Raw genomic sequence first — 1,153,433 nt, forward strand, 5'->3', positions numbered from 1 at the left:
ATGGAAAACACACAAAATTAATTTTGATGAGAATTATTACCTTCTAAAGGACAGAATCCCAGTTGTAAACCAAACACTATCCTGATGGGTAGCTGCTATGCTAAGAAAAGCCACAACAGCACTTTTATCCAGGTAATACAACCATCAAATCCTGCCACCAAACCTTCAGAGCTAAGAGAGTAAGAAGAACACCACTAGCGTTTATAATGTTCTCCCATACATCTGCATTTTATTAGAGTTCAGAGGATGATCAGGTGTGATCTATCTAGTAGACTGTCTACAGTAAAATCCCATTAAACTACTTCAGGTGTTGCTATGGGGCACATCCATCACTGAGAGTGTTCTCTATGAGTGTTTCCGGAGTTCCCTATTGATTTGAATTTTTATTAATCTCTGCATACCCATAGGGACAATATTTTAATTTCTTAAAGTCTTACAAATTCAAACACTTAATCCAATGCTCAATAGAGCTCATGGCTTACATTAAGACAAAAACTCTAGACAGGTTACCTGTGAGGATTATTGATGAGAACCTTCTGGAAGAAAGTTGGGTTTGGGGTTGTCCTCTTAAAGGGCAGGTATGATTTAGCCCCTCTTAACCGACATTAAATAGATGGGGGTCTCTAGTCTGAACCTGAGCTTCTGCAAAGATAGCAATTATGCAGTCTTTCCTGATGGTTTGTTCATTGTCAATTTTGCTTTGTACTGGAAAGTTTTCACTGATATCAAAGTTACATTTTCCCTCTCTGTTTGAAGCCTTTGACTTCTTATCATTCTCTGTAGATTAATCATCCATGACTGTAATATGCTTAATGTAAAATTATATCACCCCTTGATCAATTTTTTCTTGACTGGACATGCCCAGCTCTGATTTTTTCCCTTGTACGTTCTTATTTTCCAGACCATTTACCAATGCTTTACTATCTTTAAATTTTCTTCAATTTGTCTGTCTTTCAAAAAATCTGGCACCCATAATCAAGTGACGAACTCCATGAGGGCAATTCGTTCTCACTTGTAAAAGGGACAGTGTGGCATAACATCACTCTTGCTTTTCATTTAATGTTGACGCGTCATTTGCATGTTGGTTTTGATCCATCGCCATCCTCATTCCTCAAACATCTTTCTACTGTACATTTGATGTCTGATCAAAACTCAAAAGGTATCAAATGTGCACTGTAGGTAGAGCTGTCAGAGCAACAGGTTGTCAGGATTTGCTTCTAGAAAGGGCACACTATCTGTCTTACAAATTAACTGAAAGGGCTATGGGAAAAATAAGATAGTTCACTGAGAACCAGGAAGGTGTGGGAGGTCTGCCAGCTGTGAGATTTAGGAAGGAAGTAAGAAAGAAAACTGAAGATGGAGGGGAAGGGCCAAATGAATAGGGCAAAATGTAAAGAAATCTAAACCAGGAAAAAAAAATCAAATTTTATTTGAGAGATAAAAGACAAAGTGTATGGGCTTATTAGATTGAATTAGTCAATCACCTCTTCCCCACAACTTCCATAAAAGTTGATAACATCACTGTTCATTAATGCTATATTTATATATATAAGTATGTATGGTAGTTCCTCTGGAGTTCACAGCACATGTGCTTGTAAAATAAACCTCAGTCATGGCATGGCAGATATTCATGTTTATTTTCTCCCAATTTCTATATTGTAAGTCATCATATGATGTTTATTAAATCCCAGTCTTTTACGCTCAACAAGCCTCTGAGCGTTCTAACCAAGAAAATGAAGGTTGTAAAGAATAAACCAAGATGCCTGTTATATTCCCAGAGTCTCCATGGTCTTCAAGTTACGTTTTCAGTAACACTGAGCAAAATTTACAGCTGCAACAAAGTAAATAAATCTTGATAATACACAATGGAGGGCAATCCAGCCCCACCAGAATATTAGGAGAATAAGGCAATGTTTTCTTAGTGAACTTAGCAGATGTAAGCAACTTTAATGCCAAGTTTGACACTCAGGTCAAGGGAAGAAGAGGGACCATTTTAGGCTTCCATTTTTCAAAATGAAAATGCAGTTGAACATTTTTTTTACTTAAACTTACAATGTTTATTCCATATCTCAAGTCGCTTAACAATTAGCTGTGTTTAAGACATTCTCCCAAAGCATGTTAAGATCCACCTTGATTTGTGTTGTTTCTGAATTCGGTCCGTGTTCTGTTCTCCAACTCTGTATTTCAGCAAGGTGCTTCTGAAATTCAGATGCTGTCCACTTTTTTTTTTTTTTAATTCTACTTCAATATTGTTTAGACAGACAGGGATGCATGTCTTCTGCTGTTTCAAGACATTTAATATCTTAGTTTGATCAGGTCCTGGGGCAGCTCAAAATCTTGTGCACAAATGTTAATGTTCAAACAATTTGCTGCATAAAGTTCTTGCATTTTCTCTCAAAAGTTATCTTGACATGCTTAAGCAACTACAGTCATGTTTGGTTCTAATGGAGGATCAAACAGGACAGATTTGCAGTCAGAGTTTTTCATCTGTCAAAACCCTCTACACAATACACATGGAAGCAAGCTCTGTTCTCTACTGAGTGTTAGAAGCTTCTAACTCCCAGGTCCCACTGTGTTCCCAAGCGTCACGACTTCCCTCAAAGCCAAAACACCAGCAATCTGGTGACTACCAGTAACTGATTTCTGTAAGACATAGTCTTGGTTAAGATTAATAACAGTCACTATTAATTTGTGTAGAGTTAAGTGTTATTCCTCAGGTGATGCTGAACAAAAAGAGCAGAGAGGTCATTTTTTTTTTATTATTCTTTGCATTTTCTAGGCTGCATCATGGATGTGAGAGCATCTGGGAGCTCTGCTTGCTGCTCAGGTGTGAGGATGTGGAGAATCACACCTCAGGCCTTTCATCCGCTCACCACATAAATTTAGCTGATAGCACTTCCTGAGAGTAAAGTCACAGGAACAGAGTACCGGCATGTGAAACCCCATCACCTCATATGGCATGGAGTTATTTGGGTCAGCAAGAAGAGAATTAGTAAAAGGAGCTCCTTTTTGTATTCAAGCTTATTGGAAATATTCTCTCCATAAAGTTCACGACAGCCTGAAACACACAAGGGATAGATTTAGACATATGTTTTTATTTCAGTTTGTTGCTGTGAATCATTTGTCATGGTCAGCTAATGTGCTGAAGGGAACTATTGTCTCATACAGTGTTTTACTGTGGCTAAAGGCTTCAGTCTAACTGTCTAACATATCCCTACTGAGCTTCTCTGCCAGCTTTTGGACATAACATCAATGTTTTACTGATATTTACTAGACTTGCTTAGAGACTAGACAGATTTTAAGAGACCACACTCAGCATCCCATTTCACCTTATCAGTAATCATTCAAACATCACAGCTTGTGCAATTATAATTGAGACAACTGTTTTTGTGTGCTTTTCTTTTCTTTCAGGGACTACCTTTCCACAGGTAGCTCTGCCTGCGCAGTACTTCAAGGCATTAATGTACAGTTTGGGCTATCCTGTCTCTCCATAGACAGAGCAATGGAGAGCTGCTAAAGACAGTGTTCAGAAAAGACTGAGACCATGAAAGAGCTGGAAGCCACAGAGTTTTGTGAGAAAGCCCCCATACATGGCCCAAGCAGATTCAGGCCTGTAGTTACTATCAACGCAAATCAGGTTAGCACAAAAATTGTCAGTGGCTTTTTGGAAGAGGGATGGGTTTCCATGACTTTTAAAAAAATCTCAGAAACAGTCTCACAGCACGTTGTTGCAGATATGTAAGGTTTTCATGGTCTTGAGAGGAGAATTTAGGTGTTACATAAGAGGAAATATTTGGAATTGGAATATTTTTGGGGAAACAACTCAGCCTCTGATTTGGAAGATTATGAGTTGATTGCACCATGCTCTTCTCAGAGATAATCTTTTCACTGTCTCCTTTGGCTAAGGATTGGGCCATAAATCAATGCCATGTTGAAACACATGAGAGTAAGTGATGTGGACACTATTAATAAACCGGTCAATGGAGCTCTGATGAAAACTTATTAAAAATCTTTATAACCATTCTTTACATCTTCCCGTTTCAGCTGTATTTTCATGCACAATGAATGTATTCTTTATAGACTACTAGAACGGCCATAGTAATTTAGATGAAAATACGGTGTGAGGTCTGTAAGCAGTTGGTAACGAGGATGAGTCATTTACTACACATTTCCCTCCCTACAAGGGTATAAAAATAAATGTTCTGCATTGGAGTATTTGGCATGTACAATTATGCTATTTACTCAGGTCTGCTCCGTCTTGCAGTTGCAACTATTAGTCATTGTTCTCTTGATGGTTTCTTCAGTACATTTACCTTTCTCTTAAAACTGTTTATTTTCAGACTCCCAGCTGTGGACCCTCTTTTCCTCTTTCAAATATGCTGGTCAGGATTTTAAAGAGATCTTTAGGGATCAGGACCCAGTATAATAAGTGAGGAGAACTGCACGCTTCACTTTCTTGAGCATCCTTGAAAAATCCCACTCATCACTGATGTAAGGTCAAGAGTAAAAGGTTAAAACAGATGCACTTTCAGGCCATAATCTTGCAAGTATTTATGTAAACAAGTTGAGTTAGGCAAGTGCAGAAGCATTTGCAGTGTGTGGTTTTAAATGGAGATTTTATTAAAAAAAAGACTTTTATATATGCAATGAAATGCCATTTTGAAGGAACATTCTAATACTCTAGCATGGCTGGGTTTCCTAGATATTTAGCAATTGAAAAAGCCGAACTTTTAGCTCCGGTATAGCTTTGGATCAGCAAGCAGGTCTTGCACACACAATGTATTTTATATACCGTGAACGGTTTCCTGTTTACTAATCCAGCATGCAAGGCTTTCATTTCTCACTGAGACCCATCTTTTTATTTCTTGAAGATTTTAAAATCTGTTGTGTTGACACTTTACTTCTTGGAGACCACTGGTGTCATTTTCTCCAAATTGTTAGCGTAAACAGTCTGTAACTTGAGTAAGCCAAATGTGGGTGTATTAATCTTCCTAGTGCCAGCTAAGCAAGCCTGGCAAGGCACAGTTTAATTCTGTTATCAGAAAAGTAGTAAATAATCATTTTTTTTTTTTTTTTTTTTTTTTAGTGCTGAAATACCCGTATCCTTGTGAGTATATTTGGCTCTTGTAAGTTAAAAGATGAATGGAAGATGAAGGAAACTCATTGTATAATCATATCATATACCGGAGCAAGGATGTGTAAATAGGAGAGGGAAAGAACAGCATGGTATATTTTACATACTGGTCAAAAAGAAGACTGTCATGTTCTGATATATGGTGTCATCAGCATGAGTTCGAGGCTGGCTCCATGACATCATATAAAATAACACGACTTACTGTTTTACAAGATTAACAAGCTGAAGCTGACTACTGTTAGACATCATTAAAGGTATCTGCAAGTTTCTTTAGGGAGAATTCTGCCTCACCAGCCGCTGTGCCAGCTTCAGTATGTAGTTCTGGTGAGAGATGTCCTCCTGCATTGTGACCATGGAGTAGCCCAGGGCAGCTTCCCATGGGATGCCTGACTTTCAGGACTGAGTATGCAACTCAAATCTCAAGGCTTGCTTTGTGTTAGCAGAAGGTGTTGTGGCAGATTTCCCACTCCTTGAGTTGAATGTCAGGAGCTGTTATTTCCACGGCAATGTTCCTCCTTTCCCTGCAGCCCACAGTTAGATCTCACGGGGTTTCTGGATCCAGATAGATGGCACAGAGATGTAGGAGAGCAGGAGGCAGGGTGATGCCAAGGGAAGAATCCAAACTGTCCTGGCAGCAGTGTGCTTCAAACAAAAATAAGGAGAGCCTCGGACAGCTAGTAATGCTGCATTTACAAGGACATTGCTGGGGTCTCAGGAACATTCATGGACAATTCAGTAACTCCAAAGCATTCGAAACATCCCGGGAATATTTCAGCACGCTGAAGCTGACTTCATGCTTTCTTCTAGGAGGGTAAACATTTCTCCTTGTTTCATAACAAGGGAGCAGAGAGAAGATCCCATATTAGACCTGTTCCAGCAAAGTTCACATGTAATTTAAATCCCTGTGAAATTATTAAGGCAAGCTCTGTGTTTACGGGCTTTATGATCATACTCCATACTGTCTTTCAACGCTTTGCTGGGAAGGAGCCTGAGCTCCCTGCCATCTGAGTATGGGTTACCAGAGAAAGGACAACCTAACATAACACCAGCTTTAGCCTCATAAAACGTCATGGATCAATTCACCTACAGGCTTCAGTATGACCCCAAATAAATCACTTAGATCCCAAGCTCTTGAGAGCCAAGCACTCTTAATTCTTTTGACGTGAGCAGAGAGAAATGGGTTGTACAGTACCCTGCCATCCCCAACGTTTCAGCATTTACAGCTATCAAAGGAGTTTGGAGACACACAGAGCCCTGAATTTCTGTAATATGTTCTCCTTGACAGCAGATGATAAAATTCCGCAGGAACGTACGTTGAGTAATCCATCCCAGAAGCTTTACACACAATAATGATTTACTACCATGCTTTCAGATTTCTCAGGCACACAGTCTTCTACCCGTAGAATAGCACTGTGGCATGCTGCCAGGGCTCTGGTGTGACAATATACAAGGCCAACAGAAAGGCTCTGAAATCTTTGGTCTGCTTTTCTTTGTGAGAGGACCCTCCATGATCTGTGGCAGCCATTCTCTTCCTAGCAGAACAGAATCCAGCTCCTTTCTTCCAGATCTAGACAGCCAGCTTAAACGTACAGCTATTTGCTCCACACGAATAGCAGAGAATGCCTTAGCTGCAGCTTTTCTCTGGGCAACAGAGCAGTAGAGGGGAGTGGGGGAGGGACATGGCTGAAGCCTAGCAGAATCATTTCTGGCTTTCTGCAGATAGATAAACACACGCTTTCAAATTTTTACAGTAAAATTTACTGTAGCTGCAAACATGTTTGCTGGTAAAAGGAAGTGTTGTCTTCCCCCTCTTGAAATCAAGAATTAACATGGCATTTTCTCTGACGTTCCTGAAATAAACATAAATAATCCTACATACACAAGCAACAATGAACTGTCAATCACAGCCCGTCTCCACTTCTTCTAGAAGTGGACAAGGCCAAAATATGGGACAAGAGCCAGGAAGAAAAATAATAATGCAGGAAGCTTTAATGCTTACTGTAACCACAGGCTGAAGCATCAGCATTTCAGATATCAATAATTTACAAGAATAGATAATGATGAGAGCTTCTCATATGCCCCACAAAGGAAATAAAACGACTTAGGTAACTGGAGATACACTGCAGTGAGTTCTGAAATACCAAATTCTGTAAATTTGGGTCTAGAATTATTTCTGATGTTTTTGAAGGATGTGAGGTTTGGGCTCAGGTCTGTTGATGCAAGGGAGAGCCTTGCCATTTATTTCAAGAGCTTTTTGATGAGGCCCTTCATGACATTTCTCAAGAGGCTTAAAGTATTATGCCAAATCATCAGCTTAGTCTTCTCAGAGGAAATGCTTCACTTTGTCCATTCACAACAATTTAGACACCTCTGGGATGTCAGGCAGCAAACACTAAACCCAAGCGAGACATTATTGTCCCACTGAAATAAATTGTCCTTTCGTCATTGGTGCAGATGAGACTAATTTCTTATGGTGACAAGACACAAACACAGAAACAAAAGAAAGAGGATCCGCAAGTGATTTAAGGAAAATCTATACCTACTCTCCCTAAGTGAAAAAGTAAAACCTACTTTAAAAGTAAGAAATTTTAGCATTGAGACAGAAGTACAGCAGCAGAAAGCTAATGTAATTGCCTTTTTCCACAATGGCAATGTATTTTTAAATATCTTCAATTCTTTTCCTTTTAAATAAAATACAATGAAATAATAGAACAAGGACAAAATGCTATCAAATTCTAACAAAACCAGCTACTTTAATCCACAGGTGACAGAACCAATACCACCTTCATACTTTATTGAAAAGTGTTATAGATGAGCTCAATTTCCTTATTCCCTCTGCTTCAGGACAGTAAGACTAAGAAGCAACAGCACACTATGGAGTGCACTGGTTTTGTGCAAAGGAAAATCATTAGAACATGCAAGAAGGTGAACGAACAAGAATCTATATAACCTCTTTCTTTTCCATGTCTGACATACACAGCATTTTTTTGTTAAATATCTATGTTCTCATCACTTGGAATCAAACTTGCATCTAACTCCCAGGTCATTTTCTATAGACTTCTGTGGCACCTTGTTCAGTCTCCCAGTATTGCCTACCCTATGCATTCAAATGCAAATTTCAAATTACTCGTGAGATTGTATGTTAAATTATGAAAATCTAAATGAAATGAGATGCTGTTTTTTAATATATATTTACCTTCAGTTTTCATGACTTCTGAATGTTAGTTTTCAAATCTGTCTGCAGTTGTGACAGCTAGAAGGTCTTTTGGAATTGAAACAGACATTTGCATGCACTCATATGGCTATTGATGCTTTATGAAACATAAGCAACATCATGAGGCATAATACAGCTTAAATATAAACACAGTGCCTGTTGTGAGAGAAATCCTATCTAAACAAAGACATACTGCCTATTTGGGAGCTTTGAGTTGGATTTTAGGATTTTTCTGTCTAAAATTAATATTTCTTCTGGTTTGTATTTAAGACTTAGTTTATTGACAAACAGGTATTTACCAGTAAAAGAGTGGAGAAAACCTTAAGGATGCAGGATAGACTTTTTGACATTGCATACATTTCAGTAATTTTTATTTCTGGTCTGCATCCATTGTCCCCATGACACTGCTGCAGGTACATAGCTGATGGAAATGGTCAAGGGGAAATGAAAGCCTGAGTAAAGTCTTTTCCCACCACAGCTCCTGTGGTATGAAGGGGACAGATCACTTATGTCCATGAGATGCTGCAGACCTAATCTGGGGTGCAAGAAGGAGAAGCTATGGGACCAGACACACATTTATTTGGAGCTGACTGCCTATACACCTCAGCCTGCCTGAAGATAGCTCTTACCTGACCAGGTTTCTGGGACATAAGGATCTCACTGGTAGGGAACGTGTCTCCCAGGCCCTATTTGGGCTTTTTTTTGTTGTTTCAAGAATGGCCTCACTGACCAGCAACACACTTGACCCTTTGGTCTGACTTAAACCATGGCCTTCAAATGCCCCTGTTACACACAGAGGACGCGTACCCCACAGCTGATGCTATTTGCATGGGCAGCTGGAATGGAGAGTGCTGCACTCCTGACCACTTTGTAGACCTCTCCCCTCAAGTGGTATAGAAGTAGTTATCTTTTTTTTTTTTTTCTCCAGCAGGGATTCAGGCTAAATTACTGCAATCTACCAGTTCTGCTACATTTTCAAAAGTGCCCAGTGCCTACAGTCAGGTCAGGTGTTTAAAAGAAACCAGCTGCAAACTGGCCACTTGAGTGATTTCTAAAAGCAGTTATACTGGGTGTCAAAAGTGTTTGAAAATCTGGAAAAGAGAAGGGCAGGCTACATAGCTTAACAGAGACAAGATGCGCATCCTCAAGGCTAGCCAACATCCTCCTAAATCCCTGCTTGTTCCCACCCCCAGTGGTAGTCTGCCACTGTAGTTGAAAGCAGTGAAATCTAAGCACCTGTGAAAGAGCAACTCTCTCTAAGGTGTTCAGATAAGCTCTGAAATACTTTGAAAATCTGGCTCTAATGAAGAGTAAAAGTCCTTTGAAAATCTAATGTAAAAGAAATAGAGAACACTCTCTGTCTCCCAGCCTAGCCATGGAAGAAGTCAAGAAAAATGGGGTGGGAAACAGAGCTTTCACCCAGCCATTTATTTTCAATCACAAAAGCATCCTCTAACAAATCACCAACTTAATTCAAATGTGCTGAGCTTATATTTCACTTAATTTCCTTTCTAACTAGTTACAGGTAACATAAAAATATGGAGTTTATTTTAACTCCATGGGGATGTTGTCAAGGCAGTGCATTACAACACATGAAGTTAAAAGAGCCACATTTCCAAATTTATATTATTATGTAATTTAGTTCCCAGTGCCATAAATTTCCAGTGGCAAGTTTAGCATTTTGAGCAATTCATCTGGAAAAGTGACAGTATATTTATTTCTACCTTATTTCTCCTCTGAGTTCACATAATAGAAGTAACTGAAAAGCTATAGAGGACCTGTAATGCAATAAATACAGCACTGCATAAGGTATTTGGAAGCCTGTGACAAGGCAAAACAATAAATGTAGCTTGCAATAAATCTCAGTTTTGGTATAGTACCTGTTGACCAATGCCATTTTCTTTGCTTGAATATTGTGCAAATGAATTTTTGGGCAGATTTACTGGAGAAGGAAGAGAAGTGAGAAAGGTTTTTTAGTCCCAACCATTAATCTTAGTGGTGTAATGCCCTTTCTCTTTTTCAGATAACTCAGGGTAAACCCAAAGCTTCTTTACTAGTTACAGCCCCACTTACTTTGGGGGTCTATGTGCCTCTGGCATGCACTGTGCATCATAGGCATACACTTTACAGGCACATTATTCAGTGGCGGTTCCTGTTTGGGATGAATGCAGGTGGTACATATCTATATCCATTCAGGACTTCTTGCTGATTGATAGAAATTGGACCTTCAGTAATTTGTTATTAAGAAGCTCCAGCTTCACAGAGTTGACATTATGGCACCCATAATATTTTCATAATCTGTGAAGGCTAATAAGAGTTATAATGCAGTAAGCACTCCTGCCTTTTCATGAAGTGCTTGATAGAATTGGACCTTCTCTAGAGGTAGGATATGATTAATATAACCTCACACCCAGACCTAAGAATACTTTGATTATCTGCCCAGATAATTAAAGCTGTTTACTTGTGCCATGAAAGGCCAATTTAAACAGATTGTGAACCTTAGCCTAGGGAGCATTCAAGATTTCTGCAGCTTGTTATTGGCAAAGGATGAATTTTAATACTAACATAATTATTTCATCATTATGAACATACTGAGGTAAGTACAGATGTCTCCTAAAATCAGGATTATGATCTAAGTATGCTGAAGATATACAGAAAGCTGTCAGCTATTTCATGAGCTTGCCTCAAGGCTAGAAATAAATTATTCTTTAAGAAAATGTGCAACACTAACTATAACCTTTAAACAGCTGAGGGAATGATGCTAGCAAAAATAAATATGCACAACTTAGCTGAGTGACCAAATCACTGTCATTAGGGGCATCCAAACACATTTTAAGCCATATGATTTATTTCCCTGCAGTTTCTGATATCACAGCTTTGGTTTTTAATATTACATTCATCAATATTCTCCTAGGCCTCATGGGAGAATGAATTATCAGAGGCAGGGATGATAGCCAAGTGTAAAACGGAGTGTAAATTTTGCACAGGGCTGGCAAGAAGAGAAGAGAATGTGTAATAGGGACTTATCTATGTGGAGAGGTTACACTTTCATCAGGTATGATGGAAATTTAGCTTTCATTACTTCTATTCCTTCAACCCTTTTTGTGGGCACTCATACTCAGGAATAGGTGGGGACTTTTTGCTTATGGGATTAACCAGAAGAGTTGCTGGGGTCTGAGGAGGAGTGATAGCAGCAGCCTCTGCTCTTAGATGGGTGTTACAAGCTGCACAGATGACTTGTATTAACAAACTGAACGGGTACTCTCGAACTTCCTCAGTGCAATCAACAAGGTTAGACAAAGTCACCAGTAAGTGACCTCTCTTTTCTTCCCTTGGGTCACAGGTTCAAGGTTTTCTGCTCATGGACAGAACTAGCAATTATTTTAAAATAAGTAAATAAATCAATAAAAATGGATGTGAGATTGGGGAGAGGTCTGAAAAGTCTCTCTGCACACTGAAACCTCTGTATGCTTCTCATGCCTTTTCAGGAGTCTTAGTTTTCACTGGTAGTGCAGGTGAACAGATTTAGTTTATATTTTTCCTTCTGCTTTGCATTCTGTTATAAAGCTAGCTGATACAGACCAATATTAAGCTGGTTTTATTTTAAAGGCAAGAAAAGGAGTGGAGGGAATCCAGATAAGCAGTCCGTTTGCAGTTCCAGTAGGACCTCTCATTTTTCTCATCTAATTGTTGGCATAACCTTCAAAATGGGTTGTCACTACTGCCTAGTGGCAGGGCAAGGTCTTCTGTGAAATAATATACTCCCGTGGAGGGTAATTACTTAAATAAAGAAAAAGAAAGAAGGAAACAGTGCTCGATTAATGAGATATAAAATAGTGGAAAGGTGGCAAAAATACATTTGAAGGGGAATGTGTGAATTCTTGTGGGGCCTATTTGTTCTGGCTTACACATCCACTGATATTTTAGCAGGATATATTACAGCTCCATTATTATAATAGCAAATTCCACCAAAGTATCACGCAAATTTATTATTTTTCAAATAAAAATAAGAACTTTTCAGAAAAATAATTTTAAAATGTTCTTTAATTTGGGACGCTAATTTTGGTCTTTGGAAATGCTCTGAATGAACTTGCTGAGGAAGTATTTTGCCCCTCTTACCATACCTGCCACTGTTGTGTTCAGCTGGGTAGAGGTTTGATGGAGCATAGTGGGCTACATTTCCTGTATTCAGCAGGAAACAAAACAGCAGGGAAAGAAACAAAACAAAAGCCTAAGTTGCTAAGAAATCAAGAAATCTCTGTTAAATGAGTCAGCAAGGTCTAGATCTTGCTTTTCACAGTCAGGTACAGAAGTGACTCTGTCACAAGAAATCCTTTTAAATAATTACATTTTTAGGTAGAAAAATTAAAATAAAAAATAGGGTTTTAACACCATTTGATCTCTTCTGCAACATACTCTAATGCTTTTCTAGGAAGCACTGACATGCCAGGATGCAGGTCCCTTTGATTTTAAAGTAAATAGGAAATGAGAAGAACAACAAAAACATCCCTAACCTCTAATTGTAAAATCGACTTTTCTTTTTGTTCAGTTTAGGTAACATAAAATTAAAAATCAGGGTGAACTTCTGCTACTTGAAATGTATTAATTAGAGTAAGCTAAGGAGGTATCTGTCCTCAGAAGACCATATGGCTTAGAAGTAAGTAATTCCACATCACTGGTTTGCTGGCAATAATGGAGTGAGGCGGAAGAATGAATTAATTTTAAATCACATCCATAAGGGAATGGATTGTTCAGAATGTTCTTTGTGCCACACAATGACTGTAATTTTAAACTGCTAATACCTTACAATGAAACCCATAAATGGGTTATTTCTTGCCTTTCATGGGGCCAAATTCTGCTCTTTTGATGTTCTCATGTAGCTTTTATAAAGACCAGTGGAAGTCGAGCCAACTTTTGCAAGTGTAGGATTTGCTGGAAGTCTGTTTGCACATAGTCAGATGAAACTGGGCTGCCCAGATCAGCTGTTCCTCCCCATGAGGTGCATGCAGCACTGGGCGCTGAAAAGAGGGAACTCTCACCTAACCTACTACCTCTTCCCATTATTGAGCAGTCTTTGGGGTCAGGGTTTTGCCTTCACTTTGTTTTTTGCAATCCTGATTAGCTCAGTAGATCTCTCTTTCTCTATCACAGGTTGCCTGTGCTGGGGTGACGTGCCTGATGAGCACTTTCCTGAAGAAAGAAAAAGAGGGGGATGTGTCCTTGAAGCACAGGACGTATCTGATGAAGCTGAAAATACAGTGATTGTTGTTGCTGTTGCATGCTATGCATTGTACAGCCAGCCTGAAGGCCTTGATCTATGGGATCGATAGGAGACTAACATCACCCCCATGTCAGGAGCTATGTTGTTCACCAGCCACATCTACCACATTGGCTGATATTGGCTGATTTATATACAGGAGCAAGGATGAGGGGACTTAATTAAATACAACTGGATTACAAAAACTGTAACTTTGAAAGAGTGAAACTTAAGTGGTCCTCGTCTCAAGCCTCCTTGAACATAAAGGCATTCTGGCACTGAACCAAGGGCAGCTGTACAGGGGGTGTGACCAGAGATGAACACAGGGTGAACCTGCACTGAGACAGGGACTCTGCATAACCATCTTCCTTGGCCAGGAACAGTCCATGCTTGGGGCTAAATGTGGGCCCAAATGTGCAAATCTCACTGGTGTCACTGATGGGCAGGCCTGTTAAGTCTACAAAAGGGTCTTCCAAACCCCATGAAGAGCACCTATGCACATAACTGAAACATTACACATCTGAAGTTACACAGTACACAACTGAAGTTGCCAGCTCACCTTGAAGACACCTGAAGCTGAAAGGTGCTCTGCTTTTTGTTGGTAAAGGTCCCACAAATCCACCGATGATGCACAGAGTGGCTCTAGTCTACAAACCATGTGCTGCCTTGCTCATCCTTCCTGATCAGCCAGGCAACATACAAAACGAAAGGGGAAATGAGGCAGGCCTCTGCTTTAAGAAAACAGCTCTACAGCTAGAAATCCGGATATGAGAGACCTGAATTAAACACAGTCCTCTTAAATACAGTCCTCCTTCCACAGGGACCTGAGTTCACCTCCGGGCAACTGGTAGTTATCATACCATATGGTAGTCAACCAGAGAGCATTATTTGTCTTTCCTGGTGGGACATTTCCTTTTGTTGTGACATACTTCAAATATTTAGATCTCAACAAAAGATGTTTTAACTCAAAGTTACACTATTACACTTAGTATTAAACTAAACAAAGCATTTCCTAGTGCAGGGAGTGGCACTCAGGTTTCCCTGGTCCACACTATGAAATGACAAAACCAAGCCTGAGCCCCATTAATAAGATGAATATTTAATTTTTCCATGCGGAGCAGAGGAGCTCCAATGAAAAGAAATGAGAGGAAACCACCTACTGTCAGAGGACGGAGCAATTCCTTTTGTACCACTGCAGGAAAAGCTTTCAGAGGGAGGTACTCTGGTTAAACTGTGCTAATGAATCAGTTGTGCTTCCGTGCAGGTGTGGCCTTGAGATCTCTTCTCTGTTTTATAAAAGATAAATGCATGATCAGGATTATTAACTGTATTAATGTACAGAAGCGGACAGAGAAAAGACAGTATGATCTAGAAGGGGTCCATAGGAAACTGGAAAGAATTATACTGATGTTTTCCCACATCATTAATTTTCGTGTTCAGGTGCATTCTCCTCTGAAGGCATTCATCAGCAATCATATACCGTGCAGATGTGCTTCTTTTTTCTCATATAGAATCAGAAAACATGCACCTGCATATTTCCTTTTCCTGTATTGTTTTCCATTGAGTACATTTGTAAAGGAGTAGAATTGACTAGAAGAGCTCTGTGATGCTGTTAGTTCAGAGGTAAGCATCCTACTCAATTCCTTGCTGTAGCTAGCAGTGTCAAAATGATGGAAAGAGGCAGAAAAACATGGTAGTAGAAACAGAAGTTTGATGCGGGGTGGGAACAGAAAAGAAAAAATAGAAAGGATGAGGCTAAAAAACTCTTCAGTGATCTTTGCATTTATATAAGCAGTTTAGAAAACTTTGTCCCAGTTGGAATATATCCAGCGAAGTCTAATCAGCCCCAGAAATTCTTTTAACAGCCCAGAACAAGATCTAGGTCATAAGAAAGAAGATCAGCACAAAGTCTTGGGGTCCTCGCTGAGACTGAAACATTGGCTCATGTCCCACCAGCTGGAGAACCTAAACTGTGTTGCAGGGCTGCTCAAAAAATGAGCAATGCTTACCCACTTGCAAGCAGCAAGCTCCATGGAGGATTTTAAACGATCAGCTCTTCAGAAAGGGATCATCAACACATCTGTGGCATAGACTGGTTGCAGGATGCTGGGGTGGGCAAATGAGAGCTTGGTGGACTGGGAGCACTTGTCCAAGCCCAGAGGAAGCCCAGCTCACAGACAGTGCTTGCCTCCTGCTGTAGCAGGGTGCCATCCTTTCTCCATTTTCTGCCTTTTGAGATCCCATGCAAAGCCAGTGAGAGACAAGATAGCCAGGTGTGAAACAGGCTACTGTTCGTGTTAGTTGGTGCAAACTGCCAGAGGAGGAATCAGCCTCTGCGTCCTCTCACATCAGCTTGTGTGTTTCTCCCTCACATCTCTCTGCTTCACTTACTTCTTGAAGTTTTCCTCATAAATGTAAAAAAAGATTCATCTTAGTTATTGATCAGCTCCAGCCTGGTTCCACCAACAGTGAGCACTTCAGTTGCCAATTGTCTTTTTAAATAAATTACCTCAATCATACCAAAGTATGTGAGCAAAACAAGAATGACATGGTCTTAGTCAGTTCTCTTTGCTCAGTGAGATGACTACATGGCCCTTTTTCGTTCCAGGGCTTCTCTCCTTTTCCCCCAAATCATTTAGGCACAGGAAGGTACTCTACAGAGAAGTGAGAGGAGAAAAATGAGTCATGAAGGGACCAGCATGGGCAGAGGTAATGGCCCTAATTCTCATTTTCCCTGAGGCTGCTGTATGTTTCACTGCATGTGTGAATGGACCTCAGAGCGTACCTTACAAAATTAAATCTGCTACTACCTCACCAGCACCACAAGGATGCTGTCGGTGGGCAATAGTGTGAATTGAAACAGACAGTCTGCCTCTCAGCTGGGACTTGCACTGTGTTTCGCTTTTGCTGTGTAGAGGTAGTATCCTAATGGAAGAAAAAATTAACAGGACCAAATCAGACACAGGGTCACAGAAGGGCTGAGGTTGGCAGGGACCTCTAGGGGTCATCTGGTCCAACCCCCCTGCTCAAGCAGGGACACTTAGAGCAGGTTGCCCAAGACCATGTCCAGGTGGCTTTTTCAATCTCATGTGTTGTAAAAATAATTAGTTATCTTCCCAGGAAAGGGTAACTTCAAAACATTTACGTTTGCTCCAGCCTAAATCCTTGTAGCAGAAAAGAGAAAGAAGCCCAAGGAGCTTCTTTTGAGCCTGATGGACTCAAAATAGCAGTAAATAGACACCTTTGGCTAAAAAGGAGTACACATGTAATTAAAAATATACATATATAAAATGAAACGCATAAAAAAGGTATATGAACTGAGCAGCTCAACACAGAAACCCCCAGGAAGGAGAACAAAATGTCTCAAGTCTGGCCTTTGCAGGAGAACCCTATGTTCTCCACCAGCTTTTGTCTGACAGAAGAACTGCCAACCATAGCGATCAAATGTGCAGTACTTTGTCTTGCCATGCTCTGCAAACACACTCTCCCCAGGCAGCAGTTGCAATAGGTATCGTATCAACGTAGCAGCCAGCATTAACGAGCTTGTTTTTGTTCCCAGGTACACCTATTCAGCTGTTGTTATTTTGTCCCCCTTTAGTTTTATATAAGAAAGTGCAGAGAAGTTCAAATCCTCTGAAATCATAGAATCATGGAATCACCTGTGCTGGAAAAGACCTTTGAGATCACCAGGTCCCGTACTAGTTAGTGGTGGAGTGGTGTAATGGTAAATAAAAGTGGTTAGACAGCCTTGATTCTGTTTCAGACCTAGGCCCTGACTTATTATGGGACTTTACACGAGTCGTTGTTATCACTTAGTGCATTTTCTACCTGCACACTTCTACCTTTGCTTTGGCTGCAGCAACAGTCCTCTTTCCGAACGGGCCTGCATCTCCGGATTATTATTAAAAGAATACTTCAAATAACAAACAGGAGTAATAAATGGAATTTCTCAAAAAGCGGCTTAGCACTGCAGGAGCAGCTCGTCTAAAGCAAGGGTGCTCCTGTGCACTTTTACCAGGAAGCTGTATGCATGCACCAAGAGGGATTATTTCCTCCCTCTTGGCTGCATCCTGTGAGAAAGGCCTAACACCCTGTGCAGCTCTCTGGCCACTCTGCAGCACTCGCCAGCCCTGGAGATGACAGGGAGACCATTTAACAGCTCCGTGTTCAATGTGCTAGGAGAGGTAAACACTTCTAAGGTGAAGTGCTGCTCTCACGTTTCCCCTGCCAGCTGATGAGGGATGAAGAACATCCCTTGTTGTTACTGCAGGTAACGCAGCTGCTCCATGGTATTGCTGATCTCTACGTGGTACCAGGAGTGCTGACACAAATCCTAAAGAAATGTTTAAAAGGCAGCCACAACGATACAGGAGAGGAAAAGATAAGGCCTGGGAGCTAAGTTAGAAGCAATCAAGCTTCCAGCCTCATTGCTTACTGTAGAAAATATGAACTGTAATTGGAAAAGTTTTAAGCGACATCTCATAGCTATTTGTGCAACTGAGAGGCCTGATAAACACAAATTAGCCTTGCTTCTTGCAATTTTAGAGTCATTATTGACAGTTTTAATGCAGTGCACAGATAGAATAAGAAGAAAAATGATAACAACAGCTTTATTTATTTATTTATTTATTTTAAATGAATGTAGAGAACCTTTTATTTGAGGGAAATGTTTTTCTCATATTTCAGGTTTACATTTTCTTGTACAGTAGCTTCTATTTTCCCATTGTTAGACATCTGAAAGGTTCTGATTTCATATTTAAGTTAAATGTTTTATTCACAGATCTCTTCCAATAATGTCTTTATGCATGTATGCAACTAATTTGACAATAGAAATTATAAATGGTAATCATTCATGGAGACAGCCGTGATTAATCTTTATACAATAGATTCACATATCTATTTTTAATATTCCTATAAGTTTATTTATTTAATGGTAAATTTAACAAACATCTATATTGCATAAAGGGTTTGTTGTTGTTGTTGCTTTTTGCTTGTTTGCTTGTTTTTAAATCCTCTATTAACAACCAAGACTATAAAGCTAGCTAAAGTCTGTACTATATCTGTTTGGTCTCAAAAAACTCAGTACACTGCAGTAAGCAAGAAAGATTAAGTGACTTGGGTTCAGCAGTTTAAGAATATTTTCCAAGTCTTCTCTGTGAGAGGCTCGAAATTGTTCATGTGACTTTCTCCTATAGAATTATGATTATAGAAAGCAAGCAATTACTCTTTCAGACTCAGTCCAGAAAATAAAACTTATATTGAAAGAAAACCGCTGAATTGGTACAGTTCAGCATTCTGGCAATAAGTGATGCCACATTAGCATTACTTTATCAGATTTGCCATTTTACAGATGGGAAATCCTAACACAGGAGAGATTAAGGTAAAAATACCCACTAATTCTGGATGTTCTGTTTGAAATACCTTGGACCTACTTTTTTAAAGGATTTACCATATAAAACAGCTAATGTAGCAAAGGACAGTTTCCATGGATTTCAACCGCATTCAAAAGTTATCACTATTTCTGTAAATGAGACCCTGAGGTATCAAATCAGATATCCAGAAAACAAAGAAAACACAGTAAAAGACCACCTGCAAAATAGCTGCTTTATATGATTTTCTTTTTGCAATATCTTTTTCTGCATTTTCTTTCTTTGATGAATATTTTCATTAACTATACCAAATCCTGCATGTCTCCAGATTCTGTGGCTGACATCCTACAGAAAAGAATCCTACAGAAAAATTCATAAAAAGTTGCACGCCACCAGGAAGTTGAAAACTGAACCTAAACCTTGTTGGCACTTTCCTATTTAAAATTTATTTTTGTTTGTAAATTGGTGGTGTATTGAAAACATTTTTTTTTTTTGGAATGTATTGGTTTGAGTGTTTTGATTTTTAAACCACAAAATGTTACATTATCATAATTTCAAAATAATACTCTTGTATGTCTAATTCAAAATCACTTACTTTAGATGTATTCTGTTTTATAGTGTTAAAATGTACTTAAGGCATAAATGTCAAAACTATATCCAACATTTTGAAGATTTTAAGTGTCAAAACTGTCCCCGAACTCCACTTTTTTTATATAATTTAGTCTCAAAATTGTATGTTGTTGTGGTTTTTTGTTTGTTTGTTTGTTTTGTTTGTTGTTTTCTCAGTTCTTTGCTTTTCATTGTCGTTTCAGAACATTTCCTACAGCCTCATTAATGAAATTTTAGAATTTCCTACAAACTGGAAAACCTAGTTCTTTCAAATGTCTCAAGGAAATTTAACAGACACATATGTGGTCTGCGTTTAAAGCTGGGCGACCTGGGCCCTTTTTCCAGCTTCTTTGCTCATTGTTTTCCATTTTTTGTCACTGGATCTGGGACATCACTGTATTTATGTCCCAGCTTCCTTCATCTGGTGAGGCACTGGAATAGGCTCCCTAGGGCAGTGGGCACAGCACTGAGCCTGCCGGAGTTCAAGAAGCATTGGACAACACTCTCAGACATAGGGTCTGATTTTGAGGTGATCATATGTGGAGCCAGGAGTTGGACTCAATGATCTTTGTGGGTGCCTTCCAACTTGGGATATTCTGATTCTATAAGGACATTCTACATCCATCTCTGTTGATCCTTATCCCCATTCTTTGTTCCCATCCCACTCATGACATCTTTATTATTTATTTATTTATTATTATTATTATTATTTTTATTCCTTGCCAGCCTCTTCCCCTTTCAAAAGGAGCTACTTGACAAACTCTCTTTTTCTCCCTTGCTTTCAGATGCAGCACCTTTTTCTTCTGAGGTCAAGCACAATGACATGGAGAGCTCTGAAACAATATTATTACTCGTAATCCAGTTGCCCAAATGAAGCAGACATGCTGCTGTTTACAGCTGCACTTGCCAGCAAACATTGTACAGCATCACACCGGATTGTGCTTGCCATAGACAAGAAGTTTTGGGAGTTTTATCTGTTTACAATGACCATGTTTATACGCTTTTTTTAAACAACTTGTTCCTTTTTCGACTATGACAAGATGTACCTCCCTGTCATAACAGTCATTCCCTAAGAAACTTCTTGACCTTGCTTCAGGTAATGAGGAAATGAAAATAGAAATTACTGATGCTTAAAGAAAAGACTGTCAAGTGTCATTTTGTTTTTCAGCTTATGTGAAACAACCTACATTTCCCAGGCATCATTCTTCAAAACACCTAGAACATATGGAAAATAAATTTAAAAAAAAAATACAAAACCAGCCAGAAGCAGGTACTTTATCAGCACAAAAATTTTAAACACAAGCAGTTAAAAGCTTGACAAAGTTATAAGCAACCATGGGGAATTTCAAGGGCAACTTTCACCAATTTTAATAATAGGTAGTACTATTCGCTCCACTGATAATAAAATACAAGTGAAATAACCCATCAGTCAAACAACCTGTTAGCAGCAGAGTTAGCAGATATTAGTCTCCTTCCAGTCAAATCCTTTCTGCCCAACATTAACCCTATGGGCTAGGAAAAACAAAACAAAACAAAACAAAAACAGCTAACAACACGCTTTGGGATTGAATTAGAGGCTTCTAGCACCTAAAGTTACCTTACCCTTATTTGCTCAAATCACACAAGTGTATGCTCAATTTCCACTGGTAATACATACCCTGCTTGAACTTGGGCCGACCTGTACAGAGCCAGGCATTTATGTCACAATTTATGAAGAAAATTGAGATAAACCACCCATGAAGATGAAGGAACTAGCTATACCAACACTGTCACCGAGCAGTACATACGCCTAAATAACTTATGCTATGTGACAATGTGGAAAGAGTTCCTAAAGGATGCTTTAAAAAGTGCCAACATTGTAACTCTCCTCACCAATTATTAAAAAAAAAAAAAAAAAAAAAAAGAAAAAGGAAAATTTGTGGCTTAGGTATATTTTGCATGAGGTTGCTGAGAATACTCCCTCTCAGCAGAATAACTGTGACTGATAATGACTGAAATCTTATTTCTTTTGTAGCAGCATTTGGCTTTATTTGAATCAATCATGAGAGTTCATTCAGTCTTTTTTATTAGGTTGGAATGTAATGAATACAGAATGGCTGGCAGAAAACTCAGTCTGCTCTGGAGGAACAAACTGTGTGGGCTGAGTCTCATCAAAGCCATTGTGCTTATCATGGTTATGCAGATAATGGTTAATATCTGTTCAGGTTTGTTCAGGAAAAAAAGCTTTTTTTTTTTTTTTTTTTTTTTTTTTTTTTTTTAATGGGGTTCACTGGACAAGATGAGGCTCTAGATCTCCACTCCTCACAGTAAGCTAATTACAAATCTTGAACAGCTCTTAATGCAGTGCTTAACTCTAGACTACTGCAGTCACTAGTGCCTGTTCTATAGAGTCCATTGAGTTGTGTGCTTTAGGATGGCAGCGAGTTTCAACAAAGTGGTCCTTCCATGGAGGGGGAAAAGGCATCGTGAAGCAAGACAAAAGTTGCCAAATGACAGTGTGAAGAGAAATTAACATGATAATGCATCTAGAATTAGCTACAGATACAGCAGACTATTGGAAGACATTCAGGCAAGAATGTTTCTTCTCAAAAGAGGTGAAGCTATGGAAAAGCTTAGTGAAATGAATATCTATATATATCTTAATGTAGTTGGGCCAAACAAATCACATTTGCAGGATCCAGGGCACACACTTCACTCACCAGCCTATAACTTAATGAAAGAGAACAAGCCATGACACAGATGTAGAAACTCTACTCTTGAAATAATGACTTGTTTGCAATAATTGGTTTCATGGATGAAATCATAAAGGGAGAAATTTTTCAAATGTTTTATAGCAGACTTCAGTCCAGCAATTCTGACATGCTGTTTGGAGAGTTTGTAGACTCTCTAATGTAAAATCAGATTGTAATGGCCTCAGAGACTTGGAACAGAGATAAAAAGTATTTTGAAAAACAGCCTTAAAGATAACAGAATAAGCAATTGAAATTTGTCAGACTGCAGAATGTACTCAGATCAGATTACAAGTTTTGGTTTCTCTTTTTTCTCCTCATCAGTGCCACAGTGACTAGGTTTTAAAACAAAATTAAAACAGAACACAGGAACATGTAGAAGCAAATAAAATGAACCTGCAAGAGGCAACAGTGCTTTCCAGATGGGAACAAAGAATGTGAACAGGACAAAGAGAAGTATAGAACTGAGAAGTAACCTGCATATGGCAAAGCTGCGCTCTCTGTAAAAATAAAAAATAAAATTAAAAAAAAAAAACAAAAGACATGAGAGCACAGCCTCACTGACAGTACCTAAGGAGAAAAAAAAAAAAAAAAAAAAAAGTATACATATGCCAGGAAATTGATTAGTTATGTGTAGGAATTGCTCAAAACTCTCCTCATCCACTGCATGAGACGCTACCTGGATGCCTCAGCACTCATAAGATCTCACAAGTGAGTGTGATATCCAAAGCTAAAGTTTTTAAAGAGAAAATGTAGGCATAAAGAGATACAATGATGATACATTGCAGAAATTATTCTTGGAGTGGGTGGATGTGAATGGGTTATAAAGGTATGAAACAGTCTTGAAACACAAAGTTTGGAATTGTTTCAAACATTCTGGGACTAAGTACATACAAGATACTGAATAACAAAGTTTATTTTATAGAAGAACAAGCAGACAAGAATGTGGCAAACATGGAGATTAAAATATATATATATATATTAGAAAAGGGTACCATACTTATGGTCTCAGCAAGTAGGCCAACAATGAAGAAAGCTTTCTCAACTTTCAGAAAGCCAGAAAGCTTGGTAACAAATAAGAGTGTATAAAAATTTATAACAATGAAAAGATGTAAAAAGTATCATTTTGATACTACTCATCTAAAGTCAAAAAAAAAAAAAGTAGTTGGTATCAGGTTGGTTTAAGTCTGTTAGTGCCAGAACAGGGTGTACTGCATCTCAATTGTTATTCCCATTACATGAAAATGGCACTGACTGTACAACCAAGGATTGCATTAGGTTTTTTTTGGTCATGGAATTTTTCAGGGACTTTTTATTGAATACTCTGACTGCTACATCTTTACAAAATTTCTGCTTGTACATTTTCAGATCTTTTGGATGGACTTTCACCTTCCTAAGATTAAGTATGAGGACTGCATTTATCTGCATGGAGGCAAGCTGGCCATTTTTAAATGCTGTAACTTGCTTAATATGAACCAATTTTCACAGGGATGGCATAAGAAAAAGCTATGAACTACAGACATCAGGGATTTCTCTGTAGGGAACATTGTGCAGTTTTCAGTAAAGCAGGATACAACACAACAACTCGGCATTATGATGAATAGTCATTGACCACAACTTCAAGGTGGACCTGCCCAGGTCATCGTCTCCAATGAACTCTCCCTTCTTCTGAGACAAAAGGCTTTAAAGATAGAGAAGCCAGGTTTTACTGTGTAATTAACAAAGACGTTTAACTCTTCTGAAGAAGGAAAATCAAAGTGATTATGCCAACTGGAATACAAACACCAACAACTAAATAAAAAGGTTCATAAATAACTCCCCCTTCCCACTGTGTCCTTGCAAGTGAGTCATTTCTTCCAAACCTACTTTCAATGTGTTCAGTGACTTTTCAATTACAGCAAAATCTGCCTGGCAACTCCCCATCCCCAGGAAGTTTTTCTGGAGGACTTGTCTGTCTGCTGTCTGAACAACTCGCAGTCTCCCAGCTCCACACTTGGATTCTCATTTCCACCACACATGGCTGAGCAAAGCATTTTGGCCCCAGAAAGAGGCTCGGTTCCCCACCAAACATGTGCAATCACCCCTCCCTCCTGGGAATTGCACCCAGTTCAGACTTTTTAAGGAAACACATTATTATAACTAAATATAATAATAATAGTGTTCTGCATTACAGATGTAACTGGATCATGAAACAAAGCTGGTAGGAGCATGATGCAAACAAACAAGAGGAGATAGATCTTCATGTAGAATGCATCAGAGTCCTTGGGCTCCTTCCTAAAAGATATTATGGATCCCTAAAATTTACATGGGTACAAGGGGAGGCTGGACAAGTATTTGAAACAAACAAACAAACAAAAACCCTTCTACTGAAAGTTGCCAAGCAGAGAGATCACATCAAGCTCAGGAAATCTTCAGAGCTGCAATAGTTGGATGCTGGGGGAGTACTGAGGGCAAATATTATATGCTTGCCCTGTTCTTTTCCCTGGAAGTCTACTTATGGCCACTGCTGGGGTACCGTACTGTGCTAGCACATTGGTCTGAACCAGTACAACTCTTATTTTTTTGCATAATTAAAAAAATAACAAAGCATTCATATTCCAAAACAAAGATATGGACATCTCCAAACCAAGAGCACAGTGCTTCTTTCACACGTGTCTCTATAGGACTTCAATGATACAGTACAGACTACTGACACATCAACAATACAGATTCTCATGATAATATCTATCCAGATGTATCTGTATGATAGATACATACATACGTGTATGCATGTATGTATGTATTCATCTGTTTTTTACCCTATCCCTTTGGGTTCTGAACAAGTTTCAGTCAGAAACCTGTTCCTTCCTCCATTTATCATAAGCATCAGTCTCAGACTACAGGATGTATTAAATACCAATTACAGCTTTTTATTCTGCAGGTGAGCTTACTTGTTTAGTACTGTTTTGTTTCCAATCGTGGCACATTTGCTGCTTTTATTCATCAAAATCCCTAGCTTGGATTATTTTTCCTCCGGTTAAGGGGAGCTTCACATAAAAGCAGACTGCAAACATATCATTTTCAGATGAGCCACCTGGATATTATTATTGCTGTTATCATTTCCCACTTTTGTATCATTGCATTTCTTTATTTACCAGATGTTTACAAAGTCTCTGTGGATCACATTTCTTACGGTTTCCTGAGAGCTTGAGCACCAAACTCTAGTTTAATTATATCAGTGCTGGTCACTTCTTTTTTCACTAGCACATTGGAAGACAGTCAACCATAGGGATGGCTCTCAGTCTAAGAAGACCATCAGTCTCTCATTGAATCAACAGCACATTAGGTTTGAGCACCAAAGAGGGAAGTAAACCTTCTGCCTGATGAAATGCCTGTTGTTTTGAAAATACTTTTTATGTTTCATAAAATTCTAATGATAGACCAGATGGTTTCACTGTAATGTACAACAAACATAAAGAATTCTACCATACACTATTGTTATTATTATTGTTGTTACTAGTTAAGTATTTTAGCCTAGCTATCACCCAGTAGCCTGTGCAATGTATAGCTCAGAGTCACATGCAAGGTCCTCACACCCCTGAGGAAACACCAGTCTGCATGACAAGAAGGAGTCAGTGGGGGCTGGACCATCAGCCAAACTACCACTATCAGAAACTGCATGGATCCAGAAAGGCACAGGAGTGGCCAGCACTCCAATACCATGAAATTAGATCAACACTGCGGGATCCAGGACAAAGAGCAAACACCAAATCAAGGATAAATCGGAGCCTGATGGCACAATGGGCAACAACCCAGCAATGCCTAGCTGGATCAGATTTACGTACACTTAGTTATTACAGAGGAAGCAAGAGAAGGCGTGTTATTGTCAATCCCAAAAAGCTAATGATAAGAAACATAAAGTATTAATCTAAGACTCCTCCTGAGGTAGAAACTGCAGAAACCTCCAAATCCCAAACAGACCAGATAGTCCAAAAGCAGTACTGTTGTAGTTACTACTTGCTGCAGATTTTAAATAGAAATCAGTACATGTACACTTTGTAATGTAGCATAATAAAGTTTTGCAAATGCTACAAATACTGAATTTTACCAAATTCTGTCTTTTGTTGCACTGAAGTAACTCATTATGAAGTATTTAAACGAAGGAGAGATTTAGCTTCTGCTAACTATCTAACTGTGACAGAAGCCCAAGTCAGACAAAGTTTTGCAGTGGAACTGCCTAGACCTTTTCTTTATAATGAGATCCCCAAAGAAGACGAAAGACTTTGAAACTCAGAAAGCAATGTTTTATTAGAGCTTGAACCAGAAAAAGAAAAAGAAAATAGAAAAAGCTCAAAAAGACCAACTCAAGCAGAATAGAAATAAAAGGTTTCCTAAACACTTCTTCCTCGGTTACAGGCTTGGTTTCAGTCAAGTCAGTAACTTTCTTAATTTGTCACAAACTTGACTAATCTCCTCTGGTCCCTAGCCCTTTCCACCAGCCTCCAAAGTCTGCCTGCCTGCTCCTCCTGTCCAATCCCGCAGCCTGAGCTGCCTGCTCCAAGCTCTGTGCTGCAATTCTTCCACGTGCCACACTCAGCTGCCTTGCAAAGTTTTTCCACCCACGTATGCCCAGCTGCTGGATAGACAGGAACCATCTGCTTTACCCTCCGAGGGGCTGCACCTGACCTAGCATTCATAAAGGGACATCCTACAATGGCAAGCAAAGGAGAAGGAAAAAAACAAAACAAACAAACAAAAAAAAGAATTCCTCACTACTATGAAAATTTTGAACAATTTAATAATAAATTGTTCATGGATTTTAGAATAAAGGAAAACTCTAACCCTGATACATGCAGTGCTGCCCTAAAATGAATCCTTCTCCAATACAACACCTAGACAAAAAACACATTGTTACTTTCCATATATATTTTTCAGTAAGGAAACCTTTATAAGATCTGATAGAGCAGCAGCAATTAGACTTTACACTTTCCTATGAAGTTGATGTAACACAAAGAAAGAAATTTTCTTTTATTATTAGAACATAGTAAACACATAAATACCTTCACCACCACCATTGCAGGACTGGCACAGAAAGATACCTGAATGAAATGTCTTGAAACAGCACAGAAGAATGAAAAACTGGGAAAGGAGAGGAAAGGAAAGCATTGCAAAGATTTGAGTATGTGTATCAGGTGGCTATGTGGAAGGGCCAGAAAATGAGGTTGATGGCTGAACACATGCCAACCTGGCAGTCCCTCTAGTTCAGCATGAAGTGTGAAGGATGAGAGCTGCACAAAAATGAAGCATGGAAATACAAGGGCATGGGGTATAAAGAAGAAGGGGAAAAAGGACCTTTTTCATGCATGGAATCAGACACAAACAGCTTGCACTTGCTAAGGAGTTACCGGGCTTAAGCTGAAGGCCAGAGCTGATAAAACATATGATAAACAGTCTGTTGGACTCTGCAGGGGATTTTAGAGCCCTGATGTTAATAGGAAGCCTGGGTGCCTTCCCACTCCATGATGGCCCTGACCTGAAGAAAGCAGGGAGATGAACTATGACCTGGTGCACTTCTACCTTTTGCATACCCTTTTGCTTCTCTACAGTTTGGAAAAAGGAAAATGCAAGATTATGCAACAGCCAGCATTATATGAGCTACCAGCATGACTATCAGGAGTGGGATACTAGTGGGCTCAAATGGCAGAGATCCAAGGGAACAGCTAATGGCCATTTATTTGCCTGCCTTATATGAATTATATCATGAAAAATATCTTCCAACTGAAACAGCATCAAACCAATTTATTCCAATCTCAGTAGATACATAAAGCAAACAAATGTTTAAAATCTTAGTACCACAATATAAAAGAAATCAGTAGATCCATACACTCAAATTTAAAATCACCGAATTCATGCAACTTGTATTCAACTTGAAACAACCATTTTATTTTTGTGAAAGAAAACTAATCTGACACAGGCAGCATGCCCTAAAAATAGGAGCTTTTGCTATATAATGTAAATGACAGTATCCCTACATAGGGTTTGAGTAGGCTAGTAAGATGCAAACATTTGAAGATAAGGTTCTCCATAACCAGTAAAAATTTGGCAATAATATTGAATTAAACATCCTCTGCACTTGTCTCACTGAGAACATTTCATTTCAACAGAATAGTAATGTTCACTAATGACTGAAACCTTATTATTTTTGTTAAAATTGTCTAGTATTTGGCTTTATTTGCTTCAGTTGTGGGAGTTCATTCAGCCTTTCTTTTTTATTAGTTTGGGATATAAGGGCTAGCAAAAGCTCTGTCAGCTCTGGAGGAACAAACTGTGTGGGCTGAATCTCATCAAATTCACTGATGTTATGCTGATCATGTTTAATATCTGTTCAGGGATGTAAAAACTTTTGAGCAGGAGTGAAATTGTACTGACTCTGCCCAGTACCCATGAAAAGAAGCTAATCTAAGGGCAACACAGGGAATACTATTCACTTGTTAAAAATTCCTATTTTAAACAGATTCTACAGTTGGCTCTAAGCAAAGACACTTTTTCCAGATTAATAACCCTCTCCTTTCTCAGAATCCCAAGCAGATTTACATAGAGCCCTAAAGTCAGTTCATAAAATGTGTTTAAACTGATGGAAGAGAATTTTATGATAGGAAAAAAAGCTTCACTTTTTGAACCTATACAAAAATGTACTCAATATTTCTCTTATACAAGGGAGCCCAGACCTATGGATGTGTTTATTATTTACTATCTCCTTTCTGTTAAAATGCATTTTTTAATGCAGCCCTCCCTTAGTCTCAAATTATTCAATTTCATACCAAAGTGGGGAGAGAGATGCCTCTTTTTAAACCTCTCCTTTAAAGAAAATAAATCAAGAGGCTAGAAGAGCACCATCTACCAATTTACTTGCAGCTCTGACTTTCCAAGAGATGTAAAATCAAAATGAATTTGAGACTTGCATATGCAGGTCCCTGAAGAAGTGAGACAGTCTTTAAACCCTCTTTCTCATTTTCAGGTGCTCACAGAGCTCCTCTGCCATTCCTCTGCCTGATCTCCTCCCTCTGAGATCTCAAGCTGCCAGTCTCTCTCCTTGCCTGTCTTTGCATCTCTCTGGTGCACGAGTATCTCCCCTGCTTCTCTGCCACCACACTTTTCTTAGATCAATCAAGGATCTTTCCTGTTCCCAGGCATCCATTCAGGTGCAGCAGAGCCTGCCCTTTTATATCTGCAGTGGCCTGGCTGCCCTGCCAACTGCTTGGGAGTGGATAACTGAGGGCTGCTGACTGGTGGCCAGCCCCACTGGACAGCTATGAGACTTCCCAGCTCCTACCCAGCCTCTCCCCTTCCCTGAGTCAATGACAAAATGCCTCCTAGCTGCTGTGGAAGGAAAACCCAACAGTCAGTGAGGGACTAGGCAGCAAAAGATATGATTTCCAAGACCCCAGGTGCTCCTTGTGAGGCACAAGGTGCCCTTGTTGACTGCTGTCTTCCATGGGATGTTGACTACATTCAGTAACTTTTTGGGTTAGATATGTACTGTAGCTAGTTCTGGGTCTGCTTATATAATGCATTTCACAGAATCCCAAGTGATTAGTTTTCTGAGGAAAATCTACTGAAATATTCTGTGTCACATCCCTCCTATCCTTTAATCTATAGGAAGTGTCTTGAAAACTTATTTGGAGGTAATTTGAATTTGAAAGAGGAAATAAGTCCACCCAAATCATCCCAACAGCAGCTGAATTCACTAATCAAGAAAGATTTTTTACATAGCCAGGGATCTTTCATCAAAGACATCATGAAACCATCAGCAAAGTCAACTCAGGACTTTGCAGGATATTATAAAGCATCCTTCATTCAAGTCCTGTCCAAAATTAGTTATTAAACTAAGTAAGACTCTCAGAAAATGAGTATGAGATGGGGCTCAAGGCTTGTGTGAACATAAGGGACTGTGGTCTGGCATAGGGTTTTAATAATTTCAGCACCCATATTCTACCTTGATGTCCCCCATGTGCAACTCTGGAGGACCTGCTTCCTTCAGCCACGTTCAGCCATGCTCACCCACTGCATGGCACAATCGCTCTCATGGGTACTGTGAGGTGGTACATTCATTCTCGACGTGATTTTCATACCCATAATATTCGGTTCACAAACCAAGGGGCTGCATTTTGACCTCAACTGATACTTTCCATTCATTTTCTGCATTTTGAATTTTTGTCTATTACAGTCCTTGCTACCTCAATTCCTAGAGTAAAATATCAGAGACGTCTCACTGAGTGGGAGGATTTTAGTTTGATCTCCCACTGAAATTCAGAGCCTTGTTTGATCACTCGTTGTGGACTTGTGGGTACAAGCTGGTATCCTGCTTTCTATTCCATTGCTGAATTTCAATCAAATTTGAAAAGGATTCTGTGAGTTTCATGAAAACAGGCAGCAAGCTAATGGACCATTATTTCCCCCCTGAGAAAAGAAAAAAACTAATATGATGACCAGTTCTTATGTAATCAGAGACTCAAGTAGCTGAGGGAGAGAAAAAGGGTGTGAGAGAAATGTTGGAAACAAGGCTTTTTGCTCCCTCTGTTCAAGGAACTATTTGTTCTGTACTTTCATTCTGTCCTTGAAACTAGGACCCACCTGATTCCTGCCACACCAGCCATTACATGTTTTATAGGGAACACAGTTTGTTCTGGTTTCCAAAACATTGCTTTATTTATTTTTTATTATTATTTTTTGGATAATTGGAGAAAAACCTGTGAAGAAACAAGACATCAGAGAAGGAGAGCCTGTTACTCCTGAGAAACTGATATGATGGGATTTTGCTGAAGTTGTCCTGGAGATGTCTTATAGGTGAATTATTGCCATTGCTCTGCATTATTCTGTTCTCATTTATTGGCTGAGTAAATAATGTGGCAGGCAATGACCTGTTTGGTTTGAAGCTCAGTTTGTACTGACCAAAGGCCTTCCGGCAAACACTGAGATGCTCAGAGACCTAGCTGTGAGTCAAATACCAATCTTGTTTGACAAAAAAGAAAAACCTTGATTAATAGAACAAATGTGGATCCTTTCCACTTATGATTTAGGGTAATCCTTTGTGTCCTTGAATTAGGAAGGCCAATGTCATGCCAGATGTATTGGCATGCTTGAAAATTCACCATTTAGCATAGAATAATGATGAAACTTGGCTCTATAGGAGAAAATCTGATTGAATTCCAAAGATGAAAATATACCCCCCCAAAATAGAAATAATGTTAGTAATTAGCTAAGAAAGAGTGAGATTCAATGACTTAATAGTACCATTCAAAGAGTTTTAAGTTGTTTATAATTAAGAAAAAGTTTAGAAGAACAGAATATGAAGTCTCCTGTTATGAATGGAGGTAGTTTGCTAAGGGTGTTTTGGCAGTGAAGTAATTCCCAAAATAGAGTACTGGATTCACTCCCAGCTAAAAGAAGCAAAACTTGCAGATGTTGCTTATGCAGACAAAAAAAACCACAACGTATATATATGTGACCAGATGCAGCAATTCTAAGAATTGCATCTAGCACAGAACATGTGGCTGTTTTAGCATCACACCAAGAAATGATACTGAGTGCTTATGAACCATATCTTTCAGAAGGCCCTGATTCAGCAAACAATTTAAATTCATGCTTAACTTAAATATGTAAGTAGTCCCAGTGGGATTACTTGTATGCAAAGGCACATGCTTAAGCAACTTGCTGAATCAAATCATTAACTCCTAACAACCCAATCTGACTATGAGTCAACTGGCTAACAAGATTCCCCCTTTTTTTCTCCTGGAGACACAAGCTCCTCTTTTATCTTTCTGTACTCTATTTGATGCACTCTATATCCTTCAGATTTATTTGTTCTCTTGGGTTTTGGTTTGCCTGCTATTGTTATTGTTCATCAAATATTTCATATACAAGTGCTTTCCAAAACAAGACAATCAATCCCAAGCAACACATTTGCAGTAATTTATAATTAACAGAGTATTTTTCTGTCATGCGATGGCGGTGGGATTTACACATTTATTTTCTGCATGCGTTTATGCTGATAAGCTAGAAAAGTAAATAAAATTTCATGCAAAAACCTAAAGAGAGCAATAGATAATTGTTATTTGTTCCTATCGCTACAAAGGAGAACTGACTGGTAGACACATTTAGGAAGGCCACTGTCTTCCCACCCTGCTGCTGGTCCTGCTTTCTTGCTCCTCTGGCCTCTCCTGACTTCCTGGGTCTCCCCTTTTCCCTTGTGGCAGCTCTGATACACCTCAGTCTTTTCCACAAGCCAATCTGACATGCTAACACAGCAAAGGGAATGTCCTTGGCTATCACCAGAGCCAGCCCAAGACAAGTAGTGGGAGTGTATGGCCATGAGCAGGGTGAGTGATGGGAGGGGGGAGTAGGAAATCCCTCACTGGACACCATGCAGCTCTACAACAGATCCACAAAACTGTGCGATTAGGGTGATGCAGAAGATTTGCTGAAGAAAAGGAATGAGCACTGCTGGCCGTATCCTCTTTTGCTGGAGAAAATTGCCATTTGTGGTCAAAAGATCAAACAGTGCCATGTCTCCTAGAGAGGAGCGCCAGAGACACCACTTCCATGTGTTCTGCAAACCATAGAGCAGACAGCAGCTCTGTAGGGAAAAACATCACAGTGGGTTGGCTATAGTTTATATGCAAAAAGGGGTTTAATTCTTGAAACTATTGGTAGCAAGTTATTTACCTAGATTTATCTAATGCTTTATCTACAGGACTTTATGAGAACATTACAAGGATTAGCTGATGTTTGTGAAGTGCTTTATGGATGAAAATACTAAGTGTCCAGGACAGAGGCTACTGGCACCAATTGCTTTCTGGCATTCTGCATTAAATATGCAGAGGAAGCAATGAATTTAAACAGGCTACTAAACCCCATTTGATTAGAAAAGAAGTCTCTCGTGGAACTGCTCGAAGGCAAAGCTCTTCACAGGGAAAGAGGACAGTCCATTCCCTCGCTCTGGTGCAGAAGGACACAGTAGTCCCTGCCATCTAAATAACATTGCTTTAAGTTTGCTAGGTGTGAGAGAAAACTCATTTACCAGACACAGCAGTGCTGTGAAATCCTTCCCTTGAGAACTAAAAAGCAGCAGATTGCAGTTAAGAATTTTGTGATGCATCCTGAAGGACAGCTCTTTCAGAGCTGAGCAGAGGGGCCATTAGGCCATATGCCCTGGGAGCAGGTCACCCAATTAATCTCCATTTAGGAGAGCAGAATAATTGGCCTCTGAAGTAAAAGGTGCTCATTCAGATAAAACCTAGGTGTTGTAAACTTTGAGATTTACCTATGCCTAGTTATTAACCTTCATCAGATTTAATTAAGCTCTGTGGGTAAAGCACAAGCACTGAGAGATTTTATACCCATGTCATATTTTCTAAAGGGAGACTAAATACAATTTCATCTACTCCTTTTGCTTTGCTGAGCAGGAATTCTGTCAGCTGGAGTTTTCCTGTACATGGTAGAGAACATCTGAGAGCTTGGTATCTGGAGTAACCCACATTTCTGTGACTCACATGGCACATTAAGCATCAACAGTTACTTCAGGAACCGTAGTTATTGCTACCATGCAAGTCTGCTTACATTAATTTTTCTAATTCCTCCAACAGCACTAAATGTATGACCAAGTGTGAGAAGCCGTCTACTTTAGAGAGAGGATGCATAGCTCTGAGTACTTTGTTCAGTGTCTCAGAAAGCAGAGCATATCTGTATATTGAAAGTTTATTTGAGTAGTCACTGTCAAGACATTGGTGGATACTGATGGTAAGTTAGAGACATCTATGACCTAAACCTCAATAATACAATGCTTTACATTCGACTTGATTATTGCATTGGATGCAAAAGATATCTAAAAAATGACCTGGCCATTTAAGACTCATAACTAAGTCAGACTTAGCTGATGTGAGAGGATCATCTTATCATTTTACAAACTTCATCTGGGGAAGATGCGTTCCAAGAAAGGGCTATAAGGGCTGTAGCTTCCTTGTTAACAAAAAAAAAAAAAAAAAAAAACTTTTTTAAAAGTCAGTTGATCGATTTTGATGGGTGTTTTACCATGCAAATGTGGAGACTGTAAAATGACAGGGTATGTGATTTTTTTTTTTAATTGCTGCAGTTCCTGTCCATATTTCTCCAGTCCCTGGGGGTTTTGTTGTGCTTCATTGGTTCATTTGCAAACCCCCTGTTTGCAAATGACATGAATGAAGTATTAAAATCTACAATAGTGATTTTCAAATTGTAGTCTTCTTTGTCCGCAGGGATTTGATCATCTTCTTGATAGTGCTGGCAAGAATGCTTTAAAGCATGGAATAAGAACTGCCACTGCTGAGACTGCTGCCTGAAAAAGAGCCATCTTCAAACCCAGTGCTCAGAAGCATCACCAGAAATACAAGAAGGAAGAAAGGAAGATACTGCTGCTGCAGATATAGCCACTGCATAGGACTTGTTACCCTCACCAAAAGACTGGAAAAAGATCAACTACTACCATGGTCCAAGGCAGCATGGAATGAGATCTACTGTTTCTTGGTACGCCTGTGGTGTCTGGGAAGGATGATTTTGAGGGAGGGTAACCAGCTCTCTGTCCACAGCTCACCTTGTCCCCTCCTTTGATGCATATCATCTGCCCTGCCTTAGGCAGATATCCTACTGTCACCTCCTGAAAGGTGCCGTGTGTTCTCCCTGAACAACTGCAGTGGCCCCAAGCGTTGCAAAGGGGGTTGGTGCAGACCAAGGGAAGAAAAGGGGTTGTTGGGCTTTTTGCCTGATGAAGGACCTTCACAAACTCCAACAGGTGCATAGATCAGTGCAAATAAAGGCAGCTTTTTCAGCAGGAGCACTAACAAAAGGCAGAGCCATACACAGGATGAATGGGTGAAAGCCTTGAAACCTCTCATCGAGATGGGAAGAAAACCATGTATTTTTGCTGAAAATGTCATTCTCCCAGAGCCTCCTTCCCCTGAGGTTCAGTGTACTTTTGGTTAGTGCATGCCAGACAAAGCATGGGACTTTGTTCACTGAGTGGGACGCTCGAAAGATTTCCAGGAGCACTGTCATCATTATCGTCTTCACCCACAGGTTCAGAGATGACTCAGTGCGTCTGAGGATGCCACTTTTGGAAACCAAGCTGAGTGTGCTGCTTGTGCCAGAGATGGGGCTGAAGTCTGGCTTGCTGAATCGGCATAGCCTCAGCCTCATCAGTCACACACTAACTAGTTCTAGGTGTTGGGGTTATTTGACTTTACCTGAAGAGAAAGAGGGTCTGTATATGTATTATGGTTCAGTTGATAAAGTCATTAAAAGTTAACTTAACCAGATCTGGTTGTGAATCAACGGTAAGAAATTGTCTGGTTATATCATTCATATTATGTGAATGCATCGTGGGTCTGTATTTGAATGTTCTTGTACCTTATTTTCACAGTCCAAACTGTAAAATCTCTGCAAAAGCTTCAGACTTCATTAATGAACATAAAGAAGGCTATACCTTTTTCTTTGAAAGCAGTGCTGTTTCCACTGCCAAGCTGGTATATTCCTGAAGAGGGGAAAATTGTTCTCCATTAAGCTTTCTTGACCTAGGTCCTGTTTTATGCTGGGAAAGATATCCGTTATTTCTAATCATTGTTAATGACCATACTTATAAATATCTATAACTCAAGTCCATTTTTAACTAATACTTTTTTTTTCCTGATTGTATCTGAAATGGTAGTGCTGTGATAAAGGTAGGAAAAAGCAGCGTGAACTGCTGCAATGGAATAGCAGAAGAAAAGAAATAATGCCTAGCCAAGGTTTGCTAATAGCAGATTGGGTGGCATGGTGCGTTCCAAGAGTTTAAAAATAACAGTATGACATTAGTGTATCAATGGTGTAAAATCAAAGGACTGCTGTCCTGGTTGGTAGGTCAGGAGTCTGGCATACACTACTATTTTAAGTGGCAGTAAAATCTGTATAGTGACAGCATAATCAAGCAAATGCTACTAGCAAAATTGTTGCTCTGCTATACCAGTGACTGAAGAAAAAAAAATAGTTGCAAGGCTGGTTCTGCATTGCAGGTTAAATCTATCATACTTTCCATATGTTTACTCTGGTAAAGAGAAAACAATACAAACAAACAAACGAACAACAAAAAAATACATGTAAATAATGTTCAAAGGTGACGTAGACATGACTAAAAGTACACAAGTTCTTGGGTAAAATCAACTAGTCTGAGCAAGAATGCATGCCTGTGTGCATCCTATTAGCACTTAGATTTGGGGGCAAAGTGAGGTGAATATGGAATTTGGCTGCCATATTAATTATTTTATATTTGTCACTGCATTTATGAATTCCATGTTAATACCAGTGAAATTAAAAAGCTTGTAAAAGTGGGAGCCTCATCTATCCAGCATAGACACGTGCATTATAAGTTTGTGCAGCGTTGTATTGGGTTTTCTTACCTATATATCCAATCACTTTAGATTTTTCAAAGCAAGGTAAAAAACACATTACATCTTCAAAAGTCTTATCCTAAACTTTAGAAGTAGTATTTCCTTGGTTTCCAGTAAAATGCACAAATTTCTCTCATTAAGAGACTACAGGATCAGAATTTTGTGAACAGTGTGAATTTTCTGTTGAAGTTTTGCCATTAGTTAAATATAGAAATAGCAGAGCAATTCTCAAAGTAGATCATTTTAAGTCTCCTAAGACGATTAAAATATCTGATTCAGAAACACAGCCATTCGATGGATGACTTTTCAGAGTGAAGCAAAGCTTAACCCTGCTCTGATGTTTATCCTGAAACTCCTATACTTATTAAAGTTTACTTTGAAGGTGTGTTGCCAGTGTGTTGACTGTGTATTTCAATACCGAATGTGATTGCCCATGCTTAAAGTGACTTTTACTTTATTCCATAAGACATATGAAGCTATAAATAAAATGTGATTTTTAAGCTGTGCTCCCCATTGGCTTATTTTTGAAAGCCTTGCTGATGCTCTATTTCGGGATGAGACTGGAAGAATAACTGAACTTTTTCGCTTTCTTGACCTAAAATCCTAATGCCAAAGGGAAAGGTGCTGCTGTTCATATTGCGCTGCTACCCAGAGCTCAGACCTGACCCTCGTGCCCAGAACATTGTAAAACCTCATTTACCTCATAGGTTCTGTTATCTTGATAAGAAGAGACTTCTGTCAGTCACATATTTTCCCCAGTGGGGATGACCATCATTTTGCCCAAACATTTTGTTGATGATATGTCAATTACCAAAAAAGAGGTCAAGAACCTTGAATTACTACTAATTGGTAGCAAGCTAAATTAGCTGTTGAACTTCCACTGCTATTTCCACTTCAGTAATAAACTGCAGCAAAGTGTCCTCCTGATCTGTATAGTATGTCCTTTTGTAGAAAGAAAAATAGCCATAGAAAAATAGGTTCATGTGGTTAAAAGTGTTAGAGAATTTGTGCTGAGACACAAGCCAGGAATGTCAGCAAACTTGTGTTAAGACTGTCTGCCACTTTTTTTTTCATTTTTTGCATAAATTAAAAGGAGAGTGAAACTTAAGTATACGAGATCAGAATCCACATCCTTAGTCATCTGTGAGTCAGCACTAAACTAGATGCTGATCCAAAATGCAGCAGAACCTCAACACTCTTAACAGGCACTTTGCTAAACTCCCGCTGATCCAAAATGCAGCAGAACCTCAACACTCTTAACAGGCACTTTGCTAAACTCCCATTGACTCAAAGTAGAAGTTTTTAGCCTCTGGCCTGGAGTACAATGTAAATTTAGATCTTGGTAAAATTCATGATTACAACAAATAAATCACAAATTTATTTATTTGTGATAAATCACAAATTTATCACAAATAAAACAAATAGATCACTGTTCTTGAATTCACTGGGCATGAGTTATTACCATCTTGGAAATGTGAGCTGGAAGGAAGACCTCAGGCTCTGCTCAGACACACAACATATGGACTCCTGTGGAGATGTGGCAACATAGTTCCAGCTGGAACTGGAAAGTACTTCATGGTGCTGCCCTACACTGTTACCATTTGACTCTTTCTGGATCTGCATTTCTTCTTACTGCACACCCTTTCGTCTTGGAGAATCACAGCCTTCTAAAGAATGTAGGGGTATTTAGCAGAAGATGCCTAATCCAGTAGCGGTTCCTCCTGTAATTTTCTCAAAAACATTCAGTCTAACAAGAAATAAATAGACCTGTAGTGTCAGGTGAATTCACCAAGCTGTGCTACAACTGCATTTATATTCATTTATTCTTTCATTCAGCTCTTGAAGCAGCTAAGTTACTTACACTACCCTCAGTAATTTAGTTTATAAGCATAAAAGCAGGCAAAATGTACTAGCTATATAGAAGACTGGGTGTGTTCTCTTAAAAAGTCTCATATTTTAGAATCTCTGGAGGCTGTTTTATGCTTATGACTGAAAAGCTATTTTCAAGCCCCAAACAGCAGAAAATACCTTTTTGCTTTCCTCACTTAGAGGGCATACATGGAAATGCAATATTTTAGTTTGTTTGTTGTTGTTTTCACTGGGCACAGTGCAACCTGCATGTTGTAAAGGCTTTCATATCCTAGAGGCATATCTTGTTGCAAATGATTAGGATCCAGCCCTATGCAAATGATTTCGGGTTCTAAAATGTGCACATCTATGAGCTTTCCTGCCTCTCCTTACTGAATCTCTTTTCAGGACTTTCCAAGAGGAGATTCACTGAAGTAGGAAGGGGAGGGTCCATCTACCTCTGTCACTAACTTCCTGAATTACTACAGCTTCCTCCACCCAGTCCTGGCAGCATACGTTGGAGGGACAACGGAACTGCTAAAAACTGCTAAAAAATAGGCTCTTTACTTGTAGCCATGCTGAGAATCTGTCCCAGCATATCTAGATCTGCAGAGTGAATGCATGTGAACCTCTCCTCAATTGTATAGGAAAACTTGTTGCTAAAGCTTAGTTTCTATAAGAATATTAATCTCATGGTCTCCAGCTTTTTATGGTTCACAGCATACATTAACCAGTCTGCTCACGAGTAAGAAATATTGAGAGCAACTGTGTTATTGAATGCTCAGTATGGTTTTGTCTGAACAGTACCACAGCACTGAACACACAGATGCATAGTGTACTCTGTTTAACACATCCATGTTTATTCCCATAAATAATCCCAGCCATCTCTTCTAAATTTGTAATCTGTCTCCAACATAACATAAATCCCAAGATTACCCAGGTTATTAAGATTGCCCATTTTTGCCTGATATAATAGTAAGAAGTTATGTTCAAGTTAGTTAACGTACAAATATAGATCAATATTGGCAGCAAGAAAAGATGAACACATTCATACACATTCATTTCATCACCCTCAAATGATCTCTTTTGTACTGAAATTTATATTTTTAATCCACGTCTCGTGTTCAAATTTACTCTTTTCTTGGAAAAACAGAATAATTTTGAGAAAAATAGCAGAACTCATCAATGGTTAAACACATTTCCATACCTTGCACGATTACAAAAAGAGCTGCAACGATGAGGGTATTCCCATGACATGAGTAGCTATTCCATCCCATACTCTTCAGTAACCAGTCCTTTGACAGTGGGACACTCACACAGCTTAATTTTCCCAAACCCATCCTGTCTATGCATAGAGTAAGAATGGTGATTAATTTTTCAAAAGACTTTGTTAAAGCCTTCACTGTTGCAAAATTATGCAGTAGGAATGGTAACGCAAAATGATCATTACTCTTGTCTTTTTAAAGCTTTCTCTCCTGAAGTATTGGATTTCACCAATGGATGTGTCTAAATACCAAGTAGAAATTGGCACCTGTTGAGTTTAATACGAGATTTTTGCGAGCCAAGAAAATAAATATTGCCAGAATTGAAAATTTTGCCAATAGTGACCTTGTGAGAATATAAATCTTTATGTCAGCTAGTCAGTGCATGCATAGTCTGTTTTTCTTTTTGTTTTTCTTTTTTTTTTTTTTTAATACCTTTTGTTATTCTTTCTGCAACATTGAATAGCTAGGAGTTTGTGCAACAGAACAACAGATTGTACCACGGAAGAAGGCACACCACCCCTTTCAGAGAGCTGTGACCAGATGTCCTAGGCCACACCTGGGGACTGTCCTGGTGTGATGCTATTTGGCCGTGAATTTTAATGCACAACAGGAAATAACAATCACAGCTGTAGCAAACCACTGAGCACCAGACCCACAGACAGAGAGTAGAAGACAATTCCCCAGACATCCTTCCCATCTAATTTTCTGTGCCTTTGGCACTGTCTGCAGTTACTTACTCTGAATCTCATGACCTAAATGCACAGGGGGTACCTTTTTTTCTTAATCATCTGTTTGTAGAAAGAAGGCATGGTTTAAAACAGCACAACCCAGAGCCAGGAATAAAAAATATTAGGGACAAATATTGCTTCTAGGTGATGTTAATGACAAAACTTCTGTGTCTTGATTTTAAACCACTGAATACCATAGCTATAAAAATACAAAATAAGGAGAGGGAAGAACTCAAGTAATTCTGTATCACAAAGCATCACCTGGAAATACAGATTTAATACACAGGCATTAATATTTAGGGCAGGGCAGGGAGAGCAACTTGTAAAAAGCGTACTGAAGTTTGCATTCAGCTTTCAGCCTGTTTACCTTCCAGGTGAAAGAAGCTTCACTGATCCTAGCTGGTTACTACAGGTCACAGCGATGGAAATATGGGGTAGGAACTAAAGTGCAAATCTAAGTTGCTTGGGGGGTTACATTCAGCTTGCTAACGCACAGAGCAATCCCTCCCCACACATTGTTCCTGCCATTACCTGCATCCCCTGAAGCAGAGTTCAGGTGTGCACGCCTACTTGCCATACAATATCACCTTTATTTCCTGCACTTATTCTTGAGATGAAGCATGAAAGATAAATTCCAAAAGAAAAGAAACAAATCAGACATCTCTGTGGGTGTCTTAGCCCCCTCCTCTCCTCATGTATTTAGAATAGTTTGTGGCCCTTTTGCACAAACTGTCCTATCCCTGTTTGAGGCCTTGTTTACGGTGCTCCTGCTCAAGCCTTATTTGATAAATTTGTATCTGCAGGACTGGCCTGGAGTTATGCTTGTGCCACTCTTGGGACATCACTTGTGCTCACCGACACCCTATCTTCAATAATGATCTTTATTAATAAACACCATCCGTCATGCTCTGCTGTATCCTGCTTATCCTTTAGAACCATGCGTATAACAGGACTTCACTCCTTTCTGTGCTAAGCCTTGTGACAGACATCTGTTGTAGGTCTCTCTGTAGAGTGCGTAAAGGCAACAGTGTTTTTGATTTGTCTTTTGATACTATGAGTTTTATTTTGCTTTAATCAAAGACTGACAAAGCATCACGGCAAGACTGCATGAGAGCACGTGTCCAGGAGAAACAACTGTGTATGGTGTGCCCCCTGGATTAAGTATCCAAACAGTGTTTCTCTCCAAAATTAAGATAAATTTGAAGAAAAGGAGTAACAGATACAGCCTTTTTCCTGTTAAATAAGAACATCCTTTAAAATAGGAACTTTCCTTTATGCACAACTTGCTTTTAGGCAATATGGATACCTATAACAATGAAATATTCCCATTCTGCTCCAAGTAACCACTTAGAAAAATTAAAACTCTCTCGTGTAATGATGTGGAGATTACTAAAAATGGTAGGCAACTGTGCAAGGACAGAAGAAGAATTAAAATAAAATTATTTTAAAATACATACTTTATGTAAGATGTCAAGTCCTAGTAAGATTATAAAAGGGATTAAATAACTTCAAAGGAAAATTAATGCATAAATTTGATTGCTAATCTCAGAACCTGGTCTGTCAGTACAAATGTTATAGTTTTCTTTAGATCTCAGAAATATTAATTTCTTTTTGCCTGCTACCAGCACATATTTGTGCTGGTGAGGGACAAGTGCCCATCAAGTAATTTGTCAGTTTTTGTCTGGATAAGACCTTCGTGTTTCTTTACAAGACAAAAAATATAAGAAAGGTAGATGCTGACATATGATAAGCTATCATCATTTTGCTGGAGATATTCAGTAATTCTCCTGTGGCTATTTATAGTCATGCTGGAATTTAGGAAGATTTACGAACCTGGTGATATTGCCTACACAGTGGGGAAAACAAAACAAAACAAAAACCTCCTCACGTGTCTCAAGTGCTTTTAAAGCAGTGAATAAAAATGCAGTAAGAACTGAGAGTTCAGATTTTTTTTTTCTAGCATCTTTTTATACTTCTGATTATCTATTCTTTATGTTTTAATCTCAGTCATTTTATGTAGCAGTAGGTTTGTGTTTTCTGAACATAATCCCAAACTTATTTGCAGGTAACCTTATTCTTTCCCAGACTTCATCCATTTTGTATCATCTATAGAATTCTACTGTTGTAATAAAACCAAACTTTTTTTTAATTAATTTTATTTTAGGGGCCCCAAACTAAGGACATGGTGTAGTGCTAAGGAAATCTAAACAATAAATAGAGAAAATTAAAGCTAGAGCATTTAAGTGGTGGTTTTGCTTCTGAAAACAAAAAAGGACCAAAATGCCCATCTTTTTTAAGTTTGAAGGGAAGATCTTGTTGTTTTTAATAAAATTACAATTGAATTAAAACCAAACTGTTTCTTACTACAATTCTTTAATTAGATCAAAATTAAGTGAGTTATTTTTGTTATATCAGATTTTTCCCAGTACCTAGAACTTTTTCACAGCATCCGAAATAAGTACTAAGTATGCCACTACAAGGTTTCTAGTATGAGTTTCTAATATGAGCTTCCTGTTAGCTTTTTTTTTTTTTTTTTTTTTTTTTTAGCTATGACCATTTTAGTATTTTAGTGACAGTAGCTGTGTTCACCAGTTGGGATGGCATCACAGGGAGTCCCAGCCAGATCTCTGGGATGTAGAGAGTATTAATAAATTGTATTAGACATAGACCTGTAGCACAGCATGAAGCAACACGAAGTTTCACAGATATTTTATGCCAACAGAGGAATGGCAGGACTCAGGACTTGCTGGTGTCTCTCTCGGTTCTGAGGAGAACTGTCCTTTGCTGACCACTGTTATATCTCTGCCTTGCTCTCTGTTTCTTTCTCACCTCCAGTTCCTGCAGTCCTCTTCTTCCTTCAGTTTGTTTATCTATGTCCTCATTGCATTCAATCAGTCTCCTCAACCTCATCTCAGTCTTTCTCCAGACTGCCAGGATCTGACCCTCCAGCTTATCTTCTTCCTCACTCCCCCTCCAAGCCATTTCTCTTGTGTAGTTTACTCTGTCTATACACCTGCTTCTATTATTCAGCCTCACCAGGACCTCACTGCAATATCCTTTTCGGGCTCCATAAGTAGTCCCAGACCCTCACAGAATTTAACTCAATGCCCAGTTCTAGACTAGTTGTCCCTCAGGATTTTATGCCTCATTTTTTAGCACAGGAACACAGGGATGGGATACAATAGATGAAATCCAGACCAAAAAAAAAAAAAAAAGTTCTTTCTTTCCTTGTTGGAAATCCGTTCCAGATCTCCTTTAACTTCCAGACTAAACTTAACCAGATTCAGCTTATACCTCCTTACTTTTCACCAATATTGTCTGTAGTCCATGTTAACTCATTTTCTTGTAGACATGAAACATGTCATCTCTTTGATTTTCACTAAACTGAATAAACTGTGCTCTTATAATCTCCCTCTGCTAAGTTTTCCTTTGCCCCACTCATTTTAATCATTTTCCTCTGCACCTGTTCAATTCTGGATTCATTTTCATTAAACAACCACCCAGAATAGAACAAAATATCACAGACAGGTTCTTACATATTAGCACTAATACTTTTCTTTCTGTACTGGAAATGCTACATCTCAAGATTTCGAACATATTTTTTGAGGCTACATCAGATTAAGGTCTCATATATTCCCACAACAGACTAATACTTCCAGTTTCTTTGTCCTCATCAATAGTTAACAGTTGCTAAGTTCCAAATTTATTGATGAAATTTGTGTTATTTATCCCTAATTCCACTTCCAGCTACTGTACTGAATCCTATTTGTACTACTCTAGTTGTCAGTGATATTCTGAAATGTATCCTGAATGATATTCTCAGTCTTCTTGAATATCTTCAGTACCTCACAACTGCTTGTTATCAGCACATTTAGCATGCTGCCATTCTTGGTGTCAAGGTCATTAATAAAAATATTTAATGAGTTCTGTCTCAAGGCTGATCTTTGAGGAGTAATCACTGTTCAGCCAGATAGATGCTCTTTCAGCACAATCTGGAGCTCCCTATCTAGTATTTTCCTTACTCATCTTTTAATTCTTCTATAAAAACTGCATCTTCTACAGTTTAACTAATAATTTCCTATATGACATCAGGCTGAAGAGAAGACAGACAAAGAACATGCGGTATCTCTAATCTGTAAATTCAATTTCCTAATAAAGAAAGGTGTGAGCTCTGTATTCTGTGAGGTATCTTCAGCAGAACCAGGTTATATTTTATCCCATTTTCACTTTTTAATGTTTTTAGTTATTCTTCCCACAGACATTTCTGCTAAGAAATAACATAGTAGTGAGGCCAAGCAGTCGAGCCTTGTTACAATACTCATTCCCCCACCACACACTGGTCTAGTCTTGGAAGACTTTTATTCTGTTAGTCATTACTTTGTCATACAGTCAACAGCTCACCCTCCTTACAGATATATAGTTATCTAATAGCTAGCTCTATGGACGTTTGAAACCAAGAACCACTGATTTGGCTGCAGTGACAAGCATTCAACACATCTGCAAAACAGATCTCATAGTCTGAAGGAGGATCTGAGAAAGGGAGCTGGTAATCATTTGCCTCACTCCACACAGGCATTCTGTAATACAGGAGAAAAGAGAACTCCATTCCCAAGTCCAGAGAATTCATTTATTTAATTTCTCCTTGATCCATGATTCTCAGTCCAAGCCTATGTGTGTGACCAGGTGGTCCTGTTCTCCTGCTAGCCTTGTTTGTCTTTATTTCTTCATGCAGACTGGCTCCAGGGCTTCAAACAAGTGAGCTACACCTAGTCCACCACTAATTTTCTGTGCAAAGGAAGGGCCAGGCTTACAGGAAGGTTTTCAGTGCAAGTGGCAGCTGGGCTAGCAGCAATGCACAGGGGAAGGACATGACTCAAAACTTGCTCTTCAGCTGTCTTTCAGCTCATTCTTGACAGAAGCCAGATGAAACTGAGGGGAAGATCATGGTTCTGAACAGTAAATTTAAGGCAACATGATAGATCTTCATCTGAAGCAGGGATTCCAAGGACACACCGGTGCTACCATTTTCACCTGGGGCCAGAAATTGAACTGGAGCCCCAACCTGCTATGCACCCACACTGCTTACCTGCTGATTTGTGCTCTAGCCTGCATCAGTTGGCTCTCCAAGCAAGGAAGCCTATGTGCAGGGCTGGGGCATGCCTTGAGTCTGAAAGTTGCACTGACAAGCACTTGGCACTAGCCAAGCTCAAAGTAACTCATCACCCAGTCTTCAAAAGGGCATCATAGCAGGCTTGGCCCATGCTTCTATACCATCCCACTTCACACCATCCTGCACTTAGCACCTCACCACAAAAATAAGATCTATGCCTTGCAGTAAATAGAATTAGAGGTGAATGCTAGGGGTCTCTGTCAAAGATTAAATAGACAGTTAGGGAAAGTATGGATTAGACATGACTAGATAGGGCCCCAGGTAAACTACAGAAGACAGCTTGCACACCAGCTGCTCAAGCAACTGAAGAAACTCAAGCCCACCTTCACGCATAGCTAGCAAAAGGATATCACACACCCTTGGACTCCTTTAAAACCATTTCTGGCACATATATTGTCAAAATAATGGAGGAATCTTTGCCCCTATGAGCAAGTACGGCAGACTCTGACATTAAGTGGTTCACTGGCAGATTTTTTTTCCACAAATTTCAGAGATAATTTCATGCATATTTGTTCACATTTTAAAAGAAAAATTAAAGCTTTAGTGTTGAAGATGGATGAACTATTCATAGCAAATAAAATAGCCATCAAACATAGACTTTTAGTCACTTTATGTATTATCAATGAATAGCCTGATTTTTATGAATGTGCTCATTAGTTGTAATTGTTTAACAAATGATTTATCTGAAAAAGTTTCATCCCCAAGTTGTCTCTTATCTAGTTGCTGTATTTGATTATTCACTAGATGTGGTACATGATTACTTTACTCCCTCATAGCATAAGTGAAATATTATCAGTATCAGTGAACACTTTCAGCATGAATATTCATTTGTGAATGCACGTTATATGACTTGTCATTAAAAGCATTCATTATCCCACCATAAAGAGTAGTTTGACTCTTTTTTAAAATAAATATAATTTATTGTGGCATCTATTCATTAGAAAGGTTACTTTATAAAGACAACTAAGAAATTACCAGTAAATGTTAATTCATCCCTTGTTGCAAATATTTTTCCTTTTAAATACATATTTTAAATGCTGCTATGAACATAAAAATAAGCTTTTTAACTCCTGCATGGCTGAATACACCTTTTAACATGGGTTATCTTCAGAGAATCACCATGTCTACGCTGAAAACCAGAGGTCTGATAAAAATGTGTTCACATATGCTATGTCTTCGCTAAAGAATTTACACTGTAGGAGACTGAGAAGAGTGGTGACCAGAGGATAAAGAGAAAAAAACAGAGACATGGAGAAATCACAGACATTCATAGGACAAGCTAAATTCCCCAGGAAATACAAAAATAACATAAAGAAAACAAGGTGAGGTGCTATGGAATAGTTAAAAAAAAAAAACTTCACAACAAAGAAAAGGCTGTAATAATTAATGACCAAAGAGAGAAGGACACTTAAGGTGGAAACCCTGTTTGTAAATCAGACAAATGAAAGGAAACTTCAGATCCATGTAGCAGGCTGGCATTAATTTGTTTGTTTATGCTGGAAAATATTACACATTGTTTTGGAATTATTATTCCCATTATCCAGAAATAGCACTCTGAGAGCTACTTCAGTGCTATTTCAACTTCTTCTCACATGTAAAATAAATATCTGCTAAATGCAGCATACCAAGAGAGGTAGTGACGAATAATGGACCGCAATGTGATTTGTTAAGAGTGTTTATGATGTTTCACTAAAAGATATGGTTTTAAATGCTTCAGTGTCTGGGCTATCCATATTGAGCTGCTTTTATAAAAAATGTGCTAACATTTTTAAAAAGAAAATTTCAAAACCTATGGAAAGAAATTTATATCCCTGCTTGATGTCACTGAGTTTCAGGGAATGTTTATAAGAATTGTGTAAAATAGTTACATACAGTTCAGTGGGGAGTTGAGAGACCATTCTGCAGTCACTATTGCTAATAAGAGTGCTGAATTCTTTTATGAACCATGAAAAAATTAAGAAGATTATGTGATAAAAGCTTTTTCATCTATAAGACAGTCAATATAAAAATAATAGCAAAGCATGGGTACAAAATGCAAGCGTCTCTTGGGAAGTTGTTACCTGCTCACTTACTAAGTGGGAAGATGTTGCCTGGAGCAATTACTAGGTAAAGGAAGTTCAGTAGGAGAAATAGGAGACCTTCTCAGATACTTCTACAAAGGAAGAAAAAAAGCTTTAGTCCAAATCTACATATAGAAAAATATAGATCAGATAATTTCAGGGAATGAACTGCTTAAAACTTTTCAGAAACTAAAACCTGGGATGTATTATGTAGGAATACAAGACTGAAGAGAGTGTCTCGGGCTATTGTATTGTAGACAAATGGAGATATTTGATGAGCAGACACTTAGAGCTTGATCTTGGCAGCCATGGAGAATGCTACTAAAAGTCATCTCTGGTTGAGGATGGGGGGTTGCACCAATGGACATCCAAAGGTCCCTTCCAACATTAACCATTCTGTGAATGGCTATGATTCTGTGAATCATAGAATGGCTTGTGTTGGAAGCAACCTTAAAGGTCATCTAGTTCCACCCCCCTGGCCATGGGCAAGGATGCCACCCACTAGATCAGGTTGGCCAAGGCCCTGTACAGCCTGGGCTTGAACACCTCAAGGGATAGGGTATTCACAACCTCTCTGGGCAACCTGTTCCAGTGCCTCACCACCCTCTGAGTGAAGAATTTCCTCCTAAACTCTAATCTAAATCTCCCCTCTTTTAGTTTAAAAACATTCCCCCCGTCCCTTATCTTTATCTGCCCAAGCAAAAAGTTGTTCTCCATCTTTTTATAAAGATGCCCTCTTTAGGTACTGAAAGGCTGCAATGATGTCTGCCTGGAGACTTCCCTTCTTCAGACTGAAAATCTCATCTCTCTCAGCCTTTCTTCACAGGAGAAGTTTCAAGCCCTCTGATCATCCTCGTGGCCCTCCTCTGGACCTGCTCTAACAGGTCCACATCCTTCTTGTGCTGGGGGCCCCAGACCTGGATGCAGAACTCCAAGCGGGGCCTCATGTGGACAGAGTAGAGGGGCACAATCACCTCCCTCCACCTGCTGGCCACTCCTCTGTTGATACAGCCCAGGACACAGTTGGCCTTCTGGGCTGCAAGCATGCACTGCGGGCTCATGTCAAGCTTTTTGTCCACCAGAACCCCCAAGTCCTTCTCTGCAGGGCTGCTCTCCCTGAGTTCTTCTTTCAGTCTGTACTCATGTCTGGTATTGCCCCAACCCAGGTACAGCACCTTGCACTTGGTCTTGTCGAATCTTGTTAGGGTCACTTGAGCCTACTTCTCAAGCTTGTCCAGGTCCCATTGGATGGCATCCCTTCCTTCTGCTGTATCGACTGCACCACTCAGCTTGGTGTCAACTGCAACCTTGCTGAGGGTGCACTCGATTCCATTGTCCATGTTATTGATAAGGATATAAAGTGGCACCAGTCCCAAGACAGACCCCTGAGGGACACCATTTACATGGGCCTCCACCTGGACATGGAGCCATTGACCACCACCCTCTGGGTGCAGCCTTCGAGCCAATTCCTTATCCACTGAATGGTCCACCCTTCAAATCCATATCTCACCTATTTGGAGATCAGGATGTCATGTGGGACTGTGTCAAAGGCCTTGCAGAAGTCCAGGCAGATGACCTCAGTCGGTGTTCCTTTGTCAACTGATGCAGTCACTGTTATAGGGGGCCACCAGACTGGTCAGGCCTGATTTGCCCTTGGTGAAGCCATGCTGTCTGTCTTGGATCACCTTCTTGTCCTGCAAGTGCCTTGACATTGCTTCCAGGAGGATCTGTTCCATGATCTTGCCAGGCACAGATGTGAGGCTCATTGGTCTGTAGTTCCCCAGGTCTTCCTTTCTGCCCTTTTTAAAAATGGGAGTGGTTTCCCTTTATCCAGTCACTGGGGACTTAACCTAACTGCCAGGATTTTTCAAATATGATGGAAAGAGGCTGGGCAACTCCATCAGCCAGTTCCCTCATGACCCTGGGATGCATGGCATCGGGCCCCATAGACTTGTTCAGGTGGTCTCGAACCTGCTCTTCAGTTAGAGTGGGAGGGACTTTGCTCCCCCAGCCCTCAACCACAGGTTCAGGGAGACAAGAGATATGGTAAGCCTGACTGGCAGTCAAGACTGAAACAAAGAAGTTGTTGAGTACCTCAGCCTTCTCCATGTCTGTCACTACCAGTTCTCCTTCTCATTTATTGGAGTGGGCAAACTCTCCTTTCCCTCTCTCTTATGACCAATGTGCGTATAGAAACCTTTCTTGTTATTCTTTGCATCCTTTTCCAATCTCAGTCCCATCATTGCCTTGGCTTTCCTGACCCCTTCCCTGCACATCTGGACAGCATCCCTGTACAATTCTTGGAGTAAAAGGAAGGGTACAGGGAATCAGCCCCCGATTCTGTGAAGGCTTGCTCTCTTGATTTTTGCTTATGGATGTTGCCTTAAGATAATGAAGATATTTTACCTGGACTTCAACAGGAAATGTACATTATCTACAAATGGACAACTTCCCTTGATAAATGGAAACAAAGAAAGGAGAGGAGAGGAGAGGAGAGGAGAGGAGAGGAGAGGAGAGGAGAGGAGAGGAGAGGAGAGGAGAGGAGAGGAGAGAGAGGAGAGGAGAGGAGAGGAGAGGAGAGGAAGGAGAGGAGAGGAGAGGAGAGGAGAGGAGAGGAGAAGGAAAGGAAAGGAAAAAGGAAAGGAAAGGAAAGGAAAGGAAAGGAAAGGAAAGGAAAGGAAAGGAAAGGAAAGGAAAGGAAAGGAAAGGAAAGGAAAGGAAAGGAAAGGAAAGGAAAGGAAAGGAAAAGGTCAGACAACTGTTGGAGGAACTAAAGGATCCGGTGTTTGTAGACTACCTGGGAGTAAACTGGATAAGATCCAAATAACAATTTGATATGTTTATGAAGCTGTGTAGAGCCACAGTAAAGAATGATAACATATATTTTAATATGCAGAATGAAAAATAGAGCATACATAGAGTGTGGAAGGAAACAGACCAAAACCGTAACCTGTTTTCAGATAGAGTTGCTGTATTTGTGAAAAATAAAATAAAAAAAAATCCAAACAGCTGTAAGCAAGAACAGAATGGATTCAAAAGAACGGAAGCATATGTGTTCTGCAGAAAGAAAAGGATATGGCATCAATCAAGATAATTATTATAATAACTTCACTAAGGATTTTCTAGCAAAAAATTAGGTTCAGCAATTTGAATAGTACCTTGAATGCAAATGGTGCATGTGTTAATTTTAAATAGGACAGTAGACATCAGGTCCAGTTGCACATCAAAATCTCAATTAAAAATTGAAAAGAAAGCCTAGTTATGTGGAATACAGGCGGTAAATAACATTTTGCATTGGACAGCCTACTTGTAATGTGAACATTTGTGAATTAGTTGTTACGAGAAGCAAAATCCTGACAGATTATGTAAATTGGCTCTGATCATCCTTCCTGTGCTCCACTTTATGTAACTGAGCTTGATTTGAGGGGAAGAAAAAGAAAAAGAAAAAGAAAAAGAAAAAGAAAAAAAAAGAAAAAGAAAAAGAAAAAGAAAAAGAAAAAGAAAAAGAAAAAGAAAAAGAAAAAGAAAAAGAAAAAGAAAAAGAAAAAGAAAAAAAAAAAAGAAAAAGAAAAAGAAAAGAAAATTATGTTGCACGTGAAGGTTAGAGTACTGAAGGTAAAGTAAGTTATTTGTATGTGTCACTAGAAGTTACCCCTATCTGGTTCTTCTGTTCTAATATAGATGCTTGAAATTTCCAAAATACAACTGAAGCTATGCTGCCTATGCCCATCTTTTTATCTATATATTATTCATAAAACATAGATTGAAGACAAATTGCCTCAATAAATTTTGTTATTTCATGCAACAGTGGGTATAACATTGTTGTTCTCATTGTGTTGGCATCATTGGAAAGATATTTGATTGTTGTAATGTCATAGAGGAGAATTTTTCTTCGGTTTAGCACCATGCAGTTTATTGCTTTTAGCTGGTGTTTTGATTTTTGTTCTCCAGTGACCACACACCCTATTTAATAATCATAATCATATGAATTTCTTTATGACTGATGAATACTACTTTGTAAGAATCCTTAATAGACTTTAATTGACTTCATCAGAATTTTCAGCAGCTCCTTTAATCCTGTAATAGGTAGAGATACAAATTTTTCCTTCTCTAGATCAGCGATGAAAAACTGTTTATTACAATATGAGACTTACAAAGAGAAGATTTTCTTAGATTCTCACTTGAAATACAGTAGTATCAATTACTGGAATCTTACTGACTTAAAAATATTCTGAAAGCATGAAGTACTTGCTGAATGTACGGAAGCCTCAGAAAGTACAAGAAAACTCAAATCCCAATATTTGCCTCTCAGGTTCAAGAAAATCTTGTCTGAAGCCTAACTGGTTTATTCGTTGATAGATTGATTTTGTCCAGATTGGCAATGCAGTAGAAGAATTGCATGGCAAAAAATCAGGAAATTTCTGTGTTTTCTGTATTTTGGTTAAATATCTTCATAATATAGTATCTCTAACCAGGTTGTTGGGTATCTATTCACTGATAATATATATCCTGTGTGGATGGAGGTGAATGAACAGGATTTGATAAGGAATAAGATTTCAAGATTTGAAAATACTAAAGTGAATTGTACTTGTTCAAATGCCAGGATAAAAACCTAAATGGATAGTGACACCCTTTCTTTAAAATAATTTCTTGTCTTTCATGTGAGTTCCCAAATATATAACAAAAGAGGGTGAGAAAAAAAAAGAGACAAATATAGATGCTGTTAAGATTAGTAAATGCCTTCTGGCACATCCATAAATAGAACACAAACTTCTGACTCATAGGTCTGCATCCTGGCCACTGAACCACACTGCATTTCCTAGAGACCTATTTTTATTGAGTAAATGCATATTTCATAAATATTAAGATTGTAATATATTGTGAAATTGTCATCAAAATCTCATTTTAAGTGCTGTTAAGAGTTTATTTTGTTTTTATACATTTTAAAATAATGGCCCATGTTATAGCCTCTGAATTAAAGATGTTACATGATTTCATCACTAATACTAAAAATATATAAATATAGCTAATAATATAAGTAATAATATGTTATATAAATATAAATAATTAATATAACTAATACTATATAAATTATCAGTGTTAATCTATCTGAGCTGGGCTAAGAAAATCTTTCAAGCGTAAGTAAAGGGAATTCTGCAAGGATCTTTATTTTACTAGAAAACACAGAAATGTCAAATGATAAAGGTGTTTTCATGAACAGACACAGTATCATGCTATTCTAAATAAAATTAGTTTTAGTTTAATAGTTTGTCAACATAGATGGAAGCTACATGTGTCCCTAATCTTAATTACCCATTCTCTCTGATTTCATTGTATTTAGAAAGACATTTTGTAGTTTGGAGGAGATTTTAATTAAATAAGACTAAATATACAGAGATTCTGTTATGTTTTCAAAAAGATATATGGCTTGGTGTCCTAAATGAGAGTTCTCTTTAGGTAATACTCAGTTCACTCAGCTCTAGAAACTCATTTTGCACGTTTTGCATGCATATCACCCTGTTCCTCAAAAACATAAACATTAAGGAGGGACTACAAGTTTGGGAAGCACAAGAAATTCAGATCTAGATGTATGCATGTACTCTTGTTTGTAGATATTCATATATACAAACATTCTTTGGAAAAAATATTTTAATAGGTTTTTACAGTTTATTTTTTACATCTAAGAAAGTATAGGGTTTGAGCCTTGTGGAACACTGTTTTCTCTTCAGTGAACAAAGGTAACTGTGCACTCTGGGATGTTCTGCTCAGTGGGGAGTAAACCAATTTTCAGAACAGTAGCCTAGCTACAGCTGGGGACATTAAATGGGCAACAAAAAGAGGCAGAAAAAATAATTTCCCATTTAGTTCAAAATCTAATTTTTGAGAACAAAATCACAATACAAAAATACAAAAATACAAAAATACAAAAATGAAGACTTCCTAAATGCCAATTTGTGGGGAATCACAAACTCACAGAATGGTTGAGTTTGTAAGTGACTTCTGGAGGTCATCTGGTCCAACCCCTTTGCTCAAGCAGGGCCACCTAGAGCAGGCTGTCCAGGACCATGTCCAAAAGACTTTTGAATATCTCCAAGGGGGGAGACTCCACAGCTCCTCTGAGCAACCTGTGCCAGTGTTCTGACACCCACACAATAGGGAAGTGTTTCCTGATGTTTAGACAGCACCTCCTATGTTCCAATTTGTGCCCATTGCCTCTAGTCCTGTCACTAGGAACCACTGAAAAGAGCATGGTTTTGTCTTCATTGCACCCTCCCTTCAGATATTTACAGACATTAATAAGATCCCCCCCCCCGAGTATCCTCTCCTCCAGTCTGAACAGTCTCAGCTCTCTCAGCCTCTCCTCATAGGAGAGATGATCCAACCCGTTGATCATCTTGATAGCCCTCCATTGGACTCTTTCCAGTATGTGCATGTCTCTTTTGTAATGAGGGGCCAAGAAGTGGACACAATATTCCAGGTGTGGCCTTACCAGTGGATGGCTGCATTGCCCTCTGGTGAGTCAGCCACTCCCCTCAGTTTCATGTTGTCTGTGAATTTACTGAGGATGTATTCTGCCCCATTGTCCCGAACATTAATGAAGATACTAAACAAGACTGGACCCAGTACTTACCCCTGGGGTACTCTGATTGTTACTGGCCTCCAACTAGACTTTGCACCACTGACCACTACCCTCTGGGTCCGACTGTTAACCAGTTTTCAATCCATCTCACTGCTTGTCTAGCCCATACTTCAGCAGCTTCTCTATGAGGATCTTATGGGGGACGCTGCCAGAGGACATACTGAAGTTCAGGAAGACAATATGCACTTTTTCTCCACATCCATCAGGCTAGTGTTTTTATTATAAAAGTTTATCAGGTTGGTCAGGCATGACTTCCACTTAAGAATCATAAAATCATAGAATCATAGAATGGTTGGAATCCATGTTGACTACTCCTTATGATTTTGTTCGCCTTCATGTACCTAGAAATGGTTTCCAGGAGTAGTTGTTCCATCACTTTCCCATGGACTGAGGTGAGGCTGATCAGCCTATAGTTCCCTGGATCCTTCTTCTTGCCCTTCTGGCAGATAGGAGTGACATTTGTTTTCCTCCAGTCTTTGGGCAGTTGTCCCAGTTGTAATGACTGAGCAAAGATTATAGAGAGTGGTTTCACAATCACACCTGCCAGTTCCCTTAGCACTAAGGGGTGCATCCCATCGGGGCCCATGGACTCATGCATGTCCAGTCTGCTCAAGTAATCCTTGACCTGGTCCTCTCCCACCAAAGGTACATCTTCTTTGCTTCAGATTTTTGGTGTAGCCTCTGGGACCCAGGATTCCTGAGGGCCAGTCTTGCTGGTAAAAGAGGCAAAGAAGGCATTCAGCACCTTAGCCTTTTCATTGTCAATAATAAGCAAGAGATATTTGGACTACTTGCTTATGAGCACACATTTCACTTATTTGCTGAAAACTCATAGAAGACAGCATGTAAATCAATTGACAACCTGGGAGCAAAAGGTCTTAAATTGTCATGCACAACTGTCCCGACAGAAAGGTCACAATATGGATATAGTGGACATGTTCTTCCTTCCATCAAAGCTCAGTGCAGAGTGAGCTTCAGCAGTACTCCTTAATAATGTGCAGGAGTAGAAATGAATTATCAGGGGGACTTTCCACTCTGACTGACAGATGTTTCAGTGAAAGCTACACTTCTGCCCTTAGAACTTGTAAGACTATCTATGAATGTTTCCTCACCTGTAAGTGTGCTTGACCTGGGGGCATTGTGTACCACAGAAACTGCTTGATTATCAGCCTACTGGTGCCTAATTCAATTGAAATGGTGGAGACTGATTTATATTTCTTATGTGGAAACAGAATCAAATATATAACTGTGTAAGTTGTGTTCTAGACTTGATGCTTTGATAGGGACAATTTAGAAATGCTGAAAATAATTATGAGTCAAATCAGTTGAGAGAAAAATATAAACAGAAACATCTGAGAAATGATTGGAACTAATTCACATTGTACTTGAAGTACACAATCCAGAAAAGTGGAAAAATATCTACACTAACTAAATAGAAACCTAGTAAGGGAAAAAGCAGGCACAAAATTACATTTGCTATATATATATATATATGTATGCATATGTATTTTAAAAATGGAACAGAGGGAATATATCCATAATTACTCAAAATGTTCTGACTGTCTTTCATTGTTTTAAAATCTATATAAATACAGGGTAAATTCTCAATATAGTGCCCATAATAAGATTTTGATGAGAATACTCTTCTTTCACGTTTAATATTTATGAAATAAGCATTTACTTAGAGAAAGTAAGCCTTTAAGTGAAGCAGTGTGGTTCTATGACCAGAATTAAATGAATATAAATAATATGTTAGAAGCTAAGCATTATAGAAAATGTATAAAAGGAGAAAAAAGGAACGTGACAAAAAAAAAAAAAACAAAAAACTCCAGCCAGCAGAGTTAAAAACAATGCAAATGAGACTTTTAAGTAAACTAGGAACAAAAGAGATCCTGAAAACACTGTCAGTTCATTGCTTTTTAGATAGGAATTCTGTTCTCTTCTATCTGGTCTCAGCTCAGAATTAGACTGCGACAATGATGCTGTCTCAGTACAGGGGCAAGTGGTAGAAATCTTGTGCTTAATGCAGAAAAGGCCAAGGCAGTCTGTCAGAAATGTGCTTTTCCAGTGGTGTGATGGTACTGTTAAGCTCTGTGATGATGAGGGCAATGCAATAGTTCCCCCACTAGCAATACTTTGGTCACTGCTGCTTAACCTCTTCCTTAAGTGAGGTGTTTCTAAGCACATGCAGGTAACTTGTATTTCAGAAAAGGAGCTGACTTTTGTTGTCCTGAGCTTCCTACTGGGAGCTAGGTCTCAACCTTTTTTGTTTGTTTGTTTGTTTGTTTGTTTGTTTTGTTTGTTTGGTTTTGCTCTGTGGACCTCCTGTATGGAGAGGACTCTCTAAGTTCTTGCATTCCCACCTCACCTATAGCATGCCAGCCAGATTGCTGGAGAAGAGCTGCCTTGTTAGCCTTCCTGCAAAATGGTGGACAGGCAGAAACCTAGAAATTCAAAAAGAACTGATATGTAGACTACTAAGTGGCTGGCTCCTAAGCAACCCAATCTCTCACATGAATCTGGGAAAACAAACCAGAAAGGTTACTGTGGAGCAGGGAGTACAAGGGCCATATAGTCCTCAGCTGTTGGTCAAAGACTCATGAGTTGCCCCTGAGCCATGGATCTCTGGCCTTTCCATTTCCAAGAGGATTTCTTGATCTGTCATGGGTTGATTCCAGACTCAGAAGTGAATGCATTATAAATCCTATGAAAACAAACAAACAAACAAACAAAAAATATCTCTGCCAGATTGGTCCTGACATCAGCTAGAGGAAGAGACAGGCTGGAAGAATAATTCTAATGAGATGATTTAACCTTTTGCTTCTGTAATGAGGAAAAAGCAACAAGAACAAAAAAGGAAAACAGCATAGGGCTCAAAGGAGTTTTAGGTAGTGTGAGATAGAAGGAAACATCACATCTCCATGAGTGTGTTACTGCAGATGAGCAAATACAATGGGAATGGTATTGCAGTCCTACTGATACAAGCATCTAAAGATGTTCATGCATTCAACCAACACCATTGTGATTATGTCAAGCTGGGCCTTGGGGTTAGCTGTTGAGGTCAGCATGACAGCCTCACTTGTGCAGGAGTAGCAAGGCCTTTAGAGCATGGCAGTAGAAATGGGAAGTCAGAGGGATTTCTGTAGGATCCACATCCAGAGGAAGGCACAGCCTAGAATTCCAGGAAGGAGACTTGGGAGCATGTCTCAGAGCCATCAGAGTGCCCATCATCACCTTGTACCTACCAACATGCTCTTCAGACCTACTCTCAGTCTTACAATAACAAAGTCTAGAGCTCTCGCTTCCATTTTGCTGGACAGTACACACACATAGGTAAAGCATAGAAGGACTCCTCTGCTAAGAATAGTTTGGCAGACACGAGAAAAATGGTTCTGAACCATCATATATAACCATCACACCAACCATCATATGGAAGCCAAATATTGTTGATGTCCTGTCTGGTCCACAAACAGCACGAGACTTTTTAAAAATGGTTTGCCTAAAGACAGTCTATTCCTTCTCTTAAACAACACATAGCTGATTAGCTAACTATAGTCTTGCTTGGTTCCATATCAGAGTTTTCAGTTCCTCAGCCAGTGCGGTGTCTACCTACACCCATCTATAGGCAACCTTTGATGAGATTTGGGAATGCTCAACACTTCTTCAAATTCACTTCTTCCTTTTCTCAGGACTTCTTCTGAACACACACACATGATTGTCACACCGCTGTGAATCCCAAAAGAGTGGTAAATTTCCAGCTCAGTACCTCACAACATGCCTGAACTAAAACCCGCAGCACGGTCTTCCAAAAATGGCACCATCCTAGCTTCACTTTGTGGCATACTTAATTCTCTTAATGCCCAGGGCATTTCAGCAATGTTGAACTGGAAAAAATCAATGCAGTTTTACACTGCATTGAAGGTCATGCCTGAAGGTCTTTTATTTAAAGTAGTCATAGACCCGTGTTTCCAAAAGTGAAGAGTGATTTTGAATGCTTCATTTGTACAGGTGCTCAATCAAAAAGGCTGTAAAAATCTTGTTTTCTCCAAAAGTGCTGAGGGTCTGCATTCAGAAATTAACTCTAAATCAGAAAAAGGAAAATGGTTTTAAAAAAAAAAGTAAAATGAAAAGAGGAAGGGACAACAAGAACTTTGGGCACTGCCTCAATACTTTCCCTACACTAGAATTTTCTTCCATTTAAAAAAAAAAATGAATTTTTAATAAATACGTAAAATCTCTCTCTCTTTTTTTTTTTTTCTTTGTCTGTCTTGGAATATGCTGTTTGAACAGTTACATGCATTTAAAACTATTTACTTTAAATTGTGATTCTCATTACAAATGTAGTTGTAATTATGGCAGTTGGGAGTGACAAACAACAGGAGACCATCCATCAGGCTAATTTATCTCCATATCTGTATCAGTATAAATCCACTCCCTGTACTTTTACACTAGCGGCGATAATACAGTATTTACAGTGTTATATGTTTGCCAGATGCATGTTAATTAAGAGAATGGAGATTTAAATGTCTTTGCCCGGTTTCTTCATTCAACTGTCTTGAGAAATACTCAAAAGTAATTTCCATTAAATGCTGTGCTATTTACTGGTGAGGACAGAAATGGTCATTAGTGACTCCCTGTTGCTGAATGCAGCTCTCCACTTGTTCATCATAATTCTTGGGGAAGGTGTGCTTTAAAGTATGAAAAGAATGGTAAAAGGAACTCTTTGGATCATTGTTCCAAACCTGTTGTCTTGTCACAAATGCCAGCATAGACTGACATTTATTTTTAAGCTTAGGATGTGAGTTTTTACAGCTGAAGCAAAATCCATAAGGGAGCAACAAGAACACATTTTCTAACAGAAATTTCAGGAAAAGAACAGTCAAGGGTCCAGCTAATTTGGTTTTCTCTTAAGAACCTAGGCATATATTTTCAACATCTTAAACCAGGAAAAGTTTCTGGAAGATTTTTTTTATATCTTTTCTGTTTCCTTCTTTGTGCCAGGACAAGACTCAGAACTGTTTGGAACAGGATAAGTGTGGTACCCCCCAAGATTAAACATACAGAAAGGACTAGCTGCTTACTCAAGACCTGTGCCGTCCTATGCTGTTTAAGAAAGCTTGGGGCAAAGGGAACCAACGTGCTCATTAAAGTAAGCTGCCAGCACCTTAGCATCCCTAGGGTTGAATTTATTTAGCAAATCATTTTAAGATGTACTAACCTTGGCTGGTAGGTCTTCCTGGATCATATTTTCACATGGATAAACTATTCTTGAACAGTTTATCTGTTCTGTAGGACAAAAAAATAGTCTTTTCTTTAACAGCAGATGAGTGTTGTACATGTTCTTGTCCCACCTAGCTATTGTACAACAAGAATACTTATTGTGGAAGTTGGGAGAAAATGTCACATCCCATTTATTTTATAGTCCCCATATTTTTCTCTCACAGTATCTCAAGGCTGTAGTAGAATACAGTCTTCTTTGCCATAAACATTGTGATAAAAGAGCAGTAAGTTTATTCCTTTTCTATGGTATTTTTTACTTTCCCCACAGTGTTCTGTGACAAGCCTTGTCATGCTGGGAAATAACTACAGGATGTTTTTCTGGGGGAATTCAGCCCTACTTAAGACATACGATGTGAATACACACAAGGCAGCAGTTTTCAGATATAGTTACTAATGGGCTCAAAACCTTCAATAAATCGATCCATGGAAATGAGTGGTATGGTAAAAAAGCAATACAAGCCATTTCCATGAATCACTGCACTTTTGGCAAATTCATCTTCTTAGTCATTAGAGAGAGCTGTCTCTTTTAGGCAGACTGTCTTGCAAAGGTACCAAATGATCTTTCCTGCCATGCAAAATTCCCTGTTAGTCTTTTAAATAGACTCCCCTCTCCAAAAGAGCATATGAAATATTCCTTTAAATATAAACCCCAAACCTACCCATAAATTGGTGCTAACATGTATATGAAAGATTTTCTACAGAACTGTATAATGCCAGAAGCACTGTTCTTTTTCATAAAAATCTTAATGAAGCTTAAAATGGCAACTCCTAACATCATTACTTAGACATATAGCACACTGTGTGTGGTTTTTTTTTTTAATAAATATGCTCAATGATTGCTTTAATTATATACAAAAAAAGTATATAGGTATAAATGCACATCAAACAAATAAAGGGATATTATCTAAGCAAATTAAATTCTATCACATAGGAAAGTTCTATTAAAACAGGAATGAGGTCCTGTGCTAAGTCTCTGAATTTTGACTGCACTGAGATCAGGAGAACCACAGAGGTTTATGACTCGTAAGAAAGCTGTCATATGCACAAAGAAATTTTCTTATATTCCAAAAAAGCGTTTGCTCTCTTCAGGAATGTTTGTTCTCTTTCCAATTTGGGGGCATTTTGGTGATTTCTCATAATTTTAGGTAAGGAGGTACTGGCCATGAGTTACATCCTAGCAAAAATTAGAGGAAAATTTCATTTTACACACACACACTTTTTTGACCACCAGGGAGACTTGTGATTTGCAATATTAAAGGAAATGCATAGTCTTTGCAAATATAGGGTCTTAGTTACTTCCTTTCTTCAAGGAATTATAATGTAGTAAATCATACACCAATGAAGTTTTATTAAATATTTATTACAAAGATTTACCAGCCTTATTAGTTTACCTCTGTCAGCAGTGGGTCTTTCACAGAATGGAATGTGATTTCTATTTTCCACTTCTCAGCCTTTGACTACAGTGCATTAAGACAAAACACTGATTTATTTCTCCAGATGTGCTTTTCTTTCTCTGAGCATTATTTTCTTCCTGGTTTGGTTTAATTTTACACTTGACTGAGGTGCATAGACTGAAGGAACTGAGGTAGTTTGGGGAAAATATATAGGTGGGTTACAAAGTGCTTGAATTGTCATTTTGAAAAACATTTGCAGTCATAAAATAATTAGCTGGAGTCTGAATAAAATTTATTAAAAAAAAAAAATCATAGCAGTGGCATGGAAAGGGTGGAAGAAGCACTTAACCCAGCTTATAAGTGATGTACTCTGGAGATGTGTGTTCCATGTCTACCTTGACCTCATGGTTTCTCACTCATGTAATCCCAACGTGACGAGACAAAACCATTGGGGAAGAAATTAGGAACAGAAATATTGTTTTGGTTAAAGCTGACTCTTTCTTTCATTGCCTACTTCACCAGTTTCCTAAGTGTTGTCACTTTATATAACCACACTCCATTGTGGTTGTCTCCTCCACAGGAACCTTCTCTTACTAACTTTTGAACACACTGACCAGTAACAATCAAATCTGACAGAAATATAGATGTCTTGGAGACAATGTTTGTGCAAGCCTCATACAACTACAGAAAACAAAACCCCAAGGGACAGATATAGAATCACAGAATGTTTGAGGTTGGAGGTTATCTTTGGAGGTCGTCTATTCAAAGACCCCAGCTCAAGCAGGGCCACCCAAAACATCTCCAAAGATGAAGCCCCTCTGGGCAACCTATTTCAGTGTTCAACAACACTCACATTAAATATATATATATATATATATAATCTGATGTACAGGTAGATTTCCATATGTTTTAATTTATACCCATTGCCTTTCGTCCTGGAGCAAGACAAGAGGACCTTGAAGTCAGTGCGACCTCACCCTCCATTCAGCAGTGAGAATCCAAGTGGGAAAAAGAGCTTTTAAAAATGCTTCAAGTTTCAAGTATCCTAACAATGAAGTGAGAATCAGAACTGGAATTTGGATCATCTTTATTATGCAGATAGGAAATTTGTTATTTTAGTTCAATATCCTAGGTATATACTTCTCTAAGCAGTGAGAGACATGCTTTCTGCCTTGATCTGTCTGTCTACCTCAAACAGCCTAACGATTTCAGGCTTTTTTTTTTTTTTCAAAGCAGCAGTGCAAGTTTCCTGGGCACTTCTGGCATTTTCTAAATGAAATCTGCACGTAATTATTAACTGATGCCATTCTTGAAGTTACTGACATGAGGGAAATATCAAGGTCCCAACCCTTGCATATGTTGTGCTTCCTACAACACCATGTCCTACTGCTTTTGTTTGCTACGAATAACTGATAACATTGCTATGAATAACTGATAACATAACATTGATGCATAGGCTGTGTCTTCCAGTGACTTGCGTCAACATTGTATGATGTCATATATTCCATCAACATTATGTCAACTCTTATAATGTTGACGACAAGACTGGCTGAGTACAGGCAGGTTGCAGGATGAACCTGCTGAGTTTCCACTGATCCATCAGTTACTGGAAGTCCTGTGGCTTGCATCCCTCCTGTGTACAGGTCACTGCCTGAGGAATGTCTGCTCTCTCCTGATTTGAGACTGTTGCATGTTTTCCAAATCAATTTCCTACTCCCATATTTGCTTAGGTATCAACTCCTTCCTTTGGCAGCAATATAGGATGGAAGATTTAGATTAAATCTAGGTAACGGATATCCATATGCATCTTCAGTCCCATCTTGCTATGGTTCTGACTTAGACTCCTTATGTGGTAGCCATAGATTTGCAGCTTGGTTTCAGATTGCATGAAAAAATATTTTGTGCTGTTTTGTACTCTTCATATATTTTGTTGTGCCGGTATTTATGCAGCCTTATTCATGATTAATGCATATGATCATAATATACCTGGAAAACAGCATTAAAAGTTGTAAACAGCATTAATTCTGTAAAAGAAAACAATGACTCTCTGAATAAGGAGGTCTGTCTTCACCGAGGCCTTGTGCCATTGAATATAGTTTGAAGTAGCTGTAAACATTCCCTCTTTTCAAGGTCTGCCATCTTTCTGGAAGTCAGAGTAAGTATGGGATGGATGTGCAGGAAGGGAGAATCAGCCCTGAGGGCATCCATGCCCCCAGAGAGGCATCCAGGTAGAGGTACTGATGCAGAGGTGCCAGAAGCTGCAAAAGCTTCCATTGCAACAACCCTGCTCACCTCCTGGCCTTGATCTGTACTTCCCAATGCCCAGCCCCATGCTACCTCCTTAAACCTCGTACTTGCCAAAGTAGGGACATCCTTACTCCAACTTCATGCATTATCCAGTGACTCCCAAGCCTATGCCAAAGAACACCAGCCCATAACAAACCAACTCAGTCAACAACAACAACAACAAAACAAAACAAAACAGAAAAAAAAAAAAAGAAAAAAAAAAGAAAAAAGAAAGAAGAAGAAGAAAGCAAAAAAGAAGTCTAGTCTCCTGCTGTACAAAACATTACGGGGCATCTGGGATACCTTGCTCATAACTAGCCTGAGTTTTGCTTGGGGGAATCAGCACTTTTTAATACAAGGAAGGCATATTAAGTTTGCCTTGTACTATTAAAATCTGTATCTTCACCAACTCCTTTACCCCCACACTCAGAAAACAAATTCACTTAGTGGGGTAATTCTCCTTCCCTAAGCCTTGAATTTCATTTCTTTACATTACACTATCTATGGCTTTTCTTTCAGTTTGGAAGTAATCATTTCTGACAGCTCATTAATTGGTCTCCTATATTGCAGTTAGGAATAAGAAGTGTCCCATTTGCTTTCAGCTTGTGCAGCTCTTGTGGTGTTTATTTGTGAACTCTGAGCTTTTCATGCCTTTCTGGCTAAACCCTCCATTCCTTTAATGTTTTGAATTTTCTGTCATGTCCAGACTGCACACCATCCACAAGCTAAAAGCTTGTATTACATTACTTCTTTTCCTCAGTAAATTCTATTCGCTTTAATCATAGCTTAATTCTGTCTCCCCTCTTTTCAAGATCTGTTCCCTTATCCAAGACACAGGTACTCAGAATTGCAAGCCCAGCTCTTCAGTCTTAAATCAGTCAAAAAGTCCTCCCTGTTTTTCTCTCCTTTCTGTAATCTCCAAAAAAATGTGTCTCTATATAAATGTGTTCATTTCCAGATGGAACACAATACTCCTCAGATTTCTGCAACGCAGTTTCATAGTCAGCCTCCTGACTGAGGTATCTGACTGAGATACCTGAAAACTATGAAAAATATTTGCTGCTTCAGAGTCTGCTATTATCAGAAACAGATACCTTCAGAAACAGAAACCTTTACCTCTCTCCTTCCTTACAGCCCCTACTCACAGATCTGGAGTGAAGTGCTGTTCTCCAGAGTTACACTACTGGTGGGCATTTTTAAATTCTCTTTTATCTCTGGCACCTTGTACGGTCAATCAATCACTCTGAGCCAAGCATTTTAACAAAGAAATTTTTCTTTCCACATCCAAGTTCGAACAGATCAGCACATCATATTATAGGTTTCTGCATAAAACAATAACCAGTTGTCCAATTCATAGGAGAAACTTCTAAGGCTCCCTACAATCTCTGTAATATCACAGCTGCTGCATTTTTATTACTTTATTCTAAAACTGTTCTGAGTCAGTCTCTATGCTGTTTGGTGGTGAAGATGGGTTGTTTTGTTTTTTGAAGTGGTAAAAGCATTTCAGCTCAAATACTATTCTTTCCATTGATACTATTAATATATTTCCCATGGGAAATGGAAAGGAACTGAAATTTCTCAGAAAAAAAAAGAGTCTTAAGAAAACTTTCAAATCAATTTTTTTTACCATTGTCTTTTTCTTTTTTTTCCCTTCTCTGTAATAGCTTTCACGTAAATATTCAGAAACTCTGCTAAGGGCTAGTCCAGATAAGAAGTTGTCACTCTGTGCAATCCAAATCTGAGGTGTTGCATGTTCAGGGGAGTTTTTGATGTTTTCCCACCACTAAATTTCCCGAAGAAAGGTGACAGCTAATATCTCCTGTTTATTACCTGACACAGAGCAATGGGAAATATACCCCTATGCCATAGAAGGGCAATTTAATTTTCACAGTCTAATCTAATTTGGTAGGCGAAAGGTTGATTATGGTTTATTTGTGTCTGTGGTGATTTTGAAGTGTTGGGTTTCCCCCTGCTTACCATCTCTGAATACAGGTGTTAAAATCTCAAAGGGCAGACCGAGCCTCAGTAGCCTTAGCACAATCTAAGGTAAGTGGAGTAAGAGCCATCCTATCCTATCCTATCCAGAAGTCTGCACAAGAGCACTGGGTCAATGCACATAAACAAAGCATTCACTTGCCCATGAGTGCCCGTCATCATTAGACGCCAAATTGCCACAGAAGTAGGGAAGTGCCCCTCACTGACCCCTACTCTGCAGCAATTCCTCCCCATCAGAGGTTGTTACAGTTAGTGATCTGCAGGTGCAAAAGGTCATAAGAGAAGGCTCCATCTCATCAGATGGAAAATGCTCAGGCCATGCATTTAAGCCCTTCCCATGAACCCAGCTGAACACTCCTGAAGAAAATTAAAGAGTGCTTACTGCTGCTGGTGGTTCCCGTTCCCACTCCAGGACTAGGAGAGGCCACCAGCTTAGGGCCACAGAGGAACAAGTCTGGGACATAGTTTGAAGTGTGTATTTGTGTGAGTAAGTCTCTTGGAATCACTCCTAAATGAGCCAGGGCAGACCCTGTCTCAAAGGGCACTCTGGACTTTTGGATAGTCTACCCATAGGCACATTTGCACTGACGAGTCACAGGTGAAAATAATTTGTATTGAATGCCAGCAAAAGCCTTCTGAAGAAGGTCAAATTGGTGGATAAAGGTACTGGTGGAATGGGACTCAGGATGGAAAGTCTCCTGAAATATTGATGGAATGTGATATGTCAGGTGGAAAACAAAAATGATTTTCATTGTTGGTTGAAGCAAAAATATGAGAGGAAGATTCAAGTTATTCACAAAAAGAATGTGCTCCTTCCTTGATGATATAATCAAATAAGATAAATACACACACTAATTCTAACCATTTGGTAAATTCACCATGTATTTAATATTCAACAATTTCAAATAATAACTATATTTTATTATTAAAATCAGAGTAACTTGAGTATGTGTCTCACATTTCCATACTAAAGGACTACGTCCTGTCAGTTCCTGTTATCACACACCAGAAATAGCAACACACCTTCTTCATGTCAGTTTAAAAATAAAAATGCATGTTTTCCTGACAACCTTTAGATGAGACATGATTTAAACTTCTTAGGTTAATTCCAGAAATCTGGTGCTTGATGCATTATTCTCCTGAAAGGAGAAATTCATTAAGGTAACTTAGATTATCAAATCTGTCAGATCACGCATGAATTAGAATATAGTAAATTAAATTATGGATCAAATATGTAAGCATGAGGGTAAGTTAGACTTAATACAGCGGAGTTTAACCCTGATTAATACACATCGCTATCTTTTTCCAAATATAGTCAGAAAGAACTGCCCATGCAGTGGACATGATACAAGTATGTAACCATTAAGTAATATGTATGCTCCATTCAGATATTTTATTCTGTTTTGTGTTTTCACTTCACTCGTCCCTCTAAGTAAAATTTTGGTTGATGATGTGTTAAGTTACTTTGAGAGTAGGATGTGAAATCCAGTGTGAAATAAATCTGCAATAAGGGATAGGAATTATTTGTTCTGCATAAACTAGTTCATAAGATTTCTGTTTTCCTAATTCCTGTTTATTAATTGGATTTAGATCATGAAATACTAAAAAGAGGCATTGATTTATTAAGATGCTCTCGTGTTTTAACACAGGATAATAAGAACTTCTGTTTATCCTAATATGTAATTCTGAATGTGGAAGTATAAAATGTTGCATTTGATTCTCATTTTATGAGATTGCTCATTAGTCCGAGCTTGACAAGGTCAATGAGAATTATGCCCAAATCAGTGATTAGGAAGCCAGAGAAAAGTGGCAGAGAGAAAATCTGAGTTGACAGAAAAACATTGAAAGACCTGATGATGGAAGGGTTGAAAGTGCATAAAATGGGAAGCAGCATTATTAAGCAGAAAGCAGCATTTTAAGCAGGTTTTTTACATGGGTTGAGAAATTGCTAGAGATAATTAGCCATGATCTAAGTTTTCCTGATGTAGAATCACATTCATGTTACTGCAGGCAAGTTCGAAGTCTGGTCAGCTCTAGTCAGTAGCCCCTTCTTTATAAACAGTGAGCAAAACCCAGACCTATGCAAAGAAAGAGCTAAAACTAGTCAACTGTAGATCTAATCCTGGTTTGCCTATACAAAGTTCTTGCCACATTTCAGGACACATAAGTTGAAAAACAGAAGGTAGAAAGGCATAAAGAATAGATTTTTATGAAACAAAACCTACAGACAGTAGACCCTTACACCAAAAGGAAAACAAGAAAAAACAGAAGAAATTAAAACAGCTTGAAAGAAGAGAAACAAAGAAATGGAGCATAACAACTTGTCAAAACCATGTTTTCTTTTTTTTTTTTTTTTTTTTTTGGCACAACAGAAGTGGCAAAGCTTAAGATGCCCCCAAAATAGGTTTTAAAAAAATGCACATACTTCAGCTTTATCCCTAATATCTATAAAAGCAGTGCTTTTTGTAACTATATTACTCTAATTGAAACAGTGTTTTTCTTTCTAACATTTTTTCTTTGCTCTATTTCTCCTTCCCTTTCTCATACCTCCCATGCTGCTTATTGAATAATTTTTCTCTGGTTTGTAACAGCTTCTTTTTTTAAAAAAATAAATAAAGTTCCAGACTAGCTTCTTGTGGCACAGCTGGCTTGTATTTTTCTTATCACCTGCTTCCAACATAAACACACACAATTAAGCAGGCACAAATGTTTCTTTCTCAACTCTTCTACATCATATAAGTATTCCCACGTCTTGGCTCTGAGTGCGTTAATAAGCCTTACTGGCCCAACAAGCCCCACCTGGAGCCTCCATGCACGCCATTGTCAATATGCACAGAGTGTTTTTAAAACTCAGACCAACAACCTTATTTGCTTTCTTGGCTGTGCTGTAGGAATGCCACTCTCTAACTCAGCTACAGGTATACCTGACCATGGAGGGTCCTGATCATGGATGATCCAGCTTGATCTTAGAGCTATCCTGTCACGATGGACCTGCCTAGCACTCACTGGACTTCATCCTGTCCCTGACTGCAGATTGATTTCCCAGCTTGATCTCAGACCTGCCTTGTCTCAGTAATCTTGCTTCATGGTCAGGACCTATGAGTGAACCTGATTTATAGGCCTGCCCTGTCCACCTCAACTGGGTGCTCTGTGATGGGTTATCCATATGAGTTCCTTGCTACCTGCCCTTAAGGAAACAGCTGGTCCTTGCTGTTCCATGATGCCTGGTCTGATGAGTTCTGTGATATTTCTTACCATTTCCAAAACCTAGCTTTGTCCTAGAAGTTATGGAAATGCTTATATAAGTAAGTATATATTTATTCTTTTCTGAATAATTACCATCCTTGAGATGCAAAGAATTAAAAAGCTCAACTGAATTGAAACAAACTCCCCCTGCATCCTTAAGAAAGTCCTCCTGATAGCTTTTTACAGACAGTGTCAGAATGTGGGAAACCCTGTTGTTTTTTCACAACTGTTGGAAACAAAGAAAGCAAGACTGAAAAGAGAAAGCTTGTGTAACTATGAGTGATGCAAGAGTCTTCTATATTTTGTTGTTATACTTTATTGGCTTGATCCTGCAAATGGTGTCCTGCAGCATCTCCTATGAGCTACTGTACATGTCTTTCACAGCTGAGCAATCCTATTCTTATTGTCCACAACATGTTTGCTGTAAGTACTTGAGATGACTTGTAATTTCTAACCCACTGTATATGATGGGAAAGACAGACTTGACAAATGAAGAGTGAGGTTAGACTTTTTCCTGACAAATGAAGAACATAGACTGACAGCCAAATGAGAAATCCATTCTAGCCTCCTCTTAAAATGGATGAACCTGTCAGTAATCTTCCTGGTCAGATAAGAATTACCAGTAAGTCTGAACAGATAGCCTACTGAAGTTTAATAAATAAACTAATAGTAAGGGGGAAGAGCTAGTGTCATTCTGATGTATGGGAAAGAGTTTGTAGAGGTCAGCGTTTTGTATGGTGCCAAAATAAGAAGTGCACTTGCTTATTGAAATGCAACCTTAACTTCAGAAATTAGTGAGGCCAAATGTCATTTTGAGAACTTGACTGTTTTCTGAAAGAGGTACGTTCAGTGGTGGGAGACAAGTCACTTGGCACAACTTTTGGCAAGTTTGTGAGGTAGCTGTTGAAACACAGAAAGTGAACAAAACTGAAGTAACGTGGCTGTCACAAAGGTCTATTTGTCCTGACCTGCATGACATTCTTGGAAGGATGCAAAGAAAAGGCTGATAGGGTTATTCAATAGTACAAAGCAATTAACTGGGGGGAGGGGAATAAATTGACAGCTAATTGCTGTCATCCAGATATGCATATTTACCAATTTATCCCAGAAAGGACAGATAACTGAAATAGCTACGGTATAAATGAATGTTGATAAAGTTAGCTCTGACATCCCCCAATAAAACCCCCTTTCAAGCTAAGGTATCACAAGTAATCCTTAATACTCTGAGCAGTTTCAGTAGGTGGTACAGCTGTGCCTCTGAAGGGGTGATCACAGCTGGCATTTCCTCTGATAGAGAGTAGAAACTTTCATGTTAATCAGGAACTTTGAATAAGAGCTAATTTTCTGCTGAAGGAGAAGGGATTTCCCTCCATAACTCCATCAGTTGTCTGCCTGGTTTCCAGCTCAGCTGCTCTGCCTCAGCCTGGAACAAAAGATTTGCTCACGAGTGCAAATGAATTAACATAAACCAGGCTAATAGAGTTGGTATGTAAAACTGTTTCCAGATCTACCATAATGCTGATAATTTTAGAGGAAAAATATGATGATGCATGTCATATTTCTATTAATATTTAGTTAGCTATTTAAAATTCCCTTCAGTTGCATCAAATTGCAATCAAATAACAAACAACTCATTCAACATCACACAGTATTAAGACTGTATAGCATTTAGCTATGTAGGCTAGTATAATGGTATATTTTAAAGAAGCCGTTGATAAGAATTGGCAAAACACACAACAATATTAACAAAAGTATTGATATATGTAGGACCATAAGACAACTCAGGTTGGTCATCTATTCCAAAGTGTTTCATTTTAATATTGTTTGACACTTTTTCAATTCAAAAGGCTGTTCTAACATTTATTTCCCAGTTACAGTTTTGGAATTGTAACATTATATACTTGTGGAACACCTCCTTTTGCAAGTAAATTGTACTATTAAAAATCCATAGAGCATATGTTTCTATTGCATTTGTACAGTAGAAAATATAGTTATATGGCTACACTCCTTACCCAGCAATAGGTAACCAGGAGATCATTTTTTAAAAGGCACAATATAAAGCGTATCTGTGATCTCTAGGGATTTCTCAAACATCTTCAAGTACAATTTATTGTTTGGACACTGTACTATAAATTTGAGAGTCTATATTAAGTGGATATTCTGACAGATTTTGTGGAAAGTTCCCAAAATGTCTGATCTGTGAAGTTGTGAGTGGACACCCAGCACACCTGGTTGTGACTCACAGACTTAACTTCATTGTCAGCTGAAACAGATGAGTCTTTATTTCAATTTGTGTAAGATGATACTATTAGAAAAATCTGATTATTGGCCTGAATTAACTTCTACAGATATCTGAGTTGGGTTGAAAGGCAAGCAAGTTGTTCACTGGCTGAGTCTACCCTGCAGCTGTGGCAGCAATTTTAGACATGGCTGGCTGACAAGGGTTCATAGTGACCTGGTTCATACCTCTCAGCAGCCTAAGGACATGAAGTTTTTATGCCTACCTCAAAGATTATTTTGCTGCACTGCCAGTGTCCATGATCTGGCATGCTTTGTAATGAACTAAACACGAAGTATGTCTTCCTCTGAATCGCCTGAGTGAAAATCAGAGGAAAGTTTCCTAGCGTTAGCTATTTGCAACAGCACTTACACAGTGAAGCAATATAACGACCTGTGAGGAGTGATTTTTTTTTTGTCAGTTTAGATGCTTTGTCTAGTTCTCTCAACCTTTCCAACTACCTTTAGATTTTGAGCAATTTAGACAATTACCTATAATGTATGTATACTGGCTTTTGGAAAAGGGATGTGTAAGAGAGCTCTTTATATAATTTAAAAAAATCTGATTTTAACCCTTGTTGTGATTTCCATCAATTTAAATGCAAGTTCAGGCTGTAAAATTGACTATTTCCCAGCATGCTAATGACTTGAGTGTCAAGTTATGCTTGTAAATCAGACATCAAATATGCATATCCTGTGACATGGCAACTGGAATGTACATTTAAAAAAAAAAATGCTAGTATTGAAGCATTTTGTGGTTAGGTGTTGCTGAATACCACCAGTGTATGTGTTTTTCATAATCCAAAGGTAAAGCCATTCATCAAAGGTTGTGGGTTTTTGCTTGTTTTTGTTTTATTTTGTTTTTCCTGGAGAAGTGGAAATAAAAATAATAGGCCTGTGCAGCTTTGAAGTCAATAGGGCCACAGAGTTATAATCGACAGTAAAAGCCATGCTGATATTGCTGGGCACAGAGTGGCTCTGAGAATTCGTAACGGCCAGAGCTTCGCACTGTGTGCTGGATGGACCTGTATTTTACAGTAAACTGGGGCTTCTGCAGTGGTGCAAAATGATCAAGGAAGCATTCATAAGTATTAGAAGCCAGTGCGAACTCATGTAAATACATGTTAACTGAGATGCAGTTTTTTGAAATTGAACTGAAATTAAAGAAAATATTTAATAACATAATGTATAAAACATTACCCCCCCCTTTAATGTATAAAACATTTCCTCAACTTACTTATTGCAGAAATCAAGGCTCCAAGCAGCACAGTTTATTGCCAGTCTCTTTGCTTCCCCTTTGAGTGGCCATGCATCATTTTGTATATATTTGATGTTAAAAAAAAAAGAAACGTAATCCAAGTCCTGTAAACTCTTGGGTTTAGTCATTATATGGCAGAACAATTTGGTTCAGGGAAGACACAGGCAAGCTGAGCCTGCACTGAGACAGAAGAGATCATCTTCCTCTGGCTCCCATGAGAAGCTCAGAGCGGCACTCAAGGAACCGCTTCCTCTTTTTTTATTTCTACTTCATATGAGAGATTTGGAAAGCTCATTATTCCTCCAGTACCTCTGCTGTAACTGTAGGAAGCACCTCTTTCTTTTGGAGGAGGAAAGAGGGTTGAAATACAGAATAATGGAGCTGTTGTTTGGTTCCCAGTAAGCCTTTTTCTATTTAATGAATGTTTAATTTAGAAAAGATGCTCCAGTTCTGGCCAATGTTGGGGTTCAAAGTATTTGACCTGCTTCTGTATTTCAGCTGATGGTTCCCAAGAGCTGCTGTGGGAGTGGTCCAGCAGTGCCTGCCAGGCCAGACCTTGTGTCTGAGCTCAGAGTGAAGCTGGGCACTCCCCATCCCATTCTGGGGCATGGTCCTCGTGCAATGTGGCACAATACTGGCCAGTGTGGCCACTTGGTACCCACAGCCCACCCGTCAGCTCCCCATGTGCACAGCTGGCTCATGTGCTGTCCTCCCGGCCCCTATCAGGGATGATTTTAGCAGCAATCCTCTACCTCGTCAGCTCTTGCTCTGGGTGGCTTCATCTGCTGCCAGGTATCAACAAATGATACTACTCTGAGCAAGTGTTTTTGCGATTTCCTTTCTTAGCGTCGGTTTACATACTGGAATGTATCCTCCTACTATTTACTATATGCACTCCTGCTTATCTCAGTGTAACAGTGCTGTCGAAGCACAGCTTGAACACCAGTTGCAAGTTGTGGATCCAACAGCTTGGCCTGCGTTTGCTCTTCCCATTTATGGGACAGGGCCAATTCGAAATCACAAGTCATAAACAGACATGTTTACTTACAATTGTTAATAGCACTGTCGATAGAAAATACTGTTTTTTAAAAGCCCATTTATTTCTCTGCACTTGCTTTTTTTCTATTAGTCTCAGTTTAGATGAGAAAAGGTTTCGTGGAATCATTAAGGTTGGAAAAGACCTCCAAGATTTTCTGGTCTAACCATCACCCTACTGCCAATGTCAGCAACTAAACCATGTCCCTAAGTTTCCAAAGGTTTCACGTTTATCTGTTTGAAAGCAAGTTTTGCTGGATTTATTTTTAGTTGCAGAGGTATTTTTGGGGGGGTGACAGGTTTGATAAAGAGGTTCTGTTACCTCCAAACATTTGCTGGATTTTGTTGGTGGGTTAAGGGAATGGTGACCCTCTGAGACTCCTCATCAACAAAATGTTGTGAGCATCTTCCACGTGGACCAAGACCCATCACCGTGTGCTCCCCGAAAGCCATGGCACCCTATTAAAGCCGAGATTTCTTGCAGTTTGACTACTGTCATGGACAGCCCAGCTCCCCCCCCCCGCCCTGGTGCCTGATGTTCCCCGACCCCAAGCGCCCTCTCCAGCCGCCTCCGACTCTCATCCCCCACCCCCCGCCCAACTTTCGCGTCCCCGCTACCCCAAAGCGGGGTTGCTCGGGCAGCTCCTCCCGCACCCCAAACCCCTGCTGGCGGCGGGGGGCGCCCGCGGGCGGCGGCGGGAGCGCGGGCGCGGAGGCGGCCGGGGAGCGGCGGCGTGAACGCGGCTGCAGAGCCCCCCCCGGCCGGCAGCGGGGAGCAGGGAGCGGCAGCGCCGCAGCCTCCGGAGCCGGCCGAGGAGCGAGCCCCGGGAGAAGCCCCCCGGGGACGGGGGGGGGACGGCACGGCGGCCACAGGGGGCCCCCCGCACGCTGCGCGGCCCCGCCGCTGCCGCTCGCTCGCCCCCGGCGAAGAGAAACCAAAGCGAGCGGCGGCACCGCCACACGCTCTCTCGCTCCCTCCTTCTCCTCCTCTTGGTGGTGGTGGTGTTTGGTTTTGGTTTTTCGAATTTTTTTTTCGATTTTTTATTTTTTTTCCGCGGGGATTCTCCGTTCTCCTCCCAGCCTGACTTGCACCTTCTTGATAATTTCTCTTCCCCCCCCTCCACCTCGTTTTTTTTTTTAATACTCTTCTTCTCCCCGCTTCCGAACCCTGTGTCTGTGTGTTTCAATACTATCGCAACCTCTGCTAAAAATAGATCTTTTTATATACCCTTCCTCCTCTCTGACCCCATCCAACACCCCTTGTTAAGGTGAGTTGTGTCTTTTCATCACTTTTTTCCTTGTGTGTTGTTGTTTTGTTTTGTTTGTTGCTTTTTCTGTTTGTTTGTTTTTTTTCCTCTCCCCCCTTTAGGGCAGGTTTTAGGGAGGAGGGGATGTGGAGGAGAGGATTTCACGGGGAGCCAGGCATGTTTGCAAAGCCTTATTTCCCCTTCTGCAGCCTCAGCATCGTTCCGGACTGCTCCTTTTTACCCCAAGGATGTAGCTGGCTGATGAAAGTGGGGAACTACTCTTCCTTAGCACTGCATGCTTGGAAGCCACAGCAACAGCAGGGGAAAAAAAAAAAAAGCTGCTCTTTTTTTCCTTCGTCCCCCCCGCCCCCCCATTCCCTCCTCCTTTCAGTGTTTGGTTTTCTTTCTTTCTTTCCTTATTTTTTTTTTCTTTTGGTGTGTGTGTGTGAGCTTGATTTCTGTTTTTAAGCAATTCACAGGGGACTTGCAAAGAATTGCATGTGATGTAGGGGGGAGTGAGTGTGCACGTGTGTCTGAGTGTGTGTGTGTGCATGTGTGTGGTTGTGAAGTGCATTTGTATTTCGTGTTTATGGGATGGGGAGTGATAAAGCTTCCACGCTGCCACTGTACATAGAGCGAGGAGCACGGCAGAGGCAGCTGATGGAGAAATTGGTCAGGGATGCAGGAAGAAAACACAGAGCTCTCGACAGAGTTCAGTCCCTTGTGCTCCAGGACATCTTTCTGTAGATCATCACTGGCACCTTCAAGGTGCTGGCTCCCATTCCTCTCCTGCCTTCTCGACAGGGGATTGCCTAGAGGGGAAACTTCAGGGCTCACGCAAATTGCTGGCGTTTCTATTCCTCCAGCAGCCCGAGACTGTGTTATTCCAGGGATAAGTGGGGAAAATAGGGTTGTGATCCAGAGCAAACAGATCGTTTGCCATCACGTATTAGCGTTCAGTACGAAAAAGAGAGATGAAGCATTATTACTCTGGCCAGACAGCAGAAGCTTTGCAGCCAGGTTTACTTTCCAATTCCAAAGTTGTTTTAGCCTGTTTCTCTTTCTTCAGCTGTTCAGCTAACTGTTCCTATTGACAACAGAAATGTGTTTCTACAGTAAAACAGTCTATTTGGAAGCTGCTGGGGAACAATTTATTATTCAGAGGCAATCAAGTAACTTATCTGCTTCATGGATTTCTCCCCAGTCTTTTAGTGTGCTTTCAGCTATGTATTTTACCGACGTGTCTGAAGTGGGGTAGTATAGATTTTAGTTGTATTTTAACAAGGAGTTAAGGCATAACTTGCAGGGCGCCATTTGCAAAGTGTCACTTAATATAAAGCAACATAACAGCCCCCTAGCTCTTTTTCATGGATTTTTCACATCTCCGTTGTTTGCTTCAAAACAAGCAGGTGATTTTTTTTTTTATTATTATTATTTTTTAAGAACTTGGAGGGAAAGGTGGCTGCACAGTGATGTACAGTTAGAAACATTCAGAGCTCAAAAATATAACACGTCTGACTGTGAAACTTGAATTTGTTTAGGAAATCTAATGGATCTAAAGCACATGGAAGATCACTTTATGTGCATAGTTTTCTAACAGGTTGGATCATTTTTTGCATCTGAAAGTGTACAAATGAATTTAAAAGGTTGCTATTACCTGTGCTCGGAGACCCTAATACTGTATGGATACAGGAACATCTCAGTTGCCTGTCTAGTTAATGCAATTCAAATACAACCAATCTCTCCACATGCTTTATAGATGACGTTCAACAACAGTAAGCAGTCATGGAAGTAGTCTGGTGCTCTCAAGAATCATTTTATCATTCCTTTTTCTTCCAAGCCTAAATTAAAATATTTTACACAAGTTTGCTTTGGGATTTTCTTTCTGCTGGGGCTAGCTGATGTTGCGAAAGCAGGAAGCATGCTTCAAGTGAGTTGTGCTGTTCTTAATGCCTGGTAGCGGAGAGGGAAGAACACCTGATGTGCTTTGTACGTGATCCCTGAAGGTATGCAGGAGTGAGGAAAAAGATGAAAACCAGCACAGTACAGTAGCAGCTTAAATAAGTAAATAAGGCTGATGTATGTTAGCTTGTCAGCTGCTGTTCTGCTGAAACCTGACTACTGGCTAAGCACATTTTCTTGGTAAGCACTATGATGTGATAAAATCTTCTTGATTTGATGGAGTTTGCTGTTAGAATCACATGTGGCACAGGACATCTCTTGTTCTGATGATAAAAATCATGCCTCATCGTTTTAATCTGGAGGAGGCTGAAATATCCACCACTCCTACTGAAGTTACTGGCAGTTACTTGTGTTCAGAGTTGTCGGGATTTTTTACTTAAGCATAGAAGGATTTAGGATGTTTCTAAAGGATACAATTGCCAACAGATTTATAATGTGTCATTTTGTTTAGATTTTACCTTGGGTGCAAATAGTATGTTTATAGGTAAATGCTTTATTTTACTGCAGGAATGCTAAAATGTGTCAGTAGACAGACAACTTTTGCATGTGGTTTTTTTTTTTCTTTTTTTTTCTCATGGGGTTCTTAAGAGAATTCCCTTGGTATTCGTTAGCTGTTTGTGAAAAAGCAGTGTTTGCTTCACAAGTGCATGCGCTGGGTTCCTTATGCTAGTTGATTAGCTGTTGACATTGGTGAAGGAATGGAATGTTTGTACCAAAAAAAAAAAAAAGATTAATGCATTTCTTTATCATAACAGCTGAAAGACAAGCGCTTTCAGAGGGCTACAAAAATGCTCAAACAAAGGTTAATGTGGAGTTTGATCTGTTGGTTGTTCCTGGTGACGTGAGTGGCAGCACACCACCATTCAGGTTATTGTATCGTGTCCGTAACCTGTGATGAAACTTACCTTTAATTTATGTTTTGAGGCTTGGATAAAACTTGCATTTATTCACCTCTGAAGCTTTTCTTGCTCTTGAAACACGCCCTAAAGCTGTGAACTGCTATAAGCAAAGTCATGGGAAGGGAGTTCAGAAGTCGCTTGGACTTTGTAGAGCTTATTGCTATAAAAGTAAGGCGGGATTTGTCTCTATGAATTTGTTAGCCAACTGAAACAATTTCCTTTTCTTATGGTACTTTATTATTCTGCAACATCACCCTAAAATACTTAGTCAAGGAGTTTTTATTGCGTGGATGTTGCTCTTCCACAGCTGAAGACCGTGTGTGCTTGGTGCTATCCTAACCTACAACTACCCGTTAGTTTCAGTAGCAATTTATTGCAGGTCAAAATCGCTATTACATTCAGACATTTATTGAGGAAGCTATATTTATGTCAGGTTTTCTTAATTTTTTAACAAAGGGAATGAAAACTGATGTAGTGTTGTTTAGGACTTTGGGGGGCAGAGTGCTATGGTGTTATCTATATCCATGTAGCCTACAATGGAAATATACATTAAAAAAGCAGTAGCATAATCCATATGAAATCAAATTAGTCCAATTTTCTCTGAAAACCCCACCATTTCCACCAGTTTTAAATGGTACTATGTCTGTTTTGATCTGCGTGTATATTTGTAATTTTGAAATATTTAGATAAATGAGGATACTTTATGCAAAGCTGACTTTTTATTTGTGTTTTTTTCCGCTAAAAATACAATTTTCATAAGAAACTTATATATATATATATATATACTTATATATATATATATATATATATATATTTGTGCTGCACTTGCCTGCACACAGAAGAAAATTAGCATTTTACTCCCGGGAACCATATGTAGCCGAAGCATCGAGTGGAGACCAGCACCACACGCAGTCATGTTCTCAGTCTTGGTGGATGTGGACGAGTGTCAGCGGTGACAAGTGCTGGTGCATGGCTGGGGATGGAAGAGGCTGGCTCTTAAGGCAGGCAGAGGATCTAACTTACTGGTGTTGGAGTGGCTGTGTGGTGCAGGGCTAATCTAGCAAGTCGCTTTCTCACCCTTAGCAGCAGTGAAACTCCTCTGTCTCAGTTTGCATTCAGTGATCTGCTTGGTTTTTCCTCTGTATTACAGTAGATATGGAAGACTTAATTACAGGCTGGTAGTGCTACCAGGGGTAGCTACCACAGGTCTCTGGTGACAACTGTTTGTAGGAGGTCAGATGGAAAGTAATTGTGGAGAGGAGGCTACTGCAACAGTGTTTCTTCTTTGTATGTTATAATTTATGCCAGTTTTCCTTGTATTTGTATACAGCTATTGTACCCTACTTGCCTGCGTAGGCTGGAGGCTGCTTTGTGTGGAGAAAGTGTTTGCAGGAAGTGGGAAAATAATATTATTGTTCCCCTTTTGGGATAACAGAGTGTAACAGCTCCTGCTACCCTGGTCCCAACCTGATGAAGGACAGCCACGGCATTGCTGGCAAAATGTTCCACGTGACTAAGAGCTTTCTTGCTCTTTCATGATGGGAGCCACATTTCTAAGCATAATCCAGAGGGAATGCTCTTTTCAGAATGAAACTGTGTTACTGAGTCCCCATGATCAGTCTTGCCCTGTTTGTGGCAGCCCAGTTAATTACTGGATGAGGGGTAAGCTTAGTTCCTCCTGTTGGGGCCACAGCTGTAGCTCCATGCTGGCAGCTAAGTAGCTGTTCCAACAGTGCAGTGCTACCAGCAACAAAATATAAGCTTTTTTTTTATAGGGCAAAATACATAACACACTATTGATTTCTGCTAACGGACAATGCTTTTAACAGGACGCGTGAATCCAGGCATTTTGATTATGGATCTGTTTATCTTTCCACATCCATGACTTTCTCGTCTATGTTGTAGATATAATACTAGATATTATTGTAGATATGTAGATATTAAATACTGCGGATAATTAATAGACTCTGAGGTAGCAAAATGCTTATCTTCTGTAAATGAAAGATAAAGTTCTTATTTTGTTCTTTCATTTGTTTTGGGGGCATGGTTGGTTTTTGACTACACAGTATTTGGTTAACATCTGTCTCTTAGTTTGCTTTAAAATAGTTTCAAAAAGGTTTATTATTAATTTTAATCAGTCTTTTTTGTGTGTTAAAAAGTTTAGTTTCATATTGAAGTTTTACAGTAGGCCGTTGAGGTATGATGAAAACTAAATCCTCTTAATGACTGGTTGTCAGCATGCTTTGATTAATGTAAATGACATACATAGTGACAAGGTCTTTTTCAAACTTACTGGCAACTTGCATACAACAATATCTTTTATAATGAGTCATTTGGGGCTCCCATAGAGATTTTTCTTTTTGATTCATAGTGAAAGTAAAAAAGAATAAAAAAATAAATTAAAGCAGTTGGATTATTTGAGCTCCAGTATAATAAAACAGCCAGCACTGTATGGTTCCCTTATCAGTCATACCATTGCCATCTTTTCAACTGGGTGAGTTCAGCATAAAACATATCTACAAGCCAGCCATAGCAATTTGGGGCAACACCTTTAGTTCATGTTGGTTGCTTCAGTAATCCAAGTAGAAATACACCAGTACTCAGTGACGACATGGTGAATAGCAAGGAGCATCAGCTGGGAAATAAATAGGGCACTGAGGTGGGCTGAGAAAACCTCTGAGGAAAAGAGACAGAAAGTTTGACTTTCTAGAGCAGAAGTCAGCACGTGGCTGTGAAGTGTTTCCAAGCTTCACTGGACATTAAGTGCTGTACGTGACAAAATCGTAGCTACTCACTGGAACACAGAATCCTAATGAAATGTATCTCATCCAGCAGAAGCTGTAACGAGCAGAAAGAGAGAACTTTACAACTGTAATACTTGTGTTGCAAGTATTACAAGTATTCTTGTTTAAGAGTGTGAATGGTCCCATCTACTGTTGTAATATTGATGGACAGATACGTCCCATTTTAACTGTGTTACTTTTGAAAAGGTTTATACACCCTAAATTATATAATGAATAGGAGAGTAGATTTACAATAGAAAAACATGGAAATTCAGTTAGGGCTCCTCTTTCACTTAACCATTGCAGGGGCACGATCTGTGGCTTGGGAGTTCTTGTCACAGCCTCAATATCTCCTTAGGTGGCCTTCCATGTAGTCCTAAAATGGGATAGTGTAGTTAAGGCTGAATTCAGTAATTCCTGGGCATATGAAATTGTTCCTCAGTTTCAGTGCTTGCCTAAGTGCTCGTAGAACAGTGACAATAGGGAAAGTATGAAGTATCATCATTTATTATTATTTCAGGAAAGCTCATCTTGTAGGAGATGCTCATGTTCCAGGCACCCTGCATCACTAGACTAAAATTCCTTGGCAGTATCACTGGTTTTCTGCAGCGCCTCATTGCTCAATTCTGTGACAGTATGAAATAAACTGAATGTCCTTTCTAAAATTTGAAGTCTAAATAAAGAACATGCCAAATATTGGAACATATTAAATATATTATTTGTATATGATAGTGCAAATTTAAGGATTTTAGCCGTATGTTTCTCAATGTCCATCCACATGCAAGATTTTTTTTTCTTTATTTGGATTTTCACCTAATAAAAAAATACCTTGTGAAATCTAGAAGCAGATGAGTATTTCATGGGTAATACTTTACATATCAGATAACTTACAGATATCAACTAATTAGCCATCACAGCAGTCCCCTTTGGGTTTTGTACTACAAAGTTTAAGCTGTGGTAATAGTAAAATGTGAGGGAGCAGGAAAGGAGAATTAATTTTCCCTCTCCTTTTATAGTCAGCTTTCAAGGGTAATGTGGGAGAGAGACTAGGAAAGAAGAGTGGATTTGACTGTTCTTAGCCACCAGGTTAGTTTTAAGGCATCACTCTTTCTCAGCGGGGACCAGTGCCTGCATGAGTATTTTGAGGATAAGGGGTTGGCAGATCCCCCTGCCTGGCAATACAGAAAAACCTGGGAAAAGGAAATTTTTGTGACTTTTTTTTTTCAAGTCTGAAGGTAAAATCTGCAGTGCCATATGGCTAATATGGGATCATCTACTCCTCTGAGATCTTTCGTGTGCATATTGCAATGACAAACTCAGGCTAGATCTTCAAGGCCAAAATCTTAACAGCAACTTCTAAATTTGCACCTCCACTCACTTTTTGCTTGTGTGTGACACCTGGGTGTGCAGCCTGGAGCTGCAGCAATGGGAGGCAGAATCAGGGATAGTAAAGCAGCTGGAATCAAGGAAAGGATTTAGCAAATGGGTAACAAGGTACTTTTACGAGCAAAAATGTGCAAAGATAAATGGGGACTACTTAAGAGAGAGGATAGAAGAGGGACAGGCATTGCACAGGGCTGGAATTAGATTTAACAGAATGCAAGAAGTAGAAAACAGAAGACGTATCAGAGATGGAGGCTAGAGTGCAGAAAGACAGCACAACTAATGGTAGAAGGAGAAAGGTTAGGCTAGGAGGGGGCTGTACATATCAGTTAGAAGTGTATTTTCAAGATCAGCTTGAGTTGATCTAAATTCATGCTACTGCTGAAAGTGGAGTCCTGCACACTCTGCCTTCCTACCCCTGAATGATGTGCTGCAACTGGTAGTATGAAAAAGGAAAAATTCATCCAGATCAGCTCCTTGATCCAGCTGACTAACTACTATCAGCACTGCAGCAGCCTCGAGGCAAAGAGGCAGGGGGGACGTGAAGAAGGGCAGTGTAAAATTGACTGAAGCTGGTCATAAAAATGTGCTCTTGATCTAAAAGTCCCGATGAGATTCAGAGTTGGAAATTATTTAGAAGAGAGTCTGGTTAGGGTGACACAGAGAAAGAGACAATGAGCAGTTTAAATGGATACAAAGAAAAAAATGCTCAAAACAATTAGGAGGCAAATTCAAGTGTTTAAAATTTACAAAAGCCAGTATTTATGTTGCCTATGTGTTTAATGCAGCACCTGTAAGCATGCATGGTGACATGGTGTTTAGTTACATGATGAAGCAGGGCTTCATCACAGGGAAAAAACCCTGTGGCAGCTTGCCCAGAGGTGGGATTGTCAGGAATATCGTAACCCTCCCTGGGGCTGCCTGGTCCCTGTGAGCCTGTCCAGCAGAGCAGAGCCTTTGACATGTGGCTGGCATCACACTCACCCCACTGGATCACAAATAGCAAAGTCCTGTCCTCAGCAGTCCCACTGGTGGCTCCACACTTCCCTCTCACAACCTCCATCCCTATCTCCTTCATAGGCCCCAGCGTATTTCACAATGACTTGTACTGCTTTATTTATTTATTTAAAATCTGTTACTTATGGCTCCAAAACCAGAACACCTTTCTGTCTTATTGCCTCTTAACAGCACCTGCAAGTGCTGTACAAGTACAGCATGTGTTAAACTTACTCGTAAATGGTAACATGCTTCATGTCTCTCTTGTTATAAAAAGAAAAAATATCAAAAAAATGAAAAGGAAATCAGAATAAATTGCCATCATAGAAAAGGAGGCAAAGATCAGAATACTTTTTGTAATAAATTAAATATAAAGCTCTTAGTGAAATCTTATTGGTTATCTTTTTAATGATTTTTTGAATATTAAAGAGGGCAATTATGCACAAATACGCACATATACAATCACACTATGGATTCCACTCTTGGAAGGAAAGGGTTGAAACAGAACAGTGTAGCGATCACTGTAAGAAATAAGATGCTGAGATATGATGTAATGCTGTCTAGACTAGAGTAAAAGACACATTTAAAAAACTTAGCTAACTTATTAAAATAAAATATTTTAGAATTCAAGAAATCACAAGTGCTAGCTGTTGATCTTTGATTTTACTTTGATCACATTCTATGAGTTCTGGTGTCTTTTCATAACATTTTTTTAATGCTTCTTTTTCTTTCTTTAAGTATACCTATAGAGAATTGCATACTCATACGAAGATATGACTGATTCTTCTGGGTTATCCAGTTCAATCCCTTGCTCTTACATCCAAGATATCATATAATTCCTTTCATGTACTGATCAAACTCCTCCTTACAACTATTTAGGGATTATTTAATTCCCATACTACTATTTGGAGGCTGTTTCAGAATTCTGGTTTCATTTCTCCTTAAATATATTCATGGCCTGCTTATATTACTTTTTTCTCGATCTAATCTTGTACTTGAGCTTCAGTGGTCTTTTCTGCACAGTGTTTATTACCCCAAAGTATAGAGAAGTCCTGCCCACAGTCTTCCTCTGCAAGTCTTAAAAAAACTAAGTTTTTGCATGACAGAGTTCAGTTCTGGTTAGGACTCCTAAATTATTATGGAATATGGTGTGAAGTTACATACAGTGGTGTTTTCATCATGCTCCTTGTTCATGCAATGGCTAACCTTATACCAGTCCTTGGTATTGACCTTCAGCATGTGATGCGTCAAGTGCCTAACTCACATTTTCACTTGCGCATAGGTTTTGTCTTCAGGTGCTTAGTGCTCTACAGGGTTTTTGCAGACTCATTTTCTTTTGGCTTGGTTCTGTTTTCTTACTATAAATAGTTTTAGTAAGACAGAAGCAATCTTTGTTTATAGTTTGAACAAGTCCCGTTTCTCTGCTGGATTAAATTTCAGTTGCTGAGAGTTGATGTTTTGACACTTAAACAAATCCAATATTCTAAACATTTATTTTACAAATAGGAGGTAGCCATTATGCTCTAAGCAAAATTATTTTTGAATCAGACTATCCAACAGTCCTAATCAAGAATGCATTAGATTTCATGTGGATTTACTATTTGTACTTCATTTGAGGAGCCTAGAAATTAGTATAGCAAATTTTTATTCTGGATTCATTTTCTGATTTTAAAGTTACAAGGAAAAGGGAGGTGTATATTTTATTTCTGTTCCTTGAAGTATAATATAAGCAGAGGACAGCAAATACAAGTGGCTGACCTTTTTACATTTCAATAATTTAAATGAAATGGCTTTATTTTTAAAGCAAAGGGTATTACTTCATAGTATTTTCAGTTTGCTTTTTGCTGTTTTTTTTTCTCCTCAAAAACAAAGGAGTAAAGTCATGAAACTGAAGCTTTTAAATCATTTGCAACTTTTAAAAGTAATTTCCTCCATGCATAAAATATTTTAACCAACATTTCACAAGGAAGGGTGAATGTTCTGTAATTAGAGTGATATGACTGTAGCTGTCTTTATTAAGTTCAGGTGTATGCAAACTAGTTTATGTATTACTGTGTTATACAAATAGATTAATATTTAACTAATGTGGATTTGTTGTATTTGCCATTAAAAGCAAACAAACCCAAAACAAACAAACCAAAAGTAAACAGAAAAAAAATACCATATTCCTTGTTTTCTGTCACCTTGATTCCTGTATGAAAAAGACATAGTTTTATTATTTATTAGGTAAGAGATGCTATTTACTGTAGCATTTTTAAATACTACAGTGCTGCAATACTCCTACAATGAGCACTGTTTCAAACTCAGTAAAATCCCACAATGAATGGGGCAGCTGGAACCGTAACTCAGATTAGCTGCTCAGCACCAGACGCTCCTTTCTGCTTTCTCCTGTGCCCGTTGACATTTGCTTCCCCTGCAGAATAACTTTATGCATGTTATTTGCAAGGTGTTAGTCAATTAGTAATGAGCTACCTTTCATCCTGGTGTAGATGTCGTCTTCAAGGAAAATGGTCTGTGTCACAGCATGAAGATTTATGTATACCTACGTGGCTAAAAAATGTCACTCACTCGATTTGTCCCATTTAACCTAATGGGGCTGCAGTGTTTGAGTGTTTGTAGGAGTATGCTCTGAGTCATACTTGTCCTGCGGACCTGGGCATGGAAGGGATTCAAGATCTGTGTTGTGGACTAAACTGCCAGTATGTGCTTGCACAAAGATGGGGGCTGCGACGAATGTAGCCTGGAGTCCTTTGCAGTGGCTCTATTCGGAAAACCAAAATGTTTTTGCTGGTTGAAAAGAATGCAGCAATTCCCAGAATTGTTTGTGTGCTATTATTTAAAAATGAAAAGAAAAGAATTTTTGTATTAAAAAATGAACTATTGATCTGGCCAACATTTTTTTTTTTTAATAATATTTCATGACAATATGCGACCTGTTTTCCTAGGATGCTTTGGATAGTTTTTGATTTTTTTTTTTTCCCACATGCTGTTACTATGATAAGAATCAGTGCATAGGAACAACAACAAAACAAAACAAAAACCACCTCAGAAATGTATCATAAAAATACCCTTTGAGATCTTTGCACTTCTTTGGACAGCACAGGGTTTCTCTGGAGTTTTGAATGAGGTCCTTTCAAAATAGTTTTCAAACTGTGGTCAGCATCTCTATGGTTATTCATGCACTACTTTCTAAGGGCCTGGAAAATAACTTGAGAAAGCCAACCCATTTATCAATAAGCTTCAGAGGAATTCTCACCTCCGTAAAAGTTTAGGTGCTCCATAAGTGAAAATGGAAAAAAATAAAGAAAAAAAGGCCAGAAAGAAACGTGCTGGGTTAACGGAGCTGAAGCTAACAAAAGCAAAATTAAAGATTTCCTGTTTTTTGGGGTGGGTTGGGGTATAGCCTAAGGTTTACTCAACTTGAATTTCAGGAATCAAGTACTGATAAGATTGGATGAGTACATGAACTGGGAATTACCCGCTACAGCCTGTAATGGCATGCCAAACTTCTACATAGTAAAGATTGTTTGAAGTCTTTGAGCATAGAAAAACAGGTGGCATCTTCAGAGGCTTCCAGGCCTAATTGCTGCAACTCTGTCACCAATAGTGCTTGTATACCACAGCCTACTGAACGGAGATCCTGTTGAAGAAAGCTTTGAATTTACTTAAGATAAGTTACCTGCATTCTGAAATGAGATTAACTAAGTTTATCACAAGAGAGGAAAACCCTACTTAGTGTACTTTTAAAATAGTAGCTGTAGTTGCAGGTGAGTGATGTGCATGGAAAAAGGTGGAGAGGGCAATGGAGACTGCAAGTTAGTCCAAGTAGCCAAAGCCACAGGAGATGACAGGTGGTAGAATCACCATCCCTGGGGGTGTTTAAGGAAAGGTTGGATGTGAGCCTTAGGGACGTGGTTTAGAGGGTAATATTGATGGTAGGGGGAGGGTTGGACCACATGAACAGGTTGGTCTTTTCCAACCTTAATGATTCTCTGATTGGATGACTAGCTTTCTGTTGTTTACCCTGCTTAATATGTTGATCCATTGTACCAGATCTCACTTGCACACTGGTATGCAAACTCCTGAGCAGCAGAGACATGCTAGAGGTGCCTTCTTGGCAGTGGAGGGACTGTATTCCTCCTGCTGAGGGATGTTGCTGAAGGCTAGCCTGGCAGTCCTGAGCTCGGATGGTCCTCAGGTTGTCCTCCCACCGGCTAACGTAGGTGCTTTCACATAGTGTGAAGACAGTGGAGTTCAATAATAAAGTGAGGAAGCAGTGGGATCATCTGGTTGAAAACTTGGGCCTTGTTGAAAATCCCCCCTCTATCATGTTTCAGTTCCTAACTTCTGTAGATTTTAAAAAGGGGTATTAATATATTCTGTCAATATTAATGCCAAGGACGTCTCTGAAAATCCTGTTTACCTTCTGTCTTTGTGGGTATTAGATGTGGCTATTTTGAATCAGTGCACAGAATTACTTGTTTTCAGACTGGTTTTCTAACAGGCTTATGTCAGTCTGCTTCTTGCTTCCCTTGGCTTGCCTTGAGTAGCTTTTGGATCAGCTACATTTGCCAGAGGGCTGATTCTAGTTCCTAGAAACTTCTAGTTCCTAAAAGTTTATCCAAATATGTCCTTGATGGGTGAGGAGGACACTGACCCCGAAGGGGAGACTACAGATTTACCATGATGGGTACCAGGCAAGACTTTTGACATGCTGCACCCGTAGGAATCAGTGTCCACACCTTCTTAGACAGCTAAGACACTTGAAATCAACACAGATTTGTAGAAAAGTAAGCTTATTTTAATGCCCTCTCACTAACATTTTCGTGCACAATCTTGCTGTATGGCAACTGTTCTAATTTTTCATGGCTATCCTGGGCATTTCGGAATGCTTGGCAGTGTATGGATCTATCTTTTTCTGTAACTTTTGTCAGAATGGTGTTAATTTTCACTGTTGTTATGGCTTCTGGTGTGCTTTGAATTGTCATATATTTCACTAAATAGTTTATTTAAAATGCTTCTTTGAGGAGGCTGTTATTATGAGATTTGAAATGTGGAAGGTCTGAATGAAAAACAGCTTTCTTCTTTGTAGCCCTTTTTTGAGGGTGTCTTCTGACACATGAAACTTTCATTATACTTTAATTATTGATAGGAAGCATTTTCTTACCAGCATAGCACTTACACACAGTGAAATCACTTTTCAGAAGAAATTACTGCAAGCAATTTTTGGATGAGTTTCAGTTTTGCAAATAGCTTAGTTTTTTTCCCCTTTGTTTTTTCTTAGTATCCCATAAATTAAAGCACAAATGATAAGCAAGATCGTTATGCTGTCATGAATCACTCAAGTTCTAATGGCCTAATGCACTAAGCCTTAATTAGTAATATTGTATTTTTAAAATGACAATATTGTGAATGAAATCTGAACATGCCCCGTTTTATAACTGGGCTTCCCAGAAGATATTAAATGGATTCCTCTTCTTGGTATGTTTTTAAATAATTGATACGGCCACTTCAAGCCCTTAGTAGACAAATGAATTATTGGCTGCTAGTGACAAAATTTGGTTTGGGCATAATAACTTCACAGAGACATGGCACTGCATACATCTGCTGCTCTAATTAGAAAGTTTGCCTAGGGTGCTTATATCAGAAAGAGTGGGAAAAAATAGTGCTGCACAATCTGTTGTAACAGAGCAATTCCTGCAAAATCTGATTTATACAAGATTTCTCATTAACCCTTTTACTTCTACTAGAACACTCAGCTTCCATTTCAGTAAATTTTGTACAGGCAGTACTGTTATGGCCTTATATGATTGGATTGCTACTTGGAAATGTCACCATTGTACTCCACATGTAGTGCACAAGTGTGTAATCCACACTGCACACTTGTGTGTACTAACAGTGTGCAGTCCACACTTAAACATAAGTTTATTGCTCCATGGTGCAAAAGACTATTTCTGCTCTTTCCTACAGAAGACTGGCCCGTGAGTCTCTCCAGCAGTGGAGAATAAGCCAGAGTACTATGTTCGTTTATTCTAGCTAAGCCTTCACCTTATGCTCTTTTACAGAGGCAATACAAATCAGGAGTAATAGCGTAAAGAGTTCTCTTAGTCCAGTGATAGCCACACATTTTCTTGGGGAAACCTTGGGGAAATTGAGTTTGGGCCAAACTCAGTTGCAGTGGGATAATGATCAAGGGCATCTCATCTAAAATGGGAGTATACGGCCCTTGAAACCAGGCCTTTTTTACTAGTTGGGCAGTATCTCATCCAATAAAACAGCACACAGGCTGCAGCCAAAATAAATAGCTGTGGTTATGAGGAGAATTAATCAGAAGCGTAAAAGTAAGAGCAGCTTTCATTTGCTTTCTTACTTTAAATTGGCAATTCACTGAGTATTTCCTGGGAAAGGATCAATTGCAACAAATACCTGTTTTTATACACACAGCAAGAGTTTGTTGTCATGGAACTCATTATATGGAATTATTTTATGGAATTATTATATGGAATTCATTATAGATTTCTGGAGAAACCTGGTGGGCTTGGTGGAGAGAATAGAGGAGTAGGCCTTATTCTCCTTAAACCTCATTTACGTTAATAAGTAATTCTAGTACAGAACACTTTAACGGCCCTGAAAAGAAAGTAAAATGGAATTTGTTTTAAATAAATGGAAAGGAATTATCTCCAGAATGCTTGTGCTTCAGAGAAAGTGAATTGTAATCAACCACATGAAATTCCCTGTTATCAACCAATTGGAATGTTTCAAAGAGTAGATAAATGTCGTAAAGGCAAGTACAGATGTTATAGGAGATGCAACTCTATTTTGCATGTCTAATTATCTGCTCATAAGGAGACAAAATAGCTCTTGAGGTTTCTGAAAGCAAAATCTATACAGAAATTGGAGAAATGCAGTAACCTGATGTGAAGGAATACTTCTGAGTATCTGTTGTATTTTTATATTTTCTTTACTGATATCTTTACAAAGAGTCAGAAAGGATGAAGCAGTATGATGGTGAGAGATACCGTATGTTTATAGAACATCCTGCCTGACATACATTGGGACTTGAATTTCTTTTACATTTTCAGGTTTTAGCTAATCCAAGTACTTAAGTACGTAATTAACTCTATTGTCAGTGTGACTGTTAAAGTAGGCTGTTTTGAAGTGTGGATATTGAAGGAGTCTTTTTTGAAGATCGCAAATGGTGATACTAGAATGGTGTCTAGAATATGCATACATTTAAAAGTTTGTGGAAAAATAGCATCAGGTATTTCTCTTATTTTCATGAAATGCTGGAAATTTTCTACATAATGAAAAGGTAGTGTTTTTGTGCAACAATGTGGGAGGAATGAGAAAGGAATAGAAAAGAGGAACCTGCAGTTGTTATCATTCATTTGTTCCCCTAGCAGCAAACACTGAAAATCAAAGATATCTGATTGAAACGGTGAGAGACTTTAGATGACCTGGTGTTGAAGTTAAATTTATTCTCCCTGTAAGGCATTCTTAAAGTGTTCTAATTATGGGTATTAGAGGGTGTGGGTTTTGTTGTTGTTGTTTGTTTGTTTATTTTTATTTTATTTTAATTTCCTCTAAACTGAAATTTATGGTTCTAGGGAGGATCTCATAAGGGAGCACTTTATAAAATTTCCTTCCTATTGGTCTAAATGAGTCTGCTTTTCAGAAATTTCTGTGGGTCGTTAGCTTTTATGCAGTATTCTATGTTCATTTTTGGACTTTTGACATACATATTATTCACATTTTGTCTAGTGTTCAAGTTTCATCAATGATTTCACTATCCAAAGAACATAGAAAGGATGAATAACATCGTTTTGAATGTACTGGTACTCAACATGCTTGTTCATGTTACACACCAAGACTTCTTGTATATCCTTTCTAAATCCCTCTTGAAAAATAAGTGAAGTTGAATTAATAAGAGAATGATGTTCCATCTTTAGCAACTGTGTACTTATTATAACCTGCAATTTTGATTTTTCCTGCTTGCCTCGTCAGCACAAAAGACCATATATACAGGCAAATTCTTTTCTGCACTTCTTAAATCCCCAGACAATGGTACAAGACCAAAAGGATGTCAGGAGTTGTTTCTTACACTCAGAGAGAGTGTGTCCAGCAGAACTATTCGGTTCCTTCGCCTATTTCAGAGATGATAATTCTTCAAAAATGAACTGAAAATCAAAAGCTAACTGTCAAAAAGCATGAATGTGGTTAATGCCTAAAATGTGCCAGCTTGGAGATGTTTCAATAGTGCCTTGTATGTCCTGAAGTTCAGGCAAACATATTTTTCTATGACTTGACTTCTTGACCAAGCAGTATCCCCTTTTTTAAAGAGTAGTCTCATCCCTTTTTTAGTGGATCATGGGAATGCGATGGCCAACAGCATTATGGAAGATGTAGTCAAGCCAGAGAAAGGAATGGGAGCACACACATTTCAAAGTACACACAAGAGACACTGTTACTTCCATCTCTAACTAACATTAAAAAGGCTTTTCTGGCAGACTTTTTCATGGGAAGCAAGTATTTCTGGGGGAATGGAGTAAAAATGGCAGGTGGAAATGGTCAGGAAGTATTATCACTGAAGTGTTTTTACATCAAAATGAATTTATGATACTAAACTTTAGATTTAGCCCTTGTGCCATAGCACCACATAAGCAGAACAGTGAGTCAAACACCGCCTACACATCTTTTTGGCCACTTGTTAGTAGACGCTGTAGATGACTTGGATTTTATCTTTAGCTGCAACAAAGAGCTGAATGAAGTATAATACTTCAGAACAATAAGGAAAAAATCGCTAAATATTCTGAATGTAATAGGACTATATGCCTGCAGGTAGCTGAAGTTCCCAGAACACAGATCCTTCATTAAGCTGTTAAATATATATATTCATAAAAGTTGGTACATGAAAATTAGAATACAAGTGGTTGGGATCAATATGGTAGTCTTACAGGAAAATAACACAACACTTGTTAAACAAAACAGTTAATTATTTTTCATGTCACATGAACTAAAGTTTAGCTGAAGGAAAATAAAAGTGTTGGTAGGTGACTCTAAATAGATCCTACAGCAGCTTGTTTGTAGGCACCCTTTCTCATCCAGTACCAATTTTGAAGGTACTGATTTTTGATAGTAGTTTGAAGGTTCCAAGCATACAGTTCTCTGTTAAAACTCTCTCACTTTGTTGCAGTGCAGCTTACTGCAGGGTCAAGAGCTGGACTACAAACTGATGCAAGTAGTAAGAAAATAGCTAAGACCTCATTTTTAATAAATTAGTGATCATAAACAGAAATAGTAGAAAGAAAAGCAGAAAATAAAGGTTCACAAAAAATCTAATTGCCTAGCATTATTTATATCTGCTGATGCAAATGATGCCTATGTGGGCTTGGAAGATCAGTTAGTAAGACACCTTGGTCTCAAATATTTGTTCTGTAATAAGCAACATTTTCTGCAGTGTGTCTCCTTTCTTGAATGTAGGAGTTACCTCAGTATAGTTTCATTGGCATTTCTTTCAAGGAAGGCTGCCATCCTGCCTGGGCATACCTGACGTGTAATTTCTGCTGGCTGGGGGTAGAATGAGTAGTCAACACATGAATCAGGGACTCAATGAATAAGAGTGCCTCATACAGATGCTTAAAGAAAATTCGTTCTTATAACATCTTTCTTTTGAGATGTATTATGAGGAGGAATAATCCAGGCCAGTATTTGGTAACTGCTCAGTTACAACTGAGATTTATTCAATCTGCTATCTGCCTAGATATTCACAGTTTTCACAAAACTAAAGCTTGAGAAATACACATACGTGTACAGGCAGTGTGGGTTTTATTTATTTCTCTGCAATGATATTGCATGGAAATAAACTTGTGTATTCTGTATAGGGACTCAGATTTCAATTTCCTTATTCAAACCCCAATGTAGTTAAAGTCTTCTGTGGTTTTGATTTTCATTGTAGAACTTTTCACAGGCAGCTTTACTTGGGTTTTATTATGAGTCATGGTAGTATGCTAGCCTCATCTGTTTCTGTCTAGTCTCATCTGTAAACTTTAAAGTAATATTGGGTTTCCTTTTTACTGAAATTTAAACCAGTGGGATAAGATATGTAGCATTACTAAGATATTGTCATTTAGCGTAATTTAGTTTAGCAGATATACTTGCTTCTGAGTCTACCTTACTAGCTAACGCGCATAAGCACTGAAGTTTCTGTCTGTGGGTAAGTTCAGTGGTGAAGTTCCTCTTATTTGTTTCAGCATTTTGAACACTGTAACATGTCACCACAACGTCTCTTGCTGCACAGAAATATTTTAAATGGCTCAGAGTAAGTTCAAAAGATGCCGTCTCTGACATGCATTCTTTAAAGCAGGAGTAAGGTTCTCTGCCACAAAAAATAACAAACAAACAAATAAATAAATAAATAATGTCTTACCTTCCCCCTTACAACTCTGAGAAACATAATTTTTTTTAATGGGGACTGTTAAAAAAAAAAAAAAGACCTATATTCTGCTGTTCAACACAGTAGAAACACTTTAATTTTCAGATTCAGGATATAAATATTGATTTTGTACCTCACTCTTTTTGTTAGTTGGCTCAAAGGTGATAGCTTTTTTTGTTAAATAAATGTTAAATAAAATACTATACCTAGCTAAAAGGTGTATGCTTTTTTTGTAAAGTGACCATTTAGTCCCAGCTGCTATCTGCAGTCTGTTTGGGTTATTCTGGCATTGGATGTGACATGCTTTGTTACTTAAGAATGTGAGCCTCAAAAGTGACTACAGATGGCTGTTTATGATCAAGCTATGCAAAATTTGAACGCAGATTCAAGCTAAAGTCATCAAAAGACTTGATTCTTCTGTTAGATATTTATATCTACTCTTGCTGCTTCTCCTGTAGCATTTTACTCAATTATTTTGATGCAACTCTAAATTAAACATAAGTATTATTGCCCATTAGAAAGCATGAGATTTGGCAGGGCCCACTCAGCTTCAGATTTCTGGTTTTGGTATCTCAAAAAATTAGGAACAGATGATGAGTTAGAAATGGAAAAGAACCTAGGCTTTGATCCAATTAAGGTACTTTCATAACAAGGCCTTAAGGCTTAAATCCACGGAAAATGTGCACTTTGCACCTTGAGATCCAGCTCTGGGGTTTGAATCCTAGAATCCACATTTGTGGCTCAGTGACCAACCCTCATTCCTGTTCTCGTGAACCTAACTTCAGAACTTAAGCCAGTTGGAAAACACTTCTGTAACCAGAACAAGAACAGCCTCAGACTTTCAGAGATTACAGGTAAGCATACTTGGCTATATGAAAAATCAGCCTTATTGGTTGACCTATTTCAGCAGTTCTCCAAAAGCTCAGTTTTGCAGGTTGCTCTGCTGCCATCAATTCCTCCTGAAACCGGTGGAGCAAACCCTCAGCTTCACAAATCAGGGAAACTGTTACTGTCCCAAATATATGCCTGATTGCTACCGAAATCATGTCAAATCTGGAAATGGCCTGAATTTGCAGGTCTGCATAATTTTAAGTGTGCAGTTCTACCCGATGCTCTTTGGTATCAGGTAAAGTTGACATCTGTTTCTTATCAAACAGGCTTTTTTTTGACTCATAGGTTAGGAAGATCCTTCGATCCTTCTTTTTCTTTTGAGAAAGTAATTTTTTTCCCTTTTCATTTAGGAACTGTGTGGCTTTGCTCCTTAAAATAGCAATTATTAGTAAGGTGTGGAAAGCCCTCTAATTTACCAGCAATCCTTTTTTTTCCATTATGTTGAGATGAGAGTTGATAAGTACTGCAGGACCTACAATATAACCAGGTGGCAACATTTCAATATCTGAGTAGGTATTCTCCAGTTCATACTCAAGGAACTGCAGACTTGGAAGTGTTCCCCAGCGATTCAAGAAACAGATCATCTTCACTGCATTGAGTATTTCTAAGAGCCTGCGGAAAGAAGCTGAGGGACAGTGAACACAGAAATTCTCATAACCAAATATTATTTCCTGCTTTTGTCACATATATGACAGTTTTGACCAGTGTAGAAATTAGTGAAGTGGAAGGGGGAAATGAAGGGGAAACACTGTTCTTGTGTCTGTGCTAGTCCTCCTCCTGCAGCCTTTAAGAGTCTCGCAAACTGCTTCAAGGCACATAAGTTTTTTACACTGTGAGCCCTGGAGGCTCATCCCAGGGTTCTCCAGTAGCTCCCACTACCTTGCTTGTATGCAGAAAGCAGACTAAAGGTTTACTGTCAGAAAGCTTTCCATGTGTTAGTGAATTGCCGGATTTCAGACTTGCAAGAAGGAACCTAAGACATCTTACTTGGAGCCACAACTTTTTTTTTTGAATTTGCTCCTTTCATAATTATTTTTGAAGCTATGAAGCGGGGCATCCACTGCTCCTCTCCCCTTCCTCTGCCAGTCTTTTCATGCCTTATGCCTTCCTGTTCCATCATCATCATGAAACAGACATTTCATGCTCACCTGCAATACCTGCATGACTGTGAACTGCAGGTTTCATACTGGGGCGGCAATCCAACACTGTCCAAGCATGTCTTCACAGGTGCAGTGGTGGCAACTTTATCTGCTTTTTGGTCACTAGCTAGGAGTGAATGTCCTCACCTTGCTATTTATTTAGTCAGAATTGGAGTCTTACATCTTCCCCATTGGATTGTGCCTGAACATGAAGAGGGCTGGACTTTTCACAGCTCTTTTATGGTTTAATGTACTGCAGTTTCTTTGGTCACTGAAAGTGTCAACTTTATTATGGGAAAATAAGGCCTTTTTAGCCATCGCAGTGAAGACAAAGATATTGTCTCTCCGTAGCCATCCTCCTAATCCTTTAAGCCTTTCCCAGCCCCAATTCCTGCCAAATTCAAAAAGATGCAAGAAATCAAGTATCACAACTTCCACTAATTGCCATTCTAATCTCTGTTTGAATAATGTTATGGTTATATAAATATTGAAGTTAGGAGTCTACATTTCTGTTTGCATTATTTCTGGTAATTAATCTTTCAAGAAGCCAAGGGGTTCATATATGAGAAGTGCTGCTAGCTTACATAACCTCATTGTGATGCTTTTTTAAAATTACAAATACTTGTGTGGGTATAGACAAAAAATGCAGCTGAAGACTCTATCCACTATTTATTCCTTTTTCAACTTTTCAGTTGTCTTTTATTTGTGGCATAATAACTAGGAAGGAAACTGTCTCTGCATTTATTATTTGAGCTAACTTTCTATTCTTGAAGGTAGGGGATGTGTAAAAATGTTTTGAATAATGACCTTTGGGGTATAGCAGTACCACACAAATCTTACTGTCAATAGAGCTAGTAGCAAGAAAAACAATTGAGGGAGCACATTAGCGCTCCAAAGCACATACTCTTACAACACAACAAAATAGTTACAGAGCTGACAAACATCAGACAAGGTTTGCCTTGCTGCAATATAAGTGAGTGCAGCTTCTCATTCTCATGTAAAAACAATATTTACAATTAGATGTTTAACCAAAATACATATAATAAAGCAGATTTCATGATAAATATCAGTTCAAACTATCTCAACATATGTGCACCCCTGAACTTCTTTCCAGTCTTTGCTTTGTACTGGTCAGCATCCATTTCCTGATATGGGTGGCATCTGAGGGAATTAGAGGGAGAAAACACTTAGAAGAGAGTGCTTTGCTCCCTTTTTAAAAACAAAACTAACATTCTAAAACAAATATCAAACAAACAAAACCAAGCCAAATGTAAGACCTTAAACATGAATAGTTTGGCACATGGGACGCTGATAAGGCTACAGCTGTTCCTACTCTTGCTCTTTCTCTGTGCACCTCCCAGGTAAAGCCAGACTTCCTAACACTGTTTTCTGAAAGGATGTGCCATGAACAGTCAAGGAGCCAGTTCTCTAAGAGACTGATGTCCAATCATTAATATTCTTGGTTAATTTTGAACAGTCTAATACAAAATAAGCTGCTTGTTTTCATTAACATGATGCCTGCAGAAATCTACATAAGAATCTGTGTTAAAAGTAACACAAATGAGAAACTCAGATCTTTGCCTGCCCACTTAGAGTGACCTAAAAAGATGTATAAAAGAACCAAGCTTTCCACCATTGAATATAAAGACTGTGCAGTTCCCTTCTTCAGGCTCTTGAACAGCTACCTGAAGTACATCTGTTAGTCAGTGTAGAGAGGTGGGAACTTCCAGGAGGTCCCTCGGTTATAAAACAAGTTGAGTTCCCCTCAGTTTTAAGAGGATGGCAGCCCACAGGTAAATGACGTATTTTACTTTGTCCTGTAAAGACTCAAATAACATTTCTGGGGGAACATAAATAATAATTGCTACATGGATAACAATAGTTTTCAGCTATGATCTTACAGACCTCCAAGCATCTGTGGACTATTCCTAAGGGATCAGTGAAAGATAATTAACAATAGCAACCTACTGGTAGAAAAAAATTATTTTATTATCTAGGGATCCATGCATTCAGCAGAAAATTATTGGGCAATGTAAACAGAAAAACATTGAAAAACACAGAGAGCTGCTGCATCAGAGACAAATGATATTAGCAGTTGAAGAAACATGCTAAATTATGTTGCAGACAAAGATATTCCTTAAATATCTCAAAATGATAAGGTGTTTTATTGGCACATCTAGAGATGATAATAATCTTACACCATTTCCTCCTGGGAGCTCCATTTCCTTCCTGATTACATTTTCACAAGACTGTGTTCCTCCTAAAACCAATTGTCCTGAAGTAGGTCTGTGTTTCTGAATCAATTTTTCCGGTCTCATATTTCTAAGAGAGAAATGGAACATTTGTAAATGAGATGCTGCAGTTCACTGTAAGACTGTCTTCCGATTTTCCCACAAGTAAAGAGTGAAACCTTTCAAGAAGTTCATTCTTTGAGCTCATTCTGTTCACACTAATGGCAATGAATATATTGATTTTGATACAAATGGACTTTTAGTAGAAAGCCACATAAAGAGGGAGAAACAGCCCAACTCTGAAGACCACAGCCAGTGGAAGCAACAGGCACATTTAAACAGATTTGTTTGGAGGGCATACTGTCAGAGACGGGATTGCTGATTTACCTAGTTTTACTGCCAAGCAGAATTCTGAGATTTTTCCCCTTTCTCCTGCTTGTATTCATTCAGATTTAGGCATACTTACCCTGCCTGAGGTTCTTATAACCAGCTAAGAGAGACAATTTACAGTAGAAACTGTATAGAGAACTGTGTAGGTAGAGTGATGCAAACAATTATTTGATTGACTGCATGAATCAGAAGAGTGAGAAAGTTCCAGTTTCACACAAAAGGAGTTTGTTCGGAAAATGAGAACATTCAAAGGAAAATAAAACACCCATTCCAACATTTAGTTTAACCTGAAGTGAATATTGTGCTTGTGCAGTATTTTGTATTTTTAAACTTTACAGTAGAAATACGTCTGGTTTTACAGATAAAAGCACAACAGAAATACAGCTAGTTTTACTCAGAAACAAACAGAACAATTAATTTTCCACTGCCCAGGGTTGTGTTTTTTTTGTTTTGTTTTGTTTTGTTTTTTTTTGCACATACAGGCCAAAAAAGCTAAGCAGCCTTTGTGCTGAATTCAGGCTGCACGTTGCCTGGGTAGGCCCGTGGGCCTTCTCCTGCGCACTTAGCAGCATGGCCTACCCATGCAGGCCTGGCATTTGTGGACAGCAAGTGCTAAGTTTGAAAATGTCTGTGGGTTTTTGTTGTTGTTGTTGTTCTTTTAATTTACTTTAGGAACATGAAGGTGTTTCTGATGAATCTGTGACAGCTGTTCACAGTTGTATTCAGAGATCAGATGGATCATAACTGGAAAATGGGAAACATTTGGTACTATAGGTTGAACCAGACTTGGTGTACACTTCGTAAATAGCTTTTTAGCTGTACAGATGTAAATGCAGGCCTTCAAATTCATATTTTGTCTTACTAGTACGTGGATATGCTGTTTAAATTATGCAAAAAGACCAGGCTGTCTTGGCTATGAAATACTCTGGGGGTATGGTAATCTAATAATAACCAGACACCATGGAGTAGTCTTATCATTTTTTATAAAACCTTATTAATTGTGTGAGCAAAAGCATGCGGAGGAAGATCAGATTCATCGTTTGGAACGGCTTCTCTTCAGGTTTTTAATCTTTTCCCTTAAATGTTGATCAGCTCCTCTGACTTTCTCAATGAAATCACTTCTGGGAGCAAACCCACGCTATGTGTGAGCAGTGTGACTAAATGTAGGTAAAGAGTGTGATGCAAAAACACTGAACTCTTTTAAAATAGGGAGTGACAAAGAGATTTGTTGCTTTGATGGTGACTTTTTTTCCTCCTTTCCTTTTGCTACATGAGTAGTCAGTGGGCTTGAATTCTGAGCAGGTTGTTAAGAGATAAGTATTGCGTGTGTGTGCGTGCATATGCTGTAGGGTTTCAGTACACGTGGCCACTTTTTCAAAGGAGCTCAAGAGCTAGAACCTCCTTCTGTGTCATGGACAAAGGTCAGGGCTCGCTCTGATGAACTTTTATGAAAATCTGGGCACAAAAAGCAAGCAGCAAAACTGGAGTCTCACCTGTTATGAACGTCTGCTCCATCAGTCAATTCTGCAAAAATAGGCCCAGGAAATAGGGAGGCAGCTACTTCTCTCTATGGTGGCAAGTTAGAAACCCATTAGATTTTCATGGAAGTTGTTTCTGTAAGCTATTAAATCAGTGAACTGTTCTTGGCCAATTTCCTTTCTCAGTTCTCAGAGACCTCTCTTTGAGCATTAATATGTAATGGTAGAACAAAAAGAGAGAAATAAAGCCAGACCTCATGTGGCTCATATATTCTCCAATCCTATGTGTACAGATTATAAGAAAATATGCCCTCTTTGCAGTCTTTTGTTGTTCCCCCAGCAAGTTTCTGAAGTCTCCCTACTTCTGAGATGATTCTCTAGTTGTCTCTCTAAACCTACAAAATGTTTGGATACCTGTGCTGCTACCTTTCAAAGCTGGCAGGAAAAAACAAACAAACAAAGAAAAAGAAACAAACAAACAATGTTTCTGCTGCATGATGATCATCTAATAAGGATTTCCACATTCAGGTTCAAGACTAAATTAGTGCTGCTGGTTTTCAACATTTATAGAAACAACTGCAAGCTTTCAGGTGTCATCTGGAACGTGCTAACATTTTGAATGATGAAACCCCCAAAGACTACCTGTTCTTGTGCAAATCCAACTCTGTCAAGCTATTTCCAGAAAAATCAGGTTTTGGATTTGCACACAAAAATAAGGTAGATTGGTATCTAGCATGTCTCATCTGAAACTTGTGTGTATTTGTATACAGGTATGAAGAAAGTCAGCGGACATTTTATCGGACAAGTTTTTTTCTTTCTCCTTCCAAATCAGCTTCAGTTAAACGGAAGGCACACCTTAGACCAAACAGCTAATATACGTATTTCAGTCAAGTGAGGCACTTCAGTAAGCACCTCCAGGATCACTAAAAATGCTAATTAATATTAACCATTTTGAGCAATGAATCTTGCAACTTGTAATGTATTTCTTCATGAATTTGTTGCATTATGTGTTTTATCATTACAAGACTTTATCAGTGAATTATGATTGTGGCAATGGTACCTTTTCTTTGGTAGATGGAGGGTACATCAGTAATGTCTAATGGATAACCAGAGATGGTTTCATGGTTCAGACCTTGGCAGGTGTGATTACTGGTCCAAGGCCTACTCTTGTCATGGATTGTTTCTTTGTATGAGCATTGTGTCTTAGCCTTCTAGCAATAAAATATTATTTTGTATTTATCTCACAACATTATGAGCACACTTACAAAATAAATATTAGAGGGAGTGGCTTGGATTGCATGATTACAAGTAGTATACCAGAATCTAGATAAATATTGACAGCAAGTTTATGAAACCAATCAAACAAAATTGAATGAGGAAATTAATGAAGAAAACCAGCATTTCAGTTCTTGTATCTACATTTACATTGTAGAGTTTTCTCTACAAGAACATTCAGCACAATCTTTTAAAATTGTAAATCGTCTTTAGAAAATTATTACCCAATCATCAATATTCGATCAAATTCATGGTGGATCTCATTTGGTGTTTTCACTCTTATTTTTGTTTTAGCACATGAGAAACGTGAAACATTCTACCAGGTAAAATAAGTATATGGGGAAAAAATCACACCTAGACTTGCATACTTACATAACTTATTACCTATAAATGCTTTCTACTATTCTTTCACAGTATTTTGAGAAAATAAAAGTTATTGTAAATTCAGTAATAGGAAATGTTTTTGCACTATAAGAGAATGCGCACAAGCAACTTTGAAGTTTTGAAACTTGTTTGGAGGGGGGGAAGCGCTAAAGCTTTTGTCTTGAAATCTTCCATGGCTAGTATTGATCAAAAAGCCAAGCACATCTGGTTAAATATGTTTTGAGGTGACCTATAGAAGACGTAGATGTTTTTTAATGCCTTCTATCTTATTTTTTTCCCTTTAAATCAGAACATTAATCCTTCACATGTTCAACCCTGTATAATCAAGATAGCGCATGTTTGTGGTGCACTGAAGCTGCATGTCCAGTTCTGAACTCTGAGTCAAGCTGACAAGTGTATGTCCTGTTGACTGTTTCTAGCACAAAAAAGGTGGTGGTGGTAATCATATTTATTTTTGCTAAAAGCATTTCAGAATGATTCATTGGCTTGAATAACTTTTTTCTTCTTTCTTTTCTGATTATATTCTCATTTTTAGCATCTTGAGAAGAGTCTAATTTGAATGTATGCAAATTTAAGTTGTTACTTTCCTCCCCAAATGAAGCCTTCTGCAATTCTGCATAACGAGCTTTCTCTTCCATCCTCTGTATTACTGTTACTGCTCTTACTTTCTTAGCAATAATGACTTTTTCTTTGTATACCTGACTAGGTATTGTTCTGTCCTGAACTGCATCCACTCTCTGTTCACAGGAGAAATATTTGTTCTTTGTATTCTTACATTATTTCAATTTTTTTAGGAAGTATAACAGTTATAGTCTATGTTAGGACACCACTTTGACTATGAATAATTCATGCTGGCATGCTTTCTTTCAGTGTACATTTGGCTCAGTAGCACAATTTAGTGATAGTGATGCTGAGGCTGTAGATTTCACTAGCAGTTCAAGAAAAGCTGTTAGATATGGCTTTTAGCATTCTTACTCACATTCAATTTTATTTAACTTCTGGTCAGGTACCTCATCTGAGATTTCACAGCCTGTCTCCTTAGTGTATTAGTCTTGTCCTACCAGACACCATTTCAGCAACTCCAAAGAAGTTTTGCAGTGTGCATCAGATTAACATAGTAAGAGATCAGGTCCAACTAAGTGTATTTGAGAGAAAACATAAAGAACTAGAGTGTATTTATTTTAAACGTTTTTGGATTAGTATGTGCTACAATGCTTTTATGTGTTATAATACTTTTTTGTGCTGTTGGATATAGTAGCAGTATCAGTTACCTAGGTGGGTTAGTTGGTTAAGAATCAGCTTTTGCTGCAGTGCAGAGTTATGATCCATCTGAGTACTATGAAGTGATATTTTAGGTTGAATGATTTATCCTGGAAAATAATATTTTAGGTGAACCAGAGGCAAGAACAGTGTAATGATAAATGAGCTGATTCAGTAACATTGTCCATGTGGCTAGCTAATATTACCTCCATGTGTTTCTGCATTGACTCCTCTGGCAAATGCAGACAGACAGGGTTGCACTCGCATTTATTTTTTGTTTGTGTTTCTATACTTTTTTGTCTTCTTGTGGGAAATACCGAATATTGTATATTGGAGCCAAGAGCTGTAAGAGGAAGTTGGTATCTTCTTTTTCAGGAATGTGAAAGTTAACTGTTAATGAGCTGTTTGAACAAGCCTTGTCATATTTTTTTTTCCTGACCATTATGCTCAAGTTATTACTAATGTCCCATGCTTTAAATCAAATGGAAAGCATGTCCTTTTCTTGAAGGAAGCCTCTGTGAGATGTATTATTGGGTAGCGTTGTTGACTGATGTAGGAGTTTCAATTCCATCCTTTCTCTGAAACCTTAGCAATCCACTGAAATGAATGAATGAATGTTAACCGTAGCCCTTTTAATCTTTCATCACTTATCTTTTCTCTTGCTGACAATTTTCACTCGTATTTGGAGCACTTCTTCATCTGCCATCCTGGGGAAATCTTAACTCATCAGTGACGCTTTTGAAATGCAGGACCATTACAGTGCAGTAAAGTTAATAACGACACCTTCCTATCTTATGGATTTAATACTTTTCCTGCAACCACGAGGAACTTAATTTGCTCTCCATATAGCATGACATGAAATCCATCTGCCTTTTCATTTGTCCAGAAATTAATATTGCCAGCTGGACTGATTAGGAGCATGCTGCAGTCGTTGATGTCATGTGCGAGATCCATGCCTGAATCTATCTTGGAGATTTGAACAGTATCTTGGGAGAGGGAGGGGAGCAACCTTGAATTCTTTTCTTGCTCTTCCTCTAAATATCCAGTATATTTAACTAAAGCATATTTTGCTTTACTATGTATTTCCAACTGCTAGTACATGGAATTACAGGTTGGGTATACTTTATGCTATGGCCTGAACATCATGCTGGTTGTATTTTTGCTGGTTGGTGGGACTAAGGCTGGCCCTTGAACCAGTACATTTAGATAACGGGCAAGAAGTGAATTTTGGCTTTGTGGCACTCACCATCTTACAAGGAGTAGAGAACATGGATCTCCTCTACAGCAGAGTCCCTAGGTTGTCCCACTGTCAGCAGTACATCCTACCACATATATCACAGATCACTCTGCTCTCACCTGCAGTTTCCCTTAGAGCAGGGGCTGTGCTGCTGGCTCCTCTTGCCTTGGCATGCTCTCCCTCCTGCCACTCCAGCTGCCCAGCTGTGGCCGCAGCAGGGCACCAGCCCTGGTGTAGCTCCTGAGCCGATATGCCAAGCAGCTGAATAACTCTTCGGTTTCATGTGCCATTGCATGGCAACCTGGCTGCCTGGAGACCCATCTGGAGGATATATGGTTTACAGGTATCGGACAGAGCGTGAAGCTCATTTCCATTCCTGTAATAGCTCTTTGTGTTTTCAAAAACAATACTGCTGATACTTTCCATGAGAAAGCTTCTGAATAAACAGTAACTTCCCCCCTGTACCCTCTCCCTACTTTGTGTTGATTCAAAATTTTCAACAAAGCATGAATGCCAGCAAATATCAATGTTCTTTTACTCCTCTTTTACTTTCCCTTTTTAAATTATTTTATTTTATTTTTTAAATAATATACCTCCCTCCCCCAGCCACCATCATTTATCACCATCATTTGTATGGCTACATGTAGCATAAAACTGTATATGATGGACTGTATGGACTTGTTATTGGCTTAACCAATTTTGAATATGAAAAAAAATATCTGTGTGAGAACCACTATAAAAGTTAGCCTGCAGTGATTTCTTTGTTCATTAAATACTTTAGAAAATAACTTCATGTTGGCAGTAAAGTAATCGAGCAGGAAGTGGATAAATATTTTCAATATATAACCCCTAATGTTTGAAGTAAGCCTAATTGCTACTGGTGGAAAATGGGGCATCTTCAAGGCACCACAATAATAATTTCACTTATCACTGAATGCAAAAATTTGGGGGAGACATGATAAACTGGAGGTTTCACTGCAGCGTTAGGCAGTGAGGATACTGAAGTATAATTTTGGATAAAAATGTTGCAAATGCTGTGTTAACTGACATTATCTTTGACTTAGTATTCATGAAGTTTATAATTAATTAGGATAAGTTGCTACTGTTGCAGCTGAATTTTAACTTTACAGCATCTTAGCATGCTCTTTTTTCTTTGACCTAAATCCGTCTAATTTTTTGTCTTCGTTAAAATCACAGAACAAAACCACTATTGTATCCTAGGCTTTGCTCAAGCAGATCAAGAAAGTTTGCATTGCTAAGCAAAGCCATATACATTTTAGTCATCCCAGAAATGTTTGAACTCTACACAATTAACTGAGATGAGAGTCCACGTGATGGAAATGTTAACTGTTTTTGCTAAAACCTGTTTATAAAACAGACAGTCCAATAGAGCAACAAAAGAGTAAAAGAAAACCGCTGAAAATGCAATCAGGCATAATAACACTTAAGCTTAGAGAGGAGAAAAGCATTTAATTTGTAGATGTAAATGAAATGTCATTACAATTCAATGTCTTCAGGACAGTTCTTCATTTATGTTGGTTAACATTTGCATTTCTAAGGATGATTTAATATATATTTGAAAACCTTTTTTTTTTTTTTTTTTAAACTGGGAGATTATTCAGAAGAGCACGGCTGTAGTTTTGCGGATATCATACAGTCAGCACATTCTAGTCTTGTGATTAAGATTTCTGTTCTATAAACAGAAGAAAACGGAATACATTTTGAAATGCTGTGAAAAGTAACAGAACACCGTGTGATGTTATAACACAATCAAGACAATTGCTCATGATGTTATTAGGTTCTTGGTTTTTTTTATTTCTGTAAGTTTTTTTTTCTATTTACATTCTTTAAAATATGTGCTTTTGATTAATAGCAGAGTGGTGGTTTGTTTTTGTTTTTGATTTTACCTGAAAGTGGAGGTCCTTGACCTCCACTCCTTGACCTTGAGAGGAGCACCAGCTGCCTTACAAGCTTTCACCCAGGCATTCCTTGCAGATGCCTCACAACCCCAACTTGAGAGAATTTGACATTTTGAGGCCCATAGATATGGCACTGTCTGATCAAGAGACTTATCTTCTGAATTAACTGCGATCCTAAAGGCTGCGTAATGCCAACCAGGTGCAGACATCCACCTGCTAGAAAGTGGGGTGGCCACCAATTCCTTTAATGTATGGTTAATCAGCTGGGATTTTAGGAGAAAGGATAATGTGAAGATTCAGGTGTTTCTCATCAGGAGTGTGAACCAAACAGAGTGTTAAATAAAAGCAGTTTTGAAGGCTTCAGAACACAGCAGATCCTGCAAACTACAGTGTTATTACAATGTTTTATTAGCTGCTGGGTGCCTGAAGATCCTCTAGCCTTCTAAGACAAGCAAAGACTTTTGGCTCATATCTCTTTTTTCTAAAAAATGCAACACTTAGATCCTTCTGTATATGGGAAAAGTTATTGCTAACATGGTTTAAACGTCTGTAATAGTAAGCTCAATTTTTTTCTGTCTTCAAAACTCCTTTACACACCTTGTCATGAACCACTTTTATACGCTGGATCTACAATCCGTCATCAAATGTTTCTCCACCAGCTACCTAAAGAATTTTTCTATGAGTACCTGTAGCCACCAGACAGCTTGCTTCCAGGTATTGTTTGTTTGCTACCCTCCTACAGATAAAGCTATGGACAAATAAAATATCTATGCAACTTTGCATGCAATGAACGTCTGAATGGAGAATCACACATATGAACAATTGCACAAGCAGGATCTTGCTGCAAAGAGAAAGACATGTGACAAACTAGAAATCCTGCCCTTCCTTCTCCCATCTGGATTGATTTCTGTGGATTAAGATGCAGAGGTAGAGAGTTCCGTTTCCAGAAGTATTTTCCAGGCAGATTTAAGGAAGATTTAACTCCAGACTGAACTTTTTGGTATCCTGGATGTGTTCACAAGGCCAAAGTGAATTCTGTAAGGAGGATTATTTCTGAAGGTAGGCGAAAAGAAAGGACGGTCTGCTCACCCTATTTTGGGATTGCTTTATCACATCTTTATTCCACAGTGAGGAATGTGTTTGTGCTCATACAGTTTTAAACTGGTGACCCATATAAAAAGAGGTATGTATGTTCTTGCAATACCTAAGCCACCTAGTCTCCTTCTCATCACTTTTGCTATTATTCTGGACATTTTCCACCTCCCCCCCGACATCTCCTGGTTTTAGCTATTTTAGAGGCATGTTGTCTTTAGCATGGCTAGGCTTCAGGTGTGCTGATGATCTTGTGGCCTAATTTTAAAAGTCGGCAGTGCTGTTCCAAATGTGATTGTAGTATATTTATTATGTATGTTATTATGTTTTCTATATATTTTTAACTCTGAATTGTCTGAAAGCTTTGTCATCTGCTAGATCTTTCTTCATTTTTTTTTTCCCCATGTACAGAAGTAGGTATTTGGGTTTCAGTTCTAAGGTCCCTGGAGGTTTTCTAGTTAGCTAAGCAAATCGTAGATGACATCATCTCACGTTAGTGATGTTCTTTGCTTTGAGTGGGAGGTTAGACTGGATGACCCCCAGAGGTTTCTTCCAATCATCATTTCTACGATTCATCATGTATTAGTTATGGATTTTCTGTGTATCAGGGGTGTCCTTATCTTTGTATGCTTTCTGTGACTTTGTAGCAAGCTTGTGATGGTGGGGGAAATAATTTTCTGTTGCTCATCAACAGGCTGAGATACCCAAGAGACACGTACCCCTGTTTGTGGCAGGGAATGCCATGTTTGTAAATTTTAACCCCTCTATAGCTGAGGGCTGATCTTTCCCCCTAGGAAGAAACCTTCCACACTTGCAGTAATAGGGGAAACCCAAGAAATTGTGCCTTCAGATTAATGTCAGTGGTTTTCTGAAAATCATCATCTTTTGTACACAGGTCTGTGGAGGTAGACTTTGATCAGACAGATAAATAGCAGAGAGAAAGAAAAGAAGTTTTGTAATTGGAGAACAGGTGGTAGTAGTGGATGGTATGTGCAGCACTTAATTCACCAGGGTTTCTCTTATTTTATACCAGTAGCAATGCTGTCAAAGCAGTAGAGTTATTTCAGACTGGTGGATGTGACCTAGACCTTTGATATTTGTTTACGAAGAAGTTTGTGGAACTGTAAATGTGCTGTGTGTTTATTGGGCCAAGGTGTGGTGTGACATCAAAACTGCCTCTGGCAGACCCTGGACCTGTGCACTTTCACATGGTAAGAAATAAACAGATTGGCAGTGGATGATGGAAAAATGGGAATGAGCTGGGGAACGACAAAGGCTGTTTTATGAGCTGAAGATAAAAAATGAATAACATTTGAAATGTATATTTTGACTAAGTGAGAGACAGATGGAAGAAATCTACAAATTTTTGGGGGTGTGAAAGCTCTCCTGGAAAATGCAGTTCTGTTGAAATCAAAATACTTCACAAAAGCAGGTCAACTGCAGTAGACTTTTGTTTCCAAAAAAAAAAAAAAAGTAAGAAAAAAGACTGTCAGACAGAGCACATTTTAATGCATTTTAATACATCTTTTTTCATTCTTAGTTTTGAAATGATTCTTTTTTTTTATCTATTTTGATTCCTCTAGAAATAAGTGCAAACAATAAAAAATAAACAAACAAAACAGCTATGGAATTTTTCTTCCAAGATTATTTGAAGTGTTTCGGTTTTGCTCTAATTTGGAGCAAAGCCAGAGTATAAAATCCTTGGAAATCGGTATCATCCGTTCAGTTCCCAGGGGGCCTGAGAAGGACTCGTGTTCAGAATTGCACTTCAGCTAGTATCTCTTGAGATGCAGAAGCACCACTAATTGCCAGTAGCCTACCGCAGCTCATTTGCTTTGCTCTCCAGATTGCAAGGGACTGAATGTGCAAGTGGTTTCAACATCCCGCTGTGCCTGATGTCCAGCCTTAGCGGTACTGTCACATTGCGCTGAAAAGTAGCAGCCTTGTTCTTTTTGTGTGTGTGCTGCACCTAATCTCTTTCAGGATCAAAACAATTGTAGGGAAAAATCTTGTATTGACACCTTCTGGGGGCTATATAAGAGATTTAGTAGAGCTTTGCTTTCCTTGTCTTGCTTTTCCTGTTAGATCTGTTACCAAGTGACTGAGATAAGAAATGACTGGTATGTCTTGCAAGGAACAGCTCAGTTCTGCTGTTGGCTAGTCACTAATTGTTTTATACCATTGAGAGATTTTTTGTTTTGTGTTCGTACATGAAGGTTTCTGTGATACAGCCTGGCGTTTGAGTGTTTAAGGTGTGAATTTTTGCTGAGGAATTAATTGTTCTTGTAGGAATGCACACAAAGGTGTCTTGGAAAAATGGTTGCTGTCACTGTATACTGAGCACAGTCTTTATGATAAATCTTTTGCATTACAGTAAGTTGGTTTGGTTTTAAGAAGTTGTCTTTCATTATGTCTTGTAGGATATTTAAAGAAACACATAGAACCTAATCTGGAAGTAAAACACTGGAAGGAGCTTTTGAACTGAGCATGAAAACTGGAGAAAACAGATTTGTAGTTTTTGTCCTGGTTACAGTCTTGCAAAACGACCTTCAGATTCATTTTGTATGAGAAATTTTGTATGTTCCATTCAGCAACTTTCTGTCCACTTCGCTGCATTGCTGTCTTTACTGTGAAATCCGTGTTCAGAGGCGTTTTTCATTTCAGGCACGCACATTGCTCCCACAGTGGATAATTGATTATGTATAGTAGCATGGGAAGATGTTTCTTAAGTGCTTGCAAAGAACACGCTGGTTCGCAGAACTTCAGTAAATAGCTACTTTACCAGCATTTTTTAGAACTAATGTATGAGCTTGTCTTCTTTAGACATAGTGACCTTTAAACTAGTAAATACAAATTGCTGTGTAGTGTAGAAACATCATATGGCATTTTCAAGTGCTATTCAAGAGCATTGTATGCACTCAAGAGTAGTGGCCAATTTATTTTGGTGAATAGAGGAGCTAGGTGCTCTAGCTATCTCTTCAGCACATTCCTCACTAGAAATAGAAGATAAATCCATATTTGCTAAACTTTTAGTTCATCTGTTTCATTCTCTGTGAAACCAACTTTGCTGTGCGCTAGAGGTAGTGTCACCACAATCTGCATGAAAGTTGAGTGAGGGTGCTCGGAAGATCTTTGGATTTCTTTTGTTGTGTGAAGTGGAGACTAAAGAGTTGTACAGCAGAAAGGTCTTTTTAAGATACTATCTAGCAAAAAACTTGAATGGTTTTGCTTTGTACCACTTCTTTGTACCACTATCTTTGTACCAAGATATACTGTTGTACAGTTGTGTTTGTACCACTTTTACTGGGATTCATTGTGTTTCAAAGAAAAGTTTTTTATCATAAAACATAAAGTGAATATTATATTATTGGGGTTAAATGTTTTGAAAAGATAAAGTGCTTTTAAAATTCAAATAAATGACTTGGAGGCAGAGGGAGTAAAAGAAAGATTTAGCATTTCTATACCTATGAAGGGAAGGTACTTAAGGGCTATTGTGTCTTTAACAGATAATTAGCATACATAGCATGGCAATTTGCAAAAGTTACAAAGGCATTACAATCAAGTCACAATTAGAACTACAACTGTAAATAGCACAATAACTGGAGCTGTCTTCAAAATGTGACGTTAAAAACACCAGCAAATATATATATTTTTTTTTAATTAGGAAGACCAAGATTAAGCTGGATATGAAATAAAAAGTGTTATTTACAGACAGTAACTAATAACTTTGCATAAGATCTTCTCAGTAGATTGCTTAGGTGCATCACATAAGCTAAATTTTGTCAAACTTTATCTCTTTGTGCATGACAAAGAGATTTTCTAATAATAGATGAGAAGGAGGAGCTGGAAACCTCTGCTAATCTAATGCGAAAACAGGTTATGAACTCAGCTTCATTTAGTACTGAGACCAATTTAATACCAAGATGAGGGCCATTAAAGTTTATTAGATTTGTCTAACAATATCAGCCAGAATCAGTTAAAAAAAAAAAAAAAACACCATGGATTATTTATGAAATATGTAAAATTTGGAGCTAGTTTGCTTTCAAATCTCTCTTGTGAGAAGTCATCCTTTATGATGATTTCATAAAGTTGTCATTACATGGCTAGACTGACTGTATTTCAAAGCACTTAAGGAGATATTTCATACAGCAGCAGGAAGCAATGTGTGTTCCTGTTGTGATGCTTTTGCATTCATGAGAAAAAATGTTTTGTTTTGTTTCTAATATGTAAATATTGAATTTGCAAAATATATGTAGAAGGGCTCTAATAAGATCCTGGGAGCTACAGTTCAATGCCTAGCTCGTAGAAATGCCTATGTGAGATGCAGACCAGCCTCTCTAAAGCAGATCAGCCAGATAAGTGTGGTTCATCAAATATGGTTATGAAGGAGCCTCTTCAAAGAGGTGCAGATTCATGCCCAAGCCTCAGCCACCTTCTGACCAGGTGGTCAGAACCACCTTAACTGACCCTTAACTCTCCTGAAGGGTACTGTCCATGGTGGTGAGGGCTGTTTCTTGTACGTGTGATGCTGGGAAGGCCTGCTACTAGTTGACTTGGTCCTGGCTGGCCACTGACCTGTGATCTGGGTCTGCTCATCTTGCCTATGCGCAAAGTCCAGAGCTGCTGGGTAACACACAGAAATCATCGCCGTTGGTCTTCTGGTCCTGGCATTAAAAGCCTTCAAGGAACAGGCCCAGGTTACTCAGGGTAGTTTGCTTCCTGATTATAGCCTTCATTCAAGATGTATTTTAGTAAATCCATCAAACGTGAGCGTGAGGTAGGCAGAGGCCACGTTTTTAGTTCTGCATGTGGGTTGCAAATGTGTCCCAGTTGCTCAGGATGGCTGGCCTTTGGAGCAAGGTGTGATGCTTACCCGAGTATAATATTGCCCTAGACAACCCCAGGCACACAAACAGACATCACTGGAAGGTACAATGTGAAGGTAGAAATAAATATTTAATTTAGATGTTCTCAAACATTTCAGAAAGCAATTAGTTCGTGGTATTTTGGTCATGTAAGGGCATGGAAAAAAACATATTATCTTGGTGACCGAGGATTTCCATTTTTGAACCCATATCTTCTGTATCTTTTGCTGATATTTTCCATGAGTCACTTAATTGCTGCCTCACACAAGCCTTTGTGGAGTAAGCTGAAGCTGCGCGGCAGTCTTGAAGCCCATGGATAAGCAGAGAGAGCAAGCTGAGAGGCTATAATAGCAGAGATACTGACTGCTCTGTTAAAAACCTTGTCTTGCCCCTGAGTCTGTCAAGGATTTCTGCAATATTTTGCTTCTTTTTAGCACCCTTAGACAAATCAGCCATTGTGCTCAGTAAGCAACATTCCTCATCCAAGCCTTACTAGGTTTTCACTGCTATTTTTGTGCTACCAAAGTCCTAAAAGGAACGCTCAGAATGTATTGATTTTTTTTTTCCTCAAAACATACCAAAAGATTTTATTTACATTTCAATATGTTTATTTAGGTAATTGGATGGGCAGAAACCCACATTTCTGTCAGGGACATTTCCATCTCAGTGGCCCATCTTGAAAGAAGGTAGGAGATCATGAAAATAGTCTTATTGGAATATATGCTTTCAAAATGCAGGTGACACAAGAATCCACACAGTGCTCCCAGGCAGTCTCTTGTGTAATATCATCTTTGTTACTGTTTACACCTAAGCTACAGACGTACTTCAGGCCTTGTGTGGCAGAGACAGCCTGGAAGGGGGGAACAGATAGCTCATGCTACTTTAAAAAAATAAAATATCACAACAATAGTAATATACCTTGCTGATTTTTGCATAAGTTTAAAGATAGTATTTTTAGCTTATGTTCAGTGGTGCCAAAAATCAATGCTAATCAGTTGATGGGTTGACATTAAAAAGATGAATCATTATTAGGATGGAGAGTCAGCATTTTTATGGAAATAGTAACCTTTTTTCTCTTTAATCAATTAATAAAGACAATATTGATTTAATTAAAGGACAAACTTCTTGGATAGGATGAGATTTGGTTCTTTTTTGGTGATTAAGGAGAAAAGAATTCCCTAGAATGTCAAGCTGTGGTATTACCTGAAGCCCATAAAGCGGTAGTAGCTTAGATTGTTTTTACTGGTAGTTGGATGGACTTCTGTGTTCTGACTTGCAGACTCTTCAGTTGTTAAACTGCTGGTTCAGAATTTTTTCTTAAAGATTAATTCTTTAAATTAAGATAAGGAAAATTCTTGTAATTCTTTGTATGCAAGTGTCATTTTTTGGAAAACGTACGTAAGCTAAAGAAGTGGAAGCACGTGCCACCAAGTAGAGAACATGGTGCACAAAAATTCTATTAGAATGCAGCGATTTACTTAGGTCTTATTTTATTATTAATTATTTTTTTTTTAATTTCAGCTTGTATTATTCATACAGTCTACAAAATAATTGTTTGTAAAGAGCATTGTAGAGTATTGGTGACTTTATGCATAGTGTGGGTGAAGAGAAATACAAAACGACCAGATAGTAAGAGATGACAGTAATCCTGACCTACTGTTTATCATGGGTATGGATGGGTGTTGTTTTCTTTTAACTATGGTCAGCTAAGTTTGTTGTCCTAAAAAAATCTGTTACGGCTCATGGAGGACTTCATTATTTTTACTTTTATTTTATTTTTGGCAGGAACTATTCATTTGTTCTGTATTAATGTAGATGGTTCCTTCTAGATTTTCATGACTCATTTAGGTTTTAAAATCTTTTTATCAGAAGTACTATAGGAGCCATGATAAGATGTCGTTCTTTATGTAACTCTTCCATTTTTCATACCTTGCAGTCTTAAAAACAACACAGGAAAAAACCTACCATAAAACAAAACAAACTGCCATGCAGCAAGATATCTCCTAAACTATCAGTTTAAAAAATGAAGGATATGACCTTTCCTTACAAACCAAAGGGCAGCATCAGTCCTACCCTAATTTGTATCACTCTTTCTGCACATTTCTGTTGCTTTGGCAGTAAATCTCTGCCCTTGTGATCTGTTATGCTAGAGGTTATCTTTTCTAGCTTCTGGGATTTCAAAGCTTGTTGTTGTCTTCATTCATGATTCAGAGGACAGTGGAGCTCGCAGCAGTGAACAGAGCTCTTTCATAACCAGCCATCTGTGATGAGTTGCTGAGAAGGGTGATACACACAATCCACCATCATCATGGGCAGATGAATAGGAGTAATGGTGAATAGGGATTACACAATCATTTTTTTTCAGTTCTGTGTGGTAGGTTTTTTTGTTACTGAAGAGTCCTTAGAGAAAGACATTTCCCTGGCTGACATACCCTGTCCTTCATTTCCAGGCAGCTTCGCAACCGTTTCCAAGCTGGTGACTTCCCATAGAGCATAGTCCCTTTGCTCCGCTGTTCCTTTGAAAACAGCAACCCTAGATCTGTAGTGCCTAAACAAATGCACTTGTTTACAAGAAGCATTTCTAAATGGATAATTCCCCCACCCCCATCTATAGCAGCAACAAGGTTTATGATTTTCATTTCCCAACACCAGCAGTTTAGTAATATAAATAGCATTTGACCTTCTTACTTAAAGAGCCTTTTGGAAGTCTGGAATTGAGTTCTTCCTCTCTAGACTAACTCTTGAACCGTCCCTTTTTTAATAAGATGTAGCTCATGTTGAAGTAATTTTTGGAGGGAAAAAAACACTCTGAAGACCTCTCGCTACATCTTTTTGCCAAGGAAGGTTGGTTTTGTGTGTTTTTTTTTGTTTGTTTGTTTTTTTAGGTTGTCTGGTTCTCAGATAGGCATGGATCAGTTGCACATTTGCTTTGTTCTGACAGGAAAAATAAAATAGGTGGCATTTTTAATTTATTATTATTATTAATCTGCATGTTTGGGTAATATTCATCAATATTTTCTAATCAGCGTGGTATTTTGTAATTAGTCAATGTACACCAGTTGTAGAACTGGAAAGGCTAGACCTATGCAAGATCCATGCAAAGTTAACCAGTACATTGCTTGTTATGACCAGACATCCTGTGATTGCTCTGAAATCGTAAGAACCAGTTACTTTGTATTCAAAGCATAGTCATGGTGCTCATTCACATGAAAAGGATGTTCTGATGATTCTGGTTCCACTCAAAGGTAAGATTACAGCATAAACATAGCTCCAGAAGCAGATCTGGGATTCCCTGCAGGATATTCTCCTCAGGTTGGATCATTATAGCAGTTCTGTTCTTGCAGTGAAAATCTTGATCCTATCTAAAATTTTGTTACTACTAATAACACTGGGATGATGCAGTAAGAACTGCTCTTGATTAAACACTGCTTACTTGCCACTGAAGCTTATAATAAACATTTTTCTCCGCAGGTCTGTAGACTTATGTTGCAAACTAGCAAGCAGTCTGAACTTTCTCTCAATGAATGTCCACCAATATTCTAATTTCAGAGACCTACATAACACAGAGAAAATAGAACATGGCTAATAAGGCTACATGGTGCTACCTTGCCCGCTGAGAACAGCTGCCAGATGCAGTCAAGACAGAATTTTAACTGCAAGTCTTTGAATGTTAGAGATGCTAAGCACTAATGTGACAGAGCCTCTAAAATCTGAGAGATCTTATTGTATGCTGCTGAATGCTAAAGTATACAGCTGCAGCTGTTTTATATAAATTTTAAAACTACATATATTGCTAAATATAAACTATTCAGAGGTTTATAAACATAGCTCTGTAGGAATGTGACAATACTTCTGATGTCCCTGAACACAGGATTTTTAATTTGATGCTTCTTTTTGCTGACAGATTTGTCAACCCAAAAGCAGCCAGACGGTTCCCAGTTGAATTTGTGTTTGAGAGGGCTGATGCACATTGCTTAGTCTAAATGCCTTGTATAAGTTACTGTTAAGCTATTTGTTCTGAAGGGTCCAGACTTTACAGGTTATGCATAAATAATGTTGTTCAAAACCTGAATCTACCCTCCATTAAGCCATATGCCAATTTCAAGATCTCCAGCACAAAAGTGCTAGACATATGGACCATTCTCCCATATTCTGGCGGAGCACATGTTGTATACGAAGTTGCTCATGCCTTGGTGGGGGCTGAGTCAATAGAGAGACTTCTGTTCTCCTCCATAGACTTTTGCTCAAGCACCAACTGTCCAGATTGTTCCCCATCTTGGTGGTAGACATCTGATTATTTGAGAACTGGATCAGGTTGTACATGAGGTTTTCAAAGGGGCCATTAACATATGCAGAGTAGCAGTGATTGGATACTAGTTTGAATAAAGCAAATAAAAATATTGCATTGAATTCACTGTAGTGAAGGAGAAATTATATTAGTATGCAGATTTCTCAGAGAAAATTGTTTCATAAATAGATAAATCCTTCAGAAGAATGTAGGACTCAAGAGAAAAAACAGTACTGGAAAACTCAAGGAATCTGAGAAGGGGAATGACAGAAAGGAAAAGCTTTTCCCCTTCCTTCCACCCTTTATTTTTACAAGAGAGACACTGAATCATATGCCTCTTGACACTTTCAGGAATGATCTTACTGTCCGAATGGCCTACAGAGAACTTCAATAGTAAAAGAAAATGATCAATAGGATGAGATATTAAAAAGGGAAGTTTTCCTCTACTTACTCTGGGCAGCGCTGTCAACTCTCTATTGAATTTATGATCTACAGGAAATTAAACACTGACAGCATCACCAGCAAAGATAAGCATATATTGCTTAGGGTTAATAACTTGCTAGATTTTCTAAATCAAGCTATGTTTACATTAGTACGTCAGATTTTTATCAAGTGACTGTTGGCAAGTAACTATAGGTAATGATAGCAAATGAAAATTGCTTTTATAAATGACAGTTGTGCTATTACATTTTAAGCTCTGGGTTTTCAAATGTTTTGCCTACTGTCCTGGCAGAGCTCATTTACATGTGTTCAGTATTTTGTTTGGATAACATAATTGTTATATCGCCCACTTTTGCACATGTTTACAGAGCTCTAGAAAGGGAATTAGAAACGCAGAAGCAGTTTGCTGTCCAGCAGATTTGGAATCTGGTTCCTATGGTAGACTCCAAATTCAAAATTAAGCATCTAGTTAATGGCTGTAGTTAATGTATGTAAATATACAAAGAAGCCAGGCTCCCAGGAGTTCTTTTATTTGCTAGAGATATACTGATCTTAAAATTAGGCACCAAATCATGGTCTCTGCAGCTTTAATCAGATGTTTTTCTTAACTTTCCAGCTTCCTCAGAGCTGCAGGCTCCTTTGAGCTTGAGGCATAAACAGATTGAGCCCAAGACTTTTTGTTTTGCTTCTCTTTTAAATCATGAAATAGGGGCAGGCTGGTGGCAAGTCAGTATCCTTTTCCTTTCAGTGATATCAAAGACCAGTTGCCTTTCAGGAGTTACCTTGCTGACATGTTGGAGGCAGGCTCCTTGATCACCAGGGCATGAAGTCTTTTATGAAAGCTACCACACAAGAGTAGTGATGATCAGTGGGAATTGAGTTGTAAGGAAAGTGCTGTTGTAATACATATACAGAAAGAACAGCATTGCCACTGTATACATGTAGGTTATCTCTGTAGTCAGTGGAAAAAAAAAGAGAGAGAAGCTCCATACAAAATGTTCTGTATCTGCTGGAGGAGCCTATGTATTTCCACTGGCCACAGAGGAACCTTATTATCAGTCTGAACTAGATAGCTGAAGTTCATTCGGCAATCCTCCAGCATAGCTGAGTCAGGGCTGCTGCAGGTATTGTTAACTTACTGATTCCTACATGCTATTTATGTGATCTATTATTTTTTCATTAAAAATTGGAAGAGGAAAACATCAGGTTTATTTATTATTTTTTTTTAACGAAGAAACAGAGAGGCAAAGAAAAAGCAGTCTCCCCAAAACTGCAAGGAGAATCTGCAGAGCAAAGAACATCTCTTTTGGGATGCATAATGATGACACATACAACTCTTTTCCTTTTCTTCCTTTGAGGGCCTCTATTAAGGACCTGGTCAGACACAACTTTCCCTTACTTGTGTGAGCAGAAAAGATTAAAGCCTATATCAGTTTGGTATGCTTGCTTGGTACTGATTTTTTTTCTTTTAACTGTAATACTTCTAGGGGTGACACAACAGAAGGAAGAATAAAATGCAGGTCAAGTACATAACATTACAGAGCACTGGCACTGGCTTGTCAGGAGAAAAAAAAAATAACCAAAACCATAAACACAATGTAAGAGTGCATTTTCTGTAGAAACTATATGAGAAAATAAGATTTTTTGTAAGATTTTTCTTCCTTTTTTTTTTTTTTTGCTTCATAACGGAGGCATTTTGTGGCTTTGTCGGTGTTTTGCAAACAAAATTACAAGCATCCTAACACAATGGCAGACCAAAGTCAGTACAGAGTGGAAAACGGAATAAATAGATACTCCCTTTGTCTGCTACTCCCCCTCCCACCACTGCCATGCTCTCAAGTACCAATCAGTTGAAGTTGTGGCCAACAAAATAACGCAGAGATAAGATTAAATAGAAGAAGCATTCTTCATTCCTGCCTTGAAGGGTGCTGAAGGCTTGTTATGAAAGACGAATGCCATTACTGTAACACAAGCGCAAGCACCCTCATAGTAATAGCTCTTCCCATCCAAGAGCTGTCTGGGGCCAAACCATTTTGGTTTATCAGCCAGATGAAAAGCCAAAGAAACTCACTTTGCCAAATGGAAGAGTAGCTATCTAGCCTTCTCAGGTTACCTGATAGTGAGCCTTTGAAAAAAACTTTCATGTAAACACAAAGATGGCATAATTCCAAGAGTGCACTTTGTCAGCATACTGAAAAGTGCACTTAGCCATGAACAGAAAAAAAAAAAAAAAAGGAAATAGCATATAAAAATACATTAAATTTCAAAAGTGTGTGTCACAATCACAGAGATCTTGAAGTGAAGAATAGATGATGAACAAAAACGTATGAAACATTTAATTGTAACGTGGCAGATTCAAAGCTGGTGAAAAGGCAATGCTTTATCACAGTCTCAGGTTTTAGTAGAAGCTAGGGCCTTAACAGTCTTCACAGAAGATTCATGCATTTATGGAAATATGACCATCAAAGTTAAAATAGTACTGACAAGAAAAAACTGATAGGAATGTAAATTCTCCTATTTCAGTCTTTGACTGTTTTCTCTTTGGGTTTTGGATAGATAGACTATGTATTTTCCTGTCATGGGGCCCCTCTTACCCTCCTGTTGCAGTGCTGTCTGCTGGTTGAGACAGATTTAGGCATTGTTCATCTGAATGCTAAATCTTGAATGTTCAGTTAATTTCTTTCTTAATAAAAGAAAAATACGTGTTTGCTGGGTCAAAAAATTAGCTTTCACGTTCATCTAAAATCCATCTAGCAAGTCAAAGGCTGATGTGCCATTCTGATTCCTAAAAGGAAGGGGGACTCTCTTACATGAAAATTCTGAGAACCTACGGGGAGAAGAAGGAGGAAAAGGGTTATTCTTCCACCTCTTGAAGACATGCTGTATTTTATGCTCTGTCCCTGTGGGGTCAGGACTCCTGTTGCTAAAGGGTAGAAGCTGTCATAGTCCACCATGCAATCTATGAAGATTGCATGCTGCAATCTTCAGGGAAAGGCTTTCTGTTTAGAAGAAGTATATTGTTAAAGAGAAAACTAATTTTCATATTTCTGGCGACTGCATGCTATAGTACAGGCTAATCACTTGAAAACTGTGTGTGTTAAGTCTTGGATGACCAGGTTAGGAAGCATACTAGTGATCAGGAAAATTAATATCCTATATAGGAATGCATAGCAAAAAGGATTTTAGAGAATATTCAGACAAAGAAGGTTTTCTAGATGTTCAGAATCAGATTTTTAAACAGATTGGTGATCACTGAGTTTGCAGAGTTTAGGTCTGTAGAAGATGAATCTCTAAAATTTGTTGGTGCAGAAACTTCAAGTTGCAACAAGTCAGACTGTAAAGGTACTTGAGTACCTAAAGAAGCTGGTAGGCCCGTAATGGGAATCCAAAAGCTCTAAGGTGTACCACAGTCATAGAACATAGCCCAAGTTAAGTATCAGAGTATTGCTAAAAGTTCTAGCAAGCACCTACATGCTTTTTTAATTTTTCCCGGCAGAAATAAATTCCTCTTAAAACCATGTCAGGAATTACTAAAGAACGTTCTAATCTTGTAACTTACTATATTTTTATTAGTGACCTTAGCAAAAATAAAATAATATATAGAGAAAAAATAAATGGCCTGTTACTGTATATTTGCTGAAATTAACAACAAAAAGAAAGATCACAATATAGGAGGAAAATAGTCTCACCTTAAGGGGTGAAGTAATGTCAGTGGAATGGAATTTAACAGTGAGAATAGCAGGGTTATGCATTTAGGGCCACATAAAAAGATCTGAATTCATCTGGGAGAGATATTAGGCTGAGTGGCAGAATAAAAAAGAGCTATTTTCAGTGAAGAGACTTAAATATTCTAGCTTCTTAGTCTAGAAAAACACAGGCTGAGGGCAGACATTATTATTCTGTATTGTAGCATCAAGAATGTAAGAATCCAAGATGCTTAAAAAAGTGGTTCATACCCAAAGAAAAATTGGGTATGAACAGGAGACAAAATTAGAGATTGTTACCTGTCAGATGAATGGGTTTCTGGAAAAGCCTTCCAACAGGAGCAGAGTAAAAGAGCTAGTTTTATTATGTTTGTAGAAGGCTTTATCTTGGGAACTAACATCCCAGAAGGTCTTTAGACTTTTTAGTTCTTGAGGTCTTTTTAGTTTTCTCCGTTGTATGCCATAACATTTCAAGTGTGTTAATAGAACCAGTTCTTAGAAAAGTTCTCCCTAAAAATGAACCCATCACAATTTTCAAAATCTATGTAGGCTTTTTCCATTTTTCTTTTTTGTTTTATTTTGAACTTTGAAGACTACGTATGGATAATCATGATGAATAACACATTTCAGTCGGTGTATTTTTTGAAGAAAGTTCTAAATGGCCAAAAATAAGTTTTAGTATGTTGGTTTATCATATTTACTATTATTAAAGAAGAATGAATATTTCTGATTTTGGGAATCAGTAGAATCTCTATTTATAACATCGATTTGGGACTACCAGCTTCAAAATTTATGCTTGCCTCTATCATGATTATGGCCTACCAAGTTCTCACGGAAATTACGAATGTAGTTCAGGTTCCATTTCTGATTTTGGGAATCAGTAGAATCTCTATTTATAACATCGATTTGGGACTACCAGCTTCAAAATTTATGCTTGCCTCTATCATGATTATGGCCTACCAAGTTCTCACGGAAATTACGAATGTAGTTCAGGTTCCTGTGGTGTGTTCTATTGACATGTGCCATTCATGGTCTGTAAGTATTTTACTCACTGATCAATCCAAACAGTGGTTGGTTGTTTCTACTGAAGAAATAATTTGGTGTTGGGCATGATTGAAGTACCAATAGTAGGAGCCCTGTTGTGTTAACAAAAAGAAGTTGGTCTGTTCATCACCCAGATGTTATGGGATAGAGCAGATCTTTTATCCAGTTATTGCTATATCAGGGTTTGTATCTGCCTTGGTCCTTTGCCATGGACTTGTTTGTTCGTTGCAGTTTCTAAATGATTTTTTTTTTTAACCAAAATAAAATCTTCCTCCCTCCCCCTTTTTAAACTTTATTCTTCCTCCTCTTCTTCTTCCTCCTCTTCTACTTTGTAACTTATTTATTTTTTCTCTCTTCCCTCTTCCTGGATGCCTAGTTATTTATTCTTTTCCATCTGTACGTTGGAAGCAAGTAAATATTTATTCAGGAGCTATACTAACCCTATAACAATGCTGTATACCCCTGTTTTTGACTACTATCTGAGAAAACAAACAAACGAAAACTCTTGATATGAACCAGCTTTTAAGTAATGTTAGTAGATCAAAAAGACTTAATTTAGTCCAAGAGGGCAGTAGCAATTTCACTTAAAGCTACCTCAGAAGGGGAAAATAATTCGTTAGTGTTGTGTTATCTGTTAGATGCTGTGATCCCCAACTAAAAAGCATTTCAGAAGGATGGCTCAAATTCTGAAACTGTTTTCTGTTTAAAACCTTAATAATTAAGGTAATTATACTCATTCTCTTGGGAGTTACAACCCCAGCAGGTGTGAAAAGCCTGTGACAAAGAGGAAATGATTATTTTGGGGGAAAAAAAGAAAAAAAGAAAAAAAAAAAAGAAAAGGATGGATGATGGTACAAAATGAGATTTGCATACTGTATATGTGAGGAAAAATGCTGTCATGATGATAGAGCCACAATTTAAAATCACCTATATAAGTAACAAGGAAAATATGGAGAAATAGTAATTTTTTGCAGTACTATTATTCATGATACTGTTACTTTGTAAAGAGGCACATCTAAAGAAAAGAGAAGGCAGTGCTCTATGTATGTGTATGAATATTTTGCCATTCTTGTTTTTCTTTCCTCATTGTATGAATCTTGTATGAGAGAAGGAGTGAAGTTGCTTTACATCAATAACATCTGAGTTAGCATCTATTAAGAGAATTTAGGGCATTCAGATTTCAATAAAGTTCTTCCAAGATTTCTGCAAATTCAAACAGCCGTCACTACACTGGCATCAGGGGGTATGATTTAAAATGCTTTTTAATGTTTTCTTCAAAACCATGCAGCAAGAAGACCTATATATGCTCCAGCTAGTTCTTCACTTACTTGCCTCCGTAATAGTACAGTGTGTATTTGCTTTCTGGAATAAGCTGAACACAGCCTTGTCATAAACTGTATGTTTCAATATGAGGTTAAGTATGAAAACTGTTTAGTACTCCTAAGGAAAGTTGTAAGATGGGTAGATAAAATTAAAAGCAAGTAAAAAAGTTTCCAGAGATAGCCTAAGCCTCAGATATATGTTCTACTGAATTGATTCTGATTTAAGAAGTATGCCTACTTATTTTGTTATGTTTAAAAGAGATCTGTGGAATTCCCAAGGGGCAGCAATCTGATTCTGAATTAGGCACATCCAGTAAGATAACACCCTAATGTACCACAAACAAGCATAGCTAATATTACTTTTTGTGACATATAGTGGAACAGATTCTCTGAATCATTAAGTTATCTTGTAAAAGAAACACTGAGAATAATGACATAAATGATATTCTGTATCCTGAAATTCAAAAGTGTGTTTTCTACCAGTGTAAGGGCTGAATACTGAATACTCTCTTTGTTGTATGCATTGAAGAGCAGAAGATAAGGAAAGGTGAAGAAATACAACAGAGTCAAAAGCAGCTACCTTTGGAGGTCTCCTTCTTGGCCACTGACTAGAAAGCTATGATAAAAGATCCTCTTTTGAGTTCAGTTTCCAACCTGAAAATTGCAAAGAAAAAAAAAAAAAAAACACATCAGCTCAGACAGAAATTGCTTTATTTCTGTTCTTTTTTCAACCCACCAATGACATACTTGGAGGAAGAAAATAATATCATTGTAATTCAAAACATTTTGTTTAACTGAATCAAACTGAATTTTTAAGCATATTTGGCCCATGTCAAATGGCTTATTGTGTCTGTTATATTCTGAATGTTTTTTACTCATTGTGCTACCATTTCCCTTTCTGTAGCTTCTGTAAATGTTCTGCATTCTGTTTGTTCTCTCACTTTCCTGATGAAAAACACTGGTGCTTAAGTCCTGTAAACCAACATGGTATTGCTATGCTTCATGATTTTTTCTCTGATGCCCATTGTAATTTCAACTGTCTTTAGCAAAAACACATATCTAGCCACCACTCTTACAGAAAAAAAGCTTGAAAATATGATTCCACATATATTTTTAAAATCACCACAAAAATTTCTATTAGATATTTTTTATGTTGTTTGAGGAAGTCTAAAATTTATTTTACACCTTGAAAAATTATCTCTTCGTCTTTTTGCTACTTTGGAAGTGTTATGTAGTGTCAAGGTGAATGCATAAGGATCACGGTAACATCACTGCTGTATCTAGAGACACAAAGGTCAGTGGCATTCTTGTCTTCCTTCGTGCTTTACTTGTGCTGTGTAGATGTAGTAGTAGTTCGGTGTGGCATATTGTTCAGGAAAACAGTCAGAGGTCTTTTCAGAAGCTGGATTCATAGTAACAATTTCCTTTTCTTTTGGATCACTGTTTTCCATAGCAACTCTTGAAAGAGAGCAGAGCTTCTGATGAAAGAGTGGAAGGCTACATCTCTCTCCCTTCCCTTCTCTTTGGAAGGAGGAGAATTAAGGCAGGGCATTTTACACTGTTTCAATTACACTGACCTGTGCTCCTGGGCCATCCTGCAGGGTGCAACCTTAGCTGAGTGCCCTGCACAGTCCTCTGAAGCATCTCCGTCTCCATTAGCCATGGAGAGAGAACAGCTATGGGAGAACCCTCCCCCTTTCTTTCTTTTGTTCTTTTTTTCTTCCCCGTTCCTTGTGTGGTGCCTTGGAGGTGCCACTGATCCAGGTGATGAAATACAGACCTGTGTGAGAGGCTATGTGTTTTTACTACAACAACCTCATCTGCTCAGTTGCTACCCTGTTGTCTTCCTCATCACTAATCTGTGTGTTCGGGACTTCGGAGCTGCTCCAAATCACCAGTTTTATTATCAGAATAGCAAACAGCCCAGTGCTGTGCTGCTCCTTCTTATTTACACCGCAGCCCCTGTATTCATATTCAGCAGCTGCCACCGTACACCACTCACAAGCGATCTTGTGTCCTGAAGCGAGGTGGGTTACGCTGGCAGCACACACGCACAGCTTGAAAGCTGTTGCACAACTGCTCGGAAACACCTCGCTTCCCAGGTCAGCCAGCAGCTTTCTGTTCTGCTCCTGCACTCCACCTCATTTATTTTCAACTGCTGGTACCTTCCAGAAACACCCCACCAGGACATTTAGATGGGAAAACGCCTCCAATTAAATATCTTTGCCATGTCGTACCACTGTTTTTTAAGCAGAACTTTCCATTGGTCTCACTAGGGAGTCTGCTTTAAAACCAATGGCATCATTTGGCTCCTTAGCAGTAAGGTTTGTTCAAACCAGAGCAATCTCTGTTATAGTTGTAAGAATGCTTCCACTCTGAAGGAATCAATGCCCTTTCTATTTTAAACCTGACTTTGAATTGCCTTCCTGCCCATCTTGAATTAAAGGCTTCAATTCCTGCCCATCTCATATTAAATGTTTCAACTTCATATTTCCTACTGCATGCCTAACACATTTGAGTGTGAGTGGGACAAGACAGCAAGGAAATGCAAAAGCATGGAAAAAGGAGATGATGTTTCCTTTCTCAGAGCAACCACAGCATTCATTCTGAGAAACAACTCAGTGCCCTGCCATTAATCACAGGGGATGGTACTGCAGCTCCACGTCTTGAAGTCCTGCGTATATCAGATAATTTGTGATTTAGCTCAGCCTTTAGACCGCTATAAATAAATGTCTTAGCAAAAATAGTGCATCCAGGAAATTTTCTTCATTATTTCTTCTCTTTCGTCACCCTGGCACTGTTACTTGTCTGCCTACACAGCAGATACCCCAGAGGCACAGAAAACAAAAGCTTTGCTAATGTGTGTTGGTTCCCAGGCCGAACAACTAGAGTTAAGTGCTTTATTAGACATACATAGTTTCAGAGGGACTAAACATAAAGGAATCACCTAGTTTTACACAGATTAGTGCATGAAGTACTCCCGGGGGATGTGTAAGATCCAGTGCAGTTCCTGAGAGAAAGGACCAACATATGGGAGCATATTGGTGAAGCAAGAAAAATCTGTTTGCAGCCTTATCTCAGCCCCAGCTCCTTATCAGGCTATCTTTCATAGACGTGCAGATCTTGTAGAGAAAGACGTCATTAGTAGCTGTAATTGGAGTAGACCATTTAAAGAAATAGTGTATAGAAATTATAAACATCAGAACTGCAACTGATAAAGGATGGAGGCAACCACTGACATCCTTTTCCGTGGCCAGGCTGTGCTTTTATGTTTAGATTATGGAAAAAGCACTAATGTGTTATAACACATCATTTCACATATTAAGTAGTACATATCAAAGTCATTATTAGACAAGACAAATGTTTGACACTGAGTGCTCATGCTTTTAATCTGTAATCTTACCAGGAAGTCCTGCCCCACCCAAGTCTGTTGTTGATGTTGTCTTCCCATTGCAGCAGACTAGAAGATCTGTTTAAAATACTGCTTATTAAAATGAGTGGGTATTGAAATTCTCCATTCAACCAACTCTGTACCACCATTTTCAATATATTTTTAATCAAAATTATACATTTCTTGGCTTGTTTAGCAAGCACACTTTAAAAAATAGTTAATTTGCTCAGTTGAGAGCACTGACTTGCTAAAGTATTTATTGCGTACTGTTGAAACATAAGGCTTTGTTAGTTATTTAGTTTGATTTTGAATATGAAAATAAGTACAATCTTATTTTAAATAGACAGAATAGATTTTCTCACTTTATCATTTATTTATGCTTATTTAATTTATTTATTGAATTCACCTGATGCTGAGTTCAATCAGAACAACATAGCTCAGGAATATCTCACTAGCTTCTAGCATTACAGTAGCATAAAAACTGAGGGGTAGTGGAAAGTCTCGCGTGCTGTGTATATTTTTCCATGTGTCATAATTTTTTTTTAAGTGTTGCTTATTCTTGAGAAAATCATGTGAGTCCCCACCATGTTTCTTTATCTTATTTTTTTCAGATTTTCTCGGCTACCTTCAACAGTAAGGATGACAAGTGCCCCTTGTTTGCTTTGAGTATAAAACAATAATATTAGGTCTATAATCTTGTGTGTTTTTAAACGATTTTAAATAAATTTTTTTTCACAGACAAAAAAAAAGAAAAAGGTTTCTGTTGAGGAGCTTTACCTGTTACAAAGTGTTTGATCTTTGTGAAGGCCTGAGTACACATCTGTGCTATAGATTTTAGTGTTGTGTAGAGATACTACAGTGCATTTTAAATAGCTAGTTTGAATAGTCAATGCAGTCTTGTCACAAAAGCACAGAACTCTGTTCAGGGTCAAAACTCCTTTTTCAGCAAGTGAGGAATTTGTGGGGCTCAGTGCAGATTTTTCTGACACTCGGAAGGCTCATTTAAAGCAAAAGTGTATCTGCACCAGATCTTCTCATAGAAATCAGTGCCACAACTGCTGCCACCGTTCCCCAAATGGGGGGGACGGAAGGGGGGCAGCTAGCAACCACCCAAGGAACCTCTCCAAATACAGTTACTGTGGGAGAGAGTCTCCTTTCCTGCAATTCACTTTTCCTGTAGAGTGGTTGAGTAGGCTACTCATAAATCTAGCCCACGTGGCGGTGGCTTTAGCTTGATGGACCAAGCTTTTGCTCCTTTAGCATGCCATGGAACTGTGTCAAGAAAAAAAGTCATTTTAAAGTGTGTCATGAAAATTGAAGAGCTGAAATACTTATGTTCTGGTTGTGTGGGTCAGTTGCATTTTGGCGGAAGGTCTCAGAATATGGTGGGTATGATGTCAGTACAGGAAATGTGATTTTCAGCTGAGGAAAGTTTAATGCTGTCTCAGTGGGTGAGAATCAGATGGAAGTGTCTGTTATCACTTACCTTTTTATCACTAAAACAAAGCACAGATTCATTTTCAGTTTCTGCCAAACTGGGCACTCATTAGAGGGCAAAAGGAGAAAGATTCAGCAGTAAAAGGTACTGGGCAGGACAGGAGAACACAGTGGTGAACATATTTATAGATGCCATAGATCATCATCCTTGGTACATCTCAGAGTCCAACCATGTTGGTGGAGGTAGCCATGTGTTTCTGTACCCAGGCAGGTGATACAGCTCCACTTCAGGAAAACATAGCATATTCCTTAAACATTGTGAATAACCTGCTGCTCTTTCTGCAGAAACCTTTCCAAAATAAGAGGTTTCCCGCCTCTCCAAAGCACGTGAAGATAACAGCTTTGTATGGGTTAGCCATCAGTCAGTACTACTAGCAGATGGTGTTACAAGTCCCTGATAGTTCTGACATTGTGGTGTCCCATCATACTGGTTTTATCATCTTCTCTAGTCATTGCTAGAAGTTTTGGATTCTTTATGCTTACTTCATAAGTACCGTTTACATTTTATCATGTCAGTTTTTACAAACCCCTAAGCCAAAGGCACGTCCCAGTCCAACAAACTTTCCATTCCCTTGATACAAGAAGTTCCATGTTGCTGCATCACTGTGGACAGTTTCGGCAGGCATGAGTTAAAATCCCACCTCCAAATATTTTAAAGTTCTGTAATAAATCAGATGCATATTTTTCATGTTGGGCGTGGCTTGATTTTGTTGTTCTCTTATGTGAGCAACAAGTTTTTTTTCCAGCCATCTATGGGGCTTAGTAGGACAGGCAGGCTCCTAGTCCCTGGGAGACAGAAGAACCAAGGGGCTGCATGCCACCATTTACCTTTCATAAGGTACTGAGACTGCACAGGACTGAGAACCCCTTTCTCTGGTGCCATCTCAAGCCTTTAAGGGAAATTTCCTGTCAGCTTTTTGTCAGATGCAATAAAAAGGAAAACTCTGCTGTCTATCTGTCAAGACAAGGGATTAGTTAAATGGGAGAAACAGAGTGCTCAGCAAAACTGCTTGGCTAAAAGGAGAGATCTTTGTGGCATGAAGTAGTAGTGCTCCTCTTCATCCCGGCAAAAATGGAACGGCATGACCTACTTTTTCTGTCCTCTCTCTGTTTCACTATTGCATTTAATGCAATGCTACAGTGAAAGGCATGCCCTTGTTCCTGTTAATGCCATGAAGCCACTACCTTTAGGAATCATACAAATTATCTGTGGGATTTCAGGGTGATGTTATGAAACCATAGAGAGAGAAATGCTATGCCTCCAAGCTTTCCTAAGGTAGAACAGGTAGGATTTCAGTTGATTCAGGATCCTAAGTGCTTGTAGGTGGCACTCAAGTCTTTTACTGCGCTCTGGAAATTAAATATCAGGCCTTTCCACTCTTGAGTGCTGTTGTAAACAATAGCTCTTGTGTTCCCTGGGAACACACTGAAAATGCACTTCTCTTTATATTTTGAATTCTTTTTTTTCCTTTAGAAATTATTCTGCAAATTCCATGCACTGAAACTCCATTTTGGCAGATAATGATAATGATTTGTGAGAAAATGAAAAAATTAACTTTTTGACCAAGGAGGAGCAGAGGAAAAGCCTGGACTGCCTCAGTCCTGCCAATAATTCCATATTTGCTAAACTTTTAAGCTTAGAAGTAGTCATGTTCATCCAGGTATATCGATAAGTATTGGGTCATCAGGCCTGAATGAGCAAAATAGCACTTAAGTGCCCAAGAAAACACCATGCAACAGGTTCTGTTAATGTGTCTTTTCACATGGCAGCAGCCTCCCTAGATGTGAGAGTATTCCAGGTATTTGTTGTGGAAAGGAGGAATGTGAAGGAAAGATTGACTGTTGAACCAAGGGCTTTGGCAATTGCCTTTTTGACAACACGAGAACTGGGCTGGATTTTGTATGCTAGAGCACTAACAGAAGCCCTTTTTTGAGGTGTTTTTTGGTTTGTTGTGTTGTGTTTTTTTTTTTTGGGGGGGGGGGGGAGGGGGAGGGCAGGCATTTTTTCTGGGACTGCATTACAGAGAGTTATGCAATATACTGTAAATATGCCAGATGCCAATAATTAGGCCAGTGCTTCTCCCATCAAAACCAGTGGCAAGTGAGTCTGCTTCAGCAGAAGATGGATTGAGGTTTAAAGTTGTTTGAGAGGAGATGATTGTTCCTTTTTATGATTTTTGTTTTGTTATTACTCCCTCCTTTCCCTTTTCAGTGCCATTACCATATGGATTTATCCTGTTCCACGTCCATTAGCCACTAATGCTGCATTAATGTGAGCTGGCTATATAAGATCCTCCCTGGTGTATGGTCCTAGCTCCCATGGCATGTATAACAAAAGCGGCTTGGTTCCCCATGGCTTCTCTCATTCACTCCTAATGTATTTACCCACCCTGCCCACTTTTTCTAATTGGTTTTATCACTGGCTATATTAATGGTGCCCCTGAATAATGACTGGAGTTGGAGATATGAAATATTGAAAAATTGACTCTGAAAAGAACAGAAGCTGGAAACAAATGGAAAAACCTTGCTGAGGGTGGTGTGTTTGTTCTTCAGAACTGTAATCTAGCACTATTCAATGATTTTAAATGATCAAATTACCAAAAAGAAGAAATGGTACTAATAACTATATGTTTAAATGTTCTTAAGAAACCTTTTTTATTCTTTCCCAAGTGCTGTAATTCATTGCATCTGTTTTGATTAGTTTTGCAACCTGCTGTTTTCATTGGGCAGTTTTGCTATACTTTGTGAATACAACAGTAATACTTTAGCTTGAATACCTTTTTTAATTTTATGAAAACAAAGTATTTGTTTTCATTCTATATTGGTCTACAAAATGCAATATAACATTTCCTTGGTATTCATATTGAAATTGTCAGATGTGTATATGCACTGTTGAAATCATTGTAGAATGCTAAATAAATTGTTTGTGACATCTGTGAGCAGCCTAGAATGACAAAGAAAGATGACTATAGGTCTGTGGAGAGTAAAAGTAATGGCATGAAGAATAGCCAAAGAAACCTGTGAAATAATTTTCAGAAATGGTGATATTTCCCCTGTTCCATGCCATACACTCTTACCCTCCAAAATCAGCTTGCACTTTTTAAGTAGTGTGTATATGTGAATTTGTAAAACACAGAGCTGATAGTTTCTGCTCAGGAAGGAGGTACTAATTTCAAGCCTTTATTTTTGCGCAGGAAAGACAGAAATTTAAGAACACATCATTTATGTAAATATGCACACTTATCTCAGGAGCACCATAGCCAGAAGTGCAGGTTTGTGGCCTGTTTGCACGTTCGTTTCAGAGGAGGCCATACCAGCCCACTCTGATGAAGACCAGGAGGTGAGACAGTGAAGGTGGGGGATGTCTCTCAAAATCTGCCCCGATATCCCCTTGGTTTTGGGCTCTCAGCCACCCATCTCCCTAGTGGGTTTATGTTGCTGCTCAGTGCTGACAGCTGCAACATGAGCTTGCTGAAGAGTGGTGCAGGACTCTCAGCTGAAGGTTGTCCCTCCCCGGGGCTGCTGAGACAAAAGAGCAGCTGGTCCCATCCTCCAGCAGTTCTGCAGTTGTGGAGCTTGCTGCCACACCTTAACGAGGGTTAATGCAGATGGGGAGACTCACATATGTGTAGCAGATACATGTCCATCAGGAAAATAAACAGGGAGTTTTGCAAGTTGCAGTTCAGCAGAAAGCTTTAATTCAGGACATTTGTACTTGTCGTGGTCCAAATCCGATGAGGAAAATGTGTTTTATACAGTTTGGGTTTATCCTTTTAGTAATGTTGTCCTTACAGGGGAACCCAGGGGAAAAATAAAACGAAAGCAATTCTAGTAGGAGCTTTGTAAAAAGATCTGTTTTCTACTGAACTAATATGATGTATAATATAACAGTTACTCTATTAAAGTTGCTCAATCTGTGAACCACGTTCTGTTTTATTTTATCTCTAGACAGGATCCTTCTGTTACCTAATATTTAGTGGAATTGCTAACCCATTCCTTTTCCATGTTGTAAAATTTATCATGTTCCTGCAGTAGGGGATAATACTGAATGTTCACATACGTTTGTTTATCCTTCCCTAATTTGTATATAGTGCATCTGTTAATGCATCAGTGAGATGGTTCTTTGTTGTTAATTTTCCTAAAATAAATGTTGAAATACTGTCACAAGGACTGATATGGGTAAATTCCATTTTGTGCGTAAATGTGAAATGACCATCGCATCTAGGAAAGTCTCCAACTCACATTCTTCCATGGAAACTATATCTTACCAAGGGGTTGTGAGTTTCACTAGGCTTCTTGATACCAAAGGACGTTAATTTCATTTTTTTCTTTTTCTTTGGGTGGATAAATGTAACTGTAGCATGATCTCATTTCAGAAGACAGGCAAAACAGTTTGACACTGAAAAGATTAAAAAAATAAAAAATAAAAAAAGAAATTACTTGCAGTCTGAAACATGTTATACACAGAGACGGGAACTTTTTTTAAAAAAAATATCCAGAAGATTGACTGAAGTCTAGCAGTAATAATTATAGTCAAAATTATTTAAGTTAGATTCCATTGTATTCTAACAGTTGCAATCATTACACTCTTACAGGTGAAGTCACAACCACTGATATCAAGGGAAAAAGAAAACAAAACCAAAAAAAAACCAAACACAACAAAACCAAAATAAAACTAAAAAAATATCTTGAATGGGGCAAAATTATTACCTGGGCGTATTTTAATCTCTAACACTGTTCTGTTCTCTGATACAGGATCTAGATCAAGTTATCACCTGTAATGTATATACAATGCTATGGAAGCCCAAAGATTTCAAACAGCACTAGGTGTTCTTAATAATTAATATTTGGCCTTGAGCACTTTCGTATGAATGGCAGAAAGTTGATATTTTCATGCAGGTATTGATCAGACAGCATAGGGATTGTACTTCTAGGAGGCTGTGGAAGAGGCATCTCTACTAGATTAAGCCTCCTGCAGCTGCCTGTTTACTAAGGTTCCATTAGGTTTATTTTTTATTTTATTTTACCAAAAAGGACTCCTGCTATCACAAGGTCAGTTTCTTTGCAAACCTGTGATTTATCCCTTGTAGTCACCAAATGGTCTTTTTTCTGCTGACTGCACCTGAAAAAAGAAGCTTTTCAAACTTGTAGTTAAAGCATGGCTTGGGAACCTGTGTTTGAGATATTTACATTTGATTCATTCAGCTCACAAATTACAGTTCATGTTTTATCTTTTACCTCTAAGACTTTTCAGCCACATAACTGAGCTTCAGCATTTTGGATAGGAAACTGAAGATAGATGACATAGGGGAAAAAATATATTTTTATATATGCCAGAAGGCAACAGAAGATTTGACTTGTAGATGTTATCAATCAGATCTGAAGAGCGAAGTAAATGTGTAAGATCAGCAGTATAAAGAGGTAATAAATAGCAAATTACGCATAGTTGTCATAAAGCAACATTTAAGCTCTCCTGCTGACTGAAATACAATCATGTGGCTTAGTAAATGAAACTGCAGAATAATATCACTAATTTATATACCATTTTTGCAAATCTCTGGCACACTCATTGCTTTACATGTCTCAGTCCACGCTTACAAGTTTGCTCAAATTCAGCCACCTTACAGATGGGCAGTAGGTAACATTTTCATAGCATGCCACAAAACAGTGAGAAGTAGGGGGAATTTTACCAAAGATGTTGACATAAATCTCTAAAGAAAAATGCTGCAGAGCAAGCAAGAAACGCAGTTTTAAATACATATGGATACATTCACACGTCGGCAGCCTATGTGTAATCTATTTCATCTGTAGTAAGTTATAAGGATGAAAAGCTATGATTTTACTGATTCTAGGCATCTCAGACCTGATGTATATAACCCTTACATCTTCCTTTTTGGTAAAGCAGAGACTTTAGAGAAAACTGCTTTTAGGGCAAAGAGATTTTTAAAGGTTATGAATATGTAGCCTAGAAGGCTTAAGTTTATAGATGAAGCTATTATAGCTTAGAATGGAAGACCTGCAGACAAAAATAGTGCTCACAGCCTAGCATTTCGAACATCGTATCACATTGCTGGTCATTTTTTTGACATGTGGGGCTATAGTCTAGTGTCAAGTTTAATTGCAGTTCCTTTATATTATCAGTATGTGACTAGATGATGAATTTTTCACTCCTGTTTCTGAGCATTTAATAAATTGGTAAGTTGGATTTGCAGTGCATTCTCATGTACTTGTTTTAAAGCTGCACATCCTTCAAATTCCTTTTTTTTAAAAATTAACAAAGATGGCTTTTGTACATTTTTCTTCTCTTTCCCTTTTAATACTTCTCTTACTGTTTTCAGAGGAGAAAAATGTAGTAAAAGAAAGTAAAAATTAAGAAACGTCCACCAACTTTTCATATTTTCAATCATTCTCCTGAATTAGAATCATAAAAAATATATTATCCAGGCTTTTAAAATAAGTCCCTTTTTTGAACAAGGGATTTGAAATGATTTTTTTCCCAGGCCCTGGCCAATGGTCCCTGTTGACTCACTCTGAAGCTGTCATCAATGCCACAGTGACTTCAGGAATGCCTGTAACTCCTTCCTGGCAGTAGATGCTCAAAGGCCAAAACATATAGATGTGAATTGTTGCTCATGTTCTTCTTCCATCTAATTTGCATGGGATAGTCATACATGCATTACCTTTTCGAGGATGCCTTAATCTATAGCTTGGATTCTGCCACAGAAATGGGCATAGGCCAAATCTGCTGAGTATTTATGATGGTTTGCGGTAGTGGCAGTGGGTGGTTGTATCATTTTGAGTAATCAAAGGCTGAGTATCTAATTTGTTTTGTCTGGTTGACTTGATTCTCAGTTGAAATCAACAATGACTCAGTAGCTTCAGTCTCCACAATTATTGGGAGTTATTTCAGTGTGAGTACAAATCTGTATTCAGAATTCAATCATCAAGATTTATGTGGATGGTCTATGAAACTGAGAAGTTGAATACAGTCCTGGCCTTATCCAGGTCCATGCCAAAGCTTGCACCAACTTTCCAGGGGTTGGGAACTGTCTTTGCATTATACACAACGATAGTTTTAAGGAATTGCCACTCATACAGAAGGTATTTTAAAAATCAATGACTCCTTTAAATTATGACATAGAGACTTAAAAGACTTCACTGGAAAACATCACAACTGGTTGTGAAAAATTTAACACAATTTTCTAACATTGGAACAAGTAAAGCCATAAATGCATTTTTTCCTTACCCTGACTTCATAAGGGAAACATTCCATTAGTGTTAGAGAGTGGTAGGTGGAAGAACTTATTTTGGTCATCACAGGCAAGAGCATCAGGACTTTCTGGAGTTAGCTAAGGTGTAATGTTTCTTGCTTAGGTATAAACTGGGAACAACCAATTCTGTTATGCTGAGCAAAGGAATGATGTACCATTGTGATACATGATCAGTTTATGTGGTAACTTGTATGTGTATGCCGATGGTTGCAGATAGTCCTTTCTAGGATAAGTAGTAACAGAAAAGGCTTCAGATGCTTCTAAGGGATTGATGGACATCTTAGTAACTTCAAGCAGTACCTTCTGCTGTTTTTAGGTATGAGTTCACTTAACATTAGAAATGAGTTATGATCAGGACAAATTGGGCCATTTATACTCTTATTTATATTTCTACTTAAAATATTGCCCCTTACAGAAAATCCTGCTATATTTATTTTATTTTATAGAATATCCAGATATTAACAATTACAATTTAGAGCCTAATTCTGCTCTAGCTATGTTACTCTAAGGACCAGAGTTCAGATGAAATCCAAGTTCTTCTGTATATAATGTTGGAAATCCATTTCCAGGGTAACAGCAAAAATTGCTTACTGTAAATGTTCGGGCAATACAAGGTGACTGTCAGGTGATTTTTAACCATTTGAACTTTTTCATCTCCTTCTCTCTTGCAAAGAATAAGAAAGATTGGAAAGATGCTTAGAGATGCTGAATTTTTCACTGCTATTTAAGAATAAGAAATGTCAGAAACACCTGTTCTGATTCTTATTTTGGGAATACTTACTGAAAGTCTTAGAGATGTATATTGCAAGTTCTCACACTTCAAGCTGAAAGACAAAAGTGCTAACATGAAGTCTTTTTTTCCAAAATGTCAGTCATTGGATTTGCAGGTTATTTTTTTTTTAAGGAAACAAAGAATTTGGCTGTCTATAAAAAATAAAAATATTTTACTTGCCCAAATTTATTTCCTGGTTTTCATACTGTCCTTTTTTCAGGAGTTGTCTTGCTATTGTAGTTTACTAAGGTAAACAAACTTTGAATTTTAAGTGGGAAAAAGTAGTAAAGCAGAGGTCCTTCTTCCTCAAAAATAAAGTTCTTTCTTTCTTTTTCTCCCTTCCCTTTCCCTTCCCTTCCCTTCCCTTCCCTTCCCTTCCCTTCCCTCCCTTCCCTTCCCTTCCCTTCCCTTCCCTTCCCTTCCCTTCCCTTCCCTTCCCTTCCCTTCCCTTCCCTTTTCATGCTACGCAAAGGAACAAGAGAAGATGCCAGCCCAGTTATGTATTTGCTGCTCCACTTTAAAGGCAATTGTTTATTGAGGTCATCCAGAATGATTTTTAATCCAACTTAAAAGATCTCATGGAAAACTTCCCTGCCTCCCATGTACATCCAGCCTTGGTCATAGTTAGGTTCCTTAAAATGTAATGGATTTGCTGTTTGTTTTTCGCTTCCCTGATAGTGGTCAGTGCATGTTGTTAATGTACTGTACTGTGCTGGTGCCAAATATAGCAAAAGAGAAAGTCATAATTTGACAATCACTTTATTCAAAAGGATTTGCCATTGCTAATAACTAATGCAGGATGAGATCTAAATTTTTCAGTGATTTTTTTTTTCCAATGAAGTGAACAAGCTAGATTTTATTGTTGTGTGGAATATCTGCTGGGCTGGACCCTTTCTGGTGGCTACTCATGTGCTTTCCCAGAAACTTCACTTCAGAGCAAGTCCATGTAAATATGCTATTTAATGGATAAATGTGTCGAAATTAATGCTATAGATGTTACACAGGTTACTATTATGTTACCTACTTTAGCCTCTGAAGTTGGAAAGAGAACAGTTAGAAAACAGCTTTTTTGTTAAAAGCAAGCAGAAGCATTTGTTCTAGATGGTGATTCAGATCTTTTACGTAAAGATCCAAGATACATAGTGGATAGTTTATTTGAACTGGTTTTGATAAAATGGGGAAATAATAAAGCTGGAAAGAATAGTTTCATAGTGTTTATTGCCTCAAGATTGATTTAAATTTTTACAGAATGGCATGTATTTTATAAGACTAACTTATTTTTCTTAGTATGAGAATTGGCTTTATACCTAGTCACAACTGCAGTTTCATCTCTACAAATAAAGTCAGGTGCAACAATGCTTTCTTCTGTTCTTTCCCTGATTATCCTACAACCCCAGTTGTATTAGACACTAACCTGTTGTGCCCACTTACTCTGATCTTGCAGTAGTTTGTTCTGATTCTACATGTCATGCTTATGAATAAGAATTTCTCTGTATTGTTCATGTTTCTACAGCTTATTCCTTGTGTTTTGCTCTTTCAGTAGCATGATTCAACTGTAGCTGTCATACCAGTTTACTAAGAATGCTGCTAAGAATGTCATTTTAGCTTTAGAGAAAATAAAGCTTAAAGAAGTTGTGAGATCTGTAGGTCAAAGTCAGAAAGAGATTCAAGCTCTCTTAATTTGCTTATGCTGCCTACTGCTATTTAGATACTATAAGGTGTCCTTACAATAATGGTGAAAGCCTAAGAGAGAGAGGAAGATTCAGGAAAGAAAATCATCTAATCCCAAACCATGTGCCTGTGTGTGTGTGTGTGTGTGAAGGTAGTATGCTACACAGTTTAGTAATTAGGAAAAGAGATGGGCTCTCTCTTAACCTTTAATAGTTTGCAAATTATTTATTTAATTTTATCAATGGATGCCCCTTCAGGGCAGAAGGATAGGGTTAGATTAGTTTGGTGTAAATGTGGTGATGAATGATTAAAACATTCATGTTTTATTAAAATTGTGGATTGATGACTCTAGTTGTGGCTACTTGTTCCACAGCCAGGCACTAAGTGGAATGTTTTTCTCACAGCAGTGTTGTAGTGCACCTCAGGTGGAGGTAACCGCAGATTCTGTGGTATCCCATTGCATGATGATGTTAGCTATCAGCAACAGTCCTGTAGGAATTGTCTTCAGATCACCAGCCTCTGGCTGATATGGAACTGGAGGCATCTTTCCACCTCTGAACCAACAATTAATTACTGGCCAAATCTGAGTATTCCAAATTATTTAGGTTTGTGTTATGCCAGAAAGAAGACTATTCAGGTCAGAAAAGGCTTGTGGATACTCTCTATATGTTTAGAGGAAGAGGTAATCTGCTCTTGCTTAAATCAGCTATGTCTTGTCCTTATGCTCAGCATCTACCAGCATTTCCAAAATAAATCCTTGCAGAAGCTGAAGGAATCTATAGCTATACTGTGCAAGAGAACTTTGCAGCTATGCTGGGTTTTATGTTTTCTTGCTTGTAATACTGGAATTACTTTCTTTTGTGTGCTAAATTTATTTACACCTCCCATCTAAAGTACCATTTTGTCCTTTTGGGTCTTTTGAGAGTACCACTCACTAAAATTATGAGGTAACTAAAAAGAAGATTTATGCTCCACATTCACTTTGTTGGCTAATACATTTTTTTTTCTGACCTATTCAGCTTATTCAGGCACCATGTAAAGTGCTGGTTTCATCCCTGGCATACAGACAGAGACAAATACCATAATTTTAAGAGATTGTTTGAGGCATCTTATATTTTTATTAGAAGCTTTTGTTTGTTTAGATGAAATGCGTAATATTCACTGTACTGCACTAAATAAAGTCTTAAATCTGTATGCTTTACTTAGTCAAAAATTCATATAAATATAGAGGACATTTTTGATTGATTAAGACTTGCAAGTCCAATAGACCTTAACAGGTATGAATATACCTTGGTTGAGAACAGCCAGAACTTCACAAAATCATTAGTTGAGACTTTGTAGAATGCAGAAAAATATCACTTTTCCACTCAAAGCCTAATTATTGTGCTGCAAAATTTTGAGGAACTAATAAGGAAGTATTGAGCTTTTGCAAGCCTCTTGCCAATAGGCAGTTTATTATTCAATAAATCCTCCACCCATGTTCAGATAACTAATGCAAAGTGCTCCAGACTTGAAGTAGCAGTCTGTTCTTACTCTATTAGCACACTGTTTACATTAAAAAGATCAATCAGAATATCTATTAGCGCAGTATCTACAGAAGAATATTCTGATTGACTCTGGATTTTTGGAAAATTATACATTTTAAATCATGCTTCAAAATAGTCCCCAAGCCTTTGGCTGTGGGCTTGTTTTCCTTCTTGTGAGGCCAAGAATTATTTATTTATTTATTTATTTATTTTTATTTTCTTTCCTCCCCTCTCCCCCTTCTCTCAACTACTGTTGATGTAAATTAAACTTGTTCCTCAACAGTAGAAATCAGAAGTTTGTCCTTTATGAATTTCTTCTAAACATGCAGTGCTTTGCACAGTGCTTTTCTGTAGCTTCTTTAAACTTCTTCTCTGCCATTTATGCGAGCTGTAGGGAGCCCTGTCACATGGTATTCCAACACGTATGTTGCCAAGAAAGAGTTGGAGTCTGGGGCTGCTCTCAACAGAGATGTGTTGAAAATGGGGCACTGTACCCGAGGAATTACCATTCCATTTCTCTCTATATGTACAGGTAGATTTATCTATCTATCTATTTATTTATTTATTTATTTTGTTAAGATTAAGCTCACCATGTCATTAATAAAATTACCACATGGCTCTGAAAAATTAAATGTTAAGCCTTGTATTTCATTAGACCTCACTATTAGCAACTTTTGCCCACATAAAATTGAGAGCAGAAATTAAAAGATGTATTTTTTGTCCAGTTTTTTTGTTAGATGTGGTTCCTTTTTGCATGAATCTGCTTACTGAATTGTGTGTCATTGTAGTGGGTTTACGTGGCAAGGTTTTGGTAGCAGGGAAGGACTGTGGTGATTTTACTTGGGTGGGCGGCCGAGCTTCACCACAACCGCTCTCTCACTCCCCCCTCCTCAAGGAGGAACGGGGAGAAAATACGATGAAAAGGGCTGAAGGGTTGAGATAAAGACGAGGAGATTGCACAGTAATTATTGTGACAGGCAAAACAGACTCAGCATAGGGAGATAGTAAGATTTATTGTCTAATACTAACAAGCTAGAGAAGCGAGAAACAAAGAAACCAAAAGCACCTTCCCCCCATCCACCCTCTTCCACCTCCTCCCCCCGAGCAGCACGGGGGAACGGGGGTTATGGTCAGTCCATAGCGCTTCTTCTCCGCCGCTCCTTCTCGGTCACTCTTGTCCCCTGTGCTGTGGGGTCCCTCCCACGGGATGCCGTCCTTGCTGAACTGATCCGGCGTGGGCTTCCCACAGGCAGCAGCTCTTCAAGAACTGCTCCAGATATGGGTCCGTACCACGGGGTCCATCCCTCAGGAGCAAACTGCTCCAACCTGGATCCCCCACGGGCAGCAGCTCCTGCCAGGTCACCTGCTCCCGCGTGGTCTCCTCTCCATGGGCTACAGGTCTGGCTTGGAATCTGCTCCGGCAGGGGTCTTCCACAGGCCGCAGCCTCTGTCGGTGCAGGTCCACCTGCTCCACCGTGGTCTCCTCCATGGGCTGCAGCATGGAACCCTGCTCCACCGTGGTACTCCATGGGCTGCAGGGGGACAGCCTGCTTCACCATGGTCCTCACCACAGGCCGCAGGGGACTTCTGCTCCGGCGCCTGGAGCACCTCTCCCCCTCCTTCTTCACTGACCTTGGTGCCTGCAAGGCTGTTCCTCACTCCTCTCACTGTCCCAGCTGCTGTGTTGCACAGTATTTTTTTTGTTGGTGGTGGTGTGGTTTTTTTTGTTGTTGTTGTTGTTTTTCTTTTTTTTCCTGTCTTAAATATGCTTTCACAGAGGCACAAACAACATCACTTATTGGCTCAGCTCTGGTCAGCAGTGGGGCCCTCACCTAACATGGGGCAGCTTCTAGATTCTTCTCACAGGAGCCACACCTATGGCCCCCTGCTACCAAAACCTTGCCACGTAAACCCACTAGTCATGTTGTAGCAGGTAGACCAGAGGCAGGCAAACTGGAGTCTAAAATTGCATTTAATTGTTAGACAGTTTATATGTATATCTTAGCCTACAGCTATGATTGCCTCTTTGTGAGAAGTGTTTGAGCTGCACTTGCCACTAAATTACTGTGAATATTCCTCATGTGTTGTGAAGAACAAGTCAGCCTATGCTGCCTTTTAAAAGTTGCCCTGAGACAGCATACAATATTACCGAATACTTTGTTGATCCAGATGGATGGTGTTTTTATTCCCTGAAGAATATTCCCTCCAGAACATACAGGACCTAGAATACGGACAAGCTTGGGCAGTTGAATGTCTACAGCATTTCTTTGGATAGGCTGCAGTTTGTCTGTGGGTGGATCTTGGAGAACAACTAACCTCCTTGCTACTTCTGAGATCATAAGTGCAGACTGTAACTTCAGGATGACACTGTAATTCCACCTCCATGGGAATGTGGTGACTGCTGGTGACTAGGAAAAGGTACTAGAATATCCTCTCATATCAGCGTGTGAAAATTCTGCAGATGCAGGAGAGAGGTGCTCCCAGGTTGTCAAACAGAGAGAGCAATGCATGTTAGTTATTTACCCATTACTAATTTTAGAAATTTTACATAGGTTTCTAACATTTTGAGCTCTCCCTCATTTATAAATACTTGTTCTTAAGAGGTCTTGTCATTCAAAATGAATTCTATGGAATAAGACAGGGTAGAAAAGAAACACAATACTGACAATTTAGATTCTACAGCCTCATCATGCATAAACAAACAAACAAAAAGACTTAAATGCCTGCCATGCTGTCAGATCTATAGGAAGTATGGGAGCTGATTTTATAAGGCTTCTCAAGACACCTGAGCACACATCATCCTGTAAGTTTAGAGAGAGAATTGACCTTTTATAGGATGTATCTTGGGTTCCACGTATCATACCAGGCACTTTCTTTTAGGATGCCATGTATTTATTAGACAGCATTGAGAGATATAAGGGTTCAACCATACCTTGGAAAGAAGAGTTATTTGTGTATACATAATAGATCTTTTATTTCATTAGTTTGCACCGAGTACCCCCCAGTTTATCATTTCATTTGCCAGTTTTCGACATGACATTCATGTCAGTGCTGGTAACTGTGTGCCCAGATTACCATGGAGATGGGAATGAGACAAAAAGAAACAAACAAACAGAACAGCAACAACAACAACAAACCCAAACAACAACAACAACAAAAATGCAAAGATGAAAGTATGCTGGTGGAAGTAAATCTTAATTCTCATTTTATTGCAACTCACCGAGTCACCAGGCTTGAAATGAGATTCCTGTATCTGCAGTTCTCTCTCATGCCTTGCTCATCTGAGATGTGAAAGCTTCCCAATCTTGAGTTAATTAAAGAGTTTCTATTAATGCAGATTTGTTTGAAATTAAACTTCCATGCTGCATGCAAAGGGAAGGAAACATTAGTTGATTTCCGTGGCACAGAACTGTACATGCATCTATGTGCATCTTTAACATCCTAAATCCCCTCCAGAGTCCAGCCCTAGTGTAGAGGTGAAAGTTGTAGCCATTGTGACACAATTCTCTCATGGTGTGCTCATTGCAGAGAGGTCCCTGTCTGCACATCAGCATAAGGTGAATCTTCTGTGATGTGGTAATTAATAGCACCCACAGGAGACGTAAAAAGTTTGCTATGAGTTTTATTTGTCTCTTGTGCCAGAACTTCCCAAACCACATTGGTACTCTTGAAGACAGTATGGGTAGTTTTCCTGCCAACTGTTTCTCTCTATTAATTTAATCCATTTAAACTATCTCTAAATTTAATCCAAACCTCTTTGGAAACCATATGCTTTTTGATTCCCTGGTTTATATGGAAGGAAAGAGAATAACCGGTGTCACCCAGATGGGGATAGAACTGTCATGCATCTTTAATGAGTACACTACTTTTTCTTCTACCCTCCACTGTGTTGTTTTCTTGGGTACCTACCTGAATATATTGTGAGGATTATTTATGTTCACTGGAGAATATAAATTGCAAGTATACTGCTGTGATGACCCAGTTTGTTTTTCTATGCAAGAAAGGTTCCCATTCAGGATTATCTGAATGTAAATATGATGCTTCCTCTGAGCAGAATAATGAAGACTTTGAAACTTCATTTATGTATCAAATTATAATGGAAGCCCTACCCCAGGTTGGCACCATGGGCTTCTAGTTCTTAGAAATGAATAGCGATTTCTCATCTTCTACATTTTAAAATACTCTCTCAGAGATTATACTACATCAAAAGACTTGCAATTTAATACATCATTTGAGTATGGTACTGCTACACAAAATCTTTTGATTTTAAATCAAATTAGAAAAGGAAGTTACATATATTTTTTCTAAAGAAAATTGAAAGGTAGCAATTTGTAGGTACCTTCCCAGATATCAAACTACTGGTAATGTTGGCAAAATGATGGGGAGAGCATGCCTTTCTTATTAAGTTTAGATCATGGGCTTGTAAAAATTTGTTGTGGTGAGGGTGACTGATCTTGTAGCTGAAAATGTTGACCTTTTTGCTGCTGTTTCTGTGCTGGACATACATTGTCCATGCTCCCTGTTAGGGTACATACACATACTCATCACTAGATCAGGATAAGATTTTGTTTTCTTCAGTATCCCTGATCAGTGTCATGTCTTCAGCCTTTGAAAACATACCCAAAGAAAAGTAAAACTTTTGACCTGAAATGTTAACAGCTGACCTTCGGTCTCCCCTCAAACCAATTTCGTACTGGCCCACGTCTGTAGGTTTCAGTGGTCATACAGTGGCTGTAGTGTAGGTAGAATAAGGCCCGTTGACTGCTTAAATAAAAGTGTCTTTCATGTAGTCTCATGCTTAGAAGGATGAACTTGCTTTGGTTTCCAGGAGCACAAAATGCAAGTTGCTGAGCTCTTCTGAAAAGTGAGCCTGTGGGATCTGACACAGTTCTTCCAGTTCCTCACATAGAGATATCCAGACCACAGAAAGGTGATTCCACATAACACTAATTAGTACCCTTGCTAGCCTTCTTTCTGTGACCTCTGAGAATCCTATGTGTTTTGGGACCTGAATTCTCTGTTTTGCTCAGAGATGGGAATCCTGATTACGTTTTGATTGGGTTTTACTGGACGGTCTGGTGTCTGGTATGTTTACATCTGTGCTAGCAAATGGCTGTAAAAATGTAATTAGGAAGATTTTTTCATTATTTTGCCTAGAAAAATGACACATTGGTTGGTAAAAGACACCAAAGGCAAAAGGCATAATTGAAATAGATCCAGTTCTTGTTGGATTTGTACTGGTCACAGTAATAGAGCAATCTGTTGCTGTCAGTGCCCTTGCTGGATAAAAAGAGGATGTTGTGCTGAACTCTGATCCTAAACCCAAACACTGAGTTTCATTCACTGGGGCTGTCATACCAGCTTAGTTCATGATCATTACATTCACAAGCAATAAAAATAAGAAAAGCAAATGAATGGCTTAGTGCAAGCAAGTGCAATGTAGTGCTTGAAAGACTGAATTATTTAAAAGAAAATAGAAGATGAGCTCTGAAGGCTTTGCTTTCCTTTTTCAGTCAAACTTCAAAATATTCTCTGAGCCACTAAATCAGACAAGCAGGTTTATGTTTTGTTTCTCAAGTTTTTTGAGTGGCTCAGCTACATGGGCATTGAACCACTTTGGAGAGAAGCATAAAAAAAACCCCTACTGAGTGACAAGTTCCTTTATTCCTGCTGATTTGCAGAAAAATCAGCCAAAAAGAAAAAAAAATCTTAGGATGTAATGAAAAAAGGTTGCAGTGGTATTTAACCAATAGGACGTGGCATCCCAAAGAGAGTAAACATTTTTTAAAACTTACAAGCTTTTCTTTATCATCCTTTGACTCATTTTTTTTTCTTTTCAATATACTCAGTTGTTCCATGAATTCTCAGTAGTGCAATACCCCACAGTACCCTTCAATTAAAACAGATGGCCATACAACTGTAGGTTTCTCTGCAGTATAGCTTAAAGATGCTGAATATTTTTTGCAGCATAGCATTTGTTTCTTGTTGCAAAAAAGCAAATGTCTTTCTAATGTGATGTCCTCACATGGTCCATTGAGACTAATCAAATCAAATTAAAGAAACAAATTTCCCTTTTTTTCCCCCCTTTGCCTTTCCCTGTACAGCAGTTAGCCATCACATGATGCTCATAAATTGCATTGAAAATTTTATCTTGGACAAATCACTGTGACGTTTTGAGCAATATCTTTATTTTTCTCAGTGGGCTGGGCTTTCATTCTAACAATAAAATAGCACATTTATATGCACACAGCCTGCCTTGTGTTTATAGTATTTTTTTTCACTGAATGTGAATATTCTGTATTGTCACATCGAAAAGAAACAAATCAGATCCAAATACTCCTTTAAAAATAAAAGAAAACATTGGATTACTAGGAAAAAATAAAAAGAAAAGACAAAGGATGCTAGGAGATTAAAACTAGTTGGTTTTGGTGCTGTCAGTGTGTCAACGTGTTTGTCAGAGTCTGGAAGAAGCTTCAGTCTGTGGGAAATTGATATGTCCTGTCAGCTCAGTTCATCTTGCACTTCTTTTTGTTTTCTGAGGAGTAGTAATTTGATGCTGATCTGTGCCAGCAGCAAACTATGGCATGTTCAAGCAAACACAGCTCCTCAAGAAGTCAGTAGAGAACAAAGTACCACCCAATTGTCAGTGCTTGCTTGAGTCTTTGTCAACAGATTGTGGCTTCCTCAAGGTTGGGGGCTTTTTTTTTCTTTTTTCTTTTTTCTTTTTTCTTTTTTCTTTTTTTTTTTTTGGGGGGGGGGGGTGACCATCTCCATCTTTTCCTTTTTTTTTTTTTTTTGAGAGAGTTACTATCACAAACACAGATATGAGTGGCCCAGATGTAGGTTTTAATGCTAAAAATGACAAATTTAATAAGGTCACAAGTGAGTCAAGTCCTGCTTAATCTTGCTCCAGCAGTGTAAGAGGTTATAGCATCCTATGGTCTGTGTTGTTCATCCTCCAGACACCAAGGCCCCTATAACAGAAATAACAGAAGGGAGCATGTATCAGCTCCTCAGCCACTGTAAATCATAGTACAACATATCTGCTCCAACTGCCATGGCATATATACCAGGCTGTCAGCTGGAGCCTCTAAGAAACAGGCGGCTTTGCTACAGGGGGATTAACATCCACAAGAACTGAGAAAAGAGAGGGTTCAAGCAGTTGATGGTTGCTTCTTAAATCTACGTTTATTTTGTCTTGAGACATCCATAAAAGCCCAGCACGAATAAGCATGGGGCTGAAATATAGTTGCATAACTAATGTCCTGTTTCCTTTTCCTTTTTATTTGCAAGTTTTTGTTGTTTCTGCGCAGAAAAGGCTAATAGTTTTGATGCTATCGTGACTTCTGCTTGTTTTGCAAGCAAATTTAGTCTCACAGGAATCCTATGTATATCCTGCATAAATAGCTAGAGGAATGCCATCTTCTTTAAGAGTGCAGAATACACTCTTCAGGAATAACTGAAAAGACTGTAATATCTCTCCAGGGCAATAATTCCTAGAAATTCAAAAATTGTTTAATAAAGGAACTTTAGCAGACCTTTTACAAAAGAAAATGTGTGTGTCCATCATTCTTTGAGCCAGGGCAATTTGAAGGATAAAGCTGAATACAGTAAAAATTGACGTTTCTTTTCTCCCATTATCTGACAGTCAAGACATTACATCTAGCGTATATTTACTACTGAGGAGCTTACTAGATTACTTTTTTTTTTTTTTAGCGACAGACATGATACAATATAGCTTTACTTTTTTTAATTTTCAATGTTACCCATACAGTATTACTTAAAAAGTATAAAAATTAGAAGATCAATTCTGGAAGTCTTACATTAGTCTTTAGGTTCACAGAATAACAACTTGCTTGAACAAAATGCTAATGCAATGATGTTTTCACTGGCAGATTCATCAAGGACATTTTTTTGTTGTTTTGCAAATGTCGGTATGCTGGTCTTTGTTCATGGATGTTGACATAATGACAAAGTTTGTGAAAATGGTACTTCTAAATCTCTGCTGAGCTTTGTGGCTGTAAAGCCTCAGGGATGTATTTTCTTCCTTGAGTGAACTCAGAAACCTCAATGGAAAAATCAGTGGATTCCTCGCATGTAATCTTGGAAAGATTCTTCCATAGGAATATATTCACATGGGATTTTTCAAGGAGCCTAAAGGAATTAAGTGCCTTGTTTATATATATGTGCAAAACTGCATTGTCAATCAGTACTTTCATCCCACAGCTGTTAGAGAAGATAGCAAAGCTCTCCTTTGATGCATAGATGCCCTGTAACTTAAATCACAGTTTGGGAGAACACATATGTCAGTCGGGCTTGGCTGATCAAATTACTGGCTACACTGGCTCCACATGCATATTGCCTTTTTAAAGTTGTTATCAGGCAAACGAAAACTGTGGCCTCTCCCTTTTTATCTCATTTTCCAGAGTGAGAATGAAAGGTGAGGACTGTAAGAGAGAAGTTCACTTGGAGATCAGCAGTGCTTGGAGTTGGCACTGGATACTTTTTTGCTCTGCTAATGTTTTTTAATAGAATACAAATCAGTAATACCTTGCATATTCTGGATTAGTAAAGCAGCAGTGCACAGTGCTGCCAGAACAATCTCTTCTATGTGATTCTCTTGTTTCAATCCCTCCTCTGTTTGCTCTGATATTGCCAAGCCTGAAATACTGACAATGCTGGGGAGTAGGAAGGGGGAGGTGGAAAAGGAGATAGGGGAGTACAAAAAAAAAAAAAAAAGCAAACAAAAAAAACCATAAAAAACACAAAACACTAAAAAACTAAGAGTGATTCTGAGAAGCTGATACAGTACAGAGAGATCTTTAGTCCTCAAATGATTTAAGTCACACTGTAAAGATCCATCTAAAGTGTGCTGTTCCCATTTACATGAGCGCGAAATGATGTTTTGCTGCTGTTCCATCTCTTTTCCGTCCTTTTCCTCTGTTCTTCTCCTCCCCCTACTCATTTCATTAGTGTCTGATTGTCTGAAGGACTTGCCAGCTAATAGGTGTGCATGAGACTAGCACTGACAAGCACAAGTAACGGGCCTTTTCATTTTTTCTTTTGAGTGCATGTGGATTAGCTGTCACTCTTTCTGGTATTTATACCACTGGCACTGATGAAGACATTAGGCTTACTGCCTGAAAGCCTGTCCATTTAGGAAAGGGGTTTTTGGTTGGTTGGTTGGTTGGTTGGTGTTTGTTTGTTTTTAAGTGGTTTTTTTATGTTTTTTTTTTTCGTTTTCCTAATACTGTAACAAAAGTACTGGTTTCTACTAATAAACTAAGGAGCAAACAAGAGCCTCAGCAATTACAGCACAAACGAAAATCCAAAGATAGTTTATAGTGCTGTGTCCTTCCACTATCGTGCTGCTGGATGGGTGAATTATTCAACTCCAACTCAACTATGAACCAGAAAGCATTTTCCATTAGGCCCTACAGAAAGTAGGTTTTTTGCATTTGGACAGTTCCAGGAAGGAGGCAGGATTCTGGGGCTCCTATGAACTAGCCAAAATATGTGTATTTACACAGGGGACTTCTTGAATGACATAGGTCTTGTTGTACAGCTCAATATATCTTACAGAATCCAGTCCATTCTGTAAATATTTGGAAGGAATACCTGACTGCACTATGCTAATTTTGGATTTATCTCAGGCTACTTTCAGTGTCCAGTCTAAGCTGTTGGTTTAAGTTCTCTCCAAAGTAATAGTTTTTGTTTTCTGTTGATGGCAGCTACACAATGCAATACAATCCAATATGTGCATGTTTACAAGTAGGTGGTTATCTCAGTAAGTATCTATATAGAAGCAGTCATAGATCATTGATAAAAGTAAGAATAAATTTTTCCATATCTAATTATCAGTCATGTTTAATGTGTAGCTAATTTGATTTATTTTTAAAAGGTCTATTACAATTCAGGATTTTTCATGCATCAGCAAAATGAAGCAGGTTAACTCTCTGTACTAAAATGAGATATGTTGATGTATCAGATTGTTTAATCACATGCCTAAATTTAAGAGCAAAAACAGTCTCATGTCCTATGCCCTTAAAAGAAAAGGGAGTACTGAAGAATTTACTTGGCTTGCAGTGGTAAACTAACATAATTTTCTTTCACAGAATCACAGAATCATTGAGGTTGGAAGGGAGCACTTGAGATCATCCAGTCCAACCCCTCTGCTCAAGCAGGGTCAGCTGGAGCAGGCTGCCCAGGACCATGTCCAGTCAGGTTTTACATATCTCCACAGACAGAAACTCCACAGCCTCTCTGGGCAATCTGTTCCAATCTTTGCAGAAATTCCCATTGCTATCAATTGTTAAATAATGTAGTGCAGCATGTGGTAAGAGTGAAGCTAGGATATAAGCAGTTTTTTTCAAACTTAAGAAATAATGCCTTCAAATTCATGCAAGATGACTTGACAGAAACTAAACATTAAAAAAAAAAAAAAAAAGACCCAAACCTACATATCTGAACCTCACCTTGCTCTCAAAAAAAGATATTATAAAGTATAATGGAAGTGCAGATCATTGTGGGTTTTTTTGTTTGTTTGTTTTTCACTGTCTATATTTCCTATGTTTTTGGAACTTGGTTGGTAGACATAGTAGCTCCAAACAAAGGTTTCAAAATAAAATGTGTGGCTTAGAATGGGAGAGGGTTTTTACCTGTGTGAGGTTAGTGTTCTCCTTTTTTTTTTTTTTTCCCCCTAGTATTTATATTGGTTCTTCACATACCATATTTCTGTCACATATGGGAATAAACAATGCATATGAACTTCCTTACTGATATGTGCAATATAACTGGTTCTTTGATGGCAAGCAGTTTTACTTATCCTTCAATTCCTATGGACATTTAGGAACATTGTAGGGATTTGTAACATTCCACAAAGGTTGTAGGCCCATGAAATATATCCACAAACATTTTTATATTACAGATATGTGAGCTATATTATTCTTGTAGTAAATAATAAAATACAATTCAATTGAAAATCATTTAATTTATGATAATTTTAGGTTATTCTTTGTGTATGAATGTGGCAAGGTGAAAACTGATGACAAAATATACATGGAACTTTGCTAGATTTTATGAGAAATGTGTCTTTTGTGAGAAATGAGAACAAAACGTATATATGCTAAAGAGAAATATGCTAAAACCAAAGAATGAAGTGTTCATTTGGGCAGTAAGTCTTATAGCCAGAAGTACAGATGATAAAATCTTTGCTGAAATGAGACATGTAGTGACAACACTAGATCTATAAAATTTGCTTTGCAACAGCCAACTAAACTATGTGACAAGAAGAAAGAACCAACAGAAAAAGTGGAATTGCTAAGAGAAAAAAAACCAGAAGTCCTAGAAACCAGGAAATGGTTTTTCTCTCTAAAAGGGACAAAGGTGAACTAGCAAGTGTGTCTAAAGCAGGGACTTTACTATGTTCATACCAATTCTTTCAGCATTATGCAAGTGATCCAGAACACATGGAGAGTGAGAAGATAACCACAGAGGGAGTTTGTGGCATGATGCCAGCTATGAGACAAGCGATCCCAGATCTAAAGGCACCAGCACAACTACAAGAGTCTGTGGAAGTACAAAGAATTCTTTACAGTAGAAGTAAAGTAGAAGTACTACTTCTAACAGCTGCTGAATAGTACTGGTTGAAGGCTTACTGAGGCATTGGGCAGGATAAAATGTTAGAGAAACTAGCTAGACTGTGGCTTGTGGATGGTAGCAGAAATGCCAGCTGCAGGCTATAGAAAAAGCCAGTCTGTGAATCTGTGTGAGTGAATCTTCCTTAAAAGAAGGAAGAGGGAGGACTTCTTGGGCACAAAGCTTGTTGGAGTGCAAGACTTTATTGAGGAGTAAAGGAAAACCTGCTTGTTTTTCTCTTCTTTTTTTTTTTTTTTCTGTATTCATGGAAAGAGGACTTACTGTTAACAAATTAATTACAATTGAAACATTCTTTTTTTTTTTTTTTTTTCTCCCTGAAATGCAAAATAAATGGAAAGGATCATTCCCTCTCTTGACCATTCTCAGGTCTTTCAAGTAACCTTCAGCCATCAACAATGGATTGCCACTGTCTGTAGTCACTTTGTGTTGAAAGCAACAGGAACATCAACATAAATATTCAAAATCACAGGTAGTCTTGAAAGCTGTTCTCTAGCTACCCAAGTGCTGTGTGTCACAAAACAAAGAGGATTCACCCCAACTTTCTCCATTCAGAAGTATGGAGCAATTTAAGCTTCCCAAACACAGCATTTTGTGAGGAAAGATCCAGCTAACAAATTCCTACACGATCAAAGCAAAGCCAGTAAGTTCTTTCACTGTCGTACCTTTGATACTTTGTACACTGTAATAACACATCTCCCATTTTCTCTCAGAAGTATTTGATAGGTTATATGAAGCTTCAGCCTGGCAAAGGGGCAATACTCTTGAGGTGGCTATGTGTATAAACAAACCTGTCTTGGGCCTACATTTATTGCCTGAATGTTTACCTTGCCTTGTATGTTTAGCGAAAGGATGACCAAAGTTGTTTTCCTTCTAGGATTGCTTGGTTAGGTAACAGCCACTAATTCAGTCATGTTCTCATTCAGTGTGTGAATTCAGTGAAAATACTCAGTTCCTGTTAGTGACAGCCATTATCTTTTCCACCATATATCAAAAGAAGAGTAATCTTGAGTTCCGGAACCTTATTTGACTGCTCTTAAAAAGAGATTCTTTAAAAAGTAAAGGGCTTCTCATTAGATATTTTCATCTGGGATGTGTATTGTTTATGTTTTTTATATTTATGCTTACTTGACTGACAGTTTACTGCAGATAAATATTTGCAAAATGTTTTCCACTTATTGCACATTCTTCTAGCACATAAGGCACAATTTATATTTTAAGATTGACTCCAGAGAGGAGGAAAGAAATGCTTTCTTGTCATCATTTTCCTGTCTTTCCCATTTCTGCCTTTTTCTTTTTTCTTTTTTTCTTTTTTTTTCTTTCTTTTTTTTTTTTTTTCACCCCATAGGCTTATCTGAAATTTATCCTACACTTTAGGAGCTGTTTCCTCAAAACAGCTGCTCCTAATAGGTATTCTTGTTAGCCATTCCAAACAAGGTTAACCTAAACATTAGTCTTGATTCAGTTTATCTCCTTTCAAAGTAAACTTTGTTGCAGCGGGTTCAGTGAATCTGACTTTTATGCCACCTGTGCTTCTCAGATAAATGATTCTCTTTTGGGAGAGTCGTGCAGTGAAAGATGTCTTTCAAATTTCATGATTTCCAAGATATTGACAGGTAGAGCTACTCATGCAGAACAGTCATTCTGTCAACTTATGGGGTAAATTAGGGATATGAAATGATCTCTAGTTGTTCCTAAAAGGAAGCCAGTACCAAGGATGTTCATATAATAAATCTAATCTGGAGCTCAGAGACCATGTTCCACAGTGGACATTGTTGTTAACAGTGTTTTTTTGAACTGAAGTTTTCTCTGGTTTAACTGCTGTATCAGACTAAAAACTTGTTGTGGCAGAAGCAATTCTGTGTTGAAATCCTTCCTGTCAGACTTCTCTACGTGAGTTAGCTATTGATGATATTGCTATGATAGACTCATGCACGACATTTCTTATAAGTTGTTATTTTCTAAGATTGTATTTCTGTCTAAAGTCAGTATCACTTCTTCTTGAGGGGAGCAGTTTAGTTATGCATCAGAAGATAAACACAGAACATCTTTGGAAGGCAGAGTCTTTCCTCTACCAGAATAACACAGTGCTTTTCCATAACCCCTGACACGTCACTCAAAACTTTCCTTTAAAGTACCCAGCTTCAGTCTGTCCTCTAGCTAGTGTGACTACAGGCATTTGAACTTATGTTTTTCAGAAAGTGTTGTCATATACCATTTTATTTTTCATGAGATTACAAGACCAAAAATTGTTCTCATCATTGAGAATTTAGAATATTTCCTATAGAAAATTATCTCCTTACAAAGTCCAGAGAAGGATTTTCCTTCTCCCAGGTAGATTTTGTTGTTGTTGTTGTTGAAGTAAGTAGTGATTCTTCTGGATTTTCATTTTTGTTGTTGGTGGTGGTTTTTTTTTGGGGGGGAGGAGGTGGAAGGGGGAAATTTTCAAAGACAGAAGGGTGAATTCTGTCTGTGGGAGAAAATCAGTGAGGCCTCTGTCTCTCAGTAGTTTTCACTGAAAGTTGATGTTTCGAGTGAATAAGCTTATGAGTCTCCTCCACGTCTTTGAAAATCTTTCACATGATTAATTCTTTGTGCATCCATCTTCTTGGCACTGCTGCTTTTCAAACCTTTATAGAAACACTCATTTGAACGTGGAGGAAATATGTGCTCTATAGTCAACTCCTAATTGTCCTACTGGGCCCATCTCATTAAATCTAATGTCTTATTATCCATATATATCTTAGCCTACAAACATATAAAATGACCTTCAGCTGCTAACTAAACTGCTACTAACTGTAGAAGATCAGATTTCACTGCATCTTGCACAAGAGATCTTCAGGGGAAAAGTAAGTTATCTAAAAAAAAAAAAGGGTTTTAATGATTGAGTAGATAACCCTGATCTCAGTGAGCCACAGGTTCAAAGCACCTGACGTATACTATCATCTCACCATTTTTCTGAAACAAAGACTTGGGTTTTATACCACTTCTCACCATCAATGTAATTTTCCCAAAAATTGGTGAACAAAGGATATGAGCTTTCTCTTCAGACATCAGAGCATTTGGACTAACATGTAATTAACTCGATTGTCATTCTGCTTCTTCAGACGTGAAACCAGTGACTGGGTCCCATATTTTCCATGGTCTTAGCAATCATAAAACAGTGAAAATTATGAAAATTATGAAGTGTTTGCTGGTGGAAGAAAGTTCCTCCAAAGGATGAACAGTAGTCTCAAAAGTCTTTGTGGACAGCAGCAGAAAAAATTGCATCCTGGGCCTGGCCATATAAATTCTCGCTATAGGTAGTTGCACAAATACCATACTTTCATTAAATCTGTATTCTGACAGTTCTGTGTGTGGCTTCTGGAGATTTAAAATATGTAAAATTATGTTTTAGGAAAAATCTGACTTTTTATTAAATACCTACTAATAAATAGTAAATCACTCCTCCAAATGACATATTAAAGATGATACTGTCCCTTTACACAAGTGACAGAATAACAGAGCTGGAAAAATACCATCATTGTGACTAAGAATTCTGTTCCAAAACATAAATTTAAACATCTGAAATGCCATGCTATTTAAAAAATTGCATGTTGATAATGTGGTAATCTAGGCTAAGAGCACAACTATTAATAACAGGTTTTATTTCTTTATATATATACATACCCATACATACACATATATAAACACAACAGCTGTCAAAATGAAAACAAAATGAAGCAGTCAAATATAAAATTGATGAGTACACACAAGGAGTTAGTGAAAAAACTATTCATAAACCTGACTCACTTTGGTTGAAGAATAATGATTTAAGATATGACATTAAAACTGAAATATTTTCTTTTGCTCTTGAATCAATTAGTCAAAGCATACTGTTAAAAGACAAACACACCACTCATTAAAAATAATGCTTCAGGAAGGAAATATTTCCCTTTCCTCTCAGCATTACATGTAATACTGTCAGATGACAAAGGGATGGTCAATGAAGTCTTATAGTAGTTGGTTTGTTAATTCCTTCTGTGGTACTTGAAATGCCAGAGGCTCATAGTCATACAGAAGAGAACTGTGTGAAGCTGGACTAACATTAACTGGATTTGGCCATGTATTTACTATGGACTACTTCTTCCTCTATGGTGACTAGGTCAGGCACTTGCAGAAATCCTCAACGCTTTATTATACAGTAATCCTCAGGGATGACATGGCACTTTTTTTTTTTTCTTTACCTCTTTGCTTAGTTACGTATAAAGGTAAGAACTGCCTCTGTCAAAAGCTATATATTATAGAGGGAACTTAAAAAAGTATTCAGAAATGGGTAGGGGGAAGAGTGTGCTAGAAATGCAGAAATGTGAATGAAACATTTCCTACACTGGATACATTGCACCAGGCTTCTTGAACTCAGTAAAGTAGGAAATGTTCCTAAAATAGCATGTAAAGCTTAACAGATACAATTGGTCCAATTCTGATGTGACATAAAAGGGAGCAGACAGAGGGAGCAAGCAACACTGTCTTGTGATCATGCTAGATAGTCTAAGATGGTATCACTTACATAGCAAAGTGATTGGAAAACAGAGCTGAAACAGGAAAATTGACTTGGGAGAAGACAAAAGTAGAGCATAATGCATGATTCTTACTGGATTTGGAGAGGCAGATGGGAAAGAAAATAAGCTTTATATAGGCAAGAGGCAGAGCCTTGAAATATTTGACTGTTCAGTGAGTACCTCTGTGGGTTATATCAACTTCGGCTTTACACAAAGCCAAATTCAATTGCACGATCTCATGGACCAAATTTGGCTCATGGGCTACCATGTGAAGAAACCTGGCACAAAGATGTGAAAATGTGCCTGTGCACTACAGATGTGAAGATGTTTGTGGTGCCAGTCAGAGCTGCAGATAGGTGCAACTGACTTTGCAAATCACCTTACATTTTGCTGAGGAAGAAATACGTCTTTTCTCTACGACGCTCTGGAGCTGGGATATACAAGTGCTTACATTGCTTCCAGACCTACTCATGCATGACACAAATTGCAAGTTTTACTCCACCTAAGTTATGAACCAATAAATTATATAGACTTAAAAAGAAAAATAAAATCTGAATGTGTCTTCAAAGATAAGAAAAATGTTTGTTCAAGTATTACGTTAATTAATGTTACGCAAATAATGTATGGTAATGAAACAGAACAGTAAGAATGAAAGGAAATGTAACAAGTGAGCGTGAAAGTCTTGAAAAAGTATGTCCTTTGTAAATGTGAGACTTATCAAAGGCAAATAGAGAAACTGTGGGTTCAATGGAAGTTCTATAATTTTTTTCTTCACTATATGTATGTCAATGGAAACATTAGTACTAGTAAACATAAAGAAAATTATTCATATTGTAACTTAAATTGTTAAAACTTGAAGTATTTCTTACAAAATTAAAAGAACTGATTGAAGAATTATTATATTGATATCTTGTTCTTAATCTCAGCTGTATAGCTTTCATTACCATGCTTCAACAATGCATGGAGGGATCTTTCATTTGGTACAGTATTGCCTCTCACAGGGTGAATTAAATCTTCCTGTGGTGGATGTTGCCTGTTACTGGATGGAAACATTTATTAGGTCTAGTATGTAGTGCTCCAACAGACAATGAAAAAGATAAACAATTGATTGCAATCAAAAGAAAAAACAAAAACATTGCACAGTGTTACTTATTTGCATAGTTATCATTAATCCAAGGAGGATATAAAAATTCACTTTCAATGCATGTGCAGCTGTACAAGTGTCTATGCATTTTGAAATCAATATAAGTGCCTGTCTATATAATCAATAGCACATCTCCCATAAAAACTGTCCAAATAAGTTTCTACCAATACACTTGTAGCATCAGAAGTCACATTCCTAAACAGTATCACATGTTAATTTCTTTACAAGTAAAATTTATCGAGTAGTTCATGAAAAGCATTTACTGTATAGTGACTTATAAATTGATTCTGGCATTTACATTAAAGTAGCACTGCAAAATGTCCTTGATTTGCTTTGCCTTGAGTATCTGGGAGATGGACTGGGACAAACCATATGTTTTGTAGAATTCTAAACATGTGTTGCTTCGTATTTGTAGCCATTGGATGCTATGAGTCAAAGCATAGTTCTTTCTCCTGTGTCCATGAAGATACTCAAAGAAGCAGCAGCCAAACAGAGAGGCACTTGTCCTCTTGCTGTCCTGGTTCAGAAATGCTAGTTTTGCAGTTGACAAGCCCTCCTGAAGCTATTCAGCAAGCACATGCTTGCACCAAAATACGAGAGTTTTGTTACTCTATATATGAGGAGTTAAAGACAATACGTGAGGTGATGAGTCTCGAATGATAAAGTAAAATGGTAGCACTAGAGCATCAAGAGATGAATTCCCAGGCCATGTGTTTTAAACTGAGCTTGACATTGTGAATGAATTTAAGCAAGGGGCCTGAGGGGACCAATACCAGGCACAATTAGACTGCTTTAGATTATGGGGCTATGTTGTACTGCATATGAAATTCATTCAGAGCTCTGTGAAATGGTAAGAGGAATCTTGTTTTTAAGCTTGATATTGAATGAGCAACTAGACTGCCTGCTTGTGGGTAAAACTGACAGTATGTTATCAGATGAAGGTTTTGTTTGGGTTTCTATGTGACATTCTGCCTCAGTAAGAAAGAAGAATTTCTTCCCCCAGCACAAGTGATGGCTTGGTAGTAATAATACAAGACAAAACCTTCATGGTAGTTATTCAGCTCTAGAGCTCATCAAAATTTGTAATTTCCATTTCACCAGAAATTGTTATTCCAATATTTTCCTTTCCAAAACAGAATAAAACACCAAGTAACAATTCTTTCTCTGAAACCAAGCAAATGGGAGATAGGATATCCAAGTGGTATTTGGATAATGCCCTTAAAAATATGCTTTAACTTTTGGTTAGCCCTGAATTAGTCAAGCAGTTGGACTTGAAAATCTTTGTAGTCCCTTCCAACTGAACTATTCTATTATATTCCATTCTATTTTAAAATAGTCTATAGAGATAATAATGTAAATAAATATTTAATCTTTTTCTGTTCATGACCAACTCTGGTTTTTGTATGTATGTGTCACTGTATGTTGTTCCACAGAAGTGTTTTGAGGAGCTGACCTCTTTCTACACATATTAATTTGGAGTAAAGAATGTGAGTGTGGAAATCTGAACCTATTCCATCTCAATCATGTATAACTCGGTTTATCTCATGCCAGTCTTTACTGGAACTCTTTTACTGACTCCAGTGGAACCAGCACTGATATCTGAATTTCCTAAGTTTTCAGAATTAAATGACAGTCCAAGAGCAATACTCCTCCTCCTTCTGTTCCATTAATGGACTAATACACTGATTTTGAATCCATGGTTTGGAAAATGAATCACAGATTAAGTAGGATATGATTTTTTATTTTTTTTTAAGGCAGGAATTAGAAGTATAGCAGTGGGAGCGTGCTCTGAATGAATCGTTTATATTGCCTGCCAACAATTACTTGTATTTGCAATTCACTATTACTGATATCGATAAATTAGAATTATATATCGAAAAATAGCATGACATCTGTTTTATGGGGGCAGAGGAATGTTGATGTGAAAGCTCCTTCTAACAAAAAACAATTGATATACATGTGCAAACATTTTTATAGTTTTGCCAAACAACATAAAAGTGTTATTCTGGATTTACCATCAGGAAATAAAACTTAAATTGAAGTAAGGTTTTAATAATGGCAGAAAATCCCAGTGCTTTTCATGTCACAAATAAAAAATACACATCCCAGTAAACATGAAGCCTTAAAGTTTTAGTACTACCTTGTATACAGAATTAAGAATTTTATTTACTCTAGCAAACTCTTCTCTGTGTTACTGCCACCAGAAAATGAAGAAGAATCACCATTCCCTTTATTGTCTTTGTTATATTTTAATGGCAATTGTTGATAGAAACACTGACTTCACCATAGCCTTTTAAATGTGCCTGTAGGAGCTCAGTTCTGAATTCTTCTTGTTGCCACCTCTCTGTCTTGAACCTTCAGTGAGGTTTTAACTCAGTAAAGATTCAGCTCACAGTTTGGGGCAGTTTCAGAACACACCGATTTTACAGTGTTCAGGTCTCAGAAGCATCATCCTGAATACCCAGTTGAGTCAAGTTATGTTTATTGACTTTTGAAATACAGATGAAAAATGTTGTTTTTTTTTTTTTATTTCCTTTTTCTTTTTTTCCTCACTTTAAAATGGCATATCTGTGGCCAAATCCTACTTCTCCTGCTAATTTGATTCATCTCATCAACTTTTATGGGGAAAAGCAAACCAGGTTTGGCCAGTGGGCATATAATGTTGAAAACCCGACAATTCCAACTTTATCATGCTTCACATTTTTGCATGAATGTAGTCTGCAGGGCAGACATTTTTTTTCCAGCCAATTTTTGTCATCCACCATTGCTTTTAGCCTCATACAGTCCATTTTTGTTTCTTTTAAAGACTAATTCATCTCTCTCAGTGCTGGCACTGGCTCCTGCTTTAGCTCATTTTATGACAGATGAAGGTGATGCAGCCAGTACCTTTTTCAGAAGCAAGTCTCCTTGTTCAGTGTGATTCTTGTTTCTCTCTCTGTGGAAAACAAAATCTACTTCCAAGCATCTTCAAAGGAAGACAAAGCCCTCTCTTCCTTCTCCTCACCATTAATATAAAAGAGAACATCCGAGTGGAGTGAGAGGTTCTTGGGAGAAGATAAAGGATGATTCTACTAAAAATATTCAACCTCTTTTTTTCCCCCCCTCTAAATCAGGTTGTATGAAAACATGTTTTTCTTTCTAAAAGGAAAATGTGATGATTGTCTAATCTAGAATTAAAATAATTCTAAGCATTTTAGACACATTTTGGACAGACAAAGAGGAAAGCATGTTACCCAACATGTGAACATATGCAGGTGAGAAGACGTGATCTGGTGATCTCTGCCTACCAAGGGACTCATCAAATTTAGCATGCAAATCAGCATAGTATAGTTGTTAACACTGATGAGGATCACCTCTTCTCTTGGAAGCTGCAAAATGGAGTTAAAATACAGTATTTAAAGTCACCTCTATAAATAACATTGATAACTGTTTTTCTATCCTGGTGCAGCAAAACATTTTTAGTGGTAAGTGATGGAAAGGAGAACATAGTGTTTATCCTACCACCTCTCTGCTGCATTTTTTTTTTCATCCTGGGACTAGACAGTAGCCTATATCCTGCTTTCTTCTCTGTCTCTTAATGCAGAGAAGGAAAAAGGAACACTTCTCTGGTGTTTCTTTTCCTGAGTTCTAGGAGGAAGGAATCACATCAGTCCATGGAAGAAAGGTGGAATTCGATTTGAGGCAAAAGTCAGGTGTTGGCTTAGAAAGTATGAAATGAAGTGATTTGGGATGAGGAAAAGCAGGGGTTTATGTTCTAGGGCACTGTGTTATCTGATATAAGGACTGGTAACCAAAAAATTTTATTTGGAACTGCAATATAGCAATATTGTGTGGTCTGAAAACCCAGTAAGAGCTAGCAGACAGGAAAATCAGTCCAGAGGAAATGTCTTAATATCTCAGGTATTAGCCTTGTGGTTTCTGGACTCAGACTCATGGTTTTTGATAACTGTGACAGGTTAACCCATTGTTTTACTTAATCCTCAGATTGCCAGAGAAGGGGAGCGCTGAAGAAAAAACATAGTCAAACAACTGATGGTTTCTGTCCTGGGAGATGTGGGGAACTGAGAGAGTTTGTCTTCCAGATCTGGAGAAATTTTGAACTCCCAGCCAGTTTTCATATTATGTATGGTCATTTCTTGTTGTGCAGCAAGTCTGGGTAAAATTGTGCTAGAAACTGTGAAGAACTAGCTCAGGACTGGGGGAAACAGTGTTCTCACTCAGGCTGTTTACTTCATCTGATGCTCTGGTTTATGAGTGTAATGGAGGATGGACTTTGTCATGTTGGAAAACCTGGAAAGTAAATTGAAATCCCATACGAAATGTCAGGGTACTGAGTTACAAACAGGCCAGTTTGAAGTCGAAGTTTAGATGCTGTAGATTTCTGTAGATGTATAGGTAGGACCTGTCCTGCTTTTCAGATTAGCTCCCCCAGGTACGTTGGAAGAAGGAGCAGACCTAATGTGTTTTAGGGTTTATACAAATCAGAATTTGATCAAGTTGATATTGTAGTTGTGAATCTAGGAATCTTTTAAAATTCACAGTACAGGTCCTAGGTGATTTATGTCTTAGGTGTTTTTTTTGGAAGTAAAAATACTTAGAAATATTGCACATGAGCCATGCATAAGATTTTATATGCTTTCATTTCAGGTCTGATAAACTGATTTGTGTATGATCTGAGTGCTCCCATTGTTTTAAAGTAATCATCCCTGGTTATCATTTTGCCTTTTTTGTCACTTTAAAAACAACCCTATTCCCAAACAAAAATAGCAATTCTCTTATCTTCTGGGGTAACATGCAAATGAACTGCTGACTCATAAGTGCTTGTGTTTTGCAGAGATTGCCAGCCTGAGAGAAAAAGAGAGAGACTGTAACATTCTGTAGCTTTTGAATTTTGTGGATGTCACTTGCTAATACTTATGTGGGGTTTATGTCAGTGAAGGAGTCAGTATTTTATCCTCTAGGCCTTCCACTTAAAAAATTAACTTGTGCTTAGTTGTTGTATGCTTCCATTATTGCAATGTAAATGGATTTTAAAAGCCTTTTGACAAAAAGATGCTCCTTGGGGTATTTTAAGTACAGTAGCTGTGGAGCATTCTGTATTTTTATTTTCTGTATTTTATATTCATAGAGATTGAAAAATCAACTTCAGTTAGGGTCGCAGGATAATAACATCAGTTCTGTTCTTCTCCAAAGTTTGATTTTCTATTTGTGTTTAAGAAGCTGACAACCATATCTGAAACTCATTGATTATCTGCTTATAATAGCTCATCATCTTGACGGAACAGATCAACAAGCCTTTTTCACTTCATTGGATGTATTCCAAATAGCATCAACATAGGGCCAAAGGTATTTGAAATTTAATCAGAATAATTATAATCTGGTTCATTTAATCAGGAAAAAAAAAAAAAAAAAAGAAGAAGTATTTAAAGAATAATTTGTGTTCTACTTAAATGGATCCTGATTTTAGATAGAATGAATTGTTTGATTGAATAAAATTTGTTTCTTTGTCATGGAATATACTGAGATTTTTATGTAGAAAGAACTGAGTCCTTTCAAGAGTCTGCATTTGATCACAAAAGAGTGAAATGATACTTCAAAATGGATCTGACAAATAAGATATTTGTATCTGAACAGGCCCACTGAGTTACCTCTGATTTTTGAAGGACTTTCTAAAAGCAAAGGAGAAAGGAATTTAATGCTTTGCCATTTATTTTAGGAAGCAAGTGTTTGAGCCATGTGCTGTGAATGACTCAGATCTGGATGTTTGAATTTCTTATCAATATTTTGACAGAAAGGATGTAATACACAGTCTTAAAATCAGTTTAAGTGTTGGGCCAGGATACCTGTTAATGTGGCTCAAAGATGCGTTTCATCCTACTGTCACTTGGTTATGGTACATGAGTGCATCAAAAAGCAGCTGTGAAATTTCGGTCTAACAGAAAAAATATTTTGCCTGATGAAATAATAATTTTAGTGCTCAGTCCTCTAATGTTAGTGATGTATCACCATTGTGTACAAATCTAGAGAAATTTTGATACCAGTATTTCTACCCCAAATGAGCATTTGGAACTTAGGAAACCATGGCTGAAATGAAACCAGTGGGCATTCTGATATCGATGCCAATGGAGATGGAGTTTGGGTCTGAATATTATGGTTATTCACACTGTAGCCATCTTGACATGGCTGAACAACTTAGCTCCTCTGCAACTCATGTGACAATGAAAATGAACTAACCAGATCTTCGCTGTGCTGGACCACTATTACAGCATCATGCTCCGAGAATCCTACCAAGAAAAGGCATGTGAGCTTATCTTTCAGTTTTACATGAGCCAACTTCCCTTTAGAGCCTTTCAGTTAAAAGATAGAAAGAAATATTTATCAAAGGCTACTGATAAAATCTACACTTTTTTTTTAATTATTATTATTATTTTAAAGTAGGAAAAGGTACAAGTTCCCTTCTGCCAAAAAGATGTAAAATGTGAATTTTAAGAAAAAAAATCTTGCTGCACAGCAGGTTTAGACAGGCAGCTACAGTTGGGGCCTTAAGGCATTCTGTGGCTTCCCTGTGGTAAGCCATGGATCTCATTTATAAAGCCAGGAGAATTCCCACTGTTGCTGTAATCATATGCATGATCCTTCTTCCATCTCAGTGCTCCCAGCATCAGTTAAAAAGAAAAATAGGCCAAATGTTGGTTGTTGTTATGTAGTCAGCTATTCAAAAATATAGGAACTTGGTATATTTTGCAGGATTTATTTTTTTTTCCTAAGACAGAGAATTAAGCTTTTTGTCAGAAATCTAGAAATCTAGAAATCTAGAAAGAGAGAGAGAGAGAGAGAGAGAGAAAGAGAGAGAGAGAGAGGGAGAGAAAGAAAGAAAGAGAAAGAAAGAAAGAAAGAAAGAGAAAGAAAGAAAGAAAGAAAGAAAGAAAGAAAGAAAGAAAGAAAGAAAGAAAGAAAGAAAGAGAAAAAGAAAGAGAAAAAGGAAGGAAGGAAGGAAGGACGGAAGGACGGAAGGAAGGAAGGAAGGAAGGAAGGAAGGAAGGAAGGAAGGAAGGAAGGAAGGAAGGAAGGAGATGCAATAAGCTGGTGAATGTTATCATCATTCAGACATGGCAGTATAAACATCAGAATTTATTTTTGGTGAGATTTTTCAGGTAAAGTATTCCCATTCTCCCATGAACTCTAGTTTTCCACATACAGGAAATCCTTTTAAAAAAGGTCTCACTACATTCCATGGTCTGTGGTATGGAGCTTGGTGACTTCCTGTCCAAAGTTTGAGCCTGCTTCTCTTCTATTAACAGACCTTGATGGACTCATTTCAACATGTCCCTTTGATTCCTTTTATTCTTCTGATACACAGCAAATGTATGTCAGTGAGTTTCACAGGTCAGTTAAGTTTTGTTGGTAAAAATAGTTTGGCTTCTTTCAAGCTATCCCTTTGAAAATTTGATTTGATATCCCCTCCTTCCTGTACTGTGAAAAAGACTGAGTATGTGTTCCATACTTACCTTCTTCAGGTGTTTCATGATACAATAAACCTCTGCCTTCTCCCTTTCTGTCTTCTATCATTTATTTTTCATTGTTAAAAGAGTGCTAGTCTGCTGCTTTTTGCCCTCTGCGGAAGCTGTTTCAGAAATTTCATTGTGCCTGCTGCCCTCCCGTGTAGAAGCAGGGAAAAACCTAGAGTGGAAGGAACCTCTGGAGATCACCTGAACCCACCAGCAGTTGAGAGCCAGGTTTTGAACTAGGTTACCCATTGCCCCCCCCCCCCCTAGAAAACAAGTCCTGAATATTTCAAGCAAGGGAGACACTGCCACTTCCCTGGACAAGCTACTCCAAAGTTTTGTTGTTCTCACAGTGAAGAACATTTTAGTATTTGCAGATGCAATTTCTTTTTGAAGCTCCTTATGCCCTTTGATTCTTATCCTGCATTGTGTCCTTGTGAAAAGAGTACCTCTATCTCCTCCATAACTTTGGGAGAATGTGATTAGACTCTGTCTTGCCCCTTCTCTTCTTTAGTTTGAGCAAGCTGAATTCCTGCAACCTTTCACCACACATCAAGGTCTTCAACTCTTTAATTATCTTGAGGGCCCTCCACTGGATCATATCCAACATTTCACTGTGTCTTTTGTACTGGAGGTTGAAAACTGGATATGTTATTCTAGGTGTGACCTAACAAATGCCAAGTAGAATGAAACAGTGTCAATTTTTATCTGATGGTTTTACTCATGCTGATGCAGTCCAGGCTCCATTTTTTTTCTTTTTCTTTTTTTTATTTGCTACAAGGATGCACTTCCAGCTTATGTGTAACTTATTCTCCACTGGGACTCCCAGGTCCTTTCTAGGTGAGATATATCCAAGCCAGTAAATCCCTGTGCTGCTGTTGGGAATATTCCCTCCCAGATGCAGGACGTTACAATTGTCTTTGTTAAAACTCATTCAGTTTGTGTTCACTCAGTCTTCCAGCCTGTTGAGGTCTCTATGGTGTAGTGTATGATATATATGTTGTCAAGTCTTGCTCCATTCTTTCTCACAGAGTGGGGAGCAGAACTGTGTGCATCGGTGAAAGTATGGGTCCAGGCTAGTTCTGCACAATAGCATAGTGAAGACTAATAAAAATAATAATTATTATTATTTTTATTGTTATTATAATATCAATAACACTATTGATATATTAATATGTTGCATTGTTGTTGTTATTATTATTTCTCTGTTGCTTTGATGACTGTCAGTAGTGTTATATATGTCTTTTTGATCACCTGTGCAGATCCGTCTGGATCTTTTCACAGAACTGTCTGGTGATTCTGAGGTTTGTTTCTTCAACAACATATCTAGGTCAGACACACAGGTGTGTTTTAATAGTTAGAGGATATTTTCTTCTTTCCATATATTCCCTTGACTGTATCAACAATATCATCTATTGTTTTACTGTCTATTTTTTCGACTTGGAAAAGAGACAAGTGAGATGGGGTGTATTTAAATTAGTTAAATACAAAAAGGTAATGTTAAACAAGAACAAGTATTCAGTGTTTCTCACAATGCAAGAAGCAGGAGTTGTCAAAAGAAGTTACAGAAATTTAAAATATAAGGAAATACTTTCTAAAATATTTTAGATGATAAAACTATGCATGATTTGGATATAAATTTGAAAAATTTATTTTGAAGTGATCTCTCAAGACTGAGTAAGGGCAAAACAGTCCAGACTTAGGAAGTCCCCAAACCATTGAACTAAAATTTCTTAAATTTCTTTACTTAAATGATTTTTTTTTTCCCCATCCATATCTGTTATTAGCTGATGTTAAAGATAGAGTATTGGACTATATGCTGTGACCCAGTACAATCATTTGTAAGGATCTTATGTTACAGTTATGAAGAAATCCTTCATCAAGTGCTCAGTTGATCTGAATAATTCTTTAGCATCTACCTCCTTTTTTTTTTTTTTTTAAGGCTCTCAGAGATTCAGATGTTGTTCTTACCTCTAAAACATAGCTCTGGTATTTCAACATCTAATCTATTTTAAAGCAAATCATGGTGAGAAAGTCCATTGCAAATATCCAAACGAAAGTGCACAGAACTTTGTTGGAAAGATTTGTAAGCAACAGCTCCTATACAAGTACCTGTAGGCATAGCAGAACAAACCAAGTCAGTGACCAGGATATGGAGCAAGCTTTTCCAAATTCCCTGAAGTCTGAGATGAAGAATCGATATATAATAATAATTATAATTATTATTAGTACTATTATTATTATTATTATTTAATAAATGCTGGAGGAGAGTCCACAGGCTGTATTTCTGAGCAGTGTGTGGCTGAAAACAGAAATAACTAGTGATGGTTACATGACTTTATGTTTTATTTTAGAGATGTTACACATAGCGATAAGATGAGCAGAAATGGTGTCAAGTTGTACCGGGGAGGTTTGGGTTAGATATTAGGAAAAATTTCTTTAATGAAAGGGTTGTGCAGCATTGGGATAGGCTGCCCAGCAAAGTGGTTGAGTCAGCATCCCTGGAGGTCTTCAAGAAACATGTAGATTTAAAACTTAGTAGCATGGTGGTAGACTTCAGTACTAGGTTAAAGATTGGACTAGATGATCTTAGACGTCTTTTCCAACCTGAATGATTCTATGATTCTATAGCAAATTTACATCCTGTGTCTTCCTTTTCTGTTTACACAGAGCACCACTGCATTTTTTAAACTGCCTTGTCTTTTCCCAGGTTCATTCTCTTGTTTTCTAGATATTTGTTTCTCATCCTTTGGCATGCTTTCCTATTAAGAGGGTTTCAGTTGTAGAAATTTTGATGCTAGAATTTCTTGCAAATTGTTATATTTTCTTGTTTCACTAGCAAAACATGGAAGTACAACCTTGGCCTGAATATGTTGCAGTTAGTTCTGGGATGCAGATTGAAGGGTCCTTATGGTTTGGGATTGAGATATTCTCTCTCACCTGCTTCCTCATCTGCTTTGCTAGCAAAGAGGGTGGAGATGAGATCAAACACTTTCAGCATGTACTGCCACTGAAGAAAACACTTCTGTCCTCTTTCCACCCCCCTGCTTTATTGACTTGCTTCAGCCCTATGTTACCACAAGTGTTTCTGGGAGGAACTGGCCTGGGTTAAAACCACAAAGGCAGCCAGAACAGGAAGGTCCCAGACTACTTTTGGTAGCAGCATCTGTGCCATCTTAAAGTGTTAAAACTATAGCTCAAACAGGCTTTATTTGCTAATATTTGCAACTCCAGTGAACAGCTTTTACATTTCCAAAGGGCTACATAACAGGGTACTCACATATATATATGTCAAAACTGGTCCCTTGAATTGGTACTGTACATCTACATCTGTTAATTTTTGGTTTTCTTTTCTGACCTTTGATAAGGAAATAAAAAAGGGGTCTTTAACAGTAAAGCATGTAAGACCTCAAAAAGCAGTGTATAAGAGGTTAATTTGTAATTCGTTCCCCCATGAAACTGCTTGAATGTTCCCCATTGAGCTACTTGTTAGTGTAGAAGTCAGCTTCTTACTAAATAAAATGGTATCGGTAAGTGCTTGTTAGCTGAAGAGATGGCCTGTAACTGCACATTTAAGTTAATTTTAGCAACTATTCAGACAAGTTCTCACCTCCTCCCCTTCACAAATATCTTCTAATTCCCTAGGAAAAAGGCTGTAAAAAAAATGAAAAGGATGTTTCCAATTAGTGTGGCTTTCACTTATTTAAATTCTGTGTCTTTCTGCCAGATAATTGAATAAAATGAGATACATTCTTTTGATCTTTGTAGAGATGATGTAGGCTGTAGATATTGTTTCATTATACAGTTCATGTTGACATAGATAGTATTATGCCACTTATAGCTTCTTTGGCATGGCTCTGGAATCGAGTGTTCAGGAGTGATTAATGACCAAGAGTACACAGACCTACTGTTGAGCTTAGGATCTCTCTAATCTCTGCTCCTGTTCTTTCTTTCATTTCCAGCATTTGTAAATGTGGCTTCTGTGAACACAGCTTTTCTGGGACTTGTCCTACAGTTTGTACTGCCAGCAGTTATCATAGTGGTAGCACAGAGCTAATGATCATTAAAATATCAATTGTCTTATTTCTTACTCGTTATTTTATCTTTTCCTTTTTATTTAGAATTCAACACAGAAAATACTTTTAAACCTGCACTAGGCTTTTTTCAGTCCTTGCACACTGTACAATCAATTAATACCTTTTGATATGTTATGCCAATTAAGTGATATGTGTGTTAACATAAATATTTAATTGTTAAAGGAGAGATCACTTTGTCCTAAAGCTTTAATTAAATTAGATGCTTTTCAGATGATTGCCAAGATGAAACAGTCCATTATGAACATTTGCCACTGCAGGAGATTTCTGCTTATTGAAAGACAAAAGGGTAATTTGATCTAGGATTGTTGCAAACTGTATGAGTCCTTCATACTGATAAGGAATTCTCCCTCTTTTAACCTTGCTATGTACTATAGTAATGAATTTATGAATCTTTAAAGTCAGTCACATCAATAAAGTGGAGATAAAGTGTTAGCACTGTCAAGTAAATGATAAGGATGAAAATACATTTACATAACAGTTAAAAAGATCAGAGACAATACCAATTTGTCAATAGTTCTTATTGCTTTTAAAAGGAAAACTAACATGATAAAAGTAGGCACATGAATCTTTATTGTATACCAACTAGAATTTGAATAATTCCAATGACGTAGTCTTAAGATGGCAAGCTGGAGATTTAGACAAACAAAATATCCTTGACATTGGGCTGCTGAGGCACCTGAACTGTACATCCTATGAGATACCTCTGTGATAATACAAAATCCAAGTGTTCCATTATCAACCCAAAATGTTCTGGTTTGGGGCAAAATATTCCTTTTTGCAGTTTTGCCTAATTATCTGAACATCTTCCACGGATCAGAATTCTGTCTTCTGATCTGCTGTAGACTCTGTAGTCATGTGTACATCTACTGAAAACACGTCACAGCAGTTCCCTTCAAAATGTAGTACAGCTATGCATAATGCATGATAAGACTAGAGAGATGTGCTATGTGAATCAAAGTTTTAATGTCCTAGTTTTCTAGATATTATCTGTTCACTGAGTTTTTAAAGGAGCTCTGATTAAGAATCACGTCAGCTATGACAAGCCATAAAACTGAGCAAGACTTTTAGTAAGAACCCAAAAAATACTCTCTCTGAATACATTTCAATGTTTACATCAGTTTTGGGGAAGCCGATTCTGATTTTGCGGAGGGAAGAGGAATGTATCAATAGAATCCTATTCACTATAAGCATACTGCCACCACAGATCTTAGGGCAAAGAAATTCGAAGCACAATAGGTTTTCTATTTGTGTCTGACATGGCAGTTCTTCTTTAAATGGTTGGTCTGTATTTGCTTCTTTGTAGTTGTTGACTAGGTCTTCAGCAGAGAGGATACAAAAACTCAGCCCTCCTTGCCACCTTAGGACATACTGGTAAGTAGCTGAATGCCCGTTTCAACTTGAAGTCTTATCTGCCTCCTTATCTGTGAAACTAAGTATCAAATAGAAAGCTCAGCTTCACACCTGAGTGCAATCCTGTTGTGGGAGAAGTGGAACTGGATGGACCCTCTTAGATTACCTGATATATTTTCCTTCCCCAGTATCATATTTTGTTATGAGGAGTCTAAATTTTAGTGTCATTCTTACATAGGCGGCAGCCTTGTAGACATTTCAGCCTTAGTGGCTTAATGTCGGGAGTAGACACCTTGACATAGTCAAGACTGTGTCTGATGCTAAGGTTATGTCCACACAGTGAGAGAAGTCATATCTCAGATTAAAATGGAAGTGAAAATCAAACAACTTGATATATCTGCAGGAATATTGGAAAGGGTTCTCTATGTAGAGAGGCTGACGACACTTGGTTTGTCTTGTAAGCAGAAAATGAGGACAAGAGGTGACCTCACAGCTCTCTGTGACCTTCTGAGGAGGGGAAGGGGAGAGGAGCTGATGGTCTCTGCTCCCTGGTCACCTGTGACAGGACACATGTGAATGGCATAAAAGCTGCACCAAGGGAGGTTCACTGGGCATCAAGAAAAAACTCCATACTGTTAGTGTAAACTGTAACAAGCTTCCTAGAGAGGTGGTTGATGCCCCAAGCCTGTCAGTGTTCAAAAAACATTTGGGCAATATCCTCACTGATGTGCTTTACCTTTTGGTGAGCCCTGAAGTGGTCAGGCAGTTGGATTTAGATTATCTTTGTAGGTCTCTTCCAACCAGACTGGTGAATTCTAAGAATGGGAGATGCTCTTCTGTTTTGCTGAAAGGCAAGATTTGACTGCTTAGACAGCAATGAGGGATTTCTGTTGTTCTTGGGGTCTTCTCCAAGGAGATAGTGAAGGAACAGATCTGTAGAAGTGCTTTTAGAGTGCCAGGCCTGAAATGAATTCTCTTAGGTACCAGGATAATTCTGCTGTCATGATATTTTCTTTAATGAAAACCATATTTATTGAGCAGTATATTATTGACTATTTATTGAGCAAAAACCAAAATTTGTTAGTTTCTGTATTTTTATAGTTGATGGTAACTGCAAAAGAGAAAAAAGAAAGCAGTACAAAACTGTTTTACATTCGTTGAAAGATTGAGAATTGATTCTGTTTTATTTAAGACTTTTTAGTATCATTAAGTACTAAAATAGAGAAGGTGTTATCTGACTGAGTGCTTTACCATCCACTAGGAAGGCAGCTGATAAATCTCTATTGAAAAATCATTTGAAAACCTAATATATGGGATGAGTGATTGCTGGGTTATGAATGTTCATTGTTCACTTTTCTAGCTGTATTTTATTGCTCAATTGGGGATAGTAAAAGGAGAAAAGGACTGGTGGAAGTTCAGGAGCCTGAGGATCAACATGAGGGTCGGGTTGAGAAAATGGGAGGAAATCAAACCCTCCCCCCTTGAGGGGAAATACATAGGTGATCTTATAGATGTAAGCAGAGAGTTAAGATGGTCTCTGCATAACCAGCAAGGAAGAGATGTGGACTTTGCCTGCATTCAAGGCTGACTTTTCAGACTGAAATTATTACAATTTGGCATGCATTGGCTGAAAGAAGGGCAATTAAGTCACAAGACAGGCTACAAAACAGTTTATTATTATTTTATTTTACTTTTCAAAAAAGAGATTGAGGGCTTGAGAGTAGTGTATATCTAAATCATTTGCCCAGCCCAAAAAGGATGAACAGACAAGCCAGTTATTTCCCCATCTGCACTGGATCTCAGTGGGTGACAAGACCCAGCTGCAGCCTGGACATATGAGATTGGCAACCAGAGGGATGGGAGCTGTTCTGGGGACACTCCTGATCAGCAAGGGGATAGGGAGTGCCCAGGGGAGTGTGAAGGGATCAGCAAAAAGCAGGAACTGCTTAAAGCCCAGTTTCTCATCGAAAAGGATGGGCCTTGATGCCCATTTCTCTGCCCTTGCCAAGTGGAAATGACAAGAGCAAAAGTTAAGGAAATCCTGCTCCTTGTCTCCTGCCTGCTTTCCTTCCTTCTGCTGCCCCTATCCATGCCTGCTGTCACTAGTAGGAGTATGGATGGAAGACAAGGGATGTCCATTCCATTGAGGAGGTGAACCTCACATATCAATAGCAACTGTGTGGCTGTTTTTTTTCAGGGAAACTGTGAGAAATGGGATCTGAGCTGAGCTAAGGTGTCCCAGAGTAGTCTTTGAATCTATGTGTAGACAGAACCAAGTGGGACAGTCTGCAGAGAACGCTGGTCATGGCCACCGAAATGCAATTAACTTGAACATCTGTCTGACAGCTGACTTCAGCTGTTGACTTGAGGCATCCACCTTTACAGAGGTTCCCTGCCCATATAGTGTGAAAGGCTGTGTGGGATCTGCAGTTGCTTCTGATGCCTTCTGCCAGTAGAGAGGCAGGCATGTTGCACTCTATGATTTGTACTACTTTGCTTTCTCTCTTCCCATTTCTTCATTCCTCTCTTTGCTGGTGATGCTCCCGTTCCTCAGCTGAGGAAAGGGTTAGGCAAAATGAATGTCAGAGTTGGTGTGGATTCAGTGAGCTGTCCTTACTGGCTTCAGACTGGCTGAAAATGTGCTACCCAGGGGAAATTCTGCACAGGCTCATGGCCTTCTTCCTCATGCCATGTTCTCCTGGGGCTGCACAAAAGATTATATATAAGTAAGCACACAGTGCACTTAGCTGGTTGCTAAACCTACTGCCAAGCATCTTGCACTGTGAAATTGTGCAGTGCAGGGAAAGCACAGTGTTTGCCACATTTTAAGAAAAATATCCTTTAAGTTAGAACTTGAGCTTGCTGAAACAAGTGACTTCTGTGAGAATGGGCTTGTGATCTTGAAGCACTCATGCCACATTGTGAGTTGGAGCAACCTGAATAAAATCAAGAATATGACTTTGGAGAAAGGATATTCAGTTTGTATAAATGTTATTCTTGCACAAGCAATTTGGTACCACATTGATGGGATTTTGTGCATACAGTCTCTGCGTATAATGGCACATGCAAATTCTTTGTTTGCAAACTTGGAAGTCAGCTGAAAATTGAGCCTTAAGCAAATTTCTTTGTAGTTATGTACTTAAAAACCTCTAATGCCCTGTATAATGCAGTGAAGAAGCTCAGACAGAACATTGATCTGCACTCACAGCATTTGTTTTTTTGTTTTGCTTTTTTTTTATAGTTATTTTTGTGCTGGCCCTGTGATTCAGTGAAGAGGGTGAGATGTTTGTACTAGTACACAGGAAACCCTTGAACATGGAAAATAGTACTTACTAAAACAGATCACGTTCCTGAGAGGGAAACAGCAAAATGACATGAGATTCATAGAATAAGGAATAACTAAAATTGCCCAATTATTTAAACTGAAGTATTTTTCTATCAATATAAGATCTTGCTGAGCTTCCGAAGCATAATTCAGAATAGGCATTTTGCCTGCAGTTCACGATATAAATATTTTATATGATCTCCCACACTATTAGAATAATAGAGGTAGTGTTATTTAATCCACTCCTGGCAAAGAAGATGCTTGCCAGAATGCATAAAGCACTCAAGGAACTCTTTTTGTTGTAGTTGAAATGAGTTGGTAGAATTATTTATCTGAAGTTAGATTCCTCGTTGTGGAAGTGGGTTTGATGATGCTCGTGAGACACAATTTAGGGTTGTATTGAAAACTCCTGGAAAAAAAAAAAAAAAAAGGTAGTCGATGGAAATGTTGTTAACAAAAGAATGAAAAAAGCCATCTGAAGAGGTAAGCAGGTAAAGCTGCTGGGTGGAAGTCTAAAATCTTGGCTGGGTGGAAGAGCAGGCAGGTGGCTGTGAGAGACTCCATGTCGGTGAATTGGATACACTCAAACTGACTGCAGTCCTGGGTGTTGGGTAGGTATTTGGGTGTCATAGGAGCTAGGGTAGGTGGTCCAAATACTCCTTCCCTAGCTTCCATTTTTACAAAGTGGAGGGGAAATGAATACTGATTGCTAAACACCACAATTTTGCACACTTGAGCCAGGGTTAGTAATCAGAATGGCATTGTTGCTCAAATCCTATAGAAAACCTTTGATATAATGCCCTTTCCCCTAAGGTGACTGTGCCTAAATGTGTTATGCATAGGGAATGGTAAAAAATGACTAGACTTGCATTTGTTATGTGATACTATCTTGTTCAGCACTGTTTTGTATATTTACTTTGTTTTTCATGCTTATTGTAGCTTTTATTAATGTGTTTGATAACATGACATCAGCTGCAAGGCAAGATTTTTTTTATTCTGTTGGGGCTTTGTTAAACTTTTCAGTACAGATTAAAAAAACATCAGCAGCCCCTGGATGGATAGGCTTGAACTGGAAATTTATGTTTAAGTAACAAATATTATAAAACAGATGAGCCAGACAGAAGAAAGGGAAATTTATAATAAAAGACTGCTCTGGCAGTATGAATCTGACTCATGTGGGCTGTGGGATGAATCATCCCACGTTGCCACAAGGACTGCTGCTACTGCTGAGCCCTTTCAGCAAGTGGGACAATCAGAAGTGTGCATGGTAGAGCTGTGGGGACAGCACACACAAGGGATTAGGCAAGGGACAAAGAAAGAACAGCTATTTAAAACTGGACATCTCAAGCCTGGCCAGTAGTTCACGCTATATATAATTCAGCCAATTCACTGGATAAATCATTTCATATGCTCCATGAAATGCAATTTGCTTCCATGGCCAAGCATGACAAAGGTTTTACAGAATTGCAGTTGGCAAAGAGCTCTTCTTGGACAGTTAATTCAGGGCCAGTGAGATTGCTGAGGTGTCTTGTCAGAACATTAAATAATCACACAATGTCATGAGGGAATATCTAATTAAGAGTCCAATTTCTCAAGGGTCTGAGTACCTGTTACAATGTGCTGAGAACTCTTAATTCCCACCGACAAGAGTAGCAGCTTAAGGTATTCCCAGCAGGCATTTAATAGGATTGTGCCCTTGCTTCACATAGCTGGGGTAAGTCCAGGCCAGTCAGGTGAAGTGACGGTAATCAAACAAGACAAGATAATGACAAATAGGGTTAAAACCCAGCAGGAATGTTATTACTTGCAGATGGTGGAATGCCTGGTGTGAAGCCCCTCAAAAAATTACGTTCAGATTTAGGGGTGCACTCTTAGGGGTTAAATTTGAGGCTTGAGAAGGCCTGTACTCACCCCTGTGCAAAAGATCAGTAAGAGGCAACATCAGACCTTTATCAGCATAGACTCTCACTCTGTGGGAACAAAAAACAGAGTTCTCATCCACGATTTGATCCCAAGGACTTGAATGTTTTGGATGACATTGTGAGGGTTGTCTGCCTTACAAGGGCAGATCACATTGCATCCAGTATTTGGGAACATAAAGCTTGAGAAGAGTCAGTTCAGGGAAATATGAGAAATGAAGTTTCCTGAACAGTGCTCTTGGTTTGACTCAAACAATAGAACAAAATTTGATGTGGGTAGGTGGAGACATACCAGTAAGATGTTTTCCTTTCTTATATACCTGTAGCTGTATAAGAAGAAGAATGCTGGATGAAATCAGAAGAGAATAGATACTGTATTTAGGTTCATGACACTTCTCTTAAACTGAGGTGAAGGTAAAAGTGATGCTCTTTTTTGAGTATGAAGAAGCATTACAAAAGGAGCAAATGAGAAAGGATCATAGTATTATGCTAAGCACTTTCGGGAGAGTGAAAAGTTAAAATGAATCTCTGTTGTCAGGCTCTTAAGTGAAGAATGATGCATTAGACTACCTGATTTTATTTGATTTGTTGGAAAACAAGAGCTACTGTGCTGTTTCTTGAACAGAATTACAGGCTTCATTTAAAAAGAGATGCAAAGTGCACACATCATTCTGGAAGAGATCAACATAAGCATTTTCTATATCATGGGTAATGTTTACTGGAAGAAATCAAATTACTGTAACACAGACCATCTGTTTTCTTTGCATGCAATCATGTAAGTGTTTTAGGACAAGCCATCCTATTTAATCAATTGTAAATCTCTTATGGGAAGGCACTGCTTTCTGTAATTTTTTATTTTATTTTTTTGATAAATGTAGGAGTTTTAAGTACTGGTTTCTTCTGCATAAATATAAATTACATACTTTTTGTAATATGAAGAGTAGGAGTGTACAACATTAGATATTATCTGTTAAGAACTTAATTTTAGTTTTTTTTCAGTAGCCGGTTTTGGATATTTGTTGTATCCACAACTCATTGGTGTTCAACTATTATAAGACTAGCAAAATAAGTAATACTGTTCATTTATATTCTGGGAAATTGCCTTCTATGTTTAATAAATGTAGTATAAAGTGTTTCTATTTTGTAGCATATTTGCTATGATAGAAGTGAATGCTGGGGAAGATGATTGTCCATTGTCTAAATACTTGAACTTGGAAAGACTGAAGAAAAAAAGACATATTTTGTTTCAAAATGAGTCTGTAGAGTGATGTTAGAAAAACCTGATGTTATGGTGTAAAAAGAAGACAACATTGAAGGGTGTGATTTACTTCACATTTAAGGGTAGCACATTCATAGACATCTATGGCCCTATTCATTTTAGTGGATGCTTAATTGAGCATGCCATTTTCTTGTTGCATCAATTCTATCAGCTTCTGTGATTCATATATTGTCCTCGGGTGCATATAAGTTGTTTTTGAAATCAGCGGAAGCAGATCTTAAACAAAGTCCTGTGATTTCAAAAGAAGCTCTGTGTGTGCAATGCCAGAAGTTGTGCTGTATTGTATCAAATGGCTCTAAAGTAAAAGAAGAACAAACGTAAGTAAAACAATTGGAAATTCCTTAAGAAGGTTGGCTGTCCTTCCCAATGAGGTCAGCAAGCCTGAATTTCATTTCTCCAGACACTTCTAAATCAATGGTATTTTGTCTGAATAATTAAGCTGCTTACTCAGGCTTGAATAGTGTATAGAGCTAAATTCTTACCTTTTCTTAGGTAAACATGTAGAGGCAAAGAGGGAGAAACAGATGGAGCATGCACCTGGAAAAAAAATGATAGGGCCCATACACCAGTGCCATTCCATGACACAGAGAAAGCTTTCTGCCCAGGATAACATCAGGAGAAATTAAAGGCCCCTATAAGCACTCCGCAGCTCACTCCTTTCAAGTACTTTTGTGAAGTCTGGACTCAACATATTCATGTCCCATCTATTCTCATGTATTATACTGTTGGTTGTGAACTGCTGATATGTGGCACAGAGAAAGCTGCCTACCAAACTGTGCTAATCTATTCTCGCTAACATACTTCGTCTTGGAGCTTACTTATATCAGTCAAGTATCCAATGAGAACTAGGCCATCAGTTAATCTTGTTTTATCAGTCTGCATTAACTCAACAAAAGGGAAAAAAAAAAAGAAAATAAAGAAGAAAAAAAAAGAACAAAGCCAAAAAAAGAACAAGGTGAACAGTTTCATATAGATAGTGGAGAACAAAAGATTTAAAAAATGCAATTAGTGCTGATCTGATGGTTTTACCCCACTCACACTATTTTCTAGTAAAAAATTCAGCATCTCTTTTTTTTCAGAAAACTATTAAATATGAGATAAATTCTTACTTTAATTATTTTTTCTGTTTTTCACAATTTCTTTTAACCTTCACCCTTCTTTTATTCAGAGAGAAGAAAACTGCAGGTAAATAAAATATTTCACAGAATCTCAGAATCATGTTGGATACAATGGATCTTTGGAGGCCATCAACAACATCCTAGCCCAAGCAAGACAAAGTTAGATAAGGTTGGTCAGGGCCTCATTCATTTGAATTTTGAATATCTCCAAGGATGGAGATTCATCAGCCTCTCCCAGAAACCTATTTGTCAGTCTTCCTTTTGCTGCCAGTGTTCCCCTAGAATCTTGTTTGGTTGTTGCCCAAGTCTCTCACCTGTTTCAAGTCCAGCTGAGATCCAGCTTACCTGATTCCACCCAAGCTGGCCAGAGCAATGATGTTCCCAAGTAACCCTCCCTGCCTCTTTGGAATCTGCCTGTCCATGCTGATCTTCTGCGTTTGGTGATCCATGTGTGTTATCCTCAGCAAGCAGCTTACTTTTCTGTGCCCCTTTGCTCTCTTGGTTTTCAAGAGACACCATTCCGTTTGAGCTGTCAAAAAAATCAATACAAATTATGTGTTTTGATTTTCGAGATTATTCCTCTTACTTCTCACCCTTCCCATCTTCAGTTCCCAAAATCTCTTTCAGCAAAACACAGTAATATTTTCTGAAAGATATAAAAATATGTATTCCTGCATTTTTTTAATGAGTTTTCATTTGTATATGAGTAAGTTTGCTACAAATTATTTTAAAAGTGTTTGGAAGTTTTCAAGTATTTTGACTTTTTCTGGAAATTTTCCTTCTTAGCCAGAACTTCTGAAAAATCACCAGGAGTTCTCTAATAGCTTCAGTAGATTATGTACTACATTTTCCACTTGTATGATCTGTTTTATTCAAGAAAAGTATATTGATATATTTAAAATTGTCATAGAATATATTGGACTAGTTCTAAGAACAATAAATGTTAACACTTCTGCTTGGAAATTTTCATCTCTTTAGTATTAAGAAATAATTTTGTAAAATGACTTAATTTGCTTTGTGATAAACAGTGGGGTAAACTGTGAATTACTTTTGTCATAGTTACACTATATTTTGATATAGTAGTTGTGTTCATCTAAACAGTAATAAAATAATTTGCTCAATGAGCAATTGCAATGAATATCTTAAAATAAAAGTACAGAATTCCTGACTCCCTTTAAGTGCAGTAAGTAGAGAATACTGTTGTTTATTTTAAGAATTTCCTGTGTCTGCAGTACTGAGTACACTGAAGTGGGAATCAATGACAAGGTGCCATATAGGAGACTTTATTTATAGTAGCTTTATAATGGATCTAAAGTGGGACTATAGATTTTGATACCCATGACCTTTAATAGAAAAATCTCTGAAGAGATTTTTGCAATTTTACCTCTAAAGTTACCCCCTAGTGAGAGTAAGTCCTTTTTCTTTCTAGGCTTTGTGAGGCAATGAAAATAACTACCCATTCTTGAATGGTTTCTTTTCTTCTGAACTATTCTAGTCTCTTGGCTATTCAGCTGACAATTTGGAAAAATTATTAAGGGGAGCTCTGAAATTCTCAAAGCTAGACGTTTTCTTATTTCTGTTTTTAATAATGTTATTAACTACAATATATTTGGCGTGATTGCATGTTTGCTTTTCTTCACTTGAACCAAGCAGCACAGTGGTCATAAAGGAAGTGATTCTTCTGTATGTTTCAACATCTCCTCCTCTAATTTTCTACCAGATGCACCAGTTTTCTGTAGAGGAAAAAAAGAAGCAGAAAAGTGCCATAGATGATTATAATATTTAACTAGTCTCCTATAACTCACTTAGTGGTACACAGTGGAAAAGAGGGAAACTGAGGTCTGATCAACTCATCCCGAATGTGGAAGAGTCTGTAGGTGTTCAAAAACACACACACAGAAATGAATAATCTTTAAGGAAGACATTATGGAGTGAAAAGAAAGTAGAAAAGAAGGCACAGGAAAGAGAACATGCCATGAATAGGGGGACTGAATGGATATTTCAGAAAAGATCATGACCGTTGCTGTAGTACATGAACGGTGAGATAGAAATTTTAAGAATACATGCATTTAACAGAGATGAAAGAAAAGCATATTTGAAATGTGCACAATTACCTAGTAGAACTTATTGCTATAAGAAACTATTGAGGAAAATTTTGGAAATTCTCTTCACATGTATTCTCTCTCCACAACTAAATAGGGCAGCATAAAAGATTCTAGCACTTCTTAAGCAATGATTCCTGTGGACAGCTTACTCAGAAACTGTCTGTTGGGGTTTTTACTTCTCAGTATTGGCTACTGTTGAAAGCAGGATGTAGGAACTACTTGAATTACGCTAATGATTGGAAACAATTGTTTGAAAGTCTTCATACACCATATCTGGTCTCTGTATCCTCTCTGCCACAGGAAACCATCTTAAACCCAGAGCAAGAAAAGTAAATTCACTTGGCTGTCCCTTATCTCTAAGGCACCTGATGCGTAAGTGGACTAGAGAAAGGAAAGAACAACTCTGAAGACCTACAGATCATCTTGCTGGCAGGGTGAGTAAATGTACCTGCGTCTCAGTTTTGCATTAGATACACAAGTGAACCTGTTTTAAGAGTTGCCTCAGGAATTTCCTCTCCGTTATTTTTTGAGAAAAAGATTATAAAATTTTCCCCCATTTCCAGGAGAAAACATGTTGTCTCACATGTGTGTAGAAGTATAAAGACAGACACCTCCTATATTTTCAGTTTAAGCCGAGAACATGGATTTGATACAGTTTTTGTCTTTTGTTTGGTTGGTTGGTTTTGGTTTGATTTTGTTATGTGGTGCTGCTAATCATAGAATCATAGAATGATTTGCATTGGAAGGGACCTTAAAGATCGCCTAGTTCCAACCCCCTGCCATGGGCAGGGACACCTCGCACCAGACCAGGTTGTCCAAAGCCCCATCCAGCCTGGCCTTGAGCACCTCCAGGGATGGGGCATCCACAGCTTCTCTGGGAAGCCTGTGCCTGTGCCTCACCACCCTCTACATGAAGACTTTCCTCTTTAATCTAAACCTCTCTTAGTTTAAAGCCATTGCTCCTTGTCCTATCCCTACACTCCCTGACACAGAGTCCCTCCCCCGCTTTCCTGTAGGCCCCCTCTAGGTACTGGAAGGCCACTATAAGGTCTCCCCAGAGCCTTCTCTTCTCCAGGCTGAACAACCCCAACTCCCTCAGCCTGTTTTCATAGGAGAGGTGCTCCAGCCCCTTCATCATCTTTGTGGCCCTCCTCTAGACTCATTCTAATACATCCATGTCCTTCCTGTCCTGGGGACCTCAGAACTGAACGCAGGGCTCCAGGTGGGGTCTCACAAGAGCAGAGCAGAGGGGGAGAATCATCTCTCTCACCCTGCTGGCCATGCTTTTTTTGACGCAGCCCAGGATATGGTTAGCTTTATGGGTTGCAAGCACACATTGCTGGCTTATGTTGAGCTTCTTATAAGGCCCTTTTCCTATTGGATGGGTGATACAGAAATATTACTGAATCTATCCAAACACATCATAATTCAAAAAAAGATCCAAAAGAGAAAAGAAAAATTATTTTTACCAGTGTGTGGTGTACTTAGAGTCCTACAGATCTGAGCATGTGTTACCTGTCTTCACAGGCAATTTTTTTCTTGCTTATGAAGTGCAATGGAAAAATCACCTAGTTGAGGATGTGATTTATGTGATAGCCAAAACCTAACTATATGATCCCTTTTTCTTTCTGGGTTTGCCTACTCCAAAATGTTGTAGAGGTAGAGACATTAGCAGGATGTGGAACACTTCCTCCAGTTTATAGCAAGCCATTCCAAGAGATTCAAGAGTCCCATGTGCAGACAATGACTTAATTTTCAACAAGATGATTCAATTCCAAACATATAACATGGCAGAAAATCCAACCCAAACCTGAAGATTACCTCAGAGTAATCTGTCTAGTAGTTTGTGTCTCTATAAAATACATAATAAAAATGTTTCACTCCTCCATTAGGATGGCTAAAATCACTCTAAGTGCGCATTTCCACTGTATTTGGTATTGCTCATCTTTTCACCCTAAATATTGGCAAGCTCCCTGTCTGCCTCTGTGTTCTGTGCTGGGCAAAAAGCCTAAGCTGAATGAGTATAACGAACCCATCTTCCCTGTAACACAAGTCCGGTCAACATTGTTTTTTTAAGAAAAGGTAAAGCTGATGAATTATTTTAGCTGTGTGACAGCCCACCCCAGCTAGGAATCTTAAGGCAATTTGCCAGAGCCTGCAACACGATAGAACAAAACAAAGGGTGCTCCAGAGGACAGATATTTTCCTGCCAACAGCTCTCTGATATGCTATACAATATCCAGCCATATAATAGTGCCTTTACAATTGCTACTAGATGATGTGTTTAGTATAATATTAGGCTGTTTTTGTTAGCATACAAGCAATGTTTCGACTTTGAAGAAAATCTGCTTTTTCACGCTGTGTGTTCTTTGAGGGGGTCTGTGTAAACATGAAGTTTGTCTGGATTTTGCCTTAGTCTCCAGTTAGAAGAAAGGTAATTTGCCTTTTTATTTTTTTTTTGGGGGGGGGGCGGGTTAGAGGGGGGGAGATCGTTTTCAGTAAATATTGTTCTGAAACTGCTGAAAGACTATGCTGGTGCACAGAATTTTTTCAGAAATTGTGTTATTTCTTTGCCTACTCTGAACCCCATGGCAACAGCAAAGCTAGCCCTGCTCTCTGCTGTTGGACACTGGGATTCATAGGAAAAGGTGCTCAGGGACTGGGGAGTCATTTTTCTGTTCTAGCAGCTGTTTCTTGCCTCCTTGTGGAAAGGCAGTAGAGCAAATATAGCCTGTGGGCACAGGTTTGTCCATACTTCATAAATAACACAGTCTTCTTCAGCAATGCAATTACACTCTCCGGTATTAATATGGTAGTGTAGTTCCTGAATCACCACTAATTTTCCCTTAGTTCTACTTCATTTTATATAATATCTGTACAGTGGAGATGGGTTGACATGCAATGACATTGTCATGTCATTAAGTGAGGGCCAGTATGACTGCGAACAATAAAGATGCTCAGTAAAGGTGTCAACATAATTGAAGATTGAAGTTAGTATTAATTTTATTCTTAAAACCATTTCTATGTGTATTGCTTTTGCAATCCATGTATATAATACAATCGTCCTCAAACTCAGATCTTATTGAAGCTTCATGAGCATTACTACAGGGAAAATAACAAGTTGGTAAATGATTAAATGTATAATTAAAGGTTTCACATTTAATCCTGTCAGTGCAGTGATTTATGGTTTCCATTATTTTGTCTAAGTAATGCACTCCTTTTTTTTTTCTAACATTTGTTCTTTTTTTCATTGTTGTTAGTGTCTGTAATCTTATGCTAAGGAAATTTATCACAAGCAGAACATTTCTGTCCTCAGCTGCAAGGTACGGAACGGAATTAAATCAAAATATAGCAGATGCAATACACTTCCCATTGCAGTTGGTGGGAGAATTGTGAAATATTTACAGTGTTGGGCCAGAAATGCTTTATGTGTAAGAACAAAGGGAAGGATGTAGTCTCTGTGCTTCTCTGCTGTCATATTTAGGGCTGAAACAGGTGTCTTCAGCAGCCAGTCCCAGGAAGGCTCAATAAAGACGTTGGGCTGGGACACACAATCTGCCTGTGAAGTGCATGCCAGGATTGGGTGGAAACCTGCAAACACAGCAGAACTTGCCTTGAAATAGCCCCTAGCAAAGGCTGAGCACAGCCCAGTGCCTACAAGCTGCAGAGTCTGGACCCTTCTCCAGAGGTAGGTTCCCCCAGGAGGGTTTTTGTAAAGGCCTCATTAGGTTTGGCTGTTGTCATTGCTGCCTCCTGGTTATGCGGGAGCTCATTGCTCATGCCCTTGCTCAGGAAAGTGATCACATACCTGTATGCTGGCCTCAGCCTGGATAGGGTCAAATACAGACCCCCCTGAGAAGGGTGCTCTAATCTTTGGGCTATGGACACCTCTCCTGTTGAAGGCAGGCTGACGAGGATGCAGGGTTCAGGGGGGCAGAGTGAGACTTCACAGGACAGATCTTGATGTCAACAAGTCTGAGTTAGGGAACCTGCCCTGAAGCCTGTTGCAAGCCCCATTTGACATGCTGCAGGCATCAATACACCTAAAGCCCGGGGCTTCTCTTCCTCGCTAAGTTGCCCAGGGCTGTGCTATCCTCTCATAAGGGTTTCAGCCAACTGTGTGAAATGTGCACCTTACTTTACGCTAGCATGACTGCAGTGGGACTGATGGACCATTTTCCACTCCCATTTTCCAGTCTAGCTTGTAGTTCTGCTGGGAAGAGGGTGTACATGACAACTCAGGCTGAGGAGAGCCTGGAAATGAGATCCCTCACACCCTGAATGTGAGCTGTACATTTGTGTAATACAGGATAGTGCCTCTTCTGGCTGGACTCTAGAAAACAAGCGTGTTTTCCAAGGAGTGCAAGTCTGACTGTGCCTGTTAAGTGCATGCTGAGCAGATCTAAGACTTTGGGGCTTAGGTGTTGTTTCAGGATCACAGGTGCTCCTGAATGTGAGATGAGATTCGTGCTGCTGAGGTGAAGATGTTTGTGGGACTTCACAGAGTAAGAATTAGTGAGAAATAAGCTTCAGCATCCATTGAATGAAAGTTTCTTGCTGACAGTTTTCATATTCAGATATGTAAATTTGTATGTGGTCCAAATTTCCTCTTGACCAAGAACCCACTTAAAGAAATAAGACTTCTTCTCCTACCCACATATGGTACTAAAATTCTCCTCTTAGAGTCATTTCACGAGTTGCTGTTCTTTTCCAGACTAATGCAGGATGAAATAGCTTGGGTTTTATTTCCGGTTGGGAGTTTGAATTCACTCCTGTGTTAACTTAACCTAGTACTGTTAGCCTGGGTGGAAAAAATAAGTTGCCTTGCCTTCATTATTTTAACCTTTGTATGGCTTATAGATACACTCAATGACAGTTTGCAGCTGTGTTCAATACAGTTTGATTATGCTCTGTTGAAGGCGTTGTAATTTACATTCTCCATATCGCTGGACAATATTACTGCGCTCCTTCTTATTCATTGTCTCACTGAAAATACTGGGGCCATTTTCTTTTAATACTCTGCAACAATAACAACAGAAACTTCTGAGAAGATCTTCACAGAATTGTAGCAGAAATAAAAGAATAAAAGATAGTTTTCTTGGGAAATGTTCATGGGGAAAAGGACATCTATTTTGTCTTTTTGCAGTTCGTCTCTGTCTTTTGGGCAAGGTTTTCATTACCCTAGTGTTCTAGTGTTTTTCAGCCATTGCTCCTTTTTTTTTTTTTTTTTTTTTTTTCCTTCTTTCTTGCCACAGTGTTTTAAGATATGTAACCAGCAAGAACATGGTGTTCTGGAAAGTTATAAAAAGTCGTAACTCCAGTACTGCCTTTCTTAATATTATTGTTTGGGGATGATATTGCTGCATTTAGAGCAATGTGTGTTTGTTTTAGGGAGGGAACTTGTTCACAATGAAGTTTTATGTTTTTCTTCCTTGAGTGATAATAGCTAGTTTAAAATCTAGCAGTCCAAATAAGAAGTTCCTGTTACTCTACTCCATCTCCAGATCTTTAATTGGCAGCCTGGTATTTTCCCTGCCATTGCAGTCCTCATTTGGATCAGAGGTCCCTCAAAAATTCCTAAGAGCTCTCCTCAGATCTGACTAACCTAAGTAATGGTTGGTCATTACCACTCCTTCAGAAAAATAATTAAACGTGAAACTAATCCAGGTCTACAGCACTATTATGTTGTACCGTTTTATTCATCTCTCGTGTGTTGAAATTATCTGAGTGTAACTCATATTTCTTTGCCACGGGTACAAATAAAAAAAAGTGCAGCATCAGCTGCCCTTTAGGATGGCTTAGCTGTGTTCCCCTGCACTGGGAACTGCAGGTGTAGGTCACCTCACAGTGAGATGCACGGTCCTAGTGATTTCAGTAGGCTTCCTTGTGTGAGCCAGAGTTTAAAGAGTGCAACATTTGTCTTCCCCATAAGAAGCTTCCAAAAGAGCATTGCGATGTCCTTCCACCTGTAATATTTAGCCATATATGCTTAGGAGCAAATAATTTGTAATTGGGAACTGTCATATACACATTTATTTTGACAACACTCAGGTTTTGTTTTGTTTGTTTGCTTGTTTTTCATTTATCAAATGTCTCCTTTTCACAGAAGACTGAATAGCTTTTACTTTTTCTGAGCCATAGAAACCTAGTGTGCTAATTCATTTGAACTTGATGATTACTGCCCTTTGGTGTTTATGATCAAAAGTGCTAGCAAAACCCTCGGGGCAAACTCTTTGCTGGGATGAAATGACACAGGTTATTTGAAGTCAGCTTGCTGAACCATTCCAATATACAGCAGAGAGGAAACTGGCCCCTCGTCCACATGCTGATAGACCGTAGTGGATTTTTTACCTACATTACAGGCATATGAAAGAGTACATGTTTGTAGGCAGAGTATTATTTTCTTTCATATGCCTGACTCAGTATTGGTTGGACTGTCTAGATGCTACAGTGTTACATATAGCATATTTAAATTTAAGAGAGCGAATAGACATTTTCATGGACTTGGAAACCACATGCAAAGTTTGAGACCTGTTGATACAAAAATTAAATCCCTGGGAATGCAAGTTCAAAACAGAAACTTTGCTGCCCAGTGTGGAGTCCTGATGAGATAGTCTTTATATATATATATATATATATATCATAGTACATCTTTTTGCCTTTTCAGCGTGCAGCTCTTATGCAATGTTACACCTATTTCTTTAGAAAGCATGGGCTAAAACTGTTTTCTGTTTTCACAAGAAAGAATATCCACAAGGGAAATTGTCCTTGCTTTCTAAAATGCATATATATTCCGTTTTGCATTGCTGAATAGTGGGGGCAAGTGGCTAGAAAATAAGAATTGGTTTGAAGAGAAGGATATGCAGAGAATATTTAGTGCTGCAGATTTTTATTGCCTACTTGCTTCCAGGCTTAACTTTTCCATCATAAGAACCTCAAGCCAAGAGAGGCCTGAGGATCTGCATGAAGAAATTTTTTTCTGAGACATGATTACCACTTTTTTGATTACTGGGTTCTTTAGGAACTTTGACAGGAGTCTTGTAAAGCTTCTGGCTGAGGCAGTGAATCTGCAGTTTGACTTGGAAAGCAGAGCCATGCAGGGAGCTGGGCCGCTGCCCAAAGCCTCTGACAAGGCATCAGGCAGACCCGATCCCAGGACGCAGTGCCCACAGCTGGTTTCTGACATTTCAGACAAGGCAACATTGCTCAAAATAGAGACACTGAAGCTGTTCCTTTAATTCCTTCCTGTTCTGCTGTGCTGAATCCAGACAATGTAATTCACCTGCTCCCATTTGCTACAAATACAGTGCCATTCCCCAGAGCTGTTGGAGTCATGCTGTCCTGGGATTAGTGGCAGGGATCTCACCCTCTGGTAGCACTGTAATGCACCAGGATGAAGGTTTGCACAGAATGGTATGCACTCAGAGAGAGAAATAAATGATGTAATGATTGTGTGGTATGCCCTGATCTTCACTTTCCAGATTTTCAATAAAAACCCTATAAAAAATATTATAACTTGTCGAAAAGTGTCGAAAAGACTTTTAAAATTTTATCGGGACAACCAGGACTTAGAGTATTCAGGAAAGCAGCCCAAGTGTTCTGGAACTTCATAACCAGACCGTGACGTAAAAGAAAGGCAACGTTTTTCTTTCTAACCTCCTAATCCATACAAGAAAAAACGACTGAGAGAAAGACTCAATTTCTTATTTCCCACAAACCAGGAGCAGCTACCTCTCCTTTCTTACCTCCTACTGAATCTACTTTGATGAAATAATTGCATTCAGTCTTGCTGAAATATTAGCAAAAAATAATTAATATTTGCACTCGAAGCAATGTGGGTTTGAGTATCATGGTTAATAGTGTGTTAAGGTGGAAATGTTATTTTATTCACTGTTTCTGGCAGCCCAAACTTGTACACAGAGCTGAAATTTATTATGTTGCTTTTCCACTTGTAGGCAATAAAAATGCTTACAAATAAAAATATTTTACAAGCCAAATAGTGAACTTGGGGTACCATTATTTAGCAGCTTTTAAAGATTGGCAGCAAAGTAGAAATTGCACTGTGGTTTAATAGAGTTTTACAGGCTAGCCTAGTACATAATCATGTTTGTTGATGGATACAAAGTAAGATTGAAAAGTATGGCAGCTGTTTCTGTGAGGCTTATTCCTTTTTTCCCCCCTGGATATACTGTACGGGATAGTGGGAGGAGGGAGAAAGAAGGTGGAGTGAATGGAAATCCCTGGGGATATTTTGAGGCTGAATGGAAGGAGAACATTTCTGGTGGTTTTGCTAGGGGAAAGACTGGCTTCCTCACTTCAGTGATTGCCTCTGGCTTGTGTGTTTAAGAGGCAGTAAAACTTCATAGATGGGTAAGAAAGAGGCTTTGCAGTGATAAAGAATGAAGGTTAATGAAAAAAAGGGGTATCTTAAGTAAATGACGAAAGCCCGTAAAAAGGCCAGAGTGACTGGAGCAAGTGAACAAAATAAACGAGGGAGAAAGTGAAGTGGTGTGATAGGTTTTTGTCCCCATAATCTTTGGGATTTATTCCCTCTTTCATCCTTATGCTTGTAAATACACCTCCTGCCAACCTGGACTTGAACATATCTTATACCACTCACTTCTTTCATTTTCTTCTTCATACTCACAAAAATATTTTGAGGGAAAAAACAAACAAACAAACCCTCTAAATTACAACCCAAGGTATTTTAAATGTGTTTCTGTTAAAATCAAGAGATCCTTAAGTAAGAATATTGAATATTAAATCCATATCCATACAGCTCTCTAGCATTTTGGCTTTCTTTTTTCCTCAGGCAACTCTGGACTAGCCTGGGAGATTTTACTGACTTCAAATGCATTAAATATATTGATTTGCAGAGAGCTTTGGCGTCAGACTGTCTGTAGCCTGTGTCATGCTGTTGGAAAGGAAATGCTTTTGCCTCTGTCTACAGAAGAAACAAAATGAAAAACATTATCAGGGTTTCAAATCACTGTGGAAGCTGGAGGAGCCTAGGGAATTGGCTAATAGCAGCTGTATTGCAATTAGCAGGGGAGAACTTGGTTAAGAGCAGCAATGATTTCTTTTTGCATCCGAGAACACCTTAAATAACATTTTTTGGAAAAATCATTCATCCAGAAGACAACTGCGTAGTCATTATGTACCTTCTCACTGTGGTCAGCAATGTTTTGGGGGGATGCTTTACTTGTCCTTTCCCTTTTAAGGGATTATGTTTTTTCTTCATAATGGGGTTCCCTTGGTGACAGTATTGTCTTCAGTGAGTTCTGGAGTAGATTCAAGCTGCAAAGGGGAATTATAAAAAGTCACTCAATTTTTTTTCCTCCTACTTTTTTTTTTTTTTTTTTACTCCTTTGGTAAATTTCTTGGGTTCACTGATTTGCCCAATGAGTCTTTTAGTGCTTAATCATATGAAAGGTGAAAGGTTAGTTGTGCAAATACTGTTCCCCTTGCACTAGCAACTCATGCAAATTGTCCTTCAACATCTTCTTGCAAGAGCACTGAATTCAGGCTCCATCTGCAACAAGGACCAAATGGTTGCATTTTTTCCACTCAAGAGTTTAACTGGAATAAATAAATAAATAAATAAATAAATAAGTTGCTTTGGTGATTGAAAGCAATCTGGGTTCACCAAAGAACAAAAGCTGAAAGTGAGAGGATGTGACAGCTCTCCTGAATCACCTTCTACTCCTTTAAATAATATTTTTTCCCCCACTAAATTGCCTAAATTATATTTTTTTTCTCCTTTAATCAAGCCCAAACACCTTTTGAAGCACCATGGAATTAACACATCCCCCTCACCATAACACCACACACTACACAATACTCTCCCTTACCCCATCAGCTCCAACTCACATTTCTTTGGACTTATCACACTCCTCTTTCTTCTTGGCCAGAAGATCTCTTCTTGCACATGCATCTCTGTAAAATACAGGCTTTATCCAGCCCCACATGCTACACGTCCCTGCCTCTTCCCTCCTGAATGCAGTGTAAAGCAGTGCAACAAACAGAGACAAAGGAAGTGGCAATGGCACAGCACTCCTCTTTGGAGCTAGCCCTATAGTATTTGAGAGCTAGTTGTGCTTCAAGGTCCTGCCTGCTGTTCAGCAAGGGGTATTTGTCTGAGTTTTGGTGTGTGTGTTTTTAATGGACCTATATGAGTGTTCATTCTTTTTTTTTTTCTATATAACTTTTCTGTATTTCCACTCTTATGGTAGTTCACACCTCAGTGCAGACACTGCAGCTGTTTCATGTGCTTTTTATTTTACTTAGGTAACATATGCTCTCAGCAAGTTCATACAAGCTTCCTTAGAAAATTTCTTTGGGGATCCATATTTCTGAGTATCAGTGCCACCTCCACAGCTGCTTCTCCATTGCTTTCTTAATTCTGATACTTGTCTCTCCTCCCAAAGAGGAGGAGAGCCTTCTTGCAAGGCCCAGGTGAAAGCTGCCTTCTCATTACAGCCAGTTCCTTCCTGGTTCCTAACAGCCAGCATCAGAGGTCATTTTCCTATAGAGCTCTGCTAGAGTGAGGAAAGCAAGCTCTTCTGGTGAGATTAAACTGCCTTATAAATAATAATAGAGTGCATTTTCTATCTTGTAACTAGTTATTTTAATGATATCAAATGTATACCTATATATTTGATTCTCTAAAGGGAGAGTTTCACCAGAGTGACTTATTTGTGTTATCCTTTGTCTTTGAAATGCAATATCATGTAGTGCCTAAATAGGGGTGTTGCTGGGGTGACCTGTAATTCTTTTCAGCTGTACAGTTGTTTTGGTATCCTCTCTGTGGTAAAGAAAGAAGAGAGATTAGAAGCTGTCTTTTTTTTTTTTTTTTTTTTTTTCCTCCAGTATCGTGGTAGAGGTGACTTACTAGAAGAAAATAATAGGGTTGCTTAGTCTCTCTGGTGATAGTACTGGCTTAAAGTTAGATAAAGACAAAGCAGGTTGAGGTGTGGGTGAGGTGGGGGAAAGTAGTGGTGAGATCTGAAGTTGTATCTTAAATTATGTGAACACCAGTGCTATTCGTTCTTTGAGTAGTGTGACCTCTGCTATTTAGTAGAAACTTAAATTAGGAGTATAGGAATGGAAGAGACCTCCTGAGTCATACTGCCTTCTCTCTTGCAATCACAGCTGCTGTACTGTATAAATCCCTTTCATAAGGCTGTCGTAGTCCATCTTCGGTTTGGCAGGGCTCTTTGCCTAGTTATAGGCTGGTTGTTCCCCAGCTGAGCTTTTGTGATCACTCTTCTAATATTTGTCTAAAACAAATGTAAATCTAGTTTACTCATATTTATTTTACTGCTAGTATGGTCCTTTATCTTAAATAGTTTACCTCTCTGATGCCTGTGAAGCTTTTTCAGGTTTTATTTTGTGATGCTTAACAAACTATGACCTTTTAAATGTGTCTTAAGTTTTGTTTTTCTTTTTCTTCTGTTTGGATAAGTATTCTGTCTACTTTCTCCATTTTCAGTTGTTCTTGCTTTAGGATGTGTAAAACTCTAATAACTCACTGTTTCAAATTATTTTTCACCAATTTCTGCAGGATTGATGCTTCCAAATGTAAATATGTTTCCTGATATATCTTGGGCCATCCTACAGAGAGAGAGAAAAAGCTTGTAGGCCTCTTGAGTAAGATTAATCTCTCCTAGCTCTGTATACCTGCATCTGAACTAGTCATATAAGCTGTCTCTATAGTCAGTGGAGAGAAAGAGAAAGGAAAAAGGAATTCCATTCCTTCTGACCTGCAGATTAGCTTCTAATTTATTGTGGTAACTTGTGTTGCTGTCTGTGAGAGCACGACCTTATATATATAATGAGAACAGACTAGTATATAATGGTACCTACTTGTTAGGTCTTAAAGTATTGATATCATATGATGAAGGCAAAAGATAAGTGGAGTGTATTCATGGACTTAATTGTACAAAATGGCCTTATCTTCTATATAACTCTTGAAGAGTAGGTGCGGAGGGCTGATTTTACACTTAATTTTGCAAAACTCATGGATTCTTGAACTCCCTCCAAGACTTGAAGGCAGAAGTTTATTGTTGGCAAACCAGTAGTATATCAGACAAGATGCTCTTTTCAGTTCCTTAAAGAAGATGTCTGACATGGCAATGGGACTTTTTAGCTGCTGCCAAGGAACAGGAAGTCAGAACAAGGACCTTGTATAGTGTACAACTTTTTGGTTAATGGCTTCAGTAGAATAATATTTCCTGCTATTTGACCAACTAGTTAATTTTCCAGTAATACCATTAACCTACAGCAGGTAAAGAATTTTCAAGGTTGATCAGTTCTACAAAGACCTTGAAAGAAGTGCAAAGGTGTTCAAAATGCTTGTAGGACAACTTTTAATCTTATGTTAAAGTCAAGGATCAACTTGGACTTGAATCGATTTAATGTTCTCAGTCAATCTCTTTTCTGAAGAGGCTAACAATGTCTATAAAGGTTTGCTGAATGACAGTCAGAATTATTTGTAGTGGACTATTTGGAAATGTTTCACAATTGTCTGCAAGTATTTCAGTAAAAGTACTCGAAGAATGGAAAAACAAAGGAAGTGCCAAAAAGTGGATCCTCCAGAAAATTTACTAGTAGTCAAGGCCAGTAATGATTGTAAGAGTTGAGCCTACATGTACTAAAAATGCGTACTCCTCTCAACCTTCCAGACTGAGTTCCTCAGTCAGAATAACTGGTCCTTACACCAAAGAATATTAGCCAGGCTGGAACAGGGGACAGTGGAGCCTAGAGAAACACTTTTCCTTTTACTGGAAAAAGGGAAAGCACATTCATTTGCTTGGAAGTGATGTCTGTTCAGAGCTGCTCAGATGCACAGATTGTTGGGAGAGGTGAGATGGATCAGCTGAGGTGAAGCAGCTAAGACAGTCCAAAGTCTTCAGATGAGTTGGTGTGCTATGTGGATCAGGGTGGGGCAGACATTCCATTTCTGTGGTACGTGCATCTGAAATGAATGAAGAGATTGTTATTGCTGTGAATTATAAAGAGAACAGAGTTCCACAGAGGGTGTTGAAAGAGATTGTGTATAATGTTTTTTTCTTTTTTTTTTCCCCACACCATCCCATGTAATTCAAAGTCCTGCTTGTAGGTTTGTCTGCCAAGGCAGAAAATGAAATGCATAGCTTTTGTGTGTTATGGGTTTTGAAATACTGATTTGTTTACTCTCATGGCAGAGTTGCATTTTCTGAAATGATGATAATATTCATCTAGTTTATATCTGCTGATATGATGGCTCTGTTGGAGTGCATCACCTCGATGGTTTATGAATGGACAAAACAAATTTTGTTACTGAGTCTTTCTTACAAGTCCCTCTCTGCTGTTTGACTTGGCACGTATGGACCTCACAGTGAAATTGTGCTTTTGTGGGGGCAGAGCTGATGGATGCTGTCCAGAGTCTGTGTTCCCATTGAGGAGCAGCTGCTAGTGCCTTTTGATGTCACTGTATATAATTTCTGTTCTTTATCCTTGCAGTTGCTACTTTGATTGTAGAACCAAGGAATTACTTCAGGGCAGTGTGACCAATCTAATATTATGTTTCTCCTCAATTTGTAGAACTTATGTAGGAACAACATCTTAATCAACAATTCTGTGCAGTCTCATGCTGCCATTCTTAATTCATATCACTCCATTTCCTTTTCGCTATCATTCTATAACAAGTTTACTTGAAGACTTTTGTAAATCAACCATGAATGATGAGAGTTTATTTTGTCTTATTTGGCTATGCTTGCTGTCATGGCAGGAAAGCTTTATGGGTTGTTGGAGAGTGATTGTTAATCATGTTTCATTCACTTATAGCTTAACTTTGTGAAGTTCTGCAGTGCTATTATTTTCTTTTACTTATAATTGCAACAGATACTATTCCTATAGTATTGAAACTGTTGAAGTTTCACAGGGTAGTAATGCTGATGTTATCCACTGTTGCAGTGAAGGAATCATCATCTGCCTTTAGGAAAACTACTTTTGGGGTTTGCCTTTGGTGATAGAGGGTTGACCTCTATTCCCTTTCCAGACCTAGAATACTGTGTTTGGAACGTGGTGGCTTTTAAGCACTTGATTCTTGAAGGAGGATGGTATTTATTAGTGAAGTTTGAGGGGTGGATTTTAAAACTGGGTTTAAGGTTCATCCTTCTCATTTTGAGTCCAGCTTTTGACTACTGGTTTGAATGATACTCTTCAACTGTGAAGGTGCAATATTTCCCTTGTTTTATGTAGCCCAAGCCTCATCAGTAACGTCTCCTTTGGTGGTATGTTAAAAAGGCCTTCTCTCCCACTTTGTGAACATGGGCAACCAATAATTTAAGTTTCTTCCCATATTGGACTTACCATAAATCCTGCTAATATGTGTAAAATGAACTAACAAAAAATCCACATGGCTCGTATCTGAAAAAGGGAATTGGATACTCTCAAATCTGAAATACAAACTTGAGGATGTATTCATCTAGGTACTGCAGTACTGCTTCATTTCAAACCTGTAGCGTTTTCTAAGCTTAAAATCTTTTCCACAGGTTGTATGTAGTAAGTGTTAGCTCGGAATCATGTGTGCACATATGTGAAAATACAAGCTGGATATTCAGGCTGATAAAGCTGTAGTTGCTTAAAGGTTTATTAAGACATCCTGAGTCCAACCCATGAGCTTCTTTCTTTGATCCTCTAACAGTTTCCTCAAAATGATGTATTCAGCTTCTCTCTTGTGGACTGATTTTTTTTTTTTTCGGTTCTTGGCTTGCTGGAGAGGTGCTGATCCTTGTCAGGCAGTATTTGGGTCAATACAAAGAACAAGGTAAAAACTAATGAAGCTGAGGAAGAGAAAGGAGGCCAATTCACACAGGTTTTTTTTCCTTTTAAAAAAATAGAGATACTAATTTCTTATTGAAAGAAATGAGGATGAGAAGCAATGGTACCTACATTAGTCATAAAAGGTTTTGACTCTCGAAGTATTTAAATTACGAGTTTAAAAAGATACAATATTTAGAAAACTTTCTTGCAATCAGTAAGACATTCAGATATTTTACATGGGAGCAATATGGATTATTCTATTTCAGCTCGAAGAAACCTTTAGAGGTTTTGAAACTTGTCGTTTTGTGCTCAAAGAAAAACAGTTCTATGGACAGAGCACAATAAGTTAATGTCAAAAGATCTGTTCTTATTCTTTAGTCCAGCTGATCAAATTGAGTTTGGGGCCCATAAAAGCTCTTGGACAAAATATCATACTACTGAAGGATATTTTCTTTTAGGGGGAAAAAAAAAAGGCATGTCTGACATAATATTTATTCCAAAATTTCTACACTGAACCCTGTGGTTTTACGACCAACTGCTCTAACTAATTAGACTATGATGAAAAAAATCTAACATCGTAATCAGTTTTTAAATTGTTCTACAAATGTTGACAAGTGGTGTGTTACTCTTTATTTTTCCACATATTTGGCAAAAAGTAAAACTTGAGAAAATACTCTTTTGCTCTTTGATATCTAGGCTGATACTTTAAAGATGATTTTGTTGGGTTTTGTTTTTGTTTTTTTTTCCTGGAAAAAATGTAGATGTAGTAAACTGGACATCAGCTGAGCACAGTATGAGTGTTTTGTGAAGGCTCATTATAGTAATTAGTAGTAAGAAAAAAAATGAAACAATGTAATATGTAAATACTTAAGTATAACCCAAGTTTACATTCTTTCTGAAAATACCAGGTGTATCTTGTATCTTATGTTTGACAGATCAACACATGAGTGTTTATAAACTATGACTATGGATTAACTTGAATGCGTTAAATAAAACTTGATAATATGTAGAAAGAATCATGTCCTCAAGATAGATTTGAATTTTGATGTTACAGAGCCTAGCTATGAAAACTTATATGATACAAGAACAGTATTTCCATATGGAAAATATACATGCTGCTTGTTTGTTGTAGTCAAGATAATCCCAAGGTTAGAAATATGAATTTGAGGTTTTATTGGAATAAAAATGCAAGTACATTGTAGCATTTTTTGTTAGAATGTGCATACTTGAAGGAGGAAAGATTTAAATGCAATTTATTAGATAAGTGTTTCCATAAGAAGGTGGGCTTTTCAGCAGTGAGTCAAAGGACTACATTCATCTTGCAAGATTCACCCATATGATCCATTCAACTGCCATGCTTTTTTCCATGCCTCAGGCAACACTTTGCTGTGAGATCCCAATAAGTTTTGCAGCAGGGGTGTTTTGACATAAGATGGCAATAACTGAGTTGGGCTAGGGAGAAGGGGAGAAAAAGAAAATGTGTGGGGGGCATTATATACTTTATTATATACTTTTGTATTTTCTTTGCTCTTTTCCTCCCCAACTCACCACCTCCTCATATTTCCTGCATGGCCCTTCTCTGCTTCCTCTGCGTGGTTTCTACATTAGCTGATACTCGCAAGCTCTTCCCATATCAGGTCTTGTAAGATTCCAGTGCAGGAGTTTCTGGTTCATGTAGCCACTCCCTTTTTTCCAGATACGTGGGATTACAGGGATGCGTTCACTTGTTGCTGGGGTTGAAGTCTCTGACACAGCTAGTGTGAGACCCAGAATGGTAGGATTAAGGGAAGGATGGGGGAAAAAATTGGACTGTTCCTTCTTAGCTCTTTCACTTGATAGGGGGACTGGGATACTCCATGTTGTGAGAGCAGAAATACAGGGGAAGCAGAGATCAAAGTGACTTGATCCAGGGCACCAGAATGAATTTAGCATAGTCTCTACAAGCAGACTAACTCATGTCTCATCTGCTTTGTTTTATCTGATTCTTCAAATTCTAGTTTCCTTGGTTCTGCGTTTTTGGTAACTTCTGTGCAACTCCATACAGAGTCTTTTGTCTTTTTTGGATAGTACAATAATGTATATAGTCCAGTAAGACAATTTTTTTTTGCTTTCTTCACATAGAATTAAGCATTTTAAGTGTTATATTTGGACCTCAATGTGTATATTGAATTGACTTGTGCAATCAGTTGAATTCATTTTCTATTTTAAATAGCTAAAAAGGTTACGTTGTTGGAGCACTGAGAAAAGATAATCTCAATACATTTCTTTCAAGGTTTTTCACAATTTATTATGCTACGTGTATGAACAAAACATTTTCCAGCCTTCTCCTTCTGTTTCCTATTACCGTGCAAGACTACACTTTTCAGCTGTTCTGTAGTTTTCCACAAAGAATTTGTCCAGTTCTGTGTGACACAGGATATAGTAGTCTGACCATCACCACAGTGCTCATATACACAAAATATCTCTCAGCCTTTAAGACAACAACGACTCGCTTCAAACTTCCAAAGGCCTATACAACATGATATAGATTTCTGAGCAGCAGAAACCATCAGATTGTGCATATGCTGTTATACAGGTGTTTTCTGGAGATTTGCAGCCCGCATGTGTCCTTACTTACATCATCAAAAACCATACCTCCATAAACAAAAATTGCAATGCTTTTCTATTCCTTTGGAAGCTCCGTGACTGACACTACAGGAGCCAGTTATCGATTTTTGTCAGTGTTCAAGAAATAGGTATCTGGGGAAAGTCTACATACCAGGTAGAGGGACAGGACCAGGCTTTCATTGTGTTAAATGCAACATGTGATTTTTTTATGTGAAATAGAGCTTTTCTGTCTTGCTTGGTGACCCTAGTGACCTTGAGTTTTTAGTGCATAACTGTGGTGTTGTATGAAAATCCTCTGAGTTGCATGGTTTGGTCCCACATCAGTTTTTAACTTCAAAACCTAATTCTTAGGAATGCTACTTAACCAACAGTGTGCTGAGCAGAAATAGATTGCTTTGCTCAGAGGAAGGAAAGCATTAGTATCTCTGCTGTGATGTAGCACCAAGAGCCACCTTTTGCTATTAAAAACTGGGAGAGTAAAAGGATTTCAGCTACAAAGGGTGACTGGAGTTTTGACAATAGGGTTGTCTTTTAGTTTCATGTTTGTGTAGCATACATACAGTGGGGTCCTGGCCTGTGAGTTGGACTCTTCAATGCTGTGGTATATCAACAAAAATAGTTGCAAGTGGAAATTCTCAAAACTAGCTGAAAGCTGGTCACTTTCCTAATGACAAGACTTATTGAAAGTGTTGTTCTGTGTTTCTTAATGACATCCAAGTGATTCTAATCTATCTTAGATCTTAACTATGATGACTAACTCAGTGCCAGTCAGCAGATCTAAATCATTGGAAACTGTGTGTAAAATCAGGTCTTCTTTTTGCCTAATCCAAAGAGTTGAAAACTCCAAGATCTTTTCTCGAGCTAGTCTCTGCCAGTTTCCCTCAACTGATTAGCTGCCACCAGTTTCCATTTGTGCTAGCGATAAGGCAATCTCATTTTTATTAAAGTTCTCTTCTGAGTTACAGTGAAGAACTGATAATGCTTTATTTTGAGAAAATATTAGGAGTTAATAGGAAATCTGCCAGGAGGGGGGAATTAATGAATGACAACCCTCAACATTCTTGGTTTTATAATAAATAAGCATGAAAGTTTTTATTTTTGAAGGTGTAAACTGCATTCATGCTGCCACAGTTTTTACGCTTTCAATGAGTAGTTTGGGACCTGAGAGAAAAAGCTGTTAAAACTGACTACAGATATCATAAAAGACCCTGGAATGAGACACAAGGAGAGAGAAAATAAGATCTGTTACACAATTACAGAGATAACAGAACAATTCTTACGAAGTGTTGGGGAGCTGGGCATTTTGGGGAGTGTGGTTTTATTTGGTTTTGTTTGTTTTGGTAACAGATGCTATATACTATTCCTCAGGGCCCCAGTAGATGGTTCACATCTCTCTTTTTGTTCCCGTTCTGAAGTACCAAGAAAACAATTGCCATCCTTTCTCACTTCCCTTCTGGCATTATTATAATGTATTTCCCAGGCATCTTCTGAGATGAATGTTACAAGTGTTAGCACATAGCTATTCAATCTCCTGAGGCTGCAAAGTAGCTGTTCCTGGCTGTCTACTTGCAAGTGGTCTTGTAATAAAGCACTTTTTAACTATAAAATTTATCAAAGGTATTTGAAAGTTCTTACATTCTGTGTTTTCCAAGTTCTGCTCCTTGTTAAGCATGGAATGTATGAAATAACATCAATGTCAATTATTGCTCTAGATTCATACATGTGCAACAGAGAATGTAACAGGATCTCTTTTTTTTCTCTATGGTTTCACCAAAGAATTCAATTTAATACATCTTTTGCTGTTCAATACTATTTTTTTAACCTGTCTAGGATGAGATCTAGAATCCAGATGCTGTTTCAATCCTGCTTTGCACTTGGTAGTATGAATTACTATTGACTTTGGTCTCAACTTAGAGTTCATTCCACCTTGTACCACTTCAGACTGATCTCTCTGCAAGATCTTATGCACTTGCTTGCAGTGAATCTTCTTCCATATCACGTGCACCCAGTGATTTGTTATTTTTCTTGTTAGTCTGAATAATGTAATGCACATGATATTTCTTGAGCAAAGCCCAAATGTTTTATAAGTTCTGAAGCTTGGGGGAGATAAAAACATTTTAGTAATAGTTTGAAGCTTTTTTTTTTCTCCTATTAATTCTGCTAGAAATGACATGGTTTTAAGACCGTAAGAGGATGAGGAACTTAGTTCTGCCATATCTTCAAACACCTGCATATCCTTTTTTGAATTAATTTAAACATCTCCCTGAAAAACATGGTCCACTAAAAATATGTCTCTGATAGATGTGAAAATGTCTGCTAGCATGTTTAAATTGAGGATCAGAAAACCTCTTTTCTTTCATCCTGCATCTTCAGATCCACAGATGATGTTTTATTACAGTGCTTGTTTCCTAGGGGTAAGCAAAACAGTCATCTCAAAGATATCTCCCAAATTTCTTGCTCTCTTGGTCTCTTCTGCCTTTGCAATCATGATAATCACTGAAATTCTCCAAGGAGAAATTTTATTTTAGTGATAATTTCCTATTCTAGGAGGCATTAAAACAATGTTCACTTACTGCTTTGTTTTTTGAATGATGTCAGTATTAATGAAACCAAACACCTCTATTAATACAATCGTGAACCTGAATTTAACTTTTCAAGTCAGTGTTCCCATGGTAGTTGAAAAATTCCATGGGATGTCTTTGCCTTTTTCTGACACATTGCTTAAGGCCAGATGTTGTGCGGAGTGGGATGCCATTGTTCACAAATCAAGTGATTTTATTCATAGCTTACTTTATCTGGGGAATTTGTTGTGCTGTACCAGTACGCAGTCTCCTCCCTCCTCTCCCTGGCAGTAGCTGTATTTGCTCTAGTAAGATGCAGGATGTACCAGAAGAGATCGGAGCCATCTGATCTTTGGTAGTTGGACATGCCATCATATTTTCAAAAATTAGGTGGGCTTAACAGCAATTTTAAGATACAGTATTTAACATAAGCTGCAGGGAAAATAGGTTTCATACTGTGATTTCTGCATATATATATCTTTGACTTCTGTATAATAATACCAGTCAGTTACTTCTAGACTAAACTTGGTATAAACTGTCTGCTGAAAGAACAGGAATGTGCTCCTCACACAAACAGAAAAGAAGCAGTCTAGCTTTTACCCCTCTCCTCCTCCTCCTTTGCTCTTCTTGAAGGGCTTAGCCCTGGGTTGACATTATGATACCTGCCCTCAGCTCTAAGCACAATGTTGTGGTTCAGTGAGATTTCAGTTCATGGTAGGGGTACATCCTCCTCTTCTTTCCTTCCGTCTAACAGGTAAGTGGTGTCACATGTTCCATGGCCCCACAATTACAGTCTCACTGATAGAAGCAAATGCTGTGTTTATCTCAAACAGGGGAAAAAAATATCAGTTTCTTAACACTGCAACATTACAATTTCCAGAAAAATAATTTCAGATAATTTTAGGGAGTATAAAAATGTGTTAGTACAAAATTTTTGACAAATTGCAGGTTGGGTGTTCTTAAAATATAGAGCAAACCTACACTAGATTATGATGAAGAAAAATAAATAGTGCTGATACTATAGTATTTTACTGTTGTTAGAAGTAAAGTGTTTAGAAATATTTCTGGAAAGGGACATAACAGTCTTGATTCTGATTTTGTGGTGGTGTTGTGGCTCCAGTGATTAAAGACTGAATGTTCACTCTCGTTTATTCCAGAACTGAGCAAAAAATTAATCTCAACATGGTCTGAACTGTGGCATTCAGTTGAGGTGACTGACTTTTAACTGATGCATTCAGTTCAGCTAATGATGTGTCCACAGAGTTCCCTACTTATTCAATCTATGCCTAATCCCTGAACGAAACCTGTAGGTTTTTCTTATAATATTGCTTAAAGTAATTTCGCAAATTTATGACAATACTAGCTAGACCTCCGCTCACACCGAACCTCATGGACTGGGGACCACTAGAGGTCATCTAGTCAACCCCCCATGCTCAAGAAGGCTCAGTGAGAGCAGGTTGCCCAAGATCTGCTGGCAATGCAGTTCAGGATGATGTTATCCTTCATTGCTGTGAGAGTATTTTACCAGCTCCTGGTCAGCTCATGTAGTGGAGGACCTTGGAGTCCTAGTGAAGCACAGCTGCTTTCTGGTCACTTTGTCCCTACCATGTACTTGTGTGGGAGGTTATTCTTCCAGATATAGGACTTCATACCTTCACCCCTTGAGCCTCATGAGATTCCTCTGTATCCATTTCTCCAACCTGTCCAGCTCCCACTGAATGGCAGCACAACCATGTGGTTTATCAGCCACTTCTACTTTCATATCTTCTTAAAACTTGCTGAGAGTGTAGTCAGTCTCATCATCTAGGTTATTAATAAAAATGTTAAACAGTATTGGCCGCAGTATAAACCCCTAGGGTACATCACTAGTGACTTACCTCTAGCTGGACTTTGTTCAAGCCTCTGGGTCCTCTCTGTTCTGTTGTTGTTTTGGTAATGGATGCTATATACTATTCCTTATGGCCCCAGTAGATGGTTCACATCTCTCTTTTTGTTCCCGTTCTGAAGTACCAAGAAAACAATTGCCATCTTTTCTCACTTCCCTTCTGGCATTATAATAATGTATTTCCCGGGTATCTTCTGAGATGAATGTTACAAGTGTTAGCACATAGCTATTCAATCTCCTGAGGCTGCAAAGTAGCTGTTCCTGGCTGTCCATTTGCAAGTGGTCTTGTAATAAAGCACCTTTTAACTATAAAATTTATCAAAGGTATTTGAAAGTTCTTACATTCTGTTTTCCCCATTCTGCTCCTTGTTAAACAGGAAATGTCACAACCCTCTGGGCACAGCAACTTAGCTGTTTTCTAATTTATCTCACTGTTTCCTTATCAAACCCGTGCTTTGTCAGCTTGTCTATGAGGGTGTAATGGGAAGATGGGTGTCAAAAACCTTGCTAAAGTCAAGGTAAACAGTATACACTGCTCTAACCTGAACTACCAGCTGATCACAGTGTAGAAAACAATGAGGTTGTTTATGAAGCGTAAATTATGCATAAATCCATGCTGTCCACTCCCAGTTATCTTGTTCTTCATGAGCTTTGAAGTAGTTTACAAGAAGAGTTGTTCCATCACCTTCCCAGTGACTGAGGTGCAGCTGACCAGCCTCAGTCCAAGTCCACTCCCAAGTCTGCTGAATCATTCCTCTTGTATACAAAGCACATTTCACACTTTCCTTTGACTTTAAAAAATAATAAAATAATAGCAGCAGTAGTAACTACGAAGTCTTTAAGTGTACTGACTTATATTTTCTAGACTGGACCACTGTTCTCTGGCATGCAGCACAGTAGGCTGATCTAGTTGATCAGGGAAGCACTTGACCAAAAGTTTTCATGATATTTGGAAGCATTTATGAGAAACAGGCAGATTTTATGTACTGTAAATAGCATTCCTGTCTTCATTATGGCATATCGTTCACATTCCTCCAAGAGGAAAAAATTACAAGCTGTTCTGACACCATCCTGCCCTATCTGTTGTTACTCCTGTGTGTGCCCACCACCCCTGCTGCAGATGTGGTAATGGAGGCAGTGAGGGCTACTTACTTCCTCCGTGTTTCTGTCTCTTGAGTGTCTTAATCTTGAATGTTTTCTGCAACTGTAATGGACTGGTTGATGTACTTGAATGCAGCTACACTTCACAAGCACCGTGCCTCACTGCAATTCATTTTGAGCCCGTTGTAGCTGTTCCTTATTGAGGAAAGTATGGAATTGTGGTCACCTTCTGTTCAGTTGTGCTTCTTATGCAGTGAGGAAGAGGGGAAAAACTTTTTAAGGCGGCTATTTTGTCAGTGCTGTCAGACAGCTTTATCACAACAGCATGTTGTATTATAAAATTTAAGAGGTCAGTAAACAACTCAGCAGTAATTGAGTAATTTAAACAAAAGCTTCTTCTCATTTGATGATCGGGAGAGGAGAGAGGAGGCAGGAAACAGGAAGCCATTGTTAAGTGTGTGACCAAAGTTACCCCATTTTTAAAGGCTCTTATTTAATAAAGACAGTAACTATTGCATGATGGTGGTAGTCTTCTTTTCAATACTATCTTTGAATTTGTTTTTCAAAACCGCTTGTTGAAACATTGCCACTAATGAGGCCCGTGTCTTCTAGTGAATACAAAAATGTGTGTATGCACTGGGGGATTTTCAAGTCTGAGTTGGTTATGTACCACAGTATGAGGTGTGGTTAATTTTGGGGGATTTTTGTTTTTAATTTGGATTAGAAAGATATATCGTGCAGCTAACAAGGTAACTGATTCAGGTTATTTTTTATTTAAGACCTTTAGGCCCTCTTTCCATGACCAAAAAGTCTTTTAAAATATTCAGTCTGTGAAAAACCTTCCATTAACAAACTGCATGAATCTGGAGATGTGACTTAAGTAATTAAAAAAAAAAAAAAAAACTACCAAAAACATATCAGTTATTAGAAATCTGATAGTTTGCATTACCTGATCAAGATTGGTTTTTATAGGCTACGAGATATTGGATCACACTTACTATCTAGCGTATGAATGGTAAATTAACAAAATACATGGATTTGAATTCTTTAGCTGTTCACATTTCATGCTTTGTGGTGATGTATTTCTAGAGTTATTTTAACCATCTTCAAGGGAAAAAAATGTCATTTCCAAATTCAGATTATCAGTCTGTTAATTAGATAACACTTCTAAATTAAGTGAAGCTGTATCAACGACAGACATAAATTTTATCACAGCTTATTATATTTGCTTTGGTTATTTAGACGAGAAGTCTTAAAAACATCATGGATTAAATATACCACAATTTTTGGAAACAGATATACAAACTGTTGCTGAAACAGGAAATTCAGTAGTGTTTGGTTCTGAGGATTTTGGTCTGAGTCTTACTTGCTCTTTCACAGACTTATGGTACAAGTTTAGGGTTGCTCACACTTATATGTGTAGGTGTGCACACCTGAGGGTGTGGGGCAGCATCTGCTCTATCAGGGCTCAAAAGGGAGAGGCAGCACCAGTATAGGAGAGATAAGGTGACTGCCAGTCAGGACAGACACTCCACTGGCACCAAACCCAGCTAGTGACCTTGCAGAGCCCTCCTAATATCCTCCAACCATACCAGGTCTTCATATCTTCCAGCCTGGGAGCTCCATGGGACCCTAAGCACCAGTGATACAGGGAAAGACCTGAGTCATTCCTTTTGAATTGCTTTTTCAGGTCTAGATTTTGAGGCAACTGCCTAGAATGGTTATCACCTCCAGTAACCTGGGGTTTTACACCTAACCAGTATTTAAACCTATGGTGTGTTGAGGTGAAGAGGAAGAAAGGTGTACTCGTTTCTTTTTCAGACACTTGTCTCTGAAGGAAAAGTAGTGGTGGTCCAGAAAGGCAGCATCCTGTAGCAGCACCCCTCAGTTGTCATTTGGAAAGGTTTGTGGTTTCCTAATCCAGACTGTTAGAAGAATGCGTGCTCCCCCTCAAAGATGCTTGGTCAAACATGGTCACAGTGACTGAGACTGTTTTTTATATTCTGTTTATAGCTGCAGTGCAATTTTGAACTGAATCCCCTGGTTGTCCTCACTTATGCTGCTTATTGGTTTGATTCACAAAGTGATTTTGATGTATACAAACCGCATTCCTTGAAGGGAGATAGTACAGCGAACTTCTTTCCAAGTGTGATTCAACCTCTCATACGGACAGGGGGCATTGGTGAGCCCTTTGAACAGCTTGGTACCACTTCTTCACTGGGAACACCTGTCGAGAGGACTGGGTGAAATGTAGTTTCAAGTAAAATCCCCCAGCTATAGGCAGCGTAGATAGATGTGATGTCTTCATTACCAATTGCTTCTGTTCCTGTTACACCACTTTCCTTGCTACTGTCAACACAACTAATGAGCACTGCACAGGGGGCCGGAAGGTTTAGCTTGGATGGTATATGAGCTGGGGCTTTTGTGTGGGGCCTGTGGAGCAATGTGAGCTTACTTCATATAGATAAGCCCTCAGAACTGCATTCAGCTTTTTTCCTATAAAACACTCCAGCTTGAGAGCCACAGAGAAGCAAAGGGGTGCAACGTTGACAATGCTTACCTGTTAATTTCTGTGCACTGATAATGCAATTCACTGCTGTGTGCTTTGGATGCTAATTGCACGAACGTTGGACCCACTTGAACTATCACCATGAAGCCAGGAGGAGTAATGACAATTATGCCTACCCAATTTCTGAAGGCAGGAAGCTGAAGAGTAAGCAATGGAGGAAGGGTTTTACGGGGAACGGGACTGAAGGGATATGGTACAACTCTGTCTCCTGGCACGAAGCAGTGGTTAAAGCTAATCTCTTTGAAAGGTAAGAACATTTGTAGACCAGGGGGCTGGCTGAGCATACATGAGCTGTGTGTAGGGCAGCTGTGACCTGCTAAGGCACATAGAGGTTCTCACAGGGAAGGTGCTTACCAGGAGAAAAACTTGCTTAATGTTCCTTCTTAATTTGAAAGCAGGGTAGGGGGGGCAGTATTAAGAAAAGTAACTCTGCAACTGGTGGTGAACAAACCTATTTAGTGCCTTTTTTCTGAAGGCTTCGTTTTGCCTGTGTACAGGGCAAAGCGCTGGGTGGCTGTAACGTGATCACTGTGGCTCTGTGCTGTTGGCTGCTGCATCCTGCTCTAACCGCGAGAGGCAGGAAAAGCCTGTGGGAAATTCAATACGGGGAGAATTACAATAGTTGGTCTTTGTGGCTGCAGGGGCATGTGCTGTGCTGTTGTGAGGCTGCACAGAGATAAATAAGGGGACAACCTGCTTAAACTATGCAGCTGCAAGAGCTCTTTTCATGTCGCATCTGACATGGTGCCTTTCTGTGGAACAGCCAAGGTCAGAAACATTACAAAAGCTCCTGAAGTGCAGCATGGCTTTCACATTCACACATCCAGAGCAGCAGGCATGCTGCTTCATGTTGCCTTTCCAGGGGCAGAGCACCCATGCATCGAGGTGATTGTTATAGGGTTGTTTTGGCCAAACAACTCAGTTGAGATGGATCCAAGTCGAGTGAGTGGTTCAGAATAAGACACATCCTGTTCTTGTACTCAGATGCTGAAAAAGAGCATACGTGCAGGTTTTCTATGATAGAAACTGCATTTCAAATGCCTTTGTAATGAGATGTGCGTTTGTGTTTCCAGTGCTATGCATTCTATGCGGCCTCATTTCATGGAAGGGAATTTCATGTACACCACCACAACCATCTAGTGTTTCAAAAAAGTCATAACTGTGGTGACTGACTCAATTGCTTTTCTGTATATTGAATAAAAATATGTAGTTTAAACCTTAAAAGAATCGGATTTTAACTTGAAACTGTTACTGGAATGGAAGAAACATGGGGATTTTCCATTAGATCTCTCCTCTTCTGCCCAGTTCCGTCTCTCCTCCCATCCCAAACAAAGTGTATGCATTACATCAAAGCAGGTAATTATTGCTGAGAGGCCTGGACCGCTCATTTTCAGCTTATGAATAAAACCCAAGAGGGTGGACAGTGCTACAGAATTGTTTCTGTTCATAGGCAGGCACAATGTTATCATTAGTTTTGTTTGACTTTGTTTTTTTCAGATCCTTTGGGATTTTTCCCCACCTGTCCAACTGCTGTTAAACAGAGGGCTGAACACAGTTTTCGTGATTGCTGCTATGCTTAATCTGACCACTGACAGCATAGGACCTTTTGCCACTTAAGTCCTTTTTCCCATCTCTTATGTTTTACATTTCTTAATCTGTTTGTACACCTGTGTTGGCCTTTGTAAGCAGAGCCTCCTCTGTTCCAGTATTTCTCATGTATGCTATAAAGGAGCAGGAGAAATTAAGCAAAATTAAAGTCTAGAGCAGTTTTCTCTATCTTTCCAAAACTTGTTTAGATTTCCTCATTCTGTGATGGTTAGGAAGGCCTGAGACCCCCAGTCTCACCTCAAATACGTGAAATCATTTCACCATTCAGACATCTGGCTATTGGGCCATGGCCCTTTCATTCTCATGGGGGCTGGGGTTCAAGGAGGAAGGACTTACTGGTGCCGTACACCAGAGAACAAACTGAGTGCGTGCAGTTAAATATAAGTCTGAAGAGGAGGTGAATCATTCAGTGCAAATGTGACTACATATTTTTTCCCCTATGTGCCGCTTGGTGCACATTCTAGCATGACTGAGTGATTTGGAGCAGTTAATATGGACTGTATTTACACTTCTCTGCCCTGTATCAATATTTTGACTTGATGTTTGTAGCTGTGCTATATAGAGGAGTTTACAGCCACTGTATAAAGATGAATTTTATAGCTAGCTTTCCGCTGTGATGATGGAAGCTCTTGGCATTGGTCATACTAATTACCCGTTAGTTCCCCAGAGTAAGTCTCAAGAACTAAAGGGCATAAATATCACAAGTGGATTCAGTTTTAATTATGCAAAAATGGGTTCTCATTGAATGATATTCTGATACTTGAATAATGGTAGACTAGGGACTGAATAGGAAAATACGGCTTGCTTTGTTGGATTGCAAGTATAACTGGTCCTCTGGGACTGAGATTTCTTTTTCCCCAGCTGCAGTGTAAAAGAGGACGGGTAGAAGTGTGGAAGGTTTAGCACTGAAATAATCATTTGCTGAGGACAGAGTAGGAAGTGAACATAGGAAAAGTACAGTAAAGCCATTAAAGGCTAACCTTTACTCTCTTCTGTGTTGTACAACTTGGCCAGCTAACGTATGGAAATTGCTCAGCTTTCTCTATAAGTTGCTTCTTTAGTCCCTCTGCAGAAACCCTGCAGAAACTCTGTCCTACCTGAAACCAGGACACCCTGGTATCAAACTTCCATTCTCAGTGTAAAATCCATTTTCATAGCTACTTGCTAATGCCTCCACTCTTGCAAATCTCTTTCCAGTTTCACTTGCTTTCTGTGAATGAACATTAAAAAATATAATGAAGATGTGGAGTTGGTAGATCTGTAATTTCCCATCTTCACCTTTGAACTTCAAGATTTATTTTAAAATAATATGGTAAGTTGAACTACAACACTCTGTCTATTCTGCAGATACTGTTAAGAATGGAGGATAGAAGAGAGATTGCTTATTTGTCTAGATAGATGCAAAATAAATTCAGGAGGAAAAATATTTGGTGAATGATCTCTGTGTATTACTTGCAAATTTGAACTGAATTGATCTAATAGTTTTGGCTCAAAAAAATTCTAAGGGTAATCCTGCAAATTAAATTGTGTTTTTTTTTTTTTTGTTTCTTTGTTTGGTTGGTTTTAGTTTCACAACCAATATCAAGATGATGCAAACATTTTCTTCTCCTGATGTATAGAAGACATTAGCTGAGATCTCTTTTGCCTGAAAGGCCTGTCTTCTGAACTCTGCTACTGGTAGGATGGGATGTTCTGAGCTTCAGATCTCACCTGTTCTTCATCTCTGTCATGCAATGCTAACAAAGTTATCAAACAATACATCACATACCTGTATGACCTGAGAGGCTGAAGACTTGTATTCACACAACTGCTCCAATGCACGTACAACGGAGAAATTAGAAATGCAGTATTATGTTTTATACCACCCCAAAAAAAGCTGATAAGCCAGCAGCGAGCTGTTCTCCTGGGATATAATGAGGTTTATCTTCCCTTGGATGGAAGTAGTGTTCTGTGTGATAGGATATTGAATAAAAGGGAGCAACCAATGCTTTCTACTTTTGTATGTGTTTCATTTCTTTCTAAGTGCTCAAACCTGTATATTGGGCATTGGATTCGGTAGAAAATTTCATTTGATCTAAATGCAAACAAAAGCATTGTGTGGCTTTGTGTATTCATGTTTGGTTTTGTTCAATGGCGAAGACAAGAAATATGCTGTCTACACAACCTTACATTCAACTTTCTTTGCAGGGGCAGCACTGGAGTATTATGTGGGAAGTGTGAAAGCTCACTCCTTTTTGTCACCACCAACCAATATTACAAATCTTAAGCTGCTGTAACACATCGGTTGTTTGTTTGCCAGGGTGAATCCACCTGAGATGTGGGATAAATTCTGTGGCAAAAGGTGGTTTGGATCTGTGTTACGGTAAGCACAAGGGCATGAACAAGATGAAGGGTAACAATGATTTCATTATATCCTAATATCCTAAAAGAGACCTCATCAGATAGCTTGTTTAAAACATACTTTACCTACAAGGGCATGAAAATTATTGTGAGATAAACCTCTAACACTCATCTTCAATTTACTTTTTGGAAAATGCCTAGAGTAACTATTTGTGAATGAAAACTTGAATTAGCCCTCAATTCAAAAGTGTAGTTGTCAAACTGCTGGTGAAATGTTTTGCTGTCAGGGCTGCTTGCATAGGCCGTGTCAATTTGCCAAAGAGCCTTTAATAACTCTCTTGTTTTTAGAGTGCTTTGGTTCCAAACTTCTCATGCTCAGAGAGAATGCGTAATAGAGACTTGTAAAACGAAGTCCTTTCTCAGTCAGAGATACCCGGAACAAAAGGAACTTTTTTTTTCTTGGCAAGATGCTGAAGGGCAACTCAGAAGCAGCTTGGGCTACTCTGTGGAAGCCTGGAGTATCTTCTAACCAGCTTCCACACATCAGGAATATGAAAACAGACTTTCAAAAGAGTACACAACAAAGCTGGTGTGAACATCGGGGTAAAGAACAGCTTGAAATTCATGTTATGCTCGCAGTTCTCTCAATCTTGGTGAAGTATTTTTGTGTCATGGAGACATTGCAGAGCTTTCTTTACTCTCCATCCTACCCCCACCACTCTGCAAATGCCACTCCATTTACGCAAGGCATGCTCGGTTATTGCGGTAGCAGGAGAGAGAGCAGGGAAGGACAATGGCACTGAATGGCTGTGAAAAACACAGATAATACAAACCATATGCAAATCACATTAGAAAGATGCACACTAAAAGTCTAGTGGAGATGGGAGATGTCAGTGAGCTAATACTTACCTGAGCCAGTTGGACACTTGCCATGTGAGCCTGGCTATTCGGGCACTGAATTCAAGCCTGGCTCTGTCTGGAGCCAGCACAGATGCCTCTGTGCCTGGAGCCTGTGCAGTCCGGTGCCTGGATGCTCTGTCCTGGATGGTGGTAAGTTGGCTACATTTGAGGTAAATATATTATTCCAGATCTTTCCTGGGTCCTTTGGCGTGCTACTGTTTGTCTCAGCTGAGTTCTTTTATCCCCCTCTTAATACTATAGAACGCTACCTCTTTGGTAGGGGATTCCTGATGTCAGGATAAAATCAGAATCAGTGTTCCTAGAAATACCATGACAGCGCTTCCTGTGGGGCAGGTAACATCTGAAGATTTCTGTCTTGAACAGACATGATTGTATAAAAGTACCATTTGGAGAAAATGGAGAAAACAAATCCATAAACAGTGTTTTCGGAGTGTGTAGGAAAGCTAGCAAGATGGAACAAATTGGAGAGGTGCCAGAGATGAAATGAGAGCTGTAAGAAATGGTTTCTTTATTTCTGAATTACTCATTTTAGTCAGAAGTGAACTTGCTTGTTCATTTGTTAATAATATCTAGAGCCTCAGAGTATATTTCTGTAGAGTGGGACAGGTCTTAAGTTCACAGATAAACCAAGGACAAGCAAGAACTTGATGCAAGCTTGTGCATGTCTCTGCAGTGTGGGTGCAATGCTGAGCATAAGTTCATGACCGCAGTGAACCAAAACATGTGTTTAACTGCATGCTCCTGGGGTGGAGGGGTGCATCTCTTCTCCCAGGAATCTGCTGCAGATGACTGGGTCTCTGTCAAGTGTGGGCTGTTTCTGCCCACATATAGCCAACCTTTTGCCCTTTTTCTTCATCATCATAGTAAGCTGACTTTCTCTGCAGTTTTTGTGTGGATGGATGGTGGCTTGTGCAAGGCGCTTTCGGTTGCCTGTTCTGCTTTAAACATTGTGGTCTTTCCATGGTTGTATAAGCTGGGATAAGATTTTAACTTAAGTAAGGCACAAGCTATGTTTTGTGCCTTTGAACTACAGCGGATGTCCATCTGTTGTTTGAATGCCATTTGGGATGCTTAACCCATGCCAAATCCTGTTGCCTTTGAAGTCCATGGGAGTATTGCCACTGACTCCAGTTGGGATAGGATTTAGCTGAGAAAACTTTTGCTTGCCTCTATTTCACATAATTTGTATGTGGGCTCCAACAGACAATAACATGCGCTTGTGATTAGAGCTGGGTGAGGGTCTATAAACCATGTGTGTAATTGGCCTAGTGATGGAGAATAACATAGTTCACTGCATTTTTTGAAGTTATAATGCCAGTTAAGTTTTGGTGTTACTCTCCTCTCACTCTCATTTCCCTTTTAGAAATCAGAATATCTTTCATGTACTGGTGGTATGTTGATACTATGCCTTGAGAAAGGGAAATGTAATTATGTGAAATTGGACATTGTACCAATTGTTTAAGATATCAATTATTCACACAGTGCTGCTTTTATGAACAATGAAGATATATTTACCCTTGTTAGGAAAGAGAGATGAATGACTCCAGACGCTCCTCGTAGTGTGGGATTGTATGAAACATTTAATCAAAGCTTCAGTAATATACAGTTCTAGACTTGTGGAATGCGTAGTCTTTTATTTTTGGATCACTTGCACGCTTGTTATGTAAAGTACACTTTTAAACATCTGCTTAGGTATTGCCTGCACTTGGTATTTGCAGGATCTGTGATTACACCATATGCTGCCGTGGAGAGGATTATGCTGTCAGTGTGTCAGAATGGCACAGAATTGAAGTCTGGTGCATAATTAGGAGGATATGTTCGGGCACACTGCTTAGGTGACTGAATACCTATTGATTATTCAGTATAAGTGCACTGCTGAATTACAGACTTCGTATGTGTGTAAGAAGCAAGCATACACTTCATGTCACAGGCTGATACGCAGTGAAAAAATAAGGAAGGATGAGCAGAAATAGTCTGTGGGCCAGATCAAGTGCTCAAAACAGATTAGGGAGAGGTGTTTTGTGCAAAGTGATTTTGTGCTTAGTGGCTCCTCATCTTTCTTAGTGCCAGACTGTTCCTGTCGCAGAGATTAGAAATGGCTGGAGGGTGAATTCGGGGAGCTCTGAAGGGCCTTTGCGACAGCCAGCACCTCTGAGACACAGCCGCATGTCTCTCTAGTGCTGGGTTAGCAAGGAGAGGCCGATTTCATGTAGAATCTCTTGTAGATGGGAAGAGACTACACTTTTCTGGTCTATGCTAGATTTACCCGTGGCAGGATGAATCAAAGCTGCCCTGGAGCTTCCAGAAAGCTGACCCTATCAGCTACTGCAGCTCTGGCACTGGACAAAGAAGAAGGGTCTAAATCACCCAAGATAAAGGCTGTTCTGCTTTCTGCTGGCAGAAGAAAATAATGGTTGAAGAATGTCCACTTTTAGCCTCTGTTTTTTCTCAATCCAGAAATCCAAATTATAATAATGCGGTTTTGATCCAGAATATCCCACTGTCATTTTATGGAGGCTTTGTGAAATGGGTTCATACTGAAAACTTAGTAGATTGTATGAAATATTTGCTTCCAGATTGCACGAAACTATAGCTCATGGTTTTGGGTGCTGCAGAATTTAACATGAGGCTTCAGTATATTTCCAAATGCTGAACTTCAGTGCTTTGGTGGCTCTTTAACTGATGTAGACCATACAACTGAAGAGCTTGTTCTTGTGCATCTTATCCCAGCAGATGCTAAATGGGAGTTTTAGGTACAATCTGACTGAGAAGGAAATGTGTTTTGAGGTGGAATGCATTAATATTGGAGTCATTATAAGCATAGGTAGAAGAATTATTCCTAATTAATATACAATTAGCTATACCAGATACGTTGTCTGAATGTCACCTGATTTTTATATCACTGTGAAGCTGTTGAACTTGATGGAGTTTCTGACTTACAAACCTGAAGAGGCAAACAGAATAATGACTTCTGTTTGTAAATTTGCATCTAAGACTGAACACAGTACTTGTCATGGTTGCTCTGTAGCAGCTATTAAATATTTCATATGAAGTGATAATTTCAGTATCCAATTATGTATTTAAAGCTAAACACATTTTTTCTTTGTGATATAAGAGATTTGTAGGTGGCAAAGGCTAAATTGTGTAGAATATTGTCAAAAACTCTTGTTTGCAGTAATCTGCTAAAGCCGGATATTTGAGTGAGGATGAAGGTAAAAATCTTAGATAAAACCTAATCACTGTGAGGGGTTTATGAATGACCATATTAGACCAGCTTTGTGGTCTGCTTGGTTCAGGGTCCTGTCACTGCTACTGGCCACTAGCCGTGTTTCTGAGAAACGCAAAAGAAATCAATCTAAAAAACTGATTAGGTTTTTTGTTGTTGTTGTTGTTTGCTTTTAGATTGTAGTAAATGAATTTATCAGAAGAATCTCACTGGTGTTTCTTTATCTCCAGATACAAACTGCTAATTTATTTTCAGCTGTTGTGCAGTGCTGAAGTCATAGATAAGGCTGTTTCTATTTTTGAAAATGAACTTTTGATAACGTAGAACACAAACTATTGCTAAATACATAAAAGTATTAAACATCAATTATGAGACATAGAAAAAAGAATGAAAATTTATGTATTATTACTAGTTGCCCAGCCTTACAGTTTTTTTCTACTTGGACAGCACCATTTATTGACAAAACCAGATCGCAGGGAAACGTTATATTGGTAATCTTTCATGTTTCTAGTAACAATCTCTTTAGATGGCTACCCCAGCTAATTTCTGACTGCTGTACTGACATCACTTACTTTATATACCTTTTCCATCATACAGGAAGCTATCTAGATTTTTCATTCAATTTATTGTTATGCTTTGTAGTATGCACTTTTCCTGTGGTAAGGAGGACATGAGGATTTTTTTGACCAAAAAAAGCAATAGAATACAAGTAGGATTTTGTTTGTAAGAAATTGAAGACATTCATAATCTAATCTGGAGCTCATGTAAAGAAATCAGATTTGGGATGCTTATAATTTATGGGAGAGCATGGCTCTTTTTTTTTATTATGTTATAAAGTCTAAAGCTTCCTAAGCTCATTCCTCACTGCCCTAGTTAGTTATACCCAGATGTAAATCTAGACTGAGAAATCATCACTGCTTTCACACATTACTTACCCATCAGTGGGGGCGTATATATTTTTTTAAAATATTGTATTGTAGTTAAAGATTATGGTTAGGTCCAGTTGGAAATTATTGGCAAAACATCTTTTATCACTAAATATTAAAATCCTATTTCACAAACTTAGTTATCTTGAAAATAACTATTTTGGAAACACTTTGGACACAGAACAAGGGAGCCTGCAATTTTTATGTGAATGTTCAGTTTTCCTGTCAGAATATATATACTTTTAAATTTTAAAATGCAGTAATTTTATATAAGTTGCTTAGGTTTAGTTGAATTATCTGGGGGGAAAAAGTCTGAAAGGTTAGTAATCACATTCAGTTGGCATTTTCATTTCTATCTGAATAAATTTTTGCTCTCTTACTGCCCAGGAAACCAGCCTAACACCTAAGCTATAAAGTATTATAGGTTCTATACTCCTTTCTCTGCTCTCCTCTAAGTATTTTGCAAGATGAAAACTTTCCAACAGAAGGCTTCACCTATAGATTAAGGAAGCCATATTTCTTTTTTTTTCCTCAATCAGGTAGATATCAATTTGGAATATGTGTACCATTTCCCACATCTGTATTCTGAATGCTGGTATCTAAACAGGAGGAAAACAAAAATAAAAAAGCAAAAAATATTTTGCACGCACTCAAGTGACATGGCCTGACACCTTGAGTGGTGCACAGGGTCCCACAGTGCAGCACAATGAAGGATCTTCTGCGGGTCTGTCAGCCTGCTTCTCTGGTGCTTAATTGTGAAAGTGGGTAATTAACTTTCTGGCAGCTCACTTTTCCCTGCCAGCCTTAGTGGCCAACGCCCTTCATCCTTCAGATGTGGGAGGAACATGGGCATGCTGACAGTGAGCAGCACAGGTCCCTCTCTTCCCTCCATAAAAAGAGCACCCTTGGTTTTGTTTCTGTTTGTTTTTATTTGTTTGTTAGTTCACATTGTCTTCAATTACTTTTCCAAGTAATAGTGCCTATGGGTTTTTGTATTCCTAAACCTACCCTCCTCATAATTTTTGAGTTGTAGCACAGATTATGAAGTTAAACAGCAGTAGAATCATAGAATCATCAAGGTTGGAAAAGACCTCCAAGATCATCTGGTCCAACCATCCCCCTACCACCAATATCACCCACTAAACCATGTCCCTAAGCATCAGGTCCAACCTTTCCTTGAACATCCCCAGGGATGGTGACGCCACCACCTCCCTGGGCAACCTGTTCCGATGCCTGACTGCTTGTTCTGAGAAGAAATTAAAAAAAAAAAAAAAAAAAAAAAGCTGAAAGATTATGCAAACTTAACTGAAACATGAGATGTTTTTGACCTTCTTCTCATGAATGTTTCCTAAGCTTGAAAATGAGCATGTGTAGTCTCCCCAAGATTCCTTTATAAATAATTTCCACCATTATAGAAACGTAAGTATCTGTATGCGTCTGTTAATTAGTGTAACAATATTATTACTTTGGTTATCTGTGGATTTCCTCTTTCTCTGAAAGTACCTGAAGACAGTCGAGATTTAAAGGTTAAATTCAATATAATATGCTTAAGAATGGCTTAGATGAAAGTTGACTTGGATTATAAAGTGTTTGATTTTTCTGATGGTTAAAGGAGCATGTGTTTGTCTTTATAAGTACTGGTGATGCATGCTGCTTCTCAGGGCTGCTGCTGCTGGATGATGGGGAGTTTCCTCTCTAATAGAGTAGGATTCATAATTATGTTATGTAGGGGAGTTGTTGAAATCTGTAAATATGCACTACTTTAAAGTCTCAGCAGCTTTTCTCTGGTGTCGCTTTTGAAGAGAGTTGACAATCAGTTGTTTGCCTACTATCCAAGGGTTTGCACGCTGCTGTCTTTCACTTGGCTTGTTGCTTCTGAAGGGTGGAAGTCCTGAGGGCCAGGAATTCTTCAATGAGCTGTGCTTCATCTGAACACAATCAATGATGCTGAAGTGGTTTTTATTGTAGGCTGCAGGAATTTTTTTCATTTGAGAATGCAGGTTGCTGTTTGATCTGTAGATCTGTCAGTGTTTTTATCTGAAGATTTTCTGTGAAGGGAGGGTGCATGTTTTCTGAAGCTTTTATATGCTGTATTAATAATCATTGCCTGGTGGTATTAAAGGAAAGTGAACTTTCTGCAAAAAAGTTCAGTTTCATATGTCTAGCTGTGAACATATCTGAGGGATTGTAGGATTTAACCCACTTTTCATATAGCAATTATCCATGTGGCACTTGCAGCACCTGCACTGTCTGATTACAAAAAAATAAAATTGATGTTTTCTGCATCTTTAAGCTTTCTGCCTTTCTTACTCTTTTTTTTCTTTTGCTTTCCTTCCTAGTTTTTCTCTGCCTTTGCCTGAGACTTTATTCACTTCTTTAAGCTTTAGCATTTCTCCCAGTGGTTGCCTGCCAGCTGGCTGGCCACTTTTGAGGATGGGGCATCTGTAGGTGGCATGGGTCAAGCTGGCAGGTGTTCCCACTCTAAATTGAATGTCATGGGAGCAAACAAGAAAATATCTTTTTCATCTTGGCTTTGTAAGTGGTCCCTTCAAGAGCAGGGACATGAAAGGGTTTTGGCTCCTTCTGCTTCAGACTGCAGGAGAGGGCATGCTGTACAACCAAGTTCAGACTTCAGTTATATATCTGAGGTATGGTTTCTCGCCTATGCAACTCCATGCAGCAACCCCAATCCCCAAGGCCTGGTGCTCTTCTCACCTTGCTACCTTCTCTCCCCTGCTACTGCCCAGAGAGGACTTGGGTACAGCAACACCTACCCACCTGCAAACTGGTGCTGGCAGAAACCCAGCATATGATTCTCTCAAAGGAAGCAGGAAACTTGTGAAATTAAAAGAGCTGTACAATGGAGGTGGGGTCTACGTGACTAACCAGCTTTGGTATCTCTAAGGTCGTGAATTAATTAAACCTTTCACAGGAGCACTAGCTGGGGTGTGGTGTTGCTAGCTCTGAAATGCATCAGGCCTACTTCATCTCCTGTTATGGCTGTCTTCTGCTGTCGGTGTATCTGTATTATTATTATTAATAGTCCGAGTTAGTCAACTCTTATCTAAGGTAACAGAATAGAATAAGCGCTGTCTTTTGTGGAGATTTGTGCCAAGATTCACTCATAACAGTACAGCATTGCCTGTTGGGTGCTGTGGATACATAAGCCTAGGCATTGCACAAACACATCTAAGGCATCACTGATGGAGTTTTGTCACTGACGTCTGCCAAGTTTGGGATTTTCTTTGTGTCTCTACAGAGAGATCTGGCTTTGCAGTTGTTGTTCTTTGTCTCCGTACTTAGCTTATATATGACCCATGTTTAACCCGAGCACTCTTAATATAAAGTTTTCTGTATAAGCTCTCTGGTTTCCTGTTTGTCCCAACTTGGCTGCTTAATCAGGAAGAGGATTTTTAAACAATTCTTTACTAGGCATAAGAAACAAGTGTGCTTAACATAACTGCAAGTGTGAAATAAGCAACCCTGTGTTGAAAGTTCATATGTCAAACACAGTTAATCCACCATATGTGTGACCTAAAAAGTATAGACACATGGATATTTTTCCCTCTGCTGGCTTCTTAGCCGTTTCGTGACTGTTGCAATTGTAAAAAGCCCTGTAACACTATATGCTTGATCAATGTATGGGATCTATGATGGTATTTTGCAGTTAGGGTTGCTGCATTTCATAGCATGCCTCCAAGTGAAATGAAAGGAATACCTTAAGCTTTTCAGCTGTGACATGCGACCTCAGCAGTGGTATGCCTTCAGGAAAAACAGAGGATTGCAGCACCATTTCTGTAGCCTAAGAAGCATGTTGCATACCAGCAAATATTATCTCCATTCTTATTTAAGCAGTTCATGAGATCCTGGTAAGTGTTCCATACAAGGTACATAAATCTGTATTTGCTTTCTGATCACATCCACCGCAGTCCATGGAGTTACCCTGATTCTAATATGAAGGAGAGAATTTGAGCTATGGTGTCCTGGAATGCAGGGAAAATAATAATAAAGAACACACATTTTTAGAAAAGCATATATTTCTTGGGGATTGCATAGGGGATATATGGCTGTCATATACCTGAGACTTGTTTCCTTGCCTCCAAAGATCAATTTAAAAAGATGAAACAATGGCCAGCCCTGCACCCACTGAAGTCATTTGAGGTCTGATCCTGCACAGGAAATATCACATAAATGGCAGAACTTTTACTCATTTGCAAGTAGGTTGATGCCCTTTGTAGGTTCAGTTTTGTGATACATTTTGTTGTTTGTTACATTCTGCAGCAATGTAGGATGTTACCCATTTATGTCAAGATTGGAAAAACAAGCATGGTATGTACAGTGTGATGGACAAAGTGTAAGCGTGTACTCTACAACTTTGTTGTAGAGAGAAAAAAGTGTGGCCAAAGTGAGTATAATCAGCTCATTTGTATGCACAGCTAAAATTACTGAAGAGTAGCTTACAAATAAGGATTCATTTAGGGAACTGTGGCAACTACATGATTAGCTATAGGTATGGGTTTAATTGCACGCTGTAGCCAATAAAGAATATGTTTGCTGTATAGGAAAAAGCAAAGGAATAGAACATGTGCATGAGGCAGTTTAATGTTTAAAGTACTGTTTGCAAATATAAGCTATTAAAAAGCAAATCATGCTGGAAAATTGTCTCAAGCCATTAAATATTAATAGATCATTAAGTTGTTGTAAGAGACACTGATACATACCGTGTATCTAAATGTGTCCCCATAACTTCCATCTGCTGTTTGTATACATCAATGGCAAATTTTAATTTTTCTCTGAAGAACCAGAACACAACAAAATGTTTGCGTTTTGCTGAGGGTGAATGCACAAAGCCTGACCAATGTTTTCAATGATAAAGAAGTTTGTATTAATGCAAAAGTTGCATTGACACTTAAGGTTTTTCAAAGCTACTAGAAAATGTCCATTTTCCTGTTACGGAAGATATATGGTGTCTCTTCAAGTGCTTTGACAGACCAAGTGTTTAGAAGTTAAAAAGCTTGTTGGGGACGTGGCCAATGCAGTTCATGGAATAATTAATTTTCTATTGTAGGATTTCCTGTGCTTGTAATATAAAAGAATCCCATATAGAGGTGGAGGTTAGAGGATGGTTTGAATTTGAAGGAAAATATAACTTTGTCTCAGGAATCTTAACTGTATCTGATTGTATAAAAGATGTGTGGAGGGGTGCTTATAATGATATGCTTGATGTTCTTTCATAGCATTGGGTCTTTAAAGAAATCTGACCCTTTTTTAACTGAATTGGAAAGACTAATATTAACTCTTCAACTAGTTCATAAATTCCTTTTCCTTAATCTTCAGAGAACTCATGTATTCCTTTACAAGCAAATATCCCACTATTTGAGGAATTCTTTGGTAGTTTTAAACAAAGTTTAAAGTTTGAGTAGTTTTCTCAAGCCATGCTGTGAACAAACATAACTGAGTTGTGCTTGGTTTCTGATCTGTCTGCTTTTTTAAGTTCCTAGCTGTTAATTACACATTAATGTGCCTGTTGCCTTTATCTTCACTTGGTTTGTGGAAGGGAAGTTACATGGTAGTTTTAAAGAGACTTCCATCTCAAACTCCCAGTTTACAACCAATTTAGTTACCATGTAATTTCTACATCCTTTCCTACATTGTAAGCCCTAGTGGGTCTCATCTAGAATATGAAGTTTGAGTCAAAGCTTTCCTTTCTTAGTTTTCCTACCAAACCTGTTTTGGTCAAAGAAGCAAGTGGCCTTATGCAGTATGACATCTATGTTTTCCAAGGAGATCACTTTGCATGTGTTCAGGTATGCTGTTATAAAGATAATGTCTCCATAGTCTCCTCATTAATGTCATTAATAATAGAGTACAGATGACTGCCACTTCTGAGGCATTTGGTCATGGGATGTTTTGAGGACCAAAATTTTCAAGGAGAATGGACATGAGACTCAGGAGAGGGTACAAAATAGCTTGATGCTGAGAGCGCTTTTTGAAGACCTCTGACTGAGAATGTGCAGTAATGTAAACTTTTTAACCTGGGGTGTTCTTTACAGTGAAGAGGTGGTTCAATGTGGGGCTGAATTTCAGAGCTGCCAGGCAGTCCTGCTGTTACGAAAACCTGGAGAAGCTTTCTAGCTTGCAGGCTGAGAGCTGGAGTGGTATCATTACCAGGTCTGGGATGGAAGGTTTGGGAGGGCTCTTCAAGAGACAGTATAATCCACGATGATTTCTGTGCCTGTACAGGGGAAGAGCCCCCAGCTACTCTTGGAGAACTCTGAAGGGCTGGGAGAGATCCTGGGAATTATTTAGCGACACAGTGATGACTTTCATGTGAAATTCAGATCTCCCAACCACCAAAGGCAATAGGTCCTATTGTTCAAGCCCCTTGGGTAGGGGCAAGCTAATAGGGGAACAAGGAGGAAAAGGTCTTACTTAGCTGATGCATGTAGCTGTGGCACTATTATATTAATGGACAGTATTAGCTTTATAGCAGGTAAATGGTTGTATTGATCTGCAATATGTGCAAGAGTTGAGAGAAACAGTGGAGCACGTGCTAAAGTATGCCGGACTCTTTCTTGTGCTTATTGTCTTCTGTGTGTATACTTTACAACTGTCTCTTCCTGTGAAAATTTAGGTTGGATAACTACTGAGAAAACATACACAAAACAGTATGATACCTACATTGCTTAAATACTTAACATGCTAGAGTTGCACTAAAATACTACCCAAGAGGGAGAAGTACAATATATATACTCTACCATATATTTTTCCAAAACTGAAGTCTGTTGGCGAAATGTTAAAATAAAGGAAACTTTCCCCAGAAGGTAACAAATTTTCTTTTCTTACCATAGAAGCGTTTTGTGTTTCTTTGTCAGTGAAAGAGAAATGTCACAGCTGGGAAAGGGATTGGAACTAGGGCATATTTACACACTCAGAGAACTAGACCTCTCTCTACATTTTTTCATTTGCAATTTCTACCCTTTCTGAATATAGATTAAAAATTTCTGATGCATTTGAGTTCTTGTGGAACTCTTTGGTACTGTTGATCCTTCCATTAAAAAGAGCAAAACCTGGTAAACTATTCTAATGCATGTAACTGACCCAGGATGCATGAGAAGCCAAAATTACCTTCTGAAAGGCAGGAATATGTACACACATTCAAAATAGTATATCAGTGGAGAAGGGGAGGAAGGAAAAGTCATCTTTTTCTTTCATCCATTTTTCCTCACTTCCTATTATTTTTGTTTTAAATAATTAAGGAATAGGTGAAAACTTAGAAGGAAGTGTCTATTTGGTTTACAAGTGTTAGATGCTTCTGTGCATTTAAATTTTGTGTGCTCTGGCCTGGTGGCTAACGTACTGTGTTCATATTCTTCTAATGGATATTTTGGGTTCTTTCAAATGACTCTCCCTTAGAATAAGAATTAGTAAGAAGTTAAAAGCATGGTCAAACCACAGTATTATAGGAGATGATGTCTGCCTCTATATGGTTGTACTGAAGGTACCATTTTCATTGTGTATTTGGAATTTTTTTATGTTGTAGAACTGCTAGCAGAAATTTTGTACTTACTAATGCAGTCATATTTTATTCACTCTGGATTGTTATAAGGTAATAGTAGTGGAATTGCACCCCCTCAGTTTCCAATGTTTTAAATGTTTGAAAACTTTTAAGTGTTCCCTACCCTTTGTTGGAAGGGGAAAGTAGGCATTTGTTTCCCTTGAAGTTGGAAGCAGCCAGTGATTCTCTTCCCTTAAATAGGGGCAGTTGCTAAATATCACTGCTGACCCAAAAGATGGCAGGATGTTATGCAGCGTGGGCTGAAAGTTGGTGAAACTCAGCTGGAAGTCGGAAGGCTACCTGTAAAGAATTAGTTCCTCTCTCCCCTGAAGCTACCAAAAGTGGAGTACATATATTTAGCATGTCTGGAAAACAGGTGCTTAAGTTAATGTCTGAAATAGTAGCTTTAGGTACCTATGTGAGTGTCACTGATGTTCTGGTGTTCTTACTGAGGGGGGGGAGGGTGGAAAAAAACACACATTATTACAAATTTTGCAGCTCTAAGATTGCCAGCATTTCAAGGCAGAAATCATCTTTCTTTCTCTATACGTCACTAAACTGATGATGATTACAAGCAGAAAGATTGACACAGGTCAACCTTTAAGATTTTTATAAGTTGTCCAATCACTTACCTAAATTCTTTACTTGATACAGGAATTAAAAAGTTGAAATAACATTTTGAAATGAAGCTTTACTCCCAAATTAGTTCCAGTTAATTAAAGCATTTTTTTGCTTGATTTTTACTTTAATTCATGTGGTCAGACACTGTAAGCTTTAAAATAATAATAAAAAAATGTTTTGTTGTTATTTGGAATATGAGCCTTAAAAGAAGAAATAAACTCTAAAAAGTCAGTAAAAAGACAGTGATATTTTCTGATCTGACCAATTGTGTTCTAGCTCTGCATGTAATTCTTCTGAGAATCCAGCAGGATACATTGCATGTTTCTTGTTAATTAGCCAATTAGAGATGTCATAGTGAAGGTCTATGGGAATTGCCAACATAGTTTGGGTATTGGTATTGCTGTTGCTGTATTAATATGGTGCTGCAACAAATTTAATTTAAGCACCTGTTTGTTCTCAGGGAGCTAGCATTAGCTGCAAGTCAAATACGAAGCTCCTCTAACTTGATGAAATTTCTATTTCCTTTTGAAGGAGAGTGCTTTTCTACTTTTTATTCTGTGTTCAGGTTCTTGTTCTGAAACTTGAAAGTACATGAGTCCCCAGCACAAATTAATCTTCTGTGGTCTTCCTTCAAGTGAAACTAACTTCCATGCTAATCTGTTCTGCGTGGCTGTCGAGTAGTTTGGAGCACTTATTGATCCTCGCCACAATAGAAAAGTGACACTTCAGCAACAGCAAACTGCCTTTGAATGTTTTCCGATGTATTGCTAGCATTAATGCTAACCAGGTTAGCACTTGACCAGCTATGTTGTTTTGTTTCACACGTTGCTATGTTCTACATATATTGTCTTCAAATATGGAGATGCTTACAATCTAACTTATGCAGCATGTCAGAAACAGACCTCCGGTGTTTTTGTTGTTTTTTTTAAAGGAGATTCCTTTGTCTTACTGTTATATTCGTGAACACTGCTGTGGTTTGTTCCAGTGCTGGAAAATGAGAGGAAGAATTGCTGGAATCTGTATTATATGTGAAGCCAAGACTGGGGGAGAGTTTATGGGTCATGGAGGTGCTCCATCGTGAATGGGTATATGGGGATGGGAGGATTGGTATGAATGGACAAGTATCTTTTTTGAGATTATAGATAAAGAAAGCCAGGTGGTTACTCTCATCTTTGACCATAGATGACTTGAACATCTGTAACGACTGAGACCTATGAGCATCTTTTGACACTTCAGAGAAGCAGAACCTTGCAAGAGCTGCTTTTGCACTGGCTGGTCAGAGATGATACCTGTTCAGAGATGTTTTTATTGAACTAACTGCACTGAAAAAAGCATGAGAGATTTAGGGTGCCCTGATGACTAAGGTGGTAGTACGTACAGTAATAGCAGCAAGTATGCATATAACAGGGACCAGTGGGACAGTTGTCGTAATTATCAATGTCAGTCCTTTTCAGAGAAACATATCAAACTTTTTTTTGAAGGTGAATTATTATTTAGTTGTTAAACTGTTAAACTATGGAAAGAAATTAATAAAAATGTGTAGATATAGGACATGCTTTGAAAACACTTCAATTGGACATAGTCAAACTTTATTGTGTTGTATGCAATATGCTGAAGATTGTGTGGAGAACCCTGAATGTCCTCTGGTATTTGAGGTGAAAAAGTCATGCCTTTGAGTGGGATTGTTTGCTCAAGGGCATTCAGGAGGACCTTGGGGTCACAAACTAATAGCCAGGTATCAATAATGTCTATTTCAAGGGACTTATGTAAAAGACCTACAACTGTTTTTTTTGTTGTTGTTTTTTGTTTTCAAGAAGAGAGCATACACACAAAACTATTTGAAAAGTCATTTGCAAGCAGCAGATCTCAGGAAAGCACTTACAGAAGTCAAGTGTTTGCAGCTATTTTTATAAGGCTTGGGGCAAATGCATTGAGTTATACTCTTATTACCCAGCCTGTTGTCCCTTCAGACCTGCAAGAAATATGTCTTTTGTTTTATGCCTGGGGCTGGGAGAAGTCTCTAAGATACAATTTGGCAGACAGGAGAGACTCTTGGCGTCTTCTCCCATGACTACTCAGAGATGCTGTCTGCTGTCTCCTCTGGCCACAAAGCAAAGAGGCAGGTCTGGTAGCCCTAATAAATAGCAGCAGTTTGAAGACAGCTTTTTTCCAAGGAAATTGTTTTGGGGGGAAGAGGTAAGGAAGGAAGGAGAGCAAGCTCTGCTTCATGACCAGGGAGTACAGAGTAGACTGTAAGCTGAAGGCTTTTTTTGAAGCCAAGGTGAGGCGTATACAGAGAAAGGAGATAAGAGGACCAGGCATTGCCAAGGGGAGCAGAAGCAGAAACAAATATAGTCTTTGGAGGAACCTTAAAATGAATACTCTGGATGAATAGAAGTGTGGAGGGAGAGAGAGTCCGTCCTTCCTGTGTTTATTTTTTGTTGCTGCTTTTTTGGTCAACGTATAACCAAAAAGAACAACATCACAGATGTATCCAGGTTGTGACAAAACAGCTTAATCAACTGATGAAGATGTAATACAGGATTATTTTCCTTTCTGTTGTGCTGAGAAACTGAAAAACCTAGGGAACTGCTTGTGTCAAAAGAAAATTTCAGGTTTGCATTTTTCAGTCTATTGCAATCAGGTGTGTATCTTGTAGTGGTGTGTGACAGACTGTCAGAGAATAAGTACTTTAAGTACTAGTTAAATTATTATGACATCCATCTGTTTGGAGTGATTAGCTTTTTGACATTTTTTTCCCCCTTCAATTAGTGCCTCAAGAATTAGGGGCCTCACATAAAACAATGAACAAAAATAGCAGCTGCAAGAATGCTGAGATCAGTTTTTTTTTTTCTTTTTTTTCCCCTCCTGTGGGTTATTTGAACCATTTTAGGACTGGTTTGCATCCCTAGGTGCAATACCTATCGTAAGCTCTAAGTGACCTTATGTCAAGGAAGTAAATATCCTTCTTCCTACAGCAATCCTCCACTGCTGCCTGCTTGAATGTTCACCACTGGCTCCTTTACCAAAGGCTCTGCACTGCCACCAAATCTGCTCTTCCGATCGGCACTGTCCACAAAGGAGCGCAGTGCTCCCTGTTTCTGCAGCATTTGCTGATGGAGTCTCCTACTCCTACCCGAAGAAATAAAGTTTCTATGGCATTGCACAAAGCAGTTTTAAGAATAAAGGGTTGTTAATAGTTCAAATGTATGTTGCAAATATATTGTAAAAATCACACCTTCTCAATGGTTCTAAAAGCCCCGCTTGTCTCAAACCTAAAAGCTTTATTGATGCTTGATTGTTTGATTTAGGGAAATTAAGTCTTCGGATCTTCAGCCTTGGACTGGACACCTGGGTTTATGGAAGTCCATGAACCCCTCTTCTCTTTTCATATAAATTCTACAAGATGACTAATTGTGGAATGGAAATGATTTCTTACATGTCTAGTAAAATGGTATAGAGATCAGAAAGCTTTTGAAAATGTACAGTTGAGACTTTTGATTGGTAAACTCAGCAAATAGATCTCTGGAGCCACCCATGTGTCTGTTTTTAACATCTGGCAAGCCTGCACCTACCAGGACATGCTTGCAAAGAAAGTGCAGCAGGGCTGCCCCCTGCCAAGGTCAGAGGGGAGCCATGTCCCCATCTGCTGCCCTGTTGATGGCGAGGACTCTGCACAACGTGGTCCCCCATCCCTTACAGGAACACGAGTCTGGATCGGGGTTTGGGAAGGTCCTGTTTTCCTGTTATTAAGCAGCAAGAGCTGTGCTGAGGGGGTGGGGAGGGCAGAGGCTCTGTGTGTTTCATAGCCCAAATAAAGAAAGCCCATTACGTTCCTTACAACTCAAATGCTTTCCTCACTCTGCTAGCAAGGATGCTAAAGGCACCAAGCACAGGGAAGGTGCTTAACAAGTAATAAAGAGTAGCAATAACAACTGATGAGGTCTGGGCAGGTAAGTAAAGGGGGAATGCTTTGTAAATATTTAAAATCTTAAATCTATGTCAAGTAAGTCCCTGTATATGGTACTGTTAATTACATAGACAACAGAAGCTATGTGATTGTCTTCAGTCACAGGCTTCTATTTAATAAGCTTACTATAATGTATTGCTATTAAACCTTTTCTAACTGTGCACAAATTTCCAGCTTTTTCTTCTACGGAAGCATTGCAAGTCATGCTATAAAAGTGAACCTAGCTGACCTATGGGTAAAGCTACTTACCCCTATTAGAGCAAGCAGATGAAAATACCTAGCGGCAGAGCTGGGAATGAATTGTCTTGGCAGAGTACAGGACAACTGCAGCCGTGCAGTGCAGCATGGTGTGTCTCAGCGAGCTAATTACCTAAACTCTTGGGGGAGAAGTCTGAAATCCAGCAGAAATGTTTGCACAGTCACAGCACTGAAAATTATTTCAGTGGCAGGCACTAAATCTTACTTGTTGTTCATTTGTAGTTAAGTCAAACCTGTTTCTTCTGTGTTGTACCAGCCCTGGGCAGAGAAACCCCTTACAGGAATGAAGGTGCTCTAATTGACATCAGAAAGCAGAGAGCAAAATTCATCCTAATGAAGTTATTTCTGAGATGAAATCTTCTGTTACCTTCATGTTTTTATTGACTTGGTTTAATTCATTTCTTACATACTTATATCTGCAATACAACATCCATTTGTGAGGCTCTGGGCAGGCAGCTCTTGCATGTAAGGTGTTAATGGTCACAAAAAGTAAGGTAGTGAGAGGAAACACTGGAGAATTGTTCTGTAAGGATGATATTGCCCTGGAAGCAATTTTCTGCAGATAGGGTAGCAGTGTTTAGGATATTATTTCTTGGCTATTTATGAACATAAATTTCCTGTCTGACATTTTGTTCCAGCTTAGAATTAGACTGGAGTGGTGAAGTAGAAGCAGTGGTGCAGTATTTTGACCCCCCAGCAACAAGCATTGAATTCTGTGAAACATTCCTGCTGTCCTACTAATTTGGTTAGAGCACTAGCAGGTTTTACAAAGTATTTGTAGAGGTGAAATATCTGCAACACAATTATCCACAGTCAAGTGAGACTTTGTACCACGTGAAAAAATGTGAATTTTGTTATCCACAGATACTTCCCTTTGTAGAATAAGACAATATAAATACCATATGAGGTGGTCACATACCTTTGTGTCTGTCTGACTCTTCAAGGTGGAGGTTAGGTAGAGGGAGAGGGTCAGTTGTCCCCGTTGCCTTTTCTTTCTTTTCTTGGTGTTCTCTAAGTTCAGTTACTTGTTTTGGAGAAGGCTGAACCTTTATGTGAAGATCCTTATGCAAGGGATGGCACATAATCTGTCATCACTGAATTGTCAAAAAGAGAACAGGGCCATGCATGAGAGGAAGGGAAGACCTGGACCAGAGCTCAGAACTGAGATAGAGGGTGGGTGTTAAGAGGGAGCACAGTCACTGTGGGAGACTAATTTCAGGAGAAATGTGAAGGCTTCCAAATTAAAATCTTTTATTTGGTTTTAACACCTTTCTTAATTTTTCAAATAATAATTCTTTCAAATGAAATTACATGGTAATGCTTTTATTTTATTTGTTTTTGAAGTTATTAACCTCTCTTCTCTGAAAGTCCTAAGTTGGTTCTGTTTAGTCACAGTTACTTTTCTCTATCTGGAGATGTAGAGGGGGCAGAAACTTGAAGTCTTTAGAGGGTCCAAGTTCTCCACTTAGTTTAGTTCTAGCTTTATCCATATTCCCAGTTTGGGAGGTTCTTTATTTTTTCCTTCTGCACTTGTGTATTGGTGGGGAAAAAAAAGGAATAGTTTCTCTTCTCTGAGGAGGAATTGGATCTGCATCCTGAGTGAGGGATGCTGAGAAGATACCTCTGATCAGGTCCTGGTTCCTGCTTTTTAAAGACAGACAATAAGTGAACTACTACAGATGTCCACTAAATACAAGCATGAATAGACCTTGTATTAAGCTTTGCTTGAGGTGAGGAGAAGCTGTTTTGAAATGTTAAGGTGGTTTTTGTTAAACTTTCAGGAGAGAATAAAAATGTTAGAAGAGAAATAACATGCATAAGGAACAAAAAGTCAGGGAAAAGATTGCTAGAAATAGCAACATTTTAAAAAATAAAAATCTCCAATCTGAGAAATGTCTCCTGTAAGTCATAATTGTATGACTAATTTATCTTTTTGTGCTCATTTCTCACGTTGTTTGATGACTGAGACCTTTTAGTGTACCCTTAGCCATACACGTAGTTTGAAGAATAGCTGGATATTTGTCTTTAGTGTAAAAAAAAAAAAAAAAAGTTCCTACAAAATTGCATTAATGCCAGCAGCAGCAACTGATATGGAAGGTAAACCATTATCATATAGACAGAAGAAGTAGGGTAAGATATACATAATTTAGGAAGTCTTATTTCTGTTTCATGCCAAGATTTGTTTAACATTTTGATTGCAATGTGTCTGTTCCCCAACACTGCCCCTCAGGAAGTTTAATACATCTTCATTCAGTGGTATTTGTTTAAAGACTTGAAGAGAAACTTTAATTAAAAGAGGTTATCAATGCTCAGAAGGTATCGCTTCCAAGGCATCGGATTAATTTTTATTCTCTAATGCTTTTTATTGGTGACCTCTGCTTTGAGTTTCATCTGGGAATGTCAGCAGTTCTTAATTGCGACCTTATCTAAATTATACATAACAATCCTAATATCTGTGCTTTCAGATTTTTATTTTTTTCTTCCCCCTCTATGAGTTGGAAGATGCTTTCAGCTATATTCAAAAGGGAGTCAAGAAGCTTTGGTGCTGAATGGCCACAGGTGCCTTCCAGACTGTTGCATGGGAACACCAACCTGGTGTCTGTGGCTCAGCTTTGCATGAGCTGAAGAGCACTGCACTGACCATGGAAAGGGCACAGGCTCTTGTTACAGCACGATACCCATGCACAGTGATAGATGTTTTGCCCATGGATAAATAAACATTTATATATGGTTTCAGGCTGCAGAGTTTGTTCAGAGCGCCTGCACATCTGTGCAGATATGACGATGAGTCAGTATGCACATCTGCAGTATAAAACGGCCTTCTTCAATCTCTTCTTTTTCAGAGAGCAACAAATCTTTCATTTTTAGTTTTATGAAACTGAATGCCTAGCACCTGTTACTGCCCTAACCTTGGTCATTGATCAAACTTGATTCTGTTGAATGCTTATTTTAGTTATGTAATGTTATGGTAAACTTGCCTCTCCTCTTACATATTTTTCTCTAAATACCTATACAAACTGGTCACATATAACATGGTATGGGCTCTGTGAGATGAGAAGATTTGAAAGTAAGAAAACATCTATAAGGGGAGTCAGGAGAATCCTGAGATTTGAACAATAAATATTTGAAGGATATCTTTCAGATTCTGCTTTTTGTTGAGAACTGGTGGTCTTGAAGTACAGATTGTGTCTGTAACCAAGAGTGGTGGCAACAGAATTGTGCTAAAATTAATCCCCTAAAATGTTCACAAATCTTGTATGCTAACATGAGAAGTATAGGATTTGATTACTGGCAATGTTTAATAGATGAATGTTCAGCTTTTGTATATACAAAAAATCCCTAACATCCTGATGCTGATGCACATAAATAGAGAATACTTTGCTACTTAACATAAAAACAAAATCTAGCATTATGTAGGTTTTTAGGACATCTCTCTTGGTACATAACAGATGCTCTGATTTAAGAAAAACAGTGAAGTAGGTTTGATTGTGCATCCTTGCTAAGACATAAATACACTAAGATATTTAGCAGATTCCTGACTGGGAAACATATGGAAATGTGTGTAGAGCTACTCTTTCTTTTTAATAGTGCAGAATTGTCCTTGAAATTAAGGTATGATGCCCAAATCGACTCCTTGGATCTCATTCCTCTCAAGCCTATTTGCAGTTGGAAAGAGAAGGATGCTGAGATATGCATGAATCAGTGGAGCTTGCATGGTCTGAGGGATATTATGATTGTTGTTATAAATAATTTAATATGGATTAAGAGATCTTGGATAAGGAACTGTATGTGAAAGTGCTTTGATATCAGAGTCATTTTGGAAGGAGTATTTTTGCTTAAGCCTCTGAGTAACTACACAAAGAGGTTATAATTGAGAGCAAGATCCAGTGCCTAGAAGTTGACGAAAACTCAGACCGTGGAAATAAGGCACAGTTTAACAGCAGCAAGAGTTCTTACCACAATTAGAATACTGAAGTATGAGAATTCTAGTCAATATCATATGTTTGGGGGGAGAATACTTTTTGTCCAAGCGTATCTTCTTATGAGAATGATATTCTGATAAGCATATTAAAACTGAACACAAGAATTAAGTAAAATCTGTAATTTTATAGAAAGAGTAAGTTTGTGATACTATAATTTTTTAGATCTATAGAGAAGTATTGCTAAAATGGTAGCTGTTTTTACAATTTTGAGATTATTCCATAGTATATTGTTGTGCAGGCATTAATTTTGACACTTTACTCATACAACACATAGATGAGTTGGGTTCATGGCTTTTTAACACATCATCTTCACCTTTTGGAGGCTGTCTGCTGTTTTATGCAGACTGTGACAGAGATTCTAGGTTTTCCTTCATCCCTAAAGATAACTGTTTCCTGCGAAGTTTAGCACAGAAACACCAGAATCTGTGTCCTCAATACAGAACAAAGACAAATGTCAGTGAGTTTCTGCAATTATATTTCTGCTCAAAGCAGAACACCATTCATAAGCCAAGATTTTCTGTGTCCTCCTTTCTAAGGCAGAGGCATCCATTCCAGATACTCAAATATACTTCCCAAACATGATTGGAGATAGTGGATGCTTTTAGCTTAGAAAGTCCATGCAAGGTCCAGCTGCTAAGGAAAGAGACCAAACTGTAGGTAGTGTGGTACAAAGAAAGGCTAGAAGCTACTGTCCTCACTTGGTTCTAATAAATTTCCCTTTTGCTCTGTTGGAGTTGTTGGGAAAAGACAGAGAAATGAGACAGGCTAAATCTGCTCTTCTGGGTAAGACACAGCCTTTTTGGTTTTGTTTGTTTTTGCCTGTTCAGTTCTCACTGACACCCTTCCCCGTCCCCTCCTTTGAAATGTAGGTAGCAAGACCTGGATCAGAATGTTACCAGATATTTTGTGTAAACACAGTAATTCTTTCTATGCATTCTTGAAGTGTGTTTAACTACAGAATTTTGAGAGAAACAGAAATGATAGTAATTGTGGACTCATGCAGTCTAGCAGACTACTTGTGTGTATTCCCACATATCTGAATGTATTTAAAACAAACCAAAAACAATGCAGGCTTTCATACACATGAAACTATGTTATAAGTTGTCAGCATTTCTCATATGATCTATAATTTCAGTATAAAGAAAACATCATTTCAGACTTACTGTTGCCTGAAATTTGATCTAGAATGTATGTTTTCAGCTAAATGTGACCAAGCAGAGCTAGAAATATAGGAACAAGGCTTAATTTATGTTGCCAGGAATTAGCTGAATACGTTGGGGCACCTTGGAAAAAATAAATGGAAGAGAAATAGAAATATGTTATCTTTAACTGAGCATTAAGTCCATATTTCCCTGAGGCATCTATTTTGGATGCTATTAAAAATGCCTTCTATTGTATTTTATGAGGTTTAGATAGGCATGGGCATTATTACATTTGAGAAAACATGCTGTATGGAATTATTTGCTTGTTTGAGAAATTCAGACTGAGGTTTGACTTTCTAGATGCTCCTGAACAGACCAGCTCATCTCTGGGTTTGCTATAATGTTTAAGTTCAACTTAAATTTTGTGGGAAAGGAAAGGCAGAGGCTTATAGGGAAGATGGAAGATGCAGTTACAGTTCTCAACGGAAGAGAATTTGTAGCAATACCACAGAGCCCAATGACTAAAGAGTCCTCAATGTGGGGACAAAGGTATGAAGATTTGTAGTGTTCGTACTTAGCAATCACATAGACTTGATTTTCTACTTGTGTATCCATGAGTTCCTTTACCTGAAAGGATATTTATTCCTGACTACAGACTGGGAGGAGGGGAAAATTCAGATCTTGAAGTAGTAAAAAAAAAAAAAAATAAATAAATAAATAAAAAAACTGTAAAATGAATAGGTATTTTGTTATTGAACTTGGATGTTTCAATTCACTGAAAAGAACCTATGCCTTTATTTTAATATATTTTTTAAGAAATCTTTTAGCCTAAGTGTTGTCTTGTTTTATGAAATGCTGAAGAACTGCTTAAAACTGCTCAAATTCCCCTAGTTTGAATGAAAATGCAAGAAAAAAATATCTGTGGATTAGAAGGCTTAGAGACCTATGTCTCAGTGGCTTTTTGTTTTTAGTTTTTCAAAATAATGTGCATCAGATATTACAAAAACGTTATGCCTTAGGGCCAGTTTCAGGATCTTGTTTAGTTTTGCATTTGGCAGTCTGCAAACAGGCATCATGGAGGCAACAAGGGTCTTGTGGAAAAAATGAAAATGAAGATATTTATCTTCATCTGTCAAGTTTTCTTTCTTCTAAAGAGAAGCGCTCTTTTAAAAATTACATATGTGTCTAGAAAACACCCTAAAGCACACTTAATAGCATGGGATTAATCTAGATAGCTTTGTTTTCATAAAGGTATTTATTGCTACACACTGAACACAGCTATAAATATCATACAACGTGAATAATATATGATTGCAGTGGAAAAATCATTTACATATTTTCTGTAATGATTTATTTCAAATATTAGCTAATCTACTTTAAGTGCAAGGAAGCATTTATACTATCCATATACTAATGAATTATTCATTAATCTTTTTGTTTTAAATGTATCATAGTAATTTTATTTTTAAACTTATCATATTAAAAAAAAAAGTTGTAAAAGCTTCCAGTAATTAACAACAGGAATACTGGCTGTGATATCTCACATTCCTCTCCCAGTCCCAAAGCAGCTTTGTCCTTGGACTACAAAATACCTTTCTGGAGAATGGACTGGTGCAACTGAGGCCTGCTCCTTAGCCACTCAATTCTATAAGTTTGTCAGAACTTCCTTTGGTGGTATCTCCTTGTGCGAAGATGAAGCCAGAAAGACAGCCTGGAGTTCAACTGGAATTTCATTTTTTTTTTAAAAGATTGCAATTTTTCTTTTTTCTTAAAAAAAAAAAAAAAAAAGAAAAAAAAAGAAAAACAATAATAATTTGTTTTCCTGAGGATGTTGAAACTCACCTGTTTGCTATGGTCAGTTCTAAGTATTTTGGAGCCTTTAAGCTCTCATGAAAGTTAGGTAAGCACTGGCTTACAGTAGAATCAATGTCTTCTAGGGATACTGCAAAACATTTACATAACGAAGTTCTATCAAGCCAGCAAAATTGAAAACTTGTCCTTACCAGACTGGGAGCTCTACACGTCTGGCATTTTTTCCATGTGATGCAATAAAACAGGGTTTTGTTGTGCATGGTCACTTTAAGCTAGAAAGAGCATGACTAGCATGGGACAACAGACTTCTTAAAAAAAAAAAAAAATTAAATAAAAATAACAAAAACCGAAAACACCTACTGACTTTGTTGCCCTCAATTTTAGTGGGAAGCTTATGGAGGGATCTTAACTTGGCTTGTTTATTCATCCAATCCACTCAAAATTTGTCTTTTTATTTGTTTTCCTCCCTATGATTGCCATGGGGAGCATGATTGTTGAGATACTTGACCTTAAATATTCACAAGATATTTCAATTACAATGAACTTCTCTGCTTTCTGGGGCAGAGCATGGCCGTCCGAGGCATAACTGGGAAGAAATACCACTATTCTGACTTTATTATGGATGATTGTTGTTGTCTTGCTGTTTGTTTCTTAATTTAAAATCAATGAAAACACAAGAAAAGCTTGAGATGCTTGCCTTTTAAAAACAATAGTTGCCAATGACTCTGCCAGGGTCAATTGGAAATATGTAAAAATGATGAGGCAGCTCTATTCAAATGAATGGACAGCTTGTTCCAGCAGAGGATTTGCCCTAGTATTTTGTTCTTAAAATTCTGTAAGCTTGCATGCAAAACACTTGTTTTTACACCCCAAAATAAACCTTTTTGCAAATGCCCTGCAGTCTCATAAGCTGCTTAAAAACAATTACGAGAGCTGATTTTATTACCAGTTGGAACTCTGTTTTGATTAACTGGTGTCATGAAATCAAGAGCCTTCCACCAAATGTAGCAGAGTTGCACCGGTAACTCTATGCCATTGCTTGTGCAGTCACAGTATGTACCCTCTGTGCACACTTTTCCTGGGTTGCTTAGTACTGTCACTCCTTTGGTTTTGTGGTATCGTATTTTATTACATCTAAATTACAGTGCAGGCCTTGTTTTCTGTTGCTTATTGAACAAAATCAGTCGCAAATGTGAAAGTAAGACACTCGTATAGTGAAGAATGGACGTGCTATGTAGTGAAGAATGGAATGAACTCCGAGCAGCCGGTTCCCCCACTCTGGCCAGCTCCCCCCCATATGAATTGTTCAGCATGACGTCAGATGGTATGGAATACCCCTTTGGCCAGTTTGGGTCTTCTGTTCTGGGTCTGTCCCCTCCCAGCTCCTGCTGCACCCCTAGCCTGCTCGCTAGTAGGACAGAGCGAGAAGCTGAAAAGTCCTTGGCTTGGTGTAAGCACTGCTCTGCAACAATTAAAACATCAGCATGTTATCAGCGCTCTTCTCATCCTAATCCAAAACATAGCACCCTACCAGCTACTAGGAGGAAAATTAACTCTGTCCTAACTGAAACCAGCACGGGCAGAAAGTGGGAGGACTTGGTAATCATGACACAACAGACTGACTTGAAGAGTTTCCTACTTTTCCTACTTCTGCCATCACCGTTATTTTGATACACTTAATCCTTATGCTCTCAGTTCCCTTGTGGGTAAAGCGTGGATAGCAAGACTTTCTTGTCTGGGGTAACTTTAGAGTGAGTTGATATTTCTATAATGTTTTATTTACAGTGTTGAGTTTTACAATAGAAACTACAACTGTAAGGAGAAAAGTATGTAACAGTATGTGAAGGGTAAAGGCGATAAACATTCATTCTTATGCCACCCCTGAGATGCTTACATATCTGTGATTCACTGTCACAACTCGGGTCAAAGCAGACTGAAGGCTGCTTTAATTTTTGTTCATTGGGTATGGTCATTAAAGCACCATATGTAGTGGGGAAGGGAGGAGGAAAACAACATGTTAGAATCATCTCTTATTTTTACTTTCAGTGAAATTTCAGAGGCAGCAGCTAAGAGAGACCTGTAGAAATATGTATTTATTGAGTGGTTTCTACTGCTTATTTTAAGTCATCTTTTAAGTCACAGAGCAGTATTAAAAGATTTTACCTCCAAGTATCCATTTTTTAAATTCGTTTTCAGTATTTTCAGCCCTCAAGGAAACACATGGGACACCACAATTTCAGCTTATATTTAAAAACAAAACAAAACTTTGAAATAATAACTGAGGCTTTGAAGTGTCCTACGTAGCTCTTTCTCATTCTAAGCATATACTTTGGAATTACGGTAAATATGAGTTTGGTATAGCAGAATGATTCAAACTTTTCAAAGTCATACTGCTTCACTTTAAAATTCTTGCCTGTTTTCTAATTGATTTTTTCCCCTAAGTTCACAACAAGGGAAAATATCAAAACATTTGTTTTGCTGTTTCTCATTTTCTCCTGTGTAAGTGTTCTGTGTTTTCCCAAGTGTCTTAATTTTCTTCCCTCTTCTGAAATCTTACTGGTTTTTCTATACTGACATAGATCCATATCTTGCTGCCTTTGTCTTAGTCCTCAAGGTGTCTAGTGAGTGCTCTTTCTATGCCAGAAGGTGCCCTAAATAATTTTTACTGTCTTCAATAGTAATGGTCAATCACTGGATCCAGTATGAAGTTTGATGCTAAGGGTGATATGGGCTGAAGCCAGGAAAGTTACTTTGCTTTCTAAAGTTTGCCACCCGGCATCAGGAAGGTTTTTCACCACTGAGCCCTAGAGTTTAATTCCTACTGTAACATGCTGTTCAGTCAATTCCACAATATTCAATATTAGCTCTACTGTACAGAAGTAAAACAAAATACAGATGGACACCACCGTCCCCATCCCACTCCCCCAAAGAGCTGGAATTTTCTCAGACATGGTATGTGGGAGGCCTCTATGATAGTCATTTTTTCTTCAATTTCCTCTATTGCTGGTGCACTGTGGTTTTTTTCTTCCTATTTTTGTGTAGTGTCTATAGCAGGGGCTCTTAAATATAATGGGAAGAGCTAGACACTTCCATATTAACATCAGGGATCATCAAACTAAATTGGACATTTTCAGAGGAACTTTCCTGCTAAACAGCCTCTGAGAGTTAGGTAATTCATCTGGTGATGAATCAATGACTTGCATTTAACAGCTGATGCAGCTGGAGAAGTTAGAATCATTAGTCTTAACTTCCCACTGTGCCTTTTTCTGGAGACCACCTGATGCCAGCTTTACATGACATTTCAGTGGGACTTGTACCCTTTCCCTTGGTGCTGCAATGCAACTCCTAGTTGTCTAGTGAAAACTGCTGGCTCCAGTTTTGAAAAACATAATGTGATGACTGGCAACTGTCCTGTTCAAACAGCTCCAATGTGAGTAAAGTGGTCCTTCGCAGAGGAGGGGCATGTGCTGGGTAGGTCAGCGACCTCTGTTGCTGAACTGGTTAGGAGTACTGCAAGACATCAGTCAGCTCTGCTGGAGGCTTAATGTGCTGCTAATGAAGTTAGATTTTTACATATATGTATATTTATATATATATTTTATATTTGTTATAAATATATTTTTATATTTTTATACTTTTAATATATATATTTTGTATATTTTTTGGAAGTGGAATAGGTTGTCACCATTGAGCAGTCTGGAGGGTGTTTGTCCCACTATGGCTAGTCTGCATTACTGCCTGTGATCTAGGTTGCAGGTTTTGTGATTGGATAGCAACTCTAACCTTTAGGAAAACTTTAGGGGTCTCCTGTGGCCACGCTTCTCTCTTGCGGGGATGAGAGGAAAAAGCTGCTTCAGATTATTCCTGCTGTGAACGATGGGGGAGAATAGGCCTGAAGAGACATAGGACTTCACCATCTCCTGGAGAAGATGAAATTCATGTACGAGGGCATGGAGGGCAGTCAGTTCTTCTTTCAGTTCTTCTTTAACATTAAGTAGTGTTCGTTAACGTTACGCATTTGATGAAGCTCTTCGTTGCAATCAGAGAAAATGGACAACAGGGACATTCAAGGTGGGGTAACATTTTTCCACAGCAGCAGCAGAATTAGGGCATTTTATTTATTTAACCCCTTCCAAACTGACTGTATTCAAGTTTTTGTCTTTTTGTGCTCTGTTTGGACAAAGAGGAGATCTGTTCTGCAGCACTGTCCTTTTTATTCTCAGGAATTTTGATTAATTTGTTTTCTTATCTCAGTGAAGGAATGTAAAGGTATTTGACCAAGCATGCATGTGCATAGCACAGCTTCTTGCTCTAAAGCCAGTATTCCAGCTGGAGCATGTAGCTTCTGTCCTATCAGGAAATAATGAATATTGTCTAGAGCTTTTATTTTGAGGATTCTAACAGTGTTCCTATTCAGGAGTTCATTTCTCCAAGTAGGATGAGTCTCTAATTAACGGTCTGTCTCCCAGCGAGATACTACTTTTGATTAGCGTGTTGCATCCATCAGCCTGGACAAGTTACGTGCTTGGTTAGTGTATGTTAAGGAATATTGTATTTTTAGAAATATTTGTTAATGTTATACTCCAAATACCTGTGATGAGCTGTGTTACTGTATTCTTCTGTGTACAGTACCAGCCATTTGTCAAGTTGATCCCTTTGTCATCAACTGGTGCAGGAATTCTGGATGTGGAATTAGTGTACACTCTGTTACCCAAAAATAAGCAGCAGAAGCATTTTTATTTTTATTTTTTTAATGCAGGAATTCTGGAAAATGCCCACTTTCTTCCCTTGCAAAACAAACATATTATTTCTATAAACACTCTAGGTATGCAGCTTCTACCCTGTTTGAAATGCATGCCATTTTTATGTGAAGAGAAGCCAGTGACTGAAGGCATAAATCAATCTTTCATTTTAGAAACATGGCTGTCTTCCAAATAGATACTGTTTGGGTGTGCTTAGGGTGACATGGAACAGGTTATATTCTACACTCCAAATCTGGCACATTTCTTACCATAACTTGGCATTAGACCCAGTTTGATATACTGCTCTTTGAACGCAAGCATGAGTCCCATTACATCAAGTTTAAAGACTGCTCTAAGAGGTAAGGAAGGAGAATGCTTGTATTGCATTGATGAAGAAAAAGGAATTAACCATTTGTGTGAAGGTTTCAATACTTTTTTTTAACCTGACCCTCTTTTATCAGAACAAACTGAAGAACAATGGCTCTTGGAAATGGATATGAGAATCATCAACGGAGCAGCGACTGTTGCAATGTGCACAGCTATAATTAACTTCAAAGGGAATGAAGTCCATGCATCAATTGGCAGCAGGACAGGGACTTCACTTCTTAGAATGAAATAACACCAAAGTTGGCCTTTCTAGTCACATTACTAATGTGGTTATAGCTATTTCCATTCCTCTGTGAACTATAATCCTTGTTCATCTCTATATTATACTTTCCTTTTAGTGTCACTGAGAACTTTCTAGGAAGCTTTGATTTTCATAAATCTACAATATATACTTTCCTCTCCCTTTGCCTTCCTTATTTTTAGTCCTACCCTCAGAGCTAGGCATTTTTGCCAGTTGTCTTTTGCTAGTTGATTGATGATTCATTATTTAAGTATAACCAAGCACAATAAAACTGTTAATTGCATTACCAGTAACCCTTTTCTTCCGTTCTGAGATGCCTCTATCATAAGTACTCAGAACTATTCATGCTAGTTCATCACACTGAGTGTCTGATAGGTTTTCTAGAAGTGCATGTGTATACATGTACACGTGCTTTGCTATTGTATTAAAATAAAATGTTGATATTGTACTTGCAAAGAATCTTTGAAAAAGAACTTTATTTCTCATAGTTGTTACTTCAGTCAGTCTGAATATTTCTGTTGTCTAGTGAGATCTGTAGATAAAAATGTTTCTTTTTTTTGATTCCTATGTAATTAAAAAAAAAAGTATTGGGCTTTCTCTGCTCTGTTGATTTATTCACTGAAAGGTCATTTTTCCAATTTTTTTTAAAGGGGTGTGTGTGCAATATTGAAAATTCTAAGAGATTCCAGTGACTTCAGCAAGCAGGGTATGTGTAGGCAATTTAAAGGACTATGCAGTCAGCTCTAAACCTTCCTTCATTTTTGACTTGTCTTTTCCCATTTTCCTTTTGCATGGCCAAACTTTGCAGGTCTTTTTCCTGTAAATAAAAATTTAAATTCACAGCATGTCTGTTTAAATCTAGTACTTCATTTGTTTCAATGATTCCAAATTCTTAAAGATCTGAAATTACTTATGTGCCTCATCCCTTTGAAAATTAATTGAATAGGAAAGCTTTTAGCCTGAGGGACATGTTCTTTGATATACTTAGGTGTCTTGTGAGACTTATATGAGCAGGCTTGGCATCTCTCTTCCACTTATGTAAAGGTGTACTCCATATGGATATAAGAATAAGCCTGTCTCTTACAGAGTCATAAGAATGTGCCCTTTATTATTTTTCTAATTTTGGCCTGAGCTGCGTTGAAGTGTGCTTAATCTGAAATTATTTTTATATCTCTTTAACTTATTCTACATCTAGCTTTAAAGAAAATTAAATTGTTTAAATTTTTATTTTTAAAGAACATTTTTTTGCTATGCAGTTATTGAGGGAGCGACAAACTGGCTGAAGGCATGCTCTCTAAAAAGGCACCTAGGGGGCAAGAGAGTACCACATCTTTGCTCAGCCTGCAGAGGACAAACCTGTGTCCTAACCCTTTTTGGGCAATGTTTCAACAGTGAGAGTCAGAGGCAGACCTTGGTGCTTGAAATAGCTTCAGACCTCAGTGACCTAATCCAACAGCTGGCCATCACCTAAACAGGTAATCCTGTTCCCCTCTTAGGAGCTGTCCTCCTCTTAGCTTGACCTATATGCAACCCTATGCTTTGATTTACAAGATATAATTCAGATGGATACTGGTAATAGAGCTGAACCAGCTATTGACATTCAAAGAGCTCATCTCTAGCGAAATTTCTTCAGATGCAATTCCAGAGCTGCTTTCTTTATGTCTTAATTATGCAGAATTCTCTGGGGCTTCAGCAAGAGTTCTGACTGTGCAAGGGATGCTGAATAAGGCCTCTGGTTTACAGGACTAATTACCCTGTACTTTGATTTGGCTCAAGTTCTCCAGCAAAATTTTGCTGTTGTATACATTTGTGTAACTACTGCTGGAGGTGGTAGTTCTTGATGAAGACATCTCAAGGCAAAATTGGTTTTATTAATATCTTCATAAATTTAAGCTAGCATCTCTTTATTCTGTTTCTTACTATATTTTTATATACTTTTCAAAGACATAATTGGTACTCAAATGTTGTGAAAAGCACAATGAGTCAAGGACAAACTGCTACTCTATACTACAGTATTTGCTTGTCCACGTTCTTTGCTCCGAAGTGTTATCTGTTGCTGCAAATGGGTGCTGTTATGAGACACTCTTTTTTCATGTTATATGCTGTCTTTCCCAGTAGACTTTTACTCTCAGTTTTCCCAAAAGGTTTCAGTGTCTTTCCCAGCATCAGTAGCAATTAAAATATCTCCCAGAAGGACAGATTTTACTTCCAGCTGTGTTCTACAAGTGACTTGAAAAGACTTAATAACTCATGTAGAAAGTGGCTTGTATTCCAGGGGAATTACTTAAATGACTTCATTTCTTACTTCAACTCTAAGTCTAAGTTCAAAGGGGATTCATGTGGCACCCACGCCACAAAGTCTGTCTTTAATTCAGAGGTTAAAATGACATCAAACAGGAATGAAAAGCCCCTCTGCTGTACTCACCAGCAGTGCTGGGAGAGTTCAGCTCAGGGGAGCTGCCATGCCCAACCGACTTTTTAGAGGCCACTTCTTCAGCAGCACTTCCAGCTGCCTGCAAGAGCAGCCCACAGAGCGGTGCTGCTGGTTGCTGGAGAAATGCCATTATGACAAATTATGCATGGAGGTGTGCCTGCTGCTACAGCATCTGATGCTCTTTGAATTCAGCTAGAGTATGTTCGAGGGACTCGGCACTCTACCTCTTGCAAACTCCCCTTTCATAAATTATTACTAATTAGAAATAGCTTAATGTTCACTGGTTCTTAGAACTACAGTCCCCATTGAAGACAGTGAGTTTACAGCCAGAGTACTTCTAGTAATGCTCTGCAGCTCAGGTACCTGCTTCTGATTTCATTCCCATGCTTTTTGTCTTTGGGTGTAGGGAAGTGTGAGAGAAATATGTTGTTTTCAAACCTTTAGTAACTTTAACTTTGAAAAGTACTCTTTGTGCCATTACCATTCATATGGTAAATGAATGTTCTTTTCGTCTGCATTTCCAGTGTAAATGAAAGATGACCTAAGAAAATGCTGTAAAGGGCTCTTGTTGGAGCAGCCATAGAAAGTGGCCCTATGGCACTTCATCAGAAAAGTGTTGTAAACTGAAGAAGCTAATGAAGCTAGTGATCTTTGTGTTAAATGTTTTCAAGAACAGCGTCTCTTTTTCTAATTTTGCCTTTTTTTTTTTACCTCTAAAAAAAGGTTATAAATCCCAATCCATTTCCTTACCCTGCTGTATTGTCCCTCCCAGCCTTCTCCCCAGATGTCAATGATAGATCTAAGTACTTCAAAAAAAAAAAAAAAAAAAAGACCTCTTTTTCAATCCTCTACCTCCTCTTTGCTCCCTTCCCCACCCAGCTCCAAAGTCAGGGGAGGAGGAGGTTGTTTGCTGACTGTGAATTTCCTCTTTTTTATTAAATCCAACTGGTCCTTCTTGTGGTGTTTGATACAGATCTTTTACAGCAGTAAAAATAGGGTTTGAATACACGGAGTAGTTAGGTACCTAGTAAGTCATAACGAGTTTGCAGTTTTGAATTAGTTTAGGTAAAAACTGTGTTCCCTGCTGAAAATAAAATGTGACATGTCGCCTAGTGCAATTGCCTAATGCAGAATGAGAGGGGAAAGAAAGACACAATTTGAATTTCCACTTGTTTATTTCCCTCATGTCTCTGTCTGTTCTTCCTGTTGCTGTTGAACAATGGATGGAATATAAGTGATGGCTGTGATGTGTCAGTGTTTGATGAAGTGAAGTGCTATTTTGCTGTTCAAGGGCCACTCAACTCCACATTGTTTCTCCGGTCAGTTGGTGCTGTCATTCAAATTATTATTACAGTAAATGTTAAAACAATGCCACCTGATACCACAGCTCTCCTGGTATATTTAACTTGATTTATTGCACTCCATTGTCAGAATGCTTTGAGGTACAATTACAGCTACTTTGAGCAATTTAAGCAGAGTAAAACTTTATTAATTATCATCAGTGAATTTATCACCACCTCTAATTTCCAAACCATGAGAAGATATTTACTTAGGGATACTCTGACAATTCAGTTTGAATGGCCTGTTTTGGAGCCTGAGGAGCAGGTAGTGGAGCTGCACTGGCAGGACCCAAACCAAGGAATTGGCTCTGTTTTTTTCACGTGTGTGTGCTTTGGCACATCACAGGACAAGCAAAGCAGCAGGACAAAAGAGTCAGCCTGAGCATCTGCTGCTGCTTACTGCTTAAGGGCAGGCTCTAGTTGGCTGGGGGATGCTGCTGCCATTTTGTCTCACCTCCCTAAAGCTTCTTATTTCTGTATCTCTTAGGTATCATAAGATAAATCATACTTTTCTAACGTTTCTGCATTATTCTGGTTTCTGAATGCCAATGTGTTTCACTTTTCAAATAGAAAGCATGTGAATCCTGGTTGTAGTGTGAGGGACTGCTTGGTAGGACTTCAGATACCCCTCTGTTTTTTTCTCTGCACAGTTTTACATCCTATATTGCTCATTCAGCCAGATCTCAGGTGCCAGATCTCCTGGGCTTCCAGCATCCTAGCTTACAATATTTGCTTGCTTTTTGTGTTCCTGAAAAATGATTTCACAAAAAACATTGTTGAAATGGAGGTGTCTCCATGAAACAGGTTTGATTCAATGCCATGTTTTTAACAGACTGTGAAGCTCAGTCTTAGTGCTAAAAGTTGGAAGGGGAGAGTAATTGCAAAAACAAAGTGTCAAACAGACCATGCTGAAGTGAATACTAAAGCAGGGATTTTTGCAGCCAGTGATGTCAGTGCTGTTCATTTTGAGCTAACTCATACTTCACTAATTCAGTTACAGGTAACTGATCTGGGATTAGTGTCTCCATTTTGACTCATGAAATCTTAATTTTGCATGACAAAAACGCAGAGTGGTTAGTTTGTGTTTAAAATCTTGAGAAAACTGCTAAGGAGGCCCCATCCTGTGCTAATGGAAGCCCTGCTGCTACTCTCGCACAGCAAGGTTTGAGGAAGGGGAACACAGTAAGATCTTCCATTAGCATCGCGTAGGGCATAGCATTTTGGTTAATGTAATGCACTCATTTCCTGCCAATGCCCTCTTCTGTTCTTGGCTTGGTCTCCCCTTCCCCCTCCTGGTATAAGAGGGGAAGCCACAGAGATTTTTATTGCCCATTGCTAAGGTCTACTCCCAGTCCCTAGCATTCATTGCATGTTGGTTATCTTGTGATAATGCTGGCATGCACAAACTAGAAAATAGTCTTATTCTATTCATAAAGTTTATTAGAGCCCCTGGAGTTCCTACAGCTTAAGTGATGAGGGCAACACAAATAGTACAACATTCCCATCATTTTTACATTTTATATACAAGGCTGAGATCTGTTGCTGTGTTTTATTTTCTGTATATCTGAGAAGAACTTTTGTCAAGCTTAGTTCTGCATTTTTGGTTCTTGGCCAAGTTAATGAAGAAAAAATGAAAAACAAATAATTAATATGCATATTGGGGAGCTCTTTAATGACATGTGTCCGTGCTAGAACAGAACTCATAGAATGGTTTGGGTTGGAAGGGACCTTAAGGACCACCCAGTTCCAACCCCCTGCCATGGGCAGGGACACCTCCCACCAGACCAGGTTGCTCAAGGCCCCATCCAGCCTGGCCTTGAGCACCTCCAGGGATGGGGCATCCACAGCTTCTCTGGGTAGCCTGTGCCACTGCCTCACCAACCTCAGAGTAAAGAATTTCTTCCTTATATCTAGTTTAAATATAACCTCTTTTAGTTCAAAGCCATTACCGCTTGTCCTATCACTAGACTCCCTGACACAGAGTCCCTCCCCAGCTTTCCTATAGACCCCCTTTAGGTACCGGAAGGCTGCTAGAAGGTCTCCCTGGAACATTGTCTTCTACAGGCTGAACAACCCCCAAAACTGTTGTAAAGTGTGTACGTGTAAAAGCAAGGAAGATCTTTTTGCAATCTGATTCCTACATATTCTAGAGAAGCACTGTATGTGCTTCTCTGAGCCCTCAACTTTTAAATTAATTAGAACTGCATGCAGCAAAATCTCATAAAAATCCCAGCAATCACACAGTTGGATGCTAAATTGTGGGAGGATGGCTTGAGGGATGCCACTCTGAGGGTTGCTTCTCAATTTCAGCTTTGAATGTCACCTTTTTTCTTCAAATGTTGGGACGCTGCGGAACATCCAAGATGTTTGCTTTTTTATACTCCAGCCACCCTCATTGTTTTCCTGTCTTTTTTTTCACCTTTTTGATGGCATTGTCTAGCCTGCTTACTGCTATGAAACAGACTGAACCAGGGAAGTGCTCTTCCCAGGATGTGCTCTGCCATGTTGGTTCATCCAACATGGATTTCTTCATTTGTACTCGTCAGTGTACTGTGGATTATTCTCAAGCCATTCCCTTCTGCATCTGATTCTGTGCACGTGCCTGTCCTCATCTTGCCACAAGTGCTGCTGCCACTTCTGTGAAATGGTTAGAAACTTGAGATAACATTGGAAGAAATAGGGGATCATGAATCTTAATGCTGCTCTCTGCTGGCTTCTGTTGTGCTTGCTGTTGTGATTTCGCTGGCCAGCACTGTTCCTATTTACTTGTATAATTTCCAAGGTTTCATTTTTTTGTCTAGTTCCTAATTTTCTCAATTATTTTTTAACATAACAACAGCAAACATACACACCATCCAAATGTGGTCACGCATCTGTTTGTTAATCCCTAATGGACACCAGCTTAATGAATCATTTCAGGCACTCTGTTATAATAAAAATATATATAATTCAGCCATCTGCCCTGCAAGATCCTCAACAAGAGCCATACCCTGATCTTATTTGTATTGCTGTAAGTCCAGAACTCCTTTATTACCATTAGTGTCTATAGTATAGATTATCTTTGTTTTTAAGTCGAAGTAGGATTGAGCCAGTTGCATGTTGGCTTTGCATTTTAAATAGTGTTACTGGATTTATAGCAATTTAACAAACTTCTCTCTAACAAGTATTCTCTGGTGGGAGCACTCCTGCCATATTTGTCATATAAATTCCAAAACTGACAATGTGCAGTGTTACTTTAGGTTACCATCGGGTAACTCCACCTTTGGAACTTTGATCCTGGCTTAGATACCTTGTCAAGTAGCATTTTTAGCATGTTCATTAAAGTTTGTTTCCAGTTATGTTCAAATAGCGTTGCAGAGGAATAACTTGGAGCAGTATTTGGCTCAGTTTTTGAGAGATGACTCTGGGTGTAACTTTGAGCAGAAATTGAGATGTATTGTCCTATTACTAAGCCACAGAAATTTATTTTAATAATTATCATTTGAAATATTTAACAGACTGTGAACTCCTGTAGGATGTCTCCTAACATCTCAAGAATTTTACTCTGTATGTGTAAACCAAAAATAACTGAAAAACCCATTCAGAGTTGCAAGAAATTAAGTACTGGCAAGTAGCAGCAGAGTAGATTATTAAAATCTCATTTCTCAGTGACAGAGCACATTCTATAAAGAAGCTAATGTTTCTAGTGGCTCTCATCCTATCTGGCATCAGGGAATCAAACGAGATTCTGCTCTGGTTCTGCTGTTTTATAAGACCCTCTGATGGACATGATTTTGTTGCCATAAAATTAGGATAAATGAAAGTGGACACTTGGTTGGTAGTGCTTGGGGTGTCAGGTCTTTGGGTGCATTCTTGTGCTCTGTTTCCCTGTTGCTTGAGGAAGAATGCCTGAGCCTAGCTGGGGACTAGGGGTGAAAGGAGTACTTGGGAGATAAGGTTCCTCATATGAATAGATAAACAGGATGGGTAATTAAAATTACCAAATGTTATACAACTTAAAACAAGAATAGTCCATGCTTTCAGTCAGGTAAATAGGCATTATTCCGAGTATATGCTTTGATCCTGTATGCAGTCATTTCTGTTTGAAACTTCTGTGCTAGCTTTCGATAGCTTCTAGAAAGGGAGCTAGGGAAAGGATGTGGGACAGACAGGATTGACCCCACAAATGCAGGAACCATATTGAGCTCTACCTGCAGGTAAATTAATGCTGTGTCTCAGAATGGGTGGGTTTACATGGACGCCACGGCCACAACAAATGTTTCTTGTACGTTTTCAAAACATGGTTGTGTTAAAGTGGTGCTCTAGCGGCTGCTAGTCCCTGTTTCTCAACATAGCTATTAACCTTGGGCATTGTGCTGATAACTTTATGTTGCTGGCAGTGTTTTTGCTGGCATGTTCAAGGGTAATCTGTGTGTCTGTGTCCGACTTTCTCTTGCACATAATTCTGTCCAGTCTTGACTAGCTTGCACTAAGCGTGTGCAAGATGAGAAGCTGATTTGGACAGGTCACTTAATTTTGTGTTTCACTTTACTTGTTCCGGAGTTGAAAATAATACTTTTTTAATTGCTTTAAAAATTTAGGCACAAAGGGTGCTATGTAAAGCCTCAGCATGTTTAAAGAAAATAGCCTCCATGGTGATGGTGGTAGAGAAAGGGGTCTAATGTCCAGATGGACTGTGTCCAGCTTGGATGATAAGCCTCTAAATTTAGAAGAACTGTCTTTTGGGAGGGGTACTGCTCTTCTTTCAGAATTGTGTACTGGTTCCTAGACATAGTCTTAAAGGCTTACAGTCTGATCAAACTGTAACTCTCCAACTTTGTGTAAATTGTCTCTGCTCTGTTCTTTTTGAATGAGTTTCCTTTCTCTTCATTTCCAGCATGTACATTTCCAGCCCTCTGGGGAGGATTGGGCTTCTCCAAGTCACTTGAAGGTGTTGCCCCTTAATGTGATAGAGAAATGGCAGGAGAAAGATGGGGTAGTCCCTGAAGTTGTGTACTCACTAGCTGTATCAGCTGCTGTCCTATTATCTGCTTCATCTGAGCAGATGCTGAAGTACTATTCAGCATTCATTACTATCTCTTTCTTTTTTTTAATCCCACCCTCTCCCTTCCCTCCCCCCAGTACTTTACACCTTGCTCTTATCTTTTGCCCTAATGATTTAAGGATTAAGCTGAGTGACGTGACTCTAGAGCTGAGCATTTTCAGTAAGATTCCAATTTCATTGCCGCTATCTTCTGCTAGGGAGGCTAGGAATATCATTTTGACTTTTTTTTTTTCAATTGTCTCAAAGTTGTTTAGTTGCTATTAAATGTAAGCTTGATACAGACAGCCGTACCCAGGGCTCATTTTTTATTAATCATCAGCAAGCACAGTAAGTCAATGTGGACTCTGTGTGTAGAGAAAAATCAAATGGATGTAGACATAATCAGAGCTATTCTTCTGCTCAGAGTGAATATTAACAGCAGTATTTTATGATAAACTATAATTGAAGACATTAACTTACTGGAAAAAATCATCTTCCTTGACAAATAAGACACATATTGCTGTTGTATCAGGTGCTGACAGAAGCAATATTAGCTAGCTTTTAGTAAGTCTGTCTGCATGAATGTGCATATATAAAAGAGTATTTCATGATCCAAAAGAATATTCTTGTGAAAGTGTTCTGGATTTCAATTTGATTTCCCCACTTGCTTTCTCTTCTTAGAGACTTAAACAAGTTTTGTCTCTATCTATTCACATTTTTTGCAGCTACAAGCGTAGCCTATATACATACTTATCTGTACCCATACATATTGAGCTAAATTTGCTTTGTCAATTGCAATGTTATCAGAAACTTTTATGTGAAGGTAAGCCTGATTTTTGGTCTAGATTTATGCTTAGATTATTATCTTTTATTCTCATGTATCTGATCCTAGGTAATTCTTTTGGCAGTAGTGGCAATGCATCTCAGTTGCACAGCTGAAATAGAGAGGACCAGAGTATGACTGTTTTATTTTGTTCTTGCATTTGCAATAGAGCAAAGAACTTCAAGCTGTGGCAATCAAATGAGAAAAGTTAATTAAACAACAACAACAACCAAACAACTCCCCCACACCTTCCATTATCAGGAATGGAAATAAGGCAGCATAAGAAAAGATTGGTTTCACAGAGGGATTCTTTTCAGTGGATTGTGCTATGTGCATGGCAGTAAAACCATTTGATATATCAGCAACAAAAGCAGGAACTGACCACAATGAATTCATGTAATATCAGAAAGAACACCAAAAAAACACATGCAGTAGATGACTGCAAAGATAGAAACGGCTGAGATCCTTGTTCCATAAAAGAAATCCCAGTAATCTGTAATTTTTTTCTGGTTATGGTGATTCATCTCTCTTCAGAAGTTTCTCAACAACAGGAGCTGTTGTATGCTGTCTTTGAAACCCACACTCTTCTGTTGAAGCAGGGTTTGAACCAGCATGGAATTTGGCTTATCAGACTGTGTCTGGGAAGCCAGCAGTCTTTGTCATGCCAGATTGCATCTGGATTAAAAACTGAAGAAAAATGTAGTGACACATTCTGAAAAGAAAAAGACAAGCTTTATTGGCTTCAGTAAAATCTCATAATCAGATAAATGTTTCATACTTTAGTTATTATAGTTATTTAAGCAGTAATTATATTCATTAAATGTGTGCTTTAAAGTTAATGTTGTCAGAGATGTTTCACGTATTACAAAAGTGCACATAAATCAGTTTTCGTCTTAAGGCAACTTCTGATCCTCAAAAGAATTTATCAGGCTTTTTGATGTGTTTTTATGAAAATCAGGATAGAAGAACAGAAGATTTTTTTCCATAAGCAGCAAGCACAGAATATTGTTATTTGCGATAATGTCTTGGGAGGAGATTGCAGTGTCCTAAAAGAGGGTGATTTAAAGGGGGGGGTAGTGTCTTATCCATCTCACTCCTAAAAGAACCTGAATGTTACATAAATGAATGTTAGTCTGGACAGAAAATGAGTAAGTAAAAGTTCATATCATTATTTATAGGAGGTTACGTTGGTTGAAATTAATTCCCTTTCCTGGAAGAAGTCTGACCAGCAGTTTTGTACCTCTTTCTCAAGAAGGACAGAGAACACCTATGGCTGCAAACTGAATACAAACCTGGGAGAAACTTGCAAATGCTCTCTTCTGAATGTTTGTCAAAAGCGTAGCTGTTGAAATTAGCCATTTATATCTAATTATAGCTAGATTATAAAGACTGTCAGTTTGATGAGGATAAGGGAAGAAAAGGGCGGGAATGGGATTGTCAGAATTACTACTGAGAATGACGTCTGGAAAAAATAAAAATAGGGTTATTTGGACAGGTTGCATATTTCTAGCCTTTAGCTGTCTGTACTAGATGGGCTTTTCTGTAAAGCTATCAGGATTGTGCTACCAAAAATATAGGCCACATTTAAGCAGACTGTAGTAAAATTTAAAATGAATGTGTAATCCTAGCCCAATAAGTAGGTGGGCTGTTAGTTACAATACTGATATATTTCTCTGAAAATAAAAAGTTTGTCACATCAATCTACATCTTGTGTCAAATCACATTATAAGACCAAAGAAACCTGGTGTTACCACTATTGGTACGATGCCCAGTGGAGGGCTGAAGGTCAGGTGTTTCAGCTGTAAGAAAGATGTCAGAGTTGCAAGTGTCTTGCAGACAGGAGAAAAGACAGAGAAAGAAAAATAAAAACTGAGTGTTACAAAGTCTTGGAGGTTTGGCACAGTTTTATGAAAAGACATTCTTTGTATTTTAGATGGGTAATTATGGCTGCAAACAATACTGTAAGATGCAGTTTGGTTGCTGCAAAGGGACAATTTCTTTATTTCACATCCAGTGCAGAAAGAAGTGACAGTACTTCCAACCCAGAAAGGAGATAGAGAACAGACACAGTGAGCTGTTTTGTTTGAGAAACACTTGAGCAGGCTGTAAACAAAGAGTGAGATGGCTAAGTCCCAGGGTATTCCACCACAGAACTTAATTTGTATGATTGCATGATGACAGTGGTGCTGATGTTAAAGAATACCCATGTAAAAGGCACTTTCATAATTTGCAGATGAAATTATGCAGATTCAGTTTTGTGAATATTGCAGGGAACAGAGAATAAGATGATTGGCTTATGTGAAAGTTTTTGGAAAGGACTGGTCCTTGGAGGTAGAACAGCAGCTCGTACAACATAGAATCTTCTGGGACACTGAAGGAAGTGTATCTCCAGGTTCCTTGGCACCAACTGATTCCTGAACACAACTGGCCTACTCATGTGCATGGAGGCTCCTTCCCAAATGAAAGGATTTATTGTGCTACTTTCTTGTACTTCTGAGGCTTTCTGTAAATGACAGAAGTGTCATTTAGTGAATTCGTTAGCTGTATAGATTCAGCAAAGTTGTGACTACTGGGTCCCATGAGGAACTTTACTTTTTTGCTTTACTGTACTGAGAGTCAAGGTAAACACAGGTAATCATATAACACCAGCAGAGTTACAGGCATTTGGATTTTTGTTGTTCTTGTTTATTTGTTGTTGTTGTTTGTTTTATTTTTTTTTTTAGGTGAGTTTAACATTCCCTATCCCTTTTTCTTTTGCAGTCAGGGTAGCTTGTCCAGCTGCTTTCCCAGTAATCAGATTGTGCTGCAGTCAGGGAGTGTACAGGCTCACCTTGGGTTAAATGGTTTCCTCCGTTTTAGATTTTCTGCAGACTAGATTTACATTCTACAGTGTTTGTTTAGGATTCTGTACTCAGCACTTTGTATTAGATGAGAAGAAGCCCTGCATTTAAATTATTCAGTCTTTAAGACTGATGAAAATTGTCAATCACCTTCTAGCATATTTAACTTATCCTGAAGGATGCTTACAGGTGCAAAAATTCACAGCCAGTAACATTTATAGATTGGGTTTATTTTTTTATTGAGTGACTCTGTCATTCTCCTTGCCTTCTGATGTATTTTCATGTTGCCCTGCAGACTACGGGCAGCAACCAATTTTTGGATATTAAAAAACAAATTCCATTCTCTTTAAATTGACCAGACTGACAATGAAACAAATAATATTAGAACACATAATTCATATCCCTTATATTGAAACACAGTAGCTGGAATGTCCTGTGCAAAGCAGGAGAAATGCCCAATAAGTAAGTTATTCAGTAGGTGCTAACTGTGAAGTCAGTAAGTGTTGTTAATTTAGATATTTGCTTTCTGTCAATGCATACAAAGAAGAGATGGCATTAAATACAAAGTGACACTAGGAGTCTTCCTGTGCACTAGAGGTGGCATTGCCCCTGAAAATGTGGTGAGCCACAGGGATAAAACTTGGCTGGTCTGGTGTTTGCTGGCTCAGGGCTCCCCAGAGCTGGGATGGCTGACCAGCACGCACGTTTTCGTTAGGAAATTTCCAGCCTTCTCTAGTGTTTGCAAGAATGGTTTGGTCAGGGTTGCTGCATTTCTCCCTCCAAAGGGAAGTCCCATTGGGACCAGCGAGCAAACAACGAAAGTTTTACTCCTGTGTTTGTTCTGGTTTTGCTGCCCACTTCAGCAAAAAGAGATGGTCCCAGAGCAGCTCCTTAGGCTTAGCTCCATCGGCTTAGCTCCATGCAACAGTACCTCTGATTACTCATATGGTTTGGAAACCATTTCACACTACATATGCAAGTCAGTAGACAAGTGGTTAGTAGCTATGAACAGAACCCCACCGCCTTACACTATTAGATGCTTATTAAGGATTTCCTTGCTTCGCTCTCCTAAAACTTAATTGTTCTGATGTTTATATTGACATCATGTTGGAGTAAGACACATGAGTAATTTGCTGAGGCACAGAAGAAGAAATTCTTCAGACGGTGGTTTTTGTGTGCTACCATCTGAACTTCTCGGAGCCATTTACCATCACTACCAGCAGTTACACCATGGTTGCTTTCTTGATGCATAATGCCACATCTAGTCCATCCACCACTGCCCCATCTCATACACTTTAACAAGGATCTGGTTTTGTTCATTTCTGCCCTGCCCCCCAAGCAGCTTTAACCATCTTCTCCATGCTAATGACAAACCTACCACTCACTGATTTTTCTCTTCTCTCACATACGCAATAGTTTCTCAGGAAATTCAGGACTAAACAATGTGCAGTAACTGCCTGACTCTGACAAGACCCCATCCTGTCTTCGCTGTTGAGGTTTATCCACATCAGACTGTTTTCTGGCCCATGTTTGAAGACGTGGAAAGGTCAAAAAGACACCTACACCTAGACCCCCACACCTAGACCCCCTGCAGGACCGTGTTTCACCTAACAGGTGTGAAAGGCATTACCTTTACAGAGCAAGTATATAGCAATTGTATAATGGCTTACAGTGACCAGTATAGAAAAGGGAGTAATATTAGTTCCTAAATTATTGTCCAAGTCTTTTGTGAGCAGCTGGAGATGATGATGCACCACAAAAGCCTCTAGAAAGAATTTAGGAGGTCTCCTTGTGCTGCTTCAGGGAGTACAAAATGGGTCTGGGTTTTGCCACCACTTCGGCATCTATAAGCGACAGGGCTAAAGGGAGGTGCCTGGTAGACAGAAAGTCATGATCACTAGTGATGTACTTACCTTTCTGTATGTGAATATCATAAGGAGCAAAATGTTGTCTTCGTGCCATGTCACACATTCCTGAAGGTATAAGGGCAAAAGCCAGTAGGTGATTTCCGTAACGTAACAGAGCCTCTAGTAAAAAAAATGCTCAGAAGTAGGTTGAAATATCATTGTTGAGAAGTGATTTATTTAGCCAAAGCGTTGAGACTGTTTAAATGAAACTGTTATCGTTTGTCCTATAAAAGGACAGTAGCTTCATGCAGCTTCATACTGAAATGCTTTTACTGAGTTTATGGTTACATTGGCCTTCCTCTATGATATGAAGCTCTGTGAGAATCTTTATATGGACTTTGGAAAAAAACAGGGAGGCAGAAAAAACATCCTCTTACCAGATCTGCATGCATTTATTTCCAGAAGGACAGTATAAAGAATACATTTCCTTTCTTCATATCTAGTAGAAACTTTCCATAGAGTTGTGGAACAAGAAACTGCAATTCCAAGCTATGTATCTTTTTCACATTCTGCAGGTCTCTCTTTTCCTTCTTGTGAATCTGGATCATTTTTGTTTTGAAACATCATTTTCTGCCTGACTCAGCAGTTGCCTATATGGTAAATTGAGGGGATAGGAGAGGAGACTGCTTTTTATCTGGCAAAAATTTTATGAGGTATATATTTCTGTCAGCTCTTAATGGGAATAAAACATTCTTTGTAAAAGCCTCTGAGAAATGTATTCAACTGAGAGTTGATGGATTTCTTCAGTTTTTTTTTACTCATTTGCTGGCTTAAAAAAAAAATCAGGCCTAGCAGACAGGTATACCATGTAGACGTGTAATATGCCCTAGAGGACTATGAACCCAATGAATAATTGTCTATATATAATACTAGCTATGTCATCCTGATACAAAATATTTAATGCTTTCAGAATTCACATGTAAGAGAGCAGCACTACAGAATCAAGTTATTCAGGTTTATTCATGTTAAAAATAAAGTGTGAAACACCTTACATAGATCTTTTTTTCTTGCTTCCTAAGAAATAGTTGGAAATAGTAATTTTCTGTCTTATAATCTTGATGTTTCTAAATCAGGAAGGATTATAAGTACATAACTTGAATGTAAGATTATTGATTCCTCATCAAGGTTCAGTTCCAAAATATTTTTCAAATGATTTAAGTTTATCAAATAAAACTGAGGAAAAACATACAGGTTTGAGTCTTTAAAATAAAACGTAGCATATTGTGTTGGGTGGAATGCCTGGCCAATGGAAGTCAATGATAGCACATCAAATAATCATTTCTTATGGCTACAGGTAGCCAGCTGACAGATGGGTCTACACTGAATTATGTGAGCCTTTCTGAAGACTTTTGCTTTTGTTGTTGTTTTACTCATGTGAGGTGAGGAAGTCATTCACTTTCATTGTTGAAATTTATACTTAATATTAGTTTGGAGAGTGTCTCAGACATGTTAGTTTGGAGGGTGCTTCAGAAATGTAGAAGGAATAAATCAGCATCGTTTGCCAAGAACCTGAGATTTGTTTCAAGTAGTATGCCTTCATTTCTGAGAATCTGCCTGTCATTTGCAGCTAGGGTGATGCCAATATGAAAGGCATTTCCATGTAAAGGGCTCAGGGAAGAGAAAAAATTCCCTAGTCTCTTGTCCAGTTGTTGTATGAAGGCATCAAATAATTCTGAAGATGCCTACTTTGGCATCATGGAAGCAGAAGAGTGCTGCAACATTTCCCAAGAGACCTGAGGATATGGTGATGTCTTAGGGAAGGTGTTTGTATGTTTATGAACTATTTCAGTTTTAGAGCCAGTGTGTCAGGATAGTGGAACATATAACAAAAATGGCCCTAATGCTTGCTGATTTGAGATCATCGCAGTGGTCCACTGAGGTCACTTCAGTAAGGGGTGGAGCCTTATCCCTTATTAGTCCTTATTGGTGGCTGAATATAGAGATGCATGTTTCTTCTCCTGACTGGTTTTATCAACTTCATCATCCCCACCAGGTGGAAGCAAGTCTTTTTCATTTTTTAAGAAGGTCCAAGACCAAGTCTTCAGAATTCCTGACACATGCCCAAATTGTAGACCTGGATCAGAGCACTCAAGCAGCTTTTGAATGTCCCTGCTCGTCTTGCAGTCAGTTTTGCTGGGAAATAGGAGTGTGGTGCTTGGTTTGCCTGAGGACTGAGAAACCACATGTACTTCCTACTGGCACTCACCAGCTCAACACATAACTTATCACCTCATCAAGCAGTAAAATATATAACTCCTGTTTATCCAGTTTGTTTATGAAAATATGTGCATCCGTTCATATGTGTGCTAAAAACTTGCTGAGGTGAATTACAGGAGGGTTGATAATGAAAGTCACCGAAACTCTAGGGGGATTTTCAGCAGCTTAGGTTATAGCCAAACTTTACTGAGTTTGTCTCAGTGGCATGTTCACTATTGCTGGTCAGGGGTTTGTTAATGGCCACTAGAAGTACTTATGGCACCTTGATTCTCCACTGTTGCACGTGATAGAGAGTGATACTTTCAGGATTGAAGCACTACATTGCCATTTGCAAGAATGTTAATCTGCTGCAACACAGTTGTGCTGTGATGATTCACTCTTCATGTTCTGTTTTTTACTGCTTAACTGGCTGCAAAATGATACAGTAATACCATTTCATTAGTTGCTAATTTGATAATTCAGGAATTGTCAGCTAAAAAAAATTTTTAGTTTCCTGTATTTCAGAAGAACTGTATTTCACAAGGCATCAAGGAACAATTTAATCCCACTGTTTTATAAGGAATGTTACTGCTTTGTTTGCTCAAACACCCCAGTTCTTTTCTTTTAGCTGATTTTTTTTTTTTTTTTTTGGAAGTAGGGTAAATTACTGATATACCTCTTAGTTTCATTTTCTTTTATTAAGACAATAGAAAACCTGTGACAAAAGATGTGGCTTTTGTAAGAAAGGTACTGTGCGCCATGTATGCATTCAAAGAGATTTGAAATATTTTGACTTCTACTATAGAGATGTAGTAGTGAAACTTGAAACAACAAAATAATTGTTTCTCTATTTTTAGCTGCTTGAAGTATTTCTATTTTCAGACTGAGAGCAGTCTGAAAATCTGTAATTGAATAGCAGCATAGTGTAAAAACATCTTTTTCCTTCAGAAAAATTGGCCTGTGCAATTTTGCATATCCTTGGATATTTTGGAAATTCTTCTAAGAATTATCTGCTGACAGAATTAAATAGGTGTAGTCTAGCAGATAAAACTACATGTTGATGTTGTTTTTCTGGCAGTAAGGATTTCAATTAATCTCCACTGCCCTTCTAATCCCTAAAAAGCATACTGCTTTGAGATATTTTTAGGGGAAAAATCAGATGGCCAAATATATAATTTCTCACATCCCCTCTCTTCTTTTTTTCCAACTAAGAAAGATGCAATTTAAAATGTTTGTTTCGTAGAGTTACTGCCATGTCCCCTGGAGCTGCAGCTTAGGGCATTGAGCTGTTGGCTACTCTGCTATGGCCTCAGCTCTCTAAGTGGTCTAGCCTCCTCCAGGCTATACAGTAGCAAGATACCTCTACATTTCCAACCAGTCTGGGCTTCAGAGAATCCTGATGAAGACAAGTATGAGTATAGAACAGTTGAACTGCTACAGGAAATGTGGCAGGACCACTCCTCTGGAAATGTTTGACTTTCTCTGGAAAAAAAAAAATAATTTTCAGTCAAACCTGTAGCTAGTGATGACTATATCTACAGGGCGGTGACAAGATATTCCACGAGAGTGCACAATTTTTCACATTGTTAGTATATTTAATTTTAGCCTTCAATTCTATCACGTCGGATAATCAGTGGAATAACCTGGCTGAATATTGAAGTATGTGAATGGTTAGTGGCTGAAATCATTCTGAATAATATCCTATAGTATCTGCATATTGTGAAGAATTTTTTAAGCAGGCATGGTGTATTATTTGAGCTGTTGGTGTTTTTATTTATTTATTTAGTAGGAATCACTTGGAAAGACTCACTAGTCAGAACTTTAGCTTTTCAAAACGGTGATTTGAATTCGCGTGAGATCAGTCAAACCTTTTTGTGCCTTCATTTTTCGGAGTGAAAACTCAGAAAAATTGAGCAGATTTCAGATGATCTGGAAAACATAGGGTTTACCCTCAGCTATGCATGTCTTTGAGGTTTTTGTGGAAACCTGCCAGGAGTGACTGCATTTCTTCAACATCTCCCATCTCCATGCTTTATTTATATTTAGATCTTAGTGTCTGGGTTGAAAGGCTGTCTTGAGGTTTATGGAATGTGATTTGACAACAAAAAATTCAACTCTGTAAGTCAGCGTGCTATTGCGAGCTTAAATAAAATCTGTGAATCCCGCAGGGGTACTGTCAGGAGGTCGTTAAACAGCTTGATGTTCCAAACCCAGGATGTTATTGTAGTGCCCTCACTGCTCTGCAGTAGTGGTGGGTGGTGGGCTTCAACCTTAGTAGCAACTAATGCAGGATTTACCCACTGGCAAAAACGTACAAAAGAGAAGTTCACCGTTTTCGGAAACTGCTAATTAAAAGTAAACACCTCTAACTTTGGGAAGTCTTCTTAATCCCCGTCTCATAGCTGTTTAAAATTGTATCAAAAAAGACTAGTACTTTTTGTCACTAAGATTTATGTCTGGGATTTTGACCTACAATTTTCATAAGGAGTAAGGCTCAAAATACACCTAACTTTCAAAAACATGTCTGTGATGCCTGAAAATTATTTGTGAAACTTTCTATACTAGGAGTGATTTTATTGGCTTTATAACTTGCTGGTGCAACCATGTACTTCTTCTGAGAGACAAATTTATAGTTGTAGTCCTTGAGCTCGAAAAGCTTCCTGATTTTCTTTTATGTTACTAATCCATGCAAATGGAAGCTAGAGGATAGATAGGGAAGAGGAAGTGATAGAACTCACTTTAAATGAAGTTAACAACATTTTTATGGCACTGGAAGGATTGACAATAATCATTATTACTAATGACCTCATAAATCAGGTTAGGAAAAAAGTGAATAAGAGCCCTCTGGGTATTAAGAATGTGGTTTTGTAAACTGGGGAGAAAACCCTTGGATTTAGGACCCTAAAGTCCTTTTTCACTTAAGGAGAGAGAGAGAAAAAAAAATAGCCACATCTACAACACGTTAGAGAATCTTTTAAAATCTTTGCATTGGTTTTGACCTTGAAGCGTAAGGTTGAAAGATCTTTATTATGCGTTATTAACATTTTACAGGGAACTGATCTTTCTTATTTGATATTGCAGGCTTTTCTTCAAGGAAAATCTGTACTGAAGTATCCTGATAGATGTATTCTTTCCCCCTTGCCTTTTCAGAAGTACAAGGCAAGTTTGGGAGCCAAATACAATGAAAAATAAGAATGCTTTAAGCCATCATTGGAGGCAGAAGGGGCCCCTAGGGTTAATCAGGCAGTTATGAACACCTCTGGAAATTGTGGCAGTCTCTCAGGAACCGTCCTTCGTGGCCTCATCCAAGTCACAGCCTTCACAGAGCAGAATGCTGTGGTCTCCTCCATATACCAGCACTTGTAGCAGTGCCTGTGTGTGGCACCTCCCAACATTTCTTGGAATGAGAAAGTTTCCCCCTTGAACCTAAGGCTTTGGGACACTCTTTACACCAAGCAGACTTGCATAGTTGTTGTCTAGTGTTTTCATCTTCACCTGATAAAGAATTTCTGTGGCAGCTATGTGGAAAACTCATTCATCAAATGAGTTGTATTTTCAGATGTCTTCTGCTCCACATAGTAAATACAAAAAGTCTTTGCTTATAGCAGAATTTGCTGCCCTTGGTTTCTCAGCTTTTGTTCTCTTCTGGGCAAGTCTCAGGTTAAGCAAAGATCAAAACCATAATGTTTGATGATGGGCTGTGGGAGGACTAGTTAGCTTTGTGCACAGGAATAGGAGGGAGACCTCTTACTCATAGCGGTTTCAATATCGATCCAATAAATTAATTTAGATTACACTGTCACTTGTGTTTAAAAGACAACAAACTAGCATCTACTCAATAATTAAAACCCTGCTTTTATTTTTTGAATAACACCTTTGTGACTGTAGGCTAGAATACAGGTTACAGCAACTTCGTCTTCAGTTTAGGATGCAATGTTTTATATTATCAATACCAGATTTTCTTTTTTTTTTTTTTTGTACTTGGCATTAGTTTTGGAAACTAGCAAAAAAATTTCTGATTATCTATGTTTTTTTTTTTCCCAATTTCACATCTTGATGAAAGTTTTTAATTTAATGTTTTATTTTTTAAGCAGGGGGTGTATAAGAGCAACAGGAATATTCCATCAGGAAACATCCTGATATATATAAACATTTATAAGGTGTATGAAAACCTGTTTGTTTTAGAGCTTTTGTGTTAATCTAAATGTGATTGATCTATGTGTTTTAAAATAGAGTTAATTAGGCTGTGATATGAAGTGCAGCAAAATAATATGTTTTTAGGGGACTCAGAATCCCCTTAAGTCAATCTATTAAAAAAATCTGAACACATTTGTACTTAGTTTCTAAGCTTACTATAGCTGTGCTAAATTATCCTGGATCACAATTTGCAGTGCAGTAGTTGACCTCAAGACACAGAAATACTTATCCTGTCTTGTAGCAAGTTAATGGAGTCTTTGACGTTATCAGACAATTGCATTTAATTTTTTCTTCATTGAATGTTCATAGAGAAAACATCTATCAGCATGTGTCAGATGCCAAGGAAGAAGCTTCCTTTCCCCTTCTTCCCACTTATATCCTGAAAATTGTGGGATTTGGATCTGAAACTGCAGTGTCGGTACAGCTGGAGTTTGGAAGCTAAAAAATGCTCTCCACCCTCAGTTACAGTGGTTTTTTTATGTTCTCCCACCATTATGGCTAAGAATAAGTGCACAACCCTCTTCTTGCTAATCTGTCGACAGCAGGGAGGGGACTGTGCTTCCCTCAAAGTGATGACACTTTAGTGCAGGGTGGGAGGCAGTGCTGCAGTCAATAGGGGGCCAGCCTCATGCCAGTTCATCTCCCTTCTGACAGATCAAGTTCAGATGTGTGTGGGTATGGATATATTGCTTCCACGGCCAGCTCTGGGGTGAAGGGGTAGAGTCCCATTCTTGCAATGTGAAGCTAGAGGACATAAAAACCCTCCTGGGACTGAAGCTAGTTCTGTGCACAGCCACAGCAGGTGTCTCTGCACTGTAGTTGTTTTCAGAAGTCAGATAAAAAGGTGTCTTCATAAGGAGAAGCCTGACTGGACCGGCATTATTCCTCAAGAGCTACTTCAGTACATGGACACTATGCTTCCTCACTTTGCTTTGTCAAAATAATAATAATAATAATAATAATAATAAAATCCTGCTTCATGCAAGAGAGTCCTGCTAACAAGCCTAGCCAGAACCCATAAGACTTCAGGCAAGGAAACACTGGTATGGTGGAACAGAACTGAAAACAGAATCAGTACTATCAACATGAAAAAAAAAGCATCAGATGAATGTTTTTAGCAGACCGGTGAAGTATGAGAGTTTAGTAACTTCTGAAAAGTAACAGGCAGGTAAGACAAATGCCTCTTTTTTAGAGTAGCTTATGCTTTTAGAACTGGAAACTTCCCTGGTTGACAGCGCAGTGGAATATTGATACACCCAGAGGGGAAACTCTGCCTGTCTTAACTGTGACAAAATCTTTGAAAGGAGACACAGGAATAGCATCAGCATTTTCAAAAAGGAGAACACTCCAGAGTCTTGAAAATATTTCAGAGAAGCTTCCCAGTGGGGATGTATGAGGAATTTAAAGAGGCCACATAAACTCCCAGGGGAGAACTGACTTGTCCTTTCTCCTTTCTGTAAGGTGAGGAGCTACCCGTGGGAAGCTGTTTTCCCAGGAAGAAGACAAATTGCTTTAGGAGGCAAGTAATTAATGTGAGGGGACAGAGCAGCATACGGTGCTGGGGCTGAGACCCCAGAAGAAGGAAGCACTTGCTCTGAAGAGCTGAGGACACTTCTGGGGACAAGCTCTATATATGTGACTGTTGGCACTGCAGGCTGTTGTGCAGCTGACAGATAACCCAAGATCTGATTGCATGGGTGAAGTTCGAAATTGGACTTAAAAGGTTCTAAGAGCAATCATATTGCTCTGTGTAGTAATTCTCCTTGCTCAGGGCCCAAACAGAGAAAGCATGGCCAAAGAATGGCACTTAAGGCTGCTTCAGAGGCAGTAGAGAGACTTTATTCTGTAATAGCTAATGGAAATAAGCTAGGTCAATGAGGAAAATGGAGATCCTGGAATGCTAATATTGGTAAGCTTGCAGATGAACCCTATCTGGAAAGCCAGTTGATTCTGATGTGGCAGAAACTATCAGTTCTACAGCCAAGAGGAATTCAGGCTTTTGATTCAGCCATTTGTTTCACAAGTGAAATGAAAAAGCCATTATTCTGTGTATTTTCATGTTTAATCACATCTACAGATGACATGCACAGTCAATGTGAACTTGTATGTCTTATATCTACAATATCATGGATGACTGCCTGTAATACTCAACAGCCTTAAATATTATGCTAATTATGTGTTTGCATAAACTTTTTTTTTTTTTGAGGAAATAGAGGGTTGTGGGGAGAAAGCAGGGACTTTCTTTAAAAAAGAACTATAGTCAGGGACTATACTTTAAAACAGTGACTTGAACACTGGAATTCTAAATTTTTGTTGCAGTCCTGGAGCGTTTGATCAAGAGATGTATCTTGTTGCTTACTTGAAATAATGTATTACCTACCAGCTGGCAGCAAGGACATGAACCTCAGTACAGAACAAAATCTAATAGAGAGTGACTCCTTTCTTCTGTCTTTGCTTCCTCTTTATTCATTTCCATTTCTTTTGAGAAATGCTTTAACATATTCTGTTAAAATGGATCTCATTGATTTTTTTTTTGATTTATTTTGTTTCATATTCTATTATGAATTCAAATACACAGTGGCATCTAGAAGATTTTGACAGAATCAAATTAGGGCATACCATACTTGATGGACCTGTAAATAAAGAGTTCTACTTTCACCACAGTTTCAATCAATGAACATCCATTAAATAACGGGGGAAGAAAAAAGAACTCATTTTTTTCAGTCATACACTCCTGTTTTTTCTGAGAAATAGGGATGTTTGAAGTGTGTTTAAAATCCTTTTATGTAAAAAATAAAAGCAACCTGTTGTGCAAAGTTTTGGTGCAAGACTGTTCAAGGAGAAGTGAAAAATTTACATACACTGATACACATTTTTTCATAAATAGAGAGAGACTGATGAAGTTGTTGAAGTATGAATATTTTACTCCAATGCCTCAGCTTTGTGAAGGAAACTACTCTAATTTATGTGAAATTCATTAAACAGCTGATCACTTTTTCAAGGATTGTTTGAGCTGGAAGTCAAAGTAACCAGCAGCTGTTTTTCAACAGCACTGTTGCTGAGTGTGCAATGACACACAAATGTGTGGAATCTTTCAGTTGTGTTTGTTTGTTTTTCATATTTTATGAAAAATAGTAAATTATGCAAGGCGATTATGGTTCAGACTTCATTATTTATTTTTTTTGCAAAGTCAGGGCTTAAACTGCATATGATGAGGTGTACAGAACATGTATGTTTCCCTGGACATTTCCAAATGGATAAGAAAGTTTTTCTGGGGTAACAGGAAGAGGCAAGCAGAAAACTGCTGCATATCGTAGCAGTGCCTGTGGAAGTTAACAGTTAATCCACAGGCATGTAGTAAGCTGAGATCTGTTTGACCTGCTTAGAATGTCCAGAACATATAGAGTGACAGGATTTCTGTTTCACAGCAAAATTTTTGATATTTAATGTATATTCTTTTTCTACTCCCTTCTTAGCTACTGCCTCTTTATACCTTTTAGTTGTGGGAAGTGGCCTTTATCAATGACTGTGAAAGGAACATTCATTTTTTCCTCTTAAGTTTGTTATACCATACAAGAGTTTATATTAAGATCATAGCTTGAAGAATCTTTATAAGAGATGGCAAATAAGGGTAAGCTGTTTGATAAATAATGGTGAAACGTTTCCTCAAGATCAAAGAATATGATGCAACTATTATTTTAAAATAACTGCATAATTGTAATCACATTTTAATTTTTAATTTAGTATTCATTTCCAAAACAACATCTAAATCTAAGAGAAGTTCAGGTGTGTTGTTTTTCTGCAGTCGTTGACTCTAGTTAAGAGAAAACTGATGTGCAGTATTGAAACTAATTGACTTGGAAAAGTATCTGCTGTGATTTAATTGGAAACTTTGAAAAAATTAATCATAGCTTTAAAACAACTTCTTCCAATTTGGGAAATTGTCCAAGTTGTTAAAATAATAATAATGGTAGATTTCAGAAGATAACTATTTCAGTCATAAAGCACAGAGAGAGGCGTCTGACTGCAAACACCCCTCCAAGCTCAAAAGTTTCAAAGGTGTGTAAATGCTGACAAGGCAGGAGGAGAAACTGGAAGAGTTCAGAGGATGTGAAGCCCTACGCGTAAAGCCCACTCTTAAGGGCCCAACCTCTTGCCATCTAATGGCACTGAAAACCTTAAAAGCATCCTTGCTTCCAATCATCAAGGCAAAATTTAGCATATTGATTTGGAGTACGGCGAAGTTTAGGACTTTAAAAGGGAGTTTGGAACAACTCTGAGCAGTGGCTTTAGAGGCAGCCAAGAGGACAGAGGGGCAAGTTAGCAGGTGGCTGCGTGCCACCCTCTGCTGATGGAGAGACCGATGGGAGCCCTCCTGCCCTGTAACTCTGGTCCCACAGCTTCGCTGGTTAATGGGCCAGGCACTGGGGCTGAGAGGGTTGCGGGCCAAATAGGAAAGGAAAAAATCCTGTCTAGATGGTGTGCTTGAAGCGAAAATAGGGGGCAGGTGGAGGGCTTTACCTCACATTTGAAAACAGGGATTTTATTACTCTAGAGCGTATGCCCAGCAAGTAATATCAAAGTAATGAAATGCCATCACTGCTAAGTCAAAAGAGAGTTTTCTGGATGACTTTGAGGCTAGAATTTCTGTGGCAGGAATTATTCTAAGTATGTGCTGAGTGACGGTATGTTAGATTGCTTAACCGATTAAAAGTTGGATGAGTTTGCAAATGATGAAACAGAAGAAATGTTGCTCCATTCTGATGGAGGTGGGGGAAGAAGACAGGTTTGTGTAGGCGTTTAACAGTGTAATGACGTGTTTGCTAATAAAATCCTTGCTAATTTTAGCACCGTTATGGCAAATGCTGCAGTATCCATATAGCAGTTTTGGAAAGAACAATGCAAAGAACATTACCTGCCAACGCACCCACTGTCATGGGAATTTTGGATAGGCAGTGTATTCAGAAGCAACTGCTAACAAGAAACACCCTAAGAAAACAGTTTTAAAAACAATACGCATCATTTTGAATTAATCTATTTTTTTTTCCTATTTTCTTTTATCTAGCAATACCTTTCTTTTCCCCTTTCTGCTTTGTGGGTTGGCCACTTCCATTATTTTCACATTTATGCTGAGGCTGGTAAGCTGGTTTGATATATTCAACAGTCAAAGTGCAGTTCCGTGTGTGTTTTTGTCAGCTGAGTAAGCAAAATGAAAGGGGCTGACTGTGAAAGTGGAAAGGTGATTTACATCAGTGTCATAGTGCTGTGCAGTAATAAAACAGAGGGATTGTTGGACACACTTTATATTGTACAATTATATAATTATAAACAATATAATTGGAGGCAGTTGAGCTTGAATGCAGCAGGCTGTTATTTAGCAATCATCTCTTTCAAGGCTCATTAAACGCAGATTTATACACAAAATAAAAGCTTTGCTCTATAAAGGCTAAATATGTAGTGGCATTTATTCACCAAAACGCAATACATAGATCTAAAGCTGCCAACACCTGTAATGGATTTAGTCAGTGGTTGTAAATGAATTTGTTCAGTGGGTATGACAATACCGACCCCTTTATTTAAGGCATTATTTCCATGACTTCCTTTGTATGTCTGTTTTGAAAGGCCGAAAGACCCAGCATGCGCAGCTGTGATCATGGATTCTGAAATCTGACAAGCAGGGGCACTACAAATTATCTAAGGGTTTTGAAAGGTAAAGAAAGACTCTTAAAAATCATCAGTATTTTGGATGTATGTCAACCCTTTACAATTTTATACTTCTGAGATTATATATAAGTTTATGGGGGAGAATAGGGGAAAATGAAGTGTTTTGTTGCTGCTACATCAACTCATTTAGTTTTTTTGTTTGTTTTACACATATAATTACCTTACCTGAAGAAAAATAAGCTGCTTATATGTAAAAAGTTAGAGATCAATCTTTTTTATTATTATTTTTTTAATCTTTTCCTGCTTTCTTGTGAGTTAAGAGGAAAAGAAATACAGAAATAAGAACCTCTTAGGGTGTGGAGATTTATGACACATGTACGGTCTAACCCAAAGTTTAAAAAGTTGCCAGCCATTTGGAACTTAAATGTATGTTTAATTGTATATAAGTGTATATTTAGGTGCTTTATAAATTGGCTTTTGTTTTCAAGCATCCAGAGCTCTCACTGACTTGTAAACAGAGCTATGAAACATCAGTATAAATCATCAGTATAAATAACCTGAAAACACTGGTGAAAGTGTGCCCCCATGCTCTGTGAGAGCACAGCTCAGCACTGCCACAGACCTGGCCAAACTCGTGTATTTGTATTTGATCCACATGTGATTCTTTAAATGTTCAATTTTAATGCTCTTCCTGACATGTCATTAGCTCCCGTCTCGCTTTGTAATTCTTTGCAGTATGTCTAATCTCATTCCTTCTTTATGTGATTTGTGGGTGCCTGATAGATGCAAGACTCCTATGAGTTTCAGGAAGCCTCTGATTAAATGAGTGGTTTGTCAGGGCACAACTGCTGCCAGCCTTTTAAGAAGCTATTGCATTTTTAATTGTTAGCTTTCACTTTGCTACATCAGAAATCTGTGTGCATAATCGTTGCAGCCTATTTGAGTTTACCTATGATACTGGAAAATCTTAATTAATTATGGTAGTTAAAAGTTTTGAACTCATGTAAATAATTGTGGCGTTGATACTTTCAGCAATTGTATCTTAGCTTTAGCCTTTCATAATTGAGATGCAAAGCTGCTTTCCTTCCCCCACTTCTGCCTTGTTTACGTATTTATCCAAATGTGTTAACTTGTGATGTTTCTCAGAGTCATGCTAGTGTTTTAACAAGGTCCAGCTCCTTGTAACACCATTCTAAAACACTGCAGTCTTTTCAGAGTTTAGAGATAAAGCATTCCCAAATGCATACTATGAAATCCAAATGTTGCTTGGTAAAACTACTTTTGTTTGTTTTTATTTAAAAAAATATATATATATATATATATATATATATATATATATATATTCTCAGTAACTTAGGGACAGATCCTCTATTTTTTTTCATTGGCTCCACTGTAAAATGGTCTTAAAACCTTATTGCAATGGTTTGGTCAAGGTGTTTTTCTGTCTTTTTTCCTTTGTGCAAACTAAATTCTTACACACCATACAAAACAATGGAGTCCACGTGCTTATTAAGTTAAAGGATTTCAGGTTTAAATCTTCAGTGGTGAACAATTGTTATCTGATAAGTTTTTTGTTGTTTTGGTTTCATTTGCTTTTTGGTGGGGAGGAACTCAAAAAGGTAATTTGGTTTTGAAATTTTATTTCCTTGTGGATATATATTTATATTTTGAAACTGGAAGCTCATTGGTGTGTTCTCCAGAATGAAGCTAAACAATCCAAACTAGCTAACCTCTTGGGCTTGGGCATTAGGTTTGGTGTTTGTTTTTTCTTGTTCTGTTCTGTTTTTGTTTTTCAGAAAACCACAGATATAATGAGACTTAGGTGAAAACAGGCTTGGAAAAGCTTGTATTGTTCAAGTTTGTTCTGTAACTTCTGAGCAGAGAATTTCAGTCCCAAACCTTTCAAATTTTCAATTATATTAAATTTCATTGTAAAAGAAAATACTATGTTATTTTCATCAACACTGTCAGGTTTTATTATTATTTCCATCTAAATTTCTTTCCTTTTAAATGAATTACCAATAGTCTCCTGCTCTACTGGATAAAAGAAGTCATCCTTATCTAGTGCTTTACTTATTTAGTGCTTCATGGTTAGGAAACAGGACAAAGTGGGATTTATCTTGCAGTTGATCACTACAGTAGAGTGTGCAGGCTTGTATGACAGGCGAAAAAGTAAAGTTAGATCCTAAATCAAGAGCTCATCTTTCCACATGTGTTGTGTTGTAGCTCTTTTGTTGTTGTTTTTGAGTGACTATCTCCTGATGCACCGCTGTTATGAAACAGTAATGGCTCTATCGCAGGGTTTGATCATCCTATGGGCTGGAGTAAAAAGAAAGGCAGCCTCATGAGATTTCTCTTAAAACCCATGCTAGCAAAATCTCCCAAAGGAGCCCTTGGAATCCACTGGCTGGGGGATCCACCACAGGGATCCCACATGGTCATTGGCTTGCATGACTCCCAGTGTCTGCCTGTCTGTTCCCTGAGATGGAGGGAGCAGGCTGTTGACCGGGTCATTGGGGTTTGCTCTCCGTATCTCATCACGAGTGTCTCATTTGAACATTTTGCACAGGGGCTATGTGGTGGCTTACCCAGCCTGTGTCCTCTGAGGCAGCATGGTATTTGTTCTGTAACTGTTTCCCCATACTTGAAACTGGAAATTAATGCTTTGTATCAGACATCATGCAGTAATAACTTGAAGTTGAGGACCTTTAGTTTAAGGCTGCAAAAAACTACAAATACACTGTAAGCATAAAACTACTTTAAGAGGAAAATGGAATAGCACTGCATGCTGAATTGTCCATATTACTGACCAAACTAATCCTTTTGGAAGCTTTAACTCTTTTAAGAAATTGGATGCTGGTTTGTGCAGCTTGCACGTTTTTCTGTTTGTATTCGTATCAGCTTTCAGGAGGTTTCTCTTAAGGTCTAGTCCAAAGATAAAATGTCCCCTATTGTACACAGATGTACTGCAGACAAACAGAGCACCAAGCACATCTAATAGAATTCATTCAGGGAACTTTCCCCTCATTAGTATGGCATAATGGCATGCTGTGCACTGAAAGGTGGTGGTCTTTGGAAAGGAAGAGGGAAAAGAAGATTGAGTCATGAACTCCATCTTGATCTAAAAATGAAATGATATTTCAGCTCTTTATATGATGAAAGCATAAGTTTTTAAATTAAAAGACAAAAAAATATAGTGGATTAAACTTAGTGTTTGATTTTTATTTATTATCTATAATGATATCTATGGCCATATATGTCAACGACTGAATAGGATATATTTCTGTTATGGTCAGATTGATTCATATAAGCCTTCCTCTAATCAAAAATGTAAATAAAGGTAAAGGCACTATAGATGAAAAAAGTGGTGTGAGTAACACTCCTAAAGATATTAAATGTCCTAAAGCATTAAGATTTTTCCTTCAGCCTTTAGCAAATACTTCTTATATGTGAAGCCGATGTGCCAGTGTGCTCATACTGCCACTCAACTTTTAAAACGTTTTGAGATCCTCACAGGAGGAGGCTGTGGAAGCCCATCTGAGATGAGGCTGTTACTAGGGGGTACACTGCTCAGACCTCCTCACTCCCAGGAGTACCCACCGATGTCCGCACCACTTGTACACCTTCAGGGAAAAGCAGGGATAGATCCCCCTGAGAACAGCAGGGGAGCAAAGGAGCTGGTTTCATTTCCTTTATCTCCATAATTAAAAAAGAGTTTGACTCCTTCCAAGGACCTAATGCAAACATTACTTCAAAGTTATTCAAGAGACAGGACTAAGTTAATGGAAAACAAAGTGATATATAGCTCACATATAGGGGGAAAACAGCTTTGGACTGTTTGTTTTAAAACAGTGGATGAATTTAAGCTGAGCTGCAGAGCATTGTCCAGCTCATCTATTTTAATGATTGAAATGTTCCCTAGGAAAATCATTTTAATAGCAAGCAATTGGTGCAAATCAGCAGAAAGAACTAACAATCTTCTCATACAAAGGTGTAAGTGTTCAGCAAAGCAATTTTCTTACAGGCAGTATTAGAAATTTGATGGTCTCTAATTGATCCGTTATAAATTTTCTCCTTCCCCAATTGCTTATTCAGTTCTGCATCTTTTTCCTCTTTCTGCCTTGCAAGTGTGCTGTGCCGGCATTATTTCTGAGGAAATTTCCTGATGCATTATAAAACCAGGTTGTTGTTTTTCCATTGTGGCATATAATGCAATGTTAGTTTTTACTTTCTTGTTTGCACTTGGCTATGAGTCAACCCTGCTCCTCTGAAAACAAACAAACAAAACCACAAATATTCCCCTCTCTCAACTCTCCCAAATACCTGCTTTTTTCCCCCTCTTTTCTAAAATATTTACATTTTTAATTTTTACCTAAAGAAAAAAAAAAGTATGCAGGGTATCTTTTGCTCTTCAGGCTCTGCTATAACTTCCTATCAAGTTAATCGAAGCTTTTCCACTCACTTGAGTGGAAATGGGATTGTGCTTTTGCTTACTGACCTCGTTCTGATGTAGTGGAGTTCCCTACAACCATATGACCAAGGGAAAAATAGGAAGGCCAGTGTTAATAAAAAATTGAGTGAAAAATCAATGGCTGGTGTCATAGGTTAAACTTTCTTGACTTGTGTTTCTTTTCTCAGCTTACCCTGAAACCAGATCTTTTGCACTACTTAAGTGGAGTCAGTGAAACAATTTAAGTCAGTAAAGGTGGATTCATGTTTTGTGCTTCACTTCAGAGGCGATTAACATAGTACGTTACAACTCTGTACACCAAAAGATGTAGACTGCGTATTGTATCATTGCATAAATTTCATGTTATATTGCTTTCATGCTAGTTGAAAATTAGCGTGAGTTGAAACTTGACACACTTTCTTTTTGAGAACAATCTTAACGTTGACAATACGTTTTACATACATTAATGAAGGTTGGAGACTGCTAATGTTTGCTTGTTTCTAGAGAACACTGGCTGCTAGAGAGTCTCATTTGCCTTGTTTTATAGAAATTTCAGCAAAACTTATCTAAATCCCAGTTAGACTGTATGAATATCAGAAATCTATGTGATGGTTATGATTTTCAGAGGGCTGATTTTCTAAAAAAAAAAAAAAAAAAACCACAAAAAAAACACACACATAATGGCATTTCTCTCATCTCCCTGACAGTCCTTATTAATTCTTTCCATACCCCCTCTTTTCCATTCCCTTCTTTTGAATTTTCACTGTGAGAGACTCTTTTAGAAAGGAGCAAAAAAACTGTAGAAGTAAAGGAAGAGGGAAGGAACATTTTGGTTTCTGGGCTTTGCAGGTTTGTTCAAAGGGCACTATTGGCACTGTAAGAATTTGTGTGTACAATTTTATTTTTTTTTAATCAGTAAACTTTGGGGGGGTTGTAATTTTCTCTGAGACACTTCTTGGAACCAAAATGCCATCATCCTAATGATACAAATCTCAGTGAATATTCTCTATGAAGATTAAAACAATATAGACTGCTGATTGGGAAATGTAAGATATCTGTTAGTATTTGAATTGTAATGGAAAGCAAAAAGGAAGTTTTGGCACGCTAAGTTCTCTGTGGTGACAAAAGGCTTTTTCTTCTTCCCCACAAAAATATATGGCTGGCTAGCCTGTTGTAGAGGAGGACAAGTTTTTATCATTGGTGAAAATGGATCGCTTCATATCCAACAGGTCACGATTTCTTCGGATTGAGGTGGAATTTTGGCTCATGGAGATCTGATGTGATAGGTAACTTATTTTGGCATGTTTTATTATATTAAGTGCAAAGTAGATGTATTATCCTACTTATTTTGCATCTGTGCTGGTGGAGGAGGAATGAAAATCTGACTTCTTTTGCTCTCTCCCAAATGACGCTTCAAAACCAGGGTTTATATTATTATTAATGAGCTTTTATTTCAGAAGCGATATGTGTCAGGAGACAAGTGAACACAAAATGTAGCTTCAATATGCCTGGTTGCTGAGTAAGTTGGTAAGATATTTTAGTGTGAAAAAGGATCTTTGGTCTTATCTGGAGACAGCTCAGAAAATCCATTATAACTGGTACATAGAGCACATGCTCACAGAAAGATAACTAAGTGTTTGGATGTAGTAATAGTGATGCTAAATTACTTAGTGGCACTCTTTCTCTTCTCTGTTCTCTTCATCTATTTAATCATATGAGCAGTGTTGTAAGGAAGGTATCCAAGCATGTAGCTACCTCATAAATGACAGACTAAAGTAAGGGTAGAGTTTTTTATTGTGCTGTTCATTGAACTTTATTGTCTATGGCAGTTGTTTAACACTTAGGGTATAAAGCTACAGGCCAGTTTGGTCTTACAGTCATGAATCAGTGCCATGACCAAGCAGAGGTCTCATTTAGGCTGGAGTATGTGAGGCTGCTCCAGCTCCAGAGAGAGTAGAGTAAAATTTGAAAGGATGTTGGCCTCATCTTGTTTGAGGAAATGATTAGTGGATAGGTTGTGGCAGTCAGAAGCAGTTCTGCACTTCTTGTCTCACGCAGGCAGATGCGTGTAGACAAGTGTATTTAACTGGATGGAGTTGATCTGACAAACAAAGTTGAACTAAAGCTTGCAGTAGAAATTTCTGGGAAATCTGCAAAAATATGGAAATGACAAATGGCTGTTAGTTTGTCACCTCTGAAATCCAGTTTGGGATACTGCCTAATGATGTAATTTTTCAGGTTGCAGAGGAACTTTTTTTTCGAAGCAATCTAGACAAAATATATATTCTTGGTAGGATATTTTTAATTCTATTTACAATACAAGTTGTTGTCTGTTTTTGTTTGGTTTTGTTTTTTTGTTTTTTATGGTTAGGATTTAAAAATGAAAGTACAGAAAAGTGTCAATGCTTTCTCTACTAGTATAAATATGATGATAAATTTCTAGAACTTGTTGATACTTCAGAGCATTCACTTTATTAAACTATGTAGGAGAGAGTTAGCTCCATTCAGACCATTTTACTTCAATTGCTTCTCTGCAAGATACCAAATACATTGTAGTTGTTTTTTTTTTGTTTGGTTGGTTTTGTTTTGTTTTGTTTTGTTTTAAGCTGCATCTTTCAGACAGTTTGGTACAGACCATCAAAGGCAAACTGCCAGCACTGGTCCAACATTGGGACGATGAACAAATGTCAGTAAATTTAACAATAGGGAATGTAAAATATATAATAGTATACTTAGCACCAGAACAGCTTGCTATCCATTCCAGCCAGCACATAGCTTGAGTAGTTTCTAAAATGTTTGTATGTTTTGATTTCTAGTTCAGAAACTCATCCCTTCCTAGCCAAAATAAACCTTTTGCTATATAAAATATAGCTCTGTATGTGTGTAATACACCTTGCAATAAATTATAGAGCCAGGCACTTAATGTGGTCTGACCATGAATTCCTTGACTGAGAGATGCGCTTCTATTGCAGGAGTGGATGAGAGAAATGTGTGTGTTGTGTGAGAGCGATTGGTAACGCTGGGTCAAATGGATATGTTTTTCCATTGCTGTATTGTTTTTTATTATGGATTGCATAAATCAATTCTTACTTTCTTATGGGAAGCAGAGGAAGGAAAGTAGTCCTGCAGAAATATGTGGATCTTTCCTTCCTTGCAGAAACAGGAGGATTCGTCTCAACAGATGACACTCCTAGAGCTCATATTTTCAGAAGAGGTTTTCCTCTTTGTGTCTGTGTAGGTATCTTCTCGTGTCATAAAAGATGTAGGCATTTTATAAATAGATCCTTCCATAAAAGAGGCTAAAATTACATGGTCAATTTTTCCCTCACCGTGTCAGAAGCAAGTATCCGATGCTTTAGAATATAGACTCACAGAATGGCTGAGGTTGGCAGGGACCTCTGGAGGTCACCTGGTCCAACCCTTTCCTCCAGCAGGGACACCCAGAGCAGGCTGTCCAAGACCATGTCCAGGCAGCTTTTGAAAATCTCCAGGGATGGAGACTGCACAACATTTCAGGGCAGCCTGCTTTTGTACAAAGCCTGATTTGGCCCATCAGGTCTGATCCTGAGGAAATGGCACACCAATTATGCAGCAGGCTGAAACTCAAAGAAGGGTGACAGAATAACAGTCTATGACGCACGCAATACTGTCAGCTCATGGAACATAAAAAAATTTTCAAGTACCATTGTTAATGTCCTAAAAAAAATAGATGTCAGCCAGTAGATCTGATGTGTAGAGAGCTCATTATGTGGGGAGAGGGATGGAGAGACTTTCATTGTTACAAGAAGAGCACTTTGTTGAAAAGAGAAGGGAAGCACGGGCAGCTGGTTCAGGGAAGGAAATTCCTGGAAGCTGAAAATACGGAGCTAAGAGTCAGAGGACGAATCCTAAAGTGAGAGTCCAGTGGCAGAGGTTATGGAGAAGGAACTACAGGGAGAAGCTGTTGGGGATGGGAAGGTGAAGAAATATTATTTAAAATGTCCTTAGTTATCCCTGGCTCAGTTCATTGGGTTTCTCTTGTTCCTACTGTTTCATCACCTGTTGTGATGGTAGATCCCCTCCTTGATACATCCTGCATTAATTACTATTTACATGGTTTGTCGAGCAAAAAGATATGAAATCAGAGATGTAGAGGACAGGTTCAGTCAGGTCCTCTAAGGATGGCAAAAGTGAATCTAACTTCCCAGAGGAAATTGTGAACAATTGTTTATGTGTTATAATAATGCCAATAGCTGGTATGTTTAAAAAATGGAGGAACATCTTCCGCATAGAGTTCAAGCATGGGAGAGGTGCTGAATAAGGTAAATTGTACTGTTAACACACGCTATATATAAAAGAAGTCAGAGCCAATCCAAGTTTAAGAATTAGTCATCACATGATGATCTTCATCTACTTTACACGTTTTCATTAAAAAAGAGATTGACATAGAGCATATCCTGCTGAACCCTGACAGTTCTTTTTTATTTATTTATTTTTTAACACAATGTCTTTAACATGCTTAGCATGTGCTAACCAGTATAATTGAACATGTGAAAAGATTTAGAAATAGCCAGGTTTTATTCTTAATGGCACTCTTCTAGTTATTTTTTTTTTCCCACATTGTTTTGCTTTTAAATTGGTTATTAGAACGATTTATTACACTAATAACTCTATTTACAGTTCAGCACATTGCACACTGTTCCTCACAGAGACGAACTGGGAACTGAGGAAAACTCGAATAAAATTTTAGTGGAGGCAGAGCTTCTGAAAATGAGCCTATTTCAGTTCTGCAAGTGTTGTTTCTGGTAGGGGGACACTGTAACATGCAGAGGCTCAGAAAGATATCAGTAAAATTAACAACCTGATATTATATGCACAGCAAATACTAGAGGCTGTTGTATTAATTTTTTATTATTATTATTTTGATTTTTAGTTAACGCTATTCTGCCTGATGCCTCATTATTTTCTTCTTTGGTTTCATGGAAGCCTAGCAGCTTATGTTAATGGCTCTTTCTTTATCCAATGTGTTAAGGTTATGGCTTGATGATGTTAGTTTAGAGAACACTTCCATAAGTTGGTATCTCTTTTACTTTAATATGGACACACTGAAAAATTGGAGATCATGTACTTTCATCAAATATTTACTGGTAATCTAATGCAGTCCTTTGAGACTTATGTGCAAAATTTTCAGTCTGTTAGATTGGATATCTAATCAGAGTTCATGACAACTATAGCTAGTTATGATTTAAAACCCAACAACAACAGCAACAACCAACACCAGTGGAGGCCTGGCCTGTATAAAAGAAGCAAATGCCCTTCTTCAAAAACCCTCCAAAGCTAGAACTCGCACTAAGATGTTCACTCCTGCAAATCTTGAGGTGTATAGATGATAAAATCTGTATTGTATTACACTCTGCATGGCTTGCTCTAAAAAATGTGTGACTGGGGGGAGGGACGGGAGCAGAGAAGAGGTGATTGCTGAATTACCCAGGTGGCTTTAGAGTTCTTTGGGAAAGCGTGTGAGAAAGTGTTTAGTCTGTATGATGAATATTGACCAGCTCCTTGACATGATTGAGGAATCTTCATCCCGGGAACAAGCCATGAAGCGTTGGCTGCATTGTAGTGGGATGAAACTCACTGTTGGAGCTTGGCTTGGGTTAGGAGACGTAGTGTCAGTTGTTTGTTTATTGAGTGGAGTTTAAAAACAGTGTTTCTGCAGTAAGGCTTCACTCATAGATGGATCACTAGCATTGGAAAAGAGGGAGAGATGAAAACAGAAAGAGAGAGGAAAGAGAAGTGATGTTTGTGTGACCTGGTTTGTGCATGAACCTTTGCTTTTGCCTGATTTCTCAGTAGTAGTTCATCAGTGGAGCAATGTGTGGGGCTAGCTGGTCATCACCCAAGAGGGAATCCCTGTTATTCTTCCTATCTTGTGGCATCAGACATGTAATTTGGAGCAAGGCCAAGGTTTAATCTTAATAAACGAGTAGTCTGTAGTTTTACAATGAGTGCACCTACCACAATTCAGTGTCTACTGTTGGCTAACAGGGCATATTTAGTTAAGCCTTTGATCTGATGTGCTTTTTCCTATGTCTCTACACTTGGATCTACACATACAGCAATGTTTATCTTGTGCTGAATTACCAAGACATCTCTGAAATTTTGGTGCCTGTTCTGGCCGTTCCCTTGCAATGGTGGATAGATCTGAAAAGAGGGATAAAGCTTTTTTGCTTTAAAGGAAATAAATAATAGGATATCTTGTAAATGACTCCGTATTTTCTAATAAATTCATCACAGTATGAGAAAAGCCCTCCTGAAGAGCTGCAGTAATATACTTCACCTTTTCTCAGTCCCCATCCTGCCACCTGTGGTTGTTCTGAAGATCCCTTGAATTTTGCTGTTGAGTTACTCACTGAAGCCATGGATGCAGAGATCACTAAAGCACATTCTTGAGACTTTAAAGGGACATAAGCATATGCTGAAACACTTTTTCCTGAACAATCTCATAACTGTGAATAAAAGTTGCAACATGTCCTTAATTGTTATTGTAAAACTTATTTTTGTGTTGGATATTCTGTTTGAGAACTAAACTGAGGCTTTAGCCTTCACTTACCCATACATATCACATGCATACTCCTAAGTATGAGTTCACAAGCGTTACTTCTAACACCTCTGTGGAAATGGAACTTAACAAGTTTCAAGTCACTGCCAGCACTAAGTCATCATTCTTTTCCTGATCTTTCATTAGTTTGTGACAATAAAAATTGTCATGTGCTGTAAGGTTTTTATATAACTTGGGAAATCTGCATATGAAAACAGATGTATTGCTTGTTTTCTGTAACTGCATTAAAATTTTCTTTCTGTAGCTGGACAAGAAGAGAGCAACTGTGAGAGCATGTCTGTTTGAAAAAGTGTAGTCTTGCAGAGTGGCAGCACTGGCATGTGACAAAGGGTCTTTCCTTGGGTGGTGGCTTTGTGGATAAGGCTTTCCTTGATGTGCCACTTTTCTTTGCTGCCAGCATTCTCCTGCTGACCTCAGCAGTGGTTGGGACAGTCAGATGCTCAAGTTCTTCTGAACTTGTGGCATTTGTATTTTGAGACAGTTTTGCTAAGCTGCTCACCCATAATGGGTCTGTCACAGCAGCTTGACAATGTATTTGTATCAATTTTGGACAGCCTTTGCTGTTCAGTGCTCTCAACGTGAAAGTTCCCTGCAGACCACTTGAATTTAATATTGTCAAGCAGGAACCCCTCCCCTCTCCCTCAGAATACATCTATCCTCCTCTTGGCTTTAATAGGCAGCTGTCTCTTCCAGCTGTGCTTTACCTTTGAATTGGTATCAAGTATCTAAGAGCATCTCTTAATTTAACCCCAATTTTCCCTTGTTCAGCTGGCATAAAGATGGCACAGCCAAATAATGGAGTGTGTTTTCTGTCAGAAACACATTTATTGTTTTTGTTTGAATTAAAAATCTGTTGGGATTTATGTTTTCATAGAATTATAGAATCATAACTGTCATGTTGGAAAAGATCTCTGAGATCATCTAGTCCAACGTTTAGCCTAGCACTGACAAGTCCACCACTAAAACATGCTACTAAAAAGCAAGACGTTTATTTGTTTTATTGGTAATTTGCAAACAGTTGTTGGTTTGTTTCTATTGTAAAGACATAGTGGGGTGTGGAGTGAAGGAGAGTAGTGGTATCTCAGAGTGAAATCCAGCCTACCTGCCAGCTTTTTCTGGGAAACTACATCAGCTTTCAGAGACTAGATTTGATCAGGAAGTAGGAATGGCTTTTTCATGCCCAACCGTTAATGCTGAAATTATGTAAGTATATTTAATTCCACGTCCAGATTCAAAACTGTGTGAGTCTTTTATTTTGGCACAGACTTAGATGTATCTAAAATATAATTTCAGTGCTGGTGGAGCAGGAGGATGTTCTGTCCTCACCCTTTCTCTTCCTGCAGCAAGATCAAATCACTGACTAAACCTGCAGGGAGACATCCATTTCTAAATATAGTAAGCTGAGCCTACAAGCTTTACCAAGGTCTGGGCAGACAAGCGAAAACGAATCCACTGACTCTCCCCTCTACTAATTCATCTCCTGGGTTTCTCCTTTGGGGATTTCTTCTCCTTCCTTCCTTCTCCTCCTCCTTACTCATCCTCCACCCTTCCCTTCAGTGTTGCTCTTCCTTTAATACTGGTTACCTAATGCTGTCTCTCCATCAGGACATATCCTGTATCATGTAGACTATATATGTGTTAGAGCTGTGCAGACCTGTAAGCTTTCAGGTCACCTTAGGAATTTGTTTCCAAGCTGGAGTTCAAAAGATCAGCAGCTTCCCCAGAGAGTGCCAGTGCCCACAGCAGCATCCGTGTCCAGGTCAGTGCTGCTACATGTGCGGAGGTCAGGTTTAATGGGATGTTCTCGTGTTTTCCTCACTCACCCTACACAGCCCCGCCTCTGATAAAGCATAGTGCCTGAATTGCTCTTTTTGTGTTTTTTTTCTTTTTTTGAGACAGATAGAAATAATAATACTGGCCAAAGAGTAATATCACAAGGGGTGTTTCTTTTGAAAGCAGACAGAGGCTTGATGAATTCTGCCATCAAAGTCTGGCAGTTGAAAGTCAACTATGAAGAAAGAGCAAAGCTGGCTTCATCCTCAGAGAGGTGCATTTAGCAAACCTGTACCCTGGAGGCTTTCTCTCTCATTCATGAAACTTGCTGCAAGAAATAAAAGAAAATGTGGCTTGTGATTGTACGTCATGTTTCCATGTGGCATATTTATATTATTTTTCCCCAAAGCTTTCTACCTGTGGCTTTCTAATTTGCACAATATCAGCATAATTAGTGTTGGCCTTCCATTACCTCTGCCGCAAACTTACATGTAAGAGAGCAAGAGCACCTGACAAACCCACTGCTCTTCCAATACCTTCACAGTGCTTTCAGTGTGCTTGTTAATTGTGAAAGCTGAAATGAAATACCTTGTGCTGCAGAGACATCATCACCTGGTTTCAGATAGTGCATCCATCCCAGAAATACTCTTGGAGAAAAATTAAAACTGCCTTTAGAATAGCATAGTCTGGATGTAATAGTTAAGCAGGTGTTAAGTAGTAGCCATTCTTCATGTACCAGGTTTTCGTATGATAACTTTTCAAAATCCTTTTATTACTGCTTGAAGAGAAAGACGTGTCCAAACTCCATCTTCAGCCAGGGGATGGAGGGTCAGGGTTGAGCGTTGGGAGACAAACATTTTGAAAGAGATCCACCGTCAGCAGAACAGAAGTTTCCTCTAAAGCAGATCAGCTTTAAGTTTTTCTTTCTTCCTGTTAGGCAGTCTCATTTACATAATTTGGGTAAATGCTGAATTAGCTCTAAAGGAGCAAAAATCTCCTGTGTGTGCGAGGTATGGACAGAAACAGCAGTGCTTCTGTATCAGCTTCATTTAAAAACCATTATTAGTTATGCCTAAAAGACAAAATTAGCAACCCTGTGGTTAAGCTGTAGTATGTCAAAGACTGCAGTTCTCAGCTAATTCAGACTAAAGATCACTAAGAGGTCCCAGCCTTGCAGGTGAGCATGTATGTAAAAAGTCTGATTTTTAAAATGGAAGGTGGAAACAAAACCAGGGGATTTATTCCTGGTATTCAGCAAGCAACTTCTGTAGTCAGTTTGCAGTGTCCTACATACAGAAAGCAGCCAACCTGATTTATTTCCCCCCACATACCCCCTTCTACACGGATGCTCGTGAAATTATGATCGTTTGCAGTCTGGGAGCAGAAATACTGCACAGGGAGGGAAAAGCCTTATCTGCTTTTGTCAAATGACATAACTGTACCTAAAATGACTCTGATGCCAGAGGACTGTGAAGCATGCTGCTTCTCTGGTAAAAGTGGAGGCTGTGTCCTGGATAACATTTTGATTTCCTGAATAGTCAGTGGCTAGAGAGATTTCAAATGCTTGATTGCTTTCAAAAGGAAACCTTTTTGCTCCGGATTGACAAATACGCCTTTAACTCTTTGTGTGAGATGGTAGCAACGTTACGAAACAACGTCCTGTTTCCCAGCTATGATTGTGCTATCAGCAGTGAGCTGTGCATCACAGCCGCTGGATTATAAGCAATTTGGGGCAGATAAAATGCCTGCCATTGTGCTTTGTATTGTGGCTGGTACAATGGGGCCCTGCTGCTACCCAGCGCTGCTGGGAGCTATCAGTCTGGAAGAATTATAGCAGCTAGGAAATCTGTAAAATGCACAGACAAGATGTTCAGATAAAGAGGGTACTGGATCAGTGAGAAACTGGAAAAGCTTTTGTAAGACTCCCTGGTTAAACATTTACTACTGTTCTGCGGTGTTTCATCCCCAACAAAAGTTTACTTTCTCATGAAAAAAAAAAAAGGCATTTCTTTCTTCAGAGAATAAACAGACTGCAAAGTCACATCAGATCTTGTTCAAGAGAGATTTTTTTCTCTCCCACTTTTCGCATTGTTGAAGACGTTGTTTTAGTTCAGTATTATGGAGCATTGAAAAATCAACAAAAAAGAAGCATGAGAATTTTGTGATGTACAAAATATGCTCTTTTAGATTTTTTTTTTCCTTTAGCAACGTGTGTTTTATGAGTGGAGTCTTAAACACCCTAGGACCCTTGTTTTGTAAAGACATTTTCTCTTGTATGAAAAGAAGTGTTTCCAAGATGGAAAATTGGTTCAAACATTTCTTTTGAATCTTACAATATGTAAGATTGTCATCAGTGTGTTAATGAGTTTCTTCCTTTCAAAAAAGCTTCCTGTACTTATAAAACAAGAGCTTACAATTATCAATTTTTTTATTGTTGGCATTATCCTTCTCAAATAAAGCACAAGAATAATACAGCTGTTCCTTTTTTTTTTTTTTATCACAAGTTTCGGTTCACCATTCTTTTGAACTTCCAGTGTTATAGCTTTCTTCTCCAACATCATACTGCAAAGTCATGAGTCAGCAGTTAGAAATATTTTCAATATTTTTTTTGTAAAATGTCCAGCTTCTGATATTTTTAATCATCTTTCTCTTAGTGGGTATCACCAATGGTGTTGGACTTATTCATGGTGTTTTAACAGTGTTCACCTAAAATATGTGCAAGGTTGGGAGAGATTGCACCTTAGATTACCACAGTTGGAGGAAAACAACAACAACAACAAAAGTAAATAAGAAAGCTTTCAGGGATGCAGGCTCCTCTCCAGATGACTGAGCATTTGAGTACAAGCTAGGTCCTTCCACTCCCACCAGCACCACTCCTTCACTGCCTGGGGTGGGACCAGAGCAGTAGTTCTAAAGAACCTTCTTTTCCAGTGACTAGCAATGCTACTGTGTGAATTTGGAGGAGGCTGAATGCACTGTTAAGTTTCTTTTCCAGGAGGGGAAAAAAAAAAAAAAAAAGTAAAAAAGAGTAAAGCTCAATACAATGGAGTAATTGAAAGCAGGTATGTGATTTCCTTAATAAATTCTCTAACTTTTCCAGGTAAGGGCAGTGCTGGAAGCACAGGTTAGGGCTAATTACTTGTACCATTCACCTAAGGTTGGCACAGTCAAGGAGGGAGAGGAGCTGCATTTTATTTATTTACTTGCTTGCTTCCTTATTTAGTGCTTAGTGAAATGAATTAATTTCAGGTCCCTCACCTCTAAGAGTGAAAGCTATCAGGAGATGAAGTGCAAAATCCCCACAGCTGGGAATAAGAGGCATTATTGAAAATGGTTGTTGCCTGACTGAAGAGGGATTGTATTGCAGCTTAAATATAGTTAAATATAAACTCCCTTTACTGGGAACATTCCTCTTTGCTGGAATTGTCATGCATTTTGCTGTCAGAGTGGCTTTGTTTACTTTAAAATTGCTGGCAGAGACTGAATCTGAGCATTTTGGTTTGAGGAGATGGAAAGGTTTAATATCCCCTTTCTTTGCCTTCCAAAAGACTCCATTGCTTTCAATTAGCTGTAGTGTCGTTGCTAAATAGAATGAAAATGCCCAGCTGTGCAGGAGCTGTGGGCCAGCAGTAGGTATTGGAAGCTGGAAGCACTGAGACCCTCTTCCAACAAAAGTATTCATAAGCCAACCTCATGTTGAGATTGTTAAATAACAGTAAAGTGTTTAGATATGTGTGCAGATCTGGACTGTAAGCCCAAGTGTTTATCTGGCCAAAATGTATTGGTGTCTGGCTTTTGGTTTTACTTGTAGAAAGACATTACTGAGAGTTTTCACAGTTCCCAGTGCAATCACATGCTGTGACCTGAGCATCCATGCCATTCCTGTATTTACCACGAATATCAGGCAATGTTTTAGCTTGATCCTTTCCTGGCAATTGCATGATGGATTAATTTTGGGATTTCTTTAGAATTCTTCATAGAAGATCAAATGGCAAAATCAATGGGGACCCTTCTGCAAGCTGATGATCGTGTATTGAGTACATAAATTATTTTTTCCTGCTCTATTACACAGTGCTCGTGGGGTTACGTTCAGACTGAGATGACATCATCTCCTTGTGCTTACAGATGATTTTACTATAGGTTTTAACTTACGCAGAAGTGTACCATGTGTTTAGGTTTTTGCTTTCTTTATGCCATCTAGGACTTCATTTGGAAACTTGATCTGAAAAAAAAATGGGTGAAGAGTGATACAGCTTCTAAAAGTTCTGAATTATTAAACTTAAATTTTGTTTACTTTTTTTGTGTGTATTTTTGGTTCACCCCCTTAAAATAGTCACACATAAAGTCCTGTAGTACTTGTTCATAGAAAGAAATCAGTCTTTAGTACTGAAATCAAAGCAACCTCTAAAGATGTTCTGTCATATGTGCAACCATGTAATGACAGAAAAAAATAAATGCCAGGTTTCAGGATAACTTGTAGAAGAGTATCCAAGAGCCAATTATTTAATATCCTTCTTAATCCATAGAGCACATAATTGTGCATTCATTTATAAGTACATAATCCTACAGTAAAATAAGGGTACAATATTATGTTAATTCAATATACTGTCACAAGCATTACAAATTATAATACTTTTACTTTCTGTATATTTACTTATGTGGAAATAAATACAAATAGAAGTAAATTTACTTTAAATAATAATTTTAAAAAAAGTTCATTTTTTTTTTTCCCTTTTTGGTTCCTGTTTGGTTACAAAAACATCTGGGGACGTTCAGCCTGGAGAAGACTCTGGGGTGACCTCATTGCAGCTTTTCAATACTTAAAGGGGGCTTATAAAAAAAGATGGAGAGCAACTTTTTGATCAGTCAGATAATGACAGGACAAGGGGGAATGGTTTTGAACTAAAATAAGGGAGAGATTTAGATTAGATGTTAGGAGGAAAATCTCAACTCAGAGGGTGGTGAGGCACTGGAACAGGTTGCCCAGAGGATCTGTGGATGCCCCATCCCTGGAAGTGTTCAAGACCAGGTTGGACGAGGCCCTGAGCAACCTAATTTGGTGGGTGACATCCTTGCCCATGGCAGGGGGGTTGGAGCGGTCTTTAAGATCCTGTCCAACCCAAGCCATTCTATGAAAAGGATCCTCATCCTAACAAAATAAGTAAAGAAGTTTTCTTACTTTACAGTCTGATCAGCAGATATTCAGCAGATATTCTTCTCCATGTAAAAGACAAATGATTCTTCCATATATTTACTATCAGAATGTTTAGTTCACTAATCCTTTTTTTTCTTCAAGCCTCAATTATTTTCTCACTAGCTACAACAAGTGATTAAAATAAATATTTGAAATGTGGATGAAATAGAAATGGCCAACTTGGCTGATGAAACCAAATGGTTTAGGGCAATGAGAATTAACTCACTGCACAAAGTTATGGGAGAAAGTTTGTTATATAGCAATTTTTCAGTTCAATAGTAGATGAAGCATGTTCAAACAATGTAAGTAATTCGTGTTTGGAAACAACCTACAGTATATATATAGAATTGATGGTTCTGAAATTAGCTATTAGCATTTAGATGGTAGGTCTTGGAGCAATGCTATATATAGCTCCCTGAAAACCTTTCCTTAAGATCTGCAACAGTTAAAATTGGGCACTGATAAGCAAGAAACGGGGAACAAAACGGAAATTGTCATCATGGTGTTGCGTATATACTTACATACACCATTCACACATAAGTCTCTAAAATAAAACTTTATTTCAAGTATTGTTTGCAGTGCTTAAATATTTGATTTAGTCAGTTTGTTAAAAATATAGTGTTTGTATATATTTCATGAAAATTATTTAAAATAAGAAATGCATATAAAGTGTGCATCAGGCTAGAAGTTATTTTCTGTTGGCTAAGCAAAACTAGTTATTGGCCAGCCAATCTTGGTTCTGATATTCTCTATCATCATCTTAGTTATCCTTATTTTACCCTTTAATTACACAGGGACCAAGAGTTTTGACAAACATGGCCAGATTGTATGGGATACAGTAGAAAATCATTCACATGCAGGTTGGACAAGACTGCAAGTGCTGTTTTGCCTGTCAGTGAGAAACAATAGCATTTTACAAGACTAATTTCTAATTATAATATTTTCCGTCTTTTATTTGGATACGCAGCAATCCCTAGAGGAAGCCGTTTCACTTCTTAAAATGGAAATTGGCACTCAAAGAGAAATTGTGTTCAATGTAGAAGCGATGTCTGCTTGGAACCTGCTCACTGACTTTATTTTTTATGTTGAACTGAAGGAATCCCATGTCTGAGACAACCCTTTGAAAAATAGTTTTTCTGAAGGGAGTTTTCAGTGTAAGAGAGTAGGATTTTTAAAAATTATAACTCTACAAGGGAAAGTAGCAAGGTGATGGTTTCTAGTTGCAGACTGAGGTTACTGAAATTGTATTCTATTTAGCTCTTGGATTAAGAATTTATATGTAAAATATCATTATATTTGATTTAATTGATAGTATAACTATGGTATGCTTAGTATTAGTAAAAGCCAGAATGTATGTGACAGGACTTGAAAAGGCTTCCTAATTCTCTTGGACTGTTTTTCAGTATACAGTTTACATATGCGTGAAAATCCATGAGCTACTACTGAAGACTACAGCTCATAACTGAGAAAAGTATGCTTATTGTCTTTAGGATTTAATTTGAATCGATGTTTCCACTGAGAAAAATTTAAGGGTCTGTAAGTCTCAAAGTAGTTGGGAAAGAAAAAAAAAAAAAGAATTGAATTTGGCTGTTGTGGTAGTTTTACTCAGCTGGGCAGCTAAGATCCACCACAACTGTTCTCTCACTCCCCCTCCTCAAAGGGAAATGGAGAGAAAATACAATGAAAAGGGCTCAAGGGTTGAGATAAGGATAGGGAGATCACTCAACAATTGTCATCATGGGCAAAACAGACTCAGCATAGGAGATTAATGTAATTTATTACCTATTATTAACAAACCAGAGCAGTGAGAAACTCAAACTAAAAACACCTTCCCTCCATCCACCTTTTTCCACCTCCTCCCTTCGAGCGGCACAAGGGAATGGTCAATGGGGTCTGCGGTCACTCCCTGACGCTTCATCTCCACTGCTCCTTCACAGTCACTCCCTGCCCCTGCTCCACGTGGGGTCCCTCCCACAGGATGCCGTCCTTCCCAAACTGATCCGGCATGGGCTTCCCACAGGCAGCAGCTCTTCAAGAACTGCTCCAGATACGGGTCCTTACCATGGGGTCCATCCATCCCCCAGGAGCAAACTGCTCCAGCACGGGTGCCCCACGGGCGGCAGCTCCCCACAGACCCCCTGCTCCTGCGTGGGCTCCTCTCCACGGGCTGCAGCTCCGGCCCGGGGCCTGCTCCTGCGGGGGCTCTCCATGGGCCGCAGCCTCCTCCAGGCCACATCCACCTGCTCCACCGGGGGCTCCTCCACGGGCTGCAGCGTGGAGATCTGCTCCATGTGGGACCCATGGGCTGCAGGGGGACAGCCTCCTCCACCAGGGGCCTCTCCACAGGCTGCAGGGGAACTTCTGCTGCATGCCTGGAGCACCTCCTGTCCTCCTGCAGCACTGACCCTGGGGGCTGCAGGGCTGCTTCTCACTCCTCTCTCTCCCAGCTGCTGTTGCGCAGCAGTGTTTTTTTCCCCCCTTTCTTAAATCTGCTCTCACAGAGGCACAAACAACATAGCTTATTGGCTTGGCTCTGTCCAGCGGTGAGTCCCATTGGAGCCATCTGGATCTGGCCCTTAACTAACATGGGGCAGCTGCTGGATTCTTCTCACAGAGTCCACCCCTGCAGCCCTCTGCTGCCAAAACCTTGGCAGGTAAACCCAATACAGCTGCCTTCCATCTTTTGCGATTTAGCCATTCTTTGCCAGTGACTGATAAAGTACATTATATTAGACAAAATGTAGAGAAGGTACTCTTTGTTTTTGAGTGTATGCAGACCCACATCAGACTTGATGGGGGTACTGTGCCAAAAAGCCACCTACAACATTGCTGAGTCTTTACTGCCTAGTTTTGAAATAGGATGCTCCTAATGGTGGACATTCCCAGTGTATAGCCTGGCTGGAAATGGGATCAGCAAATACGTGAAATGTTTATGTGGTGTGGGTCAACGTTGCAGTAGGGTGTAAGTCTGGATTGGTGGCTTTTACAGAAAGATGATGCAGTAGCAGATCATGGGGCTCCGTTAAGGTTACTGAGATCTAGTGGAATTTGCTGGAGAGGTATGCAAAGTGCTCCACTGGTAACCAGGGTCTCCTTGCTTGTGTTTTTGTCTGGAACTATTCTATACTTTCTTTGTTGTACTGACCATTTTCTGTGTAGAGGATGCTGGGTTTGTTTTATCTTCGTTTTTATCTGATCATATTTGTTCTATTTGGCCCTATGTTCTTCTGCATGGTGCATCAGAAGGCAAAATATTTCTCTAGGTATCTGTATATGGTTTGTTGCTGTAGTGGGTTTATGTGGCAAGGTTTTGGTAGCAGTAGTAGGTTTTGGTAGCCTGTTGGTGATTCCTAACTTGGGAAATTGTTGGGTGGTGTTAGAGTTGGGAGCTGGAGGTGGCTCCAGCATTTTTGTTTTGCAATGGTAAAAACCCTATAATATTTTTTGTTTCTTGAGATAGAAAAGGAATAAAGCAGTGAATTTATGGTGGTGGTGATTCTACTCAAATTTGAGCTTATGGCTGTGGGTGGAAAGAGTATTTAGTGGTTTATGCCAACTGGAATAACTGCAGCAGAAGACAGAAAGGCAAGCAGAGTACTGATCACATCACAGCAGCCTGGGAGGTGCTGTTCTGTAAAAACTTTTCTGCTGAAAAAGAATTGCAAATATTTCGCCATGGAAACTGTTATGGCAAGCAGAGAAAGGTTATTGTTTTTTGTTTTTTTTTTTTTTTTTCATTTGAAAACATTTTGGATGGGAATCTGCAACATATTTGGAAGGAAGGATGCCCCAGCCAAGCTTCAGAACTGATGTATGTAGATGGTAGTTCAAAGCTGTGCCTCCTTCCATCCAGGTTTTTGATGCTTTCAACACCTGATGCATTTAACTCTGTTAACTAAAGCAAAATTATTGGATGATACTATATGTAATGTCCTTATAAATGTATGTTACCAAAAATGTAAATGCTTGCAACGTTTTGAAGAATATCGACTTATCTTTTTTACAGGAAAGAGATGAGATCTAAATATCTTAGGCTAGTTTTGTCAATCGTAACTTATTTTTCAAGCAGTCAAATTTTAGGTGCCGTCTCCTTTGTATGTATGATAATGTTGCAGCTTGTATGAGGACATGAGTTACTCACATAGTCTTCTATGCATTTTATGCAGTGTGGGATAAGCATGGGCATCTGATCCCGACTATGTTTTTCAAACCAAGATGGTTTCCCTTAGTTATGTTTACAAGGAGTACTATCTGCAGATTTCAAACTGCCCTTTTTTATCTGTTGTGTGATATGAAGAGGACAAAAGCACAGCATTATCTGACTGCTAGGGAACACTGCAATGCACATTAATATAATAAATAGAAGGTAATTCAAAGGAGGATGAAAACTGCGTGGGTATAACTTGGCAGTCTCAATTTTTAGAAGCAGGACTGTCCCACATACAGACAGCCTGCAGAAGGTCTTTCCAGAACAAGGATTGTTTCTCCATCAATCAGGGTCTGTGGCTGAATTTCACAATCCATTAGCAACTTAAGAGTTGTAAGGAAATATTAGAAATGTCAACAACTTTTAATAGTTGCTAGATAGTATGATCTGCATTTATTGCAAGTATTTGGTCATAATTTAAAGCAAAGGCATTTTTAGATACTTTTTTTTTTTTTAAGTCAAGTTCTAGAAGCTATTACTCCCCCCCCACCCCCGCCTTAGAATTTTATCTATCAGGAAGTACAACGTGATTTAGCAAAACTCCTCTGATCTTTGAAATTGGAGATTGAATGCTTCTTAGGTCTACAAGTACTTCACTGTGTTTGTCATGTAGCATATAGAAAAGGATTCATACAAGCTCAGAAATACTGGTAGTGGCCTACTATAATTTGTTTTCCTTCTGATTGCTCTTATTGGAATATCAGTACATTTACAGGAAGTATTTAGTGTGATGGAAACCACCCCTCTCTCCTTCCCTCCCTCCTTCCCTCCCTCTAAACCTAATTAATCAGTCCTTTAGGTGACTAATTAGACGTGCTGAATTTCAGTGTGATATAATATTTCATCCTAGCTCTTCACGCCTATGTTATCCACCTGCTTTGTGCAAACTGAAAGAGGATGTTGCTACAGTGCATGGTTCCTAATAAAATTTAAATTAAATAATCACCTCAATTATAGATTAAAAACTCAGGTTCAACAATTATACAAAGAGATTTACTTCACTGAAAACCTGCAGTCATTTGCTTACTGCTTTCCCTTCCTCCCTGAATTTATAGTTCTCTCATACAGACATAATTTAGATTTACCTAAAATTGCACCCTAAATTGTTTCCATTACCTCAACCTGTGACTGTTTCTGGAATATGATATAATTATTTTTGAACTGCATTACCTACTGTATGCGCGATCTTTTCTACTCTGAATGTACTCAAGGAAAACCTTTTTTATATCCTGTTAGTGCTTAGACTTTAGAGCCAGTTATTGTGGAAGGAGGAGCATGTCTGATACATTAATTCTAGTTATGGGAGCAGTCTTTGAAGAACATTCTTATTTACTTGTAGGTTATATAAGGCTTATTGATATGCAATCTAATTTTTATAACAGAGAATTATACCATATTTTTTAGATTAAAGACCAGTGGTGGCAGGTGGAAGAAGTATTGGTGATGTAATAATAATCGAGCTTTTGGCCTTAACCTACATGATTTTGGTAGGAACAATTGAAAGATTTTCTTACCGATGAGTCACTGTCTCCACAAGAATCCAAGTTCACTAGGCTGACATTTCTAGTGAACACATTCAGGTTTTCAGAGTATTGGTAAAAAGCCTGTGGGAATTCTTTTCTCACAAAGGCATTGCATTTTTCTTGCCACATGCCTTATACTAACAGGGAGACCCCTTAGTGATTCAAGCCATTCTCTGGGTTTCTGGGTTTCCATGAAATAATGGAAATGCTTTCTCTAGGTTTATTCAAAAATATACATTTTTGCATAACAACCACCTGAAAACAGGGTGTTCTTCACTTCCACTAAAACTTCTGGGTTGTGGATTTAATTTGTATTCGTTGTGTGATAGTGTTTTGATAATGGTTATTGGCACTGAATTTGTGGATGCTGCTTGAGTGTTAGATGTGTGGTACTGGCAATGTGCCTAATGTGCAAGGTGTGTAATGCACTAGCAGTGCCATTAGACTGAAAAGTTGTCTTATTGGTCCACAATGCAAACATGACCTCAGCCTAAAGGTACTGCTAAAGCTCTGGCCCTTCTGGTCAAAGGTGAAGTCCTAAGGTTGCAGCAGCTACCAGGGCTGAGACCAAGAGCAAGAGAAAGCAAATGAAGAAGAAACTGAAGGCCAAAGTTGATTTTCTGCCTGAAGCTTGTGCCATGAGGCTCTGTAGGCACAGGCACTAGTAATGGGAGTAAGGAAGCGGTGCGGTGTGGTACACTAGTACTAAATATCAGGGAGATAGTATCATTAATTGGAATTTAATTTATGGGTGGCACTAACAGTCCATCAGGCTGCCATCTGTGTAAGTGACAGGTGAGGTCATTCAAGGTGCTGAGAATCCTTTGGCGTGAGGCCAGGAGAAGGAAAACAAACGTGACCATAGTCCTCTCTCTTTCCAAAAAGCTTGATCTTAAAGAAGATATATATTTTTTCCAGATTCCCCCTGAATTTCACATCTAACCACATCCATACACATTCACTTCCACAGAAAAAGCTGGAGGAAGAAGCATGTCTAGCATCAGGAGGTGTCAAGAGGTGGGGGCATGGCCTGGCACTGTGGAGTTACTGCTGCAGGGCTATTCCCCCACAGATTGCCCTAGGCAAGGTGGCTTTGGCCATGGAGCCAGTTAGGCAGACATTACAGATGTTAGTGTTCCCTATGCTAACACTGAACCTGATATCTCATTACATGATTTTCAAACCCCAAAGGATGTGAAACTTCTTCAGTTGTCCAGCATAATGTGTTGTTTGTAAAAATTTCTTATCTGTTTGAAAGTTTCCAAGCTTTCCCCTACATGTTTCCTTAATAGTATTGGAGAGAGCAGGCAGGAAAAAGCTATTTTTCCTACCAGCAAAGAAACAGAAGTGGTGACTGTGCCCAAAATAATTGAATTTTAAATTCTGGCCTCTTTGAAACTTATGTTTATAGCTGTCCTTCATGTTGTTCACATCATCTTTGATGAGAACGTGAGTAAACTCTCATTTACCGACTGTTCTTGAGTGGTTTACCATCTACACTGCTCTGCGAGGCTAACCAGAGACAAAATTCCCTGTTTACAGGATGGCAGACAGAGCCTATGTACCTCATCACGTTTCCTTTACTTCATGTGTTTGAACTAAAATGTAATAGCAAAGATCCAGTTTCAGTACAATTCACAGGCACGTCCTTATAACCTATTGACCATGAAGGTGATATCAAGCTATTATGAGCATGCACTTGAGCACTTTGTTAAATGAGACTAATTGATCAAATGCTGTCCTGAGTGACCAGATCAGATCCATTGAAGTTGAATAACTTCTGCTTCACTGTCAAGTGGAAGTTTTTTTTGCTGTTCACTGAAAATGATCACTTTGCTTTACCAAGGCTTCTGTTCGTTACACAGATTATATTTTCTCATCATTTACTTACCTTACTAAGGAGTAGAAAGGGTTATTTTTGATTTTATACAATTTGCAGAGAGGAAAAATAATGACTTTACTCAAAATGCAGGAAAAGATTCTGTTTCCCTGATACATTTGAAATGTAATTTTGTCTGGCAATTAGAGCCTATGAGAGACTGACTGGCTGGGTATATCAGGTTATGGCTATAATCAGACTGAGTCCACTTTAATTAATCTGATTATTATACATTTTGTGGTACTCTGAAATTGTTTAGCTTCACTGTCATTTATTAAGAGTAAACTTCTTTTTTACCTAGGGATATGATTGCATAATGCAGAATTATTAATGGTTAGTCATAAGAAACTAATCAAGTTAGAGGCAACATGGAGTGAGGGAATGAGCATAGAACCAGGAGCTAAATTCATCCATTAATTTGAAACATGGGCTTGGAAAAGATCTCTTGCTGCTCACCTCAGTCTCTTGATTTTCCTTCAACTAAAGAAGGAATATAAATACCTATTTTCCTACTTTGCCAGAATATTGGGAGAGTTAGCTAATGCTCATGTTTATGATTAACATGTTAAAGTTTTGAAAATGTAAATTTGGTTGTTATTAAAAAAAACAAACACTGTTTATACACAGATCTGTGTAGTTGCCTCTGTATGCAGATAATTAATAATGAAACTGGAGAACTGACTATGCTATTCAGAGCTTTAATTGCCAATCTATTTGTTTGGACGGAACATTCTATATCTATTATCTACTTAAATTACTCCCATCACCAATAATACCCAAGTGAATTTATCCGCACAAAACCTGTGTGAAGAAGTGAAGTACAGATTAAAGCCAAAACAGACTATTATGATAATTTAGTCTGACTCCTGTAAAACAGAAGCCAAAGAATTTTCTTCCAGTAGTTTCTGTGCCAAGGCCCTGTGGCATTTCCTGTTCTAACAAGAGAGCTAAATCTTACAAAGCATCACACTGATTTTTCAGACTTTCAGACATACATGCAATCCAAATTAGAATGAGTAAACTTTTCTTTGCTCTTAATTGCTTCCCTACTTATTTGTGGTGAAAAACGTCTCATATATATTGATGTATCACAGCTTTTTTAGTAGTTTGCGTAACATCTTGCAGCACAGAAGAAGGAACAGAACTTGGTTCTTCTGAAGTCCTCACTTAATCCATTTAACTCTAAGGCTCTCTGGGTGATAAATAATTTGAGTTCACCAGTGATGTAAAGTTTTATAAAGGCTTAAGCTCTGAGATGAACCTATATGTATTCATGTAATAGCTCATTTGCTCTCATTCTAGTGAAGCCCTGTAAGTTTTTGACCACCAGAATTCTTTCCTCCATCATACGAAATACTGTTTGAAGAAAACTCTGTGCCCGGAAACAAGAGAAGACCTCATTGGCGTTGTGTGCTGCTTATTGAGCTGTTTTACATTTCTTGTTACAAATATTAAATATAATAATAGAATTTAGAGTAATTTTAGATAGAAGGGATCTCTGGAGGTCATCTGATCCAAACCACTCTTCCCCCTCAAAGCCTGCCAAAAACAGTGCAGACTTCAAAGTTGGAGCTGATTTCATATTTAGATCATGTTACTTGCTTGGTGTCAACTACAAAATTTCCACTGTTTCCTTCTTCCTAATGGTTCACTGTGATGAGATTTATCTTTATCTGGGAGGAATCCAGTTCGTTAGCCCTGAGATTCCTCTGCGATGTAAACTAAAGTGCAAAGTGGGGAACATCTGGGAGCTCTGCTTCAAACGTGCACTCCTGATCCAGACTAAAACACTATTGTAGGCACTCTTATAATTGCTTAACAGATACTTAAAAGATTCTGAATACTTGCCTACGAGGTTGTCTTTGGATTGGTCATGAGGTAAACTAAGGGAAACGCATGTAAAAAGGCATTCCCTAGAGTTGCATTAGCATAACTTTCATCAGAAGTAGACTGTTTGGATTTAATATTATTACAAGTCAGAACTACTTGAAACCTGAGCTTTTGTGCTAAGTAGCTATGTGAAGCAAATATTTCTTCGCAGTTAATTGTGTCAACATTTTAGCTAAAATTAAGCTAAAGAGGGGGAAGCTAAACATGTTGTTGTAGAAATGCTCAGTGAAACTGTGGTATAGAAAATCTGACTTTCAGGCTTCTGCCAGAACAAGCCCACTGCAACCACATGACAAATTTTCTAAACTCACTTAGAAAAGCTCACAAAACATTGACAGGAGCTTTGTTCCAGCAGGCTTCATGCCTCGTTTGGTATCATCTGTTCTCCTGCAGCCAGCATAAACACATCTACAGTGTACAGTGTGCCTTGGTGAATTTGGGAACAGTGCCGTGGTGTGTCTGTGACTGGTTTGGAACATGCTCACACTGCTGAGTAAGCCAACAGAGCACATACCCAGCCCTTGTGATCGTGGCACCATGACTGCAGGACATTTGCGTAAACCTACTTCAGTCCTTCGGTAATGCTGTTTATTAAGTGTACGCTTCTGTTTTCTCATAATAATGCTTGTTATAGTAATGTAATTTTTAATAACATGGGGTGGTTTTTTCTTTCTTTCTTCCATTTTTATTTTTTTTTTTCCGTTGTTCAGTTTTTCCTTGTGGCTTTTGCAAGATGACCTTTTAATGACTCCTAAGACACAGAGCTGTGTTGGTATGCCCTCAGAAAATTCATTCTTTGCCTAACAGGAAATACATTCCAGAGGGCATGCTGCTTTCCTCAGGTGTAAAAATGCAGGTGAATTCTTTGCTTTTGAAACAAAAAAATTGTTTTCACTCTGAAACTAAAAGAAAATAGCAAGAGATAGGCATAATAAGCAGGTGAACATTGAATAGTGTATGAAGTAAATAAAATTTTAAATACATATTTTTTTCTAGCATAAGTTGTTTCTGAGGGTGTGTTTTTTGTCTGTATCATATCGTATAGGTATCATAGTGTTAGGGTGTTTAGTATGCGTATTAATTAGATTGGATGTTTTTCCTCCCTTTTCACATGCCTACATTAGCTGGCTTTACCTGGTTTCATAGTTATACAAAGAGATATTTTAGAATCACCTATTACTTACAGTGGAAATAAAAGGTTTACTATTTTCTGAGAGCTCTTATGATGAGATAATTCTTTTCCAGCTAGTACAAAGCCATCTTTCAGTGGCAATGTTCTGACAAGCATTCTCCTTGAAATCAGTGTAATATGATACTTGTCAAAAATATTAATATAGCTGTTGAATCTTTGGGGACTTACTTGTGAGCCCTTGTAATAAACCTATGCAATGCTATTAAGTTTTTTTAAAGAATACCAGGAGCTATATTATCCCTACTTACTCTTGCACTGTATTTGACACTACAGTTGCTTGTAGTATAGAGAAAGATGGTGCTTCTTTTTCTTAATAATGAAATAGTAGTGTGAGTATTAAAAAAAAAAAAAAAAAAAAGCCTGGAGTATACTTTTTTTTTTACACTATTGAAAAATCAAGAATATTTTTTATCCCATCAGAAGCAGCAAATAAACAAAATCTCTGATTAAAATCTGTTCCAGCTCTGCTTAATGATACAGATTGAAAGGAACTGATCAATGTGGCAAAAATAACTTTTTCCCATCTCTTATGTAAGTTTTACCTAGAACGATATTCCCTGAGGTGTTCTGTGAAAAGAAAAAAAAAAAAAAAAAGAAATTGCAATACTGCCAATTAGATGGTGAAACTACAGCTGTAAATGGAGGCAGTGAACAATTCTGTACAGAATTAGTAAGTTACAGGGACAGCATATTCTTAGTCTTTGGGTGGATTTGAGTCCTGCAAAAATGAAAGACCTAGGGCCTCTGAAAAAAATATTATTGTGGGTATGTATTTCACTTGCTTCTGATTTACAGCAATGCAGCCAATTTCTGACTGTCTAGGCATTGTGTATGGTTTTATACCTGTAGTGTCTGAACATTTTATGATCCTTAATGGGAGTTTATCATCCCAATATCCCTCTGAGTGAGGAAGTGTAATTTTTACATTAAGGGAGAGACAAGGCACACATAAAGTGAGGTCATTCCCTGTGAATATAGAAGGAATATACAATCACAACTCAGAGTCAGAGACACAGAAATCCTCTGTAGTGTTTCATTCCAACTATCTTGTCCCTTTATCCCTTGTCCCTTCTCTCTCTTTTTTTTTTTTTTATCTTGGTTTACTAAGGAAACACGACTCTCATGACCACTTTCTGAATGTTCGCAGAAGTCCTCCTCCTAATAACTTTTAAACCAACTTCAGCCAAATTTGACCAGGGTTGGAGCTCTAAAGGTACTGAGTTACAGTGATTTTCTTAAGAATAGGTAGCTGGGCTATGTTTGATCCCCCATGTACTGAAAAAGAGCTGAAAAAGATCGGTCTGTACTAGACACTAGGCAATGCATACAGTCACCCTTTAGAAGTTATTGTTCCTTGCCTCTAATGCCCATTGTATTATCTGCTTGCTTTGGACATTTTCTTCTTCTTGAAGAGAAGCTATCAGTTCTGCATTAGTGTCGTGTATGTTTTATATGTACATTATTTTACATATGTATACATGTGTGTGTATATATATATATATATGTTTCCTGAACAAAGGGTAGTCAGGGAACAGGAGAACTCATCTTATTTCTCCAGTGAATTCAGACACACACACAAAAATTCCAGTTTCTTGATTGAAAGGAAGTCAATGTGCTTCATATGAGCTCACAGGGTAACCCTATCCTAGACCGTACTTCTTCATGCAGGAGCTGCCTATTTGCATCCCACACTTTTAAGTATGGTTGCATGTGAAGAGCAGGGATTTGGGTATGACAGATTTTATTACGATAGAATTAACATCTTAGCAAGAAAAAAAAATGAGGATAATACCATGGAAGTGCTCACACCAGAAAAGCATTGTTGGTGGTGGAAGAAATGGGAAAAAATCTTTACTAAATTTTGGAGAGATTGATATGACCTTCCCATTCTAATTCAGATGTAAAGTACAACCCAAACAGAGTTTCTTGGATGACAACGTTTATTGCATCTTCTTTCCTTTAAGCCACTGGAAAGCTGTTCTCACTGAGAGAAGGCTTTACTGAACAGCAGAGCTCTCTGTAAGGCTTGTGGTTTTCTTTGGCCTGAACAACCATATAAAAAGCAGGAAGTGTCTCTTTATGTTTCAACCTGCACTGCAGTTCTGGTGGAATTAATTCCATACTGTGTGGGTGCTTGAGGATGAAAGGTAATTAATAAACTCTAAGAATATGTCTGTGTATTATTAAAGCAGTCAGATGAAAGCTATTCTGTTGCAGCCTATCAAGAATAGTGTATGCTTTTGGGATAGACTGTTCCTATGTATTATTTGTAACAACACACTGGGCTCACCATTCTGGATGAAGACACTATAGAAGTGAAAAAATGTCCACAAGACCTTTGATGCTGGTGTTTCTCTTGACTTCAAAGGGAGGTTCACGTGATAACACAACAGGCTGCATTCATGCCTGTTTGATTTCCAACTCTGGATTGAGTCCCACTCTCTGAGTTAGTGAGCATTTGAAAACAGTGTCCTTCTGTTTTCCTCTGCCTCACTGCTGAACACATTTCATCCTCCGGCTGACACGTACATATTCCAGCTGTATATATTCAAACAAATCATGGTGCTCATGCATGGTGTGGATATACTGCAAGGCTGGCATGCTAATGGCACTCTTGACAAACTGCAGCTGCATGTCTAGCCATGAACTGAACAGGGTGAGAATCACACAAGTGGTTCAAAGTGATTCAATAGCTGGGTATCTATTAGCTGTTGTGGCATATACTAGGATGAAGGGAATTAGACATGGTTGGGTTCTGCTCTTAGCATTCTTGGCTAGTGGAAGGGAATGGGTGCCAGAATGCATTTGCAGTATAAAGCAGAGGCACTTGAAATGGGATAGAGGTTGGCAGCCAGGCCAAGTGGAAAACCCAGTGCAAAATACACAAATATATGATGTTCCCCCTAGAAATAATGAAGAGGGGAAGAATCACATATGCATCCTCTGGGTCTAAGAGACCCCACATTAGATTGAGGCTAGATGCATCACAGGTGTGGTACCTGGTCACGGAACAGTCTACAAGCATGGCTTAGGGCATAGAGCAGAGACAGACCTGAGTGGCTTGCTTTCTGGCAGCAGCCCTGTGGCAAAAATGCTATATTGGATAATGTTCTCCAACGATTTTTCTAGAACAGCCATGATTTTCATTTCCAACTGATTATAAACTGTAATTGTGATTTCTTTACTTCAAAGATAGTTTATTAAAAATGGTGATACTGCCCAGAGGTAGTATTATCAGGACTAAGTCTTCTAAAAACAGTAAGAACTTGTTTGTGCAAACTGCCAAAATAGTATGCCAAGCGTGGGAAGAAAGGAGATGTGGAAGGAGGAGTGGAGTTCAAATTTGCTCTTTTTTGTACTTGTTAATCAGTGGCATATATATGAGATGGGAAGTGGTGTTCTGGAGGGGAGGAGGAGGAAGGGACAAAAAGATTTGACAGACCGTCAAATTATTTGGGTGATTGGTGAGTAAAGCAGTTTAAAAATTATTTTTCTTTTACTGTATATTTAACAAAATCTTTTCTGTGTGTGCATGCATACAAACTATCTTTTCTTTTTTCATAGTAGAACAAGGAAAGCAAAATTTTAATGCTCTGGTTTGCAGAAAAATCTGAAGTTTGCAACACTGCAAATTACTTTGAAGCCCTTCCTTTTGCTGGTATTATTACATTCCTGGCTTATAACTGATTCAAGGTTGATGCTTTCCAAGCAAGGATGAGATCATCTGTATTAACTGATGCATTTCAGACGTTGTTTGGGTTTTACTAACAAATGTAAAACATACAGATGACTTGTATGTTCCTGAAAAAAAGTTTCATGGCTTTATCTGCTTTAAACAGCTTGAATTAAAGTAAATTTAGTTCAGAAGATTATGTATGAGTAGAAGATGAGTAGAATTTAGCCTGTTTTGGCCAAATGGAATTTAGTTCCCCCAACTTGCCTGATTCTCCTGTCGAAGTAATATCTGCAATTGGGCAGTTGCCTTATACAGGGGTTAAACTGCCATCTAAAAGTATCTCAAAAAGCAAAAATTTTATTTGAAGCAAAATTCTACAAGTGGGAAGAAAAACACCAGGCTTACTGGGACAGGTCCAATTTCTGTCAAAACATGGAGCAGTTGGGATTATATTAAATGTTTCCTTTCATTGAAAGGCATGTGTGAAAGGCATCAAAGGGCATGGCAACCTCTGTTGTAATAAATTAAGTAGTTCTAGCATGTATCCTTCCAATTAGTAATTAATTAACAATGGAAAATTAGGTTGAGGTTTTTTCAAACTGCTTTTCAAGTTTCAGGCTGAGTAAGAAGATGACATTTATAATGAAACCAGTGCTCCTGCATTAATGAGCATAGATTTGCCTTGTAAGAGATCTGAATATGGCTTCCAGCTCTCAAGTGGAAACTAAAGAGTTTGGCATGTACATATTGTACCTGCTATGTTCACAGGCATTACTTCTGTGGGATTGTATCCTTGCTCACGCTGAACCTGTGTATGTGTGTGTAGGGGGTATTATTTCTCATAGCTCAATCCCTCTTGCAGAAGCAGATACCCCAAGGTCTTCAAAGAACAACTGGTGGCTTTTAAACAAACGAATGTCATGTTCTGATGAAACAAACAGTCCATGTCACCAAACGCGATACTGATTCAGTCCACAACATGACCTCAGTGACACTCAGTTCAAACTCGTAGTTCAAATTAACAGTAGCCAATTGCTGTCCCTCTGAAAGTGCTTTCATAACAGGAGCTGGTCTCAGTCTCTACCTATAGAACAAATTACCTGATTTGTTGCATCTGAAACAAGCTCATCCTAATACCCTCTCTGGACCATTTCCTCCTTTTCTGTACCGAGGAAGCAAGTGCTACCATACCCAACACTTGCCCTGACAGCTAGAAGTGTGGGTCAGCAGAGCCCTGCAAAGCTGGCATAAATTCCAGCAGAAAAAATCAATTGCCAAGGAAGCGTTGAGCAACATGACTGTTATAGCTCTATCCTCTTAATAGCTCTGACACGTTCATTTACACAAGACCAAGGCTTGATGTGCGCTCACCAATTAAAGTTTCCAACTTGTCAGGTACTGTGCTGCCTCTGTGCCTTTGGCCCAGCTCTCTGCTAGGTTGCATGTATGGGGTCTGTGCAGCTGCTCTGACAGGAGAGGAAGCAAATCACTTCCTAAATGTACCACCTCATAGGTTCTGTAATTGTGGCACTCTTGTTAACTCTACCTTAAATAATTTGTCAGTAGAGAAGATCAAAAGGCAGCCAGGTTTTGAACTACTATTGGAGGTATTCCTTTTTTAAATAAGAATAGCTAATAGCACCAATGTATGCTTAAATAAGATGAAGCTTAATTGTTTTGGTCTTAAACTGTCCATTTTAACCTCTTCCTTCTTGGGATAACAAATTATATTATAGCGACCAGAACATGGACATTTATTTCAAGATTCAAACTAGGAAGTAATAAGAAGCTTTGGTAATTGTCTACTCTGATCAACTTTTGTAGGTTCTCTTGTATTTCCATCATGATCTTGTCGTCTCTTTCTTTCATTTATATCTTATTCCTATTTAGAGTGTAGTTTGAGTGTCACACTTCAGATTAGCTCAGGAGCTGATGTTTTGATACACAGGAATCTGGGGAAATCTTCCTCTAAAAGAGGCTGATTGTGGGTGATGTTCAGCCAGCTGAGCTGACTATACTGAGAGACTTGTGAGGAGCAGAAGTTCCTCAGAATCTGGGGAGTGGATCTGGGAATCTGTGGATCTGGAGGACAGGATGGGCCTGGTGTCCCCAGCGAATGAAAAATTTCCAACATACGCTTTAGAGGTATGAGTTTGTGGACATACAATATCTCATCCTTAAATCTGGTTATTTATCTGTTTTACTTTTGTTACTCATAATTCTAATTTTTTCCTAGCAAATAATTTCATGGGTTAGCTGGCTATTACTTCTATTACCTGTAGTGAGGCTTCTCACAGTGAATCTCATTACAAAGATATATTTGCTTAGATTTTTATTCTGCTCAGAATGTCCTCTTTTTCTCCTACCTCTCTGCTGCATGTTTTCACACTTCTGCTGAGGTATCTAGAGCTCCCCAGAGACACAGTTGTAAGCTGCACTTGTTGCTCTGTCTGCTGACCAAGTATGCCACTTCATAGGACAGTGAATGTTCAGGCTCATGCTGCGAGAACAGCAATCACAGAATTTCCCCCACTGCTCCTGTTTAAAGGGTGAGTTGCTGCCCCTTGTCCAGTCTTCAGGCTCTTATATACAGGATGACCAACAGGCAGCGGGCCTTCATTTCAGTAGTAGTTAGGTAATTGTCACAGCCCTCTTAGAGATTCCCATCTAACTTTTAAAACATCTGCAGTAGGCTCTTTCCAATGTTGCAGCAGATTTTTTCAGTGCATACCCTATTTGTGGGCTCAGTTTAAATGTGAAAAAAAGCCAATGATTCTGCTGAGATGAAAAATAAGGGTCTGTGCCTTTGAGTATGGTGCTGTATCTGTCACTTGGCCTGGACACCCCCCAGGCTGGCCAGCAAAAACAAGGACACTTTCATGAGCAAGATGAAAGGAAATGAAATCTCTACTGAAGAAGTACCAAAGATCCTATGATCCATCTTTGTTTTTTGTGATAACATGTTGGCCTTGCTTTTCAGCAGTGCTTCTTGTTAAGGCCTGTACTGAAGTGGAAAAGAAGTTAGTTACTACTGGGTTCTTAATTTTAATGACTCAGACCTCAGTAAAATGGTGAGCTCCCTCTGTGACTGTTTCTCTATGGTAAATGACATGAGTAAGTGCTGTAGAGGACTAATCTTTTTGTTTGGTTTTGGTTTTGGTTGCTTGTTTTTCTTTTGTTTCGGAAAGCATTGCCACTATTTTGATAGATTTTTTTTCTTGTCTATCTCCTTTGCCTCCTCTCCTGCTATGATTTTCTTTGAAAAGCAATATTATGTTTACCCAGTGACAGTGAAGGATAAGCTGTTCTCACTTGTCAAATAGGAAACTTCAATTTGAGTTTGACCTAGAAGCATTTAATGGCAATGTGTTTTTTTTTTTCAATAGCAAATAGAAAGTCTGGGGAAGTTGGAAGCAACCTATGAGATAATAAAAAGGAGTCTGTTTCAGAATGCATGAAAAATTAAAATTATATGAAAGGTCAAATATATCTTTCATTATGTGTTAGAAAACAATGGGAAAAAATAAAGCCTTTTCCCCCCTTCAAATGGTAACGAGACTTTATACGATTAAAGTAAAGTAACACAACATAGGTTTTTATCTTAAGTAAAAGACATTTTTTTACCAAGTGAGTGGACTACCTAGAACCTACTGGACAGAAAGCAAAAATGCTTGCTATTTGTAGTGCAAGTTACTGAGGATAGCAATTTTTCTGCTAGCATTTCCAATGAGATGGCTGAGGTTACCTCTCTGCCTTAGATCTACGGGTTCAGAGATGCCAAAGTGTCAGGAAGCTATCTGCCATATTGAACGAGTCTGTCAGGTCTTCGCTCAAGTCATTGTTGTACACCAGAGATAATTACCTATTCCTGTCCAGGTCTTGGTATTGAGTAAATAAAGGGAGAAATTTACAGATAAGGCACATTGTGCTGTGTTACCATGCTTCAAATAATATGGTGATAAACACAGTTTTGGCATAGTAATATCTTTTGTACATTTTGTTAGTTTTCTCTTTCCACCATGAATTGTCATGGTGGAAAAGTGTATTTATTAAAACTGTGCCTGAACATGAAGAGCACTATGTAGTCTCCTTTTCTTGCTTTGATTGGGACCTCTTACTCCCCTAACCCATTTCATTTACCAGATGAACATTTGCCATGAGGAAGGAACAAATTGTCCTGAAGGGCTCTTGGGTGTGGAAACAATGCAAAGGGCCATTTTGTCTCCCCTCACTCTGTATGCTTTTGGGCCAATTTGAGGAGCTAATGAAGATGTTTGTTATAACAATAATGTTTATTATATTTAAGATAGAAAAATTATATGATATGCAATGAACCCAGGTTTATGGTTGTTAGTCTTCTGACCAGAATGACATATTTGATGTGTCCAGCTTGTAAAAGCAGCTAACACATTTAGAAGAGCCAAACAGCAAAAAATCAGTCCTGGTGGGGCAGAGAAAAGGGCAAAGAATAACTGGAAGATGATGAAGGGAATATCACCTAATTTGTCTGGGATGGTTCGTCTAGCACTGGTTTCATTTGCATTGAAAATGCTTAGGTGATTGTTCCATTATCCCTACTGCAAGTTTTCTAGGAGGTGTGCAGACCATTTCTTTGCTTCTAAATATAAGGTGATGTGTGAGTGCTGTTGTAGCATGATGTGTAGCAGAATTGCTAGAACCCTTAAAAGTGATAAAAGTGTGGATCTTGTGGACACAGTGTTGCCTAGGTATACTAGTTATCTGCACTAACTTTTGTGTATAAGCTTTTACAGTCTGCTGAGTGTTTATTTGTCTTTAAACAATAACCCTAAGTATCCATTAGGTTTACTGTTGTAGTTAATAACTTGTTTTTGTACAAAGATCTAGTTACATAGCATAAGGGGGGTTATTTTATTTTATTTTATTTTATTTTATTTTATTTTATTTTATTTTTAATATCATGGTCATTTAAAAATCAATGTCTCTGACACTGTAGGTGCTGTACATTTGTAAAGAGAATTCTAGAACTCATTACACTCTGATACCTCAAGATATCCATATATTATTCTTCTTTCTCAAGGCTGGGCACTTTATATTCTTTTCATTATACATAACGGATGGCTTGTGCTTATAGACATGGGCTTATGATACATATATATAGATGTCATTACAGATTTTTATATTTTATACTCTCTGAAAGACTTTTGTCTTAAGGTACAGTAGCTGTTCAACTGATATTCTCAAAAGAATAGTCAGAGACTCTCAGAAGAGGAATCTGATTTTTAACAATGCCATTGACCGTCCATGAATAATTTATGATTGTATCAGTCCACCTTTAGTATTACATTCAGGCTGTAGTGCCTCTGACATGTATTTAATGGCATTCTCAGCTAAGAAGCATTGAATATGAATGTGGAAGAAGTAATGGTTCTTGTTAGTATTTGGCAAGTTACTGCTCTTAACTTATGTTTGTGCAACTTCCAGACAGCCTGTTTATTCTGAATCAGTATGCTTAACTCAGCTTGATTATATTACAGTCAGGACTTTTGACTAACCACAACAATAACTTAGTCTAGCAGGACTGCTAGATCTAGTGCAGTAGACTCTGATCCCGCTGACATGTTTAAGTGGAATAACTCCAGATTTCATTAGAGTTGCTCTCCACTTACATCACAACTGAGTCTTGACTCCACTTTCCCTGTCACTTTAGTCAAATAAACGGTGATAATTGCAATGAAATTCAAGTGAGATTTCTTGCATCTGAATGGCACAATGTCTGAAGAGGGATAGTGATTTCAGGTGGTGTTAGCTTTGTGGATTACTTATAGATTTTACTTGACCTTAGTGAACAATAAATGGTATGTTTGTATCTTCAAAACAGAGTTTACATTATGAAGGCAAATATATATATATATGTATTAGTTTTGAATCAAGCAACCATAAATAAAACAGCTTTAAAATGTTAAAATATTCAAATATTAAAAATTACAAAGCAATAGTGATATTGAAAATGGTAGTTGCTGACAGACAACGCTTGTATTGACAGTAAAAGTAATGACAGAAGAACTTTGAAGTGTCTACAGCAGTGTTAGGGACTATTATGTGAGTTCTGGAAAATAATTGAGAGATAAGTGATTATTAATGAAAGTATACTGAATTTTCACTTCTTTTGAGGATTTAGAGGTATTTGTGAGGAACGGGACAAGTCAAAAAAGATCAGGTTTTCTAGTTGACTAAGATTTGTTCTGAAGCTTTGGAGAGCATGCACGGGCATAAACAGCTCTTGGGCAGGAAACAGCAAAGAGGACAGTTTGTTTAATAAGATTGAGGAAGAGATAGAGGATCTGATGGTCTCCAGTGTCCTGAATAAAGAATCGTCATTATGTGGGCTGATGAGTCAGCTCATATGATTGGACATCATAACTGAGTCCAATCCCTTCATTCTAAACAGTGCTGCAGCCTGCATGCATCTAATTACAGAAGGCGACGGGAAGTTTCATCCTGCTCATCTCCTTCCTCACTCAAGAGCAATTTGTATTGAGATTATGATGATTCAGAATATACTTTATTAGAAGCATTAATAGAAAAGAGAGAAGAGAAGAGAAGAGAAAAGAGAAAAAACAACAACAAAAAAAAATTCATGTCTATATTTACAAAAGCCATTAGCAATTGATTCTCCAGGAACCCATGAAAAGAAAGAGAAAAATAACATAAACTTGAAGAAAGGCCTCTGAAATGGGAGAAGTCTGACACCCAGAATAGTAAAGTGCAGATACATTCACTTAATATATGTCATGTGCAGTGAAGGTGAAAATATTTGGAATTCATTTGCCTTCACTAAAAGAATGAGATTTGAATAATGGTGACCTTATTCTTGCAAAAGTTAATCTAATTCAGACTGGAGGTAACCTATGAATGGGCATGCTTTTAAGGCAGTGCTCAGAGGCTTGGGGAGAATATGGAGGTCCCTGAAGAAAAGTATGTGATCAAGTAGGTATTTTGAGTTCACTATGAGTCAGGAGGAACACATGAGAAATTGCCTGGTTGTTATGACCTTAAACAAGGACCTTGTGGATAAAAGCCCACTTTGATACTATCATCCCTCTTTGGGTTTCTTTAACCTAACAGAAATGGAATATGCAGCACTGGCTTTGTAAAGATCACTCAGTTTTTAGAACTCCTGAAAGATCTAAGAGTCTGTGCCTTACGATGTGGTAAAAATCAATACTGAACCCTCAAGTCCTACAAAGTGTTCTTTACTGCTAACAGGTATCAATGGTGATGCCCCAAATGTGAAATCCTAAGACAAATATAAAATATCTAATCTTATGTAGGACTGCTTGTGACCAACCTAGAGCTGCAAATATTTAAAATTTACTTTCTTATTAAAGATGGCTTGGCTTGGGACAGGGAATCATAGATGCCTGGGCCCCTGACTCAGTGATCTAAGTTAAGCAGTTTATACCTTTCCTAAAGTAAGCCTTGTAAACTGTGGCTTGTTGGTTGAATGAGTATTTTCCTTGTCCTGTTAGAACCATTGATGTATCCAACTATTATTTCCTGTAAGGGCTTAGGAGTAATTGTCAGCAGAAACAAAACATCAATAGTAAAGATTAAAAATTTGCCTGAGGTATAAGTAACTCTTTATCTTGTTTTCCTCTTTAGTAGTTAATACAGTTAATGTTAGTGTAGTTAATTTTTCTTACAGTTGGATGTAGACTTTATTTTAGTTCTATTACGGTGTGTTTTTACACATTTTTCATCACAAATATGTATCAAATGTATCTATTGATCTACTGTGTTGTTATGTAAAATATTTGCCTTTTTTTTTTTTTTTTAACCTTTCTGGACATAAGTATGCTTTCAGTATTTAAGTACAGGATTTGAATAGCCATAGGAAAGATATGTGGGTTAGTGTGTTTGAATTATTTCTGGTCCTCTTTAGGAAATGGCTTGTTTTCCTAGAGTGATGCTGCTCTTGACACTGCTTTTAGGAGCGCCAAATTCTTACAGACTGTATTCTGGGAAGAAATTATTATCATGGAAAGGGATAGAAGACTATTCTCCAGAAGACTGGGGAACTTCTGGTAGAAAGTAAGCTCCTTTTGAGTCAGCAGTGTGCCTTCACAGCCAGGAAGGCTGACAACATACTGGGTGGGATATGTTGACAGGACTGATGTTTGATCAAAGAAGGTGATTATTCTGCTTTATTTGACATTTGTTAGGCCACTTCTAAGGAAAGATAACAGTGGTAAACTAGAAAGAGAAGGTTCAGACTGGATATAGGGAGAAAAATGTTCACTATAAGAACAGCTGAGGCTGTGCAGTCTCCATAGTTCGAGGAATTCAAAACCCAACTGGGTAAAGCCCTGAGCAACTTGGTCTCACCTCATGGCTGACTCTTCTTGGAGCAGGAGGTTGGACCAGAGATGTCCTGAAGTCTCTTCCAAACTACATGGTCCTATGATACTTTAAAATATAACTGTTTACAGAACTTCTAAATTCTTTGTGAGACGTTTCTTGGCAATCTGAGTTCCCTTGACAGCATTCTATTATTATAGAATCGTAGAATCACTTAGGTTGGAAAAGACCTCTAAGATCAAGTCCAACCATTAAACTAGCACTGCCAAGTCTACCACTAGACCATGTCCCTAAGCACCACATCTACATGTCTTTTGAATACGTCCAGGAATGGTGACTCAACTACTTCCCTGAGCAGCTTGTTCCAATGCCTCACAACCCTTTCAGTGAAGAGATTTTTCCTAATATCCAACCTAAACATCCTCTGGCACAACTTGAGGGCATTTCCTCTTGTCCTATCACTTGTTGCTTGGGAGAAGAGACTGATCCTCCACCCCACTAGAACCTCCGTTGAGGTAGGTGTAGAGAGCGATAAGGTCTCCTCTGAACCTTCTTTTCTCTAGGCTAAACAACCCCAGATCCCTGAGCTGCTCCTCATAAAACTTGTTCTCCAGACCCTTCATCAACTTTGCTGCCCTTCTCTGGACACGCTCGAGCACCTCCATGTCCTTCCTGTAGTGAGGGGCCCAAAACTGAACACAGTACTTGAGGTGCGGCCTCACCAGAGCCGAGTACAGGGGAACAATCACTTCTCTAGTCCTGCTGGCCACACTATTTCTGATACAAACCAGGATGCTGTTGGCCTTCTTGGCCACCTGAGCACACTGCTGGCTCATATTCAAACAGCTCTCACCCAATATCTCCATGTCCCTTTCCACCAGCAGCTTTCCAGGCACTCTTTCCCCAGCCTGTAGCATTGCATGGGGTTGTTGTGACCCAACACAACATTATTGACGTGTTTAAGATAGACTAAAAATATGGACAGTTAAACTGTTCTTTAAAACAGAGAAAGCTACCTCCAAGATGTCCGATCAGACCTTGGAACTGTAGATGCTGGAGGAACCAGCCCCTGTACTTTTTAGCTCCTTCCTGAAGGTAATTTAGGCAGACACAAAACTTGGGGCTGATTCATCTTCCTTGCTTGCTCTCCAGCCCTTTTGAGACAGAAAGAGACTAGGCACCATAAAGTATATGGGATGTGTCAGGATAACATATTAATGTGCCAGTCTTCACAGTGATCTGACTGCTTAGTCATTATACTGAGGACTTCTGCCAGTTTTGAAATACAAAAAGTATGATTAAACAAACCAGGAGTCAATTTTGGGACCACACTTCTCCAACTAACTAGTAGTGGAGAAATATATTGTAAGCCAAAATGAGAAGCTTTGAGTTATACAATGAAGCTAAATGTTTATGAAGAACCAAATAACTGACCTCCATCCTACCTCTATAGAAAGTGCAATGCTACTGCGGGAAGCTGACTGTCTCAGAGAAGCTTGCTGCTAATTAAAAAAGACTCCATACTCCAGGCATCCCCTTTTGGTAGTTCTCTGCAGTCTAGGTATCCCACTGTGCCCACATTTAGAGCTCTGTCCTCTTCTAACATTTTCTGTCTTGCTGACTGCATCTTCATGTTCACCTTTTTAAACTGTTTATTTTTTTAGACTGAAATAATTGATAAGAAACAACTCACAGCATTTGCATCCTATTAAGAAGCACTCTGAATCCATTCTTTATGACTGGTAACAATGGTGACAATCATTTTTATTTGCACAGAAGTTCATTCTAAAGCTTCTAATAAATTTGTATGCAGTGACAGGTGAAGAACTGAAATTCCATTACTAAATTGCGGTCATTTCAAAGGGTCAAAATAAGCAGCTGTTTAATAACCTTGCTCTTGCAGAAAGTGATGTGAAAAGTTTGAATGTGAGAGATTGGGAGTGTTTCCTTTTTAATGCATCTTAATAGAGAAAAATAATCTTCAGCTGAATAATAGTCTTCAGCATCCTTAGTCAGTCATGATTCAATCCTAGCAGGATATAAAAATGCAAGTGATGGGGAATTTTTCCACTGTATACATATTTGCTGGAGGTATTAACATATCTGTCTTGCACTACTTGGAAGAGAAGCCTCTTGCCAACCTCAGATAGCATGACTTTTGTGTGTAGTGCCTTCAGTCATGTGTGGGTGGATTCAGAGAAACTAAGAAAACTAACTGAGGAGACATGATGATGACTGATTTACTCATAATATTCGCTCAGAAAAGAATTAAAAGCAGAGGGTAAATCAGAAGTTTTCTTTGTCTAGTCAGTGGGAAATTATGCTCAGGAGTGATGTTTTAAAGATGTACTTGTAATCAAAATGATGTTTCATTCCATCTGCTGAAATGTTGATTAAAAAATGAGTACAGGGATGGAAAGAAGAGATGATCATCTTAAAACAGTGAGGAACACATCAGCTCTTCTCCAAGCCAGCTCAAGGTTTTGTGGCAGTGTAGACAGAGCTTGCTGCTCCCATTGCTTTCAGGGAGCAGGGTGTCAGATGCAGCTGATTAGAGGAACTATTTCTTTCCTATGGTAGATGCCGTGTCCTCCAGCTCAGCCTCACCATTTGTAGTAGCAGCAGAAGTGAAGGGCTGTCCAAGGGGTAGAATCTGCACGTGCTGCTCACACTGCTGGTTCCCTTCTCTAGCCATGGCCACCTCAGAATTCTGCTGTCCCAGGCATCCTTTACTTATGCCTACAAAAAGATCCATGTCTCCTGCCTGGCTGTTGTAAATTGTGTTTAATTATTTATTTGTGGGTCCCTTCCAACTCGGGATGTTCTATGATTGTTTTTGCAATTATATTTCCATGTTTTGAGGCAGACTGGAAATGTCTTGGAGGTTCAAAGCATGACGGGGAAGATATGACTTGGTTTAGAAAGGAAATCATGTCGGGGCAGCCCAGCTTTCAGACAGAGAAGCAGAGATTGTTAATGAAGTGGGTGCTAAAGGAATGCAAATATTTCAGTGGGGAGGATGGCTTTCTTTTTAAGTCTTGATTATGAAAGCTTCAGGAATCTAAATGCAGTGCACAAAATCTAAGAAACAACCCTATCAAACAACAGGAGATCCACAGAACTCTTGCAAGATGACTTGACTCCTAATTAATACCTTTCCACAGAGCTTTATTAATGCAGCTTGTACATTTAAAATGATAGATAAACAGTCCATTTTCCTTTCCTCATGGTGTTATAGAACCCTGGGCAGTTTTTTGCTTCTCACATCAATATATATTTTTTCCAGCAGAATCATAGATTAATTAGTTTGATATGGCTTTAATTTCCCACAGAACTAAAGAAGTCTCTCATTCTGTAGATTAACTGTTTCTAGTTTGTCAAGGTTAGATTTGTTTAGTCGTGATGCTAATGGCATGCTAGATGATTTAGCAAGCATTCTTACCTCTGACAATAAAAGAAGACACTGAATTGATATAAATATTTACAGGGCAAACAGCAATTTCAGTACATAGATATCTGTATGTATGTGTATATATATCTATGAAAATATCCATCCACATTTTTGATTTATGTAGTTGAAGGAATCCTCGGGGTGATAGAGCTAACTTCTCATTCTTTCTCTTACTCTATTTCCTCCAAGGAAAGACTGCTCCTTTCTTTCTTTCTCCCAGAGGAACTTGAAATAAAGAGCTGGATTTTAGGTTCTCATGAGGCTCTTAAATGTTAGTTTGGCTTTAACTGCTTATAACATCTAGATTTTTAGATGCAGTATTTTAGAACAACACAGTTTTAAACTAGAGCAAAAGATAAGAAGTTGTACATTAGGAGGGAGCAGTTGGGCAAATTCATCTGGTGCTTCTTGCAGTTTTTGAAAGCAGAACACTTCACAGCTGCTCGTGAATGCATCATGTTTCTATTTCAGGGTACACCTCCTGGCTAGTAAAAAAGCTGCAGAACATGCCCAACACAGTGTTGAAGTGCTTTGAACATGGCCAGGTCAGAACTGTTTAAAAGGATGAGGAGAGCTAGGCAAGGGCCGTGTGCATTGGCAAGGTGTATCTCTCACATCCCATCTACTTTTGAAGTACCTTTGTTGAAAGAGTAAAATATGCAGTTCAGTATTCTTCCTCTTTCATATAAAAACAGATGGTGGATTACTTTTTTTTTTTCAGTGTTCCCTAAAGGTGTGGTTTTTCATAATTTAAGTTGCATTAGACAGGCTCTCAGCTTAACAGAATAGATCAGTGTCTGTTCTTTTCAGGTGCATATTGTACCTGATTTTGCACTGAAGGTGGATGCAGAGACTAGGTAGAGACCAAAAGGCCTGGTGCTCCACTGTTGTTAATTGTGTCATCCCACTGAACTTCTGTTGAGTTATGTTGATTTTCCTGTAGCGCAGGATGTGGCATGGCACTTGAGAAGGAATTTTGTTTTGCTCTTCCCAAGTTTCTTCTGGAAAGTGCAGTTCTAGGCTTCAGAGCTATTTTCCAATTCAGAAGGGATGCAGCTTGATCTCATTCTATATTTAATCAATTCAGAAGAAAGAACCACAACTCTCTTAATTTTTTATATATAGCTGGTGTCCACAGATGCTCCAGCACAAAATGCAGTTGCTGTTCCTGATAAGAGTCTGACAGACCAGTGATCAGCCCAAGGATGAAAATCCCTGTACCCTGTGTTCCATCTACAGTTTTGCTAGTGCTTTATTTACATGGATTCAGAGTGTGATTAGAGAAATCATTGGAAGGAGAATGTCAAGGTTTGCCAAAAACAATATAGCGTCTTTGGATCAGGAAGTCTTTGAAATGCCAGTTGCTAGAGTGTGGGAGAAATATGTTTGGCCTTTTCTTGTGATTTCCTAGGCATCTGTTGCTGACAGAGGTAGCAGGCATACACATTATGACTTCATTTGACTTTAGTAAAGTTGTTTGCAAAATTCCTATTAATACGAAGTATAGCAGAATGGAGCCTTTTGCAGGTCATATGTTTATGTTATTCAGATATATATATAACAGCGGATAATGGTAGCTGTAGCATTTGGTGAAAACAGTATGCCAGAATGAAGAAATTAATCACTGCCTTCATTGAAATACTTTGCACAATTCACAATTAAAAAAAAAAAAAAAAAAAAAAAAAAAAAAAACTAACAGGAGTATCCAGAGAAGATTTCCCCCAAATGCCCCCAGTCAGATTGGGATGTCTAGAGGACAATCAGGCACTGAGCTTTTGACATTTCTGTAGGTTCAATAATAAGATCTTGGGATAACACTTGAAAGTTGAGAAATAAGACATTCATATCCATAAGTGAATAATTGATTATTTTCATTCTTTCAATGAACAACATATAGATGATGTATTTCATTCATATATAGGAAATGAAAAAACAAATGGAGTGTCATTTAAATAGGCTACCAAGAAGGGAACTAGAATAGTATTATGTGTACATCTAAACAACTTGTATAAATCCAAGAAACAAGATGGAACTAGAATGTATGCCCAAATGAAGACATGGATGTAATAGTGTGTATAAAATCTTACTGGAAAGAGGGCAATCAAAGAGACATTAATACCAGTTAGAAATATCCAAGAAAGATAAAGTGGCGTAATAATACTGTATGTTAAAGGAGATGAGATTCAAATCACATTAGCCAACTCACCACTGCAGTTTGTAACATTAGAATCAGTATGGATTGAAATTCAAGGCATGAACAGGAAGAATGTAATACTTGGGCCACGCTACTGACTGCTTGACTGGAATAGCAAAACCAATGCAATACTCTGAGAGAAGCAGAAAGCAGAGAAAATTAGTATTGGGTAACTTCAGGCTTTCCCATGCACACTGGGCAAATGTTGTATCAGGACATGAAGCAGAGATGTGATTCTTATGTGCTGTCAATGATTTTTTCATACTGAACAGCTGCTTATAATACTCACAAAGGAAAATTCAACCCTTGGGTCAGTATTTAGGAAAGCAAGGACTGGCTTGGTTTGAAATCTTACAGCTGAAACATCATCATACTAGTGTTATCACCAATACTGTATTAAGGTTTGGCTTCCCTTCAAGAGCAACAGAGAGCAAAAAATCCCCTGCTTCACTTCAAAAGATGGGCTGTATAAAAATGAGAAAGCATCATTATTATTACCTAAAAGAATCAGCTGGGAGAGTTGTCCCTGTGTGCAGCATGAAGATTACCAAGGAACACCATCCTGGAAGTACAGCATTAGAGGGAGGACTGAAAAAAGACACAAGTATGGCTAATCAGCAAAGTGATGGAGGTTACTAGAAAAAAAGGCATCTTTCAGAAAACAGAAATTGAATCCAAATTAATAAAAGAAAAATAATCTTAAACTCTGTCCAATTGCACAAAGGTAAAATTAGGCAGGCAAAACAAGAGCTTGAAGAGCAAGTAGCTAAAGGAATCACAACAAACATTGATCCCCATTCATACTAAGGCGCAGGAAGTCCTTCAGGGATGGTTTATAATTCCAAGCATAAAAAGGAAACACTTGAGTAGGGGTAGGAGTATAAAAGAAGAAGTCTGTTGCCAACAAACCATATCATCTCTTTACATCAGCACTCAGTACTGAGACCAGGGAGAGTCCTATTGAAAAATACCTTTTTTCAACAGTGTATTAAAAAATACTTTTATTTATTTATTTATTTATATTTTTTTTTTAAGGAAGGGCTCAACAGTGGGTTTGTCTGGAATTGAAATATATGTAGAAGAGGTTGTAGTAGAAACAGGGGAAATGAACACTAAGAGAGTATGAGAAATGGACAGTATTCACCAAAGGGTCCCAAAATAATTGAGGGATAAAATAGCTTAACAGTGGTAGTGTGTAATATTGTATTGTAAAACTGTTGGTACCTGAATACAGGAGGATGGTAAGCATAATGCCCATCTACAAAGATTTAGGTGTAATCAGTAAACTACAGTTTTGTAACTGAAATTTGTGCTGGGAAACTAGTAGAAACAAAAGACAGAATTAGTGGATACCAGGTATCCACTAATGATCTATTTGGAAAGAATTGATATGTCTACTCTTCAAATCTTTTCTGGTTTATGTGGTCAGCATGTGAAAATTAGTGACTCAACTGATAGAGTCTGCTTGGGCTTCCAAAGAGGTTTTGATGTGAAGTCCATCAGTAGAGGTCTCTGAGATAATTAAACTGCCATGTGAGAAGGATGTGGAATAACTTCCATATTAGAAACAACTGAGTAGACTAGAACTCTTTTTTTTTTTTCCCCCCCCTGAAAAGAAATGTTTGAGCTGAGATCAGGTGATCTGATAGACACCTATGAAGTTACAAGTGTGATGGTGATTATTCACCATCTCTTTCAGTGTGAGAACTAGAGACCAGGTTCAAAACGAATGGAGGGGGATTTTCTTGCAAAATGTAGTAGATGTACAATTTCTTAATAACGAATGTTAAAAATGCAAAAAGTACACTCAAGGAAACTGGAAAAATACTTGGACAAGAGATCTATTGAAGATACTACAATTGAAGATACTATTGAAGACTCTACAGGTACCTTACAGAAGGCTGTAGCGAGGTGGGGGTTGGTCTATTCTCCCACATGCCCAGTGTTAGGACGAGGGGGAATGGGCTAAAGTTGCGCCAGGGGAGGTTTAGGTTGGATATTAGGAAGAACTTCTTTACGGAAAGGGTTGTTAGGCATTGGAATGGGCTGCCCAGGGAAGTGGTTGAGTCACCATCCCTGGAGGTCTTTAAGAGCCGTTTAAATGTTGAACTTAGTGATATGGTTTAGTGGAGGACTTGTTAGTGGTAGGTCAGAGGTTGGACTTGGTGATCTTGGAGGTCTCTTCCAACCTAGATGGTTCTGTGATTCTGTGATTTCTTTTGTTGAAATTTGTGTCACTTTGCGGCTTTGCTGTATATAGTCCTCAAACTAGAATTATCAGTATTTGCCAGCATGTCTTACATTATTTATGTGCTTCCTCACAAGTTTGTTAATTTCATTTATACTTTACAAAATTGGAAGATTAACTCAAACTAACATGATATTGCAACTATTGATAAGCAGAATGATGACTGGTGTAAATGAAGACAGCTGATGAAACTTTTTCATTTCATCTGTACAAAATTAAACCTTTGCATTTTATAACTGTTAATAATTTTTTGCATAATGTAGAAAAACAGTGTTTTATATATAATCTGATAGGTCCAGTTCTGATTGTTAGAGCTCTTTCAAAAGATTTTATCTTAATTTCATTGTAGTAAAACTAGATCAAAATATAATTTCCAAATTTTTGTCATTTATACAATTAGAATATGATGAATAGCATTTATATAATTTCCAATCTATGAAACAGTTGACATTTGTGTTTTGTAAGAGCATTTTTAAGCAGAATAGAGCTGCATGTGGTGCAGCTTGGAAAACAGCTTAATTCATTTTCAACGTGATTTTAAGTATCATTATGGTTCAGGACAGTCTACCCTTGCTAAGAGGGAAGGACCAAATGGATTAATTTAAAAGTAGGTAAAATCAAGAAAAGCAGTAACAGCTGCTGAAAAAAAAAATGTGTGGAAACATAAAGCAAATATAAAATTTGGATTTGAGAATTGGAAGATTGTCATATGGCACAAGCAACACTTCACATAAAGTATATCTTGGCATTACAGCACTACTTTCTTAGTACTAGTTCTGTCTTGATTCTTCTCAGCTATTAATGTGTTTTTCACACAGTTCTTTTTCAAAGATCCAAATTACCGTTAACTCATATCCATATCTTAGGAGGTACTTTTGTGTACTTCCCAGAAAGAGTTATTGTTCTTAAATAAAATAATAATATTAATAATGGAAATAATCCTGTTATATTCTTTCTCTTACACTGTTAAAAAATAATAAATTAATAATAATAAATAATAATAAAGTCTATTGTAAATGTTGCCTGAACATCTTAGAAACAACAGTTATCTAAGGCCCCCCAAATAATCCACAGGATAGGTGGGGAAAATGTGCAACTTCCTAGCAAGGTAGTGATGGAAATAAGAAAAGAAAGGCATCCAATTTCAGCAGACTTGCTGGTATAAGGACTACTCCTCTAAGTCAAGTATTTGCTGAAGGTCCCCACATTTTTATCAGTGTCTTTATTTATTTATTTGGGGAATAAATGCTGCTCAGATAGGTTATATCATGAAATACATTGGCTACGTATCAGAAGCTGTGTTAACAGAGAAAGTGAGACTGTGAATATTTTCACAAGTAAATTGATTCTGTAATGATTATTCATCCACTTTAAATTTAAACATGCAGGACCAGAGATACTTTCTGCTTGTCAACATTTACACAAAGCCCTTTTTTCATGCTGAATAGTGACTTGAATATTCAGCCTGATCCTGTTCTGCAAAATCTGATGACAAAACTGCTGTTGTCACCTGTAGTGGAAAGATTAGGATTCATAATCCAGTTCTCTGATAATGTAATGATGCAGGAATTATGATTAAAACTTTTTCATAACAACAGATATGGGGATATAACAGATTATTCTACTTATTTCAAAGTATGGCTATAAAGAATCACAACTGGCATTCTTCAAAAATACTCAACATCTTTTTCTCTTTCAGAGGATACTAACATTTGTTATCCTGTACTTGCTTTCTTGCAAAATTATGTTTACTATGAATGTATTATAGTTCATTTTACTTTTCTTTCTTTTTTTTTTTTTTTTTTTTGATAACAGGTAAATAGCGGGTATTCATTATTTTAAGCATCTGATCTATTGGATACGGGTAGTGTCTTCCAGTCCTTTCAGATCTCTAATTTCTGCACATTAGTCTGCTTCTATAGCACTGCAAAAGTAAATCAGAAATCAGATACTCTAATACTGTAATATGATGTATTATCACCTCGTCAGTTTTCAATTCTGCCACTTTCTGCAAGCCCAAATTAAATTTCCTACACCAGAATGGATGATCTCCAAAATGGTCTTGGCACTCCAAATCTGAAAGTATTGTATTAGCAGATTGAGGTCAAGGATTAGCAACATGAAGCACATTAGCAGAATGCTAATCAAAGCAAATCTTTCCTCCTTTCCTATGACTTTAATATCTTGGTCGCTCTGAGTCACTTAGCAGGCCTGGATCATCACTGTTACACAATGCAGACCCAAAAAGCATTGCTTTATAAGTGGCATTGGACTTGAAAAGCTTGCAGGGAATATGTAGCACTGATGCCTCATGTAGTCCAGAAAACATTTATTAGTAAGAAATAATAGCTACAGGACTAATCAAAGGGTCCCATTGTGCTAAGTATCACACACAATGAATGAAAAAGACCCTTCCTGCTTCTGGGAGCCTAAGAGCCTGCTGCTGGACCTGCCTGCTCAGGTGGCTGCTGTGTAGGCTAGGCTTCTGGATGCTCTTCCAGTTGACAAAAGGATGCAAGAGCAGTTGTGTGCTGTGGACCATGCAATTTCCATTTGCAGTGGTGTATGGAGAGGTGGTTGGAATTTGAGCTCATGGTATCCACAGCATGCTTGGGAAGTGCTATGCTGATGTATAAACTTCAGGGTTAGTGCTTCCTGCTGCCAGTACTGTTGGACTGGATGAAGAGGAGCTATGAGCCTGGATGAAGGCAGAGTGGTTTGGATTACTTTCCCAGCCCAAGCCTGATATAACCCTGGGTAGGCGCATCAACATGTTGGGGGAGATTGAGCATGTCAGGGCTGGACTACAGGCTTGGGTGCATAAAGCATAAACCATTAGTATATATTTTCAAAACATAGTATAAAGCTAATGGTATAAACTCTTACATAGGCTATTCTCAGAAAACAGCAGGAGAAGGAAAATGCTGTGGTAGGCTTTATCTGCTGATATAAAATGCTTTTGGAAGAATGCTATGGTTTATTATTTAAAATATATATATATTCCCATTATTGTCTGTTTTCCAGTAGAGATTAGTCCTTTCATCATCTTCTCCCAGAAACATTTTTTTTCCTCAGTTGCTTTGTGTTCTTAGAACAACCTTTTGAATTCTGTTCACTACATCTCTGCTTGCACTTCATGTTCCAAATGTTGCCTCTTTTGTGTCAGCCACTAATATAAAAAGAACCTTAATAATATACACTTGCATTTTTAAGAAAAATGGAAAACAAACAAAAAAAAAGGATAAGGAAAAAAGAAGACACATTTGTAACACCAACACAGATGTGTGCTTAGTTGAACATTCATATAATTATGTTTCTGGAATGTCCCGCTCTACTGTCTCAGCACGTGAAAAAGATTGCACTCATTTTGGATGTGGCAATAAGGTGTTTTAAGCAGTGAGACTGAGTGACATGAGCTTATTTCTGACAAGCAGGCATGCCTTCCTGATCCTAGGCTGAGAGACACCTCAAGTACTGTGGGAAGGAAATGGCCCGTAACCCCATTTTCTGAAATATCAGCCAACATCCTTACAGATACAGTGCATTAGCTGAAGGGATGCAGCAGCTGTCATGATCTGCTTGTGTCTTGGAGAGTCACTGGGGAAATCTGTTCATCCATTTCTCCCTGCTACAACTCTTGATTGATACAACTGTAAATCACCTCCCTCGCAGTCCTTTCCCAACGTCTTATGAAATAAATCTTTGATGGGCAACTTTCTGCAAGCAGTTTTGGTGTCATAGTATTTGTTAGGTGGCCTGAAGTGTATATGAAGGCTTTCAGACAGAATTAAGGAATAAGACCAAAACGTTCAAGAGGTTCAAATGAATAAGGTTTCATCATCCCCTTTGGCTATAGTTCAAACCCACACGTTGTTTGCAAACTATGGTTTATGTATCAGAGTAGAGGTTAGCGTCCTTCCTCCTGTGGAAGGTAACTCAAGGGAGTAACCCAGCCTGTGGATGAAAGATGAATTCAACAGATCATGCTAATCTGGTCTGCAAATAACTTGTAGGATGAGGAAGATGTGACCTCTGGTTTACTTGGAAAGGAAGGAAGATCAGTGTGCGTCTCTTGACATAGCAGAACTTAAGCTGAATCTTTGGCTCTCACACAGGGTGGTGGGTATTCATCTGTCAGCAAGTGGAAACGTGATAGCTAGTTATTGTGTATAAGTATGGGGAAGATGAGAAAAAGAACGTGAAACATTTCGAATTTTACACATTGACTTGTTCTTAGAAGTTCTGCTGTTCTGTTTATGAATTGATTCTGTGATTCTGTGAATTACATCTCTCTCGGTTGGCCCAGACAGCACTTTTGTTTCTCAGTGATTTGTTTAAAAGGGAAAAAAGTATTGTGAGTTTTATGTAACTTAAAAATTGGATTTGTGTATAATTATTATTCACTCCGTATTTCAAGAAGGCTCCTTTTTACCCTTTTTCAAAAGATGAAGGGTTTTTACAAAAGCTTTCAGCCCCATTTCTAGATCAAGACAATTCATAAACAAAGGTCAAGTAAAGCATCTAAATCTTTTGGCATTTTCCTACTGTTAATGTAATGTATTCTGCTAAATCTTTCCATGACTCGGAGTTAATGAGCAAATGTGGTGGATTTATTGACGTATGTTCACCAGCAGAAATCCTCAACCTTAAAGGCTGGTTATTCTGCTTGCCAAATGTTTTATTAAATATAGTGTGGGAGAAAAGGCTTTCCTTTCTAGGGTTTCTAAGGAAGCTAAAATGTTTCTCTTCATCTTTGTTTAATTTTTCATTCAGCTAATGAAATAATTGAGAATCAGGCCTTAAAACTGTGATTGCTTTATTAATAATGGATTGGCACCATTTAGAAAGGGCTAATCAACCTGTTAGACTATTCTTTAATAATGTGTTCTACATAATGTTAGCATCGTAAAGACCTCATTTGAAGGGATTTTTTTTTCTCCAGTGGCTGCATTTTCATTATTGCTGATACACATAATACAAGTAGTAATTTAAGTCCACTTCTCCATTTATCATTGCTATCAAGTGAAATACATTTGACTGGATTTTCAGCAGGTATAAGATGGTACAGATTTATTACAGTGAGTTTAAATACACTGATTTATATTGCCCAGAATCTTAAACTGCAGTTCAGGCCTGCTCTCAGTTGGTCTTGGGATCACCGGCCCACCCCTGGCTGCCTTTGGTGCACTCCTCATGCTTTCCATGCCCATCTCCTTTCCTCCACTGCTTGCCGTGCAGGGGCACTGCTTCTGTGGACAGACCACTGGTATACCTTTTCTCCTTTTATCTATAGCCTTCATTTCAACTTGCGTAATTAAGCTAAGCATGGTGCCAGCTGCAATACAGTTACATTAGCAGCCTGAGACTGGATTTTCAAAATATTTTTTCCTGTGTGTTCTTGTGTTTCTGTCTTTAGCAGGCATCAGTAGTTTCAAAATGATGTATATATTTAACAGTTTGGAGATGGAGCGTCAGTAAACTTGAGCAAGGCTATACGATGTTGTGGTTCATTACAGAGGGGACTGGATAGCACTCCTGAAATCTCCACACTCTTCCACTTAATGCAGCTCTTCTAAATTAGCAACATGTATTAGTCCACCCATTGTAGCAGTAGCATAGCATTAGCATTATTCTCCATTATCACCAGTGACAGGACCCGTGGGAACGGTGTCAAGCTGAGGCACAGGAAGTTTAGGCTAGACATCAGGAAGAGGTTCTTCACCGAAAGGGTGGTTGCACACTGGAACAGGCTCCCCAGTGAAGCAGTCACTGCACCAAGCCTGTCTGAATTTAAGACGAGATTGAACTGTGCACTTAGTCACATGGTCTAAACTTTTGGGCAGACCTGTGCGGTGCCAGGAGTTGGACTTGATGATCCTTATGGGTCCCTTCCAACTCGGGATATTCTATGATTCTATGATAGTTGAGTCGTGTATTTGGTGGAAATGTGTAAAATGGAAGGGCAGGATGAAAAACAGTGTGGGCTGAAAGATGCTTTGATAATGGAGGAGTGTTTTGTCTGTATCATTTTGTATTTGCAGAAGTAGTTCAAATAGACCTTGTCAGGCTATATACTGCAAATATGCTAGTAATCTGGTGATTTCCTGTACTTTGTACTCAAAAATGCATCCTATGGTTCTGGCAATATATCCCAGCAATTGTAAAACTTCATTTTATTTTATATAAATATGTATGTAACATATGTGTAATTGCACACACATGTATAGTAATATGTGTATTGCATGTATACCTTCACTCTATATGTGAGTATATAGGTATATGTTTCTGATAAATACAGTAACTACAAGAAATTTTGCAAATACTTTGTTGAGTTTCAGAACAACTTTCTTGATATTTGTACATTCATTTGTGCTAATCTTTAGTCAGTGGGACAAAGCTGTTCCATAGTGGTTCTTTGCCAATGGACTGATCACAGAAGGGAAAGAAGATTACATTAAGCCACATTTATGTGGTTGGAGCTAAGAATATTAATATGTACACACCTTGTGCTGTGGGCCCCTACAGATCCTGGGAGAATCCCAGGCATTGGACCCCATCCCTTTGTGCAGAGTGATCAACAATGTAAAAATGCCAAGTGCCTCCTGTCAGGACATCTTTTGTGTTGACATCTGCAAGAAGGGATTCTCTGAGAGCAATTCAGATCACACATTGGAATCTTCCTCCTTTAATCTCAGCCACATCACTTCTCTGTTCTGTCCGCAGTGTCAGCTTGAAGGTTTCCTTCTGTTTCAGATCAGAGCTGAAGCTGAGACTGCATACTGGAAGCCTCAGCTTTCTGATGCAAGGGCTATTCAACAGAAATTTTATTTAGCTAGAAACAGTCATTAATCCTGTGAAATAATAGGGTGGGTGAGTGTGTAATCTAGACACTCACTCTGATGTTAAATGCTGGGGGAAACACTTGACAGGCTGCAGAAGAAATTATGAATTCACATGAAAATGTGCTTATTGAAAATTTCTCTTAAAACAATGAAGAAAAGCTTTTTGCTTCTTTCACAAAAGAATATATTTCTGCCTGTATTAACATTTCCCTTTTGCCCTTGTCTTGTGGCTTAACCTTTTCTTAGGCTGTATAAGACAGTCTTTTGTTGAAGCAGGTAGTGGAAACCTTTACATCAAAAGGTAGTACCATAATAAGATATGGTGCTATATCTAGCCCTAATTTCTATCTACTTACCCTTTCATTCGCTTTGCATTTTCAGCTTTTTTTTCTTTTTAACCTCTATTGCTGCTTCATCCCCCATTTTTTATCATGACAATGCCTGAATGTATCAATTGTACAGGCTAAAAAACTTTTTCACAATGATTTTCACATCTCACCTTTATTCCTTGTCCCTGCAAAGTGACAGAGGAGGAAAAATATAAACAAAAGGGCTTATTGGCTGCATGCATAATACCGCAAGATAAACCCAGTTGTGAGTGCTTCATTATGGATGTTCATGCCATCCTTCCCTTGTCTCCTGTTCTACAGAGAGCCTGCAAACAGTAGCATTAACATGGAAAAATATTCATTTCTCCCGTTAACCAGTTTTAAGATATTCTTTCGATAGGTTTTCACTGTAAGACAGTGCAGAACACAATTAACACTGCTAATAACTTAGTCGTTTAAGAAAAACTGAGAAGACATCATCTGAGCATCTGCTGCATTTCTCTCCCATTGTTAAATCCTACCACAGCCAGCAGAGTGCAAACAGCAAATCTTTACGGGGCAGATCCTGCCTGGCCTTTCTGCGACATGCTGTAAAGCTGCATTCAGTGGGCTTTTCCCTTCTAGAGTCCTCTGCTTATAGTTTAGTTGGCAGTATCTATCCCCGCCGTAGGATGAAATGCCTTATGGATCTCTCATCGTCATTTGTTCATGTGGTTTCTGGACAGAATATATCTCTGAGGCTTCAGCGTGGGAGAGGGTGATGTGGATGGATGGGGCCTGAGAGTGTGCCCAGAGTCAGAACTGCAGCACCAACCAGCTGAGGTGGCCTTGCTCCTCCTGATTACTTGATTAGACCCCTTTAAAAGCAAAGCCTGTTGAAGAACCCTGGTAATTCTCTAAAAGAGCTGAAATAACACCCATACTCTTAGAGAAAATTAATGGGTCTGGCATGCATTAATATGTATTTAAGTACTTTCCTGATTTTCTGTCTTCATGCAGTTTGAAAAGCAGTCCTCCAAAACAGTTTATATAATCTATGCTGCTTAGGTGCACTTGACTGCCAGTCTCTCTAAGTAGGCATTTTTAAAATTTGTAAAATCAGCACACAGTTGTACGTCCATCCATTTGCCCTCACCCAGGCTTGTGGACCTCACTGTCTAGGAGAAAGTCTCTGGTCCTACCGTGGTCCTTCATATTCCATTCAAGAGCATGCTCTCCAGTTCAAAGGAGGAAACTTCTGTTCTTTCACCAGCACAGAAATTGGAGTTGTTTCACCCTTCTCATGAAGGGATTGAGCCAGACAGATTTCCTGCACATATGGAGGAAAGCCAAGTCAGTGGCAGAAGGATGGGCTTTTCATTATTAGTCTGAGTGCCGGGACAAGTGCGGTGGAAGCGGGTCTTTGCTGTTTGGGGCTCCTCCAATTAAGGTTCCTTTCTTTCACTGGGAGGTATAAATATCAGCAAGTTTTCCCTTGATGGAACAACACCCCACCCCTCCCCCCCGGGAAAAAAAAAAAAAAAAAGTTGATCAGATTTAATCAGATGTTGTCCACTTTGGGGAAGATGATATTTTTGTCTCTGTTGTTGAGTTTCTTAATGCTGAGTTATGGCAATGCTTTTCTATTCTCAGCTGAGCTTGGGCATGATAGTGATGGTGGGCAAAACAGTGATAAAGGGAATACACTGCTGGACTGCAAAAATGCTAGGCACAGGAATGCTCCTGGCCAGCTCAGGAAGAGAAGAATCAACAGGTTTTCAGATCTGGTGTATCTTTCTTTAATAAATTAGTGATTAGTTGTGCCAGTAAAAATTATGTGGCTTCTGGAGAGAGACTATCCTCAGAGAAGCAAGGTACTATGGATTAGCTAATTCTTGCTTCAGATAGTGGCTGATGCACAGACTTTCAGGTACTTGAGCCATAGGAACTTTTGAATAACAGCTTCACTCTCCTATTCTGCACATCCTGGTTTCTCCCAGAGGAAACAATGGCCCAAGGTGCCTTGCTGCACACTTCAGGTTCCCCCCAGCACCCAGTTAAGATGTGAAAGTGCAGCCAGGAGTATATCTGGGGACCAGAAGTGAACAGTGCATCATGAAGAATGCCCGCCCAACACTAGAGTTGTAAGCATTGATGCTTCTGTCTAGACGTTATGAGACCATGGCTCTGCACTGATTTTATGCAGGAAATAGCAGTGTTACGATCTATGACCTGCCATGGTGACTCTGCCTCCAGTCCCTCTACAAAGAGTCAAATACAAGCAGAGCTTCTTTTTCTGGACCCCTTGCATGCAGAGAAGAGAAGCAAACTATCCCCTTCCTAACCATACTAAAGTGGGAAATGATTCTCAGCTTATTTCATACTTTTTCTTACATACCCACCATGCTTGCACACATACCAGACATATGCTAGCAGCCACCAGGATTTAGGCTTCTACTTTTCTCCACAATGCTTTTCTCTCTCTCGAAGCAGAAGGTGTTCTTCCTTATCTGACTCTTCCTTGGTTTTGATAGCATAATACCTTCTCAACTTACCTGGTCATTACACACTTTTATCTTGCACGTAATTTTTCTCTCAACCTCACTAAAATGTCTATTAGCTGTAATTGGAAAATTGAACCTCTTCCAACTGTGGATAGCCAAGATATGTTTCGCATGTAAATGGACCACATTGCATGTCAATTGAATTGAAAATTGACTCTTAAAAATCTGGTTACCTTTTATTAAGTTTCATAATGATTATGCCCTATGCCTAAATTAAGTTTGGAAGCATTTCATTTTCATTTTTGTTTATCTTGTTATATAGTCTTATTTGTCTAATTAATATCTTTCTTTTTTTCCACTTATTTGGCATTTCTAACGATGCTTTCTCATGCAAAATGTAATTGAAAATTGAATAAAAGGAAATTTCAGCTAGAGATGATTAACCCTCTTTACCTACTATTTGCTAGATTGAACTAAATTTACATATTTGGGGCTCTTTAACATTTAAGCAAAATAGACAACTGTGACTGTAATCATAAACATAGATTAACTTCTGATTTTTGTCATATTGGTTTAAATTAAGAATAATGCTATGTAAATTATTGGGCTTATCTTTCTGGCTTTATTGATGGAATAGCCATATACAAACTTCATAGATCTAAGCATATTGTCACTTAAGGGTGCAGAAATCTTTGATGATTAGTATTTTATCTCAGACTCCATGGACTTTAGATGAGATTTAAAGTAGTACCAGTACTGGTCCTGTGTCTACATTGTAGTCAGCGATGTCATTAGTTGATTAGAAAAATAACCTTCTCTAAAGGAGACTTGAGCTCAGTTATGGTTGAAATACTGAGATGAGCGTGGGACTCTGAATTGTAAGTATTTCCTGAGCTTGGTATCTAGATTTAGATTACGAAGGGAAAATAGTCCCCTCTAATAAAGTGTAATTCATTTTGTATCCAAACATTTCTCTTATAGTTTGAGGTTAAATAGATTCAGCGCTAGTTTTAAATTTTTTAAAAGCTTTTAAATTTTGGCCTGTTCTCATCATGCAGCATACAGAGGCATCCCATAGGATGTTAGGAAAGTTAAGGGCTAGGGACCACAGAGGAGACAAAATGACTTTTTGTTGTTGTTGTCATGAAAATTACTTCCCACAGCTGAGGTTTGTAATTGCTTTTATATGTAGACTTCACCTTCTTATTAGGTTTCTATATTTTCCTCTCCCTGTCTTAACGTACTTAGTCTTCTCTCTTTGTCCGTAAGATTGTTTATAGCAGAAAATATCATGTTGCTTTATTGTTTGCACTCTTCCCTACAAAGGTAAATTCACTTGATGTGAAGGGTAGTTTGCACATGCATGTTTACATACTCTTCCAGGCAAAATGAGAAAGTAAGAAAATACATAGGTAATTCTGAATCTAATATTTTAAGAGATCCATTCTCCTGTCTAAATTATCATGATGCTTTCTTAAAAACAAAAATATAAAACAACCAACGGCGATTTGAATATAGTATTGCTTTATAGCAGGACATGATCAAATTTGTTCATTCTTTGAGTCTGACATATTAGAAAATGCCAGGAGTTCATTTTGGTATGTTACATTTTCATATGTATTATTCTTGCTCACTTGATTCTTTTTCTTTGAAAACTTCAATATGCCTATCTGATAAAAAAAAAAAAAAAAAAGGCTGGTTCCAGTTAGACATCATGCAGTTGGGTTTAGGTTTTTAGATGAGCTGATGTGCTGAATAGCTGATGGTAAGATCTCACCAGGGACGTACTTTAGACCTGTATTGATTGAAACATTTAAATCAAGATTGAACAAAATTGTGGTACATACCCAGTACAGAAGATTTCTAAATTAGTTTCTTCTTCAGAGGAGGCTGTCGGTTTTAACCTATTTAAGGTTATAATTTTTATATGGCTTTATTTTTTCTTCTAAATTAAAGCTGGGTGCTTTAGAAGAATTGATGTTAGTCTCCTGAAATTTGGAATACATTTGCTAAAAAGTAAAGCAGAGGGAAACAGACTTTTGGAATGTGCAAGGCATCCAGTATAGCATCACATTGGTATTTTATATATTTCATAGGAGCCACAGCTGTTAACTGAACATGCGAGACATCAAAGAGGTTATTCAATATCTTAGACTACAACAAGACATCTCTGTTCCATATCTGTGAATGAAGCTACTGTGGTTATCCAAGGGGTAGAGACTGTATCTATATATTTATAATTCCTTCCATTTGGAGAGACTTTAATGGCAAATATTTCTATAAGTCTTCCTTACAGGCAGTGGCAGTAGCATATACATACGCTGGTTAGAATGCTGCACAGTCACTTTGGCCTTGTTCCAGCTAGGGTAACATCTGACCGCTAAAAAACAATTCATCTGAAAATGTTATAGTTGATGCAGTCACTATAGTTGACCCTAAGCCTCTTAGGGCCTTCATGTGCTGCAGCAGTATAGCAATATTTCCTTCTCACATCTTCAGGAAAGTCTTCTTTTTCATCTTCCCAATGACTTTTAAGATTCCCCGTATTCCTTTGGAGTAATTTTCTGTAGCCTGCATCATCTCCTTAAATGTTAATATTTTCATTTTTCCCTTGATAGCTGATCTTCATATCTACTAAAAGTTCACCTTATGTATTTCCTTCTCTTGCTTCCAAGACTATTTTTAAACCATACTTTTACATCATCCTTTTGATTTCCTATTTCCACTTTTAGATTTTGTTTAATTCCCTAAAATGTCAACTCAGTTCACCTGCCTCCTACAACACCTTTTATTTTAATTTAAGTCTTAACTCCCCAAGGGGCTACTATCTCCCTAGCTTCTTTTTTTTTTTTTTTTTTTTTTTTCCCAGTTTCTTATCCTGGGTTCCTATTCTCAGCTGAAGTCTACATGTTCATCTTTTTCATTGGGTTCTTTATGTGTTTTTCAGATTTCTAATGTTTACGCTTATAAAACTGAAGCTATTTCAAAGGAAGCATCTTGTGTCCTGTAGTATGTACTGAGGCTGAAATTCCTCTTACTCTACTACATTATTTATTAGACTTCATACCAACATAGTCGTCAGAGTAGTGTGTACACACAGGAAGAGCTAGAAAGCAGGAAAATTTTTTCTCCACATAACTAAAAGTTCTCCAGAACCTGACAGTCAGAACAGAAGCATGTATATCTATGCTGTCTTGCAGCTGACAAGTTTATGATCTCTGTGAATCTTTTATCTTGAGTCTGGCAGAGTATATGCACTGCAGTAGTAGATGACACACTTTATAATCTCTGGAAGTACTTAATTTCAGGGATCACAGATTTTAAAGGATTCATGAGGAAAGCAGCTGAGTTAGTATTTCACGAGTCTCTTTTGCATCCATTACCACTGGATCTTGTAGTTTCTTTTTAAAATAGCTGTAACTCCTGAGGTAGTTTGTTCACTGATCTTGATAGACACTGGTAGATTGAGGTTCCATTGGAAAAACAGTTTCCATAGTACTTGTGATGTTTACCAATTCTACCACTCTATCCGTATAGCTAATGAATTCTGGATAAGCAGAAGATGTCCTATGTTACAGTCAGACTACGTAATGATCATAGACTGAACTGTGCAATCCAAAGCTGAGTATTTCAGAGCTCTTTCAAATTGTGTTGATCAGACATGTTTTTTAAAATGTGAAATTGGTAGCTAATATTCAACTTTTACAAGTTCTGCTGCTACAACTGAGGCATGTAATAATCTCTGAAAGAGAAAGATCTGAAGTTCATGTAAGATAGACAAACACTTTGATCCGACAGACTGTTGTTCACTGAGAGTATTTAGGGACACTTCTCTGTGATGTTTACCAGTATAACACTCGGGTGATGCAGGTACATGAATACTTTTATTTTAATATTTTATGGTAGAATAGATAAGCATTATTATACTCAGTTTTGAATGAGGAAGTGAAATGTGTAGATGAAATGAGATGCTCCAGGGCTCACAAGAAACCCTTTGGTGGAGCTGGGAATCAAACCTTGCTTTATTCCAAGTGCTCCTCATCATGGGACCATGTTAAAACTATATGAGCAGTACACAGGCGTGTGCCCAAAGGCAGTCAGCTATAGAAACTAAGCCTGAGGAAGTAAGAAGAGGCTGTGACCATGGGCATGTTTTCCTTTTTAATACAGCCAAGAAATTCCTCTCTGAATTCTTCCTGACAGGTGTCAGCAAGAGAAATCAGCTACTTCATTTCTCATATTGTTTCTAAAGTAATGTAAATGTTGTGTTCAAACTGTCTTTATTCAGTCCCATGTGTTTGGTGAATTCTGTCAGTCACCTTGAAAGAGGGATTTTTTTTTCCTACTAGATAACACTTGTTACCTTTTGTTTTACTTAAAAAAAAAAAAAAAAAAGTCCAGTGGTGCATTATGGCACAGCCACTCCTACAGTCCTAGTCCAGTAGAGCTGTGCAGAAATCTGGTCCAGGGGGTGTCAGAAGCAAGTGAATCATCCCTTCATCTCTGGACACCTTCTCCAGATTAGCAGCACTCATACAGACATTGGTCTCCTGTGTGCAGCCACCTGTTTCAATTTCAAAAGGTGAGCTTTATCAGTAAAGCTGATGCCTCACGGGGTCTACGCAGAGGCTGCTGCCCCACTGCTGATCACCCTTGGAAGGATACATACCCAATAAATCAGTCTCCAGAAGAAACTAGAGACCCAGACCAAAACACAAGTACTGGCTAAATTTCTGCATTTTCAAGGAGAATCCCAGGGCTTTGCCCTGCACAGTGTAGTTGACCACCTTGTTTTTCCATTTTTTATAGGACTATCACTAATACAGCCATATTAAGAATTTATTTTTTATTCACAGAAATACAACATATGCTCCAAATAATGCGTGACAGCACATACTTCAGATTATGCAAAATCATAATTAATGTAAATTAGTCCTGTCTAGAGAGGAACTTTTTCTTTGTTCCGTGGAGGAAAGCAGAAAGCTCTGTCCTTCTGAGTCTGTTGTTCCAGGGCTTATGGTTCTCCTCTTGTATTCACAGAGGAAATCTGTTTGTATTTACCACATCTGTCCTCTCCCTCTATATCCCTTATGAAACATTTTTTTCAAAGAGTAGGAAAAAAATAAAACTAAATCTGGCATAATAATATTCCCTTTTAAGCTCAACGCAGTAATTTTTATCTATTATCTAGCATATATTATTTTAAATATCAGAAAAATTATACCCTAAGATGAGCTGTGCTGCACACTGAGTTTTAATCTCCTTCTCCTTAGCAACCATCAAAAGGAACAATGAGGGCAATAAATAGAAAAAAAGGGGCATCAAAATTGAATAAAAATTGTGGCTCTGCTGCGGGAAATGGGTCTTTAATCACTTTTCCTCTGATGTCCCTAAAACTGAAGGTTAGAACAATGAACAGTTTGAAAGAGCAGTTTCAAAATAGCCTCAGAAATGGTCTTAGTCTCCAGAACAATAGGTCTTTTCTAAAATAAACACGGTAATACTCAGGAGATCCTGCTGGATTCAGAAAGTTCGAAAGACATCCATGCTCCAACACACAGAGAGAGCAGAAGCAGCAGCCGTAGGCTGTATCTTCGCTGCAAGAAAGGGATGTCTTTGCACTGCATTGAATAGGTTGACGTGACAGCAGTGTTGCTTTACTGTGGTAGTGGAGACAAGAGTGAGGTAGACTTAACTTTGTCATAGCTAATTTGAGGTCAAACTTGAGCTGAGCTACAAAGCTGACTTTGATGAGGCACAGTCGTTATTTACAGTTGGGGTTTTAAGGAGACTTATCCATTTGTGGTTATTTCTTTTAGTGTAAAATGTCAGTGATTCCCCCATATCCACTGGAAGTCAAGCCTGAATATCCTGTATATGGAGATGCTGACTGCAACCCTATAGCCTGAGATTAAAACTGCAGCTGCTCCAACTGTGTTTAACACAGGTCAGGTTAAAATAAAGTAAACAATGGTCCCCCTGTTCAGTGCAGGCTCAAAAGGTGGGATTTGTATTTCTAAGAGTGAATTTCCAAAGGTCTATTTCCAAATTTTATTAATATTATTGTATTGTTATTATTGTATAGTAATAATATATAGTGATTATATATATAGTATTATTACTGTTGTATATTATTATTGTGTATAGGTGTGTTTCCAAAGGTCTCCAATTAAAAGGGGTGCTTGTAGTGTAAGATGTCTGCATTTGAGTAAATGAGTGGTGATTTAGATTGTTCTTCTCTACTGCACTACTCTTTCCTCTCTAGTCTCTCTCTGTAAGAGAGTTCAGTGATGTTTCAGAGGTAGAATTATATAGCTATAGCTCTCTATTGTTAGGTAAATTAAATGCTACCCCCAGCCACCCTTTTAGGTGGAAGCAGCAGAGAACCAAGACTGTGACTGAACATATTGAATTTTAAACTGAATTTTGCTAAATGTGAGAGCAATAGGAAGAAGTGAAGGGCTTTATATCACTCTTACTTGACTATGGAAGGAGTCTAGGAAAACCAATTGTCTAAGTCAGTTGGCCAGCTTCACGTGGCACAAACATGCTACTTCTCCAAGTAAACTGTAAATTTATGAATGCCATTTTGCCACTCATAGTAACTGATCACGGTGTTGTGCCTAATTACAGTTTAACTGTTCGGTCCCTCAGACTGCTGACATTTTATTATTTTATTTTATTTTATTTTTTTATTATTTTATTTTATTTTATTTTATTTTATTTTATTTCTTGAAGAGCTCATCTAACATTTCACAGAAGTCAGCAGAAGTTTTGTCATTGACTTACAACAGCAGCTTTTCAAAACCCCACTCGTAAGAGTTCTGATTTTAACCTGAAAGTGATGCCAGCAGAGAATTGAGGTTGAAATTCAACGAAGATATAAGGGTGTAGTTTATTCTTCCATGGCTTCACTAATGAACTAAGGCTGCTGTCTGGCTAAACACACTACTCAATGTGCAAGTTTTGTTCTAGCCTATGGGCAGAAGTTGATGCTGCAGTTCACTGCGTAGGTTACCTGGGCCATCAGTCCAGACTGAATCCACTGTGTCGTTGTGCTTCCAAACACACCAGGGAGTGTGAACTTTTCAAAAGCACAAAATGGAAGCTGGGCACTGGTTGCAGCTTGAATAATTTCTTTGTCTCAATATTTCTTTATCTGCTGTTTGTTTTGTTGCACTTTTAAATTGAAAAATAAATACAAAAATGAACAAGTCATTAAATTAGTGATGAGTCAAAAATCTATGAGGATTTCATCTTTATTAAGAAATACAGTGGATAGAAAATCACTGCAATTGCTCTCAAAACAAAACAAAGCAAAAATCTGGTTTGAAAGATTCTACAGTTTTTAAGAGATTTATTTCTCTTAAAATACTGCTAAGTTAGAAATATCTTTCAAAGAGAAATGTTTCATAAAAGGAAATTTCATATTATTGTTTTATTCTGTTATTTTTTTCTTAATATTTGAAACTTTCCAGTAGGAGGAAAAGTGTAAATTAAATCCAGGACTGTAAATTTTAGTTCATATTTTTGTAGAATCTGCTCTCACTTGTTTGTCTGAACTCAATACAGTTTTTGTTTCTTAGTTGTTTTTTTTTGGTTTTTGTTTAATCTTCTGGGTTCATAAGACAAAAATGGCACAGAGAGCTCTCTTGGACTGTGTTTGTTCTTTTGCCCAGGTAGATAACTTGATGAGTTAGCACATGTATTTACATTAAGGCATGACTCAACTTTTTCTTAAGACAACCTGTCCAGTGCAGTAAAATGCACTGCTGGTAGATGTTTCCACACCTGATGTTACCCTGAATTTTCTTTTCGTTATGATTATTCAATTATTATTATCTTTGTTCATTAAGTAAAAATAACTTCTTTCCCATTTCATTGCTTATGACACTGCAATACTTCAATTTGATTATCACATGCACTTTTGCCACAGTCTTCATTTACCCAGGTGTTAATCTTTTGATCTTTACCCATAAATCACAATGCCCTCTTTCTTAGAAATCTGTTCTTCTCTTCTCTGAAGTCCCTGTAAACTTTCTGTATTTTTTTGTGATACAGGATTTTCAGAGACAGCAACACAGTATTTTAGATACCATCTCATTGGTATATTAGATGGGATCTTTCCTATATCTCGTTGGAAGTAGATAATATCATGTTCCTAGTTCTAATAAAACATTGTGTTTCGTGTACAAGCTAAAATGCATACTTGCCTTCTTGTTTTCTTTTTAGCATTTTATGCTTTTGATACAGAATAGGTCCTGCTGACAGATTCCAGCATGGTCTTTAACTGGAAGCTGTTACGGTAGGGGAGCTTCTCTCACCTCTACCAGGCACTGACAGGTGAAGCAAATGCACTGTACTTGCTCTCAGAGGGTGTGATGTCCCCTCTGCGGCATTTTGCCTTGCTTCTGTCTGCACAAATGACTGCAAAAGAGGAAGAGCAAATCCTATATTTTATCAGCATTCTTAGCCATAGACACATATGTTTAGATAGCTGCGAATGCAAATGATCAACATTAAAAATTACAAATATATAAGACAGATGTAAATGCATAATTGGTTTTATCATTTGAAGATTGTGCTCTTAGGTAGCTTTTTGAAACAATGAAACTACTATGCAAGGCCTTTGCAATCAAATCCTTAAAGTTAACCTTACAAAGACTAAGTTTGCTAGAAGAGATTGGGGAAAAAAAAGTGCAATTTTTCACTTGAATTTAACTTTTCTTCTCGTTACTAAATCATTTGCAGGCAGAACCGAATTTCTGTGAACTTGTCTGTTGCCAAAGATTGTGTTAGAAGCCACTTCTGTGGAGGTACTATAGGTCTGTGGCAGCATTTTATGTTTAGAAAAAGCGTAATTTTAAAGATTTAAGTGTGACTACTTCACTGTGGGAATACATAAAAGCTTCTAAGTACATTGGTGACCAAGCTTTTTGATGCACTCAGGGAACTTGTCACAAACACCTCTCTTGGTAGCCCTTCAGGCAATTCAGACTTCTATTTTTTTCACCAGAAATATACTTCTGACAGAAGCTGTGTTTTTTCCTGGAAATTATCGTTTGGCAGTCACATCTTCTAGTCTTCGCCTTTTCCTCTCATATTTCTCAAAAGCCAGCTTTACTTCTAAGGGAATGATGTCCATCTGGCTAGGTAACCCCATCTACAGCATACGCATTTTCTTTTCCTTTCCGCCCTTATCAGCATCAGTAATCAGAAAGTGCTTCTTTGCATTTTGGGTTTGGTGACATTTAAAAAGCTAGGACAGAAGAGGATGATTTCAGACAGCTACCACTGAAAAAAGAAATAGTTTGTCTACATATGTTGCTGTCTTGATACCAGGCAACAAAGTCGTAGTTTTTGAGGAACCGGAGCAGTTTTCTTTCCACTAATGGATTCCTACAGTCATGTTGAAATGGTCAGTATGATGGAGCAATCAGGGCTGACAGATGCCCAGTGACTCCCAGAGCAGTGATTTTGTTTCATCTAAAGAGATAAAAAGCAATTCTGGCTGACATGGCAAGGTCTTTGGAGCCTTTCTTAGCAGGATGCATCTTTCTACGCTTTGCTCCAAAGCGCTCAGTATCCCATGGCAACCTCTTTTCTTCAGGGAGCTTTAGATTTTGACATATCATTAATACATCAGTTCAGGAAGCAAAGCTGCAAAGCTGGAGATTGGTTCATGGATTTACTTGAGGTAAATAGCAAGGAAATTTAAAGGCAGGCCAAAACCAATTTTATGGTCTTTCCTTTGGGATTAATGCCTAAATTTGTTTGCATGTAAATGAAGAAAAGTTATCACTCAGAGGAGGTAGCAGGTGCGGGTAAAAATTGTAGAGGAGAGGTGGCTTTAAAGGAAAAAGCTGCAAGATAACAAGGCCAAACATTTTTTTTTAAATAGTATAGTTTATGGTAACAGCTGCTAATTGAAAAAGAAGGCTGGTGAAGTTCATTCTGTACAAAAGTATTGCACATCTGGTTACAGAATAGGTATTAATGAGAGGGCAGCAATCCCACTGGGGAAAAAATAGGCTGAAGTATTAACTTCATGTATTCATACGAGACTGAAACATTATGTGGAAATTACAAAGTGCCTCAGTTCATCCCGTCAGTGTGCCGAGTCTTCAGCCACTGGAGAGTAGTTGGTCACTCTTTTTCCTCTCAGTCATTCCAGCAGAAGCATTTGCAAGGTTTGTGAATCTCATCTGCAAATCACATTTGTGAAAGGTGATATGGAAGGAATTAGAAACAAACAGTATGTATGCTGACCGTACTGTTGAGGATGATATTATCACTCATTAACTAACCTCTATGGCTGATTTCTATCAAGCTCAAAATCTGATGATTCTGCAACAAAATCTAAGTTCCCCTTGCTCTGGAGTGTACATGTCCATGTTTAACAAGAGAGATACAAGGGTTTTAGCACTGCCAAGTGCTTATTGCCTGCCTGTGCTATGTTTATATCTATATTTCAGTTGAATGGGGAGGAAGGATGCATTGATGCAAATGGGGAGAAAGGACGCATTGATGCAAGTACAGAAACAGATTCTTCCAGTTTTCTTTATATGATGCAGGGTCTTGTTTCCCCAAGATGCTTGCTGGTTTAGCTGAAGGCAATTTCTGAAGTAAGGGCCAGATCCAGGAAGGCATGCAGGGAGCTAAAATACATTTATGATTTTTTCCTGAGCTGTCTCTGTATAAGCTGTACAGAGTTGGCAGAACACATCTTCAAAATTAAAAGTCTAAGTGTTGTCCTGGTTTCAGGTAGGACAGAGTTAATTTTCCTCCTAGTAGCTGGTAGGGTGCTATGTTTTGGATTAGGATGAGAAGAGCGCTGATAACATGCTGATGTTTTAATTGTTGTAGAGCAGTGCTTACACCAAGCCAAGGACTTTTCAGCCTCTCTCTGTCCTGCTAGCGAGCAGGCTAGGGATGCAGCAGGAGCTGGGAGGGGACAGACCCAGGACAGCTGACCCAAACTGGCCAAAAGGGTATTCCATACCATCTGACGTCATGCTGAACAATATATAGGGGTGGCTAGCCGGGGTGGAGGGGGGGGGGCCGGCTGCTCAGAGATAGGCTGGGCATCGGTCAACGGGTGGTGAGCAATTGCATTGTGCATCACTTGTTTCGTATAAATTATTATTAGTAATACTATTATCATTATTATTATTATTATTGTTGTTATTATTATTTTTCCTGTCTTAATAAACTGTCTTTATCTCAACTCACAGGCTTCACTTTCCCGTTTCTCTCCCCCATCCCAGAGAGGGAGGGGGGAGGGTGAGCGAACGGCTGTGTGGAGTTTGGCTGCCAGCCGGGCTAAACCACAACAAGTGTTTATAGTTATAGGTGGAAGGAACTATGACGCAAAGTAACTTGTGAACTTCCAAAAATAATACCTTGTGGAATAATTTCCTACGGAATAGATGAAAGCTTATTTATTCCAGAGTAGACATAAAAAGCAATGTGTATCTGAAGACAAAAGATTATAGGTTGGGTATATCCTCTACTCTTATTTCTTATTTTACCAGCACTGACACTCAGCAAGTTGTTTGACTGAATTTTGGAAATGTATGCTTCTGTTGATACTTTGTTGCAAATTGGTGTCTGAAGTTGCTTATCCAGTAATTCATGCAGAAGGTCTCGCTTCCTTGTTTGTAACTAATAGTTTAAATGTAAAATGATGATCATTAGTATTGACATGACAACTTCAGTTAGGAGGTACTATTAGCAAGGACAATTCTATCTGAATGCAGTTTAGCTACCAAACATGAGAAATGGTAAAACAGCATTTTAGATACTGAATTTTCTAAATCAGATTTGACACTTTGTATTAGTTCTTCAGCCTTAGATTTAGTAAAGGCAAATAGAAGATTCTGGGAGAGAGACATCATTGTGTGTTCTGCTCATTTGCCCGCTGTAATTTTCCTTAGAACAAAATAATGCTTGAGACAGTAGCACAGTTAGTTTGTCACGCCCAGCCTGAAATTTCAACTTTAGTATATTAGGGAAAGACGACAGATGCTGCTTGCTGGAGTGTTCAAGAAGTCTGTAAGTAAATAACAACAACAACAACAACAAAAAAAAACACTAAGGAAATTCTAGATTAAAAGCCTTAACTAAGACAGAATTTATTTTTATTAAGCCTGAAAAAAATTACATGTACAATGTTAGAGAAATGAAACTCCTTGGTTGAGGCTTGGTTGAGGCTCTGAAAATGTTATGGTTCATCACAGAATAGCCATAATAGTTCTAATGTTGGGAAATGCTGGGCACTTACATAGATGAAGGGTTACTGCTATTTTTAATTTAATTCACCATATCTGCTTAACTCTAACTCTGAGACAGTACTGGGAACATTGGACATATTTTCTGCACGATGTCATCTGTATGTCTGGCCACAAGCACAAGATATGCTTTGTAAATTTCTCACAGACCCAAATGGTTTATGATTAAATGACATGTCACATTGCTGTTAATCCTGGTAGTTTTACAGTAAGATATGTATCAGTACATTTTCCTTAATTTTATAGTTTTTGGGAGAAGCCCAAGAAGAAAAAAAAGAAATAAAGAAAAAAAAAGATAGTCTTCATGATTGCAGAGGAAAGTGTGAAAATATGGTCTTACTGCAATTTGGATGTTCAAAGTCATGTTTAAAATTTCCAGTTTCATGATTAGCCATCTTGCAGTTAGCTAATAATTATTTTCCTGTTTGGAGTTGATGATAGAAATAAGATCCTTACCTGGAGGCTAGTGCTTGTTATTGCAGTTTTGAGATAAGCAATAATAGCTACAATAAGTTATGATGTGATGTCCTCAGAACATTAAAAGTGAATTTTTCCCGTGGTGTCTATCACAATTCAACATTTACCCTTCTTCCCATGTTTTTCAAAGGATGACTTCTCACAAAGGGAATGGAAATAGATACTGGGGAATCCTTCTGTTCTTTGCAGAATAGCAGCTTTTCTGTGCCCAAACTGCATGCATGAACCTGACCTAGTGTGATGTGGACCATGGATGCTGTGCACTGCTGGGTGCATGTGGAGGATGCAGGACTAAACACAGGAAGATTGACAGATCTTGACTTGCAAAAATGTGTTCTGGTTATACTTTAGTATGTCTCTAATGTGTATTTCTTAGATATTTTATTCAGCAGCATTTCCTGTCATTGAAGGATATTTAAATGAAAAAAGGCCCAGAAAAAATTGCAGCAACTGAACAAAATGAGCATAAGTATACTAGTTTGGGTTGTCAGCCCATCAATTTGAACTGCCTGTTCATGAGTTGCTTTTTATGAGGGTAGCAACAAGCAGCATACTACAGCCCTTAATCCCATTAACATCAAACCATCATACTTGGGGGGGAGAGGGAGCAGCTGTTAGTGAGCAGTGCATTTCATATCATGCTTTTTGGAGAGGCAGATTCCGTATCAGAAACAACAGAAAGAGCAACAACAAAAAAGGGCTTTGAGCTGTGACCAGACGTAGGTGAACTGACTGGCTGCAGATGGCCTCATAAATAATAAAACAAATAAGTGATAAAAGCAGCTTCAAATATCTGCTCTGTACTAAGACACATATACTTGAGTGGGTCTTGCTGTCTTTGTGCATTTTAGTTTCCCAGCCACAATACGTAGCAGAATGTCCCTTGAGATATGACTGTGAATTTTTAATTTTAAATTAATTTTAAAGGCATTGAAATACAAACACATAAGAGGGGTGAGAATCACGACGTATTTCTTCATCCTTTTCTTCATTTCTCATTGCTGTCTATCACTGGAGAGTGTTAAATAAGTTTTGTTGCAAATAATCTTGCAGACATACTAGCTCTGAATACTGTTAACTGATGCAGTATTTCCACTTGGTTGAAAAGTGCTTACAGGTTCTGCCAGTAGAGTAACAGAGCTGAAGTTTGTTACTCACACAGGTGTTGTAGCTAGAAGATGCTATATGTCTCTATATGTACATGGGAAGAGGAAAAGGCTGCTGATCTAGGTACTGCCCTGCCGTGGCACTACTTCACCACAAGGCCTCAAAAGCTGGTCCATTTGTAGCAGTTAGACAACTTTTAACTTCCCATATCCTTCCTCATACTGCTACAGGGCAAAAGAGAGCATGTACTTTATGTGGTGTAGAGGTTCATGAGCTTAGAGTAAGTCCAGCCTAAGGACTTGGTACATTTTAGTAGCAACTTAAGGCTTGCGTTTCTCAGTTTTCTACGTGCAAAATGTATCTGCTTTGGTTCCACAGATCCTTCTGAGCTCTCCTCCGAGCTGCTCAATGAGTACAGGATTTCACAATACTCATCGTCATCTGGTGCTCCTCCCCGTGCACTGGCTGGGCAGTAGCAAGGGCTCAGAGACGTTATCTATCTCTGGGCTGAGAATGTTTGTGGGGGGGGTTCCCCATGTGTGAATATACTCGTAATCTGTAGCTGTTCTTTTTTATCCCTAAATTTCAAGTAAGCTCGGAATCTAGGCAACAAAGTAAAGCTGTTCAACATATCTAAATATTTAAATTTGAAGTGGCTGCCACTTTGGGCCTTTAAGCATCTCATGTTCTGCTCAAGCAAATGAGGAGCATACCTACAGCGTGACACACATGAGTGATGTGAAGTGTCCAAGAAGGTTTAATACCTTTCATTAGATCACTAACAGTGTCAGAAAGATGGATAAAAGACCATGTTGCCAAAAGCCTGTCCAAGTCAGATATAGACATGAACGTGCAATAGGGAGCATACATAATGGCATGTGTTGGACTTTAGTTTTATCTTTGAATCCATTGATTTTAAGTAGGCTGACGTGTAAGTGAGAGAGGAATAGTCCCATTCTGTCTGACTGAACCAGATAATCTAATAGCTTCATTTTTTCAAAATCCTCTTGCATTTATATGGCCTCTACCTATTTTGCATGTAACAACACCCAATAGAAGTTTACAGGATTCTAACAGGTAGGAAAGCACATTTGAATTTTACGGCCTGTTGATGGGATAGAAAGGTACAGTTTTGGCTGCATCCTCGATGTGCAGAACCAGAAACCTAAACAAAGTAAAAAAGAAACTCTATAGTTGTTTTCTTAAATGCACAAAGTTGGAAGAAGAGGCTTAAGCCAGAGTTCTGATTTGAATGAGATATGTAGCATCTTCAGAAAGAAAGCCCTGGCTGGTCAGCCATTCTCACACTCTGGTTGGCACTTTTCAGCAGTCAGTGTCAGTCCTGTGACCCAGAGAAATACAAAGAGGAAGTTAGGGATTAAATACAGAATAGAAATAACAAGTGTCTTTAAGTGTCTAGTCATTCCTCTGTCTTGAAGTTGTTATTGAGCACAATCATCTTTATTATTGTTCATATTTTATTAGTATTAGAACATTTGCCACAGGAAGATTTTAAAACTATATTGCATGTGACCCTGCATCTTTTTGGTTAAATGATTTTCACTGTCTCAAACTGTCTGTAAGTTTTGCTGCAAATACTTTTTTGCCTGATATTTTCATCTCCTTTTTCATTTACCTTCAACCTCTCACAAAGTTCTTTGGAGTGGTTGCAGTTAAACATGCTTATGATTTTTCAGAGTTCACTAGGAAAAAAAGACAAGTAACAGTTCAGAATTAACTGAGAGAAATCAATATTACTCTGCTGAACTCCCAAAGATTTATGAATGAGGGAATCAGGAATTCTCTGATGCACTGCGAAAGCACTGCACTCACATGTTCCTCCTTGTAGCTTCCTCAAAGAGCTGGACTGAAAGCAAAGCAGGACGATCATATGCTGTTGTGCTGCAGCTGGTTTTGCATTCATTACTCTGCTGGGTCTTTGACTGTGTACTGTCAGCACTTCATCTTGTTTTTTTTACTTTCTCTGTCCCCTCTAACTGAGGGATTTTATTTTATTTATTTTATATTTTAAATCTAGCTTCTGCTTTCTTACTGTCATCCTTAAGTATGGCAGATGGCAGCTCCATTTCAGAGCATGCTCAAAAGACTTTGAGTAATGCTTAGTAAGCATGGGCTTTCAGGCTTTGCTTCCAGTCGTATGGCAGCTCACCATCATTAATTGTTATTGTTTTCACTAAAGTCCTTTTGCTGAACTGGTCAAAGTAAATCCCATGGTGACAGAATTAAAAGTGAAAAGTGCAGGTTTACTTTTTAAATACAAAAAACAGTAGGATCTTCATACATTTCACAGATCTTTTAACAGCTGTTCTGGAATTTTATCTATGATAATGACCTTTCTTGAATAGAACATCTTCACAGGTTTTAACCAAATATCTCACTTTTTGAGACAGATAATTGCATCATCATTGGAAAGTAACATCTTTAGTATCTTATTAAAACTTTTCTTTTCATGATTACTGGTATGAATCACATACTGCAGGGCTAATATTTTGCAGGTATAAAGAAGCATGTTAGACTTCAGGTCTACAGAGAGCACTCCCCAATCCAGCTAGATTAACATCCACTTCAGCTTTCACTCAATGAGGCCAGGACTGGAGTTGTGCTGTAGTAATTGTCTGTATTACAAGCAGATCTGAAGTAAACACTGCATAAATAATTGCTTGACTCAGCAAATTACTGAGCACCTTCCTCCTTCCACGGGTATGACTTCCTTTCCAAACCCTACCTTTCAGTACTATAGAGTGACTGGAGTTGCAAAACACTTGCTCAGACATGCCCTGGTGTCTATTTTTCAGCCACTTTACTCTTAGCCTAGTTCCAATTTCTTTAGATGTGCTCCCTGTTACCCCACATCGTTTATTTTCTAGATAGTTGGTAGCCTCCTGAGTGTCTCCCTCTAAGTTCTGCATTGTGGTAGCTGGAGTTTTATTTATGACTTCTTTTAATTATGAAAATGAAGGGGACAGTCTATGGGCGGAAAAAAAAAAATGGGGAGCTTTAGTGTTTTCACTGAGACTCACTGGACCTCTAGAATGAGCAAAAGTAATGCCTGTAATGTTACCCAGGAGGTCAGTTCACATCCTTCCTGCTTTAAAGACCCAACTGTTACTGATATTTCATAAAGCTATGTATCTCTCTGTGGACTTTAATAGCCATGTTCTTTATGGCTGATTTTAATAGAAGACATAAAGTAAATGCCACCTGTTTTGTCCCCCTTCCTCCCCAACAGTTGCTGTATTGCTCTCGAATGCTCTGTGGTACTGACTGCAAAGCTTAATGTTGATGGGCACATGTATAGTCCAAGACATGTGGTTCTGCATCCATTTTTTACTAAAGCTATTCCCATTCATAGGAACAAAATGACAGAAGTGTATTTCTAGAATTCCTCTGAATATTTGATATTTGTAGACTGTCATTGTTCTGGCTGTGGGATCTGGACTGCATGCTGTATGTGGAGCTCCTCACACCAGGAAGGTGGTGAGCTCCAGCTTCACTGTCTTCAGTGCTGAGGATTTTGCAAGCTGCTCAAAGCTTTCCCCCTGGGATTCATTGCACAGGGGCTTGCAAGGTGCAATGGAAATTTCCAGTCTCCATTTTTCCTACATGCTGGAACGGATGTTTCCTGTTTCCTAGATGAGTGGGAAGATACATATAAGTGGGCTGATGTGATGGGGAGTCCCCTCTCCTGGTAGAGTTGTGGGAGAGTCTCCAGGGCTAAAAAAAACACTTGCAGCTTTATGAAGAGCTCAAAATGGAAGGAAAAAACATAGGGGCTATTATGAACAATGCTTTTCAGGAAATGACACCATTCACCTCACTCAAATAACCTAGATCGGTACAACACTTAATAAATATTTAGCAATGTTTACATTTATAGAGTATTTGAATAAATTTTAATGTATCTAATGTAATGTGTTTAGCAAATGAAATATTGCTGTTTTCCATTATTCTTAGAAAAACAATGCATATATCACTGATAATGGATTGCGTCTTAATAAACATACACATCCATCCCCTTTTCAAAATAGTCTTAAAAGTAATAGAGGATTAAATTCTACTTTAGGGAGGATTTGTGTAAATGCTTCCATTGAAGTTGTGGTGGTTTTACCCTGCTGGGCAGCTAAACCACCACAACCACTCTCTCACTCCCCCTCCTCAAAGAAACGGGGGGAAGAAAATAAGATGGAAAAGGGTCAAGGGCTGAGATAAGGACAGGGGGTCTCACCAAATATTGTCATGGGCAAAACAGACTCAGCATAGGAGATTAATGTAATTTATTACCTATCGCTAGCAGACTAGAGAAGTGAGAAACTAAAAGACAACTAAAAACGCCTTCCCCCCATCCACCCTCTTCTACCTCCTCCTCCCAAGCAGTGCAAGGCAATGGGGACTGCGGTCAGTCCCTGATGCTTCCTCTCCGCCGCTTCCTCACGGTCACTCCCTGCCCCTGCTCCATGTGGGGTCCCTCCCACAGGATGCCGTCCTTCCCAAACTGATCCGGCATGGGCTTCCCACAGGCAGCAGCTCTTCAAGGACTGCTCCAGATACGGGTCCTTACCACGGGGTCCATCCATCCCCCAGGAGCAAACTGCTCCAGCACGGGTGCCCCACGGGCGGCAGCTCCCCCCAGACCCCCTGCTCCTGCGTGGGCTCCTCTCCACGGGCTGCAGCTCCGGCCCGGGGCCTGCTCCTGCGGGGGCTCTCCATGGGCCGCAGCCTCCTCCCGGCCACATCCACCTGCTCCACCGGGGGCTCCTCCACGGGCTGCAGCGTGGAGATCTGCTCCGTGTGGGACCCATGGGCTGCAGGGGGACAGCCTGCTCCACCAGGGACCTCTCCACAGGCCGCAGGCAAACTTATGCTGCATGCCTGGAGCACCTCCTGTCCTCACGCAGCACTGACCTTGAGGGCTGCAGGGCTGCTTCTCTCACATTTTCGCACTCCTCTCTCCCATCTACTGTTGCACAGCAGTTTGTATCCCTTCCTTAAGTCGTCTCTCCCAGAGGCCCACCCAGCACCTCTCACTGGCTTGGCTCTGGCCAGCAGCGGGTCCCTTGTGGAGATGGCTGGAGTTGGCTCTGATATGACATGGGGTAGCACCTCTGCAGCCCCCCTGCTACTTAAACCTTGCCATATAAACCCAATACAGAAGTCCAGGACTTAAGTCTGAGTTAGTGTTACGTAAAAGAATCCAATGCAGAACAACCTGCCTCCTTTCTAAAATTATTTTTTGCCTGCTCATAAGCTATGTGTTCTTGTATGCAAGTTAGAATACCTTGTACTTGAGAAAGACATAACGTCAAACAAATTTCTTACTTATTTCTCAGATGCCAGTTAAGTTTACAGGGAATTTTAGCTACATATTCAGAGATGACTGATCTTGAGGTTTTCTAATATGTCAGCTAAAGTGGTGTAGACTACCCTGTCATTACTATATCCATGACACTTCATGTGCTTTTCAGATAAAAAAGTTTGAAACTTGGAAGTGTTTTAATGATGTTACTTCCCTTGTTTGTGATCCTATTTGCATGTTTGCCTCCAGGTTTGTGCAATGACTTGGTGCTTCTGAGGCAAAATATTGCAGTTTCTTTCCATTAAATGGTGTGGTTTTGCTTTTATCTCAAAACAGGGGGGAAAAATATATATCTGAACAAAAATTCTGCTTCCTGGTCAGTTCAAATCGAAAAAGAGCTGCTAGGGTATGGCTTCACAGTATACCTCTTCTTATTCCAGACTTAAAAACCTTACTGTAGTTAGACCAGAGTGCCACACTGTCTAATACAGGCTGTGAGATGTAAGGAAGCTATACTACAAGTAATTTCATATGTGAAGCAATCTTCCTAATGCTGTCCTTGTATTATATTTCTTATATCATAATTACACAGACTCATTCTGAGAAAATATCAGTCCGGTTAAAAAGACATTTCTGAACTGTCCCGTAAAGGTATTATACAAGTAATTAAGCAAACCTTAATGAATGACAGATGCATTCACAATGTACTCACTGTATTGCCTTCCTGCTGAGAGCATTGTCACTGCTCTTGAGAGTATATGACTTCCTTGCTGAATTTATATATTCAGAATGCATTTTTCTCATATTTGAGAAAATTCTCATATTTAGTCTACTGTAACATATGTAGATGTTCAAAAAAAAAAAAAAAGGTTCCATTGGCAGTGCAGCTTGTTATAGGATGAAAACTGATTTAGGATTACAAAGGAGGGTTTTATAGTTCATCCACTTGTGTGTGTGTGTGTGTGTGTGTGTGTATCTTCTTGCAGTGCTCCTTTGGAGGTGTATGGGAAGTTCAGTCCTAGGGTAAATGTCTGCCTTAAAAGTGCTGTTCCTTCTGTGATGCAGCTTCTTACTCTTTTTACATAAAAGTAGAAAACCTACACTTTCTCAAGCAAATCCAAGGGGCATCCATGTTTGGTGGGTTTTGCTGTGTGGTTTTTTTTGAAGGAGCAGATGGACAGTGTATGTGTTGCCACATATAATTTCATTTGCAATCAAATAGTTAAAAAATTTTATTGAAATTATTTTATATTAATTTCATTTCCTTCCTTCTGTTTGTTTACTTGTAATAAATGTGAATATTTTTTAAATCTTTGGTTAAAACCAGAGGTTTCTATGATTACTTCTTAGACCTGTTTCCAATGTCTCCTGCATCCCTGGTTGAGTAACTTTGTCATCAATTAAAGTGTAGTAAAGTGGCTGATGTGCAGCTAGATGTGGCAGAAATGGAGGGATAGCTGTTCTCAACTGAGCTTAGGAAATGAGAACCATTACAGTCTTATTAGACTTTCTTCCGTATACGGGCTTAAGTTTTTGACACCATTTTTTCTAAGAAATTAAAATTGAATCATATTCTTATTAAATTCTAATTTATAATTCATTAATTACAATTACATTTTATTTTTATTATAAATTATAATTTAAAGAGGGAAAAACTGTGTAACTGGACTTTTCTTCCCCCTGCACTGGGAAGAAAACAAAACAATGAAGAACGTGCGTCATATGCTAATCATATTACTTAATGCACTGTTGGAAAGTTCTGCAAACAAACCTATTACATCTATTTATTTATCTACTTATGACTCATGATGTTTTGAACACTTAACATTGACTTAAATAAAAAAAGTAAAGCAGCCTGCAATTGAAAATCACTAGTGGATTGTATCTTAGTCGGTTCTTATTGTGAACAGTCAAGTGTCACATCCTAAAAGAAAGACTGAAAGTTTGCTCTCATTTCTCATTTTATCTGAGTTTCTGGTTGAAATCAATGGGAACCCCTGGGGACATGCAGAAAGACTAAAGACATACAGAGACAGGCAGGTCATTCATCTAAAATCAGGTCCAAGGTGATGACACTTTTATAATTCCCTAGATGTAAATCAACAAAACTGAATTTGTGCTGCTTCTTTCTGATGGTGTGCTACTGATGGACATTAAACTGTTTTTATTTGAAATAAGGTGGATTTAATTCTCACTGCAGTGAGCTACACATCAGGGAGCTGCTCTGTGATAGCTACAGTAGCATGGAACAAGTTGTCAGTAGTCTTTCAAATATCACACACACATCATCGACTGCAAGGAACTTCTGAGGTGTTTTTGAATGACTTTTGAGATATTTTTGGTAGGATGGCCAAGGAAGGGATGCAGCTGGGAAAGATGGAGATGAATGGATGTGGAAGTAAGTGTTTTGACAGCAAGGCTCAAAATATTGAGGAGATGAGCATGAGTGTAAGTCAAACATTCAAATGATAGTAAAAAACCTGTAAAAAGAAATGCCTTTGAACCACAATGTCAGTTTATTCCAGTGTTTTCATGAATGTGCAGCTGCCACTGAAGTGAAACAGTGTTGATGAATGTGTGAAAAATGGATAGGGATAGCAAATGGAAGATGACACAAGTGTAAATTATTAATGTCTTCAAGGTTTCTTGATTTCAGAGCTTAAGCAAGTCCTACTCTAGATTTATTGTGATGGTAAACTATTGCAATTGTTCAAATCCTGAGGTTTTCCTTGTATTTTCCTGTGTTTTTTTTGTTTGTTTTGTTGTTGATGTTTTAAACACTAGGTAACAATGAAGTGATGACAAGTATTGTCAGTGAATGGTGCATTGTTTAAGAAGGTGATGAAAACCTATTTTGCTTTTGGTTTCTCAGGAGGGTTTTGAAGTTCTGCTCAACATAAATATTACAGTGATTCTAGGAGGCAGTGTACTGGTAGGTCAAAAAAAGATTTTTTTTTTATATCTATGGAAATGTGAGACAGTTTCTTTAAGAAATTTCTTGCCTCAAAAGGACCACTGCTGTGCATAATGGAATTGAAATGTGTTGGTTCCGTCCCCTGATGCTCTGCTATGGTGTCATCATTAGCGATGTCCTGTGCCTGTCTGAGGGCTTTTGGGTGGAAAATTGTCTATCCAGAACTGGAACAAGATTAACAACTTTAAATAATCTGAAGAGGAGAATGGCTGCTAGCTGTGAATGCTTGGCAAAGACTGATGTAAAAACAATCCCTGTGATATATAAGCTATGCCATTAGCAATAAGACCAACATAATTATGTTTGAACCATGCAGAGAAAATAAATATAAAGTCCTATTTATGAGGCATGTATCAGTGTATTTTACAGTTAGCCATGATTTATTGGAAACATCAAATTTATGTCATAACCTTGTCTTGTTCCAGGACAATACAGGAATACCTCAGCAGCATATGGCTGTAGTGTTTTGTCTGTGATAATAAAACTGTGTTTTATTCTTTTACACTAGCGACAAAGGGAAGAACATACCTTACCTGTTTTGCCATTGCCTTTCAAATTCTCCATAATGAGGATAACATTTACTCTGTGAGAAGTGCAGGGAGTTATTTAACGGGAGGGTGGTTGACATCAAAGTTTTGATTTTTATTATAGTTAAATCTTTATATAGTTTATCTCCATCTCACTCTCTTTTAGGCATGCATGTGCACATACAGTTACTCTTATATAGTCAGTTAAAGCAAAATAAAAATAAATAGTTCTTTTATTATATAAATAAACCTTACTACTCTGAAGTCATGTTCACACTAGAACTAACAATACAATAGAACAATAGAAGTTACAGTTTTACTTATTTTTGTAGTTTCCATCTGGTCACTTCAGAGTCTGCAATGGATTTATCTTCACAATAGTCCCTGAAGATAATGAAGAACTCCTATTTCCACTTTACAGGTGGGAATTAACTAGACAAAGACTTTCAGAGGTATTAGTTCTAGTCTTTTTCCAAGCCCCAGTCACTGTTCTCTTTCTACCCCAAATTCTAACAGGGCTAGCAGAGAAGAAAAATCAGAAACTTGGATTCAGTTTCTGCTCTGGGACACAGCAGTGGAATATGGGGGCACAGCTTTGAATCTCTAATACTCAGTATTTTATTTGGAGTACAAGAGCAGTGCCACTTCTCACTGAGTAGCACTCAAAAGAATGTAAAAATTACCTCAAGACTGTGCTAAAGAGCACAAATATCTTTTGTGAGGAAACCCAAATAACATACAACTGTGCTACGTTGGCTCTTTTTCTGTTTTTAAGTTCAGCAGCTTCCTCTTCTCTACTGGGTGATGGTGTAGGGAAGACAGACTCAGTGTCCTGCATTACACTGTCCTGTATTGCTGCAGCTCAGAGGGATGAACATGGTTTATCCCTCTTGCTCCCTGCTGGAGCAGTTTGAGTCCTGCAGGGCAGGTGATACACCAGCAGTCCAGTCATAGGCAGGAACAAGTAACGATGAAGCTTCCTCAGCAAGAGCAGGAGGTCCAGGCATTTTAATCATTTCTGAGAAACCTCCTGTAAGCGTGCATGAGCAGTTTTCATAGCAGTAGTTCGGATTTTCATAGTTCAGCCAACTTTGGGAGGATTTGTGTAAGAATAAGGAGAATTATCTCTTACACACAAGCCTACCCACCAATCTGCCAAATTTCGAGTTACTCTTCCAGTACATGAGATGGTGCTATTTCTCAGAGAATGATCATATGAATTGCCTGAAATTAGCAAAACAAACAAAAAATACATTACTCTTCAATCTCATTCATGGAAATGCCTAGATGGTTGTGTATGAAATTGTGTGATGTGACAGCATTTGAGAAATCCAACTGCAGACTGTCAGAAAGTGTCAGCCAAGTTGTTTATTCTCCCTTGTTTTCAGGTCATTGTAAGAAGAAATGGCAGGTAGCCCTAATAACCATCAAAGTTCTGCCAGTGATAAAGTAAATGATATAGTTACTGGCATTATCAGATTTCTAACAGTGCGTGTTGACTAAAACGACTAGTGCTCTTCTTTCTGTGTTGTCATGATTCAGTGTAATTTTTTACTTGCTAACTAAAGATCAATCCTAGTGATGCCTAATATAAACATCAGGCACACAAGTGTATTGTCTATATGAATAGCAGTGCTGGAAGTTGAAGGTTTTGACGTGGCTCTCAACCACTTGCTGTTTGTGGGTACGTGAACATTTAATATGGTACATTGTCATGATACACTTGCTCCCTCAGACTGAGACATGCATGGGAGTTATTCTAGAAAAATACAGGAAAGTAGAGTTTGGCAACTACTGTAAGTGGAAAATTTAAACATGATTCAGCTTTTAATTAAGAGAGTCATTCTCTTTCATCTCTCTGCCAGACATGTAATTCTGGCTGGTCCTTCATTAGTACAGCTTTCATCAGCGTGAAGATAAAACTGTGTTTAAGAAATTACCCAAGATTCAAGCTCAGTATGTTTCTTGTTTGCTATCTCAAATTTGTTGTGTTTTTTGAAATGAAGAGTTTGGTTGAACGTGTCACAAAAAAAAAGTGTTTCTTCTGTTTTTATTTTATTTATTTACTTTTATGGTGGTGATTGAAGATGATAGTGTTCTGGATGCAAGAGCCACTCTGAAACCCTTTAAATAGACATGATGTCTGCCACACACAGTTATGAATTAATGAAGGAAATGTTGAGAGTAAATTGTGTTAGCAGAGGTGGATGTACTATTACATAATTTATTGGCAAGCAGTGTTTTGTAAAATTAATATAAAATTTAATGTAGTCTTTAAAGGTATAATGGGAAAAGATGGATAGCGTCAAATCCATTTTGTTTTGTTTCCTGGTTAGTGAATTTCAGCTGACAGCCTAGGAAACCCACACCTCATTATCATACTTTGAAACAGCTGTTAAGGAAAATAGATCTGGTTGCCAGAATTCGTCTTCCTTTCAGAAATGCCAGCTCTCTGAACAGCACCATTATTGCTTGTGCAAAGAAGACCATGTTCAACTTTGCTGTCATCAGCCACACTGAGGCTTTATTTGGCTCAGAATGTAATTAATTAGGGAAGCTGTTCACACAATGTTACTGTAATTACTGAACCATGAATATTTCTCTCTTGCATTTAGTCTGAGAAATAATCCTTGGGTATCAGCCATATTCATCTTAATTCCACTTTTAATGTACCTGTTAATGTTATAATTAGGGCACCAGAGCTGCCACTCTGCAAATGAGCTTCCATCAGAAACCAGATGCTGAAGTTGTGTTTTACATCTCCTGCATTACGTGAAAGGAGAGGGTGTCCTTTGGTCCACAGTTCTGGGTAGTGGTTCTCAAGCAGTTGTAACAGCATGCAGTGCTCCCAAACAGCGTACCCAGCTCCCAAAATACCTCCTGCAGGGACAACAGCTCCCTTAATTCTTAATTAAGACTCTTGTAAGTCTTTTTAAATGTGCTTATTTAAGACCTGTTTCATGAAACAGGTGAAAAATTACCCTTTATATATATATATATTTTTTTTTTTCTAGCCTAGCTTTTTTCAATTCTCTGTGGCCTTAACAGGGATTCAGTTATAGGCATGTAAATAAGTAGATGATGAGGCTGTGGAGAATGTCACTTTTCTTATTTCTTAGAGTAGATAACAGTGTAAGCAGATTGAGCTTATGTACCATTTTTCCTACATTGGCTCCAGTTTCCTAATTACGGCAGTGTACTTGCAAGAAAAATGAAAAGCAAAGCACTAAATGAAACTTTTGTCCTTCTCTGCTAATGAGACAACGACAACTGGGAGCAAGGCAGAGAGCCACTGCTGGATAACTGGCCAGCATTCCCAGACTTGTGTGCCTGCCTTACAGGGCCTCAGGGTGGATGGCACAGGTTTCTGCTGTCAATGTGTGGCAGGGCTGCATTAGGTAGCAGGGTAATGGATGCTTTGAACTCATCTAAGTACAGCCATGCCATTGTTGATCATGCAAACATCATTCTAGATCAGTTAGATTCAGGAAGGCGTCCAACTGAAAAATAATATGGGGTCAACTTAATTTTCAGCTGGATCAATCCCTGATCAGACTCATCACAGGTTAGCTGGCACTGGCACAAGGTGAAGGAGAAGGACAGTAGGGCATCTTCTTTCAGCAGGAGCCTATGCTTGAAGAGTTTTGCATCAGTAAAGGTCCGAAGTGGAAAGGCGAGGATGATATGTTCGTCTTCTCAGCTCTTGAGACTTCTTTTTCGAATCCGCTGTTGATGGTTCAGCACCTAGGAAGGGAACTTTTGTCTTTTTTTTTTTTTTAACATTGGTGACAGAAGCTTCATGGAACAAGAAGATTAGTTTTCAGATATTCTTTTCACTTTGCTGTAAATTTTCCTGTTTTGTGTTTGTATGTTTCGTAATCCTTTTCCCTTTGCTATTTCCCTTTGTACTTTCATCTCTTCCCTGCATTATCAGTCAGTTGTGCATCTAGCCTCTGCTAGAGTTAGGGAACCTTTCTTTATATTGCATGTTAAATCCATGCCTGGATGCAAAGGATTACTAGCCCGCTCCTGCCTATTTTTCACCTGCTTAAAACACTGCCCACCGTGCATGGGTATCACCTTCTCTGGAATCATTAAGCATGCCCAGGGTCAGCACAGCAAGACGAGCCATGCCTTTACATTGTAATGGGAGAGCATTTGAAGGGGTGAAGGGAAATATATCTTGAACTGATCTAACTGCTTCCCACAGCCACCAAAAGGGGAAATTATTTCTTTCCATCATCTTCCCCAGTTCTCCTGATCACATGTTTGTGCTTCATACCTTGGCCCAGCTCTTGTGCCAGCCTTGAAATGCTTCATTCCCATAACCAGTTAGAAAACTCACACGGTAGAAGGAAGATAGATAGACTTGGTAGAAGGAAAGGAGAAGAATGACAGGGCTGGGTGTGGGATAGTGAATGGGAGGAACAAGAGAGGAGAGAGGGAAAGCGAGACCTTATGCTTTTAGCAGCTTTCTTATTGCCAGACTGACCGCACTGCTGGGGTCCCATTTGGAAAATTATCCGCTGATTGCTGAAATAATAAGGCATGTGACATCTGCATAGATTTGTATTGCCTGTTAGCAGATAGCCAAGCCTAGCCTACTCTGCAAGTCCAAATAATGGTGAGATGTTGTCCTACTGCTGTTAGGAAAGCTGGACATACAGGGAGTTGTTAGTAGTCCTTGAAAAGGAGCCAGCATAATATAATCCCCAAGTCCCCTGCCCAGCCTCTTAGCATCCTCAGTAAAGCTGCTGTGTTGCTCTTTGTTTCCCTTTCCGCTTTTTTTTTCCCACTGCTGGCTGAATAATTGCTGCTCGTCTTAACTCAGCCAGTGCTCTACTGGGTGAAGCACCTGAGCAGCATGTGTGGCAATCACAAAGTGCCTTTATAACAGCATGAGTGGCACTCACTAGTCACTTGTAAGCTACTGTCCGGACATCTACTGTGTGTTTGTCCTCTGCCTTTGCTGTTTGGAGCCAGAGGACCTGATACTGTGTCCCGCATCACCGCACACCCCCACGGGATTTTCAGATGTCTGTGTTTGAACTTCTTCATCTTTAATCTCTCTAACTATTCCAGAAGGAGTTTGTAGACCTAAGATTTGCTGTTTGTTAAACAGTTTGTCTTTCGTACATGATACTCTTCTGAAGGTTTTCCCCCATGATACAAAAAATGACCAGCAATTATCTGCTGCTCCAGCCACATCCAGCACCATAGGAGAAGGAGTCCAGCACACTGTCACAACTGCTGGATTGCTTTATTTTTATGGGTTTGGGGCTTTTCTGAATTATTCTTAGCCTTTCCAGTTCACTGGTTTATGTGAGTTGGATCATCTCAGGCAGCATGTTCAGCATTCAGATACTAAAAGTAGTATGGACAATGCCATTTGTAACTCTAGTGGTACTCATAATAAAAATATTTACTACTTTTGTTTAAGAGATACAAAATATGAAATTACAGAAATTGTTTATAGAAATGTACCATGATGGTATTGTAAAAGAAATTAAAGAAAAGGAGGTGAGGAGGAGAACGTGACTGCTGCTACCACTGGCATTTTTTCATGCTTCTCACTGTACAAATACAGGATGAAGGGAGTTGGCCTGGGGTTGGAATAAGGTGGTGGCTTCTAGGTGAGCATTTAGCTACATGGAAGTGTGATTAAAATGGGCTTACTTGCTTGAAGGAAAAAGAAGAGATGCTTTTTGGTTATGGGACTGGAGCTGGAAAAGCATGGCTCACTGAGACCCAAGATTCTCCACAACCTTTTTTTCCAATGGCAGTCAAGTCTTCATCCCTCTGTGCCTGTGGAAGCAATTATGATTTATTGGTCTGCCTATCTGTGTTGAAAAATCCTTCTTTTAGTGAGAGCTATCTGAACATTCTTGCAGTTTTCCCTGAAATGGGACTTCTAATTCAAGAGGGGCCTCTTAGCAAGACTTATTTTTAAATAACAAATGGGGCTAATAAGAATCATTTTTATGGAGGATGAATGTGGAGGCTGGTAGAATTTCAATAGCCTGATCTCAGCAGTGTCAAAAATGGAGAGAATCTGAACACTCAAGCACACATCTGAAAATTGAAAAGATCACCTCCCCACCTCAATATAGTCCTGGGGGTAAATGTTGTTTTTCTCTTGTGGAGGTTTTTGGTTTTCTTGGAAGAAAATGCTGATTTTCATCATCTGTGCCTCCGTGTGCCAGCCTTACTATTGGGAATCTTCTCTGCCTTCCCCTGTGCCACTCTCAGGGACATAGTGCATGGAGAGCACACTTAGCTGGCATGTGTAGCGTGCTCCCTTTCACCAGAAGGCAGGGCAAAAAGGGCTTATATGCAATACCCCAGCCTATCATGAACATGCACTTTACAACCTAGAGGTAAGGAAGCAAGTTTTGCCTAGGATGACATTTTCCCTCCCTCTCACAGCTGCTGTTTGATTTCTTGGAGGGTGAACTTTCTGGGAAATTCTGCCTTCACTTCTTACTTGGATGCCAGACAAAAGTTTGGAAGTAAAATGTTGTCACTACTTTTTCTTTGTCCCCCATTCACATTCACGTTACCTCTCTCTCCCCTCTTCTGGCTTCTCTCTTTAAAGGTTGAGAGTGCCTAAAGTAATTTATGCTCCCGCATTTTGATTTCTCTGAACTGTTTATAATGTGACTGCCAAATGCTTTTGTGACTGGGAGAAAGTACAGAGACCCCAAGGGTGTAATATAGAACACTCCAAGTGACTTGAAACCAGAAAAGAGTCAGGTGGAACAAGATTTGGCCTTTCTGTAATTTTATGGGATTGTGAAGGTCTACTGGAACAGAAACTTTTTTTTAAAAAAAAAAATCTGTTTGTAATACAGTCAGCACACTAGGGTGCAAGGCCATTCCTGAGCATACTGCAGCTCAAATAATAATAACCTGTATTTCTGTGTGTCTAACCTGCAGGTTACCTGTGTGAAAAATAGACTGTCATTCAGCAGCTGAGCAGGTTGTGTGTGTGAGTGAGTAATAAGAAGAGAAATTTTCCTGGGGACCCCCCTATTGTCTGTTCCCTCTCTCTTAGTAACCCGTCCTTCACTTTCCTTACCCCTTACCTTTTTTGAGTTACCTGAGGGTGCAGTATGTGTTTTTGGGGAGTAGTGTTTTTGGAGGATGTAAGGTGATCTGAGGTAAGGACTTTACTTATGAAAATATGGTATTGCTAATAAAATTGTCTGAGTTGTGCTGCAATGACTTATTAAATTAACTTTAAAAAATTCTGTTCACCTTCCTCTCTCTCCTCAGACTAATAAAAGAAGGGGGGTGAGCTCTTAGCAGTGACAAAGGAGATTTGCTCTGAGTTAATTTTCATTACCTGTTTAATTTCTAATAAATGATGAAATAATATTTTAATAACTAGTATTTGTCCTGTGCAATAAAAGCCACAAGATTTCATGATACTGTTGGGCACCCTGTGGTAATCATATCAGTGAGCATATCATAGCTATGTCTATAAATTTCCTTCTGTACAAGTGAAAGATATCATTTTATTGTCTCACCTACTGTCCACGCAACCACAAGAAGTGGGCTTCTGTACAGTGGAGCAAAACTGGGGGTAAATGTACTTTCTTTGGGTATAAGATTTGGCTTTAAATGAAAATACACACATTTTCAGCTAACATTAAGAGTTGGGTTGGAGGGAAATGCCAGTGGCCTGTGGTAACAGATTTTGCTTCTGGTTTCTTGGGAGTAAGATTTATTCCTTGGGAAAGACACCAGAGATTTACTAAGATTGCTTATCTAATCTCTGCAAAATGCTGCTGGCTGAGGGACTCTTCAGGATGCCTCACACCTTGTCTAACCTCCACAGAACTTCCAAATTTAAATGCTCAAGCTTTTACCATGTCTGAAAACATTAAAATTCAGTGGTACACACTGAGTGAGAAAACAATATGAAAGTGTTGTAAAGTAGTCTTTATTCTTTCTCTGGGGCAGTTTTCAGACACCTTAGGGTTCAGAGGGAAGGGGCTGTTCTGGATTAAGCTGCAGCAATAAGGACATTACTGCTTCCAGGTGTCCATACACCGAGCCATGAGAGACCAGCAGGTACACGGCGGAGCGGCAGAAGAGAATGCTGTTCTCCTCAGCATCCGCTGAGGACTGGTTAAACCCTGCAGCTAAATCCAACACACTGAGGGTAATTTAAACTAATGCACTGAACTTGTGCACTTTGGCGTCCGGAGAGCCATTGCCTTTTGTGTGTTGTTTCTGCTGCCCTTGCAGGTGGAGGCAGTAATTGCCAAGAAGGAGGATGTCCGAGGATGTAATATCTTAAGCTTCAGTGTTTTAATCCTACAGAATAAAGTCTGTGGGAACACTGCAGGAGATCAGATCCACAACTTGGGAACACTGGTAGACTAGTTTCTTCTGCTCATAGATCATGACTAAACGTTTATGTTCCTTCTGGGTATGTTTGTTGTTGTTTTAATTTTCACACTGGATATATAACTTAGTAAGCAACTTTTTATGATTGCTTTCTCTTAAAACACATTCAGCGTATCTGCTTATGAATACAATTGTATGATGCAGAAAATAAGTGCCATAGTAGACAACAAAACCTATCTATCATTATTTATTCTCTCAGTAAAGCTATAAAAACAGTTCACTGCAAAAGTTATAGACCAAAGTTATTCCTTTTGTTCCACCATTTATTTAACTGAGGAATAGCAGGAGTAAATGTGAACAAATAAATTTGTATAATATCTCTTCACATGCTAAGATGAATACAATTCTACAAATTATTCAGATAAGTTTCAGTTGATGTACAGGACTTTGCTGTCTTTTACTGTGTTTCTTTCCCACTATCAGATCATCCTTTGTTTAGTTTCATTGAGCCAAATGATGGGTTTTATCTTACTGGTCCATTGTTGTTAAATATCTTTTTATAGTTACTGTCTTGCTCATTAATACAAGATAAAATAACCACAAAAGTACAGGAATAGTTATACCAAAGATTAGATCAGAAATGGAGAAGAGCCAAACCTTGAACTGAGACACCCTTCTTCACTAGAAGGCATTTACTGCTGGGATCAGGACTCAGAGAGGGAGCTGTGTAGCACAGCTGCTGCCAGAACAGGCTTTATTTCTGCACTGTGTGTACTCTTGGAATACTCCAGATGTCACTAAGATGGAGTCAGTACATGATGACAAGAGTTTAGAGAGAAGCACTGAGGAGAATGCAAGCATTAAACATAACAGAGACTGTAGATGAGCTGTGGTGTGATTTTCCTTTTCTCTGTTTGGTGGAAAATCGGAAAGGGGATCTATGCCAATATGCTTGCAAATCCTGGCTGCAGTACATGCTGCTCTTTGGAGCTAGCTAGACACCAGCCATATGCATGCAAGATACTATGACTGTTCTATCTTCACCCCATGTGGTATTCATGATTATCTTCTGTTTTCCCCATTAGAAAATTCTTCCAGTGTTCCTGATCCTTATGGACGCCATCCTTGGCATCCTCTTTTTGTCTGAACTCTTGCAATTTACTAATAGTCACTCCATGAAGTGGACTATTGTGTGGCAATCCAAACCTGGGGGAAAAAAAAAAAAAAAAAAGTCACTCAAAAGACAAATTTTTGATATGGGAAGTTCTCCATTTCACAGTTTTTTCTGCAAAGAATGTCTGGTAGTCCACCAAGTGAAATAGCAGGCTTCATTTTTGTAGGTTAGTTCACTAAGGTCATCTTCTTATAATTTTGCTACTCTGTGTGGCACTTACCTTAATAGACTAGGAGGGTGCATTTTTTTTCTCAGAGTACTTTATTCAGAGACAAAGCCTCTTTCAGTGGTCAGTCTCACCAGTCAACTTTTGTGGAAATTTTATGTGAATAAACCTTAGTTGAACTGTTTGATCTAACACAGAGTGTAATGCTTACAGTGGTATGTGAGCACCAAACCAAACGCAAAGATCCCTCTGACTTGATAGTCCCTGATGTTACTTCAAGCTTTCCAAATCATTGTATCTCAGGACCTATTAGATAATTCTTCTGAGCACATGAAATTACAGTGGGTTATTGAATCAAAGCCCAGATAGTCTGAAAAGCAGAAGTCAGCGTAAATCTGACATGTCCAAGCCTCCACACTATACTTCAAGGTATAACCTTACCGTAGATAATAAAATCTTAGCGGGAATAAATGTGGCCCATTACTTCTTTTTTTTTCCCCATTGTCAATATGAAATTCTGGTGATAGTCACTTTATTGCTCTGCATGAAGCTGCATATATTATTTAAGTACTATGAAAGATTTCCATCTATTCAGCTACGTGGGCATTTTTTATATGATAAAGTTTTATTCTGGCAGGGGAGTATTGTTAAGCTTTACTTTAGTTAAGTACATTAAATAATAAGAAGAAATTCCATAATCTATGTGAGTCTGCATTATAAAATTCTGGTTTGCTGCCTGAATAGTTATTTCCACTAAGGCTATCAATGTAATAAACTTTTTCAGTAATCTTTAGCACATGTTTGCTATGTAAATCTAATTAGAAGTAGATGGTAAACTCTTGCTAGGGTTTTTGAAAGTGTGGGTATGTAGTGGATTTGAAATCATATTAAGGGTAACTTACAGACTGAAGAACATCACTGTCTTACAAAATCCTCTATGTACAGCTATAAATCTCCAGCACATTCTGTTTTGGTGTACTTGTCACTAAAAATCATTTCATCACGTGTGGTCACTACTACAAAGTACACCTTTGGTTTACTAAAATACATTTTGTGCTGTTAAAACTAACATCAAGTATTAATAAAAAGATAGAATTGAGATAAATTTTCTGACAGGAGGATACTGGAGAGAAAGGTCTTGTTAGGTGTCATCCTACTATCAATATTTCTCATGGCACCTATTATTTTGGGAGGTCGTGGGGTGGAAGTGGCATAAAGGATTTTTCTCCCTGACACTACTTCAGGTATGACCTTGTCTCTTGGGAAAATCAGTAGCATATGATTTTTCAGTCTTTATTACAATAATGTCCATGCCTAACATATTGAGGCACAATCACAGTAGAAATGATGAACAGTAAATACCATTTCAGGAAACAAAGAGCTCCACCATCTTTTCCATACGTTTCTGGGAGGCAGAATTGCTCACCTTTTTAAAATCCTGTATCGCACTCTAGAAAGAAGACACTGATAATGGGGGGAATATATCTCGTTTTAGTTCTGTTGAGCTCAGGATACAGATTTACGTCGATTGTAATGAGTCACTACTTGGTAACAGCTATTATCAGATAGATGTTTGGTTGTTTGCGGGTTTGTGTGGTTTTGTTTGTTTAATTGATTGATTGATTGATTGTTTTCAAAGATCGAGGAGTTCAAAGGTCCCTGTTCCGTTCTGTAAAGTCATGGTGGTTGCTTTGGTGGGTGTGGTGGGACAGCTCAATACGTCTCAAGTCTGTCTATAACCATGGATAAAATAGGTGTGGGACATCATGAGTACTTTTGCATTCTTTCCCTCATTCTCTTCCAGAGTTACTGATAATCCAGTAATCTGATGCCTCTTTTCAGGACAGTCTGGCTCTCACCAGGATCATTGCATACGATCCATTCATTTGTTTGGCAGAGTCTCTTTGATATTTCTGTATATATTAGTCATGTTGTATAAAGTTCGCTTCCATACATATCCTTCTATTTTATTAAACAGAATGAGTAATGGCAAAAATACTTCAAGAATGAAGCACACTACAGATCATACTGATGGTTTAACTACTTTGAATAGCGGTGAGGCTACAGTGTGTGCACTCCATCTTCATTTTCTTCCTTGTGTTTTTCTAGAATGGGAAATAAAACTGTTTTTAAAGAGCATAGCACACATGTAGCATTTCCCAAGAAGTCATGGTTTTACTGAGAAAGTGAAAAGATGAAAGGGAGGAAAAAAATACTTCAAAATAATAAAGCATGTTTTGAAAGTTTAATTTCGTCTCTCTTGGAAGAAATATCACAGACAGAAATAATCAAAAGAGTTTGTCTAACACAGCATTAATCAATGTGAAAGGAGACAGAAAGAAAACATCTAAACAGAGAAATAAACTTAAGATCAAATGTATCATTAGTCTTCTCAGTTCTTGCAAGAGTCTTGAAGGCAGTATTTTCTTCAAGAACTACTGGAAACATGTAATGGAAAATGTAGTCTTATTAACCTTACTTAAGGCTTTTTCTTTTTGATGCCAAGGGCTGATAGCACTGTGTCAGAAGCACCAGTTACAGGCTTGTCCCTATCATTTCATGACACCTGGGCATCTTTTTTTTTTTTTAATTCTATTTATTGTTGGTATCAAAAGCAGAGACAAAGTTCAAAGACATACTGTGGTAACTGTGCCTTCCCAAATCCTAGGCATGCACTTTATACATCTTCTTGAGAACTACACATATAGTAAGAAAGAAGTAAATGTGTATGTGTTGAAGTTCCTTAGATCTACCTTTGCATTTTGCCCGTTGTACTTTAGCTCTACATTTCTGTTCAGTGTCTTACAGTTCTCTTTCATTGGAATGTTCTTATGTGCACTAGGTGCGAGCAGCTATAGAGGGAAATCTGCAATGCTCAAGGAGCAGCTAAAGGCTGGAGCAGCTACAGAACTGGGAATTGGCCTTTGCAATCAAAAGGGAGGAAAGATGAGCAAGGGGGGAAGCAGTCTCCTCTCATCTGACCAGCTAACTAGAAACAAGAGACAAACTTGAAGAAAAACTCTTCATTCAAAGTTTGAAACATTTAAAGCAGATTGGGAACAATGGCTGGTGTTGCTGTCCTTTATCGATTTGCCTTCATTTTGATATGTAGATATTTTTGCACAGACATTTTCCTTGAAGGCGACTTAGAGAGTGAATAATAAGCACATTATATTTGGGAATACTCACACAAGGTCAGTGAGAGTGCTGAGTCCTTTCCATCCCCATACTGTATGAAATATTTACACTGGTGCATTTCTACAGCTTGAAGCATCTTAAATTTGTATATGATATCATTTAGGAGCTGTAGTCTGTACAGATTAGTGCACATAAAAGTTGTCACAGTCTTCTTTAACTCTTGCAAGACAGTTTTCATATGCCACTTACATGAAGAGACTTAACATTTTTCAGTGATTTTTCCAGTTTTCCTTGGTATTACATAGAGAAGATCTGAATTTTGTAGCTGTGGACAGTCATGTGAATCGTTCACTTTAGAAATAATTTTTAGTTTTAAAAGACTAGTAAATCAAATGAAAGCACATACACAAATGCACAAAAACCAAAGAGCATTAGATATTTTTCACACTGACTATATGTTAATTGTACCTATGAAGTGTGTCTACTTGCCAGACCCAAGCACCTTGTGTGATCCTCTCATGCTGCTGGTGGGCACTACAGATTTCACTCTCGTGCAAACTTGGTGTAATCAGTGTAAGGAAGCAAAAGCATATGCTGAAATCTGTTCTAAATTTATCTCGATCCACAAACAAGTAATGACTAATAGAGAAAATCGTCTTTGCCATGGAGAGTGGGAACAGTTCACAAGTGAGAACAGTTAAGCAGAACATACATTTTAGAAATGTTGTCTCATGCCATCTTGGATTAATCTATGTTTTTATGTCTGGTTGGACTCTAATAAGGCCACCGAGCAAAAGCACAGCTTTTTTGAACGAAATTTTTTGGGAGAAGCAGCTTTACATTAAAATGATGCATTATCATTTTGTAGGAGAAAGATTGTGATTACAGCTGAATTTCCCAGTCACTGTAATTCCTCAGCTTTCATAAAAGGTGAGGTGGAGGAAAGAAAACTTCCCTTTTAACATAAGCATGGTTTGGTCAGATGGGGTATGTCTACATTAGCTTTTCAGTTATGATCAGGAGGGCACTTTAGGTGCAAATCTCCCAACTGTCCCTTCATACTGTGCTTTGTTTTGCATTGTGGACCCATCTCTAAACATGCAAGCTGCTTCCTTTGGGAAGAAACTGAGCTGGAAGGCATGCTTCAGAGGTATGCATAATATGTACTAGTAAACAAGTATTTACTCCATGGAGTCAGACTAGCACTAGTCTGAAGTGAAAAAAAGTACAAAATGGGCAAAGTGCGGATGCAGGATCTTCAGCTACAAGTGTTTTGTTCTGTAGACCCATTCTTCCTAGTGTGCACAATGGTCTAACATAGGGATAGCCTTTACAATCTCAGTTGTGTAGCACGTTCATGTTGGTAGATGTCTCCCCAAGTTTGATTTGAGATACAGAAAAGAATTTAGTCCAGTGCATACTGGGACAAATAATACAGCATTAAAATATGTGTGACCTAAGTGAGAGCTAGGAAGATTTACAGTATGGATATGTTGAGTTACATTTTTAAAACCCGAATATGTGCCATAAGAAGCTTCTTGTCCCGGTTTGGCATAAATGAACCATTCCAAGCACTGGAGGCATTGGCAAACACCTGTAAATGGCCATTTGCAGCAGCTCAGGTCCTGTACACCCTGGATAGTCAGTTTGGCAGCATTAAGAGCTAGTTACTAAGTTTAATCACCAATGTTTGTGGAGCAGATTAACGCTATTGGGTACCCCTGATATAGATATTAGATATAACACCAGTGACGTACCAAGTAAGAACTTGATTTCTCAAGACTCATTATGTAATTAGCTCATATTTTTAACTGGGTGTTTTTTACTGTAATGTCTTCATATCAGCTGCAAAATCTGTACATAATTTTCACAGATAATTTGTCAGGGAGTGCAGAAATCCTGCAGTGCTAATTAAGTGTAAGAAATGTACTCATTGCATTTCTGAATATGCATATCATTTGATATGAGGTTGCTTGTGAATATTTTAAGGGAGTTTACATCAGTAAACATGTAATCATATTTTGGAAAACTTAGCTGTTTTTACTACATTCTCGTGTTTCTTTTCCTGTAAACATGTGTGGATGTATTACACACATGTGGAATAGATGAGAATAGATGAGAATAAATTCTCACATGAGAATAAATTCTGCTACTCCCTCAAGCCTCCAACCAGGAGCATATTGCAAAAGTATTTCACCAAGGTCAGACAAATTACTCAGAGATTTGATGCCTTGGTTCTTCTTCAGTCTGTGGGCTTGCTGAACCCTTCCTCCTGTTCTGCGAGTGACAGTGGAGAGGTGCATGGAGTCATCTCATGGCTTCCTGCACAGCCTGCAGTGCAGGGGTCTCAACAGAGCAGATTCAGGCATCTTCTCTGCTCCTGTGCTTTGAGCATCTTTGCTACCCTTGTGCTTTTTTTTTTTCATAGACCAAGCATGGGCAGAAAACAAGTTTCTTGCAGTTTATGGATAAAGAGAGATTCATTCTCATGTGCAACTCTGTTGTTGTTAAGAAATCTGCTCCAGTTACCTGAAATTTTCCAGAGTCACTGCTCCCATCTTTGTGCTGCAGTGCAATTGTACAGTGTGGATGCCACGTGGCCTGTGTCCATCTCTTTCTGCACTTCATTTGGAGAGGCGAAAAGTTGTTTCAGGGCAGAAGGGTAGCCTGTTATGAAGTGGTCTCTGACAAATCCCCTTGGGCTTGACCTCCAAGATGAATGTAATCATTTAGTGTATTTACTATGAGTTAATAGAGTCAGCATTTAACATTCATTGTATTTGATTAATGAAGGGTTTGCTGTTTCTTTGCTGAAGGAAAGGACAGATGTATTCATGGTCCACTGGTTCCACTTAAACAAACATGAAATCGAGTTTCAAATCTCACCCAAGGACATGCTGCATCAAGGGGACAATATATAGCCTTTCATCTGAAAACAGCTCTCAAAAGCAGAAAGTACTCTTGTTTTTTAATCACAGGTGAGAGAGCAGCTGTCCTTGAGCACCTGACTTTCCATAGCATTGAACACTGCCCCATGGGAAGAAACAACAGCCCTGGCAACCAAAGGTTGCTTTAGCCTTTGTATTTTTCATGCTAATCAGCATGCCCCACATCACTGCCCACAGCAGACGCTGTCTAATCTCTGTGATAGCTACATCTCATGTTCAGGGGGATGTGCCGTCCTGACTCCCAGGCACTGCATGTCATTTACTGCCACTCACAGCAGCTCAGGTCTTGTACACCAAACATGCAAATGCTTTAGCCTGTTCTTCCCTTCATCTGCTTCATTTACTTATTTATTACTATTATTTTCCATTGAATCCTGTGAGGCGTCTTTATTAAGGATAGGACAACCAATCAAGTCTTTAAAACTCAGACTGCTTTATACTGTATTAGCTGGCTTCAGGTAGATGCCAATATCCTGTACACCTGCCTTTCAGTCTCTGACCACCCACTGAAGCTGCTAGTACATCTCTTGCTTTGTGAATTAGATGTAGGAGAGAGCTCAGTCGCTTTCGCCATCTGTGAATCTGTCTACTTGCCATAAACACAGAACTGGGCCTGTGATACTCAGGCTCATTTGCCCGTTCAGGGCAAAATCAGATCAAGAAAAGAGCGTTTGCTTACCGTGAGATTGACCTAAAAGAAAGAAAATTAATTTTAAATAATAGCACATGATTTTGTTTGTGAAAGAATGACAGGTTGCTGAAGAATTACTTTAATAAACAAGAAGTGTATCTCAAAAGCAAATCCTTTTGTATCAGACGTCCCATGTGTAGAATCTTAGAACTGTAATAGAATAAGTAGAAATATTCAATAATTCAGGTTTCTAGTAGGCAGATGTCCCCTTGGCCTCACTTAAAAATTGTAAAATGCTCTATAGAATTTGTAGTTCATTGGTAAAAATGGAGATTGTCACTAAGGTAACAGCTTCAAAACTTTTATTTAACTTTCTAGCTATAATGTAAGCTCCCTGAACTGAAGAAGTTCTGACTTTATCTGCAAGAAGAAAGTAGCTGTTATCCACAATAGTGCCACCACTACTGACTGTTCAGCTGACGGTGCACTTGGCAAAACATTTTTACATAAATGTTTTGTAGGGCAGAGACTGTAAGGCTAGATGGGCTGTAAAAATTTCCTAGATGTGCTAGGAAATGTGTGCATTGCTGGTGCTAAAAATATTTAACTAGAAGACTAATTGCATGGCATTTTTCAGGCATTGAAATGAAGGAAAACTTGAAAAACAGCCAAAGGACCACTTTCTGCAGGCTTGTGCTGGGTGGAGCAGCTTGCTTTCTCTGCACAATCTGCTAGTTTGTCTGGACAGCCAAGGCCTTACAGGAGTGTCCATTTCTCATGTACCTCTCAAGACGTGGCAGTTCCTCCATGTCTAGTATTTCCAGGTGAAAAGATTGGGCTGTTAAGGTACCTGAACAATTCCTTTGAGTAACAGCTTCTGTCACAGATTTTGGCTGACATAGGCTCCTCCTATTGCTTGGTCCTGTCTCAGCAAAGTATCGTGCGTACTGTCATGTAAGGTTTGTGTGGCATGCAGCTTCCTCCACGGAGATGAAACTATTGCTAGGCTTCCTGTTATCATATTTGGCTGTTGGAAAGAACAAGCTACAAAGCTCTGTCCTGTAATACAAAGTATCTTCTTTTCCAACTAAAAAAAAAAAAAATTTCATAGGAAAAAAAAGAAAAAGAAAGTATTAACTACATTACAGCTGTGGTCAAGGGTTTTCACATCATTTTAAGGCAAATGTGTTTAACCCATCTCAAATTTATTTCAGTACAGTTGAAAACATGAAATAGACACGTTACTGTACTCTACAAATGATTCTGGGTATAAGTAACTTCTAGTTCAGGTTTGCATTGAACTTTTCAAGTAGTTTCAACAGCTGCTAGAATACAATAATGCATTAATTTAGGAAAAGACTCATCATTTTCTTTATATATATATTTATATATGTACTTTAAAATATTTTTATCTTAGGCAAATCAGGTAGAGGAATTTCCTGTTCCATCTTTATTTTTAAAAAGCTGACTGTAACTAACCTATCCATGAAATATTCTTGGTGCATTACTGCATTACATATCATTCATCTGCAGAAGTAACAGCAAAAAATAAAATAATAATAGAAATAATAATTTAAAAAAATATATTAGCATCAAGAATTTTAATGTTGCAAACATATTTACTGTTGCAGCTTCCCATGCACCATCTGAACAGCTTTTGAGGAGAACAGATTTTGCAGACAAACCAAACTACAAAGTTATCAGAGGCAATCATACTGAAGTTACATTTTTGGTGTTAATTATTAAAATAAATTGGAAAAAAAAGAGCTTTATTGAACTTACCAACAACTGAAGTGGACATAGAGATACAAAAATTTTTGGAATCTTCCAGTGATCAGGGTCTGAAAAAAAGTGAAGAAAGTATCTGAAGGAATGGGGAAAATTAAAGAATTGATGGAGGTATTCATATCAAGTTGGGGGGAAAGAAGTTCTTGCCCAATCTCTGAATACTGAAACAAGTGTGCTCTCTGTGTTTGGTGCAATCATTTTGTATCCCACTTATTCAAGACATGCAATTGTGACTCTATCTGGTGCATAGAAACGTGGAAGAATACAAAGAAATTGAAAACACTTTTTGGACTTTATTGAGCAGTATATTTCAAGATGTCTATTCTCTCCAGCCTAAAGCATATTAAAAATAGTGAGGAGAAATCACATTCTGTTAAGTGTCTGTAAACAATGATAAAGCTTTGAAAACAATTACTGAGAATAATTTGCTGTTTATAGTTTATTCAGAACAATATGTGCTTGGTACAGTTTTTTTAAAGGATAATATGGGTGTTTTAGAAACAGAAATCTAACACAAAAACAAAGTTACAACTCCGTGTGTGTGTGAAATTGTGTGTGTTTATATACTTTTGTAAAAGGCTGTATGTGCCAGGTGTTGCATTGCTGAGGAACACCCTGACCTGTAATAAGTATACACTGATAAGCAAAATCTTTACTGGAAATCCATGGCATGTATAAAACACTTCTCCCTTTGAGACCGTTTCCTGAAATGTGTGCTAGACAAGTCTAATATGTGGAATTCCTGCTTTAGGTGATTCACCTCTTGACCACTGCAGGGCATTTATCCAACACTGATGGCTCCTTTACTCAGTTCTGCTCTTTCTAATTTTTAGCAGTGAATCCCAGAAGAAAGCAAATGCTAGGGATATGAGAGACAGACAGCGTAACAAGTAATATGCATTAAAAAATAAGCATAAAGAAAAAAAAAAAGAAATACCACTGTCTATATTATGAGGCCTGGTTATACTACAGCATTTGTTGACATTCATTACACAGTAGTATTGGAAGTGATTGGTTTCCTCAGGTGCTTGAAATCATCTGTAAATCTTGAAACTGCATGAAAACTGTTAGCAAATGTTCGTTTTAGGGAGTCCTGCTGAATGTCACTATGCATGCTGGCCAAGAACTGCCTGTTGTTGGACATGAAACCCACCACAATTGCTCATGTCTGTTTCTGGCAGAAGGATTTTCTGAATCTGCTGGCAATAATTTTATTTTACCAGAACACTACATTCCAGAAGTTCATACCAGGGTTCCCTGCTGCTATTTAGAACATCCCTGTACATCCAAGCCTGGCCTCTACCCTGTTCTTATCTTATTCTCTGTGAAATACCAGAGCGTCCTGCTCTAAAAGGATGGGTTTGTCTTAATCTCCGATCACCTGCTGAATTACCACAGCAGTACTTACTGCAGATGTCATGTACCTCTTGATGGAACTGTGGAATAACATGAGTGCACTTGTGAAGCCACACTTGTTCTGCAGCAGCAAAACCCAGAAGCAGCGCTGAATCAAAGCCACTTTTGTTGTTCTAGTCCTATATAGCTTGTCTTAGGACAAGAGGACCAGAATCCCTGGTATGGTAGACAAGACATTGTATGATCATTTCCCTGAGAATCATTCGTGTCCCTAATTTGCCTAATATGCTGTATTTACAATTGCATTTGGGGGGATGTCCTAGTAAAATAGACTTATTTAAAGATTCTTTGAATTTTGCACTGCAAGGTCTATATTGTACTGTAAGGCATCTCAATCTCACCAGAAAGAGAGAAGAAGATAACTTTGTCAGCAGCTAAGCACAGAACATGTTGAATCTGGGGAATTATATAGCACCAATAGTTCTTCAGATAGCTTGATCCTGAGAAATCCAGTCCAGGATGACCTTCACACTTTTGTTTCGAAAAATGTCTTGGGGTTATCTGGTATTCCAAAGAAGCTAGTATGCAAATCAGGTCCTGTGACGCAAAAATCCTTAGAAGAAAAAAAAAAGAAAAAAAAAAAAAACTGAAGTGAATTTTTATAACAGTTAGTGTTTCTCCTGATACAATCTTGATTTTGAACCTTAGTGTTACCCCATATTAAAGCACAGGTTAATTGTCAGCCTGCCACACCGGCATGTATCACTTAAGCCACTGCACAAGCTGATTGAGATGGACGCTGCATGGCTCCGGACCCAGGGTACGCTCATCTCAAGACAGAGTGCTTGACAGCTAAGTGTGCAGGGTGTAAAGAGGTCGGGTGACTTGAAATTGTTTTGATAGCTCTGTGGTCTGGAGAAGCTTGTCGATTCATCTGTTTCTTAGTTCCAGTTTATCTTTAACTGAATTATGAGGCATGAGAGTATTCTGGTGTGTGATCTGCTTTTCTGTCTCGTGGAGGACAAAATAACCTAACAGGTGTGACCAGCGTGACCTTAGTGCTTGGGCATGAAATGAGCAATTAGAGTAAGTAAACTATAAAATATTCATAGCACATGATACTGTCGTGATTTTCTGGCAGATTGATTGCTTCAGTCAGGCTGAGGGGACTGGCTGCCAAGAATTTATATTGGCTAGCAAAAAGCACTCACAGTAATAGTTCCTTCTGGTAAAAATGACAAAATGCTGGAGGTCAAAGCACATAAAACACCAAGTGAAATAAAAATGACTCTGTTGTGACTCTATTCTCTCCTATGTGAAGAGCTGCTAGTCCTGCATGCTAAACTATCTGGCAGATGGTTGGTTGCTTTGCTCTGTGTAACACTACATTAAGAGTGTCAAAAACCTCTTATTATAAAATGGATTCCTGATAAGGAACTACAGGCAGAAAGGTTATAAGGTTATGGTAAAAGCTACTCCACAGAACTTGTCCTCACTAAAGAGTTAACTCAAATTGCATACACTCAAGCAAATGCCCCTCAAGTTAATGTGGCTTGAATGAGGAAAGCCATCCTGTGAATTAACAGCATAGTAATACAGAATAGCTGTGCTAGTAGCTGATTTCAGCTGATGCTAAATTTAGGTTATTTCCAACAAGGCTAACTCCAGTTAAAAGTGTAACTATTCTTGAATGGAGGTTGCCAGATTATTTTGGTTTTGTGTGTGTGTTTTTTTGTGTTAGTGGGTTTGGGTTTTTTTTCATCATGAATGTGACCTGAGTTATAAACAACGCATATGTTAAAAGAAGCTAGCTCTGTGTTTAAAAAAAAAAAAAAGTAATGTACATCTTAATCATGTGGTGTTTTCAGATAAGTCAGTGACCAACAGGACAGAGTGCTAATATATAGACTAGAGAATCTATCTGAGATGAAAGGCAAGGAGTTAAAACAACTCATGAAGTGCCCTGATTTTGAGAAGTGTTGAATATCCTGCCACCTTGAAAGATCTTTAGAAGACTTAGGTTGAAGACCTGATGACATTGTGTTGTCTGAATGAGAAGTTTGAAGGGTTCTGAAGAGGTCTCAGGCCACCCATACAGATCTTCTCAAGCATCCCATAAGATCTCCATGCAGTACCCAGCCCTCTTCACAGGCTTAGAGAGGCATTGTCCTACCTGTGGCTGGAGGGAGATCTTGGGTAGGATGCTCTGACTGAAATTTGCATGTTTCTTCCTTTTGCTGAGAGCATTTACACTGGGGAAGCTAGCAAACAGGACTTAATTCTCTCACTGAAGTTCACAGGAGTTTTGCTTGAATAAAAGGAAGAAGGCACATCCTCAAGTTTGCAGACAAGTTTGTGGTTATATCAGATGCAAGAGAAAGATATGCTTAAATAACTGTGAATGGCTGTCACAGAAGAGACAAAAAACAGTCAGGTGTATAACACAAAAGAGGAACTAGCTAGTAAACCATTACCTACTGCTATAAAACTATAAAACAAGGGCACTGCTGAGGCATTGAAGGACAGAATATTACTTTGCATTTCTTTCTGACAATATTTGTTACCATCCTGGTGGCTACTGAGGAGCAGTAGTTGAGGAATGTTTAAATTCTCTTTAAAAATCATTTATGAAATGATATAAATTGAAAAATAGTTGCCTGTGAAGATGGAACACCTTATCTGAACGGGGTCATGTCTCTAGAGTACATACTCAGTTCAGCAGTTGTTTGAAATATGCATCATTTTGCTCAATAGCTACACAAGTCTGACAGTTAAATACAAGTTTATAAGCAGATTAGGGGCAATGCTTTATAAATTAGTTTTAAAATAGATGCAAAAAGGACAGAAGGGAAATTCCTTCACTGAATTTCCATGTTCAACTTAATCCAAGACAGGCCAACTTTCCATATCAGTTCAGATCAAAGACAGGATACTAAGCTTCTTTTTTTAATGGCTGGATACCCAGGCTATTTCATGTGCAAGGTCAGAAGCTAATTTCCTTCATTTTGAAACACTGAGGAGACATGTCTGTGCTCAGGACAACATGGGGGGCACAGCTTGCTTAAATCCAGCTCATGATTTAGCCATTCATTTCCTTATTCTCTCTTTTCTTTGATATGCTTTCAAAAATTAAGTAACTACAGTTTTATTTCATATCCTTTAAAAAAACTGGCACAGTTTCACATAAGTGCAGAAAATATATGTGAGGAAAAGAAATACAGCCAAAGCTAATCATGAAGGTCTGACAGTTTTTCCTATTGTCATAATTTCAGTTGAGAACAAGGGCTTTTTGTTTATTTGAGGAGTCTTGTTTTCTTTTATATCAAAATATTCTAATGTGAAAAAGCTCTGTCATTATATTGTTGTAAAATGTCCTTATACCAGCACAATGTGTTCCCCATCCCACTCAGGTACAATTCTGTTAGTTTAGGTAATTTCATATTGTTATACGGTAGCCTAGTGACTGAGCTACTTCAACAGGTACAACCATCAATTGTGTGCATAAACACCTTGCATGCTGATCTTAGATATTCAGAACTGAACTTTGGTCAGTAATACACCTGCAGATTTGATGTAGCAGCAGTAAAAGCAAGGGAAATGTTTCCACTTTCATCTTGTTTTGCTGGGAGTAGAATCAGAGTGATGAAATGTTTCTCGATCTTTGGGTATAAGTGTATCTCTCTTCCTATGTGACAATACCTTTCTACTCTGCATTACTTCTGATGTCTTACTCAGAAGAGTAAAAACTGGAAAAATTGCAGTTGTCCTTCAGTTCCATCTTGTGATTTTTAGCTATGGAGCTAACACAGTGGCAATGACTTTATTATTGGCCACTGTGATTTAATTCTTTTTTGTTTAGTTAGGTAATTGAATGTTTTTGTCAGTGTTAGAACCTTGATTTAGAGGGGAGAAAAAAAAAAAAAAAAAAAAAAGGTATTTTGGTCTACAAAAACATCTGTTACAATTTGGCAGTGAACATTTAAATACCCTGATGCTGTGGGACAATAAACATAGGTGGAACAGTCCTGGAGATCTCAGATCTCATCTCATTTGCACTCAACGTCCTTTGGTACCAGCTATTGCTTCTCTAGAAGGCTCAATTTTCTCTCCAGTTTTAAGGACTTCAAGTTTCCTTCTTTCTTTCCTTCTTTCTTTCTTTCTGGACACATGAAACTATATGAACCTTAATGTGGCAATCATAGATAAAAGACCATTATTTCTCGGTACCTCCTTACCCTGTTGTTTGTTGTATCTTTAAGAATTTCCCCACCTCATAAGCTAACGTCCAGGAAGGAGGACAGCTCCTGTAATTTGAAGTAGAAGATATTCAGAGCATAGATCTAGGGCAAATAATTCACAAGAAGCATTTTATGGTGTGAAAGAAGAAAGAGCTCTAGTGCTCTGATCTAAAACCATGATTTTTAAAAATACATTTACCAATTAAAACACAGTATGGCTTTCTTTGCTAGTTCTTTGAGGCTGGTTTGTTCTTTTTGTGAGACAGATACTTCTGTATCACATTTCACCTGTTCAACAAGAAATAAAATTGGTTGGTGGGAGAATCTCATCATTTCAGAGTGCTTTCAAGAAGTTCCTTACGTTTCTCTTGACCTTCTGCAGGTGACTATGAAAGGCACAGCTGTAATTTGGAAGCAGGACAAAGTAACAAAAGGTTCAATGACATTATATCTTTTCTTGCAAGGCTACAACTTGTGTTTCATTTGGGGCCAGGAGCTCTAAATGTTCTTTTTAGGGTTTTATGGAAATTCAGCAAGCCAGTAAAGTAAAAATCAATTAATGTGTAAACTTTTTTCTTCTACAAAATTGATTAAAACAGACTAGTACAATCAACAAATCAAATTTGTAGTTGGAGTCACATTGATTTTGTTTAGCAGATTAAATTGATCTTCTAATGAATTAGTATCTGTGTGAAATTAAATCAACAGCATTCAGTTGTAGGTGGAAGGAAGATTCAAATTATGAAGTGCAGCACAACCACAGAAGTGTAAGTGATTTAACCAAGTCTCCATCCCTTCAAGGAACAGTGGTGCCAATCAGATTTGCTTCATGAATGACTTTTTTCTTTCCCTTTTTTTTCCCCCTAATTGCTCTTCAGCTATACAGAAGGTGGGATTCACATTGCCAAAATATAAGAGTTTACAGTCTAAATGTTGATGTCTGCAGTAGCTATGTTTCTCAGATAACATCTTTTTAGTTGAGAGAGAGCCATAAGCACTTGTAGCATGCAAATCATTTAATCCTAAATTGTTTAAAAAAGGTCATGTAAATCATACCTGACAAGTATTTATTTCTCTGCATTGACTCCAAAGAAAGCATAGGATACTAGTTTGGCTGTAGACATCTAGACATCTGCACTGTAGATATTTAATATTAGGTGGGAATTATCTTATCAAAATGTCTTGATTCTTTTTTTTTTTTTTCCCCAGAAGATTAGTTTCACACAAACATACTCTTGCTATCTCCAGTGAAGCATGCTTATTGAAGGTAACGTTTGCTAAAATGTAGATACTGAAGTGTTAGCACTTCTTACACCCACAGATGTGCATTCACACCTTGTGAAGTGTTACAAGATCAGTAATAAGGAGGCAGGAAACTTCACTGTAATAAAATACAGAAGAAAACGAAACGGTACTTAAGGAAAAAAAAATAAAAGTATGAAAAAGCCCCTCTGTTTCATCTGATGTGGAATTGGGATCTTCAGAAGTAGTAGTACAGATTAGGGGGGCCAAAGTATGTCTGTGGTTTGCAAATCAAGACAGTAGGATTTTGTACAGACCATAAAACTAGCAAGTTACTGACCATTTGGGGTCATAGAGGTCTAGGAAAAATGCTCCATCTCTGGAGCATAGTAGGACATCTATGGTTTCAATCTCCTGTCTCCTTCTCAAAGAGAATTTAAGCAAACCTTTGTGCGTGGAGATCTGCTCCATGTGGGACCCATGGGCTGCAGGGGGACAGCCTGCTCCACCAGGGGCCTCTGCACAGGCCGCAGGGGAACTGCTGCTGCCTGCCTGGAGCACCTCCTGCTGCACTCACTTGGGGGGCTGCAGGGCTGCTTCTCACTCCTCTCCCAGCTGCTGTTGTGCAGCAGGTTTTTCCCTTTCTTCAATTTTCTCTCCCAGAGGCCCACCCAGCGTCGCTCCCTGGCTCAGCTCTGGCCAGCAGCAGGTCCTTTTGGGGCCAGCCGGAGCTGGCCCTTATCTAACATGGGGCAGCTGCTGGATTCTTCACAGAAGCCACACCTGCAGCCCCCCGCTACCAAAATCTTACCACATAATCCCAATACAACACCTTATTGAACTAGAGAGACCACCTCCAAGAGGGCAGCTTTGTCAATGCTTTTCCTGTGGGAAATGTTTCAGTAGGAATTTGCACCCCCTTACAGAGACAGTCTGGTGCCTCAGGTCCTTCAGAAACCAAGTTGTTCTCATTTCTTTGCTCGGGAAGCTATTGTATTTTCTCTCTTCTGTGGCAGTCAAGACTTCCCCTTATTCTGCTTGAGTCAGCCATCAAAAATGATATTTTATATTTCCTGTGCCTGTTTAAGACATTTTCTCTCATGCTGAGGCCTGGTCTACATGTCATGGTCTTGCTAGGGCCACCCACCAGGAACACAAGGTGAGGAAGGGGGAAGGAAGACCCTATTAGATATGTTTCCCATTGCAGCACAAGCTCTGGTGTAGAGCAGTTATTCTGGAAGAAAAAGAAATGTTACGTTGATTTCTTTTGTGTAATTTGATGTATTGACTGTCAGCTGTATTGGCAGAAGACTACTTTGTCAGTGCCTCCACAAGGGAAGCCTTACAAGCTGTATCAGTATTTTGTCAAATCTTGAGTTGTTGGAATAAATGTATGTAAGTCTTCAGATACATTTAAAAGCTCAAGAGTAAATATTCATCACTTGTAAGATTAAGGAATCTAATCATGTTTTATAAGAGATATCCTCTTGAACTCCACCTTTTTCTTATCAGGTACAATAACTTCGTAAATGATTCTGAATAGGAGGTTCTTATTTATTTTGGTAATGCACTCTCTCTGATACAACCAGCCTTTGTAGAGGATACTTACATTTCCTTGACTGTCATTCAGCTGGTCAGCAGATAACCTTCTTATCCTAGCATTCTCCAAAGTTTTCCAAATAGAACTTATCCTTATCTAAATTGGATGCTCCAAGTGCTGCTCTGAAAGCTTTTCTTCATGCAGCTGAGAGCCAGTGGCAACACCTTCTTGCTGAAGCATTTTTTTTCTCATGAAAAGTAAGTAATCTGGAGGGCAAAAAAAAAAACTGTGAAAAAACACAGCATCTAAATTCTTCAGAACCCAAGTATAATTTAATTCACACAGACAAGCTTCATTAAAGGAATATTAATATAATAACCCAAGGCAGTGAAAGAAGGGAAGCATAGGAGAGGATTAAATACCAAATGAATACACACAACAGGTAATGCTAAGGAGGTTTTCCATCATTCCTGGCCATTGGAAGTTTATCCATTAATAGTTTTAGGCTTAACGCTAAATCATAAGATTTATAATTTGTATGGGAATGCTTCAGTTTTAATTTCTGTTTTACAAGTCTCACCTTGCACATAAGGCAATTGGGACCAAAACTAACTGACAACAAAGAAACTTGATCCATCTGCTTTACTAGCACTGCAACACTGCTTGAAGCTTAGAGAACATTCCTGTGTCATGTTTCCTCTCCTCTTGTGAAGCAGAGATCCCATTATACCTTTGTTGAACAATATCAGGAGGAAGTGAAGCAGCTTCTACTGTGAATTAAAGACTCAAATACAGTAGGATTTCTGAGAATGACAAAAGAGCTCCTTCTGAATTAAAGGAAAACATTCTGATATGTTACTTATATTTAAAAAGAACTCTTATTTATAAAAAAAAATAGAGCAAACAATCACTGAGATATTGTAAGCTAATATACATGCATATATGTACTATAGTCACTTTAATTAAGAAAAGAAATAAAATAATTAAAGAAAAAAAAAAGTAAACCTTAACAGCAAAGTCCTCCCCTAAAAAAAAAAATTGTCTACAAGAGGAGAAAGTATATTTTCTGTATGTCCTGTGTAAGGCAGAGATATATTTGGAAGCAAGGACAGATAGCCTGGGATGGATACAGTGATGTTGCCCAAGCAGCCAGTGATCAGGTTAGGAAAGCCAAAGCCCATTTAGAATTAAATTTGGCCAGGGACATCAAAGGCAATAAGAAAGGGTTCTATTGGTGATAAAAGGAAGACTAGGGAAATTGTGGGCCCTCTCTGGAAGGAAACAGGAGACCTGGTCACCCAGGATATGGAGAAGACTGAGGTACTTAATGACTATTTTGACATGACAGCCAACACGGCTTCACTAAGGGCAGATTGTGCCTGACAAACATGGTGGCCTTCTACAGTGGGGTTACGGCATTGGTGGATAGGGAAAGAGCAACTGACATCATCTACCTGGACTTGTACAAGGCATTTGACACTGTCCCCCATGATATCCTTGTCTCTAAATTGGAGAGACATGGATTTAATAGATGGACCACTCACTGGATAAGGAATTGTCTGGATGGTTGCACTCAAATTGTTGCAGACAGTGGCTCAATGTCCAGGTGGACATCAGTAACCAGTGGTGTTCCTCAGGGGTCTGTTTTGGACCAGCAGTGTTTCACATCTTTGTCAGTGACATGGACAGTGGGATCAAGTGCACCCTCAGCAAGTTTGCTGATGACACCAAGCTGTGTGGTGTGGTTGACATGCTGGAGAGAAGAGACGCCATCCAGAGGGACCTGGACAGGCTTGAGAGGTGGGCCTGTGTGAACCTCATGAGGTTCAACAAGGCCAAGTGCAAGGTCCTGCATCTGTGCTGGGGCAATCTCAAGCAGAAATACAGGCTGGGTGGAGAATGGATTGAGAGCACCCTTGCGGCAAAGGACCTGGGGGTGTTGGTTGATGAGAAGCTCGACATGAGCCATCAATGTGTGTTTGCAACCCATAAAGCCAACCATATCCTGGGCTGCATCAAAAGCAGTGTGGCCAGCAGATCAAGGGAGGTGATTCTCCCCTTCTGCTCTGCTCTTGTGAGACCCCACCTGGAGCACTGTGTTCAGATCTGTGGCCCCCAGCACAAGAAGGACATGGAATTATTAGAACGAATCCAGAGGAGGGCCATGAGGATGATCATAGGGCTGGAGGACCTCTCCTATGAAGACAGGCTAAGGGAGTTGGGGTTGTTAAGCCTGGAGAAGAGAAGGCTCTGGGGAGACCTTATAGTGGCCGTCCAGTACCTAAAGGGGGCCTACAGGAAAGCTGGGGAGGGACTCTTTGTCAGGGAGTGCAGTGATAGGACAAGGGGTAATGGCTTTAAACTAAGAGAGGGTAGGTTTAGATTAGTCATTAGGAGGAAATTCTTCACTCAGAGGGTAGTGAGACACTGGCACAGGTTGCCCAGAGAAGCTGTGGATGCCCCATCCCTGGAGATGCTCAAGGCCAGGCTGGATGGGGTTTTGGGCAACCTGGTCTGGTGGGAGGTGTCCCTGCCCATGGCAGGGGGTTGGAACCAGGTGATCTTTAAGGTCACTTCTAACCCAAACCATTCTATTATTCTATGATATTTATTTATTTATTTGTGACTCTGTTGTGCAATTATATTATGGTACTTTTGATATTCACAAGTACAATATTGCAAACTTGCCATTCATAATAAGAACACATGGGGAAGAGAGCACTTTTGTGGTGATGCTTGGTGAGGCTCTTTACAAGGGCCTCTATAATCTTTAGTAAATTTGGTTTATGCTATGCTTGCACACACACACAGAGAAAGTACATGACACAGGAAAATCTTTAGCTGTGTTAGAGCCAGCTCTGCTATGGTGCTTCCCCTCAGATAGCAACACCTGGTATGCTTTTCTTCCATACTCATCCACACGCAGGCAGAGCTCCATGCAACACCCAGATTAGCAGGTGTGCACAGCCACACCACAGCAGCAGTATGCAGCAGGGATGTTCAATTTGTATTTTAGCTTATGACTTTTTATAAAACTTTCTTTTGCATTTTGGTTTTGCTTTTGATTGAAACCTTTCCACCAGAAGTTTATTTCTGCCTAAAAACATTTAGATTAACTTTTCCATTCATAACCTTAGAACGCCATTACATTGTAAGACTGAGAGTGACCTAAGGTCATGATAAAATTGAATGGATCTTGGATAACCATTAGCATTGGATTGAAAATATAAGGTTTTTCACCTTGAAAGTGATTATGAGAAATTAACATGCCAAACCGAACATGTAGCCTCTTCATGCTTTACTGTTTGCTCTCCCTTTACAAGCTTTTCTACTTTGTATTCCTGTCTAGGTCCCAATGGAAACCTGGCAGAGAAAATCTCCTAATGAAACGTTTGTTTCTCTCTACCAGTGTATCTCTCTATTCCCTTACATTATAGCTCTACAATACGGTGTCTCCAACTGTTTTTCATCTTATTGAAGTTTTAGAAAAATTGAAAAAAGCCTTTGTAGAATTTAAGAATTCCTTCAAAGGAAAAAAAAAGTTTTTTTTTTCTACCTTTCTAATAGCAAATAAAAGTGTATTTGAGGTTATTTCCAGTTGATCAGGAAGCTTGCAAATTGTATTCACGGAACAAATAGCTTTAACAGAGCATGGCTATAATGTACTGTTCTGTGTTTATAAGCCAGCCTGCAGAGCAGGCTGTCGCTTGGGAAATTTCTACCTGTTGTTCCATTAACAAGCAAGGAAATAGCAGATCATTGCAAGGAGAGGAAATACTCAGAAATTATTATGTCTAAGACTTCCAATTAGCTCAGCTAGCACAGGTATTATGGAAATTTGGAGCATTTTGGTAGTCTTCCCCATTATTAGATTCATACATAGTGTATCAATATTCAGGCTTGTTCAGGTACGTTGTTTTTGCTAGGTAGTAGCTACTTTGCTGTCTATAATGAGGTTTTTGTTAGCATACTGATCACGAGATCATAGCTTTAATAAGTTTGTTTTCTGGTATGCTTGCATACATACATGGAGCTTGCCCATCTTAGTATAAAAATCTATTTGTGGGCTTTTTATTACCTAGTAATAGTAGTTTACAAAGCAGCAGTTTGAGTGTACTAATTGTACCATCTCCACTACAGATAGTTAAAAATCAACATCTTGCTTGTTGTTAAATTCGTATATTTGTGTTATTTGATGGGTATAGAATATAAGACATATGTTTGTGCTGCTTCTTTAGCAACCAGCATGTATGTGTCTATCTCTTGTGTAGCTCAGTGTATGCAATGTCACCCACTCACCTACTTCCTTCCCTACACCCAAATTCATACCTCACATTTTTTCTTCTACAGGAAGACGTCTAGCCTCTGCACAAATTAATTATGCTCTCCCTTAACAAGTTTTTCCACTTTGTATTCCTGGATATGGCTGAACAGAAACCTCTAAAGAAATCTTCCAATGAAAATCTTAATTCTCTTTATCTGTGTATCCATCTCTCTCTTATGTTATGGATCTACCACACAGTATTTTTAAGCTAGGTGTATTCGCTTTCTTTGTCTCTGGTGTTCACTGGAGTCTTCCAGGGGGACTCCTCCATGACTCAGTTCACTCTAACAGCAGGAAAAAGCTCTTCTGGGCATAATTTCAGGGTATGGCTTGAGCCAAACGAATGAGTTTGTCAGTGCTTAGATGCTGAGCTTCAACTCTTGCCCCCCATATCTTGCCTTTAGTGCCTTGCTCATACCACCCACTTTGTGCCAACCTGGGGGCTATCCTCTGCAAGCCAGTTCAGTTCAGTGAAATGGCACAAAGCTAACTTGGTAAATCTGCAGCTTCACCCTTTGTACAGTTCTCTGCATGTGTCTTTGTGAATAACATTGGAAATAACATCAGCAAAGGGCTTCCAGCTTTCGGTGAGTTGCATTTTCTACCCTTGCCATGGTTCAGTGAGGCTATGTTGAACACATTACAATTGATGAAAAAAAAAAATAAGGGCCCAAAAAATGGAAAAACAGGAAGATAAAAGCATGTCCAAGCCCACCTGAAAGAAAAAATCTGACAGTCCAACTATCTAAGGTAAAATTATTCTGACTTCACCTCATGCTTTCATAAATGTAGCTCAGAATAATACCGAAAAACTGTCTCAGCATTTGCTATTGTCCCCTGAACTTTAAAAAGCAAACTTGATCCTCAGGGCTTAGAATATTGCATCCTACTGATTTAAGCAGTTTAGAAATATACAAACATGCACCTTCACAGCTGTAAAACATTAAACTCTTAAGCTCTTACAGCTACTGCCTAGAATCAGTATTTCATTTTCTAAGCTCTGTAGTAGCTGGTGTATTTCTTGACTAACCTGGAGTGATGCAGATTGCTCATAAAATACCAGCTGCTTTAATGTGTCTCTTGATAAGATTACCACATTAATATATGGGAAATCATAGTGATTTATTAGTAAACTAAAAAATAAAAGGGGGGTCAAATTAATAAACAGCAATAGCGAAAAAGAAATACAGTATGTTGAAAAGAAAAAAAAAAAAAAGGATTTTCCTTCAAAACATGGATATCTGCAGTTGCCTAAATGCTTTGCACAACATGCATTGCATGGGCCAACATGGGCCACTGCTGGGCTTGCTTACAGTGCTCTTGATGTTTCCCTAGGATGTAGACCTACACCATGAACAATGCTGTGAGCCCTATATTAACATGTAACTCTCTTTTGCTTTGGAGAGTCTCCAGATAAAACAGGACATCAGCAGTGCTGGGCCATGATACTGCTGTCCTGCTATTTGTGACATTTTTCTGCTGCTTAATCCAGTCACCAGAGCAAATAAGGGAGAAGAATCCTGCTCTCGTATTTAAGGCAATATTGAAACGTACTGCAAGCATTCAAGAACATGTGCATATTTTAATGAGAAATAATGTATTTCTAGCATACTTTTAGAGTCTTCTCCCAGGGCAACAAATGGTGAAACTTAATCAAAACGTGATTTAAGAAAGTGCTAGACTGTCTTTAATAAAATCCCCCTTTTGTGTGTTAAGGCAGCAGTATCAATATGACACTTGGCTAGCAATAATTTTTCCAAGCTTGACACACAGAAGCAATGGGCATTTCTGCAATGAACCTGAACATCAGCACTTTCAGGATTTGATAAGCAGATAATAAATGCTAATCATAATAAGAAGTAGGTAGATTTTGGTATACATGTGGCTCAGTGCAAGGGCTGTCAGGTTGTTCTAATATTTTCCTTGGCTGTCAAAATGTTGGCTACCTCATGCTAGCTAATATGATCCAAAGGATACACTTTTTGCCTTGTGAAAATCAGGCCTGTGATCTATTGCTGAAGGTGAAGGTTAAACAGGAGTTTCAGGTTAAGGGTTGAGACACTTATCAATGTATTTGTTCTATGCTTCTACTTTGTAATAGTAATTACAAATTTCTAGTTAGGATCATGCAATAAACTAAATCTTATATATCCTAATATTTGTGAGTCAGATGTTACACATCTTTCAAAATTCATGCTAAAATTGTTACCACTGTAGACTATTTGTGTGAACAAATGGAAGAGACTTTTCACCAATAGACCTGTCTTACCAGAATGAAGAGAAAATATAAAGATAATTTATGTTATGGCAAGATTGTTTCCTGACACAGTCAATTCATTTGAAATGAAATAGATGATGATGATGATGATGATGATGATGATGGTAATAATAATAATAATAATAATAATAATAATTATAATTATAATACCCTCTGACATTGCAAGTTTCTTTTACCACTACCAAAAGCGGGGCAGGGGGAGGGTGAACCAGCAGTTCTGGTTCAATTATTATATTGTATTTCCCCAGTAAAGCCAGACATGTTCAGAAGCTTATCTGTCAGACAGCTATGGAGAATCATTTAACTTTGAAGTGTTCATCCTTATCAGAGTCACATTCATCCGCTTGGATGTTGCAGATCAATAACTGGAAATGATTTGGGGGACAGAGCGGCAAAACAGTGTCTCAGAATATAGCCCTTAACAAAGTGGATGTTGTGTACAATTTTTTAAGTTACCTAAATTCACATTTAATTCAAGCTCCAATTTGCTACTAGATTTGCCCTTTTTGATTCAGATTTCTGTGCATCTTTTTTTCTCTCTGCATTTTTTTTTTAATTCAGGTTTACGCAGAAAAAAAATATATAGTTTTGGGCCAAAGGACTTGCTGTATTTAGAAATTATGGCACTTCTTCTCAGTAATATATGTTGATGACTTTGTTTCTGTAAGCTCATTCTGTGTTATTTATATCTTTCAGTAAAGAGCACAGACTGTATCCAATAGCTGGGCTTGAACTGCAGCATAGTTTTTTAGAAAAGCATCAATCTTGACTTGACATCACTGGCAAAACATAACACACTTTTTCAGCGGTTAATCACCCTCCTTGGTTAAAATTAAACACATAAGTAAACAAATGTGCCTTCTGTCCTCTCTGAATTTATTTATATTCAGCTTTCAACCACTGGACCTCTGGTAATTAGGCAGGAGATAAACCCTTCTTCTGTCAAACTTCCGTTTCTCGTATTAGATGTGAGACTATGATTAAGTTCCAACCCCTTAACCTTCTCCTTGATGAGCTAAGTAGATTAACCTTCTGGAGTCTTTCACTAGAAGGCATGTCTTCTAATTCTTTAATCATTCCCTGGGCTCCGTTATGAACCTTGTCCAACTTCTCAGCATCCTTCTTGAAATTTGTACGCTTGAAATAGGCACAGTGTTCCAGCCCCAGTTACACCATGCCAAACAGAGAAGTAATATATTGTACTTCCGTCCCCCTCAATCAAATCTTGTGAGTGAATTGGGAGCTGGCCTGCCTCATTTTATACGGATGAAACACAGAGACACTGTCTTCCCCTGGAGACTTACTGTCATCTCTTTTGACATGCTATGTCTGCGATAGACTCTCAATTTTTATTCATAGTGCTCTTCCTCCGTGGGCTTGCTGGGAAGGGGCTTGGTGGGTTCGGCAGGCTTCAATTTAGCTTTCACATAAAGTTCTCCACTCTGTACGACAGATACAGTTTTTTTTTCCTTGACGCTCCATTCTATGGCAGACATGTAATCAGATGAGGCAGTGATGAGACATTTTAAATAGCCTCATTGAGCCTCCTCCTAGTAGCAGGGTGTGGATGAGCCAACAAAAGGCAGCACCCTAAGCTGTTTGCAGCTTTGTTCTTGCATTTCACTGTGTTCCCAGATCAGGACAGCAGGAAAACAGAACAACTGTGTGACGGACCCCATCAGCCTCACATCCCAGGTTGGACTGGTTGCTAAATAAACACCTAGGATGACACACAGGAACGTACTGAAGTTAATTTTTTAGTCTTTATTTTCTGTATTCTAGAAGAACTGCAGGTCTCCACTTTCCTTCATCATGGTCTTTTCCAAGTATCACCAGGTATTTTTAACTCTTTTCTGTTCCCGCACTGTTCATTGCACCCACAGGTCTGTTAGCATGTGGGATTAATTAATAATAAGGGGTTCAATTTCTGTTCTTGCCTCTTGACTTCGTATTATTTTCAGCCAAATTCCCAGGTCAGTCTGAGGGTGAAAGCTTTGAGAAGGTGCTCTGCCTTTGGTGTTGCCAGTGCCAGGCTCTTCCATCAGGCTTTCCTGACGGTTTAAACTCCCAAAAGAAAGCATGTAAGCAACTACCTGCCGATGGTCTTCTAATTTTATCTTCTATGAATATTTAAACTGGAGGTGATATTTCAAGTATAGATGAGTTGTTTTGACCCCTACATAGCCCTCAACTTTCAAGAGAGTAATGTCAATCCTAAGTTCAGTGCATAGACCAAGAGTACCATGGTGTTGTTTAGTATTTGCTGACAAATAAGAGTGTGGGGTTCCATGCAGAAAATTTGAGGAAGGTCAGTTCTTGGCTTCATTCATCAGCAAAATACTGGAAGGGAAGGAGTGGGTAACTACATAAATCTGATGTACAAAATATTTTCTCCAGAGCTAATATATGTATGTAGGCTGCAAATATCTGCATAAATTGAGTAAATTATGACTGGCTGAGGGGTATTACCAATCGTTTGGTTAGAAGATATGTTGTGGTAGGATTTACTTTAATGGTGGGAAGTGTTCATTGAGCTTCTAAAATGTAATCCTTTTCTTCTATACATACAGGCTCCCTTTCAAAGCTTTATGAATACGAGTTTTTTAAGAACATATTTTAAGATTGAATAGCATCCATGAAAACTTAAAGGAAACCAAACAGAACCATAACCACTATGTTTAAAAATACAGGGACGCAGACACAGGTATTTATGTGTATTCATTTTGCCAAGCTTGCAATGGCTTTGAGAATGAATGAGTCCATGACCAGTAATGCCCATAAAAGAACAGACACCAGTTATTCAGTTGTATGACAGGAAATGCTGTGGAAGTTGAAGCAGTAGGAGATACTTTTAAGACTGATTTTTTATTTTTTTATTTTTTATTCCAATTTCTAAATATAGGTCTGCACATCTTAGTCATGTTATATTTTTTAGGAAAGCATCTGTTTGCTTTGGTTTCCTAGGTACTTTTCATTAGCAGTAAAGCAGTGATGTTTCATGGTGTTATTGCTTTCTTCTTTTAATAATAATCTCTTATGAGGAAGCAGTTGGGGAAAATGCGAAGAGTGTTCTTCAACTCTGTATATATTAAAATTAATCTTTGCAAGAAGCAATGGTCAATAGCTCTATAGAAAAGAAGTCTACATATGTGATAATAAACTGTTGATAGATTATAAAATCTTGGAATCCTTATATTTTAAGATTATTATACGGTTCAGAAACTGATACACATTTTTAATTAGTGCTGGTATTAAAATTTACACTGTCACATTTATGAGATACTCCAGCAAGGGGCAGTGCAGGACACAGAAAGCGGTCTTCACAGTAAAGCAACTGCTCCCTAGAGAGGTTTGAATCATGTTTATTTCAGTTATTCTTTGTGTTGGTTTATTACAGAAGTTCAAGCACATCAAATGATTTTTAATTTGAGCAAACACTCTTTTGTTATTGGTCTACACAGAATTTCCAAGACAGCATTAAAAAGGCAAAAGCCTTTCTTAAAGGCAGTTAATGATAACATATCATCCCTTAGCATTTTTAACAGATCAGGACAGATCAGGGCTGCAGAATCAGACCTTTAGATTATGTCTCACCCTTAAAAATATATATATATATATATGTATAAAAATTTTAAAATATTTTTGCAGATAGACTAAATTAATAATGCATCCTTTGTATAAATCCTGCCACAAGCAGAAGATGGGCAGTGATTTTCAGCTTGACACAAGACAATAGAAAACATCAATCAGACAAAAATTTCATTCAGAAACATTTACAGAACTAAACAAGCTGCAAACAAATTTTCATTTTACAAAGCTTTTTTTGTTTGTTTGTTTTGTTTTGTTACCTCCTTCTTACCTCTTGCAGCCTGATTTTGTCATTTTGCAAAATAGGGCATAAAATATTACAAAAGTTCTTCCACCTTAGTTTACATTTGCCTCCTCATTTTGTTACAGCAATAATTAGCCTGATGATTGATAATGAATTTTGAAACAGAGATGCCAAAGAATCAGAACTGCGTGTCTTTGTTAAGTACTGAGCTTGGCATAGACATTTTTAAAGAATTGGAAACCTATTTGCTAATGGTACAGCAGTCTATGAAATGTCATTGGATTGAAAAGATGGGACAGAAAAATATAAGCTTGTTCTAGGGTAAATTGGACATCCTGTTTGTAATAGATTGGATAAATTCATCTTGTCAGGACCAGTAATGTCACTGGCCTGGGAATCTAATTCCAGTTTTCTCCCATATATTTAGTTATATTTGTTTTACTTTATTTCACCGTATGAATTAGATTTTGCAGTGGTTCTGCATTCCTCTAGTTCGAGTGAGCCCTATTTTTTAATCCAGGACCTTGCATTTTCCATTTGAGAAATGCAAATGGGTAGGCTGATGTGAGTTTAGCATAGATCTAGGAGTGACAAACTCAGGTGCCTAGTTTTCTGAGGTTGTGCAAGTGATTTTCAAACATTCAGGTTTGAATGTACCTTTGGAATTTCAAAATAAAATTGATCTATTGTGATTAGCTGTGCATTAAGCATTCCTAACCTCTCCTTCCTCATTATACTTCACCAGCTTGAATTAAATGCTTGACGACTTTTAGGTTTTAATAAATATAGATATCCTCAGTGGGCTGGGTTTAAATCTTGAGTGTTCATGGGGCAGGTTTGTACCCTCTTTTGCAGTCATTAATGGGTAGAGGGCCTTCTCTTGCAGCAGAGCGTGAACAGCATTCTGCTGCTTTTGACTGTGAAAAGGAAAAAATAACAGAAGTCAATTATTCTCAGCATTGTGTCAGATCACTAACACTTCATATTTAAATAGATCTTAAAGATCAGTTAATAATAAAGTCTTAATGGATTCAGTCAGACGAGCTGAAGGCCTTGGTTGTACCTTTACAAAGAGGCTGTCTCACTCCCACAGCTTTTATTAAAATAAAACATGGCTTGCAGTGAAGCTGACAGCTGAGCAGTTAGGTTACAAATTTGATTGTGATGGTAGGGCAGGCAGAATGAGTATTACCAGTGCAGCTTGTCAGAGATGGGGTGAAAAACAAAGCTTGATGAATAGCAAAGTTTGGCCAGTATTGTGCAAGGATGCGAGCAGCACCGGGGGCCTTGGACCAGCAATGTCTCCAAAAAGACATGTCACACAGAATTTGGGTGGTTGAACATGGAGGTTCATTTTCGTTTGTCATGAGTGTGTGAGGATATTCTGGAATTTGAATTATGGATATTCAAAACAAGAGGTGTTTAGGTAGTATCTGTAACAGTGATAAGCAGTCACTGTTAATAGAGCTGAACCAAGACAGGGAGCCTTTTTTTCAGTGATGCATGTGTTTGTAGGGTAGTGAGAGTCAGTCTGGACCACATTAGTGTACCAATTTAAGACCAGAAGTATGTGTTTTACCTAGCAATCTTTTGATGTGATCAGTTAACGTCAATAAAATAAGTTCTCAGCAACTATTTATCAAGTGATAAGTGATCTCTTCAACTGTTTTTTAACAAGTAATTCCGGTGTTCCAGGGAACACACTTTTCACCTGCCTTGCGTGGCACAGGTAAGTTGTAAAATAGTAAGTAAATTTTCTGAATTTACTTTCCGAGTGAAGAAGCTGCACTCAGAGATTGAGAAATAATAAATATTTTTAGAAGATTTAAAAAAAAATGAAATTAAGTTATTGACACTATTTAGTATAATTTGGTATTTTCATGGAATTTAAGTTATGGTAAAGCTAAGTGATTATTACTTGCATATAGTAGAAAGAGGGTCAGTGTGTTCTATAAAGGTGTTAAAGAAAATAACCTGTCTTAAGAAGCTATGAAAGTAAACTAAATTTAAAAAAAATCAAGTAGTAATGGTGAACCATAGCTGAATTACAAAGAGAAGCAATGATGAGACTCACTGCAAAAGACCTCAAGAGATACACGAGTGGCTGTGGCTTCTGTAACTTTCAAAATTTCCGGTGTCTGTGAGCAAATTAAGATAGAAATGCAAAGTTCTGCCTGGCAAGAGAACGGAGAGCACCAGACTCAGGCTGTGGGTTAGTGCACCAGACTGTAATCTGGGACACACACAGAGCAGAGCGCCAGCACTGAAATAGCACCTGCACCGCCGTGCACACCATAGTCCTGTGGACAAGACGCTGTCAAATCTCTTCGTCTTTAAATCATATCAGCCAGCTTCGCCTTGGTTTGCAGCCAAGGCTTGTACCCTCTGTCATCGAGTTTTCTCCAGTGGCCTTGTAAATTCACAAACATACTGAAACTAGCTGAAATCCTCTGCTCCTCAGAATAAGTCTTTTAATATCGACACCTTATGAAGAAAAAAAATAAAACCAGACTCCAAGGGACTTTGTTCCTCTTGTCCTGGACTGCCCTCTTAGCAGAGGAGGGAGATGTTTTAATATTTTAATTGCAGGAATATTTTACAGGTATTTTAAATGTAGATCAATAAAGAGAAATATAGAGTGAGCAGTGTCCATTTAGCTAGAAAACTGTTGCAACCTCGCTAGTATGTTCTTATTAAAAATCATTGTATTAAGAAGAACCTAATTGTGAATAGGTTAGAACTGTTGTTAACGTTGCCTTCTTGTACGTGTATATATATCTTTTATGTAAGCAAACTGTTGTACGATAATTTATTTGTGTCTCAGCTACTATATGTAAGGTAGACTGAATTTCAATACTCCAGGTAGATGAGATTTCACTGAATGTTTTCAAATGCACTTCAACAATACAGCATACAAAAGTATGTTATTATAATACTGATCAGAAATAACATATTTCTGTTCTATCTTATTTGATCCATTTTGTTCTCTCAGGCCTGTAAAATACTAAATACTAGTAACTTCTACAGGATAGACCTATAGAATATAGAATAAGGATCTAGAAATACTAGACCCTTCTACAGGATCTACTCACAGGAAGCAAACTGCACACATGCATTGGTCTTTTTAGGATTAGGTCTAAGATTAAAAAGGGGACGTGTGTGGCAGTTGCTAGGAGACACTCAACTCAAACATATACTGCAAATAAACACAGGGAGCCACAGCTCTATCCAACTGCAGAGATTGTTAAATGAAATCTTCCTCATCTGCAGGGACACTTTTTGAAAAATTTAGTTTAAATGATGAAATGAGTTGAAACTAGGCAGCAACACATTTAGAGCATATCGAGGTTGATAACTCATGAAATCTAGGTTAGTCAGATTATACCATACAGTCTCATCTGCTGCGTTTTGCCATCTGCATGTAGTAAGAACCAATGTAGGGAGCAGTTCTACTATTTTTCTCCTAAGGAGAAAAAAAATGCTTAACTGGAATGTGACCGTGCTGAACTGGAGTTTGGTGTAGATGCTGAGCTCTGAAAAATGAGGGACGCCGTTCAGTGAGGGGACAGCACAGTACAGGTTCCCTCTGAAAAGTCCTGTGTTCAGGAAACTGATCTCCTATCACTTAGAGGAAAAAGAAAAAAAAAAAAGAAAAAAAAAAAAAAGCAGGAAACACATGAGGATCAGGAGGTTAAAAATAAAAAATAAAATAGCAAAAATGAGCAACCAGCCAACTCTTCCTCCCCCAGCAGGATCTCTGCCTCTGAGCATTCAGCATCTTACATGATATTAGGGATCTCCTAGTCCTGTCAGTCTGTCAGGCTTCGTGTCAGTACCCAGACAGAGGAGGTTCCTTCTCTTCATGGTTCATTTATAAATTTCCTCAATAAAATGGGTGGACACCACCACAGATAATAAGTTAAAATGTTAATTAAACATTTTTAAACAATGTTTTAACAATTTAACAGTGTTTAAACAATGTTTTAAAAAATAATTTAAACAATGTTTTAAAAAAACATTAAAATGTTTCTGAAGTTATATCAGAACTAATGAATTGCAGTGATTATAGTAGCTGAAGATGCAGTTCTTTTGCTTTATTGAATTCTGTAATTTTTCCCAAACCTGACAGTTATACATCTTAAATCTAATACATAGTTTATTTATCACACTTTGGGTTTTAAACTCTCTGTTTAAAAACAGGCTTTTTCCTGCTGCAAATAGACCCCAGTAAAACCAAGACCATGATTATCATATTGATCTACACCACAGGAAATTCCTCAGGTTTTCCTTGAAACAAGGGCTTCTTCAGTAGAAAAATATGGTATGTGGTCTGTGTATTACCTCCAGAGACTGAAATGAGTTATTCGTTCATTACTCATTTATGAGCTCAGTTATTCATCTGCTAATCTGTCTAGGAGTAAAAATGCTTATTTACTTAGATGATATCTTGAGGTATTAAAGCTCTTAAAACTGCATATTTCAGTCACGGTGAACTTGTTTTATGGTCTTACAGGATCTTCTAGTAACAGAAAATCTGTTTTAACTCCTTTCATTTCTGATATCGTGGGATTTATTTGGAATAAAACTGCACAGAATTTTTTATTGGATGTATGGATATAGGTACCCAAGTGTTCAGGAAGCACGTGGTTGCACGATATTTTGTTACATTTCCATAAAACTCTCCACCCTTCTGTATTTATCCACTTCAGTCACTTTAGGACTGATTGTATCAAATGAACACAGTCTTTTCTTTCACTTACTACTTTATATTAATGGTCCTGAAAAGGACCAAAAGAAGTCATCTAGACAATTCCCTTGCCCTGTGGAAGGCTCATCTTTGAGGTCTGGAAGCTGTAAGGAACAGTGTAGGCAGTGATAGAAACACAGTCACCACTATTATGGGCAATCCAAGATTTGCAGGATCTTTTGTTCCCAGAAAGTTTCTCCTTATTTCTAACCTGAATCTTCCTTGCTGTAGTCTAAGTTCATTATTTTCTGTCCTGCCCATTACGGGCACGACGAACAGATTCCATTTTAGCCCCTCAACTGGGTCCTCTTGTATTAGGAGCAGCAGAAGGACCATTTCACTTGTCTTGCGCATCGTGCTTCTATTAGGTATCCCTGGGGAGTTTGCCTTTCTTACAACAGTATGAAATTCACAGAGTGATCCTCTATGACTCTTAAATACTTTTTCCACAGAGCTGTTAAACATACAGTTGTTTTCCACCTGTTGTTGCACAGACACATAGTGAGAGTGTTAAAACAAAAAGATAATTTGTGAGGATTTTAGCATGGGACAACACACACAGAGGGGATCAAATCTCCCAAACAGGATGGTTGGTTCCTGTCTGGTAGTGACAGGAGTCATCATTGAAAAGGTACTTGCAGTAGTATCTTTAGCTGAATTAGGGGGGATCCTTGAACCACTTATGTGCTCACTTCTTATAATCCAGCTGGCCATTGCCCTGCGTCACTACCCAGTATGTGTCCAACTCATTACTGTTCATATATCTTAATTACATATGAAATATCTCTTAAACATCATAACTGCACATAAAACTGTCCTACATGACCATTTCTGCAGGAACAGGTTTCTATTGACTACTTACAACAGATATCTTACCTACATAAAATCCTGCAGCAGGAACCACTGAAAGCACTCTTTGGGGCATTCTGCACAAGGTGTTAATGCATCCAGCCACACAAATTGAACTAGACACAGCATGAACTGGGAGAGGGGAGTGATTTCTAGAACTTTCCAAAATTCCCACCTGGAGGTCTCCTATAACAATCAGTCAAACACTTGACTGTGAATGCTCAGCCCATCACCTAGATTCAAACTGATTCCTGGTCTCAAATCAGTTCTTTGTCTTGACTATACAAGTGACTGGCTGGGCAGTTCCTGGGCTGAGGAAGGAAAAAATGAATGAATGAATGAAGAACACTGGTTGTGCATAAGGCACAGCCTGGATACCTACCTATACCCCAATTACAAGTATGAAACCAACTTGATTTTCATACATCTAACTCACTTAAAACTCTTGCTGTGCTGTACTTCTGCAGTTGAACTTTCCTGCCCAAGAACAGTATAACTCTCTTATCTATATTGAGTAACACTCCATCATTTCTCTAATTTATAGAGCTTCTTTTCAGCTGTTATCTTGTTTTTCAATGTCCTTGCAGTCCTTCACAGTCTACTGTGATCTGTAAACTTGGAAAGCACACTTCTGTCATCCAGCTCAGCAATGAAAACATTAAGCAATGCTAGATGCAGGACAAACTCCAGTATAACCCTGATTATTCCAACCTTTGATTTTGCAGTAAACCTAGTACTTCACTAAGTAATCTGATAAACTCTGTAACGTTTTATCTGTTGAATGAACTTTTCATTCAGGCCTGTTTTTCCTCATGTTACTTATAAGCCAGCGTCAAAACCTTTAACAAAGCAGGCAGCACTTCTCTTACAAAAGCCTGTTATCATTTTGTAGAAGGTAACTAGACGGGTTTGACAATGTTATTGGCAAATTTAAGTTGTCTTTTAATCATTTCTTAACTCACATCCATTATCTGCAGAATTCTGTGAAATAATCAGTAGAAGTTCACGGTATTCTCTTCTTTTAACAACCACAATCTTTCAGTTTTTTTCTCGTTTTATTACTATTATGAATCTTGTGAATACTATTATTATCTTGTGAATGAAGATACTACCAAATGAGCCATGATCTGAATTTTAGGCACACAGATCAGAAGGTTGGTCCCTAGCATTAGGTATTTGCTGTCTAAGTAAAAGATAGATAATCACAGAATCACACAGAATCGTCTAGGTTGGAGGAGACCTCCAAGATCACCTAGTCCAACCTCTGACCTAACACTAACAAGTCCTCCACTAAACCATATCACTAAGCTCTACATCTAAATGCCTTTTAAAGACCTCCGGGGATGGTGACTCAACCACTTCCCTGGGCAGCCCATTCCAATGCCTAACAACCCTTTCAGTAAAGAAGTACTTCCTAATATCCAACCTAAACCTCCCCTGGTGCAACTTTAGCCCATTCCCCCTTGCCCTGTCACCAGGCACGAGGGAGAACAGACCAACCCCCCACCTCTCTACAGCCTCCTTTAAGGTACCTGTAGAGAGCGATAAGGTCGCCCCTGAGCCTCCTCTTCTCCAGGCTGAACAAGCCCAGCTCCCTCAGCTGCTCCTCGTAAGACTTGTTCTCCAGACCCCTCACCAGCTTCGTCGCCCTTCTCTGGACTCGCTCGAGCACCTCCATGTCCTTCTTGTAGCGAGGGGCCCAAAACTGAACACAGTACTCGAGGTGCGGCCTCACCAGAGCCGAGTACAGGGGGATACTCACTTCCCTAGACCTGCTGGCCACACTGTTTCTTATGCAAGCCAGGGTGCTGTTGCCCTTCTTGGCCACCTGAGCACACTGCTGGCTCATATTCAGCCAACTATCAACCAATACTCCCAGGAAGTATATATATTATATACACAGAATACTGCTGTGTCAGGAAGCTATCTTCCACACTCTCCAGAAACCTCCTAGACTGCTTCCTCTGAGCTGTATTGCATTTCCAGGATATATCTGGGAAGTTGAAGTCCCCCATGAGAACAAGTGCTGGCGATTGTACAGCTTCTGCCAGCTGCTTGTAGAACGCCTCATCCATCTCCTCATCCTGGTTTGGCGGTCTACAACAGACCCCCAAGAGGATGCTTGCCTTGTTGGCCTTCCTGCTGATCCTAACCCATAGGGACTCAACCTTATAATTCCCAGCCTCAAGTTCCACAACATCAAAACAGTCTCTAATATAGAGAGCCACACCACCATGCCATCTGTGCTGCCGGTCCCTTCTGAAGAGCCTACAGCCAGTCATTTCAGCACTCCAGTCATAGGATTGGTCCCACCATGTTTCAGTGATGGCAACCAAGTCTTAGCTTGCCTGCTGCACGATGGCTTCCAGCTCCTCCTGTTTGTTGCCCATGCTGTGTGCATTAGTGTAGAGGCACTTCAGCTGGGCCATTGCCTGCTCCCCTGACACTGTTCCCCCTGGCATACCTCTAATGAGCCTTATCTCATCCCCGTCCCCCTTCCTACCTAGTTTAAAGCCCTCTCAATGAGCCCTGCCAGCTCCTGGGCTAGTATCTATTTTCCCCTTAGAGACAGGTGGGACCCGTCTGCAGCTATCAGGCCAGATGCTGAGTAAAGCACCCCATGGTCAAGGAAAAAAAAAAAAAGTTTGTGATGGCACCAGCCTTTGAGCCATGTGTTTATCAGGTGGGATTTCCGTGTCGTCTCTGTAGCCCTCCCTGCCACTGCAGGGATAGAGGGAAACACCACCTGTACTCCCGCTCCATCTACTAATCATCCCAGTCCCCTAAAGTCCCGTTTGATAGCCTTCAGGCTTCTCTCTTCAACATCATCGCTGCCAGCCTGGACTATCAATAGAGGATAGTAATCAGAGGGACAAACCAGGTTGGGAAGGTTTCTGGCAATGTCCACGACCCTGGTCCCAGGGAGGCAGCAGACTTCCCTACGGGTAGGGTCAGGACAACATATAGGGCCCTCTGTTCCCCTGAGAAGGGAGTTGCCTACAACAATCACCCTTCTGTCTTTCTTGGTGGAGGCAGCCTTGAGGCGTGGAGTTGACTTCCTTGCCCTAGGCAACCTCCTGGGTGGACTTTTGACCTCATCCTCGCTCACCGGTCTCTCAAGCTCCAGGGCCTCAAACCTGTTGTGTAAGGGCACCTGGGAAGGCGAGGCTGGTAGGGAGGGGGGTTCCCTGCAACGCTGAGCAGGGACCTGTTTCCATTCCTCCTCACCTCCTAGGTCCCCTCACTCTGCCCGATAGCGACAGGGCAGGGGGTCCACCACTGTTTGGGGTGTCTCACCCCAGTGCCTTTCCTTCACGCCTGGCAGGGAGTTGCTCCACCAGTCTATCTCCTGCTCACACTCCCTGATAGCCCCCAACCTCTCCACCTCCTCCTTGAGCTCTGCCACCAGGCTGCACAAACTGCCGTGCTGCACCCTGTTCACCTCGCTCCTGGTTGCTCGCACTCCCTAGGGGCTGCCTTTGAATGGCTGGGGACGGGGAGCTGCTGGCTGCGCCTGCGCCTCGTCAGCCTCCCTCGTGAGGGCTGCCGGGTCCTGGCGGCCCCCTCGGCTGCCTCGAGTGGCCTCGATGCTGGACAAAAAGCCCTGTCCACCTCGATCCCCCGCTCCGCTGCAGAACATGTCTGCCCCGGAGCCGATCGCCTCGGCGAGTGAGGCATGGGGCAAGGCGAAGGATATAAAGGTAACAGTGAAACATGTGTGAGGTAGAAGCCAGCGCTGCTTGTGGTCTGGTATTACAGTGGCTTCATCGGTAGAGGAAGGAAATGGTGTTCTTCATTTCCACAGAAATGGAGTAAAAGGCAATATCCTTGGATCCTTCCTTAAAGGAAGGGTGTGAAAGAAGAGAAAGAGGATTCAGGCAGCACTGGGAGAGGTTACTTGGATCCAGGCAGACTTTCTGTCACTGTAGAGACTGCAGCAGTCTTCAGTAATAATTTGATCCTGGCTTGGACAGATGGATAAATGACCTCCTGTGGTCCCTCCTATTTCCTTTACTGTATTCTACATTTATAGGCATCATGGCAAATAGGAACTTTGAGAAGGGATTTGAAAGAAGATAATGGGGTGACTTTGAAGTGCTCGTGTGAACTTCGTGCTAAATATGAAGCAGAGGGTTGGAGAAAGTACATAAGTGTGTGGTTGAATATTCAGCAAGTGGATATATAAGAGGATTTCTATTCTTTTAAGCATTCTGTCATCTGCTCTGTTCAAACTGTAGACAAATGCAGGTGCTTCTTCCCTAAATAATTGTTTTAAGATATAGTCGTGACTAAATACAATGTGCAGTCTTTAAAACATTTTCCCTGAAGAACTGGGATTTCATAATTTGTGGTTGAGGTGATGCCCTCTGAAATAAAGTGTTTGTTTTTTTTGTTTGTTTGTTTTTTAAATTGATACTTACTAACCCTTTCTAGGTTTGCAGGTGTATGACTTAGATTCATTTCTTTCTGCCAGAACAGAGGTACTTTACAGCTTAACAACCACAATTAGTGATTTGAAAAGCATTGTGTAAGAGTTTCAGAAAATTCAGTTGACTGAGTCTCTTGCAGTGATACCAGTGATGGGGAACTCACTGGCATGGTAGAATGCTGCTTTTTCAAGTTCACTTTTGTACTTAATATTCTGTTCATTTTCTTAGTGGCATCCATCCCCTTAACCGTACGTGTATGGTCTGCCAAGGTCATTCTGTCCTATGAGGACATGTCAGTTTTTCCCTCCGTAGGGTTTCACAGTTCTCCTCTGCAGAAGCCATCCTTCCCTCCCCTACTCTGCCACCCAACCCCTTACCAGGCAGCAGGGGAGGAAGGAAAATAGGATGGTGCATCTCCTCCTTTTGTTATCATCCATGTAAGGACTTACAAGAGACAAAATTTTCCACTCTGTCCAAAATTTCAGTCAACTTCTGTCTTGCCACCAAGAAACAGAATCATAGAAAACAGGGCTAAAAGAAGCCCTTCAGGAAACTCTGTAGATCTTTCTACTCCCCTCACATGCCAAGTATCGTAAACACTAGCCACCTCTTTCTTTTCTTTGTTTGGTTTGGCCACGCATACACAGAGTATGTGGGGCTGGGGATACAGAATATAGGATTTAATCCCTGATTTGGCATAGATTTTAACATACGTACGCAGCTTTGACTTGACCTTAGGGAGTAAGGCACATACTTGAAGTACCTTGTAGAACTGAAGCTGTGTAGAAATAGTTCACTGGCTCAATGAAGCTGGACCTGGTGGCCAGTATCAGACGTGATTTTTAAGCAAATAGTATAGTAAAGAATTTATGAATGAAATAGACTGCGGCAAGTCAAACCGTTCCAGTTTTAAACTGTCTGAACTCATGCAATAGCTCCTTTTAACCAAGGCTGACCCCAGCCGCTGAAGATACATAAATCAGAGCTGAATCTGACATGCCCTCACAGGCTATATTTTAATGTATAATCTGCATTCTTATATAGTTGCTGGGCTTTCCTCTCAAGTCGGATTGTCACCTGGCAAGTGTTTATAAATCTGCACCCTGAGAAGTCTTGATAACCCTTTTAATTCACTAAAGTATTTTTTTAAGTAATGGGAGCACAGGCAGGTTGATATGCTTGTGTGATGAAAATAAAGCATGGCTTTGGAATAGACTCAATACCTTAGGAACAAGGCACAGCAGAAAAAAAAATAATAGTTAAATGTTTTAAATGTTTTGTGGAAAGAAGAGCAAATTCTGATTTTCTGGTTTTGGTTTATCTTCCTGAAGGATTTACTCTGATAGCTGCAGATTTATTGATTAAATCTGCATCATTCAAAGAAGCAAATTAGTGCTCTGCTGTCAGATTCTGTAATAATGTTCCATGCTGTGATTTGGTCTGTTTCAGCAAGAAAGCATCTTTTTTTACTTTCTTGTCTTATTTGTTTTACTCCTGATGCACAGCAGTAGTATTCCCACCCTGTTTACAGCAACACTGCAACACATTCATTGCTCAAACGATAGAAAAAGATCAATGGTAAGGGACACACTTGTTTCATTTGTGCTGTAGATGAACTACAAGTATATAGAAAAGAACCTCTGTATCTTGACTTCTGTCAGCCAGATCTGATCATCAGTTGAAATCCCTGGAAACGTCAGTTAGTGGCTAGGAGTTGTGTGGGCAAGCTGAGGACCATGGCTCGGGTGGTCAAAACATGCAGGTCTTGATTCCGCACTCAGCTAGACTGGAACGGCACCACATAATTACAGGCTTCAGTGGAGAATCCTCGGTAGAAAACACATGTTCCTCAGTGGAGAGGTAAGCCCAGCATTTATAGCTCTTTTGAAATAAACAGTTACATCAGCATAAAAATGCAATATTAAGCAACCAAAACAACCCTTATAAATAACCTTTAAAGGCACTGTGTTTCAATTTGCCAGCAGTGGTGCTTATTTCTAAATCTAACCTGGTATAGATGCATTTCTGATTGTTGTTTCTGATCCTGCAAATCTAGCAAAACTAAACAGATTGAACTCTTACTATAACCAATAAATGTCATGATACAATGATCAGTGTCATTAATATTTTCTTTTTATATGAAGCATTCCTAAAATGTAATCTCTAACAAAAGCTTATACCTACAAAATATTGAGGAAAGCAAGAGGCATCGTTGCTTCTTCAACTGTTTGTTATGATGGAAAAAATATATCAGAGTCAATACAGTAAATTTATTACAGTAAAATAGAACTCTGTCTTACAAATAATGTCTAACTCACTTGGATTTGTTTTTCTTTGGTCCAGCAAAAAACACGGCCTATGCTGTAAATAGACAAATATATAGGCAGTGAGAGACAGTCGTTATTTTAGAGAATGAGCATTTGAAATTGATGACTTATGAAGCAAAGATCATTACAGCTGAAGAAGCAATAGAGAATGTATTCTACACAAGACTGTCTGCTTAATATACTCACCAGGAAAATCAATGCTCAAAATTATTAAAAAGACATTCTTATTTTTCTTCACATTTCTTTTTAATGCTTAGAGATGTTTAGAGGATTTTAGACTTTTCTCAGGGAAAAGCACCTGTTGCTGTTAAGAAAGCTGCTTGAGTAGGTAAGGGGGGATGCCAAAGGCATCATTTGATCCACAGCATATGTACAGCCAGAGAGATGCTGCAGAGGCTAGCCCAGCTTGTCCTACCAGCATGCACAGGAGCCTCTGGAAAGGCAGAGAAGATCGCAGGCTGTGCACCACATATGTTGCTCAAGTTCTCTAAGGAGACAGCTAGTAAAATGCTTCTAACTCGTCACAATGGTTTTCTCAACTTGTCTTAAGAACTGTGCAAGCCAGCAAGGCTTAGCAAGGTAGGAGCCCAACACTGGATTTTTCTTGACTTGTGCTGTAGGGAATAATTAATGTAGGCCTGAGATTAATGCACTTTAGGTTATTTATACCACTTAAGGATACGACCCAGTGTATTCAGATGTATGCCTTGCCTATTCAGTCAAAAATCTTTTGTATTCAACTGCCCATTTTTTACTCGCTCACTTCAGTATATCACTTCAATATTCTCTGCTTTGGGGTTCACTAGGAATTTTTACATTTGCAGAGAAGGAGGTTGGCTCCTGCCTCTCCCATAGGACCATAGGACAGACAGGATATTCCTAATGCTCTATTATTCAGATAAGAAGTACCAGTGTTTGAGCACCAGAAAAAAAGAAGCTGCTAGAACTGCAGTGTGTCAGGCTAACAGTTTATACTAACTGTAGTGTTTGCCATGCTAATACCAGAGAAAGAAGATATACTGTCTGCAAAGTTGCTGTGTTTCTGCTTAGGAACTTAATTCCTGAGACAAAATAGTAAAACATTAACTTGAAATGGAAGACTCTATAAAGTTGCCAAAAGCAAAACCACTCACCCTTGCTTATGTTCATTTCTCAATTTCAGCTTGCCAGCAAGTAGCTAGGAGAAGAGCAAGCAAAGCTCTACTGTAATCATAAAGTACTACAGGGGCTGATCAGTACTCAGAAATCATAGCAATCTTCTGCTGCAGGTGCCCTGAGATAAATTTGGAAGGTTGCATTCAGAAAATTCAAACAGCAAGAAAAAAATAAGAGACTGTCTTTCTGTTGAATGTCCCACCAAGAGAATGACTGAGGGGAACTCCATGATTTTTTCTCTGGCCCTTTATTTTCACCTTTTGTTCTTAGCTGTGAATATGCAAAAGGCATTCATGTGCAAAAAAAAAAAAACAAGATAAGAAAGACACCTTCTTTTAACATGGTAGGAGGACACACTCCTATGATGTGAGACTGCATGGTTTCAGCCCGACCCGTCATTTTAAAATCAAGAGGTTTAGATCCTGCATGAACTTTGGTTATATTCTTACAGTTCTGTTCATCCAATTACATACGTGCATTTCAGAATTGCCTTTATGAAACTAATACTGCAGGAATTAATTTTCCTTTCATGCATAGTGTCTATAAAATGCTGCTTCTTCAGCTTAGTACCTAGCACTCAAAATTGCAAAACTGAGCATTGTAATCCTAGATGGATAGCAATATACTAATTTTTGTGTAAAACTCTATGTGTGCACTTGCACAAATAAATAAAATGAGCTCACCCAAAAGGAGAAGTGTGAGTCAACAAAACAAACCAAGGCACCATGCTAAACCAAAACCAAGCTATGCCCTGCCCATGCATTCCAAAACCATTTGTTCGGCATCTCTGAGTAGCTGACAGCAAACACTTCAACAGAACTTAGTGCTTTATTCAGTGAATCTCTGTAAGTAATCTTTGCAACATTTACACAAGTATAGTGCAGTATTCTGTACGCAGATGTAAATACAGGTATCTGATCATTATCCCTGACCTTCAGATTTCTCCTCATATATCTCCATTAAGCCCCAATTTGTTACTAAAGCATACTTTGCAATTAAAAATTTATTGCTTAAATAGAAAAGGCAGCTTCCTGCCTAGTTCTTAATTAATCTTTATTTAAAACACTTAAATATTTATAGTGACTTACTTCTCTTTTTATTATAAATGCTGTAGTGATTCAAAGAACTTTTATGCTTCTGAAGAGTTTCGCTTTTACTGCAATAGACAGTCTTAAAAAAATTTGGCATCCGTCTCAATCCATAGACTGTGGTGCTATTGCAGATGTAACTACACGGATGTCAGGTTTAGTATTGGTAATTTGGTACAGAGAGGGTCAGATTTCCCTTAGGCCCCACTGACCCTCCTTCAAAAGTGGAACAAAGCATGGGTAAACTATTGCTGTACCTACTAGTTATAAGCAAGGTCCAACTAACTACACTTTACACATACTGCACAGCTAAGGGGACAAGTAGTTCATCTGTGGGCTTAACCCTTTGCCTGCATCAGCACAGGTTGTGCCAGAGAAGCACACTACTCCCCTCAAGGACAGCAGCAGTGAGCACCAGTGGGTGTATGCTGCACCAAGGCACAGTGTTTCCTGGCCCTTGTGTCTCACATAGGCCACTGTCCACTCTCTGCACTGAAGGCTGGGTTGTCCTTCAACCCCTGACCCAACTAACTGCCTAGACTACAAACATTTTGGCTCAGCCCCCAAGACAATTTTCAGAGTTTCTCAACTCTTTTGAATCCCTGCTTATCTTGCAGCTTTTCCTAAGAATGCCTGGGCTTAAAGCCATCAACTGAGTTATTCCAGCGTGTAACCTTTCAATTCCCACAGCTAGTCAGCAATGATCTGGCTGATGGAAGAGACTGTGCTTCCTCATCTTATAGACAAACTCACCCTGGAGCAGGATGACAGAAGCTGGCCAGCAGTAATTCCACAGATCCCTGTCTCTGACCTCCTTTCCTTCTATAGAAAAGACTCATTTTTCTATCACATTTTCTTTTTTATCCATTTCCTCTTAAGCAGAGATAGAGACAGTCTTGAAAGGCAAGGCAAGCATAATTTCTAATAGGAATCCCAGTTTCTTACACGAACACCAAAAAACAGCTTTGTTGTTGAATGGTGGGATGCAGATGGGAAGGGACTAGTTTGGGCTCACAGCCAGGGACTTCACAACCAAGTGGGACTCTGCCTCCTGTGTTCCATGGGAGGTCACACTTCATGATCAAAGAGGACCCACTGATCTTCACATAAGAAGGTCACAATCTGTAAACAATGGAAACAACTGTGGCTTTCCTTTTGGCGTAAGGAGTGGTAACATAAACCTCTGCATTGCAAGCTGAATTATGGAAACATTACTGTGCTTCTGCATAGCCAAATTGCCTGTGCCAATAGGATACACCACAGTGTTCTGGGAAACATAGCAGGTAAAATTGCTAAGCTGATACAAGAAAACTGAAATCTAAATTGCAGTACAAGCAAATGACCTGCTGCTATAAACTGTACCCCTACAGATTTGCTTACTGATTGCAATATGCTATTTATTGTTTGTATAAACTGAAGATTGATCAAAATTATTTGTTTCCATTTATATCTTGTTGAAAAACTATGGGAGATCACTGTTTGAAGTAGATTACTGCCAATCATTATCATACGTAGAATGAGAAAACTGAATACAAACTATTCTTGTAGCTTTCAGCTGAGTTATTTAACTAAAACCATGGCTGAAAAGGTGGGATTTTTCACACTGTTTAACTGGAAATACATAGTGTAGCCAGGGATCAATAGTGATGCTTGGATGGATGAAATTACATTTTAAGTACTGCAGCACTGAGTAAGGATAAAATAACGGTATAACTGGTAATGTGTGATATGCATAAGGGATGCCAGCTGCCCACATTAAGTGAAATCTTACTCAGTCATGTGAATAGCTTCATGGATGTCCCTGAATGAGATTCTTTTCTAATGTAAGGCCATCAATTTCATATATAAGTGAAGTGGGACTGTGCTCACAGATTCTGATAATATGGTATGTATCCAGTTGTAGTTCTGGAATAAAAATTGTTGATTACATTGAAAATATGTTAGCAAATTTTCTAACCAGTAAATGTGTATCTCCTATATGGTTAGTTCTCTGTGCAGATTGTTATGTTTGTAATATGATTGGTTTCTCTTTGCTGTGGAGTGGTACTTTAATGGGCATTATTCTCATGATGTAAGCTATAACTTTCAGCAATTCATGGTGAGACTTTTCTTATCAGTTGCCTCTTGACAGCATCACCATTTCATTAGCCTTTATTAATTCCAGAGGTAGCGTAGTTTAGCAGATAATGCAATACCCAGAAGGTTAAGCAAGCCTCACCTATGTGGTGCTGTTCAAGTTATGTCATTTCTTGTCCTTTATCTAGTAGAGGTTTGTCGTCTATGGCTGCAGTGATCAAACTTGCACAGCATCTAGGATAGCTGATCTGAATTTTATTTCTAGTCCTACCACCTTCACTGGAAAGGCTTTGAGGCAAGTGACTCAACCTTTTTGTAGTCTGCACAATACTGCTTCTCACTTAGGAAAGGATTTTGATACCTACTGTTAAAGAGAATGATAACACTGGAAGTGCTTAATATGTCTCCTGAACAATACACCACAATAAATATGCTAGTATTTTCTCAGTTGAGATGTCATACTAGCTAGACACAGCTTCTCAGTTTCCCTGTTCCGAACCATTACTGCTCAGTGTCTACTGCATGGAGAAGAGGCTATCTGCTACAGAGTGTGTCGGTAAGACAACCCTTGTTCTTTGTTACCTGCACAGTTTTTCCTAGCTGTCAGTCCAAGTTTGACAAACAAGGATACCATGCTGGCCACCACACTTTTTTGTTCATCTACCACATAGCAATGCTTACTGAACTGTGTAATGTTCACATATATCTTTGTGTAGCGTATATCCTTATGAAACTAAGGCGAGGCAATTAGAAAAGTTGAAGAATGAGTCTTTCTGGCCCACCAGAACAATCTTCCAGAAAAGTACAATAAATAAATAATAATAATTAAAAAAAAAAAAACTTGCTCCTGGATGAGGTAGCACAGTGTTTGCTGACTAGGATTACTCATGTGCTTACCGATTTTGGAGTATTGCTCAAAGCAGAAGAACAGCATATCAGAAGCACGCAGTAGCACAGCAGCCATGAAAAATCTCAGTGTTTTATGGACAGTTGGGACCAACTGAACGATCATTATTGAATTAAGAAGGTGACAGCTGGGGGAACTTAAAATCTTTCCCCTTTTGTCATAGATACTGTGGTATTGCCTGGCTCTCTAAATGAAACAACAATAGTGAAGCCTCAGGGCAGATTGTCCGCTATCCCTCTCATGGGCAGTCTGCTTTTCTTCCCTCTCAGTGTATTAGAGGTGGCTGATCCACTGTAATGCAATGCCAAAGGCCTTTGGGACTTAAAAAATGTGTGTGTGGTATTGCAGGGGCAAAGAAAAAGAATCAACCCTACCAGATGTGATTGTTTCAGGTGGCAAATAGGTTTTAAGGAAAAACAGAGGAAAAAAAAACACGCACTTCTGTTGCTTAAAGCAAATGAAGTAATTCCACGTGGTTGTCCAAACTTAGAGCAAATACAATAAATCTAATAGGTTTCCCCGTAGCTCTTTCCCTCAAAAGCCCTTCAGTGACAGGATGTCCTTTGCATTAAAAATTACACGTTGCTCACAGCAAATTTGTTTCCTCATAGATTAAACTGATTCACTACTGCGATAACATTTGTATTAAATGTCTGATAGAGCCAAACATGGTTTGATGACATTTCAATTCCTTTTTTTGAAATATTGAGAAGTATTTACTTACAGGTACAGTGCTTTGGTTTGTTCAATACTTTGTATTCATGCAAACAATATCCAGGTTCAAACAAACACAGTAGCTAGTCACTGCTTGTTATTCAGTCATTGCTTATTCTCCTGTGTCTATTTCGAACATTGTTGTCATCTGTTCAGTAAGCAGAAACATTATTATTACTGTGAGGTGGCCATTCATGAACAATATTATTCTTCCAGCACCATAAGGCACGTAAGGCAAAAGTCAAAACAATTATTAACAATGCTGAGCCAACAGCAAATGGCTCACAAACAACCCACAGGCTAAGAATGCTTTGTCCAAATAATTCAGTGCGTAATTAACAAATGCATTGGCAGAAATGTGCTCATTAACAACTTGCAAGCAGGAAACAGGGTTGGACAGTGTTTTCACAAACTGGCTGCAATAGATGTAGTAGGAAAGTAGGGTTGCATACTCATGCTCACCTAGAACAAAGTTGTTCCTTGTCTATATAGGGACTGCTAAAGGCAGTTCAGATTAAGTTCACTGAAGGTATGGAATTCAGGTAATTCACAAAACCCAGTGTGAATACTTCCACTGAAGGCCAAGTAGCATATGCATACTGCCTTCTCCAAGGATGTGGTGGATGCAATAGCCTTGACCAGCCTCTCACTCCGCAAGCTCAGCAGGACAGAGGGTGAAGATAGGATGAAAAAGTTTGTGGGTTGAGATAAAGACAAGGACATCATTTACCAACTACCATCATGGGCAAAACAGACTCAGCTTGGTGAAAAGTAATTTAACTTACCACCAATTATCATAAATTCCGACACTGAGAGACAAGAAGACAAAGATTAAAACGAGACCTTTCCTCCTCTGTTGCCCAGGCTTAGCTCCACTCCCTCACTCCCAACACCTCTCTTCTCATCCCAGCAGTGTGGTTTTGGGCAGCACAAAGCACTTTTAGTCAGTACAAAGTGGCTTCTCTCTGCAGCTTCTTCCCTCTGACACTTCTTCCCTGCTCCAGCATGGGCTCTCTCCCACAGGCTGCAGTCCTTCAGGTAACCTACACTTGCTCCAGCATGGGCTGCAGGGGAGATCTGCTCTAGTGCCTGAAGCACCTCCTCCCCTTCTCCTGACCTTGGTGTTCCCTTAGCCACTCCTGACTTTGTTATTCCCCTCCTTGCTGTTGCCTGTCTGTGTGGCATTTTGCCCTTCCTTAAAGCCCTTCCCTGAGGCGCCGCCATCTTGGCTGCAGGTCCCCGGCCTTGCCTACCACAGCAGCCCTGCAGCCCCTGCTGCCAGCACCCGGGCACCCGATTCCCCGTGCAAAGGATGAAGCTACCACAGACTGAGTATGTGGGTTAGTTTTTGTTGTTGTTGTTGTTGTTGTTGTTGTGTTTGGATTTTTTGGTGGTGGTTTTTGTTTTTCTTACCCTTTAACTTATTCCTATTGCTTTAATGATTTCTTTGATTACTACTGTGTTCATGAGTGTCCCTTAAAGCAATGCTTACTCATCTCTAAGAGCACCAAACCTCAAAATATAAAGCCAGGACTATGCAACAAGCTGTCGGTGCACAGTTATCATCTGAGGCATGCATATTGCAGGGTCGCTGGGCCAGTACAAGGTTTAATGTCAATTCTTGTACCAATGGCAAGCCCCACTGACGTGGTATATAGTTCATATCATTTGTAGACCTGATAAAAACTACAACAAAAAGCTTGGTTTTTTTTGGACAAGTTTAAATGTAGGTGGGTAGGTGAGACTAACTTGGGGGGCGGGACTAGCATGCCTGGTAGACATAGCTGTAGTTTGCAGGTGTCTTTAAGCTGCCTCATTTCCCCAACAGGGGTTCCAGCTGACTTGGGGTCTGTTCTGCACCCCAAGGTTTAATTCTTTCAGTGTAGTCTGGAAGCAGTAAACAGCTGCAAAGGTGACTGAGCCAAGTGTGGCCTGTTGTGGTTGTAGCCACAGCAGAAGCACTTTCCTTACTGACTCAGAAATAGGGATATGCTTGCTCCATGAGCAAACCATTCCTTGGGCTGGGCTTCAGCTACCCCAGTAGTTCCACCTCGTGCCAGGGTAGTAAAACCACCCTGGGAAGGGCTCTGTGATTTCCTGTGCCTCCAGTAAAAGATGAGTTTTATGGGGGCTTTTGTCAGCCGGTCAGGGACTTGGATATCTTTCCCTAGACCAACACAACGTTTCTGCTAGCTGAAAAATGCTCTGCTCTGCTGAGCTCTGCTGTGCTGAAATGCCAGCATAAACATACTAGCATCCTTGGGCTTGTGGCGGTTAGGTTCTGTGCCACTAGAAATGGTTCTTCTGGCTTGTGTGGTTACCCTGAATGGACTTACTGTGTGGACAGGCATTGGGGTAAGTGTATGTCCGTGTAAGGAAGTCTTTTGGCTTGGTCAAAATACTGATTTCATGTTAACTTAGGTAACTGTTGAAGGAAGTTAGACAGACACACCTCTCTGGATGTAAGCTTCATTTGTTTCCCATCAGTTTTGAATGGTTGCCACTTCTCTGTATAAACTATGAATTTCAGTAGTATTAACTGTTCCAATGTGGATATTTGTAAATAACATTTTCTGCAGTACCTCTCTGCAATACCTCTTCTACTTAGTTTTCTTTTTTTTTTTTTTTGGTCAAGTCTCTCAGGAAATGGCTTAAATTTAGTCCAAATATGTGACTCCAGATTGGCATAAATGTATGCAGAGGGGCTTACATACCATTTGAAGTTGAAGTAGTTCAGCCTGCTCAGGCAGCAGGTCTTTAGGTGAGGTTCTTCTAAGAAGCCTCAGGTTTGGCATCCAGCTGCTACTGAAGTTTAAAGAGAGTGATAGAAAAAACTCCCATTTTACAGAAGAAAATGATGATACTCCCTTTCCTCCCAAGAAAAAGAAAAGGAAAAGGAAAAGGAGAAGGAAAAGGAAAAAAGAAAAAGCAGTCTCGCTTGTGTACATAGTGATCTTCATCTTAACTGTTTAAGCAAATTCATGAGAGACGGATAGGAATTTTCCAGAGAAATGTATAAGAATGTGTGGAATTGTCACTTTCAGTTTATCATGGTGATAAATAGAGATTACTTTTAGTGAATAAGCAAAGTTGCTTGATCTCTGCATCCTTCATCTGATGCTGTTTCATACAAAGCTTTACCCTGCTCTATGTCATGCTACAAGTGAAAGACTTGCCAGCTCCACCACTCAGCAACTTGTATGGGATGGCTGATGCTTCCTATCAGATTGAAGGCTATATTCACTGCTTTTATAGCAGCGTGATGAAAATGTTCTGACTGGCCTTGACTGACTAGATTTCTGGTCATGCAGGCTGCACATAAGCTAGGTGTGCCCCAAGTCTAGGTGGCCCAGACCACTGAACTTTGATTGATATCACAGCCTCTTCCTGCTATCTGCCCATGTTATTTTTCAATGAAAATCAACATGGATGGGACATAGCTTGGCGTGATATCAATAGCTGGGATGTGAACCTGGACTTGGGCCTGAGAAGGATTTTCTTCCAGAACATTTTCTTTCATAATATTTATTCAGTGTCTGGGATGAAAAAGGTTTGCATGGCTTTTCAAAGTTTATAATATCCTGAAAGCTGAATATGTCATGCCAGCCAAAAATTTGTATCGTAGCCAATGCTGTAGATGGGATGGAGCTGTAGCTTAGATAGAAAGATCTTCTATTTCACCTAGTGTTGCCATTTTTTAATTTACTCATTTTTGTGAGGTGCCAAAACACTAAAAGATTATCATGGGTCTGTAGGTAAACATTATATTTGTGTTTTTTTTCTTTTTTTTTTTTTGTTTCCAAAATGGTGGATGCACTCGTAAGGTGTCTCCCCCACCCCACCCCCAAAAAAAAAAAAAAAAAGGAAAAGAAACACCAATTCTTCACTTGGTCCGATTACCATAGGGTGTGCAGTTTCACAGGAGAAACAGGGAAACTATGAATTTTTGCCCTCAAAAACTTCCCTGCATTTTTCCTAAAGGCACAGTATGCTTTCTAACATCTGCATGTTGTAAGAGATCACCATGAGCTGTATCTGAATGAGACCAAAGATTAACTTCCCTTGGTGTCATCCCAGAGCACTGTGTAGTGCTCCTTAAGCTGAAGGTTTACATTCCGCCTCTTTGTGCAAAATACAGAGATTGGCCATGTTTCTTTACCACCTCAGTCAATTGCTTTTTGAACTCCATCTACCGCATCCCATGGCAATGGGTTCCACTGTTTAATTATGATCTGCGTGGAAAACATCCTTTTCTTGGGTTTGTTTGCTTGCTTTAAACTCACTAACTGCTCACTTTATTGGAATCACCATGCTTCCTGAGTTATGAAAGACAGTGAAAAAGCTTTTCTTATTCCCTTTCTCTGTACTGTTCTTGATTTCATGAGGCTCTGTCACAATGCCTTCCCTCAGTGGTTCCTCTTCCAATATGAAAATCCTAAAGCTGTTTTTTCTTTCCTAGTACAGAAGCCACTACATACCTTTGATCATCCTGTCACCATGTATTTTCTATTCCTACCCTGTCCTTTTTGAGATGAGATGACTGGAACTCTATTCAGTATTCAAACCGTTAGGTGGGCAAAGGATTTATATGGCAGTATTTTCATGTTTTCTTCTGCTGTGTTCTGTTCTTTTCCTAATATTTCCTAATACACCATTTTCTTTTTTGACAGTTGGTGAGGATTTAGGTGACATTTCCATGAAGCTATTTGCAAGCTCTCTTTCCTAAGCAACAGTTAATTTCTCTGTGTGTTTATAGATTTCCCAGGGTACAGGTATAAGACCTTAGTTACTTAGCCATGAAAACAAGGCTAAATTACAAGAGAGTTTTAGGCTATAAACATGATGATTGTTAGTAGAATTTAATGTTCGCTCAGTTCTACTGGCAATTTTGTGTTGTTCTGGGTTTTATTATTCTAGAGATTTCTCACAATAAGCATGTGAAGCAGTGTGAATGTTTCCCACAGAACCCATCTGTTTAGCAGGTTGGTGATAATTTTAACAGAACATTAATTTTAACAGGAAACTCATTCAGGGAAGAGTTCATTCAATGAGTATTATCTAAGAGAGTTTTGCTAATTTTGCCACTGTAAGGGTTATCCTGACTAAAAACAAAAGAATCTAAACCAAGTCTTAATCCTTTGCTACAATAACTTGATGGAGATTTCTTCCCATAGTCTTAAGTATCAGATAGAGATGCATAGACCTTCAATTTTTTTCATAACCGAGATGTGCTATTACTGTCATAATGGGTGATGGGATGGAGTTCTGGGTCTGGAATAAAATAAATCACTTCAGGATTGTTAAAACCTAGCTGCAAAAGAACTTAAAATAGTTGTTTCTAAAATAATTGCTGACAGAATTATTTATTACTGCAAGTTAATCAGTCTCATTTTACTTTAAAACACTTGCTATGTTATATTTCAGTGATTATTGTTAAAAATTCCTTTATGGGCTAAAGAAGACCTCAGTGCCATGTCACAAGCAAAGATATTTTAAATGAGGTTTACAGCACTCTCCTTTCATGGAGTATGAATCTTTTTGCTTGTTAGCACAAGATCTTGTTTTCAAATATGTGGCTGCACTGCAGTAGAGAAACTATGGGGTTTTGAAGATTCCCTGTTAACGTGGCTTTTTCTGAGAAGGAGTTCTGCTCCTTACTAATTCTGTTTATTCCCTTGCATTCTAGGCAGAGTTTTCTTTGGATTTTTTTTTCCCCATTGCAGTCTCAGTCCTGCTAATCTGTGACAGAGATGGAAACATTATTTTATTTTAGAGCTCTGGTGGGTTGACCTTGTCCAGCAGCCGTGCACTCACCCTGTCACGCTCTCATTCAACAGGACAGGGGGAGGAAATCAGATGGAAAAGCTTGTGCATCACGGTAAAGACAGGGAGATCACTTAACAATTATCTTCATGGTCATAAGAGACCTAGGAAAACTAATTTAAGTTACTGCCAATTAAAAATAGAGTAGAATAGTGAGAAACTAACTAACTAAAACCACCTTCCCCCTACCACCCTTCTTTCTAGGCTCAGCTTCACTCATCATTCCCTTCTCCAGTGTGGGGTCTTCCACACACTGCAGTGTGGATATCTGGTCCCGTGTGATCCTCTCTGTGGGTTGCAGGGGAACACCTGCTTCACCATGGTCTTCTCCATGGGCTGCAGAGAAATCTCTGCCCTGGTGCCTGCAGCACCTCCTCCCCATACTCCTCAGACCTTGGTGTCTGTGGGGCGGTTTCTCACACGTTTTTGTCAATCCTCCCTCTCACAGTTGCCACACAACATTTTTTTTTACACTTCCGTAAATGTGTTGTCACGGAGGCTGACGGGCTGAGCTTTGGTCAGTAGCAGGTCCATTGATCCATTTGGTCCAGCAGCCAGGCCGACAGGAATTGGCTTTGTCTGGCACAGAAGCAGGCCCTGGCCTCATGTCACAGAGGCTATCCCTGCAGCCCCACTGCTAACAAAACCTTGTCACATAAACCCAATGCAGTAGCAAAGGATATTGACACCAGTGAAAGAAGATGGAACACATATAGTGAGTTTTCAGATTCCCTACCCTGAATTTCATTTCCTTTGACTACTGTCAGTGTGGGCCCAACATCCTGACTAGAGCCTTCCCAACATTTTCTGCCAATTGTAATCAACGTTGCCCTTTTAAAGCTGAGCAACTGCTATTCTGCCCTACAGTAGTGTGCCCATCTCTATCACAGTCTGAGCAGATGGAAGCACTGATCATCTCACAGTTTCACAATTTCACTCAGATTTCTGGAGGTGAGACAGCTCCTTTACTCAGTCCTGCCTGGTATGGATGATTGGAAACTAAGAAGCTAGACTTGAAATGCAGAATATATTGTGAGTACATAGGGATATCCTGAGCTATTAGATAACAAATAAAAAGGCCAAGTACATGAGCTAGTTCAAAAGCCAGATTTGCCAATTGTTTGAAAGATATTTAGGGACATGATCTTATGGACCTGTTTTAGAAGGCATTACTTCAGCATATTGATTTATTAAACCAGAAAGGAGACAGGTCTCTTTCATTTTCGCTTAGAAATGTGGCTATAATAAGTTAAATAATTACTCTTATTGTTTTTCTGATTTCTTGTGCCTGGGTTATACTGTGCAGTCCAGGTAGCCTGATCTGAGCAGTTCATCTTGTAGAAGTCCATAACTCTGCAGATTCAATGATGAGATCAAAGATTGTTTTATGGATGAATAACCCCATTACAAAAAAAAAAAAAAAAAAAAAAAAGGAAAGAAAGAAAGAAAGCTATTACTTTGGAAAAGTTTTGTTATAATACATGATAGAAAAAAATAATTACTAAGTCCTTGATTATTCCTCTTTTCAGAACATACTCAACATCTTTAGATTTCTTCCTTGAGACCACAGAGTGACTGCAAAACTGATCACAACAGCAGGGCTTTTTAAATATCACTTGGTCTTCTGGACAAGTAAGTTCTTCATTTTCAGTTTTGTTTTCTCCCCTGTATTCCTGACTTGTATTTCGTTTCTTTATTTGTATATGGATGGCCATGCTCATTTTCTGCACCAAGTGAATAAAATGAGTGATAATGTTATGGTATGAAAGTGATCTTAGTCTTCTGTTTCCCAGATAGAATGAAACCTTATCAATATTACAGATATAGTTAGATGAAGTACTGGATAACCTAATTATTCCAACTTGTAGTGCCAGTGGGACCATAGTCACTCTGGATGGTTTAGCACTTTTCCCTGGTAGTAGAACATGGTTATATCCTCATTTCTGTCACTAGAACTGTGTGGCATCAGAGTCAGAAAATGGTTATCCTTTGCAGTTGAGCTCTTCTTCTAGGAAGCTTCCAGAGGTTACTCATTTTAGTAAATGGGAACCTAAAGTTGCCAGTTTGATTGGATACCAAAAAGAGATCTTGCATATAATTTTCCAGTGCCTCAGATTATACTGCTACTTCAAGTTACAAAAAAAATGAGCAAACCCTATTCACTTTAAGAACAAAAAATTGCTGCATACAGAGAAGATAGCAACAATAACTTCTTCCAAAACCTTGAAACATGTGTTTGACACTTTGAGCTTCTTCACCTGAAGTTCTGGTAATGGCTCCTTCTGCAATTCGTTTGCTCTGCAAGGCCTTGGGGTCCTTGGTACTAAACCTTAGGATTCCACTGTATCATTTTCAGATCTAACCAGTCAAGTGCATAATTCCAGCAATAACTCTGCTCATATGCCTTCTTTGCCCATTTAGTCTTCTCTGCTCCCCCTGCATGTCTTAGTCTTTGAAAAGTTGGACAACTTAGTCCTCAGACTTGTACTTCACCAGAAACTGGCTAACACTAATCAGTACCTCACACAATGAAGTTTACCTGGTATGGCAGGTTATACTAGAAAAAAAAAAAAATATATATATATAACTTGTTTACATAGTAGCAGTTATTATCTATATCTCAGCAATACCTGATGCTCTTTCTCCTTCCTACTGTACACTGTCTTTCCCAAATTCCCCTGCATTCCCCTGAATGTATACCTTTGACTGCTGTAGAACCTTCTCGTGTCTGTGCAGGCTTGATACATCATACCATTCTACCCCAAAGGTAAAATGATGTAAAATGGGAAACTCAAGCCTTGAAAAGCATCTTTGAACTTTGTTCTTCTCCCCGTTATTGTTAGATTTTCTGGACTGTCTTGTGACTATACTGGGAAATGGGAAGAGGAGCTGCTCTGAGCCATGGCTTCAGTTCTAAAGGAAAAAAAAGGAAACTCCTTTTCAACCGTTTTTAAGCTTTTTAAAGTAACCTACAAGTTATCACCCCTCTCAATCTGAGTGAAGTCCAAGGTGAAAACTCTGAGGCAAATATCACGACAGTATCTCTCAAAAATTGTGGAAGTCTTACAGACATGTAAAAATAAAAGTTTTTTAACAATTTGGAAGTCCTTAGTAAACTTAGGAAAGGAAGCTGGAAAAAAATTGAAAGTGCTGGGAATAATAGCATCTGCGAATACCCACTATGGTAAAAGGAAATAATTTTGTTATTACAAGGTCTAGTAGGATCAGGAAAATGAGAGAGGAAAAAGAACAGTTTGCTCTGGAAGGCAGAAGAGTATCGTTAGTGTTTATTAAGAGGAGCAGAAGACAAAGCTGCTTTCTCTTCAGGACTTGTTGAAGGAGAACCTCAAAACTTCTTGTTTGTAAGAATAAGGTATATAAGAAACTACATCTTCAAGCACAAAAATGTTTCTAAACAATGCAGTCCAGTCACCCTAGTTTCTTAAGTGGGGGACCTTATATATATAAAAAAATCTGTTCCCAGAGACTGCTCCTCCAAAACAGCAATGAAGGTTCTCGTGTCACTACCACACTCCTTCATCTTTCTTTGTAGTTTCATATTGCTGCTGTAATTATTATGTTATTTACCTCTTGTTGGAATATATTCCTCTTCAGCTTACCTGATGGATTTTATGAAACTGAATGCCTTGTTACATGCTGGCTCAGCTCTGACAGTCATATTTGATCATCTTGTGCATGATGGGTAATGAAATTTTAGGACATTACTACTTCTTGCCTCTGCATATTTCTGAGATAAAAATGGAGACAATACATTCATTACCTCATATATCATAATTAAGTAAATTTAGCTACCTTCAGTCTCCAAAATAAAAGATGTTTAGGGTATTAATTCATATATAAAAAAAAGTGATGTAAATATATGCAATATTTAATAAATGTTCACATAAACTAGTGAATATACAGGAATAAGAAACATTGGGTTTATATTACTTATACACATTAAATGTAATTTCATTAAAAGCTGTATATTGCACTTCTGAAATTTCACATTTTACACAAGCAGATGAAATAGGATTTTCCTCAATTTTCAGCAGTTTTACAGTTGCAAAATCAGCTTCAGTTTCCTATTGTTTGCTGGCTTGCTTGCTTTTCAGGCATTTTGGCTATAAGCAGGTAGCCAACTTTTGAGTCTTTACTTGGGGTCTGAAAGGAACAGTGTCATAACTTACATTTCTCTCTTCCCATAAAGTAGAAGTAGTGAATACCTCATTTATTATGAGAGATCTCTCTTCTGATTATCTGCACTTTTGTGTGTTTCACTTTCCTATCTGGCCGTAATAGATCAGAGATGTATATAACGTATCAGTTTCCCTATTTACTTTATTGGCCATTACACTTGGATTGTACTAAAAGGAAAGACAGGCTAGAGCCAACTGTTTTAATTCTTTTCAATCTGTCTCTAAGATGCGTTTTTGGAGCTCTGTCCTGTTTATTACAAAAAGCGGATTGTAAGGAAGCTTGAGAGGTGTTTGGCATATTATGAACCCAAGACTAATAACTGAATTACTGAATCTCTGTGTGACATTATGCATATCATCACTGTGCACAAAACTTGATTTATCACTTCATCAACCCAAGAAATAAATAGTAAATAGTGAGTCCATCTGGATGGAGGAAAAGGAGGTTTTCATTTTGAAATGGGAGGGCGGTGGAAAGAGGTTCAATTTGGGTTTAGTCACATTGATCTATTTTAACCAACAAACAACATTTGGTTTTCAGGTAGATGTTACAGAATGAAAGAAGTAGGACAGGCAGGTTCAGAGGACAGGTAAAAGCAGTGGTGGTCGTGCTTTGTAGCTCAGAATTGTAGTAGTGACCTAGGATCTGTTTGGTCCAAGATCAATTCCCTCCCCTACAAAGTCGTGTTTGAACTCCAGTCCCTCACCTCTGATTACAGTACCTTTCAACTGCTTTGGGTCTATAGTATTCCCAGGCAAATTATTCATGAGAGTTTACTTTGACCTACACATGTTCTGATAAAAAGAAACCCTACGCAATATCAACAGAGCACATGCTAAACTAGCATATCACAGAAAAATAAACAGCATGAGGAGTCCTAAGCGAGGGAGGGGCATTTGCAGTGGGTTTCAGCAATGCTCACAGTTAGACACATGTTTTCAGCATTTTTTTAGACAACCTGGAAGCTGACAGAATATTCCTGTCAATGAAATTTGCAGATGATGTGAACAAGTCCAGCTGCCTTACTATAGCAAGCAACCTGGGTCGCTTGGGTAACCTCAGGCCAGCTGCATGAAGCAAAATACAGAATTTAAGGCTAAGAATAGAAGTTTTGTTGAGAGAAAGAGGAATTGTGCTCTAAAGAGCCCTAACCTTTGAGAGAGAATAAAAACAGGAATCGTAGCAAATAAGCAACTTGAGTGAGAAAATTGATTATATAGAAAGCGGATTGTTGCTTTGATTGTGAGGTTGGCTGCAGGGAGAGTGATACTAGAACATGGTGTTTTGGTGCCCCTGCTTTAAGAAAGGATGTTGGGAATTGGAGAGGGTCAGAGGAGGGCCACCGAAATTATTAGTAAACTGAAAGAAAATGTCTGCAATAGATTTGAAGAGCTCTGTCTGCTCTGGCTTTTTGAAAAGAATCCAAGGTACTATTTGATGGCCTTACCACGGGAAAAAAGCAAGCAAGGAACATCACTGAAATCATCACTTGGTCTTTTCTTTGCGTATTTACTTTTTAATTAGTTTCCTGGAAAAGGGTTGGTTCCTCTCAGTTGGTGTCATTAAAGCGTTTTGATTTTCTGCCACAGTACAGCAGTAGATAATACAGTGATTGACCTCGCTTGCTTGGATAATCTAGACTGGGAAGTACCTAGTAACCCAGTAGGATTGGTTAATTTCCGTTTACTTTGTATTCTCATTGCTTATAGTGCTCTTGATTGACAACATAGTTCCCACTGTCAAAACAGCAGCGGGGGAGAAGTCCTTGGTCACTGTAGTCAGTCCCACACCACTGTTGTGAGAATATCATGTACTGAATTATTTTGACTATGATTTTGTTTACATTAGCTACTTCTGTTTGGAAAGGTGGTGCTATATTAAGCTATTGTTAGAAAATTATATTAAAGTTCCTGATATGATTCCTAATTTTGAATTTTGTTATATTAGAAACCAATTAATGACATTTCACTTTTACTACACATATATTTGTTTTATTTATTATGTTAAACTAATATATTAGTCAAAATTACCATTCTTTGTACTGGGTAAAGAGAACGTGTGTTTCTCTGTGTACTGTGTCATGCAAGATTTTAGAATTAGTAGATTTCAGCCTCTGCCATGAAGCTTTAACTACACCAGAAAATAACTTTTCTGCTTTTATCATCTCTCAAGAGATAGTTTTGCATGGACTAGCTATTGAGCAGTGAATAAAATTAAGGAAATATCTTCTCTGCACCTGCAGAGGAAACTACAGCTGTCAAACTAGGACTTGACACTCAGTCAGAGGCTGTTTTCTCCAGTCATTCAAATTCTCCCAGCTCAGTGGTTTAATGTTCAGTAAATCTTTACCAACAAATATGAAATATTTGAATACTGTGTGCTATTCACAAATCAATTTATGGAATTTAAGAAGTTTGGCAGTACATTATTAAAAATTAATGTTTAACTTTAAATAATCCTGTTTTAAACTAAAATTACATATTTAATCTGAAAAAAATGCATCTAATTAAAAAGAAAAACATTTTGAGCCAATTTTATTCTTGTAATAAAAAGCAATGCATGAATTTCTATCGAGGCTGCCTGCAGGACAATAGAAATTGAAGCAAACAGCTCTACTTTGCATGACTATTTGCAAACCCTTGAGGCATTAAAGAATTGAAATAGTAGCTTCCCTAAGGCAACAAGTGTGTTACACATAGATGTTGGTTTGTTTATTCTAATAGGCATAACAAAAAGGCAAAATATTATCTACTATTTTTGTGAAAATAAACAGGATTACTGTCATAAAGAAAAAAAAATATTTAGGGAATTCCAGAACCAGACTATATGGACACTGAGATATAAGGGGGACATCAATATTTTTGTTTCACTTTTTGAAGAGAAGGTAGCATCCAGACAACTGCATTTGAGCCCTGTTTCATAGCACTGCTACTGGAGAGCTAATTGAAAGCTAACCTTGAAAATGTGTAAACCTTCATCTTCCTCATATGTAATTCCATACATTAGCAGAATTTAGTGCATTTTCCTAGAAATACAAGTTACACAGTATGAAGGAAAAAAAAAAAAAAAAGCAAGCTAAATAAAGCATGGTCTCTGTTTTTTCCTAGAAATGAATTTTGAATGTCAGGTGCATCTGCAGCTCCTTAATGTAAAATTCTGTTCAATCAAGTGTAATGGATTTATGTTTGGATATTTTTCTCAGATTTCTAGCAGACTTTCTGCAGTATGAAGCCAAATGGCATTGTAATCTCTGTTATGGGAAAAGGCACAGGAAAATTCAGATGAATGTAGAAAGACTATAAATAAAAAAAAATGTTTGTCTCTGACCCAGAAACTGTCCGGGTAACAAGTGCAATTACGTAGACAAATGGTGCTGATAACAGTCTTCTTTCTCCACAGCATACCTTGCTCAGTGTAAAACACTGCTGAATAAATAGATATTCTTTTGATATTGGCAGAAGCGTGCTTGCCCACAGTCTGACAGAGCACTCATTGACAGAGCTGACAGGTAGAGCAAATAAAGATCTTGGCCATGAGAGATGCTGAGCACCTGTGACACCTGTCTTTCCCAATTCAGAGCTTTGCAGGTGAGTGCATGAATAGAAATGAAGGGTCACAGTAGCCTGTCTTTGGGGACAGCAGAGGGGACAGCTGAATGAGAGATTCAGTTCTAGGGAGCCTCTGAATGGAGATGAAAAAACAGTGGCAGTGGCCCTTGACACAAAAAGGCAGAAATTCAGTTCAGGTGTGCTAACGTTGTATTTGGGGGTTTTCTTTCTCTTTGGAGACTTGGTGCCAGAGTAAATGTGAGCATCGTTGCTGCTGGCACTCAGTGGTGAACCCATGGGTGGCATCATCCACCTGCAGCTGTGGGAGGCTGCACCACAGCTCTGCCTTTCTCCACAGCAATGTGACTGTGTCCCCAGGCCAGGGTTTCTGCTGCAAGCAGGTAGTATCTGGGCGCTGGGGTCAAGCACTCCCCATACCTGCTGGTCAAGCAAGTGTAACTGCTGAGCCATGGTGCAGGACAAGGGACTATTTGCAGAGGGTCCTTGGGATGACACAAGAGATGGGAGGACACGTCCTGCTGGGCTGTCAGGTGCCACATTCACCTCTCATCCCCAGTCTCTCCTTTGATAAAGATCCCATGGGCCCACATCTTTCTAACTTCTGGCATGTAACTAAAACACCTAACTTAAGAGAGCGCATCACCTCAGGCTCCTTTTCCAGTTAGTAAAGAAGGAATAGTGGGCGGGCAAGATATTGAATCACCCTGGTCCTTTTAAGGTCTGAATGGGCCTTTGGAGGTGTCTGTTTCTCTCCATTGTCAGCTGAAGGCAGTCATTTTCCTGATTTAGTAGATCCACAGAAATTGTGGATGCTGAGAAGCAGCCCGTATCGGTAGTGCAGAAGCCTGGCTGAGGAGAGCCAGGGTCTGTAGGGTCACTCTGCACATCTCAGTCCTTTGCCTGCAGAGCAGGCTAGTGCTGCACCACCTACATAATTAAAAATAGAAGAAACCATTGCAGCTGGGATCCCTGGGGTTGTGGTGTATGTCTGTGACACCCTGCCTCCAGCAGCAGCCCTGGGGCCCTGCCCTCAGCGAATGACTCTGGCAAAGGGCTGCAAATTCCTGACAGCCCAAGGAATTTGGGACAGAGAGCGAGTGTTTCGTGACTTTTTAAGGAGGAGTCCTGCTTCCGAACTATGATTCCCACATCGATACGACATGGCGACATAGTCTAGCTTAAGAGCAAGTTTGGCTAAATGCAGCCATATGTAGCTCAACATGGATATTATTTTTGTATTGCAGTACTAATAACCAGCTAAAAGTTAACAACAGACACATTCTTTGCCTGTCTCGTCAGGGTACAAATGGGCAAAGAGCCATAAGTGCAGTTCATTAGCAGGGAACCAAGCCATTTAATTATCCTAAGTAAAATATGTTCCTGTGGGTTTTGGTGGTTGTTTGTTTTTGTTTTGTTTTGTTTTTGTATTACTATTATTGTTTTGCTAATGGTTGTAGCTTTCCTAGTTTTTTGTTTTATTATTATTATTTATTATTTTGCTAACGGTTGTCATTTTCCTACAATTTGCTGAGCATTACATATTGCAATAAAAGTGCAGACCATCTCTCTCCTGGCTTATCAGCTTCATCGGGCTTGGGGAATTGGTGGATAAGAGGAAAAGAAAATATGTAAATATACTGAGTATAATACTGAATTATTTTATGGTGCTGTAAGGAATTTTGAGAGGAGGAGAGAGAGAGAGAGAGGACTTCAATGCTATTTGTTTTATAATAGAAACTTCCCTTGTCTTCTCTATTCTACTCCCATGAAGGTCCTATTCAGTGTATTCAGTCCTATGCAGAAGGTCACCCTTGTCCTACAAGAGAGTTCTCCCTCTCCTTCCTGGCACCTCTGGATGCTGTGAATAGAGCTGTCTTTTTCTGAGGCTGAGCTCCACGGCAGGAGGGTGCAGAGGGAGTAGCTGAGTATCAGCCTCCCCTCCTGGAGGTCAAGTGCATCACCCCTGGGCGCCGCAAGGTCATGCGAGGAGAGGGAAGGGCAGTCACACCAGACCTCCTGGCTCTGCTCAGCGTCCTCATCAGCCATTCCCCCTCATTGGGGTATTAGCTTACATGAGTTCAGTCTCTTTGACAGATAGTTCCTCTAGACAGGTGATTTTTAGTTTTATATTGAATTTCTCAGCCCATTTTTTTTAATGTTTGTCTTTGTATATGCATGTTTCACCTGTGGACTTGTGACTTCGACAAGGGGTAGATGAAGTGACGTATCCTGGAATATGCAATAGTCAAATGGCTGCTCACTCCAACTGAATTTTGACACCCATCATGACAGTGAATAATATATTTAATCTTAGTTTTGTCTTATGGTATTCAGTAGGAGTTCTTACGGAGTGACATTCAACTCTGCACAAGCAATGCTCTTCATGTGCTTCTTTCTGCAAGGCTGGGCAGGAAGGCTGCTGCCATTCCGGCTTGTGTTGTGAAGATACGGGAGGCAAAATAGCCGGTATGAAAATAGAGAAAGGACTCTATCATAAGGCTACTCAGCCCTGTGATTTCACTGGTTTGGGATCGAAGACCTTCCACTTCCACTAGATGGATGGGTCTGAGTAGAACAAAGAGTAGCGAACCGAAAAGTAGAGGAGGGTTTGAACCATAGGAGGAAATGACAGCCTGAGACCCCATTTTGTTAAGACTGCCTGTAGTGTGAGAACTGGCTGTGAGGGCATAAAGGGATGTTTTGCTGACCTGTTGTGTATTTTCATACATCCTAAATTAAACTGTGCCTACGTGCCTTTTCAAACATCCCTCTCTCTTTGCTTGCTTATAGGAACTCAGACCAGCTCCAAGATCTTGCTATTCCTAGGAAACAGTAAAGAGACTCGAGGAAAAGAAACAAAAAATCCCCGTTTACTTACAAGCAAAAGCTCAGAGGGGATAAGCAGCGCAAAAGAAATCTTTAGAGAGTCTAGCTGCCAATGCTTAGCATGCCTTTGCTGAGTGTGTGCATGCTAAGTGAGATCTGGTGCAAAGCTGGAAACAAGAGAGGGAGCAGAGGGTGCACACACAATATCAGCACAACCCCTGCCAAAACTCAAGTCTGTATTCTGAGTAAGCAAGTAGTGGAGTTCCCGAGGAAAAAAAAACGAATAAAAATACCTAAATATCAATTTGGGAAACAGCTGCACCAGTTTAATTGTAGCTTTTCAAAACATCCAGCATCAAATAGACAAACAGCCTTAGAGGTTTCAGACTGAGGATTTGAAAGTATGATGAGGTTGCAATAATCTGCAAACATTGTCTCAACTGTAATGTTTCTTAGCCTTAGTTATTGGTGATATTTTTTGTGGACTGCCATAGAAAAGAACAGACTAGGGACTCCTAGAAGATGACTCTTGAGAGACAGTGACAGTGTACATAGCAAAATGACCAGAAAGAGATTTGATCAGTCCCCAGCAAATTAAGAATTCATTATGCCTGTAATAATGATGGTATGTTTTATAACGTTACACTGAAGCAATTGTAATTTCAGTTTTATGGAGCAAAAAGTGCAGTCTCTAAGATTTAACTTTTAAGTAGTGGATTTAATTGACACAGCTTGAAAAATATTAATGGCTGTTCATTAGTAGGTATTGTCTCTTCCCTATTCCTACGTGATTGTTTTAATTTAAAGTAGCTCTTTGCTTTGTGCATAGAATTATTGACAAAAATATGTCTTTCTTCATCAAATGATTAGCTAAATCATTCTTTTATTTACAAGCAGTGCTGTGTCCCTGTGCCCTAAATCTTGCTAGTTGGAGGAGTGGGAGGGAAAGCAATTTAATTAAGTTAACTTTATTGACCCGCTGGAGCTGTTGTTTAATAGCATGGCTCCCTGGAGTGCAGTGCAGGTAAATTGAATGAATGCCACAGAATATCACTTCCCCGCATTGCATATTTCAAACCTTTGCCAGGCAGTTTGGGATGAGCAGCCAATCAGGAAAAAGGTTTTTCCACCCTTGCTAGCTTGGATGGCATTTCCCATTATGCTCAGAACAATGTGCAGAGTGTTACCGATTCGTTCCTGTGAGTACATCGAGAGGAATAATTCCGTGATTGTGTGTTGCGTTCAGCTGTTGTGCTCAGAAGACAACTTTGTGGATTGGCTCTCCAGCCATGCATCAAAAATTACCTGTTTGTGAAGGAGGAAAACTAGCACGTGAGTCTGAATGAAAGTGCTGTGAGTAAACTATTTAATATTAAAACCTTAATACACTCATTCTGCATGAGAAATCAGAGTCCAGGAGGACAATAAGATATCTTCTAGAACTGTGTTTTTTATTAAATACTTGGGAACAAAAGGAAAGAAAATATAAAACTTCTTTGTTAAACTATTATTTTAATAATAATAGCTAAAAAGACTTCCACAGTGCTTTCTCATAGATACTAGTGCCGGCTAATGTTTCAGGTATTGTTTCTGTTGTTAAAATCTTTGTCCAAACGTCATGTTGGCTGGAACATCCCTTTTTCTGCACTATTCTTAAATACTGCCCACTGAGTGATAAAAGACGGTATTTCAGTCTGTTGCGCCTGTATGTCCAATCACTTCTTTTTAAAATAAAGCTAGATCAGTGTTGTACAATCTAATGGCAGCTTTCTACAGCTTTTAGCCCTCCCAGAATTTCGTATTTATCTCTTTAAAAGTGAGATCCAGAGATCCAGTCTTGCAGCTTTGCTTAAAGAATTAAATGCAGCTACACAGCTAATTTATGTTTTGCTCTGGAAAATAATAAGAAGATTTTTCTCATATTCACATCTGCTGGAAAACATGTACAATTCAATATTTTGAATTAGTTTGTGTGTAGTTTTTTTCTTTTCATATGTAAAAAGATTTGTCTTGGCTTCAAACTGATGTTTTTAATTTTATATGAGCGTGAAATAAGAGAAGTTGCTTTGTAGGGGAGGGGCATTGTCTTTTATTGAGCTTACCAAAGCAGTTGGGAGAAGCAACAAGTTTCAAGCCTGTAGGACCTTCATGTATCTGACTTGGGTGTCTTTAAATGATCACACTTAAAACCTTACAGCTGCTGTCACTGCCTGTATGGTACACATTATGCTGATGGGGAGACAGACTGTTCTTCAGAGCCTCATTGTTAACGGTACTGTGTCTCCTTTGCTGGGGCTGGCCTTTGGGGCAGTCTTCCTCAGTTCCTCTCCTGACCCTTATGTCCTCATATGCCCCACACACCTTCAGAAGTGGTGCCATATATTTTATTCCATAAATCCACACTGTGGTGCCACCTAGGAAAATCCAGGAGCTCTCATTCTGACCCTCTGCCCTGAGCTCTGGTGTAGCACCGAGCAGGGGGAGAAACACCTGTGGCTCTCAGTAAGAAGACCAGAAGCTTTAATTCGATGTTAGGTTGACTTGTCTTTCGTCTGGCACTGACGTTTGTGTGTTTACGCAACAGGATGATGTCTTGCATGAGTAATCCCGAGAAGTTTACTAGCTGATATTCTGCTGTACTTTATCTTCATTAGATGTGTGTTCTGGCAGCTCTTGCTCGTAAGTCCATTTTCCATATCTGTAAGATAAGTGCAGTTTTTGTGCTAATGGTTGTGGGGAGGGTCATAGGTAGGCCTTAAAAAGTAGACTTCTGTGACTTTTCAGATTTTTTTTTTTTTTTGCTTCCCATAGAGTTTTTGTTGTGAGGCTTTAAAATATTCTGAAAGCTTTATGGTGTATCCAATAGAATGAGAGGAAAATACATATTGATGTTGCCATCCCACTGTTCCTTCCAAATGCAACAGGCAAATCACATTGAATCATAAGGGACTGTTTCCCTCCATAAGAATTCCTATTATATCTTTAGGTGAAGTTCTTTAAAGATGTTGAAATACAAATACATTATATGTACATGAATATTAGTTTTACTTGATTACAGTTTTAATGAATATTAAATTAAGGCTTATAATATTAATACTTAATTATGTTTAATATTTAACATTTTTAATATGTGTATATGAGTATTGATGTAAATTAATCAATTCTAGTTGGTGGTTCTGAGTGGGATGCAGAACTCATGCCTAGCACCAATTTAGACTTCAATGGGTATTGTTCTTTGTGGCAAAGTTGACTGTAAGTAGCTCCTACCACTGCCCACAGCCTTTCACCTATCTCTGCCTCTTCTCATCCCATTGTGCTGGTACAGGTTTTTGTAGGACTGAACTGGTTTAGCAGCCCTGGAAAATTACCCATCTCCTTTCTTCTTCCTCTCAAGTTCCTTTATAAAGCAGAACAATGTGCTCTGGTTTGCAGTGTAGTTCCCAAATCCTTGCACCAGTACAACTGAGCATCCTAGGCAAGGGAACTGCTTCAGTTAGCTGTACAGCTAGAAAAAAAATGTCCATCAAACTACCATTGGATTTTAAGACGTGCTGTTTGCTTCATGCTTTAGCTTACGAACTGTACATATAGGCACTTTAGGTTGTGTACTAGTACTGTTATTTTCTCTGAAATAAATCTCTGCTGAAAACTTTGCCAGTACAGGAGCAACATCTAGGGATGGATTTAGCTTTTGATATTAGAAAGGTTTCTTAATGCCAAAAGCTAGGAAAAAGTCTAAGCTGATGAACTACACCACGGAAAATGTAGTTTGTTTATCTGAGGATTAGGTATAAGAAGTTTTTGGTTTTGATACAAGAGTTTGCTTTTTTACTGTCTTTTTTTTTTTTCAAAGTGTAGCTTATATCAGATAGATAGAAGTTATATCTTGTAACTTTTTGCAGCTATTTACAGAAGCTTTCCCTGTCATATCTATATCATTTTAGGGTTGGTCTTTCCCACACCTAATGAACATCGAGGCAGCTGCAGTGGGATGGCATCTTCTAGGATCCAGCTGCTCTGCTTAAAGACATTCCTGCTTTCTACTGCCATTACCACCCACCAGCTGGGAGCACTGCCCCTGTGATTTTGCTAGGGAGTCACTGGTCTGCTTGCTCCTTATCCTGCAACTTGCAAACTCAGCCAGGCCAGTTCAGACCCACAGTTCAAACCACTTAAAATAAACTGGCTGATTTTGCCTCAAGCATTTTATCATGTTCACAGGACCCCTCCACTGGTGCAGCTAAGGGAAGAGCAAGGAAGACAGGGAGAAGTAATGTTATTGAACCAATGTGCAACAGCAGCTGTTGTATGCGAAGTGAATGCTGACAATTCCCTGAGTCTTGAATGCTTTTTGTGCAAAAGAAAACAGCAGAAGTGGCTGTAGCATGGTTGTGTCAGGAAGACTTGCATACAGGTGTTATGCTAAGCATGCAACAATATATAAGCTCATGTGCAATTCTTTTCTTGCTTGCTAACTGGTAACTAAACTGCATTTACCTATTCCTTCTAAAATCTAAAACTGGCCTATAGTAGGGTTTTAAGGTTTATTTATTTATTTCACATTAATTGATTGTTACTTTATTCAAGTAAATAGATACCAATGAGGATTTGTCAAACCTTTGCTACACAGGAGACAAAAGTTTGCTTTGGAGTATAGAAGTCTCTAAGTCAACCAGTTTTGAACATAAAAGTTGATTAAGAGATACTCTCAGCAGCTCGCAGAGCTTAACCTGGCAGCAGATAAATAATGCTCCATAATCTCAGCTATGGAAAGGCCCAGGGAATTTAGAGAGTGCAGTTTGGTAATTTGCTAGGAAATCCCTGATGATTCCTTCAGAAGAAAAGTTAAGTATATGGAGGAGATAAGAGAGCCTGGATACCTGAGGAGGAACACAGTTGTTGAATAGGGTTGATTAATCTCTTTTTGTTCTCTGGGCTGTCACACCACTGTCACAATAATAATAAACAAAATCCATTGTCTTCTGTAAAGTGTACCATCCACAAGATCACTATTTTAATTCTCTACCAGTAGAAGACAATACCCTATATTAGTAGGATTAACAAAAGAAGTGGAGAGGCAGAAATGCAGTTTCTGAGCTTGGAAGTCACTTATGAGAATTAATAAATCTTACTGGCTTCTTAAATAGAATTGTATCAGTGAATATCTCAGTGGATAAAATCACTGAGAGGAAGGATGTATGGAACCTTGTGCTTTTTCATATATGCAGAGAGTAGCACTTCTAAACCTTAACCACAAAAGAGAAGAAAACATTAAGAAAGAAAACTGGTTAATATAAACAGTAGGAACTCTGAAGGGAACTTCATCATACGTTGGTAGTGGAAGTATCAGTGGATTTAAGAAACTATTTCAGAAGCATATCAGTCAAGTCAGAAGTGATATTGTAAAGACATTTGCTGAAGCATGAAAGGCCAGTAATAACCAACATCACAATTTCTGCCAGAGAATAGGAATTGAATAGTCATTTCAGTATTTTATGATCTTCATTTCTGTCCCTTATCCGTCTTCTGTATCCAAGATATTAGATATGAGGAGGGCTGCAATTTAGGCCAGTTAGGAGACACTCTAAGCAGTTATTCTGTGTCTAAATTTTATATTTGCTATCCTGCATGATCACCATACCTTTAGGAAAATCACTTTGTTCTTTAAGTTATTGTTATTCTTCTTTTGGGAAAGTGGGTAAATAGCACTGTGAAATGCCAAGGCATACCATTGAAAAACCCACCCTACATTAATGTCGTAAGGGTGTATCTCTATGTAATGTTTGCTTAAATATATTTTGAACTGGCATATCTAGTGGGTGTTTCTGGAGCAAGGAATTCCATCACGGTTGCTAATACAGCCTCTGAGAGGAGATGGTGCTGGCCCACAGATAGCTCAGTGTAGATGCACTGGCTGCTCCATCGGGTGTTTGTATTCACCTCTTTGTCAGCCACTTAATTCCATGCTGAACACATCTTTTGTGGTGAGATTTATGGACTCGTGCTCTACTTAGAGGAACCCAGTTAGCTAAGCTGTAGGATGAGTGTCTGTACTGCTCAGTCCTGCTTGTGTATTGGTGTTCAGGTCAGCATTGCAGCAACCCCGTTCAGGACTCAGTTTCCTTGATTGTGCTCCATAAATTGTAACTCCTGAATCTACAGGAAGCTGTGTTACCCTGTGAATTGCTTCATGGACTGTTCTAGGACAATATGAGTGTCTGGCCCAAATCTCTCGTTCTGTGAACCCATGAGTACAGCAGAATATGTCACCTCTGGTCCTCCATGCTCCTTGTATGCTCACAAAATGTGCATGGACATCAGGTAAGAAAGCTCTTTCTGAATTGCCTGGAGAGTTTGGTCAATCACATAAATACTGAACATGAGTCACCCAAACACACATGGATGTTCTCAGAGATCCGGTGCAATGGTTAAGATGCTGTTAGGGTGTAGTGTAAGGTAGTCCTCCAGCACCCTCACTCAGCTTTCAAAACCAGTCTTTTCTATCTCACTCTTCTGTCCCCACCAGTTCTAGGAGCTCAGGAGACCTGTTGGTTGGACTGAGCCCTTATGGGTGAACTACTTTAAAATCTGTGTCAGGCATCAAAGGTGCATATTTCTACATATTCTTGGCAAGTAGTTTTCCTTCTTCCTTTCATAGATCAAACCCTTGCCTTGTCTCCCTTCAGAGGCAGGGCATGGTGCTTAATTCAGCTTTGCGTTCTTGACAGTGGATATTGCCTGCTGTAGGCAGCATAGGTTTAGCATATCTTTTTTTAAAGTCAGACACAGGGTGATTTTTATCCATTGGTGTACGTTGGCTGTATAAGTCAGTTCTGCCTTCCTGATTTCAGATGTTATCAGCCTGAATTGACTCCAAAACTTAGAGCAAATTGCTATTCTCATTCTCATAATTACTGTACAAAGCATACAAATAAGCCTTGAGGATTTACTTTTTTACTCCAAGTGATCACTGTCAAGTGAAATAAGGATTCTAAATTATCTACCTGTTCTTCTGAGAGAAAGAAAAGTTACAGTTCACTGTCAAGTCTTAAGACAGTGGAGATATCTCAAGTTCAATTCGAAAAATGTGTGATTAGGTAAGTTAATCATGAAGTCAATCACAATAAAACGATGTGTACACATATATGCACATGGAGTGTGGATGTGTGCATCTATAGTGCATGTACATATATATATATATATAAATAACACACATATACATATAGTCAGGGGTGTAAATACTCTATATTTATTATTTCATTATACTTTTCCTAATTATCTGAGTACTGTTTGTGTTTCATCAGGAGCTTTTGCCTAGTGTAAAGCAGTAGGACCCAGCCTGATCTCAGGTTTAGACAAGCTTTGAATACCTTCACAGTCAGTTCAGTGATGGTTCAAAGCATTGGTACACATTTTAAAAGACAAATATTTCCTGTTGAGAGATAAATATAGAAGTGTTTATTGGACTGGTGTTTTAAGCCAGAACAGAGGTGTTTTTGAACTGAACCATGTGGACTACATGGTGAGAAGAAAAATAAACAAATAAAGGAAAAAAAAGAAAATATATCTAGGAGACAGAAAAATAATGTATCAGGTTGTGCCATAGTGAAGGTGGTTAACTCTAGAAAACCCTGTCTTTTGTTAACTCCAAAATGTGGCTTACATTAGCCTTATGCCTAAAGCATAATTTAATTACAGTCTGTGTTGGGAAAGTTATACATATTGTAATTGTACATTTTTGTACAATTTGAATTGTACAAAATAAATGTAAATTATACATATATTGTTTTTTCAGTTAAAGAAAAGAATTGTCAAATTCTAGTAGCAGTGACATCAGTGCAAGCAGCTATATTTTGCAGTTTCCTTGCTTTCCTATGTATTTCAGAGTTGTACCCTGCTTTCCGAATCACCATAAGATTTATGGAACAGCACATCACTGTTCCTCTAGACCGTGCACTTTAATTCCTGAAATCACACTGATTGCTAGGAGAAACAAAAATACAAAACAAAACAAAAGAAAAAAAGTTGCTCCCAGGTTTCCGCAGAGGCAACAAAGCCTCCGTATTGCACAAATGACTTGGGTGCTGAGAAATCTGTCAGCACGAAGGCAGCAAGGGCAGTTTTATCCAGATGCACCAGGATCACATTTTATTTACATGAGCAGTTCCCACTGAAGCCAGTGGAAAGTATCATAGGTTTTCAGTGGAGTTGTACAGAGGCAGCATTGCACTAGGAAATTCGTAGTTTTCGTTAATTACCATGTGTTTAAATGTATTTCATCACATTGCTGTAATTTTTTCTGTTGCCCTAGTTTTACATAGTGAAGAGAAATTGCTTAGATTTATTAAAACCTAGAGTCTTGGAAGACAGATTTGTTTCAAAAGGGTGGTGTGAAAGTCCTCTCCGTGCCTTTTCCAAGGATGGGATTTCAAAGATCTTTTACTGTTTTCAGCAGTATCCATAAGGGAAGATGAATGATTGGCAGAAGCCGTGATTAAGGTAATTTCAACAAGCTGTGTCCCAGTAGCCATGGTGTTGCCCCACCTGCAGAACTGGTTTGGCTATACTGAAAATTGAAGATGAATTTGGTGGAAGTCCTTCTCGCAGTTCTTTATGAATTCAACATCTTTTGGGGCATGCTTGGCCACTGCATTATCCTTATAACCTATCCACTTGTCTGGCCTTGGGGAGAGGGTCATATTCAGATGGCCCGATTTCCATGTAAGCTCCTGTGTCAGATGTTACCTAAAATTTTAGAGCCAACTGAGCAGTAAGCACTAGGCACAGAAATACTGTCCTTGTACAGGCCCTGTGACAGTGGCTAATATTTCATAAATAAAGGATAGTTTCTAAATGTAAGTAAGCATCATCCAACCACCTTTCTCTTGTACTGGTTCATTTATGCCAGACATTTGTGCAGGAAATGTAGGGATATCAATGGTGGCACTTTGGTACATCAAATCCACAGCTCTGTTTGTGCTCTGGTTGGTTAATCAGTCATGGACTATCTTGGTGCTCTGATGGGAAACACAAAGTAGCTTGTTATTTTGTGTGTAGTAATAGATTTTCTGTATTGCAGAAGGCATGTAATTTTGAATAACTCCTCTCTCCTAATGTGTATGTTTTCCGTTACAAGCAGCTATTTGGTCTTCTAGCAGTAACTGTTGATATTTTCAAGAATATGGATTATAGTCAATATCTGGGAGCTATGCCTATTGATTGGAGAAAAAAAATAGCTCATTGAAATAAAATAGCCATTACCACTCAATATGTTTCCATGTTGAGTGGATACAATTTCCATAATACTAGTTAAATAAGAGGTTGCCTATAGACTGGCCTTTTTAAAGGGTTTCACATCTAAGGAAGAAAAATCAAAGAGAAAAATCCAATGTTCTGTCTCTAGATTTTCTACTTGTTATTTTAGGTCCCATTCTATGGCTCTATTGTGGCAGAAAAGAAATGCTTTCACGCCTGTGATATCATTGTATTCAGAAACCCCAGGCCTCGTGCAATGGTAGTAACTCTGATCAGTAGCTTTAATAATTTAAAAGGCAAGCCTAGCACTGGGAGGGGATGGGGGGGAACACTTTTTGTGAATCTTGGTCCAGCATAACTTGTTTTACACATCCAGAGTTTGGAGAAAGAGCAAGCCTTACTACTTACAGAGGAGGCACTATCATGCATGCCACTCGTAGATTAGTTTCCAATTAGAATAGCTCTGTAGCTTGGGGGACATTCAAGGCAAATGATGTTCCTTCACTTCCAGGTCACTTGGTGAATGGGGCATTGCTGTAGACTGGGTTGTGAAACCTCTGGCACAAAGTTTCCTTACACAGAGTACTGGAGAGTGAGACAGCTGTTAGTTTCCTCTCGTGCATATATGCTCCATGAAACAGAATAGCATAAACAGAAGTAAGCAGGTTGGGAATAAAAGGAGAAACTGGGGTTGAATGACAGTGTTAATGTAGAACTAGGATAGGAGGCATTATTGAAGAGTGAAGAGGAGCAGGAAAAAGCAAGTACAGGAGCAGCAAAGAGGAGAAAAGAGATCAACATATTGGTAAAATGGAAACATGCAATTATAGAAGGATCAGGAAACTGGGAAGAAGAAAAAAAAACAGAGAAGAGAGATGTGATAGATTTTGTTATTTAATTAATAGTTTAATGTATTGGATATTCAGAAGATTTTCTTGTCTAAATAAGGCAGCCAAGCCATCATCTTAACCTCACTTCTCTAAGCATTTCCTAACAGCTAAACATGTCGTCTCATAGTGTGATTATGACAGATGATGTAAATGATGCAGATTTGAACCCTGTTCCTGTAGCATACAGGGACAGCTCTTAGGGAAGCTGTGAATTGATAGAAAAATCATTGAACCAACACAACTTGCCCATGTGTGGCATTCTATTGCTGCATTGCCTTAGCCAAAAATTCCCAAAGTAATTCCCATAATGTCATCTTTATTCCACAGTGACACTCTTCAGTTAAGGTAGAATTGTTTATAAAATACTTTTAGGAAACTTGAAGGAAAAATGTCATAGAAACTGAAATTTTGATCATACATTTCATTACAAGTTTCCCTTCTCTAAGCCATGCATCCTTTGCTCATCCTGCAAGAAATACTATCTGAAGTAATAGTACAGGCACAGATTAATTCAAATAATTTTATTCATCAACTATGTGTGGAAACATAGGATACCAGGAGAGGCATCAGTTGACTAAGAGGTTACTTAAAGTGATACTGCCACATTCTCAAGTGCCACTTTAATGTGTTAGTGAATTAGTGTTTAGTCATTACATTAAAATGTAGTGCAGACTCCAAAGCGGTCTGCTTGACAAGACGAATCTTTTGAAAAAATAAAAATGTGAAGGCCTAAGTGCTGTATAGGTGGCTGGAAAATTCAGAGTCTGAAGTCAGATCTGGTTCTCTTTTCCATGGCAATTGAGGTTTGCATGCATGTGGGATAGGATGCTATTCAGCAACCACTAGGTCTGGAGAACAAAAGTAACAAATTAATGGCTCTTGGGATTTTGATGTCCATTGACCTTTCTCTGTGTCCAAGACAAAGTCTACAACATGTGTCCAGAAGAACTGTTATCAAAGTAATATTTGCTGGAAAATAATGGTGTTAGGAGAAGTTAAAATGGGAGCAAAGTTTTCCATTTTTGCAATATTAAAATATAGATGATGAATTACAGTCAAAGTAGATAAACCATTTACTTTTGTACTGCAGATGTAGGATGAGATTCTGCAAACGTTCCCCATTCAAATATCCTGTTGGGTTCCCACATACTAGCTGACAGGCAGTAATCAGGACAAAGTACTGCTGAAATTAATTCCTGTAATACTGTGGGTTTTTTAATGAAAATCATGATGACAAATTATCTTTGTTGTTCTCTTCACAATTTTATCCCTTGTATCCTAAGTTAATTACATGGCATTTTAATGGAGGCTTTTTGAGCATACTATACATGTCAAAGAAAAGCAAAATGCTGTCAGTTTCTGGAACTTGTCCAGGCTTTCACAAACATATGTGAATTTAATTCTGATAGCTTTTTAATTTGGGAGTTCATCATTTATATTTTTACCTGTCAAACTCATTCAGCTTCTCTTAGCATAGCAGGTAGCAGGTAGGAGTAATAAAAACAATATTCTCCTTCGTACTTGTCTTTTATGAATAAAAGGAAAGGAGCAGTAATTGGACATCTCACAGACTCATGATTTGGGGCTTAAAAACATGATTACAGAATGTTTAAATTTGGCAGTACTGTGAGTTGTAAAGGAGGTGAGACTAGGCCTGCTGAAATGTGACACAGATGTTGACAGGTAGCAAGCAAAACTTTTGAGATGCTGAGTTGGGAGGGTTCTTTTTTTTTTTTTTTGTAACCTGTCTTGACTTATTTTCCAGCCACGTTTTCAGACCTAGCCATGGATCTTTATTTACAAATTAAAATTTAAAATTGCAAATAATTTGCATTATTACAGTCAATAATCATTAATCATTGCTACTCCATTAATTTTTATTTCAGCTTAGTCAGATGCCTCTGAATTGACTTTGATTGAGAAAATATATATATTTGTTTATTGTTTTGTAAACATAAAATTTCAGATCTGTTGCCTGAAATGAACAAATACTTCAAGCAAAAATGGGAGAATGGTAAGAGCAAATAAAAATAGAGGGTACAGTAGCTCATTGTGGAAACTGTTTGGCAGGTTCCCGTGGGAGACTGCCCCAAGGGTGAAGGGGACCTGGGAGAGGATGCTGCTCTCTGAGGACAGCCTCCCCAGAGCACAGGAATGGTTAGCCGAGCCATTCAGGCTAGATTCAGTAAGTCACTCATGCACCACAGAGGAGCAGGGAGCTCCTGGGCTCTGGTGCCAAAGGAGAGGGCAGAGAAGGCCAAGGAGGGCTGCCTGGGAGCAGTGCAGACCATTGTGCGTACAGGCAGGGAATCATGGAAACCAGAGCTCAGATGGATTTAAAATTGGTGAGGAATCTGAAGGAGAACAAGACCTTCCAGAGGTAGCACCAAAAAGAAACCTAAGGGAAATGTGGGGCTGTGAAACGAGGCAGCAGACCTAGTGAGAAAACACACACACACACACACACACGCACGCCCGGGAAGATTTTGGAGTAAACTTTTCAGGAAACCTTTATGAGGCACATGGCAGATATGAAGGCAATTGGAAACAGCCAGCACGGATTCACAAACAGCAAATTATGGCAGACCAACCTGAGAGCTTGCTCTCAGAAGATGGCTGGAATGGTGTGTGAGGGAAGAGCAGTGATTGTTCACCTTGACTTCCACAGGTGGGCTACAAAGCAATTGAGGGATGGTACCTAACTGAGGAAGCAGTCAATATGCTGGAGGGCTAGGCTGCCATTCAGAGAAATTGTCTTACAGAAACTCCTGGAAGTTCAGCACAGGCAAATGTAAATTCCTGATTCTGAGACAGAACATGCAGGTGGACAGGCTGAGCGCCAAGGGGCTTCAAAGAAGCTTTGCAGAAAAAGTCTTAGGAGCCCCAGTGGACAGCAGCTCCAAGTCAGCGCTGCATCCTGAAGTTCAACAGCATCCACAGCTGTACTAGCAAGAGTGTAGCTAGCGGGTTGGGGGAAGTGATTCCTGCCCTCTGCTAGATGCTTTGAAGACTCTTTTTGGGGGACTGTATCCGACTTGGGATGTACGTGATGTATATTGACATAATGGAATGTGTTTCTTGGAGCACCAGGCGGCTGGAGCACAGGAGATACAAGGGGAAGCTGACAGGACTGGGTTTGTTCAGCCTGAAGATGAGAAGAATAAGGAGCGAATCTAATGGCTGTTTTAAACCACCTACTGGTGATGTATGGACACGACAAAGCACACTCTTCTGGGCAGTGCACAGTAATAGGAAAAGACACAATGGATACAAGTTGCAATGTGGGAAATTTTGTGTTGGTACCAGAAGAAACTTTCCTGCCTTTGGGAGAATCAAATACTGGTACAGGTACCTGGAGAGCCTGTGGAATCTCCATTCCTGGAGACATGGCAAAGTCAACTGGGCAAGTCCCTGAGCAACCTTTGAACTCGCATGTAATTTCAAAGTCAGTCTTGCTTTGAGTGGGCTCCAATGAGCTCCAAAAATCCCTTCTAACCTAGAAATTCTAACAAAATTTGCTTTTACTTACTTAATTTGCTGCTTTAAAGATTTAAATAATATTCCTGTGGCACTTTATTTTGAAGGAAAAGAGCAATGAAAATGCAGATCATTATTATTACCAAAAAGTAAGTCATTGCTGCTAGAAAATATTGTAGGAGTCATGTATACCAGGCTGCCAGAATGGATTGTGTTTTCTTGTTAAATACAACAAAAGCATCAGTGAAGCATGTTTAATCCACACACAAGAAGAATTCTGCAGACTTTGTAAACAAATAAAAGGTAAAAATAGGTCAATTTGGGTGAGTTGCAGGCCTGGAAAAACTTAAACCAACTTTAATGTATTTTTATTTATTTATTTATTTTTGTCGGGTATATTTCTTCTGCTTAAAACGTGAGCCACTTTCTTCACCACTTTTCTCAATCTTCAGAAATATTCTTTGGCTTAGAGTAAAAATCTGATAAACCGGGATCTGATAGGCCAGGGGAGTTGGGGAAATGATGGGAAAAAGGTGTTGTGGAATTTGGTCAGTGTTTTTCATTCCATAACACAGGCATTGATTTCTCTATCAAAATCTTTCACTAGCTGTGTATTCGGACCTGCCTAAAAGCGAAGGACTTCACTGTTCGATGGATCCATGAGCAGAAGGGATTTTTCACAAGAGGGAGATTTTATCTTCCCTCTTATGGTCCCAAAACTCATCTGGGGAAAACTTACATTACTGAGTAAAATAACCTCATAGCTTTGGTGACAGCCAGAGTGGTGGTCAGAGCTTTTGCTTAGAGCACAACTCTCCCAAGGGTAAGAACAGGAAAACAGCTCTGCTGGGCCTAATTGTTTTGATATATTGTTCAGAAAGTAGACAACAGACAGTAGTAGACAATGTGTAAGATAGCAGCTTTAGGGAGATACATTTCTAGGACCTTTTCCCAGCCTTCCATGGTCCAAAGTTTAGGGACGTAGCTAGGAATTATACCTTTATTTCTAACAAATATATTTTTTTCTCTGCTAGAATTTGTTCCATTGCATTTAGAATTTATTCAGGTTTTTAACAACCACAATGTCCTCTAACAGTTTATTCCGTAATTAGTTACTCATTCTCTAAAAAGTATATTACCTATTCTAGGCTTTAAGCGGATGCTCCAACATTTCATTTGCTGCCCTTTCCTTCTTGTATTGCTAGTAGGGGTGAATAGCATTTCCTGTTTAAGCTTCTCAGTGCAGTTTATGATGTTATGGGTTTTGTCATGTTTTTCTGAACTATCTCTTTTCCAACTGATTTATCCCAGCCTACTCAGTATTTCTTACAGAGATACTGTCCCTTACCTTCAGTTATCTTAGTTATCATCCTTGTCTCTGCTTCCTACTTCAGGTAAGTCCCTTGGGGCTTAGAAGAGAAGGCAAAGTCTTTCAGTGGCAATAATTTGGCAGATTGCTCTCTTTCATTTCATTTTCCTAATAATTCATAACACTCCTTTTGCTTTAGGCTGACATTTTCGTAGAACTGTACATGATTCCTCCAGCTGTGTTTCAGTTTGGTTACAGTTAATTCAAAGCTCACCACTGTGTATGCATAGCTAGGATTCTGGTTTTATTCTGGATCTTGCATTTATCAGCACATTTCATCCATGTTTATATCACGGATCACACAGAACTGAGACCTATCTTCAGTTTTCTAATCCCCCTTTGGTTTTGCTTCCCTAAACAATCTAGTGTGATTTACTGTCACTTCTCTATTCAGCTTTGTCCAAATTACTTATGACTATGTGAAACAGCACATTTCCCTGCTCTGATCCACTACTACTCTCTCTGCACTGTGAAGAGTGACCAGTTTTACAGGGATTGTTCCCTGTAAAGAAATACTTGGGCATGGGAACCTCCAAAAGCTCTTCTGTGATGAACACCTGTGGAAAGAATTCTTCTCACTTGACTGGGGTGCAGTCTTATTTCAGCTTTCCTTTCCTACCCCAATTGCTTATCAGCCCTACAGACTTTCTGGCAGACTTCCTGCTTATGATGTGCTTAAAAAACATTTTATTATTAGTTTTATGCCTTTAGCAAATTGCTCTTCAAAATCTTCTTTGGCTGGGCTTATTAAATTTAACTTGCCAGAGCTGATATTCTTTTCTATTTTTCTGATTGGGAAATGACTTCCACTTTCAGAAGAACTTCTCATAATCTGCTTTACTGTGCTGTATATTGAAATGGTCTAGAAAAAGTGGAGAACTCTGGGAAGTTTTTCTTTCCATGTTCCCTGCCTTCCCCCAAAGAAAGATCTGACATGAGGTATGCAGCTAAAGTTATAAAGTAATTATTGTTCTTTTTCTGAATTGCTTTCCCTGTGTCCCCTCAAAAATGGCACCAAAACATGAAGGAAATGCTCATAAAATTCAAAACACGAGGGAAAAAAAGGGGAAGGAGGGGACAATCTGCAAACCATGGAAAGAGAAAGGAAGTATTGGAGTGAGCAAGCATGGATAAGAGAGAAAATAGGAGGAAAGAACAGGCTGGGAGAAGTTACACAGTCAAATGAAATAGTGATCATACCAAAATAATCACCTCTGAAACATTAGAAGTTTTGGTGCAGCTTGCACTACATAAGAATGGGGTGAGTCCTAGGAATAAAAGTCTATTTTCTCAAAATTATACTCAAATATAGTTAGTGGTTGAGGTATGGATATTTGCATATATATCCGTATATATCATATATATGCATATATATCCATACCTCATATCTGGACTGTGATCAGCCCCCAAACCAGCTGTTCTGTAGCTTGCAGCCCCTTTGACTTTGTTTCTGAGTTGAGTCCAAGATGTAAGATTTAACTTGTAAAGCCTCCTGAGGTTTCAGCTGTAGCAACTTTAAGTCCCCTGCAAGGATGGCAGCTTTTTTGCACTGATCACTGGAGAAATGCTTATTTCGGGCAGGTACCATCCCTGCCATGAAGTGCTCATTATCTCTTTTGAGTCACAAAGACAAAAAAAAAAAAAAAAAAAGTGAAAGTAGAACAAGAGAGGAGTGAAAAACACAGGGTAGACCTGCAGTTGGTCCATCAGATCATTTGAAAGATTTGGCTTAACATCATTTATAATAATGCCAATACCCACTGTTTTTTTCACCAACAGCTATGTGCATTTGAGCAAACTTCTATAGGACAGAAGTCTGAGTTTGGGACAGAATCTGAGTATAGGACAGAATCTGAGTTTGATTTCTCAGAAAATGTCCCCCTGTTGATGTGTGCATATATGGAATTTGTCTCATCAGTTCTGTCAGATACGCTCTTTCACTGTGATATTTTACATATAGCTAAAGGTCTACATGCATCCTAAATAAAAATTCTCTGTCAGCCAGTCTTTCTAATTTCTCTACCTCCTCATCAATGAATATTTGATGGTGAAAGGCTCTCAACACCGTAAGGAGAGAACATTCTCTTACAAGGGGAAGCAGGATGGTACACAGGCAGGAAAGGAAAGGCTCAGAAGAATAGGAAAGGTGATACAAAGATGTGGGGAAGTTTGGGAGTAGCTACCCTCAATGTAGAGAGCCTGGTGATATAGGAGAAGTAAGAACGGAATGGTGGAGAAAAGGAGTACAGAGAGAAACCTCATCGCGGTTACAGAACATAGGAAAGCGATTGAAGGGGGGAAAAGACTGCATTGGAAGACATAGCACAACATGGAGCAAAACTAAGTGCAGGAAGTAAGAAGGGAAGATGAAAGGATGAATACTAAAGAGATAAATTTGGATTTTTAAAAAATTCTCAAGAGAAAATGTACATACAAAATTGTGTAGATAATACACAATAATAAATAGATAAACCATGTTTCTCCTGTAATGTTGCAATGCTCCAGAACACAGAGCAAGCTGTGCTAACATAGCAGCTCTGTCATGTATCACAAGGTTATTATTTTATGTCCGGAGAGCTAAAGCACTGAAAGACAAAGTGACTGTCCTGAGGGAGCAGTGGAAATGAGGGCTGAACATGGTGAGCTTTGCTGAAGTAACTTTTCTCTCTGTAAAGTTTCAGACATTTGCAGTAAAAAGAATGGAATGAAGTAGGCTATGAAGTTGTATATAAAAATTCATTATGGCCAAGGTATGATTTTATGCTGAACAAAATTATCGTACTGCATTTTTTTCCTGTCATTGCAAGCTACACTACTGGACTTGGCCAGCCGTGCTATAATCTTTTAGAAAAGCTGTAACAAAAATATCTGCATAAGCTTTTAATAACTCTAGCTCAAAACATTAATATTCACTGAAATTTAAGTGCTACCTGCCAATATTGATGCAATGCATATTCTGATGTTACTGTACAATGAGCGACTGCCAGTACAGACTTCAAAGCTGTTCCTGTTTTTACATCTATTATTTACTCTACAGCTCTTCCTGATCAAACATTAGTCAAACTCTACCCTGGCACTCTGATAACTGTTGTGTTGCACCAGCATATAGAAATATCTTACACTAGTCCTCTACATGAAAAATTTCACTGCATGCAAATTCATAAGGAATTTGAAGAGCACAATATGAACGTATTAAAAAAAAAATCTTGATCATTATAGGCAAACTGTTTGTTTTTTTTTGAGAATTATATTGTACCGATGTGTCTGAAGACAGAATTAAAACAGACACAAGGTGGACTTTCTACGTTTGGTGTCAAGACCCCTGACTCTCAGAAGAATTAGAAGATGACACTGGTGGGCATAGTCGTTGCTGAATCTTTCAAGAATGCCGAAGAAGCAAAGTTAAATTAAGTGCTGAGCTTCCAGCAGCAAACTGGACTGGCTGTAAGCATAACCAAGGCAGAAATTGCCTAAGGTACCAGGCTGCTGAGAAGACAAAGTGCATTAACAACTCCCCACTCCCCTCCCACCCCAATTTTGCCCGTATTAGGACTGGGAAAAACAGGTTGACTGAAACTGCTGCTGCCCCTAAAGTAGGAGTGGAAACTATTGGTAAAATGCCCAGTCCCAGCAGCTGTGATAGCTGACTGGTATCAGTCCCTGGAGGCGGCAAGATTAGCAACGTGGATCCTCTACATCTCTCTGCTGTAATTCCCCACTTTTCCGTGGCAGGCAGGAATAGCCCCATCCCATCTGTTATTTTAGGAGGACTGACTGTCAGCTTTGCCTGAGCTGTTGAAAAGTCTTGTGCTGGCTCTCGAATAAAATGCAAAATGCTGATAGTTGTAAATGAGGAATAATCATGGCATTATTTATATGTAGAGAATCAGGGGGTGCCCTTGGTTGAAATGCAGTGTGCACCACAATACATGCTCCAAAGTGCAGATGATATTAACGACTTCTCATTCTCCACTAGTGGCTGTCTCGGTTTCTCCTTTATCTGCCCCAAGTTCTTTGTTGCAAACTCAACAGGTTAGTGATAAAACCAATTTTCTTCCTTCAGGATGGGTGGATGTTCTGCCATCGCTGTCTGCATTTGAGATGTGAACCACAAAGGTGGTTCAGTTCTGACTTTCCAGTTTCCCAGTGGTTTCAGGCTTTTTGGCTTGGCAACTTCTATGTCTTCTGCCAGCGTCCATTGTTCTGGGAATTTCCATATATTACAAGTTCATCCGCCAAGTTCAGAGTCTTGAAGTGGAACTTCCCAAGTCTGTTCCATAACTGTCCGACTGATTCTTGTGCCCTGGAGCTTTGTTCCTGCGAGGTAGCGGACCTCAGGTCTTAAGTGATGGAGTTAAACTATTTCTATAGATTTGTGAATTGTTCTCTTAGTCCATCCTACGTGTGTGATATTTCCTCACGTCACAGCCAGTTTTTTTCACAGTGGCAGAATTTTACGATGTAACTGCTTTCCTGGTTTTACAAATCCAGACAGCTTTTATATTCTAACTGTTCAGATGTGGGAGTGTGGCCATGGGGGTCGACAAGCCCCATGGTTGGTGATAACATCGGACTCTTAACAATGAGGCCATCAGGAACGTAAAGAGTTTAGAGGGAGCAAAGAAGGGTGATTTCGGGAGACTCCTTGCTGTCTGGGACTGCTGGTTCTCCAGCCCTTAAGACACGGAAGTCGCTGGGTGTTTGGGGTTGCCGGGCAAGTGGTTGACCAATGAATAGTTAGTGGAAAAGTACTGCTGTGGGACGAATGGGACAAGAAGGGGGCCTGTCCTCAATAATAGATCAAGTTAGGCCTTCAGTAAGAGAGAGTTGAAGTTATGTCATCAATAAAGAAGTAGCAGCTACTGATCCTCAAAGAACCCTGGTGTCTGTGCGGTCATTACGCCACATTCAGAAGTGTCACAGTGAGCTGTGCTATAATCCCCTGCTTTATCATCTGTATTGGGTCAGGAGTTGTATTTGTGAGGCTCATGAGGCTCAGATTTCACACTCTTTATTTCATACTCATTATGGCTGCTCCCTCTTTGTAGGAACTTCCACACTAGGTCGAAGAAGGAGCTTTCTCTGAGCTTTTGCTCAGGCTCGAAGGGCTGATCTCTAGCCTGTTCATATGCTGCCTTGCTCCTTATTTCTGTAATTTTTCTTTCTTGTCGTTGTTGTTTTTTCTCAGATACAGCTGCCTCCAATGGTAAGCAAGATCTGATATCTTTATGCAGATATCCTTGCCCTTCTCTGTGAAAGCCCTATGGGCATCATGGCTGGATGCCTACTTCAGCTTTTGTTTTGGACAGGGGCTCCCGTTATTTCAGTTGTCATTATTGTCAAGGAGCTTGACTAGTTTTTGTAATAGCCCTCACTGAAGACTGGATGTTTGCTTCTCGTCTTTGATGAAGCATTAGGAAAAATGCAATAGGGCACTCAAACATATCACTTTTTTGAGTTTTAAAAGAAGAAAATGGTGGGTGACTTCAGATTATTTTTAGCTCTGTGATTAGTACTGTATAAATGTTATTTAGACTTTATACAAAAAAAAAAACAAAAACACAAAGCAGTAATTTCTTCTTTATAGCAGTCAACTAGCAACTCTTTACACCCACTGGCACGTTTAGTCACCTCTTTTGTAAAACTTCAGGAGGAAACTTACCCAGTATGCCAGGTTAGCTTTGATAAACTGGCATGCTCCCCATGGCAGTGAAGAGTGACCTTCTACCTTCCCGTAACAACCAAACACAGTGGCAGAACTTGTTTTAAAATCCAGGGCACACCCAGAACTGTGGAGTATTGCTTTGCTATCTGCTTCTTACAGGAGAGGAGTTAGTTCATTGCCATTAGAGCTAATCCTTTCCCTTCCCTCCTTTCCCATCCATCCCCCTTTGAACACAGGAAGAAAATATTTGTCAGTTCCTGTTTTCTCTGACCCTGTCAGGGGAGACACTCATGTCTTCAGACACTCTGTGCACCCTTTGTCTTCATTTTCTACTGAGACCTCATTGGTTTCACTCTGTTTCATCTTGCCTCTCCAGTTCGCCAGACTGGCTGAGTGGTGAAACATTGCAAAATTATGTTAAGCAAGACTCAAGGGAGAACATCCAAGTTCAAGATTGAGAGCAAAAGGTTATAAATAAAGGAACGATGAACGCAGTGCTGGTCTACAGTTAACAACACAACTCCTGCTGTTTCAAGTATTCCTTGAGGGACTTCTTTTGCACTGTCCTGCTTTGAGAGCAGCTCATGGATTCATAGTCAGCCTTCCTCCCAGGTGGCAAGCTTGCTTCGGTGTGAGTTCCTCTTCCAAATGCTCTGTATTCCTCTGGGGCTGTGTTTTTGGATTGCAAGTGAAAATGCCGATCATGTCATATCTTAAAAGAGACACCTCAGGTGCTTAAATAGTCATTTCCATGTCAGCCTGGCAGGGACTGTCAAATGAATAAATACAGCTGATTTTGCCTCCTGAGATCAGGCGTTGTATACCAAGAGCATATTGTCCCTTTGTCCTTCAGCAGCCTGCTGACCAGCTGCCCCTGCCCATGGAATCCTTTTCAACTCCTCACTGAGGTTATTTATGCAGTCAGAATAAATCTATCGAGATATCCTAATAACACGTGTTCTGCAAGATTTGTGATCACTGGTAGGTGAGTGACTTTCTGTGGACATCAGACTTTATTAACATGGATAACAGATGCTGTAAAATTCATGTGATATGCGTGCTAATGCAACTTTTACATAATGTTTCGGGTACAGCATCTTTTTTTTTGGCAACTAGCCACTCTCTGCTTTGCTGTGTGCCTAGGTACAAAGTGCATTTGCTTCCGATGTAACTGCACTGGAATTCCAGGCATGTCTTTTTTTATAGCACTATACTATAATTCCATTAAAAAAAAATAATCTTCTTTTTTACCTTATATGTACAGAGCTCCCAGTTCCCTGTAGATATCACCCCTCTTTGTACAGAAGACAGATAGGAAGCCCAGACATTGATTTTCAAGCTAGGGTTCATTTTGGACATTATTGATTCAATAGACCTTGGCTTTGGCTGCCTTCAGAGAACAGAGTTTCAGCCGGGCAGAGCTGAGGTGGTAATCCTGGGTGATGATGACATTTGTGATTGTCCAGTGAGCCTACCCAGGGATCAGCCTTCATCCCTGGGCTTGGACACAATTCTTTTCATTCTGACAAAATTACTCATTGTATGGAAGTAGAACATAGCTACAGCTGGAGTGTATTTAGATCTTTCCCAGCCATAAGACGTTTTATAGTTTGCATCATGTTCTGCTTTTTTTAAATATTTAAAGTCGCAGCACATCTGCCCAACCTGCTCTGTGTCCAAAGACAGTCATGCATGGGAATGATTTTAATATAAAGCTGACATTATTGGCATTGATGGTGTTACCAAAACAAGAATGAAATTAGGATGGTAAAGTAAATTCAAAGCAGAGAAATGGGACAGAAGGCATAAACTGAAGAACGGGTTTTTCCACTACTAGTGGCTTCACATTTGGTGACCACAGAAGCATCTTTTAAAATTGCATTGCTCATTGTGGTGGATGGACCAAAGGAGTAGAGAGCTAGGATCTACGGCTTCCTCGGGTTTCTCAGTTACAGATACTTTCTGAAGAATAGGGTTCCTAATGACTTGATGTTTTGATATGCTTTATGGCTCAGTTGACACAGCTTTCTGTTGCAGTCCTTGGTTTATTCACATGCAGTGAACCTCATCGAGCTTTGATTTTTTTGGAGGACTAAATTTTTAGTGCCTATCTATTTAACAGAAATTTCCTCTAACTCGTGGTACCTATTCAATTGAACATGAGCTTTTAAAATGGGGTATTCTTTGTTCAAACAAAGATTAAACTTTATTGCCAAATTTTGAATAGCCTTTTTTTCCCCCGGTTATAAAATCTGTTGCATGATACTGCTGCATTTGCAGAGCTTGATCCAGAAGAATCGAAGCACATGCTTAAGGAGAAGAATGGCATGTGGTTCATGAACCCCATAATTAGTTCCCCTTCCTAGCTCTAAGCAGTAATTAAATCTGTCACTTCTGCTCTGCTGATTCATTTATTTAGCTATTTAATTGCTCAGCTGAATACGTCTTTATCTCCGGAACTGCAACATTTTATTCAGACAAAGAAAAAGCATAATCCATTATTTTTTCCTTTCCAAGAGCGGGGACATGTAAAAGAAAGGAACACTAATACTAGATGATTTGGTGGCATTGTCAGTTTTCACTTATCAAACAAAACAGTGTTTAGGGGAAGACTTCAAGCACTGCTTGAGGATAGCTTTCCATAGATAGGCTTGTTTCTCCAGGAAATTATGTCAAATGCTGGGACCCAGTGTATTTGATCCAAGTTTCCATTTCCATAATGAGTTAACTTAAAGCACTTTTAGGTAAAAATAGTCACAATTTTCTATAAAACCAGAAGTCTAACCAAGACCTATGGGCAGAATATTTTATAAACATTTTAAATTTGTAAATAACTACTAAATTGTGTACAAACTAAACAATGTCTTTTCTTTATACGTTTTTTTGGGGGGTGGGGGGACATTACTTCTGGAGGTGTCCGTCATATCTCTCTTAGATTTATCTTCAAATACAGCATTTTGATTTATAAAGCAAATAGCTTTTTGAATAATTTCAAGCTTACAAAGGAGAGCTCTTCTGAGTACTTCTCTATAAAGCTTATTTCCACACACGCAGTATCCCTCATGTTTTCAGCATCCTTTAAGGGAGGTTGCAAGATTCCCCCACCAGCTTTTATCCATAGGCTGGAAAAGTTGATGCAGGAAAGCAGCTACCTCTGGACAAAACAGTGAGGACCAGGTCAAGACAGTTCAACTCAAACAGGGTCTTTTGGCAGGACCAGGAAATATTGTTTAGTTTCATAACGTTTTTGTTTTTTCCTCTTGTCTCTGAACTCTGTAACGATAGCTGATCCAGGAAGTGGAAGATAAACACAACACCAAAAACTCGAAGAAGAATATTTTTCATTCACTTCTGGAGTCAGTGGCTCTGTTATGACAATTTATTCATCTGCCTAGCTGGCTAGAGCTTTATACCATGCACGCAATCTTGCATTTCACTCCAATAGTGACTTATTTTTGCTGTCTTTTTCCTCAGTTAAAACTAAGTATCTGTTAAAGTCATAGGTCATCTTTTTCCCAGGTAAGCTCATTATTCTAAAAATCTTTTACTGTTTATCTGGAAGGGTGTTTTTTTTGTTTTATTTTGTTATTTTTTTTTCTTTTTGCTCTTGTTGTTGAGGTTATTTTCCCTTCAGCGAAGGCCCTGTTCATTTCTTTGCAATGCAGAGCGTGCCTGTGCTGTCACTGCAGAAATGCCCAGCTTGGCCCTGCTTGAAGTGAAAGCAGGACCCTACGTAAAGACCGACCAGTGGAACCCGCAGGATTTAATAGCCATGTTGAGCTGCCTTGCAGATACGGCTGGACATCTCACAACACCTCTAGCTGCTGGGTTGAGCTCTGCAGATTTCCCCTGTGCCCAGGCCAGCAAAGGGGTCTCTGCTTCGCTTGCCCCATCCGTGCAGCCCAGTTCTCAGGGAGGCTTTGTCAGCCTGCGGGCTGCCGGCCGTGGCCCGACAATGCTGGGTCTGTATTGTCTGTATTGCCCTTATTGTTCTGCATCTCTGCGTTCTGGCCTACTAAAAGCTCTTTGTTAAAATAAAGAATATTTCTGTGCCCACTGAAACTAGGAAGCCTGGAAATCTTGCAGGCAGTTTTGTTCTTACCAGTCTGTGCACATGATTTTCGTACTGGAGTTTTGCATGAGCTTCACTTAAATATTATCTCTTTTAAATGCATTTCTACAACTGATCTCTGCTAAAAGTACATTCTTTGTTATGTAGGACACAGCTTAAATTCAGGGAATTAATAAACCAGCAAAAACTGTCTCTGGACAGCCTTTGAGGATAAGGGTGCTTTGAGGATAAGCCTGTATGTGAATGGGTTTAGTGTGAGAAAGCAGTGTTCGCCGTGGCAGGACAAACAAGTATGATCAGAGGAGGGCACGGGAACGGAACAGAAAAAATAACATTTATTTGTAGTGAAAGAGAAATGTATTGTTGAGTTGGTGCAAAGTGAACTCAGGAAACGGGGATAATTTCAGATGGCTTTCATCTCAGTTATAGGAGAACATGAGGTTAGCCATGTTAGTGGTAGGATTAACTACTTTTACATAGATGTGTACATCAACACTGAGACACAAGAGCTGGCAGGACTTCAGCTGAGAGCCCTCCCTTTGCAATTATTACATTTGGGAATTGTCTGGGGAGGGAAGTAGGTGACAGCGGCTATCAGCTTCCCCTGGGATGAACTTAGCTGTTGTCATCCTGCAATCAGCAGCCTGGAAACTACTATCTCCGAGGCACTGCCGAGTGCACAGGCAGTCAGACGGGATCCAAACAACTCCCTTTTACTGCCCTGCCCTCCCCATGCCGGATCCGGCAGCGCCCAGCTGCTTGCACAGGGCGAGCTGGAGGCTTGCAAAGCGATGCGCAAGCTCTAGGTCCGGGTGCTGCTCGTGGAGGCACTCTGCTGGATCGGGGGTGTTTTGTATTTTCACGTGTGGGTTTTTGACGTGGGTTTTGGTTAGTTTTCAGTTCTAACTTACTGCAGAGCCGGAAACCCCAGGCTGGGCTTTATCCTCACTTGTAGCGCTGGGACGTGCTGGAATAAAATGCATCTACATCAAATTAGACTGAAGCCCCCACTTTTCATACAAACGCACCCGAGTCTGTACTTTATTAATGTCCTGAATTATTTATTGGTGTATTGGGGACTTTTTGGTAATGTTTTAATGAAGAGTAGCTGTTGCTCACACTGTTTGTGCGATGTGATGTATCTGTGGGGCTGCAAGCTACCTCTGACCAGCCCTGGTCACTTTGCTTGGTTATATAAGATTCGTAGACATGGGCACCTAGAAATAAATATTAGCATGCAGCTGTCGCAATGGGACTGTGAGCAGGCTGTTTGGGAAAACAGTGACTTGGCACCCAGGAACATACAACTCTGATAACATACTGCAAGGTTACGGGCTGGGGGAGAGGGTAGGAAGGTGGCAACCACTTTTAGTCTCTTTATTTTGTTATTTTATTTTATTTTATTTTATATTTTTCCTCCTCCGTACGTCGAGTCTCTACAATTTTTATCACGTTAGGATGTGACATTCCAGGCCTTGACAGTGCTTTTGTTTGGATATTTATAGCAGCTTCTGGTCATTGTTGAGCAAAGGCGATTGCCCTGCCCTCTGGCCCTTTCTTAAGCAGATTTTGGGCAGAAGCTCCTCTCATGTGGCACTAATTGAGATGATTGGTGGAGGGGGGGGGTTGTGAGCGTACTGTGCCTCGCTCGGGCTTATCTGCCAGGGGCTAAGCTAGGGGAGGAAGGGAGGGAAAAAGGGGGGGGGGGGGGAGAAGAGGAAAAAAAAAAAAAAAAAGAGGGAAGAGCGGGAAGAAAAAAAAAAAAAGAGGGAAGAGAAGGAAAGAAAGAAAGAAAAACCCCAAAGGCAGGCTTGGCTTCTCTCCGGTGGCGCTCGGGCTGCGGGAGGAGCGGAGGGACGCGCTCGCCGCCGCTCCGCAGGTGGGTGCCGCTGCCGGGATCCGCGGGCCCGGCTCCCCTCGGCTCTCCCCGGTTCTCCCGGCTCCTCTCCTGTCCCGTCCCGTCCCGGGGCCGGGGTCCGGCCGGTGCCGGGCGCTGGGAGCCGAGCTCCCGCTGGCGGAGGAGCGGCGGGGCTGCCAGCCGGGACGGGCGCGCTTCCTTCCCCCGGTGAGTAACCAACCAGCCCCTCGGGAGCCGGCGGCTCGGGGCTCTACGTGCCCAAACAACACCCCCAGGCTTAGCCCCCCTCCTTTCCCCGCGCCCCCCGGTCGGAGTTTGCCGCAAGTTGAAGGCGAGCTGGGGAGCGGGGAGAGCTAGCGGGGCCGCAGGGATGAGCAAAGAGAAGTTTCTGACGGCCTGTAAAGCCGCGCTGCTGCCAAAAAGCAGCACAACCGGAGCGTTTTCTCCTATTTCGGAGGCATTAGCAGGGGATGTTACGGCCTCTTGTAGAGCTGGTAGCGTTTCTGGAGGCTGTTTGGAGCCGGGAGCCGGAGCAGCAATCCTACCGGCCTCCTGCGAGCCGGGCGGCGGGGAGGAAAAGCAAACCCCGACGTGTGCGTGGCTGGAGGAAAACTTAAGGAATATGTCGTAGCTTTATGATAATAGTAATAGGATAGGACTCCGGGCTTCCCGCCTCCTCTTATTAGTAATATTAAAGAGTGCAGGAAGCCTTGTGCCAGGAACTACGCTTTAATCTCTTTGATACATCAGCTGGAAGGTCGTATTAAACAGAATGCGGTTACCTTTAATGCACGAGTTCTGCTGTTTGTGTTTCTGATAACCCTGCTAGACCTGCTGGAGAAATAAAATAAGATTAGGCAATAGGCATTAACTGAATGCTTAGCAGGTCTCGTGTAGGCTATACATGGCAAAATCCAGCCGTAGCTGGAAATTGCTGCGTGTGCCCGCTTTCAAGCATTAGAAGAAAATTTTGTCGCAAGGAGTACGCATACCGTCTGGTCTAGCTGTAGGTCTTGTTAGTTTCTTTTATATGAGGTATTAGAAATGGAAAAGTAGTATAAAGGAAGGAAAAAAAAATAAGAGAGTCGAGCAGCTGGTAATCCATTTGTCCACCACTTATCCCTAGAAAGGTCCCATGTACGCGGTTCACAAATCATCTCTGAGGATGGTTCAGAATGGAATCCAGGAATCAGCCATACTAAAGTTAGGGAAGAGATTACTTAAAATAAATAAATAAGCTGAAAAGATGAGCTTTACCCCCTCATAAAGCCTTCAATAAACATGTCATATCTAGTACTCTATTTGTTGTGCTCAAGGAGAAGAGAAAGAAAAGCTTGAATGATCAACACATGGTTATTACTCCATGCCTTCTTAACCTATATTCAGGTGTAGAAAAATGTTTACTTTCTTCACAATCTGAAATAGCTGTGGGTTTTTTTGTTTTGTTTTTTTTTTGTTCATTTTGGTTTTTGTTTTCTTTTGCTTTACAAAAGAATTTCTTCCCCATATGTCTCTCATCCCTGTCCATGCTGCAAAAATAAGTCCCGAAGAATATAACTTTTCTTTCTTTTACTGCTTTCATCCCTTATCGCTCTTGGTCTCCAGTTTATGCTGTTGTAAACATTTCTGTAATGTTGAAGTTGGTTGCTGATACTTTGTTCAAGGAGCATTTTTAAGCACTTCTGTAGAGTGTGTGGTGTGATAAGGCATAGCAACACGAGTGCATTCATTTTGTTCTTACGTGGCGCAATATATTTTTATTGTTCCTTCAGAGAAGCTAAAAACATGATAAACACTCCATTAGCGGTATCAGTAAGAAATACATTAATGCAAGTGCACGGTCAGAAAGAAAGCATTTTTATTTGAGAGCCTTCTCATAGCAGACATCATACCAATAATCTTAATGTGTAACCTGCAGTGCATATCTTCCATGTTAGATCAGATTTGCTCTTAGGTACTTTGTAAATACAGTTTTTATTCAGGGTAACCAAATTTCCAATGAGTGTAGAGGCTCCTTGTTTCTTTTCAGCCTTTGCAGCTTCTGAACTCCACAGCAATTTGCCAGGAGAAGGAGCGGGGCTGTGTGGAACAGGCGTTTTGGGATGCAGCCCTTCTTGTCGGAAGCTGGTCTCAGCATTGCAGGGCATTGAGCTCTAATATTAATGTCAAGTGAAATGGCCTGTTAAAATTATAAGTCAAATCCGAAGACTGCTGTGTTGGTTGGATACCGAGAAGCAAATTAGAATAGCCTTCTCTGGTAGATTACTGAAAGCGTGGTTGGCGACTTCAGAAAGCTGTTGGGGAGCACTGGGTTGTTTGCCCTTGAAGCAGCTTGCCACGGAGCAGCCACAGGATAAAAGACTGTGCAACCCAAAGGGCGGTGATTTGCACCCCTTTACGGGTGCTCCGTGCCAGGGAAGAAGGGAATGGGGTGCCAGGGATGAAGGGAATGGGGAATGAGCTTGCCTCCCTGCTCTGGAGAAAGGCTGGGCAGGGACAGATGCCAGAGCACCGGGGGCTGTGGCTGCAGCTGTGGGAGTGTGGGAGAAGGGTGAAAGAGGTCTTTGCTGTCGGGGAGGGTATTGGGAAGGCAGGCGCTGGAGCAAAGCGGGGAGCAGGAGACATCGGTGGGGGGCAGAGGCTGGAGGTTTGGTGGAGCAAGGGGTGAATGCAGGCATGTGGCCCCAGGAGCAGCTGGGAGCCAAAGGTGTTGAGTGCTGCTCTAGGGAGATTGTGCAGCTGGGTGGGGAACACAACTTGGGGGTGCTGGGAACAAAGAGTGGGAAGTGAGCATCAGGATGCTCAGGGGCTCATGTCATCAGGGGCTGGGGAAGGGTTTGGCAGCTGAGTAGGGTGAGATTCGGGGGTGTGGGAGGGCTGACAAAGCAAAGAGGCAGGGGGATTCTGAATAAGCTTCAGCTGTTTCTGGCTTCTGTGTGAAATCAGCAAGGCAAATTACTACAGTTTAGAGCAAAACTTACGGATAGGAACTCAAAATGAGTCTGCAGCACTGAGTTTGTTTACGCTCATTGTTAGTCCTTCACAAAGATTTTCAGCTAGTGGGGTTTCTGTCTTCTGATGTCTGTAATAACGTCGTGACTGGAGACTGTAGAACGGGCAGAAATTTATTTTCATAGCATTTGCAAGATCATTTCTCTTTAAAAGAGACCTTGTCACACTTTTAGTAACAAATGTACTTTGTTGCATTCATTTGCTAAGCAACAGACTCACTTTGTTGCCTATGAAGCACAAAAGCTGGGGAGGTTTTGACACAAGAAGCAGAGCTTATGTAAAGTTCACGAACAGCAGCAGAAAGAGTGAATGATGAATTCTCCAGGTTTTGTTCCTTACATTTAAAATATTTTAAGGTTGGATATTTTTCTCTGCTGGCTGCCATCAGCGATAGAAGTATCAACAGGAGAAAAATGGGTCGCTTGGGTTTTAGCATTAAGCAGCAAATCCAAGGCCAATAGGATTTAGCTGAGATGTTAAGGTTTATTCAGTGCATTTAGTTAATGAAGTTGGAGGGGGGAGTGTCTCTGTCTGGGGGATGGAGAAGGGGACAGACTCGCCTCCTGCCACCCGGTGCATCCTGCGGTGACTCCTCCTGATTGATAGGTACTCTGCGAGACAGGAGTGAACCGAGTGAAAGGAGGTTTTAATTAAAAAATATCAGCTCCTTGCCAGCTCTTTTGGATTAAAATCGAACAGGAAATCTTTGGAATAGACATCCATCTCGTCTTAAGGGTGCATGTTTGTTTTTGTGAGACACTGTGCCTTGCTTAGGGGAAGGGGAGATGATAATGTGTCCAAGTGCCTACATAGCGATTATAAAGCAACGACAGCATTCAGTAAGTTCAGTCACATGTGAAACCTCGTCAGTAGCTAACATTCTTCAGTCAGGCACAGAAATCAAGTTCAGGTCAACTAATTCCCATCTGAACATACACCAAGACTTCTTGCAGACAGCCCCACAGTCTCAGAAACACGGGTGGCCCTTTGCTGTACTAACCCATGATCTGAAGCCTCTGCGTGCTCTGCCAAAGGCTGGCATCTTGTGTAGACGCAAGCTGTTCAGCACCCTGACTTGCTTTCAGAGCCCTGAAACCCCTCTACAGAGACCAATTTTAAAATATTTGTAGTATAGAAAGATCATATTTTATCTGTAAATAAAAATGACTATACAAATTTCAAAACAGCATGAACACATTTTTTTCCAAGAAGGTTAATATATGCATTTTTTTTAATTTTTTTCAAATTGCATTCCTCTACATGCCAGACTCCTACTCGGATCAGACCTTGTTGTTCCCATAACTGTAATGGTCTTTCAGTCTGATGAACTTTCTTATTCCACCCACCCCTTCAAAGGTCTGTGCATGCTGTCATAGCTCAAAGCTTGGAGCTCTTGAGCAGCAGTTAAGACCATTGCGATTTGGTCCGGTGACCTTAACAGGCTTTTCTTCTGAGTGGGATGTGGGCACTGATGGCAGGAGTTGACTGTAACAGTCTGGAATAAATAAGCAGTGGGCTTATAAAATGATTAAAAAATTCCATGTACTAGTGTAATTAGTTGCTCAGATAGCCTATGGCTTGATACAAGAGAGAAGGGCACCGCAACATTTCTTAGAAGGATTCAGCTCAGTGACACCTGAAAACTCGTGCAAAATATTTTGGAGGAAAAAATGTATGTGTGTGGTTTGTTGGTTTTGGGGGATTATTTTTGTTTGTGATTTTGGAATTTGTCTGGGGATTATTTTGCAAATAAGGAAAAAAAAAAAGTTTAGAAAAGTATTGTTCGTTTGCAGTTCTCCACATTGTTCTGAACTGCTCTTTTTCTGTTAGTTTCACAATACTTTTACTGAAAAAAAAAAAAAAGGCTATACCTATAGACTAGACTAGGGATATATCTATAATAAGAAACAGTTTCACCTAAAAAAACTTTAGGATGTAGCCATGTGCCAATGAAGGGCTTGGAGCAGTGTCCGCAACATCTCATCCTATGTTTACAATGGTTCATTACCTTAAACCCATTGTCTGGTATTTTTCTTATCAGTGGACAGTAAAGCACCCATTCATCATTTGAGCCTGACTTAAGCTAAGAGAAAGATAGAATCTGAGTTTTGAAAACCATAAGATGACTTTTCTGTGACTTCGTTTAATTAACAAAATTGTATGTGTACCTCTAGGATCACATTAGCATGGCATGACTGCATGCGAACGTCTAGCCAGAAGAACTAATGGAGATCTACTGCTTTGTGACACTGAACATCCTCTAAAACAACAGCAGAGATCTTGAATGAAAAACGTGTGAAACAATAGGGACAGAAGCAACTTCAGTGCGTGCTTTATAATTACTAGATGGCACAGGATTAAATACTGGAAGTCCCTTAGCTCTCTGGATCTGATGGAGTTTTGTTTACTTATGATCAAAGAGATGGAAAACTGTTTGCCTTTTTTATTAGTGTATGTTATACCTATGAGAGCAAATTAAAATATACCTTATTTTGCTCCGGTCTACATGGGAAAATATATAACCTTCTCTGATCTAGAGTTGTTCTGACAGTATTCTTTCACAGTGGTAAGAATCAGGTTTAGAGTCTCAGCTCCTTTCAGTTCAGAGCTGTTTAAATAGTTGGGTTTCGATCTAGTTGAAGGGAACATCAGAAGTTACATGGTGAGACTTCGCTGGGAAGAGCAAGGGCCCCAGGCAGACACCAAGAGACAGATAGTTCATTTCCCCCTCCCTCCTTTCCCCATCAGCATTCATACTGTATAAACAAATCCCTGGTAGGTAATGGGAAGTCTGTCACTGTTAATTAAGTAGAGCGTCCCATGATGTTTTCTGTGGACTGGGTGGGGGAAGCTGAGTAAAATTCAGAAAAGCTCGTAAACCTTGCTTGTAATGAAGTCTAATGTCTGTTCGGTGTTTGTAGTGTCAGATAAGTAAGATACCCTGAAGCTGCCCCTGTGTTTTAAAATAATGCTGAAATATTTGAGTTTTCTGTTTGCACATGAATGATAAGTCTCTGATGAAAACCTCCAGTGCAAACCATGGTGGTATAGCCTCCTGAAGCTATACTTACCTGTGACTGACTAGAGCACCTCACCAGCTGGCCTCCAGTATCGACAGAATTGTGTCTGTGCCTGGGGGCTTCTCCTGTGACCGCCACATGCTGGGTGCAGCTCTTCCTCCCATGCTTCTAACCAGCATTGCTGTAACAGCAAAAATGAGGAGTGGAAGACTAGGTTGGGTTCCTCACCTCATTTCTGGTTATGAGTGATTTTTTCTATTTTTTGGTCACTTGTAACTTAAGTGACCAGTTAGAAGTGAACAGATGATATTTGCCACTCCCCTGACGTATTAGCCATGCCCAGAATACTTCCCTATTGTTTTCCATGTAATGTTTTAACTGAATTAACTGCCTATTCTGTAACTGCAGAAAAAAAAAAAGTAGTTCCAGAATTTTTCAATGTAGTTATAATTTACCGCCTTTGCTCATGCTGGGTGAAATCCTGAGGTTTGGTCAACTGAATACTGCAGATAGGCTGAAGTTCATGAGTGCTGTCAGAATCGCCCTACATTTAAGGTAAAAAGAAGGGGACCTTGGCAGGCTTGAGAGGTGGGCCTATGCAAACCTCATGAGGTTCAACAAGGCCAAGTGCAAGGCCCTGCGTCTGGGCTGGGGCAATCTGAAGTACAAATACAGGCTGGGTGGAGAATGGATTGAGAGCAGCCCTGAGGAGAAGGGCCTGGGAGTGTTGGTTGATGAGAAGCTCAACATGAGTCGGCAGTGTGCACTTGTAGCCCAGAAAGCCAACCATATCCTGGGCTGCATCAAAAGCAGTGTGGCCAGCAGGTCAAGGGAGGTGATTCTCCCCCTCTGCTCTGCTCTCATGAGACCCCCACCTGAAGCCCTGCGTTCAGTTCTGGGGTGCCCAGCATAAGAAGAACATGGAAGTATTAGAATGAGTCTAGAGGAGGCCTACAAAGATGATCAAGTGGCTGGAGCACCTCTCCTATGAGGACAGGCTGAGTGGGTTGGGGTTGTCCAGCCTGGAGAAGAGAAGGCTCCAGGGAGACCTCATAGCAGCCTTCCAGTACCTAAAGGGGGCCTACAGGAAAGCTGGGGGGGGACTGTTTTTTCAGGGAGTATAGTTATAGGACAAGGGGTAATAGTTTTAAACTAAGAGGGGATAGATTTAGATTAGATACAAGGAAGAAACCCTATACTCTGAGGTTGGCGAGACAGTGGACCAGGTTGCCCAGAGAAGCTGTGGATGCCCCATCCCTGGAGGTGCTCAAGGCCAGGCTGGATGGGGCTTTGGGCAACCTGGTCTGGTGGGCGGTGTCCCTGCCCATGGCAGGGTGGTTGGAACTGGGTGATCTTTAAGGTCCCTTCCAACCCAAACCATTCTATGAAGAAGACCAGAGGCCTACGTCATCTTTCTTACACACTAAGAATGCTAGTCTAAAAATAGTGACTGTGCTTTGACTATGCCCTTAAATGCCATAGCAATTTTTTTGTAAGAGATTGTGTCTGCCAGTGAGCAGTTATGTTTTAAGGCTTATTCATTCAATGCTTTAGTCAGTGTCAGAAGTGATTCTGGTTTGTTGAAGGCCAACATACAAAATATGCCATCCTGTTTACTTACAGAGCCATAACTGCCTGCATATTGGTGGGAGCCTGAGTACAAATTAATGTTTTGCTTCATGTTGACTATCATATACATAGCTAGAATGTCAGCTGATGAGTGGTAGCTTATAGCCAATGGTGGTATGGTCTCTTTGCAATTGAGAATTGTGAGAACAAGCTTTCATGTGGTTGGATGTTTTTTTTCATATTTTTTTCAGAAACACTTTTACTGGTCTCTTGGTCTTCAGTTTCAATGAAAAGATGATAAAAATCAGAGTTAAGGCCATTTAGGCAATCTCTGTATTCTGATTTTCTCATACTAGTTTTCTTGTGAAGAAGGTAGCCTTAACTTGTGTGCATATATATATGTACACAAATACACAAATTTTGTTGGTAGCCACTTCCTTGACCCCAGACTTGCTGGAACAAGATCACTGACACATGATTAGAAACCTGGGCTTTGCCTTGTCAATCCTGAGTATCATTTTAGGGTTATCTACTCACTGTGACCTACTCATGTCTAATCCTGTTCCTTATCTAAAAGGAAATCTCACAGCACTGTGACCTTTGCCTGTTGTACGCCCCATTAGGAAACAACCCTTATTTTACTTTGAGTGGGTATGGGGAATTACCATGGAACTGGCAATAAAGCACGAGCATGATTTTACAAAGTGTACAGAGACTATCTATCCTTTCTACCATGCTTTTATTACATTGGATTGTGCGCAGATGGATAGGCTTTTAGTTGTCTCCAGCGGTAAAGGGCCCACCCATAAATATCTAAACCTTTCTAAAAATTCCCTTAGGAGCAATGCATTAAAGTGCCTATGAAAATGGAGTTTTCTTTTACCTTGTGACCTTTCTGCTTTCCCATCAGTAGACAGGAAAGACCCAATCTCCAGTGAATATTATTATTAGTCAATAAAGTTAAAAGCAGCAGATCATGTATGTATGTACAGGGAGATAAATAATAAAGAAAATAGCCAGAACTAGGGTTGCCTATGGCTACTAATAAAATGTCACCTTCATTTTCTCTCTGTATGCCTCCGAGATTTTACTTAACAATGCATCAAAATCTGATGCTCTCAATGAGAGTAAGACTGAGTTGCAAGATAAAGAAATGTATTTCTAAATAATATCCTTAAAATATACTAGACAAGCATAAGAGACTTTCAGGTACACATCAAATGCATTTCTTTTCTAGTCCCTATGCACTAAAGCAGTTCAGATATTTTGTATACATACATTTTTATGCTGGGAGATTATCTTTCGTGGAGCTGAATAGACTTTACTTTTTTTTGACTATGTTAATTTCAGACATTATTTTTTACTCATTTTAAACACTTAACTGCAACTTCAAGCCATAGCTGGCATCTTTCTGAAGAAAACTATCATGTTTTTACTATGTTGAATTTCTTTCATGCTTTTGTTTATGAAATCTTGGCAAATCATATAAAATTTGTTCATATATTTAAAAGAAAATGAATTTGCACTTATTTGCTTTCTGAGAAAATTCTGAGAAACAAGTCTACTGCTGAGAATAGTCATCAAAATGGTTTGGTTACTGTGTTCAAAAGTAGTTATGGATTGGTATTTTTATTTTCTTAATGGCAAATACAGCATGAGGGGTTGGCACAAGGGGGGAGAATATCCACAGAATAAAACTAGTTTGAATCTGCACATTTGTCTAAAGCTGAGGGCAAATTCTTGCCACATCCTCAAAGATTGAGACTAGTGACGACTTTGGATGAGCATCTTTTCTGTTGCAAACTGTATTTCAGGAGATTATTATTCAAAAATTGAAAACTACGCAGACAGGTCTTGCGGAAAGCTGATGATCTGTCTAATGATCCTCCATACTCTGGGGAAAGCCAGAGAAAATGGTGTGTAGTTGCATGCTTTTCATTGAGAACCATTTATTAGTGTAGATGTCAAGTGGGTAGGCTGTAGTAATAAACAAAAATGGTTTTATAGCTCACATTGTGAGACTAGCTTTTGTGTCTGCAGCATTGAATAATTGCTGTGTGTAACAGACTCCTGCCTTCACTGTTTCCATTCATAAAAACGACTTATTGAACTGCGTTTATTCAGATAAATCTCTTTAATTTATGATGTTTAATCAACAAAGTTTTGAGTTAATCTATATTAATTTAAACTTAATAATGTTGTTGAATTAATACTTAGTCAAAGTCAGTAGCTTTGCGTAAGCACTGAGCACCTAATTTATGTGCCTGTCTGTAGCTTGTATACATACGCACAGTGACTTTGTGACAAGAATGGTATTAAAGGGAATTCCCAGCCAAAAATATCTTATGTTTTTGTTTGTTTGTTTTTTGGCAGTCTGGAGTGCCATCGATCTGCATTCATAGCCAATGACATTCGTAGATTTATAACTGGAGCCGTATTTTAATACAGCTTACCTGGCTAGTTTTTTGCAAACTGTGCTGGCTATTTTAATGTGTTCTCTTTACCTGCTGCCTGACTTCTTTGGGATAGACTGTAAAGATTGTATTGAGTTTTACCATGCATGCAGAAGATCAAACACGATAAAAGACTCCTATTGTAAAATCCAAGCAAGGGGATGAAGAGGAGACATCCTTACAGAATTTCTCCTTGGTTATTCTGATTGAGCAGTGGGATCAGAACAGGTTCCTGGCTACTCCCAAAGGGATCCTGGGAGCTTTTGTGTTCCCACATCCCAGCGGTACTGTGATTCTAGAGAAGAGGAGATTGAGAGGGGATCTTATCAACCTCTACAAATGTCTGAGGGGACAATGTAAAGAGGATGGGGCCAAACTCTTCTCAGTGGTGGCCAGTGATAGGGCAAGGGGTAATGGGTATAAATTGAACCACAGGAGGTTTCATCACCATATGAGGAAAAACTTCTTTATGGTTTGGGTGACAGAGCACTGGAATGGGCTGCCCAGAGAGGCTGTGGAGTCTCCTCTGGAGATACTCAAAACCAGCCTGAATTCCACCCTGTGTAACCTGCTCTAGGTGACCCTGCTTGAGCAGGGGGGTTGGAGCAAATGATGATCTCTGGAGGTCCCTTCCAACCTCAACCCTTCTGTGATTCTGTGAATACACGTTTCTCTGACGGCACAAAGACTTGGGCTACCAGAAGGTGTCTCATTGTGGAAGTTGCGTAACATTGCTCCACCTTACATCTGAATAAACCCTGTGGTACCTGTGTTTTCACAGGCTCTGTACTCTGTATTCTTCTCCCATTTGTTTCTCCTGACTTTCCCTCCCCTCTCCAGAAGGTCCTGTGAGTTTTGAGCCTGAAGAAAGAAATGGGATTGCAAAGATACCTTGGCCAATGGAAAGGAAGAGTGAGAGCGGTATGTCCACGACATTAGAAGGGGAGAGTGGAAATCTTTGCAATGCATTTGGAATGTTGCACGTGTAGAAAGTGCTTGCCTTGGTATGTAGATTTTTTTTCCCAACATCTCTAGAGAAGGTGTTATTTTTAATGATACCAGAAAGGTTCAGTGGTTAATAGAGGAACACTATACTGCCTATTATATTTTGTCCACCACCACATCACTTCAGTAACTTCAATGTTGACTTCACTTCCAAAACCTGTGCATCTTCATTTAAACTACTTGGAACATTCAGTAGTGAAATACCTAAAAGATCGTATTCTAGGCTAGATTTTCTTCCCCCCTATTCAAAATTCTCTCAGTCCCGGTACTTTGATGCCATCTGAAATGGGAATCAGTGCCACAGGAAGGTTCTGCAGTGGCACTTGAGCAGACAGTATTGGATAGCATCCATGCATCTGAAACCTCTGTGCAGAGTTGTGCACGTTGGCATGTCTGTGTTTGCAGAGGACTCCTAAGAGGATGGGACAGGACAAGCAGGCTTTGGTCAGGTGTTGACCAGTCCTCCCTAGTAAACACTGGTGTTTAATGTGCTGTAACAGTACTGTAGATGCAAGTGTGTGATTTAACAATAAAAATAACTAACAAACAACTGTTGCAGTGAGGGTCAATCGGTAGTTCTATTCACACTTTCAACTACTTTGTTGTTTCTCTTCTGAGCAAATGATTGTGCATCTTGGGTGTGTTTGTACTGAAACAGTATTGTAAAAGTTTTGTCAGTAAAGGAATTGCAGTGGATTACATTTCTTGAGCCTGTGGCACTTCCATTACAGATGAAAAGTCTGAAACGTCCATGTTTACAGGGCAAAGGGATATATTCTTCTTCCGTTGCTTCTGTGAACTTTTCATGACAGCTGGCAATCGAGTAACAAAATGTTCCCAAGATGTGTGCAGCAGTGCCATTAAGTATGAAATGTTCTTGCTTGTCTCTTTCTAAAGCCATTGTAAAAGAGTTGGATTATCAGAAACCCACTCAACAATATTACAAGCCTTTGATCCAAGGTAAAAGGCTGCTGTTTCAAGAATTTGGTGGACAGAGTTATATCTGGTTATGAATATTGCATGTCTGATGCAAGGGGGGAGTATTTCCCAAAGCTGCCTGACCCCTGAACATAAGTCCATGTGGATACATCAGTATTTGGCTGCCTGCAGTCCACTCCAAGGCATCACCACACACCTTTTAGAAGTAGTGTCAAGCGGTCTACCTCCTGTAGTGAAAGCAAGGTAGCCCCAAAACCAGGGAAAAGCTTGAGCTTTTGCCAGGATCCAAACCGGGCTTTGCAGGTTCTCTTTACATCTGCGTGGTAGTGGCTACACTGCTTGCACAGTGCCCAGTAAAAGAATCCCTCAATTTAGTTCCTCAATCTGTGCTGCTGTATAGCAACATAAGAAGCGGATCAGCAACTTTCTGGATGTCATATCAATCTTAAAGCCAACTTCTTGTCTTCTTACATTCAACAGAGCAGTAGGAGTCTATGAATTTGCAAACTCAAACTTTGCTCATTTCAGTCTTTGAGGTAACTGTCTAATTCCATATTCCAGTTTATTTGCTATGAGCACATATTGAAGCTATTTGAAAATTTACAAGTTGGATTGAGAGCAAGTCTTCTATTGCCGTCTGAGAAACATTCGAGGCATTCACTGTATGTCCATCTTCAACTGCTAATGATGGAGTAGTTGCCAGGTTAATGCAATTTCTCCTGTCTGTGATTAGTATTAACAACCTACCTGCAAAAAAAAAAGAAAGGAAAATAGAAGAAAGGCTGATCAAAAGAAGTTTTTTCTAAAATTAAAACCCTATTGAACATTAATCTCTTTGAATTCTGCTATTTGGTCCCCCATATGGTGCCAAAATAACCAAAAAGCCCATTCTGTTGGTTGGTGACCATCTGAATGACTGCACCCTTCTAGGCACGAGGCTTGTTTGTTCTGCTTGGAATTGCCACGTATATGAAGTAGCTCTAACTTGATTAAAGTGCAGTCCCATGCATACATCTATGGGGTGCTGGAGTTTGCAAATGTTTGGCCTACTTTCTTTGAGGTTTTTCCTTTTTTAGCTAAAGGAAATTGCTTCTCATCTTATCCTCTACCAGGACTCTAAATAATTCTCTTCTTTCATCTATATTGTTACCTGTGAGATATTTATAGACTATGATCATATTCTGTTCAATCCTCTTTTCTCAATTATAAAAGTTTAGCTTACTTAGTCTGCCTTCATATTCAGGATTGTATACTCCAGTTCCTATATCATTTATGTTAGCTTTCTTTGCATATGCCTAGGCATTTCATATTGTTTGTTTTGTTTTTTTCCCAATCTATTGAGATAAGAGCTGTGTGCAATATTCTATTTGTGGCACATTATGGATTTGTTCTGTGGAATTATGTCCTTGGATTTATAGGATATACATACACATCCAAAACCAGCAGTTGCTTCTCCTGCAAATAAATCAAACTTGCAAAATAATCTCCAATCTCCTATCAAATATTGACCCTACTTTCAGATCGCGTCACACCTGATGCTTTTAGGCAACTACAGGTTTTGTCAGTGCTGTTTGTATTTTAACCCAAAGCAGGGAATATATTTATTTATCACAAATAAATGTCACTTTGTTTTCTACAGCACCGCACTTGAAGTGTTTATGGATTGTTGTCCCTTCTGGATTTTTAAGACAAAGGCAAATCAAATAGGAAGATGCAGCATATTTTCTCTGAAGTACATAAACTTAATTTTTATGGAGCTTTTTTTACTTAATATGTATTTAGATTTTGGTTCATTTCCATATATTTTGTTATTTCTAATTTCAAGAAAGTGACAAAGTAATAGTTCTAAAACAGAGGGAAGCTAAATGCATAGAAGACTAGCCATTGAACGTACCAGAAATCTCACAATACCTGGTTCAGTTTCTATGTTTAGGAGGCCTGAATGTTTTTACAGGCTTGGCTGGTTTTGTCCCTCTGTCTTGCCCCACACCCTTCCCACCTTCCTCAAACCTCAGAGCCCTGTCTGATTTATCTACCCTGAACTCAAGAATTCTCCAGTTTCAGTGTGATCCAGCAATGAATTACACTTACAGATCAAATTACCTAGAAATATTATGGGGTTGTATTAACAACACCTGTAGTAACTTTTATAATAAGAGTATTTTAAATCTTTATTTGTCTTGTAACATGCATTTTCCCCGTTTTTTCTCCCAAGTTTATATTGCATGTCTAAGTCTTTCTCAGCTGCTGTTGCTTCTCCCTTGAGTATCATTTAGCACCTTTTGCTTCCTTCCAGAGGTGCTTATCTGTGTGAAGTAACTCACACTACTGGCATCTTGCATTGTTCTTGCCTGAATGGATGCTAGAAATTCAGAATTAGAAAGAAAGCTGTTTGTTCCTTGATTATCAACACACCCCTCTCCAGACTAAGTGTTCTTTTAAAGACTTTGTGCTGATTGTTATCCCCACTGGTAGTTTCTTACTCTTCCCATCCAGATTTACCCTTGGCATCAGTAGCTGTGTTTCTTATTTGCTTCCACACAAGTCTACGCCAGAGATTAATTAGTTTCATTATGTTCAGATGAAGGAAAAAAAAGTGTTGTTGTTTTGCTGCAATGTTGTTTGAAATATGTTTACTGTGTGGTTATGGATGATGTTTTATGATGATTCATGTGAAACATGAATAAGGCAAGCTGTCTTTGAAAGGTGCCTGCCTCCTTCTGTGATGGAGGTCCTTGCCAGTTATTGGCAAATACACTCTTGACTGCTTGGTTATGCTGGTTATATATTTAAATAAATTTTTAAATGCATGAAGTGCCTTAAGGCTAGTGCCAAAAGGAATGTCATTAAGTAGTCTAATGAACAAAGTGTGTTCCGTTTTTGAAGCTTAGCAGTCACTGAAATCTGGGAGAGCAGTGTTAGTCCTGAAAAGTGGAAATACAGTCCTACTGTCCCAAGGGAAGCCCAAGGAAAGGGGCTCACTGTGGAAATTGAACTGGAATTAGAAAATAACGGGACTTAGGAAGAAAATTTAAGCCATTTTAAGGCATTTTTCTAGCCCCGGAGCTGGAATCTTGTCTCATACCTCATTGCCACCAAGCCTGCCGAGACATGGCTTTGATTACCATCTCCTCAGTAAATGACTAGTTCCTTCCTAATGTCTGTCTCGGGCTATTAGACATGGGGTTTATCTTGCCATACTGTGCTGGGAGCGGAGGAGTTTGGGATGGTTGTTCCTGTTTTGCCTTTCCCATCTTTAGAGAAGGTTTCTTAGCTGCCCTTGACATTGCTGTTAACTGAAGGGTGGAGTAGGGCAGTATTCTGAGTCCCGGAGTTTAGGATACTGTTTTTATTATTATAGTTTAAGATTGGTAGCTTGCTCGGGGAGTTTGTCGTGGTACATAAACAGCAAAGGAAACACGTGCCATGGAAGACTGATACATACAGATAGCAGGTTCTTGAGATTAGAAGATGCCATTTGGTTCCTACTCGTATAGCTGAAGCTTTCAGTATTGTTTTGTTTCCGAAACAAATGATGCTGCCATGTTACCCCGGTCCTTGACAAAAGCCCAGGAGCGTCCCTGCAGCTCTGCAGAACCGTCTGGCATCTGGTGACGAGGCCAGAGAATGGGATGAAAGCCTGAGTGGGCTCCGTACCGCAAGTATGCGTCTCTGCTGTATTTATAGGCTCTTACAGCACTGTTGATAGGCAAGGCAGAGGCAGGCAGCGTGCAGTCATACTGCTTTTGGTCACATTGTCAGCAAGAGAGAATAGATGCTTCTCTTTTTTTATTTTTTTAAATCTAAGCTGCCCAGTGTGATAAGTCTGTCAAGTGCAGACAGTTGGCCTGCACAGACTAGCTGCTTTCTGAGTGTTTGTGTACCTTCTGCGATGAGCAGAAACAGCCATCAAACAGCTTTGTCTCGCCAACACTGGAAATGCAACAACAGCTACTCCTGAGCCAGCAGTCCTGTGTGTGTTGGCAAACAAATGAGCTTTTCATTTTGAGGTCTGAGCAGTAATGTATGGTGTGTTTCCTTGTATTGTAGTGAACTTACCTTGCAGGTTTAACTAGGAAAATTGGCCCCTATTCATGCCTTTCCCTGGTGTCTGTGAGGGGGGGGAAAAAGAAGTCAATAGCCATCACAAGAGCTGAGGATGAGGTGCACTCATGGTCTGTGGCACAGGTTTTGGGTGCTTGCATGCCCCAGCTGCGTTTGGCACTTGAAGTCACAAAACATTGCTGGAGCCTGGCTGGGTTCTGGGTAGCCGAGACCCACGTGAAGGAGCCCTGTGGAAAGGCACATCCAGGCATAAGTCAGTGGTGCCTCTGTGCAGTGGATGGGTACAGGGGCTCTTGGGTCCTGGGAAAGGAGTCTGCAAAGTTCTCAGCTTGAGCAAAGAGCTGTGGAAGGTGCCCTGAAAGCCCAGCTTCACGTGCTGCATCTTGCTGCCATGACTTCTCAGTCACATGCATGATACATATTTATTCCATTTCAGACTATGCTAGAGACTTGCACAGGAACTATTGCAGGACTAAATGTCCACAGATAGAGCCGTGTTTATCACAAGGGCAGTGGTTTGGTGCAGGGCTCAGTGAAAGATACTTAGTTAAATGAGCAAACATTGTGCTCCTACCTGACACTGTGTTAATCAGCCTCAACAGAGAATCAGAGGCTGGGAAGGATGATTTTGTAGAAAATTAGGACATCAGAAGCTCAGGTCACAATACTGCTGTGGACTTACAGCTGTCGCCTCCTAACTGCTTTTTGTGCTTTGAAGGTCCTTGCACCTTAATAGCTTTCTTCTTCACTTTGTGATCAACATGACCACCATGATGCTTGCCTTCTCCTGCTCCTTGTCTTTCTTTAAACTGGGGTGGCACTGAGGGCACTTACAGAGGCAGAAGTTGTTCTGCCATTTAAATTATTTTTTTAATCTACTGAAGAAAATGGGACACACGAATCAGAGCAGCAGTCACTGTGTCCACTCTTGACACGAACCCACATTTAGAGATCAGCTCAGGAGAATGAAGTTGCAAAGTGCTGCTAAACAATTGCAGGTTGAGACTAATGGGAAAAGTATTAGTTGGTAATGCTCGGAGGGCTTAGACAAAATATAATGATACAAAGGTAGGGCTAGGTCATTTGAGTTAACTTTCAATTTCTGCTTTCATGCCTACTGATCAGGCAATTAGCAAGTTCAAGGAAGCTTTTTCTAATGTGACCTGTGTTTTTTGCTCAATGTTTGGCAATACTGCCCGCAAAGATAAGCCTGTAGATTTGAAACTTGCTTTCATTTTTCATGTCTTACGAACCAAGGCTAATAACGTTCAATGCAACTGTCAATATAGGGTTTTTCATTTAGCTTTTTTATTTTTTTGCAGTTTTATTATAATCCTTTCAATTTTATCTAAATAAGCAACCTGATTGCCATCATGTCAAATAACAAAGATTCAATAAGCTTTAATGGTTACATAAAGGAAAGTCTTACATTTCATCCTATCAAAAAATCTAAGCATTTTTCTGTAGTAGTCCATTACTTCTTCAGGCCATTCTGGACCACTGATTCCTACCTTTTAGAAATCAAGTTTGAACTGAAGTGGTGTGTTTTGCAGACTTTTGGTTAAACAGGTATGGACATTAGATCTGTCAGGACATTATGTGCACCACTTGTTTGGGGGGAAAAAAAAAAAAAGGTGTTCAAGTCCCTACTGTCCATCTTCTGTTCCTCATTTAATTCTTATATTTAAGGGAGAGGACTTTTGGTGATACATGACGTTGGATTATATTTCACATATTTGATCTGGATCTCTCTGAAAACACAGTTGCTCCCAATTACAGGTCAGAGGTATTGCCTCAGCCTCAATGTTATTCAGTTATGCAGAGATTATAATAAAAATTTTTGTTGAGCAAGTGAAAAACCAGAGGCATGAAAATTTTCTGATGTGTTCATGACTTCCCCTCCTCTTTTTTTGATCCATCTTTGATCCTATCAATAAATCTTGAAGTTGAACCGGACTTCTCCAGGAAATCATCATCCCCTTGATGATAATTTTCACGAAGGAAGGGATTTCTCCAGTGTGCCAGCTGGGGGGGGGGTGACTTTGTAGTAGAGATTCCAAACCGCTGTGAAAGAAACCTGAATTAATTTTTGTCTGCACCATATAAATTTGTTACAAAACCTTGATAGAATCACCAGGAAAAAAAAAAAAGATTTGTAATGTTTTTTATCAAATTGCACAATCCCTACATGGAAATTTATCTGATTTTTTTTTTAATCATCATCTCCTGTATAAGTTATGAAGTGGTGGGGATGCCATTATCAAAAAGAGCCTGTGTAATCATCCAAATTAGGCCTCAGACTGTGAATGGTGGCTGCATTGCTTTTTCCATGGTATGTCACCAGAAACCGTGATGAGGCATTGCCAGACACCAGAGTTACTGTTGAAGCTTAGTGCTCGAACGTCTAGGTAAAACTTGGAAAGAAATTGAGGAAGAAAAGAACCCTGTTCAAATCAATGTTTTTTTTTAAAGGCCTGTACTTAAAGCACTCTATAATGAGCAGAGGGAGCTTCAAAAGCAGCATATATACAAAACATGAATTGAAAGTGGTGCTTTAGGGGATTAAATGATCAGTGGGCAGAAAGATGCTCGTTTCCAAATTTGTGCTTGGCAGGGATTTTGGTCATGTAGAGGACTTCATTTAGGCCATGTGATGCTGGGCTGGGCCAGGCCTTTTGGGTGAATCATATCTGTTGCTAGATGGATGCATGAGATACTCCTGAAGGTAATGTGGAGATGACTCTACATAGTGGATGCCTGTATCGGAGCAAAGGACACTCTTCTTGCTCCAGATGAACTCAGGAAGAAAAGGATTCTGCAGATAACTGGAGGAGGGGAAAAAAAGAAAGAAAAAAATCTTGTGTAGGTTTTCCATGGATCTGGTGATTCTTGGGCACAGTACTTCTCCAGGACAGCAAGAATACATCTGTCAAGGCCCTAGGTAGACAGATCTTACAAGATCTTACCAGACAAAGATCTTAAGTGCTGAAAACCAGTCCTAGATAGATGTGGCTGTTCTCAGTGCTCTGTTGTGTAAGTGTTGTAGACAGCCAAGTCACATTTTTCAAGTGTAACCGAGACACCTAAAAGCCTGAGTCTAATTGAACAAAGTAATGTCTAAATAGCTCTAAAACCATGGCCTCAGAGAGTATCAAGTTGATGATGATCCCAGGCACCCTGTCTAATTGAAGGCTGATGGGCTACAGAAAGAGGGATTGCAATGCAGTTTTAACCTAAAGATGTCTAGAAAGGTGGGACTGGAAAACATACGGGGTCTGTAACTTCAGTTCAAAAAAAAAATCTTGTCCACGTAGCATGGGTACAGTCTCTTTTTCTCTTCATTCCTTTGGGGGAAGGTAGGATAGCAATATTCTAAGCAAAACAGCTAAATTGAGACAAAGAGATATATTTTAAAAATGATTTTCAGATGATGGTCTGTGAACTGCATCTCAGAAAATGGTGGCAGATAAAGATGAAAAGCAAGCACTTTGCCTTGGGCTCAGTTTTGCTCTTCAAAAGTCTGCATCTCCATGGGAAAATATTTAGGGATCTGTGAATTAAAAATAAATAAATAAAAATTTGAAAAATCAGTGACCTAAAAATTTGTTCCCTTGTTTTCAGAAAACCGTCAAAGCTGAGTTAGCAGCATATCTCTCTGTGGTGATGTTGATGCTTTTTTCCTCTACCCGTCCCCCCACCCTACTAATGGATCACGTGGGTCGTAGCTGGAATATAGCCCTTCATTTGTTATGGTCAAAACCTCTTCTAATGAGAGCTTTTATGTTGAAACATCAGTGTGGAGCTTTCATAGACCACTTGTACAATTATCTGATGTACTGCAAATTTAAATGCAAATGAAAAACTAGATTAATTTGAAAAAAATCATGTCTTTCACTTAATTTTAAATGATCAGTCTTGCCAAAGAGATCTTCCGTTATAACAAAGGTGTCTTACAGGTCTAGATGAAGGCTTATTTCCATTTACTCTTCTCATCCCCCCCCCCCCCCCACACACACATACACAAATAAAGAGAGACTACTGTAAATGAAACTGAGACATATCTACATTAGATGTCATAATTATCCATGACAGTGCAGCCTGCCTTTGGAAAGCATGTACTACAGGCACAGAATTTATGTACCCCAGACCTCTGACCTTCAGCAGATGTCATTATTTTTGTCATATGGGCAAGCCAGAAGGAAAGGTCAGAGCTCATTCATATACACTTACATCTGAGTTCTTTATTTTACGTATACGAGAGTGGTATTTTTGTTTTCAGGTTTGTGGAAAGAGGAGACCCCTACAAGGAGGTTAAGTTGGAACTGGGCTCCCTTCTGATAGAAGGGAGTGTTTTAGAGGATGTAGCATTGGTTGTTGTTATTGTTGTTTGTGTTTTTTTTCTGTTTGTGGTGTGGTGGTTTTTTTTCATTTTTAGCATGGACTGCATAATAGGAGGCTGCTGTTACTGATTTCAGTGCATAATTTAGGTAAGGTTGCCTGGGGTGGATGTCGGCACAGACTTTGTTCCCCTCAAAGTAACTGTCATCTTCATGAAACGTGCTCATGTCTGACGGTAGCCTTTGGCGGCAGTCTTGAGCAGAAAAGCGTTCTTTCATTTGAGGTGATTGAGTCTTATGTTTGTTGCAAACCATGCTTAATACAGGTAGGAAAGCTGCAATGCATGATGTTAATTGTACTGCACTTTACTGGGGCACTGCTATGATATTTATGACCTTCTTCTTTTCCTTTATCTGCGGCCATACAGTTTTATTTTGTGATGTTGCCTGAAGCCACCACGTTATCCAAATAACTTGCCAGCCTCAAAGCAAAACATCAAACCATCCCCTCCTCCTAAAGATCCTTTCACTCTCTGACACTGCTACCACCACCACCAAGATACCTTTTTTCTGAGGGGGGGGGAAATCACAGCCTTAAGACATCTTGCAATTGCTAACACAGCAAACAGGTCTAATTAAAATAAAAGGATGACTGAGTAACGAATTAAACTCCACCCTGAAATGAAGTGGATAGATGAGATTCTTTGTGAAAACATACCCTTTTCTTACGCTGTGCTGTATGAGGCAACTGTTGCATTTCAGCCTGCTGATCGAACTCCGGGGTACGTGCTGATGAAGCCGGGAGAGCAGCGCTAACTATGCTGAGAATTTCTCACAGTTAAGCCACGGACCAAGCAGCAGCTTGCTGACACTGTGGTGCCATCTGACTGGCAAGAATAGCTGCAGGGATGCCTGGCAATTTACGCCTTTGAGCTTATTGAAAGAAATGCTGCTCCCAACTCCTTGAAGAGAGCACCTGCCTTTAAGCAATGGCCAAAAGCTACCCACAGGTTGCGAGAGGCACTTCTGCAACCATATACCTTGTCTACTGCGAAAGCATATACAGAGTGTCATTAAGACCCCAAAACACCCAGAAATAAAAGAACTTTTCTACAAGTACGACTTCAAAGTTGGAGAGCGTTCATGGAAGAGAGTAACTGCAGTAGCCACTGTGTGTTGAAGCAAAGTCCTTCCATCGCCCTCTACAATGTCTGCTTGGCTCCATCCCCAGGCACCTCTGCAGTGTGGTTCCCCCAGGAGCTGAGCTGCCACCGAGCTGCAGCCACCCTTCGGCTTTCTTCCCCCTTGTCTGTGCCTTTTAATGCTCTTCAAAAAATCATGAGAGAAATGTTGTTTACTTGTGCAGGTTTAATTTCTTTATATATATATATATTTATATTTTTTTTCTTTATATATATTTATATATATGCCATTTATGTAATTTATATAATATATTAATATACGTCATAAATTACATATTTTTATTATATTTATACATTTTAGGAAAGAAAAAATACTGAAAACTCTGAAGAGCATAGGAAGTGGCAGCTAAATTTCTCCTTTTACCCACACTGGCCTCTTTCTTGCTTTATCCAAACTCCCATTGTGCAGTGGGGCTGCAGGAAGCTACTGGAGCAATTTATCAGAGCAAATTAAGGGGAAATCCTTGCACTGTATGGGTCTGTGCCAGGCCTTAAAGAGGCCAACCAAACCGTGTTGGTTGAAGATTTGTAAATTGTACTTCCTGACATTATCCTGTAGGAATGGATTATTTAAGACTCAAAGCTGAGGAGTTAGACCCTGATATTCATTCTGAGTTTGTTTGTTTGTTTTTTAAAGTGGCAGGGCAAGGGGTAAGACTAGTGTGTAGAGCACAACATTAAGTTGACAGGTGTTATAAGAAGATTGACCAAACCTCAGTGGAAGCACAAGAACAGGACTGAGGAAATTTAAAAAGGAGATGAACAGAGAAGAGATACAAGAGTTTACTTACAGTTGATAGTATCTGCCATCTGTTTCCATCCACAGGTGGACAACTGCACAGTTTGGCAAAAGGACAGAGATAACCCCAGGCATTGTTTCTGTGTGGCAATAGACCATGTCGAAGTTACATGGGGCATGACAATATTTAGAGCAAAGCTTTAAAGATGAAAGGGTCTCCAAACCTTCTTGTAACTCATAAATAAATAAAAAACCTTGCACAGGTTTTGGCACAGTATTCATTTTTGGGGGGTAGAAAGGTCACCTCTTTAAAAATTAAAATAATTAAAAAAAAAAAATTGCTTTGCTTGTAAGTGAAAATTTAGATTTCTATGTTGCCAAAAGCAACTGTGAAAGGATTAAGTCTCCTTGTGCTTTTTCATTGAGTGATTATCTATAACTTGGTATGGAAGTCTTTTAGTTTCTTTATATGTTCTGTAAGTAGACAGCAAGTGTGTGCAATGAGTTAGCCATACAGCATTCGACACCGCTAGTAGTGCTGCGTATAAGTAACTTAAGTTCCAGAACTTTTTAGATCTAAAGTAAAACGTGTTTGAATATCACTACTATTTTTCTAAATACCCATTTGCTTCCCAGCTCATGTAGCTCAAGTCCTTAATATCAAAGGCATAGTTTGTGTTCTTTCATGGCAATAAATGTAAGTGCATTATGCATCACAGGTCTACCTAACAAAGGAGATCTGTGGGTGCAGGGGAGCTTTTGACCTCACCAACCCCTTACTAATAGGAAACTGTCACTCTGTGTCCAAGGACCTTATTAAGGATAAGAAAATCAAAACTGAGGTGTTTTTTTTTTTTTTTTAGGCATAGAATTATAGAATAGTCTGGATTGGAAGGGAATTTAAAGATCATCTAATTCCATCATCCCTGCCATGGGCAGGGACACCTCCTTGTAGGCCAGGTTGCCCAAAGCCCCATCAAACTTGGCCTTGAAAGTTTCCAGGGATGGGGCATCCACAGCTTCTCTGGGCAACCGGTGCCAGTGCCTCACCACCCTCATGGTAAAGAATTTCTTCCTTATATCTAATCTAAATCTACACCCTTGACAAAGAGTCCCTCCCCAACCTTCCTGTAGGCCCCCTTTAGGCAATGGAAGGCTGCTATGAGGTCTCCCTGGAGCCTTCTCTTCTCCAGTCCGAACAACCCCAACTCCCTCAGCCTGTCCTCATAGGAGAGGTGCTCCAGCCACTTGGACATCTTTGTGGCCCTCCTCTGGACTCATTCTAACACTTCCTTTTCCTTCTTGTGCTGGGGGCCCCGGAGCTGAACGCAGGGCTCCAGGTGGGGTCTCATGAGACCAGAGGGGGAGAATCACCTTCAACCCACTGGCCACATTGCTTTTGATGCAGCCCAGGATACGGTTGGCTTTCTGGGCTGCAAGTGCATATTGCTGGTTCATGATGAGCTTCTCATCAACCATAGGAGTTTAGGAACTGTATTAAGCTTTTTCTCAGAGCCCTTTACTCTGTTGCTTAGCTTTTCGAGGGGATATAAATACCTTGCTATTTGACCTAGTAGAGTAGCAAATGATTTTTGATGTAGAGAAAAATAAAGAAGTGTTAGGAGAGGAAAAATAAGTTTGAATTGGGTAAATTATGTTTAACAGCTTACAACTGTGCGATGATGGAAAATTGTGCTAGCCTTTACAAAGACACATCTCTGTATCTTTACTGCAAACGTGGTAATCTTGAAGCAAAAATGTTTTCTAGGCCAAATTAGAAGGGTACACATTTTTTTAATTTTTTAATTTGTTTTTTGTTTTTTTTACAATGAAAGACAGCCACGATTGGCAGGGAGTGGAACAGTCTCCCATAAAACAAATATTAAAGTTGGAAGGATCAGAAAAACCTGGGACCTCCATCCCAATTTCTAGCTGATGTCCAGACCATAATTGTCTTTGCACTGAGTCTACAAGGTGGATATAAAATGTTACTGTTCAAAATATGTGGTCATTTGCTCTCATTTTGCAAATTACATCTCAATAGAGCTGCAAGCCAACCAGGTTCTGTTATTTGTGCTGCAGGCAAGGGATATTTTCATCAACTGAAGACATATCCTATAAAAAACTTTTGTGAATAGCATAACTGGTCTGGGTGTAAACAGGACTGGAGGAAAACAGCTTTCATGCACAGTTTGGCACACGTGCCATTCTTTTCATGGAGATGAGCATGAGATATCTCTTGGCATCCAAGTTTTGCGTAGGCTGCGTCTCTTAAGATTTCCCTCATTTCTATAAAGCTCCTAGGAGAAGTTGTGTTTTTTTTTTTTTTTTTTTCCTGAAAGGGGTTTATCGCTACTGTCTGTTAACGGCCTGTAAACACTCTGTACTTTAAATATTTTACAGCTACGTAAAAGGATTGGTGCTCTGGGCACTATCATTTAATGCAGCATATCAGTCAAGTGGCTATTATACTTTCAGTTTCAGAATATATTTTACCTAGAAATGTGATTATCAGCACACACTATTTTTTTTTTTAAACTTAACTCCTTTACACCAGGAGGGAAAAGTAAATGTATATGTTAATTCCTAGTGTATCTTTATACTTTGTCCCCTTGTTTGTTGTTTGGGTCATTGAAAGTTTTGGTACTCCACAAGAGTAATCTGGTTTAATGACAAGAACAAAGAAAGAGCTCTCTTTTTCAAAGTTGCAGCAGATGTAGAGAATAAATTGTAAACAATTTTCTAAACATAATGTGTAAATTTATAGCAGTGACATCTTGATCTCGTATGGAAAATACAGCATATAAATACTAAGCAGAACAGTTCATCCTAGCCAGATGCAGGGTCATCCATTAGCAATACTTTATCTGATTAGTACTGTTAATGGAAGGGCTTATCCAGCCATTTCATAAAAGTAGATCTGCTGTAAATCATGATTTCTTGTCAATACAGTCATCAAGGCTAGCACGGTTAACACAGCCTGGCTATTAACCTACCGGACAGAAAAATATACTGAGCAGTCAGTGAAATGGCAACCTTTCCATTTGTCTTTCTTTCATGCATAGCATTGTCCTGTGCACTGCTACCTTTTCCATCATTTCACCTGCAAGACAAATTGTTTCAGCGTCTTTCTTTGCTTAGCTTCTAATATATTCAGCAGCTTGATAGTGATAACTTACAGTACTTTTGATTTTGTATTCATCTTAGTCATGAAAAGGTAGCACTGTCCTGCATTAACCTTGAAGGTATCCCATTTAATATTTTAATTTTCTGCAGTGCATTTGTTCTGTTTTAGTGTTTGTGATAACAATCACAGTGGTTACTGATCTGTCTTCATTATAGACAGTCACAGTTCCGGATATTTTTAATCTGAGAATTTGTGTAGAGATTATGTCAAGCAGGTAATTTTTTTTTTGTTCAGAAAAATCTATAGTAGTTTTTAATTTCTTTTAAAAGCCGCTGTTCAGTTAAAATATGGTGAATTTCTGTTTATTTTGAATAATGTAGAAAAAATACTGTTTAGAGATAAGATACACATTTTAAAAAGCAAAGCATTTTTTTCTAAGCTGTTTTCCTAGCTCAGAGGTGAAAACATTTATCTTTACTTTAAGATGCTGATATGTTCAACAAGCTGCTAAAAGCCTAAATTAATTGGAAAATAATCCTAAAACAGTGGAGGACCTATTCTGACTTGTGTGCGTGGTAACAAACCCATGAAGTAGCTGTGCTATCACAGAGCAGTGAAACCACAGTGCTTCCGTTGGTATTGGTCATGATCCCAGCACTGTGCTGTGCTTGCAGCTCCTAAGTCAGACCCCAGCAGCAGGACATTATGCCGTGGTTGTGGAGCTGCACCATTACCTTGGAATAAGTCTTCAAACCAAATTCCTTCTGTTGGTTTAAAAATAAGTTAAAGAATAATGAAGACTTTAGAAATACTTTATTTACCTCCTGCAAGGGCAAGGTGACTTTAATTAACATTTGATTATATGAGGTGGTTGTATTTATTTTCCTAAAATAACTGAGCTTACCTACCTAAACGTCTTTTAAATATTTTTTTTAAGTATTGAAGTCGTTATTCCAGTTTTCTTTAATTTGTTCAATACTTAACTTTTTGTTTGTTTGACCCTTTATTGAACACACTTTGTTTCATTTTGGTCTTGTCCTTCTAAGTTTGTTTGCATTTCTTTGATTCTTTGTCCGTTTCTTTATTTCTACATCTTCCTAATTTTTGCTTTTTCCCTTTTCTTCCCTTCCTGTCCCGTCCCCCCATATTTCAGTTCCCTAGATTGGATTCAAGACTTACCATCCCAAGCTCTAGCTGTGTATAAATCTGTCCCGCATTCACCTGCCTGCCTCTTTCACCCCTTAAATAGGCATAGGGATTAAAACCCAAATCTTAAAGAGTATTTTCTGACAGTAAATGCATCTAGTATTGTTTAGCATGATCACAAAAAGATCATAATTATTGAATTCCTTTGTGAACTGAGAAGCACTAAGAACTGTAAGAATTAGAAAAAAGATCACAATGTGCAAGTTTGGACTATGAGGGTGAATAGGTTCATTTGTTCTCTAGCTATGCCCTAGTTTTGCAAAAGTCACACTGAGGGGAGAGTTGAAGATGGTGTCCCATTCAAGGATGTGTGATTTGCAAGATGGTAGAGCCCTTCCAGTGTTCAAGAAAATACAGCAGGGAAGTCTATATAGCTGTAGTTCTTGCTGATCTGTGCAGGATATGTCAGAAAGATCAAAATACAGACTGGAGGAAGGGATATGGCTCTACATGAGAGAGTTAAATCATTAATGTCAACATAGTAGTCCAATTTCTGGAGGAGGTTACCTGGGGAATGAGATACAGAAGGTAAAAGAACATAGGATGCACACCTATGAAGGACCTCTTCTGAAAATCATGGGTGAAGGTGAGGATTATCCTCTTAAGTAACGGTTGGAGGGGTAGGAAAAAAAACAGGTGACTTCTTAGAGGAAAGTCTGACTGACTTTGCAAAAGGCAGTTGACTGGCCAGGGTACCAATTAAAAGACGTGATCTAAAAGACTTCATCAAAGGGCATTTGTACAAGAATTAAAAGCAGTTAAAATAAATAAATAAATAATGGGAACTGTATTTGTAAAAATGTGGAATGAGAATATCCAAACAGTTCCTGTGCTTAGTAATGAGACAGAAAAAAGTGTTGAAGATGAGAGAGTGGAAAAGAGAGAGAATCTGCAGCCATATACACAGGGGCAAAGACAGCAAAAGAATGCAAGAGTAAATCGAGAATAAGCAAAGTAATTTGCATTCATTACAAGGAAGCTCTTGCTGGTTATGGTCATGTTAAACAGTTTCAGAGAAAATAAAAGTGGACACAGAGGCAAAGCAAGAGTTTGAGAGATGAGATGTGCAGGTAGGAATAATGTCACTAAAGGCCTTGAGGTAGTGCCAGGCGGGATGGGAAGTAGAAGGTGGACATGGAAGGAAAGTTACCGCCAGAGGCAGGATGGTGGGGACGTGGGAGTGGGATGGTGTTGTGAGAGGAAAATGGAGAGAGAATAAAGAAACAAAAATGGTCAGACATAGCAGATGGGAAACAAAAATAAGTTAAAAAAAAACAGAAGAAAACAAGGGGAAAAGAGCAAATGGAGCTAGCATAAGGAAGGGATAAAGGAGACAGATGCTATGAGGCAGCAAGGGATGTGATGAGAGCCCCAGGAGAGTAGCAGATGGACAAGGATTTAAAAAAAAAAAGTGAATGGCATCCTAGGAATTCATGGACTTAATCTACAATCAAGAAAAATCTCATAAATAAATCTAGGGATGTAAATCTAGGGATAGTCAAGTAGTTAAAATGTTGCAATTAGTTGTAAACTCTGTCTGAATCCTCAGGTGCTGTAAACTCTAAGTCTCTGTTGGATTTTTATCCCGTCACATCTCTTCTTGTGTTACCAGAGCATGAGGGCTTTACTAGAGCCTTAAAACCATCAAACTGAAGACCACCAAATCCAAGTTTGTGCTGCCAAAGATGTTCAGAGTAAGGAACTGAAACTCCTGCACAAACGCCTTTCGTACCTAGTACCTCTCATATCTAGTATCTTTCATATCTTTTCCACATTTAGTTTCATATCTGAACACTTGCAAAGATAGATCATGAGTGATTCTTTGCAAATGATCTATGTGGTGAGAATTTTATACATTTACGGAGTGTCTCCTTGTATTTGCAGTTACCTAAGATCTAATCAATGAGACACATGTTCCACCTTCAAGGCATCTAGTTATAATTAAATCAGGAGACACAAGCTCAGTCAGAACAGTGTAAAATTCCAGCAGCTGGTGTGCTTTCAGTGACTACACTGAGTTTGCACCAGTTACCTGCAGAACAGAGAATCCAGCCACTTGGGCTACACGAGAGGGAGGGAGAGGGGATTTCCTCCCAAGTAAATTACTTATTCCTTGGTAGGAGTACTCTTATAGAAGGTTTCTCCATGTCTTTGGATTTTAAGCATAAGAGATTGAGAGTGACCCAGCAGTTAGCCGTGCAAAATTATTTACAGAGTACAGCACAATAGCAGTGACATCATTGCATCCTTTAATGTCTGTTTAAACATCCTGATGCCATCTTTGACTTAAAAGTTAATGCTATTTTGTTACTAGCTGTGCACTTACCCTCCCTACACAGCATCTTGAGTGAACAAGCTATTGAATGGAATATGCTTTAGATGACCATATTTTAACATAAAAATATGATTAAATTCATTTTGTAGGCCACTTCAATGTGAATCGTAATTATACTATTCTGCCAGTAACTGAGGTAATATGATAAGAAAAATGTGACATTCTCTGGACTGCTTTTAATGGAATATATATTAAATCTCTGTGCTTGCTGTATTCAGCAGTTCTCACTTAAGAAAAGAAATTTAGAACTAAATGGCAGCTTTGAGCTGTAAAGCTTGGTGGGTCACATTCTTCCTTCTCATGCATTAGTCTTATTGGGTGTAATATGTATCGGTGTGAGATGAAAGTCCAATGCAGGATTTGAAAAGAAATGACGGCGGTGATAAAACTTTCTCTTATTATTAAATATTTTTCATACACACTGTTCATTATCGCAAGGTAAGTAGGGGACTGCACTCTTGGTTGACCTCCTCCGTGACTTACTTTCAGCTCATCTTCTTCAATAGATGAGAATGGATGTAGCTCTCTGACCGTCCGTTTTACTGCAGCAGAACTAGCAATAACGTTTCATAGCCTTCCCTTAGAGAATTCAGCTCCTACTGTACTGGCGTTGCTATGTGGCTTTGTGTTTTCAGCCATCTAATGTGGTTTTGGGTTTAATGAGCGTCACTGAAAGGAAAAAAAAAAAAAGAGGAAAAGTCTTGGTGAGGCAACTAACAGCTAAGAAGGTAAGCAGTCAGCATCTGTAAACAGATGTAGTTTGCAAGTAGGCATTGCGTGTGTTGCGGCTTCTCCATGCAGCAGGTTACTGGAATGTATTATAAAATAATGATTCATGGCGGGTTATTTGATGCCAAATGTCCTAAAAATCACATGTACTTACAGTTGCAAGAAAACGGAGCTTTAAAAAGTAAATACATTGGGAAACTCGATTGACTTACAGTGAATAAACTGCTTCAAATAAGCAGTAGGGTGATTGCTTATGCCAGTTTTACAGTTTGCCTTCCTATGCTACTATTTCTGGGAGGTCATTTTGTCTTAGTCCTCTACATACCGTTGTTTTTCTTCCTTAATCATTTCTTACAGCATAACCATCCTCCGAGCGTTCTCGGACGAACTTCCAGGAGCAAAGAGTTTGTGCTCGCTAGCCTGAGAAGAGCTGTTCAAGTCCATCGAGGCTAGGCTGTGATGGCTGAGGCTCTGGATGTAAGCAGGGAGGTTGCTGGTGCACTTCCCAACTGAAGAAATTAATTTTTTCTGCATATGCTTATCAATGTGCACGGCTTCTCTTTGGGTTGGAAACTGCATACCCAAGAAATAAGAGCTACACTATGCAAAAAGTAGTGTTGTTTTTTTTAATATATATTTTTATTTATTTATTTTGTCTCTGCTAAGCACGCTAAAATATTCAGGAGAAAGAATTTGTGACCTTGTCCCGCTAAGCCTTGAAACGCTGCTGGACCAGCAGCTGACTTTGGCCAAGTTCTGCTGTAAAAACACCCCTCAGCAACATTGCAACATGTGAATAAACAATGTGTCACTCTAACAGCAATGCAAAGGTCGAAAATAAAAATAAATAAAAGCAAGGGTAAGAATTTCTGACCTGAGGCCCGTTCCTCCCTCACAGAAGTCAAGGGACTTCTCGTTGTGTTTCAAAGTGAGCAGCACGTCAGGCTTGCTGTGATTAGTACTTTTCCCCGTCCCACTGCTATCAACTCACAATATCGTGTTACAGCTAAGTAGAGCTGTTTACACTGTGATTAGACATCGATAGCTCTGCTAGATATGGGTCTTCCTTCACTGATTATGGAAGCGAATTCAACTTCTGCTGTGTCGGCATTGTCTGCTCGTGTTCGCCAGTGACGCACGCGGCCGCGTTTCTTCTCTTCGGGCCGGGCTCTAAATTTGGGATGTCACCGAATTCATTAATACATGGAAATGATTCATTTAAGGGAGGTTTCTCTCCCCTCCGTACACTGGCTTGCTAATTAGCAGATGAATTTTGATGTTCTAATTGATCTGCCGCAGCGAGGCAGCTGTGCGGCCCAGCTGTCCCCCTGCTCCAGTAGGCCTCTGCGGAAGGGAGGGAGGAGGCAGCGCTGTGTCTGACAAATTGATTGAACCCGAGCCTGCTGCCTTGGGGGAGTCGTACGCCACGCTGTCACTGCGGATGATTGCAGCCCGTGTGGACTGCAAACACCGTAGCACCGTAATTGCCTGACAACGTCCTTTCCATTGCTTCGCTGAAATTCGACTTTTTCATGCCTCGCCAAGCTTGCCAGTCCCCCTCCCACACCCCCGGTGTGGCAGTCCTGTATTTCCGTTTCAGGAAAAAAAATCACTTGAGAATGGGGTTTTATATTGTAATGAATATGCTAATAGTAACTAAATGTGCTCGCTCAGTCACATATCGCAGTATTTGCATTTAATTCATAGGGAAGTATTCTCTAATTATATTGTATTTAGCAGGTAGTCATTACTACAAGCCTTTGAACGGTAATGGTAGTGAATCGCCATTCTTGCATTTGTGGAACGATGGCTCCAGATTCTTTTAGACATTTGCTCTGTAAATTGTGAGTATGGAGTTGTGAAGTCGAGTTACTGCCCACTTTGTCCAACCTGGCAAATATATGCATGTAACAGGTGCCTCTCCACAAAAAGATGACAACTATGGCCCCGGAAAGTACTGATAGCCAATTAATCTTTCTTGTCACCCTCCCTCATGAATGGATTTCCAAGCTGTGCACTGCATCATCACCACTTTCTGGAGGCCATTGATTTGGCCTGAATATACCTCTGGGAGAAAAAAAAGCACTACAAAAAGTGCATTCATGAATCCTGATGTGTGCCACCCCATTACCTTTCTGCATATCTGACAGATAACCAAGCACATCCAACACATTTATGGGTGTGGAGATTTATAGACTACCAATAAGTAGCAGCTGTTCTGGAGTTCTGCAAGTTTTGCATGCAGAGGACAGGCACGATTTCTGAGAAATTGATACCGAGTGATCCATCACGCTTGCAGAAATATACTGTCCCTCTTTTTTTAATATTATTATTTGTTCCCTGTATGCCCTTTGTGTAAATGTATGTGAGTGATGGGCAGTCTGCAGAAAGGAGAAAGACACAAGCTTGTGCCATTGGTTGTTGAAGCAAAACCAAGGTGTATATTTATGCAGGTACATAGCTGAAAGGCTGTTAGAGTTTTTGTTAAACTGATCATGTATTCAAAGGTAAGTGATGGCCACTATAATTTTTCAGAAAATTACCTTTCTGTATTACACAGAATTATAGTCCCAAAGAGCAGCAAAAAATAAAAATAAAAGGATATTACAGAGGAAAAAAAAAATCAGGATTCTATCAATCTTATGGGGTACTGTTCTCCACACATGCACACAGGAGCAGAGCAATATGGGTTAAGTTTGAGTAAATAGGATTTAAGTGACTTTCTTGATGTAGATCAGAAAATTTCCTTAATTGGCAGAGCTTTTCTCAAAACTCCTGTTATAATTTACATTTCTTTAGAATAAATACCTCTCTCTTAGAGTCAGTCCCTGGACCACATGTTGCTGTGATGATTATTTTCATCCTTCAATAGTCTGGCTTCTTGTCTTTGTTGTATTTCCAGTGAGATATATCATAAGCAATTAGGCGTTTTTCCCTCAGAGAATGGCAGAAGCATGTACTGCATAATGAGTAACATGTTTTGTGGTTAAAAATAGTGCTTATTGTCCATTTTATTTTATCTTATAGCAGCAGCTGAGGATTCACTGAGTACTACCTAGTGACACTACATGAGAATCATAGGCTGAGGAAGTGACCTGAACTCTTTTAATCTTTGTCAGGACATCGAAGTGATGCCCAGTGTAACATCACTGGTAGGACCAGATTGTGCTGAACTCATTTGTAAATCCCCAAGAAGAATGGCACTCCTCAGTGCTGGGTGTCACAGCCCCAAGGGGCATCTCCTTGAAGGTGTGCTCTCCTGACATGCCAGGGATCCCTGAAAGGAGGTTGCTCCTCAGGGGCTTCTGTGCTGATGGCTGTGCCTGTAGGGGGCCGAGTCACAGCTGCTGCTCAGCTGGAATGGGAGCGGGACTCTATCTGCACTGTATCTGCTCACCTTTGGCCTGTCATCTTCTGTTGGGGATAATTTGCTTGTATCAACGTGCTTGTATCTTCCTACCAGCTGTGTAGTTAGGTCTGGTGATGGAAAACAACAGGTACGTGGGTAAGAAAGCAAAGGGCCACAATGGAAGGAGAAATCAGAATGTCTTGTTTCTCCTCCAAATACAAAACTGCAATGTCAGGGAAGTCATTTTTACCCTAGCAGGGCATGAATGAGTAGGGCAGAGGAGCCCTTTGGCACATTGCTCATGTTGAAAGTTCTCACGCTCTGGTAATGTGTAGCTAGATGGGTACTGTGCCCTAGATCTGCTTGTCAGTCATGTCCGCTCACTGGAAATCTTTGCGCTGAAAAACTATTATTTGTTGCAGAAAGTCCTGCGGGTCTTGGAGCCTCTACTGAGGGTCAGATGTTGATCTTGCTTAATGTGCAGCCCTGTCTTTTTTATAATGTTATCTCAAGAGGGGAAAGCATCCTGGTGATCCATTTCTTGTCATGAACACAACTGTAGCCATTGACTATGAGCAGCTGCCCTCCAGACCTCTCAGCCCACATTCTAGATTGTGTCATTGGGAAAAGTCAGTTCTTCCTGTCTTCCTCCTTTCAACCTGTGAGGGTAAAAAAGCAGCTACCTCTAGCTGCCACCAAACCTCCCTTTACTGGAAAGCATCAATGCTAACAAGGTAGGCTGTTTGAGAGGAATGTTTTTGGAATGCTGTTTTTTTGTACGTTGATTTGTTTGACCTTCTTAAGGATTAACTTGCTGGGCTAGGATTTTTCCCCTCAACCAAGGCTGTTTATATTGAACATTTTAAGCTGCCGCCCCACCTATGGCAGTACTTGCAGCTTCTACCACAGAGTACCAGTTGCTGCCCATCTTCTCATACATCATCTCATATGTAACTGTAATATATGGCTGTTGTGCAACGGAGAATTGTTTATTTCAACCTATCTTGCTTAATACTGTTTTGTGCTGCCTTCATTTAGTGTTGCTTTGTAAGAAGCAAATAGAATGCTGAAGGTATATCTGCAATACAGCCTCCACAGTGTATTATCACAGCTGAGTTTAAGGAACTGATACTTCAAACTCGTAAATGAGTGAACAGACATCAAAAAGAATGCAGTGCTTAGCTTTGATTTTGACCATTGTAATGTAATTACTTATACTAGTATTTCACAATATTTCATTGACTAGCAAGAGCAGAGACCTGATTGTGTCTCTAGCTGCTGCAATGGCAAAGAACCCTTTAAATCATATTAACATCCATACTTGATCTTCCTCCTGTTTTTGACATGTAGATCACAAGATGCTGATAAATTACTCAGCAAGAGAGATTGGGTTCAGGTTGCACCCAAGCCATAGCATAGAAGTGTATCTAGTGTGAATGCTTTGAAGGAACCAGAAGAGGCAGTGACCTCTTTTCTTTGGGAAGGCACTTAACCTTCATTTTTCAAAGCATTATGACCTCTACACATTACTATTCTAGCTAGCACTTCAATACCAAGATGCTAGAAATAGTCAGAAATTAACTATTCTGCTTGTGACTGTCTGAATACTATGCTTCCTTTTATTTGGCACCAATATAGGGGTAGTGATGAACACATTCTGCACAACCAGGCTGGGTTATTGTAGCTCACTGGAGCTGACGATAAAAGCTCCATAGAAACTTCAGCTATTGCACAGCGCAGCAGCCTACCTCATTAGCAGGGATAGTACTGAAAACATACAGAGGCTATGCTGTGCATCATCAGCTGGCATCCCATTTTCTTCACCAGCCAGCTGCGGGCTCTCTCGGTGTATAAGGTCATCAAAGGACTGGTATGGATGCTGTTCTGTCTACAGCTTGCCAGGCTAGCTTCATGTCTCTGGTACAGTGCTGCTGATCATGTACACCATGAAACTCCCTGGAACTGTACAGGGGCAACTTTGCCAAAAGGTCTTTTCGTGAATCTCAGGCGGAGCTACCAAAAAAGGTCTTGGCTCAGACAGTTTGCTAGCTGCTTCTTCTTTTGAATGAATCATTCTACAGTAGCAGAACAGATATTTGGAGATGTGGATGTCAGAAAGAAAGGATTCTGAAAACTGGGAACAGAGAAGAGTCCACCCTGGAACTTCCAATATTGAAACTGCCATTCTAATAATACAACAAGATGTGTCACAAAAAAATGCCTTATCTAGTGTCCTACTGATAAATATGTCATAGCATACTGTGGGTGGAAGCACAGCCTCGCAGTCAGGGCAGATGTTAATAGTTTTTTTTAGCCAGGTTCCTTCAAAAACAGCAAATTTCTCCCCAGAGTCAATTGGGAGATTTTATTGATGCAAAGGCTTGGAAGTCCAGGGCAGACAATGAGTGGAAATGGCAGCAGAGAGGACCTCTTGTATGTAGTTCCAGGAACAGCAGTAAGATCGCCCTGAAAGAAATAACAAATGGCTTCTGGACTGTGTGCTGACGAAGGGACAGAAGAAAGTGCATTGTTAGCTCTGTCTGAATGCAGAAAGATGGAAATATTGTCATTCAGCCCTGTTATGCAGCACTGTTTCCCCAGTCTGAAATACAAGAGCATTAGGCAGGGATGTGGTAAGGATGCCTCATCCAGGCAGTTGGGCAGGAGTGCCAGGCTCTGCCAACCTTCCTGTTTGGCTGACACAGGAAGGTGCCCTAAAGAGGGAAGGGGCCGATCTCTTGACCACAGATTGTACAATGCTTCTGCCAGAAGGATTCTCTAAAGGTCACCCAGTTCCACTAGGATGGAGAATTATAGTTAGATTGTCTCTTATGCAAAATTTCCTTAAAAATCTGCAGAGAAGGGGATTGCATGCACTAATTCATTTCCATGCTTGGTGGGCTTATTAGAAGGTCTTTCCTCTTGTTAACTAGAATCATAGAATCATTATATTTTGTTGCAAATTAAACCTTTTCTTTTTTTTTTGGTCTGGATATGAAGAACAGCAGCACTGTCCTCATTTACAAGTACATTTACATTTTCCTCTCTTCCTTTGACCAAGAATATGAAACCACATCTTTCAGGCTATCTTTCCAGGTCAAAGCTTTAAGAACTCTTAAATAGGTTACTTTCTTCCAAATAATTTCTCCACTATTGCCACAATGCCCTAAGCACAAGCTGGGGCCTCCTCAGTGCTGAGCACAGGATGATATTTGCCTACTGTGTTTTGTATATCTCACTTCTGTTATTAAACCACAGAAGGAGATTTGGGGGTTTTGTTTGTTTTCTGAACAGCCTTACAGTATGGGTTCTTGAGCAAGTCATAATTCATTGTGGGTCACAGAGCCCTTAGGGTTTGGTTTTGTTTTTGTAGTATTTTTGCCTGGGTAGTTATACCCTGGTTCGTACCTTTTGGTATTTTATTTATTTATTTGTTTGTTTTTTTACCAAAATGAAGGTGTCTGGATCTAAGGATGCCTGCTTTCATCATGAACATTTTGTTCTGATTGAAGTAGTTCTCCGAATTTTGGTGTATTTCGAAGGTCAGAAACAGATGATAATTCTTGGTAAGGTACAGTGATCTTAATGTTACGAATAACCCGGTCTTTACAGTATCTGGCTTTGAAGTTGATGAGAAGAAGGATTGCTTCTACTTTTTTTGTACAGATGTCCATGGTACGTATTAGCAGAGCAGAAATAAATGAGGGTCAGATGTTGTTTTCCATATGAAGCCAACTGTGGCAATGAGTCGGGAAGCCTCACAGAGGCCAAAGCAAAATCTGTGGGTTTCCTGCTGAAATAAGTGGCATGCCCTGCATTGCGTGATGCTTCTTCCTTTGACCTAGGACACCTTGCTTTTAGCAGCAGTCAGCTCTGCAATTTATACAGGCATTCATATTTCACTTTCTCCAGTTAATCCTAATAACCAGCTTTTGGAAGAACGTGACAACATAACATATGGGTGGTAAAACTGCTCATAAACCATAATAACATAGCCAAAAAGGATTAGATAGATAGATGTACTATGCTTATTGTGACATTCGCTGATTAGGAGGTATAGCTACTTATTACAGCCATTACCTCAGTGACTTGGAAGCAGACTGAAGCTGTTATTTGAAAAACAGGTTATGAGTCCAAATTTAAAACAACTGTGTACTTACAACATGTAAGAGATATAATTATGTTTGCAATTCTGTTCTTCAGTGTGCAGATGGTAATTTTGTTCATTTATGGTTGCAAACCGATAGTGTTTTCTGTAGAACCAGTGTTGGCAGGATTAAGTGTGCGTTAACAGTAAGTAGGCAGTCTGTAATACATGGTTATCATTTTGTTGTTAGGGTTCTGGTGGGATGAAAAACAACCAGAAATATGAGTTCAAATGATTCCTTACTGTAGCACCATTTTTTGTGTACGTGTCCATTTCTGCATGTCTGTTCTTGCATCTTTTTTAAAAAATTATTTTATTTTTTAAATCTTGTGGTGTTTTTTTCCTTTTTTCCATTTTATTTGGAAACTTTTATCTTGGTTTCATTTTCAGTGTAAGCAGTAGAGTAGGGCATCTGCAAATTTGTGCCTTTACGAATAAAACTCAGTTTCCTCACAAATTAATTTGATTTTTTCTATTGGTTTTTAGGGGGTGATATATTAGTATATATTTGTGATTTTGTATATGGAAGAGACATAAAGAAAAACCACCTATTAAAGATACTTTTGATTTTTTTTTCTCAAAGACTTATTCAAGAGATGTCTGAGGGCAACTGACAGAAAATTTTCAACAGATACTCCACACTTCAGATCCAAAGGCAAACATACTTATGCAGATCAAGTCTGTAAAGTGTTTTTAAAGCATTGGGTTTAAGTGTTAGAGAATCATGGTACAGTACAACTGGTTTATTATTCATTATTATACTCCTGTTTTAGGGTGGTATGCCACTCTTTTATTCATTGCAATTTAATTAAATAGGTATAGAACAGGAAAAATGTAGTCATATATCAAGTCCAAAATAAAAAAAAAAAAAAGAAAGCATCCTTTATTGTTGCTTGTTATTTAGGCAGTACAATGAGTTTTGCAACATATAGGGGGAAAAGGGTGTAGTATCCCATATATAACAACATCTATATAAAATTTATTATATACTGTGTAATTTATATGCAATTATATATATGAATTTATATAATCTCTCTCTATATACGTCTATATACATATGTTTGTATGAAAAAATATGCATAAATATGCATAGATCTTATGACAGAAAATACAGATGCCATATGATTTTAGAATGGCCAAAATGGTTTAAATTCTCAGAATAAATGTAGAAGCTCAGTCTGGACTGTGAGATTATGCTTTAGCAACTAAAAAAAAAAAAAAGTTACCAAAAGCATCACAGACCCCAGAGCCATATAAAGAAACGTGATTAAAAGGAGGACTCATTTAGCACCAGGCAAAGCCTTGACCAGATTCTGTTCTTTTATTGTCTTTTTTTCCCCTTCTACATCAGTAAATTTATGAAAGCAGGATTATGGCTAAATTAGTGGTTTTTATCTCTGTTTTCCATGGTTATGTCAGGAGATAATTACTCACAGACCTGTTCTGTTATGACCATCCCTAAAGGGTCTTCTCTTTTTTGTGTAGCAATGTAAATGTTAAGAGTAGTGAAGTTCACTCAGATAAGCATGAGGAACATGCTCAGTACATAACCAAAAACAGTGGTTTCTGAGATTGAAATGGTTACTGTAATTGTAAAATATGTGGTTGTTTATGGTACATCAGGCCCTTTGGCTACTCTCTTCCAGATGTGTAAGTAAGTCCATTATTACTGATGTGTTAGTAAGTCCTTTATTAAGTATTAGTAACACCAACTTATGACATTCTTCACAGTTGTTAACCATTCCACTGAGAATATATTAGGGTGCTTTACAGACAGATTTAAGTAATTCAGGAGCTTGGAAACATGAATGCAGATCTTAGTGGCCATGGTGAATTCTCTCACAATGCAGTGCCATTTTCATGTGTAGAAGATAATTTGGGCTCTTGTTTATTTATTTATTGTAAACCAGCATAAAATTTCCTATCTGTGAGTCAAGAAATACAAGAAATAACCTGAAATACGTTTGTATCTCCTCATAAATTTATTTGTAAGGAAAAGAATGCTTGTGAATTTTGTAACTGAGAGAAAATCACTGTTAAAATTCATTGTGCTTGAACATTGGAATATAATCGATAGCCCATAAACATACATGCATTTTTCTGGCCTGTAAATAAGTTTGCCTTTCCCTGCCCCTTGGTGATCTAATTATTGATGAAAGGCTGCTGGTACTTCCTTAGCTCATTATCACTCTGGGCAAACACTCTAATACAGTCTCTCCTCTTCTACTAAGCACTAAGTCTGTCCTGTATTCAGACCCCTGAAGGGTGACAGCTTCATATGCATCGTGTCTGATTACAAGTGCCCTATACGATCTCTTCTTTTTCTTTCATTATAAAGTCTCCTGGAAGCCAAAACACCCTCCTCCTTGTCTTGCAGGCCACCGGCTTTTGAAAAGTCACATCTTTTGGAGACATAAGCCACAATGCTCCTAGATGATCCTCACAGTTTTATCACTTATCTCAGTTGCCCATCTTCCCAACTTGGAGCCATAAGTCATGCTTGCTTCCTGCCCTTCCTTTCCTCCCTCCTTGTAGCTTCTTCCTGCAAGAACAAAGTCTTTTTCTGAGACTAGATGTTCAAACATCTTGCTGGCTGGGACTTTGATCGCAGAGAAGAAGGATGTGGCCTGAGAAAAATATATGGGATGTGATAATCTGTTTTGAGAATGTCCAAAGGGATATGGCTCACTTTGAAACATGGCTTTGACAGCCTCTGGGGCCTGAAAATGTTCTTTCAAAAATATTGATGACTGTTTATTAAAAGAAAACACAAATATCATGAGACAGCTTCCCCCACCCCCCACAATATCAAGAGCAAATATATTGTGAACACATTTTTGTCTGGATTTTTCTGGAAACATGTTCATGTAAACCAGATAACATAGATAACCTTACATAAGTAACAAATCAAGTTAGCGAGCCAAGATTACTGTATGTACCACCTAGGAACACAAGCTCTGCCTTTATCACTGATGCTGTCTAATAAATGTTCTTTTTGCGAGCAGAGTCACTAAAAATAGTGCTAGAAGGTACCTCTAAAGGTCATCTAGCACAGACCCCCTGCCACAAAGATCAGCTTTTCCTTAATCATGCCCTGAAGGTCATCGTGTTTTAGTTTGTTTGGAAGATTTTCTCCCTGCTTTGGTCTATAGTTTGTTGGCCTTATGAGTAGTAGTGGGGTTGGAATCCCATTTTTCCGTATGACAGTGAGACTCCACGCTGCAGCTATGGCAAGAAGGTGCAGGGAGAGGGACAGTTGCTCAGATACGTCAGATGAGGCTTGGATTTACAGGGGAAAGATTTTCTGGGGATTCACGGGTTTCAGTGTGTCCTGTGACAGGGAAAGGCTAACACCACCTTTCTCCAGATTTCCTAAAGTTGGGCTCAGCTGTTGTCTGATGCCCATTTACAGCTTCACAGGATAACCAATGCCTCATAATACCTGCCGGGCATTAGGCAGCCCAAAAAGCAGACCTCAAAGCATGAGGTGTGCTCGATTAGCATGTTGCCCTGCTCCTCGTTAACTGAAAGGTGAAGGTGTACTGCTGGGGCCCCACTGTTACGGGAGGTGGTGAAGCTGTAGATGGTAGTTAGCAAGTCTGGCCTATGGCTTGAAAGCCTTCATCTCCTGCTCAGGTGAACGTGGTGTGAAGTTGTCTGGGTTACTGATTTAATATGATCATCTAACAGCAGGCTGGTGGGGAAGGAGGAAGAAAAAAAATGATCCAGCATCCAGTGGTGGATGGGACACAACCTGCTTCCCCTCAGTCAGGAAGGCTGGTGGGGCCTCCTGCAGCTGCTGTAAGGTGGGGAGGAGGGCAGAGCACTGACTGCTGCATTACAAGTGTGCAGTCTTCAGGCTTTGCCTCTCTGCCTCAGAGGGGCAGCAATCCTAATGCAAAAGGATTTAGCTTTAGCAATCTCCTAACTCATGTTAGCCATGGGTGGGCATAACTGAACCTGAGGGGCTCTCCTCTCTGCGCTGTGCACAGGTGCTCTGTGGTTTAGGACTTCGTAGTACTTGAACATTTACAAAACTCTTTCAGTACCTGCAGCCACATACAGATGGTAGGAGAGAAAAGTGCTGCCTTCAGGAACACTGCTCTCCGGGTTGCAGTACCTCAGGAGACAGCCTAGTTTCCCAGCTGACTTCTCCTTCCTGGTTCTTCCTCGTCACAAGATGCTGCTGGGTTTGTGTCATGTGAAAAGGTGGAAAGTTCATTTATGCTCCCTGCAAATGCATTGTATGGTAATGACAGACACAGTGCACATGACCTATGGAGATGTTACGGACTGCGAGACCGTGAAAAAGATTGTGATTAGAGTCAGCCCTCTATTCCTCTGTGAGTCAGCCTCCCCAAGGCAAATGCAGTGAATTGCTTCAGTCAGTTGCACGCTGTACCACAGGCTAATTTTTGTTTGAATGCATGATGTATGAGTAACTACCATCTTTCATTAAGAACTCCATGGAAAAAGGGGAATCTGGAGCCTTCAGCTGGAGGGACAGTTACTGCCTTTCCCATTGGTAAAGGTTAAGTGACCCTCAGCAATGAGAGAGGGTGTTGTTCTCACCCATTAGCTCTTAGACTTCTTGCATTACCAGCTGCGTTAAGTGATCTCGTAAGTTTCTGACCTCTATCTCACAGGTGGGTAATGCCTGCCTAATTGAATATAGACATAGTAATTTCATCAGAGTGCAGCTGTTTAGTTACTCTCTTCCCCTTTCTAGTGGGTATTTGAACTCTTGTTTTCCTGGAAATGCATTTTTGCACACGTAAGTACTAGCTCTTCATTTTCTACAAATGTCTTTTGCTCTTAATTCTGCTAACTCAGGTGATTCCCGTTGCCCTTTCAGCCTTGTTAGCTGCCATACACCTTGTTGTGAATTAGTATGTATTAAAAAAAAATTATACGGACAAGCTATCAGTGGTACTTCAGAGGTCTTTATCTCCTGCAGAATCTGAGTGACCTTCAGTAGTTAACACATGTTTCTTTCAAAGACTCCAGTGAGGACTGATCAATCAGCTTGTAAAATAGATAAATGAATTCACCTGCCTGAGATCAAGTAAAAAGTCTTTGGCAGAGGGGATATGAAACCAGGTCTGTTATAGTCCAGGTTTGTAACATGTGCCCTGGACCAGCCTCTGTCTTTGATAAAGGCAGTCAGAAGCATGCAAAGAGATACTTAACTTTGGCAACTGCAAAGGTCACTTAGAAGTTACTGTTGTCTGTGTGGATTATTTCTTCTTTATATTTTTATCCACCATTCACTTTCAATCGCAAGTCACTTTTTTTCGTTATTCTTTATATGAAATGTCAGCACTTCATCCAGAGAAGGACTAAATCCTGGGAGAAAAGTCCATAGTAGCTTTCCTGGCCATAACAAAAGTAGCATCAGATCCCCAGTTAATGTAAATCACAAGGGAATTTCAGAATTGTATTTGAATTAGGTTACATCCTCATCACAAAACTCCATTGCATTTTCTCTTTGTGAAGAGCTAGCATTGCAAAATCTGTTGTTTTGTGTGTGTGTGTGTGTGTGTGTTAGGTGTTCTTTTTCCTCCAATACAAATGTGATGGGCTTGTAGATATCCACGCCTGTTAAATACTGATGGTTGTCCCAAAGGCATCACTCAAAGACCTACTAACCCAACGAGCATGTGTTCTTGGTGGGTTCTGCAGGTCTCTGGGGATAACCCTAAGGTTTCAGTGTGTTGCCTGTGTATTGGTGGACAGCATGGTGGAGGAATGGTAATAAGAAACACACGCCAGCAAGGGTTAAAACATGTTGTAGGGACTGATTGGAAGCAGCACTGTTCAGTAAATACTTTATGTAATTTGTATAATACCTTCAGTTCTTAATGAGCTGAAGCTGGAGGTGTGCAGCTGCTTGGGGGCAGGGGAGGCTTGAGGGGGTTGTGAAGCTGTTTGACATTACAGTCGGCCTCTCATAACCCTGCTAGGCAAACTTTTATGATGGTCTTTCAGAATATTTCCTCTAGTCCTTTCTCTGCACTTATTCAAGGTGTTCCTAATGTTTTAATTCCCACTGCAGCAGAAAAATAAAGTGAAAAATAAAGTGAGTAAACAAGGAAATGAGTGGAGATGTGTAAAATGATAATCTTAAACGTAACAAGCTTGTTTGTTTTTTCAAGCTGCTGAATAAATCCTCTGTGGCGTCTGCTGCAGAGGTCAACATTCTGCAGCAGGAAATGACTGGTTGCATGTCAGTATTCTCCAAGAGTTCATCTCAATTACTGGATTTGTCAAACATGACAAGCCTGAATGACTGTGTGGTGAAAATAGTGCACAGTTTGACTATTAAAGTAATTGGAGCATTGACATTTAACTGAACTGCAAGAGAATCGCAGTAATAGGTCTGAGGAGCACAACCACAAGCAAAGCAGAGAATAATATTTTTATTAAAAATCTCCAGTGAAACAGGTGCTTTCTTATGTTTTGATTAATGTAAATTTTGGTATCTTACATTTAAATTTGAAGCTTAAAAGGAGGAGATACTTTTTCTGGAAGAAATGGAAATGTTTATAAACTGGAAATTCCAGTAATTTAATATACACCTGGTACAATTTTATTATTGTTACCTATAGTCACTGTATGGTTATAGATGTATAAGTTTTTATATACACAAATGTGGAGATCATCGTGTGATTGATGACTCTCAGAATTGTGACAAATGTGTCAATCATTTACTGGCTCTCCATTTGCTGCTCTGCCTTGTTTAACAGCTACTTCTGGGCTTTCAAACGTGAGGTGTGGGTCTTAAAATTCATAGTTTTGGGAAATGCAAAAGGGCTTTTTAAAAATCATTTGAGAGCCATTTACTCGTATCTGTCTACAAATAATTTTTTTAACAAGCTATTTCTGATTGTAAACTCTACATACATCAACTTTTTTGAGACATATTAAGACTTTGAAAAACGGTACAATTGTCAGACACTTTAGATACTTTTGATTTATACTTGTGGATTTGACTGGATTATACAGTCACCAAACTTGTATTTCAGACAGTTACTTAAGCTCCATCCTCTTCCAGTGCCTCTGAAGTAGGAACTGAAGTGATAGTTTATGACATTAGTCTGAGGGAACACCTCGTTAGGTGAGTAACCTGCATTTTGACACATTAACTACTAATTTTATGAATTAGTCTTACCTTAGCTGAGGTTTAAAATGTTATCTCACAACAATGTAAGTGTTCTTGTGGAAACTGTGAAACTCCTACCATAGAATGGTTTGGCTTGGAAGGGACCTTAAAGACCATCCTGTTCCAACCGCCCTGCCATAGGCAGAGACACCTCCCACTAGATTTTGGGGTTGCCCGAAGCCCCATCCAGCCTGGCCTTGAACACCTCCAGGGATGGGGCATCCACAGCTTCTCTGGGCAACCTGTCCAGTGCCTCAGTGCCCTCACAGTGAAGAATTTCTTTGTAGTGTCTAATCTAAACCTACCCTCTTTTAAGTTTAAAACCATTACCCCTTGTCCTGTCACTATACTCCTTAATAACCTCTCCTCATCTTTCCTGTAGGCCCCCTTTAAATATTGGAAAGCTGTTACAAGATCTCCTTGGATCCTTCTCTTCTCTAGGCTAACTAACCTCCACTTCATCAGCCTTTCTTCATAGGAGATGCTCCAGTCCTCCAATCATCTTTGTGGCCCTCCTTTGTACGCTCTAACAGGCCCATGTCCTTCTTGTGCTGGAGGCCCCAGAGCTGAACGCAGTTCTCCAGGTAGGGTCTCAGGAGAGCAGAGCAGAGGCGGAGAATGACCAGCTTCAGCCTGTTGGCCACGCTGCTTTGGATGCACCCCAGGATACGGTTGGCTTTCTGGGCAGCAAGTGCACATTGCTGGCTCCTGTCGAGCTTCTCATCCCCCAGTACTACCAAGTCCTTCACTGCAGAGCTATTCTCTATCCACTTGTCGCCCAGCCTGTATTTGTGCTTGGGACTGCCCCAGCCCAGATGCAGGACCTTGCAGTTGGCCTTGCTGAACCTCATGAGGTTTGCATAGGCCCACCTCTCAAGCCTGTCCAGGTCCCTCTGGATGGCATCCCTTCCCTCCAGCATGTCGACCACGCCACACATCTTGGTGTCATCAGCAAAATCGCTGAGGGTGCACTAGATCTCACTTGATCCCACCTACAAAGACGTTAAACAGCGGTGGTGAGTTTTAGTTTCTTTCCTCTCTGAATGTCGTTCTGTAAGTTGGTATAAAATCATGGAGGTGAGATAGCAAACAAAAACCCTGCAGGCTGTTTGTGTTCAACTTTTTGAAGTTCATTCTATAAAATTACTGATGTTATTCTCCTCTATCGCTGATGTAAACCAGTGAATATCCTGAAATTGCTCCTGATTTGCCCCTAGTGTAGTAGAGATCAGATTTGTGTCCCCGCAGAATGAGCTCCTCTTCCAGAGCTTAAGTGACATTATCCATACCTAAAATAAATCCATTTCCTCTGAGTGTCATGGCACATTGGGGTTGTCTGTGTCCTACTGTTCTTGTTGACTTCCCCTAGAATTTAATTCTTAAGATCCAAAGTCATACTGAAATGTTGCTTAGAAGAAGGAGCTCAAGTAAAATGAAATAAAGAAAGAGTAATGGCAAGCTGTTCTCTCTTCTGGAGTTTGACACACCAAAAGGTGAAACCTCAGGTTCATTCATGCAAGAAGAAACTCCCTTATTAAGCATTAAATAGTTCTAATGCATTAAATCCAAAATGAGGCAATTTTATCTGCCAAGGTTAATCCCAAATCGGAGATTTGGAACGATAGGCAGGCAAGGTGGAGTATTTGGCAGTGTGCTATTCAATTTACTATTACTGCATTATTTTAGTGTATTCTAAAAGACAAGACCTTAGTTTGGCTCCTGTAACTGTTTCAAAGCACAAAATAAGTACCACTGTGACAAATCACAAAGCATGAAGTCAGTAGATATAAAGTGATTGTACAATTCAAAGCTGTTACTGAGTCATTTTAAAGAAAGTGTCAAGCTCGGTTGACCATGCTAAGCACGAAGGTGTGTTTATATTTGTTGTAGTTCTGTGATTCTTCTCTTTTAGGGAATTCTGGACCAGAGGTTTTATATTCTTTCTTGTTGGTTGGGAGTAGGGGAAAAAAAGTATCTTCTGGTTACGAAGATGGTCAGATGGCCTTCTGAAGGCATCTGAAGTTTTGAATTTACACTGTAAAATATTTTATAACATGTTGTGTGTTACTTTTATGGAATAAGATGGATGAGTCTATACATCTTATCCCTTTATTCATGCTTCCCTGACAGTAAAGTTCTTAAAGTAAAACATATCTACTCATTAGGTGAATATAAGTTTAATTTAGAAAGGTACTTTGGCATTAGCATAGTCCTGAAGCACGTGCTTAAGTTTAAGTATAGAAGCATGCAAGTAGTTTCTTGAAACGAAGAGGTGACTTGGGGCTCTGTTCAAGACAGGACTCAAAAGCTTGCTCAGGAATGGAAAGGTTTGATTTCTCCTTTCTTCCTTTCTCAGCCTTCCTGTGGTGAGAAGGGTTTTCATTGTTTGTAGCACTCAGTGAGAAGTAGGAAAGGCTTGAAGTAGATTTCCTCACTTCTGATAACACACTGCTGCCATGACATGGCATAATTTAATCATGATGACTTTCCACCAAAATTATGTGAAAGTACTTCAGTTTTATGTCATGGAAACTTGGAGACTTTCTGCTGAGTCTTACTTTTACATTTGGAGTCCCTTTGAAGCCAACATTCAGGTCTGTGAGCTTATCAGCCTCTCTCAAAGCCGAAGAAAGCATTCACTCATGCAGAGCCCTACAAAGTCAGAGCTCTGTCTTGTACTGACTTATTAGCCTCTTCTCATTAGTGTAACTCTCAGCTTTCTTTGTTGTTATTTTTTTGTACGGAAAAAAAAGTTGCTTTTATTTTTAGCTAAGATGGGTTGGGTTATTTAAACTGAATGTGACACTCAGGCTTCAAAGAGTCCTGTGCGGCACATTTTTAATCTGCTGTTTTTAATGAATTCTAGTCACTAGGAAATATTGTTATCTAGGTCATATTTTTGAATATTGTTTTTCTGTGGCTGTGCATACTGCTGTGCATTCTCTAAAATGAGCTCCCCAATGTTGTCTTTTTGTTTTACCTTCTCACAGCTTCCTGGAGTGACTTTCCTAACTATAAATGTAGGTTTGTTTTTGTTTTCCAATATAACTGTACCAATGGATGAACCAACATCCACCCATCTAAGACCCAATCCCAACCTTTCTCTGGCAGGGTGGGAGGGAAGGACATAAGCTACCTCGAAGTTTTATCATTGATTTGAAATTTTGCCTCCCTGATAGGAATAGAGAAACAAGAATTTATTACTGGTTTTCTTTATTTGTTACTGGTATTGATATAGCCACTTCTCAGCTACTCCCAGCAAGGTGGCCTTATCCATATAGCAGTGCCTGATGTAATGGAGAGGTCTTCAGAGGTTTCTGAGCAGTTCAGTTATTTCTGACCCCTTAACAAGACATCTCTAGCTATACCATAACTGATACCTTAGTTTTGTGTTTCTTTCCTTCCCAGGTTGGTGTCATATCAAGTACTTTCTTGAGTCAGCTAGCCTTAAAATTATTTATTCTCACAACTTCTCTAAAGAAATGGCTATAAATGGTTCTTATTTAGCTTTAAAATGCAAATATACTATACGGATGTACTACCTTGTTAAAAGGGATTTCTTGCTTATTTGTGTTTTTTCCCTTGCAATGCTCAACAAAATAGCATAGTTCATGTATGAAAAAATGGTCATGAATTTCTGTCCCCTTCTGCTAACGTATTTTGCCTCAGTAAACATTCAGAAGTTTTCTAAGCATTTGTTTCTCCCCTTTTGCTTATTAAAAGTCATCTAGATAGAGAGAGTTAGAAAGCAGAATTCAGTTGCCATATGCAATGCACAACAGAATATAGAAAGATAAGGTTACCTATTACATGAACCTGCCAACCTGTTTAAACTGCAGTTCCAGCTTGTATAGTCCTTGAATGTTTGGATGCTAGCTTGTCATGGAAACAGCCAGACTTTAAGCTTTGACTGCTGCTCTGTTTCTTCCTTTTTCTTTATCTCTCCCAACAAATAGGATTTTGGAGTCGGGGCGGGAGGGCGGCAGGGTCCTAGTTATAACACCCTCTCCATTTCTATTTCAGATAAATGCATCCCTACCCTAGATTCAACTTATTCCTTAATAATTTGTGCAGAATAACTTCAGAAAGCAAACTGGGTGCTGCAGTTTATCCTTTTATGCTCCAAGGATGAAGGAAGCTACCTTTTCACATGCCACACAACTTATGCAGCTCTTTATACAAAACAGCAGTAGGCCCAAATGCCTCATGGAAACCTTAAGAAGATGGGACTTTGGAATCCTTCTATGCATCCCCAAGAGATTTCTCAGCCTCTTGAAGAGGAAAGGCTCTGTTAGGCTTGCAAAAGGGGATGCTGAGCAGTGGTCACCCAAGATAAGATCACTCAGAATATCGGTGGCAGTGTAGGTAATTGCACCGGTTTCTCTGACTCTCAGCTAACCATCCTGTCCCTTTCTGATACCACATTTTCTTCAACATGTTAGTAATGTGGAGTTTATATCAAAAATATTTAAAGTGGAGAGAGATATGAGAGAAAAAAGCTGGATGACAGCCTGCTGAAAGCTCTTCTAGGTAGCTCCTGTAGAGCTTCCTGTTCTGGAGCTCATGTGTTTGGTGTTCTGGACTTCCATCTCACTGAGACTGATGGCAAACTTCAGCAGTCTGAGAGCAAGTGTTGTAGCAGAGCACTTGAGGAACAGTTGCTCTTGAAAACTTGAGCTTGTGTTGATGTAGTGACAATGTGGTTGAAGACCTTTTTGCTGGAGAAAGTAGATAGAATCACTGGTCCCAAACCTAAACAAAGCTGACTGGTCTCTAGCACTCTGTTAGTGCTAGCTTGGATTATTTGTCAGTGTTAATATGAGTACTGATTTTAGAATCAATTAATTACTGCAAATTTGCAGCTGGCATTGCAGCACAGCAAGAAAAAGTCTTGTGGACTCAGCCATCAGGAAATCCAGCCATTTGACCTGACCTGATATAGTGCAATTTTATGTTCAGTAACACGAGAACTTGTGCATGTGTAGATGGTGAATGATTGACTCCTAGCTTTGAATGCAGAATATGGAGGTGCCTATACTGTTTTTTGTTGGTTGTATTGTCAGCCTTTGACACCATTGATCACAAGGCTTGTGGACCTGTGTGCTGTGCTGTGTGATCTGTTTCACACCTAAATTAAGCATTTAGGCAGGTCGTTGACTCAATAACTATACCTCTCCTAAGTCCTATTTAAACCTTAGTTCAAGAGGGACTTAAAGCTTGCTGGTCCTCTGCAAAAAGGGAAATTACTCTGAGGTGAATTTTGCAGTTTGAAGGAGCAAGTAGAAGTGGATTTGCATTTCAGTAAGTGCCTGTCTCTGATTATATCTCTTAGCACTAAAAAGGTAATGCATCAGGAAGCATCTATGGAAACAGAAGGTTTTTTTAGTTTCAGTGTTTGAAGGTAAAAACATCTTAGTACTTTGTAAGTTCCATAAACCTTAATTCTGGTTTTGTTATGTAAATTGAGTGTCACTGAAGACCAGCTGTGGTTTTGCATCTGTTTTTTATTTGAATACGTTGTATTTGTGCTGAAGACAAATATGTATCCTCAGAAAGTACTTGTATTTTTTTATTATTAAAGGTTACAATTCTTGCTGAAGCATATTTATTTGGACATCTCTCGCCAGTGACATTTCAAGATCGAGACCTTTGAGGTTCAGTGTATACAACAAAATGTTACGGTTCTTTTGTTTTTACCTGACAAGTCATTCATTGAGATGGCTGAAGCCATGCCCAATGTATCAACAGATTTCTGTGTCTTGCCCTCTGCAAAACTGGTGGGCAGGGATGGGAGAGAGGACAGCAGGGTGGCATTTAGAGAAAATATCTCTTCCTCCATAGCATCTGTTGTCTTCTTCCATGTAAGCAAGGTGATGCCTGTAATGGGAATGGGAGTAGTGTCTTGGATTCTTTTTCTTGACAGAGATGAACGAGCTTCTGTTTTTACCATGGACAGTGTTTAAAAATTAGATAATTTATTTTTATTAATGCTTGCCCATGTTAAATGCCTTTGTTTAACAATACAATTTTATTAGCAGTGCATTTTATACAACAGATGGGGCATGACAGATTAACAACTGTCTTTTTCACCTGTTTGCTAAAATGCTAATGCCTAGGAGAGTCCTTCTGCAATGTCTACAAAAGGCAATGCCTGCTATATGCACACTAAGTACGACTGCTCATTTCTTTAGATAGGTAGAAAGGACACCCTTGCTCTTACCTTTCACCTAGCCAAGTCAGGGTTGGCAGTTTGTGTAAATGTCGCTTGATATAAAGCCTTCTGATAGTGTACCGGGGAAGAACTTGGTCCGAAGGTTTTCTGTATCTGAGCAAAGCGACCACTCAAGAAGCTGACAATTTTTGTGCGGTGTCTTATAGACCCTGAACCCTGTGATTTGAAATTTGAAAGCAATTTTAAGCACTCAATACGGTTTTCATCTGCATCATTGCTAGTCCTGATGAAAGGACCTGGTTTCCCAGCGGAAAACATAGGTTCTTATTCTTTACTTTGTGATTTAGTCATACATGGGAAACGGTCTGCCTGTAGGTTAAGCAGTAACAGTGGGATTCTTGAGGATAGCGAATGAACCAAATCACCCCCAAAATTTTCCGTTACTTTCAGATGTATATCAAACCAAAGAGCAGGTTGGGGTCCCTATTTACATGGGACTGGCAGCATGCTCCATTGGAGCTGGCTCTCATTGGTGCAGCCCCTTTGTGGCAATGGGACCAGACATGCCCTCGGTTTGCAGGGTGGTTGCTGGCCTCCCTTCTTCCTCCAGTTTTGCAGCATACACGCCTTTGTGTGCAGAAGAATGGTTGCTCTCTGAGCAGCCTAGGCTTACACTTCCCCTCCTCTGGGATGTGTGGAGTTGGAAGCCAACAGGCAACCAGGCTTTGTGCAATCCCCAAAACCAATTGCCCTTTTTTGGAGATGGAGGAACACTTCCTATCAAAGGATAAAGCCTTAATAAACAAGATGCTGCACTGCTCAAAGCCTCACCATGACCCCCTGAGGAAGGGGCTGAAGACAAAATGTGTTAGCGGACTATATTTAAGCAATTGCAGATCTTTGATGCATCCTAAAGCAGCAGTAGAAACACGGTCTTTTTGCTTGGCAGTTCAGCTTTAAAGGAAGAAAACAGCCTGTTAAACTGTATACGTTATCAAGTATCATTAAGACACTGGCTAATCTTGCATACAAGAGCTGAATAGCAATAGCCTAAGGGTAAATACCTTTAAATTTGTAAGAATACCAAAGAGACAGTATTATCTTTAATACGTCTTAACTGGCAGTGATGGATTTGCCCTAACTTTTCATTTCACTAATTGACTCTGTAACACCTAACATCTATATTGTAACAAATTAATCTTATGCTTATGTGTTTGTTTTTTTTTAAATGAGGGTGTGCTCATAGACATTTAATTTATCTACCATTTCTGCTTCCATTGATGTGACTGTCATTTATTTTAATGACAAAGCTCCTGGTGGTTTCCAGAAGAGGAGTCCTGGGCTTTTAATTTTCAGGAACTTAACTTTTGGGAGAAAGTATGGATTTGGAGGAAGCCTTTTATAATTATTTCTTTTTTTTTTTTTAAATATGATCCTATTTTTAAAACACCTAGAACAAATCTATCTAACTATTTTTAGCATTGGAGTGTGGAGTCTGATCTTCCTTGCCCTTCCCTATGCAGTAATACAAATAAACTGAATTAATTTGCACTAGACTTTTATTAGTCTCACTGAAAACAACATTTAGTGAGACTGAGGCAGTAAAGGTTTGGTATATGTGATTAAATTTATGCATGCATTTTCAGAGAGAGGCTTTTGTTTTTTTTTCCTGCTAGCTTTTTTTGAATAATGTGTGTACAAATACAACAAGAAGACTACTAATGCATAATGTATCGGGCATTATTGAAGAGCATTCAACTCAATGAAAGATATTTTCAAGTTGGGCTACATCTTTTCAACAAGTAATATATAATTAAGTGTGCTTGTTTATTGAAATAAATATATATATATAAGCTGCACCTATTTCATTGAAAAACAAACAAAAAACCTCATCCTAATGCTCAGTTTCAAGGGATAAAATATTCTTTCCAAGATCTGGTTCACAACCTGCTGTATTGCTTAGAGGATGACTGGGTATGTTGTCTATGTTGATTTGTTATTTTGGAGAACAATGACTCATTGTAAATTGGTCTGGGGCTCTCTGGCTTCTATTCTATTCATTTCTCCGTATGCTGTTAACTCACTCCTGATGCACTCTAGACATTATCTTCATGCGGTGGCCTGGTTTTTGTCTTTTTTTTTTCCATATTGTACAATATCCTACCACTTACACATGGTCAAAAATTGCATCATCAATTTTATAACATTACCCTAGAACCTTCCAGGCAAATTATCGTAAGTCATCTGTAGAGCAGCTGTTTTCAAAATAGAGCAGGATCCCTGGAGCTTCTCTTCCCAGGCAGTTTCCAAATAACGTGTTCTCTGAGGCATCTTTTCTCTCTCTTTCCCTATCTAGCACTGGACAACTGTTCTGATGAGTGGTTTCTCCCAGACCCACAGGTCCAGACGCTTGCTAATATATTTAGCAGTACAATCAGTACTGCTGTGGTTAGAATTCAAAGGTGCATAGCAAGACAAATCTCACTGCTGCATGGGCATAGAAATAGTTGCCACAGATTCCTAGATCTATTGGAAGTTTTCCAGACAGTGGAACATTAATTCAACAGGAAGTACCAACTTTTCTCACTTTGGCTGAACATCTAAAATGCCTTTATAAAGAAATGAATCATCTCATTGAAGCAGATTCCTACTGTTTTTGTGCTAGAACTTGCTGATTTCCCAGCTGCCTGCTATTCAGTACAAAGACAGGTAGCATCCTCTGTTGTGCTTTTTTGACCCAGATTCTTTATTCACATACGTCAGTGTCTGCAGTAAACAAGAATTTGCAATAATGAAGTCCTAGTTCCTGTTGTCTTGTGTCTAAACTTTTCGATCTTTGTTATTACTACCCAGCAACCGGATTAAAATAAAGAAGAGGAATAATGCCTGAAATACTCAATGACAGTACAAGTGAGGATCGTAAAAAATTGACTATGCATTGTTCGTAGGAAGCTATACTGAACAATTAGCATAAGCTGCAATTTGTAATAGCATCTGTAATTGTTTCTCTGTCCCATTTCCATCATAGCCAATGCAGAGTATCCTATCTTCCATTTCTGTGATGTGCAAAAAGACAGAGGTGTCTGAAGGATATTTCTTCCCAGCCCACTCCTATCTGCATTTCTGTAAGATAACTGTAAACCTAGTTGGGTTATTTTTATCTTTGGAAAGCATATTGGGATATCTTTTTTATCTGCTCTTGAGCTGAATTTGTGCAAGTTTGCAAAAATAAAACAAATTCTAATTTTTTCAAACAGTTAAAATAACGGTAATAACAGGAAATCAAGTCTGAAGCCTTTAACTAATGCAGAGTAAGCCCATCCATCTCCCTGGGAGGCAAAGCTGCGATTAGCATGTTTGAATGCCTTACTACAAGTGATACTTTGTGAAAATGCAGCACTTTTTGTGGGAATGAAAAGTGCAGTTGGGAAGCATGTTGTTAATTAACAGAAGTGTTAGTGTAGTGTTTGGTGTGATTTCATCCTAGCTTAACAGAGCAGAACCAAACTGAAGAGCCAAGGAAATAAAAAAATAAAAAAAAATAAAAAAAAGACAAGCAAGAGCTCTGTTGGTGGTGGTTTTTTACATCCTGAGAATTTGACTTTCTAGTTTATTTTAGTCCCCGTACATTAGGGTAGCGGACAGAAAATTGCGAAGTATTGATTTTAATTCAAGCTTCCCTATCTTATAAATTGGCCTTTTTTTTTTCTTTTTGTGAGAGGGATTATTTCTAGTTATGGCAAAGCTTGGAAAAGAACAAGACAGTTCTGTTACTGAAATCTCATCAACATTTTAATCTGAGTTTAGACTGACACTTGACAGCCAGATTTTCTTTGCAGAGAAAAAAAAAAAGGAAGGAAGGAAAGCCTCCTGGGTAATGGCATGATGTTAAGGCAACAGTGTTTTCTCTCATTTTACACTAATCCCGCAGCCTAAACAAGCCTATGTGTGAATACTCAGCTAACACCGTGTTAAGGACACGTTTAGGAGCATGCTGCAGGTTAAAGTGAATGGATGTTGTTTTGTCATCGAACCACCGAAGGTCATTCTGGTCTGCCTGTTTCAGTGGTTTTGCAGAATTGTTGGGAACAAACCAGGTGCATTTTGGATGTCACCTGATACACAATGTGACTAAATACAAACATTCAGTGAAAGGTAGCATTGTAAATGTCAGAGAGGCTCATCTGACTCATTTTATTAGAAGTCCTTAAGATAAGCAGTCTATCCAAATTTTTAACTGATACCTATTTTCTTTCATATAAAAGGCAGTAATATTGTAGTTTCCCCCTGCCAAATGAGGGTAACTGATGAATGAAGTTGCTTTCAGAGTAAGTCTGTAAAGTATGATAAGTCAGCATGACAAAATCAAGTAGAATTATAGCTGACAGATGAAAAGTGCTCTTTCCAAACTGTCATTGATAGTCTTCTGGCCACAGCACGATACCCCCTTTTGTGCTTGCTGGTTTATGAAATCATTTGCATTGCTTGCTATTCCTCAGTTGCTAAGCCACTTGGTGCCTCACATCATGTGTATCATTTATGCTCCAGCAGAGACTAAGACAATACCTTCACATAGTCTTATGTGAACACACGCAGTCTTAAAGCAGATGCTTAGTCAGCCTTTCTTTGGGAAGGGGATTGAGTAAGTTTTCATGCCTCTCCAGCCTCAAGTTCCTGTTGTTGCCCTGCCTGCAGACCCAAGAGTAGTTCAGGTGAAGCTGAAGAAGGGCAGCAATGGCTGATTTTCTCTGATGCCCAGGTAAATGATGATGCAGTTTGTTGGGGTCAAAGACTAATGTTCCCAGGCTTTGAGTTTTTCATTGAAGACCCACTCAAAAGCAAGAAATATTTTTCTTTGCCTCTGCTCCCAAAGTCACTTGAAATATCCATGGCTCTGCTCCAATAATTTATTTATTTATTAGCGTGTGTTTTATGAGATAATTTTCCGTAAGTGGGTACTTAAATCTGCATGACCACAAATGAGAGCAGCCCCTGTTGTTGTTGAAATGCCCACAGCTGTCCCAGGTCTGGTCTGAGATCAGTGACCTCCTTTGACTGCCTTCCTGTGCTCATACCTGCACGAGTGCAGTGGTTGCAGCCTGATGGTTTACAGGGTTTGGGAAGGTCTGTGCTTCCAGTTTTATCACTCTTGGCATAAATCTGCACTGGGGAGTGTGGTTTTCTGATTCATCCTTGCCTTATGCTATGGAGAACCTCACAGTGTGTCCAAAATGGATAGCCAAAGGCCATGGGAAGCTGCATGAGCAGGTCTGGGCTGTCTTGCACCATGTGAACCAGCTGTGGAGAGACGTGGCTGGATTGACCGTAAGCCATCAGCCACTGCCAATCACTGGTACCATTCAGTGCCTGGAACACTGTGCAAAAACCAAGCTTTCCGGCCCTAAAATCCATAAAGACAGGTCTGTTGGGTTACGGTTGTGTATTAACTGTGCAGCACTAACTGTTAGCAAGAAAAGGTTGTTTCATTACTGATACTGGTGAAAAATCAAGTGATGTCTTTGTGACCACTGTGAACAGGACTGTGTTTGTAAGCCAAAAAGAAAAAAAAAAAAAAAAAGCAAACTACAAAACTTTCTTGTTTCCTGTGATCAAGCTATATTCCTGCATCAATGTGCATAGCAACAACTTCAGGGAACAAAAGTGTCTTTGTTTGAAATAAATGATTATTCAGTTCTTTTTAATTTAGCATAGAGTGACCCTTATATTCAGCAGCTCAAACTTGTTTACAAATTGTTGGAGTGCCTAAAATTCTCAGCATATTAAAATTGTACTTTTTAGAAACGGGAACATACTGAGGATAGCAGGGAGAGGACTGCCTCGAAGGAAAGGAGAAGGCAGAACTGAAGGTGGTGCTGCCTTTTCTTAGTGCTGGTACTTTGCATGTAGTGCAGCTGGGACTTGTTTAAAAAAAAACTCGTGGCGTGCAATGACTTGTGCATTATGTGACAGTACTTGTAAAGCAGAACAAAAATGGAAGTGATATTGATTAGGCTGATGAAGCTTAATGAAGTAATTGTTAAGGTATAGCCTCCATACTGAGTCCTTGTGCAAGTCACTTGCTCAAAAAAAAAAGGAAAAAAAGACTTTTTATGAATGAAGGTTAGCAAGATCCTGGGGATTTTTCATCGATGCTATAAATGTTGCTACGCTGTAGACTGGTAACTATACGGACTTAGTAGGAGTTTCGTTTTATTTCTCGCTGAAGAAATTCCCATGTGTTCCCTAGTAGCAGTGCGTGGCTGAGCTGTCTGTAGGTTTAACGTTGCTGGCAGTGGGAGGTGAAGATCATGATATTCTGTGAGGCCAAAGGGGATCACTTTTTTTTTTTTTTATCTTTGAATATCTTTTTTTTTCTTTTTTTTTTTTTTTCTTGGAAGGAGATTCCTCAAGACAGAGACTCTCTTCATATCTGTTTCCGTTATGGCTCTAACCCCACTGTCAGCGCTTAACAAGAGTGTATGTAGTGTTGTACTGAAAACCAACATGAGAAGAACTTAAAAGTGGCAGAAACAAGCTCTTGGAAGCTTGGGAAAGCCAGATGTGTGGTTTCTTCCCGTGCCTTCAATTTGGCCTTGTTATGCATACGTATTGTGTTACGGTCCTGAATAACAACATTGCAGTAGTTTTTCCAGAGAAACAGCACTCCTTTTGGGCTTGAGAGGAGCGGTGTTCAGGGCATGAATCAGTTCGGTGTAATGAATGAGGATGTTGTCAAAGAAGTTAATCTAGGAATTGACAATTGTGTAATGAAGAGGGAGAATGACTCCAGGAAAGGAAATGACGGTCTTGTGTTTAAATCAGATGAACTTGAGGCAGGAGAGCTTACTGCTGGCACTGCCCCAGGACTACAGGGAGAGGAAAGGCGGTGGGATGAGCAACTGGTTCTGGTCAGCATGGGAAGGGAGAAGTCCAGCAGGGCATATCCTTTCCTGCCGGCCATGGACAAGCCAGGCTGACCTTGCTCCCCAGGGCTCCCAGCTCAGTGTGCTTTGCTGCAATGGCCGCAGGAGAGCCCAGCTGCGGGATGGCTGGAGCTTTGGGCATGTTGCCACCCCAGGTCTGGAGGGTGCAAGCCAGTGATGAGAAATGGTCATTCTCCATAGTTGTAATGCAGGCAGAGGAGGAGTCTGTCCAGGCTTGAAGACTTAAAAAAAAAAAAAATAAAATAAAAAATAAAAAAAAATTCAAGGTGGCCCAAAGATGGTGTTGGTGGGAGGCCACCAGACTGCCAGTCCTGCAGAAGACAGCAAAGGAAAGTGTGGAGCCTAGAGCCAGGCACTGCTGTCAGTGCAGGTTTTGTTTTAGTGAGTTTTTTGTTTTAGTGTGGTCTTGAACCAGCACATTACTGAGGATGACAGTACCTCTGAGGAGATGTTAGGAGCATGAAATCCTTAGCTACTTAAACCTTTGTGATTTTGTGGTCATTGGCAAGAGTTCTGCAGCTAACCTGAAGCAGCAACCTTCTCCTGATCTAGAGCAGTTTAACGAGCAGAACACTATTAAAATATACTATAGGGAATTATACTTTGTCTGTTGGGGGAGAGAAAAATTTGGCCTGGTTTTGAAGCTTAGGTCTGTCCGTTGGTGCTCGGTGAAAATGCTTCTACTTGTGGGTTTGGATAGAAAGAAACACCACTTCAGGCATCTGAGCTCAGGCCTTGGCTTCAGCCCATCTCCAAAAGAATTAGCAAAGAATTACCACATTAGCAAAATGGTCAGAAAGAGATTGTTATACAAAGGCATGCCAGGACAATGACACAGAAATAGAATGGTAAAGTTTACTTCTTGGTCTTTGGTGGAAAAAGCAAGAATCCTGCTGAAACTAGTTGTTGTTCCGTGCTACACACTTCAGTTTAAGCATCCTTCTTTAACAATTCTAGCAGCTTCTGAACTAATCACATTGCTCTTGTGTGGTTCTTCCTGCAAGACAAAAAAATGAGTTTAAATCCACTTCAGGTGAGCAGGGAGAATTCAGTTAATAACACTGAGCCATTTATGCTGGAGTGCCAGCAGATCAGTAAAATAAATTCAGCTTTGTTGCCATTCCGTTGGCAGGACATCTTCTGTTGAATTTCACCTGGTAACATCTGGGCCCAAGTACTTTTCTAAAACAGGTGGGAAAAAAAGGATAATTTTTCATAGAGAAATAGTGTCTACATTAAAATTCTCTGTAAGCATTTTGTGTACTGTTTCTCTAAGGATGAGGAGGTGGTAATTTAAAAAATAAGGCTTACACATTATCTTCTCTCTAGGGATTTTAAACATTTCAGAAGCGTGAAAGAACATTTTCATTCATTGAACAAAATGTGTTTGCAACAGAGCTTAAATTTTCTTAAAAAGTCATAATTAATATAAGAAGAAATCAAAATATTTTTTTGTCTTTTTCAGTCAGTATTTATCTTTTAGTTGTCATAGCTAACTGAAAAACACTGTACACTGCTCTCTTAAAAAAGAAAGAAAAAAAAACATACCTGTGACTTGATGCAGAAATTGTTGAAGAAAATTTGCAGGGTAATTTAACCTCCAAATTTTACACATCTTTATATTTAGGTTAACTACCAGCATTATCGCTCTAAGACTGATGAAGATAGTAATAGCAAGAAATTACCACTCCTCTCATTTTGCTAAAGGAAAAGATAGTTGCTCTGCAGACTGTCAAGAAATTCAGCTCCACAAACTTATTCCTTCCTGGAACTGAAGCTGCATGATTGAAAAACAGCAAGGAGTTACAGAAAGATACCAAGTTGTCCAGTGGTCCCTAAGAAACAGCAGAAAATTGTTACCCTGGCCAACTAGAAATGGGCAAAACTGCCAGGAAAGAAAATACAACATTATAATTCTTCAGTGCTGTCCATTTTATATAACCAGGTATGGAGACACAAACATTTTCAGCAAGTCCATTTAAATAAGTTAACATTCATGCATTGTTCACACACTTCCATGTTGTGCCAGCAGATTGGTTGCAAGGTTGTGCTATGTTTTTTTGTTACTGGTGGTGGTGGTTGGTTGGTTTGGTTTGGCTTTCAAGTCAAATCACTTCAGTACAGTTTTGTTCAGTTCACAGTTGCATCAGCATGACTGAAGGGTGGAGAACAGAGGACTGCAGGAAAGAAGCACATATAAAGAAAAGAGGATGGGGAATTCTTAAACTGCATTTGGCATCATATAAAATGTTTCTGTAACTGCTTTCATTTTTACAGGGTGGGGGCGTGCAGTGCTATTGCTCTGGTGTGGCAGTGTTTTACACTGCATCTTCTTGGGTATTGTCTAATGAAACAAAGAGAAGGGAGAACTGTCAGACAGAGCTTTATCTGTCACTACCTAAATATTCTGTGGAAACAAAGCACTTTTAACATCTCCTAATAAAATGTTCCTCCTTATCTGTCAAGTTACCTGGGGGACTGCTAAGGTCGTGAATGTAATGGCATGTATGTTGATGATAAGGACGTGCAGTGTGCACACAGCCTTGCCTGCCATGTTACCAGCGGGTTGCAGGTTTGAGCTGAACTGGCTCACAGTCACTTACACTTAAATACGTATGTACATACATAGAGAATGTTTAATTCATTTGAAATTATTATTTTTTATTTCATGGACATGAAAATATTACTTTAGCTTCATGCACACATTTAAAAGGTAATCAGTGTTTAGAAAGGCTGGTTACAGTACACATGAAACCAAAGCTTCATGAAGTAGTGACCTCTAAACAAACTGTTAAATTAGAAATTGTTTTTAATGTGGATTTATCAGTACCCTTAGAAGGTTCTTATAAACCAGGTTGTATTCAGTTGAGTAAAACATTTTATTTTGTTTTATTAATTTGAGCCAGGTTGCCCTATGATGGAGTAAACAAAGTTTGTTACACTCACGACTGTCCTTGAATACAAAATGTGGTATGTTGTCCAGTACATTTTTTATTAACAGTGAACAGTTCAGGATAAACCTGTAGCCAGATAAATCAATCCCAGTACACCTGGGAATGGCAAATGTACTTATAAAAACTTTATTTTCTTTACTGACAATTTACCAGCAGAAAAAAAACACTGTATTTGTCAAACTGTTGACAAGCACTGGTTGAACTCACTCCAGAGTTCATAATGATCACTTAACTGCCACAATATTGCAGGATTTTGAATTTAATCTCCTTCAGTGCCAACATATGATAAACTGTAAACGTATTGCAAAAAGTGTGCAGTCATAAAGCATCTTAAAGCAGGGGACATGCACCAAAATAAGTGGATTAGATTTTAGCATACCAGAAACAAAAGGGACGCAAAATACTCCAAATTAAATTTGTTTGAAATACAAACAAAATTTGAAATTCAAATGAAGCCAGCACTTCTAATCTACTAAAGATGTAAATGGCTGTTCAGCTTGCGAAGTTCAAGGTAATGTTACCAGCATAACAATAAGGCCCAATCCTGTGTACTTTTAATCACTTAAGCAGTCCCACCGAAATTAAGAGCACATGCTCAGGTGATGTAAACATTAAGATGGCTTTGTAAATCCACTGCACCATACCATCAGTGCACCCCTTGTGTGGTTGTGGCTTGGACTAGTACATTACAGCTGTACTCGCAGTGCACTGTTACTGAGGGACATGGTTTTGACCATATATTGGCCTGGAAGGTTACACTGGTAGAGCTTTAGCACTGAAAAAATTACAACTTCTTGCCCATTCACAACCAATGCCAGCAGAAACTGGTAGTACAGAAGTAGGCCTTTCCAGAAGGACTTCTAGAAGTAGGCCCTTCTAGAGGTAGGCCTTTCTAGAAGGCCAGTTGAGCAGACTACTACTTTCATACTCAAGCCTATTGATAGAACTGGCTGTTGTTCCAATTTACTTTGCTTCTGCCTATCTGTTAGAGTCATAACTTACCTGCAAAGACTTGGAAGGGCTTGTGTTCCCTTGCTTTGAGCTGGCTAAGTACACGGGATGTTATTGTCTTAAATGTCTGAAGAATTTGCAGCACTGTTTTTGACCGTGAAAGCAGGAATTGTGAGCCCTAAAGGTGAAGTCATAGGATGCATAGGTCCAAGCAGTGAGGCTCTGCTTGGCCAAAATTCCTGCAGGAACTAGGAGACCATGGTGGTGCAGGATATGGCATAGGCAGCTGGATTCAGATACCATTAGTTCACCCATGCCCTTGCACGAGGTTCCTGTATATTCCAATAGCCCCTACCTGATAGAAAATACTGGGTTCAGGGACATTCAAGGAATTTCACCCATCTGAACCTGGAGTTTAATGTAACCCTGCCATTTTCTTCAGCTCAGATGCCATTGGTATAGGGCTTTCCTGCCTATTTTTTTGGCAATTCCTTTGTCATTGCTAGCATTTTTACACTAGTCATTCCTCCGTACTTGAGTTCAGTGCTCATGCTGAGCTCCGTTCTCTTCAGAGCAAGGGATAATGGGGTGAGGTAAGGAAGAAGCTTTCTCTCAGAGCTCTTTTGGCCAGATCTGAAAAGCGGGAAGGGGAGAGAGCCTGGCAAGTGGGTTCACACTTTGATAATTCCAGCAGCTACGTGCTATCTACTGACTGTCAGCTCATCCAGGACAGACGTCTGTCTCCTTATGAAGAGCCTCTGTGGTTCTAATACGTGCTGCAAATGTATTTTGTGATCAGAGTTGGAAAATGAAATATGGAGTGTCCTTCATGTGGCAAAATAAGACTCTTTGTTTGAAAGAAGAAAAAACAACAGAAAAACACAATTTTCCATGAAAAAGCTGTTTTTCAAGTAGCCTGTCAGTGACTTATGCATTTGTGGGAGAGACCAACAAGAAGTCTTTTGTAATAGGCTGTGTACAAATTTACTTTCTGTCAAATCTACATGACTTGGAGTTGTAAGTCTACATTTTGCTAAAATATGAGAGTTATTTTATCATCTACTCCATAGATTCTTATTTTTTTTTAAGTATATCATCTGAAAGGATGATGACTTTGGTGGCAAAATTAGTAACTCTGTGTCTTATTTATGAAGGAGTGCAGCTCTTGGTGTATTCAGTCTGCTAGTGAAGTCATGCTAGGTTGTGTTAATTGTCCATCAGTGAGGAGGAGGTAAGAGTTTTGCATTATATATTTCCAAAAGCTTCATAGCAAAACAACCTTTTTTTAGAACTGCTTGAATGTCAGCAACTGCAGGGTGTGTGTGTGTATGGGTGGGGGAAGTGGAAGTGGGAAGGGGGGTATGGGAAGTGGGGAAGTGACTATTCTTCTACATCAGCTTCAGTGATTAAGGGAATAGAAATGAAATGATTTTGTGTTATGTATTTGCATGAGCTGAAAGGTACTGCTTAAGTACTTAGTCATCTTTGCATTTCATACTTACAACTCTTTTGTTGCTTCGCAGTTGTTTCTGCTAGCCTTCTCAAACATTATTGGAGTACAGTAGCATTTCAGTACTGTGATTCTCTCTTTTATCTGCATTCCCTGGAGAGCTGGATTCTGTTGTTTTTTCATAGTGAAAATGTCTGGGAATAGCGGATGCTTGGCAAATATTTAGGTAAATAGGAGTCGTAGTGCAGTTTCTCGTTTATGAATTGTTAACAAAATAGCTTGGAGAAATTCAGAATACTAGGGCTTAGATCTCTTGAACTCTCTGGCAGAGACCTTCTCTGCCAGGCTGTGTGCGCTAAGAAGGAAACAGGCAGTGTGACCAGGAGGAATGAGAGGTGCTGTTAGCTTGTGTAGGGCTTGGGGATATCCCTGTGGATATCCCTCCATTAACAACATATGCACCTCATATAAAACATGATGCCTTAGGCCTTATATAGCATTTGAAGCTTTGTTTTGGAAGAAATACTCTGGGAGGCAATGGTGTGTTGTTAGACTTTTTTTGGTTTTTATTCAGCTAGCCGTAATAACAAATTACCTGTGTAATTATTCTCCAAGGTCCTAATACTTCAAGGGAATTTATGTTTGTCTGACTTGGGAAAAAAATACTACCACAAAACCACAAAATGATTAGATTCAGCATTTTTAGGCTGCCTAAATCTTTTTTTCAATTTTGCCATTAACCAAATCTGTTGCAATACGAAATTGTGAAGCATAGCCACCTGGAGGCTGGTGGTGAAACCCAGGAAATCCTTGAGAGTCATTCACCACCTTTCCTATTTAGAGTACAAGGAAGTCAAGGGAAACAGAAGGTAACATTTAATATTCCGTGTGTGACATGTAACATTCTGTGCATGTCACCCTTACCTAAAATGCGCTCTCTTTTACCTTCTTATCTTAAAGACATTCACCAGCATCCTTTTATAATCAACAGGTTACAGTAGGAACAGTAAAAGAATGGTAGAAGTCAGCCACCAAACATTGTGCTCTCTTCCTTCCCATGGTTCTTAGATGCCTGACCCCTGTCCATAAAGGTTCAGTTTGCACCCAGAAGAGCCCCACCTCTGGTCTTCCACTGCCCATTCACCCGTGCCCACAGATCAGAGGGGATGGATCATGAATTTTACACATCCACTGAAGTTGTCCTCCCCTGCTTTTCTTTGATGGTTTACTGTAGGGGTCAGAAGCACACAGACTAGTATTTTACTTCAACTTGCTTCGTGCCGGGAAGACAATATCAATGTATCCTTGCCTATCACTATCATTGCAGTGAAGGCTTTTCACCCTGTGCAGTGCTGAAATTTCATGCCTCAGCTCCACAGAGGTCTCAGGGTAACCTGGGGCACATCTATAGCCCGTGAATGATCCAGACTGATATTTGCAGTGGCAAGAACAATGCATAATCTGACATTTGTGTACGGAATGGCTGTAGGATAAAACAGTAGTTGCTGTTGAATTTTATGTGATTGGAATATTATCTCTGAGCATTGAGGGAATTTTGTGGCTAATACAAGCACTTTTATGCATCTAGGGCTCCATGAGAATGAATATATATGTGTATATGAATTGCGTGATCGATCTCTTAATGATCTTGGTTTTATATTACAGTACAGAACAGAAAGACACTAGACAAATTGACTGAATGTTGTTGCTTGTGTTTGTCCAGAGACAACACTTCACCTTATGATATCAACTGAAGATTTAGATCCTGAAGAAAAAGAGCCTCTGCATGAACTCAGTATTAAAAAGGCTGGGAGCTCTTGCAGTCTGTGAAAATCTTGATTTGTTTCATAAATGAATGCAGATTAGATCCTCTTGGCAATGCTTTGTTGCTATACCCCAGCTTACAGCAAATATATCAACTCTGTTACCAGTGCACATAGGTTTTATGTGTAAGTACGTGTGTGGACATGAAGGCGGCCACTGCTGTGTGTGCCACATATTGAACAGCGGATAATTAAGCAGAGCACAGTGAAGCCTCCTACGCTGATTATTTTCTTTCTGTATCTTATCACTTCCCCTATTGAGGTGGAAAATAGCTGTAGATGAGAACTAGACCTGCCCATTACAAAGAGCACGCGTATTAATTTCAGCAGCTCTTAATTTATTTCACTTCAAGGATGTATACATAAGCTGTAGATGAAAATCAATTAAATAGTTGAGAAATGGAGCATCAGAAAACAATTTGTAAGTATCTTTCCTTAAATGCTGCAAGGAAATAAATGGGTAATTTGTATGGAGCATATCAAGGGGAAAGGGAAGAGGAACAGTTAATATGCTGCATTGTAGTCCTCCTTTGCTGACCTAAAAGTAATTCTGTTGAGCGGTTTAGCTTTTCAGATGCATCATTGGGAATAACTGGTAGACTCCAGAAAAAAAAAAGATAAAAATGACTGCAGACATCCTTTATTTTATTGCAGCAAGAGTTGGGGGCGTGGTGGTTTGGCTGCCAGTGTCTCAACGCCTAGCAGGCATCTCTGCTACTTCAGCTGACCTATGTTGATTTTGCTTTTGGAAGTGTTACCAGTGTCACCTTTAGTGTTCTCAGTAAAAGTTTCTATGCCCTGCCTCGTGCAAGCTAGTGGTTAAAAATCAGGTTGTGCTTTTGCATAACCTCACCTTCTGCTGGAGTTCAGTGGAAATGTCTTGGAGAAAGTAGGAACTGTTCTCATGTCTGCTTCCTGAGGTGGATCTCGTGTGCTTCTGGGTGAGCCTGTGGTGACAGGAGGAGAGCTTTAGCTTGGGTCCTTGTCAGGCAGTTAGCATGTGGTTAGCAGCCCCCACTGGGAGGGTGGGAATTCATTTCTAGCTTCTTTTGAAGGAAAGACCAAACGAGAAATAGTACAGCTATAGCTGTCACCTCTTCTTACATTGCATCATTGGCTTTTCTTAAATGAAGGCAAAAAGTAGAGATGCAAATGACCTACATTAACACTTTGATAATCACAGTCCAGTAATTCTGTTGAAAAAGATTTACTGTGTCACAGCCTAACTCACAAAGAGCTCAGAAAAGTAGTTAAAACCGTTTTCATACAGCTGAAGCTGTAATAGTGAACTTAACTCCGTTACAGACAGTTGAAAATAGACAGGGGATAGCTCTGTTACCACCCTGGGGGAGCTTCTGTTTTAAATGCAGTCCTGTGCAAAGCAATGATCTTGTGGTGGCAGGAGACCTGTGTGGCAGCTGTGCGTGAACGTTGAAACTCCATGTCTGAACCTGAAAAGGGCAGATACCAAGCTGGTTACTCTAATTTACCCACTCCCCCCACCCCCTAAAGAAAAAAAAGGAGGAGGTGAGGGAGGGGGAACAGGTTTTACCTCTGAGGGCCGTTGCTTTTAAGAGGACAGGGACACAGTCTCTCCTCCAGTGTGTGTGAATCAAGCATGGCTGTATCTATACTGTGTCTCCAGGGCTCTGAACATCTTGAGCACCCTGATGTTTTTTCAGCTTTCACACCTACTTCATTGTTACTATTGATCGTGGCTGATGCAATCCCAGATGCTTAGCACCAGATTCGCTGGTCCCTTCTTTCCCGTCAAATACTCATTCTCCACTGACTCTTTCCCTGTCTCCATCAGTGCTACCTTCATCAGCTCCTTGAGGAGAAGGGAGAGTGTTATGACAACTTGTGTTAGCTGGCTGCTGTCTCCTTTGCTATACACAGCATCAGGCATTTTCTGTCCTTCCTCAGGTGATGGTAAAAGTGTCCTTCTCTGACTCAGTGCCACCATTTCACCCGTTCTACTCTGGCTTCTTCAGTCTTCTCTGGTATGAAAACAAGTCAGCTCCACACAAACCTCTGCTCCCTCGGTGTCTCACTCTTTCTGCCTTCCCTTTCTGCATCCTGCTGGCAGAAGTCTCCATCCATCACTGGTTCAGTAGCTTATCAAAGCACATAACCAACTTCTGAACATCTGGACAGGTGCTGAACATCTGAACTTGCAACCATGTTGTTCTCTTAAATAATGTGAGTAAAGAGCTGTCCTGTCCTGGATTGACCCTGACCTTGAGAACAGTTATTTTATTATCAGTGCTTAAGGGCTTGCAGTGTCTTCTGTCTGCAGTTGCTACCAGCAGCCTGAAAGCTTTGTCTCAGGGTCACGTGAGTAAGTTAAGGTAAACATCCATATGTTCAAACACTTATCCTGTGTGTCTTTAAGGACACTTTTTATGAAACCTTCTGGGGTGCTACCAAGCCACATCTGATCAGCACTACAACAAAGACATCTACTGATTGTGCAATAACGTTCAACAACTGATACTTCAGAGGCAAACCTATTTTCACCTTGGCTGTAAAATAATATCCTCTTACAAGTTCTTTGGGGAGAATTTCCAATTAAGCATGACTGCTTCTTGTTCCTTGGTAATACTGGCAAGAGGACAAAGCCTTGACACCTGCACGTCTTATGCTAGGTATAGTTTACTTTGAAGCTCTAAAAAAGCAATAAATAGCTTCTTTGCTTGGTCATTGGCCCAACGCAACTGCTGTGTTACAGCCCGGGTTTGTGAAGTACGAGGGGAGGAAGTGAATTGTTCTAAATTAAAAATAATAATAATCATAATGGTTAATAATCTCTGTTAATGAAATTTTCAGTCATGCACTGATACTGGACTGCATCTCTCTTCAGGATGGCTTCCGAAATAGAAATCTTCTGTGAACAGATGATATCTGCTGTCAAATATTCCCTTCTTCCTCATAAGATTTCTATTTGGGAGGTTGGTTAGGTAGAAGGACTGAGAACCTTGTTCTTCTGAGTTTCAGATAGTTCCTCAGCAAAATACTCTACCTTGAGGACTCTCTTCCTTTTCATTAGCTGTATATTTTTGTTTTGCTCTGTTGGGTTTTTTTGTTTGTTTGTTTTGTTTATGGTTTTGTTTTTGAACAAGATCTATGGTTGTTTTCCAAAAGCTTTGAGATGTTTGCTTTTGAGCTTCCTTTATGAAAATAACCAGGCTCCTAAATGTAGTCTGTCAAGCTTGCTAGCTTGCGAGACACACAGGTTGCCAAAGGAGCTTTGCTTCTTGTAGTGCCTATAAGTATATCAGTGTGTGGAAGCTTTGAGCTTTTCAAGATCCTCAGCTCACCTGCTGTATTGTGCTCAGGAAAGTTGAGCAGTGAAATACACAAGTGAAGGAATTTTTTGACTTTCTCTTTTGTGGCCTTCCCACAGGAACAGCAGCATAGTGCATGGGCACCTCTGAGAGCACATCTTTGGCGTTTGGGGAGTTACTTGCACTGGAAGGATGAAGCCCCAGGTGGAATCTGGGTCTTCAAGGCAGATGAGGGAGGCAAGCTGCAGTCTGGCCATAAGATAAAGGAAAGCCCAAATGCCTGTGACAGCTAATTAAGGCTACACAGCTGCGGCAGTCAGGCTATAACTAGGTTGCTTAAGCCCAGCCATTGTGTGTTTGCATGATACCTATTATTTTTGAGGACAAAGATTTTTTTTTTTTTTCAGTATTACTCTGAGAGATGAACGGCCTCCTTTCAGGTTGTTCTTACAGTAATTCCTACCAAAATATGTGTGTCCAAACTGGCTGGATAATCTGTTCAGTGAGACTGTTCCTGACACATGTGGCTGTTCCTGACGTGCTTGCTACAGCAATAGAGCCTAAAAGACCAGCAAATAAGACAGAGCAAAAACCTCCAGAAGGGAAGGAGCAATGAGGCAGGATTTTAAGCTCTCAAAACCTAGAGCATGTTGGAGATTGCTTTTGCATGTTACCTTTATGGACTGGCCGCCAGGTGCTTTGAATTCAAGTGATCCTAGTCCCAAAAGTCAGGCTGTATGGCTTGGTCAATACTTACTCTTGCCAGGGGTGCGTTCCTGTAGCGCATCCTTATTTAAGCAGTGGATGCTTCTGGATCTGTTGGCCCTGAGCAAATAATAAAGAACAGAACAAAACCTGACTAATATCTGTGATCTGTTAGATAAAACATTTTTAAATGCTTTCCATAGTGTGCCAGGAAGTTTAGTAAACCCACCCATAACACAAAAATAATCTGCAGTCGCCAGTGGTGATTTGCACTGTGCTGAGTACAAGCCGATACGGGCACAGGCCTGTTACAGATGCCTTGCACTTGCTCTTCTGATACCCAGGTGACCCAGTTCACGTCTGCTAGCGTGTGGATGTTATCCATCACAGTCACTGCTGAGCTGTGTGCTCAGCAGTCTGTATTATGGCACTGCAACAGGTGTCTGCTGCAGCCTCTCTTGGAAGGATGTCAGCTCATGCTGGAGCTTGCCTATAGCCACTTTAGTGTAGGGACTTTTGTCAATTGCTACAGGTCATTTCGGACTGCGTTGTGGTCTTAGGGGATGGATTTGCAAATGGAGTTCATGAAAATTATATTAAACCGATCAAGCTCAAAGCGAAGCTTTAGCTAGGATGTCTCATGTATTGCATCTAAGAACTCCACCCAAACATAAAAAGGAAAGTGACTTAGTGACTCATCTTTTTCATGTTTCGTATCATCCATCAGATAACAGCATTTTCAGAAGCACAGGAGCAGCTCAGATTATTTTGATGTCTTCTGCAGCATGCAGCTTAGATTTGCTTTCTCTTTTTCCCCGTCTCTTCCCTCCCTCCAACTCTGTCTCTCTGTCTCTCTCTTTTTCAATTTATCTGAATTAAACAAGTCTCTGATTATTCTTTATGCCACTGCAAATAAAGTCATTTTCAGAAACAGATGTCGAAAGAGCCTAGTGAAATAATCCTGGAGGCAGATGCAGTCTTCCATAAGCTGCCAAGCGCATGGTGCAATCAAAGTGATGAAACAAAATGGAACAGGCTGCAGAAAAAGTAATTAAATTATAGTTCCATTGTAGAAGCACATTTTAAAATTACTGAGATTCAGAGCCCATAATGCTGGTATTATAGTTGAAAGAATACTTGCCATGGGTCATGAGCATTTTTTTTTTTAACAGTTATTAATCATGCTTGACTGGAAAGACATGTGTAACCTACAACAAGCAGTGGCTGTAGTTGTGCCAAAGGAAGCTTTTGTTCCCTGGAGAGAATTGTATCAAAGGCCAGTGTCCTATTATTACGTGTGCAATAGCAAAGTGCAGAATCTGAAAAAGGGCTTTTCAGATTTCAATACAGAGTACTGGAGGGAAGGAAAAAGAAAAAAAAAAAAAAACATAAGTATTGTATCTTAGGGAATACTATTTGACCTCCTTTTTCTCTTACCTAGTTAACTTATTCATTATCTGAGTAATAGTTTTAAAAAAAAATAAATCTCTAAAACATTCCTCCTCTCCCTAACTTAAAGATAATGCCAAGGTTCTTGTAAAAATGGAAAAGAGGAAGGAAATGTACAAAGTCCTAGAAATTAGAGACTAAAAAGACCTCATTAGCTCGTTCAATGCTGTTTCCTTTCCATTACAAGATGAAACTATAGAACAGCAGACAGTTTTGTTTTGTTTTGTTTTCCTCCCAGTTGTCAATATCTAAACATTCTGTGGGAATATGTTGATTTCCTTATTAAAAAAATAAAAGAGTTTCACAAGGACTGTTCATACTGCCTTTTCAAGATTGTAAAATTGTACCATTTTAGTTTTCCGTTTCAAAGTGATATCTTTTTTACTTTGAAATATATTATAGATAATAGAATACAAAACTAGCAAGTTGAAATCCGTATGAAAATTCAATTGCAGAAAAATAACTTCTTTGGGTTGACAAAAAATTTTACACCACACACACCCTACATTGTTTCAAAAATTTACATGTGGGTCAATAAATGAACTTTTCAAGCCAGAATTTACTGCAAAATTTGTGTTCTATGTCTAAATTCTGCTTAACACCTGATCCGGCATTCCCAGCACTGAGTGCCTTGGCTGACTTCAATGTATTTCTTATAAAGCTTCAAGGAAGCTTTATGTGTCCATTCTAACTGGAAATGCCAGAGGCAGTGCTGCTTCTGGAGAATATAATTCAGCCTGAGAGATACCCTAAACAGATTTTGGGGGCAGAAATTTGGCTATAATTGCTTTCTTTTTTTGTAGTTAACTCATCCTCACATCAGCCGACAGCACTTGTAGCATCCTAGTTTCTCTCCTTCAATTCCCTCAAATATCAGTAGGCTTTCTTGAGGCTACCTCATTTATTGTTAGATAAGCTACATCTTTACATAATTTTCTTTGTAGATAGTCTTTCCCACTCTCTTCTGAATGAACTCCAGCTTAATCCTTCTTTGTTGTGAGTGGTTGTGGAGTTTCCAGATGTAAATGTGAAACAGGACATGGTTATGTGAATGTGGCTTCTTCCTCTTCCCCTGCTCTGAAGTATAAGGTTTCAACCTCTAATGCACAGTCTTCTGTCATCCTCAGGTCCTTGGTATCATTATTGCTTTCAAGATTTGACTCACTATTAGGAATTTGCTTTCCCTGCTTCTACTGAAATGCATTTCTACGCTGTGATTCTTTTCATGTTGTTGTGTTCCTGCTTATATTTGAGCTCATCTCCTTTGTAATGTCCTTCGAATTTAGTGTCTTCTATAGGTGTCACTAATGTGCTGCCAATGCCCACCGTGAGTTACCGATGTAGGTACTACCCACACTTCTGCAATGTTTTGTTGTTGTTCTTTTATTTGTTTTTTGTTTTGTGTGTGTGTTTTGTTGGTTTGTTTACTAGAAGTCCATTCCTCAGTACTTTTCTGGAGTCTCTGCAATAAGTCAGCAACTATCTTGTCTTGATCTTTGCATTTTTTTCCCTCAAATGAGCAAATGGACCACTTTGTGGTACAATTCTACATTGACTTACACGCAAAGAACTCTGTTAATGGACTGTGTATGGGTGACAAAGCTACTACAAAAAAAAATGTACCTTGTGTCTGCTTAGAGCACTTTTGTAGGGAGTTCCTCAGAACATGGGAGCTTTTTTAAGCGATTGTATTATTTCGCTTCCAGAGTCTCTTCCTCTCACTTTTCTGTCTCATAATGAGTTGAGAGGGTTGGGGTTGTTCAGCCTGGAGAAAACAAGGCTCCAGGGAGACCTTATTGCAGCCTTTTGATATATAAAGGGGTCTTAAAGAAAAGATGGAGAAAGACTTCTATCAGGGCCTGTAATGACAGGACAAGGGCAAATTTTAAACTGAAAGAAGGTAAATATAATTTGGTTGTAAGGAAGAAATTTTTCATGAACATTGTGGTGAGACACTGGGACAGGTTGACCAGAGAAGTTGGGGGTGCGCCATCACTGGAAGTGTTCAAGGTCAGGTTGGATAGGGCTTTGGGCAACATGATCTAGTCAAAGATGTACCTGCCCGTGGTAGGGGAGTTTGACTAGAGGGTCTAAAGGGATCTTTAATGTCCTTTCTAACACAAACCACTCTGTGTGGCTGGCTTTGAGTTGCTGAGTGTCCAGTGTGCATCTGCATACCCACCTCCTGGCAGCCCTACTGGAAGTTCACTGATGGGTTCATAGCACAACTTTTCCTTCGATAGAAACATGACCTCTCTCCTTTAGTTAGACCGAGGCTCCATGAAACTTTTGTGAACTTGAAACACCGGACCTCACTGTATCTCTTTGAAATGTTGAAAGTGGTCAGGGAGTTTATATCTACACTTCCAGGTAAGTAGGTAGGTATTTGTGAGGAAAGGCACTGACTAATAGATAAAAGGATAGATGCCTCATGAAGTGGTGTTTCAGTTTAGTGGCTCTGTGAAGCAAACTAGTTGGTTTTGTGCAAAAAGAAGTTCTTTTCTTTGTAATGGTTAGAATCATAAAATATCCTGAGTTGGAAGCGGCCAACAAGGACCATCAAGTCCAACTCCTGGCTCCACACAGAACCACCCCAAAATCAGACCGAATGTCTGAGAGCGTTGACCAAACACTTCTTGAACTCTGACAGGCTCGGTGCCATGACCACTTCCCTGGGAGCCTGTCCCAGTGCCTTACCAGCCTCTGGGTGCAGAACCTTTCCCTAACACCCAGCCTGACCCTCCCCTGTCCCAGCTCCATGCCGTTTCTGGTTTCACAGGAGTAGCAAATTGTTTGCTGTAGTACTGTTTTCTTTAAGTGTTAAAAGAAGATAAAGTGATTCACTTTACAACTGGCACTTCAAAGTCATTAATAAATAAACTATTTGATTTTTCTTAGCTTTTGAATACTTCATCAATTAGACTTGCTTTTGAGTTTTAAAGATTCTCCTGGTTTAAATCAGTGACAAAGATATCGATTTAGGTGAATTAAATCTTGGCATGTGCTTGGCTCTTTACTCTGAGTATTGACCACCCACAAAAAAGTCATTCATTATGGGCTGGTTGTTTTTTATTCCCCCCACCCCCCCTTCTTAAACCTCGTTTCAAAGGAAGCTCTAGGAATTTCCTGGGTTTTGTACCCACTGGATAGTCTTGGTTTTCACAGTGAAATTCTTATAATGCTATAAGTTTTGACTAATTGCCATGGACTGAGAATTTAAATCATCTTGTTAAGTCAACAGTTAAGACTGAGAACAAGTCATCTTGTGAAGACAACACTTCCAGTGACATGACAGTACATTGCAACACTGCTTTTTGATTTTCCTTTTATCCTTGAAAATGAAGAGGTATTCACAGCACTCAGTCATATTTGCAGCTGTTAGGATTTTAATTCCTATTGGATCAGTTTCTCTTTTATTTTTTCTAAGAATTCCCAGTTCATCCTTGCCTCAAGCAAGCATGAGTTGTGGGGTCCCAGAGGGGGCCTCACAGTCCAGAGAGTGACGCCAATTCCCTTATGACAGAGTGTTGGGAGTTCTTCTTCCTCCCCCTCTTAGATGCTTCATGAATTTCTTTTTTTTTTTTAATAAGTATTTATTTATTCATCTAGGGAGCTTGAATGGATTTTCAAATCACAGCCTTGTAAATAACATAATTAAGGTGATTACAAAAGTGATATTTTTGCTTGTTTGCATTAGAGATTCAATTATATCAATATATAACATTTTTCTATTTAACAAGGTGAAACGTATTATTACCATTAGCATGTTTTCCCTAACCAACATGTTTCATATTTGATTGAGTGAAACAACTGATTCATGTTTATCAAACTAGATATGTCTACAAAACTTCTGATTTTCAAATAGGTTGGACAAATACATATTTCTAAGGCAGACTTCATTTGAACATTGATGGTATTATAATAATACAAATATATTTAAATATCTGTTTATTCTGTTTGTAGTAGGGGCATACCTGATGGGTCAGTGTTTCCCATTAAGGAACCTCCCATACTGCTTGAAGTGTTCTACAGGTTTTGGACATTTTTTCCTTTGATTGATAAGATTGATCAGGACTCGTCTTTACTGGCAAAGACAATTCTTCTTCTTCTTTATGTGTGTGAGTCTATTATTGCTAAAGATAAAGATATCATTCAAATATCATGTTTTTCTTGTCCCAACAATCTTTAACATTTGTACACATCTATCATGTAAAAATGTACTTCAATTGCTTTCAGGCATATAACCATATTCCATGCATTTATACACACACCATGTAATAGTATATAATCTTTTAAAGTATGTGTATATAAATCCTGCTCACCTAACATATCTTGGAAATAGAATATGTGAACAATTTCTGTATTCTCTGAAAGATTTAAAAACATTGGAAAAGAGAATATGTCTTTAGGCTTGACTGTCTTTTGTTTGGTGAAGTAAAAAGAGGTGAGTACATTTATTTTTAAATGAACAAACAAAGTTTGTTTGCTCCAGAACATTTTTAGTTGTTTTATTTACTTTGAATTAAACAGAAGTAAATCTACAATTGAAACATTATTTTAAAAAATAAAAGAATGCATTTATGGAATGTCAAAGTCATGTATTTAACTTGAGGGGACAGAGTTATTTGACAAATGTAACACACTTTCACAATGTTTTGGTCATCAGAAAGTGGTGTGTTTTTTTTTTTTTTAGGAACAGTGTGGACTGAAAATCTTTTACTGTATTATAAAGTGTTATATTATTATAAATTATGTTATATAACATATGTTATAACATTAAAATGTTATATAATTATAAATTATATATTATAATAGTGCTTACAAGCACAATTTCTTGTGTTGGTAAAACCATGCTCCTACTGTTGCTAGTCTGTTCAATTTTTTTCCCCATCTTCACTATGACACACGTTATATATTTATATATACGCATACATACATATACATTTCTTTATTAGATTTATTATTTCAGACCACAGGGAAAGACTTCTGCAATTAAGTTGGAGTGTTTACACATAAGGAAGTAAAGCAAAATTTCTATTTAAAACTTGAGAAATGTTTTAATAATAATAATAATAAAGGAAGGAAGGAAGGAACAGATGCGTAACTTGACAGTTTTGGAGCCAGAGGATAAAGTGGCAGGTAAAGCTTTTTTTTTTCCCCTGTATTTTCCAGCCATAGTTTTGAGGAAAAAAAAGTATATATACTAGTATATATATTATATAGCTAGTATATGCATATATTGCCTTCCCTGATCTTGCAAATTGCCAGGTCCATGATAAAGCTCACAGGTAATTGCATTCAGTGCCATTAGGAAAGCAAAGAAAGCACCTTCTTGTCCATTTTGAACTCAATCCTCCTAGAGAGTATTTGTACAGAATTATTTATGGTAGGCTGACAGAATTAACGTGGCAACAACTTTCATGTTCGTGAAGGGCTCTATGTTTCATTAGACTAAGGTGGCAGCTTCACCTATGAGAGCTTTTAGCTGGCTGATTTTTTTTCACATATGCAGGAGAGTTAGTTGGCAAGTGGATCTGTACCAAGCATTGCCATGCGCACTCTTATGCTTTTTTATTTCATGGCAAACTGTGAAGATGCTCTCTGTATTCCTGCCAAGGTAATTCTTTCTGGAATAGTTGCGGGGGCAGGAGGAGAAGAGCTAGATGGAAGATATCATTGGCAAAAGAATCACTGTTTTCCATAACCTGGAAATCACTCAGGAAATTTCCCTCAGGATTCCAGATCTGTTTTGCATTTGCAGAAGGCCATTATACGGCTATTCTAGATTTCCTGAAACTTGATTTCCAGGCATTTGATACCATTTATTGCCTGTTTGACATGTGATGTTTTCTGAAGGGATAACTTTCTATGTTTTGGCAGTGTGTAGCTGTCTATGCTGACACAGCATAATATGTTGATAATTGTTATTAGATCTTCAATTCATCATTGAATTTTGATACTAAATAGTCTTGTCGATAATGGTCTTTATTGTGTTTCTAAGAGTTTTCTATCCATAATAAATTCACTGTGCCCTAATATTTACTCAAAAGTCTTTACAGACAATGTTTAAGTAAGAGAGTCAATAAATATGTTGCTCTTCATTTCCTTTAAATAAAACAAAAAGGTTTAAAGAATGGGGCTCTCATATGCTGAGTTCAGCAGTTGAACATACATCAGTTGAAAACAGGAGAAATAAGTCTGCTTGTAATCTTTTGCTGTTCTCTTTAAAGATTATTTGAAGTCTGGCTATGTTCTGAAAATGAGGCATAACTATATTAGCCCTATTGGGTAAGAGCATTTATCATTTCAAGGAGAACACAAAGACGGATTTGTGTGTAGATAGTATAGATTCTTCCTCTGACAATATAGCATTAACCATACCCCTCCTGAAAGAAAAAAAAAAGTACCTCGTTAAATACCTCATAAAATTATTTTTTGAGTTTATTATTTCCTTATGAATTTCACAAGTCTTTGGTGAACCTGTGGCTTCAAGATATCTGTAGTAACTACAGAGCTTTGCAGATCAGAGGTGTAGGGATTTTTACAATAACTAGCAAAAGGAACACGTGGCTTATTAAGGTGTGTAACTGTCTTTTGTTGGTAGCTTTTAATTTGTGGAATAACGTGCTGTTCTTTAATCTCCTTTGACTTTTGAGCTAATACTTTACCTTTTTTTTTTTTGTAAAACATGTATCTGACACATATATATATATTATATATCTGTTTGTATACTCAATTGCTGCGCTTTCAGTGGCCCACACTCAGTTTACTTTCATATTAGTTAATTGTTATTTAGGTCTCTTCAGGCACATCTGATTTATAAACTTCCTGAAACCTTGTTTCCAGTATTTGTTTTATTTTTGATCTTGAGCTATTCCTTTGCCTTATTTTTTTTAAGCTTTTTACTGAAAGCCCATTTTACAGATAGACCCCCACCCTATGTTCTGCTAACACGCAGAATTTTCTCATTTCTGGATTTTTTGATCCACCCAGCTATCTGCTTGCTTAAAAAGGGCTGTGATACAACAATTTAATGGAGCTGGGTTCTGCAGATCTTGCTCACTTCATTAAGGAGTTAGAGATTAACATGAAATCTATGTTGGGAGATAAATTATAAGAATGTGAATAAAATGGATAATCTCATTCCTTTGTTTACAGTCCTCTCCAGTAATCTGGGAGATGGAACTGGCAAAGTAGAAAGGTTGGTACTGCACCTGCTTCCTTAGCTATTGTTTCTTAATCAGATTCTCCTGGTAAGGCTTCTGTATAAGACTGAAGTGCTTTAAAGCATAATTTCTCCTTTTCCAAGCAGTTATTATTGAGACAGAAATCATTTGAAGAGCTGTTGTTGTTATTACTGTTGTGTTATTGTGGGCATCCTGTGAGCCTTTTGTCTTTAGTAACCTCACAACTATATGGTTTAGTAACAGCAGATTTCTGTATCCTTCAATTGATACGTAAACTGAAGAAGTGTACTTCTAGCAAATGTCCACTCTTCTTTTATTTTTGCTTCATCTGAGACTATAAACAGCTGGTTATATCTATCACTTTCCACCATTTCTGAAAATAATTTCCTTGAAATAAAATAATATGATTGGAGGTGGTTTTGCTTATGATTTGCTTTGGGTTTGGTTGTTTTGTTGTCGTCGTTTGGTGTGTTTGTTTTGTTGTGTTTTGGTTTTTTTTTTGGGGGGGGAGGGGGATGTTTGTTCTAATTTCTGCCACTGTTTTTCTCTATAATGACACTGTTTAGTTCTTTGACATTCAGAGATGTTACTTTTAAGTAAAAATCCAGAGATAACGGCTTAGCTTATCAAAAAACTTGAAAGCAAAGTAGTTATTTCTTCATTTGACAGCATGAACTTTTATGTGGCAGTTAGCTTATCAAGTTTAACTTTAAAACTTACATTTATGGCAGATGTGTCAATTTCCATTGATAATGCCATCAGTTCTTGTCCTGTAGTAATTTTCTTATATTCTCTTCAGTCACCTTCTCCTTCCCTATATTCCCTTCAGTTTAAGTGGAAGAATAAAATCATGTAAGTAGCGTGGGTCTGTCCCTGAAGAACTCTGCTCTACCGAAAATACAGGTCCATGCTTTTCATCGTGATCCCTGCCAGTGTGTTTCCTCCAATTCCTGGGAGGTCTCCCTCCACCTGGGAGGCTTCTGATCAAGAGGACTTAGGTACAACCTTTTCATGACTTCCCATGTTTTGATTTTCTCTCGTCTTCTATCTTTGTTAGACTTGTTCACTATCTTTTTTTTTTTAATGACACTTCTTTTTTTAAAGAGTTCTAGCTCAATGAACCAAACTCTTAAGTACTGCCTCCATAACATCAGTGTGTTACTTATTCACGATAATTCTCTTTGTTCATCTTTAGATTATTTTGCTCGTGTTTGTCTTCTTGTTCAGCTGCTGTCTTTTCCTGTCCCCTATCCCTAAGGCTTGATCCATCTGCTTAGCTACCCCTCCTTTGGGATGGTTCCATATACTGCTGAAATGACAGATGTACTGTGAGAGACTGGATATTCATATGTTTCCCATATTTAAGCTTTCTTAATGTAAGCCAAATGAAACGTGGGAACTAGACAACAGAGTTTAAGTGTCCTCATTTAAAATAGACACGGTTTCTGCTGAATGGACTGGAATTTGTCCTTTTGAATTTTATCTGTAGATTTTTTCTTTGCTTTCTTCATAGTTAGATCTTATTGTTGATGGCGATGAAACACTATTATTAGGTTCAAGGGTCGCTTTTGAGGCTCATGCTCAGGGAATGCCGTGCTGGATGCTGTGACCAATTTCCTCGTTCCTGACAAGCTCAGATTAACAACCACATGATCCAGACTCCATGTACCAGAGCAAGCTTCCTCCCTGGACATTTTCAGGCACTCCTTGTTTTTACATTGATTCCTCTCATGTTATTATCTACATCAGCCAACTGAAGCTTTGTCTCTCTCTTTCTCCCTGCCTTTCTCCTCCTTTCCTCTCTACATCTCTTCCCTTTCTAGCAGAGCTCTGTGACTGTGCAGCTCTGCCCCAGTTCACCCCCATACACGCTGTCTTTCTCTGCCTCCTCCCTCTTGTTCCTCTGGATCTTCCAGATGAGTAGCTTTCCTGGCAGATTCATGGATGCCAAATAATAATTTATTGCAGCTTTAAATTCAGAGATCAATTGCCTGTTGTCTTCCTTGGTACCATGTTGATTTTATTCATTTCTAGCATCCCTGCCTGCTGTGGAGTCAGAGACTCTCCTATCCTGCCTGCATGAAGTGTTCACCTGGGAGATTTAAAGCACTACATTTTTTTTCAGCACCGTGCAGCCATCTTATATGCAGTCATCTGCTTATTTTCTTGGGAGAGGGTTAACAGGCTTGAGGGGTAAAAGGAAAGCAGATCATGGGGTTGACTTTTCATGTCGTAGGCCTCAGGTAGCCATCTCACACTACCTCCTCTGCCGCATGGATTCATAACCTGTGTGTGTGTTGTGTCACTGCCCTTCAGCCCTGGAGTTCATCTTGTAGCTTATATTAATTCAGTGAAATCCTCGAGGAACTGTGCTGTTCTTTGTAGTAATCTCATGAAAACATGGCTTAGCTGCTTGTTGTTTTAATCACTGAATTTACCAACAATACTTGAAAAGCCATGTTAGAAAATTGATGGATCTTAGGTAGTAAATGATGAGTATATAGGACATGCCCTTTTAAGCCAGCTTGGGATAACAAATATTGAAAACGTATAGAAACACACACTTATGCATAAAATGCATCTACATTAGACTAAGTGTCCATTTTATTGGAATCTTCAAAATGCATTTGGATGCATGTTTCTAGCTACAGAGAAATTTTTATCTTTTACATGATAAACAACAGTGGAAACGTCTTCAAATTTTCATGTTCAGCCCCACAGAAGGCAAATATCTGCTGTTGCTGGGACCCATCTGGTGTGATCTGCTTTCCTTTGGCCCCTGCAGATGACTTTTATTGCTTGTTATCTGGAGATGCAGAGCCCAGGATCTTGGATTTGGTGCATCCTGGTCCTGCGTCCTGAGGTCAGAGGGAGCACATCACCCACTTGCTCTCCTGTCACTTCCAGCTCTTTGTTGAAGGCTGAGTAAATCACATAAAACCCCATTCAACATTTAGCCATGCAATTGAATGTGGCTGCCTGTGCAATACTCTCCGATCACCTATGGACTCCCCCGACTTTCCTCTGGTGTCAGGAAAAGTGTGACACATTGCCTTTCTCTTAGTCTGTGAGACTCACCTCCCCAAGACCCAGAGTAGCCATGGGATCCTGTCCCACAGAGCTTCAGGAAGGAAAGCCTTGTGTATTTACTATTTACTCACACTTAGAGGCACGCATAAGCCAGAAACATAGTAAATTGTTCAAAACACTGATTTTGCAAAGGAAAGGGAAATGATTTTACTGATTAAATATTCATGATGTGCTCATATATTATAACAGTGGGTTTATAAATATGTAGATGTATTGCTGATTGATAGGAGACTATGTAGGAGAAAGCATTCTTTTCATTGTGCAATGGTCCGACATCTCCACGCACACAAAGATCTGGACTAGCACATGTTTGTGATGATGTCTGAAGGGAAAATAAAGCCTTAACTAGATAAATAAATAAAAAATGATAATGCATTGTATTTCGGTCCTTCTTTAAAGCTGATATAATTGGGTAATTGATGATCCTTCAGGTTTTCTTTTTAAAGCTGCATATGGTTTACCAGAATACTCAGACTGTCAGGACACCTGGGGCAGCTGTAAATGACCTGACAAAGGGAGCACACTTCTCTCTTCATGGTATATGTATATTTTTCGTGTATTTCTTCCTTGTTATGTGAAGTTGCCTTCTTGAATTCCTTCCATTTGTATCTCACACAGCTGAGTAACTCCTTGCATGCATACACACTCCCAGCCCTCCCCCAGACATCTGTCCTGACTCTTAGTACGAGGTGACAGTGTTTGAATGCGTTGGGAGGAGGGACAAAGACAAAATCCTGCAAAAAAAAAAAGGTGGGACAGCCATGATATTTTTAACAATATTTGCAGTGGAATTTTATTTTTAACCTCCTTTTTTTTTTAAAAAAAAAAAAAAAAAGAACCCCAAGTTTGCTAGCTAAAAATATAGGTTTTGTGGTTTTACTCTGCAAAAGATCAGGACTGGGGAGGGGGTGTTGTTTTCTGGGAAAAGGGTTTCCTGAAGAACTTTCCCCAATGTGATCATACTGTTGTAGCATCACGGAACTCAGCAAAAGGCTACAGCAACTGTGAACCTGTATCTTGTCCAGGATTATTTTCAAACATGGGAATATATTTCAATAGACGCACAGCCATAGCTCCATCACAAAATTTTGATCCACAGAAGGACATTAATACCTTGCCTCTACTTGAAGCAGCACATCTGCCGTGTGAAACCTTCCAAGCGTGTCCTAAGCTACCTTAGGAGTCTGGAGACCTCAGATGGTAAATTTTGCTGCAGTACAGTTCAGAGTACAGTCCAAGATGTATGCTACTGTTGATATACTTGCTCATGGGGTGTTTTTGGTTGGTTAGTTGGTTTTTGGATAGAGCTGAGCAGAAGGTGCTTGGCCTGCCAGAGCCAACACGCTTCCCTCAGCAAGGAGCAGGTGAACACCACACGACCATTCCCCTCCTTAGCCTGGGAACAACCCCAGCCACCTCCTCAGCTCTTCCCTCTGTATTTGTCCAAAGGGACTGTCCTGGACACCCACTTGAAGGTTTCACTGCGAGTCCTGGAGCCCTGGTCTGACCTTAAAGAGGCAGAATATTGATACTTCTCTCTGTCATTTCCTACCAGCTGAATTGGGACATTTTCCCCTCACCCTCTGAGAGCTGCTCTGTGGAGATGCTTTTAGGAAGGAATAGTTTCAGTTACTCTTTCTCCCTCTCTCTTTTCACTTTTCCTCAGGCATGTCTGACTCCTATTCTTGCAATCACTGGAGGCACAGAGCTCTCTGTGCTCCTGAGTAGTCCTGCAGAGACATTGGGAAAACTCTGCATCTTCCCGGGTATTTCCCAGCAGCAAAAGCATCAGGAGTGGCTTGGTCTCCAGCAGTCTTAGGCTGAAGCACAAAGCACATGCTCAGCCATCAGAGGAGTGACTTATTGGAATGGTCTTTGTATAACACACAGAGGGCAAAATGTCTAATGACAGCAGATTTAAGCCAGATATAATGGAGCACTTTCCCCACACTAATAATTAATCTCTGAGACCAGAGCTTTTGGAGACTGGAAGTATGGATTCAGGAAGGGATTAGACCAATTCAGTGAGGATCGGTCCATCGGTGGCTATTCACCATGCCTGCCTAGATGTGGTCTTCCATTTAGGAAGGCCACGAATCACTGATTGCTGGTGGCTCCAAAAGTCTATCAAGGATGACTCCATGCGTGTTTCTTATGCTCTCTCTCCAAGCATCTATTTACCTCTCTCACAGATAACATGCTCAGCTAGATGGGCTTTACTTTGGTCTAGTATTGTCAGTGCCTCGTGGCTCTTAAGATGTAGCTTAATTAGTTGATGAAACACTCGGCATGACACTCTCTCTGAAGTTCTCAGGGGATTGATCTTATGGTAGCTTGGTCCCATGTCTGAGCAGTCTCTGCAAGGGGACAACAGCCTGCCACCCTGGTGGGGTGCTGCGATACGCTCTGAAGCACTGACAGCAAAATGATTGTCCCTCAGGGTGGTCATCAGCCAGTGCCCAGCCTAGTCAAAGCTTGGGGAATCTCTAAAATCCGCAGCTACTAGGCAGGGCTGTCATTAGCAAGAGACGACTACTGAAAGGAGTGGTGTCTGCTTAAAGGTTGTGCGCTCTGTAAGATAGGCCTGAAAAGGACAAAAGTAAATAAGGGTCTCTCAGCCTTTCTGCTGTGGAATTTGCCTGCCCTTGGTGAAGTTCCTGCCCCCACTGTTTGTACTGATAAATGTCCTTGCATTAGTAAACTCGTAATGCATCTTGTTTGTCCCTTCAAGGCCAGCCCTTGCAGCTTTCATTAGTATTTTAGGATATTTATGACTTTGTAAATGACTGAAAATCTGCAATTTGTCATTGGGAATTAAAAAACATCTTCCTCCCACTTAGAGCTGAAGCTCAGCTTTGGCCTTTGAGGGACTGAGCCACCTCTGGGCTTGGCAGACAAAAACAAAGTCAGACAGTGCCCAGATTTACAGCAGCGAGTGGCTCTTGGTTACTCAGATGTCTTTGATAATGTGTCAGCTGCTGTTGCTGGTAGGGATCAGTGTTTAGGCTCAGAATTAATTTCTCTCTAGCTGAAGAGAAAATAAAAATCTCTCTTCTGCAAGAGCAAACAGCGGAAGAGGTAGTAACAGAGAGAGAAAGGGAGACAAATGAAAATAGCACCAGGCACATGTAAATCCTGCATATACACACCCCAAAGTTTAACAGAGGGAAAGCGTTGAGAAGAGGACACTGCATTTCCCTTTGCTGTGCTTCGTACTTTCAGCTTGGAATAATGGAAGTTAAGAGAATTTGTAAGGTTTCAAAGGGAGTTTATCATGTAATTGGTGAAGGGCTGGAGAGTTGGTAGGGGAGGGATAATAATCAAAAGAGCCTTTTCAGCGCTAAACTGCAGTCCAGCAAATCAAAGGGAGGAATGTTAATTGGTTTGTACAACATGATATTCTCGGTCCAGAGTAGCCTCAGCCACTCAATGGTACTTTTTTTTTTTCTTCCCTCTCTCTCTTTGTAGGTTGATTAAGTGAAGAGAAGGAAAAAAAATACACAAAACTGCTTTCAAGTATTGAAGACACAAGGCCAGGATGAACACGAAGGACTCAAAAGTGACTGAAGGAGGTCTCAATGTCACACTTACCATACGCCTTCTCATGCATGGCAAGGTGAAGCATTTACTGTTGCCACAGGGGTTGCCTGTTTGTTGAGCGAGTGTGTGCAGTTACCATCGGAGCCTGGCAGTGACACTAACAGAGGGTCTGCTCCTCCTCTTCCAATCTGAGTCAAAAGCACCATTGCCATGACTGAAAAATCAGCCCCTGCCTTTCAAGGCATCATGCTCAAGTTTGCACTGCAGCCCAAGTTCCTTAGAACAAGCCTTGCTTGTACCAAACCCACTTTGAACAGTTCTGGTGGCAAAATGAGTTTGTTCACTGATAGTTAGCCAAATTAGACAGACCCTTGCATAAGGGTGACCTGCATACAGCTCGCTTTTCTCATCGTTTGCAGTTTTCTGTGTTGTGGGTTTGTGTCTTTTTGGTTTTTGTTTTTTAAGATACCAGAACATTGATTTGTGTGAAGTAATTGCCACAGAATTACTGAATATTCCTGTTGAATTCAAATGGGATAGCTCTTCATTATTCTGATGTAGCATCTTATTAGAGCAAACCCTTGATATAACAAGCATTTGTCCAGGTCCCCTGCGGGTCTGTTTTGGAAGGTTGACTGTAATTTCATTTCTGTCCAGCGTAGCACTTAAACATGCAGATAAGTGTGAAATCTGTGCCATAGACAAAGTGCCAATTCTGTATTGTCAGACTTAACAGTCTGATAGCCATTTATTGCAAGTTGCCAGATCACAAAATGGGCTTTTAATTAAAAAACACATTTCGTTGGTTTGTTTGTATTATTTGCATCACTGACACCAGACAATTTTAGGCTTAAAGAATGAATGTTATATAAAATAGATGTTTTTGGCTGGTTCTTAATAAGAGACAGTGGATATATACATCATTCTGCAGATCAAAATTGTAGGTATAAATCTAAAAAGTAGTTTTAACCCTGGAATTTTATTTATAAACTGAAAATATATTTACATTTTGAAACAAGACACGCTCTCAACCTATGGCATGAACTCACATATTATATATCCATAGCACAAATATGAGATTAAGGTATCTCCTTGTATATTTTACTTACAGAAATGCTAGGAAATATGAGGGAGTACAGTTTAAGTTTGCAAATTAGAAACAAAATTAATGAATAAAACAAAAAGAAACAAACGCAGAAGTTAGGTTATGCCAGAATTAAGTGTTACAGATCAAATTACGTATTTTCTCTGAAATGGTCTAACCATTTTGGTTGATTTTTTTTTCTCCCCTGAAATATTCAGCTTCAGGCAGGCATCTGGTGTGTAAAATCTGCATCTTAAATAGGAATCTGTCAAACAAATCTAATAACACTCTCTTTTTCCAAGCCCACCAAAAATCTGTGCGCATGTCTGCACTCAAAATTAGTTTCTAGGGGTTGATTGTACTGGGTTCTGGTCCTAGTCCAGAAAAGCGTGTGAACACATCCATATCCTGGTGTGTGTTACCCTACTGGCTTCAGTCACATTCCTGTGTGCTTAAGTGTGCTTTTTATTAACCATGCCAGACAGCTCCGCTTCTTTCGGAATCATGCCACTAAAGCAAAAAATCAAGCATCTGTCATTTTTCAGAACATTTTAGTTAAGCCATGGACTGGATTTCTGTTTTTTGTCTGTGTTGTTTCTTTTTGTTTGTTTGTTTTTGGTGTGGTGGTGTTTTGTTTTGTTTTGTTTCAGGAAACAACGAATACAGTAATCAGAAAAGAAATTAGAAAAAGCTTATTTGCTCTGTTAAATATAGCTGATTGTGTATGCAACCACTTTTAACAGTAATGGATGTTGTGTGTCCAATCTTCAATGCATATTTAGCCCCAAGGGTCTAAATTAAACCCATAAAAGCTCTGAAATTCAAAGTTTAAGCAGGAGTACACCATGCATCCTCGGTTAACAAGGCACAATGGGTATACCATTAACTGAAGTAAGCTCTAATCATGTGTCCTATTGTACCTAAGTATTGCAAAGAGCACATTAAATCAGAATTTATTTTGGTGATAAAAGTCAGACCCTTATGGTTTCTTTGATATCATTTCTGTGATTTAAAAATGCTGATATCAGAGTGTGAAGGATGTCTGAGTCAGTATGAACTCTGTATGAAAAGGTTGCTCTGAAAGCTGTATATGCCTGTGAAAAACAAGAAGAAACATGCTTCTCCACACTTCCCTAAGATTTGTTGTGGTAATGACCGCTGGAAATTGCTGATCTCTAATTAGTATTTCTAGACAAAACAATTAACTGAAGCAGAGCTTGGTCTGTAAATAACTGGTCATAACTTGAAAGAGAAGAGTGCAATTACACGAGCGATTTTAAAAATAACAGTAGCAAACTGGATTTGGGGAAATATAATTCGAAAATTAGTTATTTATTAGTGTGTTTCATGGAAATACCGGGCTCTACCACCATTAACTTTAAATCTGTCTCCGAATTTCTGGTACCAGTGTACCTTTGCAGACGAAGGTCTATGTGCTTCATGACATTGCATTCCTTATCATGAAAGTCCATAACTTGTGCTATCATGCTTAGTTATCTCAACTCTAAACCCTGCAGACTTAGGAAATTTTCAGTATGTACTTTCCATGTCATTTGTATATGGGCTTTAAGTCAAGGATGGGCATCTTAAATATGCAGTTAAGCTAAGCTATCTCAGCACACAGTATCTGCAGACGGAGAAACCAGCATTTGTACAAATGGATGGACCTCCGCAAGGAGATACTGAGTGAAAGAGTCAGCATATTTAGCAACAGCAGAAACAACAAAAATAGCAAAAATCAAAGATAGTGTCTACTGAAAGGAAAGCAGACAGGAACCATCTTGTTCTTGGGGTAAATGCTTTCAGGGCCTAATATAAGAGATGTCCTCCCAGGCCAGGACTTCAGAAGGCATGTGCTGGTGTAAGATGAAAGGCATAATTTTTATCTTGTGCTGTGTTACATCAGAAAAAAAAATTCAACAGTGTGACAGCCCTGAAGAGAAACCAGAAGCAACACAAAACATTTCTCATGCTTCCTTGCAATGAAGGGGAGGTTTTCAGGGAGTATGATACAAGGGCAGTGCTCAGTTGCTCTTCACGTCTGCAGAGGCACAGTTGTCTTTGTTTGCAGGGAGTTTTAAGAATGATGTTAGGAAGAACTTTTTATTTGGATGTGTGAGAAGGGGAGCAGACTGTCTGGACATGCCGCAACATCTATCGATGGAGGCTTTTAAGGACAAATTAGATAAAAATGGATAAAGATGCCACTGGCACTGCAGCCCCCTGTTGCTCAGTTTTTGATTGTGTTACCTGAATGCTGCTCCAGAGAGGGCAGGAACTGAGGAGTCTTTTGAAGTATGTGCAAGAGTTGGATATGTAGAGTATATTAAATAATGCAGAGATGCATTTTCATCTCTTATTAATGAGAATTAAGAGATAAAACTGCTTCATGCATTTTGGTAGGGAAGAACGGTGAATATGAGCTGGGGCTGTTTACAATGTGCTATTTCTGCATTTTGCAACTAATTCCTTCTGTTTCTTGAACTAAAATAAGTAAAATCACTGTGCAGCGCAGAGCCTTTGAGTGGGTATAGATGTTTTATCACCTTTGTTGGCTTTAAAATTAGAATTTCTGGGCAGGATTAGAATATTGTAGTGACTGCAAGATTTCTGCTTCCAGCAGTAGTAAAAATGGCACCAGTTACCTGGATCAGGTCAATATTTCTGAAGGGCATTATGGTTCACAAGCTGAGTATGTGTGCATTTGTGGGCAAACAGTTCCCAGCTATCAGAGCCCTCTGTAAGGAAAAGCAGAGCTCAAGCTCCAAAAGAAAAGTTTCACTTTTTCTTTCTGTTTTGTTTTTGGGAGCTCAATGTTTCTTGGTCACCTTTCGCAGATCTGTGTGTGTGTGACTTGTGGCTGGTTGATTTTCTTTCTTACTGTCACCAGTAATGAGGCTGGAAGATTATGGAAAATTACAGCCTTGTCCACAGGTCCCTGCCAACGTACCTTCATGCTTGAAATCTTCAGCAGTCTCGTTCTTGTTTTGGTCAACGTATGCCCAGAATGAAATAACCCAGAAGCACCTACTTTGATGATGCTGGATGATGATTACATTATTTTTGCCTGGTTTGGATTTGTATACAGCCAGTGCTGACAAGCTGATTAAGACCCTAGAGACTCACTATTAAAGGTTAATTTTAGATGGTGGTGTTAAAGACGCAGTGGTGGGAAACAAGTGTTAAATTTCAGGAAAGCAGCTTAATGGAAATATAAATATTGGATACTTGAGGGGGAATATAAGAAAATATTAAAATCTGACAGCAAGGAAAGGGCAGCAGGGTCATGAACCCACTTTGGTTTCTGTCTCATAGTGGTAGTACAAGTCTCTGCTTCCTCCCTTGAGTACAAACCTGCAAAAGAAAAAAATACATCATTTCTAAAGGCACTGCACAAAGGTGTGCGGCTATGAAACTACAGTGGGTATAGTGGAGTGTACAAGAAGCCAAGCTAGAACGTGTTGAGTCTGAGGAAGGTTTTAGAGAAAGGAGGAGTTCAGAAATAGAAAACAAAGTTTATTAATAAAGTCCGATGTCTTAGGAAGAATAAGGAATTAATTTATAGGTAAGATGAAGGAGGGGAGAGAAGACTGGAGGGAAGTAGGACTCTTGCCAAATAATGAGACGTGTAAATTGGAGAGGTGAGGCAATTTAGTAGAGAAGGTAGCTTAGAAGATACACGTTCAGTGAGAGGGGGAAATCTGGAAAGCATAAGGGTTGAAAGGCATCAGATGTGATGGTGTTACAGAGCAGCACATTCAGGACATGCTCGGCTGGAAAGGAAAGCTATTGCAGCACGAGTGTGTGCAGTTTTGGGTGTACAGCATTGGCACGTTGTGGGGCAAAGATAGGGTAATTAACCTTACTGCTCTTCTGGCAAGATCACACCTCTGGTTCTGTGCTCAGCAGCAGGTGCCGTGTGTGTGTGTGAGTGATGCTGAAGACTGGAGGGGGAATTTGCAGAAAAATAACAGTTTTAGGAGGCAGAGGAGAGTGTGTCTAGGTTTGTTCAGACGTTCTCAAAAATACTCGGAGAGAATAAATACGAGTAATGGAGTGACATTAATTTGAATGGTACAAGTGCTTGTGTCTGGAAATAATGGAATATAGTTTTGAAGCAAATCATAATAAGGGAATTCAAATACAAACTTCTGGTATTGCAATTTTTAATGGGGTTTGGGAAGTCTCCTAAGTGGATTTTAAACATGTCTGGGGACAAGCAGCCCATGTGCTATGTAGAATGTATAATCTGCATTGATACAGAAAAGATATGATGGCTACATGGAGCTTTTCCTTTCCTGATAGCGTTTACTCAATGAGAGGTTTCTCACAGTTTCACTAGTCATGAATTGGAAAGACGAATCTGCAGTCAAATATTCAGGGAAGGACAAAATCCTAGGAGTGCCTTGATTTTTAAGTACTAAACTTTCAGTGCTTGCAGCTTCATTTTAGATGCATTGAGCAACTCTACCACCCCATGGTTTCAGCAGGACCACTGGGTGCTTAGTGGAACTGGAAGGATTGATTGCAGTGGACTTGCATGTAGCTTCAGGTGGTAACTTTTGGACACATTGGTGATTAATTTATGATGATATATAGAGAGAGATTTTTACAAGAAAAAGAAAGAAAATCCAGACTCATCAAGATGTTTACTCACACTAAATAGCTCAAATATAGACAGAATGAAATCATGGAGAATGTTGCCACTTTCGTTTGTATAGGCAATACAGACTTACCATCAGGGATTTCTTTTAGTGGCCACTTTTGCATACCTGCTTAATTGACCCTTGATAAAGCAAGCACAGAAATTATTTGTTTTCCCCATTTTTTTCTTTTAGTTTTTACTTATTAAAATACAGCATAAAACAAAGCAGCTTTAAGAATCATCTTTCCAGTAATTTAATCCAAGCTATAAAATGCCAGCCAAGCCAGCGTTTGCTCTGTTCTTCCTAGTTTCCACAAACACCGTCAGGGTATTATGGGGATTGACTGTCAGGCTTATTGCTATAATACTTCTTGTTTTGTTCATTGGTATCACTGTAGTACCCAAGAGCTCTAGTCATGGAACAAAACTCAGTGTGCAAATACACAACACAAGATGGACCTCCTCTTTGAGTGGTTGTAGGAAAAGCTGAGTTTCTCACTATTTCCACTATTCCCACTTTCAGTGGAAAGGACAGTGGCATTTTCCCACAGCCTCTGGGCACTAAGTGTTCCCAGAACCAACGTTCAATGCTGAATCTTCCTGTTTCTGTCAAATGGTGTCCAGTCCAGAGCCATAACAGGATGAGATTGCAAAAGGTACACGTGCTATTCAGCACTGGTGTTTCAGCATGGCCAGTAAAGGGACAGAACTGGGGTTTGATTTGTTTGTCTTTCTCTTTCTCTTTCTCTTTCTCTTTCTCTTTCTCTTTCTCTTTCTCTTTCTCTTTCTCTTTCTCTTTCTCTTTCTCTTTCTCTTTCTCTTTCTTTCTCTTTCTCTTTCTCTTTCTCTTTCTCTTTTTCTTTTTCTTTTTTTCTTTTTCTTTTTCTTTTTTCTTTTGTTGAGGTGGGGGGAGGAAGGGAAGGAGGGGGAGAGAGGATGGGAGGTTAGTGTGAAGTTGAATGCAAATTGATTACCTATCTGCTATCAAAAAGCAAATGAGAAATGCTTATTGGTACAGCTGGAGAAAAGAAAAAAAGATAGATGGACCTGTGGAAGGATCATAATACCAACATTTCCATCAGAAAGACTGTAATTTGAAGGTTCCCTCAAACATTACCACATTTGTTAGCATGAGATCTGTCTCAGTAAGGACTTGGACTGTAGTGCCTTACTAAATTAGGGCAGTTAACATCAGACAGTGACTGCTAAAGCATCACCTAGGAACATGAAATCTCCTGTGTCAGTGAGGCTAATCCCACATAATCCCAAAACACAAATAAGACTCAGTATATCCGAGGCAACCGTTTGATCCTCGAGGTAGACATGTTATATCATGTTTCCCAAATCTGACTAAGGCTTTTTTTTCAGTCTTTAAAAAAAATGCTCATGTCCTATATTCTCCATACAAACATATTGCTCAGAATATCTTCATGGAACATGTTCCTGGGGTCTTCCCTGCTGGATCTCCACATGCTTATACAAGTTTTTACAACTGTATCCTCAGAGCAAGGTGGAGAGAAAGAGTTGGGTTGTGATGTTATTCCTCTTTGTGGGTGGGGGAAAGTCAGTTGGTGCTGGTCTACAGCATTTTGTCAGCACAGATGTTGTTTGCTGTTGCCAGGATCCCTCTTTTTGTTGTGACAGATGTGTGTTCCCATGGCAGAAGGCTGTATTTCTTCAATGCTTTCCTAACAGGCTTGTTCGTTTGTAGAGCCCGGGCCTATTGGCCCTACCTTATCCTTGCTCACAGAAAGCAGACAGACATGCGATTGAAGCATCGCCTGGATGAATTACAAGATTTAGGATGTGGCCTGTGCTTTGACAGATGCTTTGGGGTAAAAGCATATATTCTTGCATTATTTCCTAAAGACGTGGCTGCATCTCAGGGTTCCTGTGGGGTTAGTGTTCCACTTACCCCATAATGCTGGTAGTAGAAGCTGCTTGCTTAGAGCAAGATCTGTGCTTTTATATGGTCTTGGAATAACTAGCTGATTAGTTTTGATTTCCTAGGCCACAGTAGTTATTAGACTAGCTTTACACTTAGAAAAATGATGGAATTTCACACATGATGTTTGCAGATCAAAGGTTTATCTTTATACCAAGGTTTGTCACCATTTGTTAAGCCTCCTGTTTTCTTAACGTGACTTATTTGTTTTTCTTGCTGTTCAGAAGACAGATAACCAGATAGTTGATTAGCAAATAGCTTTCTCCTACAGCTTGTTTTATATCTTTGTTTAATCGTTCGCACCATCAAGAGCCCTGCAAAAGCCTGGGCTCACAGAGACTTCTCTGCTGCCACCTTTTGTTCTGCTGGCCTCAGGTTAGCACAGATGAAGCAAATACTGCAGAAGCAGCTTTCTGCTGTGTGGTGGGCCCACCTCTCCCCAGGCGTTCATTAAGGGTAAAAGTCACCCCATTCATGTCAATTAGGAGTGCAAATAATATTATACATTGCATTTCAGCATGACAGAAAGCATCCCGTGTTTTTGCCGTTGCTTTTCCTCGAGTTATCTGCAATGAATTGGACGGTTGGCTAGCAATACGCTTTGCTGATACTGAGCACAGTCTTGTTGGTGAGGTTCACCATTTGTATTTTATTAGAAATAACATAGATTTATGTGGATTTATGTATTTTGTTAGAAATGACATAGAATCATAGTCATAACTCAACTTAGCCCCCAAGGCCAATGAGTTATTTTAAAGCTGTCTGAAATTAGCATGTCTATGTCACATTTTCCTGTGTTTTTCCAAAGTGACAGGATGCGAAGTTGGAGTCCAGGCAGGAGACTGTCCTGCTTCAGGCGCTGTCACCTGAAGAAATGCCCTTTGAAAGCTGTTACCTGGGCTGGGCACTCTGCACTGTCTAAAACTCGGGCCACTTCAATGAGTCTCAAGATAGGCAACCCAAATGGCTGTCATTTCTTGAAGGAAAGTTGATACCCATCTATTTAGTGCCTGCATGCATGTATTGTCTTCACACACAAATATGTAAATATATGCATGTGTTCACGTGTATCAGTGGATGTGGGCACACATACAGTTGCAGCTTTTCAGAGGTATCCTATTCACCCGGCACAGCTGCTGTGGCATATCTGCTTCTGACAGGCAGGTGTTTGTATGTTGAGGCCAAGGATTGTGGTTTGCTGGGTACTTCTTTCAGCTCTGGCAGCAGAGTTGCCAGGTTACCTTGGACCTGTCTTTCTCTCTCTGAGCTTCAGTTCCCCCCTTTGATAACGTTTTTATTTGTGGACTGCTTTTCTGTCTGCTGTTAAAATGTGACTGTAGAAGATCTAGTAATTCCTATCATATCACTTATTTTCCCACTATGTTTATATGTGGATGGTTAGTCAATAAATCAATCCAAAATTGATCGTAAACACTTACCTTCACTTTGTATTCCTGAGCACTGGAAGATAGCAAATAGTTAAGCAGTTATTTGTATATCCTAGTATACTAGTATTTTCAAAGACAGCTCAATCACGCTCCTGTCTGACTTTTGCTGAGGCTGAATTTGATATCAAATGTGGATTCCTCTCACCAAACTTTAGGTATGTTCTTGTAAGTCTAGGCTTCTTCCACGGCAGATGTAGAAAGATGAAACCCTTGATGAAACCCCCAGTTCTTCCCTCCTGTTTTGGGAACAAAACCCTTCATTATCTCTCGCTGTTGACTGCAGAGGAGCCTGCGTGCCTGGATTACACTGGACTCCTAGATTTTAATGAACTGATGCAGGTGACAGACATCCCATCCCTTCAGTCTAAGCAGTAAACTAAAGCACAGTTTGAGCACCTGGCAGATTTAGAAACATTTTCTGGGTAAGATAAAGATCTAAAAATAACCTTGGATAGAAATATTGACAAAGATCGAGTATCATAAAAATGGTGTTAGATATCTTATAAAGCACTAAACATAATTTAGGGTGGTATAAGTATCTGTATGAATCAAATACTGGACTGTATAAAGAATAATTAAAGGTTTGATGAAGTAGGATAAGTAATTTGGAGAATGAGGCGTAAAGAATTTTCTGATTTTATCTGTGTCAGAAGAAGGGTTCTCCTAATTAAAACGCGATCCGTCGTCTCCGCTACTTACAGAAGCTTTCCTAAAAAGAGAAAAAGCCCCAAAAAGGCTAAAGCAACCAGTTTAGAATGGTTCCAGAATTTATTTTCTTTGCAGTAATTCATATGGATCCAAAATCTTGGAAAATTTAGGAATATGTATGTGAAGTTAATGCTTCCCTCTTCCCCTTCCCTTTCCTCGCATTTCCTAGCAGAATCCACCTCACAGGGAGCTGCAGTGCAGAGAGGAGGTGGTGTTTGCCACGATGCTTTGGAACTGCCTAACTGCAGCATGAGCTTTAAATTCTCCCTTTGATGAGGAGAAGGTTTGAGGTACTCTGTAGAGTTACAGTGGCATCTTCTAGCATGATCCAAGGAGCTGGTCACAAGTCTTGTTGAAATACTTTTTTTCAGTGGGATTCACGCTGTGCATTCATTCACTTCTTTGGTAGTGTGTACTCCTTAGCAGCAAACAAGGTGATATTTGCTCAGGTAGAATTCCTGTTTCCACTGAAATCAATACCAAAACTTCCACAGGCATCAGTGAAGTAAGCATCTTGAGAATCCTGATGTTTTATGGAGCACTTCGCTTGTTTAAAGATTTCTGATTTCTATGTTTGAAATACACCATCTTTTTTTACTAGGGCTGTAAACGGTATATTGCATTACTGTTTCCAAAGCTAAAGTGTCTTTTCCAATTTCCAAGGAAGATATATTTGTACTTATTAGCCATGGTCCATTCATACATTTTTGAAAGAACTGCAGCTGACATTAAGACCCAGTGTGATCAAATGGATTAGGCTAAATTTCATGAGGAGTGTGTACCAGCAGAGCCTTGTAGGTTCAAGACCAGGCTTATAGGTTCTAATGAAACTTTGGATGTAAAATAAAATAAAACATGAAACAGACTGAAATACAATTGTTCCCCAATAGCAATCAAAATACAATATGCTCAGCGACAGTAAAAAGTCCTTCTACCTCCTGGGAATCTGTTTTACACAAGAAATTATTTCTGAAACCTGGGATTGAGAGGAATGGAAAAAATATTCAGGGTAAATTCACTGAATGCACTGAGCAGGCCGTTGGGAACTGCTAGACATGACAGCTTCCCATCATTGAGAGTTATGTGTATCTGTGTCCCCTCTTAGCCCAGTACCTTTTAATCCCATTCAGTAGTTACAGACAGGTTGGCAGTGTTAGAGTGATAGCCTGGAAAAGTAGTCAGATCTTAAAGCCTTGTGGAATGGGTGTCCCAAATCTGTGTTGTTGCTAATAAGAATGCTGCACCTTGCTAGAAAACCTGCCCAAAATCCTGACAAGGTGGTCTCAGACACGGGACAAGGTCTCACAAGCCTAAGGAGAAGGCTGGAAGAACTCACCTCGGCCTGCTGGCTACACTCCTACTAATGCAGCCCAGCGTTTGGTTGGCCGTCTTTGCTGCAAGGACACACTGCTGACCCGTGCTGGAGCTGTGCATTGGGACCCTCAGGACTTTTTCTGCAAAGCTGCTTTGCAGCAAGTTGCTGCCCAGCCTGTCCTGCTGCATGGGCTCGTTCCATCCCAGGCACAGGACTTTGCATTTGACTTTGTCGTACTCCTTGAGGTTTCTCTTAGCCCGTTTCCTCAGCCTGTCTAGGTGACTCCAAGTAGCAGACTTGCTGCACTGATGGGTGGTAGCCCCAGGTTGGTGTTAGCTGCAGACCTGCCGAGAGCTCCAAGGAACAACGTGCCAAAGTTGTTCCCTGAAACGGGTCTTCTCACTGAGAGGTGTTTATGTCTTGTGAGGAGGCACAAGCACAAACAGCTTCACAATATGAGCTTATAAATAACCCAGTGGTGAGAAATAGCTCTCTCCCAAGGGCAGTGCTGTCAGTCTGGTACTGCAGGGTGAAGTTAGTACCACTTTAACATGAGTCCAAACAGAACGACAGAGGATAATTTCTTAAATCTTACTCTTGTAGCAGTGTTTCAGGGTAAGTCAGATCTCAGTGTATAGATGGAGGTGAGAGGTGGGGGGATATGTCTACGAGAACCACATGAGACAGTCTTAAAGCATGGAGGTAGATTTCACACTGAGTATAGGAGAGGAGTTTGTTTTCCCATAGCTGCTCTCTCCTCCATCAGATGATTCCCAGTCTGATGTCACACCTGCGTGACTTGTGTAACATGCCCAGACTATTAATTTTAGAGTTATTAGCTTCTCTTTTGTTACCTGTTGCTTTTATGCACCAGATTTTTAACCCCTGGGATGTTGCTGGAACTGCCAAATCATTCCCCTGTTGTATGCTCATGGTGACATTTGTCGGTATTTTGTCCCTTAATGGAAGATTATGGGAGTCCAGTAGCAATTCCCAAATCCCTAAAAACTGATTAGCAATTATTGTTCTCTACGTGCTTAATGGGGAGGTTAAGACAGGCCACTAGGTGTTCATGCAATAACACTTCATGGCATGGAAATTCAGCTGTAGCTGTTGAATGATGAAAAGAGGGTAAATGCCTGCCCTCAGAGAGATCAGCAATTATTTTGATGTTTGCATTATATCCCAATTTCCCTAGCAGGTTATGTAGTCCTATTATTTCTGAACTTTTCATTCCCTAATATAGGGGTTTATCTGTGTTTATAGTAGCAGAATTGATCTGTAACTGCAAGATCAGCTCTTGTTAAAGGCATTTTTCTTGCACAATCAGTACACTGTAAAGCCGCGTTTTCAGTCTGCCCCTTTGTGTCTAACATGGCACATCTGTGTACAGAAACAATGGAAACGGGGCTAGGCGTTGCAGGTCTGAAATAAGTGATAGTAAAATAGCTCAGCAGCTTAGCAAATGCTCTCCAGTAGCAAATCGTATCATTCACTTATGCTGTCTTCTTTTCTGTTTCAGGAGGTTGGGAGCATTATTGGAAAGGTCAGGAAATTACTTTCTCTCTTTATTGTCACGTCAAAATATTGTATATCTGTTCACTTCATCGGCCCAGGCTAACTTTTTTTTTTTTTCCGTTTCTTTAACAGAAAGGTGAGACAGTTAAGAAGATGAGGGAGGAGGTAAGACCAGCCTTGATGTCTTGTTTTCTTTCCAGATCAGGGAACAACTCGGCGTGTACAGAACGACACTGCCATCAAGCGGGCAGCCCATTTCACATCATCGCTCTGTTACACCAACTCTCGTATAAATAAAATGTGCTGGCCTAAATTAAGCACCGCTGTTAATGTAGCATCTTTATCACCGCAGCAGTCTGCAGGCTTGCATTCCTGTAGCCATATGCATTATCTCAGGAGCAGCTTGGGCAGCGTGATTTGGTGCATCCAAACCATGATATTTCACCGCTATTTCCCTTACCACACCGGCATTGCTCCTGCATGCAGCATGGCCTCCTGGTAGAGAGCTTCCAAAATCTGAAACCACGCTTTGGACTGATGCTGTGGAAGGTCTGGGGGTAGACACGACCTTCATCAGAGCTGAAGCCAAAGCATCCCTCTGTCTTGTCTTGGCACAGACAACTTTTCATTGTTTTGCAGCCGTCAGTAGGCTGTGGACAGGTAGACCTGCACACCAGCCATTCACATCCTTTGAAAAGGTTGTAAACATGAAGAGGCTAACTAACACAGGGCACTGCATTAACTTCAGTCTCCCCAGGTGTTTGGAGGCTTCTTTCTCTACCTCAAAGCAAGGTGCAGTGTCTTTGGAGGATTATACCTAGCTCCAAGGCAAAGGTTATGGACCCACACTTGTCTTGCGAGTCAGCACATGTAACCTGCAGGTTGCTGTAACTTCCCTTCTTTGAATCATTGGCTAAAAGCATAAGGCAAAAGAAAAATCCTACTGTTTGAAACTTCAGGAGTGCAAAGCGTACACAGAATGCCTCAAGAAAAATTGATTTGGTTCTGGGTTCTCTGCTGTACTTTATTATGTCAGCTGCTATGTTGTTTTGTACACTGTTAGAAGGTCTCTGGGAGGAAAATCTCCATATACTTGCAGTGAATAAAAATACTGAGATACATCTTCAAATATACACAACAGGGAGTTCATTTTCAGGCTGACTGAATACAAAACTCCTTTTTTGATAAGAGATTTCATCCATGTTTTCATATATAAGTACAATTGATAGGACTTAAGAAAAGTTTCCAATGTACTAGGTAACAGTATATTGGCAGTTACAGTTGAGAGTTGATTAAATGCATTGTAGTTTAATTAATAATTATGATCACAGACAGATATCTTTAGATATAAATTGTTCTCACAAAGGGGAAGCTATCATTAGAAAAAGTGCTCCCGACTTCTGGATCAAACATCTTAGTGAAAAGTTATAGTTCCTGGTTAGTTTTTCAAGGTAAATGTCAAATATTCATCTTCCATTCCTGAAAAGTTGTCACTTACACGTAGTCGCAAGAGGTATAGTTTCTTTGTTCATTTTTAAAAAAGGAATTATATGCCTCTTTACTACCAACACAGGACTAATCATCTATGTCTTCAAGTAACAATAACTCAGTCCTTCTTTTAAATGACTAACTTCTTCAATACTTGTTAAAAAATGAAACATAATTTTATTTTAACTCTCCTGACAGATGTGGTAAGTTGCAATCCATCTTTGCGGAACAAAATGCAACGTTACCTTGTTCTGTCATCAGAGAAATACCACTGAAAAAAATGAATCTGAAGAAAAGCACAAAGCCCACCAATCTGTGCCTGCAGTCATTAACTTTCTACACAAATTTTGGAGATTGCCACATCACCTTTTAATTGCCTGGCCAGGCTCCTCTCAGGCCCACTGCAGAGCAGCATCTACAGGAACCGACAGTGATCCCCACAACCAAATGCTGCTGCCAGTTTGAACCAGCCCTGGGCTCAATCTCCTTCGTGATTGAACACTGATGTTTGATTAGAGCAATTCCCACTTAGGTTCAGCTGTCAGAAAAAGTGACTGCTGCCCTTTCTTATCTCTGAACATTAAGTATATCTGCCAGCAGAGTCTGTGACAGCAAGATTTTTCTATTAGTAGTTTCTGGTGTTTTTTTTTGTTTGTTTTGTTTTTTGTTTTTCTTGTTGTGTTTGGTTGCCGTCATGTGGGGAAATAAGCTCTCTTTCTGTTCAGCAGCAGTATACGCATGAGTAAAGGCTCAGACACACAGCGTATCAACTGATTTGTGGTAACTTTGAAGGCAAAGGTCCAAATTAACTTAGATTATCTCATATTTGCTAGAGGCCAGCATCCTCGAGAAGATCAGTGCCTGTGGATCAGTTGAGGCTCTATTGGCTTCTTAGGCTGCAGTAACATATTTCCATGACTGAAACCTCAGAGGAAGCATAGGGTTGATCTTACCTGAACTGGATTCGATTATTATCTGTGCTAAGATCCTTTTAAACATATTTATACCTGATTTAGGGTTTTTTGCTGCACTGCCACAGTGACATAAAGGGGAATAGGTACGCCTGAGAGTCATGTTCATTTGTCTCCAAGACACAGTTCTCTAATTTCTTCCAACAGCCTCCTTACTTTAAGAAAATAACACCATAAATGTTGTGTATCTTACCAATATTTCTTAAAAGGATTGTTTTCTGTATATTAATTGACTGAATTCATATGACATACAGTGATAAGGAACCTTCCCCATATTCCAAAGCAATGCCCCAGATAGACAGATCAAACACTGTATTTGGGTCCAAACCTCTAAGAAACTGATGCTCCCTGAAGGAAACAAGCTTGCCTGGAATTCTGCAGATCCAGTCCTCTTTAAGGTTAACCCTGCGAGACGGAAAGGAAAAGATAATGTAATTATTTGTAACTTTGAGCTACAGAGGTGCTATTTGCATACTGTGATGAAAGCTGGATAAGTGTTTACCAAGGCAGAACCTGGCTTCCCGCAGTTAGATGAATTTTTGGAGTGCGATCAGTTTATGCTGAAATTATATGATGTTGGGGCTGCAATCATAGGGGAGTGAATTAGATGCCTCAAGATGTTTCTTCCCAAACGCTATCCCCTAATCCTGCTTTCTTTGCTCCCTGGGAAGTATAAATTTGAAAAGTATTTGTTCTTTTTGACAGAGTGGAGCTCGAATCAATATTTCAGAAGGTTCCTGTCCAGAAAGAATTGTGACAATAACAGGCCCAACAGATGCAATTTTTAAAGCTTTTTCTATGATTGCACTAAAATTTGAAGAGGTAAGCAAATAAAATACATTTTTCTCTCTTCGGGTTGAAATACAAACACTGTTTGAATTTTCTCATGTTTGCTTTAATGTTAAATATGATTTGTTTAATGTTCTATTTAATAGCAATGAAAGTGGTTGTATTTTTATAAATGCTTTTGGCAGTAACACTGAAGAAAAATAATGGGTCAATTTACAAGCTGTTTGATCATTTCTTTTGCTTTTTGGAGGCTTCAGGGAAAAGCAATTGCTTCTAGTAATGTGCACTAATGGTAAGAAAAACGTCTTGGAAAATTTCTGGTCCCATTGTGGGTTCGATTTGAAAAGAATAATTGCCCAACTTTTAGCTCTGTATTTATATGATTCCATTTGATATTGATGTAAATTTTATATATGTTGAAATGAATATATAATTCATTCAACTAGAAAAACATATTTTATAAACCTGTGTAATTACCAATTACCATATTTAAAGATTGGCTTTTTAAAATAAATTGAAATAAAGGCACTAATAGTAAGTGAGGCAAGTGAGTGCTCAATTTACTGTAGAATTGCCACTCAGTGCAGATATGTACCTGAAGTGCTCAGATCTCCTCGTGTTTCGTGGACCAACTGCAATTAGATATGGTCACCACTTTAATGGGAAACCTCAAAGAAAAGGCAGCAGACTACCGACCATGAACCTGGTCCCTTAGGAGAGGACTTGACTCCCTCTTCTTTTGAAAATCAGTCATGCAGGTGTCTCTCCTGTTCTCTGTGGACAAACAGAGGCTACTGCAGAAGGCAATTCACCTTCTCCTAAAGAAATTGCCTATGGAGACATGGTTTAAAGCAACTGCAACAGGAAAAAAGGGCTGTGTCTCTCCCCTGATGACTAAATTAGTGGGATTTGAATCCCTTTCTTAAGAGCACATTTTTCTTTGTGTTAGTGAAGTTGTTCTCCTCACTTCCCCATACCTCTGGGAGGCACTAGCACTGATGGGAAATGTCAGTGTGTGGCTTTGTTTATTTATTTATACACATTTAGAGTAACAGGATTAGAAGAGAGTTTGTGGGTCATTGGATCATGAAATCACAGAACCATAGAATGGTTTGGTAGGAAGGGGCCTTAAAGACCATCCAGTTCCAACCCCCCTGCCGTGGGCAGGGACACCTCCCACCAGATTTTGGGGTTGCCCAAAGCCCCATCCAACCTGGCCTTGAACACTTCCAGGGATGGGGCATCCGCAGCTTCTCTGGGCAACCTGTGCCAGTGCCTCACCACCCTGCAGTTTTCTGCTAGCGTAAGCAGTATGTTTTGCAATCTCCTTCATGGCATAATCAAAAACTGGTTAGATTTTTGTTTCTAGTGTCTGATATTGGATCCACAACCTCAGTTCTCTGATATTTGAACACCTTCTTCCCACTCCTCACCAAAATTTATTCACCAGTAGCTTTTACAGCTTTGTTCCAGCACTGGCTGATAAATCTGGCCTTTCCAACCCTGAGGATTCCTCTTAGACACATTTTTATAAAATGGTTTTATTCCATCACACCTTCGCTTTTGCTGGAATAAATGAGTGAGACTCAGTCTTTCATTCAATGCATTCTCCACCCCCCTCACCATTCAAGTAGACCCTTTCTGCCTTTTTCCAGTTGAAGCTAAATGCATGTGTTAATTGCAGACAGGTTGCAAATGAAGTTCCACAGGGGCTTATTTAATGACACTAGCAGTCCTCTGTCCTGGCTGTTATGCTAACACAGCCCTATCATTGCTTGAAATGCCTCACCTCCTACTAGTGTAACATTTTGCACATAACCATGCTGTGGCTGGTGGGTGTACCCAGCTCCTCCTCAAGTGTTTGCAGTGGGAACCTCTTAGGTCTCGTCAGATGATCTCGTTAGAGCCTAGACAAACAGTTCTTACTTTTTATACTGGAAATGTTAATACCATTTATATTCCCCCAGTCCTTCGTGGTTATTCAGATCTTCCTGTGCAGTATTGCCATCTTTCAGTGTGTTGATAAATACCTTGGTTTTGTGGCATGGTGCATTTAATAAGAATGCTATTTCTTTTCCTTACCGGCTTTTAATGAGATAATACTGGTTTTGAGGTTGATTCTTGCAGAACTGCACAAGTAATTATCTACAGTCCAATTTTAAAACCACCTGTTTTCATCTCCTTCACAGCTTTATCTCCTTGCCCATCTCATACCAGTCCCTGTTCTTTCTAGCTTAAGCGACTGTTTCGTGTACAGCACCATACCAACCCACTGAAATCCAGAGAGAGCAGCCTCTCTGCAGGAAGAACATGTTCTGTTTAGGACCTTGTCCCGCAAAATGCTGCGGGACTCTTTAACAGAGCTAATCCCTGCCAGTTCCCATCAAAATGAGAACCCAATAGAAATAACGCTGCATTTCTCATAAAAACATTGAACACTGCACAGCATCAGATCCGCATCCCACCCACCCCCAAAAAACACTATGGTATTTTTGAATATGCTGTAGCTAGCAATAGGCAAAGAAATATGAATTTATGCATATTTGCCCTCATAGATATTAGAGGGTAATCTGGACTCACACCATTGATTTTAGCAAAAAGGTATTGGTGCTTACGGTAGATTTCATGCATCATATATATTCTGAAGTATCTGTATTTAGTTTCAACATAATTGGCTTCCAGTGTATTTAAAAGAACAGTGGTAAAGAAAAATGTCTCATATAATCAGTTAGGTTTCCTATAATTATTCTTGTCAGTACAATGAGGTAACTGTAGTACTTTGGAGTCAAAATGAAATACTGCTTCAGAAATTACAAATGAGCTAGCTACCAACTATTATTTCTCATGGATACCTTTTTTCTTGGAGATTTCTTTAGCCATTTGAAAAGTAGAAAATCCCACTGCAGTTTGTCTTTCCTGCTATAAAATATTCTTTCCATTATGCTAAGAAATCTGAATATTCCTTTTTACACACAAATTATTCTTCAGCCCTTTTATGGTTGGAGGACAGCTCTTGTAGCAGCTTGGTCTAAATACGAAGCTCTTCCTTATCAGTGCAACTGAAACCCATCAGGGTGGTTACCAGCTAGGTATGTGCAGTCTGCACAGTATCCTTTTCCCAGTGTCCACAGCCTCAGCCTGTCAACACAGCCAGAACAATTTATAAATCAGAGCATTTCTGCTCTTCATGTTAGCTGTCATCACAAGGCTCTGTATATCTCTTCTGATGCAGCAAGAAGCACGTCTGGGTTTGGTTTGGTTTGATTTTTCTACTTTCAGCATGAAGTCCTTGAACCCTTAATTTCAACCCTATGGATATAAAGGTGGGGATAAGCAGGTCTAGGAAGACATGGGAGCTCCATAACACTTTTCTGATGTTAGCAAAAATCTCAAAATTGTGGCTAGAGAAGAAAAAAAAAGAAAGATACGGAGGAGTGTTCTCTGTGTTGTTTCTCTGCAGCCATTTATCACTCTGCTTTGTCAACCTCCCCAGATAAAAGTTGTTTTTCTAGCAACCTGATGAATTTAGGGGCTAAGTAGGTAATCACATAAACCATTAAGGTGTTCACTGCAGAGGAAAAAGAGAATTGTTTTAAAATGACACTAACCCAGACGGACCACTGGAGTTGCAAGAGGAGACATTGTAGAGCAGTGATTTCCAGATTGGAGACTGAGACCCAAGAAATGCAGCTGTTAAGTTCATTGGTGAGTGGGGCAGCTCTGGTTTGGGGTATAAATCTGTATAAGCCACTGCAAGCCATATATGGTAGCTAAGTGCTGGAATAACTAGCAGGCAGAGCTGGGTGGTCAGACCTTCTCCAAATAAATTAGAAAAGGGTTGATGCTCGTTTGTGAATGTTTATGAATAATTTGCTTAGCTCTAGGGAGAAGAAGGGGAGAAAGGGAAGGTGATAAAACACCAAGTTGCTGTTATGCCTGAGGCGTAGCAAATCCTGATGATCATTACCAGGTGATGAGTCACCTCACGGACTTGTTTTGCTGACTGTGAAAACTGGCAGGTTTAACGTAAAGGGGGGCCTACAAGAAAGATGGGGAGAGATTTTACCAGGGAATATAGAGACAGGACAAGGGGTAACAGTTTTAAATTAGAAAAGGGTAGATTTAGATTAGACATAAGGAAGAAATTCTTCCCTCAGAGGGTGGTGAGGCACTGGCACAGGCTGCCCAGAGAAGCTGTGGATGCCCCATCCCTGGAGATGCTCAAGGCCAGGCTGGATGGGGCTTTGGGCAACCTGGTCTGGTGGGAGGTGTCCCTGCCCATGGCAGGGGGGTTGGAACTGGGTGATCTTTAAGGTCCCTTCCAACCCAAACTATTATAGTATTCTATGATATAGAAATGATTAAAGAAGAATTATGAAACTTTTTTTTTTTCTTTCCTGGTGGTTTGTTACAACACTGAGCTGCCAGGTTTGCTTGCCTTGGGGGGAGCCTCAGGCACTGTGACTCTGGGTAATGTTACCTGCCCCAGAGCTGGGGACACCAGAATGTAGTACTGCTGTGAAGCTCCAGCACTGGGACACATCTCTCCCAGCACTCACAAGCTCCCAGTTAGTCCTCCTGGCTGAGGAGCAGATGAGGAAAGCAGGCAAAAAGCCATGTAAGGTCCAACTCCAGTGTCTTCCAGATGGATGGAGTGCCCCAGAAAGTTAGAGGTTAAAGAAGCAGGGGTCTTCCAGCTTGAAAGAAAACTGTTCTGTGAGAATTTTTTGAGCCAACCCTCCCTTGGGAACCTGCAGTTCCGGAGAGGTTATTTTTGTTCTTTCATCTTTTGTTGTGTTTTCAAGCTGGAGTGATGCTTTTATGAGCTTGTCACTGAGACTCCATGTTTAAGCTTAGCTCCTTTCAAATGATGAGGAGAAAATAAAGATCACAGCGACCTTCAATGAACTATGTTTGTGAGTGCTTTTGAAGGCAGTAAGTGCAGTGAATGCTTCAAGGCCAGGCCAATTATGATATGGACGTGGGAGACATTATCAGAGTCGTGCTGGGTGGCTTTGAAGTGAGTTATCTGCCTACATCTGGATGATTGTGTGCCACCACCTGGCATGGACATGATCTAGTGAGATGGTATCTTCCAGCTGAAAAATTGGCATGACTTGCACTTTATTTCAGATACATGGGTGCTGCAAAATTTTGCTATCCTTCTTGCTTTATTTTGGATTGCAATCTCTCACTGACACTGGCACTAAATGAAATGTGAGTTACGGGCTGGCAGAGAAACAATCAGATTGCTGTCTTATGGCATGCAGCCATGCCTCATTGTGTTCAAGATTTTTTCATCTCTTTCAAGCAAAGCAAGGTCATACTGAGCCAGTTCTTAGACAGCAGAATGCTACCTCCACAAATGCAGAGGTGCTGCAGGGAATGGTGCTGGTGTTATGGAGCTGAGCTCCTGCACCATGTCAACAAGGTGTGCAGAGTTGTTTAAAATATTTTCTTTTTTAAGTTGGGGTCTTCACATAGTTGGGGTTGATCACACAGTATAGGAACTTTTTTTTGTAAAAGTGGTAGTCTTGATAAATAAGGATATAAGGTATCACATTAGTTCTGTCTGCTGTAAATCTTGTTGCATCTTAAATGAGTTAAATGAATATAAAATGCATCTTTTCTATCGTTCTTATCCTAATCTTTTCTGTGAACAGTGCAGTAGCTGTGCCATGTGCCCTCACTTACAAAATGAGATAGTCTTTTCAGCTCACTGACAACATTAGCAAACCACACCAAGATTCCCGTGAGCTGTTGGACAGGTGCTATGCAGCTTGTGGATTATTGCGTTATTTTGGTCCTAAGTGCTTTAAACAGCATCCCGTCATTCAGTGGAAAGATTAGCCTTAACTTTTCCTTTGTGATGGGTATATTAGAAAGATTGTTTTGTCTTGGCTAGAAAATTTTGAACAAGCAAAATATATTTAAAACAGTGCATACCTTGTGACAAGTAGTATATTAAAATGCTCTTGAAAATGTTCGGTGTAGTCTCACTGGAAAAAAGGATACATGAACACAGATTAAAATACCTGGATACAGGTAACTGCTATTCTTTGTGCTCTGGTTACAATGCTGTGAAGAAAAATATTTTAAAAATTATGCAGGGTGACAAATATACAGGTCTGCTACAAAAACAGAAATTAAACCTGTGCACAGCAAAATATTTATCAAAATAGCCTGATTTTATTTGCTTCAGATTATTCAGATTCTTTGTCATCCCCTTTATAACCTTTCTTCTTTGTGTCGAATCTGACAAGAAGATGCATGAAATGTAAAGGCATATAATATAGTAGAAATGTTCTACTTGAGATGGTGGAAAATGAGATAAAATCAGGATTTGGGGGCTTATGAACTCAAAAACTTGCTTGTTTTTTTCAATCTGCTTCAAGCTAGTCTAATGGCAGATGCCACCTCCTCCTCCCAGCCTTGTCACAAACACTGTTCTCTGGTCCCACAGCTTGCAGGTCCCACAGACCTGCAACACCAGAGAGCAAAAGCCTTCCTCCTCTGCCACAAGCTTCTTTTGCAGTTTGTGCTTGTGGCATATCATCTGCAGAGCTGGTGGCTTTACCTGCAGCAGAGATGAGCCGTGATTATTTGCACCCTCCCCAGGTCTTCAAGAACAGCTCAGGCATTTGCTCTGAGCCCTTTAATACTTAAGAGGAATGACAAATCCTCAGCTAATTCATATCGACATTGCTATTACAGGACATAAATGCTTCAATGACAAACAGCACAGTGACAAGCAAACCACCTGTAACACTGCGGCTTGTCGTCCCAGCAAGTCAGTGCGGATCCCTTATAGGAAAAGGAGGCTCCAAAATCAAAGAAATCAGGGAGGTAAGTCTCGGGGTGTCTGTCGGGGACACGAGCTAGCTCGGTGTCCTTCCACTGTGATTTGCTGATGGAAAATTCTTTGACCAAAATTATGTGACCAGCATTTTGCTATGAAATTTTTATAGTAGACACTGAAAGAGAGGTGACACCAAGGGCAGTTAGGGCCTTATCTTTTTGACTTTCAAGCACGTACTGAGTGAAAAGCCTTAGAAGACGCTGTTCTGGGGAAGCGGGTGTCCAAACCCACTGTGCCCCACTACCTTCCTTGAAGCTAAAGACAGTATGTGAAATAAAAAAACAGGCTTATAATGTGTTCATTGCGGCAGTCCTAAAGCAGCTCAAACACAGCTTGGAAGGGGAAAATAAACAACTGAAAAAAGAACCAAACACAGTTTAGCAAAGCAACACCCTAGCAGCACAAAAGGCCCGTCAAGCATCCTTGTGGGCTCAGCCCCTGGCCAGCAATGCACAGAGGGTGCCGAGGGAGCGTTGCAGCCATTTCCAAACCAGTTCCAACCTTTGCAGACAGGGAAAGGCCCAGGTAGTGCTGGAGAGTCCATGTCAGGAGATCAAATGCTTGATCTACTCTAAAAAATATATATTTTCATACTAATTTCCTTTTTCTCCCTAATAAACCTCTTCCATGGGTGACCTGACCTCATCTATGCTAAGCCCACATTGACTTTTTTTAATTGAGACTTTACCTAAAGGTATTCATTCAACACACTGTGCTAGCAGCCACTTTTTTCTCTAATCAGAAAATGCAAAAATGATCATACAGTGTCGGTTTTAACTGTTCCTTCCATAGCTACAACAACATAGCACATGCCAAGGTGAGGAGCCGATGTGTTTAACCAGTCAAACAAGAAAAGTAGATACATGCTACATTTATGTAAAGAAAATCCGAGTAAGACATTTCAGAAAATGTTTTTTTTTTTGTTTTTTTTTTAACTCTGGAGAAAATGAGAGTACTCCTTCTACATTAGTATTCATCCCAATAATCCCAATATAGGATAAAGTGTTGAATAGCAAGATAAAGTGCTGATCTTTTTTTATTTATTTATTTGACTATGTCAAAACAAAGGCTTTTGACAGGCTTTACCAAAGTGAAACTTCCTTTTTTATCTAAAATGTAGATTCAAGACAGTAGGTTTCACTGTGCTTCTGTTTCATTTCAGACGTGAAAAAGTTAATGGGCATTTTTCTATCAGAAAATTTGATCAAATGTTGTAAAGGGGTGGAAAATGCTTTGATCAAATTCCTGCATCTAAAATTTGCTCCAAAATGGGCTTTGTGGTAGTCAGGGAAGGAGAGGTGACCATAGAGGACAGTCTGGTGTCTTATTCCATTGATTTCCAAATTCTTCCAGATTCTTTTATTTGGATTCAAATTTGATTGCCCTGGGACTTTTTCAACAAAGTTCCTTCTGAAGGCATATCTTCACCATTGAGAATTTGGCCTCTGCTGGAAGGGGCTTTTCTCTCCTTGCATGCACGCTGCTTCCATCAGCTGGCAGAGCAGCCAAAGGCTGCTGCAGGGTTTTTGCTGCCAAGCAAACAATGTGTTGTTTCTCCATGTGCCTCTTGCTTTGTAAAGTGAGTTCGTGGAAACATGCATACAGTGTCTGCTCTAAACTCACAAGAATAATTTGGAGCTCTGCCATTTGATGGGGTCTTTTGTTTACTGAGACCTGTAAATAAAAGGAAATTATGAATCAGATTTTTTTTCCTTGGGATTTTGTTACTTTTTTTCATCAAAGAGGAAGCTATGCCTCTCCATAGTACTTATTTTCAAACCTGCTTTTGGGAAGCGGGCGATGGAGTCACTTGGTGACACTGAGGGGGAGAAAACATTATTTCTGTGCAAATATTCTCATGGGAAACCGTCTCTCTTTTTCTTTTTAATCACAAAAAGAGCTTTGTAATAGGTGGGATGCAATACCAGAGTGTTGAAACACGTTTCCTGGGTAGAAGGAAGGTGTTCTGCTGACTTCACCCAGGGGACATTTCTGGCTCAGGCCCTGCACAGCTGCTTGGCTCCAGCACGTGCAGCAGCTGGCGTCTGGGCCCCAAAACTGCAGAGCGGCTCCTGCTTTCACCATGGCAGGCAACAGGGGAAGCCTTGCTGAAGCCTTGCCACTGCAGAAGGCAAAGCTGCTACAGGAGCATTCAGCTGGGAGGACCTCAGCCACAGGACATGATTTTCCTCAGTCTTCCAGGTCTGTTGGATGTCCAGGAGAACTGCCAGGCAGCAGGGCTCTGGCTGATTTCTTACTTGTGTTACAGTAGTACCAGGTGTGGTCTGGTGAGTGCTTAGCTGCAGGTTTTACAGCTGTCACTTCTTTGGCTTTTATTTTAAGTACTGGAAATCTCACCCAGAACACTGAGTCAGTGCTCTTAGAACACAGGTCTTTAAATTTGAAATCGGTCTGTGTACATTAAATGAATAAAGTGATTACTCTGGTGAGTACAATTTCTGAAGCAATTAGCTACTACTCTAGTACAAGGAAGTAAAAGGATATTGTGTGGCCAAAGAGGTCTTTGGATAAGGCTAATGTAGCGTGAATTCACACTGTACATTTGCTTAGGCATAAGGGTAATGGACAAGGCATTACTCGTGTTTTTGTGGCTGACAGATGGCCAAAGTAAAAGAATGAACAAAACTATCATTGGAAGCAAATACATAAATGACTGCAGTGTTTGGCAGAGTATTTTGTGCTTGGTGTAGAGATACCCAGAACAGCATGTTAAACAGTAACTCATATCAAACATTAAAAAAAAAAAAAAAGGAGCATCCATCTCGAGATGTGATCTAATGTCATCATCACACAACACACTGAGCAGCAATTGCATGAGGGATGCTCTTTTGTGCTCAGCCAGGTACCTTGGAACAACACGCAGGGCTGCTGTACAACAACAATGAGGTTGCCTGAATTTGCAAGGCAAGGTTATAAAAAAGAATAGAAAAGCATGGCAGATTGATCGAATTATGATGAAATTCCAAAGCCTGTTATAGAATAAGGGATTGATATTCTGGCTTTAGACAGCACTAGTGAACAGAAGATGCAATCAGTAATTTAATCAGCCTCTTGAAAGAGGAATAGCATGCATTGTGTCTGACCATCAGGAAAATAAATTAACTCCTTGCTGACTGACACAAACTCAATGATTACTAAACAATAATTTTTAAAAGCCCCATGTATTGCATTTCAATAAGTCAGGATAATATTTTGTTTGTAATATGTGGAAGTGCTAACTCAATATGAAATGCATGGTGTTGTTTTTCTCTATTGATTTAAAAAGTCTTTCAGGATTTTTTTTTTTGTGAAACAATGCCAGGGATTGCTTTGGTCTCATGTCTTTCTCTCCTTTCTTTATTTTTATTTTTTTAGTAATATGCATTAGTGCTACGATCAAAGTTAAGAAAAAATACTGGCTCATTACCCCCTTGGGTTCATTAATGAGCTAAAAGCTGCTGATGTGCATATATTTAATCAACACTAAATGTAATTTAGAAGTGCTCATGACCATCCCAAGATATTCTGAAGTATAAAGCAGCCCCAAATTTCATCCAAAGAAACAAGTCAGCCATCAGTAGATTAAGGAGCCAGATATCTTCAGCTTGTTTGCAGATCTTCTGTTATAATCAATTTTTCCTAAATTTGTTGTTGTCATTGTTCTTGGAAAGTACTTTATTTCACTTCTCTCTCTATTAGTCAGCACTGCAGTTTTCTGTCTTTGAGAGGGTTAAAAGATTCGTCCTGAAATGCAGATCATAGTTTGCTTCTTTAACAGCTATTGAATCTTCCTATGATGGGTTTCTTTGCAAATTGGCTTGAACAGGCAGACCTGTGCTCTGCCAGAATCCCAATTACTGTGTCCGGGTGTGTGTTTACACACACTCTCTACTATGCATTTAGCAAGAAAAGACAAAGTTTAAAGGTGCCTCCCCTCCATCACATCGGTCCTCAGCAGTGAATGGCTGGCGTTGGCGAGGTGCCGTTGCCTTCCCGACAGTGACGCTCTGTTTGGTTTGCCTCTGCTCAAGTCCACAGGAGCCCAGGTGCAAGTCGCGGGGGACATGCTGCCAAACTCGACAGAGCGTGCAGTGACTATATCGGGCACTCCTGATGCCATCATCCAGTGTGTGAAGCAAATATGCGTGGTCATGCTGGAGGTAAGCGATTGCTTGGATTATCACCTCTCAGACGGGAGATGCTCAAACACATCGCTGATTTTCAAGTGCCCTGGGTGCTCCCGAGAGGCGCTGCCCATCCTCCCCAGGTCAGGGATTTCAGGGGGACTCTTCCAGAGCCTCAGACACCTGCCTGGTATTTGAGAGCCTCTCAGAGAAGGCTTCAGCAACCCAAGACCAGGGCTGTCATGACACCATCAAACAGCAAAACATGGTCCACCACAGACCCGCAGCCTGTCTTTAGAGAAGAGTGTTTCATTCTGATGCAGGACAGGGCAAAAAACATATAGGACTTGTTTTAAGTGGAAACAATTCTGGCTAACATGATTTAGACTTACTAGGACTCTTTGCTTCTTTAGGGTCAGATTATTGCGTAAGGCCAGAATGTTTCATTTTGACAGAAGTTTTTTAGCTCTTAGGTTAAGTGATGCAAAATTAAGTTATACACAAATCTGGGTGTTTTGATCCCGTGTTGAAGATGTCTATGCTTTCGAGCAAACAATTAAGTTGAATAGAAGTTCGAAAAAAAAAAGTCAGCTTATCAAAATGAAATATTTTGACCTAGTAACCTTAATTTTTGGTAACGTGAAACATCTCTGTTTTTGTCACATTTTCTGCTGGAAAAAAATCTGGGCTTTTTTGTTTTGTTTTACATTTTTTTCCTTTTTTTTTTTTTTTTAACTTAAGTGTAGTCAAAAGCTATCTCATTATGATCTCTGATGCCCTGCTGTTTCTTAATTCCTTTAAGATAGGAGAAACAGTGTTTGAGACAGCACTATGGCTATTAGCTGTTCAGGAGCATGCACTGCATCCCAGTGACATCCAGCCTTGTGCAAATGAAGGCATAAAATTTAAAAAATCCAAAGAATTTTACTGGGAAAAAGTGACTCTTACTTCAGTTTTTGTTGAACTACAGTGAGGAAAGAATTTCTCTATAAAAGTAAAAGAGAACACAAAGTTAATGTTCAAAAATAATTTCAGTTCATGAGACGTGGATGGTAATAGTTATCAGCTTTGTGAATACAGTGTGTAGCCTCATATCCAAGCTGCATGGAATAAATAGTTATTTGCCAAAGAATATGAGAAAAAACACTTTATAAATTCAGAGAGACAGTTCTATATTCCACTTTTCAAGTAACCACTTTTGACACAGGAATTACACAATTTTAGTATTAGGCAAATTGCGAGCAGTACTCACAAAGAAAGCACTGGCTTAACTACAGTTCGCTTCTTCAAATACTTAAAGACCTCAGAAAATGGATACACTCTAACTTGTTGCCAAATTAACAATATACTACAAACACTTTCATTTAAATTAAATAGCTAATTATATGGTATTAATTAATGGAAGTGCTATTGCTGTTATCTTTCTTAGTTGTAGTTACTGCGTTGAAATCAGGGCACCATTCTGCTGGGTGCTGCATAGGTAGCTTGAAGCCTGTTTTACAGACACCTGCTTCCACTTTATTTATGGGGAGAAAGTTAGCCTCTATCAGTTATTTTCCCTTTGTATCCTTGCCTTGGGCTGTAGGGAATAAATTTCCTTTCTGTGCATTTCAAAGGCTGTAGCAAGACTCCTGCTGTAGCTGGGAGGAATTTTCTCCATCCTTTCTGCTCAGCCAGACAGGAGGTAGGACCAGGCCAGTTGCTTGCCATTGAACAGCCAACTTAACTGAGTTGGTAAAACAGGAAAACTTGATGTGTAGCAGAAAAGAAAGCAGAAAAGGAAAGATCGATAAACAGGACGTGCTGTGTGCTATGTGTGCTAACAACGTGGGAGTGTAGGCCAGATTCTTCTAAAACATCAACAAATTTCAAAATTATTTCCTGAAATGCCTTGAAATGCTTAATGAAGCTTATAAAGCTTCCTCTGATAAGAGTGGTAGTGAAGCCAGGAGTGCCAGCATTGCCTCTCTCAGTTGGGCAGCCAGTCCTTGGCTTATCCCCTTGAAGCCCAGACTTTGGCCTCCAGCTTTGAGGCTCCTGGGATGGAGGGCAGGGTGGGCTGGGCCGAGTCAGCTGCACCCCTTTTTGTCTGGGTTGGCCAAGGTAAGGAATGATTTTTATTGAGCTCTGCTTCATTCTGCATTTTGATCGCTTTGTGTTTTTGTCTGCAGTCCCCACCCAAAGGTGCCACCATCCCCTACCGTCCCAAACCTGCCTCTGCACCTATCATTTTTGCAGGTGGCCAGGTAAGAGCAGACACCATTTTGGCTTCAGCTGGAAACCACACCGTCTTGGCCCAACCTCAGCCGGCGCCTGTTAGTTTTCAACTTTTACTCCTTTTTTTTGCCTGGTATAGTATTGGTGTGCTTTGTCTACTCTGTGTACTTGCAGTTTGCAGGGAAGGAGAACACTGCATTGCAAACTTAAAGGGAAAACAGCGAGAAGGCATTGAATGGGGGACATCTGATACACAGGCTGTGTTTCCTGCTGCTGTATAAACCTGGGAAGTGGGTATTCTGCACATGACTTCAGTAATACCCCTAATTTCTATTGCTTAATAGTTCCTCAGGACCAAATAGCAGTGGGGTTTTGAGGTTACAGAAACTACTTAAACACAAGTGGAGACTTCCCCAGACGTGAAATGCATGGCCTCATTTATAATGGAATCAGAGCTTTCCCATTTCTTTTTTACATAGTGATATTTTGACTATTCCCCCTGCATCTTAAGCTAATCAGGGTTCTCATCTGTTTTTAAAACGCCATGTGTGATGTGACTCTGCCTTATCTTGTGATAATGTCCTGAGGTGGACCTGCAACAGGCAGCAGAGATGTGACTGGAATTTGCTCTACCACCATGCATATTGCAATGGCAATGCACTTTTAGCAAATGATGAGCCAGCAGCAAACACAGCTGATATGTACTCTAAAAACACCTTAAGAGGCTCGCAAAGGGACTTATAACCAGCAAGCTAAGAGCAGCATTGCCTAGATATGTGGAAAGGTAAAGTGGTGTGCTGCAAGCCCTGCCCAGCTCAGGGGGAAGCTGGTTTCCTGAATCTAGGCCAGAAGAAGGCTGCCATCTCTCTTCTTGGGATTCATGTGTGTGAAGCCTCTCCGGCAGTAAGGCACCCCAGTCCAGCCAAATCTTTTCCCCCAGATGAGGGCAAAGCCCCTTTTTTAAGTAGTTACGCAGTGGGAAGAGCCACTCACCTGCATGGTGGGACATCTGCAGATAGGCCTCACCACCACCAATCCAGCCCAGCCCAACCCAGGTCATCACCCTGGACCAGCCTAGGGGTCAGTGGGGACCTGTCATGGGGTGTTGGATGGCGGCTGACATGCCAGCAGCCCTGGAGCCTTTGTCTCACCCCAACAGGCAATTCAGAAATCATATAAGAATCTGGACACCATGTTCTTGGTGGGGCAGACAGCATGAGGTGCTGCTGGCATGGCATTCTGCATCTCCCTGGTCTGCTGCTTTGTCAGCAAGCTCCACTCCTGAACATCTCAAATGCACATCGAAGAGACATTCCTTCCAACAGGCCTCTAATAAGCTTTCTCTGATTTTTATCTCAGAATTTTACCTTCTACCCTGTAATGCTATATTGTGATATATATCCAGAATTTTGTAATCGGGGTATAGTAGCTTTCAATCCCCTGTGTCCAAGTTTACCACTCTTAATTTTCTTCAAAATAAGAAATCTGCTTCCTTAGTGACCAAAGTTGAATTGGAATTAAAGATAATTTGCCAAAAGTTGGTCTGAAAGTTCAGAATAATTTACTCCACAGATACATTAAGTTTATACTGCAGTGCTTTCCTTTTAGAAATGTGTGTGTGCAAATAAGCAGCAGCCCGTCTTACCAGTACTGTAATTGCCACTTCTTTCAAAGACTGTATGTGATTACTCAAAAATTTTGAAGCTGTTTGCTAGGGAGCTGAGAACAGTTCATACAAATAACTGAAAGTGTCCTATTTGAAGGCCTCATAGGTCTTGCCATCTTCAGTTTTACCAGTTAAAAAGGTGTTCTCACTTTTATAATGCAACCTTGTTGATGTGAGAGAGGGTATATGAGACAGATGCTTTGTGTGTGCTTTGAATGTGGTCCCTGACTAACCAAACTTTTCGAGAAAATGCTTGAGTGTATTTGGGGGTCAGTATGGAAAGTCACTTTAATGGGTTTCACGTGTGGAAACTAATTAATATTGAAAATAAAATTTCATCAACAATGCTAAGTCCACCCAATTTTCTGACAACAGTATCAGAAGATATTTTTCCATTCTAAATAACATCGTGGCTATCTTGAAAGGTTTTGGTTTTTTTAATGCTTGCATATCAAGCAACACTAGCAAAATCAAATTCCTGTTCTTACTTAACAAGTTGGGGTTTTGTTCTTGTAAGTATGGTTTTAATTCTCTTGTGCTTCTTCGATATTGCATTGCATGACAGAAAAGGAAGCTGAACTGTCCTGCCCTGCTCTGCCACTTACCAACACTGAGTCTATGCATTGGTTAAAAAATAAAAATAATTTAAAAAAATCAGCACTCCTGCCTGACGGAAGCAAATTGGAAATTTCTACCCATTGTGCTACACTGCTGTTTAGATGGCTACAGCTTTGCTTTATGTCTCTTAGCAGCCTTATGTTTTACATTGAGGAAGGTTTGTAGACCAGGTCATTCTCGCTCTTACTAATGTCAGTACATCAGTAGGAAAGTTGCCCTAAACACTGATGGAAGCAGACCCGTAGCTGATGTCCTGGGTGAAGCATTACAGTGCCGATGTCTCAGTAGCCACTACCAGGTTTGTACTTGGTATGTTTCTGCCACAGAAAGGGCGTAGATCCACTACTAAGGAGTAAAGTAGTCAAAGACAGTTTTTCTCAACATAAATCAATCAAATGATCTTTTGGGAGCCTAAGAAGTAAAAAGTGATTTTTTTCACTAGGAAACAAAAAACATTCAAGGCCCATCTTGTCCATGCTACTTTGACAGTTTCCATTGTCAACAGCATAATAACTAGTCTGAGCTCTGAGTGCTAGATATCCCTCTTATTTCCACATTTTTGATTGCTTCCTCATATGTATTCATGGAAGTAAGAGGGAGAAGAGTGATGACGAAGAGGGTGACTTTCGTTAGATTTGGGTTTGTTTTTTTTTTAATTTATTTTGGTAGTTCCTTGCTGGTTTGCAGACCACATCTTGGGAAGCACCTTTCTAAAAAGATGTCTCCTCAGCTGGATTTGAAGTAAAGCCAAGATCAGATTAAAGCCAAGATCAGATTGGCCACGTCTGGTCCAGCAGATAGTCCCAGAGACCAAAGCATGGTTTCCCAGCCCACTGTTTGCTCAAGGACCTAGGCCATTGCCCAATGGCACTTCCATCTATCATCTGGGAGGCTGCTCCTGTGCTCGGCTATGCTGAAAGCCCCCCACTCAGCAAAGCAGACTAAGATTTTCTTAAAGGTTGTCCTCAGTTGGTAAAACGCTTAAACACATGCTTTGCTTGCTTAAGACCCACTGATGGTAGTGATCATCTGTTTTGGTGGATGGGAGCCTTTTCATTTATAAACCATTTGTAATGGCCATTCCCCATACGTGTATGCAAGTGTGTACACCCATAAACATCCCATTGAGCCCAGCAGCAAGCACTCTTCTGCCTGAAAACTGCTCATGGGCATAATGTTTGCTGGATGACGGCCTTGTTTTTTAACTAATTTAAAAACTAAATGAAATGTTTCTTCTCCAGAAGGGAAATTCTGCTGCAGAAATGTGCATTAAGCAGTTGGGGCATTAAGGGTTTTAATATGCGAACACCATTAAATGAATTGTTTTATCATTTGCAGAGGATTCATTACTTTCTAAGAGGCCTTTTGTCAAATAAGCATTTTGCAAACTAAGCTAATCAGCTCTGTCCCAGTTTATACTTCTCCCACTATAAATATTTATACATTATAATTTGTCCTTCTGCTTCCCTGCCTAAGCACAAGTACGTTAAAATTTTTCTGACAAGCCGCTCCTTTCAGAAAAGCCCTACAGCATACAACAGAAAACTGCGCTCTCCTTCCAGTTGTTTCTTTGCAGGCCGTAAGAGAGGGCTGAATGGAGCCAGCAGGAAATGGGGGCAGTGCCAAGGTGTGCCAGGATCACCACGCCAGGGCCCCACAAGGGCAAGCTGCCATCTGTCAGGCGTGCTTGTGTCCCCGTGGGCACAGCCACCAGCAGAGCAAGTTGCCCCCTGCACCAGGGTGGCCATAGCTTGGGCAACAGCACTTGGCATCACCCCTCTTGCATGATGGAGGCCTTTCTGCACCATGTCAAGCATTATCAAGCAGCACAAGAAAATTAAGCTTCGCTCGGAGCTGAGAGCGATGTGGGTGGTATTTTCATGGGGGGACAGTGGGACACTTTCAGATGCAAGAGGGAAGGGTGATCGTCCCACCCGACTGACCCGTGTCTTCACTGTGCTTCTTGTTTCCAGGCGTTTACAATTCAGGGGCAGTATGCCATCCCGCATCCAGACGTGAGTCCAGCGCATGTAAATTACTCCCTTTTTCTTCCTCTCCCTCTCATTTGTTCCGGGCAACATTTACTTTCTGCAGTTATCAATGGAGACATGGCCTAGGGACACCTGTCCCCACAACATATGTTATCGCCAAGTGCTAGTTCAGCTGCATCTTTTATCTTGTGTAATAATTGCTAGAAAGTACAATGGCCCAGGAACAAATTACAGTTATCTTGGTCTTTTTTTGCATGTGATAAATCTGAGTTCTTTTAATCTGTAATTCTACAGTAATTGGTTAATATTAACAATAGCCATTACATGTAATAACAGTAGAGATGTCATTTATAACCAGTTTGGGTTTTTTGTTGGTTTTTTTCTTTTCTTTCTCTACAGTAGATCAGAGTGAATGATTAAGCCTTTTTTTTTTTATATAATTTTAATTAATCCAGTTTTAGAACATGTAAGATGGTTTCTCTGCTCTGAAATAATTCCATTTGATTGGTTAGTTCTAATTTCCCATCCTGCCCTGCAGTTGACCAAGCTTCACCAGTTGGCTATGCAGCATCCCCCCTTTACTCCCCTTGGGCAGACCACCCCTGGTTTCCCTGGTACGTACCCATGACCCCCTGGGGATGTCCTTCTTCTTAACAGCTTTGTTTCCCATGGTCATTACATCATTTTAATAATAAATGTGGTCAATGACCAGTGATCCTTCTGTTTTGACGCATTAATCTTTGTTCTTCCCTCCCTTGCCTCTGTTACAGTTCCTTTCATCTTTATTAAAACGTGCTTTGTTTGTTACATTTATTTAATCGAAACCGCTCCATTTGTACCATTGGCTAAAAACCCTGGGTTTCTTTTTTTCAGTCCTTGTAAAGTTATTGGGGACCATACAGCATGTACCAGTGGGTTCTAAGCAAAGCTCTTGTGTGTGTGTCTTGTCAAATACCGAGTTTGGTAACACCTTTCAGAAAGAAGCAAACGTAGGAAAACAGTATGTAATCGCAGCATAGAAACTCTGATTAAAGAAATTACTGCATGCTGAAACAGGAATTTTGTGTAGGGCCAAAAGTCTTAAAAGCATCTCTAATCATCACTTCTGGGACAGGCGCCTCCCATCCTATTAGGAATGCATTATTGCATTACAAACTGCAATGGAAATACAGATCACTTAAGGACTGTGAAATTTGGCCCATATTTATTAGAGCACATGAGCTGAAGCTGAGTTTTTTATTCAAGAGAAAGAAGAGAGAACTCAAGTCAGTTAACCGTGCGATAAATCATTTTTATTGTACTTCAGTACATTGGGACTTGGCATCTAAAATTTCACAAAGCAGATAAATATATACTGGTACATGCTTTGTATGGCAAATAACATTTTATCACATACATCAAATTTTGTGAGCAACTTGATTGTGTTATATGCAACGTAAAATAAGTATACACAGTCCTTAGCTGAATGTAAACTCAAGTAAAATGTAGGTGAGTTGCTTTTTTGTAAAAGTACTTCTGTTCCACCTCTTCTAGTTGGAAACAAGTATTTTGGCATGCCTTTACAGATGATAATAAACAAAGCTTAAAAAAAAAAGAGAAAGAGAAATGACATCCAAAATACAATTTTGTTTCTTCATGGTGTATCTGATAAAATATCTACAAGTAACACTAATTTGCCTTTCCCAGCTTTGTATTTTCCTCATTCTTGTAATTAACACGCTGCTCCTTAATCTTTTCCTGGTTATATTGGTGAGATGTATGTTTCTGTAATGTTACTGTGTGTTAGAGCAGTAATTCCATTTCTCCTGACCATTTTCCTTTTGTCCACCCAATTTAAAAACAAATGTATGCAGCTTACAGTATTCTGTACTCTTCCCTTCAAAAATGATCCTTCCCAACATTCTTCGGCAACTAATCCCACATATAATTTCCAAATTTTACTAGGTTAATTTCCTCATTGTTATTTTAATTTGTTGATTTTTCTTTTCATAGCTATGTATTTGGTTCAGCTAATTTTTCTGTTTGACCTCCACTCTCATTTTCGGTATTGTACAATGCCTGGTAGACAATTTCAAATTGGTCAAATTTCAGCCACCCATTAACTTCTGAATCGGTGTATTTAGAGCAAACTTCAGAAAGCATTTTTAGGTGAAACTCTCCATTTTCTAGAAGATTTTGTGTGACCCTGTGGAATCACCTGACATTTGTTGTTTTGGTGGGTTAAAGGTTAATTAAAATAAGGCTTGTTTAAAATGAGTCCAGCCCTCTGAGTTCTGCATCTCTTGCTTTTTCTTCCGTTTTGCTAGCACTTCTCTACTTTTCTTTGCTCTTCTCTCTCTTTTCTTTTTTTTTTTTTTTCCTTCAGTACGTTTCCTTCTTTATGATATCACTTGTGTCTTACCCTTTTTGCAAACAACTGGCATAACATTTTCCCTCTGTCCCTACATAGGACTGGATGCCACTACTCCAACCAGTTCCCATGAACTTACTATTCCCAACGATGTAAGTGGACCAATAGTCAGTACCGCTTTCTCTTCTCGCTCTCCTCTGACACCGGAGGGGAAACCTCCCATCTTCAGCTGATTTGCAAAAACTAGTCCCCCAAAATAACCTTAGTCTATTTCTGGGGGGAAGGAGCATCATGGACGATTAAAACACTGACAGATGCAGTGGAGGTGGCTGTCCCCTCTGGTGCCACATCTCCTGATTTAGTTGCACAGCAGTGTCAGTGCCACAATGTTTCGCCCGTTTCCTTAAAGCCTGAGCGCCTGCTGCTCTTACTGGAAAGCAGATGTGGTCTGAGATGCATAACCAAGATCTATCTCACAGGTTGCACTAGCAGAAGGGCAAAAGCAGGTTGGAAATCGCTCAGCCCCTGCGTGCTCAGCACCGGGCAGGGCAGAGGGGCTGCACCGCGGCTGCTAGTGCCAGGCTGGTCTGTGCCAGAGCCTGTGCTTATCCCAGACTGCGTACGCCCCCGACCAAAAAAAAAAAAAAAAAAAAAAAAAGTGACTTTGGTTATGTCAAGGTGCAATACAAGAGTTTATGTGAAAGCAGGGGCTCTAAACATTCCTGCTTCAGCAACTCTGCACTGGCTGCGATGGACAGACCCGGTCTCTATAAGCAGTGCAGTGCTGAATCTTATAGCGGTTGCTCAAAATGCCCAGCTGATGCTCTGCATATCATGCAAAAACGCCTTCCAATTTTATTCCCCTTCACTGCAAACAGGGTTTTATTTTTCAGTTTGCATTACAAATGAGTCACTTGGAAAATGGAAGATTTCCCCTCCAGTAAAAAAAAAAGCTTTCAAGCATGAGTGGGATCACAAATAGCAATTATATTCCTTAAGAGAGACTTACAGGATTGTGTAAGCCCTATTAAACTCAGTGGCAATGAATTTACAGTAAGAAAAAAATACAAAACAACAAAGAAGAAGCAAAGTTAAACTTTTTTTTTTTTATGAGTGCAGTGATTTTGTAATCTTTCTGTTACTTAAAGGATGTCCTGTTGATTTGTCAGTACCTGCTTTATAACCCAATTTACTTTATAACCCAATTGAGTATTTTATGAGAGCGTGGTATTTATCCTTACAATGCAAGTTTCTGTAGTCTCACTTTCAGGCAGATTTTGCGCTTGCCATCAGTGACATAAATCCAAGGTTACTCTTCTGACTTCAGATATTCAGGGCTCATACCAGAGAAAGAGGTGGAGACAGCTGGCCTTGCGTACTGTAGTGCAGTAGGGGGGAAAAAAAATTGATTTCTGATCTAGGAGGTATGAAATGGCCTGGCTCAGCACTATTCTCTGAAAAGCAAATATGCATCCATGTGTTGTTTGTAATAGAAGATTAGAAAGATTAGAAACCAAGGCCTGAATGGGGTTGGGCTTAGACACAGCCTGCAGAGGCACTACAGGCAGCAAAAGGGAGTTATTGCGGTGGCTCGGATGGGAGAGGCTGCAGCAGTTGTGCAGTGCTGGTAATTTGACTTCGCTTTCCCAACAAGCATCTCCTGGTCCTGTTTTGGACACGTGCCTGAATCCCTCACCTTCTTGTATGCACTCACACCTGCAAAAGTCCAGCACAGATGAGAACAGTATCAGGTTTGCAAAAAGCCGCTCTGCAGTTGCCAGAGAAGGCAGCATGCCTATACATGTGTTACGCTTATTTTTTAAAACCAATATAATGATAAACGTAAAAAAGCCAAAGCCTCAGTATGAATCTGATGAAGGAAAATCAAATAGAAGGAAAATAAGGATCTCAGAGGTTAGCATAGTCTACAGAAAGTAGAAATTATTAGCCATTTGCAATTTGCATAGCTTCGTATTAAAATAAATTTTATTTCCTTTTATTATTGTAACAATGTCATGCTGCTTTCTTCATACATTATGCTGATAATTGCAAGTAACATGTTGCTAAATAAAAAAAACAGAATGGAGAGGACATTTCTCCAGGTCCCACTTAGAAGTCACTTTATTCCTTATCTAACATCTCATTTTCCTCATCAAAACCACTTACAGGGCCGTTTGGTTGCTCTGGCCTCCCAAAAGAGGCTGTTGGCAATGCCCATATTGCCAAGAAATCTCTGCGGTACCCATTGAGTCCCCACTTTTGCCTTTTGAAGCAAGCAATCCCATTGATTCTGTGAGCTGTAAAAGTTAAGAAAATGTTGGTGCCAGTTGTGTAAGTTCATTAATTCCTTTGGCACCCTCCTGGGGAGGTGAATGGTGCAGCGCTGAGGTGGCTGGCTGCTCTGCCGCTGCGGTGAGCTGAGCCCCATGGGGTTAGGGTGAGAATAGTTTACAAAAACATCTTACTAGGGAAGTACATGAAGCAAAGTGAGGTCTAGTAGCTCCTCACAGAATAATAGGGAAAGTATTGCTCTGGTTGTTTAATTACCCCCCCAAAGAGTGAAGCACACAAAGGACATAGCATGCCGTAGAGGCAGTTAGCTGATTGCAGATGTCCTCAAAAGCAGGAGGTCCTGTGGCACTAAACTCCTTTTCATAAGCATTCACATATGACTTCCTTGCCTTTCTTTCATTGTCAGGATATTGTCTGGCCTTTTGGTGCTGCCTAAGTTACCTAATATAAGTGTGTTTTACAGCATGAGTCTCACAATAATGTGGTGTGGCAGTGGCAGGCCCTTTAGGGGACGGGAGGGATGTTACTGCTGGCTGCAGCTGACTGGTCTGTGTCTGGGCACAGATACCAGACATCGTAACAGTTTGTGATCTGATCCCCAAAATGGACATGGAGAGTAAATGAATAAATCATTAATAATATATTTTAAAAAATCACCTCATTAAAAATTGTGTATATTTTGTGTATATATATATATATGGGAGACGGCAGATGCAAGTAGCAGGAAAACTTCACTCTCAGAAAACATGAACATTTAGAGCAAGCTGTAAGTCTGGTCAATACTCCATGTAAACAGAAATGTCAATCCATCTAAGTTGGAGAAGGCATCCAGGAGAACCCCGTGGAGTCAGAAGTCCTTCCCTGCAAGTGGCCGAGGGGGACCCGTGCGTGCAAAGTGCTCTGGGAGCAGCCCACAGTGAAACCCAGCCTTGGCTCCAGGGAGGTCCTCGTGGTGCCTCCTCTTCCACTGATGGTCTCTGGGGAGACTCAGCTCTCGTCCTGGGAGATCCCCACTTCATCCATATCCTGTGGGGTGAGGATCGGTGCCAGCCCTTAAGGAGGATACAAGGGCAGTGTCCGACCCCAGCCGTGACTTGAAGCAAGGCCGCCCCAAGCAATCATTAGGGCAAGATGTAATAGTCCATGCAAGACATACTGGAAGAGAGCTGGTGGTAGTAGAAGTCAAAGCACTTCCACTGAAGCCAAGGGACCTGTGGATTCGACCTCTATAAATTCACCTTGCTGCTGAGAGCCTTCCATGTAACAGAAAAACAACCCCAGAGCAAAAATACAGAATTAATGAGATTCTGTCATTTGGGAATGCTTAAGAAGATGTTTCATCAAAAAGTAATTTTTTCCACTTTTGCTATATTTATATTTGCACATAGCCTGATTTTTGTTTCTCCTTAATCTAAGAAAAATGCATTTGCTTCCTCAAGTAGATCTGTCTCGATACACTCAAGAATCAGTAGAAAGATTTCACAAGTCTATTGTCCGCCAGAAGCAAAGTGAGACCATTTCTGGAACAAAAACGGACGTACTGCTCAGCATCAAAAGTAACGTTCTCCCAGCTCAGCTCAGAGAACAGGACGGGAACTGATGCTGGGCCCTCAGCAAGTCAAAACGCACACGAATCCACAGGGTCATTTGGGTTACAAAGCAAGCAATTAGAAGGCTGGTTTCTGAAAGTATGTTCTCAGTTTTCTGCACACCTTCTTGCAAAGCCTGTGAAATCATTATAGTCCGGATTTTGCATTATCCTGGCAAGGAGAATGAGGTTGATTATAATTATTATTGCTTTCCAAGAGGGACGGAGTATTTAAGCGTCTCTTTCAGGGCCCTGCGGTAAGTCTGTAAAGAACCATAATCATACCTCAGGAGATTATTGCTCCCTACAGAGTACATTTCTAACATTTCTGAGGAAAAACAAAACAGGAAAAAAACAGAAATAAAAGTCTCCCTGCACAAGAATCAGTGTAAGAACCCAGTGTGCATAGTGAGAGAGGAAAGCAGGGGAAGAGCCAGGACATAAAGATGTAATCGTTATGTAAAGCAATTGAAGACTTTCCTTCGTGGCAAGCACCTGCTTGCTCAAGTAATGCAGGGGCTTTGCCAAAGCCACTGGATGTGCTCAGGGCTGGCATCAGGGTACCACCAAAACACACCTGTGGATGAGTATGGTCAACCCCTCCCTTTGTACCAGCACTACATTCATTGTAAGAAAGGAAACTGATTTTTATCAGAATTAAAAAAAAAAAAAAGAGCTCGGTGCTGTCTCTTGTGACAAGCCTCCAGGACTGGACTCTGATAATAAACCCAAAAGCAAAAGTTTGATCTCTCCCAGTGCTGCACAGAAGTACTGCAGTGTGACGGTGTGATGGACACAGAGGAACAAATCGATAGGAAACACCCAGCAGAAAGCCATATTATTGGGCTCTGTAAGTGAGTTTAGCATGGGGGGGACTGGGCAACATGACATATATTTCGCATTTATATTTAACATAATGGGGGGGAAGTACGGAAGAGGGAGATCTGAATCTGAGCTGGCACAGCATGTCAGGAGAAGCTCCATTAGCACCGAGAGTTCAGGGAGGGGGAATCACAGTAAATCTCCTTCCCGTCCTTCCCTTGAAGAGTGGGATTCAATGCTGTTTACACTGGTACTACCAGAATTTCAGTGAAGGACAGAATAAAATTAGAAAAAGGGCAAAGAGCAGAATCCGTGCATTAGGGTTCGATTATTTTTTTATTATTTTTGGAATGATGAGAAATGAGGGACGCTGAGGTAGAGAAAGACAGATGAGATGTGGTGTGGAGCAAGTGAAAGAGGAGCAGTTCTTCCCTGGTGCTCACAGTACAAGAATGAGGGGATGTCAGCTGAGCACACATCAGATATGAGCCACTCTGCTCAAGCCTTGAGGGAGTTAAAATATGTACACATACACATGCATACATATTTTGTGTGTATATATACATATGCTTGTAGTGTATATATGTGTACATCATGTGCATTATATACATTATACATATATAATTTTATAAGTATATGTGCTACAATATAGTAGGCTTGGTATAGTATATGGCATGTTTGGCTTCTCCGCATGGACCAGCTTTATCATTTGTTTTCTTGAGAGCTTCCTCTTGATTTATTCTTCCGTAAGTGAGCGTAAGGGTCACAGAATATTGAGCAAGCAGGTGAGCATCAAAAATAACACAGTGCCTAAAGTCCTTGAAAACAGGATTTCAAATGTATACCGTCCTCTACATTTGCTACCTCTGTCTACCGAGCTTGGAAGAGCAGCGAATCCATGTCTGTGAAACACATGGATGCGTGCATGCACAGTCCAGGAAAACTTACTTTTGGGGCGATGGACTTTTGTGGGACTGAATGACACACAACCTGCTGGAAATCATTAGAAAACAGAATGACAGGTTGTGCAGCTGATGGAAATAGAAAAGTCAGTCTTAAAAAGAGAGAGAGAGTTTTGGATGTAGTTTGAGATGGCTTCCCCTCAAAGCAAGGCAGGGCAGGTGGTGGTCTGTAAAACCAAATGTCCACCGCCTGATTGATCAAAGCTTTATAGAGGAAAACCAGCCTCTTGAACTTCTCCCAGAAGCCATCAGCTCTTGAATATTCAGATACTGCGCTAATTTGAGCATAAGTAAGCAATGTGTAGTGGGACAAGCACCCCAGCGAGAGCCCAAGCACCCCAGCATCACTGTGTGGTGTAAGGAGAAGAGTACTCTGCATGCACCAGCTGCAGTCAGATGGCTACAGGTCACAGCTTGCAGAGCATGTCCAAGTGGCAGCCTCCTGCCTTACCCAGCAAGTGCCTTCGCAGAGCTGGTGACTACGGTGTGCTCACAACATGCCTGAAGAGCCAGCAGTCCCACACACGTCCTCTGCTTTGAACATCATGTGTACAATCAATGACAACACCTGGCAACTGGACTGCTTTTTTTTTTTTTTTTTTTTTTTACTAGCATGTGCTTTACAACAAGTAATTTTATTGTATTTCTACCCTTCTACTTTGGACAGACCAAGGGAATACATGCAGCCTACATATTTTGTTCACCCTTAGGACATCGTTACTAAAATATCAGAGGGATCTGAAGAATTCTGGGCACCAAAGATGCTGCTTCACAGAGCCTAAGTCCTGGTCACTCCATAAGATCATCAGTAGCAGCAGCTGGATTCTTGACTGGATACTTCAAGAACATTCTTCTCAAAAACAATTAGACCGTGGTTGTAGCAGAGGGAAGAGGATGTCTTCATCCCCGGTGGCCATCCCAAGCCAGTCGTCTCTCTCAGTGAGCAGCTCTGGCTAGCAGTCAAGTAAGGCTGATGCAAGTCGCCTGGCTGCCCTGGGACCTGCCCTTTTTGTAGTCGGTGCAGAGGAGTTGTTCCCTGCACAGTCACATCCCTGGGACCACTCGGTGTCTTCATGCCCAGCCTTTGCGTGGCAAGGAGCCTGGTGAGGCAGGCAAAGGGCTCCGCACTGGCACCTGGCAGTCACACAGTGGTACGGGTCTTCGGGATAAGGACAAAGAGTTAAGGAGGCTCTCCTGTGCAAATAGGATGGGAAATCTTGTGTGTGCTTTCTTAAACCCCCTTTTTCCGTCCTGCGTGTTCTCTGTGTCCGTTTTGGCTGTCTGGCTAGCTACGTCGGCACTCTGTTTGTCACTGAGTGTGAAGCAAGGTTTAAGGGGCTGTGGTTTTCCTGTTCTTCTTCTGCTAAAATGTCTGGACAATGTGAATCTGTTTCTGGCAAGATGTTGCAAGTGCTGCAGCGGCAGAAACAGTAACACATCAGGAAGGGTGGAAGGGAAAGGCAGTCACCATCGCTGTGTCTTGACACTTCTTTCGGCCAAGCTGGCAGCACCTTTCCAGTGTCAACAGTCCTGTAAGGCAAAGTTTCCATTTCCTTCAGGTTCTGGGCATTGCTGTGTTTGTTAGCATCCATCCTGCCTTAATAGAAAACAAAAGGCCCCCTCCTTGTCTTTAAGGGAGCCAAAGCTGTAGTGTTTATTTGTAGAGCTAAGTACGTTTGCGAAGTCTTGCATACCAGTTCCAAAAGCTTGTGACTCCACCAATGCATTTATACAACTTTTAAAAAGCGATTAGTTGAAGATGACACCTCTGCAATTTTACCAGTAAAATAGAGAGGCTCGGCTTTATTTATGAAATACATGGGTTTTTTTAAGGTTCTGTAACAAGGAAAGGTTTTTAGGGTTATGAAACACAGTTACATTGCAGAGGAAAAAAAAAAAAAATCAGTTTTTTCCTACACCTGCTTCTCCCTCCAGTTCCACACCTGTAAATCCCACTGGTTTTAATAGCGCAGGAGCAGCCAGGTGGGGACCAAGCGTCCCCGTGAGGCTCAGGACACGCACTGGGGCTGCGCAGAGCGGCGCGGCAGGAGCGTCGTGCTGTCTGTCCGGCCTGCCCCTGCTGTTCTTGGCTTGCTGCTGCTCTCGCTGGAGGTTCAGGCTGGGCTGTGCCTTGTGTACATCAGCACTACACCACGCTGTCGTTTTCTGCCAAGGGATACAGCTAAATAAGCTGATGCTGGCTTGATACCTGCCCAGGCAGCAGCGAGACTTGATTTAGAGGCACGTGGCCATTGAGCCAACAGACCCTGCTAGCTACTCCTTCCCAACAGCACAGCAAAAATCTTTTGTTTTGATACTGAGTCTTTCATAGCCGTGCTTTTATCGATGCTACAAATTGCAGTGAAGTGATTTTTGCCTGTGTCTGTGGCACTAATCTCAGTCTTTGTCCCACTCCAGTTAATAGGCTGCATTATTGGCAGACAAGGCAGTAAGATAAATGAAATCAGGCAGATGTCAGGAGCGCAGATCAAGATTGCTAATGCCACAGAAGGCTCTGGAGAACGACAAGTTACAATCACAGGATCCCCTGCAAACATCAGCTTAGCACAGTACCTCATTAACGCAAGGTAAGTTGGCTTTGTAAGTGATAATGCTTCCGCAAGATTGCTCTGTCTGCTCTCCAGCAAATGTCTGTCCTGGGTAGATCCAGAAAGTTGCTTTGCAGTGTCCATTTTGCATAGTTCTTCGACTTCTAACGACTTGTGAAGCCTGTATCAGTACAAGCTGTGTTTACTGTTGGTTTATGTGGAAAGCAGCTTAATCTGGTGCAAGTCCAGGTACATTTTGAATGACAAAAGCTCAAAAAAAAATCTGAATATTCACATCTGCATCCACCTAAAATATAGGTGGATTGAAAATGACAGCTGTAACTTCTTTAGAAGAAAATAGTTCTCACAGACCTGTTTTACTGGTGTAAATGGCAAATATAGTGAAACAGATTGCAAAACAGATTTAATTTACTAGCTGGAAATTGCCACTCAGAGTTGATATTAAACCGGCATGTAGTTGCTAAAGAGGCGCAGGATTTATTTTTTTTCAGCGATGGCATCACAAATTTGTAAAAAGCATCCCCTAATGAGACAGGGTGAGACTATCTGCTTCACCACTTCGCAGTGCCAGGATTACTGAAAACACTGGCTGTTTAGCTAAGCCATTGAGACAGCTTAAGTCTGTCAAGCTTTATACGATTACTTAGAAAAATGCTACCATTGATACCACTTTTATTTGCAATTATGCTGAGAAAAATGTGCAGTGGACATGGTGCTGTCTCACAGAGCTACTTGTAAATGGCGGTCCAAGGCAACAACATGTTGTGGGCATGGGGAGTATCTGTGTATTTTACTGCTTATTCGTTTGGTTGGTTGGCTGTTGTTTTGTTTTGCTTTTATTTTCCTTTTTCCTTTTTCAAAATGCTGCGAGACAAATCAAGCTTGGTGTTTAACTATGTTTGCTGTTAAGGTAGTAGCAATTATGTGATTTATACGCAGAGCTGTAGTCATGGCAGGGCTACAGACTCCTGTGGTACCACCTCCTCTCCACCACAGCTCTGCAGTGCACGACTGCACGTCTTGTAATGCAGGAAGAGGGTGGTGTGCAGCTCTGTCTCACAGCAAGCAAAGATACTACTTTTCATAGTTCATTTTGAAAGTAGTTTCCTAGGGAAAGGTATATTTATTTAGGGGTGGCACCATGAAGCCTAATAAAAGGTGTTTCCAGAATCCTAAAACAACCTACAGCTCTTTTGCTTTATATTCTTTATATTCTTATATTCTAAATATAAGTCACTTCGGTAAGCCCTGTAATCAAATAAAAATGTGTTCCCTCCTTTAACCCTTAAGGATATGTTCTTCTCTTGGTGTTCAGGGATTCCCCACACATCGAGACGAGAATAGACCCCTTCATTTTTAGTTGCACAAACACCATATGGCATGCACCTGGATCTCAGAAGATAACAATTTAAGATCTTCAAGACAGCTAAAGCATGCAAATAAAATAATGCACTTATTAATGGCGTTGCAGTGAGCTGCTCACCAGAGACAGAAACTCTAGTGAACAAACCTCTTTGACTCACTTAAAAAAACCTGTGAACTCTCACAATTCTGTTTATTACTGCTTAATAAGTCTTTTGATGGAATGGGATATATATGAGGTCTTTTAACATACTTTTGCAAAGAAGAAAACTTCTCAGCAGTCATATGCAATGGATGCTCTATCTATACCCTGTGAAACCACAAAGTATTTGTTGACTTTCTAGCTAGCCATTTGTTACCATCAGCTACAATAAACCATCATATATTACTATGTACCATATGTTGAAACTGTATTTAGATAAAGTGACTTCATTTGTAAATGAAGACTCTTAATGCATAATAAATTAAGTTCTAAGAAGGCAACATAGGACATAAAGGTGGCTTTTTCATTTAACAAAAGTTACAGTGCTCCAGATTTCTCTTTTCCCAAGAGAAATTTCTGCCCAGTTGGGTGCCACCGCAGCCGCAGCGCTAGTCGGCCGCCGTGCCGGAGGGGGACCTGAGACTTTCAGGCACGAGGGAGGCCCCGTGCCTGCTGGGCAGGTTTTGGAGAGGGACACGCATGCAGGGAGCCCGTTTCAGCACCTGTTGGTCCTAACCCTGACACGAATAAGCGCAGTCGCTTTTAAGGTCTTGGCCTGAAAAAAGCAATGCTGGGGGAGAGCTGAGCACAGTACCTAGGCAAAGCGCAGTGCCAAGATACAGCCTGGGAGGTCAAAATAAATATATAATATATAAATTAATAAATAAAAGCCATACAATTATTCAGGGTAAGGTGGACATTTCTTTTTATTCTTCCCCCCAAGATCCGACATTATCATAGATTTGGTTTCCAGGGCGAGTATTTCTGCATAAATGAACGTCTCACAGCAGCATGGGATTACTGGACATATTCCTCTAACTGTGTGTATGTACCCTTAGGCTACTCTCCCACTAAAGTTGCCATCTATATAGTAATTTATCAGGTTGTTTTAGGAATTTTATAGCAATCTGGTGTTAATATGTACATAAGATTACATACTCTAAATTATAGGTATATAAAGATAGTGATACAATATCAAGACAGAGATTCAAATCTTTCTAAAGTACTGTTTTGGTTCTGTGTTGATTATCCAAGGGTTGACCTCTGTATTAGTAGAATTTGTCCCAGTTTGTTTGCAGTAGAAATGTCTTTTTTCCTGTAAAAACTTCTGTCTCTTAACTGGTGTCCATTGTAGTAACTGGATTTTCATTATCCAATTACATCTTCTAGCTTTTATTAAGAATGAACCACAGCTTAGGTTTCCTATGTAATATTTGACTTTGGAGTGTAAATGACCTGTAGCCAGCAGCACTTTCTTCTTGTTGAAGAGCAGTTTCCTGAAGATGCTTTTCACTTCCATTTTGATGAAAGATGCATTCACAGAACAGAACCGACAAAGGCAAACTCAAGCTTTGTTTCTTCTGTACGCTAGTCGGGCAATGCAGGATGTGGCCTTCAATGTATGTATTTGTAACTTAGCTTCTTTAACGTGACAGCAGAAAATTGGCATCGTGAAATTCTGTTTGAAGTCTGCGCATCAACTTCCATATTCAATTTTGTCACATGTACAAGTGATTTGGGAAACTGCTGCTGTCACAGGACAGCTGAAAGCCAGTGGGATGTACTTTCACCTCATTTGTTACCACCACTAATGAAGGTGAAGCAGGGCCGATTCGCCCTTCGGTTGTACCTGGGCAAGTACACCAGGGAGGGAGTGTGGGTGGCTGCCACCAACACCAGTACTGAGCCCCTGGGATCTATTCTCCCTGCTGGTGCAGGACAACGCGCACAGTGCTTAGACTAAAATTCCAACCATATCCACTGGAATTGTTTTTAATGCAAGGTAGGCAAAATTGGAATCAATGAAACACAGAGTCCTGCATTATCTTTCCATATGCCTCCCTCCCAAAATAAAACTGAGTTAGAGATATGAAAAAATCCAACTGTATAAACAGAGTTTTTTTAAAAACAACTGAGGTATCACTACACAACTCCTGTATGGATGTATGCTGGAGTTGGATTCACCGTTTCAGTGATAGCAACAAGCATTCCTGATGTAAGCAAGCCCCCCTGTGCGAGTAGATTGCAAGCAGCACTGTAACAGTGCAAGGATGCTGTGCTCCCCGCATAGAAAGATTCTGCTGTTGAGGTTAGAAAAGGAGCAGCTCATCCATGGGGCAGACAAACATCATGGAACTGAGAGCAAGAAAACCAAAGTTTTATGTTCTACAAGCGGGTCTGCATTTCACACATTTGCCCTCCTCCCCCCCAGCCCATCAGAGACAATGTTGCACCTTCCAACTTATAAGCAAATGTACCTGTGGAACTAATAACACAAGAGCCCTTTTTCTTTTGAGGGGACGAGAGGAGCTTGATGCTCAAGCTTTTCCCCCTCCTCCACTCTCCTCTCTACAGCTCAGAGCAGCTTCAGGTATCCTTTAACCTCACCTTCAGCAGCACAGCTTTGGGAAGCTTTACTCCAACATCATCACCCTTCTCTAGTGCTCGTTTATTGCTTTTGTGCTGGCCATCACACGATGGGCAGGCCTTCTGGTCATTACCTTCTGCTGGCCATAAAGAGACCAGGGGCTGTTTCTCTCAAAGCTGCAGATAAGTCTAAGATGAGAAAATGTGAGGTTCTCCCATGCCCCGAGTAGGGCAACCACTCCTCCCGCCCCATCCTTTTGCAAGGAGCTGGGCTACACCTGCCCCCTGACCCTGCACAACCCGGCTGCCTTCAGCCCATAGCGCTTATGGGAGCTACGCAAGCGACCCAGCACAGCGCCTTGGCTGGAAAGCTTCTCCCAGTCCTGATTTGACTTATTAAGTGGCGAGTCCCCTGCTAGGCAGGTCCTCTGTGCAGCTGGGTGGTGGCTGGCTCCCTCTGCTGTTGCTGTTGCTATCTCTCGCTCACCTCCAGAAAAGGACCAGGAGCTTGACAAGTTCCTTTTCTGAAAAAAGAAAACAAACTCGGAATTAATGCAGGTATAAGTGTAGCTGGTGAAGATTTGTTAACCCACAGTCCCATTTACAAGCTAGGCTGTGATACCTCCCTAGCTGCCCACGTGCAAAATGCATACTGAAAGTGGCATTTACCAGATTGCTTGCTGACCCAAAGCACTGTGCACAAGACGCCACAAACGTGTCAAAATAAGGATTTAACTAGGCAAACATTGCTATCTGAATACAACAAAACAAAACGTGCCCTTGGAATTAGCATATTTTAATGTGTAAAAATGCAAAGACAAGCCAAAGTGCATGGGCCAAATTCATCTGGCCTGCCGATGGGTGGACTTACGGTAGAATCAATGTGGTTTGATACCTACCTCCTCCAAGGAGCCCTTCACTTCCTTGGACTAAGAGGTTGGGTCACTCTGAATTACCTTGTGCTCTCCGGGTCCATGTGATAATGTTTATGTTGTACTGATGTAATGCCTTGTCTGTCAGCCGATGGGTCATGTTAACTGTAATCGCTGTTACAAGCTCAGAAGGGATACCGCTGCTGTGGAAGCCGGGGTGTTTTCCAGTCTTCCTTTGTTCTAAGTTCCTTACAATTAGATTGCATAAATATTTTATTGTGATATTTAAAAAAAAAAAAAGTCTGGGGAAAGTACAAATCTAAGTGAACACACTGGCTAATCAGGTTTGTTTTATATGAAAAATGCACGCTGACCTCACAGTGAATTAAATGAGAGACTAACTTTGTGAAACAAAAACAAAAACTTGACGCCTTAGATGGGAACAGCAAACCATTGCTTAACAGCCTCTCATCCTAGCAAAATGACAAAGGATACCATTTCTGTCACAAAATTGACAAATTGAAAAAATTACCAAAACCCCCCGCGTCCCCCCCTTTCCAAAATACCGTAGACTTTGAAAAGCAAAATTCACCACATCAGTGCTGGGGAGTAAACTTCATAGTTCTTTTAAGTTTTCTTTTAAGTTTCGTTTTTTTCCATCTTTTTGCCATTACCCGCATTCCTTAGATTTCTTTTTCCATATGTAAAATAAACTAGCAAACCCCCTCCGCCCCCCCACCTCCTTTTATTTATTTATTTATTTTTGGAAAGAACTTTAGAGTCTCAGTAATTACTGTTTTCACCATCGAGTCATGAAAAACCCTTTTGTTATTTCTCTTCTTTAACACATAACATGTTCCTCCTTTGACCCTCATTTTCCCTTTTTTTCTCTCTCTTCCCTCCCCTCTCCCTCCCACCCGCCCGTCCCCCTCGCCCACCGATCTAACCCCCGCCCGTTCGTGTTGGCTCTCCCCTCTCCGTCCCTCCATCCCCTCCCTCCCTCCCGGCCCCACCACCCTGGCTGGACCCTCCCAACCTGTTTGTTCCTCTTCCTCTCTTCGTTTGCAGCTTAGAGATGGCTAAAGTCAGCACCCAGACCGCTTCCGTCACGACCCCTGTTGACCTCAACATGAACCTCTCTCAGTCTGCCACCCCTACCTCCACCCCCACCTCCATGGCCGTGCTGGCGGCTGCCTCCGCCGTTACCGTCAGTACCCCCCCTCCCCTACCAACTCTGCCAACCACCCACTATGCCGTTCCTGTCTCCAGTCTGCTTGGCATGAAAACTGTCCCACTCCTGGCACTAAATGCCGCGGCCGCCGCGGGGGCCACGGGGAGTTTGTCCGCTTACACTGCCAAAATTCCTTCGACGAGCGGGGTTAAGAAATCTGACCGCCAGAAGTTTGCTCCATATTGAAGGGATGAGACACAATGCAAGCTCTGCCAGCTCTACCAAGAGTCTGTGGTAGATCCTAGCTATCAAGGAAACAATATGGCATCTCTCATTTTCTGTTCAGTTGCTAGTGTTCACTGTTGCCAGCTCGGTCCGTCTTCCATCACCACTAACACCCAGGCGCCCGGCAGCAACTAGTTCCAACAGCCCCGCGCCGCCCCGAGGCCCGGCCCCACGCCGAGGCCTGCCCGCTAGCAGGGGCCAGGCAGTACCCGCTGTGGGCTGAGGAAAGCTCTTGGATTAAGAGGACTGGAAGACAACGAGAAATAAAATATATCTGCGTTAGGTGCCCGGGCCCTTCCACTGAGCTCTTTTGAGGGCACCACAATTTTCTGTGGGGCAGGAAACCATAATTCTGACCACTCCGCTTTAGGGAGGGAGAACAGGCTCCTTTTTTGTTTGTTGTTTTTTGGCACTCTGACATTTTGCCCTGCAAAATTGCCAACGTAGTACTCGTTTCTGTTGCCTGCTTAAGAGCAGGAACAAGCCCATTGCCCCCTCTCACAATTCCTTTCACGAAGCCCAAAGCACGCTCCCAGGCCAGACCCCATCCTGCCCCAACACGGCATCCTGCCAAAGCCCACGGCAGAAACCCCCGGGACTTTTAGGGGCACGCACGCTTCGCTCAGCCAGAATGAACCCACCAGTGTTCCCCCTAGGTTTCCGTACAACATAAAGTCCTGTTTAGCTCACCGCTAATTATGCTTTCAGACCGCGTTTTGGTTATGAATAAAATCTAGCGCCTGTCAAACAACACGCTAAGGTTGCTGCCTGGATAGATAACATCCCTTCGCAAGCACTTCATTATGTCCAGATTAATTAAAACCAGACACCTAAACTGAAGAGCGCTGGGTGATGTAACGGCTGGTTGCTAGCTGTTGGAACTAGTTTTTAACTGCATTTTCTGTTTGTCCATCCACCTTCTTTTTTAATTTCTGCTGCATAATTCAGTACTGCAATATTGTTTTCCTCACCACTTCCAAATCCAGAATCCCATTCGCCCGCCATGTCCATTCACTTTGCACTCCTTGGACACAAAGCTTTAACAATTGAACTGTATTCAGTGCATTTTAATATAAACTAAAAACACAATGCAAATGCAATACTTTTTAAAACATGGTATCTCAAAGTGTGTTATTATTATTGTATAGGGCTAAGTACGATTTCAGTATTTTGTGTCATTTTCTGTATTCTGTGGGCTTTTCTTCACCTTAGTACCTTTGCACTAAGTTTTGTCACTGTAACCATTTGTAGAGTTGCCATTGTTACAGTTTGCACTTATCCGAATGGGGTTTTTGGTTGTTTTAGTTGTGGCTTCTTTTTTTTTTTTTTTGGTTTGGTTTGTTGTTTTTTTTGTTGTTGTTGTTTTGTTCTTTTTTTTTTGTTCGTTTGTATATAATGAAGGAAAAACTGGAAATAATGTCAAGGTACCTCAGTTATTTGACAGCTCTAGAAACCTGCTGTAAAATTGTTCTGGACTATTGTAACTGTTTCAATAATTGAAATTTAAGGAAAGAAAAACAAAAAACAACCTGTGTGAGAAAACTTGCCTGCATTGAAATGCTGTGCTATGCTGGTTGTACTCAAATGTTATTTTTTTAATAGTGAGAAGATTTTTTTTCTTTTTTTTTGCCTTTTTTTTTGTTTTCTTTTCCTCGTTTTTGTTCCTACATTTTAGGCTGTCTTCAGAAGTTACTGGCCTGGGGGCTCTGTAATGTATCTCATCATGCCCTAGTGCATTAGCCACCAGACAGGACTTTTCCAAAGCCCCATGAGACAATGCTTTCTATGGACTAATCTACAGAGGAGTTTCTGCCATTTCTAACTTTCTTATTATTCTCAGACATCAAAAGAAAACACTTCTTTTACTCTTTAAGCAACTGTGCTTCCTAACTCTTGTGTTGCTCTCATTACTGTTCCAGTTTTAATACTGTTGTGGGTCATAACATAAAGGAAAGTTATTTTGGGGAATTAATTTTCATCGATGTTCATGCTTTGGCTAATCTGTATAAAAGCATGGGCCGTTAGTGTTCTAAACCGCTGTATTCAGCTAGAGACTTGACAGTAAATTAAATGAGACGTTTTTATAAATAAATTTTTTTCCTGATTTAAAAGAGACGTGGTAGCTTTGTGCATACAACTGTTGTGTTGTTTAAACTTTGTTCTTTGTAACCAAGTTGCTAATTTGTCATTTGAGAAACACTATTTTATGGATTGTCAAACTAAGGTCATAGACAAATTGCTTGTTTTCATTAATGATTAAAGGTTTCATATCATCACGCTTAAGGTCCCAGTGCTCATTGGGAAAGAGTGTAACAACTGTGCAATACTGCCAGTATTAGAAAGTACATTAGCACTTTCGTTGTCAGGGATGACGATTCTTCACATGATTAGATGGATCCAGACTGTGTAATTAGCACAGCAAGCAGGATTTCTACAAACCCTTTCTGTTTGTTTGTTTGCTTTTTTAAACAAAGCTGCTCCTGGAGTACTTCTCACACAGCATAGAAAAGACAGAATTTGGACTCTTGATAGAGGAAGCCACTGTTTTTTATCTCTCATATATTTTCCCATACTGATTTTAAGATCAGATATTTGGGGAAGAAAGTGAACAACAAAAGGACAAACTTGGGTACTGAGCATGGTGTTGTTAAGGCCCATCGTATTTTCCGATTCCCAGCAGCATTCAGTGACAAGGCTGCTCAAAAGCACCTTTCATAGGTCAAGTAAACAGGCCAGCAGCTGGAAGGAGCATTACGATTTGCCTAATTAAAAACGATTTCTCCCATCCTGCCCTGAAATACTGCTTGAGCCATTCAGCTCCTCCATTGGTGCTGCTGATCAAGTTCTTTCTTCACACCTAAGTGAAAGACGGGCTGGCTCCGAGCTGCAGCTGCATAGAGCACTTCTGCCCACCTCCTTTCTAGGGCACTGGCAATTCTTTCACGTTTACTTCCTTCTCCTGTGAAATTAGAGTTTTTGGCAGTGCAAGTGAGTAGCATCCTTAATGATGTGTAATTCTACAGCCTGCATCCCCTCTCTGCTAAGGCCTACACTTATCTCTTGGTACTTGGCCTGGGGTCCCAGTTCCCCTCACTGCCCTGGCTGGGTACTCGTGCAGTGTATTGCTCTTGCTTTCATTGGAAACTAGGGCGCAGAGAGCTGCCATGCACTGGGTCACGAGTCCGAGCCTGGAACTATGATACAAACAAGATGTGCATACAGACCTGGAAATGTGTAGAAGTTAACAGCTTTTTCCATACAGATGCAGCAACATCTCTTGACAATAAAACCTACGGAGAAAGATTAAGGAATGCCTCATTGCATCCCAGCACCCAGGAAGCACGTCCCAGTGTTGAATTAGCTACTCCAACCTCTGGGTTGCTTTCAACGATAGGCTGTACTACCAGCCTTCTCCCTGATAAAGTTTTGCGTTACTACTTCTTAAAATGTATTTAGTTCTTACTCTTGAAAAGAGTGCTGAAGCTGCTTTTGCAGGAAGGACATCTCTACCTTTTATTTCCTAAACAGAAAAAAAAATTAACTTATTGCATCTCAACACTAAGTAGGTCAGGGCTTTGGTCTCACAGTAAAGCTAGGGCAGCAGCAGCTCTGTCGTGTTTAGCATCTTTCACATAAATAATTCCCACACGCCTTGCAGAATTGGCTAGAACAGACTGAGATTTAAACTCGCTAGTTCTGAGGTACATTTGTGTATGGGATAAGCAGAGGTAAAATGAAGACGTGGACATAGGAAGAAAAAAAGGAAATCTTTTGAGAGCTTTTGCAAAAAACGACACAGGCAGAAATGTGATAAAATCTAGGCTGAGGACTCATTTTAATGCATTTTAGTTGGAAATGATTTCTAAATGGCAAGAAAAAGTTCCTAAATAGCTTTAATATGAAATGTGCAAGCAAAACACAAGAAGGTACATCTGGAGGAAAAAAACAATTAGAAATATTATTCAAGATAGAAAACTAAACCATTCATACCCAAAGGTAGATAAACAGAAGCATGTACCTGATACAAAAGGGTCACTTCCACACAACTGAGAGTTACCAATTGAAAGATGAAGCAAGCTCTGCAGCTGTCACATCATCAAATCATTACCTGAGTTCTGGCAAACATCTCAAACAAATTCAAGAAGTTGTCTTGTGCTTCTTTAGTGGAAAAAAAAAGGAAAGTAAGAATGCTGGCTGGAGTAGTCATCCAGAAGAAAACAAGTCAGAGGTATTCAGCCACATAACCAAGTCCACTGCTAACAGCCAGAGTGCTTTCTGTTCTCAGATATAGCCAGAAGGCATCTGTGGGCCCCAAGGTGCATAGATGTGGCAGTCATGGCTCCTAGGAAGTTAGCAGTATAACCATCAAGGCTGCCACAAATGTAGCCCAGGTCTTGCTGGGCTGCATGGGTGAGGAGTTTCTGTGGAGACACATAAAGCAGTGATAAAGCATGCACTGAACCACCCCACCTAAACCAGGCAGAAAATAGAGGCCTCCCTGTTTTTTTTTGTTTGTTCGGTTTTGTTTGTTTGTTTTTTGTTTTCCATTTTTAAATACTCAACAGCATGAAAAAAGAGTGCTTCTCTGGGATGGGAGAGATCCAAATTCAGTTTCTTCCAGTCCCAATCTCAGCTGAATATATTTCAGCACTAATTACATACTTGGAACAAGACCTTCCCCATCTCAGGTGAGCATTGTGATTATCAGACAAGAAAGCTGCATGCTCACTAGTTCAATCATTTTATAGTGCCACAACTTCTACAAGGAAGATGACAATTTTTAGGCTGCTCTACTAGACCACAGGAACTCTAAGTTCAAAGGACAGCATAGAGAAGAGATCTGAACACAGATCTTTTATATCCCGAAGTGCTGTAACTACCCATCAATTGCCCAAGACATTAGTGCCTCAGCTGTAGTTTTGGGAGGAAAGAATCTGGCTTAGATGTCTACACAAGGGAACCGCTTGCATTTCTTTTCCCAGTGAAAAGGCCAGGATAGTTCTAAGTCAAGTGATGAACAGGAGATGAACTTAGTAGGGATACAAGTACATGTTGCTTTTCTTGCCATTAAAGCGTATTTACTCCTTTGTTCCAGGAAAGAACACAGTAGTGTTGATTAAATTGTAATGTTTCTGCATCAACGGAGTGTGCTGTCACTACAGACAAGCACATGTCTCAAGACGATAGCTGAAACGAAAGAAGTGTTGTACTCATCTGGTGTTACCTAATGAAAGGGAATTTCTAAAGCACTTTATACTCACATCGTGGTTTTTAATGACAGCTACAGTGTGATGCCTACTGGTTGAATATCTGATTTCCTATTGCAAAAGTTCTTGATTATAATTCAAAAAAGAAAGTATTTGTAGGTTTTGAAAATATTTGAGTAATCTGACCTTTCCTCTTAAGAGCTATTTTTAACTCAGTGTTTCTGAGATGATAAAATGCAGAGAATTTAATTACAGTAGCTTGTAATAATGAAAACTTGTCTCACCTCAAATTGAGTTGATTGGCACGAGGACTGGCTGAAGTTAACATGAATGTTCTTTTTACCCAGTATTTATGCTTCTGAAGCAAATTTTAGAATTATATGTTTTACTGGAACAATTAGTCACATCAGCAAGTGACAATATTGTTTTAGCTTAGTTTGTTCCTGTCTTTTGTTTTTGTACAATCACTTTTGGGCTCTGCTGTACCAAATACAGAAGTAGCTATGGAAAAAGGGTCAAGTCATGACAGCAGCAGCTTCATGGTGGGAGAGAAGTTAACATTCAGGTTACCATTTGATTGTCTCCATTGGCAGAGACTAGTTAACTACCAATGACTGCCAGTACCAACCTGTGATTAGCTGCTCCTGGAAGAGAGTGGTACTTGCAACTGTCTCCTCCCTTAATTCCAATTCTGCAGTTTTCTAGAAGTTCTGGAGATCAGAGAATTAAAATAGTCTTCTGAATTCCACGGAGTTGAAAAGCAGAAGCAGTTCAAAAAAAAAAAAAAAAAAGCATCTCACAACATGGAAAAAGCCCCTGGCATATCAAGAGCTTCTTCCAAAACAGGTAAACCAAACATCTAGCTTTTCTCCTTATTACTTCATTAATAAACATATTTGAGGCAAATATATAGAAAGATCTCATCAGAACAAGGCTGTTTTCTGCCTTTAAAACCTCATTAACTTGTTTTAAAATTAGAATGTTTAAAATCCGTAAGTTAAGCTATTCCTTCACTTTACTTTTTGACAAAAATTACAGAATCGCAGAACGGCTGAGGTTGGAAGGGACCCCCGGAGGCCATTTGGTCCAACCCCCTGCTCAAGCAGGGCCACCTAGAACAGGTTGTCCAGTCAGCTTCTGAAGGAGCTGACTCCAAGGAGGGAGTCTCCAAAGCCTCTCTGGGCAACCTGTGCTAGTGCTGTCACCCTAATTAAACCCTAAAATTAAATCACACATTTTCCCTTGTTTTTTTCCAAAGTCCTCAGGTAGCCTAACAAATTTTAAGGTTTTTGAAAGTCAAAAATATGCTTCATTTTAAAAAAGAAAAAAAGCAACAAAAAAAACAAGGGGCACTTACCAAAGCTCAAAATACTTCTCTTTTCCATGTCCCAGCTTTGTCAAGTCCTTAGGTTCTTGTTTTTCACTTAATCCGTGTTTATCAGAACAGAAATCCATTTTAGATGCTCTCCTTTACTATCTTAGAAAAAAATCCAGGATTTAGAGCTAAATAAATGGTAATACGTTACCAGCTTCCAGTGCAGTACATTCCTCTCTGGCATTTTGTTACGCTTTCAGTTGGTTATGGAAATATTTAACCATTGTGTTTTCATCCCTCTGGCTTACAACATGTGACATATGTTACATTATGGCCACATTACAATAAGCAAAACAACTGATACTATAAAGAAAAATCTTCAGTACTGCCTATGGCTCATCATATAAACTGTGGAGAAGATGTAGCTCAACATTTCTGAGTTTGGCACTTCCAGACACAGAAACACTCTAACAGTTCCTGAAAAAACTACATGTTTTATTGGGGGAGCGGGGGAGTGGAGGAAAGAGCTGATAAACTTTTAAGATAACATAAAGGCGTAAGATTTTCGTTTTGCTACCCATCCCATGTAGGAAAACTCTGTAAACTAACACTTCCTAGTCCTTTACTTCTATACACAATAACCCAAGTCTCCAAATTACTAGATATAACTAATGTTACCAAAAGCTTAGAGATTCCTCAGTTAACTAATTAATCCCATTAAAATACCTCTGGTAGGAAATCAGTATTTTTAATAAAAGTACATTCAAAATTGTAAAACATTTGCAATATACAATTTTTACAGCAAGTAATACACCATTGTAGACCTACAAAGGTTTGTTTTTTAAACACACTTGGCTCTTTACCCTCTCACGATCCTCTTTAAATAAATATTTAACGAAAACATTTCACTTCTAATAATGGAAGTAACATCATGATAAAGAGAGTATCAGCCACGTTACAAAAACGCTACAACAAAGCCCCTTTCACCCGCCAGTCTTGAGACAGCAAATCTTGCAATTCTTCTTCATCTTCGCTACCAATAGCCTCATCTTCTTTCTCTTGTGTTGCTCTTAATATCATGGCTTCTTTAAATTTCTCTTTCATCATATCCTGGCGGTTACGCAAAAGCTCAACACGGCGATAACATTCACTGTTGAGAAGCAAACCACCTATTAGTATTTGTGGCCTTTTCAAACTAAATGCATTTTCTACAGTGCCGGACTGTGTTTTTCCAACTTTGGATATATAAAGCTCAGCAGCTTCCCACCAACTGAAAATGTGATTGCACCTTCTCTGTATTAATCAAACAGAAACAGACCAGAGGAGAGAAGGAGTGCAGTCAGTTCTCTAGCAGTGAGCGCTAATCCAAACATGGAACAATTGCAATACCCCCACAGACTGATTTCAGAATAACACAGAAGCTCTATCCCACACAGAGGTGCCAGCCTTTGCTCCACCTAGGGTGTAGCAAATACGCATGTACTAGAAAGGTGATCATTGGCAATCAATTTGATACCTTACTGGCGGTATGTCTGAACTAAAGACAAAAAAGTAGCACAAGTATTCAGATCATGTACCTGCTTACTGAGCGCTACACTAGAACTTTTAAAGTAAATGAAATCCCCGAGTTTCAGTTTTCTATTTACTTAAGTTCTAGCCACAAAATATGTTTTGTAACAATAATTCTAGCCATTTTAACAGGATATTTTGTTGAACACATGTATTTAAGTCAGGCTGATACTTCTTCGTCTTTGCTTTTCCCAATCCTATTTGCTAGGAAGAGTCAAACAGTAAAGATAATTGCCTGAATCCTGTTTCCCCTTACATATCTGCAATAGGGTAACTTGCAGGGCAGCCATATGTGAATATTTGAAGGCTAAGGAAAATATGACTGTCACTGGAATTGATTTGATTCTGAATTTGAATTTAGTTTGGAAGAGTCTGAACTTAAATGCATTCAAAACACAAAGCTACAGAAACAGTGTTTAAAAATTTGGAATTTTTCTCTCAGGCAAAATAATTGTGCTAGCAAAATGAAACTCTCCCAGTTTCTGAATTTGGTTCTATGTGCTGTAGCAACCTAAGCCACTGGTAAAAACTCAAGGACAGCCAGGTTTAGCTCAAGCCCTCTTCAGAATTATAGCAGCGTTGTTAAAACATATTCCTTTACTACCAAAACTCAAATTGAACCCAGCGCTGTTGTTATTATGCCAACTGTCCAGAAGTCTGTCCAGATGACTGAAGTGTTGCTGTTATTTTTTGTACCTTCTTTTTGCTGAAAGGTTCATTAAAATCAGGATTCAACTTTTTCTTTTCAGTCTCTAACAGTGGCATAGTTAATTGTGAGTTACTTATTCAACCTTGTGATGGTACCAATCTGTTCCACTGAGCTGTACTTTAGATTACTTAGAATTTAAAATAATGCTACACTTACCATTTCAACAACAAACATTTAGGTAATGAAGTGTCTCATTCAACAAAACCTTTAAGTTAACTTTTATTAGAAAAAGGATAACTAGTCACAGAACAATGCTTTTTTTACACAGCAAACGTATGGTCAAAACACAGATCTCATTATGGAATATTTTAATTGTTTACATTGCAGAATATAAGCTCTTTAAAAAAACAGCTAAATAGGTTCACATTAATTCTACATCAATCAGATTTCAAAGAGAGATGCAAATTAAGACATTTGACAGGTGGAGTGAGGCAATTTAGGCAAAGGATTTACATTCTATTGCTTTATTTTGCCCTTGCCTGGCTTGCTGTATTTTCAGTGATTGTAGTTCAATCTCTCTTTGCAAATAATTTCATACCTTTGCTCCAAAATTCATGTTTTTATCAGGTATCAGTCTGAGATTTGAGGGAGTCTTTCTTTCTCCTTCAAATATTTAGGTGACTAACAAAAGGTAGTATCACAGAAAATTAAAAATGTTTTACCATTCTAGTTAAACAGTGATCCATTACAGCTGGAGAACAGAAAGTCTGAGGAAAAATTGATCTACTTACATCTGCTCATCAATTTCTCCAATCTCCCGATCTAGTCGTCCTTCCTCATCCTCTTCTGCCACTATTGCTTCTGAAATCTAAACAAGAAAAGCTCTAAGAGAATTCACCTTCATCCTGAATTCCTCTGTCATTCCTTTTTGGCGCCTGTGTCTTCCTTTCTTCCCCTCTACCCCAAGTCAAGTGCCTCGTAACTGTCAATCTGCTATACATATACACCTTCACAAAAGACTCTGGAGGCATATACGGAAAGAGACTGATCTGGTTTAATTATATATTAAAATGTTTATTCTTAAAACTAAAAGCTAAAAGTAGTTTGGCTGATTTGGGGTTAACCTTTTGATTTTTTTTCAATACACTACTATTTGAAACTGAGCATAAACAAGCCACGTGCATCCAAAGTCTGAAGCTGAAATTGGAGCTATATCCCAATACTTGGGACTTAATTACACAAATATTGTGTAATTATTGAAAGTATTGGTTAAATATTCCCACTGGATCCCAAAGTATTTCTAACCTGTTATTTTTTTCAGCATATACTTTCTCAAATCTGAATGTCTGGGAGATGCTATGCAATCAATGGTCCACGCATAACTGAGAAGATTCCTTCTAAGCTGAAGAATTATATGAATGGCTAATGCTAGCAAAATGTACCCACTACTGCTTTTGTATGAATATTTCCTCTGTTTATAGTGCTGAGCGCTTTAAAATGAGCAATGACGATTTTTTTTTGCACCACTTTTCTTAGCAGTTGACATATGACAGTTGACAACTTCATTTCCAATTAAAATTTTTAAAAATTGGCAAATACCCAAGGGAAACAGTGGGAACACCACGTATCTGTAAAGACAGTTTTAGGTGGTAACAAAGGACAGATGAAAACTTGTTCTCTGAAGACTTTCCATGCAATGCTAAATGGTAAAAAAAAAAAAAAAAATGGAAGTACAGAAAAATCATGGTCAACTTACATCTCACACACAGAATCTTACATCCCTTTCCCAGGTTCTGGGGTTCCTTTCCAGTACATTTAAACAAATCATAAAATCAAGGTTACTTACACTTTATAGATCCTTTTTCAAGGAGACAAATGGGTGGTAGTGTTTTGTTTGTTTGGGTTTTTTTTTTTTTTTTTTCTTCTTCTTCCCTTCAAGGTTAAGATACGAATATATCTCATCTAAAGAAGAGCCCATAATCATGTCCTCTTTGAATACACAACACTGGTCTGAGGTTTATGCTATCTTATTTAAATGCAATGTAATAAATCCAACTATATATATTGATGACTGGCTCCTCATCAAGAGTATCTTCAACTTAATTTTCCTTGAGTGGAAAACGTAAAGAACCATTTGCTCATTTATAAAGTGCATTTAACCACACACTGTATTGCAGACAAAGTGCTGACAACTGCATGTCAGTCATTTCACAGAGCTGCATGAAACTGTTGTTCTCCTTCTTGTGTATAGTATTTAGAATCAATAAAAATAGATTCCATTACTTACCGTGTTGACCTGTCGTATTGCCTTTTGAAATTCATCCCATTCTTTGTCCATCTGATCCTTTGGAGCATCAACTTTTCGCACCTAAAGAACATGAAAACACAGGCTCGTTAATGATTAATGCCTAGTGAGCCAACAACTGGAAACAATTGGGAAAAAACAGCATAATTTTGCCATGTTCTCAGGAAACCTGGTCAAAATATATACATTACCTAAATTGAAGTAACTAGGATAGTACAGCAGCACAAGTGTTTTGGAGGAAAAATATCTGACTCTATTCCCAGTTTTAAACAAGAAGTTTGACTACAGTATTAAAGAACAATTGACTTAGAATGGATGGTGTGAGATGCCTGGACTAACAAAAGTGACTACGCCCATTAATCTGATTTCACTATGTCACGTAGTAAATTTTAAATTTCTCTGTGAGCTGTCTGTTCAGTCGTATATAAGAGCTAGGACACAAACTAAAAAGGAGTAAAGTATTTGTTTTTAGCATGACATAAAATATGGTGTTATTCAGTTACTGGTTTAACTAGTGGTAGCCTGATTATATTTCAAGTATAAATTGATTTTGTTGGCTAGCAGGAGAAATAGCATAGCTACGTTCCACTTTTCAAACAATCTGCAAAGCTTTTTCTTCCGTGGTAGACAGCATTAATTACTAAAACAAGAGGACTGAAACCCATTCTTACACCTACTTTTTAAGATCTAAAAATAAAGTAATCAAAACCAGATTGTGCTTTTAACTTAAGCAAATAAATCGGATAATCTACCTGTGTAACCAGAACAGCTCAAGACTGGAAGCTGTGACATAGATGCTAGATGACAGATTATGCCTGGTTCTGGACTGGGTGGAAATCACATAGCTAAGAGAACTAAGCAGTTTGTACAGAACAATTTGTGACATCCTTTTGCATTAGCTTTGTTTTTCTTTTATTCATTCCTCTCTTTTGGTAACATGTCAGTCATCATCCCAGTAAAGACAATGGTCTGGTATGTTTTGTTCCTGAATTATTATATAAAATCCAGTAGCATGAATTAAGTTTATAGAATACGTTAGAAGCTTCCCAGCAAACTACGTATCGGAAGTCATCATTTCATTTTCTGTTTTGTGATTATTTTTATCATGTGTGTATGTACTGTGTTACTATGCATTGTGGTTGTCTTTTGTAATTCATAATTATTTGTATTTCTTACAATAAATTTAAACACTAAAGATATTATTTTTCCTTGAAATATTTGTCTAACACAGATTTCATATGCTTCATAAATTCCTGATGTAAAGAACCAAAAACCCTTTGAAGCCCAAAACCCCCTCTCCAGAAACACCGCTGTTAATTCTGAGAATAATTATTTTGTGCACAACTCCAACACAGAATCCCTGTAGTCATCCCACTGTAAGTGATGCCACATTTTCCTTCCTCTTCACATTAGCTGAATTTAGAAAGGGCTGATTAAAAAGAAGTGCATCTGTAGGCAATTCAAGAGAGAGCTTACTGAGCCATATATCCACTTATAAATTTTATAATCTGAGAAGATGACCAGACCAAAGATCACTAACCAATGTCCTCACAAATATAAGCATGTTCTCCTTTGCCAGCTAGACATTTCCACTCTGTACAGGCTTCCCAAGTCATGCTGAAACTACATATTGACAAATGTAACACAACAGTCACATGCAAAAATAAAAATAAAAAATTAAAAAAAACACATCTTTTTCAGATACATATTTGAACGCTCAAAATGTCGTTATTCAGAAGTATTTACATATGCCACCGCAGACTTGTGTGCATTTGTGGTGCCAAGAGAATCTTGCCAGAGCAAAAAGACACCTAGGCTTGCAACTGTGACGATGGGATTAAATGGACATAAAGGAGCATTATTTGGAAGGTCTCCAAATCAAACCCCAATTTAAATACACCAACAGCCTAACACAATGTGAACAATAGAAAAATATACTCAAGGAAAATGAAGAAAGCTTTGAGTCAGCAGTATTATTATGAAATAATAGTAAGTTTGAATGAATCACGGGTAAGTATGAATGAATCTGACCAAATTCCAAGATTTTTTGGAGAATGTCCAGGTATTTTTTCTGAGCATGAAAAAAAAACATAGCAGTAAAATATGAGAGGGCTGAAGACCACGTTCACTGTTGTAGTAGCCAGTAGCTGAGTTTACAACGCATGCCATAATCCAGCTGTTTTCATTCTAACAGGCTGTATAACAACATTGCATAGTAACTCTTATGCTTTTCAACAGGATCTCAGAAATTAGAGAACCATTCTTATATCCTCAATTCAGAAGCCTAACTGGATGTAAAAATGAGGTGAAATGCTTTTTCTTGGGTGACTCAAAGGAGTAACAGGTGAATTGTCCAAATCTCAATCTAGCATTTTAAATCAACAAATAACATTTCTTTTTCTTTATAAGCCATGAAGGAATTGCAATCAAAAATACCTTCTGAGAGATGATATAACAAGCTCTTCCTGACCCCCACCCCTCTTTTAATGTCTTCTAATTAATCCAGAATGAGATAGCTTAGTCATTTTCTTATATTCTGGCACAACTAATTACCTGGAAAAATATCCCCACTACTCAGAAAATTATTACAACAGACAGAAATAAATCCAGCAGCATAAAAAGATAGGTCACTTACTTTTGCATCCACCTCAGGATCATCAAAGAACCCTTCTGGCAAAGCCTCAGCAGTGTTTTCTTTCCTGGAATGTTTGATTATGGTTACTCCAAGTTAACACTTTAGAACCTCTTTTACTGTGGTTAAAAAACAGTCAAGAATAAAACCCTTAATTTTTATAAAAAGACCTAGAAATGAAGGAAGCTTTTTTATGACACAAATTTTACCTACAACCATCAAAACTTGTTTCTTCACTGTGGCCTCAACAAACTCAGAAGTTTAAACCTCACTGCCGGGACAGGAGCTGTAGCCCGGGCTTCCTAAACTACTTGTTCCAATGTGCTAAGCATCCAGACATTTTAAGAGAAGTCTCTACTTTCGATAGTCTAAACTAATGCCAAAAAAGTGCCTAGGTGAGCTGAACCACTGCCACAGAACAAGTAAATGTTTGTTGTTTTTTTTTTAAAACAGTTAAAAGCAGCGTTTGACACTAAACTTCAAAAGTACCACGTGTTAAAACTTGCAAATAGGGATGTCTAACAGGCCCCTCATGACACTGCTCCCCCTGTCCCTAGGGTGTGAAACAACACTTGATGCTGACATATGTGCAAACTATCCCAAATACGAGTTAACAATATGACGGATTTTTAAGGATCACAACCTATATTTCCTGGAAGGGTAATGTCTATTTAAATTTCCAAAATTTTTCAATATTTGATTTGATTGTTTACCTCTCTATTATCTTCTCCTGTATCTCTGCTTTCTGTATGGATCCTGAATGGGAAACTACAGGAGCAGCTGTAGTTTTGCTGTCAAAGAAGTCTGAAAGAAAGGACAGAAGCCTGTGAGAAAAAAGAACTATTCAACCTTCTATATAAAATTCTGACTAGACAGGAATTTAAATTAATATCTTATTGAATCAAGGGAAGAAAAGCCAGACGTTATTCCACTTGATAGCCTCAAACAATTACAACATAAAAGTGGTAAACGTGGTGAGAAAACACTGCATGGTAACAAACTAGCAAAGAATCTCTCTCCTTCCAGTAATACACCATAGCCAGCTAATAGCAATAATTAGAAAAATAAACAAGAACCCTTCCATCGTCAATGGCATCAACAGCAATCATCAACGACATTAAGTTCAACAAAGGTAAATGCCTGGTGCTGCACCCGGGACAGAGCACTGCCAGACACGGGCACAAACTGGGAGCAGAGTGGCTGGAGAGCAACTCAGCAGAAAAACATCTGGGGCTGCTGGCAGACAGCAGGCTCAGCATGAGCCAGCAGCGCGCCCTGGCAGCCCAGTGGGGTGCCATTAAACACAGCACAGTCAGACAGTCAAGAGAGGTGATTCTTCTGCTATACTTAGCGTTGGTGTGGTCTCACCTGGAGTACTGTGTGCAGTTCTGGGCTCCACATTATAAACAAGCATGTCCCTTCCAACTGAACTGTGCTATTCTACCCTAACAGAGCTGCTTCTTACAGAATCACTTACCACTTCATTCATCATTACCTGTAGGTAGAGAATTAGGTATTGCTTCTGGAGTTGGAGGTGGAATTTCAGTTTTGTGTGTAACGGAAGATTTGTTCGATTGATCTTGTTCCTCTTCATCATCATCATCGTCGTCGTCGTCGTCATCATCATCATAATTTCCTGACAATAAACTGGGACCGGGACCCTTTGAAATCTGTTTGCTTGCACTGTTTTGCTCTGTTTCATCAAAAAAATCTGCTGGTAGCCTAGTGAGGAGTACACAATGCAAATGTTTCAAATATCACAAAAATCAGTTTGACTCCAGCATCTGCAGTCCATTCAATCTACAAGGTTGTATCGCTCACAGATCTTGTACAATATGCTAAACTGCTCAGCTACTGATAAAACCACTGTTTGAAGGCAACACATAATTGCTGCTTTCTTCTGAAGTTCCCCGGGAATGCTGAGGCTAAAGCTGAAAACACATTTCAGTTCAGTTTTGTTTCTTATATTGAGTATTCTGATAAAAACTAATAAAAGTATCCTACAACAAAGTGAGCTTGGAGGAATGGCAGCTATGGTAATTCTACTTTTGCATTCAAAGCAATTTGCATCTGTAAGATGTCACTTAAATCTTGACACCCTTCACGTCTAATACAACCACTCGCTTTGGGTACCTACTGCAGCTTGGAAGTGCTGTGCAGGCTCAGCAATGAGAAAACCCAGATTTGTTTAGGATAGCTGCAGGTCTCCAAGACAAACATTTTGCTAGGTTATATTTTTAAAATAATCATACTGATCAGTTTAATAATGAACAAACCTCTCAAATGGCAATTCTACGCACACATACAAAATTCTTACAAGGTGTCTTTAGCATCAAGATAACACCACCTAATATCTATGCAAAATAATACTTTATCGTAAGAAAAAATGTACAGGACGCTGCAGGCCTCATGTGACACCTAACAACCCCACATAGACGTCTAAACACCATCAGAAATCTGAAGTGGCAATAAGATGTGTAACTCAATCCCCTGAAGTCAAATACACTTGTATCTTTGCAAGGGTTCAGCTACAAGATAAGTGTTTACATGAATTTTAAGTTAAAAAAGTCTTAATAAAGAAGTGTTGATGACATTTGTTAGTAGTTTCTGTGGCTAACTATCATTTAAATGTATACTACAAAATTTGTTATCATTTCGGACTATCATCTCTTCTGCAGTATGGCATCATTAAATACTGGAGTGCATGCCACAATATAGTTATTTTCATTCCAGTAGACAGTGCAATAACAACACATATTACATAGTATAAGTCAGACAGTGACAGTAAAGGAATTCCTGTTCTGTCACAGACTGGAGTTAATACCACGATTTTCTCGTTTGCACAGAGCACGATGCTGCTACATTCAGGAATGTACCCACATTAGAAACCGAGCAGAAGCAGGAATCTGCTGATTCTCTGAACCTTTACCCTTGGGTAGGAGAGATGAGGAAGAACAGGGTGAGAATGTACCAGCTGGTATAGTTACAACCAAAAAGATACATAGAAGATCTACTTACCCAGATGTAGATGTATGTGGCTTGTCTTCTGTACCTGTATAACAGCCAAGAGTCACTTCTTACAACCCATGCTTTTAAAAGAAGTATCTCTCATGGTCAAACTACTGCAGCAAGTTCAGAAAGTTAGGAACTACTATCATTATTTCTTAAGAGCTCCAAACTGAATGTCCCATAGTATCTATCATCAGGTACCATGAGTGCTACAGAGAGTCCAAACCCAACCTACACAAGATGTTACCTTAAATTCATAGTGTCTGCTTAGGTTCTCGCGCTCACTTAAGACCAATGCAATAGTGTGCCTCACAGTACTTAATATAACAAAGCAAAGTAAAAACACTCCTTGTATATGAACCACAGAAAACAGAGTATTTTAACCCAGTAAGCTAGAGAAAAGGTAAACTACCAAAACAGCAGTTTTCTGCTGATCAGTGAACTCACAAAGAGCAAGGCAGACTTCTTCCCTTTCAAGCAGCAATAGGCTGACAGACTAACTCAACGATCTTGTTAACTCACTTCCACAGTACAGCAAAAGAAAACCAAAAGGATACAAGATGCAAAATAGCTAGATTCTGTCATGTGCTTGGAAAGCACGCTCTCTATTTACCTTTCGCTCTCTTTAACTCTGTATTTTCTGTGTCAACAGTTTTTCTCTTGACAGGCTGAGACGATGTGCTAGCAGCTGGACCGGTTGCTGTCTGCTTTGTGCCTTTTAATTCCGCAACTCTCTGTAAAGTAGTACACGTTTTAAGAGGCTTTCCTGTCAGGAACTTTTGGACTGTGCAGTTTAAAATACAGCAGTTTTAGAACATCCTATTAAAATCAACTGATGTCCTTCCATAGCAATATCACTGAAACAGGGGTCACAGATCATAGAATCATTCAGGTTGGAAGAGACCTCCAAGATCACCTGGTCCAACCATCCCCCTACCACCAATGTCACCCACTAAACCATGTCCCTAAGCACCACGTCCAACCTTTCCTTGAACACCCCCAGGGACGGTGACGCCACCACCTCCCTGGGCAACCCATTCCAGTGCCTGACTGCTCTTTCTGAGAAGAAATTTCTGAAACCGAGATCAATGTTTTTGTCAGCCTCTAAAACAACGTGATGTGGGGGCAGAGGAACTGGCACTTACACAAGGCAGGCTGTGTGACTGAGAAAGACCACGATTAGTGGCAGTAGAGCAGTAAACAATGTAGGAAGAGGTAGGAAGGAGGGACTCACGCTGGGGCACTGGAACAGGAGGTGCTGTAAGACCCACACCGGTAGGTGTGAAGACACACGGCCGCGCGCTGCCCCAGCGATGCACTCGGAGGCAGGCACTGAAGCAGGACCCCCCCTCCCGGCCCTTCTGACCCTTCCCCGGGTGCCTGCGGGCTGAAACCCCGCCGCAGCCCCGTCTCACCTCGCGGTGCTGCCTGCCCAGGACGTGTGTCTGCCACAGCAGCTCGCCCTTCACGGGCGCGTTGCAGAGGGCGCAGCTGAGGTGCCCCAGGCTGTTGTACGTGGCGGCGGCCGTTAAGGGAAGGCAGCCGGGCGCTGCAAGACACCCCCCCGGCCCCCCGCCCCCCCCGCCGCGGCCGCGACACCCCCCACCCCCCCGGCCCGGGGCAGCGGCGGAGGATATCTGGCGAAGGGCGACTCGATGCGCTTCTTGTCCGCGTTCTGCCGCTGCTTCTCCCGCATCAGCCGCCGCAGCTCCTCCTGCCGCACCGCCGCCCGCCCCGCGCCCGCGCCGCCCGCCGCCATCTTGTCCCGCAGCACCGGGGGGGGGGGGGGGGGGACCAGGCACCGCCCTCGGGGGGAGGGAGCGGGAAGGCTCCGCCCCCGCGCTGGGCGATGGGGGAGGTGGGGGTGGGGCTTGGGGAGGGGGCGGGGCTTGTGTGGAGGGAGGGGGTGGCCCCGCCCCTCCGGAAGGGGGAAGGAGGGAGAAATGAAATCGCAAAACTATTAAAAAAGTAAGCGATAAAATTAAAAAAAAAAACAAAATTACAAAAATAAAAATAAAATAAAAATTACAAAAATAAAATAAAAATTACAAAAATAAAATAAAAATTACAAATAAAAATAAAATAAAATTACAAAAATTAAAATAAAAATTACAAAAGTACAAAAAATACCAAAAATATTACAAAAAATAAAAATTGAAAATAATCAAAAATAAAATTACCAAAATAAAAAAAAATGCCAAAAAAATGACAAAAATAAAATTGCAAAAATAAAAAATTAACTACAAAAATGAAAATATTCAAACACAAAATTACCAAAATAAGATTACAAAACTAAAAAAATCAAAATAAATGAAAATAAAATTTCAAAATTACAAAAATAAAAATCACAAAAATTAAAACCACAAGCATAAAACTGTCAGCAACAGGGGCAGAATTAAATTCTCCACCTTCAGCAACGTCCCTTCAGCAGTTACACCCTCAGAGCGCCACCAGGGCTGGATAGGCACCATCCTGCAAACGCGTGCCAAGCTTTCTGACTAAAGTGCTTGCAAGTTCCCCCACAAATGCCAAAAAAGTAAAAAAATAAAAATTAAAAAATTAAACCCACCACCAGTACACCTCATGCAGCCAGATGCTGCAAACACCGGCTGAAAGTACTCCAGGTGATATACAACTGTGAAAATTGCTTAAAAAAAAAAAAAAAAAAAAAAAGCCAGAAAGGCCAGGTTTTCTTCCAGGCTGAGCTTTCCACTACCCGTGGCTTTGACGCCCCGCAGCAGGCAGTGGGGGCCTGCTGGTTATGGAAGCACCTGCTCCACTCCTCCTGATGGCCTCCACCGCACACGCTTTCACGGGGACAGCAACATGCACTCCTTCCACTACGCATACACGTAGTTTAGTAACCACATCAGGACCAAGGGCAGCAGAGAACTTTCTGTATTTTATTATTTACCATAGTACAATAAAATAAGTTAACTAAAAACTCCAGTCCCGAGTTCTGTGGTGTCAAGCATACCACTCCAAACCATGACTGATCATTTGAGTCAAACAAAAAAAGCCCACAAACCAAGAAGCTTTAATCCAAGCTCACAATATTACTGCCAGAACTTGCTCACTGAGAATTTCACCAAGAAGTAGCTATTTCCTGCTGTTCTCACAGAGCAAGCCATCTCACAGCTGGCGGCTCCGCAGCCCCGTGGGTGGCAGGCTGGGAACATCTCACGCTGCGGCCTACAGGGAGCTGGGGAAGAACAGGGAGCTGTGGGACTCGATTTCCATTTTCTAAAACAAACTTCATGGCACGACATTTTGCCTGAATGGCAAATCCGAGGTGAGCCAAAGCAATACAGCAACTGCAGGAAGACAACAGGCTAAGTAGCGCCAAGGTGAGCAACTCGTCTGCCTTCTGACGTGGTGAGGTGGGTGGCTGGGGGCACGGGGATTGATCCGGTAGCAAAATGGGTATCACGGTATGCCTGGATGGCAGAATTAGCGGGAATATACCTTAGGCTTCTTTGAGGTCATGCTAACCTTTACAAAGTCTCAAGGATATCTACATTCGTGGAAGGAAGAGGGGTTTATAGTCTGGTGCACATTTCAAAAGCACTGATTTTTTTTACTTAAATTTAAGGCTATTATGAAAAAATGAGATCTTTCAAAAAACAACTACAGAAGTCAATCCATTCGAGAAGGTTTTACGTTACTCTAAATGCAACCATTCATTTTCCAAAAGAAGTCAACTCAATTTTTATAGTTGGTAGTCAAAACAATTTTATACTGCACAAGTTCGTCTTCATAAACTCACATTTTTATCCTAGAAACCAAACACCCTGGTAACAGGGGTTACTGCAGAGGGTCTCCAGCTCAGGACTGCCACCCTTTGCTGAATGCAGATGTGCTGGTGGGAGAGAGTCATCGTCCCTTTTTTTGCCTCAAAGCAGCAAATTATTAAAATATCTGCTATGTAAAATCTTCAGGTTATCCCATCTGGCTTTGAGACAGGTTGAGGATGTACTCACACAAGCACACCTCCAGGAGCAGCAATTTCTGGGCAGGAGAGATGGAAAGTGGCTGAAGTCAGTAGCCTTTTCCATTGATGGAAAGATCCAGAGGGTAATGTCATGTTCTCACCCAAGAGAAAAACAGCAGCAGCAGCAGCAGAAATGGACAGAGTCCTAACCATCACGGCAGCTCCCAGTTCTCTTCATGGCAGAAGAAAACACTTTGCTTTATGTACGTGTACCTGTGAAATTTCAATGTGTTAGAGCACATGCGTATTTGAGAGGGTGAGGATCCCTTCCATCACAAGACAGTGGATAATTTTGCATAATCTTCCTGATTCAAGCAACTATGGTGCTGGTGGTTTTAGAGTCAGCTGAATCTGGCCCAGAAGCAGCAAGAAGCCAGGGCTTCACAAACGCGGTTTACAACTGTTCTGCCCTTAACTTTGAAGTTACAGAAAAAGAACTGGGAAAATAGAACATGACCAAACTAGCAGCCCTAGGAAAAAATACACAGCCCGATCGTTTCCTTACTTAAGGTAAGGAAGCTCACAAGGAATTTAGACCTTAAAATCTTCCACAGATGCTGAGAACTGAGTTTCAAATGGAAAAAGTACAATCTTCAAGAAACTGCTTAACAGTAAGAACATGATCGTCAAGAAACTGGCTAACAGTAAGAATATGACAACTCCATTCTGGTATGGTCAAAAGGCATTTTTAGAACACAAATGATCCTTTTTAATGCAGGGCTATCTCTTCATTCATCCAACGGCACTTTTCACTAAAATGTTCTTCCAATTACAAACACCAAGGAAAATACTTTAAGGTTTATAACTTACTAGATTTTTTTTTTACGTTTTCTATTTTTACCTTGTAAGGATAGCTAACCCTAAAACTGCCCATATGGATAAAAACTCACTATCTTAGGGCATGAGATGAAGGAGCTCATCTTTTTTTTCACAGAAACAGTCTCCATACAGTTGATACTTCACCAGCCACTGTGTACATGTCTGACTTACCTATCAGAATCAGCAGGGAAAAAGCAACTCCCACTAAAGGTGGTAGCTATGACTGACAACTGCAAACAAAGCTGGCTGCCCCCGCTGAAAGCCACCATCTCCAGCAAAAGCTTATTTTTCACCTAACAGAGAAGGCTCAGATTGGCACATATCTGACTGGGAGAATCAGACATAACTTCAGTCACATGGCACTGCTAAAATAAAGTTGTGTCACCTTGTTAAATCCTACAAAAAATCACTAATTACCTTAACAGACTAGAAATAAGCACTGCAATTTTTCCATTAGCATCATGAATTCAGTGAAACCAGAAAAAAAAACAGTAGAAAAAGAACCTTTCAAAATAGCCCCTTAGTTACACCTTGTTTTAACGGAACCCTTCAGGTTTGAGCAGCACGAGTGATCTCATTTCACTTCCTACCACAACTCAAGAAGGAACAACCAATAAAAATACGCTATAAAAAATACAGTAAATCAGAAGTCCATGTAAAAAACATACACCTGTATCAAGGAGCTCAGTACAACTTAAAGCACCACTCAAAATTAAGTACCATACATGTTACAGTACATTCCATTTATTATGACAATTTAAGGCTAAAATAGGTACGACTCCCTTATAGTCAAGCTTTCTTATATTTATAAATGCATACAAACATTAAGTAAATACAAATGTGTAGGTTTCTTTTTTTTTATTGCTCTGAACTGCCTACCAGTCCAACGCTGAACTTTCCCGGATGTTGTCTCAGTTTGCCTTTTCCCATCAAGCTGAAGCCCTAAAATTGCAACTTATGGCACTTGTATGGTTATAGACCTTCTTTGATTTGAGCTGTAAATAAATTCAAAGACATCAGAAAATATTGCCCATCATTGCAAACGTTGTAACATAGTTAAGTAAACAATTGTCCATACAATACATAACAATTCACCACAAAGATTACTTCTGCAATTCTTCAGAAAGGATTTTCTTTTCAAAATAATAGGTCTAACCAAGCGGCAAACAAGACAACCAGCAAGAAATGATTGACTAGTACCAGTCTAACAGACTGAGCTTTAAGAAAAAAAACAAGCTGAATATGTGCTCCAAAACAAAGAGCAAACTCTTCTTCTTGCTCATAGAGCAATTATGGTTCCTAATTATGTAGGGTAATGCTCCTCATTCCACCAGTGCCAAATTCTTTGACTGTAGCTTGTCCATTTCTTGTCCAATATTTCCTTCAATAGTATCACACTGGGCAAGAAAAGCCTGAAAACAAGAAACAAACAAGTGTTAGCAGGGATGCAATTACAGCAATAGCAGACTGCTTCATATGAACAGAAACTGAAGTTTCCATCAAGAACGTGAAGATGTCAATCCGATGACCGCCTTCGAGTTCAGTTCTGATAATGGTCTACTAACAGTTTCGTTTACCTGGAATCCAACAGAAACATAGTATTTGATAAGGCAACAAGGGGGCTGCCCATCCTCACCAGTCCTGCCACTGAACTACTTTGAGTTAATTCAAAAGTTCATAATCAACATTAAGAATCACAAAGGTTCAGACAAGTTAGTGATTTTAAACTCCTTCCTAAGACACATACTTCTGTAGCCACAGGTGGGAGTAACAATACTACTCGGCAAAATCTAAAACAAGCTGTCATTAAACCATGGACTCCTCTATTTCTCAAGGCTACAGGACAACATGAACCCTCTTCTTCACCAGTAAGCACCCAGCGCACCTGAAAAGATAGAAGGCTTTTTTTTCCAAAAAGGGCACTCCACAGCACCTTAAGCATTTCTTACAACCTGCCCACGAATTCTTACAACAAGTACAGCAACCCACACACGGCACTTAAGAGCCAGCAGCCCCTGGTTACCTTGCCTGTGCTATGCCAGCAGAGTAAGCTTCCTACCTCCACCAATAAATTCTTTTAGGCCAAGTTCAACATACTCACCACAGTTTCTAAGCAGACTCTCCCATGATTTACAAATTTCTTGCACTCAGTTTTGCTACAACTGCTCTAGACTTAACAGTCAAACTGGGTATTTATTGTTATGCATGTTAAAGTGATTAATAAACTTCCACCCCTCTGAAATGTCAGTCTGTTGCATGAGGTGAATGTTTCTCAACCATCACACTCTTGGATCATTTGTCTTCAACCAATCCCTTGAGCTGACATCAGCTCGCTTCTGTAATGAATTGAGGGATGAAAAAATCAAGGTGGAAACAACTACAGCTTCTGGCTGCGAGTGTTTTACTCCTGTCTTCCCATCTCTGGGAGATATGGGTGATTGCTAGCAATAGAACACAGTTAATAGTTCCACCTCGCTTTCATGAATACTTCAGAGTAATAAGCACAACTTGCCATCATTTCTTTGCTCTTGAAAAATAAATTGTTGTTGAATAGTTTGGTCTTAAACCCCTTAGATTCTTTTGCAGTCCTCAAAGGGATCATAACATACAGTTGCAGAACATTATGCCAATAAAAGTACATAGATAATTCTGATCTCTGCTCAGCAGAGTCTATTTTATGCTCTAACAGCAGTTCTTATACAAACCCGTGCTTAATTCTGTAGTAACTTCATCCAAGAATGGAGTTCTAAGGTTTATGGCCACATCTCTATTATAAAGTTTTGCTACTTTGATTAGGCACATAGAATCAAAAGTGTTCAGAACCCCATGAAACACAGCTACGCCAGCAAACCATCATCATTTCAATTCACATTAACTGAATTTACCTCTATTACTGAATAAAAAGGACTTTGTCCCTAAAACTGCAACAAAAGACATTTCTACTATAAAATACTTCTCGGTAAAGCTTCCTCTAATATAGATGTCTATTTAAAAAAAAAAAGGAAACACTTATGTAAACTATTCAGTAAGGTCACAGTAAAATGCAACACCTTGCAACTCTATATATGAATGCAAGGTACAGTCACAAATAATTTTCGTAAGTCTAGCCTGTGACTGATGCTAGCATAATACACATCAGAAGAGTAATATGACTGAGCATTACCATTCATTTATGGAAGTTTGTTCTGGGGGGGGAGGAGGGTTGGAGGATAAATTTCAGTATTAGGTAACAAAACTTCAGGCTAAGGTTTCTGAGGAAACAACACCTGGGTATGTAAAGGCATCACAAGATGGCAAAACAATTGGAAAACCCCAACCCCAGCACAGCTGCTCTTCTGTACAGATTTTACTTTAGAGACGTACAATCTATAGAAAGTTGGCACGCTGCAATAGTGAACATGTTTTCCAAGGAATACTTCTAGCAAGGTGTTTCCTAGCTCCCAGCAGGAGCTACAAGTAGAATACATCTTTATATCCTGGACTCGTTCACTACTCCCAACCAGAGAGATAAGTGAAAGAAGGAATGATCCTTTTTTTTTTTTTTTTCCTTTTTACAAGTTATCTGAATTACTTTTCATCATCAGGCAGCTATAAGTCAAACTACTAATGTAAACTACAAATATAATCTGAAAACAGCATGTACTATGAAAATCTGTATTTTTGTATGCTGCTTTATAAAGCTATTAAACACTACTCAAATAGATGTCATAAGAAATAACTGAAAGAACAAACACTGAAAAATCTAAGCTATAAGCAGCTATCATTTTCACCAACTCTTGGTGCACAAGTACCCAGCATTAATAGAGAAGAAAAAAAAAAGAGGAAAACTCACCTGAACCCTTTTCACCAACCCTTTCTTTTTTAGTTTGCAATCACTGAAATTCTCTGGCAGATTCTGCAATAAAATAAACGAATTGATGTAGCTTAATGCTGAAGCGAACATACCAAACATAGAGCAGAATTTGGATGTATTAACGATCTAAGCCCTCTTAACAGGCATCCTGGAAACGCCATGCCCGCCCAGTGATGATGATTACACAAGAAAGAATTTAAAAGAAAAAGTCATAAATTCACAAAATGATGGATACAACAAGTGGATTGCAAACAACTGACCTAGCACATCTACCACGTCTTTAGGTAACATAAAGCAATAGACTTCATACACTCCTTTTGTCTACTCTGGCATATGGTAACTCCTGCTGAGTATCACGTTCATTTTTCTCAGAAACTATGAAGATGTATTTATTTCTTACAAATACATTAACTCAATTGCTCGCTATCATTAGACCATATAATCAGTAATACAGGCATTGCTAGTCTGTTTAAGCATCATGTCTGATCTTTGCAATCTCTTCACGGAAGGTAACAGATGTGAGGTGTTACATGCTGACATTCCTTTTAATTTAATTCAAAACGCATCATTTTCCATACTCCTTCCACCTACTATATTCATGTATGTCAACATAGCAATTGCTATAGGCTTCTTCCTTTTGGAGTGATGATAAATTGGAAGGTTGGGGGGGAAGCGTGCTCAGGTTTATGGTGTTTTTCTGAAATGAGAAAAACACCTCTACAGATGATTATTCTTACCTAGAAACCTTATGCTCCTATTCTATGAGAAAGAAGTACCTTTGAAAATAAATTATCAGGTTAACTCCAGGAATCTGTCGTTCACAATCTAAGTTCTCTGACAGAAGCCTGTTCTGTGTGTGTTACTTTCTTCATGTGTGTAACACCATGTTACTTCTTTTGGATTTATGGCACAAGACAGGTTCACAGGCTGTTACTGCATTTTCAACAATGGTCTAAAACGACAACTCCTTTTAACTTTTTAACTACTGGCATAAGACTTAAGTTGTTCATTTTAAGAAGCTACACTGTTCTTCACGAAGTATTTTCTAGCACTGTGTACTACAATAAGCCCTTGCTCACTGCAACATGCTAAATCTGCATGTCTCCTCCCAATAAGCAAGACGTTGTGAAAAGATTCTATTACATGCTTTCTTTCAGAAACTGGATGCTCCAAAGACATTGCAAAACATTTGAAAAGTTAGTTTAAAGCTGTGGGTGACTACTCTTCAAATACCAGTTCTAGTTCATAAATAAAAATGAAGGCCTTTGGACTATTTATAGCTGTCACAGGGAAAAAAAACAGTTAAAAAAATATTACAAAGTTACATAAAGTATTGTAAGGGATCTTAGACATAGGACCCTGTAACTCCATACCAAAAAAATCCCATTTTTCTCTTTGTTTTCAACAACACAATTCACTTCAAAAAAAAAAAAAAAAGAAGAAACATTTAACATAAAGAGCATATTTGATGCATACTACTTTGACCCCATATAAGTAATAGCCTGAAAGAACAAAGATCCGTTAGGCCTAATTATTAATAGCTGACTTTCAACAGAAAATAAAGATGCTATCACACTGTCATAGAAATTCTTCTATACCTTGAACTTTTCCACAACTTGGAATTTCTTAATAATCAAAGTCAAAATGAAATTATGCACTAGCTCAGTTACGTCGCCCATTTCCCTTTGCTGAGCACTAATCTCAGGATGCACTTTCTGAAAGACTATGGCCTGTGCAAGTATTCCTACCACCTGAAATAGCAAACTGACAGTTTTCTATCATCAGAGAAGGCCTAAATTAGCTTTCAATAGCAGACAGGAACACCTGGGCTTATCACACAGTCTGTTTCAAAAAACAGATATTGGTAACTGGAGGAAACTTTGAAATCCAAGTGTATAGAAGATGTTCAGACTATTTCTATAAAATGTTTTTGACAACATTTTTCAAAACTGTTCTTAATTGCATCTATGCGTGCAAACTCCTATATTTACTTATATACCTTCATAGTTTTCTTTTTTAATCAGCCTTGCAAAGCCCTTCACAGAGACTTGGAACTGGAAGACATAAATGTCCAAACTTATAAAGCTGCTTAAAAGGTGTTTTGCAATCAAATTAGTAAAATTTATAAATTTTAACATCAAATTAAATCTCACGGTCTCTCTGTTTTACCTTAGTCAGCTTACGTCTCCTCTCCAGGAATACGTTGTCCAACTATTCAGGGTTTAACAGGTGAAGCTGGCAATAAACCTTAAGTCACAATAACATTTCAATATTTAATTAAAATCAAGTTTAATTTAACAATAAAAAAGAATTAGCAGCTTAATATTAGAGAATGCTTCTGCAAAACTCTTGCCAAGTCTACATTTTTGGTGCTACCATTGCTTGCAGGGCAGTAGTTTGGGTTAGTATAAAGCTTCCTACTGCACAGCATGTTCTTATTTATATAGCAGGCCTCCCATCTGGGACCTCTCTGTGACAAAAATGCCTGTTTGAATCTTTCAGTCCTTGGTCTGTATGGTCTTAAACTTCCAAAAGCTGATCGCAGTGCTGGCTTCAACCCAGCACAGGTTCTTCATCCCATCCGCCCAGAGAGCGACTCAGGCTCTGCTCATCTCACACCCCACACTCCCAAAATTTAGAATTTCTTAACCACATCTCTCGAACAGTTCTCCCCATGTGGACACACGGACAAGATGCACTGTCAATGCACACATTACACCCACAAAGTTTCATCTTTTGTACGCGCAACACTCATGCTTTACAAAATATTCTTAAACCAACCGCCCTTTACACTGCAATAAATCCATGTTTGTGCACTGTCCTATCTCCACATCCTCCCTATTCTCTCTTTTTAACTAAGGACCCAGCATTTATCTCTCCTGAGTGAACCTTCTTACAAAACACAGTCTCCCTCCTCATCTCTTTGCCTTCTCCCAGCCTGTCTCCCAAGAAAACAACTCCCTTTGCCAAAGAACATCACCTCAGCTCTACTCAAGTCCCCTGTGTTCCAGAAACACTCCCAATAACAATTGTATAGGCTAGTATAACCACCACATCTTTGTTCTCCTCTTTGGTTATTTCTTACTTGCCAAATCAGAGAGCCCAGAAGGTAGTATCTGATGCCAAAAAACACTTGATAGCAGTGTAATCAATCAATACACAAAACAAATGCTAGTTAAATTTATCATTTATGACTATCACAGTAGAACGAACGTGACACCATTCTTGAGAGAGAAAGAGAGGGAAGGAAAGGAAATCTCCTACACTAGCAGTCAGTAGCAATAATAGCTAGAACCCTTCTTGTTTTCTGCTATCAAATTGTTTTAAAATTAAAAAAAATAAACTACTCTACCACACATCACCAATGCTAACCAGTTGCAATCAATGATTTTTGTTAGACAGAGAGAATGTCAGCAATGTTTTTTTCCTTAGTTTCTTTTAAAACTCCAAAACGATATACTGTATTTCAGTAGGTTATTATTATTATCGTTATTGACTACCAGTCCTCCATCATTTTCAATTTATCATTAATTAAGTTGGTAAATTGGGTAAGCACATCATGTTGACACTGAAACACCTTAGCGGCTTCTTTAGAATTAGATATTAAATGGCATGCTTCTGATTCATACTAAAAGATTTAAGCATTATCATCATGAAAAGCTTATCCAATGTTTGTTTATCCAAACACATTAAAAGATTTAGTAATAAGTCTTAATAAGAGTAAGTGGCAAAACTTTACAGAAGCTGGGGAATTGTTTGATAACAGCACATTAGTTTCAGAACATTTCCTTCTTTTAATCCTCAAAACATCAATTTAGTACTAGCAGTGACAAGGAGATAGTGGAAAAAAGCTTCTTCGGAACGGCACGGTAATTTAAGTAAGTTTTACAGAGGAATTGTAACCCAAAAAATCCTCAAGGGGGATGGGCCACCTAAATACAACTATGAGTCACTAACATTATCAGTGTCCTCAGTACAAACGCATTCAATTTGACAGAAGATTTGCCATTAATTTATGCAAGCAAAATGAGTGACTTGTATTTCAGAACAGAAAGATTTTTCTGTTTTAGAGCACTATGTTCTCTGCAATGTCATCTTTCCAGATTCCACATCTGCCATTTAATAAAGAATCATGAGAACAAAGTAATCACTCAGATGGCAGGTTTGTTTTTTTTTTTAAGAACTGTGATTAAGTCAAGCATTTTCTATGTTCTACTTGCTGAGATTTGCAGTAAGTATTGTGATTTGACTTTAACTCATTGACCAAATGCTTTGACTGCTGAAATAAATGCATTTCTGGTGATGCACACAGACAAAACTTCAACTGCTGAACACACCTGAATTAGTATTCCTCCTGAAAAAATAAAAAAATAAAAAACGTAGCTTATGCTACAACCGCTTCAGCGCCTTCAAAATTTTGTTAAAATACTTACAAGATCCATCCACCTATTCTTCTGTAGAAGCAGTAGCCATTTTAAATGAATGTTTGATGTTAAGATGCTTAAGTTACAGCTACTCTACCCAGAGGCATCCCTTCAAGACTGCACTTACACTCTCTCGGCAGTGATAACACCAAATTTTTTTCTCTCACTCCAATACTGTATGACTGCCACTTCCTAACTGCGCACTTTTAAATTAATAATTCATGAAGAAATGGAGCCTGGTAAAAAGAAATATTATTTCCAAACTAAGCTTGTCTAATTAAAGAGCTTACCTCCTAAAGGTAAGAGGGCAACACCCCTACAATACAGAAAACAACATGCAGGCTTCCTCACCCTTAGCTCTCTGTAATCACACAAACCTCATTTTGTATCAAACTAGATTGTTTGGATCAATCAAAAACATGTATGATGGCCAAGACACTTTAAAAAACTTTCACAACAATTCAGCCAAAGAAAGAAAACTGAAACATTTACCACCTGAGTTGCTGGTCTGTTTTCTTTCTACAGTTTATCGATGCTTCTGTGTTACCAGAAAATAGCTCACTCAATCTCTGTTTCTTGTTGTTGTTTTGTTTTAAATGCTGTTTATTGAATCACCAGCACATCTATATAATCAATAACATTCAAGAAATTTGCCAGAAATTGCTTTTTACTTGGCTAACAAATGGAGTATTAAATACTGTATAAAACAATTCTGAGATACAGATAAACTACTTAATGGAAGTTTGACACTCTTCTGCTTTGAATTTCTGTTTATCATTTTTAACTGTGCCCCTTCCCCTCAGTGGAGCCCATTTACTATCCATACGCATATCTCATCACCATTTTGTGCTGCTACCTCTGCATGCTGCACAACTACAGTAAAGCTAAGTACTACTTCATAAAGTTGGTGGCCTGATGTGCTGTAGTATCAGCACACTGAATGGCTGCATTTTATGGAAAGGTTACGTTGAACTACACTTATCTGCAAGATTTCACAGAAGTTTCTCAGAAGTTCAGTTTTCATGACAAAAAACACAGCCTTATTTGTATGTTAACGCAAATAAATACAGAGTTTGGTATGTATAACATAGCTTCATTCACTGGTGTGAAAACACTCGTATTTCTTGCTTCAAAAATATGATGCTTATCAATGCCATACGGTCTTATACGTTCTTCACTGGAAGTAACAAACAACTATTACAAATATGAAAAGCTACCAGTCATAATTAGTTTTAGCTCTGGGTGTTGTACTTCCACGACACAATACTGAGGAACAGGGACTCCACTAATTCCTAAACCTAGAGATGTTTGTAAGACTTCTAAAATCTTGTACTAAACCTGGAAATGCCTTGTCTGGTATTATCTAGAGTATTCTGGATAAGATGACAGATAATAGCACACTTTTTATTTAAGCCAAGGAAAAAGTATGAGAATCAAAAGTTAACAGAGGAAATTTAGTTTGAATTAACTAGGAAGCAGTGAAGAGGGTTTTTCAAGGCTGTCTGCATCGTTCCAGAACTATAAACCAAGTACTGACTTTCTTCTAAATAGGATGTAGTACCAAAAATTGAAGGGCTCAGGAATATGCGCTAATCCCATCCACATGAAAGAGATGTCAGATTATTGCTATTTTAATGACAACACATAGTAAATCTGCTACTTCAAACAGGGAACCAGTTATATGAAGTCTACGTTTAACAGCAACGTATTTTCCTTTATATGAGGCAGAAAAGGAAATGGAAATAAGACTTTAAAATACTTAGTATATTATAATTAAAATAAAAAAAACTATTTAAGAACTGTTAACTAAAACAACCATTCAAAAGGAACCATATGAAAGAAGAAATTAAGTTGATGAGCTCTGCAAAAATCCTAGGAAAGTCCATGTTGTATAGCACCTGCAGACAGGAAATTCTAATTATTACTCTGTGGTTTGCTGCTGAGATTTTTCAAAATGTCTGTCCATTCAAATTCATTTGGTTCACCAACTATAGGCGTTTGCATGGAATCTTTCTGATATAAACCCATAAAGTGTCACTGCAAAGGCATTACTACTACAGAAAAGTAGCATTTTTTTCTTTAGATTGGAAGATTATGATTGTGATATGCAAAAGAATGATAGAATGAAGTTGCAGACAATGACCCAGCAAGCACAAAAACAGAATAACAAAATACCCCAGTTGCCACCATCTTCCATATCTCTGCACAAATTCCTCATTCTCCTCTAGCTTTCAGTTCCTGCATGATGCAGGAAGACGCACATTGTACTCTGGGAAGATGCTGTAAGGTTATGATCCATTAATGACTGTGAAGCACTTGGATACACCTTGGATACACACTCCAAAGAAAGAATTTAGTCCTCAATATGCAGGCACCTTGAACAAAAGTACTGTCAGTCCATATACAACTGACCAGAAAATTATTCAGCATTCACAACCTCCTTGTCCTTATGTAACATAGCAAGCAATATGTTTGAGGGGGTTGTTTTTTTTTTCAGATCTCTACTGTAACCATGAAGTTTAATGTTAAAGTTTGCCAAGACAAACTAAAAGGGTAAAACTTAAGTAAAGGATACCCAATTTCATGTAGTCCTAGCAAGCTGCTGCCCCAAATGAAGCTCTTCTGTAGAATGGGGATGCATACACAGGCATTAATGTCACCATTTAGAAATAGATGTTGCCAAGTAGACTTTTGGAGACGTACAGGGGCAAGAGCTGGATATTAAGAAAAGAATGAGCAAACCAATTAACTAATTTTCAAAGCCAAAATAAATTTGTTAGTATTTTAAAGTATTAAATAAATTAGAAGGAAGATGTCTTCCTAAAATTCTGTTGGGATTCGATCCTTTTCTGTGGTTATTTACTTACAATGGCATCAACCTGTTCCAGGATCTTCATGAACTGCTCTGCAGTTCCTTTTATCCTCTTGTCAAGCTGTTTTAGAGCTTCTGCTTGCAGATCCTTTGCCAAAAATCCCTGGTAAGGAAAAAGAGGGCAGGAAAAACAAAATTCCACACCTTACTGAACGATCAGTTTAGAAAAAAATCTCTCAATATGCCACATTAAAAAAAGATCTTTTACTATTTTGGTAGTTTCAAGTACAAAGGGGACTCCAATCTCAACCTTTATTCAATTACTCTGTACTATCAAGGAAGCCTAGCAGATCTTACTGGTTAAGCGATTAAACAAAACTCAAAGTATTGAGGCATTCTTCTTTGAACTTCGACAGAATTCTGTCTGTTTTTCCAGATCTACAAAATATTATTTATTCAATATGCTATAATATTTACCCTTTTTCAGTGCCATACATTTCTCCAGTTTGGAAACTCAAAAATGGCATTTGAAATTCAGAAAAAAAATGTATTTATTCTATGATAAAATATTTTTACAATCATATTATTATTCAACAGTTAAGAGGGACAGCCTATTACTTACTACACAAAACCTTTAGAAGGTTGTGTGTGGCTTTTTTCTTTTTTTTGTTTGTTTGTTGCTTGTTTTTATTTTATTTAAATATATATACCTACAAAACAGTTTTGTAAAGATATAAAATGACACAAAGCTGGCATACCTTCTGGATACTTGTGAACTCTTTATTAACTTCCTCTAACTTATTAGCTATTTGCTCCACTGACTTCTCCAGATCTTTTAACTTCTTTAATTCAGCCTCTTCTTCTGGACTATTCTGTGTATTCAAAAGGAAAATATTCACAACTACAGAACAAACAGAGTCACTATGCAGCTAAAGAGCAGCAACAGCGGTGAGAGAGACATAAAGGCTTTTGTTGACTTAAAGCATGTACTGCACTGTGGTTTTCCTTTCCGTTATTTAGTGCCTACCAAATAAGCTTTTCTCCAAGCTTACTAACAAATACAGTTAAAGTGGCAATGCGTATAAACACCTTAAAGGATACAAATTTGAAGTGAAAAAGAAAAGTGCAAACAATTTTTCTGTTATTATTTTACTATTTTGTAAGTAGAGGTAACTTGATATCAGGTGATATTACCTTGTACTCTACTTGGCAAAGCTAGTCACAGGTCATTTCACTAGAAATAACCCAGCAGGCTCAGTAGCAACAGTTTTTGTTTTTTTTCCCCCACCAGAAAAATAGGAGGTTCAGGAGCAGTCAGAAGCAACACATTAGGCAGAAGGCTGTCAATAATGTAATTTCAGAAATGTAGAGCTGTACAAGCTGCAGACTTATTTGCAGAACAATACGAGAATGAACTCAGCTTTGTGGGCAGGTGAACAAGATTAGTTTTATGCTGTAAGCAGTATCTATGTTCAGAGGCTGAATAACTAACAGGAAATAGGATAACGTACAAAAAATGCAATTCTGAAAGTAACACTAACCCTTTTTCCAATCAACATGACTTTGCAACCGTTTTTAACACCAAGTGCTGACAACGGTTGTTCCAATTCTTTCAGAGACTTTCCTAAACAGAAGGGGAGAGAGGGAAAAAAATAGTTAAAATATTACTAATTACAGTTAGTGGCATAAGAACGTCTTTTTAAAGACATTCAAAACATGGACACCTGAAAGCAACTACGATGAAGCATCTATAAGAAACACCGACAGATTTACAAGTTACCTTTGTATATAAGTTTCTGAAATGGAACTGGAACACCAGTGACTTGTTCAATAAGTAGAGCCATGTCTTGTAGTGTAGGTTCACTATCTTCCTGTGGAGAAGCAACCTGAATACTGTGTTTTTCATTGCCTAACAAAAAAACAAAACAAAACAAACAAACAAAAGTAATACTTATTATTACCTGGAAAATATCATAGGGAATCAGTTTCTAATATACGTTTCCATTAACAAAGAAAGTTCTCAAGTCAGCAACTCCCACACACGATCTTAATTTTAAATGAAAGGATTCATAGAATCATCTAGGTTGGAAAAGACCTTCAAGATCCAGCCTTCAACCTGACCTACCAAGTCCCATCACTAAACCATGCCCCTTAACGCCACAACTATCACTATTCTCTTGCAACTTTCTAATGTATTTTCTTCCTCTTAAAGTGACTTCCGTTGAAAACTTTCTTTTCCTTTCTAGTAGCCTGAAGAGTTGGGTCAAGAGTATTCTACCAGCATAATGATCCTGCTACACATTATTCTCCATTTCTTTTCAACAGCGTATGACCTAGATAACCTAAAAGCTAAAGCATTAAAGTCCACAACTTTATGATCTGCTTTACTTCCTAGTTATAGGAACTTCTAATGGTGTAAGTCTTGGGGAATCTGAGACAATTTATCACTACCTTTGCTCCCCAGTCCTTATACATGTGAAGCAAGCAGTCAATATCCACGCTGTCTCCCCTCCATCCAACAGAATTCTCATAGTCCAAAGATTACTTCTGCCCATAATATTGCTGATATGCAGCCTTAGCCACCTTCAGAAGTCTCATCCTATATGTCTGTGGTGGTTTTACCCAGCTGGGCAGCCAAACTCCACCATAGCCGTTCTCTCAGTCCCCCTCCTCAAAGGAAAAAGGGGAGAAAATATTATGAAAAGGGCTCATGGGTTGAGATAAGGACAGGGAGATCACTCAACAATTACCACCAGGGGCAAAACAGACTCAGCACAGGGAGATTAATATAATTTATTGCCTATTACTAACAGACTGGAACAGTGAGAAACTAAAATACAACTAAAAACACTTTCCCCCCATCCATCCTCTTCTACCTCCTCCCCCCTGAGTGGCGCAGGGGAACAGGCAATGGGGGCTGTGGTCAGTCCCTGATGCTTTTGTCATCTCCTACTCCCTCATGGTCACTTCCTGCCCCTGCTCCACATGGGGTCCCTCCCACGGGATGCCGTCCTTCCCAAACTGATCCGGCACGGGCTTCCCACAGGCAGCAGCTCTTCAAGGACTGCTCCAGATACGGGTCCTTACCACGGGGTCCATCCATCCCCCAGGAGCAAACTGCTCCAGCACGGGTCCCCCACGGGCGGCAGCTCCCCCCAGACCCCGTGCTCCTGCGTGGGCTCCTCTCCACGGGCTGCAGCTCCGGCCCGGGGCCTGCTCCTGCGGGGGCTCTCCATGGGCCGCAGCCTCCTCCAGGCCACATCCACCTGCTCCACCGGGGGCTCCTCCACGGGCTGCAGCGTGGAGATCTGCTCCGTGTGGGACCCATGGGCTGCAGGGGGACAGCCTGCTCCACCAGGGGCCTCTGCACAGGCCGCAGGGGAACTGCTGCTGCGTGCCTGGAGCGCCTCCTGCCCTGCTCCTGCACTGACCTTGGGGGCTGCAGGGCTGCTTCTCTCACATTTTCTTACTGCTCTCTCATGGCTGTTGCTATGCATTTTTTTCCCTTTCTTAAACCTGCTCTCCCAGAGGCCCACCCAGCGTTGCTCCCTGGCTCAGCTCTGGCCAGCAGCAGGTCCCTTTTGGAGCCGGCTGGAGCTGGCTCTGATCTGACATGGGGCAGCTGCTGGGCTCTGCTCACAGAGGCTACCCCTGCAGCCCCCCTGCTACCAAACCCTTGCCACTCAAACCCAATACATTGTCACCTTCTGCTAATGGTACCTCCTATTCAGACTCCCTAAAATTACTTGCACGCAAACAGCAGGAATTTCTTAGAAGAAAGGAATATGTCTATTAATCTCTGCATCGCAACAGATCTGTAACCTCTGCTCCCACACATTTAAGGGTCTGTCAATTTGAAAGCACCCACAGGAATCAGCCCCCACTGGCTACAAGGGAAATTAAGACAGGCATTTCTTTAGTTTACAGGAAGAGAAAGCTCCAGAACAAATACCAGAAGGAAAGCTATTCTTACGCCACTAATTTTTAAGCGCATTAATCTTTTGCAAAGAAGAGTGCTAGGAACATTGATTTTAAAATGTTCCAGTCTACCACAGTCACACAAGCTACACTGAGACCATAAACACTTGCAATCTCCCAACAGTATTTTTAAATGGTTTTAACTTCAGAATAACACTATACCAACTCTCCCTGAAACATTTGCCATAAACAGACCTCCCAATTTGCTCTGTTAAAAAAAACAGTAACAACAATACAAAAAGAAAATTTCAGTCCTAACCTTGATGTATTTCAAAAGGTTGATACATACAGAATTCTTTGAAAAAAAGAAAAAGAAAAAGAAAAAGAAAAAGAAAAAGAAAAAGAAAAAGAAAAAGAAAAAGAAAAAGAAAAAGAAAAAGAAAAAGAAAAAGAAGCAAATGGAGAAGAGAATAGCTGAAGTTTGCCTAGTAATAGAAACAGTTTTAACAACGAATTATGAACACCACTTTGGGCAGACTAACACAAGTTTTACTGTCAATTCACAGAAGAGTGAAATCACCACGAAGAACATCTCCTGGGTTAGAACTGGTATCATGGCTTAATCCGTTTGTTTTAGTAAATGAAAATACTAATTTAAAATAATGACTACTGTAAAACTCCAAAATCTTTTAAAAAACAGCATCAATTAAATGTCTTGCAGATTGTGAAGTGACGCATGTGGATTTGCTGTTGCTCTTTCTTAACCTTTATTTCCATCTTTCCCTACATTCACTCTCACACACACACAACTTTAATAAAGATGCCTGTGCAAAGTAGTAACAGCACCTGACAGCTAGCAGAAAATTAAGTCCAAGATAAAGTGTGCCTACTGTTTGTTAATTATTAATAGCAAAGTAATTACCAGGTAATAACTGGAAAGAGAGAAACATTCTCAGATAAGTCTGTCAGTAAACCTCCCAGATCAAATGGAGCTCTCTGAAGGCATCAGAGAGCATAGTAATCATGTCGATCCAAACAGATTATTCCACAAAGTGCCTCACCACCAAAAATTCTTAGATAAAACTTCCAAGTGATTAAGGTAACGTTTGCGCAAAATAATGGATCAAGCATAACAGTTCGAAAACAGCAATGAGCAAACAAAAATAAGCAAACGAGCTCTAAAGGTGGAAAGAATGGCACCAACATTGTGCAAAAAGGACAGGAGCAGAGCTCATTGTTCAACAATTAAAAAATAACCCATAAATAACTCAAGTTCCTGAACAAAATCGCTAATGAAAATACCACTGATTATATCCTACTATCCTCAGTGTTCCTCCTACTGCCTAACCTAAATCCACTTCATTAACTGTAGTATTTTGATGAAGTCCAGGCTATTGTTTCCTTTTTGCAGTAACCTTCTATATTTATTTGCAGAGTCAATCACATCTTCCTTTCCACTTTCACCTCCCTCCTCCTCCTTCTTTTCTCCAAAAAAAAAAAGTTCAGTTGTTCCAGCATGCCTTTGAGTAATGTTTCACCAGATCAGCACCCAACTGCTGATCACAGAATCACAGAATGGCTGAGGTTGGCAAGGACCTCTACAGATCATCTAATCCAACCCCCCTGCCGAGCAGGATCACCTAGAGCACTGCGCAGGATGGCATCCAGATGGGTTTTGAATATCTCCAGAGAAGGAGACTCCACAACCTCTCTGGGCAGCCTGTCCCAGTGCTCCGTCACCCTCATAGTAAAGAAGTGCCCTCTCATACTGAGCCGGAACCTCCTGTGCTTCAGTTTGTGCCCATTGTTTCTCGTCCTGTCACTGGGCACAACTGAACAGAAACTGGATCCATCCTTTCGACACCTTCCCCTTACACATTTATACACATTGATGAGGTCTCCCCTCAGTCTTCTCTTTTCGAAGCTAAACACGCCCAGCTCTCTGAACGACAGGTGCTCCTGTTCTCTCATCATCTTAGTGGCCCTCCTCTGGGCTCGCCCCAGTAGCTCCATGTCCCTCTGGTACTGGGGAGCCCAGAACTGGACGCAACGACCCCTTTCTCTCAAGCAACCACCCCTTTCCTTTGCAACCTCACCTCTCCCTAACCCGAAATTCTGAATTCATGCAGCAAATAAGATGAGGGTCGAGGGTCCCCCAGGCAGCACCTGCCTTTACAGACCGCGCTGGCCACCACAAGCGCTCCCCGCTGCGTGCCTCCGGCAGGGCCAGCCCTGCCACCTGCTCGCACAGCACCCTCCCGCTGGAGCCACACCACCTCGCCGATACGGAAAATAACGGAAAATCCCTTTTTTATCCCCCTTCTGTTGGATCCGCTCGAGCGACCCAGGTGGAGGGAGAGGGCGGGGAAGACGCGGCCAGCCGAGGCCGCCCTCTGGCTCCGGCTCCAGCCCCCGCCCCACCCGCCCGGCGGTCCCCCGGCAGCCCCCGGCCCTTACTGTAAGTGACGGTGACCGTAACGGCGGCCCCGGGTGCCGCCATCTCGCAACCGCCTGCCGGGTCGCGCGGCTGGCGCGTCACTTCCGCCCTGCGAAGGACGGGGAGGCGCCATGTTCCACCGGGCGGGGGGGGCGGGCGGGCTCTCGCTGCCCCGCCGCCATTTTGCGACGGCGGGCGGGAGCTGCGTAACAAACCCAGGGGCAGGATAATACCGGCACTAAAAACACCACACAAAAGGTTCGGCTACTCCAAGTGCTTTTATGTCAATAAGAATACATAAAGTTAACGAGAACCCTATTTGTTACAGCTTTGAAGGTTGCAAGTACAATAGCATAAAAGTCTCACGGCTGAAGTAGTTTAAAAATGTTTTCAATTCTTTTATCAAATAAGCGTAAGGGAGCTATTTTACACAGAGAAAGCAGCAACATACAGTATTGTTTCTCTTTCTCGAAACTAAGACAAAATCAGAACAGAACTCAGCTACAAACAGTCACCACTATTCTTCACGTACAACTTTGTCCATGAGACACGGGAAATCAAAACCTATCAGACCGACTGTTTCCATTGAAGGAAGCTGTGCCAAGTTTTTCCATTAATAGAAAAGTCAGTAGTAGAACAACTTTCTTCAAAGAAAGACCACCACCAGCCATATTGCGTTCTAGGATGTAGTGATATTAAGGTTACACTGGAAGGACAAGTTCTTCAGGATTTTCAAAAATAATAACAATCTTAAATCTTAATTTGATTTGTAAAGTGTAGTTCATTATATCCATTGTGCTTTTGGAACATTTATGTTGCAGGGATCTTTGGCAATCCAAATTCATCCACCAATACACCATCCTGTAAGAAGGAAAGAAAGATGAACAGGTTAATAATTCCCAACCCACCAAAGCGCACTGCAAAAGTTTCCTTACAATATTAATTGTGATATACCTGTAACTGTCACATCGCTGGAATCAAAATAAGAACACCAGTGTTGTTCCTCAATAATAAGCTATACTAAAATCCCACATGCAAATATACAGAAGACTTTCTTCTATGTTTAAGAATTACTACGCTAACAGCTGTAATGGTATGCTTAAGTTCTACTTGCAGTCTGCTAATGTTAGACAGCAGTTCCAAAATGCCCTTTTAGCTCTTTAAAATGTAAGAGAAAGCATTATATATACACAGCATCTAAAACACACCAGATGTTAAACAATACTTTTGCCTAAAATATTATGAATTACAAAATATTAAGGATTCCTAATCAAGCAACCCACATAAGTTTGGTTAACTCAAAAAATATACATAATTTGCTTCTAAGGAGCAAAGGACTCACTTTGTTTTTTGTGTCAACAGGAGTGCCCTCTGGGATTGCTGGAGCAGATGCAGCTTCATCTAAGTAGGAATTATCTTCATCAGCCAAAAGCTCATCACCCAATGCATCCAGTTCTGAAATTTAATTTGTTTGGTTGAAAAGTTATGCAAGGAATTCCTTTTGCAAAAGAAAAGTTGTTCTTAAAGAGAAACAGGATTCATACTGAATGCTTACACTTATACTGACATTCCTTATTTAGCCAGCCATCAGGAACACATGAAGACTTGCACGTGTGCACACACAGAGAACGTTCTTTTCTTTACTGATACCTTTAGTATCTCTTCACTGATACCATAAATATCTCTTTCATGTTTGTCTGATATTTTTCTTACTGCACTTAAAAGAAATGCAGCTTTTAAGTTTAAAAGAGTGATGTAGTCAATGAAACTAAAATATGACTGTACTTTCCCCCTCCACTTTCCTTACCTGCTTCCAAGTCATCTTCATCAATCTCTGGTGTTCCATAGCTACGACTCAGTGCTTCCTGGACTTCGTTGGCTTCTTCCATCATATCCTCCAACTGATCTTGTATGTCCTGAAGCAACAAACAATTTCAACTGGTCCACATTTAATAGTTTCAGTTAAATTTATCAGACCTTAGTCAATTGTCAATAATTCCAGCATACCAGACACTTTTTTTTAATTTTTTTTTAATGTTTTAAATGTTTTTTATATGTTTTAAATGTTTTTTTTTAAATCATTTTTGGAAGCAGCATTAATACAAGTTAAGACACATGCATTCAGTGCTATGGCTTGGTCTTAACTACTATTAAAGTTATAATAAAGTATCAGGCAGAAGAAGAGTAACCTAGCAAGAGCATCTCTGTAAAACCTTGTTTTTCTGTTTTGTTGGGGGGGCCAGGGGAGAAGGACATGACATGACAGTTAATATTCTTCAGGGTGAACTGAAAGGCTCCAATAAACTACCCAGAGCTCAACATTATCTTGAGCAGCAGGAGAGAGTAAATCTAAGGACTAGCCTAAGTTATGCCACAGCAAAAATTGAGAAGATACTTTAGCATGACTATTGGCACTGTACTTAGGTGCAAGTAAGGAGGAGATATATACAGAAACAGCCCAGGAAAGAACTTGGAGGAATTCAGCACTGGCATCTGATAAGAGTTTAAGTGCAGCATACTTGAAAATATGTTTAAAGTTCTTATGTTCTTAAACTGCATTTTCTGAAGACAGGGCCAAGCCTTGCAGACCTTTTGAAAGCGTTTATTTTATTTTTATTTGCTTTTTAAGTCAGGCACTACCATAAAGTAGGGGGAGCAAAGGACTAATCTGCATGTAAGGGTAGCAACATGGGGGGGGGGGGAAAGGAGGCCAAAGAAGCCATAGCAGGAAGTATTCACTAACGTTTATGCTGCAGTGCAAAGGAAAGGAATGTAGAGATTAAAGATTAGCCCAGCAAGGAAACACCAATCAGTACAACAATGCCAACAACTGATTGTGCAGTACCAGAGAAAGAAGGAAGGAATTAAGATGGTGGTCCCATGAAGGGAAGAAAAAAAAGTCAAACATAAACCAAAGCAGTCAAAGTTATATAGCCCATTCATCACTATTTCAGTGCATTGTTTCTGTCCTTTAAACTGTAGAAGCTCACCTCTATTTGATCAATTTTGACTTGCTTGTAAGCTTTCTTCATTTCTTTCACTCCCAGTTTCATTGCATCAACCTAGAATAGAGTGAAACAACATGCTTGTATCTGATGTAACATACACAAATTAAACAAACGTGAGATTAATATACTGGTACCGTTGTCTTTGTATCTTTCAGTGCCTGAATGGTGTAATTAGCTTGTTCCATATTAAAAGACTGCTGTGATAGATTATCCCGCTGTTGTTCATACCTGTTAAAAACAACGCAAATAACAGCTTTAAAACACCAGTATTTATTGCCACAAAAGAAAATCCTTTTTATTTTTTTTACTTGAAAAATCAGAAGTAGTCATCTGCTGATGTGTGCAGTTGTTCTTTTTTTTAATAATAAACAATCACACAATAAGATAGAAATATATAATGCTCATATTTCTGTGAAACTACGTATTTAAAGCTGTCAAAGCTACTCCTAATTAAGCTTCTGTTTTAACTGATGTCAATACTATATTTTTCTAGGCTTATGTAGTGGGTGAGGATACCACAAGATTTTTAGTCACTGTCAGGTAGATATGCATGCCACTGCTTACTGCTGCTGTAAGCAGAATGGAAGAGATGCAGGTTATCCAAACCACAATGGCTCTGCACTGGAATTTGGCTGAGGAGTGGTGGGCATAGGGTGGAAAAAGGAAACTTTCATCTAACCAAAAAAAAAAAAAAAGGAGACTTAAAATAAATAAAAATAATATATATCTTAGAAAATAAGTTCATGAGCCAAACATAGCTTTAGTGATGAGGAGATTTAGGTCAGCTTGTCCCCATTCAACTTCATATACTAACATACAAATTAGGCTGAAATATGCTGACAGTAGATCTGTAATATGCTTTTGAAGGGCTGGCTAGCTTGTTCAGCATTTCTCTTTTAAGAATGCTCAGAAACTAGAGTACTGGAAAGAAAAATGGAAGTGCAACACACTCCAACAAAACAGCCTCATTAACCCCAGACTGAAAAAGATTTAAACTTACATTCGCTTCTGCTTTAACACTCTCAACGCTTTCTGCTTTACGGTATTCTGAAAGACACAATATCTTAGGAAGAGTATTTGACTGTACTCTGCGTTATACTGTTTAAACCTAATGTATTGGATTTAAATTTTCCAAAACAGTCACCAGCTAATAATGCACTTTGCAACAATAGTCACATTCTGTGTTCATCCTGCATTAATGATTAACAAAATAGGCCTGTATGTAATGCTGCTAATAGCAAATACTTTACATATTTCCAGCTTTTGATTTTTTTTTTCATAAGCAGAATAGAAAGTCCAATTTAAACATCAGAACTACCTTTCATCCACATATCTTAATGGCCAGCATGAAGTAATATTGCAAAAGGTACTTTAGCAATACAAATTATCTTAGGTATGTTTATCACTAAACAAACATTTGATATGTTTATTATTAGGTACTGTTTAATTTTTATGTTCATCCCCTTTCAAAACTGGGCTTTCCTGCCCCTTTTCTGAATATCACAGATCTTTTTATTTTGGCAGGTGAACAGAATAGCCTCTCTACCAGATTTAATTCAGGTAACAGAAGGAAGAAGGGAGGCAAGCAAGTAACTTCTGACTGGTGAATTACACTGCACTTTTAAGAAGTAAAAGAAAATAATAATAATAATTAAAAAAACAATTAAAGCATTGTTCAAAGACACATTTAAGAGATGCTTCAGAATAAAAATAAACTTGCAGGATCTTATATCCCATCAATAAGGCGAGATGCATTTCTAAGAACCTGAAGAACTGGCTCCTTCACCACCATTACACGACACAGGGTGCGAGTCACATCCTCTCACACTTAAATCCCACAGAAGGTTGTTACCTTTGCAGGCCCCTCTCTCATCTTCTTCATTTGATCCTTATACTTCACTAGTTCAGCATCAAGCCTCGCGATTTTCTTGTCAATCGACTCGGCTCTGCTATCCACCTGTAATACACAACAGGAAAAATAAACGCATTTATTAGCATTTTATTCAGGTATTGGACAACAAAAAGAACACCCTCATCCTGAATATGCCTCTGAACAAATTATTTTTTCCCCTCAGTGATTTTACGAACAGCTTAAAGTTTGTTGAGGATCTGAAAGCAGAAACACCTCCTACAAGGAGCACAAGAAGCACCATAAGGTTTCAGCAAGCTCCGCCATTGTAACACATTCTCCTCATTTTGAGATGCTCTCTTGCACACCCAGTCAACTCTCAATCTCTGTTCAGGCATTTCTGATAAGATAGAGTACCAGGCACTAAACTGGAACTGAAGAGGAAAAACATCCATGGACCATGCCGGCAGTTAAGAGGCAAACAGAAAAGGGACCGGGGTGCGCTTAGCAAAGCTAGAGGCTTACATTTGGTGTGCAGAGAACGTTCATCCTTTAGAAGGATACTTCCTCTTTGATACCTGGATTATGGTGGCACTTAACAAGCCCAAACTTAACCACTGTTTCAACAGTGCCCAACTTTTGTGTCACAGACACTTCCCCATCACTTCCTGCAAAGGAAGTCAGGACCCCGCAGGTTTGTGGGGCAGGTACTCTGAGATCTTACTGCATTTTTGCTCAGAACCCTGAGGATAACTGCCTAACTCCCTCAGACACCTCCAGCAGCCAATCCCGGTGCACTGCGTGTGACAGATCTCTCCTTGAAGAAATATTCTCAGCCTACTGCAGGAGAGGGTTAAAGATGATTATCACATAACCTAAAGCTATAGATGCTTCTGACAGCACGCACAACTTCACAGCAAGGCCGGCTTCCTTAGCGTCAACCACCACAGCACTTCCCTGTGCACAGCAAATAAAGCTCATTAACTTTTCCTTCCAAGAAGCCGCCCGAGGGATTTGAATATAATCACGTTCCAAATATAACGTGAGACCAATCAGTGAAAACGTACAACTCTGACTTGTTATCAGTATGTTCAAACACGTATAATTATGCAGATCTTCGTTTTGGTGTCTTGATGATCCTTTCAAACCACCATTCTATGGCAGCAATGTGCATTTGCCAGAGGCATCCTGAGCAGGCATTTGACACAAATGCTCTTTGCACAAGAGATTAAGGCGCCTAGGCACATCTAGCATTGAAAAGTTTGTATTAAGGTTCTATTATACCAAATGTTTTAATAATAAACAAGCAAATAAGCCATCTGAGAGTTTTAAAATCTTGTAGTTTCAAAGCCTAGCACCTCCTCAAGATCTTCACCAGCTAAAAGCATCTCTGAGATCAGCCTCCTGCGCAGGGGAAACTCAGTTATTGAGGTAAGGGTCTCCAGCGATTCTCTCAGTCAGTACGAGCAGGAAATTGAGGTAGCCTCTCCTAGATCGATTACCTACATAAAAATTACACACACTACACAGGACAAAAGCTTCTAAAAATAAATGGAGCATCACGCATACACAGCATTTCTGCTTCTGTAAAATCGGGTATGGTGTGCTGGCATTTCAGCTTCTAAGTCCAGAAAAAAGGGGAGTAGAAGGGGTGCCCAAACTAAGCAAAAAAAAAAAAAAGTGATTGTGGTATCCCAAATCCCTATTAAGCAAAATAGCAGCTTATTTCAATAATAATACAATGACATAAAAATCTGAATTTTAATATTGCTGTCCCAACTACCATTCTTTTGTTCTAGGCTGTGTTTCCTTCCTACTTCTCCATTAATTTTGAGTGTATTTTTCAAAGAAGAAAAAGTAAAAAGAATGCCCATGCCACATTTCCTGATGCACCCTTCCTCCTGCCAGCCTCATCACAGCTTTGTCATCTGACTGCTAAACCAGCAAGAACAAAAACCTCTGCCCTTAGCACATCGTTGAGGCAGGCACAGCAAGAAGGGGGCAGAAAGTGGAAAGGGGGAGCGAGGAACATACCCATGGAGAGTAACTGCGGAGACAGGAGGGCATCACGCAGCCAGCTGGCAGACTGGACAGTAACCCGACATGAAAGAAAAGTAGGGAGAAGTGCTTCCCAAGATTCAGTATGTTCAGTTTTCAGCCAAAGTAGGGATCCTGTGTAATCAGCTGCTTGATTGAAATTCAGAAGTTTTCAACCGTTTAGGTGTCTTGATGTTTGTTTCTTAATTCTTGATGTTTGTTCTCTCACCACGATAAAGTATATTGTACTCTGACTATCGTGGGCTCAGTCATGCTACTCCTGCATACGCAGGAAAGAACATCCCAACGGTAAGCATAACCACTGCCTAACCGTTGTCTTTTCTTCTTTTTCTTTTTAAAATTACCATTAAGTAACAGGGTAAGAGATCTTACAAAGGAATTCAACTCATTAAAAAGGTGCAAGGAAACATATCTAACTGTCAATAAGACAGAGATGACATTACTTGAGTCTCCGAACTGTTGAATTTTTCTCTTCTTTTTTTTCAGTATCTCACACTACACTTTTCAATAGCAACTCAAATGCAATTTAACAAAAAAAAAAACTATTGATCCTCTAGTAGGACCTGTGCTTTGCTTACTAAAGATTTAAGTATTGTAGAGAAAATTAAAATAGAGTAAGTCTTTCACAGATCAGATGGATCACTTCATGTAAATTAACAAGACAAGCTCATTCACAAACTTGGAACAGGAACTGTGTTTCTCCTCATGCTTACAAAAATACACAGAACAGTACTCAATTTTGACAACGTCACTTTCTGTGGATGGAGCTAAAACAGGGTAAAAAGCTAAGATGAGCTCAGTAATGATGCAGTGGTTTGGCTTACAGACTTCCTCATACCAAACGCTGTGCTCAGAGCCAGCACAGAACAGATGACCAACACAGGCTCTTGACTTCGTATCTTAAAAAACACTGCAACTCATGAGTTACCGTGGCTGCCAAGTCATCACGTATGTGAAATAAGCCTGAAACTCTGCTTTTCCTGGTGTCTTGTACAGTCACATTTTCAGAGAATGTAAATACAAACAAATAGAAAAAAAAAAAAAAAAACCACATGCAGTTCCTTGTGGTGCCAACCACACTTTTTTGGTAAATAATCCTAAATTCCTGGTGTTGCCGATCTAAGTAGCTGTTTAAATTACACTTTTATTAAATCTGAAAGTCCACTGGGGTTGAACAAGCTCCTAGTGGAGGACAGCCTGCCAGCGTGTCTAAATCAGGATGGTTGCAGGTTGTTGTCAGGGAAAACAAGGCTTCCTGGTCTCCAGCTTACATTTGTCATTTAGGCAATGTAAGTGTAGATGGCAGTATTTCAGATGGATTTGGGAGCTGTGGCCACCCACCAAAGCGCTCACTGCTAACAACGGGGAGGCTAACCCTGATTTTTGAGCGTGAGCTGCACTTGCTGTTCAAACCACATGTATTTGGAGCTACATTTGGATACTGCTAGAAAGTAATGCAGATTCTTAGCCAATAAAATAACATCCTGTGAAAAACATTAACTATAAGCACCTCTCTCAGGCTGGCATACATGACATAGTGATATGCGTGCGTTTGTGTAGTTAGCACTAATGAGCATCTGGTACTTAACTCAGGGGTTCTCATCACTGGGTGGAAGAATAAGTTTTCTGGGAGAAAAAAGATGATTTTTCACAGAAGCTTTTTGCTGTCAGGTTCCAGGGACAACACTTGTTAGCCTTGGACTAGCGCACCTCAGCTTAGACCACAACCAAGCGCACCTGACTCTGTTAACTGCTCAGATGAACACCCCAAGATCTCAGTTGTGTTTTTTCACCTTCTAAAGTCAGTTTAGGTCAGCAGCAGCTGTAAAAACCATACCACAGTTTTCTCCACAAACTTAAAAGCCACAAAAGACTATGAAGTGACTAGCCTAATGTCTCCCTTAACCTCCTTTCCAGAGGAGCCAACCTCACAACAGATGTGGAGTGCTCTATCACACATCCCCTCGGTATTTCTTGCTCAGTCTCAGATTGCTTCCCTATCTGTCTTCCCCACAGGCTCTACAACGAGCTCGTAGACAAAGAATGGCCTTGTGCTCCCTGCTTCATGTGGTAGACAGGAAGGAGGTCTGCTCCTCTTGCTGCTGGAGTGTCAGGAGTTAACTGGGGCAGGCAGAGCAGCGAAGCCCTCGGGTGGGAACATCACAGACATCCACAAGGACACAAGGAGTGCCAGGCTTTACATGTACATCATGTGCAGCTATTTATGGGCTCATACACACGGGGAACAAACATAGGCACGTGTTTTATACATACGGTGGTATGTACCGGTGAACATGTCAAGTTGTGCTGACGCTGATGAGCAGTTGAATACATAAGCACACAGACACACATGTATGTGTGTGTGCGTATCACAGAATCATTCAGGGTGGAAGTGACCTCCAAGATCACCTGGTCCAACCATCACCCTACTACCAATGCCACCCACTAAACCATGTCCCTAAGCACCACGTCCAACCTTTCCTTGAACACCCCCAGGGACGGTGACGCCACCACCTCCCTGGGCAACCCGTCCCAATGCCTGACTGCTCTTTCTGAGAAGAAATGTCTCCTCATTTCCAACCTGAACCTCCCCTGGCGCAACTTGAGGCCATTCCCTCTTGTCCTATCACTAGTTACCTGTGAGAAGAGGCCGACCCCCAGCTCCCCACACCTTCCCTTCAGGTAGTTGCAGAGAGCAATAAGGTCTCCCCTGAGCCTCCTCTTCTCCAGACTAAACGCGCCCAGTTCCCTCAGCCGCTCCCCATAAGACTTGTGTCCCAGGCCCTTCACCAGCTTCGTTGCCCTTCTCTGGACCCCTGCTCTGGGCACGGCGCTGACAGGCGCCACCCCCCCCCAGCCCCTCCCCGCGGGCTCACCGTGCCGATGCAGTCGGTGAGGCTGGGCGGCGGCGCCTTGGGCTTGGCCTTGCCGAAGAAGCGGTTCATGGCGCCGGGCGGGCGGGCGGGCGGGCGGGGGGGGGGGGGGGGGGGGGGGGGGTGCTGGGGCTCGGCAGCGGCCGCGGCGATCCCGATCCCGATCCCGGTCCTGATCGGGCCGGCCCGGAAGCACAACGCGCGCACCGCGCCTGCGCACGCGGAAGTACTGGCAGAGCGGCACGCCCTCGCTTCCGCCCGTCCCCGAGGAGGAAGAGCTGCGATTGGCCGCGCGGAGGGCGGGCGGCGCTACCCGGAGCGGCCTTAAAGGGACAGGACCCTGCGAGGGGAGGGGGGGGCGGGTAACTCCCGTCAGGGGTTGCCCCCCTCGGCAATCCCTTGGGGTTGTGCCCTCATCTCCCAGTGCACAGCCACGAGTTCAAAGCAATATACACCACAAAAACACGAGAACCTAAACAAATCACATCACATTTCTTTTGTTTTATTCGCTTTTAAGTTAAGAACACGTTTATTTTCAAGCAGTTACTGGGGTCCCAACATGTCCTTAGGCTTCACCCACTGGTCGAACTGGTCTGACGTGAGGAACCCCAGCTTTATGGCGGCTTCTTTTAACGTCGTCCCCTCCTTGTGCGCCGTTTTGGCAATCTTGGCTGCTTTATCGTACCCTGCAACAAACCAACGCGAACAATTCAGCCACTTGCAGTTTCAAAAGGCTTTCATTAGAGATAATAAAAAAAAAAGTAGGACACTTCATCTTTGGAAAATAAATTTGTGAGGTATTGCTATTACTAAACAACTCGATTTGCAGAAAACATCCACTATAAGTATTATACTCCTTACTTAAAATGGTCTTCATGTAGGTGTTAAATTCAGTCTCCTAACGTAGGTATCTTAAACAGGCCTCAATGCATTTACATAAACATTTTATGTGAATTTCTTCTTTAAAATAAAAACTCAGATTGTAATCTTTCACTTTTCATTATTATTAAAGGTCATATTGGGACAACAGGTATACAAATTCTCTCAATCTCCTTTTCTTGACTTCTGTTCAGAATCATTTCTTTAAGGCACTGTTATTTAAGCAGAACACATCTTTTTCATCACTCACAGTAATTAGTGACGTTAAAGTAAACTACCTTTATGGCCTGGCCCAGAACTTGGTTTCCTAAACATTGTGGTGATAAAAATAACGCGCGCAAAATAACGTTACTGTGAAATATTTCAGAATATTTTTTGACAAGTTTCCAAGCTTTAAACCTACCTATATGTGGATTAAGTGCTGTTACCAACATCAGAGATTCACTCATTAGTTTGTTGATCCTGTCAGTATTGGCTTGGATTCCAACTACACAGTTGTCAGTGAAAGAAACGCAAACATCTCCGAGAAGTCTTGCAGAGTTTAAAACATTTTTAATCTAACACAAAAGAAAAAAAGAAGGTACCAATTATTACATTCATAAATTAATTGTTGCACAGTCAGGCACATTTGCTCATAACCAATGCTCCTCTTTCCCCTAAAACTTGCTTCTTTAGTTTGCAGAGAAGTAGTACATACAATAATAATCCCTCTTCCCTCTGCAGGCTAAGCTCAGCTACTCCCATTTAAAAGAATTTTGTGAAAATCATGTAAGAGATGAAGAACTCTTGCCCAAAAAAGACCACAGCATGTACAGATGTTTTGTTAGAACAGTTCACAAATACCAAGTAAAAAAATAAATAAAGGAATTTAATTCGAGGTCATTTTTTCTCCCACCCCCCAGTACCAATCAAAAGAAGACATTTTAAAATAAAAAGTACAATAATGTCTGGCATTAGCCATCTGCCTTGACAATCTATAACATACCAGCTTTTTCTTTTTCTTGTTAAGGGGTGTCTGTTTCTATCAGAACTTATGTTCTGCTATGATTTTTTGGGGGTGTGGGTCAGGGCTGTCAAAACCAGTTGCTATACGCTTAAAACTTTGTTCAAACGGGGTGTGTGTGTGTGTGTGTGCGCGTAAAAACAGTACCCTAAACAAACAGTTAGGAAGAAAAAAAAAACGATTATAGAATTTCAATTTTCTTTCAATAATTTCTAACATACTAAAAAAAAAAATACTATCAACCAGTATAGGCAGTGTAGAAAAATAACATATGGCATACTACTTTCCTCATGCCTCTGGTATCTAACAAAAAGACAAGAAAATCAAAAGCTTTCTTGTTACTTCTATATAATATTAGGATCTTTTCCACAATACACTTTCATTCTTTTTTAAACTATCATCCTACCCTCATCTAATCTACAATATTCCTTCACCATCTTACACACAGTTCTCCACAATCTTCTGATTTGATCCTATTGTTTATATTCTTTTCCTCAATTTCTCCTGTTTGTTTTTCATTCTTAGTTTTAAGAAAAATGTATACAACCCAAAGAATAAAAGTATTAGGACTTGATCTGAAAACATTCCAGTACCAGGTGATTTGTAACACTTCATTATCTTGACCTTTTAAAATTAAAATATAGAAAAACAGCAGTATGTACCCTAGTGTATCCTGCTTACCCTACGGAAGTGAGATCGAAGACCAATCATTTACAGTTTTATCTAACAGTTGCCAAAAGCATATAAACTTTGGTATTCAGCAGAAACAGATACTAGTAAGAGTTTTCTGTATATAAAATGAGAAAGTCCTAATTTTAGCTAAAATACTAAACTCTCTCTGGCTTTGGACAAAAGTTTGTCTTAGATTGTGGTCCTCTCTCCCTGCTTCCTTTGACCAATGAACACACATTTTTAAGATAAATGCTCAACAGCATAACATAGATTCATATAAAAAAACTGCCAGTTACCTGTCAAAATAACAAGTTATTACCATACAAAATAATAAAATGTATTCTCACATTTTATCGGATTCTCCAGTGCTTGTATTGACCAAAAATTCACTGAGCTTTTTCCCTAGTTAACTGACTGAGTAAGTTATGACTTCAGAAGTCCGAGACATTTTACAACTTTTTGAACTTACCATCATGGGCTTAAAAACATTCAGTTCGAAATGTCCATTGCTACCTCCTACAGTAACAGCAACATGATTTCCCATAACTTGGGCTGCCACCATGGTCACTGCTTCACACTGGGTAGGATTCACTTTTCCTGTTTGGGAGAGAAAAAGGTTACCAAAGACTAAGAAAATAAATAAATAAATCATTTGTTCCCTCATTTACCAAATCACGTTGAACAGAAGACATTTTGTAGGAGGTAACGTCTTACTCCTCTGTTCACCACAGAAATTAAAAAAAAAAATTAAAATCCATAAATGATGTTCAGTTCACTGTACTGTTGCAGTAATTCAGCTAGGATTTCTTATGCCTTATAAACTTAAAACGAAGCTCACCAGTCTTAATTAATTCCCCATTCTCTGCAAAATATAAAACCTTCAGTTGTATTCTCTTTTGAAAGGGAAGAAAGATTTGTGGAATACCAAGTTTTAAAGAAGGCCGCCCCCAACACCAGTGGCTGCTGTAGCAAAGCCTTTGAGAGCTCAACTAAATGTGCACAAGCTAAGCAGCTCTAAATAGTTATGAGATTATTATCTGTCTTTATTTGAGTAGGTAGACGTTTCTGGTAAATCACTACCAAATCTCAGTCAACTTAAAAAAAGTATCACAGTTTGTTAATAGTATTTTGTAACAAAACTGTTACACTCTGTTTACTTTGTCAGGAAAACAAAACAAAACAAAAACAAACAAACAAAAAATTCAGGCATCCGCCAACAAGAACGTTTTACAATTGATTTCGTTTCTAGAATTAATCCTAATAACAGCATTCATTATCTGCCTATTTAAAGCCAGATATACTCACAACTTGTTCCTTTCATAATTTATCGTACAAGAAGAACATGCTTAGAATAGTTTTGGATCTACAGTAGTCATATGTACAAACTTTTCAGGAGAGAGGCAAGGAATGGTATTATAATATATTATACTTTCCTTTCTTATTCTCCCATAGAATGGAATCATTGCAGCAAAGGAAAATCTGAGCACACAACATTAATAATGTTAGGAAGTAAAGACAATGCACATCATACTATTGCTAATACAATCCATCCTCAATTAGCAGATGCTATAATTCATAGATTAGACCATGTAAAGCTTGTTTCAGAAAGTCTTTACCTAAAAATAGTAGTGATCTTGCAATTCTAAAAAAAGGTTTTGAGAAGTATGTTTGTATTAATATAGTACAAGTTTACAGATATTACTCACTTTCATATACTTGCCAACACACAGCTGTGCAAGCATTTTTATGAGCACAGTTTTGTTGAAATATGGGAGAAGAAAAACTGACAGAAGTGTTGTTGAATCATGGACTTACTAACATTTGTGGGGGGTGTTTGGTTAAATATCTTTTGATAAGTATCTTTCTGGACCTTTGGTAAGGTCCAGAACAATAATAAAAAAAAAAAAGACAAATTTTCTCTGATTTTTCTCTGTATGTTTCCTCTGTACCTGGCATGATACTGCTTCCTGGTTCATTTTCAGGCAGGATGAGTTCTCCTAGTCCAGAGCGTGGTCCAGAACCCAGGAAACGAATATCGTTAGCTATTTTCATCAGACTACATGCCACTGTGTTCATAGCTCCACTGAGTTCAACTAGAGCATCATGAGCTGCAAGGGCTTCAAATTTATTTGGAGCAGTGACAAAAGGCAAACCTACAGGGAGGGTGGAAAATATGAAACCGGTGAGACACTTCCATGCAGACATAAAGCAGATGATCTAGCACTTAATTAGCTTAATATAAAATTATATTAATAATACTGTAAGTTCATTTCTCTCTTCTCTGGACATTTCCTCACAAACGTATTTCTTAAACTGATTCAATTCAATACAAAAGGCACAATAAAAGTCACTAAAATACAGAAGAACATGACATTCGAGCATCAACCTGCAGCAAAGTTATAGATTTCAAACTCCCATACTGTGTCTCACATGAAGCAACACAGCACTTTGCCTTCCACCACAATATAAATGTCAATAATCTCTTGTAGGTTAGCCCAAACATACGCATTTCTTCTCTTATATCAAGTTAGTTTTTTAAGATCATCGATTTTAAGGATGTTTTCTCCCAGCTATGAAAATAGATTTTTGCAGCGCAGTGCAGACATTAGGATAAATAAAAAGTAATTGCAATGGAATTAGCTACTTAAAGAAAAAAAGATGCATCCAAGCATCAGCACTGCAAAGGAACAACAAACCAGATAGAACATGGGAAAACTAAGATTTAAGATGCCTGAAACTACTGTCAACAGCAAAAGCAGGGGAACAACAGCTCTGTTTATGTTAATTAAGTCTGCAATTTGCAGCTAAGTTCCACAACCAAAAAAATTTCTTCAGGATCTTCCCCTGAATAAAATTCTCAGCAGAATTTTATTAGCGGTAATGGGCATCAGTAAGGATGTGTGCAGGAACACTGACTGTGGGCTGGACTTGTGCCACAAAATTACTGGTCTGAGCTCACTTTACCAGTTCAACCAACAAGAGTAACATAACCGCATTTGCTACAGGAACAGCAGAATTTCTGCCACGTTTTGCAGCTCCTGCCAAACACTGGCTCCCGTTCCCTTTGCATGGGCTTCTGCATCTCACAGTTGCCAGAATCATTCCAAACTTTCCATTTTGCCTTTGCCAACAAACTTAATATGTAAGAACACGAGGAACTTAAATAGTCTGCTCTTCTTCTTTTAAACTTGTACAACCCACACATGCAATACACCTAACAAGGGTGAGATGGGACAGCTTACTAAAGCACTCATGTCTTGTTCAAGCACCAAAACAAGCCCTTTACTGCTTCTCAGCAGCTGCTGCTCATCACGTTACTTCTTCCCTGTCAGGGTACAAGAAAATCTTGGTCCTCTAATAAATTGTGAACAACAACCCCATTAATATAAAAATACTGCTGATAAGCAGTTTTAGATGTTATAGATGTTTAGATGTTAAATGTACATGAAAGATGTATGCATTCATTTTGGGGACATTTTTAAGACAGATATTGTGACATAGGAGTTTACAATCAAAACAATCAGTGGCTCTGTAAATTAAGTTTCAAGATCTACAAAGATCTTGAAAGCCAGCATCAAAAATCAGGCAGCTAACTTGTACTCTTTCACATGAATAAACTAGTGGTTTTTGGAAGGCTTTTTTTGTTTGTTTCTCCCCCTCTTTTGTGGCAAGTCACTGTAGATTAAGAGAAGCAGAGATCAAAACAGGCATATTATGGCTGGGCTAATAATAGAAGTCTGAAACAGAACCCATCTCCAATAAACCTTACTCATGGCGGTCACTCTCACTGCACTGAGCACAATTAGAAAAATACATCGCACGCAAAATCCTGAGTATAAGGTTTACGACGCACAGCATTAACAGAAAGTTTTTTACTAAAATACAGAAACAATTTGAGAACTTGGAGAGGCATGGAAACTGAACATTTTAGTGTGAATTTGACTGTTTTCCACATACTGCTTTACCGGTAACTCTGAAACATCATTCCTCACCCGTCAGTTCAGCCACTTTAGCAGCAACTTTCTCAGCAAAGCCAATCCTTGTGTTTAATCCTGTACCAACTGCAGTCCCACCAGCTGCCAGCTGATAGACCCTTGGCATGGTTGACTCAATCCTAGCCACACCATATTTAATTTGTTGCACATAGCCACTAAATTCCTTTGGAAGAATGGAGCATAAAAAAAATAAAACACAAAGAAGACAAAAAGGAATAAGCAAGTAGAATTATTTAGACTGTTAACAACAGTGCTCAATTACTTAAAAACCTGAAGGCATTGAAATCAACCCAGATGCTAAAACATGTTCTCATTAAGAAAGAAAATTTACATCTATTATAAGCCTGCTCACACAGCAGGAGAAATTACACATAAAAGCAACCTACATATATAAAAATCTATATACAACGCATCTTTCTCTTGCCTTATACTTCAGTAATATACTTTGTAGGATCTGAATCCAAGGTAAATCAGATCTCAAATTAAATTAACAAAGTCTCAAGTTACAATTAGCAAATGGCTCCTGGGCTTTGTTCGCTCTCAACCCGCCCAAGGAATGCACGGGTGAGCTTCTTACTAACTAAAATAAAGACCCACAAATTTTCTATGGATTTTTATCAGTTCACTTTAATTAATATCTCACCAAGTAACATAATATAAGGCATTCTTAACAATATAATAACAAAGATTTGTCATATATATATGATCATGTATCAAAGATTTTTGTTCTAAATACTCAGTAGTTCTGTTTTGTCAAAACCTCATTTATATGAGATTACAGATTACAGACTAAATCTACCTTGTCCCTTCTGATGCCAGTGTAATATAAATATGTTTTGTTACTTGGTAATCACATATCATTTTGAAATCATTTATATCTTGCTACCATTAGACATAAAACACGCATGAAAAATTTTAAGAAAATTTGCAATGCAGTTATTAGGAGTACAACATTCAGAAAACTCCAAAAAAGATAAAAATACTCTGACTGAGATTCAGCCAGCTACTTAATTTATCTTAAACTATCAACTAATTCAGGTCTCCTCAAATTTGCCTGTTTCCCCAAAAATACTTTTTTTTGCCCCCCAAAAATTGTTTTATTTATTTATTTTTACCTGTCCAAGCGTAAGTGGAACAGCATCTTGTGTATGAGTGCGTCCTATTTTTATGATTTGGGAAAACTCTTTGGATTTCGCTTCAAGTGCATTCTGTAGCTTCTTTAATCCAGGTAACAACACCTCATTAACCTCCTGGGCAGCAGCAATATGCATTGCTGTTGGGAAAGTGTCATTGGAACTCTGTGAAGGAATATTGAGAAATTTCTTTACAGTCTTTTCTCACCATAGTACCTGTAAGATTTACACGTACGGCTTTATTCTCTTTATTTCATTAAGAAGAAGAAACTAAGCACAGCATAAAAACCTTGGCAGTGTTCCACAAGTCACTCTGAAGAAATAATCAAATCTTCTGAACTCCAGCCTAGCATCCTTCTAATAAAATCAGCTTTTTATAACTATACCCACAGAAAGTAACTATACCCTCATAACTAGACCGTTCATTAAACAACTGGGACAAAAAAAGGAAAAAATTGCTACAGTAATTACAAAAGACAGATAACGAATGGACAGAAGATTTTAAAGAAGCTGTAGGTGACTTTAAAAGTTCAACATACTGATTAGGTAGTGGTAATTCCATAGTTCCCAGGATACTGAGTAAGCACAAAAGATCAGGAAGGGATGCAAGCAACTTACTGGCTCAAACTTCAACTAATCTGAACAAAATATTAAGAGTGAAGTATAATAAACATGTGTACTAAAATCCCTGGGGAAAAAATATGAAACAGATATTTCACTTGCCAATTACAGGACATTTAGCCAATTTATTATTTTTTCTACATGCTTTATGTAATATAGCAGGGAGATAGCAGCTACATGTATTCAACCTCTAGAAATTGGATCTATATTTAGCTTCTTTAAAACTGGCTGCAGTAGCAGCGGTTGTCACCAAGCCACCTCTGCCTACTACAACTTGTATGAATTCATCTGTCATAGGTAAGGTTCAGAGTTTTTAATCTGAAAAATTCATACTGTTACTGAGCAACATCTCAAAGTTGATTTAATCTGAAAAACTTAAAACCTGGAAAACTGTCAACAAGGCTGTAAACAGAACTCACTTTTCCATATATTTTTATTTTCCCATATGTTTACATATGTACTTAACCATATACAAAGCTTATCTAAGCAGTGGCTGTAAGAGAATTTGAAATTCACAATTCAAAAAGAATATTTTTGGCATTAAAAGAAGTATAATGTGAGTATAATGACCTGACTTTTGTTAACATGATCGTTTGGATGTACTGGGATTTTGCTCCCCAGTTTGCCTCCCATTATCTCAATGGCTCTATTGCTGATGACTTCATTGACATTCATGTTGGTTTGAGTTCCAGACCCAGTCTGCCACACCACCAGTGGAAAGTGATCATTTAATTTTCCTTCAGCTACCTATAATAGAAAAAGAGAGAGAAGAGCTGTTCTACTGGGAAAAAATAATAAGCAGCATAAATTGAGAATTTTATAGCTATAATTCAAACAGTTTTCCACTATATTTATAAATTCACAATGATTATATGTATAATTACACTGGAATAATTAAGAAGAGTTTGGTGTTTTTATACTAAATATTAAAAGGACGAAAAATGTTTGCTATGCTTTTTGAAGATGTTAAGTTCTAAAACACCCAGAAATATATAATTTAATTTCCTTTTCTATAGTCATAGATATAAAAGATTGAAACACGGTCTTTTAGGTTATCTATTCTCTTTCCCAAATCCAGATGATTTTATAGGTCCAAAAACATCTCCTCCTTCCCAAATTTTAAAGCAATTCAGGTTCTGATACCCCTGGGTGGGAGCAGAGGTAGTAAGTGCTGGTTCTCCCTTCCATAGTTATTTGTTCAGGTTAAGATATTTTCCTTCCCTGAGAGATGTTATTAAGTAGTTTCCAAATCAGTACTTAAGGTGCTTCAGGGTACTGACTCAGCGTTGTGTCTCCTTGGAGACACATCAAAGGACTTGATTCATGACCATCCTTTGGGTATCAGAAACGTCCGTTTTCTGTCTGCTTATCCAGTTACAAACTTCTCATCAGCATGGGTGCCCTGCTTTCTCCTCGGAAATCAAGTTCAACAGCTGCACAGTTTCATCATGAGCAGATAACAACTACACAACAATTTGAATTTGAGGCATTCAGAAAGTCATTCCCTATGGAAAATGGTCTCCCAGAAGAGGTATTTTTGCCAAAGGTCAGTGGGCGTGCCCATGCAGCACATGGTATTTGTATAATTAACATTGAAATTTCTCCAGAAATGAATTTCACGTATGGAAGGTCCGGACATGTTACAGACATTATATTCTGCATCAACAAAAAGAGTTGCTGCAATCAAATCTCTTCCTCCTGGAAGGCATGTTTTCCCTGGGCCTACATGGCTTTAAACTGAGGTTCCTAAAAAGAAGTCATGACTGTCTTTACCATACCTAAACTATACCTGAACTTGTTACAGACAAATGGAGCATATAAACAAGAGAATCACACAGGCCTAAAAAGATTCATATGCATTGACTTGCAGATTACCCATGGGAACAAGGTCCTGATCAACTACAAATGCCTACATCAACTTACATCTTCTGTGGGTAAGCTGTGACAACTGCTGTCTTAAATCAAGACAAAGCAACGGGTAGGAATATTGTCCTGTTTGATCTACATTTTTTGGACCCTGTTGAACCTTATATGTATTTAGAGAATTTTTTCTAAGTACATTTACAGTAGTATCAAAATCTGTGCTCTTAAGTATCACCCCCATAGATATCAACCTGAGAAAAGCTCAGAATGCAAACCAGGAGATCTGTTATTACAACTCTGAGGCTAGATAACAATCTCCGGATTTTCAGGTTACATCACAGTCCTCCTGAAATCATATTCTGGAGTTCTCCAAAGCTCTTAGTGCTTGGGATTCATGGTGTTAGAGATGGTAGAGAGAGGATGTGGCTTCTGCAAATACTGAAATATTCAAAAGCTTTTGAAGAAGAAGAAAGCTCTGTGCCACAATGCTTCTCGCTAAACCTATCTGTTGATTTATGCAAAGCAGCACACACAGTATTACCATACCTCAGTTTACGTTCATTCATAACTCTGTGCATTTGGGTGGCATTTATCCCAAGAAAGAGGAGATGCCTCTGCATCATGTCCTCTTTAGCTACAAAAGTGATACTTCAAAAAGCATAGATTTACTAGTAACCTTAAGTCTGAAGAGGAAACAGACCAGCAACAGAGAAACTATTCATACTGCAGATGGTCTTCATGCTACAGAGATGCAATGGATTAACAGACTGGAGACTTCCAAAGAGGAAAAGCTTTGCTTGCATGTCAGATTTCGCATTAGCTGAATGAACCAAAATTCTATTCCCTTCCTAGACTTTTTTATACTGTTTATCTGGTAAGAGTCATCCCAAAGACATTATGCAAGTAGTAGGCAGCCCTAATAGTGAGGAAAAATTACGTGTTTTTTTTTTTATATAAATTAAACACCAAAATACATTGGAACACTATTCTAGAATGTCTAAAAGCATAGAACAGTAAAACATTAAGTAAAAGATTTCTGAGCCTGACAAACAAAGTTTAATAATAAATGCTTTGCTTGAACTATTTAAGAAACCCAAGAGGTCTTCCCCCAGCCTTCAAACAGTATTTCCACGAAAAGCTAACCAAAAATACAATGTCAGTTCTAGTATTTTCAACAGTACATTCCTACCTCATCCGCTGCCTTTACGATAGCATTAGCAATCTTTGGGTCAAGACCATAATCTTGATTTACTTCAGCTGCTGCTCTCTTCAAGATGCCAAAAGCCCTTATAACTTGAACCTGAGACACAAGAATGAGTTTAAATATGTTTGGTTGTTGTTGTTTGGTTTTTTTTTCCAACAAAGGACATTTAGAAACCCATACTGCAGATCTAGTTCTAAATCAAACTCCTTCTGACCTTAAATACAGCAATAGTCCATCAAGCAACCAAGGAACCATCTAAGTCAGACAACCTGTGCTCTCATTATAAGTAACGTTCACCCAAGCAGTACAGAAAGCTGTATGTACATTGCTCACCCTTTCCTTCCAAGTCCAGTTATGCTATATGTATCAAGATGGACTACATGCATTAACATTTACAGAAAAGAAGAACTAGATCTGTTTCTAAAATATAATTTTTGAAGGCAAACTGGCTTGTTCCAGTACAGGCAAAAGCAGCGCATGACAAAGTTTGCGTACACTTATGCTCTAAGCCCAGCCACAAGTGAAAAAGCAATTTCACATCAGTCCATGCCAAACTAAACATCTTCAGTAACAAACTACATAACACTAGAGTGAACGTAATTATATAGGGAACTACTCTATCCATAGCCTTTGGTCTTCAGGAAACTGAAAGACTTCTGTTTACCTCATTAAAAAAAAAAAAAAGAATCAATTAATTATTCAAAAGCTATATCCAATTTATGTAAATTAAAAAAAAATCTACCACAGAACAGTAACTTACAATGAAATTAACATCTTTAATTGCCCATTTTCCCAGCAAAAGACTAAAAAAAGGTATTCACTCACATACAAACTATACTGGCAGAGAATAAATGAGCACAGGCTTGAATTACTTACTGGCATCCTTTCTGAAACACCTCCGATCTTGAAATTCATCGTAGATCTTACAGTCTGGGCACCATAGTATTTGTCACTTGGGACCTTCAGTTCACCAAAAGTATCATATTCTATCCTAAATGACTCTTGAGTGGACTGTGGAAAAGGAAAAAATATAGAAGTTTAAAACACCAATAAACAGCACCTCCTTTTTGAAAGGTGACACAGTTAAGAAAAAATGCACAATAAGGGGAAAAAAGATAGCAAATACACACAGCTGGTCATAGATATTTTTCTAATTATATCCTCAAACTTTAGACATTTTTCTAGTGTGAATACCTGTCTCACTAAAAGAATCACAACTACAAATATATAGCCTAGCAGACCCACTGGTGACAGGCAGCACTGAAAGACTTAGGACTTTGGCTGCTCACTGTATGACACAAGACATACTGATAAAGACTCAATTTCTTTTGAAGCCTTGGTAACTCATTTTACAATTTACAGAATGGCTGATTTGTTAAAACAAACTTACAAAGGGGCATGGTAATGCAGATGGCATCCACCCAGGCAACATGTGTGTAACAAAAACCCTACTTGAAATCCACACGGCACACCTGACAGAATTAAAGTACTGGAAGAGAGCAACTAATTCAGTTCCAAGTTACTGGCAGTAATTCTTGCCTTAAATCCAAAAAAACAGGAAGACAGTTTCCCTAACGAAAGTAGGTGAGCAACATGAAGAAACTGTACATAGGTATATTTTGTGCTTAGATAAGGCAAGATTTATGTATCACATATATACACCTAGCATGCATTATTATCTAACGCAGCCAGAAGTAAATTAAGTTTAGCTGATGCACATCAACTGAAGAGTAAATTTTTACTTTTGTTTATTTAAGAAATAATCCATTCATTTATGACAACGCAGTCACACTCATATGCAGCTCCACAAGGTATGGGACTGGACAGGAAGCAGTAAGAGCAGCTTTATTCTTCTTCTCCCCAGATTTCTGTCAGCAAATCCTCAATTTGCTGTGAGGAAGATGTTCACCCTTCCCCACAACAGGGGGTTACCCTCTTGCACAGTCTTCAGGAAGGGGAAGAAGCCTTTCTGAATTTTTAACCACAAATCCCAGCTTCATAGGTAGGATATATACATATACAGTGGTGGGCTCTTGCCTAACTATGACCCTCAGGTGTGAGTCCTTGGGGTAACATCAAGCATCAAAGCACCAACTCAGTGATGCAATGTGGTGAAAGAAGAAAATTGAACGTTAGGAACTAGGAAGAAAAGCAGAGGATAGAGGAAGAAACATCTCTGTGCTATCGCAGTTTATTTGTATTTTGAAAACGTTGTGCAGATTTGATTACTTTCATCTCAAAAAGCTTATTATTGGAAACTGTTCAAGGAAAAGGCAGTAAGACTGATCAAAGGTGGGGAACAGCTTTCTTAAGAAGACTAACTTTGTAGGTCAGAAGAGAGACAACTTGGGGACTGAAGGAAAATCGAGGCCAAAAAAAGCATCAGTAGAATGGCAAGAGGTATTAGGTGCTCTCTGCCTGCCTCTTCCAAGAAACAGAAGCCACATAACTAGGCTAGCAGGAGCCACACTCAGGGCAAGCGAAAGGAAGCGTCTCCTCTCACAAGGAGCAGACCAACAAACTTGCCAAGTGATGCTGGGGATGCTGAAGGAAAAACTGGCCAAGAAACGAGAGGAACACCACAACACCATACTGTTCCTCTCGTTTCTTGGCCAGTTTTATTTGCTCCTCGTTTTATGGGTCTCAGCGTGCATGTGCAGCAGCAGAGGCTCTCCAGCAGCCTGCCCAGCTCCACATTGCTGCGGATGGCCAGAGGCAGGTGGGAGCAGTCCGGTCTTTTCACTGTCCTAAGCAGTGCTCTGAGCCACACAAGAGGCCCTGCCATCAGGTACACCGGCAAACACGTACCAGACATCATCCCTGTTTGCACGAGGTTCTCTTGCAGAGCAGGTGTGGTGTACGACCCAAAAGAAACTGCAGCCCAGCCCACAAGTAGCAAGGGTTAGCTCTTGCGTTGCTGTCCCACTCCCCACACCTCGCTTTTCACTCTCCCACAGACACTGACCCCACAAGCACACTGATTAGCACGGGCCGATGCGCCTTCCAGACATTCTCTAACCCTCTTGATTCTGAGTTGATCACTGTTTTAATTCATGTTCATGTCAACAAAAAACAGATAAATATCACTGATGTCTACTGTTCTCTGAAATTCCCACTCCTGATAATCGGACACCTGGTGGAAGCAGACAAGATGAGGCCTTCCTTAGAGCTGGATAAGCAGAATCAACTGAATTCCAAGCTCTTAACACAGTCAGTGGCTCAATCACCAAAAGTATCCGCACTCAGTATAAAAAAGTTAAATGGCCTGTAACCTTCTAGACAAAAAATGTTAGCAGTTGCACAAGTGATTCCTCATGCGTAATTCCAGCGTCAACAATGGAGAAACAAAGATAAACAGAGCCAGGAGGGATCAGTACCCCCTAGTTCAAGAACCTTTTAACAACAAAACCCTGTTATTAAAAATAAATAAATAAATTTTACTTCCCTAGCCAATTCCTCATTACACACGTTTACAGACTCCCATGAAGTTAACAGGGTAAGCTGCTTCAAGCTGAATGTCATTTGCTGATTAACAGAGGGACAAGTAACACTAAGAAAAAAAGAAAGTAATATTTTTTATCCGTATTAAAGTAACTAAACTAAATTCCAATAGTTACCTATATTGACTACTCAAAAACAAACAATAATTAGTATCAGATGCCTTAAACGAAGGCAAGAACAACACATTCAAGACCAAACAAAACTGTACAGAGAATATAATCATAGAATATCCCGAGCTGGAAGGGACCCACAAGGATCATTGAGTCCAACTCTTGGCTCCTCACAGGTCTACTCAAAATTCAGACCATATGACTGAGAGCATAGTCCAAACACTTCTTGAACTCTGGCAGGCAAGGGACACCATTTTCTGATATTCGCCCAGGCATTAATCAGGGTTGAGCCCCTATCTGTGCAAGTACACGTGGTACCATAGAAATCAACACAAATGTCTTACAGACTTCAGCCTGGCTGACGAACGTAACAGCTCGTGGAATTTGCTGTCTGCATTTTAAAGTGAAAAAACGTGCTTTCCCGCTCCTTGGATGGGATTCACAGAATCACCGAATGGCTGAGGCTGGCACCTCTGAAGATCACCCAGTCCAACCCCCCTGCTGAGCAGGATCACCTAGACCAGGTGGAGATACTCAAAACCAGGAGGGTTTTGAATATCTCCAGAGAAGGAGACCCCACAACCTCTCTGGGCAGCCTGTCCCAGTGCTCCGTCACCCTCCCAGTAAAGAAATGCCCTCATATTCACCCTCTTGAGCGGCTTTAGGAGCTGTTGTGGAGCTGTTCCTGCAGCCATTCCTGTAGCGAGGAGCGCGGAGCACAGCGGTGGGACAGCAGCACGGCCCTGCCAAGCCTCCTGTGTCCAGAGCCAAGCACAAACCCTGCAACTCTGCCGCGAGCGAAGGCAGCCACCAGTGCTCGCTTAGGCTACACGTCTCAGCGCAGAATGACCATCCCTTATAAACAAATCTTCTTTTCTTTTTTAACAGGCCTGGGGAGTGCCCTGCCCCTCACCCCGCCCCCAAATCCCAAGAGCCCACAGTTCGAAGCTTACACAGTCAGACAAACAGAAGCGTACTTTTGCCTTGCTGCAGGGAGCTAATCTGCTGGAACCAATTGCTACATAACGGGCAATTCAATATAAATTCAAATAAAAGAAGTGCTGCAATAATCCTTCCTGTGGAAAGTTATATTCTGATTTAAGGATGTGGCAGCTTCTGGATATAATATTTCAGTTCAAATAATTTTTAGCATGTCAAAAGGGATCTTTAAGAACCAGCAGAAAATGGAACTTGTGCTCCGTAACTCTCCTTTGGCAGATGGATAGCATTTTAATTTTTGAAAATAAAAATATACAATGTTTTCCTGTAAGAATTCAAGGTCTGTTGGAGTTCCAGATTCATGGAGGGACATTTTGCTGTAACATCTGCTGTTATTTAAACCCAAAAAATTAACGATGCCTAAGCACAGACAGGTCATATTTCCGCCTGGCAAAGCTCAAAACATCTGCACTGATTGTAAGACTGCAGCCTTTCAACAATTTGGGGTCTTCAGCCAGTAAACAAAGGCCACAACCTCTAATTCCTTCTTAGAGGATGTCACAACAGAAAGATTAAAAAAGGGAAGCAACCAACAGGCCAACGGCTTGTGAATTACATAACCTGCTTTGAAACCAGTGTTCCTATAAAGGCACGTTTCATTCAGCGTGCAGCTTGTTCACTCATTTGGGAGCTTCCTTTTTTTTATGCTATTTGCTATCCCACACTCAGTATGACAGAGCAGGAACTAGCATTGTAGTAAATTTTACTACAAGCATCGAATCCCGAACACCCCACTTTCTGCTGGAATTCACCTAGCAGCCCTTAGTTACCTCATTTTTAGGAGCAAAACTGTATGGGTGTACCTGAGACTAAGGCTTCATGCAGTATCCTAGCTGTTAATATTGAGATTCAAGGTTGCTTTTGAATATCTTGTTTTCATACTGAGCAACATGCCATAAGCAAGTCCCCCATATGTTTCAGCCCCACAGTCTCATTGCGCCTAATAATGTAGAGTGCATTTCAATCACAGAATCACTAAGGTTGGAAAAGACCTCCAAGATCATCTGGTCCAGCCATCCCCCTACCACCAATGTCACCCACTGAACCATGTCCCTAAGCACCACGTCCAACCTTTCCTTGAACACCCCCAGGGACGGTGACTCCACCACCTCCCTGGGCAACCCGTTCCTAGCCCTTCAGCAACCCAGATTTCTCCCATTTTGGTGAAAACACGTTTTTTTCCTGCTCGTATCTTAAGACTCCTCAGAAAGCGCCCGAATTAATTTTTATTTTTACACAGCCCTCAGAAAGCGCCTGATTTTTTATCTGAATTTTTATTTGCGGAAGCCGCAGGGGCTCTGACGAACCCCAGACGCACCCAGAGAAACCCCCCTAACCCTCCCCAACCCGACTTCCTCCCCTTTTGGGGGCGAAAAACTCCCGCTTGCTCAGGGCCGGGGCCCAGCCGCGGCCGCTGCGCCCTGCGGCAGGGGGGCGGCGCGGGGCGGGGCCACGGCGCGGGCGGCCGGCGGTGGCGGCTGGAGGTCACCGCGCTCCCCCCCCCACGCCCGGTGCTCACCATGGCGGCGCGCGGCGGCGGCCCCCAGCGGGAGGCGGCGGCGGAGGCGGGCGGCGGGGGGGGCGGCGGCGGGGCGCGGAGCGCGGCCGAGGCGCCCAGGCGGCGGGCGGCGTGGAGGGAGCGCTGCATCCTGCCGGCCTGGGGGGTGGGAGGGCGGCGGGCGGGGAGAGACCCGCCCCGGACGGGCGTCAGGAGGGAGGAGGAGGAGGAGCCCTGCTGCGGGACGTGGAGAGGAGCCCACGCAGGAGCAGAGGGTCTGGGGGGAGCTGCCGCCCACCCGTGGGGGACCCGTGCTGGAGCAGTTTGCTCCTGGGGGATGGACGGACCCCGTGGTACGGAGCCGTGTGGGAGCAGTTCTTGAAGAGCTCCCTCTGCCCTTCCCACCCAAGCGAGGCACTTGAGCACTGCTCCCCAGCCCAGGCTGAGTAAAACCCCTGATACACAGCACAGAACCACTAAATGAGGCAGATAATCTGTATTTTTTTTTCCCAGCAGCAGCAGCAAGGGAATAAAACATACAGCCAGTGCAGAAACACAGAAACAAAAACACGGAAGTGCTTAATGCTCGTTTGTGGAACTATACTTCAAATCCTGCAAGAAGGGCAGTACTTGTGCCTTTACATGTTCATACTAATTCAAGTCAGAGAAGTCTCAACATTTAGATGAGCCTTTAGCAAAAGCGAGCCTTAGTTCCTCTGAAAGAAGAGACAGTCTAGGAAATACCCACAGAACACCACAAAATCGGCTTCACAAATTCCACAGATAGCAAAGATAGCTATAAAGATTATAATCTACTCATGGTATAATTTGGAGGAAATGAATTGCACTTGTTATCTGCTGGAGGAGAAGCAGCATCTTGTTTCCTTCCATAAAGCAATAGCATTACTTTTATTTTTACAATTTTAGCTTTAGAAAAAGAAGGTTATAGTTACTATAGCACCATCTTTTCTTTCATGTTACTTACAATCACCAATTTTGATGCTTAATTTTAAAAATCATAAAATTCAGCATCTCAGTCTTGTCTAAAACTATTGCAATGCATTTCTTATTCTTAAAATACAGAAATAACTATACATTCAAAATGAAGACATTATATACATAACATATGGATACTGTGACAAGATTTTAATCACTTCAGATGCATTTGGTGTTTTCCCTTTCAGTTTCAGAAGGTGGGTGAAAGAACACAAGTTGTCCTCCATTCCACACCAAAGAGCAGAACACAATTTGGAGAAGCTTCTAGGCAACATTTTTCATTAACTGGTAGTTACAATAGTATTTTGATTTGCCTGTGCTATGCTTATGTACACTAACCCTCTCTGGGAGAGGACTGCAAGTTGGATGTAAGCTACTAGTATGAGCGAATAGCAGGAGGAACAGTTGAGCAGTCTTCTTCATTCAAAGTTTTGTCAATTACGGGTCTGTACTTCAAGGAAACCTAAAACAAAAAAGAATAGAAAAAAAATCAGACAAACAAAACTTGTACCTAAACATGACAACCTAGCTACAGGAATGACTGCGTAACACAGGTAACTGAATGACTTGATTGATGTTAAGCTGTTTTCCCATTATTCATTTAATTCTGTACTACATGAACAGTTGGTAACCTACAAGAAACACATTCCACCAAGTTACCACCGGATGAAGTTATTAAAACCAACAGTTTTATCAGACAGTACTGAATAGAATGAATGTTACTGGAAGACTGCTCCCTTGAAAAGGATGTTATCAGCAGCTGTCCTCAAGCATCAGACTCAACTTACCTTCCCAGACTTGACATCCACATAAGAAAGGGTGTGCTTTCTCCAGTGCTCTTCAAATGGCTTGCGCTGTTGGCCTTGGAGTGGCTTGGAATAGTCAAACTCATCTATCCGTACCTAGGGAGAAAATTATGTTAATATAGACCAGAAATTTCTATCTGTAAATCACTTTATAACCACGTTATTAGTTTCATTCCAATTACAACTATAATACGTCTCATAATAGCCAGCAAACTTTACCTTAACACTGACCGTATCAAAGTTCCAAGTCCTTGTTAAACTTCAGCATTTAAGATAACGTTTTCTTGCAGAGAATGGTTATTCTGCTTTAATAAGGTCATGAATGTATAAACAGGTTTTATTATACTCCTGCTTTGACCTCTCTAATAATTCCAATGCATTCATGGAACTACTCTTCTCTCAAGAAGATTACCCATTGTTGCACGCACTGGTCATTTTATATACAATAAATAAATAGAGCAGGGCAGATGAGACCACCAATACTACATTAGCCTTAACTCCAGACTCTGAAGACTTTCAAGAAATTAAGATGTTTACGTAATTCATCCAGGACACATAACAAGCAATGCTATGCCCACATCACAGGAAATGCATACCTTATAGTCCTCTCTGGCATGAGCACCCCGGGACTCCTTGCGAGCCTCAGCACCATAGATTGTTTGTAGAGCACAAAGCATCAGGTTTTGCAGTTCCAGGGTCTCCACCAAGTCAGTGTTCCACACAATACCTAGTCAAATATTAAAATACTATGGAAAGTGTTCTACAAACAAATTATTTCTTAATTTACTTCTATCTTACTGCTGATTAAACTTGGGCGGGGGGGAACCTGCTAGTTATACAAGGTTCTCCTTCATTAAGTATCTCCAAGGCAGACCCCAAGTTCCTTACAGGAATGTACCTTCATTTTAATTCCTACATTCTAAGCTATCACAACACTTCTTTTCTTGATGCTTGGTGAGAGGTATCCAAGAAAGCCAGTTTAATTTCAATGTTCAAATAAACGTCTATGAGCATGTTGTAGATGGAGAGAAACACACAACCAGAGTGGAGAAAAGGTACATTGGTTGCACTTAATCAACCAAGTCCTCCTAAGACACACCACAAGACGGTAGCTGTATGCAGAGCTATCTGCTCAGCTGAAAAAATAAAGCTGTGTTCAGCCTAAAAACAGTGTCCTACCACCTTTTGACAACTGACTGGCCTTTTCAGAAGATAATTTATGAAGTTCCTCTTAGCATTTGAGCAACTTCACATCACATTCTGAGACAACTGTAGCACTTACAGAGTTAATTCTGATTTCAGCGTCTACTTCTTTTAAAGAGCATACAACTAGAAAATGTCTAATAAGATCAAATACTTTGCTGATTACCATGTTTAGGAATTAGGGTTCTATAAAATATTTCTAAAGATTCAAAATGTCCAGGTTTAAAAAAAAAAAAGGAAAAACAGAAGGTCTAAGAAAAAAACACTTTTCCCAATGAGCACTCTAACCAAGTGTCTTTGCTATCAAATTACCTCTGTCAAATGTCTTGAGATGCGCCAGATCACTATAAATTTGGCTAAGTTTTTCACAGCCTTCTTGTAGTACAGAGCCAGTACGAAATACAGCTGCATGGCTTTGCATTGTCTGCAAGACAGCAAAAAGAAATTAGTCTCATATGCCATATGTGCATAACATCCCTCATAACTTCATTAGCTTCAGCAGAGCTGTTTTGACTTCAGACAGGCCTGCAGTGTGAAGAACAAGAAATAACATTCTTCTGTTCACCCCAGAGGAAAACCCATTCTATTATGCAACGTATAACAGAATAACCACGAAGGGAAGAAGAAAGTACTGAAACTGAGACAGAGCATCTACTGCACACATACTATCTTCTCACAAGTCCTTTTTATTTCTGCAAGGCAAATCCTGAACAGTGTGGTTAGCAAAGCAAGCAATCCACCTCTTTTTGCTCACAGCTTCTCCCCCCCTTATTGTTGAGGACTTCATCAAGCTTACCTTCTGCATGTTAAGTCGCACTTCTGAAGTTCTTATGGTTCCATTAGCAAACCTTAATTTGTCAAGATTAGCAACTGATTCTTCACCAGCATCTGGTTTAATGGAGGGAACTGGCTCTCCTATTAAGGAAAAATTCAGTAAGTTTAATAGGTGACTTTCTGGCAGATTCATAAAGTAGTAACTACTGTGACTCAGATCTGAGTAAAACAATTATTTCTTTGTCTGAGATACAGGTTTACTGTAACCTTCCTGAACCCTCACCAAAAGTATCCATAGTACTTAAAAATAAAGTTCTCAGTGAAATATATAAATCGCATTCTTTCCTGTGATAGTTGGCAGGGAATCTAGCCAGTACATCTGGTGAACTTCTGCTGTTAATTACTTAAAAACTGCACTTTGATACAAATTGTTCTAAACTTCTCACTGCCTGTGGCTCCTCACCACTTTCTCTTACACTTCCCTTGTCTCTTCATCCCCAAACCTCCCACCTTCTCTTGGTCCCATTAAGAGCTCTGTATCTTTTCACCAATACAGGAATCTATGTCGTTGGGCAACAAACATGGCTAAACTAACCAGCCGTGCAGCACCTCAAAAGCACACTTCATCTCTCATGTAGCCTTGCATTGAGACTACTTAAAAACCTTCCCACAACTTCAAACTCAGAGGAACCACAGAAAGACTGGTCTGAGTTTAAATGTTTGCACTAACTGAGAGCAAAAGAGCACTGGTAGACCTAAACCAATTCCATCACAAACCCCCACTTCATATAATATTTTTTTCAGTCCAAGCCTGCACAAACAGTCTTATTCATTTGGGCACCTAGCTATGAAAAAACAAATGACTACTGGAATTCAGTTGCTCTTGCTCTTATGAGTGTTGTTTTTTTTTTTGTTTGTTTGCTTTTAAATTCAGCTTAGCAAGCCAGATTATTTAAAAAAATAGTATACAGCAGTGATAATCCATTTCTAGTGGACGAGATGTTTCAACGTTCTGTATTTATTTCTTCTATCACTTGCACTCACGGTACACCTTATAAATCCACAAGGTGGCAACAAAATGCACCATATGAAAGAATTAAGTGTAAAACAAACTACACTGATGTAGAGGATGCAGTGCAGGACATAGGGAAGTCAAGTCTTCATATTCAATATTCTGTTTTGCTGTTTGTGAAAAATCTCAACTGTTTTTGCCAACAGCAAAACTGAGTACTGGTTTTAAGTTGATCAGCTTACAAAGCAAGTCTTAATGACAAGCAGTTGCACAGTTAAGAACCTGCATATAAAGAGTATAAACACCAATTCCTGCACTTTCTAACAACTAATAGTCTAGGTCTAGTGTTCTTCATTTGAAGTAGGTACCAACAACTCTGTTACACAGAAATAAGATCTTAAGTGTAAACATCTGTATAAGAGTGAGTCAAACTGTGAGACTTACCAGGCTTGCATGTTTCTGCAATAGTAAGGGCACAAGCACGGCCAAAGACCACCAAATCCAGAAGGGAGTTCGCTCCAAGTCTATTTGCACCATGGACAGATGCAGATGCTGCTTCCCCACAGGCATATAGGCCAGGTACCACTTTATCCTCACCGTTCACATGTGTAATCACCTAACATTTCAGATAGTGGATTAATAGTCTTTTCTTAAACAGTTTTTAAGAACGCAAGCCTCCTTATTTTTCAAATGCCACGTGCAAGTAAGGATGAAACAACAATACGAACTTTTCCCCAACCCTAGAACTATAAACACCTTAGTTTTAAAGGGTAAGGTAATAAATACAGATGGCACTAAAACCTAAGATTTCTTTAGTTATACTTAAGAAACAGAACCATGTATTACTTCACAATTCTGCAGCAAGTCAGAAAAGCACAGGAAGCAAATCTGATCTGCATGCATTTCCAAGGGGAAAATATGCATTAAAAAATAAGTAGAATATGCCGAACCAGAAAAAAAAAATCAGTTGACACCATCAAATTGGCATATAATTAGTATGAGTTGAAGGAGTCTGTTTTAGTGGATTATATGAGGTATAGTGAATTAAATATTGTAACACAGTGCTAGCTTGATCCCTGTTCAACTGTATCTTATCCTCAAACTGATGGCCAGAATTGTTGATAGATGTGACAGTAACCATAAACTTCACTTTAGAAGTTTCCCAAAGCTCCATCTCCAGATGGACTGGAACATGGTTCTCAAGTTATTCATAAAACCAAACTGGATTGTGTGTTTTAAGTACTCTAACACTGTTATTTAGTTAACGTTATTCAGCGCCCTTACATTTATATTTGGATAATCGTTTCCTATTGCTAGATGAAAAAACTACTAAAAATGATCTCCATTACTTACCTGTCCTTTGTAGTTAGTAGGAATACCTCCCATATTATAATGCACAGTGGGCAGAACAGGAATAGGCTCTTTAGTGACATCAACTCCAGCAAATATCATAGCTGTTTCTGAAATTCCTGGGAGACGAGTTGCCAGCTGCTGTGGTGGTAAATGGTGCAGCTGCAAATACACATGATCTTTTTCAGGGCCACAGCCCCTATCAAAACAAAAAACAAAAGTATCAACATTTGATCACACAACAGAAGTTTCTGCAAGTCACTAATTTTTCTAAACTCATTTGTGATTACTTTTCCAAAAATGAAAATTTAAAATTCATCTTTGACAAAAATACTAACATATTTGAACAGACTATTGAACGTGGCAGAATTTATGTGCACTCTTCTCCTCCCAGCTTTCCTTTTACAATAATCCACAGTATTTAAGGCTTTAAACAACCATATCTCCACAGAAAGATGTAAAAATTTATGATAATTGAGCAACTGTCTCTAGACACAAGGAATTCAAACAGGAAACTCATAACATCTTCTGTTCCCCTCTAGGGGATGTTAGGAGGCAACAAGCTAAATTTTTGCCTGAAATGCAGTGTTCAGCTAACAGTTATTAAAGCTCTATCTCATTAATTATCCAGTGTTGAACAAACGAACTATTGTATTGCATATAATCTAATACAATTAAGCATTCATTCTTGCAGCTTCATTAGAGTATTTAACTAACCTTCCTTCCCGTATCTCTATGGTCATAGAACGAGACACGACATCCCTGGAAGCCAGATCTTTAGCAACAGGTGCGTATCTCTCCATAAATCTTTCACCTTGACTGTTAATTAGAATACCTCCCTCTCCACGACATCCTTCTGTTATAAGGCAACCAGCCCCGTAGATACCTGCAAAGAAGGAAAACAACCATCACATGAAATGTACTCAAGCCAAATTCCTAACCAACACAGCCAGGATTGCAGAAGCAAGGTCTACTTTAAAATAATGCAAATAAGTCACATGGCTAAATTTAATTCTACCCTGATATCAGAAATGAGTAGTTACTCCTTTCAAGCATTCTTCCTGGAAGATGAGCAACTTCATCTGGAACACCCATGGTATCTAAAGTATTACAACGAGAAGAGAACTGCACCCACAAATACACACGGCAAATTTTACAAAGATTTTGTAGATCTTCAGCAATTACTTTGTTCAAGATTTCAAAGCAAACCAGAAATTGTTTATCTCAAGGTCAGTCTGCTCATCTCGTTGCCTCTTCTCCTGTGCTAAGGCAGTGCAGGATGGCTTCAAATTGTGTGGAATGTAAAAGCTTACTGAGTACGGCCTTCCTTCTCCAAAGAAAAAGACTATCCATTAGTCTTCAGCATTGGTTCATCATAGAAAATAAGAATGCTAACAAACCCATGCACTTGATAATTCCATAACTTTTAACATAATTACCAGACAATTAAACATCTTTGACTAGAAAACACTTAGTTGCGTCAAATGAACATTGCATCTCTTTATGATTACTTTTACAATGTTGCATTTGTTAAACTGTTCAAAAAGTTCACCATTTATCACAAGCTAAAACTCAGCATCTATTTAGCTACAAACAAAAAAAAAAATCTTTTTTAGTCTGTGACCATGCTACCCACTGTTTAGATACTGATCCTGCGCTACAAAACATATAATATGGCTAAAATTTACACCTTTACTTCAACTACTCAATTTTCACAAAAGATTCTAGTGTGTAACTTCCTAACATTTCAATCTATCCTACTGCTCCTGTATCTAATATCAAATATTAGATATACCCTTTAATATTTTAAACATGAGAGAAAACAAGTTTCAGAGATGAAGGAGTTCCAACTAGGAATTTGTAAGATCTTTTAGTATTGTAAAAGCAACACCTTTATACGTAACTGGTATTATATCAGCTTAGACCTTTCTCATATTGTAATAGCTGTACTCTCAGATTTATATTCTGCAGCAGCTGCAGGCAAGTCTGAACATCCACCAGAAGCATTTAATAAAGCAATGAGGTGTTGCACAAAAATGCAAACTGACGAGCTCATTCTAAAACCACAAAAAAATCTATTCATCATATTAAAAACAATGTTGCAAGTGTTATTTCATACTCTGTAATCATATTCCATACCCGTAGGGTGAAACTGTACAAACTCCAAGTCCTGGCAGGGAAGGCCAGCTCGTGTGACCATAGCAGTGCCATCGCCTGTACTAGTATGTGCAGACGTGCAACTGAAGTAAGTGCGGCCATACCCTCTGAAGAACACAGAGTTAACAAAGTTAGCAAGGCAAACCAAAAAAAGCCAAAAAAAAACATCCAAACATATACTCAACTACACTGCTTGCACAACAGTGAAACTAGGAAAGAGTGTGTTAACGAGCAAAACACCTGACTTTTGCCAAGTCCTGCAATAAGTTCAACCAAAACCAAACCAAATTGGTATTGTCCCATTACACTTAGTCGAAAAATGGCTAGTGACAGAAGGCTCCAAAAAAAAAGACAACTTCAAAGTAGAATAGTTAGGTTAGTAACAAAAACCTTTTTGTCAGAAAGAAAGTCATTTCAGAACGTTCTCTCAATCCAATTCCACTAGGCTCTATTTGAACTATTATGTGCAGTTTTAGCAAAAATAGCTTATAAGAACGGCTTCATCAAAATCATCAATATTCCCCTGATTCGATATGCTTACATTTGAAAAACTTGTCTAAAGCTCACTGTCACTAATAGCAAATTTTTATGCCTGGAAGCTAACAAGTTTGCTTTAATGTTATTGAGCACTGCCAATGCTCCCAGTTTCAGGACAAACTCTCAGAAGAAATATTAACCTATTTACTGTATGTAGCTCAAAGAACTTCAGTATGAAAACAGCCTTGGCATTCATAAAACCATACTGCAACTAGCAAACAGTATTTTTCTACACAAGATATTTATAAACATATCTATCCTACTGAAACAGATGGGAAACAATAATCAGAAGTCTAATCCATATAGTATTCTAATACACCTAAAAATTTCTGCAACTACTAACGTAAAGTTACACTGAACATCTAATAATTTCACCTTACAACAGTTAGACTTGCAGTTTTATCACTGATATAATAGGTTCTCAAGAATCTTGAAAACGGTGATTCCTACAGGAAACTCAAAATACTACAGATGCATACACACCTTGGTAGCACTGCAACAATGCCTGCTTTAAATAGCACACTTTAAAAATCTAAGATGCTGTGGATATGCATACATAATACTCTTACACATTTCAGCTCCATGTCATTGTTCTAGAATTTGAAGCTAGACCTCATACTAAATTTATACTTGGACACAAAGCTAATAGATGTTTTTTTTCTTAAAAAGTGACTGAATTTGTAGTTATATTGTTTTTGATCAAATGGAGGGGGGGGTAAAAACAATTATATTTTTCAAGTCAACATGTCACCTTCACACTATGGAGTTGGACACATGTACAAGACACCCAGCCCTCCAGCTAGCAGCACTCTCAATTTTCCATCTTTTATCATAAACATTACATTACCCAGTGGCAATGACAGTGTTCTTTGCTCTAAAACGATGTATAGAACCATCTTCTATGCAAAGGGCAATAACACCACGACACTCTCCATTTTCCATGAGCAGGTCCAAGGCAAAATATTCAACAAAGTAGCTGGTATCATATCTTAGAGACTGGAGGAAAATAAAAAATAAAAAAGGAACTTTAATGATAAAAAAAACATGAACTTAAGTAACAACTCCTCAAAACTGTCTATGCATACAGGCTGCATAAGGATGAAAAAAAAAAAAACAACTAACCTTCCACCGATTCTCAAGGAAGCCAGTTTCCCTAGAAATCTCTATAAACATTTGCTAACAAATCTAACCTAGCTCAAAGAGATACACGTAGCTACCAAACCGCTTAATTCTGAGAAGGCATAGCTAGACAGCAAGAGGCATTCTTTCACTCTGTGCTTGGCAACACTTGAGTCAGCCACAAAGCTTGACACATGCACAAGCACGTATCACTAGGTCTGCCTCGGAGAAGCAGAATCCATCTCCAGAAGCCAAGTATATAAACAGAACAAGCAGGCGTCATCAAGCCAAATGTATTCTTTCGTGCCCTCGAGGATCAGATTTGTGTCTGGCAGCACTGATCATTTCTATTGCAGCAACAAATCTAGTATTAACCTGAAGGACAGTAATTAGCTAACTACTAAGTAAATGAAAAGCATTAGCTATCAGGTACCTAATTTTAGGTTTTAAGTAGCTTACTGCCATTTAAAAAGAGCCAAATCTTTTGTAGCCACAGTGTCAAATTTTTTTAGAGGGGAAAAAAAGGAAAAAAAAGATATTTGGGAAGGCTTAGATAAATATCGTCTGAATCTAGTTAACAGATGCAGAAGTTGTAACAATAAAAACTACTTCAGACCACAAAGCTAACAGCGTATGCTATTTAATATCCACTGCCTTCAGAATAACCACTATACGCAGGATCTTTCAATATATTCCGATTTCCATGTACTCCTGACAAAAAAGCAAGCATCACCTAGGTGGCATCCTTCCACAGTGCCTCAAAAAGAAAGGAAATCCAGAATTGGTATCACTTGTTCTCTTAGATTCCTCACTGAGATGCATGCAAGTCATTTTGTTTTTCTTTCTTCCAATGCTCGAAGATACCACTGATTGCAAATAAAAAAACAAGTTCTACTTCACAGCTTCTTACCCTGCCATACAGAGTATGTAACAGCGAGTGTCCTGTCCGGTCTGCAACACAACAGCATCTGTGAGCCTGTCCTCCTTTTCCAAACTGAAGACTCTGTCCACCAAACGCACGTTGGTAGATTTTTCCTTCTTCTGTTCTACTGAATGGCATCCCGTAATTCTCCAGCTGTTGAACCCAAAGACAAGCATCAGGTATAGCTGTGCATAATAAGCAGGAAGTTACTTTACCATGTTCCTAGTAAGAAGATCTCTTCGGGAGCTACCCTGTTGTGAATGACATGAGTTGCAATCAGTGCCAGCAAATCTCACCTCTATCACCGCAGCTGGGGCTTGCTCCGTCATGTAGTGTATGGCATCCTGGTCACCCAGCCAGTCGGAGCCTTTCACTGTGTCGTAGAAATGCCACCTCCAGTTATCGTCCTCCATGTTTCCCAGAGCAGCATTGATCCCTCCCTGAAAATGAAAATACATTTTCCTTGAATTGTATCAGTCAAGTACAGCTTTATTAGATTTTCGTAGTTTGTATTAGAATTTCATACCCTTTATGCCCCTACAAACAAGTGATACAAGCGATACCCGTGCAATTTATCAGTTTCACAATGGCCTGTACCTTAATACGTTTTGTATAACACAATGGCTTGCAAAGTTACACAGAACGCAATGAAAAAGAATCGAATATAAGCTAAACATATACATTTAGTTGAAACAATTTTGGAGGGCTACATAATATTTACAGTGGAAGTGTGGCCCTGGCACATCATGTTCATGTGCATATCCAGATCAGCTCTTACAGTGCATATTTGTTTTTACACATTTGTTCTACCTCGTTTCTCACCTGTGCAGCAACAGTATGAGATCTGGTGGGGAACAGCTTTGTAACACACGCTGTATTAAATCCGGCCTCTAACAAACCAAATGCAGCCCGCAGGCCTGCTCCTCCTGCACCCACAACAACTGCATCAAACTCATGGTCCACTACTGGATATTGTGTAGAAATCTAGAAAAAAATAAATCAGTCTGTTATGGTCACAGCTATTTCAAGCTGAGCCAACCTGATGTAGACACAAGCAATGTATTTCAGCAAGTCAATCCCATTACTTAATTGAACACAACACTCCACCAAAGCCAAGCACCAGACACAACACAGAAAGCTGTCCCTGACAGCATCTCTCTGAAGCACTGACCTGTTAGTTAGGATATAGAAAAGCATGAACATACCGAATCAGAAACCTTCGTAGAAGCATGTTTCTTTCCATAGACTGTGAAGTGAAAGTTACGTGCAAGAGTCTGGCATGCTGCTGGCCACTGTGGAAAGAAATAAAGACAACTATTGTAAACCAAATGTTTCCACAAGACAGATTTTCAGCATTCTCAACTACTCCACGTTTATAATAACCGTTTACTTTCCACTGATTCACAAATATTGCATCAACGTATTTTAAAGTTAGTGAAGTTTGGACTTTCCTTCACTCATAACAACAGTTCTGACGGGATGAGGGACAGAGCTACAAGTACCAGAAAGTCACAGACTAACCATCCACTTCACTCTAACCAACCAGTCTCCCAGACCTCTCTGAGGCTGCACTGGCAGAAGCTCGTTTGCAATTCATACCCTGTATTATTCCACTCTTCTTATGTAAGCAAAGATGAAAGCAGCATTATGAGAACCACAGGAATTACTGTAAAATACCTGTCTTAGGTCAAAAAATTTTCAGAATTTGATTACGGGTACTTAAGAACACCGAAGAGTTAAAAAAAAGTGGTGGGAAAGGCTGTTCCATATCATCACTTCAAAAGCCAGATATATTTTTCTTGCATTCATTCTCTATTAATTAGTGGGCAATTTAAAACAATTTATTCACTTCTGACTGAAGCACAGGGGCACAGTTTTCCCTTTCTGTAGGGTTATTCTCTCTCCCCTGGCATGTTCAAAAACAAAACAAAGACAGAAAAAACAACACCCACACCTAGCCAGTATCCAGTCCTGGCTTTGATACGTTAAAACAACCAGAGTTTTAGTCTCCACAGTATAAATTAGCAATTTCTTGGAACTTAGCATTCCTTCTCTACACTGTTCAGAAAAATGCATCTAATTGAGCATGTGTGATTGATTAGAACAGCAAGACAGTCATAGCAGTGACCAGCACTGTGTATCATCACTTCTCTGTTTGAAATACCACTCTGTTGCATTTTTTGATTGTATTTGCCTTTTCTAGCAACTGTTATAGCCATGCTTTAATCACCCTACAACATACTAACAAGCTGGGCTTCTCTGGAACTTCCCAATAACCATCTCTTCCCCACCCCTGAAGTGAACTACATTACCCCTTCCCTGACCTAGTTTTATCATCTCTCGTAGTTTCTTCAAATTATCTTCTTGCATAACAGTGAATCTGATGTGTCATCATACTTGCTAACACACTTCTGTGTTTTTTTTTGTTGTTGTTTCTTTGTTTTTTTTAAACAGCCAAGACATTTAGATCATTACGTAAGATCAGTATTAAAACTATTCCTAAGGAATTCTGCTAGCACCCCCTTCTCAGCAGCGATTCCCCTCCCTTCTCCCTTGCTTTGTTATCACACTTTGGGGCAATTCCATGTCCATCTTACTTCCCATATTAAGTCACCTTCATTAACACTGCATGAACAGAATCGGACTAAGCAATCTGCTGGCAACCAGATGAAACAGAAGCACCAGATGTAATTTATCTGCAAATTTATCTGCAAGACAACTCACCCAACAATCTCATATCAAGCTAAAACAGGGTGTCCTCCATACAGAAAAAGTGCTTCCAAAGGCCTGAAATCAGCTGAGGTTTAGACTAGCAGAACTCCAACTGACATGATGGGCTACACTGCACACTTCAGATTTGGCAGCCATGCGTTCTCTAGAATATACTACTGCTGCTGCTTGTTTCTGAAATGTCCCAATAGCAGTGCAGCTCTTGTTACTGCAATAAATTATTTCTTGGGGGTGAACAACATACTTGGTTACTGCACACAGCAAAGAAAATCTTTGCTGTGTGTAAAGACAGCACGCAAACAACAGGTTTGCACATGCTTACTGTCATCTAGAGAAAGTATAAACTGTGGTTATGCCCTAAAGCACAGAAAGAAGTTGACCTGTTTTTTCCAGAGTAAACAAAGTAAACAGCCTGCTACAATATCCAGTGAGAATTTTGCCACAATGCTTTGCACTTCATTTCCTTTTTTAAAGGAAAGTGTCTGTTTACTGAAGTTGCTATACCACACTTCCGTGGTCCTATTGCTTAAGTTATGACAGATTTTTTTCATCAGAGATTTCTAGAAAGATATAAAAAAAAAAAAAAATTAAGACCACATAATTCTAGCAGGCTACTTTCTATATCTTGGCTTCTGCTCAGGAGAAGCTTTCAGAACTGTTCTTCCCATCCACGTATGCTTTTCTCTTAAATCTACGCACAAAAATTTCTGCTGTAAGTCCTCCTCAACATGATTACGAAAACAACTCCACAGAGCAGAAAAAGATTTTGCTCTAAACGCAGATACTGACTGCACTGCCACTGAATTGTTCTGCTACCTGGCACACTGCGGGCCTTATAATATGAAAGGTCCCATCAGGGCCACTTTACTGCCTTTTAAAAAAATAAAGTGACTCTCCCAGCCTTTCTGTCTAAAACAGGGACAGCTACAGCTGTGCCTACCGCACCTTTTTCTGTGTTTCTCTTCAGGGAGAGCACCCAGCAGCCGGACTGCGATCTTTGCTCGGCCCTCCCCTCCCTCTGCCCCAACGGCTCCCGGCCCTCACAGACCCCCCGGGACAGCTCCGTGAGCCGCTCACGAGGCGCCCCCCGTGCACAACGCCCGGCCGGCTCTCAGCCAGGCGCTGGGGGTCGCAACCGAGCAGCTCCCCCGGCAAGGACGGCCCTGGCCCCGGGGATGACCCGCCAAGGTCACGGGGCCGCCTGCGGGCAGGGAGGGCCGGGGTAGGGCCGGGTCAGGGCCCGGACTCACCGGCCGCAGCCACCGCCTCGCGCAGCCCCGCGCCGCCACCACCGCCGCCGCCATTTCGCAAGGAGCCGCGGGAGCGAACACGGCGCATGCGCGAGGCCGCCGCTACCGGCGCCGTTATCCGGAGAGGCCCCGGAGGGAGAAACCAAGTGGGGGGGGGGGAGGGGGGTGTCCGCAGCTACGCGAGTGCGGAGTCACCCCAAACCTTCCTCCCCACACACACAACGACAGCGGGCAGGGACGGGGCCAGGCTCCCGGCAGCGCTCAGCGCTGGAGCGAGTATATCGCTGCTCCCCCACTCGCCCCCCCCCCCCGATGCTTCTAATGGAACAGCCGAGAGGGGTTGGGCCGGCAGCTCAGGGGCAGCAGCGGCTTCCCCGGACGCGGCGCCGGCGGCGGCCCGAAGGCTTCCGAAGAGACCCGAAGGGGCCCGAAGACACCCGAAGGCACCCCGAGGGTACCCCGAAGGCACCCGAAGTGGCCCGAGGGCGTCGAGGCGTCCGTTTGGCGCTGCCGAGCTCCCCGCCTCAGGGCCCGGCCTCGCCTGCCCCGGCGGGCCCGGTGCGGGCAGCCAGCAGGGCGCCCCCATGAACAACCTGAACGAGCCCCCCGGCTGGAACATCCTGCCCAACCGCAGGGAGCCCGGCGAGGAGGGCGGCCGGTGGAACTACGCCCTGCTGGTGCCCATGCTGGGCCTGGCGGCCTTCCGTGAGTAGCGCCAGGCCCCCTGCAGGCACCTGGCCTCCGTGAGGCCTCCGAGGAGGCCTGAGCTGGCTGGGAAAGGGGGAGGAAAAACTTTTACCACTAAAAACTTCTTCAAGGACTAAATTAATTACCCATACCCATTTTGCAGATTTCTCTAATCCCCTTTATATGTTTTAGGTTGGATCTGGACCAGAGAATGTCAGAAGGAAATAGAAAAGGAAAAAAATGAGTATTACAGAAAACATTCATCTCTACAGAAAGACCTGGAAGCCAAATACCGGGATACGATCACGGAAAGTCGTCGCGCGGTTGCTCACTTGGAGCTGGAGCTTGAAAAGGAGCGCAACAGGACCCTGAGCTACCGTGAAGCCCTCGTGTCCCAGAGTCGCAAGCTAGTAGAAGAGAGGAGAAGCCTAGAACAGGAGCAGGAGAAGTTGGAGAGGGAGAAACAAGTTCTTTTGCACTCGGGAGCAGCAGGTAACTTGTACCAAAGTTGCCTGGCGAAGGAAGAAGAATGGCAAAAGAGAGCCAACGTTTTACTAAAAGAATTTGAAGATGGACTTAAGGAAAGACAGGAGATCTACTGCAGTCTTGTGGTACCCAGAAGCCAGAGACTAGAAATAGAGAAAAATTTGCTAGTTAAAGCGGCAACTGATCCTGTTGCTATGGCTCTACATATGGAAAGTGGCTTAAAAGATATTTTCAAACATGATAACTACTGTGGCAATCTGCTGAACAGAAGCAGAAGTCAAAATGGAAGACTTATGTGGTTGTATTTGAGATATTGGGAACTAGCTATTGAACTACAGAAGTTCAAGAGGGTAGAAAAAGCAATGTTAGGAAAACGGTAGGGGGAGTAATGGTGTTTCATGTGGTCTGCTGTGAAGAGTAGGGACAATCACAGTTGTAGTCTGAAGCTGTCACATTTTCTTTCTGTGTTTCCATTTCTACTCTTCACTGCATTTGTATTTGCATGGGACGTGCAGTGTTGGTGCCTTTCCTTTCACTAACAGCAGATACTCCAGCAAGCTATGCATGCTCTAAAACTCTGTGTTTGTATTGCAGACTGCAGTGTACTCCAGAGATATGCAAGCTTCCATAGGGATCAGAAGGAGCTAAACAGAAGTCACTTCAGAGTAATTTACCAAGCTGAAGGTTGTGCTCTATCAACAGAAAAGTGAGATTTGTCTCCACTATGTGGGCAGCACACTGTGCTCCTTATGCATGCATTGCGTGCTGCCTCAACGCTGTCTTTTTTAAGCAAGACTGATTTTGAGCCAGATCTTTGGAAGAGACCATGATTGAGCAAGATGCTTGTCACATAAATCTTATGCATATATACACACATTTATACAAATATATATGTGTGTGTATGCATATGTATCTGTGTGTATGTATATATATCAAAAATGTATGCATCAGTACTCTGAGAGGGGAATAGTGTGATTGTGCTTCAGGTTGATCAGTCTTGTATGGTCTTCCAGGCTCAAAATACAAATAGGACTTTATGGACGAAACATCCAAAAGATGCTACTTAAAATAACATTTAAACAGATTGAGGAGAGCCTCACTGGAGTTAGGGAGACGTGTTTGAATACTAAAATAATATATAAACTTGAAGTTGTATCCTCATAATACAGTAGAAATGTTGACAATGCTTACGTTTTTCTCTCAGTTAAGGTTTCAGTGATAACCTAACAGTGTGCCTCCATTATGCACATCACCGTGCTGCTGCCTCTGCATCCCAGTGCACTTAGGGTACGTGTTCAGCTTTCAGGAATCTCCGTAGTCACTGCGCCTGGCTCTGTTGCTCCTTCAGGCTCTGATTGTTGTGCTCAGAAGGGTGGCAGCCACCCTTCTTCCCTGACTGCCTCTGTTCTCCCAGACCTGAAGTACGCTTTTCCACAACTCTGAAATTTTGAGCTTACAGTTCACCCCTTCACATACCCATGACCGTGGAAATCCTACAGATGTACAAGTTCTGTAAAGACTTACGAAGCAGAGCTTTTTACTTGAATTACCACAATAAACATATCTAGATACAAAAAATAAATACCCCAGTGGGTTTCCATGCGTGAAATCCCTTAAATCTTTGGCTCCTTGTAGAGCATAGGAACTACCTTCAGTTTCAAAAGTGCCATGTGTTTTGGAGTGGAAGTCTTTTTTCCTTCTCCTTTCTAATCCAGCCTTAGACCCCAAAGGGACAATTGTTACCCTTTTGTTTATAATGTCGGTCTTTGTTACTTGACTTCAATCAGTGTTGGTAGGTTGTCATTCTTTAGTTAGCATTTCTTTATTAACTGAGGGATAGACTTGCCAAACATGTTTGCTCTAGGCCATCAGCTATCGCATGGCCCAGAAACAATCCAGCTCGGTGGATGCCCATCCAAGTTTAACAGAACTAGCAGATGTGGAGCTTTCTCTTATTATTGCCTCTCAGTTTCATTTCTGTCAGGAAACAGAATACAACTCTTTTGAAGTAGTGTATAGAACCTAATGCAGTTCCTCAGCAAAAATATCTAACGTGAAACAAAATTCTTGAACGTTTGTTTCCCAAATACTCAGTTTTTCATCTGTTACTTTGCTCACCTTGTTGGTGCCAATGGTGATGTATTGATTTATTAACCTCTTATGGACTGGTTTTATTTTTAAATAAAGTTTGAGTGGACAAACATGGAGGGAAAAAAAGAGATACCATCGCAGACACCAGAAAGGCCAAAGGTTATCTGGATGCCAAGCTCATGCAGGTTCAGCCATGAGAATGTGATTGAGTTAGTGCTCATGTGACAACCTCGGCCAAGCTGCTGAAGCTGGCCGTATCCATGTGCCCTAATTGCCCAGTAGAACAAATAATTCAGAACAACTTAACTCATGTGCCGTTCCTTCAGGATGTGGAAAGTGTCTGCCCACCCAGCTGTAGTGCATTTCATATGTAGGTGCAAGCATTTACAGCAACTCAGCGGAACAGCTGTAGACAGTGAATCAATGCCAATATATTCAAGACTCATGCCTCGACTTTGTGCATCTTCACTCGTTCTTAATACTAAATGAAGAAACATTTTATGCTTTTTTCAGTTTTTCATAGTATATGTCCCTGACATCAAAATATTTAAAGAAAACATAATCAGGAAGTAAAATACTTTTCAGTATAAATAAATGATTGGAAGCATCACATGCTTGATTGTATATGGTTGGATGCAAAGGAATAAATACAATATTCACTTCTTTAGAAGTGCCAGCTATTTGCACAGCTGATTGTTGAACTATTGTTCATGGACACTTTGCAGATCAGTGTATTGAGATCAAGGAGTTTTTTTGAGGAGGATTTTTGAGAGCATGAAACTGGTTTAGAAGCACCAGTCCTATTAGTTTCTACCAAAACTCCTGTTTCTTAGTGCGTTACGTATTTTTGAAATAGTCCTCTTTTGTAAGTTATTATATTGAAGGTTCTATTATGAGCTTGGTTTTGCCCGACAGCCGTTGTTCTGGATTACTGATTTGTTTGAAAATGTCTGTGTGTATGTAGAGTGAAGGAATAATTCGTTTTCAAAATATTTATTGAAGGGTTTTGTTGGTTGGTGTTGGTTTTTTGTTTTGTTTTGTTTGTTTTGTTTTGTTATGAAAATACAAACTCACCTGTTAAACAAACAACAAAAATAATAAAAACCCTTACATCTCTCTGCACTGTTTTGTTACTTAGGCAAGGTGGGTGGGAGGAATGGAATTTTACACCAACTTCCTAAGCACACGGGTATTTCCTTCAATTTGGTATGTAGGGCACTCTACCTTCCTCCCAAATCCTTCGCACGCCTTGTTTTGCCTGTCAGCTCCTTTTTGTTTCCCCGTACAGATGTCCAAAAGTTCCTGCTGCCTGTAAAGAACTACAAGCATGCTACTCTAGGATTGTTCAGAGCCTGGGATTCCCTGTTCCCCTTTAAAAAATCTCTGTATTTCTTTTTTTTCTTTTTTTTTGTATTTATCTCTTTGTATGTATATTACAATCCTTCACATTTGCCCACCCTCATCCTTGTGAAATACTAGGAATGAAGGAAAGAGGGCAGCTTGTTATCAAACCAAGAATAAAAGCTGGTATTAGATTTGTTATCACCTCAGATTAAAATTCCTTGTTCAAATCTTGAGTTTTGGGGTTCTTTTGATGCATATATTGTTTAGGTGGTTCTCGCATTTGTGGCTTACAGCCTCTAAGTAATACTCTGGTTGGAAGAAGTGTCTCTGAAATCGAGGTCTGCAGGCTCTTTTTGAAAAAGAAAATATGCTTGGGGGCTGTGATGGTGGTTCTGGCTTTGGTGGATGGGGCCCCAGGTGCCTGCCTCACAGGTGTCAGAAAAGGGAACGTCCCTCGGGGACTCTTCAGTGTCTTCACTTCTTGGATTTCCCCAAGAAGTTCCTGGGGAAAGATTAAGGAATGGGGCAAGCCAGGCATAATTTTTAATAGTCAATGAAAACTATTCCTGCCTATGCACGAATGGGTACATAGAACTGTCTTTTTTTTTTTTTTTTTTTTTTTTTTCAGTTAAGATTTCTTTAATAGTTAAGATGTGATTCCTGTATAGTTTAAGATAAGCAGCATAAACTGATCATGCAGACATGATAGTGGTCATGCAGGTTCACAGGCCAGCTGGATTGTAAGAATTCACCAGAAAAAGTCTGGGAAGTCTTAATCCATCTAGCTGAAGGTGCCATTGCAGGAATGTTTGCAACATCAGCATCCAGACAGCAACCTACTACCTTGGTTAAGACATCGAATTTCCCACCTGAGCATTCCTCTTTGCAAAAGATCCCAATAAAACAAGAGGCATTCTGTCCGTGAATCTGTGTGACGGTGTATTTTGTCTGTAAAGTTTAAGTGGGAGAATGAGAAACCATTTCTCAGTAAAGGGGAGTTTCAAAGTCTTGGAAAAGTTGACAAACTGGCCTTTGAAACTCTGTAACACCTGAACACATTTTGAAGATAAAAGAAACAAATAAAACCTCAGCCCATGACCTAGTCCAAATAAGTTTAAAAGCCCTTCTACAGGCAGACCCTCAAAGGACTGCTATTAGCAGAACCCTAACTTATGGACATACTGGATAGCATCAAGGAACACAGAACTGTTGTGATACTGAAATCAGCTCACCTGGCAAAACTGAGGCTGATCGCAACCTGATCAATCATCTTAATACTCTTTCCATGGGTTCTAACCGCCGAGGTAATGAAAGCTTGGCCTATTCATAGGTGACAAAGACGCCTTATAACTGTACCTGTACGCTCCGAGAATGTAAAATCACTGCAAATTACCAGTCAATAAACAATACACAATTGTCATTCACAACTCTGAAGACTTCCACAATGCCGAGGCTCACATAGCTGGTGAACCTTGCGGATGTGAAGGGTGCAAGGGCTGGACCTTAGCATTAGAAGGAAGGGCTGCTAAAGAATGGTCACCTTTTGGCATGTATGTGTGATAGTCTGCTGCACTAATTGTGGAGATGTACAGGTCACCTGAGTGGCAAGCTTTATTGCAAATGCACAAGAGCAGTCATAGCATGTAGCCCTACTCACAAGGTACCACTATGTGAGAAATTACTATGTAAGGAGTTGTACAAAGTGACTAATTACAGACAAATTATGGATAGCCACTAGACAAAGTAAAAAGACAAAACATTGCTGGTAAAGTAGCCCTGGAAGTGCTAGCTGCTTGACGTGCTACTAATGGGAACAGCCAAAACCGTGAAAGTAAATGTTATCTACAAAAACAGAGCCCTAGGAAGAGGCTATTTCTTCACTCTTCTCTTTACAACTGCTCCTGCAGGTTTGCATTTTTTAGACACCTCACTTCCAAACTTAATTTACACAGTACAAACAAAATCCTCAGTGGTTTGGTTTCATATTATTGAATACTACTCCCCCTTGCGGTTAATCGCTCTTCTTGCCAGCAGCCTAAGCAGCACGGTTCTGTTTTTGTAAGTGTTTGGATCATAATAATAATAATAAGACAGACAAAAAGTAACGTGCTTTTCGGCGACCAAGAGAGAATGAACCTATATGCAGCAAACTGGGCCTTGTGGTAGACCTCTATGTAGAGACAGCATGCAGGACTGGGACGTAGTTCAGCAACATATTAGCATCTCATTATATACCACAGCACTGGAAAAGAAAACAGTAGCAAACTTAATTAAAGAACACTGTTCATTGCTTAATGAACATAGCAAGTAACAACCTCCAACCATAAAACATGTTTTGTTGCTTGCTAGAGGAGAGATGCACTGATGCCCAGTGTCAACAAGAAGAGCAAAACAAAGAAGGATGATGATGCTGGAACTGACTTTACTCCAGTGAAATATTTATATACAAAGCTGAAGCCAGTGTCACACAAACTACAAGTCTATACAAAATAAATATCATGCCTATTTGTAGAAGAGAGAAAGGAGAAAAGTGCTACACGAGAAACAATGACAGGTCTGTTCTGAGTGAACTATAGCAGACACAATGTTCACAGCTTGTTCCATTTAATTCTTCTGTGGCTATTGTGTTACTTCCACAATAAACATGGCAACTTTTAGGCATGTCAGATTACTGAAGGAAGTTCCCTGACACCACAAAAGCATTCCTGAATGGGTTGTTCATGGAAGTCATTGTATATGGCACCCTACCTCTGTTGCATTCCTGATAGACTAAAACAGAGTACAGTAACAGCTCAGTGCTGTCCTGTTTCTCCTCTGTGGTAACACAAAATGACTTCTTTCCATCCAGAAAAGTTTACAACAGCATAGGAAGAGATTTAGCCTCCAAAGTTTATTGGGCTTCTGCAAAGCCTTCAAGGTATTCCTGCTTGAACTGCTGTGGCACTGATGATGGCAGCCTGGCAGCACCCACACAGGAAATAAATCATGCCAGCTGAGGAGCTGTGCCTTTTGGCTATTTATTGGGTAGAGTTAGAGAACAACAGAGCATAAAACCTAGACCAAGTTAAAGATCTGCAAAATACTTCTTGATATGGTAGAATCTATAACCACTTGCTGTTGAATATTAGCCCTAAAACTAAATGACTGAAATATTTCGTCTGCGTATCTACCGTACTGGCGGGATCATTAGAGTCCCCTGGGCTGTGGATTTTGAGTATCCTCCTGAACATGGGGCTCAGTGCTCCTTCTTTGTGTAGCTGTTCAAGGATTTTGCCCATTGGTAACTCACAAAAGGATTTCTTGTTTTCTCTGTGTATTTTAAGAGAAGGTCCAAGCAGACTGTCAGAGACAGCATTTTGTTTGAACAATGTTCATCTTCACTTTCATTACATCTTCCCCACTTCACTCTTCCACATAAGAATCCTGTGCTTTAGGCACCCTGCTGGACAGTTACCACTCTCTTTACATTTCCATCTTTTCCTGTTTGAGGCTCACCACACAACCTTTGCTTTGCACAATCCTCTTCTTCATCACCCTCAATATGTGAGTCAGGCTGCTTTTTGCCTCAGGTGACAGCAGCAGGAGGAACAGGAGGAGCGGATACCAAACCACTGTATCTTGGCTTTCACTTCAGATGCTTGCCACCACAGGATTACCTAGATGTGGAGAGAAGCACTTTACAGATGATGTTTCTCCAGTTTGCGGGCTGCTCTGCAGGACAGGCATGATGTTGCTCTAAAAGGAAGACAGCAAATATGACATGAGCATGTTCAAAGGAGGTGAGACAGTCAGTGGGGTCTTGGGAGGAATTTTGCTGCTGGTAGTCTCTTTCCTGAAGCCTGCCAGTGACATTTTTCAGAGACTTCTCAACTGTTTATGAATGAAGGCATTTTGAAAGAGGGAACTAAAAACATATTACTAACATCAGGTAGTCTACAGAGTAGCTCTGGAGCTCCAAAGCACCAGAAATTCTCAGTAAAAACAGCTGCAAAAATGTTACCACATAGGTTAAATTAACATCACTTTCTCAGCTTTATTCTTCAAAAATTGTTGAATTCTTAGCAGAAAGTTAAAATAAATCCATCTGAAGAAAATATGAGGGAAAAGTGAAAATAAAATGTGGGGAATGAATAGAAGCATTTTACAACTCTCTAGTTACAATCTTTGGCCCAGTGAGAATGCTAGTGAAGTCTGAAAATGCAATAGCTAATGTTACATGCATTTTATGCAACAGGAAACAGTTGGGGGCTTCTGAAAATAATGATAATAATTTACCACTGCAAAGATGGAAGGAGGTAGTAAGTGAGGAATCTACACATGTCTTGACCGTTTCTAACACAGTCCTCACAGTAACACGATTTGAATCTTTAACATGTATCCCAGAGAGGTTGTAGAGTCTTTATCAATGGAAGTTTACCAAGACCTGACTGAATAAAGCACCCAGCAGCCTGGCCTGATCTCATAACTGATCCTGCTTGGAGAAGGAGGTTGTGCTAAACACCTCCTCGCGTCTCTTCCAACCTGAATAGTTCTTGTTAAACTCTTAACCATGACCAGCTCTGTCTCAGTGTAAGAAAAAGATATTATGTACAACTTTTTTTTTCTACAGAAAATTTGCATAGTGTCCCAATGATGCTACATATTTGTTATGCAGGGGTGAGAGAGGGAGTACCAACGAGACAGGGTAGAGTAAAATGAAGGAAAGGATGTAGTGCTGTCACCTCAGCTGGTGGCTAGAAATCATTCCACCCAGGTGCACTGGCAAACCGGTCAATGTGGGAATGTGGGAGTAGGCAACTTGTTTATTCTGCTGTAAAAACAGCAGAATAACAAAAGCACATACAGAGATATGTGCTTGTCATACTAGCAGATGGATTCTTCACCTCTTTACAGGCATGTGAAAACCTTTATATTATTTCCGTGAGAAGTATAGATGCACGTGACCAATGATTAAATGATCAAAACTATACAAAGAGTAATGGTGATTACTGTATATGTTGCTTTGAGAAGTACAAGCTGACTGAAAAAAGTTTAATTAATTCTGGCGAGATATTGCTATAGAATCACTAGAGTAAGAGATTTCATACCAGTATTTGCTACAGTAATAAAAAGGATCAGAAAATGAATTCTAATAGCATGGGATATTGTAAAACATGATTATAGAACAAACTTGGTGTTTATGATTAATTGCCTTTTGCTGCAAAGCACTGTAAAGATCAGTCTCAAAATATTTGCAGTTATAGACTCATCCTATGTCATACCAGGGATACTAGGATTGCAAACAAATAAACATACTGTATTTCACTGTATTTTACTGTATTGTGTGAAACTATGACTAGATGCAAACCTCTAACATCGCTTCTTCCCTCTGCTTCTCTCAGTGGCTTTGAAGTAAAGGAATGTGTTTTTTTTTGTTGTTTTTTTTTTTTTTTTCAGAAAGAACATACCTGTCCTGTCATCCTGGTTGCTCCTTGTCCTCCCCTTCAGAGCACCCAGCCAGCAGAGGTTCCCCTGTGCAGTAGCTGGAGGGCAGAAGGCAGGTGCTTCAGCCAGACACTTCAGTCAGTCAATTCAATTAATTCACAAAAAGGGCAACCATGTCCTTCTCTCTGTGGGATGTTTTTCTGCAGGTTTAGAGAACTGTGCTGGCCCAGGATTGCCAACACCAAGAGAGAACCGAGCAAGGTGAGAAGCAGGAGAAGCTGCTGGGTGGTTGACCTGGGAGGGGGTATCAAGCCCCACCGGCACCTCAGGGGGCAGGGCGAGGAGGATTTTCCTCCCTCTTTTTCATGGCAGCCAAAACCGCCTGTGTCACTCGAGCCAGGCCTGCTGAAAAAAGCCCTCCTCCTCAACCAGACATGCTTCCACCTCACGTTAGCACCAGCCCTTGCCAGGCCACCACAAGAGATGGTCATGTTGGGGGCTGCCAAGCCAGGAGACCCTCACGCCATGCGCAGACCTGGCCCACAGAGGGAAGCAGGAGGCTTCCTCCTTGCTCGTCTTCATTTGCATCTCCAGTATCCTTCTGCCACAGCTGCTTTCCCCTTCCATTGCCACGTCTCTTTCCTAACATCTTCATTGTCCCGATAGATGGAAGACATCTTCAGTTAAGAAAAGTATACATATATTCTTCCACAAATATATATGTGTGTGTGTATTCAAATAATATATATGACCTTTAGAAAGGGACATTTCCTTTTCAATCACATTAACTTGTGAAAAATTGGTATGTTAAAAATGTGGTTGTAGCAGACAAAAAGCCAATGAGTGATCAGAAATGGTTAATCACAAATAATCCGATCCAAAGATAAGATCCATATTCTCCTGCATTTGTTTGCAAAATATGTCTTGTTTGTCAGCTTCGATTGCAAAAAGATTGATTTCATGGAGTTTATTGGCCATAACAAACCCTGTGGGATGTGCCGTAAGCCTAGCATAACTTGAAGGAGAAGTTTATCACAGAACTAAGGAAAGGGCCCGGTGCCAGCGTGCCACTGGCTCTGTTTGGCAATGCACAGCCTTGTGCTGCAATTAGCGTGAATTAATTTGAGAAATCTTGTCCCCCAGCACGTCAGAGGGCAAGAGCACGCACAAGCCATCTTCTGCAAGAGGAGACGATGCAACTTGTTTGTTCCAATCCACAGGGTGGCAATATAGGCAACCCCTCCGTGCCACTGCAGCTCCTCTTGGAGCTGGTGGCAGTGCCACTGCAGGTGCTTTGGCGAAAGGCACAGCGCGGCGAGGTCATTACTCGTGCCATTACACCGATAAAGAAATTTGAGCTAGATGCTATACCAGCATATTTGCTTCTGCAAATGTTTAACAGCTAGCAACCACAGGAACCCGGTATTATCAAAGTAAAATAAACTTCTCCAGAAATTTGGATTAATGCAGCAGAGTGCAATCTAAAATGTGTTTTTGGATCCTGATGAAAATTGCTCACACGTGAAACTTAACAAAGATAAATTTTCATATCATCTGGACACAACTGTGCATTTATTTCGTATCCTGTCGATTTATCCTCAGTTTGATTCCCAAAGGAGGCTACATTTGTTCCTTCAGTATCAGCTTACACCATGCCTGAAGAGAAACGTGCTATTTTAGAATAAATTCTGTAAGAAATCTTGATTGTCAAGGATTTATGATCACATAGAGTCATTAGTTTATAGCTGTAAGACAAGTTGTTTGGACATTGTGTAATCATGATCTGATTCAGATATCAAAAGAGTTTCTATATATGACTTTGCAAAATTCTAGAAATGAAGCCTACAAGTCAGGGAAAATAGAAATATTACAACATAAACTAGAGGAGGATATTTTCTTTTCCTGCTTGTCGTCTGCCTGTTATTTGTTACTATCTCATTTCCTACAATGTGAATGTTTGGATTCTCTCCCTCTGTTTCAGGGAGAATAATAACCCAGATGAGCCTGAAGCTCGTGGAACCTGCAGTTTCTTGCTATTGACCAAGTCAGCGTCCTTTTCTGGAACTGGAAGTTGAAGAGCTGCGATTTGAGAGTTCTATATTGTCATTTATAAATGAAAAATGAATTTTCTGTACAAGGGAAGCACAGTAAATGCAATCCTTTTGAACATCAGTAAAGCTGTTGCCTTACAGGAGACATAAACTGAACAAAGAACAAGGTAAATATCTGACGATAATGGCAAACTGTGCTGAAAGCAGAAATGATGGTCCAGGGGAAAGTTACTAATGCAGTTCCTCAAGGATCAGTTTAGGAACAAATCTTCTGTCATTGTTTCACTAATGACCAAAGACAAAAGTAGTAGCATTTTTATGAAACACTCATGGTGCAAGCTCAGAGATATTGTTAATGCTGAAAAAGTAGATTATCATTCAGGAAGAACTGAGTAAGTAGCTCAATGTATTGGAGTTTCATAAAAATATGCTTTAGGTAATCTGGAAAAAAAGATAGTCTGCTGCAAGCTAAGAAGCACCTGAGGAGAAGAAAAGCTTTGATCCAGTGGTAATCAGGAGACAGCTAATCTGCAGAATTGACGAGGTCAAGACAAAGGCGAGTGATACGACTTGGCAGATTAATAGAGATATTTCAAGTACAGTTAGGGAAATTCTAGTACCTGATTACAAGGCACAGGGAAAATCCATCTGGGCTGCTGTGTACAGTTATATCTTTTTATGTCAAGGGTGAAGAAATTTTTGTAAATTGTCTGTTCAAGAGATAATGGAGAGCCCTTTTTTTTGCAGGGAAGAAACTAAATCACCTTGCTTTATTTAGCCTGGCGAAACTGGGGCTGAGGCAGTTTAAATACAGGGATCAGGCCTGCTCTGACCTGTAGTTGTCACAAGTACAAGTTATTATGAGCTGGTCCTGAATTTAATACAGCTGGAAATCATATTTCTTAGAAACAAGAAATAGAAATCAAGCTAATTTCTTTAAAGTAGAAAGTAGGCATAAGTGGTCTGAAATTCTAGACCAGCTTTGAAATAATAGGGAGTGCAAAAAAATCAATTTGAATTGATGTGATAAGGTTGCAAAGGGATGTTGTGATGTGTTCACCTGCTTCAGAAGCGGCTGGACATAAAAGATCCCTTCTAGTTCTTTATGTTGATCACCCTGTATCATCACATGAAAGTAGCCTATAGGGTTTATCTGACAAAATTCTTATGATACACACTGTGTTAGATTTTGTACATAGATTTCACCAGCAACTACTTACCGTTTGACAACTGAGGTACAGACAGCTGTGTTGTTAAGATTGTACTGAAAGAATGCGGACACAAATAGTATCTGCAGTATTTGTTAACCTGTGATTCTTATTTCTTTTTGATCGGTGTATCATAGGGTCATTGAAAAGGTGAAGGGACCTTTGATTCAAGTCCATTTACAAGATGTTATGTTCTTCAGACATTGTTCTGTAATGATTAGAGGCCTTAGGGTAAGCAGATTATGCTTACGATTGTAAAGGTCAGATTTTATAATCCCTTTCATTCTCCATCCTTTTTGTCAGGACATTTAATAGAATAAGATCTCTTGCAGAGAAGGAAGAACGTTTCAGTAATTATCACAAAATATACCATTTTGTAAACATATACTGTGGGAAAATGAGTGTGATGGAGATTCACAATCAGTTTATCTTCATGATAAGAAATAGTACGAAACCTCTATGTTAAGTCTGAGGCCAGTGGAATCACTTTATTCCGTATTTGTTAGTGCTATATATGTATTTAAGTAAGTTTAAACATGGGAGTGGCGAGGGGTGTTTCATGACCTTATAGGCGATTAGAGTTTATAGCCAAATTATCTCCTGAATTACATTAACTGAAATCAATGCCTTATAGTAGATGAACAGACTGTTCCATAAAACCTTGGCAGATAAAGCATTAATAAGTGTCAGAGCTGACTTGGTCAATCGAATGATTTGCTGACGCTTCTTTTTACTACAAGTCTGCACTTTCAAGTTTAGTGCCAAAGGTTCGCTATATATAGCTGAAGACAGCAAATAGATGGTCTCTTTTTGTGCAGATTTCTAACTAGCTGCCTGCTTCACAAAATCCTCGCAGGGGCAGCTTTTTAAGGCAGGAAATTAAAAACATGGTGAAGTTACAGTTACCCAATCCTGGCCTGGAGGACAGGATACCTTCCCACACAGAACTCGAGGTCCTTGAGAAAGAAGAGGCAGACTCCAGACCAAAATGGGACAATAAGGCTCAGTATATGTTGACGTGCATAGGGTTTTGTGTGGGCTTGGGAAATGTGTGGCGGTTTCCGTATCTCTGCCAGAGCCATGGAGGAGGTATGTCTTTAATATGTCTTAACTAACACCATCTATAAGTTAGGTTTAATTTCTTTCAGGAAACAAATAATAGAATACTTTGGTTAGAACTGGTCAGTTCTTGTAGAGATAGTGATGGTCATCTCTAGAAGACTGATGGAGAAGGTTATTTCACAGGTTATGAAATCATGTCGCTGACAGGAGAAAAAGGACTGTTTTTATTTTGGGACCCAATCAGTCTTATGCTGTCATATAAGCAGTATGTTTTCTTAATTTAAAACTTATGCTACTTTGCATACATACATACTTACATACATATATAATGTATATTTTAAAATATTAATAAACTACTTGGCAGTATAATTCTGATCATGATCCCAAAAGATCTTTTCATAATAGGGCTTTCAATGTTTTTTGACTGATCTCTATATTGGCTGTAGTGTCAGTATACATGCAATTTATGATAGCAGCAGCAAAAGCATGAAAGTGGTTAACTATTATTTTAGCTGTCATGTTATTAAGTCATTTAAAATCCACATATACACTACTTACCAGATAATTTACTGTGACACCTTGGGGTTCAGGTTAGGACTGAGTGAACATATTATACAAGTTTTGTTTCCCTAATTTGCCATTAATTTTTAAAGATGATCTGAAGCCGAACCATTGTTTAAATATTATATGACAGCATAAATTTCATATCAAGACTACTTTCCTTCTCAATCAGTACTATATGTTTAGATATGCCCATTTTCTGATTCTTCTCTGAGGAAGAATTGCATAACCTGTTGTAGAGGAAAAGCTGAATACAGACCAAATTTAGGTGTGTTGACAGAGACACTCATTTGCACATGTTCCTCACATCTACAGCTCTAGAGACTAATTTTGGGTAGTCCAGCAGCAGCCTGCATGTTGACAGCCTGCAAGCTGACAATCTGGGGCTGCTGCATGTAAGCTATGCTTATGTACCAGGAGTTTGTTGTGCCCTCATCAGTTTTCTGAAAGTCTGTTCTGCTCACTATCTACTTGTCATCTGCATTTCACTCCAGGATATGCATAAAAAGTCTTTGTTCCTTTGAGGTGTTTGATCCCGAAGGAAAACTTGTGGCTTACATTAAATGTACAAAGAGAAATGTTTGAAAATTGCTCTTCCTAGTTAGAGTGGGGACCAAGGAGGGCTCTATGGGGAGTTACTGGCACTTTAACTACAGATTATTCAGTTGACTCATTTAAAAGAGAAGATGCTTTTAATTCTAAGATTTTTCTTCCATGGGCTGGCTTTTAGGGTTTGCAGTGCAAACTAGAGGTCATGTGCAGCACTGCCAGCTTTTGTAACAAAAAAAAATCGCAAGTCAGACAAGAAAAGTCATAACCGCCTTTCTATGTATGACAATTTCCATTTGAGAAAGTAAATGGGTATCTCCAAAATTCATGGCACTCATTGGCTTTTAAGGTTCTTCTACTTACCCTTACAAAGTAAACGTCCTGTTTCCCCATGCTGATTTACAGGCACTTTCCTGCTTTTCCACCTAGCTTTCCTTTCCCTCTTGTTCTAGCAGAATGAAATGCAGCTGAAAAAATGAACATCCAAGAAACACAAAGAACTCGGTACGGCTCATGATTTTCTGATTAATGTCATTGAAGAGATATACATTGCTTCTGTGTGTATACTGGTATATACACTGTCTTCTAGTCCACCCATTTCTTTCTCATTATCCTGTGGTTTGTCCCTGCTCAGAAACACTAACAACAGTTATCTTCTGCTTCTTGCATCCCTGGGACTCTCAGATTTTAGGCAGAAGTTGTGAGGCAGCACGCAGCAAGGAAATGACATAGCTGGCTCCGGGATTAGAGTTACTGTACAGATATGTGTCCACGTAGCTGCTTTCCCTATCAATTCTTCTGCAGAACTCCAAAAGTAGTGACTTTTTATCAAAACATAACAGTGGGCATCAATGCCATCTCATGGCTTCTTAGAAAGGACTCCTTATCTTCATCACGCTTAAGGATGGAGAGCTGTTGTGCAATCCCCTCCTCTCTCCCTGCTGCACAGTGCTCCTCAGTTTCTTCTGGTAGGTCTAAATCCACCTCACCTCCTGCCACCACTGCTGTCCTCTCATTAGAGTTTCTGTTCTTCAACTTCTCCCTTCAATCAGGAAAATAAAAAATAAAAAGCTCTTTGCTGCCTTGTGGAAGAGTGGCTTTGAATTAGAACATGTGGCTATCAGTATTGTGAAAACAGATCTTGAAGTTCTTATTTTTGAAGATATTTTGGTGTTGAGATGCCTTCTATCTAGTGAGATTTTCTGGTTCCTGCATCTCTAATTCCCATTCAGCTGTGTTCACAGCACCCAGTAGGTGCACCCAGTAGGTTCAGCTCTGCATCATCCCTAATTGCATACTCTCCAGTCTTGCTTCAGCTACCTCCAGTTGGAAATCCATGTTTCCTAGACATTTTAGACAAATTTTGCCTTAGTCTTTGCCACTCAGCATGCTGGTCAAGAAAATGAGCTCATTGCTCTGGTGCCTTGGGGATCAGCAACCGGCAGTACGTGAGGGAAAGCAGGAAGAGAAGAAAGAGTGGGGAGATGGGCATGCAGGCAGCAGGACCATGTTTAAAAGCTGTAAAATACATCATTACCACAGGCAAACTAGATTTCAGTATACACACAGTGTAAAAGCTACAGCGTTTGCCTCAGTGTTTTCACTAGCATAATGAGATCGAAACTTCCTCTCAGGTGATAGCTCTCTCTGACATTACACATAGCTTTTGTTTAATCTTTATTGAGCAACATGTCATTTAATCAAATGTTAAACATTTTTGTTTCATCCCTGATGAGTGTTATAAAAAAAAAAAAAAAAGGATGTATATTTAATATTTAAACCATCAATTTAAAAAAAAAAAATAGTCTTTAAGTCTACAGCTTGCATATATCTCCAGTAAACTTTGCCACTGCATAAGGGAGAACTTTTTCATCTCCATGCATGACATGCTGAATGAAATGATGACAAAAACATCAGAGTCAATGCAGGATAGCTTCCTCAGTCTGTGTTACCTTTATGTGAAAGCAAAAATATTTTTTTCAATTTTAATTTAGAAAATCTTAGATTACACTTAAGCAAAAAATGCGTAATAGCTATGCAGATCTTCAAATACAATGGGTTCTGAAATACAGTACTGAGCAAGTTTAGAATGTCGTATCTCAGCTGTAAGGTCTTCCAACTGGAAAGATTACTCATTGTTTATATACATTTCTACAGGGTTCATTGTAATTATTAGATAGGAGACTATAAGAAAGGCATTCTTTCTCCTTTCTGTGGCTGTGCAAAGGTCATGGAGTCCCTTTATCTGATTGCTCTTCAAAGATGTGTCATGCTTAAAGACTTCTTTCATGACATCTTAATAAAAGTACCTCTAAGTATCCTGAGACCTCAGGAAAACCCTTGAGGTTTATGGAGCACTTGTGGCATGTCCTCTTACCACAGAAGATGGCTTAATTTTAAGAGGTTTGGAGCAATAGATTGTGCTGTGCATTTGGAGAGTTATTGTGCAGGGACAGTGCTATTCCTGGATCTCATTATCTTAGAGAGTGAGGCTTGATGTCTACCCAGACTGCTAGAGTTTTGTGAGAGGAGGTGCACTTTGCAGTTAAGACCTGCAAAAATGGCTCAACCATGAGAAAATGGAGCCCAAAACAGAATGTCAGTCAGACTGCTTTCTACTTAAAAACGAAAAATTGATACTTTTTTGGTTGTTTGCTTGATTTCAAAAGAAAATGCTTCTAATCCTTCATAGTGAATAGCATTTCTTAACCATCTTTTTTCCTAATGGAAATGCATCCCTCTTCTTCATCAGGCCACAGTAAGATCTTTAGATCTTTTAGAGACTTGATTAGAAATTCTCTCCCTGGTGAAAGATCTTGTTGCATAAGGAAATAAACAGCCTTTATAGTCCTTTTAACCATGCCTGACGGGGTTCAAGAAGCATTTGGACAACACTCTTAGATATATGGTTTAACTTCTAGGTTGTCCTGTGTGGAGTTAGGAGTTGGACTTAAGGATCCTTGTGGGTCCCTTCCAGCCCAGGATATTCTGTGATTCTGTGAGCCATTGCTGAGGAAGGCCTTTACCAGAGAGAAATGAGATTGCTGTACAGTAGAGGCCTATCCAGCATCCAAAACGGGAGACAAAAATGAAAGGTCAAGATAGAACATGCCTACAAACTTTGTAGGGTCAGGTTTCAGACTCTTAGTAAGTGTCTTGGGCTTCTGGATTAAAACTGAAAGAATGCTCTGAAACTCAAATTGCTGATATAAACACAGTCACCTCGCCCTTGTCTCATCTTACTGTCATGAGAGTTCATGGCCAGAGTGAGAGTTCCAGGAGAGCAAGTGTGTGCCAGCCTGACACAAGATAGAACATGGCGTGTTTCTACATGCTTGAATCTCCATACACGGATAACTAACTTTATCTATGTGAAAAGCCAGAGGCTTTGTGAGTGGATGTTGTCCCACAGACACTCCCATGCAGGAGGAAAGCCACCACCAGGGTGTACAGGGATGGGTCACAACAGTGAGAGGGCACTTATCACATACACTGCAAAAGTCCTGCTATCTGTGAAAGCAAGAGTAAAACAGCTGGGAGAAGTATTACTTACAGGAATGGGGTGGAGTACCAGCAGAGTACAAGCCCTTTGAAGCCAAATCTGGGTGCATTGCGTGTCTGATCAGACGAAGAAAGGCCCTTAAGTGCTCACCAGATCACGTTCCAGCACAGCTAAGCAGGTCCTTACAGACAAAATTGGTCAGACAGTGAAGTACATTAAGCTTTTTGCATCATTACCAAGGGCTCTGGGAAGTAGTTCTATTACCTCAGTTCTAGGGCAGAAGCTAGACCACCATCCTCCATTCTTTTCTGGCATTACAAAATGTCTGCTTTCCTCTGAAATGAGAGAGAACCAGTCAGAGGCACCTACATCTATCAGGTAGCTTCACCCCACTAATGCAAGGATCTTGTTGCAAGGAATTCATGGTCTCTGGGAAAGGGAAGGGAAGCTGAGATGTGCAAAGTGGGGAAGAAAACAAATGGGAAACTGTCCTCCTTGGTGACGATGTCCATGTAATCCATCTCCCAAGGTGATATACTGACACAAAAGAAATGGAAGAAGAGTCAGTAGAGTTGAAAGTTCAACAAACTTCTCTACAAATAGCAGTTCATATTGAGTCCTTCAGTTTTTCACTAACGAAAACTATGCCCTGAGTCATATTCTTCTGGATCTCCTTTGAAACCTCTCCACTTTGTCAGTCTGTATTTTTACAGTGATAGACAATTTTTAATGCATGCAAGATGAGATACAATGATTTTGAAGTATTTTAGATTTTTAGTAATACGTTTCTGTGGTGCTAAATGAAATGCTCTAAAGAAGTCTGGGAATATCATGTCCATAAAATTATCTTCTGCAACTAGATTCAAAATATGTATTTTTTAGTGTATCAGTGGTTAGTCATTCAGATGTGTAGCCTGAGCATTTTCAAAGTGCTCAGCATTTTGAATAGCATTTTATGAGTTTAAATGTCGGTACCAATAGCGATTAGCAAATATTTAAAATGACAGTGAAAGACAGGTGAGTAACTAGAATTACTTGAGTTCCACAGGAGTGGAAGCAAAAAAAAGCAATAAAGCACATCTGGCTGATTTCAGTATAATAGTGACCACTTGAAACAACAATGTTGTTTTTAGCAGACTTCATTAAAGCACACAAAAAAATAAGACTTTGCAGTATGGATCGTTTCTAAAACTCTGGTGTATATGACATTATGAGGATACCCAATGAAACAGATGAGCACACACTTCCAAACACTAAACTGCCTTGAATTCAAAACTATAGTTTCCATTCTTCAAATCTCCTCTGTCACTTTCTATCTGATTTTCATTGCATTCATGAGGAAAAAGTCAGTAAGTACTCAAACCTGAACAGTTCGCACAGTGTTTTGCATTTTTTGATGTACTTAAGTTATTTACAGTCTATGATTAGGAAGGTGAAGATGGAATGACAGATAACCACAATTTTAATAAGTCACAGTTTTCAAGCATTTGACTCTGCACTTTGGTATTCTGGTGTGGTGTTATATATTATCTCCAAGTCTGAGGAACACTTTAATAAAGAAAAAATGAATTGAAAATATTTGTCCTATACTAACCAGCCTTGTCATACTTAACAAGATTTGAACCCTGAACTTCAGCTCTCTCCTACCAAAATATAAAAACTGTTTAACTCAGCTGTCAGGAAGAGTTACTGGTCATTTTATGGAGACAGCCTTACTCAGACTGGCACCCAGCCCCAGGCTCCTGACTAATCTTTCCAGGCATCTTGCTTAGTTCATTCAACTACTTCATATAATTTCTATGACTCACAATTATAAAACCATAAACTTTCACATAAAAAAAAAAAGGAAGTCATGCCAGGAAAGAAATAATATGTCCTCCATTGCCAATCCAAGGGTAGCTCCTTTGGAGTTTAACCCTGGGACTGTATAATAATGATTTATGTTTGTCACTTGAAAAAAATAAGAATTCCCAACTGAAAGCACATACGTAATGAAGTTTCCTGCATGGACAATCAGTCAAAAGCATTCTTTAGAAATTGGAGAAGAGTCTCCACAAGTATGCCTACAATTCAGCCACTGTTTGAAAAGCCAGCAGAACTGAAGTTTGTACTTTATTGTAGTATTTCACTGACAGGAAACATTTTTTCATATCCATTACAGGAGCCTTCATGATCCCTTTCCTGATTTTGTTGATTCTGGAGGGTATCCCCCTGCTTCATCTTGAGTTTGCCATTGGTCAAAGGCTGAGGAAGGGCAGTGTGGGAGTCTGGAGTTCCATCCACCCTACTCTGAAAGGTGTTGGTAAGTCTGAAGGGAATATAAAAAAAAACATGAGAAAGCACTTGTCTCTGAACTGATAACCTTAAGAGCACAACTTCAGAATTTTACTCTGGTGTGCCATAAAAGATGCCAAGATCTGTAACTTATCCTTTCTCACTAGCTCTCCATCTGATAGGTCAGACTAATAAAGCACTATGAAAATTTTGTGTCCACGTTCCCAGATACTGTGGGTCCAGTTAAAACCTTTCCCTAATTTGACACCAATTTCAGACTTCAGAGAGATTGTCATTCTCTATGACAATTTACTGTTTTTACCAGTAGGATGAACAATCAATGTGCCAAAAAGTTGTTCTGCAACTCTTCTATGGATAGCCAATAGTTAAATCTTCCTAAAATTGGTCTGTCAGACTCCAACTCCATGTAAGGTTACTTTCTTACGTCTGAGAGAAGTACCACACTAAAAGTCATGGAGACAGAATATGCTTCTTCACATCTGTATTAAACTCCTGGGTATTCAAATATTTCATCTAAGAATGCAGTAAAAGCTGCTTCATGCACACAACTCTAAAAATCCCACAGAAGGGAAACACTTCACTGTGTGGGTGACTGAGTGCTGGCACAGGCTGCCCAGAGAGGCTTCAGAGACTCCAACCTAGAAGATCTCCAAAAGCCACCTGGACGTGTCCCTGGGCAGCCTGCTCTGGGTGTCCCCGCTGGAGCAGGGGTTGGAGCAGATGACCTCCAGAGGCCCCTGCCAACCTCAGCCGTTCTGTGAGTCTGTGATCACCAGACACCTGAAAGGGAAGAAACACAGCCAGTTAAGATTGCTGATGGCATCAACTGTGTCTGTAAATCAGTTACAAAAGGTACTGCTTGTGGAATTTTTCAAACTTCTTTGGAGCCCAAGAGCCCTCAGGACCTAATCATTAGCATTTAGTCTCTGCCAGAGAAGTCACCAGAGGTTACTTGGGAGCAAGTGGAGGAGGAGAAATACTGGGTCAAATCTCACAGCTTTCCACATACTGTGCCTCCTGACTGCCATACATCCCCTACAAGAAAGATTAGCCACACACCTCTGCTGTCCTTTGCAGTGACATTATGGAAGGGGTAGACAATCTGGGTCACATTTAGGCAAAATCCCAAGTTAGTTGAGCTTTACATATACCCAGCATCCTGATCTCCCTAAATATCAGAGGGCAAGACTGTGAACAGGATTGTGTAGTGTCTGTAAGGAGTTAGTCCACCCATAAAGTTGACTCCTACATGGGCATCAGCTTCAGTCCCAGAGTAGTTTTATGTGGCATACCTATATAAGAATAGCCTGTCCAGCCTTTAGGTAACAAATTCACAGTGATAAAGACTACATCCAAAAGAAGCGGTGGAGAACAGAGGGGAAAAGCTATAAAGCATGGAATTAGAATGGTGAGGAGGGAAGGAAATTGCCGAGGACCAACAACATAAGGCTCCTACCGTGACGCACACTTGTTCCCAGAGCTGGGATGTGAGCCCAGTTACCCCATTTAGTGACTGTGCTCCACTCTGTGCACTGCAAAATAGGGTGTTAATTCTGGCCTTAGAGTTCCTTCCTTGAAGCATTAACTTCATTTATTAGCGTGTTTTGGAGAGGTGAAGGAGTAAAAGCATGTTTCTTTGTATTGACAGTCTGAAGACAGGAATTATTTTCACATCCTTGAAATTAAATTTTTTGTAGCTGCTTTAGTATTCCTATATCTGGTTGGACTGATCTTCATTTGTTTTAATTATTATTTTCTCTCTCTCTCTTTTTTTTTTCTATTTACTATGTTTTGATATGTCTTTATTAAAGACTGCTGAAATTTATATTGTATTCTGGTTTTTTTTTTTTTTTCCCCAGGTATAGCAGCAATGTTTGTATCTTTCCTAGTGGGTTTATATTACAATACTATCATTGCCTGGGTAATGTGGTATTTCTTCAACTCCTTCCAAGAGCCCCTGCCTTGGAGCAGCTGTCCTCTCAATGCCAGCAGAACAGGTATATTTTATGAAACATTGTACTTCGTTGCATAACACATTTATTTGTTTCTAGCAACTAGAATAATTGAAACTCTTTCTGTAAGACAACAATAAGGCAGACTAGTTTCTTTAGGAACATTGTGCTATTTTAATATTTGTGTTTTTTAAAAATGCATTCTCTATAAAGTATGAAGAATATTTAACCTTTGAAGTAAAAATGGACTTTTTAAATATGAAACTTCTGAACTGAAGCCATTGGAACAATTTTGACAGATGCATTTACATAAAGGATATTCACAAAACAGAAGTCTAGCATAAACATTAACGTTTTCCTGATTTAGACAATGTTTCTTCATAACCAACATATGCCAGCCTGAGTGACACATTGTCTAATAGCACTTCCATGTTTCTTATGAGAGTTATCAGTGCTAGTGATAAAGATTCATGTTTACTCACAGAAGTCTTTTAACCAGGAGTAAAATGGATAATATGCTATATGTATTGGTTTAAAATGGTGCTGAGATGGTATCTGAGAGTCTTGAAACAGTATCTGCGTATTGTAGTCAGGTTTGAGCATTCCAGTCCACTTGAGAAGAAAATAATGGAAATTATTTATAAAAATATGAGAGGGAATGTAAAGCTTTCAGCTATACCAGTGAGAGATGCCAGACACTGCCTTTCATCCACACAAGGGCAATAAACAGCAGTCCCTGTTTGTTCCCTCCCACCTCTTCTCCAACAGCCCTTTAATAGCATATTGAAAAGAAAAAGAAAAACTGCACAAAACCGTATGGAGCAGGTTGTTCCCATGGGTCAGGGAGTGGCTCTTGGAAGCTGTGCTCCTCTCCTCCCAGCATCAGGACAGCAACACTTCGCGTAAGGGCAGGCCAGGGCAGAATACTGCATGGGTCAGCACCTTGCAAGCAGCTGAGAATCCAACCTGAGCTGACAAGACCTTGAACGATGCCCCACAAAACAGGAAGGCAAAGAAAGTATTGCTGATCGGAGCAAGGAGGTGAAGAGTCGTCTGGCTGCAGGAGGCTGTGGGCAGGAGCACAGGCTCCACCAGGCAGGACACAACAGGGAGTATATTAAAAGCCCAATGCTGTATTTTTTTTGTTTGTTTTGTTTTGTTTTGTTTTTTTCTTTGTTTGTTTGTTTTTATTTCTGTTTGAGATAAGGTGGGAAGAGTGCAAAACCATTGAAAAACATCTGCCTAGCTACTTTACTTAAAAAAAAATAAATCCATTCAATCGACATATATGTGGAAAAAACTCAGAAGTCCTCTCCACATTCTCCTTGGCTCAAGAGGATTCTAACCTTTTTGTAGGAAAAAAAGAAAAATTGTACAGAAAGAAGAAGAGTCTTTGAGTGAGCCTCAAATAATTTATCTGCATTATCTGAATTAATAGAAATAACAATATCATCTGTTTCCCTCTTAAAAATATTATTTAGGAATGTTGTTTAACATTTTCTCATTTTCTCATTAGCTCGTTTTTTTCTGTGAAACCAGCCTCTAGGGATCTGAAATCTGCCAAGAACAAATTCATTGGCATTATGTAATACAATTTTGAACAGCAGTGTTTATTTTTTAACTTGATTTTTCAAGCAAATAAAATACATAAAGAATGACAATTATTTTGTGTTTATAGATTACATAGAAGAGTGTGCCAAGAGCTCCCCTGTGGATTATTTCTGGTACAGAGAAACATTAAACACTTCCAATTCTATTGCGGATTCAGGCACTATACAGTGGTGGCTTTTGTTATGTTTAACGTGTGCATGGGGAGTACTGTACGTGTGCACAATCAGAGGCATTGAAACAACAGGAAAGGTACTCTACTTTGTTTTATACAAAACAGATGATATGCTGTTGTAATTCCTTATTCATACAGACCTAATCATGCTGTAGAAACTGCCTGTTTCTTGGGTGAAAGCATGTCTAAAACTTCAGGTGTCATCACTGGGGATGATTTTTAGAGAATGAAGCTGGATGAAATGGAATTTGATTTGGTGTAATTTGGTTAGATTTATGTGAACATTGGTGTGAGCAGGTCAGCTTCCTTGTCTTTACAGATCTTAGCAGAACACTCTTTAATTATTAGTACCCTAACATTAACATTAGCCTTTAACACAGGATCAAGGTACTCGTCTTTCTGCTATGACTATTCACTTCAAAATATAAATGTACAGATTTACTTGGGTTTGTGCTAGTCCTTAATACTCTCTGCACAAGTAACCAATGTTCTGCTGTCCAGAGATGCCCTAAGATCCCATCCTTGCATTGGCAGCAACCTGATAGCAGGGTGTAGATTATTCTCCATGCTGCTTTTGAATGATCTGAGTTGAATTTCAGCAATGACAATTCGTCTTAAGTAGAGCACAATGACTGTAAAATTATTGTCAAAATATACTCACATACAGTTTCTCCTGAGCATAGTTTTCTGTAGTATGTTGATTGCAACTCATTTGAAACTCACCATTATTTGTTAATCACAATTTCTTGTTCATTACCCTCTCTTCTTCCCTTTGGTGCTATATTTATTAAAGTGTTCCATTGTATTTAACTGTTGTATTTACATGCTCCTTGTGCAGGCCGTGTATGTAACATCAACTCTTCCGTACCTTGTGCTCACCATTTTTCTAATCCGTGGCTTGACACTGAAGGGATCAGTCAATGGGATTGTGTATCTCTTCACTCCCAACGTAAGTCACAGCCCATCCCTTACTGAAACATGATGTAGCTCTCTCTGTAATTAACAACTGAGTAAAAATGAATCCTCTCCAGTGGTGTTTTTCTAACTATCCCTCAGACATCTTTAAAACCTTGATTCTGACAGGTGAATCTTTCTTTGCATCGGATATAAAATACACATATGTACACATACTTTCTCTCTCCCCACGGTCAGCATCTGTTATAAAAGATGCAAGGATCATTGCAGAGGGATGCAAAGTAGTTCTCACAAGGGAGCTCGCTTTCTTTTCCTGAGGTGTTATGTATTCTAGCTATGGACCAGTTATGCTAACTGTAGAGCACCTGTCACAGAGCTGGGAAGAGAACCCATCTAGTTGATATGGCTATATGGACAAAAGACCTAGGAGAATGTTTTAACAATACAACAGCTTTTAAGCAAAATTTAAAGAGTTTTCATCTTCCATGAGCAGACCTCTGAGTGGTCATTGCTAATGCTAAATAATAAAAAGCTTTTCTGGAAACAGGCATGGCAGCTGGCAGCTATGGAAAGTAATTTGTTTATCAATTTTCAAAATACTTGCAGAAACCCTACAGGTTTTCTTTTTGAAAAAAAACAAAGTTTGCCAAAAGTGCTGACGTTTTGTTTTTAACACTCTTCAAAAATAGTAAGTTCTGCATGGCTAATGTTCTTGTTTTAATTATTGTTTCAAATTCTTCATATTCAGTCTAAATAGCCATGATATATAATCTTAAAGCTGGATGTCTGATACCTCAGGTTACTGAGCTGGCTAACCCAGTGACATGGCTGGACGCGGGTGCTCAAGTGTTTTACTCTTTCTCCCTGGCGTTTGGAGGCCTCATTTCATTCTCCAGTTACAACTCTGTTCAGTAAGTATCCAGGCAAAAAACAAATTTTATATGAATATTTCATTCTTTCAAATGAAGCCTGTCCATTCCTGCCCCATCATTACTCAGTAATTGTCTGAGATGGGGACACCATCCCCTCAAACAGGTTAGACACAGCTCATGTTGCTGATCCTAGCTCTCATGAACCACGATTTCAGGTCCCAGTGCTGGCTGGCTTCCTGCAGAAAGATGGCATGGGTCAGGCTGGAAAGAAGGAGCCTGGCTACCTGCCACCAGGAGCTTCCTGAGCAGGGCTGCTCAGTGCGTGGTGTTGCCACTTGACTCCACACTGTTGGAGAAGGGTGATGTTACATGCATTTCAAAGCAGTTTGCAGACTGTGGCTTAAATATTTGGTTTAAGGGATTGGAAGGTATATCTAGGTGTTTTAAAATTCAATTTCAGTTGCTTCCTTTATGTATGTGATGAGGGCAGGGAAGAGATGGAGTACCAACTCCCTTTGCCCAGGACTGACCCAACTAGCAAATTACAATGTAGTGTTGTATTCTACCTCACAAAATTTTGGAACAGCCACCTATCCCTTCAGCATTCTCCTTTTGAAAGATAAATTGTGTGGCATTCTCTGAGCCTAATATTATTGACAAATGTCTCCAAATTAAGTTTCAGATATCTAGTTTGGGCCCATTCATAACAAGGAGGAGCTTGAGCATCTCACCTTCTCTAAGAGAAAGAAATATTTTAATCAAGCCTGCCATTGACAATCTCATGTTACAGTGGAAAAACTGACAACAGAGGACAGCAAAAAAAAATCAATTCAATGCCCTCCACCCCTTATAAATCTACTTGCAAAACTATGAATCAGGAAAGGTCACAGTGCCACAAGTCTTTGTTGGCTTTCTCTCAAAGGTGATTATAAAATTATACGTGACAATATCAAATTACTCTGAATAGTCTTGCCTTGCCCAAGAGAAATACAATATCTAGAGCTTTACAGCCTTCTAATAAAACCATTAACTAATTTCATATCGATTTTTTATCTTCTCTCTCAGATGAAAGTCTTTCTGGCTCTGCAGTTTTTCCATCTCAGCACAGATAGTTTGGCAAGAAATGTCTGCAGCAAAAAAAGTCTCTACAAGGCAGTTTAGCTTTCTCAATGGAATAGACAGCCTGTCTGACCTTGCCAGCATAACCTTCCCATAGTATTTCCAAAGGGTGGGGGCATTTTGAGCCATCTTTTGTCCAACAGTCAAACAAAACTGTTCCTAAATACTCTTGGCTACTACAGCTTCACAGTACCATGTTTTCATGGTACTTCACAGTTTTATGGAAGCTTTTATGGAAGCTTTTGTACACTTTTTCCTTTTGACTGAGTTCAAACCCAAATCTTTCACCCTCCAGCAGAATAGCCCAGCTGCTAAGATACAGCCTATGCCAATAGGTGTGAGAACACATGCATTCCAGGCACAAAAACGAGACATACCTTTTTTGCTTGTTTTACTTTGCATAATACTGTGAAAAAAATGAGGCAATTATTTCTTATGCATAGGATTATTTGAGAAGATAAAAAAAAAGAAAAGAAAAAAAGAAAAAAAAAAGAGGAAAAGCATAGCTATTAAATTGCTTCAGGCACCAAGTTTTAATTCACCGAATCTTAACAGCTGTACTTGAATATTGTTAGAGGGCATATTGATGTACCTATGCATCTGTAGACTACTTTTTTGTTAGTCTTGATAGCCAGTTTTTAGTATTTATTTTGTGAATGTGCTTGAAATCCATTGTTTCTTCTCTGAATTGCAGCAACAACTGTGAGAAAGATGCTGTGATTATCTCAGTGATCAATGGTTTCACATCTGTCTATGCAGCAACTGTCATATACTCCATCATTGGATTCAGAGCCACAGAAAGATACGATGACTGTTTTGACAAGTAAGTTATCAAAAAAAAAAACAGAATATACATATGTTTTTTTTTGGCTGAGGCAGTTCTCTTAGTCTGACGATAATGCTTTTGTCATTTCTGAACAATTACAGCTCCTGACCCACATGGTATCAGACCACCCATTACTCCAGAAAATCAAAATCACCCCACATGAGGTGAAAATTGTTTGTGCCACTTTATTTCCTACATAGATGTCGCATAAGCAACCATATTTTACATTATTCCGTGGTGTTTCCAAAAGTAATAGGGGAGGAGGAGGACATTCCATATTTGAATGGGTTTTGTAGTTGTTGTTGTTCTCCTGAAACAGTTATTTCAAGATTAACTGCAGTTTATGTACAATTTCTACCAACATAAAGGCAGATTCGGTTCATGACGTATTATTTCATTAAAACGTGCTAGAATATCTATAGTTTCAGTGTGAAATGAAATAACACAGAATACTGGCTGCATCTGGATTACAGGGTGGACACTTCAGGTACTGCTAGTGATTCTGCATACTACATGGAGAAATTACCCAGTAATTAATCTTCTCATTTTAATTCATTTAATTAATTCCTACCACCTACTGGAAAATTGTTTACAAACTTTACTAGAAATTGCAGAAACCACAATAATCTCTGCCTGCTGAGCTGATGTATGGTGTGAATGCAGTATATGCTGTGTCAGCCTTGTGTTTAGGTTGCCTTCCGCAGAGATTAAATGCTTGGGTGTCACAGAGGTGCCTAATTTTAACAGAGCAGTTCAGACTCCCTTCTCAACCGGGCTGCCAAACCCTGCAGGTTCTTGTCTAGTTCCTCCTTACTCAGCTGGGAAAGTCCACAATAGGAAACTTCAGGCACCTTACATGTCCCCAGAAGCTTCCCAGTCTGATCTGCTGAGTGTTTCCCTTTGCAGTGCAAATGGGGGCACCCAGCTGCTGCACAGGCCCCCGAGTGCCCAATCCATTTAGCCATGGTCTGTGTCTTGAAAGACAGCATCGGGCTCACCTTAGAAGAAGAAAGAAAGAATTGCACTTGCACAAAACTGCTGGACTTCCCAATTTCATAATCCGAACCTGAGCAACAGAAGCATTGCTTCCTTTGAATCTTCTTTGTAAAAGACATTGTGTTCTTAACAACTTGAGGATCAAAATGAATCCTGATGCTGCTTACAAATAAATAATTTCAAAGTACTTGTATTTCACTTTTACAGAAATATTCTCACCTTGATGAATGCATTTGACTTGCCAGAAGGCAATGTAACCCAAGATAACTTTGAACAAATGCAGCAGTTATGCAACATGACTAATCCGGAAATTTTTGCAAGCCTTAAGTTTGAAACCTGCGATCTGAAAACTTTCTTGAATGATGTAAGTTGTACACCCTAGCTCATATCAATACCGTGAATATTGTAGAAACTACAACAACATTTTTATTTTTTAATTGACTAATGTTTTTCATTATGAGTGTGGGGGTTGTTTTGTTTGTTTGTTTATATATTACCAGTGATTCTGGCCTTCTTAGAATGCCCTTGTACTAAAGAATTACTTCTGTTTATCCCATATAATATCATTTTGCTTTTGAGGAGATAAGCAGTTTAATTCCTGTGATAAGTACTGGCAACATGTCAGAAAAGAACCTGAACACACAAGTGCTCCAGGCTGACCTGCTATAGCTGGCTAAACAGGGGCAGGCATTTCTCTGCAATTACCTGGTTGCAGCTTTGGTGGGAAAGAGAATGGGATTAGAACTGGGGGAGAGACTCTCAGAGTGAAGCAAGCCCTGCCCTGATCAGTACAGGTGTGCCACAACACAGGAAGGATGAACCTTGACACTGGGGTAAAAAAATGGTACAAGAAGGGTTTGTGACTAAATCCATACACCTCGGATTTTATATTTTTAAAAACATATATGTATACTTATATATATGTTAAAAAGGTGGGGAATTACAGGTCAATACAGGTGTCTATAAAATCCGGAGGACTGGAAACCTTGGCTCAGCCACTTCAGACGGGACAGCCCGTTCTGGTACCTCACAAGGCATTACACATGGCAGGGAGCAGACACACAGCAGATTCAGACTTGCTGCCAAACTGGCATCCAGAATCCTGAAACTTTGATTTTACAGGCTAAGCAGTATTGTCACATCTTTTCTATTGCAAGCATCATGAATATATTGAAAAATGAAATCATAACTCAAAGCGTCTTCTGGCACACGTGATGTACAAACTACTCTCTTATCACTAATAAACCTTTTTTTGGTTTATATAATTCTTTGACAACTTGTCATTGCTATCATTTTCCACCACAGTCTCACTTAGTGGTAGTGCTTTATGGATGGCAGAACTATGCTAGGATAAACAGGCAGTCAAGGGTAAAATGGTATCACACAGCTTTTTTGCTTTCAGCTCCATGAAATAGGATTTGTATTATAATTACAATAAATACATTGCTGCATTGGGAGGTCTTTGTGGAAAGAAAAATCATAATTATTGTGGTGTGGTGTAGTATACACCAACTCTAGTGAATACAGATGTAAAATTAAAGTGTGTGTGAGTTAGTGAGCCTAATTCTTGGAGCTTCTGAAATCTTCCACAGGGAGTTGAAGGAACTGGCTTAGCCTTTATTGTCTTCACTGAAGCTATCACCAAGATGCCTGTCTCACCTTTGTGGTCCATCCTCTTCTTCATCATGCTATTCTGTTTGGGTTTGTCATCTATGTTTGGAAACATGGAAGGTGTGCTTGTACCTTTACAAGATCTTAATGTTATACCCCCTAAATGGCCTAAGGAACTCGTTACAGGTAAGTGCTTTATCAGAGACAAGTGATGTCCACTCCCACCTCTTCAATGAGTAGTTTATACGCTACAAAAGGCAGTATTAATTACATGGAATTATGGCAAGTTTGCCCTAAAATTCATAGGATCATAGAAGTGTTTGGGTTGGAAGGGACCCTAAAGATCATCTTGTTCCAATCCCTCTGCCATGGGCAGGGACACCTCACACCACACCAGGTTGTCCAAAGCCCCATCCAGCCTGGCCTTGAGCACCTCCAGGGATGGGGCATCCACAGCTTCTCTGGGCAGCCTGTGCCAGTGCCTCACCACCCTGAGTGAAGAATTTTCTCCTAACATCTAATCTCCCCTCTTTTAGTTTAAAACCATTCCTCTTTGTCCTATCACCATCTGTCTGAGCAACAAATCAGACTCCATCTTTTTATAAGCCCCCTTTAAGTACTGAAAGGCTGCAATGAGACCTACCCGGAGCCTTCTCTTCTGTAGGCTGAACATCCACAGCTCTCTCAGCCTCTTTTCACAGGAGACGTGCTCCAGCCTTGTGGCCCTCCTCTGGACCCGCAATAACAGCCCCACATCATGCTTGCGTTGGGGGCGCCAGACCTGGATGCAGCACTCCAAGTGAGGCCTCAAGGGCAGAGCAGAGGGGGACAATCACCTCCCTCCACCTGCTGGCCACTCCTCTGTTGATGCAGCCCAGGACGCAGTTGGCCTTCTGGGCTGCAAGCACGCACTGCTGGCTCATGTCAAGCTTTTTGTCCACCAGAACCCCCAAGTCCTTCTCTGCAGGGCTGCTCTCAACGAGTTCTTCTCCCAGTCTGTACTCATGTCTGGGATTGCCCCAACCCAGGTGCAGCACCTTGCTCTTGGCCGTGTTGAACCTCATTAGAGTCACATGGGCCTACTTCTCAAACTTGTCCAAGTCCCTCTGGATGGCATCCCTTCCTTCTGTTGTATCAACCACACCACTCAGCTTGGTGTCACCTGCAAACTTGCTGAAGGTGCACTCGATCCCACTGTCTGTGTCACTGATAAAGATATTAAACAGTACCAGTCCCAGGACAGACTCTTGAGGGAAACCAATCGTCATGGGCCTCCACCTGGACATAGAGCCATTGACCACCACTCTCTGTGTGCAGCCATCTAGCCAGTTCCTTATCCACTGATGTGCATTTTCCTCTGGCAAGCTTTCTGCAAGGCAAGGTAGCTCCGCAGCAGCAACAGAGGCTGCCCTGATTGCCTGAACATGGCTGCGATGCTCTGAGACAAGCAAATCAGTACACTTGAGGAGCTCAGAAGTCTGCCCAGTTTCACCTGGTTTTGTTCAGATGTTTGGGTTTGGTTTTGTGTTTTGTTGTTGTTTGTTTGCTTGTTTTTCTTTTTTTTTTTTTTTTTTTTTATGTATGTGTCTAAACTTACTGCTGTTTTCTGTTGTTTTGTCTTTCACAGGTCTCATCTGCGCAGGATCTTACTTGATAGCTTTTATTTTTGTCCTGGAGTCTGGTAATTACTGGCTGAGTTTGTTCGACAGTTTTGCTGGCTCTATTCCTTTGCTAATAATTGCATTTTGTGAGATGTTTTCCGTTGTCTACATTTACGGAATAGACAGGTATGAAAGACAAGTTAAACATCACTAGAAAATTGTGTGTAAATAGAGTGGTTGTCTAGCTGCAATCTTGCTACAACTTAATGCACACCATTTCTGTTAGAGAAATTTCTGGAATTATGCAACTAGTTTAGGGTGGCTTATATGATTTAGGTTTCTAAAATAGATCTCAACAAGAAAAAAGATGATTTGTTAAGGATTTGGTGAGGATTTTTGTTTGTACATGAAAGCTTTCTACTTTTCTCTTAATACATTGTGACAGATAATGCTCTCTAACAACCAGCTGAAATAAACACATCCCTAAGATACTGCAAGAGAATATTAAGCATTACCAAGTGTCCTAGAGTAAAATAATATGAATGCAAATAATTTATTTTTAAAATAAGCTTTGTTACATATGTATTTGCAACAATTATATAAATGCCACTATATCTCACTTACGTTGTAAATATGATGGCATTTATAACAAACCCTCTTCAGAATAATTGCATGAAGTATGTAATTAGCAGAAGCAAAGTACAAGCACACTGAGCTAAAAGCTTAAAACACAGGTCTGTTCCGGGAATGTTTAAAATGAGTGCCAGGTGATGTTGTGCAAAGCAGGCATCCTCATGCTGGTTGCAGATATTGTTTTACAACAGGATGCAAATCCAAGGCTACTGAGATATGATCCTGTTGTGTTCAGGACTTTATCTATTTTGGCGGTGGGTAATTATCCTAACAACTTTTTAGAGATGTAATAAATCCAATTTCTCCATCCTTCCATTCATAATTAATATGAAAATACTGTGGGGACCTTCAAGTACCTGTAGGTCCTGCTTGAGTCTGTGCCAGCCCTCTGACTGTGCAGCTCTTGGCAATGGGGTGAAGGACCTCTGATCCCTGTTCCCATACTTAGAGTTTGATACCTGGGGTAAATTAGGCGAGCACAGGGAGCACCCTGGTGAAAGAAGGCTTATATTAATTTGGTGAGGACAGAAAAGTCTCCTTTGATCACTTTTCCTTTGTCTTAAAATCTCAGAACACTTTACAGGGACAAACTAAAACTATTCCCAGGATATAAACATGGGTCTAGGCCACTGTGGGACTGATTCAGATAGGAGCTTCAATGCCAGCCTTTAATGTCCCTGGCCACTATGTGTCCCTGCAGATGGTACCTGGGTTTCCTGTAGAGTGGTTGGAGGCAGTGGGGCACTTCAGAGGGCTGGCAAAGGGCACTGGCATGCTGGTGGGAAAAGTGAGGACAGGAGATGCTCTCAGCTTGTCAGAGCTGCCCCAAGGTGGTGTTACCTGCTCCAGAGGAGTGTCCATGATCTTCTTCTCAAAATCTGAAAAAGGGCCACTGGTAAAATGGCGGCTCTCCTGGCAGAAGGAGATCTCGCAGTTTATCCATGACACTTTCATGTGAGGTACACATGGACTAAGGGCAGGTACTGGAACATGGGGCTCTACTTTCCCCACCTCAAATTCTTGTCTGCCACATCCTGCCCATTCTCTCCTGCCTCCGAAGTCTCAGGTCGCCCACAGGATGTGGCCCTGCCTTGGCAGGAGCAGTGGAGGATGCTCTCTCTGCTTCTCCCACGACTGGCAGACAGAACAGAGCACTCCCCACAGAGGGATGGAGTGTGTATATTCAGGGAAAGGAAGGAATCTCCTCTAGCTCAGTGCTGCGTGGTTGGTGTTCACCACCTTCGCACGGCTGCTGGGAGGTGCAGCACAGCATGCTGCCTCCCCAGGGCTTGCCCATGGGACTGCATCCTGGCTGGCAATTTAGGCAGACATATATTTCATGCTGAATTTGTAATTAGATCCAAACTGAAAAAGCAAGCCTCTTTGGTTATGTTGACTAATTCAGCTTTTGTGCGTGCCCAAGGGAGACCATATGTACCTAGGGAACTGTAAGGTAAAACAACAACAGAAGCCCCAAACTGCCAAACTAGTTTTTATTTAAGCAGCGTGTGTATGTAGCACTTGTAGGGGGTCATAAACTAGGTTCAGGACCTGTGTGGATGATATCACCTGCAATGCAGAGTTGGATTCTTCCTGTGGAGACATTTTTGTCCCATTTTTCATTGTGCACTCTGTGCTTAACCTAAATTACACATTTCTAGGAGTCCTTAATGAGCCAGGCATAAAGTTAAATACTACTTCAGTAGTCAGCCTGAGAAAACCGGTAGAAAACCAAATTAAACAAGCATTATTTATAGAATCTAATTTTTAAAATTAGTCCAATTTGCTTTTTAATATTGTGTCAATTCTTTTAACTGATGCAGACCTGAGATGCTTACAAAAAAATCCTAAAACACTGCAACATATTATAGGGAAACTCTGTCTACACTGATTCTTTCTTGCTGGAACTACTTCCTGTATACCTCACAGAATTCTTGAAGAAAGTACATTTCTGAAAATTTTCCTGACTCACCCTTGGGAGCTATAAGTTAGAAACTTTTAGCATGCTTACAGCAATATCTGCCTAAATTCGCGCTGCTTGGGCTTACCTCCTGATGTCATTGCCAGTCCTGACTCACACGGCCCAAGGCAAAGTCCGAGGAAGCGCAGCTAGGTGTCATTTGAACTTTCCTGCTTCTGAGCAGGCAGCCTTTGATCCTTTCCCATTTTTATGGCTCTGAACTTCCTGTTTTCGTTCCTAGGTTTAACAAGGATATTGAGTTCATGATTGGACACAAGCCCAATATCTTCTGGCAGGTTACCTGGAGGGTTATCAGCCCTCTCATTATGTTAGTTATCTTCTTCTTCTATTTTGTGGTGAAGGTCAATGAAGAACTGCTCTACAGTGTCTGGGATCCTAACTATGTAAGTATATAAAACCAAATCATTTATTTAGAATTACTGGATATATTCTTCTTTAATTCCAGAGTCATAGTTATATTAACCTCCCACCTGAAACAGGTTTCAGGTAAAAAAAAAAAAAAAAAAAAAAAAAAAAAAAAAAAAAAAAAAAACTTGTTACACTACATAAAGCAATAATAAAAAATTAACACTTAGAAAAATAAGTCCTAAATTCACCAAAATAAGTCCTAAACTGTATTGCCTACAGTTGATACACAGCTACACTTGAGCAGCTTTTCTAAGTTGGGTAAAGCCCAAACATTAATCCAGTTGTTAGGTAAGACTGGAACAGGACCACTTAAACAGACGACGGTTCCATGGTAGGGGTTATAGAAGAGCTGGAAATGCCACAGCCTTTCTGTGTTGACAAAGGACCAAGTCTGTGAAGGCATTTTGATATTGCATGTGTTTCCATGTGCATTTAAGATCACAGAACTGAAGTAGTGCTGGTTACTCACCGCTGACAGAAGAAATTAATATTCTCCTACCCAGATTTCTTCTTCGCTCTTCCAAATATACTTGCATTATTTGAATTACAATTAGGGTGATAAATTACCTACTTTTCCTTTCCTCCCCTTGAAGAATAATAAGCTGTATGTGGTACCGGGGAGGGCATAACAAGATAAAGGAAGGGGGGGGGGACACCATCATTTTCCCCAGGACCTCATCTCTTCCTTGCCTTTCTGGCTCTGCTTTTTTGCTCTCTGGCCTTATAAAAGTCAGCATTCTTGGTGCAAAACCAGACATACAGCACGTTCAGTTTGTGAAGATCAACTTATTTTCAGAAGACAGAGACAGAGAGAAAGGAATATGGGGAAACGGGGCTGCTCTCTCCTCTCCCCCCTCCACCAGCTCCATTCCTCAAAACCCCATCGGCACTCCCACACCCTGCTCTCAGCCTGCCTGCCCATGGGCTATTTGGCCACCAAGCCCTGGTGTCACTCCAGCAGCCCCTGCTCCTCACTGTATTTCTTCTCCCCATTGCTTCTAAGAAAAAAATAAATCCCAAATGGCCGAGACTGCAAACCCTTGAGCTAAAAGCTGCTCTGGAAGCAGCAAATGGCTGTACTCTGTGGCTAGCTGCTGCTGTGGTTCCATTTCTGTTCTGTTAAAATACCGAATGAGAGCACACTCCCGGGTATATTCTCCACATGGTTTCATACAGCTTGTTCATTTGTTCTTTCAGGAAGACTTCCCGAAAACACAGAAGGTTGGATATCCCAATTGGGTGTATGCTATTATTGTAATACTCGCCGGTGTGCCTAGTTTGGTCATCCCTGCCTTTGCCATCTACAAAGCCATCAGAAATTGCTGTCAGAAGAAAAAAGATCGCACAGGCCTTATAGGCTCCACGTCTGAGACTTCTGTCAATGGAAACTTAAAGAATTCAGCATAAAGCCCTGTAAAAATGTGGAAGAACACCTTGTTAGTGAAGAAAGGAAAAAAGATTTTCTTTAAGAATCCAGAATTAATTTTATTGCCATAAAAGGATAACTCTGTGCTGTTTCCAGGTAAAGATTTGTTCTCTTAACAATGCAATGCTCTGTGAAGAGGTAATAGTTTGGATCCTGGAAGCAAAACGACCACCTTTGCAAGTGATGGGGGCACCAAGCCAAATCCTTTGTCTTGCCTCTGGTTTTGAAGCCAGCTTGTTCGAAACTGTCTTGGAGGTCTCTGTCTGCGGATGCACTGTGCTTGGCAAGCCATAAGTGACTCTTCCATGTCCGATCATTCTGGTTGGGTTACCAATCTGAAGGGTAATTTTATACTGACTTCTCTTGCACCTTAAATTGTTTTTACTTTACATGCCACTGTGTTGCACAAAGCCACTGATATTATGTCTCATACAGAAGTTGAAAATATTTAATAAAAAACATTTCTAAGCATGGAAATGACGGTTTGATTTGTGTGTTTTATTTATATACATATATATATATATAATTAATTGCCTATGATGTCCAAGCACACAGGCACTCACATACCTACCTTGACATTGTTTTGTGCTTCACATTTCCGTGTGACGCAGGGGAGGTAAGTCAGCAGTCCCATTCCTTATGTGGTCTTCGGAGAGAGAAAGGAGCACCACAGAGAGAACGGTCAAGCATTGGAACAGGCTGCCCAGGGAAGTGGTGGAGTCTCCATCCCTGGAGGTGTTTAAGAGACATGAGGACATGGCACTAAGGGACATGGTTTAGTGGTGAGACTTGGTGATCTTGAAGGTCTTTTCCAGCCTAGATGATTCTGTTGTTCTCTGGTTCTATATCTACTCCAGAGTATACCTTTAGAGTGTATCTACACCAAATAGAGAGGTGTATTTCCTACTGAGAAAAATCTCAGCCACTGAGAATGGACCAAGCTGAGCCTGAAGCAGTTGGCTGCAGGTGGCAGGGATGGAGGTGAGCGTGCAGACCCAGCACAGCTCTCTCCTGGCCTGGAGCACAGCAGCAGTGTAAGGGTGGTGTGGGAAAACAACCCTGGATGATTTCTGTGGCATGTGCTGAAGTGGTCTGAAGTGCAAAACAGCAAAACCCTGGTATTTTGGAAAGAAACCAAAAAAAGTCATTCTCACAGGCTTTCATTTGAAGGCAGGCACTCAGCTGTTACATTCCTCAGTAACTATTTAATGAACAATAAAAATAGTCACTTGGGATTCATTGACAGGTGGGAAGTGATTAACCTCAAGAAGTTGTGGTGAAAATGGACCGGATTCTGATACCCAAATGTATGTGGTCTTGTCCAGAGCAGAGTCCTGTCTTGGAACATGACGAAGAGCAGTTTGAAATTTCGTATCAAAAGATAAGAGCTTTTATTTATTTTAAAAACTAACAAATAGATAGCCAGCTAGCTGCTTTAACACCTGACATTTCAAACCAGAACAGCTCATAAATTAAGAAAAAAAAATACTGAAGAAGTACTTTACAAAATATTAAAGATTATTGCAATAAAAACATTCCTCAAACCCTCCTTGCCACTGTGTGATGGACCTTTCAGATATTTTAAACTAGTCATAGATACATGTGAGGATATTCAGAGAGGGAGAAGCATGCTGAAAGACAGCACTTGTTGTGGTGCAGGTGCTCTGCAGTGCTCGATGCAGCAGAAGCTGTGAGACTGCATCTGGTCCATGTGCACCTTGGGATGGACAAAAGCAACTGCAAGTACAGCCATGAAAACACACCTTTATCAGACCGTGGCTGAGGTTTTGATATAACAATGACCATCTCAGAGCAATACATGGGATGGAAGAGGTTTTAGTGCAAATAACAGGTAAATCCAATTAATACTAATTTAATTTGCACTTACCAAAAAACGTCTTCATTCACTTAACTGTGTTAGCAAAGCAACAGAGGAAATGGCAACACTTTCTTTATTCACAGATCTTTCTAAGTGTTTTACAATTTTAATAAATGTGATTGCTGTAAATGTTCCTTTTTAATTATATTCAGTATCACACTTCTTTGTAAGCATCTGAGAACAGAAGGAGAACAGAAAATAAAAATCGGTTTGATCCTGAGTTACCCATTAACAACATATTCCCAAGTTCTCTGACTATAGAAGGAACTGCAAAACATCATGAGAGGTCACTCTGTCTATACAATAATAATTCCTGGTTTGGTCTTTAAACTGCAGCACTCGCAATGGCACGCTCCTTTGCTCCACCTCCTTTTCCAGAACCCTTCGGGCACCCCCCCATAAAACCTGCAGGAGAGACACCTGCGGGTGTTGAAGCATCTTTCCACTTACAGGGAAAGGGGCTAGAGAGCCAAGGATATTTCACACAAATGTCGAAAGATTTACCCATTGACGTGCCACCTGAAGCCCCTAAAGAAGACGGCAGGCCGAAGTGGGACAACAAGTTCCAGTACATTTTGAGCTGCATCGGGTTTGCTGTTGGCTTGGGGAACGTGTGGCGGTTTCCATACTTGTGTCAGATACATGGAGGCGGTAAGACTGAAATGGGACCTTGCCAAAATATTAAACTATCGTCCTAACATAACTGTACTAACGTATGATGGGCATTCAAGTTATATATTTGCATCACGCATCTATTTATTTATTTATTTATTTAAGCTAACATTTTGCACCATTGGCTTACTCTTTAGCTTGGCTTTCTCTATAGACATATACTTAATTTTTAAAGGTTGTGTTTCTTTAGGAAATAAAACCAAACTGATGCTAACTGATGCTACAGTTCTTACATTGCTGCTACAGTGCTGACAGGAGGAGGAAGCTGAACTTGCAGCTTATTATCTTTAGGAAAAGCAAGAAGTCCTGGGAAGGCCCCAGCGAACCAGTTTCTCCTCCCTTCTCTGACGCCTTTAGGAGGTAACTCATAATCCAAAACTGAGCAAATCTAAATCACACTTTTCAATGGCTCTGAAGCCATCTGAAATGCTCAGCTGATTTAACACAAGCATGAGAATGTGAGGTGATGCTGACACCCACCCAAGACTTTCTCTGGGCACCATTCCCGTGAAGAATTGCTTTAGAAACAGCCAATTTAGTAAATACAGATTGGTCAGAAATGAGTAATTGACAGCTCACCACTTACAGCAGCTTTTGAGATGTGCCATGGTAAGCCGTCTCAAGCAGAGTGCTGTAGCAAATTGTTTCAGCCCAGTTTTATTTGTTATCTTTCAATTAACTGGAGAAGTATAAAATTCAAACTGAGAGAAACTTGCAAATGGTAGAAAAAAAAATAAATCCAAGTACGTTCTACCAAGGTATCTGCATTCCTTGGAGAACTACACATATTTGAACCAACCAAGGAACCATGGGCAGATGCTGTCTTTAGTAGCAGGAAGCATTTTAGAAAGAAGTGGCCACTTAGGGACTCCGGTGAGTAGCTGAACAAATCAAATTGAGCAAGCTGTATCGACCAAAAGAATGCTGGCACACATAAATGGAGCACTAGGATATTGCTACAGGTACTAAGACAACTTCTGTGACCACTTTTCCAAATCAAGTTGAAAAAAAAAAATAATTGCAGAAGAGCCCCAAGAACTATTCAAGGTCAGGAAAACTTATGGTATGAGGAGTGACATAAGAGTCTGATCCATTTATTTCACGAAACTGGAAATGAATGAATACATTTATCATAGTCTGTAAATGAGGTACTATGGCACTAATTCAAATAAGGGGAGAGAAGAAGCAGTAGGTTAGGTGCCTCACAGGAGACTTAACTCTTTATGTTATTTATTTTCAAAATGTGAAAACCAGTGAAATGCTCGCAGATGACTTCCACAACCAGGTGGCTAGAAAGCCATAGCTGCAAGCACACTGGTTCTTTGTGTGACAGTTGGAATGGCTGGAAATAGCCTGTCACTTCAGTTAACAATGCATACATTGGTGAGACGGGATAAATGCCTTTAGAGGGCCATCCCCGCAGCAGAAGTGGCATGGGGCCTGAGGGGAGGGTGTTCTTCTGGAGCAGGAGCTAAGGTCAGGCAAATGCCCTGCAGCATCTCAGATGGCCTCAGATGCCTGAGACCAGGCAGCTGATGGTGCTCACCACGTCCAGAGATGCATCTTCGGATCCCTGGATAGCCTGAAAAGCAAAGACAAAGCAACAGACAGCTCTCCGGAACAGCCAGCACTTACACAGGATTTCATTTTGAAGAACTGAATTCCATTTTTTTTCCTGATGTGCCTCAGTATTTTTTGATTCTGCTTTAAACAGTTACTGAGAGTGGAACAAAGTACAGCCTACAGCTCACTAAGCTCTAGGAAATGGATAGCAAGACTAAATTACCTGTGTTAATGACAAGCAAAAGGAAAGCAGCTTGGTTCTGTGCTAAATGCTGTGCTAAAATATTTTTGAATGATCCGGAAGATATGTTTTCTATGTGTCTTTCTTAACTGCATGAAGCCAAGAAAGAAATCTGGGTCCCTTTATACAAAGTTAAAAACTGAAATAGAGTTAGAGAACACATAAGATGGAGACAACTGACACCCTCAAATGTCCACATCCAGCATTTAGGGACAAATATTCCACAAGGAAAGAGACTGAAATGAATGAGAAGGATAAGAAGGGGCACAAAGGTTATGTGAAGAAAAGGAAGACACAGAGAAATAGAAAAACTATTTTGTTATTTCTATTTATCTTTCTATCTACTCCTTGTTAAGAAACAAAAAACATTCAGTATTAACAAATAGCATGGTAAAATTAACATAACGTAATATTTTTGTAATGTAATGAGCAATTAACCTGAATCACTCAGTGGAAAGTTTGAAACCAACATGTGGGATGACAGAGAGAAACAGCTCCTCCACACATCTCACCATGCTTCTGGGGCCATGGGCTTCATGAGGCTGCTTGAAATTGTGCTTCGGGGTTTTGTGAAAACCTCTGATATGGATTAAGTGAAGTATCAGTCTCCTGCCTGTAAAAAAATGTTCTTATGCCTTCTCATGAAGCACCAAGGGCTGCTTCCCAGTGCTGGAGGTGGGGAACTAGTTGTGGCCAGCTGGTTTCCAGCATCTTCAGACCCCATGCTCACTCCAGAAGACCACCCAACGCTGTCCTCCTGCTGAGGTTTGATCTCAGGGGTCCCCAGCATTCCTGCCTACAGACCACTCCCACCCCAAGCAAACCATGAGTGTGAGGACAAGGAGACCCACTCTGACCTGTCCTGTGGATGACACCATGCTAAGAAAGTCTATTTGCTTCTGTATCAAGCTTCTGGGCCCTGATATACCCCGCTTTTTCCACTGATAGATCTCACTAGGAGCTGCTAGGGGTGACAAAAATCCCAGAACAACTTTAAAGAAAATAAAAATGGGGAAAAGCTACAGGGACAAAGTTGAGTCATTATTTTGCAGTTTGAGCAGTCATTTTAGCAGTGAAAAACTGGTAGAAGACAGCTAGCAGTCTTGGTGACACCGTACAGCTTCTTTGCATCACTACAAACAGCAGCACAACACAGTGGTGAACAAAGCTCAACGGATGGCTGTACGGCCAACATTTGGTCACTGGATTTTAACAAAGGGCTCAGAGAGCTCAACAGCATGAAGGACTCCGTAACAAAGTGCTGACAAAATTCTCTGGGGTTTGCAAATAATTTCTCATAGACAACAGGTGTTGGAAGAATTTGAGTCACGAAGACCACCAGGAAGACAGACCTATTCGGTTTATGCATGTGTGTAACGTGGCTGCATTGTTGAAAACAAACAACTGAGATGCAAAAGCCCAGTTGATTTTGAGGGGTACTGGAATATAAATCCTGCTTGTGCACCTCTGGAGATGTGAGCACAGGACAGACCAGCAGCATCGTGGCTGACCATGGGTCCCAGGAGGTGTGGTGGCTCGGCGCCTGCAGCCACGGCCATGAGCACAGCGAAACCCAGTATGGAAACGGCACAGAAGGCACAGTGAAAGGCTGAATGGCTTCTGGGGTGCAGACCACGGTTTCACAACTTGTCCAGGTGATATCCAAGCATTTAAGAGTTGGGCAATGCACTTTTCTTCATTTCTACATCTTTTAAAAAACAAGAGATAAAAATAAATGCTTGTATATTTGTCTCATGTCAGCTGTTCTCATCGGACCTCTGAACCTTATTCATCGCACATTAGTGTTACTCAGTAACTTGGATCTAATATAATATCAGTTCTGCTGACATTTATCACCTGCTTTCGTTACTGATTATTTGGGTTTATTGCCCGAGTTAAGTTAGCTATTTACTTTTCATGACTAATGGATATGAAGGTTGTTTGCCACAGTAAGTGGAGACAAACACAAAGGTTTCCAGGCAGCTGAGATTGAAAGGGTATTTCTAAATGGCCTGGTATATATTTTGTCACCTAAAGATGAGATTCAAACAAGTCATATAGCCATATATGTACATATATATATACTCATATAGTCAACTGAGTATACTTTAAAAAAAACAATAACAACAACTGGTTATTCTATCTGTAACTTACCACAGTGTTGTCCTTCTGATTACAGCTGGTATATACATGCCTGTCTAACCCATGGGTAATAAAAATTATGTGCAGAGTGCCTGGGCCTACACAACAACTGAAGAATATCTTTAATGCAAAATACACTTTCTTTCTAGGAAAATAAATACACATAAGTCCTAAAGCAGACCTTCCATTTACTTCTGAGGCAATGGTTTGCAGATATTCATAACCCATGGCCTACCTGACCTCTAGCTAAAATTTGAATGACAGCTTGCTATAAAATGCAGTTGCCTGGCTCACTGCATTCTCAGAAGGAAAATAAAATCTGAGAGAAATAACATATAGGCCTAGAAGATATTATAAAATAAATAAGAAAAAAAAAAAGGTGTGTTGCAAAGAGCAGAAATGTTCAGGTTTTGACAGAACAATTAATGAAATTATTACAAGCAAAATTATGAAGTAACGGAACCGCATGCCCTAGCTTTTCACTGAGGAGTTGAGCAGGATGCAGTAACAGTCCAGAAAATGAGGCTTGTTCCTTGGCTCATTAAATGGAAAGAATTATCACCATGAGGAATCATGAAATCCTGAGAAGCTAAGGGGTCTCACGAGCAAGCAGTATGGGCCAAGAAGAATAGACATGCAGAGCGAAGTAGTTGGTGCTTAGGACCCAGCATCCGTGCTGCAAACACCTGAGGGTGTTATTTTTCAATTTCAGGCTTGATGAATTTTCAGTTTGCTACTATACCTGAACTCTTGTGGGGGAAAAAGGACAATTTTGATAATCCCCTTTCAATAGCTAATAGCTTTTTCTCTGCGTCTGAGTAAGCAGTTACCACCTCCTGCCACTTCTTGTAGGTAAAACATAAATTACCACAGGTATCTTGCCATTCAGTTCTCAGCCTTTTGGAAAATTTCAATATTGATCATGTGGGTCAGTTCCTCTAAGTTTTTTCTCCACCATTTAGGAAGTCATCTTTGATATTACAACATCGAGCAAAGCTATCGGGTTTTCTTCTCCATTTCTCACTGAGGCTCAACAATTTCTGCAGCTGGTACATCTGGATTAGCAGATCACCTGGCCTGTACTTTAAACTGCTTTAACATCTCCACTAGTCAGGTCCATTGCTTTCTCTTTCTAAGGTGTGACGAAACCAGTTTGGTGGTGTCATTCTGCTTTGCTGGCTGCCATGATTCAGTTTTAGATGGCTCTCCATCACCAGCCCCTTTGCCATTCTGCTCGCTGGTGCAGCCACAAGGTTTTCCCCAACTCTCAACAGGCTCTCTAGTAGTTCATGCTCTTCTCTTCCAGATTGTTCCATGTAGGTGATATACAGAGATCATCCCCATCAATTATCATTTTCCAGGCAGAGGGCTGATTATGGTTAAGTCACAGCTTTTCTGAACTGATTTGCCTCTAAATTGATATGGAGTACATTGAAAATACTTTTTGCTGGAAGTACTTCAGTGATTTAATGGGAAATTAAAAGGTTGATGGGTCCCCAAGGCATTGCTGAGGTCAGGCTCTAGAAACACTAAGTGTGTCTATAGTGCACTGGAATTTTTCTTTTCTCCTGCAATGACTGTAGAGCTGTCCCCACTCTAAGGGCTCTTCTCAGCAATGATACTGAGCATGACACACATTTGTGCTCCTAGTCACTTTGGACTTTATTGTAAATGGAACCAACTTACCAATATGTCAAGTCTACTGAATTTCTGCTGTACCTGTGTTACACATGAAACATGTGCTGGTATGTTTTTGCTGTGCCTGTGTTTGAATGATGAGCTCTGTTTTGTTACACCAGCACAATTCTTCATTCTGCTTCTTGGATTTCTCCTTGCCTTTCCTACAGTTAGATTTCCTAGGGCATCTTTTGAAAATGTATTTAAATTCTGTCTTTTGGCACACTCTCCCCTATCAATTAAATAGACCCCCTGATTATACAGTGCTGGTGGGTTCCTACTCACCATTACTTATCTACTACCTTTCCCATACCCTTTTGCTTTATGTCAGTAGGGAATTTTACTCTGGAGAAGTGCAAGCTTCAAGTGCTTGAGCAGATTGTCTATTTTTTCCTGCCTATTCCCTTTTTGCGTAAAAATACTGCAAGCAAATGAATAAAGAACTGAACGTGAACTGAGCCTCTACACTATTAGCCATTTATTTGACTTTGGTTTGAGAAAGATTAGCTCTATTTCTTGCTAGCCCTGTCTTCTGCCATCTTGTGATATTTGCAGGTAGCATACTTTTTACATTGAGATTTTATTTTTCGTTGGAGCAAAATATGACATTATGCTGTAAATATAACTAGAGATGCATACAAACCAGCACAAAGTAAACAGGCTTATATCAGCAGAATATTTAAATGTGCTCTGCTGTCAGTTGGCAAACAGAGAATGAGAGAGAGATAACACGGGGCAGTTTGCACTCATTATTACACAATTATTTCCAGGTAGATATGAAACGGGAGATAGGTCCCTTGTGGAATGGCCTGCTAGGAAGGGCTCAGCATCTCCTGGATTGCCTTAGGTGGTAAAACACTTACATGAACTAACTGTTGTGGTCCTTACCTCCCTCTGTGAATCTCCTCTTAGGCGGCTTTGTAATTGCTCTTAGGAGCAGCTTCCTCCAAGCAGTGGGAGTACTGAGCAGGGCTTCCAAGCATCCAAAGTGGGAATCTTATGTACTGGAAATCAACTCCAATGCTTCTTTTTCAAATCTGCTTCTTAGGGGTTAAAAACGTGTAAGGAAAACAGATCATAGACACTTTTATTTCCTATTTTCACCTATGGCAAATTAAGAGCAGTCTCTCATTTAGAGAAGCATTATTTATCCCCCCACCCCACGCATTTCTTGATAAAGAACTAAACTATTAAAAAAACAACACCAAACCTTGCCTGGGAGTTGCATACAGTGACTGCAATTACCTAGCAATAGGTAGCAAAGTTATTGCAATTCCTAGCCCTAAGTGATTCAATTTATAAGCCCAGCCTTTCTAAACAGCCAGTGGTTGCAAAACAGAGGCAGTTCCTGGAAGAGCAGAAATCCTTGCTAGCTGCCTGACTTCCTTCTCCTGGCCAAAGACTGAGTGGAGAGGTGAATTGCTCTGCTCTCAGCACCAGGGTTGTGGTGATGGCATAACAAGGCACAGAACTGCTGACAAAGTGATGAAGTGGCACAGAGTTGGCCTGAGCTGGTAGGAGAGTTGGAAGGGGCGGAGGCAGCATTTCTGTCTTTGTTTCCCCAAAGAAAAGACATTTTGTGGGCACGGTTGTAGCTGGCCATGCCAATAAACTTCCATCTGTTAGACCATTTTGACTGAAGTGGGCAGAAGGTTTAAACATACTTGATGAAATTTCACTTGGTCTCATGAAAATCAGTGTCTGTGTAAAGTTACATTGGGGAGGAAAGATCTTGTACAAAGACAATGGAACAGTGTGACACCTGCATATCTTGAGCTGTAGTAAGTGTTAATGTTGTGCAAGGGCCAGCCATAAAACATTTTCAATTTTTAAAGTTTCCAGTTGCATACTCCCCATCTTGTACATCTGCTGCTATCCCTGCAACAAAAGAAAAGGAAATGGATGAAAGGGCGAGGCTCTGTAGAGCTTCTGTGTTAATGGGATGTCAGAGTGCCTGAGGGGAAGCATTTTTAGGACTAAGAGTCCCAGCCCTCCCTCCGCCATCTCTCCCAACAAAACAGCCTACAGACAAGTTACCCAACAGGCTTCCCCAGCAATGCTGCTTCTCTCAACACTTCTTAAAAGGACTTTGTTACCATCATGAAGTAGAGGAGATAACAGTGATTTGAGTGAGATGCAGATAACAGTGTGGTTCAATTGCTCTTAATTATCTTTTCAGGGGCATTCCTGATCCCATACTTCATCGCGCTTATCTTTGAAGGAATCCCACTGCTGCATCTCGAACTCGCCCTAGGACAGTGCCTGAGGAAAGGCAGCATCAGTGCCTGGAGTGCCATCTCACCTTATCTTGGAGGAGTTGGTAGGTCTCTCAGGGTCCGGGCTGAAGGAACCACAGCACTGATTTCCTATAGACCTGTCTCTGTTGCCCATTAGAAAATCACTCATGTCAGGTGTTATTCCAGGCACACGTGAGCCATAAATGCAAACCTTATAACCTTTGCTGTGGAAAACACAGCAATCAGAGCCTTCTCTGAGACATAAGTAATAAGGAAAAACTCACTGGTTCATTAAATGAATCAGCAAATTAAGTGAACTAGGCATGCTCCCACAATGCTGAGGAGCCCGTTGTGTCCCCGTGGTGTCTGAGGTGTCGAGTGAGGTGTTAAAGCTGCCTGTGCAAGGATCAGTATAGGCTGTGGGGCTGACCCATCACGAGCTCTGCCAGCCAACACTGGCCCATTCATACCACATCTGGGAGCTTTCATGGCAGCTGCCTATGCATGGTGCTTCTTGCTCCTGCCTCAGAGCCCCTCCAGAAGTCCGTCTTGTCCTTCCAGGAAGGGTTGGACTGGAGGGGAGTCGGACACACAGACAGACAAGAAATCAGGAAAAGGAGTCTGACATTTCCTAAGCCCAAAGCAAATGCCTGAAAAAGGGATCAGTAGTGGCAGCTATGCCTGTGGGTGTGTGTGGGAGGAGAAGGGGTGGGTAAGAGGGCAACCAGGAAGAAACACCAAGCAGCAGAGTGGTGCCTCCAGCTAGACCCATCTCCTACAGCTAGGCATGTCCATCCTCCCTCTGCAAAAATGCAAGCAAGTATAATCTGTAGCGTTGATATTCTTCCTTATTGTAGGAGAGAAGCTACCAGGTTAGGGCATATATGCATATAATATGGGACAAAAAGTGCCCTCATGCTATGAAACTTCAGTCTGTTTTGGTCTGCTATTAAAGTTCTGCCATGTTCTAGAAAATACTGATATCTTTTGTAGGAACTGGGGCAACTGTAAACCCAGCATTTCAGCAAAAGGGACCACCACAGGAAACTAATTTCTGGTTCATCTTGCTTTCATGACAGAGACTAGCAGCATTGTCTGTTTAAGCCTCACATACATGCCCCTATTCCTGTGCTAGTTGTTAGGTTTCTGGTAATCGGGAGCCAGCAGCCCAGTGCCCACCGCCTTTAGAGCAAAGTGTTGTTGAGGCTTGACTGGATTAAAACCCTGAGCAGCTTTGACTTCACAGCAAGAAATCAAACCAGAGACCTTGTGTGATCCTTTCCAAGATGAATTTTCCTATGTTTTCCCCAAATCTGAAGCTGCTTTCAGAAGCGGGCTGGCACCAAGGAGTCAGGAGGGGCGTCCTTCCAGAGGGCTCCATAGCTCAGGCACCCCAAATGTCTGATCCCAACAGGCCCCTCTTCTTAAAGAAGGCACTTGTTTCTCATATTTTTGATTAGAAAACCTTAATGGAGTCAGAGAAAACTCATTCCCCCCTGCCCCCCCAATAGCTGGAAGTGACCCCAGCAGACCTCAACAACCTCAGCAGTTGTCCCTGAGGCAGCTCAAGGAGATGAACGAGAAAGGCACGCATTCGTGGGGCCTAGAAGGTCTCTGCTCTTGGTGCTCCCACAGCCCTGCTCTTGGCATTTCTCACCTGCTTGCCTAGATAGCTGCTTGCTGGCACAAAGTCCTCAAGAAGGGTAAAAGGCTGAGCACAAGGCAGGACAAGGACAAAGCAGGGGAGCACCAGCCTTCTTGGAGCAGGGCTGGTGAAGCGGGGGTACTGTGCACCAGAGTTTGGCTAGTGAGGACACAAACGGCTCTTCTCTGTGAAAATCTCTGGGGTTAAAAAATACAAATAAATCTTGAGAAATTAGGAGATGTGAGTTTCTAAGAGCAAGTGCTGTGTCTGGTAACTTCTTCCAAAGTTTTTCTAAGCTGAGATCTTGTGTCTTCTGCAGGGGTTGGTTCATGGATGGTTTCGGTTCTGGTGAGCTTGTACTACAACACCGTTTTAACCTGGGTGATGTGGTATTTCATAAACTCCTTCCAGGACCCCCTGTCTTGGAGTGTCTGTCCTCTAAATGAAAACAGAACAGGTAACTGCTGCTTCAGGCACCCCTGCCGGCACCAGGAGGATCACAAACATCAGAGCCCGGGGACTAACAGGGGGAAAAGGGAAGCTTTGTGTGTTTTTTGTGCTTGCACTATGATACAGGGACCAGATTGAAAGAGCGCCCTGTGCTTTCCAACCAGGAAGAAACAGTCCTTGTGACCATCACCATAAACTACATATCAAGACATGAGATTGCAGACATAATTATGAATCAAATTTTTGACTACATCTTTCAGTAATTGCTTTAGGTGAGACTTAACTTTCCATTAGGTGGTGATGCATTGGTTATGACATAACAAGCAAGCCAGAAAGTCCACCACCCTTTTGATTTCAAAATAGGAAACGAAATAAGTGTTAAGAAAAAAAGGAGCAAATAAATACAAACTTTTGAGGTGGTAGGGAAAACATTTAAAGACAGTTTGGATGCTCAGACTAGATACACATTACCCATTACAAAGAACATTAGTAAGACCTAAGAAAGTGTACCTGAACAGGATAAAGACAGTTCATTATTCTTTAAAATTACTTTGCAGCTTTTTTTTTTTTTTTTGAGTGACATTTCTTTATCAATATTACATTTAATTATTATTATTACTATTATTTTTTTTTTTAACCTCGTGACTAAGAATTTTACCATGTCTGCTTCCAGGGTTTCTTTTGCTCCTCCAAAAGCACTGGTGGCTCTGCACCTCACAGTTAGGTGATGGGGGCTGCAGGGGGCTCCCTCCTTCTGCTCGGGCACCACTCCACAAACCTCTCCCAGTGAGAAGCTGGTTTACCTCTTTCCTCTAGCTGAAGACACTCGAATTAACATCTCCTACATAAATCTTGGGAGAAAAAAGGAAAGACATGAGTGAGTGATACAAGGAGGATAAAAAACTAGTTTTTCCTGACTAAAGCACAACAAAGTCTTGAGGGGGCAGACACCTAGTTTCTTATACCTACTTACTTTGTTTAAAGGCCATTTAGCAGAGCAGAAAGTGAAACAAATAATCCTATAATCACTGTCGAGATGGCCGAGATGGCCAGGTATGAACAGTATGGAATGTTTCTCTGCTGCAACCACAGTGAAAGGAATTGAGCAGCTCTGCTTGACTGCAACTTTATGATTGCCACCTTGTGCATTTGTGTACGTTCAGATTTTCACTGGGGAAGGTGGTTGTTTCAGAAGGGAGTGAAAGGTCACCAGGAAAGGGAGAAATGGAGCTGTTTGAGAGCTTGATTAAAAATGCTGGCATCTCAAACAACATGAAAAAATTCAAATCAGATGGGGGAATTGTTCCTTGTAGCTTTAGGATTATCTTAAAATACTTTATCATGCCTAGCTCTGGAATTAAAACAAGAGAATAAGGGAGGTTTCCTGCAGCCACTTACCTTGTTCAACCGTCTAAACTTGCTATCAGCAAATGCAGCAGCAGGCTATAGCCTGCTATAGCCAAAATGCAGTTGTCTACTTTTTTAATCGCTCTCCTGCCCGCACACACTTTCCTGTCCCTTCCTAGTCATGACATGATGACTGACTTACCTTCATTGCACGCAGAATGAGCTGTCCTCCCTGCAGCATGGGTATCATGGCTGGAGAGCAGCAAAGCGCTGTGCGTGAGCTCTGCTCAGTGCATCAGATAACCCCAGCAGGAGCAAATAGCCTAAGCTAACAGGACTTGCAATTGGCAAAGGAGGGGAAAAAAAAAACACAATGCTATGCTAAACTTGCATGCAAAACAGCAGCCTGAGGAGGAGACACTGCAAGAAAATGAGCATGCTGTCCTCAGCAGAGGAAGAACTGCACTTCAAGTCTCACCAGGCAGAGAGGAGAAGCAGCTCCCGTAGTCCTGCTGTGCACTGGACCTCTTGGTTATGGGGTTGGTACCAGTGCTGGCTCTGTGCTGCGTAATCCCTGCTTCTGGAGATGCACAAGGATGCTTTGAGCTCTCCAGACATGCGATTGGCTAGGTGCAAAAACAGGAGCTGCAGCATCTGGAGGGCTCAAAGAGACAGCCCTGCCACTCTCTGCTGCTGTAAACCATTGCCTCTTATTAGACAGTGAGCGGGCAAAAGATTACCACATTTCAACTTCTATTCTTATGCATGCCACATTTTTTTCCAGGGCTCAATGAAGAATGTTACGAAAGTACCGCAGTCAATTATTTTTGGTACAGGAAAACTCTGAACATAACACCCGACATCGCTGAGAGCGGCACGTTACAGTGGTGGCTTGTTTTGTGCTTAGCAGCTTGCTGGGCAATTGTGTACCTCTGCACCATCCGAGGAATTGAAACCACAGGAAAGGTAGGGAAGGGACAGAGAGAAGCAAGCAATGCAGGGTGTTATTCTGCACTCTGGATGTTGTTCTCCAGTTACTGAATTTCTCCGCTGTGTGCCACTTCAGCCCCATTTCAGTGTGCTGATGGTCCAGCAAGACCACAACAGCAGCACAGATTTGTGCTCATCTCCTTTTCCTTTGCAAATGTTTCTACCCTACCAGTCTCCCCTCACAGTATTAAGAGCAAATGTATTTTTAATTAAAGTATGGTTTAATAAATTATCATTAAATTATTAACTAAAAGAACTAAAAGTAATTAATAACTATTTTAAAAATTTCAGTGTTTATCTGTAGCACCCAATATTGTTAGGATGGTGTGTTGCAAAAACTTAAATAGATCTATTAATGTAATTGTCAGTAACTTTCTCTTATTTCTCGCTTTCTGACTAGGCTATTTATGTAACAGCAATATTTCCTTACCTTGTCCTAACTATATTCCTTATTCATGGACTCACTCTACCAGGAGCCACTGAAGGGCTAGCTTACCTCTTCACCCCTGATGTAAGTATTACCACTAGAGTCAGAAACATTACTATTCCTTTTTTTCCTCAACACACGAAATACCAAGAGTTCCAGAAATGCTTGGAGAAGCAAGAGACAGCACACAGCATTAACCACCTACAGGTATTAATCCTCTCTAGAGATTGCAAAACACAGATCAGCGTAGCCTGCAACAGGAACACAGGCTTTAAGAGCAACATAAGCCAAGAAGCCCAGAGATCCACTACTTGCCTGCCTGAAAAGGGTCAACAGCAAGAGAAAGCTCAGACATGACACCTCTTTTATCCCTCCCCCTGCAAGCCCAGTGACATGGGCATCCATCTGAATACTGTCAGAGCCCAGGAAGGACAGCCTAGGTCTTTGCAGGAGATAAGGACACGCACTTGCATTTTTGTAGGGCTCAGACAGGGCAACAAATGCTTTCTTACAGCTGAGTAATCTAACAATACAAAGTAACACCACCACAGTTCTGTGTTCACACACTTCATGTGTACACACACCTCCAGCTAAAAGCCTCTTTGCTTCAGTGCACTGTCTTAATGAAGAAAGCAGATCTGGACACCACAGCTAGAGTAGGGCTTGGCATTTTTGGCATTTGGTCTCAGCCCAGCTGTCAAGTTTCTCTAGAAGATCTCAGACGTCTTCGGGACTTAGGATCATTACCCAGTGAATGTAATGCAAAAACTAGATTTGTCTGCATTCAATGCAAGAATGACAAAGCCTGAGGGTATTCACAGTGCTGAGGAGGAACAGATCATCAAAGAAGAGTCAGATGGTTTTGTAGACTGAAGTCAGAATCAAAATCTGACTGCAATCAACCTGCAGTTATCGACTAGCCTGTTTAAGGAAGCAGTTCCCAGGAACATCCTTGAAGAGCCATCTGAAGATGCTTTTGGAGACGGAACTACATTCTTGTCTACAAACATGGGAAAACTGATGCAACAGCCTGGTAAGTGATAGCTACCGTGTGTGGCTATTGCATAGAAGGCTATAATGTAAGACAGAGGGGTTGCTTTATTAAACTAACACAACTGTTATGGAAGATTTTGACACTTCAAGGATTGCAAAAAGACAGTAAGAATACAACTACTACATTTTTTTTCTTCTCCTTGCTCACAGCTGTAGTACCAGTATTGCCTTTTCTGTTGTTTATTTAATGTTAGCTTATTAACTACTCCTACCACTGGCATCAGTAGAGATAATAACAGGTAAATTCCTTGTTGCACTGCTCCACAGGGGATGTCCCACAGTGGGTTGTACAGGGGGGAACTGCTCTTCTGTTCCTACCCTTTTGCAGGAAGCTTGTAATGCTTTAGCAAAGTAAAGTCCTCTCTAGAAGACTGTAATCTCTAAAGGATAAAAAACCTTCTGCCTCAACCATCCTTTTTTTTTTTTCTCTATTAATTTTTTTACTTCCTTCACTTATCAAAAGCAGGTTTTTTTTCCAATTTTGCAGCACAGCAGAAATTATACCTGCTCTGTAATAGCCACCACATCCACTCTCTGGTAACTGTTACACATCACTGTTGTTTTAGAAAATCTGTGAAAGAAAGCAATACCTAGTGCTAAAAGTCACATCTTAGCCAGTTTTGAATTGAGGAACAGCTAAATTAATTATTATTTTTTTCAAATATTGTATGAGTTCATTCACTTTCTAAGTTTGTGGTTTTAGTTCCCATTAGCAGATCTCACAAATAATAACTACATGCATATGGATCAACACAGCAGGCTGTGGTTTTATTTTCATGCAGAAATAGTTGGCTTTTTGCTATCTAACACTTTCACTCCCTAACTTCTAGAACAAATAATGAGTATTTCTTGCCATTGACTTTCAGGCATGAAGAAGTCTGATGGTTTACTTACACCCTCTAAATCCTTGGCTGCTTGGCAAGTGAAGCAGACAATGAAACAAAAAAGATACTGAAGTTACAAGCCCTCGAAGGGAAAGCAACAACACAGCATCTGGAACAGAGACTTTTGGAAAGGTTCTTGGAGGGAGGGAAAAAAAACAAACCTCACAGAAAAAGGATCCCATCAAGTCTTTACAGGATTCAGCTTCTGTGGTTATCCATGTCAGCTCAGGAGCACAAACGCCTCCTTTCCAGCTTCTTTCACATCTGAAAGATTTTCAGGGATTATGAATATCTGGAGGTTCCTTGGCAGTCAATGCTTCCTTTCCTCGTTACTCAGTGTTCACTTGTTAACATTCCGATTTTGTATCTTTATCCTCACGTTTCTAGCTTCAGCACACTTTGTCTTCTGACAACATGCTTACAAAACCTATGTGGCATATTACTGAAAATATAAAGTAACTTTTATGTCCATAATTAGTTGCTTAAGTTCAGGTAACAGCTTCGCTATGATGTGCTTAAGTAGAACGGTACTTCTCAACTTACTGCACATGCTGTATTTACAAGGGGCTTTTCTAGGAGGTCTCAACACGCCCCCCCAAAGCAAAGGTAGGCCTAATGATAATGGCCAGCAATGTTCAGGCACGTGTACATTAGTACAATGAGCTGGACACATTATTTGGCACTTGCCTGTCCACAGTTTCTTTAAACTCTGGGGTTCAGTAGTACTTTCCATACTTTATAGTGTTAGTTAACGCATTGCATCTAGCACAAAACTAAACTACCTCCAAACTCACATACTCTAAGTCCCTAATCAGGAAGCCAGATTTGTAACAGCTGCATCTATCCACACTGACCACTGACCATAATCAAACTGTCCAGGCCAGGTAGCAACACGAATATTTTGTTTCTGCACGGCAATAGCAATCTGCTTCTGCATGAGGTCCTACCAGCGAGCATTGGAGGGTTTGGTTAAAATCTTCCAAAATATATGTCCAAAATAGTCTGTTTACCCAAGCTGAAGCATTTCAGCTGGTAATGGTCACACATACCTGCTTGTTATACAATGCTGTACAAAACTTAATACCAGTTCTCCTGCATACTTCTGGAGAAAGTATCTGCAGCACCAGCATTTGCTGCATCTATCCAAATTGAGGTGAATGCATTGTTCTCATTCTTCAAGCTCAGACCAGCTTTAGAGAAACCCAAAACATTACTAACTTTTTTTGGGGCACACTCTTATCTTTACATGTGATAGTGGTCATCTGCAGGATCAACAGCCCAGACATGCAGACACAACACAGAAAGCATGTCGTTCAGTCTGGACATCTAGGGTGACAATTTGACTGATCAGTGCTCAGAGTGACATAAAGCGAAGTGAAACGCTTGACAGCCCAGGTATTACTTTTGGGGCAACTGATTTTTAAAACACTCATTCTTAGCTAATTCTGTTTTCTCTTCCCACTTCTTGCTAACGGATTGGAAAGTAATTGACCTTATAAAGTATGAACTTGGTGCTACTTAGCCAACTGCAGGAAGAGTTTATTCAAAACATTCAACATTTTCTGCATTACTAATCTCATCTTTTTTTTTTAGACTGATGTTAATATTGAAATTTCTTACTCACGATACTTATTTAAAATAGAATACTATTCTCTGTAACTCAACAATCATGGATTTTTCTCAGTTAGCTTCCTCTATCACATCTCTTCGTAAATCAAAATCCAAATTTCCCTATATCAATTTCTCCTTTTTCCTATGTTGTCCTGTTGCTTTTTAATGCTGTTTTCACAGTACTTTGGATTTAAGATGTTCATTGTGGAATCAATTTGCTGCAAAGCAATGAAGATTAAGTATTAGTTTGTACAGTTTTAGGAAGATAACATTCTTAAACTATAAGATACCCAGTATGTGTTTTAACAAAAAGAAATACACTGAGGAAAAATGTAATGTACTGTTCCTATTGTGTGCCTATTGCCTGTCACATAGAAACATTTATATTATCAGACAGAAGAGACATACAGTTATTTTAATGACAATTTTAAAATGAAAGTTTCTATAATTAGTACATTCCTTTAAATAGACCAAATTATGTCTTCAAAAACACCTGCTCTACTGACATATTTTGTACTACTTCCCATTTGCAGCGTCGTTAGATTGCAACACAACTGACAATTTCACACACGTGAAACAGGAGACCAGTTATGACTGCAGTGAGAAAAAAAAATAATTCAAACTAAATGCATGCATTTATTCCATTTATTTCAGCTGAATGTTCTAAAAAATCCCCGTGTATGGCTTGATGCAGCCACCCAGATCTTCTTCTCTCTCTCTTTGGCTTTTGGAGGGCTTATTGCGTTCTCAAGCTACAATCCGCCAAAGTAAGTGGAACTGCAACCTTTACAAGTTGGTTAAATTCTTGCTGCATTTCGTGCATTTTTCTAAAATTTTTGAAACTTTTTCTTTGGTATATTTCTAAGGGATCTTAGTATCTGCTGCCTTCCCAAAAGGCCAAATTAGATTTTTTTTTTCCTCCCTGGGTAAAAGAAAAAAAAAAAAAAAAAAAGGGAAAAATCTAAAAAGAGCCATTTTCAAAAACGACGTTTGTAGAAATGTGAGAGAATAATAAGTTTTAGAGATCTATTTCACCAGTTACAACAGATTTTTTTCTTATGCTCAGCAAATACCTTCTGTATAGATTAACAATTTGTACTGTAGACTAAAAATATAGAACTATTTTCTATATCATGGGGGAGGAAGGGTAAATTCTGCCTATTTAAGCCACGTTGTTTGTTTGAATTCTGTTTCTAGAAATGACTGTGAAAAGGATGCTGTAACAGTAGCAATTGTGAACAGCTTGACATCCCTCTATGCTTCCATCCCAGTCTTTTCTGTTTTGGGGTTTAAAGCAACCACGGGCTATTGGGACTGCTTGGACAGGTGAGAAACTTCCATTTCCAGTGCTATGCTGTGGTTTCAACACCTAAACAGATAAAGCATTACTTGAAAACATGCATTTAGAGAGTTTTTTTTTTTCTCACTGAAAACGAAAAGCATCTGTATGGAGACATGGAAAAATATAAAACGTCAAGGCACTGTGGCAAGAATGATCAGGGGTGGCATTTGTAAGAAGTAAAAAAAAAAAAAAAAAAAAAAAAAGAATACATTGGAATTAGTGTATATAACAACACTAATTAAGGATCATCTCAGACTAGCATTAGAAGTAGTTAAAAACCACCTTTTTCTATTCCACAGGATTCAGTAAGTTATTAAACACAAGTGGTGGAAATGGTTTTGCAATATCATAAAATAAAAATACATTTTAGATACTACATCTGCATGAGGTACTCAGAGTTTGTATCTGCAGGAAAGAATTAATGAATATTTTCTCCTAATTTATTACTATTATGATTACTACTATTTTCAATATGGATCTCTATATTTACATACAGATCCATATTTAATATTTTTCTTTTGTTATAAATAAAAGCGCCGAAAGTAAACACAACTTTCTATTAACATCTGAATGCATGTCATAGCATTTCCATGCGTTGGCTTCTCTGGCAGGAATATTATCAGTATCATCAATGAATTTGATCTTCCAGAACAAAGCATCATGCGACAGAACTATACAGACTGGATTACTTTCCTGAATTCATCATATCCAGAAAAAATTGCTGGACTCAAACTGAAAAGCTGTGACCTTCAAGAATTTCTGGATCAGGTACTACAATTGCTTCCAACAAAATAACCCCTAAAAAAATTAGGATTGGTGTCTTTCTTTTTCTTACTAGTACTTGTACTTTACTTGTAATGAATATATGCCATATAATCATGAAAAAAAATAGAAATGTCAAATTTCAGCACTGCTGTAGGACAACGTGAATCCAAAGCTATCTGGCATAGCATTCAACATAATATATTATTATCACAGAACTAGTCTTCAAAGGTCCTCCTACCTGAAGCATACTCAATGGACACTGAATTCAGTTCTACTTTGGGTCAGGGGAATAAGCAGAACAGAGAAAATATCTAGTTGAAAGATTATAGAAAAAGGATGCTGAATGGAAGTTTGCTAAATCCATATTTGGCAATTAAGGTATCAAAACTCTGTTAAAATACTGTTTGCCTTTGATCACATATATGACCACCAGGAAGGTATCTTATCTGTCTTCTGTCTTCTTTTCCAAATTCCTATTCCCTCCTGTGTTCTCCCCTTTAGTTTTCCACTCTCTACACAGGATCTGAAGATGTTTTTATTCAGTTTTGTTTTAAATACACAATAACAAAAATACATCATGATCCTCTCCTTTCCCTTCTCAACCATCCTAAAGCTCTCTCTCTGTCACTAACGCAGCTGTTTCTTCTGTTTTCTTCTCCAATCTCATTCCATTTGTTCCAGTAATCCCATCCAGTGCTGTAGCTATCATTTACTATTTACACATTTGCATTCTCTTGTTACAAATCCTTACCAAAGATTAGGGCTGTTTGGAGAACAGAGTAAGACAGGAGCTTGAGGGGAAAAAATTCTTAGGACAAAAGCATGCACATGTGTTAGAGTATGTTAATGCACAACATCCTTAACACACAATTATGGTGAAATAGTATATTTTACTTATGGAGAAGTCCAAAGAAGGCATTCCAGCCCTGACCTGACCCAGTTACAGTTTTGTCTGTCTTCCTCTGATTACACCCTTTATGATTTAGTCTTTATCATAAAGACTATCACCCTTTAGACTTAGAGATATTTTACTTCCAAAATAGAGTAACATCATTAGCATTTTTTACTGCTTAGATTTAAACATCCTTGCCCTGAATTCAAAGAAATTTGCTTTTTTTTTTTTTCATCATGGCAATGGTGGGTTGTTTTGTATTCAAAAATTTTTCAACTTTTTCACTGCTAGAGCAGCAGTAAGATTTATTTGCATCTTTTTTATTTCCAGCAGCTATTCCACCATAGATTTTTTAAAAAATTATTTAAGATGGCCTTAGCAAAACAATCACTATTTCTGCGAATACTCACAGATGTTTCTCTTCTCTGAACCCACCTCTAAAGTTCTGCTCTATGATTGTCTATTCGTCTCTGATAGACTATTTAAAATTAAAATAGGGCTCTTCATTTCCACCCCCACCCCCACAAACGCTCCCCACAACCGCTATCCTCAAGTGTTGACTGCCATATACATAGCTCCCCCAAGCCCGACCAGCATCCTTGATTCCAGGGAAGGATACGATATAAGAGGTGACAAAGTTAAAAAAGCTTCGCCATTCCCACTGATTTTACACAACTTTTTGATTGTCAAATATGGTATTTGTATATAGTCTGGTATAAATATTTTTTTTTCAATTTATTTATTTATTTCTGGCCTTAGGAGGCCACCTTTAGAAACACATTTATTAGCTGTACAGCTTAATGGGGTTTACTGCCTAGAAACAATCACCCTGATTATCTCATCTAGCACAAACCCTAAAAGCAGTAGCACTCCCAGTTATTCCTACTGTAAGTAAAAGAGTGGTACTTGAATTAGTCCATGTATCTTGGGAAATCATGCTAACTGAAATTCTGGTCTTGAGGTTCAGAAGGGAAGATACAAAGAGTGCATTATAACTCTATGCCTCAAGCTACATTTAGGCATGTATAATGTGTTTATTTATTTATTTATTTATTATTTGTGAATTCTGCAGAGTGTATCAGGATCTGGCCTGGCTTTCATTGTGTTCACTCAAGCCATCATCCTAATGCCAGGCTCACAGGCCTGGGCCATCCTGTTTTTCATAATGTTGTTCAGCTTGGGCCTTTCTTCCATGTTTGGAAACATCGAGGGAGTCTTCACACCTCTTCTAGAGCTTCAGATTATATCTAAATCAATACCTAAAGAGCTTTTATCTGGTAAGGTATTTGCTTCGCTTTGTTCAAAGGAGGCGGCTTCTGCACAGAGGCACAACTGACCGACTGTTTAATAAATATCATAAAGGGATTAAGAATTTGCAATATTAACTTAGCTATTGTACAGCGCTGGGAAAGGTAGTGGATTGTATTTGCAGAAGATAAGCACACAGATGAGGTAGCAGTTATGGCAGAAGCCACCAGCTGCCAGTAGGGTATTGCCCTTGTCATCGTTGTCCTTAGTTTGCAAGAGCTGTTTCAGTCTGAGTGCGCTCGTTAAATTGCAAGGTCTAGAGTCCAGTTCGCTCAGAGCTGTTGCAAACATCAGGAAGAGCCCTGTCTCCACTGAGGCCTTTGGCACTTAAACAAATCACTTTAAGGCAGCAAATTGCATCAACCATTTGTGCATGAACTTAGCACGTACCATGTTGTCGTAGCTGTGCGATAGGTCACTCACCCCTACTTCATTCAGGGTTGTGCTGCTGCTAAATTTCACATTTACGGTGAACACATCAGAGCAGAAACCAAGGAATAAGTGCTTAATGTCCTGTCTGCACACCAAAGGTGGAATCTTTTCAACCAGAGACACTCACCAAATCCAATCCACTCCTGAGCTGAACATGTTTATTTTGGCTTTCTTGTCTGGAATGTAAAAGCCTATGCTAGCAAATGGAAACAGAAGAGAAGAACAGAAGAGATCCTGCCGTGAAATTGGTCTAGACAAATTTTGGTGGTTTCAAGTAATGGATTAACACTTCTGGTAACATACCATTTTAAATTCATATGTGGAATATTGCTGTCATTCTTTTACTATCGCCTTCCTGTGGCATCTAAATTACATCCTTCTTACTCTGCAAATTTTTATGTAAAAACAAATCTATTCACAACTTGATGAGGTAACCATTCCATTCGGAAACTGATCTTTGAATTGTGAGCTTTCTGGAGCCAATTTTATGCCACATTGAACCAAAGCCCATCTCAGAGTTAGATGCCCTTAATAACACAGCACACGGACACGGACACCTACTTCCTCTCCTTTTTCTCTGAATTACCCCCAATACCACATCTTCTCTAGAGGGGAACTGACTGTATTGCAGTACAGTGAAGCCTAAACCATACAGTTACACCTTGGGACGTAAGGGGGTCCACTCTCTTAGCTCTGGACCCTTACCCATCTCAGGACCCCGCTGCCTGTGCAGACCAATGGCTGCATGGAAATGAGGGCACTTGAAGCTCACTACATCAGTCAATAGGCAGCACTCAAAAATTAACACAGGGCAAGGCACAGACCACCTGCTTGGACCTCAAACAAGTTAAGGATGTTTCAAGTCACAGGGGTGCCTTTGGCCACCACACGGGAAAACGGAGTTTGGGAAGTGGTATCAGCTAGCTCCATACAGGAAGAGAGAATAAAAATCACTAGAGCAAGAGCAAAAATAATTTAGAACAAAAATATTCTTGCTAAATTTGGTTCTCCAGTAACAAAGATGCCTTTTTTTCCTTCAGGTATAATATGCCTAGTTTCCTTCCTTATTGCTCTCTGTTTTACGCTGAGTTCAGGGAGTTACTGGATCGACATTTTTGACCGCTATGCAGGCTCACTACCTCTTCTAGTCATCGCTTTCTTTGAAGTGATTGGGGTTGTGTATGTCTATAAAATTAAAAGGTAAGTTGGAAACATGGACTTTTTTCTCATAGGAGGCGTTCTCCTCTCAATCCATCCATGTTACGTAGAGATACACAATACTGACATTTCTGCAGCACTTACCAGTTCTGTGAATATCCTTACCATTCTTTGCTTCAAGTCTCTTATATTTGTAAAATAAGAGGGATGCTGCTCTCTGCTTAGCACTTCAGGAAGGCAGAATCCTAATCTTAGAGCTGGAAAGTCAACAGCCATAGCGGAGTTTCATTGTCTTTCAAATATCCTCCACATATATGAAATTAAAGTGTTCAGCCAGCATGTTGAGAATCTCCTTAGACATGAAGACAGATTAAATTCACTCTGTAGTTTAAAATCTTTCCTGCATACTTCGTAATTGTAAATGCCAGAAACCTTTTCTCATTTTGATTGAGATTAAACCCATCTTCTCTAACCAGAATCCTTCCAGTCCAGAAATTTTCTCAGTTCTCAACAAATACCAGGTGGTGTGGGTTTTTGTTTTCTTTTTCCCCTATTTTCTCGGGCACTTGTTGGGACTTTACCTTGGCCTTTCCAATTTTTGCTCTGGCACAGCGATCGCGAATGTCCTGATTTTTTTGTGGCTCAGTTTGTATGTTGTATAGATACTAAACTCAAGTTTGATCAGTGCTGTTGCATTTCAGGGTTTTGGTATCATTTCAACTTCAGTTTTACCAGAGGCTATGATTTTAAATATAAGAAAAATCCTCCTCAATTACAGCTAGAATTCCTGCATTGTTTTCAAGATCCATTGTTAAGATCCTTGGAGCATTTCCCACGTGACTTAACCAGTTTCACACATTCCTATGGCTGCACATGCAGCTATCTTCAATCTTACATGGTGCAGAAGTAACAATAAAATCTGGTTTCACAGACTGAGTTTCACAGCACCTGTATTTTCTCTGTTGTGCTAGTATATGCACCCTTTTTCCTTCTTTGCTATTATGGGATAGGGGCATAGTTAATTCACGTTTTTCTAAACTCAAAAGAGAATTTATAAAATCTCCAGTTTTAAAAAAACGCCACCGTAATTACTATTCTGGATTATGAAACTCCTTCCAGGTTGGTAGATACAGGTTATCATGTTGTAACAAACTACCAAACCTGGAACCATGTATTTACTGCCCATTCTGTTTACAAATCTAAGAGGTATATATTTGTACATTGACCAGATCTTTTATAACCACCACTACACATTGTAGAAGGACCTGGCTCACGTTGCAATAACTTTGTCCGTCAACTGATTGATTTATCTGGTGCTGGTTAATTCAGGCTTTTTTCTAACAAACTATGTTTATCACCTTGGCAATTTTGCCTTTTTTTTTTTAAAGGTCTGAATAGTTCTACAGAGCTGCTATAATAAGTTCATCACTTTTTTGTGCTCGCAAGCCTTAAACTAGGCACTCAGGTAATGTAAACTCACATAGTTACATTCATCTCTGTTAAGAATCAAAGAAGCCCTACTTTATTGATATTATTAACACCAACAGCAGTTTATTAAAGAGGGGTATGGAATAGAAAAGATTCAGGGAGCTGTACTGTGTGTTTAAAATTTATAGGAAAAACACAAAAAGTGAAATTGCTACCACTTAGCTCTGACATCTTCATAAATGTGCCTCCTCTTTAAAGGTTCAGTGAAGATGTGAAATGGATGACTGGACGAAAACTAAACCTCTACTGGCAGATCACATGGAGGTTTATTAGCCCTCTGCTCCTGGTAATTGTCTTTGTGGCCTTTGTTACTCTCCAAATACAGAAGCCACCAACCTACACAGCTTGAAACCCTAAACATGTACGTTCCCAAATATTTGCAACTTTTAACAGAAAAAAGAGCTACATATTCTTCTCCCCTACCAGATTCTTTAAAATCATTGCTGCTACTAATTACCTACATAATGTAGTCTGAAGTGAGGAAATGCTCAGAGTGAGAAGGCTGCAGCATGCACAGAGATTATGAGGTTACAAATACTAAAACGGCTTTCCTGTTAACAAAGGCCTCTTTCTGTGAAATCCTGTGTCACCACACTCCATGTTTCTTATAGATGTGGGTAATGCATAGAACTGTTGAAGTGAAATGTCTCTCAGAGACTCCACAGCTACATTGGGTTCAGAGGCAGTACATGTGTATGAGCACAGCTTCAGAGATGCATAACATATACTGGGAATAAAAACATTTGCCCAGGAGACCTAACAGGTCTCTGGGGGCACTGATGAATACACTGATGAATACTGATGAAGACTGTGCAGCTTTGACAGGGACAGAGGCAGTGGTCCAAGAACAGCGTTGGTTAATTCAACACCAAGGACACGATGATGATGAGAACTTTCAATCTGGATGTGGCCAACTCATGTCACTTGCAGCTTTTTGCATTCCTCTCAAATACATCTTGGGCAGGGGGTTGAAGACTGATTCTAGCCTTAAACTGCACGTAGATTGCAGTCACCCTCAGAGCAAGACATAAACCTTCGTAATATGAATACATGCATAGACTGGAATAAGCTCAGATCTTAATCAAGGGAGGGTGCAAATTGAAAAAAAAAACAAATTACAGCTATGTTTAGACTCATGAGAAGGGTATCCAGAGTACATGGCCACTGAATGGTAGTGTAAAGCAAGAATAAAACTTCTGCTATCCTTAATATAACAACACAAGAAAATGCATATGGAAATCATAGCAAAATAAGTGCTCCTACTTTTTTTTTTTTTTTTAATTTTAATATATATATATATATATATTTTTTAAATCTCCATAGGAAGATTTCCCTGTGAAGGAGGAGAAAGCCTATCCACCTTGGGTACAGGCCATCTGTGTGCTGTTAGCTGTCCTTCCTTGCATATTCGTACCTCTGGTAGCACTCTTCCAGCTGGTCAAACAAATGTGGAGAAGCAAGGACCCAAGCTTTCTACCACCAGAAGTGTTTTCATGTCAGGAGGTTAACAGAAACTTTTCTCATCAAAAAAATAAAAAAAACATTGCACCTGTCTGTAAGTAAAGACGGCAGCCTTTGTCAGACGTGATCAGATGTAGCGCTAAACCGTGTTAGTTGAGTGATACATGTAGTTCTGCTTACAGCCACTCATTAGCACTCTATAAACAGTGCTCCTATTTGCTTTATTTTCAACCAATTTCACACTTATATTAGTACTGTCCCACCCACATGGTGCCCCGAATCCTACCTACCAACAAGTACAGTCCCCATAGCTTTAATTTTTTCATGTATTATCAACTTCACATCTCTGTCCAGCCAGATTTTAAACCTGGAAAGCCTGCCAGTTATTGCAAGTGTCCTGTCTTCCTTCACTTCCCTTGTAAACAGACAGACTGTTCCTTATGATCAGCAACATAAAAATTAAAACACAAGAAACTACATTCTCCATTCACTGACACACTCCCCACCCCTCCCCGAGATTTGGGATGGAAGCTTGTGAAGACTAAGGACTCCACTTGCTTACTAGACTTTACTTTTTGTAAATCCCTTTATGCATTTAAATAGTAGTTATTTTAGTAGTTACGTCATGATTATGATTTAATAATAATTAACTTAATTAATCATAAAATAATTATTGGTAATTTTATGATTCTGTATTTTCAAGCATTGCAAAGAGCAACAATAAAGCATCAGAAATTAAAAAACTTAAATTAAGAAAACCTGAGTAATTAATTTTGCATAAACATCTTTACATAAAGATACATTTTTATATACATTTACATAAACAGTGGGGTAACAGCATCGGTGGATAGGGGAAGAGCAACTGACATGATCTACTTGGACTTGTGCAAGACATTTAACACTGTCCCCCATGATATCCTTGTCTCTAAATTGGACAGACATGGATTTGATGGATGGACCACTCGGTGGTGGGTAAGGAATTGGCTGGACGGTCGCACTCAAAGAGTTGTGGTCTACAGCTCAATGTCCAGGTGGACATCAGTAACCAATGGTGTTCCTCAGGGGTCTGTGGTGGACCAGCAGTGTTTGACATCTTTGCCAGTGACATGGACAGTGACACTGAGTGCACCTTCAGCAAGTTTGCTGATGACACCAAGCTGTGCGGTGCAGTCGACACGCTGGAGAGAAGGGATGCCACACAGAGGGACCTGGGCAGGGGTAGTGGGTTTACGTGGCAAGGTTTTGGTAGCAGGGGGCCATAGGGGTGGCTTCTGTGAGAAGAACCTAGAAGCTGCAAGCTGTTGATTGCTTTTCAGGATTAATTGCTAAAGCAAGCTTAGGAGCATCAGAAAGTTAAATTAGGGGAAAAAATGGGAAATTAGGCCTAGAACAGACAATTAATTACCCGTTGCACATTAAATTTGAAAGATTATGGAAGTCTTCACAACTCATAAAGAATCATCCCAATAAAAACAAATCTGAACATATGTAAAAGTTAAATTTTCATTTTAAATATTTTTAAAGTCTACACTATATATTCATGTCTTTGATTACAGATAGATAGATGTCCATTAAAATCATATATGCAACAGGCCTAGGAATTTGGTCAGAGATCTGTTCCTAACAAAAATCCCATCCAGCTAATACAGACACATGCTGAGAAAATAACTAAACTGCATATATAAGAGCTTCTCAAGTCCATAAATCTCTCTCAAGTCACTGTCACAAGACTCACAGACAGTGAGAATTTTGAACTTCCAGACTTCTAAGCACCTTCTTCCTGTTCCCCAGAAGGGAGACTTCATGGGTCACTGGACACGCAGCTGTCTGGGACAGGAGCCAGGGGGCTGGGACTTTTCAGCCCTAGTAACTACAGTTCAGAGTAGGGAAATGCACTAGGTAAAGTTACTGTTTAGCTGAAGTAGGCATGTAAAAATCCGTTAAGAAACTCCTGCAGGAACACCATTTTCCTGTTCTTGGAGCACTTCTGACGTGACCACTACCAAAATTCCTATGACAGAACTGTAGCCTTATTTCAGTAAAATTAGTGCTACAGTCTTTCCCTTCCTGTTCATATAAAGGGGGCAGCATCTTAAGGGCACTTTTTTTCTCTGGAGTACCATGAGTGACTTTGAGTAAGCAAGCGCATGCAAACATGAAACTGAACCTGCTTCAAAGTTTCCATCCTAAGCACTTTCTACTTGTGATCACTCTCCTCCCAATCTTACATCTTCATATCCCATCAGAGCTATAAACACTGTACTGTCAGATTGAACTGTCCTGACAGACAAGCGTTTTCCTCAAAGCTAGAAGTCTCTTGGCTCTAAGTAGAGCCTGAATTCTTCAAGGGCAAATCTGTGATGGACACAGTAAGAGGAATTGCAACGTTCAGCCTTCAGCGGAGTCCATAGCCTTAATGCATGTATTTGTATAATACATACCTCAAGTATCTATTAACTGAAAAAAGCATCAGAAGGAGCATTGCAAGAGCACTAGAAATGAGAAAGCATCCAAATTAACCTGAAACAGATAGGAGGGGAATGGAGAGAGAAGAGCATATTCCTTCTGGGACACTGGTGTTCCCCACATTGCAAAATTTCATACCTACCTCAAATTGAGGTTCACAGTCCATAATCCTCTCACAGTAGGAAACAGAGGGAAGGAAGATACATTGGATGGACGAATGTTGATGCTACAACTTTCTCTCCAGGGGTTTGTGTCAAAAAAAATAAACCCAATCACTCTTCTTCCCCAAAGTGGCTGAAAAAGTCTCCAGCAAGCTGACTCAGAACACAGGTTGCACAATGCAGTTACACTGGGCAGTTTAGCTGTTACTCTCTCTACTTACCTTCTACTAAATATTGAAGCAATCTCAACATTTCCCCCACTCCTCAAGTCTTCCGACTTTCCCAGCCTTCCAATGATTGTTGAAAACCCACATCACAGGTTCAGAATGCTCTTCACCAAGTTCTTTTAATATTTCCAGGCTGAAGTTACTCAATCCATCAAAAATGTTTCCTGTCAGCAGTTGCTGTTTAACATACTAACTTGCTACCAATTAAGTAGAAAATATTTTACCATCATAATATATTGCACTATTTCTTTTAAAACTGTTCATTACAGAAGCAGCTCTATGGAATATTTCTACCCTTCATACAGTAGAGACCACTCATTTTAGCAATAACATAGATTTAATGCTCTATATTTAATCTATTCCTTAAATATGTGCTCACAAGTATTTTTTCCTACTTGTCCTTGTAGCAGCCAGTACAGACTGCCATCTTTTTTTCAACTTTCCAGATTTACCATTTACTAAATACATACTAGTTTCAGCTTTGATTTCCATTGCCTTCTTATCTGGACAATATTTTAAAATGAAATAGTGATTTCTAAATGGTATTTGCAACTGTTCACAGCCTTCAGAAACAGCACCTACTGCTTAAAAATGATGACTTCGCAAGTATTTACAGGGAAAGGCAAACATTGGCTCAGAAAATTGCAAGCATTACCTTTACGCATTTCTTTACGAATTATCATAATAAAATAGCTCTACATTATAACATCGCAAATTCAACATGCAAGCCTGGGGAAGAAAAAAAACCTGTGCAGGCTTGACAGAGCAGTCACTGGGCAAAAGTCAGCCCTGCACAACACACCAAAATCAGGGCTAGACAGTGCTTCAGTAGCATTATGGAGTGAAAGATAAGCCTAAATAAAGAACAGGAAACACAAATATACCAAGTAGATTACTCTTCTATTATCTAATCAATAACTCTGACTCCTCTTGGTTTTGTAGTTATAAATTCATCACTGCATTAAAATATCAGCAAGCTCTCAAAACAGATTAAGCATATTATACATAACCAGATTAGATATAGAAATTTTGGAATGTACTAGTTGTGCTCTCCAAAGCCTAAAATCTCTAATCTGTACATCTTGCTAGGCACCGCCATAAAATGCACTTGCCCTGTGCCAATAAGCGTCCTTCAGGACACAGAAAAACTGGGAGGAGGGACAAGGGGGGATATGTTGAAGATTACTACAAAATAAAGGTATTGGAGACAAGCATGAATTTTGCAACTACCCACACAATTTATTATAAAATAGTCTGCAACACAGCAGCAAAGAACAGTTCTTCAGGAACAATACTCAATAAAAGAAGTCAATCTTTTTACAGACAACTTAAAGACATCTTCATCAAAAAGATGGAAATTACTGAAGGAAACCAAGTCACGTTCACAGGCTGTACTTCAAACAGCCTATGAACTTACAGGAAAACCCCAACAAAGATATTAGCAAAATAATCTACTCTTTTAAAGCTGTTGGGTGGTATCTGAGAAAAACACAAAATTTCCCAATAAACTTGCTTTCAGTCCACTCTACCAAAATAAACTACAGAAAAGTCATCTAAAGACAGAGCATTTATTTTTAAGCCTGGAAGGATTATGAAATAAAACTTTATATGTTAGTCCAGGATAGCTTTGAAATCTTGACAAATAGATGGTTCTGTCACTGTCTTCAGTAGTGCCTTAGTATCCTTTGGGATCTTCCTGAATAGCTGCATCATACCTACAAGAAGGTTGGAAATAACACATTAGTAATGCAGGTAACTATCAATTCTTTCTTAGGCAAAATGCTAGTAAGTCATGAAATGAATACTAACTCAATCCAATAGAAAAGTTGGAACACCTGGAATACAAGGATAAAAAGGCTATAGTAGAATGTGCTATTCTTCTTCTGCCCTTAAACAGGGCAGGTAATTGCTAGTAAATAAAAAGGTTAAAAAGCATTAATTAAAACATTAACTATGGAAAACCAAGGAGTAAATTCCTCCTAGTACGTCCTTAGAACACTTGCTTGTATCTAATTATTTTTTTTTTGAAGAGTGCAAGACCAGTTACTCAATAACTATATCCACCAAAAATATCTTTTGTCAAAGAAATGTTACTCTGAAAGACCCTATTTTAAACTATGGTCATGACAAGTGACAGATCATTATCTAGCTGTTAATGTGTATCTACAGGAAGAAGGTATTCTCAAACTGTTTTTTTTTTCCCCCTCTACTTTCAGATACATCTTCAAAGTAGCCTATGTTTTGAACTGATATATATAAAGAGAGGAAAAAATAAAATCACATGGAGAAAGCACCTGGTGCTCTAATAGTGACTACAGAGATTCTTCCCCCATGTTTTCTTGTAAGACCAGATATGTTAACTGGGAAGCCACCCTTAAGGTGGAAAATTTTGGAGACTAAACAAGGCTCTTAAATCAGGAACAAATTTTTTACAACAGTACGTAACAGTTTTGAAATAAAGATCATCGAAGTCTACGGTCAATAGAAGTAAAGACAATAAAAAAGACTTTTTAAAGATTAGAAAGAACAGACAAAATCCTAGCAACCTAGCAATCCTAGTTTAGGTCCGTTACCCAAACGGTTGGTAAAATTGTCAATGGTGCAGAAAGGCAGAAGTGCTCAATAAACATTTGCTCTGTATTTAGAAAGATTACGTACTCCTATCTTATCATGGAAAAAAAAAAAAGACTCTTGCTCCTTTCCCAACTGGTAATAATAGGAGGGATGTTAAACAGTAACTATGTTTTAAGTGCTTAATTCTGAAGAATGACGACAACTTGTACTGATAAGTCACTGATGTTGATATTTAACAGGTTTTAGAACATGGGGAAGAACCTCCTCCCGAAAACCCCTAAGTTTGATATTGATTTCCAGGGAAAATAATGGAAACGCATGTGCAGGGACACAAGTAAAAAATTAAGTTGATATCAATTTCCATCAACTGACACGGTCTCACAGGTGCAATATGTTTTATATAGCTGATACAACTCCAAAATGACATCAAAAAGTGTAGTTGTTCAGTCAACACAGGTGCTATTACCAGCCTTAGTTATCTCCGTGCTACAGATTGCTGTGCCAAACAGAGATATTGAACTAGCTTCACCTTAGAGGAAGGCACCTGAGAACCAACGACTGTGCTGTCGCAGCTTCTCTGAAATCCACACATGCTGCCTGCTTTCCAGAAGTAAGACAGAACTTAAAAATACAGTGTTTAAAATTAGCTCTAGTATTTCTACACTATGCTCAGCTCCAAATGTCTTTACAGCATGGTGTTCTGATCACAATAACAACGTTACCCAGAAAAAAAATCTGATGCAGGCAAAACAAAACCTATGAGACTGAGCAGAAAGCTACCTATCAAAGTCTTTTCAAATGGATTTTTAGTTCCAGCACATTCAGTATCTTAATAAACTCATTTGGAAGAGAACAGAAATATAAACATGTATGCTCAGGTGACAAAGATAAATCTTTATCTATGATCAGAGTTCTCAGAGACAAGGAGATAAAGATGCACGTTCACATCAAGGTTAAGCTACACCTTATCACCACGGATCACAAGGCATCTTTGTACAGCTTTATAGTACCAGCAGACTGATGCCTCACCTTCCCTACTACTCATCATCTGGTGCCTTCTCAATTCTTTTTCAAAAAAACAGTTTGAAACCTCAACCAGCTCTTCAAGGATGGGAGAAGGAAGGTGGGAAGCAAATATACACATGGTCGAAGCACCACTCAAACTGCAGTCACTGGTACATAAGTATTCAAGCTGCATGACAAACTGACCCCCAAACAGCAGCCCTCCTGCCAAATTACCTGCTAGCTTTTCTGGAGTTTTTCATATAAGCAGAAACTACAGAAGTGCTTCACCAAGCAGTGTACGAACCCTTGATGCTTAGAAGGTGAACACGGCTACTGGAAGAACAGGTAAGACACCAGGGGGCTATAAGCAAATGGAGATTTCTCTGATTGGCAGCCAAGTTACCTGGGCCCCAGTGATCAGTTGACTGATCACAGCAAAAGCTTCCATCTTACAAGTTTCATAGTTAAACCAGCTCGCAACCTGCTACCTGTTTAGGTAGCTATTCGGCAAAAATCACTGAACCCTTTCAGCAGTCATTCAGCAGTGTACTTGAAGTCTGATATTTCCAAAAGAAACTGTGCCTTGCAGATACAAACAGAGTTGTTTTGACATTACGGATGTGAAAAACAGTTTCAGCCTTGGAGAATGTAAGGTTCATGGAAGAACGGCTGGAAATTACTCTTAAAAATGCCACCCTAACTTTCTACTTGCCTTTGAACCTTTCCTGCTCCGCCTCCGCCACACACAGCAAGTACACTAAACAGTCCTCCCCAGGAATTTAAGAAACAAGATTACTCAGTTTCTGCAAGGGCAATTCTCACTGCCAGAGGATTGATGTTGATAGATGGTGAGCTTTCCCTTCTTAGGTTAGAACTGCTCCGAAGTGCACAGGACACATCCATAGCTGCCAGGAACAAGCCTGGTACAGTCACAGCCATCAGCTTGTTTCCTGTGAATGTTCCAGTTTCTTCTTTGTCACGCTGTTCCAACAAAACCAAGACTCTGTGCATTCAGGCTTTCCCACAGGTCTTTGATATAGGAAGGAAATGCCTACTTCCAAAACCAGAACTGCTCTCTTTTTGGGGCACTGTGCCTCAGCACAGGTACCAAGGGAAGCTTGCAATACATTTGCAGATGACATAGAGGTTATTCTGAAACCAGATGGAAGAAGTTTTCAGTATTACGTAAGGAAAAAAGCCCAAGCAATGTCTCAGAGTGAGAATTATACAGTCACTGCTGAGACACTCTGGAGTAGTGGCTGTACCTGCTCTTCACTGAAGCTAAATCCAACAGCGGTATCGACTACTTCAGAAAAAGCTTCTGGTGTTCACTTTTAATATCTTAGAATTGAAAATTGTATTATTTCTGTGCCTAGCCTGGGTACAGACTACATGACCGGTCAAGGAGATGCAGTTGCTCAGAGGCCAGGCACACATTCAACTTCTTTCACCATGCAGAAGAGTCACAGACTTGCCTGACAAGGCAACTCAATGACAATGTGACAGAGCACAGCAAGTGCTTCTCTTTTAAAGCATTCCCAGTGACATTTTTAGGGGTAAGAGTTTACATTGTGGGAGGAAATTATTTTGTTGGAGTTAATCTAAATTTAAAAAAAGAGAAATCTGAACCTTTCTATTTCATTTAATTAAGCCTGCTGAGAATATGATCAACCCAGTCATATTAAGGTTTTTGAACTACACTAACTTGATGAGCACCAAGTAACATGTGCCCCCCTTAAGGCTCTAGAACATGCAATACAGAAAAACATACCACTTTAATTTGCCTATTTAAATGTAATAGATTTCATTAAGATGAGAAAGCTTGTTACTGTGCATTTTAGAACAACATTTCACGATAAGAAAACTTAAAAATCCATTAGATCACAAGTACAATTAACCAATCATATTTAAACGGTAAGAGTAACTGAATACTTACAGAGCCTCAGGGGCTTAAGCAAGCATTTGTAAACAACTTTGTGGTTTGACAGTTTGACAGTGAAGGCATGATAGCAGAGCCATTCTGCTGCCTCAGAAGGGAACACGCCAGATGCACCTCTGTTACCTAAAGTAAACCCTAGAGACAGAACAGGAAGATACTGAAAATTACGTGTATTCAGAAATATGTCTGACCCTCCCCTTTCTTTCTATAAAAATCAAGTTTTGTTGTTGTTGTTTGTTTATTTACTAAAAGCCTATGCAGTCAATGAAGTGTGCTAGGTAAGCAGAGGACTAAAAACTGAAACAATTTATTATCTTTAGGAAGCGGAGTTAAAAAATTGTTTTGTGATTCTTATTATGCACTCCATGTTTTTCACTATTGATCTTTATCTCAGAACGAAACGATCAGGATACACATCCAAGGCTATTTATTTATCTTAAAAACAAAAATATGCTACTTCACTGCTATTAACATACTGTACCTGGATTTTTAGCTTTCAGCATAGAATAGCAGCATGATGCATTCTCAGCAATGACTCTTAGGAAGAAATCAGGATTGTTCCTAACTTTCTGGTTGAATGGAAGTTGAAGAACACAGGCATGGAACCTGTTTGCAAAAACAGCCTATTTAATCACAAGTCATTTCCAATTTCAAATGAAATTATGACCATGTAACTTAGGCATTATACAACATTTAAAAGCACCAAATGGCCTTTAGCCAAATCAACACTGTTAGCATATGAAACATCTCCTATATACAAATCCATGGAGTGACACATGCTTAAGACATTTGTTTCTAAATTCTGTGCTGAAACAAGAGGTTAAGCTACCTCTTTCAGTAACAGAACTCTCTTCTGAACACAATGATTGTCTTATGTGGAGGAAAAGTTAAACTCACATCCTCACCAATTCTACTACCACAAACCACTCTGCCAGAGAACACACACACAATTTGAGAGAGGAAGTGGAGGAAGGAAAAACAAAAAAATCACCACCACCAAATCCCATTCTTCAGGAAAACAGACTTCCAAATGATTTAGTGTACCACAGATCAGGATACTCACTCTTGTCTATTTTGAAACTAATTCTATGGAAATTAATTGTATTGTATGCTCCCTTACACCTTAGCTTGGACATTTTAAAACTGTTGGCTTACATGGAATATATTGAATTAATACAACACCATTTTTTTTTGTAGTTACTTAATGTATATACTCAGGACGTTTATTAAATTAACACAGCAAAAGCATAACTACTTCAAGAAATCCTAAAATGTTTAGGATTTGAAGCGTTTACTTTTAAATATTTAAAGTATAAACATAATTATTGCACTGAGCCACACTGTTAGAATGCCAGACAGTTTTTTTAAAGGTATACTAAGGTAAAGACCTTTGTTAGTGTGTCACCGTAATAGCAAACAGAATTAACTTTAATTAATCATGTGCAACAACTTAGAAAATCTTACATCAGCCAAAACAGATGTGTTAAAAAGATTTTAAGGTATCGGTGCTGCACTAGATAAGCCCTATTACACTTCTTGGACATAGGAATTATACAGATGGGGTAATGCAGACCAAGGTGACTTTAAGAACAAAACTAAAGTGTCACTTCCTAACAAGTAGGAGCCTAACAGAAGAGCAACACATGATGTTTGTGAAGAGGGAAACACCTCATACTTCTTTTTTGTGCTAAAACAATGAACAATAACTCTTAATGGACTAATTTCTTCAGTCACAAATCAGAGGAAACAAGAAACTGACTTTTTCATTGCTTGGCATTCAGAAGCTGATAACAGGCTTAAACTCAATCAGAAAACATTACAAACACAAGCCTATTACCTCCTGTTGTCATCAACAGGGTTGTGTTTAACCAAAGGAAAAAAAAAAAGAAGACTTCTTAGAGCATAACACTCCCATGGCAACAACATAAGCATCCACCAGAAAGAGCCTAAATAAAGGGATTTTAGACCTGTGAAGCAGGGCACTACTTGATCTTTATGCTACTTCTTAGTCCAGGGATTCTCCTATCTCAGTTGGAGCAGTCACTGAAAAGTTTTTGACACACAGAGATGACTATTTTCTTCCAACCTGCTTAACAATTGTGATTTCTTTCCCTTCATTTTTGTTCAAAGTATTCATTTCCTCTGCCAGTCAAGAAAAACTCACAAAAGCCAACAACATTTTTATCAGCTAAGAAGTAATTAAGACATTATCAACAGCTAAGAAACTGCAATTAACTTGTAAGGATGAAACTTCACTTAAGGCAGAGCTATATAGGTCGAAGTTCAGTATGATTTTCACAGATAAGAAGTTCTAAATATAAACTGATTTATAAGTAATAAGGCTTCTCATCATCTTTCTCGGGCAAAACAAATTGTTCTTGAGATCAACTGTAAATACCCTGAGACACTGAAAACTCATTTAGTGAAATGTCACTTAAACACGCATACAAATATAATCCTCTACCTGAATCTTGTATTATGTACGAACAGGCCTGAGATGAGAATAATGTGACTTACTACTACATTTACCACTGCACATTTTTGTGGCATATTTTTTGCTAATCCATAGCTCCTCTGCGTGTCAGGAGAGTGTCATGAAACATTCACAAGACACAGCAACCTACCTGTAAGCCTGAAGTAAAAATATCTTGTAGACGTTAATGTAAACTGTTTTAAGGCTATTGATCTAGAACAGAACAGAAATAGAGCCATAGGAATATTTTCGTGTTACCGTATTATTTGTTCAACAGCGAAAGATGACAAATCTAGAGGAAGACATTTTATGCAATACACTTCCACGATTTTTATGATGTAAGCAACAATACTGTAAACAACAATGATTGCATAATTGCAATGATTGCAACAATGATTTTATGATTGTAAGCTACAATGGCCTCGAAAAGAGGGCTCAGTTCTGGAAGGTGCCGAGACCCTGTATGTTAGTTGATGCCAAGACTTCCAAATTGTGTATAATCTTTCAAAATCAACTGTTAGGTCAGAACTCAAAGCACTTTAATGGTCTTTATCACTGATCAAAATATTTCCAAACATTCACTTCCATAGTCCCACCTGTAAATCGAGAAACAAACCATGGCATTTCAGTTTAAGGACTGCAAGCAATTTGTATTTCATGTTTTTCCCAGCTGTTCTGTTTGAATTGAAGGAAAGACTTGATCTGATAGAAGTACAGGAATAACTAGAAAAAATGGAAAAGAAAATAATTAGACTCCATAGGCTAAGAGACTAGATTAAATTCTGTAAAATGAGGCTCATTTAACTTCTCATCTTACAGAAATGGTCTGGTAATCAATGAGCCGACTGCAAAAGGATGACTATAACAAAATCCAAATTAGAAACAGACTGGACATTGTGGCATTAAGGCTATTATCTAGGGAATTACTTCAGTACCTCAGGGAAGAAAAAATTGCCTTGTTATTTAAAATAAAAATAAATTAAAGGTCGTGGGCCGTTTCTTAAACTGGTTTTATTTCTAAAAGACATGGTCTAGCCAGACCGTTATTATTCACTCCAGCAATAACCAGGTAATACTCTGTGACCCATGAAATACAGGAGTTTAGGCTGGAAGCTGGCTCAGTTTACCTTGGCCCAACAACCTTTGTGCTCCAATTACTTATGTTGAGCTTATCAAAACCAAGGAGACCTTTCTAAGAAACAGCTTCAGTATTCTGTTAAACTTTTCTCTTTTGGAAGACTGCTGAAGAACTTCACCACTTGGGCAATGAAAAACATCCTCTTAATTCCTCACTTAAGCATATTCATGGGCTGTTCATATTAAAAATGGTCAACATCATAACAATATTATCATTCAGTTTAAATAGCTCTTTACTACTGTTCATCTTTAAGAAATGTCTAACACCAGTAGTCCATGAAAAGGGTCTACAGAGCTTTTCAGCGGGAAACATTCTCCCATCTTGAGTTTTGTGCTGGTTCAGTCAGACTGCTTTGTGCATATACCCAAGGATGCCAGTTTAAAGACAGGTTACTTCTCCCCTACACTAACATCTGAAGTACATCAGAGGGAACACCTTCTGGTGCTGAAAGGATTACTCACCCCTCTGGTGTATAAAAAATTAGTCACAACCATGTAGTTCATGTAATACTATTATTTTTAGTAAGGTACATAAAATAACACAAGTCCAGAACAGTTAGTGTGCTTGTGCATAATGATGAAAGAGGCTGAACTGAGGTGATCAAACAGAATTTCTCAGAAACCATGTAGTCACCATATGGTATATGACTTCTGTCCACTAGAGACCTGCATCACATTCGATGAGGTTAACTTCATGTGCATTCCACCAGGATGGAATGAAGAAAGTGACTGGCTGCACAGCAGAATAAAATGTTTAAGCTGTTGTATAAGAAACAGAATCGTAAAATTTATTTTGCTGTTAATTCAACTACACTATTCACAAGACACTCCCGTGTTTCTTGCATTGTGTATAAGACATGATACTGGAATTACAACTATATTACCTGGAGTAATCGCAGTAAACCTCAAGTGTCTGTGTATCCAATAATAAACCACACCATGGGATCAAACGACAGTTTGGCAGCTGTTTAAATTTGGAACATTCTGGGATATCGTCAACAGAAAAATTCACCACTGTCTTTTTGGGGTTTATTAAAAAGCCATACTCAGGTATACCCATTGCTAGAGTCCTAAAACAAACACAAACAGTTAGCCTAAGCCCTGACCAAAAAAAAAAAAAAAGAAAAACAACAAACAAAACCAAAAAATCCACAAACAACCCCCCCCCCCCAGCATGATGCAAACAATCTTACATGAAAGGACAGAAAGCCAAGAATAAAGAGAAACACAACCAGCTATTTAGGTTAATGAACATAGCTAGAAATATACAAAACTGAAGTTACTGGAGGTAAATAAATAAATAGCTTAAGGATATGGGTATAACGGAGAAGAGAAAAGCTTGTACAGGTTAATGCAAATGAAAAACTTAAGCTGTTAAATATTTGGGACAACCACACTCACAGAAAACATTGACATTAAAACTACTAGAATAAAGACAGATGAAGAGTTAATTGCTTCGGAAAGTACACAAAACCAAAGAGAATCCAGATAACTGGAACCTCATGTATCTGATGAAAAATCTTGATCTTTCTGCACAAGGTTTTGCCCAAATATCTCTATTGCCAGGAAGTCTGCTGATTACCTATCACGCTTTGGGTCAGCAGTGTCATCTCATGGACAAGCAGCAGTTTGTCCTGGTGATCTGGTGATTTATTCATGTGCAGGCTTCATGCTTTTAAAAGCGGAGAGGAAGAGGTGGGCTCTTATTGTTGGGGAGTAATAGATTTCCCCAGTTCTAACACTACATTAGAAAAACTGCTATTATTCCCTTTGTGGCAGAGAGCTCATAGGACCTGCAAGCAGCTCCAGAAAGAGGTTTTCTCACAGAAGAGGCTGCTTGTCCACAGAAAACCAACAAAGCTGCTGCAGGAGCTGACACAGAACAAAGATGCTGATAACTTCAAAGGGCAAGGCAGAGAACATCTGCAATGCTAATGTGAGTTGCATTATATTGAAAAGCCGTTCTAGAGATTAATAGCTTGAGGCATTCCCAATGTATTAGTTCTATTATTTCCAGGACTGTAGATCCACACATACCTAGAAATTTCCTTTTGTTCTGAAGAGGAACTATGGACAAATGAAGTCTTCAAAGCACACTATTCCACTGTCTAATGCTATTAGTGCTTCAAACTGTACTTGATTGATTTCCCCATCGCCTTACAGGGTGATCACAAAGCTGCATCCTTCCAACTATGAAAAGCAGGAAGCAACTGACTGCACTGCAGATGCTAAGATTTTCTGAAGCTTCTTCAGTCAGCAGCTAGGTCCAGAGTCAAAACCTCAGCAAAAATCTCCAACCATTTGAGCTGCAACAGGTTTTTAGTTAAATCAAAAATAAGTAAAATCAAACGTACCTATATGTACAGGCACGTATAAAGGAGATCAAAGCGAATAACCTATAAGGCGCTAATGCTTATTAGTTTTTTTTAATGTCATGAATAGCATACCTTAGAAAAGCTCTTGCCTGCATTAAATGTGGTGTAACCAGCAAAAAGTCATCAATGAGACGGATTAGTACTCTGTAATCAAGAAGAAAATGACATTAGTTTTGGATATGTAATCCTTCCAAATCTTTGTCGTACTCTTCAGAGAAACAATTTGCCCATTTTAATTCATAAGAACATAAAGGTTAATGATTTCCAAAAGCAGGTCTTATGGAGAAATTCTCAGTTCTGCTTCTTCCCTAAAATAACAAATTGAGAAAAAAAAGCAAAGGGGTGGGCTACATGAAATATGACAGGAAATTCCAGCACGCAAGGTACTCCCACACTAGCTTCTTGGATGCAGCATTTTACACTATTCAAGGGTAGACTTCACAATGTCCCAGCCCACTACGCAGAGAACGACAGTGCAAGGAAAGGAGGTCTAGTACCAGGTACACTGGCAGATATGAGGTACTTGATGTGCTCTAACTCTGTATCTTCATTTAACATGTGGTAATTTATAAAGCTGTAACTTGAATGTAAAACAGTCAGACAAAAGTCTACCACTGTAAAGGCTGGAATTTTCTTTTTCAACAGAATGTAAGCCCCAATCTTGCCCACATTTTTCTGATAAATCCTAACTAACAGATCGATTAGAGAGGAAGCTCTGGAGATCTTGTCCAGTCTCCTCTTCAGAGCAGGAATATGCCATCACCATGATCAGATCAGCTACACCTTTGTCTATCCAAGTCAATAGCCAGTTGTTTTTTGTTGATTTTTGTTTTGTTGTTGGCAGTGGTGATGGTTTTGTTTGTTTGGTTGGTTTTGGACAGCGAAGTGGAAGCATTACACGTAAAGGCCAAATAAAGCTATCCAAATCATCCAACAAATACGTAACATTCTAAAACCTGCATTATATAAAACCAGCTGCTACATAACAGGTGCATTCTTCTGAATCATGGTTTCTACGGTTCAATACGCATAGACAGCATCCTTTAAAAGCAAAAGAGGTATCTGTTCACATTCATATCATCAAAGCATCCTAAAGCTTATGAAAAGAATTGTATTACTTGTGTACAAAGATGTTTAAAATTCTTAGTCTTTCTATTAACCAGTGAGCCTTCCAAGAAGAGATACTGCAAGACTGATGCACTTCTCTAGAGTACCCCTACACACTTCTTTTACCTTGCTTAGGACAGAACTGACAGCAGTGGAGAAAGCTGTGTGAACAGGGACAAGCTTCAGGGGTGTCACCAAAGTCCAGCTCATGCTGAAAGACTTTAATCTTGGATTCAGCTGGTGATCAATTCATATGGAGATAAAAGGGACCCTAAATTTTTTTGTGTCTAATGAAGAGGCAGAACTTTCTGCAAAGGTCTTAAGAAGCAAGCACAAGCAGGGCCTTAGAAGATGTACTAAGAGCCACAAAGGGGCTTCTAACAAGGACCAATGTGCCTTTACACCATTCCTAAGTGCTGTGCTCTTTGTAAGTCTCCCACCCACAGATCTAGCAAAACTTTTTTCACCTCTTTCCTTCCCAATCTTATGAATAAATACAGAGATTCCCCCAAAAAACAGCTGCAGTGACACTGAAGCAGCACAGATCTTTATGTGCACCACACTCCTGCTGGAGAGTTGAAATCCTTGAAATTCAAAATTAAACTTGAGAAAACGTGTAGCATATATACACACACTATACATTATGCGCCACTATAACAGAGCATACAAAGAGCATCCAAATCTTCCTACCCATCCTGCTGTACCCCACGGAATAATTTGTTTTCCATGTCTCCATAGCACAAGCTGCAAAGCAAGGTTGACAAAAGGGAGCCCTGTGGAATTCCAGAGCACTGTAAGTAGTAACTACAATAGAATAAAAGAAAAAAAAAAAAGGAATCAAAACATGCAACAAAAAGACTTCAATAGCCATTAAACATTAATTTTTTCAAGTATAACATATATTTCAATAATAAACATGCCGAAAGCTTGCTAGTTAACCTTACCTAATTTTTTTTTCTTTCCTCTAAGAATCTAGATACGGCTCTAGACGTTTTAAGTTTAGCAGTAGGAAAAACAAACAAAAAAACAACTAAAGCACATTTTTCTTTCTTATTAACAAAGTCCAGTAGACAATTGTCATTAAATGAAAGGAACTTACAACTGATCTCAAACCACAAAGACTTTTCTCCTTTATAAAAAGAAGCTGCGGTGCCACATTTCATCTAAGCTTTATAACTCTTTTTGTCATTTCTTGCATAGCTTCAAAACTTAAGTGTTCTTGTACAAGAAAAGTAAAGTACAGGACAAATCTTTCAAACTATATTTTTAATTATCATCCAAACAGTTCCTAGTAAGTACTCACTAAAAATCCATAGACTGAAGCTCAATGTACACCTACAACAGGAATTAAATTCTGGTAGATTTTGATATGGAGAAGTTCTAGCTTCTCTTACAAGCAATAGACATCTCCATTGAATTCAAAAATAAACATTCATCACTATCAAAGCCTGCTAAGTTTTCTTTAAAAAGTTCTTTCAGCCACAGAAGTCGGAATAAGAATGTTTAACTACATGATATAATTAAAGTCAGGCTGTTTGAGGTGCTTATTCTTCATTTATACCAGCATAGCATGATCTAGCCATGGAAAAGATTCTTTGCTTGTGTGTGTATATGTGTGTGTTGTATTTCATAAATAAATCTCTTTACTTTTAGGAAAATTCCTTATTGTTTAGCCCAATAAAGCATTGGAACTAGTTTCCTGCATCCCAGCTAGTTTTTTGACCTTTACTGTAAACCACATTTAACTTGTCAGGCAGTTAATGCTAGAAAAGTTAATGCTAGAAAAATTTACAAATGCTCTTCTATTTGCATCCTTGAAACCTTTTTTTCCCTTCCCTGTATCCTGAGAGTATAACTATTCTAAAGTTAGTCTTTCAAAAGGAAGAAGCTATTCATCCTAATATATCTCACTCTGAGTTTAGAAATAAAAATATTAGTACTTGGTTTCAAGACTTGGTACACATTTGCCACCTAGAGGCAAACTGTAAATAGCAGATCAGCATTTCTAGGAACACAAGAAACCTGCGTTACACCCCCCCTCTGTAATAACACCCAACTCCTAATTTTGGAGTTGCCAGATATTTTAATTCTTCTTGTTCTTAACCTTGTATTTTTATTGCAACTTGCCAACTAGCAAGGCCATGGAGAAAAGGTTTTATTTTGCACTACAGGGAAAGGCCTAACAATGCTTTTGCATGATTGCTTGAATGTTCCCTTGCTTCTGGTTACCTCTGTGGATCTCAACTTTTTTTTTTTTTTAAAGTATTTTTCTTTTGAACTATGTCTGCAGTTTTAAATCAAGGTTACAGATCTACAGAACGATGCGTTCTTTGTATAATTAACATCATCCACGTGGGAAAGACAAATTTCATTCAAATATAAGTGAGTCCAAACCCTTCATGCTTTTATAAAGCTTAAATTAAATTGATAAATAGATTTCAAATTAACGCGAAATAAAAATCTTTAAAAGACAGCTATCAAAAATTCCCTGAGTCAGTTAAAGGTATCCCATTTAGCAGAAAAAAAGAAAACAACAACAAAAAACTTACACTACAAACTATTTTTTTCTTACCTGCGCCCAATTTCCAGGATGTTATTATTTAGCATTTGAAGAAAAAAATTAAACAGACTGGCACTTGTCTCATTGAAAGTTAAGCTCTAGAAATGGAAAAAAACAAAACAAGATTTGTACTTTAGAAATGTGCTGAAACTAAAAATATAGTATAAACTGAAAAGATGCATATTAACCTTCCTGCAAAGTTAGGCTGTAATAGTCTAGTTAAAATCTCTAAGGTAAGAAACAAAGCAAACACCTAAAATTAAAACCTGAATATACACCCTAAAAAGCCACTCACATCCAACAGATGAACAATGGAGGTTTCAGCTGGTTTTCTTTAGGAGAAAAGCAGTTTTGATTGGTGTTACTTGGGAAGTAGTCAAATATAACACCTAAAACACTTTTTAAAGTGTTGATTATTGTACTGTATTACAACAATATGATACCTCCCTCTTTTACTCACTTTCTGTCCAGAGGATCATTCTTCTAACTGTCCTGTTCTTTTTGATTCCACAACTACTGATAAACTCACTTGCCAGTTCTGCTGCAAAACAAATCCTTTGCCCAACATTAGAAATGATCCATGCATGGCAGCCCACTCAATATTTATGAAGCCTTTTGTGTTAAAAACATGTAATAAAAGCTTAATTTAGAGCAGTTTATATTCCTTTAACAATGATTGCTCGAGAACTAAAGCAAAACAACTCCCTATGTGCATAGATTAACCATCTGACAAATGCACCCAGTTTTTGAAAGTTCTGTGAGAACACAGTATTGAAATGCTATCATGATGTATTCGGGGCATGGAGATCCATGCTGGCACAGCATTTTTCTCATAACACTTTATTTTTTAAATCTCACACAAATGAAAAAGACAGCTGCTGTTCATTTAGTATCTAACAGTTATCTAAATTAGATGTCCACTGGAAGGAGAACGAAACAAAATACACATCACGCATACAGCTGGTTTTCATTTTCATCCACGTACTCATTAGGCTCTATTTTGCAGGATCCTGGAACTGTGCACCACTCACACTGTACATTCTAGCTCTATGTAGATTGTACACTACCATTTTACTTGTATGTTAGAAGCATTAATTACTCTACTTCCTAATTCTCCACTGGCAAGTGAAGAAAAACTTGACAGAGTAGCCTGTAAGGAAGAAAACTGTCTGCTCATCTTGGGCTCAGGATCTTTAGGTTTTTGATGTGGTGCACCATGATGCCAAGCAATAAAATGTATTAAGAAACTGACTGGGCACATCATCTATTTCTATGCCTTTCTGTCACATTCCTTGGGCTGAAGGAAGTCTTGAGAACAAACATTATTTGAAATTAATACACTTCTCTGAAGCACGTGAATTTAAACAACAGAAGGATGCTTGCTTCTTGCAACACTGCTAGCTGGAGTAAATTTAAAATATATATAATTTTTAAACATACTTTGAGTTAAAGTAATCCCTTCAAACAAAAAATACAAGTTGATCTTGTTTTATACTGCACTAACTCCTGTGAAGACGAGTTCATTCTAATCAGCCTTGGAAAGTAATCATTAAAATAAGCTGATTTTTTAAAGTCATTTTTCTGTTAAGTGAAGCTTGCTCTTCGGGGTGCCATATCTATTCCCTTAGTTGCTTAGCTTAGAATACACTTTCCAGTTTCTTACTTCTGTACATTTTGGACAAAGCATGCATTGAAGCCTTTCTTTACTTCATTTGAAAACTCTTGCAACAAGTAATGAAATTCATTAGGAATGGAAAAAAAGAAAATGATGGTTCAAATAGAACAGAATAGGACAGAAATGAGAAAATCCAGGAGAAGCCCAGAATGACATTTTGTCAGAGTTCTTGCCTCAGGCATCACTTCCACTGAAAGCCTGTTAGAAACATTGAATTTTTCTATGGAAAGTGCTTGGTAACTAGAAGACAGGTCACATCACCATATAATATGTACATTCATTTAAACAAACAAAAAGAAACCCTAACTCCTCCTCTACTACTTCTGTAGCTTTCCCTTTCAGATGAAAAGAAGCCTCCTAATATTTACCTGTTCAACTATTATTGCATCTCGCAATGAGGTACTCTCATGAAGCCGGGACACAAACTGCTTCATGTCTGGCGTAAAATCCTTGAAAGTAGAAACCTGTATATTAAACAAATAAATGACAAAAGCAAAATAGAAGATTCATTAGCAGACAGAATTTATTCAGTGAAGATCGAAGGCCCACTCTTACTGCATTGTTTTAATCTAACAGATCTGTTATTGTTAAAACGAAATTTCTCCCTTGTGTCTCTCTGTTCCCACAACACATTTTTCTTTATTTATTCTTAGTAACACTGAAGCGTAAAAAGCAGTTTTGTTCCCTCCAGAAAATTTGTTTCCAACAGTATTAAAATGTTTTATGAAGTAATTACCTAATTCAAGTTTAGACACACACAAAAAAAGCTATAAACAAACATATTCTTTGGACAGAAACATATTAACAGCAGCATGCAGAAGAAAGTAGCAAGTCATACATGTCTCCTATATAATTTCCTGGCTTTTCCACTTCCAGTGATCATAACCACTGCATAGCGCCGTATGCAGTAGACAGTTTTTTTCTCAGGTTTTAAGACGTGTGAAATCACTTCCACAAGTTTATCGTGAGGAATGCTATCAAAAGCCCTGGACACATCAGCCTGAAACAGAAGAAATAGCTTCCATTATGCTCCGTATCTTATGTTCCATATTCACCAATATCACCATAAATGCTGTGGCGGTATGGAAAAAAAAAAAGTTACTGTTGTAGTATACAAACACGGCTGAAGCAACACATGGGAGTGAAATTACATCATTATTTCCAAATGTGTGACAAAGCTTAACATGTGTGACATTGCTTAACTGAAAATACTTTCCTCAGCCATCAGTGAGTTTTCCCTTGCAGGGGACAACCAAACCATCACTTTCAGAATAATCCTTGTTATTAGCAGAAGAAGGTAGAGCAGGTCCTACGCTCATCTGTACTGCGTAGCACTCTTTTTCATGATTAAATACTAGTGGAGATGAAAGGTAGCATACTGAAAGTTGCACATGCAGCCCTAAAACTTACACTTAACTTTCAATCATTTAACTGAAGTTTACTGCTAACATTTTTATATATTTAGATATTTTAAGAAACCTTCCTCTCCATACAATCGTGAAGATGACATCTTACAGACTGCTAGAAAGCTGAAAACTTAGATGTTTTGCCTCTTCTAAATCTCAAGTTGCAATTTTAACTTTGCTTTTTCTTGTCATTGTCACAATTCAAAACCTTCTGAAGAAGCAAAAAAATTAAAAGAACTATGTCAATAACACGATTCTTTCGTTTGAAAGTTAACGAAAAAATTTCTGAAAATAATTTTAGGACATAACACCTGGAAGAGAAGCCTCACTATATTACCATAAATCTGTAGAGTTTTATATAAATCACACCAACTCAAAGCTATGCAACTTTTTGTGCTTCAGCTAGACATTATTTAACACAAGTGTTAATTAAAAAAAAAAATCTTCAAATAATGAGATATGACAAGCACTCATTTTTTTCAAGCAGAAGAGTAAATTTGCTGGAGAGACACTAGAGCTAGGATGTTTATCTTTAACAGACACTGATTGTATGAAGAGAAAAGGCACCTATTTATCACGAGACACTGAATTTATTCAAATGCGTACACCCAATTTTTCCTGTTTTTAATTTGAGAAAATGTCCCTAAAATCCTATTCAACTTTACATTTTTGTCCCAGTTTTATACTCAAGTAAATGTAACTGCAGAAACAGAGTGTATGTCCAGAAGCAAGAACTGTTACATGACAGAAAGATGAGCAGAAAAATATCAAAGTAAAGGAAGGGCTACTGTAGGAGAAACAAACAAACCAGTCTATGTTAAGTATGCACAAAAACTGACTTTGGAAAAAAAAATAATTATGCACTTACATCACAGCTATCTCAGTTGTAAAACATCTGCACTAGTTGACTTTGCAAAGTTAGGTTGAATACTGGATTAGAAAAGGCGTACCTTTACATAGTAGAAATGAGGAATTTCACCATCTGATTTAAGAACCTTTTTAACAAACTTCTTCCATGTCTTGTAGATATCATCTCTCCCAAACACTGAAGAGCCGATGAAACTGGTGTTTATAGTTCGTTCATAATTTAACACACTAAATAGATTTTTAAGTTGCGTGTTGTAGTGATTCATCTAAAGAGATGAAAAAGAATCACCCTGAAGTGTGTTGAAACATTCTAAATTCTGTACAATACATACATTTCTCATTTAGATGAAATATGAGAGGAAAATTGTGTATTTACTGAACTTTTTTGGTCAAATACAGTTTTCAGAAAGCCTGAATATAGTGGTAGTAACTACTTGGAAGTGACAAAACAGACTCAAAGACGTTTTGGGGAATACATTTAAATCCCCACCCCCCTTTTTTTTCCTGTACTTAACTCTTGGCAATCAATGTCTAACAGTCATGGACATAAACGGACGGATTTCAGAAAATAAAACCACCATAAATTCTAAGGTAAGTTTTCTTAAATATCATCCATTCTCTCTATTGGAGATTATCACCACCACCACAAGAATGGCTAAAAGAACATGTGCCTGAGACCTTAAGCTAAATCCATTTGCATCATCAGTTGAGCCTTCGGGGACAATTTATGCGGGTACTTCAGCAAAAATTTAACTCTCTCAGCTATGGGAATAGTGAAATACGAATTTAAGATGAAAAAAGTAAACCTGCACACTTGCATACTAATGAATTTTTAGAACTTTGGATAAGTCCCACAAAATGTATACACAATAAAAAAGGTTTCTTAATCTCAGTAGTATTGTCATGATCATGACACAACTGCATTTAAACTACTCTCTGGAAGCTTACCAATTCATCTGAAGAAATTTACTTTTACACTGAAAAAAATCAATTACAGGTGTCAGCAAAAAGCTGGAAAAACTTGAGCACACAAAAAAAATATTTAGTGTGCTATTGTCACTGACTGCAGAACAACATGATCCAACTTTACTGTTTTGCATAAGGTAAGTAGTTATGTTAATTCATTGGCTGATCTTGCAAAATATTTTTGACTAGTCCATAAAAAAGACTGCTGAAATTTAAGACATTTTCCTGAATCCAGTGATTCTGGATTTCAGTGATTCCTGAAATCCTGTGATCTCTTTTCCGGCATAGGGCGTGTTCCTAAGAAAAAACAGTCAGAAGGGTAGAGATGTAGCTCAAAGATAAATAGAAGCAGCAAGAACAAATTATCAGGAGAGAAGTTCCTCCTTTCTTTCTTAAGAGCACGTCCCAAACGGTTGCTTTAACACCTTTTCACTAAACTGATGGCCATATGGGTGTGTGTGGGTAAATCAATACGAGACAACTAAGGCTTTAGAGTTCAAAAGCCTGAACTCTTGCTCTAGCCTGAACTAGGCCTGAGAGACTTGGAGTCACAGTATTCAGTGGCTCCTTGTTTTAATGTTGGCAGGAATTCCATTCAGTCTCTCAACTTCCCAGAACAAATCTAATCCACAGAGCTATCAACATCTTTGCAAAGCCTGAGGGTCTGCTAGAATATCTGCAGAATGCAGTAAAAAAAAATTATATTCTCTCAAACAGAACAGATCACTAAGAATCCTACCCACAACCCAGTGCTTCGGACTTCCCATTAAATATATATGCGTCTGTGTGTATATATAGAAATACATATATACACATACACACACACAGAGATTCAAACAGAAAGCGAAGAAGGATGAAAAGCAATTACATAAAACCTTTAAGCCAAAACAAAATTTACGCTGATTTGAGGACAAACTCACAGAACTGGACCTATCCCACCATGTTTTTTTGCAGCAATGTTTGAGAGCTGCCCAAGAGCCAGAAGTTGATTTGCTGGATATTTGAGAGATTATCTCTTGACAATTCATCTTGACACATTCCAGTACTGAGCTACAGAAGCTGGCAAAGTCTACCCCTACAATTCTAGACTGGTTTGCAAATTCCGAAGCCTGGAACACTGTCAGATAGAAAGAACCTGAAGCTGGTCTTCCTCCTACACTTTAAACGCCTGGAGAAATTTGGAGAGCAGAGACTAGCTGGATACGGGACAGGATGAAAAACTGGAACAGGCTGCAAGATAAGAGGCCATGACAGAAACGAACTGTGCAGCCATGAAAGTTTTGGAAAAAAAGAAACAAACAAAAAAAACACATTACTTCCAGTAGGTTGTAAGCCCCAAATTCTTCAATATGATGTTTTGCACAGCACACTTCTCTTTTTGTGTCTGTCTGCTGTCTCAGAAGCAACATAACACTATTACAGCCTTCCTTGGATATATGAAAATCATTAACCATGCTTTGTGATGTTCTCCTATGAAGCCACTTGGCCAGCTACCACGGTTGACTTGAGACCTGAATGCACTAAAAAAAAAGGAGGTTCAAAGTCATCCTTCATGCCAGTCTGTTATAGGAGCAACAGAACCTTTTAAAGCACTACAGCTATTCCCAAATTAACTGTGAGCATGCTCTGAAATCTGACAGTAGGATAGCCACAGAAAGACTATGATGAAAGTACCCACTTCAGAACAGGTTTTAGTTGATGTCCTGAAAGTACGGTCTGGGATCACACACTGAATTACAGGTACTAAGTAGCCACTGAACTCTCACCCATCTGAGGAGTGTTTCATCTTGTGCTCTACATGGGACTCAGCCTTAAGGAAAAATAATTTAGTCATGGGAGAGAGTGAAATTGGGCTCCCACTGTATCTTGCAGTTAACTGGCCTGTTAAATGGATTATTTTGTGAACAGCCATCAACATGCACAATCAGCATTCAGGGAAACCCCAACAGGCCAGACCCATCTGTCCCTCACCCTCTGGTGTGCCAAATAAAGGCAACGCGTTAGTTCTGAACACCGAGTACGTGATATCTTTGAGTTTTCTGTCCTTCAACCCCCTGGATGGCCAACGTTCACCACAATCAGACACATCAAGCCGAGAGAAACAGATGGAAAGAGAAGAGAGAGAAAACATGTTCAGCGGGCAGGCCATGCCACTCCATTAGACTCGTCTCCTTAAGGCAGGCTTACAAGCAGAAGTATGCAGTTCCGGAATTGGAGGGTAATGAAAATTAAGCAGTGGGAAAGAAGAAGCTATGCTAAGTTGCAATGGGTAGGCACATTCAGTCCTTCTGATTTCAATGTCTTAGTTCACCACTAGCTTTATATTAACAAAAAACAAAACAAAACAAAAAACTCACATCTAACAAATCCACATAAAACAATAAGAAAAATAAACACCTTCTTTGCTCTGCTTTCCTTGCTCAACGTTTGTGCTTCAACAACACCGCTCATTTTGACTATGGGTCTTAATCCACTGACTTTGGGAATGAAACGGAGCTTTGACGCCATAGGAAGGTATTTTTTTTGATGGATCGCTTCCATCTCCTCTGAAGTTAAAGGACGTAGATGTACTTTGGCAATATGGTTTCTAAAAATATAAATACGCACTGAGTGTAAGCAATAGGAAATGCAATAAAAGTTAAAACGTTTCATCTCGTAATGGTAACTGAACCCAAACATTTTACTAAGAAGATAATTACAAATTTCTAAAGAAACTGACATGGAAATCTGAATTTCAGCACAGTTCCATGGTTATCTTAATGACAATGTAATATAATAATAGAGCATATATTTCTTCCTGATGCAAATTAAGGTAACAAAAAACCACCTAATTTAACACAAATAAAAAATTATCCACAAATTAGGCAAGTATATTTGAACGTTATGATTTTTTCATAATATAAAACCACAGATAGACATTTTACATTGTTTCAGAAGCTTGAAAGATATAAACCAAGTTGAATAGAACTTTTTGAATACTATGTAAAGAGAGACCCATGGAAGGACTTACACAGTGTAATGGGCTGTTCTACTGACATTTAGGAGACCTACTACCTATTAAAAAAATACAGAGAACTGAGATACTAGATAAAAAAAATTAGGGCTTTTAGGTACACAGTAACAGGATTCAAAAGAATTGACCTTATGAGCAGGCGTCAGCTAAAGTAACCAGCAGAAAACAATAAAGAACTGAACACTCCCAAGTCACAAATTTATCTTACTGGGAAATGTGCTTGCCCCTCACAGCCACCCCCTCAGGATTTACAGCTCAGTGTAGCTTAGTTCAAACCAATACTCCCCTCCCATGCAGTAAGGCAGGAAAAGGAGGTGATACAAAGACCTTGCTTTTACTTAAGATGGTTAAAGTGCCCCACCTGCAACATAAGACTTAGATCAGTGTCCTACACTGCTTGTATTGTTCAAAAGGAAAGGATGTGCCATTTCACAAAGCCCTACAGCTCAGTTGTTAGGATAGTCCCCCAGGAAGTAAAATGAGAATTCAAATCCCTGAAGAGCAAAGGATGCAACTCTAAATTTGCATTCCTATTTTCCATATCCCACACAAGCCGATAGGCTGCTTTAGCAAAAGGAGGCTATGCTGTCACAAAAGATGGTGGATAGATGGTGAAAAACTGGTAAGCATGCTCTAGGAGGCATCTGAGAAGCCAAACATGCAGATGAAGCACACAAATATTTCTCTTGTGCATGCCAACACAACCCACATATAAGCCAAAGATCCAGGTGCTTGAGACTGTCAGGGTCCAAGTGACACAGTGCATGCCAAAAGGAACACAGAGGCATCCTGGGCCAGCAAGCTGAGCAAGTGTTTTAGATTTGTATTCAAACTTGGAATAAAATTCCCAAAGTACAGAGGAAGGGACAGATCGTGTGTACATAGCTAGAGAGCACTATCAGTCATTATGAGTTAACTTCTTTCCTAAACCTGCAGGACTTCATGCACGTATTATAGTATTAGCTAGATCACCAAGATAAAATAAAGAACACCAGTTCAACAGAAACAACCAAATCAAGCCTCCGTCCCTTTGCACTGATGACACTGGAATGGATTAAAAAACAAAACACCACCACACCAAAATCCATCTCTATTATAAACATGACTTCCTCTGAAAGTGAAGACCATGGCCGGTTATCTGCAGATCTTCACTATTACTACCTCTGGCCAGTTGTGAAGCTTGAGGTCGTTTTGCCTGCATCAACACTCATTGCTTATTTCACGGCATTTATAGCAGGGCTGACGATTTTGAACACACACTGATGTAGTGGCCACTGAACCATGCTCAGTTCGTCTTCACAGCACTGTTAGGGATTTACACCCTGAGGACAATGCAATGCAAAGGCAAACCCATGAGTGAAGTCCGGGTCTGTTTCATCCATCCTCTCTCCTCCAAAGGAGGACAAAAATAAGTGGGAAGGCATCAGTGGCTACACCTGGCTTCCTGACAGCAATCTGACCAGAGCAGCTCCAGCTGGAGGGGAGAAAGAACCAGGACAGCTGCAGAGCAGTCATCAGGGAAACAACTGAAGCCAGATACTCTTTCCTTCAGGGGAAGTGGAAGCAGCTCAACAGCCTGTGGCACTCAATCATCAGAAGCTCCTGAAAATGCTGCTTGGGAATGAGGGGATGGTGCCCAGAGAGTCTAGAAATGGCCAATGCGACACAAGCAGCCCTAAACAGCTGTTTCCCACTACCACTAAATCCCGTGTTTTCTCCGCCCATGTGAAACAGGCAGCTTGCCACCTGTCTGAACGCAGTCAGCTGGATCAGTAACCTCATGTTACACAGCACACTCTAAAAAAGAGTGCTGAAAGTGCTGATTTCTGCATGGTGGAAATACTCAGGAGAGAAATAGGAAAAAGCAGGATCAGCCCAAATTAGGGTCCCTTGATGTCAGAGCACCTTGTCCTTATACACTGGGTTTCTTTTTGGGAAGGGGGGGAAATTGGTGATAGGAAAGAAGGGGCTAAAACCAAAACTACTTGTTTTCTTTTAACCATACACCCCGTTAAAAAGAGCATTATACCTAACCTGTAAGACTTCTTGCTAGGTGATACTTTACACGAAAAAACATTAGCTTGTGAAGTACATTAAAACTACATAAAACACTCATTACAACACTAATGCTGTTAGTTTGAAGACAAGACAAACAAAGTATTCCGGGTTGAAAATTGTGTTTTACTGCTGCTGTTTAACTTGCTTATTCTGGGCTGTAACTGCAAACAGCTCCAGGGCCCCAAGAAGTGCAAACACACATGCAAGGCAGTTGCACAGGAGAGATACCAGTGTTAACCTCAGGGAGCATGGAGACTGTAAGAAGAATTAAAAGTTACCAAAAATCACAGACAAAACTGGAGATCAACAGACCCCATCAAATGTAAAAGGTGCACCATTTAAAATGGCAGAACACAAGGCATCAGGCATGCTCATTTCCAACAGTTCCAGAGCTCTCGTGGACACCAGCAATTTATAATGAAAACCCAGAAGATATAAACTCTGGAGATGTACACATAATACTGTTCATTAAAACTGTCTTCTGATTTTCATTATTTTCTCATTCAATCACTTAAGATTTGATCTTAAATAAGGTGATTACTTAAGCACACGCACACATTTAAGACCAAAAAAAGCAGCATGGAATTCCATAGCTGCACTAAAAAAAAAGAAGCTGCAGCTTTTAAACCCTTCAATCTTATAATAATTAAAAAAAATCCCCACAAGGCTACTGTCTGAAATAATGGACAGAGCATTTCAGCAGATTTATTTTATTTAATTAAAGCAGTTAAAGAAAATTCAGCATTTTTTAAATTAGCTTTCTCAAGGTTACTTTGGGATGCTGCCACTATGCTTTACTAATGGTTAAAAGGTGTAAAAATTTGACTTATCAAAACAAAATCCTCCTCATAACGGATTTTATCATTGCAAAGGTTTCTGTTCTCCTACCAAAGAATTTCAAATTTGCCTAAGTTTTCTCACACAAAACATTTCTGGATCTACAAGCCACGCAAACTACCAATACAGGTTGATTCTTCCTTTGGAAAATTAAGCAAATGGGAGGAGGATAAAGGGGCAATAAATAAAAGCAGAATTGTAACTTTACAGTGCAAAACATGAGACTTCCATATATTTCATTAATGTTTGATTAGTTTTCTAATTTTACCTAATTCCAATGTCCTGTAACTTGCCCCAAATACACTTTCGGTAGTAGAAGAGCATGTTTTTCTGGAACATGGTCTCGGTGATATAGAAAAATGATCTGAGCAACTCAACAACATAGGTATCCATCAGCCAGTATAGGAATTTAGCCAAAATTTCTTCACGAAAACAATGTTCAGAGGCAGGAACAAAGTGATTACCTTCAACAAACAATTGAAAGGTCGTTATAGCAAATAACAAGTACTTATATTAGTAAAAAACGGAACAAACAAAACACACATACACTCATTTCTTAGCATGAGGTTAATGGAAAAAAAAAAAAAAGCAAGAACAATTCCACAGATGCAGCTCTGATTTTTCACTAGTATTAAATAACATGACCCAAACTTCACGTATAAAGATGGAAACTAATTAGCAGTGATAAATGGATGCACATAATACAAATACATACCACCAGCAACCCAAAGACTTACTTTCATTGCTTGTGCAAGATCTTTAATGCACAATGACAGGATCATTTTGAAGCGAAGGATAAAATGGAAATAAAGTCTATTAGAATACATATATGTATTTAATAAATAAGCAAAAGAATGAAAATTCTTAGGTATATTGTAAAAATAATTGAGAGAGTTAAACTGGGCTGAGCTGGAGAAAGAGGTATTTCAGACAACCTATATAAAACATTGCTGCAGTTCAAAAATCAGACTAAGTCTGTCAGCACTCATAATATTTACATGGCACAAAAATTATGAGGCTAGAACATTCCTAGCTGCTATCAAATTTAAGCCCACAGGCTTTTTTTGTGATGTCTAAATGCAGGCAGGCCAAGTGTAGAGTAAAACTACCCTACAAATTCTGAATTTTTGCAACTTTTCAATAATACTTTTCTAATTAAAAGTAGAATTTAGCATAATGCAACAGGGTAGTTTAAAGAGACTCAGCAGAAACATTAATTAGCTGCACAGCACAAATGTGTTAAAAACAGCCAAATTTGGACACAAGAGAGCTGAGGATTAAGACTGAAACTTAACAAATGGAAATAAATTTCCAGTTCTCTACCCTGCTTGATTTTTGTGCTCTTCAGGGCGGAGGCACTTTCATGTATATACAGCACCTAAAAAAAGACTGCCAGAAAGAGATAAAAGAGTGTTCACTTCAGTAGAAGCCAGAAAACATCAGTGAAGAACGCAATGGCTGTTAGCAGATTCTTCCACTGAAAAGTCATAACGTGCAGGCCACGAAATACACAAATTAAATCAGCATGTTAAATAGCTGTACTGGAACTACATCACCAGTTTTCTAATATTTTGACAGCAGCTGTCAATTCCCTGAACTGTAGTCATGATTTACAAGAAACCACCACCACTTCTTTTGGAGAGAAAAACGCCTCCAACGCAGCAAAGCAATCAAATGTGCGTTTAAACTTCAGGCACATGGGAGTAGTTTCAAAAAAATTAAAGTTAAGCTTATGTGTTGCTTTTCCTGGAACCAGACCACTGAGTAAGATGGTATTAATTTTTTCAAAGGTAAGGCATTCCAAGTAACTACAAACCAAATGTATTTGTACAGTAAAAAACCTTTTTGAAATATTTAAATCCTCAGCATTTTGAAAAGCATGTTTTTGAGCCAAAGTTTCTGTGTCTGTGTATTTGCTAGAATTAGCAGTTTTTCATAGATGTGTACCTCCCTGACTTTTGACATCCTGTCTCAAATACCAGACTTTATTTTCCTTCTTCATTACAGAGGACCTGTAGTAATTTCAGAACCCAACTGCACCTTTTTAAAAAGGAATACCATTTTCATCTCTCATTGCTATAGGATCCAAGCATATTGCTAGGTAAGAATAAATTCTGTAAACATAGCAGTTAAGGAAGTGCAATCCATATTTTATAGATGGAGAACGGACTGTAATAAATGTAAAAAAAATAAATTACAATAACCATGAGATCCCACAGCAATCAACCACAAAACCACAGCTTCAGCCTAGAATTGTCCTAGGACAAAGGCTTCTTCAGGGAAGCAAAATTTACCTTTCATCACCTGAGATGACTGAACAGGAGGGACTCATACAGAACTCAATGCAATCAGCTGGCACTCCCACCCTCCTTGGAAGGTGGTCAGCCCTGATGACAGCTGCACCACCACCTGCCTAGCTTGAAGCTGTGATAAGTAAGGGTCTCGTGTTCCCAGAGGAGGGCTCTAGAAAGGTAAACTGATGGTGGGTGACCACAGGCATTGTATAGGTCCCATACCCATGTCTTTTTCACAAGATAGATGTGAGGAGGGAAAAAAATGCTGTGGGATGATGGTTTACTCCCAGAGAAGAGATACACGTGACTCTACAAGCACCTGGATTTGGTTTTAGTGCTTTCTCATGGCTTATGGTAACCAAAAGGCAAATTGCATTTGCTCCTTCCATGCCTAGGTCACAGTTATTGGTAATTTGGGGAGCAGAAGGCAAGGAGTTTTGCTGAAGGTCCAGGTTCTGAATACTAGTTTCTGTATGAAACTGTCATCCAATTAAACGAAAATAATGAAAACTTACGTTCTCAGCACACAGAAGACAGGTCTAAGCATTCCTCCACCATCAGTTAATGGTAAACACTATGAGGTTTGCTCTCTCAGCTCCAGCTATTAGCAATGAACCCAATGACTCTGCACCCAGATTCAATACCCTCCCCTCCGCACCCTAAACCTGACCAGCCACCTGACCCCCCACCCCTTAATTCTGCAATGTTAAGTACCTTCGGCCAGACGAAGCCACATGCAGTCATTTACTCTCATCTTCCACATCAACACCTGCAATGAAAGCTTAGCGTACTTCCCCATGGAAATGAACGCTTTCACGTTTTTGAAGAACCGGCATTTGTTATGGTTTGAACCCCAAAGCTCAGCGGGGATCACCCGCTCCAGGCACTCCCTCACAAAGACGTACACCTGAAAGTGGCTGCTGTGCTCCTTGAGAAGCTCCCTGAGGACTGAATCAGACACCTCTGCAGGAATCTGCTCCTCACTCCCTGACTCCCCGCACGCAGATGTTGTGAGAGGAGTACGTAAGCTGCTGGGCACGTCGGTGTGACCAGATTCGCATCTGCTGCTTGTCACACACTTAGTAGGCTCCTTCCCAAGCTGTTCTGCTTGCTTGTGAGCCTCTGCTTCCCCAGGCAAAGGTGCCTGACTGAGCAGCTTGGCTTTTCTCAAAATGGTTTCAGATACCCGAAGAGGGCAATTTTTTCTTAAGAAAGCTACATAAGGGAACTTTCCATGATTCTTTAAGAGTTTCTGAAACGTTCTTCTCATTCTCCAGAAGCGTTTGGGAAACTTCTTCTTTCTCCGTTTTTGCTGTGGCAGACCTTGGTTGCGCTTTTGCCCAAACGGATTTTGGCTTAAGAATATTGTTTCTATTAGCCGTCTTACACCTGCCTCACTACCCTTCAAGCGATTCAATAGGAAGGATTTAGGGAAACCTTCTCTCCAATACCTGCGAGAATACAGAAGAAACTTCCTGTCAATGTATATTGCAGATGGCAAAACCTTATTTGGTAACTCCTCTGCCAAATGAGCTACGGGACTTTCCTGCTTTTCGTGTCCTGAAGAACTACTTTCCATCGGTTCGATTGGTATCCAATCCAACCGAGGTATAGGCCTGCGTGTCTCTACTCTCTTTCTACTGGATTCTGCTTGCATTTCAATGCTGGGCTTTAAATGTCTGTTACTCTCAACTCCTTGCAGAAAAGAGCTTTTGTCTGCCACAGACTTCTTCCCATGCTGAGAACTGTGAACTAAAGAAGGACGAGACATATCACTGTTACTTCTTTGAGAAATGTATTTTTCTTTAATAAGACTTACAGAATGTGATGCTACACAGCTGGTTCCATACCTCTTGGGAATACTTTGGTTTACATCAGGAGTGGTATTACAAGCCTGTTCCTCTCTCTCTCTCTCTTCTAATCTTGCTCTCTTAGTTGTGACTTCCAGTTGTTCCCTATCAAGCTTCCTTTTTAAAGACGGTGCTGTAGCTGACAAACATAAATTGGAGCTACTCTGTTTTTCCAGAGCACTGGATCCTAGGCTTTGTATATTATTGCTGGTTTTATTTCTCATGCTGGAGACATTAGCTTCAAGTCTTGGCCTGCATTTCAACTGACGTGACTTTGAAAGATAGTGTCTATGAAACGTTAGCCTTTTCTGCGTATAGTTAAGCAAGCTACTACGTTTATGCTTTGAAAACCGTTGTTTAACAAACGTTGGGGATGAGTCTGTATTTTGTGAAATAAGTTCATAAACTGGTTGCCCACAAACTTGGTAACAGTTACTAGGGGGAACCAGCATAAAGATTGCACAGTGTTCCAATAAATACATCATCACATCATCCCCTATCCTGCTCAGCAGTGTTTCCCAGAGGCCACTGATACGCATGGTTTCTGTTGCGGTATTGGGTAGATAGCTGTATACGTTTGAAAGCGGCATGATTTGGAAGTGAGAACTGTTTTCATCCAGTAAGGAGTATCCATATGTGAGGATATTCTTCTTTCTTTTCCCACACAGTCTCTGCATGACTCTTGAGATGACTTCGCTCTGACTAGATAACTGAAGAAAAAAAGAAGGAAGATTAGTTTTTAATCAACGACTCTTCTACAAATGACAACGCATGCTTTATATAGTCAGGCACGCCAAATACATGCAGTCCTAGACTTCAGCATTACATTAAACCTGTGCAAAGCAGTATTACCGATTCACAAGCGCTACACCAGCACAAGACTGAAGTCTACTGCAAGGTGTTTACATCCAGCCACCTGAGACGACTGCTTTAAGGAAGTCTTTCTAACGCCTGCCCTTTTGATCCTGGCTTTCATGCCCAGGAAGCACTCGACACTTTTCCTCTCCCCTCTCTCAGCAACCCAGCCTCAGGGCTTTCAGCTCGCTCTGCCCCTAAACCTGCGCTCGCGCAGGCTCTACCACCAGGGTTGAGGCCTCCATTTCCTTTTACGTAAAATAAAGGAGTTTTAACAAAACAGCTCACAACTTTATACAACACTCCACCACCGGGCACAGACCGCGTCGCCCCATACGGCAGCACGGTTCTGCTTATGCCTGTGGTGTCTCCCGGCACTCTTCTCCTCTCCCAACGATTTCTCCTGCCCAAGCACTGATATGTGAAGCACTCGGGGAGAGGAAAGCGGCCCTTCTCCTTCCTAGCCGCCCCCTGGAGCCACGCTTTGCTCTCCACACCCGACCCCACAGCAGGGGCTCAAAGCCCGGCTCCCCAGCCCCACATCCCCTTGTCCCACCGCAGCCATGTGCCACCCACCCCTCGCCAGGGGCAGCCCCGGCTCCCCCCAGCACCTCGGGGCGCAGAGGGGAGCTCGGGGGAGCCCCAGCGGTGCCGGCCGCGAGGGGAGCGCCTTTCCCCCGGGCAGCCCCGCACCTCCACGGGCAGGTCCGGCGCCCTTGTCCCTCCTACCTGCTCGAAGCTGAAGGGCCGGGGGATGTCGCGGGCGCCGTGGGGGACGCACACCACGCACTGGGACACGAAGGTCCGGTAGCAGGGGGCGTCGTCGTCCCGCACCACCTCGGCTTCCTCGGCGCCGCTCTCCCGCAGCCGCCGGACGAAGGTCTCCAGCGGGGCTGCCTGCGCGTAGCAATCCCGCAGGGCGCCTAGCACGGCACCGAAGGGCTCCGCGCCCGCCATGTTGTGGGGCCGCCGCACGCCGCCGCCGCCGCCGCCACCACCACCGCCATCACCACCAGCACCTGGGGTGGCCGCGACTCCCCTCCCGCCGCCCCGCCTGCCCTCCTCCATCGCCACCCCCCTTCGCGCTCCTCCGGACAGAGGGCTACGGCCGGACGCCAGTTTTTTAAAGAAGGCGTAGTGTGGAAAAGAAAATAAAAATAAAAAAAATAAATAAATAAGAACGCCCTCCCTTCACAAAGGAGCCCCCCGGGCGGCGTGGCGCGCTGCCCCAGCGTGGCCGAGGCGGGGCGGCGGCCGGGGCGGGGTGGGGCGGGCCCCGGAGGGATGGAGGTTGCTGTCCAGCTCCGCAGTGCCTTCCTCCACCACCACCGGCATCGGCTTTCCTTCCTTCCTCCAGCACCGGCCTCCCCTCTGCCAGCACCAGCTGCCGACCCTCAGGCTGAGGGGGGATGCTGAGGGGAGGGAGATATTGTGAGGAGATATTGTGGGGAGATGCTGAGGGAGGATGCTGAGGGAACTGCTGAGGGAAATGCTCTCCTGCAGTGATTTCTCTCCTTCTGTGCCCTACAGGCACATCATCACAGCCTTTCTCTCCCTCAGGAGGCTGAGGGGCAGCGGGACCCCTGGAAGTGATGCGTGCTTTCCAGAGCATCCTAGGGCGCCGTGGAAATGTGCTCTGAGCACTGCACGAGGCCTCGCATGGCAGGGTGGATGCAGCAGACCGTGGTTGAAGCGGAAGGTTGAGAGGCAGGAAACCAGCCCTGGTTTCGGCACAAACGCGTGTCTGGCGCAACGTCTGGCCAGACGCTTTGGCTTTGATTTTTCAAGCAGCTAAGCGGAGTCTTTTCAGTGAATAATTCATGCTGTGTGTCTTGGGGATTGCCTGAGCTACAGTTGACACGGGTGTTGAAGATCAAGTTTTTGATTGAGTCTTGCTAGTTTATTAAGGTAGATTTCCTGTGGATGAAATCAGGAGGATTCACATCCAAGGAATCCCTCTTAGGATCTGCTTTTGGTAGAGGGTCTGAAATTTGAGTAATTGTACAAGAGGTTATGATGAAGATGAGCAGAGTAAACCCTAAAAGTAACCAGCTGGCTGGTCCTGGGGCTCTTGTCAAACTCTGGAATGAAGGATCTGAATTGCTCATGGTAGTGTGTAATCTACTCAAAACTTTTCTTGGTATCCAAAGGCTTCATGGTGACAAATTGACACAAAACCTTAAAAGGGGTTGCAGTGGAGTTCTGGGGAACTGCAGGTCTCTAAGCCTGATGCTTGTTTCATGTAACATAGGAGAAATAACAGAATATATGATTAGTAGATGCTGGGAGAAACGCCAGTTGCTTAGTTAATGTTGGTGCTATTAAAAGGAAGACCTGCCTTAGAATACTCTTGGTGCTCAATGAAGGGTTGAGAAGACATGGAAATTACAGTGATCTGGTTGATATATTTTACCTGAATTTCCAAAAGCCTTTGCAAGGAAATGTTATAGAAGAGAAGAGAAGAGAAGAGAAGAGAAGAGAAGAGAAGAGAAGAGAAGAGAGAAGAGAAGAGGAGAAGGGTAGAGAAGAGGAGAAGAGAAGAGAAGGGAAGAGAAGGGAAGAGAAGAGAAGAAGAGAAGAGAAGAGAAGAGAAGAAGAAAAGAAAGACTAAAAAGGAAGATGCTGGTATGGATATATTACTGTTTAAAAGGTAAGATACAGAGGTAAGGATAAATGGTCAGTTCTTTCAACTGAAGAAGATCACCACTAGAGTTCCATGTCAGTCATAACTGTGTAACTTTCATAAATGATAACCCAGAAATACTGTATGTAAGCAGTAAGCAGTAAGATTTGCTGATGGGATGAAGTTATTTAAAGTAGCAGGAAAACAAGCAGACTAGAGAATTGTAGAAGAACATCACAAAACTGAGTGACTGAGCAATTACATGGCAGATGAAATTAAATGCTGATAAATCAAGTGTGGCTTGGAGGTGAAACGCATTTCTAGGTTTGTATGTAAACTGATGGGTTCTGAGCTGGTTAGTACCACTCAGGAGTGAGATCCTGAGGTTCCGTGAAACTAATCAACATTGCACTCAGCAGCAGTCAAAAAAGCAAATCAAACCTAAGGAACGATAGGACACCATTATGCCATTGCATTGGAAGGGAAACAAGCCGCTGGTATGTAAGGAATTCGGGCAGCTATTGCTTGTCATTAGTAGCTTGACATTAGCAGAGTGCAGAGTAAATTTAGTCAAGTCTTGAGCTGCAGTGTGAACTCCCAGTAACCTGAACGTGGTATGTAGTGGTGATTGAGCAGCACTGAGCTGCATTGTGCTGGGGTCGGATGGGGGCAAGGGGGACTGCTGACAGGGGACTGCGCCGGATGAGAGCTGTACCCAGCAAGTAAAAGAAACCATTCCACCCTGCAACATAGAACCGCCAATCTGATAGAGCATAGCGTACATGTGCCAACAACTGATGGACTATAGCTGATGAAGCAAAGATCGTACGGGTATAAAAACCCAGAGGAAGCCTTGAGCGGGGTCCCTACTTGGAGGTACTCAACTTGAGCTGCTACAGATACTTTTAAATTCTCACTGCTTTAAATAAGAGACGACTTCATGAGTGAATTCCGGATGCCTGGGCAGAACTATACTGCTAGGGGAAACAACGGGATCCCCTAACAGCATAAATTCATGGCGTGCCAACACCTTGAATGCAGTTGTGCTGTTCTGGCCATTGTGTCTCACAAGGGATGTACCAGAATTAGAAGAAGTTCAGAGAGGGACAGTCAAATATGTGGGACAGTCCTATATGAGATGACGTGGTAGGGTGGAGCTGGAAAAGGGAGAATTTGGTGGGAAAGAGCAAATTCTGCACCTCTTCTTCTAAAACTAGGAATCTCTTCCAGGGAGGAAAACAGCTCATCTTTTGACATCACTGTGGCAGAGGAGTCCGCTTCTTGGCACCTCTGTGGCCTTCAAGTTTGTGTTATCTCCAGATCAAGGCCTGATGGCAGGGGCAACAGGCTAATAGGGGGTTAATTAATCTTGAAAATAGCAAACTGACCCCTGACTGCCACAGTGGCATCCTCCTCAGCAGCCAGTGGGTTAACACTGGAGAAAGGAAGGGTATGAAGATGAGAAGGACTATCTGTGAGGTCTTGGTAGTTAGGGTGTTCTTGAAGAGGTGAGCATTGGCCCACACCTTTCACTTTGGGGGTCTTCCTTGGGAGGTGCAGCCGCAGGACAAGGAAGCAGTGGGACTATGGTGGCAGTGAAAGATGTTCCCACAGCTGAGAACATGGTGGTTGCAGGGGGAAGTTACAACTCTTTGGCCCTATGCTCTGGCAGCAGAACATCCATGTTGTCAAAGCTGGTTGACATGCACGTGGCAGATGGTTGTGGTATTGCTGAATTTCTGAGGAGGCCTTTGGGCCATCGTTTATCTTGACCCTTTCTACCAACTGTTGGTAAGTGCCTAAGTAGGTGATGTCTCCTGCTGATGCCTTCTTGGTGACAGTGACTACAGCAGTGTTTGGGGGGGGGGAGAAAGGGAGGAGAGGAATACTAATGTGGCCAAACTAACAAGGTCTCTTTTCTCCTATTTCTTTTCATAGGTCCCATCCTGCTTTTCTGTGTGTCTACCATTGCTCCAGGGAGAGAATTCAGGAAACACATGGGGAAAGTGACATGCAAAAGAAGTTATTTTTAGGAGGACGAATAAGGAAAAGAGTAGAATCAGAGTCATGAGCAGAGCGAAGAACAGAATCGTAAGAGTCTCTTTCAGTTAAGGCTGGAAGAGATCTGTGGAGGTGTCTTTGTGCCATATCTAATCAGGTTTTAAGTATCTCAAAGGATGGAGACTCCACAAGCTGTCTGGTCAAACTTCTCCAGTGTTTTACCACCTAAAGAGTAAAAAGATTTTTTTTGTATGTTTAAGTAGAATTTCCTGGGCTCACTACCTCTTTGTCCTGTCCCTGGATACCACTGAGAAGAGTTTGGGCCCATCTTGTTTACATTAGCTATTCGTACACATTGATAATCAGATCTCCCCTGAGCCTTTCCTTCTTGAAGCTAAACAATCCCAGCTACCTCACCATCTCCTCACATGTCGGATGCTCCACTTGCTTAATCATCTTAGTGGCCTGTAGTGGCATGTTCACTAGGCTCGCTCCAGTATACCCATCACCCTTATATTGGGGAACCCAGATCTGAATGAATAATGAAGTCACAGTTCTCCTCAACAATCATCATCCTTCAAGGCACACTTAATCTTATCCACATCCTGCTTTTTGACAAGCCTCTCAGAAAGGAAGTTACCCTGGGAACAGCAGATTGTAGTGCAGAGATAAAAACAAAATGCCATTTTTACAATCCAACATTGAAGTGAAAGGAAATAAAAAGTAATGTTTAGGTCTAGCTTCAGTAATGACTATCTAAAGACACACGTTTACTGCAAATGTTTATTTATCTCTTTTAAAGACCCCTTTGAAAAGGCTAAAACAAAACTGTTGTGAGAAGTGCCATTAGGAAAAGAAAGTAAAATGCCTTTCAAAAAACTTGAAGCTGTAGCAAAAAAAAAAAAAGAAAAGTAAATAATAAAATCAGAATAGTTGCTGATATTATTCCCAGTCTCACCCTCAGGCTACTGCTTTAGCTAGACCCATACAACCCCATACTGTTAGTCGATGATGTCCCTCCAGGTTAACCAGCTAATCAGCATCAATATCCATTTTTAGGGCACCCATCATCTTTCATGGCTTTAATTTTATGTGAGTGAAGCCTGCTGTGACAGTGACTTGCTCTGTTCTTTGCTGGGCTGCAGCTGCAGCCTTGGTTTTCTTTATGGTGGTCTTGGTAACTGGGGGGTGACATTTGCTTCTGTAGCTGGCTTACTGTACCACAGAGCTCGTCTTGCACTGGGACAGAAGTCCCCTTCCTAACACCATTATTGTTACTTGTTATTACCAGCCAGACTTGCATAGGTCTGTCTCTTCCCATGTGTTTCCATCCCAATCCTCTGGACCAGGACTCTCCATGAGAGTTGCAGTGGTCCCTTCTCTACCTTTTGTTTTTCCAGGCCACCATGTGTCTCATACCATGTGTGATGGGGTTCCTGATTGGCATGTCTCTGTTCTCACGCCAGCCCTGACCTTTCTATTTGATTCAGCTTCTCACTACTTGCCCACTGCTCCTTAAAACAGATGTTTAGCCCTTCCTTCTCCTCCTCCATCTGTCTCTTCAATGTCACAGTCTTTACTGCATCAGATATAGCCAGCGCTGGCCAAACTTGGAACATTTCAGTTCTGTTTAATAAATGTTCAGTGCTGCTTTTCACCCTTCAGTCCCAATATTTTATCCACAAACTCTTTGATCCTTTTCAAAGCCTCTTGGCTGACAGACAGCCATGTCTAACTGCCTCACACTTTGCTCTTTCTCAGGCACATTCTTCACCAATTTTCCACACTGCCTTTCAGTATTAGAGAGTGTATGGGGCTCACGTGGCAAGGGTTCGGTACCAGTGGGCCTGCAGGGGTGGCCTCTGTGAGCAGAGCCCAGCAGCTGCCCCATGTCAGATCAGAGCCAGCTCCAGCCTGCTCCAAAAAAGACCTGCTGCTGGCCAAAGCCGAGACAGGGAGCGATGCTGGGTGGGACTCTGGGAGAGAAGATTTAAGGAAGGGAGGGAAAAACCCTGCTGGGCAACAGCAGGTGGGAGAGAGGAGTGACAAAATGAGACAGAACCAGCCTGCAGCCCCTAAGGTGACTTCAACAGGAGGGCAGGAGGCTCCAGGCATGCAGCAGAAGTTCCCCTGCGGCCTGTGGAGAGGTCCCTGGTGGAGCAGGCTGTCCCCCTGCAGCCCATGGGTTCCACATGGAGCAGATCTCCACGCTGCAGCCCCCCCGTGGAGGAGCCCCCGGTGGAGCAGGTGGATGTGGCCTGGAGGAGGCTGCGGCCCATGGAGAGCCCCCGCAGGAGCAGGCCCCGGGCTGGAGCTGCAGCCCATGGAGAGGAGCCCACGCAGGAGCAGGGCGTCTGGGGGGAGCTGCCGCCCCTGGGGGACCCGTGCTGGAGCAGTTTGCTCCTGGGGGATGGATGGACCCCGTGGTAAGGACCCATATCTGCAGCAGTCCTTGAAGAGCTGCTGCCTGTGGGAAGCCCATGCCGGATCAGTTTGGGAAGGACGGCATCCCGTGGGAGGGACCCCACATGGAGCAGGGACAGGGTGTGACTGTGAAGGAGCGGTGGAGACGAAGCGCTATAGACTGACCACAGACCCCATTCCCCCGTTCCCCTGCGCTGCTCGGGGGGAGGAGGTGGAAGGGGGCAGATGGGGGGAAGGCGTTTTTGGTTTCTTTCCTTTGTTCCTCACTTCTCTAGCTTGTTAGAAATAGGCAATAAATCTTACTATCTCCCTATGCTGAGTCCGCTTTGCCCGTCACGATAATTGCTGAGCAATCTCCCCGTCCTTATCTCAACCCTTGAGCCCTTTGCATCGCATTTTCTCCCCCTTTCTCTTTGAGGAGGGGGAGTGAGAGAGTGGCCGTGGTAGAACTCGGCTGCCCACCTGATTAAAACCACCGCAGTTGCAAAGTACTGGAAAATTTTTCAGAAGAAACAAGGTGTTTATCAAGGAAATATATAGTTTCCTTTTTAAGGCTTCCTGGATAATTGGGGTTATTTCATATTCCCAACTCGGAGGAGGAGAATTGTTGATTTCACCTTGTTTTTTCTTACACGGAAATAAAAGGTCAACAGCTCTGGAAGTAAGGGGAACGTATCAGAATCAAGCTCTTTTTGTCTGTAATCCTTGCTTAAGGAAAAGATTTATCACACACCTTCCACAGATGTATGGCAGAGAGAATAATTTTTGAACTAATCTAATTAAAGTCAATTTGGGGATAGTGGTATTTCTCTAATTGTTTCTGAGACATGCGCATTAGCAACAGAGAGTGTTCTGTTGTCATTGCAAGGGGCCTACTGTGATGCCTTCATAAACAGAATGGAATTATGTCACCATGGCAATTTGGGAACAGCTGCCCCTGTACAAGTTTAGCTAGGAGGGACAGAGAAGTGTGCTGGATGTGATGAAACCACGTGAGGATTTGTGGATCCCACCTTGAGGTGCATAGAGAGCGCCCATGCCCTTCTGTAAGTGTTTTGATGCTTGGCTGAGGAAAAAAATGTGTTTTTATTGTGAATGCTTCATTGTAGTATTCTGTAGTTTGTGTAAAGTCCTTACACAAGCATGAAGTTTGGTACTTTGCTCAATGATGTAGCTGCGCAGAGTGACAGATCCAATGTATGGGTGAGGGCCTCTGCACGTTCTCTTTTTCCTACACACGATCAACAAATAAGGGTAGACAAATAAGAGTGTGCTGTGGTCCTCCCATAGTGCTAAAGCATAAACAAGAGACTTAAAAGTACCCCGTCACATTAAAATTCAGGACAGCAGCATAGATGTCAGGAATGCAGCTTGGCATCACCTGCTTCTACTTAGAGTTCAGTTTGAAGGGATGAGCAAGTAATTTTTCCTGGGTTGATGGAAATCTGTTCTCAAGTCTGTTTTCTAACACTCTTATAGATACTTCTCTGTCCATCGGTCTGTCCTGCCAACTCTGGTGTGAGTGTGAAGTTGTGGCAAGAGGGATTTCCTATTCCTATTTGACCTGGTGGACACCAGCTTTCCTAGTAAATTGCTGATGTTGCTGAGGAGGCAGCAGTATCAAAGCCCTTGTTGAGGAAGATACAACAAGTCTGGGGAGGCTTTGGCATTTCTGTACAATGCTGCTCCCTGACTGTGACTCAAGACTCAGATTCTGAGTGAAACAAAGCAAGCTAGAGGAGAACTGTATGTCCTGGTAATTTTCTTTTCTTTCTTTCTTTCTTTTTTCATCCTTCACTTGTAAGAAAATCTAAATCTTTAAACCATTTGTTTGAAAACACAGTTTTATGGAAATGATTATGGGTGTGCTCCTTAGCCTTGTTTGGAACCTGTTTAACCTCGCTTCAGTTATAGGAGACCTATGCTCAAATTTATGCTTACTACGATAAAGCGGTATTCTTTTGGTATTCTTTTCTTTGATGATTGCAAGTGACGTTGAAAAGAGTTTTCAGTATGATTCTTCTTTTCCTTTGCAGTACCCAAAACTCCATATTATAGCTGATCTTCATCTCTGATCTTAAAAGCTTCACAGGCCAAAAGAGAACTGAGACGAATGCTGAGGAATATTTCCAATGACCACCCGTAAGTTTTGTGAAAGAATCAGGTGCATTTCTGTAGGGGTAGAAAGGTAATAAAATAATGATCGTGCACTTGAAGGCAAGTAATGCTATAAAAATGAAGAATGCAAGGTCCTGCTTAAAGACAATCTTTAGGCTGCTTCTAGATCAACAGTTTATTTGGTTGTTCCACAACCTCATCTCCGCTTGCTTAGAAGTTGTGAAGATTGGAAGTACACTTAGTGTTTTTCGTCCCCTCTGTGTAAAATTGTAAGAATTTTCACTGGCTATAAAAGCAGAAAAGACAAACAGACCCTCCTCTGGGTCTTCAGAATGCTCGTAAGATCACCCAGACTGGATAAGTAGAGATGCTCTAGTAGAGATGCATATAGATGCAGTATAGATGGTGGTAGAGGTGCTCTAGCATAGACGTGACACACTTTGACAGCATCTTTTCTCTGACAGCAACCTATGTCTTGGTTCTTCACATCAAACCAGAGCAGTTTCTTTGCCTTCAGAACCTGCAGACTGACCTCTCGTGTGTACCTGTGGTGGATTGAAGGTAACGCTTGTAATGTTTGTAACACACACTGATGCTGTATTCATTTTAACTTTTAGAAAAGAGAGCAAGAAGCTTCATAGCAGTTTCTTAGGTTTCTTTATATCTGTCTGTCTGTCTATCTATCTATCTACCTGCATATATATTTAATTCATTATTTACTTATTTAAAGGTATCTTTTGTTCACTGACATGAATCCTCTGACTGTTACTAACGTATGGGACATACCTTGACACTATAATGGTGTATAAATACTTTTCATCTCATCCTTGCTATTGTTACTGTATTTTAAAAGTAATGGTGCATATAATTACCTGCTTTTACTCTTTTTTTTTAAATATACTTATTCTATAAATCCTATCCTTATCCTTATCCTTATCCTAAAATCCTATCCTTGTCCTAAAATCCTATAAACAGGAGTGAACTCAAAAGGAAAGAGAAACGAATTTTAATTACATTTCTAAATTAAATCTCTAATCCTGATAGATTCACTCCCTTTCAAATATAACACTCAACAAATGAAACAGTAAAAATTCACATAATACTTCTTTTATAACACGATTTCATTGCACAATAGTTCTTTGCCTAACCCTGCGGTTACCCCATAGGCACTGCAATTGCTTACTTGTTCTTCTCCCTAACTTGTTTTTAATGTTTACTTTTCTAACCAATCCTTAATGTTACAACATTGAATTTATTTACCTCCTTAGATATCAAGAGAATAAGGCGTTTGCTTCATATGCCAGTACTTTGACGCTTTCCAGGGCTAATGTCCAAAGTTCTCAAAGCACTTTTCATCAGTAATTTACATATTTCTCAGTCTTTCCATCTTCATTTAGAGGTCTTAACTTAATTTAGGTATTAGGTGAAGAAGAACACTGAAACCAGCTGAAGCCATATCAGACATAGTAAGGACATGCGTCTGTTCGGAAGTAATTCAAAGTGATTCCACGGTGTACTTTAGACAGATTTACTCTGGTCCTCTGGACTAAGCATCCCCAAGGGATATTTCAAAGCTCTCTGAATGATCTGTCATTCTCTCTTACACTGTAGTCTCCATTAGGAAAGGGTAAACATTCCTTGCCCATGTGGAAAGGAAGCACTCAGTTAGTTGTTTCTAACCAAAATCTCTTTATTGTGTTCTATTTACAGAAACCACTTGGCTAGCCAGACTAAATCATTGAAAATGGAAGTAGTGGAACTACTTCAAAACCGTGCTGCTGTTTCTAAGCAAAACTGCAATGCAGGTGGGGACATAGCAAGAGGACATGTCCAAGCCAGGGTGGAACTGAAAGTCACCTGTCCAAGCCACAGAAAGAAGTCAGTGACTCCCAGTATGAGACTGTTGCTTGACTAGTAACACAGCAGCTGGAACGCTTATGATAACTGCGGACGCATTCCCATGAATCAGCCAGTGATATAAGCTACGAGAACAACCGAAGCGATCTGAAGTTACGCTTCTCCCCCTTCTGCATCCAAGCTTGTGAAAGAAAGAAGAGAGGAGGAGAAGAGGGGAGGAGAGAAAAGGACAAGAGGGGAGGGAAGGGGAGGGAAGGGGAGGGAAAGGGAGGGAATGGAGGGAAGGGGAGGGAAGGGGAGGGGAGGGAAAGGGAAGGGCAGGGCAGGGCAGGGGATGGGGAGGGGAGGGCAGGGGAGGGGAGGGGAGGGGAGGGGAGGGGAGGGCAGCGGAGGGGAGGGCAGCGGAGGGGAGGGGAGGGAAGGGGAGGGAAGGGGTGGGGAAGGGAGCGTAGGGTAGGGGACTGTAGGGGAGGGTAGGGGAGTGTAGGGGAGGGGAGTTTAGGGGCGTGTAGGGGAAGGGAGCATAGGGGAGAGGAGCGTAGGGGAGGGGAGTGTAGGGGAGGGTAGGGGACTGGAGGGGAGAGGAGGGGAGGGGAGGGGAGGAGAGGGGAGTATAGGGGAGGGGAGGGGAGTATAGGGGACTGTAGGGTAGGGGAGTGTAGGGGAGTTTAGGGGCATGTAGGGGAAGGGAGCGTAGGGGAGGGGAGCGTAGGGGAGGGGAGTGTAGGGGAGGGGAGGGGAGTGTAGGGGAGTATAGGGGAGGGTAGGGGAAGGGAGCGGAGGGGAGGGGAGGGGAGTGTAGGGGAATATAGGGGAGGGTAGGGGAAGGGAGCGTAGGGGAGGGAGGGGAGTGTAGGGGAGTATAGGGGAGGGTAGGGGAAGGGAGTGTAGGGCAGGGGAGGGGAGGGAGGGAAGGGGATGGAGGGAATGGGAGTGGGAGGGAATGGGAGGGGAGGGGAGTGCTACCCTAAATAAAATGGCCAAATAAATGACATTTTGTATCTGGAGCCAAATATTTACGTTGCCATTCATTCCGCAACCTGATGTATCACTGCAATCTGCGTATTGCACAGTGCCATTAAAGGTTTGGCAAGCACAGAGGTGGCTGAGTATTTTCAGAAATAACTTTCCTTAAAAAGTGAATCAAGACCTTTGCTGTAATGCAAAAGATCAGGTATTTGATTAACACAGGGATGGCAGCTGAGCAGGGGAAACCTCTTCAAAACTTCCAAACGTTTTCTTTATACAGAACTACAACTCCTTCTTCTCTGCTCTCCGGTTATGAAAGTTTCTGTCACCTGCTTAGTAAGCAGAAGCAGTAAAATGGGATTTAGAGGATCCAGCGATAGCATAAGTGCCAGTTAGAGGAAGCAATCAATTTACAGGTAGTCCAGTGTTTGAAGAGAGTTTAACCGGCTTCCCAAGGAGCATATACTAGTGCAAAGCAACCGATTTATCTGAGTCTCCAATGAAAGAAAAGGAAGTGCAAAGCAGCAAATGCTTGAGAGAGGGAAAAAGAGATGCATCTCAACTGCCTGGTGGGAAGAAGGCAGTCAGCTCTTAACAGGTTATTTAAGACAGTAACATTTTACGACGTGTGGTGCTAATAGAGCTTAAATAAAAGACACAAGGGCAGCAAAATCCCTCACTTGCTTCTCACACAAGGACAAAACTGTTATGTGAGAGAAACGCAGGTTAATTTCTCAAATCTCACAGCACTTTTTGACACCATTGGCTACGGGTTACCTCTTAAGTATTTGAAGATTTCAGTAGGGCTGACTGATTTAGAGGGGGATAGCTTTAAATCACACTTGTCAATGTGCTATTAATGTTGAACCACAGCCGTTGTTTCCCTAGACCTGTTAATATGCTAGGCAGTCCCAGGAAGCGTAAAACTTTGACCCGTGCTCTCCAGCATTTGCGTACTGCACTTTCTGTAGGTTCCTTATTCTGTAATCAGAATTCTAACAATCTCCTCAAGAGCATACAGACACAAAATCCACAGACCCAGGTAAAACAGCCTCCCATCTGGCTGTATGATTGTCAGACGTGCATTCTTTTATATTAACTGGTCTTTTCTTACTCAGTTCAGATGAAACATAAATAACTTCAGCCGACTTCTAAACTCTACAGACACCTCCGGTGTTGCTGAGGAATGGAATACGACGATTGCATGATGGAATATGATTTTTGCATGAAGGAATATGATTTTTCCTTACAACCCACCAATTATTGCCATGTCTTTTCTGGACCTTGGGATCTCTTTTAGAAGCTACATTACTCAGAGAAATACAATAAGGCTGAGATCACCACTGCCTCAACATAATGCAAAGGTTAAGGCCTTTATGACAGCCAGTTTGGAAATGAATGCAGCCCCATCTTCTCAGCGTTTTAAGACAGATGACTACCCAACACTGAACTGTCTCAAGTTTTCAAACTGAGACGGCTTTGTAGAAAAAATAGAACAATTTCATTATAATTGGCCTAGCATGGAATTTATTCTTAAAAAGTTAGGTAGAATATACTTGTAGACTTCAAAATAGTACATCATCATTTGAACACTCCTTCACCTACATGATATTCTCCAGACATACCAAACTTTTAGTCCTGGTAGTTATAGCTAATCAGTCATATTAGCTAATCAAAGTAGCTGATCAGTCACTTGAAGTCTGTTGATGACATCTGTTCTGAGCTCTACAGGGTTGGTCAGCTACTGACTTGCGGAAATCAGACTCTATCTATAACCTCGGAATGGTTATAAAGCAGGTATGTTTATTTGGCGCTGCGCACACACGCCGGGCGCAAGGGGGATAGCTCCACCTAACTTGCGCACCAACGGTTGCTGGCAGTGTGCTTCTGTTCGTGGGACAAAACCATCTTCGTTTCATTTCCCCCATAAGTCTCTTGCATAGTCATCAGGTCTCCGAAGAATCAGTCACGTAGGTTCCGTCTCTATTCGTATGGGTACTGAGCCCTTGGGTGGTCGGCCGGCGTACTCTGGTGGTCTTTGATGAAGGGCAGAAGTCTTCCTCGCTGCTAATTTTGGCCTTTCCTGGCTTTGACAGACTTCATCGGTCAAGCCAGTTCTTGCTGGTTCCATTGTCTATTCATACAGTCTTTTACTCCCTTATCTTTGGGTTGTTAGCATACAAGTGTGCTAGCTAAGACCTAGGAATCAACATCCTTTATCTTGTTCCCTGTCTCAAGTCCCCCCTTTTCTTTATCCTAAGCAAATTCTTTTGCTTAGAACAATCCTTCTTGATCCAAAGTTTTCATAAAATTCTTACCAGTTTCGACTTGGTGCTTGTTTCGGTTACACTTCCAGGTTATTCATAATCGTCTAGTCCTTTCATACAGCACCAAAATGCACACTGTACCAATACACAGGTCAAGAATACTAGTAAAAGGAGGATCAATATTCCTCTAAACAATTGCTTAAGCCAAGAAAAGTTGGGTAACCAAGAGGTCGTTTTGTTGCATAATTCTCAACAACCCCATGAGGTGTCATCTTGAACTACCTTATGTAGGATCTTGGTCTTTTCCAAATACATATATATATAGAGAGAGAGAGAGAGAGAGAGCAGTCTCAATTCGTCCTGCCTCATTTACATACATACAGCAACTAATATTTATTAAAGTGCATACTTCCCCTTGGGAGGCAAATAAAAGGTCTAGTGCCTAAAACGTTCTTATTGATTTGTTCTAGTTGCTTGCCCAAAGCTGTAATATGTTGTTGCAAATATTAGTTTCCTACTTGTGTTAGATCTTCTCCTTCGTATGGCATTTGGTAAGGCCTGCCGTACACTATCTCAAAAGGGGCTTAGTTTTACCAATACATATTGGTTTCTTGACAGATTTTACCAATCTGTTGTTTTATCAAATGGTTCATGGTTTTGCACTTGGCCACTTGCCTGTGGCCTATGTATGGAGTGTGGTGTTGCCCATCAAGCCCCAGCACTTTGCTGACTTGTTGGCTCAGTTCTGCAGTGAAGTGTGGTCCCCTGTCAGATGACATTACTGAGGGTACACCAAATCTCGGTATAATTTCATTCAACAGTACTTTGGACGCTTCTCTCGCTTTGTTAGTTCTACATGGAAATGCTCCTGGCCATCTGGAAAAGGTGTCTGTTAGTACCAGTAGGCATCTAAACCCCCCTTTTCTTGGGAGTTTGAAAGAAATCAAGTTGCCACTGTTTCCCAGGAACATTTCCCTTCCCTGTTGTTCCTCTTTGGGGTTTGATTCCTGTCTGAGGTTTACGTTTATGCCTGTCTAACCATGGTATACAAATTAGGTCCTATCCATTTTCTACTTAAAACCTGTTATAATATTTCAGCTCCCCAGCATGCTTTCTTATGTTCTCCAATTACCACCCAATATCATACGGTATCACAATCCTCCCATCAGTTAGTTGTGTTAAACCTGTAGGTAACACTTTCCGTTTACATCTTCAATTAATTGCTTATCGATCTCAGAATCTTCTACTTCATTTTCTAAGACTTTTGTTAATGCCTGGTTTTCTGTTCCTGGTACTAGTGCCAAAATTTGACTCTCAGATGCCCATTCTGCTGCTCCTTTGGCTTCTGCGTCAGCCAATCTATTTCCTCTTTCAATGTCAGTATCCCCTGTTTGATGTCCTTTACAGTGCAAAATGGCAACTTTAGCTCTTCTGCATGTTTAACTGAGGATGATAAGAGTCCTCTCTCCTTCCAAATTGCCCCATGTGCATGCACCACACCAAAGGCATATTTCTAATCTGTCCAAATGTTAATTCTTTTCCCTTTTGCCAGCTCAAGAGCTCTTACCAAGGCGATGATTTCAGCCTTTTGGGCTGATGTTTGCTACCGCATATCCTGTGAGGTACCGCATATCCCTGGCGGACGAAGGTGCTGCCGTCTATACACCAGGCCTCTGCATCTTCTAGGGGTGGTCGGCTGGAGTATACCGTGTCCATGGTCTTGATGCAATAAACTCTGTTACTAAGGAAAGAGGCTGGGTTCACAGTATTAAAGCCAAGAAAAAAATTTAAATATGTATTAAACTAATAGTCCATTCTACACATTCCTTTTCTTCTTGAGTAGCTATCAACAGGTCATTTACGTATTGCAAGTGTCCCCTTTCCCTGAAGGGGGTTTTCCAAGCTTCAAGATTACAGGCTAGTTGGTTTCTGAATATGGTGGGGCTATTTCTGAACCCCTGTGGTAACCCAGTGCAAGTAAGCTGAGTTTTTCGTCCTCTGTTAGGATTTTCTTATTCAATGGCAAAGAGTTTCTGGCTTTCAGGTGCCACAGGCAGGCAGAAAAAGGCATCCTTTAAATCTAGTACCGTGAACCAGTGTTCAACGGAGTGTTATATTCTGACTCACATTCTACTATTAGTAGATTAGTCCATAATTAAGAAAGTTATTGATTATTCCTCCCATTCCCCTTCTATCTTTCACCTTTAGTGGGTATTGCTTTTAGCGTACCTTGGGAGCGTTATCCTTTAAATCAATTCTTTTTACAGGTACTACATTCTTTGCTCCCCCAGGTATTCCTGTAGCCCAGACTCCCAGATACACTTGGTTCATAATTACATCCATTCAGGGAGTCCTATCTGGAGCTTTCTCTGGACTTGCCAGGGATAGATAGACTTCAGAGTTTAATGTGTTACTTTTATTTCCATTTTCCCTTGTTCAAAAGAACTTTTTGCATCCAATTTTTCCAGCAAGTCCCTTCCTAAGAAGGGCCTTAGCAAATTGGGTAAGTATAAAAACTGATGTATTCCCATCATTTTTCCCCAATTCCACTTTCGAGCATTGCCAAAAAATGCCTTTTCCTTTTGGCCAGTTGCTCCTACTACATTTACAGATCTAGCGCTTTTCCAGAATCAAATTTTGGATCAACACAGAGAAAGAAGCTCCCATATCCAACCTAAAATCCATGCCTCTCTCTTCATTCCCTAGGTTTATTTCAGCCAGTGGATCTGCTCGGATAGATGCCCCAGGTCCCCGTCATTCCTGCTCCGACTGTTGCAATTTTATCCTGCAACCTAAGACAATTTCTTTCTGATGCCAGGGGCTGATTGTCCTAGAAAGAGGCTAGCCAATTGCCTCTGTTTGTCTTCCGAAGCCAGGTCCAAATTGGTATTTTTTTTTTCTTCATTGCATTTCAAAGCTGGTCCAAAAATTCCATAGGGGTTTCTTTTGGACCTTGTTGGAACAGATTCTCAATTCCCAATTTAACCAGAGTTTGGTATTTACCAGAGGCCCCAGAGGGCTCACACCTGTGATTTTGATATCCTCTTTCCCTGCTCATTCAGCTTCAAACAGCTCTGTCAAATGCTACATGCCACACTTTTAGTACCTTCAATAACCCTTTTAACGCTTCTTTTTATCTTTCTCCAGCCTGTACTTTCGCCAAAGGCTCAGTCAGGGGCCAACTTAATTCCATACCTTTTTCCCTCCAGGATGCTGAAGCAACATATCAGTATACAACATTTCATCCCATCTTCCTTCTCTCCTCAAAAACAACACTAATTGCAGGATAGTGTTATTGCTCCATAAAGTGGCCATTTAGCTCCATCCTCAAGCTTGTATAGTGGCCACTATACTGGACTGCAATACTTAAGGAGAGTCCTCTTGCTTTCTGTGCCCCCAGTTCCGACAATATCCTTCCAATGTGCCAGTATGCACCCAAGGGGGCTTTTCTTTAAAACGTCTTTGTTCCGTTTTTTTTTTTTTGCCCATTTCCTTGATTTCCTATCCCCCTTTTTTTATCATTTCTATTCCTTATTAGTTACTGTCCCTTGTTTCAATTTCCACGCAAACCTTTTATTGCAGGTTTTTACCGTCTTCTCCCAATCTTCTTCCCAAACGTCCCAGTTATTTGTGTTAAACCTGTAGGTAACACTTTCCGTTTACATCTTCAATTAATTGCTTGTCGATCTCAGAATATTCTACTTCATTTCCTAAGACACAATTGTGCTAGCTAAGACCTAGGAATCGCCATCCTTTATCTTGTTCCCTGTCTCCCTACAGAGCTCACTCTAACATCCCTGTTGGAAGGAGAACGCTTTCTTACCTGGGAGGACTACTGCGCATGGCTGTCCTGTGTCTCCATTGGTCAGACTCACAGGAAAGTAAACCAAATGAGGACGAAACAGATTTACCTCTGGACGTATCGTAGTATGTATTGAAATGGGACCTGTAAGAACAAAGTGCATTCTCAAGTGAGTCCTTTCCCATTAATTTCCTCAGCCACTGGGAAACTCTTACAGAAAATTCAGGCAATCAACTTCCCTGCATGGAAACCTCGTTTCGTCTCTAGAACTAAGCATTTATCCCGGGATATTCAGTTTTTCAACATGGTATAAGCCTTCCTGCTCCCACTTCCCTTGGTTTTTCTTTTCTTCCTAAAGTTCATTTCTCTGGCAAAACAATGCAATCTGAGAATTAAGACACCCGTGAAAAACTTAAGAAATTTCCTGGTCAATAACTTTCTTCAGACAGCGTCAATGATATCACAACAACCCAGACTTACTTAACTTTTCCTTTAAAATACCTAACACAGATCCTGTATCCTTCTCATGCAGACCAATCCCCAGCTTGATCATCTAAACTGAATTCGTTGCATATTAAACAGATTTTCTTATCATTTTTATTACAGCAGATGAAAAAACGCTCACTCTAAATCTTGCTGGCTTTCCATCACGTCAGATTGACCGAGACACCCTGATTCCTTGTCTTTATTTGCTTTCTGCAGAAGTCTCCTATCTCTTTTGGTTCAAGTTCAACTGGTAAAAAGCTTTTCACTGGTTAGTACACTTAGCTGGTATACATTTTTGTTTCTTAAGATAATTGTTTTTGTATTTTTCCATAGAACGTTGCCATCATCTATTTTGTAAGGTCTAGAAAACAGACCCCCCCCCAAAAAAAAAAAAAAAAGATGCTTAGTCCTTTATAATAAAATACTTATTCATTTGGCTGGGTGGAGGAAGTTAAACACGGTTTCTCTTCTATCCATGTAGACTGTACTCAGTAAAAGTTTATGTAAAATTCTGCTGACAAATGGCAGAATCCAGCTTGACTGCTCTAGGAAGTGGAACAGACCCACAGTGGACAGGAAAATGTACTATCAGAACAATTAGGAAATAAAATCTGTCGTGATCTAAGTTACTGACAAGTGTTCAATCAATTCACTTTGTTCTTATTCAGCTTGGAAGAAATGGGCACAGAAATTACTCATTTACCCTAAGTACATCTCTGTCACCTTCTTCTCACCTCCAACACGATTTTCAGATTGACCTCAGTGTAAACTGTGAGTCTATGTTAAGTGTCATGCACAAAGTGTCAGGGGCGACTGTGCTCTGACCAACACTACCTGTGCTGGACAAGCTATGGAGAGCAGAAATATTTTTGTAGTGGTCCTAGGAGAACCCCAGCTGATTTGGCTGCAGCTCTTCTTAGAACACTACGGAAAATCTATTCCTCAAAGGCTGCATCTCTATTAGATGCTGGCATGGAGCAACAATGTAGTTTTGCAATCAAACTCCAGTAATCGCATTTACTCCATCCAGCTGTAGTTTCAGAGAGGATTAGCGGTACATGAATGAATGTTCTCTCTAAAGAAACAGAAATTAAACATCTGTTTCAGGTGCAAGATCAACGTGTTGCAACCCCTAAAGGGGATATAAAAACCCAAACTCATCACCTGTTCTTCGGATAGATTTGAATCAAAGTTTGCAGGCATTTTTGTCCAATGGCTCCAAATGAATCTAGTCCAAAGCTCCTATATGCTGGAACCACATGATGAATATGTAAGGCCTTTAGCCTTAGCTGCTTTGATCTACTGGTCTTCTCCAATTGGACTATATTACTTGTTACTACACCTCCAAGGGAACAGAACACGGTTTGGATAAATTAGGGGTCCCAACAATCCAAACCAGATGCCCAGCCTCTCAATCTAATGCATGAGCAGAGGGGCTCTCTGAAACACCAGCATAGACTAGGTGAGAAATACCTTGAAAGCAGCCCTGTGGAGAAGGACTTGGGGGTACCGGTTGATGAGAAGCTCAACGTGAGCCAGCAATATGCGCTTGCAACCCAGAAATCCAACTGTATCCCGGGCTGCATGAAAAGCAGAGTGGCCAGCAGGCCGAGGGAGGTGATTCTCCCCCTCTACTCTGCCCTCCAGAGTCCAGGGTATGGAGTAGCAGGCTTCCCAGCACAAGAGAGACCTGGACCTGCAGTTGGTTCAGAGTAGAGCCACAAAAATGACCATCAGAGGTATGGAGCACTTCTCCTGTGAAGACAGGCTGAGCACAGACTTAGGTAAGGAAGAAATTTTTACTCTGAGGGTGAGGAGACGCTGGAAGAGGTTGTCCAAAGAAGCTGTGAACGCCCCATTCCTGGAAGTGTTCAAGGCTAGGATGGATGGGGCTTTGAGCAACCTGGTCTAGTGGGAGGTGTTCCTGCCCATGGCACGGGGGTTGGAACTTGATGATCTTTAAGATTCCTTCCATCCTAAACCGTTCTCCGTTTCTATATGTTATGGAATATCCCTTTGGTCAGCTGGGCTCAGATGTCCTGGCTGTGTTGCCTCCCAGCTTTTTTGCAACCACAGCCTCCTCACTGGCAGGGCAATGTGAAAAAAAATAATAATAATAAATGGAAAAGGCCTTAACACTGTGCAAACCCTTCTCAGCAATAACTAAACCATTGGAGTGAAGCCAGGAGTGCTCTGATAGCATTCTTCATGATCCAGCACAACTGACTGCTCTCGCAAGATCAGCTTCATTTCTTCTGAACCAGTCCGTATTTTGGAGGCTCCCGTTTCCTCAAAAATCTCCAAATTCTAACAAAATACATCATTCATGCTTCTGTCAAGTACATGCGGATTTCTTCTGTTTTATTGTGGACAGCGAGCTTAGGGAGACTGAATCTATACCTCAGTAATGGTCATTACAGCCACAAGGGAAGATGGAGCTCAGGGACACTCTCAGCTGAGGAAACGGTCTTATCACATGTGCAAGAATCAGTTTTGTTGTTTCAGAGTTAGCTTACTGTCTTTGTGAAGACCTCATTTCTTCCGCTTCTCCTACGTTAGACAAGTTACTGAGTGGGAAAGCAATTAGTACTTAATGCTATAATACATCAACTATTCCAAATCCAACAACTGTGATTTTCTCAGACATTGGGAAATAACATAAAGAAAAACAATGTAGTATGAACAGTAGTTTGCATTGCTACGGTCATTATTACCATTGCCATTATTATTGTTACCATATGTAAAGAAATAAAATAAAGAAGATGATATACGTATACTGTTAAGATTTTTTTAATTTTTTTTTTAACATGTGAAAATGTACTTCTGGTGTAATGCAGTGAGATTTTCTGTTATTCTATTTGAATGGCGGTTTTTCCACCCTCAAAAATGAAAATTGTTATTGTGGAACATGTGGTCGAGAAGTGTGACCAAGAAGGCCAAGAGCATCCTGGCTTGTATCAGAAATAGAGTGGCCATCAGGACTAGGGAAGTGATTGTCCCTCTGTGCTCGGCTCCAGCGAGGCTGCACCTCGAGTACTGTGTTCATCGAAGACATGGAGGTGCTGGAGCGTGTCCAGAGAAGGGCTCTGAAGCTTGTTAAGGGTTTAGAGAGCAAGTCTTGTGGGGAGCGGCTGAGAGAGCTGGGGTTGTTTAGCCTGGAGAAAAGGAGGTTCAGGGGAGACTTTATTGTGCTCTACGGTAACCTTAAAGGAGGCTCCAGAGAGGTGGGGATCGTTCTCTTCTCCCAAGCCCCAAGTGATAAGACAAGAGCAAAAAACCTTAAGTTTTAGGAGTTAGGGAGGTTTAGGTTGGTTATTAGGAAAAATTTCTTTGCTGAAAGAATTGCTCTGGTGGGTTGACGTGGCAAGGTTTTGGTAGCAGGGGGCCATAGCGGTGGATTCTGTGAGAAGAATCCAGAATCCGTGGGGGACCCATGCTGGAGCAGTTTTTTCCTGGGGTATGGATGGACCCCGTGGTAAGGACCCGTATCTGGAGCAGTTCTTGAAGAGCTGCATCTTGTGGGCGGCCCCCGCACGTTCAGTTTTGGAAGGACGGCATCCTGTGGGAGGGACCCCATGGGGTGAAACCACCACAGAGAAGTTGAGAGGAAATCCATTTTCTGTGGTTCAGTCCCAACTCAATTACTGCTTTCTGAAAGCTCACACTGTGTTGACGTGCCTCTGTTCTTGCAGATGAGATTCCTAAGTGCTGAGACCTTCACACAAAATCATTCCCTCTGGCAAAGATCTCTTTGGAGCCCTGGCATGGTCTATCCCGCTGCTTCCAGACTTCAACTCTTACTAGAGAGCTGAAGATGCCTGCATCATCCACCATTTGCATCCAAACTTGCTCTGCCTGAGTGCAGAATCCGTGACTGTAACGTGGAAAGGGTGGAGCAGAAAACATTTGCACAGTTAACTCCCTAAAATTTTGATTTACCCAATAATTCACACCTTGCTGGGGTATTTTTTTACTATGTGATTGCAGAATCTGCAGTACCAAGAGGTGAATTTAAACTTTTTTTGTCGTTCTTGTAAAAAAACCTCTTTGACTATCTTTTACACCTTGTAATCTGCATTTTCACCACATATGGGATGTTTTTCAAATGTATTCTTTGTTTCATTTTAGTGTCATAGAGTCATTCTGATTGAAATTTTCAGTTTGACCCTAAAAAAGAGCTGGTAATTGGCAACTTCATTAGAGAAGGCAATATCTTTTCACTTCCCTGCTGAATCTTTCACAGCGCAGCCCCTAATACTGCAATGCCAGGACTCAGTCCCAAGAAAGACACCTAACTACGTTAGCCTAGGAAAAAAATGTTGGGGAAGAGTAATCTGAAAGAAGCAAAAGACACAATTCTGCTGGTAGTTGAATGTAAGAACTGTTCCTTGAGGGAAAACACCTAAATGAAATACCTGTTTTGTGTATGAACTAAATTAGCCTTTGTCACTGGGAGACTTTCAAAGACTGTGCTTTCTTTAGAAACGCAGAGGTCAGCAGAAAAGAGCGGCTTTTAAAAACTATTATTGCAGTCTGAGAGTGGCTGTAACTGATTAAAAGAAGACCCCAATCCTTTCTGAATTCCTGAGATATACACCCAGATCCTGAGTGAGGGATTTCCCTGGCACTCCTACTAGAGGTATTTATAACCACTTGTTTAAAAATACAGTGCAACCAAGGAACATTTTCTTCCTTTCCCCTCTTCCATGCCCCAAAGTTGTGGACGCTTTTCTGTTTCCCTATTATAAGCAACAGCTGCTGCTTGAAATCTGAAGTCTCTGAAGCAATAAGTTGAAGAGGGCTGTAGTGAAGGACATGGACACTTGCAGAGTCTTGTATCTTCATGTCTGCTTTTCAAGCTGCTGTTCAGTGGTGGAGTTTGCTAGTAAGCACACACATCCACAATGGGTTGCTGATCCTTGCACCTTTGGTTAGCTTAAGAGGATTATAGGTAGTTTACATGAGGCTGCAGAGCAACGCTTCTTGCATGCCAAGAATAATGGAGTTATGTTCTGCGATTAAGAGTTTTTTTCAGATTTTTCAGATTGCATGTTCTCTGGCACAGATGTTCTGAGATCCTGAAGTTTAAATCAGAGTAGGCTTGAAACAACAAAAAGTCCAGGTACAAGGTTTTTTCCTTCTATGTGTCTTTGCAACAACTTCTGGGATGGTGGAATTCTCAAGCAAGGTGACGAAGAGTTTGTTGACTTACCAAGTGGAACACTGCTTACTTCTTTCTGTTCCCACAGTTGGCACTAGGCAAATGAAACACCTTATGATGGGGACTGAACAGGAGGTATATCACAAGTTGAGAGTCTCACTGTGGGAAACATAAATTAAGTTCCATTGGAAAAGTAGAGGTTATATTCCTGTAGTTCCTGTGAAAGTCAGCCCAAACCAGGTATCTATGATATCTTTGCGATGAAGCTTGCAGGCGACGCAGATGTTGCAGGACAGCAAGGAGGCAAAGTTTCCCATATAGGCGCTGCTGACTAGCATGAGCCCAGCATTGAGTGCTACACAGCACCGAGCTGGAGCTGTGCCAGGACTGATGTTCTGAGGGGAGTGAAAAGCATAGCTGCAATACCAAAGCGTATTCTCAAGGTCTCTTGCTTCAACAGCCAGGTGGTTAGCAGGGCCTGGGCATGCAAATGAACCATGGCAATGAAACATCTGCCGAGCTTTAGGTTGCTCAACACTGACTAAGCTGAGACTGCTAGCGACAATTAAAGTCTAATACAAACATATACAGTGAACTTTTCAAACCCCAGAATAGCCCCTAAGTCTTTGCAGGCTTGCAAGACCTCATTAGGGCAAGATCAGAAGGACAACAAAGCACCATAAAGACAACCCTCAGACAGCTCTCTGAAGTTGGTAAGGATTGCGGAGCTGTGGAGGACTGTAGAGAACATTAGGGGCCAGAAACTGAAAAGCTGGAACACACCATCCCCGAAAAGCTTCGAAGTTTTATGGGTACCATATGGCAAGGCCTAAAAGGACAGGGATCTGCCAAACAGAAAGCTGTGGAGAGAAGGGGAGAAGCTATTGTATTCAAAAGTTTTATTAACAGGTAGACAACATAAGCCAAAATTCCCCACTGTCAGTGTTTGTCTTTTGAATCTAAAGCATTTTATTCCCTCTGAAATAGGTATATGCATCAAGGTTGAGGGGTTAGGTAAAAAAAAAAAAAACAAAAAACAATACAGGGCATTGTGGTACCCAATATTAAAAACAGCAGTAAGAAACATGAGAATTATGTAAAGAATAACTGCAGCAAACTGATTAGCTCCAGAATATCCTCAAGAAGCAGCAGTGGTATTTAACAGAGATGAATGAAACGTGGGAGTGATCACAGTGTCCCCTCTGTGCTATGAGCATTAAATGGGTCTGTAACCACTGGTAACTGGCCTTGATCCTCACAGATAAGGGACCAAACTTCTCCCTGGTGTAAGAAGTAAAGTAGTCAGAGATTGTCACTGGGCATCTGGGAAATCTGGTTTTATTTCTCAGCTCCTGGACCTAGATCAGTTCACTCACATGACTTCACAAAGGATCATCAGGAAAACCTGATGAGTCTGTAAGGGAAGAAAAGATGCTGTGCTTGTACTGTATCCTCCTTGTACTGTATCCTCTTGAGGTCCCTTCCCACCTGAATTAGCCTAGTCTCATGATAATGAGAAGCAGTAAGCTGCAATATAAGGAGAATCAGCATTACTAGTAAGTATGTTTCACTTAATCAAAATGATCTGATTTATCATCTGATGGAAAAAAAAATGGAAAATGCGATGCTTAAAAGCAAACAAACTCTACAGAATTGTCTGTCAACACTTCTGGCACTGAGGTACAGATGCTGGAGCTGACAGCTCCTTAGAGAATCATGCTTGCTACGTTACTGTACGCTATGAAGTGCTGTGCAAGGCTATATTCCAGAAGCACATGATTTTCCCAATAAACTCTTAAACAAAATAAAAACCTAAATCACTAATCTTTCAATTTTAAAACTTATTACATGCCTAATGAAGATAAGAATGTGAGATGGTCACCTAACTGCTTACCACAGTGAATCCTGTAAGGAAGTGTTTAAGTTACTCTTGAACTCTTCAATAGATAAGATTGATAATTCAGCATAAGCTGCAATACATTCAATGAAATTTTACCTAAGAAGTTTTTCTTCTGCTTTAACCACATACAAAACCCCATATTTGTTTTAAGCTAACAATTTCCACAACTAAAGTTAAGACATTTTGTTTAATATCTCTAAAGTCACACTACTTACACAGTTTTCAGTAACGTTCCAGCAACAAAAGATAACTCTCTCTTCCATATGTCAAGTCTTTTATTTGGAAATGGAATGCATAAAACAGTGAAAAAGGAAAGTCTCATTCATTTTAAAAATTTAAAATTTTATATTCTTTATGACTACTGTATGGAATATTCTGAGGTTATTGTCACCGGAAATGCAAGACAGAAGATCAATAAACTCACTGTATGTAAAGTTGCAAGAGCGATTTTTCAACAGCTATGTACAAAAATAAATGCTGAAACATCAGAAATACCTGAATATGGTATTCTGGACTTTTAAAAGCCACTTGAGAAAAGCCGATGACTTAATTGTTTTGAAATGGCACAAAAAAGGGAATGTGCTATATGCATCATTTGTATCAAGAAAAATTTTCACACATTTAATTACTATTATGAAATAGGAGTCCCAGAATAATTTGCTTAACAGCAAAGACCTTCTTCCAAACAAATCCAAAAAAAGATACAAGATGTAGCAAATACAACCCCAGCTTTGCATAGACTATTGCATGTTTAATGTTAACATCAACAGATCTACAGTCCTCCTTATTTACAATTAACGACGTAAAGAGACCTTAAGATAAACATGAGTTAAATACTCACTTCAAGACTCCCTTCCATTGCCAGCAGCAAGTAAGAAGGACTTCAGGATAAGACAGACTATAGTCTGGGACTTCTTGAAGTTAGGCGCATTTCCATATCTTTTTGGGACTCAAGTATTTGTATGTTCAGACTTCTTCAGCATCAAAACTGGATAAAATCTACTTCATAAAGTAGTTAAAGACTACAGGAATAGAACTGTGTTCTTTGAAGTTACTTAATTAATATTTTCAATCAATGGCAAATTGAAGCTAAATAGCCTTGCACAAATAGGGTGCAATTTAATGAAGAAGCTTAAAAATCATTAGGATTAATCTGCAAACTTATTGACCAAACCAAAACTAGAATTATGAACTAGAATCCTGCCTTTTGGATATCTCTTTTTTTTTTTTTTTGAATCACATTTTATTTGCTGTTGAAAGGAATGTATTACATATTTCACTCACTGTCATTAAGAAAAGTGCTTTTTACAAACAGAGCCATAGTTTCTAGATATATCTGTGCAGTTTAGTTTAACAATTCAACTTCAAACTGATTATTTGGACTAATTTGATATAAATAGATGAAAATACCTCCCTTAATGAACTGTTCTCATGGAATATGGGTTTTTAGTTGTTTGAAAGGAAGATATCTGTTCTTTACCAGGCTCTTTTCTTCTGCTTCCAGTTAGTTTGTTGAACTTGTATTGCATTTGAGAAAAGCCATTGCACCTAGATGATGTGTTTCATTGTATAAATAGAATAGAGAGAGAAGAGAAGGACCAAGGAATTACCCCACTTGAAGCCTGAAAGAATTGGCCTATTAGGTCAGTGGGATACCACATCATGAAGAATTTAAGATGTGTTAAGAGACTTTCCTAGCACATAATGATTTGCGTTACATGAATACCTGCTATGCCAAGAAATCATAAGGTTTGTCAACAACGCAGAAGGACTTAAATAAACTTGGATACACATTGAAAGAAATTATGTTATAGTTTTTTCACATCTTCATTCTGCTTAAGACAACTGATGCCCTCTGCCATGTTGTGGGCTAAGGACATGGCCACAATTTGAATTTTAACAATCCCATCTGTCTCATCCTTATTTCCAACAAAATTATCTTTAAGCTATGAACTTCAATCAAATGTCCACATATAACTTTTATAATAATCTCAAGGATTTCCATTCTCAAACTAGAAAGAATTGTAATTAGTGTACAGTCCAGTAATTATACACTTTATTTTTGACAGCTTCCAGTTTGGCAGTAGTGCTTGACTCTGCTGCAACACACTGGCTTGTTTTTTCACTTTTCGTAGTGGCATGGCACCACACTTCCACTTACCAAGTTGTCTTAAAAACACAGATTTGGATATTAATTACAATGGTCTAGACACTTAAGGTTTTTACTGAAGAGAAGATTAAATGCAGGAAGATTATCTAATGACATCTGGCAGACCGTGGACCTTGTGAGGACAAAACAGGATCTTCAAATAGGAGGATATCAAAACTAGATTTTGGCAATATAGAAGATGTATAGTCCATGTAGTTCTGTCATAAGCTTTAAAAATACTCTTATTAAATAAGTTTTTCCTTCCTTAGACCAGATAATACACGTAACCAGTAGGAGTCCAGGGGTCAGAATATTCTTCAATTCTTAATTATTCTCTATGAGCTTTTTTTTTTGGCTTTTCTTCATAAGATTCTCCATACTCATTCACTCTGCTCTTATCCACAGGATAAAGCCTGGCAGGAAAAAAAAGAAAGAAAAAAAAGATTAGCTACATATAATACTATCTGCTACCAGGAGGATATTTAAGCAGTTCTGTACTACTTAATTTTGAAAGGGACTTCCTTTCTTATTGTATTCTCTATTTCCATTTATGGCCTAAAAACACGACAGTCTTAAAAATTAGATACATTAGATACAGACACACAAACTTCTTCATACTAAGACTTAACCAGTTGTCTTGTAAAAAGGCCTCATGATTGCTTCCCTAAAGCTTGGCTGGAGTGTTAAGCAATCCAGGACACTTCTCCAACTTGAATCCAGGTTATAGTCCCTATCAGAAGTTGTCGTGCTTTTATTTTATTTTATTTTTTTTTTTTAGAAAAAATACCTTGGAAGGAGACCTATTTTACTACTTTTATGTGCAATCACATAAACCTAAAAGTGAAGTTCACATTTAGAATTCTGGTATAATGTGAACTTAGCTTAGAATTCTTGTTAGCTCAGAGAAATATTTGTTCTTGGGAACAAGAATACACTTTCTGTAGCTTAACTTATGAATAATATTTTAATGACTACTGCGTATAGCCTTCTTCCCCATATGAATTTACTTAAAGAATCAGAAACTTGCCAGATATTCAACTCACAAGAGAACCTGTTAACTTGTGTTTGGAAACTAGATAAAGAAGAAAACAAAGCAGGGCAATTCCTCACCAAAAAAACATCCTTCATTAGCATCTCGCAACTTGGGAAGCGTGCCTCAGATACAGAAGTAGACAAGTAGCCCCTCAGTGAGGATTAGAAGCCCAGAACTCCGAACCAGGTTTGTGAATACAATCTTAAGAATTGCTTTCCTCTGTCTTACTTCAGGTCTTCATTTCACAGGTTATTTATTTATTTTTACTTTTTTTTTCCTCCCAACTAGCAAACTATCTACTGCAAAGGAGGACTGCTGTTTTGGGGAGTAGGGGGGGAAAGGGGTAACAGAAAAGAATTCTAAGTTCTGTGAGGAGAGGAATTTCTTACTTGACTACATTCTCCGCATGCTAGAAAAGGTCCAGAAAATACCATCAGTTATGGGAAGATGCTTTTGCTCCTCTTATTTTATTGAGTATTCTTTTCAGGCTCCCTTGCTCTAACACTCCCATTTGCTTGTCATATGCTCAACTACCATTATCCAGACCATACTCTATACTAACAATTCTATCCCAAACTATTTTTTTAGTTCTTATACCATTAAGACTGTAACCACCTACAGTGTTGAAAAACCTCTTATGTATATTAAAGAAAGGCATACCATCTTTGGTAAAGATACACCAGGAACACAACATCATCTCTAAAGCACGCCAGCCTATGAGACGTTGGCATTGTGATGATAAAAGCAAATATATCATCAATAAAGGTGTTGAATGCCTACAAATAAAACAAAAGAACATTTTAATAGGCTCTGAAGAAATGAAATCATCTGTCATACAGTGATACAGGAAACAGGCTTCCTAGCGTTTTTCAGTAGGTACACAGACTATTTCATATTTATAAAGATATTTGAGGGTTTTGCTGGAAAACTAACTATTGCAAACTTTAAGTGCTTTCCTTTTATGAAGGCCATACTGTCATACCCAGAGCACACCGCTATTGTTACAAGTAAAAAGGAATTATGTCTACTTCAGGTAAGTGAGTGTACTACTAAGCGAAGGGAAAAATACGGATTCAACTCCAGTGAGATCTTTAAAAGAAACTGGCAAAAAGCCTTTATGCAAATGATTTAAGATTTACAAAATGTTATAGGTCACCTTCATTTTCTGTGGGGAAATTGAAATTTGGGTAAAAACTTATTCATTTTCTGTTCTTAAGAACATTAGCTTGGCAGCCTTGAGGAGATTTTAAAACATTTCCAGCGCTCTCCTGGAAGCTATCATCCACCCCTTACCTGAGACGTAATTTTCTACGCCATTTCCACTCAACTAGGCATACTCTAGGGTCTATTTCTGAAGCAATTATGAAATATTTTCTCACTGCTTTTTCCTGAGTGAGAAAGTTTAAATTCACAGCCATTTGCTGGGAAAGCAGTGCAGAGGCTCTGAGCATGCAAAGATGACAATATTTTGACAGAGAAGGTAAGTGAAATAAAGAGTAGGGCAACTCCTCTGGATTGGTTTCTAGTCTACAAGGAAGGCTAGAAGTCAGTTCTTACAGCGTACCAGTTCCAGTACTCATCAGATGGTGCAATAACCTGATCTAACTCATTAACAAACATTGGGAAAAAAAGTTCAGCAAAGAATATTCACTGTTAGGATAGCAAACAATCTCGTCACGAGTCAATCATAGGGCTTCTCCTTTCACTATTAGCAAGCTGTTACTTGGGCTTCACTGTACGTGAATCCATGCCACAAGAAGGGAAGAAAATCATGTATTCTCTAACCAGAAAAGGACTTGCTCCTGAAAACAAACTCATGTCTGTATGATGAAACAAAGCATCACTGGAACACTGGGGTGTTTGACAGGAAAAAGTTGTGATTAGTTACAACAGGAAAGTTGCCTCTGACAAGTCAAAACAAATTCATCAATCTAAAGTGATCAAAGAATACGGATGGCACTTCTCAAGCCTGTGCAAAGATTTATTGTGGAAAAAAAAAAAAAAACTTGGCAAGCTGGAAAAGTAGGCCTTTCCAAGTTAGTGATCCTACCATGATGAAAGGAAGAAAAAGCTAAAGCCATCCTCCTTCAGGCATTAGGCAGTCCACAAAAGCCACTGAAATTGAATACATCAAGGCAGCTCATCTAACAGTACTAAGTCTAGCTAGTTTTCTTTTGAGATTACTTCATTTAAAGGTACACGTCATTGAAGTATACAGGGCAAAAACGTAAAAGCTACAGAAAATGAAAATTTAGGAGGATTTTCATTTTTGCCAAAGTCTTAAAAAAAAAAGTCTGAATTAGGGAAAAAATCCTCTTATTTCAAAAACAGACAAAACAAAAACCCAAATAGAACAAAAACAAAACATCACCACCAAAAATCCCAGAAAAGACCTCAGACTATCCTTTCTAAAGGAAAGTGCGGAGAGCAAAGAACTTTAAATATCCACTAGGAAAAAGCAAATTACTCTCTCCAAAGCCCAAGAAGTTGAACATAATTGAAAACATCATACACTTTTTTCTACACACACAAAAGCTCTTGTTGTGGATGGCTTCTGGCACCTTTTAATGGGAACCATAAACACTCTGCAAGAAAAGGCTGTTCAGCAAGAACATTCTGCTTTGAAGGTGGTTGCCCATTGCTCGAACACTGTCCTTTTGTTACCTATTTAGCTGCTGATGTCTCTGCTCAGTTACTGTATTTTGTTGCCAACGCAGTATTGTGAAATTACTTCACTAATGTACCTTTTACTCCCCTTTATTAAGGGACATGCTAATTTGCCTAGTAACTGTCTAAAAAACTAGATGTTTATTTCCAGATTGAATACCATTTAGTTGCTATTTTGCTATCAGCTATATTTCAATCTGTTTTTCTTAAATGCCTCATTATTCCTTAAAAATACTACGGCATCAGAAATTTGGTCTATTGCTGTAGGCTCACAGAAATGGAAAAGCTATGAAAGGTACTTTGTTTTATTTCTTTTGCCTCAGATTATCTGTTCAGAACTGGACAGTGTCCAGAGCAGCTTTTAACACTTTCTTTTAAAGTACTTATGCTCTGGAGAATTGCAGTACATTGGCACAAATGTGTACTTTACTCCTGTCTCTGGTAGCTCCTGGAGCCTGCCAAAATAAGGTTTCTTAGTGGTCCTATTGGTTTGTTGAGAATTATGCTTTGTTGATATAACCCTTCTTTTGATGTAATAACGTATTAAACTGAGACAGGTGACAGCACAGAAAGCAGTATTACCTACATCCTAGATTGGATGAGATTCTCATTATATGGAAGTCATCATGTAGAACTGAAATTGTGTTTTTTTTATTTTTAAGGACAGTTGCAAAAAAACAGGCAGTTTAGTTCTTAATACAAGAAGAAAAGCACTCACAGCCTTAAGCTGTGTATTACTAAGCTGATCCACACAAAAAATATTTCCGAAGTGACAGCAATGGCCTTCGAATTAGAGCTCTACTTACTTTGTATGTGAAAGCCTTCCATGGTAAGTGTGCAACAGATTTCATCTAGGATCAGAAAAATATCAGTTAGTAATAAAGTCTGCACAGAGAGACTAGAAAAGTTGTCTTTTATTGCTTTTCAACCTCACCTTGTAATTTACAAACAGCTGGGGCAGCATAAAGAGGAATCCAAAAGCATACACTCCTAAAGATAAAATAAGGAAAATTTTATAGACATACGCATAACAGAAGTGCACCATGCAACTATACTTTCACAGTTAGAGATTTACACATAATCCTAAAAAGAAGATGCATCTAAATCCTTCTGTTTCGATTTTTCTTGGCTCTTCTCCCTTTCTCAATCACCATGATAATTTTGGAACCCACAGTCGAGTTATTGTTGTACTAGATTACACTGATCTAGCTGGTATCAGTGACTTCCTATTTTTGAGTCTTGTCCTCCATTTGAAGAAATACGAATAGTAAAGAAGAAAGAAGGGACTCACCGTTGACAAAGCTGTTAATCAACCAGGAATACCAGCTACAAACAAGAAAGGCAGCCCAGTTACTTTTTCACCTCAGCCAAAAATATATGCCTGTCATACGTCCTCTACATGGCAGTATGCTGACTACTCCAAGAAACGGCTACGTTGTGGATTACTTTATGCATAAACTAAATACTGCACTTCTCCCTTTGTTAGGGAGGGCTCCAGAGAAGCTGCTAACAGTTAAGAGGTGGATGATTATCAGTGCATCCAACAGTTCTGGAGAGCTTTATCAACTGCTTTTTATACTTTTTCAGAATGTTGTAAGACTTCTGCATGCAAATTGTCATCAGGTAATGTTGTGCACTGAATGCTGTCTCTATTGATAGCACCATATTCTAAATAAAGACATATGACATGTAAATAAAGACACACAACACTGTAAGGAATTAAATTTCTGACAACAAATATTGTTCAGTGCAAACCACTATAGCAAGCACTTAAATAATAATAAGAAAAAGAAGGCAAACGCAAGAAATCTACAATTTTCTCTCCTTAAATTTAACAACCCCTCCCCAGACATTCAACAAGGACAACCTTAGCTCCATTGTTAGTAGTGTTACAGATGGTCCAGATGGTCCAAATTCCCTACTTCTGCTTGCAATAGTAAGAACAGCTAATAATCGTGATGCTCAGATTATATTATTTAAAACAAAACTTGCACTGCTGCACTACTGACTTGTTAATAGTGACCTTACAGCCGTAGCAGCATTTCACTAACTCACAAGCATCTACAAAATACATCAGAAGATGCCTGGAAGATTAAAGGATAATCCACTGTTAAGATTATCTGTTCCATCACATTCCCTTACAAAGAGATTTAACAGTGATAAACATTCTATGACATGTTTTCACTTCAAGCTACAGCTCCCAGAACACCTGGCATATAGCGTTTTGCAGTACTGAATGAAATTAAGAATTTTGCAAGAGAATCAGAATTTTAAAATGCTGTATATTTGTCAACTTCTGAGACAAGAACCTCTTGAAAAAGCTATTTTTCTAATAGCCTGGATATTGCCCCAGTTTCTAGTACGAGTGCTACAGCCCATGTAGACAGCAACAGTTCTTTCTTGTTATTTTAAGGTACTGCACACTCTCCCTCTCATCTCTTCCGGGCCTAGAGACTCTGAAAAATATGCCTACACAGCCATCACCATGCTTTTGTTTGCAGGTTTGTTTTTTGAAACAAAGTTTCATGTGTGTAATTTACTTCATTTACTTGTCTGCATCTCTCCAATACAAAATGAACTAGCTATATTTTGAGTGAAAGTGGACAGGATTTTCACCTTTCCCTGAAATGTGGAATCTTTAGTATTGTACCACAGTAAGCTCATGTCTCTAAGGGAGCACAGGTTCCTTCTTTAAAAATGCTTTTGCTTTTTTACCATCCTAGCCAACATATTTAGGAACAGGGTCCCTTCCAACTCGGGATATTCTATTCTATGATAAGAATCCCTTGGTGAGAGCAAATAATTTTGGGACAGTTTTTGCTACTCTCCATTTTTGGAAAGGTTCAACCACTGTACACCTCTTCTCTCTCCTGTCATCTTATCTGTTCTTTGAACATGAATAGCAGCCTTCTTCTTCAGATAGCTTAATCTTGTATGCAAGTTATTGAATACTACAGTAATATCAGATTAGTTCTGAAAAAGCACAACATGTTTCATAGCTTGAAACAGTTTGTAGCTTACAGGATGTTAAAAGACAGATAGATTTTAAAGATTGAGATCCTATTGAATTTTTCAGTTCCTAGCTTAGAAATCACACAAACCGATTTCTGCATTCCATCATCTCCAATTAATTAATACAGAAAAAACGGGGAATGTTTCTATCCTGTTTAAGACTGTTTACAGATTTACAGTACCTTTTGTATTTGACATTCAGCAAGGAGTAACCTGCACCTCCAATACACAGTGGATAGAGCAAATATGACAAGTACTTCATAGCCTAATAGACAAAGCATATAGTTTGTTAGTTTACATTATAGATACGGTAGATCTCTCATGGCCTCAACTAGAGGCTACGTGTTTTTTTTTCCCTGAAAATCTTTTCATATTTTTAAATGTCTACTATTATTTTCAGCATGCTTCTGTTTCAAGAGATAGTGAAAATTCCAACGCTGAGCTCAGACCACCAAGGACTTTGGAGCATAAGCTGCAAGAAGAGGTATGAAGATCCGTGTAAGAGTAGCTTAACACCAGTATTGCTACCTATGTTCAACTCACTCCACCATCGTAAGTACAAATACTGATTTTCAAATTTGTAATGAAAATATAAAAATGGTAACCCTTTAAGATACTTCTCTTCAGTTAAGTCACTTACAATTCTATTTCTCAGAGAAATGTTTCAACCAGATATCTAGCTTCAAACTTCAAAATTTCTGGTCCTTGTTATGAATGCACCAATTCCTATATATGAACCATAGATCAAACTAATGTCATAACTTCCAAATCTTTCCAGTACAAAAAACAGATGGTGTTCCTTAAAACTGTGTAATTTCGACACTGAAGGCAAGGGATGCCACCCAGAGAGACCTGGACAGGCTTGAGAGGTGGGCCCGGGCAAACCTCATGAGGTTCAACAAGGCCAAGTGCAAGTCCCTGCATCTGGGCTGGGGCAATTCCAAGCACAAATACAGGCTGCGTGGAGAATGGATTGAGAGCAGCCCTGAGGAGAAGGGCCTGGGGGTGCTGGTTGATGAGAAGCTCAATGTGAGCTGGCAATGGGCGCTTACAGCCCAGAAAGCCAAACATACCCCGGGCTACACTGACCCCAGCTGGAGAACTGCATTCAGCTCTGGGACCCCCACCCAGCACAAGGAGGACATGGAAGTATTAGAACAAGTCCAGAGGAGGGCCACAAAGATGACTGAGGGGCTGGAGCACCTCACTTATGAAGGGAGGCTGAGGGAGTTGGGGTTGTTGTGCCTGGAGAAGAGAAGGCTCTGGGGAGACCTGATAGCAGCCTTCCAATACATAAAAGGGGTCTACAGGAAAGCTGGGGAGGGACTCCGTGTCAAGGAGTGTGGTGATATGACAAGGGGGAATGGCTTTAAACTAAAAGAGAGTAGGTTTAGATTAGACACTACAAAGAAATTCTTTCCTATGAGGGTGGTGAGGCACTGACACAGGTTGCCCAGAGAAGCTGTGGATGCCCCATCCCTGGAGGTGTTCAAGGCCAGGCTGGATGGGGCTTTGGGCAACCTGGTCTGGTGGGATGTGTCCCTGCCCATGGCAGGAGGGGGTGGAATTAGATGGTCTTTAAAGGTCCTTTCCAACCCAAACCATTCCATGATTCATCAGATAATTCTGCCACTTCTCTTTCTGATATCAATTGACCATGTTTTCTACTCCATCAAGATAAAAAACTAAAATATTATATATACACTTGATATGATTGGTCAAAACATGACTTCCCCAATCTCAAGGCAGGTCCACCTACAAACTGTTATTAAGTAACTACTGTGCAATTCTTTTTATAACAATAGGCCTACTTTCTGAATAATAGAAGACTTCAGACGTCACCAGGCAAAATGGCTAAACATAATTATTGAGAGGAACATAGAGACAGTTTTGGGGGATCAAAAAGCCTGACTATCACGAAGCTTGCAAGAAGTCCAGCAACTTAAAAATAACACACAGGAGGCCAAAAAGAACTGAAGAACAAATTTCCAATGCCTGTCTCCCCTCCATCTCCATTCATAAAGTTAATACATGATGTCAAACAGAACTCAAAAGTGTAGGGAATCCCAGTAAAACTAAACAGATTCTTCACATCTGTCTTCAAGACATATTTCTTCATATATGACATTTATGACATGATTAAATATTAATCTAAAAATAATAAAGATAAATCATAGTGAAGTGGTTTTTTTAATTATTATTATTATTTTTTTTTTTAGCCAAGGAGATCTGATGAATAACAAGCAAAATAAGTCAATCAGAAGACCAGATATATCGACTTTATAGATCAGAAGTCCCAGGATTCCTTCTTACCTGGGCATCATATTCTTCAGTTTTCTTTTCAGAGTCATTGTATGTACCAAACTGCAATACACATAAAACGTATAATTAAAGTCAGAGCTGGGGGAAAAAAGCATTTGCTGTTTGACTCCCTAAGTGGAGATTTAAATAGCAAACTGAACTGCTTAGACAGTCAAAGTAACAGGAATAGTTCAAAGATCTCATCAGTTCTTCTATATAACCGAGTCATTCAAACGTCCTATGCAGCCTGCTAAATACACGGTAGCCAAGAAGTTTAATATTTTTCTTCATATTTTACAACAAACATCCAGGTCTTTTTAGCTTAGGAAAATGGTGCTGAGACAGCTCATCTTTTCAGTTTTGCTTTTCAAAGCAAAACCAGAGTCAATATCATGAAGAATTTGGAAGTTAGAGGAAGCAATTATTAAAAGATACAATCATTTCATGCATGAAGACATCAGTTATGAATTATCTCGTCTTAAATTCCACCTTCAACTACCGATTTACTAATAGTCTCCTCAAAGGTTAATAAAGAATTAAACATTTTATTTTTTTAAAGCAGCATTTTGATCAGAATTACAAAGAGTCCAACAATACTGTTTTTGAAAACACTGTTCACCCCCTTTTAGGTAAAGGATCAACATTCAGCAAGTGCCAAGGTAGCTTGCAAAGTGCAACTACTGTGAAAATACGGCATCTTAAAAGAAAAACATCTGATGAATTGGTTTTTCTTATCCTGCAAGTTATTGTGTTTTGAGCATGCAGATGCTTTCAAATGTTAGTATGAGTGCTAACCAATTTCTCTTTCCAGACTGAAATAATAATGTTCTTAGCGACCTAGACAGGCAATTCAACAGTGTTCTTGTAGTCTTACAAAAAATGTCTAAGTCTTAAAAAGAACAAACACATTTCCTTGAACAGGAACAAGGAGCAACCAGAGCTATCAGCTGCTTACGATGTACAGATGTTAAGCAGCACAGAACTCTGTTCTTCTTACAAAGTAAACACTGCAGATTGTACAATTGTTTTTAATGTAAACAAACAAACAAAAAAAAGGAACTATAATCTGCATTAATTTCAATCCCTGCTGCCACAGCACGCCCTGTAGACAGTCTTTAGACTTAAACTATTACCCAGAAGATTTGTAAAAGACTGCTGTGTCCCCTGAACATGTCACAACATTCATTAGTTCCACAATGGAGAAGTTACGCCTACAGCTTCACGGAAAATTCAGTTCCTTAGTTCAAATCACAGTATCAGTTAAAGATTCCAACGCAGTGGTAGGAGCCCAGGTCTATCTGTCAAGATCTAGCAGGACAGACAGAGGAATTCTGAGATTTCTCAGATCACAAATACATACAAATTGCTGCTGCTTCTACAGAATTGATCGAAAAAATTCTTAAGTTTGAAACTATTCACCCAGTTTTTGTATTAAGCTATCCATAAAGAGAAGATTTACACTGGAACCTTAAACAGTTTTTTAAATCTTCACATCACTGAAAGCCAAGTTGCACAGTACAGCACTCTACAGTAGCTACTGTAAGAGGCAGAAATCTCAACAGTGGTAACTGTTAAACCAACAAAGTACCTGAATTTTGGGCCATATGCCTTGCCACTTGACTGTCATTTTCAAAGCCTTCTTCACTTTCCAGAGCTGTGATTAACAAAAACAAAATGTATACGTAAAGAATTACCCAAAGGAAATTCTTACGCAAGATTCATAAAATCAGAAACAAGACCCTAGAATATCTATTTTAAGCACCCTGTGTGTATAAAGCAGCAACAGCCCGATTGCAGCACTGTCTGCATGTCAATACAAACCACATGCTGTGTCACCAGATGAGTACAATATTGTGGAACTGCACTATTAAGTCCCCACATCAGCTGAGGTACTTTAAGTGAAACAACAGAGTCCTTCCACGACATCTGAACTGTGGTGCATTGGTGGGAGTCAGCTGCTCTCAGCATGTACCTTAGGGAAGGTGACTGGAGAACCCTCCAGTAACCACCCACCAAGTAATTTTTTACATAGCATCGCTGTTTATAGTTTTTGCAAAAGCTTATTTTGTTTTATACACTAATTTTTAAGGGTCACCTTGTGGCTTTGTATTCAACAATTTAATCGCTATCTAAAAATTCAGAACTGTTTTGTGTTCACAGGGGCTATCTGCAACTACAACAGATGTGTAGTCAAAAAGTCCACCTGAAAGCCCCATATACATTATTAAATACTGAGAAATACATAGATCTTCAAGCAGTATAGGTAGAGAGATCTCCCCTTCCTTACTGCTGACTTTGCCCCTCACTGCACGTAAGCAGGCTCCTAAGCAGCATCTGCAGCCCACTGACTGGACACAGCCTGCCAGAGTAATGAACACAGCCATCAGGCCCTCCCTCTTCCTCAAGCACCTCAGGCATGGCCAGGGAGAAAATTGCAGACCTGAGGCATTGTCTGATGGTACACGGCCTGCTCTTTGACAAATGGTTTTGTGGAAGGTTCCTGACACAACCTTTCACGTGTATAAACATGCCTGGTCACAAGTGATGCGTATCAGCTGATGTGACAGGAAGGAGCCTCAGCACAGCTCTGTGCTTGGTTTCCACCGTACCAGCTGGCCTGTCCCAGAAAAACCTGATACTCCCAGCTTAGTTGTTTGATAAAGGGACACTGACTTCTCTACCACTGAAAGCCACATGAACAATGCTGCTACAACACCGTACTACTGCAGTGTTTTAACACTAACTACTTTAGCATTCCTTTTCTACAACAAGCCATGAAATACTCTGCTAAACAATACTGGAAGACTCCAGGCACAGGTGGTGGATGTTACTGAGAATATTGCTACTTGGCTCTAGAGCTGTAACAACTCACCTCAATCACGGCACCAATGCCTGCTGGGATCAGTACCAATAAACTTGTCTGTTCATCCAAAAGGAAAAGAAATATTACTACAGTACTAAAGCATCGCCAAAGTACTAGATGGGGAGAAAAAAAAGGAGATTATTAATATTTAAATGAACAGTTGAGATGACAGATGACTGTTGGCCTATTTACTGTAATTCCGTCCTAAGCAGTTTAAGCATGAACTTCTATGGATACACATCTTGATACATCAAGGAGTCCTAGAAATAGACAGTGATCTATATATCCAGACAGATAAAATAAAGAGACAAATAAATACTGAATAAAAAAAAGAAATCTTTATCCCAAAAGACAGAAGGAAAATTGACAATTCAACCGTGTGTTTGTATTACTATGAACTAAGTTTATGAAAGCTGAAAGGCTGTGAGATAACGACAGTCTTTGAACCTCACACAACTAATTCGATGCTTGCAAATTTTAAGAACAGTATTTTAGGGTTATTTTTCAGGTTTTGCAAAATCCTGACAGCTTCTAAATGTCTACCAAGTAGTTCTGAGATTAGACTGAATAGGGACTGGGAAGAGGAAGAGCTACAACACATTCAAACATCAACAATTACGCTGCACTATTTCAGAGCAATTGCCTGTCAGTTTTCACTCAGGGCAAGAGAGACATACAGAAAGGTGACTAAAGTTTGCTAATGATAGAATGGAACCACCAATTACTGAAGACTGAAAGACCGACACTTTGATAGTAAGATTAGAAACCCCCTTGTCACTCAGTCTTTCCGAATTGACTTTACTCACTTATTTAACTGGCATTTAGAACTTAAATCTGAAATTCTCTGGTAGTTATCTACAAGGAACACACAGGACTTGCAGGACAAAATTACGTGACAGCACATTCTCTCCACCCACAGGATATTTCCCTTCTCCTCATTCTTTTCTTAAAGCATTTTTCTGTTCCTTCAGCAAGGGAAATAGGGTAACTGACTTAATTTTAAACTTATTCTCTATTGCAAGACAGTCAAACCTTGGAAGTGACAGAAGTAATACTTGAGCATCACACTAACAAAGTTGGAACCAACCTGCTAGCCATTGTCTTTTCACACATAGAACGAGTAAGAATAAAAACAGACAGTATATATTATACAGCACACACATACCACTTTGCATGCTGGGCCATACCTGCTTTTGTAGACATCCCAATCATGCTCCTCTTCTTCTTCCAATAACTGATGTCATTTTTGAATGCAAGGAAATCAAAGAGAAGCTGCAAATAGCAAGAAAAAATCTCATTTGCTGAAAACAGGCAGTAATAAAACTGTCAGCTGAACTGTTAAAAATGTTAATCTTAAAATTTAAGATAGCCCCACAAGAGAAATGATTAAATACTACAAATAAAAGCTAAAAAAGAAAAATTGTTTTAAAAGCCCAAAGCTCCAAAAGCACTGTAAAAAGACAGGAGGAAGTGCATGTACTGCTACTACTACAATGCTGCACCCTGTAAGGAAAGTTATCTGACAGAGTATGGACCACTGAGTGGTCCGTCCGTCCGTCAAATCCATGTCTGTCCAATTTAGAAACAAGGATATCGTGAGGGACAGTGTCAAATACTTTGCACAGATCTATTCACTGACTTAAAAAAAAAAAGGCATCACAGATTCAAGAAATTCTTGGGTCAGTGAACTTTAATGAAAAAGCTTTTTTTCTTTTAAACTGGGTAAATGGTACACAAAAAATTTCAGAAAAAAATTAGTCCCAAACTGCAGGTGTGTTACAATCTGATAACAGAGAAAAAAAAAGAATATGGCTGGGAAACGTATGACTTTCCAACCAAATTAATTTTATCTAATGGGAATATAAAGAAAAATAACATGCCCAGAAAATTCTCATCTCTCACAGACGACTGGAATTGTATTCCACATAACTGTAGATGACAAAAATGTTTAAAGTAAAACAATGAGGTCTAAAAAAATTGTTCACTGTAACAAAGAGTCACATTAAACCAACACACCCACAATGCCAATGGCAAGGGACACAGCAAGAAGAAACAACCATGCCCATAACCACAAGTTCCATGATTTACAGCAGTAAATTTGTGAAGTAATTTAGCTTGACTGATCTAAATTTCTGCTGGGGTTAGAAGTCAGAGATTCAAACCCTACTACTGGTGCTGCATCTATGCAGCTGCAGAGGTACATCTTGTGAGAGCTCTGCAGAAAGCTTGAACCACCGTTAACAGGTGATTAATTCTTAGGTCTCCGGTTGAACTCTGACTAAAAGAAGTGATAATAAACTTAAATGTTTTATATTTCAGTCAAGACTGTTAGTTTATACCTAGTTATCTCATATTCCTATCTTCTATGAGATTTTTGTATTACTGGAAATAACAGCTGACTTGCACCAGACACCACTTCTATTGCTCTATTGAAATTACAACTCTTAAGAACAGTTCTCAATAAATGAAAGAGCTGAAGTTCAAACACCCTCTTTTTTTTCTTATATGCTATAATATCTAAAATCCCAAGTTTTTCCACTTACATGGAATGCTGCTACGAAAAATGTCAAAGCCAGAAAGTAGAGGTTAGTATCAACAAAAATTCCTTTTACTTCATCTGCATCCTTTTCTGAAAACCCTAAGAGAAAGAACAAGTAATTATACAAGAAGTAGTAGACAGTTAATTGCTGTTAGGTCCAGTATGAAAGGAATCTTATTTCAACCTGCATGTGGTTTTGGTAAGAAAACATAAATCCAGAACAAGATGGCAGCTTTACTGGTAGAACCCGATCTACATATATTTTGGCTAGTTATTTGGGTAGCCTTAAACAAAACCATCATTTACAAGCATACTGGTGTTCTCTTAACACGTTGTACAAATACAGCCTAGGCTGAACAGAGACACAAATGGCAAGACACAGGAGGTCATTCTAGCCCAAGTAAGAAGAATAAGGATTACTCAACTTTCACTCTGAACTCTTATAAGTTATGCAAGAAAAGTGAGCTTCACAATAAAGACTGAAAAATGTAAAAAGGAGTACACTGTGGAAGACAACAAAGGTCAGTGAAAAACTTGGCCATATATGCGGCATTACAGACCCCAGAGAATGGATTAGGCATCAGCTCTTTTGCTGGCCCTCACTGAATTAACTTGGCAGCTTCTCATTGATAAATGGTAAAAGGAAAAGCATCCTGCAGAAATCACAACCTGTAAGCTGCGTACATATTCTTTACCATCTTATCACATCAAAAAAGGAGGAATGTTGCCATCTTGTTACTTATTGGATGACCGCTAATTCAAAGAGTTAGAGCTGTCTGTGATAAATATGGTTGCCAGTATGAAGGACTGCATTTTCCAAATGATACAGTATGCTTTTGATCTCTTTCTGTCAGCATTAAGATAGATCACAGAACAGCTCTTGTGGCCAGCATCAGATTGTCAAGTTCCTGAAATCCAGTTTGATCCCATGAGGGTCTTCTATTCCAATTATACCCTCCAGTCAGTTGCTGTGTTTGTCCAAGTTTCTTTTTCAGACCATAACGTAATGCTTTTTTGACATTTGAATAGTTTGCTTGAGTTATGACACTGTTGAGTTCAGCACCAATTTATTTTAACTTGTCACATCAGCTGTCCTCACAGCTTACCTATTTTTGGAATTTTGGATTTTGAATCAGAACATGTGTATGATATATATGACTGAATCAGAACACGTGTACGTGTATATATAATATGTGTATCTATCTTTTTTTTTCAGGAATCAATGCAATGAATGTCATCCATTGTAAAATACTAACTCAGATCATAATGATTAACCAACTCCTCACTCTTACTAAAATGACTAAACTTTGGTGAACAAGAACATTGAGTAGTACAGATGCAGCAACACCCCTGTGTACATCACCTGGGAAACCAGCAAAATACCACACCTACCTGAATTATATACAAAAAGATGAATTGCAAAGGATTTAAGAATCACTAAACTAATCCAGCATGGAAGCTTATAAGATCTCTTAGCCTGAAAAAAAAAGTTCAAATTGCTGTCTAAAGAACTTAAAAAGAGATGATCAGGAAGAGCCCTACCATTTGCATACATCAACACCAGTTCGGTTTTCAGTTTTGATACAGTTCTTTACCCTAGCCTAAAGAAGCCAACTAGAGTCTAGTGAGAGAAAACTAAATCAGCGAAAATGACCTTGAAAATAAGATGTAGATTTTTAAGGAGGATGATTAGACTCCTAAAGGTCTGCATCAGTGGAACAGATATTTAAAGGCAGTAAAAGCTTGGCTACACCATCACTGACACAGAGTGTAAGAACTGCACAGTGAAAGTGTACGCTTACTCCAGTAACTGGAAGCTGAAACAATCTCTCTCTCTAGGTCTTTCCTTCATCTCTTTTTAGGAGTTTTGTTTTATTTTAATTCAGCACAGATGCCCATTATGATCAAAGTTGAGCTAACCAAATAAAATCAAAATGCAGTAAAAATTGTCCAACCAATTCACTTGTCAAAAAATCTAAAAAAATCCCCAACACTATCCAAATCCAAGCCATTCCATTTAAGCCAAATACAGAATTTAACAGTTTAGCCTCCAGTTTATCTGAATTATCCTATATATTTGTAACTGAGGTACCTGACCTGAGCCAAAGTGAGAGGAAAGCCAGTTCTGAAGTGTCAGAAGTAGTATGATTGGAACCAAGATTCTTTCCTTACACTCAGCTTGAGCCCAAAGTCTTTGCTATTCCTGGCTGTATTTCACCACAGGTATATGGCCAGAGTGATGGGCTATATATAGCTAATATAAAAGCTTATATAACTCTGATACAGCTTTTCTGTTCCATGGATGATAGGGGAAACCTGTGGGTGAAATATTCTCCTCTATTTTGACCTGTTATGCTTTCACAGTAGTACTATCCAAATAAAATTGAAAGTTAATACTTAAAAAAAAGTTAATTAACTTCTGCACTCGTTTCCTACCATGTCAACACTTTATTTCCAACCTTACCTTATTAAGGTAAAGCAATTTAAGTTTTGTAGTGCTAAATATTTTCACCAGCTAACCAAAAAACAGGCACAATTAAATGTCACCTGTATATTTACAAGAAAAAAAGGTATTTTTTTTGATACGTAAACTCATTAAAGATGAAAACATACCAAACTGTTGGAGGGAGTACACAGCATCCTGCATGTGGATCCAAAATCGGAGTTTTCCAAGAGATATTTTGTCATATGACACTGTAAGAGGTAGCTCCGTTGTGGAACGATTTATAACCTGAATTTCAAAAAGAAATAGTTTATTTTTAATAGAAGAATCTTGCGACAATTATTTCCATTCATTCTTTCACACAATTTAAGAGGTTGACCTCTTTAAGGCTTGAAATCTTTGCTTTTATTTTTTTTCCAAGAGGCGCTAAATCAAGTTTGTTCTATTCAAGATCTTACAGCAACCTCACTGTTACTGTGTACAAAAGCCCTTGAGAAGCTTACATCAAGTTCCCTCTGCTGGTCTCAGCTAAAGTGGGAAAAGTGTGCTTAAGGTAGTTTTCCATTCTGATAGTTCTTCTCTGGATGTATATGATAAGATTATGATAAGGTAGAAGACAAGACAAGCAAAACATCTTCTGAAGGCCCCAGTCACACCTTTACTAAATTTACTAATTTGTGGCTGTTTTTGAGAGAAGAGATTTGAGAGAAGAGATTTTGAGATTATAACAATTCATACAAAAACAAAAGATGGTGAAGCAAGATGTTGCTGCCTGCTCAGAATGCTGAAAACACCACAGCTAAAGCTAAGCAGGATGCCCTGTGTGTAAAACATGACATACAGGGTGTCACAAGTAAGTTTAACCTAATTCTCCTGTCTCATCTACCTTTTAATTACAATGAGAACTATCTGGGGACTCCTTAAGTTGAAAAAAAAGTCTTAAATTGCCACAGCTCCTTTTGTATGACAGTTGACTGTCTCTGAAATAGTTTTAAAACAAAAGAGAAAAATATTGTCCTTAGAGATGTTAGAATTCTCCACAGCTTAGGCACAAGATCACACAGTATGTGTTAAACTTTCAAGGGTAGTTTAAGACTACAGATAGGCAGGCACTCTGAATGGTAACAGTTCAAGATGCTAATTACTACTCAATCATAATTCCCATTTCAGAATTGTTACTCTACACTGCGTATGTTTCTACAGTAATCACTTAGCTGATGCTTATCAGAGATGAATGGGCTTCTTCTGATCCTAATGTTACTGAAAATGCTTTCAGCCTCCCCATACATCAGAGTCAGATGTGAATCGGGGATTTTGTTCACTCTCCCATTCCATTCCCTCTTTCCTCCAGTATGTACAAATGATTCTTAATCTCATGACCCTATGGGGGGGGCGGGGGCAGAACACAAATGTATGTGAGGGAAAGAAATGGAAGTTGTGAGAGTTTTATAAATCCAGCAGAAAGAAAACTGTCAGGCATCTCCAAACAGTCTGAAGAAAAACAGAATGAAAACAACTAGGTTAGAGCTGAAGGTTGAAGGTGCTAGCAAGATTCTAATGCTCTTTATCAAAAGCTACGTGCAGGTCTTCCAGGCTTCTCCTTTTTAAAGGATGCCTGTAATCCCTCCATTCTCATTCCAATTTCTCAGCCCATCAAAGTTAACATCAACATGTCTGGCAGAAAATGGAAAGAAATTTTATCTATTCAGGACAGACAGAACACACAAATTTTGCAAATACATAGGCAAGTAACATTCTGTGCGCACAATGCACTACTAAGGAGATAGGAGTTGTGCAGGGAGACAACTAGATTGCCATGCAAGACAGAAATTCTTGAACACCAAAAGCAAATTAAATGAATTTGTCAAGATCAGAAGAATGAACTCTTTCTTAAGGAACAATTACAAGCCTACAAGTGTTGCCTCAACCTAGTCGAGGTGCGTGAGGCTTGCTAAGCTTTTGAAAACTAGGAAGTTTTCAATCCTCTGCAATACAACCTGTTCTTGGAATAAGGCCTCAGAACATCACATATTACTTCTAGCATTCTATCAGTGCTACAAAGCAGTGTGTAAACAGAGCAAACAAGTTCTGCAGTATGAATTTTAATGCATTCCCTTTACTACTTCAGAATCCTGTGTAATCCCCAAACCCACAGTACCGGGAAGAATGTGTAAGAACACAGCATCACAGAATATCCCGAGTAGGAAGGGACCCACAAGGATCACTGACTAACTGCTGGCTCTGCACAGGACTACCCATAATGTAAACCATGTATCTAAGGGCATCGTTCAAATGCTTCTTGAACTCCAGCAGGCTCAGTGCCAGGACCATGTCCCTGGAGAGCCTGTCCCAGTGCCCGACCACCCTCTCGGTGAAGAACCTTTTCCTAACAACCAGCCTGACCCCCCTGGGGCGACTATCTGCATGGACTCTTAGTGCGATGAAGTAAGCGTCTTCATTGCAACCTGGCTACATTCTTTTTATACACTTTCCTTCCAGATGTTTTCCTTCAAAAACCTTCCAACCCCTCTTTACAGTCCTTTGGTCCCTTTGTCTTGTCACCTGCTGATCTTTGTCTTGATGTATCTCTTGGGCTGTTATGTACCTTTTCGCAACCCCCTGATCCCATGCCTGGTTCTGGTAACTGCTCTGTTACTTTTCTTTTCCCCTGGGCCTTGTAGCGGTCTTTGCTCTTATCTCGTTATTTATCTATGCCTCAGGCTCCATGGTGACTCTCATCCTCCACACCTCTTGTCTTCCAGAATTCCCTTCTTTGACTCTCACGTGGCCACAAGTCCTTCATCTATGTACACTGTTAATTAAACCTACTTTGTCTATAAGATTACAGATCTCACACCTCCCTCCCCTGTCCCAGCTCCATGCCATTCCCTCGGGTCCTGTCGCTGTCCCCAGAGAGCAGAGCTCAGCACCTGCCCCTCCGCTCCCCTCGTGAGGGAGCTGCAGGCCGCCATGAGGCCTCCCCTCAGCCTGCTCTGCTCCGTGATGAACAAACCAAGGGATCTCAGCTGCTCCTCAAACATCTTGTCCTCTAGACCCTTCACCATCTTTGTAGCCCTCCTTTGGATGCTCTCTAATAGTTTCATGTCCTTCATATATTGGGGCACCCAAAACTGTCCACAGAACTCGATGTGAGGCTGCACCAGTGCAGAGCAGAGTGGGACTATCCCTTCCCCTGACTGGCTGGCAGCGCTGTGCCTGAGGCACCCCAGGACTAAACCTGGCCCTTTGGGCTGCCATGGCACACTGCTGGCTCGTGTTCAACTTGCCATCGACCAGAACCCCAGATCCCTCTCCACAGGGCTGCTCTCCAGCCTCTTGTCCCCCAGTCCGTATGTACAGCCAGGGTTGCTCCATCCCAGGTGCAGAAACTGGCACTTGCTCCTGTTAAATTTCATGCTGCTGCTGATTGCCCAGCCCTCTAGTTCGTCACGATTTCTCTGTAAGGCCCCTCTACCCACAAGGGAATTAACAGTTCCTCCTAATTTAGTACCACCTGCAATCTTCCTTAGTACATATTTGAGTCCTGCATCCAGGTTGTTTATAAAAACAGTGAAGAGAACTGGCCCTAAAATGGATCCCTGAGGAACCTCGCTAGTGACTGGCTGCCAGCCTGGTGTAACCCCAGTTAGTAAAACCTTCTGAGCCTGACCCATCAGCCCACTGTTCACTCACTGCATTATGTAGTAGTCAACATGAGAAACACAGTCATCATACTGTATTAAATTCTAGTACTTCTAAGACCTACAGCTGGGTGAAAATCATAGTCAGTTCAAAACCTATACAACTTAGCAGAACAAGGGAAAATCCATCTTCAGCACCATGACTAGGTCAGGCGTACCAAGCAGATAACACATATACCCTATTTACAGTCAACTGCTGGCCTTACTCCACACACAAGCTGTATTACCTTCCTCCCTTATTCTTTCCTGTTCTTCAAATACCCCTCTCATTAACTCATGGGACACATAATATTAGACCAGACTTTCTGTAGGGCTTGCGAGCAGTTTGCCTCGCTACTGAAAAGTTACATAAGCCAGCGCTGAATGGAAATTTTGCTAGTTTTGATAGATTAGTCTTTGCAGCACGTTCTCAAGATCTTTATCACTGCGAGTTGCAATAGCATTGACCATGACATGCATGACAGCTGTGGGAATGCTCTTAGCCACATGAGAACGTTGAGTTTATTTGTAAACAGGGCACATGACCAGTTGGAAACTCATATGAATGTACTGAACTTAACAATGAGCTGTGGTAAGAAACTCAAAACAAAGGACAGTGACTTCTTGTAAAGACATTACATGAGTATCTAATGAAATACTGGACAGAACTATCTGGTACAAAGATTTGTAACTGAAATGCAGAGGAGTTTATTTTGCCAAACAAGGTTGGGATGGGGTAGAAATGTTCTTAAAGGATATTCTCCCCAGCATTCAGGAACAAAATTCTTTGTCTAAGCTGAAGTTTATGAATTGGAAAGGCGATTTATAAGGTCTATGGAAAGTTTGCATCTACCAAAGCTCCCACCTAGAAGATGCTGAATCCAGATATGCTCATTTAACAGTTCTGAGACATTCTTAAGCATTCAAGGTTTTTGTTCTCAGTCACTGATTCCTAATTTCTAGTCGGTGTAACTGAAAAACAAATGCAGGGCTTAACTAAAAGGTGCTGGATGAACATGGCTTAGACGCAGGGGGCAGTAACAAAACTGCATGATTTCCTCCAGCGGAAGAGTTGGGCAAAAGCTAAATAGAGAATTCAATTTAAATGTATGAAAAAACACCTGTTTTTACTGCAGGGGTGAATGACCACTAGAACAGGTTGCCCAGAGATGTTGCGGAGTATTCATCCTTGGATATATCCAAACCCCAAATGGACAAGGTCTTGCGCAACCTGCTCTTGGTGCCCCAGCTCTGAGCAGGTGTGCTGGACTAGAGACCTCCAGAGATCCCTAACAACCTCATCCTTCTGTGATTCTGTCACCGACATTTTCAAGTCCTGATCTGAGTGCATAAACTCGTTAGATGTACTGTTAGTGTATTGGCAGCAGGTATGCTCAAGTTACTCTAATATGATAGAGGGTACCACTGGAAAATTTAACCACAAGTGAATTTTTTTGAACTAAGTCAGTGGCTATTCTCTTATCCCCACGTTACTGCAGTACCAGCTGTATTCAGTGTGCTCATTTCCCTAGAAGATACTAGGAGTAGTTCTGGAACGCTAACACAACTTCATCAAACAGTTTAAAGAGTCAAACTGCTCATGTGCTTGCTCCCACCACAGCTGCTGCTGCAGATTTCCTCCATATCTATCCAAAAGGCAGGAGCGATGGAATCCAAATATCCTTTGACAGAACAGAAGGGAGAGTTTGGCAGATATTTCAAAATGCAGATTCAGACTCTGCAGTTGCCACTGCTGACCACGTTAAGTTAAACAACAGTCATTGATAGTCCTTTTGTGACTTTATAGTTTTTCATTAAACAACCTATGAAGAAAATCTTAATTATAACAACATTGAAGATTACTGTTAAAACTATTAAATGTAATTAAAGGTTTTCTATTACTCACCATCAAATCTTTCACTCTGTTGCTTAGCTGATCAATAAATAATATTGGAAGGTAATGCACTGTCTTCCCCAACTGAACCCTAGGATGTTTAAACATGGATTTTATAACTGTAGTGATCTAAAAAGAAAACTACTTTTATTCAAGTTAGCACTCAATCAGCACTTTCAGATCTACCCGTGTAGGTATTTCCCACCATCTTTTCAGGCACATTATTCTTTAACACACAGCATGAAAGAAGCAACTGCTAGCCTGGAATCTCTCATTGAGAGATGTCTGCATAAAAAGTGTGCGTGTTATATTTCTCTTTTCAGTTTGTTTTTACTTTTCAGTAGAAAGAATAAGCAAAAAAGAATGAAAGACAAATGAAATTAGCCGTGATGATGCTGAAGGTGTTGCATGAACAAGGGTAGAGGAAATTTAAAAGTTTGCCAAAGAGAAACACCATGAGGTTTACCACCATATATTTGTATCCTTTGTCTCAAGTATCCCTCTCCTCCTGCAATGACAACTTTCCACCATCTCCCCCCCTGCTCTCCAGCCCCAGTGACACCTACTAGCTCAGCAATAGCACATGCTCTACCTAGCATGGGACCATGTAAACACTGGCTGCTATGCACACAAGATGGCTAGATACTACTGATGAGAGTGCACAAGGAACATCTACATTCTCTGCCTTTTCCTGAACAGAAACACTTGTTTGGATTGCTCTATCACCTCATCAGCCTGCACAAAACCAGTAATAACAACCTTCGAGGCCTTGACAAAACTGACCACTGGAAATTGTTTTGTTGGTATTTTGGAAAAGTATTTAGCCTAGGGCCCTGAAAGAGACAAATTCTTAAAGCTCTTCACTAGAGAGGCAGTTATCTACACTATAGTATACTCAGTAAGAGTCTGTGGAGCTAGCACAACTGAGCTTATTCAAGTCTGGAAATTGAATTTTAGTAGTTCACAAAAGGAAGAAGTCTCTATGTACGGTAACTACATAGTAAATACTCAAGGGGCAACAGTAATACAGAGAAGTATTAACTTGAGGATCAGAAATAGTTTGATTCTTCAACTGAAGAGAGTTCAATTTCTAGATAACAATTACAATCAAAGCTACTGCTAGTGGAATTGCAGCAGGCTATTTCACATCCAAACTACTTTCTGCATAATGTGATGATAAAACAGCACTGAAGAGCATCTAGATATGACCAGAAAAGATCCATCAACCCCTTCCTGTTTTGGGTCTGTCTTAGGAGTTGCTAAGTTTATCTATTCTGCTTGGGAAGCTATCCCAGAACCCCAGAGTCTGCTGACTAAGCAACTGCTTCTGGATTTAACAGGATACTTGTAGAGAAAGGCATCAACATACGGCAGCACCAGCCAACACAGCGCTATTTATATGGTTAACACTGGAAGAAATTTAAGCAAGCTGTGAACAGAAGCTACTGCCTGCCTAAAATCTCACTTTTTATGTTTTTCTTGAGAAAACTAAATTATGTAGGACAACAACGCATTGTCAAAGGGAAATAAAGCCAGTCATAGAGGGGGGAAAAAGATGGGATAGGAGATCAGCCGTGCCACTTAAGCACTTGCTGTTTAGACACAACTGGATGTGAAGGTTAACTGCAAAGGTCAAGGAACAATAATTGCTTTAAAGGCCAGAAGTATGATTTGAGAACAAGAAGGTGTGAAACCTGCTGTAGCATTTTACTTGTGTCTTTGCAGTTCTGCTTTGTGTTACCCTGGTAACTCCCATACAAAAAGGTATTTTAAACTCTGAACTGCCCATAGCAAGACATTTCCAACAAGGCGTTCTAGTACATAATACCTTAGTAACTGTCATTATTGAAATGCAGGCATTAAAGAGTGCCTATTTTTGTCTCCTAAGCTCCAATATAAAAATAAAATACTAAAGGAGGACAGGCAAGATTTTTGTAGAAAAGCCAATTAAGCTTAAAATCTAGCAAAATTAAGTCATCAACTTACATCTTCATGTAACGGTGAACATCAGCTGGGAGGGATGATCCATCAAACACAAAATCTTCCACCATGACATTTAAGGTCAACCTTGACCTCCAGTGAGAGACGGGTTCATCTAAAGCGCTGGTCTGCTTTTCTGCTTCAATTTGCTTTAAAAATACAACAAACACACATACTGCTAAACAATACAGAATTTTGAACAGGATAATACTCTAACTCATAGAAACTACTGAGTCATTAGCTGTATTACAAAATAGACATTCGTTAAGAAATACTTTACCTTAATTTAGACTAGACCAAGTATTTTGCCCAAATACAGCAGAACATATTGTAAATGCCAACCATAATTTGATACTGAACAATTCATTGCCCATTCAAAGCCCCGTTTGTCAAGAATGAATATTCAGCTTATTTATTTTAATTCCTTATGCATCTGCATGCTCTGAAAACAGTCACTTGAAAGTAAGAATAGTAGAGTATTCAGATATTACTTCAAAACAGTCAAAAGGATGATTGACTGTACTAATCTGGGGGAGTAAAAAGATCTGACCATTTGCTTTGAATTTTTGAGCCTCCAAACGCTGTGGAAAGCAGTGCTGAAACGTTTTCCGTAGCTTTCAGTAGATGCTTGCCCCCCAAGGCATTCTACTTGCTTTTCCTTGGATAACCACCACCTGCTATCACCTTTTAATGCTGGACTCTAGCTTCAACTCGTTTTCAACTTTATTATAACAACATTTAGAAATAGCACTGATAGCTACAAGTGTATTTCAGATTCCAAAGAAGAGCAAGGTGAAATTCTCTAACTCCCCTTGAAAGTGAGATACAAGAGCCATTGCAAGCGTTTCATTAAATAACACCACATTTTTTCCTCTGGTGAGTTATTACAGCATTTGTCAAAGGATACTACTATCATATTCTCTTGAATTGAACTGGAAAGTAGGAACATCTGACAGAAAAAGAAGCAATGTACGCTTTGGTCCCTCACCGATGTTAGTATCGCTATTTTACAAAAGCAAAGTAAATTATTTCACATGAATCTAACTCATTACAGAAAGCAGCATCACTCTATTACAGAACAATACAGTATTTCTACCACAAGGAATGAATCCTTGAAGAAATTAACGTTAACTAGGGAAATGTTTTAATAGCAGACACTATTATAGAGGGCTCCACATTTGCTGTGCTGAAAGGTCTACTATTAGTGTACCAGCTGATAATCAAGCAAAAAGAGGCATTTTGGTTGCGCCCTCCCCCCACTTTTTAAATATCATTATTACTCTAAAGATGCAAGCGCTGCAGCTGCTAAAACCACTAGTGTCTATAAAACTTGTATTAACTTGAGGATCAGAAACAGTTTGGTTCTTCAGTAAAACTATATATATTTTTTCCCCAGTTCTTCTACAGATGGAAAACCCACCTACCTGTGTGGTTGATTCTCCCGTGAGCAAATTAATCTCTTCTGGTTTAGGGACCATGTATGTGGTCAGAGGGCTTACTATATGCACCTGCTTACCATCGTGCCAAGGCAAAACGCCAGCATGATGAAGAAATATATATGCATATAACGTGCCGTTATTTCGAGTCTTCTTTGGTACAGAGACATTCACTGTCCTAAAACACAAAATAAGTACGTTACGAGGTGACATATGTTGGAATACCAAGCTGTTACATATGAGGATTGCTAGAGATGTTAAGATGTTCTGAAAGCAAGCAAGAACATGCCGGGGCTAATGTGCCCTACTGAGCCATGACCGGGTGGCTCAATTTACGTACTCTGGTACGTAACGTAATATTTGCATTACCAAAGTTTTACTGCTATCTTAAGACACTTTCATCTTTGTCCAATTCGTCCTTTATTATCCTAAATAACACAGGACTGAGTTATCGGTTTTGTAACCCAGCCAACAGGTCATACTGCCAAATTATGACAAAACTTGTAGAAAATAACCTTCCACGCACTGAGTATGTTGACAGAGTGTATACATGATAGAAAGATTAGAAGGAAATTCAGTTATGCCAAGCACTTTGCATTAAGGACGTATCTTCTCAGCTATGGCATGCCAAGCTCACAACTCTACAGAGCCTCCAACCACAAAGTCACTCCCCTTGTGCCTGCCAGGGAAGCACCCCGTTAATTTGCTCAGGTTGTTTTTGTCTGGATACTCTCACTGGCCCAGCAGACCACCAGTAAAACAGTTCTATTTTCACGTCTGCCAGAGGTCAAGTTTACCGTGACCTGCACTGTGGAAGTTCACGTTCTTTAATTATGAAACATGCAGAATGTGAAAGAGCCAGGGTGAACCTCTGACCTCAGATACGAGATAACAACATTAAACAAAAAAAATGAAGCAGCTAATAGGGAAGTTGTTCTAACTATCGTGTGTGTCTCTTTATAATTAAAGAGTGCAGTGTTATATTCAGAAATTCATCTAAGGGTGTGATCTTAGCACCACCATCCCTTCAGAAAATCTTGAAACAGTAAACCACCAGAAAAAGGTTTACTTTTACTATTGTCAGCACTGAAACAGTTATACCAAAGCACATTGTTACAATACAAGAAGAGAGAACACGGTATCTACAACTTCCAGGTTCTATTCAGGGTCTGAAGCCACAGCTATTCTGGCTGCATGTTATTAGAGAAAGGTCTTAAAGATTTTCCAGACGTGTTGACTTACCTTTTCACAAGGGAAAGCCACTTTTACTATCACAAGCAAAGCATGCTTCTGTAAAATATTTGTTTGTATGACTTAAAACAGTATGTTGATTTAAACCAACCAACGCTAATGTAATCTAGTACAGCTTGCAATACAAGTGTTTAGGGTGGGATCTGAAAGTTACAGTAGACAACAGATGACAGCATTCAAGGCCTGTAAGATATACGTGCGAGAAACATATTTCTTAGCACAACTTTGTCCAGCATAGATTTCTTTCTCGCCACTGAGAGATGATCATTCAACGTAAGAGAAGTCTGCCTAAGAGACTGCTCTTAGAACATAGTACACCGTTTCTGCCAAGGCAGGTGCTTTACTGATCTGTGATACACGAAATATTCTCGGAACCTTCCATTAAGAAAACAAACAAACAAACAACTAGTTTTTATCTATGGTAGCGCTTTGTCCTTGGCTCCAAAGCTGAAGTCCATCTGACAGCTTTCCTGCCTTGGCACTGAGGATATGGAAAACCTGTGCAAACTGAATGGCCCACAGAGCGTGAGTAATAGGTTCAACCCGGAACCAAAGAATGCAAGGACAACTCAGCTCCTTCAACGATACTGTCACCAAGAGTATACCTACCTACTTCACGCGTATTTCTATCCACGTGACTATCAACTTATGTGCTTGATGTGAGTGGCTATTAGTTTGGCTACACGCTCCAGAACTAACCAAAAAACTATCAGCATTGCCACTTACCTTTCGAATTTAGACTCGACATCAAAATCCTCCACGTTCAAAACCAGGTCTACATTGCTCTCAGCTCCGATGTTCGACCGCGTGGTAGTGTAGACGCTTAGCTGGAACGAAGGAGAAGATGACAGGGAAATCAGGGCACGGAAACACAACGCTGGCACATCACCGAGGTGATGGCAGGGCTTCGCGACCCAGCTCCACAGGCTGGGCAGGGCACCGGCGGGCTCGATAAACGGGGAAAACGCCCCGGTGCCTCCTCCTCGCCCCCCCCCCCCCATTACCGGCCGCCCCCCGCTCTCCCACCTGCAGCTTGGGCCGCCGCGCCAGGTAGGGCCAGACGCATGCGGGGTGTGCGGCGGCGGCGGCCCCCGCGGCCGGGCAGGGCCGCGTGTAGACGATGCCGTACATGACCCAGCCCGTGTGCGCCACGTAGAGGGCGAACAGCCCCACCGCCAGCCCGCTCAGCGAGCTGCGGCTCAGCATGGCGCCCGGCCGCCACCCCCCCGGCAACGGCACCGGCACCGGCACCCACAACCGCCCCGCCGCCGCCGCCCGCGCATCCCCCCCCGCCGCCGGGGAAGGAAGCCACTGCCCGCCCGTCACTTCCGGGAAGGGGGGAGGCGGAAGGGGCGGCGCGCCCTTGCCTAGCAACCGGCGCGGCGCTGCGGCCTCCCAGGGCCCCCTACGTGGGGACTCGTGGAAAGAGCGCGGTGATTGTTTTTTGTTTTTCCAAAACTAACAAACAAAACAAAACCAACCCTAAGCCTCCCTGTTTTCTTCAGGGTTTCCTTAAGCTTCTGTAAGCTTTAGCTGAAAGGAAGAACTTCTTTACGGAAAGGGTTGTTAGGCATTGGAATGGGCTGCCCAGGGAGGTGGTTGAGTCACCATCCCCGGAGGTCTTTAAAAGACGTTTAGATGTAGCCCTTAGTGATATGGTTTAGTGGAGGGCTTGTTAGCGTTAGGTCAGAGGTTGGACTCGGTGATCTTGGAGGTCTCTTCCAACCTAGATGATTCTGTGAAATACAGAGACCTTAAAGAAAACAGTGGAGATAGCCCAGCAGAGAGTTGGAGCAGTGCTGCCCTGCTTGCCTTCTTTTCCTTAACCTTTTATAGTGTAATCTACACCCACAAGTATAAAAAACAAAGCATTATTAATATAATCTACTCCTACAAGTATAAAACCAAAGCACTATTAATATAATCTACACCCACAAGTATAAAAAACAAAGCACTATTAATATAATTTACACCCACAAGTATAATTAATGTAATGCACTCACACAAGAATAAAACAAATGCGTTATTTGCATATTGGAGCAAAAGGAAAGAAATATATTGAAGCAAAAAGGGTGTGAGGGAAAATGAAAAAAATACATTAAAGCAAAAATGGTTCAGGTTTTAAAGCATTTCTTCATAACTAAATGTGTATGTCTATTAGGTTGTCACTGAAAAAATAAATTTTGTTTTGGACAAATGATTATCAAAGCGTTTGATCTTTTTTTCTTTGAACAGGTTGACAATGTATGTGTTTACTGCCCTCCACACTGTCTGTTTCTTCATGCAAACTACTGCATGACTAACCCCGAGAACATTACTCAAAACCTGCATGCACACCATAAATTGAAATTAGTGACTAATTTTAAGAAAAGCATTAACAAGTCTTCACTTGAACTCTTCACGTCATTAAGAATGTGTCATTGGTAAACTTCACCTTTCACTCATTCTCAAAAACATTCATAGGTTTAGTTCAAGCTTATATCCACTGGACCTAATTATACATTTTTTCCCCACCTTCTGTTATGCATTTCTCACGTGCATAGTAACTGCAGTGTCACCTCACCTCTTGCGTGTTCCCTGGATAACGAAGTAGCCTGAACTACTGCAGTGTAGTTTAGATAGTCTTGTTCTCCAGGCCTCTAGAGCCTCTTTCCTGAATCTCTTTTGATCTTCCAATACTCTTCTTGAAGCACAGATGATTGATAGAATTGGATTCAATGTATCTGTCATCCAAAGGGGAAAAAAGAGACACCCCCTCAAAAACAAAACAAAAACAAACAAACAAAAAAAGAACTTAAAACCCTGCCTTTCTGTATTTCATACTCCCACTTGTCAGGTAAATGTTGGTCTCCTGTACACGTGGCCAACAGAGGACATGAATCAATAAAGCACACCTAAACTTGTATGGACTTGGTTTTATTCACGATTATGATCGTATCCTTTACCTTGGTGTTTATTGAAATAATGTCTAAGAACAAAATCCAAAGGAAACAGAACATTTTTTTCTTTCATTTTTAATTTGGCTTCACGCTGAAAATTCAATTTACAAGCCAGTCATAAAGAAAATGTCCAGTTGGGCAGAACGAGCCGTGATTGTATACTGCAACATCAACACTTGTAGTGTATCATTTAGTTCCCTTTCAGTAAATCACACAGCTTACAGCAGAGTTGAAGCTTTTACGTCATTGCTATTTGGCTCAGTTAGTTCATCACACACTGTAGTCCATTTCAACTTATCAAGAAAAACTAGCAAGAAAAGAATACTCAAATTGAGGTATTTCCTTTAAGAATTTACTGATCACTGGTATTCAGAGGTAATGTTAAATCATATAGTTTTAAACATTGAAAAATGTACAAAACCAAGTTCATCTTTTAAAAATATTATCCGTAGTCTTCCATGCATGTTAATAAAAAATATAAAAATCAAAATTTGTAGCACTGAAGCTATACTTTGCGTTTTGTGAAAGTATTTCCACAATCGGAACCACAAGCTACAGTCATCTTTAGTACACTACCTGCCTTTCAGTTACAAAGTATAGTCAGCTCAGTGCAAAGACAGTCTATATACACATACCTTAGGAGCCATAGGAGGGAAATATACAGCAGAAAAAATGCATTCAGGTCGTTATCATCATCCAGTAGCACTATATATTGTTACAGGTTTACACGGCATATCCAAGGGCTATAACAAAAAGCTTGCAGCCAATATGCATCTTTAAACCGACTGCTTGAGCAGCCTTGAAGTCAACAGGAGCTGTACCACTGATGGAACAAGCACATCATACCTTGCGAGCGAGTTCCTACAAAACTGTACTTCCTGCTCTATCAGCACGGGTTTTCAACTAAAAGCATCCTCTTCATGGCAGTGCCTAACTTGGATTCAGTAGCGGAGAGAGAAAATTCCAAACTGTGATCATTAAAAGATTAACTGTTTTTTGCTTTTGCATTTAAATTCTCAAGTGTGTTCAAAAACATAGCAATACTTTTTAAAAAATGTATAAATTATGTCCTCAATGCAAGTTTAACAGTAATTCAAGAGATCAAAAACTTCTTATGAATTATTTCTCAGCTTGTTGATATTGCATTTTATTCTTTCAGAAAAGACGAACTAGTACCTGTGATCAAATTAGAAATGTCTTGCACACCTGGGTAGGTGCTGGGAATTACAAAAACGTTTAGAAAGTGGTCCCATTGAACAGATGCCTGATACTTTCAACACAATGCTGAACACTGAAGTTATATAGTACATAATTAAAAGTTAGCAGATGCTTAGTCTTGGTCCTCCTCCAGGATACAAAAAATCTATCACTTCTAGAGATTTACTTCTGACTTCTATTTCTAACATTACTGATTTACATGGAGCTCTTAATACCCTTAGAGCAATTACAGAAAGCAATATAACAAATCACCAACACAAACAACTATATAGACAAGCAGCCGCAACCGATGTGCTTTTTGTCTAAGTATATACAATCGCTAAGGAGAGATGTTTAAGTTAAGGGATTGTAATCCACATACTTAAAATACAATTTCACCTTTAGATGTTTACTTAAAAAAATGCTTCTGTAGTCTGGAAAGTACAGTAGGGGCTAACTTAAATTTCCCTTCCGAGATACAAGAAATATTTTGTTCAAACTTTATTATAAAAGAAAACATAGGACAAAAATATATACTTAGGGCATACCAGGTTTTCACAAGTTTATTTCTTTAGTATTTAAAATAAAATTGTCTTGATGCGGGGTAGTGAATAGAAGACATGTATTTCAGTTTTCCCCATACACTTTCATAAACTTAGAAGTAACCTATCATCAGATAATTTCATTTCCAGTACCATGGTAGGATGAAAAGTGCCTGAACTTCAGCCTTCTTCAGTATCCATGAGGAGAATTTGTTTACTAACACATTTCACATACTGCATTCTGAACTTGGAAGTAAACAGACACGCACTAAGAGTGACAGTCAGAAGTCAATGCAAATTAAGATTTCATCATACTGTATTTCTAAATTTAATGTCTTATTGTTCATAAAAACACTTGAAGTCTCCAAAGTACTAACAAACTTGCTAACACCTGGACACCTTTGCAGTAGTTTGAGCATGAGAAAAGAAAATGTGATCCTTTATCTAAAGGCAGACGCAAGCTAAAGCAGTACATGGAGCCTTAGTTTTGGGTGGCATTACCAGAATGCAAATTTAATGTTCGCCTGCCCTTTACTGGTCAGGTAAATGTGAATGGTCTGTGAATGTCACTTGATCTTAAGAGGTCTCCCTCAGGCTGCACTCAGCCTACAAAGAACAAGACAGAACAATGAAGAGCAAGGGATACCAAAAACTAAATTCTCCAGTCCAAGAGATGGAAAATATCCTTCTTTAGGGTGCAAAAAGACCAGCTGTACAGCAAAAGCTTTGCTGCTATGCTAGCCTTAATGAATTTACTACTTTCTAGTTCAGGACCAGAAGTTCGTCTTGATTTTTCTCCAACAGATTCTTTGGCTCTAGATTGGCAATCTCAAGTAACACCATTCATAACATCAAAATAGAATATTACAAAAGTCATTATGACTTTTCTCTTGCTTCCAGCCTTTTTTGGTCAAAGTAAAAGAACTGAGACTTAACGTTACATCCGTAGATTAATGTACAACACCTTTTTTGAGATCTTGAAGCTGGCCTCAAACGAGCTGGGCTGTTCATATGGCTGTGTACAAATAGTAGCTCAGAATCAAGAGACATGACAAGTATGTTGTTAAAAAACACACAAATTAAAAGAAAACTTTACATACAATCTGTGCTGAGGTGATTCTACTGTTTCCATCTCTACTGTTAAAGACTGATCTTTTCAAAATCATACATACCTTTTTACCAGTTACAGATTCCAATGTTAGCCTGCACAAGAGTGCCATCATTACACATCATAACATCTGGGGGAAAAGAAGCTATTTTCTACACAACAAATCACTCCTTCACTCATAAAAGAATATTATCTTGAAATAAACCTGAGAGGTTTCCTAGAGAAAAAAATACCTTGTCTTGACCAATATGAGATGCAGGAAATACATATGGAAATCCAGGCACGCCTAACGGATGTTCTCCTTGCTACTGTATTCTCTGTAGTTATACCTCAGTATTAAGTTAAAATGCACTTTTTGATCATGGTGTGTTGGTGACTAACTTGTATACTCACTTCACTGCCTTAGCTATAGCACAGAATTGTTGTGTTTGTTCATTTGAGGAAGCGCTGGAGGATTTTACCTTTAAGGATGTCTTTAAAGGTTCCCATCACAGAGTACTTTTTTCTGGTCTTCATAGGAAAAGAGAGAACTGATGAAACAGCACTGGCTGTGCCGCTAGTGACTTAGACATTACTTAGATGACAGATGTCTACTTAGACATTACCTTCAGGAAATTGTCCTCTGACTGATGAACAGCTGGCTTAATTACTACCTGCAATGCCATGTTCCGGAAAGCAAGATTACCTGGACGACTATCTCAGTCTTCCTGCTCATCTGTGATCTTGAGGTTTCACTTGACTGACTGATTGAACAATGGAGCTTATTATGAGTTCTTACCTTCATTTTCCTGTTGGACCCTAGTATTCCTTTTTGTCTTGTAAAGAAGCTAGCCACATTAGCTGAAGTTCAGATACCTAAAAATTAACAAATCATCTGCAGTGCTTTGTTCACAGGGAACTTCTATGTTTCAATGAGTTTAGGAGCCAAACTTAAGTTTTGCTAATGCAAAAACTCTCAGCCAACATATTTGTAACACCTGGGCTTAATTACAGAACACTGAAAGTGCTGCTAGAAAAAAAGGACAAGCCTCACATCAAGTAGAATGCAACAGCGCAACATAAAGGAAAATTAATTTTACTTGATTAGATTTTTTTTTTAAATTATAAACAAATTATTTCTTTCCTAGCTCAAGTCCCATAATGCATGCAAAACTGTGGTTAAATAGTTTTTCTGAGATCATGGGATCTATAACAGACGCCACTCGAGTTCTGCAGCTTACATTCTGTAAATCCCTTCTCTACCGTTTTTGAGGAGCAGAGAGCAGAACGTGACTAAAACTTGCCATGAATAGCTGTACTTACCGTGCAATAACAACGTAGAAAAATTCATTTAATGACAACACCAAATATGGCCTTATAAAGGAACTCAGAAATTAATAAAAATACCTCTTAAAAATTACCAAATTATGCTAATGTTAAAGTGCAACAATTCCTTTTCCAGAAAAATATTTTCTGCATATTATGAATGAAAACATTTTCCAAGTAGCCCAATGCTTAAACTAGCTAAAAAGCCTATTCAGTGTGCTTGAAAATATTATATGTACAAAACAACTATTTACTTCCTGTGGCTTTGCCTCTAAAGAGATTGCATCACTTCCTTAATGCACACATCTCCTTTTCAAGTAAGCCTTGTGACCTGAGGTTTTAAACCTTTAAAGCAGGATTAGCAAACACACAAGGGTCTGGTTGCCTTTTTGTCATAGCAAGAGGATTCTAGAAGCAATAAATGCATTGAAATATGTAGCGTAATTCATTGGTATAACGTTAAGTGCACAACCTTATTTCTCCATAAGGATCACAAATTACCTATAATACCTTTTAAATGTATCTGCTTACAGCACTGGACTCCTGAGAAATCTGTAATAGAACTTGCCTTACTGTGGTAGAAACAGTGGTTTAGATGAGCTTTGTACCTCCTAAACTTTTGTTTCTGTTTATTTTTAATGTGGTTTTATTATAATTGAAGAAAAACAAGTGAAGCAAAAAAACCACACTTTTTAGGTATCTCAGATTTCATTGTTTTGTGTTAAATGCATTGAAAACACACAGCTACTTGTTCAAACACACCAGAATAACAAAGCTTTGGCTGAATCTCTCTCATACAATATATGGAAATTCAGTCTGATGCGAGAGCTCTGCTGTCAAGGGATGGCAGTATTTCACAAAAGCAGCAAAACAATCATCAGACGAGTGTCAAATGTCTTCACACCTCTACATTTTGTGTGTGTGTAAGGATTACGTATTAAATTGTCGTAAAGAACTGAAGACATTTATTTATGTCTCCTGTCCTGTCCTGTAAATTTAAGGTTTGTAAAACTGGTAATATTGTAATTGAAAGCATTTATATGTTATTGTTTGGTGAACGGGAAAGGAAGCTTTCACTTCTGTCCTTGCAGTACAGCAAGCCACTGAGTGTCACAACCCAGCTGCTCCACAGTTGGATGCCTTTTACGTGGAACTAGTAAACATTTCATCAGTGAGTTCACTAGACAAATTGTAATGAATGTTGTTGCAGTAATGCTACGTGCTACAGGTCTTAGCCCCAACAAAGTCTGAGTTTACCACCTGACACTACCGGGCAGTCTAGTACGATAGCCTTATATACTGAAGATACTGAAATCCCCTGGACTGTATTAATTAATCTGTTTGTGCCATTATGTGTGATCTAACAACGTTTCCATGCGGGCTGCTCAGGACTTCACTATATCTCTACCTAGATCAACAATCTCACAAAAGAGGGAACGCTGCAAGTCACTACAGAAGCAGGATGCTTTTTAAACCAGTTGCTTCCACCAAAAGTGCTTGCTCACCAAGCAAGCGAGATGCTGCTCACCAGGCTTTCTCAACACTGAACAGCTTAGTCACACTAAGTGCAGTTATTACATTCACCCTGATTAGAAAACATCTCCCTCACCAGAAATAACTAAGAAACCAAATGAACTCTTTGCCTTTGAGGTGACAGATCCCCAGGCTATATGCACCATACATGGAAAGGAGGCACGCTTATATTTAGCCAACTTCAATCAGCTTTCATTGTTCTTTCACAGATGTGGAACGAGTAATTTCTTCCTCTGGAGCTTCTCCCACACCAAGGGTGTCTGTCCACGGGATACTAAGCTTTTCTTCCCTTCAGACATGTGTCTTAGGGAACCCTACCTCATGCCCTGCACTTTGAAATTCTCAAATTCCCAAGCTCACATACAATGCAAAAGGTAACTATCTCATAGTCAGCCAGCTTGGGCCAAGTGTTATTAAAGGTCTTGCAGAGGAGGTGTGATATGCTCAGACTAAGTTAATGTACCTTACCCTTACATACTAAAATACATCCTGTCTAATCACAGAATAAAGACCTTAGGAGATCTATACCTACAATCCTGTGGGTTACGATCAACAAAATCAGCGTCTTCATTGTCTGTCTGTAAGGGACAGCCTACCATCAGCATGGAGAAAAGGTTGTTCCCATCTTCCCTGTAGTGACAGTTTCCACTCTTGAAGACTGGCTTCATAACTTCCTTCAGTCTCCTTCTCTGGAGGAAACAATTCTTTCAAACTCTTTACCAAATATTTTCTTTTCTCCAGATTCTGTCCAACTACTCCCCATCTTTCTCAAGTGCCCCAACACAGACAACTACTTTAGGTAAGGCCTTATCAGTCCTTGGCAACCTGGAAATACCATCTCATTTCTCACAGGCAAGAAGTGTTTATGCATCCCACTATAACGAACATCTTTTCTGCAGCAATACTTGATACTATCTCTGCCCCAAGATCTTTTGTGCAGTTACACCCACTCCCTCTGTTTGTGCAGCTGACTATTCCTACCTAAGAGTAGTTTCTCACATGCCTTATTTTCAAACCAGGTCTTCTATTTTTCATGATCAGTTTTAGTTTAAATCTTGTTTGCCAATCTGCTGCAGCCCTGCCAGCATGGCATGCCAGGTAAATCTAGGTAAATAAAAAACTTAATTACTACCCCCAAATAAGAATGTACCTCTGCTACCCCACAGAAAGCATTATTTTTCACATTTTGTTTCCCCATATCCGCTCTATATTAAAGCCAGTTTCAGTTTGGAGACTTGCCATATACAGTTAAGGATTTTTAAGGACACATTCCAATACCCTAATGAGCTTAAAAAATCCCTCCTGCTATTTAAAAATAATAACAAAAACATTTAGTATAAACAGATTTCCTTCTGCTGAAATGTCATCCTTTCAAATCTAGTTTTACTTTAACAAGTGGAAGATTCAAATCTCAATGACAGTTCTCCAGTTAGGAAACCCTCACAGTTCTACTGCAGCCTTGCAGATTTAGTCACATAAATGATTTGAACATAGTTGATTTGAGCACAGTTGTTTTGCAACGCATTTCTCCTTCCTATTCCATGAGGCCTTTGGCTCATTTCCTAATCAGTAGAGGTCTGTGGTTTTAGAGTAACTTCAATTTTTCTCTGAGACCCTCAATGGTAATTTAAGGCATCTGGCTTTACAAAAGGAAAGGTAAGAAATGTTACTGAATAGAAATGTTTTCAAAATTTAAAAATAATTCTAAACTATTTTAAGCTTCGTATGTTATATGCAGTATATGTAATGTTAATATAGAGATTTAACTAGCATTCCTTCAGGATGTTCTGCAACTTCTTGCTGGCTTGGCTTCTGGAGTAACTGCAGCCTTTTCAAATTTGTGTTGGTATAACTAAGTTTTTATAGTGTGTTCCATGCTAAGCTATCCGTGTATACAGGCTTGCTACAAGAGAAACGGTGATTCCTGATAAAACAATTTTGTAAACATCTCCATATAAATGTTAGGTGGACATGATTTGAACTGATTGTAACAGAAAAGCAGTTTTGTCATGTGTTTGCAAACAGTATGTGGCATGTCAGTTTAAAAAAAATCATATTTAGTTGCATCTGGAAGATGAAGGTATAAAAGTGTTAGGGTAAGGGACAAGGAGTCTTTCCTTTTCATTCTACCATGGAATAGAGTGAAAGAGAAACAATTTTGTCATTCAACAATAAAAAATAATCCTTAGCAACTTTTTGCATGACTGTTTCTAAACTGTTCACTGAAACCCAAACAAAAGGGCCAAAACGTGCTTGCCTTGCTCAAGGGAATAATCCCACTGAAATCAACAAAACTGACTACGCAAATATGAGCAGCAAAATTTGGCCCCATATAAACATCCCTGTAACTAGGGAAAACACTAATCACCAAAGTGCACTTAACACCATAGTAGCTACAGTTTCTTTATACATGCGCAATTTGTGCGACACTTTGTACATGAAACTAGCCAGTGGAATATAAATAAGTGTGCCGCTTCCTTTTAAATATGAACATTAATAATGAAGCACATTCACATTTTTGCCTTTCAAAGACCTTTTGGAAAAAAAATAAAAACACCTTCCCCAAAGTAACCTGGAACATATTGTTAAATATAGCACGTATGAATCAAAGAACGGTATTGAAGTAGAAGAACTTTCACACACAAAACTGGTATTTGCTGTGTAATTGGAGTGACTTATGAAAATCCCAAGAAAAGAGAATCCTCTCACCAGGAGAGGAAGTTTACAGTTGTAGTGTTAATTCAGTTTCTTCTGCAGGGGCTTGTTTTTATCTTCAGCGTTTTCAGGGCTGAAGTCAGTACAGATACCATTAGGAGCAGAACGAGATGAAGTCTCCAAACCACGCTCAGCTCCCATCTGATCAGGATAGAGATAGTCTTCTGCAAAGTGTGGGTGCAATTCAGCAAATCTGTAGAAGTCATCTGAAAAAAAAAATATGCTGTTACACAGAATCGGCTCTTTGAAATAGAAGGATGCTAAATTTGAATACGTACAGGGTATAATCACATGATGACTTTGGAGAAAATAGCAGCAGTTAACATAGCGCTATCCCCATAGCTTGTTTTAGCTTCTCTGAAGTTTACCACATCCCCAGAACTGAGATGCCACAAAGGGTTATCGAAGTCCTCTTGAAACATTTCAGAGCAGCCCTTAGCTTGCATGGCATAGGCGTAAACAGGCTCAGATTTGAATTAAAATGCATAGGTAGTACCACACGCCCAGACATCACAGCTTGCTATTCACTGGGGAAGGGCAGAAGCCCTCGAGATGAGGAACAACAAACAGCAAGAGTGGTCACTTCATAAAATCTGGAAAGTCTTTTTGCAAATACACTCTTCAGTACTTTCTGCTGATAATTCTCTTCAACCTAAAAGCAGCTGTCACTGCTGCCTTCCACTTTCAAGATTTCAGTGTTCCAAAACTCCTGATATTTCAGAGGATGATACTGTGAGAAGGTAACTTATTTGCTCGCTTAATTAAAACATCTATAATTTTGTAACATTCTGAAAAAATGATTTTAATATATATATTTTTTTTAACCTATAAAGCAACAGAAAGAGCAAGATTCCCTTGTTCTTGGAAGAGAGTGGATTTCTTAACAACAAGAAATTTCTGTATTAAACATCCAGCAATGAAGCCCTGTCACAATGCTGCCCCTATAACTGTTTATTCGGACCCGATTTATACACAAGGTACTGTACAGGAGGTAAGTCATCAGAAGCTGCTTTGTAATGTAGACTGACACTGGAAGAAGCCAGATGTGAACATTGTCACTAACTCACCCCGTCACCTACAGCACGTGGCATGCTGCCCACTCCAGTTCACCGTGTTATCCTGGAAGAACTCGTGACCAGTCAATGCTGTGTGTAAGCTCCCTGGCATGCAGTGCAGGTGACAGCTGAAGTGACCTTCAGCAAAGTCCAGTTCCTCCTGGTACAAAGGGGCTGGCATGGAAGAAAAACTACCACAGCTTTCCCTCCCCACCACCCTTCTCTTTTTGAGAAGCCACACTCTTTCAACATTAGAGAGAGCAAAGGAATGCCACTTGGCCCAAAGGGGCACTGAACTTGTAGGTCAACACTGCCTCTGAACTGTTGCAAAGGGGTAGGTGGGGAAAATGCAAAAAACATAACTTCACCTTCTGCAAACAAAAGTGTAGCTTTTATCCACAATTTATATGGATAAAGCATTTTAGATCCTGTAACTTCAACAAAAGCTGATGATATTCAGAGCATCAAAAACAACACTATCGTTTACGTCAAAAGACCTATATTTACAGCACAGGCTGATATATCACAAATGATATCAAAGTCTTCGGGAAGAAAAAAAAATCTTAAATGCTTGAAAATGCACAAAGCAGATTTTTTTCCTTTGATAATATTTTCCAATGCAAGTTCAACCTGGCTTTTTTTTTTTTTTTTTTTTAATCAAAGAATCTGATATATCTGACATTTTCCAAGAAGGAAACAGAACAATTTTTACATTTAAAAAATTTAAAAGTGGTAGTAGTTGCAGTAACACACCAGAAACACTTGAGTGCAAATCAGTTCATCAGATTGAAAGCATTTAAGCACATTCAGTGAATCCAACTGAGTACGTTATTTTTCTGCAGCTAAGAGACAGCTACCAGCCTTAACTGGGTCTGGCCTGCAGCAGGAACACAAAAGCATTCCCTTTTTTCAAATAGAAGCTTTAAGTCTATGCCAGGGATATATACATCTTTGTAACACCACGTGTGCCATATTAATGACCATGAGAAAATAGCCTTTTTGAGGAAAAGGTAATTCAGACAACTAGCCCAGCTCAAGTAAGACAAGTATAAAGATTAAACCAACAGTACCAGAGATGTTCTTACAATCATATTAAGCATAACACTTTTTGCTTGGGAAAGACTCGAGTATTTACTTTGACGTCATTCTAAGTAATTCTTCAAAAAGCTACTGCATCTTTTGAGAAAATTAATGCAGAAAATGATGGAAACACTTCTTGACACAAGTCTATATCCAAACCAGCATCCTGACAATTTTGTCATGATTTATCCCTCAATGTTCTGTCAGTTCTGGATCAAAATGAAAAACCTCATATTCCAGGGAAGACTGAATTAAACAGGATAACGTTTCTGATAGACCTGAGTATGTAAATGTTATGGGTCTTGCTGGAAGAAGTCCTGAAGGTATTTGAGAACAATTACAAAACTTTTTCACAGAAGAGGCCAAAAAAAAGCTCTTGGGATCCCATTTGCCTCACACCCCAGAAACATGAGACAAGGTGATGTAGAAATAATGACCTACTCCAGCATTATTTCTAATCACAGGTCTCATTTTGAAGTTCAAGCTTAACGCAACCGTGAAGAGGATTGGAAGAAGATATCAACCTTAGTCATTTGCCTGGGGAAAAAGTCATTTTGATTTCTACTCTTACTATAAGAGGCAAGAAACAAAGAAGGGGGGAAAAGAACCCAGAGCGGAGTTCATTGGTACTGTTAACTATACTAACAAGAATTAAGTCTGCGTATGAACTACAGGAACATCAAATCAAAAGGCTTTTCTCCTGCCTTTACAATACCTTCCCACTACTTGATGCTCCTGATGGAATCTCTATGTGCAACCTCTATAGTTCCACTCCCCCCACCTACTCATACTCTTCCACAGGATAAAAATGTTTTCCTTCTCAGAACTTGTCTGGATAATGCCTTCAGAAAAGGTAAAATTTGCAAGTTTTCTGTCTCCTCTTCCTCACTATTCACGTGCAACAAATTGAGCATGTGGAAAGTTACACACATTCCCAGGCAATACAAAACATCAAATATTTATTGCAAACAACTTTCAAGACAGAAATGCAATACCAGAAGTTTACCTTCATCTTTCTGTTCTTTACCACAACAAATTGCACATTTATTCTTACTAATGATTAAGCTTTCAGATAAGTTAAAATCTCTGTGCACTGTTTCTTAGCACTCAGAAAAAGATCCAAGCAGAATTGCAAAGAAGTGATGTAACCACCATCCTACTTCATGTAGCCACACAACAGACTACTTTTGAATGCAAAAAAAAAATAGAGTAAAAATAGTGAAAGCAAGAGCTAAACGTTGTGGCTCAGTTGTCCAGGTTTTATTGCGGTGCGAACATACTATTACCAGTCAGGGGACATTGCAAATAAAAGTACAACTTGGTACTATTAAAGATGAATACTAAGTATGAATTCTTGGGTAACTCACATGAGCTGGTTTCAGTTCACTTGTGTTCTATTGTAAATTTAGTTTTCCCTCAAACAATGAGATGTGCCAAAATTAGAGATCAGCTTAGATTCTCTGCTGGTATTTTTGAAGCTGGTGATAGGGGGGGAAAAAAGAGTTGAGTCACCACTCGAATGAGCTGGGAGACAACAAGGAGTGCCAGATAGGAGCAAAAGGGATCAAAATAGAAATGCTGGGGATACGGCAGATGAGAAGTACAGAAAGGAAACAGGCATTGGAGCAGGAATCAAGGAGGCAAGTGATAAGAGGGAAAAACAGGAGGATGGTGCAATGATACTCATTTCAATGAGTCTAAGATAGTGCTGTAGTTGAGGCATTACATAAATACTGTTCAAACGGAAAATATTAGTGTAGAAATTATGATTTACTAATATTGATATTTTAAATGAACATTTTTAAAACTTGAATGCCTATGAATTATCCTGATGGAAAACCACTAGAACAGAAACATATCAGAAGCACTTCTATTTGGGGTATGTGCTACATTGTCTACCAACAACTCAGTTAATACTTAAATAATACAACTAAATTTAGAACTTTACTGCAAAAAGAAGAAGCTGAAGTAATGCACAAGTACTTTGATTCCCAGCATAATCTATTCACCCAGATATCTCAGTTTTTCAAATGCAACTTTCTCGCCTCCATATCACCTGCATTACAGACTATGTATCGAGCAGCCTTTTCAATACCCCCACATTTCCCCCGCACACACACGGCTAACTTTCAAACAGGCTGAGAAATTATTGAAGTAGAAAATCTTATATTATCCTGTATTCTGGGAGGACAGATATAGTGAGGAACAGATACAAGAGACAAATCAAGAGGACAGAGCTAAGGCTGCTTTCTTAAAAATACATATTCACATGCATGGAAGCCAGAGAACAGAATATGCTGAAAGACTCAGTCTAGGTATCACCTGACAATGTAGAAGGGAAAAACACTGAAAACACAAACATGATATTTGATATTAAAAGGTGAAACTCAATTATTTTTTTAATGTAAGTTTACTTTGTCTGCAGTGTTTTTTTCATTATGAAACCAAGCCCACTAGAAAGACAAAGTCTAATAAAATATAACTGGTTTGTATATCAAATGAGTTTAGACAACTTTGACATTGTAACAGTTCAGATCCACTTAAAATACTTACCATATGTAATCTTTCCTTTCTCTTCTTCATCTACAGCTCTAAAAAGATGTGTAACATTAATGTGTGACACACCCATGGCAGTCTTCAGAATATGAGCTAAGTCATCTTCTGTTATAGTTCCATTTTCTGACTGGTATAGCTGTAAGACAAGACAGAAAGACAAATCATTCCGAAGCTGAATATTGACTCCTATGAACAGCCCCACATTAAGAAATTACGCAAAATTAAAGTTTGACTTGAGAAAATCTAGTCACTCTCAGGTTGATGATGGTCTACTAAGGATTACTGAGTAGTCTGGGTAAAAGATAGCATTGATTATTAGTTCACCTATGTATGGTTACATAGTAAAGCTTGCTATATTGAGAAAAACTCCTCCCTGTGTTTACATGCCTAAACACTAGAATTTCAGTGATGTTTCAGAGATAAGACAGTTTTACACCAACATGTTTTGCAGATATGTAACTAAGAATAAGTATTAGTCTATTTAGCTAGGTGTTCAAACTCCCAGAGAGCCTGTGGAATCAGGACATATATTTAGGTTGGCTTAAGCAGAAACAATTTCCCACTAGGTCAGATATAAAACTCAAGATTCCCTTGACCAATGTCCAGCTGATGGGACAGCCAGCTTGCTTATAGATTCCTGCATCTAAATTATTAGTTAGAAGCTGTATTAATCAGAAGAATCCCACTCTAAACAGTGATGAACCTATGATTTTCTACAAATACTTCCTCCATTTTCTAGAAAACTGTAATTTGCTTCTTTTCAAGTCCTGAAGAAAAGAATTTGCTCATAGACAAAAACATAGCTTTACTACTGACAGATAATAGATAACTAAAAATAATCGTTCATATACTCATTCTATCTTTGTATATGTACAGTGCTTTCCCCTGACAAAAGAACTTGAGTATTCCGTAACATCTGTAACAAACTTCATTACATTTTCTAAAATAACTAATTTTGCCAGTTCAATAGAAACTGAAACAAAAGAGTTTTTGAAATATCATTGTCTAATTCTAATGCATGACATGGCTACAAATATTTAGCTATGTTTAAAAACAAGTTACTTTGGAAGCTGTTTTTTAGTTTCTCTACAACATTAAGAAGATGGGAACTGATGAGGATGAACAAAACAGACACATAAGGAAGTGATTTTCACAGAAGCAGAAGTTACTGTCACAGACAACACACCTCGATGGAATAAAAAAAGTCAGTGGAATACAAAAACTAAAGTTCTGTGGAAAGAACTCAATTTATGCTCAATTCAGGACTCTTGAATTTTGTTCCCTAGCTCCCAACTTGCATGCTGTTCCACAAGTAGGAGCAAGGACAAGACACCTGTTTATTAAAACCTGCTATATTCTCACAGATCAAATACTCAGAAGGTGATACTTGATGGTAACGCCCACAAGCATCACATTGGCAAGACTTGCCACAGCCTTTCACTTCCTTAGCGATTAGAAAAGGAGGCCACCTAGCACATACACTGGAGTGCTGCTTCTGGAACTGGTTGACATAATCTCCACTTCTGCTTCTAATTACCTACCACTTTAGATCTCTCGTGGCTCAGTAAGCCTATTTTTCAAGTTCTTCAGCCATAACTAAACACTCCCACTTCAAAAACTTGTTCAGCTACGTGAAATACTGCACATTATCCCTAAAAACAAATGACATGGTGGTTTGCAAGTAGCAGCATGTGGCAGAGGACAGCAACTATTCTAAGTCATGCATTCATGAGCCAGTTAGATCTTTCGATGACTAACAGTAAGCTGTGTGAATATCTCAATATACATGATCCCAGGAAACAGGGCATAAATGATTAGAAAAAAAAATCACTTCACAGTTGTTTTTTCTCCCTAGAATAGTGTCAGCAAAATTTCCTCAGCTCAAGACTTTTCTTTTTTTTAAGCCTTCTGATCATCACTAGCAGGATAAAGTGAGCTATACCTGCTTCTCCTTGCTGAATTCTTCTCATTCTTAACATGTAGAAGTTCTGCAGTTAAGTTTATATATTGCAATTAATACATAACTTTAAGTTCCCTGGTTATGCGTTTCCAAGACTACAGCAGATAGTGAAGAACTTTTTTTTAAAGAAACAGTTCAATTAACTTGAAGTTAGGTGCTTCCAAAAAGAAATCACCTAGTCTGCGGTCTTTTCTTCCTCAAACTAAGGAAGTATGTTGCACATTTTGCATCATGAAAGTGAAATTGCACTGAAATACTGCCCCAAAACCACATTCTACTTCAAGGTTGTTAATTTTCAGAAGACGACAGAGATAAACAGCATATTATCATTTCTGTTGCATTACTTTGATCAAATGGAATAAACAAGGACAGAAACCTCTCTGCTTTTCCCTCACGTGCAAGTTAACCCCTCCGACAGCAGCTTATTTTCCACAGAATTTGTAGGAACTGAATATTTTTGTTTCTTCCTCCTCTGTCAGATTTGTTTGACACTAGCCAAAGGATGAGAATGATAGATCTGAACACTAAGCATTGACAGGAGCCTCATTTCTTTAGCCAATATAGTTGAGAATAGTACAAATTTGCTGAAGAACCTGAGAACAGCTATGCTCAGAAAATAAGGCTACCATGTAGTACCATACAACTCAAAGTTCTCAAGTCCATGCATTCATCTGTGATGACAGCATCAAGTGTTAACATCCTCAGTTTTCAGTAGCACTAAAGACACAAGACCCTACGAGTTCAAGGCAATAAGAAAAGATGATGTAAGCTGCAGCACAGCTTGAAATAGCAATATGAAAGAAATTAGTGAAAAGTACCAAATTAAGGTGTCAGACAAACCTACTAGAAAGGCTAACATTAAGCATTGCTGCTGTCAGTTTTCCAAAAGGTGTGTAATAACTATCTATGTTGATACTGCAACAAACCACTGAGTCTAGAACAAGATCAGGAGCACCTATGGGAAGTATAAAATCTGGGCAGAGACTGCAGAACCTGGGGAACTGCAGGACTTAAAAAGAGACATTGCAAGACTAAGAGGGAAGAATGAATATTTTCAAGAAGATAAAGGACGAAAAAGTCATCTGTGTTAACATGTAGAAATGAAAGTTTTGACTTTTTTTTTTTAATTTGACAAAAAAAGATTTTGGTGAAATATTTTAAAAGCAGCAAGCACAACTCATTAGCCTTCAGTCTACAGTAATCAATACAAAGGAACAGACTTAATGTATTGAAAGATTTTACAAGAACTCCACAGAACAATTTCACTTTGCAAGACTCCAAGTTTGTCATGTAAAACGATGCAGTTTTTCTCTGAACATGATCTCCTAATCTAACATTTCACCGATGTTATTTTAATGTAGTTAAGTATCAAAAAGGCGTGTGAAACAAGCTTCTGTTAAATCTAATTGACAAGATTAATTATTTCTAAAAACACCCACAAAATTTAAGTAAATTATATAAAGGAAGAAAACTCTGCTTACCTGAAATGCCACCTGAATTGTTTCCAGAGTTTTGGATGGCTTACAGACAACTGACAAAGCAATGACAAATTCCCGAACATCAATTACGCCATCTTCATTCTGTGAAAGAAAACCTCACCTCTGAATACTGCAGTTTGCCTCAGAACATTCAAAATAACTAACAGCTAACAACTAAGATGCAGAATATTCAGAAAGATCACTGCATATGCCATTGCAAAAAAAAAAAAAAGTCTCACTGAAATGGAATTACATCAGTGAGAGAACTAGGGTTGCAAAAGCTCTGTAGGCCCTTTTCAAAGTCCCAGTCAGAATTCCTAATTCAAAGATTCTTGAAAGACAGTGCTGCTATTGTTAGCCTTTACTTGCATATTTAAGATTTTTACATTAAATCATCTGACTTAATAGGCTGAAATTAAAATTAGAGAACCAGAGGTCAAACTACTCTGATTTAAGCCCTGAACTCATGACATTTTAATCTTCTCTCTGGTCTAGGAGAGAACACTGTGAACATATGCACCTCCTGGTTCAAATAGTATCTCATCAAGACAAAGTTAATGGTCATCTCCCCATCCTGTCTGATTGCCAGAGGATAGAAAAACTGGCTCATTTACCATGTTCCTAGGTCCTTCAAGGTTTGCTTCAGGTATCCTAGAAGGATAATTTATTTACAAGCCAAGTGTTAAGTTTGTAGCTAATATACACCACATTCAGTTGCGACAAGCAGTAGTAATAGTTTGGCTTAAGCCTACCTTCCTTCCTCTTTATATTTTGCATCTAGAAACAAAATGAGTTTTGTGCAACTGATATGCTTTTTACCTTCTACCTGAATGACTGCTTCATTTAGTTGATGATGGGCGTCCTTACATGTCAAAAGGGAAATGCAGTAGGCAAATACTGTGGTGTAGCAGGCAAATACTGTAGTGAAGTGCTCAAAAGCACTTAACACTGGCCCAAATCAGACCTCCATGAATTCAACAGGAGGAAAATCAGGCTACAGGAGAGCTTATCACAAGTAGTACAATTTGTAAACATGATATTGTTTCTTACCTCGTCAAAAAGGGCAAACATACTTTCTAATGTGTGGGAAACTGGAAATTCCAAATATGCTGAAAATTCCTTAAGATCAACCTTCTCTTCTTTCATTTTCATGGCACTTGCAGCATATTTTTCAAGATCATCTTCAAGTGTTTCTGGTTTCAGCCTAGAAAGCACATTATTTTTGCACATTTTAAAAATAAACCTAGTTTTAAAATACAAATATCAATATAGTGAATGAAGCAATGAGTGACAATGGTGTAAAATACAACAAAATACAGAATCAGGGTTATGAAACTGCCTTATTGCAAAATAAGTACAGGATTCCTATCATTTTAAGGCTCCCTTTAGTTCTTGAACTATGATAGAAATTACTGGTAAGCTTTAGGAACACTGGTCACAAACTTGTGTTCTCTACCTTGGTTATAAGACAGATGTATAAACAGTCCAACATGTGCAAGAAACATGAACCTAGAACTAGCCAGTAAGAAATACCAGGCATGGAGAACTAGGTAGGATTTAGGTCACCTGAACACAACTGTGTTGCAGGACAGTAACATAAACCAATTACGATTCCAAATTTACTGATATCACTGAACGGGAAAGACCTGATGCATCTTGTCTAAAAGAAATCAGGGATTACATAATAGCGATTATACTGCTAATCCTGCTTGTCAGTTCTTATTTTTCACATTCAGTCTGTAGTTAGACACCATGACGAGACTACCCATCAAACAAGGCTACAGTAGTTAATACAGCTACAAAAATTACATCGTTCCTTCTGATTGCAAAACCAGACTGATGATGGAACAGGTTTCTATTACTGCAGATATCTGCTGCATGGTGTTTTTTCTGCTAAGTCAACTTTCCTGTTTTTGTTTTGTAAAAATAAATTTTGCTATGAATATACTAAACATAAGTAATGGTGCAGGTATGTGTGGTAAACTCTCCCTAATAAAACAAATCAAATCTTGACCAGTAGATTTACTCTGAACTGGTTTAGAGTAATGGTAGGCACCCAAATTTTTCAGTCTGAAGACAAACAGAGCCAATAACATCATCTACAGTATTCTTCTGCAGTTATCTGTTTTGCCATTTGCTGCTGCAGACAAGGGAAAGCAGTTATTTACAAAAACCGCAAGCTCACAACAGAATTGTCTCCAGACTGCAGCTGGACCTCCTCAGCAGCTTTCTCTCAGTGAGGAGACTTTAATCAAATATTTAATTAATAACAACATACTCAGAAGCTTTCAAAAAAAAAAAAAAAAGGGAAAGGATCCCTGGTAGGAAGATTATCCTATCCTATACTTAAGCTCCAGACCTCGATTGCTAGCTGAAATGACTGAACAACCCTTCCCAAAAATTACACTTAAATAAAAACAACTACAATGCTATCTGCCATTACCTAGCTTAACCTGCCAAGAAAGGACTAAACAACTCCAAGCACTGTATTTCTGAATTATAAGCCCAAGTATGTACCAGTTCTTTCAGAGATCGCATACCCTACAGAACATTCATATGTTCTCCCTCCTGGCAGGAAAGCACCTGCCATAAGTTTCAGTGCTACGAAGTATAAAAAGCACAGCGAAACACTCCCCTGCAACATTCGTTTTCCATGATGTCGTAAAAAAAGAAAAAGGAGCAGGCACAAAGGAATCCATGGAGGGCTTGAGATGCATACAGAACTCAGCTTCTAACATGCAGCATTACATATAAAACCAGTCCACAGATAATAGATCCTCACTGTAGGAGCCGAAATGGATTTTAACTGTAGGATGAGGCCAGCTGGCATCTGAATACTCCCTTGAGATAAGCCAGCACTGACACAGAATATGCAATCTAGCATCTGTCTCTAAACCAGAGAGATTTGACTTGGAATAAAGTGACTCAAAATTCACTTTCTAAAACTGAGTAAGCACTTGTTTGGTGAGTAGTACTTGAGGCTTAATGGAATCAAGTCTTCACCAAACATGGAGCTAAGTAGTCTGAAAAGCTAAAAGTTTGACAAGCAAAACCTTGTAACGAAAACAGCCATAACTTAACACAAATCTGATAGGCATCTTGTGGTTTTGGATTATAAATATAGAAAAAGATGCGAGTCAATCTCAAAAACAGTATGTGGATCAGTGAGATGACCATTTTGCTTCAGCTTGAGTCTGAATGCATTCTACTTCCCCAGAATCCAAGGTGGGTTCACTTCCCTCTAGCCCCACCAGAATCAGAAAGTAACTAGTGTGTGGATGACCATGACATACAATGCTGAGGTCTTTTGAAACCAAGTGTTCCAAATCCCACAACAGGCTGTAGTTCTAAACCAATATGAAAAGGTTTGAATGTCTCAATTCCTTTACAACTGTTACTTTTATCCCAGCGGAGGCTATAAAAGCTAGAAGGCCAATAGTGGCTGTCTCTGTCCATGAAATCATGTTTGCCTAATGGCTTGAGTGCAGCATCAAGGCTTTAAGGGACATAACATTGTTTGCTATTGTGGTGTTTTGCTTGATTTTGTAAGCCAATCACTAAAGAGGGAAAGGACATTTTTCAGGATGAACAGCTCTGAACATTCAATCCTTCACAGCAGACTTGACGGGAAAACCAGAACCCTGAAGGTAGGATACTTTCAGCAGAATTACCACCGTTCTTAGTGAGTGAAATGTCTTACCTCCTTAAAGCTAGTTTTAGCTGCATTTGACCATCTGAAAACAAACTCTTTCCTAGCTGCTGTGGCTACATGGCTTCTGGATTGCAATTGGATGCCTCAACTGGAGTACAGGCTGAGCAAATTTTACAGACATGTAAATGGTAATGAATCCTGTAGATACATCATATGAACAGAAACAGTTCTGCAGTGTAGCAAACCGAGATATAACTTGACTTCAAAGAAAACAGAAGAAAAGCAAGTCTGGATTTGCCTTATAGAAGTCTTGCATTTAAAAGTGGGTGTTACCTAGAAGGTATGTTCTTACTCAAAAGCAAGTATTAAGACTGGAAGCAAAATCTATTTGATAAAATTTACTGTTTGAGTTATTCAGGGATATGACTAGATGATCTTAATGCCATGCTGGCCTCAAAGCCTTTGAATAAGCAGCAAATGATTGCATTTCCATCAATCATGCATTAGAGGTGAAATCATATTACAAGCTTCATCCAATTGTGCCTGAAAAATACCATGGTAATAGCCTTCTTTGCTGGCATGTACCCAAATCAAGACAGGATGATAGTTCAATGTACAATTGCTCAAACCAGACAAAGAACTTCTGGGTTGTGGGGAACCTCACTTACAAACATACATAAATCATTTTAGAGGCCAAAGCAAAGACATCAAGAAGTGTAATTTAAAAACACAGCTTTAAATTGAGCAGACAGAAGCCAGAGAATGTTACAAGGAGACTAAACTGAATCCTGGGATTATCAACTGCATCATAAGAGTGGGGCTTTTTTTTTTTTTTTTTTTTAAATATGTTGGTGGGGTGGTTTTTTTTTTTTTTTTTTGTACTGTAAATTCTGAGGTTTTGGAAAAACAAAGCAAGAATCTATCTGGTTCCTCCACCTCTAGAAGTCTCTACCATCCTACTGGAAGCGCTGTCCTACATTCCTTTTTCTCCAATACATCCTTGCCTCCTTTTTTTTCCATTTATGTACACAAGCTGGAAGATGAAGGGAAAAAAGTGAAATAAAATGAAGTATGGAATTGAAACATTAAAACTATGCTCCATACTTTCAGGTAAGGAGACAAAAAAGGAAAAGGGTGTTTATGTCTTATAGTAGTTAATAGGCTGAAAATGCAAGTTCATTTTGTAGTTGTTTAATAGGATGAGAAGAGATACAGAAGAAAAGCTGAAAAACAGCAATAAGTTCTATGTGGTTTGTGTTTGTTTTTTTTTTTTTTTTTTCTTTCCCGCCACTGTTTGCTGAAGCTTTTTAGTAAGGTAGAGCCAGAGGGAACTGATGTCATAAGAGGAGAGAAGAGATGAGCCATACTGCTTAAAAGAAGCTACAGTTTCATTATAAAGTACATCTAGCAGTAACCCACTCAAAAGACCAACCACTTCTTTGTGCTTCCTGGGAAACAGTGACCCCTCTGCCCCCTCTATCACAACACTACCCCAGTCACAAGACTGTGCCATGGCAGCACTGTTCTCCTTCATAGATGTCATGGGGAAACGGTAATTGACTCCTAGCTGTATCAAATGTTACAAGCCCCACAGTATTCCTGACCCTCTCTGGGAGGGGTCTTCCACTTTTGTGCAGGAATGAATACACTGCTCACTTGCTAGACTGAAAAAAAAATTAAAAAAAATCAATTTTACAACCTATTCCACACATTTGGGTCTAGGGGTATTGCTTGCAAGTGGAAAAAATCCTGTATTTCTCCATGCACGGGCAAACTCCTTTCAAAACGTGTTTCAATTCTCATCTTAAGGACAGAGAAGAATGCGAGCCCTTGTTTATGCATAAAGCAGCTTCCCCAGTGAGGGGGAAAGGCTTAAAGCCCTTGCAAGTATGCAGTAAACAATAATTATATAGTTTTCCCGTTCAGATGACCAGAAAAAGGTTTTCCGCTTTTCTGCAAAAGAGAAGGCTTGATTCCCCAATACATGAAGAAAAAAAAAAAACAATGAAGGAATAATTTCAAATGCATCTAGGGCTGTTGTTTTTTCCCCTGATGGTTTAAGTAATTGTCTTGACATCTGAAGTTGGCTTTGAGACATTTGCTTCTAATACAGTATTGGTTTAATCTTTATATTAGTTTCCCTGACTACAATATGACTACATTCCATATGTACCCATAAATGCAATATTGTTATATGAAGAAAAACCATACATAGATATATAATAAAGATGCACCTTATGTATAAATATTGTATATGCTCACCCAAGGCTTCTCACAAGCTTTGCAAATTCTAAAAGACACGTGTCTGAAGGCAGACGAAGTTGTCCTTCAGCCAAGGCTAGCTGACAGTCTTCAAAAGTATAGTCTGTCACTGAAACTCCCAATGCCCTTGAATAAACCAGAGAAACACGGGAAGCAAGTTAACCTATGAAAACTGAGCAGAATGTTCATTATTTCGTTTTGTACAGCAAGAAATTCTGCAACAACTCTTCTCCTTTCTGAAGGAATAGGGGAAATCCCATAAGAGAAAGTTCATACACAAAGAATGAAATATTGTACACTATGAGCCCACTACAGAACATATATTTTAACTTTATAAGTACATGAAAATATAAAAGAACAAGGCAAAAAAATCAGTCTTTAATACTTTCAGAGAAGTAACAAAAATCATTTCAAAGTTTTTCATCTATAATTATGTATTTTTTCAAGTTTTAATGTGAAACACTTATAATGTTGTTACACTAACATGAATAAATCAATCATCACCTGAACAGGACTATTGCCTTCAGATATTAAAATTATACAACAGGCAGTATTTTTAAGAGTACTCCATAAAGAATGGATAGAACTTAAAAGAACACGTAAACTCTAAGCAAACATAACATATTTAAATGTATGCAATAGATGGAAGAAAAAAAAAAATACTCCCAAGTGTTTGTGCGCCAAACAATTAAGTATTCATTTTTTCTTCAAACTTGATGCTGTGTGGTACAAATAGCATCAAAAGATAGTTCACAAGGAAATCTTGATAAAACAGTTACATTATATTTGCTGCACTGAAGTTTAGAGAAAGACTCTGTTTTTTAAGAGGCCTTGAAGAATTCAGTGCACAAATGTAAAAAGCAATTTAGAAAGCAAACAGCTTCACGTACGTTACTCATCTGCCACATTTTCACTTATACTTGATTTTACTTGTACTAGTATAGAACATTTCTGCTGTGCAGCCTTTTCTAGTTTGATCAAGTCCTCACAAGATTTCCTAACTTACCTTCATTCCTTTTATCTGCAGGTTTTTCTACCTCATTAGTAATCACCTTTTTTGTCTATTAAATTAATATACATCAATGGCAAGACCGTTAAAAAAATCCCGAGACATATCACAGTCATTTTGGCTGTGATGAGAATTCTGCCTTTAATGCTGCATTTATTATAGCCATTTTGATCTGTAATTGTAGTTTCATGTAATAACCAATTAGTTTCTGTTAAGTAGCCTCTTCCTTAGAACCTCTGAAAAGGCCTTTGAATGGCAACGTAAGGTACACAAGCCAGATCTTTTATCCAGTGATTAACTTCAGCAATTCTAATATAGTAGTGAGATATGCACTTAATATTAAAGCTACTGATCGGGGTTTCTCTCTTCTAAGGATAAGAAAGTCAAATATTCATGAAAAACATCTCACTGATATTCAAGCTCAAAAGTACTAAATATGTTAAAAGTTAGATATTATTTATAAACTACTTATGAATAAACAGGACATACACTGTAGTGTTTCTGGATGAACGGCCTCAACCTTGCACAAAAAACAACAAATAGGAAGGGAACAAAAAGAAGCAGCCAACTAAACCAAAAAGATACAGGTGCATAGAAGAGGCACTGGTATTATACCATATGAAATTAATTTTCTTTGGAAGAAGAAAAAGGGAGTGTTTATCGTGCCAGCTTAGATTACTTCCTATTCCCTACTTTCATGCTGTGTATGCACTAGATCATCTTGTTAAAAACTTCCCTGTCAACTATCAGGCAGGTAAACAGATGAATTCCAGGGCTGGAAGAATACAATATAATCCACAAGGAGTACTACCCAGAGTGGCTTACCTAAAGGAATGTGGTAATCACTAAGGTCACGTCCAGTCAGGCACATTACACAAAATTTAATTAGATCTTAAGGCAACAGTAGGTGTAGCACGCAGCAGAAATATGGGAACTTACAGCAGAAGTATGGGGAAAATACACAGAAAAGGAGAAGCTAGTTAAAAATTAGTTAAAAGAAGAAATTGAAAGGGTAAACATTCATTTGTGGTACAGAATGAGACACCATATTAGGGAATCAGGATAAAAAATTATAAAAAAAGTTGTTAGGACAAAAAAAGTCCAATATGACTAAGCAACAGATTAAAGGTGGCAATTAGAAGGATTTTTTTTTTCTTAAGAAAATTTCAAGGAAAACAGAAGATGACAGACAAGTTAAAACAATCATAAGCTGGCAAGCCAAAGCACGAAACAATAAACTGTAAAAATAAATAAATGCTGGAAGCTTTTCAAATACCTCAAAAGGAAGAACACTAAGAAAGATCAGGCTATTCAAACTCCATGGTAGGTAAAGGCCTGACATACTAGCATCCCAAAACCAACCCCAGATTTAAATACCAATAATATACCAATAAATACCCTAAATAATGGTCCCTAGAAGCCTTTTGAAAGAGGAAGAAAAATCTTATGACTGAATAAATGCTAAAAAAAAAAAAGGTATGATCTGCTCTTTTAATAAATAGCTGTGTGTGCCCCTTACAGAAGGGGCAGCATTTCAACCAGACTCAGTGCCATTGGTACAGGAAAATTGCTATTACAGCTAATGCCTGCATTGTCAACACAGACACAAACAGGCTTGAAGAGGGCAAAGCACCTTCTCTTGCTCATCTGTTAGCAGTTTTCCAGCCTTTGGACTTCCAGAAAAAGCAAAACGAACCAAAACCCTATGTTTATACATACATCCAGACTTTTAGAATTACAAAAATCAGAAGCAAAGAAGATGAAGAAACAGCTTTTGTTCAGAGTAAGTTCAGTTGTAGGATCAACCAAGGCCAGATAAAATTAGAGTTCAAGGGGCTTCTGAGTTCAGAAGATAAATCACAAGCTGTACAGGGCTAACGCTTTAATACGAAAAGACCTTGATTTCAGCTCACAACACCGAAGAAGCTGAAGGTAGGGAATATACAGAGTTCATTATTTCTGCTACAACTTGCAATTTTTTCAGTTTCTTAGAATAAAGACAGGCATGCTAGCTTTCAACATAAAAACCTCGGATGCAACTGTAAATCACAGGATTTTCTACAGAACTATTTCAACTCATCTCCAGCGAGCTCTCTCTACTTCAATTCAACTTCTAGGAAAAGAAAGGTTATTTCAATTTGAGATGCAGATTGCAAGTGCACCATGTTTTTTTATAAACCAGGAATGTAACAGCTTTCCCATGCCTTCACCTGGAAGCATTTTTCTCCCCCCCCCACCTTTTCTTCATACTACCTCTACTTCCACAGTCAGTTAACCTGAAATTGGTCTCTTCGATGTTCAGCAATTTTTTGTGGCCAGATACATATGTCTACTTGACATACCTTAAGACTTTTTCCATCCTTGCCTTCCCTGAAATGCTGGGTATTTACTTTTCATATCACCACCCAACATGGAATTCCAAAGCCAGCTAGTCAGTTCAAGCAAAACAAAAATACAAAAGTCTTCTTGCAAACCCAATCTGTTGCAGGGGATGACTTTAAGTGTGCATCAGTAGTTGTTTGCGTTGCATCAGTGTTCTATTTCTAAAACACAAGCAGCTCTCCTGTGCTTTACTATTTGAAATAATCATGGGTGAACAACGAATACATGGAACTATTCTTAACTCCATTAAAAAGTCATAGCTGAAAATGCAACCTCAATAGCACACAATTCAGTTACATTAGCTTTCATACAATTCAACTGTACCTTCCTCCCCAGAAGACTTAAACACCCACAGCAGCAAAAGAATTAGATTGTTATATAAAGAGTTACATAAAGATGTTAAAAAAAAAAATCCCTACAGTTCCTGCTGTGTTTGTGCCTCCCTGCCTTCCTCACCGAGGAAGACGAGTGCTATGTAGTTTTGTACACACTACTGAAGATTACAACCTGCTTTGCCAGCAGGCAAATACACTGAATTGATTTAACACATTTCTTCGATAGTAAAATTAAATCATACATCTGTTTTTATTGCATATTACAACATACTTACTCTGCCATTACACGTCTGACGTTATTGGCGTATAACACTGGATTCCTTCTTTCTTCTTCTGATGGAATATACACAGGTAGAAACTGCATACAGAAAACTGAATTATACCAAGAACATTTAACATTTTAGGCAACTTGTATTGCAGTACTGTGGTGAAAGATGCATACAGTTTGTTGCTATTTACAAAATTATATTAGCAAAAGAACTACTAAAACAGTAAAAAAATGAACTCAAATGCTTAAAGATTCATCATACCTCCAGAAATTCATTTCTTACCTCATGGAACCAAAAGATTTTTAATCTTTTTTTTTCATTAAGTGGGAACAGGAAGTTCTAAATCATTTGGAAGTATTAGCATTTTCTTCCATGAACCCCTTACATTAAAACTATACTTCTTTATTGTTCAGCTCTTCACAGATAACCAAGAAAACCATCTGCTACATGAGCTTTGTTGAAAATTAGCTTAAATATTGAGAATTCAAGTTCTCAGGACATCAGATATTTACTGTTCCCACCACATATTTTGTAATCATCCAATTTGTACATTAAGCAGTCATAAGCATTTTCATCCTTCTGTTGCTAGAGATTTTTCAAAAATTTCTCCTTCAGATTGGACGCTAGGTATTAGTACTCAATTAACAGGAAAACTCTAAATGCATGCAGATGACCACACAATTAAACCAGAGCTGCTGGAGACCTGTGATAGAAGAGGCAGCTTTCAGAATGAGATGGCCTACGTTCAAAGACATTTGAGCTTTTACCTATGACTAAGTATTTATTAAACTATGATGTAGGCACCAAGATCATTCCTAGTTTCACCTACAAAAACCCTCAGAACATCTCAATTCCACTAACTCACTCTTCAGATATAAGGAACAAGAAGGAATTGCTGACTCCTCCCCACCCCACATCAGTACAAGACAGACAGTTCCTTTGGTAGTGCAATGCCGTGAGATAATTTATACACTAACTGATCAAAATGTTTATAGTTCTGTGGAAAGCTTCTGAAGTAGAAAACAATTCTAAGAAGCTTAGTTATATTTAATATAGTTACCTATCGGTAGTACAAAACTGGAATTATGATCCAGGAATTTCACACTGGTCTTTAAAGAAAGAAAATAAGAATTGGGAAATAAACATCTATTTTATCATTTAAGCAAATAATTCTTAATAACTGAAGTTAGAAGTATTTTCAGTATCACATAATGGTATAGTAAACAGAACCCAAAATGCTGGGTCATCTAAAATCATTAGAGTTTTGTTTCTCTTAGAAGTATTCAATAATTGAAATAAAAAACTGAATTTACTTCGCGTTTTCCTAGTTTCTCTATATTCACTACTGTAACTGAAAACACACTATTCTTGTCTTCTAGGTTTACAAGTAGTTACGTTGGCCTAGTATGATATAATATATAAGAGGACAAAGAACATGAAGCTAACAGAGAAAGATTGTTCCTTCAAATTCCAAGCCCAATTATATTTCTTTTACTTTGAGTTGCAAATTGCTATCAAGTAATTCATCCAAACACAGGACAAGTTTGAATATGAGGCAATTTCAGAGGTGTTCTATGTACCTGTGCCTAACGAGATGGAAACAGCATTGTCATTTTGGCATCACGAGCAAAACCAACAGAACTCTGAGCTACTGTGAGGCGATGGATGTTTGAACACTGATGCTGACAGGCCAGCAAAACAAACTGACATGAGCCAAAGCAAGCTGCATGTGCTGATGATCACATACCCTTTTTTTCTTTAAGAGATTGATTGCATGCTTGGAATTGTTCTAGCATGCAAAAGATGGACAGCCCACTAATTATAATAACCTATTATAAAACCTACACTGATGTTTGCTTTTCAATATACATGCTGGATGACATGTATGGTACACCACAACATTGATTTTATACATAGAAACCCAGACCAGGAAACCTCTGATTCTGATTGCTTGGCAGTTAGACCTTACCAGCTATTATCTAATCAAAACCATACTAATACTGTACTGTCTGGCTGTACACCTCCCTGAATAACTGGATCTTCAGCCCTTACTCTGCTATCAAAGTTGGTTTGTATTTGCCAGTACCCCTCTGTTGATGGAACAAGGCAGGAGTAAAAGCCAACTAACTTTGTAGACCAGCGAAAAACCACACAGAACAACCCTGTGAACACAGAACAACCCTTTCTTCCACTACATTCCTCAATCTGCAGCACTTCCTTTACAAAACCAGATTCAATATGTAGCTCTCAAGCATGCTGCCTCACCCTCGCGAACAGTCTGGCAAAAATCTCTGCTCCTCTACACTCTGCCAGTTCATGCTCTAGTACAGGGTATTTCATTTATTTAAAGAAGAACAAAGACCATAACTTGTCCTTGTGCAAGATCTCCCTGAACTACAGCAGCTCACCAACTGCTAGCAGCTGCTGCCTCAAAATCAAGAAAGCTCAGCAGTGTTCACTTGTGTGAAAAGCCTCGTTTTACTTGCCTAGGGCAGAAAATCATGTTTCCAAGAGAGTAAAAATCCTGCTCATCAGCTGGTTTGTCTTATACTTGCAAGAGGCAGTAGCTCCCCAGCCCTTCTACCTCATATATACCTTACTAGAAGGCAAAATATGAGTTTTGAGATATTCATCTGAAAATTCTCTACACAAGTAGAGAATACTGATCTTTGCAATGGAATTTTTCAAGCATTAAGAGTACTTGAAAAAAATGTTACAAAGACAAACATGGGAAAAACAAAGTATTATAAACAGATATAAAGTGAAATAATCCAGTTGTTACACACTGTATAAGCAGGACAGCAGGAGCCTGGTAGAAAACTTTAGAAGCAAAACATATCTCCACTGTGAGCAAGATCTTATCTGCTGTGGGTTACCAAAACACAATACAGAAAGGGGAGTAGTTTACTGTAAAAACATTTTCAGATAACTTTATTATCCCTTTTGTAAGCCAACAGTTCCTATTATCTTACATTAAACTTTTTTTTTTTATTAAAGTACATCTACCTTTCTTCTTTTTGACACCACAATCAGACCATTATTTTGTGAATAAGATTTTTTTAAGCTGTTAATTGCTGAAAACTTTCAACTGAAGTGATAATGCCAATCACAAGTTTCTGCAAGAGATACAATAGTTCAGTGGCCAGTTTCTGTGCATTCATTGTTTTCCAAGAATTTAACAAAGAAACAAAACACAGAACATTGCAATGATTACTGTGATTAGGATATGTTGTACATTACAATAGTGATAGTTCTTCCTACTAATTTACCCTGCCATCGGATCCATCAGTCAAAGATGAATACATTTTCACATTTCCACTACAATAGCTTTCAGCCTTAAGACCACAGTGTTTTCCTCAAAACAATGTTAAGAATACACATAAACTCCAATTTTGTGTTTTCTGATTTCACATTCAGAACATTGCAGCTTAATAAAGGACCTATTATGCAGACATTAAATAAGCTAACTGTCCTAAAAAAAAATCACCGTAAGCAGTTTCTTATTCTTTAAAGGATAGTTCTTATTTTGTACATCGGCATTCACACACTTAGTTATCTAACACATGGTTGGCACATGGTTGGTATTTCAGCCAGAATAGCAATCACACTGTTACAAGACAAGAACTTTATTCACAATGCTAACTCTAAGCATAGTTAGAAATATATCTACTCAATTTAAATAAGCAAGTCTTAAGGCAAGTGGAAAACTACATATATATATATATATATTTTTTAGTTTTAGGTTACGTTTTCAAATACAGATATATTTGTCCAAAATAAGAGGTATTTAAACTTTTTTTTTAAACAGTGTTAGCAAAGTTTGAATGCAAACTTTTACTGCAGAATTAAGTACAATATGATGTATACTGATGCTACTCTGAATACACTTCATTTTACTGACCTCAATTTCCACGGAATTGTGAAACTGACACAAAGTAAGCCACAGAATTTCTAACCTAAAAGGGAGAAAAAAAAGGAAAAGGATGAAGAAAAAAATTAAACATAGTGAAACAGGAGTACATTATGCTCTGAAGTCTTCAGGTAACATTCCTACTTGCAGGTATATAGATACAATCATATTCAAATACAAATTTAACAGAAAAGGTCTTTGAGAATACTTCTACACATTACGTTCTATAAGGGGGGACAGAAGCATTTTATACTGAGATTCCATCTTAAAAGACACCCAAAAGGAAAAAAGACAAATAGTAACATATACAGGTACTCATACATACAACAACATGAATTATGTATGCAGCGTACATAAAGAAATGGCAAGTCTGTTTCAGGAAAATGCTGTATTCAACAGAGTTGACAAGATTAATTAAAACCACTATGATTATATCTTTACCTTTGTTTAGAATCAAATTATACTTCAGAAATCTGTTAATGAAATGCAGTACATGTGTTTCAGTAGTCTAAGACACAAGATACTGCTTTCTAAGGTCGAGTTGATTCCAGTAGCGATCAAATTCAGGAAAGGAATTAGTAAACCTAAGTTAGGGAGCAGCATTAGTAGGCACACTTTATACAGTATTTGGGTACATACAGCAGCCAATCACTATGTTAGAAGTGCAGATAAAAGTCCTCCTAGGCAGATAAAGTGCTAGAAGCAGTACTAATTTGCTACACACACATTCAGGGATGCAGCACGTTTTTTGCCTCCTTTCCAATTTAACTTCCAATACATTAAAACAAAGAAAAGGTACAACCACCACTATAGAACTTATGACCTCACGTTTACACCATCAACAGTAAACGTGAAGATCTGATTTCTACAACCTACTCCAAGAATATTAAAAACAGCTAATAATTTACAAGCACACCTTTCTCACTTCCAACTCTATAATCCTCTAAGATACCTAAAAAAAAATCTGCCAACTTGTTTTTATACACTACCCTTAAAATGAAAACATTAATAAAAAGTTGATAGAAGCCATATTTAACTCGTCTGAGGTAGAGAAAATTTAAGTTGTATGCTGTTGACAAAGTCTTTGTTTTCAAGGTGCAGTCAAGTTAATCTGTGCCGAATAGCATCAAACTAGTATAAACATTACTTTCTGAAAGTGTTCAGTTTCCATGAAACACATTTTCAATCTATTTTATGGGCCACATCGACTTTGAATATCCTGCCAATCTTCTGTAAACAGAATACGCCTGGATACAGCAACACTTTCAGATTAAGTTCTGGTTGACGCCAAAATAAAATGACATAAGACAACAGATATTTGAGAAAGTGAATGTAGCAGCCGTAACAGTATTTTCTGCTAAGACATCAGAAATACATTTCAGACCACTCAGGAGAATTAAACCTAATTAAGTAAAACTGTAATTTAAATGGCCCAAGTGAATTTGCATAACATTACATGCTACTTCAGAATTTGATTCAGCTTTCATTTGATTTAAATTTGTTAGTACGGGTCAACACTTCTGAATGAGAGTATTGTGTTGTATACATTTAAGTGCTTTGACGTAACACATCTACAAGTTCCTCCCCAACTCCTATACGTTCCTGACTCCTCAGATAGGACACTAAAGTTGGAAGTTTTTAAAGCTGCAAGTTTTAATTGAAAGGTTTTTTTTTTTTTTTAAATGATTTCAAGTCTCCAAATCTGTGTCTTTAATTAGACCTGGCTCCTAGTCCAATTAAAGGTGAAAAAATCCTAAATTACTTGAATTCTGGCTTATCACACTGGTTTTCTCATTCCTACTAAAATGCAGGATCTCAGGTGGGACATTCAAAACAGTAGCTCCAAAGGAAGAAGCTAATGGCAAACCATTAACCACGGAATCCAATTGCCTTTCACTTAGGGTTGAAAATTTCTGGGTTTGATCTTCATTTAAACATTTCAGAACTTCTAAATTGACTCCAATGTTGAAATAGTGTGTGAAAAAAAAAAACAGCATTTAAACAAGCCCAAACTCCTCCATTTTGTATTTTACTTGATATGAATTTGCTAAGGAACCTCTAGAATAACGTTTTGTTTTAAAATGAGTCAAAGTTACAATCAGGCAAGATAATGGAAACAATATTTTCAAATTCCCTAAGTGGGATGACTGTCTCCATGAGACTAGACCAATTTCAAACAATAGCCATACAGACTTCATACAGACACTCCCAATCAACTTGCAGGCAATAAAATATGTAGAACAGAAGCATCTTGTTTTACTTCAGGCTCAAAGGAAAAAGAAAAGAAATAAAATTCATCCAGCAAGCCATCAAAACCATAGTATCAGAAATACACTGTTTATAACCGGATTCCTCTAACTGAACATTATCATAGGGAATAATGCATGAAAGACAAAAACCCACAGCACAATGCAATAGCCAGCAATTACTGCTTGACTATATACTTCTACAAATCATGTAAATAGAAACTAATTAAGGAAAGCAATTATGATGGAAGCAATAAAATATAAACCACTTACGCTCCTGGGCCTTGCCATGTCCATGTGATTGTATCCTTCGGAAAGGAAGCATAACAGTTTTAATTACTGCACTTTAAACTTCTGTTAAATTATAGATAGCATAACTGATGACATATGACTAATAGGTTTTCATGGAAAATTCAATTCAATTTCCACAAGTTCTTAGTCCCAACAAGAGTAAGCCAAAGATAGCAGGAATCAAACTCTTATGAAGCTTGGAAACACCCACTAACTCAGCTCATAAATGTGGAATATCTGTATTTATAAGACATTTAAAGATTCAGGGAATTCTTAAAAAGCTGTTAATCTTGGAAAAGAGTTTTTTTTTTTTTTTTTTAAACCACAAGCTGATGTTCCTTGAGATTCTCAGTCCATGTGCATTTTCCTGACCCACCCTGCTGGACAGGGTGTCCCTCAAGGGTCCCCACACTGTAGCTGGACCTCCCAGATATGAGCTCTGTGACACTTTTCAAGTGTCTGAGACCTGTAGAGATGACTTAATGGAAACCCTCTCAACTGAAAAGAATTAGTAGGACCAGTAAGACCACGTGTTTTACCTCAAACAGGATTTTTCCACTTGCCTTTTTTCCCCTCACAGATGGCATCCATCCATCTGCCTGATCCAAAAATCGAAAGGTACAAGACATCTAAACCCACCTAGCTGCTCTCAGGGAAGACCAGCAACACTTTTAGATGGCTGACATGAAAAAGTTCACAACTCCAAATCCCAAAGCCACATGGAAACATTCCTTGGAATCCACAATTATAATCCTGCTCAGAAAAGAGAACTGAACAAGCAGGGGGCGATGCCTAGATGGAGTTTTAACCTCCCTTCTGCTACTCAGAAATTACTGTCAACCATTACTGAATTCTAACTGATTTTTTATTGCAGTAAAAGGGTCTTGAAAGAGATGGAGATAATGCCTTTATGAACTGTCAAAAAAAAAAAAGGAATTACTTGTGTGTAAAACACTAACAGAGTGCAAATAGCAGTTAAAGAAGTAAACAAGATGCAACTAGCCAAAAGAGAACAGAGACCTTGAAAGGAGTATATAACAGATCACAAGAAGGAAGATGACAAAGGTCACAAAATTTTCAAACTGTAAGATTAAGAAACAATGTAGGAAAAAATTGCAATACTTGGATACTTGATTTACATGTAGGAGCAAGAATGCAAAAACCTGAAAATGAGTTCCAAGTACTTTGTTTGTTTGTTTTTGTTGTTGTTGTTGTTGTTTTTTTGATTAACTGGGAAAATCATGAACAAGTCACTACAAAGCCAACAGAACTCAGGAAATTCATGTTTCTAAAACCTTGGAAAGATTTCTATTAACCTACTGAAAATTTTCTAGGATTTCTATTAACCTACTGAAAAATTTCTAGGTTAGTTCTATGCTACCGCAGAAAATCTTTTTAAAGAGTTTAGGTGATCAATCACATGTACCATGATCTTGAAAAAATCAAGTTAAACTCATTTTAATTACAACTTAAAAAATGTGACTCAAGGAAAACTGAAAGAAGGCAGTACAGGCATGAAAAGTGAAAAATACAAGTGATGTGATAGATAAACAGCCTTAAATAAGGTCAATGCGTCATGAAGGACTACTAAGAATTTAAATTTTTCCTTTCAACAGTTATTTTAAAACCAAACAAAATATCATTAAAAAGTATTCCATTTCCAGCAATCAACATGGGTGCACAAGTGTAGACTTCTCCACCTAGTGACCTTGTAGAACTTGGTCTATAGTTCTGCTGTGAAATAAAATTCTTATGGCAATTTTGATGTCTCTGGTAATACTGCAAGTAAACTCAAGAGGGGCTTTGTTTTTCCCATAAAGAGCTTCCATTTATAAACCCTGACCACTGAAGAGCAGATGGCTGATGTTCTCTCTTACCAGGGACTAGATTTGCCATAATAGAGCACCAAAGTACTACATGTATCTCACTCATCTCCCTAAATTATGACAGTGCAGGAGACAAAGAAAAAGCCAATCCCCCTGCCTTCGGCTGGGCAAAGGATCACTGAAAGAGAGTGGATATCTTCAGAATTCAGCCCTCGATAAACTCAAATAAGCAACATATCTATCAACAGTCTTGTGAGAAATTCCCAATACAAATGTCACAATAGATATGAAGGCTTTTTCTCATCGAGAACATTTGGATGCAACAGTGATAAGGAGTAAATGCCAGGGAGTGCAGAAGAGGATTGCGTCCTTCAGGAGGGAGAACTATTTAGTAGTAGGCTCCTGCTAACATATACTTTTATAATGAAAAGAGCAAGCAGAAGACAGTAAGTGGTGTTTTCCATACCTGATGTAAGATACTTCACAGCTACCAACTTATGCTCACAGACAGCACACACTCTGCTAACACTGAAAGAACACTTTCAAACTTTTATATCTATTAATGGATCCTTTGGATGGTGTGGAAGTTCATCTTTCACATAACTGTATTTGACATAAGGAGATGCTGAGAATCATACCAAGCTATAAACATAAGAGCAAACATTGTAGCAGAAGGAGAGCAAGCATGTAAAAAAAATACAACCACTCAGCTCTGACACAGTAACACCAAAGAGATGCTGCCAAACCACACAACAAATAGCACAGCTAATTTCAGAAAACACTTGGACATCAAAATACGGTTAAAATAGATCTGTAATATTTAGAGAGGTACATAGCCTTCCATAGTTAGTAGCACTCTGCTAGAAGATTCAAATTAAGGAAGAGCTATATGCACAATGAAGGGAATTAGCATAAAAATGAATTGCAAAACAATTGCTGTAGAACCTGTGGATGGGGCATCTGAGTGTTTCCTTTAAATGGAATATAATCAGTAGCTGTCTAACATCCTACATGTAAAATACTACCAGACAAACTAGGAGAACAAAAGCAAATTTTGAATTTCAGGTTTAAACAACATTTTAAGGCTTTTAATTTCTTTCTGATCATGCATCAAGAGGAGCAACAGAGTAACATACTATTCCTAAAGAAACATTGACACAGGACCAGAGGCATCATCTAGTGCATAACAGGGACAAGCCCTGAGAAGAAAGGTATTTGGGACAACACTGACTGGAAAAGAAGTGACGTCAAACAGAAACAGATCTATTTGCTAGAGGAGAACTGAATTTATATCATTTTTTGACATGTTTCAGTCCCTTGCAGAACAGTAGTACTTTACATAGTTCTTGAACATGTAGGGTACAAGGAAATAAGTATGTAAGAGCGCACACACCTGCTACATTCACCCCAGACTCTAGCCTCCAAAACCCTCCCTGAACAGTCAGGAGCTCTGAAGTCCGATCCCTCTTTCAGAAGTTGGAGCTCCGAAGGCAGAGCACAATGGCTAGGCTCAAGCTAAAAGCAGTGGAGTGACTGAACACAATGCCTGACTCGACTTTGCTGGCTAAGAAAAGAACTTAAATTCTTCTGTAAACCCAAAATTATACTACGCAGTGGTCAAACAAGTATACAGAAGAAGCCAGAAATGTAGTCCTACCCTATGAAAACCATTATCTCCCTACTCCATTCTTTCTTGCTACTTAACTCTTAACTGCAGCCTAGTCAAAATTTAACCTTTATATACCACTGTATCGTACTCCTCCTTCCTCTCACATTCCAAATTTGCTACAGGTCTTCTGCAGACCCCAAGCTAATCTAAATTTAAGTATTAATTGCAGTTATTCTCCTCCCCTTAAATTACTCGGCAAGGCACTGAAACCTAGCAGTATTTTACAGTAAGGAACAAGTAGGAACAAGTGAAGTAACATACACAGATTCAGGCCTGTTGGATATCTACATCGATATTTACAGGTTTAAGACATTTTGCAATTAAAAAAAAATAATAAAAAATGCAATAATAAAAAAATTACAAAAGCTCAAAAATTCACATTGATTTACTTCAATGTGAGAAGTCTCAGTCTCTTAATACAGTATTAGGAGCATTTATATTAGCTTACAAACACTGCATATTATGTACTACATATTTTTAAGATACTTGCAGATTAATTTTGGTAGCCTTATTAAAAATATGAGAATATCAAACAATGTATTTTTTATATTTTATATATTATAGTTTTATAAATATGCATATTTGCATTTGAAAGTGGCAGTGCAATAAAGGTTTTAAAAGCTACTCAACTTTTTCTTGGAAATAATTGTGTAATCAAAAGTCATGGGCAACCCGTTACAATGCACTTAATTCTACATGAGCTTAGCAGCTGCTACACTTGTTACAGCATCCCCAAAGATAATCAAGTTACTGCTATCACACCTGATCTCAGTCAACAGCACATGGTAGTCTATGCAAGTTGAATAAAGGACCTAAGAAAAGTTATTTATTTTTAAAAATCAAGCATATTTGATATCAAGCTGTAAATTGATGGAAAGATCAATGGATGAAAAAACTTCAAAACATAAGCACTCAAGAAATGAAATTAATCTCACATCAAGGGGTTGTTAACGGGCTAGTCAAGGAGAGATGACATGAGACCTGATGTGACACACATCACCAAAGAGGCAAGGTAGTCCTTATTTTACTTCTGACACTCCTCCCACCTTCCCCTACATAATGTCCATTTTAATAAGGAGACAGACTGGACCTGAAAATAGCCCCAGAGGGCTCAAAAAAAGAAGTTCAATTATAAAAGCTAGCAAAGTTGACTGGGAAGTATCTAATTAACTGAGGAATGCAGAAAGACAGGATTATTGCTGCAATAGGACAAGAAAGTATCCACAACAAGAAAGCTGAAATAAAAAAATGTAATCCTTCATGATCTTGAGGTAGATCTGGTGAGCTTCATCTTCACTTGCCTAGATCTTTACAAACATTTTTAACAATTGTTGACTTTAGATATTGTAAAGAAACACACTGCATTTTACCTTAATCTGACTTATACTGAAGGACTATTTCAAACTAGCTAGCAACCAAGCGCAAAGTGAATGTAAAACATGGACAATGAGACACCTTATAAAGGTACCAAGATCCCCAACACATTTTTCTATTATGTTTTAGCTAGTTGTGTTAATTTGTGACTAGCATCCTCACACTCAGCAGGTGCAGATGTACCTTCCAGAAATAAATGAAGAAAACTCCCCAGCACACAGTGCAAGAACGGGCAGTGCCTCAGAACAAGTGTCAGTTTCTGTCTAGGACCTTTATGTCTTGTCACATGCACAGTACTTCTCACAACAACCTGAATAACTTTCAAAGCACTGTTTTAATGGAGTAACTTAATAAAAGCAGAAGCATTTAAATTTTCAGTTAAGTCTATTTATCCTCCTAGAAGCTTAAGGAATGCATACTTAGCGAATAAGTGTTTATTAATACTTTCTAAATTTCTAATTTCTAATTATCTAACCTACAAGGTTACAGAAGTACCAATGAATTTAGAGGAAAATGCCCCATGTTTCCAATTACATTGCAAGCTGAACTTACCAGTTTGTTTGGGTAACGTAAAACCACTGGCTGTACAGGAACTCCAGGAATAAATGCTCCTAGAAGGAACAAGACACATCATTACCTTATAGCACGTTTTGGTACAGAATTTATTGCAGCAAAAGATTTTATGATTAATGGTCTGATAACGTATAAGGATTAGTTGATAGAGAAAAAAGATCCAGAAGTAGCCTCAGAAGTAATTAAAAAAAAAAAGGAGAGTGACAGTGTATATCCACCTTTTCAGAAGATAAGACTATGAATGTTTACTTGCATTTTCTAAATTATCCTTTACATAAATTGTCATGCACACATCTCAGAGCCCAGTACCAAATTCAATTTGATAAATTATTACGAAAATTAAGAGAACATGCAAGACAGTTAAGTCAAAAGATTCCTCATGGTCAACAGTATTTTTTCCATGAAGAATCTAAACTTTCTTATGCAAAAGAAGCTCTCTACATTTAGCTAAGCAACACTGGTTTAGAGGAAATGTATCATCTCTGAAGTAACAGAATGATTTTCTTTTTTTCCCCCCACCTTAATTCCCCTCAGAGGGGCTTGTTTTTACAGTCAGTTATGTAAAATGCAATAGAGTATACTGAACTAGAGCTATTGCACAGAAGTGTCACTTCATTTCATGTGAAAATTATGGTTCTAATAAGTGGCACAAAATCTACGTGTCATTTGCTAATCTTTTTCTTTATAATTATCTTACTCAACATTCTTCTAAACATCTCTTTCTTGTGAAAACATTTGGTTTGAAAAGAAAACTTAAACTAAGTTTTGTATAGTAATTTACTAAATACTGCTGAATATTCCAATTAAAATTAAGAACCAAATGATGAAAGTACACTGTATGCTTAGCATTATGTTTATTTTACAAAATGAATAATTACATAGACGTAAAAAGAAAAATTGCTAGTGGTGTATAAACATCTTTAATGAAGGTTGTTCGAATGGACCTTGCAGAGATGTGGTTCTTGGCCCAGTGGTACTTTCTATTATGTCTCTAAGAACAGCAGCCTAAGCAACTTTCGAAGATGACAAAATCTGAGTGGCAGACGACAACACTACTATTTAAACAAAGCTAGATAGTTTGCCCATGTGACTAGCTTGCATGAACACAAACAAAAAACTGCATAATAAGTATACAGAATGTAGGCCATAAAAGCAGAACAGGGAAAGCCATCCTGTAAGCAGTTACTCAGACCTAAAGTTACTTGATATCAAAGTGAGGTATCTTGAGGCAAAGGAATTCTGGGAGGCTGGACGGATACAGAATGAAGTTGCAGCAGGAAAAGTGAGATAGTCAAGAGGCAGACAGCAGCATGTACTAGACCAGAGGAGAGGAAGATAGTGGGAATTGGAGGCAGAAAGTATATGGCATCTGGTGGCTGGAATGCCTATGGAACAGAGGGAGAGAAGGAAAACAGGGTTTTAATGAAGAATTTGGATGGGTTTTCAAAGCATGGCCAGTATTTGGGGAAGAAGGAGAGGGAAGGAATAGAGAGCGAAAGAAGCAGATGTTCTCCTAACCACCACTCATTCATCTAAAAGGTAAATGTTAAGAAGGGTGAAGGAAGAGCTTTTTGAATGTTTGCTCAGTATTTCCTTCAGCCAAATGAATTAGCGCAAGGAACCACAACGCTGACTCACTGCATGATATTCCAAGCAGGGATATGTAAGTTGCAAGCAACATCAAATGAGACACTCAGTAAGAATAGAACACGGTAAGCTAGGCAGAAGCCTAGGAAGAGTCAAAAAAACAAACAACATATATCACAAAGGACTTGTTCACCGCAGCCTGCTCATTCTCATCTTTGTACCTACATCAGGATGGCAGGTTTTTATTAGACACTGGTCGTTCACTGCAGTGTTGACAATCCCATTATAACCACAATTCACATCTGCAACAACGTTCAGTGTTATGTGCTCTACTAATTTGATAAGCTAACATGGTGCTACTAACTGAAAACAGCCTAGAATGCAGACATTTGATAGGAAATTTTTGGGAAAAAAAAAAAAAGACAGCCTCTGTTACAGTGCTATACTGGCAAGATTCTTGTGCTATCTTCACCAGAATGCAACACAACAGGAAAGTTCAAGAAGAGAGGAATCAACCAAACACTACACAGCAGCAAATGCAGCAGCAGTCTGAAATGGATACAAGCTGTTACCTTTATCGCATATCAAAATGCTACAAGACAGACCCAAAAGAGGAAATGGAGGATGCATTAAAAAAAAAAAAGACAACCACAAACAAATACCCAGTGAGAAACCTCCTTCAATTTCAGAAGTCAAGAAAATAAATCTAATTTATCCAAATCAACGTTTTACATAACAGTGGAACTACAATTCTACAAAAGAATTGCAGTTCAGGAAATTTCTATTTCAATCCCACCCTATTGCAAGATTTAATTCAATTTCTGCAACAGCAAACAAATTACAATGCAAGTGGTATTTCAGAAATTGAAGAAACAAGAACATTCTGTAGAGAACAAAGAAACAAGCATCATACCTACCAGGCTTGAATGTAATTAGACAGGATCGGTTTGTGCAAGTGCCCTCTGGGAATATCATTATCTTGAAGTAAAAAAAAAAAAGTTAAGAAGTATTTGAATGTGGATTTATAAACACATCTTTTAAAATATAAAGTTAACTGATTACAGTCAAAAAAACAGAACTACTTTTCCCTGATAAAAAAAATATTTTTGACTATTGAGACAGAACTGTGCTTGACTTCTTCATTGAGGACTTTTTTTTTTTTTAAACTATTAATTTTTTCCTCTTTCTTGACCTCTGATAACAATGTGATTCTATCAGAATATTAACAGGGATTAGAAAAACCTCATGAGTTTCAGAGAATTTTCACAGAAGTCTTTGGTGCTTGTAAAAATATTGTACTCTGTTCTGCACCAAAACAAAATTCCAGCTCCCAGTCTACCTGCTTACAGGCTAAGAAAGATTGATATCTTCTTTCTCCATTTATTACTGGGCTTGCGTACAGATATGAGAATGACAGAGACTGAAAATATCTAAACAGAATTCTAGCAAGGAAAAAAATGCTCAAGTTGAACCAAATTCAGAGGAAGAGATTAGATTGAAAAAAAATGCACAAAAAATCTTGGCAAAAAGCCACAAATTGCTGAAACTGCTGCATTACAGAACTAGTCATTTAAATGAAGTAAAAAAAGGAAGTAAATAAATAAGAAGACAAAGCAATGGACTAGAATGATCATTACTGGTTTTATTGCCTACTTTTGTTATGTTTGTTAGATATTCTGGAAATCATTTCAGCTCTGTAATTCGATTTCATCATCTGTAAATATGAATATTTATTTGTTTTTAAGTGCTTTGAAATCTATTGGTGAAAGTCATGATGTGAAAGCTCTGTATCGCCTTTCTAGCGTTGTTTAGAATGTTTCAGTAGTCCAATGTGTGGACATAACCACTGTAGTAGTAACAATGCCATTAAAAAAGTAATACTTTTTATCTTAATCTAAAAAAAAAAATCACAAGAAAAGTGCTTCAAATTTTGAGAGACATTACTTGCTTCTGTAAAACATAGACCTTCAGCATTCATCTCTCCCCTCTCATTACTCTCTTCCAACGTACATTATAAGCGGTCATATTTTAAGTGAAGAAAAAATCCCAAAACACGATTATAGAAATGTTTTCACGACGTGGCCCAACAGAGACATACTCCAGTTACTGGAACATTTGAATTGCTTGGATTATCTCCAGCAGTGACAATATGCCAGAATACCGAGAAGGGCAGGAACACACAATACTCTCCAGGTGTTCTGCTGAGCACCCGATGATTTTCTTAGAGGTCTTCCTAAACCTGACACGGTTTTGTCCGCTTAGTATCACTTAAAACCTCTCTTCCCAGGTACTTGTCCAGTCTCCCCTTGAAAATACACTGCAATGAAAAGCTAGGTTACTTTTTTTTTTTCTTTGATATAGATTAGGATCTTATGCTTGATCTTCCAAAAAGAAGGGGGAACCTCACCCCCCACAAACTACCTAAAGCATCCTGCAAGGAAATGAAGAAAACTGCATATCCAAAGCCTTGAAATGCCAAATATCATCTGACACACAGTAGGAGCATACAGTACCTGTGGCCATTTACCATCAGATTGAGCACGTCTCTTTATCTCTTCAACAGTTTTCCTGCGAGAATCCTGGTCTGACCGAGACACAAATACTGGTCGGATGTATTTGATAAGAGCTAAAGAGGAGGAAAAACAAACAAGCAAACCAGCCTTTTTTCTACTTGTTTGAAAGAGATCCACCTCTACCCCTATAGTCCTCTGGACAAATATTGATAAATGTATATAACTACTTTATTATACGTACTACAAACTTAAATTTTCAGCTGAATTACTGGAGTTTTATTCAAATACTTTCATGAATTCCTGCGAGGGAAACCATTTTCACAATTTTGGCACTTGTTCAATCTTTAATAGACCATTACAGATAAATCACAATATTAAACGTGATTGTGCATATTATGCATAGTTTTCTGTAACTAAGCAGCTGTGGCTGACTATAGCCAGTTTCCTCCTCCTACAAAACCTATAGGACTCCCCCCATACCACTCCTAAAAGCAGCAGGAACCTACCTAAGCAAGCAAAAACATACCCTATGGCTTGAACTGCCACTGTCTTTATTTCCTATGACAGCTCAGCTTCACTGATGGTACTCCATCGAAGATATTGCACACATGCTTTATGTTATCTTTTCTGGGAAAATCAGCACACCCAAAAGAAAACGCATGCTTATTTTCTAAGCTGTCACCTGTTTGCCTGTTTCTCATACTAGATGATTCAGATCTCAGTCATTCCTTTCCTGGCTCAGTGGGAAAGTTTTTTATACACAGGAAGACACAAAATGTGAATCAACAAGAGTCAGAAATCAACCCACAATACCCTATCCATGCATGTCTGTCAAGGATACTGAAGCTCTCTTTTTAAAACAAACAAACAAAACCACCCATATGCAGATCTGCAATGTCAAAGAGCATTATGAGAGGAGCATCTGCAAATATACCACTACATGTTTTAACCTCAGCAGGCTGTCCTTAAATACCTTTTTATCACCTTCATATCTTCTAGTCTTACTTAAAGGTTTAAGTCACTAAATCATTAGCTATTCTAGTTGCCTAAAACACACAAATAAAACACAGTTTTCATATTTGCAACTACTGTAAGATGAGTTCGCTGACACTAGTTGTATAATCTTCTTTTGTCAAGGATAAACTTGCTGCATTAATGGATCAGCCAGTACTTAAAGTGTGAAGAAAAAAAAAAACAAACAGCAACAACAAACAAAACACAGCATAAAGAACAACAGTCCTGAACTCAGCAAAAGCTGCTGGTTCTGCTGGCGTCCTACTGGCAGTTTAGCCAGCACTCACCAAAATCGTCCTACGGTTGTGTTAAAATAACCCATCGCACCTTGCAGCAAATTCCCAGACATCTGACCAGCCTCTGAAATTGCTTTTATCTCACAAGTTGCTGAAGCTTAGGAGACAGTCTATTAGAGAAAAGTTACCAGACAACATGCTTGCACTTTTTCCTACATGCCTGCTCTTGACCAATATTCACAGAATGGTGCTGACTAGGGGAGCATCGAAGGTCATCATGGGCCAGCTGGAGCTACTGTTGTAGGAAGGTTAAAAACAAAAATAAAAATAACAAAACACCAAAAAAAAAAACAAACAAACAGAACAAGCCAAAAAAAAGCAAAGAAAACCATACTGAATTTCACAACTCTTTCTTATTGATGGTAGTCATGAGTTTCTCTTATTACTGAAAAAAAAAAAAAAAAAAAACCCACCCATTAAAACAGAAAAACCTCAAGCATCCTCAGCTTTTCCCCAAAAACTTCTTTTGCATTAAGCCCAGATGATGGAATTCAGACTGTGGAATGAACAGGAAAATTTCAGAGCTCTAAGGCTCTTATAAAAGTTGACTTCTTGTTACAGGACTTCTTTAAAATAGAAGAAATTAGGCTAGACATCAGGAAGAGGTTCTTCACTGAGAGGGTGGTTGCACACTGGAACAGGCTCCCCAGGGAAGTAGTCACTGCACCAAGCCTGTCTGAATTTAAGAAGCGTTTGGACTGCGCAGTTAGTCACATGGTCTAAACTTTTGGGCAGACCTGTGCAGTGCCAGGAGTTGGACTCAATGATCCTTATGGGTCCCTTCCAACTCGGGATATTCTATGATTCTATGATTCTAAATTAAGCAAGCAGGTTTTACTTTACTATGACAAAGATATCAAAATATAGACAGACATCTATGAAATGGATAAGCTCGGCAATAAATTCAAGATACTCTGCAGAACAGGGGAGTTCATTCATGCTCTCCAGGCAGGCTAGAATGCCAACAAAACGTGGGCTGTTGGCACTCGAGCTGTTGACCTTAATGGTGTTGTAAGCTGCTGATTTACAACATAGAGAGAAGAAATATGCAACATTTTTGAAAAAAAACTGCTGTAAGGTGAAAAAGGGTGTAAGGACTGTTTTGATGAGTCTCAGCAGTATTTAAATGTGAGATCCTCACTGAAAAGCCATGGCTGTACAATGGTGCTTTTTCTTGTGTGCTCTGAAATTGGGATAGAGAACTGAATGATTAAGTTGCAAAACTTCTCACAGAGTTGATGGGGAAGTACTTTAGTATCTTTTAAGTTCTAAGCTGAAAACATGCCCAGCTGCCAGGGCATATTTTTTTCTCTATTTAATTATTTATTTCTTACTCATGATGCGCAAGAAAAGCCTATCAAGCACCTTCAAGAGATGAACTTGAATGGAAACTAGTAAGTTTACTATGGGGGGGGGGGCGGAATAAATCAATTTATGTCAAAAATTTATAGTTTTTATAGCACAGTATGATTCCCCCTGCCCCTATAGCTTTTCTGTATTCTGCGAAGTACAAATTACCTCCTTCTTCACAGACTTCAGCTAACATATTTCCCCATTCGTTTCAAAGGTACCAACTTCCTCTCTTCTCTTCAGAGGGTGAAGTTACACATGTGGAGCAGTTGCTTAAAGTTTAAATCGGCTTATCAACTTAAATTCAGTTTCAAAATGTTCAGACCACAGAAGAGTTTTGAATCTCAAAAGTTGCCTAACAGCACCAAATCACATTTGCTGACAAATCCCCTTTCCTTCTTACTGAAATATTTCTGCACTAGCACTGACCGCTTCAGCTATGAAAGCTAGCTGAAAAATAGCTTTTATCCCAGCTGTTTTACCAGTCAAAAATAAGAGAGCTGAACTTGAAGTTGGATCCAGTAAACTAAACATGAAAATGTAAGGACCTATGCTGACAGATGAACAGATCCAACTTCCTCGGCCCACGTAAGATGATGCAACAGATTCACAGATGTCACCCTCCTTGGGCCCCAATCTACCAAAGCTCTGGAAAGCCATCGTGCCGAAAGACATTTCCTACTTCAGTAGCATGGTGATGTGCTCAGCCTATTCTGGCACTCTCTACTTACCAGATGCTGGTTGTTTATTTTATTTTTTTTTGGTATGATCACTGAAATTTCATGTGTATTTCAATGAATCATAGAATGGTTTGGGTTGGAAGGGAACTTTGAAGGTCATCTAGTCCAACACCCCTGCAGGGAGAAGAAGGGAAATTTTTGACTTGATCAGGTTGCCCAAAGCCCCGTCTAACCTGGCCTTGAACACTTCCAGGGATGGGGCATCCACAGCTTCTCTGGGCAGCCTGTGCCAGTGTCTCATCATCATGAAAGATTTTTTTCCTTATATCCAATTCAAATCTATCCTCTTTCAGTTTAAAACCATTACCCCTTGTCCTTTAATTAAAAGCCCTGGTAAAAAGCCTTTATCTATCTCTCTCATAAGTCTTCTTTATGCATGTTGCACTGCAACAAGGTCTCCCCACAGCCTTTTCTTCTTCAGGCTGAACAACCCCAGCTCTCGGCCTTTCTTCACAGGACTGCCATTCCAGCCCTCTGATCGTTTTCAAGGCCCTCTTCTGGACCTGCTCTAACAGGTCCACATCTTTCTTCCACTGGAGACCCCAAAGCTGGATGGGGCCAGGTGGGGCTTCTGGGCAAGCAGTTCCTCCCTGAAGTTTAAGCCAGTGCATGTGTGCTAAGTAGGTGATTTCCCTCACTACTAATGACTAACTGAAGAGGTCATAACTCTTGTTAGAGCCATAAAAAGGGTTTTTGTTTTATTCTTTGTTTGCCTAAAAATAAGGAAGTTGTCCGAAGGAGTCACGAGTTAAGTCTGATTCTGAAACTGGATTTTGTGGTCCAGGAGAATTGCCTTCAAATTAGAAAGCAATAAAACACGTATATACAGACACACTTGTGGAATACTTCCAGTGCCATGAAGAACAAGCTTTTAATCATCAGGAATAAAATTGATCGAAAGCTTAATATTCCATGACCAGCAAACTAAGGGTACAATAATACAGGCAGCTTCTCCAGAAACCTATTAAAATATTTCCAGAACCAATCCTGGTAAGCCATTAGCATTCAGATCTTCCCATGCCTGCTAAATGACCTGATCCTTCCGTTAAACAATTATAATACCCTGATCAACACTGTCATTACATTATTTACTACATATATTTGGAAGACATCCATACATGTCTAGACAAAGATCATCTCTTCACCCAAAGTCCTCACCAATGAAAATTACCTTAAATTTTATCTGTTGCTTCATTTGTCACCTGATGGAAAGTCAGCTCAGAGTTAAATGGATGTACTCTATTCAAAACTTCTCAGAAGATTTTGAATGACTGTTAAAAAACTTCAGTTAAGAGATAGCAAGCTTAGGATTATCAGTGGCTGACTGCAAAACTCCACTGGAGCCAGTACAAGAGGTTTGCAAGATTTACAAAGCTGAAGAACATAAAAAACGATTCTGACTGCTCTGAGAAATTCTAGATGAATATCTGGAGTGTTGACAATTCACCAAGAAATCCAAGAAAAACACAACCACCTTTTTACAGATAGCACAAAAGAAATACCAGTAGTCTAGTAGTAGGAAATATTTCTCTACAAAAAAAAAAAAAGAGAAAAAAAAGTATAAATAACATTAGAATTAAAATACCAGATTCAAAGGAGGAGAAGATTGGCAGTTGCATCTGATCCACAGAAAACCTCCTTCAAGCAATAATATATATATACATATATATATATATATATACACGCACATTGTGTGTGTATATATATATATATATATATATATATATAAATATACAAAAACAGAATTTCTTTCTACCAGGAAGTTTTCACCAAACTTTAAGCCATTTATCACAGTGATTCCTTACCTCTCTTCTAATGTGCATTTACTTTAACACCACAAACTACTGTAAATGATGTTGCTCATATAAAAGTATTCTTTAAAAAAAAGTGTTTTTTTGAATTCTGAATTCCAGTTGTGACCTTTACCACGCTTAATTCCATGTCATTTTTCTGAACGCTTCATAAAGGACTGAATAATTTTTGTGGCTTCATGATATAAAATAAATGCAGCCATATAGGAAAAAAATACTTAGACTGTACTATAATGTTCCAATAATAGTCCATCAAATCCCTATATGAAGTTTTCTGATTTTTAATTTTGTAACTGTTTTTGCTCACACATGAAAAGAATCAAGTGAAACATTTTTAAAATTGATTGCAATAAGGCTACACTTTCAGCTGAAAGCTTTTGAAATTACCATAAAATTACGTATATAGAAAGCTGTTGGAACTTCTCAATATGCATTATTTGTGTTGTTGCACTGAAGGTAGCAATCTCCATATCCCTATAGATTCCACTCAGATTTTTCCACTAATCCTCACTGAATCCAACGTGGAATAGTTAAGCGGCAATTACAGTGTTCTGTCAAATGCCATCCTGCCACCCATCACATTTCAGTAGCACAACATGGCCTGGAGTTCCCTCATCTAGTTGGGGTCCTGCAAGGCATCCCACTAAACGCAAAGAAGAGCTCCACATGGAGCTCTTCAGCACAACTGCACCATATAAATCAAAATCACAAATCTCATGAAAATCTACATTGGTTGTTTAAACACTACTGACTTGGGTATCTGCAACAATCTGCTTTTGCTTCTCCCTCACAAACAAACTCACTGATGCATGAGGAGTTAGCAACACACCCTCGAGGCAGGGTACCATTCAAAGCAGACACCACTCCCCGAAACACTCCTGGGACTGTACCCCTACCCATGCTAAGAAAGAAGTTTTGGTATACTATCTATAGCCTCATGCTTTGCTTCTATAGCCTCATCCTAATTTGCTTTTCTAGTTACTGGGTCTTAAGACATTGTAATTTCAGCAGAAATAGAACCGTGAGTTCTCTGGAATTGTTTTGACTCAGTACAATGATTCATCTTTGGAGAAAGGACAGTTCACCTTCCATCCCTCTCCCCCTTTTCCTGTTAATATTCAAAATAGACCAAGAAAAATAATCTCCCCACATATTATACCATTTTTTTCTTTATGCTTCAGACCTTCTCATCCACAACCAGTGAAGTTACTAAACAATCGTTTTTAATTTTTCAAGAAAACTTACTTCCCCAAACAGGAATATCTTTGCTTTCTGCTTTCATCACAATGGAGGCGAAGGTCATAGTTACTGGAATGGCATCGAAGTAGGAAGAATGGGGAGCCACCGTTAATATCGCTGCTTCTGCTGGCAACGCCCGCCTGCCTTTCACATTTATCCAGTGGAATCCACCAGCAAGCCACATCATTCTCATGATTGCTTTCAGCAAAACATCCACTATTCTGAAAAGAGGTAAGATAACAGTTACACTGCCACAGGGGTACCTTCAAATAATGAAAAGAAAAACATTATATAAAAACTATTAGCAAGACAAAAACATAGGATAAACTGCTTAAACAGGAACACTGCATAGACCTCCTGCTTTCTTTTTCTGAGCAGGTTTAATGCCACTTAAGGTAAAACAGTATTCAATTTCATTTCATTCCTAAATATTAATACTTTTAAGTCATAGTAACATTGTCACTTATTTTAACATTAATTCTGATTCAGACTATGACTGTTGAGCTTCGTATATACAATGCCTAATAATGCTTTCTATTAATACCAAATAAGCTCTAAAACTGAGCCCTAAAAAAAAGAAAAAAAACGCTATTAGAATGTTGTTAGAATGCAACAACCCTGATTCCTGGGTTAAAGTTTACCCAAACAAACCACTGCAGTAACTTAGCGCAGAGATTCTCAATCAGGGGGATGCAAACAGAACATATCTGGGAGCTCCGGAAATATTTCACTTTCTTCCCTCTTCTTCCCCTCTACTTTTATAGCTTGGCAGCAATGAAAAGAGAAACATTTGTTTTGAACCAATAGGGTGCAAAGCCTAACCACCACAAATTGTTATCCTCACAGGGATCGGAGGCTGGAGAGCTGGGTGACGCAAAAGTAGACAAAATAGGAGAGGGCCTTCTGAAAAACTTGAAAATTACTGTATGCAAAATTGAAGGCGGTCCATTATTCCTTCAGTCATTATACCAATATCATTCCAAATTAAATGTAAAGTGACATGCCTCCGCAGTTCCAGCCTCCTTCCCTCCTGCGATACAAAATGCAATCAGCTTCCCTCACGCTAGTGCCAGCTCATACTTTTAATGTTCTCTACAGGATAGGCAATACGCTACGCTCCCTGCTCACTTCTTGAGTGGCAGTTTTCATGGATGGGTGAGCACCACCTTACATTCTACCTTAATTAGCATTCCAATACGAGAGCAAGCGCAGATTTATTAACGAGCGCCAAAGCACAGGGCAAGCCCTTGGAGAATCAACAGAAGTCTTGTCAATTCATCACAGGGTAGGAAACAATGGGGTGAAAAATTTTGAAACAATTTAGAATATGAAAACTGGACACGTTCCAAAGCGTCAATCTTCATACTGCATGGGAATAATTAAAATTGAAGGATAGCACAATGAAGCTTCATAAGACATCCTCAGTATATCCTCAGTAAAGATACGATGCTAGCAATGTTTTTCTGTTTTTCTCCCTGTAATTTTTGGGTCGTTTGGTAAATCAAACATTTTTAAGGTGTTTTGTTAGGTATTTTTAGTTTCCCAACTGAGGAAAATGTGTAAATAATATTTTTCTTATATTTTTCTTTTGAATAGGAAAGCAGGTCCATGGGACAGATGTATCATGAGATATTTCCAATCTTCTCTATTTCAAACTGCTGAACTAAACGCAGGTTCTCTCAGTACAGTACTACATCAGTGACTCACTTTCGCCACCAGGAGAGGGGCTTTTCAAGCTCTTGCTCGTCAGATCCCATTGAAGCAATGAACGCAAAAGGCCAGGCCAACAACATCATAAAAGCAGCAAAAAAGAGTCGGATAGGAAACAGAGTCAAGGTCATGAAGGCGATCTGCAAAACCCAAAACAAGTGAGTTATTCTAACACAATTTCAGACTGAAAGAGTAATTGCTAGGAACCGCAGATTTAAATTAAAAATACCTCATGTTAAAAACAGATGAGTATGTTTCAATCCCAAGCAAACAATTGTAGTGTAACAATTTTGTACTCACAGATCAGAATTACAGCTGAAACACAGCGACACTCTTAAAAGCTAACACAGTCAACTTTCTGCACTTCTTCAGGTCCAGTGTTTGTCTGAGAATACATCCGCATCCTCTCTTTCCTTTCTGCAGCCTCACATTAAGTAAATATTTAGCATGGGTGTGTTGTAAATCTTACTGCCCTGTCGAGGAGCGAGTCCGTCACAGCACACACAGCCAGTGATGTGCACTTCTTCAGCAGGGCGCATTCACAGGCTAAACTTTTCCAGGACTGGGTGGGTACCAGATGCTCTGCAGTATATTCCTGTACCCAGAAACTCTAGGGAATACTGTACAGAAATTCCCCCAGATAAACTCATACAAGTGTCTGGATATTTGTGTTCCAGGCACAACTCCCTGGAAAGCTGAGGTTTTCAAGAAGTTATCCTCCCTCTGGAAGCCATGGTGAACCCAGCTGCTTCTACAACCCCTTCCACCACTCGTTCTCAGACTCCAGCGTCACCCAGCTCGCCCCCTGCCTTCAGCTTTGGTGCAAAACACATCACGTTGGAACTTCTCCCACAGTCTTTTGAAGAATGCTCCTAAAAGCTGGGCCTTTCCTGAGCTGTTTGGAGATGTCTGGAACTGCCCCACACAAAACACAACTCAGCAACCATCTGTGCAATGATCCACCTGTTCCTGGAAACAGCTCCAGGTGCCAGGAGCCCCATCTTTCTCAAAGAACAGGAAGAAAAAAGTAAAATCACACTGAAAGTGGATGGGGTAAGGCTTCCGATGGCTGGCTAGGGGAAAGAGTGAGAACCGAAAAATGTTTGATGCTGACTGGGGTTGCACCAGCACTGCACCAGCTGTTCAGGGGAAGCTGGCAGAAGACAGACAAGACGCTATGGAATGATATAAGGGACATGTGAAGAAAGAATTCAAAAGGAAATATGTTATACATCCACAGGTGCACCAGATGAGGCAGAAAAGTACCTCTCAACATCATCATGGCTAGACAAGGATGAGAAATGAGGCATATGGTGCTTTCTCACATTGTGCTTCATCTGATGCATCCCAGGGTGCTGTGGAAAACATCATTCATATTCCGCTTCTCTTCCCTGATGCAGCCCTTGTCATCATGCAGCTCAGTTTTCCACTGACCAGCTTCCTCTCACTTCCCAAAAGAGCTCACTAAACCACCTCACTCTGGCAGCACAAACCTTTACATCTAGGGTAGAGGTAGGGAACACAGCAGTAGGAAACCTGAAGCTACCAGTTCCCTAGACAGCCCACTGCAATGCCGGATTTTACAGTAACAGTTCAGACTGGCACTGTCACCTCCCAAAGACTACGGTCTCACTTCCCAAAACAGGACTCCAGTCCTCCGGCAGACTGCTTTTGTTTGCCACAGTAGAAGAAAACTTTTTTCTTCCCTCTTTGATATGATAGTTTCCCAGACAAACCAGTCCAACTTCCTGAAGTGGCAATGGTCAGATAAGCCCTGAAGTCATACTAACTCATGCAACTTTGCATCCACTGACTACCACTTCTGGCAGCAACAAGCAATTGAGTCACATCAGCTGTTTAATAAAGCTTCACTCAGACTATGGAAAAAGAGGGGAAAATAGTTTAGCACAAGGGGACACGAGTTCTGGCAGCTGTATCAGAAGAACGATAAGCACGAACTTCATTTGCAAATGAGGCTGGATGAGAAGCATGAGGAACACAGATGTAAGTATCGATTAGAAGAAAGAACAAGAAAAAAAGTGAGAGACAGCATAAAGGGTTCAAACATTTCAGGAGATCAGAGAGAGAGAAAGCAGCAGCCCCAAGAAAACTCATAAAATAGGGGAGTATTCATCTACAAACTGGAGAAGAGAGAGCAGCTGCTTTCTAGGCTCCTCAGAAGGAAGGGACCAGCTGTGGAGAAAAAAAGGAAGGAGAATGCAGGTGAGAACACAGCCTCTGGGATTCACACCCTCTCCCCCCAACTCCTCGAAGTTTCCTCCTACACCAGGGCAGACGACTGGCTGGCGGTGAGCTATCCAGTCCTTTGCATCTGTGCAGCAATCCGTTATATCATGACCACTTTAGAGCCACGTAGCAGAACAGAAGCAGCTGTTGCATCCACAAGGTTTTGAAAGATAGCAGAAACATGCAGAAAAGGTTCCTTGGTCTTCTGTGTCCAGAGATAGCAGGAAATAGCCAGCTGGAAACAGGCAGCAAGCAGCAGCTCCAAGCACCCACCGTGACACCAGCCTCTTGTTTAGCAGGTGGGAGTGCAGGACCTGCCAATAAAAGCAGTTTGGTAGCAGAAAGAAGAGGACAGCTATGTTTGGCCCCTGAAGAAGGCTTGGAATCAACACGGACATCTGGTGGTACATCTGGACCTATCCTTTGGGAGGTTGAGCTCATGACCAATTTTCTCAAGAGGGCTTTGACTACAGCTCAATTACATTTGTGTTCTGCGGGATCCTGCTTAGCTTTTCAGAAGTTGGCAGGTATGATGTGCAAGACCCACGGGCAGCAGAAAGGAAGAGGGTGGTCTGAGAGCTTGTAACAGAGGGCTGCCTGAGAAACTGGATCCCACCCTTCAGTCAGAAGGCTCCAATCTGCTGCAAGGCAAGTCACTGAAACTGAAGAGGTTATCATGTTTTCCTTGTCCAGAAACGCCAAATTCTGATTTGATTATGAACTTACAATGAAGGTATAAAATATGAACTTAAGGCCTTTGTAAGTTCTTCAAAGCTTCAGGTGCTACGTATCTAAACACCAACCACAAGAATCACAGAGTAACTTTGCTTCTTATGCGTGTCAGTTTCCGGTCCTGAAAGTCAGCATCATACCTCTCATGCAGGGAAGCTGAAAAATGCATCTTTGAAATTAACAATACAGCGAGGATCATCCTGATAAGCAGTTCATTTACAACAAAGTTTCCATGACTTACAACAAAGTAATGGCCAAATACTGAACAAGGAAAACAGACCAGTGAACCGCACGTTTAACACGGTAGAGGTTCTAATTTTTCTTTTTAACATAACAGACTATGACTTGCCCCACACTTCTTCACTATTCTCACCTCTACGACCCCAAGTCACCAATACCACAGGTGGCTCTGCAGGAGCAAGAAATTCATCCACCAACAATTCACCTTACCACCTGCTTTCCCACTCTGCAAGTTTCCCGACTGCCACGTTTATGGAGATAATTACGGGAGTGGAAACGTTCATTTGTGACTAAGCCAATCTAACAGATCATTGCTGCTAAAGAGGGTGACACTGTTCACTCTCCCCTCGAGTCCCTTCTAGCGCTTATCTGAGCTCGCAGTGAGCAATGCAGCTCATTAAGCTGAAGAAAAGCAATCCCAGCAAAAGAAAAGAAAAACCAATCAGAACACAGAAAAACACAACAATCGGCTGGTTTAATGAGCCAAATCAGCTCACCGAGGCACCAAAGGAACACCAGCACTGGTGCAATAAAAAGGCCAGAAACACTGAAAGCAAGAAATATGGCACCATATCGTGTCTTTAAGTGGCAGGAGACAAGGCTACAAATGCTCTGTGACAGCTTCAGCAAAGCTTCTGCCTGCTCTGCAGAGGTAACCAAGAAGAAAAGTTTTGACTTACGTGACAGCTGCCCAGAGCATGTTATGATGATGAACGAAACTTGTGGTTAATGAAATCATGTCTGCCTGTCTTCCAGAAAGGATCTTTTTATTATAGTATAAAAATAAAACAGGTAGTTTCGGGAATGATCCCCATTGTTATCCTCAGATTAGTGCCAAATAGCCATAACTTCTACAGGAAGCACAAGACTCAGTTCTCTGTACAGCTTACTGTTTCTACACTGGTACCTTCCAGTTTTTATAAAGTCAATAAAAGACATGAACAGTTTATTGGGTCTCAACGGGATTTATTTTTTTTTGCTGTTTTTCTTCCTCTTTGTGGTTGCTTTGTCCACTTACTTTCTACTTTTTTGCTTCCAGTCTCAGGCTGAAATCTTTTAAGATGCATTTACTCTGAATTGCAACAACAAGCAAAACAGAAAAAGTGTTAATCTAACCTCTTGCAGAGCACAGGATGAGGGAGGCTTGAGGTGACAGTGAAGATAATGGAGCTATCTGACAGACCATCAGCAACAAACAACAGTCCTTCAGACAAAGCAGCGTCATCTCCCGGTCCCCTTTGCTCGCCAACTTCACGTACCTCCAGTTCCTAACTTGGTGAGGCTGTGCAAACCCAGAACTCACCCCTGTTAGACTCACAGGGCTGACAGAAAAACCTGTGACACAGTCTGTGCCTCCAGCTGAACAGGAAGTGAGTTCAGCTGTAATACTTCATACTGAACTCTTAATGACAGGCCAGGACTGCATGGAAGAGAAAGCACTGCTGTAATCGAGCGTAAAGGAGCCTCACCAGCCCAGAAGCCTCCCTTTCTGGGATTGCAGCATTTCACATAAGTCAAACAGTTTCACAGCTCTCCTTTAACAGCTTCTAATCCAACTATTCTTTTAATTAAAAAAGAGGTTAGGAGAACATCATTAAGGCAAAGAAGAAAATCAATCATAGTTCTCTATGTCAGCTTGCGTGCTCCCTCCTTAAATACTGCAGAAATACGATTACAGGAATGGCTGGGCTAAAGAACTTTGTGCCACTGTACATCCACAAAGGATGGTTCATTTAGAAAGCAAAACTAAGCCAGACTTTGATAAGCTTATTCCTTTGGTCTGCACACTGTAAAACACTACGCAGCTTTAAACGCATCTTGCAGTTTTCATTGGAAATAACAAATCTTTGAGATCCAGCAGCAAAGTTCACGTCTGATACAAATGTGCAGAGCAGCCTGCATAGAAGATGGGTACACTCTACGGCCAGTCACTGAGCTGGTGAAGAGGATGGAAATCATCAACACTGGTAGCTTATATGAGCCTGCATAAAACTATGAAACCAGTGTTCCATCCTTCTGACAGTATTTTGAAAATTCCTTGTAAATAATCAAGTAGAAAGAAAAAACATTAAAAAGAGAGATTACAAATGCAAATAAAACGTTGTTGTTATAATGAGATACAATCAGAATGCATATGACTACATGCTATCTTTTCTTCTCATTGCAAGACTTTTGCCTCATTGTTTTTGTGTAATCAATGACATGAGGAATGAAGCAGGGTTACATGGAAAAGAAATCATTACGACTACATGATTTATTAAGGAGGCTCTGGGTATAAATTGAATGAGGCAGATGACATGAGCCTTTTCTCTCATCTCCCATTCAAACAATTTATCAGCAACCACTGAATTCAACCCTGATCTGTCTCATGTTGAGAAAGTTGATTAAAAAATAAGTGAAAATCTCTGTCTGGAGAATTCCTTGGCTGTCAGGTACTCAACATGAGGTGCACTTCAATATTAGGTAAATCAGGCCATGTGCGTCTCGTCTTCGATACCCATGCAGCAACAAGGTAAGGCAACAATGAACTTCCACCAAAAGAGAAATTAAATTACGGCTGGATCCAAAGAGCCTTGACCTGGCAGGTTCGGTGTTAGGGGGTCTTGATTTCCACGCCGAGGGGTGTCACAGGCTGTGGGCCCCCAAAACAGCAGCTTGAAGGGAAGGTTTCCCCGCGGGGACCCGCGGCACCGGTGGGACGAAGTACCAAGGGGCAGCCCCTGGCTAGGCGAGCCCTTGGTGGCATTTCTTCACCCAGCGAGTGCCCCAAATCCCACAGCAAGCTTGGGATGGGGCTGAGTACCCACCTCAGCACCCTTCGAGGGGAGGCAGGGCCGGGGGTCCCCCACACCCCTTCCCCCCGACCCCTGCCTCCCGCCACCTGCAGGTTTTAACCCAAACTTTCTTCGGACCAGCCCGGCGACCGAGATTAAATAAATATATGAGTAAATTAAACCGATAGACTGAGGAGAAGCGGGGAGGCGGCCGCGCCCCCGCCAACCGCCGCCCCCGGCGCCTCACGGAGCGGGGGGGGAGATGAGATGGAGGGAGGGCGGTGAGATGGAGGGGAGATGGAGGGAAGGGGGCGAGGGGAGACGGAGGCAGGGCGGCCGTGCCCCTACCTTGGCTTTCTGCAGGGGGCCGAGGCGCAGCTGGTGCACGAAGGGGCTCCTCGGCGGCGGCCCGCGCTCCCGGCTGCCGGCCACGCAGCATCCTCGGCCGCGGCTGCTCAGCTTCATGGCGGGGCCGGGCTACGGGCACGGCCCGGGGAAGGGAAGAAGGGAAGGGAAGAAGGACGGAGAGGGAAGGCGAGGAGCGGAGCGGGCGAGGAGCGGAGCGGGCGAGGGCGCTGCGCTGCGCCGCGCCCGCCGGTCCCGGTGCCGGGGGCCGCTCGCTCCCCCAGCAGCAGACGCCGGCCCCCGCCCTCCCCGCGGCCCGCGCATGCGCCCTGCGCGCCGGCTCCAGCCGCTCGGCTCGGCGCCGGTTTCCGCGTCGGTTGGGAGGATGGCGGAGGGGCGGGTGGATGTGGGGGGGCGGGGGAGGTTCGCTCACCTCATGGCGCAGCTCCGCCGGAGCCCACCCGCCCCCTGGCGCCGTTCACCCCCACAGGCATGCACATGGGGGTCCTGGGAGACCCCCTCCGTGGTCCAGGCCCCTGGCTGGGGGTGGGGGGGCGATGTGAGGGCGCCCTACAAGAGACCCCTACCCTCATTCCCAGTGGGTTTTGGTCACGGGCAGGTGGTAAACGTGCTGCAGGAGAAACCCTGCTCGGTGCAGCTGGAGAGAAAAAAAAAACAAAAAAAAGATAAAGGGAACCCCTCTGAGACCACTGAGCTGGGTGAATGTCTCCCACATGCAGCATGATGTGAGGAGGTGTTTTCAGATCTGTTGGGGGGGGGGCTTTGTTCCAAGCAAACCTAGACTTATTTATTTATTTATTTTTAAACCAAGGAGTCTAGCTAATTTGCAGCCTGGGACCATGACAGAGTTGGAAGGAAGTAGCTAAGGTTGGGTCTTAATAAATCTTTGGATATAAAGGAAGTTCTTGATTATTAAATAAGTGCTGGTGTTCTGCCAGTTCTCAGGAAGCCTAGCTGAGTGACCGACACAATCCTGGCCTCTTTAAATTAACACCAGCCACAGGCTAAGCAGTGCAAAAGGTACATAGGCCATTTGATAAAGAAATACATGCAGATATCATTAGTATTGATCATCTCACAGGTCTTATAAGGCAATTCTGATGGCCTTGTTCAGTGAGATTTAAAGGTAAATTGATAAAAGCAACTACAAAAATGCATTGTCTCTACAGTTCCTAATCATTAGGCTTAGAACTGCAAAATGGTCGCTGAGTCCTATGGTTAATACCATGTATACTTCTAACAGTTAATGCTATAGCTACAGTATCAATTAACTATGTGTTACCCGAATAGTTTTTGACTTTTGAAAGTTCAGAAGAGGTATCAAAGGTTAATCTTCATAATATTGGAGTTTCCCAGGCTCTGCAGGTCCAGAGTCTTTCAAGGTTTTAACCAAAGATCTGAAATAAGCTCACTGTTAATAAAATCTGTGGACGTGCTAAATGGTAATCTGCTAAGCTACAGTGAGAGCAACTGCAAAATCACCTGGACTGCCTGGTAAAATTAACACTTTCAAACAGGCTTTTACAGCTCAAAACATATATATTTCCAACCCATATAAGATACGCTTCTGGAATGAGAGCCTGTACGATTGTTGGATGTACCAACAGGATTTGTGTCTTGGAAGTCAATCACTCTGTGTATCAGTGAGACTGATACTAGAGCAATGTGTGTAGCTTTCACTTTAAAGATCAGGTGGTGCAGAAAAGACCTGAAAAAATATTAGAGGACTGGAATAAATATCTTACAACAATAAATTTAGAAAGCTACATCAATTTAATTTATCAAACAGATCTTTTAAGAGTTACTGCAGTGTTTAAATACCTTCACATGGAACAAGTACCACATGCTTTTTAAATACTAGAAAAACATGTAAGAAGTATCAGTGGTTGGGAACTGAGGAAATCTCAGTCAAATTTGACAGTTTTAATCATACACAAGCTATGCAGTCAGGTTTGGGACTGGCGATGTGACTTAATGGCCCATGACATAAAGGCCAGAGTACATGATTCAATGATCCCTTCCAACCCTCAGCTCTCTAAAGTATTTTAGCTGTGTTCTGGAAGATTTGGCTGCCCTCTCCTTTGCTCTCTTTCCTATGACTAAGCCAGTGATTAGTTCATAGGGGCTGGTTTCAACAACAAATAGGAGAGTTTCTGAAGAGTTAAGTGAGGCCAGCAGGCAGAAGGTGGTGGCCACTGGCTGCTCAGCACACAGCCCATCAGAGGGCTCTGGCATGTGCGCTTGTTCCCGGTCCAGTAGGCATGGGAGACAAGAAACGAGGGTGTTGGAGCAGGAAAACAGGGAAAACGAGATATGAGATGCAAGCAGGCTTCCTCAGTTCTGCTGGTTGTGTTGTATTAGTTTTTTACAGTCAGATTCCAAAAATGGAAGCCATCTTCTGGGTGGTTTTGGGTACAATATAAACATACCTGAGCTGTTATGGAGTTATCAGGATTTTGGCTGTCATTTGTTTTCCTTAAAATTCTGCTGTGATCAGTATAACTTAAGACAGATAACTTAAAATGTCCAGCCTCGCTTTCTCAAGTTTCTGGGAATGTGTTTCCCCATCTCTGTAGTCCCCTTCAATGGTATCTGTAAAAATGAGCATGAACCCTGGAGTAGGGGAAATCTCATGGTACAGCTTGAATGGGAAAGGCAGGCTAGGACTCTGCAAGCAAACCAGTTTGGCATATGGTAAACTGGGGCAGTGAAGGGACTGGCAGGACAGAATAAAGCACGCTTATATGGCACTACTCCTTTCTGTGCAGTGAGCTGGAAAGCTTACCTGGATCCTTTCAGAGACGCATGATGAAACTTGCTCCTGGGTTGTTATTATATGACCCTGAGAAAAGGGGGTTAAGACTGTGCAACCGTGCATTTAGAAAGAGCAGTATTTTATCAGTGCATGTACTGGGTTGCTAAAGTGGGATTAAGTGTTTAGTTATTCCATAGTCCAAATTTTTGTGAATTAATTAGGAGATTGAATGAAGTACGGCTGTGGTATTGGGGTGAGATTGCTACTTTTTGTGCAAATCACAAAACTATGATGTCGCTGTCAAGGCTCACATATGTTATATAGCTCATCTAATAACCACTTACAAGGACATAGGAAGGTTGACAAATTTATTGCAGGATTTATGGAATCTACGTTGCTTCACAAGAGAAGAAAATGTGTAATACATTATGTTGCATGTAAGTGTATTATGATACAATTGGAAAAGGAAATGTTGAAGCTGACTACCATGAGAATATGTTGCGGTAAGCTCTCAAATAATCTCCTCAGGGAAACTGTGGAACCTGAAACTATTGAAATGAGACTGCACAAACATATAAGTGCCATTCTACCCCAGCGCACAAAAGCTCTAATTGGTCCTTTCTGTCATTCATTCAGATGATTTATAGGGAGCTGTACAAATAAGATGACTCATATAAAAAGCATACAAATATTAATTATGAAATATGCTTCTGTGAACCTTGAAGTAGAAAAAAGAATATTCAGTATTTAACAGCTGAAGTGGCTTTCTCTAAAACAAATCAAATAAATGTTTATAAAAGAGCAAATAAGTTGACCACAGCACTAATCTTTAAAAAAATAATATTCTTTCATGCCTAGAAAAAGTCCTTGCTTTGATTTTTAAGATGGTCCTTGACCTTGATGGCCATTTGGTAGAATCAGCTGATACCTATTCAAGCACAATTCAGACACGCCTCTGCCCTTGAAACAACTGTTTTATAGTTGATTTAAAGTTCTGTTTGTTTTTTGTTTTCGTTTTTCTTATTTTTCCCTCATGATTCCTGTTGCAAATCTATTCAGAGTTCAAGCCAAAAGACAGATTTTAAAAAAAAATTGGAAAACAAATGTACTCTGTGAAGAGAAATATCAAATATATTCATGTTGAATTACTAGCAGTAATACAGATATTTTAATGAAAAGTGCTCATGTTTTCCTTCTGACGTGTAGAAAGCAAAGTAGAATCCATTTGACTTTCTTGAATCAGGAAAAGAACGGCTGGAGCTAATGGCAGGTTTGTGGGAAGAACAGCAATTTCTTGTTTTGATGGTGCTGTATTATCTTGGATGTGTTAGCCTGAAGAAATTAGAGGTACTTGTGACAGAAAACAAAACAAAAACAAGCAAACAAAAAATAACGATGAGATCTCATTTAGGATTTATTAGGAAGTGTAATTTAGAGTTTTCAAGAAATAATTGTTCACTTGCTTAACTATGTGCTCTCCATCTCATGATTCCCAGTGTTATAATTCCCACATGGCCTTGGCTTCAGCAGCTGCAAAAATATTTGCAGCCCAGAAAGCCAGCCATATCCTGGCCTGCATCAAAAGCAGCGTGGCCAGCAGGTCAAGGGAGGTGATTCTCCCCCTCTGCTCTGCTCTCGTGAGACCCCACCTGGAGCCCTGCATTCAGCTCTGGGCCGCCAGCACAGGAAGGACATGGACGTATTAGAGTGAATCCAGAGGAGGGCCGTGAAGATGATTAGAAGGCTGGAGCACCTCTCCTATCAAGACAGGCTGAGGGAGTTGGGGTTGTTCAGCCTGGAGAAGAGAAGGCTCCAGGGAGACCTTACAGGGGCCTTCCAGTGCCTAAAGGGGCCTACAGGAAAGCTGGGGAGGGACTCTGTGTCAGGGAGTGTAGTGATAGGACAAGGAGTAATGGCTTTAAACTAAAAGAGGGTAGGTTTAGATTAGATATTATATATATGTTTGTATTATATATATATTGTATGTATATTGTATATATATAAATAAGATGTAGATTAGATATAAGGAAGAAATCCTTCACTCAGAGGGTAGTGAGACACTGACACAGGTTGCTCAGAGAAGCTGTGGATGCCCCATCCCTGGAGGTGTTCAAGGCCAGGCTGGATGGGGCTTTGGGCAACCTGGTCTGGTGGGAGGTGTCCCTGGCCATGGCAGGGGGTTGGAACTGGGTGATCTTTAAGGTCCCTTCCAACGCAAAACATTCTGTGATTTTATGAACAGAGAACAAACTTGTCAGCGCTGATGGTGGCCTCTCAGAGCAGGAGCAGGCACGTTAGATGCTGCAGAGCCTTTGCCAGGTGCTAAATTCTCCCCCTGGATGCCACAAGAGACAAGCAGTGTTAGGAAGGTAGCTGAGCCTAAGGAACAGTGTGTGCTGCTTCTATCTTTCACCAGTTAATGGAAAGAAATTTGGGGCGACTGGAGCCTTGCTTGACTTTTTCAAAAGACAGTCCAAGACTAAAGCAAATTGCTCTGGGATCTGAGGTCTGCCTCATACTCAATCATTTTCCATTGCCATTTCACGTCATGTTTTCAGCTTGGTCTTCAATGCACTGTTCATAGAGAAGGACAGAAACATCAGTATTCAATAAAAGGTTAAGTCAATAAAACTTCAGGAGGAGTTTTGTTTGGGAGTGAAAAGAGCAGGAGAACGGCGTGTAAGTGCTATGATATTGCTGCTGCAGAGTGATTAGGCCACCCAAGGGTGAAGGCATTGTGAGGGCCTGAATAGGAAATGCCAGAATTACTCAAGAGCATCTAAAGTCTTGTGTATTTTATTCCTCCTTGTTGCTCTCAAACTAAAACCGAGGAAGAAGAGACTATAGTGGCTCTGGCAGTATCTCACTGACCTTTAAATGCATTGGTTCTTAGAGATGGTTCAGACCTAGGCTCAGTTCTAACTTCAAAAATCACATCCTTATAGATGGCCACACAACCAAGGTATATGAAGATGAAAGTAGGGCACAGATAAAGTGTACTAGGTACAAATTAAAGCAGCATATTTTCAGTGCTGTACTATGCTTATAGCCCTCTACGTCTGTGTTCATTACTTTCTCATCTTCATACATCTTCCTCTTCTTGCTCTGAATGTCTTAGCTGAAAGCACTGTTTGTTTCTAGTCCTAACAGAAAAGAACAATCCTGAGGGAATGAAACAGGCTCTGTCCCTAACATAAGATAATCTTGCAAGGTAGAAAATGAAATCCTGAAATTATTTTCTGTGACTTTTCTGGTATGTATGTCATTAGCAAACAGAATATGCACGCTCATCAAATTCTATACTTATGCTCGAAAGAAGCAATTTTTCTCTGTCCGTATTTAAAACCCATGCCCAACCACACAGCGGCTAAAGCTCTGTAATACTGTCATGCTAATTTCTGCAAGTTGGAATACTATGCACCGAGTCAACATTTTCCATCTTCCTGATCACATTATATAAACTAGATAAGAACATCTTAAGCTTTCTGCAGACTTCATACTTGTATCTTTGTGCAAATATTACAATATCGTATGAAAATACCTTCTGAATTCCAACGCATCTGAACTTTTAGTTTGCACATGTTCTTTTCCACCTGCTTCCTACGATTTCTCATTTCTAATTTCCTGTATGCATTTACAAAGGTAAATACATACTTTTGTATTAGGTAACCTTTACTTAAAGAGCACTGAGTTAACGTTATTTAGGAGATGAGTGAAGCAGTACACAAAAGATTTATTTTAGGAAGCTCTGTGCATTATTCATATAGCAAAATAGCGAGAGAAATAATTATGGACGTTGCTGGTAAGGTGCATCAAATTCATACAAATTAAATCACTAGAAGCTGCCCTTATGAAATTATTGCCGTGATCCAATCAAATTCAACACCACTTTGCGATCATATGAAATGCTTCAGTTACATTTTCTGAGGTAGTAAAGCCTGTTATTTAATATGTTTCAAATATTTATTTACTGTAAGTCAGTAGCAGTGGTTAAATATGCAAAACATAACATACAAACATTTTATGCTTTTGGAAGTGCAATCAGGATGAGCTGCCAAAAGATCCCTGGGCAAGAATGTCCAGACCCAATCTGTTGCCTTGGGAGGCAGATTTTAGGAGAGGCAAAATCACAGCCTGTAGTGAAAAAGAGACCATATGGGACTCACAGCAGCGCCAGTGGCTTTATGCCCAGCCCATGCCCCTGCCCACACCAGCTCCACGGCAGCTGCAGCCCTCAGATGAGACAGGGCAAGGCAGGAACATGCAGCCACGTCTTTCTTACCTGTGTGCCCAGCCCCACATTGCTGGGAGAACAGGGAGGAAAAGTAAATAAGTAAGTCAGAGAGAGAGGAAAAGAGGGATAGAGAGAGTATATATATGTGTATATATGTATGTATATAGAGAGAGAACATATATGTATGGATACATAGAGAACAGGGATACACTGTCTGCTCTCCACATACAGATGGATGCACAGGTCTTCCCTGGGGTCAGTGAAATCCAGGGATCACGCAATACAAATACAAAGTATGGTTGTGCAACAGCAAGTGTTTTATTCCGCTTGTACTTGGCCTCCACAAATAAGAACCACAAAGGGCTGCACCTCTTTATCCGCCGGTCAGGATAACCCAGAGGCGAGACAGGGCACAGGGAGAGCAGACGGCGTAGCCAGTAGCACGGAGTAAGACGATAAAGAACTGCCAAATGCAAAGATGTTGCTTCAGGATGCGTCATCAGCTGCGTCATCCTGTGGAATAACCCATCTAAATCTGAGCATATTAAGTTCTCCAGTGAGTTTATTAATGTGGGCTAACACCATCTGTTTGTGGACGCAGGGCATTATATCTCTCATTAACATGATACAGTAGTTAAATTTAGATAGGCTCTTGGCTGAGCTGAGTATCGTTTAGCTGTTCTTATTCATGCTCTGAATTATTTCTAGGCACTGGAGAATGGAGTGGTTAATTAATATGGCTGAACCTAACTTTTCTACAGCTTAGCTTAAATTCACCTAACCAATAAAAAGGCAATTCTTTCAACAGAACATTTTCTGTTAGTAATGTTTAAACTCAAATGTTTTACAGAAATAAACCACAACGATGAACAATGAGGATGGTGAAACTGAGTACAATAATTTAATGTGAAAGTTTATAAACCTGTCAAGTACTAATAATTATTTTGAACGGTTCAGTTATAAATTGCAGAGGCCTTTTCTATACTGTTCTTGTGCTCAAATTTTAACACTTTTTCATTGGCTCTTGCCAGAAGGTAAATTATTATTATTATTTTTTTAATGTCAGTTATGTAAGGTGGAAAAAGATGGCAATAGGTACCCAGTTACTGGCTAGCAGGAACTCCCTGCTAGTGACTCCGGCCTCATAGCGTGCTGCTGCTGGCTAGCTCAGGCTGTTTTCCCAAAGCTTTGGCCAGGATGGATAGATCCTAGAAAATCTACTCAGTGGCAGAGAAGAATAATCATACAGATTCCTTGGTCAACTGAGCAGCCCCTGTTAAACACAGCATTTTACACGAGGTTTGAGCTCAGCTGTGTGACTTTGCACAACTCCACAGCCATCAGTAATCACAGGCCAGCCAGTGGAGGATTTTCCAAGGCTATTGGAGCAGCACAGATTATTGTCCCTGCACGTAGCTGTCAATACAGAGCTATTCACACGCTCTGCTCAGGAAGCTGTGGGTGTTGCATGCCTGCATGGCGGTTGCAGTGAATTTGCCCTCAGTGAATTTGCCCTGTCTGTACCCTTTAATTAAAGCGCCGTAGTTCTTTGGCTTGCATCACAGTGAGCCAGAGAGAAGGGAAACAGTTATTCAGAGGTGATGAATTTATTAAGACGGCAAAGGGATCATCAACCCAGCACTAGCATCCTCCCAGCACAATGTTCAGGCTCCCACTCAAGTGGTAATCATGCAATTACATGGCTCTCCTGTTCGGATTGAGTGCCTGTCTGCCCTGGCAGTCCTTTGCTTGTTGCAGGAGTGAGATTGCTGCCAGAGTATCACATCCTCCCTTCATAAATGACACTGACCTATAAGTGAGGTTTCAGACAGAACACAAAAGAATATTCCACGGTCTGGTAAAACGCATCTGGTGAGAAATTTGGAGCCTGATATACTTTGTAGGATCCGTAGTTAAATAGACCTGGGGAGATTTCTAGTAGCAGCTGACTCTAACCCTGCAGAAGACAATACTGTAACAAGATTTAAGAACTACAAGTAGAAGCTAAAAACATCCAGCTTCAAATTCTGTTGGAGAAGAGGTAATCTGAGGAAGGACTAGTGAAAAGGAAATAATTAAACATTCAAAGACCTCCTTTCAGATGCTTATATCTCTTTTGCTAGAAGCTTACTAAAAAGATAGATGTCCTTCTAAATCAAGTAGAAATTAATGCAAAAGTTACTTTCTGAGATTTGGGGCATAAGTTATAGAGATCAGCCTGGACAATCATGTGTTTTTTTTTGCTTGAATGGCCATTGCTCCAGAAGTTGTGGACTTTACCTCTTTGGCTAGGAAGTTAAACTAGTGAACTGCAGAGGAGGTCTGCCAGCTGCCAGAGACTCTGGGAATGGTCGAAGTCAGCGTCAGAGAGAAGAAGCAAAAGATGACAGTAGCCAAGCTGAAATGTATGTAAGGGCTCAACTGCCCTAAAAGTCTCAAGTTCTGTAACAGTGGTATCAGTGAGCCTGTTATTGTCACATGAAGTGTTTGTGAAGTCAGGGAATGATAATAACTTAAAAGGAGATTTCTCAGAGCACATCGATTTCTTCAGATAATCTGCATCATTGTAAACATTTTTGCCTCCCCTCATTTTTAACTGCTTCTTGGGATTCTTCAGAAAGCACTGGGAAACTTTATTCACGTAACTTTTCCTCTTTACTGCCACTGACCTGCTGCCTCCTGTCATGTGATATGATGAAGAGAATCTTCTGTACAGCTTTTCCAAAAATGAGTCATGACAGAAGCCACAACATGCATGGAGCTGTTGGCTTAGCCCTCTCCCCTGGGAGGAATGTCAAATTCCTAGTCATCGTCTTGTTCTCCAGGTTGCAAGAAATATAGCTGGATAGCCTCCCACTTATGCAGAATCTTTGCAACTGCATCATATATATATAAATAGAATATATAATTATAATTCATATATATTGATGCACACGCATGCATACTTGAGAGGCCATCAGGACCACTCTGAGCGCATGCCTCTTCCTGGGGTGCTCTGCTAGGTAGCAGTGGGACATGGGGCAGGGGATGAAACACTCAGTGAAGACCATAACTCTAGACGAGGTGGTAAAGCTGTATTAATCTGCGCTGTTATTCTGAGCATTCAGTGTCCATGATGATTTCCTTTAAGGACACTGTTTATCTAGGTGCACAGGCTGTGCACCTCTGTAGCACGGAGTCAGATCCTGAACAGGTAGGGCAAGGTGGGCTACCCCCTTCGGCTGCAGGATTTCATAGAAGAGCCATCTTTTGCAGTTCAAGCTTCTAGCAGCTCTCTCTGTTCCTTTCTTCTACACATCTTGCCCACTCAAAACAGGCTAAATGGATCTGTCAGCCTCAGCCTCAGGTTTCTTCATTTGTCTGTCAGCGCAAATTCCTAGGGCCAAGTTCAGCCATTCCTCTCCTCTAGCAAAGTAATTATTAAAGGGATTTGCAACTTAGAGAAGCAGAAAACAAGCTGCCTTTTCCTATTAGGAGTGATAAGCCAATCTTGCTGTAACTACAGACTTCACTGCGACCCTGGCAAACAACAGAGTAGTATTTTTTTCTGTGAATAAACTCAATATGTTGGGTACATGAATCCTACACAGGTATGTGGTATTTCTGGACGTATTGCAACATGGGGTAGTGCTCCTGCACAATGGCAGTGTGTGCTACTGTTGTTACAGTTGGTTTATCAACAGCATTGTGGTTACAGCAATTATAAATGCTCACCTTTCAGATGTCGGAGGAAAGTCTTACGACATGAAGAGAAATCTCACTTCAGTGAACTGTAGCTGCAGGCTTAAGGCAGAAATTTGGTGGTACGGTCAGGTATTGTTCTGTTCCACCAATAAGTGCTACTTATCACTGCATCACAGAATGGTTTGGGTTGGAAAGGACCTTAAAGACCATCTGGTTCCAACCCCCTGCCATGAGCAGGGACACCTCCCACTAGATCGTGTTGCCCAAAGCCCCATCCAGCCTGGCCTTGAACACCTCCAGGGATGGGGCATCCACAGCTTCTCTGAGCAACCTGTGCCAGTGCCTCACCACCCTCTGAGAGAATTTCCTCCTAACATCTAATCTAAATCTCCCCTCTTCTAGTTTAAAACCATCCCCCTTTGTCCTATCATTATCTACCCAAGTAAAAAGTCGCTCTCCATTATAGATATATAAAAGTGTCTGCTGAGTTTGTTTCTTCCACCTCACAATCTTTGCCATCAGCCCTTCAGATAACTGCACAACCTGAGTTGAGCACCTCTGACCAGGCTTCTTTCTGTGTATCTGGAAAACCTCGTCAGATTGTGGCCCGTGTGCATGGTCTGTATGTGACATACAATAAGCCTGGTGCTTTCAGTGACTGCCTGGTTTGCTTACAATGCCTGCTTGCTCTGCATCAGCGCAGCCAGTGCAACATCCCCAGGAACTGCATGAGGTGTCCCCGGACACACGTGAACACATTCATTTGTACACAGATAGCACATTGGGCATGCTATGTCTGTATCTTTTTGTCTTCTCTTAATTCTTCCTTTCTTTTCCATACTTGGGCCTTGATGGTGCTTAAGCACTTTTTAACTGGACAGATTTGGACTCTTTGAATGTCTCACTGGGAGACCCTCTCTCCTACCTTCAACCACCTTTGTAGCTCGCCTCTGAAATGTCTTCAGTGTTTCAACATCTGTCTGAAGTAAGTTTCTGGTAACAGGTTGATTGATGAAAATGCTGCTCTCCTACTGAGGTGGAAGAGAGTGCATAGGAAGCTATCAGCAGGTGTTATCCAAAAAGTCAAACACTAACGCCTTCTTTTGGATTCAGTCTTCACTACGGTGTCTGCCAATGGAATTTCAAAAGTGAGCATCTGTGTAGAGGATTGCTTGGGAAAAGTGTTTTGTTTGCTTGTTTGTTTTGTTTTTGTTTACCTGGTGAAAATGAAGATGGTAAGCACCAGTGGAGGAGGGAAAAAGCACAACAGCCAGAATCAATAAGATCAGATAAGTGAACTGTGGAATATACGTGTATATAAATCCCAAAGAGGCTTTCTGAGAGAAGGTGTCTCTTCATGAAGCTGCTTTGGCATGGCAGAAGACATCCTGGCGGCATCATACAGGCTCTTTGAAATTCAGAAGCTGAATGAAAAAATGGGACAGCAAGGCCAGACCCTGCCATGGGAAGGCTGGAGCATGGGCTCAGAGGGCCTGTGCCTGTCAGCAGAGGCTGGTGGACACACACACAGCGTGGCCAAGACACAGTGCCAGCTCATATCTAGGGACACAGGCAGGGGACGAGACCTACTGGGAAGAGATGTTGCAAAAAGAGAATTAAGCTGTAAAATTTTATACTTATGAGTTCTCAGGAGACATGAGGAAACTGTGAAATTATTGCAGCCTGGGAACCTGGGAAGGTGGCTGAGATTTGCAAAAAGCTATCATATATGTTGGTTCACCAGTTCGTGGAACAACTCCTTCCTCCCCTTACACAGCACGTTAATGCATTTATGGCTTTCTAAGGCTGGCAGCACCATCTAGTGGCAGCCTATGCTGGCCCAGCAAATAATTCATGTTTTCAGAGGACAGCAGATCTTTACAGCACTCATTTGCTCTTTTGCACCTTGCTCTTATCCCTGCTTGCAAACACAAGAGAATGAAAATAGTTTAAGTGTAGCAATACAAATGAATTGAATTAAAAAAAAAAAGTGGTTTTAGTCCATCCTCATTTTTATCTAGCCATCGTTACTATCATTTTTCCTGACCATTGTAAAAATACAGCTTATCCCTTTATATAGCTCTTTCTTTTTAACTGCTGTGCATTCCCCACTACTACACTTGATGTTTGGTGTTTTCACCTTCGTATCACAGTGCTCGGTGTCCTAACCTACTCCCTTAGGTTAAATTTATGTGCCTGTGAACGTCTGAACTAGGACAGAGGGGCGCAGAAGTGTCTGGTATAAATGCTGAGAGTCTATATTTAGTGAAAACTCGGCACAAGAGAAGACCATAATAGGAATTGCAAATCATCTATAGGAATAAATGTTTATTCTTTAAATCCCTGTGCTTACATTGTCTGTAGAAGAATTTAATGTTACACTCTCCAAGATTCTTCCGAACGTACGTATTTTTTAACATTTTATGAGAACAGTTTTGCACTGAGTTGTAGATAAATATAAATAAGTAAATGAACTTCTCCAAGCTGGAAAAAGAACTGTATGAGCGCATGAGAAAGAATATGATATCTCCTACACTTTTTTTACCGTTTTCTCATAACATGGCAAGTAGAGAGCTTCCAATGACTGTGCCAAGTGGCATGTTTAAAGTAACATTCATTGTTATACTGTCACAAGATGATGTGGAGATCAGAAACAGGTTAAAAAAGGAATTAGGCATATCTTTGGAGGATAGGTCTAATGATGGCTGTTGTACTCAGCAGTTTAGCTGCAGCCCTGAGCTTGGAAAAGTCCCAGGTGCTGATGACTGGAGACTGGTGGGATTTATCAGTCTTAAAGACAGATGAGTAGCTGGGGTGGCACAGGTCATCAAATCCACCGTGCTGTCTCCAACAACCTCCCAAAGCAAATAGCTTGGGAACAACAAAAACAAATATATAAAATAGTTCCCTTTGGGGACTTCCCCACCTGTGGGTATTTCTCAAGTCTGCTGTGATCTCTTTTATAACATTCAGGGGAAGTTTTAAGAGCTTTTGCAGCTTCCACTTGAGCCCCACTGGAATTTTGCATCTGCAGCCTCCGGGGTGAGGAATTTCCTAGCCCTAGTAGCTGCTATGTGGTGAGCCATTTCCTTTTGTTTATTTTGAACTTGACTTCTACTAAATTTGTTTGACGGCTTTTGCTTCTTATTCTGGAAAAGACAGGGAACAGCCTGCAGCAATTGCAATGATGCGATTTGGAAGCAGCACCTGTAATAACACCAGGCTTTGTGCTGCATGTCCTGCATTTGCAGTCCCAGTGCAGGGATCCCTGGGCTGAGATTTCCTGGATGGGCTGAGAGGAAACCAAACAGGATTAAGAAAAAAGCAGATGAGCACTTGCCCAACACCAAAGCTCATCTCCTTCCTGGGGCCAAATAAAATAAATCTGTCTTGGATCTGGACTCAGCCATTCCTGATTTACACAGACAGGGTGGTACCAGTTTGCTTGTTTGCTCTATTTTACTATCTCTTTATAAATTTGATGTCTTCTACCATTACCAAAGTTATGTTTTTAACAACACAGAGAAACTTCTAGATCAAGTAGTTTGCTGGAGATATGCAACCTCAGCAACAATGTTTAGGGTTAGGGTTTAGGTAATCCTTTTTTTTTTTTTTTTCTCCTCCAGACTCTTTTCTTTCTTTCCATGACTTTATCTTACAATTTATTTCCTTTCAGGTTTATAGATTTGCATCGATGTTAAGTATACAGCAGAAAAGACTATGTCAGGGACAGGAAAAATCATCTTTTGGTAAATTTGGTGTATCCAGGTCACATATGCTATCGCGGCTGAGTTGACTGCCTTGGGAACTGAGGCGAGCCACTTGAAAAAGCAGCTGCTCCTGTCCGAGCCCCCGACCTTCTAGGTATGAATTGTGCCTGTGGCAACAAAGTTAATAGCTAACACAAGAGGAGAAATAGAAAGCAGGTGGCCTCTTGAAAAGCTTCAGGACCATGCTTGTACTACAGAGCACATCCTAAGCTGTGCATTTTCTTTACCCAAAATATTTTCTGTAACATTTTTCTGTAACCTCAGTCCTTACTTGACCCACGGTCCTCCCAGAGGTCTGGAAAACTTGATATTAAAATATAACTTAAAAGAATGCATTCAGACCACAGTAAAGAGACTGCAAAACCCTGCAGTGTTGCATATGTCTATTAAGTCATGTTTAGTGCTCAGATGGTTTCATTTGTAACAGCAATCAAGTCATGAGCACTAGTACCTTTAGAGGAGTGCAATGCCATCATGCAAGGTGTCACAAAGCTGAAGTCTAAATCTTCCTTTCCTAATTACAGCGAGTAGTGTCTCTTTGTTCATTCAGCTCCATCTTTTGCTGAACTTCATCAAACACATTTAAAATACCCTTTTGAGAGTGGAGCTTGAGGCATAGAGATCAGGCAGCGCTATGGATCTGGCTCCTTAACATTTCAATTTCCTTTTTTTTTTTTTTTTTCCCAGACCTGCAATCTGATCCCTTGCACAGGAGAATCATTCCACAACAATGGCAAAAGAAGCGAAACTCACATTTCTAAAGACATATCTTAAAAAAGCTGCCTTTTAAGACTGGCTAAGTGAGCTACCTAGAGGTTCTTATGTGAGGAAAAGCTGTCAGACTGGGCCATCCGTTTGAATGGGTAATTAATTCACACAAGTCTATGTTGTGAGGTACATACAAATACTACAGATCAAATTATTTGTAACATTTTGTAAGTACTAAAATTAATGTTGTATGAATTTGTCATTTCAACAAAAAAGTTATGGATTGTTTGTATTATAATTTTATCTTGTTAATGTAAAAGGAGAAATTTTGCTTTCCCTGGCCTCTTGGGAAGGAAAAAAACAACAACAGTGTTTCTAATTATCCGAACGCTCAGGAACATAAAAGAATAGCAAGTGGTGAAATTATAAATCTGTTGGAACAAGTCCATGTTTTCTGATTAAACTCCATTTCTGGTGGCTCTCAGCAATCATGTTCCTCCTATGTTCATAGTAATTGCATGTGTCAAAGCTGAGGCCTTGTGTAAACTGTACCAAATGAGTTACAATTTTAATTTAGAAGGAGATAACTGTATTTGCCCCTGCAGGCAGATTGCATCGGGTTAGAAGTATAAAAACGAATAAGAAAGAGAGCAGGGAGGAGGCTGGAGGGCCTCCAGGTTAATAATAAGTAGAAAATCTAATAGGGCTTACATTACAACACTTGAATTTTAGAGAAAAAAAGAAAAAAGAAAAAAATACAATTTGCAAACATGAAGTCAAACTCTGTTACTTGCATCTGGTCCATGTGTACGAGTGCATATTACTATATGCATGTGGGTATGTCTGGTTTGGGTACAGACTTATCTCTGATTTTTATAGTTTAAGGTTATGGTGTGCTTTACCCTTGGTACTACACTGATGAAAAAAATGAGAAAAAAGTTTTCAAAAATTTGCAAGCTCTCAAAACCTGATATATTTCCACTATTAAAAAAAATATGTGCTCAATCCCTATAATTGCATAATATTTCAGATTTTTTCTATTTTAAACAATACTCTAGATAACTATCTTATATTGCATTTTGAAAAGGTTGCTGTTTTCGTGAATATATATATATTTTAAATCTAAAATCTTATTTTTCTTTTGAAATTTTAATCAAGACCATTAAGATTATGTATGAATACAGATATGAAGCTGCAGTCATTTTGTGCATATTTGAAAGCGGTCAGTTCAGCAATGACTAGATGCTGTCAGTAGTTTTTCTGAATACTCTGGGCTGTGGAAATCATTTCTGCCACACCTTCTGTGCAAAAGACCACTAAAACCCAAAGGTTATTTGAAAAGAATGAGCTCATACTACTACTTATAATTAAGGTTAACACCTTTAATTTGTCTACAGCCTTGCAAATTTCCTTCTTTAAGGAGCCAGCTTCCAGCTGGCTCTGTGTTTATGCATATTTGATTTTCACCTGAAGTAGTCTGTTCATTTCCCACACCGAGATTACAAGAAGAGGTCTGTTTTGTACCTGTTAACATTTTCTCTATAATTACTTCATTAAGAAGCCATAGTTCCCTCATGTTTTAGTGTAGGATAGTTAATTTGAAGACCAGGAAAGATGCGTAATCTGCTACTTCTTCTATTACCATGTTTCAGAGGTAAACTAACCTGCCCATTAAAATATTCTGCCTATTTAGTAATATGAATATGTCAGGTTTTAGATTTTCAGCCTTTAGTTCTTGTTGCACTTTTAGCTGCCAGTTTTAAAACAGCTTAATCCCTGTATTAGTGTTTTTCCCTCATGGAGATAATTGAACTCTGTAATCATTTCTCCTCAGTCTTTTCTTTGATAAGTTAAAGAGGCTGAGGTCTTTAAGTCTCACTACTTCTCTCTCAGAGGCATTTTCTGCAGGTTTTGAATAAGTTGTTGAACCTTTGAACTATCTCCTTATTATGCACTGCAAATGGCAGTGTAATTTCATTGCATTTCTTATTAAAGAGGAAAGATAGATCTTCTGATTTTTTTTTAATATCTTTTACTATTCATTGAATAAGCTTCTGAAATGTTTTCTGTTCTCACTGCAGTTTGAGATGTGTTCTTCAAGACAGTGGAGCTACCTGATTTTTGTCGGCACCAGCAAGTCTTCCCTCTTCTGTAAGGCCCTGTAGTACCATGCACTCTGTACCTGCACCTCTTACCCATATTGCACTCACTGCTCTCTGACAGTCTTCGGGCTTCTTACAAGTTAGGAAAAAAAATTATTAGTAGCTAAACCTCTAGCAAGCTGCTCTCAAAATATTCCTTCCCCCCCACCCCAGTTTTGTCTGTGGTTTGCACTCAGGAGAGAGGTGTGGACACCACAAAATCTGTGGCCAGAGAGGTCATGGAGCTTACCCAGTCACCCCACACTGTACTTCGTGGCACGAGCAGAAAGGAGAGCACAGGAGTTTTTGCTGGCTGCTTCCCACCCCTGGGTCACTGGTGTGTACTGCTGACCTGAGGACACTTATACCTTACAGGGGGCAGATGTGACTGGGGATCTTTCCTTCACAGACATGTTGAAGAGAAGACAGCCTTCCTAGGCAGGCCTGTCATCATGATTGTGTCTGGAACCAGAGGTCAGTTTTTGATAATGCTTTCCTGGGAATGAGGGACAAAGGAAAGGAAATGGGAAGAGAAGATACCTTTTTTGCATGGACATCTAGGCCTGTGGGGCTTTTATGGGGCTCATGATACCATGGTCGCAAGAGGGTGTGGGGAATTCCTAGAGGGGACCTTTGGGCCTGCTGTGTTCTTGCTTGCTTGTGTGAGCTGTGGAGCAAGTGCTGAACCAGGTTTTGGCCCAGCTGATGGGCAGTGTGTGAGAGTGGCCTGTTCCCTGGGTGCCAGGGGCAGAGCTGAGGTGAGCCTGTCCATGTCACCTGGCCAGGGACCAGGGCCTGCTCCCTGGGACAGGCCACAGACACACGGTGGGCATAGGCCTCGCCTCTGTTCTCAATAACATGCACCCACTCCTCATGAGATACTATGCTGTTGGAGAGTTCTCCTAACACCTATAAGCGTTTGTCTTTTTGGTTATCCTTTTCCAACTCCTTCTAATTAGCTTTCGTATTTTTATACTTGTCCAGGAAAGATAATTTTCTGTGTTTTACTCTAAGCTACAGGGATGTTGGATTTAAGTCCTTCATGATCCCAACTACAGTGCAGCTGTCTGACAGCAGTGTTTTGAGCTTGACTCTGGCATAGCTGATGATGAAATCAGGAGCTGTTTCTCTTCTCGATTCTCCAGATAGGTTGCTGTCAATCATGTGGTGTTACAGCAAAGTACAGCTTCAACACGAGTGTTTTGTGCCTTGCAACTGTGTGGCCTTGTGATTTAACATCTTTTAAATGGAGGAGATGGGATTTATGTCTTATCAACATTGTGTTCAGAGCTCTGCACTGAGTAATATGGTCAAGACATAAAATATTTTAATAAAAACTTCAGGACAGAGCTGATTTTTGGTTGACTTATCTTAATTTGTCATTGTTTTGATAGTGTAACACCAAAACACCTTCTACAGACATATACAGGATAACTGGAATCTGCAAACACAGGAAAAAGGAGCAAGGGTACAGGAAACACTGTAATATCATTCTTCTTCCCACAAATGACATTCGTGCATCTTCTTTTTGGATAGGGTCCAGGCTGAGGACTCAAGGGGAGAACAAAAAATAACAAGGAGATTTCCTTTTGTAAAAAATTGGTTCTGCATTATAGTGAAGTCAAAGCTTACAAGTGCTGAATGGGCAGATTTGTTAGATCAGTAATTATTTAACAGTGTTACAACAATTCCAGAAAACTAGTATATTTAATCTAAATTACACTCTTCTTTAAAGCTTTCTTTGACTTTACATCATCCATGATTATAGACTTCAAAAGGCCTAATGACTCTTGATAACTGAACACATTTTCCACCAGCATATTTGCTTAAATACATCACATTTATTTATCCTGTGCATTTTTATTTTTGTGTGGCACTTTTGAGCAGGATGACCTAACAATCAATCAAAAATACTAAAGTCTATAACCTAAGAGTTGGAAATTAATTGTAGTACTGAGTTAATATTGTAAGAAGGATGAGAAGACAGTAAGTAATGTGGGCTGAAAGCAACTTCTTTTTGGATAGAAGCCTTAGTGTAATTTTGTGCCAAAATTAACCACAGATGTGAATGTGCTCATGCATTTTAGATAAAGGAAAGGATTATTCAAATTTAGGGGAGTAAAATCATTGATAGGTTTTATGTTCCTTAGCAAACAGATCTATTGTTTCTGTTTCAATGTCCTATAAAAAATAATTCCTAGGATAACTTCTGAATGTCTTTTGGACATATGAAAGCACATGGAAATACCTTAGCCTTTTTCCAAAAAACCCTAGCTCACAGTAGTCATCTGGGGTATTTCGTAAACTGATTGTTTTTGGGAAGCAGTAGTGTTTCCACAGAAAACTTACTCCCCCACCCCCCAACTTCTAGAGAGAAAATCCTTTTCTGTGCTTTATTACTCCAAAGCAAAAATGCCTTTAATGTGAAAGCCAACATCGATTTATATAATCAGACAGTTTACCATGAACTGTTCGAAACCAGAATAACATGACAAATTACAGCTTAGCTGATCCTCTTGGAGTTTCACAATGACATAATTAAATGTTTGTTCTGTTCCATCTGGTCTGTTAGCAAACATATTTCCACTGAATATGGACCTTGTATTTTCTCAGAAATAAATAGTTGTCTAACATTGGAGGAAGTTTAATAATAACTATAAATAGGTGCCTAGAAGTCTTTCTGTGGATTGTAGCTTCATTTATACATTACAAAGAATGATATGAAATAATCACATACACAAAAAGCTTCTTGGTTTAGCGCTATTATATACAGGCAATGATTGCTTATTTTGATGTTAGTAGTTTTGAAAATAAGCATAGGGACTGATGTCCAGGAGATGAGAATTTTGATAAAGGACAATGGTCTGTCTTTGTTCTCTACTATTGTCCAACTTGAGTGGCTATATTCAAGCAAAGTTACTGCAGATTTATGTCAGTATTAAAAGAAATGGGAAATTTTCTCAAAGTAATGAAATTACTTCCTTCATCCTGCTTAATCCTATTTCACTGCAGCAGTGTAATATGACTTGCATGCTGTTAATTATTGATTCCTAAACTCTATGAGTGAAGCATACTAGACTTTGATTGCTCCTCAGAGTCCTGTTCCCTGATTCCAAATGACTTGGTGTGAACTGGAGATATTCTCTGATGAAAACAAAATGAGCAAAAAAATGACATTGTATGTACTTTTATTACTGCCTTAGACTATCAGTTAGTTCTGTTTGTTTCACAAGATTATTTTTTCTGGAGAACTACTGTAGTAGGGCTTCATTCTTTGTATGAGTGAAAGCCAACTTTTTTTTTTTTTCAAATCTTATGAAAGTTGGCTAAAAAACCCATGACTCAACCTTGAAAGAATTGCAAGTTAGGCTCTTCGTGTTTTTTTTTTGTTTTTTTTTTTTTACTTTAGAAAAGAATCTATATCAGTTAATACAACTTCGTATAGTATAATTACATATATTACTAACATTTTAAATCATTGTGATATAACCACAGTATGCAAGTATACAAGTTAAGTATTGAAAAGTTTTATTATTATTTTGAAGAGAAGATCTCAGTGTGCTTGAGTTTGCTGTTTTTGCCATCCTGTTAATGCTGATAGCTCTGCCCTGTTCACGAGACTTCCTAATTTCTTACTACAAAACAGAAACAATCCCTGCCTTCTTCATCCAAATATTCTTCTTTGAGATTTGAGCCCACTGGTGAGGAAAATGTACTGATTTTCAGAAGTATCAGGCCTTAAGACTGAAAAAGCAGTAAGGCTTTAAGACTGAAAGCATCCTCTCACTTTGCACTCTCTCCTTTTCCTCTTGCACTCAATCTTTTCTTAACTTTTCCTTGGAGCCAGCAAAAGTATTTTCACATTGTATACAAACCTTTCCTCCTTGCCCATGATTCAGTAATGGTGCCCTCTGTATAAATGGCCAGTCCTTTTCACTACTGCTTGACTCTTTGCCAAACTCTCTTTGGCTTCCCTGCATGGGCATATCCTCTTGTATTTCTTTCAGAGTTGACATGGAAATATACAGTAATATTTTTCAGATGTATCCTGAGAGACTTTATTAGGAAAACCCTTCTTATCGATGAGTCCTCATTAATAATTATGTTGGGCAATCATTACTTAGCCATTTTACAACCCACCTAATGTGAGTAATGATTCTGTAGCAGTCTTGTATTTAAGATGCTGTGCATTGCGAAACAGAAATCTTCAGAGGCAAAGCTTGTTTTATAGCTATGCTGAACACTAATACTAATAAAATATAACTATATTCAATGCAGAATGAAATTGGATGGAATTAATGTGTTGTGATGACAGTCTAAGGAATCTCAATATCTCCTTTGTCATAAGGTCATCAGTCCCTGAAGTCAGCTTTGTTGACCCTAGAGGGAGTGAGTCACCATGACAGAAAATTCATGACCGTGGGATTCTATCTTTTTATACAAAAATCCCTAGTCAAAATTGCACAGCTATGTGTACAACAAATAGGATTTGATCATGCATGCCAAAGATTGAAGTGAAGGCTAATCCACTTTGGTGACAACTCCTCAGAGTGATGTCAAGTTTTGATCTAAAAGGGGACTCATGCCACTCATTTTGATTTACCCTAAGATCAAAATGAGCAAACAATACAGAGTCAATCACAGTGCTTGTAGCAGTGATGAGGTTGGCAGTGAAGACCCTTGTCCTTTTCTGCCTGAGATTGTTCAAATACTGACTCCAAAGAGCTCAAATTGTAGAAACTTCATTGCTGTGTTTTTAATAATGTATATCTCCAACATTATCATGTGGTGGGAAAATGAAGGCAAGGTTTTGTAGAAGAGACTCTGTGCCCCAAATGCTCATATATATATATATTTTTTTTTTTTTTTCCAAATATGAGTTGGTCTAGTAAGGGGTGATTACAAATCTTGTCCTGCTTATGTCCTTAGTCCATCAGGGCTACCAGAACACCAATATACTGTGTGTGGTGAGAGACAAGAGTATGTCTGTAAAGAAAAGTTGTATGGAAACATATCTTTTTTTTTTTTTTTGGTGTATGTGTGTGTGTGTTCCTCTCTGAGAACCTGTGAGCCATACAGTGAATCCTCTTTCTCTTTGCTCTTCTATTTCATTAAATAATAATTTGTGAAAGCTGTTAGGGTTTAATGCAACACAATATATGGCAGTTAGCACAGTAAAACACTGTCTCTGGAATAAAGAGCCTCCTGATAGATGATGCAATGATACTTTCTCCAGATGTTTTCAGCAAAACAGGAAAATCATTATGCATGTCAGTTGTGATGCAAAGACAAACTCATCTGCAGTAATGAAGTCTAATATTTTCAGTAATTATTGTAGATTTGGTCTATTTGTTTCAGTCGCACAATGGACTTTTCACTGGCAGGGGATGACAAAAATATTGCTGAAGGTTCATCTGGAGAGGGAGTTGACTCAACTGGTAACATTCTTATAAAGCTTACAGTCTTTTTCTGGTGGTGGCATTGCTCCATTCATAGTGGTCTCAGTGTGGAAAGGGCTTGCCCATCCCTCTTGGATGCCTGGAAGTACTGTTGTTACTCCAAAATTAGGCCCAGGGAAGTATGGTTCCATGTACTACCCAGCTGCAAACATAACTTTCTGATAGTTTTCATGATATACTTCCTTGTACAGGGGACAGTGTTGGTATTCTTCTGGCCTTCTAGAATGTATTCAGGTCTGGGTTAGGGTCTTATGGTCCCTCAGGCTGCTGGAGTAGGTGGCAAGATATTTATTTTGCTCACATATTGGTCAGCCAGCTCTGTGGCTTCCTTCACTGAGGCAGGTTAGTCAACTGCTCTGCAAGCTGATATCAAGGGGAATATTCCTGAACCTTTCTAGATATTTGCAGTAGAAAGGACTGAAACAAATACATTCATTTTAGTGTTTGGCTAGCTCAAGCTCAGTAACATTTTGTGCTCACCTTAAACGTAAGGTTGAATGAGAAAAACATCCTGAGAAACAGAAAGCAACAGAAACAGTGAGGAAACTCTTAATCCAGACTAACTGCAATAACACTGCTCAGTTATTTCCCCTACTAACAGGTCTTAAAACTTTTTTAACAAAAAGGATGTGAAGAGACATGAATAGCTTGCTGTCATAACAATCTAACCTCTGAGTTCAGGAGCAAATCCATCATTTCTAAATTCTGGGTGGGGGTAGAGCTATTAATATAAAATAAGTAAAATAGAGATATGCATAGAAGGTAAGGTGGTTTGGGTTTTTTTTTCCACAACTTTTGATATTTCTGAATATATCTAGTTGGAATTGTTAATTTGAATATTTGAGTACAGCAGGATAATTAAGATATATGGCAGTACATGAGCACAGATGTTTCAATATAAAATTGTCAAGGATTATGTTTAGGTTCGTATATTTGCTTTCTATTGCCCTGGGTTTGCCTCAGGAAATGGAACCTTATGAACAGTTTTAATGAACAAACAAACAAAAAATCCAATCTAGGTCAAATGACATTTGTTTTAGGTTCAGTATTTCTCAGGTTAAATTCTTTAGTCAGGCAATGGTGTTTATTACAACAGAGAATTGATTGGGTCATGTAGGGCACAGAGTACAAATAGCAGTGTCATTCACCAATAGGTACCACAATTTCCTCTAACATGTACCGAACTCCTACCGGTCCTTCCAGCAGCAGCAGAAGAGAAACAGGAGAGAGTATCGGTAAAACACACTTCGTTTTCATTTCTATATCTTAAATAAGCCTTGAGGGTAAGGCTCAAATGAGTGACAGCCTGGCTTATGTTGTTTTAGTCTACAAAAGTGTTTTATCAAATCTGTAGTGCTGTGTGTCAGTCGTATGTGACCTCTGTATGGAAAATGTTTACACGATATTATTAACTGTTTTGCTCCAGGGCTTCCTCATGAATCTACAATATTCTCTGCATTAACAACATGAATAGCTGTTATGTGTCTGTAACCGAGCCTCCCAGATCTCCAACCAACTTTCCGGAAACAACTGTTTGAAAATGCACTCCTACATATGCCCAGAGTCTTATCAAAGACCTTTATTTCAAACTTTTTAGAAAAATTTATTACAAAATTTCAGCTTGGGGTTTCTGTGTAGCTTAATGGACTTTCAGCCACTGAATAAGTCACCAGTTTCCAGTTCAGCCTCCCCTACTTAACAGTAGACAAAACCCAACAACAACAACAACAAAACAAACACCAAAACCCCCTAAAAAACAACAACAACAAAAAAACCTCAATGACATGATTATCTAATACAGTGATGTGAATATGATATTCCCTATTTATTTCATTATTGTTACAAATATTAACATTTCACAAAAGAAACATCATTTACCCAAATAAATTCTGCATCATGTCCACTTTTCTAGGAAAATGACATTTCTATTAAGTTACTTTCCAAATCCTTTTCAGACACATGCATTCCCTGTCTCCTTTTACAGCATTATATACACCACTTCTTTGTCTATGTTCTTCTCTTTTTTCTTTCTGTTCTGTCTTATGAAACCCGTTTTTCTTTGGCAAGGTTATTTCTTCAGACCAAGAAATAACTGCTTCATGAGTGACTGGTGATCCACTCTTTCCCAGTACCAGGAAGGACTTATATTTGAAAGCTACATCTATCTGATCCTTTGTACCCTTAAAGAGAAGACAAGGTGTGTCCGATAGAGCCTTACTCTTAAACTGTCTCATGTTTTCAAATAAAACAGGCTCTGCAGACTTGTGGGTGAGCAAGGGAGCTGAAATCTGTTCATATAGATGAGGGTGTTTTTACCATTGTCACCTGTTTTACCCATTAGGTCTTTTTTTTATGATACTGACCCACAACTCAGTTTTGTCAGTAAAGCTGTGATCCCACTAACTGTGCCTTATGAGAGGTGACACACTGCTGTTCCCCAAGCAGCAAACTGCTCCTTATATCGGCATGTTTTGCCCCTTGTTTTGCTCCACGGCTCTGCCTCCTTGATGGCTCGTGCTGCATACATCCTAGAGCAGTAGCATTCTCATCTGTAGTGAACAACGTGGGGCTGTCTGATGGCACCCAGGCATTCTTGAAAGAACAATTCACTGAAGTCACTGCACCCTACAGAAATCATAGAATCACAGAATGGCTTGGGTTAGAAGGGACCTTAAAGATCATCTAACTCTAACCCCCATGCCATAGGTAGGGATGCCATCCACTAGATCAGGTTGGCCAAGACCTCATCCAGCCTGTCCTTGAATACCTCTAGGGATGGGGCATCCACAGCTTCTCTGGGAAAATCAAAAGCACAGATTTAAGAAGTTTTTAGGAATAGTCCTTCAGCACACCACCTCGCTTTAATCGCTTGCATCTCACTTTGACAGACTCCATACACCCTCATAAACATGCCCCAACATTTCTGCCATTTGCTTAAGTGGCCAGGTCAAGTGCAGGAAGAAGCAGTTTATGCTCCATCATCTCACAGGTTTGGGATCAGTGCTCCCTACTAAGCCTTGGAGGAGCATGTTCTGTATTTTGGTCCTCTTGGCCCCTGAAAGAGGAAACAAGGATGCAAAGAAGGAGCTGTATTCTGGGATGCCTTATTGACCTTCTTTTCCTGCCATCATATCCAGAGGGATTTAGGGAGACGCTTGGAGTGACCGATGGCTCTGGTGCAAGACTGGAACCTGGTGCTGGTGCACGTTCTCCTTTGTCTACTCTTAATTCACGCTTACAGGAGAAGAACATTTATTTCCATTCATCCACCTCACGCTGCCTCCTGTATCCTGACAACTCCGAATCTTTGCAAGGACACTTCCATGTAGCAACTCACTGCATCATTGCTCAGGTTTTAGCTCATCAGGACCAGGGAGTGTGAGCCACTCCCTTCCCAGGCAGTCCAGATGGGCAGCCAGGTGCCACTGCACACAAACACACCTCTGTCTGCCAGCATAGACCAAATGGCAGAGCATTGCTTTTGTCCTTGTGAGGCTATAAAACCATGCAGATAATGTATAGATATAGCTGAGGAATTTTGCACTGCTCACATCATGAAATTTGGCCATTTGTCCAACCAAATTCCATTCAGACTTGACAGAGATACGAGGTGGTACAAAGTCAAGCTTTCCTAGATGATTTTTCCCCAGAAAAAATACAGGATGTCAGGTTAAATTGATAAATTTGCATGCCAACACGATAAAAAGAAGAGTTCTGGCTTGGTGTGCACGAGTGCCCAATTTACAGTTGTAGTTTAGCTTTCACTTCAGCTCGCTTGCACTTCTGATCTGTACAGTATATGACATGGGAGTTGTTCAGGAGGATTTGCACATATTCACACATAGTTTGTGAGTCTTATTTGTCTCTGGGATAATTCACCACTACTACCTTACTATTGTGTCAGCTTAAATGCTGTGTTACAGGCTGCAGAAACATGGAGGATTTAAAGCCCTCATGTCACTGGCTATGTTAAATCAGATGGCAAGCAGTCAGCAGGGCTGATATGAGCTAAAGATGTAACCTTTTAACAGCAATCTGGATGAGTGGAAAAGCTTATCTAAGTGTTAAACCAAGGCAGAAATTGGAAGCTGAGCAGGAGATACCTACAGATAAGTGATCTGATAGATGAAAGAATCTAGTGTGCTGTGCATGGCTTCGAGTGAGAGCATCGTGGTGCAGTGCTTGGTTCAAAACCAAGCGACTTTTTGAGCTGCTTGGAGCAGAATATACATGGCACTGAGCAGCCACGTGGAGATGTGCTTATTCAGGAGCTGGGCAAAGCCTGCACGGGCTGGCCATCTCTGCCAGGTCTGGAGGATACTTGGCCTCCTCCTGCACCTTGGCCATTCACTGCTGCTGGAGGAGGAAGTTGCAGGGTGGAAATGTCACATTCGTGGTGCAGAGAAGACGGATCTTGTTTATAAAATGCCAACTAGCAGCTGAGAGGTGAGGAGGAACACATTGCTGGTGTAGCTGTTTGGCTTGGGAGGTTGCAGTGTGGGGCAGTTTGGGGCAGGCTGTGTTTGGTATGCAAGTGCTGTTGGACAGGAATCCTCTGCAGGGAGGGGAGGCTGCTGCTGCCCCAGGGCAGTGAGCCTGTGCAGAGGGAGAGAGGGGCAGGGTGCGGCCAGCAACAGCCCTGAGGGACTGACCTGCCCTACATGGATGCCAGGAACCAGAGAACTTTTTAAAGACATGCATTTAACAATTTGTGTCATTTGGTTAGTAAACTTTCTCTACCTGACAAGTTACTTTGCACCAATATTTTAGGCTGAGTTCCAGTCAATCCTGCTTTAAAAGCTGGAGAGAGGCAGTCAGTATCTTTGGGTTGGCTGACCCCACTGAAATGTGGAGCAGGTCCATGTCAGGGCTCCGGCTGGTTCAGTCCCACCACTGGATCTGTGCCTCTGGGTAGGGCTGGCGGATGAACACAGTGTGAAATCTGCAAAGGAAGGGGTTTGCACCCGGGAAGAAAGAAAAGCCAAGTGCCTGCCTGTTTCTTATACAGAAAATAGAAAGACCTGATCTGGCAGTGCTGTCTTCAGGGTGTTTGTCTGAGGTTCAGATGCTCAGATGCCCTCTCAGGGAATAACAATGTCACTGAGGATAATTATGTAATTTCAGTGGAAAATATCAGTGCTTGAACTTGATTTCTTGTCACCTCACACCACAGCCCACAGGCAAGGACACCCACTGTTTTCTGGGAAGGAAGGTCTGTCAGCCAGTGGTGATGAAGGACATTTTGAGCAAGATGTTCCAGTTTTGGCAAGCAAGCTAACTCAAAAGCAAGCTTGGAGCTTGGTGCAAGCCTAACTGCCAAGAGTTGTCATCCCGCTGGATTCACCCAGCAGGGTGAAATATCACCACAAACCTATCACACACAGATTTTATGTGCAGCTTTGAGAACTCAGCATCAATTCTTCAGGCAGGTTTTTATGTCAATAAAAAGCATTTTTTGTTGTTTGTTTATTGAAGTAGTGCTTCTGATGGGAATATGTTCGTAACAGTCCAGTGAAACACAGCGATGGTGGTTGTGACAGCTGAGCAAACTGATGCTTGCAAACATTGGATACTTTTCAGCTTTTCTTAACCTGGCAAGGCCCTGCCTGTCAAATCTTTCATTTCACGTTATTGTCTTGTATTTTGGCACTGAGCATATGTAAGAATGAAGATTTTTTTTTTTTTTTTTGTCATAATATATATACGTTAAGCATTTACTCTCTACAATTTGCTCTTGGAATTTTGTTAATGCTAACTTTGGAGTCATTAAAACTACAAAAGGACTTTGGATTTCAAAAAACATCCCCTGCAGAATGATGAAAATTGGTAACACATGAAAACTAGCCACTTGTGGAGAGACAGTCAAATTTCCCAATCCTTTTGGAGTGGTACAACTGTAACTGTAAATAAAGATTGCTCCATGATGCTCACACTGACAAAGATTCTCCCTTGAAATGTTTGGTGTTCAATCACCATTGCCTGATAATGCCAAAATGATCAGAACAGCAAAAATGTGACTGGAGGATATGGTGACTTTTAACAGTTTGTATCTCAGTAAAGGTAAAGGAAATGTTATGAGGCAATGGAAAGGCACCCCTTCTGCCTCATGGCTCTCACCTGAACACAAACTGGCTGCTACAGACGGTGCAAACAATTTATGGTGGAAAAACAGGGAAAGATTCCTCTTAAGTATGTCAAGAAATGCTCTTTAAATTTGGAAGATTTATTTATTTGTATTTAAATGCAGGCTGAATTTGAGAACCTGAAGCAATAATTTATGACACAGTTTACAATTACACATTTTTTCCCTAGGTCCACTGCCTCATCTACTGTACAAAAGTATTAGCTCTAGCTGAGTAAAACTTTTAAAGCACATTTTATTTTATTAGTCAGCAGATGGGTTCTGATTTTACTTGTTGAATGCTGCTCATTGTTTGCACCAAAAAGGGATGCTAACTTGGCTTGCTAAGGAAATAAGCTGTAGGCATTTCCAGCATGTGTGCCCATTGCTCTGTCTAGTGACTGACTCTTATTCCATGCAGTGACATTCAGTGATGTAAGTGGTCATAATTTTCGGATATTGAGGGTTAAATATCATCAGAACACCTCCAGCAATTTTATTTGGGATGTGGATGCACTCTAGAAAAAAAATTGTGTCACAACATGGGGTTGGGCCGAATTCTGTTGTGCTCATTGTCACAGGCACGGATCTGAGAAAGCTGACCTTCAGCCTGTGGGTGGCCCTGAATGGATCTGATACAATGAGTGATTTTAAATGTTCATTTTTAAAGGATTCATGGGTCGATCTATTTTTGTTAAACATCTGTTCGCTATTTTTCCTCCAATTAATTTTAGGGACAAGGAAAATCACCTCAAAATATTATTTTAGCCCCTGTGCCAGCCAACAAGAGTCCCTGCAGGCAGCTGCCTAAAGTAGAAAACAGGGTGTGCAGGGCTGTTTGTAGCTTGATTTATTTAACTTTAAACACCAGCTCAGGACTGGTAGTGGCTACAGTGTGTTGAACAATATTTCTTTCAGAAATCTTAGGTCCATGTGAATGTATGGCTCCAAGGAACAAATCCACCTCAAGAGGTGAGCATAAGCAGAGGCAAAAGCAGGCCAAATAATTTTATTTCTGGTTCCTTAAGGACTTAATATTGACAAAGATGGCCACCACACCTTATACCAAGCCTGAACTAGTATTGGTTTAAAGAATGGAAAGGGCATGTGAAACAGCATCTTGGCATATTCCCTTAATCTTAGCAAAGACCAGGTCAAATTCATTAGCATCAAAAGGAAAAAAGAGATCTGTATGGAAGAGAAGTACTGACAGCCATGAGTACACAGCAATTCACATTTCTAGTCAGAGCTTCTCAAGTTGTGATTTCTAAACCAGTACTTAGCTGAAGAATGGAGAATAAAATTTATCACTGTAATCATTAACAGATATGTTTCTCCTGGCTGAGTAATTTCTCTTACAAGAGCTTAGACACAGCCACCCGCAAATACTTGTGCAGAAACAGGGAACTGTAAAATATCGTGGCTGCTACAGTCTGGGGAACTGCCCAGGTCTGGGCTGCTTCTGCTTTATCTATTTTCTCTATTCTGGAAATCCCCTCATTGTTAATTGCTTGCCTTATGTATGGCCTCCTTTTTAGAAACATATTAGGTATTATCATGTTTTGTTTTGTTTTGTTTATTTTATTTTATTTTAATTTAATTTAATTTTTTTTTAAATGCATATTGAAGTCCTTTGCATCCTCTGTCCATTTTTGAATGCAGCAGTTGGTTCTTTCTCAAAAGGTTCAGCATGGGCCTGGAGCAGCAGATAGGTTGAGAGAGATGTGGTATGTGTCCCTCTCCTGTAGAAAGGACCACAGGCCACTTGGCACCAACAGACATGATGATTACACCAAGGTCATTACTTTCCATTGCCAAAATTGTTGTCTTCCCTTGCCCTTTACATCATTCAGTTTGCTACTGCACTCAATTTAGTGCATTTCAGAGCAGTGGCTGCAAGTGTTGGGCAGCTGCCCATTTGTTAAGGGATGATGTTGGCAACGTGGCCATGAGGCTGGTCTCCTTCTCACCTCTTGACAGATCAGATGAGGGTGCAGGCTCTTTACTAGGGAATTATATTGTGACGAAAAGTACAGTGACTTGAACTTCTGTGGCCTTTTATTGCTCCTGGCAGCAATCTTAAGATGATTTCCGTATTTTTCTCAGGTGTATCCAGTTTCATGGGGACATGTAGAAGGCTGGTGTGTGTCCCATGCACTCTGGTCACTTCCAAACTCATGACACTCTCAAAGCATTCACAGAAACACCCTGTGGGAGTGGAAATGGCAGTCATAATATGGTAGTAATAATGATACCTCAGCAATGGCTTTGTTCTTTGGAATAGAAGTTTTGGCATTTCTTATATTTCGGTCAGTGCTCCTATGAATGGTTTAGTCACAGGATCCAAATGCAGAGCTGAACATGTGTTCCTCTTTAAAGACATTTCCATGGCTTTGCCAGCTGTACTCACCCTCATGCACGGTCACAAAACCTGATTGCTGTAAAAGGAGAGCTGAGAGCTGTGTACTGCGCTGGGTGCAGCAGGAGCAAAGGCAGTGGGCTCCTGCCTCGGGGCTTTGGCAGCTCTCATTCATATGAACAATTTCACTGTTTTGTATAAAGAAATACCCAGCTGTTACCGAAACTGATGAGAGAGATTTCCTTTTCACTGATTTCAACAGGAGCTGTTGTAGCTGAGCCTGCTTTTGTAACCTGCTGGTGTTAAAATCTTCCAATTTATTCTGAAATATAACTGGCAAAGCTACAAATGAGTGACACAAGCCATTTTTCCTGCAAGTTCATACATGATCACTGTAGACAGTCAGAGAACAAAACCAGAAGAGATCTCAGTTAATATATAGCTTTGTATAAGTTAATAAGCTTATATAAGCTTTATATAAGTTAATATAAATTATACAAAGGCATGACTGTTTCACATGTTAGCTCCCAAGAGATACTGTACTATCAAACATGAAGAGAGGTCTTCACCTCCAGCAACCTGCTGAACTTTACATCTGTGTTAAACAGGAAACTTAGAGAAGATAATTATACCTGAATATGATGTGATCACTCCTTTTATTCTCTCTTTTAGATCATTGACCATTTTGTCTCTCTTAAGCTTATGGAGTAGTCACAAGTGGAAGTCTCAACCAAAATACTTAGGTAGTAACTTGCATACTTGCACGCTTTTAACATTTGAACCATGCAATGCTAGTTGTCTGCTGACCCCAGTAAAAACCTCTGGTTTTCACGGCTTGCCATCTTTCTGGGCTTCAGGCACTGTGTTAGCAGTCTTTCTCTGGGCCCAGCTGGACTTGGGATCCCTTCCCCTGTGAGACCTGGTTTGCTGGAGTCTCTCTCCACACTCAGCTGAAGAAGCCCTTGCTCCTATAGCTTTATATATTGATACATAGCTGTATAACCACAGAGCCGAGAGTGGCCTCAGCTCCCATGGCAAGCTGAAATTTTGGAGCTAGCAGCAGGTGGGCACAGATGGAAACAAGGCACAAGGCCAAGAGAATGATACTGAGGTGTCTTTGCCCTAAAGGAGCGGTGGTGGTGGTGGTAATACTCAGTGAAGACATTCCTTGGCTGTATGTTTAACTGCCCCTATGTAGGGTTGCAAAGGAGGGCAATAACACCAATGGACACACTGTATAGTTTTGTGGGATAAAAGCTTTGTGGGATAAAAGCCGATAGACACATGGTGCTTGGGGGTGCTAAAATTCAGATTTACATGGGGATAATCAGGAGAGTGATGTGGTATATGGTAGTTTTATCCATTTGGGCAGCCAAACTCTACCACAACCGCTCTCTCACTCCCCCCTCCTCAAAGGAAAAGGGGAAGAAAATACAATGAAAAGGGCTCAAGGGTTGAGATAAGGACAGGGAGATCACTCAACAACTATCGTCATGAGTAAAACAGACTCAGCAGAGGGAGATTAATAAAATTTACTGCCTATCACCAGTACACTAGAGCTGTTAGAAACTAAAAGGAAACTAAAATCACTTCCCTTCCATACACCCTCTTCTACCTCCTCCTGCAAGTGGCACAAGGGAATGGGCAATGGGGTCTGTGGTCAGTCCCTGACGCTTCGTCTCTGCTGCTCCTTCATGGTCACTCCCTGCCCCTGCTCCACGTGGGGTCCCTCCCACAGGATGCCGTCCTTCCCAAACTGAGCCTGCGGGGGCTTCCCACAGGCAGCAGCTCTTCAAGGACTGCTCCAGATATGGGTCCTTACCACGGGGTCCATCCATCCCCCAGGAGCAAACTGCTCCAGCACGGGTCCCCCACGGGCGGCAGCTCCCCCCAGACCCCCTGCTCCTGCGTGGGCTCCTCTCCACGGGCTGCAGCTCCGGCCCGGGGCCTGCTCCTGCGGGGGCTCTCCATGGGCCGCAGCCTCCTCCAGGCCACATCCACCTGCTCCACCGGCGGCTCCTCCATGGGCTGCAGCGTGGAGATCTGCTCCATGTGGGACCCCTGGGCTGCAGGGGGACAGCCTGCTCCACCAGGGGCCTCTCCACAGGCTGCAGAGGAACTGCTGGTGCGTGCCTAGAGCACCTCCTGCCTTCCTTCTGCACTCACCTTGGTGCCTGCAGGGCTGCTTCTCACTCCTCTCTCCTAACTGCTGTAGCACAGCAGTTTTTTTTCCCTTTCTTAAATCTGCTCTCCCAGAGGCCCAATGGGGTTGCTTCCTGTCTCGGCTGTGGCCAGCAGCAGGTCCCTTTTGGAGCCGTCTGGAGCTGGCTCTGATCTGACATGGGGCAGCTGCTGGGCTCTGCTCACAGAGGCCACCCCTGGAGCCCCCCTACCAAAACCTTGCCACACAAACTGACTGCAGGGGCTTGAGTTTTCCCAGCATAGCAAGGTTGCACTCTTGATGTGGTGGAGGAACCCCTCAGTCCAAAGTAAAAATATCATATTAAAAATAATCTTGAAAAAATAGCCACTGAAACGTAAACAATACAGTGGCTGAGGTCCAGCAGGAGGTTCAGCTCATCCCAGAAAAAACACCCAGGACTCAGATCAGGTGTCCTGAGCCTGTGTAAATGGATGCTGGCTGTTTGTCCCATTGGGGCTGTCAGGTGCAAGCACAGAGCTAGAGGAGCAGTGGGCCAGGCAAGTCCAGCCACAGAAGTACTGGCCTCAACTGGGATATGACCAAAGCAAGGCTACAGAAGGGTTTGTAGGGTTGTATGTTGTGTGGGTATGCAAGAGCAAGGGCTAGAATAGCTTTGCCTGGGACAATGAGATGGGCTGGTGTTGAAGGTGCACTGTGTGTTTCAAAGTATACCCCGGAGCATTAGCTCATTATGTACATCACCTTCTTTTTTTCCTATTTTCATAGACATGTTAGTAAATCAAAGATTATAACCAACATAAAAAGTGCTGGATTACAAATAAGTTACAGTCTGAATACAAGTGTGATTTATAATTCAAAATCTCAAGCCATAGATCAGTTCAATGACTCTTAAATGAATGCAATAGCATACAAAGTGGCATGACTTATAAATCAGGTTCGGACTTCATATATCAAATTGGTGGAATGCAGATCCATTATTTGACAAGGTATGTCGACAATCCAGGACATAAATAGTATCATAAGTATATTTTGACGGGTTGCCTTGGTTATAACCAGCCCTAGGTAAGGAGTAAACAGCAGATGCTACTCCTGCATTTGCTACACAGAAGAGCTGAGAGAGGTCATTTTGCCACTGTGAGAAGGCAGCACAGACACTTCTGTGGGGAACACCTGCTTTGTGCAGCAGAGTGAAGATTTCAGTGCTAGTTTTTATGTTCATAGAATCACAGAATGGTTTGGGCTGGAAGGGACCTTAAAGATCACCTAGTTCCATCCCCCCTGCCACGGGCAGGGACACGTCCCACCAGACCAGGTTGCCCAAAGCCCCATCCAGCCTGGCCTTGAACATTTCCAGGGATGGGGCATCCACAGCTTCTCTGGGCAACGTTACCTCAGATTATGAGGCATATGGCTGTTGGCTGCAGTCACCCAAGAAACAATTTTTTACCACTATACTTACCTGCTCTGGAGTGACTTGCTGCGTTACGAATTGACCTGAAATATAAGACTTGTCAAAAACCAGCAACTGTCCAATATATTTATATTGCATTCAGCAGCACACATAAAAATGCAAAAATGAAAATCCAAAAGTTACTTACCTCTTTTTTCCAAGCATTTTATTTTTTTCAGTTTCATGTACTTTTATTCTTTCTCTTTAGAAAGATGAATGAGGTTTATCTAAGCCTCTGTATCTCCTCTGCTTCTTGCAGATATTTTACTTCTCAAAATCTGAATGAGCTAAATTTTACTACTTTTTTTTTTTTTCTTGAGATGAAGCTGACAGATCACATGGAGCCATGTGAAACTTGTTTAGAATTATTCACAGCTACCAGATGAAGAAAAACCAACAAAAAAAAAAACAACAAAAAAACCCAGAACTTCTTTAGAAAAGCAGAAGTTTCTTAGGAAGTGGTGGCTATTTGTCATTATGGCAAACTACTTCTTTCACTGTTTCAGCAGAGGAGGCTGAGCGACTGCCACATTCACCAAAAATGTTCTCCTGCTGAAACCAATCTTTTTTATGCAGCAAGGAGTGAGGCAGTGAGCCTCCATACCCAATTTTAAAGAAAGGAAGAAAACACCTGTCTTGAGGACCACGATGTGGTAATTAGCATACCCTGGGTGTATAAGGGCATAAGGGCAATGGTGGCGGGTGGGTTCTACCACCATCTAGTGGTACACGGGTTCCCAGAGGAATAGGTGTAAGGATCAACCAGATGTTGCTGAGGGGTCCCAAGAGGTAGCAGAGATGCTGCTGAGCAAGCAGTTATTGAGGCTCAGCTTTTCACCCCATCAGTACCCTGTGTTGCACATCCTTATGAACACTCATGGTGGTGTTGGTTGGGAAAGGACCAAAGCTGAGCCAAAATGACTCTGAGTCTCTGGCAGGAGCAGGACACAGAAGTGGGGGCACAAATGTTGGTCCTGTCAGTCTCTGCAGTCAAAGCAGGAAAGGAGGCATCTTGCAGACGAGTACACAGTTTCAATTCTGGTGCTGGCAGCAGGTTTTTGGGGTTTTCCAGCAGTGGGATACTGTTCTGAAAGCTGAGGAGCAAAGATAAGAGTGCCACACACAAAAATGCACTCAAAAGAAGCAAGCAATTTTACATATCAGCTTGCTATTGTAGTGGGAAAAGCTTTAAAATAGGATAAGGAATAGGTGCAATAATCCTACTAGTAAGTATGATTATAAGTGAGCCAGACAAGTGCATACAAATGCTAAGGCATATGTTTACTTCAGTAGCATACTGGAAGCAATAACAAGAGGACAGTGGACCCATCTTAAGATGCTTGTAAACTAATGTGAAACATCTTACAAATAAACAAAAAATAGTGAAATTTTAATAAAGCTCCAAAATGATGATTTAGTTGGTGTTACAGGGTTGCTGGAATAATTCACGTAGTTAGAACTGGATCCAGTTGACTCCCTCAGTAGTACAGGCCAAGTCTTATTTTGCAGGAATAATACAAGGCTTATTTCCCCCTTATTCATGGAGGGTTAACAAAACTGGTTTTATGAGAGATTTATGAGAGGATTCTATGAGAGAATCGGGCCATCATGCTCCCTGGATGGCGATGTCCCTGACATACAGCCCAGCTTTGGGTGCGCTCCATCTGCCTTCATCTCTGGCCTTGCTGCTAGCAGCGACTGGCAGAGGCCTCCGAGTTGGTGGAGGATGGTTCAGAGCGGCTCCTGGAAGAGATGTGTGAGGAAAAAAAGGGGAACGGGACTGGCTGAGGGGATACTGTGGCAGTGGGGAGGATGGTAGGAAAGGGTTTGGCCCTTGGCTCAATATGAAGCCTCAGAGGTGGCACTGCCAGGTCCCAGGCAGGAGTCATTCCCATTGACATTGGGACCCTGAAAGCAGCTGCTTGGAGACAAAAGGGTAAAGAGTTGTGAATGTATTAGATCACCTCATGTTTCTGTCTCTGTCTTACAATGGCATCAATTAGCCTACTAATACAAAAGGCTTGTCCTGTAAGAACAGATAAGAGAAAGACTTAAGCAAGACACTTCAAAGCCCTTGCTCTGAAAGCCTGGCTGCCCTGCTGTAAGCAATCTCTGCCTGGTGGCAGAAGGGACAAGCACACGTGTACTGTCACAGAGGAAATCTGCTACAAGCCACAAAACCAGGAATGACATGAGCTGGATGAGCAACTGGCAAAATCACTCAAAGCAGCAATCTGAAGATAACATTTTTTTTTCAACAAGGCAGATAGTTACAGAGAGGACTAGAAGAGGGCTCAGACCACCCCTGTCCTTGAGTGCACGAGCCAGATGTCTTGATTTGGATGCCAGAAAAGACGGGTATCAGTGGGATCTCCAAGGACTGATCCTCACCAGCAGGGAGGAACTGGTTGTGGAGGTGATGGTGGGATATGACTGCAGCAAGAGTAAAGGGGTCTGTAATCCCTTGAAAAGGATGGAGGAGGAGCCACAAAATGAAAACAGCAGTTTTCGGGAAGGCCAGTGTCAGTGGCAGAGATAGCAGCTACTGTGTGAGAACCAATATTAACAGCAGCAACAGAAACAGTGCTACTGGGGGAAAAACAGGGCATGGCAAGAGACCAACTTGGCTAAGCCATGATGTGATGCTTAAAAAAAAATAAATCAAAAAGGAAGAAAGGAGAAGTGGAGCTATGACAGAAAAGTCAGCTTAACCTTGAACACTGAAAAAAATGTTATAACCTATAAGCATCTCTATAAAAACAGTAAAATGAGCTACAAACAGTGCAGATTCATCAGAAAGAGCTTGTGTCGATTTGTTAAACTTCCACAGGAAGATGACTAATCTCCAAGTTGGATGAGAGGCAGTGGATGTCTTTTGTCACTGTCTCCCATGATATGCTTACAGCTAAGGTAGGGAAGCATACTCTGGACTAACCACAATAAAATAGTAGAAAATGTTTGGAAGACTGGGCTCAAAGATTGTTTCCCACTGATTTCAGTGTCTGAAGGGACAGGATCCACCTTGCACTCACAACTGCTCTGTATTTTTACAGAGGATGACCAGGATGAGATAAAGAACATGTCTATGAAGCTTGCAAGGGGTACAAAGAAGAGAGGACAATGATGAAAGACACAATCTGAAATAATGCGTTCTGTCAAACTGGAGAGAGAAACTGGGAAAGATCAGAGGTCTGTAAAATATCCCCTGATGGAAGTTTGAACAAACAGGTGTAGCCTAAAAAGAAGAAGGCAGCATTAAGCTTTGCTAACAGCCTTTGAATGAGAGAAAGGTGGTTAGAGGGTAAATAGGAGAAGCATGGAGAGCTACATAAGAACCAACACTTCAAACTGCACATCAGAAGCCTCAACTTAGACCAGGAAAATCTTCTGCCCACTAAGGCTAATGAAATCCTGGAAGAAATTCCCTCCACATGCCAGGAAGCCTCCCTCTTTGGGATATTTAAATTCAGGTCATGTAAACTTCTATAAGGATAATGCATGCATCCCTAATCTTGGTATGGGAGCAGGGAACAAACTGGATGTCCATTTGAAATCCTCTCCAGTCCTGAATTATATGATCTCGCCAAGCAGTCAAGATTACTGTGAGTCTGGCTGGTCCTTGGTATCATCTACTACATGGCCAAACTATCTGTAATTCCCATACCTTTGTCATTACTGATTTTATTTTAAATTTATGACAATATGAAATAGTATCAAGCTGAAGTCTGATCCTTCTTTTACTGCACTGTCAAAACAATGTATGCTATAATATTTTCCTAAAAATGACTCTTGAGGTCTAATGATAATTAGTCATCATTCAAATTGGACGTTGCTGAGCATTTCAGCTCCATGAGAAGGACATGTGAGGTAAGTGCAAGTGAGGGTGTGTTCCCTGTTGAAGTACAAGCTTTTATTGTAGAACAACATAAAAATCTAAATCTGTGCTACTGTCTCAGGAAAAAGGAACTATTGCATCTGTGTTATACATATGAAGAACATTAGCAATAACAAAGTCTGTATGCATATTTTTATCTTTCACAAAATATTGAGCAAGACAATGATTAAGCCTCAAAATGTCCTTCTGAACTGGGTGAGCAAATATTACTATTCCTAGCTTTTCAAACATAAAAGATTAAGACAGTAACTAGCCGAAAGCTCCTGTACAGAGGCCTTTAAATCACAGGTTCCTGATAGAGCTTTGCTTATGTTATCAGTTTTCTGTTCTTTCCCTATATTAATTATGTATTTGGAGTATTGAACCATAACCAAGAAAGAAGGGGCGGGGGAGAAAGAAGGGCTCTGGGGGAGAAAAGAAATCTTCTTAGAGAAAAAGCAGGTGACCCTAGAGAAAACCAACCTAGTGTTGTGGTCTGTTAAAATAAGTATTCTTGATTGGTCTAACTCTTCCATAGCTTCTTTGTGGAGGACAGGTGCTAAAAAGCCAATTACAGTCTTTGGTGTGCATAAGCACTGTGGGCATGTCCACAAGATGGTCACAGAGGTCTAAATCCCCAGGTGCAGCGAGGTGCAGGTCTGTCACAGCAGCTGTTTGCTTCCTGTAGGCATGAAGCCCTTTGCAGCCCCTCCAGGGGGGGATTGCTCCTTCCTGCAAGGGTGGGAGTAGATCCTGACACCGATGGCACTGCAATCTGCATGCCTGCGCTGCCCTGGCTGCCTCACCAAGCACCCCTAGCCTGCTGGTGCTGCTCATGTAGGCTCGCAACTGCTTTTTCTCTCCCTCTTGTTCTATATGTGAATGTTTCAAATGAGAATCTCACAGTTTTATGGACCCATGTCTCTTATTGTCTGTTTCTCAAGAGGAAGGTATCGCCAGCGATACCAATAAGAAAGTAGATGGACTGGCCATTGCAGTTATAACTGCAGAGGCACATCCACTGGTTTGTTATTCCATATTTACAATACCTACCCTGAATCTTGTCATTTGGGAGGCTTTCTTTTTGTATTCAGGCCATTTCTTTTGAACTTAATTCACTTTCTGAGCATGACATATCTTAGTTACAGGTCAGGGCTTGGCTTTTCTAATGCTATCGTGCTAGTCAAGTGAGCGTTGTTGTTTAGTATCACACGACACTTTGAGTTGTCACTGTTGTGAATATGATAACCTGCTTCCTCTTCCCTGCAACATGTCATCCATTAGCATTCCAGCTGCATTACGTACTCTCTTGAGTGAAACAAAGTTAGGGCAACAGTCTCTTCAACAAGGCAACTGACTTGTGTTTAACACTCCGAGCTCAGCAATAGCAGCTAATTGTGATGAACACTCACTTGACTAAATTTAGAAAGAATACGGTCTCTTTAACTATGTTACTTGGACCTTTAATTAATTTGCCATTATTTTTGTTTACAAATCTAACAGCTGTTGTAATTTCTGAAAAAATATTTACATGTTGCTTATACGTTACATCTGTATTCTTTGCAAATCTACAGACAGTTCCTGGTTACTTAACACACTGAACAATAATCTTTTTTTAAAGCTAACCTAACATTACCAAAGCAATCAGGATATGGGTCATATGAAATAATCCACTGGAAATAAAATAAATGGTCATTCAATTTGTATTTTGATTGTTTTGAAACAAAATAACAGATAACAGAAATCAGAATGGAAGGGATTTTTTAAATCAAAGTCCCATCCATTTGCTGGTGAGATTCATTGCAATAGTTTTGCTTGTAATTTTTCCAGTCCAATTTTAAAAATCCCAAAGGATATTAAGTAACGAATTAGATATGAGCTTCCAATATGTTGTGCCTATGAAAAAAGGTCAATGTGATTTTTGGTTGCATTCACCAGGCACCCTATCATCATATATTGGAGCAGGAAGCTAATAATCTTTCTTTATATGATTTTAGGATGCACAACATGCTCTTGCAATGCTGTGTTGAGTTATGGGCGTCTTATTACCACAAAGATATTGACAGATCATAAAAGCGCAAGGGCTCAGGTCATCTTCATTTGTCACAACAGTGTGACATTCCACCCTTCTTTTTCTCCCAAGAGAAAAGAAAAAAAAACCCACCCCACAACGGAATTTGACTCTAGAAATATTTTGATTTATTTTTAGTAAGTTATAGTAATAAATACGTCATTTTCACATTATATTCTGCAAGTATAAATGACTTGCTAGTCTTGTGAGAACAATTCTAAATCCTTGCTGTGTATAAAAAAATCCAGAGTATTATGGTTGAAGGTGCAAATAAAAAGTATAAGGTGCTGTTGGTGTACATTCCCTGCATTAGAATGACAAAAAAAAAAAAAAAAAAAAAGCATGTCCTCACATAGATTCGCCATTTGATAGAAATCACTGGCATCTAGTTGTCTTTTCAGGATAGCAGAAGGTCATAGCATGTCTATAAAAAATGTCTTTTTTTTTTTTTTTTATAATCCTATTCCAGACATTACTATTATTTTAAGCATTTAAAAATCTGTAAGAATTATTTAATTTATCACACTTGTCTCCTTAGTAGAATATTATTAAGGTTTCTTAATTATTAATGCAATTATATTACAAATCTTTTGTGATTTTACAGATTTTTAAATTTGTTTCATTAGTCAATGCCCAAACAAAACATTTCTCATTTCTTTAATTATGCAGCAGATAGTTCAGTAGGAATTTTCTCATTAGATTCCTTGTGAAAGCTTTTCCTTTCAGAGTTTCTTCAGCTCCTCACCGTTCCAAAAGACTTCCAAATGCATGGCAACTTTTGCATCTCTATTCTGAATCACACTGAATTTGAAGATATCCTTTTGGAATCACTGATGCTTCAGATATGCTTGCAATTGTGCCCTAACAAGAATGAGTGTATTGCATGTTTGTTTGTGTGTTTAAACACAAGGGGTCCGTCGCCCTTGCCCCGAAGTCTAAGCATTTGAGAATGAGCATTGCTCAGAGCACTTGTAAACTCTGTATGGAGGTTAGCTCATGTAACATACCATGTTGTGTGTAATATGTGATACATGATATGGCCTTTAATATCCACACATATATAATAATATGCACAGAGCTGTATGCACACACATGTCTAGATGCAAACCTGCATGTCTGTATCGCACACATGCATGGCCATACATGCACATGAACACACAAACATACAGTAGTAATGCTTCAGCATTCATCAGAAGGCCACGTAACGACTTCAGAAGGATGTAGGGGTCCCTCCTGCAGAGGCGGAATGGGTCAGAGCCTGGATATGCCTGCTCCCTGCCTCTGTTTCTGACTCTCCCTCTTTTACAGTCCCACAGCCCGTATAGGATCACGCCATAGCATGAGCCCTTGACCACTGCACAAGTCCACAGCACGTTAGACAAGAACGTGCTTTGCAGGAGACAGGAGAAGGTCCCAGGGGAAATTCTGTGGCTCCGGCCATGCAGGCCAGACCTGGAAGTGCTCCCCGTCTCTCCAGTCCTTCAGATATCTCTGTTGGGTGATGGGGGTTAAAGTGCCGGGCATGGAGCTGCTGCATCAGTCCCTGTTCATCGATGGAAACGTGCAGCTACACGAGTGGGACTCTGAAATCCAGGCCTGCACGGTGCACTGTCCCCGGCCGCCAAATGGTGGAGCTGTTGGGTCGGGGAATGGGGCGCGCACCTGGCGGGCATGGCTCGGGGCGCCTCTGCCCGCGCCGGGGGTGCCGGCGGAGGATGCAATGCGTCAGAGCTAAAGAGACCATTTGATTATTATTAGTTTTGTTTTTGATTATGGGAAAGGGTGCTGCTATAGTGGAAGCATGCTCCTGGGGTATATCGCCATAATCTTAGTTTTCTGAAATTGACATAAACTGGAGTTAAAAGCAGATTTATTTATTTATTTATTTTTGAGTTTAAAAAAATATCTTCAAGTGTAATTAGCATTTTAATTTTTTAAAGACAAAAAAAAAACCCACACTTTCATATTTTAATATTAATTCTTAGTAAGAAAAAAGTAGGCTGTGGGTTTACTCGTGCACTCCATTTTTGTAGTGCCTCCAGCAGAGCAGTTCAGACAACCCACCAGAACTTTTAAAAACTATGGCATAGAAGGAACAATAAAAAAATAGCTTTTATAAGACTATTCCATCATTCAAAACAGAATTTTAGCGTTGCATATTCCAGAATTGCTTTTGTGTAAACCTTTGAACACTTTCCAGAGATATGTTCCTAATAAATAAATATATATGTATTATTTCAAATGAGACACTAATGTCAGGACTAAAAGGATTAAAACTTTATCCCATGCAGAGAAACATTGGAACATGGGGAATAAAATTGTATGTGGCAGACAGACTTTTTTTTAGATCCTTAAACTTAATGGATGCTAATATGTAAATACATATATTGGAAATGTAAGTATGTGTGTATGTTTACATATTTATTCATCTATGTCTTTCTACAGCTGAGAGAAACCCAGATCAGCCTTTCTTGCCATACAAATGCACAACCCTGTATGATACCAGCAATGACACAGCCACAGCTGTGACAGTCTTACAGATTTGGGGCCCAAACATCTATGTTATCCTTCACATGTCTCCAAGTTGTGCTGGAGATATACAACCGCTATTTAATAGTATCACACTAATGATGTGACATATTATCAATTGTGCCCTGTACTTTATATTGAGCAATGTGCTTGGTAAATTGTTGTTGTTCCACGCTGCAGAAAAAACAAAATAGAAACCCCAGCTTTGCATCTTGTAAGAAAACTTGCATCTATCCTCAAACAACATGAAACATTTCAATATTGCTTTTCATGCAATATGTTTTTACATGGCTGTGTAGAAGCTGCTTGCCAGCAAATCTTTCCCCCTCCATTTCTCCCTCAGTCTTCTTTTTCTTCACTGCTCATTGTCAAATAACAGCTGCCTCCACTTGTCCTCATCAAGAGCGTTGGGGACTTTTGGACCTGGGTCTTGCCAAGGTCTTCTCAGACCCTGAAGGATCTACCTGTGCAACCTGATAGAAAGCCATTATATTTGAAGCAGTCTACTTTGCTGAGATACTGTTTCCTTACTATCTCATAAAGGAAAACAGTTCTGAAAGCGTTTACTTTTGTTTGTTTGCTTGTTTGCAAAGAAACCCATGGTTGCAATCCTGCTACAGCAGAGTTCCCAGGTAGCCCTTACAGCCTGGTGTGACGAGCATCATACACAGGGCTTGCTCTCAAGGGCCACAGTATTTCAGGTGCTCAGAACTTTCTCATTTCTCAAAACTTTCTTCTGGAGCAGACTGTGCTATGGTTTGAATAGGTCCTTTTGATAAGATACTATATTGTAGTGATAAAAAGCTTCAATTAAATTTCTGACCTTTTATAAAAAATGACTGAAATGCAATTCAACATTATAACTGGAAGGTGCTCAGTTGGAAGTGGATTTGGGATCTTCATTGGAGTCAGTGGCTTGGAAGGAGGCATTTAGATACATTCCATCAGTTTCCATCTCTGCTAATGTCAGAGAAAACCATTCTAAATAGCTGTCTGGAAAGATTTTCCCCCTGTGGTGCTATGCTTTAAATTAGATGATTATGAAGTTTTCAATGCAGCTAAGCGTAATTTATATTAAACTGAAGTATATCTTATTATTTCTGGGGCTGCGCTTGAGTCTTGGGTTTCAGGTTGATGAATTATTCTGACAGTATTGTGCATATTAACTCACTTCTTACAATGGATGTAAATGATTGAGAGATGGGAAACGGCTGGTTAACTTACTTTTGATGCTGCAGTGCTACAAAGCTGGGCAAGTATATGTGAAAACTGTTCAACTTTTACCAAACCAGTATCCCTACAAATAGCTTCACATATTTCTCATGTAGGAATTCTCAGCAAGATGGATCTGCTGATGGCCAGGACTGAGCCATTTATTGGCTATCAGGGTCTAGAGAAGCTTGAGACCATCAGCTATCCTGAATCATTCAGTTCTCCCACATAGCACAAAATACTTCCTTTTAATTTTCTATTAAATTTTAATTCGGATGGTTATTTATGTTTTCAGGTTAATTTTGCCTTTATATTGCAGCCCAATTGACGTCTGTTCTGCCACAAATAGATGGCTACTGGTACCAAGCTAACCAGTTTGAAGCTATTTGAGGTTTCTTTCTGCTACAGTGTACTCCCTGCTTGTCACATCCATGTTAACTGCAACATATAATTACTGATAGCTATAGACAAGCTGGCACCAGGCTATCCTTATGAGCACCAGCTATACCCAGTGCTAGTTAAACCAGACAAAATTTCATTTCCATTTGCCTACAGAAAGATTCATTTGTGCTTTCCTTTCACATTTCCTCTGGGAGCGTGCTGTTGGATCTCTTCATCTGCCCTTAAAATTTCTCTTTATTTGCTTTTACAGACACTTAACTTTTTTCCCCCTGTAACACTTAGAAGGAGAAAGGTAAAGCTTATGCAAAAGCTCACTCAAGGATGTTGATTTTGAAATCATCTACTTCTTGAGGGGATACCCTAGGCATATTCCAGTAAAGTTAAGCTGTCAAACCTCATTAGCTATACCTCTTCAACCCATGATACATCTTTCTCTCGGCTCTTCAGCATTTATTAAGATAATTCACTTCATAATTTTTTTTTTCCTAAATAAAATATATAGGGCCTGATCTTACACTGATGCAAAGTGGCTAGTACACTCCAACTGAAGATGCAGCCCCATAAACCGCTGAAGATGAGATAAGTATGCAAAGACATTTACACCCAACAGAAATACTGAAATAGAACAGAAATATTTACTCTGTTTTCCCTTTGTATTGGGGTAGAGTTACCCCAAATTAAGACCTTCAAAGCCAGAAAATATCAAAATATTCATCAGGGAGCATACAGACTTTGACACTGCACTGCTGAATGTATTTTCTATTGGACAGACTATATTGTGATTATGTAAACACTTGCCACTTTCACACTCTCAGGTACTCAGTACCAACAACCCAGAGCTCTAATTTTTTATTGTTGTTTGTCATAAGGTGTCTAGCAAATAAATATTCATAGATACTGAAAGTATAAAGCAAGGATTTTGTTTTCACAAATAAATAATGCCTCAAAGCCTTGTGAATGTCGCCGTTCCAAGGACGGACCAAAGACGGACAAAATATGTTGATGCTCAAGCTGCCCTCGAACAATGATCCTCAGAAATCCTTTACTCTTTGCTAAGGTCTACTGAACAGTGAGCAAACTCTACAGGATTATTATTTTTTTATTATTTTTAATTTTTTAGCTACTTCTGTTATAAAGGCTAAAGCATACAGTTTATACATATTGAACCTCTGGTTAATTATTTTTTACATGCACTAGCACTAGTTAATTAATCCACCTTAAGTGAGTATGATGTTAACTCTGTCCTGATTTAGCAGCAGTTTTTATCATTCAGTATGTTTGACTAAGTACCTTTCCTAGGAGAAATCCTAAGACAACATATGCTTGCAATAGCAGTGGGCAGTTAAATACATTGTACTACAATTATATTTAACTGTATGGAGAACTTTTCATCAAAACATTGCATTACGATTGAATACTGAATCATGTTCCTGCCAACTAGCGATGCATCAAATCAGTATGATTACAGTCAGGATTGAATCAGGAAATGAACTGTCAGAATCAATCGACAGTTACCCTGCTTTTGGAAATTAGTAGTTGCATCAGTTAGAAATGTATTTGAGAAAGTGGACCAATAAATTCATATGAGCTCCTGAAGATAAAAAAATCACAGATACAAAGCAAAATAAAATCTCAGAAATAGTGTATACTTTAATATAAGCTAACCTGTTTTTAAGATTCATAAATCCATCATCTAAATCATAGGTGTAGAAATGGGATAAAAAAAAAAACAGCAGAAAATTGTAGGTTATGTTTCTGACATCAACAAAAATGGAGATGGGTTTAATGCTTCTTCCCAATGAGTTTGGCTAGGCTAGGTTCTTCAACTCTTATTTATAAATAGTCATAGCAATTCTGAATGCAGCTCATAGCAGTCTGCAATGGACTGGTTTGAATACTTAAACTCATGAAATAGATTGTTTTGTCATGCAGATTATTAGATAAATTATAAAAGGAAAAATAATTTAGACCAAAGTAGAAAGAAGACAAGGGTTTGCAAATACAAATAGGACACTAATTTGCCAAGAGCCCCTATTCATGCAAGCAGTCCTGCTTGGCTCAGTCAAATTCCTAACAGTGTCTCAAGACAACCATATACCTAAGATATCACCTCAAAAAGGTTTCATTAAAACTAACAACTTACCATTACATGACAAACCTGAGATGAAAATCACAACCTGAAAATAATTATAAGAAGAATGCCTTACTTCTTCCATGCTAAATTGTTTCAGAAGTAATGAAAGATACGCGGTATTCTTCTTTTCATCAAGAACTAAAAGGGGAGCATCTATTGTCTTGCAACCACAGGATGCAATCACAGTTGGCTCAGTAATGTAATGATTAATTTTTATTGAAGTCCCTAAATACATGAACATGTTACTTTGGTGTTGTACAAGACATATATAAGAAAGAGTCAAGTGCTCAAGGCCAGGCTAGATGGGGCTTTGGGCAGCTTGGCCTAGTGGGAGGTGTCACTGCCCATGGCAGGGGGTTTGGAACTAGATGATCTTTGATTGTCCCTTCCAACCCAAACCCATTCTCGTGATTCTAAACATCTAGAACCTGTGAGGGGTTGAGACATAACCCCGGCTTCCCTTTCAGTATTTCCTTATCAGCATCCTTTAGCTTTTTGTTTGGCACGCTGTTTTCTGCAAATCACACTCCCAGACGCTTTAGTCTGTCTGTGTTTTCTACAAAGAACCCTTTTTCTGCCTAATTCATGGCTGTGAACTTCACTAGCCAAACTGCCTGGAAGCTACGCGCTCAGCATCCAAGGACCCTCATGAACCAAGCCAGAATGCATTGACTTCGAAGACAAATTTGGAAGATACTGTCCTACATACACACAAAGTTATTGATCTGATTTCTGAAATAAAAAATGCACAACCTAGTCCATTCAGAAAGAAAACACTGGTCATTCGGTTCTACTTTTCCTGTGCATCTAACTTAATGGACGGACACATTCTCTTTAAACACCAGTTAATAGGAGGAGGAGGGGGTCTTGTTTCTTTCTTTATGTTTTTTTCATTTATCAATCTACTTGTTTACAAAGTAGATACTCAATTTCAAATTAAAAATCTCACAAAAAATGAGACATTCTAATATTCTGTGGGGGAGTAAGGCGGGAAAAGACACCCCCCCCTCTTCCCCTTTGGATCATTTTTTTTCTCTTCTCTCCCTTCTCTGTCTTTTTTTTTTTCTCTTTTCACTTCACTGCAACTCTGAAAATTCTATGAAAATTTAGTTCAGGTGGGCATTATATACATTGAGTATTTCTTGCCTTTCCAAGTCCTTAATGGCTGAGGCCTGAGCTGTATTCCACATACAGCAGTATCTGTAGCGGTAAAGAGCAGGCAGCTGTGTGTCCATTGTGGGACATCACAGGCGATGGTGTATGTGGAGAGGAAAAATAGGAGCATGATACCAAAACTACTAGTTGTGTGAAATGTAGCAGTAAAATTCAAAACAAAAGATTTTTTTTTTTAAATCAAAAGAATAGCCCTCCTTTAAGTCTTTCTTCAGTCACCAGGTGCTGAAGTTTCCAATGAAATGTAACGTGTAAAATTTTATGTCTTCTTTCAGTTTTTTTCTTTCCTTTTTTTTTTTTTTTTTCCCCAAGAAAGTTGGTTGTTCAACTCCAACTGTTTTAACAGCAATTGTTTAACCAAGCACAGTTCCAAGTGATTAACAGCCCTATCTTACAATGTAGTAGCAAAGACTGTGTGTTTAGAAAAAGATTGTATTTGCCTCCACTTAGAATAAACACTAAAAAATTAATGGCAAAGACATAAAATATGTGTAGATATTTCTTGTAAATCAAAATTTAACCCTCTAGCAAAAGCAATTGCTTTCCCCTAGACTTCAATTACTACAAAGCATTAATAGAAGTATTAAGTATTGTGGTGAGACGGTGCATTGCGTGTGGATTAGTTTTGCCAATTCTCAAAATAAAAAATGGGAAGTACAAAATATGCTTTACTCATAGAGAACTACAAGTTTTTTTCTCAGTTAAAACAAACAAACAAAAATAAACAATGCTTTTTCTCTCCATTTACATTTAAATTCAGTATCACATACCATGAAACCTCGTAGTCTATTGGATTAAGTGTGGAACTAAGGTGGCTCTTCTCACCTTTGTCATAATAGTATTCTGAACTAGAATTTTATTACAAGCATTTTTTGTTATAAGTTAGAAGTTCACCCTTTTCTTTCACTAAGGTAAAGTGTAGAGACTTCCATCTTATTTCATAGAAATTAACATTAGAGCCAGGCCTACAACAGACATCCTCATTGCCCAAGACTGTTCTTAATACATCTTTCTTTCTATATAAAGACAGGCAATTACATTTACCACAGGTAAAAATGTATTGGATTCAAGTTGTCTGCAGCCTTGGGTGTATAGGTAAGTGAATACTATTAGCCCAATTTTATGGATTTGAAATATAAGATTCCTGACAAAATAAAGACCACATCCTATGGCTACACTGAATAAACCTTGTTACATGAATAGACGCATTCTTTTTTTAGTGGGATTTAATGGTAAATCATTACTCATGTGAATAAAGCGGTAATGAGTACAGCAACCATCTGTCACAATTTCACTTCCCACAGTAGGGATTGGACAGAAAAGTGAGTTAAGAAATTTGATATTTCATCTCACATACTGCCCAACTATGGGCATACCAAACAATTTTTCCAAAAAGTGGCCCATTAGTCAAAAAGTTGTTGTGCCTTTCCTTTCAGAGATTTAAAATCTCATACATAACAACTTTGTGATATGGTCCTAAGGAATACAATTCTCTAAACCTTTTCCTACCACGTCTATTTTCATGCAGAATGTGCTGTAGGACTGATCACTATGAATTTCAGTGCCAGTAAAATGGGATTAAATCAACTGAATTACCTACATTCTGAAAACACGTGATTTTAGAAATGTTTTCATCTTTTGAACATTATTATTATTATTAAGTCACCTTGCACACGGTTGCAGACTCATTTCTTTCCCTTTATACTAGAAATCATTGCAGGTTAAACTGAAAAAATGCCAATACATTAATAGAGAGCACACATTAAACTCATTAATGATCCACAACCCTTCATTGTGGGGAGGCTGCAGGGACTAAAATAATAAGTCAAGGTGAAAGTAAAGTATTGCCACGTTCATGAGATCAAACGTTGTGAATCTGAGCTTAAAATTAGATTTATTTATTTATTTGTTTATTTATTAAGCTAAACACTCCCCAGAGAATTATTTTAGGTAATTTCTTACTATTTTCTGACCATTCTCTTTTGCCCTCTTCTGTGTGTGAAATAGTCCTGCTTGTTTTGAGACTTTTTTTGTGCCTAACAGATCTGCTCTAACATGGCTCCTTTCTCCCCCTGTACAGTTCAAACCAAGGCAGGGCAATCTGTAGGGGCCATATCTAGAAATGCACAACTCAGGAAACTAATGCAGACTGGGATTCTGCCCCCACTCTTCCTTTCATTGACTATTTGAGATTGCGTCTAATTGTCAAGTAGAAAAAATGTAGGATTGCCCTGGCTACTTCTGGCTACTTGAATATTTTCCTCAGATGAAGGGGTTTTCCTCAAACAAGTCCAACATACATTGAAGAGATGGCATTTCTTTCCTGCTTGCTAGTGACTGCAAGATAAACCAAAAAATCAAAATAAAATAAAATAAAATTCCCCCAAATAAAAACACCCAAAAAACTAATACTTGGTAAAACTGAAACAGGTAAGATAGGTAACAAATCTTAGGTGCAAATGCAGATGTGTAAAATTTTCTGAAATTCTCAGATTTATAAAGTTCCATTTTAGAAACAGGAGCCTTCTATGAAATGTGCATTCAGATTCAAAGCTGATGATTGGAAAGCCAAAAGCTCAAAAGGTGTGTGTGTCTAGGTCTTGGGTTTCTGTAGACTGAAAAGGTTTTCCTGGCCAGCAGCCGTGTGTAAGATAGTCTGTCCCATGTCTCTACCAAATGAGACTTCCCATGCTAGTGAGTAATGCAACCAGTTTAGAATGGGGAAGGCTTACAGATGTGCAGTGGCCAGTAGAGGGAAAAAGAAGAGGTCAAATTGCCACCTGATACTTCCAAAGACCAAAGAATTCCAGCAAATAGTGAAAAATGTTGTGCTTTTGCACTTGTTAACTGATTGCACAAGAGGAAAGACAAAGGAGGAAAGCTTAGTCTAGGCATCTGCTTCTCTGTGAACTGTGACAAAGACATGAAGAGGCATTTACTTGTTATCATCAGCCCAGGGAGAGCTGTTCTGAGAAAGGAAATGCTAATCATCAATCTCCCTGTGCATGCAATGTCTCTGTTTAATAGCTGATAGAGCGTCTCCAAAGGGGCTTTTTTTTGCTCTTTGTTTAAAATGACATATAATGGACCTGGACTTATCAGTGTCTCTAAATGCATTTTCTGTGCTTTATCCTTACTAAGGGATTTAGTTCATTCTAATGAATATGTGCAGAATTGATTTTGAGCTTGGTATAATTTAATCCATCAATTTAACATTAAATTAATATGCAAAGGGGGTCTCTTTGTGGATGAAAAACAGAAGGGGAACATTCTTATTAATTTAAAATGGACTTGAGAAATGGAAAGAGGCTGCTACTATTAGTATCTGCCACTGGGCTTAACCACTGGCTTTTGAGGTGCCTCATGTGAATGCTGCGGCTGCTAAAGCCACAGTGACTGGGAGATGCCTAGTGCATACCCAGCTGGAGCTCAGGAGCTGTTGTCATCCCTGTAGGCTTCAAACTGCTGGGCGAGGGCTTTCCAGGAGCTCTGAGGGCTGACAGTTCCTTGCTATCCTACTGAAAATAATTTTCTTTAGACCAGTGATCCCCTGACAATTTTTCACATTGCAGAGAGGAGTTCAAACCAAGGACATGTCCCAGGCACCACTGAACGTTGGGTATGCCATCAGATTTTACAGCTGACTCCTTGTTCTTGAATTGGCTAAGTTCTGAAGAAAGATACCTAGAATGGGACATTAGGTAACTTCATCAAGCAGCACAGTTTTAAATGATGTTCTAACTCAGTTATGATGACCTAATTGGACTTGCAAAGATGACACAAAGCAACAACTGAGATTTAAAATTATGGATAACATTTTAACGACGAGATGCAAGAAGGGCACCAGTGGCTGAAGCAAATTTATCAAGGACAACGTGCCTACGAAAATCTTTATTAAAGACCCATATTGACCACTCCTTTATTTTCCTTGGGATAGGATCAGACTAACAGGCCTATTATCTGAGCTACCCTGATTCCTATGTGCAATCAGGGGTACAATAATGGGAATTCTGGAGGCTGGGAGGAAACTGCTTTCCAGCTTCTGTTCCAGGGGGTTCCTTAGCTTTGCCTTGCCAAACTCCTGAGAGCCACGTTATCCAGACTTACTGAATCTTTAGGTATTTTTAAAGGTTGCTGTCAAAATCCTCCAGGATTATGGATGAAGAGAGTTTTTCACCATCATTATTGAGGTGATTATATCATCTGCCTCTTCCTCCAAAGTGCACTAGGTTCCAGGCAAAGGGAAGGTGGCAAAAGAAATGCTCTGGGGCTGATGCAGGAATCCTAAAATATTCCAGAGAAGCATGACAGGTGGAATCATTGATTTAGCTCAGACAGCAAAAGATATAAAAAAGTGTAGCTGGGAAAAATTAATGTTTTATCATATCCAGAGAACACAGTGACAACCCAGTGAAGTTATCAGGAACAGTTTAAAGCAAAGGAAAGTGTTTTTCATAACACATAATTAAATTTTAGAATGGATTGCTGTAGGGGATTGTAGAAGCTAAAACTTGAATTCATAAACACACTAGAAAGATTTATGAACTGATATGTGAATATTAATATTTTAATCAGTGAGTTGGCTGCTCAGGTAGAAATGATACTGTAGAAGTATTTAGGTTACTGTTACACTTTGTGCAAGAAAAGCATCTTTTCTTGTATCAAATTATCAAGGCTTTTATTTAATTTCATTTTATTTTTTCTGTATGTGTCATTTGCTGATGTACAACAGCAATACGAGAATTTGATGAAGCAGGAATGCAGGGCACAGGGTGTGGATGCACTGGTAAGGAATGTGACACCCTGATTAGAAAGACTAGATGGTCTTCTCACCTAATAATATATGGAAAATTTCTCATGGAGTATTATAATGTTAACACATTAAGCTACAAAAAGACTGATCTGCATCACACGAAAATCAGGAAAATACTTCTCTTGAAATGATTTGATGTCATTTAATCATTTTATCTGTCCCAGTTGTAGTGGGTTTATGTGGCAAGGTTTTGGTAGCAGGGGGCCATAGGGGTGGCTTCTGTGAGAAGAATCCAGAAGCTGCCCCGTGTTAGACAAGGGCCCTGCTGCTGGCCAGAGCCGAGCCAATAAGTGATGTTTTTTGCGCCTCTACGGGAGCATATTTAAGAAAGGGGAAAAAAACCCGTGCTGATACACAGTAGCTGTGTGAGTGAGAGGAGTAAGAAGCAGCCCTGCAGCCCCCAAGGTCAGTGCAGCAGGAGGGCAGGAGGTGCTCCAGGCACGCAGCAGCAGTTCCCCTGCAGCCTGTGCAGAGGCCCCTGGTGGAGCAGGCTGTCCCCCTGCAGCCCATGGGTCCCACACGGAGCAGATCTCCACGCTGCAGCCCGTGGAGGAGCCCCCGCTGGAGCAGGTGGATGTGGCCTGGAGGAGGCTGCGGCCCATGGAGAGCCCCCGCAGGAGCAGGCCCCGGGCCGGAGCTGCAGCCCGTGGAGAGGAGCGCACGCAGGAGCAGGGGGTCTGGGGGGAGCTGCCGCCCGTGGGGGACCCGTGCTGGAGCAGTTTGCTCCTGGGGGATGGATGGACCCCGTGGTAAGGACCCGTATCTGGAGCAGTCCTTGAAGAGCTGCTGCCTGTGGGAAGCCCGTGCCGGATCAGTTTGGGAAGGACGGCATCCCGCGGGAGGGACCCCACGTGGAGCAGGGGCAGGGAGTGACTGTGAAGGAGCGGTGGAGACGAAGCGCTATAGACTGACCACAGCCCCCATTCCCGTTCCCCTGCGCTGCTCGGGGGGAGGAGGTGGAAGAGGGCAGATGGGGGGAAGGCGTTTTTGGTTTCTTTCCTTTGTTTCTCACTTCTCTAGCTTGTTAGTAATAGGCAATAAATCTTACTACCTCCCTACTCTGAGTCTGTTTTGCCCCTTACAATAATTGTTGAGTGATCTCCCCGTCCTTATCTCAACCCTTGAGCCCTTTGCATTGTATTTCTCCTCCTTCCCCTTTGAGGAGGGGGAGTGAGCGAGCGGCCATGGTGGAACTCAGCTGCCCACCCGGGTAAAACCACCACACTAGTACACATCGGTTCAGAAAACTGTCCATGAGAAAGTGCTGGTGAAAGTAAATATTGGAATACTGTCTACAGTGGAATAGATATCTCCTCACCAACTAGTAAGTGCTCATAGAAAAATGTAAACAGGAAAACAAAGTTAACATTAGTATAGGCCTTCATAACAGCTTTAGTGTGAATCTCATCAGCCTAAACACCACCTGCCTACAGAATATTGTGAGTGATATACAAAATGAGGATGAGAAAAAGAAGACAGATGAGGAAGAAAGACTTCTCACTGCCAACAACTCCTCTCTACAACTCTTAACCCTTTGGTGATGCTTCTACTTAAGTGTGGCCAAAAAAGAAAAGGAGGGGTGTGTGGGGGAAATGTTCCTCTGTATTGCAGAATTAGTCACAATAAATGTCTATGGAAGAAAACCGTAGCTTGTTAACATCTTTTATAGCTACAAATATCTTCGCTGGCTTCTTGCAAAAAGCTCATTACACATCATCACCTAAAGTGTCCTTACATCATTATATAATTATTCTCATAACTGCACTCAGTGTGACCCATTACTTAATGTCGTTAGGACTGTCCAGGTCAAGTTTGGTTTAATCCTCAGAAGAGGCAGCAGCGCCTTGGATGCAGACTTGTGAGGAGCTGCTGACAGTCAGCCCCATCCAGTGTCTATATCTTGCTCTTGTTCTTAATGTCAATCTTCCTCACCAGTTTGGGAAGCCAAAAATGTATGGGTGATCGCACACTGGAACAGGCTCCCCAGTGAAGTAGCCACTGCACCAAGCCTGTCTGAATTTAAGGAGTGTTTGGACTGTGCACTTAGTCACGTGGTCTAAAATTTTGCGTAGACCTGTGTGGTGCCAGGAGTTGGACTCAATGATCCTTATGGGTCCCTTCCAACTCGGGATATTCTATGATTCTATGATTCTGTGAATGTACCGGCAGCTTCTGCACTGAAGGAAGCAATACTGTTAAATTGCTTCTCACAAAGCCAGAGAAGGGAGGTAGTGGGAAGGTGTTTCATTTATTTATTTATTTATTTATTTATTTACTTTTCCCCACACTTTTCTGGCACCCGTGTCCTCTTCTGTTGTCCAAAGGTCTCTCAAGCCCACCATTCAGAGAAAGAGGAAGATCTCTGCTTGATACTTTGGGCAAAATATCACCCTGACGAGAGGTACTTGCGCTTGGGGATTAGTCTCTTCTCCAAAACAGTAAGTTATAGGACAAGATGAAATGGCGACAAGTTGCACCAGAAGAGGTTTAGGTTGGATATTAGGAAAAATATATTCACTGAAAGGGCTGTGAAATATTGGACCAGGCTGCCCCAGAGGTCCTGAAAATTCACAACTGACTGTGCTGCTGAGGACCTTGAGCTACCTCTCATTCAGTCCATCAAATCCTATGAGTAAGCATCTTTAAAAGTCTTTAGTAGAGGACTTTGACAAAGGCTTTTTGGGTTTTAACTCCTTGTCACTCAGGATAGACCTATGCACACGTATTTTGCTCAGTTAAAAAGCTCCACCAAATGCAAGGTTTGTCACTGTAAATGCTGAGTCTTTCCATTGCACTGCATTTAACTATGTGCTCCCCCATTTTACCCTTTATTATAATTCCTAGCATTTTCTCTTGTATGCATATCAGGCTAATGTTTCTTGAATCATCCTGAGATCCTTTTTAAATCATGGTACCACATTTGTCGACTTTCATTTCCTTGATATTGAGGCCAATTTAAACAGTTTATCATATCATTGTTAGGGTTTGGCAATTTCATGTTTAAATTTTCTTAGAACAGTAGGTACTGTCTGCTGCTGCTAACTTTTTACTAGCTATTTTATTAATTTACTGAAAATCCTTCATATGGAAATTTCAGTTTAAGAGAGCTCCTGTTGCACATTGCCTGGAAAGAGGTTTCCACATAGGGACAACTTCTTCCTTTCTTTCTTCTTTTCTTTTTTCTTTCTTTTTTTTTTTTTTTTCCTTTTCCTATTTTTTTTTCTTTAAGCAAAGAGTTTTGATCTATTTTTCCTATTATGACCTCATTTTTGGAATGCTCTTATTAAAAGCTGATAGACTACAGGGTCAATAGGTTCTCTGGTAAGTTCCATGCTGTGGGTTAATATGAAAAAAATTTTCACACTGTAATATTTAAATTGTATAGATTTTCTGGAGTTAATTTGTTTTTAATTAAATCTAGTTCCTGATAATATTATATTTCAATCTATTTTAGCCTACATTATGATGTTGTTCTATTTTGATCATAATATAGTGGGTTTCAACTGATATGCCTGTCTCTCTGCTCTGCTTCCTCTTGCTTCCGCGCAGTTTTCAAGCACCTTTCTCTTTAGCCTTCTCATCCCCAGACTGAGACACCTCCCAGCGTCTCCCCTCCCCAGGCCCACAGTTGCCCTCTGAGGGACTCCTCCTGTGACACCAGTAGAGCAGCCAGGTCCCCTCCTCCCCTCTCCCTTGGGGCTCCATGAAGAAGAGAAGCCACTTCTTCAAGAGGGATGGGGGTTGGGAAAGAAGGGCTCACACAACCCTCAACAATCAACTAAAGAATTATTTATTTCTGCAACATCTTGCAGGTGAGCCTGCAAGACATCCACAGTGGTGGTTCTGCCCACGTAAATGGTGGGCACAGAGGCTACGCCATGCGTAGGGAGCTGGCCGGGCACTCCTGCGATGAACTTGCTGTTGTCTCCTGGTGGACAGCAAAGACATGCCAGGGTAGCTCCATGCCTGCCCTGTCAGTGGTGGATCCACCTCCATGGGTTCTTCCTCCTCTGCTGGGGGATCCACCTCCATGGCTTCTTCCTCATCTCGTGGTGGATCCACCTCCATGGGCTCCTCCTTGTTCTTTGGCAGATGGACATGCCTGTGCCCCTGGTGATTCACAGGATGATGGGCGTGCCGTGGTCCCACACTGTTCTTTGTCCAACGGACACATCACGGCCTCATGATGCTCGCTCCTGGCTTCAAAGCCGTGCTCTGCGTGCCACTGGAGATATGATAGCTGGCCATCGCTCTTGTGACAAAGCGCCTCTTCCACCTCTTGTTCTGCTCTGTCTTCCCCTGCCATGGCCTCTTCATCTTCTTGGATGCTGACAACCTTGCCAGTCTCTTCATCGCCTCCCTCCAAGATGGGCAGCCACCTGTCTTCCCACTCTGGCTCCTCTTGCTTATGCTCGTCCTTGGCGTTCGAAAGCCTCGAAGCCTTGCAAGTGGTGGGCCGGCTGCGAGGCTCCTGTTTTTATAGGGCCCAGAAGGAAAGGCAGGGTGGTGGTGGCTGCTGTGACATAAGCAGGCCGCTGTGATGGCCATTGTGACGGTGGCCCACACCTGTAGTCAAACATGGCCGTGTTGCCATGGGAAGGAGCTTCAGCCTGAGGGCGTCCCCACTCCAGGCCCCGAGGACCTCCAACAGAGTCCCTCTGTTGCGCTGGCCCAGAGCAGGGGAAAGTTGCAAGAGAAGTTGAAAGGCAAAGAATTGTGCTCTACTGAGAGGCATGTTGGTAGTACGCTAGTCAGGAACTCCAAAAGCAGGCACTGGTTTGGAAGGCATCATGGGGAACCGAGCAGGCAGCTAAACCCCACAGAGCTGTTCACTCACTGCACTGCCCTCCACGCCCCCACAGTGGAATAGGGGAGAGAATTGGGAAAAAAATAAGTTAGAAACTCATGGGTTGAGGTAAAGACAGTTTGATAGGACAGAAAAGGAAGGGAGAAGAACAGGAAGAAGAACTAAAAAAGGGCAAATACAAAGCAAGTGATGCCCAATGCAATGGTTCACCTCCTGCTGACCGACACCCAGTCAGACCCCAAGCAGCGGCCCCATCTCCCTGGCCAACTCCCCCCATATTTATTGTTTAGCACGATGCCATATGGTCTGGAACATCCCTTTGGCCAGTCTGGGTCACCTGTCCGGGGTCTGTCCCCTCCCAGCTTCTGCTGCACCCCCAGCCTCCTCGCTGGCAGGGCAGCATGAGAAGCTGAAATGCCCTTGGCTCTGGGTATGCGCTGCCCTGCCTCAACTAAACCATCGGGGTATGATCAGCATTATTGTCACCCCAAATCCAAAACACAGCACCGCACCAGACAGTGAAGGAAATTACGTCTCTGTGAGCTGGAAGCACAACTACTAGATAACGCCATTATTAACACAAATTTCAGATTCTTTTAGCATTAGATATGATGTGTTTTTCCCTGTACTACTTGTATTTGAAGGCTGTTCCAGAAACCTCATTGTGTATCATTTAGAAACTTTTTTAAACTTTTTTTCTAATTTCCAGTCTAATTTTACTCACGACTGCAGCACACTCCTTTGTTCTTTCACTAACATTATCTTTTTCTTAAATATCTCTTTCTGTTATGTATAGTCACCTGCTGAATTTATACTTTGCAGTCTTAACTCCTCTTACCTTTCATTTTTCTAGTTTAACCAAGGAACTCTTTAATTTCATAGAATCACAGAATCACAGAATCACAGAATCACAGAATCGTCTAGGTTGGAAGAGACCTCCAAGATCACCGAGTCCAACCTCTGACCTAACACTAACAAGTCCTCCACTAAACCATATCACTAAGCTATATATCTAAACGTCTCTTAAAGACCTCCAGGGATGGTGACTCAATCACTTCCCTGGGCAGCCCATTCCAATGCCTAACAACTCTTTTAGTAAAGAAGTTCTTCCTAATATCCAACCTAAACCTCCCCTGGCACAACTTTAGCCCATTCCCCTTCGTCCTGTCACCAGGCATGTGGGAGAATAGACCAACCCTTACCTTGCTACAGCCTCCTTTAAGGTACCTGTAGAGTGCGATAAGGTCGCCCCTGAGCCTCCTCTTCTCCAGGCTGAACAATCCCAGCTCCCTCAGCCGCTCCTCATAAGCCTTGTTCTCCAGACCCCTCACCAGTTTCGTCGCCCTTCTCTGGACTCGCTCGAGCACCTCGATGTCCTTCTTGTAGCGAGGGGCCCAAAACTGAACACTGTACTCGAGGTGTGGCCTCACGAGAGCCAAGTACAGGGGGACAATCACTTCCCTAGACCTGTTGGCCACACTGCTTCTTATACAAGCCAGGATGCTGTTGGACTTCTTGGCCACCTGAGCACACTGCTGGCTCATAATCAGCCGACTATCAACCAGTACTCCCAGGTCCTTCTCTGCCAGGCAGCTTTCCAACCACTCATCTCCCAGCCTGTAGCTCTGCTTGGGGTTGTTGCGCCCCAGGTGCAGGACCCAGCACTTGGCCTTGTTGAACTTCATACAGTTGGCCTCAGCCCATTGGTCCAGCCTATCCAGATCCTCCTGCAGAGCCTTCCTACCCTCGAGCAGATTGACACACGCACCTAACTTGGTGTCATCTGCAAACTTACTGAGGGTGCACTAGATCCCCTCATCCAGATCATCGATAAATATATTAAAAAGGACTGGCCCCAGTACTGAGCCCTGGGGGACTCCACTAGTGACCAGCCTCCAACTGGATTTGACTCCATTCACCACAACTCTTTGGGCCCGGCTATCCAGCCAGTTTTTAACCCAACGAAGTGTACACCAGTCCAAGCCATGAGCAGCCAGTTTCTTGAGGAGGATGTTGTGGGAAATGGTATCAAAAGCCTTACTGAAGTCAAGGTAGACCACATCCACAGCCTTTCCCTCATCCACTAAGCATGTCACTGTCATAGAAGGAGATCAGGTTCGTCAAGCAGGACCTGCCTTTCATAAACCCGTGCTGACTGGGCCTGATCGCCTAGCTGCCCTGTAAGTGCTGCATGATGACACTCAAGATAATCTGCTCCATGAGCTTCCCTGGCACTGATGTCAAACTAACAGGCCTATAGTTCCCCGGGTCTACCTTCCAGCCCTTCTTGTAGATGGGCATCACATTTGCTAGCCGCCAGTCGAGTGGGACCTCCTCTGATAGCCAGGACTGCTGATAAATGATGGAAAGCTGCTTGGCCAGCTCCTCTGCCAGTTCTCTCAGTACCCTTGGGTGGATCCCATCCGGCCCCATCGACTTGCATACATCCAAGTTCTGTAGCAGGTCGCCAACCATTTCCTCGTGGATAGTGAGGGCCACATCCTGCTCCCCATCCCTTTCCACCAGCTCAGGGTACTGGGTATACAGAGAACAACTGGTTTTGCCGCTAAAGACTGACGCAAAGAAGGCATTAAGCACCTCAGCCTTTTCCTCATCTTTTGTAACTAAGTTTCCCCCCGCATCCAGTAAAAGATGGAGACTCTCCTTAGTCCTCCTTTTTGTGTTGATGTATTTGTAAAAATGTTTTTTGTTATCTTTATCGGCAGTAGCCAGATTGAGCTCCAGATGAGTTTTGGCCTTTCTAATTTTGTCCCTGCACAGCCTCGCAACATCCTTATAGTCCTCTTGAGCGGCCCGCCCTTTTTTCCAAAGATTATAAACCCTCTTTTTTCTCCTAAGCTCAAACCACAACTCTCTGTTCAGCCAGGTCGGTCTAGTTCCGTGCCGGCTCGTCTTTGGGCACGTGGGGACAGACCGCTCCTGAGCCATTAAGATTTCCTTCTTGAAGAGTGCCCAGCCTTCCTGGACTCCTCTGCCCTTCAGAACCACCTCCCAAGGGACTCTGCCAACCAGTGTCCTGAACAGCTCAAAGTCAGCCCTCCGGAAGTCCAATACAGTGGTTTTACTGGTCCCCTTCCTGACTTCACCAAGAATAGAGAACTCTACCATTTCGTGGTCACTCTGCCCAAGAAAGTTCTTCCTCTTGTGCTCAAGACAGCAATTTCCTCTTGTGCTCCGGGTTTTCTGCTCTGTTAGCCATTTTTCTTGAACTTTTTTTGTTTCACCTATTCCTACTTAAATTATTTATTTATTTATTTATTTTGCAATGAGTGGCCATAAATGTATGTAACAGTTTGTGTAGGGACATCTCACTGAGGTCTTATATAAAGCATTCATATTTTAGTCTGTATAGAAATATTTTGTTATTCCCTATATTCTGACAACCCAAGTTTTATCCTTAAAAGTAGTTCTTTTCTAAAAATCTGCTGCAGGGCCATCATTCTGTACTCTGCTGTGGCTACAGTACTATATGTATATATTGACGAAAAAAAGAAAAAGAAATTAAAAACATTCTTTTGGTTAGAATGTCTGTTATCACACCTTTTAAGTATTTACCATGAATATGGTTGCAAAACGTGTGTACTAGAGAATAAAAATAAAAAGAAAGAAGAAGAATGGATTGACTTGTTGTTTATACTAATTGATTAGGGAAAGACAGGCTAAACAAAGGTGACAACTTTTATAAAATGAGGACACAAATTTAAAAAAGCAATAAACATTAATGCCTCCTATGTTGTAGAATGCACTAATTCCTTCAAAGTCAGTCACATACACAACCTCTTTTAAAAATTATTCTTTGACCAGAATTATCTTGATTCTTCTATAAAATCTCTAATATTTACTCTATATTAATGTGTAGAAACTGTAGTTTATACACAATACCTTTATATGCTATTGTAAACAATGAGATATTTTACTCTTCTATTTCCATTTTTTTTTCAAGTGAAAAAATGTAATACAAGAGATCTCAACCTTAGCCATTTAGCAGGCCTGGCTTGCAGTCCTGGGTAGCTGTTCCTACTTCCATACTGCAGTAGCTTTCTGCTCTTTACCATGTACAGCTCCTAACAGGAATACTACAGCATTTAATATCTACTTTCAGATCTTGTTATAAGAGAAAAATCATCCTCCCTGGAGTCAACGATTCTTGTTTTGTGTAGGAGTTCCACATTCCAGGGGGTGAACTCTTGCATGAAGTTAGGGTGATTGCTTATTGGGGATAAGTCTAGGTATTTTTTATTGCCTGTGTTTTTCACACACTACTGCCATTACCATAATTTCTTCAGCTTTTGAAATAAATACATGCATTTGGAGACCCCCCCCTTCATATATAGCAGAATGTAAAATACAGTTGAAAATAAACATGCATAGTACCTGTTATCTTCTATAACAGTAAGTGCCAACCACTCTGTATCTAAGTTTCTATCTGCCTCGTGCTGTCAAGAAGGATCTGTTCTCCTTTACATTTATATTCTACATATCTTAATGCACCTAAAATGCAAGGGGGCCAAGCTTCAAATCCTTCCTGGACTTAGGGAGACTCATATACACACTATAAAAGCACAATGCCCATTAAAATACAAGGGCTCTGAGACAGAGGAAAGAAAGGTAGCTGATGAATATCTATTAGGCAACTACATCTCAGATAACATCATGTTCTTTACAAAACCACTTAAAAAAATTATTATTATTCCACCAACAGATGCATTGCCACGTTATAGGGAATCAAAGTAGCCCTTCCTTTATCTGTAACTGTATTTTAAAGTCTTCAGGTGTGCTACTGACTGATCGATTGAATACAACATCGAACCTAGACACTCTTGTGAAAGTTGAATGCTTGCAACATTTATGAACGACCAGTTTTACAAATACTTCCTTAGAGACATCTGGTGTTGAGCTGTTTTTAGTGATCCCCTTGAGAAAGGCTGAGCTCAGACTGAACCCAAGTTAGGTGTCTCTGCATGTGCTGTGATAGCTATCATGCTAGACTCCTGTCACATAGAAATTGTGTAACTCTATGGGTTTTTAGCTAATGATGAAAAATACATGGGAGATTATCCAAATGGACATTTCTTGGGTTAGTGGAAAGAGAGCCTTTTTTTCCACATGCAGTGTGTGACACTTCAGGTTTGCTTATGAAACATGATAACAACAAACATCTGCCACAAATGAAACTCAGCAGCAGCTCTGGGCAAAAAATTGCTTAAAGACGGTGAGAAGACCCAATAGGAAGGTTTTTCTCTGCTGTTCTGAAGTAGTGCTCACTTGAAAATCCATCTTCTTGGAAGACAACCTAGTGAGCAAGTCTTCAAGAATTCACATAAGAGTCCTATCAGAATCTTAAGGAATACATTTAAACGGGTCTAGAGAACAAAGTCTGTTGCTCTTACAGTTACTAAATTCTGCCTTCCAAAAGCTACTGACCAACAGGAGACTGGCAGATATTACAGCATAGTAAATTGAACGGACAGATAACCTTCTCTGAAATCCAGGAGACTCCACTTCAGGGTGAAAAGATCTCATTGCAAAGTAGGTCTACCTTGTTTACCTGAGTGTCATGAAATCCCTACAACAGTAAAGAAGAATATCTCACCCCAGTGTTAAGGAGTGCTGTTCAATGGTTGAAAGCCATCTGGATCGTATTTCTGTACTGAAATGGACAAGCAGTCATTATGGCTCTTCTCAGAAGATAAAGGATTACTTCATTTGGGCAGGAGGGGAAGATGACCACTCTGTATTCTCTGTACCACTGTGTACCACTGCACAGTTTTTCAGTCAAACTAAACGACCACTATGGTAGCCTGTAATTTACGGGAAAGAAGTCAAAATGACACTCCTGAGTGGGCCTCATCATCACAAAACTGAGGAATTGATGTAGCTAGCACACTGTGATGAGCACTGACATGTCAAGAGATATCACCTCATGAGAGCCTTATGTTAATTGAAGGTACAGGCTGGTCTGTACCTCTATAGAAGAACATTTAGTTCTTCTATACATCTTAGTATTAACTCTCAATGCCTCTAATGTATCAAATGGCAATTACCCGTACTGGGAATGGCTGCAGTTAATTTTTATGTATAGGAATTTTGGGGCTTGTTCACTCCCAATTTGCTGAATTCGAATATGATATGGTTATGATTACAGAGCGATCTTTTTTAGTCTTGTGCATTTGCTGACTAACTGTACTAAGAATCAGCCATTCCTTTGTTTCCAAAATTCAGTACACATCATGCCACTGTACACCATTTACCCAGTTTAAAGAGGGGTAAATGAACTCATCCATTATTTCCAAGTGTTCTCTTTTTAGAGCCACCACCATCTTCTGTAACACATCACATATCATATAATGGAATCCTGGGAGGTTTTCTGTAATATAACTACAATATCTGTTTCCTAGACAGACATGGAATTCAAATTATTACATATATATTTAATTATATATTTAATGACTTTTTCTTATTTAACTCTACACTTTAAACCTAAAAACCATACTTCACAAGCTTACTTGATCTGCATCCTGCTAATTAGAATACCCTTCTGATATTTCTTCTACTGGGTTATTTAAAAGCTGGCAATCCCATTTTATCTCCTTCACTTTCCTTAGAGTTGTGTAGAGACACATTCATATTTGGTCTTAGTGTAATTGACTAGTTTTATGTTTCCTGATAAAAAGGAACTTTATGTATTGACAGTGTTCCTGAATTTTATTGATTTGTTCTACTTTTCTTTTTTTTCCATGTATACAGAGTGTATATGACATCACTTGTAAACATTACGTCATTCTGAAAATATTTTCTTTTGCACCTGCTAGGATTCCCCCACTTTCCTATAATCATCTTGACTGCTTACATAAATGTGCCAGCAAGTGGTTCTGTTTTCATATAGAGGTGGAACTCTCATGGGAAAATACCATACTTGTAAAATTTTTTTTTCTTTTTTTCTGCAGATAGTTCACCTCCATAATAATAATTGTTATTATTTCTCTTGCTGTTGTTATTATTATTTTGCTACAAAAAGTTCATTGAGTTTTGAGGCTGAAGACTGATATTCACTGAAGAAATTAAAACATATAGTCCATCAACAGCTCCAGGGCAATCTTTCACTAGAGGTAGTTGCCTGGAACATACTTTTTTCCTCTCTATCTTCTGATTTTTTATTTTATTTTGGCAATTACATGAAACATTACTTCATCCCTTATTATTCTCTTGCCGTTCTTAATAAGCTGTGTTTTAATTTAAAACAGCAATTTACAATTCAATTAATATATAACAACACAATCCATTGTAATCACAATGCGATAAATTTGTGTTTTAAGTAATTTTTAATGCTCATAGCAGCTGGATCTGTGAAGTGTGGAAATAACTACCATTTTTCACCGTGTGCAATACTGCCTGTGCAAAGCACCACTTTTTAATTATATCACCACCAAAGTCCAATGTATGGAAAATGGAGCAACTTTAATTGCAAAGGAAGAAAATCTTTGCTTATAACATACAGATAATACAAAAAATATAAAAATGATACCAAGACACAATTAGTAAAACTGATATGACAAGGAATCTCCTGATACAATCACTAATTAAAGATGTGTTTCAGATTGATATATTTCAAAAAGTAAAGGAATATAAATATAAATAGCTTTCTTCAGCCAGGAAAGAATTACAAGATGATTACCAGAAACTTATTATTTAAAGATTGTAAGTAACGTATTGTTACCTCTCATGGGTGTTTTTTTTTTCCTTTTAATTTGTGTCTGTCACGTACTTTTTCAAATTTCTGAATTTCTATACAATATAGATTTAAAAAAAAAAAAAAGGCAAACCAAAACAAAGCAAAACAGAACTCCCAGATAGCTAAGGCTTCAGTAAGTTGACAGTTCCTTTGACTTCAATGAAACTATGTGAGTTCTCATTTATTTGTTGCTCTCATTGCCTGAACTTTAGATGTTAAGTATGAATCACCATAAGCAACCTGGAAAAAGTATATAAAACCTCCAAAAAATAAGGGTGACATCCCCAAGTCAACTGCTTTTCTGCTCCTACCAAGGTCATCTGGACTCCAAACACAAGCTCTCAGCACTGTTGACCTTTAAAAGGATGGGAGAGTGTTTACTCTTTCATCCATACCTATTCTCTTTAAATCAGGAGTAATCTTATGCTTTGAAAGGCATTGTAGTGCTGTAACTGTAAGTAGGAACATAAAAACGTATCACTAGTTTTTTTTTTTTTCTCTTCAGACTAATAAAGTAGTGGGTTTATTTGTAATCCCAATTACAAACTATTTTAAATCCCAATTATTTCTCTATATCATTTTTCTTTTCATTTCTCACCCTGACAGTGTGTCCTATATCAGTATGCTCCTGGTTACATGCAGAATTCATCATGTATATATATATTCATCCTTTATAAAAATGATAATTCTACCAATGAAACTTGAAATAGAAGTGCTTGAGGATTGCAGTTTTTAAAATTTGCTTTCAATGACCTGCCATTTGTTTTAGATATTTTTTTCTATTTTCTTGTTGAAAAAGCAGTAGAACAATATTCCCAGAATTATGGAATATCATATATGCCAGAACAATATAATGGAATATGTATCCCCTCTTAAGTTATTGGATAACCAAGAGATTCTTAATTAATAGAATACCATGATTTTCACATTTCTGAAGGTCAATAAAAAAAAGAAAATAAGCAATATTAAAAGTCATAAAATAATATAATATCCTGTAGACAGAAAATACAGAAGATTGTCATATGGGAAGGTGTATCTATAAATTTGTTATCCTCGGAATAATTTTACACAGGCCAGTTACATAATGAGCTGGTATAAATATATACATAGTAAATATTCTTGAGGCTTTATAAGCATCATCATTATGATACTTACTGTTGAGAAGTATACTGTAAAGGACATGCAAGCTTTATTATTGGAAATCACTCTTGTATCATAGAAGTCATTTTAAGTTTAGAAATTTTATTTACTTGGAGCAAAACCAGGACCAAGACCCCAAAAATATTAATTTACTACTATTCTTTATTCAAATGAAAAGATACTGTCTCTGGCAATTGCACCAGACGTAAAAAAAATGTAGTTCTTTTATATTATTACTGGCTTTTCAATTCTTACATTTGTCATTGATATATGTGGCATGAAAGTAAAAAATGCATACATAACATAAAGGCTGAGTAAATATACATTAAGGAGAACTAACCCATCAAGTGATTTTACTCTTATCTGCATTTGCAGGTTGGTTAGATCCATCAATGTATGTATTGCCAAACTCTGTAATTCCATTATAGTGGTAGAAGGAAAAAGGTGGGAGTCTTTGAGGTGACGCCATGTATTGTATAGTAAAATCCAGCAAAGTTTCATTTTCAAATATCTATTGGAGAAGGGGCAAAGTATCTCCAGTAATTTTAAGGACATTTTCCAAATGTTTATTTAGATAAAAGATAGATAACAGTAAAACTATAAAGCCTGCAGCCAGATAACTAGGTTTTATTAATGACCTGCCATATACCGTGGCCGGATAATTAAAGTTCTCCCTCCCTCGTAACCCCCTCCTCCCAGAAAGAGAGAGAGTGGACAAATTTATTTGATAGTTTGATAACCAGGGGACACTGGTTGAAAACTATTGATATAATCAGGGTCTATTCAATTTGCCCACGACAGACACTCCTATCTGCTAATTTCACCTGTGAATAGTTAATTATGCCCTGAATGCATATGGTTGAGCCATTAATAAAATTAGTCTGTCAAAGGTTTTTGTATTTTTTCTTTTTTTTGTCATCCTCATGTGCATTTTATCAATGGGAATCTTTCCCCCTCCTCCCTTTTTTTTTTCTTTTAGCATTGCACAAGACAGATGTTAGTGGTATCGGTATTTCAGCAAGGCTACGTTATAGATGGCATGCAGCATGGATCAGGATTGCTCTTTTAGCCTGTAAAAGACTGGGCCTGTGTACATAATGAAGTTGTTGAAGCATGAATGATAATGGAGTTCTTAACCATTTCACATTTTTAAGCTATGCTTAGGGAATTTGCTTTCTACTAAACAAACGCAAGGAAGAATGCATCTTTTTTTTTTTTTTTTTTTTTTTGGCAGGCTCATGAGATTTTACATATATAAGATGGCTGTTTTTACTGTGTTTCCTTTAAATCTTGCTGTTGTCCCTTTTTGAAGACATTTCTTAGGGTGAATGCAGGTATCAAAAAGCAGATTTTCTCCCTCCAGTCATCTGAATTCAATAAAGTGCATTTTGTATGCCAAGACAATTTGTTTTAATCTCTTCATGCTTCTCAGGACTCAGAAAGCTCCTAAATTTCACATCAAATTTCCCTAATTCTGCCATTTCCTTCAGCTGGGACAATTTTCCTTCAGTCTTTCCTACCTTATAAAGAGATTGCTCAGTTCATCAAAAATCATCTATTTATTCATAATACTGCAGGCTAGAAAATTCTGCTTTGTATAACATCTTTGAATAAAAGTGTATAAAAATTGCTAATAAAACTGTAAGTATTTTTTCCTCACTTCTGTCTCCTAATTTTTTTCTCCAGTACAGATTGTTTTGTTAAGAATCCAAATGCAGTCTTTAATGTAGCTGAGGTCTTCTCCCCTTTGAGCTGACACCTCTTTGAGGATAAATTTTTTCCTGGTTTCCTTGTTCAGCAATTTTGTTTGTTTCCCTGACTGAGACATTCCCATTGTAACGATCTCCTCTTCTGACTTGGGAAGATCAAGATGGAGAAGACCATCAACAAAGGACAAAGGTTCTGGGCCTTGCTGGCCTTTTCAGCAGTGAGCATCATTCTAACATTGTCATAAAACCTAGCCATACCTTAAACATTTTAACAGAGGATCACCTGGTTTTGGTGTGTCTTTGTGTCTGGCATCCACAAAGACTGGTGAGTCTTCAGGCCTTAACTTCAACTTGATCTTATGTGTTCTGGGTCCAGTCCTCTCTATGATGACTGTGACCATCATTGCATGGTTTTCTTAACAACTCTTTCTCCCTGTTCAGTTAGGTCAAGGCTGACTGAATTTTTAATGTTCTCTTCCATTGAGCTGAGTTGTCTACGTGCATTGTATGTTTTCTGAACTCGTTTCTTATTTCAGAAAAAAATCTAGAGGTTCTTGTTATCAAATTTCCCCTAGGTATATTTTTCTCCCCTTCTATTAAGGTTTCTAAGAATTTTTTGCTTGTTTGAAGATGAATGGTAAGGATTAGCTTGGATATTTTGCTTCTCACATCATCCAGTCTCACTGGCTGACAGTGCTAGATAGTGTTGGTAGGTTGCCTTGCTGTATTCACCACAGGGATTATCATAAGTGTGGTGGACACAGCAGAACCTGGAGCGCAGACATGAGGAAAGGACTGTTATGTACTATGAGTGTGTACAAAGCTTAGTACAGTGTAATTAGAAACAATAAGCACCATCACAGACATAAAAACAAATAATTATAGTTGGTTGAAAACTTTCAACATGTTTTTGCATTAAAAGTGAAATAACCATCAAAGGTAGTCCAATTTTGACATAAAATGTTGCCAGTCAAATAAACAGAAACAATGACATTCAGAACAAAATGGAAATTAAATAAGTTGTTAAAGGTTTTCATTTTCTTGAGTGAAAATTTGAGTTTTCTGTGCTTTTATTAAACAGTTCTTTATCTAAAATTGAATCAAAAGCATATAATTGAAATTTCATTTTGTTGTTGTTGTTTATTTTATGAAATTTTAGAGCTCTAACAGTATTTGAAATCAGTGACACTGTTGACCATCACCCTGAATACTGTAGCAGAGTCCCTTTGAGATGTCTGAGAGGGTGCCCAGGGTTCTGTGGGTAAATCTTTCTGTGTGATCCCACTTCTAGGAACACTCTGGTGGAGAAAAGGATAAGTTGTGCATTTGCTATCTGTCTTCCCACCTGTTTTCATGGAACTGTTGTAGATCCTCCTGCTATTGCTGCTGTTCTCTGAAAGGTTTCTGCTCAGCTCCTAAAATCTCATTGCCATGCCATAATCTATATTTTATGGCACAGCATTAGCAACAGAAATCCAAAATAAAGAGTTAGTTTGCTCAGAAATGACTTTGGCTTAACAAGTAAGAGGCTTTATTAAAGAAGAATCTGGGGTTTACCTACAATCTCCTTTTGGAAACTTTAGGGTGAAATGAGGGCATATTTAATTCATTCTCCACAATATATGATTTAGAAATGTACTTGTTTAAAGTTAAGGCTGAGATTCTCACGTGTCCTCATACCTCCAGCTTTTCTTATCTGTTCACACTTTAATATGCAGGATGGACATGATGACATTAACATACACAGAAGTTTAACCTCAAAATCAGAAAAAGAACACTAAAGTATGGTGTACCACCTTCTGGCTTTCCATGACTTTTGAGTGTTCCTCTTCTATTTGCTTACAAGGCTAAATATGTTAGCTCAAATCCCCAAAAGGCAGCTAACACACACACCTTGATTATATTAATTTGGTCCCAAACATTAAGTAACAACTGGAACAATTATTCTGTACATGTACTCCAGAACAGCTTTATTTGTCTAGAAAAAAATATGGGTGTGCTTTGGCTGGACTTTGAAGAAAGACAAACGGAGGTATGCAGCAAAACATGTATAACATTTGATTAGGTGCTGCTGTTTAATAGAAGATACAGTGAGTATATGTATAAGTATGCATTTGTTTTATTTATTTTCATTTAATTGGCAGAACATCCAGATAGCAAGGAAGAGTGACTGGTGTTTTAGAAAAATGAGGATCTGACACAGGAAGGAGATCTCTTCTCTCCAGAAACAAGAAAGACTAAAGCCTCAAGGTCTCATGAATCAAACATGAAACCACAAAGTGTATGGTTGCCACTTTCTCTGGCTGAGCTCTTGGAAAACTCATACACCTGATAAATTTCACCCAGTTGCTGGATGGCCAAGGAGTTACATTGTACTAGAAGATTTTGGCCTAGGATGCATCTAAACTGTCTATGCTGACAGACCAGTCTGAACTGTCTTGTTTTTTGGCATAGAGTAGAAGATAATGATCACAGTGATCTTGTTTTGTCTGAAGTCCATGTTAGTGGAGGTGATATACCCTAACAAGATATCTTGCAACCCTGACTGTATTTAACTTAATAACATAACTTGGATGTGACCTTATATATCTAGTTTACAGAGTTGAGCAACTACTTCTTCTCCTCACTTATTGGAAATACTTCTTAAGGAACATCTCAGCTGTTTTATGCAGCTATTTTGCTACTATCTTCTGCTTATGAGTGATCCTCCAGATGTAGCATGATTTTGCAGAGCATTTAGTCAGGCTGACTCTGGGAATGTTGATGGATGCTAACATTTTCATTTGAATTTTAAGGCTGCTCTTCAACCCACTTGCCATGATGTAAATAAAACGCAGAGGTCGGGACAGGGAATACTCTGAAGTCATCCAGAGTTACAAGGATGAAACTCTGCTACCTGTTTTCCCAGTCATTCTGCCTTGAGTAATATGATAATATATATATATATATAATTATATATAAATATATTTACCTTATTAACACTATTAAGCTGTGCAAAACCAAATACTGGTAATTTTTCAATATTTCATGGTAAGTCAAATCTGAGTTTAGTTATATTAACTTATTTGAAAAGCATCTTTCCTTCCCAATTATTCAATTGCATAGAAGGTCTCCTACAAACATTGGAAATGTTGCAGTTCTCTAGAAAATGTTGTGCATATTTCTTTACTGGAAAGTCAGAAGTATGAAGTTAATACCAACACCCCTAATAATACTTGTGCAGGGAACCTAAAAGGCTTTCTTCCTAAATTAGACTGTTTCACATCAGTAGGTTCATAGTGTGAGCACAAAATACACAGGGGACAGTATACATGAAACATCTATAATGACAGCTTGAATACTCAAAACTTAGAGGTTGGTAGATGAATATAATGAATTCATCCAGACCTAGTAAATAGCCAGAAAAAAATATTTCATAAATTTATTTCATAAATAATATTAAGTCATCTGTATTTTAAGGATTGTATTGTACAAGGTTTTCCTTCTATTCTTTGGACAAAGAGGAAATTTACACATGTAATTAGACAATCAGACCTGATTCTGGTTCTTCTGGTTTTGTTGTTGTTGCTGGTTGGTTGTGTTTTTTGTTATTCTTGTTGTTGTTTGACTTTTTTGTTTTGTTTCTGTTTTCTGGGCTTGTTGCTTATTTTTTAAGTATGTTTTAATGAGAAATGGATTTTGTGGACAGATTTCTGGAAACATCTGCTCAGTACTTAACTATTATCAAAATGACACATAGAACAGTAGGAACTCTTGGGATGGAAATAGAGAACAAAATAAAAAGCATTATTGTGTCATTATATAAAACAGTGGCGTGCCCAGGGATACGTGAGCAGTTCTGGCCCTCTCTATCATTAAAAAAAAAAAAAAAAAAAAAAAAAAGTAAAGCTAGAAAAATGTGCAGGAAAGAAAGAGTGACACAAATGGGATTTGAAGTAAGGAATGATTCTATATGTGAAGAGATTAAACAGCCTTGTCTTGCAAATTGCTGGAAGCTGGGTGAGATACTGCAGAGAGATACTGTCGCATGCTTTTCTTCGATGTCTTCTCTCTATGCGTCCATTAATGACCAATACAGAGAGAAATAAGCTTTTGGTTTGAAACTCTGCAGATGTTGTTATGAGTAAAAGGGCTCCTTGCACAGCCTTCTGCACATATGGTGAGAAATGTGTGTTCTTGTAATGCAGTGTAAGAAATCAGATCAGAGTGTGGAAGCTGTGAAAAAAGAGTCTCCAGTGGTAGCAGTTGGAGAATCTCTGCAAATGCCAAGTGTTTGGTAGCTGTTACCATTACTGTGAGCAATGACACTGGGCCTACTTCCAGAGTTAATTTTCATAATGCTGCCTAAACACAGCCATTTGTCTGTTCATCATGCTCTGTGTAGGGAAACAGTATGCTGAACTGCTAACACCAGGCTTCCAGGACTGGTTAAATTATAGTCTGACTAGCAACCTTAGTTATCTAACACGGAGCTCTCCCCAACATCCCCTCTGCTAGCTGGCCTTTAGGTATGTGTGGTTTGAAGGAGACTGAAGAAACTGAAAGTAATAGATCTGCCTTCTCTGGAGAGCAAAGGTACCATTAGCCAGCTGTGGAGAAGGCAGATGCTGTTTGTTAGAGAGCTTCAGCAACATGAAAGCATTATCAAAACACAACACAGTGTGATCTTTCTTCAGCCATGTGAGCACCCATGAGGCCCTGAAATAGTGGCATTAGTCATGGGAAAATGCAGAAGTACACTTGTGCCAGTAAATACCATCAGTGAATTTATCTGGCTGTGAGCCATGGGTGGTCGTCAAATCAAAAAGGAACAGTCTAGAAGTAATCAACTAAACGGCAGCTGTCATCAGCATCAACTAGGAAGTTTTAATCTGGGAAAGCTAGAAGTGTCAGACCAGAAAGATGTCATGCCCTGAGGGACAAAGAGGGGAAGCTGAGCTGTCGTAACCAAACTGTCTAGGTCGTGTTGAGCTCGCTCTTGGAGGCATGGCATCTCAGTCTACCCAGCTCTCTTCTTGCTCAGTTAGCTGATTCATGAAGCCAGGCTGCTGTCTGTGTGGGACATGTTTGGAAATATGACATATCTCCACAGTATGCCCTGGAAAATCCTCTCCCTTCAGGCAGCCTGTTCTCTCCTGCCAGCTTTCCACATAGGCTCTCCCTCTGCCTGAGGTCAAGTGACATGAAAAACTCACAGAAGACCATATTTAAAGCCACCATGGCATAGGAAGATGGAGAATGGAGTGTTGATGAGTACCTTCCCGAGTCTCTAAGTCTGGGGGCACATGCGCAAAGCAGGCTGTGGGGCAGAGTTGTGGGGCACTGAGCACAGAAGGTATAGGCACTCTCATGGTGGGGAAATGTCCCCAAGCCCACGCTAGCATTCTCATCCCTGCAGAGCTCTTCCTCATCTTCAGAGACCTTTAGCCTCTTTCCCCTTTCAGGAAGGTGATATAATCCATTTGCTCCTCCTGAGACTGCTGTGCATGGCTATGGTAGGATGACATTCTTCGTCTGTAAGGAGAAGGGTAAAAAATGCAGAAAGGTTTGACACGTTGCTTGGAATGGTTTGTTCTTAGCAGGGTTGTGTTTCCTGCAAAGAATGTGGCAATAAATTTTAAATGTAACAAATGTTCTCTCTCATTGAGATGGATCATCTCCTGAATAAAAACTTAGGCTGAAAAAAAAAAGTATTCACTCATATATATTCCTTTATAGGAACAGACTGAAAAATCACTCTTAAGTAAATACAAATGTAAAAACCCACCTCTTTCACGCTACACATTTGAAGGTTGCTTGTTAACAAGGCAAATTGTTAAAATAATCTTGGTTGTATCTTTACATGCACAGGTATTTTTTCAATTGATTTTTACAAGATACAATTAATACACAAGAAAACGAGATATTTCTGTTGAACAATGAACTGCTTGCACACATTGTAGACAGCCATGTTAGATTCTGAACTAAAGCAAAACCCAACAATTAGATTTTAGATATAATTGTCCTAGGAAGAGTCAAAGAGGGAGTTTTTCCTATGAGCTGTTGTTAAAAGATTGGGATCTTCACTTTCTCTACAAGATGCATTAACCTCCTCTATAACTCGTTGTGCAGGTAGAATTCCTCTTTTGATCCATTAGCAGAATATGCAGGAAGTGGGTCTATCTCACTGCAAGGCTTAGTCACATTAATCCTGGCACTTGTCATTAGGCATTTACATACAATGTTATCCATCCTCTGTGTGTTTTGCCAGACAGCAGAGGGTCAGAATACATATTTATCACTCAGGATAAGCAAATTCTCTTGAGCACTCTGTTGAGTGCTCCTGTAGTTGAACTGAACCCCATGAGCCAAATGCCTAATTTAATTGCAGTGCAGGTAGACACTGAGATTATCTTTTTGGACAAATCAGACTGTTTTCTTGAGGCAAATTCTGTTTTTGAAAGTCTTTGTAATATTGTTTTAAAGTTTATGCTAATACCAAGGAAACTGATAATCAAAAATTTTGGATTCAAAATCATAGTTTGCCAGGCAGAATACATAAACGATGCCTGCCTAGATCAACACTGGTACCAGTGGCAGCACTAAGATGAAATTCTTAAGGTTTTTGTACTTCTTTTTGTTATTTGTTAAAATATTCAGTTTTCCACCATTAAGGAAAACGTTTTCCACTACCTACAAATAGTTTGACTAGATTTTTAAGCCAGACTAACATTTCTTTTAGCTGTAATAATAATAATAATGAAAAAAAAAAAGGAGCAAGGAAGTGTGGCAACAGAACAGTATTAATCTCATTATTTTTGAAAGCAGACTTTATGCATAAGCATCAGAACTGCAGAAACAGGTAAGATTTAGATATGGCACCACAATGCATCCTTTCACATTGTCTTTTGCTTATTTGAAAGAAGAGCATCTTCGGAAGTGTTTACAGTGCAAATCCTTCCATTTGTAAGAACAAGCACCATGAGGCCAGTTATTAGTATTCAGAGGGAAAAAAATGTAAAACCGTGGCAGAACTGTTAGATTTTATGAAATAGTCAGGGACTCAGCTACTTTTGGTAGCAAAGTTGCCCAAACTCATGATATTTTAGTTCAGAAGAATTAATTTCTAGTACTTAGGTTAAAAAGAAAGGTTTCATTAACTTGAAGATAAAATCTCTGCTCATTTTTTTAGTTGTTTTATATTGTTGCTACTCTTCAATGGACCAACCACCAGCCATAGTTATGCAGTGTCAAGTCATATTTCTTTTCCAAGACCATGTAAAGTCACTGCCTCTTTCCAGGTTGCTTTGTTTTATGATTATTATTATTATTATTTGATTACTAGTGGACTTCTGTGATTCTTCTTCCCCTTTCCAAAGTGAAGAAAGTTGAGCTCCTGTTGGTATAACCATGCAGTGATGCTGACCAAGGTGACGCAGACTGGTTCTGTATCAGAGACATCTCAGCTATATTTCTGCTCTTTCCTTCTTTCTTTATTGATAATACTCCCTTAACAATCACTGTATTATTGTGCTCAGTATCACCATCAGAATTATCAGCCTGTGATTATTCAGATCAATACAATTTCTGTTTGAAAATATCCATACAAAGGTGGTTTTCCCTCTGTCGCCAGCATTTTCCTTACAATTCTAGTACTTATTAAAACCAGTGTCAGCTATTACATTCCATGCAGTGCCTTGAAAATTTGTGTGAAAATTATACAGAACTGCTAATTTAATGTTTAAATTTACAGAGATACTATTTAATGCTGTCTTTAGATAATGTTAAGGACATAAACTGGAAATTTTAATAACTATTACTCTTCTGCCACTAAACCCAAGACTCTAAATACTACTTTTTGCCTATTTTTTAACATCTACAAATGCTGTCATCTGATAGAAATGGATTTGTAATGTCTGTTGGGATTTCTTCTGCTGCTGCTGGATAGTTAAAATTATATGCTTTTATCCTGAAACCAGATTATGATAAAGCCCTCAATGCCTTGTCATTGTATCTTTTTTTTTTGACAGTTAATTTTCTTAATATAAAATCTACATTATTAATTAAATACCTTTTCAGTATTAATTGTTTATTAATTTTTAATTGTATTGCTGATTTTGTCTACATTTAAAATGGCAGAATTGTTTTACTACTGCTGATTTATGGCTTTTTGATGGCATCTGGGTTCTAATGGTGTCAATTTTTATTCATATCTTCTTGCTGAAACTCATGTTTCCAAGCCTTTTTGTTCAAAAATATTCTAGCATCAAGATGTTAGTCTTTTTTGCTAGTTGCCTAATTAAAGCCCCAAATGACCAAGACAGGTGCTTAATTTGAGTTACATAATATGACGTGTAAGTGAAGTTGAGTGTATATGTGCTTTGTAAACAAGAAGAAGGACTACTGAGCTGGGCCAAGCTGAGAAATATGAATTAGTCTGGTGAATGTTCTAGTGGATAATTGGAATCTGATGGCAAGATAGTGCTTCAAGATCTGTGAGATTTTTGCTGCATGGTAAGTGATGAATCACAAACTTTCTGTTTCTTGTTATTGTAATCTTGGAAATGCATGGTGAAAGAGGCATGAGCCCTTCTGGTTTCTCTTTTGCATTGTTGGAAAGTTGTTAAACTTAGTTTTCCTCATGGTAAAAAAGATTATTCTACATATTGCCCTCTCCTACAACTTATTGACAGAAAATTGTCATCTTTTAAAATAATAGACAAACATGATGCTACAAAAACATTTCTAGAAGTGATCTAGGTTATAAAATTTTAAATTATACTCAGTTCATTTGGAAAGATAAGATTTATAAGTAATATCATTGACAGTATCATCTATTAGAACAGTTGGTTTCGAGTAGTTGGCCTGTTGAAATACATTACTTCCTACAAACCTTGTCCTGTTTATGTTGTTAGACTGTTAGGGTTACAAAAAAAAAAGGTATCGTGGCTTTAAATAATATCCTTGGTTGTCAAAAAACATCAAATAGTTATTGAATTCTCAATGTATTTTTTAAAATTTTATTTAATTAAATATGAAAAAAAAGAATGTTTTTTGAGTTGCCTGTGGGATTAAATGGGTGATGGTCATGAGGCAGGAAAAGAAACTTTTGTTTCCAAACTAATACTGTAACCATTTGCTGAGCAGATAATGAGGTGTGTTAAACTGTGGAACTGGTCACCTCACGACGGTGTAAATGGTAGAAGTTTGCACAAGTTCAAAGGTTTTTAGACAAAGACATGAAAGAGAAATCCCATTGGGGCTCCCTCATAATGCTTCTGAGCTGCAAATTATAAGAAGCAAGGGAAATATTCACTATCACTAAATTAGGTGGGCAGTCACTAGGCAGGTGCCATGGCAATGTGGCTCCATGGTTCCAGAGCTTAGAGCAAACACCATGCACGTCTGTGGCAGTGGTACTCTCAAAGAGCCATGGGCCTGTTGACAAGAAAACCAGTTTCAAATCCAGAAACAGCATGGGTAAGGTAGCTCTGTGATTAATTGTGGGAAGAAGGTAGGGGTAAGGAAAAAGCAGCAGAGACATTGACTCTTGGAGATTTGTGGTCAATGACCTCAATCCTGCTATGGGAGTGGGATGCCTCTTGATACAGATAGCTTACATATACCCCTCGTGACTAATGATTTTTCTAACGAGAAGCACTGCCTGCCTGGATAATGTGTGAGGAAAGGAAAAGAGACTGACTGTGTGAATTGAGTATAGAGACAGGGGAGACAAACAGGTGTAAATTAGATCTTCTTTGACTTTTGTAAGGGCAAGAGCTTCCTGAAGTTCTGCTCTGATTCTCTTTTGGTGCTAGATGGCCTCATGTGTTGGTTTGACATCTTACATTCCTGATCTGCTGGTGATGACAGTGCAAGTTTGGGCACACAGAAACCAGAGGGCTGTAACGTCTGGCCCTCCAAGTCTCTGGCAAGAGTCTTCTGCATCTCAGAGGTCTTAGGCTAATGGCCCTACCTCCCAGACACATGCTTTCATTGTGCTAGCCTCCATTCTGGAGAAAGAATCTGACCACTGATGCGATGGAGACAGCGTGAGAAGATGTCAAGTATAACCCCAAGCAGCAAACACTGGGTCAGTAGGTGTGGTGGTGGTGCACAGAAGCAGTGGCGGGCAGCGTATAGACAGCAAGAGCGTTAAGAGAGAGAACCATGTGTCACCATCTGGAGTCTGGTGCCATGGTCACATGCAAGGTGCAGAGCATATGAGCCTTGACAAGGACATGTTCAGGTGTGCTGGTGAGCAAGTAAAATGGACCCTGGAATATGTACCAAGGCAGGTATGGCTCCACGTGCTACATGTGGAGAAGAAGAGTTTGCAGGCAGACATAGGTCATGCTGTGTTGCTTGGCCTATGAGGCAAGGATCACTTAATGTACAATGTAAAATTTTAATAGCAGCACAGTAGGGCTTGAAAATATCTATAACTAAACAATGTTAAATGCTTTAACTAGAATCCCTTCTGCGTGCCATTGGCATGTGAAATTTGGAGTAAGTACAAAAGACATTTGTTACTATATTCTTATTAGAAGTTCAGAAAAATATTAATGACCAATCTTATGAGTCAAACTTGTCTAAGAAACATCCAGATGGGTCTAGCTTATGAATGAGGTTAATTTAAAAACAATAAACAAAACCCCTCTTTTTTTTTTCTTCAGATTAAGAAGTAACAACATTCAACTAAAATATGTAGTCAAAGACAATATTACAAAGTAGTAAAAATACAACTCTGTAATGGAAATTAACTGCAATGTAAATAGGCAGGTTTCTGTCTTTCCTTAATCTTCTCAAGGGAGTATTATATTTATTAAAAAACAAACAAACAAACAAAACAACAACAACAAAACCAAACAAACAGAACTAAGTAACGGCTGTGCATCTCCAAATTTACTGTGTCTCTTTAACCAATACACCTGCTTTCTGCCCCTCACTAGTTTCCTTCAGTGTTCAACCCATCTTGAAAAGTAAATAACAAAGAACAACTATTACAAAAAGTAGTGTCAAACCACCAAGGACAAATTTTTAACTACTCCTAACATCTCAAAAGATGTGTAAGATGAAGCCTTGCAGGAGTAACAGGTTTCCGAGCTTGTAATCTTTTACTCTTTTACTTTGCTGATTTCCTTATCTCATGTAATAAAATAAAAAAGACCACAAACCAGTTCCACCTCAAAGTCCACTATAAGTGCCTAATAATGAAAACAAGCATTATAAACTTAAAATAATTCATTACCACTATCATAAATGAAATTAAATCAGATATACAAAGGCACAGAAATGTACTCTAAAGCCACAAATCTTTGCTGGGCTCTGTATTACAGTATCATGATAGAACTGAGATTATTCTTTAATGTTATGGTAAATATCACTGCAAGCTACATAGTTTCACAAATTATATTTCAAAACATCAAAAACCTGGAAAGAAGTTGTATACTGTCAAATATAATGCTGGGTTTTGCAAAAGGCCTTCGCAAGTATCGGGAACACTTTTTTTTTTTTTTTTCTGTACTCCTTTAACTCAGATCAATATACAGTGCACAGCTGTTTCCTCTGAGCTTGTGTTGATGTTGAAGCTGATATTTCTGGGGAAAAAAAAATCCGTTTGCTAAAGCTTTACAAATGAGAATATTAAAAGAGGAAAAATATCTGATCACTCTTTAAGGAGAAAGATAAACCAAACTGAACTGAACAAAATAAACAAAAGACTTTAAAGTGTAGCTTCAGCAGGCTTCCTTTAGATATGTTATAATTCTCCTCTCCACCCCCATCCCCTTCATTTCTCCACAGTGCTTTCTCATCCTGTGCTGAGATTAGAAACAGTAATCAGATGAAGAAATGGATATCATAGACATAACAAAATAGTTATACGTTCATGTGTAACAATCATTTGTGTCTTAAGAATATCAAAATAATAAAAAGTGTGATTATGCTGTCAGTTATTCTGTTCAAAGCTAATAAAACCCTCCACTGAAGCGGGTTCATTCTTACATGACTAACTGGAAGCATATTTTAGACATACAGAAGTATATTAGTAATATTTATGATAAAAGACAATAATAATTTTGTATTCTTCATATGGAACTGTGCTAAATTTGTATTCTTCAGGACATCTGTTGCAGATGAATATGCTCTGTTTTACAGATGAAATAAGGTTTCATATAATAGATCCATAACACATATGATAATACCTAAAATAAGATCATGGAATCATGTAATAATGCAGGTTGTCTGGTATCATCCGGTGTCATCTGGTCCAAGCCCCTGTTCAGAGCAGAGTTGTCTTTGAAGTAAAATCTAGCTCTGAAGTTTGATCAGGTTGCATACTGCTTGAGTTTTGAGCCTCCCCCAAAGAGGGAAATTCCACAGCCTCTCTAGGCAGTCTGTTCTGATGTCTGATCACCTCACTGTGAAATTGTTTTCCTAATAATGAATTGGAATTTTTCTTCTTTCAACTTAAGGCTGATGCCCCTTTTCCTTTTGCTGCCCACCTTCGAGAAGACTCTGTCTCTGCCTCCTCTGTAATGTCCCAGTAGGCAATTGAAGATAGTGCTAAGATTCCCCACTAGTCCTCTCTTCAGAAGAGATCCCCTGAGGCCTCACACATGTAAATAAAGAATGGTTGTTTCTAACTTCTTTTGCGTGTAAGGTTTTCTAAAACTACATTTTGCAAGCCTTCCTCCTTTAAATATCAGGTGGTATAGACCATTGTACCAACCTTGTGAGTCCCTAAAAGTGTGCAGAGCATAGAAAATTCTCTTCAGCTCTATATTGTTAATCTAATGATAGTGCACTCAGTAGCATGCTAAACTTTGATGGCTGTACCTCATTTTGTGTTCAATAAAAGATAACATGAGAGATCATTAGAGTAACTATGTCAGATTAAATGTATTTTCTTGTACAAAAGTCAAGTCCCTTCAGGAATCATTGCAATTTACTTTGTCTCATGGAGAACAATATTTTCCCGCTAGACCTCAACACAAAGGGCCATTACAAAATGTAATTCATATTTCATATGTTCAGAAACGTTCAGCACAAATTACAAATGGAGACTTTAGTGAAGTATTTATGTTCTGTTACCAACAAGATATGTATAAGTAATATGTGTCCCAGGGCTCCAGCCTACACCGCTTACATTTATTTGTTACAGAGCACACTTACCCTTATGCAGTTAAACATAAGGTAAATCATGTTGCTTCTTTGAAAACATAGAAAAGTGCAGCAGACAAAAACATTATTGTTTCTGAGATTTTCCAACAGCTGCAGAATGAAGAAGATGTTATGCATAAGTCAAAAACGTGATATTCTCCCCAAACTTCAACAGACTCTTCAGAGAACTTCATTTCTTTCACCCTGAAAAACTTGAGGTTACATAGGTGCATTTAGAGACGAATATGAAGCCCTTAGAGAGGGACAGTAAAAATCATGATGCTGGGTGCATTCATGCTCTGTGTTGGATTCCTACACTGGTACTTGTGCTGGTGAAGAAGTAACACATGGCTCTGGTGGAGACCTTCCCTGCTAGCCCTCATTTCCACTAGAAGGGGTAAGGCACGTTTAAATTTTTTTGTTTGTGACAAAGCATTTTTCTGTGTGGGAACAGTTTTCTGAAATGCCCAGAACATGGAAATACAATGTTTGTAGGTACAAGACAGTACAATTTGTTCATTTTAGACAAAAACATGGTCAAGGACAATAAAAAATCCATGTGTCAAACAAAGTTTTCTTGCAGAAGGCTTTAAATACTATTGTGTATATTAAAAACTTTGCCCTGTTCAACTAATTAGAGAGAACCAGAGTGCAATCTTGTAAAAAAGATGTTTTGTGTTTTGGTAGAAACCAGTGCATCCAGAAGTAATATTCTATTAGACAGAATCATCATACAAATGGTTTTCTGTTTCTCTCTTTACTTTTTTACACTTTTTTCCCCCCTAACCTTAGCATATATTAGTTTTAGTAATAGGACAGTTTAAAACTCCATTGACACCTGAGTTTTTAATTTCAAACAAATTGTGAGCATTGAAAATAGCAGCAAGACCAAGTCAGAAAAAGCAGACTATCTGACAACTGTAATCTCATTTTCCTAGCCAAGCAATTATAAATTCAAGAAAGTAGGCATATCATCCTGCAATATTAATTTTGACTCACACTCACTAGCTGTTACTGTCACAGTATTTTTCCTTCATTTCAGGTGAGTCACCTATCAGAGACCACATTAATGTTTCTTTTCCAAGAGTAGGATAGCCAGCAGTGCAGCCAAGCACCAGGCTGGCACGTTGTCTAATTCCTGAATCTAGTTCCTAAATTTACTCTCAGATTGTACAGAGAGAGACAACCCTTCATGCTTTACCCTTTGTTTCCACATGGCTTCTTCATCCCCCAAGGCAGTAGTAATACATCTGCATGTGTATGTGTAAAACTCCATCTGTGTCTGTGTACCGTTGTGAAAGTAAATCACCGAGAGTCTAGGTCAGCATGTAAGCACAGCCAATCAACCCGATTTGTGATCAATGCTTTTTTTTTTTTTTTTTTTTTTTTTTTGGGTGGAGACAGGGGTAGAAGTTCCTATGACATTGGCATTAAAAAAATAAATTTAAATTTAATTTACTTTTTTGTTTTAATTTTAATTTTAATTTTTGTTTTTGTTTTACCTGGGCATGCTAACAACTCTAGTGCTCCCCTTGCGCTCACAAGCAGATAGTGGTAATAATTTGTTAATCTCCTATGCATCTTCCAGGAAACACAGTTAATAAGGCTGTCCAGTATAAATAAATAGGAGAAGAGCAAGTCACACTAGAAATAGAAGTAGCACTAAGGCTCACACCAAATAATTATCCACACTCATACTGTCCCTATTTTTGAAAGGATGTAAGACAATGGAGAAAAAAGTCACAAGTTCAAGAGCTGGTAAAAATACTGTAAAATAGGAAACTTAAAGAGGTCAATTATTTTATCAAAAAGAGGACTGAGAAGGGACATGAATGGAGTATTGTTAAAGGGAAAAAATATCAGACAGAAAAACATTTTAAAAAATTTAGTGAAGAAAGATGTAATCAAAAATGACAGTTTAAAAATGGGAAATTCAAATTACCGTGGGAGTCAATGAATTCTCCATCTTCACACCCCAAATTTATGGCTTCCTGAAAAGTGTTCTTTTGTCACACAGGGAACACCTTGAGACACGGTTAAATGGACCAAATTTCAGCACCTTATGTTACAGGTGGAGAACAAACAATGGGATCATTGCATAGTCCCCTGTAGCCTAAATGTTTCTGAGGTTGGTAGAGTTGAGAAAGCTGAAGAAAAGCTCAGTTGTTTCTAAGCAACCGAGGTGGGAATCCTTTAAAAAAATGGTGCTCGCATTTTAAGATTTTAGTGAATGGCAGTATCCACACACATCTGTTACAATGCAAATCCTATTGCAACATAGTGGTGATTTCTGACAGGAACAGGAATAGGTGATATAGACTTGAGAAGAAACGGAGTTTTGATCAGTTTTGAAAAAGATGAACAAAAATATAGAAATACCTAAATAAACAATAAAAAATATGGTATGCTACAGATATTAAAAAATAAATAATGGACTAGACAAGAAGGCTTCAGTGGACTGGAAATGTGACAATCCAGGGAGAATTTCCAAAACTCAACATCAAATACACCATGAAATGAATAGTAAATCAATCAATAAAGGACCAAGGGAGAAAAAGTGAAACTGCTACATAGTGAGTATTTAACCCCTGGACAGAAAACATCTTCAGTATAACCTAAAAAACTAAGTGAACGCTTTGACTCAGTTTCAAATAATGTGATGTTTTAGTGGGAGGAAAAGGAAGAAAGAAAATGTTAACAGATTGTGGAGACATAAATAGCTTCATCTGAGACAAGAATAACTTTCAAGAAATGTCACTACATTCAAGTTGAGGGAGATAAATGATCTCAGAGTTAACAAACACCTGGCAAAGCTATCTCCAGTTAAAGGATTCCAAGCAAGATTTTTCCAGAAGTTTTTCTATCACATGAGAAGGATACTGGGGTGTGAACTAGTGTTGGGATGACCGAGAGTATGTATGATCGAAAAATAGTGAATATAGGGCCTGCTTTACAGAACAACAAAAAAGTGTGAGCTAAACCAGTTGTAGCCCTAGAAACATTTTCTCCAGGGTAAATTGCAGTTTATAAAATTTTTGAAGGAACAAATGAAAAAATATAGAAGAAAAAAAAGGTGATATGAAATTCAATAAGAACAAATCTCATATGATTAACCTGTTTAGACTGATGAGATTGATATACAAGCAGAGGGAGTAGATTTTGTTGGTTTGATTTGCATTAGTGGACTTGAAGAAGTGCAGCATGGGAAACTTCAAGTAAAAGGGAGAAAATGGAAGTTAGTGGAGAAAGTGTAAGAAAAGTAAGAAGCAAGAGGCAGAAGTGAGGAAAGAGTAGAGTGGGTCATGCTGAAAGTTTGAAATGCCAGGCTGACATGATAATAGCTACACTCATGAACTTCTGAGTCCACCATATTTAACATTTTCATGAGTGAATATCACACTTGTATAGGAATTGTTCTGATGAAACTGGTACAAAGTTGAAAGCTCTGTCAATACTGAAGACTTCTGGAATGCTGCAGGGATGCACAGTAGAGACGGAGAAGCGTCATGGCACGTGGCTTGCTAAGACTTCACCTAACATACCACAGGTAATTCTTCTCAGCCATGCACAGAAGCAATGAACTGAAACTGGATCGGGTGCAAAGAGAGGTTACTAAGAAGGCTAGAAATACAGAGAACCCATCCTTATGGAAAAGATAATGCAGAAGGATGACTTGTTTATCTAAGTAGATTGTAGCGTGGATTGTAACTGCAATCTATAAATATATCAAAGGTGTAAATACACTGAAGGGAAATATCTAAATTAAGAGTCAATGTTAGCATAAGAAGAAATAGACATGAAAAGACTATTCAAAAGTGCATTCAGACCTGAAATTAGAAGAAGCATCATTTTAGTTCTGGAGAAGTCAATCAAAGTGTTGCAGTTAAAAAGAGCTAAATTTAAAATGAAATCCCACACATTTATTACGTCAGTTTTAAAGTATATTTGTTATATCAAGGGACAGGATTTAAGGAAAATCCTAGTGCTATGTGCCAGGGAATCCTATTTAAGACCTTTTTCATTTACAGAAACAGAGTTATGGCTATAGGATAGCATTTATATGCACCTTCCTCTGTTTCTAGGAATATAAACACTTGGTATTTTGGAAGGAAAAAGTAGATATATTTTTTTCCCCAGGGTGGGAGTAAGGCTAACAAAAGTGTATTTATCACCAAAGGCATGGAGTCCCTGCTGTGCTTTCTGCCACTGCAGCTTATGAATGTGTTTGCTTACTTTTGGGGTTATTTGTAGTAGAAGAAGTTTGCTCCACACTAGTTAAAAATTGGTTACAAAGTTACAAAGCAATGGAAAGCACAAGTGTGATGTCAGAGACATACATTTGGTTGAAGGTTGTAACTTTGGGGCCACCTGTGGCTGATGATTCAGTTCCTGTATCTTTTATAGCGAGACCTGTGACATATAGTGTGACAGTCTGTGGGAAAGATCTACAAATTCAGTATTATTTGTAGGACTCAGTGTGTTGACTTTTCATACAGTGAAGGTATCGTGAGAACTTGTGGGGACCATAAAGTCATCATCAGCTGTGAAAGACTGCCTAGGAGGGTAACCAGGGCATCCTCTAGCACTCAAAGAACAATGGAACAACAAAGGTAAGGCAAGAATCACATCTGTTATCTGCACAACACTGATTACAGGGAATGACTCAGAAAAAACTTTAAAGAACATTTGAAGGAAGTTTTGAAGAAATTTCTTAATTTATTGGGGAGATTGTGTAAATTCAGAAAGAACATTATTGCAAGGGGAGTCAAAGCTAGTAAAACTGTACCAGTGTGACAGGACATCTCAGAACTGGGTGAGTTTTAAGTGGCCATTTTAAGCTGATGTTGTAAAATAAGTATCTGATGTATTAAGTTTTAATCGCCCCAAGACCTGGTTAAATTCTAATACCATTGGTGCAGACTTACAGGGGAGTCAGAGCTATGCCACATACATCATTGACTCCAGAGATATGGTTTCCACATACCCACATACATACAGCACCTTCAGGAAGGCTCATCCACCACACTGGGACTAAATTTCAGCTTTCAGCTTGTATTTTGGTTTTCTCTTTGGGAGAGCAGTCAGAATGGTATTGTGCCCTTAAGGAATTATGCACGGGGAATTCATCCCAAATTCAAAATCAACATTTGATTAACTGGAGTATTGTTCTTTTGCACTATAGAAGAAGCATCATATGTTTTACTCCTTACCTGACACCAGAGTTATGTAGCAAGAGAAATTGAGAGTCTAAGGAAAAAAAAAAAAGGCATAGATCCTTTTCATATCTATCGGCGCCTATTAATAAGAATACACCCAGACAGGGACACTCAGACACACAAGCCTAGTGTCCTTATCTACTCATTCAAAGAGTATAATTCCTTTATAGCAATATGTATAGACACCTCATATTGGGAGAGGATACATCCTCTGTCACACTGTGGGAATTTAAAATTGATAATGAGATTTAAAAGAAGTTAAAACAATAATCAGAGATGGAGTTGCATTTGACAGTCAATTACAAAACACTGAGTTCTTTCCAGAAGAGAGAGTGTAATTCTTTTACATGTAATGGGTTCTAGAGGATGTATTTGGTAATGCTAAGATGTAAAAAGAAACATGCTTTGTTAAACAGAAAGCACCGTGGAAGAAGAAAATGAATAGAAAAAAGAAAAAGTTTTGACAATAATTTACTGAGGTCTTGTATTCAGGTTATTTTCCTCTCTTTCTTGAAGAAAGAGTGGTTAATCTAAAAATGTTAGTATTGGAAAGACGATGGGAAAGCAGTTATAATTTGTAAGAGTGGGTGATTTTCCCATTTGAAAACTCTTCTGGTGATGTTTCTTCACAGATATTATATTTGTAGTTTAATTTCTAGCTGAACTTCCTGATTAAATTCTTAACGTAATCCAAACATGTATTTGAGGGCATCAGAATCATCAGCACTGATAAAGGCAAGTTGTTCATTTAGTATTTAAATATGGGTTATAAAACTATCTGTGGGCAAAATGTTAGGAAGGAAAAAAAGAGCAGGAGCTAGACCTCCTCTTATACCAACCACAGGCTGTGGTTCTGCTCAAAATATTTCAGACAGTTCTACTAAAGCTGCTGTCTCTCAGGGCTACTGTATTTCCCTTCAGGTCAGCCACATATCATGCATTCCCTCCTACTCCTTTGGACATGCAGAGGCAATCCTTTTCTGAGAACTGATCTTCCTAAAATTTCATCACTGTTTTTGTGAGGTTTCAGATGGATCAGCTCCCTGAACTGGCTATTCACCTGTTCGCATTAGTGCAGGTAAGAGGCACAGAGGAGAAATGTGCTTTCAGTTCTGCACCAGCCCCAGATCAGAGGAGCTGAAGCTTCCAGGGGCCCCCATCTGCCATTCACATTGGCAACTGCCAAGTCCATATGGATCCCTTTTCTGACCATGGGGAGAATGATAAATCTTAATCAAAATCTGTCCTATTCACTAAGGGAAGGAATCTCTGGAAAAGGGAGAAAGGACACATTCTTAGCAGTTTTTCTCTTTACAGCATTTCCTTCCTACAGTAAACAAACATTTCCAAAAGCAGGTGGCAGAACACTGTGACTGCTAGGACCACTGCACAGACCCACTATGCAGGCAAGCTCCCTCGACACCAGTCAGTGAAACTGTTCTCACAATCTTACTTGGTATCACTGGTTTCCAATGAAGAGAGACTGGTCCAACTGGAGAAACTGTGAAAGTTGTGCCTCAGAGTGTCTTACAGGCTATGGGTAAGGATGCTCCCCAGTAAAGTACAGAACTAGCTCAAATCCTTCATGAAGCAGGTGATTATAAAAAATGTTTCTTATCTTTCTGAACATTGCAAATATAGCATCTGTTTTGTTTAGTACCCGATTCTGATGAACCATATATTATTTGTGAAATCATGGTTGTAACAGAACAGGGAGGGAAAAATATTTAATGTGACTTTCAACAAAACTGGTACTGAGATTTTTGCTTAAAATGCCTCTTTTCTGCTTTGCACTTCTGCTTTAATGACCTAATAGTGAAAAATGATCAGCTTGAAGGCAACAAAATTAGAAGACTAAAAAGTCAATACTCCCTAAAAGATAAAAGCATATCTTTATGTTGGCAATGACTGCAAGTATTTCCAAGGCACAGTCAGGAAAAGAGGATCCAAACTATCAAGAATAATAGGAAACTTATTCCTGTTTAAAATAGACAATGAGAAGTGTAGAATATTTTCCTCTTATTGCCACAAACACTGAATAAAGTGATATGAAAACTGATTTCCTGGAACAAAAGGAAGATGCATGAGGCCTTCAGTTCTTTCATTCAGTCTCCTGTGATGATGTAGATTTGTATAGGAGAAGGTCTAAATTGATTCCTGCCTTCATGAGTATACAGAGAATAGGAAGGAAAAGGTAAGATGTCAATTCATGTCAATGGAAAGACTTCCACTGATTGCAGTGGACTTCAGACTGAACTCCAAATACTTTTTGTAGTTGGAAAAAAAAGTGTTTATTTGGTGGGTGTCTTTGTAGATTTACGTCTATAATGTATGACATAATGTTTGTAATCTGTTGTATTTTCTTAAACTAATGAAGGTTGTGTGCAACATAGCGAACCAAAATAATGACCTTGGTGTACTCTATTTGTATATTGTTTTCCCTTCATGTTGTTTGTGAAATCAGACCTGGCTATCCCAAATGACTGACTGTAGTTCTGCAGGTGGCAGTCACGGTGACCAAGAATAACCATGCTCTTGTTCACAAGGGGATGGTCTCAGACCTTCCTGGTGAGAGAGGTTCTGGTGCACTTATGAGACTAGGACTTGGGACCATGCAATAAAGAATGATGAAGAAACGGGGGGTTATTCTCAACAAAATTATAGTGGAAAAAATTGGTTATTAATTTTGAGCCATTCATTATGATTTAAATTGTTTTTTTACTACTTTCTCCAGAAATATCAGAATGAAAGAACACTTTATTGAATGTGTGGATAGACTAGTAAATAATTCAACGAGGCATGTCTCAGCTTCACAGTCATCCGCTGTAAATACAAAAGTAGGGCCAAATCATTTTGGCTTTACCTAAGTGAAGCCTATTTCAGTTAGCTTGTTGGGGCTACTTGTCCCTGATTTACCTCAGAATATTTAATAAATGCAAAGTGTAACCTGATTGGAATCAGCCATACCTACTGGGAGCTTGGAAACAGGACAACAATGAAAATTCAGTTATTTGTGGGAAAAAAGAGCATCTTGTTTTTGATTGTATTCTTTGAGCTATAGAATTGTAGTTAGGAATTATATTCTTTTGAGAATACAATTTTTATACTTTTGAGTAAACGAATCTCTATTTTTGAACAATATAAATGGTGTATGATTTAAAATGTGTACTATTTGTTTCCTTGCATTGTAGATTTTTAAAACGTATTGTGTGAGTCTGTTTACTTCAAAGTTATCCTCTTCCCCCTGCCTTTCTTGCATAATATATTGGTAAGTAATAAGAAGCAGCACTGCAGCTAAAATTTAATGGGAAACACAACTGTTTATTGAACCAGATACCCATTATTAATTTAACAACTGAATACAAACCCTTCTGGCAATCAGTGCAATAATTCTGTTTCCTTGATTACTTAAGGTTTGCCATTGGCTTGAGTGGAAGCTTAATCCAACCCTCAGAGGGGAGAAGTACTGCTTTTTAACACTTGTAAAGAAAGAACAAGTACACTCTTAATGCAGCTATCCTGCATGCATTCCCTCTGTCATCTTTTATAGACATAAACATCTCTCGTGGTTTTAGGAAGATATTTAAACTATTCTCTTTTTCATCATTTTCCTAATAATTTTTGATTCAATTGGAATGCTAAAAGTATGATGTAAAGAAGCTACAAGTAATTTTTAGTAATGAGTTAACAGAGCTCATAGTAAGTGAAAAAAAAATTCCATCTTTGTCTCGAAATTGTATTATCCACTTTTCTTAAGCAAGCATTGTAGCATTCAGAATGGATCTCCACATATGGGGCCCATAAAGATGTACGTTTCAAAGCTAATCTGGAGAGTTGCACCAGAAGAGTAATTTGGCCCAATAAGACTCTAGAGGGCAGTCTTGGTATAGTAAAAGAAATGTATATTTTTCTGTCAGACATCTCAACCATTTGTACAATCAGTACAAAATGTTATGAGAGTTAAGTTGTTTCAATTTATATGAAATGTTAATACCTTTTGATGTAAGATAATTCACAATAATGTAACAATCTCAAAATTTGGTGAATATATATATTTTTTTCATATTGTTGAGGAAGATATATATAGGGTATAATGTATAAGAACCACAAGCACAACATTTTTTTTTCTCAGTTTTATCTGGTTCAAGCGAAAGTCAGTTCGTATAACACATTTGCCTGAGCAGCTTAAAACTCCACCAAAAGTCCTCCAGAAGTCCTTTGCTTACAGGCCGCAGACTAAAATCCAATATACAATGCAGATGCAAATTTAATGCCAGTTTTTAAAAGATGTGTTTTACTTTATAAGTAATTAATCTTTATACACAAGTTTTGACTATTGTCGACAGAAATCAAAATTGCGTGCCTTCTAAATTTTTAATTGAGCAATTCTTAGATTAAAAAAATGCATTAGTCACTTTGACTATGTTTAATATTTTAGAAGAAGTTGTTCTGCAAGAAAACAAATCATTGGTAATGAAAAACAATGTGCAGCTTGTAAGTACTTACTGTGCAAACTTTTGAAACATGTAACCTTTGTTTCTTTGCAGGCAAACAATATTGAAGGCTTGTTTTAAAATGGGAGCTGACTTCCTATTTAAGACTTTGATCTGTATATTTCAAAACGTTTAGAAGGGGAAAGAGCATCATTATTCCCATTTTATAGAGGGAGCTTTGCTTTCTTTAGCTTACAGGAAGCCTATTGCTAACTAGTCCATGCAACACAGTCAGTCTTGCAACCTGACCGTAGCTTTCCCCCAAAAAGAGGATGAAAAATTTGAAAAGGAGCTGAGCAGAGCATGAGCCAAACTGTCATCCCCTGCACCTGGACTCAGCTGCCCTTCATTCTTGATGTGATTAAACTTCTTAGATACCCCTGCCTTTGCCCTTGAAAATTTAGAGGAGCAAAGAGTGTTCTTCCTGCCCATTCTCTGACCAGGAGGGACTTCTCTGCCTCAGTGCTGCTCATTTGTTCTCCTGCTTGAGCAGCGTGGTGAAACTACCTGTGTCCTCATCACATGGGAGATTAACCAGGTGTGGGCTCAGGGCCTTCCTGCAGACTTGGGTCGGTAGCCAAAAATATAGTTACATCCATTCAAAACACAGTCTGACAAAATAAAACCACATTTGAAAAAAAATATTAGCTACTTACAGATCTCTTTTCATCTGGCAAGGAAAACATTCACTTGGTGAATCTAAGTTGGAAAAGTTGGAATCAGCTCGTTCCCTGGCCCAGAAGGATTTGAACCAATACCCCACAAAAGCCTGCTCTTCCTATTTCAGTGGGATGTCAATCTGCCCTGAGGGAGAGGAAGATTCTTAAGGCTTGTGAGAGAATTAACAGGGACACGTTGTCGGGATTTCCATGCTAACCATATGCAGGCTGCAATGCCCTACCTATTAGACCAGATAAGAAGTATTTGCAGAACTTTTCTGCCTTTTCTATGTTGTTATTACCATTTTCAGCACCGTAAACCTATCTTTAGCCTGTGCTGATGCAATCCATTAAAATAGCATAGTAGTTGCTACAATGTAGTATTTTGAATAATGCAGTATAATGTAGTATTTTGGAAGATTTATGTATGTATTTATTTATTTATTTACTGGGTTGTGGATGTGTCTTCTGTGTCTTTCAGTTCCCCCTGAAAATATAAGAAAAACTTTCTCAAATTTTGGGTATTTTTGGTTTGTTTTTTGAATTTCAAAACTGGATCCAATGTTCCTCATGGTCAGTGCTTATGCTGTTTTGCGGTCTTTCTGAAACTAAGATTCAGAATAAATTATACATAAATTAATATTATGAGGAAAAAAAAACAAACCTCTATGCCATTTTTTGCCTACTGGAATATACCTTCAGATTCCTATTGACGTAAAGGGCTCTTACATATGTTTATTTTATTTTTTTTCCTGACATCCGATTTCTTAATTCAAATTGTCATTGATTTTGTGTAAAGCATGATTAAGATTAATACAAAAGAGCATTATGCTAAAAAAAACCAACACTAGAAGATTCTCCATTCTCATTTTCCTTCAAAGTTTACTAAAACACAAATAAATGCAAAATTTTATATATGCTTATGTTTTTGAAATGCATGTATTATATGAAGCAGCTAACTAATGCTTTTGTTGATTTTTGTTCTTTAAAGAGAGAAATGTTTACTAAAAAGAGTACTTTTAAAATATAATAATTTCAAAAACAATGTAAGTAAGCCGTTTATGTGCAAGTTTCGGTGAATAAAGAACAAAAAATCTATAACAATATTTATAATTTCCACTTAGTTAATTGTATTGAAAAATATAATCCAGGAAAGCAGTGTCTATTTCAGGAAAGTTTACTTTTCTGTTACAATACATATAACTATTACTAGTGCTGATAACCCCAACCCCTACAGAAATTTAAGTGGATGGATACTAAAAGCAATGTTTATTCTAGGAAAGCATAACAGTCAGTAAACCATACGGAAAGCAGTTTCCTTTAAACAAGTACTATGTTCTCATTATGTAAGTCCATGTTTTTAACAAATGTTAAAACAGAGCACCTCTCTTCAAGAAACAAAAACTATTACTATTACTTATATTTATATACTTATATTTATTACTATAGATGTAATGGCTTCATCCAAACCTGGGCTCCTTCCCATAATTTCAGTTCACGTTTATCTGAATGTCTCAGTACTAGTACTATCAGAATTTCATTGCTGTGAAAATCCAAGTAGAAAAATAGATAAAATTCACAATTTATTCTATTTTCTTCTGCAGGGAAACTGTCAACATAATAAAATGACTGCATTTATCATTCTCAGTATTAAAAAGTGGACTTAAATATAGATTGTTATTGCCTGCTATAAGCTTCCTGTTGATCCTCTCCTGTCAGAGGGCTCTCACATACTATAAGGAAAAACAGCTGGGTTCATGCAGCACTGCTGAGTCAGCTGGACAACATGGGGCAAGGGAGAGAAGATGGGGAAGATCCAGAAGCCAGTATTTTCCCTGGACACTTCCCCTGGTGGCACCTTAGCAAAAGAGCAATTGCGTCTCACCTGGAGTTTGTTGGGGCTTTGTTGCTTCTCATCAGACCTGTCTAGAGGGTTTGTGGTAGAAGAAGTCTGTTGTCATCAACTGTTTTGGATGATCTACTGAGACATATTATCTTTCTTTACCAGTCTTGCTGATAGGTTTGTACCTGCAACTTAAAAATCCCCCCCAAAACTAGATGTGTATGTAATTTGTTGTAGATACACATATAATAATGAAGTTCATAAAACAATTTGACTCAGATGCATCTTCAGTTCTCGTCCCCATAAGCATTTGGTCGGACACACTAATTTCTAAGGAAGGACAGACCTTCACAATCTCAACCATGCAAATCTGCAGGCTTCTAGGTGCCATATATTCCTATAGTTGGAAACTGAAATGTCAAAATCCATGTCATCCACACCTTGGACATCTGAAGTAACAGTAGAAATTCTTGCAAGTTTTCAGTACTATAGTAGATCACATCATCTAACAAGCTTCATGTTCCTTGGAATAAAAAGATGTGACAAGGGTTTTCTACCTTACCCTAAAGCAGCATGTGCTTAAGTGGTAAGGTTTTTTGTTTGTTTGTTTTAATCTAATTTTATGTTTCATTCCAAATATTTTGGAGATGAGTTAGCTGTTTGTAGCAATAAAGAAAAAGACAAATTTTCTGGTAAAAATGTTAATATAAAACTAGATCAATATAACAGTAGTAAAAGAATTTATCACAGTCTGTTGATCTCAAATGGTGATTGTAAATGACGACATATAATCAAATGGATATATTTTCCTACATGGATTGTTTGTCAGATCTTTTTTCAAGATCTGGAAGGCAATATTTTACTGTTTACATGTTACTTCAATATTAATGGAGCCATAAATAGTAAGGTACTTATGTGAAAAAAAAAAAAAAGATAAAATTTGGGTGCAATATGATGGGTAAAGTACAGTGTCATTTTAAGAGAGAGAAGAAAATTGCATATGGGAGAGCAGCAACTGAGAAGCACCTACATGCAACTGTGAATAACAACGTGAATGTCAACCCTCTGTGTTATGTGAATAACTTGAATGTTAGCTCAATGTGGAGGCATGTTATAGTCCTTCACAGATAGATATTATCCATATCATTTAGCCTGTTTTCCAAAACAAGTAAAAATACGTTAGCAGTATTAATATAATGCTGAGACAAAGTTGAAATGTTTTGTCTTGTTAAAGGCTTTTCTTCTTCTGTTAACAAAGTACTTATATGGCCACAATATGCATTGGAAAGTGGAGCAGCACTTGCTTGTATTTGCCTAAAAAAAAAAAAAGGAATGTAATGGTACCCTATAGATAGCTAATCTGATCTACTTTTTAATACCTGAAAGGAAGTTGTGGGGTTGTGTGGCCTCTTCTCACAGATAACTAGTGATAGGACTAGAGGGAATGGCCTCAAGTTGTGCCAGGGCAGGTTTAGCTTGGAAATTAGGAGACATTTCTTCTCAGAAATAGTAGTCAGGCATTGGAATGGGTTGCCCAGGGAAGTGGTGGCATCACCGTCCCTGGAGGTGTTCAAGGAAAGGCTGGACGTGGTGCTTAGGGACATGGTTTAGTGGGTGACATTGGTGGTATGGTGATAGTTGAACCAGATGATGTTGGAGGTATTTTCCAACCTTTATGATTCTATGATTCTACATGTAAAAATAGGAAGAGATACCTGATAAGTTTCAGGAGGCTGTGACATTGAGACTATCCTCCAGATGATGGCATCTGCATTGTGGTCCACAGTCTCAAAAAGTATATCAATAAGCCTAATAGAAACTTTGCCAAATGTCCCTTCTGTAAAATCAGTGGTGCCCAATGAGACAGTGAGACCCTGCTTTAGTCTGTTCTCCAATCTGAAATGTAGTCCTACAAAGCTCAGTGCTCCCTGCAGTTGCAGATGTTTCTGCAGCTTGATGGGTTAGAAACGAGTCTTTCCAGAAATACTGACAATATCTTTAGGTAAAGACAAGTAAAACTTCATAGAATCGAGGTACTAAAAGATGTTTGTGTACACTCTCAGAGCATACTAAATAACATTAACCACAGGTGTAATTACATCAGCCTTTACAAGAATTTCATTAGGCACAACTTTGAACTCCACCTTTTCTCCTAGTCATTATACAAAAATCACACGAATATAATCGCTGTCAACTGTCTCATCTGCTTTTATATATTTACTTCTCCAGGAAAGGTAATCCTTCCAGGGGGAAGAGAAAGAATTTAAACACCTAAGTCCTGAGTGAGAAATGGAAAAAGAATACACAATGCACCTGACTTCTACTATATAAATACTCAGATATTCACATGGGCTGAAAAAATAGGTGCTTTTTGTCAAGATCATTTACACATCTGGGCATGTAAGACCTTGTGCTGCAGCAATGAACCCAGAATTTCCCCCTCTGAGTGGAGTAACTAACGAATAGCTACAGCTGAAGATATTCCAGCATGAATTAAGAGAGATGTAAATCACTGTCAAATTAACAAGGTTGACAGAGTGGTTCAGAAGTTCAGCTCTGCTCTCTGAAAGAGTGAAAACACAGCACAGAGAATACAAATGAAATCCACAGGACTCCTCTTATGGGTCATTAATCTTCATACCACAGTAAAACAGCAAGCTCTACCCAAAGAATGTTGAGAAAAACTGCAAAGAGATATTAGTTTGATCTGTACAAAACCTCACAAATACTTAGGTATGCTTCCTCTTTAGGATGCTGGGGCAAGGGCACACGATAACCATTTAAGGAGCTTTTGGGCTTGGACAAATACAACATGCTAGACCTGAAAAACAAGGGTTATCGCTGAAATAAAGTCAGGAGACCTCTAGCAAGCTCTTCTCTGTACAAGGGGAACTTTAGCTGGCAAAAGGCTAAGGAGTACTCTTTTCAGGTGTAAGGGAACTGTCTCAGATAATGATTAATTGGGAAGGAGTGGCAATTCTTCTATCATGAACATGCTAGAGGATTAGGTGGCTTGCTCTTCTCTGTCAGGATGGAAGATTATTCGCGGTTGAAAAGACTTGAGTGCTAGCAAGGTCAGCATTATTACTTTTGTTAATCTTGATGTGGTGCAATGTTTCTTATTTAATGCTTGTTATTTGTATATCTTTATGCTGTGTAAAAAAGAGCTGCTGCCTAAATTTCCAATTATGGTGTGTGACTGAGATAATGTGAATGGGATACGGGAGTGGGAGTATGCCAGCCCTGATAAATTCCTTCTTTCTGCCTTCTGCTGTTAAGCACTTGTCATCTTGTTTATTCTCTAAAACTACTAATTGCCAAACTACAGTCACATAAAAGCAAAATGAAAACACCACCCAAGCACTTCCACAATTTTCTTTTGCTGGTGTATTCAACAGATGCATGAGTTAGGGTTCAAGATGTGGTAGGGTTGTGAACTCTTTTTTCTATAAGCTCCATGGCTCATCAATGGAGGGTACTGTGCCTCCAAAGGAAGGGGTGTTTCTACAGCAACCAACAGTAGGCATTTATCTGTGACATTGCTTCAAACTCTATGCCATACCTTAGTTTGGTGGCCTGAGCACAGTCAAGCATGCCATTTAATTCATTTTACAAACAACTGAAATATGATAACAAGACTCAGCCTTTTTTATTTGGGGAAAGTAACTCCTATTTTATCATCAAAATAGTTCATATATTCCCTGTCAAAGGGAATTAAACCATCCAGACAGCAGGCAGTGACGTAGCAAATAGAAAAAGATTGATCTGTGAAGAAATCCCATTATATATTCTATTTTTGTAAGAGATGCCATAATTTTAAGTAACATTTATTTTCAATTTCTTAGTTGTTTTCCCAAAATAGTTGAAAACCATTGTCAACTAAATGAACTGTTGTCTCTTTATGTATAAGAATTTTCCAGCACTTTTGGGGGAAAAAATCTAAAAAGCAGAAGTGTTGCTATAAATCATTAATATATTGCATGGAGAAGTTTATTATGTAACTGAAAAAAAAGTAAGTAGTAATTTTTAAAAGTATAAATAAATATATATATATTTTGCTGACTGACAAATGAATCAGATTGTAATGCACATTCAGAAGGAATTGTCAAACAATGAGAAAGGCACCTGTGGGCATTCGTCATGATGGCACAACAGAGAAGTCAGAGGCCCACGATACAGCAAGCCACACTCCAAGCCTAATGACTCTAAGTGGGAGCACAACGCATTTGATATTCAATTAAATCAAAGCAGGAGTAGCTAATATGTTAATGAGGCCAACTATTATAAACAGAAAAATCTTTGCTTTCTTCTTGTTTTTTAATTACTACTCTGGGACAGTGACCAGGGAGAGCACATGTGCATCCTGTTCTATCCCAGTACCATCAGTGAGATAGCATCTTCTTTTAATTCTGAAGCAATCACTTCACAAGGCACAATAAATATAGCATCTAGTCTTTTTAAAACATTTCAGCTGATGATCTATACAATTGATTATTTTGCTTTTTTATTCTGCTGTATTAAAATTATTTTATTTTTTTTTATTTTTTTTTTATGCTGCTGATATCTTTAGTTTCACTTTTGGTATTTATTGATATCATCTTTTTCTTATTTTTAAGCTGTCACATGGTGGGATGCTTCATGTTTGTTTCTTTGTTTAATTGCTCTTTTTTGGTGTTTTCTGAAGAGGGGAGATCATTTTACCCTGCATGTCATCACTGGCCACCTGCTTCCAGACCCTCTGATTAGGAAAGTAGTCTTCGTCTTCTAGGGAAAGGAAGGAAAGCATAAACAAGGACTCAGTTTCCCCCTATTTTGGAGAGAGAATTGTGCTGTACACCATCTCAGACTGCTGCTACTGGTCTCACCACCACACACGTTGATGCGATCCACCAGGCCGCGCTGGCCAAGCCTTTGCTCTTGTTCCCCTGGAGAGGGGAGTCCTCTGAAGAGGAGACTTTGAAGCAGGTCTCTCTTACTGCCCACTCTTCATTCCCCAATGACTTGATGTGACCAGAACTAGCTGAAGGAACCACCCTCTCAGGCCAAACCCTTGGAAGTACTCTCTTGGGTGCTCCCCAGTAAGTCCTTGGTCACTGACCATGGATCTTTAGCCCAGAGCCTCTCGTGTTCCTGACCAAGTCCTGAGGAAACTGCATGCTACTCCTCCCAGGGGGGTGGGCTGGGCTCACTCTGCTGTTGAAGGACAGCCCTTGTGAGCTGATCAGGTGCCACATAGGATTTATAAGGTCACAGAAGTCATTTCACTACAAAACCAGGTTGGGGAATGTGATTCTTTTGGGCCACACCTGCGCTTTCATAGACCACAACTACTACGATCATCTGTGCTGCTTCCAAGATCTTTAACTGACATATCAGGATAATTTGTCGTTTGGCCTTCTAGCCTTGACCAAAAGAAAGCATCTGAAAGGCTGAACAATCTTCTCTCTCTCTCTCTCTCTCTCTCTCTCTCTCTCTCTCTCTCTCTCTCTCCCTCTCTCTCTCTCTCTCCCTCTCTCCCTCTCTCTCTCTCTCTTATTTTTATTTCTTTTTTTTTTTTTTTTTTTTTTTTATGAGCATCTCTTTGGTCTTCAAGGGCTTTTATGTAACTAGCATTTTTTTACATCCACCAGAGGGTTTTCTATGAGACCTTTCCAAGGTGCCACCTTTTTAGCAGGACTTCCTCAGATCCAAGAATTCCTTTTCTGTGATCAGGTCCACTGTGACAGTTGGCAGGAAATTAAGGATTTCAAACAATAGTGAAGTCTTCAATGTGATGGAGTAGAACATTTTGGTATCAGAAAACAACTGGCCATAAAAATGCTAATAATATGTAGATTTGAGCAAAAATTACATATCTAATCCTTTATATATATATTCCAGTTTAATGTATAGATTCTTTTTTTTTTTTTTTCTTTCCTCTCCAATGGAGAGGGATGGGAAATAGGGAGGAAAGAGTTTATACTATCTTCACTTCAGAGAACTGTTGCTCAGACACTTTTTGCCTTGAATGAGTTTTATTTTCTTTAACTGTGGAGGCATAAAATTTGGGGTCAATCAAGTTTCTGAAGGAAGAGAATTCCAAATTAAGAACGTTCATTTTTCTTTTTGCCTGAGAAAGGCTTTTAACGCTTCTGTATTGTCAACTATAAAATATGGAGCAAAAGGGTGGTAACATTTAATATACTGGAGCTGAAACTAAAACCTGGACAATGAAGCATGAAATGAAGCATGCTTGATATCACAGAGAAACAGAATTAACAAATAGGTAAGACAGAGAAAGTATGTAAAAGAACAATCCTTATGAATAAAAGGATGCTAGGATGATTGTATCTTGAAGAGGACAAAATTAAAGATGGAATGCATTTATGAAGAAATAGGTTACAGCATGTATAATCATCAGAACACTTAAGGATGTATCATAAAAATCTCTTTCCACATCTGAAATATTTCAAAAGTGATTCATGACCGGATTGCATGAAGAATATTGAGTGCTTTAATGATGTAGGAATTTAAAGTATTATAAATCAATTAAAAATTACATTCATTACACTGTACTGTTTGACAGTGTTATATACTTGCCTCCTTTAAAGGAAGGATGCTCTTCTGTTTCCAGTGACAAGCTTTTCTTAAGGAGAAACCATAACAACAAGAGAAACATAAAGAGGTTCTATAACCTTGTAATCACACATGTCATACACAATGTACTATTTTCTCTCTTTATGGCAGAAATGCTCAGAAATAATATATAGTAGATGCTTCAAATTATGTTTTCTGTAACAGAAGTTAATTCTAAAGTAAGTATTCCCTGAAAGAGAAACAGAAAACATTTTTACATGTCTATCATTTGTCCTTAGAGGACACAAAACAAATATGTTTTTTAAAGCTTGACACTGGTATTATTCTGTGTGGCCTCCGGCTATATGCTTTTTCCAGTTTGTAGAATTGAAGGGATAAGAAAACAGCTTTGCATTAAGAGGAACACATTGTACAGGTTAATCATAACCATGCAGAAATCAAAATGCTGCCAACAAAATAATGGCGTACTAGTGCCAAGGGAGTCACCAGGATGACTGTGAGAGAAGCTGTGGGATAATAACAACTCCTTTTCATGTGGGGAAGTATTTCAGGCATGTGCTTCTAAATTAATTATTGATGTGGCTGAAACAGAAGTTTTTACTACTGTTGACAATAGCAAATACTCGTAAAAATTTAATTGGCTAAAAGTTAATTTCAGTGTTCCTCAATCATGAAATGCATTAATTGCAAAGAGATTTTTTTTAAACATGTTTAAATTTTAAAAGGAAATAAAGCAGAAAACCGGAATCAGGCAGGGGAATTTAACAAATGTAAAAATGTAGACAGAACTGAGAGTCATTACTTAGTCAATATTGTATCAATTAACCAAATTAACAATAGTCCCTGCTGAGAACTAAGTAGAATAGCATAATTTCCTGGTTTGTCTGACTCATTCACATCTTACATTAAGTGTTTACATTAGCGTATACAAATCAGAAAAACTAAAAGGCAGTGCCATGTAAAATGTGGAAGAATTAAACAAAATAGTGGTTATAAGAATTTAAAATGTTCTAAGCCCATTAAATAATAAATTAATCATATGTTCTACTGGTGACACTTGCTATTTCAGAAGGATGGGGGCTAGTTTGTTTCTAAATACAAGCTTTCCATAGTTTGCCATAGGAACATTACAAAATCCTTTGCATATATTGCAAACAAATAACATCCTAAGCCATTAGTAGAAGTACTTATGAATGTTTAGTTTAACTAATTAAAAAGTAACAATAAAAGAAATAAGGAAAATGATCATGAAAAAATACTTTCTGGCATCAGCTTGAGCCATAGCTGCAGCACTAGTCTTTTTAGGTAATATTGGCAGAGAGATTTTAATTCAGCATTGTTGAACAGCATAGTATAGCCATATTTACATAACTGAAATGGAAAACAACATATATCATTGTGGGGCAAAGCCTGCGACAGATTTTCTCTTCACTTATTGAGCTTATATTTTTAGCCCTGAGCATGTAACGTCTCTATACCTCTGAGAAGCTGTTGAAAAGAATCTGTTCAGAAGGGACAACATAAAAGATAACAACGTCCAGTTTTATCACTTGAGTCAGGACAGCCTTTAGCTCCCTAGAATATAGGGACTTGTCGGTAACCCAGAAGAAGCTCATATATTTGTTATGCCTGCCGAGTGTCTGGGCACAGCAATAAACTCACTGAAATGCCAGCTGTAACCTGAGAAAGCCACCTGCCCACCAAATTCCTCGTACTAACACTGTTGGGAAGCTTCCTTTGACACTGGTAGGGAAACCATGGAGGAGCACTAAGAGAAAGTGTTCACAACACCATTAGATTCACTGTATGTTTCATATTTTCTCTTTCTTGATGGCAGTGAGACTGAAACACTTCAGTGAGCAATATTGCTGGCAATGTTTTGTCTCCACTGTTTATTAGAGCATCCAATGAAAAAAATTGTAAAATTTAATTATTTTAATATTGAAAGATATATATAAGGGATGTTTCTTAAAAGCTAACAACCCCATCATTTTCTTACTGTCTTTCCTCTGTTAAAGAGAAAATAAAAAATATTATTAATTGGTAAGGCCCAGCTCTTAGCTCTGAGCCATAATTGTTCATGAAAAAAACTGTTTGGCTTTAACTGTACAGGAAATTGTCCTAAGTACATTTCAGCTATAAGGTTTACATAGATGAAGACACCATTCTGTAATGCCGTATTGGTTTGTGACAACTGTGGTCATCTAACAGCTGCCACAAAGTTCCTTCTCATTGTAGCTTAAATTAATATTGATTACTGTAATGTACGACAGCAAATTTGCCCAAAGTACTCAGTCATACACGGGTGCAAGTCTCTTTGACTTTCATCCTACTATTGGACACTTGCACAAATATTCATTTGAAAGACTTAGAAAATTCAAAGGACAATAAACTTTTGTTGGTATAGTTTTCCCAGTATTAATAACACAGTATCACTCTAACTGTATATCATCAATAAGATGAACTCTTGAAAATGAACTACATACAATGTGAAGCCTGGATTTTTTGGAAGCAAATTTTTCTGTGGTTCTTATGACAAAGCTACAATACGTAGCCAACAGCAAAAGCATTAGGCAGTATGTGTTACTGCTTAACTGAGGCTGGATTTCTTATTAAAAATCTACTGAAGGGACTTATTTGTACAGAAGCTCAAGATTTGGTCTGAAAAGACTGCTTCATGGGTTAATGTATTCACCTATAAATAAAAGCAGTGACAGCTCTCCTGTCAGTACATGCTGATGGACGGTTCCTTTTTCCACCATTACAGCCTTGTGAATGTGGGAAAATTAATTTAAGTGGTAGTTAATTTCTAATGAATTCCATTCAAGCGGTTAATATGGTCCCTTGATGTTATGGTAACCTTCATGGATCATTGCATTATGTAAATAAATTCTACTTTATGCTGGTTTATTAAAAAAAGGGAAGATTGGTGAGTCCAGCCAAATCTTCACATATACAAACATGCACAAAATTTCTTAAGAAACCACTAAAATAGACTGTTTAACAGGATTACACTTGATTCCTACATAGCATATCATTCCCCTTAATAGGACACCCATTCTTTATATAATTTTGACAGGATCATCTATTATTTGCAGCACAGAATAGGAAGACTTTTGGAAAGGAGACCCTCACCACTCAGAATTGTATTAGAAATGCAGCTTGTGTGTCCTTGAGGGACCCTCCAGTCCCTTAGATCAGCTGTTTTGCACAGGCATGAGTCACTGAACAGGCTTCATGCATCCCAGCTCCCACCTTGTCCCATCTTTTGGGGACAGACCTCTGGTAGAGTGTGCTCTGCAGGGAACGTATACATGGCATCTTACTCCCCCTGCTCATGTCACTTGGCTTCTTCCCACTTACTTCAGTGGGGTTTAGGTCAGCCTTTTATTGGCCTTATTACTGGGATCTAAAAACCTTTTTAAAAATAACAAATATCGTGCAATACTTATTTTGAAGTAGTAATACATTTCAGTATTCAAATCCATGTACATTTTTGAAAGGTAATGGTTTTACTCTCTCATACATACTACTTGACGAATATAAAAGCCTCTGTATGAGCACAGAGATTTCTACGGTTGTGTAATCTGAGTGGCTAAGAAAAGCCTGGGTGTGCCAAAAAAGCAAACTTTCATTGAGAGGAGAAGCTAGTGGTGTGTCTCTTATAACCCAGCACAAAAAGTGGGAGGCTCATTGAAATGCATGGACAAGGTATCAAGAGGAAACCAGCATGGGGGGAAAGTGGGAATATCCTATAGGAAGAATAACACCATGCACGAACTGAAAGAAAGTAGGCTGCTGGCTATTTGTAGGAGAAAAACCTGTGCATAAAAGTATCTCAAGGAAAGATGCTGAGGCACCAGTGTAAGCTGGCCCAGGAGCTGTTCAAAGGCAATCCTAAAATATATAGGGTGAGGTGTGTTTCCTAGAAGCACAGAGGCAGCTATTCATCTGTCATATTGCCAAAACCTGAAATATTTGGGAGGACAGAATTATATAAAATATTTCAGGAAAGATTAACTCAAAAGACATATGGTGTAGTCAATAATGTCTAAGAACATATGAGAGGAAATGCTTGTAGGCAGAGGCAATATCTTTTATTAGACAATTGAAACAGTTGGAAAAAAATCTGGTAAGCTTTGGGCATACGTGAAAATAACTTGTATACCCAAAAGCTTTTCTATTTTTTCTAACAATATCAGTGATCTAATAAAATATATTACCTCTCCTTACAAACCTTATCTCACAAATTCAGAAGTTACACAAAAGGTCTATTAGGGTGAAGAGAGAAGCAGGAAGTCTGTTTCATGAGAAAAGACTAAAATGACTTGTTTAGCTGAGGAAAACAAAGATTGAGAAAGGACATGATTGCTACCTAGAAAGAAATATCAAGAGGGTAAATTCCACAGGAACAGAAGTGCTATTTAACATAAAAGATACTGCTGGCATAAATATAAATAAGTCCTGAATAAATTTAGAGGTGGAGTTGGAAGATTAGGAAAAGGAGGGCAGTTCTACAATACCTTTCAAAGAATGGTGTTAGTAAAAGAAACTTAATTTTCAATGCAAAACAAAATGAATGTATTTAAATATTTTTATTAAGTAGCTGACAGAGTATCAGGAATCGGAATTTATCTATACATTGCCTTTATGGGCAGTGACTTTTTTCCAGTGGTCCCTTCTCTCACCCAGCTGGCCTAGAGCTGCTTGTTACCATACACTCATAGGCAGCATCATTGAAAAGGACTGGAGGCACTGCAAATGCTTAAGGAGGCTCCAGATGTTGAACTTCTGAGAGCCCTTAACGCTTAAGTGACCTCCACCTTGTCCCCTGCTGCCACCGCTCTGACCTACCAGTCAAGTCGTGTGCAGTCTTTGAGCAATGCTTAGCACCCGGCTGTGCTATCACTGAGAACCTTCATGGGGGCTGCTTTTAGTTCTGCTCTTTACTTTTTCAAGCAGTATCATGGGATGCAGCCAAAGCTTACAGTGTGGAGGTGTTGTGCAACATACCTAGAGGCCAGAAAGGTTCTTCCACCACAATCTCCTTGTGTTCTGGGCTTGGGATAGATGAGCAGCTAAGTGGGCTTATTTTCCCTCCTGCCCCCTCTTTGCACATCATGCATGCCACAAATCTCAAGTTCCTTAAAAAACAAACTCTCTTTACTATGTGTTCAAGGCAATGAGATGGGTGATGAGACAGCCCTCTGTGTTTGTGCGTTGAGGGGATGATGCTGAGGATGTACGCTGAGTGCAGAGAGCACGGTGTGAAGTTGTGTGAGACATCAAAGCTTGCTGAATAGCAACAGACACCCAGGATGGGCTGGAGGACAGCCCACCTGTGCATGAGAATAAGCCAGACAAGTCTAGACACTGAAGAGTTTCCGGGTTTTGTCTGAGCAATGAAAGTATCTGGTAGGTGTCCATTATGCATGCAGTGTGGATGCTCAAGGGAACAAAATGCAGGAGCAAAACCAAATGATACAAGCTGGCAAAGGACATGAGATGTCCTATGTTTCAAAACGTCAAAGAAAACCTAATGTGTGTGGATGAACAACTGCTTGAGCAACAGGTGTCGAAAAGTAAGTACAAATGGGGAACCATCATAAAATTTAAATTTCTTTCACCGTGGTTTCAGAAGTATCAGGACAAATATCTTGTGTTTTTATCAGTGATCTGGGAGTGATACAGATCAAGCAATGATAAATGTGGGGTAATAAAAATCAGTGAAGAGGTAATAATGATAGGAGAGTCACAGGGAAAAATGTATGCTGTTCAACACAATGAACCTACACAAAACAATTTTATTCTGTTACATTCAAGTGCAAAGTTGTACACGTAGCAACCAGGTGTTGCAGCCATACCTGCACAATGGAGAATTGCTTGAGGAACAGTGTGAACTCTTTACTGGTCATAGAAAAATGACCACAAACCTGAACCCTTAATGGAAAGCTGTAGCATTAACGTGACCTTCAGAAGATGGAAGTAGAAGAATGGTGTGTGGAAAATTCAGGAGCATTTTAACCTCTGTGTTCAGCAATACACTGGTTGATTCTGCATACAGTTCCTGTAGCTTTATATGAAAAAAAAAAAAAGGGTGGGAGGTAGAGAAAATAGAAATATGCAAAGGCTAGAAAAAATATTTTATAGTGAAGAATTTAAGATGATTGATCTCATTACCTTACCAAAAGACACAAGGCTGCCTTGAATTAAGCACTTTAACAGTGAAAGGCACAAAACTCAGTAACCATAAAGGAAACCAAAACAGCTCACCAGCGAAGTGACAGTGTCTTGGAGCAGACTCTTAGATGCATGACAGGCTGCAGCCCTGTGTTTTTTGACCTTATGTGTTTACCTCTCTTAGGATAGTTCTTCATCCTCCAGACTGAGTCCTGGATTATTGCTTTGTAGTTACTGTCTTGTCATTCCTTTAAACATATCATATAAGTTCTCTTTTCATGACTCTGCAATTGGAGATTAGGATGAATGTCCAGGCAACTTTCTTGAAACCAACATATTATTTAATATCAGAATGAGCATTCAAAGCAGAAATAAACTACTTGGCACACAATCTACATACAGTAGATTTTATCTAAACCTTGAACTTCCTATGAAAGTGGCCAATTCTAGATATCACAGACACTTCTTTTATAAAGAAAATGTTTCCCATTTTATAACGAAGTTTTCCTTCATGATAAATCCCTTTTTACACCCTGAGACTGCTTGTTCCTGACCTTTTCCTCATTTGGGCATAGTCCGTTACCAATCTTTAATCATTTACAACAGAGAAGCTTGTATTATTTCCTGCATGTTTCTTTGCTTATTTTCAGCCACTAAAGGAAACCAATATATTTTTAGATCAACAACTCCACAAAGTGCTGAGTTCACTTTTTTTTTTTTTCTTTTTGCACAATGTGGCATATAAAAACATGTGCCTCCTTGAAAAACAATGTTCTCTTTCAACTCTGTATTCACATTTACAGACAACAGAGTTCAAAGTCTGATGCCCAAGCTTCTCAGTGAAATGTGAGTTTTCCATTTCTGGAGGCTGGTGGATAACTCTAGTAAGTGACAGCTTCATCTTGGGTACCAATATTCTCTCCATAACCATTTTCATCATTTTTAGATCAGGTTCAATGTCTTCACTGTGATGAATCTCTTATAAAGATTGCTGCCTCCACTATGAGTGGGATATGGAGCAATAAACTGCTGCAGTTTATCTCCCAGAGGTATAAAAGTAAAACAATACCACGTACCTAAATAAACTGGGCTGAAAGTGTGACAGTTCAATAGCAGCTTCTTGGGCAGTTCAGCTATTCTAACACATAGAAGAATTCTGTCCTGGAGAGTAGGAGAGACTGGACAGATGAGGGCTTGACCCCTCCTGTTTTGTGAAGTAAACCATCCCAGCAAGTCAGAAAGATCCAGCCCATTCTCAGACTCTTGGACTACCATGTTCAGCCCACCATTTAAGCTACTGGTACAGATTCGGAGCTCTAAATGAATAATCTGATGAGCTGTGATGGAATGCACACAAGTATTTAAATGGATAACCAGCCTTATTAACATGAATGGGACAACAGTGTCCTTAATTTATACCTTAAAAGTCATGTGATAGTTTTCATCAATACATATAATATGCATATACCTTGTCGACTCCGAACCTTAGAGTATGGTGATGCTGCAGCTATATGTAAACTACCTTTGGTAATGAAGCCTATCTAATATCAGATGCGTGGAATGCACTGAAACTACAGGAAGACCCTGGCATTACACAGAAGACATTCTGAAGTATCTCCAGTGGTGCTGCAGTGTCCATTTGCATTGTTAAACAAATATGAGAAAGCAGCCTGCTTCTCACTTCCTTTTTCCTTGTTCAAGAGTACTTATTTTTTATTTTTCTTGTAAAATCAAAATTCCAACTTTTAATTTTCCTTTGCACAGTCACACTCATGGATATTATCGACAGATGAGTCATCTATTTCATCCCTCTACAAATGAAAGCTTCCAATTGTTAATACTTCACAAAGCCATTAGCAACTGTTCTTAAGGTTTGCCTTTTCTTGTGCTTATTTTTATCTTTCTGATTATGTACACGGTATGATAAAATAATTGGAAAAGCTACAAGGTGTATACAGAACCAATAAAATAAAATAAAAACAGCTGTTATGAAAATGACTTTGGTGATGTCAGAATCTGGAAATGTCACCTGTCAGTCAGCTAACCTCTGCGTGCACCTCCTGGATCCAAGCAGACGTAGCTCCCCCAGTAGCACCATTTCCAAACATTTCTCCCTCACCTGTCATTACCGAAGAGCTGTTGTCCTGAATTCAGCAACCAACGCAGTAATTCCCATACGTGCAATCACAAAGTCTGACAGTCGTTAATACACATGAGTTCTAAGATTTATCCTCCAGTTGATCTAAATACATATCCACCTGTTGCATACTGGGAACGTGACAGTCTCATTCCCTGAAACAGTTTGGAGGAATTAAGCAAGTTCAGTCACTCACAACTGCAAATTATTTTCATAACTGTACAATGGAGACAGTCACAGGAGACATCAGTTGTCACACTCCTACTCCACTGCAGGGATTTAAAGAAGAATGAAGAATTGCTGGAAGGGGTAACCTAGACACAAAATCAGCAGAAAACTAGAGGCTGAAACTGTAATTGGAGCCTGAGTCTTATTTCATTTTTTAGTGTAAGGATTCTTCTTCCCGTGTTACTGGGTCCTATTTTCCCCCTAAACCATTTTACATTCTAGCTGCACTCTCCTTACCTTTGCTCTACCTTTCATCTTCTGCCCTCACAACATCTTGTAAACAGTACGAAATAGAAAAGAAAAATCATACATTTATGGAACTAACATTGACGGGTTTCTTAGTTTTATAGGACTGAATTTATGGTCTGGGTAGCTTAAGTAGCAGTTGTATACCCTAACCTTTGAAAAAAAAAGCTATTAAGCAACACGACATCCAGAAAGTCTGTAATAAAAGATGTAAACCCTCACCTACCAACAACTAGGCTAATGACTGACATTATTTCAGCATCTCATAAATAAATTAGGTAAATAAACCTAAAATAAACATGCACCATCAGTTCTAGTCACTTTCATGATGTCACACAAATTACAGAAAGCTATGAAATCTGATTTTATTTTTTAGAATACCTCTGTAACAATTTGTGGACATTAACAAAACAAAAAAGGTCCTTAGAAGCGGGAGACTCAGTATTCCCATTTAACAGATGGAGAAAGAGACAAAGGCAAAATTACTTTTTCAAGATAATACAGTAAGTCAATGGCAGAACACAATTACAATTCTGAGCCTTCTGTTTTCTAATCCTATCATCCTCTTTCCAAAATCTATTAGCACTACCGACGTTTCTACATGACGTTTCAGTGATGACCACGAATACTCCCTTCTTTTGAACACTCCACCCCAAGGTATCACAAGCTAATAGTTCAGATGATGACACATGAGTAATCTACAGCTGTGTTAAACATCTGAATTCATATTACTTCAAATCTTAAACTTCTGACTAGAAGCACTAAATTTAATGGCTTTAATTGTAACATGATTTTTCCTAATTATAAGTTGTTGAAATAGGCTGCTCAATCTGTATTGTATACAAACTTGAACTAAAGCCTTGGGCTAACAGGGAAAATGAAAGCATAGTAAATTGTGCCCCTCTCCCCTGTACAGTAAGCCATCTGTAAATTTCATTCCCTGTTGTGGAGAATTAGACCAGATTTAACAGATACCAGCCTGACCCGAGTAAAGCTGCCCCTGAATGCCACGTGCCACTGCCTTCTGATTCTAGCTGGAGAGCGATTGCTGCTCCATGCCCTGCCAGCTCGTACTTGCAGGTCTCTCTCTTCACCATCTGACGTTGCCCTCGGCAAGCAAGCCCCAGACTGAACCCCAGCACACTTTGTCTTGTACCAGAGCGCGAGCCTTTTTTCTGACAGAATCATGGGGCTGGATCAACTGTTTGGGAGGCAGTAAGTACAGCTGATAATTACTTTTGCTAAAAAAAAACAACCTGCAGACCCTCACCTCATTTGATGGCCAACTCATTCAACCCATGGTAAGTCCTTGCACATTCCCCATGACTTTCCAGTAAAGCGGGTGGACCTCACCACTGGGTTTTCCGAACATACGCACACTCTTTACCTTAATGGTGTATTAATAACTGCACTCACCACGTGTCACAGAGGTTTACAGCATGCAGGCTTTTCTGCCAAAGCAAAATATACAGCATGCACCTAAACTAAAAGGTACCACTGACTCTAAGGTGGGAATCAGAGCTTTTAAAATCTCCAGTTGCTTAGACTGCCTAGCTGGCAAGGTGCATTAAAGCAAGGGTAAAACTTTCCCAGGAAATTTATTTATAAAGTAGGAGCTCTTATTTGTGAGCATGTAAACTTCAGCCATGCTTTGTGAGGTACATCAAGTTTTCAACTACTTCAAGGTTCTTTGGTTCTGAGTAGGCTTCCAAGTTTTGAGTCAGTCTGTGTCTCTGGTTAGATGAAGCTAGCCATTTTTCTCCCCCTTCATTGCCATAAATTTCCTCAATGCCTCCTGAGGTGGATGTCTATGTTAACTAACCTGTTCCTCTCTTTCCAAATCCACATTTCTTGTAGTGAGACATGAATGAAAAGACAAAGTGCTCATACACATAGGGACCAGTCAATAACCATTGCCTCTGGGTTGTTTAGCCACAACTTTCCAGCTTCTCATTGCCTGCCAAGAACCTAGTAAAAAAGAAAAGGTATAATTATAGAAGTTAGTAGAATTTTCAAGTCGTGGAATTTTAAGAGGGCAGAAAAGTCCTTCTAGTCATCATACTGTTTGAGCAACCTCAAATACAGGTTGTGCTCAATCAACCTCACCTCTTCTAAGTTTGGGACACTATCTCACAGTGCTCTGACAATCTTGTAGCAGTAACCTACTTGTCCAAAAGCATAAGTTTGGTATCTTGTGCTGAGAACTTGTGGTTCACAGGAAGATCAAACACCCCTGCTTCAAGCACAATGATGTTCAGAAGCACTAGAAACACGCTTGGGGATTGCAGCAATTATGGCTGTCTAAATTTTCACCTGCTGCTACACAGATCCAGCAGTTTGCATTCAACGGTATGCTTGGCCATACGACCTTTGAGGCATTTATGTTCCTAGTCATTCTCCCCAAACTTTCTGCTGGAGAGCTGTTTCAAGGGATACACAAAAAGCTGTACTAAAATAATTCTAGGGCCTCATTGGCATTTGTCAGTGAGCCTAAATCTTTACAGAAACTTCAGACAAATTAGCTGGAAGCTGAAATTACTCTTTTCATGTTTGTTGCAGGTATCCACAAAAATCAGTTTACAAACTCTAGTCATAAGGCAGTAATTCCTAGCTACCATAGCTACCGCCTTTTTGTGTTAAGGGTCAGGAAACCTTTTACTAGTAGAATAGCAGGTACACCACAACCATCAGAGAGGTCTTCTCAGAAGACTGAAGACACTAAGAACACTTCAACATATACCATATAGGCAATATATTAGTAAATTATGACATTAGATGTTCTAACTTAAAAATTTCTAGATTGCCTCATATTACACTGATAAAATGCCATCATCTCTTGTTAAAACCCATAATGTTAAGCAAGGGTTAGTTATACTGGCATTATTGAAGCTACATAAGGTTATCCATGCTGTAACTCAACAGTGAAAAGAATTTTTTACCTTACATACGAACTAACCCAAAAGCTGGCACACCATCTTTTGATGTAACATATTTAATATCATTTCCCACTTCAGGGCTTAGCTAAGTTAGAGGCTATTGTCTCTGTTACCACAGTTTTCAACATCACAGTTTTCTTTCATGGAATATTCATAGTATGTTGTAATAATGCACTATCAGCCATGTTTATTTCATTTTGCTTTAATTAAGCACAGATGCATCCAAGTCAGAGGCTTTAGGTTCACTCTTACTAACTTAAGAGTAAACTAATTGGTTGTAAGGCATTAAGGCTAAATAACCAAGAGATCCTGAAAGTCATGGCTTTGAGTTCTCAGCATCCACAGTTTGAAACAAAGTTAAGGCAGTGACCACCACGAACTTGATTTACTCTACTTTTAGAATTAAGATCCAGCACTGTCACCTACAGCACTTTCTGACTTGGGTCCCTAGCTGTCAGAAGTCAACAAGCAGCCAGTGAACCGGTAGCGATCCCAGTGACACGACTGTACACACTCGGATTCACAGACCTTACACAGAAACACCACGTTTATTTCTTTCCCCTCAGGAGTCCCACGGAAAAGCCCTTTTGGGCAACCGCTCCGACGGGCAGCGACCGCGGCGCTACAGCTTCCGTTGCTTGTGCCGGGGGTTGGTCTTGCAGCAAACGTAGAGCCGGCCCCTGCGGCGAACAATGAAGCAGTCCTTACAGCGCCTTCTGAGGGTCGTCTTCGTCTTCAGCCCGGCGAAGAGCTGCAGGAGGCCGGGCAGCGGCGGGCCGGCGGGCAGGGCCGGGGAGGCGGCCGCCCCTTTCCACAGCGGCGAGGCCCCGGCGGCTGATGGGGGCCCCCCCGCCGCCCGCCACCGCGGCGCCAGCGAGCTGAAGGGCGAGCGGCACAGAGAGCGGAGCGGCCCAGCGGCGGCTCTAGCCAGGAGGGACAGCATGCTCCGCGCCCTGCGGGGACAGCGCGGCCATGAGCACACCCCTCACGACCCCTCCTCCCCCCGTTACCGAGCTCCGCCACCCCTAACGGCCCCCAACGGTCCCCAACGGCCACCAACCGTCCCCAGCCGGCGCGGCGGCTCCGCTCCTCGGCAGCAACGCTCACGGACGGGCGGGGGAGACGCATGCGCACGGCCGGCGGAGAGGGCGCAAAATGGCGGCGCCCGGCGCGACCTTCCGCCGCCTGCTGCTGCTGCTGCCGCTGCGCCGCCCGTCCCTGCCCGCCGCGTCCTGGCGGCACTACGGGCTGCGGGCGGCTGGCACCGGCGAGCTGGTGACACACACGGGGCAGGTGAGGCCGCGGGGACACCGGGCACGGGGGGCAGGCATAGCTCCCCCGAGGGGTTCAACATGGCTCAGTGCTGGGTCCTGCACTTCGGCCACAACGACCCCGTGCAGTGCTGCAGGCTTGGGGGACGCTGGCTGGAAAGGCTTGGGGGAGAGCTTATTGCTCTCTACAGCTATCTGAGAGGAAGGTGTGGGGAGCTGGGGGTCGGCCTCTTCTCACAGGTAACTAGTGATAGGACTAGAGGGAGTGGCCTCAAGTTGTGCGGGGCGAGGTTCAGGTTGGAAATGAGGAGACATTTCTTCTCAGAAAGAGCAGTCAGGCATTGAACGGGCTGCCCAGGGAGGTGGTGGCGTCACCGTCCCAGGGGGGTGTTCAAGGTAAGGCTGGACGTGGTGCTTAGGGGTTGGTGGTTTAGTGGGTGGCATTGGTAGGACAGTGGTTGGACCAGGTGATCTTGGTGGTCTTTTCCAGCCTTAGTAATTCTATGAAAGGGGTGAAGAAAGCATTCGGAAAGTGAATAACTTTAGTTTTCTGAACCGGAGTATCTAGACAGTATATATGTATTTCTTTGTCAGATATTTTGTCAGGCTTATGACAGAATGGAGTGATTCTTTATTTAATACACGCTATGGCCTTAATGTTGTTGGATGATGCATAGGCAAAAGGTATGTGTGGCTTCAAAAGCGAAATGCTGTCTTAGATAGGGTCATTAGTATAGCCATTACCAAATGTTGTGATCTGAATGCAATGCTTGATGTAATTGAAGTATTGACAGCTGGGAGGTACCCTTGTGTAAGTGACACGTAACTTTGTTTTTCTGTTCTCGTGTAAAAGCTGAGCATGAGAACTAGGGATAGTCATGTAGTGTTTTGTGGAAACATGAAAGAGCTGTGGGGGGTGTAGTTGATGTTAGAAGACTACCCCTGTAGTTACTTGACTCAAGAGTGCATGTGTATCTATATGCATGTATATAAATGTATATGTATATTTATTATACATATGGCATATCATATATTATTTATCTTACATCTCATAGTTTATTTCATCTTCCAGATGGCAGTGTGGGATCAAAAACCATCACTAGAAGTAATAAACCTTCTGTTTGTATCTCTGGTCACAGATGAGGCTTCTGTTTACTGGCTTTAAGCATCCCTGCCTTGTCCTCTCTGCCTATTCTTTTTAACTTTCCAACCTAGAATTTATTTTCTCCAGAAAGTGACAGAAATGAAAATTAATTTTTCCTATGCAGTATATAATTGTAAGATGATGACAATGCTTGAAACTGACTAAAAGATTTAGATGATTTACACTTGATAGTTCTGTAAGCCTTTGTGTTCTTCAAAGTCATTATTTTTTAAATAAGATCATTTTTATTTTACTTTTCAGGTGTATGAAGAAAAAGATTACAGGAAAGTTAGATTTGTTGGGCGACAAAAAGAGGTAACTCCTCTACCACTTTCCCTCGGGGGAGAGGAAGTGGCACTTCTTTTACATACCTGATGTCCTCAGCCACCAAAATGCAGAAATAAAATTTGTTGGATTTCGGGTTTTGTGTGTTGTTCTTCTCGCTAGAGTGAAAAATCTTCTTTCAGTACAGCATATGGTAGCTTCTGGGTACTGCCCTTTTCTTGTTAATTTAGCTGTTTGATCTTGTCTATAAAGAAGTCTGTTTTGATGGAAAACCAAGCTTTCAGTAGCTTGCTGGGCTTAAGTCTAAAACGGTCAGAAATAATGAGGAACTCTGCAGCAGTTTATGGGTTTTTAAAATTTTTGGGAGTTGGGCCTGAAATCTAATGTTATATTTTAAAACTGTAAATGACAGCATGTTTTCATTGTTTTCCCTTGGTAAACTACAAAATTAATAGTGTTGTTTGAATATGCCTTCTTTTAACAAAAAAAAGTGAAAGCTAGGCTTTAGATTATATGTGACAAACATAAACATTTGAGATAAGAAATTTAGTAACCTTAGCTATCTAAGTACATGTTAACTACTCAGACTGATAGCATGTTTTCATTTTTGGTAATCTTAAATGCAGTGATTTATTTTTTCTGCTGAAAGTTGTACTATATTTAAATATGGGAATAGAGAAAAATGGAATATCATTTATAATATGTCATAACTACCCAGAAAACAGAGCACAAACATTAGAACTCATATCTTAGCAATATGATAATTTGAGTAAGCAAAGTATGCATACATATTTTGATACTTCTGAAATAACATGGTTGCATACTGCCCATGACTTGTCCTAGAAACTGGGATCCAAGTTAAAACATAGTATTGACGTGGTTGTGTTTCTCTGCATGACTATGGTAACGCTAACTCTGTCAAGTAGAAGACTTAAGGGGGGGGGTGGGAGGGATCCAAAATGCCTCACACTTTTCTGTTTGAGGAAAACTTTTTTTTAACAGTGATTTACTAAATTCAGAACATAAAAATATTATAGTGCTGTATTACTGCTAATAACTATCTGACAATACTTTTCTATAGGTATAAAGTATTAAACGAAGTGCCATGTCACTTGCTTTAGGCGTCCAACTTCAGTCAATAACCATTTTTTTTTTTTTTTATTTTAAATGTTTCTGCTTTTCCAAACTGAGTGCTCAAAACTGAAGTAAGCTGGATAGACCTGGAAATGCTAGTTTCCAACTGAACTTTAGTTGAAATAACTAATATTTTGGGGTAGTGGAAAGCATAGATGCAGAGTAATTGGATAAATCCACAACCTTGTGTATCTAGTTAATTTGAAGAAGGATCTTAAATTTGCAAAATTACAAATTATCATTTCAGTGTTATACCTTTTATCTTAAAATAAGCTATAAAGCCATCCAATACCATTTACAAGTTAGTAGTGTGATTTTTAAACATCCTTCTTAGTTAGTTAGTGGTATGATTTCAGATTCTTATGAGTAAAGTTCTTCTGTAAATTTGGGTATGATAATACACTAGTCTGTAAGGAAGCTGCAAAGCTGTTGGGGTTTGCTATATGCTTAAAGCTTGGGGGCTTTTCTTGTTTGTTTTTAGACTGCTGGCTGATGAAGTTTAACTTTGTTCTCTCTCTCTCCAAGCATTTGTGACTTCAATAGAAATTCATTCCCAAATTGCTCTAAAAATTCAAGACTCAGTCTATATCCATTAGGTGCTTACGTTTAAGATGTGGGAGCTGTTAGCATTTGGCATCTGAAAATTAGACGGTGTTTTCATTTGAAAAAAAACTTTAAGAATGGTTCTAGTGCCATTTTTGTTCAGCGTCAGCACATAATTAAATGCTTTGCTGAATCACCTATCTATATATCTGTTTAAATACGAGTTTTGAGGCTTAATTTGCCTCTGCATATTTAAAATCTCAGTCCTTACCCACATTGCAAAGGTGTTTTTTGAAGGCGTATGAGCATTTGCTGAAGCAGTGATAAAATTTAATAAGTAAAACTAAGATTTAAAGTATTCTAGAGTAATGAAGCCTCAAAGGCAAAATTAAGTAACACTAACATCAGCCAAATGAAAAGTTATTTTGTAGGCTTGCTGCTGCTCTGTATCAACAGAGTGGGTATGTGAAACTGTCCTCCAGCATTCAGTTCTTCCTAATAATCAGGCACCACAATTCCCTGAGGGATCTGCTGCTGTCCTTTGGGGGAGAAACAGGAATTGTTTAGCTGGACTGTGTTCTCCAATGCCTGATCAGTGTTTTAGTGCTAATGATCCAGATTTGTATGGATATTAGAGGCATTAAGTATAAGATGTGGTAGTTTTTTAATGCATACATATATAAATATTACTTTTCTAATTTAACCAGAACTCATTGTGCTGATTTTTGATTTTTTCGTGTTGTTGACTTCATTGTATCGTGAATTTCGTAAGATATGTGCTATTTAACTTATGCTGCATGGCAAAAATAGGAATTTTACATAGGAAATAATTAAATGAAAATGTTGCTTAAAATGTGTTCAGAAGCTTATTCCTGGGAGAACAGTGATCGAGTCTTTCCCAAATGCAATGTCTCTTTCTGTGCTACCTCTGTAACTTTGTAGGATGTGCTCTTTGACTCTAACTTTCCATAGCTTGCCAGTCCTGCTAATGTGTCTTTGTGACCAGTTTATTTCTGGTTCACTTTTTGTGTGAAGGAACACTGAAAGCTTCAAGTTCAGCCCAGCTTCTCTTTCCCCAGCAAAAGGCAAGCTATATGTCTGTTAAGCAAGATTTAGTGCTAGGTTTTAATTGTGAAGATGGAACAAAATTTACATATTAAATACTAAAAATCATCTGTGTTTATCTTCGGTGAATTTATCTGTGGTTAGCAAAGTGGGATATCTTTCTAGTGGCTTTGCCCTTATAGGAATTCCCCAAATGCATTTCAGCTGCTTGTATTGGAATTTCACAGCACTGTTTGTAGTCTGAACGTTGCCTTGTTTCTGAAGCTGATGCTAGCCTGCTGACTTGGTGACTGTGCTTCCTCAGTTACTTCTTTTTCTTCACTGTGCTCTGCTTAATCAAACAGGACTTGTTATGAGACAGGTACAGCCTCCATAGCTACTTATTTTGAACCTCAGTCTTTGGCTGCACGTGCCCCCGGTGAGGTCTGGCCGCACACCTTGGTTCTACACGTGGCTCTTCTGAGAGCCTGCCAGGCTGTGGGAGAACAGGGCCAGGTTATGTGGACGTTGTCACTTCAGTTCTGCCAGTCTAATTGTTTGGCTAACGAAATCCATGTGTTTTATCTGAAATCATTGTTCTCCATGCTGGATCTTGAATGTTTAAATGTGCAGAACTGGGGGATTAATGATCTCTGGCAAGGGTCTAAAACAAGTAGCTGTGAGAAAACTGAGAATGGCAGCTATTAAACTGCATCTGTGCAGCCAGACCAGTGTAATCCTGTCCTCGTATAATCCCTAAGATGACACAGAATCTAATGCCACACTGCAATTTCCACTTCAGCTCCACTCTTCCTGTTGTGCTAGTACAGAAGCAGAAGCCGTGAAAATAACTGACATCAGAGATGGTCTGGTTTAAATACAGACTTCCTTTCCTTTGGACTTTTGCATCTGGGTCAGTTCCAGGTTTGGTTTTTCATTCTCAGCCTCACAATGTACTGGCACAGGCAAGTAGCTGGAAACAAGCAGCAGTGGGATTGTCAGACTGGCACTGGGGGGAAAAAAAAGGTTGTTCATTGAGTTATGCTTTGGGTAAGGACCACACTGTTTGGGTGTGCTTAGGGAAAAATCTCCCTTCCACAGTAACTACTACTGTGCTTTAATTGAAGGGACGTGATATAACTGAAGCAAAAATTACTTCTTTATTTTGTATCCCCTCATAATTTTTTTCTCAGTCTTTTTTTCTGGCATGTTTTCCTTGCACATTCCTAGACTTTTGTTTAGCATGCTGAACCAGAAACAAGTCATTGTTGTACAGTAGATGAGAGGTTCTTATTTTCCCCCTATTCCCACAGACTTGTTTGTGGTTCAGAAATAAACCAGTATATGGAAGAGTGGAGTTCTCTTTCTGAGCTTGAAGCAGAGTTGCACCAGAGTGCTATCTTCCTCCTTCAGCATAAAAAGAAAGATCCAAAATTTTGATCATTATTTAAAGCAGCAGTTAAAATCCTTGCAAGCTGACTGAGATTGCATGCGACTTGTGGATGTCAGTCCCAAGCGATGAGTTTCTTGACTTTGCCATTTTGCTACAATACTGAAAGTTAATTTTTTTGTTAACTTTATTTAGCTTTAAGCAAATAAAATCCTGTGGTTGGCAAACTGACTTTTCTGTTGCTGTATGAAAAGCACAGATTTTTGTGGAGACTTAATTGAAGGCTTGGCAAAAGAATCTAAGTTGTCGTGTGCTAAAACTATGTAAAAATACCCTTGTGGTTCTTAGAGATTCATTTAATGGGCACTTAAAAATCTTGTATTTTTCCTAAGACTCAGATCCTGACAAGTTAATGAAACTTATGCCCAGTGTGGTAGATAGCACCTTCTTTGGGTTTGCGTATCTTATATTCTTGTGTGTATAACATTGCTTTTGACAGAGGTGGTTGTCTGCTCAGTGCTGGCTCTGACCTAGTTGGAAGAAGGTGGCACAGAAGAATGAGGAAAGTGCTGCAGGTTCTATGTAGGTGCAGGTTGCTCTGTTGCGTGCCTCTGGCGCTCTCCAGGAATGGTTGTGTTCGGCAGGTCTCACAGACATGCTCTAGTGAAGTCTGACAGTCCGTAGTGATATACATATTCAGGAATTGTGAATAAGATGGATTTACAGAGTGGCATAACAGTGTTTAGAGGCTTTTCTTGTTTCTAATTCTGAACAATTTGCCTTTCTAACTGTTGTGTACCAAGTTCATGTCTTCCTGAGATTTATGTGCAGTGATAGAGTAACATGCATGGTGTGAAGCTCTAAATTACTGGCAGTTGTTTTATCTCTCTCCTGACCTTACTTGTCCCACCATTATTTTGAGTTTATCAGCATAGATTTTTGCAATTTTATCATGTAGTGGCAAAAGCAATACAGAGGCAGTGTCAGTTAAAAATTTTATGTTCTCAGCTGCTTGTTACTGCTCACCTTTTTGCTGAATCTGCTTAGGTCATGTAAACCTGAGCATAGATGTGGTCTGTGTCAGGGTATGGGGATTATTTCTGTGGGGTTTAACACCTTCAGTTCACTGATCTGGTGAACGAATACAGTGCAGCTGAAGTTGTTACAGCTGTGGAGAAAGTCAGAAAAAAAAACTATGTAGGAACTTCTTAAGTTGGTTGTAGTGTAACTGTTTGGTGAAGCAGTTGTTTTCTGTTTGAGTGTGCAAGATAACTGGAAGCTTTTTTTTTTTCTTTCAGGTGAACAAGAATTTTGCAATTGATTTAATAGCAGAGCAGCCTGTGAGTGAAGTTGAAAGCAGAGTGATATCATGCGATGGTGGTGGTGGAGCTTTGGGACATCCTAAAGTATACATAAACTTGGTAATATCTTTGTTCTTCATATAGCATGTTTTGCTTGTTATTTCTTGTCTGTAAGTTCATCTACTCTTTGGCATGTTAGTTTAATGAAGTAAAAAAACCTACTAAGAGGCTCATTTTATTTGGTGCCTAATACAAAATTAAGATTTCTTTCTACCTAGAAGAATTTGAGAATTTCCTTTTGAAGCTACCAGAAATTTCTTGCTTGTGATTATAACTTTTTAGAAAAAAATAAATGCCATAACAAAACTAATAAGGCAGTGCTTGTTCATATTACTTTTTATGAGCAAAAAAAAAAAACCACCCACAAAACAAACTTGCTATATCTTGAGGCATTTACTCTATTTAAATGGCACTGTGTAGACTAGCCATACTTTTGCGTTATTCTTGGGACTGTGGTTTATTTTAGAACCCTGTAAGCTCAAGGGGAAAAAAAAAAAAGGAAACAAAAACCTGTCTTTAGAAACCTTGGCATTCCTGAAGACTGAAAGATTCATTATAGTCAGAGAATCAGTGAAAAATAAATGTCTTACTCTCCCTGACAGTAGCAATGTAGTTTCCAATGCATTCTTACTCTGGATTGTAAGAATATTGAGGGTACTGATGAACTTAGGGAATCAGTTGATTAGGCACTGTCCTGAGGCAGACCCTTACTGCAGATAACTTAGTCTTTGCTTGCTTACCTCAACTTTGACATTTGCTTAATACCCAAGAGAGTGGTAGGGGAACTGACAATAGTGTCCTTTATTGTCAGCACTGTTGAGACAATCATAATTACTTCTATTTTGAACAAAGTAAGCATTTTATAATGATTTATTTTACATTCTTCAAAGGCAGATGTTCTGATGTCCTAATTCATAAAACTTAGGAAGCTTGTATTCTTTAGTCTAAAGAAGTTAACTTCTGTAGCACTCTGGTCTGACTTAACGTTGATCTTTTTGACCTGCTTCACACTCTTCTTGAGAAATGCTTTAGTTTTTGTAACTTTTGATATCTTTTTGTGTTAACAATTAAATTATGTGAGGTCTGTAGTTGAATTCTTGAATGCTAGTACCTGCAAACAGAGAGAATGATATTAGATCAGCTTGTTTTCCTTGGCCATAATGATTGAAATCCCAACTTTATGGGGTTGGAGGGTAGTCTGGATTTTTTCACTTTTAATATTAACTTGTCGATAGTCATGTTGCTAAATAACAGAAAATCCTCCTTGTGTCTGCTTGTCTTGTCTTTTCCTCATGTTAAAGAGGACAACAATAGCTTGCAATCAGTCACACATCTAAATTTTTAATTATATATAAATTTCTATCTTTTGGAGAGAAGAATAAAATCTTACACTGTAGTAATCTGTTTCTCTCCAAAATGTTTCTTTTCAGGATTTCTCTTGAAATTCTACTGATCTTTCCTCTTTCATGTAACTAACTCTGTCAGCTTACATTATTGGCTGAAATTCCTGTCTAGATATAACTTGAAAATGAAAAATCACGTTCTCTATTAAAATAAATACAAAATGATCCTTTCAGAACACTGGAGCAAATATGACCGAACTGACTTAAGCTGTCTGGTTTGGTAAGAGAATCCTTTATTGCTGAAAAGATACCATTTGCTGGACTTAAAAATTGTGTTTTGAGGTCAGGACTGGTAGTTAAAAATGGCAGCAGATAAGCTGCATATTGTGTAGGTATCAAGTATGAACCTCTTACCACCTTTCTTACTTCCAGTGTTTCAAGTAAGCATAAATTCTGTACTAATATATATTGATCCATTTTAAGATGGCACATGGAAGTAAGAGAAACTTTGTAATTTCTAAAAGTTCTGTAAAGTGAAACTAGCATTTTTTGTGTCTATATTTTTGCAGGACAAAGATACGAAGACTGGGACGTGTGGCTACTGTGGACTTCAATTTAAACAGAAACATCACTGAAAGATTATCCCTGCATGCTTGCAGACTTCTGTTAAGATGTTAATGTTTAACTATAAATAAACAATATAATTAAAAGCTCAAGATTTACATTTGTGTTTCTTAACTATGGAAAGTCCAGTTTGTGCCTTTTTAAAACTACCTTTACAAGTATTGATGATCCAAATGGTATTTAAATATCTACTTTGTATTTATTTTTGTTTTTATGGAACAAATGTCCAGCCTTGTTTGTCAGACTTCTTGTGGGCTTGAAAGTGGTGTCTGGCTAAGGCAAGGGGTGGCTTGTAATGAGTAATTTGTATTCTTTTTAACACTGAATTTGATATAAATTTCAGGGTGATTGATTATCCTAGGTGTTTGTCTTTTGGTGGTGTTTGATACTGTTAATTTGTTTGTGGCCTGGTGTCTAGCTAAATTCAAAAAGTGGAAGCACAATTCAGCGTTGTAACATTTATAGGCATGTATCTCAGGAGCAAGATCATGATCCCTGAATTAAGTAGCTACAGTTCGTTTGCTGTATAAAAGAAATACAGTGCCCTAAAATGGTTATCAGTGTGAGCTGATACATGTGAAAGGTGAGAGCATAGGTATTTATGCTCCATTTGAGTGTATATATCTGATTCTGCTTCAACAATTTCACACCCTTGAAACCTCTTTAGGAATTGATCATGTCAGACTCAAGAAAGTAGGGATATTGCTCCATTGCAGGTAATGTCTTTTGCTCCAGTAATATAGATAGGTAGGTACACAAGTTGTTGTTAGACTGTAACCTCACCTAGTCTGCACGAGGCTGGTTGAAGGACATCATCTTTTTGCTACCTTCTTGTCCTATTTGTGTAGCTGTGTAGCATTCCAACATATAACTGTGACTTTCAAACAGGGCATGTACCTGAAGAAGGAGGATCCAAGCTGTGGCCTTTGCCCAGAGAGAGTTTTAATCTGTTGCTAGAAAGTGAATTCTTAAACACTGGTAATGGAACATGGTCCCAGGCAATAGTTGCTGCTTGGTTGAAGTTCAACAGGGTGGATTCTACTAAAGCTGCTGTTTATATTGCTGTAGTTAAATTGATATAATGGTATCAAGTTGAATAAAGTCATATGGGGCTATGGCTACTAAATTTGCTTGCTTGTCAAGCTATAGATGAAGTTGAACAAGTGCAATCAAGCTTAAGGGAAGGTCTGAACTATTCTGTCTGGAGAAGATGTGTTTAGAGGCTATCACTGCAACTACTCAGATGCGTATACACCACTTTTAAACATTTGTTCACCTGTGAGAGCTTAACCTCCCTTTCTGTATCTTTCACCTTCTTCCTTTCCTTGTTCCACCATTCCATTGCTGCTCATTTCAGTGATCATCAGGTTAGCCTTCGATTCATTCTCTGTAATGACCTAGACTTAAGAAATAATGAGTTATACAATGTTATATATGGCTGGTGCAGTTCTCTTAATGTGCTACCATCTCTGCAAATAGACTCAAGAAATATGTTACTGTATGTGGTCATCTGTGTGCTTTTGATTTTTCTTATGAATAATATAGCTGCTTGGATTACTGTTTCTCATAATAAATTGGCACAGCATCTGCTGAGGACCCTGACAAGTCCCATCTCACTGGTCTTGGCTACGGAATGCTGCTCTTGTTCTCTCTGAAGTACTTGTTGTATATGGAGCTATCGATTGACACTAGTGAAGCAAAGAAAGTCTCTACTTTGCTCTGGGAATTTGCTCCTTATTTTGTATCTGCTAGGCTTATATATCTAGTTGTGAATGGCTGTTTATATGAAGTCTTGCACTCTTGAGTTCTGCTGTCCACATACCTGTGGAAAGGCCAACCTTAATCTCCAGTAGGTGGGGGAAAAGTGAGAAAAAGCAAATTCTTTGGCTGGTCATAAGCAGATGTGTGAAAATGGATCTTTGAGGGTAGACTAAAATACTTAAGAACCATAATGCTGTTTTGATACTTAGGCAGCAAATTCAGACTAGAAAGCATAATGGAATAAAATTTACAGACTTTAATTCTGTCAGTCACTGTTCTGTTTTTCATAGTTCCAGCCTGGGAGGAATTATCTATAGCCTGCTATCCCAGTTACTAAAGTACAAACCATACTTTATGCTCAGTCACTTTGAAAATAGGAAGTGTTCTACATTGATGTGTAGCTAGTCTTCATGGCTGTATCTTGCTTTCACCTGCTAAATAAAAACAGATTGCGTATCTTCTCTTTATTTTTGCTACATATATTAAGCTTTTCATGGTGAAAGTCACTATGTATTTAAACTTTAAAAATGAATAAAGATGATCCAGGCTTTTCCCATAATATTCAGTGCTCTCAATTCTCTAATTAAAAAGTAACTAAAATTAGTTTACAAGCCAAGTATAGTTAGTTCATACAGGTATAAAAGATGTCTGTATCTGGCTATGCCACAATAGGCAAGTGCATCCTTTTGAAGCTTCTTTGAGTCCTATGGCATCTGACTGCTCTGGAGGTTGCTCTTGTAATGTGCTTCTCAAAATTAGCAGACAGCATCCTTATACTTTCTGACCTGTAAGTAATATTTGCATTGTTTATTTAATACTGGGGAAGAACTAGATAAAATGCAGCATACTGTCATAGCAATAGAAATGTTTGGTTCTACATTAGCCATGTTGTTGGCATTCTTCTTTTCTCTGCTATTAGTCTACACTGGTTTGAGAAGTAATTAAATTTTTCTGTGGTGATCTCTTGAGTTTGTTGCCCAAACTTAAAGCTAGGGATTCCTTAGAATCACATCTGTCAATTCAATCTTGTCAATGGATTGGATTGATGAGGGTAAAAATGACCCCACATTCAACTTTTCATAAAATTTATGGTGTAAATTACCATTTGTCTCCCTCTCCAGAGGTCCATCAGGACTTGTGTGGCTAAGGAAGAATAGCAGTTTCAGTTTTCATAATCAGAAGCAATATAACAGAGCAAGAAAAGTAGAATTAAAAACATATGTATCCTTGCTGCATATGTCAGTGACTTGTATGATTGAACTTCACACACTTTTCTTTTTGTCAAGGTCTGTTTGGTGTTAGCAGCCTGTGCAACAAGACGCACTGAAGACCATGTATGCCCAGGTAGTGACAGCTTTCACTCTAGTCTTTCCAGATCCCAAATAATTTTCTATTGACTGATCGCAGTAGGGGATTGCAGTTGAACGTGCTGACTATCTTTTTTTCCATGATGAAAGCAGCTCACAGAGCTCAGATGTGTTTGAGTTATGGTGAATTTAACTGACAGTAACAGGAACTTATTTTTCTGAGCCTGAAAGTTATGCAGTCATTATTGATTATTCCAGGTTTACGTTGCCATCCAATGGCTTGATGCTTATTTTGCCATCTGAAATGCTTAGCATTCAGGTGTCAAAAAATTGAGATGACAAAGCAAAAATCGTCATGTGGAAGAACAGATTATGGAAGAGTAGCAGAGGAACCAAGAATGCAATTACTGCAAAATGGAAATAACGTGATGGAACGCTGGGAACATTGCTTTTAAACTTTTTTTTTTTAAGGGGCTGTTTGTTTCCCATAGAGTGATGCAAATATTGTGAGAATATGGATGGGTGCAGTTATGCATATTATCTTCTGCTGATACTACATCCTATTTTAGGAAACCTTTCCAATCACCTTGCTGCGCATACATTTTTATTGCCATACTGGCAACTGTATACCAGTACAAATGCTATCAACAGCACTTTCTAATGGAGATGCTGTTTTAGGAAACACCAGAATTCAAGCAAAAAATTCTTATCCCTAAGCAGTGTGAATCCACTCGTGAAATAAGAAAACAGTTAAACATTATGAAATTTGTAAATCTGGCTACAGTTCTGTAGGCATTCCCACCCTTTTTAACATTCCCCAGTGTGTATATTTTCTCCTTTACGTTCTTTATTTTTTTTCCTGTTTTCTCATTATTGCCTTCTTCTGTTCCTTTCCCCCATCTGCCCCTTCCTTTATAGCTTTATTAATAAGGACTAAATCTTTGACAAATCAATGGCTTACCTGTAATAAACCTGTCTCTCTGGTTTACCTCTAATGCTTATCTACTGCTTCAATAAAACAGAGCTAACTCAAAAAGCCCGTTCTTTATGAAACTCTGTTGCTTGGTCTGAAGCATACATTTAAGAAGGTGGTCATTTGGCTAGAGTTTTTTTACTCGAGTGGATCAAGAAATCTAAAACTGCATTCACTACAGTGATTAATGATCAAAATGAAATCTCTATTTGTAAATTTGATGCTTTATAGTGTAGCAACCTGACAAAGTATTGCATAAGGTTTCTTAGTCTTCACATTACGATTTATCTTAACAGCAAGTTATTTCAGTTTGTGTTAACTTTGTGTCAATATTGGTATATTTACAAATTTTGTAGTCATGAATAACTTTCAAAAATTATTTTTTTTCTTGTAGAGATACTAGAGAAGGGGAAGAAATTAGCTTAGAAGTCTATATTAGCGTATTTGCTGTGGACAGAATGATTTATTTATTTTTTTTCAAAAGATGTAGTTAAGAATACAAGAATAAAAATTACCTGATTTTTATGTTCATGTACATTTTCCTGAACTTTCATTTGTAGGAAAAAGTCACTTTCAAGAAAAGCTGGAGTAAGGCAGTTCTTGGTTTCTAGAAAGTATTTGCACAATGTGCACCTCTTCCCTCCTCTCCATGGAGTCGTCTTCTGGTAGCAGACCTGTGGTTTAATACCTAAGTAGACTTAAGCAAGTACTACAATCTCTGGACTGTGCAATGCTCTCTGAAGCTTTTCAGCTTCACAGATCATAAAACCAAGTTCTCATGCATCAGCTACTGAAAGGAAATCTGAAGTGTTTTAGATGCTAAAATAGGATATGTAAACAAATTGGGGTACCAGTGACTGTAGCAGAACCTCACATGGTGAATTTCTTTTAATTTTAAACTTTAAGATAATACAATGCCCTTACCCTTGTGTAATAAAAACAAGTTAGAAGCACAGAAGTGTGACTGAAGAGTGGGATCTGCCTGACCTAATTTTAGTCTGGAGTACTTGGGTGTAAGGGAGGTTGAACACTTGAAATGAGGGGATATCAGAAATAAAAAGGACTTCCAGAAATGTATTGCATATAGCAAAGATTCCACTGATGTTCTGGGTAGCACATGTCTGTCTCTGAGGAAAGAGGGCCTGGACAGATCTGGAATGAGACATTGTAAGGGCTGAAGTTGGCAGGGGTACTGTAGCAGTTGCCGGCTTTTGGCATCAGAGCTGTAAATCTAATTAGTTGTGGCCTCCTGCAAAGCTCTCTGGATGCTCACGTCTAGAGTGAGAACTGGACTTGCTCCACGTTCAGTTTGTGCCAACTCTGAAAGGCAAGCTGAGTGATGTACAGAGGAGAGGGATACAGGGAGTAATGTCTGCATGTAGTCTTATTAGTTACTCTTAAACCCAATGATCAGGAATGAGGCGATTGCCTGTCTACACTTAGGGGAAGATTCTTACTTAATATTGTTGATATATTGATTAACTTATAAATTTCCATAAGCTTAGTATTGTTCTTGTTTCCTCTATACAGATGTTTCTGGACACACAAATACTTGGAATTGATGCCTATATGCTGGATATGATGAAATCGGGTATGTTCAGATCCAGAAACTGAGTTTCATAGATTCCATCGTGGGAGTTAAAGTTGGCTTAATGCTTGAGAGGGAAGTGTTGCTTAAGTTTGTAGGAATGGACAGTTAAGTATTTAACCTGGCTGTTTTTATTCCCTGCAGCCCTTGGGAGATCACTGATATCTGTAGAGAAGTATGCTGCAGTGTAGTCTACAACCGTGGTATTCCTGTTATCAAGAGTGGAGGTCAAGCCAGAACATAGGCCAAGCAACATAAACACAAACGTGCTCCTGTAGCCAAAGCATAGGAGAAACATAGGGTCAAGAGAGAGAATAGGATTAATGTACAGCTGGGTATTGCTAAAATGTGGAGTCAGGTTTAGGATTAGAATATCTCCATAAAAGCATCAACTCAAATATCAGTAGTGGTCACAAAATCAAGTCTATATTAGAAATTACTAGGAAAAGTAAACAGAAAACAGTTGTGCTGCTGCCTAAACTGAAATCTTACCCATGCTTTGTATTTTTCTGTACAGGTATGATCCTTCTATTTTTATTTTTAAAAAAAGAGTCGGACTGAAGGAAGTCACACTGGTTAAAAACTTATTCCCATATTCAGAGGACAGCTAGAAGAGCTATAAAATTAAGCAGTATGTATATTGTGAACAGCTAAGAGAAACTGAAGAAAATAAGAGGGAAACAAGACCAATAGTGAGCATAATTAAGGCCAGTAAGAAGCACTGAAATTTTAGAAATGGAAAGAATTTTAACAGGTGTACTAGTCTAATGTGAGAAGGATGTGGTAAAATTTAGTGATGCTAAAAGGTGAAAATTAGAGGTATATCTGTTATGTTATGTAACTGTATAATAGGAAATCAATAAAATAATTTCCAGTAATTGATAATCAAGGGGCTGCTCTTTAATATCTGCTAAATTTAGACATTTTTAAATTGGCATGCCCAAGTAATTAGTTTCCACAGAGCTGTCCCGTGAGCCTTCTGGATCATTAATGTTGATTTTTGATAAGCTTTGAAATATTGGAAAAAGAGAACAAAAATGGCTAATATGCCAACATTCAAAGATGGTAAAAGGCATGACCTGGATAATTACATATCTGTCAGTTTGACATCACTTCTGGGCAAAATAATAAGGGACCTAATTAATAATGAATTAAAGAAATGTTGTATAATTAGTGCCAATCAACATGAGTCATAGGAAAATCAGACCATGTCCAGCTAGCTTGATGTGTTTTTGATGAAATTAGTAGTAGTGGTTGATAAAACTAAAAGTGTTAATGTAATACCCTCTGATTTTTGTGAAGATTAGACTTGGTAGTACTCCATGATTATTTTGATTCAGAAGTGGAAGTCTTGTGTAATCAACCAGCTGCAGTCACATGGATTATGTGTATTAAAGAGTAGCCATTTTCTAGGTGTGAAAACCTCGGTGTAAAATGAGGATCATCGCTGAAATTACTTATTTCTGTCGGATTCTTGATGGCATCTGTTCTCACCTGTGTGGCACTTGGCTTCTTATCAGTGTCGTAAGGCAACATGTAATAACTACAGATGCTTTGAGGGTTGAAAGACTGAGGGACTATTAAGGCAGAGGATTCAGTGGTGATACTGCTCACTGCCTCTTGCCCAGCCAAAGCTGACACAAAGCTGTATGTCTCAGTGTGATGAAAAGTAAACCAAAAATAAAGTGCTGTCTATATTTGTAGAACAAAGAAGCATTTCTGTGAGGGGATACCTGTAACAACCCAAGTTACGTTTTATCCCAGGTGAATAGCAGGCAATAGCAAACATTGACTATTACATTCGTCTGTTTTTTTTTTTTTTTTTTAATTATCAGATCCTTATAAGTTTAAAATTCAGTTCTGTCTTGAATAACTTTTGTGAGCTTTGGAGGAATAAATAGAGCTGTATTGCATAGGCACATCTTTCTGAATTTTTCATGAGTTCACCTGTTACTTGAATACTGAGTTCAGTTTGAGGTCTATGGTTCATTAACTAATGGGGATAAATTAGAAAAAGTTCAGAGAAAGCCATGGCACAAATTATAAGAGTAGAAAACGTGTTGTGTAGTGAAAGATTTAACAAGCTTCATCTCTGCACTTCCTCATAAATGAGGTTAAGGGCTGACTTGATCAGGGTCTAGCAGTACACATACAGGGAACAAAGCTTTGATAATGGGGTCTTTAATCTGGCTGAAAAAAAAGGATCTAATTGCTGGAAGATATGGACAGGCAGATTCAGTCATAAGTGTCACTTACCAAGGACTGTGAGATTCTGCAGCATTGCTGATTCTATTTTTAGTGTTGGTAGCTTCTGAAATGTGTATTAATTGAAACAACGGTGATACCTGGAAACCACTATGGACTGTGTTATAAAGGTAATTAGATCATTGCAATGATCCATGCTCAATCTGTAGTAATTAAATGCATATTAGGCCAAAGAGACTGGTTCTATTGAACATGGTGCTGTTAGAAATATATTCCAAGCCTTGTTCTGAATAAGGTACTGAAAGGACTTGAACTTTTTTTTTCCCACAAAAATACTCTAGTTGTCTGAGGGATGGTGACTTGAACTCTGTTTTTGCAGAAGAAAGACCAGATCTCAAATCCTGATATTTATTACTGACAAAGAACTGTCATCGTGTCAGTGCCTAAAAATGCCAGCCAAGTTAAAATGAAATAAAGTTAGCTTTAGAAGGTGGACAGACGGGTGGATTTCCTCTCTGCTCTCACTTTCTTTTTCGGTTAAGATTACATATGAAACCTGTATTACTTTTTGGGATGAAAATGAAAAAGTGATTCCATTTAAACTTTGAAAACTGCGACTTAACTCTACTCTTATTTTTGATGGTACTGCTTTTGTGGTGTTCTTTATACTATACCTGCTACTGGAATGAAGGGGCTTATGCTTTTTCTAAGCTTTACTTACCAGCTTGAATGGCAGTCTAGATTAGTGTCTTAGATTTTCTATGATTTTGATGAAGTAGCTAGCATTCAGCATCTCCATATATGTTGAACAGTACCATCATCTTCAGAACAGTCATGGAATGATTGATATTCATGCCAATTAGCATAAATTATTCATTGAATTAAGGCATTTTGGGAGGGCCTAAAATAATAGTAGGGGAACATTTACATATGGGTGAAACTATCCTTATTAATGCTAAGAGCAATTGGAAGGTTTAAGTATATTCAAAACAACAACAACAAACCCCTTGAGAGTGGTCTGCATTAGAAATAAAAATACCAGAAATAATCAAAATAGGACATATTAAATATTTAATGATTGTGAAGGATCTGATACATTTATACTAAGTAATAGTGAAATATATTCTATTCCAACAGTAAATGGAAGGGATGTTAGACAACCTCCAGACAAAGATTTTCAGACTTGCAGGACTGAATAATGGGTGTTAAACAGTTTAAAAACAATTGTTCCAGGAGCTTTCCATGTCGTTTATGTTGCCCAATCTAACCTTGTTTCTTGGAACACAGGCGAGTCTTAAGAAAACTGGAAGAGAGTTAATTTAAAGAGTAAATTAGTTCAGAGCATCTTGCTGCTCTCTTATTGTGTTCTACTTCACAATAAGGAAGTGATTAGCATCCGGTACTTCACTCTGTGAAGACTTTCATATGCTGTACCCCGTAAATTTTCAGTTGATAAGATGCACAATTTTTTTTTGACTCCATACACAGCAGTTCTTACATCTTAAAAGTATGATTAGCTGCAGTAAACGTAATAGTGTAGCATTAACCACATAGCTACCACATGCAGAAATAAGATAGCTGAGAGGAAATTCCATTTATATACAAGGGAAGACATTCATCTTCTTGGATTTCATGTAAACTGGGAGATTAGACCTGGTTGTTCACTGTGTCCTCTAGATGCTCGCACATTGCTTTCCAGGGTGCAGTTCCTGTACAACAGATTTGTTCTGTCCCTGAATGCATGACTTTGCATTTGATTATATGAAGCTTCATTGAGCTAAGATGGACTCAGCTGAGTGGTACAGATCATTCTGTAAGCAGTTCTATCCCTGTCACTTCTACTCTACAAATATTTTCATAATGACACATGGTTTTATATTTGTTTCCTATCCTGGGTAACAATTTTACTTGCTGTCAGGCCTTGCCTAATGAGAAATATCCTCATTTGACTAGGGTTTCCTCATTTCTAATTATGTTTTGATATCTGACTAGCTAGTTCTAATTTCAGCTAATGATAGCAGTAAATACAACAATAGCATAAAACTTTTCCTGATGTACACAAAACATCTTACTGGCCTTACATCTCTTACAGTATGAATTCTGCCATGTATCATTTATTCTTTAAGTTTTGACTAACTTATGCAAAACCCTTTCTTCATTCCCTATTCTTTACTCTTTTTATTTTAGCTATGATCATACACATCAATAGTTTGTGTAGTTTTTTGTGACTATAGTCTGTTATTACTTCTTAAAGCAAGATTTTACTCAGAGTCCTTAGCTGACTGAAAGGAACAGAATTTCAGAAAAAAAAATTTCTTTTCCTGTGATTTGTTTTCTTTTAAAATATTGGTGTGCATGTGTTTGTGGAGGTGAGAGAAATCCCCAAACCAGGATTTTTCTTTGAATTCCTGACAAGTGAAACTCTCTGTAATATTTTAAAAGTATTTTGTTTGTTTGTTTGTTTTCCTAACACTCCTCATGCTTCTAACACAAGTCCTCATGCTTCCTATATAGCAAAGGTCAAGCGATCCACACCTGGCAGATTTCACTTAACAAGGGTGGAGCCAAGAGACCTTGCAGAATAGGCTCACCTACCTGGCTTAATGTTTTAAGGTCATTTGCTCCTTATCACTAATAGAAATAACCTGACAAGGGGATTAGTGGTTAGAGTTGACCTAATTAATTAACTACAAAAGGTGCACAAGGGTCATATTTCTGTTAGTCATTCTGTGAGGAAAATTAGTACAGAGCCTGTTAAAAAAAATAAATAAATAATAAATAAAAGAAAAAAGAAAATGACCTTAAAGGCAAAATTGCTATCGTAGATTTTCATCTGTCTAGTCACGACAGATAAAGAATATAGCAATCAGAATTACTTTTCTTGACATTAATGTTATTTAAATTTGCTTTTCTGAGATCTCTTCTTTATGTAGGCCTTTTCAAAATCTAGCCCCATGACCTCTGACTACAGTATTTACTTCGGCTGCGTATAAATGCCAGGATCCGGATCCTCGCTCACTATTCACGTCAAGGACTGGGCTGAAAGTTTTGGCTTTAATTTGGTTACATGCCTACATTGCTGTTTCCTGTCAGGTCATGGGAAGAAGATTGGCTGGCTTGGGGGAGCTTATGTACACATGGCTTTTAGGCTGCAGCCAAAGTGTTCCTCTAGATCCGGAAGTTTGAAGATGGTTGCAGTCTTCAAGCTCAGATACAACCACATGTTAGTCTGGCGCAACTGATTTTTGTGTTCCTTGCACTAGCTGTTCCTTCACCTCCTCTTCAGATACACGGACATGCGTCTTTTTCACGCTCCTTCATTAGTAAACAAGCCAGGATAGATTAAAGCTTCTTTCTTCAAGTCAGTAAGATACCTGCCTTTGGTTTCAGTGAGAATTCAGGCCCTAACAACTGAAGTTTCTTCTGGATGGTGTTTCTTCTGTGTAGGATAATTTCATTTCCCTTTTGAAGACTTACAAGGATGTAGTAACAAAAGCAAAAGCATAAAACAGTACCTGAGGCATAGGCTACTCTTGAGCCTGCAGCAGACTATAGGTATGATATTATCATTTCAGACAAATATGATCTATATAACGTGAAGTGTTCCAGCATGCTTACAATCTGCCAAAGGCCAGAAACTATGACCTTCATTTTAAGACTGTATGGAAAAGTAAACAAAAACGACAAAAACAACAAAAATTAAGAGAAGGAACTTTTCCTTCACCTAAATTTTATTATTTTGCAACTCCTTCAGGTGTTCACAAGGAATTATTCCCCTCCCCCCCCCCCCCCCAATAAAAAAAAAAAAAGACATTGTGGCATAGAGGCATAATTTCAGTTCACACCAGAAGACATTCTTCTCACTGAACTACAGTTAAGCCCCACAAAGTGCCAAAAAAAACTGCCAAAAAGTAATGTATTTACAAGTTAGTTTACATGTTGGCATTATTTACATGTTTGGTCTTGCATTCAGGGCTTGATCTGGGGGGGGAACATGTAATGCCATGCAAGGTTGGTTGTATGACTGACAAAATGACTTTAAAATTTTGAACTGTTTGTATAGAAGCACAATACAGAAGAGTATACTACCCCAAGGGAAACATAGAAACTACCTGTTGCTTCTCAGGTTTAAAGTTTTCCCTTAAAAGGTGTAAGCATCTGTTAAGGTGTAAGAAAAGGTGTAATCAGCTGTTTGAGTACAATTTTTACATATACATGAACATTTTCCTCTCCAATTTCCAACATGGAGTGCAACGTTTTTCATCGCACTCTTAGATCAGGATTCTAATTCTAACAATGGTTCCTAGTGCACATTTCCAGAGAAGAGAGAAGCAAACCAGTCCTGTCTGCTTTGAATGAGATGGGATAGCAAACAAATGTAAATGAAGAAAATAAAGCTGTAGGAATGTTTTCAAATAATTGTCATTGTCCAAAAGCTTTAAATTTGTTGAATCCTTGAAAGTTAGTTAATGTAAACTCAGGTTGCATCACTGAATTTGAAGTAGTAAGACAGACTTGCATCATTGCAGAGCCTCAGTCACAGTTTAAATTGGCACTGCCTCTAACTTCGCAACAATGAAAGAGAAAAGCACATCTTTCTACCTTGTCAGCTACTGGCAGACTTAGAACAAAAAAAGTTGTTAGAATTAAAAAGTAATGCTTTTTTTAGGACATTTCACCGAATATGTAGTATTTAGTAGTAACCAGACTACATATGAAAGGGAAGGTGAAACAGTAGAAGGTACTTGCATGGCCTTAATTTACACGGCAATTGACAACAACCACAATCTGCAATGATTTACAAGTGCCTTACACCATTCATTCTTGAGACAGAAAAAGGGGATTCCCATATTATTTAAGGGGAGTGCAGTCCCTCTCAAAATATGAGAGTCTGGGGTACACTACTGAGTACTGAAAATCTTAAGACTAGGCAGCACCGAACTCAACTGAGAAGGGAGGATGAGTCTCTTTGGATCTTCACGTAACAGAAAGGAAACTCAGATTTTAGCCCTAAGCAACTATTTTTAGAGACAGGCTGGGAACTGGTTCTTTTGAACCCAGGGTCCATTTCAGCATCTTCAAAGCTAAAGAAATGGTTGACTGCTCTGTTGAATCGTGTTCCAGGTGGAAAGACTCATGTTCCTATTAACATAAAGAGCTTAATGTCTTGCTTCCGTCCTAAAGATGAGTTTTGGATTCAAATGTACCTCCTCCAAGAGGAACAGCTACCTTTACTTTGTGGGCCTCATATTCTGCATAAGAGATCTGTAACTTCAAACTTCATAATGTCTTCTCTCGATGAAGGGAGGAGGTTGCAGATGTATAAAAGGGCAAGACAACTTCTGAAAATACATTGCATTGCCACAAAACTACTTTAAGATATTTCTGCCAGTGCAAAAACTCCTTTGCAAACCACCACAGATTAGACATTAGGGCTAAAATGTGTGGAACACATTGTTTAACATTTTTCTGCATACTTCCAATTTTATGAGCCGGTCAAGCTGAGATGACAGCTAGAGATCCCAACTGTGGCTTAGGATATGCTGTGCACCAGAGAACTTCCTCCCCATAAGATGCCTTGTTTAGGAAGTACGTACTCTGTGGCGACCTGACTTTTAAAGTTCCTTCAAAATATTCCTAGTGTTATGTGTTAAATCACACTGCCTTAATCCAGAACTTTTTCAGCCACTGTTATTGACTAGAAATTCTTTTTAACCATAAAGAGTCAAACCAAAGATCTGGGACAGATCTGGGACAGGCAAACATTCTAACAACTTGGCTGCTGTTCCTGTTGCTGTTATGATGATTGAGGTAGAAACACTACCAATATTTTCTGGACTCTAAATCCAACTTTCCCCCTTTTTTCCCCACTTTTCCTTTTGTCTGTCTTTAGTTCTAGGGATTTAGCTCACTGGCTGTTGTCAGATCAAGCCTACAAATTAATATATTCTTCTTTTGCTGTATAGAAAATGTAATTGTTCGCATTAACAGTGATTTCTTGTTTTAGAGCCAGGCATATGATCTTTGTACTAAAATTTTGTAACTACTGTATTCCTTTTGGATCCTGCTTTAATTTTTCAAATATGGTCTTGTGTTGAGAAAAGTATAGAATCTTCCATTTTTAACCTTCTTTTTGAGTAATTGATATCAATTAAAAAGTGGAACTGGAATGCATGTAACAAAACTATTATGAGTACAACCTGGTTGTATTCTTAGTTTTTTTTATTATTATTATTTATCTACTTCTTACTTTCTGTACAGTCTCTACTTAGTAATATAACAAAATCTTCATTTTGCATATATGGAGACCTGTAAAATATTTTTTACAAATATATGGATTTAATTCCATGTGGGTAAATCTTAACTTAGTTACAAAGCGAGTGTGATGCGGTGTTTCCTCCATTGTGAAGGATGGGGGAAGGAGCCTTACTTCATTCAAGTAAAAGTATATGTGGGTGTACTAAGGATTACAGTAAAAGCTGGGAAACAAAACTACTTAATACTTCCCCCCCTCTCCCCCCTCCATTGGTAATTTGCCAGCAAAGCCAAGTAAAGTCCCACTGTCAGCTCATCACTCTGGTACTATCTGGAGTGTTTCATGCATCATTCATTGTAGCAGGTGAAGAAACACTGAAATGCAGTTCACTTCAGCAGTAAGATCCTTTAGGACTGTTTCGTTAAGTGACTTAATGGCTTATTCTTAATGTTCTTTTCTTTTATCTTGAGACCTAGTAAATCAAAATGACCAAAAAATTTCAAATTATTTTTGGCAGCAGGTCACCTGTAAAATATTTTCTGTCCAACTTGATTACTTTTGAATACAAAGAGCAAGAAAAATGTGTGCACCTTTGATCCTAGAAGATGTATATATCTGTAAATCTTTCATATAACCAATCTGTGGGATTTTCCAATGGGAGCAAAGACAAAAGCATTTTTAAATCATATAATCCGTACCTCATCTGCTCCATCTTACCAGCCCTTAAGTCATGACATAAGCCACTGATAAGTGACAAACGCAGAAGCAAAGGAGAATTAAAGGCACGGGGACTTACTGGGAAGGGTAGAGTAGTAGTGGAAAAAAGTGAAAGCTAGTGAGTGAGGAAAAGAAGGGAGATTCAGAGGCAGCAAGCTTTTGGTCTAAGTTATTTTGTCTGATTTTTTTCCTAATATAAGAAATATCTGTAGATGTTGCATGAAGGAATTTTCAGAAAACATTCAATGCCAGGTGTGAATACAGGAACTTGCAAACTCTAAAAACAAAATGCCTCAACTGCCTTAGAAGGATAATTGTATTCATTCTCCATATGTCTTTTAAATTACGTTACCAGAAAAGATAAATGAACAATCAGGATGAACATTTTATGTAAATAGCAGTTGCCTAGAAAAAAAAAAAATCCTTTCTTAGGTAAATTGCAGTTACGTGCAAATAGAGAGAAAGTGGCAAGTTCAAGAATAGTCTGTCTTGTGCTCTGATCAAGGAAGTCAGATGACTAGTCCCTCTCTGTAAGTCTCTAGTATAACTATACGTGTACCAAAACACTAAATAGAAGTTTGACAAAAGGAACTGAATGCAGGCAAAACATATGTAAGGTGAAAACAGCAAGTATGTGTTAAGCTGCCAATTTCTGTTTATTATTAGCCATGCAAGATAAAACCTATTTATTAGCATTCTGTGGTCTTCCTATCAAGAGTAGTAAGTGGGAGAGGCACCAGGCAGCAGTTAGAGGCAGAGGAGGAGATCCTGTGGTATTTCTTAGATCTGATCCAGAGCCTGACTGTAAGACTGCTGCTCTTCTCTTGTACCCCTCTCCCTTAAGACACAAAACATCTTCACATGATATCAAAGGAAGCACCTTTTATTTAAAAAAAAACAAAAAACAAAAAACAACCAAACAAAAACAAACAAAAAAAGAATTTATTTGAAGTATTTCCTCAGTGCCTATGTTTTTCATTCTACCATCTATTTTAAATGTATTAGCTATTTTTTTAATAATGAAAGCTTCAGTAGAATGCTTACCAATGAATTTGCAAAAAAAAAAAAAACACAAAACAAAACAAAACAAAAAACAACAACCAAACAAACTTCAGTCATCATTAAGAAAAGGCTTTTTTTTAAAAAATTGATGTTTAACAGGAAAATAACTATGGTATCAGAGAATGAGGGAGCTTTTGTCCCTCTTGAAAACACGTGTTCAGATTTGGTGAATTTGTAGCTCTAGGGAATATTGCTTTTGCAGTGAGTGTCTAATTGTTGAATGCAATGTTGTTCAGTTCTTCTACTGCTGGAGCAGGTAATATTGGTCCATGGCCAAAACAGAATTTTAACTAAACTCTAATATGAATGTGATTAAAATTTTGGCCTAGAGGGACATGCAGTGGTCTTGGAGAGAAATCATGGTTTCGCATCTTCTGTGTGCTGGTATTATAGCATATGACCTGCAAGACTAAGGCGTGCTGGGATGTCCACATGTTTTTCACAGCTGGGGCAATTTCCAGAAACTTGCCATATGTGGTCAGAGAGCACTGTGGATTGAATAGGTGAGAAATGTCAGGTCTGTCACTCGGTTGTTAGTGTACTAAGTGGGAAGAAAAAGATGGTGTGATTGTGTGGAGATCTATTACAATCTCATAGTTGTCTTCCTTAGCTTGCTTTAGGCATGTTGTAGGTAACAATGCTCACAGCCTTATTATCAGTGATGTATAGCCTCATAGATAAGGGGGGAAGAAATGGGATAACTGGCCTGTTAAGGGAGGAAGTTAACATGATGGTGTTGGCAAAAACATATATATATACATATATATATATATATATATATATATATATTAATGGCCTCATTCCAGGTGATTGAAGCATATTTACTATTTCCAGGGAATGTATTAAAGATGTTTCAAATGTAATTCCTTATCTTTTTTTTTTTTTTCTTTTTTCCTTTTTTTTTTCCTAAAAAGTAAATGCAGAGAGAGAGAGACTACTTTTCTATCCTGTAGGACCTCTCTTGGCCTTTGAGTTCCCAGGAAATTTGTGAATGCTGAGGAGATTGCTTTGGTCAGTTCCTAGGGTCAAGCCAGCACGGTCTAAGGACTTTCATCCTATTTCCTTTACAAAGAACTTGCAATCTGTTATTTCCATATTCTAACTTACATCTCTGTCTTCTTTGTAAGACTGTTCTCATTAAATATGTCATCACAATTTCTTTGCTTAGTTCTTCGCAAAAGAAGAAAATGAGTAGTTTCTTCAGACTTTTTGTTCTCTGCTAGTGGTGGTTTTACCTTGCTAGACAGCTGAACTCCACCACAACGGCTCTTTCACCCCCCCTCCTCAGAAGAGGAGGGGAAGAGGAAAAGGAAAGAAACAACTCACAGGTTGAGATAAGGATAATTTAAGTACAGGAAAAATAATTATTAAAGGAAAATTATTATTAATTAATAATACTAAAGGGAAAAGGGAAAGGGGAAAAAGGGAAACAAAACAAAAATACAAGCACAGACTGTGTGGAAGTGCAGAGGAAAGAAATTACTCTCTACTTCCCACCAACCATGCTCGACCATGTCCTTGAAGCAGGGCCTCAACGCATGTAGCTGTTGTTCGGGAGGCCAGACATTGTTTTCACAATGAAAGCTCACCCCTCCTCTCTTCTTCTCTTTTCCACCTTTTATTGCTGAGTGTGACATCACATGGTATGGGATATCCCTTTGGTTGGTTTAGGTCAGCTGCTCTGGAGATGTCCCCTCCCCACCTCTTGCCCACCCCCACCCTGCTGGCTCTGGGGGGGTTAGAGGGAGTCCTGATGCTGTGCCAGCACTGCTCAGCAGCAGACACAACACTGGTGTGATACCAGTGCTGTTCTAGCTACAAGTGCAGAGCACAGCACTGTATGGGCTGCTCCAGGGAAAGTTAACATCCCAGCCAGTCCCAGTACACTGCTAGATTCTGCTTTTTCTATCTGTTAATGAGCCTAACTATACTTTTAATTTTTTTCAAGTATAGCTGTAAACTGATTGTTGGTTTTAACATTTGTTGTTAACAATGCTGCTTTGTGCATTATCTTTCTGATACTCTTGACATACTTATGCTGTTGCTTTATATTAATTTTTTTCATTATGTGCCCCTAGTGACATGTCCTGTGTAAATCCGTTTATGGGGCAGACTTATTTCTAAAATCATTGTATCTGTACCAAAATCTTTTATTGAGATCTTCATGTGATGTGGCCATGCTTGCTCAGGTATAAAATGTTTCTTGTAGACTTATTCTAATGCTTTCTTATTCTAAAATTATTTTGAAACCAATATTTGTTCCGACCTTGTATTCTAACCTGCCTCCGTGTAAGTTTATCTAGGTGGAATGAAACAATGTATTAGCATGGCCTCTTCCAGACATGCTCATTCAAAGATACATTTTCTGAATAGAAGTCATGCTTGCTTTAATCTTTTCCATGTGTGATGGGTATAGGTGCTGTGTTGGTTTCATATTGGTAGGCAGCTCAGCACTACTACACTGCTCTCTCACTCCCTCTCCTCAGAAGGACAACAGGGGTGAAAATACAATGGCGGGGAAAAAGCTCAAGGGCTGAGATAAGGGCAGGGAGATCACTTGCCAATTACTGTCATAAGTAAAACAGGCTCGTTGTAGGGAGTTTAATATCTTTCATTGCAAACTGCTAACAGACTAGAGCACTGAGAACTAAAAGCAAACCAAAACCACCTTCCCCCACATCCTACTCTTTTACCTCCTCCTGAAGAGCTGAACAGTGGAACGGAGGCTGTGATCAGTCCCTAAAGCTTTGTCACCACCACTTCTTCATGGTCATTCTCTGACCCTGCTCCACATGGGGTCCCTCCCGAACTGATCCTGCGGGGGCTGCACACAGGCAGCAGCTCCTCAAGAACTGTTCCCACATGGCTCCGTACCACGGGGTCCATCCCCCAGGAGCAAACTGCTCCAGCACGGGTCCCCCACGGGCGGCAGCTCCCCCCAGACTCCCTGCTCCTGCATGGGCTCCTCTCCACGGGCTGCAGCTCCGGCCCGGGGCCTGCTCCTGCGGGGGCTCTCCATGGGCTGCAGCCTCCTCCAGGCCACATCCACCTGCTCCACCGGGGGCTCCTCCACAGGCTGCAGCGTGGAGATCTGCTCCATGTGGGACCCCTGGGCTGCAGGGGGACAGCCTGCTCCACCAGGGGCCTCTCCACAGGCTGCACGGGAAATTATGATGCGTGCCTGCAGCACCTCCTGCCCTCCTGCTGCACTGACCTTGGGGGCTGCAGGACTGGTTCTCACTCCTCTCTCCCAGCTGCTGTTGCCCAGCAGTTTTTTCCCTTTCTTAAATCTGCTCTCCCAGAGGCCCAACCAGCGTCACTCCCTGGCTTAGCTCTGGCCAGCAGCAGGTCCCTTTTGGAGCCGTCTGGAGCTGGCTCTGATCTGACATGGGGCAGCTGCTGGGCTTTGCTCACGGAGGCCACCCATGCAGCCCAACTCTGCTACCAAACCCTTGCCGTGTAAACCCAGTATAGGGCCTTACTCCTCAGAGGATATTAGCTTTCTAGTTCTCACTGAATTTAGCTGGGTATTTAGGCATTTACAATCATAAATCATTTCCATCACAAATACAAAAGCCGAACAGACTCAAAAGTGTCAAGGACCAATCATCAATTCTTTTTGTCCAGTCATCAGTCATAACTCTTTGTGCCCAAAGAAGGGCAATGAAGCTGGAGAAGGGTCTGGAGAACAAGTCTTATGAGGACTGGCTGAGGGAGATGGGGTTTAGTTTGGAAAAAAGAAGGCTCAGGAAAGACCTTATTGTACTTAAGGTAATTGTAAAAGGAGGTTGTAACAAGGTGGGGATCTGGCTCTTTTCCCAAGCACCAAGTGATAAGATGAGGGGAAACTGCCTCACATTGTGCCAGGAGAGGTTCAGGTTGGATATTAGGAGAAATTTCTTTACTAGGAGGGTTGTGTAGCATTGGAATGAGCTGCCCAGGGAAGTGGTTGAGTCACCATCCTTGGAGGTCTTCAAGAAATGTGTAGATGTAGAGCTTAGTAGCATGTTGTGGAATTGTCAGTACTAGGTTAAAGGTTGGTCTAAATCATCTTAAAGGTCTTTTCCAACCTGAATGATTCTATGTTTTTATGATCAACTTTCACCACAAGTCACTTATCAACTTTTAAAGATGCTTACTAATTTAAGTTCCATTGACTGCAATTGATTTTAGTCTGTCTGTTTTAATCTGTCTATGCTGAAGAACCTCTCAGCTTTATTTATGCACAGGTTGTTAAATAAATAAAGATTTATTTTTTTTTTTTAATGGGAATTCTTTGCTGTATTTATGCAGTCCTCACTTGAAAGTTGACTTCCTACCTAGATGCACAAAAACTGTGGCAGTGTAGAATGCAGTGGTGAACTCTTATGAAAATGTCACTAAATTTACTTGTTGGCTGTAGCTAACACAAAATTATTTTCGTATACATCTACTGTGATTACAGTGGTTGTAAAAACCTTTTATATCATGTGTCCTTAACATCTGATAAATTTACCTGATACTGAAAATGCTACTTATATCACATTGTGAACCCTTTATAGAGAACTTTAATTCAGCTATGTCAAGCATATTATAGTCTCTAGCAACGACAGATGGCTAGACCATTCATATTTGACAAGACCTCTTTAGTTATGCTAAACTGAATTTTGATTCCTGAGAGGCAGTATCAGTATTACTATACTAATTTATTAGACAAGGATAAATTTAAATTTTTATTTTTGTGCAGTTATTTAAAATTTAAAATGATAAAGTCCAAACAAATTAAATTTTAGTGATCACTCTCCAAATGCATAAAAATCTCATAAAATAGTTAGGAAGAGCATTTGGATCTTTTATAACAAGTTAATCTCTATATACGTGATCAGTTTTTCATATAATTGTGTCCCCCCATTGGTACTAGGATATCAAAACTTAAGCTGTGCTCAAAGCTAATGCCATCAGAAAAACTGATTTCACACAGTACTACAGGCACTGGACTTTTCGTTCCATACTATACTCCTATTAAAGCATAATAAGGTTATATCAGAGCATATACCTTCTTCCATTGGGAACTGTAGTAAATGTTGAAAATCACAGATGAAAGGTATGAAAGAATAGTGTTAGCTGTGTGCTGGAAATAGAAAATGAACATATGAAGTAACAATAATTTACAGGATGGAATTAGTCTAAAATCGCGTACATTAAAGTCCAGACAGGAAAATACTCTATTTTTTACCTAACATTTCCACGCACCTGACCTTGTTTTTAAACAATTGATGTCTCTTAAGACTATAAAATCTTTGGGCAGAAGAAATAATTGTGGTACAGTGGCTTTCACTGTGATAATTTTATTCCAGTTGGAAAAAAACAACAACAACAACACACACACAAAAACAAACAAACAAACAAACAAAACCCAAATTATTGCTTTTAGAGTCTAAAACACTGTATCTAAGACAATAAGGAAAAAAAAATTGAGGGTGAACAGCTGAAGGTTTCCAGTAAAACATCCATCTCAGAGCAGACCCAGCTAGATCATTTTATTCAGTGCCGTGATCCCTGTCCACATTCTATGCCAAAATTTGTGTAAGTACTGGCTTCTGTTTCCTGGCAAAGTACCACTGAAGAACATCTGTTGCCAACTTGGACGATTATAGAGTGTCAGGTACTGCCTGGAGGACTTCACTGGTATCCATCTTTTGTTTATCTGCCTCAAACCTTTTAGACTTGTTCCCATTCCTCCTTTTTCAGTTGACTTGCAACACAATGAGTTGGTTACCTTGTTCTTAAGCCCCATATCATGCTCTCGTTCATATTTCTTCTAAGCTGAACAGTCACAGTCTGTTTAATTCTGCTTCATGCAGATTTTTTTCTGTACTTCTGACACATGCTACTGTGCAACAGACACCTTGCAACAAAATGCTGCAGATGCTATAACTATACAGACTCAAAAAAGGATTAAACGAGGTGAGAAAAAAAAATCTGTCAAGTGCTACTAGTTACAAAGATATGAAATCAGGACATCCCATAGCTACAAATCACAAAGATGCAAAACTACAACTGGCCTAGTATCTATCTGGTGTATCTACCAATTCCAGCTGTCAGAAAAAGGACAAATAAGTGGCCTCCCCTGATATTAGGAGGCCACTGTGATAGCCATTGTGATGGTGATGAGACTTGTAGCCAAAAGAGGCTGTGTTGCGATAGCGAAAGGTTGATGAGAAAATGAACTTCAGTATGAGGTCCTACAAACTCCAGGACTATTTTCTTTCTTTTCTAAAAATATGATGCTGCTGATGCACAAGGTCTTCCAGCATTTGATGAAAACATGCCAGACAGGAGACATTCAAAACCCGCTTGGAAGCAGTCCTATGTGACATGATTTAGGTGTTTCTGTTCCGACAGGGGGATTGGACTACATGATTTTCAAGGTCCCTTCCAATCCCTAACATTCTGTGATTCTGTGAAATTCCAGACCATATGAAGAAGTGAGAGGGGCAGCAGTTCCCCTGGAGAAGGAAAAGGCCGATGGTTTAGTTGTGGCAGAACAGCACATACCCAGAGCCAAGGGCTTTTCAGCTTCTCGTGCTGCCCTCCCAGTGAGGAGGCTGGGGGTGCAGCAGGAGCTGGGAGGGGACAGACCCCGGACAGGTAACCCAGACTGGCCAAAGGGATATTCTGGACCATACGGCATCGTGCTGAGCAATAAATATGGTGGGAGATGGCCAGGGAGGTGGGACCGCTGCTTGGGGTCTGACTGGGTGTCGGTCAGCAGGAGGTGAACCATTGCATTGGGCATCACTTGCTTTGCATTTTCCCTTTTATGTTCTTCCTCCTCTTCTCCATTCCTTTTCTGTCCTATCAAACTGTCTTTATCTCAGCCCATGAGTGTTTACCTTCTTTTTTTTTCCCAGTTCTCTCCCCTATTCCACTGTGGAGGGTGGAGGGCAGTGCAGTGAGTGAACAGCTCTGTGGGGTTTAGCTGCCTGCTCAGTTCCCCACGACGCCTTCCGAACCAGTGCCTGCTTTTGGAGTTCCTGATTAGCGTACTACCAACGTGCCTCTCAGTAGAGCACAATTCTTTGCCTTTCAACTTCTCTTGCAACTTTCCCCTCCTCTGGGCCAGCGCAACAGAGGGAGTCTGTTAGAGGGCCCCCGAGGTCCTTAGGGCCTGGAGGGAGGACGCCCTCAGGCTGAAGCTCCTTCCCATGGCAACACGGCCATGTTTGGCTACAGGTGTGGGCCACCGTCACAATGGCCATCACAGCGGCCTGCTTATGTCACAGCAGCCACCACCACCCCGCCTTTCCTTCTGGGCCCTATAAAAACAGGAGCCTCGCAGCCGGCCCACCACTTGCGAGGCTTCGAGGCTTTCGAACGCCAAGGATGCTCGGAAGCAAGAGGAGCCAGAGCGGGAAGACAGGTGGCTGCCCATCTTGGAGGGAGGCGATGAAGAGACTGGCGAGGTTGTCAGCATCCAAGAAGATGAAGAGGCCATGGCAGGGGAAGACAGAGCAGAACAAGAGGTGGAAGAGGTGCTTTGTCACAAGAGCGATGGCCAGCTATCATATCTCCAGTGGCACGCAGAGCACGGCTTTGAAGCCAGGAGCGAGCATCATGAGGCCGTGATGTGTCCGTTGGACAAAGAACAGTGTGGGACCACGGCACGCCCATCATCCTGTGAATCACCAGGGGCACAGGCATGTCCATCTGCCAAAGAACAAGGAGGAGCCCATGGAGGTGGATCCACCATGAGATGAGGAAGAAGCCATGGAGGTGGATCCCCCAGCAGAGGAGGAAGAACCCATGGAGGTGGATCCACCACTGACAGGGCAGGCATGGAGCTACCCTGGCATGTCTTTGCTGTCCACCAGGAGACAACAGCAAGTTCATCGCAGGAGTGCCCGGCCAGCTCCCTACGCATGGCGTAGCCTCTGTGCCCACCATTTACTTGGGCAGAACCACCACTGTGGATGTCTTGCAGGCTCACCTGCAAGACGTTGCAGAAATAAATAATTCTTTAGTTGATTGTTGAGGGTTGTGTGAGCCCTTCTTTCCCAACCCCCATCCCTCTTGAAGAATTGGCTTCTCTTCTTCATGGAGCCTCAAGGGAGAGGGGAGGAGGGGACCTGGCTGCTCTACTGGTGTCACAGGAGGAGTCCCTCAGAGGGCGACCGTGGGCCTGGGGAGGGGAGATGCTGGGAGGTGTCTCAGTCTGGGGACGAGAAGGCTAAAGAGAGGGTGCTTGAAGGTGCAGTCAGAGCCTCCGTGGCAGCGCCCAAAGCATAGCAGCAGACTGAGCAAAGAAGTTAGAGGGGCAGCAGTTCCTCTGGAGAAGGAAAAGGCTTCAGGTCTGCCAGGAAGGAGTCCTGGAATTCAGTGTTGGTGTCCCTTTGAGATGCTTCTTGAGGAGCTCTTCCCAAGATGGGGCAATAAACAAGAAAACCACCACCACCACCACCACCACCACCTGGTAAAAATGCTCTCCTCTCCTATTTGGCAATTTGGGGACTGCGTGCGGGCTCGTCTCCCCTTCTGGTTGTGGGAGCCCTACTGTGCCATCCCCCAACACTCGTGAAGAAGTGGCATCTTGTCCTAGTTTTGGTTGGGATAGAGGTAGTTTTCTTCACACTGGCTGGTGTGGTGCTGTGTTTTGTATTTTGGATGAGAATAATGCTTATAACAGAGTTATATTGATATTGGTATTCTGTCCTAATCGGCACTTTGCTGACTGCGTCCAGGCTCGTGTCCCATTCTGGTTTCTCTAGTTCCAGAAAGTTTCCTAGACCAGGTCTGTACAGATGGTGAGGTTCTGGTACACGTCATATTATGAATGGTGGGAGAAATCCTTTCTTCAGCATGAAGGAGAGGAGGTTCATGTTTGGATATGATTGCTTACTGCAATCACCTACTACCAGTCTTTATATTATATTAATCTTTAGGTTTCCATCCTAGTGTTTCTTTTTCTGTTCTTTTTTTTTCTTTGCTCTTTTAATTTATTTTTGTTTGCATGTTTGTTTTTTTAATTGGTGAATTTGTCGAAATGTATTTTGATCAGAATTTCCAGTATTAAATACCAGAGAGCAAATTTATTACAGGTAACAATCTTCTTCAACAAGTTTGTTTGTTGGCCCTCTTGTTTTAAAGAATCCACATAAGAAATTTCCAAAATACTAATTCTAATATTTTCTGTATCATCTTATCTAGTGTTGGTGTCAAGGTCTTGGTAAGTAGATATTTCAGTACGCATCATTTGGAGTTCCTTCATGTGCTTTGAAGTATACCCCATCCCTATATGCTCCTGGAGTAATGAATTTATTGTGTGGTCATTCTGTATATTTAAAACTGTCCAGAGAAGGGTTAACTTACTTTCATAAGAGTTACTCTCATACTGGTTTTAGACTGGTACATCAGAAATCTGTAATAGCGGTGTATTCATGCATCATCTGGCAAAGGGGATAAAAATTAGTTTAAGAATGTTCCCTGGTATTACAGAACTATTTAGGGCAGTAAAAAATTAAGAGTTGCAAATGTATGTCAAGATACAGAGTAACCAAATTATAGTTTAGGAATTTTATACTGTTAAATGTTGTACTGTTAAATGTAAAATAATGCAGACAAGGGAGGAATCTATGCAAGGATGAACACTGAAGTTTTGGATAATTCTCTTAAATATTGATTAGATATTTAGTGATGGAAGTAATTAAATCTAGAAATGATCAGTGAAAGAATACGAAAGAAAAATGAAAAATCATTATGACTTTATAAAGTATAATGCTCTTGTATTTGGAGTACTGTCACCAGTTATTGTTACTCCCTATTCCCCTCTAAAAGGATTTAATAAAGTTAGATAAGGTAGAGAGTAAGGCATAAGAATGTAAAGACTGTGTTGATGGGATAGATCAAAAACCTAGTGTCCTTTTACTGACAGCTGGGAAAGGTTGATGCCACAATGTATAGTGAACGTGTGAAAATGTTCCATAATATAGCACAGTGTGTATTACAGAAATAAGGGTAAATGGTCATTTTCTTAGAAGATTTTCTTCATTCAGAAACTGATCCATTTGAAAAATGCAAATGTTTGAATTTATTCTTAACAAATATAAAATCCAGAACTTTTTGCCCTGTCTCACTTTTATGTTGTCTTTTCACTTCCCAAGAACTGGTAGTTCCTAGAGTCCCTGCTAGATGGCATAACAAGCCACCACAATAATAATGATGTGATAAGGCAGGTGTGCTAGTATGTTATATGCACAATAGCCTAGTCAACTGCTTAGCCAACATTGCTCCTTTCTCTTGAGTTTTTTGGTCATGCTTTCTTACTTATATGTGGGAGATCACAGATATGCTTTTTATTTTCTTAATTATTAAAGCAGTTACAAGCAGAATTAAGGTTTGTCTTTCTCCTATATGAAAAGAGATGAAATCTCCTGCTTGTAGCTCTATTTCAGAAAGCACACTTGAATTCTAATAGATCTTCTCATGGCTTTTCCCCAGTCTTTCCTGCTGTAGAAATGCTATGAACAAGGCTCTACCACTGTGCCATAAACTCCCTTATACCCAGCTGCAGGTGAAAATTTCTCCTTGTTCTCGTAAAACCTCGTGAATGTCTACACACTGTCCTGCTGCACATCTCACTTAGCTTCACAAAGTCTATGCTGGGATGACGGCATGACGTTTGAATGCTGGCACTAACAAAAGAAAAACAAATCAGTTTTCCCTTCAGTGTTTTTCTCATTCTGAGAGTATTATAGCCTGATTCAGGAAGCCTGATTCTCCTGCCACTTTTGTTAGGGTTAAATTAAGAGTAATTCAAAATAACTCACTGGGGTGACACTGTTGTAACTGCTGTTAGCAAAAGAACAATTGGAGTGCAAAAGATTTACGTGGGAGCATTTTCAGATATTACAGCTCTGAATGGATTTTTTAAAGTACTGTTTTAATTACTGCTGGCTTACATAGTAATTACTTTTTAGGCAAACATAATAGATACAACAGGGAAGGACCAAAGTAGGAAGATAAAACTGGCTATGGACATGTTATCTGTAATAGAATTCAGTCAATATTTGCAGGTGCAAATTTACAGGCAGGGTAGTCCCCATCTCCATCTCTTTGCTGCAGCACCTTGAGCCTGAGTATTCACAGCACAGCACTGCAGTTTCTCCTTGGTACCTTGGCCACAGGATGTGGAAGCAGAACACTAAAGGGAATCTGTGGCACCATGCATCAGCTGGTGAGTGGGAGTCTTGTCCTGGCTAGTGCATCATGGTGCAAGAAGGATCATGCTCCAGTATGTGATCAGCTGTGCAAGGGTTAAAGATCATCATCTTTCCCTTGCCTCTCATAGACACATGGGGACTGCATTGGCCCCTGCTGCAGCTTGACTTGCCAAAACTCTCCAATATTAAAGGGAGAGGCTGCAATATTAAAGGGGTTAATGAGTGAAGACGTCATGTAAAAATATCCATGTTCTCCTTTGACTGCAGTGTAACAGAAAGTGCTTTTCTACACTGTAGAGTTAGTAATTCTGCACATACAGAAAGTGCACAGAACCAGCGTGTCTATTATAAATAGAGCTAAGTGTATCCATTCTAATCACATTTGTTTTCCTAAAGAAAAGGTAAGCATTAATAGACTCTTAACTCGTGATAGATTAATTCTCTTGTACTGCATTTCAGGAAGCATCTAGCTGTGGAAAACTCTAGGGAAACACCTACTCAGTGTTGCAAAAACAGACTATTTAAAGCCTGCACAAGGAATTTCAACGCTGTTAGTGCTGAAGATATTACAGAGAATGTGAGTAATGGATATGAAAATGTGGTATTCCATTGTAGAAAATGCCCTGGGGAGGCAATATGTGATTATAGAATCTGAAGGACCTTTTGTGTGAGTCTTAATGTGAAATCTTTCTGCTGTTCAAGTCAGTGGCAAGGGTTATATAATGACACCTGAAGAGAGAGGAGCATAGAGACAACATATTGATTATTGGCATTGCCTTTCATTAGCAAATTATTTGAAACAATGTTTATCTGTGCAGGTAATCCTGTAGATAACAGGAACTAGATGTTCAATGAGACTTAAGCATTCATCCATTCTTTTTTGTGCATAACTCTAGTTTTAAGGAACTAGCAAGATTGCTAAGCCCTAGTTCAGTGGCCAATGAGTATTTGTGAAAGCTTACCCACAGCCAACCTCAACAAGAACCTTCTTCATAATGACCTCAGTCATATTCCTACCAGATTCAGTCTCTCTCAACTTAACAAAAGGAAGATTTCTCAAGGGCTATCTTGCAGTGACTATGGCTATTCTCCATGCATCTCTCCTCAAATTCTTTACTCTGTGTAATTCAGATGAAAGGCTTAAATTCAGCTCTTCATCTGTGCCAGAAAGAATGCTGTAACCTCTTGGGTGCTGGATATTCAGAGGGGAGGGGAGGAGGAAGGGGAGCTGTTCTCCATTTCTCCTGTTAAAGCTCTTCCAGTATATACAAATAATGACAATTCATTACAGCAGAGACAGAGATTGATGACACAGGCATGTAATTAGGGCTATCACCTGGGAAGTGGGAGAGTCAGGTTCTGGTCCATGCTCCAATGAATATTTAATTATTAACATGAGATGGAACAGCTCTGTCAAGCCTGGGAAGGCTGCACCTGCAGTTCTTCAATGGTTTTCTGCTGTGGGCAGTCTCCTGGCTGGTAGGAGAATGGGGTTGAAATCCTTGCTTCAAAATGAATACATATCTCAGAGCAGACCTTTCACTTCCTGATGGAGAGCACTCACCACTGAATACCATAAGATGGAAAATATTTAAATAGCTTTTTTTCTTCTGTGAGAAGTTATGTCTTAGGCATTTCTTTCCAAAAGATACTGAAAATTGTTAGCAAACCTTAAAAGCTGCAGGAGGTGTTCCCCTGCATTCTTCCAAGGTGGTCAGAAATGAGGTAAGAGGACCAAGCTAGTGTATCCCATAATTTCTATAGATTATGGAAAGAATAAAAAAAAGGAAACAGACAAAAGTCTTTTTAATCCTTTTCCAGGTGTATAACCAAGTAAACAAATTCTTTGGGTGCAGGGTTCTTGCGTTTGATTTAGTTTCACTGAAATGTCTGGAAAAAAGTCCATTTTCAAATACGAATGGAGTGAAAGGTGAGCTACAGCCCCCAGGCACTACAAGGAGGTCAGGAGAATGAATACTCAAGAAGGAGGGGAAGATTCAGTTGCCCAAACAGAAGTGTCAAGTATCACTTTTGGTATTGGCCCTGTCATTTTAAGCCTGCCTGGCACACACCTGCTGTTTTGCAAGGGAGTGGGTGTCCCTGTGGTGCTGCTGCAGAGCTGCCAGCCCCATGGAGATTATTGTGACTGCCCCAGGGGAACTCGAGTGGCTTGAGATGGTTATGTTTAAGCAGCTGAATCCTACCCATCCTGTTTGACTCACACAGATACCTCCAGCCTCTGAAAGGAGTGTAATTCCTCTTGTCATTCTGGTTCACCAGCAAGACTAGTGGCTACCAGTGTGACAATCTATCTCAATTTATATGGTGGTTAAAATTGTGCTGTTGTTGAAGAGAAATGAGGAAAAAATAAATCAATTTGAAAACCCTTGTCATCTAGTAGCTAGTCCACTAGCATTTTTTCACTGGTACAAAAAGTCAGGCTTTCCTTTTTATTTTATATAAACTTCAGTCTACAGTACAGCTTTTAAGATGTGTTTTGTAAAGACTACATTTTAATAGGTGCGTTTTGGAAGTATATCATTTCCTTTGCTATTAATGTTTTCCTCACTGGTTTTATTGATATTTTTATAATTAATTTTAGAAGATTATGGTGTAGCAAAAGAAAAACAGTGGTGGAAAATTCAGCCCTAAGAAGTCAAAAAGGCTGAAATGTATAAGTAATTTCCCTTTGAAAATAGTAAGACTAGAACAAGAAGAAAAAGGTGAGAAGAAGATAATGGAGGAAGATACAGATTGGGGACAATCTGCAATATATTGATAAATACAATGTGTGCTGTGCCATTTAATTCTCAAAGATATACAGCTTTGCATCTTGTGTCATTCTGGTTTCTAATTAATCTTGATTGTCTTATATTTGAAATGCTATTTGTCCTTGTTATAAGCAGTTTTGATAACATTTGCTATTTCACTGGATTTCTTAGCCTAAGATTCAAGACTTTGAGTGACCTAGGAGACATACATCTGGCTATGCCTTACTTCATTACAAAAATAGCCACTGTAATGTAAGCGCTTCCTCTCTCCTGCTTGCTCCAGTGATACTGAGAACCAGAAAAAAAATTCACAAGTCCAAATACCAAAATACCAAAATACCAAAAGGCAAGACTGACTGAATCTTTCTGCAGACAATGTTCTACAAAGTGTTCTATTTTATGGATAGTTTTTATTCAGTGTGAACATGGATTAGACATTGATTTTTTAAGAAGTTATGTGGAACTACTTGATACCAGTCGTTCCTTTTGGAAATGCCACCCAAGCCTTTGGGTCTGTGGGCCAGATCTCTTTTGACTGTATCTGTTGGCTGATGAGCTAGTTGCAGTCTGAGTTTCTTGCTGAAAACAAACTTTGCTCCTCCTCATCTCCTGGATCATTTACAACAATTGTGTGTCAATTTGTATTCTAAAATGTTATGTATGTAGTGTGTCAGCTGGCTGCACTGTAGAGGAGGGCCAAGTCTGGATACAAGCTGGCAGTGAGCTTAACCTCAAGTGCAGTCCTGCAATCAGTATAGCCCTGACAGCTCAAGCCTTGCCTACCCTCATGCTCTTGCCATATTGCTTTGGAAAGTGGCTTTCTGTTCCAAACATCTCTGTGTGCTCTGTTGCACTGGGTATCTAGAAGGCTCCAGTCTGGTTCACAAAGAAGAGGGGAGAATGTATTTATGTACAGAAAATAATATTTCCTGAGAAAGAACTTCCCTGGTAGTGGAGAACCTGTGCGCAAGTCAGGGGACTTAGAAAGTTCTGTGGCTATTTGTAAAGGCAGTAGAACTCCTGGGGCCAGTAAAGAGCTGTGTTGGAGCAGGTAGCTGCATCAGGGCAGGTTTTTGACAGAAGAGTAATTAAGGTGGAGGCCAGCTACTACTAGCTGGGGAGCTACTCAGGTAATGGGCCAAAGATAAACTTCTCTCAGGGACCTGGATAGAAACAAGGAAAGGAGAGCGGCACTGAGTTTTGGATGATTCTGTGGATGATCTGTGCCAGCAGTGCAAGTCTCAGTATACTGTGGGACCACTTCATTGCAGTGGTCATCAAGTGACCATTAGAATATACCTTTGCAAGTATGAACGAGTGATGATGGAGGTCTTACCAAAACTATTTTCCTGCCTTCAGAGAAGAATGTCAGTTACAGCAGGGTATCCACTGATAATGACACTGCGTGGTGGAACTGGAATGAGCATCATGGTAATTTTGCTTATCTGACTCTTGGAACCAGCTGTTATCTTTCTTGAATTTCTCTCTTCCAACAATGAGGATAAAATTACCTGACACAGCATGGAAAATTTCAGACTGAATTTTCAAGAGATTGGCAAAATTATTACTGAAAAAGACTTTTATATTAGGAAGTGTTTTGTATTTTAAACAGACGCAACACCTCTTCTCTGCTTATTTAGTTAACAGTGATAACAGAAAAAAAAATGCAATTACAAGCTGTAAAACTAAAATTCTGTAGAGGGCCCTAAGACCCCATACAAGTCCAAAACTTTTCTTATTATTGTATAGGGTGAGGGACTGAGAGTCCAGGCAGGTGGTGGATTCTGGAGCCAGTGTGAAGGTGGCTCTTTCTGGGAGCAATAGGATGAAGGCTGATTTTTTTCTGCAGATACATGAGTCTCTCTAATCAGTGATTAGGAACACAGGGAAAAATAATTCTGTAGGCTAATAATTAATCATTTCATCAATTTGGAGAACCATTCAATATTGACTGAGTAGGAAAGAACATAGAGGATTTGCTTCCTCCTCCTTTTTTACATATCGTCATAGGAGATATTGCTGTGATTTGCAGACTTTTTCAGTAATTATAACAAATCTGTCTTTAGGATTCAGAATATGCCCACAGGATATGGAAGAGAAAGAAGAATAAAAAAAACATTGGTTCAAGACTTTTCCATCTATCTCATGGTTTCGCTAAATGCAACATCCTTGTGTGCAACTGTACTTTTTTTTTTTTTTTTAAATAACAGTAAAAACAAGAATGTAGTTTCCAGAGCCAGAATTTAGTCAAATATCATTCTGCACAAGTAGGCAATGTTTTTTCTTTATTTTCTTTTGAGAATGTTTTTATTTTTCTTTACAATAAATAACCTACTGTATTTTTAGACAATCTAGAACTTTCTAATATCCTAATTCTCCTTTAATTATTGTTAATTAATTCCTCTCACTCCTAAGAATTCATACTATTTAAACATTTATAAAGAATTAATATATGACACTTTGATCATTACTTAGTCAGGTTATGTAACTTTTTACATCCTGTCTTTCAAGTGAATCCTTTCAGCTTCCTAATTTTCATTCTTGCTTTCCTCTGGACTCCAGCAAATTTGTGAGTATATTTTTCTTCAGAGGTAGGAGTCTAGTTGGATGATTGTCTTTGGAATAAAGAAAAAAAAACAACACAAAAACACAACAGTAATACAGTGACAGTATGGGGGAAAAACCAACAACAATGACAACACTCCCCTCCCCCCCCCAGATCTACAACCAAATTTTGCTTGTATCTCAGAGAATTACTATCAACAGGTAATAAAAAACATACAAATGCAATAGTTTCTCTGAAATATTTTCTACCACACAGTTTGATTTATAAGAGAAATAGATTATCTCTTGAGAGCACTTATTTATGTATTCCTCTTCTCTCCAATTTGTGTCATTTTTATGGGGTGTTCTACCTCTATATGGACAGCATTTTTTTTTATTATTATTCTTTCCAGACCGAAAAATACTTTTCTTTGCTTAGGTTGAAGGTCTTCTGGTTTGTCACTAGAAGGCCCCTTTACTTGCTGATTTCTACTCATTAAAGTGGTAGTTTATCCACCTTCAAATGTCTCTGCTCTGTGTCACAGACACTTATTTGTTCTCCAGCCATCAAAGTGTATTAAAATTAACAGCAGTCATCACATGAGTAGAGGGTAGCCGTTCTCAGACACACAGATAGTTATAAACTCACAGCAGGAAACTTGCAATCAAATTCTAACAAAAGGTCACATTTGCAATAAGTAAGGGAAAATGTAGGTAATTGGTTTTAGAATCAGTTAATATCTTCACAGGCCTTGAAAGGCACTCTGATGGACTTGAAACACTTTTGTTCAAGTAATTAAAAGCTAGGTATTGTTATAGTATTAAAAACCAAAGCAATTCCTGGTGCTCTGTGAAATAGTGTTGCTACAGTTGCAAATAGAGGGAAAATTATTTGTGGTTTGTTTGAAAAGACCCACAGACTTGGGTACTGGCTGAAATGTAGAAATGGAATAGGGAATGAAGTGTGGAACAACATGAAGATTAGCCCTTACAAAACCTGTCTTTATACCCAGCTTTAAAGGCACTCCTACTGTTTCCTTCAGCTGGCTTAGGTCTGCATCCCCTTCAGAAATATTAGATCACAGTGTATAAGAAACCTTCCAGAGACCTGAGGACACATCTATTTGAAGAGCAGCAACTGACTTTTTACGGATTCACTTAGGCTGAAATTCTATTTCTTTGAGTGGTGCAGTCTAATCCTGAGCAGCCATATGCTACAGCAGTATTTTGTAACGGTGTCTTAGTTTAAGCAGGTCCCTGCCCAACCTAGGGGAAAGGTAAGTGACACAGAGGGGTCTCCAAGCAGCCAGTGCATGGAGAGGGGACCAGACAGGAGCATCCAATGGGAAAGGCCACGGAAATCTACTGGGGTTTTCTTTGCCTGTCAAATACTCCTTTTTCTCTAGTTCAAGCTAGAAGTTTCTCACAGTTTTTGGCGTGACTGGGGACCAAGTCTTTAGAGCATCTAGTGTGAAGCCCTTCCTCTGCCCGTAGAAAATCAAAGTTAGCACCAGAGAGCCCTCAGGAGGAGGCTCTGGATATCACAGCACGAACCCTCCCATTTGTGCTTTTGTGCTTTTAATTGCACAAACAAGGAGTCTGCTGGATCAGACAGAAAAGCTATGTGAAAGCATATCCTTGGGTCTGTGAGCTGGACTACTTAGAAAGGAGAGATAAGGCATGAGTCAAAACTTCTGCTTGAATAAACATTTTAAGCAACTAAATAGCCACTAAATGTACTCCAGAAGTTCCTTTATGTCCACCAAGTGCTCTGTCTACTAGTCTAGGTAGTCAAACTCATACTGACTTCTCTATGACAATTCAGATTTAAAGCTACCATGCAAATTTTCACCCCTTTCACTGGCCAGTTTTGCTCCAGAATAGCCTGACATTTGCAAAGCTTCCCAGTAACCAAGGGAATGCCTTGACTTTCCCACTACCAGTGAGTGCCCTTCCTGCTGAGCAAACAGAAGGTGAACCAGGCCCTGCACAAACTAGGTAGAGGAACTCTACTATATAGAAGGAAGCAGATTCAGACCTCTCAAAGATGTCCAAAGCAGCCCTGGGAGCTTTCTTAGCTACGCCTGTCAGTTTGTGTAGAGTCAGAGATGAGTATGAGAAGCCTATGGGCTTCAAGGTGCCTCCAGGCTAAGGAGGTTGGGCCTGTGTTTTCTCTGTTGAGGCTGAGGACTGTAATTTTGATTTGCTTAACTGAAAATTAAGGCTTACAAAGAGAAAGCTTTTCCCCTTCCTCCAGAAATGCTCTCTGAAAATATTTTGGAAAATATATGTAGACAACAGGAGATCTTAAACACTTCTCCCATCCATTTAATTTTCTACTAGCTAAGTTATTCTAACAAAGGTGCCCCCAGCCTCATCTTGAGATAGTACTGAGATTCTCCAAGAGAAAATTTGGGAATGGGAAGAGAACTGCCAAGGCAGAATCAAAATCTCATTGAAAAGAAGGATGCCGTTCAGAGCTCTCAGAGGAATCCTTTCAAGCCTCCATAGTTTTACATGGGAGGAGTGACATCAATTTCAAAATTATTTTGTTTTCTTTCCTAACTCTAAGAATTAGAATTTCATTTCTACTAAATTAAAATTCAGAGAGAGACCACTGCTGGTGCATCCTGTAGGAAGAATTCTGTTTGTTGTGCTGTTTCACGGACAGTCTTCAGGCTCAATGTCCCCTTTTACTCATTTGTCTATTGTTCATGTTATCCTTACCTCTGCACTGTATTTGGTGTTTCTTCCCCAGAGGTGTTCCCCTCTGGCCCAGATAAGTGCTGAGGCTGTGGTGAAGGAATATGAGTGAGTGCAGAACTGGAGTGACAGTCTGGGGACAGGACTCATATTACCTGTGAATGGGCAAGGCAAAATTTTCTGTGTTCTCCAAACCAAAGCAGAGAAAGGCATGGACCTGGCTTTTACTTCTTCCCTTCCTTTTCTCCTGGAGCTCAGAGCACCTTTTCCCTTCCAAAACCTAGTGAAAAATGCCAGAGTTGAGAAACTATTCTTTCTCATTGTCCATTAAGTGAACATCACCCCTTAGACCAAGGCAGGCATGAAAAGTGGTTTGTTTGGAATTAGAGGATGACATGTACCACCTCAAATCCTCAAGATCTACTGCTGTGCAAGTGTGGCAGATAGAAAGAGGGGAATGTTGGTCAAAGTTTGTCTAACACTTTGTTTGTTTTTTGCCTATTATGTTGTACCAATTCAGAGTAAGAATACAGCTATTAAAATCAATGAAAACATTCAAAAAATGTTGTTTTGCATATTAAATATTCCAAGGAACTGTATGCAGTCTGTAGACTGTATGTATGTGGGAAGAAAGGCAAGAGCAACTGGCTAGCAACACATCAGCTGTATTTGAGGATCCTTCCCCAGAGCCAACAAGAAGGAAGATAATAATGCATTTCCTAAATTGTTATGGAGAGACTATTTGCTCAGTTCTAATTGAAAGTATTGCATGAATCTCTTTATAAATGTGACAGTTTTTCAACTAACAGGAAGGGGGGAATACCCAAATATATTCTGATATTTAAGTAATCAATCACAGATGAAAATTAGGAGTTTGAGGGAGAAAATATTTGAATTACTGATTTCAGTAGGTAAGAGTTACTTTACAGGTTTAAATAACCTTGCCTAAATAATCTGTTATACAATTTCAAATGACAAACATACAAAAAACAAAACAAAACAACAAAACAAAACAAAACAAAAGAAGCACACTTTTTGAATATAAAATGGATTAAGTTGTTGCAATTAGTTTACCTAGCTAAAAGGCAAGAGAATGGAAACACTGAATGAAATCGGTAATAGATTCTCAACATTTTGCCTCTTTCTAAGCTAAACTGTGGTTAACAAAGTACCCAGTCAAAAACAATTTTCATGGGAGTTGTAGTTCTTATACTTAGATTTCTCTGGGAGAAAAGCATGAAACATTTTCAGGACATTTTCTATCAAAATATTTGGCCACATGAAACCAAAAGTTTCAAGCCTTGTAACACAAGGCTTTCAGAGCTCATATTGCTCAGCTTGTTTGAAGAGATCGAGATGTAACTTGATCACAGGCAACAGGAATTTCATAGAGAAAAAGAGCTCTGACAGTAGGGGATTACAGTCTTGCTGACAAAAGCATCCTGAGATACTACTGAAGCTAGACATCATTTCTTGAAATAGAATACTATTTCTTTGCTGTGAGGATAACTGAGCGTTTGTTGGGTATACATCTAATCAGCTTCCCCATCCTGGAAGTATCTTAGTCTCTGCTGTCCTCTACCTTCTGCTGACTGAAATGTCACAGCCCCGGGGCTTTAAGAAGGTGATTGATTAAGGATGTATGATATTTACTTTTCCCACAAAGATGATGGTCCTTTCTGTGCTCAATGCGTATTAAAATATCAAAATATATTGTTTAATGGGCTTGGGCTTGCCTGTATTTGTTTTTGTTTTTATTTTATTTTGTTTGTTTACAGCAAAATTTGAAGAAAACTTTGAAATTAATAGTTTATCCTTCAGGGACTTGATTTAATTACTTTTCTGTTGTTAAGTTCTCTTTAATTTCTTTGTCTCTCAACAAAATCCCACTGGAACACAACACATTCACAGTACATTTCAAAATTGACCTCTTTCCTCCTATAAATCAGAAAATGTTACAGTTTTAATTTTCACTTTCCTTTCTACTGCAATTTCCCAGTGTTGTTCTTCCCCATCCAGATGGAAAAAAGCCTCATAGTCCAAAAATTGCAGACTGAGTCAGATACAGATTAAATATAAATGTTAAAATTTGGGTTATTTCTGTAGAATTTGTTTGATTTTCCTCATGCAAAGTATCTTATCATTGAAAGTATCTATCTTTCAATGTCCCAAATAAATTGCTGGCATCCCAGTAATCTTATTTATTTGTTTGTTTGTCTGTTTGTTTATTTGAAATTGTATTGTAAGCTTGGAGACTTGGAGGCTAAGAATGTCAATCTTGCTGATGGTGCAGTTTATTCATTTTTGTTATCTGTAAGTCACAACTTCAGCTACTAGTTCCAAACGTATCTGTAACACCCAATTTGCTCTCCTACTGAAGACAGTAATGTGTAAGTGTTTTCCTGAGCTGAGGCTGTTGTTTTGCAGGACCGAGCACTGCATCCCCAGGCTGTATACTCACTGACAGAGGCCTTGTTGGAAAAGCCTGATAGAGACAAAAGGCTTGGTAGGATCACATCAGTTCTCTGGACACCTTTGACAGAGGGTAGGGAAGAGGGCAGTTTAAATAGTAAGCAAGTCTCCTGGCCTGGCTTCCTACCTCTCTACCTGGTTTTCCGGGAAAGGGGTATGCAAGTTTCCTTGGTCTTCCTATTTTGCACTACAGGGCTGTGAGGGGCAGTGCTGAGCGCTAACCAAGTGGCAATGACTCTTTTTACATTATGCATTTCCAAAAAGAGAAGTATTAAGGACATAAGAGGTTTGGTTCATGGTAGATAAATCAGTTTATTGTATGTATTTGGTAAGTATTAGAGGGTTTGGAGAACGGAATAATAATCCTTAGTTATAAAATATTTATAATGTATTTATAAAGCTGATAAGTAATTTCATAAAACCAATTTCAAAGTTCCTTTTATTTTCTAAAATCTCAAATTGGTTCTGCTCTCAGGATAATTCCTACTGTAAATTTTATGTTGCATATTTAATACTATTTGGTTTCAAGTAATCATCTGTTTTAAATCTTACTGTTTCAGTTTTCCTGTATGCCCCAAGGAAAGTGCATATAGAGCTATCCAAAAAAAAAAAAAGTTGGTATATTCAAAAAGAACAAAATATGTAAACTTGTGTTATATTTTTGCATTTAATAAATATATATTTATCACAATTTCTAATTATTCTTTTTGCTTTACTGCATATTATTAGTTTAATTGAACCATAAACTTTAGACTAATAATACCAATTTGTCTTACATTATACTTTGCTCTATTAACTTTTACAAATGTGTTCATCTCAGCCACTGATTGATGGGCACAGAGCAACTGTGCTAGATTTTTTGCTGGCAGACTGCTACATTGCATTTTCTGTTCTTGGAAAATGCTTTTCTTCGCCTATTTTTTGGGGGGTGGAGAGTGGGGGATGGAGTGGGATAGGATATGATTTTGTATTCTTTATTCTTGAGGTTTAAATACAAAATACATTTTCCTCTTCCATTCTGGCAGAAACCACAAGCAGTGATAAGAGCTAGAGTTGACAATTATTTCGAGATCCTTTCTAAAATAAAATCTTTTGTTCAGTATCCCAGAAAAACCCTATTCACTTCAGAATTTGGGGAATTTAAGTCTCCTAGTGATCTTCGTGGTTAAGAATTTCTCTGACGTGATGAGAAGTTCATGAGAATGAAAATACACATTGATCTTCTCTTGGAAAAAATAAAATGAAATAAAAACACATAACTATGAAATTACACAAAAATAACACAGAGAACTGAAAAAAAAAAAGTGGAAAGCTATTGCAGGGCCACTTAGCTACTTTGTAGTTTGGTCCAACACTCAGCAAAAACGTTCCTCATATCCTCTTCTATTCTCTTTGCAAATCTAATTAATCTGCAGGGAGAAAAAAGAATAGTGGAAATAAGCTGATCTCTCCCAGCTGGGTCTGGTCTGATCTGCAGTCACCTGGGCCAGCTTCATAAGTTCAAGTGATGTTTTTCCTTGCCCTGTCCCATCACCAAAGATCAGTTTCACAATTACTGTTCCTGTCTTGTGAAGAGTTCTGGTTATCCAGTCCAGCTGACGTATCAGTGAAAAACACATATTTTTTCCTGTCTTTGCCCTTGTTACTGAGGCTTTATTTATCTGTCTTGCTACAACTTTTTCTTTCTCCCATTTTCTCCTTCCAGTTAGAAAAACTCAAACACATCCTCCCTCATACTATGTGTTCAGCTTCTTACATAGAGGCCTCAAATTCCATTGTCTTTCAAAGAGTAGTCTGGCTTCTTTCTAGGCAGAAATAAAAGGATCTCCAAGCCATCTTTAGCCAGACTCCAAGATCTACACTGTCACCAAAAGTAGGTAAAATACGGTGTTGACACGGGGACCTTTCAGAGTATGAATCTCACAGAAAATTAGAGGAGATAAAAAGTGATATGAATAAGGGAAAATGTGTGACCCACAAGTCAGAGATACTTCCCAAAATAGCTGTATATCACAGTTGTGATAAAATTTTAGCAAGTTGAGGAAAAAAATGGAGGATGGGTGAAAAAACAACATGTTGAGAGGAAATCAATCTGAATGAGAAGAGTATAGGAATAGAGAAAGGGACACTCATGAGGAAATTGGGAAGAAGAGGAAAGGGAATAAAAATTAAAATATCCAAAATACATGAGAAGATGCAGGGGACAAAAAGCAGAGCAGAGAGAGCTGCAACACTCACAGTCTTATGGCAACCAGAGGTCCTCTACTGCAACAGAAATGCTGCTCTTCCTTGCTGTGGAAATTCCTTTCTGTGCATCTTGGTCTGTAGAAAGAGAAGCGTGCTTATTCTTAAGCCATAGCATCCCAGGAGCTGTCCCCCCTAAACCGTAATCTTTGTGAAGAAAAACAAACAACAAACAATCAAACAAACAAAAAACAAACAAACAAAAAAACATTTTGGAACTAGTATGAAGCCTGCTGACCAGAACTATTTACCTTAGAGTTTGAAAACCCAAATAATATCTTCTACTAAGCTACTGTCTCACCAGATAAAGGAGTTGTGACTTGCTTTTTATTTCAGCTTGGAATTGTTGTGAAGTATAGTGATTGTTAAAAATGTGGAAAAAAATGTGGTTGAAGTAGTGACTCTGTAGCAAGACATAGCACAAAAAGAATATGGTTCTTCATTTTCCAATTTCTCTATGTTTTATGTGTTTGGATGCCTTCTCATTTCAACAGACCTTAATGTAACCAGTCTTGAGTTCCAGTTTCAGTGGGTTTCCAGTAAATGTTATAACTGCCAGGCTAATAGAGAACAAATCATGCTCCCTCTTCTTGAGTGTCGTTTTCTGTATCTTTAAGTGGCCTTAGTTTCAGCTTAGTGTAGAAGTGAAGGTAGTGAACAGATGGAGAGCAAGTGAGAGCTGCATACTGCTTACAGTAATTGCTCTGGCCCAATAAAGCATGATAGGGAGATTTTATTAGGTCAGTTTCTATTACTCTACACCCAGATATTTACAAATTAAAACTCAGACCTGTAAAATAATTAAATTTTTAAAACAAATATGAGGTTTAATAATAAATAATACATCTAGGAACTCTGTATTTGCCAGCTTCTTTATACAGCCAGGTTAGTTGCAACCTGCTTTTCTAAGTAAAACTAGAGTTACCCCAGCAATCACTTATGTTTATAAGTCATGGTTTCAGAGCCAATTTCAAATATATCACTACTCCAAAATAAACAGTGAGCACTGCCAATGTTTCTAATCTCCTGCAAAGGATTTGTTATGTATATATATTGAATATTTTTGTAGCCAATGTCCAGGTTTTGAAATTTGAGATGTCATATTGAAATGTTCATGAATACTTATGTTACCTTATGTGTTTCTATTCTTTGGTGGCTTTTAATAAAGGAAATAGCTGTACTTTTAAAGAAGACAAAGAGGCTTCCTTTGTCTACAAGTTACCACACCCTGTATATCACGTTAAAGGGACACGTAGTGAGCATATAACATTCTGCAACAAAACATATCCTTATTGTATTATTGAGCACCAGACTATACAGTTTATCAAGCTAAATTTCATTGTAGATAGTCTTGTGATTATCTAATTTGTATATGAAGCAATTATATATTCACTACATGCTCCTTTGAAATGGCAATAACCTTTTTACTAGGCAGCTATTAATTTCAGTGTATATTTTTGAAAGGACAATGGTGAATGTTTTTCACTAAATAACTTGTGTTTTTTTAATTATTATTTCTAATACATGGATCTGGAAATACCGTTTACAGTAGAAAATATAAATGTCTCTTTCTTCACTTGAAAGTGATATTTCTTTATGGTATGTTATAATATATCTCTGTGTTTTATGCTGACACTCAAATGATGAATCAATTCAGCAAAAATTATATATCACAAAATTTTAATAACAGCAATGCAAATGTCCAGTTTTCTTCCTAATTGAAATATATATTTTATTTCTCATCTTTTTTTTTTTTTTTGTGGGAGACTATTTGGCCTGTCAATTTCTTAAAATGCTAGCAAAATCTGTTGCTGAATTTTCTAAGAAAGACGTGTAAGTATTGGCTTTTAAGCTAGCACAAAGTTTTTCACACATGTAATTAGAAGAGAAGTGGATTACTTCTTACCATGGAAAGAAACTTTTTCTCTGCATGTCTTAAACAATGATTTTCTGGACGTATATTTTTTTGGATCAAAAAACTCTGCAGCTTATGAAGTTGTTTGTTATTTTGTTGTGATTTTATATAGAATGGAAGGGTGAGGAAAAGGTCAGCAATAACTCTGCTGTTGCATTTTCACTGGGAAAAACATAATATTGATCGATAAGAAAATGGAAAAAGCACAACTATTAGCGTCTTACTTGATCTTCTCCGACCTTTACCCTGCCATGTTGATTTTATTCTTAAATGTTATGTCTGTTGTTCCAAAGGTTTGTCCTGTTTAGTCTTTTATTTAATTAATACATGATCTTCTTTACTCTCTCTAATGTTAAAACATGAAATTCAGTTTTATTCCTTGTTGAACCATTGTCCTCTTTACACTCAGCAATGCACACTAGATAATGACTCCATGTAGGAATTGGCCTGCTTAAAACTCCTTTAGAAGTGCAATCGATGGGTACTTAACTTCATCAAATTGTTTTGCAGGTCTATAGGAAAATTAGCTTTAAGGACATGGAAGCTCTTTAAAATGAAAATTTAAGTTTTGATATAAAACAATAGGCTTTTAACTTTTCTGTTTGTAGACTTTAGTGCAGAAAATATGTCATAGAACCTTCACTAAATGCCTATATATCTGCTAAGGTAGCAACTACAAAATTTAGTAAAGAAAGCTCTTTTCTCCCTGAGGGCAGTCTGCATATGATACTGTACTTGGTGCGTATGATCACAGGACAGGAACAGGGACAGAGCTGTGTGCTCTGGCAAAGCCACTGGAATGTCTTGGTTTGCCTTCTAGCCCCAGATCTTCTCCAGCGCTGCCAAAGAAAGCAAACCATAAGTTTTGGTACTAAAAGGGAATAATGTTTTTATTCGTCCAGGTAAAAGAAAATATTTTAATGAAATATGCAAAGATAAACACATGCAGAAAAGACAAGAAGTTGTATTTGTGGATGTTGAGCATTTGGGCTGCACCCTGTACCTCCTTGCATATCTTCATCAGCCCCAAATCTTCTGAAGACTGACTTTACTCATTTGTAGCTTCAGAGAAGTAAATGGTGAGTTCAGTATGTCAGTAATTTAACTTATAATTATGTTCTAAGTTCGTAACTAGTTTTGTAACTCTTAATTCAGTTTAGTTTAAATGAAATAGGCTGTGATAGGTTAATCCAAGATAAGGTGTTCTTTAACCGAAAAAGTGGTCACAAAGTCATTTGCAGTCCTAGAACTAAATAGGCTTCAGAAACAAGTTAGACAACTATAATAAGGCACTTTTTTTTTTCTTTTCTTTTCTTTTACAAAGAACTAGAGTCCTGATCACTTGAATCCAAGAGTTTTAAAATAATTGCAAGGTTTGTTCCTGGTAACATTTTAAAATTTCAGTATGGCAGGGCAGTTCTAAAGGATTGCAAGTAAATTTCAATTTAAAAGCAATAATTAGAATAGACCTGTAAAGATGACACTGTGTCTGCCAAAATAATGGAATAACTGATATGAAAAATAAAGGATGAGAATATAATTAATTTCAGTTGACTTTTTTTTTTTTATTTTTTTACATAAAATAGTTCTTGCTGGCCTCATTTCCTTTCTTAAGAGATGACGGGCTGATTAAAGGTACCTTTATTAGCCTGATCAGGCTGAATGTCTGCACATTTTTCCACATATTACCATGCAAATTTCTCACAATCATAAGATGATATGATATGTGATATACTAATGATAAATATCCAACAGAGTAATTACTTGAGAATCATAATCCAGTATATTTCCACTGAGGTCTCGCACAGACCAGTTCTTGCTCCAGTGCAGCCATAAATCATTGAGAAAAGCACATAAGAAAATATAAAATATTTGTTGATAAGGTTTGCAGGTGCCATAAAAACAGATGGAATGGTAAAAACATCATGACAACAAGTCATTTGTATGGGATTCTCTACATCATTTAATAAACTGGGGAGAAGAATAATCCATTTAATATAACTAAATGCAAAGCCAAATACCTAAGGGTAGGAAGTACAGGATTTAACATTAGGGAGATAAGAATTTAAGAAACACTGAGCCTGAAAAGGTGGCAATACTTTTTAAATGGAAATATTTTCTGACCTTGGGGTCCAGGTAAAAAGGATAAATCCTGGATTTATAAAAAATAAAACATAAAATAGAGGGAAAGAGCTGTGCTAATTCTGTCCATGAAGTTACTGACACCATCACCAAAATGCAGTCTGATATCTATTCTTCCAAAAAGACAGTAAAAGTTTAGAGAGTGTTCGAAGAAGAGCTACAGGAATAATTTTACAGACAGGGAATTCCACCTTAAGAAGAAACCTACGGGAAGCTTATTGTTTTTAAAGCATCTTAGATAATCATAGTCCATATGAACCCTGTATATATAACTCACTATATATGTATTTCTTTTTGATATAACACTTGACTTCAGAAGACAAAGACACCAGCTCCAGCAGTCAGAATATAAAGGGAAAACACTATGTATAGAAAGATATAATTTGTTTTCTTATTTGAACTTTTACATCAAAACAGTTTTGTGTTTTTTTGTTCCTTTTTTTTTTTTTTTCCTAAAGCATATTTTGCAGTCAGTCGTAAGTTCTTAAATGCAGTACCAGATAAAATTAAATAGCTAAGTCATACAGAACACCAGATGATATTCTGGTCTTAAAAATCTATTAACCTCTATGAATCTTGCATATGCCAACATTTCTTTGTAAAAGTCTTTGGCATAATACCACAATAAAAGGCTGTGCCTATCATTACTATATTTTCACATTTTTTCTCAAAGGTGAACAGTTGTTAAACAAATATTACAGGCCTTTTTATACCATTGAACTCCTTTATCATCATATCATTAATTCCCTGGCTCTCTCATTTGAAGTGCTTGAAAGTTGCTTTCAATTGCAAATTAGCCAGGGCAAGAAGAAGAGGGGACATGAAATCTCTTTGTACAGAACACATATCTGATTTTAGTGACCTGTGGTCTTGAATGTTTGTTGTAAATAAGTATTGTATAGTAAAGAAAAGCTGGATAGTTATTCCTTATAAAGCCTGATTTATTCTCCTTCAAGGTTTTGCATATTTCTTCCACCGTGTGAGGTTAGGAGGAAGAGCCACAGATAAGAAGGTATCTGGAAGACTCAACAAGTTATCTGCCCTGACCTTTGGAGAGCCTTAAAGGGAAGTGTTGTCACTCTGAGGAGATGTGGAGGTCATACTAGGCACAGAGCCAGCCTACAACTTTTTTTAGAGTGTGTCAGAGCCAGGGCAAAGTGAAGACAGACTAGACTTAATCCTTTAACCTAACCTGTCAAAACTGCATCAAGTCAGCACTGCCAAATCTGCAGCCACCTCATAACTCAAAAAGGTATGCATGAGTGCATTTATGAATTTGCTTTTGAGAAACGGTTTTATGCTTTGGTATTCACAGCATTATGAAACCTGGCCACATTGCTGGGTATGCAAACATAAGGCTAAATGCTGCCTACTGCATGAGTGATTCATCCACTGAGTAGTAAGAAGATATGAAATAATATTATTGCAAAAGGTGATTGTTTTTAAGAGATACTTAATTCCAAACACAAAAAATATGGACTTTGAAGAAATTAGGTTTGTGTTGTTTCAACAAAACCAAGAAGAAATAAGCTATTTGTTAAATCCACAGTAACGGGTAAAGCACACAGCACATTAACCTGATTTCTTATTTTCATTGACTTTGTTGTAAATACTGTTTTTGTGTAGTGATAATTTTTTTACAGTAAGCATATTTTACATACATGCATGTGTACATGTTGGTTTATATGTATGTAGCTATGCGCATGTAAATTTTGCTTGAATCTTCAAATAATTATAAAAGGAAGCATCCATGTGAAAAATAACACAAATGCATTCAAAATACAGGGCCATATCCTAACTGCTGCAAACTAGCTTGGCTGACAATGGGACTGCAGCCACACTCAGACATGACAGTTGTCACAGCTCAATATATGGCTGTGAACTTTAAATTGTGAATATACAGTGATGCAATTAAAAATGCTGGAAAGTTCATTTTGTGATGTTAATCCCTGAGCTTTGCTTCAGATGGGCAAAGACAGTAAAAATTTTATCCGTCTTCAAGGAAAACAGTCTAAAAATTATAGCCCAGGCACAAAAAAGGACTGACACTATAATAGGCTGGGGTCTGAGCTCTTGCTTCAGAGCTTGTTTAAGTGTTTTTCTTGTCAGACCCATGGAGTGCATCATCCAGCTCACCCCCCACACAGTTGGAGCACTCAAGTGGACCTGGCTGGGGCTGGGTCTCCCCTGTCAAATGCAATAGGTCCCACTTGGATGTCCCATGCCTTCCCACCACCAAAGCTGATGGTTTTGTCAGCAGCAGAGGTGGAGGCTCGGCCCTCAGCCCCCGCCTCCCACACCACCTGAGGGTACTTCAGCCACCAAATTATTGGTAGCTTTCTCCATCCACTGAAAATCTCTCCTGTGAGGAGGGCTACGATACCCAAGGGTTCTGGATCTGCCCTGACTTCCTAAAAGTATGGTCCCAAACTGTGATTTTTCAAACCTTCCAGGACTGAACCCAGTCTTACCCATATTAGTGTTGCACTTGCCTTGACAAGGTTCTCCCTCATGGCCCACAGGAGAAGGATCTGAAGATGGTAGGACAGCTCAGGGTCACCCTACTGCATCCCCACATCTCTGACACCAGCAAAGGGAGCTGGAGCAATACCATGTACAGCAAATGGGTCTTTGTGGGGGTCAAGGAGCCTTAAAGAGCGTGTGTGTGTCTGTGTGTCTGTGTGTGCGTGCGTGCATATGTGTGTGTGTGTGTATGTCTTGAAGGGGGTTGGTGCCACAGAGAAATCTGTATCTGTGAGGGACAGGGACAGAGCATGAGTGTGATCTTTGCCTTAATGATCAATTAACCAGGAAGTTGTCAAAAGAAAATGCAGAAATGTCAAGATTTTGTTAACAGTTCTTGCTTGTGGACTTGGAAGAACCATTAATGACATTTTGAGATTTTTACACTGGAAACATCAAAACGAAATGTGGTCTTCTTTTCCCTAGGAAAATGAGTGTGTTCCCATCTTAATGAGTGATCTGAGCAATTCCAAGGCAGGCCAAGCAAGTCCTTATATTTACTTCACTCTTAGAACATGACAAAATTGAAAATCTGTGAAAAGCAGACCAAACATGATAAGAAAAAAGAAAGGAAAATATAATGGTCTATTGAAAAGAATATGGGAGTATAAATTATGAGTGAAGTCAAGTAAAAATGATGTTAAACACATGTGCCAGGCATTTTAAAGCATATGTATAGGTGATCTCTTGTGAAAACTCCATCAACTAATGAAGAATTCTACTTTCAGAAGGAACAGTAGGTTGGCAGATGTTCCCCACAGTCTTTGTGCTTTTCTGGGGAGAGGACGTGACAGCCTATTCATATGACACTCCAATGATCATGTGGGACACAACTATTAACTTTGCCAAGTAGATACAAATCAAGCAGTCTAGCTGATTTCTAAAAAGAAGAAAATAAGACTCTTTTTCTTGTGAATCAGGATAACTTTTGAAAAATACCCATAATCAGCTATTTCAGAGGAACAGAATGTACATTTTTTCATGCCTAAATTTCTGAAGATATTTAATAGAACAGGCGTATAGCATACACTTACAAAGCAATGAGTCATTATGCTTCCATAAATCCAGATTATCTGTTACTACTGCTTTTGGATAGAAATCAGTCACTTCAGGATATATGAAGAAAAACAGATTTCCAACTTCAAATACATATACAGGGGTATATTTTACTTACACTTTTAGGCTTCAGTGCCAGAAGGTCCTTCCAGCTTTCTGGTCTGACTGGCTTCATAACCCAGGCTATAACTCCTGCCTCTAGCCTACAATGGCTTACAAATTGCCAGAGGCTTGAATTTGCACTCAGAGCTAAAGGTTTCTGTCTTTCAAAGGAGACCTTACCCTTTTTTTTTTCTTTTTTTTTTTTTTTTCTCATTCACCACTGCCTTTATTTAAACTTTTCTCTTGTGCATTTTGTACAGAACAACTCCACTGTAGTGAGAACCTGTACTATAAAATGCTTATTTCTCAAGAATTAAAAAGCCACAATATATGTTTCACAAATAATTCTGTAAGAATATATTATACAAAGGCATAAATTCCTTCATAATAGCTACTGTAACTTTGGACAGCATAGAATATGTATAGTCATATTCAAAATCAGTCTATAGCTAAATAGTACTGGTGTAACACAATAAATTGTGTTCAAAAAAAATTGTGTTTCACAAAAAAGTGAAAGTGAAAAAAGTGAAAAGTAGAAGTCCTACCATAGTTGTACTTCAGCTACATCTCAGTATGAAACTTAATGGCTTTGCCACCTAGAAAAAAGAGAGGAGTGGGAGAGATGGCCTTGTCATACACTTCTGAAGTATTTATATGTACAATAACTTGGGAATGGTAAAGAAGAAAATGAGTAATTATGTATCAAACAAAAATTACATAAGGAAAATAGAACTCAGAGTAGACTGTGTCCACACAGATCTGTGTTAGTGAATGCAAAATTAGAAGGTGCAGGCTTACCATTTCTAAAAAAATGGCTTTACAACAGTTTGGTTGCTTTGCCTTGCCTAGATTCTCAATTGGCAATTGCCATTGTAGACTGTTACCATGTATATTATCTAAGGTATGGAGGGTATAGAAGTGTTTACTTGTATGACTCAAAGCAATGAATATGGTTCATGTTGTTCTAATGAGCTAAATTATACAGGAAAAGAGATAAAGAAGAAATATAAGATCCGTATCAAAAAGCTTATTGAATGTAAATGTGCATTGGCTTCAAGTATTTCAGTGTTCAAACTTTTTAATAACTACTCCTGACACTGAGGCAGAGAAAAAGCTAAAGAAACAGATTCAAGTGACAGCAGGAGCGTGCATTTCCCAGCACTGTGGGCTGACGGAGGCTAGCTGAGCGCTATGCCCCTTTGCTAGAAAAGGAGAAGGTATTGCAAATGCTGGTGAGAGTAGAGAGTAAGAAAACAGACCACAAGGGCAGAAGTCCAAAGCTCTGCCCTCTGTGTCTTGGGAAGGAGATGTTTCTTCCAAGGGTCTCAGTGGAACAATCCAAGCCTGTTTTGAGGGTATGTTGGGCTCTTCATACTTGAAAGTTGGTGGTCTTACTGACATTATTCCAAGGAGCCAAGCTTTTTAATCTGATCAGACTCAAAAACACCCTCTTTTACCTCTGACAGGAGTCTGATTGCTCTAGTGCTTTAGATCTGAGTTACTTGAAGATACTGAATGAGGCTGATCAGATGCTGAAGAGCTGCCAAGATTACAGGCCTGTCGGCCCTATCACTTTTGTTATTAATTATGATAAAGCTGTACAAGCTGCAGCTTCGTCCATTCAGTGCAGACGCTGGGACAGCTTTCCTCCCTTATAGTCTCCTCTTTTCACTGCTCCAGCTATTCTTAGCTGGGGGAACAGTCCCTGTGGGATGATTGTCATCTGGTATATATACATTGCAGCAGCTGACTCAGATAACCAGGAAAATATAACCAGCTCCCAGTCTGCCCTGGGAACTTTGCAGCATCAGGGATTCTGGCCCAGTACCAGGAACAAGCACACAGACATGGACTGCATCTCGCAAGAGCAGGACACATGTTTCTGATGCTTCTTCGCTTTTCAAGCTTATACCATGGAGACCTTCACAAAGCAGTGAAACACAGACAGATATCCAAATTGAAAAAAAAATAAATAAAAATAGAGACAGACTGAAAGACAAGCAAAAAGATATCCTAAGGAGCTTGATGATGTTTCTATGATTTCCACCTTGTACCTCCACTGTGGAGGTCTCTGTGTAAATTAGAAAACCACTGCCCCTTCTTTTATTCTCATCAGCAATAACTTCCTGTTTCCTTCTGACTCTTCTACACATTCCCTTACTGGACATCTTCTGTCAGTTCGTCTATTCTTTGTAAAGTAAACAAGTCAAAAGATGCCAGTATTAACTGTGGGTGCACAAACTTACCCTCTCCACAGAAACCCTTTTCTGAAGGTATCTTAAATTATTAAATTCATTCTAACCTGAGTTCCAAAAATGAGTGTCTCAGAAGAAAGCCTGCAGGAAAGGAGGAGGTTACAAGGGTTACAAGGAACTCTGTGACAAGACCCAGCAAAGACAGTGGGGCCTTGGGGCTGGGAGTACTTCCTTCTTCCAACAGCAGTGAACAATCCTATCAGCCTGACATGTATGTACAGCTTCACCCCTACGCTGCAGTTTCGCAAGTTGAGTCTCTAATGTCTTAGCATGAACAAAAGGAGGAAATCTCATACGCCCCATCCTTGCTTCCTTTCTCCTTTCTTCTGCTCCTTCCTCCCTGTCTCTGCTCCCAGCTGTAGACCTCTGCCTGGTCTTGCACTTCTAGGTTCCTCTGCCAATTTGCATCAGCCCACTAAGATAGCAAAAAACTATTCACCTATTTTTGTTCATGAACTATGTTTCTGCCCTTTTTGTGGGCAACATTGGCTCATGGAAGAGCACCCTTTGTCTCTACATTTTAACCCACAGAAACAGTTAAGGCAACACACTTCTATCTCCCTATACAACCACGATAAGGGGCTGGGGTGGCGCACTCCCATCTTCTCATCCTTTCATTGCCTAGCCAAACTTTGGTTGCTCCTTCTGTTGCATCTGAAGGATGGTAATTCACTCAGCCCTTATTTTGAATAAAATTCTTAACTATGCTTGAATGTATGATTTTCCTGCCATCAGCCATTCAGAATAATGGCTCTGCTGCTTAAACAGACCTGTAGAAATGATTAGGGGAAGTGCTGGCATGCATCAGGCCCAGGGCATTCACATAAATTTTCCTCAATGGCCAATGTGATGCCATTTCAGATTTCTCAGACAGCATATCTTTCTACCAGCTTTGCAAGACTCAGTGTTATACAGTGATCCATATTTGGGGTCTTCCAGTCACATTTCTTCTCCGGAGTTCCTTTGGCATTCTGATTTTCAAAGTAAAACTACCTGGTATAGGATTTTTATCCTTGGTAGTTATCCTTGCTTGGCTCTGGTACAACCTATTGCCAGCCCTCTGCTTTTGTTCATCAGTACACAGAATCCAGACAACTACTGTTCCTTTTGAACTGTTCTCTCAAAGAAACCCTGTATTTCAAGAAGGAGTCATAAAGGAGTTGACACACAAAGATTCTTCACCTTAAGAACTGTCTAGATCTCAGAGATCAATAAAGTGATCTCCTTATTCTCTGAGATCCTGCAGCAAGCTCTAGTAAATCTCCCAAACCCACAATGCACAGATCTGTGTGGGGTGAATGCAGACTGTGGACAAGAAACAGCAGCAGACAGCAATTCATACAGTCCACAAGAGTGAAGGCATGAAGTTATTGCAAGAGAATGTTTCCAGGTGGGAGCTGGTAGCAGGTTTTCCTGATTATCACTGCTCTTCTTCATCTGTCCTCATACCAGGTTTGAAGTAACCCTTTTCCTTAGGTGGTAAGCAGAACATATATATATATATATGTATATATTATATATGTATATATATATCATACATTTTTTTCTTTCTCATTGCAAGGCCACTTTAGGAAATGGCCATATCTGGCAAGACACTTGTAGCTTTTGGAAGATATTTAAAGCTACTACTGTTATGACAGAATAGAATTTGGGAAGAAAAAAAAAACATTTGGAAATGAGTTTGAAGCAGGGAAGTTTCTTTAGATATAAGAGAATAAAGAGAGAAAAGAATATGATTTACTCCACTTTGAAGACTTTCATGCTGTATCAAAGCCAAGACTGTTTCATGCAGCCTGGGCAGCCATTAGAGCTGCAAGCTAATAGGAAAGGGAAAGAGATAGCAGCATGCCTGTTAGTTTTGGATGCTGGTAACAGCAACACATGCAGGATGGAGACACATGCCAGCATTGCCTCCCTTATTCCAATGGGTATGTGGAATATTTATTTCCCTGCTTTATTTATGAATATTAATACTGTTCCCTGATTTCACAAACCAGCTCAACAGAGAATACTGTTTGGAGAAAGACAGAGAAAAGGCTGTAGTGTGTCCAGATTGTTTAATTCTCAGACATTTTATCTGAAGCAATGGTGAGGACTCTGGATTAGGCAAGTCTGACAGTGCTGTTGGAAGTGCTGAGGAGAAACTCCAGCCAGGTTGAGTTACCCATTGGTGGTGTGTCCCAGCCCCCAAATTAAGGTACTACATTAGCCACTCTTGCCTGAATGCTTAAGACAAGTCCCAAGTAATCATCCTCACTTCTGTGCACCCTGTTCTACACTTGAAGGAAACCTGAACAAGAAAACAGGAAGGCATGATCTGTTGCAGCAACCCCCTGCTGTGGGCAGTCAAGAGACTTGGACTGTGAAGGTGAAGGCACAAGCCTGTTCTTCAGGTCAGAGAAAGCTTCAGTGCCAAAAAGTCCTAGTAAGGTCCCCTGCTTCTGTGCATACCAGCTTCTGGGGCTCTGTTCAGGACATTATTAAAGAGTCAAGTAATCAGACCTGCCTTCTGTTGTGTCTGAAACCATGACAAATGTGTTCAAATGAACTAACAGCCAATGAGTAGATGATGAGGAGGAAAGCCCCGAAAAGTACTTGCCTACATTCACAGCAAGTTTCTAAGGAGGATTTGTCTAACCTGTCATGAATACTAGAGGTCAGAGGAACTGCCATAGGAAGTATACATTTTCACTGGCTATAGAGAGAGAACAAATTGTTTAGATGAAACACCTTATTTTTTTTTATTCATTGACGGGGGGGTTCACCAGTCTTCTCAGTGTGCAGGGACAAATTCTCTGTAAAACACAATGAAAAAGCTGAAGTTTTAAAAATAAGAATCTAGGATCAGCTAATAAGCCACATACTTCCTTTGGATTACTATGAGATACTTACATTGCCATTTTAGTAACTGCAAAGCAGCCTGAGTTTTCTGAAATGCTTAAAATCAGGTGTTTCCATTGACTTCAAAGTGTCAGGAAGAAACTAAACTATTTGTTAATCTGTTGTCTATGAGTGTAATCAAACAATCCTTTTACTTTTTCAAATAATAACAGGAAAACTATAATCTGTCCTAAATTTCCTGTGCTTGCTGCCTTTTCCTGTTTAAAATGCTCTCTTCTTTCCCTTAAAATGTCAAAGACTTAGAAATTTATTTTTTTTCCTTCTCTTCTTTCCTTTTGGCTTTGCTTATGTTTATAATCATAAGGGTATCCAGGCAAGGGGGCAGGGGGGAGTTGATTTACTTGGTCAGCCATACATAACAGAAGATGCAGCTCTGCATTTGTAGACAAACTGCAGTCTGACATATGTTCACATAAATGATATAATGAATAATTATGGAAAATGATCTAATTTGGGAAAATTACAATCAGGTCATGTACATTATAGGGAAAAGAACTGAATTAATTATGTACAGTGTGTAACTGTCAAATACCAACAACATATGTAACGGAAAATCAACAATATGTAAGTATCTAGCTAATTTCTATGAAGTCTGAATTTCTTTGGATGTCCATGTTCCTTGGGTTCCCATTCTGCTGTACTCCAGCTTATCAAGCTGTACTTTTAAATAGGTGGGCCAGGACTCAGAGAAATCTGTTAATGAGGATTATAATTCTATAGAATCAAAAAAGTGATGTGACTACCTATGACTGCACCATCATGAGGGTTTGCGCTCATGGGGCTCAGCAAAAACTCCTAATAAAACTGCAGGCAATTACCGAGTGGCCAATTTTGAAAATCAAACTTCTTCTGACAAATAGACTACCTATGAATCACTTCTAAGTATGAAAACATCTAATGAGTAAATAATCTTTAGGTATTTTGGTCACAGAGTTACATTATCAATCCCATAAATACTGCTGGTATTACAAAAAGCCCACAGTAAAAATCTCATTATTGCTTTTCTGTGAGAGTGATATGATTTTTAATGGTTTCTTGATTAATTGCATTGTAATTAAAATATATGAAACTTCTTTAGTGTAAATACACTCTGTCCTGAAGGCATTAAAAACATCACTACATCTGAATTGTGCTAATTATCAGAATACGAGCAGTAAAGAATTAAAAATGGCTAGAAACAGCAGTATAAAAGCCCGTTCACTCTTCTATTGTATTATATCCTAAATGAAAGCTGAAAAAGGAAGCAAGGCCATCAACTGTGAAAAGTGAGAGCTCCAACTTGAAGTTGAAGTAGCTGTTGTCTTTGCCTTAGATGGGACTACTGTGACTGAATAAAAATTGTATTCCAGTTACAATTTTGGGAGCTGCTAATAGAAGAATGATTATTATTTTAAAATACCTGATCCTAAGTGTGGAAGTAGGAATTTTCACTCTAACACTGTTTCCAAAATGAATAATCTTGGTACTCAATGTGCACATTCTTCATATTTATTTTAATATGGAAAGCATACATCTTGTACAAAACAGAGAAAACATTAGAAGGAATAAAAACCCATTTCAGTATGGATTGGGTGTTCACAACAGACTCACTGGGGACCTTTGATCTCACAGTCAACAGCCATGTATTTCTGTCTGCTTAGTTTCCCTTATATGATTACCTTAAGAGAATTCTTGCCATATGTCATTTGAATCCTTTAGGGACTTTGAAAGGAGATGAGAGGACTACTTAAGCAAGCTTTGTAAATGTATGTGTCTGTCCATATGTATTAAAGTATACAGATACAGTATAAAGTATACAGATAGTTTTTATCTTATGTCATACTTAAATTTATTAAAAATAAATGAAATGTACTGAATTTTATCATAGCTAAAATGTGCAGTTTAACTAGTTGTTATTCATTTAGTTTTTGCTGACATGTACATGTTAGGGACGAGGCTCAAGTATTTATATTAATATATATAATATATATTTTACATATATATATATAATATATTATATATATAATATATATATAATATATAATATATATTAATATTAATATAAGAAAAAAATCTGAAGTTTTAGTACATCCAGCAGAAACAGCTTTACTTCTACTTACAGATGTATGTATTTATAAAGAACTGAGAATCTGATGCTAGTGGGTTGTTTGTTTGTTTGTTTGTTTTCCTCATATAACCAATGTAAATAATTCTGGTAACCAAGAATTTGATATTGCTAAAGCTAGATCAGGTGCTATAACGTAGTGTGTATGATTATGCAATCATGAAGCTTTCCCAGAAAACAACAATCCCATACTGAATCACTAGCTCCCCTCTTTTCCTAGCCTGTAGACTTGATACCGACAAACTATACCAAACAATATAGATCACAGCAGTGCATTTTTTTATGCACATATTAGCCTAGTCCAGTTTCCATGCTATTCAAAGTAAATTACTTATATGATGGGTCACAGCTTGAGAGAAAGCAGCTTCTGTGATCTTCACTTTTTCCTGTGCTCTGCAAAAGGGCAGGGCCAAAGTCTGGTGGGCAGGAACAACATAGAGAGAAAAATTGCATTTTAGAGGAATAAAGTATTGAACTTCTGGGACTTTAAAGCAAATTTAATATAGGTACAGTTTTGCATAATTGCCAATGGCTTGAATCAAAATCTTCAAGTTTTTAAAGAAAAACTGAGTTTGTGGCCTAACACAGTTATTATTTTTTAATTTGATTGATGACATATCTTTGAAAGAACCTCACAGAGGAACAGAGGAAAGAGATGCCCTACTCTAGCCTGAACAAATGTTTTCCACAGTACTATTTATTCAAGTGCTAAGACCCAGATCTAGAGGTGTAAAAACCTGCTTAACCACTTAAGAGTGTAGCAGTAGCATACAGTAAAATTTGCAGCAGGTATGGCTCTAAAGTGAAGGCAGCAAAATGGGCCATTTCTCAGAGAATTGCTTAGCCTTTAATTCAAACCCACAAAACATGTGGCAGCCTTTCATTGCTGAAGCTATTAGAAAATGTGTTACTGATCAAGAGTATATATCATCTCTGCACAGAGTGCAGTCACTAAGCATATTCAGTCTCTATTTCTTAAATTATGTCTCTAATGAGAATACAGTTTCCATGGAAAGATTTGGTGAGGTTGGGCATACTACACTAAAGTATCTTCCAATTTTTTCCCACCCTTGAATCTACATATGAAGTGGTTCACTCTTGTTTGCTCCAGCTTTGAAGAAGGTACCCTCTATTTGAAGCTGGATGCAAAATTCATGGCCACACATCCTACTTTAGTTCAGGAAATCTCACTTGTGTCAGCTGTGCCAAAGCATGCCTTTAACACAGCATAAACTGACTGAGTTTGGTAACATATGCAAAGTCAGGGACTTAGCCTTTTCCAGATCACTAACAATTAATATATTACTTCCTTCTGGCAGAGCATTAATCAGGATAAGTGATGATGAAGGCTGAGAACCTTGTCTCCTTACATCTTGGTGCCTGAAGAATTTATGGTAGTTAAAAGCAATGGAATGAAAATAAAACACTTTCTTACATCCTCTTCTTAACATTGTCCTATTTGTAGTTATCAGTCTACCAGTCAGCTACCTCTGTGACAGCAGGCATCAGGGTCTTGTAACGATACTTCCCAACACATTCTCCAGGCCATCTAAAGTCCCAACTGCTTAAAAGTAACAACCCAAGGGGCATAAAAGCTGAAACGAGGTATGCCCAAAAAGATGAATCTGTGCAGCTATCTTTGTAGGAATCCTTCTTCATCTGTACCTCTGTGGCTCTGTCATATACATAGCTTGAGACAGCAGCCACTCACTGGGAAATAACATGCTGCTGTTATTTCGTGATCTGCAGAATTTCTTCCTGTACTCAGCTGATTTTGTATCAAATTTGAGAACATGTTCTTCATGAACAGAACATTGCATTTCACCACTCTCCTGTGACTGATGCCTCATAAAAGAAAGCATCCCCAGTCCACTCTGACATTATCTACACTTCTGCTGGGATTAGAGGGAGAAAGACTTCAGCAGCTACTTGCAGCTGATCAAGAGTGACCACATGCCTTCTCTAGCAGCCTTGGGAGCCACACTGAGAAGACTTCAAGCCACACTGCATCGTCCCCTCCCCATGAATCCCTCACACTCAGGTGTACCAAGACTCTCCAGTTGTCAAGATCTAGGCTTGAAATTGGGTTCTGAAGAGTTTGGTGGTATTTGCTTGTGAAGAGTTGGGATATTGATTTAGGTGTAGTCAGCTGGGAGATCAGCTCTGGAAGACAGAATAGCACACTCAAATTCAGCTCAAACAATCCTGGTGGGAGGCTGAACTGAAAGGAAAGGGAGTGAAGGCACTGATTTCTCCATGATTTGTGACTCAGGTTTCTGGACTGATATTGTAATACAATTTACCTGGATTACCCCCTTCCTCCCCCTTCCCAACCCTACCAATCCCTCCCCTCCCCTTCCCTCTTTTGTAACAGGGATTTGGAACAGGAAAAGGTGGGACCTTGTGTACTAGGGGAAAATTCAGGTTTGGTTTGCGCATCTTGCTCATGCATTCAATGTAAACTAACTGCATAATTTGGGGTCATGATTTGGTGTTTGTCTGCTTTTGTTTGGCTTTTACTTTTACTATAGAACATGCCTTGACTCATTTCTCAGAATCACCTTAGTATTTCCTTATGATGAGTTCCTTATTCTTCAATGCATTTGGAAAACTGTCCCCATCTATCTTTTGGGGTTTATCTATCTATCTATCTATCTATCTATTTATTTATTTTGAAGTGTATTATAATTTAAGTTCCTTAGGTCCTTCGTTTTTTTTAGAAAGTTTTATTCTAAGGTCTTTGACAATGCTTTATGTTACAAAATGAGTAGAATGGAGGTGTTCTGGTTGTTCCCAGGCTACCTTTCTATTACTCAATTGCTACAATTGCAGAATTCAGCCCAGTAATGACAATGCCTCCAGTCTATGGTGGTAGGCATGGGCTTGCATTTGTGATTCTTGGTTTAAGTGAAGGACATTTCTTCTTACCTTGCTTTTCTTTCTCTTTCATCACTCCTTCTGGCAAAGAAGAAATTCAGACCAAGGAAGAGCAGCAGCAAAGATTCATGCATAGCAAAGACTTGTTGTCTGAAGACTTTCTACTGACTAGGTTGTGTGACAGCAGATTGGAAAATAGCAAATGTCCTATCCTTCACAGATCTGTCAACCAACAGATGCCTTGCATTCCTCCACATGAAAGAATGAAAAGAAAACTACCCTTGTGGTTTCTCTCTCTTGTGTTGCTATGAAAAAAGAGAGGCTTAGCAGAAATGTTTGAAGGTAAACCCAGTAATAAGTTTGAGAATCTGGCCTTCACATTTGTTGATTCCACTTGCTTCAATTTAATATAGAAGTAACATAACTTGAACTGGCCTACTTTGATAAGGTGTGCCATTTATGGGCCTAAAATCCTTAAGTGAAAACACTTACATAGTGTGAGATTCTTTTAAGTATTTTGTGATTGCTGCAGACCCCCAGGTTTACATGCAGCAACTGGATTGGCAGGGATTTTACTTCAGTCAGCTTCATGCACAGGGATTTCTCTAATGAAGTTAACCTGAGTTATAGCTGACTGAATCTAGTGTAAATGAAGGCAGAAACCAGTACTGGGCCAACAAGTGGAGTCAATAGACCTTGTTTCCCTGTCACAAATACCTGCCTACCCCTGCTCCTTTTTTTCTGGTGAGTCTTCTGTCATGATGGGACTTCCCCACCTGGCACAGAGTCAGTAAAATCAGCATGGATTTTTTTAGTTATTATTTATTTCAGCTACAGTATTCCAGACTTGTGGTAAACTAGTTATATATCTGTCCAGGTTGGTTCAGATATAGTTTACATTTTCCTGATTATGAGCTTACTCCTCTGAGTGAGAAGCTTCTCACTTGTTTCTTGGTGAAGGCTGAAACCAAAGAATTAAACTGTGGGCACCAGTCAGTGTTTCACCGCTTGTGATTTTGTGGTAAATAAGACAAACAAACAAAGAAACAACAACAACAAAACACTTATTCTGTACTTGGTCACAGATGTGACTTCGGACTAAAAGTTATCTGCCACCTTTACTTGCAGCAACAGAAACAGCTTCTACTTCCTCTGTTCAATATGCTGTCAGTCATTTGCATCAAGTCAGTGAGAAGATGATAGTATGTTCAGAATGAGGGCAACCCAAAGGCATGAAGCCTCAAAATTAAAATGTTGCATTCACATGGCTACCAACAAATGATGTCATCAGGTCTGGCTTCTATGTCATCACTGTCAATACCATCACTTGTTTGTGTGCTGTTACCTAACCAGTCCAGAATGAAAAACATTATGTTGTGGCTTATACACCCTATGTAAGGGCCTGTCTGGTCATCATTCCCATTTCCAGGAAGGGAGGAAGAAGAATCCCACTCACAAAGGATTCCCGAGCATTCCCCGCCTTTTTTTTTTTTTTCCACTTTTGGTACCTTGGGGATGTTCCCCTTCAGATTTTCCCTGGGCACTATCTTATCTTTCCAATAATTTTCTCTCTGGCAAAAGTACTACCAAAGTACTAATGTAGTGAACACAGTTGGTTAGCTGAACACCTTCAGACTTAGGGCAATGTGACTCACTCTGAATAACTTGCCAAAATATTACAAGTCCCTGAACCCCAGTGTCAAGAGATACCATGATATAGAACAAAGCTTTAGAAGATTTACCAGTCTTTGACATAGCAGATCTACAGTCATAAGAACAGAGCTTAAGCATTAATTTTATTATTCAGCTTTGTTTTATTTTCTAGCAAGAGTTTTATGTTCACAGGAATTAATACTGTTTCATAATAAAATACGTGGTGGAAAGGATTTGATGAGATCTCAAGTATTTTATTATTATTTTTATTTAAATTTTTGACTTTTAGCATTCCATAGATATCAAATTAATTAAAGAAATAATGTTGGAGGGAGGTGTTTCCTCAGTTCCATTTCCATCATCCTTGGCAGTATTTCAGAACTGAATTCTGAGATATTCTTTAAGAAATGGCCTGATTATTATTCCATGACAATGGAATGACCAATGACAAAATACTTGCCAACTGCAACTAAAATATATCTGTTTCACAATGTAAATAATGATATACTGATTTGGAGAAAGACAATAGAGGTAAAACTGAGAAGAGGAAGGATTTTTTGCTCTCATTTGTGTCCAGCCACATCAGTACAAAAAATATTTTTCAAGTATTTATATGAGCAAAAAGGAATGTTAAGAGAATTATTTCCTTCAAGATATTTCCTTCATTTTCATTCTTTCCTTAAACTGGGATGGACATAAAATAACTCTTGAGCCTTGTAAGTAGGTCAAATGCAGTTTTCATTCCCAGACTATGTTCCTCACTGTGGAAAGAATACCAGTGGGGCTTGTTACCATACACACACTCTCTAGGTTGTGTGGAGGCTTATTTCTTTCCTCCACAGCCCCAATCCATTTCTTAATAGGGTGGGGGTACACTGGGAAGCAATTTTCATCTTTTGCTTTTGAGTCGCCCCCAGGTGTTTCCTCTTCTCTTTCTTCTTCAGGCTATGTGGAATGTATCTTCAGGTTCTCAGCCAAGTGAAGAATTTGGTAGATAGTTATATGATATGGAAGGCTCACTCCTTGTGTATTAAAATACCCCCAGACCTACGTAATGAATGAATATATTAAAACTGCATCTTGGGGGACTACAAATCTGGAATTATTTTCTGCAGTGATGCAACTTTGCAAGGAGCATGAAGGGAATCCTTCTCACAAGTCCTAAACACTTCACAGCCTCTTTGACATTAAATGTGAGTTAAAACGTCCTCAGACAAAGAAGGAATTGATACCAGATGTCACACTTCCAGGATGTGTGTTTTCACCATTACCTATTCCATAAAAATATAGATTCCTCTTGAAAAGGAAGTACAAGTATTACACTTTTGATCAGACAAATTGAAATTTGTAATTTCACTATTAACGTCCTTCCATTCTTCACTTTTTCATGTGCAAAGACACACACACAAACCTCAAGAGACAGAGTACTCAGATTCAAGCTCATCACACTGTACTAACTTCATCTAAGGGAGGTCCTAAACTCTGGCCAAAACTGAGTGATGGTTGAAATCCTATTTTTCTCCCCATTCATCCACAAGTCAAACTTACTGAAACAGTTTCTGATCCTTCACAAAATCAATGACTTATAGTCCTTTCTCACATTTGCCAAGTTTTCTGCATGAAATGGATCAACATGAGCATTAACTCTTTTCTTGGCATTTAGCTGAATACACTTTCTCACACACATTATTTGAAGGTCAGATTTAAATGGAAAAGGTAAATGTATATCAAAAAGACTGTACTAAGTCAGAGTCTCTTTCTGAACTATTATATCTTTAAAATGCATAATGTTCAAACTCTTGCCAAGATAAAGTCTTCTTGTACACTCTCTTTATGTAGCTGATGGGAAGGAGCTGTTACACTGGGTCGTGTAATAGTGAATTGATCACACAAATTTAACAGCCCAATATGAACTCAGGATAAAAAGAAAAGTCTTCCTAAACATTAATAGAAAATGGACGTCACCTTAGCTGCCTTTTAATTAGGCACCTATACACAAGTTGGCTGTTGCAAGGTGTTCTATAATCAGGTAGAACTTAAACACCGGCGTTTTCCTAAATTAGCATTTACAATTACGTGAGATAGTTACAGATTGTTAATTTCTACTACTACTACTATTATTATTATTATTTATTTATTTATTTAAGGAACAGGCAGCATGCCCCATTGCAATTTTGCATGCATGCCTGGGAAAAAAAGTAGATGACATAAATTGCATGCATAATCTCAGGAGACAATCATTTTAAATCTTAATTGGCTGCCTTTTAAATATCATTTAAGGTCTCGTTTTCCCTGCCTCTCTCTCTCTAGTTAAGAAGGTGTTGTGTCAAAGTCTATTACCTTGCTGGACGTCTCGCCTCTAAGTTTTTTTTTTTTTTTTTTTTTTTTTTTTTTTTTTATATAGAACCATCAGCAGAGGTTTGAGGGGTCGATAAAGCTTTTAGATTTGGAGATGTTTTCAGGGAGCCCATTTCCTGCGGCTAAGAGTTGTTAATGGAGCTTAAGGAATTATCTTATGACTCGGGCTGGGAGAGCCGTATATTTCTTCGCTCCTGTTCCCTTGTCGAGGCTGAATATGCTGCTGTCAAACTCGCTTAATGAAAAGTAACGCGTCGCTGATTACAGTTTTATTTGGGCTCTATGTAAAAAGCACTGTTAATTTAGCATCCCCTCCTTTGTGTGTTTGAATTTGCCATGGCTGAATGATTTAGAGTCTCTCAGTTTCAAGCCGTTTCTCTACGATTTTTTTCCTCTTTCTTTCTCAGCCTGCCTTTTTATTTCTGCTTTGTACAGCCATACGAGCTGCATGTCTTTCCCTTTCAGCCCTGTAGCCTCCTCTAAAGCAGCTGAACCTGATCTTTGACTTGTGTTACTGAGTCAAATGGCAAAATTAATTTCTCATACTCTTTTGTTCATACTTTTAAAAACATTTTGAGAGATCACTGTAATTGACGGCTTATCTATAGATAAGGTTCCTGTACCAAAGCAAGAAACTGTGTTCCCTCCCCCACGATTTCTACAGACTCCTCTCACATAAGTAATGTTTTGGTGTGTATGAGTTCATGCATACACGCACACCCCTATCTACTAGATTTAATACTCGGCCGGCCCCGTAGTCCAGAGGGATCTGGTCTTGTTATATAATAGACAAAAAACTAACTCAAACTTGTTTTATAATGACAGTGATAAGAAAATGAAGAGATAAAGCTTTGGTCCGATTTTTGTCTTGGCTTCTGATGTTTCAGTGTGCCTGTGCGTTGCCCACAGTTTTGTCATCTTCATTTTAAGTCCTGGGGGGGGAGGCGTTGCCTCCCAAATCACAAGTTGACCGAAATCTCATTACTGACCACGCCGACGCCGCTCGGTAGTGACTTATAACTGCTAGTGGGTTACAGGTATGAATCACTTGTAAAATGCCAGCCCTCGGGCTGCGTGCCCTGCTCAGCACTCAGCAAAGTCCGACACTTTTCGGGCCGAGCTAGGTCTTTGGCTCCGCAGCGGAGCAGCCCCCTCCTCGTCCCGGGAAGGGGCAGAGCGTCCCTGAGCTCCGTGCGGCGGCTCCACCTGCCTCCGACTTTTGGAGCCCTCGCCATTCATCTCTCTCTACTTGCCGCACTTGCCGTGTTGAAACCCAACGGGAAACCCTGTGTAACCCCACCCGGTTCTTGCATCCACGCAAACCTCCCTAAATTTCTCGGCTTTGAATCCCTCCCTCCCCCCCCCCCCCCCCCAACATGGCACGCAGCCTTTACCCCCTGTCCCGCTTGCCTCCACCAAAGACTTGAGGGCAGCCTGACTACTCGCCTTTCCTCCCTTTCCTCTTCCTCGCCTCCTTCATCCCCACCTCCTTGGTTGGGCTGAAAATAATTTGCTTTGTCTAAAGGGTTTCAGAGGCAAAGCTCGCCGGCCGCCCCGGCTGCATTAAAATTCCTGCCGGCCCAGCCTTGAGCTGAGATCGCGGCTCCCCGGAGACTCCACTTTCGCTATTACTGTCAAGTACCCTTGACTCTTTATTTTTGCCCTTTTATCTATTACAACTAATTCGAGTTCTTTTGCCCTTTTCAGTTTAAGACGTGGCTTTCTGTAAAGCCTCCCTCTGCCACCGAGCTCTCCGGGTGCAGAGCCTTTAGAAATTGAGGGGTTTACTGTCAAAATGAAAATTTCACTTCAAATTATCTTGGCTGATGCACGTTTTCCAGGCCGGGGGCTCCTGTCTGAGCCTTTTGACAGCCAGATCAGCAGAGGGGTTCAGTGATCTCGATAATATCATCCAAGAGAGCGAAAGTCAATACAATGACAGGGAATATGACTGGATACAATCCAATTACGGCTGCTCGCAGAGAGGGGAAGGGCTTGATCTGATCTCCGCACCCGGATTCCTTTATTCAGTCCTTGCACTAACAGGTCTCGCTAGAAACTTTGCTGGCTGGCGGATGTTGTATTTTGCCTGGGTACTGCCTCGGTTGCATTTATCGTCGCCTTTAATATATATGTGCATATCCCCCGGGTTGCATTCTCATTTATCATTTATTTCAGACAGAAGGGGGTTGGGTGAGGACAGAAAGGCTCTTCTGCTTGTCCGGTGTCAGCTCGGTCCTTCGGGCACTTTCTTTTTTCCGCCGCAGCGCCGGGGGCGGGAGCCCAGGGATCTGGCCCGGTCTGGGTAAACCGGGGGCTGTTACTGCCTGGCAGCTTCTTTTCCGGCACTTCTCCCCCCTCTCCCAGTCTGGGGATCAGGAAAAGTTTGTTCCCGTTCCGGGGAAGAGTAAGGGAAATCTTTTAAACGCCTGTTATCTAAATGGTAAATTGGCTTCGAGTGCTCCTGAATCACACGTCGAGAGCGCTCTCTCTCTCTCTTTTTGTTGGCTGCACTCTATTTAATGTCAAAACGGTAAAGCATCTGTCCTGAAGTGCTGAAATATTCATGGCGGATCAGCGATTCCCCATACTGGCAGAAGAGCTGGAAAGCTAAAGCGGTTGTTTAAAAGATCAAATTTTCCACGTGAATCAATGGCTCCGCGCGCCGAGGAGGAGGCGCCGCGGCAGAGCCGGGCCGGTTTGGGAGAGCCCCCGCCCGCAGCCGGAGCGGGCGATGGCCTCGCCCCGCCGCGCAGCCGCGGGGACACCTGAGGCCCGGCCGGCGCCTCCGGCCCCTTCGGCAGCGCCGCCGCCCTTTTCTCGGTACTGTCCGGGTGCCCGTTGCCGCACTCGCCAAACACACGGCCCTCCTCGGCAGCAGGGAAGGGTCTGCGGGTGCGGGAGGCCCGCGGAGGCCACGGGGAGCAGCCGAGCCCCTTCCCACTTATGGCAGCCCGGTGCCAGCCCTTAAAACGAGCCGAAGAGGGAATTTGGAAACCTGGAATATGTTTGTGCAATGCAAAAGGCCACCACGCTTGTTACCTCTGAAACAGACAATTTATTTGAGTGAACATACCTTTTAACATATTTCTCTTTTTTTTTTTGTTGTCAAGATAAATTTGTGCAGTAGGTGTAAACTTAGTAGAAGTGCTGTTTGTGAATTATATGCTAACAAGGAAATTAGGACGAAAAACTCTCAAAAAGTCTTTATAACTAATATCGGCATGCCTTAAATTAAATCTGAATTAAAATTTCTCATTTGTAAACTTTCGGATGTAAACTTTGTAAGTAGGTCTACACTATAGTACGTGCTTTTGGACATGGAATTAAATAACTTTCACGACATTGATCCCTTAAAGTCGCAGCCAGGAGAAATTAATTCTTCAGAAGAGCAGTGAGGCGTCTGTCCTTTGAACTGAGCAAACTGAACTTTAAATCCTCGTTTCTGTTGTTAAAAAGAAAAAAAAAAAAAAAAAACAGGAAAGAAAAAGTTTTATATTTAAACTCTCACAAGTCTCTTTTCAGTGTAGCTGACTCTTCCAGTGCAGGGAAGTTCTTTGCCCCTCGGTGGGGCCGTTAAGAGCAAAACATTTTGCTTCCTGCTTTGGGAAACGCAATAAACTCCTTGCTCGAGTCGTGGTGGGCCAGGTTTGACAGCTGCCCCTTGAGCACGTTGGCGCCGTTGCCTACCGAGCGTCCCAAGGCGCCCGTTTCCAGAATGGCTCCTTTGGTGGTAGCCCAGGACACTGTGGTGTTGCTCAAGGCTTGGTTCAAAGTACTGTGCCTGAACAGGGGGTCGTGAAACACCCCGTCCACCCAGTTCCTGAGGTTGGTGACCGGTGAATCCTGGTGCCTGTCGATGACATTGACCGGGGTGGAGACAGCAGTGGCGGCCGAGCCCCCCTGCCGCTTCAGCATGCATGAGGGGTACTCGGCCTGGTTGAGGGAGGTGGCGGTCTGCGCCAGGGACCAAATCCTGGGCTTCGCCTCCAGCAGCTGCTGTCCCTGCGGGAAGCACATTTTGGGCTCGCAGCCGCGGGGCCGGGCGCCGAGCAGGGCCGCCTCGCACTCCTCGGCCGCCGGCTTCAGGCAGCTGCGGGCCCTCTCCGCCTCCTCCTCTTCCTCTTCGTCGACGGCGGTCGGCAGCGGCAGCTTGGCGGGGGGCTCGGCGGCGCGGGGCGGGGGGCCGCCGCCCGGCAGCGGGTGCGGATGCGGCAGTGCGTGCGGGAAGGGCCGCCTCATCTCGCACTCGGAGCTCTCCGACTCGGCGGCGTCCAAGTCCTCCAGGTCGCTGAGCTCCAGCTCCTTCTCCTCCTTGCCCGTGGGCTCTGCGGGAGGGGTGGGGGGAAGGGACGGCAAAAACAAGACACGCGGTCACTGGAGACGCCGCGCTGCCCCGCGGGCGCCCCCGCCAGCGAGGCCCGAGGCCAAGGGGGCGAGGCCCCCCCCGGGGCCAGCTGGCGGCCGACCCCCCGCGGCCGCGCCGCTAAGTGCCCCTTCCTAGCAGGGTACCCTCGGCTTTCTCGTTCTTCATCATCGTGTCTTCCTGCGAGCCCTCCTCCTCCTCCTCCTCTTCCTCGTAGGGTCGCTTCTCGTCCGAGCACTTGTTCCGCGGAGGCCAGGTCATCTTGTTCTCTTTCTTGAGCCGCCGGCGGGCGTTGGCGAACCAGGTAGAGACCTGGGTGAGGGTCATCTTGGTGATGATGGCCAGCATGATCTTCTCTCCCTTGGTGGGGTAGGGGTTCTTGCGGTGCTCCTGCAGCCAGGCCTTCAGCGTGCTGGTGGTCTCCCGGGTGGCGTTTTTCCGCCGCGTCCCGCCGTCCATCCCGCCGTACCTGCGGGCACAGCCGAGCACCCCCAGCGTGACCCGGCGCCCTCGCCCCCTGGCGACCCGCCTGACGCCCCCCTGCGGGGCGGGGGCTCCCCGGGTCCCGGCTCTGACACGCGCCACCCCCCTCAGGTGGGGGCGGCAGGACCAAGGACGGGACAAGCGGGTGAGGACAGCTCAGCTTCCAGGGGAGGCCCGCCCGAGGAAGGAGGAGGACGGAGGGCTCGTTCAGCCAGCACCGGTCACCGGGCGGTGCAAACCCCCGCTACGCCGCGGCGTTTGCGGGGAAGGAGGGAAGAAAGCGCCTGCCTTTATTCGCGGCAAAGTCAATGTCAACCTTTCGGGCAGCAGGAAAATCCTAGCGGCTCGCAAACGCCCAGAAATCCTGCTTTCCTGTTGTTTGCTCAGTCCTCCCCAAACAGAATACATCTGGGTGACCCCAGGGTGTAACTGTTAATAGAAATACATTTCCTCTTACTCCTTTCATTAGTAATCTCCCCTACTCTTTTGTTCCTGAAATTGTAAATATATATATATATATAAACCTAACGCAAATGACACCGGACTGCAACTGAATATTTAACGCACATCCTCCAGCAAAGGTCACCGGCGCCCAATGGGCCTCAGAGGTTGCACCGGCGTCTGAGCGCCTTCTGCGCCCTGTTAAAGCTGATAAAGGCAGCAGGGCCGGCCGGCCGCCTACTCCTGACTCCATACGGGAGCAAACTGAAGGAGGGGGGCGTCGGAGGGGTCCGCACCCTCCCCGCCACCGGACCACGTGCGGAGGCTGAGCGGCGGGGAAGGGGGCGGCCGGCGGGGACCCTTCGGGGACCGTTAGGGAGCGGCCGCTGGCCGAGGCTGAGGTCCGGGCACGGGATGCTGGGGGGGGGGTCGCCGAGGGGGGCCGGGGCTGCCCTTACCTGTCGTACTGGTACTGGCTGAGGGTGTGATCGTAGGGGTAGTAGGCAGTCGCCGGGGCGATGCCCGCATGCGCAGAGCCGCCGCCGTCCTTCGCCTCCAAACTGTTCTGCAAAGAGACACCGCGCCGCCGCCCTCAGCCCCCGCCGACCCCCGGCTCTCGGGGAGGGGGACACCTCCCCCCGGCCCGGCCCGGGGCCCCCCCCGGAGCGGCGGGGTCCGTAGGGACGTGAACTCGGGACGGTGCTGCGATGCTGGGGGGGTGGAATAAGAGGGGAGGGGGACGTAAGGGCTGGCTGGGAAGAACGCCCTGGTGACTACCAGCGGGGGGGGAACCCGCAGCCATCGTCCTGGCCGGCTCCTCACCCTCATCGCCTCGGCATCGCCGGGCCCGGGGGGGGGGCGGCGGCGGAACCGGGGATGCGGCGGGGATGCGGGCGGGGGGCGGCGTGTATGTGGGGGGGCTTACCAGGGAGTAGAAAGCGGGAGCCTCGGTGCCGTAGGTCACGTAGTTTCCATAGCCCTGGGGGCCGGCGTAGGGGCCGCCATAGACCCCCAGGGCGGCGGCGGAGTTGAGCTCGTGGCGGGCGGTGGCGAGCAGGCGGCTCTCGTACACAGGACAATAGACCGGGGTCTGCGCGGAGGCGGCCGCCCCCGTCTCGGCCAGCGTCCGGCCGCCGGACTCGCAGCAGGTCGTCAGGGAGTTGGTGCTCATCAGGAACTGGGGGGAGAGAGAGGCGCGCTCAGGGCAGGGAGGGAAACTTCGGCACCTGAAACTAACTTTGATCGCCACGGTTGCGGCTTTGGGGTGTCGCCCCCCCTCCCCCCTCCTCCCTCCCTCGCGTGTTTTGCTTTGGGGGTTAAAACGTTAAAACAGAGGTGCGAGTACTTTATCAGTTAAAATAAAAAACAATAATAATAAGAAAAAACACACCACCAGCAAACAAACGCCCCATGCCTGTAGGCGTTTAATCCGCCGTAATGCATTGCTCCAGCCCTTTGCGTTTAAAGTCCGGTGTGCTCTGACAAGACGGGGTTTACACCGCTTTTCCCCTTTTGCGGCACAATACTTCCCATCTGCGTTTTTAAACCTTTTTTTTTTTTTTTTCTTCCCTAAATCACTCATGCATATTTATTTTGACTGCAGATTTGTAGCGGCCATACACGCACCTGTTATTAACCTGCTGTTTTAGAATACCCCATTATGTTACTGCAGTTCAGCCCTCGGTACTTTCGTGTTTAATTGGTAAACTGTGGATTTAATCGGGAAAGATAAAAAAAAGCGCTCGGGGGAGGGAGCGGGTGGGGGCTGGGGGATCTTTTGCTCCCCTTCTCACCTAGCTCACCTCTGTAATCCTCCCACACACATCGTTATCACCCCGAAAGACCCTAAATCCCGAGTGTGCCTCCCCGTTGCAAAACACGGGCACAAGATATAACTTAGGCATCACCCAGGCATGCTGAGTGAGTAACCGATTTCACGCTCTCGCATGCTAGAAAGGATCGCTGCAGCTTTTAGCACTGAACGGAAGTGATCAATAATGACTGAAATTCAATCAATTAACGTTTGTAGGCAAAAGTCTTACCTGGGGTGCAGAGGAGTAAGGGTAGCCAAACTGAGGATATGACATGGTACAGAGGCTCCCAGTTATCTAGAAACAAGGCGAGACGTCTGATCTGCACGCTATTGCAGCCTTGCTCTGCTCTACTGTACCAATTGATTGGTAACCACAGGTCCCTAGATGCTTATAGGACGAAGCAGAAAACCACATTTAATTTATTTACATGATTTTTTGAACTTTTTTTTTTTTAACTAAAGAAAAAAAGAAGACGTATAGTAATTTTAGCACGTTCCCCTCTACAGCTGCGACACAGAAATAGTTGTTACGTGAGGGCTGCGAGGCTGGCAAACGTGACGGCATAAACACATATTTTGCACCCACGGAAAAGGAAAGGAGGAGAAAAAAGGGGGAACGAAAAGTAGAACAAGCACATCACGTCAGAAGCACGTTGTTTTACAGGAGCCGAACCTCTGACGTCACGTAAAACCTATTCAAATTACCCTGCCTGGAAGTTTAACATTCATTTTCGGGAGCCTTTGAGCTGGCGTGAAAAACAGACTCTCTAGCAACTCTCTCAGTCTGCCTAACAGGAGCGAAAGTTTTGAAACCTCTCCAGCACCAGCTATGCTGGTTCGCAACATATCTATATATTTCTGTGGGAAGGAAATGAAAGGTTTCAACCTGAAGAATCAATGTTCTATCAGCTTTCTTCCCCCCAACCTCCTTCGTCACTGAAGGGCTGGTAAGCACTTTTAATTAGAAATTAATTAATGAGCAGCTGCTTCTTCCCACCCCACAGTAATAATTAGTCTCAATTACAAACAAGACATATGAAGGGACACACGACTGAGTCTTCATTTAAGATTTAATCAACAGTTAAAATTAGCGCTAACGCTGACAATAAAGCACATGACATGGAATCCCGCGTTTCTTTTCCAGTTTTTATTCCCGACATGTGATTACAGGTAGAAAACCCTATGAGCGTATTCCGGGGAGTGATTGAAGGACGTGACTTTTCACATTAAAACGACTCGGGTGCCGTCGCAAACCTCCGCTGGAAAAGCCAGCCCTTCGCTGAGGGCCGCATCCAGCCTGCCTGCGTGCTCCCAAGTGGGCACGACTGGGAGGGGGGTGTTACATCGGGGGTGCCGGTACCCCGATGTGCAGAGTGCTGCTTCCCACCGGGGAGCAAACACCTCTCTGCCGGTGGTTCCCAGCAACGCGGAGCTTCCCTCGGGGCCCTTGGCTGTGGGGTACGGGGCAGCACCCTCGGGGCGCAGCGGGACCCCCGAGCAGAACCGATGGGGCGGGCGCCTCTCCCGCGCCGCCCCCCTTCCTTTCCTTTCCCGGACGTGGCCGTTTGTGGGGGCCGTGCCCCCCTCCCTGACCAGACGGAGCCCCCAACAGGGGCAGGCTCCGTGCTGCCGCCCCGCGGAGGCGGCCGTCGGGGGGGTCCAGGCAGCCCCTCTCACCCCTACGGCGGGCAGAGGAAGCGGAGGACGGGGCTGAGCCGCGGCTGAGCGCTGCTCCGCGGTGTGCAGACTTGCTCAGAGAGATTCCTGGGTTCAGACATGTGAATAGCCCCAGGGTCACACTCTAATTAATGATGATGTTCTCTTCTTCTCCCCAGCTGGAAGACTGCCTCCCAGAAACGAATCTGCCCACACTGACAGCTCGATTGAGGGTGATTGATGACTATCTGGAGACCACAGTACACATAATATAATATCTGCTGCGTAATTGCTTTAATTTACAGATGAAAATACTAGTTCTCGGATTGAGTTAGACTACAGCGAGCGGCGCTTTATAGCGCTTCAGAGTGTTTGCAAATAAAAGATATCAGATACAGTACATGCAAATTATCGTGACAGCTCACTATCTGTAGCCGGGAGAAACGTATGAAGAGTGGGAATCAAATGACATTAATAATCGGGTTTGAATTCCGTATTGATTTTGGGCGGGGCGGGGGGGGGATGCTTATCCTTCTCTCACCTGAACTGCTAATTTCTTCTTCTTCCCGGGAATATTAATAACTTAGCCATTGGGTTTCTGTTACAGAAACGCTTCTTTATTCCTTCTGCGACCCGGTGCTGCCAGAATATAATGGTAGTTTTAGTTACTATTTACGAGCAGCTTCCTTCTGTGCATCGTGCTGCCGGGCTCTTGCATTGTTTTGGAAGAAAAGACACCCGGTGTTTACACAATGGTCTGCCTGCAGTGTTGGGTACTGCTCACTCTGCCTCCTGTGCTGATTACTCTGGGGGTTGTTTGTTTAAGCCCTGGAGTGTAACTCACCGGTGCTAGGGAGGAAAACAGTTGCGCTTATCTCAAGAGTGGCTCAGGGTAAAGCACTATAATTAGCCGAGAGAGCTAGAGAACTGCCTTGAGAAGTCCTCGCAGTTTTGCAGGCTACAGTTTGGGAAACGTCCTGTTGTGTTTCCCACCCCCCACCTTCTTTTGATACTACTGCAGATGTCAACTCTGCAGTGGCCCACACAACACTACGGGTTTTGATATTTAGATGAGTCTATTAAACTTTAAAATACAAGGTGAAATTCAATATTTATAGTTCTTGTCTATTTATATATCACAGTTGTCTTTCATTGCCCTGCCCCATGCAAATACTCTGGTGCCCGTTTTTGCACCGAACTTTCCTGGATTAATCATGATAATTATTTGTCATTTTTCTTTGCAGCTTGCCTGCTCTATTACTTTACCCCCGGTCAGCTTTGTGCCAGTTCCAATCTGTACTCCCTAGAAAGCAGTCATTAAAACACAAAACAAAAACCCACCACCACCACTAACAACAAAAAATAAACCACCACCACCAACCCTCCTTAATATTTAAACACTGACATTACATCTTCCTACGGCGTTCATGGCTTGTTTCACTTGCAATCTACAAATAATGGCCCTTTGTTGATAAGAAACCCAACAGAGTTATATTTCATCTTGAATTTTTGGTGCCAGAGCACAAACACGCAATAAGCCCCACAATGATTTAAAATAACCTTTGTGGTTCTTGCACATAAACAACGTAACACTGTTCAAATCCAAGTAAAGACGCTTAATGCTGTGGGCTATATCCTTAAGCACTTGGAAAATGCAAGCCTTTGCTGTGCAATAAAAATTGTTCCTTGTCAAAGCCCCTTTCCCGTACAAAAGAGTCAACAGCACACCAGAAAGATAAACACACCGTGCTTTCTCCAAAGTTTGAGAAAGTAAAAGCCAATGCAATCGATATGGAGCGCTGCAGGGTTTCCCTCTCATAAGGGTCAGCCTGCACACCCAGAAAAGCGGATATTTTCGCACCAAAGCCAAACTAAGTATATCTTCCAGGGTTACGTGCTTCTTCCCCGGGAAGCTGGAGCCAACGTTCATGCAAGTTTTATCATAAAAACACGAAACTAGAAGGAAACGCCGTGATACTGAAACAGGCCACAGCAGGTAAAACAGAGAACCGCGTCAGGACTAACGCTTTGATGGACGTCTTCAGGGACATGATCTAGAGGCAGTTAATGCAGCTACAGTTTTGCTATCTTCATTTTCATCACCTCCTCGTTCCAAGGGGTTATTGCCACTCCTGGAAATATTTCAACGACGGAATTTGCTTATGAGCTAAATAGACTTCTGCAGGCGCTTTCAGTCGAGTTTGCTTTATTTTCACGTTAAAGATTTAAAGCAACCTTGACACTGTCTGACAAACGCCGTGAAGCTCTACACGTTGCCCATTTGGGATCTGACATGGAACCGAGGGCAGCCTGCAGCATTTTCAAGTAGATTAGCTCCCAGGAAGGCGGTATCGCCAGTAGGCGCGATGTGTTTTTAGAGCCCACCTGAGGTGTGATTGCCTACACTGCACTGCAAATCGGGGGGCAGCGAGTCGGTGGTGCCTACCTGCACAATCCCACCTAATGGCTTGTGATCAGCACAACTATGATGACAAACAAAACAGTTGCATAAGAAAGCGCCGCTAATTAATTTACGCAGATTACAACTACGTGTAAAAGCGGTTGTTCCAAGCTATCCGTTTGAATGCTTTCATTTTGTAGTCTTCAATCCTCTTGGCAAACAATCTAGATTAAAGCAGAAAGGCCTCACATGCTCACTCTGTTCTTTGTATTTATTAACTTTTTGCACTGAAGGACTAGAGCCAACACGCACACACGCGCTCACTCTCACCCCCCAAAACTTTTCAGCAAGAGAAGAAGCAAATGCTGCGACCTGGGCAGCCGCTGTGGGGCTAGATGGACCCTTCCGCACATCCACGTTTACCTGCCCGGTGTAGAGCACACAACTACGCTGTCCCTAGCCAAACAGAGATTTTCCGAGGTTTCCCTTTCCAGCTCCTGCACCCCAAGCGCCGCAGACTCGTAGGCACTCAAACGCCACCACCTTCGAGCTGTCTGGCAGCAGACAGCTTGAGCGTACTTCTATGCGAAGAGAAAACTTTCCTACGTGCAAGGTCAAACCCTATTCCCTTTAAAGTTTGTCTTAAAATCCAGAAAGTTTGACTCGGTACCTTACCTTAGCGCTCGCTGAATATCATATCCACACCCCCTTCCCAAGAAATAACACATATGTTAAATTGCATTTGCCCTCTCTCCTAGGTAAAGATTGCACAAAGCCAAATGATTCATCACAGATAGTTTCTCTTCCCTCCAGCAGTTCGTTTTCAGCTGCCTTGCTGCTAGAGCAGGCTCCGAAGGGGGGAAAAAAATAAACCCCACCGCCCCCCTCCTCCTCGCTTCCGTAGAGACAGACACACACACACAAGCATCACCACCAAAACAAGGAGTTTTTTTTTTTTTTTTTTTTTTTTTTTTTTTTTTTTTTTTTACCTGCGATCACACCAGGCTTCGGCTAAAACCTCGTAGCGAGAGCTGTGCCATGGCAGGGCTTCTCTCCTCTTGTCTGCGCTGGCTCACTTTGCAGGGAGCTACGAAGAACTAATGTAGACATTTCTCAGTGTATAATACCTGACTGGAGTGGCACAGTGCCTTCGGTCCCCAGGCGCCACAATCACTTCACTAACCCCCTGTACTAGAGTGACGTTCAAGTGAATAGCTCCACTGATCACACTCTTTCCTGCTGATTAACACTTTCCAACACGACCAGACGCTCGGGTTCCAACTTTTCCTTTTAAAACAGCAGCAGCCAGCACTGCTTGCCTCCTCGGGTTATAAACGCCGTCTGGGGCGTGGGGGACACCATAATTAATAGCAGGTTAGTAAAATTAGCGCTGCCACTCCAATTGCTGTCCTCGTTGCCAACAATAATTGCATTGATTCGGGAAGGACACGAATGTCCTCCATTTAACCTAATGATCGGCGGGTTGCACACGCTGGAAGGCAGCCGGCGCCGTGATTAAGTGCGCGCACCTCCGAGCTCCCATTTATCTCCGCGGCTCAAGGCTGCGCTGGCGCTAAACTTACGGGCAACTCTGCCTCTCCCGCCGTCTTTGTCTCCCTCCCGTTGCCGGAGGTGGGCTCGGACGCAGGCGCCAGCCTCCGCGTCCCCGCACCTGGCCACCTATTGGCCTTACTTTTGGGCATAGCCGGGGCTCGGCGCGACGGACCCGGGCTCCGCCGCGCTTGCCGGGGCTCTGCTAGACGGAGGGGGCGCGGGGGGGCGCAGCGTGGCCCCCCCGGCTCCGGGGACCCGCGTCCCGCAGCGCCCCCACAGCCCCGGGGCCGGCCCCGCCGTCACCCCCGGCCGGGGGGCAGCCGGAGGGGTCTGCCTGGCCACCGGGTGCTTCCCCCGGGGGAGCGACAGCCGCAGGCGGGTCGGGAGCAGGAGCGCTTGCTCCTGCTGCTGCTCTCCGTCCGTCCGTCGGTCCGGCTGCCACCCCTCTCTGCTGCGGAGTTCTCCGGTCCCGGGCTGAGACCCCCCCCAAACCCTCCCCGGTGTCCACTGCCGCCCGCCCCGTGCAGCCCCCTCCGGGGGCCTGTCGTGCGCTAAGTTTTGCGGCGCGGCCGCGACTTTCTTGGCTTAATTGTTTATGCAGCGCGAAAAGGGACAAATCGGGATTGACAGAAGGGGGAGGAGGGATCGATATCGTTTCTCTTTAAAGGCATAAGCCCGGGCAGACGTCTCAATAAGACGGAGGAGGAGAAAAGGAGAATATTATAGCCTACCTAATTAAGCGAAGACAAAGAGGTGTGGGGAGAAAGGCTCGGGAGAGGTGGGGTGGCAGCGGGGATTTTGAGCCGGTGCCTTCCCACCGTAACCACCAAGGCTGAACAATAACGTTAATAGGGAACATCTGTACATCGACAGATTTATTCTTGCCAGGGCTCTTTCATGCCCGTGTCATTTGCATGGCCCCATGCTCGTAATGTTCGACACACGTTGCACCTTGTAGTGCAGTGACAGGGGAAATCTGATGGATGTTGAGACGGGGAAACCCTCTTCTCTTTCCCCTTTCTCCCTCCTCGGATTGCCCTTGCGGCTTCCAAGGCGGGGAAACCGCACGGAGAAAGACAACGTGCGCCTTCTTCCCCATCCGCGCTCGCAAGCAGAAAGCCAATCACGCAGCGGACCTTTGCATGTTAAAGCAGGGAGCTAACCCGCGGCGGCGGGGACGCCGGGGTTGCCCGCCCGGGGCCAGCCGAGACGGGGGACGGGGGATCAGGGGAACGGGGCACCGCTCCGCTTCCTGGCCGGCCTCTGGGACCCTCCAGCCCTCCACAGACCAGCCGGCAGCCCAGGGGTTGCAGGCGCCGTCTCCAGCGGATCCGGGGCATCCCTTCCTTCCCCGCCGGACGACCGTCCCGTCGGGGCTGGCCCGGGCTCCTCCGCCCCTCTCCGCGAGACCCCTTCCAGCCGCCCGCCGGCCCGAGCCCGTAGTGACATCCCACAAAATGGTGATAGGGGCGGGAGCGGTGCCCGCGTCGGGGGTGCCCCACGGGTGCAGAGCGGGGGGGCTGGGGGGACATCTGCGGCTGTTGGGTGCTGCCCCTTCCCACTGCCCCTCTGAAGGTGTTCAAGGGCAGGAGGTAATGTTCAGAAAGTCATTTATCTCATTAACACCTACCACCCGTAGCAGTGAGCTAACAGGTATCTTAAGGAATACATCAACGTCCGTTGCACGGGTGCAACCTTTTTACTGTGCCAGTGATGGTGAGAGGAAGTGAGCAGACTCTGTCTTTTCCATTTTGCTTATGTCGACCTGCACGCCTCAGAAATTGCTGCCCATTTCCATCTCGATCAATTCCACCTTGCACCGCAAGGCAGGATGGCTTTATGAGAAAGACCGGCCTACCCAGGCAGGAGGAGGGTGACCCAGCCAAGTAAAGCTGAGTTCCCACTGGATGTTCATGTAAGTCAACCATAGTGACCTGAAGGACACATCTACTGAGGGGACACTGGCTACCAATAAATCACAGAAGGTGCTTGCAACCAAAGCAAAAGCTTTAGGGGAACAGTCAAAAAATCACAGACCAGGGCTGGTGGCGCAAAGGGCATTTGTAGATTTTTTTTATGTTTTTCATGATGTTATTACAGCTTCTCTTTCTCCCCTTCTTTTTTAATGCTGAGTTTCCAATTGTTTTAATGTTTAAACTATTAAAAGGTGCTCTTTTCATAGTCTAAATGGAGTTGGGATTGTCTATTCTGGCATTCTTCGACATTCTTTTCCATTTCTGTAGCTAGATCAATGCCCTCTCTGTTGTGAAAAGGCCATCACTAAACGATAGCAAGTGGTTAAAAACCTTAATTTTCCATGTCATTAGACAAACAGCACTGGTGATAGCACTATGTACTTCCATTCAGAAAGGGAATATCATTTAATTGCCAGTGTCAATTCCGGCAGCACAGTGGCTGTTCTTTGAAGGCCTACTTTCTAAGAGATCAGATAAGAGAAAACACTAGCTTGATCTCTTACTTTTTTGGCCTTTATTTTACTGTTGAGGTTATTAAATCACACCCAGTCAAGGAATAATATACTACTGCTTGTTTCATAACTCATGAAAGTCTTAGAAAAACATTAGCTTAATCATGAAACCTCCCAGATAATCTACATAACTAGAATAATTTCACACACACACAAAAATCCAATGCAATTCAGAATGTAGTAAATACATGGAGAAAAATCATATTTTCATTGAAACTGTTTTTGTCCTCATTTGTTTTTCTTCCCTCAGCACAGCAAGGTTTATCTTAATGTGCAAGGATCTGTACAGGTACATTTCTTTTCCTTTTCTTGCATTAAATTGATTATATGATGTTCAAAAGACTGATACACATTAGAAAACCTTTAGGCACTTCAGTGTAAAAGGGATGGATTATTAAAAGGGGAGGTTATTACTGTGAACAATGACTGCAGTACATTTATATGTGAAGTGTTTATCTGGCACTGACCTGCATTGGTCAGAATCTGTACAACTACACTTTTATTCGTAAATATGTACCCATGCTGATAAAAGGCATCTATTTTCAGACTTGGTCTGGTCATCTGACTCTTTTGTAGGCCATAAATATATACGCTTCTAATTATTTTACAACAATTTTCTAAGCGTTACCATAATTCTACTTGTGAACTCATGATTTTGAGAAGACAGCTATTCTGCGGTAGAAAAAAAATGTTGGTGTGGTTAGAGAAGTAGTTAAGGCTGTCTTAGTGTACTTGATATACGGATGGCTGGAGAGGATTATCTTTTAGTAGGAGGGGAGCTTCGTTTTCATTGCTTAAAAGCTTAGCCACACCAAGGGACACTGGAGACCCTGAGAAGGCAGAAGATACTGGGTGAGTCAGTAGGACCAAGTTCTCCTTCTTGCACTGAGCAGGGAGGGAGCCTGCAGCCCTTGCTCAGGTGAGCAGTGCTGCCAAGGTGGAGCTCCAGGGAAGCAGGGCAGGAGCTGGGTCCTTCCTTCATGTTACACAACTGAAGAGAAGTGGGCCGTGGGTCTGATCCTAGAGATCTTCCCATGCACAAGTAGTTCCATAAAATGTTACTCGCGGGCGATCACTCCTTGCACGGAAGGGATTACAGAAAAGAACTGTGTACGCCTCAGAAAACAATGATGCAATTAAAGAAGCATTTGTAGTTTGCGCTTAGGGTTATCTTTCCATGCAGGATGAACCAACATTTTTTTTTTTCCCTGCTAATTATTTTCATTAGCTGTTTTAACTCTTCCTGAGAGATCTTAATAATTGCTTCAGAGCAGAATGTGTAAAACTGAAAATTATTTATGGCACCGATTAGAACTACAGAATACTAATATGGGTAGTCAGGAATAATTTACCATAGCAGGAAAAGCATTATTTAATTGTTTAATATAGAAGCTTAATTGTGCTTGCATATAATTATCATGTAAATATCACTGTGATCACTCTAAGAGGTTATTTCTAAGTGTGCCAAAATTCTGAAGCAATCTGAAAAGAATTAATTTTCTTTCTTGCCTTCCTTCACAAGTCTCTCAAGTACACTATATGTTTTAACTTAAACCAAAATATAGCCAAAGGCAGACAGGAGTTCCAACAGTGACCAGTGTAATACTCACTGCTTTTAATTACTGTAACAATAAATCACACAGGAATGTCCTCCAGGAACTAAATGATTTTCTAAAAACATTTGAGAATATTTTTGAAATTCAATTAATTGAAGGCACCAGATAAAAGGTAGACATTCTTAATGGCTATAAAATAACCCTAAGGGATGTAACTGAGCTCTAATCTTAACTTCAAAGTGTGACAGAAATACTTACTGTATTACTTTAAAAGTATTCAGATCAATGAATCAGTTAAAATTACTTATACATTTACCAACCTTTTCATTTTCTTTCGACTATGGTAGAAAGAACTGCTCTCATTTCCCAGGATACAAAAAGCAGTTGAGACCTGTAAAAGAAATTGTAATTAAAGCCAGCCTTCAGTCAAAATTGGTATTATGAATTTTTGGTTGACACAAGATAAAGGGGCCAGCAAAACATAAAAGTGGCTTGATAAAACATACATTTAGACATATTATACTGAAATTTAACTGGTTTGTGTAAATAGTTCAGGTTTTGGGATTAAATCTATCTTTGTTAAATCCAGTAAGCATTTTTTTTTAATTGAGTTTAATAGAACAAATAGAACATGAATTTTGCCCTGCAATGTTTTACTTAACTTACTTAATTGCATACCTGTCCAATCTTATTATGGGCCAATTATGGGCCCATTATGGGCTTTCTTTCTTTCTTTCTTTCTTTCTTTCTTTCTTTCTTTCTTTCTTTCTTTCTTTCTCTCTCTCTCTCTCTCTCTCTCTCTCTCTCTGTCTCTCTCTCTCTCTGTCTTTCTCTCTCTCTTTCTCTCTCTCTTTCTCTCCTTTTTCCCCCCCCCCCCACTCTTTTTGGACTAACCATGCTAACTTGAACATGCGTGGCTTTACAAGGTGCTGAGCATCTCAAACAACCACAGCATGCCTTCAGCTTTTGTGGGCAGTAGTCTGAGGTGGTATGCAAGATAATGCTCAGTAGGATCCCACTCTGTGAATAATATTTGACCTGTAGTATATGAGCTGCAAAGACTGTTTTAAAAGACCATCACAATTTTCTGATTTGCTAGATGATTTAATAAATCAGCATGATTCAACAGCAGGAAAGTGTTAAGAAATAAAGAAATACGGGGAAGCTGAAATGTCACTACCAGTCTTTTTTTTTTTTTTTTTTTTTTTTTAAGCAGTGCTGCTCTGTTCTGAGCTTCCCTTCCTTTTGCAATCTATAGCCATGGTTGTAATTGCACCCAGGCCATGTAAGCAGATTGTAGATCCATAGTCATCATACTACAGATATAAGGGTTAATTTCTAAGCTTTGCAAAATGGCTGCTTATTATAAATATTCACCGATGAGAAATAATTTAACTCCATACACTCTATTCCTCAGTGCAGAAAGTTTAGAAATAATTGAACTAGAATTAGGCACACATGTACATGTACATCCTTATCTGTGTACACAAACAGGGAAGGATGCAAAGAATTGTCTGCTCTGTACGAAGAGACTGTATTCTAAGAGAAAATATGCTATAGAAGGCTAATTGTTTTTTTTTTCCAACAGCTACCTAGTTTCAATACTCACTGATAATTTTCTCTATTTAATTAAGAGTGACTTAAAATTTTCTCTCTGTTTAAAATGTGTTAAGCTGAGATGGTAAAAAATGACAATAATACTACAGAGATAAATGCATCTTTATCCTTTCTACTTCTTTTCCTTGGTCATTCAAAATCATAAACATCATAAAAACTTTTGAGCATTTAATATTAATGTTCTATCATAATCATAAAATAATAATCATAAAAATATAATAATATTTTATAGCCCCACACAGTAATTCTGTACCCTGAAGGTGAGAGGGTCACTGAAAAGCAGAAGGATCCACAGTGGATTATAGCTGCAAGAATACAACCACTGAAAATACATGTATTATATGATAGCTATTTAGAAAATACATTTAATGTATAATATAATATCATATAATATGAGGCTAAAAACATCAGTAAGACCCAGGATTTGTCTGTGTTGAAGAAGGGCAATAGTCTAACCATGACACTTCTAATCAGAGACTGCACACTGTAGAAGACAGTTTGATAGGTTTATTTTGATGGGCAAATACCCATAATGTTCAGAACAGACTCACATCTACCAAATTATCACCTGTGACCTGCAGCCAGATTCAAATCAATTCCATATAAAAAAGCCTGACCTTTCTATTAAATATTTGTTCCACCAATTACTCTAACCCACCATTCACAAGCATTTAAAGTTTTTATCTTCCAAGGACTTTGCAGTCAAAAGATTTTATTTTATTTTTTTTTTTATTTTTTTTATTTTTTTTTTCTGAGTAGCTAGGTTGTTTATCTCAGAAGGGCTGTTTGTCTAATAAAGGAGCACATAGATTTATTATTACATAGTATCTCCATAAATTCTGAGAAACCGTAGGACGTTCCTGTATTCCCTCCCCTTTTCCCTCCTTTATTTTATTTTATTTTATTTTATTTTATTTTATTTTATTTTATTTTATTTTATTTTATTTTTCAGAAAATCAATAAATCTTTGAATTAAAAGTCTCTCTCTCTCTCTCTAATTTCTTTACCTGTAGTGAAATGGTTGAACTGCAGTAGTATAGAAGAGCTGAAATAAAAAACAAACCAGAATATTGGCTTCAGATTAAAGCTGTGTAGACCTGGGGTAACTTGTCCGGAAAGTTGAATCATTTCATTGAAAATACATGTCAGGCATGGTTAAATATGATTAACAAAGGAAAATGTAAAATTTATGTGAAATTTTTAGGTTTGCAAAAAGTCAGAGCAGTCAAGATATGAAATGTAGTCATGTTTGTCATCAGATGCTGTTTCATCTGCATTATATTTTCCAGTTAACACTCCTCCTCCTCTCTCCAGCATCCAATTTCATACCAGGAAGAGCTATCAGTCCTAAGGACAGAGACAGTGTCTATGGACACAGAGATTTTTACAAAACCCTCGTTAATCTTGAAGGAAGGGAATTCCTTGGGAAGATAATCCCATTTCTTATCTTTGCTCATATCCAGGGACAATTCTGGGAGGTAAAAGATAAAAGGCAAAACCTTGCATCTGCACGTGCCCACAGAGAGCAAGTACTGTCTGATATTTCAAGCTTTTCACAAGATTCCCAGGTCAGCCTGTGTTTCGGATGGAAGTGGAGCAGAGCAGAACAGAACAAGGACAGCTTATCCAGGAACCAAGAAAATGTCACCACCATGCTCAAATCCAGAGTGGCTAGGGATGCAACAGAGCCAGCGGCAACATTGGTGAAACTGATAGCTGAGGCTGACCATCCATAACTTAGAGGAAATTTCAGCTGAAATGACTTGATAGAGATGAAAGGTTAATGGCAGCCGTTTGCACAACAGCTGCTTCCAGCATTCTCCAGCTCTCACCCAAGCTGGGTGGTCATGGGCACATAGTAAGCCAAATGAAGAAGTCTGAGCGGGACAAGTGAGAAAATCTGTTTCTTTCAAGTACTACCAAAGTACAGGCAGCCCCTCGGCTTCTTCAGACACTGTAGCAGAAGCTCAGCTGGAAACTTACTTTTTTTTTTTTTTTTCCCCCCCACTGCCTATTCCAGCTTAACTAATAATTAAAACCTTGAGCTGTCAAATATATTATGTGATTCTATTATGTGATTCTCTGTGGAACTGTGGTCTCACATTTGTGCATCAAATTTTATTATCAGAAGTTAGTTAGCCACCTTACACTTATATGTAAAGGAAGATCTCCTGGCCCTGATAACTCCTGGGTCTCAAACAATGTTTTGTTGTCTCTCTGAGCATTTGGAAGGAAGACATATGTTGGAAGCAGTGATGTTGGCTGTCTACTTCTTCATGAAACTTAAAGATTTGAAGCAGAAAACCCAAGGTGATCTGAAAAATCAAAAGCAATAGACATCTGTAGACGACTCCACAAATGTAAGTAAGACTTACAAATCTGAAGTTTTCCAAATTAAAGTATTTTATTTGATTTATACCACTGAAAAGGCAGTTGTGGGTACTGCAATCACTCTTGAAAGCAGAGAGGGTCACAGCAAGTCAGAGGGCAGTTTGTTCCCCTGGTCTGTGTCATGCCAGTCCTTGTTGTGGTATGTGATCCTAGATAGATTTTTGGGGGGCAAATAGTGATTCATTTGACTCTAATGGTTGACCTTCCTGTGAGAGAAGAAAAAAACAACATTCCCCCCTCCTACTTAATGCAAAATATTTACTTTCAAGGAATCTATCTTAATATATGTTTCAGTAACCACTCATAAATTTATAAGGTTCTCTAACCTGTTTTTTTTTTTTTTTTCCTGCCATTATAAAGTGCTGCGGCTTGGTTGCTAAACAATAACCAGTGCTGCTTACCTGCAGTTTAGAGTGCTTAAAATCACTCAGACCAGCTTTGTGAAGGCACTTCAGAATTACCAAAAGGGACAGGCAGGGAGGAGGATCTTTATAAATTTATAAAAGTGCAGTAATTAAAACTGCAGTTTGGGAACCCAGTCCCTATTCCCTCTTCATTTTATTTCTCTCTTTCCCTGAGTTATATGAGTTTCCTCTTGTTTTGCCTCAGTTGCATTAAAAAACAAACAAACATGAAATTCTGACTGAGAAATGAGATAAGGACAAAAACATTTTTCATCATTTTGATTGCTTCTTTTACTTTTGTAGTTTTCTTATTCCCATGGAAATGTGTGTGCCAAGGTAAACTTGTTCAATAGTATAATTTATAATTAAAATTTTTATAGATAGAACTAGGAGAACTAAAGTCAGTTGTAACAATACAAATGAGGACTGAATCGTATGTTATGTATGAATCATGCAATTAGTGAATTTCACTAAGGATAGTAATTGTTCATTGCTTCAGATCCAGAAGGTAATTTGAAATGCTCTAGAAAGTTGAATGAGAAGAATATTGTTTATCTTCAAAATCAAGTTCAAGGAACTTACTTTTAAGCAAATGACAGCATTCCCAAGTAGTTGTCACACTACAGAATAAATGCTAAGTGGAACTAATCTTAAAACAGGCCAATGCAGAAGCTTGGTTGAAATAAAACTTGGTTGGAGTTTCTCAAGAGATGACTGGTTAAAAAAAAAAAAAAGGTTATGGTGAAAAACAGCAACAGTGGTGAAGGCCTAGGTCAATCACACCAAATGCTTACTTTTTCCACTTTAATATGTGCATTGCAGAAGCATGACCTAGTGCAGCTGAATCCCAACGACAGTCATGTAAATCTCATATTTGTCTTTCCTTTGGACAAAATGTTTATGCTGGCAATATATAGACCTGTGGAAGTGGTTCGTGTGCATAAGCAATTTGATTTTGTTTCCTCTATGAGGCTCTAACTTTGTAAACAGTGTGTGCTATGGACAAAATGAGTAAAATGATGTGGTAAAGCTGCCTGTCCCAAACCAATTTTAAAAATGTAAATAGCAGTTCAGCTTTGATGTCTAGAGCACTTAGGAGCTTAACTTAGCAGGATTCTAGAGTAGAAAGGTAATTTTATGAGAGAATAAAATGGCCAGAATCATTCATCTCACTTTATCTTCTTCCAAAATTTGTAAAGCCATAAATCACCATGTCTTAGGGTATAAACCAAGTGCTAAACCAATTGAGCTGCCTTTAGAGAGGGCTTTTTAGTCTTTCTCTGCAGCAGATGGTACTGGGCAATCTTGGAAGTAGAATACTTGATAGATAGCCTGTAGTTCTGTTTCAGAATAGCCATTCCCAGATTTCTTCCAGATTTGGTGTTTCTTTCTTCTCTTTTGACTGCCAAGATTATCAAGGCTATTTACCCCAACACACCAGTCATGGTCTTGTTTTTAAAACTTTCATTAAAGACAGATTTATCTGGACTTCTGTTAACCAGTTTAGAGGAAATCGTCCTTCTGGCAGCAATATCTCTTTGGGAGTCTGTCAGTCTTAATTCTTTCTTTAGCTGTTGAGACAAACCAGGAGTCAAAATATGTATTTAGGAACCTAAATAAATTTGACAGTTTCTGAGCATCACCAGCTTCTGCTCTGGTCAGTAATAGCTGATGCTCAGCATCTCTTTGGCTAGATCACTTTTTGGAGAAAGCTTTTAACTCTTATATATATCAAGGGATGGAAATCATTTCCTCATGCCAATGTTTGCAGAAAGGGATGCATAAAGTCACGTTTCGGAAGGAAATTTCATTTAGACATTTAACAGTTGTTACAGAAATAAAGTAAGAATTGTTCCTAACTTGTCACTAAGATGCTAGATTTAGAAGTAGAAGGCTCTTACAACATGTTTCCTAATGCATTAAATTAGATCAACTTGTGATGAAAATTTCTCCTTTCAAAAAGCAAGATAGGAAACAAAACAAAAAACAACACTTCCCTTTAAAACCTTTAAGCTACTAATGGATGGCACTGGTACTGGTTACTACTGGGATTGGTAGCTGGGAGGTCCTGGGAGTGGAAATTTGAGATTGAAATTTGTCTCAATGAGATGAGGTCAACGATATGTACTTAACTAGAAGACCAAAAAGTGGAAATTGGATTCTTGTCTCTTTTAATGCTTGATGTTTTTACATTTAAATTGTCTAAATCTTTGTTGTTAATCTGAATCCAATACTTTAGAGAGATCTATTTGCCCACTTTAGAGATAACAAAAAAACTCCTAGAAGGGAAGTTAAGAAAATGTCTTGAATGTTTACTGAAATTTAGGTTGTTTTTATAAGCCATAGTAGCATGGACTATAATGATATGAACTTAGTAAATAGACCAGGTAGTGGAGACTTCTGATAACTTTAACTTCCACTTGTATCCGCTAACTCAGGCTTTGTATAAATATGATAGATAGAGGCTTACCTTCACCAGCTGACAAAGACATTGTCATAAGTCAGTTGGTTATATAGTCCCTGACTATTAGACCTTATTTTGTGTAGACACAGCAATACCATTCTAGATATTCCAATTTCTCTAGATACAGAAATTCTGATTTCCAGGGAAGTTTCCTTAATTTTCTTCTTGTATACACAGGTATATTCTGAGTTTATCTATTATATAAGAGCACAGATAATTTTCATAATGCTAGTTCATCTTTAGCACATTTATTAATAGCTGTGTTAAACTGATTATGCAAAAAGCAAGATTATATTGTACTTTAAAATTGCAAGAAAAAAGAAAAGGGTTTGAGTTGCTTTAAATCAATCTAAATGTGAATAACTGATCTTCAGAAGATTTCATTAAGAATACCTAACGTTAGATGACATCTATATTTTCAACTTTAGAATGTTATTTAAGAGCCTCTTTTGAAAGTCCACATTTCAGCACCAAGATTGTTTGACTCTTAAAAATCTTGCTGAAGTGTGAGCCAGATACCCGGTCCTTTCTGGTCAAGAGTGTATTCAGTTCATCAATGGAATATGTCTCACTATCTTGTCCAGCCTTGTTACTACCAAAAGCAGAAAGACTTTGGCAATCTAACCACAGAATTTTTGGTACTAATTCACTGTTCATCACATGATACAAACGGTTCCCAAAACTACCCTTTCCATTTTGATTCGAACAATATGTAACAATACATTTCATGCCCTGTGGGTGGAATATATTAGGATATTTGTTAAATGTTAAAGGGTATTTGTCAATATAGGTGCCTACTTTGACAATCGGATTAGACTTTGTAATAAAGGATTCCTTTTCATCAGGGTCTTTAGATTTCCTACTGTCCTGAAGAACCATCAAACTAACCTTCTACTGTTTACCACCCCCTTCCTGTTCAGAAAATATCTTTCTCTGGAAAACTCATTCTTAATTGCTTGGTCCTTACCATAATTTGAAAAGATTACTCTGGAAACTCTTTCCTAGCATTTGGGCCTCTTTGCTGAGCTTCTCAAAGTTTTTTTTTTTTTTTTTTTTTTTTTTTTTTTTTTTTTGTTTTTTTGTTTTTTGGTAGCAGGAAGCAGATTTGAAGCATTAGCATGTTTAGCCAATTGAGACAGTGTAATTATCAACTTGGAAGCACAGAGGTGATGCCTCCGCTTTGCTTCATAGCAGATGATGCAAAACTTTTGATGCACTTTAGACCAGCAACCGCTCAATAACAAAGAATGAAGTTTTCCTTCTATGGAGAAGTTCCAAGATGTGTTCTGACAACATGCGTTTATTCAGCCTGAAGGTGTCAGGATTAAGTTAGATTCAGAGCACAACATTCTCCTTTTAAATGAAGGTTTCTTCCTTTTAGGTTATGAAACAGTTGGGAGAAATGTTCTTAGAAATTGCCCTTGATTCACTTTCCCTAGGAGCAGTTCTGGAGAAACAGAATTATTTCTTCATGGTTGCTTCAGAATATTTGGGGGGAATTTCTTCTTGCTCTCAGGGATACGTTTTGTGAAGCCTTTCAAGAAGTGACTGCTAAAATATGTATAAATATACACATTCTATTTCAGGCTTTGTACTCAAGCAAATGTTTGAACAGTACAGATAATTCATTTTCTAATTACATAATGGAGGTAGTGGCTTTAGACATGCCTCCCTTGCTATTTATTGCTATATTAGCTTAATGTGAGGGAGTTTTTTGTTGTTGTTATTTTTTATTTTTTAGTTTATTCTGATGTCTGCTTTGGGGTGGAGGAGACATTTTATTTTTTTCTGAGATAAAAAGGTAAGAAATTTTTGAAAGCAAAGGTGCTTGTTCATCATCTTCTTGTGGTAATTACCTTCTATTTCCTATTCTACATCCACTCTCCCTTCTTTTTGGTTTGGACATTCTGGTCTGAAGAAGGTGGTTGTAGAGTTGTTCAGGATAGACCTTGATACCTGAGAGTCATTTGTACTCCCTTCCTCCAGACCATGGCACTGTTATTTAACCGATGTGAGAAGTAAGCAGTAGCTGTTTACAGACGGACTTTGGAAAGGAGGTGTAGGAGATTATGACAGACTGAATTAGCAAATAATTCTTCCCATAGAAAAGGACTTACAGTCATCTCAGTGAGTTACTAATTTGTTTACCTTCAGGTAAAATCATATCTCTACAGCCAGCCGATTTTTATACTGAAGTGTAAAAGAGCTGTCCTATGTGGCAATGTGATGGATAACTTCATTACACAACTTAAGAAGCTCTCTTCCCTTTCTTGTACCTTTTCACACTCTAGTTAATCACCTCACCCTGGTTAAGCCAACTGACTACTTCAGCACTAAAAGTATGCAAAATAAACATTTCACTGCACCAATGCCAGATAAAGGCAGTCTTTTCCATCTGGAAAACAGACTTGTTTAGATGATTCTGGCTGCTCCCTCTGATGTGTAGTTCTGCTGATGCCATTCCCAATCAAAGGATTGAGTCATGCTTTCAACTTCTGTCCCATCTCCAATTTTTTTTCTTCATAAGAATACAGTGTAAGGATGGCTGTCCTGGAGTGTCCCTGACTATGACAGTGGCAGATGTTGACTGCTGAGGGAGTATGAACTGGAGGAGGACACAGAGATTTTTCTCAAGAATAATCTCTCAAATTCCATTATGTGTGGTTCAAGGACTTTCTAAGTCCAAGATGACAGAGTCCTGGTTATGGTCACTGGGGCTGAGCCTGAGCTTCACCTGCAAACTGATGTCCTGCTTGCTCTTGACCTGTCCCCAGGGAGGTGCCCAATGCCCAGGGCTGCAGTTGCCTCCTGCTACTGTACCCCTGTCTAGAGGTGGTGGGACTGGCCCTGGCTGGTGAGGCCCTGACCTGCTGGCCCTGGGGAGCTGTGGGCTCCCAGGGGGCCCCCAGTCCTCACTGCTTCCTGACATCTGATGTTGATTTGGATTAATATTTTCTCTGTGATTTTATCCTTGGAAAGTTGTGCCTTTTCTGGAGTAGTCCCTTAGCTTTCACAGCAGCCATGGCAGGGAGCTCCAGAGGTCAAATATAATCTGTGATTCATTTCCTTTAGAGAATTTTGAAGCTGAGAGCTGCCCACTTCAGCTGACATCTCCCAGTTTTTCTACTGAGAGACAGTGAACAGTTTTACCCTCTTTACCTTCTCCGTGACCCTCAACGATTTTATGGATATGTCATACTCTCTTTCAGTTCTCCCTTCTCCATTATATCTAATGTAAAATCATTGTAATGATTCTTACTCCTCTCTTTATATTTTCCATCTTTCTGAGGTCAGACTTACTTGTGCATAGTATTCAGCATATAGGTTCAATTTAGATTTATACAGTGATATAACAAGATTTATATATATATATATATATAATTTCTTGAAACTCTTTCACAATCATGGTTTTAAGTTTGTAGTTCAAAAAAAACCTAGGTGAAAATAGTTTTCTTCCCTGGGGTCTAAATCATGTACAAGTCTTTTACAGAAATTGATGCAATTTTTAATAAAAAAAATATTTTTTGAGAGGTTGTGCCCAAACTCTGAGAACATCAGGCTTTCCAGTTTTTGAAGTCTTCACAGAGTATCTGTAAGACCTTATCTGCCCTTCCTATAAAGATATCAGGATGGATTCTCCTGTCACAAGACTTTGCTGGGCAAAGACACTGCACTTTCTTGTTGTAAGCAATGCTTATCACCTCTCCCTAAACTCAGGGATTCTGTTACCAAACAATAACAGCAGTGCTGAAGTACTGAGGTAGTTATTAAAAGACTATTTTTTTTTGTTTTGTTTTCAACCCAAATATTTTTCCTCAAAGCTCTTGCATGAACACTTCACAGTTTGAAAAAGAAAGCCAATATGATATCACATTTTGTCACCATCAATCGTTTGCTATGCAAACTGAGATACCTACAGGACTTCAGAAGGCCTGACTGCACACGTGGCTTGTACAAACAATGAAAGATTTACAATGTGAGTAATAAGTGTTTTCACGAAGAGATCAATTACGAATCAAAGTGTAAAAGAATATGGACAAAGAAAGAAAAAAAGGGCAAGTGTTGATCACAAAAGGGAAACAGAGGGAACAGAGAACACGTGGTAAAATGGTTTTATGAAACACTTTCATTTGAAAACTATACTTTCAACTCCTTTACCTGAAACTTGTGCTTGCTTTCTAAATTCTGAGAAGCTTTGAAAAATATTATTTTTTAAATAAATATAAAATCTGTAACAAGAGATCAAAGGTCCATCTACAGCTTGTTTCTGAGAGGTTCATAGAGACTCCTTATGCTAAAATATAGTGACAAAGCAAGAATAAAATGATGTTCTCCCAGGTTCCAGCCATTCTCAGATCAGGACCTGTGATAAAGGTAACATCTTTGTGTTTAGTGGCCTTTGATTATTTTTTTTTCTTTTTCTTTCTGCATAAGTCTTTATTATTCCTCTTTGAATTGCTCTGAATTTTAGCATTTGCAGCATCCTGCAGCAAGAAGTTCCAATTTTTGTATATGCACGATATGAAGTATTATTTTTTACTTGTTCTGAGCTTGCCACATGTTACTTTCATGCTGTGATTTTTGCCTGCTGGCATTCATCAGAAAACTACGCTTAATGTCTAATAACAAAAGAATTGAGGCTACTGTATTAGGAGAAATCAGGATGATAATATATTTTCTGTCAATACAAGATAGGCCAGATTGAGGTCATGTTAAAAGAAAGGCCAGAAGCTGCCACTACCCATAAGACAGAAAATGTCATTCCTCTTTCTGTCAGAGTACTCCCCAGTGACTTCCCCTAGATCTGTTTCTGAAAGGATTTTCCATCTCCTTTGAAGACAATGTCAAATTTGGGTTAAAGATAGACCTCAGGTGTAAAAAAATAAGAGGTTTTAAGTTCACAAATACAGGTTGGGTTGGCTATATAATTTGCCACAATCTTCTTGCCACTCGGAATGGCAAGTTGAGGGGAAAAATCCTCAGGCTTAAAATTGCCTCATATTTTACTGTCTGATAATGCAACCAGAGAAGAAGCTGTATTTACAGTAGTTTCCTCCATGTTTCCCTGTTATTATGGGCACCTTGATAGTCATGATAAATTCTGACCAGGCTTCTGAGTGTAAAGTCTGCAGGGAAAGATACATACTTCTGATATTCAATCCATCAGAGGGCTGTGAACTAAGAATTTGAGACACCAGCCTCCAAGAAATAGATGTGTGTACCATCTATGACTTCAAGTCCATAATTCTATGTAAACAGCAATAACAAATAATACCATGAGAAATACTTTGCTAGCTGGGACAGAGATCTCTCACTCATTTTTTAAGCCTCTGCTGTAGGTAGAACTTAAAACTATTTTCCTGATAGTGATGTAGGATAATGTTTCACTCTGCTGAGCATATTGAAAAGAGATATGCTCCCAAATCCTTGATGTCAACATTAAGATAACTTTCCCTTTGGAAAAATAACTGTCCAACTTGCAGTCAACAAATCAGGCACAATCATATTATGCTGTAAGTAAGCGATAAATGCCAACCCCTATAGGGTTCTAGGGAAAACCCAAGAAATCATGTAAAAGGGTTCTGTGCTATTACAAGAGCAGCTTGTTTATGACACTGACCACTATCTACCAATCACATGCGTATCTGTAAGAATAATCTTTGAAAGTAATTATTTATTCTAATTTTTGTCAGCCATTTGTTGGTTTGTACACTGAAGAAATAAAGGTTTCTGTTCTTAAGGATGTTTATTCCACAGAGATGTCCTTAGTGTCTCAATTGGTCTCCACCTGCTTTCAGAACAGTGCAAATCTCCTGTAGGTTTTGCATCATATTTGCCACACAGATCTCTTAGGATACTTTAGAGCATGTTAAATGCCTCTGTGTGCCATGTTGAGGCAACTGAATGCCACCCTTCCATCCTGCTCATTTTTGAGCTGTTGAGCTCAATTGTATGCCATCACATTGAGTTCTTCTGCCTCCCTTCACACAAGGAAAGGATGAAATTCCTTTTCTAGGTCATTAATTTCCCCTTAATTTTATTGGCTGTTTATTAATTTTTCTTTAATTTTATTGGCTATTTCCTTGTTTTCTTCAATGAGGAAATGGAGTTCACTATGTCTTCTTGCTTAGCATGCATTATTTTATTTATTGCTTATGTTTCCTCTCCAACAGAAATAATCCTGATCTTTAAAAGCTTTTTTTTCTTTTCACAAAAATCTGTTATTATATTTGCATTTATATTATGTTAGCACAACTTTCAAATGAAAGCACAATACTGGTCCTTAGTAATGTGTTAGCTTGTTGTTTGTTGGTGTCCACAAGCCTTTAGGCTATGTAAGATTCCTTTGGGCTGCATGCTGCACAAATACAGAGCTCTTGCCTGGAAGATCTTACAACCAGGTTTGAAAACAGACATTAAAAAAGGTGTATAAATTATAGAAATGATAGAGGAAAAGTGTGCCAGGAAATAAAATGGTTTATGAACAACACAAACCCAACTAATCAAATTGATTATGGCGTTGTTTCATTGTAAGGTATTATTTTAATCCAAAATTTTAAATGTATTTTAAAATTTAGTCTCCCAGATCCACAAATAATTAAAAAATATGTTAATGGGGCTGCCAACAATAACTCATTGTCTCCTATGCTTGACTCCCAAATGATTACAGGTCACTTAGCGCTCATGAAGGTGTACCAGCAGCTCAGATCATGCTGAATGTGTTACCTTCCAGTGTACATTAGCATGCCTTTGTTAACATGGAGTATTAACTGCAGCCAGGCTGTGCAGTTGTCTATCTTTTTAAGTGCCTCTGGAATTCCACACAATTCTGTCAGGTTTTCAGTAACCTAAATTATTTTGACATCTGTGAATATGCCACCTTGGACTTTACCTTTTTCCAAATAGATGCATTCATTAATCATTTTCCTTTTTAAAAAGAGTTCCAGTATTAGCTCTATTGTTTACATGAGGAGAACAGTACAGAATAGTGACAGAGCCAAAGTGGTAACCTGTTTCCAGTGTCATTGCATATAAAAACAACCATCAGCTGGTAGTTTTGAAATCAGAACTTATTGCTAAGCAGATTTAAAGTTAATTTGTTACTCTAGGTTCACCTTAAAGAGAAGGAAGTCACAGGCTCTAGTTATTCTGGGCCAATGGAGGATATTAACTCCAAAGAGAAGTTGTCTGTCATGAGAAAATGATGATTGTAGCTCTTCTGTTTGAGAGCAAAGGTGTCCACAGGTCCCAAATGCAGGAATGTATTTCAGGTGTTTGAGATATTATGTCTCAGAGAGAAAAGACAAATTAGGTCTGCGCAGAGGAAAAGCAGTGTCTTAAAAATACACCTAGGAGTAGATCCTATAGCCCATTGACAGGAGCAGGGAGTGCATCCAAAACAAAAGAATGCCTGATATGTGTATTAGTTTTCAGTCTGAGAAAAATGTGGCTGGAGATAGATTTCATTGCAATATTCAGATCTAGAAATACAAAGAAAGTACGTTGATCTTCCTTCAGAGTTAAGACGGGTACATCTTAGCCAAATATAGCTAGAAAAAGAGTCCAGTTACAGTAGCTTCTTTTACATAACCAAATAGCAGAGAATCTCTATTGTGGAAATAGCAACATTTTGATTCAAATGGTAGTATTGTACATTATCTCATGGGGCTATTAGTGCTTACTGGGATTTTCAAAAGCTGAAGGCTTTTTTGTTCCCAAAGAAATTAGGCAATTTTTAAAAATTCACTAGGCATCTATTTACCTGTTTCTGTGTCCAAATAATGGTAGTCATACTCATTTGTGAACATGAAGCTTTGATTTATAAATTCTTTACAAGATTTAGAAATTTTACTTGGACCCTTTGGTAGATCACAAGGCAGTGATTGAATATAGTCTTTTGTGCCACACCAGATAATTTCAGTTTATGGGAGTAAATGAAACTGAGGGAAAATGGGAAAATTCTCTCTGAATAGAATAAAGATTAATTAGTGGATTTCCCAAAGACAGTAGATACAAGTTACTTTTAAAGCAATTTATTCTTCTTAGGAATTAAAATGACTTTCTTATAGACACTTCCAATTTGGAAAGACAAAGATTCAGAGCACAGATGGTTGTAATATAGTTGGCACATCAGTTACTACCAGCTTTTTGTCACTTCTAATTCCTGTATTTTGTTTTCTGCCCTGGAAGTCTTCCCAGGTATAAACAACAATTTACGCAGCTTTGTTGGCAGCAGCTGATATTGTTTCAGTTCTGAATTTCACATTACTAAAAAGACCCTGGGAGAAATTTAGTGAACAGCAAAAATAATCTAGATGGAAACAATGGGAGACAAAATTGGTTTATGGGGAAGGAGTACAAAAGTGAGACATGCATTGCTTTGTCAAGAAGTGACTGCAGAGGAAAGGTGATAAGAAAGAGCACATTATATTAGCAGTATGCAGTGGCTGAAGGTTTTTTAATTTCAGGAAATTCATGTTGGTTTAAGAAGGTTCAATTGAGAATAATAAAAAGAAAGTGAGAATAAAATTCATGTGTAAAAAAATATTGTAGTGTCAAGGCTTTAGGTTGTGAGGCATTTTAGCAAACGGCTTCTGCTGGGCCAGTTACAATTAAGCATTTAAGTTAGGAGAGTCCTTAACTGTTAGATTCCTCTTAAAAAAAGCACATGTGCTGGACCAGGCTGTGGGTGGGATTCATGTTTAAATTCAGATAACAAAAAAAGTACCTATTGATAGCCAAGGTACTCACATGTGAGCTAATATCTGAACTCCTGTCAGAGTCAGTGGGGCTCTCAGACTTGATTCAGTTGCCTAACTGTAGGCATCAAGTGTCATAAGAGTTGCTGTGGGCATTATCTTTGTCCAAAAGACCTGGCAGATCTAGCATAGGTTGTAGGGAAGACTCATGACCCTCTGGGGCAGCAGCTGGTGGCCAGGCAGAATGAAGCAGTAGGAACCTGCCTTGTGGCTCCAGATATGGTTGTCTGTGTGGGCTGAATCTCCATTGACTTCAGGGGGAGTTGAGCACCTTCCAGTCCCCTGACTCATGTGTAAACACCTACTGTAAACACTGGAAGTTATGCTACAGGATCCAGAGTCAAATCCTGCCCTAGCTCTGTTTTTTTTTTTTTTTTTTTTTTTTTTTTTTTTTTTTTTTTTTTTTATCTATTATCTCTATGATAAGGTAATGGCTGTAGTTAAATAATAAAGTCATCTATAAATTATAAAAAACAGAATGAAGTAACCTCAGAAATAAAGGATCTGGAAATTAATTCTGATCTGTGATTATACTGTCTTTTCTGTTATAATGCTCTTAGAACATCATGATAGAATGTCAGTGTTTAATTAAATGAAATCTTAACGGTTTTAAAAATTGTTTGTCTTTCTAACTTCTTTTGTGAAATCTTCACTGATAGTAAAAATCTAAGCAAAAATATTCCAAATCCTTTCCTATTACCATCTCTGTTTACTTTCATAATGTTACAAGTTTATAGATTCTAAATAACTTAATTATTTAGTGTTATCTGAATAATATGTAATAAAAAGAGACAAATCATCATGTTTTTTTCAGTAGCAAGTGCATCATACCTGAGTAAAAGACCTGACTTTTCCATTAGAGATGACATGGCATGCTCAGAGTACTCACACTCAAAAGAAATGAAGATTATTTTTAACAGTTTGATGAACATTTAAATACAGAAATGGTTCAGCAAACCTTTCCAATACATTTTCTCTTTTGTATCTAGTTCACATTATAAATACATAGCACACAATTTTAACTTTAAAAATATGGTATTTTAAATATCAAAATTTGTATGTCTCAGAGCTCATTAAGTGCTATGCTTATGTCAAATGATCTTTCACTGCCACTAGTTTTCATGGGAAAAGTAAGTTTTACTGATTTTGAAACCTGATGTGAAAACAAAAACAAAAAACCAAACAACTAAATAAAAGAAAAACCCAGCAGTAAAACCGTAACTCATTTGTTTATTTCAAACATCCAAATGCATTTCACTGAAATGTGATTTGATTTATTTTACAATCTACCTAACACACAATGAAATCAATTAACTATTCTGTGTTAGGACTAAATCCTTTTCGCTAACTCAGGAACAGCCACTCTAAAACAGCATTATCAGAAAAAGCCTGGCTTGCTTCTCAGCCTTAGCAGCTGTTCATAAAACCACAGTTCAAAAAGATGACAAAACCAAGATAAACTATAATTCACAATGTAAAAACAAAACAAAAAATTCAAGCCTGAAAACAATGTTTTATTGTTTGAAACAGAAAGAATTGACATGTTGTTAATATTCTGTATGGTGCGTTGCTCCTGCCGTTATCTTCAATAAAGGATGACAGTATTACAAACTTCTGGAAGAGGTCGAGCACTGTCATTGTTATCAAATATGGTATCAGCATTTTTCTTTAGTGGTTTTGGAACAATGTTAACTGTTCTATGGTCTCTTTGGAAGAGAGTTGACTGGTTGTTCTATACCACCATTTTGATTCTTGCAGTGAATTTTGAGGGAGCTCTAAGGAAACTCGTTAACACACACAAAATAAGGATTTTAGTCTGTATAAAATAAAGGATATCTGCCTTTGAATGTGTTTTGTTATTGGGTTGCCTTCTTTGGCAGTATTTCACATTTCCAAGCACTGAATGACTGCCCAGGTTGCATTTCTTTAACTCTGCAGTTACCCAGAACAATTACTTAGGACTGGAAAGTGAAGGATGAATAATAAACCTGTACTTCACACACTTGATTCTGGTGGATAACAATCTATCTGAAGCTCTCCATCAAGTTGCATTTGATAGTACTGTTTAATGTAACTTGCTTAGCACTTAAAGATATTACGGTGAAAAACTCCTATATTAAATAACTAAGTTGCAAATTTTATCTGCGTAACAACCATCAGCAAAGAAACCCCGTGAAGGAGAGAGAAATTATCCATATGTCTTAATTACGTATAATAGCTGCAGATATATGACCTGGATTTCTGTGATTAGGTAGCTGTCTTAATGTAACTCATGTACAGTATGTGTCAGGGGTTGTTTCGCACAAAGATCTTTACTGCTAGTTTCACATAGCAACAAGATTATGCAGCTTAGTGCATAGTAGAAACAGAGAAAAAAGCAGTGTGGATTTTCTTTTCTGATCTGTAGGTTAGAAGAACTCATCAGAATAACAGGTACCTAAATGAAAGACCCTGTGATATATATTTCAGGAATATAAATGAATGTTGAATCTCAGCAGATACTTGAGGAAAAGTCCTCACAGTGCAAACTAAAGATGTTAGTGACTGCTGATTTTTTTTTTATTGAATGATTCGATGTATGTAATTGATTATTGCATTCTTTTATGTTTATATGCAGAGCCAAGAAAAATGTTATAATTTTGCATACTAGATTGTGAAAAAAATAAAAGTACTGGACTGATATATGTGATTTGGTTTACTAATGTTTCTTAAAAGAGGAAACAGGAGCAGATGCAATCTGCCAAATAAACTTGTATTTTGTACCAGTGTACTGAAGAAATCTCTAATGACTCAGTTAAAATGTAAGACAGCTTGTTTTACAGTGATTGTACCTATTAGGGGAACATAGTAGATTCGATTGGAAATAAGATACCCAAAGCACTGGTGTATCTAAGTTTGAAGACAGGCTTGTTATATGATGACTCCCTAAAGTCTTCATTTAGGTTAGTAGGAGCTGAACAACTAACAGCTTGAGTGGAATGGGATGGGATGGGTTAAACTGCCTTTCATCTCAAAGATATTCAGCAAGTAAGAGCTGGGGAAGCAATGATGAAGGCAGCAAGGAGGGAGAAATAAAGTGCACTGGAAATTTAACGCTTCTGTTGATAGAACACTGCCCAGTTATTGATCACAAAGTTACAGATTTATTGGAGACACTTAGATGGAATTTTGGTGACCTTTATGGCAAGAAAGCATGCCCTTTTTTTTTTTTTTTTTTTCTTTTTAGACTATGTATGTGCAGTCTTAGATCTTAAACTTAGTACTCTATCAAAGTATTACTGAATTCAGGATCCTTCAGGTAAGTAAGGATATGATTGATTTCTTCTTCTTCCCAAAATATCCATAAAAACAGCAATACCAATCTTCACATTTTAAACAAAGAAATTGAAATTAGAAAGCATAAAACTAGATACAATTGCAGTGGTAAACAGAGTAGAAAAGAAAGCTTTGTTCTTTCAATCAATAGTCCTCCCTGTACCTTTTGTGCATGCTTCAGTAGTTCTCTTTCCTTTCTTCTCTGTTAAACCACTTTGTAGGATTAAGACAGATGAATGATTAGAGCTAAAATCTGAACTCCATTGGGATTAGGTCAAAACTTTTCTAATCTCTTCCTACTCCTTTGCTGGTAATATTTTGTGTGTTTTCCCTTGAAATACTCCAGCACAGGGCTCCAGCTCCTGTCTGCCATAGCTCTATGTGCATCAAGTACTCTGGAGAACCCACCTTAGCACATTGACCTGAATTATGCCCTCATATAGTTGCTTATTCTCACTGGAATTACAGTAGGATTATATTTACTCTAGCTCGAAATAGCTGAATTTATGCTGAGCACTGGCCTTTGAGTCTAGAAAGCTGCAAATGTTCATTAGTAGGGCATAATTTCGTTTCAGGCTACAGTCTGTGATTTTACAGTTCTTTTTCTTTATTATATTATTTATTTTTTCTTTCCACAGCTAGAGTAATTTGAAAAGTTCTTCATGCAAATAGAAAACATTCTATGTAAACACTTTCCAAAGCTGAGCACAAAGGGAACATCTTGCAGCATGTATTAGTTAAGTCATAGAAACACTGGTCATCCAGCTCCGTATTCTGCTACCCCTTCTTGTGCATAAAACATCTTCCTCCATAGATAATTTCACTGATTTCAGATAAGTAATTATGTTTATTAATATAATTATGTTAGCACAAGAGCTCTCTCTAGTGGAGCCAATGATGCTTTACTGGTTATGTTGCTCAGATACTGAAAAATAGTAGAAATACTTAATCCTGTTGACTCACAAATACAGCTCATGCAAGAATGGCATTACAATCGAGCAGCATATGAGGAATGTTTTGTGTGTGAAATACTAAAATAAAAATAATTTACAAAAGGCACTAGAATGAAATCTTTATATCTCACATGTATCTTTGCCCTCAACAGAGTTTGATTTTTGGATGGTCTTCATGGGCTGTTCAAGAAGAATATGAGATTGCTCCTGAGTATCCAATTATATTTTTCAAGTCTTTTCCTCAGCTATTGCCTGAGATGCAGTGGCTAGAACTGGACAAAATGCAGAATGTGTTGTTGCTGTGTATGCTCCATCAGAGAACCTTGATATTGTATTACACATGACTCCCATCCTGCTCCTTAATGACCAGCCTAAGCCCCACAGTTGTGCCAGGTGCAGCAGCTTTCGAGAGAATGTTGAAGTAGAGAAGTTCAGGAGATGAGTGGTCCATCCAAACAGCCTTTTCTCTCAACCATGTAACTGGTTTTTACATTCTGAAGAAAGCAGACATTGAGAGAAAAATCTTTGAGATGTATGCAACGTAATAACTCTCTTTGCATTAATCAAAGGTTGGTGATGTTGACTTTCTGGTAGACTCCTATTGGGGGTGAATGAGAAGGAAAGATTCAAGATAAAACTCTTGGAGAGTGCAAAGTGCAAGTATTAATTTACATTGCATGCATTGCATGCCCTCCCCACCCCGACCTCTTCTTCTTTTTTTTTTTTTTTTTTTTTTTTAAAGTTTTCAGATTTTGATATTTTTGGTTTTCACAGCAGCAGCTATTTTTTCCTTAAAATTTGAGAGGCCCCTTGCATGTTGGTAAAGAGACAAACTAGTTCTATGAAAACAACATTACTTGTGTTGGACATCAGTTAGGCTGACTAGTAAAAATAGCACATTTTCATGATGGCAAAAGGTTAACAAGGAAGTGCCAAGCATTGAATACAATGGTCAGTGTTGTTTTAACAAATTTGTTAATATACTGGAGAGGCTGGCAAATAGTAGGATGACAAAATTTATAGCAGACTGTTGTTTGGATTAATTGCTATCAGGAATGATTATGAAAAACTAGGGAAGCCATGAGGTGTAGAGCTGTTGAGGAAATTGAAGTAAACCACACTGGGAGTAATCAGAGGACTCTTATACCCTGGTTATTCCATTATTTTCCTTTCAGATCAGGCAAGAAAATGTACTGGATCCTAAAAGTGGAACAATTCTAAATGGGAACAGTTAAAAACAGTTCCTCTGAAGTGAAAAGGAAATGTCTAAGGAGGTCGATGCTGAAGGCAGAAAATGTGGAAGGGCCTTCTGGCTTCTTTGTGGTTTACACAGTGCCACCAGAAGTGACAGATGTTTCACAAGAGATTTGCAGATTGGAAACCTGTCCTAAATGTAAGTATTTATGATTCTTAAAAGAGGCCCTTTTGTTTTGTTTTGTTATAATTTGTTATATTTTGTTTTGTTTGTAAGGTAGCAAAAAGACCATCCATCTTTAGACGGTTTTTAGACCATCCAAAGTAGTATCCACTTTCAGAGGATATAGGAGCCTCCTGTGATCTGGATCTCTCCTTTTTTTTTTTTTTTTTAATATATATATATATATTTATTTTTTTCCAGAAAGCCAACCTTTTGAATGAGAAGCTTGTATTATCCTTCCTCATTGCTTCTACTACATCCTCCTCATGTGCTTGCTCCATGAAGGGACTTCAGCTGAAACAGCCATATAATAATGGCAAGCAGTTTTTCTGAGGGGCCCGGGGAGGCATTGCTGGTGAGTCATTGAAAGATTCCTCATGTTTATCTCCTAATAAAGGAGGGAAATGTGCATCACCAGGAGATCAGATCATGCTCTTTTAAAAATGACATCTAAAGTAGATCATGTGAATCATGACCTAAAAAAGCCTTTTTTATACTCAGTTTGAGTATGAAAGGAATATGAAAGGAAAAGTGACTGGACAGTCTGCTACTATCTTCAAGACCAAGACAAAAGTTTTCTTTCCTTTTGTGTGTGATAGGACAAACTATTTCAAGAAACAATTGACTTAAATGTGTTACAATGGGTCTAAATAGGAAACAATGTGGGGAGCTGAAGAAATATAATGTAGGGGCTAAGCTGGCTTAAAGGAACATTGCTACCAGTCAGAAAAGAAAAGAGTGTGGCCTGTGTATCTACTGAGTTTGGATTTGGCAAGGCTGGCAGGTAGAAAGCTGTACTTTTTTCTCTAAGACTGAAAATGCTGATATGGCATTCACTTGAAGCTGAAACTTAAGTAATTCAACTTGCTATTTTTACACATTTGCTTCTTAAAATAGGTGTTCTTTTCAGCTTTAATTTAGTATGTTGGCATTTGAAGAAAAACAAACTTCCTTCATTCCTTCCTTCTTTCCTTCTTTTTCTCCTTTGATTTGTGCAATACAGAATCGCCATTCCTGACAGTGACAGATAAATTTCAAATTCTGGGCTGAACAGTTAGTGTCTCAAGTGTTTTATTCATGGGCACCATATGCAAAATGTGAATAGTTTTTCCTGTTGTGGAAAAGTAATGTTATGTTCAGGACTGCCAAATTTACTTGAATTTGACTTAGCTGTTTTTTTCAGGTGAACCTAGAAATAAATGAAAAATTGAAAAAGCAGCTACATGTTAAATACACAGCATACCTGTAGTTTTAATTCTTTTATTTCAAAAATATTCAAATGCATTCACAGTATTTTTGATTGAAAGAATTTGTAATTGGATTTCCAAACATACTGCTTTCATCTTGGTCAGTACAATGTGCACTTCGATAATAACATGGCTATGTCATTAGAAAGAAGTCCATTTACTGGTTTAAGCATAAAATGAGATACAGGAGAAGACAATAAAATGCTTTCTAACATAATGCATCTTATTTTTTATTGTATTCAATAGAGGCATGATGAATAAGTAATCTTATAAGTGCATCAGAAGTACACCTTGGCCGATCTCTTAGAAGTGTTGAGATTTCACTGCTTTTGAGATTATTCATAATATCGCTTTAATTCCTAATAAAGTGCATGGAACTTTATAATGGATCAAAATGTGTGTCTACAAGCTGCTTCGATCATCTGCTGGAGGAGGCAAACTTCAAATCTCCAAAAGTAATGCAAGACAGGAGGAAAGGAAATTATGTGAAGATGAAAAGTAACACCTTCAAAATGACTTTTTTTTTTTTTTTTTTTAATATGAAGACCTTAAATAATAATTTCCTTATTTTCACTTATTCACACTCTTTTACTGATAGTTCAGCCATGTATCTATAAGCTATTCTGGGCATTAGTTACATTTTCCTCTATGTTTAATGTTATCTCATGCAAATTAAATCTGCAGCGCACTGATCTGGTCCAGGTAGTAAACGTCACTGTTTGAATTATTTTATTCATCCATTCCTTTTTATTTTTTTATTTTTATTTTTTTTCTGTAGCATTTATGCAATTACCAGTGCTAGTGGGATTCTCCCCTCCTTCCCTCCATGAAATCAGAAAAAATTAAATCCAAGGAAATGCAATAAGGTTTACAATATTTCTAGCCTTTATTTTTTTTTTTCCCTTAGGAGAAAAAGAGCTTTATTTTATTTGCTTTTAAGACATACACAATTTAAAATTTAGTATCAGAACATAAGTAATTTTCCTGATAATAATACTTATTATATTCATAGGAAATTCATGAAATAGTGATTTTGCAACCTCAAAGACAATAACAAAAGCAGTAGATTAGTTCTTTGTCAAAAGTGTGCAGCTCTATCTCTGGACTCACTGCTTTTCGTGCATGCAGGTCTGCCTACTCAGTAATAAAGACACTCTTATGACTATTAGAGTATCTAGACTGATTTCACATGTCATTTGTTTTGACTTCTGTTATGCATAGGGAGAAAAGGATACCATTGAATTGGCCATTGTGTCTTTCTGAAAGTACTTTATAGGAAAAAGTATTGCAAAATCTGGCAATTGTTCTAGTTCTTGAAAATGTGTAATGGTATTAATTTTTTTTTTTTTAATGTTAATAATATATTTTCCCTAAAACTGATGAAACATTGCAATTAATTGGCAATTCATTTTGCATATTCAGTCTTCATATTTTGAAGCTCGCTTAATGATCAAAATTGTACCAACTGAAACACAAGCCTTTTGAAAGCTTTTTGCTTTCTTTTGAGAAGATTTCTTTTGACACCTTAATAAATCAGACAGGGATTTATTATACTGTTGGTTGCCAAATATAGTCTCTGACAGCTCTTTTTTATTAACTAAAAGGCTAGCTATGAATCTGGTTTTAGAATATAAAAATACAATGCATAATGTATTGCAAGAATTTTAAGTGGAAAATATCAGCTACTATAATGGCTCGTTAATAATAATTTATTACTCATACCCAAAATACATCATGGTTGGATTTCAATGCCCTCATCCTAGTTGTTGCTATAGAGAGTCGAGCACTGTACAAACAGAGAGCAAGTGCTTTCCAAAATATAGCCCTTCTGAAGAAATCAAAGATACAATAGTTTTCAAGTCTAATGCAAGGAGTATTTTTAACAAAAAATATTTATATAAAAATGAAACGTGTAATTCCAATGTTCTCAGATAATCTTTGCTTTCCATGTTGAAACTGTTTTCATTTAGAAAATAGTCAAAACTGAATAAAAGAAAGATTCAGGTCATTAAAACCAGAGCAGCAAAATATGACAATTAACCTAGAGTTTAAAAAACACTTCAGTAAACTACATTTTTAACTTATCTTATAAAATAAACATATTTATTATCATTCCTGTTTTGTTTTCTCAATGAAAATAATGTCAGTAACTGACAACAGTGGTATTGATCTTGCAAACACTTGAGCACATATTTAACTCTTTTCTTTCAAAAGTTTTAGCAGTCTGACCCTGATGTTGAAGTTAAACTTATGTGACTAGAGACCTTTTCAGTTCAGGAACTATGTAAAGCTGATGTAGAATGCAGGAAAGAGAAATAATCTGTAAGTAAATCATCATTTCTTTTTTAGCTTTAATTTTTCCTATGCATATATATATATGCCCTCAATATATGTATTTTATATATATATACATATAATAGTTTGTGGTAGGAACAGATTGAATAATGTTGCACTGCTTCCTTTTCCCAGAGTTAAAGAGAACACATCCTGTAATCACCTGTTCTGCTTTGTTCCTTGGTGTATTAGATCTATGGAGCATGTACTGGGAGGGTATATTTTATTTTTTCCTTCACCAGATTCCACGGCAGATGACCTTACATATAGAAATACTTCTGTCATTTTAAAAAAATATATCCCTCATAATTTGCTAGACTAAATCAATTTTGCTAACAGAACTGGCCTAGATGTTTAGGTAGGCCAGAGTATAAATACCAATGCGCTGTGGTAAAAGTTGCAATCTACAAACAAGAAGGTTAAAATTTCTCTACCAATGACAAAAATAATAAAATAAACCCCCAAATCATCAGATTCCCCAAACCTGCATGCAAGTATCCTGAAAGAATGAGCAAAGAAATTCTGTGCTCTCAACCATATTTGTTTTCAATAAATCTTAGAAAATTAAGGGAAAATCCAGGACAAAAAAGTGCCACTCGTGTTACACTGAAACTCCGAGAATGCTTGTGAAAATGCCTGGGAAATGATAAGCTGTATTTCTTGCCATGGTACATTAAAAGAACACCTAGTGGAGGAACTTGTTCATAAAGAAACAAAAATTTCCAACTAAAATTAATACTGACCAATATAAAAAATAGATCTCTGTTAAACAAGCTTGTTTTTACTCTTTGGTAATGATAAACTTGGTTGATATGATGAATTAGTAGATGTGACATGTTTAGTCATTTGAAAAGTATTTGAGTGTATACAACACGCAGTTCTAAACAAACAAACAACAAAAAAAAAACCAAAACAAACCAACCAAAACAAAAAAAACACTACACAAAATCCCCTATTGCTATGCCATGTCAATAAAACATGTTAAATAGATTAAAATCTAGCTAGCTGACAGGTAACACAGGTAGCTGTCAATGGTGAGACATCATTGAGCATACCCGTTTCTCATGAAGTTCTGCAGGGACAAATATTGCCTTATTCTTAAATTTTTATTCCCCGGGGCTGTGTGTGAGCAATGCTGGTGGGGCTTTTGGGTAATATTTTGAGTTCCCCTCCACTAAGTTACATATCATTATGGTACAGTAATGTGCACTTTTGATGCTTTTCCTACACTGACAACAGCAAATGTAAGACCCTTTTGTACTAAGTCTTTTAGCTTTCTGAAGTATTAGTGTAAGCATAAGAGCTGAGTCAGATTCATTTATATGCAGATAGATCTACACAGCTATTTCAAATGGAGTTTTTATTGAATTAAAATAAAAGAGCACAAGAACATAGTAAGCATAAGTTCTAGTAAGCATAAGTTCCTAGGAGGAAGGATATGCCAATCAGAGCTTTGGAGCAGCCAAAATTGACCTTGCAAGCAAGCATCAAGAGAAATTCAACCTTGAGTTATTTCCAGAACCCTTTGCCAGTTTGTTTCAAAATCACCTTTGGCAAAAACAAAACAAAATAAAGCAAAACAATAACTGTTTCTGAGCAGGTACTGAGGAACCTGCTTGGAAGACAGAATTTTTCTTTGATAATTTGAGAGCTTTAAAGATTTTTTCTTTTTTTTTTTTAACTTCTATTTCTTTTGAAATCATTCCCTCCCCCCTAAGTGAGGGCAGTATTTTGTCTCAATTGCTACAGCTTTTTCCATTGTATTTTAAATGGTGGTAAAGGGCTTAGGAGTTTTGGAAAGTTTTCAGAATGCTGTGGGTAAAACTAGATTCTACACAAATATATTGGACTTGTTTGTTATGAAAAATGACTGTTTATTGTCATAATGCTATATGTGTATGTACAGGTAATATTGTGGGATTTTCTCAGGCATTTTTGGATGTCTTCTCATGCTTAATAATGCCTAGTTTTTGGTGACTTTTTTGCTATTTCTTACCTGTATCTTTGCTGTATCATACCTTGTCTTATAATAACAACATCATGCATATAATTAATGACTGATGCATGCATTTGGATACCTCCAGAGCCTTGTTCCACATATGGACTCTGAGGGTTCTCAAAAGTCGCTAGCACATAAAAAGGTAGCTGTACGTGTTTTATTTATTTGTTTATTTATTTATTTAGTGAGAGTACAGCATTTATTAAAGAAATTAACTTCTACCCACATTTGGACATTCACAAAACAGAATAGAGTGAAATGAGTTACAGAAACAGAAAGGTAATCACATGTAATTTCTATCAGTTGCACATGGTTGTATTGAAAAAACTGTGTTACAATAACAAAATTTACACTGAACACTGTCAATAATGTTTGTCCTTTGTATCCCGTTTTGGCTTTCACATCTGCATACTTTTATTTATATTTTGGACCCAGAATCAAAAGCACCCTGGAAACGATGACAGAACTCTGATTTCCTTTCAGTCCGTTCATTTTCCATCATGCTTATCCTCCTGGGAAATATTTTCATACTTTCCTCACAGCACTAAAAGATGCTTACAACTATCTCAAGTGATCTCACTCATCATTTGTTGTTCAGGCATGGGATCCTTGAATCTCTTAGTATGGGTTTGGTCTTAGTCTCACCAGATAATCAGCAATATTTTCTTTTTTGTACGTATACCAAATCTCAGTTTCCTCTTTACTTATCAGCACAAGGCTATGTGGTGGATTTGCCCTGCTAGACAGCTGAGCTCATAGCTGCTTTCTCACACCCCCTCCTCAAAGGAAAAGAGGGAGAAAATATGATGGAAAGGGCTCAAGGGTTGAGTTAAGGACAGGGAGATTGCTCACCAATTACTGTCATGGGCAAAATGGACTCAGTATAGGGAGGTTTATATAACTTATTGCCGATCACTAGCAAACTAGAGAAGTGAGAAACTAAAAAGCAAACCAAAAACACCTTCTGCCCCATACACCCTCTTCTGTGTTCTCCCCTTGAGCAGTGCAGGAATGGTGGCTGCAGTCAGTCCCTAACATTTCGTCTCCACTGCTCCTTCGAGGTCACTCCCTGCCCCTGCTCCACGTGGGGTCCCTCCCACGGGATGCCGTCCTTCCCAAACTGATCCTGCGGGGGCTGCACACAGGCAGCAGCTCTTCAAGAACTGCTCCCACGTGGCTCCGTACCACAGGGTCCATCCCCCAGGAGCAAACTGCACCAGCACGGGTCCCCCACGGGTGGCAGCTCCCCCCAGACCCCCTGCTCTTGCATGGGCTCCTCTCCACGGGCTGCAGCTCTGGCCCGGGGCCTGTTCCTGCAGGGGCTCTCCATGGGCCGCAGCCTCCTCCAGGCCACATCCACCTGCTTCACCGGGGGCCCCTCCATGGGCTGCAGCGTGGAGATCTGCTCCATGTGGGACCCATGGGCTGCAGGGGGACAGCCTGCTCCACCAGGGGCCTCTCCACAGGCTGCAGGGGAACTTCTGCTGCGTGCCTGGAGCGCCTCCTGCCCTCCTTCTGCACTCACCTGGGGGTCTGCAGGACTTCTTCTCACTCCTCTCTCTCCCAGGTGCTGTGGTGCAGCAGTTTCTCCCCTTCCTTAAATCTGTTCTCCCAGAGGCCCAACCAACATCTGTCGCTGTCTTGGCTCTGGCCAGCAGCAGGTCCCTTTTGGAGCCGTCTGGAGCTGGCTCTGATCTGACATGGGGCAGCTGCTGGGATCTGCCCACAGAGGCAGCTTCTGCAGCCCCCCTGGTACCAAACACTTGCCATTACAAACCCAGTACAAGCTACTGTCCAAGTAGGTACCTTGTCCTACAAACATATGAAATGTACTAAAAAGCTCGCAGTGCATAATAAACAGGGAGGACTTGAGGCCAGTTGTACTCCAACTGCTTTTGTGACTCCAGATTCAGGCTAACAAAAGGAGTCCTGTTCATTGAAGATCTTGGCTAGGACATGCAACACTAAGTTCCTGACTTGAGAAGGGACATTTGATATGTGGAATTGTATGCTAGGAGATGTGAGATGTGATATTTATGCTCTTTACATTGAACAGGGGAAGTGTATGTCACATGTCACAGTTTGCTCCTGAAGTTGATTCAAGATCCTACCAGCAGGGCAAGAAGCAGGTCCCTTTCTCATTCTGGAAGCCCTTCTGTGCTCCTTATGTCTGTTGAATGCAGGTGACAGAAATAAGAAAAAAAAAATAATAGTTTTGATATAGTTTATTTTTTTTTTTTAAACCAGGCTGGTGAGGCAGACTGGTTTGTGTGTAGTTGCAATGATTATGACACTGGTGTGGATTAAGGAAACAGTGGAGCTAACACTTTTGTTGCATGAGCACTACTCTGAAAGACTAAAACTCTCTTCATTATTTTACTGAATAATGTCTAGCAGTAGCATTTGTCTCTTAAAATTAAGACCTTGGCAGAGCAATTTGTGCCATGTTGTCCTTGGATTGTGCTCTTGCAGGTTAGAACTGGACACAGTAGGAGTCAGAAAGTGCTTCCTCCCACCAGGGTCTGGCTGCCAACCTTAGCCATTTCTCGTCTCTGTGGGCAGCTCACATCCTTCACTATCCTCCTTCTGTCAACCCTTATCCACCCAACTCCTAGGAAAGGAAAACAGGCATGCAGGCTGGCAGAGGTCCTTGATGTTTTATCCAGGCCCACAATGTGGATAGCTAGGAATTAACCAAATGCACGATTTACAGCATTTACCAGCCTAGGAGTTCAGAGTGACTGTCTCTCATAAGTAGAGAAGACGAGGGGTGGGTGCCACGTAACAGGCTTTAAATATCTGAAAGCCTTCTTCAGAAACAAAAGAAACATTGATTTTTTACTTATTAATGTTTAATTTATGGTGGTTTGTTCAGGAGGTAATGGGTTTAAAATTCATAAAGAAATGTATAGGAAGATGTTAAGATAATCTTCCTTGTGGTAAAGGCAGAGGTATAAATTGGTTGAAGAGGTTGTATGCAAAGACCTCCGATGATGAAAATGCCAAAGACTAGATAATATCTGTCAAGAATGCATAAATGTAGTTGATTTGGTTTTAGGAAATAAGGCTGGACAAGATGACCTCTTGGGGTACCTTCCAGACCTTTGTCTCTATAAACTGTGTTTGAAGTGACATGGAAACGATAGGCAGAATATTTTAAAAGAAAACATTACCCAACCTGTCTGGTGATCGCATGCCCCCTTGTTCATTTCCTATACTAATTCTGGGCTCCTCTATATAGTATTCCATGTTGTCTAGGCACTGATTGCCTGTGAGGCCAACCCATTTTGTGCAGGAATAACTGGCATCAGCTGTAATGTGATTGAATCAACAGAACTTTGGTTTTAAATATGAGGGAGCAAAAAGCTCTTACTTGAGGCTCTTAATGCTAGACTCTGATAGCCAAAGAGGACTTAGATTTACAGAATGCTCACAGATGTATTTAAATGTCTCATTCAAAAGGCATTCCTGAAGCTTCATTAGTGAGCTTGGGGTGGTCCAGCAGAAATATAAATTAAAATATTCAGCTAAATTTTGTAGATGTGCTGAAGGATGGCACAAAGTCTATGTTTATAACCTGGGAAATAAAATGTGAAAGAAAATAAAGATTACAACAAGCCAGTAAGAAACACAGAGAATTTGTAGTTGCAATATTGTTTGTCTTGTGAAGGAAACCATGGCATGTATTTCTTAGTAATGTCAGCTGATGGAGCTGAGACCATGAAATGTTCCTTGCCACTAGTAGAACATTTATATTGCTAGTTATTGATTTTATTGCTAGTTATTGTGGAAAACATGTATTATAGACTACATTTTTTTCTTCCCTTGATGTGAAATAGTTGCTGTGTGATAATGCACAGGAAGCTACTGCCACAGAAATTCTCTGGAGAAACATGAGGGCACATTCCCTCTCCACAACCTATGTTTAATATGTCACATGACAGACAGGCAAGCATGCTGGCTTGTCAAATGTTCTGTTTTTTCAAAAATTATTGTTTGTATATGAAGGCTGGCTTCCCACTCATGGTCTGCAAGTCTCAGAACAAGAAGAAAGACTGTGATATTCAATGCAACTATCTTAGTACAGTAGATGATAGATAGGTATGTAAGTAGGCACATAGAATTGCAAATGTTTCAAAACTGTGTTCAAAATCACTAGCTATGCTTAACGGGTAACCTGGCAAGGGAGATAGCTGGGCATTTAAGTTATGATTAAGTACACACGAAGAAAAATGAAACCACAAATGGAAAAGTGTAAGGAGGCTGGCCAGACCAGTTCTTTGCTGGTATGAGTTCTCACACATCAAAATGTTAGAGACCCAAGAAGTGTCTGTCTTGCTTCTTATGCTATCTTAATTTCATTTGTAGTTCCATAATGCTTTATTTCTACATTTATACTCCTGATCAGGATACACGATTATTGCTTTTTTTTTTTTTTTTAAGAGACGTAAGATTGTTTATAAAATGCCACCTGCACAGCTGAGGGTTGCATGTAGCCTCCCAGTTTCCCCATTGTAAGCCCTTTCTCTTCCATTCAGTTCCCTGGCTCCTGCTTTCCGAGTACAATAATGTAGAAACATTAATAATTCATGTTCTCGTCATGCTTTCATTTTCCTCCTCTCAGGCTCAGCCATAGCTGAGGTTCAAGCCCTGAGCAAAATGTCGGGCACTGTTGCACTGAGAGCCTCAACGTGCTCCTTGGCTTCTTTTCAGAAATAAATCCCCCCAGAAGGGATGGGGTAGCATATCTTACATGACAGCCATTGCAGTGTGGAGTCACTTCCCATCTGCTTCCCTCCCCTGCTCGTTCATGTTGACTCACACGCCCCTGGGTAACACAAAGTCCCCTCCTGGTGCAGGGGATGGCAGACAGCCAGGGGCAGGCAGGGGCATGAAGTGCTCCTTGCTGCCTTCCTCCTTTCCACTGCTGCTCAATGCCTGAGTGGTCGCTCCTCTCCTTGATCAAACGCTTCTTGTAGCTGCATGTTGGGCTATCATTCCTCAGCTCTCTGGACTATCGGTTTTAGACTTTTTAAATACAGTTGATTAATTTGCTTTTGACCATCCAGTATGTGCACTCACTCTTTTTTCTTGTTTGTTTTTTGTTTCGTTTATCATCAACCATACACCTTGCTGCACCGTCTCTGCTCGTTGTCATCTTCTGGGCTCTCCAATAGTCACCACTTTCACTTTTTGTCCTTTTGTCATTACTGTAACACCTCTCTTTTGCTCCCACCTGGCTTTTGCTGCCTTTTGGACACATCTTTCAATCATCTTTCCTGTCACAGAGAAGTCCAGCTGAAGATGACTTCTTACTACAACCCTATTTGCTAGCAGTCAATTCTTGCTACTCCTTATTTTCCTCTATTTTTTTTTTCTTATAGAGATTCATTGCTGTTGTCCCTGTCCTTCACCACTCTTCTACTTTTTAAAGTAAAATGTGACATTAATATTCATGATTTATTTAAATCAAAGTATTTAAAACACTGCTTTACATTACTGATTACATACTTTCAGAATTGAAATACCAAAATATGCTTTCAGTTTGAATGGTTTTTATTTACAAATGAAAAAAAAACAAAAAACAAAACCAAAACCAAAAAATTGTTTTTCCTCAAAAAGTAACAAAAGCTCAAAAGCAGATATTTCTGTTTATCATATGACAATTTTTAAAAATGCTTTCAGCACAAGGTAGTAGTCAGCTAGTATTCTGCCTCACAGCAGATTAGATATTGAAGTTTCTTGAGCATGCTTCTGAGTTTTGGGTTTTGCTACAGCAAAATAGAGAGTTGTGAAAATTTTTCCACTGAAATGATTTTCTGACAGAAAACAGAGTCTCTATTGAAACATTTAATTCTGTAACAAAAACAAACAAACAAACAAACAGAAAAACAAATAGCTAAATCTATTTTCCATGGAAGTAAAATAAAAGAAAAACTATGAAATAAAATAAAAAAAAGCCTGCAGTCAGTTTGGAATATTTTTCGGTTTCAATGGACTAACTAGTAAAATTTCATTTCAGTCAGTTAAATATTAAGCTGCATTTCTCTACTCTAATATCCCATTCCTGATATTTGTACCTTATTCTAAGAGATCCAGAGAAAAGTCTATAAGAAAATGTAATAGTCTTTTCTTCTATAGTACAGTACTCCAGCCCTCTCTTGCAGAATATTGTTTTTACCCTGTTAGCATGCTGACTGTCAGAATACTTGTATGTTTGGGTAGAGATGGCAAAGTTCTTGCAATAATGGAAAATTAAATCTACACAAAGCTTTTCAGAAAGTAAAGGAAACTGGGAACTGGGATGTTCAAGAAGGACCTTTTATTTTCGCATACATAACTCATTGTTAATTTTTTTTTTAATGCTTTGTGTGAAGTGCAGGCCTTATTAGTTACAATAATTCCACAGTTCTTAACAGAGATAGAAAATATTTTCAATGAAAAGTCTTCAGAACAAGTAATTTTAAAGGTTGATTTCTGCTACTGGTTCTAAATGCACAAAATTGAATATGCTACATTAATGAGCAATACCTTATAAGTTTAAAATTAGCTTTCACTGGCTTTGTAACAGCACTATAACTTTATAATCATTTGATATTGTCTTAGTAGCCATTGGAAACAATTTATGTGTTTTATTTATTTATTTATTTATTTTTTCCCAAGTTCCTTTCATGGTTCATATGCCTTTGAATAATAAAAAAGGCATAAATATAGAAATATAAAGTTATCTAAGAGCAGAGAATCCAGATCAATGAAAGGTTAGGATCATGAAGTAAAGTCAAAATTAATTATCCCTAAAATAATTATAAATCACAGATTTTTCTTTGCTAGTGTTGTATTTCAAATGCAGTATTTCAAGTGACTTTGAGATTTGAGTAATGCTGAAAGATTCTGGAGAACTGTGCCAGTAATTAGTGATCTTGGATCCTGGAGGCCTTATATGCAATGACTTCCCACTGTGCCAGGAACATTATTCCAAAAATAAATGCTTAGCCAAAACCTTTTTTTTTTTTTTTCCTAGAATTTTGATTGGCATCTCTAATTTCTTCCATGTAGCCTACAGACAAGAAAGGCATTAGAAGATTGTTTTTCCTAGTTTTTAAATTGACCATTCCCTCCAAGATATCTACTCAATTCAAAGCATCTCTATTCAAGGTCAAAATAAGTTGTTTCATGTTTCATGTAGACAAAGTTTTGCGTATCACATTTGTTCTTTGCACAGCTAACAAGACCTTTTATTTCTGAGCTCTACCAGCCTCTTGACCCTCCGCTTCAACCACTCACCACTTTATTCCTCTTGACCTGGTGCTTTTCAGGGATGAGAAAGCAGTTCTGCTGCTGGCCAAGATTGCTCATAATCTCTGTCAGCCACTCATCTAATACCTCAGATTTCCAAATATATATTACTTTAAAGACACATGCTCCTACTGAACAGATTTAAAATCTAATGGTATTATCTCTCTACACTTACACTTACCATCATGGTGTCACCATTGCTCTACTCCAGTCACACTATGATTCAGGTGGGCTTCACGGCACCTTTCTCTCCAGTTGTGAGTAATGTGTTTACTTTTAGATACGCAAAATTGCAGGGTCCTTCCATGTCTGAGGGTAGGCAAAATTTCACACCTTAGAGTGAGTTTCACTCTGAATTAGGGAAAGCTAATGTATTTTAGGAGAACAGTTTTTATAAATGGAGAGAGAAGAGCAATTTGCACCTATGGAGTTGACTTTTAGCAGCAGTGGACAAAAAAATCTATGGAAGATAAAGCCATGGAAGGCTTTATATATAAAAATGATGATTAAAATTATTGATTAAAAAAATAATAATAATCAAGGTTACCAGAAGCTCAGAGGTTTTTAAAGAAGAAACGATCATTTCAGATGGGTTCAGAAAATGACCAGACATACTCAGGGTAATCAAAACCCCACCAGCTTGACATCTGTTGAATGAAAAGATGCTTCTGGCTAAAAGCAGAATCATCAGTGGTCAGAGGGTATCCAGGGGAAGTCTCACTGCATCCCTGGCAATAAATAACCAGTGCTAGAGGCCATGTACTGGGTTACTGGTAGGACCTGCAGTCTGATTTAACATGGTTTCTCCTTATGTTCCCATTCTGTACCTTGGCCTTTCTCACATGGCCAAAATTTCTCAGGCAGCTACTATCAGAAATGAGATGCTAGAATAAATGATTCTTTGGTCTGATCCAAGTGCAGGTTTATTGCCTCAGAAACTATATCATCACTGTTTTTCTTTTCTTCCACTGACACAAGGGTGCTTGAACAACAGGTACAGCTCAGAATGGTGAGTTTTCTGTCTTCTCCACTTTCTTTTTCCCACTGCCTGTGTGAAATGTCGCAAGGCATTTTGAAGATACTTTTTAAACATTTCATCTTAGAGTGACACTGTAAGTAAGCACAGACTAGCTTGGTAGCTGCAGTTCTGTTTTTTCTAACATTCAGTGGTCTCAAAATATGGCACTTTGTGAGCATCAAGACAATTCATTCTTATGGCATTTCCTGGTTACCCAGCGTTGTACCTTGAGTCCTCACAGAGACATTTTCCTAGCTTTTCTCTTCAGTTCAAGCTGCATTTTTTTTCTGTGCTCCTGGACTTTCAGATTTTTTCCCCCTGCAGTAGAAATGTGTATGATGTCAGACACTGATCAATGGGATTTTATATCATTTCATACTAGTAGAATATTCCATAGCCTTTAAAAATGAAAGTTGTAAAAAAATCAGAAAACTTTAACCTTCTTATAATTGGCAGGATTAACCGCTTTATATTCAGCATTATAACTGAGCTTGTAGTAATTAAACAAGTCTGGAACAGCATAAGGAAGATCAGAATCTGGTCCCTTAGGTTTTCTTCTTACAATGTTCTGTCATAGCAATATAATATCCTACCTTTAACAGTCAATCACATTGCCCTTTAAACTGATTTCCTTTTCTTTCCAGATTATGTAAACAAAAAGGATAGAATTAATAGAATCTTCTTTATATAGGCTATGATATCAAATCAAAAATCTTCCTGATTTTACTCACTAAAGACATCTCCTGCTAAAAATAAGAGAGTACTGCAAGTTAAGTCATATCTGAGGAAAAATGGCAATTTTTTAACCCAGTGATATATTTGTTGAATCCCTCTTTCCATTAGGGCACCTGGATCCATAACTTCATGTGATAAAATAAGTATTATTCATATATGAGTGAACATAGTGTACTGTTCCTTCTTGTGGGACTTACCACTGTTACTAGGGGACTATTTTATTTTACTGGAAGCAGTTAGGAAAATCTCAGCAGGCCTTGGTACAATTATCATGGCCCCTGGTTTCCATCTAGTGCACTTCCAGCTTTGCTGTTCCTAGCCAGTGGGAATTTAGCAAACTACTTGGAAGGAGATCTGGTCACTGAGGCATCAAAATGTACCTTCTTCTCACACACCAGAAGGTACGGATGCGGACTGAAAGCTGCACTGTGCCTTTTCACACAGTGATCTCATCAGGGAGACAGTCCCAGGGATGGAACACAGTGTCCAAAAATAAACACCTTTCAGTGCTTTCATTATGGGGATTTGTTGTCTTTCCTCCTTTTGTCTTGGCTCTGGAATTGGGTAGGGTATCTCGCCATGTTCAGGAGCAAGTGAGAATTTTAACTTCGAATGCCCTATGTTTTATAACATTCCCTGGCTGCCATGAGCAAAGCCAGGGAGTCAGCCCTCAAAACATCTCTTACTAGCAGACCCAACCTATAGGTGCCTGTGACAGAAATATTTGAAAGCAGGATTAAATGAAGCTGCCCAAGCCAGGCACATTTTGAAAAATAAGCACTATATTACTTCAATTTGCTGTAAATAGTAATTTACTTTGGTTATTTCCTTTAATTATAGTGTTCCATCTTTACACGAGGCTGTATTTAGGAACAAAGGGACCAGTGTCACTGTAAGGTGTATGTTGTAATAGACACATTTGTATTAGACTTCAGTAGAGCCTACAGTGTATCCAGCAGTTCTGTGGCTCTTGTGACCACAAGCCCTTCTCTGGTTTTGCTAATGTGTTTTTGTTTGTTTGTTTGTTTGTTTTGTATGAGCTCATTCAGGCTCTTTCTGGTTCTTCTATGAAGTTCATTAGGCCCTTCATTTATTACCATACACTCTTCTTACTATTATCATAGACAATATTAGGATAAACCAGAATTAGAATAGACTCCCCTCTATTATATAAAATGTTTTAAAGGAAAACAACACACACACACAAAATCAACCTAACAAGTGTTATATATGAGCCAATTGTTCCAAATTTTTTAAAAAGAAACAGGAAATCAAGTTATCTAGCAAACCTATTTATACACAGTAGGCAACCCTGGATTGCAGGCAGGACTAATAAACAAAGAATGACAACCTATTTCTTTTAATGACAAGCTGACATATTTATTTTTATTATTTCACAAAAGTATTCACCAGACTCATCTGTCACACTAAAACCTCATTCTCCCTCCCTGCAGACAGAGTGTGTAGCCTTACTGACAGCCAGGTTGAGAGAAAAATAAAAAAATAAAACCTGCACTTTTGGAATTAAAAACAATATTTGAGAAACTGCAGTGTACTGCACTGGAACATAAAAAGACTTTTCTTGTACGAATAAAATTTTATATTGTTTATTTTTGAAAAGTTAAATTACAGCTACATAAAGGCATTTTTATACTGAAAATTAGCTTTATATTATGCTCAAGTTTCATATCTACTTCTCCAGGAACTGGAACGCCAGTTCCTGTAGAATCTATCTGATCTTCCTACCTGAATCAGACACTTCACAACTTGTAGGCCATTAAATCAAACAGTTCCTTTATAAATGGTAGAGCCTCTTATAGTGTTTAAAAAGTGCAATAATGAATTTCAGATACAAACTAAGTTGTCATAAAACAGGCTTATTTTTCTGCACAGTGTGACATTTTCCAGTAACAGCATTTTCTACAACAAAAGTGAGCATTCTTTTTTGCTCAAAGAAATAATCACTTTAGCTTTTCTATATGCATATTTTTGTTAGTTGTCAATTGTGTAGTACTAACATGGATATATAAAATAATTTAGAAGCTCTTGAACTGAGACTTAAAGTAGCTACAGATGAAGATTTGCTTTCTGATCTTGGAAAGGAGTACAACGTATGCAAATCTCACACTGGAAAAGTATGTGTACCTGTTTTGCGTATCACTTAATTAATACGGAAGCTTATTAATTCTTTCAAATGAAATTGAGTTAAAACATGGAAGTGTTTAGAGCACAGGGTTTTTTCTTTTTCACTGTCCATTTAATTTATATTTTACATTGATGTTTAATACAAGTTCTGAACATTTAAAAACCTCTATAAACATAGTGCATTAGCTCTCTGCCATTTAGAGCAGCTGTTTGGTGATGGGAAATATATTACTAAGAAGGGAAGTTTTATGCTTATTCAAAGAATTAGATTGTGATAACTAGAGGATAAAATAAGGTATTCTAACCTGATAAGGCTGTCATTAATTTAATTAAAAAATACTATATAAAAAAAATACAATGAAGCGAAATAGGAAAAATATTTTAAATGCTCCAAATCTCATGTATTCATTGCATTGCCCAACATAACTCATGAACCACTCAGTAAGTAGATCTTTCAGGTTCATGTAAATGCTGCTTACTTTGGAAAACGAGCCAACTGAGTAAACATTTTAGAGTCCTGGGGATTTTACAATGTCAGTGTTATAAGCCCTTCTGAAAGTGAAAAACAATTCTACTAAAACAAAAGCAAAGGTAACTTATCCACTTAAAAATTATGATGCCAGCATCCACTTTATTAAATGCTTGAGAACATCTTATATCACATCCAAATTTCTTGCTTGTAAATATGTTGGTTTTGAATGTGAGAGAAAATAAAGATACTGTGATAATCTGTATGAATTTAAACTTTATGGGAAAAAAATATATTTTCTCATTGCTTTCACTTAAAAGAAAAAAAATATGCAACTTTAAGTATCCTGAATCCTAACATGTCCATGAACAGTGTTTTATGATACCTGAATTTTATGGAGGAAAAACAACAACAAACCAACAACAGCAACACACACACACACACACAAAAAAAAACAAAACACAAACAACAAAACACAACAAAAAACATATTTTTTACATTAACATGGATATACTAGAAAAGTGCCATTATTGAGTTAGCTACCTATTCCTGTCCATTCATGAATGAATAATGTCAGAATTAACATGAGCTACAGTGCATTATTTATTATTTCTCTGGGTTTGATGTTTAGCAGAGGTGTTAAAGGTCTATTGCCTCTTAAATGTAATTCATTTCCCTTTTTATGTATTTTGCTGGCTAGAAGACACCCTTCACTTTTCTTTTGCTATTGGTATTTTGGGGAAATACTTCTTAAATTAGAGTAACAAAATTATTTCAAGTTATTAGCTAAATAAATAGAACAATTAGTTAAAAGCATGCAATTATTTATTTTTAGGGAATAAAGCCTGAAGTAAACTTGAAATGTATGTATTTGGCTAGCATCTGTACCTGTATCATGAAAGTGAAAACAAAATTATGCTCTTATGCTCTTTTGCTGTGGTATTTATTTCTGAGAGTTCAAGAAATGCTAGCAAGAAAGCATCCAGGCTGAAAGTCTGCCACTATCAAAGTAATGGGAATTTCATTCACAGTAGCATAATCCTGCTCATTGATTGTTTGTTTTTGTTTAAACAAGATTCTATTTATGCTGTTAAAGACTGAAGATTAATATTTTATGATTCATAATACATGGTATTGAAGCTTTGTGAACCAGGCAGTAAAACAAGCATTTCCTAAGAAGCATTTGCAGTACAAGCAAAAGTGTCCACATGTTGCTGAAAGGAGGCTGTACAAATGGATCCGAACAGTTGAGGGTTCTGTACAGAAATTAAGAGTATTAGTTACAAGCTGGGAAAACACCCTTTCTAATTGTAGAAATCTAGCTATTGTGCAGCAAGGGCAAATTAAACAGAGAAAGCCTCCAGACTCTTACAAGCCACTGTGAGAATGCTTTCTCACCTGTGGGTATATCTGATTATCAGTTTTACAGTTATGAGGCTTTTGGCAAGACATGCAAATTCCTGCCATGACTTCAGTCTACTGAAAACAAGCTGTTGGCTAGTGCTCTTGGCAAGCTTAGGATTTGCAGTGAGCCTTCTGCAAAAAATGTTTTGGTCCTTAATCATTTTGGAGAACAATTGCTTCCCCAGGGCTTCTGTCTGCAATTCGAGTTGATGCTTCTCTTCTGTTGAGATGCCATGTGACACATCCCATTTAACCACCTTAATTTGGAATGAAGTATACATTTAGTCTTTGAATTCACAAACTGTATTTTCAAGGATTTTCACACCTCTGAAGTTCCCTATGTATCTCCTTGTAACTCCCCAAACTGCAACTTTCCAGAATCCAAAGAAAACGTGTTATCAGGGTCATAATCATTAAAAGAAAACCCCAAACAACACAAATTAAAGGTACACGACCTGCAGTGGTAAGGAACAGGTGGGCAAAGCTATAAGGAGATTCCTTCTCTGAAGATTTGTAAGATGTTTGGTGATGAGACAGAACAAGAGGAAGTGCCAGCATGCCACCCAAGTTTTCCTCAGATAATGAGTTAATAGGCACTTTGGTTCACATTATGTTTCATGCTACTATTAAGAAACATTCAAGACTGCAACAGAAGTAGTGAAATTCAACCCATGCAATTGCGTACAATATGGTGCAAAGGCATCTAGTTGGTTAACTGGTCTGGCTGATGAGACTAACTGGGCTTGGTGGGCTGCTTCTTCTGCACCTTGCAGCATTGTAGGCTCCCCATGCATTGCCTGGAGTGTTTGCTTGTGAAGCTTACATGGGCCTTTTTCAGGCAGAAATCTGTGTTCCTCCTGCCCCCCCCCCACCCCCCCTTTTTTTTTCCCCGCCATGCCAATTTTAGAAGGCAGTGCATACATTATCAGTTATTAAAAGCAGTGTTGAATCCATAGCAAGACTAATCAGAGTCTTTCTTCTGTAGAAGGAGTTACAAGAAGGAAAAGCACATTTTATAACCATTAAATGCCAGCTAACGTTGGGAATTTAAGCTGAGCAGGAAGGATTAGGAAGGAAAAGAACAGTAACAGTCACAGTTTAGGTCTGGATGGTTTCTTCCTCCTTTTTGTAAAGAACAAAGGCTTAGACACAGAGTAGCTTTATTTAACTCCTGTTTATTCTAGTTGTAATTATGAGTGTAAGTAAGGACTAGACAATGAAATGTGTATTAGGAAACTTGGTCTATGTGGTTTGAGAAGGATTGTGTCGAAACTTGTTCCCCTAAGGCTTCTAAATGCCTCTCACCTAAAACTGTAAAGTATGAAAATGTAATGAACAAATAAAGGAATTTAAACTACCTAATTAATTAAATCCATAGAAAATTAGTATTAAATTGTATTCCTTGCAATAGTAAGAATATTATTTACATTTTTTTTTTCATATTAAAAGCATAAATGGCTTTAATAACAAAGAAATTTTGGAAAATGCACTTTCCATAAATGATTTTATGGAAATGAAAATCATAAATGATTTTATGGATTTTAAATTATTGCACATGATTATTTGTGTGTGTGTATATGTGTGTGTGTGAAAATCCATGAGATCATTTTTATATGCATGTATGTTTTTTTCCCCTGAAATTTTGGAAGTGCAAAATGCTTATAGAGATTATCAACCCCTGTGCCACCCAAGCAAATCCCCAAATGGCATGAATTCAAAAAGTAAATGACCTTGTAGTAAACACCCATTAACAAAACAAACAAACCAACCAAGGACTAAGCAGCAGAGGTCTGAAGTCAGCATCCTAAAACATATTTGTGTGCCCTGCATCTTGTCATGATTAATGCATTGGACTCGTGGCATTTGACAAACATTGTTTTGCAGGTACTTGTTATGATGACAAATTAACAAATGGAATAAATGGATTACAAAGCATTTACACAGTCATTTATGCCTTTTTCACATCCAGTTTGGACTACTACAAAGTGATCAGAGGCTAGTTACGAAGAGATACACAAGCTTTACAAGGTGCAACATGCAGCAGGGTGATTAATGCAGCAAGATTAATGAACATAATTTTGAATCCGTAGCTTTTGTCTTAATGCTATTTGCTCATTTTATTATTAATAGATACTGAAATCATGACCCTTATTTCATAAATCCTCAAAGGGCTGGCAATAGGCTGCCACAGATAGCATTCTTGAAGCATCTTTGAAACAACCTCTGATAAACAGGGACAAAAGAGATGATCATCCAGTAGCAAACATCTGAGAAGCAGGGTAAATTAGCTTGGGTGACTGTCCACTCTATCATGGCAGCAGTGCTTCTGGCTCCTCCATACCCTACTGATTTGGCACTGTAAATCTCTGTGGGCTATTGCTGGAGGGGCCTCAGGTTTAAAATGACTTAGTGGGATGTCTCCTAAAATTTGTGGTGAGTAATGACTGATGTAATTTTTCATACATGTCATCCCTAGAGAAAAATGACTGCTAAGTAGTGGTGTGCTGCTTTTATAGACAGTGACCAAGAGTGCTCCTTTCTGGGGGAGACCTCATGGGGTCTTCTCATGCTGGGCTGCAGAAGCATTATGAGTGTGCTCTGTGGTGAGCCACAGCACTGAGATACCCCTCAGTTTGCATGGGTGTCATCAGTGTATGGTGTTGGGCTGCTGCAGCTGCCACCATGCTGTTCTCCTGCAGTCTCTTTTCCATTCTGTAATAGACTTGATAAAACTTGGTTTGTCCACACCACAGACATCAGTGATTATGATCCTAAGCATACTCCATGGATGCTTCCCTTGTCTCATTTTGGACAAATAAACAGAAAGAAATAAACAGAAAGGCAATTTGTACCAAAAGTGTTCTGAGCTTTTTCTTTTTTTTCATTTTTTTTAATAATTATTTTTTAATTTTAAGCTTGATTATTTAAATGATACATGGTAATTTTTGATGTGTTTTTAATCTGATGTGTACCATAAGATAAAGGAAACTTTTGATCTTACACATACAGCTTAGCAAGTTAACACGTGTCAGCTGAGCTGTGGTAACTGCCCAATTTTGTGTTCTTTGCCTGTGGCAGCTATATAATGGTTCAATTTAGCTGGCCCTCAGAGAAAGCACCTGCAGAGATTTGGTATAATACAGACTGTCGCACTCCTTACAGGCATGAGAAGCTGTGAGTTTTTCAATGTGACCACCACAGTTGACCACATACTTGTGGTACCTTGGGTTACAGTGTTTGTATTTGTGGGGGACATATGGAAAGCCAGATGGGAGGCTGTTCCCAGAGATGAAGCAGTGAACATCCACAGGATGAGCATCTTCTGATAATGCTCACACCCTGGGAGAACTAATTGCCTCCCTTTGCCTGTATGGTTGCTGGAGGACAATTTTACAATGATAGATAAGTTGTACATTTGTGGTCCCTGAAGTGATAGGTTGGAGAGCCAAAGTCTGGGGTATGGTGGGGGAATTGGTATGAGCTATAGGGGAATGAAGTCTGGTACTGCAGATTTGCAACCCATTTTAGGAGTTAAGACACACTATTTTTGGAGGTATTTGCTTCAGAAAAGTGCCACACCCTGTCTGGGGTGCAAAGGGGGAAAAGAAAAGAGAATGAAGTAATAGACAAGGGAGTGACAGCAATTAAAAGGTTGCAACAGACACTTGTGCCTTAAGGGGCATGGATGGCATGAACAGGTCTGAGGAACGGAAGGAAGGGAGTTAAAGGAGGTGCATACATAATCTGTATGTAAGAGCAGTTTAAGCTCTTAGCTTAAACCAGCAGCTGAAAAATTAATATGTTGAACAAAACTCAACTACCAACCTATTCCAAGGCACTTGTAAACACTAAAATTCAACAACAGCAGCAGCAACAACAACAACAAAACCCAGCAAAAAGTATAATAAAATAATGCTAATAGTAAGAGTGTGGTGTTTCTTAATATTACAGATGAAATACATGCCTGAAAACAACCTCCGGTACTCACAAAATTAAAAATAGAAAAGTACTTCTATGTGATCTTTATGTTTCAGAAAACATTTGAAAGAAAATTCTAGAATACAGCTTGACAAATATGGCCAGTCACAGAAGTTATAGAAACCAGTACTAAAAGATGTTAGGGATTTCATAATTGGGTCATCACCACAGCAAATGTTGTATATTTTAGAACTGGATCTTATTACGAGACAAGGCTCCTTCAGAAAGTAGAACTGATCAGTGCTCTAAAATAAAGAAAAGTGAGAGTACTTTTAAACTTACTGATTTATGATCTATGTTGGACCTGTATTAATGTATTCTTCCTAAAATTCTGTTTTGTGGTGAACAAAGTAGGAATTACTTTTTCAAACAGAACGTTATTTCTAATTGGAAGTTTCATATCGATTTACAAGTTGAATTCCATTTTTGAAACGCAAAACTTAATAATACATCTGATCTGAAGATTAAAGTAGCATTCAGAAGAATGTCACCCCTCTCTACTAGCAGAACTTTCAGGACAATGTTTTACAGAGTTGTTTTCTAAGCACCAAATTTCACCTTTCAAGTCATATGTTCTCCAGGAGTTAAAGAAGGTGTGTGTGGGAAAAATAACACTTGAGGCAGAGCTCTAGTTGATACGCATAGGGATGAAGAGTGTGTAAAGCTACTCCTTTCTCCACTCTTTAGGTGAGTTAGAGGTTGAGATGCCTAACGTTCCCCGTGCTGTGTACTCTTCTGGTTACCATCTCTTCAGGAGCCTAGCACCGTAGCCCACAGGACACTCTTGTGTGCAGAAGTTGATGGACCTGGGACAGGAGGAGCTGTTGGTTGGCTCCTGAGTTTCTTGATGCATTTGAAAAGTTGGTTTGACATACTGGAGTAATTAATGGGACTTGGCATTTCTGTGTGTGCTTAACTACAGATTTATGCATGGTAAAGCTCACCACTGTCCAAATGTACCTGTAGGGCCTCAACTAAAGCCTTTGAAGTCTGTATCAGTCTGAAATGAATGAGAGGTGGATCATGCCCTTAAACAAATACTTCCGGAAGGCCCACTGTGCATAAAGAGAAATATTTTCTTGCTAAGCTGACATTTTAAAATTAAATAGTTTTTTGGCTCCAGGCCTTAAAGGAAATGAGATAACTCTCTTTTCACTTATTTTTTAATGATGAAAAAAAAAATCTTCTTTCTATTTTAAAGTGACTATTTATTTTTTTTCCCACAGACTTTTCCAATAAACCCTCCTCAACAACAAAAAATACCCCAAATCCACTGATAGAAGCATCAGAAAGTATTGACCTAAAATGTATTTTAAAGTTCTATGTTTGGAAAGCAGGGAAAAAAATGGAAACTCTTTTGCAACAACAAGAACCTTTTTTGCACTGTATGCCAGTCTGTGGGTGTTTGTGTGTGTCAGAGCTCGTCAGGTAGTTATTCGGATTATATTTTCCATCCGTGCTTATGAATCACTCAGAAATGGATCCAGATTTCTGCTGTTGCTTTGTTATTTGTAAGTATAAATACAATAATTTGGATAATTAACTTTCAGACTATGGAATGTCCATAAACCAATTGCTGTAGCATGTCACTGCTGGCTGTTCACATAAGGTGATTGATTAACTATACTACAGTGTAAGCTTTCAGCTTCCCTTTTGGAAAACTAAAACTTTTAAGAAGTCTGAACAATAAATATAAAATCAAGTCATCCAGAATGTAACAACAGCTGAAGGATCTGACTTTGAATCCCTGTTGTTAGTCTTCATCCAATAGGAAGGACTGTCAGCTTACCATATAGTCTTCAGAATTTACTTTATTTATCTATTTATTTATTTATTTATTTATTTTATTTGTTACAATTTATTTAACAACTTGAGTTATCCTGCATGTGGATTCGGAATCTCTGGAAAAAAAGTAATATATGTGTGTGTGCTTTTTGTTCTGTTATATTGGCTGTGTTATAACCAATTATTGCTAGTCTAACAATACTGTAAAATAAATGGCACTATTAAAACTTTTGGGAGATGGATACCAAAGGACCTTTGGAGGAGGTTCGTCTTTGCATGCCCAGCCTTTATATATTCTTAACACCTGGATGATGCCTGAGGCATGCCAGCCAATAATTATATACCTTCATATTTCTTTCCTGACAGTCTGTCATCATTAGTTTTAACTATGAGTTAAAGAGAGATTCTTCATGTCTACCCCTTCTCCCTGTCCCAAATTCTACAGTACCTGCTGCAAAATCATATTTATTTCACCAGCAGGTTACATAATGGGGTTAATTACAACTGTTTTGCATACAAAAGAAAAGAATAATACAGACCTGAATCTTCTGAACTACTTAAGTGACAGCTGCAGAACAGATTATTTGAGTAAATGTATTGCAGAAAGTAGTTTTCAATTAAAATATTTTAAATTAAATTCCTAATGACCATTAAGTCAACTATTTTGATCTTACTTTATATCAGGACCATTATGGCTTGCACCTCAGAGAAAGCAATGGACTATCTTAAAAGAGAATTCACATGTAATTCATGCATGGTCACATTAGCAGTGGGCTTTCTGTGAGAAACAAGGAGGCATAAAACACCTGTGTGTCTGTAATACATGAAAGTTGGGTTGGAAGTGGGAAGTTCAGCTCTTCAAATAAATCTAAAGTTGAAAGACAAGCAATCAGTAGGTCATCTAGTCCAATCGCTTGTATAGTATAAGCAGGATCCTCTGTAATGAGCTTAATCATTTGCTGTTAGTTGGTGTATATGTTGCATTTGACTTATGTAGCTCTTAAAGAAAAGATTCCAATCTTTACGTGAAGGCATTAAGATGTGGGAAACTACATGTCCATTGGTCATTGCTCCAGGGATTAATCGCTCTTGTAGTTAACAACCAGATCATTTTCACATTTAATTTCCTTGTGCTTAGATTTCACCTGGTGATTTTTGATCTGTGTTTCCTGATTTATGAAAATTTCTTTTATGGTCATTATTTTCTTGCCATATAGAAATTTTATATGCTGTAAGCAAACCATCTCTCACTATTGTTTTTGAGAAGCTGAGCAGATTCCTTATTATATCTATACAGGGAATTTTTATTTATTTATTTTTATCTCTCAAATAATTGGAGTGACACTTTCTGTGCACATTCAACATCTTTCTTGAAACAAGAATGCTAAAGCTGGAGGACATGCTCCAGTTAGCCTTACCAGTGCTATATGGATAGCTAAAATCATCCTGGACTTTTCCTACTTATAGCTCTTTGTCTATCTGAGGATGACAGAAGTCTCTTTTGCTAAGTCACCATAATGGAAGCTTACCTTCACACGTCTATGTACTTAAATGTACTTACTTTTCTGAAAGTAATTTTCCCCACCCCCAACTGGATGTAGTTTCTTAGGCTGTGGCTATGGTCAATTTTTTTTTTTTTTTTAAATAGATATATAACTTTGCAGATAGCTGCATAATTGATTAAAGTTTGAAAGATGTGTGCTGCCCTCTTCTCAACTTGATTTGCCATTCAGCCAGGATCTGTGACAGCTACAGATTTGATTAAAATGTTGACTAACATTAAGTTAAATATGGATCTCAACAGAAACATCTGCTGAAGGTTATTCCCAGCTTTTTGAAATCTGTGAGACATTCTCCTCAAATAATCTTTTTTTTTTTTTTTTTTTTTTTTTTTATGACTGGTGGTAGTATTCATATTTTTTATCTTTTAATTCCTTGTGATGTAAATCCTACATGAATTTTTCATTAATATATCGTGGATTAATACCAGGTTCCCTGGTCCCTAGTAACACAGGTCATCCACTTGCACTTCTATTGAGAGCTTTCACAAGATTAATGCTCTCTAGGCATCTGAATCTTTGTGCTATTGCAAGATGTACTGAAGATGAGTATCAGCAAGAGCTTTTCAGCTAATTCTCATGGAATTCTTGGCTGAGAATTTTCTGAATCTTCTGTTTTTAAGATATTTATCTTTTGTGGATGTTGTTCAACATCCTTCTTAATTGCTTACAGACTGCAAAGTACTGCATTGCCCTGCAGTCTCATGCATCATCCTTTTTACTGCCTCAGAAGTTGCTTTTCTCAGTGACCAGGCCTTAGCTCTGGTTTAGGTAGTTTCAGTGAACACCACTAATTCATTTCAATTGCGATTCATAAAAGCTATGGGAATTGTCTATCCGCTGACGTGCAGGTGTGATTTCCATTCACTTCAGCAGCACTTGTGGCAAATGCAGTAAATAACTTGTAGAAGGAGATAATTGTTAAGTTGGCTGAATGAAAGAGATCTCTTACTCACTACAGATCTTACCTTGTTCTGATGGGATTTTCAGGTATAGTCTGAACACAATAGTCAAATCATAAACATGTTTGTGAATGACTGTATGACTGGACAGTTGATGCATGTATTATACAACAATGACTGTTATCAGTGTCTTTAAGAAAGATAGTCATGTACAGCACGATTTTAATATCAATATAACATAGTTAAATGCAGTTCCTAAAATTAGAGCTAATCAAGATTTCAGTGGAAAGCAACAGATAGATTTAGTAATTACTACTGAAAACAGTCCACAGCATATTCAGGAGAGAGCAAAGTAGTACGAATCTATAGAAAAGTATTTTCTAGTAGTATTTGTAATGTTTCTATAATTTCTTTGTAAGACTAGAGGCATGCATGTGTTTAAAGTGTCACGTTGTTTAGAAACAATTATGTCTGACTGTCATAAACATATTGAAGTATGCAGATAACAGTTAAATTGGTGGTTGTTGAACAAATGACTCAACCAAAATGATAAGAATTGACATTACTTTAGTTACTATTTTAAATACAACATCTGTTATAAACACAAGAAATACATCTTTGGTGGAAAGAAACTCTCAAGAACAGAAAAAGATACGAGGAAAACACATTCAAATAAATGAAAACCACAGAAAAAATAATCCAGATAGAGGCACTTTTCAGAGAAAGGATATGCTTTTTGGCTCTGATTAACACAGCATTGACTCATGCAGGTTATGCAAAATATTGTATCAAAGCATTCTGTAATAGCAGAGGAAACAGTATGTAGTGGTAACCATAAATATGCATGAATACAAACAAACTTATGCATACCCACATGTACAGAATATCAAAAAATAGCAGTCCTAAACGTTACTTACTTCAGCTCAGTGCTTGGCAAATATTTTGTCCAAGATACACTGAAATTTGCTGGGCAACTTTATACAGATTATCCTCTGTTCTGACATGTTTTATGAAAAAAACACAGGATATTGTATGTATCTTCTTCATGCCAACAGCCAGAAAGGACAAAAGACTCAACTTGCAGCTTGAAAAACATCAGAAATGTAGAAACAAATGACATTCCATTATCCATTACATACGCTTTCTGTGCTGAACAGCCTATATTAAAAATAGCATGTTAGCAAATATTGGCATGTTATTTCTTTCTTGATAGACTTCAGAAAAGTTTTCTGCAATTATTTTACATACAAAGTTGATGAATAAAACTAAAATAAATGTTAACACAGCAGCTCCTATATTAAAAGTGATTTACATATGATTGAGTTAGTTTTACCCCAAAATACAATCATCTAGTAGTAGTATCAAGACCTAATATCCAGATATCAAAAGAGGTGTTTACAAACTATTAATCAGAAAATGAAGTTTATTTATTCACACTGTATTTCATGACCAAGAAACAACTCTGTAAGCTATAAAATAGCACAAAAAATATATATAAAGAAAGAATTTTAAAAATAAAATAAGCATTAAGCAGGAACGTGAATAACAGTTAATATGAATAAGAAAATTTAAAACTGCATGCTCTCGGTATCATTGTAGTACCTATTGCCAGTTGCTTTATGGAAAACAGAGATGATGTTATACCAGGAAGGGTTATACAAGAGTCTGGAAAAAAGTAAAGGAGGCTTAAAAATATGAACCCAGCTACAATGAGACTATCAGCTGTGTGCTTCTCCCAGGCAAAATATGACAATGGCTAAAATGTCATCTGGCAAAATGGGAATGTGAAGAAGTGACACTGAAATTGTCATGGCCCCCACACAGTGGTTTCCAGATTAATCCACTGCCCATTGCCTTCTTCCCCTTTGGAGCCTGTCTTATCCTGAAAATATTGCACTGGGTTCGTGGAGTAAATGGAGAATAAAAACAGTGAATGTACTACAGTGTGTGTTGTACAGTGCCATACATTCTTTCCTCTGTTTTCTCAGCATGTGCATTGGGCACAGTGCTCTCCAGATGCACAGTGGTATGATGGGGGGATATCTGAGAAATTCCTGAAGCTATGGTGGCCTTGATGACAACCATCTAGTCCCAGATTGCACTAAGAAAGTGTCACTGAGGCCAGAAATCAGATAGATTAGATAGAACAGGAGCACAGGAGTTGCTCACAATCATATTGCTAGGAATCATCTTGGCTTGGTGGAAGTAAATATTTCTAAAAAGTATTTGAGTTACTTTTTTTTTTTTTTTTAATGTTGTCAGTAAGGTGACTTCAGGCTTAATAGTAATGATGCTTTAGGAAGAACCCGTTACTGTTTGCGAAGTCAGAACATGAGACCATGCCTTTTTCCACAGCAAAAGGTTGCTTATTGATATACATATGTATGCATATATATGTATGGAAGTATGCATATGTATATGTATGCATATATATATATATATATGGAAGTATGGGGGACTATCAACTGCAGAGAGATTCTTCAGGGCTCTGTGGCCTACACAGTTCAATCAATTCTCTGGAAGAAAATATATTAAGAAAAGGATGTAAGAAGTATACAGAAATTTTGCAGACAAAACTAAGACTTGTGACTTGCTAATTCAGGTGAATTACTCAGTTTGAACTGGACAACTGGGTTAACTTTGGGACAACCAAGTAATATGATTGATGGATTTTAATTGAAACAGAAACAGACAACAATTGAAAATATGAATAGTTCATGGCTACTTCCTCTTCATGAACAGGTCTTTTTAAAACACCCGTAACTAGTCACTCATGAGGAGGACATAGGAAGGGGGTGGGATCCTGTATCTTTCTCCAATCTAACTTCCGGTTCAACCAGCATTTCTGGGTCTGAGGCAAGTAACTGTATAATCTGGGGTATAATGCAAATAACTTCAGTTGTATGTCTGGTTTCATGCAGGTGCATAGACTAGAAAACGTAAGTGTTGTGACAGTGTAAATGGTACTTAGCAACAGCCGTCCTTTCTGTTCTAACATGCATAAAAGTTTCAGAAATAACCCTCTGAAAAAGAATATAATAGATCAGACTTAAGTATATCATTCACCCTAGATTCTTCAAGGTAAATTTTATGAAGGTATGTTGTTCAAATTTCTGGGTTTCCTGGGAAGCACATAAGATGGAAAATAATGTCTGTTTTTAACTGGAGGAATACTATTAGGTGAGAATAAAGACAGAATTGCAGAAGCCCAACTGTTCACTGGCCAGATTGTGGGAAAGCTCTGCCTTTTCTAGAAGATTGTGTCCAGCTGCAATGAAGATCTCCCTGGGACTAAAGACAGGTTTTATGAAGGATCAAAACTGATTAGCTAGAACAAGATAATTCTTTGTAGAGAGGGATCACTTTTCTGTCAGGTGATCTATATTAACTAAGAAGTTTTGAAAGCAAATCTCCATGTCCCCCCCTCCTGCCACTGTGTCCTTGCAGGGCAAGGTGCCCCCCTCATTTGCCTTTCAGACCAGAAACAGCCAATGACACCCAGTTTCCTCAAACTCCTTGCCGTGCTTTTTTTTTTTTTTTTCTGCTTGGCAACCTGAGGGAGGTCTGTTCCCTTCTGCACAGAGGAGATTCCCTCCTTGTGCCAAATCTTTCATCCTTCTTCAGACTCGCATGTTGTGTTCACATTCCTGCTCATGCCCTAGAAGCATCTCATGCTGAACACGTCCAGGATGTTGTCCTGTTCTCCCTCCAGAGTGTCTCCCGAGGTACACAGTACAGCCACCAGCATTTATTATGTCAACAAGGTACAATAAACAATACTCACAGAATAAACAGAAACCAAACTCGCTAACTTCTTGTACCAATGCTTACAAAGAGGTTGAGAATTTTTGTAAAATGATTCTTATAAGAGCCCAACATTTAGTGCTAGTTATTGCAACAGAAAAGAGACACTATTCGTATGTTACATATGTAATATATTTCATAAAATTTAGTTCCAGTTGGCCAGACATGCTGCATCATGTCTCAGAAGAAAAGGTATTCCAAAGAGACCGCAGCTACAAATATTTCATCTGTTAAAGCAAAAAGGAAGCAAGATGAAAAGTGAAAGTGCTGAACACAACTGATCAATTTAAAACATAAGAAAACAAATGTGGTAAGTGAATGTGAAAACAAAAAAATAAAAAGATACTGCAGTATAAAGATCCAGCAAAATATTTCAGGCACTGTTTTAAAAGCAGTTGCATTTCTCAATGTGAAATATTTTCCACAATTCATATAACAATTTGCATTTTTTTAATATTCTAACACTTATGTTGCATAGCAGAAATACAAAATAAGAAAATACAACTCTAATTTATAAATGTCATTCTTGTCCATAGAAGAAATAAAAAATTACCTGTTAAAGGTAAATCTATAGGGACTCTTTAAGGATTTTTGAGGAAAGAACTCTAAACTCAAGCACTTCTTGGATGTAATGGGTAAGTCCTAGGGATACACTCCACTCTTACTGGCAGGAATTATTGCTTTCTGATGTGCAGACTCTGGTGTTCTGCAAAGTATGGATGACGCTGACAGACTTCATCCTTCGGCCAGTCATGTCAATAGTTATCAGAGGCTCATTATAGTTGTCTTCTACACAGCAGAAGGTGAAGAGGACCCTTATATGTTCTCTTTAGATTTCATCATTTTTCTTCCTATACATCCTGCATAGCACATGGGAGATTTGCACCATATTCCCGTTCTGTACTTCTGTGATTTTTAATCTCCTATGTGTTTCTGTTGATGTGTGGAATTGTTGCTATTGCTTCTTTTTGGGTTGGAGGGATTTGTTCATTCATCTATTTGGGTTGTGCACAACTGGGTTGTGCTGGGCTCATTGCTGTTTTATTTGCATTCCCATGCTACATAGCCCTGCTAGAAACAGAGGGCCCAGACCCTCCCCAGCACTGTCCACTAACACTGGGGAGAGTGGGGGTGGGGGGGGTGTCACAGGTCCCTGAGGGCTGTTCCTCTCCCCTGGTTGTCAACCAGTGCTGCTAGAGAATAAACAGATTGAAGACTGGGCTACAACCTTGGCAAAGCAATGGTCGATTACAGAGGTTGTCCTCATTCACTTCACTTTGAAAAGTTACTTGGAAAGGTAATCATCCCCACTGGTGGGTGAGGAGTTATTTCTCCATTTAGGTGGTGTTTTATTTTTGCCTTGCAGCTTGCCTGTTAGGCACTCAACCTATAGTGGGGCAACACCTAACCTAAGTGGCACTGGATGTTGCAGCATGGTGTGAGAACTCTGATGTCCTCCCTGGGCAAAGAAGGAGAACATCAGTCATGTGGATGCCAGAACCTAACAGGAGGTAAATTTGTGACATGCTGACACGTGTGGACACTGCTGCTTTTCTCATTGCAGGTGAAGGGATGGACAGCCTGGGCAGCTGCCTGTTCGTCATCAATCCAAAGCCAGAAGCTCCTTCCTCACCATCTTTGCCTGCTTGCAATCTGATGTAAGCTCTGAAAAGCTGCCTGGGGCTAAACATGGCACAGGTTTGTACTCAGCCTGAAGAGGACAGTAGTTAGTGAAGACATCTTGGCCACTAAAATAACCAGTACAGTGACTGGAAGACAATTGGTGGATTGGATGGTTGATAAATTTAAATGGAAAGGTTAAAAAAAAATCTGTTTTGGGTTCCCTAAATACTGTGAGGGATTATAAATCATGTAGTAGTAATACAGATTAGTTATGACAAAGGAGTGTAGTCCAGAAGTAGGAAAATTGGCAATTAAGGATATGGTTAGTTTTTACTGTATTGCACCAAAAAAGGCCATTGCAACATAAATGCCAAGTGAATTCTCTAAAACTTGCAGCTGTTTTCGTGATGTTGGTATTGCTCAGTACCTGCACATAAAAAGCAAAGGCTAAATAATGCCTGTATCCTGACCTTTGCAGTGCTTTTGGTGAGTTCTGCAGATGTTATGAGCACTGACTATGGCGGACACTTAACAAATCCATTTGAAGTTTTCAATTTAAAACTACAGTTGCCATGAATCACCCCTTAACATACACCTACCTTTGTTACATTTTCAATGTAGGGCTTAATTGTTTAAATATTTGCAGAAAAGCAGTTTATTTCTAGAAATATTGTGTCAGCCTGAAGGCATATTTTGTGACTATCACTCTTCTAATCCTCCATTACTGTTTCAGATACCAAGGTCTCCTCAGAAATAGCAAATACGCTCCATTACTCAACAAAAAGTAACAGAAAACATTTTTTTTTTTAAAAAAAAAACACCTCTTCATAGAAATATCCTGACATAACTCAAAATCCAAGAAAATGTTCTTATCATTCTGAAATCTTGTGAATATTCTCTTTTTTAATACGTCATGTTGGTTAGCAAAATTTGTAGCTGGTATCTTCCTATGACATCTTGTCAACTGACATTCTTCCTAATATAAAATGGCACATGTACAGAATCTGTAAATACCCATGAAAACCAAGTAGATAGAAAAATTATCACATCAGCACTTCACCTTTCAGTACTTCTTCTGGATGATCATGTTTGAAGGCCAGAAAATAGCAAAAGACTTGTCTTTTATCCTATTGACTCTTATGGCTACATTTAGTTTAATAATAAAATACTGTCAGATTTAACATGAAAGTCCTGAGCTACTGTCTTGAATAAATTGATTTTTTGGGGGGGAAAAAAAAACAAAAAACAAGGATAGGATCAATGAGGCAGACTTGAGATTTCATAAGTAATATTGTGCTTCAAGAAGCATTAAAATATGTTTAGACTAACTGTGAATTAACATTGTAAAAACTGAATACTTGTTGTTGCTAAAGTCTTTGATGTAGTCTGAGCTATTCAAGCCAACACTGAACAAAGTTTTCACATGTGAAATGAGGCAGGAATTTTCTTTTTTTTTTTTTTTTTTTGTAAATTCCAAATAAAAATAAAATACTATTGACGTGTTTGTTTCAACAAAGTTTTCCTCAGGGCTTGGGTAGAGTTTCTTGTCTAGTAAGGGAGGTGAAAAAAAGTCAAATCCTGTAATAATCCAGGTAAGGAACTGCATCTGGAAAGCAGGCAAGAAAAATAATATTCTATGGTTTTATCCTGGGATAAAATATAGGGGATGATGTAATGCCACCCACTTAGACTGAAGATGTATCTGTTCCTTCTTATACTAGGGAATCAAATCTATATTTTGCAATTAATGGATAAATTACGTTTTTTTTTTTTATTATTATTATTATTTTTTTCCTGCAAAAGGAGGCAAGAACTTAAACATTGCTCTGACTCTTGAAATTTATGTACTTATACACACAAGCACTACTGGTCAAATTACCAAACAACATTTAAAAAACAGTGGTACCAGGTAAAAATAGTTTCTTGGTGAGAAAACACAAGGTGGTCAACCTTACCAACAGTCCTGGGTCAATGTAGCCAATACAATCACTGCATGCAGCAAAAAGCCTGCTTAAATGTCAGCTTAAAAGGTATATATAGTCTGTTGACCTAAGCATTTCTAAAGTTTAAATAGCAATCATTCCAATTAGATAAAACAGCATTAATAACAGACATGTTACAAATTATTTTTTGAATGGACTCTTATCTTCAAGACATTTAATAATTACAAATATTTTGAATATTTTGAAGAGTCCATTTTATTCCATTGTTAAAGTAAGTTAGGTCAAAGATGAGACCAAACTGAATGATGTAATTCTTGAAGCCCTCAGTTTTCAAGTCTTATTTATGTATGTTGCAAATCGACTAAATTGAAAAGGAGAAAGGTAAGGATTTAATGATGATTCTGTCTTCTGCCCTTTTGCCAGATACCATGGTCAGTAACCAGCAGGGATCCTTAGTGCTCCTAAGCATTTTCAGGTTCCTACTCTATTAGAAGGGCTACCTCAAAGCTGCTAATCTTCTGCATTTAATTTTTATGGCAAAAAAATTACAGTTGGCAGTTACCAGAAGGATATGAATTACTCTTGGAAAGGATTGGGAAGCACAAATTTAGGAGTTAGGAAAGTGGTTGACAAGTCTGGAAGATGGAAATAGGAAGGAAAAGATAAAATATTATTTCAGCAATAGTAGTTAGAAATGGCAAACAACATTTTTTTTTTTTTTTTTTTTTTTTAACGGAGGATGTTGATATCTTCCTTACCTTCCTGCCTCATTTTAGAAAGATTTTTCCTCTGAAGTTTTCGCTGAAGTCACACAGCCACAAGCCCTGTGAGAGAAATGTCATTGGGCTGTGCTACAGTAGTTTTCTCTTGTGTCACTTATTTCTTTGCCTGGAAGCACAGGAGATAAAAGACTAACCTTAAGACGATAGTGCAAGTCAATAGTAAGGTCCTGAATGAAGTGGGAGACACAGCGCTTACAGTCCCTGCTGGACAGCAGTCAATATCAGACATCACACTTAAACTGTCACAATTTGACCTGACAATCCTTTTTCAGAAGGACCAGAAATAGAGCTAGCCAAGTTACCTTGCATTTCTGAAGAAGGTCAGGTGCAGGTCACTGGCAGTTGGAAGCGTGTGCTAAGGATGTCTGGTATGAGTATAAGCACGAACATTTCTAGCCTGCATAAACATAAATGTTAAGATGCATAAGGGATTGTTACTGCATAGTTGGAACAGGAGCACAGTTAAAAGATCTTTATAAGGAACAAAGAGAGATGTTTGCTCTGTTCATGTGAAAAAAAAATTACTGGAAGAAAAAAAAAAGAGACTTATATAGTCAGCAATATATGTTCTAAAAATGCAATTTCCGGATTAATAACAAAGACACTGTTCTAGTTCACTAGTTCCTTTAGGACGTGCGCTTTTGACCCATGCAACATATTGTGCCCCATGGCTCTTAGCTGAACTGTGACTTAACTGTGCCTATTTTTTTAAAATGTGTGATGTCTATTAAAACTAGCTGGTGCTTGTACCAGCACCCCAGTGGAAATGAAAGAGATGTCTCAGTGGACTGTCCATTGGTTAAATATTAAAGGATCAAACTTTAATATTTAAGTGTGTATGTAGTATATTATATAAAACAAATTCCCATCTGAATATTTTAAATTTTCCCTTTAATCTCGGGAAAGCCAGCATTTCCACCCCTTAACTCTAATTAACCAGATAAAACAGTATTTCAAGGATATATCTCCTATGAAAAGAGTCAGGTTTTTCTGTGATTATATATATCTTTGCTCCAAGGCACTTATTAATTTGCTTAAAAGTCCATGCATCATTTCACAGATTGTTTTAGCACTTGTCATCTTATCAGTCCACGTCTGAGTAAGGCACACTTGAAAAAAATGGAGTGAAAGATTAAGTATTCCAGCATGCTCTACATTATAAATATAACTGTCTTCATTTTATAAATGAGTTACCATAAAAACAGAGCAGCAGAGGAGGGTGAGAGGTGATGGAGCACAGTGAAAGATGGCGGGCCTGACAAATACAGCTGGGGAGGGAGTCAGAGGCAGCAGCTGGATAGACAGAGTGGGAAATCTCTTGTTCCCCTGCAGCTGAAATACTTCTTGGCTCAGCTATTTCGTGTTTCATGTGCCAGGGAGCAGGAGGAACGGGTGCTCTGCAAGGGCAAGAGATGGCAGTGGGGCAGAAGAGGCAGTGTCCCAACAGTGAGGGATGCCCTACCCCAGCAACGTGAGCAGAGTGATGGGGACAGCAATCCCCCATCCCCACCACCCTGATAAGCCCATGTGGTGAAGCAGGTTCAAGGCTAGGGCAAAGGTGTCCTCTCCTTGAAGTATCACAGTAAGATAGAAACAGAAAAGAGAGGTCCTCAAGGTGAGCAAAACTGAGGCCCAGTTCTCCAAAATATTTCTTCACCATCTTGATATGCAACATTGAAATCCTCAAAATCTCTGCCAATCTACCCTTTTATTGGTTGAGTGTTTAAGACTTGTAGTTAGGCCAGCGACAACACACAGCCTAAATGCTGAGGCCAACCTGTGAGTGAACCCTGCCTCAGCCCACACCTGGGTTTTTGGTTAGATCTAAATCTAGTCTCTATGGCAAGGGCTTGAATTTCACCTTCCTACATGTCAAGTCAGTCCTCTAATCACAGGTTGTCTGCTTACTGTCTGCTCTCAACATGGAATTGTTCACAGACTGTGGAAGAGCCTCAACAGGAGACCTGGCAGGTCTGCAAAGACTGTGGAGAGGTGTATAACTTGATCCTGAGCAAACTGGCTCCAGAAAAAACATGCTTGCATCAGAACTGCATTTCACTTAGGTGAATCAGCCTTGTGTACTTAGATGGCTGTTTGGGGTCTGGGACACATCCACCTTTTTACTTACTGGTTTCTATGGCATGGGATCAGGCATATTTCAGCCATTGCCACTCAGACACAGCCATCAACCAACCCCTACACACCAAAGTGACCAGAATGAAGGTGGGAAGAAAAGGCATTTAGGAGCCTTAGAGCCTGTGCAGAGATGTATGACTATGCCTACTTCCAATTCTTTGCTCTTCAGCCGTGGCTGATTTAGGCAGATACTTGCTCAGTTGATTTCTGATTTTTTTTTTTTTTTGGTCGGCCCTTCACTCTTGCCATTCATTGTCTAGGAAATTGTCTTTGGGCTGAGTAATCCATGAGGATACAGGGGGAAAAATGTTGGCTTTGCAACATTTAAGTACCTTTGAGAATCTGGGCCCAAAGGCTTAATCCTACATCATCAAAGTCAGTAGGAATTTCCTGAAGTTAGAATGGGAAATTGAGGTAAGAATGTGAATATGCTCTTTTATAATTTCTTTTTTATAATTTCTGTTGATAAAAAAGCCTCAGAGTAGTAATTCTTTGATGCTTCTGCTGTAAAATCAGAGTTCAAAGGGGCTGGTTTGGATCTGTACAATGCTCTGACATTTTATCCTTTTTCTTCAGCTGCACAATCATAGGAGCAAATTGAACAATAGAGAAAATTGAAAATAAATGCTATGAAAATCTTATTAATTTCACTGGGTGCTTGGCTTATCATAGAAACTTAGCTGAGAAATCAGAATTAATCAGTTTGAGTGAAAGAGGGGAGGAGCAATTCTACAGTGCAGGTGGAGGTATGGAGAGGAGGAAAGGGCGAAATGGAAACAGAGGAAAGTAGAGAGGAAGGGATGCAATGTAATAGCAGCTCTTTTTAGTTGGGAAGAAGAATTTTGATCTGAAAAAGTCAGGATGAATCTTTGTGATTTTTCCTAACAAACAAAATATCTATGGATGCTACTTGTTTTGCTTACAATTTAATGAGGGAGACTCAATCTATTATTTTGGTGTGTTACCTTTCCTCTGTCACCATTGAAATAGTCAAATGATTGAACAGATGGTTCAGAAACTTATTAGAGATAATTATTAAATAATCTGTTGTTAAGAAAGTTTCATCTTGGTCTGACACCAGTAGATTAGATATCAGGCATTTAAGTGTTGAACTGAAATCTGTCTAATGTAATTGGATGTTCACACTCTGTAGAAATTGCTGTATTTCTCTGTATTGCTCTAAGCTCTTGGTGTCAATGATGTCCTTTTCTAAGGAAAACTATGCATGAAATATTTCCTGCATAGGAAGATGTTTCTTTTTATAAAGTTTTAAATTGTTGCCTTCCAGTTTTATGGCAGTTCCATTTACTCTTATATCATGCTAACAGCAATTTTGCCCATGTAACTACAGCTGAATTATACTACTGGGAGGTCAGAGAGTGATGATACTGAAGCTCATTATTCACTGAGAAAGTTAGGTGAAATGGTTTGTCTGCAGGCAAAAATGTCCAAAGACATTTTGATTAAGTTATTTCTGCAGGTTTCCTACTCAATTTTTTGGAAAATTTTTGTTTGAGAGGGTTTTTTTCCATGCATCTGGAAAGGAGGAATTTTGAGTTTTAGATTTGAAAAATTTGATTTGTCACTGAGGGAACAGATAGATTGAAGAGGTAAAATGGAACTGGATAAATAATGGAAAAAACAAACAAAACAAAACATGAGGAAATGGAGAATGCAGGAGCATCAGAATGAAGAAGAGTAAGGGTGTCAGGATTACGAGAATTCATGTATTCGACAGAGCTTCCTTCCACAGCTGGAAGAAGTGGATATCTCAAGGCATTCTGAATGGGGAAATTCCTAAAATTTCCTTATAGCAGGACATGTTTCCTGGCAATGATGTGGAGTTTTTCCTTATCCTTCTTAGGTGTGGGTCAGGTGCTCATATGATATGAATGAAACACTGGGGAGCCATCACGTGGAAATATACAATCTTAATACTCCTGAATTTTGCCTGACTCCTAGCCAATCTTCAACACCATTTTTCTAGTGGAACAGATTTAATTATAAGTGACTTTATTAAAGACTTGATACATAGCATGAGCAATCTTCTTGTGACAACACTTAAAATTTCATATGCTTGGGAGAGTATGACTAAATTTGTGTAGCAAAAAGTATCCTGGACTTATTTTATAAAAGCTTGTTGTCCCTTGTCAACAAGGGAGTTGTTGACCGCCCCCCCCCTCCCCCCCCATCCCATCCCAGGAAACGAACACATTCTTAAAGAAGGGATACTTTACCAGAAAATAACCCACAGTGATCTTGCATACTGCAGTCCAAAATATAAAGTGGCATATACTGCATATGTTAATGGCAAGTATAAAAGAAAATGGCTCAGTCATGCTATCATACTCAGGATTACATTTTAAGAAATACTGAGCTGAGAAAACTTGTGTTGTTAAGGGAGGCTTTGAATAATTATACTGTTCAGTGTCAGCCTTTCAAGATTTGTTAGCTTTCAACAAGGTCAGAACAATCAAAATGTGGAAGTCCTTTTTTGATAAATAGCACATTATAAGAAACATGTCAAAGGTTTAAATTAATCTATTATAATGAAGAAACATTTTAAAAATGAATTCTCAGATATTCCCAAATTATGTAGCAGCAGAAGATCAGTTCTTTAAAATTTTGAGTGCATATTGCTTTTGGAAAGACAGTGAGCAATCAGAGCCATACATATAAGCCATGCTTCTTATTTAACTATGAACTGAAAAGCTCCATCTCTTAATTGAATAATATATTGATAATATATTATGAATATGCAACTTTAATGTTACCTTTCTGGTTTTGTATTATGTTTTCCCTAAAGAAAAAAATAGGGAATTTAATGAGGTCTCCCAACCTTTCAACAACAGGGAAAGTATCACTATCAGAATAACTGGAATGCAGCTGGAAGTTCCCTCTGTCTGTCAGTAATTTAACTTGGCTAATCTTTTGTAGGTACAAACTACTATGCAGCCAATAGGACACAGTTAGAATTAGTAAGACCTGTGAAGAAATTATAATAGCCACATAATAGGCTTAAACAGATTTGGCTTAAAAATAAGTTGTTAATTGACAGCATATGACTGCCTAAAATCACACAGCTGCTTTGCAAACCATTCAGACAAGCAGTTCTAAATTAATACACATCTAATTCATTATTTATGTAACAAATTATCTCCTTTCACAGTTAACAATAAGGAAAAGCATTTCCAAATGGGTCATCACTGTAATTGGCCATAGAGTTATGCAGGATGCCATTTTCAAGGGATGGAGAGAAATGTAAGTTATTTAGAAAAAAAAATGAGTTCAGATAGGAGCTGGCCCTCATCTCCCATCTAAAAGAAAAGGAGCATAAATAAATAAATATTTCTCCAACTGCTTAGCTATATTTGTTCTCCACTGCCTCCCTGCCTACAGCAACACGGATGTCCCCTGAGCTCTTGAATCTGTTTATTTCCCATCCGCTACCTGTCCAATTGAAGCAGCACTAATTATCCCAGAAGGCTTTGCTCCTGTCAGTTAAGGCAGAAAAAGCACTCAAAGCCTTCTGGAGATGCATCAAGGCTATTGTAGGCAACAGGTTGTGGAGCTCTTGGTAAAACACACCTAAAACCTGGAGTCACAGCCTGGAGCTGGAGAGGAGCATCAAAGTGGAGGGGCAGGGGTAGTACTTAACCAGTGTAATATGCAGCAGTATCTGAGAAACTAATTATTACAAACATGTGCACATCTGACCTAATTACAGTTAGATTTATGTCTCTTCTGCATGTAATTTATATTGCTTTGTTCCCTATGTTGCTGAATATACCCTCCATAATTTGTACCTATCCCTCAAGATCATTCTCTGTAGGTCTGTTCTTTTTCATTGTTTTTTTTTTTTTTTTTTTTTTTTTTTTTCATAGCTCATACATTTTCCTGTTCCAAGACTCTCCTGGGTTTGTAGTTCTGGAGGAGAATTCTGTAATTCATCTGGGAACTGTTCAGATATATGTTCACCCCATGATATGAAGAACTGACACTTGAGGTTCTGCTGGCAACCACCCCACTAGTGCTCTAAGCACTAAATCAGGTATTTTATAGGAATAGGAAAAACAAACAAACAAACAAATGAACAAAACTAACAAATTGAAAAAATTATAATAAAATTGTAAAAACCTTCTTTTCACTTATTATTCTTGGAAATATAAAAGCTACTCCATTTACTCTCTGTACATAGGACTTATCTAAACCAACGCATGGAGTTCAGGTGGATGGGGCCAATGTGCCAGAAGCCATCCTACCCATGAACAAAGCCATGAAGAATGAAGAAATCTTTCCATCTTCCTTACTTGACTGCAAACTGAGGGGCAGGGCAGATATGAAGAGGATAATAAAACACTCTCAGCATAGCAGTGTCATATTTTTACCTCCTGTAGGCTCTGGAAAAAAAGGGGAAGAGCAGATACTCCTATTGAGGCAACTACTCTGGGCCTTAGCTCTCAATCTGACAAGAACCAAATAAGGAGTGAAGTGTGTGACAAATGAGAGGCACAAAAGTATTCATGCAGGAAACTCGCAGTGTTCTGGGATTCACTCCCTTCATATAAATTATTCATTTTGTAGCTGGAGACTCTGCTTATGACACGTGTAAGATTGGCACTAAAATATCAGATGGACCATGTGATTGTAGAGCTAGTTGTAAAATGAGAATTCAAGTTCAGTGGAAAAAAATTGAAAGATTTGAAAATTTGCTTTCATTCCATATGGGGGGAAAAACAAACAAACAAACAAAAGACTTCATAACATTTTTTCTTGATATAAAACCCAAAACAACAGCTATCCTCAGAATAGCAGTACTGGAGGCATTCATGTGAAATGAAATCCTTGCTCTGCAGTGAAATTCCTGCTGTCTGATATAAACAGGAATTTACACCTGTGGCTTCCACATCCAAGTTCAACAGTCACTTGGGGACTTGCTTCTGCTTTTCTCTCTAATTTGGATCAAAAATTTAATCCCAAGTCCAAGGGAAAATATTGAAATGAAAAGACTGCTGGAAAAAGATTTGGTTTTGATGAATTTGATATTTCTGAATTAAAAAAATTAGAATCATTTGTTGATATTGCTTGTGCAATTACATTTGTGATATTTTTGCTCAGCAGTCAGTCTAGCTCAAAGAGATTATTAACACTTAATAACAGCTGTTCCTAGGATAAACTTAATAAATAAGTTACAAATTCTTTGTTAGCTCCTGTTATAGTTGTCTTTTTTTTTTTTTTTTTTTTTTTTAAAAAGCACAGTATTACTTTCCTTCTTCATCTGGACATTTTTAAAATGTTGTTTCTCCTGGGTTAAAAGTGGACTGTGAGCTAACATTGAACAGAATTATTGTGCTAAAGATGAAGCATAAGTGCTGAAGCATATATGGTCTCTTCAAAGGAATATTATGAATTTCTTACCCTACCATGTATATCTCCTCTAATAACAATATTTTTTTTCAGTGTTGCCCACAGTATGATGCTGTGTTTTGGTTTTAATTTTCCAACACATAAAAAGCTACAGTATAGCTTTTCAATATCAACTCACTAATGGCATTGGACACTAAAGTTATATAGAAGGAGATATTTATAGAAGAAAATATTTAATGAATGGCATTTAAGATGTTTTTGTGCTCAGCTGTGCATTGTGGCCACCCTCTTTGTCATATAGGAGGTATAAAAGGATGAAAAATATGTTCATAGTTCAGCAGCATCCATTTGTATGATTAATCTTATTCAGAGAGGTAAACAGACACCCTGGGCAGGATATAGGGGGCATCTGTGACCTTTCTCTGACTGCACTGTATTGACAGTAGCATAGGTAGAAAGAAAGGAGGAAGCTACCTGAAAGTGCAGCCAAAGGGGTACCAAGCAAGAAGTAGATCAGTGGGTCAAGGAACAAGTGCAGATTTCTAAATGAAGGAAAAGCTGTCCTGCAGGATGTACTCACACATGCTGAATGATGTCAGTCCTTCTGTAATAAAGCAATGGGAAAATACACCTCATTGCTGAATGATAGTAGTTATCTGACTGGTTCATGAGTTCATCCTATATGATTGTCTTGATACACTTGCTTGGTAATGCAAGGGTGGATTTTGCTACAGCCTTTTGTTATAAATTGCATGATGATCTACATAGAAGTCTGTTAAGCTGCATGCTCTCCTAACTTGGACAGGTCCACAGATTGGTTGTGTTCACTGAAACATGCAGTTTCATATAGTTTCTCATATGAAGTACGGTAACAATGGTTGGTCTATCAGGATTTAGAACAGCAAAAAAGTGAGTATTTAACAGGAAAACAGCCCTTGAAAACTGAACAAATCAGCAGTATTAGCAAGGAGGGAGTTCAACTGCAAAGTAAAATTGACTTCCAGGGAAAAGTACAGGACAAAAGAAGATTTTTATGTATTTTGTATATATAATAATGTTGGGGAATACAGATGTGATCATAAAGGTAAATCTTTTCCCTCTCCCCTCTCTCACTGAGAAGGGAGTTTTTTTTTTTTGTTTTTTTTTTTTTTTTTTTTTTTTTTTTTTTTAGGGGCAATGTAAAACTCTTCTTGTTTTACAAGCACTGAAACTCCACTGAGAAATTAGAAGAATAATCTCCTTAAGTCCAGAACCAAGATGCTGAAGATGACACAGAAACTAACATCACAGATCTGAGCATCCCAGAATGCACATTTAGCTTTGGAACTGTAGACATTTGGGTTAATTACAGACAGCATCATACGAGAGCCACACTATATCATCTCCCACTGGTAGGCAGGGAGCAATGCCAGCCAACGGATTTGGTTGTAGTATACTGCCAGATCCTCTTCAATGGGAGAAAAAACCAGCTCTGTTGTCCAGCATCCTGACAGAAGATGAAATGTCTTTTAGGGAGATGGACTGTGAGGGAGGGAGCTTAAGGTGGAAAAAGGCCAAGAAATTTTCTAAAATTCAGCCCTTGTGAAGCAAGGAATTGGCAAAGAGAAACTAACAGTCTGCAGAGATGGTGCATCTCAGTGTTTGCAGAAACTTATCGTCAAGTTAGCAGAAGTGAGAGATAAATAGAGGTTACAGATAAGCTTAGGGAGCTGCACTGAACACAAACCATGAAGCATCACATTGACAATAAGTTATAAAACGTTACAAATGACTACAGCCTGGGCACAGGAGTTATTCAGGGCTAAAAAAAATGTTTGCTCTTTATGTTAAGAACGAGTTTTTGCTTGTAAACTATACAAACCAACTCTCACAACTTGTGCCACATCATTTAACAGGTACTGTTACACTGTAATTTCTATGAAGAGTAGATTATCCCAAGAGCTATTCCAGTATTATCTATGCTTTTGAGAAGAATTATTGCCTAAAGATGCCTAGGAATTTTGCATGAATTATTTTTAACTAATTCAACAAAATCAAACCAGACTTTGGAAAAACATCATTTGGAAATGTTCGTGTGGAATGAAGTCCATTGGACTGCTGCCTGGCTTCTCAGCTGCTGATCTAGTGAACACCATGTGGGACCAAGGTGAGGACTTCCCTGAGACTGGATTACCCACCACGTTTGGACAATGTTGTCAAACTCATTGGAGGAAATGCAGAAAGCTCCAAAGTCCACTGTGAATGAGAGATATCTGCCCTGGTACTGCAGATGCTGCCGCAGCTCTCTGGGACACAGCCTAAGGTTTCAGGGTGGGCAGGTTATCCCTCTGCTGTCAGGGAGTTTCCCAGGCTCCTGCAGCCTCAAGGATTGCCTAGGGAGCTGCTCTCTGGACCTAGGTGAACACAAAGACACCCCGGGAGCTAAGGAAGCTGTGTGTCCAATATCATTTAAGAAAAATAAGAGAGAAATAATTTAGTTTTCCCTTAAGAAACAGACCTCTCCACACTCTTCAGCAATGTATTTTGCCATCTGAGACCTGAACTGGAAGGTATTGTTATTTTTGTATAAAGTGGCTGGGGTGGGGGGATTTTTCTCATGGAAGTGCAGTCCTGAGTTTTGATTGCTTTTACTCTGAGGCAATATTCAGAGACAATATTCAGCTTATCTTCAAACAGATAATAGTAACAGGATGGTATGCCAATTGCAAGAAAAATTCAGCCAGCAGGAACTGCTACTGCCTCTATCAAGGAGCTGTTGGCTTCTGAAAATCTGGTCCAGACTGAATCTAGGAGCCCTTAGGGAATGGTCCAGATCAAAAGGTGTGAAGGAAGCCCATGGATTTATTAAAGTGAGTTACAATTTTGAGATTTTTATACTGGAAGTCTTGTTAGCATTTGAACCATCTCCACAATGATTCATTTACAGACTTTTGGAAACAGAAAAGAACACTTAGATATAGTCTTTTCAAATGTCCCCGGCTCTTCAAAGCGGTTAGCAGTAAGAAGCCTAATAAAGAAGTATAAGAAGGAAACATAGGAATAGCCTTGATGCAGAGGTTGCATCCTGTGTTTGCCAAAAAAAGAAAGAAAAAGAAAAAATAAACAAAACCCTAAGCAGCCATGGGAGTAAACATAATCAAAAAGGAGCTACTGCTTGTGTTCTGGGAAGTGGAATGATTCCATCAGCTCACCATTGACTACAGCTTGGTGTGCCTTTTACTTAAGTTGTTAAAAAGTATCAAGAAGAGCCTACGAGATTACACAAGAGGTAGTGCTGTTGACACTCCAGAACTGTAACACTGCTGAACTGGGTGGAAATTCAGCTGCGAAACCTAATTTCACTGAAAAAGCCAGTAACTTCTGCCTGAAACTTCTCTGATTAGATGAACATCTCCTTATCTTTGCCTTTACCAATGACATTAGTACCTCAACATCCTGTGGTTGTACTTTTTTTTATACAACCATCAAATGTTCCTAAAGTAGATACTGTGATTGCCTCATATACCCAGGCATTTCTCCTCACTCCTTTCTAAATGATCAGGTCCTACCAGAATTTTTTTTCCTTAGTTAGGTGACTCACTGTGACTTTCCATTATTTAATTTCATCTGATTTTATTAAAGTAATACTTCCTGAAGAGTCTTGATTCTTCTCCCTATTGACAGTTCTTCTCCACATTCTGTCATCAGTATATCTAATTAGCTCAATTCTACTTCTTGTGCCAAGACAATTAATGAAAATGCTGAATAGGTAAAAAAGCATATCCAAGAACCAATCTATAAAAAACACCTATACTAATCCTCACTCTACCCGGATACATCCACTTTCAATAGTACTCATTGACTCATTGCCCTCTTCCTTTCACCTACTACTTCACTCAGTTCAGAGTTTTTCTACTTGTCATTATCTTTTCCTGCTTAGCTAATAACTTCCCATGCTAAGCAGTACCAAACACTTTGTAGCAATCTGAGTCACTGTGCTGTATTTCATTCTCATTTTCTTTTTTTAAACGATCATCTCTCTGATTAAAGAAGAATATGTGGTTTTAATATTCTTTGCAAAATTTAACACAGCATAATTAAATTTTTTTTAGTGGTCATTTTACCATATGTTTATGAACTCTAAAATACTTTATTTTTTTTCCAGTTCTTAAGATTTTTTTTTTTTTGGAAGACATGGAAGACTTCCCTAGGTATAAGATTTCACCAGTTTTGTAGGGTACAAATTCCAGGTGATTTTCTCAAATCTACTTCTCGTCCCTTGCCACTAGCAAGCATGCAAAGTGCTTCACAAAATATCACAATATTCAGGATTGCAATTGGCAGTTATTGACAGTCTTAGTGGAGAGGACAGTGACAAGATTGGCAAGGAAAATGAATTAATTTTTCATTCTGAGTGGATCTTCTGTAACAAGGTTAAAGGAATTTGGCAGCTCATAATTGGAAATCTTGTTTTTTTGCTGGCAGTACTCTATACAGTGAAGGCTTCAGAGTTATCACTAGTGCTTATTACAAATTAAACAGATAAAAATAGCCAAAAATGTCAATTCTGCTAATGAGAAACAAACAAACAAACAAAAGTGAAGCACAATTTGATTTGGAGTTTACTATTTCTTGTATAACTTTCTCATCCTTAGTTTGGAGAGAACTTTGTAATATGAACAATGCTTTTAAATCAGCCCTCAATTGTTTCTCACAAGTACAATGTTTGAACTGGCAATTTTATGGGTCAGAGGGAGGTTTTGCCAGATGCACAGATTTCAGTGCTTTGTGAACAGCCACTGAGTTTAGAAATGTGGCAACAGATTTTTTTGACAGTATCAATTAGATCTTCTATCCATTGGGTCTTGCTGAGAAAGTGGTTGTCTAACAAGCACTGTCTGTACAACATGCAACATGGGCAATTCCCTTTGGAGGCCATTTAGGAAAGATTGCAACCATTTTCCTTCACAGGCTGTATACTTGCAGATTATTTTCTCAACTCTTAAAGCACAGCTGAAATACACATACATTTGTTCTGTAATTTCCATCAGATCCAGTGCCAGCATATGTGATATTTCTGTCTCACTGTGTAATAGCAAATGGTAGAACTGGAATGGCATTATTCCCTGTAGGAATTTACTTTCCTCTCAAGTTGTCTTATTTGGAAAACAAATTTACATCCTTTACAGTTTTAAATGCAAAATTTCTGGACAGTTGGCCTTTAAATGAGTTCCTTTCCTGGGCTGTGTTTTCTTCTTTTTCTGGAGGGTAATTTTCCTTTCTGTCCCTGGGTACTCAGTATCTTCTTGGAGAATCTCTCTGACTCTTTATTTCCTTTCAGTTTCCTTTTTGTTATCCACTTGCCCTTTGCCATTTTCTGGTATTGAAGCTTGCTTTTTATGTTTTTCCCCACAGTCCCAGGCTACTTTCAGGTCTACCTGTACATCATTCTCCCATTCCTCTCAGTCATTGTCACACGCTCTTTCCCTCCAACACAGGTTTCTGCATTTTTTCCTTGCCTTATTGTATGCATCTTCTCTCTCTCTGTCACTCCGTCTCTCCATCTCTCTGTCTCTCTCTCTTTCTCGCCTCCCAGACTCTGAAGACTAAGTTAAAGAGTGAGCTTCTCAATGCCTGCTTTCCCACCAGCTGACAACCTGCCTCCTTAAAGCTGGAACCAATACGTGCATGGTAAGAATAAGAATAAACAAAGATTTTATGTAATTTCTTGCTTTCTATGAATCATTTGATGATTTAGGAATGAGAATGGTTGCAAGTATGCTATAACTTATGCTGTTCAATTTATTTATAAATGATCTAGGAAAAGGTTACACTTTGCTGACAATTTGCTAATGATATTGAAATATTTGTGGTAGTAAAATCAAAAGCCAGCTGTAAAGAGATGCAGAAGTAGCTCACAGTATTGAAATACTAAACAAATGGGACTTTCTAATTACCATAGGTGAATGTAAAATAATATACATGAGACATAAATCCTGACTTAGCATGCATCATGAATTGACCATTGTTACCCAGAAACAAGATCTTGGGGTTTTGGGTTTTGATGAATAGCTCTGTGAAAATGTGGACATTCACACATTCAGTCAATAGAAGACCAAAAAAAAAAAAAAAAAAGTAAAATTGAATGTTATGGATTCCAAGGAATGAAGTAGAAAGCAATGAGAAGACTAACAGAATCTTGCCACCACCTGATGGTCCAATGCTGATGAATCCCTGAGGCATGTACACCTTGAACATCCTGTGAATTTTTGGTCACTTCACCTCAAAAACAACGGTAGAACTGTAAAAGGCTCAGACAAGGGCGACAAGGACAATTGAACTTCTGGAATGGTTTCTGAGCCACACAGGGAACACTGAGCAGATTAGAGAGACATCTGAGGGTTATACAGCAGATGTCTATTAAATCACGAGTGCCATTAAAATGATAGAAGGGAAAATGTTTTTCTCTATTTTTCTTCTCTACAAGACCTAGGACTGAAAACTACCAATCAGTTTAGTGCAAAGAAAACAACAAGTTCTCTTTGTAACAGAGAGCTAAAGTGTGGGCTTCCTTGACACAGGCCATCGTGGGTGATAAAGGTTCACATGGATTGAGAGGTGTTTGGACAAATTTATGGAAGAGACTGCTATATCCAGGTTTGTTTGTCCTGTACTTGCTGTCTTGGCTAAAAATCATAGAATCGTAAAATGGCTTGGATTGGAAGGGACCTTAAAGATCACTTACTTCCAACCTCCCTGCCATAGGCAGGGATACCTTCCACTAGGTTGCCCAAAGCCCTATCTAGTCTGGTCTTGAACACCTCCAGGGACGGGGAATCCACAACCTCTCTGGGCAACCTGTTCCAGTGCCTCACCACCTGGTGAGTGAAGAATTTCCTCCTAACCCCTAATCTAAATCTACCCCCTTTTAGTTCAAAACCATTCCTCTTGTCCTCTCATTATCAGAACGAGTTAAAGTTTCTCTCCATCCTTTTATTATCCCCTTTTAACTACTAGAAAGCTGCAATGAGGTCACCCCAGAGCCTTCTCTTCTGTAGGTTGAACAGCCACAGATCTCTCGGCCTTTCTTCATAGGAGAGGTGCTCCAACCCTCCGATCAACTTCTTGGCCCTCCTCTGGTGCCGTTTTAACAAATCAACATCCTTCTTGTGCTGGGGGCTCTAGGCCTGGACACAGCACTCCAGGTAGGGCCTCACAAGGGCAGAGAGGCTTGGCAAGTTTTATCATGTGGTCTCAAACCTGCTCTTTGCTTACAGTGGGAGGGACTTTGCTCCCCCAGCCTCCATCTATGGGTTCAGGGAAATGAGAAACATGGGGAACCTGACTGGCAGTGAAGACTGAGGCAAAGAAGTTGTTGAATACCTCAGCCTTCTTCATATCTGTCGTTATCAGTTCACCCTTCTCATCCATCAGAGGGGGTACACTCTTCTTGGCCTTTCTTTTCTGAGTAATGTACCTATAGAATCTCTTCCTGTTATTCTTTGCATCTCTTGACAAGCTCAGTTCCATCCATGCCTTGGTTTTCCTGATCCCATCCCTGAACATCCGGACTGCATCCCTATACTCTTCCCAGGTCACATGTCCCTGCTTCCCCTGCCTGTGCATTTCCCTCTTTCACATCAGTTTGACCAGCAGGTCCTTGCTCAGCCTTCCCGATTTTCTGCCCTCCCTGCCCACTTTTTTATGCAGGGGGATGGAGAGTTCATGTGTTCTAAGGAAAATATCCTTAATGAGTTACCAGTTACAAGGACAGTGTTCCAGGGGATCTCAGCTACTAGGTCTTTAAATAGCTTGAAGTTCGCTCTTCAGAATTTCAGGGTCCTGACTTTGATCTTTGCCAGGCCCATATTCCTTGAGATCACAAATTCAACAAGGGCATGGTCACTGCAGCCCAGACTGCCTCCAATCTTGACATCTTTAATGAACTCCTCCACATTGGTGAGCACCAGGTCAAGTAACGCTTCTCCTCTGGTTGGTTTGTCTACTACCTGGACCAGGAACTTATCCTCAACGCACTCTAGGAATCTTCTGGATTGCTTACAGCCTGCTGTGTAGTTTTCCCAGCAGACATCTGGGTAGTTGAAATCCCCCATCATGATGAGAGTGTGCGAGTGCAACACTTCTTGTAGTTGAAGCAAGAATGCCTCATCCACAGGTTCTCCTTGATCAGGCATCCTGTAGTAGACCCCAACCACAAACTGTCCTTTATTGATGTGGTCCTTAACTCTCACCCACAATCTCTCAAGCTGTCCATGGGTGTTTCTCAGAGGCAACTTTTCACAATCAATCCCTTCCCTAATGTAGAGGGCAACACCCCCTCCCTTCCTTCCCTGTCTATCTTTTCTGAAGATTTTGTAGCCCTCTATTCCAATATTCCAGTTATGTGATCCATCCCACCATGTTTCTGTGATAGCAATCAGATCATATTTGTCTAATTGTTCCATGGTTTCCAACTCCTCTTGCTTGTTTCCCATGCTGCATGCATTGGTGTAGAGGCATTTCAGCTGGGCTATCGGTTGTATCACATTTCCAGAACCCTTCCTGATTGCATTGAGAAAGTTCACGAACATTTCCCTATTGTTAATTAGAGTGATAGTGTTCTTAGGTATGCTTTCTTCACTCAGAGGTACATCCTCTTCCCCCACTGCATCTAGTTTAAAGCTCTCCTGATAAGCCCAGTCACCTACTGCCTACAACACTCTTGCCCCACCTAGTGAGCTGTGCCCCATCCAGCGTCAGCATGCCTGGTCCCTCAAAAGTGCATCCAAGGTAGTAGAACCCAAAACCTTGGGCATGGCACCAGCCTCTCAGCAAATCATTCACTCGGCCTGTTTGCCTCCTCCTTCCTGGGTCCCAGTCACCAACTGAAAGAACAGAGGAGAACACTATTTGTGCTCCCAATCCCTTCAAAATCTTTTCAAGGGACATAAAATCTTTTTTGATATTTCAACGTTTCCTTGTTACAGCATCATTTGATCCTACTTTTTCAAGTAGGAAGGGGTGGTAGTCTTTGGGACCCACCAGACTTGGCGGTCTCTTTGTAATATCACAAATCAGCAAATCTCTCTGCCAAATACACCATTGGCTATTGTCAGCATTTACTGGATTGAACTGAATATTGGTTTGACCTGACATATGTGTTATTTAAATGATTCCAATTGTCTTAATACACAAATTATTCTCATTTCAAGTGAGCAAGGATTGTGATATTTATTTTTGCTACAAAACACTCACACTTGGAGAATATGTTATTTAAATAATCAGGCAATATGAGCAAATAGAGAAGTTGTCAGAACTGAAATTCATCTTGTAAGTTCCAGTTTGGGATACTAGACTGGTGGATTGTTTCCGGAAAGGGCTGGTTCTACATTCTGCATTTAAAAATTGAAAACTTGATAGCAGGCTATCAAGGCTATGCACCTTGCACTACTGCACACTTTTATTCTACTGCATCAGATATTCTGGCACAGAGGAAAGTCAGTGAAAGAGCTGCTACTATCTCTCCATACTGGTAGACAGGTGAGAGTAAGAATGAAGAAAAGCTGGCACTTGTGTTCTGCTGTTCCAGTAAACGGAGTACCCCTCCCAACCTGATGGAATACCTCATGTTATGGATAGGTCTTGAACATATTGTACTACTGGGTGAATGTAGTGTGTTTAACCAGAAGACAGAATTGAGTGAGCAGAAATTTAATGGGCAGAAATGACAAGCTCATGTCTCCATCTTAGTGAATGACTGGAATTTATTAAAGAGTCTTGTGAAAAGTGAAAAGCAGCAGAAACAAGGGCATGGAGATGGAGTCCTTAGATACTGCTATATAGTGCTTGGAATTAACAAAATAAGTAATCCAGGAAAAGTTAATAAATAAGAATATTAAGACCTAACCTAGAGAATAATCTCTTCTGAGCTACCTACTTGCAAGAGAAAAAAACATTTAGGTATATAAAAATGATGGGGAAATCAGTGAACAGGTGCTGCAGTACTTTGCTTTGGAACAAAACCACAGACACCAGGATGTATAACTGTATAATTAAATAGAGAAATGTTTAGCTTCTCAAGCAGTCCTACTACATTTTATGTGACCAAATGAAGAAATAGCTAGTATTGTATTGTGAAGGTAAAAAAAAAAAAAATCTTGTTGTTAATTCTTTGCTTCAACAAAGATATAACAAACTCTAATAATCTATTCAGCTACCCTGGCAGAACCATAAAGGAACAATAAGTTAAATCCACAACTCAATCAAAACACAGGGTTTTATTCTTCATTCACAATATATCTCCGTCACATGCAAACCAATGAAACTCAATATAATTGGATTATCCTGAGATCAGCGCTCCCTTAAACTGTAGTAAGAGTGAACTGATATACTTTTTAGTTAAGGCGGTATAAAACCTGCTGCTATAACCATTTAAACTTACTTCTGAAGGCAGTTTAAAGTAAAAGTTTTGGCTATGCACTGAAGCCGAAGAGTACATGCAGAAGTGCTCCTTATGTTTTGCTCTCTCCAACACATTGACCTACGTTTTTCAGGTTTAACAGTACCACCTGTTACTCAATTCGCACACTACTATTAGTGATAGATATTTTTATTCCATTTTTATGATTGAAACTCTAGAAACTGTGTGGGTTGCCTACTGGTGTTAGAAGGACACCAGGCTTCTAGAGGATTCACCTCCTGAACAGAATTAGTACATATGTTATGTATTTATTCATACAGGCTCTTATACAGGATTATTTTTTGAATGGGGCTTCATTTATACTCGGAGTAAACATACAAAACCATATTGCCTTGGACTATATTACAGTGTTCATCCCAGTGAATTAAGATAAAATAATACAGATATTTGCAATAAACAAATGAAATCATAGATTGTGACTGGATATCATCAAAGACTGTATTTTTCCGTTAATGAGACTATCTGAAAGCCTACTATATCTGTTAGTCCCTCTTTTATATAGGGAAGCTGGAGGCAGAAAGTTATTTCACAAAGTCGTATCTTTATAATATGATTTATTTCAGGACATGAGAACATAACTATGTTGACCCCTCCAGTGATGCATGGTCCATTTTTTTCCCAGCCTTTATTTAGAGGAGAAATGGATATGTGGGTATTTCTGAAAATCAAAATGCAGTGCAACTCACCAGCCAGAACTCAGCTAGATAGATGAATGCATTTATAGGCTTAGGTCTGTTTCTGTACACCAGGTTAGTTTTCAGTTGAGTCTACTGTTGAAGGAAAAAAACTCACTATGTTTATTCTATACATCTTGCTAATGTATTGCAGTTTTCAAGAGAGACAGGTTTTATTCAAGTTACCAGTGATACTTATATCTTATTCTATCATTTTCTCTACAATTACCTGTGAATTTTAAACAAAAGCTAAGAACTCAGTCCTATAATCTACAAAAACACAGATGGTTGACCTCTTTGACATCACTGAAGTAATTTGTTAGTGAAATGCTGCTCATTCACCCCTCAGATTCTTTTGCCTTTCCTCAGTACCTGTCCAATTTCCAGGGATGATTGCCAATATACTTGATACCTCCCTTGCTCCTTTCCTTTAGCATCACTTTTGCTGCATTGTTGGTTCTTGAAGTTATAAGTGTGGGCAAAATGGAGAAGTAGAAGTGAGACATTTCAGTGCCTTTGTCTTTGGCTGCCTTTTTCATTCTAAAATTTCTCTGTCTGAAATGGTAAGCGGCAAGAAGAGAAGAATAGACTCCATACTGCTTCTAAAGCTCTCTTTCCTATGACTTGTTTGACTTAATAGTAGTATTTCAACTACCTTTTCTTGGCTTCTTATGGTGTTTTAAGGAATATTTGCATTCTAAATAACCCTTGGTGGGAAATTGAGTTGGACCATGAGATTAAGATTTAGAGCCATGAGAGCACAGTTGCTCTGTGCCTCTATTACCTGACCTCTTACTCTCCATTCTTAGTAGGTCTGCTGAATTTACCTCCTGTGGAACTTCATGCACTATTTAGGTTGAAGGAGCTACTTTGTTTGGATATTTCTGAATTTGCTTCTGAGACGCAAGCATTTCACATGTCACAAAACTTCTGTTCTTAAGCTGTATTATATTTTACCAGGTAATACAAGGATAAGTTAAATCATTTCATATAGGAAAGAGCTTAAAACTTATTGTCACAAGGTAAGACCTGATATTAATTCTGTTTCCAAGAGTCATTTTCGCTGACTGTGACATTGGGAATGTGAAATGGCTGCAGGAGCAAAGAAGAAAGTACATCAGTATTAACTTTTTTGATCTTTTAATAATTGTCATCTACTCATTCTTTAAGTGACTCCTTCCAACTTCTTCAAATATGAGCAATACTGACAAAGGGGAAACAGTGTGGAAAGTACTGCTCTCATCCTTGTTCTTTTCTACCTTCATGGGCTGATCCACAAGACATGGTAGAGGATGGTAGGATTAAGATATATCATAATGAGTGATGCCCATTTCCCACCTGACAGGATTTCCTGTAAAAATTTTTGTCCCCTCCCCTAAGGCACAATTCCTTCCTGAGAGCCACCAAGGATGGTGCCAGGAAAGAAGAGCACCCAAGCAAAGCTAGCCTTAATGGATCAAGTCAGCACACACAAAACAGGAGTTATATAAATAAATAAACAAGATAAAATAAAAACATGTAGGAAGACAGTATTAGCTCTCCTCTTAGCTAGAAGAATATGTGCATACACTTGGATTTTTTTAGAAGACGTTCAAAGAATTTCTTTGTTTTCAGAAATACACACATGTTGCTTCCCATTATTCAGGAATGTTTCTTTTCTTGGGCCAATTTATTCTCTACATGAGATGAATACAGAAAAACCTCCAGGTAAGGTGTTTAAAGTGATGAAAGCATAGAACTCAGAACAATTTTTTTATACTGCCTTCCTACATTTTTTCTTTTTATCTCTATTTTTAACTTACTTAAACACCAATATGAGTAAAGAACACCTAAAACTTTTGCTTTACGTATGTTGCAAAAGATAAATAAGAATGCAAAATGTTGGTCTGTGGTATTTCAAGATGAATACATACAAATGTTTTCCTGTAATACAATGTACTTCTTTGTTTTCCCACATAAAGAATAAAAGTAACTTACAAAGGCATATTTTCAGTTTAATTACACGGAATATTTCTCCAGTATAGTTTTTCCTCAAGGTACATAAAATTAATCCACCCTGACTTGTCTGGCTTTTCTTTAATGTATGGTTCAGCCCATGGTTCTGTGTTGATTCCCTTCCCTTCCCTTCCCTTCCCTTCCCTTCCCTTCCCTTCCCTTCCCTTCCCTTCCCTTCCCTTCCCTTCCCTTCCCTTCCCTTCCCTTCCCTTCCCTTCCCTTCCCTTCCCTTCCCTTCCCTTCCCTTCCCTTCCCTTCCCTGCCCTGCCCTGCCCTGCCCTGCCCTGCCCTGCCCTGCCCTGCCCTGCCCTGCCCTGCCCTGCCCTCCCTGCCCTGCCCTGCCCTGCCCTTCCCCCCCCCCTTTTTTTTTTTTAAAGTGGCTTAATTTCTCTCTTTGGATTTTCTCCATTCAACACTCAAATACACCCTTTCTTTGCTAGATCTTAGCAACTATTTCTAAAAGATCAATTAAGTCTTCATAGTTTGTATTCACTTTCTTTCCTCTCATCTTTTGCCTAATAACTTCTCATTCTCAATATTCTCTCCATATGCCCTGATAAACTTGTTTTCCTCTGTTTACCTGTTTTGCTTGTTCACATTCTTGATTTTGAATCAGATAGTGGGGTGATTCATCTGACCTACTTGAGATGTGTCTATCAGAGTGAGGTGAATTGTATCACAAAATTGCCTCTTTCTTTTTACTGCCATTAACTACAAAGAGATACTGGATGACTTGTTCAGATATGCATATCTACAAAGTTAGAGGAACTATATTACATTCTTTTGATCAAATAAACCAAGTAAGTGGAGAAAGCTATATCTATCAGGTTGTCCTGTTTCACTCTGGGCTGAAGGTGGGTATATTTTCATCCACTTTATTGAGTGCATAGCTAGACTTGGTTGGGGGCAGCAAATTGGATAACCTGGTTAGGTAGTGATGCCAGGTTGTTGTAAAGAAGGGTATACTTCTCACTGAGATTATAAAACATGGAAATGTCTTGGCAAGGTATGTAAGTAAACCTTCTATTATATCAGCATGCTCAACGTGTCAGTAAGAGCAAACTATCCAGCCTGGGCTACTTGGAAATGTCAGCTATGAGGAGAAATTGAGCATCCTGGGGTCATTTATCCTAAAGAAGAAACATCTGAAGGGGGATATGACATTATCCTTCAAATACATAAAAGATGTATGCAAAGAGGAGAGGCACAATCTGTTCCCCTGTCCAAGGTGCACAGAAGATACAAAAAGCTTCAGTTGCAAGAAGAAGCCTGATTTAGAGATCACTTTTTTTTTGTGTATCTGTATCTGTTGTTGGAATCAAAAATATCTTACATTGTGTGTGTGTGTTTGTGCAGATGTATATATTTTAAAAGCTTTTCACGTGAAAGCCAGATGGTAAGTACTAAGCTGTAAAACTGAAGCTCAGGTTTCAACTGACTCACGCCTAGGGAACAAGAGGAACACTGTTCCTCTGATTCAGAAAAGGGGTGTGTTTGTCACCATCTCTGTTATCCTTTTGTATGTAAAGAAACTGGGCACAGCTTGGGGCTATCAGCTGAGAAAACAAGCCTTTAAATCATAAGCTTCAGCCAATTAAGTGAAAAGTATCAGTGTTTAAAGAGTGGTTTTATTTCTTTTTTTTTTTTTTTTTTTTAATTCTTTTTTAGTGGAAGGGCTAGCACCTCCACCTTATTATTGTTTTACGCTTTTATTTAATTTCATTGTGAGCTCAGATACAAGCTTTATGTCCTATCAGTGTTTGAACACCTCATCTGTGTGTGACTCCCACATAATAGACACATAAAAAAACCACAGAAATATGAGGTAGAGAGATGTTAGAGAAGTGAAAGTTTCAAAATAAGGAATGAACTTTTTTCCTTCTAACACTTTCAACAATGTACAGATAAAACTAAAGAGGAGACATACTGAGGTGGATCACAAGTGACAGAAAGACATCTGTGCATATCTGGCACACATTTGCTAGAATAAACCAGCATCTGTATACAATAAGCCTTGCTTTTTTTTTTTTCCCATTTTATTTATTTATTTATTATGAAAGATTCACTTTTCCAAGTTTAATAATTTATTTCTTAGGGATGATTCTAACAAGCAGTGGCTGGAAAAATCAATGTATTTCTGAGTTGGCAGACATCTTTAAAAAAAATATATATATATTTTTTCCATCCGGGAGAGAACTGAACTTGATCTTTTTTACTTAAGTATTATGTCACATTTTTTCTGCATCTTCTTCAGCTTAATTCAGTGACATATAAATAAAAAAGTCTGACACTTAATGTGATGTGACTTACCTAGAAGTAAAGAGATGGACAACACTGACCACAGTAGGAAAAGTGTGCTTTAAAATAATGAACACAAAGGGTTGTATTCTTTGATAATATCAGTCAGCATAACCTCAGTGATTTACATCATCTAATTGTTCAGCCAATATTTTGTGCATAGGAAAGGAGTAATTTTTTTAATGCATATTACCAATAAATTAAAATAAAAGAGCTCAGATTCAAGAGTAGACTCCAGTATGATATGTATATACTCCCATCATTATTTATTCTCCTTCATTATTTATTCTTATCAGCATATTTTTTAACTTGAGACAGGATTATATGTAGAAGTTTTTGGGAACTCTTAACATGACAAGAGTTAATTATTAAGAAGGATGATGAAAGATATCAGCCAACCTTTGATTTCTTCTCTCTCTGGCATACATACGCTTCCATTCAGAATACGCATGAATGTATGTATATGTACAAACTTATGCTTTTCAGAACTTATGATCCTTCACAGGCATTTCCTGAAAAAATAGTATATTATTTATAGATCTTGCGACATGCTTACCATCACCTCGACATCAAAAGAAATTGAGGGTAGTTACCAACTTACATTTAAGGTGCAATCCTTTGTAAATAGTACGTATTACAACTTGAATTGCTTCTTGTCCTGATGCCATTACAAATTGCAATTTCTGCATAATGATAGGGATGGTAATAACCATCAGAAGAAGATAATAAATTATTAATGGATACTAAAGTGTAATAAAAGTTATAGAAAATATCAAGATTTTTTCTTCTTACATAACAATCATTTTTTTCCCCCTTTTCTTTTTCTACTCCCAAACAACCATTTTTCTTTCATACTCTTATGAAATTAGTGATGGATTTCCTGTCTCTTGGCATAAGGGACCAAACATCTTTCTGTCAAATTATTTTTAATGTTATATATGGTTTAGTTAGAACAACTTGGTTAGTTAAATTTTCCACAGCTTAGGATGTTTCTGAATTCTGTATTAAGAAATTTGTACAGTAGGATTCTCTGTACCATGCTGCATGAATGCTGAAGAGTCATTTGGATAGTCTGAGATATCTGTTTAATGAAATTATGACTAGGTTAAAGAGTTCATAAGAACTGGACAGCATACTCTCATGGAATCAGGACCCAGATTGCTCTTTCAGTAAACTATTTCATATAAATTGGAATAATTGTTACAGGTGTAAGTGCAAGTACTTTTCACTAATTCATCATATAACCTCCCTTAACTATAGCATCTTCTGAGATTGTAGAAAAAGTTGGCATGACTGTGGGCTTGCTTTTTGCTTGTTATATATATGTATATATATGTATATATATTTAAAGTGAGTGCCACTGCCTTTTAGGCAAACATCTTTCCCGTTGGTGTGGTAAGGTCTGTCTTGGCCTAGCAAAATTCACCCTAAAATAGTACTAGATAGAAGGACACAATGACTACTCAAGCTCTACAAGAGTTAAGATTCGGTAAAAAGTTGCTTTTTGAGACATACATTTTTATCTAAAAATTCTTAAGTTGAATAGAAAATATCATACCAGATGAGTCTCC

The 1,153,433-nt window shown here is 39.4% G+C and overlaps 15 protein-coding genes and 3 long non-coding RNA genes across 62 annotated transcripts; 6 read left to right on the forward strand and 12 right to left on the reverse strand.

Annotated features, from left to right (window-relative positions):
- Window positions 1–74,021: 74,021 nt before the first annotated feature.
- LOC121065899 (poly(rC)-binding protein 3-like) lies at window positions 74,022–588,211 on the forward strand. Of its 28 annotated transcripts, none has more exons than XM_040549036.1 (17): window positions 74,022–74,497; window positions 178,358–178,491; window positions 269,427–269,483; window positions 407,364–407,466; window positions 505,587–505,663; window positions 526,892–527,039; window positions 539,631–539,654; window positions 539,759–539,791; window positions 542,791–542,907; window positions 549,589–549,720; window positions 553,765–553,893; window positions 556,029–556,172; window positions 560,332–560,388; window positions 560,888–560,963; window positions 562,799–562,851; window positions 570,782–570,951; window positions 576,805–584,067. In XM_040549036.1, the coding sequence occupies exons 6-17, from the start codon at window positions 526,962–526,964 to the stop codon at window positions 577,151–577,153; spliced, it is 1,362 nt and encodes a 453-aa protein (XP_040404970.1). In that variant the 5' UTR covers window positions 74,022–74,497; window positions 178,358–178,491; window positions 269,427–269,483; window positions 407,364–407,466; window positions 505,587–505,663; window positions 526,892–526,961; the 3' UTR covers window positions 577,154–584,067. The 28 variants fall into 28 exon arrangements, with proteins under 28 accessions (XP_040404970.1, XP_040404974.1, XP_040404975.1 ...); XM_040549032.1 differs by lacking the exons at window positions 269,427–269,483; window positions 505,587–505,663 and adding exons at window positions 168,265–168,332; window positions 176,003–176,121 and having other exon boundaries at window positions 74,023–74,497; XM_040549035.1 differs by lacking the exons at window positions 269,427–269,483; window positions 505,587–505,663 and adding an exon at window positions 176,003–176,121 and having other exon boundaries at window positions 74,023–74,497.
- LOC121065902 lies at window positions 363,460–368,565 on the reverse strand. The gene is made up of 3 exons (XR_005817383.1): window positions 368,500–368,565; window positions 366,438–366,572; window positions 363,460–364,877 (listed from the first exon to the last, which is right to left on the reverse strand). It is a non-coding gene; the product is annotated as an uncharacterized LOC121065902 (long non-coding RNA).
- Window positions 584,189–595,659, reverse strand: ZNF830 (zinc finger protein 830). Its single transcript, XM_040549061.1, has 10 exons — window positions 595,516–595,659; window positions 595,294–595,393; window positions 594,492–594,612; window positions 593,888–593,921; window positions 592,365–592,591; window positions 591,583–591,673; window positions 590,873–590,936; window positions 588,220–588,300; window positions 586,724–586,800; window positions 584,189–584,864 (listed from the first exon to the last, which is right to left on the reverse strand). Exons 1-10 carry the CDS (start codon window positions 595,635–595,637, stop codon window positions 584,681–584,683), a joined length of 1,101 nt encoding a protein of 366 aa, XP_040404995.1. The 5' UTR covers window positions 595,638–595,659; the 3' UTR covers window positions 584,189–584,680.
- A 3,762-nt stretch (window positions 595,660–599,421) lies between these two features.
- BAG1 (BAG cochaperone 1) lies at window positions 599,422–616,329 on the reverse strand. 5 transcript variants are annotated; one of them, XR_005817386.1, is made up of 8 exons: window positions 616,153–616,329; window positions 611,558–611,686; window positions 611,319–611,401; window positions 610,536–610,649; window positions 609,833–609,940; window positions 604,711–604,788; window positions 602,521–602,583; window positions 600,021–600,100 (listed from the first exon to the last, which is right to left on the reverse strand). XR_005817386.1 is itself a non-coding variant. In XM_040549064.1 (7 exons), exons 1-7 carry the CDS (start codon window positions 616,193–616,195, stop codon window positions 600,011–600,013), a joined length of 630 nt encoding a protein of 209 aa, XP_040404998.1. In that variant the 5' UTR covers window positions 616,196–616,329; the 3' UTR covers window positions 599,422–600,010. The 5 variants fall into 5 exon arrangements, 3 of the variants coding, with proteins under 3 accessions (XP_040404998.1, XP_040404999.1, XP_040405000.1); XR_005817385.1 differs by lacking the exon at window positions 600,021–600,100 and adding an exon at window positions 609,541–609,679 and having other exon boundaries at window positions 602,519–602,583; window positions 604,711–604,776; XM_040549064.1 differs by lacking the exon at window positions 604,711–604,788 and having other exon boundaries at window positions 599,422–600,100.
- A 62-nt stretch (window positions 616,330–616,391) lies between these two features.
- Window positions 616,392–626,113, reverse strand: CHMP5 (charged multivesicular body protein 5). 2 transcript variants are annotated; one of them, XM_040549063.1, is made up of 9 exons: window positions 626,041–626,113; window positions 625,924–626,005; window positions 620,993–621,097; window positions 620,141–620,187; window positions 619,275–619,368; window positions 619,123–619,194; window positions 617,940–618,048; window positions 617,475–617,587; window positions 616,392–616,993 (listed from the first exon to the last, which is right to left on the reverse strand). In XM_040549063.1, the coding sequence occupies exons 2-9, from the start codon at window positions 625,990–625,992 to the stop codon at window positions 616,943–616,945; spliced, it is 660 nt and encodes a 219-aa protein (XP_040404997.1). In that variant the 5' UTR covers window positions 625,993–626,005; window positions 626,041–626,113; the 3' UTR covers window positions 616,392–616,942. The 2 variants fall into 2 exon arrangements, with proteins under 2 accessions (XP_040404997.1, XP_040404996.1); XM_040549062.1 differs by having other exon boundaries at window positions 625,924–626,009; window positions 626,041–626,102.
- Window positions 626,114–626,406: 293 nt separating this feature from the next.
- Window positions 626,407–643,569, reverse strand: FH (fumarate hydratase). Of its 2 annotated transcripts, none has more exons than XM_040549068.1 (10): window positions 643,420–643,569; window positions 638,167–638,301; window positions 637,276–637,386; window positions 634,794–634,970; window positions 633,585–633,767; window positions 632,467–632,632; window positions 630,424–630,627; window positions 628,944–629,071; window positions 627,203–627,356; window positions 626,407–626,606 (listed from the first exon to the last, which is right to left on the reverse strand). In XM_040549068.1, the coding sequence occupies exons 1-10, from the start codon at window positions 643,546–643,548 to the stop codon at window positions 626,464–626,466; spliced, it is 1,530 nt and encodes a 509-aa protein (XP_040405002.1). In that variant the 5' UTR covers window positions 643,549–643,569; the 3' UTR covers window positions 626,407–626,463. The 2 variants fall into 2 exon arrangements, with proteins under 2 accessions (XP_040405002.1, XP_040405003.1); XM_040549069.1 differs by lacking the exon at window positions 643,420–643,569 and adding an exon at window positions 641,549–641,795.
- Window positions 643,570–643,879: 310 nt separating this feature from the next.
- SDHA (succinate dehydrogenase complex flavoprotein subunit A) lies at window positions 643,880–658,563 on the reverse strand. Its single transcript, XM_040549070.1, has 15 exons — window positions 658,255–658,563; window positions 655,480–655,566; window positions 655,097–655,258; window positions 654,571–654,714; window positions 654,263–654,427; window positions 653,081–653,229; window positions 651,679–651,803; window positions 650,257–650,425; window positions 649,543–649,738; window positions 648,634–648,805; window positions 647,200–647,318; window positions 646,716–646,827; window positions 645,797–645,927; window positions 645,183–645,296; window positions 643,880–644,857 (listed from the first exon to the last, which is right to left on the reverse strand). The coding sequence occupies exons 1-15, from the start codon at window positions 658,306–658,308 to the stop codon at window positions 644,771–644,773; spliced, it is 1,986 nt and encodes a 661-aa protein (XP_040405004.1). The 5' UTR covers window positions 658,309–658,563; the 3' UTR covers window positions 643,880–644,770.
- A 275-nt stretch (window positions 658,564–658,838) lies between these two features.
- On the forward strand, window positions 658,839–659,807 carry CCDC127 (coiled-coil domain containing 127). Its single transcript, XM_040547765.1, has 2 exons — window positions 658,839–658,959; window positions 659,218–659,807. Exons 1-2 carry the CDS (start codon window positions 658,839–658,841, stop codon window positions 659,805–659,807), a joined length of 711 nt encoding a protein of 236 aa, XP_040403699.1.
- Window positions 659,808–672,358: 12,551 nt separating this feature from the next.
- SLC6A19 (solute carrier family 6 member 19) lies at window positions 672,359–696,045 on the forward strand. The gene is made up of 12 exons (XM_040548106.1): window positions 672,359–672,634; window positions 679,381–679,521; window positions 681,374–681,511; window positions 683,145–683,326; window positions 684,088–684,198; window positions 684,963–685,075; window positions 686,850–686,978; window positions 688,185–688,341; window positions 689,570–689,774; window positions 691,216–691,375; window positions 694,024–694,186; window positions 695,409–696,045. Exons 1-12 carry the CDS (start codon window positions 672,433–672,435, stop codon window positions 695,616–695,618), a joined length of 1,911 nt encoding a protein of 636 aa, XP_040404040.1. The 5' UTR covers window positions 672,359–672,432; the 3' UTR covers window positions 695,619–696,045.
- A 1,959-nt stretch (window positions 696,046–698,004) lies between these two features.
- On the forward strand, window positions 698,005–723,403 carry LOC121065161 (sodium-dependent neutral amino acid transporter B(0)AT3-like). The gene is given in 12 exon segments (XM_040547766.1): window positions 698,005–698,167; window positions 705,991–706,131; window positions 708,013–708,150; window positions 710,275–710,456; window positions 710,881–710,991; window positions 715,110–715,222; window positions 715,653–715,781; window positions 716,409–716,565; window positions 718,527–718,731; window positions 720,235–720,394; window positions 722,039–722,201; window positions 723,164–723,403. Coding segments are annotated over 12 exon segments (1,902 nt in total).
- A 3,975-nt stretch (window positions 723,404–727,378) lies between these two features.
- TERT (telomerase reverse transcriptase) lies at window positions 727,379–759,177 on the reverse strand. Of its 2 annotated transcripts, XM_040549071.1 has the most exons (16): window positions 757,876–759,170; window positions 755,156–757,001; window positions 752,416–752,611; window positions 748,637–748,826; window positions 745,357–745,539; window positions 743,839–744,000; window positions 743,369–743,464; window positions 741,338–741,423; window positions 739,456–739,569; window positions 737,731–737,802; window positions 736,168–736,353; window positions 734,743–734,869; window positions 734,298–734,359; window positions 732,155–732,279; window positions 731,671–731,808; window positions 727,379–727,870 (listed from the first exon to the last, which is right to left on the reverse strand). In XM_040549071.1, the coding sequence occupies exons 1-16, from the start codon at window positions 758,212–758,214 to the stop codon at window positions 727,767–727,769; spliced, it is 4,026 nt and encodes a 1,341-aa protein (XP_040405005.1). In that variant the 5' UTR covers window positions 758,215–759,170; the 3' UTR covers window positions 727,379–727,766. The 2 variants fall into 2 exon arrangements, with proteins under 2 accessions (XP_040405005.1, XP_040405006.1); XM_040549072.1 differs by lacking the exons at window positions 727,379–727,870; window positions 731,671–731,808; window positions 732,155–732,279; ... (1 more) ...; window positions 734,743–734,869; window positions 736,168–736,353 and adding an exon at window positions 737,396–737,589 and having other exon boundaries at window positions 757,876–759,177.
- A 5,372-nt stretch (window positions 759,178–764,549) lies between these two features.
- LOC121065978 lies at window positions 764,550–766,854 on the forward strand. Its single transcript, XR_005817446.1, has 4 exons — window positions 764,550–765,240; window positions 765,674–765,950; window positions 766,231–766,336; window positions 766,777–766,854. It is a non-coding gene; the product is annotated as an uncharacterized LOC121065978 (long non-coding RNA).
- On the reverse strand, window positions 765,816–773,186 carry LOC121065979. Its single transcript, XR_005817447.1, has 3 exons — window positions 772,973–773,186; window positions 766,234–766,857; window positions 765,816–765,958 (listed from the first exon to the last, which is right to left on the reverse strand). It is a non-coding gene; the product is annotated as an uncharacterized LOC121065979 (long non-coding RNA).
- Window positions 773,187–783,014: 9,828 nt separating this feature from the next.
- CLPTM1L (CLPTM1 like) lies at window positions 783,015–813,318 on the reverse strand. 2 transcript variants are annotated; one of them, XM_040549073.1, is made up of 17 exons: window positions 813,029–813,318; window positions 812,729–812,829; window positions 810,740–810,929; window positions 809,322–809,464; window positions 807,348–807,426; window positions 801,932–802,049; window positions 799,323–799,417; window positions 797,967–798,051; window positions 796,789–796,892; window positions 795,505–795,570; window positions 793,929–793,979; window positions 791,798–791,880; window positions 789,895–789,929; window positions 789,538–789,593; window positions 789,410–789,454; window positions 786,597–786,712; window positions 783,015–785,316 (listed from the first exon to the last, which is right to left on the reverse strand). In XM_040549073.1, exons 1-17 carry the CDS (start codon window positions 813,206–813,208, stop codon window positions 785,232–785,234), a joined length of 1,632 nt encoding a protein of 543 aa, XP_040405007.1. In that variant the 5' UTR covers window positions 813,209–813,318; the 3' UTR covers window positions 783,015–785,231. The 2 variants fall into 2 exon arrangements, 1 of the variants encoding a protein (XP_040405007.1); XR_005817387.1 differs by lacking the exon at window positions 789,895–789,929 and having other exon boundaries at window positions 813,029–813,310.
- Window positions 813,319–819,782: 6,464 nt separating this feature from the next.
- On the reverse strand, window positions 819,783–872,182 carry LPCAT1 (lysophosphatidylcholine acyltransferase 1). Its single transcript, XM_040549075.1, has 14 exons — window positions 871,870–872,182; window positions 865,526–865,668; window positions 863,825–864,039; window positions 857,369–857,481; window positions 855,773–855,833; window positions 853,248–853,306; window positions 847,809–847,843; window positions 845,281–845,335; window positions 841,386–841,468; window positions 837,385–837,510; window positions 832,521–832,674; window positions 831,474–831,572; window positions 828,030–828,168; window positions 819,783–823,547 (listed from the first exon to the last, which is right to left on the reverse strand). The coding sequence occupies exons 1-14, from the start codon at window positions 871,984–871,986 to the stop codon at window positions 823,363–823,365; spliced, it is 1,584 nt and encodes a 527-aa protein (XP_040405009.1). The 5' UTR covers window positions 871,987–872,182; the 3' UTR covers window positions 819,783–823,362.
- Window positions 872,183–984,196: 112,014 nt separating this feature from the next.
- Window positions 984,197–985,202, reverse strand: MRPL36 (mitochondrial ribosomal protein L36). Its single transcript, XM_040549084.1, has 2 exons — window positions 985,067–985,202; window positions 984,197–984,959 (listed from the first exon to the last, which is right to left on the reverse strand). The coding sequence occupies exons 1-2, from the start codon at window positions 985,132–985,134 to the stop codon at window positions 984,629–984,631; spliced, it is 399 nt and encodes a 132-aa protein (XP_040405018.1). The 5' UTR covers window positions 985,135–985,202; the 3' UTR covers window positions 984,197–984,628.
- Window positions 985,124–994,225, forward strand: NDUFS6 (NADH:ubiquinone oxidoreductase subunit S6). The gene is made up of 4 exons (XM_040549083.1): window positions 985,124–985,299; window positions 986,683–986,736; window positions 992,116–992,238; window positions 994,091–994,225. Exons 1-4 carry the CDS (start codon window positions 985,162–985,164, stop codon window positions 994,154–994,156), a joined length of 381 nt encoding a protein of 126 aa, XP_040405017.1. The 5' UTR covers window positions 985,124–985,161; the 3' UTR covers window positions 994,157–994,225.
- A 64,561-nt stretch (window positions 994,226–1,058,786) lies between these two features.
- IRX4 (iroquois homeobox 4) lies at window positions 1,058,787–1,068,986 on the reverse strand. 10 transcript variants are annotated; one of them, XM_040549095.1, is made up of 7 exons: window positions 1,068,576–1,068,982; window positions 1,067,982–1,068,089; window positions 1,063,165–1,063,323; window positions 1,062,048–1,062,299; window positions 1,061,581–1,061,687; window positions 1,060,345–1,060,667; window positions 1,058,788–1,060,160 (listed from the first exon to the last, which is right to left on the reverse strand). In XM_040549095.1, exons 3-7 carry the CDS (start codon window positions 1,063,207–1,063,209, stop codon window positions 1,059,409–1,059,411), a joined length of 1,479 nt encoding a protein of 492 aa, XP_040405029.1. In that variant the 5' UTR covers window positions 1,063,210–1,063,323; window positions 1,067,982–1,068,089; window positions 1,068,576–1,068,982; the 3' UTR covers window positions 1,058,788–1,059,408. The 10 variants fall into 10 exon arrangements, with proteins under 10 accessions (XP_040405033.1, XP_040405035.1, XP_040405034.1 ...); XM_040549096.1 differs by having other exon boundaries at window positions 1,068,176–1,068,982; XM_040549094.1 differs by adding an exon at window positions 1,067,038–1,067,216 and having other exon boundaries at window positions 1,067,982–1,068,982.
- Window positions 1,068,987–1,153,433: the final 84,447 nt, after the last annotated feature.

This window comes from Cygnus olor, chromosome 2 (assembly GCF_009769625.2).
Source record: "Cygnus olor isolate bCygOlo1 chromosome 2, bCygOlo1.pri.v2, whole genome shotgun sequence".
Lineage (NCBI taxonomy): Eukaryota > Metazoa > Chordata > Aves > Anseriformes > Anatidae > Cygnus > Cygnus olor.

Excerpts from the sequence above, each read along its gene's own strand:
- LOC121065899 (XM_040549036.1), top strand. The coding sequence starts at position 526,962 with ATGAACACGAAGGACTCAAAAGTGACTGAAGGAGGTCTCAATGTCACA. Across the intron at positions 542,908-549,588 it reads TTGCACTAAAATTTGAAGAG|GACATAAATGCTTCAATGAC; the intron begins GTAAGCAAATAA and ends TTGCTATTACAG. Across the intron at positions 562,852-570,781 it reads AACTTACTATTCCCAACGAT|TTAATAGGCTGCATTATTGG; the intron begins GTAAGTGGACCA and ends GTCCCACTCCAG.
- ZNF830 (XM_040549061.1), bottom strand. The coding sequence starts at position 595,637 with ATGGCGGCGGGCGGCGCGGGCGCGGGGCGGGCGGCGGTGCGGCAGGAG. Across the intron at positions 595,394-595,515 it reads ATCGAGTCGCCCTTCGCCAG|GTACAACAGCCTGGGGCACC; the intron begins ATATCCTCCGCC and ends GGCCGCCGCCAC. Across the intron at positions 584,865-586,723 it reads GGAGAAATTGATGAGCAGAT|TGAATGTTATCGCCGTGTTG; the intron begins GTAAGTAGATCA and ends GCTTCTCAACAG.
- BAG1 (XM_040549064.1), bottom strand. The coding sequence starts at position 616,195 with ATGGCGGCACCCGGGGCCGCCGTTACGGTCACCGTCACTTACA. Across the intron at positions 610,650-611,318 it reads TCATGTTGATTGGAAAAAGG|AATAGTCCAGAAGAAGAGGC; the intron begins GTTAGTGTTACT and ends TTGAATACACAG. Across the intron at positions 609,941-610,535 it reads AGTTCACAAGTATCCAGAAG|GGATTTTTGGCAAAGGATCT; the intron begins GTATGCCAGCTT and ends TTTCCTTACCAG.
- CHMP5 (XM_040549063.1), bottom strand. The coding sequence starts at position 625,992 with ATGAACCGCTTCTTCGGCAAGGCCAAGCCCAAGGCGCCGCCGCCCAGC. Across the intron at positions 619,369-620,140 it reads GTGTTAAAGCAGAAGCGAAT|GTATGAACAACAGCGGGATA; the intron begins GTAAGTTTAAAT and ends TGTTTTTAACAG. Across the intron at positions 618,049-619,122 it reads TCAAAATTGATCAAATAGAG|GACATACAAGATCAGTTGGA; the intron begins GTGAGCTTCTAC and ends TTGTTGCTTCAG.
- FH (XM_040549068.1), bottom strand. The coding sequence starts at position 643,548 with ATGCAGCGCTCCCTCCACGCCGCCCGCCGCCTGGGCGCCTCGGCCGCG. Across the intron at positions 629,072-630,423 it reads AGGAAGCAGTATCATGCCAG|GAAAAGTGAATCCTACCCAG; the intron begins GTACAGAGGAAA and ends TCTCCCAAACAG. Across the intron at positions 626,607-627,202 it reads AGCACTTAATCCACATATAG|GGTACGATAAAGCAGCCAAG; the intron begins GTAGGTTTAAAG and ends GGTTTGTTGCAG.
- SDHA (XM_040549070.1), bottom strand. The coding sequence starts at position 658,308 with ATGGCGGCGGCGGTGGTGGCGGCGCGGGGCTGCGCGAGGCGGTGGCTG. Across the intron at positions 654,715-655,096 it reads CTCATACTGTTGCTGCACAG|GGAGGGATCAATGCTGCTCT; the intron begins GTGAGAAACGAG and ends TTTCATTTTCAG. Across the intron at positions 650,426-651,678 it reads TGTACAGTTTCACCCTACGG|GTATCTACGGGGCTGGTTGC; the intron begins GTATGGAATATG and ends CCTTCTTTGCAG.
- CCDC127 (XM_040547765.1), top strand. The coding sequence starts at position 658,839 with ATGAACAACCTGAACGAGCCCCCCGGCTGGAACATCCTGCCCAACCGC. Across the intron at positions 658,960-659,217 it reads GCTGGGCCTGGCGGCCTTCC|ACCTGGAAGCCAAATACCGG; the intron begins GTGAGTAGCGCC and ends CTCTACAGAAAG.
- SLC6A19 (XM_040548106.1), top strand. The coding sequence starts at position 672,433 with ATGGTGAAGTTACAGTTACCCAATCCTGGCCTGGAGGACAGGATACCT. Across the intron at positions 672,635-679,380 it reads CTGCCAGAGCCATGGAGGAG|GAGCCTTCATGATCCCTTTC; the intron begins GTATGTCTTTAA and ends TATCCATTACAG. Across the intron at positions 688,342-689,569 it reads TGAAAACTTTCTTGAATGAT|GGAGTTGAAGGAACTGGCTT; the intron begins GTAAGTTGTACA and ends AATCTTCCACAG.
- TERT (XM_040549071.1), bottom strand. The coding sequence starts at position 758,214 with ATGGAGGAGGGCAGGCGGGGCGGCGGGAGGGGAGTCGCGGCCACCCCA. Across the intron at positions 752,612-755,155 it reads GTGGCTTCGTCTGGCCGAAG|GTAATCACTTTGTTCCTGCC; the intron begins GTACTTAACATT and ends TGTTTGTTGAAG. Across the intron at positions 745,540-748,636 it reads AGGAAAGCAGAGCAAAGAAG|ATGAATCACTACAACACGCA; the intron begins GTGTTTATTTTT and ends TCATCTCTTTAG.
- CLPTM1L (XM_040549073.1), bottom strand. The coding sequence starts at position 813,208 with ATGCTGAGCCGCAGCTCGCTGAGCGGGCTGGCGGTGGGGCTGTTCGCC. Across the intron at positions 812,830-813,028 it reads CGCGGCGGCCCAAGCTGCAG|CTAAGCGTCTACACTACCAC; the intron begins GTGGGAGAGCGG and ends CCTTCGTTCCAG. Across the intron at positions 802,050-807,347 it reads ACAGAGTGAAAGATTTGATG|GTTATAAATCGTTCCACAAC; the intron begins GTGAGTAATAGA and ends TTTGAAATTCAG.
- LPCAT1 (XM_040549075.1), bottom strand. The coding sequence starts at position 871,986 with ATGAAGCTGAGCAGCCGCGGCCGAGGATGCTGCGTGGCCGGCAGCCGG. Across the intron at positions 864,040-865,525 it reads CCCCTCTCCTGGTGGCGAAA|AATAGTGGATGTTTTGCTGA; the intron begins GTGAGTCACTGA and ends ACCTCTTTTCAG. Across the intron at positions 853,307-855,772 it reads TCTAATTACATTCAAGCCTG|GAGCATTTATTCCTGGAGTT; the intron begins GTAGGTATGATG and ends TGTTCCTTCTAG.
- MRPL36 (XM_040549084.1), bottom strand. The coding sequence starts at position 985,134 with ATGCGTCTCCCCCGCCCGTCCGTGAGCGTTGCTGCCGAGGAGCGGAGC. Across the intron at positions 984,960-985,066 it reads CGCCGCGCCGGCTGGGGACG|GGCGCGGAGCATGCTGTCCC; the intron begins GTTGGTGGCCGT and ends CTGTCCCCGCAG.
- NDUFS6 (XM_040549083.1), top strand. The coding sequence starts at position 985,162 with ATGGCGGCGCCCGGCGCGACCTTCCGCCGCCTGCTGCTGCTGCTGCCG. Across the intron at positions 986,737-992,115 it reads TTGTTGGGCGACAAAAAGAG|GTGAACAAGAATTTTGCAAT; the intron begins GTAACTCCTCTA and ends TTTTTCTTTCAG. Across the intron at positions 992,239-994,090 it reads CTAAAGTATACATAAACTTG|GACAAAGATACGAAGACTGG; the intron begins GTAATATCTTTG and ends ATATTTTTGCAG.
- IRX4 (XM_040549099.1), bottom strand. The coding sequence starts at position 1,063,209 with ATGTCATATCCTCAGTTTGGCTACCCTTACTCCTCTGCACCCCAG. Across the intron at positions 1,060,668-1,061,580 it reads AGCCAGTACCAGTACGACAG|GTACGGCGGGATGGACGGCG; the intron begins GTAAGGGCAGCC and ends CTGTGCCCGCAG. Across the intron at positions 1,060,161-1,060,344 it reads GAAGAACGAGAAAGCCGAGG|AGCCCACGGGCAAGGAGGAG; the intron begins GTACCCTGCTAG and ends CCCCTCCCGCAG.